The sequence below is a fragment of the Cetorhinus maximus genome, chromosome 9 (assembly GCF_964194155.1).
Source record: "Cetorhinus maximus chromosome 9, sCetMax3.hap1.1, whole genome shotgun sequence".
Taxonomy (NCBI): Eukaryota; Metazoa; Chordata; class Chondrichthyes; order Lamniformes; family Cetorhinidae; genus Cetorhinus; species Cetorhinus maximus.
Window position 1 is genome coordinate 126,980,198 of NC_135887.1, and position 1,153,433 is coordinate 128,133,630.

The 1,153,433-nt window shown below is 44.3% G+C and overlaps 2 protein-coding genes and 2 pseudogenes across 7 annotated transcripts; 2 read left to right on the forward strand and 2 right to left on the reverse strand.

Annotated features, from left to right (window-relative positions):
- The first annotated feature begins 8,642 nt into the window (after window positions 1–8,642).
- Window positions 8,643–58,305, forward strand: slc6a5 (solute carrier family 6 member 5). 4 transcript variants are annotated; one of them, XM_078549523.1, is made up of 16 exons: window positions 8,643–8,658; window positions 10,655–11,155; window positions 11,639–11,774; window positions 21,185–21,316; window positions 21,415–21,588; window positions 31,530–31,671; window positions 32,487–32,619; window positions 32,735–32,869; window positions 38,000–38,103; window positions 38,224–38,348; window positions 43,290–43,402; window positions 46,489–46,620; window positions 48,258–48,357; window positions 53,713–53,813; window positions 55,875–56,042; window positions 56,162–58,305. In XM_078549523.1, exons 1-16 carry the CDS (start codon window positions 8,656–8,658, stop codon window positions 56,315–56,317), a joined length of 2,355 nt encoding a protein of 784 aa, XP_078405649.1. In that variant the 5' UTR covers window positions 8,643–8,655; the 3' UTR covers window positions 56,318–58,305. The 4 variants fall into 4 exon arrangements, with proteins under 4 accessions (XP_078405649.1, XP_078405648.1, XP_078405651.1 ...); XM_078549522.1 differs by lacking the exon at window positions 8,643–8,658 and adding an exon at window positions 9,650–9,676; XM_078549525.1 differs by lacking the exon at window positions 8,643–8,658 and adding an exon at window positions 10,205–10,535.
- Window positions 58,306–58,822: 517 nt separating this feature from the next.
- On the forward strand, window positions 58,823–873,161 carry LOC144685008 (protein kinase C-binding protein NELL1-like). 3 transcript variants are annotated; one of them, XM_078549518.1, is made up of 20 exons: window positions 58,823–59,059; window positions 60,437–60,565; window positions 62,703–62,853; window positions 80,039–80,209; window positions 97,640–97,736; window positions 141,323–141,395; window positions 198,911–198,993; window positions 207,703–207,831; window positions 211,327–211,429; window positions 251,214–251,287; window positions 265,218–265,317; window positions 288,536–288,664; window positions 490,108–490,233; window positions 535,546–535,668; window positions 667,253–667,348; window positions 768,222–768,362; window positions 841,761–841,954; window positions 847,033–847,209; window positions 851,782–852,006; window positions 872,257–873,161. In XM_078549518.1, the coding sequence occupies exons 1-20, from the start codon at window positions 58,996–58,998 to the stop codon at window positions 872,305–872,307; spliced, it is 2,436 nt and encodes an 811-aa protein (XP_078405644.1). In that variant the 5' UTR covers window positions 58,823–58,995; the 3' UTR covers window positions 872,308–873,161. The 3 variants fall into 3 exon arrangements, with proteins under 3 accessions (XP_078405644.1, XP_078405646.1, XP_078405647.1); XM_078549520.1 differs by lacking the exon at window positions 490,108–490,233; XM_078549521.1 differs by lacking the exons at window positions 141,323–141,395; window positions 198,911–198,993.
- On the reverse strand, window positions 166,948–167,208 carry LOC144684259 (ATP synthase F(0) complex subunit f, mitochondrial pseudogene; annotated as a pseudogene).
- On the reverse strand, window positions 477,415–477,527 carry LOC144685089 (U6 spliceosomal RNA; annotated as a pseudogene).
- Window positions 873,162–1,153,433: the final 280,272 nt, after the last annotated feature.

Consider the following 1,153,433-nt stretch of genomic DNA (forward strand, 5'->3'; position numbering starts at 1 on the left):
ATTGGACAGAATGAAGAAATTTCACATCATCAAGAAAATGGAAGAACAGGTAAAGTGGGTTAACTCAATTGTAATTGTAGAAAAATCAGATGGGAATCCGTGAGTCTGTCAGGATCCCAGAGACCTAAACCAAGAAGTACAAACTCAGCATTACCAGCTGCCCACAGTAGAAGAGATCACATGTAAGCTAGCCAATGTAAGCTAAATACTATTCAGCCTTGGGTGCGAGTTCAGGCTTCTGGCAGGTCAAGCTGGGTGAAAGCAGCTGCTATCTCTGTGCCATCAGCACACCATACGGGCGATACAGGTTTTTACACTTACCTTTTGGTATTAATTCAGCTCTGGAGGTGTTCCACAGAACAGTGAAGCAGCTGTTTGAAGGGTTAGTTGGTGTGGAAACCTATATCGATGATGTGCTGGTCTGGGGAGCCTCAAGAGAAGAGCACATCCACAGACTGAGGCAGGTGCTGGCCAGAGCTAGAGAAAAGAACCTCAAGTTGGAGAAGGAAAAGTGCAAAATAGGTCTTCATGAAATCAAGTACCTGGGACATGTGCTAACAAGTGAGGGACTGAAGCTGGACCCGAGTAAAATCGAAGCAGTCGTGAACATGCCACCCCCAGAATGTAAGAAAGACTTGGAAAGGTTTTTGGAAATGGTGACCTATCTTGGGAAATTCTTTCTGGACATGTTAGACCTGGCAGCATCTCTGAGAACTTCTACAAAATGATGTGGAATGGCACTGGGAACAAAGTCACCAGGAAGCTTTGACCAGTCTGAAGAGAACACTGACCCAGGCACCAGTGTTAAAGTATTACGATGTCAGTCAGCCAGTCAACATCTCAGTGGATGCTTCAAAGACTGGCCTGGGAGCTGTCCTCTTGCAAAATGAGGCACCAGTGGCATATGCTTCAAAGGCAATTACTGAAACACAGCAGCTGTATGCCCAAGTAGAGAAAGAAATGCTGGCAATTATGTTTGGCCTAGAACGTTTCCATCAGTTTGTCTATGGCAAAGAAAAAGAGGTAGAGTCTGATCATAGGCCTTTGGAAGCTCTACTTAAAAAGCCCCTGAACTGTGCACTACCAAGAATCCAATAATTACTAGCACATCTGCAGAAGTACCAGGTCAGGCAAGGAAATGTACATCACAGACACTCTGTCACGTGCATACCTACCCGTCAGGGAGAAAGAGGATAAAGAAATGGAGCACATGTTCACATGCTGACAAAGAACTTACCTGTGGCTGTAACCAAACTGGATGAGATTAGGGAAGTGACCAAGGACGACACCACCCTGAGAACACTGCAGCAGATTGTGCAAACCGGCTGACCCACACATCAGAGCGGAGCCCCTTCTGCTGTACAAGAGTGCTGGAACTTTCATGAGGAACTACATGCGGCAGAAGGAATACTTTTCAAGGGGGAACAGCTCATAATTCCTGCAACACTGAGGAAAGAAATGTAGCAGCGCTTACATGAAAGTCACCTCGGCACAGAAACATGCAGGAGAAGAGCTCAAGATGTAATGTATTGGCCTGGTATGGGAGCACAAATTGGGGCAATGGCAAATGGGTGTGCAGTGCACAAAAAGTACAGTAAATCACAATAAAAAAGAACCATTTCAGCCACACAGTGTTCCAGAGGGGCCCTGGCAGAAATTTGAAGTAGACTTGTTCATATTTGACAACAGTGAATACCTACGAGCAGTAGATTATTACTCAAAGTTTTTGAGTCTGTGCAGCTGAGAAATGATAGTAAGAGCATTACTGTAATAACGCATTTAAAATCCATTTTTGCTCACCATGGCATACCTGAAATGTTCATCTCAGATAATGGTCCACAATTCTCAGGTACTGAGTTTGCAAATTTACACAGGACTGGGAGTTTTGCCACACTATGTCAAGTCCCAAATATCCACAATCCAACATAATGGTGGAACCTACCATGCAGACCTTAAAACACCTGTAGGAGAAGATAAAGGCAGACGGAAGAGAGCCCTACCTGGCTCTGCTGAGTTTCTTGAATACTCCATAAGAGGGCATTGGATCATTTCCAGCACAGCTCCTAATGGGGAGAAGACTAAGAACTAGGCTTCCAATTGCATCCCAACTGTTATTTCTATAGCCAGTGACCTACAGTGTGCAGGACCTGCTCAACCTGAGACAGCAGAAACAGAAACATTACCTTGAGACACTCAATCTCTGCCTGACCTGAACAAGGGGAAGAACCTGTGATTTCTGTGACAACAGAAGTCTTACATAGTGCAGACTCCAAACGGACAACAGTACAGGAGAAACCGGAAATTATTGTGGAAAACAAATGAAACACAACCCTGCTCTGAATCAGAAAGTGTAGCTGAAGATCAAAAACCAGATTGCACCAGTGAAGCAACAGATAGCCAGACAAAGCCTGAGAGTCCTGAAAACTATCCAAGGAGTGATAGTGACACAGCTGGAGAAGGCCCCTTGTCCTTCAAAATGATCTCTGTCACTATTCAGAGCATCCAGCGGAAGAATTGTGAAAAAACCACAGAGATACAGAGATGAGTAAGAGACAAAACACACTGGTCAAAACAGTAATAAAGAATAGATAAGAGACTTTGTGCACTTGAGTCGTATAAAAGTTTGTTTTTTTAAAAAAGGAAATGTCATGATAATAGTTGATTGTGGTAGTGGACTCCAGTATTAGATACTATACCATACACTCTACTAGAGATGGGGTCACCTGACCTGGGATTGACGGTCAGATAGCAAATGTTGCAGCCTGTCTAGATAGAATTCAGTTACTGCAGAGATATGTGTTTATGTCAGTAAAATGTATTATTAATAGTTAGCCCAGCTACAATGTGACAGCCTGTGTGCATCGTTGAAACAGTAAACAAGACAGACAGGACTGAGCATCTCCACAGCAAGACTGTGTCCGTCACATCCCTACTCCATTTAACGCCAGTGCAATATCAACCCTGGTTTACTTTGTGAGCTCAGCTCGCCTCAATTTAAGTAAAAAAATTACGAGATCAACTCCTAATTTCCCGGATACTTCCGTTTTCAGCCGTTAAGATGGAGAGCTCTGTTGAGGCTTGGATCCATTCGGCAGTGCGAAACTGTTAACGTTTCCAGCCAGTCAGGAGGCAAGCAATAAATATTCTGTAACAAAATCAGAAATCAGTGGAAGCACTCAGCAGGTCACTGTGCGTCTGCGGGGAAAAGCGGGGCCGACAATTCAGCTGGAGACGTTTTCTCAGGACAGTTACCAAACTGGAAACACCCGCTAGTCTCCACAGATGCTGACTGATCTGCTGAGTGTTTCCAGCATTTTACATTACCTTTTAGATTTTCAGCATCTGCATTTTTCTTCTTTTTTTTTTTGCTTTGTGTTTATAGTGAACAGAAAGCAGTTATTACTTCACTTGGTTTTACGGGTTGTATTAGCTGCCCTCTCATACCGTCTTCCTCAGCTGCCTAAGGATAAACGCTTCATCACATCAAGACTTAAGCAATAAACTGTCCATCAGTATTAAACTGATAAGTTAGCGTTGCAGGTCATCCTTACAAGGATTCTTTATCAGAGCTCAATGAGATCGTGGTCCTTTCCTGACTCAAATCAGCATGAATGCACATGAATAATCATAGAATGGCTATAGTACAGAAGGAGGCCATTCGGCCCGTTGTGTCTGCGCCTGCTCTCTGTAAGAGCAAAGCACCCAGTGCTACGCTCCCACCTTTTCCTGGTAGCCCTGCACTTTTTCCCCCTTTCAGATAATGATCCAATTCTCTTTCGAAGGCCACAGGTAAAATCCTGGAGTCCGTTAAGTGTGAAACAGACGCTAATTTACCTCTTGAAGGAGCCATAAGGACTCGAAACGTTAACTCCGTTTCTCCTTCCACAGATGCTGCCAGATGTGCTGAGTTTTTACCAGCATTTTCTGCTTTTATTCCGGTGGTGACCTAAGTTGTTTTTTCTGCCTCAAGAAGGCGAGGTAAGTACACAACTATAGGAAGTTTCAGAAAGCAAGCAAGCGACTGAGAAAGGTTCCCTTCAGCAGCATCTGCCCCTCTGCCCTGAGTGCACTCTCAGACACAGGTGCGCCTAACCGGGCTGATGTCTCCAGAGTTTCCACTTCTCAACGGAGCAAGGACAGAATTCCAGGTCACAGATGCGGCTCAGGGCACAGCCTGCTGTGAAGCGCTGTTCTTCTCCCCTGCAGGCCAGTTCCAGCTGGCGAAATGGAGCAAATCCAGTGCAGGCTTGAAGGGCCTGAGGCTGTGGGGCTCATGAACTGTAATAGCTCATTACCCACCCATGTAAACATATGCCGCAAACAACCATGTTTCTGTCAATAATGTGCAGATAGCAAATGTTACCCGAATCCAAAACGCTTTAGCTCTGACATTCCAATCCAATCATCCCCCTCCCCCCCCAATTCTAAACTACGGGAAAAGTTATTTTCCATACTTTAGGAACTTGAAGACTATTTCGCACGACTGGGCTGTTCATAGCCGGAAGATCACTTGTTATTTACCAAGTTGAATCTGTAATTCCATTTAGCATCATCTGCTCTTGGCGCAGAATGGAGTGTCAGTTTGTGCAGACAGTAAGTGACACTGAAACGAGCCTAGAGTGGCAGCGATGCCGGTCAGCTCAGTAAGTCAAGTCTGTCCATTTGCTATCTGTCCACACTTACAGGCGGCTAGCCCTCAATCAGGACAACATTTCCCCATGGAAGTTCAATCAAGCAGCAAAGTTAACCAGAGCCTAAAAAGTAAATTGAGAAATGTATTCGGAGAACTTAAAACTGCTGGACCGTATGAACGGATTTATACCGCAGAGCTAAGGAGGGAGGGTGGGTGGGGGAGCAGTTTGAAATTCAACCCAATGAACATTCCTTGGTGATTCAAAGAACAGACTCGTCATACCACCCACCCAGGACGCACGCCCAGGCACTTAACACACACCCAGGGATACCAATGGCCAGAAGTACACCATGCACTGCACTTCTGAATGCTAATCCAAGGGATACGGTGTATTTTAAAGAAAAGATGCAACCACTGATCATAGGGGAGGAAAGAATCAAATGAATGTTATCCTTTAGCAACGAGCGACCAAGATTCATTACCAATGTGTGTTGTGTAAACCAATGCCCATTTCTTGCTGATTTACGTGCAGTGTTGGATCAGGCTATTCCCGAAAGGATTTAAGGAGGTCACATGGTACCCACATCCACATTGTGAAGCGTGGTTTCTGTTATTTGTGAACCTGGATAATAATAATTAGAATATATTGTCTCATTACAGTCTACTTGGAGGTATGATTCAAAGTTGTGAGCCTACGCTTGATCTCGTGAAAGTCACGCATGGTAAAGGAAATGCCCATGGGTGGTCTATAATCCCAGGTCTTTAACGTACTAATCTATTGCAAATATTATTGATTGTAAACATTTCATCAGAACTGAGTCAAAGTTCTGTTAAATTCTCTGGAGGCGAAATTTGCGAACGATATCATTCGTTCTTAAGCGCTCGGGGCATTTTGTGAAGAAATGTCACATCTTTTCCCACCGGTACCGAATAAATGATAGGCGTTACTTCTGTGGAACTGTAATCATTCCAGTTCCTTTCCTGGTTACATTTTGGTGGTCGAAAAACAATGGAATGTGGAACATTTATTTCGCTGTAATCCAATTTTAGGGATTTTAATGCAAATAGGATTTATGACTTATTACTCGCTTTTAACGAAATGTGAACCACTTGTTATCTGCAGAAGCAATGTTCCATAACATTCCCCAGTGCTTGTAAACGAAACCAAGCAGCGGTATTGAAGAAAATCATTCGGGTCCACGTTTATTTTGTGAGGTCAATTTAACTGTAGGCCTGGTAACCCCTAAAAAATAAATTCCTTCAAACAACCTTAATGCGAGGCTGAGAATTTTTCTATCTATGACACAGAAAAGTAAAACAATGGATTATTTTAACAGATTTACTGGTTTTGTTAATGTGGTCTTTTAATAGTTACCATGAATTCAACATCTATCCAATTGATACATTGGTGGAAAAGCGAATTATTTATATGATGTAAGCAATTAGGTGGTTCATCCACTTTGTGTTGGGCTCAGCTTGACAATGGGCAGAGGAATGGCGCTATGCCGTGTAATTAACACAGAACCTATTAGGAAAGCTATTTGTTACGAATCACTGTGAGGTCAAAACTTCCCATTAGGTTAACAGATATGGTTAAAGGTCTGAGAGATGGCAGCCCTACTTTTCGCCCACATGCTAATAACGTGTGTATAGTTCTGTGATGACGTTACCAGGCCCGTTTCTTCCCCCCCAAAAAAGGCAGCTAAGAACTGCAAACTTTATGAAGCGAACAGGCCAGTGTCCATCTCATTCAATTAAACATTTGGGTGAATTCACGGAGGAACAAACTACAAACGGACGGCGATGACAAGTCCTGCTCCACGAGTGAGCTTCATGGGTAAACACATGGGTAGTGTTTACAGGACAGCTAAACACACAGCCTTGAAAAGTAATCCCAGTTGAATTACTTTAGCAGTTATGACACAGCAAATATACTCTGATGCAGAATACTGACGAAGCAACTGTGAAGATTGCAGAACTATAAATATTTACTTAGTTAAAGAAGGCCATCCAGTTTATACAGTGCATATTCTAGACCTATGCAGCAAGGCATTTTGGTTTGAAAAGCCCATCGATAAAAACCATATTTTTTTCACTTACAGTAGCATTGCAATGATTTTAAACTAAAGTGATCTGCTCACAATGGCGATTCAGGAAGCGTCTACTACACTTCCAATGGCAGGAGTATCAATTTGATCCTGGAATAAGATTGAAGGGCATCGTTTAAAAAGAATGATGCTGCTTTCAAACTAAATTTGATAACAGTTCCTTGTTTTACTGTATTTGGTACATTTTGGACATTGCAGAGACTGTTCAAAATTGCCCTGCATACTATCCCAACCATCAGTTCACAAACAGATCAGCTTGTAATCCACTAACGGAACAAGATCATATTGCACCTTGCCTCTCCCGCCCAACAGACACATACAAAGAAATAGCACTATTATTATTATTTTGACTGTAACTGGAAGTGCATAAAAATGTAGGAAAAGTTGGGATGTTTTTGAGTCATGCAAGCATGAAAGTGATACTGTTTTTGTTCATTTTCATTCCGAGTTCCGAAGAAGAGTCATCTTGGACTCGAAAGGTTAACCCTGTTTCTCTCTCCACAGACGCTGCTAAACCTGCTGAGTAGTTTTTTAAAAATGTTTTTGTTCCTGGTTTTGTTAATCCGTCTATTTTCTGAAACTTCGAAAACATAATGAGCTTATAGGATTTTTTTTAAGTGAAAACTTCTGCTCAGTAAAGCTTTATATTAATGTTATCATGGCAGATAGCTTGCTTTAAATGCTTTTGCTTGTAATTATGATCGGGCTGTGTCACGCTATATAAAAGTGATTCAAACGCACGGTTATGAAAGATGAAATATTTCCGCCTAAGGAATGATGCCTTCAAATGATACGGAATTTGATGAATTGCTCATCCTACGTCTGTTGGATATTGCCAGGGATGATACTGAGGATTCCTGTGCAGATAACCTCTGCTGCTTTCGCCCCTTTAAGGTCAGCCGGGGTTGGCTGGTAAAAGAATACAGTGAACAAAGCGATTCCGACCAAATCAATTACTATTATTCATCTTTCACCAAGTAATTAAGCCCAGAGAGGCTGCTTAATGGACTCTCCAGCGATCAAGTTAGTAACGGGTTCAACACTGGAGTCTGTTTTGCTTGGCTGTTGCAAGGTGGTTGTAACAGTCTTTTTTTTAAAAAAAAATCTTATTTGATAACGGAGGAATAACATCTGATGAGATGGCAATTGGAAGGGGCGTTTTTTGCCTTCCAGGCACGGGGTTAGGACAGGGTTCCCCAGACCCCGTACTATTTCTTCGTTTCAAACAAAATCTAAGAGGTGCACGAATTCACCCCATGACTGCATTTGTTTGAAAATGAATGAGTTTCCTAAAATGACCCCCCTCCCCCACCCCCAAACAAAAAAAAATCCAAGGGAACGTAATGCACCTACTCAAATGTACCTCCATTTAGCATGTGTTACCAACTCGGGGCGAGAAATTGGGATATTTGTAATACCTTTGCTGGCAGGCAGCGTGAGATTTCTACTCCAGCCCTCCAGAGTTCAGAAGCGCACGGAGCACTTTGCAGAGGGTCGCAGTTATGGAGTGTCTGCGTCCCCTATGTATGTCAGAAAGCACTTTGTTTCATATTAGCAGGACGCAATGCAGCAATACCGCAGTTTTTACTGGCGGGGGGGGGGCGGGGGAGGGGCGTTGGAGAAACTTGCTCGGTAGAATCAAAGTTTAGACTCGAGCATTAGCTCCAGATCTTAAAGATAAAGTGTATGCTGCAATGTTTTAATAAACAATTGACTCTCTTCAAACTTCTGCCCGTGAAATGTGCTGACCCACAGAGTCAGATGAAATGCTGCCCAAACACCTAGTACATTGCAACGGTCCACTATATAGCCCCACTGCGATGCACCAAGAGGAGCGTGAACAGCATTATTGTATCCAGGGTGTTAAACTTGTGAATAATATAGATTTAAAAAGTGGACGATGTCGCCTGCCAAATGGTAGAGTTAACCAGCTAGCTAGCCTGAGCTCGCTTTAATAAAACTGAACGCGTTATGCATTGCAGTGGACGGGAGTGCATTGCGCCGGCGTTTAGAGTGCGCTTTGAGTGTCAGAGATCTACCTGGAGATAATCGTTGCCACAACGATTGAAATCTCGACTCCTAACCTGACTTTTAAAAAATTACACACAGGATGAAAATGAACCCTGTGCCCGAGTGTGGGCGGAGCGCAGTCATCTATTTACAGCTATTTTTATTCTTTAAAGTTGCAGGTAAAAAACCGACCTATTTTTACTCTTGGCATTTGATCAACTGACCGGTAAACCTGACGTAAATCTCACGTACCCAAGATTCAAATTCCACCCCCTTCCCCTCCCCAACAATTTAACAAACCCTCCTCTACTGTAATAAATGAGAATATCTCCTTTAAACATTTCATCTCGCCCTGCCAATATGCCTTTAATAATAACACTAAAACTTCCTTCCCTTTCCTTTAAGAGGGTAGAATTTGGCATCAAAGTGACATGTCTTAAATTTGAGGTCAGAATCTTCGACGCGAAATTGTAGAATTTAACAGATTAAGTGGTTATGATCCACTGCTGACTGCCAAGGTTGCTTAGCAGGGTATAAACAACCGCGTTCTAACATGTAGGAGTAAAGTGCTTAATTGCGAGTAATGAATTTATGCTCAGCACTCCTTCGGTTTATTAATTCACTATCGTGAGTCATTCCAAACACGCAAGCTTCGGGGCATATGCGCACTTGAGTGACAGCGAGTCAACGTTTGCGCCCTTTTGTTGTATGTTTAAAATCAGAATCCAGGGGTAATGATTTATCAAACTCTTATTATCAAGCAAATGTCAGGCGAAGGGCACCTTGGTATTCACTGACGCACTCCCAATCTGCACAGGAACGTATAGAAAGCGCTTGCTCGGAGCTGAACTAAAGTCATTCTAAGTGGCGTTTTCCACCGTTTTTTTTTCCCCCCCTCTTCAAATCTGTTGCATTGCGAAACATGGTGAGTGACATTCTCTCTTTTTTAAAAAAACAAAATCTTCTCTCCTTTTCTCGGCTTAGTTTACATTCGTGGGAACTAGAGAAGGAAAAAGAGTTCTGCTTGCCGCCTAAAAATATGATTCAAATGAGTTTTCTGAAAGTCAGGGTTAACTTTAAGGGTATTTTTTTTTGTAAACCGCGGGTTGATGGTGGAGCTGTCCGTGGTGCTGAATCCGGTAGCAAGCAGAAAGCGACAAGAGCGAGTAGATTGTGGTGATTGCAAATTGCCAAGGACCTAGCAACATTCCAAGATAACCCTTCCCCCAGCCCCACCGAGAAAAAGTTTGGATTGTTGTTGAATGATTTATTTTGAACTGGCTTGATTTTCTGTAATATAAAGTCAAATTTCGGCTCGAAACTTATCCATAATATTGGGCATGCTATTTGTAAAGCGGTTACATCAACTACCACCACCCTCTACAGCCCAACTCCGCACCCCCCCCCCCCCCCCCCCACCACCACCACCCACCAACCTCCCTCCCCAGTCTCGAAATAAAGCACTATTTCCAAGTTGCCATCTGTGCACAGGGGACCATGGTGGTCTAGCACCGGGTATGCCTGCCCGGTGCATTCCCAGGAACATAACCCAACGCGCGGGCTGAGTGACAGGAAGCAAATGGGGCGTTAAATTAAAGATTCGTATCGTAATTGTGGGAGAGAGGGACGAGAACCCTGCAATCCGTGAGCAGAAAGTCAACGCGTTGTACTAGAGCCGCAGATGAGGGCAAGCGTGTGACATGGTGCAGTTCGCAACTGCGTTGAATGGGACATCAAATATTGAGCAAAATACCTGCACGCTACTCCATATTCCGAAACGTATTGCATTCCTTCCCCGCCTGCCCTGCCGCCAAAATCGATGGAATAAGCAAGACTGTTAAAATATTTTGAAAGCGTTGCTTAGCATCAACCGTGGGTTTCATTGCTATTTCGTATTTCACAGGATTGCACTGACCAGAAAAGCATGACCAAGCAAATGGTCAGCGGGGCTGAGACTTTGTCCCCAGCACAGGCCAGTAGAACAGAAGGTGTTGGGGTAACGAGAAATAGCCCGGAAAGTGAACCGCACCTACCAGGACACCAGGCCGCTCGGCTCGACTCTCAAATCCCCGAGGGCAAAGGTTTCGCTCTCAAAGAAGCCAAATCGAACGAGCCCGAGGGGGCCAAGGTTGGGATCTGTAAGAACGCCTCCTCCGTTCAACCCAATTCCGCCGTCCGTCAGGATCCTATCGAAATTTTGCCCCACAAGGATACTTCAGCTGACAGCAGCGATCGCACGAACACGGTTTACTGTAAGATCGCCGAGGTGGAGGTTAACTACGGCTCTGGGATAACCACAATAGAGCAAAACAACGCCAAAAGCAGCTGGGTCACGAAGAGCCAGAGTACGGTGGTACTGGGATCAGATGGTAACACTGCTGTACTTCCTGGAAATGTCAGCGGGGTAAGTGTTCCTCACGATAACCCTGTAATGAAATTAGCCAAAGTGAAAAGGGGAAACGATAAAACTCCAGCCCCAAAGTGTGCAGGACCACTTATCATTGTGTTAACAATTATTTTGGGGGCAAACTTTTTGTTTTTTTTTCTTATTTTAGACTCGAGGATATAATACTCAGGAAGAAAAAAACTGCTTAATGGGTTGGATATTCGATTGCACTTTATTCAGCCAGGCATGACATTTGACAGGCCGATTGTAAATGAAGTAGCATGTACCAATGCAGTTCATTTCAATAACGTGATGTTGAAAATATTCAACCCGCCTTTATAGCTAAAGCTCTGTGATTTCTTCAACGATTGTCCCATCATTCTGACTTTACAAAGGTGGAGTTTATCAGGGTGATAAATAATGATCCATCATTATTATAATCAGTCGCCATTATTACAGGTAGTGCTTCCAGACTTGAGTTACATTTTATGTTTCCTTTAGGGAGATGAAGGCGATGAGAATAAAGCCAGAGGGAACTGGTCGAGAAAGCTGGACTTTATTTTGTCCATGGTGGGCTATGCGGTAGGACTGGGGAATGTCTGGCGCTTTCCCTACCTCGCATTTCAAAACGGCGGAGGTAAGCATCTGAACGCAGATTCAAACTGCACAGCTCCGAGAAAGGACGAGGAGCAGAAACAAAACATCGAGAGAGGCTAGGACATCCGGAGACAGACAAGAATGGGTGCAAACATTTGCATGTATATGGGGTCACAATGGACAATAGAGAAGCGAAAGCATAATGGTGTGTGTCTACGAAAGGCAGTGCCCAAGTAAGAGAAATTCTTAGAATTAAAATTCAGAAGGCCCTGACCTATCAGCCGGGAGTAAAATATACAAGTCAAACAAAACACACAAAAAAAAGACACCCATTTCTTTCTGGCTTTTCATTCAGCATCAGTCTATAGCGACAATTAAAGATTACATTGAGTCGAGAGTATATGAAAGAAACGCGGTGAATTTGTGTAGGAAAAAAAAACGGGGATTCGGTACATAAAACGATGGTGGGGAGAGAGCAGGTCGAGTTTTCATGGTTCATTAATCCGTGAACCTAGAGAATGTTGCAATCTGCATTCTGCGGCAGTGCTGAGTGAGCACTGTGAGAGAGGCCCGTGCATATTGAGTGATTTTAATGGTGTTTCCCATTGACCCTCTAACGCATTTCAAACAAAATGTGTTAACTGTATTACATAAGAGCCAAAAGGATAATATTACTGCACGTTAGATTTCTTCCCATTATAAAATACCTGTTTTAAGTAAGCTAGCGAACGATAGCAATGTCTCTTTTGTTAAACTTTACAATGGTGTGTTTTACATGGTCATTCAAAAATATGCTATTTAAGTAGGGCAATTTGTGACTTGCGTATACAATTTGCTCATGGGCATCAGCGAATATAATGTCGGTGAAGTAATTTCTTTGTAAAAATTTGATTTGTTCAATTATATGCACCCAAATCCTTGAGCAATGTCACAGAACACTCACTCACTCAATGCACGTTAACGAAGGGTTTACGTATAGAGGTTGGTCTGAAATAATCGAGAGGGGGATAAGTTTTCATTTAAACTAACATGGTCGTAACCATGAACTTTACTAGTACTTCAGTACGGGATGCAATGGACATATTTGCAGCTGCAGTTTAGCCAGGATTTTACATGCATCAGCATATAAAATGCCACTATCGTTGAGTGTGTAACCCTATATGGGCTTTCATACACTCAGGCACATTCAAGCGTAGGCACCTGACAAATTAATAAATTCGTTTACATGGATTTCACAAGGAACAAATCATGTTTTAAATACTGCACATACTAGCGAAGTTCTGAATTTCTATATATGCATGGGATCGGCGTATTCATTTATGAAATGGTTTAAATGTAGCTTCTCAAAATTTAAGCCATATTAGTTGGAATTTAGCATTTTGAAAGTGTTACTCTAAGAATAAAGATGTCAAATAAATTAGCTTGAGGCACATCAGTGAGAGTGTTACTTAACTGTGCTGACAAATATTATGATAGCTTGGACGTTCATTTATTTAACATCTATAGTTTAAATAGAATGGTTTTATATGGAATCAATGCATCGTGAATTCAATTCCTCTTTTTCTCTTGCACTCAATCTGAGAAGCATTCAATAACGTGGAGTGTCACTTTCCTCTGCATTGTCACTGGTCAGGCTAACACTGTAATATGTTGCGAATCATATTACAGATATCAATCAAATAAAACATTAACAGAAAGCATGACAGTGAATTACCCAACTGGTAATGGAATTTGCTCCTTTATTCATTGCCAGTCTCAAGAAGCCTTTGTAGTTATTTGATTAATAAATTCGGAATCCATGAGACGGAATAAATCACAGTTCCTGTGCAGGTGAAATAAGATTGAATTGAGCCTGATCATTTGGCTTTGCTGAGACTACATTGTGCAATTTATTTTAGCGCCTGTTTTCTTTTTTTGCTGATGCCACGTGGAAAGTTTTGCACCTTCAGTGAATTAGGCTCTATGTGCCGGCAGTTATCAAATTCCCCGCAATGCCTCTCAGTGTGTGACGATTCAACCCAGCAGTCCCCTATCGGAACCGCCTGAATCGAGTCACAAGCACATTTTGGCTTTGAGTTTCTGGAATTTGCAAAGCCTCTTCTCACAGGTTAGATCACCAGCCTTGGATCGCAGTGGATGCAGTAACATTTTTTTCCCCCTAACCAGCTGCACAAACATTCCACATAAATAACAACCAGTCAAGTTCCAAGCAGTGGGTTGATGAATTGGCGGCACCATCAGGAAATGGATGACTTTTGTCGGAAGCGTCCAAGAATTGGGCCATTTTGATCCAGTTAATGTTCAACGGCTGGCCCACAAAACTCGAAAGTGGGGAAATTGATTTTGACGGATAGTTGGGCGTCAATAATCTATCAACATCTCCATTGCTTTGAGTTGAGGTGATGACATGGTACAATTGGGGAGGCCATGGGATATTTTATGTTTAAGTTGCTTCAACGTGCACACATTCAGTTGTGCTAAATCACATGAAATTACCATAGCCTAGAGGAACCCCATGAATAAATGGCAACTTTACAGATTCCGCACTGTGGGCGATCGCTTTTCATTTCCATTATGCCTCTGTGAATTTTTTTTTGTGTGTGTGTTAATGGCGCTATATACATATCATTAATTGGTTCATCACGAAAGCATCACGGATTAACAAACCCATAGTTAATATTTAATATTGTTAAACTACATCTGTGGGATTTTGCCATCATTAAACGAATTTATTCCCTAAATTCTTAATGAAATCTTTGAGCATGTTTTGAATGAAAACCCTATTTTTCTTTAACACTTATTATTGGTATATATTTCAGTGGTGCCTGTTGCTTATTTACTGGGAACGTAGTGTCCTAAAGAAAGTTGTGTGCTATTACCAAAGGTAACATCAAAAGGAATAACTTTACCGAAGCCATCGCAGTTGGATCCGCATGTAATAGTTCCTGTTGTTGAGTTACATTCTAGGCGAGTTTTAAAAGATTACACAGGACGAATAACTAGATTTTCGATAATTCAATCGAGACTCACTTGACAATTTGTGGCAAGTGATGCAAAAGAGTCTTTATTTTTTCTGGTAACATTAATATCCAATATTCTCATCCTTTTAACAATGGAAATTATATTTCACTAGATAGCCATTTCATTTCATCGGCAAATTGGAGTTAGAATCGTTCCAAGCTTGGCACCTGACCTTTCTTGCCAATATATTCATTGAAAAGCACAATTATAAGAAGCCTTATAGTGATTTCGACGCTAATCATATCCCTTTGCAATCCTTTTCGAAATGGGATATGTGGGAAAGAGATTATTCCTGGCCTCGTCAATCTGTTGGCAAATACATTTTAAAAACATTGAAAAGAATAGACCCATGGATATCTTTTTTAAAAGTCCATCATCCATCGTGTTCTTAAAACAAGAATACAATGCACATTCGGGGGGAAAAACAATCATTCAGTTATAATTACATTATAATTAACTGCTGTTACGTGGACATTAGTTTCTCCAAATAATGGAGAGCTGCGCGATCTACATCGTTTATTTGAAACGAGTTTCTGCAGCCTTACCCAGCTACTGGTCACATCCATCAACTCCTAACCGCTTGTCGGTGAGGTACATTGGTCTGGCTTGATCGTGGCAAAACCCAGGAACAAAATCAGCTCCTTTCAGTATCAGTAATTTAAGAAAGGTAAACTTTCCAAAATGCAGCGCTCGATCTATCCTTTTAAAACACATTTAATCGTTTTGTGACGGAGCAAGGAAGGCGGCAACCCGCCTTGGGTTGTGATTATATTTTTGGTGCACTTGTCTCCAAGCCGCTTTTGCAAACTTCAAGCGAAATGCAGACACATCGTGGCTGGCCTTCCAGTTAACCTGGCACAGCTTATCCACATTGGCGATGAACACATTTTTAATTGGCTCATGCTTAAATTCTGATGCGAAAGGTGACAAGTTGTCGCCCCACAGAGATTTCCGTCCCAGTAAAGATGGCAGGAGATGGCAGGTGTCGCTTTGGTGACTGCCCTCATGAAGCAGGTTTAGAGGCCTTTGAACAGGTTGCGCACAGATCGATTGGGTTTCAGTTTCTATCAGCGAGTTTGGAAAATGTTCACATTTAGCAGTTAATATTGACACAGGCTAGAAAGGTTGGGATAAAATCCACTAAGTGCAGATCTAAAAAAAACATGATAGGTGGCAGTTCTTAATATCAATTCAATGGTGTTTACACTGTAATGTAAACCAGTTGCCTTAAGACATCGAATACTTATCTTCAGTAAAAATGCTCTATAATTATCCCTCTCTCTATTAAAAAGTGGCTTTGATTAAAACGATCAAACCCATAAGTCACAATTTCGTAGAACATTTAAGATGGTCATTCTTTAATAAACTGGTTAATTTCCTCGATAAGGTGAAGGCCAGCTGAACTCCTCAAAGTGTGAATGGTGGCATGACTAAAGAAGTGTGCATTTTAACATCATTACTCGTAAATGGACCTATAACCAAAGCCAAAGATTCTCAAATTGCGACAAATTTGGACCTATCTTTCAAAAAATGACGAACTGAGGGTGTTTAAATGATATTTCAGGTACTGTAAACCTATAAGTCTAATTATAGGTCGATTGCAACTGGGAACGAAATCCCCCAAAGCTGTGCAAATGTAATTTTTTTTAAAAAAAAGCATATTTACAGGATTCATAATCAGAAACAAAAATAAAAATACTTGGAAAAACTCAGCAGGTCCGGCAGCATCTGTGGAGAAGAACACAGTTAACGTTTCGAGTCCGTATGACTCTTCAACAGAACTAAGGAAAAATAGACTCTCCGCAGAGTCTATTTCAAACCTCCACCTGCACAGGTGTTTGAATTACCCCGACAGATAATGCAACACAATTCTATTCAGGAACTCAGATCAGCTATTTTAAAGATCGTTATTATGATATTCCCTGGATAACATTTAATTGGGTCACGCTATAACGGAATTGGGGAGAGTATATGCGGTGTTTTCCTTTGGCAAAACACTGTTTTCACAATGCGTCAATTCAAGTTGGCGAAGTGTTCTGTACATTAGTCTCTGGAAGTTCTAAGACACTTGAATTAATCGCGTGATATTCGTTGAATTTAAGTGTGGAATCATCAGACTTGCGACTGCGTGTGTATTCATACGATGGTTTCATCTCTAACCCCCCCAGCAATATTTACATGTGTCAGGGATTACAGTACTTTCAAAACCTTAAATGTAGAAGGCTGTTTTAATCTGTATTCACGCCGATATTTGAGAGCTGCAATAATTATCTTCACCCAGAGCTATTAGCAACCTGTTAGACCTGTTACTCATGAGGTGCTACCATCTTATCTCCAAAGAATCCCGAATTAATTACAGTTTAAATTGCCCAGGGGCCATTCTCGTTACAAAATGCTGGGATGAGAATATTACCATTGGCCTGGAATTTCATTGGGGATGGGGGGGGGTGTGACCCGGAAATTACATATAAAATGACCCCCATTTGTGCCCCAATCCGCCTGTGTCAAATTACACTCAAATTTCCTGCCAATTTCATTAGCACATCAGAAACGTAGAAGTGGACGTAAATGACTTGCGTCGAACTTAACTGGAATTTAACCGAAGGGGTTTCTAGATGATAGGACCAGAATGAGGCTGGGGCGTGCATTAAGGTGAGTAAGGCAAGCAGTTCTCTGCCAGGAAGATTTGCCCATCAGTCGGTTTAAATTGCCCCGGTGGAAAGTCTTCATTTTCTCAGATCCTGCTGTTCTCACAGTGTGTTTGCGTGTTGTGCCATGTATTCCGTCCGCTAACTGCTCACCAATCCTGTGCCGACCCCCCTGTGGATGGCTAGAGTGATGCTCGGAGTACCACAGAAGTTGAGGGCTGTTGTGACCCTCATTGCTACAGTTAAAGCTCTTCTGCACAGGAACTGGCAAGTTCAGTTGGGCGCATGATACACACGCAACTTACTTTACTCATGTCCAGTTGTCTGCAATCTTTATAAAGCCGTGCATTTATTCTGAGCCCCGATAACCCCTATTTCTGGGCGGGTGCAGCTACACCGGAAATTCCAGTACCGGGGGCGGGGGTGGGGGGTTGTTTTATGAGCCTGGCCTCAGTGTACTCATGCCCAAAAGCTGCATTTGCTTCCCAACCCCTCTAAACCCTGCCCCGCCCCCAACCCTTCACTCAACAGAGACTTAAGTTTTAAGGAAAAACTTCCAATGTGTGTCAAAATTCAACTCCACACAAGCCACTCGGGCGCTAGTTCTCTACCAACTTAGTTCCACTCCCTTGTTCTTTCCCGATATCTGCACTTTCCTCTATTTAAATATTTATCCAATTCCCTTTTGAAAGTTACTATTGAATCTGCTCCCACCACCCAGTGCATCCCAGATCATAAAACACTGAGGAAAAATCACTCCTGGTCATTTACCCTGACTTTTTGGCCAATTGTCTTAATCCGTGTCCCGTGGTGACTTCCCTCCTGTCAGTGGAAACTGTTTCTCCCTCTCTACACTATCAAAACGTCCAATAATTTGTTTACAGTTCATGGACGATGTTGGGAAAGTGGGATCTATTTCAGGCTCTGAGTTGCCCTGTAAAGGTGGCGAAAGATCTGCTTCCTGAACAGTAATAGTTAGATCCACAGACCTGGAGCTCACACCAGGTGATGGAAAGCTACCTGCCACAACGTTATTTTGAATATACTTGTCACTAATTTTAGAAAAAAAAATGTATTGGGAAAGCCGATCATCCAGCCCACTGTGTCCTATCATTAAAAACGAGCGGATTGGGAAGTGGAGTTTGCACATGAAATATCGGTGCTTACTAAATGCATTGCCGACTTGGCAGGATCACTCAGGTTTGCTAGGCAAGTGTTGTCTGGGGACAGGTATCTGCAATGTTATTTCACTTTCAGTGTCCTTCCTGCTTTGTATGTTGGTGTATTTGCCTGCTTTTCTATAGTGGTGATTTTACTGCAGAAATATAATTTGCTTTGGCTTTATAAATAGCCTGATTGATGCTCTATCCTTTGAATTGCAGCAACAGCTATCAATATCATCGCATCTATCCTTCCTCAAATTTAATGTTATTTTGAAGTCAAACTCTCAGAATTAATGCACTTTACAGTTACAGCCCTTTAAGATTACATTCGTGCCACACAAGTGCCAGACAATGAACATCTCCAAGAAGAGATAATCTAATCATCTTCCCATGTTCAATGGTATTACCATCACTAGATCCCTCACTATCAACATCCTGGGGGGTTACTATTGACCAGAAACTGAACTAGACCAGCTATATAAATACTATGGCTACAAGAGCAGGTCAGGGACCAGGAATTCTGTAGCAAGTAACTTACCTCTTGACTCCCCCCAAAGCCTGTCCACCATCTACAAGGCATAAGTCAGGAGTGTGATGGAATACTCTCCATGTGTCTGGATAAGTGAAGCTCCAACAACATTCAAGCTTGACACCATCTAGGACAAAGCAGCCCGCTTGATTGGCATCCCATCCACAAACATTCACTCCGTCCACCATCGATGCACAGTGGCAGCAGTGTGTACCATCTACAAGATGCACTGCAGCAACTCACCAAGACTCCTTCGACAGCACTTTCCACACGTGAGACCTCTACCACCTAGAAGGACAAGGGCAGCAGATGCATGGGAACACCACCACCTCAGATTTCCCCTCTGAGCCACACACCATCCTGACTTGGAAATATATCGCCATTCCTTCACTGTTGCTGGCTGAAAGTCCTGGAACTCCCTTCCTAACAGCACTGTGGGTGTATCTATACCACATGGTCTGCAGCGGTTCAAGAAGGCAGCTCACCACCATCTTCTCATGGGCAATTAAGGATGGTCAATAAATTCTGGCCTAGCCAGTGAATCCCAGGAACATGTAAATAAAAATAAGACAAGTCCTCCTGCACATTGAAAATTCAGAATGCTTGGGGAGGGGAATTCTTATCCGGGGAGGAGGGAGTCCCAGAAAGGGGAGGCCCAAAGCGTTGCTGAGGGTCCCGGAGCAGCATTTCTGCTGCCCTTGGCCCATGAAGAAACCTCTAAAAATATTCCACCTGCCTGGGCCTCTTCTGGACTTGAATCCAGATCCCAATGTCTTTGGCCAGGCAGGGAAACCACCATTGTTGCCTCACTCAAGCCCAGGTATTAATAACAGCTGCTCCCCAATGAATCAATCAGAGCCCATTCTGCATGTTTAAAGGAAAGGCCCAGCGTTTGAGGACTGGTATCTTTGCTGTTTGTAATTTAAAATTGCAGATGATCAGATTGGTCTGGAAATGGTGTGGGTAAGTTGCCCATTCTATTGTAATTGGTGTGCTCTGCTGGTCAGAAAGTCAGATGCATAGCAAATTCTGAAAACATCATCCTTTACACTTTACACTGTTAGCCAAAGTCCCAAAATTAACGACCCCCCAACCACCACCACCCCCTCCCCCAAACTGCCACCCACTCCCATTTAGTGAAAGCACTTTCGGCTGTGTAAATCAACAAACTTAAAAAAAAAAGTTATCTGATATCTGATTTGGAAAACAATTGAGAGTTGCAAGGCTATAGAGATGGACAAATTTGCTGGGAGGTTGGGAGTGTCACATAAAGGAAGGCATTCAGTCATATATGTATATTATAGCATGTATGGTTAAATAGGCACTTTAGGGTTTTAGTTTCATCAATATTCATCAGGAAGGTAGACGATTCAAACAGAATCTATGATATAGCTGACAGCACCTGGTGGGCAGAAGGGAGTAAATGATCATAAATAAATTTTCTGGATTCATGTTTTATCATCTTGCTGCATTGTAGACCTGATGTGTATTGTGTAACTTTTATTGACCAGTTTATTCTAAGTGAAGTCATTTGTTGAAGGAGATACAAATGCCATAAACTGTGTAAATCACTTTAAGTGGACTGAGCACAAAATCCAGATTCACCCACTGTATTGAATGAGTGTAGAGATCACCAATTATATTCAGCGTCAGGGTATTCTGCAACTGACAGGAGGTTGTAATCGATAGTTTTACCTTATTGACTGAGTTGAAACGATGCAACTGCTGCTTGATTTGGATCTTTTGATTCTCGGTAACAGAAAGCATTTTTTTCATATTCTCCACTTCTCAGTACAGGGACAGGCACTGGAGTGGCGGTTTTGATTGCCGAGGCTGTAGTGCCCCCCAGTGTCTACCCTTGGCATTACATTGGGCATCAATTTTTGCTTCTGCCGAAACTGTTTCTCTAAACACACTACGCTTACTGTTAAATCAATCGAATTTAATTTTGAACCAGCATTACAATTAAAATATAGCTTATGTTGGATGCATAAATTTCACTGCATAATTTTTTTTGAAATCATCTTAAATTATGTAAATAGATCAATATATCCTAAACTGTGTGTTTATTCATTGTTTCTGCCTTTAGGTGCATTTTTGATCCCCTACCTAATGATGTTGGCTTTCGCTGGAGTCCCCATTTTCTTACTTGAAACAGCACTTGGCCAGTTTGCCAGTCAGGGCCCTATTTCAGTGTGGAAAGCTATTCCAGCCTTACAAGGTAAAGCATTCAAACTCATAGGCTCCTTCTGATATTTCATTTTTTTAAAAAATGCCATATTATATATTTAATTACCTTGTTTCTCACTATGTTTGTAGGATGCGGAATCGCTATGTTAATCATCTCGGTTCTGATCGCTGTGTACTACAACATCATCATATGTTACACTCTCTTCTACCTTTTTGCATCGTGCATACCAGTCCTTCCCTGGGCATCCTGTGAAAACAGATGGAACACTGAAAACTGTAGAGACAAGAACAAGCTGTTATTGGGTAACCTCTGCAGAACCTATTCTTTGGACTGACCCAATCTTCTTACCTACTGGAAGAGTTTATTTTTTCTTATAAAGACATGCGCTTGCTTTACAGGGATCACCATGGATACCTGTGCAACATAAAATATCTTAAAACTACAAGCAGTCCTCTAAAATTTCACCAGGGATCACGGCATCTTCCAGTATAACGAGCCTTAGTTGCTTTTATTTACTTTTAACCTTCATCCATCTTCGCTGACTAGTGGGAATCGGGACGGAGGTTACTGCTAGTCATTTTACTGCTGCTGTTATGATAATTTGGATTGCAGTGTGATTTTAAATACATCGTTGCCTTCACTTATGCAGGGCCATGTTACCTTATTGGAGGGTCAATAGATTCAAGTAACTACAGTGACCCTTAAGAGATGTAGCTTGTGAATGGGTCTTCTGGCTTATCACTAATGATTTATGAGTTATCTAAAAAGTAAGATGGATTCATAGAATTTTACGTTCTTCTTTATTAGTCGTTCATGGAATGTGGGTGTCACTGGCTAGGCCAGCATTTATTGCCCATCCCTAATTACCCTTGTTCAGAGGGCATGTAAGAGTCAAGTGCATTGCTGTGGGTCTGGAGTCACAGATTTCCTTCCCTAAAGGGCAAAAGTGAACCAGATGGGATTTTACAACAATTGTTTCATAGTCATCATCAGACTTTTTCAAATTCCAGATTTTCATTAAATTCAAATTTCATCATCTGCCATGGTGAGATTCAAACCCAGATCCCCAAAGCATTATCCTGAGTCTCTAGAATACTAGTCCAGTCACAATATCATTATGCCACCACCGCCCATATGCCAGCAGAGGACCATTTGGCCCATCATGCCTGTGCTGGCTATCCCTTATCCAACCCCTGCCCTTTCCCTCAAATGTTCTAAAATATTTCTTTTGAAATATTAATTCAAACTCCTTTCAAAGCTATTATGGATGTTGGTTCTACCATTGCTAGGACATTCTTTGCCCTAACTGCCCTATGTGTGAAAAATATCCTTCTAATCACCCCCACTGCCCTTTGATGCTCGTTAATTTGTGTCTAAAGATGATGCTAGTGGAAGAAGGTAATTGTATGGATAATTACTGCCAGCAATAAATTTTCATCGTCATGGGTTAATTATAAAATCTTTTACTTGTCAAGGTATTTATTATACAGAGCTCTTTTGAGCCAATCATCCCGAGAGCGTTAGAATGGATGTAATTAGTGATGCCAGCCAGGAGGGCCCACATTGATTCTGTTTCACTGGGCTAGAGCAGTGATGCCTTATTCTTTTTTTAGTAGGTATCAAAAATTGACTACTCCAGTTTAGGATGTCGACTATAAATGGACATAAATTTATCCCAGATATGTTGAACACTGTGGAACAAGCTCCTAAGCCATGTTGAGAAATTTCCTTCAAATGTTCATTTCTCTATAATGCTCAGCAATTGTTATTGTCTCCGATACGCTTATTATGCAAGTGAGAATTATATCGTTTTTCAGTGTTTGCACAAGACTGTGAGGCCATAGGCCTATTTTATTAATCATCTGAATGTCAACGTTTTGTCTGTGTAAAATTGAATTTTATGCCATTTTTCACTTAAAGCTATATTGCCCTCCAATAAGGTTAAGCACCTTCTTTTTCCCTCATTTTTTTGTTACAGATGTCCTAAGCTAACCTCCCGTGGCTCTGAGGGTGGGTATTTACTTCCCAAACCAATGCTAGACTCTCTCTCAGTCAACTGCTGATAGGGATACAAGGATGGCTCAGGAGAAAAGCTCATTGGACAGTCCATTGCCATATGGAGCCATCTCACTTCTTAGTAACCTCTTCCTATGCTCGACACAGAGATTGGGAACAGGACATAACTGAATCTTTATCATTATTGTTTCACGATGCCGTGTGTATGGCTTCCATAAGCAATAGATCTTTCAAATGTTACACTTACTCCCATCCACTCAGTACCAACACATTTAGATACATAGAGATGTTTGGTACAACGGCTGAACTGAACATTCAGCACCACTGTGAGCATCTAAATTGGTTAAAACACCCCAGCTCATTTATAATATTATTGAGATGTGCCATTATGATTTCAATAGAACTGGGCCAATACACAACTAAATTTGATGGTTTTGAAGGATCAGTGATGGAATGTAATAAACAAAATGAAATAATAATCATATTAAATTAGTTCAAATCTTCACCCTGGATAAAAACCAAGCAACACTTAGGATGGTAACAATTTTAATTCAGTGAAAGTTTTGAGATAAGCGTGAATGGAAGTATTAACGGTGTAAAGAATTTGCTTGCAGTCTGCTGTAAATTAATTCATTAACTCACAATAATAATGTCATTGAGGAGTATAAACTCTTTGAACTAATATCATCCAGCACTCCAAAAATAGCAAAAAGCCTGACAACAGTGATGAACAGTGCACATCATACCAAAATATATCAAGATGTGGAATCTTAACTCCTTGTTCACATGGGCAAAGCTTTTGCAGCAGTAATGACGGTGAAACTGTCAGTGTTCACTGCCATTAGTCCCCTGAAACCAACGACAACTCCTGGACTCTGCAGATGCACAGTTACACATAGAAATCCAGAAGTTGCTGTCAATAATTCTATGCATCTCCATAGGGTGGACTACTAAAAACCCTATAGACTGCAATCAAATAGGAACTGCTGAACTAACAAGAACTTACTCTCTTACACTATTATTCTTGCTGTAAAAACCCTTGAAAAAGTCACACCTTGGGCAGAATTTAGCCCTCGATGGGCGGACGGGCAGCCGAACTCCCCTGCCGAAACGGGCCCTGCTATGCACTTCCTGTGCGGGGGGGAGGACGGATTCCCCAACTGTCAGAGTGTGCTCTTTCGTGCATGCGCGTGAAAGAGTGCACTGCACCTTGAGACTAAGTGCTGTCTCAGGGAGAGCGCTGAAAGTTTAATAAACCTAAATGATAGCAAAATTAAAAAATTATTAACACGTCCCCCTCATGTGACAATGTCACACGAGATGGGACATGTTAATAAATACTACATAAAGTTTATTAAAGTTTTTAAAAACAAACACGAAACCTCATCCCGCCAGTGGATGAGGTTTCATGTTTTTTCAGAAGCCCGCTGGGGCTCCTGGCCTGCCCGTCAGCCTTAAGGTTGGATGGGCAGGGCCTTTAATTGGCTTAATTATCCTGTCAATGGCCTCAATTAGCCATTGACAGGTCGGCGGGCTGACAGCTGATTGCGCTGTCTGCCCGCCTTCCTGAAGATTTAAATGGGGCGGGATGACGTCGGGGGTTCCTCCCGACATCAATTCGCGTAACTGTCTCGTCGCTGAGCAGGCCCTGCCCCCAACTCACCGAGGGGAAAATTCTGGTGCTTGTTGAATGAGGTGTAACTGGGTTGTATTTGACACACTAAGCTCTTGGTTACTGCTGAACAGCCTTACTACCCCTGAAAAATTAATGTCATATTTGTGGAATGCCAAATTTCTCCATCATAACATAATCACTTATTTTTGAAAAAAAGCCCAAATTTCTTAATGATATTCCAGCTTAATACTACATGTATGCCCCCCTTTATTTCATTCTTTGTAAAATATAATTAAAAGACTGTGCATTTTAATTTCTGGTTTACTTTCTAGTGAGAATACTTCAATGTGATTGGTTGTTTACCCTATATGATGCCATCACTGTTGCTGAATACCTGGAGATCCCCCTGACTCGCTATCAGATTCAAACTGTTGCTGGGAAAGGGAAATCCATGCCACAGAGATCACTAGATTTCATCTATGTCAGCTGTGAGCACAGTCGCTTCACCACTGACTACGAAACCCCATGTTTATGGCATAATTTAAACCATTGAATTAGATTGCCTCTATCACTGTTCTATAATCATTCTGTGCCTTCGGTATTTTTAGATTCATAGTTTGAACTGGGTTTACAGTGTACAATTACCAGTGCACCAGCAAGCTACATCAGTAATATTGCAGTAGAAAAGTTGTTACGTCAATCACCAGAGTAGTGATCTCAAAAAAAGCTCTCACACAAAAGTTGTCATTGAAGATGGGAGTAAATTCACACACTCCTAGAGGGAAACCATGCTTGGAGGAAGTGTGGTTCAGAAAATTGGCACTGACATCTTAAAGTATAATTGATATGATGGATAAGCAACCCCTTACCACCTCTAAATGCCTTTGCAGGGACAGTGAATAAGGATAATATTACTTCAGCTCAGGAGTGTGAGTTTGAATGTTGTCAAGGCTGATGAGTTGAAAGTCTTTTTCTGCTGGATGGTATGGTTCTAAGTGGAATTAATTTCAGTAACCTTAACTTAGCTCCCAATGAGTTTGGACCTATAACAAAAAGTCTGACTCTATGATGTTATAAATGAACAGTGTTGCTGAAAGGCTGCCGTAAAAATGCCTGAAGTGGGAAATGATCTATTTACATTGGCCCAGTAGGACGTGCTTTTATGAAGTTGAATTAAGGCACATGGGTGGAAGGGAGTAGTGGAAGTTTTATCCTGCAATTGAACTGTGCCATCCCTGATTTGTAAATGCTTGCTCTTCAAATAGGGTGACACTGCACTAATCACAAAGACTGAGCAAAATCAAAACTTTGTTTAATGTTCCTGCAGTTTGTCCTAACCCTACTGAAATCTTAATGATGCATCTCATTAATTTATTCACAGAAACAAAATTTTAAACCATAGGAAAATGAAGGATGCTAACTTTGGAAAATCACAGTGTAATATAAAAGTAATATGGGTTAAACCTAACAGCTGGCAGATAACAGCAGACAGTAATGCATTCCACGTTTTTCACTCATCTGCAAAAAAAAATGCTTTAAGATCAAAGGTAATGCAGAATGTTTTTGGTATTGATTTTAATGCATATTTGCATATGTAGAAATCTAATGCTTGTGTACATATATTTAATGCATGCATCATGCTATGCCTGTGCCTTATTACATACTAACATAATAGAACCACACATGTCAGCTTTACAAAATCCGCTGTATTAATCTGCAACTTGCCCTGTCTCATGAATGCACCTCTGCTATGAGAAAGGCAGCACTGTGGGACCATGTGATTCTATTAATTCGAAATGAGTTAGCCATGTCTCAGTAGTAGCACTACCAGTGCAAGGCTCACTTCAGACACTTGAGCACAAAATCTAGCTTGGCACTCCCGTGCAGTAATGAGGGACTGCCGCACTGTTGCAGGTGCCAACTTTTGGATGAGACTTTAAACGGAGGCCCTGACTGCCTTCTCAGGTGACACTTTTTGAAGGACAGGAGAGTCCTTCTCGGTGTCCAATCTCTATCCCTCAACCAACAACATTCAATCAGATTTTCTGGTCATTACCACATTGCTGCCTGTAGGATCTTGTGTGCAAGTTGGCTATCACACAGCAGTAACAATACTTCAAAAAGTACTTGTTGGTTGTAAAGTGCTTTGGGATGTTCTGAGGTTGTGAATGGCGCCATATAAATGCAAGTCTTTCTTTCTTTGATTGAACAGCTTCTATTTTTACACATCTTGTAAAATATTTCCAAAATCTAATGAACTGACTTGGCTTGAAATGGCTTGGCTAGGCTATTTTTAAGAGTCAACCACATGGCTGGGGGGGCCTGGGGTCACATATAGGCCAGACCAGCTAAAGGATCTTAGTGAACCAGATGGGTTTTACAACAATCAACTGTGGTTTCATGATCATCATTAAACTTTTAATTTCAGATTTTTCTTTTTATTGAATTCAAATTCACCATCTGCTGTGGTGGGATTCAAACCCAGGTCCCCAGAACATTATGCTGGGTTCCTGGAATAATAGCCTGGTGACAATACTACTACACCACCACCACCATCTCCCCCCTACCTAGGTTGCTGAAACTGTTCTTGGATTATTGAAGAGAAAGAAAGATAACTGAGAGGCTGTATTAAATCAGGAATGTACTGATGTTTCACTTTTACAGGGATTTTAATTTTGGTGACTCCATTGGACAAAAAAAACCCTGCAATGAATATTATTTCCAGATGTTAATGTATAAACCTGCTAATTAATGTTAGCAATATTATTGTACAAACTCTTAACAGGCCAGTATCAAAATCGTTTTTCCAGATATTGGTTTCAATGGGTTGATGCATCTGTTAAAATGGCAGAGAAGGAAATTCAGTACAAATGTGTTAAGCCTTCATGTCATGCAGTGCTACTAGTAATTTCCAGGCTGTAGATTTTATTGAGTATACAATGTGATTTCAATCCAGGAAAATATGTGTTGAGAAAAAGATAATAACAGAACACAATGTTACTTAATATATCCCATAATCCTTGACACAATACATAACAGTGTATTACATGTTATTTACCACACTAAGTTACAAGAGTAAATACTACAATATGACATAATAGTATTATCTGTTACACTGTTTTAACAGTACAGACTGAACTGTGTTACGCAGTATATATCAAACTGTTACACAGTGCATGTCATGCTTTTATATGGTATCAACCACACTGTGCTACACAGCATATGCCACACTGTGTGACATAGAATTCACCAATCTGTGTTACACAGTGCACACAAGGTATATACAACACTGCTTAACACCATACATCCCACTTTGTGATAGAACAATTTATAAACTGTGTTACACAATATTTAACACAATGAATTACACAGTTTTTAACATACTGTGTGTACATATCATATACATACCATGGCACATGCTACACTGTTACATGATACATTATCACACTGTGTTTCATGATACAAAGTACACTGCGCTTCAGAGTACATCTGAAACTGTACCACATTATATACAACATTGTGCTACACAGAACATACTACAATGTGTTGTAAATACATACCAGGCTGCATTATATGATGCAAAGCACATGATGCACAATATCTACTATAGATCTACATTTCACAGTGCACACAACATTGTGCTTTTCCAGTCAACTGGGTGCTGATATGCATGGAAACTGATCACCATGCTTGAAAGTTTGCAAGTCAAATGACTGAGGAGTGCATTAATTAGGGTTCATGTTTACTTCATGTAGTGTGCACATTTTATCCCCTTTAGGACACACCCACTTGCTTCAGCCTGGAGAATTTAAAATTTAACTTTAAAACATAGGAGCAAGAGTAGGGCATTTAGCTCATCAAGCCCATTCCACCATTCAGTGAGATCATCACTGATCTATGACCTACTTCTGGACCTGTCTTTGCCCCATATTCCTTAATATCTTTAGTTAACAAAAATCTATCAATCTCAGATTTAAAATTAGCTGTTGATGGAGCATCAGTTGCTGTTTGCAGAAGCAGGTTCACCCATTGTGTGTAGCAGTGTTTCCTAATTTTATTCATAAAAGGTGTGGTTCTAATTTGTAAACAATGCCCCTTCATCCTAAACTCCCCAACCAGGGGAAAAATTTATTTCTGTCTACCCTATCTGTTCCCCTTAATATCTTGAAAATGTTGATCAAATCTTCCCTCAACTTTCTAAATTCTGAGGGATACAAGGCTAGTTTGTGTGCCTTCTCCTTATAACTTAATCCCCCAAGTTCAAATATCACCTGGGAAAAGTGAAGTTTATTGAGCTCCATGATGCGTAATGGTATTATTGGAGTTCAATTAGCTAAAACATCCCAAATTTTACCAGCACAGACCACTTGCAAGTTTCCCACTGCTTCTCCAGCTAAGACTACCCTACTTGTTAGGGTGTTGGCTTATAAAGTCATCTGCAGTTATGTAGGAGAGTTCTAGCCCCTTGTTAAGGTTGCAAGCCTCCAGCCCTCATCAATGAGCTGGTGTATTGGCCAGGTCATCATCCTGAAGTGCATCAGATCTGCTTTACTCAAGTATCCAATCACCACGTCTGCCATAGACAATCAAGTAGGTTCCAATTTCCCATCTCTGCTGACACTACCTTGGAACAAACTCAACTCAAAAGAAACCCTACCTATCTTCCTCCTACCCCAAAAGGAGCATAACTGATAACTCAGGGTTGAGCTTATGCTTGATGAGAAGCAGGTACCAGGAAGCTGCTCCTGAATGGCATAGTCAGCAGCGAAGCTCACAATGAAATGTGTGAGTGCATCCCCACTAGTTTCTTCCTCACAGCACATTACCCTATCCCACTAGGTGGAGATGTGGTAGAGTTTCAACAGTAACTGCTTACCTCTCAGCAACCTGATCAAGGTAGACATTGAAGCCCGGCTACGTATGCGTTGCATATTTGACCTCTGGGTAATCCTTCCAGCAGCTGTCATCCTTAATACTCAGTGTTTTCTTATCAGATTTTTAAAAAATTATTCATGGAATAGTCCTCTAGGCTTTGACCTGTTGGAAGGACCTAAGTAAGATAACTTCCAACATTGCAGTCTTCATGTTACAGGTACTGAAGTATAATGCCCTGGATTATGTTCACTCATCATCAATTGTTAAATGCATGTCCTCATTTAAATGACTTTGGCAAAAAGACAAGTATGCCATGAGTCTTGCCAGGTAGCAGGATTTTTAGGCTTTTACTCTTTGTTCTCAAAGATCCACCTCAGATGTTCAAAGATCTAGCATATAGACCGAAGGAAACCTTTCTGTTGCATGCCTTGGAAGTCTGATACACAAAGGAAACTCTTTGGACATGTGTCATATATGCTACCAGATTGATTGGTATCAAGACTTTGGTGACAAAAGATGAGAAAGACCAGAGAAATCTATCTTTCTAAGTGTGGTCTTGAAGAACTGCACTAAAATTAACATCCAAAAAATACCTCCAGACATTGATGGAATTGGGGCAAAAATCTGTGCTATCTTCCAATCAATAACTTCAAGAACTTTCTTGAGCTGTACAGAGCTGTAACATTGCAGTTGGGGGCATTTAGGGCATCTATTCGCCAATTAGGCCACTGTTCAGGATGGTGAACTCCAGGTATGTCCATCAACAGGATAACACAATCTGTGAAAAGTGACACAATTGTTTTAGAAATGATTGCCATTCCAAGGTGTTCCTTAATGACACCATCCAACACATCGTTGATGAAGGCATCAAATAGAACAATGGACAACCTTATCTCGCTCTTCTATTTGTGAGACAGGCTCAGGGAATTTCTATCGATCTTCATATGGACCTTGGAGTTGGAGCACACAGCCTGAATAAAATTCGGTATTAGACCATAGGCTCATACCTCACAGCTTTTCCACAAGGGCAGTGGGTGAAGTACTTTACTAAATTCATGAAAAGACCGTAGTGGGCATTCCATTGAAAGTTCTGTAGTTTAGTATAAAACCACAACCTGACCCATACATTCCACATAAAAAAGGGAAACAGTTTGTTATTTTTGCTGATATGTCAGCTCCAATTAATCCATTGAAGATCCATGTATCAGGTACTTTGTAACTTGGAGAGGTAGGTCTTGTATAACTACACTGTGCTACACAATGAATATCTTACAATGTCATTCAGTACATATGACACTAGCCTATGCATGTGCAATTGTGCCTCAGGGACATATGATTCTGGTACGTTTTAATTCAATATTTCTCATGAAATTAATTGTATTTAGTACAAGAGTGATTTTGCATTCTGATATTGATGGGAGTATATTCCTGCAGGACTCTTAAACATTGCAAACGTAATTAAAATCATTTAGTTTCTTTAATAACTTGAACAAGCCTTATATTAATGCATGCAATCTCATTCAGCTAAAAAGTTATTTCTCAGTGCGTTGATGTAAAGGGAATCCTTTAAACTGTAAGCACTCTGTAAGCATTTCTTATCTTCAGTGTCAGAGAATTTCTGAGAAATATTGGAGGCTCAAGATGATAAATAAAATTTTCGCAAATTATTTAGAAATTCAACAGAATTAGTGGCAAAAACCATTGAAAATATTAATGTTACTTTTCTTGTCCCAACAGATTCTTGTATAATTGGAGATACTAACAGTGTGCAGATTAAAAACTCAACATTTTGCATTTCTGCCTTTCCCAACGTTACCATGGTGAATTACACCAAGCCAATCAACAAAACCTTTGTCAGCGGAAGTGAAGAATATTTCAAGTAAGAGGGCAGCTTAATGTGAAAGCTATTGTTTATTTTTAAATTAAAAAATATAGAATCAAAAATTGAGGCAGGTCAGTGAGGGAGGAAAGCTGAAGCAGTAGCCATCTGGGTCACCGTCACAAGTACCTGAGTGGTTACCTTAACAACCACGTGGGCAGAAACCTGGGAAACAGCAGGCTGACGATGCTAATGTTGGCTGAGGAATGCTGTGTGGCACAAAGGCAAAAGAAATAGGGGAAGGAGCAAGAATTGAACAAGGCGTGCAGATTATTAAGTATGCAAAGTCCCTCCACAAAATAATGACCATTTTAATCCTGACAATGCAATCTCTGACCTACATATACAGTATTGGAAACTTTAAGAAAGAGATTAAAAAGATTTGAGATTTCATTCTATTCCAGTAATCGGTGTGCCCCCTATCTTCAGATTGATTCTTAATTGGTGAAATTTACATGAAATTGTCAATTAAATCAAAGGAGAGAAGGAGAGCTGTAAGAAACTAGTGACAAAACTGTAAAGATAAATAATACAACCAAACCTATATATATCTACAATGTAAAATCATAGGGATAGATCCTGGCTTTGTGCAATTGTGCAACACAGGTAATAGCAAATCAGCAGCTCATTGTACATCTGTCCCGGTTTTAACCCCCATTCGATGTAAATAAAAATGGGGACAGATGTGAAACAGGCTGCCCACTCGCTGTCACCCATTTTAGACTATCACATAATGTCAAGATTTACCCCATATGCATTCATGTTTATTTTTTAAACCACGCAGTGCTTTCAATATTAATATTGTTTCTTCACAGGTACTTTGTGTTAAAAATTTCTGCTGGGATTGAGCATCCTGGGGAAATAAGGTGGGAGTTAGCAATGACGCTGTTATTGGCCTGGATAATTGTTTATTTATCCCTGGCAAAAGGAATAAAATCATCTGGAAAGGTGGGTCTTGTTATACTTTAATTTAGTGCTTTACTGATTTGTAATTTTACAGCAGTGCTTGGCACCACTTTCTGACTGGAAGTAAATGAATGCAATTTTCCCCTTTTATGCGCAGGTTGTCTATTTCACAGCCACTTTCCCCTATGTTGTCCTTGTCATCCTCCTGATCCGAGGAATTACTCTGCCAGGCGCTGGAGATGGAATCTGGTACTTCATTACACCCAACTGGGATAAGCTTAAGGATGCTAAGGTGGGCAAGTTAATCAAGACTATAAAATAACAATGGTCCATTGTAAAGATTGTGGGAGGCAGGATTACAATGGTTTCACTAGTGTTTAACTCTTAACACATGAATTCCGATAAGCAAACCCTCTTCGTTCCTTTGTTCTTGAGGCCCTTCACAGGATTTTTCATTTAGAATGCTGTAGATCTTGCTGTAGGAATAATCATCCGTTGCATTAACTAAGCAAAAAAGAGACAGCTGCAAAGTAGCCTTTAAGCGGAGTTCAAATAATTCTGTTGCAAACAGTAAAGATAATAAGAAAGAAAAAATGCAAAAGAATCAATAGTTAAAAGAAAGTGACTTGAATAATATAACATTAGAATGAGTCTGTTATGTTTTTAGTACAATCTACGATACTATTATAATAATCACATTACATGTCTAAATACAGAGTGGGTAACAGCTGAGTAACTCATGACAAATTGTGGTGCCTCTGTGGAATGAATAGAATTTCTCTCTTTATTCCATTGTTTTAACTCCTCACCCTGTCAATTTTCTCATACCTCACTTCTTACTCCCTCTTGCCTCCAATACCACTCTTGCAGTATTTCACCATTGCGCCTCTGATGCCCCCTTAGGACTATTGCATGTATCTGAGAGTGCCTTCCCATCTCGCTGACTTCCCAACCCTGCCATCTTATACAAAACCACCTTTCTCAAGGTGTCGGTAATAAATGCTGGCCTGGCTAACTTCGCTCATATCCCAAGAATGCCATGGATGTTATCTCTCCCTAAGAACGAAAAATTGAGGGAATATTTCTCACAGTCAATATATGTCTGTGTCTCCTATGCTGTGGAATTGGATTTGTTGTCACTATTGCTAACAGACTGATCCCCAACAAGAAGAATGCTAGGGTCACATTGCCTCCCAGTGCAATCCCCTGACTCTGACTCATTAAAATGAGGATAAGAGGGACCATCAATATTTAATATAAAGCTGAAGGTGTAACTGAAAGGAGAACTTGGTGAGAGGCCATTGAATTAGATTACTTCTGTTTCTATTCTATAAGAACAGCTTTTCATCATTGACACTGTAAACCCTGCCCCTCTTTGTCTTGTCTAATATATGATGATTAGGTATGTGTGGACCTGTGTTGCTATATGTATGTGTGTGCCCCATGTGACTCCATTTATGTGCCATTATACGCATGCATATATATGAAGGCATTATTGTCTTTGTGCCTGAGTGCCTATGTGTCACTATATATGAACATGGTTTTGTGTGTATCACTATGCACATACAGACCTGTGCATATGCAGCTGACTGCCACTGTATGTGTGCCTGTTTGCATATTACTATAGAACTAACTATCTGAATATATGTTCCCAGTGTGGGGTATCACTCAAGAGAAATGGCATGCCTGAAGAATTATGTCCATGCTCCCTGTGTGTTTCCATCCATTAAAATGAAAATTGTACCAAATGCAATACACAATTTCCTGATATGTATTACAAGTTGAGTGTCCCTGCCGGCAGTGCACATTCAGGCTTTATAAGCTTGTGTGCATGTGTGCCAGAAAGAGGTTCTAATGTAGTAGCAGTTGCCTGAAGCCCCTTAATCCCATTACCATATAATTTCTTTTTATTCATTATGGGATGTGGGCATCACTGACATGGCATTTATTACCCATATTGAATTGCCCTCGAGAAGGTAGTGGTGAGCCATTTTCTTGAACTGCTATATCCGTGTGATGAAGGTGCTCCCACAGTGATGCTAGGAAGGGGGTTCCAGAATTTTGACCTGCAATGCTGAGGAGCAACAATATGTTTCTAAGTCAGGGTCATGCGTGACTTGAAAGGGAACTTGCAGGTGGTGGTGTTGCCACGCATCTGCTGCCCTTGTTCGTCTAGATGGGAGAGGTCACAGGTCTGAGAGGTGCTGTTGACGCAGTCTTGGCAAATTGCAGTAGTGCATCCTGGAGATTATACATACTGCTGCCACTGTGCACTGGTGGTGGAGGGAGTGAATGTTTATGATGGTGGATGGGGGTCAATCAAGCAGGCTGCTTTGTCCTGGATGGTGTTGAGCTTCTGAGTGTTGTTGGAGCTGCAATCATCCAGGCAAGTGGAGAGTATTCCATCACACTCCTGACTTGTGCCTTGAAGATTGGTGGGTAGATTTTGAAGAGTCAGAAGATGAGTCGCTCACTGCAGAATACCTAGCTTCTGACTTGTTGTTGTAGCCCTAATATTTATGTGGCTGGTCCAGTTAAGTTTTGGTCAATTTTGACACCCAGGATGTTGATGGTGAGTGATTCAGTGATGGTAATGCTATTGAGTGTGAATGGCAAGTGGATAGACTCTATCTAGTTGGAGATAGTCATCGCCTGGCACTTCTGCGGCATGAATGTTATTTGCTATTCATCAGTCAAAGCCGGTTCTTGCTGCATGTTGACATGGACTGCTGCATTATCTGTGGAATTGTGAATGGAACTCAAGGCACCCAGCTACCAACATCCCCACTTCTGACTTCATGTTGGTGGGAAGGCCTTGTAGTGTCAGGTATGGAAGTCTGAGGCCTCCTCCATGTGCTCAGCACATGCCCAGAATATCTGGCCAGCCTGCTGGGAACCCACACACCACATATGTGAAAGATTCATTCATGTATTTACTCAAACTAGGTGGGGTGGAGCTCTGCCTCCCCATGATTTGATGAGCAACACTCAGACAGTAAGAACTGTTTGGAACAGGAGCCTCAAGGAAGGTTTGTGATTGTGGAGGCAAGATTTTGCTGTTATGGGCACCCGGCTTTGTCATATCCTTCTTTAATGATCAACTGCATTTCTTTAACTATGCTTCCCCATGTGTGCTGTAACCGCTGTGGTGCACTGGTTTTGTCCTATATTTCTCACATTGCTTTGCGCTTCCAATCCATGCTTTTCCTTTTAGATTTATTCCGAACTCTGCTGAACTTGGTGTTGTAACTGAAAGATTCTTAGTCACACTGAAAAGAGAGAGTACATCACACCAGGGCCGAGACAAGCATCAGGGGCCGGATTTTGATGCTGAGTGGGAAAAGAGGCAGACAGGCGTGGAATTTCCCATCACCAGCGGGTGGGCTGGCTCCCTGTCGGGGCCACAACTCCTGGCCATTTTGCCGGAAGCCGGGTTGGTTGCGAAATGGCTACCTGCCTGCAATTAAGAGGCCGGTTAAGGTAGATGACCAGCTTGATTGGAATTTTCTGGTCGACCTGTCGGCAGCCTGTGGCCTTGAGACCACTGCAGCTGCCTGTAGGTGGCCTCCTGGTGACAGGCATGGGAGGGGGTAGGGGTGGCAATCTAAGACCCCCCCCCTGCCCCCAACCTCCTCCCTGCAGTCCCCATACCTACATGATCATGGTTGCAGCCCACAGGCTGCCATATAGAGAGGCTTACCTTCCACAATGATGGCCCATCAACTGTAGCCAATGCTTTTATAAAAGTTTGTTAAAAGTGATAGTGAGGAGATCGAGGTGCCCTCTCTCACCCTTATCTGCAACTGCAGGCTGCAGCTCCTTCAGTCCTGTAGGGCCTCCTATAGGCTCTCCAGCTTCAAGAGCCCACCCACCATCCTTAATTGGATGGCGAGCACACCTTCTGGCTGTTGCTTGGCCAATTCTTCCAAATTAGTGCTCAGCTGACTGTTGCCAAGATGGTGTGGGATCAGATTTAGTCTCAAAATTGGTTCTCAACCCCAAATGGAAAATCCAGCCCCAGCGGTTTTGGTTAATGTGATGTTGTTTCCTTTTAAAATAAGGCAGGCTCCCTTCAGCAATGTTGGCACTGGTGCTCACCTCTCCGTCTCCCAGTTCAATGCAAAACAGCCTGTAAGAGGTTCAATGTTGAACCTGACTTTACAAAATAAAATACAGCACTCGGAGTAAATTACCACATGGGGGCAGCCTCAAATAAGCCTGTGCTTTCACTAACTGCCAAACCTGATAACTTCTGAACATGCCCACACATTTAAATGAAATATAGTTTTCTTGTTTCATTTCAAACCTAGAATATGATTTCTGTTCCATAAATCAAATATTTTCTTTTCAGAGTGAACTAAAACCTTGATGAAAAATGTGAAGTATGTATTTAGTAGAAAAAAAACTGAACATTACATTAGCAAAAGATATTAGAAGCTTATCGCATCTGTTTTAATTTAGAAGGGATTTCAATTAATCAATCCTCCTCCTCACTGACAGCCAAGCAGCAATAAGTTTTTAAATTGGTTAGAATAAAATTTGCACAAATTGCTGTTCACTGGACAATCAAACAGCGTTCAGCAGCCTTTTAATATTTAATTTTCCAATCGCAGAGTTATGTGATGCCGTGAGGCAAAAGCAAAATAAGAGTGGCTTGACTGAAGAGATCAGTTGAAAGAAAGAGGTGATCTATGCAAGAGGCAGAATTGATGTCTAAACTTGGCTAAAGAGCCTGTGTCAATGCCTTGTGTTAGCTTCTCTCATACAGTTTATGTCCTTTTATTTGCAGTTCGCAGGACAATTATTAGTCAATGACTTGGAATGGTTCTTTCTTTCAATGGACTATCTCTTTACTTCACATTTTCAGAATGTGTTCAGTGCCAATAACAGTAACAAAAGTATGGAGGGCTCTGGATAATCACATACCTGTATTATACATTGTGTTCCAATAACACCAAACCATTCCCACTTCACTTCCATAAGTGGGATTTTTGCTCCAAATTTGTAAACTTCAAAAATACTTTCATTTCCAAGGATTAGTGGGTTCTCGGTGACTCACTTCTATTTATTTTCCACCTGAAGAGTTGTAATTATTCCCCTCCCGGTTGAATGTTCCGGCCCATCTCCCCATCCCCAAAGTTCACACTCAGAGGCTGCAGTTCCTGTAGCTCCTTCCTTTGACATTTCACTTTTCCTAATGGCCTTGTGGAATTCCTCAAAATCAAATCCGTTTGTTGCTGATTGCAAAATTTGGCCCAATGTTTCTTTATGGGGCTCAGCATTAAATTATGTCTGATAATGCTCCTGTGAAGCATCTTGGGATATTTTACTACATTAAAGGTACTATATAAATTCAAGTTGCTGTTACAATAGAAGCTTAATTTTTTAAAAACCCCTGTTCTGTCTCTATGTGCTACAATAGGTGTGGAAGGATGCTGCGACTCAGATTTTCTTTTCACTCTCTGCTGCCTGGGGAGGACTGATAACACTCTCCTCATACAACAAATTCCACAATAACATTTACAAGTAAGCAGGAGTTCATTTCCTCTCTCCACGCTTTACGGGTTACAGTTTGCAGTAGCAGTGCCACTCTGCACATGGGTGGTGACCCTCTTGTGACTGTTGCTTTCTTCTTCCTTCCTCCAGGGACACGCTGTTAGTGACATGTGCCAACAGTGCCACAAGTGTCTTTGCCGGCTTTGTCATCTTCTCTGTCATCGGATTCATGGCCAAGGAACTTAAAGTACCGATCACCGAGGTTGCAGATGAAGGTAATTTAAAAGCTAACTATTGCAAGTATTTTTAAAAAAAACATTCGCTTGTGTGCCAATCTTTGCCACTTCCTAAAGACTGTCATTTACGCCCCTGCCAGGGTATAGGTATAACATACACCAGTCACCCCTGCCGACCAATACAGAAGTGATCATTCATTCGTGGTCGTTGTGACTGAAAGCATCAGCAGCTGTGGCATCGTGAGGGACATTGTGGTTTAGCCCAATCCCATCTTCATCCTACATCCAACATTCACTCACACACACCCAACAGCTACATATCCACACAAACACACATTCAACATCCGGACACATACACACACCCCCACATCACAAGCAGTAGGTAAGGTGACATGACAGTTATGGGCAAGTAATTCAGTGGTGTGAATGAATGACCATGAAATAAGAGCTCAAATCCCACCAAGGTAGCCAGGGAATTTGAATGCTGGGGTGGCGGTGGCATAGTTACTGAGCTAGTATACCAGAGACCTAGTGTAATGCTCAGAAAACATGGGTTCAAATCCCACCATAACAGATGGTGACATTTGAATCTAATAAAAATCTGGAATTAAAAGCCTAATGATCACCATGAACTGATTGTTGTAAAAACCCATCTGGTTCACTAAATGTCCTTTAGGGAAGGAAATCTGCTGCCCTTACCTAGTCTGGCCTACATGTGACTCCAGACCCACAGCAATGTGGTTGACTCTTAAATGCCCTCTGAACAAGGGCAATTAGGGATGGGCAATAAATGCTGGCCTAGCCAGTGATGCCCACATTCCATGAACGAATAAAAAATAAGTAATTTAAAAAACAGCTAGTATCAGCAAGGTGACCAGGTTGTTGACCCATCTGCTTTACTTATGACCTTTAAGGAAGGACATCCACCATCCTTACCCAGTCAGTTTGATTCTTAACTCCTCTGAAATGGCCTAGAAAACCATTCATTTGCCTCAAACCACTCCAGAAAAGTCGAATAAGAATAAAACTAGATGGACCGCCCAGCATTGACCCAGGCACCAGACATGACAAAGCCACACTACACCCAACTGACCCTGCAAATTTGTCCTCGCTAATGTATAGGCACAAGTGCCAAAATTGATAGGGCTAACCACAGACTAGTCAAGCAACAGCTTGGCATGGTCATACTCATACCTTACAGCCGATATCCTAGACTTGTTCATCAGCTTCACTGGTTATGCCCTGACCCACTGGCAAGACAGACCCACCAGATGTTCCAGCACAGTGGTATACAGCAGGAGGGAATTGCCCTGGGAGTTTTCAACATTAATTCCACACCCCATGAAGTTTCATGGCATAATGCAAACACAACAAAGGCAATTTCCTGCTGATTACCCCTTATCATTCTCCCTCAGCTGATGAATCAGCACTCTTCCATATTGAACACCATTTGGAAGAAGCATTGATAGTAACAAGGGTACAAAAAGGACTCTGGCAGGGGGACTTCAATCCCCATCACCAAGGGTGGCTCAGTAGCACTACTACTGATTCAGCTGGACAAGTCCTGAAAGACATAGCTACCAGACTGGGCCTGCTCAAAACCTACTTTACTCCATCCTCACGAATATTCCTGTGGCAGATGTGCTGTCCGTCACAGTATTGGTAGGAGTGGCCACCATGTGGTGACAAATCCCCATCTTCACACTGAGAACACCCCCGATTGTGTTATCTGGCACTGGTACCAAGTCAAATAGGATAGATTCGGAACAGATCTAGCAGCTCAAAACTAAACATCTATGAGACACTATGGGCCATCAGCAGCAGCAGAATTGTATTCAACCACAATCTGAACCTCATGGCCCAGTAAATCCCTCACTCTACCATTACCACCAAGCCAGGACACCAATCATGGTTCAATGAGGAGTATGGGAGAGCATGCCAAGAACAGCACCAGCAATACTTATAAGATGCTAATCTGATAAAGCTACAACACAGGACTTCTTCTTAGGCAGTCGCTCAGGATTGAGGATGACTTGCTTCCACTCCACTTCGAGGAGTTCTGAGATGGCTGGTAAATCCAAAGCGCGATCTGCAGACTCTGCCACATGTGAGGCAGGTGGTGCTTAAAAGGTTGTGCACTCCCTCTTTGCCTTTTTTTTAGTTATTCATTGGATGTGGGCATCACTGGCCAGGCCAGCATTTATTACCCATCCCTAGTTGCCCTTGTTCAGCAGGCATTTAAGAGTCAACCACATTGCTGTGGGTCTGGAGTCACATGCAGGCCAGACCAGGTAAGGACAGCAGATTTCCTTCCTAAAGGGACATTAGTGAACCAGATGGGTTTTTACAACAATCGACAATGGTTTCATGGTCATCATTAGACTTTTAATTCCAGATTTTTATTGAATTCAAATTCCATCGTCTGCCATGGTGGGATTCAAACCCGGGTCCCCAGAGCATTACCCTGGGTCTCTGGATTACTAGTCCAGCGACAGCACCACTACACCATCGTCATCGCCGCTGCACATTCCTGATGAAGTCTCTTGATGGGTTCAGTTCCTTCCTGAATGAGTTTTCTTCATTTTTGTCAATCACAAGGCAGGGTCTCCTAAGTCGGTGGGGATGTTTGACCTCTTCAAGGATGCTTTGCAGACCTCCCTAAAGTATTCCTACTGTCCACCTGGGAATCTCCTGCCATGATTGAGTTCCCAGTAGAGTGGAGTCTGGTGTCAGGCATATGAATGACATGTCCTACCAGGTGAAGCTGGTTGTTGAGTGATTGACGCCTGATGCTGAGCAAGTTGGCTGCTGTTGGACCACCTTTCTTGGCACCGGATTTGGAGGATCTTACGAAGGCACAGCTGGAGGTACTTCTCCAGCGCTTTGAGGTGCCTGCTGTAGGTTGTCCAAGTCACTGAAGCATATAGGAATGCAGGGATCACTGCTGCTCAGTAAACCATGACCTTAGTCTCAGGTTTTAGATCCTGGTCCTCAAATACTCTTTTCCTCAGTCAGTCAAAGGCTGAGCCGACACATTAGAGATGAAATGAATTTTGTTGTCTATGTCTGCTTTCGTCGAGATGAAGCTCCCACGATATGGAAAATGGTTCACATTTTCCAGGATCTCGCTTTTGATCTTAATTGAAGGAGGGGAGGTATTTTGCTGTGGGTGCTGGTTGGAAGAGAGCCTTAGTTTCCTGGGTGTTTAGTGAAAGGCCCATTTTCTCATATGCTTCGGAGAAAGAATCGACAATGACCCAAAGATCAGTTTCTGAGCGAGCAGACATAAGCATCATCCGATGCTCAATGACAGAGGTTAGGGTGATTTTGGTTTTGGATTGAAGGCAGCATAGGTTGACCAACCTCGACCCATGGTGAGCAATGACTTCTACCCTACCTCTCCCAGAATCATTCCAAAATGAAGAGGATCCAGATAGGCTGAGCAATGGTAACTGGAGAAGGGATTTCACCAGGCACCACAACACTTCAGGTCTTGCGAGTAAGAGTAACAAAGACCAAGTTAGCACTTCGTTATATGCTGTCAGTGACATCGCAGATGACATGCTGGTCAGACAGGGGATGAATGAAAAGTCAGCCTTTGACTCATACATTAGTCTCCATCAAAGCATTGTAATAAAGAAGGCAAAATTTAATCGGTGCAGTCAAAAACAGAGTGAAGGAATCGATTCATTCATCAAAGATCTCTACCGTTTGGCTGGTAATTGTGACCACCTTCAACAAGAGGGAGTCTAACTTCCTCCCCTTGACACTCAACAGCATTACCATTGCTGAACCCCACCACCATCACAATTGACTAGAAACTTTACTGGACCAGTCACATAAATAATGAAACGATAAGATCAGGTTAGAGGCTGGGTACTCTGCAGTGAGTAACTCACCTGTTAACCTCCCAAAATATGTTCACTATCTCCAAGGCACAAGTCAGGAGCATGATGGAACACTCTTCACTTGCTTGGATGAGTGAAGCTCCAACAATGTTCAAGAAGCTCAACATCATCCAATACAAAGTAAATTGCTTGATTGGCACCCTATTTGGCACCTTAAACATTCACTCCTTCCACCACTGGTGGATACTGGCAGCAGTCTGCACCACCTATAAGATGTACTGCAGCAACTCGCTAAATCTTCTTCAATAGCACCCTCCCAAACTTCGACTTCTACTGTTTAGAAGAACAAGGGCTGTAAATAACACTACCTGAAAGTTCCGCTTGCAGTCACACACTATCCTGACTTGGAAATATATTGTTGTTCCTTCATCATTGCTGGGTCAAAATCCTAGAACTTCCTATTTAGCAGCACTGTAGGTGTACTTACACACATGGACTGCATCGGTTCAAAAGCACACACACACACACACACACACACAGCCACACACCCCTTCAAACATCACTGGAGGGAACTACCAGGCCAGAGAAGAGTTAGTGGTGTATAGTGGGCAATTGGAGTGGGCAGCTATGCACAAATGACATGGAAAGCCCATGGGTTTTTAGTTGAGAAAAATTACAACTTTTAAGAGGTTCAGCTTCACTTTGTTGAATAAAGCAGAGCAATCTGGGTAGAATAGCAAATAGGGGCAGCCTGAAACAGTCTGCTTTCACTGACTGCTGATCTTGATCATTTTCTAAACATTCAGTCACATATAAACAAAATTCTGATTCGTGTTTCATTTCAAATAGCTAGACTAGATCATGGATTTTCTTCCACAAATCAAATCATTTCTTTTAAGTGTGAAGGTTGAAAAATTTAGATCTGCATCAAGATAGGTGTAACTCCGACCTCTTACACGTTAATGACCCACGGATCAGAAATAGCTGAGGTTAGAGCGGCTCCGAGAGGACAGACAGGAGCTCCGTCCTGTGGTGTTGTGCCCCAGTAGGTGGAGTATAGTGGGTGAGAAGTTCAATTCATCATGTGTTGCCAAGGTTATGTTTAACAAGTGCAATTCTTTGTGTGTTCTAGGTCCAGGTATTGCATTCGTAGTGTATCCAGAGGCTTTAACCAGGCTTCCTTTATCTCCATTCTGGGCTATAATTTTCTTTTTGATGCTTCTAACACTTGGATTGGACACAATGGTAAGTCTCAGCTCACACAGGACTGACCTGTGGTCATTTCGTTTATCTAAACTCTGTATGAATTGTTCTGTTCTCTCTGGGTCTAGGGTCATGTGTTAAGGGAAGACGACATCAAACACATATAAAATTCACTAACAACCTCCTCTCAGAGCATCATTTAGATGAAAGCAAAAAACTGCGGATGCTGGAAATCCAAAACAAAAATAAAAATACTTGGAAAGACTCAGCAGATGCTGCCAGACCTGCTGAGTTTTTCCAGGTATTTTTATTTTCATTTAGATGAGTTCTTTTTGTTTTCTCCCTGTACTAATACATTTGAGTTTTGTGGTGATTTCTTTTGTGTTGATGCACACCAAGATGAAGGATGCCAATTCCCTCTAATGTACCCCCTACCACATTTCCATTTCGCTCACCAGCCATTCTTGTGGCTTTACTAAATGAAATTTCCAATCAATGGGAAGTTCTGGGCGAGTTGTGGTTCAGTTTAGAAACCGTTGGAAACTCACACCAGTCAAACTCATTTAATTTGGGGATACTTACAGATAAGAGACTTTGGAATAAATTCAGCAATGCATCAATCGCAGCAAGGTGCAATGTTTGAATCAAGTATGAGTCTCTGGCTTGAGCTTCCTTCAAACGTAGTCTCCTGCAGGGAGCGCAGAATTAATACATTTACCATTTTGATCTCAGAAGCTTGGGCTACATTTATATTCAACTTGTAAAGATGAAGGGGCACTGCTTTGTGTCTCGCACCATCCGTCTTATTAATATGGCACTATATTATATAACATAATTAATACAATATAATTAAATAATATATATGCACAATATAGTTCTCATCTAATCAAATTACAAATTGACTGAAAGGCACATTTAAATTACTTGTTAATTTCCAGTCAATGCTAAATTCTGGCCTATTTATGGTATGGCATTTTTTGTTTTATTCATTCATAGGATGTGAGCATCACTGGCTAGGCCAGCAATTTCTGTTCATCCCTAGTTGCCCTTGAGAAGGTGGTGGTGAGCTGCCTTCTTGAACTGCTGCCGTCCATATGTTGTAGGTACACCCACAGTGCTGTTAGGAAGGAAGTTCCAAAATTTTGAACCAGCGATGGTGAAGGAACAGCAACTCAGTTCTGAGTCAGGATGGTGTGTGTGGCTTGGAGAGGATCTTGCAGGTGGTGGTGGTCCCATGTGTCTACTGCCCTTGTCCTTCAAGGTGGTGGAGGGGCTGCAGAGTTATAATCATGAGAAACCTATGGTATTGCTAATGGGACATATGGTTTACTGGAATGTGGTTTACTGCATAACTGAAAATGGATCATCAACAGCAAATTTACTGAAGGAATATATCATATGGTTGAGTTGAGGTAAAAATATTATTTAACTTACTGACACTGAAAGGTATAGGCCTCACGGTGACAACATTGCTTATCTGCCACTTTACGACATTTGTTTAAGCTCTCCCTGTAACCATTTTTTCCGGTTATATATTGTACATGTTTTTTGTTCTAACTCAACAACAGCTTGCATTTATGTTGCATCTTTAACATAGTAAAACATCTCAAGCCACTGCACAGAATGGTAATCAGGCAACAATTCACACAGAGTCAGGTGTTTCACAGAGGATTGTAGGAGATAAAATGGGAGGGAATTTTAACCTAACCCACCTGCTGGGAAAGGGGTGAGTTTGGGTTGGAAACTCCTTTAATGTTCCACTCGGTTTTAAGCTCCAATGAAGCTAATGAAGCACAAAATCAGATAGGATTTAAACCAGGCGTCTAACCCGAACCCTTCCCAACTGAAGGTTAAAATTGTCTTGAGTATCTTTTATAATCATAAATAACTAAGAAGAATAAGGAAATTTCTAGGGAGGGAAGAAAAGTGACAATTGAAAGACGATGATGGATCTATAGCTCTTGCTGAAGTTGGTGTTGGTGTAGTGCCGTCCAAGGAGGGTTCCAGGATTGGAACAGATGTGTATTGCTATGGTCCAGGGCTAGCTGACTGACTCCACTTACACCATCCACATGGGCAGCCATTTCTGGCAGAAAATAGCATGAACTAAATCATTTCAATAACAGGCAGCGTCATCAGATTTTACAGCATTCACTTTGAATGCCTTATGGTCACCACTGTGCTACATAAATGCAAGTTGTTGTTGAGCTAGGACAAAATATATATAATATATAACCGGAAATAAGTGGTTACAGGTTCAAGTCTTACCCACACTGATGAGGTGACAGTCTCCACCCTCTAAGGTCTTTCGAAGGTCTAAAGGGCAGTTAGCACATTTATAATCATTGTTCAATGTTAACAAAGAACACAATGTTAGGAATCAGAAATAAAAGAAACAGGCAACAAAACCAGTCAGCTGCTCATGGTACCATTCGTCAGTAATATCTGCCTCTTTAAACAAAGGGTCCACACTGGCAACATCGAAGCATCTCTTGCCTTAGAGGCTGTCTGATGTGTTCAAATGTTTCTAGCGTTTCATGCCTTTTTTCCTCCAGCTCCCAATGTTATCCTCACCACAAGAACACAGTGTAACTGCATATAAAAAGGGGGAAAAAGTAAGAACTTGCATTTACAAAGTGCCTTTCACAGCCTCAGGATTTCCCAAAGTGCTTTACAGCTGGTGAAGTATTTTTGAAGTGCAATCTCTGTTGTATTGTAAGAAAACACTGATAAAAAGACACCTTCAATGTGCTGCAGGGATGTAAACTTGGCGGTGGGGATTGCTCTCGCTTTGCAGTAAAAGCCCAGCTTTCATTTCCACTGATTTCAATAGTTCCTGTAACATTGGCTGATCTGCAATGCAGGTTTAGATTGGGATGGCAAGTTGAAAATCTAACTTACACTTTCACCTCATTTTATTTAAAACGTTAAAAGTGTCATGTTCTGTGATAATCATATCATAGACCATAATGGCCTAAATGAGAGTAGTCTGTACACGTTTAGTTTTATGAGTACAGGTGCATCGTCAAATTTGAATAGCTGTAACCAGAAAGAAAATGTGATTAACAGTAAAGGTCATTTTACAATTATACGCATAACATACCTTATTTTCTCCAATTAAATCCAAGTTTGCGACCCTCGAGACAATCGTGACTTCAGTAGTGGATGAATTCCCTGGATACCTGCGGCCTAAAAAGCCACTCTTCACATTAGTCTGCTGCGTGATTTTCTTCATCATGGGCATTCCCATGGTAACCCAGGTAAGATATCATTTCAAATTTCAGTGAATACAGTAAACTTCGGCAGCCAGAGATCCCTCCATTTGTTGCTTTTGAGTACAGAAAGAAGTGCAAAGATTTTGCAAGGTCACAGAAGAGTTACATACCACTGCGTACCACCACACTCTTCATCCTTTTAAAGCAGGCCTCACATTGCTAAGCCTTCACATTGTACTCTTGGTAAGAATGCCTACAGTTCTCCAATTGCCTCATAAAGCCCAAGCCACCTTCCCCCACTCTAAGATCCTCACATCTCTCATTTTGCCTCTCGCATCATAATTGCCACACACTCCTTAAAAGCCTTACTGTCACACACAACCTTTCAACCCCAAGATTGCAATCAAAGCAACGGTTTGAAATACGCTGGGCATTTTTCCTCATGGTTTGTTAGTTATGAGCATTGCAGTCAGTTAAGAAACAGGCCAATCGGTATGCACCAACATCTTCACACTTCCTGGAAAGGGCCTGCTGGGCCAAAGGGATGGACTTTTGTGTCAACTTGTACAGTGTGTGGAAGAAGCCAAGGTAGAGGTGCTGACACTGCAGTCAATCAGCTGAGGGTGACGGCCTGCAGGGTTTACCTTCTGATGCCCATTGCTTAGACAAGTGAGGACATGACCTAGTTTACATCACAAATGAGCTGGACACCATTTTTATTGACATACATCAACCAATGCTGAGTTGGTGCCTTTAGTGCATACCATTATGGTATCCCGCATCCTCTGTCCTGGTTACAGTGTTAGCATATATTAACAACCAGAGCACTGCTTTCTCTTACATTGTTCAGGATTCAGACATACCTATACAAGCAGTCATATTTTGATTGATTACTGACCAATCTTAAGCTGACTGAAGACACGCTAAGGGGGAATATAAACATACTTGGGTGCAGATGCTTAAACTTTCAACCCATCTGCCGATAGTTAAAAGGCTTTAGCGCTTGGTGATAACATGCTCATATCTAAGGGACCTAAAGATTAAGTAAGTCAAGAATTTTGCGATTATGTGAAACATATAACCCTTACCTCCAATTCTAATATTCACTAAAATTTAGGAAAGAACTGTAAGCGTTGCAATGGATGAAAATCCCAAATGTTTCCTAGCAGTAGGCTCTGGGATCAGCTGTCATAATGATCAAATGCTGCTTTTATAGAGCACTCTCTGAAATTAAATGAAAGAAACAAGGAAAGGCTGAGTTAAGATCAAAAAGGGAGCTGTGTAACTTGTGTTCATGCTGTCACGGGCAGTTGAAGCTAGACTGCCTTATTCTGAATTGAATTCTTAATTCCCTTTGATTGACAAGGGAGTCAAGGGTTATGGGGGAAGGCAGGAAAGTGGAGTTAAGGCCATATCAGATCAGCCATGATCTTATCGACTGGCAGAGCAGGTTCGAGGGGCTGAATGGCCTATTCCTGCTCCTATTTCTTATTTTCTTATCTACAAAATGTGCTTTGATTCAACCTTGTTCCTTCCCTTCGTTTTATCCCAGCTGTTTTGAAGTAATTTTTTTGAGATGGAAATGGTGGATGATTTCCAAAAAATTGTACAGACCAATTTTAATATTGTAGTTAAACATTTGCACAATGCAAAATATTTACAGATTTATTTTGTGATATTAGAGTGGGATCTACATGCTGCAGCTGGTAGACACATACGCAGCCTCCTATTCCCTGGTCATCATTGCAATATTTGAACTAGTCGGAGTTTCATATATATACGGTAAGAACAATTTAGTCAATTGAATTGGTGCCCTTTCTGCAAAACCATTGAACTTACGTGATCAATATTTTGTAAAATCCATTTCAATGTTTGTATAAATCTGTTTGAACAAGGATAATTGAATTGAGCAAAATTCTATAATATAATGCAAAGTAAGTCAATTCAGTGTTTCGCTGAGAGTTTTTCCCTTTGCCTGGCATACCCCATGGTGGCTAATTAGTTACTTTGATAACTTTTTCAGTCATATCATGGGAGAAATCTGCATTAAAAAGCCAGCTAATGACACATTGCTTCAGACAATGCCTGCTTTACTGTTCAACATTGCAATTAGAATAAACCAGCCCACACACTTTCACTTTATTGTCTACTCGAAGACAAACCAGTTTTGACTTTCGACAACTGATCACTAGAATCATGTTGTGCATAATGTGATGATTGCGGTGAATTATTGCACTGATTTTCTTCAGTTCAGAGAATAGTTGAAAAGCTGTTCCTGTGTATGCCAGCTTAGCTCAATTGCAGTACTCTTGCCTCTGAGCATGAAGAATATAGGTTCAAGTCCTATTTCAGGGACCAGATCTATCAAGGCTAAATCATAGAGTTGTCATAGTGCAAACTGAGGCCATTTGGGCCAGTGTGTCTGCACTGGCTTTCCAAATAAGCAATTCACTTAGTTCCATTCTCCCTGTAACCCTGCACATTCTTCCTTTTCAGATAACAGTCTAACTCCCGTTTGAATACTCCAATTGAACCTGCTTCCACCACACTGTCAGGCAGTGCATTCCAGGTCTTAACCACCCACTGTGTGAAAAAGCTTTTTCTCATGTCGCTTTTGCCAATTACTTTAAATCTGCGCCCTCTCGTTCTCAATCCTTTCACAAGTGGGAACAGTTTCTCTATATCTACTCTGTCCAGACCCCTCATGATTTTGAATACCTCTACCAAATCTCCTCTCAGCAGCCTTTTCTCCAAGGAAAACAGTCCTAACTTCTCCAATCTATCTTCATAACTGAAGTTCTTCATCCCTGGAACCATTCCCATGAAACCCTTCTGCATATCTTTTCGGATACTTCAGCACAGTATGGAAGAAAAGAGGTTGCATTATTAGATGAGACATTAAGCGGAAGAGCTATTTAAGTGGGCTTAAAAGATCTCATGATAGTGTGTGAAGGAAAGCACATGTGTTGCTGTCATCAAATAATATCAGCGAAATAGATTAACTGACCATTTATCCCATACGTTGTGTGTGGGAACTTGCTGTATGCAAATGGGTGCTGTGTTTGCCTATATCATAACACTTCCAGAGTATTTCAGTGACTGTAAGGCACTTTGAAATATCTGAAGGGCACTAGCTAAATGAAATTTTTTTCCTATATATTTAACATTATGTTGATCTTAAAAACATATGCAGTGTTAACATGTTGTTCTAATTTAAATAAAGTAAGGCACAAGTGTGTGAAAAGAGAGCACCTTGCATATTGCCGAAAAAAGAGACATGTCCAAGCAAACTGTTTCACGCTGCTACTATGCAGTAGCATCACGGGTGGTATTCACCACTAACAGGATGCTGCTGTCAAGCCAAAAAGATGTTCTGCCTATCACACATTTGAGTATTGTGCGTTCCCACACACATTTTTTCGAGGAAGTGACAGAAATGATCGACGATGGAAGGGCAGTGGATGTTATATACATGGATTTCAGTAAGGCCTTTGACAAGGTCCCTCATGGCAGACTGGTACAGAAGGTAAAGTCGCACGGGATCAGAGGTGAGCTGGCAAGATGGATACAGAATTGGCTTGGTCATAGAAGACAGAGGGTAGCAGTGAAAGGGTGCTTTTCTGAATGGAGAGCTGTGACTAGTGGAGTTCCACAGGGATCAGTGCTGGGACCTTTGCTGTTTGTAGTATACATAAATGATTTGGAGGAAAATGTAACTGGGCTAATTAAGTTTGCAGACGACACTAAGGTTGGAGGAGTTGCAGATAGTGAAGAGGATTGTCAAAGGATACAACAGGATATAGATCGGTTGGAGACTTGGGCGGAGAAATGGCAGATGGAGTTTAATCCGGACAAATGTGAGGTAATGTATTTTGGAAGGTCTAATACAGGCAGGAATTATACAGTAAATGGCAGAACCCTTAAGTGCATCGACAGGCAGAGGGATCTGGGTGTACAGGTCCACAGGTCACTGAAAGTGGCAACGCAGGTGGATAAGGTAGTCAGGAAGGCATATGGCATGCTTGCCTTCATTGGCAGGGGTATTGAGTATAAAAGCTGGGAAGTCATGCTGCAGCTGTATAGAACCTTGGTTAGGCCACACTTGGAATATTGCGTGCAATTCTGGTTGCCACATTACCAGAAGGATATGGAGGCGTTGGAGAGGGTGCAGAGGAGGTTTACCAGGATGCTGCCTGGTCTGGAGGTTATTAGCTATGAGGAGAGGTTGGAGAAACTCGGATTGTTCTCATTAGAGCGACGGAGATTGAGGGGCGACTTGATAGAAGTTTACAAAATTATGAGTGGCATGGACAGAGTAGATAGTCAGAAGCTTTTTCCCAGGGTGGAAGAGTCAATTACTAGGGGACATAGATTTAAGGTGAGAGGAGAAAACTATAGAGGAGATGTGCGGGGCAAGTTTTTTACGCAGAGGGTAGTGAGTGTCTGGAAGTCGTGCCAGAGGAGGTGGTGGAAGCAGGTATGATAGTGGTGTTTAAGAGGCAGCTTGACAAATACATGAATAGGATGGGAATAGAGGGATATGGACCCCGGAAGTGCAAAATGTTTTAGTTGACGGGCAATATGATCGGCGCAGGCTTGGAGGGCCGAAGGGCCTGTTCCTGTGCTGTACTTTTCTTTGTTCTTTGAGTAATATGGGGGTATATGAATTTCAGTGCCAGTGTGATGCTAGGTATATAGGCCGTACGTCCCAAAGACTGGCGGATCGTATCGAACAGCAGGTCCCAGCTGCTGTTCACAATGGGCAGGGTACAGACTGTACCCAACTGGCCTATGCTTGCAAAACTCAAAACACAGTGTTCAACATTAGATGTGATTCCGCAATTGGACACCAGTGGTTAAATAATCCTCGGTGTGTTTAGAATTATGCTGACAACTTAGTTAAGATTGTCAGTCAGGCTCGCAATGTGGTGCATTTGCAGGTACTGGAAACTACATATATTAATACACAGGACCCTGTTCTTTGCAGACAGAAAGAACATGTACATACATTGTCTCTGTTTCAGCTAAACAAAATAAGTGACAGCCATTTGTTGACTCATTCCTCAGGGCAATGCCTTGACCAATCAGGGGCAAGCTGCCTGGTTAAATTTCAAACAATGCTTAGCAGTTAACTCACCATCACTGGTGCATTCTCCATGGCACCGCCACTTGCCAACCAATCAGCACTCTCTTCACATACAGTATAAATTGTTGTTTTCCCCTTACATTGGTGTTCTTGTGAGTGTACTGATGAGTGTAAGATGAAAAGCTTAGACATGTCTCTTTTTTCAGCAATACTCAAGTTCTGTGTTACCAAATGACTAAATGTAGAACACATTGCCTTGATTTAAACTTGGGCTGGGAATCGAGGGTGACTGGTTATATGCGGATGATAAATGGGCCTCGTTAGTGTATATTACCACACTGAGCCCCACTCAAAGCGGCTAAGCAGGTGGGGTGCATGCAGTAGTTTTGGAAAAAAGGTGGGAATGTTGGTCCACACCATTCACAAATGTGTGGGGGCGGTGGATGGATTGAGGAGATTAAAATATCCCCTATAACTTCTAGCTGAATTAGCAGGCAACAGGCTAGAAACTCATCTTGAGCAGTGGTGCAAAATGGGTGATGTCGGATTGGCTGCCCGTTAAATGCAGTGCCTGATATTGAGTTCCATATACTGCAATTGGGATGCACTTGGTAATTCAAAATTGGCATTCACCACAGGGTGGCACTCTTTCTGCAAACATCCAGCCCGCAACTGCAAGAGGAGCGAAGACCAAGGAAAATATAATGAAACTATACCAAACTGGCATTTGAAACCAAGGCTTAGTTATTTAAATAAGATTTTACAAGCAATAATAAATTCACCCTGTATTATGTGCATAAAACAGACCAATGACATTTCACTGTAGCAAAAATAAAAATGAATTTAGCAGTATGTGTAAATCCCTCAGTGTTGCTGTGCTCTCTCAGCAAGGACCACTATCACTGTGAAAGCATCTGCCAAGATATTTATATCACAGGGCATAAAAGCATTTGAGCTCAGTGCAACCCTTCAGAAGGCAACGAAAAATTACAGAATTGGATTGGAGCTCAATCCACATCCGGCTTTTGAAAGATGAAGAGGAAAGTAATCATATTTGCAGCCATGAATCAGGAATGTTAAATTAATCATAGTACCCACTATACAAACTGGCCAATAGCCATGTCATGAAAGCACACGAAACTTTGCTTTTCGCACGTTTAAGCAGGTGTTTAATCGATAGATATTGGTCCGCAGATGGATTCATTTCTCCCTTGAGAAGGAGCTCACAACTGAAACACCCACGGATTATGAGTTTTTCTACCCTTATGAAATAAACCCAATTAGACATCGTCCATGGAACAACAGCCTCCATTCTCTATATTAGAAATGTAATGTGTACGGCCGCATACGTATAGATAGAACAGGTCTGTGTTCCACTGCATTTACTATCAGCTGCCTATAGGAGCATTGAAAAGGGACAGCTTTGAATTACACTGCCCCATGCAAAATATGATTCTGTTGAAGGGACGTGAAGCTTGGCTGATCCATGCTTAAATGCACAAAATGCTTTAACAATATAAATGGCCACCAGTCTTCTCAGCTCTTCAATGACATTTAAAAGCATTCTGATGTAGACTGCTTGTTTTTTTTTGTTTTAGACCACAGTTTTAATGCTACAAATTTTGCCTTTACGCTGGTTGGAATTAGACAGCTGCACGACAATGATGAAATAGTGCGAAACTGCTCGGAGATGGTCTTGCACCTGACACCTAATCCTAGACTGATTCCGGTTTGACTGCAGCTACATTGAATTTTTGCACTTCTTTGAAGCTGCTGCTACTTGGCAGCAACCCAAAGTTGGGCAGCTGCCCTTTTTCAGCGCATGTGAGTTGGTTGCGTTTCATACAGGTGGGCCATTTTTCTTTCACTAAAGCAGTCCGATTGTTAGATTATTCCCCTGGCCAAGCAAAGAGCATTTCAGAGGGGCGGGAATTCACAAAAAGGGAATGATTGGTCATTGCCTTCACCAGCATCCTGCCCATCGCACCACCCCCCACCCTCAAACTCCCAACCAAAGGATGTCATTTAATATTGTATTTCTGTGCTAACAGGCTTGAAAAGATTCTGTGAAGATATCGAGATGATGATTGGATTTCAACCTAGCTATTTCTGGAGAATTTGCTGGGCCTTTGTCACTCCTACAATTCTTACAGTATGTATCATATCTCCTAATACTGTCATGTGTTTCATTAGCCAACATCAGTACCAGACACTGAAATAACTACTCTTATGTTGTACCCTTTGTATGCCGTGCAGAAGTCTGCATTATGTAGGAAAATAGGAATTGCTAGGTAAAAGGACCAAGGTCAATCTAATTTACCTTCTATCATCTTGGTATCTGCACGATACAAGGCTTATGGAATTGTTAACAAATCATAGCAATCAATCCTTAACAATTTCCTATAGCAGGTCCAGGTATTAACTGAGGAAACCTCCAGTGGTGAAAAGCTTTGGCAAACATATGATCAAAGTGACCTGTTCCTTGCAATTATGCTACACTTAGGGTTAGGATTATTGGCTCATACTTTAGTGATGGTATATGCAACATTCTGATGCAGGGAAATGTATCTGTAGTTTTCAGTATTTAATATGTACCTGTAGTTTTCACTAGTTACTATGTACCTGTAGTGTTCACTATTTACTTCCCCTTTTAGTTATTTCATGTTATCATTCAATTTACAAGGATATACCATTTTTACAACAATGACTTGCATTGATACAATGGTGTTAACATAGTAAGACATCCCAAAGTGCTTCACAGAAGAATAGTCAGCCAAAAACTAACAATGAGCCAAAGAAGGAGACATTAGTACAGTCAACCAAACATCTGGTCAAAGAAATTTGTTCCAAGGAGTGCCTGAAAGAAAGAGAGAGAGGGAGGCAGAGAGACAAAGTCAATTTTTGGCTGATTATGCCTTAGTGAAGCATTTTGGGATGTTTTACTATGTTAAAACCATTATATCAATGTAAGTTATTGTTGTAAAAATGGCATATCCTTGTAGGGAGGGAATTCCCAAGTTTAGGGCCTACATTGACAGAACAATGTGATGCATCACCTTGTGTGTATTGAACCATTAAGCCTTATTATCATCAACAAACATTCAATTATGTCATGAACCACTAGAGCACAACTGAATTGCTTTGGGACTTAACAAATCCTGAAATTGTCTTGCAACCTTTGGACAGACCTGAGACAACTGCTATTTTATAAAATTCACATCCTGAGAAATTAGTTTTACCAATGGAACATATCACACAGATCATTCAGTATGTATAATTAATCTGAGCCTGTCTTCAAGATGTCTTAATGATAGTCTAATATCATTGTAGCTTCTCATATAGGGCAATATCCATCTTCAGGATTTAAAATACATATTAAAACTTTAAAAGGAATGCCTTATGGAAATCACTAATTCACCCTGAAGCCCGACTCCTTGAACATATAATCTAAGCTGATGGCCCAGTGCAGTACTGAGGAAGTGTCAGAGGTATCATCTTTCAGAGGCCCTACCTGCTCTCCCAGGTGGACGTAACACTGTGCTACTAAAAGAAGAAAAGGTGTACTCCTGGTGTTTATCTCTCAACCAACATCACTAAAATAATTTATCAGGTCATTTATCTCATTGCTGATGGTGGGGCTTTGCTGTGTGCAATTTGTTTACTTTACATATGACCATAATTCATACTTGGTTGTAAAGTGCTTTGAGATGACCTAAAGCCACTAAAGGTGCTAAATAAATGCAAATTATTTTGTTATTTGTGCAAATTGAATAGGTGATGAGTAAGTGTATCACATACATTGAGTGAAATACAGCAGTGAACTGTAAATAGGCATTTCATACTTGTTCATGCTCCTCTGTATTCATAGCATAAGACATTGCTATATATCTTTCAAAATCGATTTTCTGCTGAATTGTTCTCTGATGTACCTGATGTCACTTGTGAACTGTGATGGAGTAGAATAAGTATATTCTTTCTGTGATAGTGGGATGTTGAGCTAAGAAGTTCCATATCTCTCATGAAGGGCAATAGGATGAGCATGGAGGGACCTAATGGTCTTTCCCCACTTTTGTTTACATGTTTATAGCCTGGAGTTTCTATTACTTATATGTTTGTTGGATTATGAATACAATAAATAGAACAACCTGTATAGTTGATATAGAGCACACTTTCTAAATCATAAGCATACTTATATATGCCTTTCATTTTCCAGTTCATCCTTTGCTTCAGCTTTTACCAGTGGGAACCCATGACATATGAAAATTACAAATACCCAGCCTGGTCGATGGTGATGGGATGGTTAATGTTGGCCTGCTCTGTCATATGGATCCCTATCATGTTTGTGATTAAGATGCATTTGGCCCCTGGTCGTTTTATAGAGGTATAATGATCGGATCTGCATACTAAATATTGAGCTTCATACACATACTTGAATGATTCTGCTGCAATGAGCATTATGTGATTTTTTTTTTGTTCTGAAATTGTGTTTTATATTTTCAGAGGCTTAAGCTGGTGTGCAGCCCTCAACCTGACTGGGGTCCTTTCTTAACTCAGCACCGTGGAGAGCGCTACAAGAATATGATAGACCCTCTTGGGACTTCTTCCCTTGGACTCAAACTGCCCCCCAAAGACATGGAATTAGGATCTCAGTTCTAGTATTACCTATTGCTCTGCATAAATGTATGGGCTTAACATATGTTCTTAGTTGGATATTTCATGTTTTTAGCACACCTGTCTTCTTACATTATGATCTCATCTTTTTGAAAATCATTTTATTTATTTTCCTATTCATATTTCCCTGTTATTCTGTTATTCCTTTTTCTTCAGTTTTGACCATTCACCCATATCTCCCTCTTATCTCTCCACATTCTCCTTTTTCAGTTTCTTCCCTTTATTCTTTTGCTCACTCTCCCTTGCTACCATCTCCTCCTCCCTCACCCCTTAGCATTTGATTCTAATCTAGAGTTCTTTGACTATGATTATTCTTGTCATCTCTCCCTCTACTTTTTTTGCTTTCAATTGTCACTTACTTCAGTCTCCTTCCCTTCTCTCACCTTTTAGCTACCTTCCAATTTCAAGCTTCACCCACCCCTTTTACTCCCTCCCCTTTCCTCCCACTCACTAACAAGCATTTCTCCTACAAAATCTGTCCTGTGATTTGTGCCTACAAGTCATCTCAGTCTGAACGTCCTAGTTTCCTCATTTACTTTATCTGCAGCTGAAAAAAAAATTAATTGTTCAATTCTACTTATTATATTGCCAAATGCTGGAAGAACTTGTAAAACTAATGCATTGTACAGTCTTGCTGTTCAACTTCTTTTCATTGGAGGTTGAGGTTAATAAGGTCACCCCAGCCTCTGCAACACCAAGACAATGTTGGTTGTTCCTGCTCCCAATAATTGGCCAGACTGTATTTCCTTCATTCTATGATGTAAACTCTAGGTGTTCATGCTTTTAAAAGTGAACAGTGTTCATATAGTGCGTAGTAGTGGTGTCACGTCCCTCTAAGTATCTTATGAAAAATGTAGAGATGGTGAGCATAGCATAGTTTTAACCAAAAAAAAACTTTCTTAAACCAGTTTAGTCTGAAATTTACAGTAGTTGTCTTCCGGGGATTTTTCGTCAATATTTCTGTCTGTCTGTCTTTGTGTTAAGAGGGTCTCAGGTAAATTTTATGTTCATTTTTTGTTTCCTTTAAGGAATGACTAATCCTTGTCATATAAATGATTTCATTAATTTCCATATAGAGTATAGATGTGCCTCAGTGTTGAAACCCATCAAAACCCATTTATATATTTGGTTCCCCCAGCATTTGCTGTGGGAACATCAATTATATTTTAACCAGAAACTACATTCTGATATTTACCTTTATATATAGTTATATATATATACATATATATATATAAAACATATATAGTCATTTTGCACCTTAACGTTAATTACAATACTTTTTCCCAGTCTTGCTATCCTCCTATAAGCCATCTTCAGTCAGTGGGTACCAAAGACAGATTGTGTCTGTGATAGCTAAGCGAAGGTTGCTGGAAGCTGCTGAAGTACATTTTTCTTATTAAGTTTACACATTGTCTTTCAACACATCAGGTTGACCATTGGCCTTATTGATGTGTCCCAGCGTCAGAAATAAAAGGTGTATTTAATGAAACGTATATAGAGTAACCTGTACTTTGCCATATGTAGTAAGTCACTTGTATGTAACATATGTGGGTGTCTTCAGGCACTTTAAGTGGACCTATCTTTGTATAGGTTAATTCCTAATTACTTACGTAATGTCATGTATATTTATGTGCATTCTATATGGGGTACTGCTGCCTATGGATATAGATATGTGCCTCAAATCAGGCCATCCGAATCATTGACTGATCACACACACACGCGCGCACACACAAGCACACACCTAAGTTAATGTGTGTCGCATCACCTATGCTCGATGGTTATCTTGCATACATAATGTACACGATTCATTTAATAGATCTTCATTCTTGAGGCCCTACCTCAGATTTTGTATCTATGTGTATAAATACGATTTAATGCATTATATATATTTGCCTATATGATGTTCAAACTAGAGATGACCCTATAATGTAACTTTAAGAAACACGAAATAAATGTGAATGTTTTAAATGTCACATGTGGGCTATCAGTACGGAAACGGGTGTGTTTATTTCAAGAAGGTGCAAAATGCAATAAATGCACTGGGACTGGGAACTACACTCAAATTGTGCTGTTCTTCAAAACACCCCCTCCCCTCCCCTCCCCTCCACGCTGTTCATCACATCGTTGCTCAGTGTTTGGAACGAAGCTTAGCAGGAACATACAGGAGAAACGACAGTGTATGTGTGGGGGAGTGGGACAGGTTTATCCACACGAATGATTGGAAGCTGCTCCATTCTTTCCTGCGATGTATCCTCTTGCCCGTTTAGTACCGAGCCTCTCAATGCTCGACTGCTCGATGGATCCATAGCGGTGGCGGGCACAGCGTTAGAACGTGGAGTGACAACAAAAAAAAATCCCTGCTCGGCACAGGTTCCCCCCGACGACAGACGCACGTTAAGTCGGCGCGTCGAACAAGCCTTGCTGGGCTTCCATTCTTGAAAATTGATGTGCGTGCATCAAAACTTCGACACCACCACCACCCACCCCCCCTCCCCTTTTCTCCCATCGCGGATGGACTGCTCCTGGGAGAAACGTCCAGCGCTGGCGGAGCTGAGAAGTCACAGAAGCCTTGAGCTGGATTTGCCAAGTTATTAAACAAAGTGAATCAGGTCGCGCTGTCACAGAAATTTATTAAGGGCAAAAAAAAAATAATAATAATAATAATGCCGCAGAAGCAAATGGATTTAATTCCGGTGATTTTAGCTTTCATGATCTCTGCAAAACCAGGTAAGGCGATAATTATTCTACTGCACTAGACAAGGGGAGGAATGCAATGACTTGCTGCATTCGGTAAAGAGATCGCTGCCTTTTGTTTTTAAGTGAAGTTGCTGTGCCTTTGTGGATTTGGGATGGTGTCAGGGACATCTACTCATGCACAATCTCCCCCCTTTTGAGATTTTATGGTTTTTGAAAGGGTGCGCTGTGTTACCCATGATTTTAAATCAAAGGCGAGTTTATTTCCCCCCCTACCCTTCTCGAGCAGAATTAAATTATTTTTTTGCACGGGTCAGTGGCTTGCTAGCTTAATGGAGCTTGACTTGATTCTTTGAGGATGTTTGCAAACAGGCTCTGTTAACAATGCAACTGGAGACTTGTTATGCAGCCTAAGCTCGCGATTTCCTCTTCTCCTGGGATCCTTATTATTTCAGCTATTAATTTTAGTCGTGCGGATTGAGGGATTGAAAGTGCGCATGTTCTTCCTTAACACAGTGCATCCATTGCACTCGACCCCAGTCACCGCTCAGATACGGCTCCCCTTTAACGATTTTCGTGGTTAAGTAAAATTAAAGTTCAGAAACTACCCTGTCGAGATTCAACATTGATCGGAGTTGATTTCATGTTAAGATTTAAAGTCAGCCGGTAATGTATAGGTCGATCTTAATAACTTTTTTTTTGGAATCAACTTCATGGGAATTTGTAGTATATTCTGGTTAGCGAGTCTGCTGCGGGAAGGCTGGTTTTTAAGAGGTTGGAGCCGTACGATTCATTGATTAACAAGCAACACATGATGTAGCCCCTTCTCCCCCTCCGAAATACACGTTGACAAGTGTTAATTTCATAAGCGGGGAAAACATAATGTGGAACGTGAAACACTCGCTGAGGTGACAACAGAGGGTGTGGAGGGCAGAGCTGGGTTATATACAGTATAGCGCCGCTCTCTGTGTGTGTGAGACAGACACCGTTAACCATTTGTGTTCAAACTCATGCTCCAGGTTTAAACAGAACAAGGTTGCGTTTTCTCACGTTTAATTGGGAAAGGTTTAAGGATTGCAAAACTTACGCGACGGTTCGGTGCATTCAAACCGAGTTCACGTTAAACTTCACACTGACTTATCCTTTAAGTGTTTTGAAAGCAGCACCAACAACTCATGATTTTTTAAAAAAAAACAGGGAGGGAATGAGTTGAAGTGATTGGAGGGGTTGATGAACTGGAATCAGGGTGCAGTCTGTTTTAAATGAGTGCATTCTCAGCGAGTGCACACACGAACTGCTAGAATACTGATCATTAATAGGAGCTAAAAAGAAAACATTTTTGCTTTCTTCAAACTTTGTAATGCGGAGATTGCTGACGTCTTTTTTGTTAATACTGTTCTATCTCTGTAGTCTTAGGGTTTGGAATGGACCCTGACTTGCAAATTGATGTCACCACAGAACTGGACCTTGATAATACAGGGACGGGAGTTGCTCAGGTACCGGGATTATATAATAACAGCAAAGCGTATTTGTTTCAAGGTAAATAGGACAACAAAATCAATCATTTTCCTTCACCTCCTTAGCCTTACACCACCATCCATACAGCCGGGCTCTCTCTCTCTGTCTCTCAGTCAGTACCAATAAACCTCTTCCAGCTAGTTTGCTCTTCTGGCGAACGGTTAAGCAGCATTAATACATGTTTCATGAAAAGTCAGATAAAATATAAACACACACACACGCCTATTTCAAAAACAGAGGGAATGGAGACATTAGCTTTCGAAGCACGTCCGTGGTCACGGATGAAACCTCTGTAATGAATGCTATCAAATTCATCATATTTTATTCATGACTTTTGTGATGTTTCGCTGAAGCGAGCAAAAGGCAGAGTTAAAAAAACTCACCATTGTGCGAAAAAGTAAAGGATTGAAACGTACGTGAGTGTGTGTGTGTGATTTAAAGAGTCATTGCGAACTATTAACTAAGGGATAAGCGAGTTGTTGGACTTGCTGTCTTGTGGTTTGGTTTAGTAAGAAATTGATGGTTTAACAGGGAATGTTCTAACCTGCCAATTGCAGGTGGAAGTGAGACCAATTTATTGTTTCCTCGCCCTGTTTTCTTGCTCTTTTCGAATTCACAGAGGATCTAGTAAGTTTGAGATTTTGGTAGTGCATTTGGATCGCCTTGTACCAGGGCTTTTGATGTTGCACCATGTGTAAAATAGGCCAGCCCATGTCAAAATCTCTGTAGAGAAACTGTGCTGATTTTACATTCCCTGCCTGGCAGTATAAATCTAATTTTCCAAAAAAATATGCTGCAGTGTGCACAGAGGTACAACAGCTGGTTTAACTCTCTTTGGCTGTTTAACTCCAGTTTGCTAATGTTGTCTTCCCTTCACCGTAAATACCCAAAGCTGTAGCTTTTAGGTTTAGTTACCTTCTGACATTTGTAGAATGTTACGTGAGTACATTACACTGATGTTTACAAAATCTGAAATATAAATGTGTCCAGTATTTAAGTTCATGAATACCGGGAGTGTTTTAAATGTCCTAACAGGGCAAGGGCTTCACTCAATTGGGAGGACCTTGATTTGTATAGTACAGGGACAACATGATTGGCCTTTGAGCCTGATGCCCCCATTCTTTTGGATTGATTGAAGTTCCTAGGGACTAAAGACAAGACACTCGGAATTTAGCACTTTTCAACTAATTCTAATATTCATCCAGCAGGCTTATATTAATACAATAAGTTTGAAGACTGGAATACAAATCCCTTCTTTAATTTATCTGAACAGATCATCAATAATCTAGATTGGATTTATTATTAGCAGTGGATGTTAAGTGTGATTGAGCAGACATTAAGGCCATCTTTCATTTGAAAGGTTGGTCTTTGCTGTCTCCTGTGTTGATTTCACGTCAAAGTAAGCCATGCAAGCATGAAAGAACCATAGAGAAAATTTACTTTTGACATCCCTGATGCCAGGTGCTGAATATCTAAAATGTAATTGGCAATGTGCTGCAAAAGACACCTACTCTTCAAGGGATTTAGTTCAGCCCTTTTCTCATTCATCAACTTGCATTGACGACCTAGTGAAAAGTCAATGAGTCTAAGTTTCCCAGTCATCTCTCCATGCTGACACAGAAGAGAATTTGTTGTGTCATCTTTAAACAATCTGACGACAAAGTTTGTCAATGGAATTCTTGATTCCAAAATTGAAATGACACCCTCTTAAAAAAAAAATTTGACTTGGAACTATTAGTGAACAAATTTACAGGCTCTGACATGACAGCAACACTTGAAGACTGAATTTCCTGAAACAAAAAGATATAAATATTCCTCCATTGTGTATTGTGACCTGAAATGTCACTGCGAGAATTGATTCATCGATTCATCTCATTCTGTGCACCTGTTTTATGGATTTATGCAAAGGTCTTTGAGCTTTATTATTCAAAGTCAAGGTCATTGAGCTGTACACAGTATATTCATAAATGCATATGGAGGTGGTGTTGTTCTCTAACAAATACACACGTTAATGCTTTCCAAGCATTGAAAAGCAAACAAGGAGTGAACTTTGCTCAGAGAATTCTGAGGAGGTCAGCAATGGGAATAACAAGGGAATATTATTGGAAGATTGTGTCCTATGGCCTCTGTTGTGACTGATTATGCTTGTTTTCCTCAGATGTGGAGAGACAAATACAGGCGGCTCCACACATTGCCGAGAAAGTGATTCAACTGCTTAGAAATAAAAGCGAGTTCACAATTGTAGCCACGGTCCAACAAAACAGTTTAACCTCTGGGGTCATCTTGTCCATCCATGAGTCTGATCTCAGGTAGAGTAACGTGCAGCACTCCCTGTGAATGTATGAATAATAGTATTTTACAAGCAAACCTGCAATCTGTTGGTTGACACCATACGAGCTTCATAAGTCAAATGGTATTCTTCAAATTGGGTTTGAATTTGGACAGGAATTGGCTGTTGGAAAATTTTCCACGGTTTAAGAGCCAAAGTAATTTGTATGTCCTGGTTTTAATGGAGCAAGCCTTTTGATACTTCATTATAACTCACTGGATTGGTTTCACATCTTATTTCACCATATGTACGGGTTTACCAAACACAAAATAATGGGTTGCCTCTGGGAGGGTTGCAAGGTAGTAATCCAGTGAAGGTTGCAGGTTTTGCCATAAAGTGCATGAGGAGAGCTCCAGCCATTTATCATTCCCATCTAAATCCTGAGTACTGATTGCCACTGAATTTCTTCCTGAATATTTTTGTTCAATAATTATTTATGGTATAGTATAGTATTGCGCGGTGCTTTTATATTCAGCATTTCTATAGTTTGGTTGCAGGATAGTAACATCCCTGAGCAGTCTCCCCACAGTTACACTGCTGAAATATGGGCCCCTTATCCAGATGGCAGAAGTGTCCAAAATAAGAAAGAGGAAAGACTTGTATTTATAAGGAGCCTTTCACAACCTTAGGATATCCCAAAGCACCACACAGCCGCTGAGGCATTTTAAACGGTGATTGTTGTAATATAGAAAATGTGTCACAGCAAACTCCCACGTACAAACAGCAGTGTAATGAATGATCAAATAATCTGTGTTAGTGTCATCGGTTGAGAGATAAATATTAGCTATGAAACACTATCTTTGCCCACACAAGAGGAAAAACAGGGCCTAAGTTTAATGCCTGATTCAAAGAATAGCACCACTACAAGTGTTAACACTCCCTCAGTAGTGCACTGTATTATTAGCCTGGATTATTTGCTCAAGTTTCTGCAGGGGTGAGATTCCTACCACTGAACAATGGCTGTTCAAAATGGAACTATATTTTAATACCGCTATCTGAATAAGGCAGCTGATCTTAGCAATGCAAATGCAGGGGTTTGGCATACGGACATCATGATTTGTGACAGATTGCAAGCGTAAGTGTAATCATGCTTGTATAAGGCATCTTTACATTTCTGCTAAGACACTAGGTGAATAACAAGACTCCAAGTGGTGCTTTCCCACTTGTGGTTTGCATCAATGTGCTACCAGTGATTGGAGGGCAGACAGAGTGAGGGGAGGCACTTGTTTTCTGCAATTCTGATCGTTACTCAGAGAACGCAGTAAAATGTGAATCCCAGTTCCATAAAGGTCACTGATGTTGGGCAATTTCTATTGGAGCAGGTACATCTGTCATTGATTGTGTCCTATCAGTGTAGAAGTGCTTAAGTTTGATGTATGGCTGTGTCCAGACTTGAAGGACTTTGGATTGGTTTATAATCATTGTACGATGCCAAGTGATGAATAATATATAATTCATTTTCATTATTTGTTATAGAAAAGTAGGTGTAAATGTCTCAGATTGACTGTATTCTACACAAAAAGACAGCTTAACAATTTATGTATGAAAATCAGAACTTCTTAAGGAAAGCTGGGAGAATTTGATGTGCATTTCTAAATCCTGTTTGGTAGTTATAGATAATAATATATTGAGGCCAGTTAATCAAAACTCTGCTCTGATGATATTGTTGTATTGTTGGATATTTGATGGGTTAACAAAAATATCTCTAATGTATAAGTGACCCTTAGTTTCATGCAGCGTTTACTGGATTTGAGATACAAATCCTAGGAGTTTGACTGCGAAGACACTTTTGTGTCCATGACACACGGGTCTGAATCATGGCTACCAGTAGATCAGGGTGCAGTCAGAGATTTGTCAATGATCTGGCCATTCCAGAACTTTTGATAATGTCTCCAATTTCAGGATATAAACAAGCTCGATTCTTTTTCAATTTAGTTTAAAATTTGACCTGATGTTTTACAGAACAAGCTTGGTTCCCCATAGTGGCATCCTTCCATTACCTGGTATGTGTCACTCTTCTAGTTGTAGGTGACAGCAGCTTTGCATTTCCAAGGAACCAAGTCTGGATGCACAAAAGCAACAAATCCCTTCTGACAGTTGTAATCTCTCAGTCCAATTTCCATGCATTTACATAGAGTTTATCATTAAAAACTTTTGATTCGAGTCTACCCTGGCCTTTAATAGAGCTTCAGATGCAAGGGTGGTACAATAACCCTTGAGATGCTGTACAATGAGAATGCAGTAACTGAGAAATGTGATAGATATTATTTATTATATTGAATCAATATGAAACTGGATAGTTACTCTTGTGTTCTCAAACACAAATGAATTTTCATTGCGTTACTTGGTAGTTAATTATTTTTGAGATAGAAATTTTGGGCGTCTTTTCAACCTCACTCACCTGATGGGAAACGTATGAGATCTGATCAGCCATCCATTTTACATCTTGCTCTGAAATAAAATCGAGCGGTGTTTAAAAGGGTGACCAATATAATCCTGATAGTTTTCCACTGGGTGGGTTAGGTTAAAATGTCAGCCCCCCCCCACCCTTCCACCAAGCCTGCATCTTCCAACTGAGAAAACTGCTATGATGTTTGGTCTTTTGGGAGGCATTGGTAATAAAGAGTTCTTTGTCTCTCCTGTTCCCCGCCACCTTTCCACAGTAGCTATTTTAGTCACACATGAAGCTGAAATCAGTTCCAACCGTATTTGACACATAGCTGTATCTAATACAAAATCTCACACAATCAGTGAGACGAAAGTCTGCGTAAAAGCTCTGACAATAAGCCTCGATCGTTATTCATGTGGAAAGAAGCAGAGGCTCTGTATATAGTACTCAGTCAGAAAAGAGTCCAATTAGAGTTTGACTGACAAATAGCTGCAGAACAGGAGGGAAGAAATAATTAAATAAACTATCTGCCAGATTACACAAGAGTGTGTAGAAGCTGCTGTAAAGTGATCTGCACATCCGGAAAACTAAAATTAACGAAGACAGATATTTATGTGAGTGGTCACATAAGTGTCAGTAGTAAAAGGTTGTGATATAAAGAGGAGGTAAACGAACATGTACAAAAGCAAAATACTAGAGATGTTGGAAATCTGAAATAAAAACAGAAATACTCAGCAGGGCAGGCAGCATCTGTGAAGAGAGAAACAGAGTTAACGTTTTGGGCCAAAGAATTCTGATAAAAGGCCATTGACCCGAAATGTAACATGTGTCTGACCATTATTTCCTGATTTGCTAATAATTGTGTAGGAGAGATGAAATGAAACAATGAGCTATTTCAATGCCCTTTCATATATGGAGTTTTTATTTAAAATAAATAATGACAACACTTGCATTTATATAGCACCTTTACAGTGACACAGCTTATATTTGCATTGCATTTTTAATGCAATCAAACATCCCAAGGTGTTTCATAGGAGCATTATAAAATGGTTCTGTGGTTCTGTAAGAAGATATTATGTCAGATGACCAAAAGCTTGGTCAAAGAGGTAGGTTTTAAGGAGTGTCTTAAAGGAGGAGAGAGAGGTAGAGAGGCGGAGAGGTGTAGGGAGGGAATTCCTGATCATGCCTAGATAACTGAAGGTGCAGTCACCAATGGTGGAATAATGAAATCTTAGACATGCAGGAGGCCAGGATTGGAGGAGTGTCGAGATCTTGGAGGCTTGTAGGGCTGGAGGAGGTCACAGGGAGGGATGAGGCCATGTAAGGATTTGAAAACAAGGATGAAAATTTTAATATCAAAATGTTGCCAGACTGTGAGCCAGTTTGGATCAACCAGGGGTGGTGAGAAACGGGAATCTAGCACAAAATGTTGCTACTCTCTCTCCTAGTTTGTAAGGGTTTAATGTGAAATGAGTTTAGATGGTCTTAATTCAGTTCCTAGTGAACATGATCTTGTAAGATGACATTTTTGGGGCTGGATTTGAATTGTGACAAGTGGGACACATCTCCTTGGTGAATTGTCTGAAAAGAGCAGCCAGTGGCCAGGCAGTCCTGGTTGTTTCTCCGCATAATGCAAAGCAGCAGAGAAAACCTAAGTTCTGAAGCTGTTGTGTAGTATGGGAAAATGGGATCTACAATCATATTAGTTAAGTTACTCAGTACATATACAGATGTAGCATGTCTGTAGCTACCATTGTGGTGGCTTTTTATTTCTACTTACTAAAACAATTCTTGAGGTCGATTTCATTAGTGAAGCAAGACTGACCTGTCATGTGACCGCTTTGCAAAACCACTTTTTTTTCCTTTGAAACTTCTTTCCATATATAGGTAAAGTCTGCTACAGAGACTGGCTACACTCAGCACTTGTTTAGAGTTAGTGCTTTTTATTTGTAGTGGTAGTAGTTTCATATACCTTTCAGAGAACCAGCAGTGGCATGATGGACCATATGGCCTCCTTCTGTGCTGCACAGTTCTATGCTTCTCAGAATGTAAATTGGTTTTATTATTTTGGCGAACTCTGCAATTGGGATCTTGGTATTTAAATTGAATAGCCAACTTTGGAAAATAAATTTGGAGGCGACCAAAATCACAGTTTGCCCGAATTCTTAGTTAGTTCGGAGTTAGTTAGATGTACGCCCACTGCATTTCTCTTGAATAAATGTCCAAGTTAAAGAAGTGGTCATACTTATCTCATTTTTTTTCAAAGAGCAGGTGTCTTAAGACTCAACTTCAGGGTTCAACCTTACTGGCCAAGCAAGAGGAGGAGGAGAGGAAGAAGGGAGGATTCACCCTCCTGAGGCGATATTGTGGCTCCATTACTTGGAATTGGAGAAACCTTGCACTGATTATTATAGGATGGATTATCTGTCCCGCTGACCATAACGTCTGTCGGTACCACGCTGACCAGAAGTCCAGCTGCCCTGCAGTGATCTTATGCTGGAGGCAGCCTTAATTGGGTCAGAGTGGAAGGAAGCCTTAGAGAGCTGCCAGCCAATCTGATTGGCTGGCAACTTTGTATTCCCAGCAGCACCTGAATTGAGTGGTGACCACTGCTGGGACTACAAGGCAGCAGGCATGAATCCAGCATGGACTCTCAGCAATTCAGATGAACTCAAATGGTTGGGTCATATTGGTTGGGCGGTTCGGTCCGGGCTGGGCCGGGCATGTAGAATGTTGAGGGTATGTTTTTCAGGTAAGGATTGCCGAAGGCAGTTCCGAAAGAAATCGAGACAATGCTGCAAGGCAAGCCAAGGAAAGTCATTGGAGCCGCTGTAGATCTGTCAATGTTACTTTGCCAGAGTGTGGCAGAAGCTCTGTTTAAGCATGTAAATGGGGTTCCCGCTGCACTTCAGTTTGAAGTGTTGGCGGTAGAGAGGGAGCAGCTGCAGGGAATTTCTCAGCTATTCAGTTAGAACAAAGATGTTGGTGAGGAGGAAAGGTCAGGTGGCAGCTTAAAAAAAAAGTGTCCGGTTTTTGGACATCGCCGGTTTTTGGTAACCAGATTTGAGACACTGTACCTTTAATTCCTTCCCTCATGTCCTAAGGCCTCAACCATCCTAATTCAGACACGGCTTGAGACAGTCAATGAAGATATCCGATGTTGATAAAAGAAATTCTCTGTGGTGGAATAGGAGGGGTTTTTGAGACATGCCAGTGGGACAGAGCAAGGATTTTTTTTTTATGATCTAGCTTTCCTTTACCCGACATAAGGGTAGTTGATGCTAGTTTGTTCTAAATTTCTAGTTTCTTTTGATTTTCTCAGGTTCATTGGTGCTAGTCAGTCCTATAGGTATTCCCTGAGTCTTATGTTCAGGATTGAGCCCCTACTTTCCAATATCTAGTTATGTAACAGTGTGTGACCTGGGACCAGAAGAATGGGACCTCTTGTGACCTGATATCCCTCAGGCGCCCTTCTCCAATCTCTCAGTAGGTGAACTGAAAACATTTTAGTGAAGGCTTGAAGCAAATTGTTGAAGTTGCTTTTTCTCTCAGAGAGCAAGTGAATGTACAGAGTGACAGTGATAATCAAATTTCACTTTAATCCAAATAACTACAGATTCCTTCTCATAAACCAAAGAAAGAAAGTAAATATACCACACTATCCTTGTCAGTGAGTTTAATTCTTCCTTGTAAATGTTCTGGTTCTGCGCTTATGAGTATTGATTTTCCCCTTGTGAGACCATGCTCTTTCCTAGATCTAACTGTCTTCTCCTCCTTCAGTTACCATACCCTAACAGGGCATTGGCAGTCATGGACTTCCATTAGGTTGGTCCATGATTATGCTTGGTAAAGTGCTGCAGTGGTTTGCCATTGCCTGCTGCAGTGTGGCTGGCCAGGAAACTCTCCTGCTCTTACCATCAGGCAGCATGAACACACCTTCCATGGCCTTCAAGTCCTGAAGTGGGACTTGAACCCAGAGCTTCTGACCCAGCGGTAGGGATACTACCACTGTGCCACAAGACCACCTGACCTAACTGTTTGATTGACTTTATATGGGTCTTCTTTCTGACAGTGTTCGTTAGAAGTGGCTGCACATCTTTTTCCTCATTCAGAGATTTTCCAGCAGGCCTGACAATAAAACTGGCTACTGCTCACTCCAGCATGGACTCTCAGCAATTCAGATGAACTCAAACAGCTGGGTCATTCCAATGATAAAGGGGGTGAAAACTCACTGAATTCTCGAAACTAGCTTCTATTGTCTATAGAGCTGTGGTTCAGGTGCTTCATCTGAATCCTCATCTCAATTTCCCAGCTCTGCTGTTTTGTAAATTGAACCTTTGAAAGGTGCGATTAACTTCACAGCCTCTTTAGCATTTACGAAGTGAAGATCCTTCCATGGAGGCAGAGTCAGAAATAGTGAAAGTTGCGCAGACATAGGAAAAAGGAAGTTTTACTTTTATAAAGCACCTTATAATGCCGTCAGAAATGTCTCAAAGTGCATCACATTCAGTGACTTACATTTTCTGGAATTAGCAGTGACCCTATTGATTACAGAAAAGTTCACTAAAAATATAATGGTATTGTCCATAGTTAATTCAGGGCCCGGGTAAGAAAGTAGAGCAACCAGGCAAAGAAAAGAGATGGAGCCATAAAGTACTGAATTCAGAGAGGGACCAAAGTACAAATCTGAGGAATGCAGCAGCTAGGAGCCGAAATGAGGTGCAATAGCTGAGTGCAAGAAGGATGTAGCAGCTTTGCTTTCCTGTTACCTAACAACTAGGAGGGGCTGGACCTGGGAACATATGAAGCTGGGCTCAGGTATGAGTTAGGCTGACCCTATTTACCAGGGCTCATAGAGCCAATCCTTATATTTTAAGCAGGGTCAAGATGCCAAGCTCTGCTAGACTCAAGCAAATCCGTTCATCACTTGAAATTGTGGAGGACTTTGTCATGCCCAGGATATAATGAACTTCCAGTCAAATATTTTTAAAACTGAACACAAACAAGCTTTTAAAATAGCTGGTATAAATCATGCAACCTTTGGCATTTGAGCTTCAGACAATAGTAAGTCATAGTCAAATACCTAATGAAACATGGGCACCCATAGCCCTCCGGGGAATTCACACATCTCTTTGTTTAAGAATGAGCCAACACAAAAGACTATGGAGTTACCAGGCTGCCCCTCTACCTGTCTCATGATGGACAAAAAGAAAGATCAAAACTTAATTGATGGCAGGTGGAAGTGAATGCCCCCTATCACCGTCCCATTATATCATGATGACTGTCTTAAACCTTTGGTGGTGTTAACCCACAACACAGGATGTGAAATCAACATAAACACCATCCCTTATTTGGAAAGGACCTGATCTTGTGAGAAGCCACACAGCCATGTTTTTGTCTGCTTTTAAAAATCAGCTAAGAGAAGTTTCCAGTTAGTCACTAGTCGGCAGTTGGTCAGAAAGCCAAACCATGAACTAGGTGAAAGTCATCAAACAGCCAGGTAATTAACAGCAATACCTTGAAGGCAGGTGATCCTAACAGAAACAGGAGTTCCCCTCCCAACCTGTTCCAGTTTAAAGTTTGCCTGAGAACCTACCTCCTAGCTATGTGACTGCAAGAAGCTTCACAACCTGCTGTGAACCCTTCATTTTACAAAACCCTCCATTTAAGCATCAAAGCCATCCAAGAAACTATAGACCTACCACATGGGAGACCAGAGGTCATAAATCAGAGATGAAATACTTGTGATCTAAAAAAGTGCATGACTTTATCTGTATCTAATCTTTGTGTGTGTGAGTGCATATGTGAGAACGAGTGCGTGACATTGCGTTTAATTCGGGATAAGTGTGTGAGAATAAAGAACCTTCTTTATTTTTAAACTTACAAAAGCTTGCCGCTGATTTATTTAATTGGAATACAAACTCCAAAGGTAAGAAAACCCCACACCTCTTTCCGTATTCTGTCTGTGACAACTTACCCATTAAAAAAAAAAGTGACTTTTGTTTCAGGCATTGCAAAAATATAATTTTAAGAGAACATCACAAAGGAAAATCTCAGATGCTGTTGAAACATTTCCAAGCCTTTTTGAACACTGACTGGTAATTTGCTTCCACAAAAGTTGTACCAGGAGATCTGACCAGAGCAGACGACCCATATCCATGAAAATAGAAATGATGAAATATCTACGTGAACAATTTCAGAATACCTAAATCATACCTATTCTAAAATTCCCCTTCACATTGCATGTCTGGGTCTATCAAATTAATCACTCATAACAGTGCTTTTTGTAAATTGCCAATTACGAGCTTATAAACTTGTTTCTTAATCATTTGAAAGTATTTATAACATGGAATAGGTAATTTGTTTCGCAGAATTCTTAATTTTTGCTACCCATTTGGGATAAATGTCAAGTTTAGGGCATCACATGGAGTGGAAAGAACCAATATTACTACTGAAATAACGTAGGGGGAAATGAAGGAATTTGATCAGTTGATTGTGTAATAGTTGCTGGTTGTTTTTTAGAATGAAACTGTTTTACAAAACGATTTAGTGATTTTCTTCAGCAAAATTTTAATTTTCATTCAATTTGATGCTTAAACTCATCAGCATGCTTGAACTTTCTGCTCTTTGGATAGGTGCCAATTGCAAAATATGTAATTATATCAATAAATTGTCTTCTAATTATGATTAATTTATGTACAGGTTCAGATAGTGGAAGGATTATGCCTTCTTACCAACCTTGACATTGCCTTCTGTGAATCTTGTCAGCACTTCCAGCTGAGGAGGCAGGAATAAATGAGAAGCGCAGCAACCTTTATTCTTAATCAGATGTAGAAATGTCAGATAACAATTTGTCAAGAGCTGGAAAGAAGTAATTGATCTAATGAAAGGAACAAGCTGCAAATCAAGGATCTAGACATCCTTAGTTAAGTCTGCTTGTGACCAGGAGACAGAATAAACTCCATGGCTATTCTTTTGAGCAATCCGGCACAGCTCCTAGATCACAGAGATCTGATGGGCTAGTGTCCGCTGAATATAAGGCTATTGCCCAATGATTATCTTTTAGCATGATGTAATGAGGAGAGCTTCTGAATTGAAAGATTTTAGGAATTCTAATTGTTGTAGATATTAGAAAAAAAAACGTGGGTAGACAAGGTTTTGAACTGTTTTTACAGCCCAAATTCCTATGGATTATAAATGCCTATTCCTTGGATCTAATTCAGTACCTGGTGAGGGAAAACTTCCATTGATTCAAATGGAATGAAAACTGGTTGGGTTCAATAGCAAGTGGGTGTTTCAAGCCATCAGGTTGCCACGCATGTAGTGAAGGCAAAATTGTATCTTTATATTCCTGTCAGATAGGACCAACCCTTCTTAGCAAATATTTGCTCTTCACAATAACTTATGGGTGTGAGCGTGCACTTCTATGTCCTAGACCAGTTTGCACTGGGTGCGTATTCTGGTGCATCTCGAGGGTACAATCACATGGCAAGCTCATCTAGCGCTCTCACCAAAGGTGATGCACATAACTACAAACACCGATTTCAGATATAGTGGAATTAGTATGAAGTCAAATTCCAGATTTGGAGCATCAGATCTGTCCCTATTGAAGGAAACATACCAACTTGGATTGTAATTTAGACATGGTTAGTGAGCTCACTCCTAAGTTGTTGTAATTCCTTGGGACAAAGAGAAGAGGCCTCAGAGTCATAGAGTCATTTATGACACAGAATGAGGCCACTCAGCCCATAAAGACCATGTCGGCTCTCCATGAAGCATGTCATTTTCTTATTTTTTCTTCTCCAGTTTTCCTCTTATGCCCAAGAAATTGGAACAGGCTCCTAAAAAGATACAGTTTAAGCTCTCAAGTTATCTGACCTCATTCTCTGTGATGTAGGTGTTGGTAAGGGTAGAATTAATTTCCCACGCCAAGTTGCCTTTAAGAAGTGGTGGACTTTCTTCTTGAAGCACTGTAGTCCATGTGATGAAGGAACTATGTAAGGACTTCCAAGATTTCGATCTAACGACAGTGAAGGAACATGATATGTACCCAGGCCGGCATGCAGTTATGACTTAAGGGGAACTTGGAGGTGATGGTGTTCCCATGGACCCACTGTCCTTGTATTTCTATTTCTAGGTGGTGGAGGTTGCAGGTATGGGAGGTGCTGCTGAAGAAGACTTGACAATTTAGTGCAGTGCATCCTGTAGGTAGTAGATACTGTAGTCACCGTGATGGAAGGATTGTACGTTTAAGCGAGCGGGCTTGTGTAAGATACGTGGTGGAAAGACTTTGGGGTGTCAGGAGATGAGCCGTTCTCTGCAGAATACCCAGTCTCTGAGTTTCTGGTTAATGGTGACCTGCAGGATATTGAAGCTGGGGGAACACTATGATGTATTTTTTTTATTCATTCATCACTGCTAAGGCCAGCATTTATAGATTATATGCTTATCTGTAATTAAACTTGAGAAAGTGGTGGTGAGCTACCTGTTTGAATACAATGGAGTAACTTGCTAGGCCCCTACAGAGGGCAGTTAAGAGTCAACCTCATTGATGTGGGTTTGGAGTCACATATACACTGGACAGGGTGGATTTTATGGCAAGCCACTAGTTTTGTGGTTACCATTAAAGATACTAGTTTTTTATTCCACATTTAATTAATTGAATTTAAGTTTCCCAGTTGTCATGGTGGGATTTGGATTCATGACTCCTGATCATTTATCTGGGTGTCTGGATTACTAGTCCTGTCATATACCCACTATGCTGCCATACCCCTGAATGCATGTCAAAGGAAGACAATTAGCCTCTTTCTTCTTGGAGATGTTCATTGCCTAGCGCTGGAGTGCTGCGAATGTTGCTTGCCACTTGGCATCACAAACTAGAATGTTGTTTGGGTCTTGCTACGTGCTGACATGGGCTGCTTCATTATCTGACAAATTGCCAGTGCCTAATCTGCCTAATCATCGGAGAACAGCCCCACTCTGACCTCATGGAGAAAGGGACAATAATTGGGCTGAGGGCACTTCAATGAGGTACTCCTGCAGCGATGTCATGAGGCTGGGATGATTGGCGTCCAAAAACCACAAAATCTTCCCTTGTGACAGGTGTGTCTCGAACCCCTGGAGAGTTTTGTCCCCGATCCCCATTGTCTTTAGATTTACTTGAGCTCTGTGATGTCACATTCGCTTACAGCCACTTTCGCTTCATCTCTGGAATTCTGGTCTTGTGCCCTTGTTTGAACCAAGGCTGTAATGAAGTCAGAAGTTGAGTGACCCTGATGGAGCCCAAACTGAGTGCCAGTGAGCAGTGATTTGGATTCTCCCAAGATCAAACATTGGTGAGCAGGTTGCTGTTGAGTAGCTGTCACTTGATAGGACTTGTGGTGGCTCCTTCCATTGCATCGCTGATGACTGAAAAAAGGCAGATGGAGGTATAGGTGGCCAGGTTACATTTGTTCTGCTATTGCAGACAGGATATATTTGAAAAATTTTTCACATTGTCAGAAAGGTGTCAAAAGTGTAGCTGTGATGCAGCGGCTTAATGTTGGGCATGTGGCCTTTGCTGTCTCCAGTGCACGTGGCAATCTCTTGATATCACATGGGGTGAATTGAATAGGATGAAGACTGGCACCTGTGATTGTGGGAACTCAGGAGGAGGTCAGGAATGATCGTGCATTCAGCGCTTCTGGTTGAAAATGGTTGCAAGTGCTTCAGCCTCGTCTTTTGCACTGGCATGCTGGGCTCTGCCATTGCTGAGGACAGGGATGTTCATGAACTCTCTTCCTCCTACTAGTTACTTACTTATCTGCTACCCTTTTGTGCCTGGATGTGGTGAGGTTACAGAGCTTTGACTTGTTCCATTGGTTGTGGGATTCCCTAGCTCCGTCTATCATGTTCTGCTTCCGCTGTTTAGCGTGCATGTAGTCCATGTGCTATAACTTCATCAGGTTGACGTTTCATTTTCGTGTCTGCCTGGTTCTGTTTCTGGCATGCTCTTCTACACTCTCATTGAACCAGGGTTGGTTACCTGGTTTGTTGACGATGGAGGAGTTTACTCAATTGAAACCCCAGAGTGAGGTGACAAATTCCTTAGGCCAAGCCATTTTGGAGCAAGCAAGATACCTGGGTAAACCTTGAGCAATTCTTGCCGTGGACTTGATCAGAAAAGGCTGAATTGACTACATATGTCTAATTTGGAAATCCAGATGTGACCATTTGCAGTTCTGATTAGTAAATAACTGAGTAATAGACACCATCATTGGGCATGAGATCACAATAAATGTATTCGTACGTGTGTATTTAACCTTTTTGTGCTTTTGTTGGCAAAACGATAAGATGAAAAGTAGAGTGATTGTTGTGAGGGCTTTCCTTGATTACTGAATGGATGTTTGCTCAGGGGATATACACATGTGAAGGTGCTTAGGCTTATCCTGGCAGCAGCACACCTGTGGCATTGCTCATGATGAATTTGAAGTTATGCTGTGGTGGGGAGGGGCGCAAACTGCTGTTAAAAGAAGGTAGGAAGTTATTTGAAAGAGACAAAAGCAACATAAGTGTTTATGGATTGGTTCCTGGAAAATAAATAAACCACGTTCCTCTTAGTGACTACAGGTAGATAATGCATTCCCTTCAAGTCAAATGTCGCTATGTTCCGTAGACTCAGAGGGAAGGTAGTTTTAGTGGATACAGGAGGCTTTCTCCGCATGCTAGTGTTACATGTTAGTGTATGCTATAGTTTGGTAGTGGCCAAGTCTTCTTTGAGATTACCTGAGCCCTATTACCACAAATTTCCGGCTGCTTAGACAGTGTCAGATTTTGAACAATTCGAGAGACAATCCTAACTCATAAGCAGCAGCATTTAGGGAAGTGCAATTATTTTCTTGTAAAGTTTTTATTTTTTTTGTATGCCTCATATAGCGCTGAAAACTTTACTTCCGGTTCCTCAGCAAGAAATGGTGGCTGAATGGCTTTTCAGGAATTATTTTGATTGCTTTCATTGGTTTGCCTGTTTTATTCATCAGTTTTACTGACCATTCTGAACTAATTGTTCTTGCACATTTGAGTTTTGCAATGGTTTACTTACCTACGTTTTCCATGTTCAAGTGTTGGTGGGATTTCCCAATGTTCGGTAAATTGAATCAATGGGCTAAAAATGTGTCACAAGATTTGAGTAGAATGAAAGTGTTTATGCTGTTGTGTGACAGATAAAATTCATGCCGGATGCAAGACTATATATCTTTTTACAGTTGACCTCCTATAGAATTGTTCATGAGAGACTGAGACCTAGAAAATGTAATAATGCTTGATCTGCCTCTTGAATGCCACTGCTCAGGTAGTTTTTGTGAAAATGAAGTCTAAATAGACACATGTAATTAATTATATGTGTGTGCAAATTAGTGCTCATTTAGGAGGCTATTGTTAGTTGCACTACAAGCTTTAGCACTCATTTTCTTTTTCTGGAATATGTCAGTGAGTGCTGCATGCAAAATCTATATAAATTATGCAAGGTTTTGCATCTATGTATAACATCATAAGTATGACTGTAGATTATACAGTGCTGCTGATCTGCAGTGAGTACTTGAACAGTGCAGACCAATAATCAAATTCCCAATGCTCAATTCCTTGGGAACATATGACCCAGCAAATATATATTTTATTCTCAGCTCACAATTTTAATCTGTTTTGCCCTACTTTTCTCTTTTTAATTATTGAGCTTGCTTTTTAGTTGTCACTTTAAAATTATTTTCGGTATTCTCCATGTAAAAGTTTAATGGTTTCCTTTTTTCCTCCAAAATGACAAGGTGTTTAGTTTCTGCACTGCCTGACCTGAATTTTTTTTCACCGCATGAGCTTTGTTATGTAGCAAGGTCCTGGCCTGCTCAGAATCTCTTCTCTAGCAAAACTTAGCCGTATCTCCCCCCCTCCTTCCTCTCAGGCCACAGCATCAGAGTTGGGCCTGAGGATTCAAATACAGAACAGCAAATTTGCTCAACTGTTCAGGAAAAATAAGCTTACAACAAAATGGAGTGAGTCAGGAAATCAAAGAAAAGTACAAAATAAGTACTAAAAATGGAGGAGGTGTGTCACCGGCCTTCAAATTGGAAGATGAGAAAGAATGAACGAGAGGAGAAAGAGGCTTATACGCGAAGAGGCACAAGCTATGACATAGTTGAAAAGAGAGTTGAATACCTGGAGAAAGGAGAGAATATAGAGGTAAAAACAGGCCTAGAGAAAGAGGGCAATAAAACAATTGAGGGAAACGTGTACAGACCAGAAAATGCTCTCAGTACTATATAGAATGAAGGAAAGAGAGTGGAAGTCAAAGACAGGAAAATGCAATGAATTAGAATGAGGGATGATCAGAGTGCCGTTTGCATGAAGAAACAACACATTTAATTTTTAGTTTTGTACTTGAGACATGCCCACACTGAGAAGCTTTTTTGAATTTCCTTATTGCTTCTTTCTGTACCATTTGGATAAACAGATTGGTCCAGAAATTCATTTAGGCCTGTTTCTGAGTGCAAAATGAGTGTAGGAGGTGATTCCTGTGCCTGAAGCTGGAGGCCCAAGTATCACGAGAAAATGGCCTTCGGACCAAAACTGCTGGAATCTGCAGCACCTCCACAGGCTCCATATAAATTTTAAAAATGAATTAAACGCTTGCTGCGCTGTCTAGGATGTATCTACGTCTAAAAAACCCTAAGTGGATAAGGCTCAATGCCTGCTCTGCTTGGGGGAGCCAGTTTCTCAGAGGTTCTAAAACAGGGATAAGGCCCCTTATTTGCATATGCAAGAGACCTAACACCTGTTTTAGACACCCACCCCAGGCACTTGAACTACCTGACTCAATTTTGGCTTGAACTATCCTTGAAGTACAAGACATTGGTCCCTGAAATTGGATCTTGTGATTAATTTACAGCCATAAACGGGTGTAATAAGGTCTAATCTCTACCCAATTTGTTGTTATTCACATTGTTAACACTGCTTGTCTAATTTTTGGAGCTGTCCTGACTCTCACTGCTGCTGTCTTATCTTAAGCTAGTCTTGAGTCTCCTGACTTTAAACCTTTCGGTATCTTGTTCTGGAGGTCTTATGGTGTAGTAGGTAGCATCCTTACCTCTGGAGTCAGAAGCTCCAGGTTCAAGTCTCACTCTAGCACTTGATGGCCAAGGAAGGTGTCTTCATAATGTGGGAAAACAGACTGAGTATCAATTTGTAAATCCTTTACATGCCAATAGCAGGCAGCAAGAGCAGGAGAGATTCCTGGTCAGCCATGTGATTGGAAGAAAGTTAGAGCCTCGATCATCACTATCCATAGCTCTGGGTTACAACATATGTGTAAAATTGCATGTTGCCACCACAACTTGGACTCCCTGAGTGACCTTTAACACAGCAGCACCACCACTCTGCTTTGCTAAGACTCTTCCATGATCATTTACTTGGAGCTCTTTGACATTTAAGTGCTGTTTGTATCACTGATCTGTTTTACCGTGGCATCACCAAAGGCAGTATTCCTTCATGACTGTCACTCAGTCTGACTTTGTTAAGGATAATTTAACATTGTTAAATGACTATTGTAAAATATACAGTTAACTTTTAAAATGCACTGCATGAAGTGTTTTATGGTTGAGGACTTTACTGTTGCAAGTAGTTAGTGCAGACATATAAAATTTATTATCTATTGCTTATCAATACTCCACTATTTTAATCCATGAATCCGTCTATAATTTCCTTCATACCTAATTCAAGTTCGAGCTACAAAGCAGGACATGATAGTTTTCCTAACCCATGCTCTGTTGTGTAGGTGAAGTCATTTTCTAAGACATAGAAAAAGTACCATGTACAAGAAGGAAAGAAAATTAGATTGTATTAAATATTCAAGAGAACATAAGGGGGACAAGAAAGTGCCATGTGAGCTAGGTTTTATTCAGCACGGCAGGACAAGAATGGTCATGGTTCAGTAGAGAAAAGTACTGAAGTCCAATCTGCTCCTGAATAGCTGAGATTTTACAACAGCAATTCTGAAATGTATCAGGATACTATCTGTTGTTGAACATAATCAGCAAGAAGCAGGAAGGTCCATGGTACGACTTGGTATGGGTCATCCATACCGCAGCCCAGGTAGAAGACATGAAAGAAATTTTCTTTACTACATGCCACCATAACATTCCTTTACTTTTAGATTAAAAGTATACTCTCTGCCATACTTCATGCTCTGAGACAGTTTGGACAGTCTTTAGTTGTGACCTGGCTAGGATAGATTAAATCTGCTTCGGGTATTATTAGAGGTCCTTTCATTCATGAAAATCCTAGTTGTCTCCCTTTCAAAAAGATAAGAAACTAATGATTTCTGGGGTGGACACAGTCAGCACTTGTACTTTTGTATAAAAGGCGTGTTCAGGAGGAAATGTTTTACTCGCTCTATTAAGGACAATGTCTTGTCACTCAACTATAAGCCAGATGCTTGGTCCAATGGATAGGAACTGAGGATTAGCACTTGGTGAAGTGGTTTTATTTGAGAAAGGAAAGGAAGATCACATGGGCCTGGTCTGAAATTTCTTAAAGGAAACAGACATGTCAATATTTCCTTGTTGGTTGTAAGACTTGAATATTAAACTTGCAAAGAAAACCAAACTGTTCTCAAATCAGTTAATAGAATAAATCCAGCATATGTGTTGTAATAAATACATTATTACTGTAATGTGTTGATCTTGATACAGTGTGCACTGAATCTTAATCTTAAATAGTTTGATCTTACTCTCTGTTGTACTGAACACAGGTATTTTGAACTGGAGAGCAGCGGCCAAAGGGATGAGATACGATATCACTACCGTTTCAATGGTAAACCCCGAACTGAGGTGTTTCCATATCGACTCGCTGATGGACTGTGGCACCAGATTGCACTCTCGGTCAGCGCTTCCCATCTCTTATTACATGTGGACTGCAACAAGTAAGCTTTGGAATACTGTATTGATGGTTAGAGGTATATGGTTTGCATGATGCACGGAACTCTTGATATCGGATGCTGTCAAGTCCACATCCTCTGACTCAGTTGAATCATGTTTCTTGGCTATAATTTTTAATAACCTTGAGTTTTGATTCATCCTATTTTGAGAAAATTATTCACCATTGGTACCAGAAAACTGGCTCATTGAAGAATGGGATGGGAATGCGAGATGAGCCAGGAAAACAAATCCCCCTGAGACTGGAGGACAGACTGCGTTTTTTACTTTCGATATGATTTAGGACAATATAAATGCTCACCAAAAGCAGTTGCTTAAGCATAATACATTTCTGTACTGTTGGCTGGAATGCCAGGATGAACTTTCCAGTTTGTCCAATGATATAATGGAGCAATCAGTATTAATACCTGTTTCAATATTGACTTAAAACGGGAATCCATATTAAAACCAGTTTGACCAATGTTTAAATGCAGTAATCAGATTAAAACCAGTTTGGCTAATATTTTAAGGAAGGAATCAATATTGAAACTAGCTTAAACAATGATTTAATGAAGGAATCCATATTAAAACCAGTTTTGACAACTTAAATACAGCAATCATTATTAAAATTAGTGTGATTAATGCTTACAAGATGGTCTGCAGGAACTCACCAAGGCCCCTTAGACAGCACCTTCCAAACCCACAATCACTACCATGTAGAAGGACAACGGCAGTAGATAGATGGGAACACCATCTGGAAGTTCTCCTCCAAACCACACACCATCCTGACTTGGAAATATATCGCCGTTCCTTCACTGTCGTTGGGTCAAAATCCTGGAACTCCCTTCCTAACGGCACTGTGGGTGTACCTACACCACATAGACTGCAGCGGTTCAAGAAAGCAGCTCACCAGCACCTTCTCAAGGGCAACTAGGGATGGGTAATAAATGCTGGCCCAGCCAACGAAGCCCACATCCCGTAAATGTATTTAAAAAAATAACTGAAGGAATCCCTGTTGAAACGCAATTTGAACAGTGATTTTTAAGCATATCAGGTTTGACATTTTACCTGAGCTGAACTTAAGAAGAAACTTGAATGATTTCTTAATCTAACCTGTCAATCTAACATTTAGCCCACTGCTCTCTCAGTATGCTTCTGCAGTTTATAAATTTGCTCTGTTTAATAAAGCTTTGTATGTGCCAGTTAAAGGACCTAGCAAACTCTTGACTAGTTTTAATTTTTTTGTTAAGCCTGTGAAGAACCGGTGAAATTTGTTTTTGTCTGAACATGCAAATATCATTACATTCGACCACAAAAACTCAGCCCAATCGATGCAAGTTATCTTCTAAGTGCTTGGCAAGATCTCCTGCTTGATTGAATGTCTTTCAATGTCAGCAGTAACACAAGTTTTTGTTTCCAAGAGTGAATAGACTTCTGACCCAAGGAATTTGGGAAAGCTAATAAATATTCTTGGTAATCAAATGGAAAACCCTGAGTTAAATAGTGAGCAAATCCTGACCCAGCATGTTTTCCTACCATTTCATGTCTGATAATGTAGCACATTTATTCAGTTAAAACCTTTGCTTTGTCAGTCATTGCTGTGATGCTTGGGTTTTAACATCTCATTCGAATGACAGCATCTTCAATATTGCATTGAGATGCCTCCTTAGGTTATGAACTCAGATCCTTGAGTTCACAGTCAGAGGTGAAAGTGTTAGCAGCTCAGCCAAGCCGCTATTAATGGGGTATGGTACAGTTTTTAATAACGTGGCTGACCTTCCACTGTTAGCAGAACATTTTTCTGACAACATTTTTTAAAAGAATGTTGTTTTATACTATGTGTGTTTACAAGAGGTGTGACTTAACCCTGCAAAATCAAATAGCACTTTTTTTTGATTTCGGCTATGTGCAATGCTTCGCAGGGCCACATGCATTGCCTATCGCTAGTTGTCCTGAAAAGGTGTTAGTGGATTTACCTTATTGGTTTGTAGCAATGTACAACTGAGCAACTTTTAGAGCCAATCACATAATGTGAGCTGGAGTCACATCTTGGCCAGACCAGGCGGGGGTTACGGACTCCCTTCCCTGAAGAAACTTAGCCGGATTTTCATGCCAATTTTTTTTTTCTGAGGCCAGGCAAAAAAATGCCAGATTTATTCCATTTAAATTCACGATTGTCATGCAAGATCCAAACTCTCAGGTTGTTAGCCTCATGCTGTAGCTCCCGCACCACACCTTTTGTATTGCTATTAGATCTTTGCTATTGTGAAGCTTGTGTTTCAAGACCAAATTGGAGCTGTTCAAAGAAACCTTTCTCACAAAGGACTGCTGAAGACTTTAACGATGGTGGGGTCACTGCAACCAATCATTGGGCCAAAGATTAGGGGCCAGTTGACTGCTCAGCTAGACTAAGAGGACAACTGTTAAGAATCTGAGCTCCAAATATATACATGATTGCCATTGATAAAGTTGATGTGGCTTTTGAAACTGGTTGAATTGATCTGAAATTGTATTGGAGATTCATTTGGCTGGAGCCTTGGCAATGGACAGCTGCCTGGAAAGTAGAAGGCATGGTCTCATGATGTGTTGCCTGTCTTACACAATACCTTTACAATGAGTATGCAGAAACCAAGAGTTTGGTACTATAAAAATAATTAATCTATAGGAGGGCATGAATGGGTGGTAGGGTGGTGGGGGGCACTTTTCGTGGTGAGGTTAATATAAACACTTGGCCTAAAATGATCCTAAAATTAGGATTCAGTTCAAATCATTGTCAGGTTCAAGGTGGGGAGAATATAGTCTGATAGCATTTTATTTGAAATGGAGACCTCTGCAGATTCAAGATCTGATATTGTAGCAGATTACCTTGTCCAAGGGGACAGCTGTCAGTGTGGTTCACAGTAGAGTTTTTGCTTCTTTGTAACATTTGCGTCTACTGGTGATAAATCTATCTTCTAATCTTGTTATGAAAAGTACATTTTAGTGAATTATTTAGGAGCCTGTGGCTGAAAATAGTCTACCTGTTGTGTGATCGAGAAATCTTTTAGTATTTGTGTCATGCAAGAATGGAAATTTATTCTAATTTATGTTATAATTTAATGCTGGTAGTGCCTAGTGAATGTGATGGAAAGTAGTCAATCAGTATCAACACAGCTGAAAGGATAACAATATTTTTTAAAATAGTTTCTCTAAATATATAGTATACAGTTTCAGTGAAGATAAAGGTTGTAATCTGGTAGACGGATTTATAAATTACTCAATCTTCCCTTTGTTTAAAGAAAATAAACCGTTGATTTTTACGATCCCAGACAGCTAATGAAAAGATTTAAATTATTAACTCTTTATAGACAGAATATAATGCTTTTTTTTATGGTATCTAGTACTCCAGCTGAGCTCTGATTTCTGTAGAGGGTCACACTTTTCTGTATATCTCTTTGCAGGTACAAAGTTTAACATCAAAGCTTTAGCATTGGCTAAGTTGGTCACTCTCCCCTTTCTGAGTCAAGAGGATGTGGGTTCAAGCCCCACTCCAAAGACTTTGGGCCCATGATTCAAGGTGACACTCCAGTGGAGTACTGGGGGTGTTCTGCATTGATGGGAGTGTTGTCTGTGAAATGAGATGTTAAAATTAGGCTTTTTCTGCTTGCTCAGGTGAAAATTAAAGATCCCATGATATTATTTAAAGAAAAAGAGTGTTGTGGTCGCCTTGCCTGTATTTATCCCTCAACCAATATCACTACATGGATTATCTGCTCATTAACAGTTTGCTATTTGTGGGGCCTTGCTCAGTACAAACTGGCTGCCTTGTTTCCGCACATTACAACACTGGCTACACTTAAAGTAATTTTATTGGTCGTGAAGCACTTTAGGATGTCCCATGGTCATGAAAGGGGATATGTAAATGCAAGTTCTTTCTTTCCATATTATTTTTAGTTTAACCTGCATTAAGAATTTCAACTTTGATTTTTGACAAACCTGATTGCTTCCATGCAACCTGTATAAAATTAAACTGTTGAATATAGTCACTTTTCTGGCATGTTACATTATGCCATATTTTTCAAAGGCATCACACCTGAAAGAGGCACTGACTATCGTACATCAGAAGGCCTTCAACCTTCATTGTCATATCCGAGAGTAACAATCAGTGATTGCTGATTAGGAGGCCCCTGTTAAACTACCAGTTGAATATTGGACTTTTAAAAATTTGTTCCTGGGCTGTGAGCGTTGCTGGCAAGGGCAGCATTTGTCGCCCATCCCTAATTGCCCTTGAGAGGGTGGTAGTCTTCTTGAACTGCTGCAGTCTCTGTGGTGTAAGTACAGTGCTACTAGAAAGGGAGTTCCAGGATTTTGACCCAGCTACAGTGAAGGAATGGCGATATTTTTCCAAGTCAGGATGGTGCGAGGCTTGGAAGGAAGCTTGCAGGTGGTGGTGTTCCCATGCATCTGCTGCCCTTGTCCATCTAGGTGGTGGAGTTCGTGAGTTTGGAGGGTGTTGTCGAAGGAGCCTTGGTGAGTCCCTGCAGTGCATCTTGTAGATAATACACACTGCTGCCTTTGTGTGTCGGTGATGGAGGGTGTGAATGTTTAAGGTGATGGATGGGGCGCTGATCAAGCGGGCTGCTTTATCCTCAATGTTGTCAAGCTTCCTGAGTGTTGTTGGAGCTGCACTCATCCAGGCAAGTGGAGAGTATTCCATCACACCCCTGACTTGTGCCATGCAGATGGTAGACAGACTTCGGGGAATCAGGAAGTGAGTTACTTGTTGCAGAATTCCCAGGTTCTGAACTGCTCTTGTAGCCACAGTATTTAAGTGGCTGGTCCAGTTAAGTTTGTAATCAAGCCCAGATTGTTGATGGCAGGGGATTAAGCAATGGTAATGCCATTAAATGTCAAGGGGCATGGTAAGATTCTCTCTTGTTTGAGGTGGTCATTGCCTGGCACTTGTTTGGTGCAAATGTTACCTGCCACTTATCAGCCCAAGCCTGAATGTTGTCCAGGTCTTGTTGCAGGCAGGTATGGATGACTTCAGTAACTGAGGAGCCAGGAATGATGCTGAACACTCTGCGGTCATCAAGGAACATCCCCACTTTTGACATGATGGGAGGGAGTGCCATTGATGAAGCAGCTGAAAATGGTTGGGCCTTTGGAACTCCCACAGTGATGCCCTGGGGTTGAAATGGTCGGACTCCAAGAACCACAGCTACTTCCTTTGTGCTAGGTATGACTCCAACCATTAGGAGTTGGAGTCCTAATGGATTAGGACTCCATTAGGAGCCCTAATGGTGGTAGGAGTAGGCCATTCAGCCCATCGAGCCTGCTCTACCATTAAACTAGCTCATGGCTGATCGACTACCTCAACACCACTTTCCTGCACTATCTCTATATCCCTTGATGTCATTAGTCTCCAGAAATCTATCGATTTCTGACTTGAACGTGCTCAATGATTGAGCTTCCACAGCCTTTGGGAGTAGAGAATTCCAAAGATTCATCACCCTCCGAGTGAAGAAATTCCTCCTCATCTCAGTCTAAATGACCTACCCCTTATCTTGAGATTGTGTCCACTGGTTTTAGACTCACCAGCCAGGGGAAATATCTACATCTGCTGCGTCGCGCCCTGTAAGCATTTTGTACATTTCAGTGAGGTCACCCCTCATTCTTCAAAACTCTAGGGAATACAGACCCAGTCTCCCCAATCTCTGCTCACAAAACAATCCCACCATCCCAGGGATTAGTCTGGTGAACCTCCGTTGTGCTCCCTCTATGGCAAATATATTCCCCCTTAGATAAGGAGACCAAAACTGTACACAATACTCCAGGTGCGGTCTCACCAAGGCTCCATACAACTGCAGCAAGACATTTTTACTCCTATCCTCAATTCCCCTTGCAATGAAGGCCAACATACCATTTGCCTTCCTAATTGCTTGCTGCACCCGCATGCTAGCTTTTAGTAACTCATGAACAAAGATACCCAGGTCCCTTTGGACACCCGCACTTCCCAACCTCTCACCATTTAAGAAATATTCTGCCTTTCTGTTTTTTCCTACCAAAGTGAATAACTTCACACTTATTCACATTATATGCCATCTGCCATGTTCTCGCCCATTCATTTAACCTGTAGAGGCTTTTCTCCTGATTTCCGTTGACTTCAATTTTGCTAGTGCTCTTTGGTGCCACATTTGGTCAAATGTTGCCTTACTCTCACCTCGCCTCTGGAGTATATACCAAGGCTGTAATAAAGTCTGGAGCTGAGTGACCATGGCAGAATCCAAACTGAGCATCGGTGGGCAGGTTATTGCTGAGCAAGTACCACTTGATAGCAGTGTTAACATCACTTTGCTGATGATTGAAAGTAGACTGATGGGGGATTTTGTGGATAGAACATCACTGGGCAATTTTCCAAATTGTTAGCTCGATGCCAGTGTTCTAGCTGTACTGGAACAGGTGACTTGGAGCACAAGTTGTCAGTCCCACTGCCGGGATGTTGTCAGGGCCTGTAGCCTTTGCTGTAACCAGTGCCTTCAGCCATTTCTTGATTTGCTGAAAACTGGCATCTGTGATGTTGGGGACCTCAGGAGGAGGCAGAGATGGATCATCCATTTGGCACTTCTGGCTGAAGATGGTTGCAAATGCTTCAGTCTTGTGTTTTGTACTGAGGTGCTGGGCTCCACCATCATTGAGTTTGGGATCGCTGTGGAGGCTGCTGCTCCTGTTAGTTGCTTACTAGCCACCATCATTCACGGCTGCATGTGGCTGGGCTGCAGAGCTTTGATCTGATCCATTGGTTGTGGGGTCACTTAGCTCTAATGCATGCTACTTCTGCTGTTTCGCATGGTAGATGTCCTGTGTTGCAATTTTAAACAAATTGCACTGCCTTTGTAGGTATGCTTGGTGTTGCTCCTGGCATACTCTCCTACACTGCTCATTGAACCACAGTTGATCTCCTGGCACGATAGTAATGTTAGAGTGTGGGGTTTGCCAGACCGTAAGATTACAGATTTTGGTTGAATGAAATTCTGCTGCTTCTGATGGCCCACAGCACCTCATGGATGCTCAGTTTTGAGCTGCTAGATCTGTTCTGAATCTATCCCATTTAGTATGGCGGTAGTGCCACACCAAACAATGGATGGTCTCCTCAGTGTGAAGACAGGGCTTTGTTTTCATAAGGACTGTATAGTGGCCACTCCTACCAATGCTGTCACATACAGAGGCATCTGTGACAGGTAGATTGGTGAGGACAAGGTCAAGTAGGTTCCCTCACCAACTGTCCAGCTCCAATGTCCTTCAGGACTCAGCCAGCTTGGTCAAAAGTGGTGCTATGGAGCAACTCTTGGGATGATGGTCATTGAAGCCCCCACTCAGAGTGCATTCCGTGCCCTTGTCACCCTCAGTGCTTCTTCCAAATGGTGTTCAACATGGAGGAGTATGGATTTATTAGCTGTGGGAGGGCCGTAGGTGATGATCAGGAGATTGCTTTGCCTGTGTTTTACCTGATGTCATGAGTTCATGGGGTCTGGAGTCAGTGTTGAAGTCTCCCACGGCCATGGCTGCTACGCCTCTGATGGGTCTGTCCTGTGGTGGGATGGTGATGCAGGAATTGGTAAGGTTGGCTGTAAGCTATGATTTGGTGAGTATGACTGTGTCAGCCTGTTGCTTGACTAGTCTGTGGGATAGCTCTTCCAGTTTTGGCACAAGTCCCCAGATGTTAGCGAAGTGCACATTCCAGGGTCAACTGGGCAGCTCAATGCTGTGTGGCTCATCCAGTTTTATTCTTTCTTGACTTTTCTGTAGCAGTTTTGATACAACTGAGTGGCTTGCTAGGCCATTTCAGAGGGAAGTTGGGAGTCAACCACATTGTTATGGATCTGGATTCGCATGTGGACCACACTGGGCAGGGATTGCCAGATTTCCTTCCCTAAAGAGCACCAGTGAACCGGATGGGTTTTTATGACAATCCAGTAGTTTCATAGTCACCATTACTGAGTCTAGGTGTGGTATTGGGATTTGAACTCAAGCCTCTTTTAGTCTGGGCCTTTGGATTACTAGCCCAAGTAACATTACCACTACATCACCATTCACACAATATTGAAACAAATCAAAAACAGTTTCTTTCAGTTGGGAACTACCAACAGAGAAGGAATCTAGGCAGGAATCTGTACATATTTTTTCCAGACCCTCTTTTTTTTCCCCCTTTATTCATTCATGGGATGTGGGCGTCACTGGCTAGGCCAGCATTTATTGTCCATCCCTAATTGACCTTGATCTTGTTCAGAGGGCATTTAAGAGTCAACCACATTTCTGAGAGTCTGGAGTCACATGTAGGCCAGACCAGGTAAGTACAGCAGATTTCCTTTCCTAAATGATATTAGTGAACCAGATGGGTTTTTATGACAATCATTTCATGGTCATTATCAGACATTTAATTATTGAATTCAAATTCCGCTATCTGTGGTGGTGGGATTTGGACCTGGGTCCCCAGAACATTAACCTGGGTCCCTGCATTATTAACCCAGTGACAATACTGCTACTCCGCTGCCTCCCCTAAATCCTGTGTAAGCAAGAAACAGAAATCAGCCAATCAAATTGCTCAAATAATTGTGCTTTTGACTTCTCAACTGCCTGAATATATCTCATGTAAGTGATCCTTATGCAAAAGTCATAAACATTGTTTAGAATTAAATACTTTCAAGCCCCTCCATGGTTTCACCCCACCCCCCACCTTTGACACTTTGGGTAGAATTGTCCCAAAATTGCACTAAGTGCGGTAGAGGGTGGGAAAAGGAATCTTTTACCTGCCTGTCGCAAAGGCTGCTTTTCGTGCCACATCATCCCAATCCTGTCTCATTAATCGTGCATTCCTGGGAAACACACTGTTTCGATGGTGGGTGGGCTCTCATTTGCCCGCCACACCGTCACCTCGCCACTTCATCACGCTGGGTGCCATATGTAAAGTGTATCCGTGCACACACCTCTCAGTGCTTCCAGCCCAGAACTGCTGCACAGAAGACATGGCCTCAAAAGGCAAGAAGACTGCAGCCCCCAGGTTCAGTGGCGCATCCCTGGGATGCCTTCTGGACACCATTGGAGCACGCCGCGATGTTCTGTACCCCTGCCTTGGCTGCAGGAGGCCCATCAGCCTCACCACTCCGGCTTGGGAGGTGGTGGCAGAGGTGGTCAGTGCCAATGCTGCACACAAGAGGTCGGCCATGCAGTGCAGAAAATGGATGAATGATCTCATCTGTACTGCCAGGGTAAGGCAACCATCTCATCACTCTAACCTCACACACTCTCAAGCCCATCACACACGCATCTCACTCTCTGCCAGCTGAAAAGACATCACCTTCTCACTTTCTCACATACCCTTACATCTCCTTCTGGCCTTATCTCCTCTGGAGACTGAACCCTCACCCCCTTGAGGCCACTTGCACAGATCAACATGTGTGTCCACACACATCCTGAGATACCCCCCATTCCCAAGTAATACCATAGCCCCGAAGTCTCTTCCCGTGCCCGAGGCTAATTCTCCCCCTTCCCCAAGCAAGCCCCAGCCCTGCAGCCATTGATAAGCTACTCCCGCTTTACGGCTGGTCTGGTAGGTAGAGATCTGCCCGTGAACCCTCCTAAAAGTGATGTGGTGCTGCCTGCGAAGCCTGGCGCTGATGACTGTGAGTGCTGCCCGAAGCAAGGTGGGCAAACAAACCTCGAAGTCTCGAGCGAAGTGCAGCTCGCCAAGTGCAGGTCGTTTATGTACAGTTATGAAGCATGTCGGCGTGATTGCATGCCATTGTGCTTGGATGATCCAGCGTGGAGGAATGATTCCGGTGAGCTGGGCTTATAATGATATGCAGATGTATCCCAATAAAGCTCCCGACATGCAGCAGTGGGAAACGTTGCCCACCACTGATGGGCGGAGTGGATGGTTGCATGCATGTTTCACGAAGGCACGAAACCGATTTTTGACCTTCTCGACATATTATCCACTCACACTGCCAAGCATACACCCTGCCAGTGGGCATGGAAAATTCCACCCTCTGTTACCCTTTGTGCCCTGTTGCTCTTCCACCATTAGTTGTCACCCATTCAGTTGCTATGCTCCCGTTACCTGGAAGTCCCTCACACTGTTTGAGGGTAATGTAGTGGCTATGGTAACAGCTGACTGGCCACGTGTTCAATTCCCTTTGGTTATCACCTTGGGCTCTTGCATCTAAGCCTGAAGGGTGTGGGTTCAAGTCGCACAACAGAGACTAGAACCAATAATCCAGACTGGTGCCTCAGTGCAGTACTGAAGGAGTGTTGCACTGTTGGCAATACTGCCTTTTGGGTGAGGGGTTAAAACAATGTTCTGCCTGCCCTCTTGCATTGATGTGAAAAATTATGTGGCTTTATAAGAACAGGTGTAGGCCATTCAGCCCCTCAAGTCTTTCTGTCATTCAGTGAGATCATGCCTAATCTTTGACCAAACTCTATATATCTGCCTTCGCCCCATGTCTCTTCATGCCTTTGGATAATAAAAATCTATCAATCTCAGTTTTAAAATTTACAATTGACCTCGCATCAAGCGTTATTTGCAGAAGAAAATTTCAAACTTCTTTCACTCTTTGTATGTAGTTTCCTAATTCCACTTCTGAAAGATCTGCTCTTAGACTGTGGCCCCGAATTTGAGATTCCCTAACCAGCAGAAATAGTTTATCTCTATCTATCCTATCTGCTCCCTGCAATATCTTGAAAACTTTGTTCAAATCACCCTTAATCTGAATTACAGGATATAAAACCCTAGCTTGTGCAATCACTCCTTGTAATTTAACTCTTGGAGTCCATATACCATTTTGGTAAACCTAATTACACTCCCTCCAAGACCAATATATCCTTCCTAAGGTGTTGTGCCCTGAATTTCTCACAATTCTCCAGGGGTGATCTAACTAGGTTTTTGAATAGCTGAAGCGTAACTTCTACCCCATTATATTCTAGTCCTCTAGCTATAAGGGCCAACATCTCATTAGCCTTTTTGATTATTTCCTGTACCTATTCATGATATTATAATGGTCTAATTACCTGGACCTCCAAGTCCCTTTGGTCATCCACTGTATCTAGCTTTTATGCTTTTTAGGCCTAAAATTTGCCTCCATTGAAATCCATTTGATACGGTTTTGCACTTCACTTAATTTATCAATTTTTTTGTTGGAATTTTACACTCCCATCTACACTAAATTACAATGCAGCCTACCTTTGTGTTATGGGGGATTTGGACATGTGGCTTTTAATCCCTGTTTGAACAAAAGAAGGGGGTTGCTTCAGTTTCCTGGCCAATAGTTATGCTTCAATCAAAATCACTAAAAACAGGTTCTTTGGTCAAGATTTCTTTGTTCCTGGAACTTTGCAGGGCATTATTTGTCTGTAGTGTGCCTCTTACATTACAACAATGATTACAACAATGATTACACCTCTTACATTACAACAATGATTACACTCCAACTTCATTGCCCATTAAGCGCTTAGGAATATCCTGAAGTCACAAGCCTGCTTGTATTTAAAAGTCTTCAATATTGATGAAGTTGTAGAACAAGCTAATATTTCAGCATCTCGTGCCCTAAGATGTTTCCTTACCCTACCTGTTGGGTTTCTGATTGCAGCTGTCATGCTGAGCCATGACTAGATAATTCTTAATAAGGTCGGAAGATTGGAGCGATGAATCCTTGGCTCATCCACTCATGCATTAAAGTGACATGCATTCTGAGCCAAGATGTGACAGTAGCGGCAGCCTTAAAGGAACACTGGCAGAGATCCAGGAATAGTGAGCTGATTTTCTTTTCTCCTGGTGTGCAGCATAGGAACTCAGTTTATGGGTGGGGACAGGGGGATGGCAGGGATGGTGAGGGTTAATTCTACTTTCGTGAGTCGGGCCATCACAAGCACCAAAACCCTCTGAGCACGTAGCATTCCTTCGACTCTGATCCCTTTGGCACCACAGTCCCTTCAATCCACCATTGGTTGCTATTCCTCCAGCTATCAGGACCCCGTGGGCTAAATTTTAGTTTACAAAAACAGGCGGGCTGGGTTTGGGTCAGATATTACCTGATTGAACCCTGACCCCAACCCACTCACTGCTGGGTTTTACAGATCTGGGACTGGTTGTGGGTAGCCAGCTCATTCCCAGGAAGTGGGTTGGCAATTTAAGCATCTTAATGAGGCTGGAAGCCTCTGATTTAACCTGCTTTGCAGGGTTTGCAGTGGGCAGCCAGGCCTCCTGACCTCTGGAAACCTGATAGCTGAAGTGAGACAAGGACGGCTTTAAGTACAATAGAAGTGCCTTCATGGCACTGCTTATGGGCTAGGAGGAGCAGGAGTGCTTACCGCTGGCCTGTTGCCCTTCTCTAGCACCTCCCTCAAGCTCCACCACTCTATAAACCCCCTCTCCTCTTGCATCCCTCTGTTTACAAAGGCCCTCAGGATCAAGGGTTGGCCTCCCCACGCCTTGAGGTCAGAGAATGGATCCCTGCCAGGATTGGACACTGTGCCCTGGTTGATGAGATGACCTGTCTGATTCTCCAGCTTGCTCCGGAATGCTGTCCATCCACCTGGAAGTGAAGGCTGTAAATCAGGCTGACTTCTGGGCAAGAAACCACTCAGGGCCAAAAGTCCCAAGTTAACGAGTTGAAACTCTGCAGCATGCAGGGAAACTTGCCCTTCCAGGGTTCCTGCCAGAAACACCCTCCTGCCTATATAACCCTGTAAATATCCAAGCCTATGTTCTTGAATTCTGTCCCTAAAACTTTTTAGCTACCCCATATCTTTTAAAACCCTTCTTCAAACCCACCTCTTTGACCAAGCCTTCCTTAGGTTAGCCTTCCTAATATTTCCTCCTTCAGATTTTGTTCGGTTTTGCTTCTGTGAAGTTCCTTGGGTCGTTTTCCTACATGCTACATTGTTGCTGTAAGCAGTAGGGGAAGTAAAAGCGTAGCGGTATTGTCACTGGATTAGTAATCCAGACACCTCTGGGGACCTGAGTTTGAATGCCAGGTGGAATTTGAATTCAATAAAAGTCTAGAATTTAAAAGTCTAATGGTGACCATGAAATGATTGTTGTGAGAACCTATCTGGTTCACTAATGTCCTTTTAGGGAAGGAAATCTGCAGTCCTTACCTGGCCTGGCCTGGCCTACATGTGACTCCAGACCCACAGCAACGTGGTTGACTCTTAAATGTCCTCTGAACTAGGGCAATTAGCTTTGGGAAATAAATGCTGGCCTGGCCAGCGATGCCCACATCACATGAACAAACTTTTAAAAAGTATTAGAATTCTAGAAATCAAAGTTGTCATGTAATTTTGAAACCATTATATGTATATTTTTAGGATTGTGCTGTGGAATGTTTGGGCTCATTTGTTGTTGCAACTTTTCAGCATTCAGATGATAGCCTACATTTTAAAAAAAAATCTATCCTCCAGTTTCAAAGGGCAATGTGGAATGGGAACAATGATAGATCTTTCAGAGTGCGGGCAGAGGCATGATGGGCTGAATAGTCACCTTGTGTACAGCATGATTTAGTGATAATTGGGGAGGTGAGTTGCACGAGGGAGGTCTTTCACATACTCTCGGTGGAAGAAGAACTCTTCCTTGCTGCAACACTGTATTGTGCCATAAGGGTAAACAACATGTACACTTTGGTAGACAAAAGCGGAGGCTGGAAATCTGAAACAGAAACAGAAAATGCTGGAAAAGCTCAGCAGGTCTAACAGCATCTGTGGAGAGAAAAAAAAAGAGAGAAGGAGTCATACGGACTTGAAACATTAGCTCTGTTTTTTTTCTCTCCACAGATGCTGTTAGACCTGCTGAGTTTTTTCCAGCATTTTCTGTTTTTGTTACGCTTTGGTAGAGATAGTTTACAAAGTGCAAGTGAATTTCATGTCTTCTCTAACCCTTGTGGAGTTGCATAGTGAACCACTAAGTTACCTGGCAGCCTGAATTATTTGCTTTGAGCAAGATTGTGCTAGTAGGGCCCAAAATAAAGATCCGAAACCAATGTTGAGCTGGGGTACGTGTCATTTAAAGGAAAAGAAAAAAGATTAAATCAAAATGGGGGAAAAAATTGTATGACTTGCTGTTGAGTTCATTTAATTACAAGTGTCTTTCCCTCTGCTGTTTCTTATTCTTTGTGTCAGAGCATACTGCGCCCAATTAGTTAAGCCTTGTGGGTTACTGTGGCATATGTTCATGCAAAGAACTGCAGGTAAATATTGTTGAGGACTCTGTTCCCATGCAGAGTTTATACTAACTACCTCTCCTTGCAGTTAAGGTGACTTCACAAATGTTGGGCTTCAGCAATATTTTACCAGAATATTGCGAATAGCAGAGATTTCTTACAGAAGTAATGGTAGTATAGTATAGTGACTATGGCCAGGATATTGAGGTCGGCGAGCGGGGGGTGTAAAATGATGCGGGATGACGTCGGGCGGAACTCCTGACTTCACCCCGCATCATTTCAATTTCAGGTCAGCGGAGGCACAGCCAAATCAGCTGTGCACCCGCCGACCTGTCAACGGCTAGTTGAGGCCATCTAAAAACTAATTCAAGTAGTTAATGGACCTGCCCGTCCAACCTTAAGGTTGGCGGGCAGGCCAGGAGCCCTGGCGGGCTTCAGAAAAAGCATGAAACCTCATCCACAGGCGGGATGGGGTTTTATGAAGGTTTTTAAAAATTTACTAAAAGTTTGAATGAAAGTGACGGACATGTCCCAACTCATATGACAGTGTCACATGAGGAGACATATCAGGGAAATTTTATTTTTGTGCATTGACCATTTTTGAATTTGGCACTGATCTCCCTGAGGCAGCACTTAGCCTCGGGGTGATGAGTGCGATCTTTCGTGCACATGCATGAAAGAGCACAGTCCCGGCTTAGGGAATCCCCCCCCCCATCCCCGCCTGCACAGGGAGCGCATAGTGCTTCCTGGCGGACGTCATGCTGGGCAGGCCTTAATTGGCCCTCCCATGTAAAATGGCGCGCGCCCCCAATTGGGGGTGCAGATTGGAGATGCGCCTGCACGCGCCCGCTCCTGCACTTCCCCCCCGCAACGGGGGGGAAAAATTCTTCTCTATGTAACTGGATTAGTTCCAGGCTAATAAACTAGGCAGCAGGAGTTCATATCCCACTTTGAGAATTTGAGTTTAGTTTTTTGGTACCAGTTAAGTGACTGAGATTTTAAGATTGATATAAAAAACTCACCAATATCCTTTCATAAAGGAAGCCTCCTTTACTCAGTCTGCCCTGCGTGTGACTCCAGTTTCACACCAGTGTCGTTGATGCTTAATCGCCCTCTAAAGCCACTCGGCTGCTTCACACACTATCAGCTGTAGCTCAGTTGGTAACACTTCTTGCTTTTGAGTCAGGGGATTGTGAGTTCAAAGTGCCACTCCAGAGACTTGAGCACAAAAATCTAGGCTGACACTCCAGTGCAGTAACATAGAAAGATTTTTGCCATTTGGCCCAACATATCTCTGCTAATTGAAAGAGAACTACCTAGCTGAATCCCACTTCCCAACCCATAGCCTTGTAGGTTACAGCATATCCAAGGGCAGGATTTTTACGGTCCGCTGAAGTTAGTGGACTTTTGAATGACTCGCAACATTTGCGCCCCCACTGCAACGGGCCTGTAAAATTCTGCTCCAGGTGTTTTTTTTCAACATGCAGTGAAGGTTTCTGTCTCCACCACTCTTTCAGGCAGTGAGTTCCAGACCCCCATCGTCTTCTAGGTGGAAAAAAAATCTTCTCAGTTCCCCTCTAATCCTACCAATTACTTTCAATCTATACCCTCAGGTTATTGACTTCTATGTTAAGGGAAATAAGGACTTTGATTCCACACTATCCAGGTCCCTCATAATTTAATATCTCAATTGAATCTTCCTTCAACCTCCTCTGTTTCAAGGAAAACAACCTCAACCTAAATGACCTTTCCTCATGGCTAAAGTCCCCTACACCTGGCAACATCCTTGTAAGTTTCCTCTGTACCCTCTCTAATGCAATTACATCCTGCCACGTGGTGACCAGAACTGTAGACAGTACCGTAGCTGCGATCTAACTAGTGTTTTATATAGTTATGACATAAACTCCAAGCTCTTATGCTATAGGCCTCGACCAATAAAGGAAAATATCCCGTATGGCCTTTTGACCACCTTACCTCTCTGTGCTAACTTCAGGGATCTGTGGACGAGTGCTCCCAGGTCTCTCTGTTCCTGAAGGAGTGCTGCACTGTCAGAGGTGATGTTTTTTTGGATGAGACTTTAAGCTGAGGCACCACCCATCTGCTCTCTTCAGGTGGATGTAAAAGATCCCAAGGCATTATTTTGAGGAAGAACAGGGGAGTTAACCCCACCGTCCTGGCTGATACTTGCCCTTAAATAAGGATCACAAAAAAAGGTGGTCTGATCATTATCACACTCCTGCTTGTGGAAGCTTGCTGCCCGCAAATTAGCTGCAGTGTTTCCTACATGACACAGTGACTGCAGTTCAAAAGCACTTTGGGGCCATCCTGAAATTGTGAAAGGTGTTATGTTAAATGCAAGTCTTTTTCAAAGAATAACAGTCCAAGTAGAATGTTCACCACCACCATCTCATGGAAGCTATACCAAAATCCTGCAAATCAATGTATATATATCAAAAAAACAATTTTGGAGACTTTTATCAGAATGTCATGAAGTATCATTTTTGTTCTTCGTCTCTTTTCATTTTCTTTTCAAATCCGAAAGCGAAAATGACTGCAATGGAAAGCTGCACTGGATTATCATTCAAAGTCAATCATAATGAGAGACTATAGACTTGAAATGTTACCCTTGTTTCTCTCTCTATCGATGCTACCAGACCTGCTGAGTATATCCAGCATTTTCTGTTTTTTATTTCAGATTTCCAGCATCTGCAGTATTTTGCTTTTGTTGCACTGATCGATTTGATCCTAGTTGTGCTCTGCTGCTTTGTAATGTCTGATTAAAAGAATTACGATGACAATTGAAGATGAATGTGGACCATTTTTTAAAAATGAGTAGATATACTTCAGCCTGGAAACAGCTTCAACTAGCTTTCCAATTTTGAAAAAGATAGGCAGTACCTTAAACCTGTGGAAGTAATTTACTCAAAAATTTAACTTGATGAAAACCTTGAAATCCTGAAAGATTCCCATCATCTGCTCACCTACCCACTGCCTGAAGAATGATTATACTTGAGCAGCTGTGAAAAATGGATAAAGTTTTTTTTTAAAAAAAAGATTGATTGGTTGAGAAGATGACACCTCCATATTGAACTGCACTGTTGAAATGTGTGCGAAAGATTTGACTTGTCATTCACTTGTTCATGTGGAATATTAATGACTCAACAATTTATTGTTGTAAGATGATTTGTTAAAACCTTTGACGTCAACTTTTGAATTGAACAAAATTTGTGCTCTTTTCCACAGGATTTATGAGCGTGTCATAGATCCTCCGCAGACCAGTTTCAGCCCAGGAATCAGTTTATGGCTCGGCCAACGGAACAGTAGACATGGGCTATTTAAGGTAAGCACTCAGAATGGAACTAATTTAATTGAGCTTAGTAACTGCCTTGCACTAGAATTCTGAAGTATGTTTACACACTGCAATTGCAGTACTGCAGCATAAATATTAAAATACCAGTATTAATTTGTTGAATGCTGATAGTTGGTTGTTTAAAGCTATGTTTATTCCACGTGTCAAATACTTCATGGCAATTATTGCAAATATTCATGTGGCTGATCTCTCAGTTTAAAACTATGTTTACCATTTAGATAATTAACAGAAATATTATCATCCAAAATAATGTAATTGGAAATTGAGAAATGTGCCCTGGAACAGAAAACAACTTATCTGGTGTCATGACTTTTTTCTTGTTTTATTAGTTGTTTTCGGTATTATGCAATTGCTTTCCCATGTCGCTTATAGTACTTTCAAAAATAGAAAATGCTGATTGGTTGGGGGGAGGGTGAGGGAGGTGTATGTATTCCTGCCAAGTTTTTCTGCTGGCGAGAATACATGCTGTAGTCGTGCATCTCAGTGCTGTGTTTTGTCAGTTAATGGATGCGAATGGTATAAGCGAAACATCACAAAATTCACAATAGGAGTGTGTTAGAAATGTGCAACAGGAAATCTGCTTCTGCCTCTAAGTAGTTTAGAAATTGCTGTTTGATTAAACTTAAAAAATGGTTGAAAGTAAGAATTTTGATGTGCATATGGTTGTAGGGCATTGGATATCATTCGGTAGGTCTTAATGAACTCGTCATAGTCTTAAGTAGATTAACTCTATGTATTTATTAACTACAAGAATTATGTACATAAAAACAGTAAAGGGTTCAAGTAGGAGCTGTCTCCATTCTTGCTTGTGCGCACAACTTTGTGTAACACTAAACTGACCTCTAGATGTGGGTCCATGTACTCCATAGAGATTTTGAATGGTGAAAGGAGGTTCTGAAGTCGTGCAAGAAAAGTGGAAGGTTTCTACCTTTTTGAAGCCCAAAGAAAGTTGTAGAAATTGTGGCAAAATCCATTGAAACCTGTTGGAAATCTGTCAACTGTTTTGTGAGAGGATTGAGTGATATTCTCTGGATGTTAGCAATACTGGATTTATTGTCCATCCCAAAGCTGACCTTAGGGGCTGATGATGGGCCACTGGGGCCCTTGATGTGATAGTGCATTTGATATTGGCTTGTTAAGGCCAAATCTAATAACTAAAACAACTTGAATCTAAATTGTGCCTTTAACACAATAAAACATTCCGGGGTGCTTCACAGGAATGTATACAGCATCATTTTGATACTGAGCCGAGTAAGGAGAAATTGGGGCAGATGTCTAAAACCTTGGTCAAAGAGGTGGGTTTTAAGCAGCATTGTAAAAGCGGAGAGAAATGTAGAGACGTTTAGGGAGGGAATTCCATAGCTTAGAGCCTGGGCAGCTGAAGCCATGGCCAGTAATGGCGGAGTGATTAAAATCAGGGATGCACAAGAGCCCAGAATTACAGCGGTGCAGGTATATTGGGGAGTGTGGGGTGGGGTGGGGGGGTGGTTGGAGCAGGTATTGTGGTGGGGCATTTTTTTATTCTTTCATGGGATGTGGGCGTTGCTGCCAAGGCCAGCATTTGTTGCCCATCCCTAATTGCCCTTGAACTGAGTGGCTTGCTAGGCCATTTCAGAAGGTAGTTGAGAGTCAACCACATTGCTGTGGATCCGGAGTCACGTGTGGACCAGACCAGGTAAGAATGGCGGAGTCCCCTAGGTGACCTTAGTGAAGCAGGTGGGCTTTTACAACAGTGATAATTTCATGGTCACCATTACTGAGACTAGCTTTACGTTCCAGATTTAGTAATTGTATTTAAATTCCACCAGCTGCCTTACTATCTGGATTATTAGTCCAGTGACATTGTCACTGCACCCCTGTCTGGAGGAAATGATCGAGATAGGGAGGGGCATGGTCATGGAGGGATTTGAAATCAAGGATGAGAATTTTAAAATCAAGATGTTGCCTAACCAGAAACCAATGTACTTTGGTGAGCATAGTGGGGAATAAGTGAATGCGACATGATGTGATGTGTTCTGGATAACCTCAAGTTTATGAAGGGTTCATTGTGGGAGGCTGGCCAGCAGTGCATTGAAATAGTCAAATCTGGAGGTAACAAAGGAATGAATGAGGGTTTCGGCAGCAAATTAACTGATGCAGGGGCAGAGTTGGTCGATGTTAGAGGTGGACATGTGCAGCCTCAGTGATGATGAGGATATGTGGTAAGAAGCTTACCTCAGAGTCAAATGTCAAATATGACAACCAAGCTTGCAACCAGTCAAGTCAGTGACCAAGGAACGGAATTTGTAGCAGGGACTGAAGACAAAGGCTTTGGTCCTCCCAGTATTCAAATGGAAAAAAATTTCGGCCCATCCAGTCGGATAAGCAATGATAATTTAGCAACAGTGGAGGAGTTGAGAAGGGTGGGGTGAGGTAGAGCTGGATGTCATCAATGTACACATGTTAACTGCTGCTGTGTTTGGATGATGTCACCAAGGGGGGTAACATGTAGATCAGGAATAGGAGGGAACTAAGGATAGATTCTTGGAGGACACCAGAGATAAGGGTGTGGGAGCAGGAAGCCGTTGCATGTGATTCTCTGGTTGCTGTTGGATAGATAAGAATGGAACCAGGTGAGCACAGTCCCATTCAGCTGGAGAGATGTTGGAGGAGGATGATGTGTTCAGCTGTGTCAAAGACTACAGCAAGGTCGAGAAGGACAAGGAGGGAAAATTGACCTTTATCATTGTGACTAATTTGTTGTAGGTTAGACCACCTAGAGGAGGTGTGGCTTTTTTTCCTTTCCTGAGGGACATTAGCTGAGTTAGTGGATAGTTACAGCAAACCACAGCCACTCACAAGCTGACAGATGTAATGGATGGAATTTTCCCACTTGCCTTGGTGTGCTTTAAACTTTCAACCTCGAGGTTGCTAGCTCAATACCATTACTACTGTTCTAACATACGTTGATGCTGTTAACTTGTGATAGCATGTAACTACTGCTTGAGCAGGTAGCTTGACCTATTTTCAGAATCGTGTATTTATAACATTTTAGAACTCATCATATTTCTGCCCTCCTTTCCATTTTGGATTCCTGTTTTATTTCTTGCAGTGTACTGCTTTGAGGCTGTGTGTCCATGACAACCAACCTTCCCATGGAAGATTTGCTTGAGGTTGCAAACCTTGCAGGTTTCTTCTTGTATCACTGAATGATTGGCTAACATGCAAAACAATTCTGGAGTGAGATGAACAATTTAATCTGTCAGCTTGTAAGAGCCAAATTTTCCCTTACATAAGCTGATCTGACTGACACTCTGGCCAGGAGCTGATCAGAGGTCCTGGGAATCTGTGTTTCAATTTATCATATAGAATTACATAGAATTTTACAGCATATAAACAGACTCTACAGCCCAGCAGGTCCACTCCAGTGTTTATGCCCACAAGAGCTTCCCACCACCATACTTCTTCTTGCCCTATCAATATTTCCTTCTATCCCTTTCTCTCTCACGTACTTAGATATCTTCTTAAGTGCCTCTAAGCTAATTGCCTCAACCCACCCCATGTGGTAGCAACTTTCCACATCACCGCCTGGAAATTAGTCTCCTGCACTTGACTTGAGTCAATCGTGATAGCGTAACAATATTTATCTTTGTAATGGGTGTGTAATAATGATAATGAACAAAGTTACCCAGTGCTGCTTACCATTTAAGCTTTGTGGTCTGTGCCAACTTAAAAAAAATGTACTAGCTTCAAATCCAGTTCTTTTCACTGGCACTGTGCTAGCTCTGTTAATGTTTCAAAGAACCTCTGGCTGGCTGATGTAGAGAATTGCCTGAAAACTGCAAACTGTTCAATGAAGGACTGCTTAAATAAAAGACTGAAGAGCTCAAGTGAAGAATGGGCAACCATATTCATTTGCGCAACCAAATGGTGACCATGCTGTACAGGCCTGGCAATTGCTGGTTCCTCAGTCAACCAGAAAGTTATGTCTATTGTCATCCCATTGTTGGCTGTTTTTCAGTATGTTTTCTAGATTTTTAATTAAGAATTTGCACGTGCTGTATGTGGAATTGTAACCAATCATACCTCGAGAGACTTGAGAGAACAGAGGGACAGGAGGAAGCCATTCAGCATCTTGAACCTGTTCTGCCATTCAGTTAGTTGACAGCTGATCTGTATCTTGCATCTACTTACCTGCCTCGATTTCATAATCCTTAATGCCCTTGACTCACAAAAATCTATTAACCTGAGTTCCTAAGTTTTCAATTGACCCCAGGTCTCAGTTTTTTGGGGGAGAGTGTTTCAGATTTCAAATACGCTTTGTATGAAGAAGTGTTTCCTGCCATCAGCCCTGAAACATCCCACACTAATATTAAGGTTATGCCCCTTGTGCTGGACTCTCCCACTAGACCAAGCTGTTTCTCTCTATCCACCCCATCAAATCATTTAATCATGTTAAAGTCCCCAATTAGATCACCACTTGGTCTACTCTCCTCAAGGGAATACAAGCCTATGGAATCTATTCCCATACTGCAAACCTTTTAGTCCTGGTTTCATTCTGGTGAACCTGCTTAAGGCCAGTAATCCTTCCTGAGATGTTCTGCCTCAACTGAATGCAATACTCTAGATGGGATCTTAGCAGGTTGTTATATAACTGTAGGGGAATGGAATAAAAGAGGCGGGAATTGGGGTGTGGGAGCAACTGCCTGTTGTTAAAGACATTGCATTAATGTTCTGTACTTGTGTGAAGCAAATCCATTTTTAGTGTGTGATATACACACATGGGCCTGAATTTAAAGACGATGGTGGTGGCCCTAATGGTGGGCCGGAAAGTGGGGGAGCAACCTCACTGCAACTGTCACCGTGAGCCCCGATACAATTCTGTGGCCATCAGGTAATTATCTGCCTTGCGTCAGGGCTTCTGTCCCCCTCAAGGCAAAGATCCCACCTCCATGAGCTGCTGGTGACAGCGCTTCAGTCCCAACAGTGCCACCGGGAACAGTGGACACTTCTGGTACTGCAGCCAGCTAGGTTCAGCAATGAAGGAGTTGGCCCTGGAATCAGGTAAGTGGGTTCTGCTCACTGGGGCCAATCATGCAGGCCCTGGCGAAAGTGGGGTGGGGGGGCGGGGTGTGGGGGCGGATGGTCATTGCTGAGGGCATATTGTGGCGTTTCAGCGGGGGCGGCCCTTGCTGCTGGGGTTGGAGGGGAGCCTTCAAGGGTCACAGAGTGCCTTATCAGAAGGGCCCCCACAACCCTTAAGGAGGCTGCCAACTTTTACTGGGTGGCTTATCCAAGTGGCCTACACCACCCCCCACCCCCGCACCCTCTCCCCCTCTGCTGGTAGAATGCTAATGGAGATGGGATGGGGCCTTATGTTGCCCGTAACTGGCCACCGGCCACCGGATCAGAGGGCCAGCCATGTCTTTGACTGAATCAGAAAGAATCGGAAAAGTGGTGGGTGCCCCACCCCTCTGCCTTCCCTCCTGATTCTACAGCCTCCCATCCCACCCCCCAGCATGCTCCTGTTGGTCAGATTAAATTCTGCTCATTGTGTGCTATGGTAGGTCTGATTAAGAGAAATATTGCTGACGGCATCAGTAAGACAGATTGACCTCTGATGAATTGATTTGAGGTCCGATACTCAGTGAGCTGTTCATTTGGCTGAACAGCTTCAACAGATTATTTTGAGATGGCAGTCTGAAATGCTATGAATGGAAGGTCTCCTCAGATAGCATTTTTTAACTTCTCTTACTTGGCACCCGTGTGAAGCAGGGTGTGACCTGGTTTCTGTACCAAGCTGTATACCCAGATACAATGACACTTGTGCACTAAGCTCTAAACCATGTGGTATAAACACTTCAATGAATGGAGAGAGTCAAGGATGTAAATGTTAATCATAAATATGACTTTAAGGTTTTGGATTTGGCTCATTTGTAGCATGCTTGCCTTTAATTTGGAAGGGCATGGATGCAGATCCCACTACAGAAACTTGAATACATAATCTAAACCAACAAATCTGTACTGAGGGAATGCTGTGCAGTCAGAGGTGGATCCCTTTGGATTTGAAGTTAAACTGAGACTCCCTTTGGCATTTCTTGTGAACATAAAGACCCCAAGGCATTATTACTTAAAAAAGAGCTGGGGAGGTGTCCTGGTTAACACACCAACAGAATTATCTGGGTCACGTTGTGAATGTAGCCAGTTGTGTTTCCCCATATTTTACAGGTATTTCATTGGCTGTGCAGTTCTTTCCTTTTCTCCTTCCCCTGTCAGAACAGCCTTTATTAACAGTATTATGGAAACAGTTTGTGCACCAGCTCTTGTGGAGAAATCAGTAGAGTTCAAAATGGGAGCATAAGAAATAGGAGCAGGAGCAAACAATGCTCCACTCTTCAATAAGATCTTGCTTGATCTTCGACTTCAGTTCGGTTCTCACGCCTGATCCCCTATATCCTTTTGAGTTGAAAAATCTATCGATCTCAACCTTGGATATGCTTATCTCAACCTTGAATATGCTTAATGACTGAGCAACCACAGCGCTCTGGGGTAGGGAGTTCCAAAGATTCACAATCCTCTGAGTGAAGAAATCTCTTCTCACTCCAACATGGCCAACTGAGACAGAGCCCCTTAGATCTCGCCAATGCCTATAATTCACAATTCAGTGTGTGTCAAACCAATGTATCTCTACCTGAAATCTGTTACTAATTGTGGTAGCTAAGCTGTCAGTTAGAAGGAAAATTGATGATGATATTGTTCTTCAAAACAGCTGTTATTTACACTGAGCCTTGCTCTGGTACTCCCACTGATAATAAAAGTATTATGGAAACAGTTGCTGCACCGTCTCTTGCAGAGGAATCAGTACAGTGCAAAATAGCCAATTATTATAATCTACAACTTAAAAATGTGTCAGGACAAAAGATCTCTACCTGGAATCTGTTACTAATTGTGCCAGCTCAGCTGTCAGTTAGAAGGAAAATTGATGATGATATTGTTCTTCAAAACAGCTGTTACTTATAGTGAGACTGGCTCTGGCACTCCCACAGATGGTTACCATATGTTTAAGGTCATAGATAAAAAGCAATATTAAATATGCAAAGCTGTTATAATTTATGCACAGTATCAAATTAGAAATGCGATGTGATATTTTAAGAGAAAGTTCTGAAGCATTTTTACTTTGGCACTAAGAACACATGGTTCGTTGCATACCTGACTTGAATTGGATGGCACTTATTAATGTTGGCGTTTGACAAATGTTTACATTTATTTCACAAAAATGTTCCCCAACTTATTGTCTATCAAAGCCTCGCGCAATGAAGGGAATTAGTTTCTGATTGAGTCTGCATTCTGCATTTACCTGCTGTCTCTCAAGTCCTACCTCTGTGAGTCTCATGACTGTTTGTGTGTTTGTTTCAAACACATTCAAACAAAAGCAGCTCACTGTTTGTTTTTCTGCATGTACTCAATAAGAGGCTGCAACTTTGAGCTGATAGTATGCACTGCTACTTCCAATTAAAATAAACAAAACCAAATAAGACTGAGTTGGAGAGTGAGCATCGGATATGGATTCCTTCTTAGGGCAAATGATCTTTTCATGGTGTTTCAAATCTCTCTAAGCCATAATGCCTGAACTTACAACCTTTTCCCAGGGGTAGCTATACCTCAATTGGCTGTGTATGTGATCTGAATTGTAAGAAAGTTTACTTAGTTTAACCATGAAGCAGCCTGAACGAAATTAGTTTGTTGGTTGAGGGAATGGGTCTTCAGCATATCAGTGAAGCCTAAAAGACATCCAGCACAATTTAACAGTCCCAACTACTTTCAAAGCAAATGCATTAGGCTTTTAAAAGGCAATTCTTATAGTTTTTAAAAAAATATTTGTTGTCAGATAGTTTTGATGAGCCTTAGCACTGTGTGCAGACAATAATAACCCTGAGTTCCATGTTATTGGCACTAGGGGGTTTGCCACTAGGAAACCTTTGAGGTGACATGTTTGAAGGAAGAGGCGACCAGCAGGAGGATGTCTGGCAGATGACTGGGTCCAAGGGATGCTCTGCGTCCACCTACCCCCACCATCTGCAGAGCGGTAGCCCTTTGGCAGAAATTGTTAGTGGGTGCTCCTCTTGTCAATGACAAATGTGCCAACAGATCCCCGGTGGCATCACCATGAACTGTGAATGGCCGTCTCACTGTTTTGCTGGCCGGGGCTCCTGAAACTTCTCTGCCACAGCATGTCGTGCATGACCTGTGTGCAATACAGATGATGGCATGCCAGGAAGTCTTTATAGCCACATCTGGAGGGATTGCACAGTGATTACTGCCAGCCTGGCAAACTCAGCTGCAGTAACCATCCTCTCAGCAGAGAGAATTTTGCCAGCTTGAACTCCAGCAGCTGTCAGCGCTATGGAGCTTACACATGTGTAAGTACAGCAATGGCTACTTATAGCCTGAAACGATGTGGCACTTCTGGCAGGTTCATGCTGCTGTGCTGACCTATGGATGGTGCTGCAGAGGGCAACAAAGTGACTGATGGAGTATAATGTGGAGAAATGTGAGGTTATTCACTTTGGCCATAAGAATAGAAAAGCAGAACATTTTTAAAAAGGTGTGAAACTTCTAAATGCTGCGGTTCAGAAGGACTTGTGTGTACTCAAAGTTAGCATGCAGGTACAGTAAGCAATTAGGAAGGCAAATGGCATGCTTTTACTGCAAGGGGACAGGAGTACAAGTATAAGGGAATCTTTGTATAATTGTACAGGGCTTTGGTCAGGCCACACTTGGAGTGCTGTGTGCAGTTTTGGTCTCCATATTTAAGCTAGGATATTCTTACCATTGGAGGCAGTACAGCGAAGGTTCACCAGATTGGTCCCTGGGATGAGTGGGTTGTGTATAATGAGTAAATTGGGTCTGTATTCTCTGGAGTTTAGAAGAATGAGAGGTGATCTCATTGAAACATACAAGGTAGCGAAGGGGCTTGACAGGGTAGATACTGAGAGGTTGTTTCCAGTGGCTGGGAATCTAGAACGCAGGGGCAAAGTCCCAGGGGAAGGGGCTGACCATTTAGGACTAGGATGAGGAAAGATTTTCTCACACAAAGGGTTGTGGATTTTTGGAATTCTCTACCCCCGAGGATTATGGATGCTGTATCATTGAATATGTTTAAGGCTCAGATAGAGAGGCAGATTTTTGGTCTTTCAGGGAATCAAGGTGGAGTAGGCTTGATGGACCATATGGCCTACTCTGGCTCCTATTTCTTATGTTCTTAGAGGCACAGAGGACAACCCATCTGATGTGGCACCAACCCAGCTTCAGAAGCTTAGTACCGTGCTGATCCCTTTGCTTCACTCGACTTACCACTTAAAACTGCTCTATTCCTTCAGCCTTGACAAAAAATAGACAATAGGTTTACCTTTCAGGGTTGTACAGAAGCTTTCTAAGTTTTGCCCCCTTGTAGACACTGCCTGTATAAATTTTGGCTCTATTCCTTTAAATTTGATTTGAATGTGTTTTCATCTCTGACCAGCACAGAATTAGCAAGGGTTTTTAACCGAAATTATAAATGATTATGTAAATAAAGTTAAGCAAGAAAATTTGCATGTTATTAGCACATGGGATGCTATTGGGTCTTGGGAAATGCAGGATGGAATAGAATTGTTCTCAAGCTAAAGACGAAAACTATTCCAGTAGAGTCAAATGGAAAAAGATGCCACACATCCTATATGTGAATCCAGTTTATTATTTGTAACATTAGTCAATAAAATCCAAATTTATTTAATGCTCCATCGTCTGAGGGAGCATAGGGATAAATGATAAAGGGAGCTTATTTATCTTACGGGGCTCGACAGGGTAGATGCAGGGAGGGTGTTTCTCCTGGCTGGGAGTCTAGAACCAGGGGACGCAGTCTCAGAATAACGGGTAGGCTATTTAGGACTGAGATGAGGAGGAATTTCTTCACTCAGAGGGTGGTGAATCTTTGGAATCCTCTGTCGCAGAGGCCTGTGGAGGCTCAGTCGCTGAATATGTTCAAGACTGAGATCGATAGATTTATACATTTTTAAAACATCAAAGGATACTGAGATAGTGCGGGAAAATAGTATCGAAGTAGAAGATCAGCAATGGTCTAGCTGAATGACAGAGCAGGCTCGAAGGGCTGAATGGTTTCTCCTGCTGCTATTTCTTAGGTTCTTGTTGAGTAAGGCACAGCCCAGCAGTGTCAGAATGAACAAGAAGACTCCTTGTGTACAGATCCTCAAAGTCTATGGTCGGGATTTAACAGGGCCCCAGGAAGGGAAGGCAGGGGCGTGTAAAATAAAGTGGGAAGTCAGGGAGTGGTGTCCCCATCCTGCTGCTGCCGGCACAGAAAAGGGGGTTGAATTTCCTCCTTACCTGAGGCCAATTGAGGCCCTTAAGTTGTCAATTAAGGACATTTAAAGGCCTCTTGCTGCCTCCCCTGATTGGGCACCCATTGACCCCTGAAGGGATCTGAGGCAGCTCCCCTGCTAGCAACCCATGGCCTCAGAAACGCCTCCCATCCCCCCTCGCAGGGAGCCTGCCTGACTGGCCACGGAGACACTCACCTCAATTCTGGGACGATATCCATGATGCTGCTCCTGGCTGATTGCAGTACCATCTGTGGCCACTGCTCCTGAAGCTGCTGCTGGGACTGAAAAGCTGCTGGCCCCTTAATTGACCAGCAGCTCTTGGAGATTTAACCTTGTCCCTTAAAGCGATGGGAGCCTCAACTGCCTACAGTTAATTGCCTGCTGCACATAAAGTCAGTTTGGGGCTACCATAACTGGCTGAGGCAGTGTTGCCCCGAATTTCCAGCTGGTTGACGGAGCTGTTAAATTGATCTCAAGCCTGATAATGAAGAATGAAACTAGATGCTAATCCTTTTCTTGTTAATAGGTTTATTTCCAGAATACAGCATTATATATGCTTGCCTTCTACCTACCGCCTCAGTGTCCCAGCAGTCTCCCTTTATAAGTGCTCTAGGTACTTAATTAAACAATGCCCTTCACCAGCGTAACTTAACAAGACATTTAACATGCTATTAACAGGGGCCACTGCTGGCCCGTAAAATCCTGGCCATTGATTTTAATAGACCTCTACCAGCTGCTGTATAATCTGGAATTGATGAACAGAGCTTGCTAAAATCTGCCCTCCAAGTAAATTGAAAAATACACCTTTGCATCTCAGGTGGATTTCATGTTTGAACCAATTTGTTGGCAGTACAATACAAATATCACTCAGTTTCACTGCTGTATTTAGGCCATTCTGTTTTCCTCATTCATTCCGTCTAGTTATTATATTAACAATTGCACTTTTTTGGTCTGTAAATATACAACATTTGCCACAAATCAGAGCCACTCAGGGTTAAGGTTGCTTCCTTCTGTAATAAGACTGTAAACACAGTCCACCGATGCAGATTCATATACTGAGGTCCATAAAAGATAACATTGTCATGAATCAACAGTCCTTAAAAAAAATTGGTGTCAACTTTTGTGTGCCAAACTCTTGTGATCACATTTGAGATTTCATCCCAAATTAGAGAATAATAGTCCAATCTAACTCTGACTGTTCATCCCATGGAAAATCTGATAGTCTTAAAAATACAAATTGCATTGGAAAATGTTTGGAGCTAACAACGCAATGTAACACTTTGCTGAAATGGACGTAATTTTGCCAAGAGACGTTACAGAATTGGAAAATGGAAATCTCTCTCTGGTATAATTTTCTAAAAGAGAAATAGAAAAATCTGGAAAATCTCAGTAGGTCCGGCAGCACCTGTGAAGAGAGGAACAGAGTTAACATTTTGAGTCCGTATGACTTCTTCAGAGAGAGTCAGAATCTGCTATCTTGCTTTCAGACAGGGTTGACCTTTTATGCTGCTATTAACACCTACTTTAATACTATCATTACAAGTCCCTTTGTCTTGTGTCCATGACATCTTTGTCATTTAGCCTGTCCTGACCTCCAACCTATCCCTGACCTTCTATTTTGTTCCACCTGCTCCACCCGCCTTGTCAACAGCATAAAACCCATCACATTTCTACCTCCCTTCACTCCTGAAGAAGAGTCATATGGACTCAAGACGTTAACTCTGTTTCTCTCTCCACAGACGAGCCAAACCTGCTGAGTTTTTCGAGCATTTTCTGTTTTCATTTCTGATCTCCAGCATCTACAGTATTTTGCATTTTTAATTTTCTGAAGTTGGGTTTTAGGCAAAGTATGTGACCTGTACTGTGCATCCAAACTCCACTGTTGAATGTCTTATAAAATCAGTTTTTGTTGCCAGCATAAGATGCTGTTTTATTTTTGGCATGAAAAAAAACCAGAAAATTGTGGAGGGGGAATGGGCCTCAAAAACCGTACGTAAATTAGGAGAAAATCTGTAAAAGACAACTTTTTTACTTTGAATATCATTACAATTCTAGAAATCAAGGAAGGGATTTTAAAACGCGTGCCTCACAATTGTTTACGCTTTGCGGGATTAGTTTTTTGGGCTCACCAGCAGATAAATTTCTAGATTCAATATTTAGGTCGGTTCTTCAATTTTATTTTTCATTTTAAAAGAATCTATGTTTATTACTCTGCCACTAGTCATTTATCTGCCACTATGATGTAATATTAGACATTGGTGGAGATTATTTACAGGGGAACAGCCTTTGTGGTATAGTTTAGATAGGAGACTTGTGCTACCCTTCAATGATCTGAGTCTTGAATCAGTGTGGTAAGTATGCCAGTGAACTGCTGCATTTCTTCCCATGCCTTGCTCAGCATGAAAGACTGACTGTATAGTCTTTTTTTATTCATTCACGAGACGTGGGTGTCGCTGGCAAGGCTTGGATTTATTCTCCCAAATTACTCTTGAGAGAGGTGGTGGTGGGGCACCTTTCTTGAACACAACTGTTGAATGGTTGGCTGGGCCATTTTTGAGGACAGTTAATGTAGAGTGAAGAGTTGACATCAGGAGCACTTGATACTGATGTAACTGCTGATGTAACTGCTGATGTAACGATGATGTAATGTGACATGACTAAGAGGCTGAGATCTGATGGGAAGCAGAAGTACAACCTCATGTAGAGTACTGAGATGTACATAGATCTGTAAATAAACAAGACTTTTTTTTTAAACCAATAACGGTCCATAGCATTTTTAAGATAACAGGTAAACCCTAAAGAAACCCCATTTTGACCCTGAACCCAAGGCATAACAGTTAACACTCAACCATATTACTGTGACTTTGGAGTCACATATAGGCTAGACTGGGTAAGCAGATTTCCTTCTCTAAAGGACTTTAGTAAACCAGGTGGGTTTTTATGTTAGTCTGGTAGTTTCATAGATTTTTAACTGAGTATTGTTGAAAAAAGAGGTGAAGCATGGGGGAACAACAGTCCCCTGGTGCATTCTCCATGGAAACGCCTCAACCAAGCTGAGTCGACTTGCCAACCAATCAGCACCATTTTTTCATGCAGTATAAATTGTTGCTCTCTTTGAAATTTCGTATTCTTTATGTTTGTCCTGATGAGTATAAGACGAAAAGCTTCAAAAGCATGTCTTTTATTTCAGTAGTACTCAAGCTGTGTACTACCAAGCAACTAGATTTTTAATGAGAGACTTATTTATTTGAATTTAAAATCTCCAGTTGCCGTGGTGGGATTAGAACCCCTGCCTCCAGGTTATTGGTCCAAGCCTCTGGATGACTAGCCGATTAACATAACCGCTGTGCACCCAGCAGGAGTTAATGGTGATTCTGGTCCCGTTAACAAAAAAAATTAAATTGCATAACACTCGTCTATTTCTCTGTCACAGATGCACGTGCATCTTGTCAGCGACTTTTGGGTGACACAAGCAGCATGTGTGCCGATGTCACCAATGTAATTCACAGGCATTTCCCTACCTGATGGTCTGTTATGAAAAATAATGGGAAATTTCTGAGGGGTGGTGGGGGAGGCCAAGTGTGGGGGTGGGAAGAGATGCTTGCCTTTAGGAGGAATTTGTTCCTTAACCGCTTTCCTGCCTAATGTGAATCCATGAATATTTTGGTTGGAAATCAGTTTTAAAACCTGATTCTTAAAGGTTATCTCTGTGATTAAGGAGATCTTAATCCTAGCACACAGCACAAGATTGGCATTAATTTAAAAAAATTGAATGAGTTAATATCACTTAAATGTAGGCTTGGGTCTCCAGAAGGGAAATTAAGAATTAATCGAAATTAAACCACGGAAACATAATGGCTGTTGATATATACGTTAAGAGTGATTCATGTCAATAATTGTTTATTATCTAGAAGTAATCACTATCTTAGTGTGTATTTTGTTTATAGTCTCACAATTGTGCACCTAAACTATACTTAAGTATTTTGAGAGTTTTTAATGCCAATATAAAACGGTACAATTTTGCTCTCCCTATTTGAGAGAGGATATAATGGCATTAGAAGCAGTTCAGAGAAGATTCATTTGACTGATTCCTGGATGAAGGGGTTGTCTTATGAGGAAAGGTCGGACAGGTTGGGCCTGTATCCGTTGGAATTTAGAAGAATGAGAGATGATCTTATTGAAACAGGTAAGATCCTGAGGCAAATTGACAGGGCGGATGCTGAGGGGATGTTTCCCCTTGTAGGAGAGACGAGAACTAGGGGACACAGTTCAAAAATAAAGGGCCTCCCATTTAAGATAGAGATAAGGAGAATTTTTTTCCCTCAGAGGGGCATTCATCTGTGGTATTATTTTCCCCAGAGAGCATTGGAGGCAGGGTCATTGAATATTTTTAAGGCTGAGTTAAACAGATTAGTGATTGACAAGGGAGTCAAAGGGCACAGGGGGTAGACAGGAAAGTAGATTTGAGGCCGCAATCTGGATAGCCATTAGGAGATAATCTTATCAAATAGCAGAGCAGGCTTGAGGGCCTGAAAAGCCTACTCCTCCTAATTCGTAAGTTTGTATATTTGTAAAACCCTGCTTTTTTTTTCCCCTCAGGGCTCATTTTCAGCGTGCAAAAAAAGCAGGAGAAAATAATGGGGAGAAATATACCAAAAACATGTGTAACGCTTTTTTTTAAAAGTGGCTTTTTCAATTCAAAAGTAACTGCAACACTAGATTTTGCAGGGGTAAGATTAACAGTTGCTTCTGTTCAATGGAGGTAGTAATTTATGGAAACTCTGATTATTGATCCCATGACTTACACTGGGGACTCTGCAAAATGAAACCAGAGTAGCCACAAGCAATAAGGCAGTGAACCCAAAAGAGTAATGAGAATGGGGTGAGATTCAGATCTCAGGCAAGACCACTGTATGCTAGAAAGAATTGAGCAGGAGGGAAATTGTACCAAGATTGATAAGTAACTGTAGCTAGTTGGCAAGCAAGCAGGAGGGATTAACAGCCTAGCGCTCAGAAGTGACGATTGTACATACCAACTGTCAACTTTTTAACCCATCTGTCAGAATATCGGTGTTTTACAAGAGAAATTAGCCATTGCCACTGAATTTCAGTTGAAGCTGCTTGGGATGAATACATTAACCAGCTTTATTTGAGCATTTCTGTCACTGCCCTTGCATAATCGAGGACTTGGGAAATAAAATGGATTTGAAGACTTACAAATTGTATTCATTTGAAGAATTATACTAAGATCTCCATATATTGGATCTTCTTACTGTGTGCCACCGTGATGTGTGATGCAGACACTTGGCTTATTTTGTTGGTGGCTTTGCGGTGTCTGTCTGCAAGTTATTTTCAAAGTTACAGAACACAGTCTGTTTCCACGTTTATAGTGGTGGTCCCTTTTGTTCTGATTCAGTAACCAAAGGAGAGAGCCTTCAGTGTTCATAATGGAGCAGCCAACATTCATAGGAAAATGTGCGGCATGACATTAATTCACAAGAAGAGTTTAATACGTTGTAAACCCCAGGCAATTAGTGAAGCCCATCTGGACATCACAAAATTCAGCTTCCCTTTCCCCACTTTCTTGCAAGCCGTATTTCTGTGCAACATGCTTATTTTTCAGTGGTTGCATTGTGCAATGGCTCTACTTCCATTAGGAGAAAAGCAAGCTTTTTGACGGTCAGAAAAGCAGTGTTGGCCAGGCCCATTTCGATCAACTTTCCTCCATCACTTCAGCTGATGGCACAACCCATTTACTTTGAATGGTTAACCCCTTTGTTGAATGGGTAGACAGAGAACCTACCAAATAAGCATGTTAGGCATTGAGCAACATTAATTTGTAGAAATGCACGAAGAGATTATTTGGCATCTGAAAGATGAAAAAGCAGATCCGCATTTTGGAGGGCAATCTTCAACAGGATTGTCTTCACCAATCTTGTTACCATGATTATTTAATATGATTGGGTCAGCATACCCTCAACTCATGTAATTTCACCCTTGCCTCGAGGCTGCCATGGGACCTGGAGCAGGGATAGATGTGATAGTGAACTCCTTTTGTTTTTTTCATTTATTCGTTCACAAGATGCAGGCATCGCAGATGCAGCCTGTGTTGGGACTGCTTTCCTGTTCGATTGCATTTTTGTACTTTAAACAGCAAAGTACACAGACATCACATGCAACAACCACAGAATGAGGTTTTTAATGAGCTCATCATGTTACACAGTCCAACCTGAGTACTCAGACAAATCATAGCCCGCAATTCCAGTATGATCACACGACTTTTTATTGAGTTCACAATTCACTACAAGAGCTCGGGTCATGGCAGACTCCTTGTTGTTCGAGCATGTCCCCAAGCAGCAAATGATTTCATCGTCTTCTGTGGGTCCTTTCATGACTGGAGAGTCTGAGGTGGGATTGGCATGGACATCCACAGAACTAACAGTTCATACTGTCATTGTTGTGCTCAGGGGAATTCAGGGACATAACACTTCGCAAACCATTGTGACCACAGCATAAATTTGTTTACTCAGTAGTCTTACACCAATTCTACCTTTGATCACTACATTTCATGCATGTTGCTGCTAAATCACAATACTTCAAAAGACACACAAATGTGGCATTTGATTAACAACATGGAGCCAGGAAGATATACTCAGCCCATGTTAATCTCTTCTAATCATCCTGTTACCATAGTTATATGGTCCACTTAAGCCCTTTAACCAATTTTACTACAAACACAGTAATTGGCTGGGTTCAATTTGTCTTGCTTTTTGTGTACAGGACAAACCTGGGCAATTTTCCATATAGCCGGGTGGATGCCAGTGTTACAGCTTGGCTAGGGGTGGGGCAAGTTCTGCAGCACAAGTCTTCAGCATTGTTGCCTGAATGTTATCAGGGCCCATAGCCTTTGCAGTATCCAGTGCCTTCAGCCATTTCTTGATATCATGTGGAGTGAATCGAATTGGCTGAATACTGGCATTTGTGATGCTGTGGACTTCAGGAGGCCAGGATGGATCATCCACTCGGCCCTTCTGGTGAAAATTTTTTGCAAACGCTTCAGCCTTGTCTTTTGCATGAATGTGCTGGGCTCCCCCATCATTGAGGATGGGGATATTTGTGGAGCCTCCTCCTCCAGTGAGTTGTTTAATTGTCCACCTCCATTCATGACTAGATGTGGCAGGACTGCAAAGCTTAGATCTTAGATGTCGAATCAGTTTTTGTGGAGCTAAGAAACAGCAAGGGACAGCAAACATCGGTGGGAGTTGTTTATAGGCCACCAACCTGTATTGGTCATGTTTGGTACAGTAGAAGACAGGAAATTAGAGCTGCATGTAACATGGGAAATATAATAAAAATGGGCAACTTCAATTTACAAATAGACTAGGTAAACCTAATTAGCACTAACACTGTGGAGGATGAATTTCTGGAGTATGTATGAGATGGGTTTCTGGAGCAGTAAGTTGAAGAACCAACTCGGGTTTGGGCTATCTTAGATGTAGTATTATGTAATGAGAAAGAGCTAATTAATAACCTTTCTATAAAGGAGCTTTTCAGAAATAGTGACCATATTAGGATAAAATTTTACATTAAGTTTAAAAGTGATGTAGTTCATTCTGAGACTAGCATCTTAAAACTGAACAAAAGGAACTATGAAGGTACGAGGGGCAAGTTGGCTATGGTGGATTGGGAAACTACATAAAAAAATTTGATGGTAGACATGCAATGTCTGTTATTTAAGGTGTTATTACATGGTCTACAACAAATGCACGTTCCTCTAAGACACAGAAAACCAACAGGAAAGGTGACTCAACTGTGGCTAACAAAATAAGTAAAAGATTGTACTAGATCAAAGGAAGTGGCTTTATACGGATTCTGGAAAAAGTGGTAAGCCCGAGGATTGGGAGCAATTTAGAATCCTGCAAAAAAGGACCAAGAATCTCATTAAAAAAAGGGAAAAGAGAGCATGAATGCAAGCTAGTGAGAAACATAAAGGTGGACTGTAGAAGCTTCTTTAAGTACATGAAAAGGAAAAGATTAATAAGGATAAATGTGGATCCATTACAGGCAGAGGCAGGAGAATGTATAATGGAGAATAAGGAAATGGTGGAGAAACTACATAATTACTTTGCCTGGGATTTTCTGGCCCTGATACCGATGGGTGTCATCACGGGTAGTTTGGGGAAATTTGGGGAGGCCACTGACTTTTAACGGCTCTCCAAATTTTCCTGTCCCACCTGCGATGATGCCCATCGGTGCCGGGGTTGGCAAATCTCACCCGTTGTGTCTGTGTTTATGGAGGAAGATACAGAAAATCTCCCAGGAATACACAGGAACCCAGGGGCTTGTTAAAGCAAGGGAATTGAAAGAAATTAAGTTTTCCTGATGAGTGCAAGAGGAAAAGCTTTGATAGCATGTCACTTTTTTCAGCAATACTCAAGTTCTGTACTACCAAATGACTATTTGAAAGAAATTAGTATTAATATTGAGGCAGTACTTGAAAAAAAATATTGGATTGAAGGTTGGAGTATGTATGAGATGGGTTTCTGGAATAGTTAGTTGTACCCCCGACCTGGATGAGCTATATCCCAGAGCAGTAAGTTGTACCCCCGACCTGGATGAGCTATATCTCAGAGTGTTTAAGGAAGTGGCTGTAGGGATAGTGGTTGCATTGTTGGTTATTTTTCAAAATTCCATAGATTGTGGAATGGTTCCTGCAGACTGGAAAGTAGCAAATGTAACCCCTCTATTTAAGGAGGGAGGGAGAGAGAAAATAGTGAACTATAGACCTGTTAATTTGACGTCAGTAGTAGGGAAAATGTTAGAATCTATTATAAAGGGTGTGATAACTGGACATTTGGAAAACAAAGGTATGATTGGGCAGAGTCAACATGGATTTATGGAAGGGAAATCACCCTTGACAAACCTGCTGAAGTTTTTTGTAGCTTAGATAAAGGAGAATCAGTGGATGTGGTGTATTTTCAGAAGGTTTTTGATAAGGTCCCACATAGGAGGTTAGTAAACAAAAATAGAGCACATGGGATTGGGGGTAATGTACTAGTATGGATTGAAAATTGGTTAACAGAGGGAAAACAGAGATTAGGAATAAACAAATCGTTCTCAGGATGGCAGGCTGTTAGTAGTGAGGTTGTGCAAGGATCAGTGCTGTGGCCACAGCTGTTCACAATCTATACAAATGATTTGGATGTGGGGACCAAATGTACTATTTCCAAATTTGCTGATGACACAAAACCATGTGGGAATGTAAGTTGTGAGGAGGATGCATAGAGTCTTCAAGGGGACTTGGACAGCTTAAGTGAATGGGCAAGGACATGGCAGTTGGAATATAATGTGAATAAGTGTGAAGTTATCCATTTTGGTAGAAAAAAACAGGAAGGTAGAGTATTTCTTAAATGGTGAGATGTTGGGAAGTGTGGGTGTCCAAAGGTACCTGGGTGTCCTTGTTCATGAGCCACTAAAAGTTAGCATGCAGGTACAGCAAGCAATTAGGAAGACAAAAAGGTATGTTGGCCTTCATTGCGAGGGGATTTGAGTACAGGAGTAAAGATGTCTTGCGGCAATTGTATATAGACTTGGTGAGACCACACCTGAAGTACTATGGACGGTTTTGGTTTCCTTACCTAAGGAAGGATATACTTGCCATGGAGGGAGCGCAATGGAGGTTCATCAGAGTAATTCGTGGGATGGAAGGATTGTCTTATGAGGAGAGCTTGAGGAAACTGGGTCTGTATTCTTTAGAGTTTTGAAGAATGAGAGGTGATCTGATTGAAACTTACAACATTCTTACAGGGCGTTACAGGATAGGTGTAGATAGGATGTTTCCCCTGGCTGGTGAGTCTAGAACCAGAGGGCACAGTCTCAGAATAATGGGCAGGCCATTTACAACTGAGATGAGGAGGAATTTCTTCACTCAGAGGGTGGTGAATCTTTGGAATTCTCTACAGAGGGCTGTGGAGGCTCAATCATTGAGCATGTTCAAGACAGAAGTTGATAGATTTCTGGATACTAATGACATCAAGGGATATGGGGATAGTGCATGAAAGTGGCATTGAGGCAGATGCTAGACCATGATCTTATTGAATTCTTGATGGGCCAAATGGCCTACACCTGCTCCCATGTTCCGATGATCCATTGATTGTGGGATCGCTTGGCTCTGTCTATCACTTTATGCGTATGCTCTTTGGCCTGCAAGTAGTCCTGTATTGTAGCCTCACCGGGTTGACATCTCATTTTTAGTTATGCCTGGTGCTGTTCCTGGCATGCCCTCCTGCACTCCTAGGGTTGATCCCTGGCTTGATGATAATGGCAGAGGGGGGATATTCTGGGCCTTGAGGTTACAGATTGTGGTTGAGTACAGTTCTGCTGCTGCTGATGGCCCACAGCGCCTCATGGATGCTCAGTTTTGTGTTGCTAGATCTGTTAGAAATCTATCCTAATTAGCATAGTGGTAGTGCCACACAACACAATGGAGGGTATCCTCAGTGTGAAGACAGTACTTTGCCTCTACAAGGACTGTGCAGTTGTTACACCTACCAGTACTGTCATGGACAGATGCATCTGTGACAGGTAGATTGGTGGTCAAGCAGGGTTTCCCCTCCTGTTGGTTCCTGCCACAGACCCAGTCCAGCAGCTGTGTCTTTTAGAACTTGGCCAGCTTGGTCAGTAGTGGTGCTACCGAGCCACTCTTGGTGATGGGCATTGAAGTCCCCCACCCAGAGTAGATTCTGTGTCCTTTTCACCCTCAGCGCTTCCTCCAAGTAGTGTTCAACATGGTAGAGTACTGATTCATTGGCTGAAGGGGAGGGGGGCAGGGGGCTGGTGGTGGTTGGTGGTAACCAGCAGGTGGTTTCCTTGCCCATGTTTGACCTGATACTATGAGACATCATGGGGTCCAGAGTCAATGTTGAGGCCTCCCAGGGCAACTCCTTCCCGACTGTGTACCACTGTGCCACTGCCACCTCTGGTGGGTCTGTACTACCCGTGGGACGGGACATGCCCTGGGATGGTGATGGTGGTGTCTGGGACATTATCTGTAAGGTGTGATTCCGTGAGGATGACTGTGTCAGGCTGTTGCTTGACTAGTGTGTGAGACAGCTCTCCTAATTTTAGCATAAGTCCCCAGATGTTAGTAGGGAGAACTTTCCAGGGTTGACAGGACTGGATGTACCATTGCTGTTTCCAGTGCCTAGGTCGATGCCAGGTGGCCTGACTGGTTTCATTCCTTTTAGATCTCATAGCGGTTTGATAAAATTGAGTGGCTTGTGGGGCCATTTCAGAGGGAATTTAAGAGTCAACCACATTGCTGTGGATCTGGAGTCACATGTGGGCCAGACCAGGTAAGAAATGCGGGTTTCCTTCCTAAAAGACATTAGTGAATCAGGTGGGTTTTTACAACAGTCTTGCTCACCATTAGACTGGCTTTTAATTCCATATTTATTAATTGAATTTAAATTCCACCAGCTGTTGTGGTGGGATTTTAACCCATGTCCCCAGAGCATTAATATGGGCCTCTGGATTACTAGTCCAGTGACTATGCCACCACCTCCCCTTTGTGTGCCATTTGGGAAAAAAAAATCGGCTTACATGATCTGTCTGGGCTACCTATCTGTACTGTGCTTGTAAAGTTGTTTGGAAAGTTGTTTTCAGTAGGTGAATTGCTCATTCAGAGAGCTGGCACATGCATAACAGGCTGAATGGCCGACTTCTGTATTGTTACAATTCTTTGACTCTGTGATTCACTGTGAAATCATAGCAGCTTCTCCCGTATAAATAAAAGCAAGATACTGTGGATGCTGGAAATCTGAAATAAAAATAGAAAATGCTGGAAACGCTCAGCAGGTCTGACGGCATCTGTGGAGAGAGAAACAGAGTTAAGGTTTCGAGTCCACATGACTCTTCTTCAGAGCTGCCCTTATCTTTGTTTTCATCACAGTTCGCAAATCAGTAACCACTGCAGAAGAAATTATTTTTGTTCAGGGTCTGTGTCCGGACCCCCCTGGAAAAGAAGTCTCACCTCCCTTCAGTAAATCCACCATGTTACAAGTCACACTTTGTGTATTTGGAGGTTCAAGATGGATGTATCCACAGCTGAAGTTATGGCTATCCACTATGTTTTAGTGATTTAACGCCTCATCTTCTCATGTCGTGAGGCCTATAGCTATGGCTGTTTTCGGTCTGTAAGCTTTTATGGGGCTAGGTGGGCTTTTCTGAAGCCACCAATCTGTTTTTCTCTTGCTGCTTTTTATTGGTTGCCTCATATGGAAGAGTAGGTACAGCAAGACACGTGAGGGGAATGTTACTGCTACACACCAAAGAAATATGCCACCAGCGGGATGTATCTGATGTGCCAAGGAGTTGACTGACTTAGTTCCATTATGAAAACTGAGAGACACAAGTGAAAAGGCTTTACCCACTCCTTTCAGGAAAATTTACTTTAATCAGCCAGTTTAGCTGGATTCTGGTCATAGCAGGTCAGAATAAAAGGAACAGAGCAAGTTATTACAAGGTCAATACTTGGTTTGAATTAAATTTGATGAATGTTATAAATTTAATAAGAACAGTCCTTCTTGGAGCAAGATCTCTTCCTCACACAGTTGAACAAAGTAATTTGGATGAAATGCTTGTGTTGAGCTTGCAACTCTACCTAATTAACATTTGAATGAACAGGCTGTCTTGTTACTTATTTCAGACGTTTCTGCATATCATTGAACTTGCTATCAATGAGCACCTCCTGGCCCACAGCTAGGCGTGTGGCCTCGAGCAAAATTCCCTCAATGTCCTGTAACAGCCAGAGATTGTTTGAGAGAAAAGAATGGAGTGTTGAATCTTGAATTAGAAGATGTTTCTGAAACTCCTGTCAGAATTCCTGCTTGGGTGTTTTCCTTCCTTACACCTGTGACTCCAAATGCCAACTGCTGTAAGAGAATCGGACGACCTCCAGAATAAACAGACATTGGATATCTTGGCACGTACATCAAAAGAGCTCTAATTGGCATATGGATATAGGGCTTTCCTCCTGCAACTTGGATTATTTGATACTTTTTCTGGTACTTCCTCTCATCTGCTTTTGAAAGATGTGGGAGGGATACATTTCTGCAGGGATGGTCTAGAACAAAGAACAAAGAACAAAGAAAAGTACAGCACAGGAACAGGCCCTTCGGCCCTCCAAGCCTGCGCCGATCATATTGCCCGTCAACTAAAACATTTTGCACTTCAGGGGTCCGTCTCCCTCTATTCCCATCCTATTCATGTATTTGTCAAGCTGCCTCTTAAACACCACTATCATACCTGCTTCCACCACCTCCTCTGGCAGCGAATTCCAGACACTCACTACCCTCTGCGTAAAAAAACTTGCCCCGCACATCTCCTCTATAGTTTTCTCCTCTCACCTTAAATCTATGTCCCCTAGTAATTGACTCTTCCACCCTGGGAAAAAGCTTCTGACTATCTACTCTGTCCATGCCACTCATAATTTTGTAAACTTCTATCAAGTCACCCCTCAATCTCCATCGCTCTAGTGAGAACAATCCGAGTTTCTCCAACCTTTCCTCATAGCTAATAACCTCCAAACCTGGTAAACCTCCTCTGCACCCTCTCCAACGTCTCCATATCCTTCTGGTAATGTGGTGACCAGAATTGCACGCAATATTCCAAGTGTGGCCTAACCAAGGTTCTATACAGCTGCAGCATGACTTCCCAGCTTTTATACTCAATACCCCTGCCAATGAAGGCAAGCATGCCATATGCCTTCCTGACTACCTTATCCACCTGCGTTGCCACTTTCAGCGACCCGTGGACCTGTACACCCAGATCCCTTTGCCTGTCGATGCACCTAAGGGTTCTGCCATTTACTGTATAATTCCTGCCTGTCTAGCTTATATGTTGTAATTTCGTTGGAAGAGCAGTGGAAACCCTAGGATAATAGCTCGTAATTCTTCTGGAGTTTTGGCTCTCGTGCCAAAGTTCTGGTGGAGGGTGGGAGCGGTGAAGAAGAGGAGTTAAGGGGAGAGGAACTGGAGTTTTATGGTGGGGGGGGTGGGGGTGGGTGGGTATCAGAAGGCTGGAGCTGAATGGAGGGGTGAACAAGGGTGTGAGAGGGGAGAGTGAGAGGGAGGAGAACCTCTCTGTAAATTCAACCCCCTTTGAAGCCTTTGCAGCAAAGGGATTTAGTTTCCTTTTCCAGAGGGCAGTTCTATACTAACTTGTATTTTATATTTAATAAACACCTGGGGCTCTTTTCTCTTAAAAAATAAGAGAGAAGGCTGAGGGGTGACCTGAAAGAGATCTTCAAAATGATGAAGGGGTTTGATAAGATAGACGTAGAGGAAATAGATCAACCGGCAGAAGAATCCTAGACTCGTCATCATAAATATAAGATAGTCACTAGTAAATCTCATAAGGAATTCAGGAGAAACTTTTTTACCAAGTGAATGATTAAAATCTAGAACTCCAACTACATGGGGTAGTTGAGGTGAATCACATAGGTGCATTTAAGAGGAAGCTAGGTAAGTACATGAGGGAAAAATGCTGAGAGGGTTAGATGAAGTAGGGCAGGACAAGACCTGTGCGGAGCATAAACACCGACATGGACTAATTCAGCGAGTGGCTCATTTCTGAGGTGCATGTTCTATGCAAATGCAACATTTTAGATTTGATTTTGAACGTGTCATACCATGTTGATGAAAAGATGGCACAGATACATTTTCGAGCTGCTTTTCCACATCTCAATCTCCTGTGCAGCTTACCTTGATAAAAAAACAGCTGCAAGAAATAAAAGCAGCTAAATTGCCTTCAATAGTTGGAGTAAGTACCTTTCCTGTGACGTGATGCCTTTGGCCAGTCCTGCACTGCAGATTGCGCATTGGTCAAGTATTGAGTACGGCAAGTGGCAGAAGTTTTCAATCAGAGCGCTTGATACAGTTTGCAACACATAAACATTTATGCTTGGAACAAATTGATAACTGCTAGTGCAAAGTCTATAAACTGCTTTATGAGGGAGTTACATCGTTGCTTAAGAAATAGAAATAATAAAGACTGATGTGCTTGAACTGGTTTCAAGTCCTGCTTTAGGATTGGGCACAGCTTAAATGTCATTCTTTAGGATTTTTAGTCTGCCTGAGGTAGTGGCTTTGGAAAAATGACTTTGCCCTGAACATGAGTATTGACACAGCAATGCATTCAAATAGCCTTAAATTGCAAATGCACCGATCTGATATGTTTCCTCTTATCCTCATCTTTGTATTCTCCAGAACTTTGCCCCTAGGGACACAAAATTGCTGCAAGTAAGCAAGCTCATGAGCAGCTTTGTCAGAGCAAACAATTACAGATAATAAATGTAGTACAGTTTTAAACAGCTGTCAAGGAGGCTCCAAGTTCCCCGAACATATTTTGTCCAACAAATTCAAAGTAGTGCGGAAACAGTGAGCTAATAGCTGAGAGATACTTAAAGAGCAGCATTGCACTTTTAACAGCAAGGACCCATTAACACTGACTTAGCTGAAGGAATTTTCCAATTTAGAGGGTGATGTGGAAAATTTTGAGATTTGAGAAGGCCTCCTTTTGCAACATTCATGTGAATACTCAGACTTCCAGTGCTGTTTAGTCTTTTGGATCTCATTATTTGAATCTCCCCTCAGCTGCATTGAATTCAGCCTTTTAGAGTCTTGCATGTAGTTTGGATGGTGCCTCTGAGCATTCTAAGTGCTTTCACTGGACATTTTCTTTTTGCATTGTGCATTGGGTGCAGAGTAGGCCTCAGGCTTCCATTTTAATAACACAATCTCTTGTCCAAAGCATCGCAGCCTGTCAGGTACAGTTTCTGACTGTTTTATTGGCATTGGCGAGTTAATTTTCTGCCATCATTAAAATGTCGCACAGCACAAACTAAATTGGAAAACTCCTTCAGTCACTTAAGGGCAGAATGTGACTGGTTGCTTCAAACTTCCCTTCACAATTGCCTTTAGGAGCCTCTATGTTGGCACTGTAGCACTGCAGGTAGGACTGCATATGCATATTAACTAGAGAAAGTGAACATTTTGCAACAAGTAAGCTCTATATATTGCAACATTTCTTTGTCTCAATTGATACATTACACAGTATCCATTGCTGCATCTAGCCTCTGGCATTATGGGCCTAAGGTCTTGCCCTACGTATTCTGTGATTGGCGAATAAATAAAGTGATTGCTTTTGTGCACTCTAGCCATTGGATGGATTATAGCCATGTTGCCTGTAGAACTTGCCTCCAGAGAAGAGTGATTCTCATATACAACAGAATGGTATGCTGAATAAATTACACCCACCTCACATGAGATTACCTGTACATTTCTCATTCATGTTTTCCTCAGTTGCAACATATTGTCAGTCTTAGCAGACTCCTCCTACACAATGCTGTTGTGACTGTAAGAAAAAAAAAATAGTCAAATCATCTGTGAAAATGGAAAGTTCAAGCTTTTATTTTTATACATGTTGATACTTCGCAAAAGAATCTGGAAGACTGCTTCTTATAAGACTGAACTTATAAAAAAAACATTTGGCTATAGACCGTAAACAGTTTGTAAATTCTGCTGAAGAAAGAGACATGCTGTTGAAGCTTTTCATCTTGCACTCATCAGGACACACACAAGAATAACAAATTTCAAAGGGAGTGACAATTTATACTGCACCAGGAAAGGGTATTGATTGGTTGGCAAGTCAACTGTGATTGGTCGAGGCATTGCCATGGAGAATGCACCAGGAAACTATTATTCCCCCCCCATGCTTTTGTTTAATTCAAAAAAGATGCAATGCCTGAATGTGCTCCTTTTCCTTTCAGAGGACATGTCCCTGTGTACGAATATATACAGCTTCTGGTAAGCATAAGTGAGCCAGATTGTGAGCCTGATTGAGTTAAGTAAGAAATGTGTAGAAAACCAGGCTCTGTGTATTCATTTATGTAGCTTCTAGCACATGTAACTATGCCACACTGCGAGCCTGGCTGGTAATCTTAAATTGTTGTCAAAGTGCCCTGTTCTTCGTACACAGAAAGAACATGCACGCACATTGCACCTGTTTCAACTGAACAAAATAGGTGGCAACCATTCTCTGGTTCATTTCCCAGGGCAATGCCTTGACCAAGCAGAGTCAACCTGCCTGGTTTGAATTTAAATAAAGCTTGGCAGTTAACTGTCAGTCATCAGCTAACTGGTACATTCTCCATGGCAACGCTTCTACCAATCAGAGTGCACTTGCCAACCAATCAGCATTCTCTTCTCATGAAGTATAAATTGTTGTTCCTTTTACATTTAGTATTCTTGTCCAAGGCACAAAGCTTTGACATGTGTTTTTTTCAGTGATACTCAAATTCTGTACTACCAAATGGCTACTTCATCATTTGTGACTTGCGCTGACCCAGTGGGTCCTTTCCATTCTCCTCCAAACGCACATTTCAAAGCTATTATCAAGTTGTCGTCCTCCTCCCATAAGGTCCAAGTCTCACATCCATAAAAAGACATTCCAAATCCAGCTCTTTACAAATTGCTTTTTGAGTTGTTTATTCAGCTTTCTGGTTAGCAACCATCTCTTACTAAATAGAGCCTTTCCCATTGCTATACTTGTTCTTATTTCTTTGTTGCATCCTCCATCTGTAGATATTATGCTTCCTTAAGTGCTTGAATTCTTGCACCTGTCCTAGTTCTCTTCCTTCTTTGAGTATTTGTTGGCGATGTTGAGATGGCCAATATTTATTTTCATTCCAAAGTTCATGCCTGCTGTTGTTAGTCTATCTACTAGTTCTTGTAATCCTTCTGTGCTTGCTACCAGTGCTTTGTCATCTGCAAATCTAACTGATGTTATCATTTGCCCCCCTACCCCTGTCAAATCTTAATACCAAATTCTTTGTCTCCAAATGCTTCTTTGATCATTGTTTCTGCATAGACATTGAAGAGGACTGGTGATAAGCAGCACCCTTGTTGAACTCTTCTTCCAATTACACATGGTTCTGACTCCGTGTTGCTGTTTGTCCCATTTCTTATGAGTCATCTATCTCTCCTGTCTACTCCAATGATTTTCAGCACTGTCAAGAGCTTAATCCAGTTAATCTGATCAAATGGTATTTCGAGTTGTACAAAGCAAACATATATAAGGCCTGAACTTCCATGGAGTGGCTCGGATTCGGATCCGACTTGATTGTCACTCCCCTCCTAGTTTCTTACCCGAAAATTCAGCTGCTCCTTTCTTGCACAATCTTCCGACTCAAGCTGGACAACATCCGTGTAGTGCAGCATGTTCCTGAGGCCTCCAGCTGCAGGCTGGAAAGTTCTTTTTTTACGGCACTAGAGGTTGTGGGGGGGCGGCTTTGTCGCTGCGGGGGAGGGGGGGTTTGATTGGCCAGTTGGGGGAGGGTCAATCTGGAGGGGTTAGTGGGGGGGATAATGGTCAGCAGGGGCCGTTCAGGGGGGGCCAGGTGGTTAGTGAGGGGTTGGTGTGGGGGAGCAGTTGGGGGGGGTTGCATTTGGTTGGGGGGGGGCAGTTGGGATTCGGGGATCAGTTGATCAGGGGGGTCATTAATGGGAGGTCGGCTGGAAGAGGGGGTTGATTGGGAGATTTCTCGGTCAGTGGGTGGGGTGGGTCGAATGGTCAGTGGGGGTTTCAGTTGGGGATGGTGTTAGGTGTTTTGGCAGTATTGAGTAGTCAGTCAGGGGGTCAGGTGGTCGGTGCGGGAGTAGTAGTCAGAGGGGTCCCATGGGGGGTAGGGGGGTGCAGGGAGTCCCGTTGGGTATCCGAGTGGTGGGGTTGCTGTCAGTATTATAGTTACCCAGGAGTTGGAAGTGTTTTTAATTCTTCTAGCTTTTCCCGGGCAACTATTACTGTAAGACAGTCGGAACCATCCGAAGTTTGCAATTTAAATCGTACTTTCGGATGGTTCCAAGTGCAGGGCAATTGCCAAATGGAAGTTTGAATTTCCTGGGCAATTGCTGTGCAATCCCTAGCTGGGGACTCCCAGGGGGAGGTCCCTCCCAGTTATGACGCCCGGAGGTTTGAAGGTTTACAGGCCAGAATTTCTGACCAAACTCCAGACTGCATTCACTCATTATTCTTATATTGCTAATTGCTTCTTTCATCCCTCTTCATCACTGGAATCCAAACTGGTCATCTCCAATGTTGCTCTGTGCCTTTGCACCCATTCTCTTTGTTATAACTCAACATAACCTTCGACGCGTGGGTAGTCAGACTAGCTGTACAAAAGTCATAGCTTCAGCATGCCTTTGGCTTCTTTCTTAGGCTCATTATAGTCTTCATGAAGTCCTCTGACTGTTCTCCTAATAAGTATCTTTGCACAGCTTAGTAAACATTGATGTTAAGTTAATTCCCATGTTTTTATTCAACTCTGTCGGTATTTCATCTGCTTTTCCAGTTTTTATCTCATTTGTTGCTGCTCTTATATCACTCTTTATCTCTGGTCCAATGAAATCAATGTCAACATTACTCCTGTTCTAGCTCAATCCTCTCAGGTTTTTCATTTTTTGCATTTAGTTCTTCAATATGCACCTTCCGTCTTTTTCTTATTTCATTATCCTCTATTGCTGTTGTTTTGAGTCCTTTATGCTGAGTGCCATTAATCTCCTTTGCTTTTGTATTTATGAGGTTTACCCTTCCTGGTTGATCCAATTCTTCGAGTGTAGCATACAGCCCCTTCAACCGTTGTTCTCATGCATTTTCTGTTTCTCTTCTTAAATCATTGTTCAAGTGTCTGTGCTTCAGCTTGCCTTCTTCAGTATCGATATTCTTCCATTTTCTCCTTTCTTCCATCTTTTGCAACATTGCAGTCTTAACCCATGGTTTCTTGATCCTTGTTCCTCTTACAAACTGTATGCTATCTGTCCCTCCGTCTTTGACAGGTGCTTTAATCTGTTTCCATTGCTCATCTGTCTTGGTGGTATCCTTATCTTTTCCTGCTTTGTTTTCTTCATTTGAAAATTTTTCATTGACTTCTTTCATCCTCTCTAGGCTCCCCTGTTTTCTTCATTTTCCACCTTGGATCCTCTTCAGCTGGTGTACTGTTGCTGTTTTCACAAGATTATGATCTGAGTCTGCGTCGGCTCCCATCTGAACCTCTTGAGTTCTTAACACTATTATTGTATCTTTGTCTCACCATCATATAGTCCACTTGAAATATTCCTGTATCACCAAACATTTTCCATATATATATCATCTCCTTTCATGATGCCTGCACCGTGTATTTGATATCATGAGTCCTGTTCTTCTGCAGATTAGGTTAGATGTGTGAGATTTGCCACTGGTATCATTGTAACCCAGTACTGCCAGTCACAATGCTCGTGTTGTTGGTGATTAAATTGATAGCACAGTGGAAGGCAATGGCAAAACACCACTGAAAATAGCCAAGAAAAATGGCTTATGTTGGCATCAGCACAAATAAGCACCAATGGGAGCCACTGTCAAAGGATAGGTGAGGTCACGCTTAGCAGGGGAGGAAGTGAGGCTTCCCAGATTACCATCCAGCGATATCCTCATATATACAAGCTTGGTGATATTGAAAGAATAGGAACGTGGAATGTACAACAAAATGCAGGAAAGCTAGACACCCTAAAACAAGAAATGGAAAGGGAGAAATTAAACACTCTAGGATTATGTGAAGGTGACTTAATGAGTGACAAAGTGATTTTTTTTAATTGCTCATGGTATGGAGGTGTCACTGGCTAGGTTTTACTGTCCACCCCCAAATGTCCTTGGGAACTAAGTGGCTTACTGGACTATTTCAGAGTCAACCACATTGCCTTCCCTCAAGCACATAAGTGAACTAGATGGGTTTTTATGGCAGTTAATTCATGGTCACTATTAATTCAAATTTCACTATCTGCTTTGAGTGGGATTTGAACCTGGGTCCCCAGCGGATTACCCTAGATTACTAGGCTGGTGACAATACCACTATACCAACACCTCCTCTTAGGAGGTGAAGCAGAAGAGGAACGGGGAGTAGCAGTAATGCTGGGCAAAGGAGCTGCCAAATATGAGCGAAGTGAGATGCGAGTCAAATAGACTGATGCTTGTGAAACTGAAGGCACAGCCAGTGGATATTATCATCATTCAGGTAGATATGCCCACAAGCGAACATCCAGATGAGGAGGTTGATGAAATGTATGATAGAATTGAGAAAAAGTAATCGAACAGGCGAGTGGAAAGAGCTATGTGATTATCACAGGAGATTGGAACAGTATTGTTGGAGAAGGAAGAGACAGCAAAGAAGTAGAGCCAATATCGTCTTGGAAATAGAAAAGAGCGAGGCCAAAAACTGGTAGCTTTTTTTGCAGAAGTACAGGGCTCATGATAACAAATACATGACAGCAAGCCAAGTTTATGCAACTGTAATTAAAAACTTTGGTTTCCTCCATGTGTCTGTACTCAGAGTTTGGCCCAAACAATGTCATTTTCATTGGCTAAGAGGGTCATATTGCAGGGAAGGTACTTAGTTCAATTATTAAAGGCAAAGTCATTTTGTGCATTTTTGTTTGCCTGTTTATTTTTAATCAGGTCTGTAGCTGTGTTGAATTTCTCTGCTGCATGTTCCAACCAGACAAAAGATCTTTGTCACACTGCCCAACTTCCATCAGATCATTGCTTGCTAAGGCCAATGTTTTCATCAGTTGTCTGCAGGAAAGCACTCAGCAACAAGGTGATGGTTTCCTTCAACAGTGTTGACAAAATTTCCAGGGCTTAACACTTGTGGCCATACAGATGGCTCCATTCATGAATAGAAAGGGTTACCATTCTATGAATAAAATTATCCATGTGAACGCTCGTTGCTTGGCAGCTCCCACGACTCCTTCATCTTTGTTGCAGTTGATGGTGCCAGCATTATTTGAAGGGCCAAGAGATTGCCGAAATGGCTGCTGGAGGGCCAAGAATTTGTCCTGGAGTTCAGGCAGAGAACAAGGCCCGAGGAGAAGTAAAATGCAGCCCAACGCTTCCAAAAGGATTATAATAGGACACATCTTTGGCAAGTTTGAGCATCAAGCCTGTTGTTTGAACATGCCAGAGAATTTTAGCGCAGCCCAGCAGGATCTCTGAAATTATCATCTGTTGTGTTGGCACCTCAATTATTCACTAGTCATAACAACTTAGATGATGTGATGGAGAGCCACATATCCAAGTTTGCCGACAGGTGTCAGTGTAAAGAGAGCATGTGGAAGCATAAGACGACAATGATACCAATAGATTAAGGTGGAATTTAATGCCCTCCCCCACGGTGACTTTGCAAATAAACCTGCGGGACTGTGGGGTTCAAGCTGGGAAAAGGGACTGACTGGATTGTTCTGCAAAGAGGTGGCATGAACTCAATAGACCGAATGGCGCGTCTTCTGCTCTTTGAACGATTCTATGATTTTATGGCTGCCCGAATCAATATATCAACATGAAGGACATTTTTAACAATTGAAGTGGGGCGAAAAGGGAACTCTATTGTGCTGTTATGCTGGCTGTTGTTCTTAGCAGCTTATTTCATTTCCAATCTCTTGGACCCTCTTTCTCAAGCTGCTTATAGATATCAATGTCAAACAATAACAGCCTGCAGTAATGAGATTGTTAAATCCTTTCATAATGGTTGACACTCTGAAATGAATTTTAGTCCCCCTGCCCCACCCAAAACAGGTGGGATGGGGTAAGGTGAGATGTTAAAACTTTAAAAACCACAAACCTTTTGGGTTGAATGGAGGCAGGACAATGGGTGGGCTCCCAGGAGGTGGATTGCCCATTTCAATATTACAATCAGGCTGGCAGCTTCAGATTTAGCCTGCTTTGCAGATTAATCCTGGACGACTGGATTTTCTAGGCCTTGGGAACCCTGATAGCTGAGGTGCGAACAGCTATTGGGAGACAGTAGGTACCTTTACAGCATTGCTTGTGGGCCAGGAGGTGCAGGACTTACACCACCCCCAAGCTTATCCCCTTGCCTTGGTTTGAACTTGTCCCTCACGCAAAGGGCAGGATTTTATGCGTCTGCGAGCGAGGGCGTGGCCTGCTCGCCGACGTGTAAAATGATGCGTGGTGACGTCGGGGAGAACTCCCGACGTCACCACGCCCCATTTAAATTTTCAGGAAGGCGGGGGCGCAGCGAAATCAGGTGCCCGCCCGCCGACCTGTCAGTGGCCAATTGAGGCCATTGACAGAGTCAATTATGTAATTAAAGGACCTGCCTGTCCAACCTTAAGGTTGGTGGGCAGGCCAGGAGCCCCGGCACGAACTAGAAAAAGCGTGAAGCCTCATCCACGGGCGAGATGAGGTTTCATGTAGCTTGTAAAAAATTTTAATAAAGTTTTTTTGAAAATTATGGGCATGTCCCAACTCATGTGACAGGAGGGGACATGTTAGGGAAATTTTATTTTTCTATTTTAAGGTTTTTGACATTTTACAGCCGATCTCCCTGAGGCTGCACTAGCCTCAGGGAAATGAGTGTGCTCTTGCCTGTGCGTGCATGAAAGAGTGCACTCTCAATTTTGGGATTCCCCCCACCCTCACAGGGAGCGCATAGCGCTTTCCTGCGGACGTCATGCTGGGTGGGCCTTAATTGGCCCGCCCACACAAAATGGCGCCGCACCTCCGATCGGGGGCGCCGATCGGAAACGTGCCTGCGTCGCCCGCCCGCCCGCCCTTCAACTTCCCCTCCCCCACCTACGGGAGGAAATTTCAGCCCAAAGACTCCCTGCTCTTGAGAATCGGACCCCATGCTCTCAATTGTAGCTGCAGGCTCTGTGTCTGGGGCTGAGATCTGATGTTCCAGCTTCCCCTGTGCTGATCAGTTTAGCAGTAGGATGGCCTGCTACTAAATCCCTTGGCCTCACTTTGCAGATGTCCTGGATGGCTGCCTAAAGCAGGTGCCAACCTGAGCATCTTTAATTCGGAATTGTTACGATCTCTGCAGAGACCGATAACTTTGAAAAAGATATTTGACTTCCAGTGAGTGACTGAAAGGATCATGCGTCAAAGTTTCAAGACTTTTACTGTAACAAGCAACTAAAAGCAACATCGTGTAAACATGATTCAGTAGGCAACTTATAGTCTAAACTACAGACAAGAAATTCCTCATTTAGCTTTTAACATGATCAACAAACCCATGCCATGGTTATACTTTGCTCTGTCCCTTAAGTGGACTCTTTATTCTCTTGCAACCAGTCCATAGCTATTCTCCGCTCCCGATGGCCTGCTTCCTTTCTTCCTTTCCCAGCTGGGTAACTTCTAATCTCGGAACTAACTTTCACTGTTAGGGGTACACTGGAGATTCCTTCTCTCTAGCCCAGGTTAAGTGAATCTTCCAGCTTCCTTTAAATCCTCATGAACTCCATCCCTTTAGTCTGAGCATGAGCTCCACCTACTTTCTGTGTGGTGATCAGTAGGGTCAGCATTTTCTCTGCAAAACTAGCTGCCTCTATTTCCAGTTCTCTCTCTCTTTCTTTCACATTCCCACTCTCTCACACTCGCTCAACTTGGCTCTGTTGGGTCTTGGGCTTCTTCTCCTCTCAAAGCCCATCTCACTCACAACGTGAACCACATGAGCCTTGTGTCTAGGCAGAAATGCTAATGAGCTATCCTCTAGACCCACAACTCTATTCTGTCTTGGAATTAAATAGACAGTTTCAAGTATAACTATTTATAAAACTTGACATTCCAAACATCTCCTTGCAAGACTTGGAGACTAAGGCCCAGATTTTTGCCACGACAGAGGCTCTCCATCATGGCAAAAATAGTGAAATAGCCAAAAATCCTAAATCCTGCCCCGAAACACCGCATTTCCTATATTTGCAGGGGTGGGACTGGAGTCGGGCCAGGGGTCGTACTTGCGTGTTTTATGGAGACAGCTGCCCATTTACATCAGCAGCTGCCTCCACTGAAGTGGGATTTTGGTAGGCCAAGAGTGTGAAATCAACAAGTGCAGATTAGACTAGGGAAGAGTTGGTCTGAACTTGGTGGACTCATTGAGATAGCTAGGTTACTCCCTTTGGATAGGTAAGGTACCCCTTTGAATAGGATCCCAGGACATCTTTGGGAGAGGTAAGCCACCCTTTGGGATTGTTAAATGTAGACATGATTATGTGTAAATAGTGCATAAACCCTTTGGAACTGTCAAAGTTGTCAAAGAACTGTCAAGTTGTCGAAGAACTATTAAAACTCATTGGAGCTATCAAAAGATTTAACTCTGCAGGGGTTTTAAATTTCAGAAAAGACATGGAGTTAAAAAAAATCAGTGCTTGATATTTCATTCTGTCTGATAACATAATCCTGAGGGTTATCATTTTAGGATTTATGCTGATTATACAATCTGATATTATCACAGCAGGGTGCCTGTTCAGTGAGAAGTTTAATTGACGTTTCCAAGTGGCTATAGAAAAGAAATATTTATTTTCACAAGAGATTAGTTGAAGGTATTTCCATGTATTGAATGTTTTCTTTATCAATGAGAATCTTTTTTTTGTTTAAAATAGCGACGTCATCAATAGGTCCATAACTTTATTTGATGTCACCATGGCTCCTGAGGTTTGCCCATGGTGGATACTAGATGGATTGGCATGGAGGGGGTAAGGGCAAAGAATGGTGGATGGGGGGGAATGTGTTGGCATGAGTTTGCACAAATTTAGCAGAGGTGCTATAAAGAGCCACGAGGATGAGTTGGGGACATGGGTTGGCATAGGGGGTTTGAGGGGCCATGAGAATGGGTAGGGGAGCATGGGTTGGTATAGTGGGTATAAGGGACCATGGGCATGAGTAGAGGGACATGGGTTGGCATAGACCGTATGAGGGGCCATGGGGCATGGGTTGGCATGGGAGTATGAGGATCCGTGGGGGGATGGGTGGGGGGTATGATGTGGCATAGGTTGGCATGGATGGGGCATGGGGAGTGTGTTGGGGGGGGGATGAAGGGTGAGGGGCTGGAGGACTTTTTTGTTTTACTTTTTAAAATTAAATTCCACAAAGCGCAGGGGCACAGAGGCAGGTCTTCCGCCCATTCTGCCTCCGCACTTGTTGTGGGGAGCAGTGGGGCCTGACTTCTAATCCAGCCCGCCTCCCCGGAACAAAAATCAGAACTGCGGACAGCCATTTTTAAAGATTGGGTTCACAGATCGAGGAATTCTCTTGTCTCTGTGCACCTGACCCAGGAGCAAAACCCTGGGCTTAACAGCTTATCCCAGTCAGCACAGATGCTCAAGCCATTGTCTACCAGTGTGAACATCTGGAACCTTCTTCCCAGTTGAACAGTTTGTTCCCTACCACGACCCAGAGCCTCCAAGCAGGTTCCAAAGAAACCTCTGAAGAGGAATCTGAAGGCACCCTCCCTGAAGTCCCGTTACATCGCTCACTCAGACCCTCCAACGGCGCAGAGAGACACACTTCAGTGGGATGCTTCCCCTTGTGGGGCATTCTAGAATGAGAGGCCATAGTTTTAAGCTAAGGGGTGGTAGATTTAAATCAGAGTTGAGGAGGAATTGCTTCTGTCAAAGGTTCGTGAATCTGTGGAATTCACTACCTCAGAGTGCGGTAAATGCCGGGACGCTGAATAAATTTAAGGAGGAGATAGACAGATTTTTAATTAGTAACGGGTTAAAAGGTTATGGGGAGAGGGCGGGAAATTGGAGTTGAGGCTGAAATGAGGTCAGCCATGATCGTAATGAATGGTGGAGCAGGCTCGAGGGGCTGAATTGCCTACTCCTGCTCCTAGTTCTTATGTTTTAAAGAAGGTTTTATAATCCGTGCTGAGGAGGGAGACCAGGCGCCAGTTTTTAAGAAGGCGGAGATCCCCCTTCTTAGGCAGCAGGGCAATCACCCCCCACCCCCCCCGCAGGACTCCTGCCTAGTTGCTCTCCAGGATGTCCCAGAATGCCCTGAAGAACTCCACGGTCAGCCCGTCCAGCGCCGGGGATTTGCCCCTTGAGAGAATGTCGAGGGCGCCGGTCAGCTCCCTCAGACTTATAGGGGAGTCAAGCTTTCCGGCGCCCTCCGGGCCGACCTGCAGCAGGTCCTCCCACAAAACTCTGCGAGCATCCTCGCTGGACGGATCCGGAGAGAACAGGGCAGTGTAATAGTCTCGGGTAATGGCCCTGATGCCCTCCGGATCCGAGACAAGGGATCCATCGTCGGCCAGCAGTGTAAAGAGCTGCTGACGGACCCTGTGCTTTTTTTCCAGTGAGTAGAAGAAGGGGGAGCAACGGTCCAGGTCCTGAAGGAACCGGATCCATGACCTCACGAACGCGCCCCGGGACCTGACGAGTTGCAGGTCCCGCAGCGCGCCCTTCTACTCATCGTACACCGACCGCAGGGCCGGGTCCACGTCGTACACCGACCGCAGGGCCGGGTCCACATCGTACACCGACCGCAGGGCCGGGTCCACATCGTACACCGACTGCAGGGCCGGGTCCACATCGTACACCGACCGCAGGGCCGGGTCCACATCGTACACCGACCGCAGGGCCGGGTCCGCGTCGGGCTGACGGAGACCTGCTTCCAGGTCAAGCACCTCCTTCTCCAACTTCTCGACCCTGGATTTCCGCCTCTCTGTCGACCCCCTCGCGTACTCCTGACGGAAAACTCGGACGTGAGTCTTGCCCACGTCCCACCATAGCCTCAAGGAGGGGAAGCCTCCCCGCTTCCTTCTCCAGCCGGTCCAGAAACGACGGAACGAGTCCAGGAACCGCTCGTCCTCCAGCAACAGGTTGTTAAAGTGCGAGTTCGGGGACCCCGTTCGAGCGCAGAACGGAGTGAGCTCCGCCCACACCAGACGGTGGTCCGTACACGGTACCTGCTGCACAGAAGCCGACGGAACGCAGGTGGAGCCTGGACGCTCCGACTCCAGGTGACACGAAAGTGAAAACGCTAGAGTCGGGATGGAGATGTCGCCAGACGTCCACCAAGTCAAAGGGCCAGACCAGGTCCTGTAACTTACACTGAGCGTGCGGTGCTGGGCACCGAGATGGTCCTGGGCCTTGAGGGTACAGTTGAAATCCCCTCCGAGGACGATGCGCTCGCCTGCGTCGATGGAGCCCAGATGAGTGGACACTTCCTCAAAGAATCTCACTTGCTAAAACGCACCCAAGGGAGCGTACACATTCACACAGTGAAGCGCCGCACCCCTCAGGCGCACAGTCAGGTGCAGAAACCGGCCTGGCACCGGCTCCTTGACCCCCAAGATCTCTGGCTGAAAATGTGGGGCCAACAAGATAGCTACCCCGCCAGAATTGGAGGCTGGGTGACTCATGTAGACCCCCCCTCGCCACTCCAGGAGCCACGTAGCTTCGTCTCCCGGAACAGTCTGGGTTTCCTGCAGGAAGCACAACGCATACTTCCCGTCCCGGAGGACGGAGAGGTTCTGGAACCTGCGCTGTGCGTCCCTGCTGCCCTGGATGTTGAGACTGGCTATGGTCGTCTTCATTGTCAGAAGTATGTGCTACCTTCACCTGAAATAAAAGAAGTAGATGTCTTTTTTTAAGTCTTCCTCTCCTCCAGGAGCCCAGCGAGAAACGTATGGACCCTCCGCCGGGCGTTCCTGTCCAACTCGGGGGGCCTTTAGGGCCTCGCAGGTGGACCAGAACATCAGCGGAAACGAATGCCACTGGACCCTGTCTCAGTGACTGCGATTACTCACTTAAAAAGTCCTGGAGTTCCCCAACAGGGATGAGGGGAGAATCGGTGGGGGGCACCAGGGTATTCACCAGCTCACCCGACAACGACTCTAAGTCGTCCCTGGTGCTCACCACCAAAACTCCGTCCTCCTCCAGGTCGTCACCTCCAGCTTCCAACCCCTCCCCCGCGTTGAGTACGGGGGCTGGTCCGGAGCTGCCAGTCGGCTCCGCCTCCACCTCGATCCCACCCCCAGGATCAAGGGCAGAGGGGTCCTCTCTGGTCTCCTCTTGGGGATTGGGGTCAGAGGGCGGCAGAGGCTCAGAGCCCTGCTCCCCCTCAGGTGCCGGGTCACCTGGTGAGTTTGGAAAAAGCACCGGACCTCAGACAGTGGTGCCCAGCGCTGCAGGTTGGGAGGGAGGCTTTCTTCACCACTGCCACCCAATGACCTAGTGCGATGGGCCAAGAACGGAGTGCCGCAGTCCCCTGGCGGGAAAGATGACATCTTGGGGGCATAACGCGGGTTAGGGTGGGGCACCACCTCCAGGGTAGTATCTTCACAGACCCATGAGGGGCTCTGCTCAGGGGACTGTAACGCTGGAACAGGGGTAACAGGGGTAATGGGGGATCTGGGTTTGGGCTCCCACCTCAGAGGGCAGAGCGAGGACTTGTGTGGTGGAGATGCCACCATCTCTTCAATCGGGGGAGGGGACACATCCAACCTCATCAGGTAGAACATCCTCCCCCTCCGAGGGGTGATGTCTCTTCCGGGGTAGGCTGGGGGGCGGGGGAGACCTCCATCTGCGAGGCCCACTCCGGACGCTGCGCCCCCTGGGGTTCAGGCAAGACCACCTTTTTTTTTAAAGAGACAACCGGCTTGGGGATGCCGCCGGGCCCAGCACATGGCACTGAGGCACACACGGGCCCGGGAGTACGCGCGGAAGCAGCACCGGGACCAGATGTTATCGTCGTTCCCCCCCCTACCGCGAGCCGGTGTCTCTAGGGGCTTGGATGTCTGGGTGGTTTTGAGGGGTCTTGGGGGCCGCCCCCCGGTTGGTGGGCCTTCCTCTGCGCCTTCTTATGGTGATGGCGATGGCTGCCGGCAGAACCTCCCCTTGCGGGGAGGGAGACGGAGTGGTGGCGGGGGGGGGTAGGAAGGAGCGGCGGTGCCAGCTGCGGCCGCCTGGGTGGTGCTGGCGGCCTTGGAGGCGGGGGCAGTTCTCCCTCACATGCCCCACCCCCTTACAGGCCTGGCACTGCACGCCATCCGCTGACCAAAAGATGCGTTAGGCGGCCCCCCCCCACCCTCCCCCCCCCCCGCCTCAGGGGTAACACCAAAGCCCCCCCCCACCACCACCTCTGTGCACTCCTCCCGGGCCGGGCACACAAAAACCTGGCGCCGGAAGGAGTACACGTGGCGAGGGGTCATTTAGGCCGAGCGGGATCAGGACTACTTCCGTCTTCACCCCCCCCCCCAGGTGATGAAGATGAGGGAGGAGGAGCTCATCGGGGACCAAGGGCGTTAGACCATAGGAGCCTCTGGGCGATGGCCTCCAGCGGGTCCACCGCCAGGAACGTCCCGCCCACCGTGAGCCCTTTTTCCCGAGGGCGAGGTGCACCACCCGCTCGGCCTTTAGGAAGAGCACGGCCCTCCCGTACATTTTCGAGGCCGCGACGATGGCCGAGGGGTCAACGACCCCACCCCACCCCACCGCCTGAACGCAGGCCCCGATGGTCATTGTGGGGCCGGGTGTAACACTTCACCCCAAGCTGACGGGTCAGCAATTTAAATGGTGACGGGGCCGTGGGAGATGCAGGGGCTGCAGGGGCCACCGGCCCCGGCATAGGGTGGTCTGAGCGGGCACCACCACCGGCCAAGATGGTGCCGCCATCGGGGAGTGCCACACCCACCCCGATACAGGTAAAATAGGACAGCCCGGAGCAAAGGGGAGGGAAAGAGAGGGAGAGAGAAGGAGGGAGAGAGAAGGAGGGAGAGAGAAGGAGGGAGAGAGAAGGAGGGAGAGAGAAGGAGGGAGAGAGAAGGAGGGAGAGAGAAGGAGGGAGAGAGAAGGAGGGAGAGAGAAGGAGGGAGAGAGAAGGAGGGAGAGAGAAGGAGGGAGAGAGAAGGAGGGAGAGAGAAGGAGGGAGAGAAGACAGATTGACAAACGCCTCGATGTTTCCAGAGGTGCGGGGTGGGGTGGTGGTGGTTTATTTGTTGGTGGTTTATTTGGTGGTGGTTTATTTCGATCTTTGGCTGTGGGGGAGGATCCTTCCCCTGAGCAGCTAGCACTGCCCAGGCACAGTTCAGGAACGGTTGACGAAAGTCCTTGGGCACAACTGGCTCTGGGCAGCACTAGCCAACCCAGGCCAGGAAAGGGAGGGCAGAGTGGAGTTTCACAGCCCTCCCTCCTTCACTCTTCCTTCCTCCCCCTTCAGGCAACCAAGCAGTTAAATTCGAGTCTATATTTTTTCCCCCAGGTACCCACCTCCAGCACGCCCTTCCCCCTCTGGCTGTAGTAGAGTCCTCGGCTCTCCTCGAACTCCCGCTCCCAGGCCCAGGCTCTTCAGGCCTTAGTAGGCCTCACAAGGCCCCACCCTGCCCTGCAATAGCAGGATGGAATAGCAGCAGCAGGTTATCCCAAGACAGCTTCAGGAACAGCTCCAGGAATACCGCAGTGTGGAAATCGACAGGAGGAGCAGCAGCCAGAAGACAGCAGCAAAACAGGAGCCACAGTCGGAATCCCACAGTATCCACAGGAATACGGCAGTCTGGAAATCCAACAGCAGGAGCAGCCGGCAACAGCACACAGCAACAGCCAACACCCAACTCTCCCTACTCCCAACTGCAGCAGCAGCAACGATTGCTGAGAGCAATCTAGGAGAATGAGTTGCACAGCCTGGACACGGGTGTTAATCACTTGTACATAATGTTCACTATTGTCCATAAACTCCCAAGAATGTCTCCCTGCCTATGGCTCCTTGTTCTGATGAGTAGTGTCCTTGTCACTCAGATATGAAACCTTTCTGCACAAGATAAAGGCAGGTGTCCCAGTCCAGGGCCTCTTCCCTGTGCTCTGCGCGGCTTCAGACCACAGTCATGCTCCAGCCTCACACTCCCTGGAAACATTACTGATGTCTGCACCTTGGCAGTGCTGGTCATTGCTGCCATAATGTAGTGGGCAGGTGCCACAGAGTTCTCTCATACTCTCAGTGTGCTCTCAGCACCTTTAAGGTGGGGCTGGCCCTCATCACACCAGCATCTGTGACCAGTGATGCTGCGCACCAGCTCCTGAAGGGCTGAGGTGCTGAAGGCGGACACAGCATCAGATGTGTCTAAAGTTTCATGGCTGCATTTCTGAGATGGCCCTGATCATGGAGCACAAGCGATCTGCCCTCGGCTACTCGGGTCAGGCATTCTCAGAGGCTATGTGAAGATCTGTGGAGTGGTCCTCACTATATGTTGTCATAATCCTCCTGCGATCGAGTGACTATTAGGGCCTTTTCTGCATCTCCATGACAGGAGCATTCTCTCAGAGGGTATTGGTGCTGAGATAAGCCAGACTGGAGTCAAATTCTCACAACTGTGATGTGAGGATCTACGGGGACACCTCGCTACATGTTGTCATCATCCTCCACCAATCTGGCAGCTATGAGGGCCTCCCGAGTGCGCCTGCCTCGGCTGGCCAGCACGAGGGCCTCATCCCCGTCATCGTCACCACCTAGGACCCCCTCACCCTCATCCCTGTCAGCATCCTCCTCATCGGAGGAGACGTGCAGCTCCTCCATCTCCTCCTCAGCCAGCTTCTGATGACTATACAACCATTGCTGATTGTCGTAAACACCCAACTAGTTTCCTTTAGGGAAGGAAACCTGCTGTCCTTACCTGGTCTGGCCTACGTGTGACTCTTGGAAAAAAACAAAGCCCTCTGAACAAGGGCAACGAGGGATGGACAATAAATGCTGGCCTAGTCAGCGATGCCCACATCCCATGAATGAATAAAAAAAAAATTACCTGGAATAATCTCCACAAACTTGATTGATAACTGCTGATGTTAATTTTACCCATCGTAAAAGTATTTGACTTGCCCACTTTTGTTTTGTGAATGAATGAATAGGTCTGTAAAAGATTCTCAATTAGTGAATGAATCATTAACATTATCGAATTTTCATTGTGCATTTGACACAATGATTGCACTTTGGCTTTGTTATGAAATGTGAGTGTCCCAAACCTGATTGAAATTTGACAGAGAGACCCTGCCATTAATAAAGGAAGTTATAATATGGAATCTTACAATGAGTACTAAGACAATAGTTTTTTTTATTTTAAAACTGGACGAAGGCTTTCCATGAGGTTGGAGCATCTAATCACTGTTGTTTGACTTAACCAAGCACACCATGGCTGGCATAGATGTCATGCTGTGAAGTAAAATGTATTCCTGAAGAGTCTGACTGTTTTCTCTGTCAGAAATTGTTCCAGCCATTTGTAAGTGATTCCAGCCACATGAATACTAATGTTTTAAATTTGTGTCACGCTGTGACTTATGCTCATTTCCCCCTATTCTGTGTGTGTTTTTTTTTTAGGGCATTTTGCAAGATGTCAAAATCATCTTGATCCCTAATGGATATATAATACAGTGCCCAAATCTTAATCGCAGTAAGTACCTAGTATGTTTCTACCATAATACCTGTCAGTCACGATGCATTACAGTGAACATTGAAAATCAATTTCAAGTCACAAGTCTGAAATTTATATAAGTTTGTATATCTAAAGAGTAAATATTAAAATGGAAATTATGTCTTTTTAAAGCATTTTAATTGCAGTTTTTTTCCTACTGAGATTTTTTGCTGTGTTAGATAGGAATACCAACTGATCGGTTTAGTCTTCAGTGTTTTATTTCTGACCATATTGCATGTTAAACGCTGAACAAGACTAAGATCATTACATTCTGAATTCCTATAAAATATTTTTGTTCTTGACATTTGTATGGTTCAGTTGGTAACACTATTGCCATCCCATTCAGAACGTTGTGGGTTCAACTGCAAACGATGGACTTGAGCTGACACTTTGCTGCAGTACTGAAGGAGTGCACAAGTGTTGAAAGTACCTTCTTTTAGATGTGATGTTAAACCGAGAATCCATCTGCTGGCTCAGATGGACATGAAAGATTCCAGGGTTTAACTTGTGAAAGGGCAGGAAGCTCTGACCAATAGTCTTCCCTCACCCAGCGCTGCTAAAAATGGATTAATTGGTAACTTTATTTATGTGCTGTTTGTAGGAATTTGCTGCGCATGAATTGGCTGCGGCATTTTCTTGCAAAACAATAGCGATCGTACTTCAAAAATTAGTTGTGATTTGTTGTGGAACATAGTGGGGAGGAGAGGTTGCTATTTAAAGGCATGCTTAGTCTTCCTTTTCTTCCCTTCTACATGGAATGTATTTAATTATCATTCTTAAGATGGTACGTTTTCAAAAAAAAATTGCCATTCTAGTCACCCTTGTGAAAAAATTAAATGCTAGTTCTTTGTAATGCCAAACATTACGTGAATAACCTAGGGTTTTTTTATATAGATCACCAGATTCTCATGACATCAGTGATAGTAATTGCAGGACCAAACACAAGCTGATGCCACAAAGCTAATGAAAGGAAAAAGATTTGCATTTATATATCACCTTTCATAATGATAGGAAACTTCAAAGTGCTTTATGGATACTTAATTACTTTTGAAGTCTCATGTTACGACCAGGTTAGGAGGGGTGAGCTGTCCTGCTCCTGAGTTGCTTGATGTTGCTAATTCAATTTGTACTTAACTGTGTATAGCTCAGTGTAAGAATTAAGTCAGCCAGATTCCTTGAGTTAACAAGTAAGGAGTTAGTTTTATCACTAAAACTCACTCAGGTAAAGATACAGAAATTTTTAACAAAAGGTTTTAGAATGTATGATTATATCCAACTTCCCACTAATGCAAAAACACATTCCCCAGGATTGCTCAAAATGAAATAAAACTTTACAAAGTATCCGATGTTAAAACTTGGCCAAAGGAAAATACAGGTAAAGTCAGAAAAGTTATTCACCAGTTGTCCAAATGCTTGTTCACAGTTAGAGAATCACTTCCCATGGTGGCTGCTGGTACTCAGGTTTCTCGCTGAAGGAGTCATTCTGCAGTTATGGCTGTTTGATTCTCTTTTCTCTGGAAGGCAATGACGTTGAGTTGGAATCCTCCGTTAAGAACTCTCGGTTTGCGGCGGTGAGGCCTTGTGGTGGATTTTCAAAACCGCAAACAGGACTGTATTGAGAGAGATTTCTGGGGTGGCGGGGGTGCGGGGGCATAAGCTGTTGCCCCTACTGGCCCTGTGATCGTCTCTGTCTGTTAGTTGAAATCCAAAATATTTTATACCCAAGAAGTGGGTCACGCGACCCCTATCTAGTTTCAACCTGGGGCTCATGTCGGCCACTGTCTCTGGGAGCTCCGTGTGTCTCCATAAAATGACTTGTGGCCTTCACAAATGCAACTTAGTAACTGCTGTAGGCTAGTGCGTTTGTTTAACACAAAATGTTCTTTTCAAATATATATAAGGTGACATTACAAATTAATATTCTATATAGCACATCTTTGTAACATTAGTCACTGTTGTAATGAAGTAGATCATTCATTTTACAGTGGATATTTTCACTGCAAATTACAAAAATAATTTGAAAGGATTCAGAAATTAAAGGTAAAGATAATTAAGAGAATTGGTAAGGTGGATGTGGATTTGAGAAGTAAGGGATTTTGCGGCTGCAAAAACAAGCTAACTTATAAAGAATTGTTTTTTTTTCCATCTCTGGAAACACGTTGCCACCCAATTGAACAATGACTGTAAAGGGAATTTGACAGATCGTACAGTTTGTAGAAAAATATGAAGTTGTTAGATTGGGTCCCAGAAGAGAAATGGGACTAGATGTTCTTTTCTTATCCCTGAGTCCTTTCAGCCAATTGAACTAGAGACTGTGGAGCATATTTTTTCCATTACTCATCAAAGTGCCTGCAGATGGAAAGCAGACTGGAGTTTCTGCACATATGAATTTTTACTCCAGTGAATTTCTGTTCCCTGAATCAACATCATTGTCACAATCTGAGCTCGGATTTGGAGAGCTGATTGGTGGACACAGGCATGATGGAAAAAGAGCAACCTCACATGAGGAAGTGGGCACTTTAACCTGCACCCACAGCTCTGTACCTAGAGCGTGCGCAGAGTGCTTCTTCAATCGTTGATGTTGGTATACCAATGTTTATCTCAATTTCTCTCTCCCTGCACTTTTATTTTACCAGAGCGGCTGGCGTATTTATTAGTGGAGAAGGATTTCAGATAATTTCACTGCCCATTCAGAAACAGCCATCAGTTTTTAGGGTGAAATTTATACTGTTTAAGGGGGGGTGGAGCAGGTGAAGCCAGATAGAAGGCCAGCGATAGGTAGGGGCGAGGGAGAGATTGACAAAGATGTCAAGGACAAAGGGAGCGTTAATGTAAGGGCTACTGAGATGTCTTCCTTCTTCCTTAACTGAGGTTTCCCACCCAGTGTGGTTGACAGGGCCCTCAACCGTGTCAGACCCATCTCTCTGCGTTCCATATGGACTCTTCCCTCCGGGACACCCTGGTCCACTCCTCCATCACCCCCAACACCTCATCCCCTTTCCACGGCACCTTCCCATGCAATCACAGAAGGTGCAACACTTGCCCCGTTACCTCCTCCCTCTTCACCGTCCAAGGGCCCAAACACTCCTTTCAGGTGAAACAGCGTTTCACTTACATCTCCTTCAATTTGGGCTGTTGCGTTCGCTGCTCCCAATGCGGTCTCCTCTACATTACAGACTGGGTGACTGCTTTGCTGAACACCTTCGGTCTGTCTGCAAGCCAGACCTCCCTGTTGCTCGCCATTTCAACACACCACCCTGCTCTCATGCCCACATGTCCATCCTTGGCCTGCTGCAATGTTCCAGTGAAGCTCAACGCAAACTGGAGGAACAGCAGCTCATCTTCCGACTAGGCACTTTACAGCCTTCCGGACTTAACATGGAGTTCAGCAACTTCAGACCATGAACTCTCTCCTTCATCCTCACCCCCTTTTTAAATCCCTTTTTTCAAAGTTCATTTTTATTTTTTATCCACTTATTTTCATTTTTAATTATTTTCATTTTTATTCATTTATTCATTGCTTTATCCCCCTTTTTATCCCATTTCTGATCCTTTTCCTCACCCCGCCCCCCACAAGAGCCATCTGTTACTTGCTCATGTTGTTCTTTCCAGAGTGCTTACCCTTGTCCTGCTATTAACACATTCTGCTTTCTGACCTTTATGCCACCATCAGCACCTCCTTTAGCCCTTACCTAACACTCCCTTTGTCCTTTTGTTCATGACATCTTTGTCAACCTTTCCTTTGTCCCCACTTATCGCTGGCCTTCGATCCAGCTTCACCTGCTCCACCCCAGTTAAGCAGTGTAAATTTCATCACAATTCTACTTCCCTGCAGCTCTGAAGAAGAGTCATATGGACTCATAACGTTAACTCTGTTTCTCTCTCCGCAGGTGCTGTTAGACCTGCTGACTTTTTCCAGCATTTTGTGTTTTTGTTTCAGATTTCCAGTATCCGCAATATTTTGCTTTTATCAGTTTTTAGGGATTAGCTCTCAGAGATTGTGGTATAGTCGACCTGTTTCACTTGGTTGTGCTCTCAACTGGGTCTTTCTACCAATGGAAGTGTTTCTGGCTCCTGCACATTTCAGATGCAAAATCTTGCAAGCGTAAGACCTTCCACCTACAGAGACCTGTTTTCAAGATTGTTCCCATTAACCCATTGGGGAGAATGATGCTCAGAGGAAACCTACTGGAAAAATAAAAGGCAATGAAGGAGAGAAAAGAAGGAGACAATGAAGTGGAGTTGGAAACGGAATGATTGACAATGAATGGGAGAGGGTAGGAAGCAGAAGTTAGCCGTTATTTTTTGGGGGAGATGGGGGGCAGAAGTTCAGCCCGACACTTTGGCGTGGGGAGGAAAAAGAGTGCCAACATTAACTGAGAAATGGGTTGCGAGGGTGCCAGGATGTACTGAGGAGTGGGTGGAGGCAGAGCGGGGAAGAAAACCTGTGCTAACTCAGGGTGGAATAAGCACCAGCTTAAACTGAGGAGTTGGAGGGGAAAGGGGTACAAGCCTGAATATGGGGGTTGGGAGACAGGGATAAGAGTGACAGTACAAATTGAAGGAGGAAATGGTAGGGTAGTGGTAATGTCACTGGACTAGTAATTTAAAGGCTTAGGCTAATGTCCTGGGGGCATGGGTTCAAATCCCGCCATGGCAGCTGGTAGAATTTAAATACAGTTATTTAATTAAAAACATCTGGAATTGAAAGCTAGCTTCAGTAATGGCGACCATGAAACCACCATTGATGATTGTAAAAACCCATCTGGTTCACTAATGCCCTTTAGGGGAAGAAATCTGCTATCTTTACACAGGCTGGCTTGCATGTGACTCCACAGCAATGTGGTTGGCTATTAACTGCCCTCTAAAATGGCCCAACAAGCCACTCAGTTGTCAAGGGCAATTAGGGATGGGCAACAAATGCTGGCCTTATCTGCGATGTTCAAGTCTCATGAAAGAATAAAACAGGATTGTCACTGTGAAAGAGTAGGGAGAATGGCGGGGTGGGGTATGGTGCCTCTTTGACTTGGGGGTGAGATTGGGAGAGTGACTGTTTAGCCAACTCTCGGTGAAGTAATGGTCTGAGGTTTAACAATTAAATGTTTAGTGTTTAATTAAAAATGAAAAACAAGCAATTATTACACATTAAATTATGCTCGTTAACCATATTGCAGTTTTAATTGTGAAATTGCAACATGGCTTAGGGGAGAATTTGCTTGAACTCTTTCAGGAATACACTGCCAGTGTTCTGCCTGCAGCATTTGCACTGCCTCCTTCAGGCTTTTATGTACTTAGGTTCTCTCTTAACCCACCCCAGCGCAAGGAAATGAGTGTGTACACTGCCCGCAGCTTTAAGTTCCAAGTAAACTGCTTGTCTGCACATCATAGACAGGGCCATCCTTAAGTTGTCCGGTTTCTTCTTTGCGGAGACGGAATGGGTTGAACTGTGCAGGTGTATTTGAACCTGTTGGTCAGCTCTTTCTGGTTGGCATGTATGCGCAACTTATTTTCAGGTCCAGTGGTTCCCAAGCTTCCTAAATTGAACTGAGTGAATTAAGCCGCAAAGCAATTTTGGTTTTTCCAGAAATCTCCATCAGCCTCGGCAGTCCTTAGGGAGATGGTTGAATTGGTCTCGAATCGGTAGAACGTCATCTTGGGAACCAAGCACCCCCTTCATCTTGTATTCCATTACCCAGGAGGCATAGAGATGCCCCATGACATCTGAGCTGCTCATGAACAGAGTGAGAAAGGGTGGGAGTTTTGTGGCTGATAAGGTTGCGTAACTGTGTGTAGTGTCAATATCTGCCATGTCTCGAGTTCTGGCAGCGGTAAAGCAGGTCAGTCAGTGCAAGATATTGATCCAGGTCTTTTGGTTAGCGGGGGATTGGGAGTGTCCACTGCTGACTGCAATTTAAACTGCCCACCTACCTCTTTACACTCGAGCCTTTGCACCTTCCGATCCCGGTTCCAGTTAGTATCCAGTAACAGGTGGAGCTGGGAGGCCAAGTGGCAAAGTGTAATTCCAGAGCAGTCACACGCACTTTTACATTGAGAACTAAAGACAGGCCCCTTGAGGTCTGTCTTCAGCTCATTGACTTGCAGTGATTTAAAATGGACCTGTTAAACTCTGAAACGGCACAGTCAGCAACCACCCCCCCCCATTGCCCCCGATAATGTTCCGCCCCCCACTAACAATGCTCACCATCACCTTTTTAAGGGCAATTAAGGATGGGCAATAAATGCTGCCCCAGCTGGAGATGCCCACACCCCATGGATGAATAAAAAAAAATGCTCACCCCCCATCCCTCTCGTCAGTGCTCACCACCCCCACCTCCCCACAATCGTCACCCCCCCATCCCTCTGGTCAGTGCTCACCGCCCCCACCTCCCCACGATCCTCACCCCCATCCCTCTCGTCAGTGCTCAACACCCCCACCTCCCCACGATCCTCACCCCCCCATCCCTCTCATCAGTGCTCACCGCCCCCACCTCCCCACAATCCTCACCCCCCCATCCCTCTCGTCAGTGCTCACCCCCCCCCACCTCCCCACAATCGTCACCCCCCCATCCCTCTGGTCAGTGCTCACCGCCCCCAGCTCCCCACAATCCTCACACCCCCATCCCTCTCGTCAGTGCTCACCGCACCCACCTCCCCACAATCCTCACTCCGCCCCCATCCCTCTTGTCAGTGCTCACCGCCCCCACCTCCCCACATTCCTCACTCCGCCCCCATCCCTCTCGTCAGTGCTCACCGCCCCCACCTCCCCACATTCCTCACTCCGCCCCCATCCCTCTCGTCAATTCTCACCCCCCCCCACCTACCCACAATCCTCACCCCCCCCATCCCTCTCGTCAGTGCTCACTACCCCCACCTCCCCACGATCCTCACCCCCCCCATCCCTCTCGTCAGTGCTCAACGCCCCCACCTCCTCACAATCCTCACCCCCCCATCCCTCTGGTCAGTGCTCACCGCCCCCACCTCCCCACAATCCTCACCCCCCCATCCCTCTCGTCAGTGCTCACCACCCCCACCTCCCCACAATCCTCACTCCGCCCCCATCCCTCTCGTCAGTGCTCAACGCCCCCACCTCCCCACAATCCTCACCCCCCCATCCCTCTCGTCAGTGCTCACCGCCCCCACCTCCCCACAATCCTCACCCCCCATCCCTCTCGTCAGTGCTCACTGCCCCCACCTCCCCACAATCCTCATCCCCCCCCATCCCTCTCGTCAGTGCTCACCACCCCCATCTCCCCACAATCCTCACCCCCCATCCCTCTGGTCAGTGCTCACCGCCCCCACCTCCCCACAATCCTCATCCCCCCCATCCCTCTCGTCAGTGCTCACCACCCCCACCTCCCCACAATCCTCACCCCCCCATCCCTCTGGTCAGTGCTCACCGCCCCCACCTCCCCACAATCCTCACCCCCCCATCCCTCTGGTCAGTGCTCACTGCCCCCACCTCCCCACAATCCTCACCCCTCCCATCCCTCTCAGTGCTCACCGCCCCCACCTCCCCACAATCCTCACCCCCCCATCCCTCTCGTCAGTGCTCACCGCCCCCACCTCCCCACAATCCTCACCCCCCATCCGTCTCGTCAGTGCTCACCGCCCCCACCTCCCCACAATCCTCACCCCCCCCATCCCTCTCAGTGCTCACCACCCCCACCTCCCCACGATCCTCACCCCCATCCCTCTCGTCAGTGCTCACCGCCCCCACCTCCCTACAATCCTCACCCCCCCCATCCCTCTCGTCAGTGCTCACCGCCCCCACCTCCCTACAATCCTCACCCCCCCCATCCCTCTCGTCAGTGCTCACCGCCCCCACCTCCCTACAATCCTCACCACCCCATCCCTCTCGTCAGTGCTCACCGCCCCCACCTTCCCACAATCCTCACCCCCCCATCCCTCTCGTCAGTGCTCACCGCCCCCACCTCCCCACAATCCTCAACCCCCCCATCCCTCTCGTCAGTGCTCACCGCCCCCACCTCCCCACAATCCTCACCACCCCCATCCCTCTTGTCAGTGCTCACCGCCCCCACCTCCCCACAATCCTCACCCCCCCATCCCTCTCGTCAGTGCTCACCGCCCCCACCTCCCCACAATCCTCACCCCCCCATCCCTCTCGTCAGTGCTCACCACCCCCACCTCCCCACAATCCTCACCCCCCCATTCCTCTCGTCAGTGCTCACCGCCCCCACCTTCCCACAGTCCTCACCCCCCCATCCCTCTCGTCAGTGCTCACTGCCCCCACCTCCCTACAATCCTCACTCCGCCCTCATCCCTCCTGACAGTGCTCATCCCTCCACCTCCTGACAGTGTTCACCCTCCCCACCTTCCTGACATTGCTCACCCTCCACCTCCCCACAATCCTCACCCCCCACCTCCTGACAATGCTCATCCCTCTACCTCCTGACAGTGTTCACCCTCCCACCTCCCTGACTGCCAAACCCCCCTAGCTCCTGACAGTGGTCACCTCCCCACCCTCCTGACCTTGCTCCCCACCCATCCTCCTGACAATGCTCACCACCCACCCCCCCACCACCTGTTGACAATGCTCACCTCCCCCCACCCCCACCTCCTGACAATGCCCACCCCCCCCCAGCTGCTGACATGCTCACCCACCCTACCCTCACGGCAATGCTCACTCCCCCCCCACCTCTCAACAATGCTCAACCCCCCCACAATGTTCATCCCCCTCTCCTGACAGTGCTGGTCCCTCCCTCACCCCTCAGCAATGCTCACCCCCACACCTTGCTCAGCCTCTCCACCCCCGCCACCCGAACAATGTGCATTTTCCCTGGGCCCCGCACTTCCTGACAATTCTGACCCTTCAGATGTCAACCGGATAGGAGCCAGGGATTCAAGAGGCTGAGTCGGAAAGGTGGGGGGGTGGTGGGAACATTGCCAAGGAGGGGAGGGGAGCATTGCCGGGAGGGGTAGCGCGATGAACATTATCAGGAGGGGTGATCAGCATTGCTGGGACAGAGGGGGTGAGCATTGTTGGGTGCTTGGGGGAGGGTTCCTGCACTGTGTCAGGGTTTTTGTGTGTGCTGCAGTGCTTTGACACTCCCGAGAAGGCTTTACACCTGCTAGGAAAAGCTCGAAGGAAATCGGTGCAAAAATCAGAGTAAGTATAGGGCAGACAGCCCAAGTTGGCATGGTTACCGCCATCTCATTCCAGGGAATTGTCCAGCTGCCTGAGCAGGGTTAAAACAGCAATCGGAAGTTTAGACTTCCCGTGTAAGTACCGCACATGTGCCCACACTGGGACTTCCTCAGGATCCTGAGGTGCATCAGGATGAATCATTTGCCACTCCCCTTCTTGGAAGATTCAGGCCATAGTTTGGAATCAAGCACTAAGACAGCTCGACAATTCACATTGGGCTGAATATTCCATCTGGCGGGGGGGGGGCAGACCGAGAGTGGGCGCGGGCGGGCGCTGACCCGATCGCCGCCCGCCATTTTACGTGGCCAATTAAGGCCCACCCAGTGTATTTCCCGACTCCCGAGGATAGCGGGAGTGTGCAGGCGGCGGGTGTGCACAGACCACCGGGTTCGATGGTGACCCGGTCTGTTTAACAGAAGGCCCGGCAGCCTTTTGTAGGCTGCTCACAATGGCCAGTGCTAGGCCGCAGCAGAGGGGTTCGGGTCAGCAGGCCAGGCTGGAGGGTAGGCCAGCAGGGGGCGAAAGCGCCCCTCGTTTTTCCGGTGACTGTCTTGCTGTCCTCCTCGAGGAGGTGGCAGCACGGTGGGAGGTGTTGGTCCCCCAGAGAGGAGGAGGCCCCCCCACATGATGAAACGTGCCTGGGAGGAGGTGGCGGAGGTGGTGAGCTCCCGTGACGTGGTGTGGCGCACCTGGACCCAGCGCCGCAAGCACTTCAATGATATGCTGCGCTCTGGCAGGGTGAGCACCATGTTGGCATTGGGCATTTAACCCAGCAGGTCGGCTTACCCCCTGTGGCTCCCCCCCACCCCCCCAAGTCTCAGTGTCGTGACTACATTGAATCATTGACGGCACTTTTCCTTTGCTGGGTAGGCAAGCAGATAGCGCCCATGCTGAGGTCAGCCTGAGTGGGTCATGAGGAGATGAGTTTTCCCCCGCAGCATGTGTTGATCTTAGTCCCACATGACTGGTTTGGGGGCAACCTGGAGGAGCTGCACCTGGGCGCAGACTCAGAACTCCAGGACATGTCCTAGTCAGGGTGATGAGATGGTGGAAGGGGAGCTTCAAGGTGGCGTGGCAACGAGCCATCTGCTGCCCTCTATGCTGCACGTGCTTGCGCCTCCTTGGTATGGGAGGAAATACCGTGTGGTTCCTAATGTGATGTAGGCAACATGTGTCCAAGGGGGCGGTGGGGGGAGTGGGGAGCAGGCCTAGCATCTTTGTCTGAGTGATCGGCAGCAGCGGGGTGAGGAGGCACTGGGGGCCTGATAAGTCCCAGTCTGGTTGGGGTGTGCCGTGTGTGAACAGAGTCCATGTGCAATTTGCCCTAATCAATGCTCTTCTCTCTTTTCCAAGCGAAGAATGCGCAGAACACAGCGTGTGAGGACTGGAGGCGGCCAGGAACAGCTCTCCATACTAAGCCGCTTCGAGCAGGAGGCCCTTGAGCTGGAGAGGCGACAGGCACCCAGGTCTACTGGTGTCGGTGAGGCTGGGGTGCCACGGCCAGGTATTTATGCCCAACAGTGAGGTCATTGTCCTCCCAACAGCCATAGCAATGATGATTGTTAAATTAGTTATTGTTGCAACATTGCTGGACCATTGGTTATGGGAGGTTAAGCACATAATGAGCCGGGTGGACAGGGGTGAACTTTGTCAGTGTGTGCACGCTAACTGATCCACTGTCCTTGTTCTTCCTTTCAGCATCATCAGAGCACGGCCGGGAGGAGGAGCAGCAGATTCCCCCTCTCACACCTGAGGGCCCTGAAGTCTCACCAGAGTCACACCATTTCTGTGAGGCAGGCACCAGCGCAGATACTAGCACCTCGGTGGGAATTGGAACATCGGCTAGTGTCCCGGGGCACAGCGGTGAGGGCACTTCACAGTCGCTGGAGGAGCTGGCAGAGACAGAGAGTGCCCATGGCGCCAGCAGTCGGAGGACTGCAGGGGACCAGGCACATGCTCAGTCGGTGCCTGATGATTTGCCTCTGGAGTCGTCTGCGACGCAGCAGGTGCAGGAAATGCGGCCGGGTATGCAGGAGCATCTGGGGGAGATACATGAGGCTATGGTTGGCTTGGACTCCATGCTGAGGAGTCTACATGGAGTATCGCAGAAGCAATGAGCCACATGTCTGAGCACCAAGTGTCCTCCATGGAGAGAGTGGCGACTCTCGTGGAGAGCCTACTCTAGGAGACCCGCCAGGGCTTCCTGGGGATGCACTCTGACCAGCAAGCCCTCACATCAACAATGAGCTCAGCTGGTCACTGCCAGTGTGGGAGACGGCGCGGGTATCAAGCTTCCCAGCACATTGTCCATCCACCCATGGTGAACAGGGAGGTCTAAAGCGTCAGCGCAGCAGCTGCCTGTCATCTCTGCGGGCTTCTCTCAGGGCGCTCCGGATGAGGGCGGCAGCTCCTCCGCCCCTCTCCCGGTGACCGTTGCATCCGGTGAGGCTGCGGTGACTGGGGAGATGCCAGCTGTGGAACTGGCAGCTCCCTCCCAGGCAGGGCCAGCACAGGCTCCATGGGCCAGAGGGTGCCCGCCAAGGTCATCGAGGCCAACAGGACAGCACAGTGAGCAGGCTGGCTCAGGTGCCACTCTGAGCGATGGGGCAGCACCAAGATGTAGCACCCGGAAACAAAAGCATAAGGCACCTTAGGCACACCACGGGTTTCTCACTGGTGCTTTTGTGTTGGCCCGAGATGAGGTCCTTACGATTTCTTTTTGATTGTTAACACTATTGTTTTCTCTTTGTGATAAGTTCTTTTGCTTCACACGTTAAATACAGATGTGTGACCATGGCTGAGGGTGCCTCGTTTCTTCTGCATATGTATGGTTTCCAAAAATGTAATGAGTGAATTGTTGGACATTCAGCTTTATTTACAAGGTCCTTAGTTAGTGCTGCTGACCTGGCAGATTTTGCACTTTGGCTTTGAGTATTGAACATACAGCCCAGGCTTGTCCTGGTGGTCCATCTGTGTTGTGTTAGCTGAAGGTTCGTTGGATTAAAGCATCCCGGGTGTCCCTGCCTCCCTGGAGTGGTCCCGGGTCAGCATCTACCCCCTCAGCATTTCCCTGTGCCTGCTCATCCTCAGACTCACTGCTGGACTCATCGTGTGCAGCTGCAGACACTGTGTCGATGTCTTCATCGTCCACTGCGTCTGCCCTTTCCAGCGCAAGATTGTGGAGAGCACAGCGTGCAACCACTATCACCGAGACACGATCTGGGGGGTACTGGAGTGCACCCCCTGAACGGTCCAGGCATCTGAAGCGCATCTTGAGAAGACCGATGGTTCTCTCCACCATAGCCCTTGTGGATGCGTGGCTCCTATTGTAGCGCTGCTCAGCTTCTGTTCTTGGATGGCGGAGAGGCGTCAGGAGCCACCTTCTGAGGGGATAGCCCTTGTCACCCAGCAGCCATCCATCCAGTCGGGCTGGAGCACTGAAGAGCCCCGGCACCTGGGAGTGTCTGAGGATGTAGGCATCGTGAGAGCTGCCTGGGTACCTTGCATAGACTTGTAGAATCAGCATCCTGTGATCACACACTATCTGCACGTTCATGGAATGGGAGCCCTTCCTGTTGACGAAGGCACCGGGCTCACCTGCTGGCGCCTTGATGGCCACATGTGTACAGTCTATTGCACCCTGGACGTGGGGGAAGCTAGCAATGGCCGCGAAGCCTCTGGCTCGCTGTGTCTGACTTGCCTGGTCCCAACGGTAGTGGATGAAGGTCAATGCACGCCTGAACAGAGTGTCTGTAACGTGCTTGACACAAGTGTGGACAGCTGATTGGGAGACACCGCAAAGGTCACCCACCGAGCCCTGGAAGGAGCCAGCTGACTCAAAAGATATTTCAAGTCGAAATATTGGAGGAAGGACAGTGAGGTTGACAGGTGTAACGGCCGTGTAATGTCACAATCATTTGAAACGTAAAGTCAAGCGCCACTTAGTTACTGGAGGGGTTAAAACAGACAGGAGTAAAAATGTAGAAACCTGCAAAACACGTTTGATTTTGCAGGTACTGCATGACCAAGCTGAGGACAGCTCCCTAAAACAGACAGACCACTTTCAACCTAGTCATTCGGTGATCTTGTTCTGAAAGTTACAACACAAGGATCTCCGCCGTTTTTTAATTTCTACGCTCTTGTACAAAATATGTGAACAGAGGCAAATCTTCTGAATAAATCCTTTTAGGAGAGTCGACGATGTTGAGGGCAGCTGTGACCTTCAGAGCCACTGGCATGGGGTGTCCGCCCACACAGTTAGGGGAGATCTCAGGGCCAATCATCTGACAGATATAGTTGACTGTCTCCCTTGCGAGACGGAGCCTCCTTCGACACTGCACCTCAGACATATTGAGGTGACTGCTTCGCCGCCTATATACCCTGGCAGCAGGATAGTGGCGTCTTCTGCGGGCTTTTCCGCCTTGGACTACCTCTTGGCCCTGCATCCCTTGTGCCTGCACCTGTCCTCCCAAAGGTGGCTCCCCTGGAGGCTGAATGTGCACTCCTGGCCTCCTCCCACTTCTAGCCCTCCCTTCCTCCTCAGAGGAGCTGCCTCCTGTGGACAGATCAGCTCCCATTCCCAGGCTAAGGGAAGGCTTCCTGAAACCTGCAGGCCCAGGAAAGATTCCTCACTGCAGAGTGCTGACCTGAAGGTTAAGAGTCCAGAAAAAGCAGTTGTGATGCATTCTCAAGTATTGCAGATCACACAGGCAAGTTTGAAAAACTTTCAATAATAAATACTTCACAGAGCAGAATCACAACCCCACTGAGCCCTCTTATCCCGCCCGTGGATGAGGTTAATACAAATGTCTCCTACCCGTTGCGCCCGTGTGCCGACCCGAAGATCACACGGGTGCCAAAAAATTGGCTTTGATTGAAGACTAAAGGGCCTTAAGTGACCCATTAATTAATGGCGGGCGCTCGTCGGACTTCATCGTGTGCCCGCCCAGCGAAATATCGTGATGGCGCACGGCAACATCGGGAAGCTCACCCGACATTATCACACGTCATTTTACACATGAACGTGCAGGGCCTCCCCCCCCCACCCCCCCCCCCCACCACACATCAAATGGAAAATTCTGCCCATTGAATCCAAATAAGCTTCACTGCAGACAGTGTGGGTAAGGGAGCATTACATACTACCAGCTTACATGTCTAAAAAGATAGTACTCCTAACTGTCGACTCTCCTAAAAGGATTTATTCAGAAGATTTGCCTCTGTTCCCATATTTTGTACTAGAGCGTAGAAATTAAAAAACGGCGGAGATCCTTGTGTTGTAACTTTCAAAACAAGATCACCGAATGACTAGGTTGAAAGCAGTCTGTCTGTTTTAGGGAGCTGTCCTCAGCTTGGTCATGCAGTACCTGCAAAATGGAACGTGTTTTGCAGGTTTCTACATTTTTACTCCTGTCTGTTTTAACCCCTCCAGTAACTAAGTGGCGCTTGACTTTACGTTTCAAATGATTGTGACATTACACGGCTGTTACGCCTGTCAATCTCACTGTCCTTCCTCCAATATTTCGACTTGAAATATCTTTTGAGTCAGCTAGCTTCCGGTAGTCGAGCTGAGTGTGATGGATGTTTTCTGAATGCTGAAATGCAACTGACAGTGTGCCAGTCATGGGGAACTTGCCTCCTAACATAATGCCTCTTACAGCACTTTAAGCTGCCAACATTAGGGTGTCCGCAGTAGGATTTGACGGCGGCTTGTTTGGCTAGGCGGGGGGATTGGAAAAAAATGTACTGTATGGTTTCAAGAGAAAAAAATAGAATCATTCAGCACGGAAGGAGGCAATTCAGCCCACCATGCCTATTCTGGCTCTCTATAAAGAGCTATCCAATTATTCCCACTCCCTGCTCTTTCCCCATAGCACCACAGATTTTTCCTTTTAATGTCTGCATTCAATTTCATTTTTCAAGTTAGTATTGAATCTGCTTTCAGCTGGTGCATTCGATATCATCATAACTCAAACAGCAAAGGAAAAAAAATCTCTTCATCTTCCACCTGGCATTTTTGACAATTATTTGCTATCTGTGACCCAGGTTTCTGACCCTCCTGCCAATGGAGGCAGTTTCTACTCATTTATTCCATCAAAATTCCACACAATTTTTGGCAGCTCCCTTAAATTTCCTCTTTGCATTCTTTGCCCTAAGGGGCATGATCCCAGCTTTGTTTGTTTGGATTTGGGGGTCTTCATGCATGAATCCCAAAAAGCTAGCTTACAAGTTCAGCAGGTAATAGGTAAGGCAAATGGAATGTTGGCCTTTATTTCAAAGGGAATGGAGTATAAAAATAGGGAAGTCTTGCTAAAACTATACAAGGCACTAGTTAGACCACACCTAGAATACTGTGAACAATTTTGGTCCCCTTATCTAAGTAAAGATATACTGGCATTGGAGGCAGCCCAGAGAAGGTTCACTAGGTTGATGGGTATGGAGGGATTTTCTTATGAGGAGAGGCAGAGTAGGTTGGAGCTGTACTCATTGGAGTTTAGAAAAATGAGAGGCGACCTTATTGAAACATATAAGATTGTTAGGAGTCTTGACAGGGTAGATGCTGAAAGATTGTTGTCCCTTGTGGCAGCGTCTAGGACCAGAGGGCATAATCTCAGGGTAAGGGGTCACCCATTTAAGACAGAGATGAGGAGGAATTTCTTCTCTCAGAGGGTACTGGATCTGTGGAATTCTTTACCATGGAGGGCTATAGATGCTGGGTCATTAGATATATTCAAGGCTGAGATATCATTGACCAGCCACATACGTGACTATGGTGAAACCTTTGTGGCCACGTGCCCTAGTAGAAGATACCTTACCTTACGCACGATACAGATGAATGCATTCAGTGGGTGTTTAAATATGAACAAACAGCTACCCCTGGTCATTAAGAAAGGAAGTAAAGCACTCGCAATGGACAGAAACAATTGCACATTTTGTTTTCTCCTGTCATTTTACCAACCGACCAAAACAAATGTTAAATTAGGTCCGAGAATGAGCATTGAGATCACATGCCCAATGATAATGTCTCTTATTCTTATATTTACCAATCAGAATTGCAGTTTGCCACATTTGGATTTCAAATTTGCCACCTGAAGCCAGTGGCTACCATTTTGGACAACACTGAATTCGGCTCTTAATTACTCATCTTCAATCTGATAGCAAATAACGAAGGTACATTTGCTGTGCTGAATGTCAATGGGAACTGGTGCAAGGTAGTTAAATATTTAACCTTGCATAATGGTTATAGTTTGCTGTTTACATTCCATGGGCTGTCATTATCTCTCTAAATTCAGAGGGTAAACAAGATGGGCTGACACATCCCTTCACGATCTGATTGGTGCGAAAAAAATTTAAAGTAAGCCTCTCTCAAACTCAAGAGAGCTGCCGATAAATCATGTATTCAAGCAATGCCCACAGGATGCTTGTGTTTGAGTTGAGTGTCTTGGTCGATCCCTGGATACCTGGCATAGATATAACATCTGTTGTGTATCAAAACAAATTAGTCCATTTTACATGAGTGACCCTGTTTTTCAGTCTCTACAGTGACAGAGGTAAAGTTGCCATCGACCTGACCCATGGAATAGTACAGCAAAGGAGGAGGCCATTCAGCCCACTGAGTCTGAGCCAACTCTTACAAAGAGCAATCCAGTCACTTCCACTCCCCATTTCCCTACAAGGCTTTCTCCTTCAAAGTTCATATATGATTTTAAACAGCAATAACATGCATTTATATGGTGCCTTTAATGTAGCAGAACAACCCAAGGCGACTCACAGGAGTATTATCAGACAAAATTTGATATCGAGTCACATAAGGAGATATTCAGGAAGTGGCCAAAATCTTGGCCAAAGAGGCAGATTTTAAGGGGAGTCTTAAAAGAGGGGGTGACATAAAGGGAGGGAATTCCAGAGCTTAGGGCCTAGGCAGCAGAATGCGTGGGATTTTAGTGCCTGAATTGAACCACCTGAAAGATGTTTTCCCTTTTCAGCAATAAAGGAAACATGCTCATACCAAACTTGAAAAGTTACTATAGTTCCATGCCATGCTCTTTGTTGGCCTATGCAGGATATACAATTGTTTTTGGGTTTTGCGGCACTAGCTCAGATCTGTGCTTCACGTGCCTCACTTGTATTACTGGAATGAATCAATTTTTTTTCCACAAATGACATTCTCTTCCCTGTCTGAGTACTTACTTTGACCAGCCTTCTCCTTGTACCTGTGCCTGCTTACCTGACCATAACAGCAATAACTGGATTTAACTCACACTGTCACATTGTTCTGGAAAGAAATAAGAGAAGCTTGTTGAGTCTGATCCTTAAAACACAACTCACAGATCAAGCCACAACCATATATTGTATTTGTATAGTACCTTTAATGTAATAAAACATCTCCGGTTTTAAATAAGAGGAGCCCTCTGACTATAATCCTTAAGGTGCAACTGACAGTATAGATCAAATCACAACCACAGCTTGTGTTTATATAGTACCTTTAATATAATAAAACAGCCCAAAATGTTTGATAGAGGCATCATAAAGCAAAATATGACACCGAGCCACGAAAGGAGATATTGGGTCATGTGACAAAAAGCTTGGACAAAGAAATAGGTTTTAAGGCGTACCTTAAAGGAGGGAAAGTGAGGTAGAGAGGTGGAGAAGTTTAGGGAGGGAATTCCAGAGCTTGGGGCCTAGGCAAAGAAGGCCACCAATGGTGGTGATTAAAATCGGGGATGCTCAAGAGGACTAAATTAGATGAGCGCAGATACCTTGGTGGGTGGGGGGGGTTACAGGTCTGAGGAGACCGTGGAGATGGGGAGGGGTGAGGCCATGGAAGGATTTGAAAATAAGGATGAGAATTTTAAAAATCAAGGCATTGTTTAATCAGGAGCCAGTGTAGGTCAGCAAGCACATTATTTATTCAGCATTTGGTTGTGCCTGTTGCGCAGTGTATGGGTTAATCCTGTCACATTTCACACATTTTATTTCCATTCAAGAGGAAGATGACTAGGTGAGGCACAGTGGGATTGGATATTTTCCATTTTTAGCTTTTAAATTGGCTGGTTGCTGTTGGGTGCCTTTCAATAGCAGGTAAAAGGGCAGCATATCTTGTATCAAGCTCTCCGGAGGCAACTGCCAGACAACTCCGGGTCCAGGGATCTAATTAGTCCCAGCTTCAGTCTAAAGAAGTGAACAGTGTGCTGGTTTAATTTTTATTTATTTTAATTCAAGTTACTGTTTGCCTTTGAATTAAGATTTCTCTTAGGTTTTTGTTTTCATGCTATGGGAAACCTAAATAGGCTCCCAAGCTGTGTCTTGCTTTACGCTGTCTGCTCCTGTTAATCTCCAGCAACTCCCTTAAAACCACTGAAGGAAAATCTGGCTTTGCGGACCTTGCATAGTTTTGGCAAAAGTGAGACGTGTGCCTTGAGTTTCCATGGAGATAGAATGACACTCCCATTATGAAAATGGCTTTATCTGTGTAGCATTTTGCTATTTTTATTTTAGTATTAATATTAGTGATTATATAAAATAAAATGGATAGGCAGGAAATTTTGAGGCCTCCTCCTGCTGGAAACAGGATGGTAGTGCCCCAAAAATCACGGGGCAGAATGTTTCCCTCGTCGGGCGGGCTCAGTGGGGGGTGGGGGGTGGGTGGGAGCGGCCGGGAAGCTGACCACTGTCCGCGATTGGGGCTGGACTGTGATTTGACACTGGCTGGCCAGTTAAAGCCCGCCCAGCGTGGAATGCATGCTTCAGCACTGCCTTTGGGGGGGCTGGGTGAGGAGGAGGGCCATAAGACCTTAAGAACATAAGATGTAGGAGCTGAAGTAGGCCATTCAGCCCATCGAGTCTACTCTGCCGTTCAGTGAGATCATGGCTGATCTGATGATCTTCAACTCCACTTTCCTGCCTTCGCCCCATAACCATTGATTCCCTTACTGATTAAAAATATGTCTATCTCAGCCTTGAATATACTTAACAACCCAGCCTCTATAGCCCTCTGTGGTAAAGAATTCCATAGATTGACTACCCGCTGAGAGAATAAATTCCTCCTCATCTCGATCTTAAATGGGTGACCCGTTACTCTGAGATTATGCCCTCTGGTCCTAGACTCTCCCACAAGGGAAAACAATCTCTCAGCATCTACCCTGTCAATTTCCCCTAAGAATCTTATATGTTTCAATAAGGTTGCCTCTCATTCTTCTAAACTCCAATGAGTACAGGCCCAACCTACTCAACCTCTCCTCATAAGAAAGTCCCTCCATTCCCAGAATCAACCTAGACTTCTCTAGACTGCCTGCAACGCTAGTATATCTTTCCTTAGATAAAGGGCCAAAATTATTCACAGTATTCTAGGTGTGAACTAACTAGTGCCTTGTACAGTTTTAGCAAGACTTCCCTATTTTTATACTCCATTCCCTTTGAAATAAAGGCCAACATTCCATTTGCCTTCCCTATTACCTGCTGAACTTGTATGTTAGCTTTTTGGGATTCATGCACAAGGACTCCCAAATCCTTCTGTGCAGCAGCTTTCTGCAGTCTTTCTCCATTTAAATAATATTCAGCTCCTCTATTCTTCCTGCCAAAGTGCATAACCTCACATTTTCCCACATTATATTCCATCTGCCAAGTTTTTGCCCACTCACTTAACCTGTCTATATTCCTCTGTAGACTCTTTGGCCAGAATTTTCCTGTCGGCGATTTGGGGGCGGGGCCCGCTCGCCAACGGGAAAATTACGCAGGATGACGTTGGGAGGAACCCCCGACATCATCCCGGTCACTTTAAATTTTCAGGAAGGCGGGCGGACAGCGAAATCAGCTGTCCGCCCGCCAACCTGTCAATGGCCAATTGAGGCCATTGACAGGGTACTTAAAGTCATTAAAGACCTGCCCGTCCAACCTTAAGGCTGGCGGGCAGGCCAGGAGCCCCAGCGGGCTTCTGATAATACATGAAACCTCATCCACTGGCGGAATGAGGTTTCATGTTCCTTTTTAAAAACTTTAATAAATGTAATGTCATATTTATTAACATGTCCCATCTCGTGTGACATTGTCACATGAGGGGGACATGTTAATAATATTTTTATTTTTCTATTTTTTAAGTTTTTTAGACTGTCACTAATCTCTCTGAGACAGCTGGGGATTCCCTCCACTCCACGCACAGGAAGCGCATAGTGCTTCCTGTCGGGCAGGCCGCTGGGCGGGTCTTAATTGGCCTGCCCACTCAAAATGGCGCAGGCCCCGTTTTGGCGGCAGGGGTCGGCTGTCCGCCTGCCGCCGAGCCGGTGGGGCCCACACACCCACCAAGGGCAAAATTCTGCCCTTTGTGTCATCCTCAACACTTGCCTTCACAGTTATTTTTGTGCATTCCGCAAACTTGGCGACAGTACATTCACTTCCCTTGTCTAAATCATTAATATATATTGTAAATAATTGAGGCCTCAGCACTGATCCCTGTGGCACTCCACTAGTTATAGGTTACCACCCTGAAAATGCCCCCCTTATCCTAATTCTCTGACTTCTATTAGTTAGCTAATCCTCTATTCATGTTATTATACTACCCCCAACGCCATGGGCTCTTATCCTATTAAGTAGCCTCATGTGCGGTACCTTATCGAAAGCCTTTTGGAAATCCAAATATATTACATCTACTGATTCCCTTCTATCTATCCTGCTTGTTACCTCCTCAAAGAATTCTAATAAATTTGTTAGACATAATTTCTCCTTCATAAAGCCATGCTGACTCTGATTAGATTATGTATTTCTAAATGCTCTGCTATTACATCCTTTATAATAGACTCCAATGTTTTCCCAATGACAGATGTTAAGCTAACTGGCCTATAGTGATGTGTTTTTTGTCCCCCTCCCTTTTTGAGTAAGGGTGTTACATTGGCCATTCTCCTATCCTCTGGGACTTTTCCTGAATCAAAGGATTCTTGGAAGATTACTCCACTATCTCTGTAGCTACTTCCTTTAATATCCTAGGATGCAACCCATCAGGTCCAGGGGACTTATCGGCCTTTAGCCCAATTAGTTTCCCGAGTACCTTTTCTCTGGTGATAGTTATTGTATTTATTTGCTCCCCCACTTTTGCCCCTTGATTATTTAGTAGTTTGGAAAGCTTTGCATCTTCTACCGTGAAGACTGAAGCAAAATATTTATTCAACTCCTCTGCTATTTCTTGGTTCCCCATAATTATTTCCCCAGCCTCATTCTCTAAGGGGCCTATGTTCACTTTGGCCTCTCTCTTCCTTTTTATATATTTAAAGAAGCTCTTACTGTCTTTTTTATATTACTTGCTAGTTTACCCTCAAAATTTATTTTCTCCCTCTTTATTATTTTGTCAGTCATCTTTTGTTGGTTTTTAAAACTTTCCCAATCCTCTGGCTCACCACTAATCTTTGCCACATTGTATGTTTTTTCTTTCAATTTGATACTGCCCTTAATTTCCTTGGTTAACCAGGGTTGATTTATCCCTTTCCTTGAATCCTTCTTCCTCACTGGGATATATCTTTGTTGAGAGTCGTGAACTATTTTCTTGAACATCTGCCATTGTTCGTCAACCGTCTTTTCTGCTAAACTGCGCGCGGGTGTGTGCTGGAAAAGCTCCCTGAGGTACAGAGCTGCCCCAGGGAGATGAAGATATGAAAAATTAAAAATAAAGAATTTTACGAATTTTAAAAAACATGTCCCCTTGTGTGACTGTCACATGAGCAGGGACATGTTAGAAATTAGTATGAAATTTTTTTTTTTTAAATGACGGGTTGAAACCTTACCCTGCACATGGATGAGGTTTCGCAAAAAAACGTAAAGGCCGCTTGGGTCTTTTCGCCTGGCTGCCAACCGTGAGGTTGGACGGGCAGCGAAAAATTAAAATCAGTTGGATTGTTAATGGCCTTAATAGGTCTTTTGATTGTTGGCGGGCGGGCTGCCAACTCTCACGCTGACTGAAACATTGTGCGAGCGCATGATGACATCGGGACGCTCTCCAGACGTCATTGCGTGTCACTTTATGCTCGTTTGGGTCGGGCATGCGCCCACCCGATGAGCGAAAAATTGTGCCCCATAGTGACTGACTAACCACCCCACTCTCGGGGAAGAATTTTCCATGCTTGCTGGCGTTGGGTGTCATGGCGAGCATGAGTGGACAATACAGCGGGAAGGCCAAAAATCAGTTTCACGGGCCAGGATTTTCCCGTCGGCGAGCGGGGAGGGTGGGTGCCCGCTCCCCGACGCATAAACTGACGCGTGGTGATGTCAGGCGGAACTCCCCACGTCACCGCGTCCCATTTAAATTTTCAGGTAGGCGGGGGCTCAGCAAAATCAATTGTGCGCCCGCCGACCTGTCAATGGCCAATTGAGGTCATTGACAGAGCCATTTAAGTAATTAATGGACCTGACCATCCAACCTTAAGGTTGGCGGGCAGGCCAGGAGCCCTGGCGGGAACTAGAAAAACATGAAACCTCATCCACGGGTTTCATGTAGGTTTTAAAAAATTTAATTAAAGTGTTTTTAAAAGTTATGGGCCTGTCCCAACTCGTGACAGTGTCACATGAGGGAACATATCAGGGGATTTTTTTTTCTCTATTTTTAATTTTTTTTTACATGCAGCCGACCTCCCTGAGGCAGCACTTAGCCTCAGGGAGATGAGTGCGCTCTTTCGTGCACATATGCGAAAGAGCGCACTGTCGGCTGAAGGATTCCCCCCGCTGCCTGCACAGGGAGTGCATAGTGCTTCCATGCGGACGTCATGCTGGGCGGTAATATGGTGGCGCGTCCCCAATAGGCTGCGCTGATCAGAGATGCACCTCCGCGCGCCCACTCTTCAACTTCCCCTCTCAACAGGGCGGGGGGTAAATTCTGCCCGCGATGTTGTGAAACCAGTTCACGATCGTCCGCTCCACCTGTCAATGGCAGGCTGTGTTTCCACCACCAGATGTTGGGAACATCGTTTTCATACATCTGCATATAATTATAATCCCTGCCCGCCGGAATCATCCCCCCACACTGGATCCTCCAGGCACGTTGGCGTGATTGCACGCCAATGTGTTTCACAACTGCACATAAGCAACGTGCACCTGGGGAGCTACACTTCACTTGGGACTTTGAGGTTTGTTTGCCCACCTTGCCTTGGGCAGCACTTGTGGTCATCAGCGCCAGGCTTCACAGGCAGCACAACATCACTTTAGGGGGTGCTCGTGAGTAGGTCTCTACCTACCAGACCAGCCGTAAGGCGGGGGTGGCTTTTCAATGGCTGCAGGGCTAGGGCTGGTTGGGAAAGGGGGAGAAGTGGCCTCAGGCAAGAGGAGAGGCTGCAGGGCAAGGGTTGTACTGGGGAAGAGGGGTATCCCAAGGTGTGTGTGGGGGAACATGTTGACCTGTGCAAGTGGGGGCGGGGCAGGGGGGATGTTGGGGGCAATGGCATAGTGTTATTGTCGCTTGACTAGTAGTCCAGAAACCCAGGGTAATGCTCTGGGGACCTGGGTTCGAATCCTGCCACGGCAGATGGTGGAATTTGAATTCAATAAAAATCTGGAATTAAAAGTCTAATGATAACCATGAAACCATTGTCAATTGTTGTAAAAACCCATCTGGTTCACTAATCTGTCATCCTTACCTGGTCTGGCCTACATGTGACTCCAGGCCCACAGCAATGTGGTTGACTCTTAACTGCCTGTCAGTTCAAGGGCAATTAGGGATTGGCAATACCCTAGCCAGCGATGCCCACATCCCATGAATGAATAAAAAAAGAAGTGGCCTCAAGATGGTGCGGGCTGAGGAGGCCTGCCAGTGAGATGGCACGTTTCCTGTGGCTCCATCATTAATGAGGTGGGAAGCGAATGATATGGTGTGAAAGGCTGCCATTGCGGCTGGTGGGTAAAATGTCCTTTTTCCCACCCCTACTGCACATAGTGCAAATCTGGGATGATTCTGCCTTTGCTGTTGCATGGCTGTTATGATCTAAAGCCAGCAGTCGGAGTGAAGAAGGCGAATGGAATGCTATCCTTTATTATGAGAGGAATTCAACATAAAAGTAAGGTGTGTCATGCTTTAGTTAGACAGGACATTGGTGAGATGGCATCTCGAATACTGTGTGCACTTTTAGTCTCCTTATTTAAGGAAGGATGTAAATGCGTTGGAGGCAGTTCAGAGGAGGTTTACGAGATTGATACCTGGAATGAGTGGGTTGCCTTAAGAGGAAAGGTTGGACAGATTGGGCTTGTTTCCATTGGAGTTTAGAAGAGTGAGGGGTAACTCGATTGAAGTATATTAAATCCTGAATGGTCTTGACAAGGTGGACATGGAAAGGATGTTTCCTCTTGTGGTGTTTCCCAAACTAGGGGGCACTGTTTTAAAATTAGGAGTTGCCCTTATAGGACAGAGATGAGGAGGAATCTTTTCTCTGAGGGTTGTGCGGCTTTGGAACTCTCTGCCTCAGAAGGCAGTGGAAGTGGGGTCACTGAGTATTTTTCAGGCAGAGGTAGATAGATTCTTGTTAGGCAAGGAAATCAAAGTCCATCAAAGGTAGATTTGAAAGTAGAATTCAAAACACAAACAAATCAGCTGTGATCTTATTGAATAGCAGAGCAGGCTCGAGGGGCCGAATGGCCTACTTCTGCTTCTATTTCATATGTTTGTATGAGTGTCCACATTAACTGGGCCTCAGGCCTTTTAATATGCAAACCGGTGCCTACCTTGCTAAGCAATTTGTTAAGGTCAACCTGTTCATCAGAAAGGGTCTCCACCATCCTGAATATCTGGATTATGGTGGATTTAGAGGTCAGGTCAACTGCAATTGTGAACCTTTTTCCTATCCCTCCTTGCATTTCCCTTTGACCCTCCTTCGGTTGTCTTTGCCAGGCCCTCCAATGGAAGACCTTCTTAAAAAGTAGGACAAAAATCTCACATGAGTGATTCGGTGCAGCTACCTGACACTGAACTCAGTGATAGAACCGTTTGCCAGCTGGTTGCTCTCCTGGCCTGCTTGCTGCTATTGCCAACTCAACATGACCTTTTAAACGCTACAGTCAAATCTCTAATCACCTCCGGCCGTGTGACTCCCATTTTACATGGGACTAGCAGTCAAGATCCTCCAATGTAAATGAGCTGATCCAGGACATCCGGCAGGTTTCAGCTCTGGCGTCTGCGAGTCTGGGGCATCCCACTACGTGGAATCTTGGTCCAATCTCTGCAGTTTAATCGTGAATTTGTTATCCTGGCTGTGGCCTGAAGCTAAGGTGGGATTGAAACACACTTTTTATTTATTTATTACACTGGTCCTAATTTTATTTTCCATCATCCTAACTCAAACACTCGTTTCTTTAAAATACCATAAATACAGCGAGCGGGATGATCTGGAATTCAGCAGTGGTTCAGTGATACTTCCTCCAATGCTTGTGCTTTAGGTCATTGTACTCCCAGGTGTAACTGTTAAGAATGTAACTAGCCAGCGACGTGGCGACACCACAGGTCCCACCTCGCTTCACGTTAATGTACTTGTTGTGATACTGGTTATGGCCTTGGCGCGATGCCACTAGAATGCTGTTGGACATAAAATCTCGTGCAGCAATCCATCGTGACAGCTTCACATCCATCAGACACTTCTCCATAACTAGGACCGGCCTGTCCGCCATCTTCAACTGCACTCTGCAGAATGGAAATAAATTGGAGGGTGGTTCACTCTGTGGCATGTGTACCTGGTGACTGGTTATAAATCCTAGGAGGCTGATATCAGCCTCACATAGAGAAAGATAAGGTGGAAGAAAATAAAGAGGGAGAGAAGTAAATAAAAATAGTACATTATAATGCAGCAAATGATCATTAAAATTTTAGATGGCTTCCATTTTAATACAGAGGACTCATAATACACTGCTGAGTGTTTACAAAACTCGGGCTCATTAAACCAACATGCTGGAGGGAATGTGTGATGATGATCATGATGGATTGTGTGAGTGTGGGGCCATGAGCTTCCTTAAAGGGATAAGAGGGGTTATTATTTGTGCAGTTCAGCCCAAGGGATATGTCAAAGTTAAGTTATCTTTTTAGCAACCCGTTGCTCTCCTTTCCTGCAGCATGGGCTTCTGTTGCAGATGGTGGCAACCCTCCCCCAGCAGCTCTGATCAGCCGAGGGGGACTAGGGTAGTTGGTGGAACTCTGGCACGTTCCCAAGGGCGGAAGTCCAACTTGTCCTGATAGGCCTCGATCTGTCAGAGGGATCAATTACTTTAATTTCAGTTATAATTTCCAGTTGGCAATGTGGGCAAGAGGCCACGGCCGGGAAACTATGGCCAGCCCACGGGTCAAGAAAGAGGTGGGACCTGTGATTAATCAAGTGAGGAACCTCTCTGCCCACGCCAGTCAGTGTGGCTGGGCCACAGCTTTAGCTGCTGGCTGTTCCATGGACGGGTTGCCCTTCCATGATCACGGTAGCTGTGGCGTTACTAAGTATGAAAAATGCTGACCTATACTTGTGAAGGTGCCTCCATGTTGAAGCGGTCTCTCTCCACCACAAATTGGCACTCCCACCTTAGCTGGTGGGGCTGTTGAGGGCCTCCCATTGGCTCTCCAGTTTCATGAACTTGCCTGTCATCCTTAATTGGATGGCGAGCCTGCTCCCTGCCATTCGTCGGCTTGGCCCTTTAAAATTCTGGGTGGACTTTTGTGGCACATGCCATGCAGGGTCAAGACACGGAACAGGTACTGACTTCGGGCTCCTGACCCTGCACTGCAAGTCCAACCCCATAAATCCAAACTTATTCACAATTGTCTGTTATTACCCAGAATATTTGAGATGAACAAGAAATAACACTCTCCTCTTCATTCAGTTACCTTATGAGCTTGATGATTGGATTTGTGAGCATGAATATTTATCTATTACCTATTGCCTGGACCTTGGCACCTACAGGTCTCAAGCACACTTCTGTCAATGCTGTGGCTGATTCCTGTTTCCAATTTAAATAAGTCTCGGTGGGCTTATGTCTTCTTTGTGTCTCACATAATCAATCTTTCTCATTTTACCTTTCTCCCTCTCTCTCTCTCTCTCTTTCTCTGCCTCTCTGTCAATCTCTCCCTCTTTCTCTGCCTTTCTCTGTCTCTCTCCCCCTCTCTCAGCCTCTCTTTCTCTCTTTCATGTCCACTCTCCTCTCTCACTTCCCCTTCCTTCTGCTTCCTCTTGTTTAATCCCTCATCCTTCGCTCTCACACCCCTTTCTCTCCCTTTATTCTCTCTCTTTTCTCTTGTGCTTTCTTCCTCTCTCACTCGCTCACTCATGCATGCTTTCCTCTCTCTCTCCCTCTTGCATTTCTCCCTCTCTCTCTCTTGGTGTCAGCCTGAGCACTCAGACCTAGGTTGATATTCCAGTGCAGTAATGAGGGAGTGCTGCACTGTCAGAGGTGCCATTTTTCAGATGAGGCTTTAAACCGAGACCCTGTCTTCCCTCTCAAGTGAACATAAAGGAACCTATGGTGCTATTGCAAAGAAGAGCAAGTGAATCACCCCGGTGTCCTGGCCAATGTTTATCCCTCATCAAAACAGCTTCCTCATCAAAACACTCTTCAAACCCCTTGGTTATTATCATATTGCTGTTTTAAGAACTTGTTTGGCTGCCACGTTTCCTACATTACAACAGTGTCTACACTTTGAAAGTATGTTATCGGTTGCAAATTGCTTTGGGATGTCATAAAAGGCGCTATATAAATGCATGTTTGCCCTAGAAGGAAAACCAGTTTAAAATTGTAAAATCCCAGTAAAAGTCAGTAATACTGGCACCAGGAATGCCGGAGGTACATTTTAAAATATACATGCCAGTTCAGGCAAGTTTTATTGGTTTTTCCTTTTGGGGATCTTTCTTCTCCCCTTGTGTGCTTTCTCAGGGAATTATATTGCTGTTTCTTCACTGTCATTGGATCAAAATCCTGGGGATCCCTTTCTAACAGCTCTGCGGGTGCACCTACACCACATGGACTGCAGTGTTTCAAGAAGGCGGCTCACCACTGCCTTCTGCATGGCAATTAAGGATGGGCAATGAATTCTGGCCATGCCAGCAACACTCATGTTCCAAGACCAAATTAAAAAAAAAACCTTCTCCAGTAGTAGCAATGGCCCATAGTTTGCTTTCAAAATAATGGTGAGGCTATTGGCACTAATCGTTATTTAAGCACAAATGGTCCAGAGACACCAGGCGAGGGCAGATGCATGGTTAAATGGGGATATCAAAATATCTCTGTCTGAAATGCATTGCTTCACTGTCTTGCTGTGCTTACTCACCATTAAATGCATTGAATAGTGTGAGATTGCTGTACTTGCACGGTAGATGTGAACTTAACTAGCCACACAAAGTTAAGTCATGTCCATGTTAGTTTCTGGCACTGAAATTAACTATGACAAAGGTGGAGTTTTATTCCTTCAGGTTTAATTGTTGCGATTTAAAAAATTTATAATTTCAATTATTTAACATTTTACTTTCCTTACCCTCTCTTTACGCTTTCTCTTAATCCAGTCTTTCTTTTCCACTTAATTTCTCTTTCTCTGCTTGATTTGACATTGAATTCACCCACTCTAATTTACCCTCTCTCCTCAGTTCTTGTGCTGTCACTTTCACAATCCTTCAATCTGATTGGTTAAGGAGTTACAGTTAGTTACCCTGTTCACTCAGATCAAAGATGCTTTGTTTCCCTTGCTGCAACTTTATCAGCCCTCGCTTTCGGCAACCTGGCATTCAAAAATTTGCAACGCCTAAATGTGCAAGCCCAACAAAAGCTGTGCACTGTCCGATGCCCTGCCACAGCAAATTATGGTCTAATATTGCCCTTCAGTTAGAAGCTTGTGGGTTCAAGCTCCACTCCAACATTTGAGACATAGGCCAGGATTTCTCCTATGGCTGGTGGGCTGGGCGGGAACGGGCGGGGGGTGGGCGCGAAGCCAATCGCTGCCTGCAAACGGCTCCATGCCGCCATTTTATGCGGGTGGGCCATTTAAGGGCTGCCCCGTGTAATACGCAGTCGGTAACGCTCAGCGCTGCCTGTGCAGGCGCGGGGAGGAGGGAGAGTCAGGGCCAGCGCTCTTTCACGTGATCTCTCTGAGGCACGGAGCTACCTCAGGGAGGTTGAATGTGTATTAAAATAAATAAAGAATTGATTTAAAAATCTATTTGAACATGTCCCCTCATGTCCCCACTCACGTGACACAGGCACATGTGTTGTGGTCACTTTGACAAACGGACCACAGGAGTCTCAGGTACAGGTCACGATCGTTTATTCGAGCAATTGCAAGGAGAGAATCATCTCAATGCAGCTTGAGACAGTACTCTGCTAAACTACAAGTGTTCAACATATTTATACATTATTGGTCATGTACTAGAATAGTTTCCAGATTTTGATCTCGTCAATATATAGGTTTACATTAAACAGACATCTCTGGTAACAGGTACATGCATTGTACATCCCTATTTTTCACCCAGGCAGAGACCTTCCCTCCTATCTAAGCTGGGACCATCTGTTCTTCCCTTATCTGTTGAAGAGCATACTTAATCCTAGTTGTTATTGCCAATGCTCTGACTGCAGTCCGGCTCCCAAGGCCTTTCTGTTGTTTTCAGGCCCTAAGGCTGTGCAAGGTTCATCTGGTAACCTTTAACTGCCAATGTGCTTGGAGATTTTAAGTAATTCATTCCCTTTCAATAAGTTATTACTGTACCCCTATATTCCCTCTAATAATTACTGTATCCCTTTATTTCCCCCAACAACATGTTTTTATATTTATGAAAATTAATTAATTAATTTAATAATAGCTTCAGGAGACCTCATCCCGCTCGTGGATGAGGTTTCTTGAAAAAATGTGAAGGCTGCTTGGGCTTTCCACCCGCCTGCCAACCTTAAGGTTGGATGGACAGTGTTCTCAAGTGGCTCAATTGATTTCTTAATGGCCTTAATAGGGAGTCGGCTGCAGGCTTGCCGAACGAAATATCGCAATGACGTGGGGATGCACGCCCGACGTCATCGCGCATCATTTTACGTGTTGGCATGTCGGGACCGCCCCTGCATGCCGACCGGAAAATTCTGCCCATAGTCTAGGCTGAGACTTCAGTGCAGCACTGAAAAGAACTTTCCCAGTGCATGGCCAATATTTATCTCAATTAACACCACTACAAGCAGATTGATGTGACATTCATCTTATTGCTGTTTGTGTGACCTTGTATGCAAATGGCTGATGTTCTTGCCAACAAAATACCAGTGATTACACTTCAAGGGTAATTCATCGGTAATAAAGCACTGTGGATGTGAAAGGCAATATATAAATGTCACTTTGTTTGCTTGCATCCTCTCTGTTTGTCTCTTTGTCTTGTAGTTCTCTCTCTGGTCCCATGTTGTGTTCCTTTTTCCTAGCTCCTATTTTTACCAAAGTTCAAACTGTGTTTTTTAATTCCTATTGAGTTCAATTGCCACCTAAGCACACAAATTGGTAAAAGTGGGAACATGCTGTCCTATAACGTTGGAGCATAAGAATCCAATTGCACTGCTATCTGTTTGATGTATTACTGTAATGACAGTGATGTGTAATAGTGTTCTGAATGAATAGTGCTGTGCAATCTGTTTTTCCCTGAAACAAGTCCTTAGCTGACCTTGATAAAACCAGTTAAAGCTGTAGCTGGACCCACTCTCCTTCATGTGCCCACCTCGGATTTCCAACATGATCCTGATTGTGTGCTGCTACCTATGTATCACTTTTCTTCTTGTGTTCATTTCTCCGATTTGCCCGTTTTGGAAAGGTCTGTGTTTTCTGTGGTAAGCATACATTGAACTTCAGATTGCATTTGTATTAATTTATAATAAACCCTTAAAACAAAAACACAGAATTTTGTAGGCCTGGAAGTTTGGAAAGGCCTTTTCTTGCTTGTCGAGTAGATGAGCATCTAAATCAACCAAAACGAGAGAGCACACTTAAGAACAAGCCTTTCCAATCCACTAGACCCCTATGGTTGAAACGGACATGTTATGACGTGGCAGGTGATGTGTGCCAAGCGGATCAAATCCACAAGGGAAACTTGGCCACGCTATCATAACAGTTTTGCAATTTGTATTTATTATGAGAAGATTTGGGCACTGAATTCAGAAGTCATGTGTCCGCTAACACCTTTAGAGATTTTAACAATTAAATTAACACATTTATTAACAAAATAAAAGATTTAAAGCACATACATAAGATTACAGTTACTTAATACCATAACAAATCCCAAAATCCCTAATTAACCTGGCTCCCAACTATACACCCCCTTCAAGGCACCAGTCCAAAATAGATTTTAAATTTAAATAGCAAGCCAGCAAATTTACCACATCAGCCACTCAACAGTGGAATTCCAAAGGCTATCCTCCAACTTTAGCGACTGGACACAGCAGACTTTTGCAGACATGACTGGAGGCTTCCCTGAGGCTGTTTCATGCTCTCTTGATAGTTCTTATATGGCCCCCCAACGTCACCTTCCTTCCTTCTTTATATATGTTTCTCTCTCTTTAATCTATAAATTCCATTGCTCCATATGCCGTTGGAAAAGTACTTTTCCCATAATATAAAAATTTTTCATGTTGCCAATATGGTCAGTATCTTTTGGGAAGAATACACATAATAACCTTGCCGTATTTATCTTGTTAGTTGTAAACATTCTACCATCCCTTTGAAACCCAAGTAACTCCTTCACTTACCTAAAAATGCAAATTTTCTTCACACCAGACATGCTAAGACCTCATCCATGTTTACTCATTAGCATTTCAAATGCCTTTTACCCGTAACTTCTTCCGATAATTGCAAGCTTGCAGACTATCTGACTCCAATTTAATTAAATTACACAGAGCCACACATACCCACACCCATAAACCTACTTTACAATAAGCCACATTATTATTATGAAAATTATTGTAGTTTTGTGACAATAAGAAATATAGTAGAACACATAAGCATGAATACAAACTTTCATTGGGACTTCTGGGCTACATGTGGTTTCCTAGGTGTGGTTTGGACATTGCAGACTTCTAACATCAGTTTGGCATTTAACTAATCCCAAGGAAGTGTTCAGTCGCAAGATGGCGTCAGGGCTCAGCTGGTAGCACTCTCACCTCTGACTCAGAAAGTTGGAGGTTCAAGCCCCACTCATGGACTTGAGCACAAAACTCTAGGCTGACACTCCAGTGTAGTACTGAGGGAGTGCTGCCCTGTTGGCGGTGCTGTTTTCCAGGTGAGTGGCCCCAGCTGTTCTGTCAGGTAGGTGTAAGAAATCCAGTGACACTATTTGAATAACAGAAGGGGTTATTCTCCTTGCTGTCTTGGCCAATAGTTATCTCAAGCATCGTCACCAAAACAGATTATTTGGTCATTATCATACTGATGTTGTGAGAGCTTGCTGTGCAGACGTTGGCTGCCACATTTTCTACATTAGGACAGTGACTACACTTAAAAAACCCTTCATTGATTGTTAAAGCACTTTGGGAAATCCTATGGTTGTGAGAGGCCCTATATAAATAGAACTATTTCACTTTTCCTTTTTTGTACGTTCAGAATTTCAAGCTGTTTAATTATTAACTCTGAAATTCACTGCAACTAACCTAATAAGCCACAACATTAACCTAATATGAAAAGCACAGTGTTTGGCCCAACAAGAACGTGTTTTAAGTTCATTGATCTCTTGGTGTGTTGCTGATTGATTGCATTGCAGCTACAACCTTCACCTTCTTCCATCTCCCAGCCAGATAAAGGTGGAGGTGGAAAAGCAGGATTGCTCCCACTGCCTTCACTATCTTGGTACCTTTGCTCCCATCTGGCTGGCTAACATAACACTAAAGCAGTAAGATGCCAGCTGGCTGCAACTGACCTGTGGAAGATCCAGGATTGGGTTGTTGTTAGCACAGAAAGCCCCTGAACCTTGCAGAAAATTGTCCTTTTCCCCTACTGCCAGGTGTCCTCTATTATGACACAGCTGATGGTAAAGGCTGAGTTGCTCAAATTCCAGAGGGAAACTTGAAACAACTGCCATAACCCACCTTTGCAATTAGTCAGTTTTGAGATGCAGACTTTGAATTCAGTAGCAATAAGACCACCGAGTTTCGAGGTTTTTTTTATAAAACTAAATTAAAAACTTATTAATGTAAGAAAGATTGTAAGCACATACGTATATCTACAAAATTACTACTATAATAACAACAAAAACCTCCCAATTAAACTGGCTCTCAGTTAGACCTGCGGTAAGGCAACACATAGATTTAAACAGACCTCTGGCAAAGCACACCCTGGATAGTCGCATTCAAAATGAGTTTCTTTCAGCTCTGGGTCCTTGCAGACAGACTTGAGGCTTACAGATCGGAGGCTTCAGATCTTAGAATCCCTCCTACTTTGTACATATTTTCCTCTTGGAATGCAAATTCTCATTGTCACGAGGTTTTTTTTTAAACTTTAAATCCTCTAACAATAAAACCCACTTTACTAGTAAGCTTTAAAAAAAAAAACCACATTGTTTCTGAGCTTCATCTGGTTAGGTGTAATATTTCACCCGCACTTTTGAATGGTCAATTTAAAAATGCAAATTACCCTCTTTACACTTCACCTTCTTTTCCCCCATGTTTACCTAATTACCATTTCAAACCTACTTCTCTTCTATACACCAAAGCCTTTAGACCAGCTGGCTTTAATCCAGTTAAGACACATATACATACACACACATAGACAGACACCACTAAACTCTATTTTAAAATAATTTCCAATAACATTATAGATATTATTATATCTTGACATCCCCCTCCTTATCGACAAATGAACCATCAAATGATGGTTTGATGGCTTCATTTTTAATAACCCATCTTACACTATCTCCTATACATTTACACTATTACATTATCAGATGAATGCATTAACATAACAATATGTATATATACAACTCCTTGGTATCAGCAGAAATCATTCCAGTTCAGTGTCCAGGTTTTAAAGTGTCCAATTTTCCCTTTAATCTTCAAACTCTTGATAACGCACCTGCAGTCAGATTCTCAGTGACACGTATTATCTGTAGATTAAATGGTTGCATTAATAAACTTCACCTGAATAGCCTTGCACCTTTGTCTCGAAATTTGACCAGAAACTTTAAAGGATTGTGGTCTCTATAAACAGTTGTTTCTGACAACTTGTTTGCCACATAGATTTCAAAATGCTGCAATACTAACACCAAACCCAGTGCGTCCTTTTCAATCGTTGAATATCTTCTCTGTTGTGCATTCAACTTTTGTGAAAAATACCCTATTGGGTTTTCAATTCCAGTGTCATCTTGGAACAGTACAGTCTCAATGCCTATATCACTTGCGTCAACGGCCATAAATTGCTTTGCACAATTGGGTACTGCCAAAACTGGTGTCGTAGTTAATACAGTTTTCAAACTATCAAATGACTTCTGACGTCCCAATGTCCATTGAAACTTCTTGTTCTTTTTTAATAGTTCATTTAGTGGAGCAGCCACTTGGCTAAAATTTGGTACAAATTTCCAGTAAAAGCTACTCATACCCAGAAATCTCAAAACTTCTCATTTTGTTGTAGGCACTGGGAAATCCACGATAACTTTGACTTTCACACCTCTTGGAGCACCTTACCATGTCCAATGGCATGGCCTAGATATGTAACTTGTGCTTTTGCAAATTCACTTTTATCCAAGTTCATCACTAAATTAGCTTCTTGTAATCGAATAAATAATTCTTCCAGATATTGTAAATGCTCCTCCCACGTCTGACTGAAAACTATTAAGTCATCAATATAAACTGCACAATTGCTTAGGCTTCCAAATGGCATGACTTTAAACTGATATAGTCCATTTGGCATCATAAAAGCCGATATCTCCTTCGTTCTCTCCGATAACGGTACTTGCCAATATCCTTTTAGCAAATCAATCTTTGTGATAAATTTTGATTGTTCCACTTTTTCAACACAATCCTCCAACCGTGGTATAGGATATAAATCTGCTTTTGTCCCACATTCATCTTTTGACAGTCCACACACAGTCTTTGTGTTCCACCTGGTTTCGGTACCAGTACAATAGGTGAACTCCAGTTACGGCACCTAGACTCAATGGTAACATTTTGAAGCATGAAATCAATTTCTTTCTGTACTTGTGATAACTTTGCCGGATTTAATCTATAAGGATGTTGCCTTATCGAAGATGAAACTTCTACAGAGACATCATGTCCTCCCCAACTTATTTCCACAAATAGCTTTGTGTGACTGCAATAGCTTTTCCAAATCACTTTGACACTTGCTTGGAAGGTAACTCAATGTTACATTTAAGTTTTCAAGTACCCCCTCATTATCTAATTTGATTAGAGGAAAATCAATTTCAGGTTCCTGCACTTCTACCCCTTTCTCATTATCTTCCACGAGTAATACCTCTTTTTGTTCATCTTCCCTGTCAACGCACTTTTTAAGCCTATTCACATGACACACCTTCTGCTTCTTTCTTCTACCTGGAGTATTTATTAAATAATTTACTTCACTCAATTTCTTTTCAATCTTCTAAGGCCCACTAAACCTTGCCTTTAATGAATCACTCAGTACTGGTAAAAGAACTAGCACTTTCTCTTCAGCAATAAAATTCTGAGCTGTAGCCTCCCTGTCTGCTTTCACTTTCATCACTTGCTGTGATATCTTTAAATGTTCCCTAGCCAACTCACAGCTCTTGTCTAATGTCTCTCTGAAATTTGATACGTAATGCAGGAGAGTAGTTTCTGGATTTTGACCCACCAATTTCTCATGAATCAATTTCAGTGGTCCTCTTACCTCATGACCATAAACTAGCTCACAAGGACTAAAACCAGTCAATGCATTTGGAGCATCCCTAATAGCAGATAACAAGAATGGAATTCCCTTATCCCAATCCTGTGAATAATCCTGAGAGTACGCTCTCAGCATAGTTTTTACAGCTGGATGCCATCTTTGCAAAGCTCCTTGTGACTCTGGATGATAAGCTGTTGATTTAAACTGTTTTATCCTCAAACTGTTCATTACTTCCTTAAACAGCTGTGACATAAAATTTGAACCCTGATCTGATTGTACTTCCTTAGGTAAAACATATCTTGTAAAAATAATTGTTTAACTCTTCCACAGTCTTCTTAGTTGTAATATTTATTTTAGGTATCGCTTCAGGAAACCTGTTAGACACATCCATTATTGTCAGTAAGTACTGATTTCCACTTTTAGTTTTAGGGAGGGGTCCTATACAATCAATCATGAACCTAGCAAAAGGTTCTGCAAATGCTGGTACTGGGGTTAAAGGTGCCGGCTTAATCACTGCTTGTGGTTTCCCTATCACCTGACATGTGTAACGTTCTACAGAAATTGACTACATCCCTATGTAATTCTGGCCAATGAAAGTGTTTCTGTACTTTTGCCTGTATCTTTCTAATTCCTAAGTGTCCTCCCCATTGGAATTTCATGAGCAGTCCTTGGAATCTCATTTCTATACCTGAATGGGATAACAATCTGATGTACCTCCCTCCATCTTTCATTTGCTGAGATATGATTTGACCTCCATTTTCTCATTAAAATATCAGTCTTAAGGTAATAATATCCTGGAATACATTTTGTTTCTGAGTAAGTTGTCTGATATAACTGTTTTAATTGCAAATCCTTTTGCTGCAACTCAATTAACTGCCTTGAGTTAAATACTTCAGCTGAATGGTACTCTCTTGTGACTTTCTGAACAATGTTATCAAACACAGTGCCTGTTAATTGGATTTCAATACCTTCTACCTTTCTTTGAATTGCCTGTCCTTCTTGTTTTTCTTGTTTCAACCTGTGTGCTCTGCTCTCGTTATCACACAATTTGGAAACAACCCAGGATGCTCCTCTTGTAACACCTCTGTCGAAAACACTTCTACAGACTGCTCATCTAACATCACGCACGTTTGTGATCCAGCTATATCATTACCCAGAATAAATTGAACCCCTGCAATGGGCATTTTTCCCACCACCCCAACAGTCACCTCGCCAGTTTTCCACTTACTTTTTAAATTTACCTTCCACAAGGGAATAGCTTTAACGTCTCCATGAACCCCACTTATTATCACCTGTTCCTGCAATACTCCCTCGAACAACAAACGTCACTGTCCTACAACATTAAGGATTTACTAGCCTCTGTGTCTCTTAAAATTTTAACATCTTTACCTACACCACCCTGCACACATGGAAAGATTTTCCCCTCACGCACAAAACCTTCAAACATTCTTGCAACCTGCTCCTCAGAATTTTCTTGGGTAAACTGTGAACACATTCCCACTTCCATCAGAGTCAGCACGGTTTTATGGAGAGTAAATCGTGTTTGACTAATTTGCTAGAGTTCTTTGAAGATGTGACAAGCAAAGTGGATAATGGGAATCCTGTAGATGTAGTATATCTGGACTTCCAGAAGGCCTTTGATAAGGTGCCGCATAAAAGATTAATACACAAGATAAGATCACACGGAGTTAGGGGTAATATATTAGCTTGGATAGAGGATTGGCTAACCAACAGAAAGCAGAGAGTTGGGATAAATGGGTCTTTTTCTGGATGGCAAGCTATAACTAGTGGGGTGCCACAGAGTTCGGTTCTTGGGCCCCAACTATTTACAATCTATATTAATGACTTGGATTCAGGGATAGAAGGTACTATAGCTAAATTTGCAGATGACACCAAAATAGGTGGGAAAGTAAGTTGCTATGAAGAAATAAGAAATTTATAAATGGATATGGACAGGTTAGGTGAATGGGCCAAAATTTGGCAGGTGGAGTTAAACGTGGATAATTGTGAGATTATCCATTTTGGTCGGAAGAATAAAAAGGTGACTTATTATTTAAATGGAGAGAAACTTCAGAATGCTTCAGTGCAGAGGGATCTGGATGTCCTAGTGCATGAATTGCTGAAAGCTAGTGTGCAGGTACAGCAGGTAATAAGGAAGGCAAATATAGTTTTGGCATTTATTGTTAAAGGAATAGAGTATAAAATATGGAAGTGTTGTTGCAACTATACAAGGCATTGGTGAGACTGCACCTGGAGTACTGTGCACAGTTTTGGTTCCCTTACTTGAGGAAGGATGTAGTTGCACTGGAGACGGTTCAGTGGAGGTTCACTAGATTGATTCCAGAGATGCGGGGCTTGTCTTATGAGGAGAGATTGAACAGTTTAGGCCTATACTCGCTAGAGTTTAGAAGGATGAGAGAAGATCTAATTGAACAATATAAGATGCTAAAGGGGATAGACAAAGTAGACATGGAGCAGCTGTTTCCCCTTTTGGGACATTCTAGAATGAGAGGCCATAGTTTTAGGCTAAGGGGTGGTAGATTTAAATCAGAGATGAGGAGGAATTACTTTTCTCAAAGGGTCATGGATCTGTGGAATTCACTACCTCAGAGTGCAGTGGATGCCGGGACGCTGAATAAATTTAAGGAGGAGATAGACAGATTTTTAATTAGTAATGAGTTGAAAGGTTATGGGGAGAGGGCGGGAAATTGGAGTTGAGACTGAAATGAGATCAGCCATGATCGCAATGAATGGCGGAGCAGGCTCGAGGGGCTGAATTGCCTACTCCTACTCCTCGTTCTTATGTTCTTTACCTATAACTGATTCTCCCTGTTTTACTTGTACACAAACCACTGGTTTCTCTTGTGCCGGAGCCTCAGAACCCACAATACTTTTACTTCCAGAGCTTTTCTGCACCCCAATAATTCCAACAAATTTTCTTTGCAATTTCCAATGCACTGACTTTGTGTACCCCACTTTATTACAATGAAAACACCTGAACTTTTGAATGTCACTTCTACCCTCAGCATCTTCCTTTTTATTCTGAGAAAAACCTTTCTGGGAATTTCCAGCTACTCCTCTTCCTTGACTACCTACCTTCTTTTCACCTTCCTACTTTCTATCCTTTTCAGATTTAAAAGGGTGACGGAAGAAAGGTTTAGCTTTATGCACTAACTTATAATCATCAGCTATCTCTGCTGCTTGCCTTACAGAATCAACTTTCTGTTACTCCTCACTATTGAAGGAATTAAATCTTTAAATTCTTCCAAAAGAAGCACTTCTCTAAGAACTGCGAAAGCTGTCTCTATTTTTAAAGCCCATATCCATCGGTCTAAATTACTTTGTTTTACTCTCTCAAATTCAATATAAGTTTGCTCAGCTGTTTTCTCATATTCCTAAAATTTCTGCCTGCATACTTCAGGAACCAACTCCTATGCATTCAAAATAGCCTTTTTCACCATATCATAATTCACACACTTATTCAGACAGCAAAGTATATACCTCATGCAGTCTACCCACCAACCTGGATTGAAACAATAATGTCCAGTTTTCCTATGGCTATTTCATCTGTTTAGCTATCTTCTCAAATGAAATAAAGAATGCATCAATATCTTTTTCCTCAAACTTTGGAAGAGCTTGTACAAATTTAAATATCTTCATTGTGTTCTACTCTGACACCTTCTGGTGTCTCTTTATTAACTGCCAACATTTTCAGTTGGAACTTGCTTTTTCTCTTTCCTCCTCTATCTTCACAATTTCTAACTCCCTTTCCTGTTTCCTTTCTCTCTCCTGTTCCCTTTGGAATGCCCTTTCTCTTTCTTTTTCTTCCAATTCAATCATTTTCATTTGCAACTGAATTTGAGCCCATTCCAATGAACCACCCTTGGAGAACTCTGTCTCTCAGGTGTTCCTCCCAATTTCAAATGCTGTGCTCTCATTTCAATTATGTCTTATTTCCCAGGTAACCCCAATTGTAATTTATCCGCCCACTTTGTTATCTTACTCTTGGATACTTTTTGTAACCCAATCAGAGTTATATCTTCTACTTCCAAAAAAGATTTAGCCATGGATACAGCCATTTTTGCAGTCTCACCACTTAAAAAATACGTCACACCCACTTCTGAATTTAAACTGCTGTTCATACTCATAACCTTAAGATTCACCAATCCAAAAAAACAAGGAATTACGAATATATCCTGGATGAGCCCCCAGTTATTACGACACAGCTGATGGTAGAGGCTGAGCTATTCAAATTCCAAAGGGAAACTTGAAACAACCGCCATTACCCATTTTTGCTATTGGTATGTTTCGGGATACAGGCTTTGAATTCAGTAGTAATAAGACTACTGAGTCTCAAGAGGTTTTTTATAAAACTAAATTAAACATTTATTAATACAAGAAAGATTGTAAGCACATATATATGTCTACAAAATTACTACTATAATAACTGCAAAAATAACCTAATTAACATGACTCTCAGATCCCTGGAAAGGCAATAGTAAAACACATAGATTGAAACAGACCTCTGGCAAAGCAAACCCTGGACAGTCGCATTTAAAATGGGTTTCTTTCAGCTCTGGGTCCTTGCAGACAGACTTGAGGCTTACAGGCTGGAGGCTTTAGATCTTAGAATCCCTCCTCTTTTATAAATATTTTCCTCCTTGAATGCAAATTCTCATTGTCACGAGGTTTTTTTTTAACTTTAAATCTCCTAACAATAAAACCCTTTCATAATACCCAATTTACTAGTAAGCTTTAAAAAAAACACATTGGGTAGAATTTTCCCTTAGGTATGCGGGGGTGGGCCCTGCACGGCCGCGCATAAAAAGACACGCGATGACGTCGGATGAATGTCCTGATGTCACTGCGCCATCGTGATATTTAGTTGGGCGGGCGCGAGATGGTGTCCGATGCGTGCCCGCCATTAACTAACGGGCCACTTAAGGCTCTTGACTCCCCAGTTGATGCCGATTTTTTTTTGCCTCCCGTGTAGTCTTCGGGTTGGCGCATGGGCACAACGGACAGGCGGGTAGGAGACATTTGTATAAACCTCATCCATGGGCAGGATAAGAGGGCTCACTGGAGTCGTGAGTGTGCACTGTCAAATATTTATTTTTCAAAGTTATTGAAACTTGCCTGTGTGATCTGCAGTACTTCAAAACGCATTCCAGCTGCTTTGTCTGGACTCTAAACCTTCAGGTCAGCACTCTGCAGTGAGGAATCTTTTCTGGGCCTACAGGTTTCAGGAAGCCTTTCCGTAGCCTGGGAATGGAAGCTGAACTGTCCACTGGAGGCAGCTCCTCTGAGGAGGAAGGGAGGGCTAGAAGGAGGAGGAGGCCAGAAGTGCACATTCAGCCTCCAGGGGAGCCACCTTTGGGAGGACAGGCACAGACACAAGGGCTGCAGGGCCAAGAGATAGATCAAGGTGGAAGGGGCCGCAGAAGACGCCACTATCCTGCTGCCAGGGGATACAGGCAGCGAAGCAATTACCTCAATATGTCTGAGGTGCAGTGCTGAAGGAGGCTCAAGATGCCCGCCCACTCCCACTGTGCACGGGAGTCGTGAAGTACACTGGGCGAGCCTTAGTTGGCCCACCTGCATAAAGTGACGGCACGGACCCGATCGCTAGTGACGATTGGGTCCGCCCCCACTCCTGCTCCACCCCCATTCCAGCTCCGCCCCCTCCGCCAACCAGGAAATTCAGCCCATTGTTTCTGAGCTTCATCTGGTTAGGTGTAATATTTCACCCGCTCTTTTGAATAGTCAATTTAAAAATGCAAATTTCCCCCTTTACACCTCACCTTTTTCCCCATGTTTATCTAATTACCATTTCAAACCTACTTCTCTTCCACATCAAAGCCTCGAGACCTAGACACCTTCCAGGATCTGATCTGATGTCAGAGCCAGCAGGCTGGAAGGGCCAAAGATTGGACTATTCCATCCTGACCCGAGCCTCCAAGGTTACAGTAGAGGAGAGGCTGTGCTGCATGTTTCTCAGGGTTGAGGCCAGGGAACATGGCAGGTGAGCAAGATATGCTCATTCAGTTCACCCCAGCTCCGTGATTGTACAGAAGCCACACAATCCCATTAAATACAAAATTCAAAGTACTGTAGAGGCAGGTATTCTGAAATTAAAAAAACCCTAGAAAATGCGGGGAATACTCTTAAGGAGACAGAAATACAGATTTGAATGAGAAAACGATTAAAAATGCTTCACTGTAATTAGGACTTGGAACTTTCAGATATTTTTTTTTAAATTAGTTGTCAATCAACTGCAAGGATCTGTTATTTTCCCACTATTCCTCCTCTTGTCCAGTCCCAGTGACCCAACTGGGATCAGCTAATGGCCACAAAAACAACGAGTGGAATTTGACAGTCCCCCGCCAGTGGGCTACTGAGGGGGGAGGTGGGGGTGAGCATAAAATTTCTCTTTTCGGCTTCCCGCTGGGTTTCCTTTATTCATTCATGGGATGTGGGTGTCGCTGGCTAGGCCAGCATTTATTGCCCATCCCTAATTGCCCTTGAGAAGGTAGAGGTGAGTTGCCTCCTTGAACCGCTGCAGTCCATGTGATGTAGGTTGCCGCCTGCCCTGACCTCACTGCAATTTTAGGTTGGGATGGGCGAGGCCTCGGCCAGCCAGCCGGCCCTGGCCCCAGTTGAGGCCCTTAAGTGGCCAACTATTGACCATTTAAGGACCGTTTCCTGCCCAGCCCCGATTTTCAGTCCTGGGGTATGGGGGAAACCCGAAACTAATCGGGTTGAGGCCTCGGGTGGGAAGGGGTGGGTTGGGTGCCTCCATCAGCGGTCCTTTTTAACATCGGGCCCCCCTTAAGGTCTGTAACTGCAGGACTGCTTCCCGCAAGCCTTACCCCCCCCCCACCAGCCTCTCTTTCGACACCCCAGTCCCCCACTGTCCACTCCCCCTAGGCCTCCCGTACCCTTCCCGCCCTGAGTGCCCCAAAGCTTACCTCTTGCTGGAATCTCGGGAGTTAGGCTGCAGTGCAGTCCCCGGCCCTGTCCACTGCAGCTCCTGGCGCTGCAGGGACTAGAGAGCTGCTGGCCAATCAGATTGACCGGGAGCTCCCTAAGGCGGGACTTCCATCCCAAGTGAGGGGCAGGAGTCCAATTCACGCTTGTTGGAGCATGAAATCGCAGCAGGGCAGGCAAAGTTGGCAGGGATGTGTTCCCCACCATCCGAAACCCTGCCAAATCCTGGCCAATGGGTGGAATCTTGTTGATTGTTGAATCTCTTACTGGAGAGCCAGTGAGAGACCCGTACTGCCGCCTTTTCGGGAAGGCCTGCGGATCCACATGCTACTCGGGCAGTAGCTGGCCCACCCCTGGAACAAAGACCCCGGGGTGGAAAACTCGCCTACCGAGAGCTGCCAGCCAGCCGGAGGCTGCTATCACTTGTGCTCAGCAGCACCACTTGGGAAGCCGTGCCTGCTGCTAGAAGGACAGGCACTGGAGGCCTAGGATCATGGAGTGACCCAGGCCGCAGGTAAGTAATTTGTTGGGGGGGGGTGGTTTTCATGAGCTTGAGGTCATGGGATGAGGTTTCTAGGGGGATCGGCGGCAAAGGCAGGGAGGTGGCTCTTAGCAGGCCCTCCTGTCCCGACGTCCAGTGCCTTTGATCAAGGGCCACCACCCCCACCCAAGGCACCAGCCCTGGAAGTGACAAGCCGGTTTTACCTGTCATGCAGGCCGCATGGCGATTGGTCTGCCTGCAGCTGGCGGCGGTGGGATGAATCCCTTAAGTGGCCATTAATTGGCTATTTTAAGGGTCTGAGTTGGTGGCAGGGCGAGAAGGTTGACCATGGGCCTCCCTGCCAAGAACCTAATTCCGGCGGAGGCAGGAGGGCACCAGGGTTCCAGTACGCCGCTGCCACCCCACCTTAGCAAATGCCCTTCCCGCCTCCAAGCTTTCCCCGAGCGAGAGCACAGGATTCCGGCCGGTGACCCTAATGTTTCCGGGGAAGTGTGTTCTGAGCTGGGGGAGCAGTCACGGTTGGGAAATTCGTGGATGGCCAGGCGCTATTTACTGCAGGATGTCTTTTTAAAATGAAAATAAAAGTTTTTCAGGTTTCCCGCTGGATAGCTGGGCTGACTAAAATTGTAAAATTTTATCTTCCCACCTGACCCGAATCCACCCATTTTTGGCGTTAAAATCCCTCCCTGAAAAAAACACTTTCATTTTTACTGTTATTCTGGCAAATTGTTGAATTGAACTGATATGTGAGAATGGGCAGCCACATGCTGCTGTTGATCTAATAATAGAGGTTTGAACAGAATAATTTATACCCAGTGTTACTTGGAGACCATCAGACCTACATTTTCCTATTGTAACTTTAGAACTAAGTGTTAAGCTCCTTCTTGCACACTGAGCTTCAGGAGATTTCGGCCTGGGAACGATCAAAACGTTGAAACTTTACGGTGCAGAAGGAGGTCGTTTGGCCCTTCTGCCTGTGCCAGCAGAAAGCGCCCGGTTGATCACAGCAAATAATTCAGTGCGCCTTCAAGTGATTTTTAAATGCGGTGAGGGTTTCTGCCTCTGCCAACCTTTCAGCCAGTGAGTTCCAGGCCCCCAGCAACCTCTGGGTGATAAAATACTCAACCCCCTTCTAATTCTTCCGCCAATTACTTTTAAGATATGCCATTTACTTACTGAGCTCTCTGTCGAGAGAATTATTGAGAGCCATGTTACTCTGTAGACCTTCATTGTGATCATGTGACATTCCCCTTTTCGCTATTTCAATGGCAGCGTTAATCCACTCAAAATAAAAGGGATAATATCTCAGTTAAAGTCAAGAACATTTGATATCCATGCACTAAATGTACACATGATAACATTACTATTAATAACATTACATAATGTTATTATGACAGTAATTTCTAGGCTTTATAGTTGCACATAGGTACTTCAAAAGAAAATGAAATGACATGTTCCAAAAAAGGCCCTGAAGATATAAGTATGCAAAATTCTTCCACACTTATGCACTTAATACATACTTGGAGACAGACATCTTTATCAATAGTTCCATAGGAAATCACAGCAGTTATTTTTCACTGATAACTTTATTCCCCACTTCCCCCCACCACCTTCTGTCCCTTCTAACATTCCTTCCTGAGGAATTTGATATCCTTCAGTTCCTCACCGAAGTGGCTATAATTCACGCTATGAGCCTCGATATTGGAAGTCTGCTCAACTGCCGAGGAATATCACAGCCAAGGCCAGTCTGATGGCTCACATACCATATTTTCACTAGGCAGCAATTGGAAGCAGGAACCTTTGACAGTTTTGTCATCACTAGCTAGGGTGCTACTGCCAGTTGTAGCAACTCAACTGCTGTCTAACCGAGACCCATCCCAGCATCCTGCACAGACCATGGACTGGGCCCTTCTTGACCTATATGGTCCAGTTAATCACTGGGTTAACCTGCTGAATCATTAGCCATGTTCTGCAGCATTTAATTTGTAGTTGGAGAAATCCAAGGTTTTGAAGAAAGCGTGTGAATAAAAATCCCGAATTGTGCTACAGGTTTCTGAAATGCCAAGTCATTTCTTTAATTTGAAAAGACATTTAATCCCAGTAATGATGACACAGTTACTAAGTCTAGCCTTTCTGTGATCTTACGAATAAGTTTTGTAATTTCAATAGTTCCTCCTTGCTTGTAGATTCCATACTTAAATATTAATGCATCAACGCAACTCTGTATTCATAATTCAGAGAATTGCAAGATGTGAAAGATCACCCATGATTGTATTGAATGGCAAGAGAGGGCTGTAAGAGCTGAAATAAAAGCAAAAAACTGCGGATGCTGGAAATCTAGAACAAAAACAAAAATACTTGGAAAAACTCAGCAGGTCTGACAGCATCTGCGGAGAGGAACACAGTTGACGTTTCGAGTCCGAATGACTCTTCATCAGAACTAAGGAAAAATAGAAAAGAGGTGAAATATAAGCTGGTTTAAGGGGGGGTGGGACAGGTAGAGCTGGATAGAGGGCCAGTGATAGGTGGAGATTGCCAAAAGATGTCTTAGACAAAAGGACAAAGAGGTGTTGACGGTGGTGATATATAAGGAATGTGCCAATGTGGACATTAAGGGTGGAAAGCAGGACAAGCAAGGGCTGAGTGGTCAAGTCCTCCTATTTCTGTGTGTTTGTGCAATCATTGCAGATCAGATTAATGGACCCAAAGGGTGGAGGGACTGCAGTGCCAAAGTTGGGGTGCAGGCGACTGCATCTAGCTCATTTTCCTTTCCAAATTCCACAAGTCATTGGATTTTAGGTAGTTTCCAGAACATGGGATGGTGCACAGCATTGGCAGTATGGCAGAACATTGGACTCCCCTCTGCACCTTATCCAAGACCAGCATAGAAAACAGATGAAATCTTCTGTGTCTTAGCAGAAAGTTGGATTACCCTTGATATCTTTCTGATAGTCTTGTCTGGCAGAATATTCATTCCTGGGTCCAGTTGAGAGTTAACGATGAGGATATTCCACTGCTTTGCAATAGTTTAGATCAAACTTAGCCATTTTATGCCACTATCGATGCATCATCTAATTGTTTTTTGGAGTGCGTGGGTGATTTGTTTAGGTGTGTGGTGCCTTTAATTATTTTTGCAAGGCTGTATATGTACAGTAACCTAAAGGGGCCAGTTATGCACGATCTGCGTGGGAACTTTCAGGTTGTTGTCTCGCTATGTGGCTTAAGGGGAGCATCAGCTTGTACTATATTGTCATGTTGCATTAAAACCGAGCTTCCAAGGAGTCCAAGTAGTTTTTCTTTCAATATTTTTGACTGTACACGGGATGTGTTTATCCCAGGTCAGCCTACAGAAAAAAATTGCACTGTGATATATTTGAGCAACTGAGCTAGGATCAGAACAAAAACAGAAACAGAAATACCTGGAAAAACTCAGCAGGTCTGGCAGCATCGGTGGAGAAGAGCACAGTTGACGTTTCAAGTCCTCATGACCCTTCAACAGAGCTAAGTAAAAATAGGAAAGGGGACTCGAAACATCAACTGTGCTCTTCTCCGCCGATGCTGCCAGACCTGCTGAGTTTTTCCAGGTATTTCTGTTTCTGTTTTTGTTTGGATTTCCAGCATCCACAGTTTTTTGCTTTGATCTAGGATCAGAGTATGCAACTTGTCTAATATACAGCTGAACATCTTTGTCTGGCTTACAGACTTGTAACAAGTAATGCTGATGCCATCTTCTATATAAAAAGATTAATCTCTGAAGTGATGCATCACATGAGGTCATTCAAGAAGATTAAAGAAAATATCAGGCCAAATACCATGCCTTAGGGAATTCAGTGTTAATGTATATCATAATTGTTCACAGATTACTGTCTAATGCTGTCAGCTGAATTTGAAAGCTAATAGACATTCAAGCAATCATTCTCAATTGTGTGATATTTTGGCTTTGCTATTAAGGCTGCTTATCATGTATAATTTGAGAGTTATCCATTATTGGGAACCGGTATTCTAAATCCCTTGGCCATCTTTCATCTGATCGATACCGTCTCCTTGTCCAGGCAAGGTTTAAAGAATGAGAGACATGAGTAATTCAGGTAGTGCAATTTGAGCAAGATTTACATTGCCTCTCTTCAGCTTTATGAATTTCATAATGTTAAAGATGGTGTTGGATAATTCTTTCTTTATTCTTCTAAATAGCTAGAGACAATGGGCACCAAATTTGGATCTGCAATGCTGCTGGAACTGCTGCTCTAGAAGCCAGAGGTCATTCAGCACTTGTGGTCACTTCCAACACAGCCTATCCAGCATCCCATGTTGGGAAGGGTGCTTGCATGGGTGCGCCAGAAGTCTCCCAACAAGCCAGATTGTGATGTGAAATAACCATATAGGCTGATTTGGCACTTTATTTACAAAGTTAGACTATGCGAGCTCACTTATCACTCACGAAAGAGCATTTGTACAGCTGCCAGAGTGACTCACCACTTCCTTCTCACGTGAGGCAAACAAAGCACATGCTTGCATCTGTTTCCATGGCTAAGCTTCCTAACCAGCCTGTGGCCATAGCTCGACAGGCACCACTCCCCATCAGCATGGCAGACTAGGAGACTCACCTGCTCTTACTGCCTGCCATAGCTGGGTTGGTAGAGATTATGGATTGATACACAACCTATTTTGCTCTGTTATGAATGAACTTTCCAAGGCCATCAAGACCTGGAGTGGGACTTGAACCTGGAGCTTCTGGCTTACAGGCAGGAACGCTACGCACAGTGCCACAAATCCTCCCAGTAGTGTTATTTAAAGGACCAGGCACCCAACTTGCAAGATGACACTAACCTCTACTATGGCAAAGCCTCTGGAAGTTCTTCTGGAGTGTTTTTGGAGATCTTGTGGTGAGGTTCTGGATTTGCTGCAGTGTGCCACTGCATCCTCACATGGAGGGCAGAGGGTTTGGCGACCTGCCCACACACTTTAGGTGTATAAAATTATGAGGGGCATAGATAGGGTAGACAGGAAGGAACTTTTCCCCTTGGTGGAGGGATCAATAACCAGGGGGCATAGATTTAAGGTAAGGGGCAGGAGGTTTAGAGGGGATGGGAGGAAGAATTTTTTCACCCAGAGGGTGGTGGGCATCTGGAATGCAGTGGTAGAGGCAGTCAAGGTAAAGTTATCAGTCTCTAAGGGGATTATAACAGCCTTTAAGAAGAGCAGGCTGGCTGCATGATGCATTATCAGTGCATGCTATTCGGCCCCCTGCTGAGCACTCAGGGAGCCAGCAGCATGGATCCCACTAGGACTAATGCTGCATTTGGGTAAATGAGAAGGTAGGACGAAGTTTGTATGCTGCCTTCCTCAAAGCCAAAAGGCACAGGCAGGTCACAAAGCATGACCCATGCGCTTGGGAAAAGAAGGCTATAACCTATTTTTTGCCCAATATGTTTGATAATTCACTTCATTTATCAGGGACAAAATATTAATCTTAATTACCTTAACCAAGATAGAATGTGTTACATTAGCCCTGTGTCTGAGACTTCTGCACTTAGATATTGATCAGAAAGCATGAAAATGCCTTCTCCAAGGCCACGGTCTTGAATAATAGCTTTTCTTTCTTACTAAGTCAAACATTTTTTTTTATTCGTTCATTCATGGGATGTGGGTGTCAATGGCTAGGCTCGCATTTATTGCCCATCTCTAATTGCCCTTGAGAAGGTGGTGGTGAGCTGCCTTCTTGAACCGCTGCAGCCCCTATGGTGTAGGTACACCCACAGTGCTGTTAGGGAGGGAGTTCCAGGATTTTGATCCAGTGACAAGAGAAGGAACAGCAATATATTTCCAAGTCAGCATGGTGAGCGTCTTGGAGGGGAACATCCAAGTGGTGGTGTTCCCATGTGTCTGCTGCATTTGTACTTCTAGGTGATGGTGGTCGTGGGTTTGGAAGGTGTTGACTAAGGAGCCTTGGCGAGTTCCTGCAGTGCATCTTGTAGATGATACGCATTGTGCGTCAGTGGTGGAAGGAGTGAATGTTTGTGGATGGGGTGCCAATCAAGCGAGCTGCTTTGTCCTGGATGATGTCAAGCTTCTTCAATGTTGTGGGAGCTGCATTCATCCAGGTAGGTGGAGAGTATTCCATCACATTCCTGACTTGTGCCTTGTGGATGGTGGACAGGCTCTGGGGAGTCAGGAGATGAGTTAGTTGCCACAGAATTCCTAGCCTCTGAACTGCTCTTGTAGCCACAGTATTTACACCTTTATTTACACCTTTCAGTTTATGGTTCTCTTCCTGCTGCACACAACTGTAACTTGTGTTGTTCCAACTACTGATTTATTTCAAATAGTTTGTCAAGCAGATGAGTGGCCTCCTAGCCTTTTCACACTTGAATGCTGCTTTCTATTGTTGCTCATCTAAACCATGGCTGTGTTGTAAAACAACCTTTGATGCATGTTCTCACACTACCCCCGCTGTGACAAAAGTTTTAAAAGCTTTTCTTCTGTAGTATCGAGAGATGCTTTTGAGAACACAATTTCAACAAATCATTCTCACATTCTTTGCATCTATAAAAAAGAAAATAAAAACTTGCATTTTTGTAGCATCTTTCATGACCATTAGATGTCTCAAAGTGCCATACAGCCAATGAAGTACTTTTTGAAGTGTAGCCATGGTTGTAATGTATGATATGCACACCATAAACTCTCAGAAACAGCAGCGTGATAATGATCAGATAATCTTTTTTTCTCGTGATGTTGATTGAGGGATAAATGTTGGCCAGAACACAGAGAATAACTCTTCGAAATAGTTCCATGGGAACTTTTACATCCACTCAAACAGGCTGATTGGGCTTCGGGTTAATGGCTCCTTTGAAAGATGGCTCCTTTGAAAGGTGGCACCTCTGACAGCGTAGCAGGCCCAAAGTGCTGCACTGGAGTATCAGCCCTGATTGTTGCTCTCAAGTCCTGGACTGGGATTGAATCTGGAACCTTGCGACTCAGAGGTGAGAGCGCTACCAGCTGAGCCACAGCTGACAAATTTAAAACTTACTGAAAGCCTATTTTAAACCAAAAGCAATGGAAGGTCATGAGGTCATGTTGTCATCCCTACAGGTGGCACTTGGGCAGATGTCTTTTTGTCTTATCAGAAATCATCTAATAAGATTGCAAAACAAAGGCCATTCAGCCCTTGTGGCAGTGCAAGCTCTTTGCTACAGATCTGAAGCTAATTCCAATGTTCTGCTGTCTTCCCAATGCAGGATGGATGCCTGCATATAATATATATTTAATGCTCTTGTACGTGACAGCGATCAATACTTATTTACTAGTTTAGACATTTATATTTCTCTAATAGTTTGCAGTATGGTTTGCAGTATAGCCTTCATGTTACGTGCTGAACTGACAGGTCCTCATTTGGAGTGACTTGTGGAGTCAACAGACCTTAGCTCTGCATCGCCCCCTGGTCACTCTAAGTGGAGCTCTCTGAAAGCCAGATCATGGCTAATATGATTTTTAGGCTTCAAAATTCTGCATACCTTTTGAAGGGGATGGAAATACAACGTACCAGAACTTCAACCCTTTGCTTTAATCCTCTGCTATCCCAAGCGTTGGAGATGCAATCATATTAATATGCAGGACAAGTGCCTTATGCCTCTGCGGCATTGGAGGTGACAGAAACGATCATTTATCAGGCCGATTGAAAGAATTAAAAGGAGGCTCCATTCTCCTCGGGAACTGGTAGGGCAGCATTCTGAAGTTATTTAAATCCCTCTGAGATGGATTATCTTTGTTCCTGTACTTTCCTGAGGCCTTCACAGCAGAACCCAGGCATGTTGTCGGGCCCGATGGATCTCATGCCTACTGTCAGGAATGGAATGGGTGGATTTCCAGGTTAGCTCAGGAAAGCCCCACGGATGTGCCTCTAAAATTAGTGCATGGTATGAAAAGTAATGGATTTAAAAAACATCCACAATTGCACAATTTGCAGACTATCTTCATTTGGGCAGAAACCAGGGACACCTAAATTGTCTGTCGCTCCTTCCACCCCCAATGACAGAGATTTACACCCACACAAACCTCAGCATTTCAGGGCCTTAACGTTGATGAAAGTAGAATGGCGTCACTAAAGAAAAATATAACTGCTCGGATGCCCAAACAACCACCTGCAAACTTTTAATTGTTTGTTTTTCTTTGATGGGATGTGGGGGTTGCTGGCAGGACCAACATTTATTGCCCATCCTTAATTGCCCTTGAACTGAGTGGCCTCCTATTGGCAGTTTTAGAGGGCAGTTAAGACTCCACCATATTGCTGTGGGTCTGGAGTTACGTCTAGGCCAGACCAGGTAAGGATGGCAGATTTCCTTCCCTAAAGGGCATAAGTGAACCAGATGGGTTTTTACAACAATGAATGCTAGTTGTCATGGTCACCATGACTGAGACTGGATTTCAATTCCAGGTATATTGATTGAATTTAAATTCCACCAGCTGCCATGGTGCAATTTGAAGCCCTGTCATCTGGATTACTAGTACAGTGACATTACCACTATGCCACCATCACCCCAATTGGTTTGTACCAATTGCAGCTATACTGAAGTTGGTGCAAAGCTGATTTGGTCTCACAATGCTTGTCAGAAGTCAACCCTGTAGGTTTTGCAACAGGGGTACCCTCTATTGTATTCACATAAGCTGCATAGTATAACTGGCCTTCTAGTAACTGTTTTTAATCAACGCTTAGAGTTTGTCAGTGACCTGAGATGTTAAAATGTGCTGCCATTGAACTAGTCTCAAGTGCTTGGTGGAGAAACTCTTATCTTGCCCATTGATGCGAACAGCTGGATGATGCTGCTGCTTTTCCTAACCTGAAAATGATTTGCTATTCTCTTCAATACAAGCATGGTCAACATTTTCAATATAAATGTTAATGTTCTTTCAATTTCAGCGCCATTCTTTTAAGATTGCAGCTCTTTATTCATATGCAAGTTATCAATGCAGATGTCATTTTCTCAGCCAGAATGAAACTTCTGCTTTTAGAAACAAAGCAAGAAAATTAGCTGAGAAATAGTTTGTATAAATTTCATCGAAAGTAACCAGTTTTAAAAGGGGAAATTTTTATTTTTTGTCATTGCTCCCTGCCCCCATATTATTTCTTGTGCTGAACACTGACTGTGTTTGGAAAAATGAATTCTTAGTGCGTGTGCATCACCGGCAAAGTCCGCTGCAACCTGCGTAGTGAAGGAGCTCCTTTAGTCCTGTTAGGTGGGGAGTTCCAGAATTTTGGCCCAGGGACAATAAAGGAAAAACAGCATGTGGGTAATTTGGAGGTGGTGATGCTCCTAGGAACCAGCTCTTGTTCTTCTAGGTGGTATAGGTCATGAGTTTGGGAAGAGGCTGAGAAAGATCTTCAAGTGGCACTTGCGGTTTCCTCAGCCTGGGCTGTTGCACTCAAACACTAGACTCCACTATTTTTGAGGATAGGAAAGCCCCTCTTCATGTTAGGTTACTCCTCATTAAATCACGGTTAGTCATCTGGCTTGATGGTGATGGAGTAAGGGATATTCCAGTCATTGGCATTACAGATTGTGGTGGTGTACGTTTCTGCTGCTGATGGTCGCTCGATCTTGTTCTTAATCTATTCCATTTAACTTGGAGCTACTGCCAAATAATACAATGGAGGGTGAACTCAGCGCTTTTACTTGTACCAGCATCTTTGAAGCTGAATTTAAATACTCAAATTGCTGTGGTGGGATTCGAATTTGCATTCTTTGGAAAACTAGCCCAGTAACATAATCGCTTCGCTACCCAACACAATGTCACTTTTGAACAGGCCTCCTACTCGAAACGTCCACGAGCCTGGTTAAAATATTTTTGTCTGAGTTCCTCTATCCGTTAGGGGTCTCAGCACAATTTTGGTCCAACATTGGAGCTGGGTTTTGAGTGGCTAGACCAGCGGCCCTTAAATAGATCATTGCAAGCAGCTGCAACAATAGCTTGCAGAAAGCTTCTTCGGTGATTGTGTGTCGGAAAGAGATTTTGTGTCTGCCTCTTGACCTCACAGAAACCTTAGGCTTGCTGCCAGTCTTTCTGTCCCCACCCTCTTTCATGACACGCTTCTGACTCAACTCTTTGGGGAGGCACTAGGTTTGCCACCCATGCCTGATTGGTAGCCTAGATACCAAGGCTATCGGGAAGGCATAATGGACACCCCTCCCATTCTGAATGGATGACTAAGTTGAAGCACAAAGTATGGTGAAATGATTGTTTTGTATTGCTTTTTATTCCCTTACCTTCATACCTCACTGTGACTCGAGGCAGTTGGTCAACGAGCATTTAAAACCAAAGGAATGAGCAATACTTAATGTTTGGTTAGTTGGATGGCTGGATTGGGAATTCGGCAAAGTGAGAGAGGAAAATGCCCTATACAATTGCATTTGGTTGGGCAATGCATTCTTTGGAGGCTGCTGTATTTGCTTGTATTTTTAGCAGTTTTCAGCCACTTCTCAAGCAATACTGGAGTCCTGCATTTATCCATTTGTGGGTGGTCTGGAACAGTTAGCAGGTCTGTAGATGCAGTGTGTCTTTTTTGTCGATGAACCATTTCTTTATACCTCCATTCCTACTAACAGGTTTCTGCCCAAATTTGAGCAGTGCGTAAGGATACAAAATGAGATGACAAATTGCAGTGCGAAAGCATCTCATTGACACAGATGCAAAAGCCCAATCAGTTGCAAAAATACATCATCACCCGCAATAGTCTTATGTCAGACTACAAATGCAAACATGCATTTTTAAACAGGTTATCGAAATTAAGATATTATAATTCACGACTTTGAATATTTAATAGTCCCAAAGATGCACAGTGAGGAGAATTTTCTCTCCACATTTCCCTTCTCTTGCATTTGGAATGCTTTCTCTGCCTTTAGGCATTGCTCCACACTGCCTTAAGTGATGCATTTGGTTTGAAATGGCAGCAAGTATGTCAATTGTCATTTTTCTTCAATTATGTTGTTCTCATTTTGGGCCAGTAGCAAATTCAGGGCAAATGCATTGACAGTAGAGAGATATTTGCTTTGTGCAAAAGTCATGTGCTGTCATTGCAGCACTATAAATGTTTCTTTCTTCCTTAATATGATGTGCCCTTGTGAATTAATCTGCCAGCTGGCGTTTGTAGCATACTTAACATTCCTGTTCCCTGTGCCTCCGATTTTTCTTGCTTTTTTTGTCCCCTGGGCTAAATGTGCTTGGCCCTCCTTGAACATTTCTACCACACCCTAGCTGGAGTGCATTATGAAGGCTTGGAAATGGACTGGGAGGCAGCTATCCTGGGCCACTATCCTCACTTGTTTGGCCTTTTAAGGGCTGCAGCCCCTGTCAGTGCCCTTTACAAGGCTGGTGAAGGCTGGATGGAGTTGGGGCTGGTGGACTCTGGGCGATCCCCAACTTAGTGGGGCTGGTGTAAGGCCGGAGGACCGTATGTCCAGGGAGATGGCCTCCAGAGGAGTGCATTGATCTCTCGGGCTTTGGGTATGGAACAAAGAATAGCCTGGGACCCTGAAGAAGAGGTTTGTGTGTTTATACTTTGTGGAATGTTTTAGTATTGACCCCATCACAAAGAGGTGATTGTGATGTTCCTGTGAAGGTGTTCTTGTCCTTATTTGCGGTTCCTACACCTGGATCCATTCTGGAGCCTAAGGTTGGTGGTGGGCATGGAAGTGGGAGTGATTTCAGCTGGGACACAGGCGGGGGCACAGGATGGTTGATCACACGTGATCTTGCGCTGGTCAGCTCGTTACATATATATCCACAAGGAGCTCACCGATCCACATGGCAGGGGTAGGTAGGAAGTCACCATTCCCACTGTAACCTCATGGGGTCGAAGGTCCAGGCTGCATATTTCAAGGGCACCTGGGCAGCCTGCACTGCTCCTTCCACCTTTGCTCGCTCACTGCTCCACCCTCCCATGCCAACCCTTCCCTGGTCATCCACCGTACAACTGGCACTGCCACCCACCCCCTCCCCGCCCGCCTCCACTGTCTGAAGCATAAGTTGGTATTTATAGATGCTTCCCAAAGAGGACACTGCAGTGGCTGCTCACTGTTGATCATGGAATCCCTTCTGCGCAGTTGTGAATGTTAACGTTTTAATTTCTCCCGGGCGGGGAACCGAATTTGGAGGGGGGGGGATCTTAATTATGGCGAGGGTGGCCTTTTAATGAGCATGCGTGACTTGCTAAAGCACGCTTCCTGACATTCTTCATCAGGAGGCTTGACCCGCCTTTGAAGTCCTGAGAACAAAATTCTTAGGCCGGAATCTTCAGGTAGGGTGTGCGGGGGCAGGGGCCCCGCTCGCCAACACATAAAACGACGCGTGGTGACGTCGGGCGTGCATCCCAACGTCAACTGCGCGTCATTCAGATCTTCAGCTCGGCGGGCGTGCACCGGAGTCGGCTGTGTGTCCGCCGAACTGTCAAAGGCCTGTTAAGGCCATTTAAATATCAATTAAAATAATTAACAGAGCTTAAGGTTGGCGGGGGGGCAGGCCAAGAGCCCAGGCGGCCTATGCATTTATCATGAAACCTCATCCACGGGCGGGATGAGGTTTCACGGAAGTTTCTAAACTTTAATTAAAATTTTTAATAAAATTCATAGACATGTCCCAGCTCGATTTGACACTGTCACATGAGGGGACATATCTTAAATTTTTTTTTATCTTTTAAAAAACAAACTAATCTCCCTAAACAGCTCTGTGCCTCGGGGAGATTTCTGTGCTCTTTCGCACGCATGCGCGAAAGAACGCAGGATCCAACTCCACCTACCCCCCCCGCCCGCACAGGGAGCGCTCAGCCGCTTCTGGGTGCGCGTCACGCTGGGTGGGCCTTAGTTGGCCCGCCCACGCAAAATGGCGGTGCCCAGATGATCGCGGGCGGCGTTCGGCTGCGCGCCCACCCTCGCCTGCTCCTGCCTAGCGCCCCCCACCCCCGACGGGAAGAAAATTCTCCCCCCATAGTTCGCCCTGACGTCGGGAAACTGATCTTTGGCCTCACGCCAAATTAAATTCCCCCGTCCGCCAAGCTTCCCGCTGCTGGTGGGCCCAGAAGATTCTGTCCAGCATATGTGTTACCGAGAAAATTAATAACTAACAAAACAGCTTTGTGCTATTATTGTATTCTACTCGCCAGAACAACATATCCCAAAGTTAAATTAATTTTAGCCGGGTTATGAAGCAGTTGAAAGCAATCGTAGCCAATTATATACAGGATTATCGCTTGATTCCACTGTTGGTGATGGAAGATTTCAAGTCATTGATGAATAATTGTCATCATTAATTTTTGACTCTATTTGAGTGACCAATGCAAATAAAGTAACAGTTTGCTGAAGAATATTAAAAATGAGGGGCAATGTTCACTTTTCAGTTCCAGTGGTCTTTCAGCTTAATTAAAAAAAATTGACATTGCTTTAACAAAATTACAAGCGGGTTTAATTTACGCGGATAAGTAACTTTTTGAAATGTCTTTGTTGAAAAGTGCATCTGAATGTTACCGCAAATATGATCACCAAACCAGTGCAAATATAACTGCTTCTGAAAATCCCAAAATCGTTTGAAAAATGTGGTGGACACAGCTATATGCTTTTCAGAGAATTACTTTTTGTGGGCATGAGAACACAATGCGGCTTGCGAATGAATCACTGACTGTATTTGAATAACATTCTATTGAATCGCACCAGGGAATGAATGGAGATAATATGGCAATGCAGATTGTGCTTTCATACAAGTTTGCTACAAATTCCATGGTGAAAACTGAATGCTTGTTTAGTCATTGCTATGGAAATCAAGGCCATCTAAATTGAAAGAGTGTAAAGTTATATTACGTGTGTCAACATTACTTTTGTGCTGTTTTCGAAGGTGATGCAAAGCAAGTTAAGACCTTTTGCCGTTACCGTGGAAACTGTAACAGAAATGAACACATGCTTTTAGTAAATCTACATAATCGCCCATAGTGTCATAAGCATTGTATTCCATTTATTCTCTCATTCGAGAGACTCTTACACTTCTGTCCTTTTTTTTTCACTTTTGTCTTTTTGGAGCATGCCCAACATGCAGTGACTTCCTTAATCTGGTGCAAGGCATTATGGATCTACAGGAGCTTCTCGCTAAAATGACGACAAAAGTGAGTTTACCAGAGAATGCAGTCTGACTCTTCCATAGGATTTTTAACTTTTGAACATTTTGGCTCCAGTTGATATCTTGGTGTTTCATTATGGCCATTGATAACTGGGCAAGTGGATGGACCCTTCCATTGTCAAGTCTAAAGAAAGGACTTGCAATTTGTTTTTATGGATAGAATGGATTTATGGTTTTGTTGGGTGACTTCATGATGTTGAAAGTGAACTTAGTAACAGAGGGCCTTGAACTGAGATGTTTCGTTTCCAAAATTAAATGGATTTTGTTTTCCTGATTTTTTTTTTTCTCATGACCCAGAACGAAATAACAGTAAAAACTGGGAAATAAGTATACTGGCCTGAACTGGTCTTGTACACCTTAAAATGGAATGCCAGTAAAAACTGGGAAATAAGAGTACTGGTCCGAGCTGTTTTGTCCTTCCTCCCCTTGAAGTAATCTGGTTTATCTAGCCCCCTCGAAAGGAAAGGAAAGAATGTTATGGAGTAACACAACATTCAAGTGTGAAAATAAGGGACTAGGTTGTATTATGGTATATGAACATCTGAAAGGTTTCACTAGTGGTCATTCAGCTCTTTGAGCCTGTTCCACCATTCAAATAGATCATGGGCTATTTGTATCTTAACTCCATCTACCACCTTGGTTCCATAACCAAGGATACACTTGGCTAACAAAAATACACCAATTTCCATTTTGAAATTCTAAATTGACCTAGCTTCAACAGCATTTTAGGGGAGAGAGTTTCAGGTTTCTACTCACCCTTGTATGAAGAAATTCTTCCTGAAGACACCCTGAATTGATCAACTCTTGTTTTAAAATATGCCCCTTGTTATGGCACCAGAAGAAACAGCTTTCCTCTATTTATCCCATCAGCTCCTTTAACATCTCAAGTTGATCATCCTTTTAATCTTCTATATGAATACATATCAATCGTTAAGCTCAGAGGATGTTGAATAGTTCATCAGCACTCCAGAATATTGAATGATTTGTTCCAGGAAGAGATGATTGAATTGAATTGAATTGAATTGAACTTGACAAGAGTGACGGAGAGAAAGCTTGACAGCTTTAATTGTCCTCCATTTTACCTTGGAGATGTGATAGAATTATTTTTTTTTTTTAAATCAGCAAAACTAGCTTAAGATCAGATTTAGTGTTGCCAACTGACACATGGCAGATAACCACAACTCATTTTTCAGTGCGGAGAACGATTTCAGCAGAATGAAACTTGTGTTTTAATGGTGACTTTTTGATCCTTTCCCGAATCGAAATCAGGATGCAGGTGAATCTTAATCAAATCTCTTAAAGCAAATGGAATTTTCTGGCAAAGAAAATTCAATATTAAACTGAAATGGTGACCTTTTTTCGCGATTTTCTTCTAAGAGGTGAAATTCCATCTATTGTACATTCACAACGAGGAGAGGTTCCTGGTAAAGAGTAACCACATTGTTGCGTACAGCATACGTCACTATCAAGTGGGCAGTGGTCAGATAAGGGGAAATTGAGCTAAAAAAATGTTGTGGCCGATTTTAAACCACAAAGGTGAGTGTTGGGTTTGCGCCACCCAGAGATCTGTCCTAACATCCTCAAGGCCAGACCCGAATCATATTGAGGCCCAGCCTTGTTACCATTTGATCAGCCAGCTGCAAAGTGAATGAGCTTTCACAGGCACCTTGTCAATAGGCGTCAGCAGCCACCCGCCATATTTAAATAAATAATCAAGGGTCAATTAGGTTTGTTATCAAGCCTAATTGACTCTGATAATACACTGCTCATCCATAAAATGCTTTGCATTGGCACCTGGGTGGGAGCAGACAGCCCGTTTTCCTCACTTACAGGTTTAAAGGGCGGGAAGGAAGGTGGAGGGGGGTTGCTCTTCGGGGGCTGCCCTTTGCCGATCATGGGGTGCCCCCCTCCGCCCTCGAAGATTGAACCTCCCTCCCTTTCTACCTGCCTCCTCCCTTAAACTCCGCCCCTCCACCCCAGCCCCTCTTCCCTAACCTCCCTAAACCCTCCCGGCCCAAGGCCCCGGATTTAGCTGCTCTGGGATTCCTTGAGCCTTGGTCTCCTTCTGCAGTCCTGGCAGCAGCCGTTGATGCCCAGTGAGGGGCGGGGAAGCCCCACTCGGTCCACGTTATTCCACCCCGCAGCCCTTTATGGCTGTGGGATGAGCCGCTGTGGAGGATATCGGCTCCACGCTGACTTTGTTTCTGGGGGTGCTTGCCATCCACCTCCCCCCTGCACCCTAATATTGTTAATCCCATGGAGCCTGCCCAAAATGTACATGAGTTATACTGAGGATAGTTTGTGTGATTGAGAAAAAAAAACATGAAAGAGCTAAATTCCAATGTTACCATGTTCTTATTTCGATTCACAACTCATTCCGAGCACACTCTCCAGAGAAACACACCTTGAACAGAACCTGCAGGTGGATACAGGTGAGGGAGGTAACTGGGGGGGGGCAAGTAAAATTGTGTGAGATATGGGAGCATAATCTAACTCTCTAGGGGCAGAATTTTTCCCTCGTTGGGCGGGCGCGCACCTGACTCCCAACGGGAGTAAAATAGCGCGCGTTGACGTCGGGCGAGTGTCCCGACGTCATGGTGCGCTCGCGCGATATTTCGGTCGGCGGGCGCGCCGACAATTAAGAGGGCTGTTACGCTCATTAATGAATGAATTAAATCGAATGTTTCCTTGCCCGTCCAACCTTACGGCTGGCGGGCAGGCGAATAGGCCAAGCAGCCTTTGAAATTTTGGAAAGCCCCATCCATGGGCGGGATGAGGTTTCGACCAGTGATTTTTTAAAAAAAAAGTTTTAAAACTCAGTTTTAACTTTCCTTATTTTTCAGTCCTTTATTTTTAATGTTAATTTTCTTCAGCTCCCTGAGGCAGCTCAGTGCCCTTCAGGGAGCTTTCACTGAGCGCGCCCGCGTGCATGTGCTGACTTCTGCGCTCGCCCTCCTCTCCCCCACCCCCTCCCCAACCCAAGCAGCGCTGAGCGCTTCAGCGCGCGTCACATGCTGACTGGCCGTTAATTGGCCCGCCAGGGTGAAACTGCGGGCGGGACTCGATCGCGGGCGGCGACCGGTTTTGCAGCTGTTCCTGGCCCTGCCCGCCAAACCTGCCTGACGAGGTAAAAATCCTGCCCTAGGGAATGACTTTAAGGCTCCAGTCTAATTGTGGGGTTGAGATGATTAGAAACTGTTCACGCAGAGCCTTTTCCATTAATGATTTCTTCAGCGCTGCATAGTAATCAGGTGAATTAAAATGCAGTACAAGATGTGTCACAATTTTGGTTATAAACCTGATCCTTGAATTGAAAAATGCACATTTACATATTGGAGCAAATCCACAGAAGTGGAGCTGATATTTTTAGCATTACACACTGTTCCTTTTAATACCTTTCTGAGTACCGGGAAAGAAAAATTCTAAATGTTGTTTTCAACACCGACTTACATAGTGCCCTCAAGTAAAAAAATGTTCCAAGTTTCTTGGTATTGTTGTAAGAGATAAATGGATGTGAGCCAAAGGGGGAGATGTTAGGAGGATCGATCAAAAACTTGGTTGAAGGTTTTCCCAGGGAATCATAAAGGAGATGAGAGGAGATGGAAGGGTTTATGGAAGAATGTTTGGCGTGTGGTTGAAAGCAGGCCTGCCAATAGCAGAGCAATGGGAGGGGTGCAGCACAAGAGGCCAGAAACTGAGAAACAGAGAGATTATGTAAGGCGGTTAACAATGGAGATAGTTACAGAGAAATGAAGGAATGAATACTTGGAAGGATTTTGCCTTTTATGCAGTGTTATAGTTTGGAGGACCTGGGAGCGAATGTTGGTCAGGGGCTGGTTGGGAAGCAAGATTTGGTGCAGGATGGGATATGGACAGCAGAACCTTGGGGATGATCTGAAGTTTCTGGAGAATGGAGAATGGAACATTGGCCAGGAGAGCATTGGGCATTGCCATTTAAATTTGGCTCCCACTCCTCTGGGAGGCTAGCCTTCTTGTGCCTGAAAGAAGGCAAGACAGACAATTCACTATGGCTGGGGAGGGGGCTTTTCAGAACAGGATAACGATTCAGAGACTTGGGGAGAAGGAGGGGAAAGAAAGCATTTTTATTTTTGTTTTTATGTTTTCAAAAAAAAAAGACAGTGGATGATAAATTGGTTTCAACTTTGGTAATAATTACATTCTTGCTTAAAAATAATATCAAACTCTGAAATGAAGAATATTAATAATGATACAGTCATGGTGTTGCCAATGTTGTAAAGCAGAATGCAACAGATATGAAGGGTTAAACTTTCCTGTCAACTCTGCTTGTCCCTGAACATATCAGATACAGGCCTTCTAAGCAGGAATTTCCATTGGTTTTCATCTTTTTAATGAACAAATTGCACACAGGGAGGACCAATTTATTTTGTGATTAATCTTAAGAGGTGTTTCAAACTGCATGCAACACTCATCCTATTTCACATTCCACTCGGAAAGCGCCACATGGTGATTGGGTTGATGTTTTGAGCTCTAATATGTGGATCAGGTTTTCTGAAAATGTAAAAACTTGGGAGAAATATTTTTTCTGGTATTTTTCTGCGATTGCCCAAAGCAGAATTAGAAAATTACTAAGTCCTCCTGACCACTTCTCTTTTTTTATTAACATTGGAGGGACCCTGTATAGGAAACTAAGAGGTATAATTCCATTTTGGAGTTATTCCCATCCAGAATGCTCCAGCTTTATCCAGAGTTTTCTTTTTGTATTTTATGTGCAGTCTGGTTCTCATTCTCATCGCCTTCAATTGAGAGGCGTGTGAAGTGGGCTACCAGTTTCCACCCTCCATTGTGTTTTCCTGCCTCATCACAGAGAGGTTTAAATAACTTGGTTGCCCTCACGTGAATCTTACAGTGCAAAAGGAAGCCATTCGGCCCGTTGTGTCTGTGCCAGCTCTTTGAAGGAGCTGCCCATTATGTCTCACTCTCCTGCTCTTTCCCCGTACAGGGTTACCATAGATACATTACGAAATGTCTGCAGATAAAATGTGGGGAGTAGGTTTCCACCATTAATTGTCCATTGGTTCAGGGTATGGGCTTTTATAGCAATGTCGACAAATGCACAAGCTTAACACTAAACTGTCTTGCATCTTTCCTCCTTTACCAGATACCTTTGCGCGTATTTAGCATTCCAGAAACATTCAATTTTAATAAACACATTCACATTAAAGACTTTTATTCAGAACCTTAAATCAAACCTTAACAAGGATCCCTCCACAATTTCAGATATTGATATTTGCTGGTTGTGATGGTCCTTCTCTCTGATAAACGATGTAAAAATAAATTCAGCTGCTAGCTGTTTAAAATGGATAACAAAATAATAAGACGACAGGAAACCAAATTTCAAAGTACAGAGTATCTTTTGCACATACGTTACCTGCTGCATATGCCAAGTAACTTCTGAACATAATAGTCTCGTAAATTGAACCACTCTGCACCTGCGATTGATTCTCCTATGATGAGAGCTGCGTAAATTGGAGTTTAGAAGAATGAGAGGCCATCTCATTGAAACATTCAAGATTTTGAGGGGGCTTGATCGGGTAGACGCTGGGAGATTGTTTTCACTGGTCGGGGAATCTAAAACACGGGGGCACAGTCTCAGGATAAGGGACCGATCATTTAGGACTGAGATGAGGAGAAATTACTTCACACAAAGGTTTGCGGAATTCTCTACCCCAGAGGGTTGTGCATGCTCCATCATCAAATATATTTTAAGGCTGGGATTCGCTCGGGATCAAGGGATATGGGGAGCAGGCAGAAAAGTGGAGTTGAAGCCCAAGATCAGCCTTGACCATATTGAACAGCAGAGCAGGCTTGACAGGCCAAATGGTCTACTCCTGCTCCTATTTCTTGTGTTCTTTGCCGCACCATAAAACCTTCTAATTGGCCTGAAATGTTGGACTGAAATTTGCCACCGGCTGGTGTGGGGATCAATTCCGGGTCAGGAACCTGAAGGAGCAAGTAGCAGGACATTAGCCAGTTAAGAAACCACCTCTGGGACTGCTGTCACACCCACAGTTCATGGGAGGGTCAGCCAGCGTGGTCAAAGGGAGGGGCGACTGGCAGCCCACTAAGGCTGGTGAGTGCGGCGGTGAACGGAGAGGGAGAGGACGCGCAGGATGGAGGCGTGCGATGAATGCTGGAACCAGCAGACAAATCCTAATCAAAAACAGAATTACCTGGAAAAACTCAGCAAGTCTGGCAGCATCGGCGGAGAAGAAATCAGTTAACGTTTCGAGCCTTCATGGCCCTTCGGCAGAACTGGAGCATAGTTAGAAGAAGGGAGAAATATAAATTGGTTTAAGGTGGGTGGGGGGGTGGAGAGACACATTGAGGGTGTGGTGTGGTGATTGTGGAGATGAGCAGATAATCAAAAGATGTCACAGACAAAAGGGTCAAAGAGGTGTTGAAGGTGGTGGTGTTTGTCTGAGAAAAGTGCTAATTAAGAATGGAAGACAGGATATTCAAAGTACAGCTCTAGTGGGGGTGGGGTGGAAAGACTAAAGGTGTTAGTTTTAGATTTAAAAATAATGGAAATAGGTGGGGAAAGAAGAATCTATATAAATTATTGAAGAGCTGTACTTTGAATATCCTGTCTTCCATTCTTAATTAGCACTTTTCTCAGACAAATACCACCACCTTCAACACCTCTTTGACCCTTTTGTCTGTGACATCTTTTGATTATCTGCTCATCTCCACAATCACCACACCACACCCTCAATGTGTCTCTCCCCCCCCCCCACCCACCTTAAACCAATTTATATTTCTCCCTTCTTCTAACTATGCTCCAGTTCTGCCGAAGGGCCATGAAGGCTCGAAACGTTAACTGATTTCTTCTCCGCCGATGCTGCCAGACTTGCTGAGTTTTTCCAGGTAATTCTGTTTTTGTTTTGGATTTCCAGCATCTGCAGTAGCTTTTAGCTTTTTGTTTTTGACAAATCCTAATGCCTAGAGCTACCTGTCTGCAGGGGAAACACCCCCACTTGAAAGCATTTGCCTGCCGAATGAATGAAACCTGTATGCTTATTTAGGGTAACAGTGCATACTCCTTTCATAGCGCACCAACCTCCCGCTGCACTCTCGCCTCCTGTTAAACGGTGAGCTGCAGACAGAGCGGAGTCCCATGCGTATCCAGCTATTGCCTGAGGAAAATGCCAATTAATTGGTGCTAAAATGGCCTTAGTCGGCTTAATGACAGACTTGCTGGAGAAGACAGTTTATCGCCTGACTTGCTCTATCAAATCTCTCATAATTTTTAGTCCCTCAATTAGGTTTCCCCTTAACCATCACTGCTGTATTACCATTCTACACAACAAGCCATGTTGCAACACACATCCCCATTTTAAGCAGAACTATCCTAAAAACAAAACAGATGATAGAAAATCTGCACTTGTTCCTGCAGCACTGATGAGCTTTACCATTCAACATCCTTTGAATTTATGTTTCTGCATTTGATAATTCTAGCTTACCCACAAGTTTTGTAAGAGACCTCGCGAGGTAAAGTGTGAGTCCTATTCATAACTTAAGTTCTATGGTGAACAACAAACTTGTTGAGGATTTACTGGAAGCACTGACCCAATTTGGATGCCTGTAGAAATGTTCTAAATGTGAGTCCTGCCAAACTACTTCAATGCCATTTTGCGCACAAATAATGGAAAGAGGACAAGTATTGGAGGCTACCATCTGTTGACTTTGCAGGACCAATTTTAACATGAGTTATCCTGCTAAATTAACAGTGTCCAATCCAAATATAGCCTCCTGTTGTGTGACTGGTCTTATTTGTGTCTGTTTGAGGCTGTACAGCTTTCCAAAAAATCACCCAGCAAAACCTGTCAGGTTTGTCGGTGCCCTCATGGGTGGGGGGGGGGGGGGGGGGCGTCTAGAAGAGTCCCTCATTATCCTGCCCTCACTCACCTTAGGCCTGGGGTCTCACGATGATCCTGGGCTGCTGGTAGGTGCATTGCTGTCAGCAGCCACTGCTCCTACTGGCATGACGGCAGTGAAGGCCTGCCAGTCTCTAATTGGCTGCCAGCCTCTGATTGGATGGGACTTCTCCCTTTGGGGACCTCAATCATGGGGCAGGCCCGTTGGTGGCTACTTAAGTGCCTGAATGGCATTTGATTCCATCGGACTTCCCCAGAGAACTGATGGGGATATTCCCCGCCGGCTCTCCAACCGGTGAGCGAGACCCCAGTTGGCCCAACAAAATCTTGACCGAGGGAAGACTTCTACACTCAAAGAGCGGTAGAAGTTTGGAATTCTCTTTTGCAAATGACAATTGATGGTAGATCACTTATAAATTTTAAAATGTGAAATTGACAGATTTTTGTTATCCAATGTTAATAGATATGGGCCATGGAATTTGGTTGCAGACCAGCCATAACATCATTGATCACAGGCCCGAGGAGTTAAATGGCTTACTCCTGCGCCTACGTTCCTAATGTGGAACTCACTAGCACGAGCAATGGTTGAGGCCAGTAGCATTAATACGTTCTTACACAAAGAAAGAAAAGAATAGAAGTTTGTTCCTATCTGGTGAGATGAAGTAGGGTGTGTGCATTTTGAACGCTGCCTCAGACATGTTGGGCTCAATGACTCTTTCTTTTGTGCTGTTGATTCCATGAAATGCTACCTAATTTCACTGTGAACCTTTCTGTTGTAGTTAAACTATGCAGAGGCCAGGCTGAATGAACTGGAGAGCTGTTACTGTGAGAAGACTTGTCAAGTGAACAGAAAAGTGTATCGCAGCATGGAATCGTGGGTTGAAAAGTGCAAAAACTGCACCTGCAAGGTTCGTGGTTCATGGAGAGATTGCTGTCAAAATGTCTGGAGCTTGGTAGGGCTTTAAAGTGTGTGAGGTCTTAATTGCCTTTTTCTTTCTCTTTGCGAAGGATGAACAGAATTAACCATGTGAAATGCAGTATTGGGGACGGGAGGGAGCAGGAAGGGATTTTAACTAAGAGCAGGTTTCTGGTGGGAACCCACACCAGTGTGCTAATTTCCTGTCCATAAGTTTTTTTCATTTGTTCACAGGACGTGGATAAACCAGCATTTATTGCCCATTCCTAATTGTCCTTGAGAAGCTGGTGGTGAGCTAGCTTCTTGAACCACTGCAGTCCTTGTATTGTAGGTGCACCCACAGTGCTGTTAGGAAGGGAGTTCCAGGATTTTGACCCAGCCACAGTGAACAAAGGGCGGTAGGAGCCTTTGGCCATTTTAATCGGGGCTTCATTACTCCCCTAGAACTGGATAAGGGTGTGGAGCAGCTGCAGACTGCTACAGTTATGGGCGAAGACAGGCCTGGCTGTGGCTTCCAGGTGTTGGTGGTGGTTTCAGGAGGGTCTCGTAAGAGGGTCAGTGAGAGGAAGGAGTTCAAGGCCGGGCGAGTGCAGCTTCCCTTGCTCTGGCCACATGAGCACCACTGTTCCTCTTAGGCTCACAATGCAAAGTTTCTGACTGACATATTGCACCTCTTAGTCCTTCCTGATGACTTCCAGCCTACTTTCACTCAGATAGGTTGCTGCGTCTTCCCCACTCAGATTAAATCTTAAATGGACCCCCGCTTTCAAATGCTTTATTTTCCTGTATGTGAGGAAAAATAATTTTGTTAGGAAATGTTGACCATGATATTAAGGACCCACCAATTTGAAGTGAAGGCAGCTGCTCCATAACAAAAACAGAATTACCTGGAAAAACTCAGCAGGTCTGGCAGCGTCGGTGGAGAAGAAAAGAGTCGACGTTTCGAGTCCTCACGACCCTTCAACAGAACAGTTCTGTTGAAGGGTCGTGAGGACTCGAAACGTCGACTCTTTTCTTCTCCACCGATGCTGCCAGACCTGCTGAGTTTTTCCAGGTAATTCTGTTTTTGTTTTGGATTTCCAGCATCCGCAGTAGTTTTTTGTTTTTATAGCAGCTGCTCCATCGTTGTTCAGTCCTGGGTCGGGTAATAGGTGTCAGTCTCAGAAAATGGCAACTTACTGGACCATCAAAGTCTGATGATACAGAATGGTGCGACACATATGGCACCAGTCCACTAGCGTTAGTGAAGGTTAATACTGATGTGCAAAGACACTGGTGGAGGATAATAACCTGTGTAGATTTAAATTAAGTAAACAGAGGAGGATAAATATTTATCAGTGATAACTTTACCCAGTCCTTTAATGATATAAGTAGCTGCAGTTACCGTTTCCTCCAATATCATTGAAAAGAAAATAGCTGTTGTTTATATTTCCCACATGCCGTTAATAAAAGGTTGGTTCAGTCCTGCCACCTGGACATGAGCCAGAACTAATCATATGAGTAGCCATTTTGACTTTATGGATCCAAAAAATGACAGGCAAGTCACTTCAACAGAATAGTGATTCTCCTCTGATCGAGAACCACTGAAACTCGATAAATGTGTAGTTGCATTTAGGTTGCTGTTCTCTGCTTGGTCAGTGTAGCTTGAGGATCATGCTTCATCCTAGTTGCATTTCCATTTATATGCCAGTCCCATCTGCTTTCTTTTCCTTGGACACTTTGCTTCCTGGCTCCATTTTCATTAGCTATGGCATTGCACTGCTGTGCTCTGGTAATGCTTCAGCTTCACTGTCCCCTCCACCCGTACGTATCTCTGAAGTTATTGTGACACTCAGCGCTGTTTGATTGTGCATGTCCCTTGTTCTAGATGTGAAATGTAGTTGTCGTTTGAGTGGTACAGATGTTTGCACTGAATGCCCACTTTCCCCCTTTGTTCCTACTTTTCCGTTGGCCAGATACAGCACATCTCTCTGATCTGGTTTCATATCAACATGATGCACAGAATGAAATCTGATGCCTGATCTCATGCCAGAGGGAACTTTTGATCTTTCCACTTGCCTCCTGGCACCAAAAGAGACCAGTTTGATAATTTGAAATCAGACTGCACTGGCATCTAATATTAAGGTTGATTGCAGTCAAATTATGTAAATTGTGCAGTACTGCCAAAACTACAGAACCTGAACCAGGCACAGTACTAGAGAAAAAACAAATCCAAGATTCTAACTGTATATAATGTTTTAACCTCTACATTACATAAACCAGGGTCACGAAATGCAAGAATTGCAGTAAGTACAAGCATTGAACACCAGGAAACATGCACCCAAAACCCAACTGTCTATAAAACCTGTCTAATCTGTAAATTTTTGGATTATGTTTACATTTTAATAGATTTCGTAAAACTACTTAAATGAGCCACATGGTTGTGATAATTTGCCTAAAATGTTTAGAACATAATTATGGGATTAGTTCTTGAACAACAGTAGTAGATATGTAGATATGGGATTGGATCTTACGGGGTGGGTTGGGGAGGGCAGATGCACTGACCGATTGGGAAAAAAAGCCTGTCCTGCAGCAATTACACGCTGCAGGCTGCAACAACAAGGAAAGTGTGGGACTTCAGTCCCTCACTGGGAAGAAGCCCCGCCCTTTTGGGCTGCTGGCCAATCAGAGTAGCCGGCAGCTCTTGCAGCCCCAGCAGTGCCAGAGCTCAGTAGTGGGCATTGCTGGGACTGCAAGCAAGCCCAGGATGTAGACCCCATTGGATCCTGGACTCAGGTAAGACAAGGGTATAGGGCAGGGAGGGATCGGGCACGTTAGGGAGGGGGTGAATGGGCGTGTGGGTTTTGCAGTGCAGGTGGGGAGGAAGGAAGGGGGTTACTCTCTTCAAGGTGTGCCCCCCAGGGATGCAAAGGGCACCCCCCCCCCCCAAAAGATAGTACCCTCCCCATTCCTTCCCACCCTTTTAAAAACTTTTTTGAAAAATAGGTTGCCAACTGCCTGCCCGTGCCAGCCCTGTTATGTTGTGGGCAGCATAATATTGGGGTCAATTGCTTTGTAAACATGCTCAATTAACCCTTAATTATTCACTTCAATGGGCACCCTGCTCAAGTTCCAATTGTTCATTAACATGGAGAGTCAGCAAACCACCCGACTATTTTGGCGGTATGGTGGGTGGGAATAGAAAGAGAAGCTAATATCACAACTGAAGTCAATCCTTTCCTTATTCATTGCCCCTCCACGCATTTACAGTCCGAGTTGTTGGATAGATTGGGGACAGGAACCCAGACTTAATTTTCCAGATGTTTTGAGGTTAATTGTAGAGGTTCCTATCACTTCCCTAGCATAGATCAACTAAGTCAGCACACAAGGTTGAGAGAACTTGAGTCCTTTGGGTCTGTAATGCTCAGTTGCTTGTTGGATAAACTCATATTGAGCCATTAAGAAGTAAAAGTTGATTCCTGATCGTTGTCTTTTCTCTTTAATTCAGAATGGAGCCATTGAGTGCAGGCGCGTTACATGTCCTCCTCTAAACTGCCCACCAGATTTTCGGCCAGTGTACAGAGTGGGCAAATGCTGCAAAGAATGTCGACGTAAGTAAGGAAGCTGATAGCACCTTGGTCATTTTGCGGTGTTTCACACTTGCTTTACCAATTAGGCACAATTCTTTCGTTTTTACACTAACTATGTTGCAGGTTGTAAAAGAGACACAAATAATAAAGCTACCATATAAAAAAAGGGTCATACGTTCGAGGACTAGTTATCACTTGAAGCCTCCATTTTGTAAATGTGAAGATTGTGGGCAAGATGCTAAGAAGTGCAAATGCTTTCTGACTATTTCTTTTGATTCTGCTTTGTGTTTTGCTTTCTCTACTATTCCTTACCTTCAATGGATTGCAAGCTTGTCATCGTGCCACACAACGACAAGATTGTTGTTAAGACCTTGTATTTTTGGAAGTAAATTTTAGCCACTAAATATGCTTCCTGCATAACTACCAACTTATGACTATTTTGATTGCACCTGCTGTTGTATTTTGGATATTACATTGCTTTACAGATGATATTGGGCATATATATCACTTAAGTAACAAATATAGAGAGGCTGAGGGGGCACAGCCTACATGATTGTCAGAAATATTTGAAATTAAACAGCTTTTGGTAACTATTGGTAACTGGGAATGTTGATGCTGTGGAATTGAACAGATGGTTAACTCAGGACGAATTTGTGAAGGATTCCAAGAACAAATGGGGGAAGGTTATTTTATTTGGGTGACATTTGGGAAATTAAAGTAGTTGAGCTCGCATCCTGGGGAGCTTTGTATTTCAGTGGGTAGATGTGTTCGAGAAAGGGCCCAAGGCAACATAACTGCAGACTCGCAGGTTAAAATGAGCAGGATAGCTCTTCATTTCTTGCTGTAAGTAAAAAAAAAAATACCGCAAACATAAATCTGGTGCTGATAGTGTCGTCAACCAGCCCAACAGAAAATGCACACATTTGTGAAGCACTCTGACCTCGTGTGTGCCAGCTCCCTGACTTGGTGCATCAAGAGAGCTTTTAAGAGGCAGATGGATTCTTGTAGACTTGGGGTGGAGCTTTACGCTCTGTCGTGGCAGGGGCGGGACTGTAAAATGTGAGCAATCCGTTCGAAAGCCCATTGACTTCGGCGGGACTGGGAAATCCTGCCAGCGGGAGGGGCTGTTAGATTTCACCCTAGTCCCTGCATCTGACCTGATTCGGGAGTAGAAGTAGCTGAACTGCTGGATGATAGTGACCATGGTACCGTGATTTGGCCAATAAAAATGCTCCAAATTGGATCAACGGTCAATTTAGAGGGAGATTAGAGAAACCAAAGTAAATGAAGCTTGTGGCTAAAAGGGAGAGGACAGTTGGGTTGAGCATCAAGCTGTATGGAATCAGATCAAAAATAAGATACTGAAACAGAATTAGGAAAGGGCACAGCAGCAGATGCAAAAGAGAATGCCAAAAAAAAAAAATATTCCAGTACTACACATCAAAAGATAGTCAGGAAAGAAGTTCAAAACCTTTAGGGAAATATCTTGTTGAACAGGATGTTAAATAACAACTGCTTGGATGATTTCTTTCTAATCTGGGAGAAAGCTAACAATATGCTATCCAGTATCAAAAGCATGTTATTTGTTTTCCAGGCTTTTGATGTTAGTGAAGCAGAGATGGGCTGAAGGGAGCGAAAATCAATGAATTCCTCTGGATAGTTGAGGTGTAGATGCAATTAAGAAGAAGCTATATAAGTACATGAGGAAGAAATGGATAGAAGGATTCACTGATAGGGTGAGATGAAGTAGAGTAGGAGAAGGCTGGTGTGGAACATACACATCACTGTGGACCTGTTGGGCTGAACAACCAGTTTCTTTGCTGTTAATTTCTTGTATATTAACTATAGTTCGGGGTATTTCACGAAACAAGGGATGCAATTTGTGAAACGGTAGCTGTTATTTTCAAGGAGTTGGTGAAGGCCAGGCAAGGATCCAACAGACTGGAAATGAACAAATTTGTTCCCATATCGAAAAAAGGTGACAAAGCCTCAACCTATTAACTGCAGACAGCCTGACTTAAGTAGTCAGGAAGGTTAGAGAGGGTGGGGGTCCGTGTCGGGGGGAAGCAGCGAGAAGAGTCACATGACATATTGGACCTGGAGTGCCAAAAGCTCTTTGATAAAATACCTCATGGGAGATTACAGTGGTAAAACAGGAGCAGAGGCCATTCGGCGCTTTGAGCTTATATTGCAGCTCCATCAGATAATGGCTGATCTGTACCTCAATCCCATTTACCAACCTTTGCTCCATATCCCTTGACAGCAAAGGCATATTTTTAAAAATTCATTCACGGGATGTGGGCTTCGCTGGCTGGGCCAGCATTTATTGCCCATCCCTAGTTGCCCTTGAGAAGGTGGTGGTGAGCTACCTTCTTGAACTGCTGCAGTCCATGTGATGTGGGTATACCCACAGTGCTGTTAGGAAGGGAGTTCCAGGATTTTAACCTAGTGACAGTGAAGGAACGGCGATATATTTCCAAGTCAGGATGGTGAGTAACTTGGAGGGGAACTTGTAGGTGGTGGTGTTCCCATCTATCTGCTGCCCTTGTCCTTCTAGATGGTGGTGGTCGTGTGTTTGGAAGGTGCTGTCAAAGGAGCCTTGGTGAATCCCTGCAGTGCATCATATAGATGATACACACTGCTACTACTGTGCATCGGTGGTGGAGGGAGTGAATGTTTGTCAATCAAGCGGGCTGCTTTGTCCTGGATGGTGTCAAGCTTCTTGAGTGTTGTGGGAGCTGCACTCATCCAGGCAAGTGGGGAATACTCCATTACATTCCTGACTTGTGCCTTGTAGATGATGGACAGGCTTTGGGGAGTCAGGAGGTGAGCTACTCATCGCACTATTCCTAGCCTCTGACCTGCTCTTGTAGCCACAGTATTTATATGGGTAGTCCACTTCAGTTTTTGGTCAATGGTAACCCGAGGATGTTGGTAGAGGGAGATTCAGTGATGGTAATGCCATTGAACATCAAGGGGCGATGGTTGGATTCTCTCTTGTTGGAGATGGCCATTGCCTGACATTTGTGTGGCATGAATATTACTTGCCACTTGTCAGCCCAAGCATGGATATTGTCCAGGTCTTGCTGCATTTGGACATAGTCTTCTTCAGTATCCAAGTAGTTGTGAATGGTGCTGAACATTGTGCAATCATCAGTGCACTTCTGACCTTAAGATGGAAGGAAGGGCATTGATGAAGCAGCTGAAGATGGTTGGGCTGAGGACACTACCCTGAGGAACTCCTTCAGTGATATCCTGGAGCTGAGATGACTGACCTCCAAAAACCATAACCATCTTCCTTTGTGCCAGATATGACTCCAACCAGCGAAGAGGTTCCCCCCAGATTCCCATTGACTGCAGTTTTGCTAGGGCTCCTTGATGCCACACTCTGTCAAATGCTGCCTTGATGTCAAGGGCAGTCACTCTCACCTCACCTCGGGAGTTCAGTTCTTTTATCTATGTTTGAACCAAGGCTGTAAAGAGGTCAGGAGCTGAGTGGCCCTGACGGAACCCAAACTGGGCATAAGTGAGCAGGTTATTGCTAAGCAAGTGCCGCTTGATAGCACTGTTGATGACACCTTCCATTACTTTACTGAAGATCAAGTGTAGACTGATAGGACGGTAATTGGCTGGGTTGGATTTGTCCTGCTTTTTGTGTACAGGACATACCTGGGCAATTTTCCACATTGCCGAGTATATGGCTTACTTGTTACCTAGAGGGAAGGAAGCAGAGGAGAATTGGAAGGGAAACTAAGTCATGGGGGAAAATATAATGGAGGTTTCCCAGCATTGGAGCAGTGGGTTCAGTAAGTTCCTAGCCCACAAAAGCCCTCAATTTTGATAGTCGTGCATGCTGGTTAAATTGCTGCATGTAACCAAGCTATAGACTGAGAAGATAGACAGTATCTTACAAAAGGTAGTTCATTAGAATTTGCGGTTTGCAAATCAACTTCAGACCAATACAAAGTGCTGCATGTATAATTGTATAAAACACTGGTGAGGCCACAACTGGAGTATTGTGTGCAGTTCTGGTCACCACATTACAGGAAGGACGTAATAGCTCTGGAGAGAGTGCAGAGGAGGTTTACAAGAATGTTGCCAGGGTTAGAAATGTGTAGCTACGAGGAGAGATTGGATAGGTTGGGGTTATTTTCCTTAGAACAAAAGAAGGCTGAGAGGTGACTTGATTGAGGTGCACAAAATTATGAGGGGAATAGATAGAGTGGACAGGATAAAATTGTTTCCCTTGGTGGAGAATTCTAGAACCAGAGGACATAGGTTCAAGATAAGTGCCAGAAGGTGTAGGGGGGACATGAAGAAGAACTTTTTTACACAGAGGGCAGTGGGTGTCTAGAATTCGCTGCCCAAGTTGGTGGTAGAGGCAGAAACTCTAAACGCTTTTTAAAAAGTACCTGGATCTGCACCTAAAGTGCTGTAAACTGCAGGGCTATGGGCCGGGTGCAGGAAGGTGGGATTAGAAAGGGCACCTGGGTGTCCTCGGGCTGGCATGGACAAGATGGGCTGAATGGCCTCCTTCTGTGCTGTAACTTTTCTATTGAACTATGTCAGAAGTAATATGAAGCAAGAGTACCCTGTGAATCGAATGGGAGGCTGAAAGAGTCTTACAGTGTTAGGACTTGCTGCTTAGAATGCCTGAATGCCATGAAGCAGCAATAAAGAGTTCAAATAGGATGCTGGGTTCTCTTAACCAAATTAGGTGAATTCAAATCTCTAGGGTCTATGCAGAAGTCCATGGTGTTGCTCAATCAGGCTTCAAGTGGAATGTCTGGGGCTGAATTTTCTCAGCCCATTGGACACAGGCTAGGAGGCGGGAGGGCTGGTGATACAGCAGGGGAAGCTATCAGGAGGGGAGCCAGTCCCCTTTTGGGCAGTTCAGGGGCCCCCTGGCAGCAATGGCCATGTCCATGGCAGTGGTACCCCCCCCCCCACCCCGTGATCAGGGCCTTTCTGCCTGGCCCTGGCTATATCCCAAAATGAACCAAATCTACAAAGGCACCTCGCTATTGATGCGGCCTCATCCTGGAGCTGCAGCCTCAGTAATGGTTACTGCTAGCGATGGTGCTGCCAAGGCTACTGAGCTGCAGGCCTTCTGATTGGGCCGGAGGCTCTAGGAGGTGGGTCACCACCCTCAATTGGACGGCAGCCCCGGTGTCGGCCTCTTAATTGGCTGCTACTGGCAACATGCCAGCCCAGGGTCCTGCCACGTGCCGAAATGAGGTTGTCTCCTATTTTTGTCTCTGGCGGCAGTATTTCCAGGTGAGTTGACACAGGGGAGCCACTATATCCCAGATCAATGCTTTTGCTCCCTGTAAACAAGGAAAGAACTCAGAGAACTGACATGTAAAGTAAAGGAGTTAATCTCTGAAGTGTTTTGTCACTTCTTAACAATTGAGAATGTACACACAGCTATCTGCTTCTGAACCCCAATTTCCTGTTTGAAAGATGGAAGATTCCTTTATTCCTTATTCTCCACCAGGGGGCAATACATCTGGGACTTAGCACACCCTACTGGCAGGTTTTATATCACAATTCTTTTTAACTAAAATGTCCTAAAACGTCCATTTACCAAAAAGCATAAGCATTAAACACAAACATCACAATCTCTCTTGAAAGGTCATGTCTTAGAGGGGACAGTGGCAGTAGGTAAAATTAGAGGTAAAATAAGAACTTTAATGGAATAGAGATAATATAACTGAAGTAATACTGTTAACTACGTCTTGACAGAAGGAGAAAAATATATTGATTCAAGTTGTGAACTGCAAATTTAAGACAGATGCCAAGAAGTACTTTATTCTGATGACATTGGGCAACTGGATCGGACTTTTAGACAGGGTGGTTCAAGCCAGACTTATTTAACAAATAGCTGGAATAGGAAGAGAGGAGGATTGGTATTCTGGTCGTGAGAGAGCAGATTTATCAAAATCTTCCCCTATTTAGTGCAAGTTGCTGTAAATATAGAAATCCTCGTAGAGGTGGAAGCACTGAAATTTCACCATGTTGTGTTCTTGTTTGGCTCTTACTGACAACAGCATTAAGCTTGAAGAGTAAGCTTGAAAAGTCCTAATTCTTGGGAAATTGGCCGCCTCCTGTTTACTGTCAGAAAAACATTATTGCTGATGCTAATCTGTGTAAACCCCAATAGAAAAATATAGCTCAAAGTAATTTATTCACCTCTAAAAGCACTTTTGCATTAAGTGCTACCAAGGGTTGTATCACTGACCTGTTTCCCCTCTCTGAGGTACTTATGGTTAGATCCATTATACTGATAGTAGGGGCAATGAAAAATAAACTGAAAACATTCTGTTGCATTTCCAATATATGTTTTAAAGGTAAATATAGCTAATAAGGGGTCGCCATGCTTGGACAAAGCACAAATTGTTAGTGACTATTGTGTAAGCATTATTACAGAATAGATAGGGAAAAACTGTTCCCACTGGTGGAAGAATAGAGAATGGGGGGCACGGGGTTGTGGGCGTGGTGGTGGGCGGGTGCACAGATTTAAGTTAATTGGCAAAAGAAGCAATGGAGACATGAGAAGAAACCTTATCATGCACAAGTGGTTAAGATCTGGAATGTGCTGCCTGAGAGTGTGATGGAGGCAGGTATTCAAGAGGGAATTGGATTTTTATCTGAAAGTGAAGAATGTGCAGGGTTATGGGGAGAAGGTAGGGAAGTGGCATTAGGTGCACAACTCATTCGGCGGGCCAGTGCAGATATGACTGGCCGAATGGCCGCCTTCTATGCTGTAGCAATTCTGTGATTCTGCGATTACTAAGCTGTGTACCTATCTGTATCGTGCATGTATATATCGTGATTTCTTTAGGTTCAAATACTACCTATAACAATAATTTCAAGTTTATGCATTGAGAATAATTAGCTTGTAGGGTTTTCCTCTGAGGGAAAAGGACAATACTGTTTTCTCATAGCTTTATCAGCTCAATCATTTCTGTCCTCTTGCGAAAGAGAATGTGATGTTAAAGTCATACTGTATTCTGGTGGGATCAACCCTGGTTGCTGTTGTGGTGTCACATAAATGGCAGCAACGTGTCAGTTAATGTGTAGGTGTAAGAGAATCAAAAGGCATATATGCACCAGTTTGATTGTATTTGAACTTGACTTCAAGTAGCCCTCTCATTTAAATTCCTATTAAGTGTAACCTTGACTCAGTGGTAACACTTTTGTCATTGAGTCAGTAGGTTGCAGGTTCAAGTCACATTCCACGATTTGAGAATATAGTCTAAGCTGACACTTCAGTAAGGTAAAAAGCAAAATACTGCGGATGCTGGAAATCTGAAACAAAAACAAAAATTTCTGGAAAAACTCAGCAAGTCTGACAGCATCTGTGGAGAGAAGGACAGAGTTAACGTTTCGAGTCCACACGACTCTTCTTCAGAACTAAAGAGAAGTAGAAATGTGGTGAAATATATACTGTTTAAGCTGTCTTGTCTATTTTGTAGCTCAGAGCTATGCAGAAATGACATACACATTTCTATGGGTGTAGGAACTTTATTTACAAGAGATTTTAAAATGTCTACTCCATGCTTCTAGCTCTTGGATTACAGCAACTTCTACAGTTAGTTTAAATTTCTCTGAATCATCCAGGCTTAACTAATCAAGCACAGTGGGCATCAATAATAAACAGACCCACATAATCAAACATAAAATAATTGAACATGTTGAGGACATGTTGTATTGTCACAGATGCTGCCTTTTTGATGAGAAATTCACTTGAGATGCTTTCTACCTATCAACGTGGAAATGAAAAATTTTATGGCACTACTTGAAGATAAACCGTCCCCCTGTTTTGCCCACATTTTATGCTTCAATTAATATCACCAAAAGCAGATTAATTCATTGTTTGTTGTATAACTGTTGGTGGAACCTTGCTGTGTTCAAATTAGCTGCCAGATTTGTTTGTTTAACAATAATAATTCATTGACTGTGAACCTCTTTGGGATGTCCTGAGGAGATGAACAACACTATTTAAATGTAAGCTTTTCCTTTTACGTTCTCTGTCGCTTTCATCCTTTCTTTCTTTCTCTCTCTCTCTTCCTTCATTTCTCCTTTTTTTATATTTGTTCATCCTTCTAATAATCCACAAGCCTCTTTGGCAAGCTGCACCGATAGTACAAATTGCTTGGATCTGAAAAACATTTTCACTGCACTCCAGTTCAACAGTCACATCAAAACGATTTCAATGTTTTGTGCAATTTGCCTTTCTTCCTACATTCACGGAGGGTGTACATGCCCTGCTGAGACTGCAAACTGTCTCACGGTATTCATCTCCAGTCTCATTCTAGCTCAATTCTGAATGTATAATTGTTGATATTTTTGTTAAATTCTGAGATTGGCAGCAGATCTTGGTAAATTTCTATTTCCCTGAGTCAGTCCAGTATTGTTGGTTTGTATTATTCATCCTGCAATACTGGAACACATGCGAATATTACAGTAATAAAACCTTGGGCACAGCTTTATTTTTGTAACACAACTCTGTATTCTTAAAATGTACAATTAAGTTACAATTCACTCTCTGTTTTCTACCAGCTTTCCCCATTGTCTTTCTCTTGAAGGTAATGCCTGCTTATTGGCTTACAGTTCGATGGGTGAATTAATGGATTTTTGATGGGCTGAATTAGGAAAACTATTTCCTGTATTTGGGGCCATTAAGGAGGGGTCTTTGATTTCAAATTATTATTGAGAGTGAGGAGGTAGGTTAGGAGAATATTTTTACAGAATTGTTAAGAGCCTGGAACATTTTGCCACAGAAAGTAGTTGAGGCAGAGATCATTTTATTTTTTAAGGGGAGAATGGGTAACCACTCGAAGCAGAAGATGTTAGAGGGTCTCAGAGAAGAGAACAAGGCTGGAATTCATGAGGGGTCTGGACAGAGTAGATAGGGTAAAAATGCTCCCATTGGTAGAAGAATCGAGAGCCAGAGGACACTGGTTTTGCGACTGGCAAAAGAAGCAACGGCAACATGAGACATAACTTTTATACGCAGTGAGTAGTTAGGATCTGGAATGCTCTGCCTGAGAGTGAGATGGTGATAGATTGTTTTTTTTGGTTCTCTAATCGGATGTGGGCATTGCTGGTAATGCCAGAATTTGTTGCCCATCCTTGATTGCCCTTGAACTGAATGGCTTGCTAAGCCATTTCACAGCGCAGTTAAGAGTCAACTACAGTACTGTGGGTCTGGAGTCACATGTAGGCCAGACCAGGTGAGGATGGCAGATTTCCTTCCCTAAAGGGCACTGGTGAACCAGATAAGTTTTTATGACAATTGACAAGGGTTTCATGGTTGCTCTTACTGAGACTACGGTCTGGATTTTCAACTTTGAGGTGGGTAGGGGGAATCGGGAAAATTCCTGGCTTGGCTCACCTGTCTCTGGAGAAAGCGCCAGCCAAGACTGGATCTTTGATGCTGGGCGTGTGGGGGAGGTTGCAGGCTAGGGTTGGGCCAGCTGAACGGGGAAGATTTGCAGAGGCAGCCGCAGAGGTTGCCAAGTACGGAGGCAGGCTATTTAAACAGGCCACCTTGGCCCTTTGTCCCAGTTAAAATAACAACACAAAGGCCCTCCGTCCCTTGCCCTTCACATTCCCTTCATCTTCCAAACAGTCCCCATGCCCCATCCATGCCACCTCATGCCGCCCACCAACTTCTTGTGGCCACACAGGCCCCCGTGCCATGCTCTGCCCATCCACCCAACATCTATGCCCCTCATGTCCCCATGCCAAGCTCTCCCCTTCGACCCGCCCCGATAGCCCCTCATGTTCCCTGTGCCAAGCTCTGCCCTTCCATCCATCCCCTATGCAGCCTCATGCCCCCTATGTCAAGCTATGACACTTGCATGTCCATTGACCCACTGCACACTTTCTTGCACTGACGAACCCTATAGTGTATAGTGGAATGTACAAAAGAAAAGCTTTGAAATAAAGTAACTTGTGTTTTGCTAATCTAATTGATGTCTGGGCTCACAGCCAACTATACATAATGGGTATCATTATGGCTCAGAGCCCAGACAACCTTTACGTTTGTTGAAATGGCTGCTCCCCAGAGAAAACATTGGCTAGAATTTTCCATCCCCTTTGGTGTGGGCATCATGGCGGGCATGAGTGGACAATATGGCGAGAAGGTCAAAAATCGGTTCCACGGTGTCATGGAAACAGTTTGTGATCGTCCGCTCCACCCATCATTGGCAGGCCGTCTTTCCTGCCTCTCCACGTTGGGAACTTCATTTTAATACATTTGCATCTAATTATGAGCCCTGCTTGCCAGAATCAGCCCCACAACGTCAAATTTATCACCTATGCCAGCGGGAAAACACGCCGGTCCAGAACAAGTCTTGGCGAGTGTGACGTGCAGAAGTTGGGACTTAGCGTTAGGACCTTGCTCACTTGTGGACATCCAAGGAGCAGACGATGCTGGAGCCCTACAGCCACCAGAGCCTGGAGGAACACATGCATCACATGCTGGGTGGATTCTCATGGACATGGCTCTGCTGCGAAGCAGTTCACAGAAGGTGGGAGGTCTCCATTCATGTCAGGGGTCTGCTTCTGGACATCATGGTCTTGGCCATGGGCTGCTTCGTCCGGTGAGGGGGGGTTGGTGGGGCAAGCGGAAGTTGTATCAGATGGGGGGGTGGGAGAGGAAGGTCTAGGTTTGACTGGGACAGCGAGGTGTACATGGGAGCGGGGTGAGGTTGGAAGGATGGAGGAACAAAGGTGTTGGGGGGAGGGTGTAACGAGGGAAGAGGGTGTAACGGGAGAATGCGGCAACTGGGGGAGGTAGGCGTAACAAGGGGAAGAAGCTATTAGGGAAGGAGTTCGGAGAGGGAAAGGTGTTTGGAGGGGGGAAGGACTTTGTGGGGAAGAAGTTCGGAGTGGGGGGATGGAGTCCGGGGGCAAGAAGGAGTTCGGGGGGGAAGGAGTTTGCGGGAGGAAGGAGTCCAGGCGGAGGAGGGAGTAAGGGTGGAGGAAGAAGTAAGGGTGAAGGAGGGAGTAATAGCGCAGGAGGGATTAAAGGGGTGGGGTGATGGCCAGATAAATGTGCAAGGGAGGAGTCTGTGGAGTGAATGGCTGCCTCCTGGGGAGCGAACCGAGGGTGGACATGATAGGAGGGAATGGTGAGCATGAGAGAAGGCAGAAGGAGCTGGAAGGTTGTGCGGGTGAGGTGGCGTCGGTAGTGAGAGAAGGAAAGGCGAGGGTCGTTGTTGGGGTCTTGGAGGCAGACACAGATCCTGGGAGAAGGAAGGAGGAGGTCAGGTAGGTCAATGTGAACAGAGGTGGGAATCTCGGGAAGATAGGGAATGTGCAGGTTCACCTGGACATCCTGGAATGACAAGGGTTCGTTCTGGTTGGTAGGTGATGGTGGGAAGGTGGAGGGTGATGCCAGGGATCAACAGTGATGGGGGAATGGACATGTGTAACTGGGTGAGGGGAAAGGAAGCGGAAGAAGAGAAAAAAAAACTTACCACAGCCATGTTCTTGAAATCGAACGTGAGCAGAGCCTCAGGTTGGATGGGTATAGGTGCTGCATGAGAGTGTGATCAGTGTTTGGGCGGAGATGCGGGTCAGCTCAGATGGGCAGCTGAAAGAGAACCCCAGCAGGCAGCACTGAAAATGCTCAGGACAGTGAGATGAGTGTGATGGATGAAGATGCGTGGGATAGTGCTTGCACGAGGCTCCTAAAGGCCCTGCCACACACACACTTCTCCCTTCAGAATCACTCGTGGTCCGGCTGTGTGCAGCTGAACTGTCAGTTGGGGAGGTGGGGTGGTGCGGAGGAATGTAGGGGAAGGACTTGCAAAGCCTGTAAATGAAGCTGAACGATACCATTACACATTGCTCAGTGAAAGTGAATATATTTTCATGTTATAAAGTGACAAAATGCGTTCACTTGTGCAACCACTTGTGATCAGAAATACTTAGCTTTTTTAGGCCTATCACTTCTTCTAGGTGCTGCCCTGACATCCTCGGCAGGGGTGGAGACAGCCTGTGCAATGGTTTGTCCTGTTGCCTCTGATGACTTCGGGTTGGGTCCTCTGGAGAGCCGAGGCCTGGCTTGCTTTGGCTGCCCTCCTGTGGGCCAGCTGCTCCCTCCGTGGTAACAGAGGACCACATTGTGGGGGTCACATGCAAAGGGGAATTGGAGGGGAAAGGACTGCCTCTGAGATTCCTGAGAGGTTGACCAGGGGTGTCTAGCTGCCACGTCCCCTTCCTGCGGGTGCCCGAGGGCACCGACCTGACTCCTTGGGGGTGGAAGGAGCTCCTGGACGGAGATCGAGGTGCCCCATTTCCCTCTCGCATTGCCACTGCAGAAACTCACCTATGGCTACCACAGTGCAGTGCAGGTCTGTGCACAGCTCCGTGTTCTGCTGGACCAGGGTCTCCATGGTGTTTCCCCTCCTTCCCATGGAGATCTCAATGTGTGCACATGTGGGCACCACTTCATCAGAGAGTGGGCCGCCACACTCCTCTGGCTCGTGTGCCACTCTGTGGAGGGCTTCCAACAGCTCAGCATGACGGTCCCCTGCCTTCTGCTGACTCTCCAGGATGAGTTGGAAGACCGAATCCAGGGGCTTGTCATCTGACTCTGACCTCGCAGATGACTATTCCCTAACAGTCCTCTGAGTGTTGGAGAGCTCGGTTGAACCTGCCTGCTCCTGCTGCGAACATGCAATGACCAGGTTGTGAATCCAAGCCTGCTCTAGATCCAGGTCGTGATCAAGGTTGTGTGTCTGCGCTGGTGGATGGTGTGGGTAAGCGCTGTGACGGGTCTTCCAGGCTGCTTATTTCTAGCTCTTTTATGGAGGAAGTGCCCTCTTTGCTGGAGATGAGGAACTGGATGAAGGTGAGGGACTGGCTGGCTGAGGGCGTAGGTCGCTTGGCAGAGCTCCCTATGAACCAAAGTTGAGATGATTAGTGCATGGCAGCAGGCTGAAAATCAGGAGAGAGAGAGAGAGAGCACTCCCAGCTGCATTGAGGGAGAGATGATGTGGTGCAGGATCCTTATGTGGGTGTTCTCCACTGACCTCGCTGTCGCTGCAGCTACAGTCTATGTCCTCACCAGTTAGCGCAATGGTATGTTCCTCAAAGTGATTGAGGGGCCTTATGTTGGCCACTCCACCCCCAGTCTGGGACCTCTCCCTGCTGTCGTGAGCCAGCTTCTCCTGCATGAAAACAGATGATGAGAGTGTGAGCAGGACACATGGCACTGTGTGGAATGTTTGTGTGATGAGTGGAGCCATGGACGGGATGAGGATGCGAACACCAGAGGATATGAGCCTGATGGATATGTGAGTGTGTGTGTGAGAGCTAGTGGTGTTATCCCTTGAGGTGGGAGATCCCCGTGGATGTGTGATGGGTTTGTGGGTGCGTGAGTTGAGAGTGACGAGAAGAGTGACTCACCCTGCGGAACCAATGAGAGCATTCATACTCTTCCTGCACTAGATGGCTGTCCTCTTTTGCAGGGCTCTGGCACTGACCACTGCTGCCACTACCTCCCATGTTGGATTTGTGACCTTGCTTGCTGTTCTTCACCCAGGGTGGGGGTACAGGACACTGCGGCAGGCTTCCACTGCTTCCAGTAGGTGCTTGAGGCAGCCATTGCTAAATTTGGGGACAGCGTGTTTCCTCCCTTTGGTAGCCATTAGTTCCCAGCAGCTTCTTGTCCCTTGAAGAGGGATAAGAGGCACCCAATTTACTGAAGACTTGAGGTGACAGTGAGCCGATCAAATTAGAGGCCGTCCTTTCAGTGATGTGGTGTGTTTCCCGGGAATTAATTATTAATGAGGCAGGATGCGCTGGGAATGGGACGATGAGGCTTGAAAAGCCACCATTGCGGCCGACGGATAAAACGTCCTTTTTCTCACCTGCTACCGCACTTAGTGCAAATCTGGGACTATTCTACCCATTGTTTGATTGACAGCTCAAGCTCCCCATCTCTGCTGTCAATTTCACATTGTTTGTTTACAGAAGTTAAGTGGTTTCAAGGGTTTGTGGCTTTTGGCACTTTATAGGGCCTTGATGATTGACCCTTTTATTAGCTTGACTTTTTTTCAACATAGGAGAAGGTTATCAATGTTTTTTTTCCCAAAGCTTTCTGTTTTACACTTCCCACTATACACTATAGGGTTAATTGGTTCTAGAAAGCGTACAGTGGGTCAACAGGCATGAAAGTGCAATAACTTGGCATAGGGGCATGAAGGGACATGGGGTTGGATGGAAGGGCAGGGCTTGGTATGGGGGCACAGGGACCATGTGGGTGATTGGGGGGGGGGGCATACTTTGGCATAGAGGGCACGAGGAGGACCTTTTAAACTTACTTTTTGAAAAGGTCCCGTCATGCAGACCAGGGTTCACGATTGCTCTAAAGGGCCGTGAGCAATGACTCTTTAAAAACCTGGCCCGACTCCTTGAAAATTGCAGAGGAGCAGAAGATGCCTGTCCCTGCAATGGAGCCAGCCAGGTCGGGAGTGCTGGGTGCAGGCAGGACCCTGCCCACACCCTTTAAAGGCACTCCCGAAAATCAGCAGCCTGGGAATGGGGTCAGGCAACCCGGAATTGGGGCCCACCCACCATTTTTACAGGACTCCTGAGTCACCCCGACTCGGAGAAACCCTGGCCCAGCTTTCATTGTAGTTTTGTTTTGATTCATTTATTGAGCTTTTTGACTGAATTTAAATTCCGCCAACTGTTGTGGTGGGATTTGAACCCATGTGTCCTAATTATTAGCCTGTGTCTCTGGATTACTGCAATGAATTTGCCCTGATGCCATCATCTCCCCTCAATTGTAACTTTCAAAAGAGAATTGGACCTTTACCTACGAGGAAAACAATGTGGTGCTTTGTGGAAAAGTGGGGTGAGTGGAACTGTGTGAGTTGCTGTTGCAGAGAGCCCCAAATGGCCTCTTGTACTGTCACCATTGTATGATTGTATAGGGCTGTGGCATTAGTTTTTATTACTGTAGCAAAGAATCAGCACAGACATCACGGGCTGAATGTCCTCATTCTTTGCTGTGAATACCTACGGTGTCCTTTGGTATCCTGGCAAGTGGTTACTTGCTCCCATGAGCCTTGATGGTATCAGCAGCCTGTTTGATGTCACCACCATCCATCAGTCACAGTCAAGTCCAATTGTTTCCCCTCCTGACATCCTCACGCATATACTTCCACCAGCAGCAGCTCAAATACGAGAGGAATTGAACATAAAAGTAAGGATGTTATGCTTCAGTTATACAGGGCATTGGTGAGACCACATCTCAAATACCGTGTGCAGTGTTGGTCTCCTTATTTAAGGAAGGGTGTAAATGCATGGATGCAGTTCAGAGAAGGTTTACTAGATTGATACCTGGAATGAGTGGGTTGTCTTATGAGGATAGGTTAGACAGACCAGATTTGTTTCCACTGGAGTTTAGAAGATTGAGGGATGACTTGATTGACGTCTATAAGATTCTAAACAGTCTTGACAAGGTGGATGTGGAAAGGATGTTTCCTCTTGTGAGTAAGCCCAGAACTAGGGGGCACTGTTTTAAAATTAGGGGTCGTCCTTTTAGGACAGAGATGAAAATATTTTTCACCAGAGGGTTGGGCAACTTTGGAACTCCTTGTCCCAGAAGGCATGGAGGCGGGGTCATTGAGTATTTTTAAGGCCAAGGTAGATAGATTCTTGTTAGGCAAGGGAATCAAAGGTTAATGGGGGTAGATGGGAATGTGGAATTCAAAACACGAACAGATCAGCCATGATCTTATTGAATGATGGAGCAGGCTCGAGGGGCTGAATGGCCTCCTCTTGCTCCTACTTTGTACGTTTATGTGTATGAATATGGATCAAGAACTAGAATTAACTTTAAGATCCACTTACTCCCTAGGTGGTGAAGCTAAATTTATAATTCCAACCATCATCCTGGTTGACATTAGCTGACCCAGCACAGATCAGGAAGTGAACCTAGGTCCTGCCTGGTCTGTCGAACTCAACTATTCATTCTTATAGTGTGCAGTATTTTCTTTTTAAAGTTCTTACCTTCATTCTCAGAGGGAGTGACTTCCACCCTGGGATATAGTTCCTCATTTGTGTGACTTATATATATAACCATAATTCACATGCATGCTTCGATCTAGCTGTTGGATAGTGTCAACAGCCTATCCACAGATTGGAAGGCGAGAGGATTGTAGCTGAACTCAGTCATATCCTTACCTGACATGGATTGTTAGAAGAGAGTGGTCAGTGATCAGGAATAACCAGGATCAGTACTTGGCCTCAGTTACTTACAATCTATATTAATTGATTGATGAGGGGACTGAGGTAAAGTGTCTAAATTTGCTGTCTATACAAAGTTAGGTAGGAAAGTAAGCAGTGAGGAGGAAACAAGGAGTTTGCAGAGGGTGGGGTGAGTGGGCAAGAACATGGCAGATGGAATACAATGTGGAAAATTTTGAAGTTATTCACTTTGGTAATAAAAAAAGCAGAGTATTTTTTTGAATGGTAAGACACAGGGAAATGGCGGCATTCAGAGGGATCTGTGTGTCTTTGTACATGAATCACAGGAGATCAACATGCAGGTACAACAAGGAATAATGTTAATTTTTTGTGGCAAAGGGATTGGAGTATAACTTCAGAGAAGCCTTACTAAAGTAATACAGGGCACTGGTGAGGCCACACCTGGAGTACTGTGTACAGTTTTAGTCCCCTTTACATAAGAAAGGGTGTACTTTCCCTCTTTGGAATGCAACAAAGGCTCACTAGGCTGGTTCCTGGGATGAGGGGACTGCCCATGAGGAGAGATTGGATAGTGTGGTCAATATTCCTTGGAGTTTAGAAGATTGAGAGGTGATCTAATTGAAACATATCAAATTCTTTAGGAACTTGACAGGGTGGCTGCTGAGAAAATGTTTCCCCGGCTGAGAAATCTAGAACATGGGGTCATGGTCTCAGGACAAGTGAAGAGAACAATTAGTAGAGCGCATACCTCAGTCATGCTTGTTAACTCAATATTATTACCACTACACAGCTCTTCCTTGAGGCTTTTCCTGCCTGCTTGATGTTCTGAAACTAAAAAGCTAAAAAAGGATACTTTTTTATTAAGAGCTTCCATCTCATCAAAGAGGCTTCAGGCCAATCCACATCCAATAACCTGCTCTGAAAACTCTACTCACGTTTTGACAGCTGTGACAAATTCCACCCAAGCAGATGAGGCAATCCACAACATTCTGAAACAATCGACAATATTCTAAATCAAACCATCCACAACATTCTTAAAAAAAATAGCCAATTCCCCTGTCTCCCAATGTTAATGGATCCTTTCAAAAAGCTCCAGGATCCAGGTCCGCATCCTTGCCAAAACTATTCAGTTCTTCCTCAGATGCTATCTGTGAACCAAATTTCATTGAAATCTGTCAATTAGCTTTTGAGACTTACTGTTTACAGACGAGCAGACTAACAAACAGACAAAAACATTAAGATAGAAGCAAAATACTGCAGATGCAGAAAATCCGAACTAAAAACAGAAAAGGTTGGAAAAACTCAGCAGGTCTGACAGCGTCTGTGGAGAGAGAAACAGAGTTAACATTTCAAGCCTGTATGACATGACAGAAGGTCAGCGATAGGTGGGGATTAAGGAGAAATTGACGAAGATGTCAAGGACACAAGATAAAGGGAGTGTTAATGGTAGTGGTGAAGATCATGGCATAAAAGTAAGACAACAATGTGTTAATAGCAGAACAAGGGTCAGCACTCTGTAAAAGAACAACATAGAACAAGTGACAGATTGCCCTTTCTAGGGATGGGGGAGGGGGTAGTGGTTGGGAAAAAAGGGTAAAAAAGGGATTTTAAAAAAGGATAAAAAAGGGATAAAACAATGAATAAAAATGAAAATAAGTAAATAAACATAAATTTTTAAAAAAGGATTAAAAAAGGGGTGCAGATGGGGGAGAGAGTTATTGCTGACCTTCTATTCTGCTTTACCTGCTCCACCCCCCCTTAAACAGTATAACTTCCATCACATTTCTACTTCTCTTTAGCTCCTAAGAAGAGTCATACAGACTCCAAATGTTAACTCTGTTTCTCTCTCCACCGATGCTGCCAGACCTGCTGAGTTTTTCCAGCATTTTCTGTTTTTATTCAATATTAGGGCAAAAATATTACCTCTGTCTACCTTCAGTGGCCATTTAAAACTGAGATGAGGAGGAATTTTTTCATTCAAAAAGGTTGTGAATCTTTGGAATTCTCTACCTCAGAGGGCTTTGGTTGCTCAGTTGTTGAGACAGAGATGAATAGATTTTTGGGCACTAAGCAAATTGAGGGATATGGGGATAGTGTGGGAGTTGTAGCAGAAGATTAGCTACGATCTTGTTGAATGGTGGAGAAGGCTCGAATGGCTAAACAGCCAACATCAGCTCCTATTCCTGAAGTTTGCATGTTCAATCCTGGCTCTTCTCAAACCCTGGCATACAGTGGCATTTTGTAACACCCTCTACTGCCGATGCAACTGAGATCAGCTAAGCCAGCACAGACTGGGTTACAAACTTGGCACCTTCCTGATCTGCATCATTCAGAGCTGGAAACCTGAATCCTCAAACCCCTTGGAAGAGGCATTAAATTACAAAATTAAATGAGGAGTTATTAAAATACCTTTCTTTTGCTTCTCTTGTCTTCCCTTTTTTTCAAACATTGCTTCTACCACATTCCATCTCTTTCCTGTTTTTGTTAATGACTGATCTGACAAAACTTATTAACATTACTTCAGTAACAGGAAATATTACTTTGGCTTTCTGCCTAAATATCTATGGTTCACTTTGAAGGTAGGAACTAAATTTTAAAATGTGTGACGTTTGAAGGCCTCAAAATTGACTCCCAAGATACTTTTCAGCAAGTCAGCAAGATTGACCAGACCATCTCATGAAGTCTTTGATTTGAATTTCTGCTGTTAAATAGAGACCTTTGGTCACCTAGTGAGTTGGCTCATCAGGAACTGCAGCAGTACGATTATCTCCAGCTGACACATTCAGATTTTATTGAATTCAAATTTCACCCTCTGCCATGGTGAGATTCGAAGCCGGGTCCCCAGAGCATTACGCTGGGTCTCTGGAATACCAGTCCAAGGTCGTGATTGCAGCAAGGGTTAAGTATCTAATGACGCAAGTACTCTCTAATTAACTGAGAGAAGCCTGGAGAATAAAAACTACACAATGCATCTTCTGGGCTTTGTCTTCCAACATAGATCTCAGTTGTCACAACAAGTTTTTTGATGGGGAGAGAAGGGAGAAACAGGATGAATTGGTTCTAATTCCCTTTCTTGGCACTGTCCGCTGTGCAGTTTTATTGGATTTAAAAATTGCATAATTATTATATTCCAAGTGCGATCATTCTGAGAGAAAAATAAATGCGATATAATGTGTTATGTGTGAATTTAATCTATTGTAATTTACCCACTGGTGTGAAACAACTGCATTCTTCTGTAATGAAGCCAATATTTTCTGGTTATCAGTTTAAAGGAGCTGTAATTTTCAGTGTGGTCTCTCTGTTGGATAGACTGGCAACTGTAGATAAAACTGAGCATTGAAATGGGCGTGTAGAACTTGAAGGAATGTTCCAAGTGTGTTTGTTGCGGAATTGGCTACTTCGGCAAGCAAAATATCCAATGCACAAGATTTGCATTATCAGATATATAGCTTATAATGAAAGTTCATTCTTTTTTTGTGCCTTCATAGCTTAATTATAATATAACACCAGCTTTTGCCAAGGGATTGGGCATATTTAATGTAATTTGTTGTTTGGGTCATGTGTAGGTATGTTGTGGGTAATTGGTCACGCAGTGAGAATGTGGCTACATTATTGTGCAGAAGCTAATAACAGATGGGTCAGGGCACTGACTAGGAATTGTACAGAAAGATCATCAACTCCTGCCCTTGCATTCAACTCATTAGTCTTCTCAATCTACAGGTTTTCATTACGCTGCGTGGGTGAATGAAAAAGCCTCTGAACAAATGGTATTTTAACATGAATGTGTCCAATAATACATATTTACCTTCTGAGTTATTAGCCGGACTTTTCAAAAAGGAGAAGTTAGAGCCATGCTGTTTCCTATTGTCATGTCCTATACAAATGGGGATTGTTTTTTGTTCCCTTCAAAAAATCAGCAGCTCATGTCCTATTAGTTGCTAATGAGCACTTCAATCTGTTACATTTACACTTTGGGTATAATCCAAGCTTTCTGTAGCTCCAACTGTTGCAACTGAGTCCGTGTGTGTCTGTGTGTGTTATAATTACGTATATGCTTTACTGCTTTGTTCTTTGCAGCAAAACTTCGTTGTGTTGCAATGGCAAAATTTCAATTCCCATTTATAATTAAAAATGTTATTAAAGTGGAGCACTTGGAATAAAATTGGACCAATCTTTTGCCCGATTTGGCTTTATCAAATTTCTCTCAATGCAAATGTTCCCACTGGTATCCATGCCAAGGGATCTGCAGTCCAACCAATGGTGTCCGCCACGTTATCTTCTGCCTGTACTGGAGTGGTTTTCATAGCTACACGTTGCCACTGTCAACCAAAGCTTGGAAAAAAGATCTGTGCACTCACATAATTTATTTTTACTTATTTGTAATTGTGCAATTTTATGAACTTGGACTAAAGATTGGAGAATGACTTGAAAGACCATTTGTGTAGTGTTGCCATTGAGTGGTGTACTAGTGCCATTGACTGGGATTTATGTATGAACATTATGCTCATCATCTCCCATTGTCCTAAGCTCTTTGTTTCAGCACCATTACTATGGTGAGATAACACATAAAGTGCCAGGCAGTTCCCTTCAGGAAAAGAGGGAGAATTTAAAGAACAATCTTACTCCTACAGACTAGAAGATCCAGTGTTCAATTCCTTGTCTATATTGAGTTAGTTGACCTCCGCCGGATGGCAACTGGAGCTATGTTATTTGGAGCACTCTTGTTCATCATCTGGCAGCTGAATTTAGGACAGCATTGACATCAGAAAAGTAGAAAATAAATGCGCCACGATTGAAATATTACAATTTTTCAAAAAATACCTTCTGGTCCAACAAGATGGTTTTTTTTTCATAAATCAGCTTCACCTACCATCTTCCTTCTATTATTTGTCAATCTTCTGCTTCTTCAGAAATGTATAAGTAAACCCAATTTATACTGTCAGTTTCAATGATTCTGTCCTGGTAACTTATGCCACAGGATTCCAATATTGGTTGCGACTCGGTGACAGTAGCATGAGTTACCTTTCCAGCAGAGGAGAGTTTACAAAATGGGGCCTACTCAATTTATATCTTTTGGACCATGGTCTTTAAAGTAATTGGAACAGTTGAATTATTCCTGCACAGTTAAACTCTGGGATAATGGATGGAAGCAAAGCAGCGGTGTCTTAAAACAGCTTAGAATTTAACCAAAAGATAGGAGCTACAATACCTGTTGAAATGAATTACAACTGAGAGTGTCATAATGTGAAGACAAGGCAGGATGACCTGATTTCTTTTGCAGCTAGAGTTGTGTCTTGATAAATACCCGGTTCAATCAGGTATCTTGTTTGCTCCTTGTCATGTTATAAGTATAACCCTGCTTTACTTCAGCATGTGTTTCTCCAAAAATTAATGTGTTGTAAGATTGGGCAGGTGTTTATCTTTTCTCAAGCATTAACCAACATAAACAATATATATTTTTCTTCTACTTAGTGTTTTTTCTCCCCTCCCTTCTGTCCCCCAAGACTTCCATCTTTGATAGTTTCCCCCTGCTACTTGTCCAAGAAGCTATTATTTGTGTGTAAGTCTTTAGAGTTGAGTTGTCACCACTTATCCTGTCCTCATCTGATGACTATGTGCAATTCCAGCAGGGTCATCCAGTTATGCCCCTCCTAAACCAGCAGTACTGAGTCCAATTGTGGCTGCCTTACTACAGGAAACAGTCCTGGCTGTGCTGTTTCCCATTGCCAAAGTGAAAATTCAGTCCATGGACTCCAAATAATTTGTTCACCACCCCCTCAAGACATTAAATAATCATACACAAATTTCTCTTTGTACCCTACAATAATTGAATATATCTGAAGGATATAATGATGCCATCTGCAGTACCCATATGTGGCCAGTTGGAATTGACAGATGTATTTGCACAATCCCAGTAGCACAGGAGGCATGACTTTCCTTAGGGCACTCGATCAGTTTTGTGTTGGCTTGTTTTCACAATTAATTTGTTAATTCAGATTGTTTTTAAGGTCCAGTGGCCATAGCATTAATTCTTTGTTCTCAAGAACTCTTTACCCACACATGTAGGGCTTAAAATTGGATTGGGCATGTTAGCAGTTGTAGGGACCGTGATACCCCATTACCCCATGCCTAGTCAAGTTGCACCAGACAGCAAGCAAACTTCACGCTGCCTGCTTATTTCAGTGTTGTGGTGTGCAGACATCTGAGGAAGAAACACCATCACTTGATCTGACATTAGCAGCCACCAGCTCATAATTGAACTGCACGCATCTTAGAGTAGTATAGAATCAGGGTCAGCAAATGGTGACTCACTGAGCACAAGTCGAATGCAGCAGGTCAAGGGGAAAGGATAGATTATGTGACAACCTCCGGAGGGTGAGGTCACAGCCAAGTTTTGCTGCAGAGGACTCCGGTGAGGACCTGCATGGGGTGACGTTCAGGAGAACACTGATGGAAGTGCACAGGGAGATGCTCGGTACATTGGTAGGCATGCTACAGAACCCATTGGCACTGCCACAGATCATGCAGGAATCTGGTTCCAACTTGGCACAGAACTTCTTGTAGAGTTTGGAGCCCATCCTTTCCAACATGGAAGTGGTGACCAACTCCATGAGAGCATTTGTGGACCCAGTCATGATGCCATGTGGTTCCGGTGTCTCCACTTCCATTGTTGGACAATCAGAAGCCACCCAACATCTCAGTGCTGCAGTGGAAGCTCAGACTGAGGCCATGAGATCCAAGCTTGGTACCATGCAAGTTCAGACTGTTCCCATCAATGCTACAAATACCAGTGCTCAAAAGGGGCATGCAGGCTCTCATAGTAATCCAGTAATCTGTGATCCAGAAGGTTACTAGGATTGTTGAGGCACTGCCCCAGTGGGATGGCATTGGCTCCATGGTGCATGAACCAGGATGACCGCTTACATGTGCCCACTGCTGCCACTCCTGCAGTGACCTTGCTGTTGTGTGTCACCAGCCAGCCTAGACTGCTGCCAGCCCTGATGGGTGGTGCAGTCCAAAGCCGAGCCCTTAAGGCCTAGAGCTGATTGAGGGTGCCCTGCAAGCCCGTCTGTAGCCTCTCTCTTTGCAAGGCTGCAGCTTTCCACCAGCACCGGAGTAGCACTGCATAGAAGCAGTAGACAAGGCAAACACATCTGCAAGACAGGGTATAACAGAATGCGCAAGGGCGAACATTTCAGTTATGTATGTATTATTAGATGTGTTGTTGGATAAAGTTGTTATGGAATTTTTTTTCTCTGGTGTCATGTATTTCATAATTTTTGTCCAGAGCAGAGGGATGGACAGTTGTGGAATTGTGGATCAATGGTTGATCTGGCAATGAGGTTTTACTGGAACCCCAGTCTAAGTAGCTAGTAGTCATGAAGAGAGCAAAGCAGCTCCATTTACTTTCTCCTCCCCTCCCTCCTTCTCTCTCTCCCCCTCTCCTTTTCTCCCTCCCTGTGAGGCAGGTTTAAGGCCTGGTGGCAGGGAATCCACCCTCATGAGAGCAGGCTTGTGCAGGATGCAGGAGACAGCTACAAATTCGAGACCCTCTCCAGCTAGTACAGGGAAGCTCCCCCAAAACGGTTCAGGCAGCTGAAATGTTGTTTCGGAAAGGTGATGGTTTGCTCCGCAACTTTCCTGATGACAGCATGACTCTGACTGTAGGTACGCCGTCCACACGTGATCAGGTGGCGGAGGCAAGCTGGTAGCCCTTGTCACCAAGCAGCCAGCCTCTAGTTCCAAATATGGTGGGAACAGTTGACTGCTGCAATATGAAACCATTATGGCTACTGCCAGAGTAGTGGGCATTTACCGCCAGGATATTCTCTGCATGATCGCTTACCAGCTGCACGTGTATGGAGTGGTAGCTGTTAGAGTAGTGGTACATCACCCCGTTAATATGTGGGGCCCGCAGAACCAGGCATGTGTGGTCTATGGCTCTCAGCAACGTTGGAAATCCTGCTAGAAGGTGAAGCCATGTGCCCCCTCCTCTTGCTTCACTCTGGTTAAGTGCCCAAAATGGAGCTGAAGCCCAAAATCAACCATGACCGTATTGAATGGTGGAGCAGGCCTGATGGACCATGTGGTCTACTCCTCCTATTTCTTATGTTCTTACCTAAGAGACTATGGGGTCTACACTCCAGGGATACAGGGCTTCTGTCACTTGTGTTGTGATGCATGGTAAACTGTGTCATATGGCAATGTCACCTGCTCCTGTCTGGATGGATCTGCTGGCGTAGAAATTGAGGACCAGGTGAACTTGGCAGCCACTGGCACTGCCACCTTAGATAAAAGCAAACTGCGGATGCTGGAAATCTAAAACAAAAACAGAAAATGCTGGACAAACTCAGCAGCCCTGACAGCATCCGTGGAGAGAAAAAAAACTCCGGACTCGAAACATTAACTCTGCTTTTTTTCTCTCTGCAGATGCTGTCAGGGCTGCTGAGTTTTTCCAGCATTTTCTGTTTTTGTGGCACTGCCACCTTGCCCTGCTGTGTGGCTGCAGCTCCTATTGTAGACCACCTGTGACCACATCCTTCATGAAGTGTAGCTCGCTGCCTCAGACACTGCTCCTGCCTGAGGTGGAGGTTGGAGATGAGTTTCCTGAAGGCCGTTGGGCATAGACTTCCATTGAGAGCCCTCCTTCTCTTCCCTCTGCACACAGTTTCCCCTCACTGTTGCTGTGCTCTATATCTCTCTCATGCTGCAGCCTGAGAGAGAGTGCAACGATAGACCCACTATAGTGAAAGCAGGCTTTCTGCTGACAGGCCTTCCAACACCCCTGACATCATTGTTAAAATCCAGCACCACCCCCAGTGAATCCAAAAGATTCTCCAAGCACACTGAACACAGTGTGAATACTTCTCCAACACACTGAACTCTCAGTCTGCACTAGCGACGAAGGGCAAAAGCATCCCGCTTGGTGTCCTTTTAAATAACACTATTTGGAATGGGGGCTGTGAGGGCTGGGGGTGGTGGGGGTGGGGGTTCCTCATGCAGTTCAACATCTATTCAGCTGAAAGTGTTTAAGAGGGGGCGTTAACAGAACCTGCGAGGCCCAAATTGGCAGGCTGAGTGCCGAATCAGCTCTCAATGCTATTTGATATTGCAATCAGCCCACTCTGCATGGTTCAAGAGGTGACATGGCACGCCCACACTAGTGTCCATACAGTTATGGCACACTGCGCCATAAGTGGCTGGAGGCGGTATACTGCCAGCTTATGAGCTCTAGGTTTGTCTTGCATTGGCAGAAGAGGCTTTACAGAGCTGAATTTTGTGGCCTGGCCATTTTGCTGATTGTCTAATTCAAGACATTTTTGAGGCTTGTTATTTTAGCTGTAGTTTTATAGCTACAGTCTAAGCTAGATAATTTGTTTCTAGCATCATTATGTATTTTAAAGTTTTAATGTTTTAAAGTTCTGGATCTTAGCCTGTCCACATTTTGAAGATAACACATTAACCACAGTTTAGGTTTCGATAACACTCCTCAGGAGTCTGTGGAAAATTCTTTCCCAGGACTTTTACAAAATGGAGGACAAAAATGTACATCAAATGGGGATGGAATGAAAAGGCCTGATTGAGGGGTTGTCAAAATGGAAGATATTTGGAGGCAGGGGAAGGGAAGAATTGACCAGGGTATGTTAGGAGAGTTCCAAAGTAGTATGTATCTGATCAAGACAGGAATATTCCCATTCCATAGCTTTCAAAGCAAGTGTATTCCATTCTTTAAAACAGCATTGATAATTTGGAGTTTAAAAATCTCAGAATCAATCTGCTCTAAACCTATGTTCATGCACCAATGTCCATTTGAGACCTAGGATTGTACACAATGTTCCAAATGCGACTATTTCATTAAATTGGGCCAATTTAAAATTAATTTGTTTTAGGCAAATAACCTCTGGATGCATTCCAGTATTTGACCTTGATAACTGTTTCACAATTTCTTTTTAAGTGAATGATTCAGAATACCCTCCTCTTGCTAAAATCACTTCAAACTTTCCTAGTTGACTCTGTAATCGCATCCATGAATTTATATTTAAAATTAGTCTGATTATCTGAATCCATTTGCTTAATTGATCCATGTCCCTTTGAATGTTTTAATCTCCCATACATTATTTGCTAAATACCTTGGTATCACCTGTATACTTAATGCATACTTTCACCAATATCACGTAAGCAGTGCTGTGATAAAAATTGCATTTTGTCCTATTGGGCATGTATATCTTGTAAATAGTTTATTTTGAAAATGGTGGTAACACAGACGTAAGATGGATTCACTTTGTTAAAAAGATAAAATGGCTGCTCAGAAATACTTCCTCTGAGATTAAGAACCTCATGCTCCACTGGCTGAGCTACTTCAGCTGCCTCACTTTTTTGTTCTGTACGCAATTTGGATTATGCACATTTAATTATCGTGTTGTCAACAGGTGCTGTGGATTCCAGTTAATGTATGATTACCTTCTCATTAGCATGCTACAGAGCATTCTTCAGAAATAATTTACGTGTATCTTTCCTGGTTTAATAGCAGACATAAGAGTAACTTCCAATTATTGCTGGCTTTTGGGTACGAAAATATGGTGGAGGGATGTGGTTGTCTCAAGGCTTCTTGCTGGTCTCCATTAAGTTGTTAAGACTATTAAAATTATACTTTGCTTTACTTCTTCAAAGGACATCAAAGGAAATTATATATACAAAATAACTAAGATTCTGCCGTAAGGAGAGATCCTTTGAAAGTCTTCACTGAAGCACAACCTTCTGGTGGAAGGAAGATCATTATCAGTGTTGTGCTGGAGATGATGGAAGAAGTATTTTTTTCTGGACTCTTTGATCTGAAGAAAGTCTAAAGCTTGAAGGAAAAGGAAGTGAATCTCTTGTGAACTCCTTCTAGGTCTTTTATATACATTTATTGTACTTTGTGAGATCTTTTGCTTCTGTAATTTGTTTGTGTGAATAAATTCAACCAGTAGTTTAGCCTGTACCAATTGGGTCCTGAGTGCAATATTTTCCATGTTTTGAGAGGCGTGAGATATAGTGGGAAACCTACTGTGTTTCTGTTCTCTTTTTCCCGAAAACTCTAGCTTATTTTGGCTCTTGCATCTTAGGTCACTTAAATGGTGATGGTGGTGGTGATGTGTTACAGTTCACTGAGGGCGTCCGAATTGCTGTGGCAATGTACGCATTTACATGCATGTTGGAGCCTGGAGCTATGGATAGTGATGGTAGGGACTCCAACGTTCTTTCCATCCAATGACTGACCAGGAATTTCTTCCGCTCTTACTGCCTGCCACTGGTGTGTATTGGAAAGATTTGCACATTGACACTCGGCCTGTTTGGCCGTGTTATTAATACGCCTTCCTTGGCCATCAAGTCCTGCAGCGGGACTAGAACCCAGAGCTTCTGGCTCAGAAGCAAGGATGCTTCCCACTGTACCACAAGACCTCCTCTCCCTTAAATGAGTAAGTCCCAATTTCCCACCCTTTAAGAATGTCTTGTGTTGAGATGCAGATATTTTTTAGCAACATGTGAACAGGAATGGGCTATTTCTCTCTATTCAATGAGATCTGTATCCTAACAAACCATCACCTTGGTTCCATATCCCTTAATACCCTCGACTAACAAGAATGTATCAGTCTCAGATTTAAATTATCAATTGTTTAGCACGTGCTATGTTTTTGTGATATGCCTCTGCTACCCTTTGCATGAAGAAGTATTTCCTGATTCCTCATGAATGCAGCCCTGGTAACATTCTGGTGAATCTGCATGGTACTGCACTCCTTCCAAGGCCAATATATCCTTTCTTTTGGAGAGATGCCTGGAAAATGAACAGCGGAACCTGTATGCTGATCGCTCTTAGCTCCTTGACTTATATTGTACTTGTGTTAAATTTCACCCCATGCAACCAAAACTATTAGATCAGATCTCATTTTGATCAAAAAGTGACTGGAATTTTCTGGGCGATTGGCGATGAGCTGGGAAGCGGGAAGGGTGGTAAAATGGCATGTGAAGACAGCGGGGAAGAGGATGCCCGATGTCCTCCAGCCGCCATGCCATTTTTCCAGTGGCAGGAAAGGTGGCAGATTGCTCTGAGGAAGGGTCATACGGACTTGAAACGTTAACTCTGTCATTCTCTCCACAGATGCTGTCAGACCTGCTGAGTTTTTCCAGCATTTTTTGTTTTTGTGGCAGATTGCTGCCTGCCCAAAGCCCAACTGGTCCATGAGGTGCCTCCGAGGGCATTTTGTCCACATTGGGAAGGCCTGCCAACACCTGGCGAGACCACTAGGTAAACTCTAGCGACTCCCAGCAGGCACTTGGTTGAGGGCCCTTTTCTGGCCCTCCATGGCCTGCAGTTGGGGCAACGGCTGCCTCCATGGCAACGGTGCCACCTGCCCTCAGTTACCCTGACACCCCCCCCCCCCCACCTCACTGGGCCACTTTCCTGACCCTGGCACCTCTCGAACCCACCTACATGTCTTTGAGAGTGCATGGCTATCAACATGCCCTCACCCTACAGATGCCATCCTAGCAATGACCACCACTACCAATGGCGCTGCTGAGCTGCCAGCACTCTGATTGGGCTGACAGCTCTTTGGGTTGGGGAGGGCGTGCAGTGGGGGTGGGCGTTGCCGTTCCTAATAGGGCGGGGAGACGGTTGCATGGTGGTAATGTCACTGGACTAGTAACCCAGAGGCCCAGGCTAATGCTCTGGGGACAAGGGTTCAAATCCCAGCTGGTGGAATTTGAATTCAATTAATAAATCTGGAACATAAAACTGGACTCAGTAATGGTGACCATGACAACTATCATCAATTGTTGTAAAAACCCATCTGGTTCATGAACGTCCTTTAAGGAAGGAAATTTGCCGCCCTTCCTGGTCTGGCCTACACGTGACTCCAGACCCATAGCGATGTGATTGACTCTTAACTGCCCTCTGAAGTGGCCTAGCAAGCCACTCAGTTCAAGGGCATTTAGGGATGGGTAACAAATGCTGGCCTTGCCAGCGATGCCCACATCCCATGAAAGGATAGGAAAAAAAAGCTACTAAATTGGCTGCTGGTGTCAAAATCCCGATTTCTGCCACTCATCGGAGCAGGTTCATCCCTCGCACCCACCAGCTTCCAGCTCCAGCAGTGAGAGTTCTGCCTGCACAAATTCCAGCCAGTAAAACAAACTTATTAAACAAAAGATGAATAAGTACTTATGTAATGAATGTACTTACAGTTGCACTTCCCATGTAGCTTAGAAAGGATTAAAATAGTAAGAAGAACTCTAAAACCTAAGCCAATTCAAACTTTGTGAATAAGCTGTAAATGATAGTACCACTCTTGTTTGAATTTCTCACCACTTGAGCAACCTAATTAATGTGCATTTGTCTTTCCAATCCTCTTTTATGTGTTTCTGTTTGGGTCCTTTTCAAATGAACTCCGATTTGAAAAAAAAAAACTGGTTTCCTTTGTATTTCCCGGAATAGTGTTTCCTTGCTCAGGTTTTAAAATATATTGGTCACATACAAGCTGAGACAACCCCACAGCACTGTTTAAAATTTAATTATTTCTCACCGCAAATAGAAACCAAGAAAATCGGCTTGAGGGGCTGAATGGCCTATTTGTACTCCTAAAATCTCGGCTAGATCTCAATACGCCAATTGACAATCTTTAAGGGCGGGGACACCAATGATAGTTCAACTCCCTCGATGAAGTCTATAACAGTTCAACATTGCAAGTTGGTTATGCATTTCTTTGTAGCTGTTTCCACTCTGTTGACTTGTCTGGTACAGTAGAGCTGCAGACTATTGTTGGAAATATTCCCCAGATGTTTCATCACTTGATTTCTTAATTCCAACTGCTCAATCAAACAGCCTTTCTTCCCCCATCCCCAATATTTTTAGAAATAATAAACAAAAAGTGCATAGAAAATTCACAAAGCCGCTCAGATGTTCTTTTAATGCCCTCTCCTCCCCCCCCCCACCACCACCCCACGCCATAGATTTTTCTCCCCAATTGCTTGTGGTAGCATCCAGGAGATAAGTCTATTGATTCCTGGAGACTCCAGGACAATACAGGAGGATTGGCAGCTGATGGTACACATGCCAATGGGGCTTCTTCTGCAGTTCATGTGACACAGCGGGAGTAGCCCTGAGGACATTCCCAACCTTTTTTTTTGCAGTTAGAGGGACAGACACGAGTCAGAAGCACACAACAATTTGAGATTCCTATATGAAGTTAAATATTAGTGCTGAAGACTTTAGCTCGGGACTATGACACAGACTATCAGATCATGAAGGGTATGTGTTTATCGTCGGCAGTCTGATGCAACCATCGAAATAGAAATTTTGGGGGTGGGTTCAACCCAATTCACCTGGTGGGAACAAGACAGTCACTCGAGTTAAAACCACCTTCGAGAGCTTACTACCTCATTCCCTCCTTGTTCCTGCCTGTTGCCATTTCAACTGAGCACTTTTTAAAAAGTGGCTGAATCATGCGCCTGACTGAAGCAGATAATTAATACATGGATAGTGGAGTCCTATGATGTCTTTAGGACCCCAATGGCATTTTAACTGCCGACTTGAGTGGGACAACAGCCCTGCCCCCCTGGCTTGCTGGCAGTCAGCTAATTGTCTCTTGCCAATGCCCATTTCGTACTGGCAGCTGGTTAATGCCACGGAAATGAACCTTGGCAGTTTAAGTAGCTCATAATTCAAACTGAAGAATGGGGCGGTGCTTGACCTTTGCCCCACTCCCTGCCAGACCGAAACCCGCTCCCAGTTAAAATTCCTCTCGTCTTCAAAACAGCAGGGACACAAAACAGACCCCCTGTGGAAAGCCCCACAGTCCCAGCCTGTCCCTTAGCAGGGATTTGACCATCTACTTTAATTTGCTGTTTGCTATTGCCAGATATGATTTCAGTCCAACCAGCTAATCTGTCGTAACTCTTAATCTCACCAAATTTCAAGCGTAAAGTTCATTGTCGAGTAGTTTTGCTAGCTGCCAGGTTTCACCCACTAATCTGCATTCCTCCTCAGTAAAGTCCAGAAAAGCTCTGACATGTCAGGCAAAGAAACTGAAACATTTCCATATTTTGGACATCCCTGCTATTCAGTTTTTGCAAATCAGGTTGTATATCCAAAATGGTATAACTTCCCTTTGTCACAGAGATGGAGGGGGTGGACGAGGCTGTGCTGGTGGTGGAACTGAGCAGTGGGGGGGCCTGTTACAATGTAAAATTGATGACAAGCTCTCTGCTACCAGTGCAAGTTCCAAAATACATGTGTATTTTGGGTTTGGTATCTAAGCCTAGAATCATTAAAGCACAGAAAGAGGCCAATCAGCCTGTCATGGCTATGCTAGCTCTCTGGAACAGTGACTCAGCTCGTTCCACTTCCCCAATTATACTATGGATATTTTTATGTTCATCTGTGAGAGGAGACGGGACCCTCAGTTTAATGTCTCATTTGAGAGACACCGCTTCACCCTTCAGTGCAGCACTCCCTCGGTGCTGTGCTGGAGTGTTAGCCTTGGATTTTTTTGTCCTCAAGTCCAAAAGTGGATCTTGAAGCCAGAACCTTGCGATTCAGTGAAGCGCGTGCTACCCAACCAAGCCACGGCTGAAATTGTTGAGCTATTGCTGCTGCATAGGCTTTCAGATCACTTCAATTTTAAATGCCCTCTGTACTGCCCACATCAAAGTGGACTGTCAAGAGTGACCAGGTGGAGCCTGTTGCCATGGATTTACTGACAGAAAATACTTTGTGTGGCATATGTACATCAGTTACATATTGTCAAAATACACCTGTCCATAAATAAATGATTCTATTGTGCATTCCCATCAATTCCTGCGGGAAATCCTAGAATTGGTGAGGAAGATTGGAAATTTGGCAGATTAGCTCCTTATGCATTCCCCCTTTTCCCAGTTCCCCAAGTCCCCTTGTGTTACACTCAGGAGTTGCTGTAGCTTGAGCTGAAAATCATAACTCCCCTGACGATGTGAGTGTAGCGCATAGCAGAACAAAGCAATATTTCTTGGCGATTACTTCTGAATAATGTTCCCTATTGCTCCACCATGTATTTTTAGTTTTGCACATCAACTGTCTTTGTGCCTGAGTGAGATTGCCATTTAGTACTCAATTAGCACGATATAGTATATCAAGACTGCCAAAACTCATTTTAACCAGGACAGTTAGGAGACAGAGAAAGAGACACACGCACATTATTGTTGGCTTACATTAATTGGAATTCAAGAAAATCACACTTATTACCAGATTTGACCCAGATATTATAGATTTAAATAAATATTGCTTCCATGCAGGCTTATATTGTGATTCCCAATGTTGCCGTCGTGAATCAAACCTCGCATTCGTGTGGGCATATCATGATTAGCAAACAGATGAGATAGTTCTATTTCAATAAGGACTTGTAAAGCAATAATTAAAAAAAAAAACTCGTTCAAATGCTGCAGAAGTTAGTGCTATCTTGATAATTAACAACCTTAAGCTGTTACCATAGAGATGTTGGCTTAGCACTGTCCAAGATGGAGCTAGTATACAAGCTGCCAGAATGTGTGATTTTGGAAGAGTTTCAAAAATGATTTATGATGATCTGGCATATAGAAATAAGGGGGGTAGAAATTTGTCTCAGGCAAAACTGGTGGTAACGGATTGTCCACCCATTATACACAGCAAAAGGTACTCGGTTCCATTGCAGTCAGTGGAATTAAATATGAGGGATTGTAGTTTTGTTCCACTGCCTGAGACAAATTTGTACCCTAGAATGTTTGAAACGAGGCTTCCTGGCTTACAGGCCTGAGATATCAGTAATGATATATTTTTTAATAAGTGAGCAAAATTGCAGTTACACTTCACATGTCTCTGAATATATTAGCATATTTTTTCACCATAGACATTCAAGCCAAAAATGAAAGCTAAAAAAACTTATTACAGCCTGATAACCTATGTTCCATATAATTTCTTTAAGATTAAACAGACTGTCACATCAAAATGATCCTTACAGTCGAGTGATGGTCAAAGTCGATCGTTGAGTGCTGTTGATCAACCTCTAACTGTTGAGAGTTTACCACAGAGGGACAGTGGATGCTAAGATAGTTAGAACCTTGTTAGGTAAGGGAATCAAGGGATCTGGAGCAAAGGTTGAATAATGGTTGAAGTGCTGATCAGTTATGGTCTAATTGAATCGTGAATGGCCTACTCCTGTTCCTAGCATTCACATCCAACTTACCCAAGAAGCCACTGCTGACTGAGTCATGGTAATTCTTCGGCTATTAACCTTCTCTTGGAATACGGTTGGCTAGAGCTGGGATGAAAGAAGGGTATACAATTGCCCCAAACTATTTTCCATATTCATGGCTGGGATTTTCCGATCCCACAAGCAGCGGGGATCATTGCAGGGGAAACAGGTCAATGTGGAGAGTGGCCAAAAGTCAATTGACAGGATCAGAAAATCCTGCCCAATGTCTTAGAAGTGTACACAGCAAGCTGTGTATTAAGTAATATTAAGTAATGCAGTAACTAGTGCCTCTGAAGGATTATTGAATGACCTCGTGCTTCTTCACGGTGTAGGTATAGAAGCTACATCAAATGCCTTTCTAATTTCGGTGTCAAGAATTGAAATTTTATATGTTTTTTTTCCTCCAAGCCCCTTGGCTCGAAGAACAATTGTGGTGCTCTTATTTTTGCTTCCATTGAGAAGTCATCCTACTCACTATTAACTAGTAGCAAATTTGGGACCATTCTCATCTGAATGACTCGACTCCTCTTGAGCAACTCTCTGAGCTATTGAAGGAACCTCTTATCTAACTCTTGGCCAATGAATGTGCAGTGATGTACTGCAACAGAAGCAGATGAGTCATGACGAGAACTCTTAGTTAATAAGTCCTGGTAACCTTCAAAAAAGCTCATTGAGGTAATAGATCATTTGTGTCACGGGCCTTGTCCTATTTTCTTCCTTCCCACTGAGAGTAATGGTTCCTTTTAATATTGGACTTTGTGTTTCAGTACAAAACAATTTGATTTATTTTGATATGTGCACAGAAGTGTCAGTCAATAGCTTGTTAGGCCATGGACAGCGATGCACTGATCAAATAGCAATCATACGCAAAACATATTCCATGTCACAATTTGCATGATTGCATTTGTATAATGAAGCAAACTGTCAGTACAATGAGCAGGAATGGAGTTTCATGTTATAAGTAATAAAAATAAATCAAGTAACTTTATTAAATTGTTTATTGATCGAACCAATTCATTTTTATATTACTTTCCATTTTATCTAACTTATAATTTTTATCTAAAATAAAATCTATAGCTATAAAAATATTCGGAAAATAAAATGGTTGAAACATTTTGAACATTTGAGCACAAAACCACATCGATCTTTCTGACAAGATATTCCCAAGAAAATACAAAACAGATGGTTTTACAGGTTCTTGTAAATTTAAACAGGCCTGTCTGGAGGTCCTATAGTAAAGCCTGCTGATAAAACACAGTTGCCACTGTGTGTTTGTATGACTGCTGAACCAGTCACGTTGCAGTGGCCAGGATATCTGTACTTTGATAATGCAAAGCAACCTATGTATGAGCATTGCCAATCTCAAACCTGGTTGAATCTCTAATGATCTGCTTCTACACTAAATTCAATCCTAATGGATGAAATATTATGGTAGTAATATCATTGTCAGGACATTGTAGTCCTGAATTTTTACAGCCCTCATTTAAAAGAAGGCACAACGTTTATCAATTCTCCTTTCAGTTTTCATTGCTTGGTGTGATTTATCATAACGATTAAGATGTTCCCTGATGCAGACGTAGACAGCATACACCGACTATTGTCAACAGCCTTATTCTTGTGTTACACTTTCCTTTTCGCTGCACTCTGCTGTTCTTTCATAATGCCTTGTTGGGGTGACCTTTGTACCATGGGGATTCATTGATTTTTAAAAAACTACAATGGTCCTTTGCCCATAATACTTGGATTTACATCACACATTGAGGTAGTGGGTGAGTTTTCACGAGTGACTAGGGCCATTGATGACCCTAAAAATTGATTCCAGAAGACGATATTGATGCTTACATCTGCGCGCAGCCAGTCATTTTGGTTGTGCCATTAATGCCTTTCCAGTCACTCCTTTTGAGTGAGGCAGAACATGTTATCATCTATTACTTATTGGGGTCTTACTGAGAAGGGGCATTTTACGTCCCTATATCATGGAAAGCTAGAGTACGGTCTTAACAATAGCTACCTTTTATCAGTAATTGATAAACCATGTCATGACTGACATACCACTGATAATAGCTACATAAAATGTTCACAACATATTTTAATCATATTTTTATCTATCTACAGTTTCAATTTTCTCTCATGACAACAAAAACTACAATAGCATGCATTTATTTTGTACTTTTAACATATTAAAATACCCCAGTGCATTTTATAGGAGCATTATCAAACAAAATCTGGCAGTGAGCCAAATAAGGTAATATTAAGACCTAGCTGATTAGAGAAGTAGGTTTCAAGGGGCATCTTAAAGAAGGAGAGGGCGGTAGAAAGGCAGAGAGATTTAAGGATGGAAATTATTATTGTAATATTGTGTTTGATGTGGTGGGAGAGTTTTCACAACCCACCAGCCATTATCTCCATTGAGTCATGTTTGAGACAGGCAGTGGTGACATCCTGATACCATTCACTCTTCAATATTTATATAAATAAACAATTGAATCTAGCACTGGCATTGCTGTCAAGGTAATTAAAGTTATCATTGACACTGTTTGCCTTCTGGGAGTAACAGAAACTCTAAACTTTGGGTCGAAGAGTGACAATATGCTTTCTATAATAAAAGGAAAATGCGGCAGATGCTGGAGATTTGAAATAAAAAAACAGAATGTGCTGGAAAACTCAGCAGGTCTGTCAGTTTCTGTGGAGTGAGAAACAGAGTAAATGTTTTGAGTACATTATGACTCATCTTTGGAACTTAATTTAATATGCTTTCTATGTTTAATCTTATTTGCACTACTCCATTAATTTACCGCATTAGAATTTGTCAGGCTGACTTGGAAAGGTTCTACTCCTGACGTGGAACCTCATTTGATATTGAGGTAGGACCGTACCATGATAAGGCCCGCTTTGTGACCCATGCTCCATGGCGGAAGTGCAACTTTTCAAAATATCTCCTTTCTAAGAATCAACTGTCTTTTCATTACTGAATCATTAGAATTATCTGGAATCATATCTGTACAGAATTAAGTGAATTGGCTTTAACTTTAGTTGCACCTTCACTGTCTTTTTTAACTTCAGTTATTATTCCGAAATTACAGTCACTTCTAGTGTCTCTTCAGCGACTGACTGCAGCTGACCAGTGGAATCTGTGGAGATCATTAGGTGGATCATTTCTTTCCTTCACCATTACTATGCAGAAACATTGATGGCTTTCACATAATAATCATCCAATTTATAGATTAGTTCCCAGGTTTGTTTAGAGATATTTTGATGTAACCAAAATGCCTGTGCAGCGACTTGACCTCATCAGTGTAATTTAAAGTCCTGTGTTTCATATTTTAACCTTTTGCAAAGTAAGTTGTCAACTGGAATTGCCGAGGTAGCAGAACTTAGTGTGAGGTGCATACTTTTGATAGCTTTTGTTGGAAAGCTTCAAAGAGAATGAAAGTAGCACAGACCACTACCATAACAGTGAAAGCAGCAATCCATGTCCATATTTACATCTCTAGTCCCCCACCATTAATGATTATTCTTCCCCATTTCTGTATAACCCTTGAGTGATTAGATTTCTTGATTAATTTGCACTCTCAGAACAATCACATGAGTGTACTTTTCTAACATTATTGATTCTGGTATGTTCAACGGTTATTTTATGAGTGGTGGTTTTCTGCAGTATGTTGTTTTAAATGATGAAACATTCAAGTTTTCCAGTGTGGATGTTCATGATTCGGAATTCAGACCAATTGTCTTGCATGTAAAAGTGACAACCTGTTCCAGCTCACTTTCTCAGAAACAAACTGATCCAGGTAGTGAACTATTCGAATTTTATTTATCTTGTTCTAAAGGCAGACGTCAGACCTCCTCTCTGTACCCAAGTTGAATTTTTTTCTCACTTTGCAATTTGATTTGTGATTTATGCTTTAATCCTTTTGATCTCAGCGAGTGTGCCATTTGTGAATATTTGGCCAGTCTCTTATCATTGACTTTTACTTATTTAATTTAAAACCTAGTGGAAATGTGCCACTATTGGAACCTTACATCAGTGTTTGTCTGTGTGTGGGAATGATATTGTAACTGTGACATTTCTTGCAAGGTTTATTGATATTCTTCGAATGTTCCAGTGACTGACATGTTAAATGTTGCCAGTTAAAGAAATAAATTACATTATTTAGTCTCATTTACTGTCTGTAGAATGTCCCAAAGTGTTTCACAATCAATGAATTACTGTTGAAGTAGAGTTAGCTATGTCTACAAATACAGCAGCCCAATTTACACACACAGCCCCACAAACAGTTAACGGCTATTTGGTCAATTTTGGTGCTTATTGGTTGAAGGATGCACTTTTTTCTAGGACATCTGGAAAACTCTCGTCATTTTGAATAGTGCCCTTTGATCTTTTACATCACCTGAACAGGCTGACAGATGGGATGGTGATTTAATGCCTCATCCTAAAGAGGGTACCTCTGATTTTGCAGCATTCCCTCAATACTGCACTGAAGTGTCAGTGTTAAATCTGTCAAGTTTTGCTGACGCCTTCAGGAGCCAGCACTGCCCCCAGCAGCAACATAGACTGAAGGCAGAGTTTTGCAGTTTCTTCATGAGATCACAAGATAGGTTTGGATGAAGAAAGCTCTTTGGCACATTTAATTTCATCCTTCTGGTATACCTACACTGTGATTTTCTCATTACAGATTCTGGCTTTCTCTGAGAGGAGTTTAGTATCTGTACCTCAGCCAGATTTCCTTACAAACTGGTCAAAGCTATTTAACAACTTATGTGTAAAGAATTAGTGTCTAATGCTGTTTTAACTGTTTCATTCACAACCCTGAACATGTGCTCAATTATCCTGCTCTGTTTAAAGGTATCATTTCAGGTTTGAGTTCTGGGATTCTTTCCCTAAACTGCTCTCTCTTCCTTTAGGATCTCCTTAAAACCTACTGTAGAGTAATGGGTTAATGGTTATGTTAATAAGACCATGATGATGTTAATGAACTGGGACATCAGGGGTCAGATGACCGAGAGGCTCCAAGGGAGCTAGACGCAGAACAGTCTGTGTTCTGAATGTACTCATTATGATTCCTTGTAAATTGTGCAGATAAATAGTTTCAGCAAACTGATACTGCCTGTCTCAAGTCACTTGTAGCCTAGGTAAAACCTCACCGAAAAACCAACCTCTTTCATCAGTCCTAATATTGCCTTATGTGGCACATGGTCAAATTTTGTTTCATAAGGCTCTGGTGGGACATTTTACTGCATTAAAGGCGCTATATAAATGCAAGTAGTTGTTGTTTACATTATTCCATTATGTAGCTTATGCACATCTATAGGGCTCCAGTAAGATACTCTGAAGAACTTTGAGGAACTCATCAAGTTACTCCTCGTCTTCTTTCCTATGACTTTCTCCCCTCTGTCCTGTCTCCTTGGCCAACACGCCCCTTTGTCTCGGTGAGCTGAACTGTATGAGTAGCCCTGATGCTAACCTTGAGCGTGATCATCTAGTAGAGATCAGGAAAGTGATTTGATTTTTGATTTTCACTTACTGGCTGTTATGGACTTTGCCAAGTCACTGAGACTGGTAGGGCAGCCAGAAAATTAAATCATAAACACAGCTTGTTTTTATTTTGTGGTTCTGGTGCTCTGGAAGTGCTGTGAAATTTGACCCAAAGCTAGTCCCAAAATCCCTGGGTGGAATAGGCCGTATTTCAGGGCTGTTTTAGGGAGAAGTGCTATCAAATCAAGTTTCTGTTATTTCTGTCTATTGTCCTGAACTCTGGCTGGTTAAGCAACTGCAGACTTGACTGTGGTCTCCATCAAAGATGCTCCTCAGGTAATCGCTAGGTTGGGAGTGCTGAAACGTGGCCTTACTTGTTAATGGATCGTGTTTTGTAATTATATTTCCCTCCTTCCTGTCAGCTGGAAGTTTCTCCTCTATTCACTGCTGTACATCCCAGCAGGGTGGATCTTTGGAAGCTGCTTTCAGAGGAAGCCTGATGTGAATGTCCAATAAGACTGGGATTTGAACTCAGGTCACTCAGTCGTGGCACAGTTGAATAATTTGACCTCTATTCACACATAGCACAGAAAATCTGATGGGCTGTGTTCAAACAGAATGTTGAACTGTTCCTTTCATAAATTATTTCCTGTGGGAATATATTCTTATAATTATTGTTCATATTATTCAATTTTTGGACACTGCTGCTAATACACTGCAGTAGTTAACTGCTCATTCAGTACTTGTAACAACCATTCTGACGGTGCACTGGAGTGATCATGTGCGGTTCTTTCTTCCAAACTGACAGATTACATATAACAGCAATCTATTCTGTTTGATTCTGCAGCCATATGTCTCTATGGGGGTCAGAAGCTTGCTGAAGGGCAGCGAGCATTGAAAGCCAACTGTCGGGAGTGCAGAGTGAGTATGAACTTGTTATATTTTTTGTAACCATATTTTGCAGTACACCATCGTCCAATTATTTCAAATTGAATCAGATCTATTAAAAGTGGGGACCGTTTGAAAATGTAACACTCACAACCCAGGACAGGGTGAGACTGCAAGGAGATGCACATGGAGTTTCCAGATCCAGCCAAACAAACACAACTTGGCCATTTTAAATTGCTTGCATCTGATAAGCATTATCTTCAAATCCACCAGTGATATTCTACACCGGCCAGCAAAAAAACAAATGATCATATGTGAAACAAGGTAGCCCATTTAGCCTGCTGTTTTCTGGAACAATGTCAAACTGCAGTCTGACATGCCTAATAAATAAGCAGAATCATTGCTTGACACTTGTGAAAGGACAACAGGACGTACCACCAGCAGCATTTGCTTTAATATTCACGAAATTTTACACCTGGTCACCCTAGTAGCACTGGAGCAGTAATTCTGTGTTGGCTTTGAAAGTTGGACTAATGTTTGTTTAGTGCGTTACGAACAGAATTCACCTTCATGAACAGAACTCCATTGTAAAAACCAAATAGTCCGTCATCTCTAAGGAGGAGGTCAGCCAGGAATACTGTCTATAGATGCGTACCTGGTTTTGTCTCTGGTTCAGTTAGATGGTCTCTCACCTGCAGAAGTCCCCGGGTACCTTCCCTATTTTCCTTAGGATGATTTTTTTTTTTTGTTTCTTAGCCTTGCCTTCCTTGCACTATTGCAAATCTGGATTAAATTCGGCACAACTCCCCTAACCTCCCCTTGCCACTTACAATCTCTGCTATAACATGTCTCAGCAGTATATGTTGCATTATTCAGGATATATCCTCATTCTTTTTCTTTTGATGCTGACAACATAGCACTGGGTCAGCACGTTAAGGATTTCCATTGTGTTTAGTTATGCAATTTTTTTGTCCGTTTTCTATTGAATTTTGACGTTATTTGATACGCTGGATGCCTTTCACACCTCCTTGCCTACAGGGTTTTGTTTTTTTTTTAAGTTTGATTTGCCCTCCTAGTCAGTGATGACGTCTCAATTTATAATTTGTGTTGAATATCTTGGATCTGGCCCAGCACCAGTTTGCCTGGTCTTGTGCATCCCACAAGTGTAAAGCTTGTTCCAAGAATAGCAAGAGGGTACAACGTGACAACATCATTTGCTGGATGTCCGAGCTTAACGACCACAGCTACACAGGAGGCTTTAGGAGCTGCACCAAAGAAATGCAGCCTTTCCACTGAAGGTCGAATGGAGAAGTGATTGGAGGCAGGAGTTATTCTCCCACCATATAGCTGAGCAATGCGCCTTGATGACTTGAGGCAAGAGTTTTTACTGACTCAAGTCACCCGCTTTAGCTTCGCTTACAAGACTGCTCAGTCTCAGAGTGATAGGAGTGATTATTCGAGTTTGGAACTTGAACCCCATTAAAATTAAAATTTTAAATTTTGGACCCAAGCATGCACTAAATGTTTTGTCGATTAACTGGAAAATCCCAGCATTACATACCCACAGACAATTTAAGAGATATATTAGAAGTTACTGTTGTATGTCCAGGTAATATGTGATGCCTTATTTAACTCAATTGAGTTGTCCTATGTTAGTCAACATGAATAATACTAATTATTGTTATATTCTTCCAACAACCCAAATAAAGTGTAGCATCAACTGAAAACCATCTAACTCTTGGGTAACCAAAAATCAGGAAATTAATGGCAACAGAGCTGCCTCTTTAATATTACTTTCTGTCCTTAACTCTTTGAGTGCAAGGATACCCTGCTTATTGAATACTTACATATGAACATACATATCTAAGAAATAGGAGCAGGAGTAGACAGTTCAGCTCCTCAAGTCTACTCTGCCATTTGATAACATCATAGCTGATCTGATTGTGGCCTCAACTCTACTTTCCTGTCTGCGTCCCTTTGTTAATCAAGAATCTATTTCACACAGCATTAAAAATATTCAATGACCATGCCTCCACTGCACTCTGGGGAAGAGAATTCCACAGACTAACGACCCTTTAAGAGAAAACAACTCTGTTCATCACCACCTTATTTTTAACCTGTGTCCGCTAGTTCTAGTCTCTCCCACAAGGGGGAACATCCTTTCAGTGTCTGCCCTGTCAAATACCGTCAGGATCTTATATGTTTCAATAAGATCAACTCTCATTCTTCTAAACAACAGTGGACACAGGCCCAATTTGTCCAATCTTTCCTCATAGGAAAATCCCTTCATCCCAGAAATCAGTTGAGTGAACCTACTCTGCACTGCTTCTAATACAATTATATCCTTCCTTAAATAAGGGGACCAAAACTGTACACAGTACTCCAGATGTGGTCTCACCAACACCCTGTGCAACTATAGCAAAGCTTCCCAACTTTTATATTCCATTCCCCTTACAATAAATGACAACATTCCATTTGCCTTCCCAATCAATTGTTGTACCTGCATACTAACTTATTGTGATTCACGTACCAGAACACCCAGTTCCCTCTGTACCTCAAAGTTCTACAATCTCTCTAATATGCTGCTTTTGTATTCTTCCTGCCAAAGTGGACAAATTCACATTGTCCCAACTATACCCAGTCACTTAACCTATCTGTATCCCTTTGCAGAGTCCTTATGTCCTTTTCACAACTTACTCTCCGACCTATCTTTGTGTCGTCATCAAATTTAGTAACTAGACATTTGGTCCCTTCATCCAAGTCATTGATATAAATTGCAAATAGTTGAGGCCCCAGCACTGATCCCTTTGGCACTCCACTCGTTACATCTTGCCAACCTGAAAATGACCCGCTTATGCCCACCCTGTGTTTCCTGTTAGCTAACCAATCCTCTATCCATGCTAATAGGTTACCCCTACACCATAAGCTCTTATTTTATGTAGTGACCTTTGATGTAGCACCTTGTCAAATGCCTTTTGGAAATCCAAGTATACCACATCTACAGCTTCCCTTTATCCATATTGCTTGTTACTTCCTCAAAGAATGCTAATAAATTAATCAAACGTGATTTCCCTTTCACAAAACCATGTTGACTCTGCCTGGTTGCATTGAGATTTTCTAAGTTCCTTGCTCTAATCTCCTTAATAATAGATTCCATCATTTTCCCTGTGACAGATGTTAGGCTAATTGATCCGTAGTTTCCTGCTTTTTGTTTCCATCCTTTCTTTAATACAGGTCTTACATTCGCTATTTTTGATTCTGATGGGACCTTTCCAGGATACAGGGAATTTTGGAAAATTAAAACCCATGCATCTACTATCTCAGCAGTCACTTTTAAGACCCTTGGATGAAGTTCATCAACAATAGCATAAATAGTACAAAAAAGGAATATAAGATAAAGGAGTGCACCTTCAACCCCCGCGCCTGTTCAGATCAGGGCTCGGTCGGTGGTGGTGCTACCGAGCCACTCTTGGTGATGGACATTGAAGTCCCAGAGCACATTGAATTTTGGATACTGGTGAGGGCGTTGGTTCCTCAGAGTGCAGTCACAGCCATGTTTGTGGCATCACAGGTAGCTCTGCTCTATGGGAGGGGAGGAAGAAGGGGAGAAGAGCAGTAGTGATAGGGGATTCATTATTTAGGGGGAAAGACAGGCATGTCTGTGGCCGTAGACATGACTCCAAGATGGTATGCTGCCTCCTTGGTGCAAGAGTCAAGGGTGTCACGGAGCGGCTGCAGGACATTCTTCTGGGGGAGGGTGTTCAGCCAGAGGTTGTGGTCCAATTGGTACCAATGACTTAGGTAGGGAAGGAGATGAGGCCCTGAAAGCAGATTTCAGGGAGCTAGGAAGAAGATTGAAAAGCAGGACCTTTAAAGCAGTAATCTCAGGATTACTCCCAGTCCCATGTGCAAATGAGTATAGAAACAGGAGAACTGAGCGATTGAACACGTGGTTGGAAAGCTGGTGTAGGAGGGAGAGCATCAGATACCTAAGGCATTGAGACGGGTTCTGGGGAGGTTGGGACCTGTACAAGCCGGACAGTCTACACCTGAACAGGACTGGGACGAGTATCCTCACTGGCAGATTTGCTGGTTCTGTTGTGGGGGTGGTTTAAACGAGATTGGCAGGGGCATGGGAACCTGAGGGAAAATTCAAAGCAGGGAATTGGAGATAGAGAATTAGTGAGTGACTCTGAAAGAAAGAAAAAACACAGGTTAAAAAGTGTACAATGCAGTCATTTGGCAGTGTTAAAAGGTGTGTATATAAATGCAAGGAGTACGGCAAATAAAGCCAATGAGCTGAGGGCACAGATAGATGCATGGCAGCAAGATATCATCGCTATAATGGAAAATTGGCTTAAAGAGGGGCAAAAATGGCAGCTTAACATCCTTGGATATAAAGTTTTCAGGCAGGATAGCAAGGGAGATAAAAAAGATGGGGGTGTAGCATTATTGGTAAAAGAAACAATTACAGCTATGAGGAGGGATGATATCCTAAATGAAGCATCAAATGAGGCTATATGGGTTGAGCTCAGAAATAAAGGGGCAGTCACAATACTAGGGGTATACTACAAGGGGTAGTATAGTAGGGGTAGGAGGGGTAGACCTCCAAATAGTGGAAGGGAGTTAGAAGAACAAATATATAGGCACATTTCTGAGTGCAAAAACAATAGGGCAGTAATAGCTGGGGACTTTAACTACCCTAATATCAACTGGTATATGAGCAGGGCACAGAAGGCATACAATTCTTGAACTGCATTCAAGAGAACTTTTTCAGCCAGCTTGTTACAAGCCCAACAAGAGGGGTTGCAATTCTAGATTTAGCCCTGGGAAATGATGGGCAAGTGGATGAAGTAGTGGTAGGTGACCACTTTGGAGATAGTGACTATAATACAGTTAGATGTAGCATCATTATGGAAGACGACAAAGGTAGAACAGAAGTAAAAGTTTTAAAAGGAGGAAAGAGAAATTTTACAAAGCTGAGAGGTGAACTGGCGAAAGTGGACTGGATACAGCTATTAGAAGGGAAAACTGTGTCAAATCAGTAGCAAGGTATTCAAAAATGAGAATCTACGGGCACAGTTGAGACATGTCCCCGCAAAGAGAAAGGGCAGCACTGCCAAATCAAGAGCCCTCTGGTTATCCAGAAGCATACAAGGCCAAATAAAGCAGAAAAAGAGAGCATATGACAGTCACATAAAGCTTAATACTGTAGAAAGCCTAGAGGATTATAGAAAGTACATGGGTCAAATAAAAAAAGAAATTAGGAAAGCAAAGAGAGGATACGAAAAAATATTGGCAGGTAAAATCAAAGAAAACCTAAAGATGTTGATGCTGAAGATGTGGGCAGGGTTCTCAATGAGTACTTTGTCTGTCTTCACTAAGGAGTGGGATGATGTCGACATTCTAGTTGAAGACAGGGGGTGTGAAATATTAGATACAATAAGCATAATGAGAGAGGAAGTACTAGAGGGACTGGCATCCTTGAAGGTGGATAAATCGCCAAGGCCAGATGGATTGTATTCCAGGTTGTTAAAGGAAGCTAGGGAGGAAGTAGCAAATGCTCTGAGAATCATTTTCCAATCCTCACTAGATACAGGTGAGGTACCAGAGGATTGGAGGTCTGTGAACATTGTACCAATATTTAAAAAGGGTGTGAGGGATAGGCCAGAAAATTATAGGCTGGTCAGTCTGACTTTGGTGGTGGGAGAATTATTGGAATCAATTCTGAGAGAGCAGGCTATATTAGACCTGGTATTGAGCAATGAGATTGGAGTAATTAATGATCTCACAGGGAAAGTGCCCCTAGGTAGCAGCGACCATAATATGATTGAATTTTACATTCAGTTTGAGGGAGAGAGGAGTGGGTCTGAGACTAAGTTTTTAAACTTAAATAAGGGCAATTATGAGGGCATGAAAGCTGAGCTGGCGAAAGTGAATTGGAAAATTAGGTTAAGTGATATGTCAATAGAGATGCGGTGGCTAATATTTAAGGGGATATTTCAGAATGCACAGAGTAGATACATACCAATGAGTAAGAAAAAGTCTAAGGAACGAACACACCATCTGTGGTTAACTAGAAAGATTAAAGATAGTATCAAACTTAAATAAAAAGTATGTAATTGTGCAAAGCCAGCTGGAAGGCCAGAAGACTAGACAGAACATAAGGGACCAGGAAAGAATGACTAAAAGATTAATCAGGAGGGAAAATTTAGAGTATGAGAGAAAGATAGCCAAAAATATAAAAACAGATAGTAAGAATTTTTATACATATTTAAAAAAGAAAAGAGTTAATAAGGTGAGTGTTGGTCCTATAGAAAGTGAGCCTGGAGAATTGATAATGGAAAACAAGAAGATAGCAGATGAATTGAACGGGTATTTTGCATCCGTTTTCACTATAGAGGATACAAGTAACATCCCAGAAGCAGCTATAAACTGGGAAATGGAAGTGGGGAAGGAATTCAGGAAAATTACAGTCACCAGAGAAGTAACACTGGGTAAATTGTTGGAGCTGCAGGCTGACAAGAGCCCAAGACCTGATGGACTTCATCCTAGGGTCTGAAAGGAAGTGTCTAGTGAGATAGTTGATGCATTGGTTTTAATTTTCCAAAACTCCCTAGATTTGGGGAAGGTCAGGTTAGATTGGAAGATAGCAAATGTAACTCCATTATTCAAAAAGGGAGGGAGACAGAAACTGCGAAACTACAAGCCAGTTAACTTAACATCTGGCATAGGGAAAATGTTAGAAGTTATTATTAAAGAAGGTATAGCAGGGCACTTGGATAAGCTCAAGGTAATTAGGCAGAGTCAACATGGTCTTGTGAAAGGTAAATCGTGTTTAACCAACTTATTGGAGTTCTTTGAGGAAGTAACATGTGCAGTGGATAAAGGGGAACCTTTGGACGTAGTGTACTTAGATTTCCAGAAGGCATTTGATAAAGTGCCACATCAAAGGTTATTGCAGAAAATAAAAACTCATGGTATAGGGGGTAATATATTGACATGGATAGAAGATTGGCTGGCTAACAGGAAGCAAAGAGTAGGTATAAATGGCTCTTTTTCAGGTTGGCAAGATGTAACGAGTGGCATGCTGCAGGGATCAGTGCTGGGACCTCAACTGTTTACAATTTATACAAATGACTTGGATGAAGGGATTGTAGGGATGGTTGCCAAATTTGCTGATGACACAAAGATAGGTAGGAAAGTAATTTGTGAAGAAGATGTAAGGAGGCTACAAACAGATATAGATAGGTTAAGTGAGTGGGCAAAGATCTGGCAGATGGAGTTTAATGTGGGAAAATGTGAAATTGTCCATTTTGCCAGGAAGAATAAAAGAGAAGCATATTATCTAAATGGTGAGAGATTGCAGAGCTCTGAGGCACCGAGGGATCTGGGTGTCCTAGTGTATGAATTACAAAAGGCTAGTATGCAAGTACAGCAAGTAATTAGGAAATCCAATAGAATATTATCATTTATTGTGAGGGGAATTGAATACAAAAGTAGGGAGGTTAGGCTTCAGTTGTACAGGGCATTGGTGAGACCCCATTTGGAGTACTGTGCACAGTATTGGTCATCTTATTTAAGGAAGGATGTAAGTGCATTGGAAGCAGTTCAGAGAAGGTTTACCAGACTAATACCTGGAATGGGTGGGTTGTCTTATGAGGAAAGGTTGGACGGACTAGGCTTGTATCTGTTGGAGTTTGGAAGAGTAAGAGGCAAATTGATTGAAACATATAAGATCATGAGGGCTCTTGACAGGGTGAATGTGGAGAGGATGTTTCCTCCTGTGGGATGGTCCAGAACTAGGGGCCAATGTTCAAAAATAAGGGGTCGCCCATTTAAATTTTTTTCACTCAGAGGGTCGTGTGCCTGAGGAACTCTCTTCCTGAAAAGGTGGTGGAAGCAGAGGCTTTGAATATTTTTAAGGCAGAGATGGATAGATTCTTGGTAAGCAAATGGGTGATAGGTTATCAGCAGTAGGTGGAATGCAGACTTCAGGTTACTGTCAGATCAGCAATGATCTTATTAAATGGTGGAGCAAGCTCGAGGGGCTGAATGGCCTACTCCTGCTCCTTGTTCATATGTTCAATAAATTGTCATTTAGAAAGGCACAGATTGATCCCCCCTCATAGTAACAGGTAGTGCAGAGGATATAGAGAAGGAGGAACTTAGAACAATCACCACCACTAGAGAAAAAGTACTGAGCAAACTATTGGGATTAAAGGGTGACAAGTCCCCAGGACCTGATGGCCTACATCCCAGGATCTTAAAGGAAGTGGCAGGGGAGATAGTGGATGCATTGGCAATAATATTCCAAAATTCCCTGGATTCTGGAAAGGTTCCAGTGGATTGGAAAAATGCTAATGTAACGCCCTTATTCAAAAAGCGGGGAGGCAGAAAGTAGGAAACTATAAACCAGTTAATTTAACGTCTGTCATTGGGAAATTGTTGGAATCCATTAATAAGGAAGTAGTAATGGGGCATTTGGAAAGTCAAAATGCAATCCATCAGAGTCAGCATGGTTTTATGAAGAGTAAATCGTGTTTGACTAATTTGCTAGAGTTCTTTGAAGAGTGGATAACGGGGATCTTGTAGATGTAGTATACCTGGATTTCCAGAAGGCCTTTGATAAGGTGCCGCACAAAAGATTAATACACAAGATAAAATCACACGGAGTTAGGGGTAATATATTAGCTTGGATAGAGGATTGGCTAACCAACAGAAAGCAGAGAGTTGGGATAAATGGATCTTTTTCTGGATGGCAAGCTGTAACTAGTGGGGTGCCAGAGGATCCTTGGTCCTTGGGCCCTAACTATTTACAATCTATATTAATGACTTGGATTCAGGGATAGAAGGTACTATAGCTAAATTTGCAGATGACACCAAAATAGGTGGGAAAGTAAGTTGCAATGAAGAAATAAGAAATGTACAAATGGATATGGACAGATTAGGTGAATGGGCCAAAATTTGGCAGATGGAGCTTAACGTGGATAATTGTGAGGTTATCCATTTTGGTCAGAAGAATAAAAAGGCGACTTATTATTTAAATGGAGAGAAACTTCAGAATGCTTCAGTGCAGAGGGATCTGGGTGTCCTCGTGCATGAATCGCTGAAAGCTAGTATGCAGGTAATAAGGAAGGCAAATGTAATTTTGGCATTTATTGCTAAAGGAATAGAGTATAAAAATAGGGAAGTGTTGTTGCAACTGTACAAGGCATTGGTGAGACCGCACCTGGAGTACTGTGCACAGTTTTGGTCCCCTTACTTGAGGAAGGATGTAGTTGCACTGGAGACGGTTCAGAGGAGGTTCACTAGATTGATTCCAGAGATGTGCGACTTGTCTTATGAGGAGAGATTGAGCAGTTTAGGCCTATACTCGCTAGAGTTTAGAAGGATGAGAGGAGATCTAATTGAGCTATATAAGATGCTAAAGGGGATAGACAAAGTAGATGTGGAGCAGATGTTTCCCCTTCTGGGGCATTCTAGAATGAGAGGCCATAGTTTTAGGCTAAGGGGTGGTAGATTTAAATCAGAGATGAGGAGGAAATACTTTTCTCAAAGGGTCGTGAATCTGTGAAATTCACTACCTCAGAGTGCAGTGGATGCCGGGACGCTGAATAAATTTAAGGAGGAGATAGACAGATTTTTAATTAGTAATGAGTTAAAACGTTATGGGGAGAGGGCGGGAAATTGGAGTTGAGGCTGAAATGAGATCAGCCATGATCATAATGAATGGCAGGGCAGGTTTGAGTGGCTGAATTGCCTACTCCTGCTCTTAGTTCTATGTTCTTATGATCAGGGATAGTCAGCATGGTTTTGTTAGTGGAAGATCGTGTCTGACTAACTTAATTGAATTTTTTGAGGAAGTAACAAGGAGGATTGATTCGGGTAGCGTAGTAGATGTTGTCTACATGGAAGTTAGAAAGGTATTTGACAAGGTCCCACATGGCAGACTGGTCAGAAAAGCAAGATCCCATGGGATCAGGGGAAGGTGGCAAGTTGGACCCAAATTGGCTCAGCGACAGGAAACAAGGAGTAATGATGGATGTTTTTGCAAGTGGAACGTGGTTTCTAGTGGTGTTCCACAGGGCTCAGTGTTGGAGCCCTAGCTGTTTGTTGTATATATTAATAACTTGGACTTAAATGTGGGAGGCATGATTGGGAAATTTGCAGATGACACAAAAATTGGCCATGTTGTTGATAGTGAAGAGGATAGGTGTTGTCTTCAGGATGATATCAATGGTTTGGTTCAGTGGGTGGAAAAGTGGCAGATGGAATTCAATCTCGAAAAGTGTGAAGTAATGCATGTGGGGAGGACAAACAAAGCAAGAGATGACTCAATATTGAGTATTGTGTATTGAGAGGGGTTGAGGAAGTGGGAGCCTTGGAGTGCATGTGCACAGGTCCCATAAGGTGGCAGGACAAATGGATAAGGTGGTAAAGAATGGAATGCTTTCCTTTATCGGATGAGGTATTGAATACAAAAGCTGGGATGTAATGCTGGAACTGTATAAAACGCTGGTTAAGCCACAGCTGGAATTTTGTGTACAGTTCTGGTCACCACATTACAGGAAGGACATAATTGCTCTGGAGAGAGTACAGAAGAGATTTACAAGAATGTTGCCAGGGCTTGAAAATTGCAGCTATGAGGAGAGATTCAATAGACTAGGGTTGTTTTCCTTTGAACAGAGGAGGCTGAGGGGCGACCTAATTTAGGTGTGCAAAATTATGATGGGTCTAGGTAGGGCAGGAAAGATCTGTTACGCCTAGCTGAGGGGTCAATTACCAGGGAGTATAGATTTAAGGTGATTGGCAGAAGGACTAGTGAGGACATGAAGAAAAGCGTTTTCACCCAGAGGGTGGTGGACATCTGGAATTTACTGCCTAAACTGGTGGTCAAGGCTGAAATGCTCAACTCATTTAAAAGGTGCCTGGATCTGCATTGAAGTGCTGTAACCTGCAAGGCTATGGACCTGGTGCAGGAAAGCGGGATCAAAAATGAGTGGCTAGTTTCTTTTTTCTCTTTTTATGGCTGGCGCAGATATGATGGGCTGAAAGGCCTCATTCTGCACTGTAACTTTTCAATGGTTCCATGGTTCTAACATTTTACCCGCTCACTTAATCTATCAATGTCCCTTTGCAACTTTTGCGAATTTTTGTGTCATCCACAAATTTGGATATATGGCTCTCTCTTCCTTCATCTAAGTCATTTATAAATGTAGTGAAATGCTAAGGTTCCTGGGGGATACCACATTCTGCCAATTTGAGTGCATTCCCATTATAATGACTCTGTCTCCTTCTTCCAATAAATTCCTTAAGCATGTCAATAGATTTCTTCCATGCACTCAATTTTTGTTAACAGTCCTTAATAATCGAGTTTCAGAAACAGAGCAGCAATGTGTTAACTCGGTTTAACTTAAGACACAATGCAGCATCACAGATGCACAGCCTTAGCTGGGTTCAGTTTAACATGGTTAAGTTCAGAATATGGTGTTAAGGATTTCACAACACACCTTTTTTTTACACTTATATAGCAGCATAACTAATAGTAAATGAATGGTCATAATTTAAGCTTCGACAGTTTTAAAAACAGAGATTTCCCCGCTCTGAAAATACCGCATTAATTAAGTTTACCTTGACGTGCTAGATGTCTTGATCAAAACTTGATTACGAGGCTGACTCATCAATTGCTTAATTCAGCTCTTCATTCAAGGGGCTTTAGTAAAATGATCTTTCTGCCAAAAGGCTAACCCCTTCTGCCTTGTTGTTTAATACTTGATCTCTGTGCATTGGAGTCCTCCCTCTGTGAAACTTCTTCCATTTCCATCCTATGTCTACTTCATGACTTGGTTATGAGTAAAGAAAGCCCTTTTGTTGCATGCCTAGTCATTCTGGAAAATGAAGCAGTTGTGTGCCTGGCACACCATAAGTAGGTCGAGCATACTCTTTGAAGGCTCAGGTGAACTCCAAGTTTGGCTTGCAGCATACTTACATTACTAATTCTTCATTTGAGGAATATACTGTTCAGTTGAGCATTCAGATATTGGTTGTCAATACAAATCCTATTCTGCCTTTCCATACCTTTTATATGAACTGCCGCAAGAGTATTTTAAAAATGTCACAGATTGCTACATTGGCTACAACAATAAGAGATTGCAAGTTGTATAATGTTTCTAAAGCAACAGTGAAAACCTTGTTTCTAAAGTGATTTGCTGCTTCTCTAGTAGCATTCTGGGTGTAAAAAGATATCGGCAATGTCCAAATTGACATGACATATAGGCAGAAGGAAATCCAAACGTTGACATTTATGGCATAACTGACTACATGCTTAAGGGACTGAAGGCACTGGATAAAGCTCATAATGGCTTTCTCCTTTTGGTTTGGTTCAAGTTTCTCTTGTCACGATGGATGACTCATTCCGGTATGAGGAACATTGAGCAGGCAGTGACATTATCGCAACAGTCAGTTGTAGAACAGCTAATGTAGGTGACAGAACAAAAGCTCAAGAGGTCATCCTGTGGAGGTTTTTCTGGCTGAAAAATGCATGTTTCTTCACAAATGGCATCAGTTATTGTATTTCTGTTTGCACAAGAAGGTTCTTTCCACCTTATTCAGCCAGCAACAGCCACCAATAGACTTTCAGCCTGATGCATTTTGAACCTAGCCCAACACCCTTGACTTTTTTCTCAGAGAGCTTGGAAAAATGAGATGATAATTCTTATGCGCTAAGTGGTAATTATCCCAGGCAACAAGGGGGCTCTGAACAGGGAAATTGAGTAGGGAAAATGGACATGAAGGAGCCTTTTGCATCCTCTGCAACTGCCTTTTATCAGTATTTCATCAAAGTAGCCTCCTATCAATCATTCAGATTGCATCTGATTGTTCTTAAACAGCAATTTGCCTCGCCAGGTGAAAGAGTAAAAGGGAAAAAAAAAATCTTATAGGCAGCTTTTTACTGTACAATTTTTATAATATCCTCAGATTTGGGGAGAGTGTAGAAAGTTAATGCATTAAGCTGCAAGTTCAGTTGTGAGAAGCTTCAGATGAGGTTTGACCAAGACTGTGTACTTCCCAGAAGCATTAGTAACCCAAACTTATCCTTTGAATAGAGCACTGTGCCGTCTTCCGGCACTAAGTTTACTCCTATGTGCATATGGAGGTTTAGAAAATAAGGGAGATGATGGTTTACCAACCTTGAATGTAATCTTCTTTATTCTTCAAATGGAATTCAATCTTCCTGCTCCATTCAATCTGTCTTTATTATCTGAATTCGTCTCTATGGAATTAACATTCACATAATTATATGTGTTTGACTGGAAACACAATTTACTTTATAGTCTTGGTACTGGGAAGGTGTCCTTTGTGTTCCTTGTGTAACAACATTGTAAATCTATTTAACAAGAAGATGTTTACAATTGTTTGCAAACTGCACAAACAAAATCTCTCCCTGCTGTTTTCCTTTGACATGTTCAGGTAATTATGTATAAATGACCAGTTATAGAGTTTGTGTGTATGGATTGGGCTACATTAAGATTGGACTGATGAGGGGAAGAATTAACCCAGTTATATTCAGCAAGATGGCCTTCAAAAGGAACATGTTTACAGTATTGTTATACATAGCAACAAGAAGAAGCTTTCCCCTATAGTAGGAAACCTACCATTTTCTGCCCGTCTATACTTCATTTCAGCTTAATATTCTAATAAAAATCTGTTTATACAGAATACTAGAGACAACGTGACTTAGAATGTCAGTTATTAACTGAAAATTGATTCAAGTTCTGAAAGTTCAGTAGGTCTAAATCAGCTTTAAGATACACAAGTGTGTATTCATCAAAGGATTTCCACATAAAACTGAGACTGTACAAGAATTTCTGCACATTCCATTAAAGTTTCATAAGTAATATTATTTCTCGCTGCATGAGAGTATATTGGTCTAATAATAGCTCTTGTTAATGCTTGACAGAACCGAACAATGGCCATTGTTCATGAGACATGTCCAACTCTGGATTGCCCACTGATTGAACGCATTCAGCCTGAAAACAGGTGCTGTAATGTATGTCGTGGTAAGTATAAATGCTTCAACTTATCACTTCAGTCACCTGCTTGTAGCAGTTTAAAATTCAGATGTTTATTAGGATCCAATTATTTTGACAGCATTTAAAACGCTTTGGACTGCAGCAACATGCAGACAGCATAACAAAGCTTTCTGCAATAACCCCTAACAAGTATTGAGATTTCCTTTGCATGCTAACTATAGTCATGTAACACAGCACTCCGACTGTGCCACTCAAGAACATATTCTCCTTGAGAGCACATTTACCATTATCCTAAACTGTGTGGTAGAAAAAAATTGGGCAGATGCCAGCTCTTTTTAAGTTTTGTTTCCACTGCATTGAGCCCCAGCTATCTCCAAATGAACATGCAGAGTTTAACCTTCAGTCTACACTTCAGACGGCTTTTAAAGAAAGAAATTGCACTCACATTGCACCTTTCACGTCCTCAGGACATCTCAAGGTACTTCACAGCATAGGGAGTGAAATTTAATGTTGGTGGGGCATAGTTTGTCTGCCCTGTTACACACTCTGTCTTATTTTCCAAAATTGTGCTGTGTGTATAGCAGGCCTCTGAACCACAAGCACCCATTTTGCTCATCTGCAGAAGCTGAATTTCACCTCCATAAACACGGTTGTAATGCAGGCAAATGTGATAGTCACTTTGCACAGCACAAAGCCCCACAGGCAGTAATGAGAAAAATGGGGCTGACCATTTTAGTAGTGTTAATTGGCTGGCAAATGGTGAAATGGCGGTCTGAGAGAAATCTGTCATGGATGCATCTGATTGTGATAGCAAATTGAAGTTGGAGACTGGTTGTGGGTTTCTGACAAGAGCAACATTGCTTGTGAAGACTGTGGTGGACACAGAGGTAGACAGTGGAGATTTCTGCAGCCCTAACCAACCTACCTTCATGGCTGAAAAAGAAAGCATGGCAAAGCGTGGGAAACAACAACAGAAGCAATTTGTAAAGCAAATAAATAGACTCTTCCTCCATATCATTTTCTTCATTTTTATGGTTTAATCCTGTGCTTTTTCTCTGTTATGCAGCATCTATAAAAAAATATTTTATTGTCTAAATTTCTAATTATGATGAAAGCTCAGGGTTCTTTTCTCTTAAGTAAAGAAAGCAGCCTCAACTGCGTGTTTTCTAGTTGATTTATCACATCATTGTAAATAAAGCGAGTCTTACCCGGGTCAGCTCAGTACTGCAAGATGTGTCACTATTGGAGCAGCCTATTCTATGCCACACTCTGCTCCGTGTTCAGATAGCAGACATTCTGTGCCATTGTTACAGCTGCATTGTGTTAATGTTTTGTCCACTTAACTGAGCAATTTTGCCACCATTTAATCATTGGCAACGAGTTTTAAAGCACCTTCTTGTTGTACCATTCTGTTACAGAGTAAATGATGAGACAGAGTACAGAGTACCTGGCAAATCTTCTTTTTATAATGGATTTGGAAGGAGCTAATGACTATTTCTGGTGCCAGCTTGCTGGAACTGAGGAAATAAAGGCACCCCATAGGATTTACAGATGATTAGTTTTATTGATTGATCCGACAAGTGCTTTATTTTTGGAGAATTAGTTTTAATAAGAAAAACCTGCATGATGAGTTAAGAGGATTTGGAGAGTCTCGCACCAATTATTTCTCTTTGGTGTCAGTATACCTTGCTCACCTTTTATCCTCCATGACCTTCAGGCATCTGCAATGGTGGGTAATGGGTTAGCTACTGATGTCTTAAGTTATTCCTTGAAGCTTGTACCTGTTTGCCACATCAGGAGGATGTTGTGTCCCCAGGGCAAACCAAAAGGATTACATCTTGACTTCCCCAATGTCTTGAGTTGCATCGACATCTGTCACATTATCACCCCTGTATCTACTGAGAATGTTGGCGTTTGTGTTTACAGGAAGGAGCTTTATGAACGTACAAACAGAGATACTGCCTGCATTTTGCTGTATGTGTCGGTTACAAGACTAAATGCTCATAACTCATTAATTCTTGCCAAATATAGTCTAGGTGGCAGCTTTCCCTTTGTGGTCAATTTTGCTTGTGGATGACTGTGTATTAACCTCTGAGTATCAGTGTTTGTACTTTAACAAAATGTCTCATTCTCAGATATTTCGGAAAGCTATGTTCCTGCAACTCTGACCTTTTATGCTATTGCATTTCCCCTTCACCTCATCATTGGTGGCCATACCTTCAATCATCTAGGCACTTAGCTCTGAAATTCACTTCCTCAACCTCTGTCTCTTCGCCTCAATCTTCTCATTAAGACCCTTCATGAAGCATATATCTATCACCAAACATTTAGCCCAGCTTTAGCTCTGTGTCAATTTTTGCCTGATTACGCATCTGTGAAGCACTGTTTCCAATGCTCAGCACTATCTATATGGAAGCTGTTTTCTTTGTAAGAACTACTGCCAATAATGATTAAGAGATGATTAGAATGTGGCCAAGGTAATGCTTACTGCACATAAACTCATAATTTCTTTGGTTGCTAACTTGTTAAAAAAAAAACTTCACAATGTTACTATTTTCTCTGCCCTTTCTTTCTGCTGAATAAGCCTCTTCATGGGTTTCTGTACCGTTTTATGCCTCAAAATGATAATAGAAGTGGTTATAAAACCTCTAGTACAACTGTGTGGTTTACTTATTTCCTTATTTGTGGTCTTTTCAAAGTAGCCTTTTTCTTACCACCCATATATCCTATGAAGCAACCCCTGCTCCTCCAAATGGCCTGTCAGACAGTAGAAATGCAATGTGTCGAATTGTGAATATGATGCAGTCTCATCAATGGAGCAGTACTAAGAGTTCAGGGCTTCTTGGAGATATTCTTGGCATCTTCCAAGGAATTTCTGTTACCATAAAATCAGTGCTTGGGAAAGAGATAATAGCAAGTTACTCATGAACAAATAGTGTTTCCATTAGATTCTGTTGCTTGTCACTTTACACTGATTCTCATTTCTTATTAATTTTATTGTTTTGTTACACTTTGATTTTACAATGTTAAGGCTGAAGGTATTTGCTTCCTGATTTATTGTTTGCTTAATATTTGCTACTTGTAGGGTGGGAGGAGGATTGTTTGGAGCATGAGTACCAGTGTGGGGCAGCTGGGCTGAATAGTCTGTATTCTGTTTGCATTTCCATGTAATCTCTGTAATTATAAAACTTAGATTCCAAAAGTGCAACTCATGACTCCAGAGTCAGCTGTGTGTATGGGAAGTATAAAAGAGTGCACACATGCTCCTGGAGCACACACTCAAAACATGATAATTGCATTTCCTCAGGAAGATTACAGTGAAGACTGGAAACAGGCCGCTTACTGGTTTTTTACAACCAATGCAGTGTACCACACTTCACCTTTTGACCTATCTGAATAAAAATGTAAGACCCATAGAGTTAGGAACAAGATCATTTCTCTGTCAAGTATGTTCATAATATCACTCCCACTTTTAGGGCAAGGGGCCAGATCCTTATGGTACAATTACTGAGCTGGCTACAATTGTCTAACAGACCATTTGCCCTGCAGCATTAGCGTGGGTGTAGTTTGCACTTAGTGCTGATGCTAAAATAATCCTTTGTGACTCTCCCTCCTAATCTTTATTTTCTGCCTATCCTCATTAAATCATTTTTTTTCTCTGCATTTACTCACAAACATATGAATTAGGAGCAGGAATAGGCCATTTGGCCCCTCGAGCCTGTTCCACCATTCAATAAGATTACGGCTGATCTGATTTTGGCCTCAACTCTACATTCCACTTGCCTTGACTCCCTTGTTAGTCAAGAATCTATTTACCCGTGCCTTAAAAATATTAATTGACCCTGCCTCTACCTCTCTCTGGGGAAGAGAGTTCCAAAGATTCCTGACCTTCTGAGAGAAAAAAAAAATCTTCTCATCTCTGTCTTAAGTGCTTATTTTTAAACTGTGCCCCCTAGTTCTAGTCTCTTCCACAAGGGGAAATGTCCTTTTAACATCCACCCTGTCAAGTCCCCTTAGGATTTTACATGTTTAAGTAAGTAGATTTGGATGTGTTTATCTCTCCATAGGTATTTCTATTTGCTTCCACTTTGCCTTTAATACAATCTCTTCCTCTTATTTTTATCTTATGCTTATATCTTTCCCTTTCTCTGCTGTCTCTGGATCTGTGGTTAGGGAGAGGCAGTAGGAGCTGGACTTAAGTTACTAGCCTAGTTAGAGCAGCAGCAGGACTGGTGACAGGCACGAACAGCAGCATTAGGACTTGGGTAAGGAAGCAAGAGAGAGACAGCAGCATCAATGACCACTGCAGTGGAGACATAATGGGAATGATGTCGCTGCCTACAGGAAATGGGATTCAAGATCTCCCCATCACTGTAACCTTCTATAGCCGTAAAGCCTTAACCAAGAACTATGCGCTTCTTCATTTCTGGCCTTTTGTGCACCCCCACCTCCTTTGTCCCACCATAGGTGGTCATGTCTTCTACTAACTCGTCCCTCAGTTCTGGTAATCCATCCTAAACTTCTCTGACTCTCCACCTTGCTCTGCTCCCTTGAGATGCTCCTTAAAATCAAGCTTTTCCTGTCCCAATGTCTCTTTATTTGACTTGGTGCCATGTGTTGTTTGTTTATGCTCCTGTGAAAGACCTTTGGATGTTTTACTATGTTAAAGGTGCCATATAAACACAAGATGCTGCTGTTTATTAATATGTAGCTGTGGAGTGTGCAGTACGTTCGGCAGGGGGCAGGGAATGATGCTGGCATCTTTAAGATCTGCCTTTGTGATCCTTAACTGGTCAGTTGTTCTAATATGGAACATTGTCCTTTTCTCTCCCACACCAAATAGCCAATGACAACGTGAGGTCAAGTTGCGCATTTAACATAATAAAACAAAGGGGTAGGATTTAAGGAGTGACTTGAAGGAGGAAAGAGGTGGAAAGAGGCTTAGGGAGGGGATTTCAGAAGCTTCGGGCCTTGGCAACTGAAGGGATGGCTGCTAATAGTGGAGCATTTCAAATCAGGAGTTTGCATAAGAGGCCAGAATTGGAGTACAGAGACATTGGAGGGTTGTAAGGCCAGGAGATGTTTCATAAGATCATAAGAAATAGGAGCAGAAGTCCATTTAGCCCAGTGAACCTCCTCCGCCACTCAGAAAGATCATGGCTGATCTGATTGTGGCCTTAACTCCACTTTCTTGTCTTCCCCCCCATAACACTTGACTCCTTTGTTGATCAAAAATCTGTCCAACTCAACCTTGAATATATTCAATGACCCAGCTTCCACTGCTGTCTGTGGAAGAGAATTCCAAAGCCCAGTGACTCTCTAAGAGAAGACATTCCTCCTCATCTCCATTTTAAATGGGATGCCCCTTATTTTAAACCTATGCTCCCTACTTCCAGATTTCCCCATGAGAAGAGACATCCTCTCAGCATCTACCATGTCAAGTCCCTTCAGAATCCTACATGTTTCAATAAGATCACCTCTCATTCTTCTGAACTCCAATGAGTATCGGTCCAACCTGCTCAACTTTTCCTCATAAGACATCCCTGTGAATCTTCTCTGAACAGCTTCCAATGAAAGTGAATCCTTCCTTATGTAAGGAGACCAAAACTGTACACACTACTCCAGATGTATTCACACCAGTGCCTTCTACAGTTGTAGCAAGACTACCCTACTTTTATACTTCATCCCCTTTGTAATAAAGGCCAATATTCCATTTTCCTTCTTGATTACTTGCTCTTCCTGCATTCTAACCTTTTGTGATTCATGTACCAGGATACCTAGATCCCTCCATTCTGCAGTATTCTGTAGTCTCTCTCCGTTTAAATAATATCTTGCTTTTCCATTCTTCCTGTCAAAGTGGACAACCTCGTATTTTTCCACATTATACTCCATCTGCCAAATCTTTGTCTTAACCTATCTAAACCCCTTTGCAGAGGCAGCCTCCTCACAACGTGCTTTCCTATCTATTTTTGTATCATCAGGGAATTTGGCTACAATGATGGTTCCTTCATCCAGGTCATTAATATAGATTTTAAATAGTTGAGGCGCCATTCTGTGGCACTCCACTAGTTACAGTTTACCGACCTGAAAGTGACCCATTTACCCTGACTCTCTGTTTCCTGTTAGTTAGCCAATCCTCTGCTGCTGCTGCCTGTAGCTACTCCTACCAAGAGATCTGCTGCCATGGTATGTCAGGCCAATCCTCTGTCCATGCTGATATATTTCCCCCAACACCATGAGCTCCTAGCTTCTGCAGTAACCTTTTATGTGGCACCTTATCAAATGTCTTCTGAAAATCCAAATACATTACATCGGCTGGTTTACCTTTATCCACCCTGTTTGTTACATCCTCAAAGAACTCTAATAAATTTGGCAAATAGAATTTGTCTTTCATAAAACTGTGTTGACTCTGCCTGATTGTATTATGATTTTCCAAATGTCCTGTTAATGTCCCGTTAATGAGTTCTGGCATTTTCCCAATGACAGATGTTAAACTATCTGACCTGCAGTTTCCCACTTTCTGTTTAACCTCCTTTCTTGAATAGTGGTGTTACATTTGTGGCTTTCCAATCCTCTGGGACCTTTCCAGAATCTAGGGAATTTTGGAAGATTACAACCAATGAATCCACTTTCTCTGCAGCCACGTTCTTTAAGGTCCTAGGATGCAGGCCATCAGGTCCAGGGGCTTGTCAGCCTTTAGTCCCATTAGTTTTCCTAATAATTTTCTCTCGTGATCTTGATTGTTCCAAATTCCTCCCTCCTTTTTGCCCCCAGCTTTCCTACTATTCTTGCAATGCTTTTTGTGCCTTCCACTGTGAAGACAGATACAAAATACTTGTTCAAAGCCTCTGCCATTTCCTTCTTTCCCATTATTAATTTCCCAGTCATACCCTTTAAAGGAGAAATGCTCATTTTATCAATTCTTTTCCTTTAAATATACTTGTAGAAGCTTTTTCTGTGCTTTTATATTTCAAAAAAACACACAAGTGAGGTGAGGTGCTGACAAAACCTCACACAGCTTATCAACCAGTGGAAATGTAGCAATTTAAAGCAGTCATGGCCAGCATTGCCAATTCATCAGTCTACTTTCAGTCATCAGCAAAGTAATGGAAGGTGTTGTTTACAATGCTATCAAGCAGCACTAACTCAGCAACAACCTGCTCACCGATGCTCAGTTTGGGTTCAGTCAGGACCACTTGGCCCCAGATCTCATTATACCCTTGGTCCAAACTTGGACAAAAGAGCTGAATTCAGAGGTGAGCTGAGAATGACTGCCCTTGACATCAAGGCAGCATTTGACTGAGTATGGCATCAAGGAGCCCCATCAAAATTGAAGTCGTTGGGAATCAGGGGGAAAATTCTCCACTAGTTGGATTCATACCTAGCACAAAGGAAGATGATTGTCATTGTTGGAAGTCTATCATCTCAGCTCCAGGATATGGCTACAGGAACTCCTCAGGGTACTATCCTAGGTCCGACCACCTTTAGCTGCTTTATCAATGGCCTTCCCTTCAACATAAGGTCAGAAGTAGGGATGTTTGCTGATGAATGCACAGTGTTCAGTATCATTTCGCAATGCCTCACACTGAAGTAGTCCATGCCTTCATGCAGCAAGGACAACATGCAAGCTAGGGCTGATAAGTGACAAGCAACCTTTGCACTACAAAAGTGCAAGGCAATGACCATTCTCACTAAGAGAAAATCTAACCATCACCCCTTGATATTCAACAGCATTACCATTGCTGACTACCCACCATCAACATCCTGAGAGTTACCGTTGAAGAGAAATTGAACAGGACCAGCCTTATAAATACTGTTACTACAAGAGCAGGTCAGAGGCTGGGAATTCTGTGGTGAGTAACTCACCTCCTCACTCCCCAAAGTCTGTCACCATCTACCAGGCACAAATCAAGAGTGTTATGGAATATCCTCCACTAACCTGGATGAGTGAAGCTCAAATAACATTTAAGAAGCTCGACTCCATCCAAGATAGAGCATCCCATTTGATTGGCGCCCCTTCTACCATCTTAAACATTCACTCCCTCCACCACCTGCACTCAGTGGCAGCAATGTGTACCATCTACAAGGTGTGCTGCAGCAACTCACCAAGGCTCCTTTGACATCACCTTCCAAACCAGCGACCTCTAGCATATAGAAGGACAAGGGCAGGAGTCACGTGGGAAGAGCACCACTTGCAAGTTGCCCTCCAAGTCACACACCATCTTGACATGGAACTGTATGCTGGTCCGTCGCTGTTGCCGGGTCAAAAGCCTGTAACTCTTTCGCTAACAGCACTGTGGGTATACCTAAACCACGTGGACTGCTCATCACTACCTTCTCAAGGACAATTAGGAATGGGCAACAAATGTTGACCTTGCCAGTGGCACTCTCATCTCAAGATCAAATTTGAAAAAAATTCTGAAGGCTGTCACTGTGCGTGTACTTGTTTCTTTATCTGTTAAATAGATGAGACCTTGGCTCTCCAAACTGTATTTTTTGGAACTCCCATTCTAAATCCTACTGCCCTGTTACCTTTCTCCCTACCTCTAATCATGCTTCATTCTTCTTCTCTTTGACTATGTAGAATATGTTTCCCCTATATGGAGCACTGTGGGATGTTTTATATATTGAAGGTGCAATATGAATGCAAGCTGGCCTCCATCTGGCATTTTTATCAATGTGAAAAATATAGGGAGGCCACAAGGGGAAAATCTAAATGAATAGGTCTTACTATAAATAAATTAAGCATGAATCCCAAAATTAAGACATAATAGAAAAAACAGAATTGGGGGTTGAAGAAAAATTTCAACCTGAAGAATAATTTGGTTATTTCTTGCAGTTTGTTGGTTGACTTCATGTAAGCCAACACCCTAAGAATAGCCAGGAGAATGTTTCCATAAACATTAGGAATTTGGCTAATATATTAGCAAGGATTTGTGTTTAGGAGACTGTCACATTAAATTGCAAGGTCCTACTGCTTTAGAGCTAATGAAGGCCTGTGTAGAAGAAGCCCAAAGTACAATTCAGCATTGGAGGATAGATTTTGTGAATTGCTACTGCTGAGGTGGAGCTATGGAGCACATATTGAGAATTGGGGTGTGGAGTTTAGCACACCCTATGCAATTTTCTTTCCATTTAAGCTGACCTTAAAGCCTGGTTTGCCCTTCTGTTGCTCTAAGTCACAAGATGTAGCTCTGGATGGCTTATGGGAGTCTAACTGTCTGTTATGAATAATACAGATAAATTAAGTTTGAGTGGTACTGCAGAGACTTAACTTTGAGGCTATTTATTCATTTACGTCTGCGTCTATTTTCTAACTGCCTACTTTGTTTGATTGGGGGTGTTATTGAATCCTGAAGAGGGAAGGAGAGCTAAGCAGCAAATCTGAGGCTTTACAATGAAAAGATTCTGAATTTTATTACCGCATTTCCAAATTTCTTTTCACTTCAGTTGTGTAATCAGCATATTGATCTTGTTAGTAAGTGCAGATGGTTACCACAGAATTTTTTGGTGTAAGATATAATACTGACAAGAAAACTATTTTGTGTATTTACATTTACATAAAGTATACAGCACAGAAACAGGCCTTTCAGCCCAACGAATACGTGCTGGCATTTATACTTCAGATGGACTCATTTGCACCCGACCCCATATTGCTCTATTCCCGTCTCTCTGCCTTTAAATACACCAATAATATTTGTTTCAACCATTCCACATGACCTTGAGTTCCTCATTGTCACCGTTGTCTAATTCTTCCTAAGTTCTTCATTTGATCTGTTAGCGGCCCTCTCATATTTATGATCCTTAACTTTGGATTCATCAGCAAGTGTTTCTAAACATCCATTGTATTGAACTCGTTCATAATTTTTAAACCTCTATCAATTCTCTTAGTCTTCTCATTTCCAGAGAAAGGACCATTTGCATCCTCTCAATTTTGATAATCTTGTAAATTGAATGGTGGAGACGGCTCAAGGGGCTGAATGGCCTAGTCCTGCTCCTAAGCCCTACATTCTTAAATTGTTTTTGCATGTTGTCCTGGGCTTCAATATCCTTTTTATAATAATAGGGAGACCAGAATTGCGCGTGGTAATCAAAGCATGGTCTAACTATGCCTCTATTTAAATTTAACATTAATTCCCTCTTTTTCATTGTGTTCCTTCTGAAATGAGACTCTCCTTTTTTTTTTGTTTACAGTTTCATTAGCTTCTGTTGCTACTTTTTATAATAAAAAGGAAGACTTGTATTTCTCTAGCATCTATCACCTCCCCAGGATGTCCCAAAGCACTTTGCAACCAATGAAGTACGTCCATAGTCACTGTTCTAATGTAGGAAACACAGCAGCCAATTTGCACCTAGCAAGCTCTTACAAATAGCAATGTGATATTGACCAGATAACCTGTTTTTGTGGTGTTTGAGGGAAAGATATTGGCAGAACACTGGGGATAACAGTCCTGCACCTCTTTAAAATAGCATCATGAGTTCTTTGATGTCTACCTGAGAGGGCAGGCAGGGCCTTGCCTTAACATCTCATCGGTAAGACAGTACTTCCAACAGTGCAGCACTGTTGTAGAGTGTCAGCCTAGAATTTTGTGTTCAAGTTCTGCAGTTGTACTTGAACCCATATCCTTTTGCCTCAGGCAAGAGTGCTGCCAACTGACACCAGCATTTTGCTTCACCCCTTGATTTAGATTGTTATGCCATTTCAGTCAATGTCTAGAATTACAATTTCTTTATATTTAATTTTAATGCAGAAGTACTATAAATATCCAAAGCATAATGTTTAAAAGTGTTGCATCTGTTCTCATTGTATCGGCCCATTTCTAGCATATCTGTTGTATTGCTACCCCCATGGGGATCCATAAACCCAAATAACCAAATTTAGTGAATGACCCCCAAATGAAGAATTTACCAACAAGATTTCACGTCTTGTCACTTTTGCTTTAACACGAATCAGAATCACCCTAAATTAAATATATAGAATAACAGACAAATCATGGTACAAACAATAAATTACACATGGAATAACAGACACAACAGAGACTATCTCACTGATTTTTTAGGCAGCCCACTCTCCTGGGGAGGTTTGCTAGTGCTGTTGGGGAGGGTTTAAACTAGCTTAGCAGGGGGATGGCATCCTGAGAGGAGCTTTGGCAAGGGGAGATACACAGCCAAAATTAGAAGCAAGTGAGTCTGGAAGGCTTGGAAATTATAGGCCAATTAAGGCCAAGGGCGTTTGGCAAGGTTGGATGGTATTTATTTTAACGCAAGGAGTCTGATGAATAAGGCAGATGAGTTGAGGGCACAAATTAACACATGGAAGTATGATGTAATTGCTGTCACAGAGACATGGTTGAGAGAGGGGCAGGATTGGCAGCTCAATATTCTAGGATATAGGGTCTTCAGGCATGACAGGGAAGGAGGTAAAAGAGGAGGGGATATCGCAATATTGATCAAGGAATCAATTACAGCAGTAAGGAGGGATGACATCTTAGAAGGCTCCTCAAATGAAGCCATATGGGTAGAATGTAAAAACAAAAAAGGAGCAATCACATTGCTGAGAGTGTACTATAGGCCCCCAAACATTCCGAGACAAATAAAAGAGCAGATATATAGGCAAATTTCAGAGAAGTGTAAAAATAATAGGGTAGTAATAGTGAGGGATTTCAACTTCCCCAAACATTAACTGAGTCAGTCATAGTGTGATAGGTTTAGGGGGAGCGGAATTCTTAAAATGCATCGAGGAGAACTTTTTAAGCCAGCATGTAGAAGGTCCTACAAGAGAGGGGGCGGTCCTGGACTTGATTTTAGGGAATGAAGTTGGTTAAGTGGTAGAGGTATCGGTGGGAGGAACAGTTTGCAGGTAGTGATCATAACTCTGTTAGATTTAAGATTGTTATGGAAAAGGACAAGGATGGGCCAGAAATCAGAGTCCTAAATTTGGGGAAGGCCAATTTTAATAATTCAGATATGATTTGGCCAGAGTGGACTGAGAGCAGCTACTTTTAGGTAAATCTGTGTCAGAGCAGTGGGACTCATTCAGGAAGGAAATAGGGAGAGTACAGGGCCAACATATTCCAGTAAAGACAAAGGGTGGGACCAACAAACCCAGGGAACCCCGGATGTTGAGGGATATACAGGACTGGATAAAGAGAAAAAGGGAGGCCTATGGTAGATACCGAGGGCTCAAAGCAGCAGAAGCCCTAGAGGAGTATAGAATGCGTAGGGGGGATCTTAAAAAGGAAATTAGGAGAGCAAAAAGGGGGCATGAGAAAACATTGGCAGGCAAAATAAAGGAAAATCCAGTGTTATTTTACACGTACATTAAGAGTAAGAGGATAACCAGGGAAAGACCATAAGTGGTAATTTGTGCGTGGAGCCGGAAGTAGGTAGGGTTCTAAATGAATACTTTGTGTCGGTGTTCACAAGTGAGAGCGACGACGTGAGTATGGAAATCAAGCAGAAGGACTGTGATATAATTAAAGAAATTAGCATAGAAAGCAAGGCGGTTCAAAGTGGTCTGGCAGGCTTAAAAGTAGATAAATCTCCAGGCCTGGATGAAGTGCATTCCAGGTTGTTGAGTGAGGCAAGGGAGGAGATAGCAGGGGCACTGGCAATAATTTTCAATACCTCTCTGGCCACAGGAGAGGTGTCAGAGGACTGGAAAATAGCCAATGTGGTACTGTTATTCAAGAAGGGAAGAAGGTATAAACCAGGGAACTACAGGCCAGTCAGTCTAACCTCAGTGGTGGGGAAACTATTGGAAGCAATTCTGAGGGACAGAATTACTCTACACTTGGAGAGGCAGGGATTAATCAAGGAAAGTTAGTATGGTTTTGTTAAGGGGAGGTCATGTCTGACCAATTTGATTGAATTTTTCAAGGAGGTGACCAAGTGTGTAGATGAGGGCAATGCATTTGACATAGTCGACTTGGACTTCAGCAAGGCTTTTGATAAGGTCCCGCATGGGAGACTGATAACAAAGGTAAGAGCCCATGGGATCCAAGGCAATTTTGCAAATTGGATCCAGAATTGGCTGAGTGGCAGGAAGCAGAGGGTGATGGTTGAGGGGTGTTTTTGTGACTGGATGCCAGCGTCCAGTGGGGTTCTACAGGGGTTGGTGTTGAGTCCCTTGATGTTTGTGGTATACATAAACGATTTAGACTTGAATGTAGGAGGGTTGATCAGTAAGTTCACAGATGACACGAAAATTGGTGGGGTGGTAAGTAGTGAGGAGGATAGCCGTAGATTACGGAAGGATATAGACGGGCTGGTCAGATGGGCTGATCAATGACAAATGGAATTTAATTAGGATAAGTGTGAGGTGATGCACTTGGGAAGGACAAACAGGGCACGATGAATGGTAGGACCTTGGGAAGCACTGAGGATCAGAGGAACCTTGGTGTGCATATCCATCGGTCCCTTGAGGTCGCGAGACAGGTGGATAAGGTGGTTAAGAAGGCATATGGGATACTGACCTTTATTAGCTGAGGCATAGAATATAAGAGCAGGGAGGTTATGCTGGAACCGTATAAAACGCTGGTTAGGCCACAGCTCGAGTATTACATGCAGTCCTGGAATCTGCATTATAGGAAGGATGTGATTGCACTAGAGAGAGTGCAGAGGAGATTTACCAATATGTTGCCTGGGCTGGAGAATTTTAGTTATGAGGAGAGATTGGATAGGCTGGGGTTATTTTCCCTGAGCAGAGGAGATTGAGGGGGGACATGATTGAGGTGTATAAAATTATGAGAGGCATAGATAAGGTAGACAGGAAGGAACTTTTCCCCTTGGTGGAGGGATCAATGACCAGGGGGCATAGATTTAAGGTAAGGGGCAAGAGGTTTAGAGAGGATGTGAGGAAAAATTTTTTCACCCAGAGGGCGGTGAGAATCTGGAACTGACTGCCTGAAAGGGTGGTAGAGGCAGAAACCCTCATAGCATTTAAGAAGTATTTGGATGTGCACTTGTGACACCATGGCATACTAGGCTATGGGCCTAGTGTTGGAAAATGGGATTAGAATAGTTAGGTACTTGTTTGACTGGCGCAGACTTGATGGGCCGAAGGGCCTTTTTCTGTGCTGTAGACCTCTATGACTCTATGACACTCCTGTATGGTCTCAGTTTCAGCCACATAGTTCTTTGAAGCAGAATTCCTTCAAGGGCTTAGCCGATTCTCTGTAGGCAACAGCTTCTGTGGAAATAGCGTTTTACCCATGAAATCTTCCCTGTATGGCACGCTTCATTCTGGATCCTTCTCAACCCTCAGCTTGCATTGGTTGTGGTACTGTGAATCTCTCCGGAACCGCCTTTACCTTTGCATGGTATGGCTGATTCTGGGTAACGAACCACTTGGAAGTGAAAGAAACAGTGGCAGCAATCCTAAACACGCTTTCTGACCATTCAAGAATCCCACTCTCCGTCTCTGCTTCGCCTCCTCATTCCTCCAGCTCTCCTGTTTTCTCTCTCTGTCTCTGTGCCACGCGGCTTCTGCAATTTAACTTCCTGTTGGCTCCCAGGTCAGAGGCGGCCAGGTCACATGGATCAATATTTCTTATTATCCAAACATGATAATTGATCCCTTTACAGGTGACACAAACTCTTAACAGCCCTTTTCAAACATTTTTTAAAAAAGTGATTACAGATTCCTCAAACGTGTTAAAGTAATTACAAATTTTCCATACTGTTACTGCTTCTGGGTCAAAAGCTGCCACACTTTCCTCCCCCTCCCCATGCCTTTGGAAAAAAGCAAGCCTTACCCTAGTACAGTTTCCTTTGCAATGGCGTTTGAAATGCAGCAAGTTCATAACATCATAACCTTTAACAAATAACATATTACATATTACACAGGTAATGACAATAATACATTGTATTTGAAAAACAAGCTTCATTAGAAACATACAGTTTTATTTTACATTCTTATAAAACCCAACACGTTCGCCCGACTTTAAGACGTTGGGTGGGATTTTCTACCCGCGCCCGGGATAGTCCGGTCCCGCCGAAAGGCAAAGGACTTCTGGCAGGGCTTCCGAATGACACCGCGACGGGTCCCACCACGACGGAGCTGGAAAATCCCGGCCATTGTTACTGCCCCATGCTCTTTAAACTCTCGATGGGGCATCCACAATCGCATTGTTCCGACCGGCAACATGCGCAATTTTTAGTGTAAGTGGCTGTAGTATCAAAGTCCAATGAAACGCCTTTGGCTCTTGACCTTTCCTAGGACACCAATGGGTGGTGGTCTGAATAGACTAGTACCTCTCCCCATTATTTGTCATAATAGGTAGACTTGACGGAGATCTTGTGGTGCAGGAGTAGCATCCCGACCTCTGAGCCAAATGTTCTGGGTTCAAGTCCCACTTCAGGACTCGATGGCCATAGAGGTTGACTTTCCATCTGTAAATCCTTCCAATGTGGTCGGTGTAAGAGTGGGAGAGTTTCCTGGTCAGCCATACTGCAGAAGGCAATGGCAAACCACTGCAGTACTTTGCCAAGCATAATCATGGATCAATCCCAGGGAAGTCCATGGTCTTCCCCTCTTTGGGCATGGTACCGGGGGGGGGGGGGGGGGGGGGGGGTAGACTTGAATTAAATATTTCACTTTAGTTTATATCAGTGTGATGGGGATCTCTGTATGCTCCAGTACAGATGTCCATTTTATATTTGAGCTTTTCCAAAACCTCGTCACTTTCAGCTGAAGTTCAATATAGTAAGGATAAAATTGTAACTTTATACTGGCATTTTTATAGAAAGTTGGATTATTTACCAGTGACCAACATCATTGAATTGACATCCATTTAACTGTTTTGCTCGCTTTAGCAATAGTCTAATCATGTCATGTCCCCAACTTTTCACCCAGATTGAGTGGATTTAGCCTTATTCAATAAATAATTTTAAACATCCAATTTGTGTATAATTACAGTTTAAAAACAGTTGACGCATTTCTCAAGTGAAAGAACCAAATTGTGGCCCTCAGGGAGCTGGCAGAAGCTTGTAGTCGAAGTAAGAAAGCAAGTTTTAGAAACTCATGGAAACGTGGGCCTGGATCTTATGCTCCCCCACCAACGAGTTTGAAGGTGGGGTGGGGGACATGTCAATTCCACTGAGTGGCCTTCCCACCCATCCGCAACCCCCATCTTCCCCCCACCCCTCCCCGCATCTGAAATTTGAGAACAAGGATGAGAATTTTAAAATCAAGACATTGCATGACTGGAAGCCAATGGTGATGGGCACAGGAGTGATAGGGGAACTGGAGTTGCAAGTTAAGGCACAGGCAGCAAAGTTTTGAGTGACCTCAAGTTCATGGAGGGCAGAATGTGGGAGACAAGCCAGTAGTGTGTTGGAATAGTCGAATCCAGAGGCAACAATCTCAAAATTTTAACGGCACAGAAAGGGGGCCATTTGGCCCATTGGGTCTGCACTGGCTCTCCAAACGAGCATTATGACCTCGTGCCATTGCCCTGCCTTTTTCCCGTACCCCTGCACATTGTTCCTATTCAGATAATCATCTAATGCCCTCTTGAATGCCTCAATTGAACCTGCCTTCACCACACTTCCAGGCAGTGCATTCCAGACCCGAACCGCTCATTGTGTGAAGAAGATTTTTCTCAAGTCACATTGGCTTCTTTTGCAAATCACTTTAAATCTGTGCTCTCTCGTTCTTGATCCTTTTACGAGTGGGAACAGTTTCTTCCTTTCTACTCTGTCCACCCCCTCATGATTTTGAACATCTCTATCAAAACTCTTCTTAGCCGCCTTCTCTCCAAGGAGAACAGTTCCAACCTCTCCTCCAATCTATCTTCGTAACTGAAATTTCTCATCCCTAGAACCATTCTTGTAAACCTCTTCTGCACTCTCTCCAGTGTGTTCACATCCTTCCTATAATGTGGCACCCAGAACTGTACACAATACTCCAGCTGAGGTCTAACGAGTGTCTTATATAAATTCAACATAACCTTCTTGCTCTTGTACTCTATGTCCCTATTAATGAAGCCCAGGATACTATATGCTTTATTAACTGCTCTCTCCACCTGTCCTGCCACCTTCAATGATCTATGCACATATACACCCAGGTCTTTCTGCTCCTGCACCCCCTTCAAAATTTCACCCCTTATTTTGTATTGTCTGTCCATGTTCTTCCTACCAAAATGTATCACCTCACACTTCTCTGCATTGAACTTCATCTGCCATCTATCTGCCCTCCACCAACTTGTCTGTGTCCTTTTGAAGTTCCACACTGTCTTCCTCGCAGTTTACAACACTCCCAAGCTTCGTATCATCTGCAAACTTTGAAATTCTCCCCTGCACACCAAGATCTAGATCATTAATATATATCAGGAAAAGCAAGGATCCCAATACTGACCCCTGGGGAACACCACTACAAACGTTCCTCCAGTCCGAAAAATATCCATTGACCATTACCCTCTGCCTCCTATTTTTCAGCCAATTTTGTATCCATGTTGCTACAGTCCCTTTTATTCCATGAGCAATACCTTTTACAAGTCTGTTGTGTGGCACTGTATCAAATGCCTTTTGAAAGCCCATGTACACCACATCAACAGCATTACTCTCATTGACCTTTTCTGTTACCTCTTCAAAAAACTCCAGCAAGTTAGTTAAACACAATTTTCCCTTTAGAAATCCATGTTGGCTTTTCCTTATCAACCCATATTTTCCATGTGACTACTAATTCTATCCTGAATAATTGTTTCTAGAATCTTGCCCACCACTGAAGTTAAACTGACTGGTCTGTAATTGCTAGGCTTATCCCTACAACGTTTTTTGAACAAAGGCATAATGTTTGCAATTTCCCAGTCCTCTGGCACCTCCCCTGAGTCTAGGGAAGACTGAAAAATTATGGCCAGTATCCCTGCAATTTCTGCTCTCACTTCCTTCAATATCCTTGGATGCATCTTGTCCGGTCTTGGTGCCTTGTCAGCTTTAAGTACCGACAGTCTATTCAACACTTCCTCCTTATCAATTTGAATCCTTCTAGTGACAGAGTTTCCTCCTCTGTAACCATGGCCTGGGTAGCATTTACCTCCTTGATAAAGACGGATGTAAAGTATTCATTTAATACCTCAGCCATGGTCCCTTGGTCCATGTGTAAATTCCCTTTTAGGTCCCTAATCGGCCCTACTCCCCCTTTTAACCATCCTTTTACTATTTATATTCCTACAGAAGACTTTGGGATTTCCCTTTATGTCGGCTGCCAGTCTTTTCTCATAATCCCTCCTCACTTCTTAATGTGCTTTTACACCTCCACTCTGAACATCCTGTATTCCTCATGGTTCTCAATTGTATTTTCTACCTGACACCTGTCATAAGCACACTTTTTCTTCTTTATCTTAATTTCTATTTCCTTTTTCATCCAGGCAGCTCTGGATTTGTCTGCCCTACTTTTCCCTTTCGATGGAATATACCTTGATTGTGCCCGAACCAATTCTTTTTTGAAGGTAGCCCATTGTTCAGCTACAGTTTCTCCTGCCAATCTTTCGCTCCAGTCTATCTGGCCCAGCTCCAAGTCGGCTCTTGTCCAGTTAATTATTCTTACTCTCGATTGCCTATCGTCCTTTTCTATCATCATCCTAAAACATACAATACAATGATCATTGTCTCTTAAATGTTCCCCCACTGACACTTGATCTACTTGGCCCACCTCATTTCCAAGAAACAGGTCCAACAGTGCATCTTTTCTTGTTGGATTGGACACATACTGCTGTAGAAAATTCTCCTGAACACAAACTAGGACTTTTACCCCTCTCTGTCCTTTACTCTACCACTATCCCAGTCTACATTTGGGTAATTAAAGTTCCCCTTTATAACTACTCTATAATGTTTGCATCTCTCTGCAACTTCCCTGCAGATTTGCTCTTCCACGTCCTTCTCACCAGTTGGCGGTCTATAGACTACACCGAGCAATGTAATTGCACCCTTTTAGTTCCTTAACTCTAGCCAAATTGATTCTGTCCTTGAACACTCTGGGACATCCTCTTTCTCCATCACTGCAACACTCTCCTTTACCAATATCATCACCCCTCCTCCTTTCCTTCCTTTCCTATCTTTTCTGAACATCTTGTACCTGGGAATATTTAACACCCATTTCTGCCCTTCCTTGAGCCAGCTCTCTGTTATTGCCACAACATCATATTTCCACATGGCAATCTGGGCCTGTAATTCCCCAATCTTATTTACTATACTCCTTGCATTCACATACATGCATAGTAACCCTGATTTCGATTTTGTTACTTTCTCCCTCACCCTGACGAAGACATGAATGAGGGTTTCAGCAGCAGATAAGTTGAGACAAAGGCAAAGTCCGTAGATGTTACCAAGGTGAAAATAGGGAGTCTTAGTGATGGCATTAATATGAGTTGGAGGCTCATCTCGGGATTAAAAACGCTTCAAGGCTGTGAACAGACTGGCTTAATTTCAGACTGTTGCAGGAGAGAGGGGTGGAGCCAGTAGCTGAGAAATAGAATCTGGAGCGGGGACCAGAAACAATGGCTTCAATCAGCTTTCCCAATATTTAATAAGCAAAAATTTCTGCTCGTACAGAACTGGATGTGGGATAAGCAGTCCGACAATTTAGTGGAGGAGTTGAGAGAAGTGATGGTGGTGGGATAGAACTTGGCGTCATCAGCATTCATGTGAAAATGAATGCTTCAGATTGTAACTTGCTGTGTAAAAAATGAAATCTCATTTCCACCACACCGCCCCCTGCCGCCATGGATTTTATGCCCATTAAGTAAATAGGTATGCGATCATTCTACTAGTGGAAATAACTTTTCCATATTCCATCAAAACCCCTCCTAATTTTGAAAATCTCTATTAAATCTTCCCTCAACCTTTTCTGCTCTAGGGAGATCCACCCAGTGTCTGCAGTCTCTCCACATAGTTCAAGTCCCCCATCCTTGGTAGCATTCTGTTAAATCCCCTCTGCATCCTCCCCAAGATTTGACTTCCTTCCTAATGTGTGGTTCCCAGAATTGGACACAATGCTCTATTCAAATATTTTAAAGTAACCAATGATTTATACATTTTTGGCAGAATGTCCTTGCTTTTGTAACCTATGCCTTTGTTTATAAAGCCAAAGATTCTGGGTGGTTTCATCCCAGATTTGCATTAAGTGCGGTAGCGGGTAGGAAAAAGGGCGGTTAACCCATCAGCCGCAATGGCGGCTTTTCACGCCGTATTGGCCGCTACCCGCCTCATTAATTATGCAGTCACAGGGAACATGCCATCTCGCTGGCGGGCAGCCTCTGAATTGACCGCCACGCCCTTACCTCACTGTTTCCTTACTCCGGGTGCCATGTCTAAACTGCAGCCATGCACACAGTTCTCAGTGTTTGCAGTCCAGGACTGCTCCACTGAAGACATGACCCTGAAAGTCAAGAAGAGTTCTGTGACCCATCACTGGAATGCCTTTTGCAGGCCCGTCGTCATGTCGTCCACCGCCGTTTTGGCCGCAGGACGTCCAGCAATCTCCCCACTCTGGCCTGGGAGGCGGTGGTAGCGGTGGTCAGTGCCAACGCTGCACAGAAGAGAAATAAAACAGAAAATGCTTGAAAAACTCATCAGGTCTGATAGCATCTGTGGGGAGAGAAACAGAGTTAACATATCGAGTCCGTATGATCTTCCTTTCAGAGCTAAAGAGAAGTAGAAATGTGATGAAATTTATACCGTTTAAACGGGGTGGAGCAGGTGAAGCTGGATAGAAGGCCAGCGATAGGTGGGGTCTAAGGAGAGATTGGCAAAGATGTCATGGACAAAAGGAGTGTTAGTGGTAAGGGCTAAAGAAGGTGCTGATAGCGGCCTAAAAGGTAAGAAAGCAGAATGTGTTAATAGCAGATGTATTAAAATGACGTTCCCGACGTCTGGTGATGGGAAACGCAGCCCGCCATTGACGGGTGGAGTGGACAATCGCAAACTGGGTTTCACAATACTGTGAAACTGATTTTTGGCCTTCCCGCCATATCGTCCGCTCACGCCCGCCATGATGCTCGATGTCAGTGGAGATGGAAGATTCCTGCCTCTGTATATTTTTTTAACAGCCTTATAAACTTGTCCTTCTATCATCAAAGATTAGTATTTGTGAGCCCCAGATCTCTCTGTTCCTGCTCACTGAATGTCTTCTCAATGAAGTTTAGAGAAGTTATTCCTTTGCTTTTACACTGCAGCAGCAGCAAAACACTTGGCCCAACAGTAATTGGAGCCCTATTGCTTCTCCATTAGCAATCAGTAGCTTCTACCCTCGATGTTCGCACTGTCCACCATCAGGGGCCTTTGGGAATAATTAGTTTCTTTGGCAATAGCCAAGAATGACTATTGTGCAAAATGTAGTGTTTAATATCTCCAGAGATTCCATTTCCCAGAGCCTTAACAAATTAAATATCTCACTGAATGCATAAAAGTAATTAACAGGAAGAGGATTAATTCCAACATGACAAAATTTTTGAAATGTAACATTTTATTTCGCCTACCTAAGTGCCTGTGAAGCAAATATATGCACTTTAGTAGACATTAATTTTTATCCTTGCGCTGGCTGCAAATTTCCAAGTTATTTTTCAAATTTCCGTAGGTGCTCAGCCACAGTAGTTTGATATCCTTTTCTTTTCAAATACTCTAAAAACGTATGCAATAACTGGAATACCAAAGGCTTCCCCAGTGAAATATGCTGCTTATTTTCGCTGATGAAGTTGTGGCCCGGATCTTTTGAGGAGTGGCAGCCATTGTTGGATTGCTGCTCTGCTCGAAATTTCTCCTGCCATGACACTGCGACGCATTTCCTGCTGGGTCTTCTGAGCCCATTTTTGCCAGAAATGCGGAGCACTGCATCCCTCCGAGAGTTGCGCGCAACACTGTGGATTTGGGGGAAAGTCAGGACGTGTCCATGGTTTAACCACACGAGCTGCCATATGGTAAGTTTAAAGGTCCAGTGTGAATGTTAGTAAATGGGTGAATGGGCAGGGCGGGTAGATGGGCGAGGCAAGCGGGTAGGATGGGTGAGGTGGCTGGTGAGTGAGGTGACAGGTGGATGATGTGACAGCTAGGTAGGCTGGTAGGTAAGTGAGGTGATAGGTGGCAGGTGGGTAGGGTGGTAGGTGGGTAAGTGGGTGAATGGGTAGGAGGGTTGGCGGGTAGTGAGTTTGATTCAGGAGGGCTAATCAGGCCAGGGGCTAGTCAGGTCGGCTCAGGGGGTAGTTGGGTGGCATTAGCATGGTCGAGAGGGGCAGTTGGGTTGGGTTTCTGGGGTAGTTGGGGTCTGGAGGAGTGGTCAGGGGGTTGGGGGTAGTTGGAGGGGGCCATCGGGAGTTGGGGGGTAGTCAGAGGGTCAGGGCTGAGTTGGGGTTCGAAGGGGGAGTCAGGGGTCAGTGTGAATCATTGTGGGGGGTTAATTGTTTCGTTACCCAGGAGTCGGATTAGGTTTTTTCTGTCAAACATTTCCTGGTAGCTATCCAGAGAAGTACACCGGAATTGTCCCAAATCTTTGACTCTAGCTCAGAGTCGGAGACATTCGCCGAGGGTGGTTCCTGAGAGCAGGGGAATTGCCCGTCGGAAGTTGAAACTTCCCAGGCAATTTCCACGGAGGTCAGCACGTCAGAACTTCCACGCAGTCCCAAGATGCTTTTGGGTCATATGGAAGATTTGGCCTGTGACTCACGAGCAGTTTTCTATGGTGAATTATCTAGGCAGCCTCAGCGATGGAAATACAAATAATTCTTTATTTGATAGACACTGATATTTTAATACATTAAGTAGCAGAAGGAAAGTTCTAATATGAAATCACCCAAGTAGTTACAATTTATTAGGATACTAAGACCTTTTGTGTAATGCAGTTGCAGAGCCCAGCAGTTAGCTGCAATTTGAACTTGTAACACTGAATGCTAAATGTTTGGATATTCCACTCCAAGCCTGAAATCTTGATTACCTAAATTAATGACTGCAAAATTTGGGAGTGTCACAAATTGGATATGTTGATCTTTGTATCTGATTCTTTAATCCCCATTTTCTTCATGGAAGTTGCATTGAACCTTGGATTAATAAATTGTACAAGTTTATAGCCCAGATAAAAATCCACAGATACCAGTTCTTTGATAAACTATCCGTTCTTCACATGCGCTTTACGTCGGGGATAGCTGCAACTTGGTTTGGAATGAGAATCAGTGTGTTCATGAACTTAAATGATTTAGATGTCTTTCTTGCTGTTGCAGCCCACTTGTACTATAACCATGCCCTCACCTTGCAGGCCATGATTTCTGTGCTGAGGGGCATCAGTGCAGTGAAAATTCTGAATGCTGGAATCTGAACACAAAAGCTATATGCATGTGCAAGAATGGCTTTGTTCCCATACAGGGCGACATGGCACATTGTGAAGGTAGGAGGTGGTTTTTTTCATGAGCCTTTTTGATTGTTGTGTCTTGGAAAAGACAATGATTCGATGATGCCTTCAAACAGGCTGGAGTGTTGGATCGAGTTGTGTTGTGGAACCCAATTGTAAGACTGGCAGTGTTTTTATTGGGCAATTGTTTGATGGAGAAATTAAAGAGTGGGTGTCCCTCCAATTTTACGAAATGGTGTTAAATTAATGGTTTTAAGATGTGCCAGACCATCAAGTGCACAATGACTTGTTTCTATTTTAAGGAGTTTTTAAAAAATTAATTCTCAGGATATAGGCATCACTACCATTTATAGCCCATCCCTAGCTAACCTTGCATGTGGTGGCATTCTTTCGTCTTGAATGCAGCTTAATTTTGTGACATAATATGAAGGACCAGATCATATCATTGCGGTTGTCCACTGATATAGTAGTACTATTCAGGATGAATACTCAATGCGTTGTGAAATATGCAATGTACGTTTTATTCATTATGTAGTAGGTAACATATTTAAGGTAGGTTAACACAAAAGGTAGAAACACTTTTGAAGTCTTGTACAGCTGATAATATTTTGCGTGCATGTTTGGGTGTTAAACAGCTCAGGGACAGTTTGGGAGAATTTTTTAGCGCGTTGTGAGCTGGCAACTGATGTGAATTGTCAGGGGCTTGAGTACACACGTTTGGGATGAATGTTGAATTGTGCCTCGAGGTGAATTGCCCACGTATTTCCAAGTTTTGCCATTTTGCATCAGTGATTTTCTGTTTAAGATCTGAAGAACTATACATTGGTACATTTGCCCCCAGAAACTGATGCATTTAACAAAAAAATATGTACAAGCCTTAGCTGCGTCTGATCCCAAGTGCTACCTTGTGTTTAAGAAGTGTACACACTATCAGATGCTCAAAATTGAAACATGAGCATTAATACCCCATTTAACAAACAATAAGTAATGGTGAGAATGAAAATTACAAATTGTTTGTGGTGATAGTAATTGTGACCTCAGACACTGTGGCACTAATTGATAGGTGCCATACAGGAAATTGGGATGTTCCCAGACAGCTGACAGTGTTTTGAAAGCATTTTTAACGCTAGCAAAAAAAAAATCAGTGCAAGATGAGTGCTTCTCAACAGAGGTCATTTTTTAAAAAAAAGCAATAAAAATCTTAAGGAATTGGAAGTTAAAAATACATAAGTGAGAGGTAGCATTTGAGATCCATTAATGATCAGCAGCTGGGGAAATGTAACTGAAATGTTTACACTGGCATGGCAACAAGAAATCAGTGAAGGATTTTATTCCCACAACATTGATCTTTTTAAACAATCTATTCTACGTTGATCACACTCTTATTTTTGTGATGTATATAAATTTGAGTTGGCAAGACAAAGTCTTTAGTCTCCAGTGATGAAATGTTATGAGCACCTCATTGGGGCATTAATGCTGGTGGTAGTGGGGGGAGAGAATTCCATGGTTGGCAGATTTCTGTATGACAATTTTGTTATGAAATTGCCGCCACTCTGTCACTAGGGTTTTAAGGAGCACCTTAAAGGAGGAGAGGTTTAGGGAGGGAACTACAGGGCTTAGGCCGAGGCATCTGAAGGAACGGCTACCGATGGTGGAGCAATTAAAATTAGGGATGTGCAAAAGGCCAGAATTAAAGGAGCACAGATGTCTCAAGTGCTTTTATCAGTCATCTTACATTGAACTATTGTATTTTAATTGTCAGTTAATTCACCTTGTTCTTCAACTGGGATTCCTAAGGGTGACTGTGATGGTTGTGGGGTGGGGGCCTAGGAGAGGAGGATGGTGTTGGAATTGGAACCATTGTCGTTAGTATGTATTCCTTCAAGACCAAACATTTCCTGTGAACCAAGTAAAAGAGCAGTCATTATAATTTTGAAAAATTGTCACTGTCATACAGGAAATGAGTACTTCATGCCACAGAGCTGTAAATGCTCGTAGGAGCCAGAATGGAATCTTCACTTATCTTTAATAAGAGTGAGCATAGAATGCATGATGGAAAACCAATCCTTAATTCTTATTGAGTCTGATAAGCAGAGTTGGTTTTAAGAATGGATGTGACATTTTCTTGACAGTAATAGCTTCTTTCGATTACCTTCCAATTATTTCTCCTCCGGCCCTGAAGGCACTGGCTTATATTGGCTAAGGTTCCATAGGCCCTCAAGCCTCCTCTGATATCTCATTCAGGTTGCCATCCATCATGTGTTAACTAAGGCAGTGAGTGTTGGCAGGGTAAGTGACCATAGGAGTACTATGATTAAGTTGAAATGAAAGCATAATACTGTGAATGCTGTAACAAAAATAGAAGGTGCTGGAAATAGTCAGCAGGTCTGGCAAGGTTAATGTTTTGAGCCAGATATGACCCTTCTTCAGAATTCAACGCACCACGATTAAGCCGGATCCTTTCCTCATCTGTTTCTAGTAGGAGAAACTGGCTAGGAACTAGGAGGGTTAATTTCTTCCCTTTCTTCCTGTTGCATCTTTATGTTCATCCTGCTGAATTCAACCAACCCAATGACTGAAATCTGTGCTCAGATTTCCGCTGTATGTCAAGGAGAGTCTTACGCTAGTTCCTTTGTAACAAAGGTTAAAAGTATTTCTGCAGCTCTTGAAGTGACAAGTTATATTAGCTGCAAAGCGTTTGCTTTAGCACTGACCATGAGATCATCTGAGGGGCTAATTTATACCCTTAATCTTGTAACCCTCTGGTAAATGGTAAAATAATTCAATTGACTCAAGGAGCTAATTGTTAACAAACAATTATATGGAAACTGCCATCTGTTAGAGACCCAGCAGCTGGCTATGAAGCATTTGTGGATCATATTTCTACATGATCTGGTTTATATCATAAACCATCAGCAATAATGGTAGGAAGATAGAAAACGAATGGATAATAAGGACGCTCTCTGAAAATTCACTTCCCCAGCAACAACAGATAAATGAAAGCAATTGGCTTTGAAATCAATATTTTAGGTATTGATTAATTGCCTGAGGAGGAAAGATTGGATTTCTGAAGATAATCCTTGGTGGAATGCAATTCATAACTAATGATTGATTTCAATATTCTGGCTGAATTTTTGGACCCGGGGAGCTCAAGGTAATTTTTGTATCGACTAAATAAAGGACAAGAGAAAACAATCCTTGCTAACCATGGTGACAACTGACCCATTGGCAATTTTTAGAAAGGGTCTTCAAATATAGGATTAAATTGTGTAACTGGGAAAAATGTGAACTAACCCTGGACAAATTAAGCTGTTAGTGAGGGTCCTGGATGCCTGGCCCTTGGCCCCTCATGGTCAATTTTATCGGGAAAGATCCAGATATGTTCTTAAGGGTGAAAAAACCTCAGCAAATCTAATCAGAACTGTTTCATATTAATACCGATCTCTTACCAACATTGAGAGCCATTTTGATTAATCTGTTAAAATACTGTAAACATTGGGCAGAAGCTTCTGTTGTCATTGGTGGCGAGCTTGGATGCAGGAAGACGTGTAATTAGGAGATGTACTAGAACCTCGCTGCCTTTCCGCCTCTGCCTCAACTAAGTCCTGGGCGGGAAGGCCCATGGTTGACCTCTCTGCCCTGCCGCATATTGAGATCTTAAGTGGTCATTGAGGCCCTTAAGTGACTAATTAATGACCACTTAAAGGCCTCATCCCACCACATCTGGTATTAATCCAGCTGCAGGGGGTCCTGCCTCCATGCGACATGCACGGCAGCTGAAACTGTGTGGCCAGCTGGTCACTTCTGGGGGAGTCCCTTCCTCGAAGGCACTCAGTGCCTGATCAAGGAGCTGGACATCAGGAAGGGGAAGGGCCCAGCGAGAGCTACACCCCTGACCTTGCTGCCGACTTCTCCTACACCCTTCTCCCTGCAACAGCCCCTCCCCCACAAATTATTTATCTGTGGTGTGGGTCACTTCAAGATTCTGGGACTCCAGCAGGTGTTTTTCATGCAGCAGCCTGTGGTGTTGCTGAGCACAAGAGCTGGTCGTCTCTGATTGACCAGCAGCCCTCGGTAGGCGAGACTTCTACCCCCAGGATCTTGATTCCAAGGGAAGGCCATCCACTGGCTTTGCCAGTGCCTGATTTTCAGTGCTTGTAGTTCAGGGGGCCTTCCGAAAAGAGGCAGCACGGGTCTCTCACCAGCTCTCCAGCCAGCAGGCAAGACCACTGATGCCTCAACAAGATTCTGCCCAAGGTATCATACAAATACTTGATACAATTATCTTCGGATGAGCTTTGTTTTATTAACAGTCCTCATGTGCAGAAAGTTCAGTGCAAGGAAACAGCAGGGAAAATGGAACAATAACGCTCAAAAACATGTGGCGGGTGGGTGCTGGGGGAATACAGTGTTGTAATATGCCTTTAAGGGATAGCAGCATGCCAATATTAGAAGGGAAATGTGTCATGTGAGCCAGTCTCAGTTTCACTTTGGCCTGTGAGGAGAGCATAGCACACGCAGTTCTGCTGCTGATGTCTTCAAACTTTCTATCCATGTATATATGTTCTCATGTGCACAGTCTAAATAAATGAACCCATGTGTTTGCACAATCCCTTATGAGTGCTTGGTGCCTTTATATCGTACAGCAGAACAGGTTCCTCAGGGAATCATTTTAATATTATAAATGAATTAGTACTAGGGAGTAAGCTCATTTGTAACTGGTCACTAGATGTGCTATTCGCTTTGATCCCAGCTACTACAGCCCCACTATCCTATTTTGTTTGCTTCTTTGCCACCTTCCATTTGTAGAATTGTATAGAACTTACAGCACGGAAACAGGCCATTCAGCCCAACTGGTCTATGCTGGTGTTTAGGCTCCATAAAAGCTTCCAATACAGCCGACTTCATTTAACTGTTTCAGCGTGTCCTAGAAGGTAACCTGATGGGGTTAGGTGACACGTTCCTTTGTCATTGGTCCAGTTACAATTATGTAAAGGTTACTGTGTCAACTTGAACCTGTCAAGAAAGCCATTTATACTGATGAATAGGACATTAACACTAGATGAATGCAACTCCTGGTTTCTCAGGGTGGATCAGAACAAAATAGCCTTAAAGCCACTCTTTTCCTGTTACCAATAAATGCTGATATTCTAGGAAGACTAGAGTGTGGCCATATGAGGGGAAAGAAGATAAAAGAATGTAATCCATCTCACTACATTTCAACATTTTATTTTTATTCATTCATGGGATGTGGGTGTCGCTGGCTAGGTCAGCATTTATTGCCCACCCCTAATTGCTCTTGAGAAGGCGGTGGTGAGCTGCCTTCCTGAACTGCTGCAGCCCATGTGGTGTAGGAACACCCACAATGCTGTTAGGGAGAGAGTTTTAGGATTTTGACCCAGCGACAGTGAAGCGATATATTTCAAGTCAGGACGGTAAGTGGCTTGGAGTGGAACTTGCAGCTGGTGGTGTTCCCATGTGTCTGCTGCCCTTGTCCTTCTAGATGGTAGTGGTTGTGGGTTTAGAAGGTGTTGTCTAAGGAGGCTTGGTGAGTTCCTGCCATGCATCTCTTGTAGATGGTATGCACTGCTGCTACTGTGCGTCGTGGTGCAGGGAGTGAAAGTTTGTCGATGAGGTGCCAATCAAGCGGGCAACTTTGTCCTAGAATGTTCAAGCTTCTTGAATGTTGTTGGAGCTGCACTCATCCAGGCAAGGGGAGAAATAACACATTGTTATTTCTTAGAATGCAACATCTTTATAAATGTAACTAAAATCTAATGTGACGTCTAATATTGTGTGTGCGAGCAATAATCTTCAAGAATATTTCCTGTTTGCCACATTTGTTAATGTACAGATTATAACGATGAAGCAAGATTGGGAGAAGCAAACAGCTTTCTCTGGGAGGATACATTAAAAAAAACTTACTTTGAATGTATCTATGTTTGCCTCAATCGTTAAGCTCTGTGACTGATTGTTTACATTTCTAATAGATCTTTTTCTGCTTCTGGGTAACATTGATCTTCTTCACGTCTCCTCTTATTCCCCATGCTTTACTGTGCCTCTAGTAGTTTTGGTAGATGGTCTATAATCCATCTAATTTTCTTCCTGGTGCATATTTTCTTTGTTCCTATAGGGCATAGTAGTGTATTGGTTATGTTATTGATTTATTATAATTCCCAGGCTTGGACCAGTAATCCCACCATGACAGCTTGAGGAGTTGAATTCAGTTTAAAAAAAATAAATGAAAACACAAAAAAGTAGAGCTGGTAGAAGCTGTCAGATTATCACAAAAGCCCTAGTGGGTTCAAAATGAGCTTTAGGGAAGGAAATCTGCCATTCTTATCTGGTTTGATCTTTATATGACTCAGACCCATATCAACTTGTTTGACTCTTAACTGCCCTGTGGAGTGACCTAAGAAGCCAATCAGTTAGCCCATGACTGCCTTCTCAACTAGGGCAACCAAGAATGCATAAATGCTGATCTTGCCAGCCCTGCCCACAAATTGAGAATGAGTATATAATATAAAAATGGTGAATCAGATGTCATGAGAAAATGTACGAGATTGCAGTTCATCTTGGAGAAGCTCTGCAGCCTTTTTGATCATTTATTGATGGCATAAAAATCCTGTTGGAATAGCAAACATTTCCAATCTCCAATTTTGGGCCAGGGCTCGGATAAAATATGGGTTTGCCTCTGGAGATGAGCGACTTTGCAAGATTATGAACTGTGTGAAGATAAAAATGATATAAGTGCAGCTGGCTAACACACTGTGGTGCCCATCATGTGCTGGTTCCAAATTCTCAAAGTATTATTGTATAATAAATAATTCTGTGGTTCATTCAGTCGTGTAATTATCATCTAAGTCACTTGTTTTTGCATTCATATTCAATTATTCTAACTATGTCTGTGGTTAAAATCTGCGAATTGGATCATGAGCTCACTAATTTAATTAGACTCAAATTGAGCACACGGTTTCTGTCACCTGAACCTTGACTCCATTTCACTAACCGTGTTTATTACAAGTGCAAAGCTCATAGCGTTATCCCACAGGTCTCCATTCAATCAAGTGTTGCCAGGCCAGTTCTGTGTATCACTGTGTTTATAAAAAAAAAATTTTCAAGTATGAGTTTTACAATAAGAAAATACAGAAATTTACATTTTAAGTGAACCTTCTAATCACTTGAGATGCAGAAACCTGACTACGCGATTGGTGTTTAAACTCTTTGGTCAGTTGGTCAGTTCATTTTTTTAGCATCAAAATGTCTTCCCTCATTATGGAAACTGTGAAGTCTTCAATATATTTCTGTGCTGGATATTTTTGATAGCGTTATAATCTCGGAGTGGTATTAACAGTGCAGCCGGCTTCACTTCTACAGTTTTTTTTTTCTTGCTATCTTTCCTTAGATTTATGTCCCAAATGGTTAAGACAAAAGCACTAATGACAGCCTGATGGATTTTCAGTAAAGTTGGGAGGCCAGGCTTCTTTCTGGTGAAGTGTGGCTTGGGTCTGAAAGAATACAAGGTAGTTCTTAGATTGTAACCTGCTCTTTCATTGTAAACATGGGCACATGAGGAAATTGGTTGCTGTTTTTGCTACATTTCCTATGTTACAACAGTGACAACACTTCAAAATTACTTTGTTAGCTGGAAAGCACTTTGAGGCATACTGAGGTTGTGAAAGGTGTTTTCCAGCAGCTTATTTCGGGTTGGGTTATGTGCTGGATGGAGCTTTGTAGCTGAAGATAGAACTTTTGGTGCTGTTAGTCTGGCTCTAGACTAAATAAAAATCAAACCTAACCTTCACAGTTGTTGGATGTCATTCTGATTACTTGATTTGTAGCATTATTATATTGCAGTTGACCTTCTCATGAACTATCACCACAACTGATGAACATGCAGCTTATTTATTTCAAATTGATGTTGAATTATTCCTTAATTCCGTATCATAACAGTTCATTTATGATGCCACATATAGTTCACAGCATTTCCCATTTATTTGTATTCGACCGAATACAGATATACACAATGGTCGGGATTTTCCAGCTCTGTTGTGGTGGGTCACGCCATGGGAGATTCGGCGGCCCAGCCAAAAGTCCATTGACTTTTAGCAGGAACGGACAATCCCAGCAGTGGAAAATCCTGCCCAGTATCTTCAAGCAGTAGAGATCACAGAAATGTTATGGTGGAGAGAAGAAGGCCATTCAGCCCATCGTGTCTGCACCGGCTCTCTCTGCATTTTAACTTAGTGCCAATCTCATGCCTTTCCCCCGTCACCCTGCACGTTGTTTCTATTTAAATAATCATCCAAAGCCCTCTTGAATGCCTCAATTGAACCTGCTTCCACCACATTTCCAGGCAGTGCATTCCAAACCCTAACTACTCGCTGTGTGAAAAAGTTTCCCCTCACCCCACATTTGCCTCTTTTGCAAAACACTTTAAAACTGGTGCCCTCTGGTTCCTGATCTGTTTACGAGCGGGAACAGTTTTCCCCATCTACTCTGCCCAGACCCCTCATGATTTTGAAAACTTCTAACAAGTCTCGGCCTTCTCCTCTCCAAGGAAAACAGTCCTAACTTCTCCAGTCTTTCCTCATAACTGAAGTGTCTCATCCCTAGAACCATTTTCGTAAACCTCTTCTGCAATCTCTCCAGTGTGTTCACATCTTCCTATAGTGTGGTGCCCAGATCTGTACACAATACTCCAGCTGAGGCTTAACCAGTGTCTTATATAAGTTCATCAAAACTTCCCTGTTCTTATACTCTATGCCCCTATTAATGAAGCCTAGAATACAGGGATATAAACAGTATCATTCTATCTGTATTCCACAGGCAGAAACCTAACCACTGTTGTTCCTTTGATCAATAAAATGCCACAAAAAAGTAACAGTAGAGCTGAACATTTATCGGGTTTAGCATAGGTTAAAGAGAGATCATGAGCCTAAACAAGAACATATAGGCACTGTCTCACTAAGTCAAATAGGCTCCCCAAGCTGTAATTACTATGGCCAGGATGTTCCACTCGTTGGGCCGGCTTGGCAGGAGCGGGTGGTGGTGGTCGCAGAGCCGACTGCTGCCCACGATCAGCTCCACATTGCGATTTGACATGGGTGGGCCAATTAAGGCCTGCCCTGCATGGATCGCAAGCGGTAGAGCTGAGCACTGCCTGTGCGGGTGGGGGGGAGGAGGGAGAGCCGGGCCTACCGTGCAGTTTGCGCTTGTGCGCGAAAGAGTGCTTCAATCTCCACGGAGCTGCCTTAGGGAGATTGAAGCGCTTTTTGAAAAAATTAATAAAGAGCAGAAAAATTCATTGTGACTGTGTCACACGAGATGGGACATGTTTTTAAGTTCAAATGAAAATTTTTATTTAATTTGTAATAGCTTCAGGAAACCTCATCCTGCTCGCGGCTTGGCCTTTTTGCCTGACGGCATTGTAAAATTCAGGTTAATGACCTGGTAAATGGCCTGAATAGGCCTTTCAATTATCGGTGGGCGCGCAGCCGACTCCGGCATGTGCCTGCTGAATGAAACATCGCGCGACTTCGCGATGACGTTGGGACACACACCCGATGTCACCGCGCGTCATTTTACGTTCTGGCGTGTCAGGCGCACGCCCGCAGGCCGAATGTAAAATTCTGCCCTATGACTCCGTGGGCTGAACTTTCCCCCCCGTTGGGGGGGGAAGTTGAATGGCGGGTGCGCACAGGAGTGCTTCCGATTGGCACCCCTGATCGGGGGCGCGCACCATTTTACGTGGGCAGGCCAATTAAGGCCCACCCAGCATAACGTCCGCACAGAAGCGCTATGCGCTCCCTGTGTGGGCGGGAATCCCAAAATCGAGAGTGTGTTCTTTCGTGCATATGCACGAAAGAGCGCACTCATGTCCATCTCCCTGAGGCTAAGTGCAGCCTCAGGGAATTCGGCTGTAAATGTCAAAAACCTAAAATTAGAAAAATAACATTTCTCTAACATGTCCCCTCATGTGACAATGTCACATGAGTTGGGACATGTCCATAATTTTCACAAAAACTTTATTAAAATTTTTAAAAAGCTACATGAAACCTCATCCCGCCCGTGGATGACGTTTCATGCTTTCTCTAATGCCCGCCAGGGCTCCTGGCCTGCCCACCAACCTTAAGGTTGGACGGGCAGGTCCTTTAATTATTTAATTGACTGTCAATGGCCTCAATTGGCCATTGACAGGTCGGCAGGCGCACAGCTGATTTCCAGAAAATTTAAATGGGGTGCGGTGATATCGGGAGTTCCCCCTGACGTCACTGCGCGTCATTTTACGCGTCGGCGAGTGGGGCCCACCCCCACTCACTGATGTGTAAAATCCTGCCCCCATGAATAATTTTTATGACTATAATCTCAGTTCAGTTGCTACATCTACCGGTCAGAATAACATTTGCAAATCTTCCGATTTGCCATTGTCCTCTGATTCTTTGATAGACAGATGCAGGTAATGTTTTACTGAAAATTCCAAGTTCTTGGCATTTCTGGTGTGTTTCCCGATAGGACACCTGGGACGAAAGGTGTCTCATTACATTCCTAGTATTAAGCAGTCTTCACTGATAATGTTGATCTTTATTTAGTGTAGGTTTCTTTTGGTAATGCAAGAGTTACTGCACCACTGGTTTATGCCAAAGGGTAATTGAGTAAAAAATATATATAAGGCAGTGCGGCTTTTCAAAAGAAGACACTGCACAAGCAATCAATAAGCTGCAAAAGACAGCAGGATACAGGAGAAAGTGAACTGCCCAGGGCTGCAGGACAGAATGCAGAGAAGTTAATTTTCATAAGTCAAGTGAGATGATTTAGTGAACTGGGGCAGTCTGGTGTTTTCATTATTTAATATCTGTTTTAGTTACCTATTTACAAGATGTGAGCTTTTCTAGCAAAGCCACCATTTATAACCCATCCTTACTGTTTTGTGGAGATAGGTTGTATTGACTGAACTAAGTGAACCTAATTTTTACTTGTTCTGTTTGTTTACCTTATTGTGAAAAAGTTGTTCAAACCCAACTGCCCCTCATCTAATGTTAGCTCTATCTGCCTTCAGAGGGATTGAAGAAATACAAGTATAGTTGGTCACAGATATCCATTTTCGATCACAAGGAAGTTCCATTGTTATTCCTGACCCTGCTCTCTGAATTGCACCTGTGCATTGAGAACTCCACATGTTAATTCCTATGAAACTAAGATGCTAAAAGCATTTGTGAGTGACTGACATCACAGAACTCAAAAACCAAATTTGAAACAATGAGAAATTATGATTAAGCTTATATGAATAAACATTGAAGTTGAGAACAGAAGACAGCCTGCAGAAGTCTTAGATGAGCAATTTGAATTTTAAAGGACCTAAAAGTAGTTGAAGAAGAGTCATACAGACAAGAAACCTTAACTCTGTTTCCCTTTTCACAGATGCTGCCAGACCTGCTGAGTTTTTCCAGCACTTCCTGTTTTTATTGCAGAGGCCTTTGCTTTGGTGGAATCCCTGAGCACTTTGGTTGGTGCATTGGACTTCTGCCAGGAGGTCTTCCTTGTATCAATCCTGATGCTGAATTCAGAGTTCTGTCATTTGCATGAATTGCGCCTACAGGGCAGAATTTTTGCTCTGAGCTCAGGGCACCAACGTCAGGTGAATTTCTGAGTTCCAGTTCCCTGTCACGTTGGTGTGATCGTCTGTTGTCATTTCTGTAAGGATGTCTAATTAGTGACCAGGAAGTGCCCTCGTCATCCGGTTAAGGATGGTGGGTGGACTCCCAAAGCTGGAGAGCTAACATGAGGCCCTCCCACTGTCTGAGGTGGGAACTATTGTTGCATGTAATAGAGAGAGAGAGAATGGGTGGCAGGGGGTCTAACGATGAAGGGTCCCACTGAGGATAAGATAAAACATTTCCAATTAAAAAAAGCCCCTGCTGCCAGGCTGCCATGATGGAAGAACAAGCGACCCACTGGACAGCCAGTGGCAACAGCTGTGTGTCATTGTGCGTGCAGGTGTGGGTCCTTAGCAGAATTAAGTGCTTCTCTTCCCCCACCCCTGCTTGCCTCTGGGAGGTACCGCCATTCCCTGGTCATCTTTTGTACTCGGTAGGGTCCCAACCAGCTTCTGCTGAGTGGCCTGAATTGTCCTAATTGGCTACCAGCCACTTGCCGGTAGCCATCAGCCAAGCTCATCCTGGAACGAGAATGGCCCAGAGGGTTGCACATGCCAACAACCCATCATGTCACTCTTCATTGTCCATTTTGGGCCTTCTCACCTCCAGTCCCACCTCCGACATGATCGAAAATTGTGCCATGGCGAGGTCCCTAGAGTGGTATGATGGTTGTCTGGTTGTTGGGCAGCTGGAGAGTTTGATCAGTTTGCTTCTTAAATGATTTAACTAAGATGGTGTTAAATTGATCACTGAGCAATCGAGTTAGCTACTTGTGAGGGCCCTTTAAAATTCAAATAACTCATCTAATTCCCAAAACATTGGAATGCTGAGATGTTCCCGGTGCCCAATCTTTCTGTAGCACAAATGACAGAAAGCAGATTGGAAGACCTACATATATCAATTACTTCGCATCATAATAAATCCCCTCCACTTGCCATATTTAGCCAGACCTATCATATGGCCCTTGATCACCTTTGGGAGGAAGAGTGACTCTCAAACAATATTTCACCATATTCCACTGTAGTTACATGGGGAAGTCACCTTAGCTTCAGCTGAAAGTGCACAGCCCTTTAGATCATGCTTATTTTTGTTGATATTTTGAATGATTTGTGTAGACCACAAGTGTTATAACTTTTCCTGTGGGCAATGGCTGGGTGGACTTACTCAGTTTGGCAATATGAGAACTGAATGAGCTTCGATAGATACAATCGTTAAAAGCTCAGGTGCTTTGGCGACTGTTTTGTTTTAATTGTGGGTGTTCATTTATCTCAGCTGCACTGCTGGGCTCAGAAACTTTCCCCAGCCAATACTAATTGATGGTGGTGCTTAGAAATATAGGAGAAAAGAAATAGAAAAGGATTTGAAAAATAATCATGTCAAAATGCTTAGATTTTTTAAAAAGGCTTATTGATGGTCAGCCCATGTGTTCAGGGAAAAAAACTTGCACTGAGAGCATTTTGGGAAAGTGATGTGCTTTGAATAGGAATTAAGCAGAAGGGCAATTTACATGTCTGCCATAATAATAACCTTGGGGAACAGTGGTAATCCAGGTCCTGTTTAATCGTGCACATCCTAAGGTTGTACCTGCATCCCCATTATCCTACACCCAAATTCAGTATCATTTCATGCAGTGGTATTGTTAATACTAATGTGAATAATATCAAACATTGGGCAAGGATTCATTTATAGTGAAGGTACGTCCAGCAATTTGAATCCAAATGAATTGCTTTTGCTTAGTAGGGACCTTGATTCAATAACCATCATTGCAATTAACAAACGCCAGTAGTGGTGTTGTAATACATTTAAATGGAAGATAATCAGAATCGAAAGGAGAAAAGGATTTTGAAAGCATCAAATTTGCTTTATCTACTACTGTACAGTTTGCATAATTATGGCCTCTGTCCCACTTCATTAATTATCACAGGCAAAGGTTATGGGAAGAATCGAAACCTGAGAGAGTTTCTTTCTCATCCCGTCCCAAAGATATGGGCCAGGATTTTCCGGCCCTGTTGCGGGCGAGGCGGCACCCCAGCCAGAGGCCCATTGGCTTGCGGCAGGACCGGAAGATCGCGGCAGCGGGTGGGCGCAGAAAATCCCACCGTATGAGTTGAATTTTTTTGTGTGCCAGAGCCTCCACCCCAACCCCCGGCAAAAAACTCAGAGGTGAACTGTCCCCAGCTCCCGCGTGTTGCCCTCCAGAGAGTCAACCGCCATCACTCCGTTAATTGGTTTAAGGCAGGACTTCCATCCCCAACTTTGGAGGGAGGCCCCACCACCGAGTTATGCTCACTGGTCTGAGCAGTGCCACTGGGAGCAGTGACCACTACTGGGACTACATCCAGTACCCAACAGTGAGCAGCCATCCAGCCAAAGTTAAAGGTGGGGTGGGATTAGGTAGTGGTCAGGTGAGGGGGTGGAGTGTCTGACTGGAAAGAGTGTGGGGGGAGGGGGAATGAGGAGGGATAAAGACCTTGGAGGGCCTCCATTTGGGCTCATTAACAGCCAGCCAGCAGAAACACGTGCTGAGAAAGGCTCAGCACTGCTGGTAGGGCCGGGAAGAGGGTGGGTGCCGAATTCACCACAGGTGCTGGTGAGCGCTCCCAGTGAGCTCCCTGAAGGCAGACAGCTGCCCCAGGGAGCTGCAGACCTCCACAGAATAAACAAAACAACAAAAAATAATGCAAAACATGTCCATGCAGCACAATCAAGCCTGAAAGCATACCTCTTAAAAAAAACAGTCCCCAGGTATCTCTTTTTATTTTATTCCCCCACGGAGCCCGCCCTGGATCGAGGTTTGAGCAAAGCTGTAAAGGCCGTCTGGCCTATTGGCCCACCCGCCAAACGTAAAAGTGGACGAGCCATGAAAAATTGCTTTCAAGTGCCTCCTTAATGGGTTTAATTGCCTGCTTATTTGTTGGCAGGCACGCTTCTGAGTGCTGCGCACAAGTGCCCGCCGAGCAAGATATCGCGCGAGTGCACGATGACATTGGGACGCTCACCCGACATCATCTCATGCTATTTCACAGCCAGATGGGTCGGGCGCACATCTGCCCGCAGGATGTAAAATCCTGGCCATGGTGTTGCATGCTATTGAAGTTGGGGGGAAGTGAAAAGGAATGTGGTAGTGATACGGGACAGTAGAGTCAGTGGGGATGGATACTGTCCACTGCAGCTGTAACCAGGACCTCTGATGGCTGTGTTGCCAGCCTGGTACCAGGGTGAAGGACATCCCCTCATGGCTGGAGACAAATTTGGAATGGGAGGGGGAAGATCCAGCTGTTGTGGCCCATGTAGGAACCACCGATGAAGATAGAACTAGGAATGATGTTCTGCTGAGTCTGCAGAGTTAAGCTCCAAATTAAAATGTAGAACCTCAAAGGTAATCATCTCTGGGTTGTTACCTGAGCCATGTGCCAGTTGGGATAGGGCTAAGCAGATTTGAGAATTAAACATGTGGCTCAGAGAGTGTGTGGGAATGGGTTTTGATTCAAGGGACACCGGCAATAGTACTCAGGAAAGAGGGAGCTGTTCTGTTAGAATGGGCTCCACTCAAACCAGTGTGTGATTAGTCTCCTGGCCAATTGTATAAATAAGGCTGCAGGTATGGCTTTAAAGTAACAGTGAAGTTGGGGGATAGGTGGGGGAGAGAGGAGAGTTCAGGTGAAGGAAGATTCAGAGATCCAAAGAGAAAAGTCAAGACAATAGAGTAGTTTAGTGATCTGGATAAAGACAAGCAGTTTGGGACAGGAAGGGACAGAGAGTTTAATAGTAATAGTGTGTCAATGAATAAGGTCCATGCAAAGAATAGCAGTAAAAAGTAAAATTAAAGGCTCTTCATCTGAATACATGAAGCATTTGCAATAAGATAGGTGAACTAGTGGTATAAATAGAGATAAAGGGTTGGATTTTCATGCAGTCAGGTTGACTCTGGATGCCTTTAAAAATGGTGGGCGGTATCTGGTTCTGGGATTCCCACTCCTCCATTCCTGATGGCAGCAATTTTCATCGGCTTGGGATAAGGATATAGATAGCAGCCTGCACTCCTGACCTGGCCAGTTCCATTGTGGGGGCTTGGCATCTCACACCCTCCCACACTTTTTTTGGAGTTGGGTCAGATTCTCGAGGACACTTGGTTCACAGCCCCTGAGAGGATTTGTGAACCATAGTCTGGATTCAGGAACCTTTAGAAAGATTCAAAAGATCTTACCCATTTCCTCCATGCCCCCTCTATGATCCCATGCCTGTTCCAAGCCCTCCATGCCTCCTCCATACTCTCCATGCCCATTGCTCCTCTGCATCCTCCATATCCAATTTGCACTATAGAACCAATAAGCCATATAATAATGGCAAGCCTTGAAATTCACTTAAAAAACCCTCATTCAGAAATCTGCTTTGAGAAAGAAATGCTGCTCTTACAACCATATATAAGTGTCAATCAGATAGACCCTCTGTGAAACTAATCCATTAGTATGTCTTGGCTCAGCCAAGTATTCATAATAAGGCCACCTGGAGAAATTGATGTCTAGCCATCTGTTTCTACTGATACAGTTCAAAGATGGCTTCACTATTAATACTTGGCTGAGTTCCAAGACTCACTGATGGATTACATTAGTCTGTGTCCATAGGTGGAAGCAGAATGTTTGTTTTGATTGATTGACATTTTTATGAGGCTATAATTTATATTTTCTTTGAACTCTTTCTTTCAATGTCAGTGCATTTATTTGGACAAGGTTAAGAGGTGTGAAGTGAGGTAAAGCTTCGGTTTTTAATACTACAATGGCTATCTGATTGAGTCCTACTCTAGCTCTTATTTCTTATTTATTGGGCCAACCTATAATGGGCTGTTTTGGTGAGCAGTGTACCTTGTAGCATTTGCTGATTAAGAAACACAGGTCACGGGCATATCTGCTGAGGAAATCGCAAGCCCCAAGACCCACATTTTCCATCTATCAGTTTATATGGTTGGAAAATTGAGGCCTGTGGACCTCTGACTTCCCAGTCAGCTCTCCCTGAGTCCGACACCTCAGTGCAGCCATCTGACTAGGGAATCAAATCTTACATCCATTCTTAAAAAAAATCGCATCTCTGTTCTGGAAACTGCATGTTTACATATAGATTGCTCAACTTTATTTCTAAGACACACACTGCCAGCAAAGAAAATAAATTTTCTTTCTATGCTGGATTCACCCAGAAGTGATTAGTCCAGAAGCGAACATAATGTATTTCAATATAAGTAGGAAGCTATTTGAAAAATGAACTGGGTGAATTAATGCAATTCCCTATGTTAGCTAGCTTTATTTGACTTTAATGATGCTATTATTTCTTCTTAAGGAACAGGAGCATTTGCAATCCCATAAAATGAGGGAGAGTAACTTTAATATCATCTGTGATCAGTAAAGATTGTTTCTGATTTCATTGCTTTCAGATCACAGAGAATATTATATCTGTATTTCAAGGGAATGTTGTGGAATTTATTGAAGAATTGTGGTAATGTAACCTGAATAACACTAGAACGTTACCTCTTTCAAAGGCTAATTCTTCCAAACTCTACCTGGAAAAAATGACAAAGAAGTTGTTAATGCAAATCAAAAAGCTGATGTACCAATTCCTTTGACAAACAGACTCTAATAAGTCTCTTAAGGTGCAGTGTAGGTTTCGTGTCTCTTCTCATGGCTAGCATTTCCATTGACGTGGGTTCAGTTTGTGTGACCCCCATGTCATTTTTGTGATGGTGCTGAGCCATTTTAATACTTGGAGATCTTGGATCGTTCACCAATGTGAGAGTGCAAGTAAGCATGGCAAGTGCAAGTGCAAGTTGGGAAAATAGCATGCGAGTGTCTGAGGGTGGGAGAGTGAATAAGAGATGTTAATTGGGATTAAATGTCTAATCTATATTTAATGTTTGCTGTTAGCTGCTGTTTGAGCTCTCGTTTGTCTTCACTTTAATGCAAATTGGTAAACAGGTTGCTGTATTTATTAGCTCTCTCTTGTTTGAACCAAAATGACAGGGTAAGAGGCAGCTGTTTGACTCCTTTTTATACCACCTCCTTTGGTTAGTATTTTACTTCTAAAAAGAATTGCGGAAAATGCTATGTAATAAAGATTAATGTCCATTATCAAAAAGAACATTGTTTACTGTAATAGTACAGGAATATGACCCATTTTAATGACAGTGCTCACGAAGCTCTACACAAGTGAGAAAAACTGCAGTCCGTTGAGCTCATATTATAGTCATCTTAACCACAGGAACTAATTGCATCTAGAATAATTTCAGAGATACTGCCCCCGTTACCTTACTCATCTTGGTTTTGGTTATGTTTTGTGGGAAGATGCACTCCTTCATATCAGCCCCAAGCCTAATGTGAACAGTTTATACCATTGCATTTTTGTTCCATAGTCATGGTCTAACTTAAATAGTGCTCTGGGTTTGCTTTAGATATTTCATAAGGTACCATTGGAACCTGCCTCATTCAGTAGCTGCCTAATAATAGTTTGTAGGTTTTGATAACTTTGGTCTCTCTGTATATACTGTTCGTGCCTGTGAGGTCTGTTTTACTAACATGACCATTTCCTGCCATTGTTTGGTATCCCTCACCATCCACATTCCCCAACCCAGTTTTAACTCCACTTCCTTCTCTGTCCATCCCTGGATAAAAATTCTTCCCCTAAGTCACTTATATCAGCACTTTTAACCTTCCAAATGCTTAGCCTTTGGGTCTTCACTTAGCACAATACTTCTGTAGCCATCGATTTGCTGCACCACTCTTTCACCCCTTCCTTTGCCCCTAATCAGTTTTGGATGAGTTGTAATTTGCTCTAATTAAATATTGGGAAGACCATGGGGCAAACTCAGTATCTTTTCCACACCGATTGTGGCTTCTGGCATACTGTTCACCAGCTTAGTGTCCTATTTGCATTCAGGCTGAGTTTCTGACCCCCTTATTTCTTCTATCACAAAGACTGCTCACTTCCCCCTCCATAAGACCATCTACTTCCACCTCCATCTTAGCTCATTGGTGGCCAAAACCCACATCTATAGCTTAGTCAGCCTTAGACTCAAACTATTCCCATGCCTTCCCGGCTGGACTCCGAGTCTCTGCCTTGTGTAAACTGCAACTCATTTAAAATTCTGCTGTCTGTGTTTCATCCCAAACCAAGTCTGCTCAATTATCAACCCTGCTCTTGTTACCCGGCTCCCCAAAATAAAACTTTCATCCTCATGTTTATTCCCTTCATGTCCTCACCCCTTCTTATTTCTGGTACTCACCCCCTCTTCAGCTCCCCACTTCCAGCCCCACTAAACTGAACCATCTTCTGACTATGGTCCCTTGTGCATCCACTTTTCCTTCAGTGATCAGTGGCCCTGTCGTTAGTCATTCCAGCACCATGCTCTGCGGTCCCCTCCCTAAACCCCTCTGCCTCTCCATATTACTGATCGCTGGTCTTCCCTCACCATTCTGCCCTCAGGCCAGGAAAGGGCTTCACGATATAATGGCATATCACCTTCTGTGCTCTGAGGAGAAAAAGCAAACTCATTGCAGTTTATTCATTTTTCAAAACTGTTTCTCACCCTAGAGCACAAAGTCTACTTTTTAACAAACTAATGGCATGTTATCATGTAGAGTGCATCATTTCCAAGGAGAATTCAGAATGTAGCTTGCAGCTCCACTCTTCCTGCAGGAACACAGAAAACTTCAGATGACCAAGTATTTCTACAAGCAGGGAACTCTCATGTCACCCAAGCTATCAACTTGGCCTTATCAGGCAACAGCTATCCCAATCAGATGTTAGTGGGTAAGACTTGAGTTTTCAATCTAGCTGGGCATTTCAGTGTTGCTCTGTGACTGTGCTGCATTATTTTCGGGACCCATCTTTCAAGTGAGATATTAAACCAATGCCTCATTTGACTTATTTTTAATATATATTTTTCTTTTCCCACCTATTTCCATTATTTTGAAATGTATTTCCATTCATTGTTTTATCTCTACCTTTTAGCCTATTTCGACCCCTTCCCCCCACCCCACCCCACTAGGGCTGTCTGTCACTTGCTCATCCTGCTTTCTACCCTTAATGTCATCATTAGCACATTCCTCAGCTAATATCACCACTGTCAACATCCCTTTGTCCTTTTGTCTGTGACATCTTTGGCAATCTCTTCTTTGCCTCCACCTATCACTTGCCCTCTATCCAGCTTCACCTGTCCCACCCCCCTCAACCAGTTTATATTCCACCTCATTTCTATATTTCTTAGTTCTGATGAAGAGTCATACAGACTCGAAACGTTAACTGTGTTCCTCTCCGCAGATGCTGTCAGACCTGCTGGGTTTTTCAAGCTATTTTTGTTTTTGTTCCTCATTTGACTTCCTGGTTCAATGCAGCTGATCCCTTGAACCCTATTTGAAAAGAGTAGGACATCCTACCTAAGCCTTGGTTGATTATGCACAAATTGATTGCTGCATTCAACTACAAATTACAGTGACTGCACTTCAAGGCGTCATCAGTTAGCTGTGTAGCACTTGGACGCATTTTGAGTAGTAAGGAGCGATATAAATGCAAATTCCTCCTGGGCTAGTTACTTCCTTCATGTAAATGCTTCATTGCCTGTTGACTGGATCCTTTACTTTATATTTCTTTTTATTCTTTCATGGGATGTGGGCATATCTGGTAATTCATTGCCTATTCTTAATTGTTCTTGGCTTGCTAGGCCATTTCAGAGGGCCGTTAAGAGTCAGCCACATTGTAGGCCAGGTGGACAGTAGATTTCATTCTCTAACGGGACATTAGTGAACCAAAGGTATTTTTTTAAAGCAGCAATCAATGATAGTTATCATTTATATTCTAAATTTATTAATTGAATCCAAATTCCACCAGCTGCCTTGGCGGGATTTAAACCCATGCCCTAGAGCATTAGCCTGGGCCTCTGAATTACTAGTCCAGTGAGACTACCACTACGTCACCATCTCCCCTTTTAGTTCAACTCATGAATCTTATATTAGTCTTAGAAGTTGCACTGGATCCAGGCCGAAATAAGGCAATAAAGGCAATGACAGAAGTTCTTTTGTTTGCCAAATACATCCTGAAAAGAGGTACTAAGCTTCCTTCCATTGCGTTCCCTTCCTGTCTTTATGGCACTGGCTCTTAATTGCTGAGCTCATGGCCCAAAGAAATTGGCAGCCCCAGTAACTGTTAGCCTTGTGAAAATCTAGATGAACCAAGGAAGCTATCACAGGATTCCCATGAACCTGATCGTGTCTATGAATCTATACTTTCCAGTGGAAGTAACCAGAAAGTTGCCAGTGTGAATCCTGGATGATTTCTTTTAAGTTACTAAAGGATACCGAGACCAATCACAACATCCCCAGCACTGCCCAGCCCAAATCATTGGCCAGTTTGGACTTCAATTTTACACTGTCTTGTCATGCAAGATTGAAAGTAGCCTTAAGAGGCTGTAAAGTCGAAGGAGCAGATGCCTGAGGTCGTTAATGCATCCTGGAGCTAACATTTTTTAGGTATGCTTTGATTCTTGAACCCTATGGAAGATGTGCATGTGCAAATGTGGTTATGCCCTGATGTTGAATATGTGCCCAGATGGGATATAGGCAGCTGACAGACTTGTACATTTGTATGATAGTTTGCCATGGGTGAGCAGTAAATGTGGTTTAGGACCTTTGCTCATCAGTCTATCTCTGGAGGGGGTGCCTTGAGTCACAAATAGAGTAAACACAATCTGGACCCATTTTACGCAGCATCACTTCCACTTTGCCAGATATCAAATGAATACAGGTCGAGCACTGCCTTGCCACATGCCAGCATCATAACCGGACTTTTGTTGGAAAGCCCAAGATCCTGCCCCATGACCAAAAATCGGTCCCAAGCCGGCATGGCAGATGGCGGGACCGCGAGGAGGATTTCACTGGTGGCGACCAACGAAGAGACACCTCGGCAGCCTTGGCAGCTCCATCCATTGAGGAGGCCGGAGTTTGTTTCCAGGTTGATGGGCCCTTGAAGAACCAGTAGGCAGTTTTTTTTTTAAGAGCCAGGCAGGCAGCTCAGCGATCAGAGGGGTCATCCCTCCAATGGCTGGGTCAAAGCCGGCATCGCTGCCAGGGGGCCCGTCCATGGGCCATGGAGCACCCAGAAAGGAAGGGCAGCCCTTCACTTCCCCGCTGCCGCCCCCCAACCCCGTGCCCCCCGCCCCCTCACCTCCACCCCGGGAGAAGTCACTGGGAGGCCACCTTGATGTGACTGGTGGTCTCCCCACATGCAGGGGCTCGTCGCAACGCCTGTAAAATGCTGGCAGGGACGGAAAGTGGTCGCTCATTAGCCAATTAATTGACCACCCGTCTCCGTGAGGTAGGCAGCCTAACTGCTGTTCCCGCTTTTGGGAACATGCTGTGCCAGCAGATATCGGGCATCTCTCCTGATAAATTCTGCTGCCATTTTACCAGCCCTCCTATCTCCCAGCCTGTCTCCAGAGGGCTGTTAAAATCCTGCCCCACGCCTCTACCTCAGAATTTCCATTCTTTCAGCCTCACCATTCATTTTCTGTCTCCCATCCCCAATTCTGTACAGCTTTTGCAAACATTTTGTAATCATTTTTTAGCCTGTTAAAAAAAACCCACTGTATTTTGAGCCCCGAATCACTCTTATTTAAATGACTGCCAAGCTGTTTTGAATTATAACTACAGTGTTTGAAGTTTTTCAAACCCCCTGTGATTTCCTGCCACTGCTCCCACTTAATCACACTCCCTGTGCAAGGCGTCAGAAGCACATGGAGCTTAGTTGATTTAAATACAAGAGCAGGTTTCGCAGCATCCAATGGATCCAGGTGCCCACTTTGTCAGTACACATGGTGGTCGAGGTGGTGCTTACCCAAGATGACAGGACCAACACACCCAATAGCACAATATTAAATGACATTAGATGCGATTCCTCGTAGATTGAGATTAAAATATATCCAGCTGGAAATAACCCTATTTCCACCTAAATGATGTTGATTGTTGTGGTTAGTGCATTAAAGAATTATAAATGTGTGTAAGTTGCATCAAACTAGCCGGCTAGTGGTTAACCACTTGTACACAGCACAGCACAGGATAGTTATAATTTGAACCTGAAAAACCCCATTCAATTGCTGTAAGCAGAAACAACGGCAAACAAGGGATTAATTTGTAAAAACAAAAAGCTAAAAGCTACTGCGGATGCTGGAAATCCAAAACAAAAACAGAATTACCTTTGATCTGATAATTGGTGTGCCTGAAAGTGCCTATTCTAATCTGTTTCTATCCAGATAAGAATGCAGAAAATTAATTCTTCCCTGTAGTAGCCTCCCATTTCTATAACCCCCACCACTGTAACCATCTGGAGCACCTACCTTAGCTGGATCTCCTACTCCTGCGAAAAAATGAAGATTGGAATCTGAAGTCTTCAGTCTGTACCTATGCAGAATATACATTTGTGTTCAAACATTGCCTTCAGTTCCATAATATACTTAGCCTGTATTCTCATGTGTGCTAAATCTGTATTTGGGGGCTGTTGTTTTACTATAATTAAATTTACTAGACTGAAATTAAATGACAATTTTGGCAGAAAGGACAGCCAAATACAACTGTGTGACCGGGCTATACCATTGACAGAGCTCTGAGGGATACTGTGTCTACAGTGTTCTTGGAGCACCTACTGTTTTGTGAGGTACGTTGCAACCTGAGCTCCTGTTGGGACATGCGACTTGCCAAAATGCTTAAAATGGCCTGAGCTATTTAAGAAACAATTCCTGATGTGGTTCATGCAGTGAAAGTGGCTTCAAAATAGGCCATGAACAAAAAAGCCTTTCTGATTCTGGTAAGCGTTTAAACTAATTTCCTCAGATCCCTTTGGAGTAGGATTAGTCACAGTGAACATTCAGTGTGATGGAGGACAGTACGCTGCTGCATCTAATTGTGTGGTTGCGCTGGTTTTTGCTGAATGAATGTATCAATTTTGAGAGAAATGAGAAATAAATTGCAGCTAATACATTGAAACAGGAATATGCCATTCAGTCCTCAAACTTGTTCCGCCATTCTATTAGATTGTGGCTGATCTATACGCAAACCCATTTACCCACCTCTGCACCATGTCCCTTGATGCCTTACCTACCAAAAATCTTTCAATCTCAGTTTTCAAAATTTTTAATGCACCCAGCAGCCACAGCCTTTCGTGATAGAAAGTTCCGGATTTTCACTGTCCTTTGTGTGGAAAGAGTGCTTCTTGGTTTCACTCGTAAATAGCCTAGCTCTCATTTTAAGATTTAATGTCCTTTGCTGGATTCCTCCACCAGAGGAAATCATTTCTCTCTATCTACCCTATCAAATCTCTCTTATCATTTTAAATACAGGCACCGGACCCCACATCTGAGAAGCTCAGGACTGGACGTGTGCTGGATATGGGGATTTTCCGAATTTTGAGTCGTGGGGGCTAGAGGGCTGGGTGTGTGGGGGTAGGAAATAGGATAATAATTCATTAAAACTTAAAGCTGGGCTGTTTTCTCTGCTGAGCCAGTCCCAGTCTGGATGGGGAAGGTAAGGTACAAGAGGTGTACTAGGCCGGCTTCCGAGCCATTAATCCAGACATGAAATGAAGAAGGCCGGACCCAAAGAGCAGGGGATCAGCATGCCCCCATCCGGATACACAGCATACCGGAGACACCCCTCCACTGCCGACGCTTCGCACAAAATAAATCTTTTAAATTTAAAAATAAACAGTAAAAGAACTAACTAATAGGGGGAAAATAATCACATTTGGGGGCCACCAATGGAACCCTGTAAATGGACCCATTGTTAAAAGATGTAACAGACAACAATGCCTGATGGGGATTGTACAGTAGTTTCCAGGGTGGGAGTGTTGCCAGCTTCGAATGAAGCCAGTTTTGGGTCCAACTGAATTTTGGAATGCCGGATAAGGGGTCCGGGACCTTTAGCCCGAACCGTTCACCTTTCAACCTTTTAAGCTCCAAGGAACAGAATCCAAATTTATGCAACTTGTGCTTGTAATTTAACCATTTCAGCACTGATACCTCTAGGCCTGCCTGAAATGTATTCCAGACTGTCAAGGGAAGCAAGGGCGGAAATAGCGTCGATTTTATCATTTTCCAGTGCTGTCTGGTTACATGTATGGTACTGGAGGACTGCTAATGTTGTACTGTTGTTTAAAAAGGAAGAAAGAGATACAACCACTAACTAAACAGACCGATCAGTCTAATCTCGACAGTGGCAAATTATTGGAAAAGTACAGATCATCAATTTAGAAAGGTATGGCTTAATCAAGGGCAGTCAGCATGGATTTGTTAAGGGAAGGTCATGTCTGACTAATGATTTAGACTTAAATGTAGGGGGCATGATTAAGAAGTTTGCAGGCAATACAAAAATTAGTTGTGTGTTTTATAGTAAAGAAGAAAGCTGTTGACTGCAGGGAGATATCAGTGGACTGTTCAGATGGGCAGTCGAGTGGCAAAAGAAGTTCAATCCGGACAAGTGTGAGGCAATGCATTTGGTGAGGACAAACAAGGCAAGGGAATAATGATAAGTGGTAGGATACTGAGAGATATAGAGGAACAGAGGGACCTTGGAGTACGTTTCCAGATACCTTAAGGTAGCAGAATAGATAAATAAGGTGGTTAGGAAGACACCCTGGATACTTTCCTTTACTAGCTGAGGCATGGAATATAAGATGTGGAGACTGTGCTAGAACTGTATAAAATACTAGTTAAGCCACAGCTAAGTACTGCGCACAGTTATGGTCATTGCATTACAAGAAGGATGTGATCTCATGAGAGAGGGTACAGAGGAGATTTATGAGGATGTTGCCAGTACTGTAGAACTTTAGCTATGAGGAAAGATTGGATAGGCTGTTTATTTTGGAACAGTAGCGGTTGATAGATTTAATTACAGTGTATAAAATCTTGAGAGATATAGAGAGAATAGGAAGGACTTATTTTCCCAGGGAAAATAACCAGGGAGTGTAGATTTAAAAGAATTGGTAGAAGATTAGAGGCGAGTTGAGGAGAAATTTTGTCACTCAAAGGCTGCGTGAAAGAGAGGTAGAGAGGGACAGACTCATTACATTTAAAAAGTACTTGGATATGAACTTGTAGTGCTGTGACATACAAGGCTACAGGTCAAGAACTAGAAGGTGGGACTAGGTAGGATAGCTGTTTTACAGCTGGCTTAGACACGATGGGCTGGATAGCCACCTTATTGCTGTAAATGTCTATGATTTAGTGATCATTCTGCTGAATCCGTGCTGTGCCCATTCTATAGGCCAATATACTATTCCTGACAGTGATGCCCGACACTGAACATAATACTCTAGATGAGCGCTGTCAAGGCTATACAACTGAAGCTTTTCCCTCCTCTATATTCCAACCTCATTGTGATAAGAAAGGCTAACATTCCATTAGCCCTTTTTGGTGCTTTTTTGTAACTATGTATTTGCATTTTCTGTTTTGTGTACAGAGACACCAACATTCCCTTTCTCCTCCACAGCTTCGAGTCTCTCACCATTAAGAAAATATTGACTTGTCTTTCTCAGACTCAGACGAGATACCCTGACACTTCTCCCGATTGAGCTCTAACTGCTAAGATTATGTTCACTTTCCTTCCTGTAATGAGGTACCCGAATGGATTCAATAGTGGCCTAACCAATTAATTTCCTTGGTTTTATATTCTGTGTTGCTATGTATAAAACCCACAATTCCATTTGCCATTTTTAAAATTGTCCTTGCTATCCCAATTCTTGGCTACATAGTGTACAGCGCAGAAACAGTCAATTTGGCCAGTTGGTTTATGCTGGCATTTATGCACCGGTTGATACTCCTCCCACCTCTCTTCATCTCATCCTATCAGCCTGAGATGTTCTTACATTTACAGAATCATACCATTAAGGCTATACTTTCACAGTTTCTTTTCTCTCAAAGTTCTATATCTTCCTCTGCCCTGAACTGTATCTATGCACACAAGTCTCATGGCATCAGGACGTAAAAGCAAGGAAACCTCCTGCTGATTACCACCGACCACCCTCTCTCAGCTGATGAATCAGTGCTCCTCCATGTTGAATGCCACTTGGAAGAAGCACTAAAGGTGGTAAAGGCACTGAATGTACTCTGGGTGGGTTGGGGGGGGGGGGGGGGGGCGGTATATCTGCCAGAGTAGGCCTACGGCTGATGGTGAAAGAAGGATAATCTATTTGACCTCATCCTCACCAATCTACCTGTTGCAGATGCGCCTGTATGTGAAAGTAAGAGTGATCATCACACTGTCCTTGTGAAGACAAAGTCCCATCTCTATGCTGACGATACCCTCTATTGTGTTGTGTGACACAACTGCCGTGCTAAATGGATAGATGTAGCAACTCTAAACTGGGCATCCATGAGGTAATGTGGGCCATCAGCAGCAGCAGAATTGTATACACCCACAACCTGTGTCCTCATGGCCCAGCATATCCCCCAGTCTACCATTACCATCAAGTAAGGAGATCAATCCTGGTTCAATGAGCAGTTTAGGAAGGCATGCCAGGAGTAGTACTTAAGGCATACTTAAAAATGAGGTGCAAACTTAGTGCAGATACAACACAGGGCTAATTGCATGCTAAAAACCAGAAGCAGCGTACTATAGATAGAGCTAAACAATCCCACAATCAACAGGTCAGATCAAAGCTTTGCAGTCTTGCCATATCCAGTTGTGAATGGTAGTGGACAGCTAAACAACTATCTGGAGGAGGCTCCAAAAACATCCGCTTCTTCGGTGATGGCATAACATAGCAGGTCAGTACAAAATCATCTTCAGCCAAAACTGCTGAGTGGATGATCCATTTTGACCTCATCCTGAGGTCCCCACCATCGCAGATACCAGTCTTCAGCCAATTTGATTCAATCCATGTGCTATCAATAAAACAGCTGAAGGTGCTGGATACAGCAAAGGCTTTGGGCCCTGAAAACATCCCAAATGCAGTACTAAAGATTTGTGTTCCAAAACTAACTGTGCCCTTAGTCAATCTCTTTCAGTACAGCTACAACGCTGGCATCAATCAGACAATGTGCAAAGTTACTCAGGTATGTCCTATTCACTAAAAGCTGGAAAAATCCAATCAGACCAATTACTACTATATCAGTCTATTCTCAATCATCTGTAAAGTGATGGAAAGTGTTGTCGACAGTGCTATCAAGTAGCACTTAGTCATCAACAACCTGCTCAGTAATACTCAGTTTGGATTCTGTCAGGGCCACTCACCTCCAGACCGTAACAGAGGCTTGGTCCAAACATTGAGAAAAGAGCTGAATTACACTGGTGAGTGAGAGTGACTGCCCTTGACAGCAAAACAGAATTTGATTAAGTCTGGCACCAAGGAGCCCCAGTAAAATTGAAGTCAATGGGAATTGGGGGAAAACTTTCCACTGGTTAGAGTCACACCTAGCACAAAGGCAGATGGTTGTGGTTGTTGGATGCCAATTATCTCAGTCCCAGGACATCACTGTAGGCGTTCCTCAGGGTAGTGCCCTAGGCCCATCCATCTTCAGCTGCTTCATCAATGAACTTCCCTTCATCATAAGCTCAGAAGTAAGGATATTCACTGATGATTGCATGCTGCTCAGTACCATTTGCAATTCCTCGGATACTGAAGCAGTCTATGCCTGCATGCAGCAAGACTTGGACAACATTCAGGCTTGGGCTGATAAGTGGCAAGTAACATTTACACAACACTAGTGACAAGAAACAAGAGAGAATCTACTATCTCCCCATGACATTCAACGACATTGAATCCACCAACATCAACATGCTGCGGCTAATCATTGATCAGAAACTTAACTGGAACAGCCATACAACTACTGCAGCTACAAGAGCAGGTCAGACACTGGAAATTCTGTAACAAGTGACTCACCTCCTGACTCCTCAAAGCTTGTTAATCATCCAAAGCACAAGTCAGAAGTGTGAGGGAATACTTGCCACTTGCCTGGATCAGTGCAGCTTCAGCTACCCTAAAGAAGCTTGACACTATCCAAGGCAAAGTAATCTGCTTGTATGGCACTCCATCGCCACCTTAAACGTTCGCTCCCTCTACAACCATGCACAGTGATAGCAGTGTCTGTCACTTACAAATGCATTGCAGCAACTTGCCAAGGCTCTTTCAACAACATCTTCCAAACCCACAACCTCTACCACCTAGAAGGACAAGGGCAGCAGATGCATGGAAACATCACCATCTGCAAGTTCCTTCCAAGTCACCATCCTGACTTGGAAATACATCGCTGTTCCTTCATTGTCACTGGGTCAAAATCCTGAAATGCCTTTCGTAACAACATTGTGAGTGTATCTACATCACATGGACTGAAGCAGTTAAAGAAGATGGTTCACCATCATCTTCTCAAGGACAATCAGGGATGGGCAATAAATACTGGTCTTGCCAGAGATGCTTATATCCCAAGAATGAATAAGAAAAAACTAAATATTCTACAGTCTTGATCCTCCTCCCAATTTTCCATGTTCACTAACTTGTTATAGGCGACAGACTTCAATATTATTTCTCATCTAGCTAAACCTAAATCATTTACATAAATAGAAAACAAGAACCGTTACCAGCACAAGTACTCATATCTTGCTAACCAGTTCCTTTAATTTTCATAACCAGGATCTTACAAAGCTCTTGAGCCTTCCGAAAATCCATGGTTATATTTGTCATATTCCTTGTATCTATGACGTCTTAAAAATGTCTATTAAAGTCAATCAAAAGCAACTTGACTTTAACAAATTGATGCTGATTGTCTTTGATTAGCCCATGTCTTTCAGGGGTTCATTGATTTTATGCTGTATTCTAGACATCAACCGACAACTGAGGCAAAACTAACTGGCTTACAAAATTCTGGCTTATCCCTTTTATCTTCCATTATTGAACAAGGGTGTGATAGTTGCTACATTTCAGATCTTTGATAAAGTTCCCATTATGGTTCGTGCAATTTGCTATCTCTTCAACTTCCCTCAGTAATGTTAAGTGCATTCTCTCTGGATCTGGTGACTTTTAATACGAACATATATACAAACATACATAAAAACATACGAACTAGGAGGAGTAGGACACTTGGCCCCTCGAGTCTGTTCTACCTTTCAGTAAGATCATGGCTGATCTGATTGTAACCTCTACACCACATACCTGCCTAACACTGATAACCTTTTACCCCCTTGCTTATCAAGAATCTATCTAGCTCTGCTGTAAAAATATTCAAAGACTCTGCTTCCACTGCCTTTTGTGGAAGACAGTTCCAAAGACTCTCGACCCTCTGAGAGAAACACTTTCTCCTCATCTCTGTCTTAAATGAGCGACCCCTTATATTTTAACCGTGACCCTTAGTTCTAGATTCTCCCACAAGAGGAAGTATCCTCCCAAATCCACTCTGTTAAGACCCCTCAGGATCTTAAAGGTTTCAATCAATCTCCTCTTACTCTTCTAAACTCCAATGGACACAAGCCTAACCTGTCCAACCTTTCCTCATAAAACAATGTGCCTATTCCTAGTATTAGTCTAGTAAACCTTCTCTGAACTGCTTCTAATGTATTTACATCCTTCCTTAGATTAAGAGACCAATACTGTACGCACTACTCCAGATGTGGGCCAGGATTTTCCGTGCCCGCTGGCATTGGGCATGTTTGGTGGCATGAGCGGACAATATGGCGAGAAGGCCAAAAATTGGTTTCACGCCATCGTGAAACCAGTTTGCAATTGTCTGCTCAGCCCATCAATGGTGGGCCGTATTCCCTGCCATTGGGAACCTCATTGTAATACATCAGCGTATCATTATAAGGCCAGCCTGCCAGACTCATCCCCCGCTGCTGGATTGTCTGCCCACGTCAGCGGGAAAACACGTCTTGACAAGTGTAACAAGCAGAAGCCAGGATGACCACCAGGGTCTTGCTCACGTCGTGGACATCCGAGGAGCAGAAGATGCTGGAGCCCGACAGCACCAGGATCCTGAAGGAATGTCCATGGCATGCTGGTGATTCTCACGGACATGGCTCTGCAGCTCACGGGAGTTGGAAAGTCATCTTTGATTTCCACAACGGATGATGGTCGGGGGGTCGGAGAGGAAGTGTAGGATCAACTGGGAGAGGAAGAGGTGTTGGGGGGGATGTGGTTGGGAGCAGGTGAATGCAGGTGTCAGGCGGGAGGCTGGGAGGGGTGAAATGAAGGTGTTGGAGGTGAAGTTGGGAGCGGGGGACTGAAGGTGTCAGAGGGGTTGAGATTGGGAGAGAGAGAATTAAGGTGTCAGAGGGGTGAGGTTGCGGGAGGAATGAAGATGGGAGGAGAGAATGAGGGTGTCGGGTGCTGAGGTTGGGAGGGGGGAACGAGGATGTCGGGGGGGTGAGGCAGGGAAGGGGGAATTGAAGGTGTCGGGGGAGCGAGGTTGGGAGGTGGGAGGGAATATGGGGGAGAGGGAGTGACGGGGGAGAAGTGAGCAACTGGGGAGGTAGGTGTAAGGGAAGGAGTTCGGAGGGGGGGAGTGCGGAGAGGGGAGGGAGTCCAGGTGGAGGAAGGAGTGCAGAGAGGGGAGGGATTCTGGGGGCAGGAAGGAGTACAGAGAGGGGAGGGAGTCCATGGGGGAGGAAGGAGTGCAGAAAGGGGAGGGATTCTGGGGGCAGGAAGGAGTACAGAGAGGGGGGGGATTCTGGGGCAGGAAGGAGTACGGAGAGGGGAGGGAGTCCGGAGGGAAGAAACAGTGCGGAGAGGGGAGGGTGTCCGTGGTGGAGGAGAGGAAGGTGTGTGGAGAGGGGAGGGAGTCAAGAATGGGGAAGGAGTAAAGCTGGAGGAAGAAGTGAGGGTGTCTAAGGGAGTCACGAAGGGGGAAGGACTAAGCAGGGGGGTCAGGAATCCGGAGGTTGGAAGAACTAAGGAGGGGGGGTGGGAAAGGGATTCTTGGGGGAAGGGGTCCAGAGGGGAAAGGGGGTTCCAGAGGAGGAAAGGGTCCAGAGGGGGAAAGGAACCTGGAGTGGGTAAGAGGTTCTAGAGGGGGAAAGGGATCTGGAGGGGGTAAGGGGTTCCAGGAGGAAGGGGTCCAGAGGGAGGGATGTCCAGGTGGACTTGCAAGAGAGGGGGTCTGATGGGTCCATGACTGTGGGGTCCTGGGGAGTGAACTGAGGGTGGGAGTGGTATTAGGGAATGGCGAGAAGGACCAAGGGCAGAGTGAGGCAGTAGGATGGGAGGGTGAGGGTTCAACAGTAGCGGTAGAAGGTAACAGAGAGGATGGTTGGTAGGGACTTGGAAGCAGATAAGGACCCTGGGGGTGGGAAGGAGGAGGCTGCAGAGGTGAATGTGGATGGGGGTGGTATTTTCAGGAAGGAAGGGAACATACACATTCACCTGCACATCCCTGAAGGAAAAGGGTAGTTGCTGGTAGGTCACAGAGGGGAGGTGGAAGGTGATGCCAGGGGGGTCAACTGTGATGGGGGAAAGGAAATGGGTGACTGGGGGAGGGGAAAAGATGGGCAAGCGTGTGAAAAACCGAATCCAGGCCATGCTGTACAAATCAAAAGTGAAATGAGAGTCGTGGTGGGCGAGATCAGGTGCTGCATGGGGGTGTGATCATTGGGTGGGCGGAGATGCAGGCCAACCCGCATGGAGAACTGAAAGCAAACTCCAGCAGGCAGCATTCAAAATGCTCAGGACATTGAGGTGAGTATGATACGTGAAGGAGCCACGTGTATGGACGAGTGCTTGCACGAGGTACCGTAAGGCCCCGTCACACACACTTCTCCCTCCATAATCACCCAATGGCCAGCTGCTCCCTCTGCGGTGACAAAGGACAAGGTTGAGGGGCTCACAGGGAAAGGGGACTTGGAGGGAGAGGACAGCCGCTGAAATTCCTGAAGGGATGACCCAGGGGTGTCCAGCTGCCACTCCCCCTCCCTTCGGGTGCCTGGGGGCCCTGGCCTGACTCGTTGAGGGGAAGGAACACCTGGAGAGATGTCGAGGTGCCCTGTTTCCCTCTCGCGTTGCCACTGCAGGAACTCACCCTTGGCTCCCGCGATGGAGTGCAGGTCCGCACACATCTTCACGTCCTGCTGGACTAGGTTCTCCATGGCTTCCGCCATCCTCCCCATGGAGACCTCCATACACACACTTGTGGGCACCACTTCATCAGAGAGCAGCTGGACGCACTCCTCTGACTCACACTGCCAATCTGCTGAGGGCATCCAACAGTTCTGCTGACTCTCCAGGGTTAGTTGGAAGGCCAAATATAGAGGCTTGTCATCTGACTTGGACTCACAGATGCCTGACCCCCAGCAGTCCTCCGAGTGCCAGGGAGCTCGCAGGAACCTGCCTCCTGTTGCTGCGGACATGTGTCCGTGCGGTGACCACCAGATTGTGAACTGGATCCTGCTCTAGGTTCCACCGAGGTGTGTCTCTGCACTGGTGCAGGGTGTCTGTAAGCACAGTGACATGCCTTCCAGGCTGCTTATTTCCAGCTCTTCAATGGAGGAGGTGTCCTCTTGGCTGGAGGTGAGGACGTGGATGGAGCTGAGGGACTGGCTGGCTGAGGGTGTCGGTCACTTGGCAGAGCTCCCTGTGAACTGAAGTAGAGATTAATTGGCAGCAGAGTCAAAAGCAGGAGAGAGAGCACTCAGATTTGCGTTGGGAGAGGGATGATGTGGTGCAGGGTCCTTCCGAGGGTATTCACCGCTGATCTCACCATCAACGCAGGCACGGTCCATGTCCTCACCGGTCAGTGAGATGGCAAACTCCTCAAAGTGAGTGAGGGGCCTGTTGTGAGCCACCCCACCCCTGGTCTGGGGCCTCTTCCTGCTGATGTGGAAACTGATGGAGAATGTGTGAACAGGACACATGGCACCGCATGGAATGTTTGTGTGGTGAGCGGAGCCAGGGACAGGATGAGGATGCGAGCTTGAGCAGGTATGAGCCTAATGGAGATGTGAGGGTTTGTGAGAGAGTTAGTGGTGTTGTCCCTTGAGGTGTGAGATCCCTGTGGATGTGTGATGGGTTTGTGAGTGTGAGTTGAGAATGATGAGAAGAGTGAGTTACCCTGGCGGAACAGATGAGATCATTCATCCTGTAGAGGCACTGGGTGGCTTTCCTCTTTTGCAGGGCATTGGCACTGACCACCACTGCCACCGCCTCCCAAGCTGGATTAGTGTGGTTGCTGCCCATCCTGCAGCCAGAGCGGGAGTAGAGGACATCACGGCGAGCCTCCACTGCGTCCAAAAGTTGCTTGAGGGACGCGTCATTGAACCTGGGGGCTGCAGTCTTTTTGCCTTTCAGAGCCATGTCTTCTGACCTGATCGAGGTGTACAAGATTATGAGGGGTATGGACAGGTTGGATATGGAGCAGCTGTCCCCCTTAGTTGAAGGGTCAGTCACAAGGGGCCATAAGTTCAAGGTGAGGGGCAGGAGGTTTAGGGGGAATGTGAGGAAAAACTTTTTTACCCAGAGGGTGGTGACGGTCTGGAATGCGCTGCCTGGGAGGGTGGTGGAGGCGGGTTGCCTCACATCCTTTAAAAAGTACCTGGATGAGCACTTGGCACGTCATAACATTCAAGGCTATGGGCCAAGTGCTGGTAAATGGGATTAGGTAGGTAGGTCAAGTGTTTCTCACGTGTTGGTGCAGACTCGATGGGCCGAAGGGCCTCTTCTGCACTGTGATTCTGTAATTCTTTGCAGCAAGCGTGGGCTGGAAGCACAGAGGTGCGCGCATGGCTGGACTTGAAATATGGCGCCCGGAGTGATGAAGCGGCGAAGTGATGGCATGGCGGGCAAATGAGAGTCCGCCCACCATGGAAACGTCGTGTTTCCCGGGAATGCATAATTAATGTGGGGGGTTTGGGATGATACGGCATGAAAAGCCGCCATTGTGGCCAATGGTGCACTTAGTGCAAATCTGGGATGATTCCATCTGTGGAATCACCAGTGCCCTATAGAACTGAAGCATCATCTTCCTACTTTTGTAATCACTTCCCCTCACAATAAATGACATTCTATTAACTTTCCTAATCACTTGCTGTACCTGCATACTAGCCTTTTGTGATTCATGCACTAGGATACCCAGCTCCCTTTGAATCTCAGAGCTCAGCAACCTCTCACCATTTAGATAATATGCTTCTTTTGTACTCTTCTTTCCAAAATTGACAATTTCACATTGGCCCACATTATACTCTATTTGCCAGGTCTTTACCCACTCACTTAACCTATGCTCACTTTGTAGCCTCCCTACGTTCTCTTCACAATTTACTTTCCTACCTATCTTTGTGCCATCAGCAAATTTAGCAACCATTCCTTCAGTCCCTTCATCCAAGTCATTTATATAAATTGTATAAAGTTGAGGCCCCAGCAGTGATCCCTGTGGCACACCACTCATTACGTCCCAGCAACCAGCAAAAAACTCATTTATGGATAACCTCTGTTTCATGTTAGCAAGCCAATCTTCTATCCATGCCAATATATTGCCTCCTACACCCTGAGCTTTTATTTTCTGCAATAACCTTTGATCTGGCACTTTATCAAATGCCTTCTGGAAATCTAAGTACAGTACATCACTTATTCCCCTTTATCCACAGCACATGACTACTTCAAAGAATTCCAATAAATTGGCTAAACATAACTTCCCTTTCATAAAACCTTGTTGATTCTGCCTGATTACCTTGAATTTTTCGAAGTGCCCTACTGTAACATTCAATAACAGCTTCTAACATTTTCCCAATGACAGATTTTAAGCTAAGCGGCCTATAGTTTCTGTTTTCTGTCTCCGCACTTTTTGAATAAAGGTGCTACATTTGTTATTTTCCAATCTATTGGAACCCTTCCTGAATCCAGGGAGTTTTGCAAAATTAAAACCAATGCATCAACTATCTCACCAGCCACTTCTTTCAAAACCCTAGGATGAAGTCCATCAGGACCCAGGATTTGTCTGCCCGCAGCTCCAACAATTTGCTCAATACAACTTTTCTGATGATTGTAATTTTCCTGTGTTCCTCTCTCTCTTCTACTTCCTGATTTACAGCTATTTCTGGGATGTTACTTGTATCCTCTATAGTGAAGACCAGTACAAAATACCTGTTCAATTCATCTGCCATCTCCTTAATTTCCATTATTAATTCCCCAGACTCACTTTCTATAGGACCAACACATTTTTAAAACTCCTTATTTGAATATCTATGGAAACTCTTACTATCTGTCGTTATATTTCTAGCAAGCTTCCTCTCGTACTCCAATTTTTCCCTCCTTATTAATCTTTTTGTCATTCTTTGCTGTTCTTTATATTCTGTCCAATCTTCTGACCTGCCAGCCGTTTTTGTGCAATTATATAATTTTTTTTTAAGTTTGATGCTGTCTTTAACTTTTTTAGTTAACCACGGTGCTGAGTCCTGCCTTTGAAAGTTTTCTTTCTCATTGGAATGTATCTATTCTGTGTATTCTGAAATATCCCTTTAGAAGTCTGCCATTGCATCTCTATTGACCAATCTCTTAATGTCATTTGCCAGTTCACTTTAGCTAGCTCTGCTTTCATGCCCTCATAATTGCCCTTATTTAAGTTTAAAATACTACTCTTGGACCCACTCTTCTCTCCCTCAAACTGAATGTAAAATTCAATTATGTTATGATCGGTGCCACCTAGGGGTGCATTCACTGTGAGGTTATCAATTATCCCATTAACTTTTTTTCTGAATGTTTTTCTTGAGCAATGGCTCTTCCACAACCTTCTTAGATATTTCTCCAGCTTTGTTTTCACTTTCAGCAGTGAAACCTGATGTGAAATATTAAGCATCCTCACCAAACGTACTCTGTTCACTGTAGTTCCCATTGTTTCCGAGTAGTCCTACTTTTCCTTTGCCACTCATATACTTATAAAAGTCCTTTTTATTCCCCTTTATGTTGATACACCTTATTGGCAATCCTAATCTCGCCGTTTTATACATTTTTCTGATGCCTATAGATTTCTGTCATACTGTCTGCATATCTTTATTCTGTGTTTACTATTTTTTATCCAAATCTCATCTACCTTCTCTTTTTAACCTTGGAAAGCCTCCCTTTTATTGTGTCTTCTTTCTTCCTAGTTGCAGTATATTTACTCTGTCCCTTATCCTTCTTTTATTTATATATTTAATGCTGCCAATCTGCTGTTTGATTTGTCATTGTTGAATGGGCCAGTTCCCCTTTCATTCCACAGTCCAACACCCTTATCTAAGATAAAAACAAAAAACTAAAAACTACTGTGGATGCTGGAAATCCAAAACAAAAACAGAATTACCTGGAAAAACTCAGCAGGTCTGGCAGCATCGGCGGAGAAGAAAAGAGTCGACGTTTCGAGTCCTCATGGCCCTTCAACAGAACTGAGTATAGTTAGGGGAGGGGTGAAATATAAGCTGGTTTAAGGTGGGGGGTGGTGGGGGGGATGGTGGTAGAGAAGTTGAGGGTGGGGTGGTTGTAGGGACAAGCAAGCAGTGATAGGAGCAGATAATCAAAAGATGTCACAGGCAAAAGGATCAAAGAGCTGTTGAAGGTGGTGATATTATCTAAGAAAATGCGCTAATTAAGAATGGATGGCAGGACACTCAAGGTACAGCTCTAGTGGGGGTGGGGTGGAAAGACTGACAAGGTATTAGTTGTAGATTTAAAAATAATGGAAATAGGTGGGAAAAGAAAAATCTATATAAATTATTGAAAAAAACAAAAGGGAGGGGGAAGAAATGGGGTGGGGATGGGGGGGGGGGAGTTTAAGATCTAAAGTTGTTGAATTCAATATTCAGCCTGGAAGGCTGTAAAGTGCCTAGTCGGAAGATGAGGTGCTGTTCCTCCAGTTTGCGTTGGGCTTCACTGGAACAATGCAGCAAGCCAAGGACAGACATGTGGGCAAGAGAGCAGGGTGGAGTGTTAAAATGGCAAGCGACAGGGAGGTTTGGGTCTTTCTTGCGGACAGACCGCAGGTGTTCTGCAAAGCGGTCGCCCAGTTTGCGTTTGGTCTCTCCAATGTAGAGGAGACCACATTTGGAGCAACGAATGCAGTAGACTAAGTTAGGCGAAATGCAAGTGAAATGCTACTTCACTTGAAAGGAGTGTTTGGGCCCTTGGATGGTGAGGAGAGAGGAAGTGAAGGGGCAGGTGTTGCATCTTCTGCGTGGGCATGGGGAGGTGCCATAGGTGGGGGTTGAGGAGTAGGGGGTGATGGAGGAGTGGACCAGGGTGTCCTGGAGGGAACGATCTCTACGGAATGCCGCCGGGGGGGTGAAGGGAAGATGTGTTTGGTGGTGGCATCATGCTGGAGTTGGCGGAAATGGCGGAGGATGATCCTTTAAATGCGGAGGCTGGTGGGGTGATAAGTGAGGACAAGGGGAACCCTATCATGTTTCTGGGAGGGAGGAGAAGGCGTGAGGGCGGATGCGCGGGAGATGGGCCGGACACGGTTGAGGGCCCTGTCTACGACCGTTGGTGGAAAACCTCGGTTAAGGAAGAAGGAGGACATGTCAGAGGAACTGTTTTTGAAGGTAGCGTCATCAGAACAGATGCGACGGAGGCAAAGGAACTGAGAGAATGGGATGGAGTCCTTACAGGAGGCGGGGTGTGAGGAGCTGTAGTCGAGGTAGCTGTGGGAGTCGGTAGGCTTGTAATGGATATTGGTGGACAGTCTATCATCAGAAATTGAGACAGAGAGGTCAAGGAAGGGAAGGGAAGTGTCAGAGATGGACCATGTGAAAATGATGGAGGGGTGGAGATTGGAAGCAAAATTAATAAATTTTTCCAGGTCCCGACGAGAGCATGAAGCCGCACTGAAGTAATCATCGATGTACCGGAGAAAGAGTTGTGGGAGGGGGCCGGAGTAGGACTGGAACAAGGAATGTTCCACATACCCCATAAAGAGACAGGCATAGCTGGGGCCCTTATCTTATCATTGTTTTATCTCTACCTTTTAGCCTATTTTGATCCCTTCCCCCCCCACCCCACCCCCACTAGGGTTATCTGTACCTTGCTCGTCCTGCTTTCTACCCTTAATGTCACCTATTAGCACATTCCTTAGATAATATCACCACTGTCAACACCTCTTTCCCTTTTGTCTATGACATCTTTTGGCTACCTCCACCTATCACTGGCCCTCTATCCAGCTTTACCTGTCCCACCCCACCTTAAACCAGCTTATATTTCACCTCTCTTCTATTTTTCCTTAGTTCTGTTGAAGAGTCATACGGACTCGAAACGTTAACTGTGTTCCTCTCTGCAGATGCTGTCAGACCTGCTGAGTTTTTCCAGGGATTTTTATTTTGTTTTGGATTTCCAGCATCTGCAGTTTTTTGATTTTACCCTTATCTGGAACTCCTTTCTCTATTTTCCAAATAAATTTGTTTAGATTATGGTCACTATTTCTCAAGCATTCTCCTACGTTCTGGTGGTTTACTTGCCCTTATTCTATACCGGATGAGCACTGCAGCATCCCTCATTGCATGTGTAAGAGAGCAAACAAAAGTATAGTCCACAAACTTTTTTTCTCATCCCAGTCTACTTTAGGGTTGTTACCGTTCATAATAATTACAGCTATGCTGCTGCTGCAAATCCTTCTAAACTATTTGCAGATTTTATTCTCAATTTCTTTCTCACTGCTCATTAGATTACAATGTACAGCCAATATGGTACTAGAATCCTTGCTATGTAGACAAATTCTGAACATTACCATCAGTAAGAGTTTGCTTTTCTTTAGCTGAAATCAAGCCCCCGTTTCCATAGAATCATAAAGCAGAGAAAAAGACCAATCATCTCATCATGCAGTCGTTGGCACTTTGAAAGGATTAACCTGCTCTTACCCCTATAGCCCTGTAATTCTTTTCTTTTCAATTAGATGCCCAATTTCTTTATCACTCCTGAAAAGTTTATACTTACTTCCCGATCTCGTGCTGGCTGAAGGCACGTTTCCACCTGAATCATAAAATAAGGATTTTTTTTAGCCGAGATTTTTTGCCTATTTCCAAGGGCAGGATTTTGCAGGCCCATCTGCCGCCAGAATTGTCCGCTCCCGCTGACAGTCAATGGACTTTTGGAGCGTCGAACCTCCTGTCGCAGGTCCCGCTGCGACAGGGCCAGAAAACCCCAGCCTATGGCTTTAAATGTTTATTTGTACATAAGTAACTAACTGCAACCCTGATTTATTTCTTTTTTTCTTTCCCTGTCCTTCATGATCTCCTGTTTCTCTAAAGCAGTTCTCTCTTGCCTCTCTGTAAGTTAAGCCTGATTTTTACGATATTTATTCTTGACTCCTGTCCCATCTGTTCCAAGAAAATAATTTAAGGATAATGGAGAAGGTTAGGAATGAGCTGAGTCAGCATTTTCACCCTAGCTTTTTTACACATACATAGGTGTGCTGCTAAAATTGCTTTTATAAAGGTTGAAGCACTTAAAGCTAATAATACAGCTGAACCCAATTCCATTTACCACAGGGTGTTAAAGAGTACTGGCTCACTTGTTCAATAATTTATTGAGGCCTGAGCTGCTTTTCATGGATTCAAGGGAGGTTCATGTGGTCCCAGTATTTATGGGGAAGAAATAAGCTTCTGTGAGTTATAGGCTCATGAGTTTGACAATGGTTGTATGAAAGCTGCTGAAATGTAGTAAATGGGGTGTGATTTATGATCAGTCAGAGAGTTCAGCAGTTATTGGGAATTCCCAGCATGGCTTCAGGAAAAGTGTATCAATGACTAGATTGAATTCCAAGTATGTTTGATAATGGTACTCCACTTGATGTTAACTACCTTGATTATAAAAAAAATTACTAAATTACTGTAGAGAAAGATATTGAATAAAGTGACATTATTGGACAGATGTTGCGCTGAATAGTTAACGCTCTGCCAAAATGACATCAATAAGGTTTTATGAACGGGAATTGAATGGGGTCTGGCCATAAATTACGCTCTTCCAGGCTCTATGATGGGTCCATTGCAATTCCTAAATTTCATTAATAATTTAAATGAGAGGATAAAGTGAACATTCCTTAAATTTGCAAACAACTTGAAAATGTGCATTGTGTGAGTAATTTAGACTAAATTTAGAGATTGCAGATTAACTTAGATAAGTTATGACAATAGGCCAAGTGTCATGAGAAACACCTCGTCTGCTTATAGCCTGTGGCAGGTATTTATTAAATGTAACAATTCAAGATAGAGAGTTGGAGGCAGCAGTTGATTTTTTTTTACAGGCAGTGCAAAGTACAGGGAAATGTAAATAAGGCTATTGCTAGGGCCATATGGTATAAAAGGACAACAGTATATTTGGGCTGTATAAATCTTTAGTACAACCATACTACTGTATGTCTCCAGTTTTGGTCCCCATGTACAGTGAAATATATCATGGCTTTGGAGCAGTTGCAGAAAGGGGTGGTCAAAACGATTCCCGGTTTTAGAGCTGTGAATTATGAGGAAAGGGTTGAAAAGTTGTTGCTGTTTGCTTTAGAGAAATGTAGGTTTGGATTGAAGATCAGTCCAATTTTACTGTTTTGTTTAAATGATTAAGGATAGCAGAACTCAATTGCACGTTTATAAAATCTGCGGGAAAAGAGAACACGGGTTGCAAGAATTGGTTGCTCCCAAGCTAGAATAATGATCCGGGGGGAGCACTCAGGTGGAGTTAGTGCAGGAAAATTCCTGGGATCTCAAGTCGTCCATTACTGCTTAAGATAATGCAGGCAAGAAAGAAACACAAATTGAAAGATAAGACATAACAATGTCACAAAGATTAATGGTAGGCCAGAAGATTGGGAAAATTTTACAAGCCAGCAAAAGATCACTAAGAAAGAATAAAGGGAAAAAATTAGAATATGAGAGTAAACTAGCAAGAAATATAAAAAGACAATAAGAGCTTCTACAAGTATATAAAACGGGCGAGAGTAGCCAAAGTAAAATGTTGGATCCTTAGAAGGTTGGACTGTGGAATTAATAATGACAAGAAAGGAAATGCCAGAGACCGAGGACAAGTATTTCATATGTCTTCACAGCAGAAGGCACAGAAAGCATCCCAAGAATAGTAGAAGATCAAGGGGCAAAAAGGAGGGAGGAACTTAAAACAATCACGATTACTAGAGAACAAGTATGTGGGAAACTAATGAGACTAAAATCTGACAAGTCCCCTGCACCTGATGGGCTATATTTGAGTTCTCAAAATAAGTTGATGCGGTGATAGTAGATACATTGGTTGTGATTTTCCAAAATTCCATGTACTCTGGAAAGGTCCCAACAGATTGGAAAACTACATATGTAACACCTTTATTCAAGAAAGGGGCTAGACACAAAGCAGGAAAGTATAGGCCAGCTGGTACAACATCTGTCATTGGGAAAATGCTGGAATCTATTATTAAAGAAGTAGTAGCAGGACATTTAGAAAATCAAAACACAATCAGGCATAGTCAACATGAAAGGGAAAGCATGTTTGACAAATTTATTAGAGTTCTTTAAGGATGTAACAAGCAGGATGGGTAAAGGGGAACCAGTAGCTGTCATATATTTGGATTTTCAAAAGGCGTTTGATAAGGTGCCACAGAAATGATTACTACATAAGATAAAATGGTGTTGGGAGTAATGTATTTGCATGGATAGAGATTTGGCTAACTGACAGGAAACAGTAGAGATAAATGGGTCATTTTCAGGTGGGAAACTGTAATTTGTGGAGTGCCACAGGGATTAGTGCTGGGGCCTCAATTATTTGTAATCTATATTAATGATTTGGATGAAGGAACAGAGCGTATTGTAGCCAAATTTGCTGATGATACAAAGATAGTTAGGGAAAGCAAGTTGTGAGGATACAGAGGGCAGAATTTTCCATGCCTGCTGGCATCAGGCGTCATGGCAGGCATGAGTGTACAATATAGTGGGAAGGCCAAAAATTGGTTTCACGACGTTGTGAAACCTGTTTTCAATCATTTGCTCCGCCAGTCAGTGGTGGGCCGCGTTTCCTGTCGCTGCACATCGGGAACTTGACTGTATTACATCGGCATATCATTATAAGCCCAGCTCGCCAGAATCATTCCCCCACTCCGGGTCATCCGGGCACGTCGGTGTGATTGCACGCTGATGTGTTTCACAACTGAATATAAGCGATGTGCATCTGATGAGCTGCACTTCGCTCGGGACTTTGAGGCTTGTTTGCCTACCTTGCTTCAGGCAGCACTCGTGGTCATCAGCACCAGGCTTTGCAGGCAGCGTCACATCACTTTTAGGGGGGCTCATGGGCAGGTTTCACATGAGACCAGCTGTAAGGCGGTGTGGCTTTTCAATGGCTGCAGGGCTAAGGCTTACTTGGGGAAAGGTGAGAAGTGGCCTCAGGCAAGGGAAGAGGCTGCAGGGCTAGGGATTACTGGGGAAGGGGGTTATCCCAGAGTGTGTGTGGGGACACATGTTGATCTATGCAAGTGACCTCAAGAGGGTGAGTACTGAGAAGGCAGTCTCCAGAGGCGATGACTCCAGATGGAGATGTGAGAATGTGTGTGAAAGAGTATGTGGTGTAGTCCCTTGTGCTGGCAGTGAGTGAAATGCCAGTGAATGTGTGATGGGCTTGTGAGTGTGAGATTAGAGTGATGAGATGGTTGCCTTACCCTGGCATGCGATCATTCATCTTCTTTCTGCACTGGATGGCCAACCTCTTCTATGCAGCATTGACACTGACCACCACTGTCATCGCCTCCCAGGCCAGAATGGTGAGATTACTGCACCTCTTGCAGCCAGAGTGGGGTTGGAGGACATCGCCATGGGTTCCAGTGGTGTCCAGAAGGCATCCCAGGGATGCATCACTGAATTGGGGGGAGCTGCAGTCTTCTTGCCTTTTGGGGCCATGTCTTCTTTGCAGCAGTCGTGGGCTGGAAGCACTGAGATGTGTGCGCACGGCTGCACTTAAAATATGGCGCCCGGCGTGAAGAAGCAGTGAGGTGACAGCGTGGCGCGTGAATTGGAGTCCAGTGAAATGGCATGTTTCCTGAGAATGTATGATTAACGAGGCGGGATTGGGACGATACTGCGCGAAACCCCACCATTACTGCCAGCGGTAAGACGTCGTTTTTCCCGCCCGCCACTGCACTTAGTGCAAATCTGGGACGATCCTGCCCAAAGAGCCTGCAAAGGGATATAGATAGGTTAAATGAGCACACAAAAATTTTGCAGATGGCATATAATGAGGTTGTCCATTTTGGCGGGAAGAATAGAAATGCAAAATATTATTTTAATGGAGAGGGGCTGCAGAATGCTGCAACACAGAGGGATCTGGGTGTCCTCATGCACGAATCACAAGAAGGTAACATGCAGGTAATGTACTTAATTAGGAAGGCAAATGGAATGTTAGTCTTTATTGCAAGGGGTTTGGAATATAAAAGCAGGGAAGTCTTGCCACAGCTGTACAGGGCATTGGCAAGACTACATCTTGAGTATTGCATTCAATCTTGATCTCCTTATTTAAGGAGGGATATACTTGCATTGAATACAGTTCAGAGAAGGTTCACTAGGCTTATTCCTGAAAGAAAGAAAGACTTGCATTTAGAAAGCACTAGAATGAAGTAGTTGCCTAATGAGGAAAGGCTAAGCAGCTTGGACCTATACTCATTGGAGTTTAGAAGAAAGAGAGTTGACCTCATTGAAACATATTAAATTCTGTGGGGCTTGACATGGTAGATGCTTAGAGGATGTTTCCCTCATGAGACAATCTAGAACGAAGGCTGCATTTTTCAAAGTAAGACAGAGATTAGGAGGATTTTGTTCTTTCAGAGGGCTGTTAATTTTTGGAACTCTGTACCCCAGAGGGCGGTGGAGGCTGAGTCATTGAACACATTCAAGGCTGAGTTAGACATATTTTTGATTGACAATGAAGTCAAGGGAGGAGGGGCAGCAGGAAAGTGGACTTAAGGCCATATAGTCAGATGAAGCGTGATCCTATTGAATGGCGGAGCAGGCTCGTGGGGCCACATGGCTTACTGCTACTCTTATCTTTCATGTTCTTATGTTCAAAGGAGTGAAATCACCAGCAACATTAGAATACTATGAAGTAAGTTGTTAGCAAGTATCCTGTCACACTAGATCAACTTAGAAAACCAGCTGCGCCTCAGTGTCAAACTCCAGTTACCAAGCTGCCTTCTCTTTGTATCCGCCTGTTAGAACTCATCCTGTGCCACAGTAAAATAGAGACAACGTGGATTTCTGAGAGCGATTTCTCATATTTTAGCCACACTGTAAGGTACTAATCGTACTAAACGAAGTTCAGTCCACTTTGGTCTCTAATGAGTGAGTGGAATTCATTTCTGAAAGTGGCAACTATATTAATCTGACAGATAATATCAAATGTTGACTATTTATTTAATGAAGCTCTCTTTTGATTGATTAGTAGCCCATAAAATGTGTAATTCTTTTCCCCAAGCCACATAGGCAAATACATTTAAAAGTTTGATGCTTCAGGTATGTGAAGAATTTTTCAACCCATAAACACTAAACATTACTTAATGCTCTGCTACCACTGTTGGTTTTGTTGGTAGATTTTACACATTTGCACAGCTTATTCGTGCAAGGGAACTTGGATTCGCAACTTCCACTTTTCCAATTTCACTCAATTGCCAAAGCAGCCTCTACTAACGATTTGACAATGCAGGTTTTAATAATTATCCTCTATATTAATCTAAACTTAACACATTGCAGTTCGCTTAATTTTAACTTGAGTGCAATTTGTTGTCGATGATTTGCAATGAGATCACTTGCTGATAGCAATAAAATTAAAGCCTGCTTCAAGTTTGAACGCTTAAAATTCATAGAATTAAATTAGGCTAGGCCTATGAGAATTTATTATTAACGACCTTCAATAAGGGCATACCTTGCTTAATCGGAAACTCGCAAATCCTTAACTCAGTGCTAAAAGTAGATAAATCATTCGGTAACTCTTCCACCCAACACTTCACTAACTTTTACTCATATCTGCTTTTTTGCTTGAGTTTATAAGACAGGGAATGTGATTTTGCCCAAAAGACTGGTGGTGGGTTTTAGGCACTCACATGGAACTGCTCCATAGCATCTAATTTTGCAAGGAGAGCTAATTTTCGCAGCTCAGGTGCAGGGAGCACGCTCGTGGTGAGATGAAAAATTATAGTAAGCGGCATTTAAAGAGGACAGAGGGACAACATTTCTTAAAGCCTTTGGAAAGGCTCAGAAGCCATTGTCACCCAAGAGCATGCTTTGCGAAGGCTTCGGGGAAGGGATTAACCAGCGACCGCTAGAAAAGAAGGGAATAGAAACTGAAAATGTAGACAAGAGACTTCAGGCAAGTGATAGAGGAGCTTAGCACCTGACCCCCTTGTTTAATGACTGAAGTGAAGTTGGTGACATGTGAGCCATGAGCCATTTGACAGGTCTCTAAAGGACAGCATTGCCACCTACCTTCAAGTATCTGGAGCAAGGTTTCAGGTTCCAACTAACTGTTAGGGTAGAATTTTCGGGTTAGCGGGCGGCTGCGATCAGCAAGCCCGGGAGCGGGCCGGCGCCTGCTATCGCAATTTCACGCTGGTTGGCCAATTAACGGCCAGCCAGCGTGAAAGGCGTGCTGAAAGGCTCGACATTGCTGGGTTGGGGACGAGAAGAGGGCGAGCGCTGAAGTCAGCGCTGGTGTGGGGGAGCACGGAAGGTAAGCTCTCTGAAGGCCGGGAGCTGCCTCAGGGTGCAGACGAATTGAAAATCAATAAAGAAAGAATTTAAAATCCGGCAAAAATGCCGACTCTTGTGCATGCGCCCGCCGACTGAAATATCACACGCTACTTCACGCTCGAGCGTGTCAGGTGTGTGCCTGCATGCCGAGTGGAAAATTCTGCCCTTAATTGCACTACATATGCTATCTCTGTTGCAGGGTAATTGCTAGCGTTCTTGTAGAAAATGATACGCTCGCCACCCACACAATGGAGACAGTTTCCCACAGTCAGAATTAGCTGGGTGTGACAACCCCTGCATCTATGATGGCGTAGTCAGTCAGGCTCAATTCTTTCAAGAATGCAAACAGAAGAATATAGCAATGTGAGAAATGATAGTGAAAATGCTGGTTCTTGCCCCGTTCCATTTCAAAAGCATAATTTTTTGAACCACCAGATCGATGTTGTTCTGTTTGTAAAAGTTAAGGCAATGAGTGGACTAACTGCTCATTATACACCCCACCCAACTTTCTTCTGCATTGATTTTATTCCGTTTGCCAATCCACTACTGCATGGCTTCTGGAACTGCCAAACGTCACAGGGGATTGACCAGTAGTGCCTGTTTATATGCTTTGAAACTATCTACTCTACGAAATAGGGGTTGGTTAGCTTAAGTGGCTAGACTGTGATGCAGAATGACGTCAATAGCATGGGTTCAATCTCTGTACTGGCTATGGTATTTCATGGAGTCCCTGCCTTCACACCTTACCCCACGATTGTGGAGTGGTACCCCTCAAGCTATGAGTAGCCAAAAATGTCTCTCTGGTGGAGAGAGATGCCTATGGTCCTTTAGGATTATGGCTATATGCATGCATGCAAGCTCCGAAAGTGATACATAATGGGCAGAATTTTCCCTCTGCCGGGGTGGGGGGGAAGTTCAAGAGCGGGTGCTTGGGGGGCGCGTTGCCATTTTATGTGGGCGGGCCAATTAAGGCCTGCCCAGCGTGACATCTGCAAAGAAGCGCTATGCATGCGCTCCCTGTGTGGGTGAGAGGGGGGTGGGTGGTTCCCTGAGCCGAGAATGCACTCTTTCGCGCGCACTCATCTCCCTGAGGCTAAGTGCAGCCTCAGGGAGATCGGCTCCACATGAAAAAATATTGAAAACAGAAAAAAAAAATTTTTCCTGACGTCCCCTCATGTGACATTGTCACATGAGTTGGGACCTGTCCATCACTTTGTTACACTTTTATTAAATTTTTAAAAACCTACATGAAACCTCATCCCGCCCGTGGATGAGGTTTCATGCTTTTTCCAATGCCCGCCAGGGCTCCCGGCCTGCCCGCCAACCTTAAGGTTGGACGGGCAGGTCCATTAATTACTTTGTCAATGGCCTCAATTGGCCGTTGACAGGTCGGCGGGCACACAGCTCATTTGGCTGAGCCCCCGCTGACTTGAAAATTGAAGTGGGGCGGGGATGACGTCGGGAGTTCCGCCCGGCTTCATCCCACGTCATTTTACGCGTTGGTGAGCGGGCCCCATCCCCCGCTCGCCGACCAGGAAATCCTGGCCAATGTGTAGAGAACACTCACAGTCCTCTTTCAACAATCGCGCATGTAAAGGAGAGAAATTTCAATGAAATTAACATAGAGTGGAGTTGAACAGTGAAGGTAAAAATCTGCTTTGTGCCATTCCTAGCTGTTATCCCTCAATTTAAAAATTGAAAGAGAATTTCATTAAAAGCAAACAAGGCTTTTGTAAATAAAGATAATTTTTCCATCTACCAGGAGTCAGAGCACGGATACCAGTCTCATGCTTAATTAAGTCGTGTCCCTGAGGTGGCATGATTTTTTTCTGATAAAAGTCATACATCTAGGTACAAACAGAAATGTGTTACCACACTGTATTCATAATATTTTCCTCTGGCAAGCTAAAATAACTTCTTTACCCCAACAGGGGAAAATAATAATTTTCAAATCATTGCTGAGGCAATAATGCAGCATCTATTTGAATATGTATAATATCTAATATATACAATATATATAAACTACCTGCTTAAAAGTGATCAGTCTGCAGACTGAATATAGACTGGATATTCGTGGAGTCAGGCCGACTCCAGAGAGCTTTAAAAATGGCAGGCAGGACTCTAATGCGTTGGTCCTGCACCCATTTCCAACAGATTCAATTTTTGCCAGCAGGGGGAAGGGGGTGGGGTGTGATTCATTCAGGAGGGAAACCCGAAATCAACAAGGCCATTTTGGTGTTGAGTTCAAACAGACCCCATTTTGGTTGCTTTAACCCAGTGTGGGAGTCACAAATTGATGGAGTAGATGCAAACAATCTTGAAGGGTCGATAACGTATATTTAAAGTCATGATGTGAAGTTTTTAAAAATCCCTTGCTCTTTAAACATGAAAAAAACCAGGCTAAAACTGTCAGTGAGAGTTATAAAAAAAAAATCCTCTACTGAACTGCTTTGATGGATAGGTGTAGGCTAGAAAAAAAACATTATCATCTGGTCAAGCAGTTTCAAATGAGGTCTTTGTTGACATTTCCCAAGGGCTGTTGTTATGTCATTACGTATGCTTGGCTGAGTTTCAAAAGCTTCAATTGTCTCAGATTGACAGTTTAAAGAGATTATCAAAAGATTGGTTGTCTTTGATGTGGGGTCTGAATAGGAATTTATTTGTTTTTATAGGAGATTAACCATCAGAGGAGATTAAAAAGCTGTGAATGGGTTTCATGAATGGGAGTTTTTTCACTATCAAGTGTGTATGAGTGAGATAAAAGCAAAAAACTGCAGATGCTGGAAATCCAAAACAAAAATAAAAATACCTGGAAAAACTCAGCAGGTCTGGCAGCGTCTACGGAGAGGAACACAGTTAATGTTTCGAGTCCGTATGACTCTTCGACAGAACTAAGTAAAAATAGAAAAAGAGGTGAAATATAAGTATGAGTGGAGAGCTGTGTTAGATTGTTGGAAGTTTTTTTTCATTTCCACATGGCTCCTGAGGTCTTCCTGTGGTGGATACTGGATGATGGAGGTAGCATGGATGTGTGAGGGGATATGGGGTTGGTTGGGAGATTGAGCGGTTGTGAGGGATGAGGGTTAAAGGGCCTAACAGGTTCTAAAACAACAGAAACAAAGTCTCAGAGAATCAAGATGGGCCTTCTAACCAGCCTGCATCGTCACCTACGCTCTCCTTCCGGGGTTGGTGAGCCTGACTATGGGGCCTTTTAAACCAAGGCGAGTCTACCGAGTCGGGCAATTTCATGGCTCAAGCTACCCGCCTTAGTAGCAAATATTCAGCCCATGGTACCCAGTTCCTATTGTACTCAGGTTGCTATCTCTGATGAATACATTCCTTGAGGTTTCATCACGTGACCTCCCATCTCCAATTGCCAAGCCTACACAGTCATTTTGTTCCATGTGCAATATTAATATAGCTAATAAATGGAAGTGGTCAAACAAAATGAAAAAAAAAAGTGCAATTTCTCTCATAGCAGCAGTGCCCAGAAAGCTGATCTTTACCAGTAATTCCTTTTGACTTCAGGACACTGCTGGAAGGTTGGCAGCACTGTACTCTGTTCAGAGAAACTGTACCATTCAGGTAGCACACCTAAACGAGATTACAATACCCCACTTGCTGAGTCAAAACACATTAAACAGGTCTTCCTTTCCACCCCCCCCCACCCCCCCCACTCATCAATATTCAAACATCAAAAATTACATTGTTCTTTATCATTTGTTTTTAGGCTTTTACCTCATTTGACCTGATGCTTAAATTAACTTCCTACAGTTCCACATAGTCTGGACCAAATAATGTCTATCATTAATGAAGTCACATCGGCACACAGCAGGATTGCTGTACAACACTGAATGAAGTATAACAACTCCTACCTGCTAGAGGGATCAAAGATTGATCTGGTCACAGATAGATTAAGCCACACTATATAACTGTGTCTGCAGTGATATAATGAAGATTATCACAAGTTACAGTTTTGGCAATTAAAATAAAGGCAAGCCATTGCTTAATGTCAATGAACAGAGTGTAAATCATTTAATTTTTGGTCCTCTCTTCCTAGCTTTGGCTAATCTCACATGTACTATAATTTTCTGTTGTGTCACCAAACATAGCTCTTTGCTTTGAAGTGTTGACTATTTAATTAACTGTTGTGACATGCTTTACAATCTGCATCTAATTAAATCCAAATAATTTAACCTTTCTTTGATCTTCCAATTTTTATTTCTTAAGGGCCTGTCCTGACTTCCGAAAGCCTTCCTGAACCACTTGACCTAATTTTGGTGAATTGAATCTGACCTTGCATAGTTTAAAAGTCTCACAAAGCAAAGTACTCTTCAGGAGACCTGACCAGTTAATGACTATTTCAGCTACATGGATAAATGTCAAAGTTAGGTTTCAACTAAACAGCTATGACAAAATATATTCTCAAATTTTCAGTAGTATTGACAAAGTGAAATAGACTTTCAATGATTTATTTATTTATTTCCAATGTCCAAGTCATAATTACGAAAAATACATAGTTCTTTTCGAAATCTTAATTCCAAATTGATGGTTGCAGGGCCCCTGGGACTTGAATAGAAGTCCAGAACTTTATTCTTTTGCCATTTAAAAAAAAAAAGACCTGCTGAACCAAAAAGATGGCTGCTACAAGTCACATGACTACATGGTTGGCCCTTTGTCTGGGAGCTACCATCAGGAGTTACAAGAACAGAATTTTTATTTTTGCAGCTTCTGGAATCTCACATCTCATTCTACAGGTCCCCTGTAATCACAAAAGACCAGGAGACTCACGCACCAGAACATGTCATGCCTACAGAGCTGCTAGCACCCTTGGGACTGCCTAGGCTCATTTCAAAGGGGAACCAAAGGAAAGTTATTTGCATCTGATAAGCTCACCTGTTAGTGAATTCAGTGGGTCTGCCTAGACAGTGGCTTCCCAAAACCAGACCCTTAATATGGATGGTAACTCAACAACGAATGACTGGGACATTATCAGCCCTGAAATCAAAGCCAGTTTCAGACACTGGATAAACATCCCTTTTGAAGTCATTGTGGAGAAAGAGGGTCACAAGACTTGAGTGACCATTTTGAAATCTCTGTATGCCTTTGAGAACTGAGAAATCCTCACACTGCTGTTTTTAACATCAACTGGACAGAACACCAGCAGCCTGGCTGAATAAGCAGTCGGTTACCACCTCTCAACTCCTTGAAGCCTGCTTGATTTTAAAAGTCTCGGATCAACACCTGCCAAGCGGTCTAAGCACAGAAAGCCCACCGTGTTGCAGCATCATTTATTTCAAGGATTTGCATATCTCCAACCAGAAACTCAACGGAACTGAACCCCGCATATAGAAAACACCCCTTGGACTTTGACTTCTCAGATTCTGGAAATCATGTGAACTAATATTCAGTCCTGTGGTTCTTGTACTGTAAGACGTACTTCTGTCCCTCTTTTACTGTGCATGTGTGACAGGTGGTAAGAGGAAATAGGTGCAGTTAGTCTGTCTCCCTCCTATATGTAATATGGCTGATATGTTCATGGTTTACATATGGTGTGGACAAGAATAATAAAATGCCTACTCTAAATCTGAGAGTATTGGCACATTCATTTTTCTTATTGCAGTGCTGTATATTTTAATCATATTCTCAAAAGATATAGAGATTTATTTTGACCATTTTAACAAAAAAGTACACACAAGTAAAAAGTAGAGAAAGGTAGAGAGAAATTATCTCCAGATTATTCATCCATGGTTATCATATAGATCTGAACATTCAGTTCCTTTCAGGAAAGGATCAAGAATGCTTGAGGAATCCGAGGGAAACAGTTTGATTTTTGATGCTAAGATTGTATTAAAAGCTGCTGAACTTGTGCAACTTTTCACAAATCGGGAAAGTACATATTTTAGCTGATGTGAGGCCTGGGGCCGATTTTCCCCTCAGGGGCAGGAATTGGGAGGCGGGTTCAATTCCAGGTCGTGAACCCGCCTCTCTCGCCAGACTGCTTGGAAACAAAATTTTCTGTGGGTGAGGGCCTCAACTGGCCTGGAGATGTGTCGACTTTCCAACTCAGCAGACCCGAAATGGGAAAGGAGGCAGGCTGACTCTGGGGCAGGCGGGTAAAAAGGCTTGCTTCTGTTCCATGGGAGAATCCGGCGCTACTGTTGCATCCAACAAAATGACAGGTTAGGCAACTTTAAAAGATGCAAACTTCATCCATATCATCCTCAGAAATGTGCTGCATTTCAAATAATCAGTGGTTGTTATCAGCAAATTTGTTTTCAGGAATATGGGTACCGAAAACTGTTTAGATATCTTTAAATACATCTAATTTTAACAGAGCTAGCATACAGAAGAATAAACAATCACATAAAATTTGATCACTTTAAACATTCCAGTTAAAAATGCTCGTTATTCCCAGAAGATATGTTTGAAACATGAATTTAAAACTGCTCAGTTATCAAAGGCTAAGTGCAATACAGCGAGAATTAGAATTTGAGCCTGTTAAATTCGGAGAGGCAATTCCAGTTTACCTACCTTTTAAAACTCTTCTTGCCATCATTTCATGCTTCTCACCCCCATGCAGCTGCTCTGATGCCAGACAGCTGCTGAACTCCGGCCGCCTCGCTGAAAATTAAAAAAGTTTGGATGAAGGGACTGATGGCATGGTTGCTAAATTTACTCATGCCACAAAGATAGGTATGAAAGTTGTCATGACAGTGGATCACAGCCCCGAATTATTAATGGGCATATTGAATTTTTTTAAGCAAGACGTGTTATTTAAAAAAAAATACATGCAAAAGCTGGCTGAAATGCAAACTAACCACTTTCTGGAAAATTCCTATGTGGATTATAGTTGGTCAAATATGGTCCAGAGAGACCATGGAATGTCACACCTAAAACAGAGTCAAGGCCTACTTCAGACAGAGCAACTTGAAAGGAAGAGATGAAGTGCAAAAAACTGAACTTTAATCTCCTGTGGTTGCAGAGACAATGGAGACTGATTACCACATCTCAGCAGAAATCATTTCCTGCTGACTTATATCTCAGAATGTGGAAATGATCTGAGTTGAAAAAAAACACACTCTGGGTGAAAGACATGTTTGTTTTTTCCCTCCCAGGAATACACAATGAAATGGGTTAAAAAGCTAGCTGCAGACCTGATCTGTGTGTCCTGCTGTTCTAATTCTGGTGTGCTAGTGAGAGTCACAGCTGAAGAAGATTAACTAGGCACACCTTTGCAGCTTGCAGGCAAAGGTTCTTTTTATCTCTCTGTTGCTTGGAGGCAAGTCAGCAAAGTCATAGTCAAAAAGTAAATAGGACAGCTTCTTCTGCTAACCTGCAGAACCAAGTGTCTCCAAACCAACTGCTCAACTGCCAAAATCAGCTCTACTGGAATCACCCAACTTAACGGCTGCAAAATTGCAACATCTGCGCCTCACGGACAAACCAAAGACTGATTCGTATATCTTTTTTAATTTTTATTTTTGGACTCAACTTCTCATTTCTGATCTGTGTGTATGTGTGTTGCATTTTTATTATTTTTTTCTCAGGTTTTAGTAACAAGTGAACTTACTCTTTCTTTGACTCAAGAAAGCATGGTTTAATTGGCTCCTTTTAAAACATAAATACATTTGGACTGGTAAAAGGTATCCATGTGGGAAGGGATCCCTTTTAGTTTAACCCTATTGTGACCAACCGAGGGGCTTGAATAAAGAAGGGGTGTCAGCTCATCCCTCCTCACTCGGGAGCATAACAAATTGGGAGATCTCGCCCAGGACCGGTTGTAACAAAGTAAGTTGTGAAGAGGACATAAGGAAGCTACAAATGGATATAGATAGGTTAGGTGAGTGGGCAAAGCTCTGGCAAATGGAGTATAATGTGGGAAAATGTGAGATTGTCCATTTTGGCAGGAAGAATAAAAAAGCATATTATCTAAATGGTGAGAGATTGCAGAGCTCTGAGATGTAGAGGGATCTGGGTTGCAATGAGTTGCAAAAGACTTGTACACAGGTACAGCAAGTAATTTACAAAGCTGCTAGATTATTTTTTCCAAGGGGAATTGAATACAAGAGGAGGAAGGTTATGATTTACTTAGACGGGGTTTTGGTGAGACCACATCTGGAGTACCGTGTATAGTATTGGTCTCCTTATTTAAGGAAAGATGCAAAAGCATTGGAATCAGTTCAGAGAAGGTTTACTAGATTAATACCTGGAATGGGCGGGTTACCTTATGAGGAAAGGATGGGCAGGCTAGGCTTGTATCGTCTGGAGTTTAGAAGAGTGAGAGGCGACTTGCTTGAAATATATAAGATCCTGAGGGGTGTTGACAGGGTGGATGTGGAAAGGATCTTTCCTCTTGTGGGAGAATCTAGAACTAGGGGTCACTGTTTAATGTTAAAAATAAAAGGTGTCGCCCATTTAAATCAGAGATGAAGATTTTTTTTTCCTCTCAGAGGGTTGTGAACCTTTGGAATTCTCATCCTCAAAAGGTGGTTGAGGCAGAGTCTTTGAATATCTTTAAGGCAGTGGTAGATAGATTCTTGATAAGCAAGGGGGTGAAAGGTTATGGGGGTAGGCAAGAATGTGAAGTTGAGGTTAAAGTTAGATCAGCCATGATCTTATTGAATAGTAGAACAGGCTCGAGGGGCCGAGTGGTCTACTCCTGCTCTTAATTCATATGTTCCTATAAATTAGTCCTTCATAGGATTGGACCTGCACAGGGCTGGAAGAAATTACTGTACAATAACTTGATAAAATCTTAAGAAATTTATTGAATGTTATAGGAATAGCTCTGTCTTTTATAAAGAAAGCTCCCATAGCAGCTTCCTGTGCTGACAAACATAAGACAATGTCACGAAAGTTTGGTTCTGATATTATAGATCTTGTAAAAAAAAGCTAATCTTCCGTTTTAAATAGACACAAGAAGTCTTAAAGATGGCTACCAAAAGTCAGCTGACCTTTTCCACTGCAATGTGGTCACGCTTCCAGAAAGCTCCAAGTGGATTGCAGGTAGACATATCCAGACATGTGAAGTCATTTGAAATTATTTCCACCAAGGTAAACAGAAACTCATTGTGGCTTCCCTGGGGGTGTGAATAGTTCTTTATCTCTTCAAACCTCGGAGAATGGGAACTACCGAAGTTAATGGCTGAGGCCTTTAAATGATTGATTACCTCAGCTAAAAAGACAATGGGATTGGACCACGCCTCCCAGAATAACCCAATACCAAATATGGAAGCATGATTCGACAAATTGGGATAGCAGCCATTTTAAGTTTTGGAACTGTATAATGTTCGGCTGTGAACATCAAGAGGGAGCCACCTTGAAATAGAAACTGCTTCTCAACAGGGAGAGACCGAGGAAGGTTTCCAGAAGCAGCCAACGGACCACTGTACTAAATCAGGCTGCCAAAAGCCACCACTTGCTGTACTGTAAAAGTGAAAACAGGAGCCTTCACTCATTCCCTGGACGTGTTCTGCTTGTTCAGTCCACTTGCAAAGGCAAACTCATACTCTTCAACTACAGAAGCGATCATAGCTGCTAAACCGAACCTCAAGTTTCAACCCCTTCATTCAGAAAGAATGAATTCAAGTGATTATGTCTCACAGAGAGTGACTTGAAATCTCATCTTTAAAACTTTACCTTTACCTGCTTTTTATTCTTTGTATCTCTGTTTTAGTTAATAACTTTATCACTTTTACCTAAGTAGTTTTCAGCAGTAGCTTTTGTAATAAACTAACCTTTATCTTGTTTAAAGTTAAAGCTTGTCTGCTAGCTTATTTTTAAGATGAACCACTTACAAATTTAAAGGGGGCTACATATACCCACACAAATTCTTAGCTCATGGACCACTGTAAGGAAATGCCTTTCATGTGATTGTGATAATTCTGTCTGGGATATTAGCCATTACAAAATGAACCAAAGCCAAATTTGTACTAAAAGCCAGGATTTAATCCATTGTGAAAAGAGCCAAGTTTTAAATTGCAAAGAAATTGGAAGTAGGAAAGTTAACATAGTTCAAATTGTTTGAAACCAAACCAGAATCTACTTTGATTAAAAAAAGGCACTAGCAATATATTAAGATGGCAACTTTTAATGAACAAGAGTTTATCGATCAGGAGAATTTAGCATCCTTAGACATGGAGCAACTTAAAGCCATTGCTAGGCAAGTAGGACTTAAGATCCCCCGTATGATAAACAGGGAGGAATTCCTGAAAATGTTGACTGAGCATTTTGAATTCACTATAGAGTCAGGACAGGCAGCAGGAACTGATTCAGAACCAGGCCGGGTTACTCTAGCCAAAATAGAAGTGGAAAACTGAACATTGAGCTGGAGTTTAAAGCCCAGGAAGAAAGGGAAAAGAGACTTGCCCGAGAAAAGGAGCTAGAAATTTAAGTTGAACCAATTATAACTTTAAAGGGGGCTATTTACACACACACAAATTCTTAGCCCACGGACTACTTTAATGAAATGCCTTTTATGTGGTCGTGCAACAGTGAAGGGCGTTACCTCTGCCAAGGACATGTCTCTAGTACAAGCACTGAAACAAAACATTGCTAATCTTGATAGGGGGCAGGGAAGTATTGTAATGACAGGATGTCCTAGGAAGCAAAGAGTCACAAGATGACTTCATGGGCTTCTGACAGGAATGGGAAGGATTACTTTGAAGATCTGACCCTTGCCAATGAACAATTGAATAAATGATTGCCATAAGCCTCCCAGAAACAAAGTATATAAACAGACTCTTGAGATGAAAAAATCATTTTGGAAGATGACTTCTCAAGGTGGACCAATGCTGGCTGTAGCCTAACACCTTGGCTGGCTCAAGAAGACTGGGTAAAACAGAAAAAAACAGCCAATTCCAGCCGTGGACATCAGTGTCATCCTTCGATTTATCTGATCCAGGACCATTAACCATTCTCATCTGTTCCAGGTTGTATGTCCTTTTTGCCTATTTAGATTAGTAATCTTATCTAAACTGCTGCTTCTTAATAAACTTAATAAAACACCTTAAAAATCACGCACGAGTTGTCGACCGCCTATCTTGGGTAATCTGTGACTCCCGAACCCTAAATCTTACAGGGGTCCACTTCCTTCCCCGCCCTTGGAAATTGGCAGAGGGTGGAAACGGAGGCGGGACTTCTCGCTGTGTGGCTCAGCGACCATATTTTTTCTTGGTCCCGTCTCTGTTTTTTTTTTGCAAAAATATACTTTATTCACAAAATATCTTCAACAACATTTCAAAATCACCATCACAAAAATACAATCAGGTTCAACTTTTACAACGTGTATCACGAAATGCATCAATACAATAGATGAATATTACAATCATTGGCAGACATTCATTTTGAGCTGTACAGCCCGAGGGGATTTAAACAGTTCCCAGTCCCTCGGTGCACTGTGGCAGAAAGGTCTTGGGCAGCGACCCTTCCCCGTTGCGCCTTTGCGGCGGCTGCCCCAAGCTTTAGTGCGTCCCTCAGCACGTAGTCCTGGACTTTGGAATGTGCCAGTCTGCAACGCTCGGTCGGGGACAACTCTTTGCGCTGGAAGACCAACAAGTTTCGGGCAGACCAGAGAGCGTCTTTCACCGAGTTGATGATCCTCCAGCTCCTCTTGGTCCCGTCTCTGTTGCCATCTGATCGGGGCTGAGTAAATCAGGCGCCCTAGCATTCACTTTCGATATGGAAAAAGATGTGGAAGTATTACCACATTAAAGCTGGAGTGAATAACTAAATGCAAGTTGTTGTTGTTCTAGCACACATCCTTAACTTGCCTTCATTATCCGTATTTGCCCTGTTCTCTAACTTTGTGGCAATCTTTTATACGTTAACTTTTTGTTGGGAGTTATCCAAGCCTTTTCTGCGCCTTCCGATAGGGTCATCTGATTCTTAGTGTGATGAAATTTAAAAAAAAAAGGGGGAAGAAAAACTTACCTCGAGTTTAGATCAGGAGCTCGGAGCCTGGGAAACTCTAGTTTTCCCAGTCGGCCTCGGGCCTTCTGCGCATGTGCTGACCAGGAACGCGCCGTTTGAATCTTTTTTTCCGTTATCAGCCGGGAGAGAGATGGCCGCACACGTGCCGTTCGTTGATTTCACGCATGCGCCGGCCGGGAAAGGGTACCGAACAAGCGCAGTTAGTGGTATGTCTCGCCTTCGGGAAAGCGGCCTTGCGCACGTGCGCCAAAGAAAAGGAAGAAAAAAAAAGTGAAATGGTGCGAAAGGCAGGTCAGATGACCATGAGAGAGACGCTGTCTCAAGGAGCCAGGACACGACAGGGGTTGGGAAGTGGTCCCAAACCAAGAAGAAGGGCCCCAAACAAGGGGTGTGGGACAGAAACAGGTTCCAGAAGACGGTCCCAGGTAAGGGATAAGGGCAGAGGTCAGAAATGGAACCTGTTAAGTAAAGTTGAAAATGTTCCAGGTTAAAGAAAGAGCTGCGGGGAATACTTGAAGCAAATTGAGCTGGAGAGAAGCCCAGAAGATCTTAGGAGGCAGCAGATAGTTGATGAGTTGATGACTCCTTACTACAGGCCTTGGGGGGGGGGGGGGGGGGGTCGCAGTTGTGTTCTGCTTGAGGTGTCCGAAGATCTGAAAGTGTGTTGGAAGGTGAAGCTTGAATGTATGTGAAGATCCTGGAGAAAAGAATCAAATAAGGTGAGATTGAAACCCTGGGGGTGAATCCTGGTCGAAGCTGTCTGAGTGAGAGCGGCATGTGGGAGAGAATTCCCAGGTGAGTTTCAAATGTGGAGATTGGAAATCTTTGTGGGAAAGACAGTGTTTCAGTGAGACCGGTTGGCTCATGGTGTGACAAGCTTCTGGGTGGGTTGTTGAGAAAGCCATTGAGTCTGCTTTGGTCGCTTCTGTCATTTACTTTGGAGCGTGGTGTGTCTTTCTACAATTCACCAGTTGATTCGCTTATATTGCACACTAACCCTGAATATTGGAGCATAACATAAATATGGGCCTGAATCTTGCGCTCATCATTGGGCCGGAACCGGACACGGCATGCGCTTCTGGCCGTGGTCAGCCCCCAGGTGCAATTTCACGCTGGCTGGCCAGTTAATGGGCAGCCAGCATGAAACTTGCGCTAAGAAAGGCTCGGTGCTGCCAGGGGGTGGTGGGAAGAGGTGGGTGCCGAGAAAAGTGAGGGTACGGGTGGGCTCTTCTAACGAGCTCCCTGAAGGCTGCTGTGGAGCTGCTCCAGGGAGTTGCAGACCTGGACAGAGTAAATGAGAAGGAAAAATGCAGCAAACCGTGTCTATGCAGCACATTCAAGCGCCTGACAGCAGAACTCAAAAAACCTCACTCACCAGGCATCTTTTTTGACTATATTTCACCCTGGACATTTCACCCTGCTCTGGATTGAGGTTGTAGCAAAAAACCTGAAGCCCGCCAAGCCGATTGGCCCATCCGCCAACTGTAACAGTGTACAGGCCACGTAAAATTGGTTCCAATTGACTCTTTAATGGTAAATTATTTTGTCCTTTTGAATTTGAATGTGCTTATAAAGCGATAGCTGTAGTGAAGGAATAATGAGTATTTGAATCATTTTCTGGTGATTGTATTGAGATCTTCCCAGCCTTTTTGTCTGATGTAATATAGTTCATTTTGCTTGTTGAATAAATATTTTATTCTTTGTGTTAAAAGTTCATCAGCAGACTCCTGTGAATTTGCTCAATAACTTACTTCCACAGTTTCTAAAGAAAAATGTAAATTAGGATCTATCAAGCCAGACTTCACTCTGGGATCTGATTTGCCCAGTATTAACATCAGCTGGGATCGTAACAATAGGGTGCATTTGTACTAATGTAATGGTGTGAACAGAATTTGCCCTGAACTGTAGTTACTGTGCAAATGCAGCCTGAATCATCCAGCACCGATTGACCTGACATCGCAGTCAACTTCCTGGAAGACTTCCTGGAAAGGACAGTCACAGTCTACTCTGTAATGGAGTCAGTTCATGTCTTTGCATCCAATTTATATTCCATGTGTAGCGTCAACGTAAAGCAATTTTGTCTTTGTACAGCTCTACAGTTGTGAAGTGTGATATTTGTATATTTAAGTTACCCTCCCCTATTGGAAATTTCCCCACATTGGTCCATTGCACATTACCAGTGCTTGCAAGGCTTCTTCGTTAAACTAGATATTTTCCATTTGGCACCGAACCATTTTCACAAGAAACGTGCTGCAGCACACTCCGCAGTTGGCTCACCAGTCCTATGGAGAGTTACACCAGCTAAATAAATGGTTTAACAGCGGCTTGTGTTAAAGGACTGTTACTGTGGCTCCGTCAGTATTGGCTGCTGATTTTTGATTGCGAGTCACAAAATCACAGTCTCAGGAGTCGCATGTTACAAAGTCAGATATTCCTGCAATTTTGTCAGCTCTTTATTAACGATGGAGGCAGGGCATTTCTCTTGAGATATTTTTGTCAAGAAAAATGTCGCGCTTTACAGATTCGAAAAACTTGAAGAGCAGTTTGGATTATCAAACTGTCAATCAAGAGAGTCTTTAATTAAACTTAGATTTGGATGTGATTTGATTAAGAAGGTCTTTGAAAGTCAGGCAAATGTTGAATCTGTTCCTGACATCTCATACAAAATGAAACAGGAATCAAGGATGTGAATAACTCACTACAGACTATTGAAGACAAATGCCACATACTAACCTTCAAGATGCTTTCTACATTTTCCTTCTAATCATTTTTTGTTTACAGCGCCATATCTTAAATTTGAAGAGACATTGAGGATGTTTGCTTTAAATATGAAAATCGACCTTCACAGCAGAAAGCAACAGAACCATTTTGTTTAGCTTGGCAAAGCTGATTAATTCCGTAACAATGTTCTCTGTTCAAGTTCATCGCTGTATTTGTCAGAAACAAAGCCTCCCTTTGCACATGCTAAAAGACTTGGGCCCTGCAATTACTTGCTGAGATAATAATTATGCATTTATCTTAAGTTGCTCTCCCCTCTACTTTAGCAGAGAGATTAATCCATTTGTTTCATATGGGTTAAGGTATACACCAAGGCAGTAGAGAGAGGAAATACTTGCATTTATATAGCGTCTTTCACAACCACCAGGTGCTCCAAAGCTCTTTACAGCCAATAAAGTGCTTTTTGAATTGTCGTCACTGTCGTCATGTGGGAAATACGGCAGCCAATTTGCATACAGCAAGCTCCCACAAACAGCAGTATGATAATGATCAGATCGTTTGTTTTTGCGGTGTTGATTGAAGAGGAAATATTGGCCCAGACACCAGGCATAACTCCCTGGCTCTTCTTTAGAATCGTGCAGTGGGACCATTTATGTCCACCTTAGAAGGCAGATGGATCCTTGGTTTAACAGGTCATCTGAAAGATAGCACATTTAGCTATCGCTAAGAGAGCCAGTGATCTCTGTGGAAAGAACTTTACCTTCTCTTGATATGTAGTGGGTTGCAGCGTTCTTTAGTGGGTGTTTCAATGTGGTTGTTGGAGGTCAATCATGACAGTTCTGGGACATCGCTGCAGGAGTTCCTCAGGGTAGTGTCCTAGGTCCAATCATCTTCAGCAGCTTCAGACCCTCCCTCCATCATATGGATGTTTGCTGACGATTACACAATGTTCAGCACCATTCGTGACTCCTCAGATACTAAGACAATCTATGTACTCTTGGAGCAAGACCTGGACAATATTCAGGCTTGGGCTGATAACTGGAAAATAACATACATGCCATATAAGTGCCAGGCAAAGACTATCTCCAACAAGAGAGAATCTAACCATCTCTCTGTGGCATTCAATACCATTGCCATTGCTCAATCCCCCACTATCAACATAATGAGGGATTGTAGCATTGGACCAGCCATTTAAATACTGTGGCTACAAGAGCAAGTCAAAGGCTTCGAATTCGGTGGCGAGTCATTTAGTTCTTGACTCCCTAAAGTTTGTCCACCATCTACAAGGCGGTGTGAGGGAATACTCTCCACTTGCCTGGATGAATGCAGCTCCAACACACTCAAGAAGCTCGAAATCATCCAGGACAATGCAGCCTTTATACATTCACTTCCTTCACCGCTGATACACAGTGGCAAAGGTGTCGAACTAACTACAAGATGTGCTGAAGCTTCTTCAAAAGCACCAGCCAAACTTTCGACCACTACCATCTAGAAGGTCAGGGGCAGCAAACACATGGGAACACCACCGCCTGCAAGTTCCTCTCCAAGCCACTCACCATCCTGACTTGGCAATATATCGTCATTCCTTCACTTTTGCTGCATCAAATTCCTGGAACTCACTCCATAACAGCACTGTGGGTGTACTTACAGCACATGGACCGTAGTGGTTCAAGAAGGCAGCTCACCACCACCTTCTCAAGGGCAATTAGAGATGGGCAACAAATGCTGGCCTAGCCAGGGATGCCCACATCCAGTGAAAAACCTCTTTGAAAATGTTAAGTAGATGAATGCTGTTTGAGAAATCTAGTGTTTTGTGTTACAGATTACTCAAGGGGTAGAATTGTACACCTTGTGGACGGGCGTGTGCCCGACCTGAACAGGTGAAACAGCGTGAGATGATGCCGGGCTAGCATCCCGACGTCATCCTGCACGCGAGCAATCTTCATGCCGGTGGGCGAGCGTGGCAGTTGGAAGCGTGACCGCCGACAATTAAGCGGGCAATTAAGCCCATTAAGAGGCAATTGAAAGTGATTTTTCGTGGACCATCCGCTTTCACAGTTGGCAGACTGGCCATTCTCCCAGACGGCCTTTATATTTTTGCTCAAACCTTGATCCAGGGCGGGATGAAATCTCCGTGGGGAAATAAAATAAAAAGAGATATCTGGGGACTTTTTTTGAATGAGATTTGCTTTCAGATGCTTGATTGTGCTGCATGGACATGTTTTGCAACGTTTCAGTTGTTTCGTTTATTCTTTGGTGGTCTGCAGCTCCCTGAGGCATCTCCTGCCTCCGGGGAGCTCAGTGGAAGCACTCACCAGCACCCGCAGTGAATTCGGCGCTTGCCCTCTTCCCACCTCCACTGGCAGTGCTGAGCCTTTCTCAGCGCGCGTTTCATGCTGGGTGGCCATTAATTGGCCAGCCAGTGTGAAATCGTGGTCAGGGACCTGTTTCCCGTCCACTCCCGGGTCTGCCGATCATTCGTGCCCGATGAGTGAAAAATTCAGGCCAGGGAGTCTGAGTTGCTGTGGCAACATACACTTTTACATGCATGCTGTAATCTGGAGCTATGGATAGTGATCTCTGATGTTCTTTCCAGCATACGACTGACCAGGAATCTCTCCCACACTTATCATCTGCCATTGGTGTATGTTGGAAGGATTTGCAAGTTGATAATCAACCTGTTTGGCTACATTATGAACGCACTTCCCTTGGCCATCAAACCCTGTGGTAGGACTTGAACGTGGGGCTTCTGACTCTGAAGCAGGTATACTAATCCCCAGCGTCACAAGACATCACTGTAAAGATGTTATGGAAATGTTATTGTCAGTGGCTTTTATTGCAGGATCTTGACAAAGGATATGCTGTGATGGAATGTTCCATACAAATTGTAATGTGGAGAATGGTGGTGAAGTGATGGTCCCCTAAGGGAAGTGGAACCTGACTCAGTGCACTCAGACAGCCTGTCTGGCTGTCTACCTACTGTGCCACAAGCCCTCCATTAAAAATCTAGCAGTTAATCATAATGGAGCCATTTGACAACTCCGCGCAAATATAAATGTATCTTTTCAGGGCCAGATTTGTTGTTCAGTTTTTGCTATCTCACACATCGCTGTTAAAAATCGAACTCTTCCTGTTTGACCAAGGTGTAACTTTTTATGTGGTTTCTAACAGCAATATGTGAGTAGGAAAGGGAAAGTTCTTGCCCCATCAATAATTGCTGGCTCCTGGTTGGGGGAGGGAGAGTGCCTGGTGTAGGTCCGCAGTGCAGCCTGTGGCAGAGGACTGAGAGACAGACAGCAACTTCAGGATTTCCATCTGCCCATGTGCTAAATTCTGAAACTGCGGTCAGTTTCAGAGGGGTAATCATAACCAACGCTAATGGTTCACCATCGTGCCCTCCACCCCTCCTGCCACCATTTCTTGCAAAATCCAGGACAGTAAGCATTCAGACCTATTATCCCACAGTCTAATTTTGGGACACTACACTAACTGCATTGAAGCCGGACCAGCAAACGATGTCTGATTTCACTGTCTGACACCTCCAGCTTGCCAAAACTGCTCTGGAGTGCTTTTTCTATGCAGATGGCTTCGACTCCTGAAGAAAGTCCAGTGCAATCCGGCTGTCAATTATCATAGTGTTAACAGTGACAAACATCTATTTTGGCAGAGGCTTTTTTTAATGAGAATATGCAATCAGTGATAGCTAGACAACATTTCATCGGGCAAGCAATCTGTAATTACTCTTTTAATAAAAGAGACTTTAGTGATTTAGAAAAGACAAACAGCATAATTTAATTTTAGTGGACTCAATCTATGAGCAGTATTCTGCAGGTCAGTTTATTAAGCTGAGTACCACATTACAGGATAGTGAATTAGTCAGTTATGTTTTAAGTGCATTCATTCTTGTAGAGCCTTGTAAACCTGTGCAAGTAACTAACAACTCATTAGTCAGTGTTCATTGTTTAAGGATGGATGTTGGAGAATCTTTTCTTGTTGAACCTATATTGTTCGATAAGGTGGACTCAGACCAGTTGAAACCAAAAATAATCATTTGGATTTGCACTTCTAAAAAAAATACTTTCCTGACTTAAAAGAGGCACACACCTTGCTGTTTGCCAGCTGCAATTTTGTTCCATCCTCAAAGAAACTGCAACTTCTTTTCTGCTGATAGATTATTCGATCACCTTAAGAAACAAGGTACATATGTGCCTATAACGTTTCTTGTCGTAGTCCCATTTCTCGGAATAATAGCAGAGAAGGAGTTGTCCGTTTGTCCTCTTCCACCACGAGTGAACACAGCAAATCTTTCCTTCGGCAGCGGATCATGTTAACGGATCATGCGAAGTTAGCATTACAACAAATTGACACAAGCTGAATGCGAATCATTTAAGTACACTAATAGGTAAAACAGAGGCACTCTCTTCTAGCAGATTACATTAAAGTCTTGTATGAAAAGGTCACTGACTCCATTATCTTGATTAGGAAACTGCTGTCTCATTCTCTCCCTGGCATTGTGCGATTAAAGAACAGAGATGTTTTCGGGAAAATTGGTTCAAAGATGTGAGATAATGGACTGTTGGTTGCTCTATTTTCTGCCTGACAGATGAATGTTGCTTTCATCTATTTTGGCAAATTGTGTTCTTTTGAAGACAACAAATTTGCCGATCCAAGGTAAATGAGTTGAAGAGGACAATGGATCTGCATTGTAAACAGAGCCACTGTAACCAAGCGAGGTGCTGCAAGAATATTACTCTCACTATTCTCACTAAAAAGGTGTTGCTATGACAGTGCAGATATCATCCCCCCCCCCTGCTGCATGATATGAATCACAACATAAAAAGCCTTTCTCCTACTTGGCTGCCTTGTGCCAATGATATTATTAATGTGATCTATCATTTTTATTATCTCTCTTGTCAGTCTACTGCAGGTCACTGCACAGTAAGTTGAACACTAACCAAATAAAGATGGGCTTCATTGAACCTATGATGCTCCAAGTGATATGAAGAACTTGATGCATGAAGAGTAGCAAGAATAAGCCCATGACCAAGTAATGTATTTTAAAATGAGGGTAGGAATAAGTAAATAAGCAAAGCAGTTAGACAGGATTAGATAGAAATTACAGTAGTGCAACAAGTCATTTGGTCCAACCAGTCCAAACTGGTGTTGATCCTCCACATCAACAGTAACCCTAAACTCATGCATTTAATCTGTTACCATATTCCTTTATTATCCTTTCTTTCAAAAATCTATCTAATGCTTTCTTAAAAATTGACATGTTCTCTACTCCATCTTAGAAGGTTGTGAGCCAATGGCATCAATGTAAACAGGTTTCTCCTAACCTCTCCTCGAAATTTAGGGCCAGATTTTCATGCCTCTGTTCATGTTGAAATGGAGACAGCTTTAAAATAGTGGATGAGGCCTGATTCCAGGATTTCCGCCCCCACCCGCCACCCCCCCCCCCCCGCCTCCAATTTCCATCTCTGGAAACATTTTTCTGGTATGGGGCAAGGGAGTGTGCAGTGAGCTCACAAGCAGCATTCCCAACCTTGCCAGTTCCATTGAGGGGGTTGAGGGGTGAGGGCTCGAAGGCCTAATAACCATGCTGAGAATTGGGTCGACGTCCCACTGGACAGAAGTGGGCCTTCTAAACTGCCTGCCTCAGCATTTACCCATCTCCATCTTAGCCTCGGGCCTGCTCTGGGAGGTGGCGGGCCTGTCTCTAGTCCTTGCCTACCTCCCCATGATTAAAATAGGGTGGGCAGGCACTAGCAGGATGGAGGTGGGATTGCGGAGTCAGGAAAATTCCGTCTCTCGATTCCCACCTCGAAGATGAAGATCCAGCCCTTAAATCTTATGTCTATATCCCTTGTTTTAGACATCACTGGAAATGGTCAGCTTCTCTATCACTCATTAATATTCTATGTTCAGAAGCAAACAGCCCCAGTGTTTCAAGAAATAAAAATAGAAAATGCTGTAAATATTCAGCAGCTCTGGTAAAACCTTGAGAGAAACAAAGTTAACCTTTCAGGTCAGTGACCTTTCATCAGAACTCAGTCCCAGTTTTCCAAGTTTTTCTTCATGTATTCATATCCTTGTACCGCAACTGAATGAAGCTGTGTTGTACCCTCAACATCTTACCTCTATTATTAGAGCCCAGGAACTGCACAGACTACTCAACTGTGGTTGGGCCAAGATTTTACATGGATTCAACATTACTTCACCTTTTATATTCTATATTGTTTGCTATGAAACTCATTGGGTAGAATTTTCAGTTTGGCGGGCGGCGGCGATGGGTGGGCCTAGGGAATGGGCCACCGCCCGCGATCGGCCCCTGAGCGCGATCAACCCCCGACCGCGATTTCACGCTGGCCGGCCAATTAACGGCCAGCCAGCGTGAAAGGCACTCTGAAAGGCTCACCGCTGCCAGGGTGGGGGCAGGAAGAGGGCGAGCGCTGAAGTCAGGGGAGCGGAAAGGGAAAGCTCCCTGAAGGCAGAGAGCTGCCTCAGGAAGCTGACGAATTTAAAATCAATAAAAACAGAATTTGAAATCCGGTAAAAAAATGTCCATGCATCAGAATGAGTCACCCGTGCGTGGATATTATAAACCTTCTGTGCATTTATTTTTTTAAATTATGGAAATCTCATCCCGCCCTTGAATGAGGTTTCCTGAAAAATGCAAAGGCCATCTGACCGACTTGCCCGCTTGCCAACCGTACGGTTAGATGGTCAGTGAAAAATCCCTGTTAATTGATGCTTTAATGGCCTTAATTGTCGGCAGGCACTACCAACTGACCGAAATATCGCGCAAGTGCACGATGACGACAGAAGCTTGCGCGTTGTCATTGTGCGCTCTTTCATGCTCAAGCGTGTCAGGTGCGCGCCCGCACTCCGAGCAGAAAATTATGTCCATTATTCTTTTTTGATGCCTGATCAGCTTGAAGTTCTGATTTTAATGTCTTGTGCAGAGATAACCCAACCCCATCCCCCAAAATCTCTCTGGTCTCCCACGTGACCCAGCTTTTATTTTTATTACCAAAATGTACTTCACGTTTACTGATTGTGAATTCCCTTTGCCCCTTTGTGGCCACTCTGCAATCTTTTTTAGTATCGGGTGGAATTTTCCATCCTGGAGACTTGTGGTGGCAGACGACAAAGTCGGCATGATTCCCGCTGGGTGGTGAGTCAGATTTATCCGCCTGATTTTCTGCTGTCCAGCTCATTGGTTATGCATCAGCGAGGAGCTCGTCAAATCTCATGGCGGGGCAGGCAGGGATTCGCTCACCCTGCTGTTACCTCATGGGGTCGAAGGTCATGGAGACATATTCAAATGGCACCTGCACAGGTATTCACTCACTATAGGTCAGGTGTGGGCTGAATGTCTGCTTCTTCAAGGTGCCCGAACGTACAAAACCCTCAGCTCCTCAATTCACCGAGGTCTCCCTTGGAACTCTTCTCCAAGTCGTCCAGAAAAGGAGGGAGGTCCTCTTTCTGAGGGATGGGAGCAGGAGGTTCACTCACTTGACCGCACCGGCCTGGGAGGTCAGCACCTGTGGCCAGCAGAAAAGGGCTGCTCTGCTGTATAGGAAACGGCTGAACGATTTGATGCACTCCGCCAGGGTAAGTGAAACTTCTACTCACTCCGAACTCACACTCTCATAATGGCATCAGGCAGTCTAAGGGTTAGAGTCCACAGGGAGGTCTCACATTAACAGCATATGAGGCACCCGCACTGAATGTCTGTCAGCTACTTTAAGCTCACCACTTATGTAAGATCCTGCACAAATGGTGTCTTTAATCCCTTGCTGGGGAAGGCTCAGCAGACACAACAGACATGCATGCTTCTGAAGTGCTCTTTCATCTGTAGTGCTCACAGTCAAGCCATCTGTTCTTATGCAGGACAAGATTGCCCACAACTGAAGGGAGAGAGCGAAGACTGGAGTGGGGTTGGGGGGGGAGGAATCCCAGAGCTCAGGACAGTTTCCTCCTATGAAAAGCAAGCAGCAGAGCTCGCTGGAGAAGATAGAGATCGTTCCTGCATGGAAGGTGAGGTTGACTTCCCCCAACAAGCCAGTGAGGGTCCATCCAGTATGCATGGGCTACATGTGGACAATGACTGTGAGTGACCTATAGTGTAGGAGCTTGTCTAGTCAATCACTACTTATCTCTTCTCTCTATCCCAGCAAGAAAAGGAAAAGGAAGATGACAAGCAAGCAACTCAGCCCCAGCCCCAGAGCACCTCAGATGAGGAAGCAGTGTCACCTGTGTCCACAACAAGTGGAGGCAGTGACAGCTGAGCTCCCTGATACTCAGAGGACTGCTGGAGACCAGGCCAATGCTGAGTCCGAGTCTGATGATGAGCCTCTGCAGCCAGCCCCGAGAGAAATATTGGAGCTGCAAAGACCAGCAGGGGACCATCAGGCAGAGTTGTCAGAGGCTGTCACCAGACTGGAACGAAGAATGGAGGAGACCGTCCACATTCTGTCAGATGTCGTGGCTCTGGCATTCAAGCTCATTGATGTCTCTATGGGAAGGGTGATGGCCACCTTGGAGACCCAGGTCCAGCAGTTTCTGCCGGATTTGCGCTTGGAGCTGCACACTATCGCTCTAACCATGGGTGGATTTCAGTGGTGGCTAGGCGAGAGGGGATGGGGCACCTTGACCTCCCTCCAGGTGCCCCTTCTCCTCATGGAGTCAGTGGGGGGGCCCTTGGGCACCTAAAGGGAAGAGCAGCGCCAACCAGACACCCTGGGGGCATCCACAAGGACACTTCAAGGGTGTCCTGCCACTCCAAAGCCTCTCTGCCTGTGACGCCAGCAACTCCAGCAGGTCAGGCGGAGGAAGAAGCACCTGCCTCAGAGCAGGAGACCCTTAGCAAGACAGGGCCATCCAGGCCTCGGGCCTCCAGAAGACGCCCGCAAAAGTCACCTCAGATAACAGGGCAAAAGACTCAGCTGGCTGCCTCCACCTCCGCTGCAGACGTTGGGGTTGCAATTAGACGCAGTGGTGGAGTTAGGAAAATTAAGAAGTTTTGAATGCGCAATGGTGGCATGGGTCTTCGTTCTCTGTATATAATCTGCACTATTGTAAATATATTTTGCATTTATCCCTCTCCAAGTCTCAGGTATTGACAGGCTAATCGATGTGATGCAAGGTTCTGCGTTCATTCAAGGGTAAAAAATGATCCCCTCCCCCTCCCAATTATCTCCCATCTTGTTCTCCATTTCATGAAGTCTCGCTCAATCTCATCCCAGTGAATCAACGGCATGAACAATGGCACTTGCTATATGAAAATGATGACTGGACAATACACATCTAATTCTTGCATCTCAGGCAGACATTTGACCTCATGAGAATTGTTCATTAAGATTAGTGATTATCCTGATGCTGTTGCACTGAAGTCTGTAGTTTGTCGATGTTATTTGTTGCGACCAATGGTAGAATCTTTTTAACCAAGTGCACTTTGCAATGGCATTTATTTTATGGCTGAAGTTTCGGAAAAAGTAGTATTCGTCGTCGAGCACCATAGCCATTCATGCCGCCCTGCAGCGTTTAAGACTGAGCCTTATTCCTTTATTAGTTCCCACTCTCCCCATGCATGACGCTGAGCGATGGAAGTTGCTTCCACTCGGTGATATTTGAAAAGTGCTGGACAGGAATGAGTGTGTGCTGTCAGAGGTGTGTGCTCATCCTGATGAAGCTGTCCAGTTACCTGTAAGGATCTTACTTTGCTCCTGAATGGTGCTTCACAGAATGCAAATCAATATGGAATTCATGGCATGACTGTGCACTCGTTGACTTAGGGTTCAGAGAAATGATTGGCCTGTGTGAGATGGACAATATCGAGGATTGTAATGCTCTGAAAGTGATGCTCCGGCACCCCTCCTGAGTGCTCAGCAGGATCTATGAAGGGAATAAGTTATCATTGACTGCTGTGTCAAAACTGACTGGGCCACATCTCTGCCAAATGCCAAGGCAATGTGGGATGTAAACTTGGCAGGCTTCCTACGAATGTAGTGTTATCAGTGTTTGTCAATAATCAAACAATGGTCTTGTGGAACCACTCTCTGTGACAATGCAGACATGCTGCCGAGTAACAGATTATTGCATCCTGATGCCCGATGGCACCTTGGTATCAAAATGCAGTCCCTGCATTAATCTCTTCATGAGAACAGCATTTGGAGATATGCTGCTGTCTGGATGTAGCTCACTCTTGAGATGGTCAAGCGCTAATCATTGATGAATGTTTCTCATGTCAAGCCGCCTTGCTAAGCTGCTGTCACACTGGCTTGAGTGCATCCATGAGTGCAACACCGTTTCAGCCTCTTGAAGGATGCCATGGCCACTGACTTGTTGGTGTCATGGTTGAAAGGACTGCACTATGTGTCGTTGCTTAATGATGTGCGCAGGTGGAGTGCCTATCACATTCCACAGTGGCTACTCTACCTTCCAGGGATGACCTCATGAAGGTGACTTATGCTTCCTCCATGGTCATTGTGAGATTGATGACCTTTCATATGTTGAAGATGACAATGAAATTAGCTGGACATTCAGAGAGTGAAACCCTTTTCTATTAATGAATCTGACAAGCTGCAGCCAGGGAGTTCTCATGGCCAAAACAAAAACAAAAATACCTGGATAAACTCAGCAGGTCTGGCAGCATCTGTGGAGAGGAGCACAGTTAACATTTCGAGTCCGCATGACTCTTCAACAGAACTAAGCAAAAATAGAAAAGGGGTGAAATATAAGCTGGTTTAAGGGGGGTGGGGGGCGGTGGGACAAGAATAGCTGGATAGAGGGCCAGTGATAGGTGGAGATAACCAAAAGATGTCACAGACAAAAGGGCAAAGAGGCGTTGAAGGTGGTGATATTATCTAAAGGAATGTGCTAATTAAGAGTAGAAAGCAGGACAAGCAAGGTACAGATAGCCCTAGTGGGGGTGGGGTGGGGTGAAGGAATCGAAAAAGGCCAAAAGGTAGAGATAAAACAATGGATGGAAATACATTTAAAAATAATGGAAATAGGTGGGAAAAGAAAAATCTATATAAATTATTGGAAAAAACAAAAAGGAGGGGGAAAATCGGAAAGGGGGTGGGGAGAGCAGTGTTGGGTTGGGGATCTTAGAGTGCACATCATCTTATAGCTTCCATGCCATTTTTCCAGTGGTGGTGGGCCCTCTGCCACATGAAGACAGGCTGGTAAACCCCAATGGCCTCCCTACAGGCTTGAGGGGCGGGGTTGGGAGCTTCTCCTATTTGGACACTGTGGCCCACGGAAGGGCCCACTGGAGTCAGGGAGGGTCCCAGAGGACTGGAAAATCGCAAATGTAACCCCCTGTTTAAGAAGGGAGTGAGGCAAAAGATGGAAAATTACAGGCCGATTAGCCTGACCTCGGTCGTTAGTAAGATTTTAGAGTCCATTATTAAGGATGAGATTTCAGAATACTTGGAAGTGCATGGTAAAATCAGGCGAAGTCAGCATGGTTTCATCAAGGGGAGGTCATGCCTGACAAATCTGTTAGAATTCTTTGAGGAGATAACGAGTAGGTTAGACAAAGGAGAGCCAATGGATGTTATCTACTTGGACTTCCAGAAGGCCTTTGACAAGGTGCCGCAAAGGAGGCTGCTCAGTAAGATAAGAGCCCATGGTGTTAGAGGCAAGGTACTAGCATGGATAGAAGACTGGCTGTCTGGCAGGAGGCAGAGAGTGGGGATAAGGGGGTCCTTCTCAGGATGGCGGCCGGTGACTAGTGGAGTTCCGCAGGGGTCAGTGTAGGGACCACAACTTTTCACTTTATACATTAATGATCTAGATGAAGAAACTGAGGGCAACCTGGCTAAGTTTGCAGATGATACAAAGATAGGTGGAGGGACAGGTAGTATTGAGGAGGCGGGGAGGCTGCTGAAGGATTTGGACAGGCTAGGAGAATGGGCAAAGAAGTGGCAGATGGAATACAACGTGGGGAAGTGTGAGGTCATGCACTTTGGTAGGAAGAATAGAGGCATGGACTATTTTCTAAATGGGGAGAGAATTTAGACATTTGGAGTGCAAAGGGACTTGGGAGTCCTAGTCCAGGATTCTCTTAAGGTTAACTTGCAGGTTGAGTCGGTAGTTAGGACGGCAAATGCAATGTTGGCATTTATTTCGAGAGGACTAGAATATAAAAGCAGGGATGTGCTGCTGAGGCTTTATAAGGCTCTGGTCAGACCACATTAGCAATTTTGGGCCCCGTATCTCAGGAAGGATGTGCTGGCCCTGGAGAGGGTCCAGAGGAGGTTCACGAGAACGATCTCAGGAATGAAAGGCTTAACATATGAGGAACGTTTGAGGACTCTGGGTCTCTACTCGATGGAGTTTAGAAGGATGAGGGGGGATCTGATTGAAACTTACAGAATACTGAGAGGCCTGGATAGAGTGGATGTGGGGAAGATGTTTCCATTAGTAGGAGAGACTAGGACCCGAGGGCACAGCCTCAGAGTAAAGAGAAGACCTTTTAGAACAGAGATGAGGAGAAACTTCTTTAGCCAGAGAGTGGTGAATCTATGGAATTCATTGCCACAGAAGGCTATGGAGGCCAGGTCATTGAGTGTATTTAAGACCGAGATAGATAGGTTCTTGATTGGTAAGGGAATCAAAGTTTACAGGGAGAAGGCGGGAGAATGGGGTTGAGAAACTTATCAGCCATGATTGAATGGCAGAGCAGACTCGATGGGCCGAATGGCCTAATTTCTGCTCCTATGTCTTATGGTCTTATGGCACCTGATAGCAATGGCCGTTGCCACAGCAACCGACCCCAAGTCCTCACCAACCCCACACACCCCTTCCTGCCAGTTTATTGAGGTCTATCCTTCTCTTATCTTGTTACTTTTGTTTCTATCTCCTCTGTGGAGCTGTAAGTACACTCCCCAAACAGTATCAGTGTGGTCCTGTCATTTATTGCATGAATCTTTTTTCATTGGTTACCTATTTTCCATTTTGAGGCACAAAACCTACCTAAATCTTAAGAGCAGTTGCAGGTGGACTGAGGTATGACCCATTAAGGCCTGTTTCTGTTTGGAACCAGCTGAATATTGGTGCACATTGCTATAAAGCACATACTGGTCTGTGATGTTTGGGAAGCTGGGCTCCAGTCCATTATAGCTAGAGACACATTCACTCCTCATTTACTAGACTGAAACATGAAAGTATTTTCTCTCACTGTTTGAAGTTCTGCTTCATATTCCCTTCAAACTTCAAGGTTTGGCAAGATAATGCAGGTCCAAGTGCAAATGGAATTGGATAATTTTAATGAACAGAAGTGGCTCAAATTCATTTTTCTATGCAGTGCTTTGATAGCTTGTGTGTGATGCCACTGTTGAAACCATGTTGAAATTCATTTCTACTGTTTCTATAGAGACAGGTTACTCCAGATGTGCTGTTCATCACAATGAGCATTTTATTTGATACTGAGTAACCTTGGGATGTTGCTATTCAGGCATCTCTCTCTATTAGCTTCATTTATCCTCGTTTATACAAATGGCTCATCTTCATAGCATTTGACAGATTGAATTTACCATAATTAAAAAAAAAATTCCAAAAAGTCACCATCAAAGTGCTTTTCCTATTAAGGCACTTGTGTACGTGTCCAGATGTGTGCGAAGTAGCACTGGTTACGACTCATATACTTCAAATAATATTGCACTATCTTTTCTAAAAATGTAATCGTTTTTACCTCATTGTATAATGTCCCTCGGCTGGGTATTGCTTTCTTGTCCACTGTTCTCACTCACAATTTGTTCCAAAGTGTTGAAGGCATTGAAATTAGAATAATGATGTTTTTGCAAATAAATCTTAGGGGATACAAGCCAGTCAATCAGTTTCTCTGTGATGGGAGAATGTGCTGAGCATGCAGTTTTCAGTAATGAGGACAATCAAATTACAGAGGTCCATAGTTGGATTTTTTTTCGGCAGTTCTGTGGATTGCACACAATCAAATATAAAGGGGTTACATTCTAATCATCTGAAATGCTGCATATCAATCAGAATCACAACATTGTTACAGTGTAGAAGGAGGCCATTTGGCCCATCATGTCTGCACCGCTCTCTGAGGTTAACTTGGTGCCAATCTCCTGCCTTTTCCCTGTAACCCGCACATTGATTCTATTTAAACAAACATCCAATGCCCCCTCGAATGCCTCAATTGAACCTGCCTAACTATATATACCACATAACTCCTGACAATATATAGAGTCGTGTTTGTGATGGCCATTAATAATTTGCATAGGTGGGCATTTTGCAACCCAATCCACAGCTTAAAGATGCTGAGAAGATGTTTCCCCTCGTGGGGGAATCTAGAACAAGCGCGTACAGTTTAAAAATATTAATTATTAATTTAAGATGGAGATGCAGCGGAATTTCTTCTGTCCGAGGGTCATTGGTCTTTGGAATTCTCTTCCACAGCGAGTAGTGGAGGCTGGGTGATTGAATATTTTTAAGGCTGAACTAGACAGATTTTTAATCAACGTTTTTTTTCTAATGATGGGCCTGGCCTATCGGACAGATCATTGAGGCCTGATTGCTGCTGCAAAAAGTATCCTGTGAAAAGGTGGGTGTGTTTTTTAAAGCCCTGTAAAGTAAACACTTCCCACTGTTGTATGTTGTATGTTCAGTAAGTCTCAGGAAGAGGTTCTTAGTCTTGTTTGGTTGAACATTCAGACTTTATTGATAACACATAACTATGTATATACCATGCTTGCTTCTACACAGGTCTCTGTCCAGTCCGCAACTGACTCTATTCTTAGGTCATGTGTCTCTTTACATCACACTGTGGACGATACTGTTTTTCCGTCCTACATTAACCCTTGCTATACCAGAAAGGTTATGGGGGCAGGCAGGAAAATGGAGTTGAGGTCACAATCGGATCAGCCATGATCTTATTGAATGGCGAAGTAGGCTTGAAGGGTCCAATAGCCTACTCCTGCTCCTATTTCTTATGTTCTTATGTTTTGCAAGTTTTCTGTGGCTATTTGTCAGTTGATGCTGGGTTGACTGGCGCGGAGGCACGGTGGTATACAGGCTGCAGAACATCTCTACAGTCTTGACGTGATAGTGCAGGATCTATTAGCAAGTTCCATTTAGCAAACTTGCAATTGGAGATGAAAAAAACGAGAGGCAGCAATATCCGGGCTATTGAACTGCTTCGAGAAATGGATCTTGTGATCGAACAATGTACTTACCTTTGTGTTTGGACTCAGATGTTGATGTGAAAGCTAATGTATCTGTTTAACAGTTTGTTGCCAGTAATGGGGTTTGCAAGCTCTCGAAATGCATATGGAATACATGTCCCGTATAAGCACTTAATATTTCATCAATAGGCTCTGTTTTCTAAGAAAAAGCTGATTGGGAACAGCACGTCAAATTTTTTGTTCTGTTAATTTTCCCCTCTTCTCCATCTTCAGATGTTTTGACATCCTGTGGAGTAAACAGCGTATCAGGCATTATTGTCAGCCGTGAATCAGTGGTAGCACTCTTGCACTTGATTCAGAAAGTCAGCGGTTCAAGACCCACTCCAGTGACTTCAGCACATAATCTAGGCTGACTCTTTAGTGCAGCTCTGAGGGAGTGCATTGTCTTTTGGGTGAAACATTAAAAGATCTGCCTTTCAGCTAGATGTAAATATCCTCTGACACTCTTGACCTGTCCAATATTTATCCCTTAAACGAGGGCTTCCCAAATTGTGGGTTTGAGGTCAAGAGCTCTGAGGCAGCAACGGCTGCCATGGAGCTTGGATTGATTTCTGATAGCAATGTACCCCCTTTAAATTCTCTAATCCTTTTAGCAATGGTGGGCCTGGCCTACCGGACAGATCATTGAGGTCTGATTGCTGCTGCAAAAAAGCTCATATAAAGGTGGGTGTGTTTTTTTTTAAAAGCCCTGTAAAGTAAACACTTCCTACTGTTGTATGTTGAGTGTTCGGTAAGCCTCAGGAAGAGGTTCTGAGCCTGAGTTTGGTTGAAAATTCAGTGTTTATTGATAACACCTTAACCATGTAGATGTATGGAGGGTATAGCCCAAGCTATGAGCTAACTCCATGCCTGCTTCTACACAAGTCCCTGTCCAGTCCACAATTGACTCGAGTCTTAGGTGTGTCTCTTTACAACTCACTATGGGGTGGTACTGTTTTCCAGTCCCACATTAACTCTTACTATACCTGATATCTTTATACTACACCTCCCCACAAGTATTTACCCAACATATTTACATCATAATCGTGTAACCCCTTTTCCCTGCCTCACGTCTCTGACTTTATAAATTCAGACAGTCTACAGACAATTCTTCCAGATCTCGTTCTGGTCATATTTGGAGGAGTTGTAGGCTCTGTTGAATTGGGCAACCTTTGTTGATTGGAGTTTGAGTTGCAGTCTGTGTTTCTGGCACTTGTTGTCTCCTTCTGATACACTTTTTTCCACTCCTCGGAGTTGAACTTCTCCTTGTCAACTCCCCACCTGCTCACCTTAGGGACCACTGGCTTGTACAATGGTAATTATCTGAAGAGTTGGATGGCCTGACGAAAGAGGAGCTTCTGCTGCCAGCAAAGAAATTGGACAAACTGATTCTGCGAGGTGTGAAGACAATTCAGAGCTGAAGTCTCAGTCAAGAGTCTCTTTATGGGTGGGCCTCTCGGGAACTTACACTTCCATGTAGATGGTAACAGAAGTTGTCTTGATGTCTTCTGCCATTTTAAGAAGGTTAAAGGGCAACACAGGCATCTCTGCTCAAGAGATGGTTTCGGATGATGTACATAACTTTGAATATCTGCTTGTCACCATACCTTAGTGGTTCTAGGATCATGCCTGTAACCAAAAGTTGGATTCTTCCAGCCCCTTAGCATAGTGTGTCTGTTGCTCATAGCCAGAGGTATCTCAGCCACGGTTCTTTACCAGAGAGGCCTGTAACACTGGTTTTCATGTCCAATTTGAAGTTAGTGAGGTGACCGTTTACTGAGATGTCTGCATTCCAAAAAGGGAATCCAGTTACTTGACCTCACTTAAGAGCATGGTTGAGTCTCTTCCTGATCTGGTACCTCAATCTCATGGACTGTATTGGGATCCTCCACCCACCTGACTGTCTTAGCTTTGCATCACTTTCTGAAGTGTCCCAGGCGGTTGCAGTTGAAACACTCCGTTGAGATTGCTGGACATTGCTCTCACCTGTGAAGTCATTTGGCTCCACAGCGCTGATATGGTCACCCACGCTCTTGTGGTCTGTTTGGGTATTGCCTTCCTTGGCCTGGAGTCTCTGTGCCCCTTTGTTGTTTCACGAGCTGAACATTGAGGTTGCTCTTTACCATGGCTTACCCTGTAAAATAGATCAGTGCTGTTGGCAGATTTCAGACTGCTGGACTATTTGGGTGGCCTTTTCTAGAGTTAGATCTCCCTTGGCCTGTAGCATGTCTGAAAAGGCATTTCCAGCCACTCCGACAACAATTCTGTCCCTTATGAGTTCTGACTTAAGGTCACTGCAGTCACACCCCTCAGCCAACATGTATAATTTGTCTATAAAAGAGTCAACCGGTTCTCCAGGATGTTGGACACATTTGTTGAATTTCACTCTCTCAAACCTTGTTGCTTCTCAGATTAAAATATGTATCAAATGATTTTAGAACTTCGTCAAATTTGTCTGAGGATTTGTTTATTCCTTGCCTTGCAATAATATCATTGGCTATCAGAATAAAGTAGTGTATTCACTTGTTCAGCTTCTGTCTTTTTAACTAATCCTGAAGCGAGCACGTATCTTAAGAATCTTTTTTGCCTAATTTTTTGTTTGGTCTGGCCCTTGGATCAGTCCAAATTGGTCTGGTAATGTTGATTTGTTGTCCACGGTTGCTTTAAAGTTCAGGACAGTATAGCTTTAAATGCTGTGCAGGTTTTAAAGATGGTGCTGCAGGTTAGATGGGCAGCGAAAAGTTTCATTCAATTAGATTGTTAATGGCCTTAATAAGCCTTTTAATTGTCAGCGGGCGAGCTGGCAACTCCCATCCCATGCCTGCCGAGCGAAATATCACGCAAGTGCGCGATGATGTCGGGACACTTGCCTGATGTCACTGCACGTCATTTTATGTTCGCTCGGTTCAGATCGGGTACGCGCCTGCCCGATGAGTGGAAAATTCTGCCCCAGCTGTATTATTTTCATTTGTTAATGATGAGAATTTATATTTTTGTCCTAAAAATTGTTAACATTTTGAAACTGGAGGTGCAAGGTGAATGATTAAGTTGTGTGCTCTTCTGTTTGGTTATGATTTATATTGTTTAGGGCAATTCCTACCTATTTTTGACATTCATTTATGGGATGTGGGCATCGCTGGCTAGGCCAGCATTTATTGCCCACCCTTAATTGCCCTCAAGAAGGTGGTGGTGAGCTGCCTTCTTGAACCACTGCAGTCCCTGTGGTGTAGGTACACCCACAGTGCTGTTAGGAAGGGAGTTCCAGGATTTTGACCCAGCGACAGTGAAGGAATGGCGATATATTTCCAAGTCAGGATGGTGAGTGGCTTGGAGTGGAACTTCCAGGTGGTGGTTTTCTCATGTACCTGTTGCCCCTGTCCTAGATGGTAGTGGTCGTGGGTTTGGAAGGTGCTACCTAAGGATCCTTGGTGAGTTTCTGCAACATTCAAATATGAATAATGTTTTGAACCCTCTGTAATGAATTCAAAATTTCCAGTGTTTTCCGTAACCAAGGTGATTGGTGATTTTCCAGTGCCTCAAACCAAATTGTCCTCTGTATTCAGGTGTTGGGCCTTGCTGTTCTGTGCCTCTAGGCTTGAGGCCTTAATTGCTCAATCAGAGTAGCATCCTGAACTGGCTTGGCTGTGTACCTTTCCCACTTGCCACTTGCTATCTTGTGTTTATGTTTTAAATACCATTTATAAAGAATATAAACAGGATCTGTCCTTATCTCTGTTAAATGTTTGAAACAAATTTACTTTATATGGAGAGGATCCTTGGAGGTTTAAGCACGGCTAGCATCAAAAACATTTGCTCTGAATTAGATGAGGTTGCCTGGAAAAGGACACATAAAATACGTTTATCATTGTTACCTGCATCAGACATGTGCCTGGGGTATATTTTTTAATTAAATATACTTACTTTTAGATCACTTGAATGCTTAATATGGTTCTAATTCTATATAAAATTGTAATTAAATGTTCTCATTTTGGTATTCCATCCCCAGAGTGTTTTAATTAGGTCCTTTTAATGTGGCAGTAATGAAATGTTAAGTCATTGACCTCACATCCATGACACCCAGTCCCATGTGTTTTCCCCTCCATGTTTCACCCAATGTCTGCTTCTCATTCACATCCAATTATCCAGTCATGAATTTCTAGACTGTCAGCGAATTTTCCCTATTATCTGAATGTAGAGGAGGAGAAGGGAGCACGAAGACTGTCAGTGAGTGTTTATGTGGAGAGGGAGATACTGCTGTCTACCTCCATTAGGGTTAGCTCTCCTGGCTGTCCTCAGCTTGATAGTTGCTTCTCCATAGTTAATTTTGCATTCTGTGTTGATTAGCAACGGGTTTACGTCACTTGACTTGGGTTATTTTGACTGAAATCAGCATCAAGTGTTTCCAAAAGTGACAAAAAGCTGTTATTTAAAAAAGAGCACACCATCAGAAACATTTTATTTTCTCTGAAGCATAGGAGTCCTGGAGCCATTTATTCCTCCTTGCAGACATTACAGAACAAAAATCACAAAGGGTGGTCTTGATTAAGTTCTTAAAAGACCCAGCGTCGCTTCTGCATCCCTGATGGGTAGTGTGATTATTTTCCTGATCGAAAGGCCTTAATGTGAGCAGGAGAGAGAAAAAAACAAGTAACAATTCTAAAATAAAACTTTGCATTTTAATATCTGAGGAATTAAATGCATTTCCATTCAGCTTGTGGGCTGGAGCTGTTTACCTTTTAAAGTATTTTTTGATTCAATCAAAGCCATTTGGGGACTCGTGCACCTTTTGAAAGACAGGAGTGTTCTGTTATGTCCCTGAAGATTCTGGGAACCAGAGTTTAGCTTGTTCTTCATGTTTATTCATGAAATTACACAAAACAGACAAAGGAGAAGAGAGATGTACCTTTTGTGTCCAAATCTCAGTTCTTCCACCCCACCCCCTGCACACCCTCCTATGTTGCAATATTTGTACTGGTGAGAATGATTTGTTCTAGTTATGTAGACTACAAATAAAGATACAGGACCCAACGACTATTTAATTGACTATTACAGCCCGAAGGAGGCCATTTGGCTTAATGCATTGATGTCAGCTCTTTAAAAGGCCCATTCATTCCATGGCAACATTTTAGAGCTAAACTTATTCGGCATATGTTGCAAAAGTAGATACCAATGAGACAAATCAAAATCGAAAGCCACATTTAATTGATTCCTAATGGTTGTGCACCAAGGGTATAATCTTTAGTCATCCAGCTTCCTGCAACTCATGATTGTTTCATGCTGAAGATAAGTGTCCATTGGAACTCAGATTGATAATACAAGTCCTTCATCAGAAAATGGTATTAAACTCAATCATTAGCTCTGAGCAAAAGGGCTCGTGTTTTTTTTAACGTTGAGCCAGTTGATTCAAATAGCCTTTGACAGAAACCAAATTTCCTTTCCAAATTGAAGAGTCCTTAAGCATCTTGATCTTTAAGGTTCCATTGTAATGTAGAGTTACTACATAACCTTTTGATAAATCCTTTTTTCTCTTTATAGGCTTTTTAATGTCATGCGCCATCCCCCACCTGCAAGGGTGAGGGCATGGGCATGACCTGTTCCCAGGTTTTATGTACAATTACTCCCCAGCTATTTATGCAGTGGTCCACTAAATTTACTCACCTTCCCTGCGGGTCAGTATTTCCCTCAGAGCATCATGCCAATGTGATTGGGATTTACTGAGCCCTACATTTTGTGCCTGGAATTGTGCAGCCCACCTGTTTGGCACAGCCTATGGCACTCTTTGCTCTGACGAAGACAGTTGAAGGTTTGATCCTATTCCATGACAATGCTTGGCTGATTATGATCAAATTTGCTATTATTCAGATGCAATTTTAAATTGAGTTTGAAAGAAGGACTTGGGAGTTTTCCTGGTCAACTTTCTTCCCCCAACCAACACCATCACCCCCAAAAAATTAAACTAACAGATACACCTCATTTGCTGTCTGTGCAGATTATCTATGTTTTTGCCCACTCTAATTGCACTTTAAATTAATTAATGAAATCTAGGAACATTCCACTGTTGACGGGGAGACCGATGTAGGGACAAGAAGATGGTCACTAATAAATCCGATAGGGAATCTGGGAGAAACATCTTTACCCAGAGAGTGGGATTTGCGCAGGAAAGGCGTAGGTGAGGCAAATGACACGGGTGTCTTTAAGGCAAAGCCAGATAAGCACATGAGAAAGAATGGAATCGAAGGTTATGCTGATAGGATGAAATTAAAAGGGATAGGAGGAGACCTGTGTGGAGCATAAACATGGGCATGGATCAGTTAGGCTGAATGGCCTGTGTCTTGTGCTGTGTAATTCTTCAGCATGAGATGCAGGGTTAGATAAATGCAAACTCTTTCCAGTGTTAGCCCCTTACAGAAATTTGATCTTTTTTGTTTAACTCTGCAACCTACAGTAACGAGTCTACGATTAAATGCAGCTCATGTTTGTTATGAACTGAAATGCGCTGACTATTCTATTTGAAATCTTCAGTCAGGTAACAATTTTGGACAATGGATCTAATTGTAATTTATGTAAACATAAGCTCTTATACTACAGACCATAGGTATTCAAAATTATATAATAGGATCTTATACAACTGCTGCATAAATTTTAACATAGATTTTAACAATTTAACTTGACAGACATTACTGACCAAAAGCAACAAAGTTAAAGAATTATTTAATTTTACAAATCCAATCTTAACAGTGGTGTGTGTTGCACCACATTATCAAATTCTGCAGGATACTACTTCATCTCCACGGAGCTGAGTGCTCAGTGTAAACGGACTCTCCCCAAAAGTGCACACTTACTGACAGCCCCAAATAACTTGCATTGTGAAATATACAAGAGACTCCCTGAAAACATGGATACTTACAAGTGATGAACTACAAATGGCCTCCATGCTCCAAGCCCTTTTCCAAGTTATAATGCAGGGTGCAGTTTGATGTTACACTTTATAATATTCAAAGCGGGTAATGATGGTTGATGAATTGTTAATGAATTTCTTTCTGTCCATGCAGTGGTGGGCTTTGAATCACCCCTTGCAGCTGTGATCCTTGCTTCCAAACATTGCTAACAATGAACTGTTGGAAGATGTGTGTGCACCCGACACCAAGTAGACCCAGGTGACATGCGTGCACCTGATTCTATCTGTGCGGACCCATAGATGTGCACAGACCTGACTCCAAGTTGACCGAAAAGATGTGCCGTCACCCGACAGTACAAAGGTCCAGAAGAGGTGCATAGACCCGACTCAAAGCAGTGGGGTTGTCCATTGCCTAAAAGTGTCATTATGAACGTGTTCTCCTGTCTAGGTGCTGTACTTAGGTACATCGAGATCGTTGCCACATCTGCTTCCCCAAATCTAAGTTTTTAATATTGTTGCAGCTGATTAGGTGCTGATTATAATTTCAGCTAGTTCTTCAAGATTGTTGGGAAAATACTTGCAGTACGTACAAGCAGATGAATTAGGAGCAGGGATAGGCCACTCGGCCCCTTGAGCCTGCTCCGCCATTCAGTGATATCTTGGCTGATCTGATTGTAACCTCCACATTCCCGCCTGCCCCGATAACCTTCCACCATTCAATCATACACATACAATGACACTTTTGAAGGACACCTGTACCAGAAGGACCTGTTCCTCAGGTGTCCATATGAATAGAACTGCACTTGCAACCTTTAATGATACCACACTCATTTTGCCACACTTTTATGTCAACTTTTTCCCCTTAGCAAAATGTTCTCCTCAACATTTATAACAGCAACTGCCTATACAAACTTGTCATGCTGTAATTCGATTCTCCCACTAATTGTGGCTCTGTAGCACCTTGATGATAGCTGTCATGGTCACCATTACTGAGATGAGCTTTATATTAATTGAATTCAAATTCCACAAGTTATCATAGTGGGATTTGAATCCATATTCCCAGAACATTAGCCTGGGCCTCTGGATTACCAGCCCAGTGATATTACCACTACGCCACCGTATTCCCAGATTATTTTTGCATGTTATGACCCAATTATCCTCTGTGTTCTAACCCCATTTCACTTGAATACTATACTTGGCAACACTGTAGGAGATCACCTAGCCTCTCTGTACAAATGGAAGAATACGCAGCATCCAGAATGGCACCATATTGATGCAACTCTATATAAAACATTGCTGATTTTGTCGCAAATCATGTGGTGTTGGGATATACTTGTATCCATGTAGATTTACATAAAGGTCAATGAGTTATTCCTCTGATTTTTGCTTACTGTTGAATAGTGTGGGTGGAGGAACAATGTTCATGGTGGACGATGCCACCGAGTTTGTAAAGAATGAAAGAGGTGAGGCAAATCAGTGATTGAAAGGCACTTTGGTTTTAAAAGCCAGAAAATTCCAGATGGAAGAACAGCAGAGGGAGGTAAATAAAATAGACATATAGTTCATATCTAGTTCTGAATAAAAGCCTTTGAGATAAATCCATTTCTATAAAGCACCGTGTGTAGTTATCACAGCAGAGAGAGTGGGGACATTTTCAGAAATTTCTGCAGGTTGTCAGAATAGCACTTGGGGAAATGGAGTTACTTCTGTGCTATCTAATTTAATGGCATTTGACAGAATGTTATGTGGCATAATTTTAACATAGTGAATAACTCCTGGAACCTCTGCTGTGATGCTGAAAATATTTATCAAGGAACTGTTCCAAAAATCCAAATGCTGTACCCAAGATGTGGACCTCACTGAAGGTACTTTTTTTATGTCTTTACGTATACCCTGTCACTGGTGCTATATTTAAATACTATTTGCTTTCACCAATACTTAATGTCCCCATGGCGTTCCTGTTAATATTGGAATAATAATTACACTTATGACTGCAGAATTTGCCAATTTCAAATTAAATAAAACTCTGAAGCAATGAGAAGTATTAATTATATAATGTTTCAGCCTTTGCTGTAACCTTTAATAAGCCAAAGCCTCCAGACATATTCTGAAGTGACCTGAAAAGACACCATTTACTTGTGAAATATCAAACTAGATGTAATTGACTTAAGTCTTATTAATCCTTTGTTAGCAGACAACATGAATTTTTACAGCTATAAATTTACTAATACATGTCAAAGTCCTAGTGACACAACATCAATTCCTTCAAATAAAACAATTTCACGCATTTTACAATAACACCACACAGACAGGAATTTGCTTTGAAACCTTTTTTGTTCAACTGACATTGTAACTGCAATTAGCTTCAGTATTTACCTGCTATTTAACTTCTAAAATGGAGCAATGAGGTGTCTTGCCAGCCAACAGAATTTCTTTGTCTTATGTTTCGCCCATGGTGTGTGCTTAGTGTTGAATGGAGCTCTGCATCAAGCATTCAGAGGCAGGCACATTAGGGGTTACATGCTGTGGGTTGTCCAACCTCAAACACCAACAGCATCAGTCCAACATTGAATGAGGTCTTCGAATTAGTTCTGAATTATGGGCAACTTTGAACTGTGGTCTAGCATTCACTGGCACTTGAGGCCGTGAGATTGGATTTCTTACATCTGGGCTTATTACATTTGGCAGAAGGAACCTAGACTGGATTCCCACTCTTCAACTAAGCATGAAGTACAACTTACTGCACCACTAGATACATGCTAAGTTCTTTCCTGGTGTTAGCCCATTTTAAAAATTCATTTACAGGATGTAGGTGTTGCTGGCTAAGCCGCATTTCTTCCCCATCCCTAATTGCCCTTGACAAGGTGATGGTGAGCTGCCTTCTTGAACCGCTGCTGTCCCTGTGGTATAGGTACACCCGCAGTGCTGTCAGGGAGCGAGTTCCAGGATTTTGACTCAACGACAGTGAAAGAACGGTGATTCAGGATGATGAGTGACTTGGAGGGGAACTTCCAGGAGGTGATGTTCCCATGTACCTGCTGCCTTTGTGCTTCTAGATGATCGTGATCCTGGGTTTGGAAGGTGCTTCCTAAGGAGTCTTGGTGTGTTCCTGCAGTGCATCTCGTAGATAGTACACACTGCTGCCACTGTGTGTCGGTGGTGGAGGGAGTGAATGTTTGTGGATGGGGTGCCAATCAAGCAGGCTGCTTTGTCCTGGATGATGTCAAGCTTCCTCAGTGTTGTTGGAGCTGCACTCATCCTGGCAGATGGAGAGTATTCCATCACACCCCTCACTCGTGCCTTGTAGATGATGGACAGGCTTTGGGGAGTCTGGAGGTGAGTTACTCACCGCAGGATTCCTAGCCTCTAACCTGCTCTTGTAGCCACAGTATTTATATGACTAATCCAGTTCAATTTCTGGTCAGTGGTAACCTCCAGGATGTTGATAGTGGGGGATTCAGCGATGGTAATGCAATTGAATGTCAAGGGACAATGGTTAGATTCTCTCTTGTTGGAGATGGGCATTTCCTGGCACTTGTGTGGTGTGAAGTTACCGCATTTGGATATGTACTGCTTCAGTGACTTACTGGGCTGAGTTCCCGGAGTAGCCAATGGATGATCCAAAGTCTGTCAGACAGAGGAGGAGCAGGCTGGGGACTCTCCTGCCCTCAAATGGAGTTTGGGAAGTAGAAGCAGGGCAGAACCCCAGTGGATTTGAGATCTCTTCCAAATTCCTCTATGTTAAGTGTTAGCTCGAGGGTAAATACTGAATGTAATTACACCTGCAATGACAAATGGACAAAAAAGATCTCAAAGCAAGTTCCTACTTTGGTACTATAATTTAGTTGTATTTCTAGAACTGGAGTATTTACAATGCAGATACTACAGGATGGAAACCTTTGGATTTTCACAATTGTGGCTGAATCCAAGCCTGTGGGTGGAAAATTGATGGCAAAATCCTTTTAACTAAATTTGGTGCATTGTGGAAAGCTGACTAAAATACTGATATGATTGCTTAGCAATGTTCTGAGCCATGTTGGCAAATTTACCCAAGTCATAGAATTGTACAATGGTTCCAGCACAGGAGGCCATGCAGCTCGTCCTGCCTGTGCTGGCTTTCCAAAGGAGTAATTCACCTAGTACCACTCTCCTGCTATCTGCTCGAGCCCTGCACATTCTCCCTTTTCAGAGAATAATCTAATTCCCTCTTGAATGTCTCGATTGAACCTTCCTCTACCAAACAGATCCTAACCTAGAATGTACAGCCAATGGCCAGGCCCCTCTCTAACCTGCTGATGAGCATCCCACCACTCACACCCCAACCCCCCCCCACAACCGCCTGACCATGTGAGGACAACAGGAGTACAATGAAAGCCATGTAGCCACCAGAAACGTTATGGAGCAGACCATAGGCGTGCTAAAGCTACGTTTCCACTGCCTGGACCACCTGGGATGGGGGAATGGGGTTGCGTTGGGGGGATGTGGGGGACGGGTGACCTACTGTATTCTGGAGTGTGTCTCCATGTTCGTGGCGGTCAGCTCTGTTCTTTACAGCCTCACCATCACCAGGGCACAGCCATTGTCACCAAGTATCTGGAGGCCACTATGGGAGGAGGAAGTGGAGGTGGAAGAAAGAGAGGCAGGGTTGATGTGGCCAGGAACCTTTCTTTCCTGACAGGCTGAGACTCCGCTTTGCTTAGGGATCACCCATCCACCACTATGGCACCACCATTCCCCACATTATCTTCCATATGGAACACTTCATCACTGCATCCCCTTTTGTTAAGTTCCTGCAACAAAAGCCATCAATTATAGCCTTTCCATAACATCTTTCTGGGGAGGTCTTGTGGCTCAGTGAGTAGTGTTCCTGCTTCTGAGCCAGAAGCTCCAGGTTCAAGTTCCACTCCAGGATTTAATGGCCAGGGTACATTCATAACACAGTCAAGCAGGTGAAGTGTCAAGGTACAAATCCATCTAACATATGTCAGTGGCAGGCACTGAGAGTGGGAGAGACTCCTCATCAGCCATATGGTGGGAAGAAAATTGGAATCTCTACCATCGCTTTGGACTGCAACATGCATGTAAAAGTGTACGTTGCCATAGTAACTCAGACACCTTGGGGGCCCAGTTGGTTGTAGATCAGATTAACGCCAGCAGCTTGAGATTCAACCCTGTACCAGCTGGGCTTTATTCGGGACCTGCCTCCTTGCCCTACCTATGGTGGAGCTTGTGGCGCTGTGGGTCGGACCTGCCTTTAGGCAGAGAACTCAAGAAGAGGAAGAAAATCTTTATTTAAAAACACATCCAGTTATGCAAACAAAAATGAGCTATTCTCCCTTGTGCATTCCCTTACTACTTGCCTAACGGGTGCTCCTACACCAGTGCTACTCTAGTGGCTGCAGTGTGGCTACTGACTTTCAGTGATGGAGACTGGAATTGGTTTTTGAGGATGCTCTTGGACAGCTGTGGGTTAGAACGGCAAGCTTTGGGGTGCGGCATGGTGAACAGCAGTCTGAGCTGGCTGACTGAGAGACAACAGCAAGGGCACTAGCAGGATGGTAGTGGTGGGAACACAGAATCTGTCATCCTGAGAGAGGGCAGCAGGTTTGTGCTCGATGGTGCCACTGACATTCCTGTGTGGCGGCACCTCAAAAATCCTAGTAATTAGTTGCTGTACAGATTTCTAGGTTGCTGTGAGAGCCTGCATGAGCATGACAGCAGAATGGGTCTCATGGCCTCTGTCTGAGCTTCCACTGCAGTATTGAATGTTCGGTGGCTTCTGCCTGCGTTGCAGTGGAAACTGAGACAGCCAGCATCATGGCTGGCTCCATAAATACTGTTATGGAGTTGGCCACCACTTCCTTGCTGGAAAGGATGAGCTCCAAGCTTTGCATGATGCCCTGAGTCTCTTTGGTGCCCGGCTCCTCTGTACTTCTCGACAGTGACAACAGGCTCTTGTGTAGGGCTGCCAATGCACCAAACATCTCAGTGGTATTGTCATCAGTGTTCTTCTGCAGCCTGCCCCATCAAAGTCTTCATCCGAGTCCCCTGTAAGCAGAACTCGTCTGCAACTTCACCCTCCATTGAGCTGGCCACAAAAGCTACCCTCTCCCCTTGGCCTGGCTGCAGCCCACTCATGCCCAGTGACTCACCATGTGCCGACCTGACTATGTACCCATCTCTAAAATTCACGCAGTGCCAGTATCTGAGCTGAGTATCAGTTCAAGTGATGGTGCAGCTTCATCAGTGATGTGTTGTTGCTCTCTTTATTCCTCCTGAGGCTGCTGTAGCTGGACAGGCGTGAACTCTTGAGTATCTGAAAGCAGAATGTCAGAAGGCGAGGGTTGGTGGAGTGAAGGAACTGGGGTGGGTGTAAGGCAAGAGATTTATGGTCACATCATCACATACGCACTTCATGCATATGATCATATATGCACTACATGCCAGATAGTGGGATGAAGGTGAAGGTGGGAGTTGAGATAAGCATCAGGCAGTAACGTACTGCCATCCCCAGTGTTTTGACTGGATGCAGCGGGCTCTGTTGCAGTCAGACTGATGATGCAGAGCACCATCTTCTCCAATGGGCGCAGGGTGTGTAGATGTTCCTGTCCCCCCGCAGGCTTTGTTTTGCTCCCTGCAATCTTACACAACCTTGTCCTGCAACAAAGAGGGGAGATTGCCAGTGATTGTTTTGTGCTGTTTTTGAGTGATGTGCCTGCCATAGCTGAATAGCTAAAATTATGTGGTGGCAGCAAGAGATGGGTCTGAAGCTGGCATCATTGGAAAGCGTGTGAGGGTAAGATGGAGTATCTGCATATTAGATCCTGAGTCCTGAGTGTCAGGAACTGCTGCAGGATGAGTAATGGGGTGTGGTGCATTGAACAATGTGAGAGGCTGGTGACATGATGAGTAGGAAATATTATGTGAAAATGCATTCATTGACCTTGACGACCCAGGTGATGTCATTGAGCGTCTTCCAGCATGGTTGCCAGATCCACACCACCAGACTCCTCTTATTGACCTCCATGGTTATCTGCTCATGTTTCTTTCAGAGGGAATTTCTTGATGGCCTTCTGGTCTCCCCATGGAACTATGGCCCCTCTCCTTCTGTTGACCTCTTATGAACCCCTTTGCTTTGGTGCTCCATTTGCCCCGTTTCCGATTGCAGACAGTTGCAGACAGCACGGGCAGTCAGCAGCAGCTTTTATGCAGTCAGTGCAGCACCCCTTTTGGAGGGTCAGACTGTCTTTAAGAGCTGGAGTCTAATTTGGATACATGCCAGGCCTTGCATGCTCCTAGGCCCTTTGTTGAACATACAGCCAGCCAGCAGCACGGATCGTGATTGGCTGAAAACTACAATCATGGAAGTGAGACAGCATGAAGTTTGCTTCAATGGGATGGGGTGTGGGCAGATTACAAGTCATGATCCTGGCACCCGAGAGCAAGAGTAGATGAATTTGTAGCCCAATGTTTATTATCTCTTTTTCCTACCCCAATCTTCTCATTGAATGTCAAACCAATAATGCACTATTAACAGCACCAAGAACATTATTTGTCCAGTGTTGTCCATTAGTCCCTGAAAACTAGCATAAAGCAAAGTGACACAATGATCACTAAAATGCGATTCCAGCCATCTCAAGTTTGTACATTGCCTGCAGGGCTTTTATCATGCCAGTGGTAAGTAGGGAGACCAGTAACACTCACCCAATGAAAAGCGAGCCATCTGCCTGTGTTGGCTTGTGTTTATTTGCAGTTGAGAATCTTTCATTCCTTGGCAGTTTAACACTGGTGTAAGATAGCAGCTATTGAAACAGTACTGATATAACACTGTAATTTTAAACATATGGAACTAGATTTCCTTCAATTATAGTGAATTGGGGAAATCTAGGCCATAACAGTAGTCTCTTGTGTATGAATTCATCTCTTTTGATTAGGGCTTTACACAAAGTGAATATCTAAAAGAGTATAAAAATAACCTGCATTTGAAATGGTCTCACTATTGCTTTCTCAGCACCACACACTTATTTTCATAATCTAGTCATTGTGCCCAGGGATACATTTCCTGTGTTTGCTTTATAATCTGCATATTTATTGAAAAGCAATTGTTAATTTTGAAAGAAGGGCGTATGAGGAGGGCTGTTGTTACTGAACACCCTGCTGTACAGTTAGTATAACAGAGCCATGGGATAAGCAGTTTATACCTGGATACTTGGTGCATTTTGTCAGAATGTAAATGGGACATAGTATGGCTTTGGCAATGTGCTTATGCCAGTGATTCAATTTAGCTGGTCTATTTTATGAAGAAATCTAGGTATTCCATATGTCTCAGAATGCTGCAATTTATCTTATTTTAGCTGTTGTCAGCTGAGCGCACTTCAGTTCTTCCGTTACTTCAAATATTCCTTTTGAATTTCTGGTTCTTTTCATCTTTATAGCATTCCTCCCTTTGTTTTGGTGTCCTTTTGCTTGATAACGACGTAGGTCAAAGTGTTTTGTTAGTCATCTCAGTAAAGATAATGCAACATACCTGGGTGTTCCCAGTGTTTTTATAGAAGCATTTTGATGATTCTCTTCACCTGGCACACAAGTATAGATGGTGGTTTAAAATGGCTCTCAGAAGTGTATGACTTCTATTTTCTATTTTCTGAAACGTATGACCCCTAAAGCGATGATTTTTCATATTATTTTTGAAAACATTCTACCTTTCAGGTGGACTCTACACTAGCTGGCCTCATCTTGCTGCCTTACAGAGATTCCAGTTTTGGATTTGTTGTGAGGACAATATCTGTGACCTTACAGTTATCAACAGATAAAAGAAAAAAAGAAAGACGTGCATTTATGTAGCTCCTTTTACAACCACCAGATGTCCCAAAGCACTTTATAGCCAGTGAAGTACTTTTGAAGTGTTGTCACTGCTGTAAAGGTGGCAGCCAATCTGCGCACAGCAAGATCCCACAAATCGCAATGTGATAATGACCAGATAATTTTTGTTCGTGATGCCAGTTGGGGGATTGACCAGGACTTTGGGGATAACTCCCCTGTTCTTCTTTGAAATAGTGCCCTGGGTATCCTTTACATCCACCTGAGAGGACAGACAGGATTTTGGTTTAGGTTTCATCCGAAAGCCTGAAATTTATGGGCAAAATCTTCTGTTCGGCGTGCAGGGGTGGACCCCGCATGCTGATGCGTAAAATGATGCGCGGTGATGTTGGGCGTGCGTCCCGACGTCACTGCGCGTCATTCCGATGTTCAGTTCGGCGGGCGCACACCGGAGTTGGCTGCGTGCCCGCCGAACTGTCAAAGGCCTGTTGAGGCCATTAATGAACTAATTGAAATAATTGTCAGTGCTGCACGTCCAACCTTAAGTTCGGCGGGCAGGTGAAGAGCCCAGGCGGCCTTCGCATTTTTCATGAAACCTCAGCCACTGGTGGGGTGAGGGTTCATGAAGGATTTATTAATGAAATAAAATTTTTTATCAAAATTCATAAACATGTCCCAGCTCATGTGACATGGTCACATGAGGGGACATGTCTGAATAATTTTCTAAATTCTTTTTTTCAATTTTTCATAATGAAATTAATCTCCCTGAGGCACGGAGCTGTCTCAGAGAGATTTCCGTGCTCTTATGAGTGCATGTGCGATAGAGTGCAGGCCCCCACTCTCCCTGCTCCCCCCCCGCCCGCACAGGTAGCGCTGAGCGCTTCCGGGTGCGCGTCACACTAGGCAGGCCTCAATTGGCCTGCCCACGTAAAGTGGCAACATGCAGCCGATTGCGGGCAGCGATCGGCTCCGCGCCCGCCTGCGCCCTCTTCCAACCGGCCTGCCCAACGGGGAGAAAATTCTCCCCTATGATTCAGAAAAATCTAAATATTTTTGTCACCTGAAATTGGAATGAGGAATTTGTGGGACTAACACTGAATAAAAGCAACTGAGTTGTATTGATTACTTGCTTCAGAAACGAACTGTTCAAGGATGTTTTTAGATGTTCTAGGATTAGACGTAAGCTGTGAAACCCGTGGGGGTTGATGAGTGCTGCAATGCTTGGTTTAAAAGCGTGGGGATACTGTGTAAGGTGTAAGGAAGCAATCCACAGTCAACAATGGAGGTACGGGAAGTGCAAATAATATGGAATATCGTCAGTTTAGTATGTGGTTAACAAAATACTGTAGATGCTGGAAATCTGAAACAAAAACAGAAAATGCTGGAAAAACTCAGCAGGTCTGACAGCATCTATGGAGAGAGAAGAAGGGTCATATGGATTTGAGCTATTAACTCTGTTTCTCTCTCCACAGATGCTGAGTTTTTCCAGCATTTTCTGTTTTTGTTTAAATGAACAGGTTGTCCACGATGGCTAGAGGCTGCATGAATTGTTGAAGGAGCAGTCTTTTTGGTCAGGATGGCCATTTTTCATTCCATGTTTTCGAACATCTATTATTAGCCCATTGTAGACAGCTCAAGAAGTCCGGTGATTAGTAATTTTGGCGCACATTTCAAACTCTAATCTTGCCAATTCACACATTCACAGAGCAAACCCACATGCTGATCAACCAGGCTGCAATATCACTGTGTTCGCATCAATCATCTTATATTCTGTCCAAAATGGTACAGAAGAATGAAGAGTGCTTTGCAGGGCTGAGTTAAAATGGTGCTGTTACGTTTTAGCTGTTAAGCACAAGATAGAGAAGCCAAACACCCCATTGAGTTTGTAGTTGTGTTGCAGTATGGAAAAAGGTTGACAAAATTGTAAGGCAAAGAAAAGGTAGATCGTATACTGAAAAGAATAAATAAGGAAAAGGAAAGAAAGGAGGAAAAAAGTGAACAGAAGGAGTTAAAAAAAAACAGGAAAAGCATTGGATCCGAATTCCCTGCTCTTCATTGTGCAGATGTGAGCAACTTATGTTCCATGTATGAAACTTTGAAATAAAAGCCATTTTGAACATGTAAACAATTATGGCATTGGTTTTTGTTGAGCTTATGAGCTTCACTGTGGTACCTGCTCCTGCTAAGGACATTCTATGCAAGTTGAAAATCTGGCCATACTCTACATTTAGGTCAAGGTCTTCCGTGTTCTGCACTGCAGTTGCAGCCTGCTGCCAATGTAAATCATTACTGCTAGCATCACGAGAGTGCTCTGGAGGTTTGAAGTTCTGGTATGCAGATCTTTGTTAATGGTTGATAGTGAACATCCTCCCAGTGGTATTTAAAGCAAACACTACTTGCAGAAGAAACAAAAGCAGTTCCTTAGCATTCAGCTCCTATAGATTCCTAAGAGAGTGTGAGGATTATATTGTCCAATGCACATCATCTGGGCTTTAGTAAGGGTTTTAAAATTAACAGAAATCATTAATAACAAAAGAAAAATCAATTTACCACTCCAGCTATTAAGATACAGCTGCTCCATGACTGCAGTTCTGAAGTGGAGTGAATTGTGTTTCTTTGTGTGTACTTCTCCCTGTGTACCTGGAAGTACTCATCGTACGTGGTGCATAGAAGACTTTCTCACAGCATGGTAAAACCCCCAGCAAATTGCTGCCCTGCTTACACCCACATTATCTTTAATATAAAGGCAAAATATTGCGGATGCTGGAAATCTGAAACAAAAACAAAAAATGCTGGAAAAACTCAGCAGGTCTGACAGCATCTGTGAAGAGAAAGGGAGTTAACGCTTCGAGTCCGTATGACTCTTCTTCAGAGCTTCTCCATTATCTTTAAACTTTGCTGCCTCCTCTTTTCCCTCCAGCTCCCCATCATCCACATTTAACAATAGCTCTAGCCACTGCCCTGATGCTCAGCTCTGCTCTGTAGCAGAGCTAGTTGTAGAGTAAAGGGTTAACATCAGAAGTATACATGATGCTGATGTAATAATAATGTTAGATCACATAACTAAGTGGTGAGAGCCATTTGGAAGGAGGAAAAGCTCCAACTTCATGTAGAGATCAAATGTGTAAATACTTGCTGCAAATAAAGAGTACTGGTTTTGAGAAACTATAGACTTGAGCAGCATACTTTGGGAGAATAGACAATCCCTAAAACTCTTGTTTAGACACTGCTTACACAACAAAATACTAGCCATTCTTTCTTTCAGGAGCTGTTTTCAGCACCAGCCTTTCCCAGTTCTGTGTCATCACAGCTCCTCATTACTGTGCAACCCTTCTTTGTGACTGCTTAAAAAAGAACGTCACTTCAAAAGGTTGATCTAAAATAATTTCTTTGTGTGCAGGAACTGAAAAAAGAGTTACAGATTAATTAACAGTATTCACATTGTATGTTATTTGTGCTATGAGATGCGTCTTGCAGTAATCCTAATTACAAGCCAGTTATCAGGAGTTTCTAATTAGAAGTCAGCTCTCTTCTCCACCCAGACCAGATGCACCTGCCACCCAGAATTTATTTATGCTGCGCAATCATTTCATGAACATCTATTTTAGCAGCAGTACCACTGTTATCTATTCTGAACCTATCAGTTCATTCCCATCAGAGAACCTTGCCATATTTGCCTGCAGGGTTGTCTGCCCTATCATTCATTGATCAGAATAGTTGGTACCCTCTCCAACTCAGCCTGCTCTTAAGTAGTACATCAAAGGAAAATTCCATTAAATATTATCTTTTTTCGTTAATATTATCAGGATTATGCAAATCGCCTAATGAAGGAAGCAAAGTGCATATTGAAATCCTTGGAGGGCCCAGGACACTACAAACTTGCCAAATATATTTGCTGAGTTTTATCACTCTCAGCCTAGCTATGAGGACTGTGCTGACAGCACTGGAGAAAGCTTGCAGTTAATTACAGTTAAAAGATAACCTATATTTACCTCAGAAGGTGAGAGGTAGATGTGTAAAACTTGAACAATGAATGACCCATCTCTGGGCTTGTAATGGAGCCAGAAGGCCTGCCTTTACTTCATTTTAAATTATGTATATAGTTTCCAGATTGAAGGTAACTAAAAGCAGCTTTGTAAACCCAGGGTTTCTTTGTGGACCCTTGAGAAAGGATTATAAAACACAATTAGGAATAGAAATTTTTCATATAGGTTACAGAATCAAAGAGTAGCATGGAAGGTAATGTAATTCATTTACATTTCTGTTTGAGAACATCCCAGAGCATGGTGGATCATCATGGAGATGTGCTGTGGGGGTAGAAGGTTCTTTGTTTAATTTATCTGTGTGTGTTGCTGACAGAAGCAAACAGTTCAGTTTGGGAACGGACAGGGGCAGTTGTAGCTTTGCTTTGGTACAGACTGCATTTCACCGGACTGAGAAAAAACAGGAGATGGCAGTCAGTTAGGCCTGCATTTCAAGCATAGAAAATACTAACTTCATCATTCGCCAAATGGAATGCAGGTGAAGCTCTATCTCAGTTTGGATTTCATGAGGGAAAAGCAACTGGAAGATTTGTTCTAGCTTGCAGCTAGTGAAAGGAATCCACAGTGGTCCTCACAGAGCCTTGTGGCAGAAAGTATTTAGCAGAGCTAACTTGGAAAACTGTAGGAAGGCAGTTGGGTATCTGTCAGCAACCCGAGCAAGGAGCTGAGACATCCATAATTGTGAGGTCTTAAAAAAAAGATCGAGGGTTGCGTAGCCCCTTAGAGTCTTAGTTCAGAGGATAACTGAAACATTGACGGGAATTAAAGTGAATTCCAGAGGGCTATTGTATACCTTTGGCTTTGTCCCTAAAGAAGTGAATGAACCTTCAAGATTGTTGTAATGCACAAAGGAATTTTTGGGGGAAGTAAAAAGTAGAACTATGTTCATAGCAGTAATAAACCATAGTGTTAGGTTAATAGTGCTGGCTTTGCTTAATTCTTCTTATATAAAATAAAGCTTGTTTTGGTTTAAAAACATGAAATCTGTGGGGAAGTTCTCTCGGTTGATTGCTGGGTGTTTGGATTTCTTCTTTAAATGTCAACTGTGCCTAACAGGGTCATAACACTGAACTGATTGGGACCTTAACTCCACTCTCCTTCCTGCACACCGTCCCCTGCCCGCCTCCCCACCCATAAAACTTGACTCCATTTTTGACGAATAACCTGTCTAACTCAGCCTTGAATATATTCAACGATCCATCCTCCACTACTTTCTGAAGTAGAGAATTTTAAGGAGCGTCTTAAAGGACAAAAGCAAGGTAGAGAGGTGGAAAGGTTTAGGGAGGGAATTCCAGAGCTTGCAGTCCAGGCAGCTAAAGAAACTTTCACCAATGGTGAAATGACTAAAATTGGGGATGCTCAAGAGGTCAGAATTAGAGGAGCGCAGATATCTTGGAGGGTGTGAGACTGGAGGAGATTACAGAGATAGGAAGGGGTGAGACCATGGAGAGGTTTGAAAACAACAATGAGATCTTTAAAATTGAGCCATTGCTTAACTGGGAGCTGGTGTAGATCAGGGGTGGTGGGTGAATGAGATTAAATTTAAAGCCAGTCACGTTTATGTATAAACCAGTGGAATATTTTAAGACCACAACTGCTGCAAGGGAGCGGCAGCATAGATGTTAACATGCTATAATATGCATGTGCACGTTTAGTGTGAGGACTTCAAATAAATAAATTCAACAGATTTGTCAGTGAGATTTTCAAGCTCTTTGGCAAATAGTAAAGAGTAAATAGTTTTAGATTGAAATTTGAGGATGCCCCTTGACTTTTGAACAAGCCTTTGGGCCACTCAGTAGTACAACTCTGCAAATTCCATTTAAGAGCATAGGAACAAAGGAATGTGAGATTTGAGTGTTTTTTCAGGATTCAATCTTGGCACTCGCCCTTCGGTCTCTTAACTCTGAAAATGACTTGTTTCTTCAAAAGATAAGTAAGTTGATACCTGCTGACATAGGAGTGAATAGACGGCAGGGTATACACTGAACTAGAAAAACCTCTGTTTACAATATTTGAAAGAGCTGCTGTAATCTGGCACATTTTCAGAACTTATTTAACATGTAAAAACATTGTAATATTTGCTGATCTTTTGGAGCTTTTTTTTCTCTAAAAGTGAAAGTGGAAAATCAGCTGGAGACTTGAAATGGTCAATTCTGCTGGAGGCTCATGACAGACAACACAGGAAGCCGAGATATAAAAGTGAAATACTGCAGATACTGAAAATCTGAAATGAACAAATGTGAAAGGGGGAACAGGTTAACAACAGGGACCAAGAAATAATTGGAAAAGAGCAAGGGTTGCAAGGAAAGAACAAAAATAAAAATAGAAAACAGTTGGGATAAAAAAGGAAAGAAGTTACATGGAGATGGGAGGGTGAGAGTGGGGCATAAGTAGTCTGGAAACAGGTTAATGTAATTAAAAAAAAATCAAAACAGACATAGACAACTGAGGATCCTTGGGAATAAAAACAGAAAATGCTGGAAATACCCATCAGGTCAGACAGCATTTAGGCAGAGAGAAACAGAGTTAATGGCCCAGATCTTCAGGTCTCCGGATCGTCGTATGATGGGATGTGCGACCCAAGGTGCGCTTCAGGACTTACTAACCTCCGTGGGAATTCTCTGCAAAGTTTGATCTTCTGAGGCAATTCCCCTGCTCCTCTGGGATCCTCGGGATCCTCTGCAAAAGTCTCCGACTCTGAGCTAGAGTGGGAGTCTTCGGACAGTTCCAATTTACTTACCTGAATAGGTACCCAGAAAATGTTAGACCGATAAATCCTAGTTTAACTCCTGGGTAACTACAGAACTGACATTCACACTGATTGCCCCCCATGGTTCCCCCCTTGACCACCCCCCTCCACCCTTGACCCTCCCCACCAAGCCCCCAACTACATCCCTGACCAAACCAGACTACACCTGACTAACCCCCATCCTGACCTTACTAGATATGACTTGACTACCCCTTCCTACTCAGCCTGACTACCTCCCAGATCCACCTACCCCACTCACCCACCTACCCACCTCACCCACCTAACCTATCTACCCACTTGCCACCCTACCCACCTACCCCCCCCTCCCCATCTACCACCCTACCTGTATGCCATCCTAAACACCCACCACCTCACCCACCTACCACTCAGACAACCTACCATCTCACTCACCTGCCACCCTACCCACTTAACGCCTCACTCACCTGACACGCTACCCACCTGGCACCCTATCCACTTATCTCTCCCACCTACCCTACCCAATCATTCATCCATCCACCCGTCTGTTCACCCATTCACTAATATTCACAACCGGCGTTTAAACTTGCCATACAGCAACTAGTGCCGCAGAAAGCGGGTGTGTCCTCTGTATTGATTCTATTTGCGGGTCTCTGTGTGGATTTCTGCGCCGAGCACTTCAGAATGCTGCATCAGAAATCAGACGCTTTTAAACGTAACAAGGTAAGTACTCAGTTTTCTGACTGATCAGTGCCGGTGGAACAGTTCCAATGCTGATCGGAAGATTTGTGCCAGTGGGCAGAATTTTCTGGCTGACGTGCGGGTGGCGTAGCCCGCGTAGTCAACGTGTAAAACGACGCGCGAACGTGCCGACGTCAGCGCGTGGCATCGCCATATTTCGGTGGACGGGCACGCTCAGTTCGCCCGCCATTAATTGAAGGGCTCGTTAAGCCCCTTAACTTGCCAATTGTCCAGGATTTTGAGGGGCCCGTGCGAACTTCGGGTCGGAGCACGGGCCCAATAGGAAGGCAGGTAGGAGATTATTTAAGAAAACTTTTGCAATGTCAGGATATGTAGACTCAGAGGGGTTGTTCGTGCTTTACATGAAGTTATAATTGATGAAAATGTTTAAAACTTGCCTGTATGATTGTGAGTAGTTCTCATCGATGTCCAAGAGGTTTTTGTGTAAAGTGAAAGCATTCTGCAGACAGCATTTTTTTTCGGCCTTGCAGCTTTCTGGAGGCCTCCATTTAGCCTGGGGCTATGGGTTCTGACCTCTCCAGTGGGGGCAGCTCCCCTGACGAGGAAGGAAAGGATAGAATAAGGAGGAGGCCAGGACTGAACAATCAGCCTCCAGGGGAGCCACCTTTGGGTGTCCCGGCACAGGCACAAGGGGCGCAGGGTCAAGAGGTAGTCCAAGGTGCAAGGGGCCACAGACGACGCCACTATCCTGCTGCCAGGGTATACAGGCAGCGAAGCAGCTACCTCAATATGACTGAGGTGCAGTGCCGAAGGAGGCTCTGACTCTCAAGGGAGACAGTCAACTATATCTGTCAGATGATTGGCCCTGAGATATCTCCTAACTGTGTGGGTGGACACCCCATGCCAGTGACTCTGAAGCTCACAGCTGCCCTCCACTTCTATGCCTCTGGCTCCTTTCAGGGCTCGGTGGGTGATCTTTGCGGTGTCTCCCAATCAGCTGTACATACTTGTGTCAAGCAGGTTACAGACGCTCTGTTCAAACACCTTTATCCACTTCCACTGTGACCAGGCAAGTCAGGCACAGTGAGCCAGAGGCTTTGCAGCCATTGCTGGATTCCCCCACGTCCAGGGTGCCATAGACTGTACACATGTGGCCATCAAGGCGCCAGCAGGTGATCCCGGTGCCTTTGTCAATAGGAAGGGCTTCCACTCCATGAACGTGCAGATAGTGTGTGATCACAAGATGCTGATTTTACAAGTCTGTGCAAGGTTCCCAGGCAGCTCCTACGATGCCTACATCCTCAGACACTCTCAGGTGCCGGGGCTCCTCAGTGCTGCGGCTCGGCTGGATGGATGGCTGCTGGGTAACAAGGGCTATCCCCTCAGAGGGTGGCTCATGACGCCTCTCCATCATCCAAGAACAGAAGCTGAGCAGCGGTACAATAGGAGCCACGTCTCCACAAGGGCTGTGGTGGAGAGAACCATCGGTCTTCTCAAGATGCGCTTCCGTTGCCTGGGCCGCTCAGGGGGCACACACCAGTACCCCCCCCAGATTGCGTCTCTCTGATCGTGGTAGTCTGCTGCGCCCTGCACAATCTTGCGCTGCAAAAGGGGGATGCACTTGACGATGAAGACTTTGACGCCCTGGATGAGGCTGCATATGATGAATCCAGCTGTGCCTCAGAGGATGAGGAAGCACAGGGCGATGATGAGGGGCACAACAACGACCCGCTACTACACCAAGGAGGCAGGGACACCCGGGACAACTTAATCCAAAGAACCTTCAGCCAGCTCCACACACATGGATCAGCAGGAGCAGCATTGCCTGGAACTTCCACACGTGGCACTTAGGTGCCACATCTTCCACCTGATCAGCTGCAAAGGCCTTAGTACAGAAACATCAATGTCCACTCTAACACTCATGATAATTATGTGAAAAAGAAAAAAGCACCACAATGAAAAGACCATCAGCCATGGTAACAAAGGTGGACTTTATTCTGTCCACAATTAAAGCACACATGATTATTTCACAATGACAGAAAAATGGGTCCTTATTCTAAGGTCAACACAAAATCACCAGTGACATACCTGGGGAGTGCCTAAGGTGCCTTATGCTTACGTTTTCGGGTGCTACGTCTAGGTGCCGCCCCATCGCTCGGAGTGGCTTGTGAGACAGCCTGCTGACTCTGCTGTCCTATTGGCCTAGATGACCTTGGCGGGCGTCCTCTGGCCCGTGGAGCCTGTGATGGCCCTGCCTGGGAGGGATTGGCCAGTTCCTGAACTGGCACCTCCCCAGTTGTCGCAGCCTCAACGGAAGCAACGTTGACTGGCAGAGGGGCTGAGGAGCTGTTGCCCTCATCCGGAGCACCATGAGATTAGCTCGCAGCGACGGCAGGCAGCTGCTGCACCGACGTGAGGTCCATTTCGACCTCCCTGCTCACCGCAGATGCATGGGCACCAAATGTCAGCGCTTGGTGTCCACAACATCTCCCACAACAGGAAAGACCACCTGTGGCCAGTACCGCTGTGAGGGCTTGCAGGTCAGAGCGTAACCCAATCATATTTTGATCCACTTGGCTAAAGCCTCTCTCTATGAAGTCGCCAATCTCTCATTGAAGGAATCCTGATGCTCTGCCCTCAGGGCGGATTCTTCTCATGCACTCTGCCTAGACTCCTCTGTCTCAGAGAGCAACTGAACCATTCCCTCATGCAACCATGCCGATGCAAAAGCACTTCCTGCCGCTTGTCCTGCAGCTGCTGCAATGGGGACAACTCCAGAGGCACATCATCAGTGCCGGACTCAGCATGTGCCTCGTCCCCTGCAGCCGGAGGGCTGCTGGAGCCATCGGCACTCTCTGTCCCTACCATCTCCCATAGCGATCATGATGTGCCCTCTCCACTGTGACCCGGGACACTAGCCGACGGTAAAGTCCCCACCGAGGTGTGTGTATTTGCACTGGTGCCTGGCTGGCTGAAATGATGTGCCGCAAGTTGCACATGTTGCCCCTCAGGTGTGGAGGGGGGGCCGCGGGGTCGAGGTGCGGGTCGGTCTGGTGGTGAAGCTGAAATTAACAACAAGGACAGTGCATCAGTTAGCGTTCATTCACTTCAACCTTTCATCCCTTTCCCTCCCAGCCTCATAAGTCTCTCGCCCTTAAAGACCCTAAGGAGAAGAACATTGGTGAGGTGGAAATGAGTCAAGACGGGCCCCAACCATTAAATGCACATGCAGACAGGCTGGTCAGATGGCCTCATGAATGCCACATGGCTTGTTATGAACCATAGGAGTGGGGAGAGTGCAGGGGTACCTGATGTGGATGCATTGTTGCCTGGATAGTTGTGGGGCCACAGAGCTTAGAGGGAACATTGTTGATAGCCAAATTGAATACTGCTGCCATCTGTAGAAATGGCGTTAAAAGAGACAGAAAGATGGGTGAAACGCTATCTCAGTCTATGCTACTCTAATCATCTCAAAATGTTGTCCATTTGTATTCGCATTCTGCTTGTTCAGTCTGCACCCACTTTTATTAAGAACATTTAAGTACTATTGCCTGACCTGCCAATTGCTGCCCTAGCCTATTCCAGATCCTCGAAAGGTTTAAGAACCTTACGTAACGCTCATCACTTTGCCTAGCCGGTGCCTGTTAAGATAGGTGAGAAGCACGAAACTGGTATTCCCATTCCCGTCCCAGGTTTGGAGAGATTTCTGGTACTAATGGAAATAATAAAATTAATCAGCGCAGTGGAAAATGAGATGAAACTAATTGTAAAATGCTATATAAAAAGGATTATTTCCACCCATTTGTGCAAGTGGAAAATGTGACTACTGGTTGTTGTAAATCACTTTCAGAACATTTTGAGCTGTTCGTGAAGAACAGGCATTCACAATTTGTACAGTACTTACAGTGTGCTTAACAAATGTAGGGCTTTTCATTTCATGTTACTGGTGACAATGATGTCCCCCAGCATTTAGTCTTGAAGGGTCAAGATGAAAATAGGGATAAGTGCACCATCACAGAAATACGAGCTTTTGTCATGCCTGATTTGCATATGCACTGTGGAGCTAATTTGTTCCTTCGGCCGCTGCCTCATTATGGATATTGATAAGTTTTTCTTTCAGTCCCTGGAAGTCTTGGACAGAGAACAAAAGCTAACGCCATGCATTTCTTTTTTCTCTGAAATAGCCCATCAGTTTTGCTTTAACAAGAAAAACACCCTTGTCAAAGAAATGGATGCTTGTGAGTTTTACTTTTCTAACTGGGCTAACAGTCAAGGATGCAAAATGAGGTAAAATGCTTAAAATCAATAGCAGTTTCTGTGTGAAAGATACTTTAAGTAAAACTAGTTGTGGATGGGGTATACTTGGTGCAGAACCTTCAGCTCGGCGAGCGGGGGCAGGGCTCGCTTGCCGAGGCGTGAAATGATGCGCGGTGAAGCCGGGCGTGCGTCCCAACGTCACTGCGTGTCATTTAGATTTCCAGCTCGGCGGGCGCACAGCCGACTCGGCTGCACGTCCACCAAACTCTCAAAAGCCTACTAAATCCATTTAAATGTCAATTAAACTAATAAACTGAGCTTCCCATCCAATCTCAAGGTTGGGGGGCAGGCGAAGAGCCCAGGCGGCCTTCGCATTTTTCATGGAACCTCATTCACAGGCAGGATGAGGTTTCATGAACGTTTTTAAAGTTTTAAGAGTTTTTAATAAAAATTAATGGACGTGTCCCAGCTCATGTGACAGTTTCACATGAGGGGACATGTCCTTAAAATTTTTGTTTACCTTTAATCAATGTTTCATAAGTGAAAGTAATCTCCTTGAGGCACAAAGGTGCCTCAGGGGGGTTTCTGTGCTCTTTCGCGCTCATGCGCTGCACCCCCAACTCAGGGAACCCCCCTCCTTTGCCCATACAGGGAGTGCACAGCGCTTCTGGGTGTATGTCATGCTGGGCGGGCCTTAATTGGCCCGCCCATGTAAAATGCCGGCGCAGACCCGATCGGGTCCACGCCCACCCGCACCCGCCCCCCGCACAGCCCCCCTGATGGGGGGAAAATTCTGCCCTTGGTACCTCTAGGGCAAAATTGGGAAATTGAGCTCAAAAGACATTTGAAATTGCACTGGTTATATTAGGCTTCAGATTCCTGCTAAAATAATTTGCATAATCACAAACATAAAATCTTTCATGAACCAGCACAATTGGGCAACATGATGGAAGGTAATCATTTCTTTTTAATTTTCTTTCCATTAAAATGTATTCCTTGATGTATTTAAGAGTGATAGTCTAGCACAGTTTTATGAATGCAGCTGAAAATGGTTTTATCACCAAACTGTGCATTTTTAATAAGAGCATCCAGTCCTCCAACTGTGAATGACCTGATCTAAAATCATGAAAAATCGTTCAAAAAAATACTGAACTATTTAAAAGTTTTATGGTACACACCGGGACAGTTTCTTAGTTAAAGACTTTTTGATGTGAGAAACCTCCCTGTGTACATTAAGAAAATGAGCATGGTTTGAAGAGCAATTGGCAAAGTTGCGCATTTTTGACCTGGGGGTATGGCCAGTGGATGTGCATGGGACCTGATTGGGTGGTTTGAACCTTGAACTGGTGTAAAAGATTGTGGAAAGTATGAATGCAAGCCATTCTGGATGTAACACGTTTGCATTCATAATTTTGTGATCTTTTGTGATGTTTGGCTGTTTCTGCCTGGATTGCACTGTTCTGACTAGCTGAACAAGTTGACGTTTCGGCTTTGTGGTTGAGTGGCTGGATTCCCTGGAGTGCTAGGTGCCATTGACAGCAGCCAGCTGGCAATAAAGGCTCTGTCTGAAAGTGCTATTCATTTTATGAATGAGGAGAGCATTTCATTCACTGAATGTGCAAATATTGACTGATGCAAACCTCATTTGTTTGTCAAAGCAGACTGCCTCGAAAGCTGTGCATCACGCTCGCTCAATCCGGGATACTGCCAGTGCTCAGTTGAAGAAACTGTGTCAGAATTCCTGATGGGAGAAGAGGGTACCCATTTCAGCCATAGCTGAATTACTTTTCTGTCAACCAAGGAATGAGACCTAAGAACAGGCACAAAGCCCTATATAAATAACAGTTGAGCAGGGCATTGGGAATCTCGGGCTGGATTTTATGCAGCCCATCGTGGTGGGAACCGTTGCAGTCGGGCCACTTAATTGTGGGAGAAAGACCCGCGTCACTCTTCCGGTGGTGGGAAACCCTCTCCCAAATCAGTCAGAGGGTGGAAGGGGCTGACGTGGGATTCCCAGCTGCTGACGACAGGATGTCAATTGGTTTCATTAATGAGCCAATTGATACCATCATCTCCAAGTTCAGTGCAATTTAGTGGTGACTCAGGGATTAAATGTGGGCTGCACAGGTCAGGCCTCCTGTGCCCTGGGAAAGCTGCTCTGCAAAATGTATGGGGTTTGCCAACGGCCTTCTGAGGTTGGGGGTTGGGGGGAGACCCTTGCTATCAGGCTTGTCCCCAGTTGAGGGACCAAGCATCAGGCTGGGGGCGGTGGGGGGGGGGGAGGTGGGGGAATGGTGGTGCCTTTGAATCTGACCTCGTTCCCCTCTTCCCTCTCTCCCATGACCCCTACCCCATGACTCCCATTCTACCTTCACTCACCAATAGCCTGGAGTCCTTCCACAACCCTGGGCCTTGGCTGGGAGCAGTGCTGCCAGCAGCCATCACTCCCACTGGAACGAGGGGCAAAGATGAGCTGCCAGCCTCGACTCTCGACAGGCAGAATACCCACCCGGGCACCTCAAGTGCGATAAAGGCCCATCTATGGCCACTTAAGTGCCTCGGTTAACTGATCAAGGTTATTGAACAAGGAATCAGTTATAGCAATGAGGAGGGATGATATCTTGGAAGGATCATCAAATGAGGCCATATGGGTAGAAGTAAAAAACACAAAAGGGGCAAACACGCTGTTGGGTGTGTACTATAGGCCCTCGAACAGTCAGGGAGAGTTAGAAGATCAAATATGTAATCAAATTTCAGAGAAGCGTAAGAATAATAAGGCAGTAATAGTAGGGGATTTTAACAACCTAAGTATTAACTGGGATAGTTTTAGTATGCAAGATAGGGAAGGAGCAAAATTCTTAAGTTGCATCCAGGAGAAATTTTTTAGCCATTGGGTAAAAAGCCCAACAAGGGAGGGGGCAGTTCCGGACCTAATATTTGGAAATGAGCCTGGGCAGGTGGAAGGCATATTAGTAGGGGAGCATTTTGGAGATAGTGACCATAACTCAGTTAGATTTAGGATAGTTATGGAAAAGGATAAGGTTGGGCTAGGAATAAAAATTTTTAACTGGGGAAAGGCTAATTTCACTAAGGTGAGATACGATTCGGCCCAAATGGACTGAGAGCAGCTACTTGCAGATAAAACTGTTTCAGAGCATTCAAGGAGGAAATAGCGGGAATACAGGCCAAATTAGTTCTCGTAAAGATGAAGGGAGGGACCAAGTCTGGAGAACCCTGGATGTCAAGGGACATAAAGGTTAAGATTAAGGAAAAAAGAGAAGCTTATGGCAGATGCCAAGGGCTCAATACAGCAGAACCTCTAGAGGAGTATAAAAATTGCTGGGGAGAGCTTAAAAAGGAAATTAGGAAAGCTAAGAGAGTGCATGAAAAAGGATTGGTGGGATAGAATAAAGGAAAACCCAAAGGGGTTTTTTAAATATATAAAGAGGATAACTAGGGAAAGAGTAGGGCCAATTAGGGACCATAGAGGTAATCTGCGTGTAGACCTGGAAGACATAGGTACAGTCCTCAATGAATTCTTTGCGTCAGTCTTCACAATGGAAAAAGACGACACAGGTATAGACATTAGGGTGGAGGACTGTGAAATATTAGAGGAAATTAACATGGAGAGAGAGAGAGAGGAGGCACTAGTAGATTTTGCAGCCTTAAAAGTGGATAAATCCACGGGTCCGAATGAGATGCATCCCAGGTTGTTGAGGGAGGCAAGGGAAGAGACATCAGGGGCCCTGGCAGTAATTTTCAAACCCTCTTTGGCCATAGTTGAGGTGCCAGTGAACTGGAGGACTGCTAACATTGTCCCATTATTAAAAAAAGGAGGAAGGGATAGGCCAGGAAATTACAGGCCAGTCAACCTAACCTCAGTGGTGGGAAAGTTACTAGAAAGAATTCTGAGGGACAGAAGATATCTGCACTTGGAGAGACACGGGTTAATCACGGATCGTTAGCATGGATTTGTTATGGGAAGGTTGTGTTTGACAAATTTGATCGAAATTTTTGAGATAACCAGGAGTGTTGATGAGGGTAATGCATTTGATGTGGTCTACATGGACTTTAGCAAGGCTTTTGACAAGGTCCCCCATGGCAGACTGATCAAGAAAGTAAGAGCCCATGAGATCCAAGGCAAAGTGGCATGTTAGATCCAAAATTGCCTGAGAGGCAGGAAGCAGAGGGTGATGGTAGAGGGATGTTTCTGTGACTGGAAGTCTGTTTGCAGTGGGGTTCCACAGGGCTTGATGCTGGGGCCCTTGCTGTTTATGGTTTACATAAGTGATTTGGAGTTAAATATTAGGAGTATGATCAAGAAGTTTGTGGATGACACAAAAATTCATAGGGTGGTAAATAGTAAGAGGGATAGCCACAAATTGCAGGAGGATATCAATGGACTGGTCAGTGGGCAGAGCAGTGGCAAATGGAATTCAGCCCGGAAAAGTGTGAGGTAATACACTCGGGGAGGGCAAACAAGGCAAGGAATTACACTGTGAATGGTAGGACTCTGGAAAGTACTGAAGATCAGAGGGACCTTGGTGTGCATATCCACAGATCCCTGAAGGTAGCAGGGCAAGTAGATAAGGTGGTTAAGAAGGCTTATGGGATACTTGCCTTCATTAGCCAAGGTGTAGAATACAAGAGCAGGGAGGTTATGCTGGAACTGTATAAAATGCTGGTTAGGCCAAATTGGAGTACTGCATGCAGTTCTGGTCGCCACATTATAGGAAGGATGTGATTGCACTGGAGAGGGTGCAGAGGAGATTTACCAGGATGCTCCTGGGCTGGAGGATCTGAGCTATGAGGAAAAATTGGATAGGCTGGTGTTGTACTATTTATAATCTATATTAATGACTTGGATTCAGGGATAGAAGGTACTATAGCTAAATTTACAGATGACACCAAAATAGGTGGGAAAGTAAGTTGCAATGAAGGAATAAGAAATTTACAAATGGATATGGACAGGTTAGGTGAAAGGGCCAAAATTTGGCAGATGGAGTTTAACGTGATTAAGTGTGAGGTTATCCATTTTGGTCAGAAGAATAAAAAGGCAACTTATTATTTAAATGGAGAGAAACTCCATCTGCCAAATTTTGGCCCTTTCACCTAACCTGTCCATATCCATTTGTAAATTTTCTCTCACGCCAGTTACTACTTCTGATTTCAGTAGCTCTTTTGCTTTTGGAAGAGTTGTTCGGGTGTGGCATAACATTAGTCTTTGGATTGGGCCACTTCCCATGCCTTCAGTCGGTGTGTTTCTCCACTCTAGATTTGCCTTGTATACATCTATGCTAGATTTGCTCGATTTATTGATGATTCCTTTGGTGGTCAGCAAGATGAGATTTCACATTCTGTTGTAGCATGCTCAACTTTCTTCATGGGGAGCGCTGCTTTCAACAGCATGTCAGCGATGTACATCTGTTTCCCTTGCTTGTATGTCATGTCCAGATGATATCTCTGTAAATAATGTGACATTCTTTGCAGATGCTTTGGAGCAGATAGTAGCGGTTTGAGAAAAATGCTTTGAAGTGCCTTGTGGTCAGACTCCACTGTTAATTTGTCTCTCCCAAGCAAGTATTGACGAAAATGCTCACAAGCAAAAACAATAGCCAGGCACTCTTTTTCAACTTGAGCGTCGTGTTGTTCAGTTTGCGTTCGTGCCCTGGATATAAATGCGACTGGTTGTTCTTGCTACATTGGGGTTGCTCCAAAACCTGCCTCACTAGCATCACACTGCAAGGTGACTTCATCATTGACATTGTAGCACTTCAGCACTGGCATTGTCCTCACTAGTTGTTTGATTTTAGTGAACGCTGTTTCTTGTTCTGTGCCCCAACACCACTGACCCCCTTGGCAGTGAGCTTGCATAATGGTTCACACTCCAAATACAAATTGGACAAGACTTTGTTAAATAGTTGCACTGCTTTCACATCTGTTGGTCGCTGCTTCGCTGCTATAGCTCTGACCTTATCAGGATCCAGGTGAAGACCTTTTGCTGTCATTACATGATCTATACACTTGACCAGGCATCTTAAATTTCAATTTTTTCTTGCTCAGTTTCAGGTTCATCTGGCGAGCTCTCCCCAGCAGTCGTAATAAATTCTAATCATGGTCAACTCTGGCTTCTTCCATTTTGTCTCCATACCCATGGACTAGTAGATAGCCATTGTGGCTGCCACTCTGGGAAGGTCACTGACTATCTCAAGCTACCTGCGTTGATAATCTTCTGGAACCGTAGGAATGCCAACGGCATGTGCAACCATCTGTTTCTCCCAAACGGCACCCAGAATGCAGTTAGAAAGCTGCTGCTTTCACCCAGCTTCACTTGCCAGTAACCATCCTTTGCATCTAGGCTAGTAAAGATCTTTGCCTTGCCAAGTTGCCGCAAAATTCCTTCAATGGTAAGCATGGGGTAGCTTTTTTTAATTCATTCACGAGATGTGGGCTTCGCTGGCTGGGCCAGCATTTATTGCCCATCCTTAGTTGCCCTTGAGAAGGTGGTGGTGGTGGTAGTGAGACCTCATCAGTGCTTTATTTCAATCTGTTGGGTCTAAGCTTTTCAGGTTGTTTCCCTGCTACCATGCTGCTAATCCAGTCTGTAGGAGTTGTCACTTTCTTGATCACTCCCTTCTTTTCCAGCTCTTCTACCTTGTCTTTTAGGCTTGATTTGAGGGCAACTGGAGCTTTTCTTGGCAGATGTTGAATTGATCTTACGGTCTCAGCTACTTCTAGATGATATTCTCCAGGTAAACATCCTAACCCTGTAAACGTCTTTATACTCCTCTGGGATCTGCTTGGAAGTCAATGGTTTTGTGTGCTGAGATCTCCTTTGTGAATCTCCTTTGGCACGTTTAGGATTACTAGCCCAAGCTTCAGACTTGCTCCAGATGAGACAAGTAACTTTTGCATCCCATCTATGATATGGAACTCTAGACCTTCCTGTTTGCAATTGCATTGAGCTGTCAGAGTAATTGCCCTCTTGGTATGAGAGCCATCGTATGCTCTTGTGCCATCACATAGCCTCAACCTTACTTTCAGGGCTTCATTTTTGGATCACCATGTTGAGCCACTTCGCACATGTCTGTGAAGGTCATGATATTGCATGATGCGTCAGTGTCTATCTGACACTTTGTGTTCACATAATACTCTCCTTCTGCGGTCATCATTGTAACAGTCACAGACCATTTATCACCTATTGATGGAGCCAACCTGTTGTATTGTGCATAGTTCTTGATCAGGCTCTTCTGCTGCTATCTCTCAAGTGGCCATATATAGGCATGTTTTACTTCTTTCTAGCCAAACGCATGTGTGCAAAATGATTCAGCTTCTTGCAGTTAAAACACTGCTTTCCCATGCTGGGCAGTCCTTTTTTTCCTTTGTATGATGTCCTCCATAGTATTTGCATCCTGCCCTTTGACCGCGATTTTTCTGCTCCTTTAGCCTTGAATTTCTCTTAACATAATATATCCCCTGATCTCTGCCATATGTGTGCTGTAACTGACGTTTTACAACCTCCATATTTGTACACATGTCTATCGCCTTCTTGAACGTAAGTTTCTCCTCTTTCAGTAGACTTGCTCTCACTGAGGGGTCTCGTATGCCTAAGACTATTCTAACATTAATCAGATCATCTTTTCATTGTCCAAGTTCATATGATTCTGCAAGCTGTGTCATTGCAGTCACATACTGATCAATGGGCTAGTTTTCACTTTGAGCTCTAGTGTTGACTGCATAGCGTTCATAAGTAATGTTCACTCGGGGCTCAAAGCTTGTGTTCAAGGCTTTCAAAATCTCTGTCATCTGTTTCCTTTGTTCGTTGGATAGATTTATGGTGGGATAAAATTTGTAGCAGTCCCTCCCCAACAGTGTTAGAAGTGTGGATACTCGTATTGGCTCTAGCTTGCTAAGTAAAGCTGTTGCAAGCTCGTAGTTTTGCGATTACAAGTGGAAAAATTGCCAGTGCTTCCACATATTGCCTTTCATTTCCACTGGAGCATGGAGGGGAAAATTTACAGCCATGTTGCAGCCTTCAGTTTGTGTTTGTTTTTCCTTGCCCTTTTTCAACAGCTTTTAGTGGATTTGAACATTTCTGTGTGTCTTTCTGAGCTCTGGCCTCTCTGCAGAATTTCCAGAGTTTCAAAACTCTATTTTAGCTCCACTTCTGATACCATGTTTTATGTTCAAAGACTGCAGTGCTTTCTCAGTGTAAAGTCTTTATTGAAATGAATGTAAAATGTTTGCTTACAGAGAATCCCTTGTGGCAGAGGTCGCATGACTACAGTAAGCCAAATAGAACATGTAGTCATGTTGCATTTCAAAACCCAAACTGTTGCAGCCGTGGCACTATTACAGGGAAAGTCGAAGCACAAAGACACAAAAGTGAAGAATTTGTTACACATGAACTTACGGACAAAAGACACATAGAGAAAAAAAAACACTGGCTCAGCAAGCTTATGGCAGCCCATTTTAAACTCATTGTATCCCTCACTCTTGGCAGCCATAAAATCTCCAGGAAAAGGTTTTAAAAAAACCCAAAAATCTTAGGTCAATTTAGTCAAAAGAAAAACCTCTGGGAAATTTGCTTTTTGACTTATAGATAACCAGTCAAGGAGACTGCAGTGGCAAGTAATGCTATTTCCTCTATTCTCACTTCCATGATATAACTCAGTGTTAACAGGAACTCAATCAGTTTCTTTTGGAATGCTTGTATCAAATCCATACTTGGCTTACAGATTGATGATTCTACAAAAAGATGAACTTCAAGCACCTGATGCCCCTCGATACTTTTGTAACTTGGACTGCTATTCTTCATTTGCTTCTGGTGCTCTAAGTTGCACTGTGCAGTATTTATACTTTCCCTGGCTGAGAGAGAGCTTGAGCAAACTGTTCAGTGGTTTCTGTCAAAGTCTGTGTAATTGTCTAGCTGGTGATGCCTAGGGACAGCAGATATGGATTTTTTATCTTTATTTGTTCATGGGATATGGGCATACCTAATTGCCCTTGGGTCCTTTCCAAAGTTGCTTGGTACAACTGAGTGGCTGACTTAAGTTATTTCAAATGGGTAGTTAAGAGTCACCCATATTACTGTGGATCTGGGATCTCATGTAGGCCAGACTTGGTATAGACAGCAGAGTTTCTTCCCTTGGACATGAGCCAGTCAGATGGTTTTTTTATGACAATCCGATTGTCTTCGCCTGTCCCTCAGTTCAAGGATGATGTTTACTCAGGGTAATGAGTTGCTGCCATGGGTCTTCATGTGACTGAACAGGCCGATTCTGGACGTGCAGACCTTTGGGCACATGGGCAGGACGTCCCACGAGGTAGCACTGTCAGAAGTGCAGGATTTGCTTCCTTTTCTTTCCTGCTCTGCTGATGCTCTGCTACATCATTAAGACATTTGGACTCAAAGGCTGGCATTTTCCAGCTCCCCCGTGGCGGGGCCAGTGAGCCAATGAAATACCTATTCACATCGGCGGGACCAGAAGATTCCCCCAGCATGAGAGGCTAGAAAATTCCAGCCAAAGCATGATACAGCTCAATGGACAGGTTGTTGCCATTATGAATGATTGGCAGCAAGCTCCTCCCAGTCATTAAGGTCAATGCCACTGGGCTTCAAGGGGAGCTGCAGAGCATCTGGCTTTTTATTCTAGAATTATTTAATAAATTGAATTTGAATTCCCACAGCTGTCATGGTGGGATTTGAACTCATGTCTCTGGTGTATTAATCCAGACCTCTGGAATACTAGTCTTGTAACAGCACAACAGTGCTACTGTTTTCAGGAATGAACACTCATTCTTAAAATTCATTTCTTCATGCTATGTTTTACCCATCTTCTGAGCCATGCCATCTCTCTTTGGCACCTTCCCCAGACATCACCACATGACCTTCCTGTAGAACATTATCAGTGCACTCAGGCTCTAGTTAACCAGAGCCAAAAACAATACCTTATAAATGTGATTTGATTTTATTGATTTTAAAGGAAATCATTGTCAAGAAACTTAACACTGTCGAGGAGAAATTGGTCAGCTTGATCAGCACCCCATTCATTGGCTTAAACATCAACTCCCTCCACAGCCAGTATAACGTTGCTGCAGTGTGGCCATCAACAAGTTATATTGCAGCAACTCACTAAGGTTTCTTCAGCAGCACCTCCTAGACCCGCAGCCTCTACCACCTGGAAGGACAAGGGTAGCAGGCACATGACAACACCATCACCTTCAAGTTCCCCTTCAAGTCACACATGATTCTGACTTGGAAATGTATCACCCATCCTTCATTGTCATTGGATCAAAAGCCTGGAACTTGCTACCTAATATTATTTTGGGATGACCTTCAACACATGGACTGCAGTCGCTCAAGAAGAAAGTTTGCCACCACCTTCTCAAGGGCAACCAGCGATGGGCAATAAATGCTGGCCTAGCCAGTAACACCAACATCTTGTGAATGACTAAAAGAAAAGCATTTGTGGAGCTGTGGGCTAGCAGCTTAGAGCATGACCCCTTCAATAACATCAAGTGACAAAGAATTATACTGAACTTTGATATGTATCAGGTTGTTAATGCTTTGAAGAATAAATGCTGACGACAGATGCTTGGAAGGACATACTGAGGCCAACAGTGTAAAGTGAATTCATTATTTAACCCAGACTGCTTCATCGCTCCTGCCATTTTTAACTGTATCTGTTAATTCAACCTCAACAACTCTCTCCAATTACTCGCTCTGATGAGATTAGCCCTTTCAACACTATTAAAAGTTACCAAACAGAAATAGGAAGACAGAGATGTTGATTGCAATTCTTTACAGGTTCATTTTGAAAGACAGCCATACGATGACTAATGCCATTTAAAATATCGATCTAATTGATGCTCAGGAACAGACTTGTGGGTATGTTTATTGATTGGTCTGAGTCTTTTTGACTAATTCTCTGGTTGAAAGTGGATGGGAACAGGGTAGATCAATATGATTAGAACTACTTGCACACATGAAGGGTAAACATGCACAAAAAAAAGGCCTATTTTCACATAACTTCTTTGTATTTTTATCTAGTGATGCAAGCAGGTTTTTTTTTAATCATTCATGGGATGTGGGCATCGCTGGCTAGGCTAGCATTTATTGCCTATCACTATCCCTTGTTCAGAGGGCATATTAAGAGAGAACAACATTGCTGTGGGTCTGGAGTTACATGTAGGCCAGACCAGGTAAGGACAGCAGATTTCCTTGCCTAAAGGATATTAGTGAACCAGATGGGTTTTTACAACAATCAACAATGGTTTCATGGTCATCATCAGACTTTTACTGAATTCAAATTCCACCATCTGCTGTGGTGGGGATTGAACCCAGGTCCCCAGTGCATTACCCTGGGTCTCTGAATACTGGTTCAGTGACAATACCATACCACTGTGCCATCACCTCCCCTAAGTGTTATTTAGTGATAAATCTGAAGAGATGCTCCTTTCATGAATTGTCAATAGCCACCTCTACTCATCAGACACAAAGGAGCTATCAGTTTGGGTAGGGTATCGCGGCAGGGGGACTGTTGCTCTCTGCGTTCAGGTGGATAGGAAAAGATTAGCTGGCTCATCAAGCTTGACCTAAACAGTCATGACACAAGAGATCACCCTAACTCCCAGTGTTCACTCCAACTGCTAGTTATGTAGGAACCCTCTGCCAATCTAGGTGAATGTGAGAAATTCCTCTCCTACCACCCTCCTCCCATCCCCAACTATGTTATCTTACATCAGCATAAATTATTTCCGTTAGGAAAAAGCGCAGCAGTTTAGCAGTTATAGTACTCAACTCATGAGATTTACTCACATCATAGTAAATTTTGACACTGAATTGAGCAATAAATGCTTTTACTATGTGCTACTTAAGAAGATGGCCCACCATCACCTTCCTGGGGCAGTGGGATGGGCAATAAATGCGATCGTGCAAGTATAGCTCACCCCATCCCCCCAGGAAAAGATTAAGAAGAAAGAGAGAGCTCTCCTGCTGTTCTTCTACTATGGGATCTTTTACATCCACCTGAGAGAGCAAGGGACTAAGGAGCCTCAGCTTAACATCCCATCAAAATAACAGTACCTCTGACATTGCAGCACTGCCTCAAAACCAGCCTAGATTTTGTGCACAAGTCACTGGAGTGGGGCTTGAACCCACAACTCCTGACTCTGGGAAGAGTGCTACCATTGAGCAACAGTTGACACTTCAAAAAAATGTGAAGGGAAATTTGGAGGAAGAGTAACACAAAATTATTCAGTAAAATTTGTTGACAGGAGAATGTCTGCTTGTTTTAATTCTGTGTTGATAAATTGTGAGGGAATTTTCCAAAAGTTGATTTTGTACACTGCTTTGTTTACTGATGTATCTTCGCTAAACCAGAAGATTTACCATTATACATCCATTGCTTTACCTATTGGTTAATCAATACTTTTGTCGAAAGTATCAATGGACTTTTTCTCAAAGAACTGTGGCTTTTTTTAAAACTAGTAAAATATTATTGAAGTGCTGCCCAATTGGAACAAACTCAAGTACAGTACTCCACTCGAATACATGAGTTATTCTCACTTTTATTGGCACAAATTGAGAATTGGATTGGGGGCTTCAGGGCATTCTGGATCATTTGAATTTTGTGTCAAAATCTCTTTGCAATCTGTGTGTAAGATCATTTCTGTCTAAAAAGTCATTTGCAGAAAAGAAAACCTTTTTACAGCAGACTCATAGAAGCCAGCAGCCTGAATTTCTGTCTGAATTTGATACAGTGGTCTAATAAAGGGGAGGTGGAGTGCAGTGCTGTACTCCTCATCAGGAGTAAAAAGCTATGGGCTAACCCTTTGAAATCCTGCATCACAGGTAGGGCCCTGCGTGCAACAAGCATCTTACCAAAAAAATCACGGGTGCCCTGTCCCGATTTCCATCCCCAGTGAATGGAAAATGGCAGTCAGGTGCATATGCAGAAAATTGACAAATATGGCCCAAATAAATATAAATACGGGCAACCCTACTTTGCATTTCCTCTACAAATTAAACACTCCCTGAAGCTAACATGACAAATGTTGTGAATAGCACTTGTGTCAACTAGGTTGTTAATACTTTCCTTCCTCTGTACACTAATAGAAAAGAGTGTTGTTCCTTCAGCCACTGTGATGCTGCAGTTAAATATTGTACTAGCTAAATTGCCAGAGAAAATTGAACATCATTTGAAAATATTTATTATGTAGGGGTGGAAGGCTATTAAAGCTGAGAAATAAGTGGTAAAATATTGGGACATCTAAGTAAGATAAATAAAAAGTGCTTTGAAAAGAGTCAGAAAGGTAAGTAGTTTGGTAAATGTACACGCAATCATGCTAATATTAAACAGAAAATGCTGGAAAAACTCAGCAGGTCTGGCAGCGTCTATGGAGAAAGAAACAGAGTTATGACTGAATATGACTCTTTCTTCGGAACTGGAGAGAGGTAGAAATTTGATGGGTTTTATGCTGTGGAAAAGGGGGTGAGGGACAGATGGAGCAAAATAGAAGGTCAGGGATAGGTTGGAGGCAGGAAAGATTAAATGACAAAGATGTCATTGAACGCAAGACAAAGGGAGTGGCAATGATAGTATAAAGATGAAGGCTTTGGTCCAGAGTAAGTGTTAATAGCAGGAGAAAGGTCAACACTGTCTGAAAGCAAAAAATGAGAACGAGATTCAGGCTGGCACTGGGGAGAAGAAAATTCAAAATGGAAGATGGAATTCATGCTCTTAAATTGTTGAACTCAAGGCTGTAAAGTGCATAATCAGAAGATGAGGTGCCGTTCCTTCATCTTGCATTGGGTTTAATTGGAACATTGTAGCAAGCCAAGGATGTGAGCATGAGAGTAAGATGGTGAATTGAAATAGCAAGCGACAGGAAGTTCAGGGTCATGCTTGCAGACCTAGCAAAGGTGTTCCACAAAGTAGTCACCCGGTCTAATCATGAGCACTGTTTGTATTTGTATAAATATTACAGTTCAATAATAAAGTGCTGAACGGATACTCTTTTGCACCCCATTGTGATAGTACATCACCCTGTTTCTAAAAGTATCTTGACTCTGCTAACACATCATCCTGACTTGGAACTATCTCGCTATTCCTTCACTAACGCTGGGTCAAAATCCTGGAACTCTCTTCCTGACAGTGCTGTGGGTGTATCTACACCACAGGGACTGCAGCAGTTCAAGATGGCAGCTCACCACCACCTTCTCAAGGGCAATCAGGTATGGGGAATAAATGTTGACCTAGCCAGTGATGTTCACATCCCATGAATGAATAAATTAAAAAATATATAGTTATCCAGCAGAATCAGCTTGGATTATCTGATGCATTTGCTGAGACCCTGCATGGAAGATGTCTTCAATGCTGGTCTTGAGAATGAAGAGGTATCTAGGTACATGCACTATGGGAGGAGAAGGAGCAGCAGCTGGAGATTGGAGGTGATGACAAGAAGGAGGAGATGGCAAAGGAACTGATGGGTCAAGGGTCTGCCAACAGGAGGAGTGGCCTTACCCCACTTTCCTGCCTGCCCCCTTAACCCTAACTCATCCTTTAATATATTCAATGATCCAGCCTCCAGTGCTCGCTGGGGAACAGAACTGGAAAGACTAACGAGTCCCTGAGAGAAGAAATTCCTCCTCATGTTCATCTTAAATGGGAAACCCCTTATTTTGAAACTGTGTCCCCTAGTTCACAGGAATAAGCATCCTCTCAGCATCTACCCTGTCGAGCCCCCTCAGAATTTTATGGCCAGGATTTCACGGTCCTGCCGTGGCGTGTCTCCCAACTCTCCTCCCCACAGCGGATGCGGTGAGCCATTTAAATCTCCATTCAGTTTGGTGAGACTGTAATATCCTGTCGGGCAGGAGAGGCCATAAAATCCTGGCCTATATATTTCAATAAGGTTGAACAAGAATCTTATATGTTTCAGTTCAGCCCATTGAACCTGTTCTGGCATTCAGTTAGATCATGGTTGATCTGTATCTTAACGCCATTTCCTTTAGTGTCCTTGCTTAACAAAAACCTATCAGCTTTTAAATTTTCAATTGGCCTAACCTCAGCAGTGTTTTGGGAGAAGAGATTTCCACGACCCTTATGTAAAGAAGTGTTTCCTGACTTTCTGGGATTTGGGATTCTGTCAAAGTTTCACCAACACTCTTATCAGGATTGATTCCAAAAATTCACTGAGAACTTCACCTAAAAAAAAAGTGACACTCCGCCTTATGGTATGCCTTATAGGAGTTAAAAGCGAAAATGCTGCAAATGCTCACGGAATTAACGTTTCAGTTTGTGACCTTTCATCAGAAATGAAATGTTGGTCGGGGTTTCTGTTTTATAGTCGTGACCCTGACACCGGCTGAATTTCGGGTCCCATCCCCGATCGCCACATTGTCGGGTGCCTGACATGATTTTTGTACGGATGGTCAATTAGTGGTCACGTGCTCCCAAGGTTGGAGGGCCAATGGGAAGCCCTCCAGCGATGCCACATTGGCAGCCCTGTTAACCAAGGTAAGAGCTGCCACAATGGAGGGGCTCTCGGAAGTGAAGTTAAAAAATTTACACTTAAAAAAGGCGATACCAGCTCAGGGCGGGTCCAAGGGGGTGAGTGTGGGAGAGGGGGAGGGGGCGGGGTTCCTTAGTGGGATGGAACACTGCCCCGACCCCTGCTAATCTGCTGCCGAGAGGTCGCCTCCATTCCCTGGCTGTGTTTTGGCTTCCGTAGGGAGTACGGGAGAGGCCCATGAACCATCTGGAAAACTACAGTTGGCTTCTGTTGATTGGCCTTGATAGGGCATTTAATTGTCTTGCACCAGGAGCCCCCACCCCCCCATCGCCCGCCACCCCCTTTTCACAATGAAAATGGCCCCAAGGCTTGATTGTGCTGGCAAACCTGCAACATTGCTCTCAGACACCAATTTTCAGGCCTTCCCATCTCCAGTCCTACTTTCGACAGGAATCGAGAATTCCACCCATTAACCCTGTTAGTTCCCAGACCCTAACCCTAACACTAACTAGAGGCTGTTTGACCTGCTGAGTTTTTCCAGCATTTACTGTTTTTATTTCAGATTTCCAGGATCCACATTATTTTGCTTTTGACCTCATAGGAATTATCAAAGGGGAGATGGCGGTGTAGTGGTAATGTCACTAGACTAGTAATCCTGAGACTCAGGCTAATAGGTTCTGGGATTGTGGGTCCAAATCCCACCATGGCAGCTGGTGGAATTTAAATTCAATTAATAAAATGTGGAATTGAAAGTTAGTCTCAGTAATAGTGACCACAAAGTTATCATTGATTGTTGTAAAAACCCATCTGGTTCACTAATGCCCTTTAAGGAAGGAAATATGCCATAATTTCCCAACCTGGCCCACATGTGCCTTCAGACACACAGCAGTGTGGCTGACTATTATTTGTCCTCTGAAATGGTGTGGCAAGCCATTCAGTTCAAGGATGGGAAACAAATGTTAGCCTTGCCAACGATGAAAAAAAAAGGAGTGCTTGCTTGTGACGTCTTCTTATGGCTCCCCCTTGGTCTGGATTGGAAATGGGAGGAGAACATGAGACCAGGCAGAGTAATAGGAGCTGATGCGGGAAAGAGGGTCAGGAGGGCAAGGTGGACTCCTTTCCTACTGCGGGTACAGGGCACCCCTCCTCCTCTGGACCTCCTCCACCAGGATCTTCAGGAGGGAGGCGATGGCATAGTGGTATTGTCACTAGACTAGTATTCCAGAGACCCAGGGTAATGCTCTGGGGACCCGGGTTTGAATCCCACCATGGTATATGGTGAAATTTGAATTCAATAAATGATGACCATGAAACCATTGCTGATTATTAAAAAAACTTATCTGGTTCACTAATGTCCTTTAAGGAAGAAAATCTGCCATCTCCAGACCCACAGCAATGTGGTTGACTCTTGAAAAAAAATGCCCTCTTAACGAGGGCAATAAGTGCTGGCCTAGCCAGTGACACCCACATCCCATGAACAAATAAAAAAATTCTCTTCAGTGCTGCATCTGAGGACCTGGGCACCCTCTCCCAGAGCTATCCTGAAACTATTTCTGCCAGAACACTTCATATCTTCAAGGGAATTAGGTACAAGGAACTCACAAATACTGCTCCAAGAAAATTGCTTCCAATCAGCTCTTGAGAACTAAACCTGCAGGTGTCTGTCTAAGTGCCTCCAAACAAGTTGAAATTGTGTTACGCATCAATTAGTCCTAAAATTGCAAGCTAAAGCCAGACTTTCAAACAGGCATGTCCTATTAGCACAGCACCTACTTAGCACCTGATTTCATCCTTTCACCAAAATAACTCCCAAGGAATAATTATGAACGTTACTATATCAGTAATGTGTATAAAGAAACAAATAGTATCAGAGAAATCGGGATGAAATTTGTAGGTGACTTTGAGAAGTTCTCAGTAAGAAAGAGCTTAAGAGTCCTAAACTTAGGACTCCCACATCAAGTTACTTTTCCTGGATACAGTCAGTACTATTATTTAAACAAAATGGCCACCGATTTTCCGTGTTACCTCCAGACTCCAACCCCCTTGTCAAGTTAATTTAAACCCTTCCCAAAAACACTAGCAACCGTCTCAAAAGGACATTGGCCTCAACTCTGTTCAGGTGCAACCAGTCCGGCCTGTACCGGTCCCATCCCTCGCAGAACTGCTTCTAGTGTCACAGGAATCTAAAGCCCTCCCTCTTGCACCATCTCTTCAGTCATACATTCATCTGTTGTATCCTGCTATTTCTGAACTCATTGGCACGAGGCACCAGGAATAACATGGAGATAACTACCCCCGAGATGCTGCTTGGTAGTTCCTGTCCTAGTTCCATAAAATCTGCCTGCAGGACCTCTTCCCTCCTTCTGCCTATGTTATGGGTACCGATGTGAACCATGACACTGGCTGTTCACCCTCCGCCTCAGAGTGCTCTGCAGCTGCTGCACTCTACACCTGGCCTCATCAATGCTGTTCCACTCCGCACCTAGCTTCCTTCATGCTGCTTTCACCTGTTGGAAAAGCAACCCCACTCAGGCCAAAGTTAAGATCACTATAGTCACCCAATGGGTTCATCATACCCTAATGAATATAATTGTATTAGAACCCCACATGCTATGAGTGGATGTCTTAGTGTCTCTCCAGAAGTGCCTGTTAAAATCAGAAACTGTGGCTTTCTGCCAGAGGATTAATTACATTCTATGCAGCTGAAATTTTTAGAATACAGCAGGGATTCCGTCATTGAAACTCTTCTGAACCGAATATGATTTAATGATCTTGGTGGTAATATCGGTAATAACACTTAAGAGAAACTACTTTAAGTTAACAATGAATCAAACCTGACTGTTAGCCTTTTTATAATTAGAAAAAAATGAAAGACCTAATGAGATTTTTCAATCGGATTCTGTTGCTTTAAGTAGGAAGGTGTGGATCTCTAGAACTCAACTTCATTTCCTCAGCTTTGGGGACTGGCTTCATGGCAGTATTATCAGGCCCCTGCCAGAACAACAGGAGGTGACGTATTTAGACAAGAGTTTAAATATGAAGCAAGGTGGGGGAAAATGTAAAGGGAGGGTATTTATATTGTATTTGACGATTGAACTGCAGTCTCTGAAGATTGACCTGTATAGATCTGATATACTGTATATATAAAATGTAAGGGAGACTTTTAATCAAAATGATGGGAGGCTAAGAGCTGCAATTCCCATGTCACGTGGGAATTCCAGGATGCCTCATGTGTCCCGGATAACCACGTGTGCAGCAAATGCCTCCAGTTGCTCACACTCGAGCTCAGGAATTTCCTGGAGTGCACAGTCCAGGAATTGACCACCCCACAGTTACCAAAAGGTCAGGAGGATAGTAAATGGGTAGCCACCTGGCAGGGTAGAAAGAACCAGGCAGCGCTAGAATCCTCCATGTGTATGGCACTTTCAAACCAGGACAAATGGCTGCATTGGCAGGGGCGGGGCACAACAAAGTGCCCTGGTCATAGTGAATCGGTAGGAGAATTGGACAGATGTTTCTGTAACTGACGATGCAAATGCTAGGTGGTATTTTGCCTCCTTGTTGCCAGGATAAAGAACATCACTGAGAGGGGGTTGCAGAACATTTTGAGGGATGAGTGGGTACAGCTAGAAGTCATGGACAATGTGGGAACCAATAACATAGGAAGGAAAAGGGCTGAGGTCCCACGGTTAGGTCCAAGTCGCACTCCAGGGCTTGAGCACAAAAATCAAGGCTGACACGACAGTAAAGTACTGAGGGACTGCTGCGCTGTCAGAGGTGCTATCGCTAAACTGAGGCCCTATCCGCCTGCTCGGGTGTTTGTATATGATCCGATGGCACTATTTCGAAGAAGAGCAAAGGGGGTTATCCCCAATGTCCTGGCCAATATTTATCCCTCAATCAACATCATAAAAGAACAGATGATCTGGCTACTGTCACTTTGTTGTTTTGTTTGCTGTGTGCAAATTGGCTGCCACTTTTCCTACATTACAACAGTGACTACACTTCAGAAGTGCTTCATTGGCTGTAAAGCACTTTGAGATGTCCGGTGGTTGTGAAAAGTGTTTTATAAATGCAAGACTCTTTTTCTTTCTTTCTCTACTTTAAACTTCTGCTGCAGCACTGAGCCAAGTTCTGTTTTAACTAAATCGACTAAATTAAACATTTGGTAAAATGAGAGTGCAAAAGTGTAAGTCTGTATCTCATAGATTTTCATTTACTCTGTGTCTCCTGCTTTCTGTAGAAAACAGTTCAAATGATAACATAGGGATCTGATTTTTTTTTGTACGGGATTTACAAAGAGAATTTGCACAAGTACATTGGAGGGGGTGAGGTGAGTGGATTGACAGAATTAGTTAATCCATCCATTTGCCCTTAATCTTTCAGTTTGCAGTGAAAGTATTGATAATAACATAAACTCTTTAATCTGAGATAGCACAAGATGGATGGTATCAGTTTTTGTTCAGCCTAATGATTTTAAAACGGAACATAGGAGTGACATGGTGATGAATTTACTGCTATGTTTGGAGTTGTGTAGCATATAATTTAGTGGCACAGGGTAATATTGTAGCTGAAGTACTCTGGAAAAGTAGACCAGTGTCAAATCGTGACTGATGGGCCAATTTACAGTCAAGGATTCCAGTGAACAAATGGGGCTTTGTTTTGCAGCTTTGAATTTTTTTCCACTTTTCTTCATTTCCTAACTTTTGACAAGAGTTCACAGCCATATAAGTCAAAATATCGTGGTGTCCGTGCATCCTGCTGCTTTGCAAAGATACATGCCACGGGTCAGTTTTTGAATGGCTAATTTGAACATGAGTAGAGCAAAACATGGATGTTCATTGAGTCATTTCTTGACCCATGTTGCTTTTGTTTAGCTCTGCACGCTTACAAGCAAAAGGCAAACCTCTTTTAATCTTCATCTGCGTTTAATCCCAAGGCTTCACAAGAACCTTTCATCGCTGTAGTTTTTAAATAAGTGTTTCCCAGAATTTAGTCAAGGAATATTAAGCTGTGGAAAAAAGTATCAAATTGCTTTAAACTCCTCACACTCAGTGCTATCAATAAGTTACTGTGATATGATAAATGTTTATACCATTTGGCTAGATATGTAAAATGTGACACTCATGTTCCAGTTGCTTTCTCCAGTGGTAGAGTAACAAGAAAAGTATCCTACACCAAAGCTGTTTTCCAACACAGACTTAAGGAAATGAAAAGAGAAAACGCTGGAAATTCTCAGTAGCTCTGGCAACATCTGTAGAGAGAGAAATAAAATTAGCAGATGGTGTTTAATCGAGGCTGGAGAACCAGCGAGAGCCTTGCATCACCTCCTTTAGGCATTTAAATGGCCAGTGGCAGACCTTCCACAGTATCAAAGCCCCCAGGGGAGGAATCCCACCCCCGACAGCTGACTGTCAACAAGCCAGAGCGGTGGCAGCTGCCGGGAATCACAGAATCACAGTGCAGAAGAGGCCCTTCGGCCCATCGAGTCTGCACCGACATGTGAGAAACACCTGACCTACCTACCGAATCCCATTTACCAGCACTTGGCCCTTAGCCTTGAATGTTATGACGTGCCAAGTGCTCATCCAGGTACTTTTTAAAGTAAAACCCGCCTCCACCACCCTCCCAGGCAGTGCATTCCAGACCGTCACCACCCTCTGGGTAAAAAAGATTTTCCTCACATCCCCGCTAAACCTCCTGCCCCTCACCTTGAACTTATACCCCCTTGTGACTGACCCTTCAACTAAGGTGAACAGCTGCTCTCTATCCACCCTGTCCATGCCCCTCATAATCTTGTACACCTCGATCAGGTGACCTCTCAGTCTTCTCTGCGCCAACGAAAACAACCCAAGTCTATCCAACCTCTCTTCATAACTTAAATGTTTCATCTCAGGCAACATCCTGGTGAATCTCCTCTGCACCCCCTCCAGTGCAATCACATCCTTCCTATAATGTGTCGAGCAGAACTGCACACAGTATTCCAGCTGTGGCCTCACCAAGGTTCTATACAACTCCAACATGACCTCCCTACTTTTGTAATCTATGCCTCAATTGATAAAGGCAAGTGTCCCATATGCCTTTTTCACCACCCCACTAACATGCCCCTCTGCCTTCAGAGATCTATGGACACACATGCCAATGTCTCTTTGTTCCTCAGAACTTCCTAGTGTCATGCCGTTCATTGAATACTTCCTTGTCAAATTACTCCTCCAAAGTGTATCACCTCACACTTTTCAGGGTTAAATTCCATCTGCCACTTATCTGCCCATTTGACCATCCCGTCTATATCTTCCTGTAGCCCAAGACACTCAACCTCACTGTTAACCACCCGGCCAATCTTTGTGTCATCCGCAAACTTATTAATCCTACCCTCCACATAGTCATCTATGTCATTTATATAAATGACAAATAATAGGGGACCGAGCACAGATCCCTGTGGTACGCCACTGGACACTGGCTTCCAGTCACTAAAGCATCCTTCTGTCATCACCCTCTGCCTCCTACAACTAAGCCAATTTTGAATCCACCTTATCAAATTACCCTGTATCCCATGTGCCTTTGCCTTCTTTATAAGTCTCCCATGTGGGACCTTGTCAAAGGGTTTGCTGAAATCCATACAAACTACATCAACTGCATGACCCTCATCTATACACCTAGTCACCTCCTCAAAAAATTCAATCAAATTTGCTAGGCATGACCTCCCTCTGACGAAACCATGCTGATTATCCCTGATCAAACCTTGCCTCTCCAAGTGGAGCTAGATACTCTCCTTCAGAACTTTCCCCAATAGTTTCCCTACCACTGATGTGAGACTCACTAGCCTGTAGTTCCCTGGCTTATCTCTTCAACCCTTCTTAAATAGCGGAACCACATTAGCTGTTCTCCAGTCCTCTGGCACCTCCCCCGTGGCCAGAGAGGAATTAAAAATTTGAGTCAGAACCCCTGCGATCTCCTCCCTTGCCTCCCTCAGCAGTTTGGGACACAAATCATCCGGACCTGGAGATTTGTCCACTTTTAAGCCTGCCAACACCTCCAATACCTTGTCACTCCCTACATCAATTTGCTTATGAACCTCACAGTCTTTCTCCCCAAGTTCGATACCTTCATCCTCATTCTCTTGGGTGAAGACGGCCTTGAAGTATTCATTCAACACCCTAGCGATGTCCTCTGGCTCCACCCACAGATTGCCCCCTTGGTCCCTTATGGGCCCTACTCTTTCCCTGGTTATCCTCTTCTCATTGATATACTTATACAACATCTTGGGATTTTCCCTAATTATACCAGGCAGAGCTTTCTCACGTCCCCTCTTTGCTCTTCTAATTGCTTTCTTAAGCTCTACCCTGCACTGTCTGTACTCCACTAATGCATCTGCTGATTTGCTTCCCTTGTACCTGCTAAAAGCCTCTCTTTTCCTTCTCATCGTAACCTGAATATCTCTGGTCATCCATGGTTCTCTGGGCTTGTTACTCCTTTCTATCACCCTAGAGGGAACATGTTGAGTCTGTACCCTCCCCATTTCCTTTTTGAACGCCCCCCCCACTGTTCCTCTGTAGATTTCCCCACTGGAGGCACAGCATTAACGAGGGACTCCAGGCCACAGGTGAATGAAGGCAGGATGGTGCTTGAGGGGTGGTGGTGGGGGGAGGCGGGGGATGGGGGGGATGGTGGGGGTCACAGGACCTGCAAGTAAGGACGATGGAGTTTGCTTTTCGGGCTTCCTAGAAGCATAGAAAAGTTACAACACAGAAAGAGGCCATTCAGCCCATCATGTCTGCGCCGGCCAAAAAATGAGAAAAAAAGAAACTAGCTGCTCAATTTTAATCCCACTTTCCAGCACCTGGGACCGTAGCCTTGCAGGTTAAAGCACTTCAAATGCAGATCCAGGTACCTTTTAAATGAGTTGAATGTTTCAACCTTGGTCACCAATTTAAGCAGTGCATGCAAGATGCCCATTACACTCTGGGTGAAAAAGCTTTGCTACTGCTGTTGCCGTGGGTTTAAATTAGCTTGTCAGAGGATTGGGAACCTGAGGGGTGGCCCAAATAGGAAGAAAGTAAGGTTGGTAACAGGAAGTAGTAGTGCGACTAGAAAGCAAGAGAAACAAAGCAGATCATTGAGTATACTTCAAATGCAGAATGATGTCAAAAAGACGAAATTACGGGCACTCTACCTGAATACGCACAGCAGTTGCAATAAGGTAGATGATCTAAAGGCACAAGTACAGGTAAATGGGTATGATACAATTGCCCTTACGGAAACAAGGCTGCATGATGACCAAGACAGGGAACTGAATATTCAAGGATATTCGACGTTTAGGAAGGACAGACAAGAAGGGAAAGAAGGTGAAGTTCTGCTGATAATAAGGGATGGGATCAGTGCAGTAAGGGAGGATCTCAGATCGGAAGAACAACATGTGGAATCTGAAACAAAAACAAAAATAGCTGGAAAACCTCTGCAGGTCTGACAGCATCTGCGGAGGGGAGTACAGTTAACATTTCAAGTCCGTATGACTCTTCAGCAGAACTAAGGAAAAACAGAAATGAGATGAAATATAAGCTGGTTTAAGGGGGGAGTGGGACACGTAGAGCTGGATAGAGGGCCAGTGATAGGTGGAGGCAAGGAAGAGATTGCCAAAGATGTCATAGACAAAAAGACAAAAGGGTGTTGACGGTGGTGATATTAGCAATGGAATGTGCTAATGGTGACATTAAGGATGGAAAGCAGGATGAGCAAGTGACAGATAGCCCTAGTGGGGGTGGGGTAGGGGGAAGGGATCGAAATGGAATAGAAATAGGTGGGAAAAGAAAAATATATGTATACATTAAAAAAATATCAATTATTGGAAAAAGGGGGATCGGAAAGGGATGGAGGAGAGAGTTCATGATCTGAAGTTGTTGAACTCAATGTTAAGTCCAGAAGGCTGCAAAGTGCCTAATCGGAAGATGAGGTGCTGTTCTTCCAGTTTGCATTGAGTGTCACTGGAACATTGCAGCAGGCCAAGGATGGACATGTGGGCATGAGAGCAGGGTGGTGTGTTGAAATGGCAAGCGACAGGGAAGTCCGGGTCATGCTTGCGGACAGACCGAAGGTGTTTTCAAAGCAGTCACCCAGTCTGCGTTTGGTCTCTCCGATGTAGAGGAGACAGCATTGGGAGCAATGAATGCAGTAGACTAAATTGAGGGAAGTGCAAGTGATGTGCTGCTTCACTTGAAATGAGTGCTTGGGCTCTTGGACGGTGAGTAGGGGGGAAGTAAAGGGGCAGCTGTTGCACCTTTTACAGTTGCATGGGAAGGTGCCGTGGGAGGGGGTTGAGGTGTAGGGGGTGATGGGGGAGTTCCCCTGGGTGTCCCGGAGGGAACGGTCCCTACGGAATGCCGACGGGGGGTGGGGGGGGCGGTGAAGGGAAGATGTGTTTGGTGATGGCAGAAATGGCGGAGGAGTCTGTTAGGGTGGAGCTATGAAACAGCAAAAGGCAGCAAACATTGGTTGGAGTTGTTTATAGGCCACCAAATAATAATGGTAATGTGGGGCACGGTATTAATCAGGAGATGAGAGGAGCATGTAGCATGGGCAATACAGTAATCAGGGTGACTTCAATCTGCAAATAGACTGGGTAAACCGATTGAGCACTAATGCTGTGGAAGACGAGTTTCTGGAGTGTGTTAGGGATGGTTTTCTAGAGCAGTGTGTTGAGGAGCCGACTAGAGGACAGGCTATTTTAGATCTAGTGTTATGTAATGAAAAAGGGCTAATTAATAATCTTGTTGTAAAAGACCCTTTAGGGATGAGTGACCACAATATTATAGAATTTTACAGTATGTTTGAAAGTGAGGTAGTTCACTCTGAAGCAAGGGTGTTAAAGTTGAATAAAGGAAATTATGAAGGCATGAGGGACAATTGGCTGAGGTGGATTGGGAAAATACATTAAAAGGTATGACTGTAGATAGGCAATGGATAGTCTTAAAATAAATATTACATAGCTTACAGCCCCTATACATTCCTTCAAGGAACAAAAACCCCAAAAATGTCAGTCAACCATGGCTGACAAAGGAAGTTAAGGATTGCATAAGATTAAAAGAAAAGGCTTATAAAGTTGTCAGAAGTAATAGTAAACCTGAGGATTGGGAGGTTTTTAGTTAAAAGAAAAACACTGCGGTTGCTGGAAATCTGAAACAAGAACAAAAATTACTCGAAAAACTCAGCAGGTCTGACAGCATCTGAGGAGAGAAAGACAGAGTTAATGTTTCAAGTCTGCTTGACTCTTCTTCAGAACTAAAGAGAAGTAAAAATGTGGTGAAATATATACTGTTTAAGGGGGGGGTGGGACAGGTGAAGCTGGATAGAAGGCCAGTAATAGGTGGAGGCAAAGGAGGGATTGCAAAAGATGTCATAAACAAAAGGTCGAAGGGATGTTGATGGTGGTGATACTGGCTAAAGGAGGTGATAATGGTGCCATTAAGAGTAGAAAGCAGGATGAGCAAGTGACAGATGGCCCTAGTGGGGATGGGGTGGGGGGGAGGGGAGAGTGTGGGAGAAAAGATCGAAATAGGATGAAAGGTGGGGATAAAACAATGAATGGGAATAAATTTTAAAAATAGTAATAGAAATAGGTGGGAAAAAATATGTACATAAAAATTAGAAAATAAATATTTGATAAAAGGGGATCAAAAAGGGGTGAGGATGGAGGAGAGAGTTCATGGTCGGAAGCTGTTGAATTCAATGTTAAGTCCAGAAGGTTGTAAAGTGCCTAATCGAAGATGAGGCACGGTTCCTCCAGTTTGCGTTGAGCTTCATTGGACCATTGCAGTAGGCCAAGAATGGATACGTAGGCATGAGAGCAGGGTTATTTCTATTATTATTATTTTTAAAATTTATTTCCATTCATTGTTTTATCCCCATCTTTTAGCCTATTTTGATCTTTTCTTCCACAACACCCCCTCCCCCCACACCAGCCCCGCTAGGGCCACCTGTCACTTGCTCATCCTGCTTTCTACTCTCAGTGGCACCATTAGCACCTCCTTTAGCCAGTATCACCACCATCAACATCCCTTCGACCTTTTGTTTATGACATCTTTTGCAATCCCTCCTTTGCCTCCACCTATCACTGGCCTTCTATCCAGCTCCACCTGTCCCACCCCCCTTAAACAGTATGTATTTCACCACATTCTTACTTCTCTTTAGCTCTGAAGAAGAGTCATACGGACTCGAAACGTTAACTCTGTCTTTCTCTCCACAGATGCTGTCGGACCTGCTGAGTTTTTCCAGCAATTTTTGTTTCTGTGGGAGGTTTTTAGTGGTTATGGAGTATTTTAAACCAACACTCAACACACGGTCTTTCGTTCAAACATCAAGCAGCCTTTATTTTTTATACCGGTGGGGAGACAATCTCTACTGGTAAACCAGGAGATTTCTTCAATAATTCAGAGTTTCAAGTAGTTTATAAACTATTCTAATTGCATTACAATCACAGTGCTGCCTAAAACAGAACTGATACCATTAAGAAGGACTGGAACTTAGGACATCGAAACAATGCCACAGGATGACCACCATCATGCAATCTAATTAAGAAATGGAGGAGGTAATTGTCACAACCAAATGGTCCCATGCACCGCTGTCGCAGAAGGAGAGAAACCCACCACACAAAGATCAGCTTTGGAGCCAGGGACAGCTCACCTTGGTAGGCTCCATTGTTTTCCGTTGTAGAAATAACATCAGTACTAGTGTCTGCCCAGGACAGACTTGCAGGATCAAAGTGGGTGCTAAGCACCAATCGTCCAGCAGGATGTCCCCAGGGGATGTGTTTGTGATATTGTTTATTGAAACAAACAGTGTGACGCACACGTCTGCAATAAAGTTGCTTTGTCGCTTTTGCACCTAATAAGCTTAGTGTTTGAGAATAACTTTAACCCCACTATTGCTGTATGGCTCGAAAGCCCCACTTCATTAGAATACAGCAAAGGAAGACCAAGAAACTGGTGAAGAAAGGGAGAATAGAATATGAATGCAATCTAGAAAAAAACATAGAAACGGACTATAAAAGCTGCTATAGGCATGTAAAAATGAAGCGTTTGGCTAAAATGGGTCCGTTACAGGCAGAGTTAGGAGAATTCATAATGGGGAATAGAGAAGCTAACTTATTACTTTATGTCTGTTTTCACTGAGGAGGATACAGGAAATCTCTTAGATTTAGAGATCCAACAAACTAAGGAGAATGAGGAGTTGAGGGAAATTAATATAAGTAAGAAGGTTGTATTGGAGAAAATAATGGGACTGCAAGTTGATATTCTGCATCCCAGAGTGTTGAAAGAGGTTGCTATGGAGATAGTGGATGCATTGGTGATCATTTTCCAAAATTCTATAGCCCCTGGAATGGATCCTGAAGTTTGGAAGGTAGCAAATGTCACCACACTGTTTAAGAAGGAAGGGAAAGAGAAAACAGGGAACTACAGACCTGTTAGCCTTGTATCAGTAGTAGGGAAAATGCTAGAATCTATTATAAAGTATGTGATAAATGGATACTTGGATAATCATGATCTGATGGGGCAGAGTCAGCATGGATTCGTGATTGGGAAATCATGTTTGACAAATTTGTTGGAGTTTTTTGAGGATGTTACTAACAAAATTGACAAAGGGGAGCTGATGGACGTAGTATACTTGGATTTTCAGAAGGCTTTCGATAAAGTCTGCCACAGGAGGTTGATTAGCAAAATAAAAGCACATGGGATAGGAGGCAATATACAGGCATGGATTAAGGATTGGCTAACAGGCAGAAAACAGACAGTAGGGATAAACGGTCATTCTTGTGTTGGCAGGCTGTCACCAGTGGGGTACCACAAGGATCAGTACTTGGGCCAAATGTAATATTCCCAAGTTTGCAGATGATACAAAGCTAGCAGAATGTGTGTTGTGAGGAAGATGTAAAGCGGCTACAGGAGGATTTGACAGACTTAGTGAGTGGGCAAGAACATAGCCGATGGAATATAATGTGGAAAAATGTGAGGTTATCCACTTTGGTAGAAGGAACAGAAGTGTAGAGTATTTCCTAAATGATAAGAGATTAGAAAGTGTAGATGTACAAAGGGACCTGGGTGTCCTTGTCCATAAGTCACTGAAAGCTAATATGCAGGTGCAGCAGGCAATTAGGAAGGCTAATGGAACATTAGCCTTTATCGCAAGAGGATTTGAGTACAGGAGCAGTGAAGTCTTGCTTCAATTGTATAGAAGCTTGGTTAGACAGCACCTGGAGTACTATATGCGTTTTGGTGCCCCTACCTCAGGATATTATTGCTATAGAGGGAGTGCAACAAAGGTTCACCAGACTTGTTCCGGGGATGGTGGGACTGTCTTATGAAGAGAGATTGGGCAAACTGGGCCTGTATTCTCTAGAGTTTCGAAGAATGAGAAGTGATCTCATTGAAACCTACAAAATACTGAAAGGAATAGACAGGGTAGAAGCAAGTAAGATGTTTCCCCTGGTTGGGGAGTCTAGAACCAGGGGATACAATTTCAAAATAAGAGGGAAGCCACTTATGACCAAAATGAGGTGAAATTTCTTTACTCAGGGGGTTGTGAATCTTTGGACTTCTCTACCTCAGAGGGCTGTGGTAGCTCAGTCATTGAGTATGTTTGAGGTAGAAATTGATAGATTTTTGATTAACAGTAATGTAAAGGGTTATTGGGATAGTGTGGGTGAAAGGCATTGAAGTGTTTGATCAGCCATGATCGTACGGAATGGTGGAGCAGGTTCAACAGGCTGAATCGCCTTCTCCTGTTCCTATGTTCAAGTCCCCTCTAATCCTTCTATCAATCACCTTAAATCTATGCTCCCTGGTAATTCACCCGTCAGCTAGGGGAAACAAGTCTTTTCTGTCTACCCTATCTAGGCCCCTCATAATTTTGTGCACCTCAATTAGGCCACCTCTCAGCCTCCTCTGATCATAGGAAAACAACCCTAACCTATCCAATCTTTCCTCATAGCTGCAATTTTAAAGCCCTGGCAACATTCTTGTAAATCGCCTCTGTACCCTCTCCAGAGCAATTATGTCCTCCTAGTAATGTGGTGACCAGAACATTACACAAAATTCCACCCTTTGGCCTAACCAGCATTTTATACAGTTCCATCACTACATCCCTGCTTTTGTGTTCAATACTTCGACCAATGAAGGAACATTCTATTTGCTTTCTTTGCCATCTTATCCACTTGCACATGCACTCCAAGGTCTCTCACTTCCTCAACCCCTCTCAATATTCTCCCATTTATTGAGTAAATCCTTGCTTTGTTTGCCCTCCCAAATGCATTACCTCACACTTTTCCAGATTGAATTCCATTTGCCACTTGTCCACCCCATCAACCAAACCATTGATATAATTCTGGAGACAACATTTATCCTCTTCACTATCAACCACATAGCCAATATTTGTGTCATCTGCAAATTTTCCAACTATGCCTCGCACATTTAAGTCCAAATCATTAATATATACAACAGACAGTAAGGGCCACAACACTGAGTCCTGTGGAACATCACTGAAAACCGCTTTCCATTCACAGAAACACCCATCCACCATTATCCTTTGTTTCCTGTCGCTGAGCCAATTTTGGATCCAACATGCCATCTTCCCCTGTATCCAATGATATCTCACTTTTTGACCTGTCTGCCATGTGAGACTTTGTCAGATGCCTGACTAAAATCCATGTAGACAACACCCACTGCACGATCCTCATCAATCCTCCTTGTTACTTCCTCAAAAAATTCTATTTCGTTAGTAAGACATGATCTCCCCTAAAAAAACCATGCTGACTATTCCTGATCAATTTGTGCCTTTCTAAATGACAGTTTATACTGCCTCTCAGAATTGATTCCAATAATTTGCCCACCATCGAAGTCACACTGACCGGCCTATAATTTTTTGGCCTATCCTTTGTACCCTTTTTAAATATTGGTACAGCATTTGCAGACCTCCAGTCCTCTGGTACCTTGCCAGTATCCATTGAGGATTGGAAAATGATCCTCAGAGTATCTACTATTTCCTCCCTGGCTTCCTTTAACAGCAGGGGCAGCCCATCTGGCCCTGTTGACTTATCCACCTTTAAGTATGTCAGCCCCTCCAGTACTTCCCCTCTCACTATGCTTATTGTATCTAATATTTCACTCTCCTCTTTAACTAGAATGTCTGCATCATCCGTCTCCTTAGTGTAGACAGAGATAAAAAACTCATTGAGAACCCTGCCTGTATCTTCAGCATCAACACATGTGCATCCCTTGTCGGCCCTATCCTTTCCTTAGTTATTCTCTTGCTCTTAATGTTCTGGTGAAACATCTTTGGATTGTCTTTGATTTTACCTTCCAATATTTTTTCTCTTTGCTTTCCTACTTTCATTTTTAACTTCAACCTTGTACTTTCTATACCCCTCTGGGCTTTCTACAGTATTAAGACTTTCTGACTGTCATAAGCTTTCATTTTCTGCTTTATCTTACCCTGTACGCTTCTGGATAACCAGGGAGCTCTAGATGTGGCAGTACCACGCTTTTTCTTTGTGGGGACATGTCCACATTGTGCCCGTAGACTCTTGCTTTTGAGTGCCTCCCACTGATTTAACACTGCTTTCCCTTCTAGTAATTGTATCCAGTCCACTTTTGCCAGTTCAACTCTCAGCTTTGTAAAATTTGCCTTCCCTCAATTTAGAACTTTTACTCCTGTTCTATCTTTATCCTTTTCCAAAATGATGCTAAATCTAACTGTTTTATGGCCACTATCTCCAAAATGGTCACCCACTGCTACTTCATCCACTTGCCCACCTTCATTTCCTAAGATTAAATCTAGAATTGCACCCCCCTCTTGTTGGGCTAGTTCGTGCTGGCTGCAAAAGTTCTCTTGAACGCAGTTCAAGAATTTTGTGCCCTCTGTGCTCTTCACACTGTGTGGTGACTGCCCCACCTGCTGCTTTCTGTGCTGTCAGCCAGACTTCCATTAGTCAGTTGAAACAGGTGCACACAAAGGAAAACATTGCTTTTTTCCCTAGATCTATTTTGTCAATTGTTCAAAGTTTATTTACATAAGATAAAGAAATGTCAAATGCTTGTAGTTTCTCCTATTGATACTTTAAAGGTTTGGTTGATTGACACTTTTATAGGGTTGTAGAAGTAGCAGGTTTTTTATTAAAGTTATGAATGGCTATTTTTAAGCTTTTCACCACATGCCATTGTTACTATAGGGTTCATTGGTTCTGTACAGAGTGTATACTGGTTGAATAGGCATGGGAGTGCTATGGGTTGGCATGGAGGGTTTGAGGGGCCATTGGAGGTTGGTGGAAGGACATGGGTTGGCATGGAGGGTATGAGGGGCCATTGGGGGGCCAGTGAGGAGACATGACATAGATCCATAGAAGTTATCTTTCAAAAGGTTCCCTCATCCAAACTGTGGCTCATGACCCCTCTGAGGGGTTGTGAACCACGAGGCCTTAGGAACCTGGGTCAACTCCATGAAAATTATTGGGGGGCTAGGTGATGCCTAGCCCCGCAATGGAGCCAGCCAGGTTGGTAGTGCAGGGTGTGGGCTCACTACCCGCACACTTCTCCCCCACTAGTGGAAATTGAGGTTGCCTGGAATGGGAGCAGGAATCCCAGAATCAATCCAATCTGCCATTTTCGAAGGTCTTCAGGGCTTCCCTGACTCCATGAAAATCTAGCCTGCTTACTCTGTTTCTCTCCCACAGCTGCTGCCAGACCTGCTGTGCATTTCCAGCATTTTCCGTTTTAATTTCAGATCTCCAGCAATCCACAGTATATTGCTTTTGCTTCTAGATTTGAGGCAGTTCACCTTCGAAGCCCACTCCCCACCCCTGCCTACCCACACTGTTCCTTCCTTGCTTTTATGAATTTCTCTTTTTGTTCTCTCTATTGCTAGTTATCTTCTCTTTTCCTTTTCTGCAGGTATTGATTCCGCACTTGGGTATGGTCCCAGGGTGTGGGACACCCTCTGGCATTATGCCCATGTGGCCATTATTCATGCTTGAACCTTGGTGAGAGTATCATCAGGCTATCTGACCTTGAGAGTGCATAGCATGAGAATGTTAATGCACTAGCAATCCAGAGGTCTGGACAAATGACCCAGACATGAATTCAAATCCCACCATAGCAGCTAGGGGAATTTAAATTCAGTTAATTAAATAAATATGAAATAAAAAGCTAGCATAGTAATGGTGACCATGAACCAGACTTTAAAATCCATCTGCCTCATGAAGACCCTTAAGGGAAGGAAATTTGTTATCCTTAACCCGGTTGTCCTACATGTGACTCCACACTCACAGCAATGCGGTTGACTCTCAACTAACCTCTGAAATGGCCTAGTGCATCGCTCAGTTGTGCCCAAGGAGATGGCTCACCACCACCTTCTTGAGGGCTATTAGGGATGGGCAATAAATGTTGGCCTTGCTAGTGATGCCCATATCCTGTGAATGAATAAAATGGCATATCGCTGTTCTTTTCTCTCTCACCTCTAACTTCCACTGAGAGTTGTTGGATAATGATCAGTAATGAAAACAAATGTTCCCTGAGCCGGTTATGTTGTCCCAGCACCAGTCAAGCTAAGGCTCAATACAAACCTGGGACACATACAAACATAATAAATGATCGGGAAAGACTATTGGATACAAGAAGCCCACCTTATCCGAGCATGGTGCAACCCACATACACCAAAGACCCCTTCCCTAAACACTCCATTTCCCTGAAGATTCACAGCTAAATTCCCGGAAAAGTATGGACAATTTTTCTGTGACTCTCTAATGCGTTCAAACAAACCTCCTAGGGGGACACCATCGCCCATAACTCTTCACAATAATTGGCCTATCACCCTGTATAACTGATTCCCCAGCACAGAATCAGTTTAACCTTGGATCTTTCTGGCCCATGTGGCTCAGTTGCTGACTAAATTCAGCAAGTTGTTTAGTAAACCTTTATTATCTTTTCATTTTCAGTGCCATTTAATCAGGGGCAAGTCCCAAACTACATCCTGAACAAAAGGATAGGTTCAAACAAAATAGTTACCTTTGCCAGGTTTCTGTCACAGCTGCCAATTTCCTTCACTCCATGACTGTGCCTTTCGGCTATCAGGTCCTAAGCTCTAGCATTCCCTCCCTAAATCTCTTTGCCTCTCCATCTCTCAATTCTCCTTTATGACACTCTTACCACTTTGACTAATTTTTTGCTCACCTGCCTTCTTATGTGGTTCAGTATCCAATACTGTTGGATAATGTCGTTGTGAAGTGCTTTGGGATGTTTTGCTACATTAAAGGCGCCATAGAAATGCAAGTTCTTGTTGATACAGTGAAAACTAAAGTGCTAATAAAGTCTACTGGACTATTGCAAGTCCAGCACTGCTTTGATCACTAATTTAGTTGCGATGTGAAGTAGAGACTCAGACATAGGGACGTTAAAAAATAGACGTGACTAACAGAGCTTATATCTCTTGTAAAACCTATGTAGGCAAAATGTGTGATTGTATCAGTATGAGGCTTCTAAGAGGTGGGAGTGTTACCATTGAGCCAAGACTGACAGCTTGAAGATGAATGCATGTGTGTTGCATAAGGGGGTGGTGTTTCAGAGGGACTAAACTGAAACTGAAAGCATTCGCTATTTTACAAAGTGATAGCCTACTGTGCAAAATGAAGCAGATAATAGTCCAATTTTCTCAGTGTAAAGTATTTGACAGGATATTAAACTGACTACTATTTATTTTAAATGTCGAATCATAGAATAGAATCAAAACATTGTTACGTAGCAAGGAAGGAGGTCATTCAGCCCGTCGAGCCTGTGCTGACATTCTGCAAGAACAATTTAGCTAGTTCCAAGTAGTTCCCCTCCACGTAGCTCCACGTTTTTTTTCTTTTTAGGTGCTTATCCAATTTCCTTTTGAAAGCCATGATTGAATCTGATTCAGTCACGCTCTCAGGCAGTGCATTTCAGATCGTAACCAATCACTGTGTCAGAAAAAAGCTTTTCCTTATGTCACCTTTGATTCTTTCGCCAGTCACTTTAAATCTGCGTCCTCTGGTTCTCAATCCTTTCGTCAATGGGAGCAGTTTCTCCCCATCCACCCTTCATGATTTTGAACATCTCTATCAAATCTCCTCTCAACCTTCTCCTCTAAGGAGAACAATCCCTCTTGTAAGATGTTGTGTGTAGTTCGATAGGCTTCATGAAGAGGTTCTGAGTCTTGTATAGTTTAACAATAAGTGTTTATTAACTAATTGTAACTATATACATATATAGAGTATAAGTCTAAGCTGGAAGCTGCCTCCATGCTTGCCTCAACACATGTCTTTTTCCAATACAAACTGTGCTCCAGACTCGGGTCATGTGTTCCTTTACATCACATTTTGGGCAGTACTGTATACAATCCCACATTAACCCCTTTTTATGCCAGACCCTTATACTACATCCCATCTTCTCCAATCTAGCCACATACCTGAAGACCCGGGAACCATTCTTGTAAATCTTTCCTGCACCCTGCCTAGAGCCTTCACATCCTTCCTAAAGTGCAATGTCCAGAAATGGACACAATACTACAGGTTAGGTTGAACCAATGTTTGATAAAGGTTCATCATAACTTGCTTGCTTTTGTGCTCTTTGCCTGCCTCTGTTTATAAAGCTCAGGATCCCATATGCCTCATTAGCTATTTTCTCAGCTGCAATCTTCTGCCCTCCCCTGAATTTAGTGGCGGTGGGGATGCCACTTAAAGGCCTCGCACCGCCTCCACTGGTATGAACACAGTGGCAAGACGGTGGGAGTGGGAGGGCTCACCATGTGGGGAGCACAACTAGCAAACCTTTGTGACATTGCTTGTAGTCTCCCAGGGTGGGGGTCCCTCATTTGAAGGCATTCAGTGCCTGATCGAGGGACCCGGCATCAGGAAGGGGGGGGCCACTGAGAGCTAACCCCTGCCCTTGCTGGTGACACCTACTCATCCACCTCGGCCCCCATGCCCACCCCCCCGAACCCACCCCTTCCCCACTATCACTCTGGCCCATGTTTTCTTTTGTTGTGATGACCCTACTGTGTGGGGGAGGGCTTTTTGTTGTTGTAATTTATTCCTGGGATGTGGATGACGCCAGTAAGTTCATCATTTATTACTCATCGCTCGTTACCCTTGAGAAGATGCTGGCGAGTTGTCTTCTTGAACCACTGCAGCCCGTGTGTTTACTTTTCCTTTAATCTTTCATGGGACGTGCCAGCATTTGTTAAGATAAAAGTAAAATATTGCGGATGCTGGAAATCTGAAACAAAAACAGAAAATGCTGGAAAAACTCAGAGGCTCTAACACTATCTGTGAAGAGGGGAAAAAAAACAGAGTTAATGTTTCGAGTCCGCATGACTCTTCAGAGCTAAAGAGAAGTACAAATGTAATTACATTTATATTGTTTAAGGAGGGTGGAGCAGGTGAAGCTGGATTTTAGCCAGTACCATTACCATTAACACCCCCTTTGTCCTTTTATCCATGACATCTCTGGCAATCTCTCCTTTGCCTCCAGCTATCACTGGCCTTCTATCCAGCTTCATCTGCTCCAATCCCTTAAACAGTATAAATTTCATTACATTTTTATTTCTCTTTAGCTCTGATGAAGTGTCATGCGGACTCGAAACGTTAACTCTTGTATTTTTTTCCTCTCCACAGATGGTGTTAGAGCCGCTGAGTTTTTCCAGCATTTTCTGTTTTTGTTGCAGTATTTGTTGCCCACCCCTAACTGTCCTTGAACTGAGGGCAGTTAAGAGTCAACCACATTGCTGTGGGTCTGGGCCTAGGGCCTTTCCTAAAGGTTATTAGTGAACTAGAAGGTTTTTTTTATGACAATCCATGATAGTTGTCATGGTCACCGTTTCTGAGGCTAGCTTTAGCTTTGTATTCCAGATTTGTTAACTGAATTCTAATTCCACCAGCTGCTGTGGCGGGAATTGCCTTTTCCCCATAACCCTTGATTTTCTTACTGATTAAAAATCTTTCTATCTAAGCCTTGAATATACTTAATGACCCAGCCTCTACAGCCCTCTGTGGTAAATAATTCCACAGATTAAAAATCCTCTGAGAGAAGAAATTCCTCCTCACCTCTGCCTTAAGTGGGTGACCCCTCACTGAGATTATGCCCTCTGGTCCTAGACTCTTCCACAGGGGGAAACAACCTCTCAGCATCTACCCTGTCAAGCTCCCTAAGAATGTCCAAAGAGCATTAGCCTGGACCTCTGGATTACTAGTGAGGTGATATTACCACTATGCGACCATCTCCCCTGGTGATGGTACTCTTACAGTGTTGCTGGATCTAAATTCTGGAACAGCCTGCCTGTCGGCCCCAACACTGGCTCAGGTGAACTTTCCTGAGTTGGCCAATCTAAATGTTGCTGTGTAGTCTTTCCTGGAAAGAAACCTTCTTGGGAGGCAGCTCACTGCTGCAGGGTGGAACATAAAAATATTGCAAAAAAAAAGATTATAATGCAGCTCATTCATAGATATCATTGAATAATGGGCAGGGCCATATAATTTGATACAGGTTAAAATGCCACAGTTCATAGAATTATAGAATGATACAGCACAGGAGACCATTCGGCCCATTGTGTCTGTGCCAGCTCCTTGAAAGGGCTATCCAATTAATCCCATTCACCTGCCCTTTCCCCACAGACTTGTAAATGTTTCTCCTTGTAATAAATACAGGGTTTGACATTCAGTCAGTGTCAATCAGTGACTCAGATAATAGATTGTGTTACATGGCATAACATTTTCTCTCTCACCATGCACAACAGTGCAGGACATCTGGTAGTATTTTTCCAAGAAAAAGAAATGTCTGGAAGATGAACAGAGCTGCTATATATTAGGACTCACACTTAATTATTTATACAGAATAGACATGCTGAGCCTGAGCTCTGCTTTATATTCTCAACCTAACAGTAACCATTTAAAATGTTTTTGAATGCATTGTGCATGATTTGATGGTTGAGATCTCTCATTGCCAACTGATAACAGTGCTGACCACCTTTAAGCGAAGGAAAGTTTCTGAAGCATCCCCAGGATGTTGACAGTTTGTGATCCTTCCCTTTGCTTTGTGTGGAAAACCCATGTTCATAGGGGGAAGAGTCATTTCCTTCAGAATTCAGCTTCATGTTAAAGGTATTTTTGAAGTAATAAAAAAGCATTGTTGATAATCTTACTGCCTCACACCAAATGAGGAAGTGACTGGAACAGACAATTCTATTGAAAAACGATTGCAGTTGTAATTGAATGCAGAGTATCTTTTTTTATTTATTCACAGGATGTGGCTATCAATGGCAAAGCCAGTATATATATTGCCCATCCCTCAATGCCTTTTGGAAGCTGGTGGTGAGCCAATTCCTCGATTGTGGTATTTGATGCAACTGAGTGACTTGCTAGGAAGTTTTAGAGTTGAAATTAAGAGTCAACCATATTATTGTGGGTCTGGAGTCACATGAAGTCCAGACCAGGTAAGGACAGCAGATTTTCTCCCCTAAAGGATGCTAGTGAGCCAGATGGGTTTTGACAATAACCAGAAAGATTCATGGACACTATCATTGAATCTAGCTTTTCATTCTGGATTTATTTAATTAACTGCATTTAAATTCCTCAGTTGCGAAAGTGGGACTTGAAGCCTGTCTCTGGGTTATTAGTCCACTAACATAATGACTAAGCTACCATATGCAAAATGATGTTATTTGGCTTAATGTGGTGGTATTTCCGTTTGACAAAGGCCCAGGAAGACTGGAGTTCTCTTATCCCAAAACTCTGCAAAGGTTATATTGGGGCCAAACTTTCTTAAGGATGATACAGCACGTGCAAATACAAGGGAAGTGGCAGCTGTAAAAGGCCGACTGCTTTTGACTCATCTTAAATTCAAAAGGAGAACACTTTCCGCACGGGACTAGAACTAGGATAATCAGGGAAAATGAAGTGTCCATCTTGCTACATGAAATCCTTTAGTACACGTTTCAACAGTCTTAAAGGATTACTTACAGAATGGTGTTTCTGAGGTGACGGATTCAGCACATCCTTGTTTGAAGCAGGCAAAGTCTCCAGTGCCTTGTCATCTCTAGAGTGGAACAATTTGAAACTTTAACTCAAGTGCAAGAAAGTCAAAAGGCTAGATGCAATATAAATGCACATGATTGTAAATTTGCAGCAGAACCCCGTGTAAAGCCCCTTAACTTATGGTCAGTTGGTTGTGACATAAATTAATGCTTATTCTACACTCCTACATCAATTCTGTCTTAAATTACAGATGTCTCAAGCGCATGAAACTGTAGAACGAGAAACATTAAATATTACAGAGTCATTGTTGATCCTCCCTATTTATGTTTGACCCTATAGCCTTCAGCTCCCTCTGTATCTAGGTGCTGTGGGCAAAAATGCCAACTTTGGAGAGCACGCACAATGGGAAGTAGTGGATTGGCTGCCTCTTATGTGACTCGATTCACTACCCTTTATTTTGCATCCCCTTTTGAAGTTAGAACATTTCTCCCCCGCAACCCCCACCCCTCGACCCCAATGTATTCATCCAACTTTAAGTCAGGTATCAGCACAACATCAGTGCTGGAGATTGCTTCTATTGCTCCTGCCAGTTAGCCTAACTTTGGAGGCTTTGGCAGACACTCTATGTACCGTGGGATTTAAGCACATGGATTGCACAAAGGTTATGAAACAGTGTTCCTTTATTTCACTGGCATCAACACTGTATAAACTCTCAAGGGAAGGCTTAACTTCAAGGGACAAGCTATTTACAGAGAATATTCACTGATGCTCTAGATCTCTTTCCCTTTCATGTCCTCGGCTCCTCATTGCAGTGACTCTCCAGTCTTGAACTGCTGCACCAGCTTCTTGCTGCTGCCCTGCTCTCCTCTTACTGGTTTCCCAGCCAGCCTCAAGTTGCCATGGCCTTGGCTCCTGCTACACTGCCACTCACAAGTCCTCGACTTGTCTTTTCTGCTTTCTCCCTCGCCTCATGACATTTGGCTCCACCACCCCCAGCTTGCCAAAGACACTGCTCCCTGTAGCGAGGGACCCACAGGGGCCGACCAGTTTCCCTGCTTGGTGCTGTCCCCCACCATCACCACCTGCTGCCGGAGGTACTGCTACGCACTTCCCTGCTTGTGAGATGCCGTCTCGGCAACTAGGCATATCACAGAGTGAGCAATCGTGTGATTAAGTAGCATATTCGAGTCCTTGGCCACCAGTTCACTGGACTTCTCCAGTCTTTCCCAAATTTGTCCAGCTTCCTGCCGGTTAACATTCAATGGCATTACCATCACCGAATCCCCCACTATCAACATCCTGGGGGTTACCATTGACCAGAAATTGAACTGGACTAGTCACATAAATACTGTGGCTACAAGAGCAGGTCAGAGGCTAGGAATCCTGTGGTGAGTAACTCAACTCCTGAATTCCCAAAGCCTGTCCACCATCTACAAGGCACAAGTCAGGAGTGTGGTGGAATACTCTCTACTTGCCTGGATGTGTGCAGCTCCCACAACACTCAAGAAGCTCAACACCATCCATGACAAAGCAACCCGCTTGATTGGCACCCCTTCCACAAACATTCACTCCCTCCGCCACCGATGCACAGTGGCAGCACTGTGTACCATCTATAAGATGCACTGCAGAAATTCACCAAGGCACCTTAGACAACACCTTACAAACCCATGACCACTACCAACTAGAAGGACAAGTGCAGCAGACACACGGGAACACCACCACTTGGAAGTTAGCCTCCAAGCCACTTGCTATCCTGACTTGGAAATATATCGCCGTTCCTTCTCTACCGTTGAGTCAAAATCCTGGAACTTCCACCCTAACAGCACTGTGGGTGTACCTGCACCACATGGACTGCGGCGGTTCAAGAAGGCAGCTCACCTCCATCTTCTCATGGGCAATTAGGGATGGGCAATAACTGCTGGCCTAGCCTGCGATGCCTACATCCCATGAATGAATAAAAAAAAGATAGAATATCCATGACAGGATATTCCATCCTTCCCTTGCTACGTTAAAGGAGGAAATGCTGGAAGCTACTTTCTGGTCACTACTTCAATTCTCAGCTTCATCCTGTGAAACCTGCGCTTCTGCTAGTGCTGCAGTCACTTCTTTCACTGTCCACTCGATCTTGAGCAGTGGCCCTTCCATTTCATCCACCATGATTCGATACCTCAGTTATGGAATCCCACTCCTGGCACCAAGATGTAACATGGGGTTTAAGCGCACGGACTGCACAAAGGTTATAAAACAGTGTTCCTTTATTCCACTGACATCAAAGCTGTATAAACTCTCAAGGAAAAGCTTAACTTCAAGGAACAAACTATTTACAGTGAATATTTATGGCTGATGCTCTAGATCGCTGCCCTATTTGCGGCCTTGGCTCCTCAACACAGTGACTCACCAGCCTTGAACTGCTACACCAGCTCCTTGATGCTGCCTTGCTCTCCTCTTCCGGGCTCTCTAGCCACCCTCAGGGGCTTCAAGCTGGCCCAGGATCCTTACACATTGCCACTCACAAGCTCTAGACTTGTCCTTGCTGCTTTCTCCCTCACCTCATGGCATCTGGCTCTGCCCCTCAGCTTGCCAGAGACGCTGCTCCCTGTAGGGAGGGGCCCACAGGGGCCGACCAATTCCCCTGCTTGGCTCTGTGCCCCACCAGCAGCACCTGCTGTCGGAGGCCTCACTACGCACTCTACTATGAAACTCTACTACAGAAACTCTAGCAATGTGTAAGGGTTTCTGCTGAAGTTACGGCAGCAAAAGCTCTGAGGAACTTTGCTCTGTTCCCTACTATTTCTGACCTTCTGCTCTGTGGTTAGAACTATCTCTCTAATTATCTTGCCTGAAGCTTGTATTTTTGTATTCATGTCTTTTAGCTTGGCACACACAGCCCCAATTAATTGATTGCGCTAAGAACAGAAAATGCTGGAAATACTCAGCAACATCTATGGAGATAGAAACAGAGTTAATGTTTTAGATTGATAGCTGAATCTGCTGAGTATTTCCAACTTTTTCTATACAAATTTTAATATTCCTGATGTGGTGTGGACAAGGATACAAAGCTCATTTTGACTTTTCCTCAAACATCTCGAGTTGCATTGAGTACTTAATTGGTCTTATTGAAAGGCATTGGATTCTGTTCTGTAAACTCGATAAGCCCTACATTCTGGTTTGTGCATCTTTGTGTAAGAGTGTGTGCTTTCCCCAGGTATTTTAATTTGATACAAATTGAATTTTCTTTAGTTTTGCATTTTACTTTAGGGAATGTAGAAGAAAAATGCAAAAAGAATACTTCGATGTGTGAAAGCTGGGGATTCTGTTACCTGTAATACTTCTGCACTGTGTGATATTCTGTCTCGCATTTGATATTCCTTTTATTGACCTAAAACTGTCCACACATTCATGATGAAACAGTGATACTATTACATAACGGGTCTTTTCTCTAACAAGAGCCTTTAGTGGGCACACTGAACCAGATTAGGTTAGTTCAGATGAACTAATTAGACATCTGAAGTTGTCCTATTTAGATTTTGGTTCACATACAAGCATTTTGGAGAGAAAGGGGGGCTAAATGTGATAGCCTCAAAACCAGGCATGGGGATCATGATGCACAATTAACCTCTTACTGTTGACTTCAATGCAGGCAGCGTGCTAGCCTAATCCTGCCTGTTGTTTCAAATGATTGCATACCCAGCCAGCTACACTGTTAATTGGGCTGGGCTCCTGAGAAGAGGAGCAATATTGTGAATAGTTGATACCTATAAAACCAGCCTGTACCTTTTTAAAGGGGAGGCACTGAGGTGTCAGCTGTGGTTCAGTCCATAGCACCCTCGCCTTTGAATCAGAAGGTTGTGGGTTCATGTCCCACTCCCAGAAACCAAGAACTGTGATTGTACTCAAAAAAAAGAGTTGCAATCTGTGACTGTTGATAACTCGAAAGAATTTTTGTGAGGTGTTAGCTGTGGCTCAGTCCATAGCACCCTCGCCTTTGAATCAGAAGGTTGTGGGTTCATGTCCCACTCCTGGAAAACCAAGAACTGTGATTGTATTCGAACGAGTTGCGTTCTGTGACTGTTGATAACGCGAAAGAATTAAAGGGGAGGCACATTGTAGCCAGGTCAGATGCTGGAAGCTCTTTGTGACTTGAATCTGACCTTGGGTTCATTGGTTGATGGCTCAACGCTGGTGCGAGCGGGCTCCAGGAAGTTGGTGGAGGAGGTGAAAAAACGGTAAGGTGACCAACATCTGTGGGGCCGGGAAGCGCTCCAGACAAACACTCAGAAAGCAGTGGGAAGAGATAACCATGGAGATCAATATCAGAAATCAAGCTGCAAGATCTGGATGCAGTGCTGCAAAAAGGCTCGATGACCTCACACATCTCACAATGTCAGTCTTCAAATACGCCATATTCTACAACTGCACCACAAGCTTCAGCAACTGCTCCTGCCACTCATTTACCAACTATCTCCAAGCGTCAGGACTCCTACCTAACATTCATACGCTCTGCTGCACCCTCACACACTTAGTGACGCTACACACCTTACACCCGCATCTCTCAGCTTGTACACATTATCAGCTATTCAACCATGACAGCCAGATCAGCTAACAGATTTTGTGACCCTTACTGACACACTGCCTTTTCTCTTGCAGGACTAGCTGGCGCACAACCTGAGGATAACTGGAGGGGACAGGTGCACTTATATATCCTGAGCCCCATGAGAGAGATGATGCTGGTCGTTATTGGGGAGGCCATGGCTGGTGGAAACCATTGAAGATGATGGCATGGCTTATCCTCCTTGTCACATCCCACCACCCCCTCACCCCACACTTGCTTTTGATTTACAAGCTATAGATCTGAAAACATGCATCTCTTACTTTCCCCCCTTCCATACACTGCACACTTGCCCTGTCTCTTTCTTCTTTCGGACACTGTAGAATTCCAATCTGGCCCGACAGTGGGAGGAACAGCAGGAAAACGATGATGATGAAGACATAGCACCATCATTTGATTTCACATTTGCAGCAGAGAACTCAGATGCGCACTACGATGGGGCACCTACCGGGAGAATACACACAGAAAAACTTGGTGCGTTTGGAAACCTGACAGGAAGTCTGTGGTCAATGTCAAGGGGCATGGGGGAATTGAGTGCCAACTTGGCACAGGGCTTTGCGCAGGGCTTGGAGTCCATGCTTTCCAGCATGGAAGTGGTAGCCAACTCCATCAGCACGCTGGGGCCAAACCGTGATGCAGTAACTGATGGCTGAGATCTCAGCTTCCATTCCTGCAAAAGCAGCTTCCACCAGAAAGTCTGATTGCTGCATTGCAAGCTCAGACCGAAGTCATGCAAGGCTAGGTTGCTACCATGGAAGCTCAGGCTGCTGTGATGCAAGGTTAGCTTGCCGTCACCCTGGCTGTAGATTACAGTGCTCACATGGGCTTGTGGGGTGTCACAGCAGACAAGAAATCTGTCCTCAAAAAGATAAGTACCATTGATGAGGCCCTGCCCCTGGGTAGGTGGCAATGGCTGAATGCTGAGATGGCGTAGTTTACAGTGAGGCCTTCCAGACCCAAAGCTGCTTTAGGCTATCCTCCAAAGTCCATCTGAAGTCTCACCCATTAGAAGTTAGCAGCCTTTCACCAGCCGTGCTGCAGCCACTGGGGTATCTACGCGTAGGTGCACTAGGACGGGCTAAGGCACAAGGAGGACGGGCACTAAGGGAATGCACAAGTTGCCTTTCATGTGTAATATGGAATGATTTCATTTCTAATTTTTTTTTGGAATGTTTACTTTGTGGTGGCTTTTATTTTTGCCCATCGTGGCCAAACAGATTCTGTGATAATGAAAAAAACAGAAAATGCTGGAAAAACTCAGCAGGTCTGACAGCTTCTGTGGAGAGCGAAGCAGAGTTAACATTTTGAGTCTGTATGACCCTTCTTCAGAGCTAAAGAGAAGTAGAAATGCGATGAAGTTTAGATTCTGTGATGGTCAGTGACAGAGGCAATGTAAGGTATGGGACTACTGATGAATGGGGAATAAGGGTTCTAGTCACTAGTATTGCAGTTGGATGAGTTTTTTATGAACAGTTGTTCAGGTTGCCTCTCCTCTTCCTCCTCCTCTTCACACTCATACACCTCAGCTGCTTGCTGTCCGGCTGGTGGCAGGTGCTGACCCCTCATGATGTTTAAGGCGGTGCGACCTGCAGCAGACCCCTTCGAATCTTGACACCAACTCTGCCTTCAGGACATTTGTTTAGTCATGGAACGTGCACATTGCTGGCAAGGCCAAGATTTATTGCATGTCCCTATTTTTCAGCATTGAACATTATATGTTTCAGCAGGCCAGTGCTTTGCTCTATCACATTTCATGCGACATCATGGTTTTTATTGCACGCTTTGAATGAATGAATGCATGGGTTGCACACCGGAGTCATCAGCCATGTTGTCAGCACAGGGCCCTTGCTGCCCATTAGCTACCCTTGGGTTTGCCATTGTGGGTCAAATGCAACTGGCACAGCAGACTGCTGAATGAAGCTGTCAGGATACCGGGCATTGATGTGCATGGTTCTTTGTCTGTTCTCACACAGCAGCTGGATGGTGATGGAATGGTATAGGGCAGGGTTGCCAAGTGGTGTGCGCAAAGCGTTACTGGTAAAGCCACTGGAATCTTGCAGAATGGGATGCCTGCAATCCTAGCAAAGCCATGTGCTTGTTCTACCTATCTCTCTGTTAAGTGAATGATAGAGTGTGGGATGTAGTTAACGCTGATTGGACAGGAAGTATCAGTGACCTCCTTTATGTAACAATGGATGAAAAACTGTGAGAGGTTGAAAATGTCTCTAGCTGCTCCCTGGAAGGAGGAAGGACATAGAAGTTCATCACCATGGTCACCTTCACAACCACTAGGATTGAGTCTGCCCTGAGATTGCAGTTGTGGATGCAGCAGCTGACAGATTTCAGTGAGGATGATTTTACTGCTGTGTAGATGTCTCACACATTGTTCCTCACTGAGAAGCAGGAGGGACAATTGCTCCCTGAACACCCGGGCCAGATATATTGTCCTTCTGAGAGTCCTCCTCTCCTTCCCTCCTACTCTCTCTTCCAGCAGCTTGTGCTGCTGGTTGTCTTCCCTGCTCATTCTCCCTATCAGGATGTATTCCATGGGAAGTGCTTCCTGGTCCATTCATATCTGAGAGTATGTGGCTTGCGCAGAAGCCTTGAAGTAAAAAGAAGTCCTTCAGCACCTGCTACATCACTCCCTGTAGACTTTGACATCTTGAAACAACTATGGAAAACACCAAACACTGTAGAATCAAAGCAACAGCCAGAAGAAATCAGCCAGCAAGTTACCTGCAAGTAGTTGATAATCCTCTTAAATATCGCTGGTGCTGGGTCCATGTTGATGCCAAATCCATGTTTAGCAGAGTGAGGTTAAAGGAGGTTGTTGGCTGGTGTCAAATCAGCATTGCACACCGATTAGCATCATGATCTGCCTGCTCTGCATACTGTCGACATTGTTCACTATATACATGCTAATAGCCTCACAACACTGTACAGTGCAGCTCGCATCAAAAGTATGCAAGTGCTGCCATAGACACCATTTTGGACACCATATGCCACCTTATAGTGCCCAAGCAGCAGGCCTGATCCAGTTTTTGCAATGACCAGCTCTAACTTGTGCACGATTGTCATCTCTAAAGAATACCATGAGATTTGGTGATTCACTGAATTTGACAGCAAATGCAAATTAAGTCGTTTCTACTTTGTTCAAAATTATTGTATATTCCCAATTCACAGTTTTAAAGACACAGCCTTCTAAAAAGTGTCCAGTGTTTTTTTTTAAACCTGGGCAGAAACAAGAGGAGTAAAAGAGTAGTAAGTAAATTTTAGTCGTGGTGTCACTTACAAATGACAGGTTATGTTGCCACAAAGTTTTCATCATTGCATTTCAGGTTTTCAAAGATTTGTCAGACTTCATGCGGACAGTACCCCTTTAATCTCTTCTCTGGTATAAAAACCGTGCCGGTCTGATATTTGGCGTGTATGTTTTTTGTTCTTTTTGCTCGTGTAGCTGATCCAGAGAAGGGTCAGGTAAATGTGTGTCAGATCTCTTGCAGTCTGGTGAGATGGTGGAATCTGATCAGTTCTTTTTAACAGGTTAAGATGATGCCCCAGTTTCTCAAATATCCAGATATTAGCTCTGATAATAAGCCAGAACAAATGAATGCTTATATTAAGGGTCATGAAATCGCAAGCAGTAACTGGAATAGGTTCAAATTGTTCAGTTGTATGTTGGTTATTATCTGATCAGATATATATATATAATACATAATATATATAGATAAAAGGACAGGAAACGCCATTTAGTCTATCTTAGATTATAGATCCAGAAAGAAAATAAATGGGTGGAATCGTCCCAGATTTGCACTAAGCACGGTAGCAGGAAAAAGAGCATTTTACCCGTCGGCCGCAAAGGCAGCTTTTCACGCCCTTTTGTCCCAATCCTGCTTCATTAATCGTGCATTCCTGGGAAATATGCTCTTTCGATGGTGGGTGGACTCTTATTTGCCCACTACACTGCCATCTCGTCACTTCCTCATGCCGAGTGCCATATTTAAAGTGCAGCTATGTATACACCCTTCAGTGCTTCCAGCCCAGGGCTGCTGCACAGAAGACATGGCCCCAAACGGCAAGAAAACTGCAGTCCCCACCCCCCTGCTTTAATGATGCATCCCTGGAATGCCTTTTGTATGCCATGGAGGCCCGCCATTATGTCCTCAACCCCTGCTCTTGCTGCAGGAGGTCCAGCAATTTCACCACTGCAGTTCGGCAGGCATTGGCAGTGGTGATCAGTGCAAATGCTACACAGAAGAGATTGACCATCCAATGCACAAAGAGGATGAATGATCTCATCCGTGCCGCCGGGGAAAGGCGACCATCTCATTCCTCGAACTCACACACTCAAGCCCATCACATGTTCACTGGCATCTCACTCACTGACAGCTCAAGGTACATCACCGCTCACTCTCACACACACACCCTCGCATCTCCATCTGGCCTCATCTTCTCTGGAGACTGCCTCCTCAGCCCTCACCATCTTAAGGCCACTTGCACAGATCAACTAGTGCCCCCCCACATACCCTGGGATACCCCCCCTTCCCCAGTACAGCTCTCACCCTACAGCCTCTTCCTTTGCCTGAGGCCACTCCTCCCCCTTCCCTGCAGCCGTTGAAAAGCCACCCCCACCTTACGGCTGGTCTGGTAGGCAGAGACCTGCCCATCAGCCCCCTCTAAAAGTGATGTGGTGCTGTCTCCAAAGCCTGGTGCTGATGACCACGAGTGCTGCCCAAAGCAAAGTAGGCAAACAAACCTCGAAGTCCCGAGCGAAGTGCAGCTCACCAGGTGCCCGTCGCTTATGTGCGATTGTGAAACACGTCGGCGTGCAATCATGTGCTTGGAAGATCCAGCGTAGTGGGATGATTCCAGTGAGCTGGGCTTATAATTATATGCAGACGTATTACAATGAAGTTCCCCACATCTGACAGCAAGAAACGCCGTTGATAGGCAGAGTGGATGATTGCAAACCGGTTTCACGACATTGTTAAACCGATTTTTGGCCTTCTCGCCATATAGTCTGCTCACACCACCAAACACACCTGATGCCAGCTGGCACAGAAAATCCCACTCAATGTCCTCATGAATTATTTCTTAAACATCAAATTTTTTATTTGCCTCTGCTAAGTTACCCTGAAATCTATTCTACATATGCTCCCTGATTGGGTGATGACTATCAGTTCCAAATTTACCTTTCGCCTATTTAAGCCTGTGCCCTCCTGCCCTCTCATTTAGTGAAAGGGCCTGAATTTACTTTTTCTTTATAATGTCATCCTCTCTTGGTCACTTACTTTCAGTGTTCATGTTTAAGTTTCAGCAGTATCTATTTTGTCCTTTGTTAGTATAGATGAGGGTGGTTATCATCTGTATCACTTCCAGGGATTCAATGTGCCCCTTTATTCTTTTAAGATACAGTTTGACTATATTCTTAGCAATTTAATGTTTTTTTAAATCCCAAATCGACTACTGGAGGTGAGGGTGAATTTTAATTGTTTGATATGGATAGAGGCCCCTTGAATCGCATTGGGATGCAATTCTACGTTAAAGGCACTATATAAATGCACATTTTTTTTCTTGTACTTGTGGGTGCGTGCGTGCTATACTGCTGCTTATAACTTTCTACATAAACTTAGAAACTCAGATTCAAAGGAGTGATATGTGAATCTTCCAAATCTTGGGGCTCTGGCATTCATCCTTAGTAATAATAAGATAAAATCTTAAAATGCTAGCACTTTATAAACTCTGAGCAGGTCCATCAGAATGCCAGTGTGGAAAAGCATCCTGGAGCAGAGACACTGCAGATCAATTGAATGGCCAGCCTGCAATAATTTATCATTTGGAGATAGCATCTGTGTGGAATTGAAAGGCAGAATTAGTCAATATCATTTGGAGAACGGTGGAAGGACAGAGCTTGGCTGGGCATTGACACTTTCAGATAAAAATAGGCCAGTTAGAGTGAAAGCATGGGGGATGGAAAAAGGTGCATGCTGTAGGATCGGGTATTTTAGAATAATCTTGCTGGGTTCTTTAGTGATTAATGGGTTGTTAAGAGACATCTATTTCTGTTAAAACAATCTGGGTCTCAAAAGAATATCCTTGTATAATATTTTCTAAAGTGGCAACTTTGACATTAATGACAGTAGCTCTTCCAATTGGCTGCCCCATTTCCAGAGAGTATCCAGGCTACTTGTTCTCATGGAGAAATGGATGGAATCATGGAATATGATCCTTAAAATACTGGTAAATCCCAGCAATGTCACATAATAAAAATAGAACTTGACTTATCCAGTCACCATAAACCAATGGATTTAATTATAATGCAATCCTTAAAACATTGGTAAAACTCCAGGGTCAGATACAACAAGTTGTGTTTCTATATGGGCCTCACATGCAGGCAGGCATACGAACATATGAAGATACAAACTAGGAGCAGGCGTAAGCCACTCAGCCCTTCAAGCCTGCTCCGCCATTCAATAAGATCATGGCTGATCTGATTGTAACCTCCCACCTACCCCCGATAACCTTTCACCCCCATGTTAATCAAGAATCTATCTAGCTCTGCTTTAAAAATATTCAAAGACTCTGCTTCCACCGCCTTTTGAGGAAGAGAGTTCCAAGGACTCACTACCCTCTGAGAGAAAAAAAATTCTCCTTTTCTCTGTCTAAAATGAGTGCCCCTTATTTTTAAAACCGTGACCCCTAGTTCTAGATTCTCCCACAAGAGGAAACATCCTCTCCACATCCACTCTGTCAAGACCCCTCAGGATCTTAAAGGTTTTGATCAAGTCACCTCTTACTCTTCTAAACTCCAGTAGATACAAACTCAACCTGTCCAACGTTTCTTCCTAAGACATCCCACCCATTCCTAGCATTAGTCCAGTAAACCTTCTCTGAACTGCTTCTACTGCATTTATATTAAATAAGGAGACCAATACTGTGCACAGTCCTCCAGGCGTGGTCTCACCAGAGACCTGTAGAACTGAAGCATAACCTCCTTACTATTGTTGTAGTCAATTCCTCTCATAATAAATGTTAACATTCTATTAGCTTTCCTGATTGCTTGCTGTACCTGCATACTTGCCTTTTGTGATTCATGCACTAGGACACAGATCCCTCTGAATCTCAGAGCTCTGCAATCTCTCACCATTTAGATAATATACTTCTTTTTTATTCTTCCTAACAAAATGGACAATTTCACATTTGCCTACATTATACTCCATTTGCCAGATCTTCGCCTATTCACTTAATGTATCTATGACACTTTGTAGCCTCCTTACATTCTCTTCACGATTTATTTTCCTACCTATCTTAGTGTCATTAGCAAATTTAACAACCATACCATCCGTCCCTTCATCTAATTCATTTATATAAATCATAAAAAGCTGAGGTCCCAGCACTGATCCCTGTGCCACACCACTCAATACATCTTGCCAGCCAGAAAAAGACCCATTTATGGCTACTCTCCGTTTCCTGTTAGCTCGTCAATCTTCTATCCATGACAAAATGTTACCCCCTATAGCATGAACTTTTATTTTCCGCAATAATCTTTGGTGTGGCACTTTATCAAATGCCATCTGGAAACCTAAGTACAGTACATCCACTGGCTCCCCTTTATCCACAGCACATATGACTCCTTCAAAGAACTCTAATAACTAGGTTAAACATGATTTCCCTTTCACAAAACACATTGACTTTGCCTGATTGCCTTAAACTTTTATAAATGCCTAAGTGCCCTGCTAAAACATCTTTAATAATAGTTTCTAACATTTTATCTATGACAGATGTTAAGCTAACTCACCTGTAGTTTCCTGCTTTCTGTCTCCTGCCCTTTTTGAATAAAGGAGCTACATTTGCTATTTTCCAATCTAATAGAACCTTCCCTGAATCTACGGAATTTTGGAAAATTAAAACTAATGCCGACCAACTAGCCACTTCTTTCAAGACTCTAGGATGATGCCCATCAGGACCCAGAAATTTGTCAGCCTGCAGCTCCAACAATTTGCTTCGTACCACTTCTCTGGTGATTGTAATTATCCTGAGCTCCTCCCTCCCTTCTATTTCCTGATTTATAGCTTTTTCTGGGATGTTTCTTGTATCCTCTTCAGTGAAGACTGAAGCAAATTACCAGTTCAATTCATCTGCCATCTCCATAATTTCATTTATTAATTCCCCAAACTTTCTATAGGACCAATGCGCACTTTGTTAACTCCTTATTTAAATATCTATAGAAACTCTTACTATCCGTCTTAACTTTTCATCTAGCTTTCTCTCAAGCGCTAATGTTTCCCTTTTTGTTAATCTTTTTGTCATTCTTTGCTGTTCTTTATATTTTGTCCAATCTTCTGACCTGCCACCCATCTTTACGCAATTATATGCTTTTTTTTGAAGTTTGGTGCTGTCTTTAACTTTTTTAGTTAACCACAAATGGTGGGTCCTCCCCTTGGAAGTTTTGTTTCTCATTGGAATGTATCTATTCTGTGTATTCTGAAATATCCCTTTAAAAGTCTGCCACTGCATCTCTATGTACTTATCCCTTTACCTCATTTTCCAGTTCACTGTAGCTAGCTCTGCTTTCATGTCCTCATAATTGCCCTTATTTAAGTTTAAAATACTACTCTTGGACCCACTCTTCTCTCCCTCAAACTGAATATAAAATTCAATCATATGATCGCTGCTTCCTAGGGGTGCATTCACTACAAGCTTATCAATTAATCCCATCTTGTTGTACAGTACCAGGTCTAGTATAGCCTGCTCACTGGTTGTTCCACAACATGCTGTTCCTGTGATGAAAGTATAAGAATGTTCATAATATTATTCTGGTTTATTGTGAAGTAGTTTTATGGGGTAAGTATAGTTGGGTCTGTCAGTGCGATTTAATTACATTTGGAGACAAGTAGACTGCAAGCTTAAAATCATCAAAAGAAGCTAGGTCCTTCACATGCTAATGAGTAAACATAGATGCTGGCTTAGCATGTAAGGTGTGAAGGGAATTTGCATTTTTAGAAAAATGAGGAGATTTGGATTTTAAAGGGATCTTAATCCGTTTACAAATAGCCAGGCAGGTAAGGTTAAGAGTGTGTTTATTTTTTCCAAAGGTTACTGACATTATTGGCAATATGAAAGTTTTTATATTATGAGGAAGATACAGTTTCAAAGACAGTTGGAACAATAGAAATTAGATATTAATATATATATATATAAAAATAACATATATAAAAGAGAATGAAAGGCTATGTGTCAGAAGGCAATGTAAGATCTAACAAGAGTGTGTGAAAAGCGTTATTGAAGCCTCCAGCCATGTATGCATAAGTCTGTCATATAACAAAACTGAAATTAGGGAAAAGCCATTTGAAATTCCACTGTCAAGTGGGTATGGTGTTAACTTGCTGGTTCTGTTTTAAATCTAAAATCTATTTTGGACTCTTGCCTTAAAGGGGGTGTGACCGGGAGTCAGGTTAATAAGGAATTTTAGGAGTTATTATCATAGCAAGCAATTGCAGTCTTGAAATGTTTTATTTTCTTAATAAATATTTTAATTCAATTTTTAAAATCTCTAAAGGTCTTGGTGGACTTACTACTTCTGAATTCAGTGCACATATCTTCTCATAGTAAATACAAATTGCAAAACTGTTTTTATAGCACGACCAAGTTTCCCTTATGGATTTGGTCCGTCTGGCACACATCTGCCATGTCATAACAGTTCCAAAATGATCCCGAAAACATTCTATGAAGTCCTCATCTAGGCTACCTTTGCCCATCTGATTTTTCCAGTCTATCTGTAGATTAAAATCCCCCGTGATTATCGCTGTACCTTTCTGACAAGCTCCCATTATTTCTTCCTTTTATATCCCGTCCTACAGTACAGTTGTTGTTAGGGGGATTGTACACTGCTCCCACAAGTGACCTCTTGCCTTTATCTTTTCTCACCTCTATCCAAACCATTTCTACATCCTGGTTTCCTGAACTTAGGTCATCCCTTTCTATTGTGCTAATCACCATTAATTAACAGAGCCACCCCTCCACCTTTTCCTAGCTTCCTGTCCTTCCTAAATGCCACGTATCCTTCGATATTCAGGTCCCAATCTATGTTATCCTGCAGCCATGCCTCTGTAATGGCTATCAGATTGTACTTATTTATTTCTATTTGCACTATCAGTTCATCGTTAGAAATGCTTTACATTGAGGAGGATAAACAGGGGGCATCAAGCAGCAGACTAGATGGCTGGAACACCAAGTCAGGCAGCTATATGAATTGCTGCAACATCTTTGCAGGGGTTGGCCTACAATCTTCCTTCTAATGGACCAAAAGTGGCCTTTTTATCTTTTGCCATTTTGTAACTTGGGACTCCCAGAGCTTGCATTAGGAAGTGCATTTTGAACTTTTGCCTTTCACTGGAACACCATTGGCACATACCACAATGACTGGCATTTTCTAAACTTTAGACTGAAGAAGCTTTTGCTAATAATCTTGCCCCACTGTTTGCTCAAAATGTTGGATGTAGACTTATTTCAAACATGCATACCTTGCTTGCACAGAGCTCCTCATGGATTCAAATTAAATGGAGCCAGTATAGTCAAAGGCCAGTACTGTTGCCCAAAGGCATTCACTGAGAGTCCAACATCCTGATGTCTGGGATGGTTTCCGCAATTCTTAATTCCCCTAAACACATCTCTGCTGACAACCACTCATGATAGTGCTGTTAATTTGTCCAAGCAACTGTCTATCTTATGAATAAGGTCATTCCATGCCATTTCAGATAAGCAGAAGGCCCTGCTGTTAATGTCAGAGGTGGCTTTCCATGGAGACTACGGTGTGGGAGGGTGATCAGCTTCCTGCTCAGGAGTTAAAATCCAGCCTTGTATTTTTCTCCCTTGTATTTGGCTAGATTCCTCTAAATGCATCTATGTGTGAAGCTTAATGACATTTCTACATAAGCTATTCTGAACATAAAATGGAGTTTTATTCACAAAGATAAAATCTTAAGCATAGTTATCAATTTTGACAAAACATTCATTCATATTTAGAGGCATAGTGGCTTTCCTGTGTGTGAAAAACTTACATTCAATATCTGTGACTCAGTACATGGGTTATGCCATGCATATAACCTCATTATATGGTGTATGCACAGACCATTATATGAAATTCAGATGCATTTTCTTACAAATCATGTATCGTGCCCTGAAAGCCGAATACATTTCATTGTATAATGTGTATTCCCTGTGTGATTTATGATGAATATAACTTCTGACTTCAAGTATTAAAGTCCTAAGTGTCCCACAGCACCCTCACAATTGTCAGTTAACTTACCTGCTCTGCTTTAAACAGAGATCAAGGCTGTGAAATTCAGCAACATAAAACTTGGATTTTTGGTGCGATGAGTGACATTGCCTTCAAAATAGCCTCTGCGGCACGAGCACACATTTCAGTTGCTAGTCCTTTTGGATGCTATTTTATATAGGATTACATATAGGATATACAGCACAGAGACAGACCATTCACCTCAACCAGTCCATACTGTTGCTTATGCTCCACTTAATTGAGCCTCAACTATTCTCCAAAGTATTGAGGTCCACATTCTCACCCATGCTTTGGGTGAAGAAGTTTTTTTTCTGAATTCCCTATTGGATTTCTTGGTGACTCCTTATATTGATGGCTTTCTAGTTTATGCTGTTCCCCATGAGAGGAAACATTGGCTGGAACTTTCTGGCCCCATTGGTGTCGAGTGGGGGGCCAATATGGCGAGGAGGCCAAAAACTGGTTTCACACTGTCGTGAAACCAGTTTGCGATTGTCTGCTCCATCGGTCAATGGCCGGCCTTGTTTCCCGCCACCACATGTCGGAAACCTTATTTCAATATTTAGCATCTCATTAGAAGCCCTGCTTACCAGAATCATTCCCCATGCTGGATCGTCTGGGCACGGCGACGTGTTTCACAACTGTACATAAGCGACGTGCACCTGGTGAGCTACACTTCGCTCGGGACTATGAGGTTTGTTTGCCTAACTTGTTTCAGGCAGCATTCGTGATCATCAACGCCAGGCTTCGCAGGCAGCACCACACCACTTTTAGTGGGGGCTCATGGGCAGATCTCTACCCACCAGGCCAGTTGTAAGGAGGAGGTGGCTTTTCAAAGGCTACAAGGCTAGGGCTTGCTCGGGAAAGGGGAAGGAGCGGCCTCAGGCAAGGAAAGAGGCTGTAGGGCGGGGGCTGTACTGGGGAAGGGGGTTATCCCAGGGTGTGTTTAGGGGCATATGTTGATTTGTGCAAGTGGCCTCAAAATGGTGAGGGCTCAGGACGCAGTTGTCAGAGGAGATGAGACCAGATAGAGATGTGAGGGTATGTGTGAGAGTGGTGATGTCCCTTAAGCTGGCAGTGAATGAGATGCTAGTGAATGTGTGATGGGCTTGTGAGTGTGTGAGTTTAGGGTGCTGAGTTGGTTACCTTAACTGATGACATGGATGAGATCATTCATCCGGTTTCTGCAATGGATGGCCGACCTCTTCTGTGCAGCGGTGAGCCTCTTCTTGGCTTTAGTGGCCCTGTCTTCACCTGAGCAGTCCTGGGCTGCAAGCATTGGGAAGTGTGCATGTGACTGCAGTTTAAATATGATGCCCTGCGTGAGGAAACGGCGAGGTAACAGTGCAGCAGACAAATCAGAGGCCGTCCACCAGCGAGATGGCGTGTTTCCAGTGGCTGCATAATTAATGAGGCTGGAATGAGATGATACACCATTGCGGCCGGCAGGTAAAACAAGTATTTTCCCGCCTGCTACTGCACTTTGTGCAAAGCTGGGATGCTTCCTCCCATTCTCTCTGTATCCACTACATCAAAACCTTTCAGAAATTTAAAGACCTCTATTAGGTCACCACTCAGCCTTTTTTCAAGAGAAAAGAGACCCAAGATCCTTTCCTGGTATGTATACCCATGCATTTCTGGTATTATCCTCATAAATCTTCTCTGCACCCTCTCCTGTGCCCCTATATACTTTTTATAATACAATGACCAGAACTGGATGCAGTATTCTAAAGTGTGCTCTAACCAAGATTTGATACAGGTTCAGCATAACTTCCCTACTTTTAAATTCTATTTTTGGTGAAGGCATTAGTGCACAAAGCATGTGTCTGCAAGGTAGGCAGATTGTGATGTCAATTAGTGTGTAATGCTGATTTAACATCAGTGCTGATAATTTGGAGCTCAATGCTCCAGATACCACTCTCTGTTAAATACCAAGAGCTGAGCTTGTGTTCAATAGCATGAAGGGAGCCCCCACTACCACCAGCCGTGCCCCACCCCCAACCACTTCCCCTGCTCCCCTCACCTGCCCACCAGTCTTATTTAAAGGGAGCATCAACTCATTTCAGGTTATTAAATCTTATAATCGTGGAAGGCACATAAAGAGGTCACTTGGCCCATCGTGTCTGCACTGGTCAAAAAATGAGCCACCCAGCCTAATTCCACTTTCCAGCATTTGGTCCGTAGCCCTGCAGGTTACGACACTTCAGGTGCATATCCAGACACCTTTAAAATGAGTTGAGGGTTTCTGCTTCGATTACCCTTTCAGGCAGTGAGTTCCAGACCCCACACAACCCTCTGGGTGAAAAAAGTTTTCCCTCATCCCCCCTCTAATCTTTCTGCCAATCACTTTAAATCTATGCACCCTAGTCACTGATGTCTCTGCTAAAGTCAGTAGACCTTCCCAATCCACTTTGTCTGGGCCCCTCGCAACATTCGTTGCTAATTGATTTCCACTGGCTCATGCTGCTATTGTCTAATTGTTTGATGGTTTCCAGAATTGTTTAAAGTTGCTGAGGTCTCCAGGGAAAGGTGTGGCACAGGTTGCTGGACTCGGTCCTGATTTCTAAGGATAATGTACAAAACAATTGCTCCCAGACATATTGCAGCCTTATCCATTCCCTTGGCCGACAGCATGATAGGGGGAGTTCGCAGAGGTGACACAGAGCAGAACAAGCTGTTGGTTAATGGAGGGGGAAGAGGAAGGGGAGAAGGGCTCTCGGTAGGAGACCATAACTGACCAGGGTGTTTGGGGAGCAATTCTCCGACTTGAACCTCAGCAAGGAACATTGGGTGGAATCTTATAGAGGCAAAGGGGAGTATCAGCCGCCAGCTGGTGACCTAGTGAGAACTCTGCATTGCCTCATTCTGGGAAGGGCCCTGGGGGCAGATGTCCTGCCTGTCGAGAGCTGCTGGCCAATCAGAGGTTGGCAGCTCTATTGAACGACAGTGCCACTGGGCATGTGGTGGCTGCAGCTGGTACAGCACCCATCCGAGGTCTAGGATAGCCGCTGGATCCCAGGCCACAGGTGAGTGATGGTGGGAGGGGCTCCCGGGCAAAGTGGGGAGGGCGGTCAGCTGTAAGGGCAGGTGGGGTGGCCCTTAGCGGGTCCCCCCCCTTTCCTGATGTCCGGTCCCTGAAACAGACACTGAGTACCTTTGAATGAGGCTCCCCAGCTGGGAGCCCGCAGGCAACCCCTTAGGGTTTTGCTTGTTGTGCTGCCCACATGGCAAGCCCCATTGCCCGCCGCAAGGTTAATACCTGCAGCGGTGCGATGAGGCCCCTAAGCGGTCATTAACTGGCAACTTAGTGGCCTCAATTTGCAGAGGGGCAGGAAGGCCGTTCATAGGTCTTCTCGCTATGTACTTAATCGGTGTGGGGATGGGAGGCTGGCGGCGTCGCCTACCCCACTCCTTCGATGCCCAGCTGATGTAGTATATCATGAAGGTCAGTGCTTGGCACCCTGGCAGCAGTTACGATGCTTTCATTCTGCGGCAGTGTGCTGTGCCATCTGCACCTGAGCCATTCGGAAAGCTTAACCAATGCTTCTGCTGTCTGGATTGCTCCGGAGGTGCCCTGCAGTACATGGCAGACCGCGTGCCAAGGTTCGAGGTGGTTGGCAGTGTGTTGAATAGCCATGCCATCATGAGGGCACAGCCCTTGCCATCAGCTATAGAATGATCAGCTGAGGAAGAGGAAAAGGAGAGGAGGAAGGGAAGAGGGAACCAACACAGTCCCATTCTGGATGAGCTGTCTATGATCAACTCATCTGACTACGATAACAGTAAATGCAACTCTAATTTCCCTTTCACCAACAGACCCACTCCTTAGCTGACACTGACCATCACACTGTCCACTTGGCCACAATGGAAAAATAAAAGCCACCACAAAATAAATATTCCAAACCAAACTAATGAATAAAACAATGCTATATTGTATACAAACCACTCTTAGTGTGATCCTGCCTGCCCTATGTACCTACCCAGTGTTACCCCGGTGGCTGCAACATGGTTGGCAGACAGCTGCTGACTTTCACTGAGGAAGACTGTGGATGACCTCGAGCAGCTTTAGGCCTTGAGGTTTCTGACTGCAGCACCTTGGCCTGGGTGGCAACAGTCTGGAATGGCTGGCTGACAGGCAACAGGAAGGGAACTGGTGGAGTGGTAGTGGTGGGAGGGCAAATTATGTCTTCCTGACAGCAGGCTTCTTCTGCACAGTGCCGCTGCCACTTCCCCGGGGCAGTGCCTCAGCAATCCTAGTAATGTGCTGGAGGAGAGATGGCTGCACAGCTGTGATACTCTGCAATCCCCTTTGAGCCTCGGCATCGCCAGCCATGTTGACCACAGTCTGAGTTTGCATGGTTTCAGTTTGAGCTTCCATCGCAGAAGCCAGATGTTGGTTGGCCCCTGCTTGTGCTACAGTGGAAGCTGAGATATTGACCATCAGATGCTGCACCTTGGTTGGGACTGCAGATGCGCTAATGGAGCTGGCCACTTCTGAAAAGGGTGGGCTTCAAGGTCTGTTGAAATCCCGGTGCCAAGTTGGTGCCAAGCTCCTCCATGCTCCTTGCCATTGACTGCAGGCTTTCTGGCAGGTCTGACAATGTACCCAGCATTTCATCATGCATACCCATCAGCTTGCTTCAGTAGCGTGCCCCATTGAAGCCTTCGCCTGAATCAGCTGCATCCTCTGCAGCAGAACTCATGCACAGTCTCTGAACTTATGGTACCTGTGCTACACTTATCCCCTGCCCTGGCTGCTGGCCACTCGTGCCCAGTGTCTCACCACATACAGATCTTGCCTCAGAGCTATACTCTAAAATACACGCTGTGCCAATATCTGAATTAGTAGCTGTGAGTATAAGAGAGAGTGATGCTGTTTCTTCTTCATCGTTGTCTTCCTGCTCCTCCACCTCCTTCTCCTCCCAGCACTTCCTGGCCAGCTTGTAGTTTGTGAGTATCTGAAAGAAGAAAGCCACAAAGGGAGGGTTATGGTGAAGGGAGGGAGGGAAAGCAACATCTGCAACTGGCAAATCAGAAGAAATTGTAGGATGAGGAAGAAGTGAGATGTAAGAGGAGGATTAGTTATGGGGCATTCTGTCATCTTCGAGGGTTTTACTTAGCGCAGGCTGGCTTGAACTCATGCTAGCCATTCACGGTTTTGTGCACCCCGCTCAGGTGTGCAGCCACTCAAGCAGCACGCTTGACAATGGCTGTGCAATAAAATAACTTCAACCAGTGGGCAGCATGAAGTTGGTGTTCTGCCTGCACTGAAAGCATGTGGTGGGATTATTGAAATTCACAGCCCAAAACTTTTCATCCATTTTCATGCAAGCCAGGGATTGACCGCAAATTGAAATACCTTAAATAGTGTTCAGAGAAATGTGTCAGAGCTGCGAGGCAATCTTCAGAATTGGTGCAGAATAAGCACTGTGCCCCAGTGCAAATTCCTGCAACAACAGGTGCATTGAGGCGGTGGCTGTCTGAGTTTTACCCAGTCAGATATGTCTTCAGCTATTTGAGTCCATTGTCTCAATGCTGCTGATGTGGGCCTCCCCGGAGGCAGGTTTTGTGGCGGAGGGCATTTAATCAGATGGGAGGTTGGCAGGTGGGGATCCCGCTACCTTCCTGCCTCCACCCTGATTGAATCCATGGTGAGAAGGCCCAGGGATGGCCTTCCCACCTCGCCGCCATTTGAGGCCCTTTAAGTGAGCAATTAATGCTGGTATTCAGCCAGCGGCACCTTGTGGGAGCAAACTCGTGCAGGCTCCCAGGAGGTGTCCCTCGTTCAAAGGCACTCAGTGTCTGGCAGAAGGACCTGGTACTGGGAAGGTTGGGGGGAGGGGTGCTCCCTGAGAACCATCCTAAACTTGCTGCCAAACACCTCCCTCCTTTCCCTGCGACAACCCCCTCACGCCATCACTTACCTGTGCCTGGGCCCATGGCGATCCTAGGCCTCAAATGGGTATTGTACCAACAGCAACCACTGCCTCCCTAGTGGGTGCTGCGTTCAACAGAGCCTCTGATTGGTCATCAGCTTTCGGCAGGTGGAACTTCCGATCTGGGGGTCCTTGATCATGGGGGGACGGCCTGATCCTGGCCTGTTAAATGCCTGAGTGGCACAAAATGTGGCAGGTCTTCCCTGAAAGAGGCAACGCAAGGCTCTCACTGGCTCTGTGCTGGCAGCTGAGACCCCCAGCACCTCCTCAAGATCCCGGCCATGGTGTCACCCCAACAGATCTCTGTCATCCAGGCTGACACCTGGGATTTCCTTGCTAGTGGACACACGGGGTATATGTGGGAGCAGAACATTGAGTAGCAGGAATGTTGTTGAAGTGCTTGATTTCCATTTCAAATCTGCATCCAGACAAGATGGGCTTGTAATTGGAATTAAACAGAAAGTGCTGTTGAGCCACATTGTAAGGTAACATTTGCAAAATGAATTACGACATGAGCAGCAGTGCTGTTAGCATCCTGTTAGCAAAGTAAGTCGTTACCTGCTCTCAGGTTCAATGGATGTGACAGTGTTGAGTCTTTTTGTTATGCCTGTGAAAACTGCTCCGATATTTCAGTCCCCAAAAGGATGAGCCTTCTTTCATGAAACTCCCGAATCAGCAGCTTCTAAGCAGCATCAGTGAAAGGAGCAGTTCATGTTTTGGAACTTGTTCCAGCAAATGTCTTACAGGCAAAAGTGAGAAGCAACACTTTAGGAAATGCTGCACCCCTTACCGGGAACCTTGGCCCCTGCGTGCTCCCAGTGTGTTGTAGGCTTTGTGCTGGGAGCATTACAAAAGAAAGAAAAGCTTTCATTTATATAGCATCTTTCATGACCACTGGACAGGTCAAAGAGCTTTACAATCAGTTATGTACTTTTGAAATGCCATCGTTGTTGTCATGTGGGAAATATGGCAGCCAATTTGATAATGACCAGTTAATTTTTTTTATGATTGGGGGGTAAATTTTGGTAGCACACCTTGACTAACCGCCCCGCACTTCTTTGAAATAGTGCCATGGGATCTTCCACCCAAGCAGGCAGATGGGGCCTCAGTTTAATGGTACATCCAAAAGGTGGCACCTCCGGCAGTGCAGCACTCCCTCAGTACTGTGCTAGAGTGTCAGCCTGTGTTTTTGTGCTCACGTCCTGCTGGGGGACTTGAATCCACGACCTTCAGACTCAAAGGTGAGAGCGCTACCAAGTGGGCTATTGCTGTCACAATATTATGTAAATGAGCTGAGCTTGCATTATTGCACAAGGTCAGTTCTTTGTAGCAGAAGATAGATGCAGTGTCTGGAGAACAGTGATCTTGAACTGCATTTTGATCCTCAATATCTCTCTGCACTGAGTTTTAACCCTTCACCTTATGCTTGCGAAAGAGCGCAGAAATCTCCCTGAGGTAGCTCCGCGCCTCAGGGAGTTTAGTTTCATTATGCAAAATTTAAATAAAGATAAAAAACATTTTCAGGCATGTCGCCTCATGTGACAGTGTCACATGAGCTGGGACATGTTCATGAATTTTAATTAAAAAATTTATTTGATTTATAAATCCTTCATGAAACCTCATCCCACCCGCCTGGGCTCTTCGCCTGTCCGTCAGCCTTATGGTTGGACAGGCAGCTCCATTAATTCTCTTAATTAGTTTTTAAATGACCTCAATAGGCCCTTGACAGTTCGGCGGGTGCGCAGCCGACTCTGGTGCGCGCCCGCCGAATTGAAAATCGGAATGACGTGCAGAAATGTTGGGATGCACGCCCGACATCACTGCGCGCCATTTTACCCGTCGGCAAGCAGGGCCCACCCCCACACGCCGACCCGAAGATTCTGGCCATAAAATTCTCTTTTTTCCTACAGCAACTGCTTGCACCTATCTAGTACCTTGACCATAGTGAAAAGGTTCCAAAGTGCTTCACAGGATCATTATCAGACATAAGTTGACATCAAAGCACTGATTGTGGTATCAGGAAAGATGACCAAACGTTTTATCAAAGAGGTTGAGTTTAAGAAAAGACTTAAAGGATCAAAAGGTTTTGGGAGGGAATTCCAGAACTTAAAAAACCCAGGCAGCTGAAGACATGGCCGCCCGTGAGGGAGTGGTGAAAAATGGCAATGTGCAAGAGGCCAGATTTGGAGATGTGCAAAGATCTCGTAGGGTTGTAGGGCTGGAGGACATTATAGAGATAGGAAAGGGAGAGACCAATGAATGGATCTCAGCACAAGAAGGAAACTTTCAAAATTGAGTGTTTGCCAGGCTGGGAGCCAGTGGAGGTCAGCGAGCACATGATGATGAGTGAATGGGACTTGGTGCAAATTCCAATACAGCAACAGAGTTTTGGAATGACAACTTTATGGAGGGTGGAAGATGGGAGACTGGCTAGGTATGCAATGGAATAGTTGAACCTGGATGTAGCAAAGATAAGGAAGAGGGTTTCAGCAGCAGATGAATTAAGGCAGGGGTGGAGTCGAGCAATAATATGGAGGTGTAAGTAGATAATTCTGCAGTAAAAGGTATTCTCATCAATAGAAAACCTACAATATGCAATGTACACTTCATGCATCAATACATTCACTGAATCAGTCACTAATTTAAATTGCATGAGTACATTGAACATAAGGAATAGGAGCAGGAGTAGGCCACTCTGCCCTTCATGCTGTGCCGCCATTCAATAAGATCGTGGCTGATCTGATTGTAACCCCCCGCCTACCCCCAATAACCTTTCACCCCCTTGTTAATCAAGAATCTATCTAGTTCTGCCTTAAAAATATTTAAATACCCTGCTTCAACTGCCTTTTGAGGAAGAGAGTTCCAAAGACTCACTACCCTCTGAGAGAAAACAATTCTCCTCATTTCTGTCTTAAATGAGTGACTCCTTATTTTGAAACAGTGACCCCTAGTTCTAGATTCTCGCACAAGAGGAAACATCCTCTCCACATCCAACCTGTAAAGACCCCTCAGGTTTCGATCAAGTCACCTCTTACTCTTCTAAACTCCAGTGGATTCAAGCCTAACCTGCCCAACCTTTCCTCATAAGACAACCAGTCTATTCCTGGTATTAGTCCTCTGAACTGACTTACTGAATTATTTATTGAATATTTGTTGACTATTATTGAAAAAGCACAGATTGGTCAGGCCCAACATTGTCTGGACAGGCTTAACAGTATCATGCCTTTTCCTTTTTGGTGGTGTTTTTCTGGTCACCAAGTTTGTCAATGCCAAAGAGTGACCCAGTTTCTACTTTTGATAAGTATTGCTTATTATTACTTCAGTGGAAGAGGCCTGTCATTTGGGTTGAATGATACCTGGCAAAGTATCCAAAAGAATACTGTTGAAGTTTTACTCATATTTTCAGGACAGACTTTGCTAGCATCATAGTGATTTTTATTTACCATCAATAGCTGATGGTGTAGTGGTATTATTACTGGATTGGTAATCCAGAAACCCAGGGTAAAGTTCTGCAGGACCTGGGTTCGAATCCCACCAGGGCAGATGGTGGAATTTGAATTCAATAAAAATCTGGAATTAAAAGTCTAATGATGACCATGAAACCATTGTCAATTGTTGTAAAAACCCATCTGGTTCACAAAGGAAATCTATTGTCCTTGCCTGGAGAAAGTTCTGAAGGAGAGTATCTATCTCTACTTGGAGAGGCAAGGTTTGATCAGGGATAGTCAGCATGGCTTTGTCAGAGGGGGGTCATGCCTAACAAATTTGATTGAATTTTTTGAGGAGGTGACCAGGTGTGTAGATGAGGGTAGTGTAGTTGATGTAGTTTATATGGATTTCAGCAAAGCCTTTGACAAGGTCCCACATGAGAGACTTATAAAGAAGGCAAAGGCACATGGGATACAGGGTAATTTGATAAGGTGGATTCAAAATTGGCTTCGTTGTAGGAGACAGAGGGTGATGACAGAAAGATGCTTTAGTGACGGGAAGCCAGTGTCCAATGGCGTACCAGATTGGCCGGGTGGTTAACAGTGAGGTTGAGTGTCTTGGGCTACAGGAAGATATAGATGGGATGGTCAAATGGGCAGATAAGTGGCAGATGGAATTTAACCCTGAAAAGTGTGAGGTGATACACTTTGGAGGAGTAATTTGACAAGGAAGTATTCAATGAACGGCATGGCACTAGGAAGTTCTGAGGAACAAAGGGACCTTGTCATGTGTGTCCATAGATCTCTGAACGCAGAGGGGCACGTTAGTGGGGTGGTGAAAAAGGCATATGGAACACTTGCCTTTATCAATTGAGGCATAGATTACAAAAGTAGGGAGGTCATGTTGGAGTTGTATGGAACCATGGTGAGGCCGCAGCTGGAGTACTGTGTGCAGTTCTGGTCGCCACATTATAGGAAGGATGTGATTGCACTGGAGGGGGTGCAGAGGAGGTTCACCAGGATGTTGCCTGGGTAAATTGTGAAAAGAGGCTGGATAAACTTGGGTTGTTTTCGTTGGAGCAGAGAAGACTGAGGAGCAACCGGATCAAGGTGTACAAGATTATGAGGGGCATGGACAGGGTGGATAGGGAGCAGCTGTTCCCCTTTGTTGAAGGGTCAGTCACAAGGTGAGGGGCAGGAGGTTTAGGGGGGATGTGAGGAAAAACATTTTTACCCAGAGGGTGGTGTTGGTCTGGAATGCACTGCCTGGGAGGGTGGTGGAGGCGGGTTGCCTCACATCCTTTAAAAAGTACCTGGATGAGCACTTGGCACGTCATAACATTCAAGGCTATGGGCCAAGTGCTGATAAATGGGATTAGGTAGGTCAGGTGTTTCTCACGTATCGGTGCAGACTCAATGGGCCAAAGGGCCTCTTCTGCACTGTGATTTTGTGATTCTGTGAACTCACTGGTGGAGGAGGCTCCTCAAGTATGCCCATCTTCAGTAATGAAGGAGCCCAGCACAGCAGTGCAAAAAGTAAGGCTGAAGCATTCGCAACAATCTTCAGCCAGAAGTGCTGAGTGGATGATCCATCTCGGCCTCCTCTGCAGGTCCCCAGCATCACAGATGCCAGTCTTCAGCCAATTCGATTCACTTCACGTGATATCAAGAAATGGCTGAAGGCACTGGATACTTCAAAGGCTATGGGCCCTGACAATTTTCCAGGAATAGTACTGAAGACTTGTTTTCCAGAATTTGCCGTGCGTCTAGCCAAGCTGTTCCAGTACAGCTACAACACTGGCAACTACCTGGCTATGTGGAAAATTGAACAGGCATGTCCTGTACACAAAAAGCAGGACAAATCCAACCCGGCCAATTACCGCCCCATCAGTCTACTCTTGATCATCAGTAAAGTAATGGAAGGGGTCATCAACAGTGCTATCAAGCGGCACTTGCTTAACAATAACCTGCTCTCTGATGCCCAGTTTGGATTCCGCCAAGGCCCCTCAGCTCCTGTCCTCATTACAGCCTTCGTTCAAACATGGATAAAACAGCTGAACTCCCTAGGTGAGGTGAGAGTGACTGCCCTTGACATCAAGGTAGCATTTGACCATGTGGCATCAAGGAGCCTTAGCAAAGCTGAAGTCAATGGGAATCAGGAGGAAAACTCTCTGCTGGTTGGAGTTGTACGTAGCACAAAGCAAGATGGTTGTGGTTGTTGGAGGTCAATTATCTCAGCTCCAGGGCATCACTGCAGGAGTTCCTCAGGGTAGTGTTCTAGGCCCAACCATCTTCAGCTGCTTCATCAATGACCTTCCTTCGGTCATAAGGTCAGACGTGGGGATGTTCGCTGATGATTGCACAATGTTCAGCACCATTGCCAACTCCTCAGATACTGAAGCAGTCCATGTCCAAATGCAGCAAGACCTGGACAATATCCAGACTTGGGCTGACAAGTGGCAAGTAACATTTACACCACACAAAAGTGTCAGGCAATGACTATCTCCAACAAGAGAGAATCTGGCCAACGCCCCTTGATGTTCAATGGCATTACCATCACTGAATCCCCACTATCAACTTCCTGGGGGTACCATTGACCAGAAACTGAAGTGGACTACCCACATAAATACTGTGGTACAAGAGCAGGTGAGAGGCTAGGAATCGTGCGACGAGTAACTCACCTCCTGACTCCCCAAAGCCTGTCCACAATTTACAAGGCATAAGCCAGGAGTGTGATGGAATACTCCCCGCTTGCCTGGATGAGTGCAGCTCCAACAACACTCAAGAAATTTGACACCGTCCAGGACAAAGAAGTCCGCTTGATTGGCGCCACATCCACAAACATTCACTCCCTCCACCACCGACACACAGTAGCAGCACTGTGTATTATCTACAATATGCACTGCAGGAATTCACCAAGGCTGCTCAGACAGCACCTTCCAAACCCACGACCACTACCATCTAGAAGGACGAGGGCAGCAGATAGATGGGAACACCACCACCTGGAGGTTCCCCTCCAAGTCACTCACCATCCTGACCTGGAAATATATTGCCGTTCCTTCACTGTCATTGGGTCAAAATCCTGGAACTCCCTTCCTAACAGCACTGTGGGTGTATCTACACCCACATGGACTGCAGCGGTTCCAGAAGGTGGCTCATGAGCACCTTCTCAAGGGCAACTAGGGATGGGCAATAAATGCTGGCCCTGCCAGCGAAGCCTACACCCTGTAAAAGAATATTAAAAAGCCTTGTTTGAGGCTTCATGGTGAATGACAGTCAGAGAATCATAATCTGGCTGTACACACCTTCATATTAACTGGAAACTTGGAAGAAGATGGTGAATTTTGAAGTTGTTCGGAAAGCGTTGATGTTTAGTTTTTTCTTGGAAGCAGCTTGGTGGCGTGGGAGGAACCTGTGCTGTTTGTCCCAGAGGACTTTAGTAATATAAGTATTATACAAAACTGAATTGCTTTAATGTGCATTTGCAAAGACTGTTGAGTGTGTATAAGTAAATAAGTAGTCTATAAGGATTTGAGATCCTGATTTTTTTTTGGCCAAAAGAAATGTAAACAGACTTAACTATAATCTTCCCTTATAATTGTACCTGTGTATATTCACAAGAGTGTTCTGGTATTTCTTAAAAGAAAATCCTTTTCCATTGACCCACAATGTTCATTTGTTAAAATAAAGAACCTATTGGAAATGATTTATGTCCCTGATACACGACTTTAAAACGATTTTCTGATTACCTTCTCTTTCAAATGAACTCCTGATTGTTGCTGTTGCAGTGAAAACTCAAGCTGTTTTCATTTGTTAAAGATAAATGGTGCAGGAGGAACAACAGTGATGAGATGGATTAACATGCTGTGCCTGTGAAGTGACACATTGTTTGTTCTTGACATTGGAGGCTATTGAATTAGGAGTATTTTCTTTTAACTGACCACTGCCGTTGCTTTCCTGTGGTGCGATTATGTTTTCATGAGTTTGCACTTTTACACTTTTGGATTAATATCTAATGCTTGCATCTGTAGTATAATCATGTGCTGGAAGCAATATCATCACAGCTATCTCAGGCTGAGGCTCATTGCAACTTAACCTTCTCCATTCTACCCATTCACGTGGACTATTCAAATGTAACACCCAAATCAATGAACGATCATTTGTCTGCTGGACCCATGTGGCATTGTTAGATCTGAGAATTACCCTTGAATGTTTACTGTTTAATGTGTTTACTAAATGTTTGAATTCACTTTACCCAATTAAGTCTGTATAGATATGGGTGTTTGACATGCTCTGATCCAAATAGCATTCTGCACATGTGAAAAACAAAGAATCTGTGAAAGATAAAATACTTGATAAAATTCCTGAATGTTTGCTGTATTTCTGTAATTCAGAATTATTTTAGAACACGTCTGTTCGAAAATGCTTAATGAAAGGCTTGCATCATAATTAACAAAGGGTGAGCACAAAAAGACTACCAGTAACACATGTGGCCCCATGGCTCCCATTGATGCAAATTCACTTCTTATTAATATCTTTGGTATATGACTTGGCGGAATGTAAAGTCTTCTTTACATTGATCAGTGTCAGGTGCCAGAAATTGATTTAGTGTGTGGAAAAAAAAAGCACCAGTTTGCCTGGGCTAAGGTTGAACTGAGGCAGACACAAGAAATCCTGCAATAACATTTTACCCAAGAACATGTCTTACTCACGCACCTTTGCATTGATTTTCGCTGTTCTTCACACTTGCAATATTTTAACAGCATCATTCCTTTTCTTGATTCTGCTGGGAATGTATCACTTCCATGGATTACAAAGCACTCAGTAAACTGTTTAAGATTTTTGAAGGAAATGTGATTTCTTTTCCTTAATGGAGTTAAACATAGATGCCTTGAAAATACCATAAGCCATTTCAAAATCACAATTGCCTGGAGCTAGCTGATGTTTAACATGAGTGAGCTGCCTCATTTATTTATAACAATTGAATCAACAAATAACTGGAAGGAAAAATGTAAATTTGTTAAGTAAAAAATAATAGGTGCTGGCAAGTGATTAAATTCTACATCATTTAACGAAGATGTGTGAAATAAAATCTCTGTATGCGTTTTAATTTTTACAGCCCTGGAAGATCCATTACTTCCCTTTAAGAAGAACATTCCTATTTTCATCTTATTTAAAGGCGGCTCTCACAGCCAAATGTGAAACCTATCAACTGTTTCATATGTTTTATATAAATATATAGTGTGCACAAAAGTGTGAGAGAAGGTGAGTTGCCAACAGGAAGGATTATTATTAGCCTAGCATACGTTGCTGATCTTGCTGTTTGAACTGTATGGGTGCAAAATTCAATTAGGGAAAACACCTACCTGGATTTCCCAGGAACAGGCTGAATCATCAACTGTAATATGTGCTGCCCCCCATGTGGCGTTATCTGAGGATATGGGCACATGCAAGCAGGCCCCTGAGCACACTGAATTGTCCCAACCGGCTGACCTGATGCCAGGATTCCAAATTTGGACAAGACCTTTGGAGCACTTTCAGCTGGAATGTGTGTGAAAATTTGCTGGAGTTTTTTTTTGGAGGTGTTCTGCTGAGTTCCTGCATTTACCAAAGTGTGTTGCCCCATTCTCTGATGGCAGAGGGGTAGGCGACCTGTGCGTACAAAGGCTGCAACAAGTATGGGTGGGGTAGCAGCTCTATTGCCACTGGGCTTGCATCACGAGAGGGAGATGGAGGATGCGGCAAGTTCTGCATCATGCCCTCTGCCAAGTTGGAGCTGGATTCCTCCATGCTATTCACAGTGACAGGAGGCTGTTTGGCAGGCCAGCCAATGCACCCAGCTTTTTAGTATTCATGCCAATTCATCACTACCTTATATGCCCCCCCATTGAGGTTTTCATCTGAGTCCTCTGCAACAATACCTGTCTGTGACCTCTCTCTAGTGAGCTGGCAAATGAACCATCCTTTCACCCTGGCCTGGTTGCAGCCCCCTTATCCCTGTTGACTTACCATGTTGCCAATTCCAACTCTATACTAGCCTCCAAGGTACGTGCGGTACCAGTACCTAGACTGGTGGCTGCAAGTGTCAGATCAAGTGATGGGCCTCTTCATCATTGCTGTGGCTGTTGTTGGCTTTCCTCCTCCTGGGGCCTCTGTGGCTGAGCAGACGGCAATTCTTTGGTGTCTGAAAGCAGTAACTCAGAAGGGAAAGGGTTGTTGTTAGAGAATGGGGTTAGGAAAGATGTCCATGCTCACATCATCCACAGCTTGCTCATCATGCTAGATAAAAGATGAGGGTGAGCTGGGAGTTGAAAAGGGACATAAGGCAGAAACATATCGTCATCTTCAGTGTTCTCAGTCACCTTAGATGCCGTGGCCCAGTCAAATTGAGGCCAGCATCATGATGTGGAGAACCATCTTCTCTGTAGGGCTCAGGAGATGCAGGCATCATTGTTCTCTCCCAGTTCTGCTTTGCTCCCTTATATTGTGTGGCATCTTGTCCTGCAAGAGACAAGCTAGAATGTCAGTGATTATGTTGCACTGTGTTTGGGTGATATGCCAAACAGTTGTGGGCATGGGGAGGCAGCAGGAAGTGGGTGTGAGGCTGGCAGCATTGCGAGGTATATAAGGGTGAAGTGGAGAATTTGGATGTTAAGGTTGGGTCCTGAGTGCCAGGGAGTGCTGCTGTGTGAGTGATGGGGAATGCTGCATTGATCATAGTGAGAGGCTGGTGGCGCAGTGGGTAGGATATGTCATGTAAAGCTATAACCAGTGACCTTGAGCACCACACCACCACATAGACCTCTTGTGACACTGTTGCCAGATCCTCAGGTCCAGGCACATGCACCACTAATGCCTCTGGCACTGCATCTGCCTGCCTGGATCCCACGTCCTGGTGTTTAAGACTTTCCGTTGTAGCAATCGTGTTGTACAGCTTCCCTTTAAGAGGCAGCCTGCCTTTAAGAAAGAGCATGGTTTGCAACAGTACTATTGGGGCCTCCTGCTCTCGACAACATTGAGAAGGCGAGAGCAACCCTATGTATGTTGGCTCACTTTCAGGTCCTGTCCACTTTTGGGAGGGTGGGTAGGGGTGGAGGCAAATTTAACAAAGAAAGGCAGGTTTGGGTTGGATGGTGAGGTGGATGAAGGTGACTGGTTAAAGTTTTAAAAATCAGATTTCTGATCCAAATGCGCCTCCAACCCGCCCACTTCCAGCTTTAACTGAGGTGAGCAAGTGGCCAACCTGTTCAATGCACTTTAAATATGATAATAAGGCTGTGGGCCTCATATATATTCTGCTTTTCCACTTTAACCGTGGTTGGCCATGCTTTGTGAGCCTTGGGAGAACTGGTAGCTATGTCCTGGATTCCTGGGATGAAGGGGTCACCTTATGAGGAATGGTTGAGCAGGTTGGGCCTATACTCCTCGGAGTTCAGAAGAATGAGAGGTGATCTTATCGAAACATAAAAGATTCTGAGGGGGCTTGACAGGGTAGATGCTGAGAGGATGTTCCTTCTCACGGAAGAATCTAGAACTAGGGGGCACAATTTAAAGATAAGGGGTCTCCCATTTAAGATGGAGATGAGGAGGAATTTCTTTCCTCGAAGGCTCATTAATATTTGGAATTCTCTCCCACAGAGAGCAATAGAAGTTGGGTGATTGAATATATTCAAGGCTGAGTTACAGACTTTTGATTGACAAGGGAGTTAAAGGTTTTGGGGAACAGGCAAGAAAGTGACCACAATCAGATCAGCCATGAGCTTATTGAGTGGTGGAGCAGGCTCGAGGGGCCAAATGGCCTACTCCTGCTCCTATTTCTTATGATCTTATCCAGGTGAGTGCTTGCCAGTTTCCGGAGCGGAGTGCCTTTACACCTACCTTCTGGACCTAGTGTGCTTGCCTGAGCAAATCTCATGATAAAGCAGCATTCCCCTCCCCCTCCCCCCAGTCCCCCTCACAATATTGCCCACGAGCCTTCAGTTCCCATCCCCACCTCCCAAGTTCCCAGGACTGCTACCTCAATGCCTCTTACCTTCGATCACCACCCCTCGACCCCGCACTCCCGCAAAGCTGCCGATACTACAACTCCCCTCAGGACCTTTGGATTGGTAGCTGCCCTGGGATCGCCATGGCCGCCGCCTCATCCTGATCGATCCTTCTCGCGCCCTTTATCAGCCCCCTTTTCCCCTTGGCATCCAACTCATCCCTGCTGAGATCGTGCCCCTGGCTTTCGTCAATCAACTACCCAACAGACTAGGAGGCCAGCCTGTCAATCTGGTCTTGGTCTTTATTTGTCCAGAAAGTTTCAGGTTGCTAAGTAAATTCTAATTCTAAATGTTTTTACAATGCAGTCACCAGAACTGGGGTGTTCCAAAGGTGTCATAGAACCAAGTGAATTTTGAGAAATATGTGAAAAATAGCCCATGAATGCTGAGATTAGATTTCACTCTTGAAGTTACTCCCTAGTTTATGTTAATATTTAAGCAATGTCTGCTTTAAATTGTATTTGAAAGCTTTAGTCTGATTTGATAATTACCAGTGCTTCTTGCTTGATAAACCCCATGAGCTGGCACCAGATGGCATTCAATGAGAGGATTTACAATGTTGCGATGTTCACCTTTCAGTAATTTGAGGAGAGAATTCTTTCACAACCTCAAAGGTGAAGTTTGGAAGTTTAGGTTTTGTTTCCAATAGAATGGCGCATTAACACAGAAGGAAAGATTTTTATATTCAATTAGGATCATTCATCTTCAAAATTTGAATCAAACTCTCCTAAGAGCTCATTGTTTTAATTAGCATTCTCAATACAGAAAGCCAAGCTATAACTAGAATTAGGACGTTGTATATAATAAAAAGAGTCTCTTGGCTTCCAATAGAAAAGGAATCTCTTCGCATTAAGGTTTCGATAGAGTGGAATGTTTCCACTTGTGGGGAAGAGCAGAACGAGAGGCAATCAATATAATATAGTCACCAAGAAACCCAAGAGGAAATTCAGGAGAAACTTCTTCACCCAATGAGTGGTGAGAACTGGAGTTTTACATGGAATGACATTAAATCTGCAGCATGGAAACAGCCCATTCGGCCCAACTGGCCTTTTCCAGTGTGAATGCTCCACATGAACCTCTACCAACTCGAAATTTGACTTCCAGCAGCAAAATTTGCCTGGTATGCTCACACAGACTCTTTTATTTTTAGAAAATTTATTCATTTGTGGGATGTGGACGTTGCTGGCTAGGCCAGCATTTATTGCCTAATTACCCTTGAGAAGGTGGCGGTGAGCTGCCTTCTTGAACCGCTGCAGTCCATGCGGTGTAGGTATACCCACAGTGCTGTTAGGAAGGGAGTTCCAGGATTTTGACCCAGCGAAAGTGAAGGAATGGTGATATATTTCCAAGCCAGGGTGGTATGGCCTGGAGGGAAACTTTCAGACGGTGATATTCTGATTTGTTTGCTGCTGTTGTCCTTCTAGGTGGCTTGGAAGGTGCTGTCGAAGGAGCCTTGGTGAGTTGCTGCTGTACATCTTGTAGATGGTACACACTGCTGCCTCTGTGTGTCAGTGGTGGAGGGAGTGGATGGCGATAGTGGTGGATGGGGTGGCAATCAAGCGGGCTGCAATGTCCTGGACAATGTCAAGCTTGTTGAGTGTTTTTGAAGCTGCACTCATCCAGTCAAGTGGAGAGTATCCCTTCACATTCACACTTGTGCGTTGTAGATGGTGGACAGCCTCTGACCTGCCCTTGTAGCCACAACATTTATATGGCTGATCCAGTTCAGTTTCTGGTTAATGGTAACCCCCAGGATGTTGATAATGGGGGATTCAGTGATAGTAATGCAGTTGAATGTCAGGAGGAGATGGTTAGATTTCCTCTTGTTGGTGATGGTCATTGCCTGGCACTTGTGTGGCGCGAATGTTATTTGTCACTTATCAGCCCAAACCTGAATAATGTCCAGGGCTTGCTGCATATGGACATGAACTGCTTCAGTACCTCAGGAGTCGTAAATCATTCTGAACATTGTGCAATCATCAATGAACATCCCCACTTCTAATCTTATGATGAGGGAAGTTCTTTGCTGAAGCAGCTGAAGGCGGCTGGGACTAGGACACTATCCTGAGGAACTCCTGCAGTGATGCCCTGGGGCTGAGATGATTGACCCCCAACCACCACAACCATCTACCTTTGTGCTAGGTATGACTCCAACCATTAGACAGATTTCTCTCTGATTCCTGTTGACTTCAGTGTTTTTAGCGTTCCTTGATGCCAAACTTGTTCAAATGCAGCCTTGATGTCAAGGACACCTCACCTATTAAGCTCATTGCTCTTGTCCATGTTTGGACTAAGGTTTTAATGAGGTCATGAGCTGAGTGGCCTTGGTGGAACCCAAACTGCGCATCAGTGAACAGTTTGTTGCTGGGTAAGTGCCGCTTGATAGTACTGTCAATGACACCTCCCATCACTTTGCTGATGATCGTGAGTAGACTGATGGGGTGGTAATTGGCTGGGTTGGATTTGTCCTGCTTTTTGTGGACAGATCATAACTGGGAAATTTTCCACATTGCTAGGTAGATGCCAGTGTTGTAAGCTGTACTGCACCAGTTTGGCTAGGGGCACAGCTTGTTCTGGATCACAAGTCATACGAATATATGAATTAGGAGCAGGAGTAGGCCATTCTGGCCTTTGAGCCTACTCCGCCATTCAATAAGATCCTGGCAGATCTGATTGTAACCTCAACTCCACATTCCCATCTACTCCCGATAACCTTTCACCCCTATGCCTTTCAAGAATCTATCTAGCTCTGCCTTAAAAATATTTAAAGACTCTGCTTCCACTGCCTTTTGAGGAAGAGAGTTCCAAAGACTTATGACCCTCTGAGAGAAAAAAGTTTCTCCTCGTCTCTGTCTTAAATGGGCCACTCTTATTTTTAAACAGTGGCCCCAAGTACTCGATTCTCCCACTTGACAAAACATTGACGTCACATCCACCATGTCAAGACCCCTCAGGATCTTATATGTTTCAATCAAGTCGCCTCTTACTCTTTTAAATTCGAGCGGATACCAGCCTAGCATGTCCAACCTTTCCTCATAAGACAACCACCCGATCCAGGTATTAGTTTAGTAAACCTTCTTTGAACTGCTTCCAATGCATTTACATCCTCCCTTAAATAGGGAGACCAATACTTTACACACTACCCCAGATATGGTCTCACCAATGCCCTGTGTAACTGAAGCATAAACTCCCTACTTTTGTATTCATTTCCCCTTACAATAAATGATAACATTCTATTAGCTAACCAGTCTATGACGTTTTATAATGGCGGACCGGATGCACACACACATTTGTGGCCAGAATTGCACCATCCACCATATTAGTGACGGAATAATATAGGCATCCAGGGCCCACACCTAAACTGATGTTGGGTCCTGCGCAAATAAGGGACATAATTCTTGTTTGAGGTCCACACTGCAAGATTGGTTTACCCTGAGGCAGTTGGTGTCAGCACTGGTTGCACTCAGTAAAACCAGACCTGAGGACTGCTTGTGGTCAAAAAGGTAGCTTTCTGAAAGTTACTTAACTGCTCCTCCTGACCCTGTAATTAAAGAATTCAGGCTATGACCACAGTTCCTGCCCTCCCCACCCCCCTCCCCAACCACATTTGTCAATTGCTGCTGCTCTCTCCAACTGGACCACCAATTCCCCCCTTCTGGCCACTGAACTGAACTCTGACCTCTGACCCTCCTCCTTGCCCCCCATCTTCACCACATAACCCCCCCAGCCCCAACGTCAGATCTCCCGGTTGGCCCTCGCTTACAAAAATGGCTTTACCTGAATTTCTATTTGTTAGCTGTTTACCATTCTTTAAGAAAATGCTTTGGGATTCAAAAAATGCACCAGTGTTTGATGATAACGAGATCACAGAGTCACAGAATTTTAACAGTACAGAAGGAGGCCATTCGGCTCATTGTGTCTGCACCGGCTCTCCAAACGAGCATTATGATCTAGTGCCATTGCCCTGCCTTTTCCCTGTACAGCTGCACATTGTTTCTGTTCAAATAATCATCTAATGCCCTCTTGAGTGTTTCGATTGAACCTGCCTCCAACACAATTCCAGGCAGTGCATTCCAGACCAGAACCACGTGTGTGAAAAAGTTTTTTCTCACAAGAAATTGTCAATAATCTCTTGTTATGGACTGAAAGAAAACACTTCCTTATTTTAGAATATGACCACATGAACAACGTTTGAAGCTGTGGACCATTTCTTTGAAATGCTTCTCTTTGAGTGCTGTCTGAAGGCTTGATATAAAGTTCAATTTCGGTACTTGTTGCATCTTTTAATGCATAGCGCAGCCAATAAAGTTCACTCTGCTGTCGGCTTTCATCTAAAAATCTATAAGTATGCCCACATAGGAAGAAAACAAACCCCTCCAGTAAAGCATAAATCACCTGTGGAACCTCCTCTGTTTCATCCCAGAAGGCCAAGATGGGTCGAAATCTAATTTTTTCAAACTAAACATTTAAACCATGTATATAAATCACTATTTTTGAGCAAATAATGTAATTTTTCAAAGAACAAAGGCTGCTAATAGTATAATGCGAGGGAAGAAATATTCATTTGGCATACATTTTTAAAAATTATTTTGCGTGTCAGTTGAGAGCCAGTGTCAGAGACATATGTAAAGCCTTGTAACTGGAGGAAATTGAAGCAAATTCATGTTTCACTATCACATTTCTGGGTCGTTTATGGACCTATAAATTGCTTCTTAAATAAAAGTCCAATTTCATTTCTTTCATCTGTTGTAATGTTTTGCTTCTAGTCATGTGGGTGACTGACAGGTTTATGTGAGACTCCACTGATCTGAGTTGCTGCTGCAACTGTGGTGACATAAAGCTATGTTCTTAACCCTTTTGACCTCAGTAATTTGTGGTTTCTTATTTGGGTCAAATCCCCTACATCAGAACAAAAATCATGGAATTATTGTGAGATCACTGATAATTTTTTTGGTACTCTTTGCATTACTTGAGAATGTGCAATATTGAGTGTGTTTAATTAAATTCAACTAATTTTGTAAGAGTTGGGACTCATGCATCTCTGCAAGAGATGTTGAACACTCAGATTTTTGCGGTAGATAAGGTGGTTAAGAAGGCATATGGGATACTTGCCTTCATTAGCTGAGGCATAGAATATAAGAGCAGGGAGGTTATGCTGGAACTGTATAAAATGCTGGTTAGGCCACAGCTAGAGTATTGCATGCAGTTCTGGAATCTGAATTATAGGTAGGATGTGATTGCACTAGAGAGAGTGCAGAGGAGATTTACCAGGATGTTGCCTGGGTTGGAGAGTTTTAGTTATGAGGAGAGATTGGGTAGACTGGGGTTATTTTCCCTGGAGCAGAGGTGATTGAGGGGGGACATGATTAAGGTGTATAAAATTATGAGGGGCATAGATAGGGTAGACAGGAAAGGAACTTTTCCCCTTGGTGGAGGGATCAATAACCAGGGGGCATAGATTTAAGGTAAGGGGCAGGAGGTTTAGAGGGGATGTGAGGAAGAATTTTTTCACCCAGAGGGTGGTGGGAATCTGGAACTCACTGCCTGAAAGGGTGTTAGAGGCAGAAACCCTCATAACATTTAAGAAGTATTTGGATGTGCACTTGCGATGCCATGGCATATAAGGCTAGTGCTGGAAAATGGGATTAGAATAGTTAGGTACTTGTTTGGCCAGTGCAGACTCGATGGACCGAAGGGCCTTTTTCTGTGCTGTAGGCCTCTATTTGACCTCAGGACACCTTGGCCCTGCAGCTATATGTGTTTTTTTAGAACCTGGGTCTAAATGCTCACTGGCTGAGAAACTCCTTTTACTGGTACTGTAATATTCACTTCATGGAATGTAATTTTTTTGCTCACTTGCATAAAATAGTGCATATTTCATTACATTCTAGATGGTAGTTAATGGTTTGAGAAATGCTTAAAACAGCATAAGATAGTTTGACTGCTGGCATCTTTTGTTGAGCCGATTGAGTCAATCATTGAGCCAATGCTGAGGTAAGTAGCCCACAGTCTAAAACAATGCGGTGATGGCCATGGTGAGTATCCTAAACCCATAGGAAGTTCACCCTGATATCAGGTTTTTTTTGAGAGACAAGGAGGGAGACAAGTTTGGAGCTAAAATACATGTGTTCTGAAGTAAAATGTGCTTGAAATCCTCAATGCTTCTATTTATATAGATGCCTGGATATCCATGACTGCTGGCGACCTTTCTGACAGTTCAGGATCAGTCTCAGGAAGATGCTGTGTAACCATGGAAATGGTCCCTTCCTGTAGAAAACCACTGGCAATCATACTTTTGTTTTTCTTTGCTGTGTCCAAATAACTGAATTACTCAAACGGTGAATGTAAGAACCATTATGCTTTAATTTTGCCTTATTTCTCCTGAATGTTGTAGTAGTTATGGTTTTATTTAGTGTGTAATATACCTTTAAGCATAATACTTGTTAGGCAAGATCACATGATCTGCAGTAACCAATAGGACAGTAGCGTGGGCTACCTCAGCAGTCATAAAGGTGAAACAATTGTTGCACTCACCCAATCTACGTGTGCATTATGACTAGATGAAAGAGTTGGTGCTGACATGTGATGAATCTCCCTATGGAGTGGGAGCTGTGCTCTCTCATCGGATGGACGATGGCACGGAGTGGCCAAAATGTTATGTATCAAGAATGCTCGACGCAGCGGAGAAGGGATACTCACAGATAGAAAAAGAAGGCCTGCCCTTCATCATTGGTGTCAAGAAATTTCATCAGTATGTACACGGCTGCCATTTTACAATCGTTTCAGACCACATGATCTGTAGTAACCAATAGGACAGCAGTGCGGGCTACCTCAGCAGTCAGTGTAGGGATAGAGTTGGAGTTGAAAGCACACATGTAGTTGCTGCAGAGTACATTGTAAATAAACTTAGCGTTTCCACTCAAGAAGTGTCTGCAGATCAACTCTATCACTAATAGCACAACTCAGCCACCCTACAACAAATGCTCTTAATGTTATTTAAAGATATTGTTTTGTGCAGGAAGGTAGAAGTTAATAAGAGGGGTCAGAGCAGCAGTACTAGATTCTGGCAACAAAATCCCATCCAAGATTATAGTTCATATTTTTGCCATTACAAATAATCATGCGGTGTAAGAGGCAGTTCTGTACATCCGAGTGCTGACAACAATAATGGGCTGCATTTTTGTGCTTGGGGCAGGTCCTGGGAGATGAGAAATTTTCTGGCTCGGCATGCGCGACTCAGGAAAAAGGTGCCTCAAAAGGCGCAATTTTCATACCAAGGTGGATACGTGCTGGAGACGGGCCCACCACTCCCAGAAACAGATCGGAGGCAACCACACAGGCTGCCAAGCGCTGAGGTAGGCAGGTTAAAAGGCCCACCTCGGTTCTTTGGGACTTCATCCCAGTTCTTTTATTCAATATTAGGCCCTCTGGCTCTAAACCCTCACAAGACCACACTCACCTCACCCACCCAATGGCCCCTCATACCCTCCATGCCAACAAATGGCTTTCCGCCCACCACCAATACTCCCTCATACTCTTGTTGCCAACTCATAGCACTTCTATGCCCATTCACCCAGCATACACTCTGTATAGAACCAATTAACCCTACAGTTACAATGGCATTAGTGGGAAAGCTTAAAAAAAGCCATTCATAACTTTAATAACAAAAACTTGCTATTACTACAACCCTATAAAAGTGCCAATCAACCAGACCTCTAAAATATTAATAACAGAAACTACAAGCACTTGACACTTCTTTATCTTGTATAAATAAATATTGAAAAATTGACAAAAGAGATCCAAGAAATAAAGCTGTCAGTCAAGCAATACTTTCTCTTGTGTGCACCTGTTTCAACAGACTAATGGAGTTTGGGCTCTCAGCCAAAAATGCACGATACATGAAGTATTTCAGTCCCTTTTGGGGCCTTACTTCACACTGTCCCATTTTCATCCAGAATTAAAAGAAACAACTTTCTAATCATCTCAAATCTGTTCATAAACCTACTTGAGGTAAAGATCTTGTGAGACTTTCATCACACTGCTGCTTCCTTGGATTGTGGAGTTCTGAAAATATTGCTGTGGTAGCAACTTGTGCTGCTGTAAGCTGGAATCTTACAGTCATTTTGCCATTCCCTAAAGGATCACATCATCATTCTTGACCTGAAGTTGATGGATTGGTTGGAAATTGTGGTTGTCTGAATTAAAGAGGTAGATTAATGAGGTGTATCATTTACCAACGAACTCAGTAGTGATTCTTTCTGAAGTGTGTAGAAACTTAAATTGTACAATTAGTTTATTAATAAAGACAGTGACAGCCAGATGTTCAAGTGGAGTTCCTTCCTTGGCCCATAGTTAAAGTTTATAGTTGAAAATATTGGCACCTACTGATTATTCCAGGCTCTTTCAGCTCTTTAACTATCTCAGGACTGCAGTAGAAATGTTGTATCCTAAAGGGACGCAAAATGGTCTAAATGATTCAGAATACTCAAAACAATAGTATTAAATTATATTTTTCAGCTTTTGTATTGTATTGGTTACATTTTACCGTGTTGGTGCTATTGTTACCAAGGCCTGGGAGATGGGGTTGCACAAGGTGCAAAATACTTGGGCCTATGCCCTCTGGGGGCCCGGGGCTCTGGGCTCAACTCGCAGTTTTTACTCCAGCGGCAGCACCATCCCTCTGTGCAGGTCATATCCACAGACCGCACAGAATGCCTGCCTGCCGGCCATTGTCCCTAACTCGACAGAGCTCCTGGACATGGCATGGTAATTGTCTACCTCCAGGGAGGTCTCCCCGACAGGTTCATCAGTGCTAGTGCATACCCCCCGCCCCCCCCACCACCCAAGAAAACCACAAAACCCCATTTTTAGCCCAATTTGTTGGAGGAACAAAATTGAATAAAAATATGATCAGTTTGAAACTGCTGAAAGGGAGAAAAACCAGCTTTACTTTCCAAAAAAGTATAGATTGATTAGACTCCCATGATGGGAAGAAATTTAAAGGAAACAATTGCTTCATGATTTAAAAGTGATCTACAAAGATTTAGTTTAGTTTTTAAGGTGGAAGTTTTTTATTAAAATGTACTGTAACATCTTTTGTACGGCTGTAAAATGCTGACGGTTGACATTTGTGTAGGTCGTGTTACCAAAGTCCTGGAGAAAGTGGGAAAGGAGATGTCTTGAGAATGGGAAGCAAAAGCAAACTTAAGCATTCCCTGCACAAACCACAGGAAAGAGTAGGAAGATCAGCCACATTCTTCTCAAAGCTTCTTCAATGTTGCAGTTCAGGTAGAATGGTTTCCCAGTCACCAGTGAGTTGAGTGGAGTCAGGGACCGGAAATGGTTCTGGCTCGCAATTAATTTTGAAACCCAGGAGAGGAGGAAACCCCAGGCTGAAAGGCAACCCGCTTCCGATCCCCGCTTTTGTTTGAATTCTGCCAAGGCCAGCTCGGAGTTTGTGCCACCAGAGGTGAGCACATGGGGTTGGTGTTAGTTAAAACCAACTCCTTAGCTCAGTCCAGGTCTCCTCCCCTTCTCCTGGTGACCAGGACTTGGAGTCCAGCCTGTCTCTCTCTAGCTCTGCTTCTTAAACGAACAGGCAAAAATGGTTTTATTAGTTAACTCTGCTGCTTGGCACTTTTCAGTGATCATTTAGTGTAAATTACACACTTAGAAAAATTATTAATTTATTGTTTTGACGTTAATCTTTTTTGCACAGCAAGTCGTTTATGGTTTCTTCATACCTTAATGTTTTTTTTTTGAAATTCACGTTTAATGTTGTGCCAAACCAGATTCAGGCAGTTGCTGCTGGATTTCTTGCTGAAGGGGAATGAGAGGCACACAAGTGTCTGATTGCTTTTTGGAGGACTGGCATAAGGGGTTAATTTTGTTCCAATAGAAATGGGAAATGTTGGAAATGCACAGCATGTCTACTGGCATCTGTGCAGAGAGAAACAGAGGTCAGTGACCCTTCATCAGAACTAGTGCGCATTGTGGATCTGAAGCATTGACCCTGATTCTCTCTCCACAGGTCCTGCTTGACCTGTAGAGTATTTCCAGCATTTTCTGTTTTTGTTTTAGATTTCCAGCATCTGCAGTACTTTGCTCTCCTATTTCATGCTCCAAGCTGGACATTTGCAAGTTTGATTAGTTTCAATTTAAAATGAGAAAATATTTATCACTCAATGTAAATTGTAATTTTTCTGTTAACATAGCCTACTTGTGCGGATAGAAATAGCATATTATTGTAGCTGAATTGGTTGGTGCTCATTTACTGGAAGGTTTTGCCATTTATAAACTTGTAAGTGAAAACAGGAATTATGTGCCAATTGAATATGTCTCTGTTTGTTCAAGATATTCTTATTTGTACATGGGATTGTTGTTCACGGTGCTTGTGAGATTCAAGACTTTTGGTTGTTGCATAGGGCCAGGTTCAAAGAAGCAGAGCTGGTTGCATAATATGAATGACTTAGTTGTGTATAATTGCCTGACAAAGCCGTGTTGTAAAGTATATCATACTGAAGCCTGCTCTTTCGGCGGGCATTATAAATATAGGCTTAGAGTACAAAAGCCAAGATGTTTTGATGAACCTATATAACAGAGTTTAACCACGCTTTGATTATGGTTCCCAATTCTGGGCACCCGAAGGATGTGATTTCTTTGTAGAGGGTTCAGAAGAGATTTACTAGCATGGCTACAGGGATGAGGGTTGCAGGAAAGCTGGGGTTGTTCTCCTTAGAACAAAGAAGCCTGAGGGGATGTGATGGAGGTGTATAAAATCATGAAAGGTTTAGATAGAATAAATAGAAGCTGTTTGGAGTGATAATCAGATGGCCCAGATTTAACTTCATTTTTGATTGGCAGAAGAGCGAGAGGTGACACAAGGAAAAACTTTTACACAAAGAGTGGTTAGGATTGGGAGTGCACCCCATCCCTGATATTATGATGGATTTAGATTCAAATTAGTGTTCAAAAATAAATTGGATAAATACTTGAAGAAAAGAAAATTATAGGGAAATGGTGGCTGGGGGGTTGTGGTAGGACTGACTGGATTCCTCTTCAAAGGAACTGGAGCAGACTCAATGGCTTGAATGGCCTCCTTCGGTGCTGCACTATTCTATTCTATTGGACCCAAAGCACATTGTGAAGGTGCTCGACAGGAGCTGCTGAGGGTTAGAAAACAGGGGGCGGGGGGAGATAAAGGGCCTAGAAACAGGAGAAACACCAGGGCCCATGACTTATCTCTCTGGCCCTGATTTTTACTAACAGACATTTATTTCTGGCCAAGTCCACAAAAAGAAGGAAAGGCTTGCAGTTATATAGTGTCTTTCATGACCACCGGACATCTCAAAACACTTTATAGCCAATGAAAGACTTTGAAGTGCAGTCACTGTTTAAATGTAGGAAACACAGCAGCCAATTTACACACAGCAAATTTGCACTAACTGCCATGTGATTAAAGTCAGATAACCTGTTTTTGTGATCTTGATTGAGAGATAAATATTGTCCAGGGCACCAGGGATAACTATCCTGCTCTTCTTTGACATTGTGTCATGGGATCTGAGAGGGCAGATTGGGCCTCAGTTTGATGTCTCACCTGAAAGCCAACACTCCCAACAGTGTGGCACTCCCTCAGTACTGGAGTAACAGCCTTCATTTTTATGCTGAAGACCATGGCCGGGATTTTCCGGCCCCATCACGGGCGGGACCAGCCGAGGATGAGGCGGTGCCCCAGCCAGAAGCCCATTGACTTGCGGTGGGAACGATCCCAGCGGCGGGGGAGGGGCGGGGATGCAGAAAATCCCACCATATGAGTGGGTCTTGAGTCCAGAAACTTGTGATATGGATGTGAGAGTGCTACCACCTGAGCCACAGGTGACATGTTTTTTTAATACCCAATCACACCTAAAAAAGAAAGACATGCATTTATATAGTGCTTTTCGCAACCTCAGGATATTGTAAAGTGCTTTGCAACCAATAAAATGCCTGGCCTCCTGTAATGTTCAGTTCATATGATGATAAACTTGTAGTTATTTTTAACAAACTCAGAAATATTTATGCTGTAGAGGAAAATTCAAAGCAGTTGAGAATTTGCTTTATTTTCTGTGTATCTTTGTGGAAGAATGTCATAATCGTGCTGATTCAAACTTAACTGTGGGAGTTAACATTGGGTCCATGCAGTGTGCGTACTATGTGGATTAATTACTAATTTCTCAATTTGCTTTTGCAATATAAATCTCTACGCAGTTAATTCTAGTTATACCATGGCCAAGAACTTTTGTTCAGGGCCATTGTTCTTTGCCAGCAACAACAGCTTGCATTTATATAGCATTTAGAGCACAATAAACACCCAAAGGGACTTCACGGAATGTTTGGAAAATGGCCACTGAATCAAAGAGGGATCAGCAGCATTGATTCAATGCTTGATCAAAGAGGTAGATGTTAAGGCCTGTCCTGAAGGAGGATGGGGAGTTAGGGAGGCAGAGAGTTTTAGCGACGGTCGCCTCTTGCGCATAACCTTTGTCCTTTAGCCCGACAATTGTTTGCTGAAAATATGGCCACCAATTGTGCAAAGGAAGAGGGTGAAGCAGAAGAGGATGGAGGAAAAGGAATGGAACGTTTGGAGGGAATACTGCAAGGCTGGAGGAAGTTATGAGGAATGGAAGGAATGAGTCAAATAAGTCAAAGTCATGAACTAGCAATTGTTTATTAACCTTTGAATCACAGTTAGAAGGAAAGGTTTGCATTTATATAGCACCTTTCACATCCCTAAGAATTCCCCAAATGCTTTACAGCCAATAAAGTACTTTTGAAGTGTAGTCACTGCTATAATGTAGGAACAAGGCAGCCAAATTGCACACAACAAGCCCCCAAAAACAGTGATAAAATAAAGACCCCATAAGCTGTTTTTGTGATATTGATTGAGGGATAAATATTAGCCAGGAAACCAGAGTAACTTCCTTGCTTTTTTTTAAAAATAGTGCTGTGTGGTCCTTTACTTACACCTGAAAATGCAGATGGGACCTCGGACCATGCAGCACTCCCATAATATTGCACTGGAGTGTTAGCTTTATTTTTATGCTCAAGCCCTGGAGTGGGACTTGAACTGACATCCTTCTGAATCAGGGGTAAGTGTGCTACCAACTGAATCATGGCTGATTGTAACTCTTTCGAGTTATCAACAGTCACAGATTGTAACTCTTTCAAGTACATTCACAGTTCTTGGTTTCTGGGAGTGGGACATGAATCCACAACCTTCTGATTCAAAGGCGAGGGTGCTATGAACTGAGCCACAGCTGACACCTCAAATATGGAACGCTTCACGAATTTGCGTGTCATCCTTGCGCAGGGGCCATGCTAATCTTCTCTGTATCGTTCCAATTTTAGTATATGTGCTGCCGCTGATTGTAGCAGCACTTAACCATGAATGCAAATAATTAGATAGGATCAATTGAGAAAATAAATAAGAGGTTACAAAGGCACGTCAATTAAGCCACAGTAATTCAAAATTAACTACTTGCTGGATTGGTGCCTGAGATTGAAATATATTGATGAAATTAATTTAGGATTAGACTCCTGAGGTACCTGAAAAGTTAACAGCATTCAATAGCCAGTTTATGGTACATTTTTATATCACCTCTCAGAACCCCAGGATGACGCAAGTGCCTCACAGCCAATAAATTGAAGTCTACATGCTTGTCATTAGCAATGTTTTCAGAACGTGTGTGACCTTGTCCTTATTAGTTTGTAAAAATGAACTGGTTGCCTCAGGTTTCTTTGGAGGATGGCGTCAATCTTCTGAGACATCAGCATAATGAACTTTCATCTGTAAAGTTTCTCCTGGATCCTTTGCTCTTAGTAAATTCACTTCCTGCATGTGGACAAGCTGGCTAAAATCTCATCTCCATTAACCTTGGGGAAACTTTTACATCCATATGACATAATTACATTTACCTCTATTGGTTGATATAGGTGTACAATCTTAGCTTCTGATTTTGCAGAGACAAGCTTCTACATATATTAGACAGAACTTTAAAGAATTATGTCTGGGCCTATGATCTTAATGGCTTGATTTCTATCCTTATGTAAGCCTTTATGGTTGAATTTGCTGTTGACCTTTCCTTGCATTCAGTCTGACTACAGGTTCTATTTTGAGAACACATTTAAGACAAATTTTAAGTTATTTTTCCTGGGGTGCAGCTTCTGTAATGGAGAAGGGTATGGGGTCTGAAATCCAACTCGAGGTAGAATAGGATGCTGAGGATGTCAGTAGGATGCTTGAAAGGTTGTGAATAGGTTTGTTTAATTTGAGACAGTGGCCATGGCGAGAGATGGAATCAGTGATGCAGAAGAAGACTTGGTGACGGGCTGAAAGCAATGGTTTCAGTCTTCACAATGCTTAGCTGGAGGAGGTTAAGAATCATCCATGATGAGATATTGGGCAAGCTATCTGACAACAGAAAAGTAGTGGAAGGGGTGAGACTTCATGGCAGACTGGAGTTGAGAGATTACGAATAGAACTGTCTGACAAACATTAAAATGGAGATTGAGAAATTACACAGAAGGAGCTTGTCTTGAGGAACTGTGTGCAGACTTACAGCTTACCTGCGTGTAGATTTGTCACTACACCATTTCTTAACATTATTCAGTTTGCTTGGCACAACAGCAGGACACATCTGCAGCAAAATGACAATGTTTGAATAATACTCAACATTCATTTGACCGAGTGTGGCATCAAGGAGACCTAGCAAAGCTGGAGTTAATGGGAATTGGGGGAAAACTCTCAGTTGGGTGGAGTCACACCTAGCACAAAGGAAGATGGTTGTAGTTGTTGGAGGTCAATCATCTCAATCCCAGGACATCACTGCTGGAGTTCCTCAGGGTCGTGTCCTAGGTCCAACCATCTTCAATTGCTTCATCAATGACCTTCCTTCCATCATAAGGTCAGAAGTGGAGGTGTTCACTGATGATTGCACAATGTTCAGCACCATTTGTGACACCTCAGATGCTGAAGCAGTCCATGTCCAAATGCAGCAAGACCTGGACAATATCCAGACTTGGGCTGACAAGTGGCAAGTAACATTTGCGTCACACAAGTGCCAGACAATGACCATCTCCGACAAGAGAGAATCTAACCATCTCCCGTTGACATTCAATGGCATTACCATCTCTGAATCCCGCACTATCAACATTCTGGGGGTTACCATTGACCAGAAAGTGTACTGGATTAGCCATATAAATATTGTAGCTACAAGACCAGGTCAGAGGCTGGGGATCCTGCGACACGTAACTCACCTCCTGACTCCCCAAATCCTGTCCACCATCTACAAGGCACAAATCAGGAGTGTGATGGAATACTATCCACTTGCTTGGATGAATACAGCTCTAACAGCACTCAAGAAGCTTGACACCATCCAGGACAAAGCAGTCTGCTTGATTGGCACCCCATCCTCAAACATTCACTCCCTCCACCACCGACAAACAGTGTCAGCAGTGTGTAACATCTACATGATGCACTGCAGGAATTCACCAAGGCTCCTTACATAGCAGCCTCCAAACCCACGACCACTACCATCGAGAAGTACAAAGGCAGCAGATACATGGGACCACCACCACGGCCACCTCCCATGAACGAATAAAAAAAATGTTAAATGTATATAAATGGAAATGGTAGCATAGCTGCCCACATAGGTGCCTGATTTAATAATGAGGCTTGTACTAGATAAAGATTAACGTTTGTGGTTATTATGGAACATTTTTCACGTCAAACCTATATACATACACAATGGCCGGGATTTTCTGTGCCAGCGGCATTGGACATGTTCGGTGGCGTGAGTGGACAATATGGAGCAATCGGTTTCACGACGGCATGAAACCAGTTTGTGATCGTCCGCTCAGCCCGCTGATGGCGGGCCACATTTCCAGCCATCGGATGTCGGGAACCTCATTGTAACACATCAGCATATCATTATAAGGCCAGCCCGCCAGACTCATCCCCGCCCCCCCTCCCCTCTGCTGGATCATCTGCCCACATTGTTGGGAAACTATGTGGACGTGTTTCACAACAGCACATAAACAACGTGCACCTGGCAGGCTGCACTTCACTCAGGACTTCAAGGTCTTCCTTGTTTCAGTCAGCACTCGCAGTCATCAGCGCCAGGCTTCACAGACAGCACCACATCACTTTTAGGGGGCTCACGGTAGGGGTCTCTACCTACCAGATCAGCCGTATGTGGGTGGCTTTTCAATGGCTGCAGGGCAAGGTCTTGCTTGGGGAAGGGGAGATGTGGCCTCAGGCAAGGGAAGGGGTGCAGGGTGAGAGCTGTACTGAGGAAGGAGGGTAACCCAGGGTATGTGTGGTGGTACATGTTGATTTGTGCAAGTGGCCTCAAAATGGTGAGGGCTGAGGAGGCAGTCTCCAGAAGAGATGAGGCCAGATGGACATATGAGGGCATGTGTGTGAGAATGGGTGGTGATGTCTTTTGAGTTGGCAGTGAGTGAGATGCCAGTGAATGTGTGATGGTTTTGAGTGTGTGAGTTTAGAGTGATGAGATGGTTGCCTTACCCTGGCTGCACAGATGAGATCATTCATCTATCTGCATTGGATAGTCAACCTCTTCTGTGTAGCATTGGCACTGACCACCACTGCCATTGCCTTTCAAGGCAGAGTGGTAATGTTGCTGCCCCTCCTGCGGCCAGAGATGGAGGAAGAGGACATCACAGCGGGCCTCCATGGCGTCCAAAACGCACTTGAAGGCTGCAGTCTTTTTGCCTTTCGGGGCTATGTTTTGTTTGCTGCAGTCCTGGGCTGGAAGCACTGAGCGCGGCTGTGCTTTAAATATGGTGCCTGGCATGATGAAGCAGCGAGGTGATGGCATGGCGGGCAAATGAGAGCCCACCTAACATGGAAACGGCGTGTTTCCCAGGAATGCATAATTAATGCGGTGGGTTTGGGACGATATGGCGTGAAAACCCACCATCGCTACCGCACTTAGTGCAAATCTGGGACTATTCCTCCAAATGGACCTCATTTGCTAAGATTGCACATAGAAAATGAATCATTCTTTACCTGATGGCAAAAGATATTTCTTGGGCAGTACGGAGAGAATGAAATATTTTGGAATGATTTGCAAGTAGTATCTGATTGAAGAGTTCATCACACATTTCATGATTATTATCTGAAATCGAGGATTGCGTACTGAAATCACTCCCATTTATCACATTTATTTTGTAATAATAACCTGGAGCTACATGCAGACAATCTGCTTTCAATTTTGACCCATTTCTTTTTCTGCCGCTTGCTGGCGTTATAGCAAACATTGATGCTGCAGGTGCTACACACTTTATGACTGACGCTATCCAGATTGACAAAGTGATTATTGTGATGTAAGCACTGTAAATTTATTTAGTGGTAAACTACAATCCGACTGTACCTTGTTCCCCTACTGCAGCCTCCCCACAACTCTCTCGCCAAGTCATAAGGTTATGGTTTGAATCACAGTCCAGAAAATTCTGGCAAGGAGAGACTAGATTACTGAGTTGATGTCCAGCGGGATAAGTCAAATTCAACTAGAGCTCTGGTCTCTGGCTACTGGAGTGACAGTGAGTTGGGATCCTTTCCTCTGATGGGAGTGAAATGGTGACCTCGCCCATTTTATCAAGCCAGCACTTGTTGTGATTTAGTCAAATGATTGACTACATGGTGTTAACATGAAAAGGGGCTTTATCATGGAAACAACCCAGGGCACAATCTGCTGAATGTAAGATGGTCTGTCTCATGTAAGAAAGGGAAGAATGACAAGAGCCTGTTGTTGATTACCGGACAATAACCATAAATATATAACTGTAACCATGTTAAGGGGATGAGGTGATGAACTACAGGGAAAAAAAGCTAAATATTCTGTGTGTATTGTCTGAAACGCAAGATGAGGTTATGGCTATATATTAAATATAGATATCACTAGTCTAACATATGTGCCATAAGATTTTATTTAATATAGAAAAACATTGTCGTCACGTCCTTAGGGCATCCCAAGGTTTTTTTATCAAAGTGTAGTCACTGTGGTAATGATGGAAAAGTGGCATTCAATTTGCACACACAAAGATCTCACATACTTCAAAGAGATAAATGACTGGATCATTTAATTTTTATTAGTGATTTTGTTGAGGGATGAATAAAGATCAAAACACTTAGAGACCTCTCTTGCTCTTCTTTGAATGGCGCCAAGAGATCTTCTGTGACTATTTGAGAGGGCATACAGAGTCTCATTTGAAAGACAGTGCAGTCCCAGTGCAGCAGTGCCAACCTAGGTTTGTGCTGAAGTCTCTGGAGTGGGAGTTAAAACCACAATCTTTACATGTAGAGGCACATGAGCTACCGCTGCGCCAAAGTTGACACGTGTGTTCATTCATTTTAGTTGTAAATCTCCAGCTGGAATCTTCTGGGCCCACCTAGTAGGTGAAGGGCTTAGAGGGAGGTGAAAAATCAGTTTCCTGACCGTGTGATGAACTTTTACAATTAAGTTCTCAGGATTTTAAAAGCGGGTCAAGCTTCCCGACAACTAGTGTCAGGAAGCCCTTCTGCAGGCATTTGCATGTCATGCATGCTCATTAAATGATCAGTTCACCAGAATTAAGTGCCCCCCACCCCCAAATTAATATCTCCGCCAGTAAGAAATTTAAACGTCCACATTTAAGACTGCATATAAGTGGTGTACACCTGGCGAGGTAGACTTCTTCCTGAACTTTGAAGTTGGTATCCGCTGCTATGTTCTTCTTGGGGACCGCTTAGAACTATCAGTTTCTTGATTGAGATCGAGAGCCGGTAGTCCAAGCTGCGCGGAGGCTGGACGAGGGAGGCAGGGTCAGCGGGGAAGGGTAGGAGGGTGTCTGGGGAAAGAAGCCAGACTCTCCAGGGCTTGTTTATGTCTTGGTCCCGTTGTATGGTGGTGGATGGCCTCTCTGGGCAGTGAGTGTCGTAGAGGGGTGGGTCTAAAGGGCGGAGTTGATGAGCTCAAGACTTAAGTTTTAAGGGTTCAAAGAGGGTGCTGGGAGACAGAGGGTACAGTGACAGCGATGGTGACGGGGAGTTGGATCAGGTAGGGTGGAAGTTCTAGGCTTATGAGCAGGTAGTGGTTGGTCTCATGGAGAGCGGTTGTGGAAAGTCAGGACACAGCTGGCTTCAAGAATGGGGGGGGTCAGGGTTAGGATCAGGAGGGGCATGAGCCCATTGACAGTTATGGGAACCTGGGGTGGTGGTGGTGGGAGAGAGCAGGAATGTCCACAAAAATGATAATAGGGTCCAGGGTATTGGTTGCATGGGTGGGTTGTGGGGGGTGGGGGGGTGGATGATGTAGTTGTTGAAGGGTTATAGGAGGGAGAGGAATGACAAGGGGGTGATGGTATAGTGTTCAGTCCCTACAAGATGTGAAGAATTCCAACACTGCATGTTCAAAACTTTATCCTTATTGCAATTTTTAAAAATTGACTTTTTGGTGAACCAAAAAGATGGCTGCTGCAAGTCACCTGACCACAGGGTTGGGCCTTTGTCTGATAACCACCATCAGGAATTTCAAGAACAAAAGGATTCTTTGCTCAGCTTCTGGGATCTCACATCTCATAGTACAGACCCCTTGCAATCACAAAAGGCCAGGCAACTTGCATATCAGAACTCATCATGCTTACAGAGCTGCTAACAGACTCATACCACACCTGGGACTGACCAGGTCCAGTTGAAAGGGGATGTCATTTGCATCTGATAAGATCGTCTTGCTAGTGGAGTCAGTGGGTCTGCCTAGACAATGGCTTCCCAAACACCAGACCCTTAAAATAGATAGTAGATCTTTTAACCACTAATAACTGGGGCATTATTAGCCCTGAAATTAAAGCCAGTTGTGGACGCTGGATAAACATTGTCATTATGAAGAAGGAAGGTCACATGACTCAAGTGATCATTTTGAAATCCCTATGTGCCTTTGAGAACTGAGAAATAATCAGTCTGCTATTTTAACATCCAACTGGTGAGCAGCCAAGAAGCAGGCCCCTCCAGGCAGAACAATAGTCTGTACCTCAAAACCTGTCTCTGCTGGAAAGGATCGTACCATTGTCTACAGAAATGATCCAGTCGCTACGTACCTACTTCATCTTGCGGCCAACGCCAACTGAAAAGCGAACCCTACAACTCTAGTCTTCAGCCAGTTGAACTCGAACACCGACGTGAAAGAATTCCTCATTGGATTCTGACTTTGGACTCTAGAGCTCATGTGAACTAATATTCATTTCAAGGGTCCTTGCACTGTAAAACCCCTTTACTCTATCTCCCCCTTTACTGTGTGTGAGTGTGTGTGTTTGGAGTGAGACATTACGGACACTCCTTCCCTGGGTTTTTGAACATGGAAAATAAACTAACCTTCTGAGTTAATCCTAACTCAAGTTTGCTGTGAATTATTAGTAAATTGGAATTCAAAAACTAAGGGTTTGAAAAAACACGTCAGCGCCTATTTCTAAAAATGAATTCAAGACACCTTCTGCTTATGGACAGGTGGCAAGAGGAAATCAGTGCAGTTTGTCTGTCCCTCTCCTGTCTGTAACAGTAGGAGGATGGGGGGCAGTTGGTGGGTAACAGGGGAAGGTAGAAGTTGGTTGACGCATTGGTAAGAAACACAAGCACCATGCTGAAGCTGTCAAGGTTGTTGTGCAGTTCATTCAATGTGGGAGGAGTTAATGCTTCATTTTTTGAGACGAGTAATGGAGCACCCTATTAATTATTAGTCTACTCCATGAAGAACCAGGCTCAGCTGAGTTCTCGACTTTCCAATACCCAATAAACCAGTGTTGCTTCTGACAACAGGCCCAGGTTGAAGGGGGTGTTAAAGATTAAAGGAAGTCCCAGATTGTTTTGCTGGGAAGAAGATGAAAGGTGTTCACACTTGGAGACAATGGCAGCCACATCTGTGTCTACAGTGGTTTAGACTGGTAGTCTCCAAAGTCCCAAGTAGATGTTGAGAAGGTCAAGTTGTAAAAAGTTACGCTTTAAACTGTCCACGTAATTCCAAGATGGAAATGAATTGTGGTCGAAAGAATAGAATTTGGGTGTAAAGAATAGCTAATCAGCATTTCTACTTGGATACGAGGCCCATGTGATTCATGTTACCATGAAGGTTGGATATGAGAGAGGGGAGGGTTTCTAAGGTATCCCTGAAACTCACAGACACAATTAGTCTGCCAAGAAGTGGGAGAAAGCAACTAGAGGCTGAAAGTCTCGATGACTCTCTGCACAGAATGCAGCGGGAGCTCACATTCAGATTGGAAAGACCAAATTTGTGAGGAGTTATAAGAAGGCTGGAAGATGTGCCTAGCTTGCAATAGAGGAAGAATCTCCAGAGCAGAAAACCTCACTGTTCTGAGATTAAAAGTTGCCAGGCTGAGAACGGAGGAGAATAAAAGTAAACCCTTGGGAGCTAAGAATCACTTTGGACTGGTTCTGGAAGAATTGAAAGTCTACTTAAAGGACAGTGTAAAACATATCTGTGAAGTGTGTTTTCTTGGTTGTGCTGGAAGTAAAAAGGGGAGTTCTGTTCTGTGGTTTAAAGCAAATATAGTATTTGGTCAATAGTGCTTTTAGCTTTTGTTACAGTAAAAGTCTTAAAATGTGAAACTTTATTGTGTTATTCTTTCATCTATTAACTGGAAGTTTTGAATTTATTTTTAAAAGTTATCGGTCTCTATGGAGATCATAACATGGTGCACATCTTTTTGATTTCAGAAAGCATGACTTATCAAATTATCTGTGTGTTAAATCAGTACGAGTGTCTTTAGAGATCCGCAAATGCAAGACAAGATAACTGCATTTGAGAGAGGCATGTATTAAGTTGATCTAGATTCTGTGCTACAAAGTGGAAATATTTTTTAAAATTACAGTAGTAATATTCAAAGCCAATCTGGAAAATATCATGGCATTTGTGATAATTCTGTGAGCCTCACAATTACTATGTTAAAATTGTTCATTATTGTGTTGCTTTAGTTTATAAGTACATAGATCATTTCAGTTATTGTTGATTAAGTTTATATCCCCCTGACATTTCCTTGTAAACATCTAGCTTTTGATGTGCTATGAAAGATTTGAGACACAATATATTTCAGTCAATTCATACAATGATTCTAAGCCATTTCAATTCTTAATTGGTTTGAGTGTTAGTGTATAAAAGATGTACTGTGTGATCCAGTGTTTTACCCAAAAGTTAAATTGCTGAGTGGCATTTTGTGCTGGACTTAATGCTGCAATATTGTACTAAACATCATCAAGCCGTACTCTGGCTCATGTTTGTTCCAACTTGCATATGGAAGCAAGGGATATTCTGACCAGTAAGGTGTGTCATTATTTTTCTGATTGTACTTCTGTTAAAAAAAAAGGACGTCTTAGGTGGGATTAGATGCATGCACGTAAAAGAAAAGCCTTGGACTAAGCAAGAGTAGGTTTCCTGAGTGAAGGTGGGTAAAGGTGAACAACGGTGAAAGGCAACAGAGAATGAATACCAAAAAAAAAGTGTCAAGAGGAAGAAAAAGAGACTTAATTTGTAGGTGTACTAAGGAAGTGCTGTATTGTCGCAGGTGCTGTCTTCCTGATGAACTATCAAATCGAGGCCCTGTGTTTCCTCTTGAGTGGGCACAGAAGCTCCCCTGGCAATATTTTGAAGTACAGCAGGGGAGTTCTCCCTTGTGTGCTGGCCGATAATTATCCCTTAACCAACAGATAATCTGGCCATCTCATTGCTGTTTGAGGAAGCTTGGTGTGTGCCAATTAGCTGATGTTTTTTCTGTGTTACAGTGGTGACTACATTTTGACTAGAAAGCGTTTTGAGAGTCCTGAAGTTGTGAAAGAGGCTCTACAAATGCTAGGCATCTTTTTCATAATAGCCTTGTTTATATAATCTAAAATACAATTGGTCTTTTTTATGGTGTTATCACACATTTGGAGAATTATGTAACTGAACTCCCAAGAATACTAAACTCTAAATGGTACAACAAACCTGCATAAAATAACAAAACAGACCTATGACTAATGCTTAAGGATGTTTAGTAGGTTGCAATTAGAAATTATTGTGATTGTCAAAAACCCAGTAAAATTTAATCCATTCACAGACATTGATCAGTGTTGAGCAGGGCAGGACTGTAAAACTATTCTTCAAATCTAGACCAAAGGAATCAAGAAACAATACTTCATTCAATGAATCTTGTCTGGTATTGAATGATAAAACTACTGACTTCTTGTATGCTGCAGAAACATCCAAAGCGACTTACTGATGGTCTTTAGTTCAAAGACCCCACTTTGTCCAATGGACAGGACATCTATTACTATGGTAATTTATAAACAGAGGCAGCTTGTACTGCAGAAAATGAACCCTTCCCTTCCTGATCCAGATTGAATGGGGTAGAGATGGGTTTTGGTGGTGCTGCAAAAACACATGATATTGGGTCAGCTGATCTGATACCACTCACTTGCCACCACCACTTGAGACCAATTTCTATTCATCTCTCTTTTTGCACTTATTAATAAACATAACATTGATACAATCTTGACAGATTTATTCCCAGTATGACTTTTGAAATATCATTTCAGAACCTGTCTTGTGAAGTAATGATGTCATAGCTGATGAATATATTACATCTGAAATATTAGATGCTCTTTTAACAGCAGACAGAATATTAATCATTTTAGATTAGTAACTTGATTATGTTTAACATTATGTCCTAAAAAAAGTATTAATCCTATTAGATTAATCTTAACCATTGTGATTTGATGACAATTTACCTGGCATCTTAAAAGCAAAATCCACATGGAGTAAGGTTGGTACTTTTTGAGTATGCAGTGATGCATTTACCATGTGATAGTTAACTATAATTGTAACTGTAGTCCACCAGGAAGGGAGTTGCAGTACAAGCTGGCTGTTTATAAATTGTCATATTAAATAATAATAATGAAGAGATTTCCTGTCCATTGGGTTAAGTGGGGTCTTTGAACTAAAGATCATCAGCTTTGGACATTTTTGCTTGTGGCATACAGAAAGTCAGCAGTTTTATGACTCATCACCAGGAAAGATTCATTGAATGAAGTATTGCTTCTTGATTCCTTATTTTGGTCTGGATTTGAAGAATATTTTTATAGTCCTGCCCTGCTTAACACTGACCAATGCCTGTGAAGGGACCTAAAGCAGCTGTTACACCAATTATTTTCATACGTAAGGTTTGAAAAATGGCTTGAGCCAATTTTGGGTTGAAGGTATTTCAGGGGTCCTTGGGGATCCCTGAAATTTGACTCTGTTTCCCTGTCTCACATGCAAAAAAAAAGTGGCACAGTGATATACAAATTCTGCTCCTGTCAAGATTGCTTTCTTTTATTTAATTGGAGAACCGGAGGGAGGAAATTTGGAGTGAGGTGGGTTGGCTCGTCTCTTTGATGTCTTTGGTGCAGCATTCCCACTGCTCTCGCAATCAGACTGCTGGAGTGGGCTCTGATGTCCCAGCAGCATTCCCACTGCTCTCGCAAACAGGCTACTGGAGTGGGCTGTGATGTCCCAGCAGCATTCCCACTGCTCTCGCAAACAGGCTACTGGAGTGGGCTGTGATACCCCCAGCAGTATTCTCGCTGCTCTCACAATGAGGGCTGCTGGATGGGCTGCGTTGTCCCAGCAACATTCCCACTGCTCTCACATTGAGAGCTGCTGGAGTGGGCTGGGTTGCCACAGCAGCATTTCCACTGCTCTCACAATGAGGGCTGTTAGATGGGCTATGGTATCCCAGCAGTATTCCCACTGCTGTTACAATAGGGCTGCTGGAGTGGGCTGTGATGTCCCAGCAGCATTCCCACTGCTCTCGCAATGACGTCTGCTGGAGTGGATTGTGATGTCCTGTGCTTCAGAACCCACCTGCTGTCACTAATTGAACAGGCGAGAGGGAGGCTGGCAGATAAGGATCCGAAATGCAGAGTTGAGACTGGGAAATGGTCTCGACGACAGGTTCCCAACTCCTGTAGGAAATTCACCCCAGAAGATATTTTGTAGGTCATCATCGTAGGTTTACATTGCAAGGAACACATTAGGCATAACACAGTCAGAGGGAAAATTCTTGAGCGTGTTTTTATGTAACAAACCCGTCTGTTTGCAAACTTCCCCACCCATCCTACACTCCGTCTGTGAATGTAGATTGTGCCAAGTTATCTGAATTAAAAGTGAAAATATCAGCTTTGCAGCAAATGACCAACTGAGAACTTAGCAAAGGATTAGACTTCCTTTGACAGGGACCTTATCTAGTCCACCACAGAACCTGGCAGAGTAAGCAAGTATCTTGTACGAACACCTTAAACACGTGGCTCCTAAATGATAGGAGAATTCTGATGAATCTGACAGATATGTTAACACAAAATGCAAAAGAATACTGTTCTCAAAATACTCCAGAGCCCTTTTCTGTCAGTTTACTCTCAGCTGCCAACAGCAAAAGCACATGAATTAGAAGCCTGGAAATTTCTCTTGAGCAATCTTCTTATAAAGCCACTTAATGTGCTGTTATCAAATTCCTCCTCCACAGTTTTTGAGGAGGCATTAATACATTTGGAATAAACTGGAGCTTCCTCTGTTAAAATAATAGAGGAATGTGATGCAAGCACATTTTATGTTGTACAATAATATTGATGACAGTAATTTACAGGCCATAAAGTCAATCAGAGCAAAGCCAGCAAGATGTCACACTGTGTATGCTTTGACATCATCAAAGGCAATGACTGGGGATTTAATTTGCCTTGCCTTCCCTTATCAAACTTTAAAAGAAAATCTGATGCCATTACACTCAGTTATTTACAGTGGCACGGAATTTGCAGCTCTGCCGACTGATCTTCAATAATTTAACTGCTGATAGCCACATGTACTAATACATTGTACCCAACTCAGCCTTCAACTTGTAATCTTTAACCTTTAACCTTTGTCTGCTCTCCATTTTGTTACAGATAAAGATGAGTGTGCGAATGGCACACACTACTGCCATGCAAACACTGTGTGTGTGAATTTGCCTGGATCGTATCACTGTGACTGTCTCCCAGGATACACCAGAGTTGATGACTACTCCTGTACAAGTAAGAGCAGTCTAGGAAAACTAAAGGTTTACGGAGCAGATAAGTTTCAAAAATGACAAGGCATTGATTAATATGCTCTGGAAACTAGCCCAGCTGGGGAGAATTAAGCATTCTCTCCAGCAGCAGCATAAGTTAACCCAAGATAGATGGCCCCTATTCCTGCTGCATTGTAAATCAGAGCAGCGTGCGACCCAGTGGAGGGTGAGTTGGACTCCTACTAGTGCTGAGAGCGTTTCGCCTGTGGTTGGCCTTCAGTTATAATACTGAACACATATCTGTGCTCTAGAATTTGTATTCAACATTCTGAAGTAAATGTTGGTAGAGTTTAAATAAGAAATAAGCAGTTTCAAATAAAATACCTTACTGTTGGTTGGCCATGTGAGGTGGGGTGGATTTATTTAACCTTAGTGTTTTTTCCAGGGATATGTGTGACCCAAATGTAGAGGGGGAGTCATCTTTTAGCTGTCCAAATCTAACTTTCTTACTTCCATTATCAGAAAGCAGCAGGGAGCCCCAGAGAATCATCAGCTTCTTCACTCCATTTATGTGTTGCCATGGAAGAAGCAGCATTTCCTGCTACATGTCGCTGACTGAGCAGGCACAGTGAGTCGGGAAGTTTACATGGGTAGTCCCCAGTCATTCCCAGCGGCTGAAATGAATGGAACATTAAATCCATTAACTTATGAACATTAAGCCTTACTCATTTTTCATAATGTGAGATGAATTTCACAAGTTTAATGGAGTAAGATCTTAGTATCAGTAACATACCACATCTATATAGACAATGGACTCCTCTATGGCACATTCAATTTGAGAGCCATATAAAACTAGGAAACTAAACACAGAAACCTTCCTGTTTATACAGAGCTTAAAATATTTTCTTTCAAAGCTTTAGCCTGCACCCTTCTCATGAGTTTCCCCTATCAAACCCTTAATTAAGGGTTAATTAAGCGAAGAGGGTGTAATGGAGGGTAATCGTTATGACAATTGAGACCCCATTCTTTGCAACTCAGTTTTCAAATTCACACACGCACACTATTCTGCTCCCTTCATTCACCCTCATTGAAAACAAAAAGACTAATTAAAGAAACATTTTGGAGGGAGGTAGTTTAATAAGAACAAACTTTTAAACAACCTTAGTCACAAAATGTCATCAATATCAGAAGCAAGTGAGATATATTGCCTATGTTACCGGCTTTTGTTTTCGCTGTAAGACAATCATTCCTGCTATGTACAATGCTCAGTGATTAATATTTAGATAAATCATGAAGGATGTTTGAAGATAGCTTAAGATAAACATTTGGCATATTTAACAGCAGATTGTTCCAGTAACAATATTGTAAAGCACAGCTCTTAATACCAACCGGAGCTTGAGGAGTGAGGCTGTACTACGGAGTCTGCACTCATTAAAAGAGGATTGTAGCGTAACTGGTTGTTACATATCACAAGTGATATCACATTTGTATCATTACTGATTACCTGATTGTGACTTATTTGATATTTGTCAGACCGTGTTCTGCATAATTGGTTGTCCTGTATTCTGCAGGACAACAGTGGTTAGACTTCAAAAACAATACTCCCTCCCTTTCTTTCCTTCTGCCTTTCCTTCCCTCCATCCACCCACACCTTCCCTCCATTTGTGGCCATATATGTAAATTAGTATAGAAGGTAAAAACAACAATGTGTGTACCCTGTTTTGTGCAAACTGTTAGGTTTCCCATGCTTTCTTCTGTTTGCTAATATTTATCCAAATGGTCAGCATCAATAGAAAGAAGGAAAACATTTCCTGCTCTAATGCTCCAGTCGACTCATGATGCATTTTCCTGATGAACGTTCAAGGAGATGGGGAATATCTGATGATGGGTTTCTGTTGCAACCTGCTTAAGGTATAGAAAAGAATTCAGTAGCTCACTGTCACCTTACAAATTGCAGGCTGACTGATATTTATGGTCAGGAGCCAATCGGTTATTTAATTAAATTATTAATGGCTAAGTACTCATCTCTCAATACTCATACTCAGTTCACAGACTATTGCAAACCTGGTGTGGGAGTTACCAGCCCCGCCTGCTGCTGGGATCATGTGGTCCCGCCACATGTCAATGGACTTTTGGCTGGCCCATGAATGGATCTTGCTGCCCTGGCAATTTGCTGTTTATGAACTTCACCATTCGTGGCAATGGATTCTTTCTTTATACCTGCACTCTAACTTTCATCACTAGAACCATCAAAACTTGTCAATGTGTTCGCCTTTGCTCCATCCTGGGATAGGCGAGGAGCTCACTTGATTTCAGTGGGCATACCTGACTCTTGTTCTTATTGTTCATTTGCCTGATTGGCAACTAATAAGACAGTTCCGCTCCTATTGGATAGAGAAGATGTGCGTCCTTGATCTACATCCCTCAGCTGAGGGGATTGGTTCATGACTGGTTTCTGTGGTACTGGACAGAGTTGCTATGGAGACAGCCGTTGGCCATTTCTCTCAGACGTTGAAATTATCCATTAAAGGGCAACTATACAATTCTTCATGCCCCCTGCCTTCCAGCTCAGTTGGGAGAAGATGATAATCTGGAACTATGGACTTGCCCGCAGCCCCAATGAAATGAGCCACTTGGACACTGGATGATTATTTTTATGACATCCCATCCATCAGTGGCTGAAACTCAAATCATTTGAGGTAACTGAAGTCAAATTTTATTTGAGGTTGCAATTTTAAACCCCTTTCACAATGTGAGAGCTGAGTGTTCCAGAGTGGCTGTTAGTGGGCTGTCACCATTAGGTAATTTCTTATACACCTGGGATAAATTGGCTGCCAACTGAGAAATGAGAAGGAAAGTGATGGAATAGCATGTTTCCTCCAATTATACGCCATTTTTCTGGTTTCAGGTTTGGCCAGAAGTTGCTAAGATCCACTAAATTAGAAAACCTAGAGGCTCTTCAAAATGTAATAACCTGGGCATTACACAATGGGGAAAAACATGGCTTCATCAACTGCAATCGGTGTGCAATTTGTTGCCCTTCTCCAGTCCATAAAAATACAGTGGAATTTTTAAGCAGCAATTCTTCATGAAGTTTATTCTCTTGGATTTTATTGTTAACTGCCAGCTGTCTTTGGTGATTGACTACTTTTCGATTTATTCTGTTGTTGTCATGAATTTCCTGGATCAGCAATTTTATTTTGGATAAAACCTCCCAAATCCACGAACTCCACCATGTAGAAGTTCAAGGGCAGCAGCTTCATGGGAACAGCACCGCCTCACAATTCTCTGCAACCCCCCTCACCCAAGAGTGAAATCCTGTGCCTCCACTGTGGTGAGATTTGTAGATTCGTGGCGGGGGTTGGGGGTGTTTAAGTGGACAGGGTGGTGGCGGGTGGAGACCCTGCCTGCATAAATGCCCCTCTGTCACTAACCTCGCCAGAATTCCTGCCTTCACCCCGATTATGTCTGGGGCAGGAAGGCCCATGGACAGCCTTCCCCACCCTGCTGTCAATCGAGGCCCCCTAAGTTGGCAAAGGCCATTTGTTCAAAAGTGCTCAATGTCTGATGATGGGACCTGGCATTGGGAAGGGAGTGAGGGGTTGGGGAGGTCGGGCCCACTGCAAGCCACCCCCTGCCCTTGCTTCCGACCCCCTCAACCCCTCTTCCCCCATGACCCACACCCAACCACCTGCCTCCTGGCATCACTCACCTGCACCTGGGTCACCCCTTGATTCGAGACCTCGGGTGGGCATAGCGCCAGCAGCAGTCACCACCGCCGCGCTGCTGAGCACAAAAAAGCTGCCAGCCTCTGATTGGCCAGAAGTTTCCAGCGGCCAGGATTTCTGCCCCTGGGGTCCTTGATCCTGGGAAAAGGCCCACCGCTGGCCTGTTAAGTGCCTGAATGCCACAGGAGGCGGTGGGCCTTCTCAAAAAGAGGAAATGCGGTGGTGTTCCCGCCGGCTCTCCAGCAGGCAGCTGACACCCGCTGTCCGTCACCTTCACAAGATTCCTCCCCAGGTTTCACCATCCCCCCCATTCCCCCCCACAACTTGTGTTTGTATCGCCATTCCTTCGTCATTGCTGAGTCAAAGCCCTAGAACTCCCTAACAGCACTGCGGTGTACTTTCACAACATAGGCTGCAAAAGCTCAAGAGGAAGGCCCACCACAACCTCCTTGAGGGTCATTTGGGATGGGCAGTAAATGCTGACTTTGTTGGCAGACCCACATCCCGAGAATGAGTAATAACAAACCACGGTGAAGACCATTCATTTTGTCATTTTGCTACAAATCTACAATTGGGCAATCTTTTTTTTTAAAAAAGGCAAAGCTTAGCACAACAACCCTTAATGAACTCAATACTGAAGGCCAAAAACTTTAAGGAATTTGTGAAGTTTTTCAATGCTGGAGTGCCTTCTCATTGAAAGCTGCCTTGTTTCCATCCAATCGATTTGAAGTGGTCAGAAATTCCGAGCAGGTTTCCTGTCTTCTGTGTACGTGCCTGCAGTAGATACAGAAGGAAAAAAACTCATTTGTCGTTTGGTAGTATAGAACGTAAGTATTGCTGAAAAAAAAGTATTTTTTTCAGCAAAATCTAATTTGTTAGAGTAAAAGGCTTCCTCCCCTCTAATTTTGAGTTGATCAATACAAGCTGTTGCTTCTGATATGGCTGTCAGGCCCTTTTTATTAGTTTGTTTCCAATGGAAAAGTTGATTTAATTAAACTTGTAATTGTTGTGATTCTGGTGCCTGTCAATGCTTGTCGAATTCTCACCTTTCAGCACATTGTATAATGGTTTTTGAAATATCACTAACTCTATTAACTGTCAAATCTTTGTCAGTGTGATTTAAACTCACTGCAGCATATCAAGCTTTAATACTGCACGTGGTGGCCGACTGTGATTGTCTACTTGTTCCATGACTGGCCTAGTTTGTCGGCAGGTGAAGTAAGAGTTTTACACAAAGGGTTCCAAGATCAGCGTATTGAATGGCAGAGCAGGCTCGATGGTCCTTGTTTGCTTCTATTTCTTGTGTTCTTGTGAGTAACGTGAACTGCAAATCACACCATTGGGGGGAAAAGCCTCAATGAGCTGTTGTGTCTTCTAACACTGGTGACTGATTGGCAGAAAGCAGTTAAGTAGCACTCCAGGCATTGGCTGGCAAACAAAATTTGCTGACTCGATTGCAACAACAACAACTCGTATTTATATAGCATGTTTGATGCACATTCCAAGGCACTTCAGAACAAAATTTAACAATGAGGCATGAGGTGAAATTATGGTAGATGGCTAAAAGCTGGCCAAAGAGGTAGGTTTTAAGGAGCATTTTAAAATAGAAAAGTGAGGTCAAAAGGCAGAGAAGTTTGGGAAGGGAATTCCAGTGCCTGGGACTTAAGCAGCTGAAGGCACAGCCAGCAATGGTGGAGCGATTGAAATCGGAGGTTGAGCATTGGAGAAAAACAGATATCTCTGAGGGTTGGGGAGCTGGAGGAGATTACAGAGATAGGGAGTATTGAGGCCATTGGAGAAGATGAAAATGAAAGTGAGAATTTTAAAATTGAGAAGTTTCTTATCTGGGAGCCAGTGTGGGTCAGCAAGGACAGGGGTAATGGATAAACAGGACTTGGTGTGAGGAGAATCACGAGCAGCAGACCTCAGATTTACGGAGGGTACGCTGCAGCTTCAATTTAGATTCCTACAACCTAGATCCAAACTCCTTCTCAGGGTTTTCATGCACTAATCACAAATGGACTCTTTCATCACCCAATTTAGGTGACAAGGGGTTGGATTTTTACTTGAGGCGCACACAGCTCAAGTCAGAAAATTTCCTAGCGCACCTACCTCGGAAGGAAAAAAGTTCCATGAGAAAGTGCAGTTGTCACTCCGGGGTGGGGGGAGTTGTGTGGGTGTGGGATAGAGCCTGAAACGCTGCCCCTTGCTGCAGATTGGAGGTGACCGCATGGGCTGTTGAGTGCAGAGGCGGACTGTTTAAAAGGCCCGTCTCTGTTCTCTGGGACTTTGTCCCAGTTGTTTTGTTAAATATTAGACCCTCTAGCACTCAACCCTAACACCCCCTCATCCACCTGTACCCTGTGCCACATCCATGCCCCCATGCCAATTTAATGCCATCCCATGACCCCTCAACTGGCCCCTTTGCCTTTGCACTCTCCATGCCAACTCATGCCCCCTGCCCGCCCCCATGGCTGCTCATACCCAAACTCCATTCCCTCTCCCTGGCAAAGGTCTGAAATTAAACCTGTCTGTTCATAACCTTGGTGTGGAATTCAACCCGGACATAAGCTTCTGACCTCATTCGTGCCATGACTAAGATTGCCTACTTCCACCTCTGTAACATTGCCCCCGCCACAGCTCATCTGTTGCTGAAAACCTCAATCATGCCTTCATTACCTCTAGACTTGATTGGCTTCACACACTCTTCCTGGCTGGTCTCCCACGCTCTAGCCTCCGTAAACTTGAGGTCACCCAAAACTCTGCTGCCCATGTCTTAATTCATACCAAGTCCTGTTTCTCTATCACCCCTGTACTTGCTGACCCACATTGGCTCCCAGATTTGACAATCAGCGACTTGATTGTAAAATTCTCATCCTCGTTTTTCAAATCCATTCCTATTTCTAGAGTCTCCTTCAACCCCACAACACTCTGAGATATCTGCACTCCTCTAATTCTGGCCTCTTGTGCATCCCTGATTTTAATCACTCCACCATTGGTGGCCATGCCTTCAGTTGCCTGGACCCCCATACTCTGGTATATCCTCCCTGTATGTCTCCACCTCTCTACCTTGCTTTCATTCTTTAAGACATACCTCCTACCTCATCTGACCTAATATTTCTTGATGTGGCTCGGAAGTCATGCTTTGTTTTATAATGCTCCTGTGAAGCACCTTGGGGATGCACAAGAGGCCAGAATTAGAGGCATGCAGATCTCTTGGAATGTTGTGAGGCTGAAGGAGATTACAGAAATAGGGATGGATTTGAAAGCACCTTGGCCATTTTATTATATGAAACCTGCTGTATATAAATTGAGGTTGTTGGGACAGTACATAACTTAATATCCAATTATTATGATATTGCACCAATTCTCCATTGTTAAGGGTAACACATTGATTTTATAATTTCATCACAATATTTAGTTTATTATGCCAACACTCAGTTGAGAATTGCATTGCCAGGACCTTACCTATTCCCATTTCATAAAGCAAAGCAGTCGCTTTCAGCATTACAGCCAAGCTTGGCAAAGTTAACTCTTTTTCAGTGAATAAAATGCATTATGAGATGACTGTCATATTTTTCCTGTTTCTTTATATCTCCACTATTTATGAATATAAAACTTCATTGTAGGAATTTAACTATTATATCAAAATGGGTCTGTGTTCCTCTGCAATACGCTGATTCTAAATTCTGGTACATATCTTTAGAGAGCGGTCTCCTATTCTGGTTTATTATTATTTTCTAACTTCAGCTTACATCTCAAATATGTGTTTGATATTATTCTATAATTTTCAGAACTCTATTTGGAGACTGCTCCCAAGGGTTACTGTGATAGATTAGGCTCCTGTCCTTTTCACAAATGTTTTTTTTGCTTTAGACATCTGCTTAAATTTTCAGCTAGCTAAGATTAATAAAAACTCTTTATTTAGCTATTCATGGGTAAGATATTACTCTGGGTAATTTGATCCATCGGTCACTCTTCACTGGTTGGAATTTATATTAGAATTATAGAAGTACATTTATCCAAACAATTAGCACCGTGTCAGTGGTTTATTATGATTGATTACATTATGTTCTGTTTTTATTACATGGAGTTCTAGTATTTTTATTGGCATTTTTGGAGATCAAATCTTGGACTGTGTTCCTTTTGCATTTAGGACATTGATTTATAGCAGAAGTGTCCAAGCCTTTTATATGTTTGCGGTTACTCACAGTGCACATCATGGAGTCTCAAAAACCATACTTCACTATTCAACATGCCCATTCATTTGCATAAAACTCGAATATCAAAAGTTTGGTGGTACAATTTACAAATTACCTACCAATGAAACGGCATTAACACAGTGCCCCCCAAACCTCCAGAAATTCAAAAGGGCAAACAAGCAAGTAAAAAACTAATTATAGAACTGAATTGTCTGAATTTCCTGGGTTAGACTCTCACATCTAGCCCATAGTTTGGACACCCCCTGGTGATTAAGCTCATTTCTATTTTTATTTCATGGAAGTTCAGGATGTTGACTATTGATTTGCATTCTGCGTGCAACCACAAATCATGGTTTTAGTTATGCTTTTAGTATTAAAAGTGAGGGCATTTTGTGTTATCAGTAACGGAGTTTTGATTAAATCTCTGCTAATTGCCATCTTTTCGGAGTCAGCGGTTCAGTCACTGGTGAGAGCTCGAAAATGTGAAGTTGCTCATGAAGTGGTGGGTCACTGGAATTTTCCCAGGGATAGGGGCCTCCAGTTTTGTGAGTAGGTTAGAGTAGCTGGCATTGTTCCCCTCAGATGTAAGGGGAGGTTTAATAAAGGGGTTCACAATTATGAAGGATTTTGATAGAGTAAGTACGGAGAACCTGTTCCCACTGACAGGAGAGTCAGTCACCAGAGGGCACAGATTTAAGATAATTGGTTAATAAAAATAAAGAAGAGATGAGAATTTTCTTTTTATGCAGCAGGTTGTTATCTGGAATGCTGCCCCATAAGCGTTGGAACTTTGATAGTAACTTTAAAAAGGGAATTAGATAAATACTTAAAAACAACAAAAAAATGCAGCGCTGGGGGAGAAGAGCAAAGTAATGGGGCAAATTGAATAGCTCTTTCAAAGAACCAGCACAGATATGATGGGTCGAATGGCCTCTTTCTGTTTTGTGTGATTCTATGATTTATTGTGGTCACATGCCAATGAAGAAATGCTCTTGCCAGTGACACCCGCCTCCCAAGAATGAATAAATTAAAAAAAGAAATAAATGGGTAGAGTTTTCCAAAGTACTCGTAGCACATATCTTGAGATCCAAAGGCTAATGGAGAATTTCCATGATATAATGTGCACTTTAACAAGTGTTTTGGATTTTAGGTTTAGCTGCCCAGTTTGAATTGCTATTTATGTGCAAGAGTTCTCTATTGAATCCAGTCCATTTCCAAGTATCCTGGATAACAAGAACACTGACTACTTAAACGGCACAATGCCCCAACAGGAAGTGACTGCACTGAAGATCAATGCCTCGTTTGAAATACCTTGGTTCAATTCTAATTTGGGAGTAGAACCAAATCTTAATTTAATATCCCTTTCCTCGTCGACTTTTAAATAATCGAAATAATCTTTTAAAAATAATGTTTCCCACCCTCAGCATTCATTTGGACAACTTTTAAAAAAAATTTATTCATTTATGGGATGTGGGCCTCGTTGGCAAGGTCAGCATTTATTGCCGATCCCTAGTTGCCCTTGAGAAGGCGGTGGTGAGCTGCCTTATTGAACCGCTGCAGTCCACGTGGTGTAGGTACACACAGAGGGCAGAATTTTCCGGTCGGCATGCGGGGGCAGGCCCGACACACCGACGCGAAAATGACGCGCGATGACGTTAGGCATGCGTCCCGACGCCTTTACGCGCCATCGTGATATTTCGTTCGGCGGGAATGCGCCAAAGTCAGCTGCGCGCCCGCCAAAATGTAAACGATCTATTAAGGCCATTAAGAAATTAATTAAAGCACTTAAGAACGCTGCCCGTCCAAATTTAAGGTTGGCGGGCAGGCGAAAAGGCCAAGCAGCCTTCGCGTTTTTCAGGGAACTTCATCCACGCCCGGGATGAGGTTTTCTGAACCTTTTATTAAATAAATAAATACATTTTCTTAAATTTAAAAACATGTCCCAACTCATGTGGCACAGTGAAAGAGCTCTGGCCCCGACTATCCCTTCTCCCCCCACCCGCACAGGTAGCGCTGAGCGCTACCGGCTGCGTATTACGCTGGGCGGGCCTTGATTGGCCCGCCTGTGCAAAATGGTGGCACAAAGCCAATCGTGGGCGGTGATCGGCTCTGCGCCCGCCCCCGTCTGCTCCCGCCCAGCTCGCCCGCCATAGGAAAAATCCTGACCACAGTGTTGTTAGGAAGGGAGTTCCAGGATTTTGTCCTAGTGACAGCGGAGGAACGGCGATATATTTCCAAGTCAGGATGATGTATGGCTTGGAGGGGAATTTGCAGATGGTGGTGTTCCCACGCATCTGCTGCCCTTGTCCTTCTACGTGGTAGAGGTCTCAGGTTTGGAAGGTGCTGCCGAAGGAGTCTTGGTGAGTTGCTGCAGTGAACCTTGTAGGTTGTACACCTTGCTGCCATTGTGTGTTGATGGTGGAGGGAGTGAATGTTTAAGGTGTTGGACGGGGTGCCAATCAAGCTGGCTACTTTGTACTGATGGTGTCGAGCTCCTTGAATGTTGTTGGAGCTGCACTCATTCAGGCAAATATTCAGTCACACTCCTGACCTATTTTTTTGATGGTGGACAGGCTTTGGGGATTCAGCAGGTGAGCTGACCTGCTACTATAGTCACAATATTTACATGTCTGGTTCAGTTAAGTTTCTGGACAATGGTAACTTCCAGGATGTTGATAGCAGGGGATTCAGTGATGGTAATGCCATTGAATGTCAAGGCTAGATTCTCTCTTGTTGGGGGTGGTCATAGCCTGGCATGTTACTTGTTAATGTTACTTGCCACTTGTTAGCCCAAACCTGAATGTTGTCCAGGTCTTGCTGCATATGGACATGAACTGCTTCAGTGCCTGAGGAGTTACAGATGGTGCTGAACATTGTGCAATCTGGCTCTTGGGGAACTATAGAAGGAGAAACCAGTACATTGAATAATTTCTACCCTCCTTGCAATAGGTTTGCTCCATAGCTTCTGTATGCACATTGTCAAAATGAACATTTAAAAAAAAAGTATGTGTTTTTTAAAAAAATATACTGCTGGCAAAATGTCAGCCTCCAGGGCCCAGTGGGAATTTAAGATTAGCACTGTGATTCAGATAAACACCCATCCTTGCAATTGAGAAGCCGTAAATCTGAGATGCGATGGTGATGATGTGAACAGTTGCAGGCGTCCTATAAAAGGGAATAGATATCAGGAGTGAGGAAGAGGAGGATGCCCTGCAGATTGTTGAAGCAGAACTTGGTGAACATTGTCAGCATATTAGCAAACCTGCTCTGTGAAGGTGTGATTCCAGTAATGGAGATGTGGGCCTACCACAACAGATTAAGGAAGTGAGAAGGAGGTGCTAAGTGCTGGAAAACAGACACAAAATCTGTTGAGCATTATGGAGGAAAACTGGGATGCAGTTGAAGACTAGAGAGTATGCAGATGATAATATGGAAGTATAAGACTTAGCAAGGGACATGAAGCAATTAGCCGTGAATTGAGGATGGTCAGAAAGTTTTAGGAACTAGGGACAAAGAAAAAACAACTGCGACCAGTGCATTAGCACAAAAACAAATCCCATTATGGGTAGATAGAGAAAAGGAAGTATATCATGCAGAGTGTGTGCACTGAGATAGAAGTAGGGAAAAATGATAGCATGCGAACACTCTGCACAATGTGTTCATCAGTGTTGTGACTTGCCCCTGGTACGTGATGGCGAATTTCTTCCACCACTTCCCTTCCTCCATTTTCTGCCTCTCGCCTCATGTTGTGTTTGACCTTCTCCTGCAAGAAAGAAGGGAGTGTGTTAAAAATTGCCTTCTAAGGTGTTTTTGAGCATGTGCCCTGTCATGCGCGAGGAGTTCTTATGTTGATGGTAAGTGGCGAGGTGTGAGGGAGTGAGGATTACTGGAGGGAAGTAAAAAAGAAAGACTTGCATTTCTGTAGTGCAGTTCATGATTTGGGACATCCCATGACATTTTACAGTCAATGAAATACTTTAGAAACGTAGTCACAGTTGTGAAAGCGCGACAGCCACTTTTTGCAAGGCAGGTTTCCACAAACAGCAATGTGATAATGACCAGATAATCTGTTTTGTAATGATGTTGGTTAAGAGATAAATAATAGCCGGGAAACTGGGTGTGACTTTCCTTCTGTTCTTCAAGATAGTGCCATGGGGTCCTATTTGTCCATCTGAGAGGGAAGATGTCCTGATTTAATATCTCACCTGAAAGACGACGCCCCTAATAGTGCAGCACTGGAGTGTCAGCCTAGATTTTGTGCTCATGCTAGGTGTGGGACTTGAGCATACAAGCCACTCAGAGGGGGTGAAACTTCTACTAAAGGAACCATGGTTGCCACAAAGATAAAGTGCAGAAAATGTGAGAAGGAGTGAAGTGTGGTGCAGTATTTCAGGAAAATGGGACATGAAGTATTGTAAGCAGTGGGGTTGCAGGATGTGCAGGTGCAAAGAGTGAAGCCATTGATGTGAGAGGTAATATTCCTACCCTGACAAACTTGATGGCTTCTTCCATAACTCCAAGGCTCTGACCTTTTGCCACTCTTTAAGTGATCACTGCCATTACCTCTCTGCTCCGTCCACATTTTTGCTGATAATTCACATATTAATCATGCTATTGATAACACTCCATCAATGCTCTCATTATCCAGTCCTGTTAAGTTCACTCAGTTGAATCGCTAAATTTGAATTCAGTTGCTGATAAAAGAGACATGTCTAAGCTTTTTGTCTTGCACTCATCAGGACACTCGCAAGAATACCAAAAAAGGGTGTATAAATTTCAGTGCCAATGTGATGCTAGGCATACATCCCAAAGACTGGCGGATCTTATCAAACAGCATGTCCCAGCCACTGTTCACAATGGGATCGTACCCAACCAGCTCATGCTTGCAAAACTCAAAACACAGTGCCCAACATTAGATGTGATTCCGCGATTGGACAGCGTTTGCTAAATAATCCTCAATGTGCTAAGAATTTGCTGACAACCAATTTAAGGTTGCCAGTCTGGCCTGCAATGTGGTGCATTTGCACGTACAGGAAGCTACATATATTAATACACAGGGCCCTGTTCTTTGCAGACAGGACATGTACATACATCCTGCCTGTTTCAGCTAAACGGAACAAGTCTTAGCCATTCACTGACTCATTCCTCAGGACAATGCCTTGACCAATCAGGGTCAAGCTGCCTAGTTTAAATTTCAAACAGTGCTTGGCAGTTAACTGTCAGTCATCATCAGTGGTGCATTCCCCATGGCAATGCCACTTGCCAACCAATCAGCACACTCCTCACATACAGTATAAATTGTTGTCTTCCTCCTATATAGATATTCCTGCGAGTGTCCTGATGAGTGAAGACATAAAGCTATCTCTTTTTTTCAGCAAAACTCAAGTTTTGTACTACCAAATGACTAAATCTGAATTCCCTTCATTTGCTGTAGCACATGCGCCATTCTTCAAACCTCACTGACGCTAGAATGAGTTTCAAACAAGCTGACCACTCAAACATACTTACAACTGAAAGATAGGGATGAATTTTCAGCCCCATAGGGGACAAGTATGGAGGTGTGCAGCTGTGAAAATGTGGGCACCGGCTGGTGTGCCAGTCTGCTGATACCATCCCACTTTGGACAGTTTTCCCGGAGGTGAAATGGAGGCCTGCAAGTAGCGTGTAGCCAATCAAAATGAGTAAATTAGCCTCAATTGGCCATTTATAGAGGCCAACTGGAATTTTTCAGTCAGTCCGTGGGCCTTCCTGGTCTGACAGGGACTGGGCCATCTGTCTAGAGACGGCCTCCCAATGACAGACCAGGTGGCCAGCTCCTGACATGCCTTGAGACGCTCCCCATCTGCCTGGCCTCAGCTGTGACTGAAGGCAGTCCCTGTGGAAGGGTTTTTGCCTTCACAGTGTCAGTGCTGTTGCAGTCATTTTGAATTTAGAAGTTTGAAAATATGCACCTCAAAATGGAGGCACCCTCTCTCTCTTTTACCTGAACTACAGGCTCCATTTCATTCCAAGCTGGAGGGCTTCCTATTGGCCCTCCAGCTGCGAGAGTCCGTCATCTTTAATTGGTTGTTATCTTTAACTGTATGCTGAGTCAGCCCCCTGGCCAATAATTGACCGAGTTGAGTAAAAGCACTATTGGTGGTAGTGAGGGGTTGTGACCACCATTGGACCCTGACAATGGGGGTCTTGACCCAAAAGGCAAAATTCTGCCCATAGTCTCAAATAGAGGGTGCCAACCAAGGTAACTGAACAAGTTATAGAATCATAGAATGGTTGCAACAAAGAAGGAGGTCATTTGGCCATCGAGTCCATGCTGGCTCCCTTCAAGCTAGTTTCAGTCCCCCACCCTTTTCCTGTAGCCCAGCAATATTTTTTCCTTCTTTCCCTCCTTTTTTCCCTCTAGAAATATCAAATTTCTTTTTATCACTTTGAATTTCAAGATTTTTAATTATTATTTTGGGATCACATCTCTACAATTTCAATTGGCTTTTCTGTGAAAACTTAAGCTCAACAATCTCATCTATGACACCTGAAAAGAAGCAGAGCTGTGAATTGGGACATGAGCTTAGCAGGAGTTAAGCTATACTCTGTGTTATCTCTGTTCTTTACAGAAAAAAAGATGAAAATACAGCAAGGCACTTTTTTTTGCAGTAATAGATCTTATGATTTTTATTTTTGAGTGGGGAAGCAGTGCACATTGATGCAATATTTAATGCTCATGTATGGGACCTCGGAGCATGTTGTAGCATTTTGGAATTGGCTATAAAACTCCTTTTGGAATCAAAATTAGAATGTCTCTAATTACCTCGTGAGTCTAGCAGCAATACAATATCATGAGTAAAACTGGAACCAGTGGCCGAGGTATTCAGAATACACGCAAAAAGGCCCTCGCTCACAGTACCGTCTCATTCATCACTGATGAAGAGCTCAAATAGAATGAGTGACAGCGTACAATCTTGCTTTGCTTCTTGTTCAAGAGAGATAAGTTCAGCATGTCTTTTATCTACCTTAGCATGGATCATGCAGCTAGAGTATTTGGTTGAAAGCAGTGTAAGTAGATTCCTCTGAGCCGTATAAGCTTCATAGAAAGCCACAGTCTGTCTTACACAGACCTCACAAAAGAGAAGTGTTCATTTCCTTTGCTTATGTATGCCTGTAATACCTCTGATATGCTGCACTTGACACCTGTTATGCACTGACAGACTGAGGAACCACCCGAAGAGCGACTGTTAAAAGCAAGATTCCAGCTAGCTTTCAAGCTCATTTGGATCTCCCCTGAGAAGGTAGAAGAGACAAGTTGTGCTCTGGAATACCAAGGGCTTGCTTGTGTCCAACAGATACCCTTCAGTGTCTTCGGAAGAGGCAGACAGCTGTGATGTGAGTCGGTAATTCCTGCCACTATTCCCCAAGACCACCAACCCTTTCCTCCTCACATAGAGCAACAGTCACACACCGAGAGTTGGCATTTATACGACAGCCAAAACTATACCTCTGCATGTAATGGTGGGGACCTGCAAGTGTTGTAGTACAGATCTATATCTTATGATGGCGTAGCTAAGTTTTAAAATTACTGGAATGCTTGCTTTTAGCTTTTCCAATAGCTAGATACAAAACTTTAACCATGTTCAGGTGACATGCAATCTTTTCCCCACAGAAATGAATCCCCTACTTGTTTGATCTTAAATGCCACAGAGCCAGTGAGGGGCACTCATGTTCCTCAACCTCCCCTAGACTTGAAAGCTACCTGGAATTGCATTAATAAGGCAGCTGTGTAGGAACTGTGTGTTAATATGTGCATACACAGAATAACATTTTAGGGTTACCTTGGGCGACTTATAAAGTGCTTCCGAAATCCTAATTTAAGAGGGCTACTCATGACTGAGACTGAAGAAGTACTGACTGTTGGCGCGAAGTGTTCATGATTCGAATTGAAATATTTCATTAAAAAGAAATTTATAATTAAAAAATAAAGCCGGCAGCAGAGTTAACTCTTCCACTGATGCCCACCCCTAATTAATTCGGGACATTAATTACTGTTTTCACAGCTAGTTTTCTTAGTTTAAAATTAAGTACTTGCAATATGTTCTATAAATGGGTTAACTTTCATTTAAGCACTAATTTCAAACTAAAGGGATAAATCTCTCACACGTCTATCACAGATCCAGTTAGGGTTGCCAACAGTCCAGGATTATCTTGCCCTGGATTCTCTGGGAGTTAAAGATCAATTTCCTCACTTTTACAGGCAATCTGGAAGGAACATTACAGGGGCATTAAAAAAGCTCTTTTTTTTCAACTCCTTTGACCGCTTTTTATTAGTCATAAAAATATTGGAAGGGGAGAACAAAAGCTGTTTGATTTGGGTGGTTAGAGGTTTATGTGATGAGACCTCGTGGAATATATCCAATCAGAATTAGCAACCCTAGATCCTAGTACTGGCACCCACTTGTATTGAGTTCTGGTCATTTAACTTCTCCCGTTAGGTGCTCTAGGCATTTTTGTATAGATGACACATCCAAATTCTCAAATGCATTGTGAAGGCTGATGATTTGACTACATGTCTGGCAAGTACACATCTCTTGAGAAATCAAACGAACCTTCAGGGCTATCCGAGGCAATTTGGAGCAACAATTGCTCACCAATAAAATTTGATTTAGGAACCCCTGTCACTTTGTGACCCTCAAAAACAACAACTTGGTGAAATGCTGACACTTGGCAATCCTGCTTCAGTTCTTGTTTGTCGTAGTTCTTTCAAGGCATGGTCTATTCACGCCTCTCCACAATCAGACTAGTAGCTATTAGCTCTACCTTGCACACGTCTCCATTTTTAGGCCTTCATTCATCAATTATCTGATCTAACAATGAGAACATAAGAAATAGGAGCAGGAGCAGGCCAGTCGTCCGATGCTCCACCACCCAGTAAGATCATAGCTGATCTGATTTGTGGCCTTAATGTCACTTTCTTGCCTGTCCCGCACCCTTGACACCCTTGTCAATCAGAAATCTGCCTAACTCAGTCTTCAATAAATTCGAGGATCCAGCCTCCACTGCTCTTGGTGGAAAAAAATTCCAAAGACTAACCACCCTTTGAGAGACAAAATTCCTGCTCATCACCATCTTAAATAGAAGATGCCTTATTTTTGAACTGTGTCCCCTTGTTCTAGATGCTTCACGAGAGGAAACAAACTTTCAGCATCTACCCTGCCAAGCCCCCTCAGAATCTTATCTGTTCCAACAAGATCACCTCTCAGTCTTCTAAACTTCATTAAGTTTAGGATCAACCTGCTCAACCGTTCCCCATATCCCCTACATCCCAGGAATCAACTAGTGAACCTACTCGGAACTGTTTCCAATGCAAGTATATCCTTCCTTAAAGGAGACCAAAACTGTTCACAGTATTCCAGGTGTCATCTCACTAATATCCTGTACAGTTATAGCAAGGCTTCCATACTTTTATACTCCATCCTTCTTGCAATAAAGGGCAATCTCTGCCTTTGAATGAAATTCTAGTGCCTTTTCCATTGAAGCTGCCACTGAGAAATCCAGTTTTCTCTGTTTTTAAGCACTTATTTTATCATGAACATCTCTTAACTCTCCTTAAGTTCCTAGTCCTTCCAAGGCTTAAATACTGCTCCTATCCCTGGAGAAACTTACTTGAACTCTTGCACTGATTAAAAAGTTGACATTTGATAAGTACCCTTCTTCTTATCTCTAACCTCCGCTGTCTCTCCTCCCCATAACTTTCTTTTCATACCTCCCATAATCTTCAGGCATTTTAAGACCTGCACTTAATGTTCCCTAAACACCTCGTTATGATTTACTCTATTGCTTTGGCTCTTTTTAACCTTGGTGGAACCCTACACCCTGATATACAATACATGAAAGGAAAATATTGCAGTTCTTAAAAATGGACTTAATGTGAACACACACGCACAAGCATTTATTAGGGCTTCCAGCATAAGCAGCATTGCAGTGAGGGACACTGATAAATAGCTAAGTATACAAGACCTTTTTGATCACTCATTAATTTAATTGGGCCTGAGTTCCCTTTAATGTAAATTAATTGATTGTGCAAGATGCCTCAGTTTCATCTGCAGTTTCAGGTGGCTCATCATCCTTCAGGTGTCCATCAAACTGAGTGCAATCTTCAAACAGAATCCATCTTTTAAGATTTTTAGATTGAACTTGGGACTCAGATAGATTAGCACAGCTCCTGAACCTTGTGTACTGTTGATAGCATCACCCAGATAAAAATTTGAGGAAAAACATTTTTTGAAGTTAATTCAGCTCAAGGCACCGCCTGTTATAGTCAAGCCGTTTACGACCAGATAAAGAGCTGTTTCATAGATTCAAAATAAAAATTACCCACTTTTTAATAATTTATTTTTCACTGAGTAACTGTATCTAAAGCTCAACTGCCCGTGTCCTAACTCGTACCAAGAACCTTTCACCCATCACCCTGTACTTGCTACCCTGGATCTGTCAACACCTTGATTTAAAAAAAAATGTCACCCTTGTTTTCAAATCCCTTCATGGCCTCACCTCTCCCTCTATTTCCCTGTAACCTGATCCAACCTGACAACCTTCCAAAACTCTGAACTCTTCTAAATTCTAGCCTTTTGAGCTTGAGTTTAATGGCTCCACCATTGATGGCCTTCAGCTGCATAGGCAGAGAAATCTCTGGAATTCACTCCGTAGATCTGTCCTAAGTCTCTTGACCTCTCTTTCCTCCTTTAAGATACTCCTTAGAATCTACCACTTTGACCAGCTTTTGGCTACCTGTCCTAATAGCTAATTATGTGGCTTGGTGTGAAATTCTGTTTGATAGCACTCCTGTGAGGCTCTTGGTCCATTTTGCTCGGTTGAAGGAATAATTTAATTGCAATTTGTTATTCTTGCATTCAAATAATTTACGGTTTATATTTTGAAGACAGATATTTCTGATATATCTCAGTTTAGAGAGAGAAAAAAATAACAGCACAAAGTGAGATGGAAGAGCAGTATTCTGTCAGTTCATTTGCAATGTTTTTCATTTGCTGGTCTATTTTCAGACTGCTTGATAACAATAAAGTAAGTCAGTATCTCCAAGGCAAGTGAAAGCTGATTTAATCTCATCAGATGCTATTGTCTTGGAGTAATGCCCAATTAATAGAGATAAGCACAAAAGTCACAATTTAATTATCCCTTGTTACTTTGCACAATTATTATCTACCAAAGCAGGAAGCCAACACTCAAATTAAGTCTACAAGAACCAGATGACTATAAAATTTGAATGCAAATAAAACAATGAACAAACTTAAACGAGGTTAGAAAATGTTATTTTATCCCACAAAATAGTGGATATGCTTTGTGGATCCTTGTGAGAGCCCAGTGACAGCATTGTATACTGTCTACAAGATGCTCTGCAGCAACTCACCAAGGCTCCTTTGTCAGCATCTTCCAAACCCATGACCTCTACTACCTTGAAGAACAAGGGCAGCCGACACGTGGGGAGACCACCACCTGCAAGTTCCCCACCAAGTCACACGCCATCCTGACTTGGGACTATATTGTTGCTCCTTCGCTAATGCTGGAACAAAATCCTAGAAACCCTTTCATAACAGCACTGTGGCATACCTACACCAGATGGAGTGCAATGGTTCATGAAAGTGGCTCACCACTACTTTCTCAAGAGCAAATAGCAATGGGTAATAAAGGCTGGCTTCGCCAGTGACTTTGACATCCCAGGAGCAAATAAAAAAAAGTGTTGATTAACTGCTTAAAATAAAGAAAGCGTTGATTAACTGCTTCGAATGAAAGTGATAAGCATTTGATTATGAATAGGATTAACGTTCATGAGAATATGCACAGAGAGTGTTTTTAAATATACATCATAATCTCCTTGTGTGATTATGGAATTTTCATCTCTTGAAAGCAATTGACAAAGAACGGACAATGAAATAAAAACGTGCGTTAATATAACGCATTAAACTATTAAATTTAAACAACACCACAAAATGCTTCACTGAGGCACAACCAAAAAAGTGGATGCCAACCAAAGGAAGAGTGACCAAAAACGTGGTCAAATAGGTGGGTTTTAAGGAGGGTCTTATAGGGAGGAGAGGGAGGTGCAAAGGGGGATAGATTTAATGCAAGATTTCTAATATATAGGCCCTAATTGACTGACGGTGCTTCAGCAACAGTGGGGAGAGGAGGGGGATTGTAAGAGAGAAAGAACGACCTTACTTTCATCTAGTGCCTTATCATACCTGAAGAATGTCTTGCAGTATGTCACAAGTGTCAGCTTGGTTCAATTAGTAACAGTGTCAGCTCTATGTTAGAAAGTTTTGCGTTCAAGCCACACTCATGGACTCTGGGTCTGGCACTCAGCATAATCTAGGCTGACGCTGCAGAGCAATACTGTCAAAGGTGCTCTGTATTGGATAAGACATTGAACCAATGCTCTGTCTATCCTCCCAGGTAGGTGTAAAAGATTCTGTGCCATTCCCCAAAGAAGTATAAGGAGCTCATCTTGGTGTCCTGTCTAAAATGTATCCCGCATTCAGCATTCCAACATCACCAAAATTGATTAACTGTCATATAGTTCATTAATGTTTGTGGGAACTTGATGGGCAGGATTTTCTGCTCGGCGTGCGGGCACTTGCCCAACACGCCTGAGCGTGAAACAGCATGCGATGACGTTGGGCGAGCGTCCCGACGTCATACTGCACTCACACGATATTTCGGTTGACGGGCACGCACGTAAGTTGGCAGCGCGCCCGCCGACAGTTAAGAAGCCTATTAAGGCCATGAAGTTGGTAATTATGTTGAATTTCTGCTGCCCGTCCAACCTTACAGTTGGCGGGCGAGCGAATAGGCCAGGCGGCCTTTGCATTTTTTTGCGAAACCTCATCCATGTGCGGGATGAGGTTTCCAACAGTGAATAAAAAAAAGCAATAAAAATTTTTGTAAACTCATTTTCAACATGTCCCTGTTCGTGTGTCAGAATCACATGTTTCCCTTATTTTTCAAATCTTTATATTTCATTTTTAAATCCTTCAGCTCCCTGAGGCAGCTCTGTGCCTTCAGGGAGCTTTCTGTGAGCGCACCCCCCTGCGCATGCGCAAACATCAGCGCTCGCGCTCCTCCCACCTCCCCGCCCTGGCAGTGCTGAGTATTTCAGCGTGTGTTGCACGCTGGCTTGCTGTTAATTGGCCAGTCAGTGTGAAATCGCGGTTGGGGCCCAATCACGGGCGGCGGACCATTTCGTGGTGGTGGGGGGGGGAGCAATGGCGGGGTGGGTAAGAGATGGTGGAAGGTGAAGAGATAGGATGCGGAGCAGAGACACGGTGAAGCTGGGAGGAGCAGAGATATGGTGACCGGTGTCAGCGATTTCGGGGTCGGGTGAGTCGGTAATTGAGGGAGTGTCATGGGGAGATTGTGAAAGTAGAAAATTGGGCAGATCATGGGGTGGGTAAGGGGGGAGGGCCGTCATGGTTAGCTTCCTGGTCAAAAAGGAAACCCCTGTGTTCCTGGGCATCTTGGGGGAGAGGAAGGCTAAGAGAGTATACCCTGACACAAAATCCAGAGTTGAGCCCCATAGATGACAATCTGTTGTCGTTCTGGCAGCTTTCAAGCAACTCCTCCAGCAGAGCTGGTAACAAACCATACTGGTTTCATCTTTCCTTTGAACAATACTAACAATGTCGAGAGGGGGGTCCTGATGCATGGACAACTCAGGGTCTCCATACTATTTGCCCAGGCCTGCACACTGGCGCAAGCACTCCAGCTTTGTAGTTTACATTGGCGCAACATGGGAAGAAACAGTTACTAGTTATAAGCTTCACTTGATTAGCGTAGAACACAAGTGGCAGGGGTTACTTCCGATGTTGGGAGAGATCATTGCATCTCATTGGATAACTACCTCAAGGTGGGCAGCCCCTAGTCATGCCCCCTGGCATGTCCTGCTTTCTTCAATGAGTGCTAGGAGCTTGGAAAATCCTCTCTCAGCAGGCGGCTTGGTAATCAACGCACCAAGCAAGATAAACTCAACAAAGAAGTCACCGGTCTTTCATATTGCGAGCTGGATGTAAGGGCCATGCCTCCTGGCCTTACCAATAACCTTCTGCAGGTTGTTGCAAGACAGTTGTGATCAACAAGGAACTTACAAGGCTCAATGTGGACATTGCTGAGTTGCAAGAAACTAGGCTCATTCAAAGTGGATCCCTTAAAGAGAAACACTGCACGTTCTTCAGGCAGGGGAAACCTTAAGAGGCAACACATGAGTGTAGAGTTGGTTTTGCAGTAAAAAACACTCTACCCGTAATGATTGAACCCCACGCAGAAGGCTCGGACAGACTTCTTACTCTTCACTTGTCAAGAAGCCCGAAGCCAGTTAACCTCATGTGCATCTATGCCCTGACACTCACTTCCACCCAAGATGTCAAGAATCAATTCTATGAGGCACTTAATGCTGCTATCAACAGATTTCCAGCACTGAGGGACCGTACCTTCTCGGGGGCTTTAACACAAGGGTGGGTACCGACTACAGATTGGCCAACATGCATAGGATGCCAGGGAATGGGCAAGATGAATGAAAATGGACAGAGGCTGCTGGAGCTCTGCTGCCACCATGGATTTTGCATGATGAACAGCTACTTCCAAACTAAGTCATGCCACAAGGTGTCCTGGAGACATCTGAGATCATGTCATTGGCACCAGCTAGATTCCATCATCACCAGACATACCACCCTCAACAGCATCCTCATCACTCGTGGCTGTCACAGCGCTGACTGTGACAGTGGCCTTTCCCTGGTGTGTAGCAAGATCAGGCTTCATCCAAGGAAACTATATCACTTCAAGAAGAAAGGTCATATTTGAATCAACACTTGCTGTACCACTGACCCAGAAAGGACCCAGGAGTTCCACAACATCCATGATCAGACTCTTTCGCACAACCGCCAAGGCCAGATTGCGGTGTCAAAGTGGGATCATCTGCACAGCACCATCTATAACTCTGCACTCACTGCATACGGGAAAAGAGATCAGAGGGATGCTGACTGGTTTGTGGTTTACTAGACTGAAATAGAGCCAGTTATTGCAACCAAGAGGAGAGCCCTCATGAACTATAAGCAAGTCCCCAGCAAACAAAATCTAGCTGTTCTCAGACCTGCCAGAATCAAATCTCAGCAGACTGCTTGGCACTGCGCCGATCAATACTGGTTGAAACTCTGCAACAGCAAACAATCTGCTGCTAACTCCGGGGATGCTAGAGGGATGCATGAAGGAATCGAGAAAGCTACAGGCCCAGCAACAACCAAATCAGCCCCCTTACCATCCCAGACAGGGATGATCATCATTGAACCCAGCAAGCAGTTGGAAAGGTGGATGAAGCACTATTCTCGAACTCCACGCAACAGAGAACATTATCACTGAAGGAGCTCTCAGTGCCATTCCAGACTTCTCCATCATGGGGGAGCTGGACAGCAAGCCCACCATAGCAAAGCTCAACAAAGCCAGTGACTGTCTTGCCAGTGGTAAAGCCAGGAAATGATGACATTCCACTGAAATCATCAAAAGTGGAAAACCAGCACAGCTGCAGCATCTCCGTGAACTATTGTGTCTCTGCTGGAAGGAAAGGTCTGTGCCTCAAAACATGCGTGATGCAAAAATAGCCACCTTGTACGAAAACAACAGGGATCCCAGTGACTGTAACGATTACCAAGGCATCTTCTTGTTAAGTATTATGGGGAAGGTCTTTGCTCACATTGCTCTGACCAGATTGCAGACCCTGGCATCGTGCATTTGCCCTGAGTCTCAGTGCAGCTTCAGAGCTGGCAGATCACCATTGACATGATTTTCTCACTTCAGGAGTTACAAAAGAAGTGCTGAGAACAGCGTAGGTCACTCTACATTGCCTTCATAGACCTCACCAAGGCCTTCAACCTTGTCAGTAGAGATGGACTCTTTAAACTCCTGCGGAAAATAGGCTGTTTGCCTGGACTCCTGAGCGTCTTTTCTTTCCACAAGAACATGCACACTTTCATCAGTTACAGTGGAGCATCGTCGGAGGCAACATCAGCAGTGGAGTAAAGCAGAGCGAGTGCCAACTCTCTCACATGCTGCTTTTGGTGACTTAAATTGGGGGAGACGGGGGTGTAGTGACAACGTCATTGAGTTGGTAAACTAGAGGCCCAGGCTTATCGCAGGGAACACAGGTCCAAATCCTGCCATGGCAGCTGATGAAATTTGAATTCAATTAATAATCTGGAATTGTAAAGCTAGTCTCAGTAGTGGTGACCATGAAACCATTGCCAATTGTTGTAAAAAGCCATCTGGTTCACCAATGCCCTTTAGGGAAGGAAATCTGCCATCCTAACCTTGTCTGGCCTACATGTGGCTCCAGACCCAAAATAATGTGGTTAACTCTTAACTGCCTCTGAAATTGTGTGGCAAGCCACTTGGCTCAAGAGCAGTTAGGGATGGGCAACAAATGTTGACCTTGCCAATGTCCAGATCCCATGAAATAATAAATATTTTAAAAAAATGATGGTATCTACCTGCATGTCAGAGCTGACGCCAAGTTGTTGAACTTGACAAGATTACGCACTTTGGTCTGGGCGCAAAATGTCCTAGTTTGTGAGTTACTCTTTGTTGATGATGCCGCGCAGGTGTCCCATACAGAAATTTACTTGCAACAGCTTGTAGCTCAGTTCTCCTGGACCTCAAGGAGTTTGGACTGACAATGAGCGTCAGGAAGACCAAAGTTATGGGCCAGGGCATAGAGACTCCACCTTCCATCAACGTAGACAACCTCACTCTGGAGGTCGTCCACAGTTTCACATACCTTGGATCAACAATTAGCAGCAGCCTGCCCCTTGATGCCGAAATCTGCCAAGGCCTCAGCTGTCATGTCAAAGTTGTGAAGTTGAGTGTAGACCAACAGCAAACTAACTGAAAATACACAGCTCCATGTGTACCAGCCTTCTGTTTTCAGTGCCCCCCCTTTACAGTAGCGAGGCATGGACAACTTAGGCAAACCAAGAAAAAACAGCTGAACAGCTTCCACCTCCACAGCCTCAGATGAATATTTGGCATCTCCGAGCAAGACAGAATATGGAAGTATAGGGATCCCCAGCATGTTTGCCTTCTTGAGTCAGCAGAGACTCTGTTGGCTGGGTCATGTGAGCTGAATGAAACCAGCACTGCTGACAGCCACATCCCCAAAGACATGGGGCAGAATATTCCATGCCCGCTGTCATCAGGCGTGTTTGGTGGCATGAGTGGACCAAATGGCGAGAAGGCCAAAAGTCGGTTTCATGACGTCGTGAAACCAGTTTGCAATCGAATGCTCTGCCCGTCAATGGCGGGCCACATTTCCTGCCATTGGGTGTCGGGTGTTACTCATTGTAATACATCTACATATAATTATAAGCCCTGCTCACAGGAATCATCAACTTACGCTGGATCCTCCAAGCCCAATCACACTGACGTGTTTCACAACTGTACATAAGCGACATGCACCTGGTGAGCTACACTTCACTCGGGAATTCAAGGATTGTTTGTCTATCTTGCTTCGGGCAGCACTCACAGTCATTAGCGCCAGACTTTGCAGGCATCACATCACTTTTCCGGGGGCTCACGGGCAGATCTCCACCTACCAGACCAGCCATAAGGCTGGGGTGGGTTTCACTGGCTGCAGGGCTCGGGCTTGCTTGAGGAAGGGGGGGAAGTGGCCTCAGGAAAGGGAAGAGGCTGCAGGGCGAGGGCTGTACTGGGGAAGGAGGGTATCCCAGGGTGTGTGTGGGGGCACATGGTAGCCTGTGCAAGTGGCCTCAAGATGCTGAGGGCTGAGGAGGCAGTCTCCAGAGGAGATGAGTCCAGATGGAGATATGAGGGTGTGTGTGAGAGTGAGTGGTGATGTCCCTTGAGCTGGCAGTGAGTGAGATGCCAGTGAATTTGTGATGGGTTTGAGTGTGTGAGTTTAGAGAGATGAGACGGTTGCCTCACCCTGGTGGCACGGATTGAATCATTCACCCTCTATCTGCATTGGATGGTCAACTTCTGTACAGCATTGGCACTGACCACCACAAGCAGAGGGTTAATGTTGCTGCCCCTCCTGCGGCCAGAGCGGAGGTAGTGGACATCACGGCGGGCCTCCACGGTGTCCAAAAGGTGCTTGAGGGATGAGTCACTAAACCAGGGGCTGAAGGTCTTCTTGCTTTTCGGGGCCATGTCTTCTTTGCAGCAGCTGGATAAACATCAGTCAACCTCGGGCTAACGCCATTCATCTGTGCCAGCTGCGAAAGGGACTACCATTCATCTGTGCCAGCCGCGAAAGGGACTACCATTCATCTGTGCCAGCCGCGAAAGGGACTACCATTCATCTGTGCCAGCCGCAGAAGGGACTACCATTCATCTGTGCCAGCCGCAGAAGGGACTACCATTCATCTGTGCCAGCCGCGGAAGGGACTACCATTCATCTGTGCCAGCCGCAGAAGGGACTACCATTCATCTGTGCCAGCCGGCGAAGGGACTACCATTCATGAATTGGTCTCTATAGCCACAACAGACAATTTTCAATATGGAAGTGACACACGCCCTGGGCGTAGCCCATCATCTCCCGAGATAGACAGATGTTATCACCAAGGAATAAGGTAAAATATAAGTTAAATTAGGAGGTACGGGTAAAAAAATATAATGTCGAATAAATGTTAAATAAATATTGAAGAAAGCAGGAAGAGGAAAATGATTGTTCAAAAAAAGTTTTTTTAAAAATGCTTTATAATCATTTTTGAGATTCAGATTTTTATTCATATTACAATAGGACAGTGATACAACAGTGCCTGGTATCTCAATAGTGTTATTCCAGCATCATGCTGCATGGGCTGAAATCTTTAAGATGTGGCCAGTCATAGGAGAGCAGAATTCCTTGTGCTTGCAAGCACTGTAAAAGGATTAAATTATTGAATCAGATTCCATGACAAGGGCTTTTTACAAATGAAATATTCATTCTTAGGATATGGGGGTTGCTAGCAAGTTCAGCACTTGTTGACCATTTCTAGTTGCTCTTGAGAAGATTATACTGAGCCACCTTCTTGAACCGCTGCAGTTCTGTTCAGTCCTCGGTTGAAAGTACACCTGCAGTGCTGTTTGGTACGGAGTTCCAGAATTTTGACCCCATAATGATTAATCAATCGTCCACTGATATCACAAGGTGTAATTTCAAAATCTGGATGTAATTGGCAAGGAATTACACAATTGAAGTATTTTAAAAGAAAACTCAATGAATATTTAAAAATTAGATCACAAATGTGAAAACGTTTCCACCTCTATATTCAAGCCTTTGATCAGCCCTCCTAATGTCCCAACTGGCTCACCAATCGTTTCTACGTATCTTTGTGAAATGCATTGGAATGTTTCTTTATATTAAAGTGTAAATGCAAAGTTTTGTTGGTCAAACTGGTCATTTAAAAAAAATACAGTTCTCGGGATATGGGTGTTGCTAGCTAGGCCAGCATTTATTGCCATCCCTAATTACCCTTGAGAAGGTGACGGTGAGTCGTCTTCTTGAACACTGCAGAGTGTGTGTGGTGAAAGTACAATTGCAATGTTGATAGGGGTGGGTTTCCAGGAGATTGACCCAGGAACAATGAAGGAACAGTGAACCATGATCAAGCCAGGATGGTGTGCAATTTGTAGGAAGTGTTCCCATGCACCTGCTGCTCTTGCTCTGCTAGGGAGTAGAGGTTGCAAGTCCGTAGAGGGATTGAGCTTGATGGCTAGTTGCCTTTTCTCACTGCAAGCTTTCTTAAAGATAACGTGGTCAAAAAATGCTGGCTCTTGGATCTACCAACAATTTGGCAGGGAGTGATATCACAGAAGTAATAGTTCAGATATTTGAGGATTAAAGTAACGTATATATTGACAAAATTAAGAAAAGGGTTCTTTTCTGGTCAACAATTACAATGGGCCTGAACTTCTGATGGAGTGGCTATTGAGTAAGATACTTATCTGGAAATCCAGGCGACTCTATCTCTCCTGACCTTCTGACTCAGGCTGGGCGAGACCTGTGCAATCCAATTTGTACCCGGAGCCTACCATCGAAGGCAGCCCAGTTGCAGGTAACTAAGCCACATCCCCCCTTTTACAACACCAGCTGCCGTAAACCAGGTGTGTTTAAAGGTCCAGCCAAACTTAAAGGCCTTTGATAAGCCAGGAGAAGTAAAGTGTATAAGGTGAATGGGTAGGATTTGTGGGGAGCAAGGGGGCGTCAGGTCAGGCCTGGAGGGGGTCTGTGGGGGAGGGGTGGTTGAGTGTCAGGTCTAGAAGGTGAGGGGGTGGAGATCCATGGTCGCTATGGGGTTGGGGGGCTGGGGAAAGTTTGGCGTCGGGCCTGGGTTTGGGTGGGAGGTCGGAAGTTGGGCGGTGGAGGGGAGGATGATGGGGGGGGTCCTTCGGGAGTAAGGAGGAATGAGGGAGTTCCTTGAGGGTTCTCTTGGGAGGAGGGGTAGTCCCTTGGGGGGTCAGGGGAGTGATGGGGTATCCCTTGAAGCATCGGGTTGGGGGGGTAATGAGGCGGAGCCCTATTGGGGATCGGTGAAGTAGTTGTAGGGGAGGGGTTGGGCGGGGGGTAGTCTCACTGGGGCCCAGGGGACTAGTCGGTGAGTGGTAGTAGAGGGGTGGGTGGAGTCCCACAGGGGGTCAGGGAAGTGGTCGGGGTTGGTAATGGAGGGGTGAGTGGAGACCCACAGGGGGTCAGGAAGTAGTCGGGGGTGGTAGTGGAGGGTTGGGTGGAGTCCCACAGGGGGTCAGGGAAGTAGTTGGGGGTGGTAGTGGAGGGGTGGGTGGAGTCCCAGGATGGGTCAGTACAAAGTTGCCCAGAAGTTAGAAGTAGTTTTAATTCTTCTAACTCTTTCTAGGTGTTTATTGCTGCATGCCAATCAGAACCATCCGAAGTTTGCGATTTAAATCGCATTTTTGGATGGTTCCTAATGCAAAGCAGTTATCCAAAGGGAATTTGAACTTCCTGGGCAATTGCCGTGCAATCCTTGGGAAATTCCGGGGTGGGGGAGCACATCTTTGGGGTACATCTTATGGCTCAATATTTGTGTAATCGGGGATTTGTGAGGTTTTACATTCACTGTGAAATGAGGAATGACTGGATTCGTGCTATGAGGAGGTGGCAAGCTCTGACTGAGAGGTGACATATTTGACATAGAGTTGTGGTGTAGAGAGGACTCTGCATGCAAAAGATAAAATCAATGTGTATTAAGGTTTCACCTTTGCAGCCTAGGTACAAATCTAGTGCAGTACATCATCCACCTGTCGGAGAATTACCTGATTTGTATCCTACTGAAATCAGTGGAATGAAAATCAAGTGGATTTTACAAGAGGTGGGCAAGCTGCTTCACCAGATTATTACCCAGGCGATGAAGGTGAAAGTTCACCCCCAGTATTTTCTGCATTTCCAGATGATGTTATTTTCCTTCATAATTTTGTCTTATGCACTTTTATCTTGATAAATCCAAAAACTGCAGGTTACTTAAATACTTAAAAGATAATTCCAATATTTCCAGTGCTTTATGAAGACCAGTTGTTATTGACTGCAGTAATAAACGTGAAATCTTTTTCAGTTGTTCTAAGCATTCAGAATAACTGATTGTGGGAAAGCACTTCAAGATGTTTGGATATGAAATACACTGTGGGGCTGATCATCCAACGCATTGCGCCACTGGCATTGCCAGATGTTACGTGCACCTACCCAGTTACCAATGGACTTCCCCTTTAAAGTATGGTCAGCTCATTTGCTAAGAGGAGAGATGGTGGTGTAATGGTAATGTCACTGGACTAATCCAAAGGCCCAGGCTGAAGTCCTGGGGACTTGGGTTCAAATCCCACCACAGCAGCTTTCTGGAATTGAAAGCTTGTCTCAGTAATGGTTGTTTAAAAACCCATCTCGCCTACATGTGACTCCAGACCCACAGCAATGTGGTCAACTCTTAACTGTCCCCTGAAATAGCCTGGCAAGCAACTTCAGTTCAAATCCAATTAGGGATGGGCAACAAACGCTGGTCTTGCCAGTGACTCCCAAGCAAGAATAAAGAGATAATGTTGGGTGTCAGTACTCTCTGGAGGGCTGGGATGGGGAAATATAACAGGGGTCGAAGTCTATTTCTGTCATTGATTTCCATTCACATCCTGCTCCACTTGGGGCACTGTGTTACCTGGAAATTGCTCAGGTGTTGCAAACCCTTTAAGGATTTGAAAGCTGCTGATTTGAATGAAAGTTGTCAGGAAACAGCATGCCTACGGCCTGTGTTGTGGCTCCCAGATCTTTGCTACTATGTTATGTTAACCCAGGCGACTTGGGTCCATTGCAGTCTCAAGTGTCCATGCCTGATAATGTGGGCAGCAACATCCAATTGCACTATAAATAGATCAAGCCCTTGCTAGTACACATATCCGTCATAACAAAGATTATTTATAGTTTGTTTATAAAAAAAATCTAAAGCAACTTCAGGAAGGGGAAAACTACCGCTTATTTACACTGCCAACCTTCTAACCCACTTATGGCAGGGGATCAGTCTTGTAAATGACTTGATTTTGTTTTCCTGCGCTGAAGGGCTACTTAAGATAATTGCATTTCTGCCCACCTGCATCTGCGTGCTACAGATACAAAGAACTTGTCCAGTGGGGTTGAGTTTGTCCCCAGACATTATGTCCCTAACCTGATTTTTAAGTGTTGACATCTGTTTGTGTCTGCAAGCAGCAACTGGATCTATTATTCCTGAGCAATAAACTGCCAGCAGCTTCAGACTTTAATATGATTTAAGGTGTCCAATTGACAGCAAGTGATTCTTATGGAAACAAAAAGCTATACTATTGTGTTGGAGTTGCAGTTTGTGGAACACAGCCAGACAGCAAACTTTACTGATCAAAGCTGTTTTGTTTGAAGCAACGCCCTGGAAAACCTGTGGTCTAATTTACTAAATACCTACAATATTAATGTTTACCGCTAATTACTTATATTTCCACTGGTGAAATGGATGTTGCCATTACACTGATGCTGCCACTGTTGAAAGACTCCTCTATGAGGCCCATTGTGTTCAAATGAAAATGTTGAGTGGATTATGTCAATGTGCAAGGACTCATTTTACTAACTGAAGGAATACCCATGTGACTATTTATATGTGCTTTGAGGTGATGAATATAAATTCACAGCCTTTTTGATGAGTAGTAATCTACATGTGAAATGAAGCACTTCAGAAGGTCTTTTTCATCATTGGAAACTCATTTATTTTTTGCACTTCTTTCCATTTTGTATTGAAATGATGATAGAGTGTGCTGGTGTGGCTTTCCTTCGTTTTCAATAGGGCATGCTGCTGGTGTGTTCTTCCTTGATTTTAGAATGTGTGCTTAATGTACGCTGTATTTAACATTAACTCCAAAAATAATGCAGTACTAACCTGTTCCTCCGAGTCTCAAGAGAATCATAGACACCAATCTTCAAAGCGCAGATAAGCTGACAGCCAGCTGCTGAAGAGCTGGCAATTCAAAGCCACATATAAAGATTGGCACGCCCCGTTTGGCCTGTGCGCTTTTGCCAGCTCTTTGAAAGAGCTGCCCAATTTAACCCCAGTTTTCTCCCCATAACCCTGCAAAATACATATCAAGTTGCCTTGTTGTTATGGAATCAAGTTCCGCCACCATTTTATGTCGTGAGTTCCAGGCTTTAGCAACCATCTGTATGCAATAATTTCTCCCAATTTCCCCTCAATTCTTTTGCCAGTTATTTTAAATTTGTGACCCCTGGTTTTTGACTCACTTGCCAGAAGGAACAGTTTCCCGCTATCTGCTCTCTCAAAAGACCTCGTAAATTTTAATACTCCTATTAGGTCGCTGTTAAGCTCTCTGCTGTAAAGAAAACAATCCCAGCTTCTCCAATTTCTTCACACAAGTGAAGCTCCTCATCTCTGGTATCATCCAGTCAACCTCGTTCACACCTTCTCCACAGCATTGATATTCTTCAGATGTGGTGACCAGAATTGTACACAATTCTCCAACTGAGTCTTATCTAGTGATTTGTAAAGGTTTAACATGACTTCCTTGTTTTCAGTCTCCCCAAATGGCCAACTCCAGCTCCTATTTCATATGGTCGTGGGATCTTGCAAAGCCAGATATCCTATAAGCCTTCTGGACAGCTTTCTCAACTTGCCCTGCCAAATTGAACAATTTGTGAATATTCATCTCCAGTGCTCTTGCACCTCCCTCAAAGTTCAGCCACCTTTCCTTCTTCTTTCTTCCAAAGTGTATCACTCTACTCTTTTCCGCATCAAATTGCACTTGCCGTGCCTCTCTCCATTTTACCAGTCTGCCTCTGTCCTCCCGAAATCTGGTACAATGCTGCTCACTCGTTGCTAAGTTTTGTACCATTCACAGACTTCAAAATTGTGATCTGTATGCTCAAATCCAGGTCATTTATATTAACAAGAAAGCAATGCTCTTGGAAACCCCACTGCATACTTCTCTCCAATTAGGAAAACATCACTACACTCTCTGAAGAAGAGTCACACAGACTCGAAACATTAACTCTATTCCTCTCTCCACAGGTGCTGCCAGACCTGCTGAGTTTTTCCAGCTTTTTCTGTTTTTTACCACGCTCTCTCTGCCCCCTATTCCTTAGCCAATTATGTACCCCCGTTACCATCCACTGTTTATTACCATGTTCTTCTATTTCCCAGATAAGTCAGCTATGTGGCACATAATCAAATGCTTTTGAAAGTCTTTGTAGAAAGTAATTACTAAACTACCGTCATCAATACTCTGCTATTTCATCAAAGGACTCAATCAGTTTAGTTACACGCGATTTGTCTAACAAATCCATGCTGACTGTGCTTTATTAACCCGTGCTTCCTCAATGAGAGAATATTTTGTCTTTTACAACGGTCTCTAATAGTTTTTCCACCGCTGATGTTGAACTTATTAGCCTGAGTTACCAAATGTAACCCTCTCCTCTATATCCGATAAACAGACCTGAGTTAAGGCTGATCACCAAGGTCACTACTTTAAAGTGACTGAATCAGCTAAATACCTTATTACATTGGATTTCAGGGTTTTTACTGATGTTTTAGGATTGAACTTCAGTCTTTCTGTGAAAGCTGAAACACAATGGCCTCGTTTATGACATATGAAAGGAAGCATTCGCAATGGGAGTGCAGCATGCCATGACTTCAGCAGTTATATCCAATATTCTATCAGTTGTGTTTTTAGGGGATAATATCCAATATTTTTCGTGATGGATTTTAAAAGTTTGGAAGGGGGAAATTAGCTCCTGCGGTGGAAAATTTATTTTCAAGGGGGAGGCAAGAAAAAATAGATTTCTGACCTTTTGTGCCTGACCTGGTCCTAAGCCTTCTTCCATACCTGTTCAAAGCCACCTGCAAAGAAGTGTACAAATGCAACTTGGTGAAAACTGCCCATCCCAGCCTCCACCCAATGAATGAGGCAGTTTCTGGACTCCATTCAACAACCATCCATTCCTCAATAGGCAATTCAACAAATAGGAGTACGTATAGGTGCCTATTTCCCACAACCGTACAGCCCAAATATACAGTCTCATCCCCTTCATTTTCTCCACTCATTGCGAATTATAACTGACATTTCTGACTGAAGGTTATTTAATCATGAGATGAAACAGGGGATATTTTAAATGCTTCTCCATCTGCTGGTTTAAAGCTTTAATGAAATGTTAGGACAATCAGATTAAGGCATCGTGGTTTGATATGGATATGTTCCCTTTCGTTTATATTAGAAAGCTTTCAAGTGCGTTTCACTGGTTTCTTGAGGAGACTTAACAACACTTTAACATATCAAAGAAATCATGACTTAGAACAGTGCTGTTGTTAGTAGTTACTGCATAAAGGAACAGGTTATTAATGGTATTCAATAGCAATAGAAAACATAGGATGTGTATCTCCTCAAATCTGAAGTAAAGCTTTATGATTCTTTAATATTATTTGATCACTATGTTTCATCTAAATAATGGAGGTACAAGTGATTATCAGAATCACGGTCTTGTAGATTAGTGCATCATTTGTCTTAGTGGCATTGTTCCATTCGCATTCAGGAAAGAGTACATCAGAAATAGATTGCATTTTGAAGATGCATTGTTAGAAATGACAGCACATAGCTTTTGTGAAAACAAGCTTTGTCTCCACAGTGAGAACATCCTCAACATGTAATGTGACACTACTTCCATGCTACATGGAACACATTTAGAGCAATTTTAGCAGCCTACAATTTAGCATTAGTAAAAGTCTGAAAGAAGTCAACAGTAGTAGGATTATGTGTTATCACAATACATCATCTCATGGCCCATCACATCCCCCTCTCCTCTGCCATCATCATACTGGGCAATCTTTGGCTGAGTGGGAAGATGGAAGATTGTGTCAGGAGCAACACTAAGCATACCCTAGAATAAGGTACCAACCTAGTAAAACTACAGCGTATGCCAACCTACATACTAAACACCAAAAGCAGCAGATTATAGACAGAGCCAAGTGGCCCTGCAGCCAAAGATTAGAGGAAAATTTTGCAATCTAACCTCATCCAGTGGAGAATAGTGATGGACAGAGACACATGGGCTGAATTTTCCTGGCCCCAATTGGACGGGAATGGAGGTGGGACCAAGGAAAAAAATGGTTGCCGAGCCACACAGCCGGAAGTCCCGCCTTCATTCCCACCCTCTTGCATTTCCCTGAAGTCAGGGGAGGAAGTGGGCCTCGGAATAGGCCTGGTCCTATTAAGGACCTGAGTTACATTGTTGAGCCTATCTCTGTTAATTATTTTATTGTTCGGGGAGTTCAGCAGCTCTCTGGTCAGACCAGCTGTATGGAGGCAAGGACATGTCAAGGAGATGGAAAGAGTTTTAAAAGGCAATTAAAAATTAAAGTTTAAAGGGCTTATTCCTTTGTAGTTAAAATTCTATTAAAGGTCAAGGGAGGAGCCAGAAATAAGAACTTTGTCGTTTGGGGGGGGGTTTTCACCTTCCTGGCATTGCCTGGCATCATATTGGCATTGGAACAGTGGGAAAAGCTGTTTGGCTCCACCTGAGCACCAGGAAGGGTGCAGCTGGAAATGGGTGCTGCAGCCTCAGAAACTGAGGCCATTGGAGGTGAGGAGCAGCAGCCTGCAAAGGAAGTGCAGAGTGCCAGGCATCAGGAGGCTAGACGAGGAGAAGGAGATAACGCCATGAGCGCAGGATCTATGGATAGAGGCAAAAAGACCGATAGATGACTAAGAACCGTGCCAAAGGAGACTGTGGCTCTCTAGACAGATGGCCACAGACATCTATGCCCTCGTCAGCTGTGGATCTCCGCAGCATCCCACGGGTGGCTGCACGACAGTACATCATCCAGGTGACAGAATTACAAGACTTCATCTCCGGGTGTGATGTCTGGCAGAGCCAAAGGTGGTAAAGGTCTCGGTAAAGGTGGTGCTAAACGGCACTGGAAAGTCCTCCGAGATAATATCCAGGGAATCACTAAACCCGCCATTCGCCGTCTCGCTCATCGTGGAGGCGTTAAACGCATCTCCGGCCTCGTTTACAAGGAAACTCGCGGTGTTCTCAATCTCTCCTTGGAAAATATCATCCAGGTGACAGACGACCTCTTTATTAATGCTAGACAACACATCAGCATCACAACTGATTGGGCAACACAGGCTCAGAGGGTACTGGATCCAGTGCTTGGAGCGGTCAGGTGGTGTCCTGCAGAGGGAGATAATGCTAAAGAGAATTGCCCCTGCTGCACGGAGGGGGGTGACTTCCTACCACCCTCTAGGAAGAGGACTGCCCCCCTCTCCCTCATGGTGCCCTCCACCATCTCAGGTCCCTGTGGTGCAAGCACAGGCTCTGGTACAAACTCTCTTCCTGAGGACAAGCAGCAGCCTCAGTGATGACTGTTGTGGGTGTCTGGAGCCTGTTTCCATTCCTGCGCCCGTTGGCTTTAATTGGACAGGAAACCCGTCTGCATATCAATGAAGGGCTCACCCCGGGGAAAATCTAAAATTCAGTCAGCTCCCACTGGAGGCAGGTTTCTGACACAAAGCCAGATACTGCTCCTGTTTCCTGTCTCCAGTGGGGAGATCCAGCCTTATGACTCTTCAATTGTGGCAGAGCTTTGCACGTGAGCTTGAGACAACTTGAAGTGCTTGCAAGCTTCTTCCATCAAGTGGATAATCTCACTGGGCCTCACACCAATGTCCCCGCCATCATAGAAAGTCATTTTAATGGCTCTGGATTTAGCTCCATTTTTTAAGCATTTCTTCATTTCAGTCCGTTCGGTATTGATGCTATCAGACTTAGTGGCTTTCATTTCCTTTCTTTGCCACAGCAGATTTCTAGGCGTATAATGTTCCACAAAAGCCAGAAGGTTTTGAGCATTCTGGCTGTACTCTGGTTCCTCTTTAATGACAGTAGTAGATCACACATGATATGAGAGCAGCTGATTGATGCTTCTTTTAGCACAATTTTATTTTTTGCAGTTGTGAGCTATCCTTGCAAAGCTACTGTAGAAATACCTTTTGGTGGGATTTTCTCCCTCCCATAAGTAGCTAAGCCATTCAGAGAAGGTTTGGCTCCTGATGTGAATTATCTGTTCGACGACTAGGGGTTGAATTTTTTCAGATTATTGCTATCTTTCACTCGCAGGTTTACTGTGAAGATCTTTGTCAATTCCCATGGAAAGGTGACTTTGCAGTTCCGCCATGAAAATCCTTTGTTTCCTTGGTCTGAAGTAAAAGCCCGCAATGTATCATTTTGTTTATAACAATATTAGGTCATTTGTCAGTGTACTGGGTAAAAAGCCGTTTAGAGCAGCATTGATCCACATCCAGGAATTGAGCTTCAGTGCTGCTCGGATAGGTGTGTGAAAGTTTTGTTTGTGGTGTAATAGCTTGTATGAATCTCAAGAAAAGAGTTTGAGCAGTGTTAATCTAACTCTGAGTGGGACTGCCCATAATTCATTAATTGGCACTAAATTTAGTAATCTTGTTCAGACAGCCCCTTAGGAAAGGGTGACCTGTGGAAAATGGAAATGCCAGACTTGTGCAGCAGGGAGTGTTTTTCTGAACTTCTAGATTAAGGTTCATTGCTGTGTTTTCTTTAGAGATTTATTTTTTTGCTCTGACCAGCGTCATACCTAGCCTGGAGTTGCTTATTGATAGCATTGGTCCATTTCCTCAGCACTGATTCCCTTCAACTCAATAAGTCCAATGTTTTACCTTTAAGATATGGATGAAACCAGTGCTGTGTTTAATGCCATTTGTTACAAGATCATTTGTGCAAACTGATAAATTACTACAATCGATTGTGTTTGCATTTCCTGACTTGGATTGTTAAAGCTTTGTGGCAAGGAAGGTTTTTTTTAAAGAGCTTGGTTCAAAGAATTTCAGCATTGCAGAGTAAAAGAAGTACTGGACTTAACATAAGAGTACACACAGTTGCCCAGTTGACTTTGCGTAGAGTGGACGTGGAGAGGATGTTTTCTCTTGTGGGAGAATCTAGAACTAAGGGGTCACTCTTTAAAAAATAAGGGGCTGCTCATTTAAGACAGAGATGAGGAGAATTTTTTTCTTTCAGAGGGTAGTGAGTCTTTGGAACTCCTTTCCTCAAAAGGCAGTTGAAGCAGAGTCTTTGAATATTTTTAAGGTAGAGGTAGATAGATTATTGATAAACAAGGGGGTGAAAGGTCATCAGGGGTAGGTGGGAGGTGACAGTCAGATCAGACCTCATTGAACGGTGGAGCAAGGTCGAGATGTCGAGTGGCCTGCTCCTGCTCCTGCTCCTGATTCATATGGACGTATGTTCGTGTGACTTTACATTCCACTTTTTAGAGATGAGATTGTGTTATACTCTTGTCAGTGTTCTGCCAGTTATCAAAAATTGAAGTAAGACTGGCTGGCCTATCATTTCCTTGAAGTGGCTGGTCACATTTGCCACACTCCAGTCTTCCAGCAGAAATTAGCTTTCTATAGAATTGTCGAAAATTACAGGCAGAGCCTCTATCATTTTCTCCCCTATGCTTTGTCATGATCTTTAGCTGTAAATCATCAAATGCCAATCTATAAGAGTGGACTACTATTTTCCTAATGGCAGAGCTGGCTGGCTGTGCAGATACCTTCAGAGAGAAGAAAACTCTCAGTGGGCTGTGGTCATTTTAAGAGTTTAATTTAACTTCCTAAATTGTTTTGATGCTCTTCAATTTTTTTTCTGACTGCCTCCTTCATGTTTGAAGTATTGGGTTAATTACAAGAATATCCAGTGATGGATGATGACAGTGAGTTTAAACCCAGATAATTAACATACTTATTGATCTTAACTGGTGAAGGCCTGTTTAGTGCTACCTGTGTTTCGAATTTCTCAGACAGTAAAGCGTGCTTTCCAATTTACTGGGGTCCTTGGAGAAAGGGCCGCTAAATTGGCAGTAAGTGAGGCAGCTTGGTAAACTACACAGATTCGCATTGCAACAAGTTAATTTTTTAAAGCTAAATCAATGGTTTTGATCTCAAAATCATTCTTGGAGATTGTTCAAAGATGAAGTGAAAAATAAATTAATCTTGGCTCATCCTGGCATGTTGGCTGGGGAATAATTTGAGCAGTGACATGGGCAAGTATCCATCCATCGGAATGCACTTCTGACCATCTTATTCATAAAATCAAAGGATATGGGGAGTGGACAGGAAAGTGGAGTTGAGGGAGAAGGTCATACATGATTGTATTGAGGGATTGAATGATCTGCTCATACTCCTATCTCTTGTGCCCTTAGCCACCTTGTACCCTTACAATTTTTTGAATCCTATACCTTGCTTGTAATCATTGTATATAATACAGGCATTTAACTTACACTTTACTTAGAATTTACAGCATCAAAATTGGCCAAACTGGTCCTCCCACCATATTACATCTAACCTTCATCTGTCAGCTGTTATGATATGGTAGGTGGTAATTGCCAGGCTGACCAAATCCCAAAGGGAGACTTGGCCAAGCTTTCACAACAATTTTGCAATTTGTATTTATTATGAGAATGTACATACACTGAAGTCAGAAGTAAAGAGTCCACTACCATCTTTGGAGATTTTAAGGATTAAATTAAAATATTTATTAACAAAAGAAAAGGAAAAAAATAAACACACAAAAGATTACAGTTACACAGTTAAACTTAATCTTAAAACAGTTCCCAAAGGATTTCTACTTACCTAGACACCCAACCACACACCCCTTTTCACACAACAGCCTGAATAGATTCTTAATCTATAAAACATCCAGCAATATTACCACAAGCACCCACTGTTACTCTAAGGGAGGTATTTTACAGCTTCTCTCTCCCTCTCACTGGACAATTGAACTCCAAGGTTTAACAAAACCTTGCACTCTGGACCAAACCAGCACTTATCTGGGATGGCTAGAGACTGCTTTTCCACAGGTCTATTTCACACAGTCCAACTCTCAAGATCTCACATGAACATACACCATACAGCTTTCCATCTTTCTCTAAATATATTTTCTCCCTGTTGACTTGTAAACCCCATTGTTTCACCCTTGCTTTGGAAGTTACTTTTCCCAGAATATAAAAATCTTTGGGAAAAATAAACTTAATAACGTTGTCTTATTTATCTCATCAGTTGTAAAACATCTTATCATGTCCCTTTGAAACTCAAATAACCTCTTAACTTATCTACAAATGCAAATTCCATTCACACTGTATCTACTGAGACTTTGGACGGGATTTTCCGCACCCACCCGCTGCCATGACCTTCTGGTACTGCCGCAAGTCAATGGATTCTAGCTGGGGCGCCGCCTCGCATGCGGCGGGTCCCACCCGCGACAGGGCCGGAAAACCCCGGCCTTTATCTTTGCTCAATCATCTCCATTTCAAAACGCCCGTTTTACACTTAACCCCTTTGATGATTCAAACCTTGCAGTTTGACTGTCTCTAGTTTAGTTAGGTTAGTCACACGCACGCACACACACACACACACACAATCATACACACACAAGCCTACTTCAGTATCCCACAGTAATATTCGGACAAAAAATGATATTTCCTTTACACAGTTTATCCTTTTATTATTTTCTCCCTCATGTGTTCATCCCTTAAATGCATCTGTGCTATTTGCCTTAATCCCATGTCTATGTCGAATCACTTATTCCACTGAGGTAAAAACAAAAAACTACTGCGGATGCTGGAAATCCAAAACAAAAACAGAATTACCTGGAAAAACTCAGCAGGTCTGGCAGCATCGGTGGAGAAGAAAAGAGTTGACGTTTCGAGTCCTCATGACCCTTCAACAGAACTGTTGAAGAACAGTTCTGTTGAAGGGTCATGAGGACTCGAAACGCCAACTCTTTTCTTCACCGCCGATGCTGCCAGACCTGCTGAGTTTTTCCAGGTAATTCTGTTTTTGTGTCACTTATTCCACTGTCTGTGTAATATAAATTAAAAATGAATGGATTCGGCGATGTATACTTCATGGTTTGTTGTTTGTGAGAACACTCCAATGTATTTGGCTTGATGACATTGCTGTTGCTGGACGCCTGCAGAACCCCTTGACTGACGCCAGATTCCAAATGACATCAGGGGAAAGGGAAATCCACACCATAAAGATGGCTAAATCTTTGTGGGAAACTCTCTTCAAGATCAGTGGCGAGTGCATTGCTTCGTTACTGACTGCAAAATCCGAGTCAAAGATACAAAACAGTTAGTGGCTCCTAATGGCTTCACTGGCATGTAATAGCATTCCCTGAAAGCATGAACTGATTCAAAATAAATATTTTGACTGCAAAACCATGATACCTTTAATGAGTTGGCAGAAGATGTGGAACAGCGATTTTTGGTGTCCAAGGGCAGAAATTTTAGCTCGGCGTGTGGGTGCGCGCCCGACCCACTCGATCGTGAAGTAGCGCTTGATGACATCGGGCGAGTGGCGTCATCGCGCACTTGCGCAATATTTCAGTCAGTGGGCGCATGCAAGAGCCAGCAGCGCGTCCACCGACAATTAAGAGGCCCATTAAGGCCATTAACGTTGTAATTGACAGAGAATTTTCGTTGCCCAACCAACATGACAGTTGGCGGGTGGGCGAATCGGCCTGGCGGCCTTTGCCTTTTTGAGGAAACCTTATCCAAGGGCGGGATGAAGTTTCCAATGTTAATTTTAAAAAATTGAAATGTTTGGACAGAATTTTCATCATCCGTATGTGCAGGTGACTGATCCTGATGCGTGGGCATTTTTTCCGGCATTTTAAGCTCTTTACTTATGGCTTTTGGATTCTTCAGCTCCCTGGGGCAGCTCTCTGCCTTGAGGGAGCTTTCATTGTGCGCTCTCCCCTCGCGCTGGCCTCCTCCCGCCCCCCACCCCGGCAGCGCTGAGCCTTTCAGCGCGCCTTTCACGCTGGCTGGCTGTTAATTGGCCAGCCAGCGTGAAAACGCGGTCGGGGGCCGATTGCAGTCGACGGCCTGTTCCCCGGCCCCTCCCGGACCCACTGATCGCGGGTTCCCGCCAAACTGAAAATCCTGCCTCAGGTGTAAAACTGTTTTGGAAAACCTCTAAATGTAACTAGTTCCAAATAACAGCAGGCCAAAACTGAAACCAGAAATTAATAGCCTTGAAATAAATGAAGTCAGGTGACCTTATAAACAAGGCACTTGAGTTCTTGGCATCAAAATGGTAAAAAAAAACTGTCCAGATATGGATAGTTTCTGTTTGCTTGACAATCTTTGATGAAGATGGAAAGCCACAAACAGGTTAAGGCAGAAGACCCACAGGCACTTTCCCAGCATTTATTTCAATAATAGGAGTGTGTACTGAATGCTGAGCTGGTGAACGTCTCCCTAATTGGCCTAACTTTGGAGTCTCAGATGCAATGAAAGATTGCAGCTCTAACAAATTTGCAGTTGACTCTGCTTCCTGTGAGAGCAGGTATTATTTTTGATGTAGAATAGTGATCAGGTCACCATGTAGATTTTGTGCCCTTCCAATTAACTTTTCTCAACATCTTGCATTCAGCGATTGGATAGAAAAAGGCATCGAAAGCAATGATCTAGGGACAAAGACAACCTTTGAAATATCTTATCCTAGTATTCAAGTCAGTCGTACAGCTAAAGCACTGTGGCCAGGGTTTTACACAGGGCTGCCATCCTCACCCCTGGCATAAATGTTCGGGGCATGCCTGCTCTCGCCTGGTCATCTTACCCGACAACTCTTGGCCTGTTAATTGGCTTAGGGCCAGACTTAAACCCTCATCTGGGAAGGAAGTCCCCACTCCAAGAGCTGTCAGCCAATCGAGCAGCCAGCAGGTCTCTGGTCCCAGTAGTGCCACAGGTAGGGATGGCCACGGCTGGGACTGCATCCAGCTCCCAGTGGCGATCGTTGCTAGAGCTGGATGCAAAGGTAAGGTGGGTAATGCAGTGTAACAGGCCCTGGTGACGGGGGTTGGTGGAGGGGTTAATAGGCAGGGCATGAGGGGAGGGGAAACATGAGAAAGACCTTGAGGTGGGGGCGTCTGAAGGGCCCAAGGACCCTTAAGGGAGGTACTGCCCCCTTGCCCACCATTAGCCTGCTCAGTGAAAGCTGCTGGACTTTACACCTGGCGCCAGCCTCTGTCCGCTACAGATTAAATACCAGCAGCTATTAATTGGCCTCAATAGGCCCATGGGCGTGCGGGCCTCTCGATGCATCACCCATCGCAGGTTAAATTGCAGCGGACGGGTAGGTGCCGGGAATGGTGCCTATGGTACTGTGCCCAATTTTACTCCCTCCCACCCCCCGCGCCTGCCAACCAGCCCCCAGGGGGCCATAAAATGTAGCTCTACGGCCAGAATCTTAGGCGAGTAGAGGCGGGGCCTGAACGCCGAGGTGTAAAATGATGCGGGGTGATGTCGGACGTGCGTCCCGACATCACTGCGTGTCATTTAAATTTTCAGTTCAGCAGGCATGCAGCCAACTTGGCTGCGCGCCCACCGAACTGTCAAAGGCCTATTAAGGCCATTTAAAAACTAATAAAACTAATAAACTGAGCTGCCTGTCCAACCTTAAGGTTGGCGGGCAGGCGAAGAGCCCAGGCGGCCTTCACATTTTTAATGGAACCTCATCCACGGACAGGATGAGCTTTCATGAAGGGTTTATAAATTGAATAAAATTTTTTATAAAAATTCATTGACATGTCCCAGCTCATGTGACACTGTCACATGAGGGATCATATCTTAAATTTTTTTCTTTTCTTGATTTAGATTTTTAAAACTTAAGCTAATTTCCCTGAGGCACAGAGGTGCATGCGCGTGAAAAAGCGCAGGCCCCGACTCAGGGAACCCCCCCCAGCCCGCACAGGGAGCGCTCAGCGCTTCCAGGCGCACGTCATGCTGGGTGGCCTTAATTGGCCCGCCCACGTAAAATGCCAGCGCGGACCCGATCGGCGCCCCCGCTCCCACCCATCCCCGCACAACGCCCCCTGATGGGGGGAAAATTCTCCCCCATGTTACCGTCTCGATGGGATCCTCAAAATGTCAGAGCTACTGTTAGGGGGAATAAGAAAAGTAGCATCTCACGCCTATTCTCGATAGTTATTTATTAATTATTTAATGTTCCAAGCATTGGAATGGAAATCACTTCTTGGAAAAGCAAAGCTTATCATTAAAATATTGAGGCCAGGATTTTACAGCCCCACCACGGCGTGTCTCCCCCCGGCGGATGCAGCGAGCCATTTAAACCTCCATTCAGCTCGGCGGGACCGTAATATCCTGCCAGGCGAGAGGGACTGTAAAATCCTGGCCCAAGTCTTAGCCATTTCTGGTATTCATTCAATGTGCACATCCTGCAGAATATGCATTTTCCCCGTCTATACTGAAACAGATTTGGCTGTTGTTTGTGACCATGCCAAAAATAGCGAAGAAATTCTCTGATACTACTCTCGCAAAATAATGTTGCGCTCTTCACTTTTCAGATTTTAATGGGCCATTGTGTTTCTCTGAGGTGTTGACATAAAAGAACTGTCCAATTAGCAAGTTGAAATTTATTAACAGCAACTGTCACATTATTAGTGTGTATGGAGGGGGTTAATCTGTTTGCTGTCATACAAAGATATGAAGCAGAATTTTACCGTTGGGAAATCCCTCTCAGTATTATGCATAATTTCAAGCCACAGCTATTATGTATTATTAATAAATAATCCTGTGTCTGTTTTTTCGCGATACTCTCTTTTCAGCAATCATATGGTGTTCATAGTGAGTTTCCAGCATCCTGCTGGTTGAAGGATTTGGTATTGATGGACTACCTAAGAAGAAATGTGTTTGCTTCTAATTGGAATAGGAGGGGTGATGATTGGAAGAGGGCAGGAGGGCAGTCGTTAGGATGGTCAGCAGTGGTTGGTATCGGACAGGGTGACTAGCAGTCTTTAATGATCAAGCACAATAGTGCCTGGGATCAAGAAGGTAGTGATCTGGAGAGGTAGTGTGTATGTTTTAAACACTTAGCTTCCTGGTTGCAGCCAGCATTTGTCCCTTTAAGAACTGATGTTGTGGCACAATAGACCCTAGTTTTCTTGAACACAGTTGGCACCTGCTGCTTCAAGGTAACTCAGTATTGCAATGGGCATCACAAACAGGTATTAGGACCCTTGTTTGAATATGGAAAAGGCCTAATGCCTGTTTCGGATATATATCATGGGCACCTACATTTTTTTTTGCCTCACTTCTGGCTCATAATGAGCAGGGCCAATTGGAGACTTAGTGCTCAAAAAACTGGACCATTCAATTTCTAGGCCATCATTTTACAACGCAAATGTGAATAAAGCGTTTTTATATTTCCAATTTTTCTTAACAGCTCTATCTCAGATACACTTTTTAATAAGGTTATGCATTGCCTGTGATTCACAAACTTGTTGTACAGCACCATCTACATTGATGCAAGATGGTTTTGGATTCATATTAACGTAAGCTAGGTAGTTTGATTGCAAAGTTCCAACTTACTGAAGTGTTACGAGACCGTCTGCAGAAGATAATCTTACATCACTTCAGCCACACGTGAGCTACTTTTCTAATAGCAGCCTTGCATTTAGTTCCATGCTGGCTGGTTGCAGTAAAAGGAGGCACATTTATACCCAAAGAGCTAATTGAGAGGATGTGCTTTTCTTTGACCGCAAAGATTGCTTCAACCGCAGTTTAAGTAAAAGATCTATATAATGAACATGGTAGAAACGAGCATCTTTGATACGAACACTTAAAGACTATCTGTTCAGGGACTAGGTTTCAGTAAACTCAGCGTCCTCAGTACAATTTATTACTTTCCAATCAATTCTTTTTCCTTTGTGGCTCCTGCTAATGTAACCTGCACCACTGTCGATCACCACACTTCAGCAAAATCCTTTCTCTCCTGCAGAACGTGATGAATGTGGAAATGGACAGCACAGCTGTCATGAGATGGCAATTTGCACAAACACAGTCCGAGGCCACCGATGTACCTGCAAGCCTGGCTACGTGGGCAATGGAACCGTCTGTCGAGGTAGGAACTGCATGCTCATTTAAAAAGTGTAGACATGTCTGTCCACATCCAGGAGAACACAGTACTGGAAGGTGCCACAGCCCCCATGCCGAAGTAAGTACCTTTTTTAAAAAAAGCGTACATGAACTTTCAAACAATTTCCTTTCCAGTTGACTGGTTTCCCCTTTCAAACTGGTAGATGCACAACTATTGCAACATTAAAAATCCTGGAAGTTGTCAAATTCTGAACGGATCAGTGAATCAGTTATATTCCTGAAGAGCAGAATGTTTGACCTCAATGAAAATGACTAGCTGGTCCATCAATTCTGCCCACTCCGATCCTGCCTGGAGCAGCATGAGTAGACACTCTTTTCCCCATCCCTGCTCAAGTCATGTAATCCTGAAAGAGGCAAATAAAAACTCAGGGTCAATAGGAGGAAAAAAAAACTCTGTAAACTTCCTCCTCACCCCCTCCTCAGGCGAGCAAAACGATTCCAGGATGTTGACAATGCGTCCGTTAACTGTTAATTCACTTACCTCCTGTATGATCTGATCTCTGCCCCAGACGAGATGCAGCCCAGCTCCCCCTCGAAGACAGAAAGTGCTGGAAAATCTCAGCAGGCCTGGCTGCATCTATGGAGAGAGAGAGAAACAGAGTTAATGTTCTGAAGATTAAAACGGAGAAAAGTCATACTGGATTCGAAACTTTAACCCTGTTTCTCTCTCCACAGATGCTGCCAGACCTGCTGAGCTTTTCCAGCACTTCCTGTTTTTATTTCAGATCTCCAGCATCTGCAGTATTTTGCTTTGCTTCCCTCTTGAAGACATTGCAAGGAATTCAGCACATACCACACCAGCTGGCAACACCTTCCAGCAGGACACAACTCCATGGGTAAAGAAGAAACACTTACCACCTAGCCTATTCCTATTTGTGCCTGGTTCACTCCGGTTTTCTTGAGGAGCTTCAGTGATCTCATTCATTTCCCTTCACCTGTACATCAGCAACAACTTACACTTGTAGAGCACCTTTAACATAGCAAAACGTGCCAAGGCGATTTAAAAAAAAAGTTACCATGAAACTTAAAAAAAAATTCACACTGAACCGCCGAAGGAGTTATCAGGTCAGATGACCAAAAGCTTGGTCAAAGAGTAGCTTTTAAAGATTTAAGAGTTGGGCCATGCTCTGACTCCCCCCTGAAGCAGTTTTGGGCTCCACACCTCAGGAAGGATATATTGGCCTTTGAAGTGGCTGCAAGCAGAGGTTTAGCAGGACTTAAAGAACTAATTTATGAGGGCAGGCTGCATAAGCGTGCTTTATATTGAAGTCTAGAATGTCGAGTGGTAACCCAGTCAAGGTTTTTAAAATGATAGAGGCACTTGATAGGGAAGATGGAGAGAAATGATTCCCTTTGCTGAAGGGACCCAGAAAAAGGGAGGGCTTTATTTTAAAATTAGAGCTCAGCCATTCAATAGAAGAGAGACATTTTCTTTCAAAAAAATGGGTAGTTCAAATCTGGGGGAAGAAAAAGCTCTCCTCCTAAAGGCTATGAATGCTCGGTTAATTGATATTTTCAAGCCTGGGAGTCAATAGGTTTTTGTTAGGTAAGGGCATGAAGGGATAATGAGAAAAAGGTGGATAAATGGAGTTGAGGCCCAGATCAGCCTTGGTTTAACAGAATGGTAGAAAAGGCTGAAGGTGCAGAATGGCTTGCTGTTTGTTGTTCCAATGTTCCAGTGCTGTAATGTACTTCCTCCTGTTTATAGGCTGAGGTATTTTTCTTCATGTATATATATATATATAGAAATTAATAAGGTGAGCACCTGTTTCCTGCTTTGATTTCTTCTAGGAACAACACGGTAAAAATGCCTAGATAAAAGCAAAATACAGTGGATGCTGGAAATCTGAAACAAAAACAGAAAATGCTGGAAAGACTCAGCAGGTCCCGGCAGGTTTTCCAGCATTTTCTGTTTTTGTTGTAGAAAAAATGCCTGTCAGGCAGCTCCAAACAGAAATAACATGGTGCACGCATGTGCTTTAACCTCCTACACATCCTACATTGGTGGCCGGAAAGCAATTTCGTTACAGTCAATCTTTTGAGCACTTTCCGTTGTTTTATACCTTCAACTGATTATTGAGAAAAAAGCTTGGTTGTTGAACATTCCACAGTGCCTTAAATGCATTAGCTCGCATCAGTACAAATGCAATCAGAACAATCTTTCCCAAAGGAGCATATATATATATATCAAACAAATTCTTCAAGGTACAGCTACGAAAGGAGGCCAGAAAAAAAAAAATCAACAGCAGAATGAAACACAAAGCTCCTTCCTCAGACTGCTCTGTGTTAAGTGTATATTCTGTGTGATGTTGGTAATGAAAACAACATTGGGAGTGTGAGAAAGCTAAATTTTCTACTTGTTAAGAGAATTGCAAGCCTCAAATGTAAATGGAACAGATGGAAAAAGAGAAGCTATCATTCAGACACTTCTTTTCTCATGTTGCATAGGTGATCAGATGGATGTCAGTAGGACTTCTCATGATTCTGGCAGATAGCTACACGCAGGGTGTTTATTTGGATCTGGTGTCAGTTTTGTAAACAGCATTTGCATAGTGCGGGGATTGCAGTGGACAGAAGTTTGGAATGTTCGGGTTCTGTGCAGCTATTGGAGTTCAAGGGAGCACCGTTTATATTGGTGAATGGATTGATCTTTTCAAACGTAGGCCTTGAATTTCCCAAATCGCTGTTGCTCCTTTCAAAAAACACAATTGCACCCACAACTACCCTGCTCGTTGACATTCACGTTGGTGCAGTTGATGGTGTAAAATGGGCGAAGCAGCTGAGCTACCTGAAAAAACTCTGTGCAGTCTTTCAAATGACGCTCCCCAGCCACACTCTTCAGCAGCAGACATGGGACACAAACAGATATGAGAGGGAGCAGCTCCATGGAAGCAGCTGATTGGAAGGATCAGCCACGGGAGTAGGTAATGTGCTTTGTTAGCCAGAATCTGATTCTCTTCCCGAGAAGAGATCAGGAAGGGCCTAATATTCTGTCAGCTGTTGACATCTTCTTAACTTGCAAAGTCCTGTTCATTCATCACCCCTATGCACGTTGACCCATGTTGGTTTCCAGTCCCTTGATATATTGAGTTTAAAAATGTAATCCTTGTTTTAAAACCTCTCTATGGCATCACCCCTCTCTACCTCTGTAATCTCCTCCAGCCCTACACATGCCGAGGCCTCTGTTCTCCTCAAATCTTGACCTCTTGTGCATCTTGATTTGAATCACTCCACTGTTGGTGGCCATGCCTTCAACTTCCTAGACCCGAAGCCCTGGAATTCCACCCCTAATCATCTCCGCCCCTCTCTCTCTCCCTCTCTCTCTCTCTCTCTCTTTCCTTCTCTCCTCCTTTAAGACACTCTTTAAAACCTCTTTAGACCTCTTTAACCAAGCTTTTGGTCACCTGGCCGAATATCTCCTTATGTGGCTCGGTGCCAGATCTTGTTCAAAAAGACTCCTGAGATGCCCCTGGGACATTTCACTGCCTTTAAGGCGCTATATAAGTGCAAGTGGTTGTTGTCATGCAGTATCTGGACACTGAAAGGATGATATATCTCCCTGTTGAAGTGGCTAACAGATATTCAGTAGGTCCCTCACAACGCCGGGTGAGTGCAGCCAGTTACTTTGTAACTCTGGAACAAAAACAAAAACGAAAGGTGGTTTTAAACTAATTTGGTTGGGGGATGAACACCAGGATAAAACATTTAAGAAGGAGAAACAAGGGTCAGGATTTTTAACCGCCAGGGTGTGGAGGGTGGGGTGGGTTGGGGGTGTCAGATTCGGGTACTATTGGTGGTTAAAGCCCCGCACAATGTCAGCATGTTGGAAACTCCACATGATCCTGCTTACTTCTCAGTTTTACCGGGATTCTTTTGAAGGAGAGCAAGAAACCTTGTGGTGCTGTTTGGTCAGTCATTTAATTATTTAAATAATCAATTTATTGAGCCCTTAACCCTGATTTCTCTCTTTAACAGCCAGTGACTGGGTTTCTTGAGCTGTGTTGAACTTCTCAGGATCAACACGTAGAGAACACAGTGAGAAATCAGTGATCAATGAAACAGACAAGCTTGATAGCCTTTAAATAGTGAAACTGCACAACTGCTGGCCTGCCTATGGAAAGGTTTGTTCGTGCAGTACTCATTCTGAGAATGTGCTTGCACTCCTTCACAGGTGATTTTCAGCTTTCTAGACGTCACTTCACCTCCTTTGGGCTTCACTCACCTTGCTCTGATCTGCCTTGTTGTCAGCCTTCACTGCAACATGGGAGCAGCTGATGCAGCCCTACCTTGTACCTCTGAAGAGGGACAGCACCGACAGCAGCAGCACCAACACCAGCAGAAGCTGCCTTCTCCTCAGCCACGTGCCGCTCCACAGGGCAGAGGAGATGGGCACCAGGATTCAACTCCGAGGAGGTGATGCCGCTAACGCATGGTACACAGGCAGAGGCTGAACTTTCTCAAACATGTCTGAACATCCATGCCTCATGAGGCTCAGACTCTCACTGCAGACATGTGGTTGCTGGCATCTCTTGAAATGGTGGGCCAGATGGGCATACATAATCAGTGGCAGTCAAGGTTCCTGTCACTGAAGGTGCCCACATCCGTTGCCAGTTCTCCGTCTTTCACTGGAGTTGCGCAATCTCTTCTGCAAGGAGAGAAAGCAGATAGTAAATATTATGAGAAATGGGTTGTGCAGAGAGGAGGGAAGGACAACATTTTTGGAGGCTGACTGTGAGGTGTGAGTACAAGATGTCAATAGATGAGAGTTAGTGGAATTTCAGCTGCTTAAAAGGGGATTTGAGGAGGCAACTGGAGAGAGAGGAATGAGTGGAGCTGCAAGGTGTGTTGGTCTGAAGAGAGTAGTGCAGGGAAATGTTGGAGAATTCAGAGTGTAATGTTTGGCACCTGAAAATGTTATGCCATTCACTTTCCTGACCTCTTGAGGCCCTTGAACCTCTTTGGGCATTGTCTCCAGGTTCATACTTTTGACAGCCATCTATGCTTGCTTGGTTTGAGAGACTGGCTTCTTCCTCCCTTCTGCAGGAGACAACACCTCACTTCAGTCCCTCAGACCCCACAGCAGGACTTCCAGGGAAAATTCTGAGAGCTGGCACGGCAGCCTTTCCATGTCTCCTTTACATCCCTATGGCTGCTGAAGCCTTAGGAAGCAATGTAGGATTCAGCCAGTCCGACTACTGCTGGGGCCCTTTGAAGTAGAAATCCTCTCTTTGTCAATGTACTGGTCATCGTTGTGCCTGCATTCTGTGGTTGGTTGCAAAGCCCTGAAATGGGATTCTAATGATGTTAACCCGTTGGCAGAGAAAACAGGCTCTGACTTGCTGCTGTCACCCCCAGCTGTGAGGTGGCGGGACAGGTTGAGAAGAGTCTTGAAAAGAATATGTGCTCTTTTGCTTTATGAATAGAGGACTGGAGCCATAAAGCAAGGAGATTATTGCTAAATCTTTCATAAAACAGTGGTTAGGCCTCAGCCGGAGCATTGTGTCCAAGTCTGGGCACCACACAGTTGAGGAAAAGATGTCATGGCCTCGATGAGGTTGCCGGAGAGATTGACTAGAATGGTACCAGGGCTGAGGAACTTCAGTTATGGGGAAAAGTTCATGAGTTATGAGGAGATTTGACAGGGATGTTCAAAATCATGAAAGGTTTTAGTAGAGCAAATAATGAGAAATTATTTCCAGTGACTGTAGGCTTGTTATTCAGAAGACGCAGATTTAAGGTGATTGGCAAAAAGAACCTGAGGTGACATGAGGAAACACTTTTTCACCCAATCAGTTGTTGTGATCTTGAATGCACTGTGCTATAAGGGTGGTGGTAGCAACAATGTAGCTTATGTTTATACAGCACCTTTAACATAATAAAACTTTCCAAGATGCTTCACAGGAACATTATAAAGCAAATTTAGGCACCGAGCCACACAAAGGCACAATTAAGCCAGTTGACCAAAACATTGGTCAAAGAGGTACATTTTAAAGGCGCGTCAGAAAAGTAGAAAGTGAGTTAGAGAGTTGGAAAGGGAATTCCAGAGTTTAGGGCCAAGGCAGCTGAAGGTATGGCCACTGACAGTGCAGCAATCAAAATCAGATGTTCAGGAGGCCAGAATGAGATGATTGTAGAAATCTTGGAGATTGTGGGGCTGGGGGAAATTATAGAGAACAAGGATGAGAATTTAAAAATTGAGGCTTTGCTTGACCTGAAGCGAATATAGGTCGGCGAGCACAGGGAAACAGAACTTTGTATGAGTTAAGACACGGGCAGCAGAGTTTTAGGTGACTCAAGTTTACGAAGGATAGAACGTGTGAGACCAGTGAGGAGTATGTTGAAATAATCAAGTCCAGAAGTAAGCAAGGCATGAATGAGGTGTTCATCAACAGATGATCTGAGGCAGGGGTGACTTCGGGCGATGTCATGGAGGTGGACAGAAAAGTGGCCTTCATGATGGTGTCCATATGAGGCTGAAAACTCATCTTCGTGTGAAATATGACACCAGGGTTATGAACAGACTAGTTTAGCCTCAGACAGTTGCCATGGAGAGGGTTGGTTTTAGTAGCTAGGCAACAGAGTTTCGGGTGGAAATGGCTTTAGTAATATAAAGGCAAAGTACTGCAGACACTGGAGATCTGAAATAAAAACTGAAAGTGCTGAAAAAGCTCAGCAGGCCTAGCAGCTGTGGAGAGAGAAACAGGAGTTATCATTTCGAGTCCAATGTGACTCCTCTTCAGAGCTGAAGAGAGGCAGAAGTGTGATGGGTTTTATGCTGTTGAAAAAAGGGGGGGGAGGGGCAGGTGGAGAAAAAGGAAAGTCAGGAAAAGGTTAGAGGTCAGGGGTGCTTAAATGACAAAGATGGCATGGAACAAAAGGCAAAGAGAGTGTAAATGGCAGTAGTAAAGGAACAAAGTATTGGTCCAGAGTGGGTGTTAATTGCAGAATAAAGGTCAGCACTGTCTGAAAGTAAAACATGAAAGCAATATACTGACTGGCACTGGGGGAAAAATTACAAAATGAAGGACGGAGTTCATGGTCTGAAGTTGTTTAACTCTGGACTCAACACTGAGTTCAACAGTGGCTTCAGCCTTCCCAATATTTAATCGGAGGAAATGTCTGCTCATTCAGTCCTGGATGTCGGATAAACAGCCTGATAGTTTAGCAGTTAAGCAGATTCAATTCTAAAATTCAAAATAGATTGGGATAAATATGGAAAAAAAAAATGCTAGGCTATGGGGAAGAGCAGGAGAGTGGGATTAATTGGAAGCTCTACCAAAGAGTCAGTCGAGGCATGATGGACTGAGCAAACTGCTTGTGTGCTGTATCATCTCTGACGTGAAAATACTCCAGATGTTGAAAATCTGAAATAAGAACAGAAAATGCTGAAACACGAGGCAGGTCAGCCAGCTTGTGTGGTTTGAGAAACTAGAGTTGACATTTCAGGTTGACGATCGTTCTTCAGAATTCAAACTGAAATTCATCAGGGAGAGGGGCAGATCCTCTTCAGGGTGAGCAATGAAATGAAGTGACAGTGAATTAAACAGGAAAGCAAAAGTAAAATACTGTGATCCTCTGGTTCTGCATGACCTGCTGAGGGTTTGCAGTAAATTATATTTTTGTCCCATAGAACAGCATGACTCTTTCTCTCCGCTGCCTTTGCGATGCCAACATGAAAAATGAGCTGTCCTTCTGTAAAGAGCGTATCACCGCCTAGCTGATGTTTCAGGCACCTAGGGCTGAGTTATACGCTGGGGGCAGTGGTTCTGCCCCCTGCTCCATTTCATAATTGTCAGGGGCAATGGCCAGGATGCCCTGCAGCCATTAAATGGCCAGCAGGCCTTTGGTTGGCTTGAGGCCTGACGTCCAGCCCTCATCACGAAGAAGTCCAGCCCCTGAGCGCTGGCAGCCAGTCAGAGGCCCGGCAGCTCACCAGGCCACCAGGAATGGTGGCCACAGCAGTGAGACTGAGAGGAAAGTGTTCAGCGTTGGAGCTGGGATATAAGGTGAGTCTGGTCTCGCTGTGGGCAGGCTGGCAGGACCCTGGTGAGGCGTGTGGTGGCACAGTTTGAAAAGGCGATGGGGTAGGGGGGGAAATCTCACACCTTGGGAGGGTCTCCGATGGGTAAGGGGTGCTCAATAAGGAGGCACACCCCCCGCCCCCCACCGAGCCCCGAACCAAGGCTTGCTAGGTTTTACCTGGCAGCCTGGTGACTAGGTGTGGGCCACTCCTGCCACAGGCAAAATGCCTGCGGTGGTGGGAGGAGGCCCTTAAGTGGCCATTAACTGGTTACATAAGGGCCTCAATTGGCCCATGGTTGAGCAGGCCACCCAACGCCCCCGCCAAACACTGGTAAAATTGCAACGGGGGCGGCTGAAGAAGGAAACGGTGCTGGAATGACGCCCAATTTTACGCACAGCCAGCGCACGCCCCCCTGGGCCGGCCATCCTGCCCCTAGCAGAACTGTCAAATTCCAGCCCAAGAGAACAGCAGGCTGACTTAGTAGAGGTCTTTATAGTTATGAAGGGGATTAGTAAAGTAGGGATGGAGAAAATGTTTTCCATTTGTCGGGGGAGGGTGGGGTTATCCAAAATTAAGCGCCATAAATTTTTGATAGACGCTAACAAATCCAGTAAAGAATTCAGGAAAAGCTCCTTTATGCAAAGAGTGGTTATAATGTGAAATTTGCTGCCACATCGAATAGTTACAGGTGAAAGCAAAGATGCCTTAAAAGGGAATCAAGAGAAGCACATGAGGGAGAAATGAATAGAGGGATTTGCAGATAGGGTTAGGTGAAATAGAATGGGAGGTGGCAGGGAAAGCAGGTGTGGACTGTGTTGAAAGTGAAGAAACTGACTTTTCTCATTGAAAAGATTTCCTTCATCTTTGCCACAAAGTGCAACAAAAGCAGCGAAGAAATTCACCCCAAAGGGTTAAGGTTGTGCTTCTCATACAACAGGCAAAGAAAAGCTCACCACTGTGGGATGGTCCTGTGAGAGAGTGGCATGCTTCTGTGCGAAAGGTACATGGCGATGTGAAGAGAGTGACATGGCGCTGTGAAGAGAGTGACATGGCGCTGTGAAGAGAGTGACAAGGCGCTGTGAAGAGAGTGTCATGGTCCTGTGAGAGAGTGACATGGTGCTGTGAGAGAGTGAAATGGCGATGTGAAGAGAGTGACATGGCACTGTGAAGAGAGTGAAATGGCGCTGTGAAGAGAGTGACATGACACTGTGCGAGAGTGACATGGCGCTGTGAAGAGAGTGACATGGCGTTGTGAAGAGAGTGACATGGCGCTGTGAAGAGAGTGACATGGCACTGTGCGAGAGTGACATGGCGCTGTGAAGAGAGTGACATGGCACTGTGCGAGAGTGACATGGCGCTGTGAAGAGAGTGACATGGCGCTGTGAAGAGAGTGACATGGCACTGTGAAGAGAGTGACATGGCTCTGTGAAGAGAGTGAGTGACATGGCACTGTGAAGAGAGTGACACACCCCTGTGCGAGAGTGACATGGTCCCGTGCGAGAGTGACATGGTCCTGTGCGAGAGTGACATGGCCCTGTGCGAGAGTGAAGTGGTGCTGTGCAGAGAGTGACATGGCGCTGTGAAGAGAGTAACATGGCGCTGTGCGAGAGTGACATGGCCCCTGTGCGAGAGTGACATGGGGCTGTGAAGAGAGTGAAATGGTCCTGTGCGAGAGTGATGTGGCGCTGTGAAGAGAGTGACATAGCGATGTGAAGAGAGTGACATGGCGATGTGAAGAGAGTGACGTGGTCCTGTGCGAGAGTGACGTGGCCCCGTGCGAGAGAGTGACATGTCGCTGTGCAAGAGTGACATGGCGCTGTGAAGAGAGTGACATGCCCCTGTGTAAGAGTGACATGGCGCTGTGAAGAGAGTGACATGCCCCTGTGCAACAGTGACATGGTGCTGTGAAAAGAGTGACATGGCCCTGTGAAGAGAGTGACATGCCCCTGTGCAAGAGTGAAATGGCGCTGTGAAGAGAGTGACATGCCCCTGTGCGAGAGTGACATGGTCCTGTGAAGAGAGTGACATGCCCCTGTGCAACAGTGACATGGTCCTGTGAAGAGAGTGACATGGGCGATGTCAAGAGAGTGACATGCCCCTGTGCGAGAGTGACATGGCGCTTTGAAGAGAGTGACATGCCCCTGTGCGAGAGTGACATGGTCCTGTGAAGAGAGTGACATGCCCCTGTGCGAGAGTGACATGGTCCTGTGCGAGAGTGACATGGCGCTGTGAAGAGAGTGACATGCCCCTGTGCGAGAGTGACATGGTCCTGTGCGAGAGTGACATGGCGCTGTGAAGAGAGTGACATGCCCCTGTGCGAGAGTGACATGGTCCTGTGCGAGAGTGACATGGCACTGTGAAGAGAGTGACATGCCCCTGTGCGAGAGTGACATGGTCCTGTGCGAGAGTGACATGGCGCTGTGAAGAGAGTGACATGGCACTGTGAAGAGAGTGACATGGCGCTGTGAAGAGAGTGACACGGCGCTGTGAAGAGAGTGACATGCCCCTGTGAAGAGAGTGACATGGCGCTGTGAAGAGAGTGACATGCCCCTGTGAAGAGAGTGACATGGCGCTATGAAGAGAGTGACATGGCCCTGTGAAGAGTGTTACATGGCGCTATGAAGAGAGTGACATGGCGATGTGAAGAGAGTGACATGCCCCTGTGAAGAGAGTGACATGGTGCTGTGAAGAGAGTGACATGGCTCTGTGAAGAGAGTGACATGCCCCTGTGCAAGAGTGACATGGCGCTGTGAAGAGAGTTACATGGCGTGTGAGAGAGTGGTATGGCGCTGTGAAGAGAGTGACATGGCGCTGTGAAGAGAGTTACATGGCGCTGTGAAGAGAGTGGCATGGCGCTCTGAAGAGAGTGACATGGCGCTGTGAGAGAGTGACATACCCTTATGCGAGAGTGGCATGGTCCTGTGAGAGAGTGACATGGCGCTGTGAAGAGAGTGACATGCCACTGTGTGAGAGTGACATGGCGCTGTGCGAGTGTGGCATGGCGCTGTGTGAGAGTGACATTGTCCTGTGAGAGAGTGGCATGGTCCCATGCGAGAGTGACATGGTCCCGTGCGAGAGAGTGACACGGTGCTTTGTGAGAGTGACATGGTCCTGTGCGAGAGTGACCTGGTCCTGTGCGAGAGTGCCATGGTCCTGTGTGATAGAGACATCATCCTGTATGAGAGAGACATGGTCCTGTACGGGAATGACATGGTCCCATGTGAGAGTGACATGTTGCTGTGTGAGAGAGACATGATCCTGTGCAAGAGTGACATGGTCCCATGTGAGAGTGACATATTGCCGTGTGAGAGAGGCATGGTCCTGTACGGGAATGACATGGTCCTGTGTGAGAGTGACATGGTCCTGTGTGAGAGTGACATGGTCCTGTGCGAGAGTGACATGGTCCTGTGCGAGAGTGATTTGGTCCCATGTGAGAGTAACATATTGCTGTGTGATAGAGACATGGTGCTGTGCGAGAGTGACATGGTCCTGTGCGAGAGTGACATGGTCCCATGTGAGAGTGACATGGTCCCGTGTGGGAGAGTGACACGGATCTTTGTGAGAGTGACATGGTCCTATGCCAGAGTGACATGGTCCCATGCGAGAGTGACATGGTCCCGTGCGAGAGAGTGACACGGTCCTTTGTGAGAGTGACATGGTCCCGTGCGAGAGTGACATGGTCCCGCGTGAGAGAGCGACATGGTCCTGTGCGAGAGTGACATGGTCTTTTGTGAGAGTGACATGGTCCTGTGCGAGAGTGACATGGCCCTGTGAGAGAGTGACATGGTGCTGTGCGAGAGTGACATGGTGCTATGCGAGAGTGACATGGTCCTGTGTGAGAGTGACATGGCCCTGTGCGAGAGTGACCTGGTTCTTTGCGAGAGTGACATGGTCCTGTGTGAGAGTGACATGGTCATTTGTCAGAGTGACATGGCGCTGTGAGAGAGTGGTATGGCGCTGTGAAGCGAGTGACATGGCGCTGTGAAGAGAGTTACATGACGCTCTGAAGAGAGTGGCATAGTCCTGTGAGAGAGTGACATACCCTTATGCGAGAGTGGCATGGTTCTGTGAAGAGAGTGGCATGGTCCTGTGAGAGAGTGACATGGCGCTGTGAAGAGAGTGACATGCCACTGTGTGAGAGTGACATGGCGCTGTGCGAGTGTGGCATGGTGCTGTGAGAGAGTGACATTGTCCTGTGAGAGAGTGGCATGGTCCCATGCGAGAGTGACATGGTCCTGTGCGAGAGTGACATGGTCCTGTGCGAGAGTGATTTGGTCCCATGTGAGAGTAACATAGGGCTGTGTGATAGAGACATGGTGCTGTGCGAGAGTGACATGGTCCTGTGCGAGAGTGACATGGTCCCATGCGAGAGTGACATGGTCCCGTGCGGGAGAGTGACACGGTCCTTTGTGAGAGTGACATAGTCCTATGCCAGAGTGACATGGTCCCATGCGAGAGTGACATGGTCCTGTGCGAGAGAGTGACACGGTCCTTTGTGAGAGTGACATGGTCCCGTGCGAGAGTGACATGGTCCCGCGTGAGAGAGCGACATGGTCCTGTGCGAGAGTGACATGGTCTTTTGTGAGAGTGACATGGTCCTGTGCGAGAGTGACATGGCCCTGTGAGAGAGTGACATGGTGCTGTGCGAGAGTGACATGGTGCTGTGCGAGAGTGACATGGTCCTGTGTGAGAGTGACATGGTCCCGTGCGAGAGTGACATGGTCCCGCGTGAGAGAGCGACATGGTCCTGTGCGAGAGTGACATGGTCTTTTGTGAGAGTGACATGGTCCTGTGCGAGAGTGACGTGGCCCTGTGAGAGAGTGACATGGTGCTGTGCGAGAGTGACATGGTGCTGTGCGAGAGTGACATGGTCCTGTGTGAGAGTGACATGGCCCTGTGCGAGAGTGACATGGTTCTTTGCGAGAGTGACATGGTCCTGTGTGAGAGTGACATGGTCCTGTGCGAGAGTGACATGGCCCTGTGAGAGAGTGACATGGTGCTGTGCGAGAGTGACATGGTGCTGTGCGAGAGTGACATGGTCCTGTGTGAGAGTGACATGGTCCCGTGCGAGAGTGACATGGTCCCGCGTGAGAGAGCGACATGGTCCTGTGCGAGAGTGACATGGTCTTTTGTGAGAGTGACATGGTCCTGTGCGAGAGTGACATGGCCCTGTGAGAGAGTGACATGGTGCTGTGCGAGAGTGACATGGTGCTGTGCGAGAGTGACATGGTCCTGTGTGAGAGTGACATGGCCCTGTGCGAGAGTGACATGGTTCTTTGCGAGAGTGACATGGTCCTGTGTGAGAGTGACATGGTCATTTGTCAGAGTGACATGGCGCTGTGAGAGAGTGACATGGTGCTGTGTGAGAGTGACATGGTCCTGTGTGAGAGTGACATGGCCCTGTGCGAGAGTGACCTGGTCCTGCATGAGTGTGACATGGTTCTGTGCGAGAGTGACATGGTTCTTTGCGAGAGTGACATGGTTCTTTGCGAGAGTGACATGGTCATTTGTCAGAGTGACATGGTCCTGTGTGAGAGTGACATGGTCCCGTGCGAGAGTGACATGATCCCGCGTGAGAGAGCGACATGGTCCTGTGCGAGTGTGACATGGTCTTTTGTGAGAGTGGCATGGTACTGTGCGAGAGTGACATGGTCCTGTGCGAGAGTGACATGGTGCTGTGTGAGAGTGACATGGTCCTGTGCGAGAGTGACATGGCGCTGTGAGAGAGTGACATGGTGCTGTGTGAGAGTGACATGGTCCTGTGCGAGAATGACATGGCGCTGTGAGAGTGACATGGTGCTGTGTGAGAGTGACATGGTACTATGCGAGAGTGACATGGTCCTGTGCGAGAATGACATGGTGCTGTGCAAGAGTGACATGGTCCTGTGTGAGAGTGACATGGCCCCATGTGAGAGTGACATGATCCTGTGCTAGAGTGACATGGTCCTGTGCTAGAGTGACATGGTCCTGTGTGAGAGTGACATGGCCCCTGTGCGAGAGTGACGTAGTCCTGTGTGAGAGTGACATGGTCCTTTGTGAGAGTGAAATGGTCCTGTGTGAGAGTGACACGTTCCTTTGTGAGAGTGACATGGTGCTGTGGGAGAGTGACATGGCCCCGTGAGAGAGTGACATGGTCCTTTACGTCACTCTCGCACAGGACCATGTCACTTTCATAAAGGACCACGTCACTTTCGCACAGGACCATGTCATTCTCACACGGGACCATGTCACTTTCGCACAGGACCATGTCATTCTCTCACGGGGCCATGTCACTCTCACACGGGACCATGTCACTCTCGCACAGGACCATGTCACTCTCATGCAGGACCATGTCACTCTCTCACGGGGCCATGTCACTCTCGCACAGGACCATGTCACTCTCATGCAGGACCATGTCACTCTCTCACGGGGCCATGTCACTCTCACACGGGACCATGTCACTCTCTCACGGGACCATGTCACTCTCTCACGGGGCCATGTCACTCTCACACGGGACCATGTCACTCTCTCACGGGACCATGTCACTCTCGCACAGGACCATGTCACTCTCATGCAGGGCCATGTCACTCTCTCACGGGGCCATGTCACACTCTCACGGGACCATGTCACTCTCACACGGGACCATGTCACTCTCTCACGGGACCATGTCACTCTCTCACGGGGCCATGTCACTCACACACAGAACCATGTCACTCTTTGGGTAAATGTCCCTGAAACTTGAACACAATAGCTGTAGTTTGCCCTGTGAAAGTGGACTGAAAAATTATTTCAGATGAAAGTCTTTACAGAGAGTCGATTTGAACCAGACGAACATACAAACTTACGAATTAGGAGCAGGAGTAGGCCATTCGGCCCCTTTAGCTTGCTGCGCTAATAGTAAGATCATGGCTGATCTGATTGTGGCTTTAACTCCACATTCCTGCCGAACCTCCCCTTTGACCTTTGACTCCCTTGTTAGTCAAGAATCTATCTGCCTCTGCCATAAAAATAACTAATGACCCTGCCTCTACTACTCCCTGGGGAAGAGAGTTCCAAAGACTCATGACCCTCTGAGAGAGAAAAAGAAATCTCCTCATCTCTGTCTTAAATGGGAAACCCCTTATTTTTAAACGGTGTCCCCTAGTTCTAGTCTCTCCGGCAAGGGGAAACATCTTTTTAGCATTCACCCTGTCAAGTCCCCTCAGGATCTTATATGTTTCAATAAGATCACCGCTTGTTCTTCTGAACTCCAATGGATACAGGCTCAACTGTTCCTCATAAGACAACGTACCCATCCCAGGCACCCATCCATCCCATCAGTTGGGAAACCGTGAAAAAGTTGATCTTAAGGGCGCGATGCCCCTCTGATATCATATTTGGAAGGTAGCACAGCAGTGGATTCAACTCCATTCCAAACACCCTGCCATGTTCTTTCATAGTTGTATTTAAAATTATGTCACCCTATAATCTTCCTGCTCCCCGCCCTAACCCTGAAGGGCTGGCCTACCCATCCTACCTCAGTAGCGGAAGTTTAAGACAAAGAATTGACTTCTGCCTGATAGATAGGGATCCTGATAAAGAGTTGAACCTCAGGATGTGATCCTGTCTGACATAACACTTGGGACGATTTTACTGAACTCCTGGGCATGGATATCACATTAAATGGCCCATGAAGTTTAAAGACTCAGCAGTGCTCTCATATATTACTAGCATTTAGTGCTAAATGAGCTTTAAATGAAGTGATGTAACTTGCAATCGAGTAGATCTGCGTGTATTTGGGTAGGTCGATGTAAATTTCCTGTTGGCAAGTGAGAATAAGTGATCAGGTGGAGAATAGGGGGCACCAGAAATGATGTTAGCTTAAGATAATGAACCAGGCTGAGAAATTAGATATGAAAGACATTTATAAGACTCAAAGAACGTGTGAATGATTAAAGCAATGGAGGGGGAAATGTGAAAAGTAAGTTCTAGTGCCCCCATAGCCTGCCAGGCCAACACCATATACACCCAGATAAAAGCAAAATACTGCGGATGCTGGAAATCTGAAACAAAAACAAAAATAGCTGGAAAAACTCAGCAGGTCTGACAGCATCTGCGGAGAGGAATACAGTTGACGTTTCGAGTCCGTATGACTCTTCATCAGAACTAAGGAAATAGAGAAATGAGGTGAAATATAAGCTGGTAGAGGGGGGTGGGACAGGTAGAGTTGGATAGAGGGCCAGTGATAGGTGGAGGCAAAGAAGAGATTGCCAAAGATGTCATAGACAAAAGGACAAAGGCGTGTTGACGGTGGTGATATTATCTAAGGAATGTGCTAATGGGGACATTAAGGGTAGCAAGCAGGACAAGCAAGTGGCAGATGGCCCTTGGGGGTGGGGTGGGGGGGAAATGAGCTAAAAGGTGGAGATAAAACAATAGATCGAAATAAATTTAATAATAGGTGGGAAAAGAAAAATATATATTTTTAAAATTATAAATTATTAGAAAAAGGGGGATCGGAAAGAGGGTGGGGATGGAGGAGAGAGTTCATGATCTGAAGTTGTTGAACTTAATATTAAGTCCGGAAGGCTGTAAAGTGCCTAGTCGGAAGATGAGGTGCTGTTCCACCAGTTTGCGTTGAGCTTCACTGGAACATTGCAGCAGGCCAAGGAAAAGACATGTGGGCATGAGAGCAGGGTGGTGTGTTGAAATGGCAAGCGATTCAGAGCTCGAGCGGCAGCTGGAGTCACTGTGGCACATCCATGGAGCTGAGCTACATGGATAGTACATATAGAGAGGTGGTCACACCGCAGCTTAAGGGCCTGGAGACAGAGAGGGAATGGGTGACCACCAGGCAGTCCAAGAGAAGTAGGCAGACAGTGCAGGAGTCCCCTGGGGTCCGGCTCACAAATCCGTTTTCCGATTTGGAAACTGGTGAGGGCGTTAATTCCTCAGGGAAGTGCAGTCAGAGCCAGGTTTGTGGCACCACGAACGGCTCGGCTGTAGAGGAGGGGAGGAAGAAGAAAGGAAGAGCTATAGTGATCGGGAATTCATTGGTTAGGGGAACAGACAGGCGTTTCTGTGGACATGACCCCAGGATGGTATGTTGCCTCCCTGGTGCCAGGGTCAAGGGTATCATAGAACGGCTGCAGGACATTCTTCTGGGGGAGGGAGATCAGCCAGAGGTCGTGGACCACATTGATACCAATGACTTAGGTAGGAAGAAGGATGTGGACCTGCAATCCTAATTTAGGGAGCAAATTAGTAAGCAGGACCTCAAATTTGGTAACCTCTGGATTACTGCCAGTGCCACGTGCCAGCGAGTACAGAAATAGGAAGATAAGACAGATGAATGCATGGCTGGAAAGATGGTGCAGGAGGGAGGGCTTAGATTCCTGGGGCACTGGAACTGGCTCTGGGGGAGATGGCACCTGTACAAACTGGACGGGTTGCACCTGGACAGAGCTGGGACTGAGTTCCTTACGGGGTGTTTTGCCTGTGCTGTTGGGGAGGGCTTTAAACTAACCTGGCAGAGGTGTGGGGACCAAGAAAGAATATTAGAGAGGAATACCAGGATGCACAAAATACTGGGAGGGCCAGATAGCACCAGTATAAAAAATAGTAAGTTAATAGGTAAAGTCGGAGCAAGGGGAAAAGTAACAAAATCTAAATCAGGATTACTATACATCTATGTGAATGCACGGAATATGGTAAATAAGATTGGGGAGTTACAGGTGCAGATTACCATGTGGAAATATGATGTTGTGGCGATAACAGAGACCTGGCTCAAGGAAGGGTAGAACTGGGTGTTAAATATTCCCAGGTACAAGGTGTCCAATAGAGATAGGAAAGGAAGGAAAGGAGGAGGGGTGATGATATTGGTAAAGGAGAGTGTTGCAGTGATGGAGAAAGAGGATGTCCCAGAGGGTCCAAGGACAGAATCAACTTGGCTCGAGCTAAGGAACAAAAAGGGTGCAATTACATTGCTCGGTGTAGTCTATAGACGCCAACTAGTGAGAAGGACGTAGAAGAACAAATATGCAGGGAAATTACAGAGAGATGCAGGCATTATAGAGTAGTTATACTGGGGGACTCTAATTACCCGAATGTAGACTGGGACAGTGGTAGTGTAAAGGGCGGAGAGGACAAAAGTTCCTAGATTGTGTTCAGGAGAATTTTCTACAGCAGTCTGTGCTCAATCCAACAAGAAAAGACGCACTGTTGGACCTGGTTCTTGGAAATGAGGTGGGCCAAGTAGATCAAGTGTCAGTGGGGGAACATTTACGAGACAACGTTCATTGTATTGTACATTTTCGGATGATGATAGAAAAGGACGATGGGCAATCCAGAGTAAAAGTAATTAACTGGACGAGAGCCGACTTCAATGGGGCAAGAATGGAACTGGACAAATAGACTGGAACGAAAGATTGGCAGGAAAAACTGTAGCTGAACAATGGACTACCTTCACAAAACAATTGGTTCAGGCACAGTCAAGGTATATTCCATCGAAAGAGAAAGGTAGGGCAAACAAATCCAGAGCTCCCTGGATGAAAAAGGGGATTGACATTAAGATAAAAACGATAAAGTGTGCTTATGACAGGTGTCAGGTAGAAAATACATTTGAGAACCAAGAGGAATACAGAAGGTTCAGAGGGGAGGTGAAGCAACAATATTAGAGAAGCAAAGAGGAATTATGAGAAAAGGCTGGCAGCCAACATAAAGGGGAATCTCAAAGTCTTCTCTAGGCGTATAAATAGTAAAAGGGTGGTAAAAGGAGGAGTAGGGCCGATTAGGGACCAAAAGGGAATTTACACATGGAGGCAGGGGGCATGGCTGAGGTATTAAATGAATACTTTGCATCCGTCTTCACCAAGGAGGTAGATGCTCTACTCAGGCCATGGTAACAGGTGAGGAAACTCTGTCACTAGAAGGGTTCAAAATTGATAAGGAGGAACTGTTGAACAGGCTGTTGGTAGGAAGAACATGGACAGACAATATAAAACAAGGGTTGAAACTTTGAAGGGGGTGCAGGAACAGAAAGAAAGACTTGGGTGTATATGCGCATAGATCATCGAAGGTGGCAGGACAGATGGAGGGAGCAGTTAATAAAGCATATAGTATCCTGGGTTTTATTAATAGGGGCATAGAGTACAAGAGCAAGGAGATTATGCTGAATTTATATAAGACACCAGTTAGACCTAGCTGGAATATTGTGTAGAGTTCTGGGCACCATATTATAGGAAAGATGTGAACACATTGGAGAGAGTGCAGAAGAGGTTTACAAGAATGGTTCCAGGGATGAGAAACTTGAGCTATGAGAATAGATTGGAGAGGTTGGGACTGTTCTTCTTGGAGAAAAGAAGGCTGAGAGGAGATTTGACAGAGATGTTCAAAATCATGAGGGGGCTGGACAGAGTAGATAGGGAGAAACTGTTCCCACTCGTAAAAGGATCAAGAACGAGAGGGCACAGATTTAAAGTGATTTGCAAAAGAAGCAAGTGTGATGTGAGAAAAAACTTTTTCACACAATGAATGCTTTGGGTCTGGAATGCACTGCCTGGAAGTGCGTTGGAGGCAGGTTGAATCAAGGCATTCAAGAGGACACTTGCTGATTATTTGAATAGAAACAATGTGCATGGGGACAGCGAAAGGACAGGACAATGGCACTAGGTCATAATGTTCATTTGGAGAGCCGGTGTAGACATGATGGGCCGAATGGCCTCCTTCTGTACCATTAAGATTCTGTGGTCTGTGGTTTCTGTGGTGAACCAGGTGGATTTGTACAACAATTGATGATAGTGTCATGGTCATTGCTGGCTAATTCTTAATTCCAGATTTTTATGTATTAATTAAATTGAAATTCCACTAGCTGTGGGATTTGAACCCATGTCCCCTTTAGCCTGGGTGTCTGGATTACTAACATTACCACTATACCACCATTTCCCCCTTTCTGAGTGGCACTAAGTTGAAAAACAGAAGAATTTGCTTCTGCTGGAATAATTGTTTTGAACAGATCACATCATAGTGGAAGAGATTGAACCAAATTCCTCTGAAGCAAATACTCATCACCAAATCATGGCTGTAACACTTGCAGAATTTGGAATTGAGTTTCCAGCTCCCGGGGATAACAGCAACCACATCTCCCTAAATAATGAAAACTCCAGTAATTCTCCAGAGAAACTCCACTTTGCAACTGTTATTTTGCGTATTTGATATTTTCTCATTAAATTGCTGGAGGATATTGCACAGGAAATAATGGTAACAGGCGTAGTTGGGTGCAGAATTTTGCCATGATCAAAAGAATTGCAAAAAATTCCGCAAGCAAAGCAAGAAAATAATGCTTGAATCAGCTAAATAAATATTCTTGTGGAGGCAAATAAAAGTTCAACACTGTGTTAGTAGCTAGAAGTAGCAAAACAGAAACCTGCGACCCCAGCAGTTTCTGTGGCATTTACGAGCTGTCCTGTTAACCCATCCTGTTCCCACATCCCTTCAACCTTTCTTCTTTTAACAACTTCTCCAATATGAACGGGAATGTTGATGTCACATCTGCCTCAACCACTAAACCTGGAATTCAATTCCATAACTCTCTGTGCTCTCAGTTCTATATCGCTTACTTAATAATCTTGTGCCTATGGCCCCTCAATCTTGACTCCTCAACTGCTGGAAACAATCAGCTTTTATCTACCCTATCATGTTCTTTCATAGTTTTAAATCCTACTATGTTGTCCTATAATCTTCATTGTTTAATGACAAGAACGTAATTTTTTGAAGTGTTTCTTTCTTTGTATGACCTCTCTTGCTAGGCAGCGTCCTACGGTATTTGTATTGAATGCTTCATTATCTTTCCTAAGGAGTCTAATATTGCACATGCTGTATGGTTTCACCATTACCACTTGACTTTTAAATTCCGTACATCTGGGATAAAACTAGAATTCTATTAGCTTTCTTCACGGCCTTATAACCCTGAGGTGCTGCCTTTAATGTTCTGTGAATTTGTGCTCACAAATCTTTCTGCTAATACACACTGCTGAGAGTGTGTATGTTTAGCAAAGATAATTCCTATCATTTTTAACCACGTCCATTTACAAGAATCTTGCACAGTTCACATATCAATATAGATTGAACATCAAGTTTGATTGTATTAACTTTGGACTTTATATACAGCAGTACTATATTTCTTATAAATCGGCCTATGCAGTGTTTATATGCATTAAATAATATATGACAGCTCAGTGAAATCCTTTCTTCCTGCCAGTTGACTGGTGTTATACGTGCAGTGTAATGGCATAATGTTGGGAACGATACTGCCTTCCTGCCATACAGTGCAAAGGCTGCCAGAAAAACTAACAGATATGCAGTAACTGAAGATGAACACATTGGCAGTAAAGTAAACACAACTAAACAAAGCAGAGTACAGCTAGGAATGATTTATTGCATCTCTGGTTTCTGATACTATCCAAACCCTTTAAACATACTGTAATGGACATTTATTTTCTTTCTCTTTTAGGTACAATCATTTCCATATTCTGGTGCTCGATATGTTGCTGTATTTCAGGTGTTGAGCACAACACCTTAAAGCATTCAGACTCGCAGCTGTTCTGAAATGGTTGCCATAGTAACAGGGATTGATGCATTGCATCATATAATTAGCTTTAAAACTTCACAAATCTTGTAGATAAACACATATAACTGTCACCAGGTTGGCTTATTAAATGAAGCTGTTGCATAAATTCAGTTCCTTGGGCAAATACAAACATGGCTTGAAGCCTGTAAATAATTCAAGTTGGTAGAAAAGCATGTCAGTGCTCTGCAAAGCATATCGAAAAATGAGGTGCCAACCCGGTGAAGCAACAACAAAGGAGCACACGCATGCTAAACACGGAAGCAGCATGTTGTGGACAAAGCTAAGTGATCCCACAACCAACAGATTAGATCACAGCCCTGCAGTCCTGTCACATCCAGTCATGAATGGTGGTGTACAATTAAACAACTAACTGGAGGAGGAAGAGGCACCGTGTTCTCGTCACCTTCACTGAAGGGGGAGCTCAGCACATGTGTACAAAAGACAAGCTGAGGCATTTTCAACCATCTTCAGCCAGATGTGTCAAGTGGCTAATTCATCTTGGCCTCCACCTGAGATCCCCAGCATCACAGTTGCCAGTCTTCAGCCAATTTAATTCACTCCAAGTGATGTCAAGAAATAGCTGAAGGCACTGGATACAGCAAATTCTATGGATCCTGACAACATCCCAGCTGTGGTACTGAAGTCTTGTGCTCCAGAACTAGCTCTGCCTCTAGCAGTTCCAGTACAGCTACAACACTGGCATCTAGCCAACAATGTGGAAAATTGCCCAGATGACAAAAAATAGGACAAATCCAATCCGCCCAATTACCTCCCCATCAGTCTACTCTTGATGATCAGCAAAGTGATGGAAGGTGTTATTGACAATACTTTCAAGTGGCACTTACTGACCAAAAACCTGATCACTCAGTTTGAGTTCCATCAGGACCGCTCAGCTCCAGACCTCATTACAGCCGTGGTCCATTCCAGAGATGAAGCATGAGTGCCTGCCCTTGACATCAAGGCAGCATTTAGCTGAGTGTGGTATCAAGGAATCTTAGCAGAATTGAAGTTAGTGAAAATCGGGAGAAGACTGTGCATGCTTGGAGTCCTACCTAGCACAAAGAAAGATGGCTGTGGTTGTTGGAGGCCAATCATCTCAGCCTCAGGTCATCGTTGCAGGAGTTCCCCAGGGTAGTATCCTAGGCCCAAATATCTTCAACTGATTCATCAATGATACTTTTTCAATCAAAAAGTGAGAAGTTGGATGTTCACTGATGATCGCACAGTTTCCAGTTCCCTTAGATAATGAAGCAGTCCATGTCTACAAGCAGCAAGATCTTGGCAGCGTTCAAGCTTGGTCTGATATGTTGCAAGTATAATTTGCACTACCCAAGTTTCAAACAATGACCATCTCCAACAAGAGAGAGCCTGATCACCTCCCCTTTGATATTCAACCACGTTACCATTATTGCATTCCCACCATCTATGTCCTGGGGATTCACCATTGACAATAAACTTAATTGGACCAGCCACATAAGTACTATAGCTACAAGACCAGGTCAGAGTCTGAATATTCTGTAAGAAGGGACTCATCTGCTGACTCCATCTTCCGCCACCTACAAGATACTTAGTAATCTGATGGAATACTTTGCACTTGTCTAGTTGAGCTCAGCTCTAACAATGTTCAAGAAGCTCAATACCATCCAGGACAAAGCAGCCTGCTTGATTTGCACCCCATACACTACCTATAAAGGGGAAAAAAAAGTTATTTCATCCCTATATAGAATTTATCTGTAATTTCCAACTTTTGCTACTGACATGAATGTAGTGTCTGGTTAAGATAACATAAAATGGCTTAAAAGTGTAATAAGGCAAGGGAATCAAAGGTTATCGGGAGTAGTTGGGAATGTAGAACTCGAAACACAAACAGATCAGCCATAATCATATTGAATGACGGAGCAGGCTTGAGGGGCCAAATGGCCTACTTCTGGTCCTATTTCTTATCTCCGTATGTAAGGATGATCACAGTGTCTGTTCAGAAGACCTATAACATCATCAATTGATGCTACGATATTGAATAATTGGGGTCAGTGAATTAGATTAAACTAAATAACACTGGATGTTTAAAGTTGGAAATGAAATCCTGTCCTCGGCACTGTTTACAGAGACAAATTCTTACCTGTGACATTTACACATCATTAGAGCAATTGTGCCAGCCAGAGTCTCTCAGTGAGAAACAAGCCCTCCATCTATAACATGACAAGGCCATTTCATCGAGTATGATATTGTTTTATTGCCAGCAGGACAGTTGGAATGGTTTGTTTCCTTGTGCTAATTAAATTAGTATTCACAGACACATGAACAGGCAGATGGTTCCCAGCATGGCCATTTGTAAAAATTAACTCATACACTGATAAAGGGAAAAGCAGAATACAGTGGACGCTGGAAATCGGAAATAAAAACATAAATGCTGGGGAAAAAAATCAGCAGGTTAGGAGGCAGCATCTATGCAGAGAGGGAAACAGAGTTAATGTTTCAGGTCTGTGACCTTTCTTCAGACCTGGGAAAAGTTAGAGATGTGGTAGCTTTTAAGCAAAGGGTGGGTGGAGCAAGAACAAAAGGTCTGTGATAGGGTGGAAAACAGGAGATATTGAATGGCAGAAATGTTAGTCTTACAGGGCCAAAGGGAATGGAGATGGGCAAGAATTTACATTAGGGCAACCAAATTTAGCCATATAAACACTCTGTATAAGAACAGGTCAGAGGCTGGGAATTCTGCAGCCAGTATCTCACTTCCTGACTCCCCAAAGTCTGTCCACAATCTGCTAGGCACAAGTCAGGAGTGTGCTGGAATACTCTCCATTTGCCTGGTGAGTGCAGCTCCAACAACACTCAAGAATCTTGACCCCATCCAGGACAATGCACCCTGTTTGTTTGGCACCCCATCCACAACCTTAAACATTCTCTCGCTCCATCACCAATGCGTAATGGCAGCAGTGTTTACCACATACAAGATGCACTGCAGCAATTCACAAAGGCTCTTTCAACAGCACTTTCTAAACCCATAAGATCTGCCACCTGGAATGACAAGGGCAGCAGATGCATGGGAACAGCACCACCTGTAAGTTCCCCTCCAAGCCACTCACCATCCTGACTTGGAACTATGTCACCATTCCATCACTATCACTGGATCAAAATCCTAGCACTTCCTTCCTAACAGGACTGTGGATGTGCCTACACCTCATTCTAGTGGTTCAAGAAGGTGGCTCACCACTACCTTCTCAAGGGCAATTAGTGATGGGCAATAAATGCTGGCCCAGCCAATGACACTGGCTAAATTAAAAAATGAAAAGAAACAAAAGATATGCCAAGAGCAGGTATTCTATTGGCTGAAAGAAAAAAATTGAAACAAGCAAAGGAAACAAAATGGGAGACAGTGTTTACAGTCTGAAATTGTTGAACTCAATGTTGGATCCAGAAGGCTGTAAAGTGGCTAATTGAAAGATGAGGTGCTATTCCTCGAGCTTACATTGAGCCTCACTTGGAACAGTGCAGCAGGCCAAGGACAGAGATGTCAGCGTGAGAGCAAGATGGAGAATTAAAATGTCAGGCTACTGGAAGCTTGGGGTCATGTTTGCAGACAGAATGGAGGTGTAGCGCAAAACAAACACCCAATCTGCGTTTGGTCCCCCCATTGTATGTTTTGTTTCTTTGTTTCTTTTCTTGCCCCATCTCCATTCCCTTTGACCCTGGAAGACCAACTTTTCTATCATTCAGTCTCTCCTGTCTTCCAGCCTATCACAGACCTCTTTTTGTCCTTGTCCCACCCACCCACTTTGCTCAAAACTTATTATATCCCCAACTTTTCCCAGATCGGGTGAAAAGTCACAGGCCGAAAATGTTAACCCTGTTTCTCTGTCTACACAGACACTACCTAACCTGCTGAGTTTCTTCTAGCATTCTCTGTTTTTATCTCTGGTAAAGGGAAGTTAGTTGTCGACTATGGTGAACATCCAATCGAAAATATGTTTTTGACAAGACACATGCATTGATGATCATTTCATTCCAATTGAAATATAAGTAAGTGTTTCATTCAACCCCCGGAGAACTTGAAACTAAAAACACAATTAGGAATTCTATTTCCAAGTCCAAAACTCAGCATGGCAAAAAAGTATACAAAGGCATTGTGGGCAGGAGGAGGACCAATCTAAACATGAATGTTTTGATGGGGAGTTGGATAGAAAGGTAGAAGGAAAAGCTCTGAAAAGAACGCCTGTTCTAGTTCAGCACTAAAATAAAACCATTGTGATACACTCACAGTATTTTTTTAAAGCTGCTGATTTATTAATCATTGTTTCCACTCACCAACAGTGATAGTTAATCTTGACATTTGGTACATGACAAAATTGATGGCGTGTGTGAAAGCACTGGGATTTTGATTTTTGCCTGATTATTTTAGAGGGGAAAAAATTGCCAGTTCAGAGCTAATTTCTGAATGGAGTTGAATATTTATTTTAGATGGAGGTGACATCAGCATCTACACACACACAGAAAAATATGACTTGTCTCAAAGTACCTAGCATCTAAAAGCGCACCGAGGCTTAATTTGTTGTGCTTGATGCTGTTAGTGCAGGTGGGCATCAGGTGTTAGTGTCTGGATTAACCGGCTGCATTACACTTAACATGTCACCAAGTGGCCATGATTTGCACTGGTACTGAGGATCATTACACCTGGCATACACAAAGCCTGTTCAGGCCAATGACTTTACATAAGTGGCATCAAACAAACTGAATTGCGTTTCAATGTTAAATAACCTTCTAAAGGTGATGCTGATTGTTAGATCCAGTTAGTTGTGATGATTTTCAATGGAAAAATATTAAAATCTGAGCAATCAATATTTTTTTTATTATTCATTTATGGGATGTGGGTGTCGCTGGCTAGGCCAACATTTATTGCCCATCCCTAATTGCCTTTGAGAAGGTGGTGGTGAGCTTCCCTCTTGAACCGCTGCAGTCCATGTGGTGTAGGTACACCCACAGTGCTGTTAGGGAGGGAATTCCAGGATTTTGACCCAGTGACAGAGAAGGGACGGCGATATATTTCCAAGTCAGGATGGTGTGGGGCTTGGAGGCGTCCTTCCAGGCGGTGGTGTTCCCATGTATCTGCTGCCCTTGTCCTTCTTGATGGTAGTGGTTGTGGGTTTGGAAAGTGCTGCCTAAGGAGGCAATGAGTTCCTGCAGTGCATCTTGTAGATGGTACACACTGCTGCCACCTTGTGTCTTTGGTGGAGGGAGTGAATGTTTGTGGAAGAGGTGCCAATCAAGCAGGCTGCTTTGTCCTGGATGGTATCAAACTTCTTGATTGTTTTTGGAACTGCACTAATCCAGGCAAGTGGAGAGTATTCCATTGCATTCCTGGTTTGTGCCCTATAGATGGTGGACAGGCTTTGGGGAGTCAGGAGGTGAGTTAATCGCCACAGGATTCCTATCCTCTGACCTACTCTTGCAGCCACAGTATTTATATGGCTAGTCCAGTTCAGCTTCTGGTCAATGGTAACCCCCAAGATGTTGATTGTGAGGGAATTCAGCAATGGTAATGCTATTGAATGTCAAGGAGTGATGGTTAGATTCTCTCTTGCAATGTGAACTACCTTTCTGTAGAACTTTATAGAACTACTGGTTGAGGAGAGTTAACAAATGGTAGTTGGCAACACGAGAGAGTCCATCATTTTTGACCATTTAAGATGTTTTTCTTCATCAGTTGTTGTTCTCCCTCTCATCAATTGGTTCTCTGATTCTGACTTCTTGTGCAATTCAATCCCTCTCTCTTTGCCTTACCTTTAGTGGCAGGATTTTCAGCAGCCTAGGCCCTGCTATATGGAACTGACTGCTCTACACCCTTGTCTCTGCTCCCACTTCTGCTTTCGAAGTAGCCTTAAATTCCACCAGGCTTTCTGAATCCCTCCCTCCAAGACTTGTATCTATTTCAATTTGTAAACAGAAATATTTGTGTTCAGTAGAAGACACAAAAAGCATAAGGAGACTAGTAGAAAAGCAGGGGGAAAATGAAAGAGAGGAACTTAAAATAATCATGATCGTTAGAGAAGAAGTACTAGGAAAACTAATGGGGCTAAAGGCTGACATGATCCCTGGACCTGATGGCTTGCATCCTAGTCTCTTAAAAGAATTGGCTGCAGAGATAGTGGATGCATTGGTTGGAAACTTTCTAAATTCCCTAGATTCTCGAAAGGCCCCAGCAGATTGGAAAACCGCAAATGTAACACCACTATTCAAGAAAGGAGGAAGACAGAAAGCAGGAAACTATAGGCTAGTTAGTCTAACATGTGTCATTGGGAAAATGCTGGGATCTATTATTAAGGAGGTAGTAGCAGGATGTTTAGAAAATCATCATCCCATCAGAAAGAGCCAACAAGGTTTTGTGAAAGATAAATTGTAATTGACAAATTTATTAAAGCTCTTTGAGGATAGAGCACGCAGGGTGGATAAAGGGGAACTTGTAGATGTCGTGTATTTGAATTTCCAAAAGGCATTCGATCAGGTGCCACATAAAAGGTTACTATAGAAGATAACAGCTTATGGTGTTGGATGTGGTATATTGGGCCGTAGCTTCCGAGCTCCCAAGCGCTGGATTGGAGGTACCCCAATGATGTGCTGGGGAATCCCCTTTGGATGTTCACAGGCAAGGTTTACATGGCAATTGCCCAGAAGTGCAAACTTCCCCTGTGCAATTCCCCTGTACTGGGAACCGGAACTGTGAATTAAATCACAAGTTTCAGATGTTTCCGATTGGGTTATCCCAATGGGTACCCATAAAAGGTTGGAAGAATTGAAACACTTCTAACTTCTGGGTAACTATTGTACAGAGCCAGACTGACTCCCATGGGATGCTCCCTACTCCTCCGACCCCCGACTACCCCCCCCCCCCCCCCCCACCCCCGCCCATGGGTCTTCCCCATCCTCCAACCTCTCAGGAGTCTCCCCCAACCCCCGACTACCCCACCCATTGGACTCCCTGCCCACTGGTGTTCCAACACCCTCCTCCTACCCCTGTAGGCCTAGTCCGACTCAACCCAGCCCCTCCCCACCCCCGAGGCCAGGCCCCCCCCGCAGAGGACCGACAACCCATCCCCCTCCCCGACGACCGACCCCCTCCCTAATCCTGACATGCTCACCCCAACCCCCCAAGGCTTGACCACACCCCCCCCCAAAGGCCCAATCCCTCTGCTGAAACTTCCTCCGACCCACCCCCTTTGAGGCTTGAAACCCCGAATGTTCAACAACCTGAATGTCCGACAACCCACCCCCGCCTCAGACCTCCGACCACCCACCACCCACCCCACCCCTGGACCTCCGATTGCCCCTCCCCCCCCTCACCATGGACCTCCGATTTCTTACCCCTATCCCCAGACCTCTGATGCCCCACCTCCCAACCTTCGATCCCCCTCCATCCCCAAAATCCTATCTACTTACCTTAGACTCCTTCTCCCTGGCCTGTCAAGGCCCTTTAAATTTCAATAAACCTTTAAACTTACCTGGTTTAAGGCAGCTACTGGCGGACGGGGGGGGGGGGGGGGGGGGTGCGAATGTGTGGGTTGGGTGGGGAGGCTGGCTCCTTAACTTCAATTCTCCTGCATTTCAATGCTGAGCCCTGGGGATGCACTGCACTGCCTGGATCTTGCCCAGCTTGAGTCAGAAGGTCGGGCAAGACAGGCTTAGAAAAAAATTAACGTAAGTAATTGGGCACAGATTGGCACTTCAACGCTGATTGCCACTCTGAGGAAGTTCAGGCCATTGGCACAGATAGAGAATTGGCTAACTACCAGGAAGCAGAGCATTGGGATAAATGGGTCATTTTCATGATGGGAAACTGTAACTAGTGGAGTGCCGCAGGGATCAGTGCTGTAACCTCAACCATTTACAATCTGTATTAATGACTGGATGAAGGGACCGATTGTATTGTAGCCAAATTTGCAGAAGATACAAAGATAGGTAGGAGAGAAAGCTGTGAGGAGGATACAAAGAGCTGCAAAGGGATATAGATAGATAAAGCGAGTGGGCAAAACATTTGGCAGGTGGAGTATAATGTGGGAAAATGTAAGCTTGTCCACTTTGGCAGGAGGAATAGAAAAATAGAATATTATTTAAATGGAGAGAGACTACAGAACACTGCAGTACAGAAGAATCTTGGGTGTCCTTGTACATGAATCACAAGAAGTTAGCATGCAGGTACAGTAAGTAATTAGGAAGGCAAATGGAATATTGGCCTTTATTGCAAGGGGGATGGAGCATAAAATGCAATCTCCTGAGGGAGGCAAAAAAACACAGGGTCAATAAGGGAAAAGGAAAGTTTGAAACATTTCTCTCTGACCCTGTCAAGTGCTTAAAACCATGGAGAGTGAAGGAAAATAAAACGGAAAAGGAGAGGAGGGACCTTTGACAGAAACTGTAATGGCCTTGAGAGCGACTCGAACACTTCCAGGACAAATTCAGAAAATCATTGTCCGATTAAATCAATTTTTTTCCCTCCGGTTTAATGGCATTCTTGCCGATCTTCAGGGAGATCCCAGTCTAGCCAGGTTGCAAAATGCATTTCCAGTGCAAAGTAGGCCCTGCACTTCCTCTTTTCAGCTGGTTACATGAATAGACAACTTTAGCGGCTGCAGACACTGCAGTACTGTGTATTGAGTAGCCACACATATGCGACATGAATTATTATATATCAACATTTAGGCTGTATATTTTACAAATCTATTAACAAGACAGATTGGGCTGGATTTTCACAGAGTCGGGAAGACGCCGCCCACCTTTAGAAAGGTGGGTGGGATGCGGAAATCCCACCCCCATTTTCAACACATCCAATTTTTGCCAGCACAGGGAGGGGGAGGGGTGTGACTCACACAGGAGGGAAACTTGAACTCAGAAGGGTCATTTGAATTCAGTGCTGAGTTTAAACAGGCCACATTTTGGCTGTTGCAAGGGCCTGAATCCCCAGTGTTGGAGTCAAGAATTGATGGAGTCACAAATTGATGGAGTAGATGTAAACACCCTTGAAGGGCAGATAAGGTCTGTTTAACTGTCATGATCTGAAGTTGTTTTAAATCCCCTGTTCTTTAAGCTTAAAAAAGAAAACAGGCTACATCTGTTGCTAACAGTTAAAGAAAACTTTGGACTGTTTTGATTAACATGCCATCAGCTGTAGGTTAGAAAAAAAAGTAGCATCTGGTCATGCAGTTTCAATAGAGTTCTTTGTTGACATTTCCCCAATGGCTACTGGTATACCATTATGAATGCTTGACTGAGCTTCAGAAGCTACAGTTATCTCAGTGGGGCTTCTGAATTCACAGTTTGATTGCCAGTTTAAAGAGGCTATTAAAAGATTAGCTGACTGATGTGGGGTCTGAATGGAAGGTTGTTTGTTTTTATAAGAGATTAACAACTTGATATTTAAAACTTTGACTGGGTTTATGAATGGGAGTTTTCCCGTTATCAAGTGTGTATTGGTGAGCGCTGTATTAAATTGTTAGGAGTTTAATTTTATTCATCTCCACATGGCTCCTGAGGTCTGGTCATGGTGGATACCGGATGAGTGTGTAGGGAGCTGGCATAGAATGTATGAGGGGCCAAGTGGAGGTGAATGGGAGTGTGAGGGGTGAGTGTTAGAGGGCCTAACAGGTTCTGAAACAACTGGGACAAACTCCCAGAGAACTGAGGCGGACCATCTAACCAGGCCGCTCCTGCACCCGCCCACCCCAATGGCCTCTTATGCTCTGCTCCCATTGTCGGGTGAGCAGAACACCATCCCGCACCCTCCTCCACATCCCTGACAATGTTAGTAATATAGGTCCCTTTAAGAATGAAGTAGAACAGGCTTCAGAGAGAATTAAGATGCTTAGTGAAGCCTGTATTTAAGAGCTGGGTTTTTCCCCAGTAGTGGGTTGGCTTCTGGACACGGAGAGAATCCAGAAGCAAGGAGTATATATTGGTTGGAATAAAAATGGTTGTGATCCTCAGAATATCTTCTGTAGTCTAATATGGTATATGGCTAATCACCTGTTGTACAATACCCCTCCCACGTCCCCCGACCACCGGCTCGGAGTAACAATCAGGTCCAGCAAGTCGAGAAATTTTCCAACTTGAGCTATCCATATCAGTAGTGAAAATCCAATCTGTTGTCTTTTTAACTTGTATAGGGCTTGTTTTGGTATCATTCAATGCACTGAGTGTGGGTTTAGGTATGCTTCTTAAAGAGTGACCATTAATCTCCTTTGCAATGACAGAGAACAGATCAAATTATGCACTGCAATCTGTAGGCAGCAATATTTTTAAGATGCTGCTAACATGGTGATGAGTTACATTTACTGCTGTTCAAAATCAAAACCTTCACATATATTTAATTTCTTCATTATCGTGGTATTGAGAACTGTGGGAATTGGGGCTGTTTTCTTGGGGCTATAAGTCTGTCAGTCCTGACAGGTGCTATAAATATCATAATCTTAATCACCAGCCGAATGGGCATATATTGTCGTTTCAAATCTAAATTTATTGTACTGTGGCTTTTTTTTTTGGGAATTTTACACGTTGTATTTAAAACCTACTTTTCATTCTCCCATCTAATATAAATTTCCCGCTGTCTGACGTAATTGTCCTACACTTATTTGTCAAAAGGTGATTAAGGGCTAGTGATATGACAAGAGCTTCCCCGGGATCTATCCCGTCTGTATAATCTCGTCAAAGGGGATGTTTGAAACTACCCAATCGACGTGGCATTTGGCGGTGATTTCGGCATTTTGTGTTCCTTTGCCATCAAAATCCTACATTCAACTCCAGTAGATCACAAAACTCCTCTTGGCAAGCTCTGCAGCATTTTATGTTGCATTGCATTAGGAGAGGAAGGTTTGTTCAGATGAGCAACATTTTGAGTTGGGTATGTTGAAGCTCTGAGGAGAACAGCACAATACAGATGGAGAATTAAACATTGATTCTCAGCTGTAGTGTGCTCCTTGTTACATCAAGGGTCTAGCTGAAGCGCAAATAGTGTTACACGCAGTGACATTGGGTCACTGTACATCAAAGCATTCTTGAGCTGGAAAATTGGGACTGCCACTATGAGCCTGAGTGTGTATTTCTTCTGAGCCGGTAGCGTTGCTGTTTTATACCAAGATTGCAAACACCACACAACTGTCCTCCATTTTTATTAAGGTGACCATTGTGATAATGTCTGGAGCTGGCACAGAAATCCGTTCTCAGGCTGGGACTGCAAACATTACCAATGAAACCATGGCCTGGATTTTTCCTATGGCGGGTGGGCTGGGAGGGTGGGGGTGGGGGTGGGTGCGGAGCCGATCGCCACACGCGATCGGCTGTGTGCCACCATTATGCATGGGTGGGCCAATTAAGGCCCACTCAGCGTAAAGTGTGGCCGGTAGCAGAGCTACCTGTGCAGGCAGGGGGAGGAGGGAGAGTCAGGGCCTGCGCTCTTGTGCATGCGCGCGAAAGAGCGCAGAAATCTCCCTGAGGCACAAAGCTGCCTCGGGGAGATTGAATAGATTATAAAACATTTTAATAAATTAAGTAAAAATTTATTTAAACATGTCCCCTCATGCGACAGTGTCACATGAGTTGGGGCATGTTTGTGAAGTTGGAAAAATTTATTTATTTATTTTATAAAAGCGTCAGGAAACCTCATCCCACCCATGGATGAGGTCTCCTGAAAAACATGAAGGCTGCTTGGGTTTTTCAGCTGCCCGCCAACCTTAAGGTTGGACGGGCAGCATTCTTAACTAGTTTAATTGCATTCTTAATGGCCTTAATAGGCCGTTGACATTTTGGTGCGCGCCCGCCGAACGAAATATCGAGATGACGCGTGATAACGTCGGGATGCACGCCTAATGTCATCACGCGTCGGCGTGTCGGGTCCGCCCCAGCACACCGACCGGAATATTTAGCCCTACAATTTTATGTGACTAATATTGTTATTACATGATATTTTATTCTTGTTGGTACAATTTTAGTGACATTTATTTTGAGCAGCATTTTGTCGGGCGAGGGATTTATGCATCTTTTTAGGATGAAAAATGAGGAAGGTCTTTTTAAGAATGAGTACTATTGGTCATGTTGTCTGGATTCAATGTTAAGACAGCAGCAGGAGCCTGGACGAGATTTGAAAGGGAGAGTTGATGTTTAAATATCAAAGCAATGGAGGAGCTGAAACAAAATGGGCTTCACTCCTTTGATTTAGTGTTATCTATATGGTGACCTTTCCCCCATCAACCAGTGCTCCCAAACTGTTGCCTTCACTGCTGGTTTCAAACAGCCTACAGAGCTAGAGACAGAGTATTAAAAAGCAAAATAAGATTGATGAGTCTTCAGCCAATTTGAAATCACCCTATGTGTCCATTCAGAAACAGCTGAGTGCATTGGACATAGCAAAGGCTGTAGGCCTCCAAAAGCATCCTGGATCCAGAACTAGCTGTGTTCATAGCTACGCTGTTCCAGCACAGATACCACACTGATATTGATGCTCTGTGGCTGCAGTTCTCACTATCTACAGGATACACTGTGCCAACACGCCAGGTCTTCTTTGGAAGCAAGACCCAGTCGTGTAACCTTCACCACTAGAAGGGCAAGGGCAGCGGTGTGTGGGAACACCATCACTTCCAAATTCCCCCACAACTCACACACCATTCTGTCTAGGACATATATTGCTGTTCATCGCTGGATCAAGATCCTGAAACTCCCTATCTCACTCCCTATCGTTGTGGGAATACCTTGACCACGCGGACTGCAGTGGCTCAAGAAGGTGGGCCACTATCATCTTCTCAAGGGCAACTAGGGATGACCAATAATAGTTGATCTTTGTAGCATCACCAGCATGGGTTTAAAGAAAAGAGAGATAGGCTTCAAAACCAGAGACAGCACAGTCTAGATAGAAAAGATTTTTAAAGCAGAGAAAACCCAGCAGGATACGCGCAGAGATAGAAGATTTAGAACCATCCTGAAACATAGTCAGGAGAGACAGTTGTCACTTAACTATCAGAACACAGGGGTAGCAGAATGTTAAGAGCTGTTACTCGTCTTTTTCAAAGCCTTTTCAACTACAGAATAGTGGATTCAAATTCAAGGTCAGTGATTTGAGATAATTTGTTTTTTTTTCTCTCGAGTTCTTTGCTGGATCAGACAGGCTGTGGTTGAAGAAAAAGAAAACTAGAGGAGCAGAATGGAGGGCACTTCTGTTCATTCTAGCTCCATTCTTCTGTACTGTGATATTTAAATGCCTGACTTCAGCCCAGACCTTTTCTGAAGCTGATTTCAAATTGAGGACGGCTCAGCAGGATGGATATACTAAAAGGTTATTTCAAATCAGCAGCCATATATTGAAGTTCGGAGAGAAATTACTATTTAAATATCATATAACTGGAGGGGTAGATTGGAGAAAAAGCAGGAGATAACAGTAACTGTTAGGAATGCACTGATTGAAATTTAGAAAATAGAGCGAGAAAATGTATTTATGGATGCCAGCCAAAAAGTGAATGAAAATTTTGTTTGAAGCTTCATCTTTATCTGAGGCTTGTGCATATTTTGCAGATGGAGTTTTTTTTTCCCTACCAAATTGTATAATGTATGTTGGTGCATTTTTACAAAAGCGACAGTCACATACAATCAGTGCACATCATTTCTGCAGCCTTTGCATTCACAGAAGCCTAACATAATCCGTTTGAGAATCAGCCCTTGTAATTGCTAATCATTTCCAACATATTGTGGGATCTTGCAACACAACCACTTTCTTTTGGAAAATTCTGGAGCTAAATGTGATTCTAATCATTCTTTCAACCTCAACACAAATTAATCTACGCAGAATAGTGAAGGTAGCACTTGAATTTAAGATTGTAAAACCCAAACCTGCCTAATTATTTTAATTTGTCTGATCTCGTCATTATGAAAATGATTGAATAAAACCCCTGAATTTATGTGCTCTGAAAGCTCTCATTATATTTGATGTTGAGAGAATTTCCATGTGATACCTTCTTATTCAAACACACATGTAAAAGGAAAGAAAATATAATAGAGTCCTTAACTTGAGTAGTATTGTGATGCCTCCTCCTACTTGGCATTAAGTAAAAACCATTTTCTGCTTTGCCATGAATTGTAAGCATGCATTAAAAGTCCAAACAAATTCAAATATCCTTGGCTCCTTTATTATTGAATAGGAATTACTGACTCACGTTAAAAAAAATGAATTGTGAAGACATTTGTAGATGGTGGAGTTGGATTAGGAAGCAACATGTAATGTTCACAATTTATTCTATGCTCTGTATATTTTATGTTGAATTTTGGGGCCAGTTCAGTAATTCTGGCCAAAGAGCCAACAGACCCAACCAAGCGAGGCCAATGTGAGTTGCTGGTGGTGTGACGAAGTTGATGCTATTAAGGACAGCGCATGAACAAAACTTAAATGCCCTCCTTGTATTAATAGAGATTTGCAGATGAAGAAATTGTATCTCAGAGTGATACCCTATCTGGGGAACCTTGGGCAGAATTTTTGTCCCAAATTGAGGGTCAGGAGGTGGGAGGGTGCAGAAGGGCTATCCACCCACAAATGGTGGGTAGCCAATTGAAGTGACTTAAAGGCAATGTAAGGCCAATTATCAGAGGCTGATTGGAATGTTCCTGTAGGTCAGCTTGCGGGTCCCCTATGGCATTAGGAACAGGCCAACAGGAGGTGGCGGCCTCCTGGTACAGACAGGGGTGGGGAGAGAGGATGATGAGGGGAGGAGGTGCAGTGCTGTAGGTAGATTCTGAGGGTCCCTCCTCCACCTACCTGGCCACAGCTATAGCGAAAGCCTTCCCTCTGGAGGGATTTCCTCTCCATAATAGTGGCCCACCAGCTGTGGCCTATTCTTATTTCAATTTATTCAAAGTTGCAGAGATAGTGCCTCAAGATGAAGGCACCCTCTCCCTCCCTTACCTGCAAAGGCAGGCTGCAGATCTTTCCTTCCTGAAGGGCCTCCTATTGCTCCTCCAGCTTTGACAGCCTACCCGCTGTCCCTAATTGGACCGCGAACTCTGGCCACTAATTGGCCAATTCAGGGAAAACCACTGTTGTGTAACTGCTGCTGACACAATGCAGGGTTGGACCCCTATTTGATCCTTACGGATAGGTCCCACCACAAAATGCAAAATATCGCCCCTTGTCTCAAAAGACTGAAGAAGTGTCAATTAGTGAAAAGGAGCAGGAAGCCCAAGAAGTATGAGAAGTGTTACTAACCATTTCAGAGCCATCTAGTCTCAGGGTTATAGGGCTGTCCCTTGAGGCCCTTCAATGCATCTAGAATCACTGATATTCCTCACTTATTTTTACTTGTTCATGGGATGCAGGTGCCGCTGACAAGGGCAGCATTTATTACCTACCTCATTTGGCATTAAGAAGGTGGGGTGAGTGACTAAGATAAAAGCAAAACACTGCGGATGCTGGAAATCAGAAACAAAACAGAAAATGCTGGAAAAAGCAGGTCTAACAGAATCTGTGGGGAAAAAAAAACCAACAGGTAACGTTTCGAGCCCTAATGGCTCATAAGGACTCGAAACGTTAACTCTTTTTTTTTCTCCACAGATGCTGTTCAACCTGCTGAGTTTTTCCAGCATTTTCTGTTTTTGTTGGGATGAGTCACTTTCTAGAACTGCTGCAGTCTATGTAGTGTAGGAACACGCATTATGGCTCTGTGTAGAAGGGGCGGTGAATTAGGTCATAAAGATACACCATGTATTATCACAATGAGTCAGGTTTGAAACATAGTGCCCCAGATAATTTACCTTCAGGGAAAATGAGTAATAGTATTTTGTTTCAGTAGAGTCCTGAGCATTTAATTGAGAAAAAGCATCTTAAGGTAGCAGCATATGGATTGATTGCTATGTGTGGTAGCTGAACTGTACTACGGCCAGGATTTTACTGGCAGGGTATTATGGCCCTGCCGAACTGAATGGAGATGTAAATGACTCGCTGCATCCACTGGGGGGAGACACGCTGTGGTAGGGCTCTAAAATCCTGGCCTATATTATGATAATTAAGGGTATTTGTTAAAACAGGCATTGTTAAAAGTAGGACATGACCACTTGTAGATGATCCGGATTCGCCACTTAGGTGAATGCCGTGCCAACCAGTGACCAGCTGCATATCACTTCCATCCAATTCTTCCTTCTCTTCGTCATTATCCTCTGTGAAAAGTTGGACCCCCAAGTCCTCCTGTTGCACTCTGATTTCTTTCTCAGTGGATCATTGTGAAAATTGTAGCAGACAGTTAAGCTTTTGGACCTTGGAGGGGTTAGACTGCAGCAGTGGCTCCAATCTGTCCAGATAGCTGAATCTCTGTTGGAGCCCTCCAATGGCAGGAGAAACATGAGGCTCAATATTGTCGTGTATGTTATGATATAAAAGCACCAATCATTCATAAGGGACTGGGTAAACATGGTGTGGCTTCATTTATTAATTCTAGGCACATGCGAACAGATATACGTGGATATAAAGTATGAAGCCACCAGCAAGAAAGCTGTGTGCACTGCGCTGTTCGAAAGTAAAAGTGAAACTAAACTGGATCGCATGACACTTATAGTGATATCATGCTGCAGTCCCTTAAAGGCATATTACAACAAATATACCGTCAGTATCATGAGTTTCATAGAAGGAAACGACTCCCAAACACCAGGCCATCAAGTTCTTGCACCTCCATTTTGTATGGAATAGCAACATGAATAGAATCGGCAGTTGAAAAAAAAGATCAGCTGTTGTCATGGGATCATTTTGCTGGAGATTGACATAAACCAGTTGCTATAAGGAAGCTGTTCATAATGTTAGTGAAACCTCAAAAAATAGGAATTTTTCATCATGGTGAATCTGATGGCTCAAAAGTGGACCTTTAAATAAAAACCTGAACAGTGAGTGTCTGCTGTCTGCTTAATAGTGTCCTTAACCCAGTCCTCATCTGATCATCTTTTTCAGTAAGGGTGTTTGGACAGTTGTCAAGAGCAGAAACAATGCTGATTTAGTTTCTACCCTATGGATCCTGAAGCCACCTTGAGTGTGCCAAACCACCCCACTGTCCCCACAGAGATCAGGGTGTTACGTCAGCACTGGTTGGACCAAGTCTCGGGAAATGGAAAGGTTGATGTTACATTACAGGCTAGGTATGATTATAAGTTAGTTACAAACATGGAAGAACAGTTCTCTCTGTGCAGTCAGCAGGAATTGAGAGTATAAATGCCCTGTTGCCTCCAGTATGTGTGGAGAACTCGTTCCATCATAATGGATAACAGGGAGAGATTATTGCACTCTTAAAACCCAGTGAGCATGACAGAATCCCTGCCTTAAATAAAACTAGTTTAGGAAAAAACGGATGGATCTTACAGTGGCAAAGTTTTTCACCTCACGAGGAGAGGCTGGAGGCTGAACACCGATGCTGTAGTTGAAATCTGAAGACTAATCTCAAAATTTCCTTTCCATAGTGGGCCTTTTTCAGGAAAGTAAGGAAGGAGTCTCTGTTACAATACCTCTGGTGCTGCTCCTATTTTCCATGTCTGTTTATACACTGTACATTAAAAATTTATCTGGCTTCTACCACTCACTGAAGCAGCATCATTTTATGTCAGTGCAGAACAGTTTAATACACAGCCCATTGTGGCAGGCTTCTCAGTCCTGATTTCTTTAGTGTGCATTTATGCCCTGTGCTCCTACATTACAGTAACACTCATGTTTTTTATGTTCTGCTTTATAAGTAATTCAGCTTCAAATAATTCAGCTTCATTTGGACTTACTGCAGACCCTGTAAGTGACTGAAATAGCATTGATATAGTTTTCTTGTGACATAATGCCATGTTTTCCACATGCTGTGAGACTGTCCTCCTCACACAAAAAAAAAATTGCAGTAGTACTAGATGTTAATGCTTGGGCTTTCTTGCTTTCTTTGGTCTTTTGCTTTGTTTCCATTTGGATAGTTTCTTTAACAATTGCACACTTTGTTACCAATTGCATTATTGGATTCTCACATGTTTAGCATGGTTAAAAGGCTCATTAACTCCAATAAAATAATTATTTTTTCACTTATGCAGCCTCGGCACCTAACTCTAGCATCTTACTGCATTGTCATTGCCAACATGAGCATCCCAGAGGCCATCAGACACTTTGGTAAATGGGTATAATTTAACAACATGGGACATGGTTTGTATTTGTCCACAAGGACATTTGACATTGTCATGAAGGCCCATAGGTGAAGAATTGAGATGCACTGTCACTGGTTACGTAGGAAGCATCTAGCCACAAATGGCCAGTTGAATCGTGGTTGATAGTCTAGGGTGGAAGGTGATATAATCATTTATAGGGGCACCTGCTGTCAAGGGATAGAAACAATTATTATTCAACAGACTCTGTAAGCAAGTCCAGTTGATTTTCCTGAAGTTACATTGAGGTTTTTAATGGTACTCCTGATAAGTGGTAATCGAAGACCAACAAGTCTACTTGCTGGCCGATGTTGACTGTGTGGAGAGTCATTGAGAACAGTGCATGATGCTGGTTATGGTTGATTGTTCATTGATATAACCCAGCAACTGTCAGGGCAATAGACTTGCACCCCAACTTCCTGTGCAGAAGGTGCTACACTGTTTAGGGCCATGGATCAGGGCAAGGTCATTTTTGCATGCATAGCTTTATAACTGATCACCGTCTTCATTGGACTGTGAGTAACCCTAGTCTGTGGAATGTCTATTAAAGTCACCGATGTAGAGAGCTGGGTCAGAAAGAGATGGGAGTAGATTGTGCCCCCAGGTTTCACTTGGTGGCTAATGAATGTTTGCAGCCTTGGAACCATTAACCTGTAGGACATAACTATGATTGCTAGATAAGAACTGAGTTGCATTTGTAAGATGCTGCATACATAGATTGCTTGGCCATGGTCAAGCATGGACCATGGTCAATCTTGTGCAGATAGCTCTCCACTGAGAGCCCCTCAGCATTAACTTGTGGGATTTACAGCACTGCGCTTTTGGCTCAAAATCTACCGACTTGGCTGGGAGTGTCTCCATTGCCATTAAAAGATCTGAAGATTCTCTGATCGGGTCTTCTGGCGAAATCAATAGTTTCCCTGGCAAATCGAATACTCACAGGGGGTGCAAAGAGAATGCTGATGCATTGTATTTTCAGCTGTGTTATGCTAGTTTATCATTGCATCATTCTCTCAAATTACACTGTTGAAGCTGTGTGTTGCTGCGATTTTGTTATCAATTGTTAACACTGGAGAAAAATAATCACTTCTTTGTGAAATGAGGTATGTCAAGCTCGAAGCTAATAGAATAACCAACTTGTACTGCACAGTACAAGTCAGGTGATAGAGTAACCATCAGCCTTCATTAAAATGTTACATTTATCCTGTGGGAAACGTGAGTAAATGCTGAACGTTTGCTATATGGGAAAATGATAATTATAGAAACTAATTCCCCTAAGAGAAATAATTAAAATAAAATTGCTGCATTCTGATAAATTTAAGATGCCTCCACAATAGGATATAGTTAAACAGACAGGCACAGCAGGCAATCATTTATGCAATTTTAATTATTTTACATTGATCGTACAATGAAAACTGAGATTCCACTTTGATAAGTCATCAGACTATTATTTATGTGAGTTGCTTGTCCCTTTGAATTCAGTAATTGGCATAAAAAAAATTCATTGAAAATTAGGTGCTAAAGCACAGTTGCATTAATTAGAAGACAACATTGGTAGAAACAACCATTGATCTGTAATACATTTTGAGTGCACCTCAGGTAATTCAGGCTGTAGATTTTGAGTTACTGTGAGTAGTTTGGGTGTTGGTTACTGAATGTCAGCCCCAATTCAGTACAGCCCTGCAATCTGCATGTATGCTAAATGCCAACACAATCCTTGTATTATCTCAAAGGATGAATGTAATTATACAAACTGTTTAGGATGGGAGTTTCTACGTCTGGAGCTTTTGGGGGAACATAGATATTTAAATCAATTGTGTTTGCAATGTGGATGTTGTAGATCTTGCTATTCTAATTTAGGTTTGCTGATCAATGGCACAACAGTACTAAGAACATCTGGAACTCGATCCCTCAAAAGCTGGCTGAGGCAAGGTCAATTTTTAAAAAGTACAAAACTGAGATGGACAAATTTCCCTCAGGTACAGGCATCCGGGAGTATGGGGTAAATAAGAGATAATAAGAGATACATTGAATGACACAGCACACTCAAAGGGATGAATGGCCTATTCCTGTTCCTGTGTTGGAACAGCCCTTTCCAAACCTTAAAATTAAACAGGATGAAATAGGGAGTAGGCAAGTTGCCTGGGCTGATTTGGTTCAGGTATGGGCGTCTCAAGAATGTTGGTCTAATTCATAGTCCCCCTTGCAGGTAAATCCCCACCCTGGATTGCAGTGTACTGTAAGCAACCAACTGGCTATGTTCCTGCTCTGATGCAGTTAAGATATCTTTTGAGCTGCCTTAGGGCTATAAGTGACATTGATTAGCTGCTTTCACTGGGCATTGAAATTTAGGATTGAGTCACATTTTATCTGTGTGCCTCTCAATTTTTTTTATTAAGATGTAATAGGTAGCATATGAACAGAGTGCAACGGAAGCTTACTGTAACACATATCATTAGAAAATGATCCTTTTGATTGCTGAGAGCATAAAAAAAACCCATGGCAATTTGTGCTGTGTTGCCAAAGAGCAAGTACATAGCCTTTCTTTGGCTTTATATATGACCCAGAAATCCTGCATTGCCAAGGGACACATTTAAGCAGAAATTTATGATGATGATGCAGTAAGATGTTTCCTAGTGGTTTTCTAATTCCTCCCAACCCCCTCCACTCCACCCTATTTAGTGAAGCTCAACCTACTCTTCCACCATGGCATTTACCAGTCAGAGCTTTATTGTTACTTGATTACCCGGGAGCACAAGATGGGATTTTTCTTTGGCAAATCAGACGACAATGTTCCATCAACGGGCAGAGATGAGGGTTTGTACTGTACCTGAATTTGCAGAGTGGGACCAAAGGAAGCAACTTCCCCTAAAAGGTGCCACCAAGATAACTTTGCCAACAACTTTGACCATCTTTTTGCCCCAGCTTAGTCGAGGTGTAAAAATGGGACTGAAATTCCTGTTTCCCAACAATGGGAGAAATGTTAATGGTTGTACTGGTCATTTGATTATTACATCACTTGAAAATAACCTGATTAAGGAGGAGTTGCTGGATTTTGGGTCAAACACTTCTTGGCACTCAATTGGATGCTAACTGAATATAAAAATTTCAGTTCACTAGTAGACAACCAGCCCAGCAAGCAGTACTCTTACACTTATCAGTAATAGAGGCTCACATTTATTGGTCGGGATTTTACAGGTGGTGATTACTTTGTTCACTGGCCAGAAAGCCAGGGCCAAACCCGTGTCGGCAAGTCAAGGTAGCCTCAACTGGATTTCATGGTCCTCAGGCAATTAGTTGCCTGTAGTCGGGGCTTCTGTACCTTTATGGGACATCGTCCTGCTCCCAAGAACTGTTGGAAAATTGGATGGCTAGCAGCTCTTCAGTGCCAATGATGCCAACAGGAGCGGTGGCCACTGCTGGGACTGTAGACATCCCAGTCAAGCTACTATTGTAGAGGCACCGGAATCAAGATGAGTTTGTGGGCCTATCTGACTTTCAGTGGGGATGGTTCTTGTTGTGGCATTTCCCTCTGTGGGGCCACGGTGTGCCTGAGTCGTGAGGGCCCCCCCACCACATGTAGAGAAGTGCCAGTCCACTGCTGGTGAAATAGCAGTGGTGGCAGAAAGAGGCCTATAATTGGCCACTTAAGGGCCTCAATTGGCCTATGAGCCATCTACCACCTTCCCCACCACATCCCATTCAATTCCATGACTGCTCCCCCCGACCATCCAACACACCCCCACTCCCACCCCCACTGCCAAACTGCCTCCCAACATGCCGAGACCCCATAAAACCCTGGCCATCATTTCTGTGTGATCATCATTTCTGTGTCAAAGTTTAAGGAGAGGCTGAGAGTGCAGGTTAGTGACGGGGCTGATTGTTACCAAAAAGTGAAAGGAAGGGACAGAGTGTGTGAATGCCATATTGCACCGAAGAATCATATAAGAGTAGGGAAAATTGACAATAGGGCAAACTTAAAGGCTTTTTATCTGAATGCGCGGAGCATTCGGAATAAAACTAATGAGTTAACAACGCACTAGAGATAAATAGGTCTGATTTGGTGCCGATTACTGAGACGTGGTTACAGGTTTGGGAGTTGAATATCTAAGGGTACTCAGTGTTTCGGACGGATAGGCAGGAAGGAAAAGGGGGTGGTGTAGCTTTGTTAGTAAGGGAAGAGATCAGTGCTATAGTGAGGAATGATATAGGCACTGGAGAGCAAGACGTAAAGTCAGTCTGGGTAGAAATAAGAGATAGCAAGGGAAAGAAGTCCCTGGTGGGAGTAATCTATAGGTCCCCAAACAGTAGGTCAGCAGTAGGGCACAGTATAAACCAGGAAATACTGGGAGCATGTAAGAAAGGCATGTCAATAATCATGGGTGATTTTAATATGCATATAGACTGGACTAATCAAATTGGCAAGGGTAGCCTCGAGGGAGATTTCATAGAGTATATCAGAGATTGTTTCTTGGAGCAATATGTTGTGGAACCAACCAGGGAGCAGGCTATTCTGGATTTGGTTTTGTGTAATGAGATGGGATTAATTAATGATTGCATAGTAAAGGATCCTCTAGGGAAGAGTGATCATAGCATGCTAGAATTTCAAGTTCAGTTTGAGAGCGAGAAGCTTGAGTCCCACACTAGTGTCCTGGAGTTAAACAAAGGTAACTACATAGGCATGAGGGCAGATTTGGCCCTAGTGGACTGGGCAGGAAGACTACAAGGTAGGGCAGTTGATGAACAGTGGCAGATATTTAAGGAGGTATTCAATTCCTCCCAAGTAAAATATATTCCAAAGAGGAAGAAAGATGGTAAGAGGAGGAAAATGCACCCATGGTTGAGCAAGGAAGTTAAAGATAACATAAAGGTAAAAACTAAGGCATACCAAATTGCAAAGGTCAGTGGCAGGTTGGAAGATTGGGAAACTTTTAAAGATCAACAAAGGGTTCCAAAAAAATAATAAAAAGAGCAAAGGTAAATTATGAAAGAAAACTAGCACAAAATGTAAAAACTGATAGCAAAAGTTTCGACAAATATATAAAAGGAAATAGTGTAGCTAAAGTGAATGTTGGCCCCTTGGAGGATGAGAATGGGGAGTTAATAGTGGGGAACACAGAAATGGCAGAGATGTTTAATCAATATTTTGCCTAGTTTTCACGGTGGAGGACACTAATACCACCCCAATAATAACAGGCAGTGCACAGGGTATAGGGAAGGAGGAGCTTAGAACAATCACCATCACTAGAGAAAAAGTACTGAGCAAACTATTGGAATTAAAGGGTGACAAGCCCCCAGGACCTGATGGCCTACATCCCAGGGTCTTAAAGGAAGTGGCAGTGGAGATGGTGGATGCATTGGCTATAATATTCCAAAATTCCCTGGATTCTGGAAAAGTTCCAGTGGATTGGAAAAATGCTAATATAACGCCCTTATTCAAAAAGGGGGGAGGCAGAAAGTAGGAAACTATAGACCAGTTAGTTTAACGCCTGTCATTGGGAAATTGTTGGAATCCATTATTAAGGACGTTGTAATGGGGCATTTGGAAAGTCAAAATGCAATCCATCAGAGTCAGCAAGGTTTTATGAAGAGTAAATTGTGTTTGACTAATTTGCTGGAGTCCTTTGAAGATGTGACAAGCAAAGTGGATAATGGGGATCCTGTAGATGTAGTATATCTGGACTTCCAGGAGGCCTTTGATAAGGTGCTGCACAAAAGATTAATACACAAGATAAGATCACATGGAGTTAGAGGTAATATATTAGCTTGGATAGAGGATTGGCTAACCAACAGAAAGCAGTGAGTCGGGATAAATGGGTCTTTTTCTGGATGGCAAGCTGTAACTAGTGGGGTGCCACAGGGTTCGGTCCTTGGGCCCCAAATATTTACGATCTAAATTAATGACTTGGATTCAGGGATAGAAGGTACTATAGCTAAATTTGCAGGTAACACCAAAATAGGTGGGAAAGTAAGTCGCAATGAAGAAATGAGAAATTTATAAATGGATATGGACAGGTTAGGTGAATTGGCTAAAATTTGGCAGATGGAGTTTAACGTGGATAAGTGTGAGGTTATCCATTTTGGTTGGGAGAATTAAAAGGCGACTTATTATTTAAATGGAGAGAAACTTCAGAATGCTTAGTGCAGAGGGATCTGGGTGTCCTCGTGCATGAATCGCTGAAAGCTAGTATGCAGGTACAGCAGGTAATAAGGAAGGCAAATGGAATTTTGGCATTTATTGCTAAAGGAATAGAGTATAAAAGTAGGGAAGTGTTGTTGCAACTGTACAAGGCATTGGTGAGACCGCACCTGGAGTACTGTGCACAGTTTTGGTCCCCTTACTTGAGGAAGGATGTAGTTGCACTGGAGACAGTTTAAAGGAGGTTCATTAGATTGATTCCAGAGATACGGGGCTTGTCTTATGAGGAGAGATTGAGCAGTTTAGGCCTATACTCGCTAGAGTTTAGAAGGATGAGAGGAGATCTAATTGAGGTATATAAGATGCTAAAGGGGATAGACAAAGTAGACGTGGAGTGGATGTTTCCCCTTGTGGAGCATTCTAGAACGAGAGGCCATAGTTTTAGGCTAAGGGGTGGTAGATTTAAATCAGAGATGAGGAGGAATTGCTTCTGTCAAAGGTTTGTGAATCTGTGGAATTCACTACCTCAGAGTGCAGTGGATGCCGGGACGCTGAATAAATTTAAGGAGGAGATAGGCAGATTTTTAATTAGTAATGGGTTGAAAGGTTATGGGGAGAGGGCAGGAAATTGGAGTTGAGGCTGAAATGAGATCAGCCATGATCGTATTGAATGGCGGGGCAGGCTTGAGGGACTGAATTGCCTACTACTGCTCCTAGTTCTTATGTTCTTATGTTACGTTCTTATTTCCTTGGAGCAATCTTTAAAATACAAGTCTTTGCCAAGTAACAAAGACTTATGTGTGCATCTTTCCCAGAATATAAGAGATCAGTTCAGTTTGAACTGCCCTCCATATTTTCCCTATTCCACTGGAGGGAAGTGCATGCCTTACATCGGTCATTGGAAATTGTGGTTGTGAAGCTAGCTTCTGTTAGTCGGTAGTACAATGCATTAGTTCACCAAGCTGTCATTCCATGATATTGTTTGTGGTATTTATAATGTATAGTAATGCACAGATGGAGTCTATCTCCCTCTGCATCCCTGTTACTTGTGGCACGCAACCTATTTTTGTAACCAAGGCGTTTAAGGCCCTGAAGTGCATTTCATCGTGTTTCTAATTAGTGTCATTATGCATTTTGTAGGGTTGCAATGTACAGTGCCTACACTGTGAATTTGAATCAATGTCTGATGATGTTTTAGGTTACTACGGGGTTGATCTTTTACATCTGATGTACATCGGGTGGGCAAAAGTCAAGTTGACTATGGTGGAAGTCCTGGCCCATTTCCTTGGTCAAGCCTCAGTTAAGTTCTGCTACCAATATGAATTGTGCTGCTTATAGATCTCTTCCCGTTTTGGGAGAGTGGGATATATGGTGGCACGTTGACCAATGTGCAGCTACAGCAGCATCTTAAAGGAAAGGGCTTTGTAGTCAATAGAGCAGCAGATTTAATTGTCAGGGAGAAATGAAAAGAAAGACATACATTTATATAATTCTTTTCAAGGCCATCAGATGTCTCAAAGTGCTTTGCAGCCCATGAAGTACTTTCTGAAGTGTAGTCACTGTTGTAATGTAGGAAATGTGGCAGCCAATTTGTGTTCAGCAAACCCCCACAAACAGCAGTGTGATAAGGACCAGGTCATTTTTTTTTGTGATGTTGTTTGAGGGATAAATATTGGCCAAGAAACTAGGGGCCGAATTTTCCGTTAGACGTGCAGGAGGGCGGGTCCCTTATGTCCACACATAAAATGACACGCAGTGACATCGGGCGAGCTTCCCGATGTCACCATGCGCCATCATGATATTTCGCTGGGCGGGCGCGCGATGAAGTCTGACGCGTGCCCGCCATTAATTAACAGGCCACTTAAGGCCCTTTAGTCTTCAGTTGACACCGATTTTTCGACGTCCGTGTGATCTTCGGGTCAGGTCGGCATATGGACGCAATGGGCAGGTGGGTAGGAGACATTTGTATTAACCTCATCCACGGGCAGGATAAGAGGGCTCAGTGGGGTCGTCAATCTGCTCTGTGAAATATTTATTGGTGAAAGTTTTTCAAACTTGCCTGTGTGATCTGCAGTACTTCAGAACGCATTCCAGCAGCTTTTCCTGGACTCTTAACCTTTAGGTCAGCACTCTGCAGTGAGGAATCTTTTCCAGGCCTGCAGGATTCAGGAAGCCTTCCCTTAGCCTGGGTATGGGAGCTGATCTGCCCACTGGAGGCAGCTCCTCTGAGGAAGAAGGGAGGGCTAGAAGAAGGAGGAGGCCAGGGGAGCCACCTTTGGGAGGACAGGCACAGGCACAAGGGGCGCAGGGCCAAGAGGTAGTCCATGGTGGAAGGGGCCGCAGAAGACGTCACTATCCTGCTGCCAAGGTGTACAGGCGGCAAAGCAGTTACCTCAAAATGTCTGAGGTGCAGTGCCAAAGGAGGCTCTGATTCTCAAGGGAGACAGTCAACTATATCTGTCAGGTGATTGGGCCTGAGATCTCCCCTAACTGTGTGGGCGGACACCCCATGCCAGTGCCTCTTAAGGTCACAGCTGCCCTCAACTTCTATGTCTCTGGATCCTTCCAGGGCTCGGTGGGTGATCTTTGCAGTGTCTCCCAATCAGCTGTCCACACTTATGTCAAGCAGGTCACAGACACTCTGTTTGGGTGTGCATTGATCTTCATCCACTTCCATTGGGACCAGGCAAACCAGACACAGCGAGCCAGAGGTTTCGCGGCCATTGCTGGATTCCCCCACGTCCAGGGTGAAATAGACCGTACACACGTGGCCATCAAGGCACCAAAGGTGAGTCCACTGCCTTTGACAACAGAAAGGGCTTCTACTCCATGAACGTGCAGATAGTGTGTGATCACAGGATGCTGATTCTACAAGTCTGTGCAAAGTAACCAGGCAGCTCCCATGACGCCTACGTCCTCAGGCACTCCCAGGTGCAGGGGCTCTTCAGTGCTCCAGCCCGGCTGGATGGATGGCTGCTGGGTGACAAGGGCTATTCCCTCAGAAGATGGCTCATGAGGCCTCTCTGCCATCCAAGAACAGAAGTTGAGCAGTGCTACAATAGGAGCCACAAGGGCTGTGGTGGAGAGAGCCATCAGTCTTCTCAAGATGTGCTTCCGATGCCTGGACTGTTCAGGGGGTGCACTCCAGTACCCCCCAGATCGTGTCTCGGTGATAGTGGTTGCATGCTGCGCTCTCCACAATCTTGCACTGGAAAGGGGGGATGCTGTGGACGATGAAGACGTTGACGCAGTGTCTGTGGCTGCACACGATGAGTCCAGCAGTGAGTCCGAGGATGACCAGGCACAGGGAAATGCTGAGGGGGTAGACGCTGATCTGGGACCACTCCAGGGAAGCAGAGACACCCAGGATGCTTTAATCCAACGAATCCTCAGCTAGCACAACACAGATGGATCACCAGGACAAGCCTGTGCTGCCGCCTCGATACTCAACACCTAAGTGCAAAATCTGCCAGGTCAGCAGCACTAACTAAGGACCTTGTAAGTAAAGTGAATGCTCAACAAATCACTCATTACACTTTTGTCAACCATACACAAGCAGAAGAAACAAGGCATCCTCAGCCATGGTCACACATCTGTATTTAACGTGTGAAGCAACAGAACTTATCACAAAGAGAAAACAATAGTGTTAACACTCAAAAATAAATCATAAGGACCTGATCTCGGGCCAACACAAAAGCACCAGTGAGAAACCTGTGGTGTGCCGAAGGTGCCTTATGCTTTCGTTTATGGGTGCTACGTCTTGGTGCTGCCCCATCATTCAGAGTGGCACCTGAGCCAGCCTGCTGACTCTGCTACCTTATTGGCCTTGATGACTTTGGCGGTCGTCCTCTGGCCTGTGGAGCCTGTGCTGGCCCTGCCTGGGAGGGAGCTGCCTGTGCCACAGCTGGCATCTCCCCAGTCGTCTCAGCCTCATCGGATGATACGGTCACTGGGAGAGGGGCGGAGGAGCTGCCGCCCTCATCCGGAGCGCCCTGAGAGGAGCCCGCAGAGATGACAGGCAGCTGCTGCGCTGACGCTTTGGACCTCACTGTTCACCATGGGTGGATGGACAATGTGCTGGGAAGCTTGATGCCCACACTGTCTCCCACACTGGCAGTGACCAGCTGAGCTCATTGCTGATGTGAGGGCTTGCTGGTCAGAGTGCATCCCCAGGAAGCCCTGGCGGGTGTCCTAGAGTAGGCTCTCCACGAGAGTTGCCACTCTCTCCATGGAGGATGCTTGGTGCTCAGACATATGGCTCATTGCTTCGGCGAGCATCTGCATGGACTCCTCCACCACAGAGACCATGCCAAGAATAACCTTGTGTATCCGGATGCTCCCGCATACCTGGCCGCATTTCCTGCATCTGCTACCTCGCAAACAACTCTAGAGGCACATCATCAGGAACCAACTGAGCATGTGCCTGGTCCCCTGCAGTCCTCCGACTGCTGGCAACATGGGCACTCTCTGTTTCTGCCAGCTCCTCCAGCAAGTGTGAAGTGCTGTCACAACTGTGCCCCGGGACACTAGCCATTGTTGTAATTCCCACCGAGCTGCTAGTATCTGCGCTGATGTGATCCTCGCAGAAATGGTGTGACTCTGGTGAGACTTCAGGCCCCTCAGGTGTGTGATGGGGCATCTGCTGCTCCTCCTCCCGGCCGTGCTCTGATGATGCTGAAAGGAAGAACAAGGACAGTGGATCAGTTAGCGTGCACACGCTGACAAAGTTCATCCCTGTCCCCCCAGCTCATTATGCGCTTAACCTCCCATAACCAATGGTCCAGCAATGTTGCAACAATAACTAATTTAACAATCATCATTGCTATGGCTGTTGGGAGGACAATGACCTCACTGTTGGGCATATATACCTGGCCATGGCACCCCAGCCTCACCGACACCAGTAGACCTGGGTGCCTGTCGCCTCTCCAGCTCAAGGGCCTCCTGCTCGAAGCGGCTTAGTATGGAGAGCTGTTCCTGGCCGCCTCCAGTCCTCACACGCTGTGTTCTGCGCATTCTTCTCTTGGAAAAGAGAGAAGAGCATTGATTGGGGCAAATTGCACACGGACTCTGTTCGTGCACGGCCAGAGTGAGACATATCAGGCCCCCAGTGCCTCCTCACCCCGCTGCTGCCGATCACTCAGACAAAGATGCTAGGCCTGCTCCCCACTCCCCCCACCGCCCCCTTGGACACATGCTGCCTACATCACTTTAGGAACCACACGGTATTTCCTCCCATAGCAAGGAGGCACAAGCACGTGCAGCATAGAGGGCAGCAGATGGTTCGTTGCCACGCCACCTTGAAGCTCCCCTTCCACCATCTCATCACCCTGACTAGGACATGTCCTGGAGTTCTGAGTCTGCGCCCAGGTGCAGCTCCTCCAGGTTGCCCCCAAACCAGTCATGTGGGACTAAGATCAACACATGCTGCAGGGGAAAACTCATCTCCTCATGACCTGCTCAGGCTGACCTCAGCATGGGCACTATCTGCTTGCCCACCCAGCAAAGGAAAAATACCGTCAATGATTCAATGCAGTCATGACACTGAGACTTGGGGGGGGTGGGGGCGCAGAGGAGAATGCCTACCTGCTGGGTTACATGACCAATGCCAACATGGTACTCACCCTGCCAGAGCGCAACAAATCATTGAAGCGCTTGCGACATTGGATCCAGGTGCGCTGCACCACGTCACGGGAGCTCACCACCTCCGCCACCTCCTCCCAGGCATATTTGGTCATGTGGGGGGGCTTCCTCCTCCCGTCCTGGGGGACCAACACCTCCCGCCGTGCTGCCACCTCTTCGACGAGGGCAGCAAGGCAGTCATTTGAAAAGACGCCATATGATTGTAAGTGGTCCTTGTAGAGAAATGCATGCTTTAGATACTTGGTCAAAGATTTTAGTCATAACCAAAGGACTAAAACTAATATTATTTTCGAGGTGTATTTCCTTAAGAATTTATCACCATAGGATCAGCAGGTTCAAAAATTGAGACATATGGGTCCAGATTTCACGGTCAGTGTCGAAGTGATAGCACTCATGTCTAACCTCTGTTATGACCAGGTGAGAAGGGGTGAACAGGCTCCCCTCTATTCAGCCTCCTCGGCTGGTCACAGCAAAGGTTTAAGTTTCTTCTTCAGGGGGATATGCCTTATCCAAATCAGAATGTGTTTAAGCTGTGAGCAATGAGAAGCCAATCAAACAAGTTTTCTTGAATCAAAGAAAGAGCAAATTTATTAATCCCCAAACCCGAGAAAAATAATAAAAATGCAATGCCAATCATTCAGCCCTCATGCAGTCGTTAGGGCTCACACACGTATACACATACACACACACACACACACACACACACAGATATAAGGGGAGTTTAAAAAAATTGTAAAAGAATATATGGTTAAGTGTCCTTTGATGATCCTTGAGGATAGATTTTAAATGCTGCAGCCGGTTTAAGTTCGCTGGTTTCTTGGATACGGTCAAAGGTAGAAGATGTTGCAATTATTATGAAATCTTGGTTCATTGGTAGGTTTCTGGTTGAATTATTGGCTTCGTGAACCGAGCGACACTGTTATTCCAAAGGAGAGACAGAGGGAGAGAGAACAGCTTTCAGCCGATTTCCTCTGCTGAAGACTTTCTTAACACCACCTGTGCCGCTTGCATCTCTATCGGCTGGGCAGCCTTGCCTCGAAATACTTCACCCATTGTGTATTTGTAAGAGGTTTTGGGTGTATCTGTCTGTGTCAGCCATTATTTCAATATCCAGTATGTTGCATTTTTAATGGCTCTTCCTCAGACGGCTGAGTTTTGATGGGTGACTGGATAATAGGAAATGTCTCTCTTTTCACACTGCCTTCAGGGTGATTTTTTTGTCTCACCTTCACCTTGAATGTGGCCTTGCATTTTTAAGCAGTTTGCTCTGTCTCAATTCAAATTGCAAATTTTCCAGTCAGTTGAAAGTTCATATTTTCAAAAATAAAGGGGTGTAGCCTCATGACACCTCAAAGAAAGCTGCCTACAAAGCGCTGTTGATTCCTGTGTTGCGAATTTCACCTTTCCTGAGATCAGTTTGATTCTAGTGTCAAGTTCAAGGGGATCTCCAGGCATCCAGCAGCAATGATGTGATTGTGCAGGGTAAGTTGCTGCTCACGTTAAAATATTGTCATAGACTACAAACCAGGAAGTAAAATGCACTGACTGTCCTTCATTTTTATACATTTTACAACGAGCAAAGTAAATCAGACTTTCCATGGGGTAAAAGTGGAAACCAAAATGTTGGATCCTGTGGATTTCCATCTCAAGTTTGTTGTGAGTGGTGGCCAAGTTGCCACTATTGATAGAGTTGATCAGCAGACTCTTCTTAGGTGAAAACTTCTAGTTTATTTACAAAGGTACTCAACAGCAACTAAATGTGCTTTTACTTCAAACTCTATCTCTACTCTACCTGACTACTAACTACTGAAGTCATCCACACTACTGCCCTATTGGATACTAAGATCATGTGATCTTCCTTAATAGCATTCTTCTTAAAGTTATATAACACATTAGATAAAACCATAATCACCACATCCCTCCCCTTACATTTACAAGTACAATTTTCTCAAGATAGCAAAATATTTACACTGATAAGTAATTTACAGATTCAGTCTTTCTGTGGGTTTCCTTATGTGTGTAGAGTGTCTCAGCTCTACAACTTCAGATGCCTCGTCAGGAACCTCCTTTTCCGGAGTTGCCTAAACCTCAGGTGCTTTGGTGGGCACCTGCAGTTCCGTATCCTTACCTCTTGCAGGAACATCACATATGTCTGTACTGGATTGAGCTCTCTCAACAGGAAACGCTGACCCGGGTCGTGAACACTGGTGGAATCAATTCTTGGTGATTTGTTTCGCTCTTCCTTAGATGATCCACATGTCTTCGTAAGACTTGGCCTTCCACCTCCACATGGTAAATTAGAGGTCCAGTCACTGCACTTATTTCACTTTGATCCTTCACCAAAGTTCTTCATGTATACCGTTTCTCCCACAGTAAATTTCCTCTCACGACTATGCCAGTTGTATCTACTTTTCTGACTTCCCTGACTCCTTTCTGCCTTCCCCCCTGAATTCAGCATTATTAAGTTCAATCTGGTCCTGAGACGGTGCTTCATCAATAACTCCGCAGGTGTGACACCTGTTGTTGTGTGAGAGAGGCCCTATAATGCAAAATAAAGTGTGCTAGCTTGATTGCTAAGGAATCTCCAGTTAACTTCGTCATGCCTGTTTTGAATGTTTGAACCGCCCTTTTGGCCAATCCTTTTGAGGAAGTGTGGTATGGTGAACCATAGAACCATAGAACACTACGGCACAGAAAACAGTCCATTCGGCCCTTCTAGTCTGTGCTGAAATATTATTCCGCTAGTCCCATTGACCTGCACCTCGTCCATAACCCTCCAGACCTCTCCCATCCATGTATCTATCTAATTTATTCTTAAAACTTAAGAGTGAGCCCGCATTTACCACGTCAGATGGTAGCTCGTTCCACATTCTCACCACTCTCTGAGTGAAGAAGTTCCCCCTAAACCTTTCCCCTTTCACCCTAAAGCCATGTCCTCGTGTTTATTTCTCCTAATCTAAGTGGAAAGAGCCTACTCGCATTTACTCTGTCTATACCCCTCACAATTTTGTAAACTTCTATCAAATCTCCCCTCATTCTTCTACGCTCCAAGGAATAAAGTCCTAACCTGTTTAATCTTTCACTGTAACTCAACTCCTTAAGACCCGGCAACATCCTAGTAAATCTTCTCTGCAGTCTCTCAATCTTACTGATATCCTCCCTGTAGTTAGGCGACCAGAACTGCACACAATACTCCAAAGTTGGCCTCACCAATGTTTTATACAACCTCACCATAACATCCCAACTCCTATACTCAATACTTTGATTTCTGAAGGCCAGTATGCCAAAAGCTTTCTTTACAACCTTGTCTACCTGTGACGCCACTTTCAGGGAATTATGTATCTGAACTCCCAGATCCCTTTGTTCCTCCACACTCCTCAGTGCCCTACCATTTACTGTGTATGTCCTACCTTGGTTTGACCTTCCAAAATGTAACACCTCACACTTTTCCGCATTAAATTCCATCTGCCATTTTCTGGCCCATTTTTCCAGTTGGTCCAGATCTCTCTGCAAGCTTTGAAAGCCTTCCTCGCTGTCCACAACACTTCCAATCTTAGTGTCATCAGCAAACTTGCTGATCCAATTCACTGCATTATCATCCAAATCATTGATATAGACAACAAACAACAATGGTCCCAGTACAGATCCCTGAGGCACACCACTAGTCACAGACCTCCAGTCTGAGAAGCAATCATCCACTACCACTCTCCGTCTTCTCCCACATAGCCAATTTCGAATCCAGTTTACAACCTCTCCATGGATACCAAGTGTCTGAACCTTCTGAACTAACCTCCCATGTGGGACCTTGTCAAAGGCCTTACTAAAGTCCATGTAGACAACATCCACAGCCTTTCCTTCATCTACTTTCTTGGTAACCTCCTCGAAAAACTCTACAAGGTTCGTTAAACACGACCTACCACGCACAAAGCCATGCTGACTATCCTTAATCAGCCCTTGGCTGTCCAAATAATTATATATCCGATCTCTCAGAACACCTTCCAATAATTTACCTACTACTGACGTCAGGCTCACTGGCCTGTAATTACCTGGTTTACTTTTGGAGCCTTTTTTAAACAACGGAACAACATGAGCTACCCTCCAATCCTCCGGCACCTCACCCGTGGCTAAGGACATTTTAAATATTTCTGCCAGGGCCCCTGCAATTTCTACACTAGTCTCCCTCAAGGTCCGAGGGAATATCATGTCAGGCCCGGGGGATTTATCTACCTTTATTCGCTGTAAGGCAGCAAGCACCTCCTCCTCTTTAATCTCTATATGTTCCATGAAACTACTGCTTGTTTCCCTTCCTTCCTTATACACAATGCCAGTTTCCTGAGTAAATACTGATGCAAAAAAACTGTTTAAGATCTCCCCCATCTCGTGAAGCTCCACACATAGACAACCACTCTGATCTTCAAGGGGACCAATTGTGTCCCTTACTATCCTTTTACTCTTAATATACTTTTGAAACCCTTCGGGTTTACCTTCACATTATCTGCCAAAGCAACCTCATGTCTTCATTTTGCCTTCCTGATTTTCTTTTTTAGTATTTTCTTACATTTTCTATACTCTACAAGTACCTTATTTGCTTCTTGTTGCCTATACCTGCTATGCACTTCTCTCTTCTTCTTAACCAGATCGCCACTATCCCTTGAAAACCAAGGTTCCCTATGCCTGTTAACTTTGGCTTTAATCCTGACAGGAACATGCAAACTCTGCACTCTCAAAATTTCGCCTTTGAATGCCTTCCACCTACTGAACACATCCTTGCCAGAAAACAACTTATGCCAATCCACTCTTCCTAGATCCTTTCTCACTTCCACAAAATTGGCCTTTCTCCAATTTAGAATCGCAACTCGAGGACCAGATCTATCCTTATCCATAATTAGCTTAAAACTAATGACATTGTGGTCACTGGACCCAAAATGTTCGCCTACACATACTTCTGTCACCTGACCTGTCTGGTTCCCTAATAGGAGATCAAGTATTGCATCCTTTCTCGTTGGTACCTCTATATATTGATTTAGAAAACTTTCCTGAACACATTTGACAAACTCCAAGCCATCCAGCCCTTTTACAGTATGGGAGTCCCAGTCAATATGTGGAAAGTTAAAATCTCCTACTATCACAACTTTCTGTTTCTTACATCGGTCTGCTATCTCTCTACAGATTTGCTCCTCCAATTCTCTCTGACTATTGGGCGGTCTATAATACAACCCTATTAGTGTGGTCACACCTTTCCCATTCCTCAGCTCCATCCATATGGCCTCTGTAGACGAGCCCTCCGGTCTGTCCTGCTTATGCACAGCTGTGATATTTTCCCTGACTAGTATTGCCACTCCTCCCCCTTTCATCCCTCCCCCTCTATCCCATCTGAAACAACGGAACCCCGGAACATTGAGCTGCCAGTCCTGCCCCTCCTGCAACCAAGTCTCACTAATAGCAATAATGTTGTAATCCCACGTGCCAATCCACGCCCTAAGCTCATCTGCCTTTCTGACAATACTCCTTGCATTGAAATAGATGCACCTGAGAACATTTCTATCATGTACGGACCCTTGATTTCTGTCTATACATGCATTCCTTGCTTGACCTTTATCCTCCTCTACCTCACTATCTGCTCTAACACTCTGGTTCCCCTCCCCCTGCAAATCTAGTTTAAACGCCCTGGAGCAGCACTAGCAAACCTACCTGCAAAGATGTTAGTCCCCCTCCAGTTCAGGTGCAAACCGTCCCGTCGGAACAGGTCCCACCTTCCCTGGAACAGAGCCCAATTGTCAAGAAACATGAAGCCCTCCCTCCTGCACCATCTCCTTAGCCACGTATTTAGCTGCATTATCCTCCTATTTCTAGCCTCACTAACACGTGGCATGGGTAGCACTCCTGAGATCGTAACCCTGGAGGTCCTGTCCTTCACATGTTTTTACATGTGTGATACTGTTGAGGTTGATAAACCATTGAAACTCAGCACTTGTAAATGCCATGCTGTTATCAGAAACGACTACTCCTAGTAGGCTGTTAATGGCAAAACTTTGATGGAACTTCTCAATTGTAGCAGAAGATGTTGGTGACTTCACCTCATATATGTCCATCCATTTTGAGTGGGCATCAACAATGAGCAGAAACATTGTTCCTATAAAAGGTCCTACATAGTCAATGTGTAACCGCACCCATGGTCTTCCTGGCCACTCCCAAGGGCGCAGTGGAGCTGTTGAAGGTAACTTTTGCAAGTGCTGACATTGCACACAGTGCTTCACTAAACTCTGTTTCACCATCCATCCCAGGCTACCATAGGTAGCTGCGTGCTATGGTCTTCATTCGGGAAATTCCTGGATGTGTGCTGTGTAGTTCCATTAGCGATGACTCTCTTCCCTTTGGAGGAACTACCACTCATACTCCCACAATAAGATGCCATCCTGGCTGGTTATTTCATGTCTTCTGTTGAAGTACGGTTTCATTTTGTCAGATACAGGTTCTTATGACCAACCATGAAGTACTTGTTCTTGTACTTAAGAAAGGACTGGGTCCCTACATGTCCAGTCTCTGATCTGTCAAGTGCATACCAGCGAGGAATCTAAGAAATTTAACAATAACATCTTGTGGAACTGGGACTTCCTCATCATTTTCTTGTAAAGGCAAACGATTAAGTGCAATGGTGTTTGCGATTTGATTGCCAGGCCTACTCGTACGCTGCCAGGATTAAAGCCCATCGTTAAATTCTTGCCGAGGCTATGGGTGGTATAGCCTTGTCCTCGCTGAACAATCCTAGCAATAGCTTGTGGTTTGAGATTATAGTAAAATGGTGGCCATGTACGGACTGGTGAAATTTCTTGACACCAAAGGTAATTGACAGGCCTTTTTCTATCTGCACGTATCCCTTTTCTGCTGTGGGGAGTGTTCTTTGCACATATCCTATAGGCTGTTCCATACCATCGTCCATCCGATGGGGGAGCACTACTCCCACTCCGTAGGGATATGTTGTCACATATCAACAACAATTCTTTTCCCTGGTCGTAATGTACTAGCAGGTTGGATGAGTGCAACAATTATTTGACCTTCTTTCTGGGTTGCCTCCCAAGACCACCGTTGGTTCTTTTTGACTATCTAAAGTAGTGGTGCCTGTTCTGTAGACAAATTGGATACGAACCGCCCATAATAGTTGATCATTCCTGGGAATGATTTGAGCTCTGAGGTGTTCTTTGGCGCAGGTGCCCCTCTTATGGCTCTCACTTTCTCCTCAACTGGGTGGAGGCCCTGTGAATCTACCCGGTGACCCAAATAGATTACCTCCCTCGCTTGGAATGTGCACTTTTCTTTTTTTAAATGCACTCAAGCCTGCAAGAAACATTTTAAGACTTCTTCTAAGTTTGCAAAATGCTCTTTTTCAGTGAATCCTGTCACCAAAGCATTGTCTAAATAGTCTACAACCTAGGGCAACCCCTGCAGTAAACTTTCCATTGTTCTCTGGAAGATGGTGCAAGCTGAGGAGACACTGAAAGGCAATCGAGTATATTGGTACAACCCTTTGTGGATATTAATTGTGACAAATTCCCAGGAGGCATTATCTAACTCTAGTTGTTGATAAGCATGACTTATATCAAGCTTCGTGTCAGTGGCTTCACCTGCCAGCTTGGCATACAGGTCTTTGATTTTTGGTATGGGGTGCCTGTCTAGCTTAGCTACTTTATTAACCATGAACTTGTAGTCTCCAAAAATTCAGACGCTTTGGTCGGGTTTAAGGACGGGGACTATGGGTGCTGCCCATTCTGAGAACTGTATAGGTTGTATAACGCCCAGTTTTTCTAGTCTGTCCAGTTCATTGTCGACCTTTTCTCGCAATGTGTAAGGTACTGGTCTCGCCTTCATGAATCAGGGTGTTGCATCTGCATTCACATGAGTTTTTGCCTGCAGCCTCTGGATCTTCCCAAGTTCGCCCTTGAAGAATGTGACGTATTTTTGAAGTAGCTCTGGTAACCCACTTGCTCTCTCAACTGGAAAATTTCAGCCCATTCTAACTTAATCTCTTTTAGTCAGTTCTGACCCAGGAGGCTTGGCCCTTGCCTGCTATCACTATCAAAGGTAGCTTTGCCGATTGGCTTCCATAATGAACAGTAACTCTACTTATGCTTCTGACATGAATGTCTTCACTCGTGTATGTTTTTAATTCAGCAGTTGTTTCTTCAAAATTTAATTGATGATCCCATTGTTCAGATATCTGAAGGTATGTTCCCCAATTACTGCAGTGGAAGATCCTGTGTCCACTTCCATTCTAACAAGTCTGCTATTCACTTTCACTGTTACCAACATTGGTTCTGTCTCTCCAACCTTCAAATTAAAAAACAAGTAAATATATGAATTTGTTGTTCAGGCTCTTCTACTTTGTAGATCTCACTGGGTTTTTTCTTTCTTTTAAAAGTCTGATTCACTCTTTCTTTGCACTGTCTTATTATGTGTCCATTTCAATGACAATAAAAACATTCAATTTTTTAAACTGCCAATCGTTAAAGGATTGCTTGTTTCCCCTCGATTGAAATTATTCCTTGTTTTCGCTGTTCAGTCATTTTTTCTCATTTTCTGGCTAGCTGGGGCTGTTTCCCGCTTCTCGTCAGAGTCTTGCATTTTTGCACCCCTTTTGGCTGGGTCTTCCTGCCCGATTTGGAGGACGACACCATTTTGCATGCCCTGCATGGCTTTTGAATCTCTTACTGTGCTTTCCATGGCCAGCGCTATCTTTAGCGCCTTCTTGAAATCCAAGTTCGTTTTGGACAATAATCTCTGCGGACTCATGTCCTCGTTCACAACGCACACTAAATGATCGCTGAGCATGTCATTTAGGGATGTACCAAATTCACAACGTGTCATTAACTGCTTCAAACTTTCCACATAGCATGCAGCTGCCTCCTCCCGGGTCTCTATTTCTTGAGTTAAACTTGAACCTTTATACTCTTTCCAGTTATCAACAGTCACAGATTGCAACTCTTTTGAGTACAATCACAGTTCTTGGTTTCCAGGAGTGGGACATGAACCCACAACCCTCTGATTCAAAGGCGAGGGTGCTATGAACTGAGCCACAGCTGACCCCTTTATGTTGTTACCGAGGGCTTTGGTTGATAATGACCCTTCACGAGGTCCACCAGTTCACCAAAATATTTTGAACCTGGGGCACTGGGTGCCATCAAACTTCGAATCAAGCCATAGCTTTTATTCCCACATTTACTTAAGAGGATCACCCACCTCTTCTCTTCCCACGTAATCCTTTTCACTTGGAAAAAGAACGTGAGACATTCAATGTAATGTGACTAATCGTCCGTTGCTGGATCAAAAGGATCAATTCTTCCGAATTGTGGCATTCTGTGAGGGAATTACTTGAAGGGAACTTCTACTTACAATTACTGTGAGAGATACAGAGCCGATTTCGTTTCTCTATTTCTTCTGTTAAACTTGTTTTATCCTTGTCGCCAGTTTGTTGGATCCTGTGGATCCTCGTCACCAGTTTGTTGTGAGTGATGGCTGAGTTGGTACTATTGATAGAGTTGATCAGCAACCACTTCTTATGTTGTTGGAAAACTTATAGTTTATTTACAAGTTACTCAACAGTAACTAAACATGTGCTTTCACTTCAAACTCTACCTCTACACTACCTGACTACGAGCTACTGAGGTAGCCCATGCTACTCTCCTATTGGATACTAAGATCATGTGATTTTCCTTAATAGCATTCTTCTTAAGTTATATTACACATTATATAAAACCATAATTACCATACAAAATAACAGTTAAAATTCTTCAAAAAAATGATATTAAAAATGAATGGATTTTTTTTATAATGGAGAAACTTGTCATTCTAGAAAAATAAAATTAGTTCTCCAGGGCCAGAGAGATTTTCTTGGAATACGTATGAACGTGGTATACTGTAACGACTCAGTTACATCTCAATTAATAAAATGTAATTTTTTCAAGGTTTTACGGCGTGACCAATAGTGTAAAAAGGCGAGTCCTCGTCAGTTCAGTGATATCTAGTTGGTTGCAATCAGCGTGGATGTCAACAGTGCACTCTATGGAGTAGTGTAGGATCACTAACAGCTGCATCTGGATGTCTGCATTTAACTCTACGTATGCGCACGCCAGATATCGCTGTTGGTTTCAATGGAGTGATGATGGCGAATGCTGAGAATTTCCAATCTGGGCCAAAGTGATTTAGTTTTGAAAATAAAAGATTTCAACCCTGGCCAGTGACTATATTTAAGTGATGGGTTAAGCACTCAAGCTGTATGTCAGAGAGCATGGGAGTGACATTGGGCTATGGAATGGTTGCAGAGCGAAAGGTAATTATAGTGAATCAGCAAACTGTTCTACACTATACAAGTTTTTATTTTCCATAGGCTTGGAAAATATTACCAAGCTTTTTCATTTCAAACCAAATTTACATTGAGGCAATGGTGAAAAATCTGCTGCTGATTTGCTGTGAGCCTATTTTGTGCTGCTGGCTTAGACCAGTCCCACCCTTCATAACTTTGATGCTGGAGCTCTTGCAGCATGAACTAACTCAAAAGGAACAAAGCCAATATTTGGTAAAGGGTGACCACTGAACAAAATTTTCCCTCAAACAACCCTCTCATTAATGTGTCTGACTCTGTACTCAGATGTACTCAGGAGCTCTGTTCAATCTGTTCAACAAAAGTAATTGTGATTCATGAGTAGAAATTTCGGAAACTATTTCAAAGTTTTTTAGAGCTTGCTGCTCTATTGAGCAGCCCTGAAAAAAATTGCAGCTTTTAACTGTTAGGGCTTTTTTTTCAACTAGCTATATAACATCAGATCAATGCATTGCTTGATCAAAGCATTGAATGCGAATGTATTAATTTACTTTGTGTGCACTCTCATTGGATAGAGTCTCAAGTCAAGTGAAACCCAGACATTCTAAAAGCTGACCCAAGCAGAATTGCTTCCCAGTACTTTCTAACATACTCAAAGTTAAAATAGTCAATTCAATGACAGATCTCACTTGGAAACGGACACAAGGTTTTAGAAATATTTGGGCTGAATTTTCAGAGTTTGCCAAAGGTCAGGAATGGAAGCGGGTGGGAACCAAAAATTCTGAGGCCAGCGGTGTGTCAGTTTTGCAACCCTGTTCCCGACTTTGGCCAATTTGGCATGAGGCGGGCAGGCGAATAGGCTCCTAACGAGCCTTGTTAACCAGGGAGGCTAACTGGAATTTTCTAGTTGGCCTCCAGTATCTCAACAGGACGTGGGGGACAGTTTAATTGCTTAGAGGCAGGCACCCAGTAGCCAGCCAAGTTGTCAGTACTCCGGCCTGCCTGTGTGGAGCTACAACCAAAGGTTGTCCTGCACAGGGGTACCTTCCTACATTGGTGGCCTGGCTCCTTTTTGTATTTTTTTAGTTTAAGTCTTAAACAAGTGGCTGGCAGGACACGTTCCTATTGAAACACCCTCTCTGCTATTTACTTTTACCACAGCTAGGTGCTCTTCTGAAGCTGTAAGGCCTCTGATTGGCCCTCCAGCTTTGAGAGCCTGTCCACCACCCTTAGTTGGAATTGGGAACCCGAATCCATGCCAGTTAGGGGTGCACACTGGTCAAAATTCCAACAAGAACTGGTTCTGAGAGTTTAGGACTTAGAAACACTGCTCCTTTTTCCCACCCCAAAGCAAAAATTCAGCCCTTCAAATAATTTTAACTACCTTCTGTTGACTTTGTTCCAGTTATTCTACTTACAAGTGTATTGATTTGAAGTGTCTAGGATTGCAAGCTGGCTATATTAAACTGCAGTGTTAGATAACTATCATATATAATTATTCTCATTGTTCTGCTTAGAAGTCTATTGATTTGAAGTGCTCGGATTTGCAAATTGGCTACCTTTAACTGCACTTTGTAGATAATTTTATCTCTAAGCACAAGCTTTTGTGGCTGCCTTGTTCTGCTGTTCCTACTGTTTGCCTGTACACTGGAAAACTAAACTTTCCTAGGTTCTTCAAATCCAACTTCAGGTCCTAGACTTCATAGGTGTAGAAGACTTGACACCAACCCACCACCGCTGCCCCACAGTTGTGTGACTTTAATGCTGAGTTGTATAAGACTGTACATTCAATCCATTGCCCTAATAATAGGTCTGCTATTTTTCAGTAAGCAGGCAATACTAATATTAAAGTCTATTCAAAATTGGATGCAATTGTTCCTTATCTCTGATAGTGATTCATGTTGTCTCTCCATTTTCTGTTTCTTTTGTTTCCCCTGTAAAAGGCATTGCCTTCCGCTATTGAGAGAAGAACTTAATAGGCTTGAATTTACTGAAAAAGCAATGGCATCTGAACTACCTAGTGCAAAGGAAAATGGTTATAGTTGTTGGAGGCCAATCATCTTAGCCCCAGGACATCACTGCAGAGGTTCCTGCAGTGTCCTAGGTCTAGCCATCTTCAACTTGCTTCAGCAATGATTTTCCCTCCATCTTAAGGTCAGAAGTAGGGATGTTCGCTCATGGTTGTGCAGTGTTCAGTACCATTTGCAACTCCTCAGATACTGAAACAGTCCAGCCTGCATGCAGCAACACCAGAGCAATATTCAGGCTTGGGTTGATAAGTGGCAAGTGACATTACCATTACACAAGTGCCAGGCAATAACCATCTCCAATAAGAGAGAATCTAACTAGCTCTAATTGACATTCAATGGCATTCCTTTGCTGAATGCCCTACTATCAACGTTCGTGGGGTTACCATTGACCAAAGATTGAACTGGACCAGCATATAACTGCTGTGGCTACAAGCACAGGTCAGAGACTGGGAATTTTGCAGTGAGTAACTCATCTCCTGACTTCCAAAGCCTGTCCAACATCTACAAGGCACAAGTCAGGAGTGCGATGGAATACTCTCCACTTGCCTGGGTGAGTGCATCTCCAACAACACTTTAAGCTCAACATCATTGAAGACTAAGCAGCCCATTTGATTCACACCCACCAACCTTAAACATTCATCTCTTCAATCACCAACGCATGGTGGCAGCAGTGTGTACCATCTACAAGACGTGCTGCAGCCTCTCACCAAGGCTCCCTTGACAGCACCTTCAAAACCTGTGATCTCTACCACCTAGAAGGACAAGGGCAGTACATGCATGGGAACACCATAACCTAGAAGTTCCCCTCCAAGCCACACGCCATCTTGCCTTGAAACAAAGGCTGGGATTTTCCGGTCCCGCCAACGGGGGTACCTGTCATGGGCGGGATGGAAAATTCAGAGGCAACCAAAACCCATTTATTTTGGATGGGAATTTCTGGTCCCACCCAACCTAAATTGCTGTTTTTTTCACTGTTGGGTCCAAATCCTGGAACTTCCTCTCTAACAGTACTGTGGGTGTGCCTCTTCGACATGAACTGCAGCATTTTAAGAAGGCTGCTCACCACCAACTTCTTGGGGACATTTAGGGATCAGATTGCAAAAATCTTGACTTGAACCTCCCCATAATTTTCATTAAGTTGCTATGTTTGCACATAAATTGCCTATTAAACTCACCCACAGAAAGTTAAAGATGGTAATTAATAGTGCATGTATCCTTTCAATTATGTAATAAGTATCAATAATTGGCAATCAACCTCTTTGGCTCAGAAAATGAACAATTAAAAGTGTGATATTTGATTCATTCAGGTTGTGAATTGTTGTCGGAGATATTAAAAATGTCAAATTAAACAATTTTGCCATTTATTTTCTTATCTTTTTTTTCTGTCACTTTCTTTTCTGTCTTCAGACTTGAAAAGCAGTAGCTATTGTTGTTGGCGATTTTTTTGTGTGTGAATACTTATCAAGTGCTTTGCTTTGACACTCGGTTATGCTTCCATTAAAATAGTAAAGAGAAGTTTGATGCAATGCTTTCAGAATTTGTCTTATAATGGTGTAGACAGCCACTTGTACCTCACATCACCTATTAACTGTTCACATGTATTTTTCCTCATGCTTTGTATTTCTCTAGATACTGAATGTCCGTGCTGAGGAATTAAACACTTTTTATTTCTTGGGATCTAATGTCAGAATTCAACATTGCCAAGTCAGTGTAGTATATTTAGATGCAGAGTTAAGATGTTATGCATTTCCCTCAGCAATGTGCCTTACTCTAAACCTCAGAAGAACATGCCATATAAACCAATATGACAGTTTTCCATTTTGTACATAAGTCATCATGTGGGCTAAGTGATGCTATCAGATTAGTACAACTTGTTGCTGAATTACAGGCACTGTTATGTTGTGGACTGTTTTGTGTGGTGAAATCCCTTTATGAAACTAGTTTGAGCTATGACACTTGATTGGGTATTGGATGGAAGTTCAAACTCTTTGCCTTGCAATTCCAATAACAGTGCATTGACACCAGCAGAGAAATCAGCTATTACTGCCCTGTGTATGGAAACGATCTTTGTAATCTCCTTTGCTTTGCTCTCTCTCTTCCCACCTGTGAAAAACCTCCTAAAAATCTTCTTCCATATCGTCTTTGGTTATTTACCTTAACTTTACTGCTACTAGGTGCCTGTTTTGACCCTCCCTGATTTGGTGAGCCACTTTAGGACATTGTACTCTGGTCAAGATACTATATAAGCACAAGTTGTATTTAAATCAGCAGAGTTCCAACATTGTTGAATCACAAGATCACACGATAGATTGGCAAAAAGAAGTACACAGTCCTCATATTCAAAGCACCCAATTATTTCTTCAATGATTCCAGAAAGTTTGCTTCCATTACCTTACTCAGAAATCGATTCCACATGTTCATCATTCTTTATGTGAAGAAGGATATCCTGATAGTACTGCTAAACTATATTTGTCTTACTTTCATAGTTTTATTTGAAACATTGTTCTGGATATGCCTTTGTTTTTTTTAACCATTTACTACCTTATACATCTCTGTGAAGTCACCCCCTTTCAAGATTGAAAAACCCAAGCTTCTTCATTACTCAGTCCTTTTGTCATTAGGGATATGTTTCATGGCTCTTCCCTGAATTGCTTCCAGAATTTTTTTCCTTAGAATATGAGCAAGAGTGGGAAGATCACAATTATTGCCCATCCAGGGTTGATGTGAGAAGGACCTTCCTGCACCATTGCAGTCCTTATGTTGATGGTAGGAGGTAGACAGTACTAGAATATTGACCCAGTGATGATGAAGGAATAGTGATATCTGTCCAAGGCAGATGATAGTAACCCCATGATCCTGCTGCTCTTATCATTGTTAAATATCTCCTCACCAGAGCTCTATGCAGTATTAAAGATGTGGTATAACCCAAGCATTTCCCACTACCTCCAACTTGCACTGTTTTGGCTGTCTAGTTCCATAGTTCTAGTTCTGTTCACTTTTGATTGCTATTCCACATGTTAAATTGAGTAGCAAATCTACCAATACCTCTTAATTTCTTTCAACTTTAGCCTCAGTTATTTCAACATCAAACCATCCATCATTCATGAGAGTTCCAAACTGAGTACCACAGTGGACCCTGTTTAGCAGGACTCTGTGTTGTCAAAGTGTTTTTACTGATTAAGTCAAAGCAAACAGGCCAGATCAAATAAATGAACAAACTTGCATTTCATCTGCAGTAGGTCTTTTGGGATGACTGAAAAAAATAAGTCTGGAATCAGTATAACACCAATCTTGCACACAAAGCTCAAAATCTACTGTAGAACCTGAGTTTTCTTTGTTGGTTGTGAAACCAGCCTGTCATCAGAATCCTTGGCAGGTTAAACCTATCTTAGATCCATCATGCATATCAATAACAGAAACACATTACTAACTGTAATGTCCTGAAATGTGGAAAACCCAAGTATTGCGATAGTGCTACTAAAAGCACAGTCCGCACATTCAAGTATTCATAGGGTAATGAGACCCTAAAATTCTTATCCTTGATTTCAAATCCCTCTGTGGCCTCATCCCTCCCTATCTCTGCAACCTCCTGTACCCCACAACCCTCTGAGATATCTGCGCTCCTCTAATTCTGGCCTCTTGAACATCCCCGATTTTAATTGCTCCACCATTGGTGGCCGTGCTTCAGCTGCTTAGCCCTAAGCTCGAGAATTCGCGTCATAAGCCTCTCTACCTCACTTTCCTCCTTTAAGCCAATCCTTAAAACCTACCTGACTCAGTGCCAATTTTTTTTCCAATCACTCTCCTGTGAAGCACCTTGGAGCGTTTTACTACATTAAAGGTACTATGTAAATATAAGTTGTTGTTGAAGCATGTTAAGGTTGTGCTGGAGCTGTTTGGCTTTTGACAGGAAGAATTGCAGTGTGGCAGATTGACCAGGATTGACATTAGCTATCATCACACTGAGAACCCGTTTTGAAATGTAACAGTGTCACTGACAAGAAGAAGAGCAGATGATATGGAATTAGTGAACACAGAACAGATAGCAACCTCTAGGTGTTGTGATCGACCATGGGTATTTGTAGTCATATGTTGCTTGAGTACGCCCTGTCTTCCAAAAGTATCGTTCGTATTAATTGTTTGTTTTGTAAAGTAGATTCTAAAGGACGTTTCAGGACAGATAATGAATAATGCCACCGAGGCTCTTTTAGCTTGGACCTATTGCTCTGTATCCATTCATCACACAACATTGAGTAGAAAATGAATCTTTCAAAGTCATAATGCCACCATTCTTGCCAATATTAATAAGCATGATGGAATCAGCTTCACCATTCCCTTTTCACCACCTTGCATTTTAATAGTATTAGGTTTTAAAATGTCTGGACAAATTTCCACATTATGTTTGTAGCATTCCTGAGGGAGTGACTTTTTGGTGGTAAAGTAAGGCAAATAGCAAAATAAATCATGTTGTTGTATTTATTCCACAACCGTTAGCAACAATCCCACTGTCTCCATAGATAATTTATAGCAGTGAATTATCACTTAATGGGTTTGGGCATGTATCACATTCTGTGATCTCACTCAACTAAATAGGATCATTCTTAAAGTAACAATGCCTTAGCACAAATAACTTAAATGAGCTCTATTCTGTATTGAGGATATAGAATTGATTGTTGTACAATGTAGTAAATAATGTTTTAATCGACTCTCTATTCCAGCAGAGTGCCATTGTGATTTTATTTGACTATTCTTCAGACCTTTCTTTACTTTCTTTCCTGGCTGATAATTGTCCAGCACATTGTTTGAAGCAGGTTTTTTAAATGTTTTGTTCCATTTAAATATATGATCTTGCAAAATGTCTGTCAGGAGACAATTAGCCTGGAAGCTCCTCAGACTTGCCCCCACTCTACTGTTGGCCTAAGTGCGTTGGAACCGCCATTTACGCACAATGTATCACGGCAAATAATTCATTTCTGATGGGGCAGGCGTGAAATGTCAATTGCTGTATGAGTTATGCTCTCCATGGCACTCCCTGGGCTGAATTTTTGACGGGATGTGGAGACGGAACCTGAGGCAGGCGAGCTTGCAATTTCCTATGACCTGTCACTCTGTTGGCTGGCTGCCGTGGTACCACCTCAAATCAGCTCTCATTGAGACTGGATCAGGAGGGCGGGGCATGACATGATTACCAGAAGGTTACAGTTGCAGCCACAGCCATCCTGTGGAGGGCTGAACAATGACAGTTTGACAGCTGTGGCCACATTTCACTTTAATTTTTTGAAAATGTTTTAAGCGGGTGCCTCTATTTTGCGGCACCCTCTCGCTCCCCTGCAGCACCCACCTCTGACGGCAGGGCTACCAAGATTCAGAGATCATCAGCTTTACTTTATCACTGGCGTGACTTGCTTCATTTGCTTGCTCTCACCTGAGATTGCAGGCTGCAAGTGTGCACAATGGGCACCATGCTTCAGAGGGAATTCCAGAGTTTAGGGCCTGGCAGCTGAAGGTATGGCCACTAACGGAGGAGCAATTAAAAACAGGGATATGCAAGAGGCCAGAAAGGAGTGCAGAAATTACAAAGGCTTGCAGGGCCAGAGAATGTTACAGAGACAGAGAGGGGAAAAGCCCTGGCAGTATTTGAATACTGGAAAACAGGGATGAGAATTTTAAATCTGAGGTGTTGCCAGAATGGGAGCCAGTGTAGGCCTGTGAACACAGGAGTGATGGGTAAATGGGACTTGGTGTGGATTAGGACATGGGCAGTGGATTTTTGGATGTGCTCCAGCTTTCCTAGGGCGGAAGATAGGAGGCTGAGTAGGAAGCATTTGAATAGTCAAGTTTAGAGGTAATAAAAGTATGGGTGAGAGTTTCAGCAGTTGATGAGCTGAGGCAGGGCCAGGCAATGTTAACAGAGGTGGAAGCATGCGATCTTGGTGATGAAGTGGCAATGTGGCCAGAAGCTCACCTTGGTGTCAAATACAATACTCAGGTTGCAAACTGAGTGGTTCAGCTACACACAGTTACAAGAGAGGTGATGGATTTGGTGCCTCGGGAAGTACAGTTTTGGGCTTTCCATTATAGAAAAGTTATTGGAGCCTGATATGAGAAATAAATGAATAGAGTTATATTGAGAGACTTAGAGAAATTTTAAGTGTCGTTTATCAGAGCCTGAATGGTCTGGGGATCTAAAAAAAAGTGTTTGACATCATGAGAGAGTTTGAGAGGATAAATAGCAAAAGGTTACACACAGTATTTGGTGAGCTGGTAACAAAGGGGCATAAATGTATGATATACTCAGAGCATAAAGGAGGAAGTTAGACTTTTTCACATGAAACATTATTAGGAATGGGATGCATTATTAAATCTAAGAACAATGACTTCTAAGAGGGAATTGAATAAAAACTTGAAGAAAAATATTACTACCCTAGATGTTTACAGCATTAAAGGAGGCCTTCAGGCTATTATCACTGTGGTAGCTCTTTACTAGAGCAGGCTAAGCTTAATCCACACTCTCTCTCCACATAGCCTTTCATCTACCGCTGTGTCAAATATTCAAGGGGAAAGAGCAGAAAAATTGGATTTAGAGCAGACAGCTCTGATCTAGAGCTAGCACAGTCACAATTAAATAGCCTCTTTCCATACCGAAATCTTTATGCTTCTGTTTAATTGCCAATTAACACGTTAGTTGCTTTGGTGCTAAAAGTTATGATCTATATCTCAATAGCCACGATTTGGAAGTAGTTTTGCTGTTTAGCATTTCCTCCAATAAAAATGATAGCATCAAAATATAAATCACATTTATTCATTTGGAAGATCAAGGTTTTTCCAGAACAAGAACGGCTTATTTTATATAGTGCCTTAATAAAACGTCTCAAAGCGCTTCGCAGGGGCAGTATAAAACAAACAATGACCAGAATTTTCCAGCCCCCCCTACGGCAGGCTCCCCCATGGTGGGCAGGCAAGCCATTGAAGTCTCCGTTCACATTGGCAGGACCTTCTGGTCCTGCCGGCATGAGGGGCTAGAAAATTCTGGCCTATGACACTGAGTCATATGTGGAGATAGTGGGTGGAATTCTCCCAGCCCGCTCACGCAGGCTTCATGGTGGGCAGGAGCGGAGAATCCAGCGGGAGGCAAAAAATTGGAAACCCGACGTTGTAGCAACAGGTTGCAATTCACCCTGACGGTGTTTTCATGGCGGGTCGGTTGTCCCGCCGACTAGTGGCGCGAATTCCATTTGCATTCATTAGCATGTCATGAATGGTCATTAAAACAGCTGTTTGCCGGAATCTTGTTATGCCTTCCAAATCTTCCGTCACGCCAGTGGGAAATTACGTCGGCGTCAAACCCGCCTGGAAAGCGGTGGCGTGCACAAGTCGGACCTCAGTTCGCCGGTAACTTCAAGGTAAGTGGAACATACCTGCCACAGCGCTGCGCCGGTCTTGTAGCGATGAACACTGCTCTGCTGGGGTTGTAGGGCTGGACTGCTCCTTCTCTTTGCTTCCATTGTCCCAAGGAACACCAATGTGCTGTGGTACTCATGCAGGCCTCCACTTTCAGAGACTAGCACTTCAACCGGAGGTGGGCTGTGAGGTGAGGGGTTTGGCTGACAAACACGAGGCAACGGGGAGGGAAGGCTGTGGAATAGCAGTCATGGGGAAGGGCAAACACGAGGGGAGCCTTTCTGCTCTCTAACCTCATGTTGCCGCGGGAGTGAGCAGGACCCTGCTTAGAAAGAAAGGAAGAAGACTTCCTTGTGATGAAAGCCACTGAAAGCCAGTGGCTTCATTAGCGCTGTTAAAGGACTGCTCAGAACTCAGTGGCTTCACTTCATAGTCACTGCATCTCAAGTGTAACACATCGGAATGTAGAATTTGGGAATGCAGGCAATAGCGCGGGAGACACAGCTGTACCATATATGGCATTCCATCAATGAAGGCCTGTCACGTGTTCACCAGATGTGACATTCCTAATGGGCCTTCATGAGGGCATCCACTCATTGACCATGAACAACTGATTAGTGATTAATATGCCACATCAGAGATTGGTGAACAGAGCTAGGTTGGGTCACTCATCTCAATTAAAACTTAGCATCCAACGCAGGGCTCAAGATGTTACATATCTGCAATGCCATTTTGGTCACCTCGCTTTGTGTGCTAGTGTCTCAGGGACAAGGCAGCATCAGCCACCATACAAGTGGGGCAGGAAAAAGTATGGACCCTTACAGTCTCCAAATGTGTCAACCTCTGAGCTTCGCTTTCTTGCCCCTTGAACCATTAAAGTCTCAATGTTTGCGTCCAGAGTGAAGGCAAAGCAGATATGGATCCAGGGCGGATCCAGAGCTCAATGCTGCCTTTGTCAGGGTCCTAATGCAATGGACGAGGTGGAGGAGGGAGAGGTGGCTCCGCGTGCAGCTCCAGCAGGAGGAACATGGCTAAACGAAGCTACAGTATGAACAGGAGGGTCAGGAGGAGAGACCCAGACAATGGGGGTGACTCACCAGACCTAGGGTTTATCATCCAAGAGTCTCCTATTTATAAATGAGCGAGAGGCAATGCCATACACGTCTGTGCTTGTCCCGAGGTCTGGTACATCACATTTGCCACATTCTCCATGAAGACCTGAGGCCACGTGGAGTTGGAGGGTATCCCCTGCCAATGGGTTTGAAGGTGACAGCTGCATTCAGTTTCTTTGCCTCTGGTTCTTTCCAAGGCTCAACAGGAGACCTGTTTGGCATCTCTCAGTCTGCAACACATTGATGTATAAATGAGGTCACAGATGCCCTTTACAGGAAGGCCCATCATTATGTCAGGTTTGCTGTGGATGAAGATAGCCAGGCTGTGAGATTCACCGGCTTCACCGCCATCTCAGGCTCCCCAAGAGCGCAGGGTGCAATAGACTGCACATGTGGCTATACGGGCTGCACGGCAGCAGCCCCTAATATTTATAAACCGCAAAGCCGACCATTCCATCTATGTACAGCTGGTGTGTGATCACCGGAAGTGCATACTGCATGTTTGTGCACGGTACCCTGCGAGTTGCCATGACTGCTACATCCTGACTCACTCCCAGGTGCCTGAGATTTTCGAGGGGCCATTACATCTGCAGAGATGGTGCTTGGGGATAAGGGGTACCCACTGAAACGCTGGCTGATGACACCAGTGCATCGCCCTCAGAGTCTTTCCACGGAGAGGTATGACGCTGCTCACAGCTCCACATGCTCCCTTATAGAGCAGACCATGGGGCTTCTGAAGATGCATTTCAGATGCTTGGGCCACTGAGGTGGCTCATTCCAATACACTCATGACAGCGTTTTCGGCATCATCGCAGTGTGTTGTGCCCTTCACAATCTGGCTATGCAAAGAGGTGACCCCTGCCTGAGGATGACCTGGAGGAGGATGAGAGCTCATCAGAGGATGATGATCCGGAGGTCCAGGAACCTCAGGAGGCTGCTGAAGGTCAGTATGAGCACGATCATGCCATGGAGGAAGGAAGATGTGGGAGACGTGCCCCTGATACGTTAATCGCTGACAAGTTCCAGGAAGAGTAAGATCAAGTGAGGGAATATGGCCACATTCCTCCTAGCCCTCAATGCCATCTTGTTTCAACTCAGGGGATGACCACCCACTTGCAGCAAGAGCGAGTCCCGCATTCACACTTGCCTCATGAATTGTCAGGCCATGATCTTTGCTTTTGTCTGTGGGGCCCTTTGAGTGAACTCACTCTGGGAACTGAGAGCCCACTTTAGGAACAAGATCGATGCGAGAGAAGACTTGAAGCCTTCACTGCCACCTAATGATGCCAACACTGCTACGAGTGTCAGCCACATAGACCTGCCCCGCTACATTGTCCCAGGCCCAAGAGGAATTTGAAAACAAGGATGAGAATTTTAATATCAAGACGTTGCATGACTGAGTGCTAATGTAGGTCAGTGGACACAGGGATGATAGTGGAATGAGACTTGGTGTAAGTTAAGACACCGGAACAACATTTTTGATACCTCAAGTTTACAAAGGCTAGACTGTGGGAGGCCAGTCACAAGTGTGCTGAAATAGTCAAGTCTATAGGTAACAAAGGCATGAATGAGGGTTTCAGCAGCAGGTGAGCTGAGGCAGGGTTGAAGTCGGGGCAATGTGACAGAGGTGAAAAAAGGTGTTCCTAGTGATGACGTGAATATGCAGTCGGAAGTTCATCTCAGGGTCAAGTATAAGCTTGTTAACAGACTGGCTTAATCTCAGACTTTTGCCGGGGAGAGAGATAGAGATGGCAGCTTGTAAATGAAGTTTGAGCGGGGACTGAAAACAATGGCTTCAGTCTTCCCACTATTTAATTGGAGGAAATTTCTGCTCATCCGGTACTGGATGTCTGATAAGCAGTCTGATAATTTAGCAATAGCAGAGGAGTTGAGAGAGGTGGTGATGAGGTAGAGCTGGGTGTTGTCAGCGTACGTGTGTAAACTAGCGCTGTGCTATCAGATGATGTTGCTGAGGGACAGCATATAGATGGGAGATAGGAGAGGGCCAAGGATAGATCCTTAGGGGAACACCAGAGGTAATAGTGAGTGAAGTGAAGCCATTGCAAGTGATATTCTGGCTATGATTAGAAAGATAAAAATGGAAACAGTTGAGAGCAGTCCCACCCACCTGGGTGTCAGTGGAGAGGCACTGGAGGAGGATGGTGTGGTCAACAGTGCCAAATACTTTGACAGGCAGGAATAAAATAGGGAATAAAAGTATGGTTTCACTTGCACAGCCCTCCCGGATCTGGTTCTCCCAGTGTCTTGGCATTCTGAGATATTGACCTGGAGCTTCCATTCGGTTGTGCTGCTTTGCTTGGTCCAATTCGCCCAAAGTCGGGGTAAGCAGCAGAAAAGATCACATCTGCCCTTATAGGTGGATATAAAAGATCTCATGGTGCTATTTTGGACAGTCAGGCAATCTTACTGATCAACATTTACCCCTTAATCAATGCCAGTTTACAATAAAACTAATTATCTCATTATTTATTTCATGTGTGAAATCTTTCTGTTTGTAAATTGGCTACTGTGTTTTCCTACAATACAACAATGACTTCAAATGTATTTCATTAGTTGTGAAGCACTTTGGGATGTCCAGAGATTGTGAAAGATGCTATATAGATGATAGTTCTTTTTTGAAGTCAGTCCTATTTGTGCTTACAGGTCTAAATAATCAAAGAGACTGATGGAATGCTGGCCTTTGTACCTCGAGGACTAGAATGTAAGGTATAGGAGTCATACTTCAGCCATTCAAAGCACTGTTTAGACCACACGAAAAGTACTATGAGCAGTGCTGGGCACTTATCCCTGAGGAAGGATATGTTGGCCTTGGAAGGAGTGCTGTGTAGATTCTCCAGAATGATACCTGGATTCCAAGGGTTAAATTATGAGAGGAGCTTACACAAACTAAGATTGTATTTAACCTTGGAGGTGGGGAAGCTTCTACAAATGATAATTTGGGACAAATTAATTGTTACTTGGGCAAATGTGGGTTAAGTAAAGAAAGCCAGCATGGATTTGTTAAGAGACAATCGTGTTTAACTAACTTGCTGGAGTTTTTTGATGAGGTAAGAGAAGGTTGATGAGGGTAATGTTGTTGATGTGGTGGACATGGACATGGACATGGACAAAGGCATTTGATAAAGTGACATGCAACAGATTGGTGGGCACAGTCATAGTTCATAGAACAAAAGGAACAGTAGCAACATGGCTATGAAATTGGCTGAGTGACAGAAAATGGAGAGAAGTGGTTAATGGATGTTTTTCAGACTGGAGGAATGTTTATAAGGACTTCCCAGCTGTTGGTATTGGGACCCTTGCTCTTCCTGATATATATTAATGACCTAGACCCTGGTGTACAGGGCACAATTTCAAAATTTGCAGGTGATACAAAACTTGGAAGCATTGTGAACTGTGAGGAGGATTGTGTAGAACTTCAAAAGGACATGTTGGTGGAATTGAAGGACAAGTGGCAGGTGAAATTTAATAAAGTGTGAAATGATTCATTTTGGTGTGAAGAACATAGAGAGACAATATAAAATAAAGGGTACAATTCTAAAGGGGGTGCATGAGCAGAGGGACCTGGGTGTGTATGCGCATAAATCTTTGAAGGTGGCAGGGCAGGTTGAGAGTGCTGTTAATACAGCATACAGTATCCTAGGCTTTATTAATTGGGCATAGAATATAAAAGCAAGCAAGTTATGTTAAACCTGTAGAGAACAATGGTTCAGCCACAACTGGACTGTTGCATCCAGTTCTGCGTGCCACACTTTCGGAAGGATGTGAAGGCGTCAGAGAGAGCACAGAAAAGATTCACAAGAATGGTTCCAGGGATGAGGAACTTCAGTTACGTGATAGATTGGAGGAGTTGGGACTGTTTTCCTTGGAGAAGAGACGGTTGAGAGGAGATTTGAAAGAGCTGTTCAAAATCATGAAGGGTCTAGATAAAGTAGATAGGGAAAAACTGTTCTCATTGGTAGAAGGATCAAGAACAAATGGCACAGATTTACAGTAATTGGCAAAAGAAGCAATGGAAGCATGAGGAAAACCTTTTTCACGCAGCGAATGGTTAGGATCTGGGATGCACTGCCTGAGACTGTGGTGGAGGCACTTTCAAGAGGGATTTAGCTCTTTATCTGGAAAGGAAGAATGTACAGGTTACAGGGAGAAGACGTGGGACTAACACTAGGTAAATTGCTCCAATGGAGAGCGAGCGCAGACACGATAAGCTGAATGGCCTCCTTCTGTGCTGTAACACTTATGTGATTCTGTATTCCCTGCATATTAAATGGTTATGGAGTGATTTGATCAAAGTTTTCAATATTTTCAAGGAAACAGATAGGATAGAAAGAGAAACTATTTCCATTTGTCAGACAGTGTAGGACTGTGACCATAGTGTAAAAATTAGAGCCAGAAAATATAGGAGTGCAATGAAATGCCTGTACACACAAAGGTTGGTAGAGGTTTGGAAATCTCTTCTGAAAATGGCAATTGATACTAGATCAATAGTAAATTTGAAATCTGAGATTGATAGATTTGTGATCCAAAAATACTATAGGGAGTTAGGTCATGGATTATGCATGATTTCAATGAATGGCAGAACAGGATTGAGGTACTGAATGGTCTACTCCTGTTCATTTTGGTACGATCCGGTTAGGGATCATTAACATTTAAATAGGAATCTGAATACCTTGTTTTAACCAATAGAACTACACCACACGATTTCACTTTTTTTAAACAAAACAAAACCTCTGTAGAGACCACCCATAAGTACGCCACAGTCCTCTGGAGAATCCTCTTCAGCTCCATCTGAGATGAAAACATTAATTTACCAAGTCTTGACCGTGGAGGTCTTAGTGTCTTATTCTGGTTACTTATCAATACTTCCAGGCTAATGCAGCTGGTTACTTTCTTTTGCAATAAGACACAGGAAGGACCACTATAGATTCTCCCACTAGCTTCAAACTAGGCACTCTTTCAGCTTCTGTTCCCTCACAAGATTCAAACTGAGATTAAGCCTCATCCACATTCCACACAGTCAGTGACGAAGTTAGGTTTTTACTCTGCTTACAGTGCCGGTCTATCTAACAATCATTTACTTTGGCTGTCTTCTCTCAGTGAGCTGCAAACTGTGCACACCAGTTCCAAGCTGCAAGTAAAAACTCTCAGCAAACACCCAGATAAATTGAAACCAGAGAACCTTCCTAAACTCCACCCATCCCCATGATGATGTAGCCAGTTCTGGGCTGTGCTCAAACCAACCTTTAAGTAATTCTCTGAAGAAGGGTCACACGGACTCGAAACGTTAACTCTGTTTCTCTCTCCGTAGATGCTGCCAGACTTGCTGAATCTTTCCAGCATTTTCTGTTTTTGTTTCAGATTTCCAGCATCTGCAGTATTTTGCTTTTATTTAAGTAATTATCCCTCAATTATAATTTAGTTTTTGATCTGATGAACTAAGTGTAATTTACAACTTTTGAGGGTTTACCATACGCTTTACAACTAATTTAGCTCTAAGTCCCAAAAATAAAAACATCCATCTGGACTGGCATTACTGCAAGCTTTGCAGACATCATGTCTCCAGCTCTTTAGCTAAGTAAGCCGATCTGAGCTTTTATAGCTCTGTGCCTTCTGAATTAATGAAACAAACATGGGTCACCATTTCTTGAGGTTTTCTGACAATCTCTAAAGCCCAACATTTTAATTACTTTATCTTCCTGTTAACCTCTTAGGACCACATGGCCCCAATCTTTTAAGTGTAATGGGCTCCAAGCTTGCTTTAATTACATTTATCCCATCTTCTACAGTTAAACTTTAATTACTGAAGCTAAAAATTATATTCGAATATACATGAACTAGATATTTGCAACAAAATGTTCTTATTGGATGATTTCTGAACATGGGGCAGTTTGGAAATTTCCTCACTTTTAGTGCTCTGTGGACACATCAGTGGATTATTCTTAAATTTGAATACTAACACCTGTTAGTAAATCAACAATTTTGCAAATTAATAAGAACATGGACTTGATTATCGACGTAAGGGTCAAGCTACTTTGAGGCCTGGACCTCATTTAAATTCTATAGGAGTCGAACAGGTCCCCTGCTCCACCTTGATGTTTCGGAGAGGGTGGGAAACTGGCCAGCTCCAGTGCTGGAGCTTTGATGAGAGGTGATCCTGAGGGAAAAAAAAGTTGATGCCACTGCAGCGGGCCAGCAGCGGTTTTTGTTTTCTCTAGGCCCAGGATGAGGAATCTTCCTGGCACATGGAAAAAGAAATTTTAACATTTTCTTGGCTGCTTGGAGCAGCCCACTGCAGTCATTCATTGCCTTGCACAAATGGCTTAAACTGCACCTATTTCTACTATCGGAGTCCTGTACGCAAGCAGCCTGCTGCCAGAATTAATTGAATGCTCCATTTTGGAACCTTTTAACAATGCCTGGGTAAACAGGGCAATAAGTTACCTGACACCGTTTTTAGATTGCTTCAGGGCCATTTACACTGGATGGAGGGAGTTAAAATCCACCATTATATATGGTCCTCGAAGCTCCATGCTACCATAATATGAAACTGCCTTTTTAAAGTTGTCATCCTTGTTTTGAAACGCCTCCATGGCCTCACTCCTTCCTATCACTATAATGTCCTCCAACACCACAACCCTCCCAAGATCTCTGCTTTCCCGTAATTCTGGCCTCTTGACCATCCCCGATTTATATTATTTCACCATTAATGGCTATGCCTTCAGCTGCCTAGTCCCTAAGATACGAAATTCTATCCCTTACCATCTTTGGCTCTTTGCCTCTTTGTCTCCTCCTTTAAACCTGCCTCTGTTACTAGGCTTTTGACCATCTGGCCTAAAATCGCCTATATGGCTCAGTATCAAATTTTGCTTTATAACAAAGCTGTGAAGCGCCTTGGGATTTCTCATTATGCCAAAGGTATCAAATAAATACAAGTTGTTGTTGTCGAAACCCACCGTGACAAAAATTAATTGCTTGAGTGTTTGCACAGGCAAAATTCCTCTGGGTAAGACTTTATCGCTCTACATCTCAGTCTCAGTGCTATTTTCCGCCTGCCTGGATTGCATTCGGGCCTTCTCAGCCCAAATTTCAAGTGCAGTGGAATTTTGTTTGAAGTTTACGTAAGGAAAAGTTTGCATGAGTTAAATGCCGTAGCGTGGGTCTAATTGGATAGCTCTTTCAAAGAGCTGACACAGAGGTGATAGGCTGAACGGCCAACTGATTCTATAAGTATGATTTGATAGAACCTGTAAAGGAGAGCAGAGCACCAGTTGGTCCATTGAGCCTGTCCCTGTCAGTTTGCGGTGGAAATAAGCTTCACTATGCACAATTCTTCTCACTTCTCAGCATCATGCAATCAACTAGGAGGAGTATAGGGTGGGATCTTGTGCCATCTCCTGTGATGGGCTGGCATTTACTCAGCCGGGAGGGTGGTGGGTGAGGAGCCTGCCATCTTCCTGATTAAGTCCATGGCAGAAAGGCCCCTGGACGGCCTTCCAGCCCTGTGCCAGTTGAGCCCCATTGAGTGGGAAATTAATGCCCATTTAGGGGCCTCATCCTGCACCACTGGTGTTAACCCAGCAGTTGGGTTCCTTGTGGGCTCGTGGGGTGGGGGTGTACTCAATCAAAGGCATTCAGCGCCTGATCAAGGGGACCTGGCATTGGGAAGTGGGAGGAGCCTGCTGAGAGCCACACCCCTACCCTTGCTGCCAACCACCCCTACCCCACAAACCCCCTCCTTCCGTCGCTTAACTGTGGCTTAGAATCCAGCGATAGTACTAGACCCTGGGTAAATGTTGTACTGGCTGTAGTCACCGCCTCCCCAGTGGTGCTGCCATTCAATAGAGCTGCTGGCCTCTGATTGGCCATCATCTCTCAATCGGTGGGACTTCCATCGCAGGGGTCCTTGATCCTGGGGAAAGGCCCGCCACTGGCCTGTCAAGCGCTGGGCAATCCCAAAAAGGGGCGAGGCATGGCTCTCACCAGCTCTCCAGCCGGCAGCCATGACCGCCGTGTCCTCCACAGGGTTTGGACCATAAAAACTGATAAAAATAATGCGGGCCAATTTATGGACAAAACAACTCTGGGAAGTCCCTCTCAGATTCCTAAAAGTAAACGATAATGAGTTCCAGGAGATAACCATCACCTCAGAATCCCAACCATCTTTTGCAGTGAAGTCAGCCTTTATGAAGCATCCTTTTGAACATTTACAATGACTGTGCACCCGCTGAATAAGCTGGCAACTTATTTCAAGGGTTTATGTGGAAAGAAAAGCCTCTTGACACCTAACCTAGTTCTATGCTTACATAACTTATATGCAGACTGCCAAGCTCTCCCTAATCTATCTAATTTAGGTAATCTATCCACACAGACAGTCTAGTTCCTTCATCATGTTAAATGTTTCATCAAATATCCCTGATGTCTATGCTTTCCTTTGTAACATTAAAATTTGCCTCTTTATCTGTAATGGCAGCAGCTTGCATGGCTGATTGAAATGCCTTTGAATATCGGGGTATTTTTAGACCTATCTGTAATGAAAAATTTAAGTCCACAAAAAAAAAGGCAGAAATGAAGCCTACCTGGCATGCTACATCTTGCTGCAAAGCCAGTGCTCTTTGGCGATACATTTTAGTGAAATCAGGTCACTCCTTACCATATAGAAGTGATGATGTGAAAACAGGCCATTTGGCCCAATCAGTCCATGCCAGCGATTTCCCTCCATGCGAGCAAATGGCCTTAATCGTATTTACCTACCCTGTTCCTAGATATACCCACCTACCCAATCTAATCTCAAGCATTGACATAGTGCCTGCCTCGAGTACTAACCCCAGAAGTCAATTCCACAGCCTCATGACTCTTGTAAAGACATTTCTCCTGCTGCTAGGAATATTTTACATGAAACCTTGTATCTATGGCTCCTGATTCACTGCAAACAAGCAGCTTCTCTCTACTATATACCATCCTGTCATAATTTTATACACTTCTATCATAATCACCCTGAACAGTTGTCGTCCTCTATAATCTTTCAGATCTTACTGATTAAACTAGCAATGGTTAATAATAAAATTCTGCCAACTGCCTCCTATTCTCAGTTGCTGGTATTTAACTGATTGACATTATCTCCAAGAGCAGACAAATACAGGAGGGACATTTAACATGACATGAAAAATGTGTACGTTGCAAACCTACATTTTTAATGATTAGGTACGGTTGTTATCTATGTTAAAGTGTAAATTTACATGAGGAACAATCTTGCCAAAATGCCTTGCATTTTGGGATAAATGTCAACAGTTCAGCAACTAAATACTATGGACTGAATTTTCACTTTGTTGGATTGAGGCGGGAGTCATTTTAAAAATGGCTCCGACGCCAATCCTGGGAATGTCTGATTTTCAGGAGTGCCTTTGAAGGGTGCGGTCTGGTTCCTGTCAAAAGCCCTCACCCGGTGTTCATGACTTGGCTGGCTCCATTGCAGAGATAGGCATGTCCTCCTCCTCCACAATCTTCATGAAGTCAGGCCAGGTTTTTTTTAATTCGGTGCTGGGATGTGGGCGTCACCAGCTAGGCCAACATTTATTGCCCATCCCTAATTGCCCTTGAGTCCATGTATTGTAGGAATACCCACAGTGCTGCTGGGAAGGGCATTCCAGGATTTTCACCCAGCTACAGTGAAGGAACGGCAATATAATTCCAAGTCAGGATATGTGTGACTTGGTGGGGATCTTACAGTTGGTGGTGCTCCCATGCATCTGCTGGTCTTGTGCTTCTAGGTGGTAGAGGTCACGGGTTTGGAAGGTGCTGTCAAAGGAGCCTTGGTGAGTTGCTGCAGCATATCTTCTAAATGGTATACATTGCTAATTCTGTGCGCCGGTGGTGAAAAGAATAAATGTTAAAGGCGGTGGATAGGAATCCAGTCAAGCGGGCTGCTTTGTCCTGGATGGTGTCGATCTTGTTGAGTGTTGTCGGGGCTGCATTCATCCAGGCAAGTGGAGAGTATTTCATCACACTCCTAACTTGTGTCTTGTAGATGGTAGACAGGCTTTAGTGGGTCAAGAGGTGGGTCACTCGCCGCTGAGCTCCCAGACTCAGGCCTGCTCTTATAGCCACAGTATTTACATGGCTGGTCCAGTTTAATTTCTGGTCAATTGAAATCCTGTGTAAATAATCTCTTAATCTTCTCTGCTACAAAGTGAATAGTATCAGCTTGTCTAATGTCTCCATGTCTTCCATCCCTAGCACCATTTTAGTAAATCTGATCTGCACAATCTTCAAAGCCTCGACATCCTTCTTAAAGTGTGGTTCCCAGAACTGAACACAATATCTGAGACCCTACCAGCGATTTATAGATGTTTAGCATAATTTCCTTATTTTTATAGTCTATGCTCTATTTACAAAGTCCAAGCTTTTTTAATAGCCTTATCAACGTCTGCTACCTTCAAAGATTTATGCATGTAATCACCCCAGGTCTTTCTATTTCTGCACCTCTTTTAAAATTGTGCCATTTAATTTATATTACACATTCTCCATATTCATCTTTCCTAACTGCATCACGTCACACATCTTCTGTCACTTCTTTGGATTATTATTAAACCTTTCTGTGAACCATAGAAACTAGGAGCAGGAGTAGGCCATTCGGCCCTTCGAGCCTGCTCCACCATTCAATGTGATCATGGCTGATCCTCTATCTCAACGTCATATTCTCGCTTTCTTTCCATACCCCTTGATGCCCCTAATAGCCAAAAATGTATCAGTTTCTTTCCTGAATATACTCAGTGACCTCGCCTCCACAGCCTTATGTGGGAGAGAATTCCATGGTTGACCACCCTCTGAGTGGATACATTTTTCTTTATCTCAGTCTTAAATGACCTGCCCCATATCCTGAGACTGTGGCCCCTGGTTCTAGACTCCCTGACCAGGGGAAACATCCACCCTGCATCCAGTCTGTCTAGCCCTGTTAAATTTTTATATGTTTCAATCAGGCACCCTCTCATTCTTCTAAACTCTGGTGAATACAGGCTTAATTGAACCAATGTCTCCTCATACGACAGTCCTGCCAACCCCGGTATCAGCCTAGTGAACCTTTGCTGCACTCCCTCACTGGCAAGTATATCCTTTCTTAGGGAAGGAGACCAAAACTACACGCAGTACCCCAGGTGTGGTCTCAACAAGGCCTTGTATAACTGCAGTAAGACATCCTTCAGAACTCAAATCCTCTTGCAATGAAGGCCAACATACCATTTGTCTTCCTAATTGCTTGCTGTACCTGCCTACTGGTGTACACGGATACCCAGGTCACTTTGTACATTCACACTTCCCAATATATTACCATTTAAATAATACTCTGCCTTTCTGTTCTTCACACCAAAGCATATAACTTCACATTTATCCATGTAATACATCATCTGCCATGTGTTTGCCCACACACACAAGTTGTCGAAATCACCCTGAAGCCTCCTTGCATCCTCCTCACAACTCACAACCCCCCCCCATGTTTTGTGCCGTCAGCAAACCTGGAAATATTGCATTTGGTTCCCTCATCCAAGTCATTTATATGTATCGTGAATAGCTGGGGCCCAATCACTGATCCCTGCGGTACACCACTAGACTCCTAGACTCCGCTTGCCACCCGGACAAAGACCTATTTATTCCCACTCTCTGTTTCCTTCTTGTCCATTTTTGCTGAACTCTAAACTGCTCCCAATCCTCGGGCTTGCTGCTTTTTCTGGCAATTTTATATGTCTCCTCTTTGGATCTAATACTAGCCCTAATTTTTTTAGTAAGCCATAGTTAAGCCACCTTTCCTGTTTTAGTTTTGCATTAGACAGGAATGAATAATTGTTGTAATTCATGCATACGTTCCTTAAATAGTAGACATTGCCTATCCACTGTCAACCATTTTAGTAAGGTTCTCCTATCCATCATTGCCAACTCAAACCTCATACCCTCGTAGTTCCCTTTATTTAGATTCAGGACCATAGTTTTGGATTCAACTTCTTCACTCTCCATCCTAATAAACAATTCTATCATTTTATGGTTGCTCTTCCCCAAGGGAACAAGACTGTTAATTAATCCTTTCTCATTGCACAATACCCAGTCTAGGATAGCTTGCTCTCTGATTAGTTCCTCAATGTGTTGGTCTGAAAAACTATCACGTACACATTCCAGGAAATGACTCACTAGATGAGAATTTCTCTATATCAGTGCTTTGTGTTGTGGGCAATACCCAATATAATCTGATTGTTTACAGGATATAGACCATATCCTGATCATTAGAAGTGTAGAAAGCATGAATGCCTTTTGCTGTTATATCGACAACTCTGTGCAACTTTGTGCGAGGTTGATGCATTTGTTCCTTAGGGCCAGATTTTCTCTCCCGAGTTGGGAGTGCAGAGCCGGGAAAATTCCCAACTTCACAAACCTGACCCAGAAGAAAGTGCCCTGGGTCTTCAGATTTTCGTTCTGTGGGCAGGGGGAGTGGGTGCTAATGGAAGTTGCACCCACCACCCCTGAAAACAATGTGGAGGCCGGGTGCCAAACCAGGCTGGTTAAAATGTCTGCCTCAGTTCTCTGGGACTTAGCCCCAGCCACTATAAAGTCAATAAAACAAAAAAAAGGCCTCTAGCCCTCACCCCTCACACTTTCTCACCGGTCTCCTCACCCCCCACACACACACATTCCCATGCTCCATTCGCGCCAACTCATGCCACCATATGTCCTGCACAGACTTCCCATGGCCCCCAAAATCCTCCATGCCAACCAATGCCCCTACACCCACTCCCAGGGCTCCTCATTTCCTGCATGCCAACCTGTGCCCCTCTACCTACCCCCATGGACCTTTTGTAGTTCTATGTCCTTTGTAGGTCCTATGCCAACTTAGTGCCAACTCATGCAACCCATGACAGCCCACTCATTTTCATGCCCCTTTATAGCCCCCTATGCCAACTTAGTGGCAATTCATGTCAACCCATGACCCTTAACCTCCATCTACTTCCCTTACACACACTCCATGCCAACTCAGCCAGTATCCACCATGGGCAGACTTCAGAAGCCATGATGAGATGAAAGAAAATGAAGTTCTAAGTGTCTATTGCAGACTTCACTTTAGATAAAAACACTCATAAAAAAACTCATTCAATTTTTAAAATTCATTCAAGTACATAATCCTATTTTAAAAACAAACCTTTTCTTAACGTACTTAATCCTTTATGAAAACAAACATTTGTATTTATAGCCCCACATAAAAGACATTGTAATCACTTGGAGCTGTCAATCAAACTGTGAACTTACAAGGTCCCCTGCTGTGATATGGATAGGTTCTTGAATCAGTCAGATAGCACTAATCCTATAATGATAATGCTCAGGCTTACATCAACAAGCAACTAGTGATATTGCAAATAGCCACAACAGGCAGGGAGGCGGCAAGCAGTGGCATTGTCACTGGACAATTAATCCAGAGACCCAGGATAATGCTCTGGGGACCCAGGTTCAAATCCCACCATGGCAGATGGCGAAATTTGAATTCAATAATAATCTGGAATTAAAAGTCTAGTGATGACCAAGAAACCATTGTTGATTGTCTTAAAAACCCAGCTGGTTCACTCATGTCCTTTAGGAAAGGAAACCTGCCTTCATTACCTGGTTGAGTCTACATGTGAGTTCAGACGCACAGCAATGTGGTTGACTCTTAACTGCCCTCTGAAATAGCCTAGCAAGTCACTCAGTTGTATCAATCCATTAAAAAATCAAAAAGGAGTGGAACCAGACAGACCACCCAGCATTGAGATAGGCACCGGAAACAACAACAGCAAACTCAGCCCTGTCGACCCTGCAAAGTTTTCCTTACTAACATCTGGTGCTTGTGCCAAAATTAGGAGAGCTGTCTCACAGACTGGTCAAACAACATCCTGACATCGTCATACTCACAGAAACATACCTTACGGACAATGTCCCAGACATCACCATCCCTGGTTACGTCCTGTGCCACTGGCAGGGCAGATCCAGCAGAGGTGCTGGACAGTGAAATACAGTCAGGAGGGAGTGGCCCTTGGAATCCTCAGCATCAACTCCGGACCCATGAAGTCTTATGGCATCAGGCCAAAAAGGGCAAGGAGACCTCCTACTGATTACCACATACTGCCCGCAACCCCCACCCCCCTCCGCCCCCGCCTCCACATCCCCCTTAGCTGATGAATCAGTGCTGCTCCATGTTGAACACCATTGAGGGTGGCAAGGGCACAGAACGTACTCTGGTGGGGGACTTCAGTGACCATCACCAAGAGTGTCTCAGCAGCACCACCACTGGCCGAGCTGGCCTAGTCCGAAAGGACAGAGCTGCTAGACTGTGTCTGTAGCAGGTGGTGAGGGAACCAACAAGAGGGAAAAACATACTTGACCTCATCCTCACCAACCTGCCTGCTGCAGATACATCTGTCCATGACAGTATCGGCAGGAGTGACCACCGCACAGTCCTTGTGGAGACATAATTCTGTCTTCATATTAAGGGTACTATCCATCGTGTTGTGTGGCACTACCACTGTGCTAAATAGGATAGATTTCAAACAGATCTAGCAACTCAAAACTGGGCATCCATGAAGTGCTGTGGGCCATCAGCACCAGCAGAATTGTACTCAACCACATTCTGCAACCTCATGGCCTGGCATATCCCCCACCCTACCATTACTACCAAGCCAGGGGATCACCTCTGGTTCAATGAAGAGTGCAGGAGGGCATTCCCGGAACAGCACCCAGCATTCCCAAAAACGAGTTGCCAACCTGGTGAAGCTATAACACAGGACTACTTGCATGCCAAACAGCATAAGCAGCAAGTGATAAACAGAGCTAAGCAATCCCACAACCAACGGATCAGATCTAAGCTCTGCAGTCCTGCCACATCCAGTCGTGAATGGTGGTGGACAATTAATCAACTCACTGGAGAAGGAGGCTCCACAAATACCCCCATCGTCAATGATGGGGGAGCCCAGCACATCAGTGCAAAAGATAAGGCTGAAGCATTCGCAACAATCTTCAGCCAGAAGTGGCAAGTGGATGATCCATGTTGGCCTCCTCTGGAAGTCTGTAGCATCACAGATGCCAGTCTTCGGCCAATTCGATTCACTCCACATGACATCAAGTAACTGCTGAAGGCACTGGATACTGCAAAGGCTATGGGCCCAGACAGAATTCCGGCAATAGTATTGAAGACTTGTGCTCCAGAACTTGCCATGCCACTAGCTAAGCTGTTCCAGTACACCTACAACACTGGCATCTACCTGGCAATGTGGAAGCAGGACAAATCGAACCCAGCTAATTACTGCCCCATCAGTCCACTCTTGATCATTAGTAAAGTGTTGGAAGGGGTCATCAACAGTGCTATCAAGCGGCACTTGCTTAGCAATAACCTGCTCACTGACGCTTAGTTTGTGGTGCGCCAGGGCCACTCAGCTCCTGACCTCTTTGCAGCCTTGGTTCAAACATGGACAAAAGAGCTGAACTCCAGAGGTGAGGTGAGAATGACTGCCCTTGACATCAAGGCAGCATTTGACCGAGTGTGGCATCAGGGAGCCCTAGCAAAACTGCAGTCAATGGAATCGGGGAAAAATTTCTGCTGGTTGGAGTCATACTTAGCACAAAAGAAGATGGTTGTGGCTGTTGGAGGTCAATCATCTCAGTTTCAGGACATCCCTGCAGGAGTTCTTCAGGGTAGTGTCCTCAGTCCAACCACCTTCAGCTGCTTCATCAATGACCTTCCTTCCATCATAAGGTCAGAAGTGGGAGTGTTTGCTAATGATTGCACAATGTTCAGCACCATTTGTGATTCCTCAGATACTGCAGCAAGACCTGGACAATATCCAGGCTTGGGCTGACAAGTGGCAAGTAACATTTGTGCTCACAAGTGCCAGGCAATGACCATCTCTAATAAGAGAGAATCTCACCATGACCCTTTGACATTCAATGGCATTACACTGCTGAATCCCCCACTATCAAGATCCTGGCAGTTACCATTGACCAGAAACTAAACTGGACTAGCCATAGAAATACTGTGGCTACAAGACCAGGTCAGCGGCCGGAATCCTGCGACGAGTAACTCATCTCCTGACTCTCCAAAGCCTGTCCACCATCTACAAGGCACAAGTCAGGAATATGATGGAATACTCTCCATTTGCCTGGATGAGTGTAGCTCCAGCAACACTCAAGAAGCTTGACAAAGCAGCCTGTTTGATTGGCACACCATCCACAAACATTCACTCTCTCCATGACTGATGCACAGTGGCAGCAGTGTGTATCATCTACAAGATGCACTGCAGCAACTCGCCAAGCCTCCTTAGGCAGCGCCATCAAACCCACGACCACTACCATCTAAAAGGACAAGGGCAACAGACACATGGGAACATCACCATCTGGAATTTCCCCTCCAAGCCACTCGCCAGCCTAACTTGGAAATATATCGCAGTTCCTTCACCGAACCTTGCTCAAAACTCCCTCCCTAACAGCATTGTGGGTGCACCTACATGGATTGCAGCAGTTCAAGAAGGCAACTCACCACCACGTTCTCAAGGGCAATTAGGGATGGGTAATGAATGCTGGCCTAGCCACATCCCATGAATGAATTTTAAAAATGCTGTTTTTTACTGAACATTTGAAGGTGTTAGGATTGTAAATTATTTGGCAGTTTGATAGTTCCACTGAGCTTATCCACTTTCTATGCACATTCATGTCTATTTTTAACATTCCCAAAGGGCATGAAACCTTCCCCAAACAGCACTTCACCTCTCCCAAAGGTCACCTGACTTCTACCAAAGGACACCTTACCTTCCCTCTGCAAAAGCGTACCTGTACCTGGACCTTTCCAAAAAGGATACCCTACCTCTCCAAATAACTTCGGCAGCTGTAGACATTTTCCTCGAAGGTCTAAAGCTCACAAGTTATATTTTGGACATCCCAGTTACGAAAATTGCATCTGTTTGCAGCTGCCCTTGTGAACCACGGATATGCAAACTACAACTCGCCTCAGCGAAAATGATGGGTGCCAGGTTTGGGGGTGGGACCTCTGGAATTGGGGCTCCATGCCATTTTGGCTTAGGCAAGGAGCCCTTCTGGCCTTGCGACAATTAGGCCTTAATGTTACTTTATATGTTTTATATAATTCTGCATATGTGCAGAATCTGACTGAATGCTATAACCTGTGAGCTTTGCCAAGAGTTACCATGCAACTGATTAAAAAAATAGCTGTAACCACACAAAAATGATCTATTTTAATGCTAGATAATAGCTACTTTAATAATGAAAATAACAAATCAAATTCATGATCAAATAATGTTTTCTACATTCAGCATGCCCTGTTTAATTGAGCAGTCAGGCAGCAAAGATGCATTAAATATCCTTTGCATTATTCTTTGCATAGTACCCCTTTCACCGTATTGATGGTTGCTAATTCTTTCTAATGTTATTGCTTTTGATTGGAAATCATTATGTGCCACTTTCACTGAAAGGAGAATATTTATTGGAAGGAAACCTGAGAAGATTCCAACCAAAGTTGTGCAGACTTATTTCTTTTCATATTTATCAAGTACTACAAATTTAGATTGCAAATGGCTTATAATATTTTTATGCAAATGTTAATTAAATTTGCCCGTGGGATTATGTGCTCTTATTTAAGCAGTGGATTTTAATTGGATGAGCATTTCATGTCAGTAGAACTGTTACCTGTTATGAAAGATGATGCCCACAATTTTCTTGTGTGGGCAGAAAACATTGAAAACCAATCCATTAAGTCAAAGAATGGAATTAAGCCCTGCAGATCCACAAATAACCTTTGCCCTCTAAGCTTCTTTGTGAATGAACATCAGATGCAATGGTGAAGACTGACTTGAAGTGAGAACACATGACCCCCTGCTAACCGCTGATATTATTGGGACACCTATGACAAATTAGCTTGCATTAGTTAAATGAGCATTTTAGCTTAAAGATTCAGCAAGTAAGCAAGTACTTTCATTACGCTGGTATATTAGAAATTTGATTGCGCTTTATACTGAGTTGCAATTTAAGCTTGCAGGCTGAAAGCCCTGGTTTTAAAAAAAAAACCCTGCCAACAAGCAATTGAAGAGCAGTTCATTGCTGAAGAAAAGGCTATAGATTAGCTCAAACCAATGCCTTTTATGTTAATAGTTTGACAAATTGACGTTCTGTACCAAATATAGCATGATTCTTTCTGAGGTTAAGCATCGCAAAACACCCTGGAGAGGCTTTTAGCCAGCTTGAGTAGTATCCTATGCAGACAAAAGACAAAAAAAAAGATGCCGCAGCATAAAGGATACTCAGCAACAGGAAAAAAGGAACTAGGAATAATAATGGCATGTTCAGAGAGGCAGGTTTGAGCAGTTTCCGAAGCTGAGGAATGTCGTAGCAAGACAGAGTGGTTTACGGGAGAGTGTCAGAGCGTGGAATTTATTTTTATTATTATTTATTCTTTCCCGGGATGTGGGCATCGCTGGCAAGACTAACATTTATAGTCCAGCCCTAATCATTGCCCTTAAGGCCAGGCCTTCAAAGTTAGATGTATGGAGGAGTGGACATGGCAGAGTCCAAGCTGATAAGCAGGGATGAGTGTTAGGATATCAGGCTGAAGGTTTTGCAGCGGTAACGTGGAGCAAGGCCGAGGAGGGATTTGCCTGCCGTCCAGTCAATGGAGATAAGATGCAAATCAGCCATGATCTAATTGAGAGTTGGAACAGCCCTGAAGAGCTGAATATCCTTCTCCAGTTCCCATATTTCAGTCCTGGAAGAGCTGTGGATAACACTGGGGAAACCAAAATCATTATTTTCAGCCCCGGTCACAAACAAAATGTACCCTCGCCATCAACTCCATTCACTGCCGCCACCACCCCCTACCTCCCTCTGCCCAAATTACTGTGTCAGATTGAAATAGACTGTTCACAATCTAACTGTCCTTTTTGACCCAAGTTGAGCTTCTCACCCTATGTCTTCTCTGTTACAAAGAGTGCATGCTTCCATCTCTCTCAATGTTGCCCACCTCCTATCTTAGACTATTCGCTGCTTAACGCTGCATCCATGCCTTTGGCACCTTCCAACTCAACTATTCCATTGGATTCTCAGCAGCTTCCTGCCCTGATATCTCTAAGATGGTGGCTCATCTAAAGTCCTACTGCCTTTGTCTGGTCCCAGACTCCCATAAGTCCTGCTTACGCAATACCCATGTGCTCACTATTCTACATTGGCTCCTGGTCCCCCAGTGCCTCAAATTTAAAATCCTCTTCCTCAATTTTAAAGCTCTTTATGCCTTCCCTTATTGCTTTAACTTCCTCCAGTGCTACAATCCCTACAATCTCTTATGTTCCTCCAAATCTGTTCCCTTTTACATTCCTCACTCCCTTCAGCCCACTGATGGAACCATAGCCCCCAAACTCTGCAGTTCCTTCCCTAAACCTCATTGCTTCTCCACTTTCCTCTTCTCCTTTAAGACCCACCTTAAAACCTACCTCTTCGACAAAGCTTTTGGTCACTGTCCTATTAACCCCTTCTTTGGCCTGGTATCCATTTTTGTTTCTTTATGTTTTCTACATCAAAGGTGCGAAACTGTTGTTGTTGGTGTTGTTATTCCAACGAGCTTAAGTGAAACGCAAAGAAAGCAATGGGACACTTGAGCCGGAAGTGACAGAAGATCATTTAAGTAGTGATGGACTGAGTGGGAGTAGAGGATGATGATGTCTACGGGCTTAAGTAGGCTGTCTTGACGAAGGATAAGACATGGGATTTGAAGCTCAGGTTTGGTTTCACACTGACAGGCTCAACCTGTGTGATTAGTAAAGAGTGAGAAGCAGAAAGGAAGGGACCAAACCATTGACATATGTTGAATGATGCATGTCAAGGTGTCTGTTTTAACTCTTCATGCTTTACAGATGAATTTCACTGTCCATCTTGTATTCTTCTGGATACATGGTTGAATAGAGTCAACAGTTGTTGCCATTTGTACGTGAAAAAATATATCTGTTCATATCTCTGACATGGTCACACCAGTCTTGTGATTTTTTTATCATTTAATAGGTTGAAAGGATCGCTACAGAGGCTGGAGTGGTTTCTACTTTTAGCCAAAAGTTTAGCCAGTTAAATAGCCATATTTCAAAAGAAGTCGCACTTATCTTCAAAATGAAAGATTAGAATACCAGGAAAAAATTACAATTAAGCTCTAATGGTAGATTAAAGGATTGATCTTCAGACCAGCACTCTCTGTCCACACTGTGAATTCCCCATCAGGAAATCAGCCCTTACACTTAAAACAGAAAATCTAAAATTAAAGTAAAAAGGATATGGCGAAAACACGGATGTGAATGTCGGCATCTCAAAAAAATATTGCCTTCTCTTTGAAAGCCACAGGAGCATTTTCTGATGAAGAGTCTGAAAGAAACAGAAACAAAAGTGGCTGATCCTGGAACATTAAAAATACCTGATTGATGTCTTGTGCTGGATTTCATTAGTCATATCCAAATAAAATGGATGCTTTGTCGGGACAGTTGCAAAGATTGAAATTATGTTGAGATGCTAACCTATAACCCCTTAATGCATTTGCCTCAATTTTTATCTCTGCTTATTCAGGGCAGGTTTTAGACAGTTTATTTTAAAAGTGCTAATGCCTTCACTAAAGTAGTAAAGGAATGAATTTGAGTCAAATTATGAAGCATTAGCAAGATAATATTCCACAATGTAATTTCAAGGCCTGAATCTACTTGAAAGTATTCAACATGGTGTCAGCTTTAGAGTTTTATCATTCCTGCCTCAATATATTTTTGAGCAGTTAAAAGATGCAGTACACTTTGCAAATGTTAGAACGACTAAACACTAAGGACTAAATACTGTTTCAAGGCATATTAGATTGTACTCCAGGGAAACTGGCAAGGAACGGAGATCTCTTTGTAGCTGGGGTCATGTCTGGCAATCTGAGGTTTTAAAATATAAGCAGAAAATGCTGGAAAACGCTTAGCAGGTCAGGCAGCAACTCTGAAGAGAGAAACAGAGTTAACAGGCTGGATTTTCCCTCCTGGGCCAGGAGACACTCAGGACTGTTTCTGGGGAGAGAATTTTCCCCCCGTCGGGGTGGGGTTGTGTAAGGGTACCCCCGATCGGGTCCATGCCGCCATTTTACATGGGCGGGCCAGTTAAGGCCCGCCCAGCGTGACGCGCACCCGGAAGCGCTGTGTGCTCCCTGTGCGAGCGTTTGGGGGCGGGGGGGGGGTTCCCTGAGTCAGGAGTGCGAGCGCAGAAATCTCCCTGAGGCACAGAGGTGCTTCAGGGAGATAAGTTTTAAGTTTGAAAAATTTTAATAAAGAAAAAAAATGTTAAAACACGTCCCCCCATGTGACACTGTCACATGAACTGGCACATGTCAATAAACTTAAATCAAAAACTTTATTTAATTTATAAACCCTTCATGAAACCTTATCCCACCCGTGGATGAAGTTCCATGAAAAATGCGAAGGCCGCCTGGGCTCTTCGCCTGCCCGCCAACCTTAAGGTTGGACGGGCAGCTTTCTCAATAGGTTTAATTAGTTAATTAATGGCCTTAACAGGCCTTTGACAGTTCGGCAAGCTGACTCAGCTGCACGCCTGCCGAACTGAAAATCTAAATGACGCGCGGTGACGTTGGGACGCACGCCCCTTGCCAGCCCCAAGCCCTCCTCAGTAAACTTGGCCAGCACCGGGAATGGAGTTGTGAAAGCAGCACGCTGGCTGGCACTGGTTTTTTTGGGCCCTGGTGGGACACAAAAATCCTGCCTCACAGTTCCAGGTTGATGATTTCACTAATGTACTCGTCTGGCCTTGTGACTCCTGGTTGTGTGTATATCAGACCCCTGACATCTGAAACAAAAACAGAATTACCTGGAAAAACTCAGCAGGTCTGGCAGCATCGGTGGAGAAGAAAAGAGTTGACGTTTCGAGTCCTCACGACCCTTCAGCAGAACTGAGTATAGTTAGGAGAGGGGTAAAATATAAGCTGTCTTAAGGTGGGGGATGGGGTGGGGGGAGAGAAGTTGGGGGGGGTGGTGGTAGTAGGGACAAGCAAGCAGTGATAGGAGCAGATAATCAAAAGATGTCACAGACAAAGGAACAAAGATGTGTTAAAGGTGGTGAAATTATCTAAGAGAATGTGCTAATTAAGCATGGATGGCAGGACACTCAAGGTACAGCTCTAGTGGGGGTGGGGTGGAAAGACTGACAGGGCATTACAGTTATAGATTTAAAAATAATGGAAATAGGTGGGAAAAGAAAAATCTATGTAAATTATTGGAAAAAACAAAAGGGAGGGGGAAGAAACGGAAAGGGGGTGGGGATGGGGGAGGGAGTTCAAGATCTAAAGTTGTTGAACTCAGTATTCAGTCCGGAAGGCTGTAAAGCGCCTAGTCGGAAGATGAGGTGCTGTTCCTCCAGTTTGTATTGGGCTTCACTGGAACAATGCAGCAAGCCAAGGGCAGACATGTGGGCAAGAGAGCAGGGTGGAGTGTTGAAATGGCAAGCGACAGGGAGGTTTGGGTCTTTCTTGCGGACAGAACGCAGGTGTTCTGCAAAGCGGTCGCCCAGATTACATTTGGTCTCTCCAATGTAGAGGAGACCGCATTGGGAGCAACGAATGCAGTAGACTAAGTTAGGGGAAATGCAAGTGAAATGCTACTTCACTTGAAAGGAGTGTTTGGGCCCTTGGACGGTGAGGGAGAGAGGAAGTGAAGGGGCAGGTGTTGCATCTTCTGCGTGGGCATAGGTGGGGGTTGAGGAGTAGGGGGTGATGGAGAAGTGGACCAGGGTGTCCATCTGAAGCCTGGTCACCTGGTAGGTAGGCAATTGGTGCCTGCTGCATGGAGCTTCAAGTTGAAGAACGGTGGACTTGGATTTGACGTTGCAAGCAATCCACGTTTTTGAGTCATCCAATGCTAAATTTGAACACAAGTTCTGAAGAAAATTGAACTGTCACGAGTGATTTCTGTTGCAGTCCATTTTCAGAACGTTATTAGCAATGTAACAGAACAATACAATTGAGCTTTCTTCCTGCTTTGTTTCTCCCTCATATCAGCTGCAAAGTCTACAATGCTTCAGTCACTAGCTGTAAATTCACCATGAAGCAGGTTAGAAAACAAAATAATTCATGAGCCAACATGAACATTAATTATATAACATGGAATTTTTTAAACAGCAAATGTGCGAGATGTTTGCCATTTGATCTTAAATAACCTATCTTCTCCTCCATATTGTTGAATTATTTCCCAATGGTTTTGCACTGCAGCTATTAAGCTATTATATCAATACACTGTCTTATTACAAGGCCTCTGAACTGGGTATCCCATTAAGATCTTGGTAGTTTTAAAGTGGGATCAAATTATGCAAAATTCAGTTTATTACAATGCACCTAAAATTTTGTAATTGTTTAATAGAGTAATGGTAGAGAAGATGCTTCTACTTGTAGGGGGGTGGCGGGGGCAGGGTTGGGGGGTGGGAGACCAGAACTGGCTCCATAAATAAAAGATGGTGGTGTGTTACAGTTCACTCAGGGAGTCTGAGTTGCTGTGGCAACATGCACTTTTACGTGTATGTTGTAGTCTGGAGCAATGGATAGTGATGATAGAGGCTCCATCGTTCTTTACATCACATGGCTGACCAGGAATCTCTCCTGCTCTTACTGCCTGACATTAGCGTGTGTTGGAAGGATTTGCAAGTTGATACTCAACTTGCTCGATGGATTTTTAAAAAATTTATTTTGTCATGGGATGTAGGTAGCACTGGCAACACCAGTGCTACCCATTTGTTGTCCATCCGTAATTGCCATTGAACTGAAACAAAAACAGAAAATGCTGGAAAAACTCAGCAGGTCTAACAGCATCTGTGGAGAGAGAAAAAAAAAGTTAATGTTTCGAGTCCTTAAAGGTTTCAGATTTCCAGCATCCGCAGTATTTTGCTTTTATCTTGCCATTGAACTGAGTGGCTTGCTAGGGCAACTTCAGAGGGCAGTTAAGGGTAAGCCACATTACCATGAGTCTGGAGTCACATGTAGGCCAGACCAGGTAAGGACAGCAGATTTCCTTTCCTAAAAGACATTAGTGAACCAGGTGGGTTTTGACGACTTTTAATCCATCTTTGGGTGCTGAGGCCACAATTCTGGGCCAGGTCCTAATATCTGCCACTGAGTCAACCTGGCATGCCTGGCTACAGACCCTTTGAAGATCTTGGTTGTGATAAAGTGAGTATCTGGCCTTTCTTATGATGATAAGCGGTTAGGTACACTTACCTGACTGATTTATTTATCTGCCAATGAGATTGCCTTGCTGAGTAATTTAAATCACAAACCAGTAGTCTCCAAAATCCCCAACCCAATCATAAACAAACCCATTAAATTGTTTCAGTGTTTGAGGCAACAATTTTTGGCCACCAGGTTGGAGGTCAAACATGCAAAAGAAATCACAAAAGCATAAAAATGGTCTTTTTTTTTAAATCCAAGGGTTAAATTATGAGGAGAGATTAAGCAGGCTAGCCTTGTATTTCTGGAATTTGGAAAGTTAGGGGTGATTTGATCAAAGCTTTCATGATATTAAGAGCAACTGATAAGGTAAATAGAGAGAAGTTTTTTCCATGGGTTTGGGGAATCGAGGAAAAAGGGACATGGCCTTAAAATTATGTTGGTTCTTTCAGGAGTGAAGTTAGGAAACGCTTTTACATGCAAAGAGTGGTAGTTTGGAACTCTCTTCTGCAAATGGCATGTGACACTAAGTATATATTTTTAAAATTTATTCTTTCATGGGATATGGGCATTGCTGGCAATGCCAACATTTATGGCCCATCCCTAATTGCCCTTTGAAGGCAGCTAAGAGTCAGCCACATCTCTGTGGTTCTGGAGTCACATGTCAGCCAGACCAGGTAAGGATGGCAGGTTTCTTTCCCAGTTGGACATTAGTGAACCAGATGGGTTTTTATGACAATTGATGATAGTTTCATGGCCACCATTACTGAGACTAGATTTCAATTACAGATCTTAGTAATTGAATTTAAATTTCACCAGCTGCCATGGTGGAATCTGAACCCGTGTTCCCAGAGCATAAACCTGTGGGCCTCTGGATTACTAGTCTAGTAACATTACTAATATGCCACCATCTGCCCCTTGTTATTTAAGTCTAAGATTAATAACTTTAAAAAAAATTTTATTAACCAAAGGTATTGAGGGATATGGAGGTCTTGTGGCACAATAATAGAACCATAGAAAAGTTACAGCACAGAAAAAGGCCATTCAGCCTATTCAATCTATGCCAGCCGAGAAAGAAAACATTAAAAAAAGCTAGCTACCCATTTTAATCCCACCTTCCAGCACCTGGTCCGTAGCCTTGCAGGTTACAGCACTTTAGGTGCTGATCCAGGTGCCTTTTAAATGAGTTGAGGGTTTCTGCCTCCACCACCAAACCAGGCAGTGAATCCTAAACACCCACCACCCTCTGGGTGAAGACATTTCTCCTCGTGTACCCATGAGGAGGAGTAAGGGATATGGGACAAAGGTGGCTATATGGAGTTAGGTCACAGATCAACCATGATCTTATCGAGTGGTGGGACAGGTACAAGGGGCTGAATAGCCTACTCCAGTTCCTATGTTATCCCGAAAGGAAAAAAGTCATTAAACTTGTCTACGTCATGCGTCACTTTAATGTGCGAAATAGTCCCTGGAAAGGCTTGCGCGGAACTGCGCGTGCTGTTTCTGTTCCAGAATTGGAACATTTCACCTGAATTGGGCCTTTGAGCTTCTGTTGACGGACTTTGTGAGAGAAAGAGAAAGTGAGAGTGAGAGAGAAATGCATCATTGGTGCTGATTTGCTCCACTTAAACTACAATACCCAGACATGTGCAGCAGTCACATTAGAACCAGGCAGAAAATTTGCAAGGAAAGGAAAATAACAGACAAGAAAAGATTAGTTGGTCCATCAAGCCTGTCCTGTAACTTTGTACTATAACCATCATCACCTCCCATCTGGGAGAGGCAAAAATAAACAAGGTCAATTCAGGGAAAAAAATCTTGGAAACTCAACTCCGACCAACATCGAAAGTGAAGAAACAAGGTCCAGTAATTTGTAGTGAGTGGAGTGGGAGACATGTTACCCAGTACCCCATCTACCTTTTCCATGAGGTGATGTCAGTTGGCCACTCACCGGGTTGAATTTAACGGCTGCGGGGGAGTTGGTCGCATCCACCGGCCCGAAAGACAGTGGCAATTCCACTGTGGCCATCCTGGGGAGACTCCACAGGATTAAAATCCTAATTGAGCTCTTACCTGCCTGTCATCAGGCTTCCTGGGCCATTGGACGTGAGGTTCCCTGTCAAAGAGCCCCAATCAGGTGGCCAGTAGCTCTACAGTGCCAGCAGCGACACTGGGGTCAGTGGTCACTGCTGGGAGTGCAGGACGCCTGGGATCAGGAGCAATGCTGGAGACCTGGGGGAAAGGTTAGTGGTGCGAGAGCTCTGGGGTCAGTCAGGCAGATCCTGGCAAGGGGGGAGGGGATGGTCAATGCGGAGGGGTTGGGGGAAATTTCGGCTGGGACAGCTTTTAACTCTGTTGGCTCACCATGATGCACAGGGTGTCTAATCAGGAGGCCTCCCTGAAGCCCCGGCGCCTGCCCAAGTGGCATGGCCCCTCCCCCACCCTGGGCACTGGTAGATTACCAGCAGAAATGGGATGTAGCCCTTAAATGGTCTTTAATTGTCCACTATATTGTCTCAATTGGGCTAGGGGCTCTACACCCCCTGCCTTTCTGCCCAGTTAAATGGCCTCCTTACCTCCCAGCCTGCTCCTGGGGGAAAGGGCCATTAAATTCCACTCACCAGCTCTATTTTGAAACATTCAGTGAAAAAGTGATAGCCTTCTGTGCAAAGAAAAACCTCCTGACATTCAATCTGGTTCTATGCTTACACAACCTTTACACATGCCCCCTGGTCCTTCTCGTCAACTCAATCTATCCACATAGTAAATATCGGCTGGGGTGAAATTCTCAGGTCTTTGGATAGGGGGGCTCAGAGCCTCATTAGTGGATCAGCCCCTGTTCTTAACCATGACGGATCAGTTCAACTTTGGTGGATGTACAACATATATGTCAGTTGTCCGTTACATACTCGAATGGCCAGCAGATGATCCACTGACATCTGCTCTGCGCCGGCCACTGGGGGTAATTTTGCCTTAACTCACCTTGGTGCACATCTTCATGTGTTTGGACAGCTCTCCTGTAACATTCTCAAATGGCCCTCCTTTTGAGACTGAGCCCAAATGCTGCGCCCCTTGATTGTGGGCACATCGCAGGGCAGTTCCAACCTAATAAAAACAAAAAACTACTGCGGATGCTGGAAATCCAAAACAAAAACAAAAACAGAATTACCTGGAAAAACTCAGCAGGTCTGGCAGCATCGGTGGAGAAGAGAAGAGTTGACGTTTCGAGTCCAATGACCCTTCAACAGAACTGAGTGTAGTTGGGAGAGGGGTGAAATATAAGCTGGTTTAAGGTGGGGTGGGGGGAGAGAAGTTGAGGGTGGGGTGGTTGTAGGGACCAGCAAGCAGTGGACAAGGCAGAAGAGACAGGTGGAAATCCTGTCGGAGAACAGAGCAATACTTCTTCAAGGAAGGCATTTCTTGAAGAGAAGTGGCACAACCTATCTTTGCCAGTGTCCACAGGTTTGCTTTGTGCAAAGGGATTCTAAAGTGACTGAATTTTTACTACTTTGTGATGAAGTGGTGTTCCTGCCTTTGTTGCAAATTTTCTGGCAACTTCATCCTGAGATCAGCCTGTTCTAAAAAAAAACTGTGTACTGCTGAAGCCCAAGATTCGGCTATCTGACAGCCGCTACATCTGTCACAGCATAAAATAAATAGAATAACACTGTTGCTGTGCCAAGCTTCAGTCATGGGGTTTGTATAAATGCAGTAATGTTTCTTTTTAAGGCAGTTTTACTGCTTGAGCACTACACCATCAACAATGACCCATCTTGCCTCAATATATGTAGCATCAAATGTGCTATTGACTACTTTATTGACCAGTTTTCATGTTTGAGAGATTAATTAATTAAATGGCAAGTTTCGGTGACAGACGATCATTTAATTGTTGTTTGGTTAACAACATCAGGAAGCCTCTGAAAATAAGTCAATACTTTGATTGCAGAAAATGTTGACAAAAATTGGCAGCTCCATATTTACATGGTGTTAAAAGTCATCGAAACACATTTGGTTTACAGCGCTGTGATTAGCATGCAGCCTTCAGGTAGAAACTAGCTGTTAGGAAATCTTTAAGTAAGTTGATATTTTCTGATTGATTGGCAAGATAAATTTCAATAAAACTAACAGAGCCTTGTCTACACGTGCGCAAAGTTGAGAATGACTCTTAGAAATACGTTGGGCTAGATTGTACACTGATGGCAGGCGCCCTGCACCCCAGAGTAAATGGTTGGCAGGCCCCAGCGAGGCGGGTGGGGCATTTTGGATGGGGGAGGAGGGGGAAGCATGGATGGATGCAGGGAGGCAAAACTGTGGGTGGGGGGGGGGGGTGGTGGGGGCCTCCGATCGGCACAGGAGCCTGTGAAGGAGGCACACCCCCATCCCTACGCCCCCACATCCCCTTTTCCCTGACCAGCAGCCAGCAGAGCCAAACCTGCTGGCTTACACGTTGGCCGCAGGCCTCTCCTACTGCCTGTTAAATCAGAGCAGTGGCAGGATGAGTCCCTTAATTGGGCATCAATTGTCCACTGGAGGGCCTCAATTGAGCCATGACAGGTGCCCCAACCGACACCTCACCTGCCGCCTGTAAAATCGTGGAGGGACCGGGGGGCAGGCGGGCTGGCAGCGGGACGCCACAGATGGCACGGTGCCCTAATTTATGGGTCCAGTTGCCTGTTTTCCTGCCCACCGGTGGCCCATAAAATTCAGCCCATTGACTGGACTTCATCATTTTGGGCAGAATCGTCCCAGGTTTGCACTAAGTGCGATAGTGGGAGGGTAAAACACCCGCCAGCCGCAGTGGCAGCTTTTCACGCTGTATCGTCCCAAACCCGCCGCATTAATTATGCATTCCCGGGAAGCACACCATTTCCATGGCGGCCAGGCTCTCATTTCCCCGCCATGCCATCACTTCACTGCTTCATAATGCTGGGCGCCATATTTAAAGTGCAGCCGCGCGCACACCTCTCAGTACTTCCAGACCACAACTACTGCAAAGAAGACATGGCCCTGAAAGGCAAAAAAGACTGAAGCCCCCATGTTCAATGATGCGTCCCTCGAGCACCTTTTGGATGCAGTGGTGCTCGTCAAGATGTCCTCTATCCCCGCTCTGGCCGCAGAATGGTCAGCAACAGCACTAACCCAGTTTAGGAGGCGGTGGTAGCGGTGGTCAGCACCAACAACCTGCAAAAGAGGACAGCCACCCAGTGCTGCAAGAGGATGAATGGTCTCCTCCATTCCGCCAGGGTAAGTCACTCTCAACTCACACACTCACAAACCCATCACACATCCACAGGGCCCTCACTCACTGCAAGTCCAAGGGACATCACCATTCACTCCCTCACGCACACCTTCATTGTCCTCATCCCATCCATGGGACCACTCACCACCCACACATGCCAGGCATACTTATCATCTGGCCTGGCAAGTGTCCTGCTTACACTCTCTCCATCTTTATTCATGCAAAACAAGCTGGCACACAACAAGAGGGAAAGTTCGCAGACCAGTGGAGGATTGCCTGAAACCAAGGTCCTCACGGACTTTGAAAATAGAGCCATCCAGCTGGCCAGCAAGGATCTGGACTGTTCCTGTGCTGACAGTGAGGTCGGCGATGCTCAACCAAGTGAGGAACTAGCAATGCAACATCCACCAGACAACCACGCTGTGAGTGATGTGTCCTCTTTCATAGGCCACTGCCTATAGAGATAATGCACTAATTATCTCTCCTTGCTTCCGCAGGCACATCTGCCAAACAGCTGACAGAGCCCACGACCAAGGGCCTCCAATCAAGCCCTGAAGAAACCTCTGAAGAGGAATCTGAAGGCACCCTCCTCGAAGTCCCTGGGCATATCACTGATGCTTGAACCTCAGTGGTGCTTGTCATTGCTGCCAGAATGTCGTGGGTAGGCGTCACAGAGTTCCATCATTCTCTGTGTGCTCTCAGCACCTTTAAGGTGGGGCTGGCCCCCATCTCTTCAGCATCTGTGACCAGTGATGCTGTGCTCCTGAAGCGGTCAGGTGCTGAAGGTGGACAAAGGATCAGATGCTTTTAAAGTTTTGTGGCTGCGTCTCTATGATATGACCCTGACCATGGAGCGCAAGTGAGCTGCCCTCAGACAGACAGGAGTCAGACATTCTCTCAGAGACTATGTAAAAATCTATGAAGTATCCTCACTGCATGTCGTCATCATCCTCCTCCAATCAAGCGACTATTAGGGCATTCACTGCATCTCCATGACAGGAGCATTATCTCAGAGGGTATACGCACTGCCATAAGCCAGACTGGAGTCAAAGGTTCACAAATACACAATGAGGATCTGTGGTATCTCCTCACTGCATGTCGTCATCATCCTCCACAAATCTAACAGCTATGAGGGCTTCCAAGCGCCCCTGCCTCGTCTGGCCAGTGCAAGGGCCTCATCGCCACCATCGTTACTTTTGAAGACCTCCCTACCTTCATCACCATCGACGTCCTCCTCATCAGAGGAGACCTCCAGCTCCTCCATCTCCTCAGACAGTTCCTCTCTCCGTTGCAGTGCCAGGTTGTAAAGGGCACAGCAGACGACGATGATGCGTGACACCCTCTGCGGACTGTATTGCAGGGCTCCACCAGATCGGTCCAGGCACTGGAACCTCATTTTTAACATCCCGATGTTGCAAGTTGCAACATGAGTCTTAATATACCTTCACTCTGCTGCAGTCTGAGGCTGCTGCGCAGGCGTCATCAGCCATGTCCTCTGCGGGTAGTCCTTGTCCCCGAGGAGCCATCCCTGCAGCCTTTGTGGGTCCTGGAAGATGTCAGGGATCTGTGACCGACTGAGAATGTAGGAGTTGTGCACTGGAAACCGTGCGCACACCTGCAGGATGTGTTTCTGGTGGTCGCATACCAGCTGAACATTCAGCAAGTGGAACCCCTTGCGTTTGATGTAGTTGACCATGTGTTGCGATGGAGGTCTGAGCACCACATGAGTGCAGTCGATCGCACCCTGTACCTGTGGGAAACCTGACATCTGGGCAAATCCAATCGTTCTTGAAACCTGGCTCCCCTGGTCCCAGGCAAAATGCACAAAGTTGTGTACCCTCGCGAAGATGGCATCCGTGACCTCATGGATGCATTTGTGGATAGAGGCTTGTGAGATCCCACAGAGGTAGCCTTCGGAGCCCTGAAAGGAGCCACTGGCATAGAAATTGAGCCCCGGGTCACTTTTAAGGCCACTGTCAGTGGATATCCTCCATGCCCACGTAGCACCAAATCCTGCAGCAGCTGGAGGATGTAACCAACCAGTTCCCGAGACATGTGCAGTCTTCAGCGACACTGGTCCTCAGTCATCTGCAGGGATGAAAGGTGGCGTCTATAGACTCTGGGTCTAGCTAGGTGCAGACCAGCCACGGCTCTTCGGCAGAGTGTGCGGGAGCCCCAGCCGCCCTTTCTTCCAGAGGTTGCTGCTCTTCCCTCTGCGCAGCCTGACACCTCAATCACGCTCTTCTCCATTGTCTTTGCTGTCTGTAGGCCATCAGGCTTACAGCTATGTCATAAGACTCCATGATCCTGATGTACTCCTCTTGCTGGATGAAAGAGAGAGATGCATGGGTTAGCACGGGTGTGCTAAAAACCTCCCTTGATTAAGTCTGAAGGCCCCTTAATGCATTCCGGAGAGTGCCGGCCACCACTTAGATGGCCAGAGTTTAGTGTGCTGTATGGCTGCCTGAAACTCCACCCTCCTCTGCCCCACTCCACCTGACCAATTGGCGGCAGCCTTGCCTATTGGACTGCATGCTGTGTTCTCAGCTCAGGTGCAGGCATTCTCCTAACCCGCACTGCAAGGCTGCACTGTTAGCTTGAACCATTGGGGAGACTGGTCCAAACTGGGATGCTGACATTGCAAGGGACTGTGAGCACCTCCAGCAGTGACTGCTCCATGGCCAGCTTAGCAAGGAGATTGTACATCTTGTGCAGTCGTCCAACTGTTTTGCAGATCACTAAAACACTCATTAGTTTGCAGTCTGTGCCCGAGGGGTGAAAAGCTCTGGAGCACTTGATAGCACTTTGATGCCCCTGCGTTGCTTGAGTGGGCAGATAGAGGCCAGACTCCAATCATATCAATGTGGCTGCGCCTGAACTGTCTCAGCTACAGAGCAGTGGTCACTTTATATCAGGTGACCCTAATGCGTGACTGCTTCCCTCGCCCACCAACCCCCCCCGCAACCCCGCACGTGCTTGTGCGCTACCTTCAACCGCAGGGCAGCCTTTGCACCTCACTCCCCCCCAAACACACCTAAACCTTGAAGTCTAACAGGTGTCCCTCGCAAGTGCTCCGCAACGTTACTGTGCTCTCACCTCTGAGTTCCCCTCTAAGTGCAGCCCGCCAAGTGCACGCCTTTTATATGCTGTTGTGAAACACACGCCGATGTGGGTGGATGATCCAGCGAGGGAGGCATGAATCCAGCGGGCTAGCCTTATGATGATAAGCTGATGTACTACAATGAGGTTCCTGATGTTCGATACAAAACAGAATTACCTGGAAAAACTCAGCAGGTCTGGCAGCATCAGCGGAGAAGAAAAGAGTCGACGTTTCGAGTCCTCATGACCCTTCAACAGAACTGAGTATAGTTAGGAGAGGGGTGAAATATAAGCTGGTTTAAGGTGGGGGGCGGGGGGGGGTGGGAGAGAAGTTGAGGGTGGGGTGATTGTAGGGACAAGCAAGCAGTGATAGGAGCAGATAATCAAAAGATGTCACAGACAAAAGGATCAAAGAGGTGTTGAAGGTGGTGATATTATCTAAGAAAATGTGCTAATTAAGAATGGATGGCAGGACACTCAAGGTACAGCTCTAGTGGGGGTGGGGTGGAAAGACTGACAAGGTATTAGTTGTAGATTTAAAAATAATGGAAATAGGTGGGAAAAGAAAAATCTATATAAATTATTGAAAAAAACAAAAGGGAGGGGGAAGAAACGGGGTGGGGATGGGGGGAGGGAGTTTAAGATCTAAAGTTGTTGAATTCAAGAATTCTGTTGAAGGGTCATGAGGACTCGAAACGTTGACTCTTTTCTTCTCCGCCGATGCTGCCAGACCTGCTGAGTTTTTCCGGGTAATTCTGTTTTTGTTTTGGATTTCCAGCATCCGCAGTAGTTTTTTGTTTTTATCCTGACGTTCGATAGCGGGAAACACGGCCCACCACCAACGGGCTGAGCGGACGATCAAAAAATGGCTTCAAGACGTTGTGAAACTGATTTTTGGCCTTCTCGCCATGTTGTCCGCTAAGCCACCGAACACGCCCGATGCCAGTGGGCATGGAAAATTCTGCCGATAGTTTATAAAAAACGAGTTATCAATAAAATGCAAGAAATTGTCAGGTTGGAGAAAAAAATTCACTGTACATCATTTAAAACACCTTGCACTGAATTTTGGTATGATCTATTTTATGGTATGATATTTTTCGGGCTGGAGTAAGGTTTGTAGTGGGGTTCCCCAATGGTCGCTATTTTGACCTTTGCTATTCCTGACATATATTAATGATCTAGATCTTGGCTGCAGGGGACAATTTCAAAGTTTGCGAATGACACGAAGCTGGGGAGTGTTGTGAACTGCGAGGAGGATGGTGTGGAACTTCAAGAGGACATAGACAAGTTAGTGGAGTGGGCAGATAGGTGGCAAATGAAGTTCAATGCGGAGAAGTGTGAAGTGATGCATATTGGTAGGGAGAACATGGACAGACAATATGAAATATGAGGTGTGATTTTGAAGGGGGTGCAGGAGCAGAAAGACTTGGGTGTTTATGTGCATAGCTCATTGAAGATGGCAGGACAGGCGGAGAGTGCAGTTAATAAAGCATATAGTATCCTGGGCTTTATTAATAGGGCATGGATTACAAGAGCAAGGAGATTATGCTGCTTTTATATAAGACACTCGTTAGACCTCAGCTGGAATATTGTGTAGAGTTCTGGGCACCATATTAAAGGAAGGATATGAACACATTGGAGAGAGTGCAGAAGAGGTTTACAAGAATGGTTCCAGAGATGAGAAACTTCAGCTATGAGGATAGATTGGAGAGGTTGGGACTGTTCTCCTTGGAGAGAAGAAGGCTGAGAGGAGACTTGATCAAGATGTTCAAAATCATGAGGGGGCTGGACAGAGTTGATAGGGAGAAACTGTTCCCACTCGTAAAAGGATCAAAGCGAGAGGGCACAGATTTAAAGTGATTTGCAAAAGAAGCAAGTGTGACATGAGAAAAAACTTTTTTGCACAACAGATGGTTCGGGTCTGGAATGCACTGCCTGGAAGTGTGGTGGAGGCAGGTTCAATCAAGGCATTCTAGAGGGCATTAGATGATTATTTGAATAGAAACAATGTGCAAGAGGACGGGGAAAAGGCAGGGCAATAGCACTAGGTCATAATGCTCATTTGGTGAGCTGGTACAGACATAATGGACCAAATGGCCTCCTGTGCCGTTAAGATTCTGTGATCTAGATGAAGAATGCCAGTGTTCCGAGGGCTGAATTTGATGTCCCGTGGGCGGGCAAGCGCCAACCTGATCGGGCGTAAAATCGCACAAGAAGACGTCGGGCGAGCGCCCCAAAGTCATTGCGCACTCGCGCAATATTTCGCTTGGCAGGTGCGCGCATAGGTCAGAAGCGCGCCCGCCGACAATTAAGAGGGAAATTAGGCCCATTAATGGTGCAATTCTCTCCAATTTTCCATAGCCCGTCCAACCTTACGGGTGGCGGACGGGCGAATCGGCCAGGTGGCCTTTACATTCTTCATTAAACCTCATCCAAAGGCAGGATGAAATTTCCGTTCTGAAATAAAATAAAAAAATAAATACCTGTGGACAGCAATTTTATCAGCTATATTTTCAGGTGCCTGATTGTGAAGCATGGACATATTTTTGCAGCTTTTTAAAGCTTTTCTTCGATGATTTTCAGGTCTGCAGCTCCCTGAAGCAGCTGCTTGCCTTCAGGGAGCTTTCTCGCAGCGCTCACCCGCGCCCGGGGAAGTGCCATCGCCCGCCCTCTTCCTGCCCCCACCCCTGGCAGCGCTGAGCTTTTCAGCGCGCGTTTCCTGCTGGCTGGCCATTAATTAGCCTGCCAGCGTGAAATCGCGGTTGGGGGTGCCGATTGCAGTCAGGGGCCCGTTTGCCAACTGTTCCCAGGCCCGCTGATTGCGCACGCCCGCAATGGGTAAAATTCAGGCCCAAGTTTCTTTTTATTCATTCCTGGGACGTGGGAATATTTAGCAAGGATGGAATTTATCACCCATCCTTGAGAAGGTGGTGGCGAGTTGCCTGCCTGCTGGTCATTCCATCAAAATTATTGATGCAATGTGTAAATACTTCATGGTCCGAAAAATGTAAATAATCTTGAAGTGATGGTAAATGAAACTGGAGATATCTTATATCCTTGTGGATATGAGCCAAGAGAACATAAGTCATTTGCATTTTAACAGCAGTTATAAAGGAATACTCAAGCAAATACTGTACAAAGTGGAAATATATTCATGTAGTAGTGGAGCATGCACGTTTCTATGTGGTAATAATATAAAGGAGGTTGAGGTTTTGGCCCATTTTATATATTTTTTTAATTCATTCAGGGGATGTGGGCTTCGCTGGCTAGGCCAGCATTTATTGCCCATCCCTGGCTTTGAGAAGGTGGTGGTGAGCTGCCTTCTTGAACCGCTGCAGCCCATGTGGTGTAGGTATACCCACAGTGCTTTTAGGAAGGGAGTTCCAGGATTTTGACCCAGTGACAGTGAAGGAAGGCGATATATTTCCAAGTCAGAATACCGAGTGGCTTGGAGAGGAACTTCTAGGCGGTGGTTATCCCATGTGTCTGCTGCCCTTGTTCTTCTAGGTGGTAGTGGTCGTGGGTTTAGATGGTGCTGTCTACGGTGCCTTGATGAGTTTCTGCAGTGCATCTTGTAGACGGTACACACTGCTGCCACTGTGCGTCAGTGGTGGTGGGAGTAAATGTTTGTGGATGCGGTGCCAATCAAGCAGGCTGCTTTGTCCTGGGTGGTGTCAAGCTTCTTGAGTATTATTGCAGCTGCACTCATCCAGGGGAAGAATATTCCATCACACTCCTTGTAAATGGTGGACCGGCTTTGGGGAGTCAGGAGGTGAGTCACTCGCCTCTGACCTGTTCTTGTAGCTACTGTATTTATATGGCTAGCCCAGTTCAGCTTCTTGTCAATGGTAACCCCCAGGATGGTAATAGTAATTTAAAAAAAAATTCCTTCATGGGATGTGGGCGTTGGTGGCTAGGCCAGCATTTATTGCCCACCCCTAGTTGCCCTGTTCAGAGGGTGTTTAAGAGTCAACCACATTGCTGGAGGTCTGGACATGTAGGCCAGATCAGGTAGGGGCAGCAATCCCTCCCTATAGGACTTTAGTGAACCAGATGGGTTTTTATGACAATCGGCAATGGTTTCGTGGTCAGATTCTAGATTTTTATTGAATTCAAATTTCACCATCTGCCGTGGTGGGATTCGAAATTGGGTCCCCAGAGAATTACCCTGGGTCTTCTGAAATACTAGACCAGTGACAATACCAATTGTCACTGGACAATTGGTATTGTCACTGAACTAGTATTCCAGAATGTAAAGCGGCGACGGTTAGATTCTCTCTTAATGGAGATGGTCATTGCCTGACACTTGTGTGACACAAATGTTACTGGTCATTTGTCAGCCCAACCCTAGATGTTGTCCAGATCTTGCTGCATTTTGACATAGACTGCTCCAGTACGTGAGGAGTCGCGAAAGGTGCTGAACATTGTGCAATCGTCAGCGAACATACCCACTTTTCACCTTATGGTGGACGGAAGGTCTTTGATGAAGCAGCTGAAGATGGTTGGGCCTAGGACACTACCCTGAGGAGCTCCTGCAGTGATGTCCTGGAGCTGAGGTGATTGACTTCCACCACAACCGTCTTCCTTGTGCTCGGTATGATTCCAGTCAGTGGAGAGTTTTCCCTCTGGTTCCCATTGACTCCAGTTTTGCTAACGCTGCTTCATGGCACACTCGGTCAAATGCAGCCTTGACGTCAAGGGCAGTCACTCTCACCTCACCTCGGGAGTTCATCTCTTTTATCCATGTTTGAACCAAGGCTGTAATGAGGTCAGAAGCTGAGTAGCCCTGGCGGAACCCATACTGGGCGTCAGTGAACAGGGTATTGCTGAGCAAGTGCCATTTGATCAAACTGGGGCTTAGCTGCGGGAGTGAAGTTCTATCTTATATTACTGTGACCATCAAAGCTTGAGCGGACAAACACAAATGCATTGAAATCCTGGAACTGGACTTTCCTGACTGCACTTCTGCTCAATAAGGCCGTCTGCCTATTCACGAGCCAGTGGAAATATTTTGGCATGATATGACATCTTTATTTTTCTAATCACAGGAGAATGGATTGATAATTTTTCCTGGTATGATATTTTTTGGCACCAGTCTCAGATCTTGTCGGATGATCAAAAATTAACACATTGGCACCAACTTGCTATTTCCCAGATTCAGATTAATCATGTCAGGCATCTGGACTAGGCAGCTAAATCTGAGGTCCCTTGCCACCACTTTAAGATGAACAGCCAATGATTATAGCTGGGGCAGGCTGGGATAACACTGATCCGTTAATTCACTGGAATGAGAAAAGAGCAGGCTGTTAATGGAAGTGACAACCCTTACCTAAATAATATTCATATATAATATTTCTAATTTACGCCATCTGCATAAAAAGTATGGCTATGTGCTGGTGAAGAATAGAAGCAAATAAACTGACAAAGGCTATAAAAGAAGTTATTAATCCAAAGTGTGGAATTCTCAATGCAGAACCAATCAAGCTTTTAATTACCCAGCAATAAACTTTGAATGAAGGTATCAATTAAATTAGTGTCCAGTAATTAGCCAGTTACAGTATTTAGTTCCTGATCTGGCCACTGTGATGGTTCAGCATTATACTTCAGTGATCAAAAGATTTAGACATGTGGCTATGCAATCATCCAGGACGTCTAGCCTTAGTTGGCTGTTTAAGAGAGAACATTCATTGCTCGGTCAACTGTGAGAGATAATGCCATATATATCTATCGTGTCTCAGTACTAATTGTCCTATGAATAGTCAAGAAAAAGGGCTTTCTATATTTGTACATTGTTTGATTCCTCAGGTCAAGTCACATCCCCTTTCATCATATATAATCCTAAAGTGAATATTCCAAACATCTATCATTTGGATGAGTAGCACCCTCCCTCTCCAGAGCAGCAAGTTCTCGCCAATCCATTACTAATTGGAATAACTGACAGCTCATTTATCTGAACTGTGACATCCTATATTGATCATCGCTAATGTCGTTGCCCTTTATGAAATGAGTGCTGAAAGATACTAAGCTTTAGATTTTCTTGACTTCATACTATTCTTTGCATACTACTATGCATAACAAGCTTGTACTGACACCGAGGGTTCAAATCATAGGAACATTGGAAATAGGAACAGGAGCAGGCCATTTGGCCCTTCAAGCCTGCCCTGCCGTTCAATTACATCATTGCTGATCTTCTACCCCAACACCATTTTCCACACTATCCCCAAATCCTCTGATGCCTTTACTATGTAGAAATCCATTGATTTCTGTCTTGAGTATACTCAATGACTGAGCTTCTACAGCCCTCTGAGGTAGAGAATTCCAAGGACTTACCATCCTCTGAGGGAAGAAATCTTCTTCCTACCTCCTACTAGGCCTACCTCCCATTCTGAGACCGTGTCCCCTGGTTCTAGACCCTCCACCCCCGCAGCCAACGGAAATATCCTTCCTGCATCTACCCTACTGAGCCTTGTTAGAATTATGTACGTTTCAATGGGACCGGCTCTCATTCTTCTAAACGCTAGAGAATACGTGCCCAGTCTCCAGTGAATGATCTGTGAAAAGTCATGAACAACAATGACCTCCAGTATACAATTACCCAGATTTTGCAGTAGTAATTATGGTGAGACTGTCAACATTAACCCCCATTACTCCTCTGAAACTGGCGTCAAGTTGTGGAGTCCGTACATGCACAATAGTATGCTGATATTGTGTCTGTGCTTTCCAACAGGGTGTGTTGTTGAAATCCCCCCAGACTGTATCAAGTAGAAATTATTGAATTGATGAAAAATTCCACTTTAACCTCACTGTTTAATGAGATGTAACGATGCACTAAGTTCATAATTATTCATACACAACCTCATTGGCCCTGAAAGCTAACCTTATATTTATGGACTGACCAATTTCTCCATTATGATTGAAATAATAGTCCGCGTATTCTAAATTATCTTTTTGCTTTTGGTATTTTAGTTTCTACTTTTATCCATTGTATATATTCCAATCATTTATCCTACTTTCTGTAAAATTTAGGTGAATAATAACCAGTGCATTTTACTGCTTGGTTTGCTGTCTGTGAGAAAAATATGATAGGTTGTTTACCCTGCTTGATGACATTGTTGTTGTTAGATGCCTGGAGACCCTCTTGACTTGGTGCCATAAAAGGAGAAATCCACAGCACAGAAATTGCTAGATCTTTGCAGGCAGTTTTATTCAAGGTCAGCCAATGTTCTGTTTGTAAATGGCAATAACAACGACTACAACTTATATTTGTACAATGCCTTTAATTTAATAAAACAACCCACAGAATCACAGGATTGTTATGGTGTAGAAGGAGACCATTTGGCTCATTGTGTCTGCACCGGCTCTCCAAATGAGCATTTTGAGTCAGTGCCATCCTCCTGCCTTTTACACATAACCCTGCACATTGTTTCTGTTTAAATAATGATCTAATGCTCTCTTGAATGCCTCGATCGAATCTGCCTCCACCACAGGTCCAGGCAGCTCATTCGAGACCTGAAACACTCGCTGTGTGAAAAAGCTTTTTCTCACATTGCATTTGCTTCTTTTGCAAATCACTTTAAATCTGTGCCCCCTCGTTCTCGATCCTTTTACGAGTGGGAACATGTTTTCCCTATCTACCCTGTCCAGCCCCCTCATGATTTTGAACACCTCTATCAAATCGCCTCTTAGCCTTCTCCTCTCCAAGGAGAACAGTCGCAGCCTCTCCAATCTATCTTCATAACTGAAATTTTTCATCCCAGGAACCACTTATGTAAAACTCTTCTGCACTCTGTCCAGTACGTTCACATCCTTCCGAAAGTGTGGCAGCCAAGGATGCTCAAGGGGCCAGAATTAGAGGAGCACAGATATTTTGGAGGGTTTTGGGCCAGAGGAGATTAAGAGACAGAGAAGGGAGAGACTATGGAGGGATTTGAAAACAAGGATGTGAATTTTAAAATCAAGACATTGATTGATCGAGAGCCACTGTTGGCCAATGAGCACAGGAGTGACAGGGGAATGGGACTTGCTGCGAATTAGAACATGGACAACAAAGCATAACCTCATGTTTATGGAGTGTAGAATGTATGAGACCAGCTAGGAAATGCATTGGAATGGTCAAGTTTAGAGATAAGGGGCAGAATTTTGCCCTCGGATGGCAGGCGGGCCCCACCGGCTCGGCGGTGGGTGGACAGCTGACCCCGGCCACCGAAACGGGGCCCGCCGCCATTTTGAGTGGGTGGGCCAATTAAGGCCCGCCCAGTGGCCTTCCCAACAGGAAGCGCTATGCCTCAATTGGCCATTGACAGGTCGGCGGGCGGACAGCTGATTTCACTGTTCGCCCACCTTCCTAAAAATTTAAAGGGACCGGGATGACGTTGGGGATTCCTCCCGACGTCATCCCGCGTCATTTTCCCGTCGGCAAGTGGGCCCTGCCCCCAAATCGGCGAGGGGAAAATTCTGGCCAAGAAATGCATGAATAGGGATTTCAGCAAAGATTCGCTGAGACAGGGGCAAGGCTGAGTGATGTTATGGAGGTGGAAATAGGCAATCTTAGTAATGGCACAAATATGTCGTAGGAAGCTCATCTCATTGTCAAATGTGACACCAAGGCTGCAAACAGACTGGTTTAGTCCTAGACAATTGCCAGGGAGCAGGATGGAGGGAGCCATTAGCTTAGGATCAGAGTTTGGAGTGGGAACCAAAATTAACAGCTTCTGTCTTCCCATTATTTAACTGGAGGAAATTTCTGCTGATCCAGTACTGGATGTTAGATAAGGTGAGCAGTCTGATAGTTTGGTAACAATGGAGGAGTTGAGATAGGTGGTGGTGTCGTCAGCATGCTAACTAACACTGTGTTTTTTGTTGAAGACACCAAGGGGCAGTAGGTACAGGGGATGGTGATAGGGTGTAATGTTATTGGACTAGTCATCCAGAGGCACAGGCTGATGCCCTGGAAGCATGAGTTCAAATCCCACCATGGCAGCTGTTTTTTTTAATTCATTTTACATGATGTGGGCATCACTGACTAGGCCAACATATATTGCCCATCCCTAATTGACCTTGAGAAGGTGGTGGTGAGCTGTCTCCTTGAACTGCTGCAGAGCCTGTGGCGTGGGTAATACCTACAGGCGTCCGAGCATACCCCTGTTCAGACAGAATTCCATATTGGCTCCAAGCCAGGAACCCCCCCCCCCCCTCGGGAGCGGGAGCCCCGCAACCTGAGTCGCCTAGCGGAAATGCCCTCTGTGTCATTTAGCACAGCATGGAGAGGTTTCTTCTATGGGCTGCTGCAGCACACCCTTCACTTCCTTGCCCTCACCTGCCGCCTGGACATGCCCTGGTGTGCCTTGTTGCTGTCCAGTGGCGGAGGTCCCCAGTGGGGGGCCCTCAATGGGAGTGTCCTCCCACTTTCCATCAGGGACCTGGGGTGGTGCATGCAGCAGTCCCATAAAACTGTAGGATGTGTCGGTTCACGGACTCCCAAGATCCCTGCATCTTTTGCAGCCTTGTGGAGTCCATGGACCACGCTTATATAAGTTGTTGTAAGCTGCACACCCTTTCTGGCTACTTGAAAAACCTTTTGCTTCTGTTTTGTTTGCACTTCAGTCCCACGCTCCTCATCTATAGGCACCCAGTGGGGAGGGAGCGGGGATGGAGGAGGACCTCCTTCTGAGCCCTGCTCCTGGGCCTGGCCAAGTTAGCCATTAACAGGTCCACGCAGCAGGCGATTGAGGGGGTCGTCCAGCCCCACTGTCTGCCCCTCTTCCGCAGCTACGTTCGTGGCTGGGTGTCCCTGGAGAGGAAATACGCAGTGTCTGCTGGCACTGTCGAGGCCTTCCGTGATCGGTGGGGACTGGGATGTTTTATTGATCCCTTTAACCACATTTTAGTTTAATGTTTGTAAGTTTCTTTTAAATGTTATTTTTTGTTTTTGCAGTTTCCCTTTAAGGGGCTGCCTGTTAATTTAATTTGTTAATTTAGTTTATTTGGTTGAGGCTCAAAAGAGTTACAGTGCTGTTAGGGAGGAGTTCCAGAATTTTGACCCAGCGACAGTGAAGGAAAGGTGATAAAGTGAGCAGGTTATTGGCAATATTGAGCAGGTTAGAGCAGGTTATTGCTGAGTAAATACCACTTGATAGTCCTGTTGATGACCCCTTCCATCAGTTTACTGATGATCGAGAGTATACTGATGGAGCGGTAATTGGCCGGGTTGGCTTTGTCCTGCTTTTTGTGTACAGGACACACCTGGACAATTTTCCACATTCCTGGGTAGAAGCCAGTGTTTTAGCTTTACTGGAACAGCTTGGCTAGGGGCACAGCAAGTTCTGGAGCACAAGTCTGCAATACTATTGCCAGAATGTTGTCAGGGCCCATTGCCTTTGCAGTATCCAGTGCCTTCAGCCGTTTCTTGATATCACGTGGAGTGAATCGAATTGGCTGAAGACTCGCATCTGTGCTGCTGGGGACCTCTGGAGGAAGCTGAGATGGATCATTCATTCAGCACTTCTGGCTGAAGATTGTTACAAATGCTTCAGCCTTATCTTTTGGGCTCCCTCATCATTGAGGGTGGGGATATTTGTGGAGCCTCCTCCTCCAGTGAGTTGTTTAATTGTCCACCACCATTCACGGCAGGATGTGGCAGGACTGCAGAGCTTAGATCTGACCCGTTGGTTGCGGATTCGCTTAGCCTTGCCTATCACCTGCTGCTTAAACTGTTTGGCACACAAGTAGTCCTGTGTTACAGCTTCACCGGATTGAAATGTCATTTTTAGGTATGCCTTGTGGTGCTCCTGGCATGCCCTCCTGCACTCTTCATTGAACCAGGGTTGAAATCCTGGCTTGGTAGTCATGGTAGTGTGGGGTATATGCCGGGCCATGAGATAACAGATTGTGGTTGAGTACAGTTCTGCTGCTGCTGATAGCTCACGGCACCTCATGGTTGTCCAGTTTTGAGTTGCTAGATCTGTTCAAAATCTATCCCATTTAGCACAGTGGTAGTGCCACACAACACAGTAGAGGTTATCCTCAATGTGAAGATGGTACTTAGTCTCCACAATGACCGTGCGGTGATCACTCCTACTGATACTGTCATGGACAGATGCACTCTGTGGCAGGCAGGTTGGTGAGGATGAGGTCAAGTATGTTTTTCCTTCTTGCTCATTCCCAAATCATCCTCCTCCAGTGCCTCACCACTGTCAACCAACTGGATGAGACTGATCTCACCCAGGTGCATTGTTATCTTTCTGACCATGGCCAGAGAATCACTTCCTGCTTCTCCACCATTACCTCTGGTGTCCCTCAAGGATCTACCCTTCGCCAACCCCCCTCCCCTATTTCTCTTCTACATTTAAAAAAAATTCTTTGATGGATCCAGTCTGGCAGCTATGTCCTTTAGGACTCAGCCAGCTCCGTCTGTGGTGGTGCTACCGAGCCACTCTTTGTGATTTAAAAAAATAATTAATTCAGGGGATGTGGGCTTCGCTGGCTAGGCCAACATTTATTGCCCATCCCTAGTTGCCCTTGAGAAGGTGGTGATGAGCTGCCTTCTTGAACCCCTCTAGTACATGTGGAGTAGCTACACCCACAGTGCTGTTCGTAAGGGAATTCCAGGAATTTGACCCAGTGACAGTGAAGGAACAGCGATATATTTCCAAGTCAGGATGGTGAGTGACTTGGAGGGGAACTTCCAGGTGGTGGTGTTCCCATGTACCTGCTGCCCTTGTCCTTCTAGATGCTAGTGGGTTTGGAAGGTGCTGTCTGAGGAGCATTGGTGAGTTTCTGCAGTGCATCTTGTAGATAGTACACACTGCTGCTACTGTGCGTCGGTGGTGAAGGTAGTGAATGTTTGTGGGTGTGGTGCCAATCAAGCAGGCTGCTTTGTCCTGGACAGTGTCAAGCTTCTTGAGTGTTGTTGGAGCTGTACACATCCAGGCAAGTGGGGAGTATTCCATCACACTCTTGACTTGAGCCTTGTAGATGCTGTACAGGCGTTGGGGAGTCAGGAGGTGAGTTACTCATCGCAGGATTCCTAGCCTCTGACCTGCTCTTATAGCTACAGTATTTATATATGGTTAGTCCAGCTCAGTTTTTGGTCAATGGTAACCCCCAGGAAGCTGATAGTGGGGGATTCAGTGATGGTAATGGCATTGAACGTCAAGGGGTGATGGTAAGTTTCTCTCTTGTTGGAGATGCTCATTACCTGGCACTTGTGTGGCATGAATGTTACTTGCTATTTGTCAGCCCAAACCTAGATATTGTCTGGGTCTTGCTGCATTTGGACATGGACTGCTTCAGTATCTGAGGAATCGCAAATGGTGCTGAACATTGTGCTATCATCAGCGAACATCCCCACTTCTGAGCTTATGATAGAAGGAAGATCATTGATGAAGTAGCTGAAGATGGTTGGGCTGAGGACATTATCCTGAGGAACTTCTGCAGTGATATCTTGGGGCTGAGATGACTGACCTTCAACAACTACAACCACTTTCCTTTGAGCTGGGTATGACTCCAACCAGTAGAGAGTTTTCTCCCTGACTCTCATTGACTCCAGTTTTACCAAGGCTGCTTCATGCCACACTCAGTCAAATGTGGCCTTAACGTCAATGGCAGTCATTTTCACCTCACCTTGGAGTTCATCTCTTTTGTCCATGTTTGAACCAAGGCTGTAATGAGGTCAGGAGCTGAGTGGTTCTGATGGAACCCAACTGGGCATCAGTGTGCAGGTTATTGCTCATCAAGTGCCACTTAATAGCACTGGTGATGATCCCTTCCATTACTTTACTGATGATCGAGAGTGGACTGATGAAGCGGTAATTGGCCGGGTTGGATTTGTCCTGCTTTTTATGTACAGGACATAACTGGGCAATTTTCCATATAGCCGGGTGGATGCCAGTGTTGCAGCCATACTGGAACAGTTTGGCTAGGGGCATGGCAAGTTCTGGAGCACAAGTTTTCAGTACCATTCGCAGAATATTGTCAAACCCCATAGCCTTTGCGGTATTGAGTGCCTTCAGCCGTTTATTGATATTACGTGGAATGAATCGAATTGGCTGAAGATTGGATCTGTGATGCTGGGGACCTCTGGAGGAGGCTGTGATGAAGCTATTAATGTATATAATATTATTGGAAAATATTTTTCTTTTAAAATAGATGTTTTGTCTGTTGATGTGTCTTAATTGGATTAAAGCCAGTTAGTCTGGGTGCTTTAATGTGTGCTAGTTGTGAGAAATATGAGAGGTAGAGTGCATTTGCATTTTTTGAATAGAGCATTTAAGAAATGGGGTGAAATCTGGCACCTAGCTAGCAGAGACCAAGCAATATATTTATATTGCTAATAAAATTCGTTTTATGAAAGGGGTGTTTTTGTTAGAAGAGGTGTTTTCAAAGAGGCTGGTGGTACAATGAGAATTTACATTCAATGAGCTGTGCTAGGTATAACTTCAGCAGTTTTCGTGTGTGCAGAGCAGAGGCAATGTAAAATCAAAGTAGATGCAAGCCTACAACTGTCTCTACAGGAACTAAAGTGAAAGGAATCTCATTTTGAATTAGTAAGGTGAAAATGCTTTGCCTGGCAAAAATCTATGGGTTGCTGTTAGCTTAGTGGAGATTAGTTTAGGAATTTGTTAAAACTTATGATTGTAGTAATGTGTAGCCATGTGTATGTATTTAACTTGTGTAAATTAATAAAATGTTTCATTTAATTTAATATAAAACCTCTTGAGAACTGAAGGTCTGATTCCTGCATTTAGAGTTGCACCTCAAACATGCCACTTAAAAATATAGGTAATGACAGTTGTTTAAAGTTTCCCTCTGGGTTTTTTAAATAACTCAGCTCCACCAAAAGTCTGTCTCATAACAAGGCTGAGATGGATCATCCACTCGACACTTCTGGCTGAAGATGGACGTTGAAGTCCCCCACCCAGAGTACGTTCCGTGCCCTTGCCACCCTCCGTCCTTCTTCCAAGTGGTGTTCAACATGGAAGAGTACTGATTCAACAGCTGAGGGGGGTGATACTTGGTAATCAGCAGGAGGTTTCCTTGCCCATGTTTGACCTGATGCCATGAAACGTCATGAGGTCTCCCTCCTCACTGTACACCACTGTGCCACGACCTCTGCTGGGTCTGTCCTGCCGGTGGGACAGGACATACTCAGGGATGATGATGTTAGTGTCTGGGACATTATCTGTAAGATATGATACAGTGAGAATGAATATTTCAGACTGTTGCTTGACTAGTCTGTGAGACAGCTCTCCCAATTTTGGCACAAGCCCCCAGATGTTAGTAAAGAGGACTTTGCAGGGTTGACAGGACTGGGTTTGCCATTGTCGTTTCCGGTGCCTAGGTTGATTCTGGGTCGTCCACCCGGTTTCATTTCTTTCTATTGACTTTTTGGCGGCTGATACAGCTAAGTGGTTTGCTAGGCTACTTCAGGGGGCACTTAAGAGTCAACCACATTGATGTGGGTCTGGAATCACATGTAGGCCAGACCATGTAAGGATGGCAGATTTCCTTCCCTTAAGGACATTATTGAACCAGATGGGTTTTAATGACAATCAACAATGTTTTCATGGTCATCATTGGACTTTCAATTCCAGATTTTTTATTGAATTCAAATTCCAACTGCCGTGGTAGGATTTAAGTTGGGATCCCCAGAGCATTATCCTTGGTCCAGTGACAACACTACTACGACACCGCTAAACAATGATGACCATGAAACTATTATCAATTGTCGTAAAAAGCCATCTGCTTCACTGTAATGCCTGTTAGGGAAGGAAACCTGCTGTCCTTACCTGGCCTGGCCTCCATGTGATTCCAGACCCAGAGCCATGTGATTGACCTTTAACTGACCTCTGAAATGGCCTAGCAAGCCACTCAGTTCATGTGCAATTAGGGATGGGCAACACCTTGCCAGCAACACCCATATCCCACCAAAGAATAAAAGAAAATGTAGAAGAGAAATAGAGGAGGGGGTGAAGGATAGATCCTTGAGCGGTATGGAAGTAATGGTGCAGAAGCAGGAAGTAATTTTCTGGCTATGATCAGAGAGATAACAAAGGAACCGGGTGAGATCACTCCCATCCTGCTGGTTGACAGTGGCGATGCACTGGAGGAGGATGGTGCAGTCAACCATGTCAACGGCTGCAGAAAGGGTGAGAAGGACAAAGACGGAAAGTTTTACCTTGTTATAGGAAGCGTTGTTTTGGTACAGTGGCAGGAACACATCTGATTGGAGACATTCAAACACTGAATTCCGGGTAAGATGAGCATGGTTTTGGGAGGCAACTGCATGTTCAAGGATTTTAGCAAGGAAAGGGGAATGGAAAATGGGGCAGTGGATTGCAAAGATGGTGGGGTCATGGGTTTGTTTTTAGAGAGGGGTGATTATGGCAGATTTAAAAGAGAGAGGGACAACACCTGAACATGCACCTTTTCCTTTTGGACTCTTGTTAATATTGTTCAAATAAACATGTGCCAGCACAAGAGTTTGGAAAAGCAGAGATGCAGTCATTTTTTAAGTGCTACAAGTTCCCCTCAGATACAGGAATGCACTTCATTACTTTCTTATTGCTTATGGTGCAAAATATTGCACACCATTAAAGTTTTTATAACATCCTCAATCTATGACATCCAAGTTGCATGAATTGCACATGCTTGCTACTTTTTCAAAAACGTCCACTGCAAATTCTTGGTGTCTTTTGAGAGCAGTGCTGTAGTTTGTTTCTACAATTAAAAAAAAGTAGATTAAAGGGATTAAATTCAGGAGTACTCGCTTTTGGGCACACTTGCCGCCTGGCCCAGGGTTATTTCCCTGTGGACAAATTGTGAGGTCCAAGGAGTTCTGGACATTGGGCCTCAGATCTTATCAAAAGGAAGATAAAATTCCTGTTTGACAATTTATTAGTCTTTTGAGGGCAGATAAAGGGGAGCCAGTAGATGGAGTTCCAAAAGGCATTCTAGGTGCCACACAGAAGGTTAATAGGCAAGATAAGGGTTCATGGAGCTGGGGGTAATATATTGGCATGGATTGAGGATTAGTTAATGGGCAGGAAGCAGAGAGTGGACATAAACAAAGCATTTTCAAGCTGGCGGACAGTGGGTGATGGAGTGCCGCAAGGATCAATGCTGGGGCCTTAGCTATTCACAATCTATATTCATGACATAGATGAAGAGACAGAGAGTAATGTATCTAAGTTTGCTGATGATACAAAGTTAGGTGGGAAGGTAAGCTGTGGGGAGGACACAGAGGCAGCAAAGAGATATAGACAGGTTAAGTGAGTGGGCAACAAGATGGCAGATGGCGTATAATCAGGGAAGTGTGAAGTTCCCAGGTAAGGCTTGCATAACAATTGCTTAGAAAGTACAAACTTCCGATGGGCAGTAGCCCTTGACTGGGAAACATCTGAAAATGTGGTTTAAATTGCAAACTGCAGATGGCTCCAACTGTGTTACATCAGTAGTTACCCAGAAAAAGTTAGGATTAAAATCACTTCTAGCTTCTGGGTAGCTATTGTACAGACCCACAACGACCCCCCTATGGGACTCCCCCCCCCTTACACCCAAACCTCCACGGAACTCCCTGCACCCTGGACTAAACCCGTCCATGGGACTCTTCACCCCCCCCCACCCCATGGGACCCCCATCCCCTGAATCCCCACGGGATGCCCCCCCACCCCCTGACTATCTCCCCCTGCAAGGGACTCCCCCCAACCCTCACCCCTCAGATCTGATTGTCCAATCTCCCTCCCACCAACATCCCCATTTGTCTGACCCCTCCCACCAACTGCCCAACTCTCCCCCCCCCCCCCAAACTTTCTGATCCTCTTCCCTGGCTGTCCAACACCCCCGGCTGTTTTATCTCCCCCCTGACTGTCCGACCCTCCTACCTCCCCCCACCGATTTCTGACCCTGCTGGCTCCCCCACCGACTGTCAAACCCCCTCCCCAACTGCCAGACCCCTTCCCCGATGGCCAGACCCCTCCCCCAACTGTCTGACCCAGCCTCGACTGTCTGACCTCCCCTTCTGACAGTCCGACCCCAACCACGCCCTCACTAATGGCCAACCTTCCCCCATCGCCAACCGACGGATTTACCCCCCCCCCCCCCGCCCCCACCGGCACACCACCCCGCCATCAAGTGGCCAACCCCCTCACCCCGACTGTCTGACCACACCCCCCCAGATTGGCTGACCACCCCCCCCCCCTCCTGCCCCCCTCCACTTTGGGGTGAGGAGAAGTGGTCAGGCAGTTGGGATTGACATTGGAGACTGGGGTGAGGGCAGGAGAGGGTGTGGAGGAATTGTGGCAAGAGCATGCAGGACAGGGGTGTTGGAACAGCGGCAGTGATCAGGATGGCGATGTTAAGGACAACTTTTTTACATATGTGATATTTAGGATTGATTCCTGCTGTAACCAGTGTTGCAGCGGGGACCTGAAACAGCAGTTAGGCCCCTTATATGGATGTGTCTTGTCCATCTGTACCTGACCTGGCAGGTGATGCAATTCCAGTGGGAAATGGGACCACTCTTCTTACCTACCATCCTAGGGCTTAGGAGGCTATGTAGCAAGGAATGTTCCCATGAGCAAGAATTACAACCTCAGCCCCACTGTTGCATTTACAAAGAGCAGAAGGATTAAGGTAGGAACTCATACTGGTGCCATGTGGCTTTATTGGACTTTGCACACTTTCAGGTTAGCTAATAAGAATGAAAATCATTCAGAGCTTGCACAACGTGGCAGCATATTGGCCGAAACTTGGCAGATTTATACTTATTAAGCTGGTAGCAGTTAAACAAGTGCCGCAGCAATATTACATAAGATTACAGAGGAAATATGGCACAGAAACTGGCCTTTCGGCCCAACCTGCTCATTAGGCGTTTATGCTCCACTCGAGCTCCTCCCGTCTTTCCCCACTTAAATCTATCATCATAACCCTCTATTCCCTTCTCCCTCAAATGCTTGTCTAGCTCCCCCATAATGCACCTATACTCTTTGCTTCAACCACTCCCTCTGGTAGTGAGTTCCACATTCTTATCACTCTTTGGGTGAAGAAGTTTCTTCTGGATTTCCAACTGGATTTTTTTTGGCGATTATCTTATATTGATGGCTTCTGCTTAAGTTCTTCTCCACAAGTGCAAACATTCTCTCTGTATCAAAATCTTTCACCATTTTAAAGACTTCTATTATGTCACCCGTGAACCTTCAATTTTACATAAGAAAAGTGAGCCAGCCTGTCAATCCTTTCCTGACATTTCTGGTATTATCTTTGTAAGTTTTCTCTGCACCCACTCCAGTGCCTCTATATCCTTTTTATAAAATGATGACCAGAATTGCACACAGTACTCTAAGGGCTGGATTTTACAGTTCTCCGTGAGGTGGGGGAAGTGGAACAGAAACTGAGTGCTCCGCATGCTGCTGCCCCCACCCCCGCCGTCTCTATTTGTTCAATCAGGCGTCAGACGGCCAATTAGTGGACGTCCGTCAGTGGAATGAGGTCAGTTATAGGTGCAAAGGTGGGGGGTGGCTCCGTGTCCAATCAGCACCGTCGCTGGGACGTCATGTGACAGAGGGGTACTGATGCGAACAAAGCATTGGTCATGGCTAGAATTGTAAAGGCCCCCTGCTCTAGGAATCAGTCTTTCCTTTGTATTGGAGGTTCAAAAAGACTTTTAAGAAATCATGAAAAAAACATAGGGGAGAATCTTCCCCCGTGCCGGGCGGGCCAGCCGGGAGCAGGCGCAGGGCCAATCACTGCCCGCGATCGGATCTGTGCCACCATTTTAGGTGGGTGGGCTAATTAAGGGCCGCCCAGCGTGACACATGGCCGGTAACGCTCAGTGCTACCTGTGCGGGCGAGGGGAGGAGGGAGAGTCAGGGCAAGCGCGCTAAAGAGCGCAGAGATCTCCCTGAGGCACGGAGCTGACTCAAGGAGATTAAGTTCATATTGAAATCTTCAAATAAAGAAAAATAAAAATAGTTTAGATATGTCCCCTCGTGTGACAGTGTCACATGAGCTGGGACACGTTTATGAATTGTTCAAAAAATATTTATAGATTTTATTAAACCTTCAGGAAACCTCATCCCGCCCGTGGATGAGGTTTCCTGAAAAATACGAGGGCCGCTTGAGCTCTTCGCCTGCCCCCCCGCCAACCTTAAGGTTGGTTGGGCAGCCCTGTTAATTATCTAAATTGGTACCCTAGTGGCCTTAACAGGCCTTTGACAGTTCGGCGGGTGCGCAGCCACCTCTGGCGTGCACCTGCCGAACGGAAGATTGGAATGACGTGCGGTGACATGGGGATGCACATCCAACACCACCACGCGACATTTTACGTGTCAACGTGCGGGGCCCGCCCCAGCAGGTCGACGGGAAAATTCTCCCCATACAAGTGATGCCACCTTCCCCAGCAGAATCTGTTGGCACATTCAACCATGGCAGGCCTTTCCTGCCACCCTTCTACTGACTCATCATAGCTGGCATTAAAAAATCCCCAAACCTTTTCTTGTCCGACGCCCAGAAAATGCAGTGGGCGACGAAACATTGCAGACGATTGGGTTGTTAATTCGAGATTTCTAAATGGCGGGCGGGTGAGCTGCTGATTTCGGTGCCCACTCGCCTTCAGTAATTTGGGAGCCTGGAGTGATGACATTGTATTGCCGACACGACAACATCACGCCGAATTTTTTTATCAGTGCCTAGGGGTGGGGGACGCGGTGGGGTGGGGGTGGTGGTAAGGCTGCACACCCGATTTGGGAATGTTAAATCCAGCTGTAAGTGTGGTCTAACCAATGTTTGACACAGGCTTGACATAAGTTCCCTATGTTTCAATTCTATCACTCTAGAAATAAAGCCTAGTGCTTTGTTTGCTTTTATTATGGTCTTGCAAAGCTGTGGAACAATCTTTAGTGGTAGCTGTATTTGTACACCGAGATCCCTTTGTTCCTCTCCCCCGCCTAGACTTGTACCTTCCAGATTATAAGTGACCTCCTTATTCTTCTGAATAAATTGTATGACTTCACATTTATCTGTGTAGAAAGTCTTTCGCCAATTATTTGTCCATTCTGCAAGTTTATTAACATCCTCTTGATATTGCAGACATCCTTTGACTGACTTTTTAAAAAATGTTATTCTTGGAATGGAAGCGTGGGTGGCAAGGCCAGCATTTATTGTGCATCCCTAATTGCCCTCTAGCAGGTGGTGGTGAGCCACCTACAACTGAATAGTTTATTTTATTCATTCACGGGATGTGGGCATCGCTGACGAGGCCAGCATTTATTGCCCATTCCTAATTGCCCTTGAGAAGGTGGTGGTGAGCTGCCACCTTAAGCCGCTGCAGTCCATGTGATGTAGGTACACCTATGGTGCTGTCAGGATGGGAGTTCTAGGTTTTGACCCAGTGACAGTGAAGCAACGGCGATATATTTCCAAGTCAGGATCGTGAGTGGCTCGGAGGGGAACTTGCATTGGTGGTGTTCCCATGTGTCTGCTGCCCTTGTCCTTCTAGATGTAACGGTTGTGGGTTTGGAAGGTGCTGTCTAAGGCGGCTCAGTGAGTTCCTGCAGTGCGTCTTGTGGATGGTACACGGATCTTGTAGTTGGTTTGCTAGACCATTTTAGAGGACTATTAAGAATTGATGTGGGTCTAGTGTCACATGCAGTCCGGACCAGGTAATGATGACATATTTCCTCCCCAGAACACATTAGTGAATCAGATGTGTTTTCATTATTAACAAAACTAGAATTTTATTCCAGACTTAATAATTGATTGAACTTAAACTCCTTCAGCTGCTGTGGTGGGGTTTGAACTCATGCTCGCGGAGCATTGATCCAGTAACATTACCACTATGCTACCATCCCCCTTAAGCTAGCATATCTGCATAAGCCTTGTAATATCCCTTCAAGAAAACATTAGCCAGGATTTTGCCCTCGTCGGGCGGGCTCGACAGGGGTGGGCGGGAGTGGTCGGGAAGCCGAGCGCCATCTGCGATCAGGGCCGGATCGCGATTTCACGCTGGCGGGCCAAGTAAGGCCGGCCCAGCGTGAAACTTGCGCTGCAGCGCTGCCTGTGTGTTGGGGGCGGGGGGGGGGCAAGGAGGGCGAGCGGGGAACTTTGTGCATGTGCGCAGGTGCGTGCAGGAAAAGCTCCCTGGGACACAGAGCTGCCTCGGGGAGATGAAGATTTTAAGAAGCAAAATTTAAGAATTTTAAATTGTTAAAAAAAATGTCCCCTCATGTGACCCTGTCACACGAGCAGGGACATGTTATTAATGAAATGTTTACATTTTTATTTATTTTTTAATAGCTGTTGGAAACCTCATCCCGCCTGTGGATGAGCTTTCCTAAAAAATCCAAAGGCCGCTTGGCCTTTTCACCTGCCCATCCAACATTACGGTTGGACAGGCAGTGAAAAATTCAATTCAGTTATCACTTTAATGGCCTTAATAGGCCCTTTAATTGTTGGCGGCCGCACTGCTGCCTCTCACGTGCGCCCACCAACCGAAATATCACGTGAGTGCGCGACGATGTCGGGATGCTCACCCGGCGTCATCACACGTCATTTTACGCTCATTTGGGTCAGGCACGTGCCTGTCCAACGAGCTACAAATTCTGGCCATTGAGTGCCAGCCTGAGTTAAAACTCTCAAAGGTTATAACTATCAGTCCACACATGATTGATGCTTTGGTAAAAATGTCTAGCCCCTAATTTCCAAGTCCTCTGATTTATACTGACATAATAAGTCAAAATCAATTTTTATTACAAAGGGTACGAGAATGTTACCAGCATTTTGAAGATTGCATTTTGCAATTTTGTTCTTTAAAAACCCAGTGCTTACTAAGTTAAGTTTTATTTTTCTTGCATGTAGTTCCAGGTTCTTTAATGGAAGTTTAAAGATTTGTGATATTGTCGATCCTTCTGTTTATAAAAACACAAATACATTGAAACACTTGCTTCTTTTGCAATAAAAGTCTAGTTTACCATTTAGCATGGCTTTCTTCCTGCCCATACGGACCCTGGTAGTTGGTGGCTGGGAAGAGATTCCTCCTCATTTTATACTCGTTCACCAGACTGGTTCGCTGCTCCTCCTCTTCCATCTAAATCACTAGCCAACACCTGTTCTTTCAACCCCTCCATCGGAGCATGGCTCATCAACACAGCCCACTTTAGATTGCTTGTTCTGCTGTCTGGCTGATCCCCCTTCCACCTGCTGCCTTCTCGCGCACAGTCTGCTGTAACTGCTCCCCGGTGATCAACGGCAAACAGGGTAATTAGGCAGGTGGGCTTGTTAGAATTTTCAGGGGAGCATTCCTCATGCCGGCGGCAGCTCATTCTGTGCACGCTACGCCAGCAAGTTTCAGTCCCCTTCTCCCAAGCCCACCCTGGCTCTTGTGATTTCCCTCAATACCAAACTAAGCAGGAGCCAGCTTCAGATTGGCATATTCTAATTAAACCAAACATCGGGCACATATTCTATTAGTAACTTAAGAATTTGGTGGTTGTTGAGGATTATAGAATAAAGCACCATATCTTCTTTAAAAAAATGTCACTTCCTGTGCTAAAATCAGTGGAGGAATAAAATGTCTTTTAATTGCAGTGGTTATAAATCATACTTAGGATGTCCACAGCCCTGGTATTTACCCAACAAATTGTGTTTTTATTAACCAGGCAGCTTCTCAGCACAGGCTACTGCAGGCTGCATCTTGTATTCTGGCTGTCTGTTCCCATTATGCTTCCGTGGTTATTTGAGATTCACGGGTATCACAGCAAAGCTTGGCATTGCCTGCCAGAAATAAATGAAAGGACTTGGACTGAGACAGCAGGTACTTATCATAGAGCTAGATGTACTTCCTCTGCCAGCAGGGGAGCACTGTACATGTAGTCATCTGACCTACAGCGCAATACAAAATGCACTGTCTCCATCTTGTGTGTCTATCACTGGTTCATGGTTATTTAAGAGCACCACTAAAGTGCCTGCATTCAGCCCAGGGACCTCTTTCGAAGCACTGTGTGCCCGATTAATGTAATGATGTTAGCAAAGCTGAAATATGAAAAATGCCTGACCAGATTGTGCGCTGTGTTAGAATTGCAGTAATAACATATTTTTGGATCAGGCCACTACAATGATAGGCAGGAGGTTCTGCTCTAAGCAATTGCATTTTTCTTACAAGGATAACTTTGCAATGCCTGAAGTTTTCTTCTTACATTTACTGCTATATGGTAAGAACATAAAGGGAACATGTCAGGGACTGGCAGTCTGCAGAGGAACATGCAGCTGCATAACTTGGGAGTGCTATCAATAAAATCTATGCCCACAATTTATAAGACAGAGGTCAGATTTACATGGTGCAATTGAACTTTTTCTAGCGTTAGCTAAATTCATCAGACTGGAGAACGACACCTTGCTTACAGGACCCTGCATACAGCCTCCTCACCCAAAGAAAAACTCTCACTGTCTTAGTTGGAAAAGAGGACATCTGCACTCTAAAGCCTGCCAAAAATTTGCAGTCATCTTTTTTGAGGTGTATGGCTGTTAGAGTTCTGTTATCTTTATACCCCCAGCAATGGTAAATCTTCCTTTTGAACTTACTGTTCAATTAAAACATCAACTAAAAGAAATTCTAAATTATCACAAGAGCTTAATCCGCTATGCTAACTCGCGAGTTTAAAAAATTTATTCATGGGATGTGAGCTTTGGTGGCTGCGCCAGCATTGAGCCAATCCTCAGTTGCCCTTGAGAAGGCGGTGATGAGCTGCCTTCTTGAACTGCTTCAGTCCATGTAGTGTAGATACACCCACAGTGCTGTTAGGAAGGGAGTTCCAGGATATTGACCCAGCGACAGTGAAGGAATCGTGACATATTTCCATGTCAGGATGGTGAGTGACTTGGAGGGGAACTTCCAGGTGGTGGTGTTCCCATGTGTCTGCTGCCCTTGTCCTTCTGGATGGTAGTGGTTGTGTGTTTGAAAGGTGCTGTCTCAGGAGCCTTCATGAATTCCTGCAGTGCATCTTGTAGATGGTACACACTACTGCTACTGTCCGTCGATGGTGGAGGGAGTGAATGTTTGTGGATGTGGTTCCAATCAAGCGGGCTGCTTTGTCCTGAATGGTGTCAAGCTTCTTGAGTGTTGTGGGAGCTGCACTCATCCAGGCAAATGAAGAGTATTCCATCATACTCGTGACTTGTGCCTTGTAGATGGTGGACAGGATTTGGGGAGTCAGGAGGTGAGTTAATCATCGCACGATTCCTAGCCTCTCACCTGCTCTTGTAGCCACAGTATTTATATGGCTAGACCAGTTCAGTTTCTGGTCAATGGTAACCCCACGGATGTTGATAGTGAGAGATTCAGCGATGTTAATGCCATTGAACATCAAGGGGTGATGATTGGATTCTCTGTTGTTGGAGATGTTCATCACCTGATGCTTCTGTCCTAAGACACTTTGGTCCTAAGATAAAATGCCCTTTCTTCCAGGAGTTTTTAGGCTCGACAAAATTATTTCAGGAAGAAACATATACCGCATATTTTAACAGATATGTTATGCCTAAGGAAACACTTAGAAAATTTATTGAATCTTTAATGTTTACTACAATACTTTATTATAAGTTTAAGTCTTGAATTACACTATAATATTGTCTTGAATACTAGAAAGTATAAATACAAGATAAGCTAATTCATTTAGAAATACTAATTTCAAATCTCATATCCACTTAAGAACGAAAATAGTTAAGATTTCCAAACAAATAACAAACTAGTTTTACACTTACAATGAAAAGCATAAAGCATAGCTTTTGCTGTCTTTACCTCAGTTAACCGGGAGGCCTAATAAGACCTCAACCCTCTAACTGCGGGAATCTGACTTCCTCGTGGATGTCACAGTGTCACAGACCTGACTACCTGTTTACCCACAGTTCTAATATAAAGAAAATCTGTTGCTTTTAGAGTAACATACCATTGTTCCTTATACATCTGAGGCTTGTTGTCTCAGTATGCTTGAGAATCAAAACAACACAATAGCAGGTGCAACAAAAACAAAAATACCTGGAAAAACTCAGCAGGTCTGACAGCATCTGTGGAGAGGAATACAGTTAACGTTTCGAGTCCGTATGACTCTTCATCAGAACTAAGGAAAAATAGAAATGAGATGAAATATAAGCTGGTTGAGGGGGGGTGGGATAGGTAGAGCTGGATAGAGGGCCAATGATAGGTGGAGGCAAAGAAGAGATTGCTAAAGATGTCATAGACAAAAGGACAAAGGGACGTTGACGGTGGTGATATTAGCTGAGGAATGTGCTAATGATGACATTAAGGGTAGAAAGTAGGACGAGCAAGTGACAGATAGCCCTCGTAGGGGTGGGGTGGGTGGAAGGGATCGAAATAGGCTAAAAGGTAGAACCGACTAGGCACTTTACAGCCTTCCGGACTTAATATTGAGTTCAGCAACTTTAGATCATGAACTCTCTCCTCCATCCCCACCCCCTTTCCGACCCCCCTTTTTTCCAATAATTTATATATATTTTTTCCACCTATTTCCATTATTTTTAAATGTATTTCCATCCATTGTTTTATCTCTGCCTTTTAGCCTAGTTCTGATGAAGAGTCATATGGACTCGAAACGTTAACTGTGTTCCTCTCTGCAGATGCTGTCAGACCTGCTGAGTTTTTCCAGGTATTTTTGTTTTTGTTTCAGATTTCCAGCATCTGCAGTATTTTGCTTTTTATAATAGCAGGTGCAACTGTTATCAATAAGTCATAAGCTGAATTCTCCTTTTGTCCTCCAATGTCCAGATCTGCTACCCTTTCAATTAATGCATACTTTATGTTTAGATAATTTCTATTCATTAACATATGGAGGTAGTTCAACATCTTTCTGTGTTTTTTTAAAAAAAATTCATTCATGGGATGTGAGCTTTGCTGGCTGGGCCAGCATTTATTGCCCACCACTAGGTGCCCTTGAGAAGGTGCTGGTGAGCTGCCTTCTTGAACCGCTGCAGTCCATGTGGTGTAGGTACAACTACAGTGCTGTTAGGAATGGAGTTCCAGGATTTTGACCCAACGACAGTGAAGGTTCCGGTGCCTAGGTCGATGCCAGGTGGTCCGTTCGGTTTCATTCCTGCTTTCAAGGCTTTTCATCTGTCTCTCTGTGTCTGTGAAAATAACATATATTTCTCACATAACTTTTAGTTTTACTTTAGTTAAGTTAAATTTTTAACCCTTTCATAGACTGAGTCAATTCCTTAACATGACAAGCATTGTTCCTTTGCACTGCCCACAAAATCCAGGCCAATGACAAATGCGCACCATGTAAAGTAATGTGGAAACGCTGATGTTATCTGGGAAAAGAAGCATTGATTATTTATAAAGTGCTGATTGTTTAGGTTTTCAATCTTAATGCGAACTCAGAATCAGGACATTGCTTTAATTGCACAGGCCATGCAAGTTAGATAGAGCCACTGGGATATTTACCGCAAGCGACCGTTTTGTGATTGTCATTGGTTATTCAGTTGTTCTGATCATGTTTGAGTCATACAGGTGATTAAAAAGCTATTTTTTTCTTTCAAGCATTCTGTGAGGAAGGCTGCAGGAATGGCGGAAGCTGTGTTGCCCCACAGACGTGTGCTTGTCCTCCTGGATTCACAGGAGATGGCTGCCAGACAGGTAAGATTAACACTCATTCACATAATTAGTTTACACTGGCAAATTGGAGATGGATTTTGAAGTTAAATGTCATCTCGGTTAGATACCGTTCATCTCCTGCAAAGGGGGAAAAAAAGCTTAAAATGACCCGTATTATAGGGACACACCCTATTTTGCCATGAATTAGTTGAACTTCACCTGCTTCTAATTACTTTCATTATTGGTGCACTTGAAATAGCTTGGTCTGTCTGAATGTTGCAAAGGCAGAGCGATGAACAATTTCGACCAGGAGTTATAAAATGGCAGGGTTTCCCTTCCTGCCATCCGAAGAATCGGTGGTGAACGCATCAAGCATTCATTGACTGGAGATGGGACATCTGATTGGCTGGCAGCTATGTAGTCCCAGCAGCAAAAGAGATTGTTGATGGAGGCACCCATCCCACCTAGGCCTTGCCCAGCCTACCATATAATTGTGGAGAGGTCAAGGTAGGTGGGAAGCCAGTGGGAAGGCCATCCTTGGAATTTTTTGGGCCTCGACTGCTTGCAAACCCGCCAATGGGGAAATATAAAATTCTGCCCCTCTTTTTAATATTGCATCTTACCTGCTACCATTTATCAGGTGTTCCCCAACCCTTCACCAAACAAGGTCTTGCTGGGATATTTTCTCTCCCAGATCTCTTGGGAAATTTTTGACCTTTTTTGACATCATTACAGCTTGCAGCTTTCTTGAAATATAGCTCACTCAATTCTTTCTTTCTCTGGAATATTATCTCATTTTCACTGTTCATTTCAATGGCTTTCTTGTTAAACTTATGTTATCCTTTGTGTAAGTTGCAAGGAAGTTTTACTGCAGGTGTACAGGGCATTGATGAGATCATATCTGGGATACTGTTTACAGCTTTGGCCTCCTTATTTGAAAAAGAATATAATTGCATTAGAAGCAGTACAGAGAAGATTCACTCGACTCATTCCTGGGATGAAGGGCTTATTTTATGAAGAAAGGTTGAACAGGTTGTGCCTAGGCCCATTGGAGTTTAGAAGAATGAGAGGTGATCTTATTGAAACATGTAAGATTATGAGGGGACTTGACAGCATAGCTACCAGGAGGAAGTTTCCACTTGTGGGGAGACTAGAACTAGGGGTCTCAGTTTAAGAATAAGACATCTCCCTTTTAAGACTGAGATGAGGTGATTTTTTTTTCTCTCAGAGGGTCATTAGTATGTGAGATTCTTGTTCCAGAAAGCAATGGGAGCCAGGTCATTGAATTTTAGAGTTAGACAGATTTTTGATAGACAAGGGAGACAAGGGTGCTGGGGGCTGGGAGGCAAAGGACAAGGTGGAGTTGAGATCACAACCAAATTAGCCAAGATCTTATTGATTGGAAGAGCAGGATCGAAAGGCTGAATGGCCTACCCCTGTTCCTGAGTCCTATGTTTCTATGTTCCTATGTAATATATTACTATCTGATTTCCCTCCATACTCATAGTTTTTGTTTTTGTTTTGGATTTCTGAAGCAGTTTTTTGCTTTTAGTGGTTAATTGACTGCCACTTCTCTTCAAGGAATACCTACTTTGAAGAAGTATTGCTCATCTCTCCGACAGGATTTCTGCCTCTCTCTTTTGCCCTGTTCACCTTCATTGCTTTCCATTTCTCTCCTGGTGTTTGACAAGGTGTTTACTAAAACTCGCTTTCATAGCCATATTTCTTAGCTAACATCACCACCGTCAACACCTCTTTGTCCTTTTGTCGATGACATCTTTTGGCAATCTCTGCCTATCACTGGCCCACTATCCAGCTGTACCTGTCCCACCCCCCCCCCCCCCCCCCTAAACCAGCTTATATTTCACCTCTTTTCTATTTTTCCTTGGTTCTGATGAAGAGTCATTTGGACTCGAAACATTAACTGTATTCCTCTCCGCAGATGCTGTCAGACCTGCTGAGTTTTTCCAGGTATTTTTGTTTTTGTTTTAGTTTTTGGTTATGTTCTCTTGATTTTGAAATCTTTGTCACTCTGCTTATTTTACATGACGACCAATATTAGTCCTCCATTATTTTGCAAATTTCTATTTTCTATTTTCCACTCTCCACCTGTCCAACAAGAGTAAACCTTGTTTCTTCAGTTTTCATGGAAAGTTCAGACTCCTGTGATTTGGTATCTCCCTAGGCCAGCATTTATTGCCCATCCCTAGTTACCCTTGAGAAGGTGGTGGTGAGCTGCCACCTTGAACCTCTGCAGTCCATGTGGTGTAGTTACACCCACAGTGCTGTTAGGAAGGGAGTTCCAGGATTTTGACCCAGTGACAGTGAAGGAATGGCGATATATTTCCAAGACAGGATGGTTAGTGACTTGGAGGGGAACTTTCAGGTGTTGGTGTCCCCATCTATCTGCTGCCCTTGTCCTTCTAGATGGTAGTGGTCATGGGTTTGGAAGGTGCTGTCGAAGGAGCCTTGGTGAATTCCTGCAGTGTCTTTATCATCTGCTTTGATTAGACCAACCCTCCAGCCCAAATTAAATTAATAAAAGCAATGACCTAAGACATCCTCAGCTCTGCCACTGTAAACTCACCAGAAATGAGGTGGCAACCCCATGGCACATGGAGGTGGGCTTTCTGCCATACATCTGGTGAAGTTACAGCGGTGGAGCCACAGGAACTGCGATGGAATTCCTGGCCAATGACACAGGTACATAGGAAGAGGTAATGAAATGCTGATCACCGGAGATCTTTTAATCATTAAGCCGATGATAAATGACGCCAACTACCATACATAACTAAAGTTTGAAATAAGAACCCACAATGATGAAGAAATGATAATGTATAGTGACGCGCCTTCAAAAAAGAACCAAAAAATTCCATTACAGCTATTTATTGCAGTAAATAGAATAATTTTGTAACAATGGTTAGAATGTTTAAGAATGCTCACTGAAAGCTTCCAGCAATTGATTACAAAGGTCGCAATATAGCAAACTATTTTGACATAAAATCCCACAGCTATCAACTATGTTTTTTCATTGTTCCCTTTTAAGATACTAAATGTATTTCATGTAAAAATTACTATTGGAGGTTTTTCATTTTTGTTGGTGCCTACGGGCTTCATGTCACAGTCAGTGTCAATTATGTGAGTTGAACATAGACAAAACGTTTGATAGGTTTATGACTGAAAACACAAGAAGGAATAATAGAAAGAGAAAAGTTCATTGACCCTCTACTATTTCTAAGATTTATCAACCATTTTGGAGAGAATGTTACAGAAAAAGAACTCCTGAGTGAACATCAATGGCAATAGGGTCAGTTAAAGAACAGAAAGTCGTACTTCTAAGATAAATAGTTTTGCAACATTAGCATTTTAATTTATTAATGAATTTCACATATATCAGAAATGACAATCTAATAAACTGACTTAATCATTCTATGGTGAGACAACTCATTCTTTTCTAGTTAAGGGAACAAGATTTTTTTTTACACCACATGGAAAATGCATCAGCGCTTAGAGATTTTAAAAATATATTTTTGTTGGAAATTGTTTCTTGTTTCCTTTTACCTTGATTCCTGAATCATTTGCATTCACGCCAACCTCCTTCACCCAGGAGATGCTGACTCATGTTGGCACAGGACTCTGCAGCATTGGCAATCACTTCACTTACCCAACTGATACTTGTGAGCCTAAACGTGGAATGTTGGCAGATAATTCGGCACTGGAGCATAACAGCTGAGCCTGGACCCGACCTCCAGTTAGACAAACTTTCCTGCAAGGATCACTCGATAGTGTTCAGAACCACATGCTCAAACTGATTTCTGTTTTGTACCCCAATCTGGATTGCTGTGTGTCTGGTTCACTTTTCTGCTTCAATCCTGGCTTCTTGAACACCCCTGATTTTAACTAACCCACCATTGGCAGCTGTGCTTTCAGTTAGCTGGGCCCAAAACTCTCAAATTTCTTCCCTAAACCTTTCCAACTCAACGTCTCTCTTCTCCTATAAGACATTCCTTGAAACCTAGCACTTTGACCATGTCTTCTTATGTGACTTGGTGTCAGATTTTATCTGTTGATGTTTCTGTGAAACACCTTGGAACATTTTACCATGCTAAATGTGCTATATAAATGTGGGTGGTTGTTGTTGTATAGCCTTGGCCTCACTGGTGTCATTTTCCAAATCCAACTGCAGAGCTAGGGTAAGTTGAACCCTGATTTATTTCTTATTCAATATTATCCCAACGAAGGAGGCCTCAAGTTTCATCAATGACAAAAATGGAAATACAGTGTAACATTTATTCAGTGGAGGGCAGAGCTGATGAAAAATGCTTTATCACACCACTGACATCCATCTTGATTACTAGGAAATTCATAAGTTGAAATGTGTTCATTTTAATTCTTGTATTTGCATATTCAGGAACAAAATTGCTGTTATGATTCTGTAGGTCTCAGTTTGAGACATCAATTAGGTATAAGCCATTAACAGTGAGGGTATGGTGTCAGCCTTTAATGGCTTTCTAATTAGGAACGGTTCTACTCACTGGTAGCAAGCTACATTTTTAATGTTATCGACAAGTAAACAGGATAGCTCAGTGCTGGGGACTCAACTATTTACAATCTACGTTAATGACTTGGATGAAGGCACTGACTATTGTAGCCAATTTTGCTGATGGTTACAAAGATAGGCAAGAAAGCAAGTTGTGAGGGGGACACAAAGGCCTGAATTTTCACTGTGGCGGAGAGTGACAATGGCAGACGCGCCTGGAAATTGGAAGTCCCGCCCCAGAATACGGCACCTACCATTTTCACAGGGCCGGGTATGGGTCCGGGTTGGGGTTTGCACATGCGGGTTTCACGGAGGCAGGTGGTACGTGCCCATGTCAATCAGCAACTGCGTTCATTCAAGTTGGATTTTGGTCTCACAGGCGTCTGAAACACGGTGTGCGCAGAGTAGACCTGGTAAGAGCAGGTCTGAACTTTGTGTATTTCTTTGGCTAGCCAGGGTATCCCTTTGGAGAGGTGCAGATACCCCTGCTTTAGCTTTAAATTTGCCTTAACTGCCCCAGAATTGGCAAAAACTCAATTCGAATGTCTTGCTTTCACCTAAGATTATAGGAGGATGAGTCTGCTGGACTCGCAGGGTAGTTATTTTTTGTCGTGTCCAGCTCCCCGGCTGCTCTGCCATTGGCAGCTGCCCCATCATCCTCCCTTGAAATGAATGTAAGCAGGCTGCCTTCATTATTACCAGTAAGAATGCCCTTCATAATATTACCATTCTTTTGGAGTTCTGTACAAACACACACCGGCTCATCTACATGCCTATGTAACTATATTGAAAAGGTGCTCTAATGTGATATATACAATGCGAAAAGTGTAACCATGGTGAACCCATCAGTGCTCTAGGCAAGACAGCATCCAGTGCTCACGCACACTCTAAAGTGGGCAGGCACCCATTGGGGACCTCCTTCAGACTGCGGCCTCTGCATCTCTGCAGTGGTCAACTGTGGTCACTGGCACATGTGGAGCAGACGAGGGCTCTGGCAGTGATGGAGCAAGATGGGGCTGCTGAGAAGCTCTCTGTACCTTCACTCTCCTCAGTGACCTGCACAGCCCTGGGTTGGCCTTCAGGTGGGGTTGATGGGGCAGGCTGCTGGTGTGCAGCAGTCGCTGCTAACTGGCCAGCCAGCATGAAATCGCGGCCGGGGGCCGGTTTCCAGACCGCTCCCCGGCCCATCGATCGCGTGCACCCGCCCAAAGTAAAATTCAGGCCTTGGAGTACTTTGTACAGTTTTGGTCTCCTTACTTAAGAAGAGATACACTTTGTTAAGACCAGGTGAGAAAGGGTGAACTGGCTCCCCTCCATTCGACCTCCTCAGTTGGTCATAACAAAGGTTTAAGTTTATTTTTCACAAAGATATGCCTCTTCCTTATTTTAGAACCATATCTCTCAAGACTGAATTTTTCTTTTACAAAATGGAAGCACATGGCATGATCTGGACATTTGAATGTTTAACTTCGGATTTTTTTAAAAAGGTGATAAGTTCACCTTGGAATTGTCAACAAGCAGGCCTCTTCCAAGAAATCACCTGACCTTTATGATACTTGAAGATCTGGTTGTTTGTGAAATCATTTTAATTGATGGAGAAAAAAAAACAAAGGAAGGTTGCTGACTTGCTGGCAATCACATGGGAGGGAGGGAAGAAAACTTAGGTTGTGAACCCGCTTGTTTTGGAGGCAGTCTTGTTGGAGAACAAGCTGAGGAAAGAAGGCACCCTCTCTCTACCTTACCTGAAATTGTGTGTGGACCATCAAACTGCAGCCAGAGAACCCTCATCTGAGTATAACTGGTCTGCATTTGGACCTGCAAAGCTGAGACCAGTGGTGAGAACGTCCAGGTATCCACCAGGACCAGTGGCCTGCCTTCACACTAGAGAATTCCAGGTCAACAGCATCGAGACCCTGCGGACTTTATCCTTTATTTTATAACGCCCATCCTCCAAAGCCCACCTCTGCAGAGAGACTCTACCTGTCTGTCCTTTGTTTGTCTGTGTGTGTGTGTGTGCTGGGGGAATTCTTTAGGAAGAGATAGACACTCCCTGATTACAGCTGTGTGCTAACCAGTACTTGCAGCTTGTTATAAGACATTTTGTTTTAAAATAAATTAATCATGCTGAGTTTTTGAAAGAAGACTGATCAGTCTCTTTTCTTTTGGGTACTAGAGGTATAGGTAAACAATTGATCATTTGGGTGGAAAAATTAAGCATTTAAATTAATGGTACGGCCTGCAGAGTAGTGGTGCATGATAATTTGCATACTCCTCCAACCTGCATGTCACACAAATCAGAATGTATTTACGTATTTAAACTGTGAGTAATAAGGAACCGATTAAACAAGGTTTTCTTGAGTCAAAGAAAGAACAAAGTTATTAACCACTAAACCCAAGAAAAATAATGAAAATGTGATGTCAAGCATTCGGCCCTCATGCAGTGATTCGGGGACATGCACACATACACGCAGGTATCCGAAATAAGGGGAGTTAGATTCCAAAATAAAAAAGGATAAAAGAACACACAATTAAGTGTCCTTTGATTGTCCCTGAGGGGGAGATTTTAAACATTGTGGCTGATTTGGGTTAGCTGGCTTCTTGGATGTGGTCAGATGTAGAAGATGTTGCAATTCTTACAAGATCTCAGTTCACTCGTAGATTCCTGGTAGAGTTGGCTTCTCAAACTGGACAAGACTCCTATTACAAAAGATAGCAGCCTTCATCTTGTTTCCTCTGCTGAAGACTTTCTTGACACCCCTTGTGTCACTTGAAATCTCGCTCTATCGGCTGGGCAGCCTTGCCTTGAAATACTTCACTCATTGTGTATTTCCAAGTGGTTTTGGGTGTGTCTGTCTATGCCAGCCATTGTTTCAATATCCAGTACTTTGCACTTCTAATATCTCTCCCTCAGACAGTTGTTTCGATGGGTGTCTGGATTATGGAAAATATCCCTTTCTTCACACTCCCCTGAGGGTGATTTGTTCATTTCTCACCTTCACCTTGGAATGTGACCTTGCATTTTTAAGCAGTTTGCTCTGTCTCAGTTCAAATTGCAAAATTTCCAATCGGTTGAAAGTTCATATTTTCAAAAAATAAAGGGGCATAGCCTCATGAAAACTTTTATTGGAAGCAGTTCTGAGAAAGTTTACTTGGCTGATTAGTGGGATGATGGGGTTGTTTTATTGAGGAAATGTTGAGCAGGTTGGGCCTGTACTTACTGGAGTTTAGAAGAATGAGAGGTGATCTTATTTGTTTCTCCTCATGGAGGAATCTGGAACCAATGGGCACAGTTGCAGAATAAGGGGTCTCCTATATAAGATGGAGATGAGAAGGAATTTATTCTCTCAGAAAATTCTTTGAAATGCTCTACCCCGGAGAGGAAAGGAGGCTAGGTCATTGACTGTACTCAAAGCTGAGTTAGACAGATTTTTGATTGACAAGGGAGTCAAAGGTTATGAGGGCAGGCAAAAAAGTAGAGTTAAGGCCACAATCATATCAGCCATGAATGGTGGAGCAGGCTCAAGGAGTCAAATGATCTGCTCCTTCTCCTATATTTTATGTACTTGTGTATAGTTGCCTTTTTGTGGAAACAAAAGCATTTAGCTATTATCTTGTAACCGTTTCCAGACTTTAGGTTACAGTTGTAGTGCAGCTGGCCTGAAAGAGAAGTGCTCAAAACTACTCATCTGTAGCTCTCTTCTCACTTGCCAGAATTCAACACATGATAAGATTGATGGCTGTGCTCTCAAGCTGTGCTCTAGTTTTTTTGCATCAGTGCAAAAGGGAAACTACAGAATAAATGGGCCATTAAATGCCAAATTAGATTTACCTTAGACCATGCTTATAATGGCAACTCAAATGGAAATTTCTGACCTGTTTGAAGTGAAGAAGAGCTCACATTAATGTGGTACTTAATCACATTTATTCCGGAACATCCCGAAATACTTCACGTCCAATGAATTAATTTTGAAGTGCAGTGACTTTTGGTACATAGGAAAAATGTTTTTTGTCATTTGAAATGCTGCAAGACGAGTTAGCGACTAGCAATTTATTACTTAGGCTTTTTGGCATATTTATAGTACAATATATTACTAGAATAATTGAGCTGGCAGAGTATGATCTCCCTGTATGAATCCAAGAAATTTGTACACTTACAATGTGTGGTGTGATTTTTCTGTCTTTAGGACAGCAGTTTTGTGGGAAAGTCCCACAGGTAGTAAAGTTGTTGATCGCTGAGCAGAAACAAATGGTTTGCCCATCATAACATCAAAACACAAGAATGTGTTGTCACAAGGGACTTATGGATTCTTTCAAAAAGAAAGCAACAAAATCCAATAGTGTTTTGAAAAGCATTCCAGTGTCATAACCCTATTCTTTCCAGCAAATCCCTGAAGAAGACCATATTTTTGTCAGGAGCAGAGATACAAGACATTCTGGAATTTTTGAGAAGAAAGTGCCACTGTCTGTTTTATTCCCTGATAGCATAACAGTCACTGCCAGGTGCTGTGATCCCAGCTGATGTTACTACCAGATGAGTTAGATCCCAGTGTGAAACCTTGCTTGATAGATTGTAACTTTTTTTTTTAAGAAACCGTGGAGGTAAGTTATTGAACAAATTAACAGGAGTCAGCTGATGAACTTTGGGAAAAAAAACATTTATTAAACAAGAAAAATGAACTACATTACACCAGACAGAAAGGTTGGAAATATCTCAATACAAACACAAAATGATTCAAATACTCACAATTCCTTCACCCCAACCATATCTTTACAGACACATACAAATTCGGAAAGATAAAACAATTTACCATAACTATGTTATACCCAAATATTCAGGGTCGGTATGAGGTACATGTGAACCAACTTACGAACTGTGGACAGACGTACCACACTCCAAAGTAAATGACAGATGCAACCAAAACTGATTCTATGGATTTCTTAATGACCCACTCAGACGCTTGTCACACTGTGAGCCAACGGGTCTCAATCAAACTCGGTCTTTCTCATGAGGGTTTCCAATCACAACGTTTAAAGATCTCACCTTGAAATTCTTTCCAAACATTGCTCCTACTTGGATGGTTTCAACAAGGATTCACCCCCCAGAGTTTCAATCTCACCTTCTAAGATTCCTTTCCATCTCTGCATACACTCAAGCTTCACCTTCCAAGCACACTTTCAGAGCTTTGACCATGCCAAGTAGAACACCACTGCGTCAAAGGGTACTTTTTCCCTTATGGTCTGCAGCATGGAGTCACCAACCTTCAGCTGCCCTCTTGGATCTTCTGGGCTTCTCTCAGGGCTGCTTGCTTCAAGTTTGTTCCCCGCAGCTCTTTCATTAACTTGGAGCCTTTTTCTCTGCTCCTGTTGTTTATCATGACTCAATGGGATCTATCTCTGATCCTTGCCTTTGAACCTACCTGGTTTGGGACCTCCTTCTTGGTTTCAGGCCTTCTCTCTTTCCCCCTCCCTTTGTCCTGCTCCCTGGGAAACCCCTCGAATGGCATGTTGCTTCAGGTCGCCTGACTTCCAGTTTTGTGCCGTTTCACTTCTTTTCTTCTTTTCCTTCTGCACATGTGCACAGGGCCGGTACCCGGCCTGAAGAGATGAAAGACACCAACTACACACGTGTGGCCCTTTCCTGGCCAGCACATGCGCAGAAGTCCCTAGGTTCACTGGGAACTGCAGTTCCCAATCTCCAAACTCCCGATTTTAGGTAAGAATTTTTGGGTTCCTTAACACAGGCTATAGTTTGAAACTGACAAGTTTTCTTCATCTTCCTTTTACCTTGGCCATTCCTTGTATTAAATTCTGTCCCTTGTCTCTGTAACTTCCTCCATGCTGCAACTCCTACTCCAAAACTCTTTGTTCCCCAAACTTTGGCCTCCTGTGCATCCACCACTAGTGGCTGTGCCTTCAGCTACCTAAGACCCACGGCCTGGAGTTCCTTTCCACTTCTACCCCCCAGAGTATAGGTATGCACACCTCCGCCAACCCTATACTGAGACCTCATGAGCTTCAGGAAAGTGGAAGCTCCCAATATAAGAATTCATACCCACCACCCCCCCTGCCCCAACCCCCTCTTATTTGCTGCCTTTCCGATGGATTACACTCAAAGTTATGACAGGAATGTGCCAGCGGAGCTCTAGATTTTTGGGGTCAAGGCCTTAAACAATTACATGTTTGAGGAGATTCTTCTCTTTCAAATTATCTAAATGTTTACTTTAATTGTCCAGGTCATAAACAAAAATGAATTTTCAGTCAAACTTCCTGTCACTGCGGTGAGCGTTTTCCAACAACCCCCGTTTCCTCAGAAAAAGTGGAGTTTCCACTTAGAAATGCAAACAGCAATCTTGGGGGGAAAACCGCACCCAAAATGGTGTCGGTTTCTGAAGCGAAATTATGGTTCAGATTTCCACTCCAAACCATTTTCATAATCACAAATGTCAAATCTTCCATGAACCAGTATAGTCAGGCAGTAGCTCAGAATTTATTTGTTTCCTTTCTGTCCACTTAGCACTGAAAAAAAATTCTTGGTGTATTTAAGGGCAATAACCAGTTTTATTAATACAGGTGAACAGGGGTTTATGACAAAAATAAACATTTTTAGTAATAGTGCCTTTTCCACCAGCTGAGTAACCTGATTTCAAATAACTGAAAACAACTTTAAAAAATTGAACAGAACTTTTTATAAATTGCATCGCTGTATCCCAGTCAGTTTCTTGGTAAATCAGGTATTTTTTAAAAGGTTGTTAAATTGGTTGTTGTATATAATTGAGTGTTTAATTGGTTTGATGAAGTTGTCATTGAAAGAAAGAGAAAAGAAAAACTTGAATTTATATCACACTTTTCACACCCACTGGACATCGCAAAGCTCTGGACATCCAATGAAGTAGTTTTTGAAGTGTAGTTACTGTTGCAATGTAGGAAACACAACAGCCAATATGCACTCACCAAGCTGGAGTGGGACTATGAACTCAGAACCATGTGACTCAGAGGCAAGAGGTCTACACACTGAGCCACAGCTGACTTAACTCAATTGGGGATTCACTTGCACTCTATATATGAGGGAACCATGGTTGTTGGGCTTGAAAATGTATGTTTTTATTCATGTCTCTGCAAATAAAAGCTATAACGGTGTAAAGATTAATCTTCAGTTCTGTTCTTCACTGCCTGGCTATCTGTATTAAAACATTCGTCCCCTGTGCCTACAACAAAGCTTAATTTTAAGAGTCTCCTTGAAGAATAGCAAACAGGCACAGTTAGCAGAAACTACTCACCACCCCTTCCTGGCTGCCATTTTAGTTAATATTGTTGGCAGCTCCCTCTCCTCAGTACTGCCCTCCCCCTCCTTCAAATTTGCTTTCATCAACCCCTCCTGAAAAAACCCACCTTTGACCTCCCTGTCCTTGCAAACAACCATCTCCAAACTTCCTTTGCTCTCCAAAGTTCTGAATGGATTGGCCCCTCTCAAGTCTTTGCCCATCTTTCCAAGAACTCCAAGCTTTGAACCCATCAAATAAGGTTTCTGCCTCATCACAGCGTTGAAATGGCCCTTATCAAAGTCAAGCATGATACTTTTTGCGACTCTTGTTTGGATATTTTGTTTGTTATGGAAAGGGAGAAGTTTGGGTTTTGAAATGCAACAGTACTGCATGTCCTATCTGGCTTGTCATAGTCATATGACCTCTGTCATGAGGCAATCTCTCTGTAGGCTGCCATTTTACATTAGTTAAATAAAGACCTACAATGAGAAAGCACTGCAGTCTTTGAACATGAAACAACTCTGATCATAGTAAACTATCCCTCCTCATTCCATTTGAACTTTGACACTGTTGATCAAACAACCCTCCTCTCTATCTCTTTTCTGCCACCCAGCTAGTTGGAACTGCCCACTCCAGGTTCCATTTCTACCTTCCTGTCGTAGCCAAAGATTCGGCTTCACTGGCTTCTGTTCCTACTCACACACCCTTAAACCTGGTGTTTCCCAAGGATCTATCCTTGGTCCAGTCCTAGCTCTCATTTACATGGTGCCCCTCAGTGATATTATCTGAAAATACAATATTGGATGAGCAGTAGAAGTTCCCCCCAACAAAATGCTGTGAAGACTGAGTCAATTACCTTTGGTCCAGGATGTAAACACCATAGCCTAGGCACCAGCACATCCCTCTCCCTGGCAACTATCTGAAGCTGAACAACATTGTTTACTATCTGGCGTCTTCTTTGATCCTGGGATAATCCCATATTCGCTCCATCATCAAGGTCACTTAATTCTACCTTCCTGAGATCACTTGTCTTCACCCCTGCCTCAGCTCATCTGATGATAATGCCCTCATCCATGCCTTTGTTACCTCTAGACTTTACCACTCCAATGCTCTCCTGGCAGGCCTCCCTAATTTCATTATCCATAAACTTCAGCTGATCAGAAACTCCACTGTCAGTATTCTAACTCATACCAGGTTATGTCACCCATCACCCCTGTGTTCACCGACCCATACTTTCAGCACTGTATCAAATTCTGGTCATCAAGACATTCAAGCCCTGGAGATGATGCAGACAAGAACCACAGAACTGGTCCCTAGCATCAGAGGATTGAGTTATGAGGGAAGAACTGCAGGAATTTGGGATTTTCAGCCTTGATAGGTGACCTATCTAAAGCAATGAATGGTATCAGGAAGGCAAATTTTGAAACCTCTTCAAATGCACCATTGACAGCAGGGCATTGGGTGCAGTTTTGGATTAGGGAAAGCAGACTTAGGACTGCTCACAGATCTTCATAATGCAACAAACGATCAACATATAGGATGGACTTTGTGTGAAGTAGGGGAGGCAAAAACACTGAATCATGTGAGAAATAATTGAATACCGTGGGTGGAATTTTCTGTGCCCATTGGCGGTGGGCATGTATGGCAGCGTGAGCAGGCAATATGGCGAAAAGGCCAAAAATTGGTTTCATGACGTGAAATCAGTTTGTGATTGTCCGTTCTGCCCATCAGTGGCAGGCCGCATTTCTCACCGTTGGACATTGGGAACTTCGTTGTACTACATCTGCATATCATTTTAAGCCCAGCTCGCCGGAAACATCTCCCCACACTGGATCATCCGAACACATCACACCAACGTGTTTCACAACTGTACATAAGCGACGTGCCCCTGGAGAGCTGCAGTTTGCTCAGGACTTTGAGGTTTGTTTGCCTACCTTATTTCGGGCAGCACTCACAGTCAGCAGCACCAGGCTTCACAGACAGCACCACATCACTTTTAGGGAGCTCACAGGCAGGTCTCTGCCTACCAGACCAGTCATAAGATGGGGGTGGGTTTTCAATGGCTGCAGGGCTAGAGCTTGCTTGGGGAAGGTGGAGAAGGGGCCTCAGGCAAGGGAAGAGGCTGCAGGATGAGGACTGTACTGGAGAAGAGGGGTATCTCTGAGTGTGTGGAGGGGGGTGCATAAGTTGATCTGTGCAAGTGGCCTCAAGGTGGTGAGGGCTGAGGAGGCCATCTCCAGAGGAGATGAGTCCATATGGAGATGTGAGGCTGTGTGTGTGAGAGTGAGTGGTGATGTCCCTTGAGTTGGCAGTGAGTTGCCAGTGAATGTGTGATGGGCTTGAGAGTGTGAGTTTAGAGTGATGAGATGGTTGCCTTACCCTGGCGGCATGGTTGAGATCATTCATCCTTTTTCTTCATTAGACGGTCAACCTCTCCCATGCAGCATTGGCACTGATCACCACTGCCGTCGCCTACCAAGCTCGAACAGTGAGATTGCTGCCCCTCTGCGGCCAGAGTGGGGGTAAAGGACATCACAGTGGGCCAGGCGTTCCAGGGACACATCACTGAATCAAGGGGCTGCAGTCTTCTTGCCTTTTGGGGCCATGTCTTCTGTGCAGCAGCCCCGGGCTGGAAGCACTGAGAGGTGTGCGCACAGCTGCACTTTAAATATGGCACTTGGCATGAGGAAGCGGCGAGGTGATGACGTGGTGGGCAAATTGAGAGCCCACCCGCCATCGAAACGGCTTGTTTCCCGGGAATGCATGATTAATGTGGCAGGGTTGGGATGATACGGTGTGAGAAGCCGCCATTGCGGCCGGCGGGTAAAACGTTCTTCTTCCCACCCTTTACCGCACTTAGTGCAAATCTGGAACGATTCCGCCCTGTGATGAAAAAATGAGCAATTGGCTAAAATGTCTTTCTTAGTCATATACATCTTGTGATTTTCCCCTCTCAATTTCTAGCAAAGAGACCAAATCTAGTGCTCCCATCACTGCCCAGTGGGATGGAACAGATGTTACCCAGAGCTTTTCTGTTCAAGATAACGATGGGTTTCTCCACTAGGCCACTGGGGAACTCCAGATTCACATAAATCGCTAAATTGGCTGGAATTTTCAGCTTCAATACTCTTGGCACACGCTGGGGGCACATACTGGAAATTCAGCAACCCAGCCTGTAATTTTCCAACCATTACTTTTAATAATTGGAGCACGGCACGCTGCAGAATGTGCACAATTTCTCAAGGTAACTTGTGCCGAAAGCCCTAAAGCAGCAAACCCCAGCAATTATTTGGGCAGCCTCTGCACGTTAAATATATTTCAATAAATTATTTTCTTTGAGACCTCCAATCGCACTTGTGACACACATGTTTTTATATAGACAACTGGTGTCATCTCCTGGTGAAACAATCCATTTACAATCGCTGTTTTCTTGTGGCTGAACAAATTAACTATTTCTATACTTTTTTAATTGACTCTTTCTGGGATGTGGGCATCACTGGCAAGGCCAGCAGTTGGTGCCCATCCTTAATTGCCCTTGAACTGAACGCCTGCTGAGTCATTTCAGAGGGCAGTTAGGAGTCAACCCCATTGCTGTGGGTCTGGAGTTACAAGTAGGCCAGACCAGGTAAGGACGTCAGATTTCCTTCTCTAAAGGACATTAGTAAGTCCTTCTGCAGGACAGAAGCAGAAGATTCATTCCTTCAAAATGGAAGCCAGTGTCCAGTGGTGTACCACAGGGATCTCTGCTTGGTCCCCTGTTATTTGTCATTTATATAAACGACATAGATGACGATGTAGGGGGAAGGATTAGTAAGTTTGCGGATGACACAAAGATTGGCCAGGTTGTTAACAGTGAGGTTGAGTGTCTTGGGCTACAGGAAGATATAGACGGGATGGTCAAATGGGCAGATAAGTGGCAGATGGAATTTAACCCTGAAAAGTGTGAGGTGATACACTTTGGAAGGAGTAATTTGACAAGGAAGTATTCAATGAACGGCATGACACTAGGAAGTTCTGAGGAACAAAGGGACCTTGGCGTGTGTGTCCATAGATCTCTGAAGGCGGTGGGGCATGTTAGTGGGGTGGTGAAAAAGGCATACGGGACACTTGCCTTTATCAATCGAGGCATAGATTACAAAAGTAGGGAGGTCATGTTGGAGTTGTATAGAACCTTGGTGAGGCCACAGCTGGAGTACTGTGTGCAGTTCTGGTCGCCACATTATAGGAAGGATGCGATTGCACTGGAGGGGGTGCAGAGGAGATTCACCAGGATGTTGTCTAGGATGAAACATTTAAGTTATGAAGAGAGGTTGGATAGACTTGGGTTGTTTTCGTTGGAGCAGAGAAGACTGAGGGGCGACCTGATTGAGGTGTACAAGATTATGAGGGGCATGGACAGGGTGGATAGAGAGCAGCTGTTCCCCTTAGTTGAAGGGTCAGTCACGAGGGGACATAAGTTTAAGGTGAGGGGCAGGAGGTTTAGGGGGGATGTGAGGAAAAACTTTTTTACCCAGAAGGTGGTGACGGTCTGGAATGCGTTGCTTGGGAGGGTGGTGGAGGCGGTTTGTCTCACATCCTTTAAAAAGTACCTGGATGAGCCCTTGGCACGTCATAACGTTCAAGGCTATGGGCCAAGTGCTAGTAAATGGGATTAGGTAGGTAGGTCAGGTGTTTCTCACGTGTTGGTGCAGACTCAATGGGCCGAAGGGCCTCTTCTGCAGTGTGTGAATTCTATGAATATAATATGCCAGTGGAAGAGTTGAACTAAAGTGAAAAATTCTCCTAATTTGCTTAACTGTAGATTTCTGTGATCAAAAATCTTTCCAGCTCGTTAGTTACAGCCATTGCAATAATGCAAATCCTAATGCACAAGGTGTAAAACATTTTTGCTTGCTGTCCAATTTGTTGATGAGGTCGGTAATGTTGTCTATTCTCTCCGTCATGCTTAATGGAACACAAGAAACCCGTGGGCAAAATGATGTCCTCCCCCTACTCAGTTCATTTGCGATATTTATTATTCCTTGGCATGAACTGTAGCAGTACACTATAAACAGCCTGTCCCATTACTACTTGCAGTGTAAAGAAACTGCTCATTGCTTTGTTGTGATAATTACACATTGTTACAAATGTTCAGTAATCAAAGAAATGTATATTGACCTGGAGACCATGGAGATAATGTTAGTTTACTGTGACTTCTCTGTGCTGCTGATGGTACAATATACCACTTTTATGTATTGTACTATTTAATGACGTATTGGGTTAGAAATTCATCAATGCTGCCCCCTAATGAAAAATAAACTCATTTATTTCCACTTGTGAAACACAAAGTGGCCTAATTTCCTCTGTTAGGAAGAAACACAGCTCTTTTTATGATTTCTAATAACACTTTATTAGTTTAGTATAAGGGTCTTTCTTTAATTTTACAAAGGATAAAAAACACCATCTCCCCCCCCCAATCTAGTCCCTCGGAGCTCTTGGGACAATTTGACCCCAACTTGTCTGTTGGGAAGCTGATGGGCTCAGGTGCATTGTTGGTTTCGCACCCACCCTAATTTTACTCTGCATAGAGTTTTGCGGAAATAATTTTGGAAGGGGTATGAAACTGGCATTTCAAGTGATCCTATAGGTTAATAAAAGCAAAATACTGCTGATGCTGGTGATCTGAACATACAAATATATGAATTAGGAGCAGGAGTAGGCCACTCAGCCCCTTGAGCCTGCTCCGCCATTCAATAAGGTCATGGCTGATCTGATTGTAACCTCAACTCCACATTCCCGTCTATCCCCAATAACCTTTCACCCCCTTGCTTATCAAGAATCTATTTACCTCCGCCTTAAAAATATTCAAAGACTCTGCTTCCACCACCTTTTCATGAAAAGATTTCCAAAGACTCACGACCCTCTAAGAGACAACATTTCTCTTCCCCTCCGTCTTAAATGGGCGATCCCTTATTTTTAAACAGTGGTCCCTAGTAGTAGATTCCCCCACAAGAGGAAACATCCTTTCCACATCCACCCTGTCAAGACCCCTCAGGGTCTTATATGTTACGTATATATGACCTTATATGAATTAAAAACAAGGAGCGCTGGAAAAACTCAGCAGGCCTGGCAGCGACTGTGGAGAGAGAAACCGAGTTACTGTTTCGAGTCCAATATGACTCTTTTTGGGAACTGATCCTGTGGGTTCCCTGGCCAGAATGTTGGGTAAAATTGCCCCTCTTGCCAGTGTCTGTACCAGTTCTGAACATTGGAGTCAACTCGCAAAAGATTTGCAATTCAACAATTATCACATCTTTTGTCTCTGAGGCACCATTTTACTTATTGTAATTACTCACTAAAGATCTTCTATACCAACAGGTCTCAACAGTAGAAGTTATTCCTTTGTGTAAAATGGGGCTTATTGCTTATGGACCACGTTGAGGATTCGCTGCTTTCATGCAGGAATAATAGTTCCTAAACTTGAATATTTATTTTCTGTTTGTGTTGTTCCTGTCAGAAAAGATTAGCTTTATGGGCATACTATAAAATCTCACATTCAGCAGTTAATCAGACAAATTGACAGTGCTAGAATGCACCGTATATTTTCAGCATTGTCTAGACACAATGCACTTTGAATCTCATGCCTGGGATAATTATACTTTGAGAAACGATGAGTTTGTAGTAGGAATATTAATAGCATGATGCCTTGGTAGAAGTCTAGGAGGGTACAACAGTTTGTCTGTGATTCTTCAGCTGAATTCACAAATTTGTTTCTAAGTAAAATACCAGTCTATGAATCAGACATAACAGTTACTTATTTTGTAATCTGTTGCTACACCTTAGCCTTGGGAATAAATATTAAAACAGGTCAAAAAGACTGAGCAAATATATTTGTACTGAGGAGGATAAAGGCTTGTTGGTCAACGCTGCCAAAGAGTTAATGTTGCTCCCATACGTTGTCATGGACAGCAGTTTGATGGAGTTAAATATTCTGTGTGGAATATTCTACCAGAAAGAAAGAACAGTCCTGAAAAGTAAAAGATGATTGTCCAGCTCAATTGTGGAATGCAGGTGAAGGATAAGTAGTAACAAGCTCATCTCTTTAAAACCCTGTGTGCCTGTACCCACACCAGTGAATCCTTTTTTGCAGCAAGGGCACAACTGCAGATCTGGGGTAACGCTGAGGGGTGAAGAGTTTAAAAATAATTGCCAATGCAGTGAGAGAGGTTGCCTCCCAGATACCTCTCTATCAGAGAAACAATCTATTCCTCTCATGTTGGCATGGAACAGAGCTACTTGCGTGATAGCCGTTCTAAAATATTTCTTCTGCACAGCAACACTACTAGAAATATGGCCATTCAAACCCCTTGAGCTTGTTTCACTGCTCAATTAGACCATGGCTGATCTTAACTCCACCCACCCACCCTGGTTCCGTAACTTTTAATGCCCTTGCCTAACAAAAATTCATCAATCTCGGTTTGAATATTTTCAATTGATCTACCCTACAATTTTCTTTCGGAATAGAGTTTCGAAATTTCCACTACAATATGTGGAAGAAGTACTTCTAACCTCGTGGGGAGGTGGTGGCATAGTGGTATTGTTACTGACTAGTATTTTAGAGACCCAGGGTAATGCTCTGGGGACCTGGGTTTGAATCCCACCATGGTAGATGATGAAATTTGATTTCAATAAAAGTCTGATGATGACCATGAAGCTATTGCTGATTGTTGTAAACCCATCTGGTTCACTAACATCCTTTAGGGAAGGAAATCTGCTGCACGTGGCCCCAGCCCAGGGTTGACTCTTAAATGCCCTCTGAACAAGGATAATCAGGGATAGGTAATAAATGCTGGCTTGGCCAGCAATGCCCACATCCCATGAATGAATAAAAATCACCCGGAATGGCCTAGTTTCAATTTTAAGATTATGCCTCTCCCAACTGGGTAGGTATCTGCCTTGTCAACTTCTTTATTCATCTGAAACACCTCAGTTGGATCACCATTTATTCTTCTTTACTCAAGTGAATACAACCCTAGTCTATGCAACCTGTCTATATAATTTAACCCATTTAGCTCCACTATCATTCTGATGGATCTGCACTACATCTCCCCAGGGTCCAAGGTCCAGATCTTCCAGTTTCCAGATGGTCAGAAACCAGGCGTACCACAGAAGATGCGCTACAGGACCCAACGGAAGATCCATTCTAAGTTTTTTTGGGGGTGTTTAACCTCCAATCCATGAATCCGCACTCACTCAATATTAATTTGTACTTTTGAGACTTGAGCCATTCAGACAATAGGAGACAATCTAGTGACGTAACTCAGGAAACGCTTATTAAGCAACAAAAGTAATACTTAACAAAGCTAGGCTGCAACTTTACTGGCTCAACACGGTGATTTAGCCTAGGGCGCAAGGTGACACATGGCCTTCATGCTCTTGCTCTTGCTCTCTCTCTCTCTCTCTCTCTTTCAATCAGTTCTGTGGTCTTCTGCTCCTAGCTGGAAAGCAGCCTCTTACCTTCGGTTTCAAAATCATTGCACGCTGGTAGCTGAAAGCTGGTGTTTTATAACTCTAACCAAATCACAACCCATGTTCATGATCAGTCATGTTCCTGAATTCTGATTGGCTCGGGCAACCGATGATCAGCCCCTGGTTGGTTATAGGTAGTGCATGATCAGTTTCTGATTGGCTTCTTGAGGGTGATGGTCATCTATTGGTGTCATGCCCCGTTGTCACCTGACTGCCACTCTAATGTGACCACACCCCCTCTCATTATCGCTTTTTCTGTTATTTCATTAAATTTTATGACTTTCTACTGAGGTAACAGGGGCCCTAAGGTAGTTTAGGCATCCACTTGTTTGAGATTATTTCTAGGTATGATGTCAGTAATACTCAATAATTGGGCTCATTTTCCCCAAGTGCCTAATTGATGTATAGGTATCAATGTTTTGTGTCCTGTAGAACTCTCACTAGGGCAGGCGCCTATCAATATGTTTGCTTATAGGAACAGCTTCATTATTATATGTTTTTGTAGTATCTGTCTGTGCTTGGTACAAGACAATGCATAAACATGCCCCAGCTGATGTGACATTTTCACTTTATACATTAATGATCTAGATGAAGGAACTGAGGGCATCCTGGCTAAGTTTGCAGATGATACAAAGATAGGTGGAGGGACAGGTGGTATTGAGGAGGCGGGGAGGCTGCAGAAGGATTTGGACAGGTTAGGAGAATGGGCAAAGAAGTGGCAGATGGAATATAATGTGGGGAAGCGTGAGGTCATGCACTTTGGTAGGAAGAATAGAGGCATAGACTATTTTCTAAATGGGGAGAGAATTCAGAAATCTGGAGTGCAAAGGGACTTGGGAGTCCTAGTCCAGGATTCTCTTAAGGTTAACTTGCAGGTTGACGCGGTAGTTAGGAAGACAAATGCAATGTTGGCATTTATTTCGAGAGGACTAGAATATAAAAGCAGGGATGTGCTGCTGAGGCTTTATAAGGCTCTGGTCAGACCACATTTAGAATATTGTGAGCAATTTTGGGCCCCGTATCTCAGGAAGGATGTTCTGGCCTTGGAGAGGGTCCAGAGGAGGTTCACGAGAACGATCCCAGGAATTAAAGGCTTAACATATGAGGAACGTTTGAGGACTCAGGGTCTATAGTCGATGGAGTTTAGAAGGATGAGAAGGGATCTGATTGAAAGTTACAGAATACTGAAAGACCTGGATAGAGTGGACTTGGGGAAGATGTTTCCATTAGTAGGAGAGACTAGGACCCGAGGGCACAGCCTCAGAGTAAAGGGAAGACCTTTTAGAACAGAGATGAGGAGAAACTTCTTTAGCCAGAGAGTGGTGAATCAATGGAATTCATTGCCACAGAAGGCTGTGGAGGCCAGGTCATTGAGTGTATTTAAGACCGAGATAGATAGGTTCTTGATTGGTAAGGGGATCAAAGGTTACGGGGAGAAGGCGGGAGAATGGGGTTGAAAAACTTATCAGCCATGATTGCATGGCGGAGCAGACTCGATGGGCCGAATGGCCTAATTTCTGCTCCTATGTCTTATGGTCTTACATGAGAGGACATGTCTGAATAATTTTTATCTTTCCTTTTTTCAGTCTTTAAAGCTGAACTTAATCTCCCTGAGGCAGCTCGGCGCATGCGCGAAAGAGTGCAGGCCCCGACCCTCCCTCCTCCCCCTGCCCGCACAGGTAGTGCTGAGCGCTACCGGGCACACGTCACGCTGGGCGAGCTTTAATTGGCCTGCTCACAGAAAATGGCGGCGCACAGCCGATTGCGGGCTGCGATCGGCTCTGCGACCGCCGGCGCCCGCTCCCGACTGGCCCGCCCGACAGGCAGAAGACTCTGCCCCAAGTCTAACACCTGGGTAACTATAAAAATGCCCCCCACTGAATCCCCGCTGACACCCTCTCGACTTACCTCCTTGACCCTCTGATCTCCCTGACCCTCCGACCTCTCCTCATGATCCTCCAATCCGCTCCCCCTGACCCTCCAACTTCCCCAATCCTCTGTACCCCCTCAATCCTCCAACTCCCTTTCTGACCCTCCTCCTTGACCCTCCGATTCCCTTTCAGTCCCCTTTGAACCCCTCCAACCCACCTGACTCCGCCCAGACCTTCCGACTTCTGGCCACTCTCCAAATTTTCCCATCCCACCTGTGACGATGACCACCGCTGGTGGTCCCAGAAAATCCTGGCCTATGTCCGAGTCTTGGCCTCATGGTTATATCTCTGTCGAACTAAATCAGTTTGAAAGGTTAATTTGGAATCTAGTAATTAGGCTGCGTGCAGCTAACTTAAATCAAATCTAAATTTACCACAGCACCCTTTTTTTAAATATAAGCTCTCACCCTGGCACCTACCACCCTGCTACTCTACCACCCCACCACCCTCCCCACCCTCACACCCACCACCCTATCCCACCCTGCCACTCTACCACCCCACAACCCTGCCCATCCTCACACCTACCACCCTACCCCACCCTGCCACTCTACCACCTCACCACCCTCCTCATCCTCACACCTACCACCCTACCCCACCCTGCCACTCTACCACCTCACCACCCTCCCCATCATCGCACCTACCACCCTTCCCCATCCTGCTACTCTACCACCCCACTGCCCTCCCCACCCTCGCACCTACCACCCTACCCCACCCTGCTACTCTACCACCCCACCACCCTCCCCACCCTCGCACCTACCATCCTACCCCACCCTGCTACTCTACCACCCCACCATCCTCCCCACCCTCACACCTACCACCCTACTCCACCCTACTACTCTACCACCCCACCGCCCTCCCCATCCTCGCACCTACCCACGCTAGCCCACCCTGCTACTCTACTACCCCACCGCCCTCCCCATCCTCGCACCTACCACCCTAGCCTACCCTGCTACTCTACCATCCCACCACCCTCCCCATCTTTGCACCTACCACCCTAGCTATGCTGCCATGTACCACCCTGCCACCCTACCCAGACTGCCCCACCTACCACCATGTCACCTACCGCCCTGCCACCCAGCCACTCTATCCACCCTAACCGCTTACCTCAATCTCACTCATTCACTAACACGGTGAAAAGCTATTTAAATGTCCCAAAGCTTTATACTGTGTTAGTGAAAGAAGATTTAGAAACTACGGCAGCTAAGTGCCGTAAAAAGGTGCCGGGGCTCGGCTTCCCCCGATGACCCTGCACTATGAGGAAAGCCTCTGGGAACATGTACGCACCACATTTCTGAAGAAGCCCGGTTCAGAAGCCCTGGCGAGGAGTTGTGGTGTTATGTACGAAAATAGGAGCGGAGTGGTAATCCGACAGTGATTGACACTCCTCAGAAGATTCAGCCCAAAATATTCCAAGAGGTGGTGCTCAGAATTGAACACAGAATACTAAATGGGATTTAATCAGAGCTTTAGATGGTAACATAACTCTTCCCCCCTTTCTATTCTACACCTGCTCCATTGTACTCCAAAAGTGAAAGTACTGCTGATTGAAAAAGTGAGACCTGTGGAGCTGAGGTTCTTCATTTAATCAACCTTTGTTGTGTATATTAACTGTTCAGCTGATCACAGTCATCTATCTGCCAGGAAGTAGTATATAGACTCCTTGTAATAACCCTGTCATCAATTCTGCATACAATTTAAGAAACATCTTTATGTGAGAGATAGGTTTACGCGTAAAGAAGTTATGAAACTGAGCTCAAAAGTTGGATCTGTATGCGTTAAAATATCAGACAATAATTAGGCCTAACTAATGGATGCATCTTTACAAGACATAGTCATTTAGAGTGGCTTTGCAGTTTTCCTTAAATAACTTTTCCTCTGTATTGGGTTAAACAGTTGGTTAGTGGTTGATTAAGTATCCTCAATTTGTCTATTAGAGCTGGATGATTCATTTGCAAGAGCTACATCTGCAGTCAAGTGCAGTGCAGTTGGGTGAATATAGATTGAATATCTCCTTTGCCTCAAACCTTGGCCAACAATAACAGAGGTCAGCCTTTCACATGATAAGCACCCATATCACTGATGGTGAGAACAGAAACAAAATGGCACACTGGGCCATATTATCCTGTTAGCTTTCTGTTATTGAAACTGACACCTATGCATTCTCAAATTAAGCTAACAATCTCAGCTGTTAATGGTGTGTTTTATATTCTGATTTTAACCTGCACAACTCCCAAAATGAGCTGCAATGTCATCTGTGGCTCAGTTGCTAGCGCTCTTACCTCTGAGTCACAAACATGAGTTTGAGTCCCACCCCAGGATTTAAGCACAAACATCAAAGCTGACACTCCAGTGCAGTACTGGACTTTTGGAGGCACTGTCTTTTGGATGAGATGTTAAACTGAGGCCACATCTGCTTTCTTGGCTGGCAGATCCCATGGCACTATTTTGAAGAAGAGCTGGGTAATTCTCCCCAATATTTATCCTTCAATCAACATCACAAAAACAGATTATCTGGTCATTATCACATGGCTGTTTGTGGGAGCTTGCTGTGTGCAAATGGCAGCCAAGCTCCCTGTATTACAAAAGTGGCTACACTTCATAAAGTACTTAATTGGCTGTAAACCACTTTGAGACAGTTGGTGGTCATGAAAAGTACTATATAAATGCAAGTCTTTCTTCAGTAGATAGGGAAATGCTTTTGTGTTGTTATGCAATAAAATAAGAATAAAACAGACTTTTCAAAACCAATTTTATTCTTAATAATCTAAATCCCTGAAGTGAAATCATTCCAGTTTCAAACATCACTTACATCTTCTGTGTTATGATTAAGTTATTTTAAATTACTTTTGGAGGTTATAATAAAAACTATTGCATCTTTTAGTCCAAGTTTATTCACTCACTTTTTCTGACTGAATTCTAATAGCGATATATCAAGGCAGTGGCTTTGTCTAGAGTCTTTTCTGATTCAGTAGCTCCTTAGGTGGATTATACAATGATGCAAGTACTTTATATGAGCTGCAGGTGGGCTTGGGAAACAGATGGAAAAAACCGCAACCTTCCAGGGTTATTTCTGCAAGTCTGAAAAACATCCGAGGGCTAATTTTACAATGGATTCCAATGTCCAAACATAGCAGAAAAGAATTTCCTCTTATAATTTTTTTAATCTCCTTATTAGCATAGGTGTGAGGAAATTTTGGAGGAAATGCTGTTTGAAATAGCACAATATATTCAAGGCTTTTGCAGACTGTATTCCCTATCTAGCTACAACGCGGCTGCATTCTCAAAAATACAGCAAAATCAACTTGCATTTATATAGAGCCTTCCAAGGTAGTTCACAGGAATGTTATCACATAAGATTTGACACACAGAGCCACGTTAAAACATTGTGAAATAGGTGAGTAAATTATTTTGGTCAAAGAGATAGGTTTTAAGGGACTTGTTAAGGGAGGAGAGAGACCTAGAGAGACCTGAGGTGGAATTCCAGTGCTAAGGGCCGAGACAGCGGAAGTCACAGCCGCCAGTATTGAAGTGTTGAAAATCAGGGTCGTGCGAGGGACCAGAACTGGAAGACTGCTTAAAGCTCGGAAGGGTAGGGCTGGTGGAGATCACAGAGATGGTGAGGATGAGGTCATGGAAGGATTTAAATACAAGGGTGAGAAAATTAAAATTGAGTCATTGCTGGATCAGGAACCAGTGTAGGTCAACAGAGTGATGGGTGAGTGAAGCTTGATGCAAATTAGGTTACGAACAGAGTTTTGGATGACTTCAAGTTTACGGCATGTGGTCGAGGCCGGTCAGGAGAGCATTGCAATGTCAATGTTGTCTGTTAGAATCAGAAGCATTGATAGTTCTACACTTTGGCCATCCATAACATGCAATTCTGTACACATTGGGTTCTAGTTCCTATCAGAGCAAGGCTCTGAAAAGTTCCAAACTTTTTTCCAATGATTTGACAGTGCAATCCCTTAACTTTCTTTTGAGGTTCTAAACAACAGTGAACCAGACTTCACAGGGTGCCATCATCCCCTCGCCTCTGGCTAAAACGTTTGGAGGGAGCCCGGCCATAATCCTGGTAGCTGCTTCACAGCAATTTATTAATTGTATTAAGACAAGACTTCCACCCCTTTCTCTGGAGGAAGTCCCACCTTAGAGAGCTACCATCCAATCATATGGCTAGCAGCTCTGTAGACCCACAGCTCTAGTAGGAGCCATGGCTGTTGTTGGGACTACAGGAAATCCCATCACACCAAGGAGCCCAGGTAAATCCGGGATCAGGCGTCTTGGTGAGGGGGTTGGTGGGGCAACTGGGTTCAAGAGACCAGGGGAAATGGTGAAAGGGGGTGGGGAGGGGGGGGTGGTGGGGCTGCCTCAGATGGGACTGGGGGCCTACAGAAGAGGTCCTCCTCCCGCACCCCCCCTTCTGCCTGACACCAGCCTGTACATCTAAAGATGTCAGTCCTCCTAGATGACGTGGGCCCCCTGGCCCGTTAATTGGCCACTTAAGGACCTCAATAAGCCCAAGGGTGGACAGGCCGTCTGACATCTCCCCGCTTCCATAAAATTTCAGATAGGTGAGGAGTGGGCGGGTAGGTGCGGGAAGGCCACCCGCTGGATTTTACATGCCCCCCCCCACCTCCCACCTTCAAACTCACGGGCAGGGGAGTGTAAAATCCAGCCCAGCGAGTGAGAAGCACTGTCCAGTCTATAGGTATCATTGCAGTCTCAAAAGAAACAATGGTTGCAGTGTTCCATTCACCGGTTAATGTCTTGACTGCTCCTTCTCTAATTTTGCAGTGTTCAGTCTTTTAAACTGGTTTATTTTACGCTGCTTTTTAAGAAGCTGTTTGTGATGTGATTGAATTTTTCATTGCATTTGACAGCATTGCTCCTAATACTGAGCTGCTTGATTCCAACAGTTCATGCAACTTCTTTTGTGTTCCAGTTTTCACAGTTAGGTGATCAAGCTCGGCAGGACTCCAGTTTGGGTCTTGCTAGAGCAGCTGCTGTTTCTCCCTGGTCTATGGTGCAAACTGAGTCACTAGGGATAGCTATTTTCACTGCTCTTCACTGCTCTCCCACAATCCCTAAACTCTGGAACAAAGTCAGCCTCACATTAACCAATCAGGCAAAATACTGTGGTTGTTGGAAGTATGAAATATAAACAGAGAATGCTGACGCCACTCAGCTGGTCAGGCCGTGTGTGCGGAGAAGTGCAGGGAGAACAGGGCGAGACAGGAAGAACAAAAGATAAAGTCTGTAATAGGTTGGAAGGCAGGCGTGATTCAGCTGACGAAAAGGATGATGGTGCCATGTAAAAAGGGGTGGTAATGGGACAAGTAAAGAAACAAAAGATGGGCCTAGAGGAGATGTAAATGGCGACGGCAGAATTATTGCTAGCAAACGAGAAAGGGAAGCAATGGTTATGATCTGAAATTGTTGAACTCAAAAGCAGTTCTTGAAATGCCCTAACTCCCCTCTAATACATTTGGCCAAGCTCCAACCCTGGCTTGTTGTAATGAATGAGATTATCTTGACAATGTCTTCCATGTCATTGTTTTAGTTCCATTCCTGCTTCTGACTCTGAGGCTGACAGTTGTATCTATGCTGTAACTGTACTGTCAGGTCAGTCAGCCGCTCATATTGCTGAGCTTTCAATCCCACATCCTCAGCACCATCACCTGCTTCTGCACCTACCTCGAGCTATTCAGCACTAAATGTTTTTGATTGCGCCTTTGTTTCATTGTCATTTTCAAATTCCTCCATGGTCTCACTCCTTCCTTTCCCTGTAACTTATTTCAGCTCTACAACCTTCTAAATATCTCTGCGCTCATCCAATTCTGACAACTTGCTTCCTTGATTTTCACTGATCCATCATTGATGACTGATCGATGAACTACCTAAGCCCAAATCTCTGAAAGTCCTTCCCTAAACCTCTCTGCCTCTCAACTTCTCCTTATTTCTTTAAGGCTCTCCTTAAAACTTACTTCTTTGACCGAGCTTCTAGCCATTTTCCCTATGTGGCTCAGGGTCAAATTTTGCTTAATGACACCCCTATGAAACATCTTGGGTCATTGTACTACGTTAATGGTGCTATATAAATGCAAGTTGTTGTTGTCACCTCCAGATTCAACTATTTGGATGCACTCCAGGCTGGTCTCCTACTCTGCACACTTTCTAAATTTCAGATAATCCCAAAACTCGGCTCTGTCTATTCTATTCTGCATCAAATCCTGTGTTCCCATTAGCTCTGTGTTTGTTGACCTACATCGGATCCTAGACCTCTAAGCTATTAGATTTAAAACTCCTATTCTCAATTTTAAATCTGATCATGCCATCACTCCTTCATGTCTCTGAACCCTCCTCTAATGCCACAACCCTCCTGAACCTTCTGTTCCTTTAACTCTAATCTTTTGTGAATCCCCATATTCCTTTGCCCTAGGATTGGCAACTGTGTGTATAGTTGCATTGGTCCTTAACTTGGAGTTCCCTCCCTAAAAGGGCCCTCACCCTCTAACCCTCCTTTCAACCTCCTTCCCCTTTTAAGACCCTCTTTAAAGTCAAACAAAACTGGGATTTACTTTAACATTAAAGATGCCCAATGAATGCAAGCTCTTCTATTTGTACAGTTCCAAGACTTAAGTTGTCCACTAAAATATCACCCATCCTTCATGTAGGTGTTACCATCTGTCCATGGGGCATTACAGCCAATCCCAACTCTGCCCTCACCCGCATCAGTGAATGCACTTTCCAATAGGAAATTACTACATTAAATCAGTAACATGATGTTAATTATATATCAATTGTGTTTAATTATATGTATGTGGAGGGTATTAATTGGGGTTTTACCTGAGCATATAAAAAGCCGAATTTTCTGCCTGTCGGGCAGGTGGGCGGGCCTGACCCAATCTCCGGCGGGCGGGGAGCCGATCCCCGCCGGAGAAGCGGGCCCCGTTGCCATTTTATGTGGGCGGGCCAATTAAGTCCGGCGGGAAGCGCTATGCGCTCCCTGTGCGGGTGGGGGGGATTCCCCAAAAGCGAGGGTGCGCTCTTTCGCGCATGCACACGACAGAGCGCACACCTCCCTGAGGCTAAGTGCTGCCTCAGGGAGATTGCTTACACTTTGAAAAATATGAAAACTAGAAAAAAAAAATCCCTAACATGTTCCCCCTCATGTGACAATGTCACATGAGATGGGACATGTTCATAAATTACCTAATAACTTTATTAAACTTTTTAAAACCCTACATGAAACCTCTTCCCGCCGGTGGATGAGGTTTCATGTTTTCTCTATTTGCCGCCGGGGCTCCTGGCTGACCCACCAACCTTAAGGTTGGACGGGCAGGTCCTTTAATTGTATAATCGATCCTGTCAATGGCCTCAAGTGGCCATTGACAGTTCGGCAGGCCCGCAACTGATTTTGCTGTGCCCCCGCCTTCCTGAAAATTTAAATGGGGCGGGGTGACGTCGGGGGTTCTCTCTGATGTCATCCCGCGCCATTTTACGCGTCGATGAGTGGGCCCCGCCCCCTGCTCGCCGACGGCAAAATTCTGCCCAAAGAGACACTTATTGAAAATGTGGGTGGCTACGTTAGGAGGTGTGTGCTTGTAATGTTTCACTCTGTAAATAAATATAAGGCTGAGTAAAGATTGGATCCAGGATCATCCTTCACCAGCTGGCTTTCTGGACCATAAGATAGGAAACTTGACTACGTTTCTTTTACCTAATCTTAAAATGCTGAGTATAATTGTAGCACTTCGACTACCACTCCAGCTTGTCACCAGCCAGAGATCAAATTCAGGAATTTCCTGAATTGTAAAGCACAGCTGCTCACTGCCCAACTGACGGGAAAATCACTGATGTCTCAGAATGAACATTTAGTATTTGGTCTCAGTGAATCTTAAAACAGTGTAAGTTCCCGGCAATTTCTGTGAAATTCGTCCTTCTGCTATATTTCCCTTTTATTCCATCCACTTATTGCCATTGTGTTCCTTCTGATCAGCTTATTTCCGACGCCCTATTGCTGAGTCACACTGTATGTTTTCAGTATCCCGACACATACTGGCCAAGTAGGTTGAAGATTCAATCCCTGACCTGTGTTAAATCAGTGGGTCCCAACTCGAGCAAGAGTGCTGCAGTTGGGTGCTGTGCTGCTGGGTTAGGGAAAGGAAGAAACAGCCATAGCTATGTAAGGGTTAGGGAGGAGAGTGGGGGTTGGTAGATCTAAGGCTGCAGGAAGGTAGGAAGAAAGAGGGTTTCTATTTTGGGGAGTGGGAGGCACCCCCTCTTCACCCACCACCCCCTTCCCCCCACCACCCCCACCACGATCGGAAAAGAGAAGCATCCAAAGATAGAACTCTTTCCCGCCCTTTGAAGAGATCATTTAAAAAATCTTGCCCTCCATTCCCGCACGACTGCCCACGCCAAACGTTTTATAGTATAGGCAGCATATTATCAGTACCAATAGGTTTGGTATCAAGCCTAATGGACCCTTGATTATCTATTTAAATAAGGGGGTGAGCCTGGGGGTAGGTGGGAAAGTGGTGGGGTGGGCACTTGCCTTATTTTACATGGCCCTCCTGCCAAAAACACAGGGGCATGTAAAATGAAACCCAAGGTATTTTGTCCCTCTAACCAGGAAATAGAAAGAACCGCAATACTGAACATTAATGGTTATATTAGAGCTGAAATGCAAGTTTATTTTGAACAGGTAGGCACAATCTGGTTTTGACGCCTTGGCTTGTTTTATGCAGCTCAGGTCAATGGAAAATAGCTGTGATTTTGAGATCACACCAAGTGCCCCTGTGCTTTAAAAAAGAAGGGTAATAAAACAACTGCAGAACCAAATGCAGAGTGTGTGCATGGAAACCTTTGAACTTTGTCTTGTGAAGTGTTTTGTTTCTCCCTGTGATGGAAAGTGAGAACAGCTGGTGTTTAGCATGGAGTGGGAGGGCAATGGGGTGAGATAGTCGTTTACATTGGAGAGAAAGGAGTGTGCCCTGTTATCCCCCAAACAAGTTGCACTGATTTTAAAGCTGATGTATTTTGTAACAGAAATGCAGGATACGTGAACGCCCCTGGGCATCATCAAAATCAACAATTTTCATACGCCTGTTGTGAAAACCATGCTTCTGTTATGTTACGAGCTACAAGTCAGGTTAGGCCTCACATTTGCACTTCCTGACTAATTTGCCAAATAGCAAATATTTTATTCAATTCATGTTTTTCACTGTGTGTTTTGCTCCAATGGGTGCACATAGACTCCTGTAAGAAAACTAATGAGGAATTATGAAGAAAATGTGCATTCTTCATCATAGCAGAGGAATTGTCTGAGGCTGCGCTCAGAAAGGAACGGGCTTCACAGGCCTGTCACACCCACTATCTACGCTCACAGTTTATAATACTAACTAACCCCACAGAAGACAAATGGGGGGGGTCTTTCATTTTGTGCACCCATCAGGTCATGTAAGTAAAATTGTTACCAAACTGTGAATCGTAATTACTTAAATATTTGGATACCTTCACTAAGAGTGCACAATAATTTAGGTACAAATTTAAGATATGTATTTGTGCTCATTTAAAAATAAATGTACATCTGCAGAAACAGATGGAAGTATCTGGTCCATAGTAATTAACCAAATGCAGGATGATCAACAACACAACTAGCATTGCAGAGTAGCCTTTTATAGAATCCACTCAAATTTCTGTTCCTTTTACTTTTATTCTTCTGTGTTGTTGCACATGGGAGTGGAATTTAATGCCCTCCCATTTGCTGTGTCTGGTGGCAGTTGAAGCCTTTAATCAGGTGGGAGGGTTGTTGGTGTGGACCCCACTGACTTCTCACTTCTGCCCTGATTAAGTCCTTGGCAGGAAGGCTCATGACTGGCCTTCATGCCCTGCCACCAATTGAGGTATTCACCCAGCAGCATGCAGGGGACTCACTATGTGGGAAGCCCACATGTTTGCATGTTTCTGGGAGTGGGGGTGGGGATCCCTCATTCAAAGGCACTCCATGCCTGACGGAGGGATCCGCCATTGGCAGGGGGGTGGGGGGAGGCGCTAAGAGTCATACCCCTGTCCTTGCTGCCAACCCTCCTCCCTCATGAAACCCCTTCATCCACAATCCCGCTCCCACCATTACTCAGGTGTGGCCTTGCTCCTGGGCCTTGGGTGGGTGAATTACAGGCAGCAGCCACCACCTCCTGAGCAATGCACAGCTGCCTGCAGCTGATTGGTCTGTATCTCTCAGGGGTGGGATTTCCACCCCCACCCCCACCGCCCAGGATCCTTGATCCAGGGGAAGGCCTGCCGCTGACCAGTTGAGTACCCGATTGGCGCTCAATGCAATGAGTCTTCTTGAAAGGAGGCAACGTGGGGCCTCGTCAGCTCTCCAGCCTGTGGGCGAGGCCCCCATTGTCCCCATTACATTCATCTCGGTGTCTCAAGACAAAGGCCGGAATTTTCCGGCCCCGTTGGTGTCAGGTGTCATGGCGAGCGGGTGGGGGGGGGTACAATATGGCGAGAAGGCCAACAATCGGTTTCACATTGGTGTGAATGCACAGCAGGATCATCCAATCCACCATAAGAGAATACAAATCCCACTAAAGACTGGCGTGAACCCGATTTCCTGGTAACGGGACACAAAGGTCTGACTGGAATCATCCTCCCCTATGCCAGATTTACCGTTACGTCAGTGGGAAAACACGGCAGCTCTGGACAAGTGTGACAGGCAGAAGTAGTGACTTACCATTAAGGCCTTGCTCAGCTCCCAGACATCCAAGGAGAAGAAGATGCTGGAGCCCTACAGTTACCGGACCCTGGAGGAACATATGGGAGTGGATTCTCATGGACATGGCTATGCCACAAAGCAGCTCACAGAAGGTGGGAGGTCTCCGTTGATGTCGTGGTCTCCTTCGGAATGTCACAGTCTTGGCCACGGGCTGCAATGGATGATCGGCGAGGTTGGGAGGAGAGGAAGGCCTAGCTGTGAGTGGGAGAGGGAGATGTCCGGGGGTGGGGTAAGGTTGGTGGAGGGGAGGAGAATGTAACAGGGAACAATGCGGCAAGTGGGGAGGTAGGTGTAAGGGGGGAGCAAGGTGTGAGGGGGGAAGTAGTTCAGTAGTGGGGGAAGGAAGGTGGAACGGAGGGGGCAAGGTGTCCAGGGGGAGGAAGGTGATCGGGGGAGGGGGGAGAGGCAGTAAGAGTTGGAGGAAGGAGTAAGAGGTGGGGGATGTCCAGATGTACATGCAAGGGAGGGGTCTATGGAGTTAATGACTGCCTCCTGGGGAGCAAACTGAGGGTTGGCTTGGTAGGAGGGAATGGTGAGTATGAGAGGGGCAATGTGAGCCGGAAGGGTGGGAGGGTTAGGGTGCGATGGTAGTGGTAGAAGGGACACAGAGTGGTTGGTGGGGACTCGGAAGCAGATACAGACCCTGGGGTTAAGAAGGAGGTCAGGGAGGTCAATGTGGATGGGGGTGGGATTCTCAGGAAGGTCGGGAATGTGCACGTTCACCAGGACATCGTGAAAGACAAAGGTTCGGATTGGTAGGTGACAGTGGGGAGTTGGAAGGTGATGCTGAGGTTCAACAGTGATGGGGGAAAGGACATGGGTGACTGGGGGAGGGGAAAGGATGGGGGGAGCTGATCAGAAACTTAACGTTTACCATGGTTGTCACAATCCAAAGTGGGCGGAGCTTCGTGTTGGACGAGCATAGGCACTGCATGGGAGTGTGATCAGTGGGTGGGCGGAGATGCAGGTCAGCTCAGATGGACAACTGAAAGAGAACTCCAGCAGGCAGCATTGAAAATGCTCGGGACAGTAACATGTCACTCGGAGACTGCTGGGGAGCTTGGCTGAACATGTCTCCTCCTGCTGTGGATACGTGTCCATGCGGTGACCACCAGATTGTGAACCTGAGCCTGCTCTAGATCTAGGTCCCACCGAGGTGTGTCTCTCTGCGCTGGTGCAGTGCGTGGATTATCACTGTGACAGGTCTTCCAGGCTGCTTATTTCCAGCTCTTCAATGGAGGATGTGTCCTCTTGGTTGGAAGTGAGGATGTGATGGAGCTGAGGGACTGGCTGGCTGAGGGTGGCGGTTGCTTGGCAGAGCTCCCTTTGAAGCAAAGTGGAGATAATTAGTGCCTGGCAGCAGAGTCAAAAGCAGGAGAGAGAGTGCTCACAGTTGCGTTAAGAGAGGGATAATGTGGTGCCATGGGCAGCCCTCACCAGTCAACGCGATGGCACACTTCTCAAAGTGACTGAGATTTGCATTGTGGGCCACTCCACCCCCAGTCTGGGACCTCTTCCTGCTGCTGCGAGCCAGCTTCTCCTGCATGAAAATAGATGGAAAGAGTCTGAGCAGAACGCTTGGCACTGTGTGGAATGTTTGTGTGGTGAGCGGAGCCATGGGTAGGATGAGGATGTGAACTCGAGAGGATATGAGCCTGATGGAGATGTGAGGGTGTGTGTGAGAGTTAGTGGTGTTGTCCGTTGACGTGTGAGATCCCTGTGGATGTGTGATGAGTTTGTGAGTTGAGATTGATGAGATGGTTGACTTACCCTGGCGTAATGGATCAGAACATTCATTCCCTTCCTGCACTGGATGGCTGCCTTCCTCTGTGCTCTGCTGGCGCTGACTGCTGCTGCCACCGCCTCTCAGGCCGGATTGGTGACTCTGGTGGACCTTCAGCGGCGATAGCGGGGGTAGAGGACATCGGTAGAGGACTTCCACTGTGTCCAACAGGCGCCCCAGAGAGGCACCAATAAATTTGGGGGCTGCCATCTTCTTTGCCTTGGGGACCACCAGTTGCCTGGAGCAGTCCTGGTCTGAAGACATGAAGTAGGCATGCGCTCTGGTGCACTTTATATATGGCGCCCGGAGTGAGGTCACAGTTTGGGGGCAAATCCGAGTCCACCCACTCGGATTTGCGGAGTGTTTCCTGTGAATGCATTATTAATGAGGTGGGATGCATCAGGAATGGGATGCTACGGCATGAATACCCGCCGTTGTGGCTGACGGGTAAAACCACTTTTTTCACGCCCGCTACCGCACTTAGCACAAATCTAGGGCAATTCCACCCAAACTCTAGTCTTTAGGTGAAGTACGTATATTTAAAATCATATGTGATATAAGTTTGATCTGCTGTTGTTATTTATACTTAAATAGGCAAGTATATTTGGTTGGAACTATAGTTAGCTGCAGAATAGCTCGAAAATGCAAAACTGAGACACCTCAGTAATCCCGCATTGAGAGGGTTTAATGACAGTGTGACAAGTTTACGTAGGCGGATTTCATTGTAAATAATGACATTACAGTTTATAATGAGGTGAGTTTATAGGAAATGTACAAAGATGTAAGATTTGTTTTAATAAATCTCTGTGTCCTTGCTTGCTGTTGTACTGTAGAGAGTATATCGTATTTATTCTACACAGGCAATAGTAAAGAGGAAAAAAAACATTTGCATCTATATAGCCACTTTTACAACCTCAGAATGTCCCAAAGCACTTCACAGCCAATGAAGTAATTTTGGGGTGTTTTCACTGTTGTAACACAGGAAGTGTATCTAAATTTGTTTCAACATGCCTTTTATCTGCGTTTGTCATAAGGGGATAAAGTGTTGCCTAGATCTGAGTGACCCGGCCATGGTATGAGGTCTGAATAGCTGACATTACAGCATTAGCAAGTAAAAACAATTGACGCAGACATTCGGTGCATGGCCACTCAGGTCCAACTGCTAATCGAGCAAAGGTGTTACGAAATTGTAAGACTGGAAATATAGATGCCAACGGTGTGTGTGTGTGTCCATTTGTGTGTGTGCATATTATATCTATTAGTGTGGGTGACCCTAACTGCCATGCTGATAACTAGTTCCTCCAAGGAAAACATTAAACAGAAAGACAGAATATGCAGTATTTCCGATGTGTATAATTGCTTGCACTTTTGTTGCTGTCCATGATGGCTGACTCTTTTAAGGCTCAGTACTTTCACTTATTCCACAGAAAGTCTGTTTGCTTCATTTTCACAATGCTCCTCTGCAAGGCGTTGGCAGAAGCCTGGTAAATTCCTCTTCTAATTTTCTTTCAACACATTTTGAATATTGAGGGGAAAGTAAGAGCAGAGTTCAAGCATTGCGATGCATTTCAGTCCAGCAGTGAATTACAATTTCAAATAGGCAGGCGAGTGAAAATGTAATGGGATCATCTGCCAAAAGGGCTGTACATAAACCTCTGGGGACAACACTAAAAGATGCTTTTAATTCAGACGCAGGAATTGGCAGGGTGACCTCCCCATTAAATGGGTTCTGAACAGAGCAAACATGCTTCCATGACTTATTGCCAATAGCTTAGAAATAATTCTAGCAATTTAAGGCTTTTCCCTTTAGCAGGAGGGCAACAGTTGGATATCGCTGTAGCATCCAAGTTCTAATCAATGCCCACCCATCAATATTAGTCTACCTTCAGTTCTTTTCAGCGTTGGGTGCCCCACTGCATATTTTATTTTTCTGCCCTTTCAGAGTTTTCTTGCTGGGTGGATCAGTAGATGATGAAATTTTTGTTTTTAAAAAGAGATTTGAGATCATATAAATATGGATAAACATGGAGTTATAAAGTGCCCCTCATTTTCGCTCTTCCCCATTGTAAGATTGACAGGCCGCTGACATCCTTAGATTCGGTACTTGCTGCCAAAGTGAACCTACTTGAATAAACATTTTCCACACTCCATGTGAATCTATGGGCAGAGTTTTAATGCCAAAGAGAGCTGGGCACAGGTGCAGGCTGGTGGTTCGAGACCTGAAAAGCGGTGTCAGGTTGCCAAATTCTGGGCTTAACCCGGGCGGATTTGTAGGCAAGCAGGGAATCCCTATGCCTCTGTTGGCAAATAATTCATTAAAAAATTCATTGACGAATTTCCAGAGTCTACAAGGTGAGACCACAAGAGAGGGTGCTACTTCAGTGAAACTGACAGGCTGGGAAGGCTTCAAACAGTGAAGCTGAAGAGCTTCAACCTTGTCTAGATGAGAGACTGTTGCTCGCAGCACTTCATTTGAGAGTCTGTTCTCACTGCTTGACGGATGGGCCCAGATTTTTCAGTCAGCGGTGAAGCTGAGGCACTCGCCGTTGACCGTGGTTAAAACTGAGGCCTTATCTTCTTGCGCTGGAGCTTAGGGACTTCCTTTGATAGTTTTGGTATGTCACTCCGCCCATCTTCTCTGAAAGCAGGATGCTAACTCCGTGGCTGTGTTGAAGAGACATGGCACTGCCCACTTCAATTAAAAATGGCTCCTGACCCACTACCAGCCCCCCACTGCCACCATCCTCCACACTCCCCCCCCACAACTGCGCGTGGGTCTGATTGGATAAAATTCGGTCCAGTGGGTGAGATTCTTCTCTTTGGGTCGGCATAGAGTGTTAATTGTCTATTCCTTGTGTTTCATTGTATGCAGTTAGTGGGCATTAATTAGGGTTTCATTTGAGCGCAAATAAAGACACACTTATTGCAACTGTGGTGTGGTCAAGATAGAAGGTTTACAATCGTAATGTTTAAATCTGTAAATAAATGTAAGACTGTGTAAAGATTGTCTGAAGTACTGTCCTTCACCAGCTGGCTTTCCAGATTATAACATGGAGGTGAGATGGGATTTCTGCCTTGCTCTCTAACTCCAATTAACTTTTCTTGGATCAGGATTCAGTTGGCATGCAAACTGGCCTCCTGCCACTCGCTCACCACCACTTTCTCAAGGGTAATTAGGAATGGACAAGAAATGCTGGCCTTGCCAGCAATGCCCACATCCCGTGAAATAATAAATAAAAGAGAGGGAGCATACCATTACCAAACAGGAGAATATAGCAGTTGTACAGTGCGACATCCATTGCAGCATCCAGAGAGGCAATGATGGACAATAAATGAGCTCAGGAACCCTGAAAATGAAGGAACCTCTGACCTTGATAGGCATCAACAGAGATTTCTGGGGCGGTAGGGGCTGTGAATAGAAAGGAGAGGGGATTTTAACACACAATTTGGACATTTAACAGTCTTGTCCCAAGAACATGTGGTGAGAGTGACCGCCCTTGACATCATTTGACTGAGTGTGACATCAGGGAGTCTTGGCAAAACTGGAATCAATGGGAATCAGGTGGAAACCTCGCCGCTGGTTGGAGTCATACCTAGCACAAAGGAAAATGGTTGCAGTTGTTGGAAGTCAATCATCTCAGTTCCAGGACATCACTGCAGGAATTCCTCAGGGTAGTGTCCCAGGCCCAATCATCTTCAGCTGCTTCATCAATGACCCTTCGCCCATCAGAAGGTCAGAAGTGATGATGTTCACTGATGATTGCACAGTTTTCAGCACCATTTGTGACTCCTCAGATGTTGAAGTGGTCCATGACCAAATGCAGCAAGACCTGGACAATATCCAGGCTTGGGCTGACAAGTGGCAAGGAACATTTGTGCCACATAAGTGTCAAGCAATGCCCTTCTCAAGAACAATTAGGGATGGGCAATTAATGCTGGCTTAGTCAACAATGCCCTCATCCCATGAATGAATAAATTAAAACACCGCCAGCTCTCACCCGGTGGTCCTTGGGAGTAAGGGAACTATGGGCCATTGACTGGAAACTGAACTGGACCAACCCATATAAATACTGTGGCTACAAGGGCAGGTCAGAGGCTGGGAATTCTGTAGCGAGTAGGAGTAAGTCCTGATTCCCCAAAGCCTGCTCACCATCTACAAGGCACAAGTCAGATATGTGATGGAACATTCTCCACTTGGCTGGATGAATACAGCACCAACAACACTCAACAAGCTCAACGCCATCCAGGACAAAGCAGCCTGCTCAATTGAACCCCCATCCACCACCTTAAGCATTCACTTCTTCCACTACCTACACACAGTGCTAGCAGTGTGTACCCTCTACAAGATGCACTGCAGCAACTTGTCAAGCCTTCTTTGACAGCACCTTCCAAACCCCTGACCTCTACCACCTAGAAGGATAAGGGGATCAGGTGCAGATGCGAACCCCACCACCTGGAAGTTCCCCTCCAAGCCACGTAGAACATAAGAACATAAGAAATAGGAGCTGGAGTAGGCCATTCGGCCCCTCAAGCCTGCCCCGCCATTCAGTGAGATCATAGCTGATTGTCCGAGGCCTCAAGTCCTTTTTCATGCCAGCTCCTCATAACCCTCAACTCCCCGATATTTCAAAAATCTATTTACCTCCTCTTTAAATACTTTCAGCGATTTAGCCTCCACAACTCTCTGGGGTAGACAATTCCAGACATTCACTAGCCTCTGAGAGAAGAAATTCCTTTGCATCTCAGTTTTAAATGAGTGTCCCCATATTCTGTAACTATGTCCCCTTGTTCGAGATTCCCCTACTAGTGGAAACATCTTCTCAACATCTGCCCTTTCAAGCCCCCACAGAATCGTGTACGTTCCAATAAGATCATCCCTTATTCTTCTAAACCCTAATTAATAAAGGCCTAATCTGTTTGGCCGTTCTTGATAAGCCAACCTCTTCATCCCAGGGAACAGCCTAGTGAATCTCTTTTGAACGGCCTCCAATGCCATTATCCTTTCTTAAATACGGGGACCAAAACTGTACACAGTATTCCAGGTGCGGCCTCACCAACACCCTGTACAGTTGTAACAAGACTTCCCTATTTTTAAACTCTAACCCCCTAGCAATACAGGCCAAAATTCCATTTGCCTTCTTAATTATTTGCTGCACCTGCATACTAACTTTTTGCATTTCATGCAAAAGAACACCCAGATTCCTCTGTGCTGCACTTTTTTGGAGTCTCTTTCCATTTAAATAATAGTGTGCCCTTTGATTTTTCCTACCAAAGCGCTTGACCTCACACTTTTCTGCATTAAACTCCATCTACCAAGTTTCTGCCAACTCACTCAACCTGTCTATATCCCCTTGCAGATTCCTTATGTCGCTGGGTCAAAATCCTGGAATTCCCTCCCTAACAGCACTGTGGGTGTACCTACACCACATGGACTGCAGCGGTTTAAGAATGCAGCTCACCACCACCTTAAGGGCAATTAGCGATGGACAACAAATGCTGGCTTAGCCAGCAATGCTCACATCCCTTGAAAGGATAAATTAAAATAAGTAGCTTGGAGTCCTCCTCTCACCTTTCTCTTCCAAAAATTACCTGCAGTGGAGAAAGAAAGGGTGACTAGCAAGATCTCTCGAGCTTGCTCTCTCGCTCCCTCTCGCTATCTCTCTCATTCTCGTGCTCTCTCTCTCTCTCCACCCAACTTGCAAGCTTTTGTGCCCTGTCTGCTATTGTTTGACTTACTCTCTATGCACAGCAGATTATAAATAAAGAACTCAACTCCACAGCTGTGTACCCAGAAGAACAGATAGATTATCCATCTGCAGTTTTAACCCACCTGGATGCAGCAATACTGAATGGAAGCAGCAAGACTACTGGATTCAACTTGAAACCAGCGGAGTCACCAAACTACAGACTGCATATTCCTTTTAACTTCTATGGACTCTAACTTGACCAACCAATCCTTCCCCACTCTGAAATTTGTGCCTGTGAACTTCAGCCATGATCTTATTGAGTGGTGAAGCAGCTCAAGGGGCCGAATATCCTACTCCTGTTCCTAATTTGTATGTCACTTTGAGAGAGAGTGTGTGTGTGTGTGTGTGTGTGTGTGTGTGTGTGTGCGCACGTGTGTGCCCGCGCATGTGCCCATGCTTGAAAGTTGGTGCATATTTTATTGTTTTACTTAGATTGGCATAAATATTATAAAGCTTATCTCTTTCTTTGTTAAACTCAAGAAAACTTATCCTGTTGGTTCTTTTCTGACCACAGTGTGTAAACTGTTAAATACTCACTGAATTGGCAAGTATGTCCTTTTGAAGCAAAAAACCTGTTGCAGTTAAATGAGGAAAGGGCAAAGAGGAGGGCCATTCAACCCCTCCTCACCTGGGCATAACAATTTACTCCAAAGGCTGGTGCTGGATTAAGCTCATATCTCATCATTTCAGCCCCTCACACCGTAGCTTATCTCCTTTCTAGTATGGGGAGTCTATGCTGACAGTCTCTCTTTTCATCTACCTGCCTGCCACTCCCATGTAATTCCACTGGCCGATATGAAAATGTCAAAATCATCAGCCAGTTCACCAGAGATGCTGATGACTTCTGACACAGACACATCCTTACACAGTGGTGAACCTCCTTTGCTGTTTCAAACATCACTGCCAATATCACCGTACAAAATCTTTTCTTTCCCCCACTGCTGCTGAATTTCAATTGGAGATAACTCAAACAAAATAGATAAAAAGGTGAACTGATTCAAAAATCAACAGTGAGCTGAACTGCGGTGGGAGGGAGAGTTGCCACAAAAATATATCAATGTTGGAAGTGTGGAATGGAGTAACAGCTGGCGGAGTGCCTCTAATGTGCTCTATTGGTCCTCCAAATTTATGGAAATTTGCCAGCAGGATAGAAACCAGTCAGAAGGGGAACCTAATAGTGGATGTGACCTGCATTTCAGGTAGATTTTGCTGATAAGAGGGACATGTTGCCGAGGCTTTTTATCTTGCATTCACCTGGACAAATGCAAGAATTCCAAATTTCAAGCGATCACAACAAATTATACTACAGGAGAAAAGGGTGCTGATTGGTTAGCTAGTCAGCTCTGATTGACCAAGGCGTTGCCATGGAGAAAGCAACAAGTAGCTGTAGACTTCACAAGCTTCTGGGTATTTCAAAAAACAAGCAAGGCCTGAACACATTCCTTTTACTTACAGAGAACAGGTCCCTGTGTATGAATATACGTCACTAATAGCTACATGAACAATCAATTTAAGATAATCTGTCGTGCTCAATTGTGCTTGCTAGAAGCAACATTCATTCATATGCAGGGACCTGTTCTCTGGAAACTAAAAGAATATGTTCAAGCCTTGCACTCTTTTTGAATTACCTGAATCCTGTATGCACTACTTGCTGTGCGTGGTGGTGGTAGAATTGGTTGAAACAGGGCCGCGACGTGAACGCTTCTACCTTGGCCTCTCTCATACGCAAACTTGGAGGCGATCCCAAGAAAGCTGCCCAACATCCAAATGTGTCTGCTAACCAAGTTGCACACCAGTTGCTCCTAAAAGGAAATTTCAACAAGAAACAACCAAGAGCACAACTAGATAGGAAGAAGTACAGCGATGACCCTGGCTTCACTGGACCATGCACCATGGAAGAGTTGGAAACTGGTATATCTAGTCTAAAACACAGGAAAGCAATTGGTCTTGACAACGTAGCAACGGAGCAGATAAAGCATTTTGGACAGCAAGCAAAGAAATGGCTCCTACAATTGTTCAACCACTGTCTGGCAACACACAAGCTACCTAATATTTGACAGAAGGCACATGTAATAGCACTATTAAAGCCTGGAAAAGATCCCTCAGATCCTAAGAGTTTTCGGCCAAGTTCACTGCTTTGCCACACCAATAAGCTGTTTGAACACCTGATACTCAATAGGATAGCACCAACTGTAGATGAGAAGATCATTCCAGAGCAAGCAGGTTTTCGCCCCGGCAAATCAACAACAAGCCAACTGCTCAACCTCACACAACATATCGAAGATGGTTTTGATCAAGGGATGATAACAGGTGCTGTTTTTGTAGACCTGTCAGCAACATACGATACAGTGAACCATAGACATCTCCTCTGCAAGATCCTAGAGATGACAAAAGATATTCACTTAACAGAGCTGTTAGAAAGCATGCTTCAGAATCGCCGGTTCTATGTTGAACTAGGTGGGAAGCGCAGCAGGTGGCGTATTCAGAAGAATGGTCTTCCTCAGGGAGGCGTGCTTGCACCTCTGCTGTACAACATCTACATGAATGACCAACCTATAAACGGTGTCACACGCCGTTTTATATATGCTGATGACTTATGTGTCACTTATGTGCCCAAAGCACTGTTTTTAACACCGTGGAGAAAACGCTTTCTGAGGCCTTGGAGGGACTAACATCCTACTATGAAGAAAACCACCTTCGCGCAAACCCATTAAAGAAGCAAGTTTGTGCATTCCACCTCAGAAACCGTGAAGCCAAACGCCAGCTTAAAGTAACCTGGTGTGGAGCAACACTGACGCTTTGCGAGCACCCTATCTACTTAGGAGTCATCCTTGACAGATGCCTCACCTTCAAGAACCACATCGAAAAGAGAAAGGCAAAAGTGAGCGCACGAAACAACATCCTGAATAAGCTCACTAACACAAAATGGGGAGCTAGCTCAAAACATTGCGAACCAGTGCACTTTTTCTTTGCTATTCCACTGCCGAATACACCTGCCCTGCATGGGAAAGATCTACTCATGCTAAGAAGATGGATGTCGTTCTGAATGCAAGCTGCCGACTTATCACAGGTTGTTTAAAACCAACAAACACCAACAGCCTATATATCCTGGCGGGTATTGCTCCCCCTGATATAAGAAGAACGGTAGCCAGCAAGAAAGAGCGACTCCGTCAAACATCAGATTAGAGGCACCCTCTACATGGTCATACTCCTACACCCAGCCGCCTAAAGTCAAGGAAGAGCTTCATGAATGGTGTTGTTCCATTACAATCAACCCCATCTGAAGCCCGCATCGCCTTGTGGAAAGACCGGCTCGCCAGTCTCGAACAAACCCCAGCGATGGAAATTCTACCGGATGAAAGCCTTCCTCCAGGAGCTAATTGCATCTGGGCAACTTGGAAGTGCCTTAACAGACTTAGGACTGGTGTAGGTCGTTTAAAGGTGTCACTAAGCAAATGGGGATATACAACTTGCCCGACAACTTGTGAATGTGGAACTGAGCCACAGACTATGCAACATCTCCTGCAATGCCTATCGCTAGAGGAACCCTGCACTGTTGCAGATCTTGCCGAATTCAACAACAAGGCACAAAAATGTGTCCAGTTCTGGCTGGGCCATGTATAGACTGCCCGTGGCCACGATAAGAAGACCTGAATGCTTTGGGAACCGACCCTGTCGCTTTCTCCATGGCAATGCCTCGGCCAATTAGAGTTGACTTACCAATCAGCACCCTCATTTTTCTCCTGTGGTATAAATTATTGTGATTGTTTGAAATTTGGCATTCTTGCATTTGTCCTGATGAGTGCAAGACGAAAAGTTACAGTATCATGTCTCTCTTTTCAGCAATATTCATGTTCTGTACTACCAAGCGACTGTTAGGATGAATTGCTCACTTCCTTGCCCCAAACAGGAAGATACTTTTCTTGTTTGTGAATACGTATGCCCATTCAGAGCCTTGACCTACTTTTCAGATGCTGACTAACCTTCTGTACATTCGCACCATTTTTGTTTTCATTTCAAATTTCCGGCATTCAGAATTCTTCTTTTATCTTTGTTTAGTCAGGCAACAGAGACAACGAACTCCCCAGCCCACCACCCCCCCACCCAATCACCATATGTATGTTTCTCTGAACAAGAGATTCTAGAACTTGGCTATTTTGGGATGATGTCAGAAAACACTTTTCCCACAAAAAGAGGAATGGAAATCTGGAGCTCTTAACCCTCCCACACAAAGGGTGTTGAGGATCGGGATCAACTGAATATTTCAAAACCGAGATTACTGGATGTTGGCAAAAGAAGATAGAGAACAACTTCTGTTTATTTAGGTGCCTTTCACAACCCCAGGCTGCCCCAAAGCACTTCACAACCAATGAAGTGGTTTTGAAGTGTAGTCATTGTTGTGATGTAGGCAATGTGCCAGCCATTTTGCACTCAGCAAATTCCCCACAATCAGCAAGTGATGATGAACAGATAATCTGTTTTTGTGATGATTGAGGGATAAGTAGTTGCCAGGGCACCATGGATCACTCTCCTGCTGTTCTTAAAAAGAACTAACATGGGATCTGATCTTTTACGCTTGCTTGAGAGAGCAGACGGATCCTAGGACCCCTAAGACTTTGCCTCTGACAGTGCAGCACTCCCTTAGTATTGCACTGGGGCATTAGCCTTAATTTTTGTACTCAAGTTCTGGAGTGAGATAAGCTTGTAGCTCAGAGGTGAGAGTGCTCCCAACTAAGCCACTGTTGGCACCTAAGGTACTGAGGATGGACACAAGGGTATTAAGAGTTATGAAATCAATAGAGTAGATAGAGTTAAAATACAGATCAGCTGCGATTGAATTCAATGGTTGAACAAGCTTGAGAGCTGAAAGATTTACTCATGTTCCTATGAATCTACACTTGTAGAATTTTTTATTCCCCACCACGCTTCTTATAGAGTGTGCACACCCAGGAATGCATCCTGCTTACTTAAGTCTTGAGAACTTGGACACAGATTGGCTGAACAATACTTAGGCATGTCCAAAGCCATTGTGATCTTCTGAACTCATTTTGATTGCCAAAGTGTTTGTCAAAGCGTTTTCCAGGTTTTTTTTGTCCCTAATTGACATGGGTCTTTTATTTGGCTTCTTGCCTCTCTCAAGAGAATGCATGACTCCTTGTGGGGGGGGGGGGGGGGGGGGGGGGGGTGTATAAGTTATGATACATAAAACACCACAGTTATGTAGCCCATGCCAGATGAATCACTGCATCTTTTACAATTTGTCATTTTTGTATGTTCATTCCAGGCCCAACCCTGGCAATAAGATTGGTGGTGCTTGTTACATTCTGAGAAATAATGAACACTATTAAACAAAATAATGAGTTACATAAAGCATGCAACAGGGAAATTCTATACAACACTATACAACCATTATTCCAACAGACCATGCGTAATTGGCAGTTTAAGGAGCAGTCTGTTAGGTTTAACGTTAAGTAGCTTAGTAGCATCAGTTGGTGGATTGTGCATTGAAGTCCCACCCCAAGACTGAGCATATAATTTAGGCTGTACTTCAGTGCAGTGCTGGTGTTGTCTTCTTCTTAGGCAATCCCTCAGGATCAAGGTAGACTTGCTTCCTCTCTGGGTTGACATGTTCTGAGATGGCTGATAAGTCCAATGTGTGATCTGCAGACTCTGCCACAGGTGGGCACGTGGTGCTTGAAGTGCTGGGCAGATGAAATTTTTAGAGCTTTGAACACTTTCTCTCTGACGCCTCAACTTCACCTCTGTACCTTCCTGATGAAGTCGCTCAATGTTTTTGGTGCCTTCCCAAATGAACCTTTTCCATTTTGTTCAGCCACAGGTCAGGAGCTTGCATGGAGTCAGCAGGGGTGTTTGAGCTCTTCAGGGATGTTTTGAGGACATCCCTAAAGTGATTCCCCTGTCCTCCTGGGAGTCTCTTGTGCACCTGAGTTCTGAATAGTCTGATGTCAGGCATAGGAACAAAATGTATCACCCAACAGAGCCGAATCTGTGATTCGCACCTCGATGCTGGGCATGTTGCCTTGGGAGAGGATGCTGCTGTTGGACCACCTTTCTTGCCACCAGATTTGTAGGATTTTGTGAAGGCACCACTGATTGTACTTTTCCAGTGCTTTGAGGTACCTGCTGTAGGTTTTCCAAGTCTCTGAAATATAATGGAGTGCGAGGATCACTGCTGGCCAGAAAGTCACAAACTTATCCTCTGATTTGAGATCCTGGTCCTCAAAGAGTCTCCTTGCTGTCTGTCTGTAACTGGTGCTGTTTTATCAGAGGTGCCATCCAGCAGTTGAGAAGTTAAACTGTGGCCAACCGCAGTGTATCAGGTTGACATTAAAGACCTGTGATACTTTTTGAAGAACAGGGAGTTCTCTTCGTGTCTTGTGGAGAGGGCAGGGTGTCCAGGGGCGGGAGGAAGGGGTACGGAGAGGGGAGAGGGTCCGGGGTAGGGAGGAAGGGGTGCAGAGAGGGGAGGGAGTAAGGCTGGAAGAAGAATTGAGGCTGGAGGAAGATGTAAGGCTGGTGGACGGAGGTGGGGAAAGGGACTAAGGGTGGCGGAAGAGGTAAGGGTGGAGGAAGGAGTCAGGAGGGGGAAGGGGCTAAGCGGGTGGCAGTCATGGGGATGGGAGGGCTAGTGGAGGGTGGGGAAGGGGTCCTGGGGGAGGTGGGGAAGGGGTCGTGAGGGAGGATGGAGTGCAGAGGGGGAAATGGGTGCGGAAGCGGTGGGGGGAGGATGTGCGGGTGAACATGCATGGGAGGGGTCAGATCGATCCATGTCTGCCTCCTGGGGAGCGAGGGCGGGAGTGCTGTGGAGGAAGGTTGAAATGAGGGCAGAGTGAGGCAGTAGGGTGGGAGAGTGAGAGTTCGACAGTAGCGATAGAAGGGACGGCGAGGGTGGTTGGTGGGGACCCGGAGGTAGTCATGGATCCTGGGAGTGGGAAGGAGGAGGTTGGGGAGGTAAATGTGGGTGGGGGTGGGATTTTAAGGAAGAAGGGAACATGCACGTTCTCCGGGACATCCCAAAGGAAAAGGGTTGTGGCTGGTAGGTCAAGGAGGAGAGGTGGAAGGTGATGTCAGGGGGTCAACTGTGATGGGGAAAAGGAGATGGATAACTGGGGGAGGGGAAAAGATGGGGGGAGCACATGAATAGCCGAATCCAGACCATGCTGTCCAAATCGAAAGTGAAATGACAGTTGTGGTGGGCGAGATCAGGTTTTGCAAGGGAGTGTGATCATTGGGTGGGTGAAGGTGCAGGTCAGCTCAGATGGACAACTGAAAACGAACCCCAGCAGTCAGCATTCAAAATGCTCAGGACATTAAGCTGAGTGTGAAACATGTAGGCTCCGTGTGAGAGTGCTTGCACGAGGCTCTGAAAGGCCAGGCCCACACACACTTTTCCCTCCAGAAACATTCATGGCCCACCTGCTCCCTCTGCAGTGACGGGTCTTCCGTCCTGCTTATTTCCACCTCTTCACTGGAGGAGGAGGCCTCTTGGCTGCAGATGAGGACGTGGATGGAGCTGAGGGACTGGTTGCCTGAGGGTGTTGGTCCCTTGGCAGAGATAAGTAGTGCATGGCAGCAGAGTCAAAAGGAGGAGAGAGAGCACTCACAGTTGCGTTGAGAGAGGGATGATGTGGTGCGGAATCCTCAGGTGGGTGTTCGCCGCCAACCTCACCATCGCTGCAGGCAGGGTCCATGTCCTCACCAATCAGCACAATGGCACACTCTCAAAATGAGTGAGGGGCCTAATGTGGGCCACTCCACCCCCAGTCTGGGACCTCTCCCTACTGATGTGAGCAGGCTTCTCCTGCATGAAAACAGATGGAGATAGTGTAAGCAGGACGCATGGCATTGTGTGGGATGTTTCTGTGGTGAGCGGAGCCATGGATGGGATGAGGATGTGAGCTCCAGAGGATATGAGCCTGATGGAGATGTGAAAGTGTCTGTGAGAGTTAGTGGTGTTGTTCCGTGAGGTGTGAGATCCCTGTGGATGTGTGATGGGTTTGTGAGTGTGTGAGGTTGAGAGCGATGAGAAGAGTGAGTTACCCTGGCGGAACAGATGAGACCATTCATCCTGTAGTGGCACTGGGTGGCTGTCTTCTTTTGCAGGGCATTGGCACTGACCACTGCTGCCGCTGCCCAACCTGCAGCCAGAGAGGGGATAGAGGACATAGCGGTGGGCCTCCACGGCATCCAAAAGGCGTTTCAGTGACGCGTAGCTAAACCTGGGGGCTGCAGTCTTTTTGCCTTTCGTGGATATCTTCCCTACAGTAGTCATGGGCTGGAAGTACTGAGATGTGTGCATGCGGCTGGACTTTAAATATGGCGCCCAGTGTGAAGAAGCGGAGAGGTGATGGCGTGGCGGGTGAATGAGAGCCCACCCGCCATCGAAACGGTGTGTTTCCCGGGAATGCATAAATAATGTGGCGGGATTGGGACGCTACAGTGTGAAAACGCCGCTTTACCCGCCCACTACCGCACTTAGTGCAAATCTGGTATGATTCTGCCATAAGTCACATTTGTAATGTATTTCTGTCCAATATGTAGCCTGTGTTCTAAAGCACTTTGCTTTAATTCTTAGAATCAGCTTGTCATCCTTTTATCTATGCTGTTTTGCCCTGTGGTCCCAGTCAAGATTTAAGTGATCTGGTTAAATCTATATCATCCATACAAATGCTGCGTCTGCAAGAGCAGGTCAGAGGCTGGAAATTGTGCATCGTGTACTTCAGCTCCTGACTCTACAAAACCTGCCCACCATTGACGAGGCACAATTAACAAATGGGATGGAATATCCCCCACTTGCCTGGATGAATGCAGCTCCAAGAACACTGAGGAAGCTTGGCACCAACCTGGACAAAGCAGCTTGACTGGCACTCCACCTGGCTCACCACCACCTTAAGCATTCACTCCCTCTACTACTGACGCACCCATGCAGCAACTCACCAAGGCCCTTTGGAATGCACTTCACAAATCAGCAACCCCCTCCTGCCTAGAAGAAAAAGGGCAGCAGGCATATGAGCACGCCACCACCTCCAAAATCATGGAATTCTCACCCCCACAGTTCTGTGGGTGTACCTACACTGCACGAACAGCAGTGGCCCAAGATGGTGGCTCACCGCCACCTTCTTAGGGATGAGCAATAATTTTTTTTTATTCGTTCATGGGATGTGGGCGGCGTCACTGGCTAGGCCAGCATTTATTGCCCATCTCTAATTGCCCGCATTCAGAGGGCATTTTTAAAGAGTCACATGTAGGCCAGACCAAGTAAGGACAGCAGATTTCCTTCCCTAAAGGGCATCAGCAAACCAGATGGGTTTTTATGACAGTCGACAATGGTTTCACGGTCATCGCTATACTTTTAAACCCAGATTTTTATTGAATTCAAACGCCACCATCTGCCGTGGTGGGATTCAAATCCGGGTGCCCAGAGCATTACCCTGGGACTCTGGAATACTAGGTCAGTGACAATACCGCTATGCCACTGCCTTCACCAAATTCTGGTGACCCACACACCCAATGAACAACTAAAAGTATCTATACTTTTCAACATTTTGAAAACCCCAGCTTTTTCCTTGTTTCAGTGCTTTCTCAATGCAAACTAAGTTCAGTGCCATCCGCCTATCTACATAACTTTGAATTTTAAAACTAGAATTAGGGGTACGCTGAAGGCCAGGAGTCTCTGAGAGCTCTAAGTTTGGAACGTAGGAACGGGAGGAGTAGGTAATTCAGCCCTTTTAGCCTGACCTGCCATTCAATTAGATCATGGCTGATCTATGCCTTAATTCCACCAGCCAACCCTGGTTCTGTCACCCTTACTACCCGTGCCTTGGGTGTGCCTGTTTGATTTTGTGGCTCCGGAAACTGCGTAAACTGTCTGATGTTGGGATTGACAGAAAGATGGGAGAGGAAGAATAGAACTTGACAGGATGAAAGCAGAATAAGAGATGTGCAGTTTACAATGCTCAATTATAAAAAAAGGGAAATTATAAAATGTCTATTTAACAAATTTTAAACTTAATTGAAGCCTTGTTAGAAACTGCGTTGAGAAATTTTTATTGCTGTAATTAAAATGTCTGTGGTAATACAAAATTAACAAATCTCAGAAACAAAATGGCAAATTTCCTACTGTTAGGAATATTCTTGGTTTTTCAAGAAGCTTAGCCTGTCAGAACATGCAGCCAGGATTGCAAAAGCAATGCTGTTACTTCTGCCACAAGAATCTGATGAGGTGTTATCCTTGAATATGAATGGCTATATCCTTTCTTTTACTAAAGTAATGAAGATCTCCATCGACTGGTCTCTCTTCAATTACTTTCTCATGCATGACAGTATACCATAACGAATTAGGGCATCTTTTGGAGCTAATTTTGGTGCCTGAAGCTGAACAGTTTGTGTGCTTAAGCCGTATATGGATCTAGACTAGACTGAACAGTGTTGCTTCATGGCCTAGTTACTAGAGATGGAAATGATTCTGGTCTGACAGAAATAAACTATACCTTTTGTTCCTTGGATGTCAGCAAGACTGCGCATCCCTAATTATGATGGTCTAGGGACGCATGGGCAGGAGAAGGCCGCCCAGTCCCTCAAGCCCATTCTATCATTCAGTTAGATTATGGCTCATCCACACTCAACTCCATTTCTCAAACTTCGATCAATGATTCCCTTACCTAATGAAAATCTGTCCATCTCAGGCTTGGAAATTTTAATTGACCCAGCAACCATAGACTTTACACAGAAACATAAAAACTAGGAGAAGGACTAGGCCATTAGGCCCTTCAAGCCTGCTCCGCCATTCATTATGATCATGAATGATCATCCAACTCAATAGCCTGCTCCCACTTTCTCCCCATACCCTTTGATCCCTTTCACCCCAAGAGCTACATCTAACTTCTTCTTGAAAACATACAATGTTTTGGCCTCAACTACTTTCTGTTGTAGCGAATTCCACAGGTTCACCACTGTCTGGGTGAAGAAATTTCTCTTCATCTCAGTCCTAAATGGTCTACCCCATATCCTCAGACTGTGACCCCTGGTTCTGGACTCCCCCACCATCGGGAACATCCTTCCTGCATCTACCCTGTCAAGTCCTGTTAGAATTTTATAGGTTTTTATGAGATCCCCCCTCATTCTTCTGAATTCCAGCGAATATAATCCTAACCGACTCAATTTTTGAGATGTAATTACACATTCCCACTATCCTTTGTGTGAAAGTTGCTTCCTGATTTTACTCCTGAATAACCTGGTTCTGACTTTAGGCGTGTGCCCCTTATGCTTAAATTCCCACTTGATGAAATTAATTCTCTGTTTCTAATCTGTTGGATCCTCTCCTGATTTTAAACACTGTAACCATTTAAGCCCAAGGCAGTAAATCTAAGATAATGCAACCTGTCCTCATAATTTAATCTTTTATGCCCTGAGATTACTCTGGTGAATCTGTGCTGTGCCTTCTCCTAGGCCAATATATCCTTCCTGAGATGTAGGGCCCAGTATTGAATGCAATTCTTCAAATGGGGGCCTGACTAAGGATTTGCACAAACAAAACACAACCTCCTCCCATTTTAATTCCAGTCCTCTTGAGATAAAAGCTAACATTATATGAACCTTTTTGATTACATGTTGCATGTGTGCAGTGGCCCTTAGTAGGTTGTGCATATAGACTTCCAAATCCCTTTGCTTCTTCACGGTTTCTTCTCTCACTGTTAGAAAACATTCCGATTTGTCCTTCTTGGATCCAGCGTGGATTACCTTTTCCAGTTAACTCCTTGCTCCTATCAGGAGGCAAGAGACTTTGGACCTCATCTGGCTAAACCATTGTTTATCTCCTCCATGCCCAGTATTGGGCACCTCCAATCCTCCGCATCACAACTCAAATCTCTACTAACACCTACAGTTATTTCTTAACCTATCTCTTCTCATGCCACTATTTCAGACTTGAATCTCCCTCAACAAATCCAAGGATGCTCTATGTTCCTCCGTCTGCATTTTTACTGACAGGTACCCATAGCTGCCTTTCTAAAAGGAATAACCCCACCTGTCCCAACCTCTGCCAACCTCCTCAGGACTCAGTTGCTGCGTTCCTGTTCCCATTCCTCCCAACCCTCATCTGACCACCTCACTCATACTCTGTTGTTGTGCAAACAGGTACTGGTTCCCTCACCATTTCGGTCCTTAAACATGTCATGGCTCCCCCGCCCCCACCTCCTGACATCATGCTTATTGTTACCATAATACTCTTATTGGAATCCACCTGGTACACTTTTTGTTCTCACTTTACAAAAATCAACCAGCCAAAGTCAGCTCAACCAACTAGCAATGCTCGACTAATCAGAGCTGAGTTACAAACCAATCAGCATCTTTTCCTCAAGCAGTATGAATTGTTGCTCCCTTTGAAATTTGGTATTCTTGCATCTGTCCTGATGAGTGAAAGATGAAAAGCTTCGACAGCTTTTCTCTTATCTCTTATCAGCATACCTCTTTTTTCAACAATAGCCTTCAGTGTCTTCGGCTATGCTTCAGAATCCATGGGCAGGATTTTACCACCAATGAGGATTTTACCATCAATGCAGAAGTCTTAATGTCAGGGGGAAAATGAACGTCGCCAGCATGCAAGGACAGGCAAAGCAGAATTCCGCCTGAATTTTTCGGATGGAAACCAGCCTATTAAGGTCAGCCATCCACCCCAAGAGCTTCTGCCCCAGAGGGCCATCAGCTCCGCTGCCTAAGCAGGACCACCAGGAGTGCTGCTGAGGCAGGTGGGAGGCCTGAGGCCTAGAGAAGGTGGGACAAAAAAAATTTAAAATGATCAAAGGGCCTCTGGGGATATTGGTGGGGTCGCGGGGCTGCCTTCCCTGCCTGTGGTCCTCTTTTGCTCCATGAAACCACAACCCCACTCACCCACCACTCCCCACTCCCAGGCTGCTGCTGTGAGGCCATCTCCATTTAGCTGGAGGCCTGGTCACACAACTAGAAGTCACCACACCTTTGGCAAGATGTTAATAGAAACGTAAAATGGCCCTTAGTTGGGCCTTTAAGTATGTAAATTGGCTGACCCCCTTTTGTTCTTCCTGCCCCCTACCCTACTTCCGCTGACTTAAAACCTGTTACATTTCAGTTCTTCTTCAGTTCTGAAGAAAGGTCATCGAGACCTGAAAGGTTAGCTCTGTTTCTCTCTCCACAGACGCTGCCTGATCTGCTGAGTATTTCCACCATTTTCTATTCCTGTTTTAAAACGGCGGCACACTTCCTTGGATTGGGCAGCCTGTTCGCTTCTGGTCCCACCGTTGGTGAAGTGCTCTGATAGCGGTACTGAATCGGGGAGCAATCAGGCCCGGCCGCCCACAATTTTATAGTAACCCATCTCCCCGCCTTCCTGGGGCCAGTAAAAATCCAGCCTCATATCACTATTCCAAAAACCTTTTCTTCTACAACATTATCTATTTCTGTTTCTATCTTTGGGCCTGTTAAAATCTTTCATATGCCTTTTATTACCTCTAGGCTTTACTCTAATGGTATCATTGGTGCAACACGCTCTTTCTGGAGTTAATGCTCATGAAAGTTCCATCAACCTAGTGAATGCAATGATTTAAAGACATCCCAGGGTGGGTTGTAAGTATAGCTGAGCCATCCCATCCCCCATCCTCGGAGAACAAATTGAGGATAACTTTGCTGCAGCTAGCCTGTCTCGCTTGCCCGATTTCCTCATTCTTGCTGACATTCAGTGGCTCCCAATCCCTCACTGCAGCAAAGTCCTCGTCTCCAAAGCCTTCCATAACCTAAACCCATTCAATTGCAACAAGTCCTGCCAGCCCTGGATTTCGTCTCCCCAACTCCCTGTTCCTCTGGACTCTTGTACATTGGCCTCTCTCTCTCTCCCTTCACCCCAGCGTAAGTGACAATTCAGCTGCCCAAGTCCTGTAGTCTGAAATTTCTTCCCTAAACCCGTCTTCTATTTCATTTCTTTAAATAAACTTAGGAAACTCCATCTCTTTGACCAGATTATACACCCCCTCCCCCACACCTCCCCATGTCTCCTCTCCTGACACTGCATCCATCTTCCGTGTATCGATGTGTGAAACCCCTTGGTATATGTCTTAAAGAGCTATATAAATGTAAGATGTTGTTGATTATGGCCATTTCACGTCTGGGAGTTTAATCATTCCTTGCCACCTCACTGGAGGTGGTCACATTGGTGAGAATTCAAGAGAAAGAAATTGAGAACAGCGTAATAAATCAAAAAAAGATGCAAGTGAAAATATGGTAAAATGACACTAATCAACATGAAAATGAAATCATTAAAACTAAATAGTCAGAAGTACTTAGAACTGTCGCATAAGGAAAACAATCTTATTAAAAAGTAATTTAAAGAAATGCACCCACTGAACATGGCAACAAATAGCAATGTTATCTTATTTCTTTTCCTTATCACTAGCTTTCTGCAATTTTTTTAAAGATGCTTCTAACCTTGACATTTCTTGTCCTGATGCTGTTCAAACAATGGTTAATTTAATTCATAAATTTTAATATTTTGCTTCCCTTATTGCATGGTCTTTAGTCATCTATTATTAAAGTTGTTAATATTTAATAACATTTTCATTACATTGCAAATGTTTTCATATTAATCTTTCTTTTCATAAATGATCTTTAAGACCACTTTTCCCTCTATTTTCATTTAAACTGCAATCTGGAGATGGGGGGGGGATGAAGTCTTGCACCTGGGATACAGGCAGGCAGCAGTTGAAAGTAAGGAGCACCCTTTGACTTCAAAGGCCTCCCTGAAGTAATAATCAGTAATCAGTACTACATAGTAATTAATCAGAACTAATAATGGGCCTGTAAATGTGCATGGAGCCCACCCACTTAAAGCAGGCGCAAGGCCGCTTAAATATGCAAACCAAGAACTTAAGTCGCTTGTACGAAAGCTCCTTCTGGACCCACTAAAGTACCCCCAGCCGTTTTCAGCCCTGTTCGAGTCATTCCCCCCACCTACCCCACTCTTCCTCTCTGACCACACATGCCAGCCGACTAATTTCATCCTTGTTTTTCAGACGGCTGTTTTCCAACCAAGAATGGAATGTTTAGGCTGGTGTAAATGAGATTGATATTATGCTGATGGTTCTTAGTCTTTTAATGAATGTACCTACTGTTCCTTAGCCCGGTGCATAAAAACAAGAGTTTATGATTCTAACCGAGTGTGTATACGTGCAACTCTTTTACAGAACTGTTCAACAATTAACCTTCAATGTTTAAGATCCAAGAATATTTTACCTCAAAAAATTGTTTTCTATTCCCCTTGACTTCCTTTTATTAAAATGCCACTGTTTCAAGCAGCTTTTACTTGCTAACTAATGGAGGAACTTGTCAGGTTTTTTTTATTTGTTCCTGACATCCTGTTAAAGCAATCATGATTTTCAGTTTAGTCTGTTCATTTTTATTGTATTAATATGAATGATTATTTTAACTTATAAATTTGCGTGCTATTGCTGTACTGAACATGTGTCCTCACCAGCTCTTCTCTTGACCCCCTCCACTGTCTCTAAGTCGCTAGGCTGCTTGTCCGACATCCTGTTCAGTATGAGTGGAAATTTCCTCTAACTAAATATCTGGAAGGCTGAAGACATTGTTTATGGTTCCCACCACAAATTCTGTTCCCTAATGGCTTACCCCTAAGGTCCCCAGTATCACAGGTGCCAGCCTTCAGCCAATTCGATTCATGCCATGTGATTTCAACAAACAGCTGAAGACACTGGATACTGCAAAGGCGATGGGCCCTGACAGCATTCCGGCAATAGCACTGAAGACTTGTGCTGCAGAATTAGCTGTGCCCCTAACCAAATTGTTCCAGTACAGCTACAACGCAGGCATCTACCTGGCTATGTAAAAAATTGCCCGGGTGTGCCCTGTACACAAAAAGCAGAACAAATCCAACCCGACCAATTACCGCCTTAGCAATCTACTCTCGATATTCAGTAAAGTTTTGGAAGGAGTCGACAACAGTGCTATCAAGCAGCACTTAATCAGCAAACACCCACTCACTGATGATCAGTTTGGCTTCCACTGGGGCCATTTAGCTCCCGACCTCATTACAGTCTTGGTTCAAACATCGATAAAAGCGCTGAACACCAGAGGTGAGCTGAGAGTGACTGCCCTTGACATCAAGGCAGCATTTGACTGACATCCACAATGGAGCCCTAGCAAAACTGGCGTCATTGGGAATCAGGTGAAAACTCTCCACTGGTTGGAGTCATACCTAGCACAAAGGGAGATGGTTGTGGTTGTTGAAGGTCAATAATCTCAGGACATCACTGCAGCAGTTCCTCATGATGGTGTCCTAGGACGAGCCACCTTCAGCTGTTACATCTATGACATTCCCTCCACCATAAGGTCAGAAGTGGGGATGTCCGCTGATGATTGCACAATGTTCAGCACCATTTGTGACTCCTTAGATACAAAAGTAGTCCATCTCCATATGCAACAAGACCTGGATAATATTCACACCTGGGCTGATAAGTAATGTTCTCATCATATAAGTGCCAGACAATGACCATCTCCAACAAGAGAGAATCTAACCATTGCCCCTTGACATTCAATGGTGTTACCATCGTTGAAACCCCCACTATCAACATCTTGGGGGACTACCATTGACCAGAAACAGAACTGGATCTGCTACAAGAGCAGGTCAGAGGCTAGGAATTCTATGGTGAGTAACTCACCTCCTGACTCTCCAAAGCCTGTCCACCATCTACAAGGCACATGTCAAGGGTGAGATGGAATACTCTCCACTTCTCTGGATGAGTGCAGCTCCAACAACACACAAGAAGCCTGACATCGTCCAGGGCAAAGCAATCTGCTTGATTGGCACCCCATCCACTACCTGTAACATTCACTCCATCCACCACCCACATTAAGTGGCAGCAGTGTGTACCATCTTCAAGATGCACTGCAGAAACTCACTAAGCCTCCTTAAACAGCACCTTCCAAACCCACAACCTCTAACACCTAGAAGGACAAGGGCAGCAGACACACGGGAACACCATCACCTGGAAGTACCCCTCCAAGGCACACACCGTCCTGACTTGGAAATATATCACCGTTCCTTCACTGTTGCAGGGTCAAAGCCCTGGAACACCCTCCCTAACAGCACTGTGGGTGTACCTACACCACAGTGGCTGCAGCAGTTCAAGAGGGCAGCTCACCACCACCTTCTCGAGGGCAACTAGGGATGGGCAATAAATGCTGGCCCAGCCAGTGATGCTGGTATCCTATGAACAAATAAAAAAAACTCTACCTCCTCCCTGGCAACTATCTGAGGCCGACCCAGCCTTTGCAAATTTGGTCTCATATTTGATGCGCAGTTGAGTTTCCAATCACCTATCTGCGCCATCACTAAGACCGCCAGTTTCCACCTGACCTCGCCCCTGCCTCAGCTCATCTGCTGCTGAAATTCTCATCCATCCTTTCGCTACCTCTAGACTTGATTATTCCAATCCCCTTCTGCCTAGCCTTCCATCTTTGATCCACAAGGTCATCCAAAACTTTTCTGCCTGTATCCTAACTCATACCAAGTCCGATACACCCATTATCCCTGAATGAACAACCTCTTGATTTTAATTTCCTTAACCTTGTTTTCAGTCCCTCCATGGCCTCAGCCCTCTCTGTCTCTATAACCTTCTCCAGCCTCACACCTTCTGGGATACTGACACTCTTCCAATTCTGGCCTCCTGTGCAATTTTAATTGTTCTGGAATGTCTCATTAAATCTCTCTGCCTCTGTGTCTTCTTTTCTCCTTTGAGATGCTCCTTAAAACCTAACTCTTTGACCAAACTTATGTCATCTTTTCAGATATCCGCTTAAGTGGCTTGGGGTCATAAGGTTGTTTGACCCCAGTCCACTGAACAGCCTTGGGACAGTTGTTTAAAGGTGCTACACAAATGCAAGCTGTTTTTGTTGTAATGGTCTTTTGAGGGGTGACCATAGCTTTTTTTTAAAAAAAAATCTTACGTTTAGTTGTTAGGCCATATTACCAGAAGGTTTGAACATCAGCATTTACCGGAGTAATATATGGTTTGCCTTTCAACTGTGTAAAATTTTGCCTGCTTCTTCAAACACATGGGTGATCATTTGGAGATGTTTTTCTATGAAGGCCTGCTCCTCATTTCGAGAAAGGATCTTAGAACAGGCATTAGGTCCCTCATTAGCATATGCAAGCAGCCTAATACCTGTTTTCGGCAGGTGCACAGGATGCTTGTAATTGGGTTCGACCCAATTTGAGACCAAACATTTCTCAGGCTTTCTTGAGGCGCATGACAATGAGCCCAATGAGGGCCAATTTCTGCCCCTGTGTGCATACAACAGCTGCTTTGGAGGTCTTGGGGACAGGAGAGGTGGAAGACTGTAAAAATCAAAAGGATACTTTGTGAGTGGTGGAAGAATACCTTTAAACTTGACATCCCTCATGCTGCTGTTTCTCTGGGGAACATTCAGAGTGCTGAAGACCCATTCTGAGTGAATTGCTTGAAATCTGGCAGGCCTCGTCCTGTGTAGTACCTCTCCGGCTGGTTGTCGGCAGCCTTGTATAGCAAATAAAAGATAGTGATGCATGTTGCAGCTACTCATTCAGCCCCTCAAACAAACCCCATGAGAGTACAATATTTCCCTTCTAGGCGTGGTCTTTGCATTGGTTGCAGTGACTCAGAGCAGAATTTGAAAGTAGGCGATATGAGGAAGTTGCACTGTAAAGGTGCCCAACAGGCGTAAGTGGTATGAAGAGAGAGAGAGAGAGAGAAAGAGAGAGCTCTTGGGCTGATGTTGCATCCTTGAGAAATAAATCTGTGTGCCTTACCTTTCATGGGGAAAAAGGCAGAACATGTTCAAAGGAGAGCTCCCTCACCTGAGTGCTTCTGTGTATGCCAGAAAACATGTTCAACATTTTCTCCCAGGTTTGCCAATCCTGGAGGATGGCGTTGACTTGCATGAGTATCACAAATTGGTGGCTTTGAATATGACACAGGCTAACTGCACCTGACTTTGTCGAGAGCTGCAGAAAGCAGCAAAACACCACATGAAAGAGGGTGCTCACTCAGCTGATTAATAATCAACACATGGAGATTCTTTTAAAAAATGATTCTCTACCTTCAGTCAGGATAAACATCATTGCACACTGATAATTTGGATTGCTTGAGATTGTCACCAACTTCAAAAAACAACCAGGAATTTGTGAAGGGTATGGACAGTTCAAAACAAAATGTTGTGGAACCATTTTACAACGCAATATGTTATAGCAACAGAGTGTGATGTTTCTCTGTTCTTTTCCAAATAATGTCATATCTTTATTTCATGAAATGAATATAAAGGCATTTATTGAAAGAATGAAATGATGCAAAGTTAGCATTGTTGTTCTGAAAGAGCATAAATGTATTATTGTGAACAAATAAGTGACTTATTCCCTTGTGAAAATACCTTTGTTCGACTTAAATTGCAGAATATTAAACAACAAAAATATATTTCCATATGGGATTCAAATCTTTTTAAAGCTGAAATAACACTCAAAGGCCAAATGTATCTGCCATCTAAGGTTTTTAATTCCCTTGCTTTCTGCATTGAAGATCTGCAAAACTCTGTCTCTCCTCATGTATCAGTTCAGATTTAATAGTGCAGAATATGGAATGTAATCGCCTCATAATTAAGTTCAGTGTAGTCCACAACCTTCATAAGCAACAAAAACATCACAATTTCACTTATTTCAAAATCAGAGTGAGCCTCTAGCTTAGTGGTAGCTTCTGGATCGAAAGCTGCCAGGCTTGACCCCAGCGACAGACCCAGTGAGTGTAGACCAGAGCTTTGGTCCTGAGTTATGAGATGATAAGCAGGATGTTTTCATTGGGTGTAGTTGAACCCACCTTATCATATGGATTGGAGATGCCCATCAATTGCTCCCACTATTTAGGGGGAGCCACCTTATCTGCTGCTAAGAAGAGGGTTCTGGACATGGAAGGAGCAGTGACAATACCAATTGTCAGACTGTTAGTCAAACTGCATCCTTTCACTACTTCACTCCATTCTCCAAGGGAAGTGAGTGTGAAGGTACGAAAACAACAACATATTGACATCTCCTAATACTAGTCACACATTGGATTTAATTCAACAGATATGGCAGATATTGAACTTATGTTCTTAATGAATGTATGTTTGTTTTCACAGTGTAGCTATATAAGTCTGTTGAATTCTGTAAACATTCCTAAGGGAGTTGGATCCTGCTTATTGATTTGAACTTTTTGTTTAAAAAAACCCATACAATTGTTCTTACAAACTTCTGGATCCAGAACAGAACTCAGTGTTCTTGACTTAGAGAAGATGATAGTGAGGAAGACTAAATGGGAGGTTGTTTATATTTATTGATCCTGTAAGCTGAACTGAACGCAAAGATTGAGTGATGGGAAGCAAGTTATTAGAAGCTCCCATCGATCCTCCAAGGTCAGTGCATTTTTTGACCTCCAGTAATAAATAGAAGCTGGCAGGAAAAACAAATGAGGAAAGAGGAAATCCATCTACAATGACCTCCAAGGGAGGTCATAGATGAGTCAACACGGCTTGAAGTTGTGCTGTCAGGCTTTGTGTCTCATTTGCCTTTGTGAACACTGGATGTTAGATAATCCCCATTCTCTCTCTGAAGAATTGATGACATTTGTAAACAAGAAGAAAGTCGGATATTGGTCGAGAAATTATACTGCTTGGAATTGAGGACTGCTGTGAAGAAAATGAACTCTGTGCAAGTTTCTGTAGAGGGGAAACTAATATTGTAATGCCCCAGAATCTTTAAGGTGATTTTGTATCATATTAACTGGATGCATTTACAACTCCATAGAATACAATGGACTATACTACATCATTGTGTTCTTTCACTCATAGGCACACTCCTTTGCTTCCTTTTACTGTGTTTGACAAATGGAGAGATAAAGAAAATATACCTGGTTGAATGAGGCTTGAAAGATGTAACAGGTCTTTGGAATTCAAAGAATCTGTTTGAGCTCCACTACTACAGTTTGAACATTAAGAAAATCAAGTTGGTGCTATAAAAGGCATGTGAGCCACTCTGCTAGATTCCTGTCCATGCAGTGAAGACAAAAAATTACCCCACTGTCCAAACTATATGCGTAAGCAGCTAATACAAAAGCAAAATACTACAGATGCTGGAAATCTGAAATATAAACAGAAAATGCTGGAAATACTCAGCAGGTCAGGCAGCATCTGCAGTGAGAGAAACAGATTAACCGGGCTGGATTTTCATGGAGTATGGGAGACTCCGTGGAGGGGTGTAAATGGCTGCTGAGACCCAATTCTGGGATTCCTGATCCAGTTTCCAGGGTTTCCGATTTTCAGGCGTGTCTTTTAAGAGTGCTGGCTGGTTTGGGTTGTGAGCCCACTCCCTGCATTCCCGACCTGACTGGCTCCTTGCAAGGATAGGCATGCCCTAGTCCTTCGCAATTTTCATTGAGTCAAGCCAGCATTTCAAAAAGTCATGGTTCACAGCACCTCAGAGATGTCATGAATCATCGTCTGCATGAGGGAACCTTTTGAAAGGTAAGTTCCAAAGGTCCTCCTCATGATAAGGTATGCCCTCAACTACTCCCTTTGGCCCCTCACCAAGCTATGACACTTCCATGTCCATTCACCCACTATAGAAGCAATGAATCCTACAGTGACAGTAGGATGTGTTGAAAGAGCTTAAAGAACATAGCCAAGAATACATAATAAGGCTTTGCTGAGAGCCCAGCAATCTACTAGAATACAATAACACCTGAACCCCAGGGAAAACATTGATTGATTGATCGCTCTGGCTCTCTCATCTCTTCTATCAATTACACATTTGTTTTTTTTACACGGGATAGGAGGTTTCAAATGCCTGCACTTTCTGCTATTGATACTATAAAAGGTCTGGATGATTGACACTTTTATTGGGCTGTAGTAAAAATGAGGTTTTTAAGAAAGTGGAAAGTTATCAATTAATTACTGTCTTTTTTAAAGCCTTTTGTTTTTACACATTCTACCATCACTTTTGGGTTAATTTATTCTGTAGTGGGTGAATGGGCTTGCAAGTGCCATAGCTTGGCGGGGGGGGGGAGGGGGTGGGGGGCACACCTAGCCTGAAGCTGTATCTAGCTTGAGGGGTGCCACTGTGCATGAAGCATGGCTGCCTGTCATAGGCACGTCAGAAGGATTTACCGGTTGATAGTCAACCGGCTTGTCCAGATTATAAATGCACCTTCCTCAGCCCTCAAGTCCTGGAGTGGGACTCGAACCCAGAGCTTCTGGCTCAGAGACAGGGAAGCTACCCCCTGCATGACAAGACCTCCGATATTCAGATCAGTGCTTATTTTTAAACCAAAGATAAAATTTTCAGCTGTTTCTCCTTGGAGGGCCATAATATGTTTTTTTTTAAGCTCAAACCTGTTTCCATCCAAACCTGGCAAAAAATGTTGCTCCTTCACAGTTTAAACTGAACTTTCTGTCTCTAATGTAATGAATATCCCACACTTGTCCTTTTCTTTAATATTTAACAGATGCCTCTACACGCAATGTTCTTCTGTACATTACTAATTCATAATAATGCTGGCGATGTTCATAGCAACCTTTCTTTGAGAATGGAATCCTTTGTTGCTTGTAAATACCCATCAAATAAAACAAGATGTTCTGTCAAAACAGCATGATGCATATAATAGAATTTATTCAGAAGAACAGTTTTCAGAATGCAAAGATCATTTCCATGGTATTTGTAGTCTTTGGATAAGCACATCAGTGAAATTGTGTTACACCTATAAGGGTTTTCTCAGGAGTATTTTGTACACATAAATATTTTCCAGGGTTGACATTTCACTTGCTTAACTTTTAGTTTGTGGCAGCCCTCTCTGATTAAATATTACATAAGCAAACTTTCAATAAAACAAAGGCCTTTTTGTACTGAAGTCCTGAACATAATATGCAGTGGCGAATAGTAATTTTACCAATGATCAGCAGTCCTTGTGGTTTTGATGTATTTGTAGTTTGTATTAATTAAAGATAAACCAGCATTCTAACATTGTTTTGTGCTTGGTGGTGCAATGCACAGTAGTTGTTGAAGAAGCATTGTTCTCCTGTGTTGTCAGTAATCCGCGCAATGATTTCCTGCATTTAATTCAGTGGTTTGTGTTACACTCTTCCGAATGTGCCCGGATCATCCGAGGATTGACCATCATCATCGGATTGCCACTAGGCTCCTATTTTGCTGCCCCACGCCGGAGCTCTGCATTTCTGGCCAGGACCTCTGATCCCAGCTTCTCCAGAAATGTGGAGCGTACCTGAAATGGAGCTGCTTCTTTGTAGCATTGAATTGTTGGAGGCAGACTAGCCATTCCCCCGTTTTACAGCCCTAGCTGCCGTATTCCGGTAAGTAAAGAGTTTAAATGCCTCAGAGCTTCTTTGAAAAGTTAGGGAGAGAAGGTAAGGAGGTAGGGTGGGTAAGGTAAGTGGGTAAAGTGTTAGGGTGGGTGAATCAAGTGGGTAGGGTGGGTAAAGGGTAGGGAGGGTAAGGTAAGTGGGTAAAGCAGTAGGGTGGGTGAGGCAAGTGGGTAAAGTGGTAGGGTGGATGAGGCAAGTGGGTAAGGGGAAGGGTGGCAAGGTGGCAGCTGGGTATGGTGGTAGGTGGGTGAGGTGATAGGGTGGCAGATGGGAGGGTGACAGGTGGGTGAGGTGGTTAGGGTGGCAGGTGAGTGAGTAGGTAGATGGCTTGGGGGGTAGTTGGATTTGGAATGATTGTCAGGTCAGGGGCTAGTCAGGTCGGGTCAGGAGATCAGGGGGTAAGTTGTATCATTACCCAGGAGTTAGACGAGGTTTTTTTCAGTCTAACATTGCCTGGGTAACAATCCAGGTAAGTAAATGGGAACTGTCTGAAGTCTCTGAATCTAGCTCAGAGTGGGAGACCTTTTTGAAGAATCCTGGAGAGCAGGGGAATTGCCCATCGGAAATTCAAATTCCCCCCGACAATTCCTATGGAGTCAGTGCATTGGGACTTCTGAGTGGTCCCATAGCACATCTCCTAGGGTACTCCTGGTCTCTGACGCCGAGCTTTTCTGCTTTCTATTCAGTTTCATTTTCAGTTTAGCTTCTGTTTTCAGGTAGGGTCTGCCTTAAAAGCATAAAAATTAAATTATAAAATATAGGTAACCTCATGTGAATACCCAAACAAATTAATGCACAGCTCATGCTTGATGCCAATTAACTTTTTTGCACATCATTTCCAGATACTCTTGAAGCTGCCATTGCACTTTAATCATGTAGCAATCCATCATGCCCCCTCATGACTCCTAATTGCATATCTAAATAGTTGGTTGATTGCCTCAGAACAATGGCTTATGACTGCATAACTTTTTGATAATTTATACTTGAAAATGAGGTCTGGTGTGATACTCTATGGCTTTCAAAGACCAGACCGAAAGCTTATGGGAGCATAGGATAAGTCCACAAGTTGAAGGTGATTCTTAGACAAGGGTTGGTATTATTTTCCAAGACATGTTACCAAAAAGCTATTTCAATCTCGAGGCACAGATTAGCAAATGTATGGAGAGTAGCTAAGATATGAGGCAAAATAACCTGGAGGAAGAAATTTAAGATGGCCCAAAAAATGTGAAACTCCGATATCAGACCAATACTTTGGTCCTCTGACTAGTACACATTAACTGGGATCAAAATTCCTTTAGGCCCATTTTCAGTCCTGAAATGGGCAGCATGCAAGAGCATGCATCCCAACTGGAAGACCCGGAGGCAGGCCTGAAATTGGGTGTTGCACCTCATTACCATTAGTTGGGCTACCTGCTGGCATAGGTTGCCTCTTTACAGACAACTCAAGGGGTACCATGGTGTCATGGAAACTCCTCCATTAAGGTTATTTTAAATTAAATCTTTATTTAAGTTAATAAATACAAATAACTTACCAATCACCAAAGAATCCTGAATGAAGCTTTGCTGGCTCCTGCTCTGTGATGTCCAAATTCTCAGAAGGGGCCTAAAATGAGCTTTAGGCCTGACGTCTACCAGTTTTAATTGGATGTTTTTAGACATGGGAAATTGGTCCCCGAAATTGGTCGCTGTTGCAGCCTTGCACCCATTTTACAGCTGTCAGTGTCTAATTTCCAGATAATTGTTCTCAATTGCCATCACCTTTTCAATTATGCAGTTGAGGTAGACACAATTTTGTTTAGTTGTTCATTTTTGGATTTTGGCAGCTTTATTCATGTGTACACAACCATTAACTTGGGGACTGATAGGTCGCATACTTTATTTTATTTTTAACTACCTGCTATTGTGAGGGAATCTGTGTTTTCAAATTTAATTTAAAATTTAAATTTTTGAGGCAGACCCTAACTAAAATAGAAGCTGTACTGAAAAGGGAAACAGAACAAATAACATTAAAAAAAGCTGATCCTCCCAGTTTCTAAGGAAAGGCAAAAAAACAAATGAGGTTTGGAAACCAAAACATTTGGGCAAACTGAATTGTTCAACTGAACTTGTTGAAAGATATAAAAGGACACAGATCAGCCCAAGCTGGGCAGTGTAGATTGATAAGTCCACTGGTACAGTTCAGGCAAGCTGAAGAGACTGATGAAGGCAGTGACCAAGTCAAGAAGCTGAGAATAAGTTGCTGCACCTGTTTCTGTTCCTTGAAGATAATGTTGGTGGGTCTGTGGCATCCAGACCAAGTTGGGCAGCTTCTGTAGATGTGTGCCATTTATGGTGAGGACTGTGCCTGTGGAGCCTGGGTTGGCTGTATGCTGCTGTCAGCTGGGGAATAAGACTAGCTCCTAGAAGGAGATGAAGACAGAGTTTGAAGGACTTTGTGACTAAGTGTGATCGCCAAAGTCTGAGTGGTCTGCTAAACCAGTTTGTAAGATCTGTCTTAGTTGTATCTGCCATTTGTATCATTTGTATTTGACAACAATTTGCCTGTTAATACATGTTTAACTCATATTAATTCTATATGTCAGAGTATAGGAAGATAGTATTTAGTGTTTGCTTCGTTGACTCTTGCATAAGAAAAATGCTTCTGTTCAAACCGTAAAATCTTGTGGCTTCATCACTTTACTAAATAAGTAAATTTTGTCAAAATAAGTTGAATTTTGTCAACTCTTTAAAAAAAATGTTACTGGTCTCTAATGATTTTGTAACACGGGCCTATCACAGTTGCATCAGATGGATTTTATCACATAGCATAGAATAAGCAGGAGCTTATAAAGATTTTCTGAATGTGGAACTTCTACATTCAAAGGTGTTGTACTGATATCACCCACAAAATTACAAAGGGCCCTGAGTGTCAGAAGTGCTACATCCTTCAAAGCATACAATACCAGGTTCTACTTACATGCTCCTAACTCTCAGATGAGAAACCAAGATGAGCACCAGCAGAAGGAGCAACGCCAGCAGGAACAGCACCCGCAGGAGTAGCACCAGCCTTCTCCTCATCTGCCTGTTGCTCCACAGAGGTGCAGTCCACAAGAGGCAATAGCCCAACACAGGGTTGAAAGGCAGAGAATCAGCTTTCTGGACACACTCAATCCCCAGCGCCTCAGGAGATTGGCGTAACATCTCAAGTGTTCCTGATATTTACTGCCTCTGGGAGAAGCACCCTGCCAAGTGGACCAGGTGGGCAGGTGTTGCCAGTGGCTGTCAAAGTCACCACTGTAGTACCAAAGGTTAATGGAATGGATATGCTAATCGATGGGGCACATGATGATGTGGCACTGACATCAGGGAGATACAGCGTGAGGTGCTGTAGGGAGCAGATGGACAGCCCTGAGGAGAAACGTGCCTTCCCAATAACTCACAATGTACGTACTCAATATAGCGTAAATAAACTAATTTTTAAGTAGATATTACGAATGCCTGCAGTTCTTCCTTGCTAGAAACCTGGCCTAGCACCTTCCTCAACAACCACCACCCTTAATTTCTTTGTCTCTGGCTCCTTCCAGGGATCTACCAGAGATATTTACAGAACCTCACAAGCTGTTGCCCACAAATACATCTTATGAGTGACGGATGCCACATTTGTCAGGGCTGGAATTTTTTTTTATTCCTTCACGGGATGTGGACATCGCTGGCTGGACCAGCCCTAATTGCCTTCAAAGGTGGTGCCTCCTTGAAACACTGTAGTCCATGTGGTGTAGGTACACCCACAGTGCTGTTAGGGAGGGAGTTCCAGGATTTTGACCCAGCAACAGTGAAGGAACGGTGATATATTTCCAAGTCAGGATGGTGAGTGGTTTGGAGGGGAACTTCCATGTGGTGGTGTTGCCATGCATCTGCCGCTCTTAACCTTCTAGGTGGTAGAGGTTGCAGGTTTGGAAGGTGCTGTCAAAGGAACTTTGGTGAGTTGCTGCAGTGCATCTTGTAGGGGGTACATAGCACTTGCTCAGAATGTCAGTGGTGGCGAGAGTGGATGTTGAAGGTGGTGGATGGGGTACCAATCAAGTGGACTGCTTTGTTCTGGATGGTGGCGAGCTTCTAGTATTGTTGGAGCCTCATTCATCCGGACAAGTGGAGAATATTCCATCATACTCCTGACTTGTGCCTTATAGATGGTGGGCAGGCTGTGGGGAGTCAGAAGTTGAGTTACTCCCTGCAGAATTCCCAGCCCCTGACCTGCTTCAGTATCTGAGGAGTTGCAAATGGCGCTGAACATTTGTTCAATCATCAGCGAACATCCCCCATTTCTGACCTTATGATGGAAGGAAGCTGAAGATGGTTGGGCCTAGAATCCTACCCTGAGGAACTCCTACAGCGATGACCCAGGGCTGAGATGATTGACCTCCAACAATCACAACCATCTTCCTTTGTGCTAGGTATGACTCCAACCATTACAGAGCTTTTCCCCTGATTCCTATTGACTCCAGTTTGGCTAGGGCTTCTTGATGCCGCACTTGGTCAAATGCTACCTTGATGTCAACTCTCACCTCATCTGTTGAGTTCAGTTCTTGTATCCATGTTTGGACAAAAGCTGTAATGAGGTCAGGAGCTGAGTAGCCTTGGCGGAACCTAAACTGAGTGTTAGTGGACAATGTACTGTAGACTGATGGGGTGGTAATTGGTTAGGTTGGATTTGTCCTGCTTTTCGTGTACAGGACAGACCTCGGCAATTTTCCACATTGCCAACTCGATGCCAGTGTTGTAACTGTACTGGAACAGCTTGGCTAGGGGCGTAGCTAATTCTGGAGCACAAGACTTCAGTACTATTGCCGGAATGTTGTCGGGGCCCATAGCCTTTACAGTTTCCAGTGCCTTCAGCCGTTTCTTGATATCACATGGAGTGAAGTGAGTTGGCTGAAGGCTCACATCTGTGATGCCAGGACCTCAGGAGGAGGCCAAGATGGATCATCCACTCATGTGTACTTTGCCACCGATGAGGCCAGTCAGAATGAGCAGGCATTCAGCTTTGCGTTTCCAGCTGCCATTCTACAGGTCCAGAGGATCATCACCTGCACACTTTTGGCAATCAAGGCACCCCTAGATCACCCTGGAGTCTTCATCAACCGTAAGGGTTTCCACTCCATCAGTGTCCAGCTCATGTGCAACCATAAATAAGATCACCAGGCATGTTTACGCATGATTCCCAGGGAGCTGCCATGATGCTTTCATCCTGCACATGTTAAACCTTCCTAAGATCTTTACACCTCAAAGCAGATTTAGCAGAATGTTCTTTGGAGACAAGGGATATCCACTGAAGACTGGCTGATGACACCCAGGCAATGCTGCCTACGAGAGGTACAAGTGAAGTCACTTGACCTCTGCGCTGTCATTAAGCAAGCAATCAGGTTGCTGAAGGTGCACTTTACGTGCCTGGACAGATCTTGGGGCGCCCTTCAGAATACACCAGTATAAGAATCGAGAATGATAGTGAGGTGCTTCATTTAGCACAACAGAGAGAAGCAGTAAGAACTGGGGCTGGAAGGAGGAGGAAGGTGTCCAACACTCCGCCTCTTCAGAGGAGGAGGAACAAGAAGAGCATGAGGAGGCAGAGAATCTTGATGTGGCGAGGGCACAGCAGCAGTGCCAAGTTGCCTTTGAAGCCTAATTCTGGTCTAGTCACCTACCTGGCAGCTAAATTCTGAACTCACTTGGTGCTCCCTCCCCCATCCCCGAACACAAAACAGCCCTGCAATCAATAAAGCATCCATGTGTAAGATTATTTTCATGCAAGGAATTCGGACCTGACAACCAAATGTTGTAGCAATTCTCTCTTATTGTCACACATCAGAGAGCAAGTCATTACAGTGTTTAGGCAGCAATTTACAGTAGCAAACAAATCATATATTACCTATAAGGACACTGGGTGGAGCAGCGCACATTGTTCTCTCTCATTCACTTCACTTCCATCCTGTATTCTGTTTCAATAGCAAAGAGCAACAGAAGGCTTTAGTCAGTATGTTCTCAGGCTATAAAACTCGTTCCATGATTTTGTTAGAAGTTCACCTTTTTTTATGCTGCTGTTTCTTTAGAAACTGACCTGATAATTCCATTCATTTTCCTCCTGTTCTGCTGTGCCTCTCTGCGCATACACTTTAGACTTCCCTAGCCCCTAGGAGACATGTTGCCTGGGCATCCTATTTTACTGCCTTCTTTGGATCTGTGCTTTCAACTGTTTAGTCTATCAATCACTCATAGTGATGAGATCATCAGCTCAACCTAGCAGTTCACCTTGAACAATGGCAGGAGGTGTCAGCTGTGGCTCAGTTCATAGCACCCTCGCCTTTGAACCAGAGGGTTGTGGGTTCATGTCCCACTCCCGGAAACCAAGAACTGTGATTGTACTCAAAAGAGTTGCAATCTGTGACTGTTGATAACTCGAAAGAATTTTTGAACAATGGCAGCTGTTTATGCAGTTCAAAAGTTCACATCAATCATGGATCATCAGCATGCTCTTCAAAAAAAATGTGTCTGGACAATGAGTTTTGGTGCAGAACTTTGGTTTATAATTCTAAAAAAAGGTCCCTCCAGCAGCTGCATATGATATTGTTTATTTATCCTTTCACAGGATCTGAGCTTTGCTGACTGGGCCAGCATTTATTGCCCATCCCTAATTGCCCTTGAGAAGGTTGTGGTGAGCTTCCTTCTTGAACTGCTGCAATCCCTGTGGTGTAGGTACAAGCACAGTGCTGTTAGGGGAGAGATCCAGGATTTTGATCCAGTGATAGTGAAGGAGCGACAATATATTTCCAAGTCAGGATGGTGAGTGGCTTGGAGGGAAAGTTGCAGATGGTGGTGTTCCCATGCATCTGCTGCACTTGTCCTAGTGGTGAAGGCCGCAGGTTCGGAAGGTGATATTGAAGGAGGCTTGATGAGTTGTTGCATGCATCCTGTATATGGTACTCACTGCCACCGTGTATCAGTGGTGGAGGAAGTGAATGTTTAAGGTGATGCATGGGGTGCCAATCAAGCGGATGGTGTTGAGCTTCTTGAGTGTTGTTGGAGCTGCACTCATCCAGGCAAGTGAAACATATTCCATCACACTCCTGACCTGTGCCTTGTAGATTGTGGACAGGCTTTGAAGAGTCAAGAGGTGAGTTACTCACCTGAGAATTCCTAGCCTCTGACCTGCTTTTCTAGCTATAGTATTTAAATGGCTGGTCCAGTTAAGTTTCTGGTCAATGGTAACCCCAGGATGTTGGGGGATTTAGCGATGATAATGCTATTGAATATCATGGAGAGGTGATTAGATTTTCTCTTGTTGGGCATGGTCATTGCCTGGCACTTGTGTGGCATGCATGTTACTTGCCACTTGTCAGCCCAAGCCTGGATATTGTCCAGGTCTTGCTGCATGTGGACACAGACTGCTTCACTATCTGAGGAGTTGAGAATGGTACTGAACATTTGCAATCATTAGCGAACATTCCTACTTCTGACCTTATGATGGAGGGAAGGTCATTGATGAGCAACTTAAGATGGTTGGGCCCAGGACACTACCCTGAGGAACTCTAACAGCGATGTCCTGGAATGATTGACCTCCAACAACCACAACCATCATCCTTTGTGCTAGGTATGACTCCAACCAGCGGAGAGTTTTTCCCCTTGATTCCCATTGACTACAGCTTTGTGGGGCTCCTTCATGCCATACTCGGTCAAATGCGGCCTTGATGTCAAGGGCAGTCCCTTTCAGTCACTGTAGGTCATCAAATTACTATAAGCAATAAGACAAATACTGATTAAATAAGTAAAAGGATTATTTGTAAGCAAATCAATCCATGATGATCCTACCCGGCACAGACACCCATTGCTCATCTCTACTCTTGTCTTACCATCTGTTACAAGATAGAAGGCAGCAGGAAAAACTGGGCAATGTGGGAAAGTTGTGCAAACAAACCATTTTAATCTTGCAGAAAAACTAAACAGAAACTTAATAATCTGACATTGTGTTAAACACCCTTCTGCATACACTTGTGGAATGTGCACAGCTATACTGTTCCTTTTACTGTTCATTTTCTCACTATTCCTGCATAGTGCAGCCCTGTGGCTTCAGGAGAGATACAGGCACTTAGCTCATCTCCCTCTCCCTGCAACAGTCTGAGATTAAACCAGATATTCGCAGTATCACAAGGACTGTTTATTTCCAGCTCCATAACATTGTTCAACTTCACCGCCCCCCCGCCCCCCCCCACCCCTTCCTCAGCTCATCTGCTGCTGAGCACATCCCTGTATCTGTTACCTCTAGACTAGACCATTTCAACATACCCCTTGCTTGTCTCCCACATTCTACACTGCCTAAACTTGAGTTCATCCAAAACTCTGTCGCCGGTGTCATAGCTCCTAACAAGTCCCATTCACCTATCTCAACGTTTCCCACCACCCTGCCCCTCTTCCCCGCCAAGTACTTGCTCACCTACATTGGCTCCCAGTTAAGCAACATGTCAATTTTAAAATTCTCATCTGTGTTTTCAAATCCCCCCATGGTCTTGCCCTCCCTAACTGTGCAACCTCCTTCAATACCACAATCCTCTGAGATACCTGTGCTCAAATAATTCTGGTTTCTTGCATATTCTTGATTTTAATTGCTCCACCTTGGTGGCTGTGCCTTCAGTTGCCTAGGCCCAAATTCGTGAATACCCTCCCTCCACTTCTCTACCTCTTTACCTTGCTTTGCTCTGTTAAGACACTCCTAAAACCTACCTCTTTAACCAAGCCTCGTATCATCTGACCTAATAACTTCCTAAGTGGCTCGCTGTCATATTTAGTTTTATAATGCTCCTATGAAGTGCCTTTGGACGTTTTCAGTATGCCAAAGGCACTAGATGAACATAAGTAGTTATTGCTGTTGTCCACTTGATCCAGATAAACCCAGTTGACCTTGTTTTTTTTGCAATTGGGAAGTGAATACTTCAGTCAGTAACTTTGTTTGGGAGACAGATGACTCTTTCACCAAAACTATCCATTTTCCAGATCAAGCTATAAGGTAACAAATTTCAGTTGATTCTCCACATATATGGCTTGACAAAAGGCATTGAAAACAAAGGCATAAGATGGATAAGAAACCATTTGTGCTGAAGCAATCAATGTGTTTTATATTGCATTGCCCATTCTTCACTTTCAGTAGGTCTATACGGTTATTCCTTTTTCTCAGCACTAATCTAGAAAAGTACCACTTTAAAGGTCTCATTAAATTTCATTTCAGTTTGTATAAGCCAACATAAATGTCTCTTTGAAATCTAATTATCTTTATCCTTTGCCTCTTAGTAAGTACTAACATTCTTTCTGGGGTGGAGGAGTGACTGCCTGGAACATTATTTTGTAAATTAAATGTGCCAACATCTTCTGCACCTTTCTGCTGCAATAATCATTATTCCGTCATTGCCCTTTTCAAAATGAATTCCAGCCTCTCAATGAGAAAAGCATTAAATTTAATTTCATTCTTGTCATATTTTGATGAACACAGATGTTGCTTGTTTTTTTCCACAGTCCATATTCTTTGGCTTTTTAAATTAAACATTGTTTTCAAAGTGAATACACTAATATTTAATGTATCGAGATAGGATATGGTATCTTGCACAGAAACACTGCTACGTTGAAATGAGGTCCATTAACCTCACCTTCACATTACAATCTATTTCTTGATTCATAATGTACTTTCAGATCATTACTTGGTTGTGAATTTTCATGTTGGGAGCTGAGCTTCATAAATCTATCCCTATTAGTCATCATGGAACAGCAGGTTCTTCGTATAATAGTCAAGGCCATATGTGATCCCTAAAATAACCAATATTCCGAAATCTCATGGAATAATAAGGAATTATAACATCAATAGAAAAATACATGTTTGAAGTTCTTTTAACATTGATGAAGCTCAAAGTTGATATTTTTTCAAATATCAAAGACAGATTATCTTGCACTTTATTCTGTGAAAAGATTCTAACACTCTTACAAATTTTAAAATGTAGATCGCTGATTCTACATCTTCAAACTCTTTAAAAGTCTTCACGGAAAAGCTTTAGATGCTATGTGAGATATATCTGTCTGTTTATCTCTGATAAATTCCTTATATTTGTCATTGTAGCAAAACATACAGTTGAAAAGAAAAGCTTGCAATTTTATCGATGTCCTTTGACAACCTCAGGGTATCTCAAAAATGGCTTCATAGCCAATTGTACCTTTAACTTTGGAAGTATAAATTCTGTTGTAATGCAGGGAATACAACAGCAGTCCATTTACATTCTGCAAGGTCCCATAACAGGAATAACATAATGACCAAATAATCTGTTTTAGTGATGTTGGTTGAGGGATGAATATTGGTGAGGACACTGAGGAGTGCTCCTCTGCTCTTCTTCACCATAGTGCCATGGGATCATTTACATCAACCTGAGAGGGCAGACGGGACCTTGTTCTCATCCAAAAAATTGCACCTCTGACAATGCAGCACTCCCTCAGTACTGTGCTGAAGCACCAACTTTGGTTTTGTGCTCAAGATTTTGGCTTGGGACATGTGCCCTCAAATTTCTGTGTTAGAGGTGAGAGTTCTATCATTGAGCCAAGATTAACAGCTTGATTAAATTAGTTAAATAAGTGCAATCAGTGGTTGGGTAAGTAATCTGCACTGTTTTTGCAGTGCAGCATTGTCAGAGATGTCATTCTTCATTTGAAATATTACGTTGAGCCCTCATCTGCATGTTAAAGCTTCCATTGCACCATTTCCAGGGCTTTACATAGTGCTTTGGTTAATAATCCTGACTCAGTAACATAGTCCTCTCCTCTTCATTTGTATTTGCTTAATTAAGTGATCTTATAATTTTGTTATTGTTAACGCTAAATTCCACCATTCCAACTGTGTCAATTACAGAACTTTTGGATAATTCAAATATTAAATGACTGATGTTTCTGTCCTATCGTTGTTTTTGGACTCATGCTGTGTTTGGACAGAACACAGCAGTGACTGCACGTTACTGTAATTCATTGATATTGAGATAGGGCCTGAATTTCCACGGAGTGGCAATCAGAATCAAATTGCTCCTAGTTTCTTATCCCAAAATCCTTTCACTTCTTTCTCGCCCGACCTTCCGACTCAGGCTGGGCAAGAACTGTCTAGTGCAGCACACTCCTGAGGCCTGCTGTCGAGGGCTTCAGAGCTGGATGCAAGGAGGCCATGCCTCCTTTTTTATGGCACTAGCTGCCGTAAATCAGTTAAATTTAAAGGTCGAGCCACTTTCAAGCCAGGGAGAAGGTAGGTTTGTAAGGTAAGTGGGTAGGATTTTTGGGGGGGCTCGGATGGTACGGGGAGGGGGGTGGGGGTGGATCCGAACAATCCGGGGTTGTGCAGTTGGCGGGGAGGAGGGGTGTGCAGCCAGGAGGGATGGTGGGGCTGGGGGGGGGGGGTGGGTTCCATGTGGGGTCGAGGTGTGTTGGGGGGGGTCCTGTGGAGGGCGGGGGTGTGTAGTGGAGGTGTTCGGGCTAGTCAGGTGTCCCGGGGAATGTGCATGTGCCTGTGGGGGTTGGGTGATCCCGTTGGGAGGTTTGGTGGGGAAATATATTGCCGTTCCTTCACTGTCAGTACAATAGTTACCCAGAAGTTATAAGTGGCTTTAATTCTTCTAACTTTTCTGGGTAATTATTGCTGTATGACAGTTGGAACTAGCTGCAGTTTCCGATTTAAATCGCATTTTTGGATGGTTCCCAGCCCAGGCCATGGTGTGTGCTTCCTGCCCCCCCGTGTGCCCATTATCTGCTACAATCAAATTTCTAGGCCTCTATTTTGAAAGCAGGCTTTATCCAATTAAACTTGGGTTTTATTTAAAAATAATTAAAACTTGTGATGTCAATCTAATGACTCTTGTGTTTGTTCTCTGTAGGTGCTAATTGAGTAAGCTTTTATGCCATTAATGTATTGAAATTTACAATTACCAGTACTTTCTCTCAGCTGCTTTTCAAACAAAGTTACCAGTACGACCTTATGTTAGCTGGTGGATTCTTAATTGGTGGGCTGACATAAGCTTTATTGAGCTTTCTGGTTAGCTGTTTTGATATTAATAGTCAAAGGATTTTTCTTCATCCATGGAAAGACTTCAGTTTGGCCTTCCTTTTCAATTCAGGCTAAGCCCATTGTGACCCTCTAGGCAGTCAGCGTGCAAGTCAAAACTGAGCTAATATTTGAACTGGATCAGCTCCAGTGCTGGGATAATGGCCTTGATTTCAGTGTTTTTTTCTAGCAGATGTGGCTTGGCAAAAAGAGAGAGCTGTCTATTTACACACGGCGAGACGGCTACAACAGAACAAACAGAAGGTAGAAGTGCCAGGCCCTTTCTCAGAGTGGCACCAATGGGAATTGGTGTTCTGCAGGGATCCATGCTGGAATCACTGTGGTTCAGCTTAAACATAAATGATCTGGATTCCCAAGCTGGAGATATTTAGAGGAGTGAGCACTCAGGGGTACCTTTGCAGCCATCGGGAAACCTGACTGGAGGTCCTGCCAAATTTAGGATCCCAGGGTGGAAGGCTCTCGTCTGAGTTTTCCGTCTCCATTTCCCAGCGGGCAGCCAGCCAGGTCGAGAGGAGCAAAAGGAGAGAGGAAGGGATGGCTGGCAGGCCTCAGATAGCGAATTGGCGGATTTGGATTGGGGATCAGGAAGGCTACCAATCACGGATTGGGAGACTTCATGTCACAGATCGGGGGCTTCAAAATCACGAAGTAGGGGCTTGAGATCATGGATTGCGAGCTTCCGATCATGGATCTGGAGGGTGATGGATCATAGGGAGAAGCAGGTCAATTACGGCAGGTCCCCTCTTGGTGATGGGGGAAGGAAGCAATTCTTCTCCTCCTGGTCCCAAGCAGTGCTAGATAGGCTCTTCCTGGCTGGAGCCAGCCGATTCTGCTTCCCTTCAGTTGTTGGGTTGACCGAACCTTGGAAATCTTGGCCTATAGCCGTTAAATTTAATATTCTGCCAAAATTTGCAGAATGCAGCCTCATAAACATATTCCAATAAATGACCCGCTTATTGAAAGCAGGTTAGTCACCTGGCACACCTACCCCCACCCCCACCCCCGACCCCCTCTGTTAAAAGCACTATTGAACAAGAGAAGACTGATAAAGAGGGCAACATTTTCCTGACCCCAGTGTGGGGGGAGTGGAGGTGAAGTGGGGAGCTGGGATGCTGGAAAAATAGTGGGTAGCCACATGATGACGGCTCCCCTGTGCCATTCCCACTGTCTTGGAAGTTTCCCGGAGACGGGCTGACATGCAGCCTGGCAACTGCTAACCAAGATGCATATTTAAGTCTCCAATGAAGAGCCAGTTAGAGCGCTTGCTGGATATTTTCCAACAGCAGAGTGGCTGCCGTCATCACATGTGGAGGCCGCCAGCTTGATGGAGGTGACCTCACTGGAGGGCATCAGAGCCAGAGACTCCATCCCCGAAAGGTGGGGGGTGCTGTTGGCATAAAAAGCTGCTCTTGCAGTCCAAACACTGCTGTCTGAGGGATTTCTCCTGTGACCAGAGGGGTCTGCCTACTTGGCCCCTCCAAAAAAAAAATCATTAATTTTCACCTCCTGAGGGGTCTCCATCTTGAAGACCCCTGACTTTATCCTACGTGCCTTAGTGGTACCCACCTCTCTTGGTGTGTGGCTGCTAAGATCCTGGAGTTACTGACCCTGTGACTCTTTCTTCATTCATGGGATGTGGGTGTCGCTGGCTGGGCCAGCATTTATTGCCAACTCCTAATTGCCCTTGAGAAGGTGGTAATGAGCTGCCTTCTTGAACTGCTGCAATCCATGTCGCGTGGGTACACCCACACTGCTGTGAGGGAGGGAGTTCCAGGATTTTGACCCAGGCGACAGTGAAGGAACGGCGATATATTTCCAAGTCAAGTTGATGAGTGCCTTGGAGGGGAACTTCTAGATGGTGGTGTTCCCATGCACCTGCTGTCTTTGTCCTTCTAGATGGTAGTGGTCATGGGTTTGGAAGGTGCTGTCTAAGGACGCTTGGTGAATTCCTGCAGTGCATCTTGTAGATGGTACACACTGCTGCTACTGTGTGTCGGTGGTAGAGGGAGTGAATGTTTGTGGAAGGGATGCCAATCAAGCGGGCTGCTTTGTCCTGGATGGTGTTGAGCTTCTTGAATGTTGTTGGAGCTGCACTCATCCAGGCAACTTAAGAGTAATCCATCACACTCCTGCCTTGTGCCTTATAGATGGTGGACAGGCTTTGGGGAGTCAGGAGATGAGTTAGTCACTGAAGGATTTCTAGCCTCTGACCTGTACTTGTAGCCACAGTTTTACATGGCTAGTTCAGTTCAGTTTCTGGTCAATGTTAACCCCAGGATGTTGATAGTGGGAGATTCAGCAATGGTAATGCCATTGAATGTCAAGAGGCAATGGTGAGATTCTCTCTTGTTGAAGATTGTCATTGCCTGACACTTGTGTGGCACAAATGTTTCTTGTCACTTGTCAGCCTAAGCCTGGATATTGTCCAGCTCTTGCTATATTTGGACATGGACTGCTTCAGTTTCTGAGGAATTGAGAATGGTGCTGAACATTGTGCAATCATCAGCGAACATCCCCACTTCTGACCTTCTAATGGAAGGAAAGTGATTGATGTAGCAGCTGAAGATGGTTGGGCTGAGGACACTACCCTGAGGAACTCCTGCAGTGATGTCCTGGAGCTGAGATGACTGACCTCCAACAACCACAACCATCTTCCTTTGTGCTAGGTATGACTCCAACCAGCAGAGAATCTTCCCCCGATTCCCATTGACTCCAGTTTTGCTAAGGCCCCTTGATGCCACACTCACTCAAATGCTGCCTTGATGTCAAGGGCAGTCACTCTCACCTCACCTCTGGAGTTCAGCCCATTCATCCATATTTGAACCAAGGCTGTAACAAGGTCGGGAGCTGAGTGACCTGGCAGAACCCAAACTGAGCATCAGGGAGCAGGTTATTTCTAAGCAAGTGCCGCTTGATAGCACTGTTGATGACCCCTTCCATCACTTTACTGATGATCGAGAGTAGACTAATTGGTCAGGTTGGATTTGTCCTGCTTTTTGTGCACATGACATACCTGGGCAATTTTCCATGTGGCTGGGTAGATGTGGAACATTCCACAGATTTGGTCACCAGCAGAGAGAGCTCAGGAAGGCGAATTTGGAGGCTGTCTCCAGAAAAATAACTCTCCCGGTCTGACTCCTGGCAATAGCCAGCTCAGGAGTCCCATTTGGTCCTGACTTCGGGTCCCTAAGCCCACAGGGAAATCCTGCTCAGTGTTTCAGTGAGGTGGAGAAACTGTTTGTACTTGTGGGTCAGTCTAAAAGGAGCTAAAGCATGAGATAGCAAATAACATCAAGTGAAGATTTTAGGGGAAATTTCTTTCTAGAGGGAGTGGTTTGAATTTGGAACTCTCTGCCACATGGAGTGTTTGAAACAGACAGCATTGCTGCATTTAAGAGGGTGTTCATGCATACCTCATGGAGAAGGGAATAGAGGGATAAGTACTGGGAGGGGCAAGATGGGAAGGGGTACGTAGTGTGGGATGAGGCTGGTGTGGAGTATAAACACCAGCAAAAGAGCGGTTGGGTAATTGGCCTGTTTCAATGGACTTCATTTTATGTAATTTTACATAATATACACTGAGCAGTGTAAATTCATTCTGCATCCCAGCCTGGTTTAATTGCTCAGACTTTTAAGTGATTGATATTGGTGTTAGTTTTCAGAGTGGAATTTTTTTGACTTCATAAACCGAAATAAATGTGATGCAGGGAGCCACCAAGGTCAAAAAGGGTAAAAGAAATGTTACAAAAATCAGGAGGTAGTGATTAGGTGATGTCAAACTTGGTTTTCAGAAGCCTGAAATGAAGCAGAGACCGAAGGAGACCCACGGCTTTCAGATGCTGTGAAATAAATTGTTAGTTTAAGATGCTTTATAATAATTTCAGTAAGTGGAATACAATTTTCCAGGCACATGCTGACGTTGATGTCAGTGGGAGTTGAGTTGAAGTCAGTGAGAGTTCATACCAGTGGAAAATGTTAGAATCATATCTCTCAAGACTGAAGTTTTCTTTTACAAAATGGAAGGACTGGCATGATCTGGTCATCTGGATGCTAACCTGGGATTTTTAAAAAAAGGTCAAAAGTTCATCTTGGAACTGTAAACAAGTAGGCCTCTTCCACCTGACCTATATGGTACTTGAGAAGGAGTTGTTTGTTTGTGTTGAACTGCAAAACACTTTACTTAATGAAAAGCTGGGAGACAAAAAGGCAATCACATGGGAGAGGGGAAAAAAAACTTAAGTTGTGAACCTGCTTGTTTGGAAGGCAGCTTTGTTGGCGACCAAGCTGAGGAAAGAAGGCTACCTTGACTGGCTCCCTCTCTCTCTACCCTTGCCTAAAGTAGTGTGTGGCTATCAACCTGTAGCCAGAGAACCCTCGTCTTAGTGTAACTAGTCTGCATTTGGACCTTCAAAGCTGAGACCAGTGGTGAGAACGTCCAGGTATCCACCAGGACCAGTGGCCTGCCTTCACACTAGAGAATTCCAGGTCAACAGCATCAAGACCCTGCGGACTTTATCCTTTATTTTATGATGCCCATCCTCCAAAGCCCATCTCTGCAGAGAAACTCTATCTGTTTGTCCTTTGTTTGTCTGTGTGTGTCTGTGGGCACGCTGGGGGAAATCTCTAGGAAGAGGTAGATAGTCATGCTTCCGATTACAGTTGTATCTGGTGATTTCTTGGAAGAGGCCTGCTTGTTTACAGTTCCAACATGAACTTATGACCTTTTTTAAAAATCCCAGGTTAGTATCCAGATGACCAGATCATTCCAGGTCTTTCCATTTTGTAAAAGAAAACTTCAGTCTTGAGAGATCTGATTCCATCTGAATAGTATTGAACCAGTAAGTATTGCAACTTATTAAAAGAAGTTTTGTTTAAAAAAAAAATTTCTCATTCTGAGTTTTTGAAAGAAGCCTGGTCAGAGCCTCTTTTCTTCTGGGTATACGAACACAGTTGGCCATTTTGGTGAGAAAATTAAACATTTAAATGAATGGTATGGCCTGTGGAATAGTGGGGCTTGATAATTCACGCACTCCTCCCCTCCTGGTCATAACAAAAAGAACACAAGAAATAGGAGCAGGAGTAGACCATATGGCCCATCAAGCCTGCTCTGTCATTCAATACGATCATGGCTGATCTTGGGCTTTAACTCCACTTTCCTGCTCTCCATTTCCCTCGATTCCCTGAGAGACCAAAAATCTGTCTATCCCAGCCTTAAAAGTTTTCAACCATGGAGCATCCACAACCCTCTGGGGTCAAGAATTCCAAAGATCCACAACCTTTGAGTGAAGTAATTTCTCCCCATCTCAGTTCATGATCCGTCCCTCATCCTGAGACTGAATTTTAGGTTCCCCAACCAGTGGAAACAATCTCTCAGCACCTACCCTGTCAATCCCCTTCAGAATCTTATGTTTCAATGCAATCACCACTCATTCTTCGAAACTGTAGTGAATATAGGCTCGATTTGCTCAATCTCTTATCATAAGACAACCTCATCACCCCAGAGACCAATCTAGTGAACCTTCGCTGTACCATCTTTAATACAAATATACCCTTCCTTAAATATAGAGGCCAAAACTACACACAGTATTCCAGGTGTGGCCTCACCAAAGCCCGGTATAATTGTAACAAGACTTCTTTATTCCTGTACTCCAATTCCCTTGCAATAAAGGTTACCAAGCTAGTTGCCTTCCTAATTGCTTGCTATACCTGCATGCTAACTTTCTGTGATACTTGTACGAGCGCAGTCAAGTCTTTTTGAAAATCAGCATTTACAAGTTTCGCACATTATAAAAAATATTCTGCATTTCTATTATGACCAAACTGAATAACTACACATTGCTCCACTATACTCTAGCTGCCACCTTTTTGCCCATTTACCTAGCCTGCCGGTGTCTTCCCCACAGCTTACCTTTCCATCTCACTTTGTATCATCGGCAAACTTAGATAAATTAGTCTCTGTCTCTTCATCCAAGTCAATTATATCAATTGTAAATAGCTGAGGCCCCAGCACTGATTGCTGCAACACTCCACTTGTCACAGCCTGCCAACTTGAAAATGCCCCATTTATGCCCACTCCTTGCCTCATCCATACTAACATATTACAACCAGCTCCATGAGCCCTTATCTTGTCTGTTAACATTTTGTGTGCCACCTTATCGAATGCTCTTTGGAAACCCAGATATACCACAATTACTGTTCCCCCTTTATCTACCCCACTAGTTAACTTTTGTAAAACCATGTCAACTTGTTCTAATCATACTATGCTTTTCTAAAGTGCATTGTTAAGACTTCTTTAATAATAGATTTCAGCATTTTTCCAATGACTGATGCGAGGCTAGCTGGCCTGTAGTTTTCAATAACATAGTCAGCACATCCACTATCTCTGCAACTATCTCTTTTGGAACCTTAGGATGTAGGCCACCAGGTCCCGAGGATTTGTCAGATGTTATCCCGTTAAGCTTTTTCAATATTTTTTCCCTGCTGATATTAATTACCCTAATTTACTCACTCTTTTTAGCCCCTAGGTTACCTTCTATTTCTGGTATGCAACTTGTGTCTTCGACTGTGAAGACAGACGCAAAGGGCGGAATCGTCTGTGCCCACTGGCGTCAGGCGTGCCCAGATGCGTGAGCGGACAATATGGCGAGAAGGCCAAAAATCAGTTTCATGACGTCATGAAACCAGTTTGCGATCGTCCTGTCAGCACGTCGATGGCGGGCCGAGTTTCCCGTCATCGGACATCAGGAACCTCATTGTAATACCTCTTCATATCATTATAAGGCTAGCCCACCGGAGTTATTCCCCCGCCCCCTGCTGAATCGTCTACCCACAATTACGCTGACATGTTACACAACTGTACACAAGCGACATGCACCTGGCGAGCTGCACTTCGTTCAGGACTTAGAGGTTTGTTTGCCTACCTTGCTTCGGTCAGCTCTTGCAGTCATCAGCACCAGGCTTCGCAGACAGCACCACATCACTTTTAGGGGTGTTCACGGGCAGGTCTCTACCTACCAGACCAGGCATAAAGCGGGTGTGGCTTTGTATGGCAGCAGGGCTAGGGCTTGCTTGGGGAAGGGGGAGAAGTGGCTTTAGGCAAGGGAAGAGGCTGCAGGGTAAGTGTATTACCAGGGAAGTGGGGTATCCCAGGGTTTGTGTGGGGGCACAAGTTGATCTGTGCAAGTGGACTCAAGGTGGCGAGGGCTGAGGAGGTAGTCTCCAGAGGAGATGAGGCCAGATGGAGATTTGAGGGTGTATGGGAAAGAGTGAATGGTGATGTCCCTTGAGCTGGCAGTAAGTGAGATGCCAGTGCATGTGTGATGGGCTTGAGAGTGTGAGTTTAGAGTAATGAGATGGCTGCCTTACCCTGGCAGCACAGGTGAGATCATTCATCCTCTTTCTGCACTGGATGTCCAACCTTTTCTGTGCAGCACTGGCACCGGTCACCACTGCCATCACCTATCAAGCTGGAGTGATAATGTTCTGCCTCTCCTGCAGCCAGAGTTGGGGTAGAGGGCATCACAGCAAGCCTCCATGGTGTCCAAGAGGCATTCCAGGGACACATCACCAAATCTGGGGGCTGTAGTTTTCTTGTGTCTTCTGTCTTCTGTGTAGAGTCCTGGGCTGGAAGCGCTGAGAGGTGTGCACGGGGCTGTACTTTAAATATTGCACTCGGAGTGATGAAGCAATGAGGTGACGGCTGGGCGGGTGAATCGGTGCCCGCCCGCCATGGAAACGGTGTGGTTCCGGGGAATGCATAATTAATGTGGCGGGTTTGGGACGATACGGCATGAGAAGGCCAGTGGGTAGAAGTCGTTGTACCCACCCGCTACCACACTTTATTCTATCTGCTTCTAAGGGACGCATGTTTACTTTAGCTACTCTCTTTTTATGTACTTATTCAATCTCTTATAATTTGTTTTTATATTTCTGGCTATTTTATTCTCATATTTTACTTTTTCCCTTTTTATCAACTTTTTGGTGGCCCTTTGCTAGCGTCTAAAATATTCCAAATCCCCAGACTTGCTACTGATTTTGCAACATTATGAATGTAAATTGGACAGGGTGTATATGCCCTGTCTGTTCTGCCAGCAAAGTTGAATTTTATCCCATTAATGCCAGCACTGGTAGGATTTTTTTGTTGTGTTGCTACACCTTCCCTCGCCATGTTCCATGCAAGCTCTAGATCGAGAGTTGAAGGCCTTCAGATCTTCGGGCTGCATGACTCTGTTAGTAGAGGGTATCTTAGGAGATGTTTCATCGTTTGGGATGTCTCTCCGCAGTCAGAGTCAGGAGAGTTCATTTTGCTGCATTCCCCCCACACCAGTCCTGGTGGTTGAGACATATCCACGTTTCACTGGGCTTCTGATGGGAGGAGTTCCTCTGGGTCATTAGGTACCTCATCTGCAGGTGATTTGACCAGTCAGTAAGGCAGCAGAGGCGATGGTTACAGTCTAGGGTCTGGACAGTATGTAAGAAGCTGCCCCTTGACTTAGACCTCTGTATAGCTGGCCCTTTCTGGAAGAGAGGATGACAAGGATTACAGGTCTGCCTTGACTGTTCTTGATATAACTTGTCTCCTTATGATAGGTGGAATAACACCTGAAACAGATCCAGATTGCCTACTTTAGTAGATTTCAGGCAACCAGTAATAGTTCTGCAATGTTGCTGAGGACAGGATCCAAATTCTTGGCATGGGGAAAGCATTCCCAGATTGGGTATGTATATTCAGCTGCTAAATAGCACAGGGCAAGGGCAGTTGATCGTATGGAACATGCATGTTGTAGTCCCTGTCAAGCTTTGCATAGCCTGTGAATCCTTCTACAAGGCTACACTGGAATTGCTACCACCCAGATTTCTCAATCTGCTACTGGAGAAAGAAGAATGAATCCACGGGGAGGATTTTAGGCCAATAAAATCATGTCATAACTCTGTTGAAGAACTATAAGAAAGAAGGGCATGGAGGTCTACAGTGGGTAGCATCCCTGCCTCGGAGTCAGAAGCTCCAAGTTCGAGTCCCACTCCAGGACTTGATGGCCAAGGAATGTGCGTTCACAACATGGCCAAACAGGCTGAGTATCAACTTGCAAATCCTTCCAACACACGCCAATAGCAGGCAGTAAGAGTGGGAAAGATTCCTGGTCAGCCATGTCATGGGACAAAAGCTGGAGCCTCTACCATCTCTATCCCAACTACAACATGCAGGTAAAATTGCATGTTGCCACAGCAGCTTGGACTCCTTACGTTAACTGTAATACGCACAAGGAGAAAAGGTGTGTTGCCTCATTGGAGGACATCGAGGTGGAGAGATGCACATATTGCACCGAGAGGACCGGAAGTTTTGATTTTAAGAAAATTGATTGACGTAGACTCGGATCACTGGCAAAAAAAATGATGGAAAATGGATGGGGAGTGGAGGAGAAGATTGATGTAAAGAACCTGAGCTTTCAATTTATGACCTTGAAATGTGTAGTTATTTATTTAAGCAATAAGAGAGTACTGCAGATGTTGAAAGGAAAGCAGAAAGCGGTGGAAGCACTCAGCAGCAACTGTGGAGAGAGAAACAGAGTTAACGTTTCAGGCTGATTGAGTCCCATCTTAAATAAAAAAGGGGATAATTTTAACCTAACCTGCCCAATGGAAAATTGACTATATCAGGTCTTCAATGGAAAGTAAAAATAGACAGTGTGTAGATTGGGTGGTCAATTTGATTCATCCAGGAATGTTAGGTTAAAATTTCCCGGAAAGTGTTAGAGTAGAATGTGCTTTTGGTTGTAGAAAGACTCTCAGGCTCTGCAAAGCCTGACAGTGACCATGACATGCACGTTCTATACTTTAAACTGCCTTTGCCCTGTGCTATGCAGCAGCCGAATATGCTTGCCCAGCTTGGGAACACATTCCCAATGTCAAGAATATGGACCCCATCACCAACGCACCTTGCAGGACCGTTACTGGTTACCTGAAACCTACTAATGTGGACAATCTGTGTCTGTTTACGGGTATTGTTCCACTCATCAAAAGGAGGCAAGTTTGTAGTGATCATGCAAAAAAGTAATTCTCAAATGGCAATCTTCAGAACCTGATGTAGTATAAGGGTTTGGCACGTAAAGGTTATTAATGTGGGACTGAGTACAATACCGCCCACACAGTGATGTAAGAGAGCACATGACTCGCGCCTAAGGGTCATTGTAGTGTTGGAGCCGTGTGCAGAAGCAAGCACGGAGTCAGCTCCTAGCTTGGATCTTTCCTGTACCTTTTTTTCATTCAATCATGGTATTTGGGCATTGCTGATGAGGCCAGGATTTATTGCCCATCCCTAATTGCCCTTGAGACGGTGGTGGTGAGCTGCCTTCTTGAACCACCATGTAGTTGTATGTATATAGTTTCTAGTAGTTAGTAAATAATTATCATTGAACTACCTAATACTACGAATATCTTAATAAGACCTACCGAACTACACCCAACACCTTACAACACCTGATAGCTTTCAAGACTTTAATTTTTATATTGTTTATGCTAAGCCATTTCCACTGGGCTCTCCACTGTGTTAGTACAATTCACAGATGGTTGATTATCTGCTGGTTGCACCATTACACACACTTGCAAACTTCAAAACAACACCATAAAGATGTGCACATGAGGCCAACATAGTGCCTAAGATGAGTCTAAAAGATTTAATATCATAGGTGTTTACAGTCAGCTCTTTACTAGAGCAATTCAAAATGAATCACCCTGTTCCTCACTCTCCCCATAGCCCAGTATCTTGCCCTGTTCCAAATATACAATCACTTTTCCCTCTAAAGAGGCAGTGGTTTCTGTCCCAACCATTCCCAACTGCAAAGCATCCCATGCTCCAACAACCTGCTGTATAATGAAATCTCTCTTCTCACCTTCTTAATGACAATTTTAAACTGATGACTCCTTGAAATGAATTCCCAAACCGGAGGAAATAATCTTTCCCTATTCATGATCAAAACCCTTCATAATTAGAACCCTGTTTAAACTCCTTGTGGTCCTTTTTCTTGAGGCAATGAGAGTAGTCCTGGTATGTGAAGTCACAGCACCCCGCCACCTGCCTCTCCCCTACCCCACAACGATGTTTTCCCATCGCTGAAATCATCCGCATAAATCTACACTTTGTACTTATTCTGCCTGCGATGCTCTGGGGGATTGCAAGAATGCACAAATGAATTTAACTGTTGCTCAGCTAATGTTTTGTACGGATTTAATGTGCTCTTATATTTACTCTTATATGCTCCTATTTATGATAACCTGAAATACTGTTGGTCTTTTTTTATGGTACTATTTGCCTACACTCTCATTTTCTGGGAATTTTATATTTGAGTCCCATAGTCTAATTGTTGATCCATACCTTTTCCATTGAGTTCCTTGTTTCTCCTCCTCCACAAATGTATTATCGTAAGCTTATGCACATTAAACTCTATCTTCCACCCGTCAACCCATCCCGCCAGCCTGATTATGATTTCCCAAACTCTTTTGCAGTCCATCTCAGTCTTTGCCAAATACCCTGCCTTTACATCATCAGGTGAGTTTATAATTGTGCTCTCTATGTCCAAGCCCGTATCAAGAATATATACTCAAGATCTAAACTAGTCCCAACAATGATCCTTGGAGTACACTATCTCTGACTCTTGTCTGTGCAATAGCCATTTATCTAAAGTCATTATTTTTTAACTGCCAACAAATTTTCTATCTATGATGTTATATTTCCACTCAATATTTTGAACAGGCTTCTTATGAGATACATTATTGAACACCGTCTTTAAAATCCAAATATACTAATGAATTTCTTCCATCTTGAACAGGCTTCTTATGAGACACATTATTGAACACCGTCTTTAAAATCCAAATATACTAATGAATTTCTTCCATCTATCCAATCTGTCACTTCTTCAGAAAATAAATTCTATTAAATTTATTAGACATGAGATGCCTTCAACACATTCATGCTGAGTACCCCATGGATTTCTAAATGCTCACTGATTTTCTTTTCCCAAATTATGGATCCAAAGAGCGTAGCCACAGCTTTCATTAGACTAACTGATCTAGTTACCTAGTTTGTTCTTCTGTCCCTTTCTTTGAACAATGGTGTTATATCAGTTACTTTCCAGTCCCACAGAACAAGCTCTGTCATCTCCTCTTTGACTTATTTTGCTTTTCGAGAAATGTTAGGGCTGGTGATTCATCCACCATGAGTTCTGCTAATTTTTTTTACAACAATTCCTTTTCTGTATTCATCTTCTTCTCTAGCACATCCACATGCTCACTACCATTATCATTTGTAAAACTAATGTAAAAATCAGTTGATATATTTCTGCCATGCCCTTCATCTGTCATACTGCACTCGCTCCTTCCTCCCTCTCTCACATTACTATTTAACTTTTTACATGCTAATAGGAGACCTTGCTGTCTTTTATGTTCAATACTTTGTTCTTATTAATTTTTAGCCCTTCCAATATTCTGTTCCATTTTCCTACTACACTTCCTATATTCCTTAGGATTTTCTCTAATATTACCTACTGGTAATTTTGTTATTAGTAATATTATCTACTAGTAATTAATACAACTCTGTTTTATGTTTAAGATTAGTTTTGAACTCTATCTATCTATGAACTCAATTTTTTTGTTGTACCACCTTATTTTGGTGAGAATACATTTATTTAGTACCCTTTCCTTTCATATGTTTGGTGTGCCCTTCTCAAGGGTAATTAGGGATGGGTAACAAATGCCAGTGACATCCACATTCCATGACTGAATAAAAAACAGTGATCATTTTCCATTGCTGATCCATAGACCTGTTACTTTATCTGCACCAGATCTCTTCTCAAATCGACAAAGTTTGCTTTTAGCTTTTAAATCTTCATTCTCGTTTTATGTTCTCACCTTGACCTTAATGACATGGTGATAGCTGTTTCCTAATTTTTGTCCCACTCCAACCTCCATTATTTGCTCCACTTCACTTTCCATAAGGAAATCAGGAAATGCTTCTTTCCTTGGTGGATTAAAAACACTGACCTGGGAAGCAGTCACAAACGCATTCTAAAAATCACTGACCAAATGTGTCCGCTTTATTCCAGTCCATCTTGGAATATTTTAAATCACCTGGGTACTTCACCTCCATTGTTCACTGACCTTCATTGCACATCAAACATTGTAGCATTACTCTTTCTACAAATCGTACTCCATTTGTATTCTGTCTTACATTCCAGTGTAAGGATAAGAATCCTTCACTAACACTGACACTCTGTCACATTTTTAAGGTCCATATAATTTCCTGAAAATGTTGTAATCATGAATTTTAAATCCTAGTCTTGGCCTGACCTAAGCAGTGTTATATCATACCCCCTTCATAGTTAATAATTCCAATGCTCCAATTTTGTTTTCAATAATTTCAGTGTTCACCTAGGCGATGGTGGCTTAGTGGTAATGTCACTGGACTAGTAACCCAGAGGCCTAGGCTAATGCTGTGGGGACATGGTTTCATATCCCACCATAGCAGCTGGTCAAATTTTAAATCAATTAATAAACCTGGAATTAAAAGCCAGTCTCAGTAATGGCAACCATGAAACTATCATTGATTGTTGTAAAAACCCATCTGGCTCACTAACATACTTTAAGGAAGGAAATCTGCCATCCTTACCCAGTCTGACCTAAATGTGACTCCAGACCCACAGCAATGTGGTTGACTCTTAACTGCCCTCTGAAATGGCCAAGCAAGCCACTCAGTTCAAGGGCAATTAGGGATGGGCAACAAATGCTGGCCTTGCCAGCGATACCCACACCCCATGAAAGAATAAAGAAAAAAAATGTATACTGCATAATTGTCACTCTAATTTGCCTTAATTCTGACTACTTTAAGTTTTTGGCACTATTTTTTTATAAATGTAAGTTTTTTTAAATTTAATTAAGCCATAGTACTCTCACCTTTGGGTCCGAAGCTTGTGGATTCAAGTTTCCCTCTAGAGACTTGGGGCTAGAATGTTCCAGAAGCCAGATAGTCATACCGTCGGGATTGAAAGTAGATCTGGAGCCTGTGCAGATGGATGGTGGGACCCCAGGCAGGATTTTGCTGGCTGCAGCCAATTAAAAGGTGGACCAACTGAGGACGGTAGCCACCGATCAGGGCAGCAGCCACCTGTATCGGTGGAAGCTTAGCAGCCTCGGCAAAGCCATAGATAGGGGTGGCCACTACTGAGGCTGCGGGTGATGCGCCATGTTGAGGCATCTTCGAAGGCCTGGTAAGTTTTCTTGTACTGCGCCAGGGTAAAGCGGGCAAGCCCTGGTGCTCAAAGGTGTGAGCTCTCCAGTGGCAGAGTTGGAGCTGGGAGACTGGCCATGCTGCCGAGGGGGCCCTTTGTGGGCCATGGATTGGCCTAAAGAAAGGGCCGTCGGAACCTGCTGGAGGCCACTTGAAAAAACTGGTGGTCTTTCCACACGCCAGAGGCCCATTACAACGCCATTAAAATCCCAGAGGGGGTGGGAACTGACCATTAATCGACCAATAAATTGGTTCATTTGGCCACTTGCCTCTAGTTGGCTGCCAGCCATGCCGCTGACGTTCCCACGGCTGACAATATCCCCTGGTGGTGGGCAGACATTGAGCTCCCCTCCTGACGCCTCCTGTCTCCAGAGAGCTGGTGAAATTCAGCCCTTGAGCACAAAAATCTAGACTGACACTCCAGTATAGTACTGAGAGTGCGGCACAGTCAGAGGTGCTATCTTTCGGATGGGGCGTTAAACTGAGGCCCTGTATGCTCTCTCAGATGGATGCAAAAGATTCCATGGCACTATTTTGATAAAGAGAGGGGGTGATATCCCCAGTGTCATGGCCAATATTTACCTCTCACCTTCAATCAATGTCCCTAAAACCGATTATCAGATTACTATTACATTGCTGTTTGTGGATGCTTGCTGTGGGCACAAATTGACTGTTGTGTTTCCTACATTAGAGTCATAGAGTCATAGAGGTCGACAGCACAGAAAAAGGCCCTTCGGCCCATCGTGTCTGCGCCGGTCAAACAAGTACCTAACTATTCTAATCCCAAGAACAGTGATTACACTCTCTTCATTGGTTGTTAAACACTTTGTGATGTCCGGAAGTCTTGAAAGGTGCTATATAAATGTAATTCTCACTTCCTTTAATAAAAACATCCTGTAAATCTTTTGGGAAAGAAATTGGATTTTTAGCGCAACATAGCAGAGGTTGCAAGGGAATCTTGCTTCTTCTGTTGTGTGCAGTTACTCACAGAGATGCAGGCTGAAAAGGTAATATTTTTCACACCAGTGTCCTGGTAATGCCCTTTCCCTCTGAGCTGCTACCCTAATGCTCCCCATTAGTACATTATGACTTCAATACTTCTGCAGGGAGTTTATGCAGTAATAATGCATATTGGCTCAGAGTTTGCTGTAGCAGAGCGTTTAATGCTGTTAGCTAGACTTGTTCCTGCATGCATAGGTTTCAGCATTTTCTGCATGCCTAGTTACTAAAAGTACAAGCAGGTAACAGTGCAGCAAGGGAAAAAGGGCACCTGAGAGCTGAGTGAACAGGAAAAGCAACTTGGTATTTCCTTAACCAATCAGAATGAAGGATTGAGAACTACACATCAGAAGGATTGGGAAGGAAGTAAGTGTAAATTAGTTTGGGTGAATTCAGTGTCAAATCAGGTACAGAAAGCAAAATAGAGAGAGGAAAAGAAAGATTGAATCGAGAGAGAGAAGAAAGAAAAAGAAAATGTGAAATGAAAATTGTATTTGACATTCTTAATATCTTCAACAACAATTAATACCTGCAGGAATGAGACTCTAGACATATAATAAAATATTCACTTGGTAGTACAGAACTTGCGTATTCCTGAAGAAAGTGACATGCTGGCAAAGCTTTTCAACTTGCACTCATCAGGGCAGATGCACCGTGGCAATGCCTAGACCAATCAGAGTCAACTTGCCAACCAATCAGCACCCTTACTTCATGCAGTATAAATTGTTGATCCCTTTGAAATTTGGCATTCTTGAGCCTGTCCTAATGAGTACAAGAGGAACACTATTGGCAGAATTTTCCGGTCGGCATGCAGGAGTGGGCCCAACACGCTGACATGTAAAATGACACGCGATGACGTCCAGTGTGCGTCCCAACATCATCGCGCGCCATTGTGATATTTTGTTCGGCGGGTGCACGCCGGAGTCGGCTGTACGCCCACCGAAATGTAAACAGCCTATTAAGGCCATAAAGAAATTAATTGAACCACTTGTGAATGCTGCCCATCCAACCTTAAGGTTGGTGGGCAGATGGAAAGCCCACGCAACCTTCGTGTTTTTCAGGAAACCTCATCCACGAGCGGGATGAGGTTTTCTGAAGCTTTTATTAAATAAATAAATTTTCATAAATATAAAAACTTGTCCCCATTCATGTGACACAGTCACATGAGGGGACATGTTTAAATACATTTTTAAATCATTTCTTTAATTATTTTAATTCCCATTCAATCTCCCTAAAGCAGCTCCGTGCCTCAGGGAGATTGCTGCGCTTTTTGGCGTGTATGCGTGAAAGAGCCTCAACGTTCCCTCCTCCCCCCACCCACACAGGTAGCGCTGAGCGCTACCGGTCGCGTATTACGCTGGGCGGGCCTTAATTGGCCCGTCTGCATAAAATGGCGACACAGAGTCAATCGCGGGCGGCGATTGGCTCCACGCCCGCTCCCACCCTGCCCGCCCACCATAGGAAAAATCCTGCCCGAAATCTCTCTTTTTCAGCAATACTCAAGACTGGGGTCATGATTAATTTTCAATCCTAGAGAGTTTGATTGGGAGTTAATTAACGATTATCACATCATTTAAAGAACACTTGCACTTGTAATGACAAGATTTAACTTTCAGTGGCAAGTTTAGTTCAGATCAACTGTGCAAATACAACAACTTCATGGTACTCAATGCATGTCAATGGTGAAGCAGACAATGAGATGCTGTTCTCACAAAACTAATAGCGGGAGATACAACTTGGACAGAAAGTTTTGGATATTGGCTTTTAACCTTGCATCTGCTCCTCACCTGAAGCTACTGTATAATTTACACATAAATAACAAGGAGTGCCACTAGCTACATGCTTATTTCAGCAGCAAAATCTGGCTCATTAACTCTCAATTAAGTGATTGGAAGAGGTACCCTTCACTCAAAATAGCTGAATAGTTTTCCATTAAGTAGCGTTCCAATTTGATAATCAAGGTTCTTTATTTGTCTACATTGTTAGCCTGCAGCTCTTTGATTATCTTTAATTAAATGTAGATGGCAAAGTACAACGTACGGACAAAGGTCCCATTAGATTAGTCATCCTTCTGTACAAGTTTCCTTGCAGGCCCGATATTAGCACACTGCAGGAATTGGATAGGGCTGCGTCCAATTGGTGAACACCGAAGCTTCAGATCCTGTCAGTGTGAGGCCTGGGCGATTTTAGTTCTGTGGCGTTGCCTGCATGCCTGTGGTTAACTAGCTGGTCAAAACTGTCAGGCAGCTGGCCGACAGGCAGGAGCAAGATTTCACAGTGGGCTAGAGGCCACCAGTTGGGACCAACGGCAGTCATGTAAGTCATGGAGAGCTGTAGGTGGTGTTGGTAGGTTGTGGGTGCGGGGGTGGGGGGTTGTGGAGTTTTAAGAGGAGCTAGTGATCAGGATGGTTTGGGGACAAGGGGAGCGATGGTTGTGGGGTGGCGGAGAGGTTTTGCAAAATTGCAGGTCGGTGGGGGGGGTTATGGTGCGAAATCTTCCTTGAGAAATCTAGAAGAACTCCCCTGTTCCCCCAGGCCCTACAAGGAAATAATTTTTTTAAGAACTTAACTCTTTGGGCCTCTTCTGGCCCCTGCTACCTAATTTACCTTTCACATTGGTTTCCTCACTTAGGCCATCAATTAAAGTAACAGTCTGACCTTGATGACACAATCAGAGCTCAAACTATATATTTAAAAAGGGGGATCTGGCCTGTTTCTGGTTGTGTCGTAGAAAATTCTAGTCTGCGGGAGCAAAGTGGGTCATTGGCGGGACATTCATGTCTGAGCCAATTTTAAATGGGTTTTAACTGATTATTAACAGGGTTAAATTTGCCCCTTTCTGTTGAATTATTCATAATTTTGGGAGGAGAATTTTACCAAGGAGGAAAATGCAGCTGATATTCCATTGAATTCTTTAAAATTCATCCCAATCCTGTGAATTTACTGGATGTATGGTCAATCGTTTGTTGCCAACCAGTTGCCAGCAGCTTCCCGCCACCCCCCGCAACCATAAGATTGGCTAGAATCACTACATCCGTGTGTTACCAGAGGAGATGAGGCCAAAGTGTGGAATGTTTATGAGCTTGAAAAAAAAAGTGAACTTTATCTATAGCGGACTAGGTTAGGTTAGTGTAATCCATCATGTGATTCAAAGCTGAAAGAAGAAGGGAATTGAGATTTAAACTTGTACCATGCTTCAAGGCAATGGTGGAAATAAAATCAAGGAGCTTTAACCTTAGATGGAGTTTTGCTGACTTTAGTTAAAGTGATCTCCACAGATTACGTTCTTTATACCAGGAGAGTGGTGTTTCAGGCTGGTTGTCATAGAATCATAAAGATATAGCACAGAAGGCGGCTGTTTGACCCATTTTGCCTGTGCCGGCTCCTTGAAACAGCTATCTAATTAGTTCCTTTCCCTGTAGCCCTGAAAATTCTTCCCCTTCAAGTATTAATCTAATTCCCTTGTGAAATTTATTACTGAATCTGTTTCCACCAACTTTTCAAACAGTTTATTCCAGATCATAACAACTCGCTGTGTGAAAGTAAAAAATTCTCCTCATGTAATAAGTATGAGCTTAATGTAGTAGTTATCTACATGGTTATTAATAACAGTGACCATCATATACTTAGCAAATAAAGTGTCCTATACATTCATGTGAATACAACTTTAGATAGTAAGTGTTATGCACAGGAGAGAAAGAAACTGAACTTCTTATCCTCCCCCCATCTGTTCATAAGCAGAGATGTTTTTGAATTATTTTTAAAGTGGGCTGTGGAGTGTTTCCCCAAATCCTCAGTTTGTGTGATCCAATTTAATAAACACTCACAGCAAACTCACGTTACAATTAACTCAGAAGTTTAGTTTTTTCGCATTCAAACCTGGTGAGGGGTGGGGAATGTTTGCAGCCTCACACAGACACGCAATACACCACATGCATACACATGCGCATACAGACACACACATGTAGTAAAGGAGGGGTAGAAAAGAGGAAGATTTACAACTAAGGGGAACAACAAAGAACCACAGAAATGAATATTAATTCACATGATTTCCAAAGTCCGAGAAGTCAAAATCCAGAGGGTGTTTCCTTCATGGTGCCGTTCAATCCATATGAGTTTCTGGTTGGAGACAATAATACAAGAGTCCTTGAAACAAATGACAATGTGGCACAATGATGTTTCTGCGTTGATCAGAGACTTCAAAGCTTCGAGGAGTTAAGAGATGGTAACTGGCTGCTTGCTCAGTCAGGCTGCTGGAGTTCTTTCCAGTTGGTATTAAAACAGCATCTGAGGGTTTCTCAGTTCTCAAAGGAATATAGAGATTTTAAAATGGTCACTTGAGTCAGGTGACCTTCTTTCTCCACAACGATGCCAAAAGGATGTTTATCTATTATCTGGAACTGGATGTTGGTTTCAGGACTGATAATCTCCCAGCCATTAGCCTTTGAAAGAGTTACCATTTATACTGAGATTCTTGTGTCAGGAAGCCATTGTCTGGGCAGACACTCTGACTCCGCTAGAGGGGTAAGCTGATCAAGATGCAAATGATATCCATTGTCCCCTCAATGGTCTCCTTTTGAAATAGACCTGGACAATCCTAGGTGTGACATGGGTCTATTAACATCTTTGCAGGCATAACAAGTTTCAATCTGCGTGTCCCCTGGTTTTGTGATTATAATGTTCTTACAATTGGGTGTGAGATTCCATGGTGATGAGTGGAGGATTCCTTTGTTCTTGTAACTCTGGTTGGTAGCTTCCAGAACAAAAGGCCATTCCTGTGGTCATATGACTTGTAGCAGCCATCCTTTTGGTTCAGAAGAAAGTCTATTTTAAAAATAGCAAAAGACAAGAAAGTTTTGACATATACAGTTGTGGATTTCTTTTCTTGCCTTACTGACAGAAGATAAGGGATAGAAATTCTCAGGATTCAAAGATGCCAGCAGAAATGCCACAAGGCAGGGCTTCTATCTGCCTCTGATTCTGACTCTGCCATGAGCATGTCCCAAATCTCAAATCAGGGTCTTCACTCAACAAGCGATGGGTGTCACTGCAGTCTCCGCATCAAAACGGAGTTAAACCAGCAGAAACAGCAGGGTGTCAGGGAGCTGCTTTGTTACTTTGTCAAAAATGATCAAAGGTCAATCAGGCCGAAGAATGAAAATCTTCCAGTGCAGTTTCCACAACAGTGGAGCCCAAATAAGCACTCCTCTAGTTTGCCATTGTAATCTGCCTTTGTGGAGCTTGCATGCGGCCTGGCCCAGCCCAGCCCATGCTGGACAACAGGGCTTCAATATTAACCACCCCCATGATGCGGGGAAGGGCAGCGGTTAAAGACTTAAATATGGGAATGCATTCCCAACAGGGCACACACACAATGGCAACTTATGTCAAGACATCACATTGTTGCATGGTGAGGAAGCAGAACACTTCAGTAGCACTTTTAAATCAGTTTCCCATTGTGCATTTTGGAGCCTAATTTAAAATTCACAGCTGCAGTGCGGGTTTCCCAAGGCTGGGAAACCCAACAACGAAAATAAGTGACTTTCATAGCACACCTCGTGGGTCAGAAGGAGCAGGAGGGCTGCCCTCGACTCCTCAGGCAAGTCTTCAGCCTCCCATCTGCTTCAGTTGCCAGTTTCCCCTATGTCCCTCCAGCCCCAATGCTTCTCTCTCCGCCAAAGCCCCTGTTGCATGGGACTGTCCACAACCGACCCCAACTGTGGATTCCCATTGTTGGTTTTCCTACCACTGTCAAAATGGCCACCTGATGGACAGGAAATAGAAATGGAAAATTATAATGAGATCCTGCCATTAAGATCAGCCTTGCCAGGGTTTCCAGCTTTTTTTGGCTTTTATACTTTAACCCATTGCTTGTGGAGTGAAAACCCTGATTTGAGATTTGGGATGTGGTCATGGCAGAGTGGCAGATAGTGGCCCTGCCCTTTGGCATGTCGCCTGGTAACTTTGCATCCTAAGAATTTCTATTCCTCACTACCTAGTTATGTTCACATGAATGTATAGGACTCTTTATTTGCCGAGGATATGATGACCACTGTTATTAATAATTATCAAAGGTACACAATAAAGCTATTCTTTTGGCAGCAGCCCTTATAGATTCTTAACCATAAAATCCAGGAAATATTAACCAAGCTGAGAAATTGCTTTCACTTGAAACAGAAGCACCATCCACGGCTTCCCAGAATTTCTCCACGCCGATGTGCTTTTTCCAAAGGGAGAATTAGAATAAACTGTTTCTCAGGATAAATATTCCCCGGCCCAAAATGGAGTTGCTTTCTTCAATTAAAAAAATTTCAGCACACTCTGGAGTTGGCCTCAGTGGGACTTCCCCCATAATAACTACTACAGCTGAAAACCCATTTTCATAAATACCTTTTCATCTCTTTATCTTAGTTCTCCATTGTCTTTAAATATCCTTTTGAAAACTTAGGTTCCCAAATATCAAAACCTTTCAAGTTCCTATTTTACATCTATTTCTGGTCAATAAAATTTACAACACCTGCCCCTGTTAACTCACAACTCTCCTGTAAAATGCAAATGTTCTTTGGTTACCTTTGTGACTTCTTTGAAATGCAAGTTACAAACCAATTTCAAAACTTATCTCCAAATGTTAACTTCAGACCTACCCTGTTACCTTGTAAATTAACACCCACCATAAGGCCGTATTACAAAATGCAAGAAGATAACACCTTTAGTCTTTCATCCCTCAGACTCTGCAGACAATCTGACTCCAACACCCTCTCCTTTGATTAACCCTGGACACGCACAGACACAGCTTACCCTTATCTACACAAAATATATACATAAACACAGAAATATAAAAATGTACACATATCACAATAGCTATTACATTAAACTCATACTACATGAGGAAAATGTTTTACTTTCACACTGAGCTGTCATGATCTGCTTGAAAGGTTGGTGGAAACAGATTCAATAATAAATTTCACAAGGGTATTAGATTGTTAATTGAAGGGGAAGAATTTTCAGGGCTAAGGGGAGAGGAATTAATTGAATAACTGATTCAGTTGATGAAGGAGCCAGCACAGGCAAATGGGCCAAATGGCCCCCTTCTTTGCTGTACCTTTATGATCCTAAGATAACCAGTCAGGAACACCACTCTCTTGGCATAAACAATGTTATCTGTAGTGATCACTTGAACTAAAGTCAGCAAGATCCAGCTCCTTGATTTTTCCCCTGCCACATTGGAGCCCTACTTTCTGCTGGCATCATTGCCACTGGCCACTAAAGAGACAAATCTGGCAAGATTTATTTATTTTTCATGGGATGTGGGAGTCATTGGCTAGGCCAGCATGTTTTGCCCATTCCTAATTGCCCTTGAGAAGGTGATGGTGAGCCACCTTCTTGAACTGCTGCAGTCCATGTGGTGTAGTTACATCCACAGGTGCTGTTAGGAAGGGAGTTCCAGAATTTTGATCCAGCAACAGGAAGGAACAGTGATATAGTTCCAAGTCAGGATGATATGTGGCTTGGAGGGGAACTTGCACGTGTTCCCATGCATCTGCTGCCCTTGTCCTTCTAGGTGGTAAAGGTCATGGGCTTGCGAGGTGCTGTTGAAGGAGCTTTGGTGAGTTGCTGCTGTGCATCTTGTAGATGGTGTGCGCGGCTGGGAGAGCCCAAGGGTTTACCCTTGCCCTGACACATCTCTAGAGGGAGAAGAGGAAATGCTCTCATTTCCCCCTCTCTTGGAAGGTAGTGTTGCACCAATTAAGGGACAGTGTTCAGCTGAAGATTGATTCCAAGCTAAATTCCAAACCTTTGATTGTCACAATCCTTAAATTCTGTCCCACGAGAATGCAGAATTTCTTGGCTTTGCCATTTTGTATTTGATTAGTGGGAGATTCCTTTCAAATTGCTTGGGCAAATGACAATTTGGTGAGCTATATTAGTGATTAGTAATAAATGGATCCCAAGCCACGTGGTGAAGTATGAAACTAAATGCAATTCCTTTTCTTGGTAGTTGGTTTATTTACAGAATGCAACATTACATGTGTATGCCTCCTGCTCACCAACTCAGTGTCCTGACAGTCTCTCTTTACAAGTGTTCTAAGTACTTAATTAAGCAATGCCCTTCACCTTTGTATCATAACAATAGTATTAACATACCATTAACAATCAGATCATCACTTAATGCACCAAATATTAAAGCTTGTGATGCACCTGATTGCTGTTTTTTACATTATTAACTTTAAAGTTAACTTGTAAAAAGAAACGTTTTGAAGTTCACATTGGCCTAAATTTTAGCATGGGATCGGCCGGGAAACGGACCACTGACTGCGATCGGCCCCCAACAACGATTTCATGCCAGCCAGCGTGAAGCCCGCGCTGAAAACCTCAGTGCTGTTGGGCTGGGGGCGGCAGGAGGGAGGGCAATGACATCAATGCGGGCGGGGGCGAGCGCTGAGAGAAAACTCACCGAAGGCAGAGAGCTGCCTCAGGGAGCTGCAGACCCGAAAATGTCCTAATAAAGTTTTAAAAAGCTGAAAAAAACTGTCCGAGCATCACAACCAGGTACCTGAAAATATAGATAATAAAAATGCTGCCCGCAGATTTTTATTTTTATTTTATTTCATTACGGAAACCTCACCCCGCCCTTGAATGAGGTTTCATGAAAAATGCAGAGGCCGCCTGGTTCGCCAACCGTAAGGTTGGACGGGCGATGAGAAAAGCAGACAATTGCGCCATTAATGAGCTTAATTGCCCCCTTAATTGTCAGCAGGCGTGCTTCCGACTTTTGCACGTGCCCGCCGAATGCAATATCACGCGAGTGCGCGATGACGTCAGGATACTCGCCCGATGTCATCTCGTGCAATTTCATGCCTGATCGGGTCAGGCGCATGCCCGCCTGATCAACGTAAAATTAAGCCCATTCGCTTTTCTTCGATCGCCGCCTTTGTGAGTGCCAAGTCCATCCAATTTTTGTGGCAGGAACATAGAACAAAGTGACAATTTAGCTATTGCATTTGAAAGATTGGAGATTTTCAAAACACAGCTTTAGGTATTCAGGTCACATAAAATTTGACGTTTTCCTGAAGAGTATTTGTAATTTAATGCATTCACACAGAAGGACATGAGGAAGGTGAGTTGAATGACAGAAAACAAAAGCTTTACCGTTGTGGCTCAGTTGATCACGCATAGATAGGGAAATGAGAAATGAAAGGTGAGTTCTACTGTCACTGGGAGTCTTTTTATGGACCATTAATACTTTAAGATATTTTTTGACAAATAGCTATTTAAGGAGGTATTGTCATTGTAACATCAATCATAGCTTAATGGGCCCATTTTGTCTTTTGTATCCTAACATATGCCCTTTTACTCCAAGAAAATGTAGTGAAGATATTTGTGAAGCCATGTAATTCTGTTTCCACAGTAAGCGTACTGGTTACTAAGTTTCACACTGAGCAGGACATAGAAATCATAAGGTGCATCAGTTATGTGTGATGTGAAATTAAAGAGCTGTCCCTCACGTGTCCTATTTTTATGTGAGACAGATATCGATGAGTGTGCCGAAGGCATCATACAATGCCACAAACACGCCCGATGTGTCAACCTACCGGGATGGTATCACTGTGAGTGCAGGGCTGGTTACCATGACAACGGCAACTATTCATTCACCGGAGAGACCTGCATTGGTAAGCAATTAAACAAAATTGATATCATTCCAATAGATATTTGTTTATTTGTATTGATACAAGTATAAACTTACAACTCACTAAAATTTGTGTTTTCTCTAAATTACTGTTGCACCTGAGAAAAAAATACCTTCAAGATTTATTTTGTCTATTAGAGAGAATAATGCAGTGCAGAGGGAGTTCACTTGTAACTCATTTTAATTGAGCTTGAAAGCCATTCTGCACACAGTCTGATTGCCAAGGGATTTTCATTCTTCCATATTCCATAAGGGTTTGATAGCATGGAACTAGTTTTGTTTTGTCAGGCTATGTAGAGGGTACGTGGACAGAGAGGTGTGGGGAACTAAGCCCAGCTCTCATCCATCTCCAGTAGCACTGATAATCGCCATATTAATATTAATCTAAAGGGTTTGCATGCTCAGTTAGAGCATGCCTGGTCAATTGTGGCACAGATCTCAATGTTGCAAAACCTTCTGCAGGAAATCAGCATTCAGCCCATAATAATTGTCAATAAAATTTGCCTACTTGTCAAGAAATTTCATGTTTCATTTGATTAACACTCTGACAGGGATGTTGAGCTGCTGGGATTGTTAAATTGAAAACTTTGCTTTGGCTCTTATTTGCACAGAATTGAGTCATTCAGCTACTTTTGAGACTGAAGATTCGTTCCCCATAACACAGACCTCTAAGACCCAGAACTCATCAGCCAGAACTGGACATGTTGCGCGAGTTATGTTTTCAGTAAAGCACAGTACAGGTTGATCATGACTTCCTTTCATTCTCGCTGGGTTGTCAGGGTCCTTCATCAAAGGAGTTTAGACAGCCTTGGCCTCCTTCCGCGTGAATGAAGATGCACAGCACAAAACAACTCACAATTCAGTGTAAATTGCCAAAAGGATGACAGTCTCACTTGTAGAGAATATGTTCTGTGTTAGAGATGGAAAAATCTACATGGGTGAAAAACAAATAATGCTGAGGCTGGAGTCAAGGCAACTTATTTGGACAGATTAGTAATAACTGTACTCTTGAACTGGGCTATGTTATAACTCATATGGAAGTTGATATTGACCCAGTGGGGGTATTTAATTTCACTAGCTGATAATTGCTCTTATGCGCTTGTTATTATTACTAAGGAGGGCCTCTCTACCTGTTTACCATGACATGCACCATGGAAAATGACCATCTGGTGTCCATTGATTGAGAGCTTTCCATAACCCACACGCACTGCAGAACATTGACTCTTAAGTCAGTGCAATCTACAGTGCTTATTATTTACATTTTATTGATTCCTATTTCCAGTTTATGACTCCCACCCTCCTCCGAAGACATTTGTAGTTGTTTTGGTGGGCTTGGGTCTGTCCAATTCACTCACTTGTCCCTGGAACAAAACAGGAGAAAGATAAAGAGACTTGCATTTATATAGAGCTTTTCACAAACACTGGAGATGGCAAAAGGGCATTGCAGCAAAGAACCTTTTGAAGTGTAGTCATTGTTGTCATATAGGAAATGTGGCAACTAATTTATGCTCAACAAGCTCACACAAACAGCAATGTGATAATAACCAGGTAATCTGCTTTTTTTGTGATGTTGATTGAGGGATCAATATTGACCAGGAAACTGGGAATACCTCCTCTGTTCTTCTTCAAAATAGTGCCGTTGGATCTTATACATGCACCCAAGCAGGCGGGCAAGGCGTCGGTTAAAGTCTCATCTGAAAGATAGCACTTCAAACAGTGCAGTGTTCCCTCAGTACTGCACCGGAGCATCAGCTTTGATTTTTGTTCTCAAGTCTCGGGCCAGGATTTTACGGCCCCACCTCTCCCCCCCACCCCACCCGGGCGGATGCGCCATTTAAACCTCCCTTCAGTTCGGCGGGACCGTGATATCCCACCGGGCGGGAAGGGCCGTAAAATCCTGGCCTTGGAGTGGAGCTTGAAACGGGAACCCTGTGATTCAGGGGCAAGCGCGCTACCAACTGAGCCACAGCTGATAACTGGCTGCCTAGAGTAGAGGACATGTTCATTTAAAGCACTGACATTTCTGACTTTGGACATGAAAGTCCAGCAATTTAAAAAGATGAGTGAAATATTCTCATTACTTGAAAATGCCAAGAAAATAGTACTTACCAAGGACTAACCTCACAAAGCCTTGAAATCCACCATCGAGTAAAATAGCCTTGGGGGGAGAAACAGTTTTAACGAGAAATTTTCAAGAACTGTAAGAGTTGACACACTCTTTTGATGCATCCACAAGCATCGATCTGCAACAAATTGTCTACAATATAATACAAGGAAAACCTTAAGTCACCTTTTCCCTCTAAAACATGTTGCACTTGTCACAGGTCATATCTGCAGTATACATACACTACCCTAAAATGTTATTTTTTGAAAGAAATCTATCTAATTTGTCTAACAGGGACTTCATGTTGTTGAAAGGTGAAGGAGTCCAACCTTGCTTGTTGGAGCCATTGTTAGAAAGTTAATGGTTATTATTTCTTCAACAGCTTTTTCACACCAGAGAAAGTTAACCCATGTGTAGCATATCAGGCTGTTAATACTTGGGACCTGTGCAAAGATTTGATCGTAGGCTTTCATTTTATTTCCGCCAATTTTGTCTCCTCCTCAAGGTGTTGAATCTTTTGTTCACAGGTGCTGGACACGCTCTGCTACCTCATCATAAAGTGGCTATCATGTAAGGGTATGTGTGGAAGGTTATTTGGCTGTGGGAAGCATCACACCTTGGCAGATCTTCTCATTACCTGACATCTATATGCATCCTTCCAGCAGAATCAGTCAATATGGATCAAGAATAAGGCCCTTGGCTGACGTTCCCCTTGCTAAAGCCAAATTCATTGTTAGTGTCACTTTTGCTGATCTAACTATGATCAGCTGACTTAGCACAGACTGGGGTTCAATTCTATAAAAACGGTTCAGCTACTTACATGATTATTCTGTGAATACTGAGGAAACTCATTTTTTTTTAAATGATTTGGTTTTAAACCTTTTGCAGTTTCTTTCAGTTTTGAGACTGAGTGATATGAGCAGCTACCTGCTGGAGAGTGACATCTTGATTCCAGTGTCAGGCTGGAGTTTCTATAACAGAATTCTAATCTTAATAGAGCTGTCACAACATTGCAATCTCTCACCTACATCGATGGAGTCTGGCAACTGAAATAAAAAAAAACGTGGGGTTATTTTTAATTTTTCACCTACTCTGGCATCTCAAAGTGTTTTTATTAAATAATTGCAAAAACTTACTTCAATACAATGAATCGGGTGGAGACTCAATCCAGAGGATGTACTTGTGAGCCACAAGTACATCCTCTGGATTTAGTGTCCACCCGAGATGAGCCGTGTGCTCCAGGTCTTAAGTGTAATATTGATCAGAATTTTCTGTGCCCGCTGGCGTTGGGCGTCATGGTGGGCGTGAGCGGACAATATGGCGGGAAGGCCAAAAAACACGTTTGCAATCGTCCGCTCCGCCTGTCAATGGCGGGCAGCATTTCCCAACGCTGGACATCAGGAACTTTATTGTAATATATCTGCATACCATTATAAGCACAGCTCACCAGAATCATCCTCCACGCTGGATCGTCTGAGCACGTCGGCGTGCATTTCGCAACAGCGTTTATAAGGTGTGTACCTGGCGGCTGCACTTTGAGGGGCACTCGGAGGTGAGTGCACAATAACATAGTGCAGCGCCCGCGATTAGACCTCAAGTTTGAGGCGCCGCGTGTTTAGGCGAGGGCACAGGCAAGTTTCTTGTTCCCGGCGGCTGACAGTGCGGTAAGGGGGCAAGGGCTGCACTCCAGTGGAGATGAGATGGGGAGGGAGGGGGTGCAAGGACTACACTGCGGTTGAGGCGAGTTTGAGGGGGGCAAGAGCTGCACTCCATTTGAGGGGAGATGGGGGGTTGCAAGGACTGCGCTGCAGTTCATGGTAATGCACAAGAACATCTGGGTGGGGGGAAGAGGGGAGGGAAGCGGTCTCGCAATGTTTTTGTTTATTATTCATTTATGGAATGTGGGCGTCGCTGGCTGGGCCAGCATTTATTGCCCAACCCTAATTGCCCTTGAGAAGGCAGTGGTAAGCTGCAGTCCCTGTGATGTAGGTACACCCACAGTGCTGTTAGGGAGGGAGTTCCAGGATTTTGACCCAGCGACAGTGAAGGAACGGCGATATATTTCCAAGTCAGGATGGTGAGTGGCTTGGAGGGGAACTTCCAGGTGGTGGTGTTCCCATGTATTTGCTGCCCTTGTCCTTCTTGATGATAGAGATCGTGGGTTTGGAAGGTGCTGCCCAAGGAGCCTTATATAAAGTGACCATTCCTCCGCAGCTGAGACAGTTCAGGCGCAGCCACATTGATATGATTGGAGTTGGTTGGGCCTCTAGCTTATCTGCCCACTCAAGCAACATAGAGGCATGAAAGTGGCGCCAACTGCCCCAGAGCTTTTCACTGCTCAGGAACAGACTGCAAACTAATGAGCGTTTTAGTGGACTGAAGAACAGTTGGATGACTGGGCACGCTGTACAATCTCCTTGCTAACGCTGGCCATGGAGCAGTCACTGGTGGAGATGCTCATAGCCCCTTGCAATATATTCATCCCGGTTTGGACCAGTCTCCGCCATGGTTCAAGCTAACAGCACAGCCTTACAGTGTGGGTTAGGAGAATACCTGTGCCTGAGCTGAGAGCACAGCCTGCAGCCCAATGGGCAAAGCTGCCGCCAATCGGCCAGGTGGAGTGGGGAGGAGGTGGGGGGGGTGGGGGGTGGTTTCGGGCAGCCATGCAGTGCAGTAAACTCTGGCCATCCAAGTGGTGGCCAGCACTCCCTGGGATGTGTTAATGGGCCTCCAGAATTAACCAAGAGAGGTTCCTAGAACTCCCAAGCTAACCCACGTGTTTCTCTCTTTCATCTTGGAGGAGTATATCAGTAGCATGGAGCCTGGTGAACTAGCTGTATGCCTCATGGCTTACAGAGAGTGGAGACAAAGGGGAAGAGAGTGATGGAAGTGCCTGGCTGGGCAGAGGGAGGAGCAGCACCCTCAGGAACAAGGGGCGGCTGGGGCTCCCGCACAGGCCATTGAAGAGCCACAGCGAGCCATTGCTGGTCGGTGCCTAGCTAGACCCAGGGTCTACAGACGGTGCTTATCATTCCAGCAGATGACTGACAACCAGTGTTGCCGAAGACTGCACATGTCTAGGCAACTGATCAGTGACATCTGCCACCTGCTGCAGGATTTGGTGTCATGGGGACATGGAGAGCATCCATTGTCAGTGGCCGTGAGAGTGACCACGGTGCTCGATTTTTACACCAGTGGCTCCTTTCAGGGCTTCACAAGTGACTTCTTTGGGATACTGCAAGCCTCCATGCACAAATGCATCCATGAGATCACGGACGCCATCTTCACAAAGGCACACAACTTTGTGCATTTCACCTGGGGTCACGATGCAAGAGCGCAGGGATTTACCCAGATCTCAGGTTTCCCACAGGTGCAGGGCGCCATCGACTGCACTCACGTGGCACTCAGATCTCCGTCGCAACAAGGGGTCAACTAAGTCAACTGCAAGGGCTTCCACTCGCTGAATGTGCAGCTGGTGTGGGACCACCACAAACGCATCCTGCAGGTCTGTGCACGATTCCCAGAGACTGTGCATGACTCCTACATTCTCAGTCGGTCTCAGATCCCAGATGTCTTCCACGGTCCACAGAGGCTGCAGGGTTAACTCCTCAGGAACAAGGGCTACCTGCAGAAGATGTGGCTGATGACGCCTGTGCGGCGACCTCAGACTGCAGCAGAGAGAAGGTACAATGAAGTTCATGCTGCAACTCGTATCTTGATGGATTAAACCATTGGAATGTTGAAAATGAGTTTGAAAATGACCGGTCTGGTGGAGCCCTGCAATATAGTCCACAGTAGGTGTCACACATCATCGTCGCCTGCTGCGTTCTTTACAACCTGGCGCTGCAACGGGGAGAGGAGCTGGCTGAGGAGCAGATGGAGGATCTGGAGGTCTCCTCCAGTGAGGACGACGTCAACAGGGATGAGGGCGAGGAGCTCCTCAAAGGCAATGATGCCGGCAACGAGGCCCTCAACACTGCCCACACGAGGCAGGCACGCTCGGGAGGCCCTCATATCTGCTAGATTTGTGGAGGATGATGATGACATGCAGTGAGGAGACCCCATAGATCCTCACATTGCATCTGTGAATGTTTGACTCCAATCTAGCTTATGGTAGCGCATGTACCCTCTGTGATAATGCTCCTGTGATGGAGATGCAGCAGATGCCCAAATGGTCGCTAGATTCCAGGAGGATGATAACGACATGCAGTGGAGTGATGACACTCCATCGATCTACACATAACCTCTGTGAATTCTGATTCCTGTCTGGCCGAGTGCAGATCGCTTACGCTCTGTGATCAGGGTCACATCATGGAGACGTAGCCGTGACACTTTAACTGCACCTGATCCTTTGCCAGCCTTCAGCATCTGACCTCTTCAGGAGCACTGTGCCACCAGTCACAGATGCTGAAGAGATGAGGGTCATCCCCACCTCAAGGGTGCTGAGAGCACATAGAGAGAATGACGACACTCTGTGATGCCTGCCCACGACATTCTGGCAGTAATGACAAGCACCATCGAGGTGTAAGAATCAGTAATGTGTCCAGTAAGTGTGAGGCCGGACCATCACTTTGATCTGAAGGCTGCACAAAGCACAGGGAAGAAGCTCTGGACTGAGACACATTCCTTTATCTTGTTCAGGAACCAAGGTTTCACGTCTGAGTGACACAAAACACTACTCATCAGAACAAGGACCTATAAGGCAAAGAGACATTCTTAGGAGTTTATTTACAATAGTGAACATTGTGTACAAGTGATTAACACCCATGCCCAGTCTATGCAACTACATCTTCCTAACCTTCCTAACCTTGTCGCTACGTCTTGGTGGTCCCTGGACATCCACAGCGGAGATGGAGGCAGCCTACTGACTGCTATGGCCTGTCTATGATGACCTTGGTGGATGTCCTCTGAAGGACCAGGACCTGGAGGGCCTTGGCCTGCTTTCGGGGTCCTGCTGTGTGGCAGTGGCACCCTCCTTGGCCTGAGGAGCTGGAGCTGATGGGGCCACAAGAAGAGGGGATTCGGATGGGCCAGACACTCCCAGAGTCACCTGCATGGATGGCTCTGGGCTGTGCACCTGCTGATCCTCCTTCCTATGGGCTATTGAGGGTCCCTGGCTGACTCTTTAAGGAGAAGGGGAAGCTGAAGTGAGATCGAGCTGCCCTGCACCTCTCTTGCATTGACATTGTTGGAGGCCAACTATGGGTGTCAGCGATGGAGTTCAGCCCGCACAGCAGTGCAGGACAAATGCCTTTGACCAAGGTCGCCATGGCAGCCGCCATCCTACCAGTTTGACCCAGAAGGAAAGAACAGTTTGGACCAGTATTCTTACTTTCCAGTTTTTACTGTCATTTTTTTCCTTTTGGGGACTTCAGTGATTTGGCATGCCGACGCTGTCACCTCAGCCTGAAGGCGGACAGACTCCTCCATTGTGCCTTGCAATCTGAGGAGTGCAGCAGACATTCCTTCCTGAGCCTGTCTTTGCACCTCCAGCAACTGAGGTAAGGCTGAGTCCAGAGACTCGGTCAGCAGATTTCTGGCCTCCAGCAGTCCTCCAAGTGCTGAAACCTGGGAATTCCCTGCAGCCGCCTGCTGTGGATCAGACAGTGCTATGTGCTTACGAGCTTGGTCCCTTCAAGGTGTGTGTCTCTGCGCTGGTGGGGAGTGTGGGTGAGCGCTGTGGTGGGTCTTCAGTTGGGATTTCAGCAGATTTCTCTTCCGAGTTTTCTTTGGGGCTTGAGTCAAGGACCTGGGCCGTGGACTCTCTCAGCTGTTTCCCAGATGTGCCTGCGAAAGCAAGGAGAGATAATTAATGCATGGCAGTGGCCTATGAAACAGCATGGTTGTCTGATGGATGTTGCACTGCTGGATCCTCACTTAGTTGACACCGTCAACATCATCGTCAGCACAGGACTGGTTCAGGTCATCGCTGGCCAGCTGGATGACTCTTATTTCCAAAGTCTGTTAGCACTTTGATGTCGGGCATTCCTCCACCAGTCTATGACCTCTCACCTCTTGTGTGCTAGCTTGTCCTGCATAAATATAAATGGAGAGAGTGTAAGCAGGATGCCTGCCAGGCCAAATGATAAGTATGCCTGGCATGCGTAGGTGGTGAGTGGTCCCATGGAAGGGATGAGGACAATGAAGATGTGTGAGAGAGCGAATGGTGATGTCTCTTGCACTGGCAGTGAGTGAGATCACTGTGGATGTGTGATGGGTTTGTGTGTGTGAGTTGAGAGTGATGAGAAGAGTGACTTACCCTGGCGGAATGGAGGAGATCACTCATCCTCTTGTGGCACTGTGTGGCTGTCCTCTTTTGATCACCGCTGCCGCTGCCTCCAATGCCAGATTGGTGATATTGCTGCTACTCCTGTGGTCAGAGCGGGGGTAGGGGACATCACGGTGGGCCTCCATGGCATCCAAACAGCATTCCAGGGACCGGTCACTGAATCACGGAGCTGAATTCTTCTAGCCTTTCGGGCCATGTCTTCTATGCAGCAGTCCTGGGCGGGAAGCACTAAGAGGTGTGCATGCGGCCGCACTTTAAGTATACCGCTCGGTGTGAGCAAATGGCAAGGTGACGACATGGCGAGCAAATCAGAGGCCGCCCGCCATCGAAACGACGTGTTTCCCAGGAACGCATGATTAATGAGGCGGGATTGGGACAATACAGCTGAAAAGTCACCATTGCAGCCGGTGGATAAATTGTTCTTTTACCCGCCCGCTACTGCACTTAGTGCACACCTGGGATGATTCTGCCCACTGTGACTCAAGTCGAGTTGGCCTAACTCATGTATATCTGTCTTTAGGGGAATTTAAATAGTTTCTTATTGAATGGAAGATCCTAGTGAACAATAGCAGGATTGTTCATTCTGCACACTTACATGTTATCAATTCTTTCGTAAATTATGCGTAATAAAGGTCCATTCATTTCCACAAACAATGTTGGACAGGAAAAGACCCTCTCAGCCATCCAGCTTGCCCCACACCATTGTGATGCATTGTGCAACGCCCCCCACAACACCCAAAAGATACATTATGTTCTGTCGAACCCCTTCTCTGCCCCTGATTATTTTATACAATTAGCCAGGATCCAGGCCAGTCTTTTTTGATAAGAACAGAGAATGATGAAAACACTCAACAGCTCATACAGCGTGTGTTGCGTGGACACAAGTCGATGTTTGAGGTGTGGAACTCTTCCTCGGAACTGAAAGATTTTACAGATGAATCACATTTAAATGGTGGCAATGAAACTCTTGTCGATTGCTGTAAAAAAAACCATCTGGCTCATTAATGTCCTTTAGGGAAGGAAATCTTCCATCCTTACCTAGTCTGGCCTACATGTGACTCCAGACCCACAGCAACGTGGTTGGCTCTTAAAATGCCCTCTGAAATGGCTTAGCAAGCCACTCAGTTCAACAGCAGTTAGATCTGAGCAACAAATACTGGCCTTACCACCAATGCCCACATCCCATGAAGAAATAAGTTAAATAAAAGGAACAGAGCAAGAGAAAGTCTTTGGTGGGGTGGAGGTGGGAGGCTGAGGGGTGAAAAAATGAGTAACATACAAATGGAAAGAAACAGAATGACTAAAAATGGTAGCCATTATTAAGATTTGAAGTTTTTAAAGTCAATTCATCTTTGTTGGGAATAGATTATAGAGAGAAGTACTGCAAATAAAATCAAGTGGAAGAAAAAGTGAATGTCCAATAATTAAAGGTGTCTGGCTTTTGTTTCTTTATTACTGTCTTTTTGTTTAATTTAAATGATTCATTCTATGTGAGAAGGAATGAATGTTTCTGTGCTCCATGTACCCGATAAGAATGAGCACATTGAGAGGAATTAACTTGTGCCTTTAAGGTATGAGACAGTGAATGTGATTTTACCTTTATCTTTTTAATCCATCATTAAATCACATGTGGCACTACTTGCACATAAAGCATTAACTTTTCGGAATTTGTGGCTTATTTTTGACATTCACCTGAAAGGCCCGGGTGAAATCGAACTGTTTTTAATGAGTTTTACTGATCCCTGCTGTGTGAAGCTTAAAATAAGTAAGACTGATTAAATCAAACTTGAAATATTTAAAAAGAATTTTGCCTTTTTTTGTGGATTGGAGATAAAAGAAAGACTTGCATTTCTCTAATGCCTTTCAAAACCTCGGGGCATTATCCAAAGTGCTTTACAGCCAATTAAGTACTTCTGAGTTGTAGTTACCGCTGTGATGTAGGAAACTTGGCAGCCAATTTGTACACAGCAAGCTCCCACAAACAGCAGTGTGATAATGATCTGATTAGCTGTTTTAGTGATGTTGATTGAGGGATAAATATTGGCTAGATCACCAGGGAGTAGTCATCTGCTTGTCTTGGCAATAATGCCATGGATCTTCTACATAGACCTGAAAGGGCAGACGGGGTATCAATTTAACATCTCAGCTGAAAGATGGCATCTCTTGCACTGAAGTGTCACCTTGGATTTTGTGCTCCCCAGTGAAACGTGAGCCTACAATCTTCTAACTCAGAGGCAAGGGGTTTTTGTTTTAGTTATTGGATGTATTGAACATTAAACACGTGCAGCATTGTGATGATCATACTTTTGTACCTGATCATTCCTTTACCATGTTTTACCTACACAAATTGAAAACATCATTAAAGGCATTAGCACATTGTTATTATTCTTTTACACTGTGCAGGCTTTCCTCTTTCAATTACACAAACTTTGTGTTCTCCGGCACTCAAAGCAACCAGGATTCATGACCAACCAGAATTTCTGATGTTCCTCTCGTATGAATCATCACTTTACCAACCGGAAGCAATTATGAAGTTATCCAGAATCTGTAGCTGTATACAGTATTATTTTATACTTTAATTTATATTTCAATATACCATTGGAGTAAAAAAAAATACTGTTCTTTATTTCCTGACTACTTGCATATCGGCTCGTGCTACAAGTATTGCACTGTATTCTACTGGTAAATGGAACTCTCCGGTAACTGGCACTTTTGATTAACTGGCATTATCCATTCCCCATGCATGCCAGATAATAAAGATTTTACTGTGTTGGCTTCAGAAACTAAAGTCATTAATGATATTAATTACCATAATATGATAGAATTCTTCATCAAGATGGTGAGTGAAGTAGTTGATTCTGAGACTAGGGTCCTGAATCTTAATAAAGGAAACTACGATGGTATGAGACACGAGTTGGCTATGATGGATTGGGAAACATTACTTTAAGGGATGACGGTGGATAGGCAATGGCAAACATTCAAAGAGCACATAGGTGAACTGCAACAATTGTTTATTCCTGTCTGGTACAAAAGTAAAATAGGAAAGGTGGCCAAACCACAGCTTACAAGGGAAATTAGAGAGAGTATTAAATCCAAGGAAGAGGCTTACAAATTGGCCAGAAAAAACAACAGACCTGAGGATTGGGAGCAGTTTAGAATTCAGCAAAGGAGGATCAAGGGATTGATTAAGAAGGGGAAAATAGAGTACGAGAGTAAGCTTGTGGGGAGCATAAAAACTGACTGTAAAAGTTTCTATAGGTATGTGAAGAGAAAAAGATTGGTGAAGACAAATGTAGGTCCCTCACAGTCAGAAACAGGGGAATTTATAATGGGGAACAAAGAAATGGCTGACCAACTAAATACATACTTTGGTTCTGTCTTCACAAAGGAGGACACAAATAACATCCCAGAAATGTTGGGGAACACAGGGTTTAGTGAGAGGGAGGAAATGAAAGAAATCAATGTTAGTCGGGAAATGGTGTTGGAGAAATTGATGGGATTGAAGGCTGATAAATGCCCAGGGCCTGATAATCTACATTCCAAGGTACTTAAGGAAGTGGCCCTAGAAATAGTGGATGCACTGGTGGTCATCTTCTGTGATTCTATAGACTCTGGAACAGCTCCTACAGATTGGAGGGTAGCTAATGTAACCCCACTATTTAAAAAGGGAGGTAGAGAGAAAACAGGGAATCATAGACCAGTCAGCCTGACGTCGGTAGTGGGGGAAATTCTAGAGTCCACTATAAAAGATTTAATAGCTGAGCACTTGGAAAACAGTGGCAGAATCGGACAGAGTGAGCATGGATTTACGAAAGGGAAATCATGGTTGATAAATCTACTGGAATTTTTCGAGGATGTAACTAGTAGAGTTGATGAGGGGGAGCCAGTGGATGTGGTTTATTTGGGCTTTCAGAAGGCTTTTGACAAAGTCGAATATAAGAGATTAGCGTATAAAATTAAAGCGCATGGGATTGGGGGTAGTGCATTGAGATGGATAGAAAACTGGTTGGCAGACAGGAAACAGAGTAGGAATAAACGGGTTTTTTCCGAATGACAAGCAATGACTAGCGGGGTACCGCAGGGATCAGTGCTGGGATCCCGGTTATTCACAATATATATTAATGAGTTAAATGAGCGAACTAAATGTAATATCTCCAAATTTGCAGATGACACAAAGCTGGGTGGGAGAGTGAGCTGTGAGGAGGATGCAGAGATGCTTCAGTGTGATTTGGACAAGCTGAGTGAGTGGACAAATGCATGGCAGATGCAGTATAATGTGGATAAATGTGAGGTTATCCACTTTGGTAGCATAAACAAGAAGGTAGATTATTATCTGAATGGCTATAAATTGAAAGAGAGGAATGTGCAACGAGACCCGGGTGTCCTCGTACACCAGTCGCTGAAGGTAAGCATGCAGGTGCAGCAGGCGGTAAAGAAGGTAAATGGTATGTTGGCCTTCATAGCGAGAGGATTCGAGTACAGGAGCAGGGATGTCTTGCTGCAATTATACAGGGCTTGGTGAGACCACACCTGGAATATTGTGTGCAGTTTTAGTCTCCATATCTGAGGAAGGATGTTCTTGCTAAAGAGGGAGTGCAGCGAAGGTTTACCAGACTGATTCCTGGGATGGCGGGACTGACATATGAGGAGAGATTGAGTCAGTTAGGATTATATTTGCTGGAATTCAGAAGAATGAAGGGGGATCTCATAGAAACCTATAAAATTCTAACAGGACTGGACAGGGTAGATGCAGGAAGGATGTTCCCAATGGTGGGGGAGTCCAGAACCAGGGGTCACAGTCTGAGGATACAGGGTAGACCATTTAGGACTGAAATGAGGAGAAATTTCTTCACCCAGAGAGTGGTGAGCCTGCAGAATTCGTTACCACAGAAAGTAGTTGAGGCCAAAACATTGTATGTTTTCAAGAAGGAGTTAGATATAGCTCTTGGGGGCAAAAGGGATCAAAGGATATGAGGAGAAAGCAGGAGCAGGCTATTGAGCTGGATGATCAGCCATGATCATAATGAATGGCAGAGCAAGCTCAAAGGGCCGAATGGCCTACTCCTGCTCCTATTTTTTATATTTCTTTGTAAGGACTCAACAACCTGAAGAAATGCAGGCTGTCTTAAGCCAAAACCTGGAAGAACAGCAGACGAAAATCAAAGAGACCCTGCTAGATGACAAAGTTTGAGACGAGGTGAGCAACCTTCACAGGGAATAAGAAAACCTGTTGAAAGACCTTCACATGCTACAAGATTCACTCAGGTCAAAGTTTGTACCTCTGAAAAAGTATGAAGAGAGACAGAAAGAATTCAGCACTTCTCTGAATAAACTGAAGAATGAGTTGGCAGAGAAGATACAACAATGTTCAATTTTCCAGGAGGCAGCAAACAAATACAAAAAAGAGATGGAAGAGCTGAAGAATCAGCTAAATGAAGTCAAAGAGGCTTTGGAAGCAAAAGTCGCAGAATTTTCTAAGAAGCAGATAGATAATGAAATTTTGGGAGACTTATCCACTCAGCTCAGACATGTTGAGCTGGCATCTGAGAGAAGTCTGGCCAATAGTGAAGTCAAAAAGAAGGCCGGGATTAAAGTCTGCGCTAGAAAGAAGGCGGCACATATAAAGAAGATACAGAAATATTAATAGGGCCTTAATCCTGGCAGCATACGAATACACTTTCGTATTTGGGCCTGGCAATCAAATCGCAAACGCCAATGCCCTTAGTCGTTTGCCTTTACAAGAAAATGATGAGCAACTCCCAGTTCCACAGGAATTTGTTTTACTGTTAAACTTTTTAGATTCCTCCCCGGTATGTGCTCAACTAGTCACAGATTGGAGACTGGACAAGTCGGGACCCAGACCTATCTCAAGTACAAGAACAAGTGCTGCATGGTTGGTCCCAGGAGCCCGTATCTGATTAAATGAAACTGTACTTCAACAAAAGACATAAAATAACCAGTCAGGATGGCATCTTATTGCGGGGAGCATGAGTGATATTTCCTCCAAAGGGAAAGGAGCCACTTTTAATTGAACTATACAGTACCCAACCAGGAATTTCCCAAATGAAGACCGTAGCACGCAGCTATCTAGGGCGGCCTGGGATGGATGGCGAAATAGAGAGTTCAGTAAAGTACTGTGTGCAGTGTCAGCAATTGCAAAAGTTGCCAGTGACAGCTCCATTACACCCATGACAGTGGCAAGGTAGACCCTGGGTGCGGTTACACATTGACTATGTTGGACCTTTCCTGGGAACAATGTTTCTGCTCATTGTCGATACCCATTCAAAATGGTTGGACGTATATGAGGGGAAGTCACCAACGTCGGCTGCTACAATTGAGAAACTTGACCAGAGTTTTGCCATTCATGGACCACCAGAAGTAGTTGTTTTCAATAACAGCGCAGCATTTACGGGTGCTGAGTTTCAATGGTTTATCAGCCTCAACGGTATCAGTCATGTGAAAACTGCACCGTACCACCTTTCCTCAAATGGACTGGCCGAAAGGGTGGTTCAAATGTTCAAAACAGGCATGAAAAAGCTAACTGGTGATTCCTTGGCAACCAAGCTAGCACGCTTTCTTTTTCATGACAGGACTGCCCCTCACACAACAACAGGTGTCACACCTGCGGAGTTATTGTTGAAACTCCATCTCAGGACGAGATTGAGCTTGATAATGCCAAATTTAAAAGGGAAGGTGGAAAGGAGTCAGGGAAGCTAGAAAACTAGACTCGACTGGCATAGTCGCAAGCGGTGGGAGAGCCAGTATACGTGAAAAACTTCGGGTAAAGACCAAAGTGGTTGATGGGTGAAAGAAGTATGGTGACTGGACCTCTGTCTCACCACATGGAGGTGGAAGGATAGATCATCCATAAACATGTGGACCATTTAAGGAAGATAAAGACAAATCATCAAGATATGGTTCCACCAGTGACCATGACTGGGTCTGCATTTCCTGTCGAGGATACTCAACCCTGTTCCTTCATTTCTGATGTTCCTGTAAGAGTTGAGGATACAGAACTGCAAGTGCTCACCGAAGCACCTGATATTCAGGCAACTCTGGAGAAGGAGGTTCCTGATAAAGAATCTGAAGTTGTGGCGCTGCAACGTTCCACATGTACAAGGAAACCACATAAAGACTGAACTTGTAAATTCCTTACCTAGTGTAAATATTATGTTGTCTTGAAAAATATGTACTTGTAAATATAATATGTATAGGTGAGTTAAAGGGGGAGGAATGTAGTAATTATGGTTTATTTAGTGTGTAATGTACCTTTAAGAATAATACTTGTTAGGAAAGATCACATGATCTGTAGTAACCAATAGGAGAGCGGAGTGGGTTAACTCCGCAGTCAGTGTAGAGTTAAAGTTGGAGTTGAAAGCACACGTGTAGTTGCTGCTGAGTATATTGTAAATAAACTTAATGTTTCCACCCAAGAAGTGTCTGCAGTTCAACTCTATCACTATTAGTACAACTCGGCCACCCTACAACAAACAGACAACTACATTGACCAATCTTTATATTACAATCATATGTTACGATGAGGGAAGCATCTTAGAGGGATTTACTTTCACATTTTCTTTTAGCTTTTTAACCTGCCTCTGTCATTAAGTGTCTTAACTGTCAACAGACCTTTTGGAGCTAACTTCAGAGATCAGTGAATTGTGCATTTCCTTTAGTGTTTCGGGCAATCTATTCTGTGATCGCATCCTGGCACTGTGTGTTCCAAGCATATTTTAAAAGTGTCACTTTTCTTCAATGTACATTTGCAAACTGATCATCCGTTCTTTAAATGGATTTTCTTATCTCTGCTTTGTATTTTCTTCTGCTGACTTATTGATTCTGTCACTGTTTTGCAGTAAGCTATAGGGTATATACAATGCTACTCATGTGCTTGAAGCTATTCTTTTGGTGTAGTGCCAGAAGATCTGATTTCCACAAGGTGTTGATGAAGCTTCCTATGTTGGGAGCTGATAGTTCTCTCATCGTCATTGTCAACAGCTGTCCCTCGATACGAGGATGACGTCTACTCAGGGTTGCGAGTTTCTGCCATGAGTCTTTATGTGACTGAACAGACCGATTCTCAACTCGCAGACCTTTGGGCACATGGGACAGGACATCCCACAAGGTACTGGGATCTGGAGTGCAGGGTTTGGTTTCCTCTCTTTCCCCCTCTTCCGCCGCTCTGCCTCATCAATACATTGTGACTCAAAGTGCAGTGTAGTTTGGTGGACAGGTTGTTGCCATTCTGAATGATTGGTAGCAAGTTCCACCCAGTCATTAATGTCAATGCTGCCGTGTTTCAAGGAGAGCTTCTCTCTGGTAATTGTAAGGCTCCAATGTTCTCAAATATCAGAATGATTGGGGTCTTATCCTCAGCAAGGCAGACCCTAGTTAGGTATTCAAATTGTGCAAGGGAGATGATTGATATTTTTGACCTCAGGCAGAATTTTCCATGCCCGTTGGCGGTGGGCGTGTTTGGCGGCGTAAGCATGCAATATGTCAAGGAAGCCAAAAATCGGCTTCACCGACATCGCGAAACTGGTTTGCAATCGTCTGCTCTGCCTGTCAATGGCAGGCCGCGTTTCCTGATATCTGAAACTTCAGTGTAAAACATCTGCGTATCATGTAAGCCCAGCTTGCCGGAATCATCCCCCCACACTGGATCATCCGAGAATCACACTGAAGTGTTTCACAATTGAACATAAGCGACGTGCACCTGGAAAGGCTGCACTTCGCTCGGGACTTCGAGATCTGTTTGCCTACCTTGCTTCGAGCAGCACCAGGTTGGCAAGGACCACCACTGCTACCGCCTCCCAAGCCGGAGTGGTGACACTGATGGGCCTCTTGCGGCCAGAGCAGGGATAGAGGGCGTCGCGGCGGGCTCCACTGGTGTCCAGAAGGCATCCCAGGGATGCGTCACTGAATCAGGAGGCTGCAATCTTCTTGCCTTTTGGGACCATGTCTTCTGTGCAGCAATCCTAGGCTGGAAGCACTGAGAGGTGTGCGCACGGCTGCACTTTAAACATGGTGCCCGGTGTGAGGAAGCGACGAGGTGACGGTGTGGTGGATGAATTAGAGGCCACCCGCCAACAAAGTAGTGTGTTTCCCGGGAATGCATGATTAATGAGGCGGGATTGGGATGATGCAGCGTGGCTGGTAGATAAAACCTCCTTTTCCTGTCCACTATCACACTTAGTGCAAATCTGGAACAATTCCACCCCTAGTTCCTATTGACACCACTGCCTCAGTCAATGAATTGGAGACGGGGCAGGACTAACGATAGGATTCACAGCAGAATGTTTATTTTATAGCAAACAAGTTATATTCATCCATCAAACAAAGTCTACTTAAAAAGCACATTTCAGCAGTCTACAGAGTCTACTTGAATTACAGCTGACAAAAGTTATGACCAAATTTGGAGCAACATTTCCCGATAGAAATGATTTCTCCAGAAAAATGTAGTGAGTCAAGAATAGTTACATGCAAATTATGTGCATAAAATCGATCTAGTCACTTACAGCAGTGTGATCTCAAGGCATGTTTGAAAGGTGTTGATATATGCAGCTTATTTTTGTTGTATCATAGACTGGGCTCACACCTGCTGAAGTGTATCATACAGCTTTCCTGACATAAATATTATTGGAGGTCATTGGAATATCTTCATCTGGCATCAGTCACCATTTTTGCAAAACATACTTAGAAGTCAGCTAGTCATTTAACCACTGGCAGAACCTATCAGGAATTTCTAGGCTGCTTCGATATCCCATATTAAAAGTGTTTACTCACAAGTAAACAGCAGTGTTTAAAAAGAAAATAGATTCAGAACAGAAACACTTTGGCACCAAAAATAAACATGCATGGAGCATATAAATGGGGCACTTTTCTGCTCTCAATGGGCTTTTCGAGGCATTGATTTGGAAACAAGAAGTGATGTGTCAGCAGACACTTGTCCCTGGGAGAACAACAGTGTGACCTTTGATAAAATGTGTAATTTGTGCTACTTGACAATGTCAGTACATGATTGAGGGCCTTGTTGAGCTGCATATTCTGAATGGGGTCGTTGAGATTCATAGAAATGGACTGGCAATATGGCTTGTCCAGTTAATGAGGGAAAGAAAATAATAATCACTTGATGTGTGAGTAGTGGTACAATACTTCTGTATTATTAAAATATTTTGTGGTGCGTCAGTCATTCCTGCATGTGTGAAATATTAATCTCTTTGTGATAAACAACAAGTAGTAGGATCGAACGTACATTTTAACTGTGTCTAACTGTGATGTCCCTAAGCACCGATATACAATGTTATGAAGTGACTTGTCAAAGTTGATCATTCATGCAACAGTTTTTCTCTGGTAATGTTACCTCGCTGTTTTATATTGCTAATGGTCTCTTAAGTTCCACTATATTTTCATTTTTGAGATTTCTGGCGTGTGTTCTGCAAAGTCGTGACATTCTATGTCATAAAGTTTGATAAATATTGCCCCTGCCACTGGTGCCAATATTCAGACTCCATTTTATTTTTATTTGTGTTTGGGACACAAGACAGGTGACAGACTTTTACTGAAAATCTAACCCAGAGTAATGCCTGGCAAGGCTGGCAATCTCACAACCTTGGACTTCCCTTAATAAAACAATCCATCTGAGGGGAACTCGGCAAGTAAAATGGGAGCAGAGAGGCCTCTGCTGAAACTCTGCATTAAAAATGGCTGCCATGATTTCCCTTCTTGACCCTGAATTGTCATCTGGAAGTTTTTAAATAACTCAGGTGTTGTGGGCAAGTAACTTGTGGGATTTCCCTGCGCCATGCAAATCACAGCTGCTGTAAAGACAGGGGTATTTTGTGAGACTTGCTGGGAGGGTTAAATGGATTTCTGCTTTGTAAAATAACATATTTCCTCTGGAAATGTTCATCATTTCTGTGATGTGTAGATGAGACGATGACCCAGAACAAAAAGAACAGTAAAACCTGGAAAATAAGAATACTGACCTGAACTGGTCTTGTATACCTTAAAATGGAACACCAGTAAAAACTGGGAAATAAGAGTACTGCTCCAAAATGTCTTTTTCCTACTGGGGAGGACATAGAGGAGGAAGAGTTAGAAACTGTAAGAGTGCAGCTTCATGCATGCAGATACCATACAATACAGAGGAGTCTCTTCTAGAGCTCACTTAGGAGGGGCTGAATTTATGCTGATGCATGCATCAAGCATGTGTACCAAGCATGCACTCAATGGGCCTAATTGAGCGCAGACCAAAAATGTCCGAATTAAGTCCTGAGTTTGGGTGCTGTTCAGGTAATCTTTGAAGATAGTCATTGCTGCCGCTCCAGAAGCATAAACTACCCTTAGAACCTCTTCCTGATGTTTTGAGGTTGCAGTGATCTCCTGGACTGTCAAAGTTCCTAGGATGTTCCTTATGTCATGGCATCCCTCCTACATTGTACTACAAATGAGGGTTAAGAAATCCTTTGACTTTTTCGCTATCTGGAGCGCACAAAAAGAAACCGTCTCCACTGCCTGCACATCATGAGATCCAAGTTTCCAGATCAGACATCCTCTTAAGATGCACTCCTGAGATCTTTCTCCTGGAGTTCCTGAGACAGAGACAGTTGTTTCTATCTAAGGATGTTCCAGCCAAGCTCTCCTGTGGCTACAGCTTGAAAAGTTAAAAGCTGGTGAGTTTGGCATTATTTTTATGGGTCCACAGGAGCAAAAATAATGGCCTGGATTTTGGAGTAGTAATGGCAGTGAAGCTGTTAACATTTGCCATCATCACTCGTCCAAGATGGTCAGCAACTTCTGGAGCCTGCAGGTGCACAGTGAAACGTGGAAATCCAGGAGTTGCTATCAGGGATTCTAGGCTTCTCCAGAGGTTGCGCTATTGAGGTTGATTAGATATCATTGAATTGATGAGAACCTCTACTCTTAAGCTGTTAGTCTCACAGTAAAAACCCTTATAAAAATTGCACCCAATTGCATGAGATGTAACTGGGTTTTTAATGGCATACCAATTTTATAATTATTGCTAAACATCCTCATTGAACCTGAAAGAGTAATTTTATATTTGTTGAATATAAAATTTCTCCATTATGATAAAAAGCACATATTTTAAATTTTTTTATCAAGTTTGTTTTGGATACTCCAGCTTCTGCCTTAAATCCATGTGAATGTCTCAATTGTTTATTTCATTATCTGTAAACTTTAAAATTAAAAGTCAATGGATTCAGTGGTTTTTACTTTCTGGTTTGGTGAGAATATTTCAATCTGACTGGCTGCTTATCCTGTTTGATGACATCACTGTTGCTGGATGCCTGGAGATCCTCTTGACTTAGCAGCAGATTCAAACTGACACCAGGCAAGGGGAAATCCATGCCTCATCTTCATAGACAACTTTCTTCAAGGTCAGCAGTGACCTACCTCACATGATACCTCAAATTCGATTTGTGCTGCCAATTCTTGTACTTTGGGCTCTCTATTATGATGTGTTGCTTTGGTTATGTGACCTCGGTGGTGGTTGCACAATCGCCAGACACTAATTTGGATGAACTGACTGCAAAATCCAGCCCAATCTGGGCCACAGCTGCTACCCCACCGCTTCATAATTGTGACCCCCCCCCCCCCCCCCCCCCCCCCCACCACAACCCGCATCCTTTCCCAAAACTTAGCTGCACGGTCAGCCCAATATTAGAAGGCCTCAATCTGGTAAACTGCATCTAGTTGCCTGCTCAGCATCCTGCACCTCAAGTCAAAGTCAACATCTATATACCTACATGGGGGCTTGACAGGGTAGATGCTGGGAGGATGTTTCCTCTCATGGGGGAAATTAAGAACCAGATGGCACAATTTAAAAATAAGGGGTCTTCCATTTAAGATGGTGCTGAGGTGAAATTTCTTCTCTCAGAGAGCAGTGGGGGCTCGGTCATTGAATATATTCAAGGCTGAGTTAGACAGTGTTTTGATTGTCAAGGGAGTTAAGGATTATGAGGGAAAGGCAGGAAAGTGGAGTTAAGGCCATAATCAGATCAGCCAAGACCTTATCGAATGGTGGAACAGGCTCGATGGCTGAACGACTACTCTTGCTCCTTATGATCTTGTTCAGGCTAGGGTAAAGTGCTCTTCAGCTGATTTTGCAAGTAAGGATTATATAATCCCTTGCCTCCTAACACAAATGCTTCATTGTAATGTCAGGTGAAGCACTTGCAGAATAAAGAGGCAGCATTCTCGCTCAGGACTTCTGAAGTCCGGTGTCAGGCTTAAATGGGGGTCAAAAGTTATACTGCGTCGGAAGCAGTCACACAGCTGTGACCTTTCCTGACTTGATCAATTAGTGGCCATATAGGAGGCACTTGCCACCCAATTATGGATGGCAGGCAGACTTTCAAAGCTGGATGACATGGCAGATAATTGAAGGAGAGAACTCCCCAAAATGGAGGCACGGTCTCTCCGACTTCTTCAAATTTAAATTGAAAAATGTATTTTTAAGTCAGACCATCACAGTGTGTGCATGTGCATGTTGGCAAGGGGAAGAAATTTGGCAGCATGAAATTTTGCAGCTTAAATTGCAACCCAATATGTTAGTTTATGAATGACTACTAAACAAGAGGTCAAAGGGGAGAGAATGTGTGGTAAATGGAGCTGAGATGTGTGAGGTAAGAAATTAAGATAGTGAATAAGAGCTGAGGCTGCGAACACTTGATCAGATTAAAATCAGAGCCTTAATTTCTGGTTGTCAAAAATTTTACATTTTTAGTGTCCTCAAAGATTGTGAGGTTCTCTGTTGATTCTTGTGACTGGCTATCACCAGACAGGTGGAAGAAGTGATGACTCACTTTTAAGTGATGTTTCATTCAATTACCAATCAGTGAACTGTCTTAACTTTGTTAGATGGTGTCAGTGGGCTATGAATGATGGTCCTTAGATGCAATGCACTCTGCTTGAATGAAAGAGATGGACCATCTTTTCTGAATGTCTGAACATCTCCATCTCGTCAATTTAGCAACACTCAGTGAACAAACCCCAGTATCATGGCTGCCTTTATAAACAGACCTCAACAGTTATATAGCGCGATCACTGGACTATCTCATGTGTCTGAACATCTCCATCTCATCAACTTAGCGACATTCAGTTAACAAACCCCAGCGTCTCGACTGCCTTTGCAGATAGACCTGAACAGTTAACATGATTACTGGACAATCTCATGTAGTTTTTGTGGCAATGTTGTGCTTCTGTTGTTTCTTGGAATAAATCGTGAATGCAAATTGGATGCAGTAAAACAGAGGAGGATAGAAAATTCATAAATCTTGAATTATGTGTAAAAGATATTGCCTATGTAAGGCAACCTGCTCTGTTCATAACATTAAAAATCAGTCTCCAACGGTCAGAAGAAATGTTATCTTCAGTAATTATAAGCATCTGGCTTTCAAGCAAACTGCATGGATAGAATTACATATAAACAGAAATTGCTTTCAGTGCAACCAGTAAATCAATTACCTGGAACATTTCAGAATTCAGGCAGTAGGAGTTTATCCTTCAAATGCAGCATGAAATCCTATTACCTCAGAACAGTCAACATGCAAAAAATTGCTTTTGGCTTCTGATCCTATATTAGATCAAAAACAAATTGCGGGATCTCACTGATTTCCAATACCTTTCATCCAAGTTGGTTTGTGGTGATTGTGCAACCACCACAGAGTTCACATAACCAAATAGGCCTATCATAAGAGTGATATCAGAGTGCAAGATTTGGCACCATAAGTTGATTTTGAGGTACCCTGCGAGGTGGGCATACCCTAAAGTTAAACGTGCAGTCAGCCTTAGAGACAGCATGAGCCTCAAATCATTTTGAGGCCTAGGCCTCGTTAGCTGGCAAACTGGAGCCAGCAATGGGTTATCAGTAGTTCTGAGTGGTCAAGAGATTAACCACCTCCCATGATTGGTTGACTGGCAAGTAGGACCTGGTGGGAGAAACGATTCATGGTAGAGATATGGAATGGCCTTTTATGGAGGGGTGCAGGAGGAGTATACCTGGGCTCAAATTACATTGAAGGTTTTCACAGAGTTTGTGAGCAGTCACTAGTGTTTTCATTAAAGATGATTGGTTAGGCCACTCAGTGTTCAGTACAAGAGGCTGGAGCATGTATCAGAGCAGTTTCACCCCACCCCCCACCTCCCCCCACATTTGTGCCTGAAAGTTGCAGTTGGTGCATAGTACCTCCTATTTTCATATTTAAGGTGGGGCTTGACAATATTCCGGCAATAGTACTGAAGATTTTTGCTCCAGGACTTGCCGTGCCCCTAGCCAAGCTGTTCCAGTACAGCTACAACACGGGCATTTACCTGGCAATGTGGAAAATTGCCCAGGTATGTCCTGTACACGAAAAGCAGGACAAATACAACCCTTTGACTTAACTTATTCTTGGGACATTCCTCCTTTTCCTTTAGGACCTGCTCCCTGCAGTTCCCTTTCCCAGTAGATTGCTGACAACTTGGTACCTCTTTTGAGATCCCGAACTTGCTCGACATTCACTGTTACTTTAACTTTAGAGCAACTCATCTAAGGCTCTTAGGCTTATTTTCCTCAGCAATCTGCTAGTATGTCCAGCTAGAGAGAGACTTAAACTTCTTCCTGCACCTTACAGCATAATCACCAACTGCACTTGAACTGAACTCAAGCCACTCACCATCCTGACTTGGAAATATATTGCCGTTCCTTCACTGTCGCTGGGTCAAAATCCTGGAACTCTCTCCCTAATAGCACTATGTACCTACACCACGTGGACTGCAGTGGTTCAAGAAGTCAGCTCACCACCATCTTCTCAAGGGCAATTAGGGATGGGCAATACATGCTGGCCAAGCCAATGATGCCCACATCCCATGAATGAAATTTTAAAAAGATGCCTTACATATGCTTCAGGAATGCTGGGTGCTCATCCACACACAGACCTACCTGAAAATTGCATCAGGCAAGCTCTGGACATAATGGAGGGGCCCCATAATTTTCAATCACTGGCCACCTATTTTTAAGGAGAAACAGGAGGTTGAATGTTACAAATGGCCCCATCGAATTTCTGTAGTAGTCAATGCACTCTTGTCTGACCTACAATGTTAGCTTCAGGTGACTGTGAAGTATCTAGAAGCATTTTTCTGGCAGTACAGTTATGTATGTTCCTACCATTGTCCATGTGGTAACCATAATGTATCAAAAGCATTACATGAATTACAGACCATTCTGTGTGTTTGATATTCTACATTAATCTGGTCCTTTCTGACAGCAGTGTAATGCTCCTTTTTTATAGGTAACATATTGGCATTGACAGATTCACCTCGGGATTTTGTTTTTTCCTCTGCTCACGATTAACCTTGGCTTCAAAAGGCAGAATGAAACTACAAGATGCTGGAAGGCGTGCCAAAAATGTATTTTTTAAAAAATACATATGTCCTGGAGATGTCCTCCCAGAATTGTTGTCAAATAGATTACATGCCTTCAACGCTCAGGGCTTCCTTCTGAATTTTCTAACTTCATCACTTCAAAAACTACGCTGTGGTGTTTCGGAGTTTCTTTTTTGCTAAAGAGCAAAATATGTAATATTGGGTATGCTTGACAGTTAAGTTATAACAAGCTGGCATCCCACTGCACTCTTTCTGTAACTACTTGCTTCACCATTTGCAAGGTGAATGGATTTGGCCAGTTTTCTGAGTTGACAAACACATGTTCAGCTGGTGAAAACCAACAGGGTGGCTGAAAGCAGTCATAAAGAATAGATGTGGGAAGCAATTCAGCTCATTGAGCTTATCTGTCCACCCACCTACCCTTGCGCAAATGGTGAACGCTTTTTGAGTGACTGGTTTGATTGGTTTAATGTATTGTTGCTTCCTGGTTATAGCTTTCTGTTTCCTGCCCATTTTGTAGCATTGATTGATTAACCCAATAGATAAATAGCTAGTGATTCATTGATTTGAAATGAAGAGGTCAATTCGGATAATGGTTTTGGCCCTAAGTCTCATTTGATCAAACTGTGATACCCCACAGATGTGAGCTGTCTGGAGAGAAAGATCTTTTACAGTGGCCTTTAATATTACAAGATGTTCTAAAGCAGGATTCTCAACGCTTTTGCTCCTGAGGACCTCTTCCCTCTTTTGTGGTATAAAACTTCCATGGAATCCCTGTAACATAGGCCAGAATTTTCTCGTCGGCATGCAGGGGGCAGGCCCCGCATGCCAGTGCGGTAAATGACACACGGTGACTTTGGGCAAGCGTCCCAATGTCACTGCCCGCTATCATGATCTTTCGGTGGGCGGGCACGCAATGATCTCCGACGCGCGCCTGCCATTAATTAATGGGCCACTTAAGGCACCAATTGACGGCGATTTCTCGGGGCCCGTGCAATCTTCAGGTCGTCGCACGGGCGCAACAGGGAGGCGGGTAGGACACATTTATATAAACCTCATCCACGGGCGGGATAAGAGGAGTGAGTGGGGTCGCGAGTGTTATTCCTCAGACATTTAATGCTTAAAGTTACTGACACTTGCCTGTGTGAGCAGGAATACTTCAAAACTCTTCACAGCTGCTTGGACAGAAATAACAGCCTTCAGGTCAGGACTCAGAGTAAAAATCATTTCTGGGGCCTTGCTGGTTTCAGGAAGCCTTCCCTTAGCCTGGGAATGGGAGTTGTGCTCTCCACTGGAGGCTGAGGAGGAACGGAGGGCCAGAAGGGGAAGTAGGCTGGAAGTCCACATTCAGCCTCTATGGGAGCCACCTTTGGGAGGAGAGGCGCAGGCACAAGGAGCGCAGGGCCAACACGAAGTCCAAGGCGGAAGAGGCCGCAGAAGACACCACTATCCTGCTGCCAGGGTATACAGGCGGCGAAGCAGCTACCTCAATATGTCCGAGGTGCAATGCCAAAGGAGGCTCCGTCTCTCAAGGGAGACAGTGACCTCCATCTGTCAGACGATAGGCCCTGAGATCTGCGCCAACTGTGTGGGTGGGCACCACATGCCAGTGGCGTTGAAGGTCACGGCTGCCCTCAATTTCTATGCCTCCGGCTCTTTCCAGGGGTTGGTGGGTGATCATTGTGGTGTCTCCCAATCAGCTGTCCACACTTTTGTCAAGCAGGTGACAGACGCTCTGTTCAGGCGTGCATTGACTTTGATCCACTACCTACCGCTGGGACGAGCCCAGCCAGACAGAGCGAGCCAGAGGCTTCGCGACCATTGCTGACTTCCCCTGCATCCAGGGTGCAATCGACTGCACACATGTGGCCATCAAAGCGCCCGCGGGTGAGCCGGGTGCTTTTGTCAACAGGAAGGGCTTCCACTCCATGAACGTGCAGTTAGTGTGTGACCATAGGATACAGATTCTGCAAGTCTGTGCAAGGTACCCTGGCAGCTCCCATGACACCTACATCCTCAAACACTCCTAGGCCGAGGTTCTTCAGTGCTCCAGCCCGGCTGGATGGATGGCTGCTGGGTGACAAGGGCTATCACCTCAAAAGATGGCTCATGACGCCTCCCCGCCATCCAAGAACAGAAGCTGAGCAGCGGTAAAATAGGAGCCACGCCTCCATAAGCTGCCGCACACTCACACCAAAAAGCCAGGGCTGACCCCCCTTGCTCACATGCTGCCTTCATCACATTTTGCACCACATGGTCTAACCCCCAGCATGTCAGCACCCTGACTTTGACATGTTTTGCATTTCCAGCACTGTGCCTAGTTGCAGATCCTTGAGGTTGCCCCCAAAACAGCACTCTGGGTGTCAGTGTCACACATGCTGCAGGTGCAGAACCCATCTCAGCACTACCCTCTCAGGGTGAACTAGGCATGGGCAATATCTGCTGGCCCACCCACCAAGGGAAACATGCCGTGAAAGATTCAGTGCTGTAACTGCACTCAGAGTTGGGGGAGTAGGGGGGCTTGGGGGGAAAGCCTACCTGTTGTGTTAAGTGATCTCTGCCAACATGATACTCACCCCTCCCGAGTGCAAGAGGTATTGAATTGCTTGTGGCACTGGACCCACGTGCGTCGTACCACGTCATGGGAGCTGACTATGTCTGCCACCTCCTCCCAGGCACATTTGGTCAGGTGGAGAGGCCTCTGCCTCCGCCTCCTGTCCCTCGGAATGAGGACCTCCCGCCGTGCTGCCACCTCCTCCAGGAGGGCAGCTAGGCACTCATCAGAAAACCAAGGGGCACACTGCCCCGCTGCCCTGTCCTCCGGCTTGGCCTGCTCCGCTGCCCTACCCTCGGCCAGAGGCCATGGCCTGGTCTCCAGCAGCGCTCTGGGGGGAGCCATTCTGTTGGCCATGGTGAACAGCCTTTGCAAAGGCTGCCAGTGCTCCAGTTGAACAGGCTGCCAGGTCGCTTTTGGACCCAGGGATCAGTGCACTCCCGCCACTGCCTGCCCACTCCCGCTATCTTCGGGAGCTGTGCTTCACACTGGGTGGGCCTTAATTGACCTACTCACATAAAATGGCGGCTCGGAGCCAATCACGGGTGGCAATCGGCTCCGCGCCCACTCCGGAACAGCCCACCCGATGGGGAGAATATTCTCCCCATAGAGTATTTAGGTATTTTCATGAAGCTATTAATGTATAAAATATTATTGGAAAATAGCGGCACAGTGGTATACAGTCAGGAAGGAGTTGCCCTGGGAGTCCTCAGCATCGACTCCGGACTCCATGAAGTCCCATGGCATCAGGTCAACCATGGCCAAGGAAACCTCCTGTTGATTACCACATACCGCCCTCCCTAAGCTGATGAATCAGTTCTCCTCCATGTTGAACATCACTTAGAGGAAGCACTGAGAGTAGCAAGGGCTACTCTGGGTGGGGGACTTCAATGTCCATCACCAAGAGTGGCTCAGTGGTACCACTACTGACAGATCTTGCCGAGTCCTAAGTGACATAGCTGCTAGACTGGTCTGCGGCAGGTGGTGAGGAAACCAACAAGATGGAAAAGCATACTTGACCTCATCCTCACAAACCTGCCTGCCACAGGTACATCTGTCCATGACAGTATTGGGGGGAATGACTACTGCATAGTCATCATGGAGATGAAATCCCACCTTCACACTGAAGGTACCCTCCATTGTGTTGAGCGGCACTACCACCGTGCTAAATGGGATAGATTTCGAACAGATGTAGCAATTCAAGACTGGGCATCCATGAAGCACTGTGGGCCATCAGCAACAGCAGAATTGTACTCAAACACAATCTGTAACCTCATGGCCCGGCATATCACCCACTCTACCATTACCATCAAGCAAGGGGATCAATTCTGGTTCAATGAAGAGTGCAGGAGGGCATGCCAGGAGTAGCACCAGGCATACCTAGAAATGAGGTGCCAACCTGGTGAAGCTATAACAAAGGACTACTTGCATGCCAAACAGCAGAAGCAGCAAGTGATAGAGCTAAGCGATCCCACAACCAACGGATCAGATCTAAGTTCTGCATCCTGCCATATCCAGTCGTGAATGGTGGTGGACAGTTAAACAGCTCACTGGAGGAGGACAAATATCCCCATCCTCAATGATGGAGGAGCCCAGCACAGCAGTGCAAAAGGTAAGGCTGAAGCATTTGCAACAATCTTCAGCCAGAAGTGCTGAGTGGATGATCCATCTCAGCCTCCTCCAGAGGTCCCCAGCATCACAAATACTGTCTTCAGCCAATTCAATTCACTCCACGTGATATCAAGAAACAGCTGAAGGCACTGGATACTGCAAAGACTATGGGCCCTGACAATATTCCGGCAATTGTACTGAAGACTTATGCTCCAGAACTTGCCACGCCCCTAGCCAAGCTGTTCCAGTACAGCTACAACACTGGCATCTATCCGTCTACATGGAAAATTGCCCAGGTATGTCCTGCGCATAAAAAGCAAGACAAATCTAACCCAGCCAACTACCGCCCCGTCAGTCTACTCTCGATTATCAGCAAAGTGATGGAAGGGGTCATCAAGAATGCTCTCAAGCGGCACTTGCTTAGCAATAACTTGCTCTCTGATGCCCAGTTTGGGTTCTGCCAGGGCGACTCAGCTCCTGACCTCATTACAGCCTTGGTTCAAAGATGGACAAAAGAGCTGAACTCCAGGGGTGAGGTGAGAGGGATGGCCCTTAACATCAAGGCAGCATTTGACCAAGTGTGGCATCAAGAAGCCTGAGCAAAACTGGAGTCAATGGAAACCAGGGGGAAAACTCTCCGCTGGTTGGAGTCATACCTTGCACAAAGGAAGATGGTTGTGGTTGTTGGAGGTCAGTCATCTCAGCTCCAAGACATCACTGCAGGAGCTGCTCAGTGTAGTGTCCTGGGCCCAACCATCTTCAGCTGCTTCATCAATGACCTTCCTTCCATCATAAGGTCAGAAGTGGGAATGTTCGCTGATGATTGAACAATGTTCAGCACCATTGGCAACTCCTCAGATACTGAAGCAGTCCATGTCCAAATGCAACAAGACCTGGACAATATCCAGACTTGGGCTGACAAGTGGCAAGTAACGTTCGCGCCACACAAGTGTCAGGCAATGACCATCTCCAACAAGAGAGAACCCAACCATCGCCCCTTGATGTTCAATGGCATTATCATCACTGAATCCCCCACTATCAACATCCTGGGGCTTACCATTGACCAGAAACTGAACTGGACTAGCCATATAAATACTGTGGCTACAAGAGCAGGCGAGAGGCTAGGAATCGTGCGACGAGTAACTCACCTCCTGACTCCCCAAAGCCTGTTCACCATCTACGAGACACAAGTCAGCAGTGTGATGGAATACTCCCCACTTGCCTGGATGAGTGCAGCTTTTACAACACTCAAGAAGCTGGACACCATCCAGGACAAAGCAGTCCGCTTGATTGGTACCACACCCACAAACATTCACTCCCTCCACCACCGACGCACAGTAGCAGCAATGTGTACCATCTTCCAGATGCACTGCAGGAATTCACCAAGGTTCCTTAGACAGCACCTTCCAAGCCCATGACCACTACCACCTAGAAGGACAAGGGCAGCAGATAGATGGGAACACCACCACCTAGAAGTTCCCCTCCAAGTCACTCACCATCCTGACTTGGAAATATATCACCGTTCCTTCACTGTCACTGGGTCAAAATCCTGGAACTCCCTTCCTAACAGCACTGTGGGTGAACCTACACTATACATGGACTACAGCAGTTGAAGAAGGCAGCTCACTAGCACCTTCTCAAGGGTAACTGGATATAAGCAATAAATGCTAGCCCAGCCAGCAAAGCCCATATTCTGTGAATGAATTAAAAATATATATTTTTCTTTTAAAATAGAGGTTTATTTTGTGGGTGTGTCTTAATTGGATTAAAGCCAGCTAGTCTGAGTGCTACTAGTTTTGAGATGTAAGAGAGGTCATGTGCATTTGCATTTTGTTGAATAGAGCATTGAAGAAGGGGAGTGAACTCTGGCACCTAGCTAGCAGAGACCAAGCAATATGTTTATGTTGCTAATAAAATTGGTACTATGAAAGGGCTTTTATTGTTAGAAGAGGTGGAGTTCAAAGGGGCTGGTAATACACTGAGAATTTAGATTCAGTGAGGTGTGCTGGGCATAACAATTAGCAGTTTTATGTGTGCAGGGCAGAGACAATGTAAGATCAAAGCGGCTGTTAGCTTACAACTGTCTCCACAGGAGCCAAAGTGAAAGGAACCTCATTTTGAATTTGTAAGGTGAAAATGCTTTGCCTGGTCTGCTGAAAGTCTATGGTTTGCTGTTGCCTTAATGGAGATTAATTTGGGAGTTTGTTAAAAGTTATGATAGTACTAATTTGTAGCCATGTATATGTTTTTGATGTGTTGTAATTTAATAAAATGTTTGATTTGGTTTAATATAAAAACCTCTCACGAACTGATGGTCTGATTCCTGAATTTAGAGCGGCATCTCAAACATAGAAACATAAAATATAGGTTATGACAGTTCTTTAAAGTTTCCCTCTGGGACTTTTTAAAATACTCAGCTTTACCAACTGCTCGGTCATAACAGGTATATCATTTTTTTTTACTCGTTCATGGGATGTGGGCGTCACTGGCTAGGCCAGCATTTATTGCCCATCCCTAATTGCCCTTGTTCAGAGGGCATTTAAGAATCACTCACATTGCTGTGGGTCTGGAGTCACATGTAGGCCAGACCAGGTAAGAGCGGCAGATTTCCTTCCCTAATGGACATCAGTGAACCAGATGGGTTTTTATGACAATCGGCAAAGGTTTCACAGTCGTTATGAAACTTTTAATTCCAGAATTTTATTGGATTCAAACTCCACCACCTGCCGTGGTGGGATTCGACCCCAGATCTCCAGAGTATAACCCGAGGGTTTTTGGATTACTGGTCTAGCGACAATGCCACCCCCCACCCCAATATTTCAACGTTATATTTATTGTTATTTTTTGTCTTATTTATTTAATTTGAAAGTTGCTGCTGGTGCTGAGCAACAACTCTCAGTTCCAATACTGGAAATACTCAGCAGGTCAGGCAGCATCAGTGTGGAAAGAAAGAACAGACTTCACGGGCCAGATTTTGCCAAAGTAGGGGGGAATCAGGAGGTGAGTTCATTTCCGGATCATGCACTCGCCCTTGACAGGAGAGTGGGTGGAGGTGCTGAAGTTTTTTGTAATGGTTGTTTGGTAGTACAGAACTTGAGTATTGCTGAAAGAAGAGGCAATTCTGTCGAAGCTTTTTGTCTTGCACTTATCAGGACAATTCGCAAGAAAATACCAATGTCAGGGGAAACACCATATTTAGACTGTTAGAGAAGAGAGTGCTGATTGATTGTCTCTGATTGAGTGGACTTTGATTGGTAGAGCCATTGCCATGAAGATTACACCAGTTGATTATGACCAACAGTTAACTGCCAAGCATTGTTTGAAATTTAAACCAGGCAGCTTGACTCTGATTGGTCAGACATTGCCCTTGGGAATGAACAGTGAGTGGCTGTCACTTATTTTGTTTATTTGCAGCACACACAATGTGTGTACATGTTCTTTCTGCCTGCAAAGAACAGGGCCCTGTGTATTAATATATGTAGTTTCCAGTACCTGCAAATGCACCACACTGCGAGCCTGACTGACAATCTTAAATTGGTTGTCAGCATCATTCTTAGCACACTGAGGATTATTTAGCAAATGTTGTCCAATTGTAGAATCACATCTAATGTTGGACACTGTGTTTTGAGTTTTGTAAGCATGGGCTGGTTGGGTACAGTCTGTACCTTGCCCATTGCGTACAGTGGAAATGACATGCTGTTTGATATGATCTGCTAGTCTTTGGGACTTACAGCCTATATACCTAACACTGGCATTGAAATTCATACACCACATTACTCATTTGTGTGATAGGCAGAATATCTTTTTGGTTTGATGGCAGCATCCTGTTAGTGGTGAATACCACTCGTGTTGTTACTGCATAGTAGTAGTGTGAAACAGCTAGCTTCACCTGTTCCTCAAACTTTTGAGATGCTTTTCCTTTCCAGGGTAATCTGAGGTAGACTAGGCACCTTTCAGCGCCGAAAGTGATGGTTTTGGGCACAATCATGATTTTGTGTATGAAATATACAGCGTGAAATGATCTGACCAGAGTAGCAATTATCCCGCAGGTTGTCTTGATGCACCCTATTTCTGCTGCTTGGAGATTAACTGTCAGTCACGATAAACTGGTGTGTTCATCGTGGCAACGCCTCTACCAATCAGAGTCCACTAGCCAACCAATCAGCACTCTCTTCTCATACAGTATATATTTGTTGTTTCCCCTGACATTAGTATTTTCTTGTGAATTGTCCTGATGAGTGCCAGATGAAAAACCTCAACAAAAAAAAATGTGTTTTTTCAGCAATACTTTTTGTAATTTTTGTGGAGGCAACCTGTCAATTGGGCTGGGGGCAGGCTTACTGGCAATTTGTGAGAAGGGCAGGGGGTGGCAGGGAGTGAATGTGGAGGCGGGTCAGTGGAAATGCGGACCATGGTGTGACTTGCTTCAGCAGCCATTTGGACATTAATATTTTAATACAAAAGTTGGCACAGTTAAAATTTTCCACTTCTCGGAGGGCAGCTGGAGGCCTGGAACCCGGGACAGAGTAGTCAGGTGATGTGTTCTTTAAATTTTTATACACTGGGATCGGACCCCTTTGCCGTGCACAGCCTCCTCAGTGCCACTTTGAACTGCATCCTCTCACATTAGCTTACTAGACCCTATGGCCTCTGCATTATAAAGGCTGAGGATGCAGCATTAAGGTCTCACTTATGGAAATACAATCAGAAGCTTTAGTTCCTACAGGAGTAGCAAGTCCACAGGTTTTCTCCAGTTGTAAGAATTTCACAATGTAATTTTCTGTCGCTTCTGACTTGAGCCATCCAGTAAATGACATTATGTAAATTCATGCCCTTAATAACTGCTAATGAGCTACTTAACCTTTGTTAATGGATATGGCTTATAGCACATAGATGGTATTGCGCAGAACATAGTTTTTAAGCCCAAGGTTACAGGAATTGATGCAATATTTCATGGTAAGAATTTCATACATCAGAATAACTATTTCTAAAATTGAATTAATCTTGGATCCCTTATTACCAGTGAAGCTGTTGAGCTCCAGAGTGACCTTGAAAGAGTGATGTATGTAATAAAAGTGGGTAATAACAAAGACACAAAGCAGAAGGCCAACCCCAGTGATATATCACCCCAGGGAATAACGGGATTGTCATCGATGAAGAGCGCCATTAATTTTGACAGTAATTGCACGAAGGAGCTGTAGACCACATGAATTGACTCCTCCAATTCAGCTACATTATATGTTGTCAAGATTCAATGTATCAAACATCCAGGGAAGTTCTCCTAATTTAGTCAGCTGGGCATGCCACAAGTACTATAAGGAAAACTTGTAACAGATATAGAATATTATAGCCCATATGTTATAGTTTGCTGCCTATGCATTCAAGTGAATAGAGAACAACGTTTTAAAGGCAACGATTCCTAAGAAGGTGCAAATCCAAAATCTCTCTACAGCTCAACCTGTGACTGAATCTTGAGATTAATAATTCATCATCATTGTGAGCAGGGCAATTTGGAGGACAGAAGACGGAAGATATGCAACCTGTCAAAATCTCCATAGCTCCAGCTCAGAGAAGACTGATATTGTAAAAGGATGTGTCTTAAAACTGGGAAGCCATAATTCAGTAACAGGAGTCAGGAAATGTTTCGTCTGTGCACAAGTCAGCCCCTTTAAATTACTGTTCACACACTGGCTATGCAAAGAAATTTAAAAGGGCTATGCAATGAGGAAAAACACCCACGCACTCAAAAAAAAATATAGGGAACATTGTTCTGGAATTCTTCCAAACTGCATCCATCCTGGATCGCATTTTTCTTTCTTTATTCTTTCATGGGATGCGGGGCCTGCTGACAAGGCCAGAATTTTGTTGTCCATCTCTAATTGCCTTGAACTGAGTGGCTTGGTAGGCATTTCAGAGGGCAGTTAAGAGTCAATCACATTGTTGTAGGTCTGGAGTCACATGTAGGCCAGACCAGGGGAGGACACCAGTGAACCAGATGGATTTTTACAACAATTGATGATAGTTTCATGGTCACCATCACTGAGACCAGCTTTATATTGAAGATTCTAATTAACCGAATTTAACTTCCACCAGCGGGCCAGATTTTGCTGATAAAATAACAGTTTGTGCTTATGACAGGTGTCAAGTAGAAAATACAATTGAAAAGCAAGCTGAATACAGAAGGTTCAGGGGAGAGGTGAAGAAGCAAATAAGAGAAACGAAGAGTGATTATGAGAAAAGACTGGCAGCCAATATAGAAGGGAATCCCAAATAGTAAAAGGGTGGTAAAACGAGGAGTAGGGCCGATTAGGGACCATAAAGGGAATTTATACATGGAGTCAGGGGACATGGGTGAGGTGTTAAATGAATACTTTGCATTTGTCTTTACCAAGGAAGCAGATGTTACTCAGGCCATGGTGACAGAGGAGGAAACTCTGTCACTAGAAGGGTTCAAAATTAATAAGGAGGAGGTATTCGATAAACTGTCGGTTCTTGACAAGGCATCGGGATTGGATGAGGTGTGTCCAAGGATATTGAAGGAAGTGAGAGTTGCAGGAGCACTGACCATAATTTTACAGTCTTCCCCAGACTCAGTGAAGGTACCAGAGGACTGGAGAATTGCAAATATTACACCCTTGTTCAAAAAAGCTTGTAAGGATAAACCCAGCAATTACAGACCAGTCAGTTTAACTTCAGTGGTGGAGAAGCTTCTAGGAACAATTATTTGGGATAGAATTAATAATCACATGGAAAAATGTGGATTGATTAGGAAGAGCCAGCATGGAGTTCTTAAGGGCAATCATGTTTAACTAACTTGCTGGAGTTTTTTGGAGCGGTAACAGAGAGGGTTGATGAGGGTAATGCTGTTGATGTTCTGTATATGGACTTCCAAAAGGCACGCAATACAGTGCCACACAACAGACTTGTGAGAAATGCTATGGTTCATGGAATAAAAGGGACAGTAGCAACGTGGATACAAAATTGGCTGAGTAATAGGAAACAGCGAATAATGGTTAATGGATATTTTTGGAGCTGAAGGAAGATTTGTAGCAGTCGGTATTGGGACCCTTGCTTTTCCTGATACATATTAATGATCTAGATCTTGGTGTGCAGGGGACAATTTCAAAGTTTGTGGATGACACAAAATTTGGAAGCATTGTAAACTGTGAGGAGGACAGTGTAGAATTTCAAAAGGACATAAACAAGTTGGTGGAGTAGGCAGATAGGTGGCAGATGAAGTTCAATGCAGAGAATTGTGAGATGATGCATTTTGATAGGAAGAATATGGAGGGACGATATAAAATAAAGGGTACAGGAGCAGAGGGACCTGGCTGTATGCGTGCATAAGTCATTAAAGGTGGCAGGACAGGTGGAGAGAACAGTCAATAAAGTACATAGTATCCTAGGCTTTATTAATAGGGGTACAGAGTACAAGAGCAAGGAGGTTATGCTGAACTTGTATAGGACACTAGTTAGACCTCAGATGAAGTATTGTGTACAGTTCTGGGCATAACACTATAGGAAGGATGTGAATGCATTGGAGAGTACAGAAGAAGTTTACTAAAATGGTTCCAGGGATGAGAAACTTCAGCTATGAAGATAGACTGGAGAAGTTGGGACTGTTCTCCTTGGAAAGGAGAAGGCTAAAAGGAGATTTGATAGAGGTGTTCAAAATCACGAGGGGGCTGGACAGAGTAGATAGGGAGAAACTGTTCCTGCTCATAAAAGGATCGAGAACGAGAGGACAGAGATTTAAAGTGATTTGTAAAATAAGCAAATACGATGTGAGAAAAAACATTTTCACACAGCAAGTAGTTCGGGTCTGAAATGCACTGCCTGGAAGTGTGATGGAGGCAGGTTCAATCGAGGCATTTCAAGAGGGCATTAGATGATTATTTAAATAGAAACAATGTGCAAGGTTATGGGGAAAAAGCAGGAGAATGGCACTGAGTCATAATGCTCATTCGGAGAGCTGGTCTCCTTCTGCACATAACAAACCTGTGATTCTGTCTGAATGATGCATGCTGTTATTGATGTGCGAATTGACCATGAGAAGGTATCCAGTGAATTGCAAATTGCTGCAAACTGTTGACCAAATATACACCAAGAAAATGACACTTCAAACTTACCTTCCCCATGATACTCATGGAAATGCTGTATTTGCACAATAATTGCCCATTAAACTCACCACAGGATGTTAAGTCTAGCAATTATTAATGTAAGTACACTTTTAATGATGTGATAATTGTTTATGAATGCCAATTAACCTCGCTTGCCCAGAAAGTGAACAATTACAAGTGTGGGGTCTCATTCCTTTAGGACGCGAATTATTTAAGGAGATTTTGCAAGTCTCAAAGTTTGCATTTTTTCTTGCTTTTCCTTTCTGCCTCACTTTTCCTCACTAATCTGATTGTTCTCTCCCTCTCTATTTCACTTTCAGTACACGATTTTTAGGCTTGAATGTAGGAGGGTTGATCAGTAAGTTCGCAGATGACATGGAAGTTGGTAGCATGGTAAATAGTCAAGAGGATATAGACAGGCTGGTCAGATGGGCTGATCAGTGGCAAATGGAATTTAATCTGGATAAGTGTGAGGTGATGCACTTGGGCAGGACAAACAAGGCAAGGGAATACACGCTGAATGATAGGACCCTGGGAAGTACTGAGGATCAGTGGGACCTTGGTGTGCATGTCCACTGGTCCCTTAAGGTAGTGGGACAGGTAGATAAGGTGGTTAAGAAGGCATATGGGATACTTGCCTTTATTAGCCGAGGCATAGAATATAAGAGCAGGGAGGTTATGCTGGAACTGTATAAAACGCTGGTTAGGCCACAGCTAGAGTATTGCGTGCAGTTCTGGAATCCGCATTATATGAAGGATGTGATTGCACGAGAGAGAGTGCAGAGGAGATTTACCAGGATGTTCCCTGGGCTAGAGAGTTTTAGTAATGAGGAGAGTTTGGAGAGACTGGGGTTATTTTCCCTGGAGCAGAGGAGATTGAGGGGCGACATGATTGAGGTGTATAAAATTATGAGGAGCATAGATAGGGTAGATAAGAAGGAACTTTTCTCCTTGGTGGAGGGATCAATAACCAGGGGGCATGGATTTAAGGTAAGGGGCAGGAGGTTTAGAGGAAGATTTTTTTCATCCAGAAGGTGGAGGGAATCTGGAACTTACTGCATGAAAGGGTGGTAGAGGCAGAAACCCTCATAACATTTTAAGAAGTATTTGGCTGCGCACTTGCGATGCCATGGCATACAAGGCTATGGGCCTAGTGCTGGAAAATGGGATTAGAATAGTAAGGTACTTGTTTGACTGGCGCAGACTTGATGGGCCGAAGGGCCTTTTTCTGTGCTGTAGACGATTCGACATTGAGTTCATCCACTCTAATTCAACCTCCTTCTTCTGTTTATTTCTCAACTCTTTCTAAGGCACTATAGGCCTGCCATTAAAGAGATTGAGACAGCCATAAATTATAATTGTATTGTTTTACCTTAATCTGTATCTAATCTTTGTGTGAGTGATGGTGTCTGTGACTCAGCCAGTAAAGCATTGCATTTTAAATTCTGGGGCATGTGCGATAATAAAAAATCTCCTTTGTTTTTATACACACAAAAACCAGCAGCTGGAAATTATTTAACTGGGACAACCACTCTGTGGGTAAGCAAACACATACCTTTTACAGACAGAACTATTGATCATGGGCAATGAAAAGGAACACAAATTCTGTCTGTGTGAGAGAGGGAGTGTGTGTCCGTGTCTGTGTGTGGTGTGTATGTCTGTGTGTGTGTCTATGACTGTGTGTGTATGTGTGTGCGTGTGTGTCTATCTCTTTGTGGTGTGTGTGTGTGTGTATGTGCGATCGAGCTTGAATCAGATACATTCTCTGCTGTACATGGATCAAAGCAGATCAGTTTTCCCACAAATGGCCCAGAGACACTACCTTGGGCCTGTTTAATTCGGCAAGCTTCACTTAAAGAAAAGCTGTGTAAGCTGTATCTTCACTGTATTGCCAATGAATTGACTTTTAATTCAGTGAATCCTTAGCATTTCATGTATTGACTATCAATCTACATAGACAAGGAACGAAATACTCAGATCAATACAAGCGAATATTGTGATAAATAGTGCACAAAAGAACAGAACAAGGTTGACATGCTATTTACATGAATGAATCTTTGGAGCTCATGAATGATGCTGTGACTAATGGATTTGTAAAAGCCTATTTCAGAAACTTAAATTAACATTGTAATGGTTTTGTATCAGATACGCCATGTATACAAGTGAAACAGCTTTCAAAAGGGTTCAACAGGTTATGCACAATGAACTTACATATTTTTAACTGCTGAAGCAATGCCTTTGATGCTGGTGGTTGCTGATCAGTTACGTGAAGTGACACTGTTGTGAAGTTAGAGACCCAGGAGTCAGATCAACCAATAATTTTATCAGACAGCAAACATGAGTAATATAAGAAAGTTCTATGTCTATATACTTAACTGGAGGAGACTTATCTGGGACTAGGAGCATCACCAATCTAGGCAGTTGCTAATGCTGAGTTTGTCTAACAGAGGATTTCATTGTTTATGTATATCTTTCTTGGAAACAACCTACTTATACTGTTTCTTTGCCTGCAACCGTCACTCATGCTGACTCAACAAATGTCAAAAACTATTTTCAATATGGGCTAGGGCCTCCAGTTCTTAACTATGCCAGTTCACAAGGCTGAAGAATCTTACATTCCTTACCTTGTTTTACTGAACTTATCTCAATATTATTTTACAATACGTTATATTTATTTATCTAGTTCTGGCACTCACCCTTCACGTTGTCCATCCAAGATTGTGTAGTATTCATTCTAATACTTGTTCAACAAATAACGTTGGAAATACTTAGCAGATCAGGGAGCATCTGTGGAGAAGGAATTCTGATGAAAGGTCTTCGACCCGTTGGGCCCGATTTTATCTCTCGTGCAAGTGGATGGGTTTTGAATGGGTTAAGATCAGGTGCAGCCTGGTCTGCTGAATATTTACAGCATTTTTTGTGCTTTTTTTCAGATTTTGAGCATCTGTACTATTTTGCTTTTGTAATTCATATTCAAGTTAGTTATATTTCAGCAGCTGGTAAAATTTTCCATCACAAACAGAAAATGCTGGAAAAACTTAGCAGGTCTGGCAGCACCTGTGGAGAAAGAAACAGAGTTAATATTTCGAGTCCATATGACCCTTCTTTAGAAGAATACGGACTTGAAACGTTAACTCTGTTTCCCACTCCACAGATGCTGCCCGACCTGCTGAGTTTTTCCAACATTTTCTGTTTTTGTTTCTGATTTCCAGCATCCGCAGTATCTTGCTTTTAACATTTTCCATCAGCTGTCCTTGTTGTGTTTTATCTTGGTCTCCCTATCAGTCAACTTTACTGATCCTTCTGCGTGTGTGCTTCCCTGCACATATACACATTATATGCTAAATATTCTATCATGCTTTATGCTTAACCCAAGCTATCCTACACCCTGATTCAGTCATTCAGCAGCACAACCCATAGATGCATATGTGCAGTGTAAGAAAGCAGTGATCAGTGTACTGATAAGAGGGTAGGGCATTGACATATTCTTAACCCCTTTAGCTTACCTTCTAGTGAAGGAATCGTCTGGGGTTTACCACTCCGTCTATGCCTAGGAGGTAGCAATGTCTAAAATTAGCTTCCATCCATATCTGCACAAGCCAGTGAGGGAGTGAATTAAGTTTCTTTTTTAACCAGTTATCAAAGAAGTCAGGAAACAAAGCCATGAACTAACAAATGTTTATGAGAAATATAGTTAGCAGCATGTAACTATTGAGTTTGCAAAGAATTAGTGGATAGGGTTAATTGACAAAATAGGTCACAACCAGTACAGAAACAGTTATCACGTCACAATAATTCAGCATTGACTGTGATTATGAATTTATGGGATCAGTAACTGGGATTGACATTGATTCATGAGATTAATTTAGAATTGACTCCATAGGAAGCCAACATGTTAACAGCATTAGATAGCTAGAAGCTCCCGGTTAGCATTGTTTTACAGAAGTATATGATCTTGTCTTTGTGAACCAGCATGGATAAATTGCTCTGCTTTCCTCTGGGTGCATGAGATGACAAGGCTGTGAACCTCTGTCTGTCAAGGTACTACTCTACCTCCTGGATCTCTGCTGCTGTGTAAATTCACCTTCCTTGCTAGTGGCTGTATTTGATCTCAGGGAAACATGTATATCTAAGTGACATATTTATATTTGTATCTGGCTGATATATCCGTATAATCTTAACTCCTGCACTATTTTCCTTTCTCTGTCGGAGATGCACTTAACAATTTTACTGACACCCTTCTATAGATGTTAGACAAAAGCCCCAGCACTTCTGCTACACAAACTACAGTGAAAGAACAAAAACTAAACTAAGCATGGAAGGCTGAGGATTCAAGACTTCAATGCCAAAAAACACCATTTTATATATCTTTAATTTCAAAAGAAATATTCTCAATTTGACAGACAAATCTTAATGTCACGCAATAGGAGAGTTCAGTCCTTTTAGTGTCAATCACCTCACACAGCCATGTTGGTACCCAAAGTGAGCTTTAAATCAATGTAGCACTGACAGCAAGACATGCTATGTCTCAGTTACCCTCTAACTTCTCAGGTCGCACAAAGGTCCCAATCAAGCAGGACATATTTATGCATCCTTTAACAAACCACCAGTCTTAAAAGCTGATTTTCTGTCCCAGGAAGCAAATGCTTTGATCATATGAGCCTTCATGGGTTAATTAGTATTAACTTTTCCTTTTCCAACATCTAGTTTGGTTGTTATCTCCATTTTATACTCATATTTAAGGAAATTCTTCAGGCATTTTGACTTCAGACAAACAGGTCGCTTCACCATGATGGCTTAGAAGCTATTGGAACTGGAGGACTGCGTGCTATTTGAAACCTTGTATATTCAAACTCTGGTTCTTGCTCTAGGGAAACAACATTTGACTATTTTGCCTGGGGTAGGAGACCTCCTTCAAAATAGTATTCAATAAATAGATTCAGAAAGCAAAATAATTTCTATTTGCTAGCCATGCTTGTACCCTTCAGAGAGAGATTGATGGAGGCGAATTAAGCTTTAAGGAATAATAGCTATCATTGCCAATGAGGCTACAGCAACGGACTGTAATAGATATTTAAACGCAGATGAATTGAAATGAAAAACTAAAGTCCCATCATGATGTTGTAATTTGGAACAAGTTTTCCAGAGTGGCCCACATTTTCTGGGATTACCAACATTTTCTCTTGGAATGACTATCTCATTATGCATTGCTGTTGAAATGCTGTCAAATGCAGACACATAATCAAAAGAAGAACACAAGAGAGCAGGAGCTTGCATTTCAAGCAGCTCCTCAGCGCAGAAGTACATTGTTTACTCATGACACATTTAAAGCTATAGCATTGCTTTTTGTTAGTTTACACTGGCTAAGTCTCAAAATTCCATTAAAATCTAATCTAAACAACCTTAAAGGTGACAGCTCTGAAATAACCAAGACCTGTTCACGCCTTGAACAGAAGAGGTTTTACTGAAGTGTAATAATAGCACCCCATGTGCAGCACAAACTCTTATCTTCAGCGGAATGACGGCAAGGTCGTATTGACATTATTTTCACCACAGCGTGGGAGATTTTCACCATACAATTGCCCATACGGAAGTTTGCCTTTTCACTCTGAGGCCACTCCACCTTGAATTCCGTGCAGGGTACTCACACACTACAAATCACAATAATGGCCAGAATCTTCTGTTCTGGAGTCTAGGTTTGGTGCCGGGCGCGGAAGTGAGTGTAACTGCGCTGTACAGCTGCTCACCAGCGCACCTGTGAGGAGTTCACTGAATCTCATGGCGAGGGTGGGCAGGAAGCCACCATCCGCCAATACCTCATGGGGTCGAAGGCCCGGATGCCATATTTAAAGGGCACCTGGACAGTCATTCATTCGCTGTAGGCTAGGAGCTTCAGTCTGGCTGTCCTTGAAGACTTTATCAACAAGCATGTCCTAGAGCAGACAACGTGCTGCCCCCAAGGCTCAGCCAAGCAACCCTGGAGATGCAGTCTAGAAAAGGCGGAAGGTGCTGTTTCCCAGGAATGGCAGCAGGAGGCCTTCCCGCCTAACCAAGACGGCCTGGATGGAGGTTTCATCGAGGGTTAATGCCTGTAGGGCCCACGAAAGAACCAGCCAGCAGTGCAGGAAAAGGATGAATGATCTGCTATGCTCCGCCAGGGTAAGTGGCACCGTCTATTCACTGCAAACTGACACTCATAAGGACATCAGGCAGTGTAAGTGTGTGAGTGCACAGGGATGTCAGACAGGAGTTTGGGTTGCAGCACTCACCAGCAGATGGGACATGTGCACTGAATGTGTGCCAACCACTTTATGCTCTCAATCTTCTATCTGTTGCAGGACGTCCTGCTTGTTAATCACTTACTGGGGAGGGTGCAGCAGCTGCCATAGGCATGCATGCTCCTGAACTGCTCATGCAACCATTGGGTTGACACTCAATCCTTCTGTCTTTCTGCAGGAGAAGAACACCCACAACAAGCAGAAACGGCCCAAGACCAGAGACGGAATTCTGGACATTCGAGTCCTCACCCCTTTCGGGTCTAGCGGAGAGGAGCAGGACCATGCAGAAGATTGTGAGGTGAGATAGGACCACCTCAAGAAGCCAGTGAGGATGCCTTCAGTCTGCAGTTGTCAGCTACGCCCACAAAGTAACACATTGATGTAATTAAGGAGCTTGCTTAGGCATAAATCTCTTTTCTCTATTCCAGGTACCAGCAAGAAAAGCGGGAGGAGACCAGCCACAGAACCAGCCCCAACCCGGACCCCACCTCTGAGGATGATCCCTCAGAAGCCTCAGAGGATGCACCATCACGGCGTTCACCTGCAACCTTCACCAGCACAAATGGCCCCACCTTCCAGAGTAGACTCAAGGTGACAATCTGGTGAGCACATCACTGACACGGGTCCACAGCTGGCGGAGAAGGTGACAGCTGAGGTCTCTGATACTTGGAGGGTTGCTGGAGATCAAGCCCCTGCTCAGCCCCGTGCAGATGACGAGCCTCTGGACTCGGCCATAAGAGACCTGTGGAGATGCAGAGACAGGCAGGGGAACATCAGACAGAGATGGCAGAGGCCATATGCAGACTGGGCAGCAGGCTGGAGGAATCTGTTCATGTTCTATCTGATGTCATGGCTCCAGCGTCCGAGGACTCGGATGCCTCTATGAAAAGGGTGGCAGCCAACGGGGAGACCCAGGTCCAGCAGAAGGCCCAGTGGCTGCCAGATATGTGCTCGGACCTGCACTCCATCGCTCTAGCCGTGGGTGCAGTGAAGCAGTGGCTAGGTGAGAGGGGGATGGGGCACCTCAACCTCCCTCTAGGTGTCCCTTCTCCTCAAGGAGTCAGGGAGGTTGCATCAGGCACCCACAGGGAGTTGGAGTGCTAGTCAGGCACTCCAAGAGTGCCCTGCCTCTCCACCTCCCCTCCGCCAGTGACCACATCTCCTCCAGCAGGTCAGGCACCTGAGCAGGACACCCTTAGCAGCCTGGGGTGCTCTAGGCCTCGGGCCACCAGAGGACACCTGACAAAATTACCACAGTCAACAGGGCATAGCAGTCAGCAGGCTGCCTCCACATCAGCCGCTGATGTCGGGGCTGCACATAGCGGTAGATTACGAAGGTTTGAAGGCATGCAGTTGGCAATGGGTGTACAACCATTGTATATAGTTTTGGCACTTGTAAATATTTGTTCACTTGCACTGTTTGGGGATTTTCTGGATCCCACCTTGCTGCTAGTTGCTTCAGTGGTCATGGGCATTTAAGGGTGTGGAATTTGGGCCCCCATCAGAGCCTGATAATGAACTCCTATAGATTCACGTTATCAACATAGTGATTACCCAATAATCCCACATGTGCATGATTAAACAGCGGCCATCATTTGGAAGTGTGCGGCCTGGCCATACATTATACAAGCCATCACTTGCAGTTCACCACATTCTGACCTCTGAAAATGTGTTCAGCGAAGTCATTGCAGCTCCTGCTGCTGTTGCTCTGACGTGAGATGTGGGTGGATGTCACAATTACTCAAGGGGAGTTAAACCTGCTATGTAAGAGGCAAGAACACTGTAGATGCAGTTTCAGGGCTGAGAGAGTGAAGCTCGACACTGTCTTCTGAACAGTAAAAAACCAGACACTGTCCTACATGTCTGGAGGAAGCTGTGGTGGGCACGTCCAATTGTGAACGGCCTTCATTGGTGACTTATCATTTTGAGCTAACATGCAGGTGAAGGTTGCAAGTAAGGAGGCAATGGGCAGGTTAGCCTTGACTGCAAGAAGGATTTGAGTGTAGGATTTAAGAGGTGTGTGTGCAGTTGACTAAAGCCTTTGTCAGACCTCACATGGAGATTTGTTTGGGCTGCTCATCTCCTTCTCATGGGGGGCAGTAGACATTGCATAAAGGGTTTGCAACCAAAGTGCATCGGACCTCATTGAGGGGCCATGAGGTGAGAGGGAGTACAACGGGCCTGTGTGCTGGAACGTGCCGAGGGCTGAGGCTATCAATGTGAAGCAAATTTAAGGGGCTCTGCAGAGTCCAAGCAGGAAAGATATTTACCTTGCCTGGGGTGTCCACAATGACGGATCAGTGTCTCGCATTAATGTAAAGGCCATCTAGGACTGAGACTTGGAGGAGTCTCTGCGATTAGAGGGTCCAGAGTGGTCGCTACTCATCAACCCATAGTGCAGGTGAAGCACTGTCAGTGAGTGGACTCCCAAGCAGTCTCGAAAATTTTCGGCATGATGGACAAGTGGCAGTTTGGAGCAGGAACCCGATGTTGGTATTTTCATGCTGCCCCTCCCCCTTAATGCATCTAATGATCCTGCCTGAAAGTGCTGTCTGCCAGCTCTGCCCCCCCATTGACAGCAGGCATGAGGGTGACGTGAGTGTATCCCCATTGAGGTTAGATTTGAAATTACTTCCCCGTTTTCACACACACGGACTTTGTGAGGGCATGAGAAAAGTTTCAGTTCTATGTGTTGGTTGCCAAGATCATGGGAGAACAGACTGCTGTGCAGGTTCCAATGCATGCATTTAGCACCAGGGCTCTGTATATTAGCACAGTTTGGCACAGGCAAAGGATCAAACCATCTGCAAGACAGACATTAAGTAGTGCAATTTAATTCAGCTAACATAAATCAAGGTACATTAGAACAAGTAAAATGTCTATGATCAGAAAGGAACTGGAGTCTTCCAGCCAGCAGAGGATAGAAAAGCAACAGCTAAAGGAAATGTCTCAGCAGCTTACTGTGCCTGGAATATGTTAACTATCAGATTGTCACGGGCCTCTCTGCCACATTGTACCCCTCCTATGGCCCCTGCATGTGGCTCGGCGACATCCTGGCCCTCTCAGCTCCATCCCCTTCACCATCCTTATCATCAGAGGAAAGATCTTGGTTCCCCCTCCAGCGAAGACATTGCCCGTTTGTAGCACGAGGTTTTGCAGGGCACAGCAGATGATGATCTGGGACACTCTCTGTAATGAGTGTTGGAGAGCCCCGCCTGAGCGGCACAGACATCTGAACCTCATCTTCAGGAGGCCTATCATCTGCTCAATCGTGGACCTGTTGGAGGCATGTGCGGCATTGTAGCTTTCCTCTGCAGCACTGGCATCATCAGCCAGGTCTTCTGGTGGTGTCCCTTGTCCCCAAAGAGTCAGCCCTGCAATCGCCAAGGTCCTTCAAAAACCTGTGGCATGTGAGAGTCGGTCAGAATGTAGGCATCATGTAGACATGTGCCAAACTGTGCTAATATACAGAGCCCTGGTGCTAAATGTGTGCATTAGAATCTGCACAGCAGTCTGTTCTCCCATGATCTTGGCAACCTACACGTAGAATTGAGATTTTTCTCATGCCCTCACAAAGTCCATGTGTGTGGAAACGGGGAAGCAATTTGAAATCTAACCTCAATGGGGATGCACTCATGTCACCCTCACACCTCCCAATTGCGGGGGGCGGAGGCGGGAGGCAGACCTTTCAGAGAGCTCTTTTAAGGCAGGATCAGATAGGTAGATCCACAGGAAGGAACAGCGTTTTGCCCCTCGAGATTTCTCCTTCATGCAGATTGATCAAGGAAGATTGTGTTCCTGCACAAACCGGCAGGATTTTCCTTCCGTGATCACATATCAGCTGTACATTCAAAGAAACCTTTCCTATTGATGAATGTGACTGTGTTACAATCCCAGCTGAAGTTCATACTGGACAAGTCAAATCCCAGAATGAAACCTGTCTTGATAAATCCTAACTTTGTTTTTTTTTAAGAAAAGCGGAGGAAACTTACTGAACAAACTCACAGGAGTTTACTGATGAATTTTTAACATAAAGAATAAAACATTTATTAAACAAGAAAAATGAACGATATTACACCAGACAAAAAAGTTGGAAAGATCTGAATACAAACGCAAGAAAGTGATTCAAATATTCACGATTCCTTCATCCCAGCTACATCTTTACAGACACATACAAATTCGGAAAGATGAAACAATACCTCATACTCTAATATTCAGGGTAAGTATGCAGTACATGTGAACCAACTAGTGAACTGTGGTCAGACATACCACACTCCAAAGTAAATGACAGATGCGACCAAAGCAGATTCTGTGGATTTCTCAACAACCCACCCAGACGCTTGTCACACTGTGAGCCAACCGGTCTCACTGAAACCCTATCTTTCTCACAAGGGTTTCCAATCTCCACATTTGAAGATCTCACCTTGGAATTCTCTCCAATCATTACACCCACTACGATGGCTTCAACAAAGATCCACCTCCAGGGTTTCAATCTCACCTTCTGAGATTCCTTTCCTCAGGATCTCCGTGTACAATCAAGCTTCTCCTTCCAGGCACAATTTCAGATCTTCAGCTGTGTAAAGCAGAACAGCACTGCTCCAAAGGGTACCTTTGCTCTTGTAGCCCGCAGCACGGAGTCACCAACCTTCAGCTGCCCTCTCAGGTCTTCAGTGCTTCTCTCGAGCCCACTTTGCTTCAAGTCTGCTCCCCGCAGCTCTCTCTCTTTAACTTGGAGCCTATTGCTCCGCTCTTTTCTCTCAACTTTACTTAACAGGATCTGTTTCTGATCTTTGTCCTTGTCCCCCACCTGGTCTGGGACCTTCTGGGACCTGTTTCTGTCCCCACTCCCTGGTTTGGGATTTTTTTTTTGTTTGGGACCTTCTCCCTGTCCCCCTCCCCATGTCCTCTCTCTGGGACACCTTCTCTGCAATGGCGCTCCACTTCAGGCACGTGACCTGCAGTTTCGTGCTGTTTCACTTTTTCTTTTTTTTCTCCTTTTCTCCATGCATGTGCTCCTGGTCTAAAGAGCTAAAGAAACGAACTGTGCATGTATGCAGGGCTGGTTCCGGCCTGAAGACAAGAAAAACCACTAACTGCGCATATGCAGCCATTCTCCGACCACACATGCGCAGAAGGCCCTAAGCTTCTACTGCAGATTTAAAAGTAAGTATCCTGTTTTGTCACAACTGGCTGCTGCCAGAGAGCTCTCAAGGCCACATGTGTGCAGTCAATTGCACCTTGCACTTGTGGGAAACTCGAGATTCCTGCAAATCCCAATGCTTTTGTAGTCTGGCATTCAGGATCCAGTTAGAATTGGACAAGTAGGTGCATCTGTCATCTCCCAGATGCACTTGTCTGTTGCTAACTGGGAGATGGAGCACAGGTCCCTAGTGCAGTCCTGGAAGGAACCACTGGCAATGAGGTTTAAGGTAGTGGCGACCTTTAATGTCACCAGCATGAGATTGCCTCCAAGTCTGTGCGGGCACAGGTCGTGAAGGAGAAGCTGGAAGATGTGTGCAGCCACATTCTAGACATTCAAAGGCACCTCCGGCATTGCCTTTCGCTCATCTGTAGGTATGTGTATCGACTGGTATATACCTATGGTCGGACCAATGCTCGCCATTGCACTGGACATTGGTCATCAGCATCCTAACCTTCTGGAGGCTCTGATGTCTCCTGTTGCTCAGGCCATTGCTCCTCCTGGTTCTGTGCCAACCTGTGATGGACCCACCTTCTCCTCATCTGGATGAGAGCCAGTAGAAAGACAGGGTGCCTAGAGCCTGCATCATCTAGGCCTCAGTGGATCTGAGAATGAATTGAAGTAATAAATGTAATGAGCTTGCTCTTTACAGGTTTGCCTCCATCTCAGAGCCACTAAGCCAGTGCTAAGCCCTGTGTCTGGCTTCCGTCTAGACATGGCATCCCCCCACCCCACCCCTTCCAGGTAAAGAACATCCTGGAGGACCAGAGATGGATGTTCCTCCTGTTCATACATGACTGCGCATGGAGATGTTGCTCTTTGATCGGGGTGATGAGAGCCCTGTGCAACAACCCTCCCCCTGACACTATTCAGCTTGCCTCCATTACCTTCAAGATCTAGAGAGAGGCCATTACCTTGACAGCATAGAAAGACTAACGACATCAGTCATTGTTAGCCATGACCAATCACCTGGGAGAATGGAGGTTTAGAGTTGGGAATTTGTTGCTGTCCACCACTTGGAGGAATCCAGCCCCCTTCATCCCTGATGCCGACAGCAGTAAATGCCAAACTGCACAAAATGAATGGCAGTTCCAGACCTTGCTGGGATCTCAATGTTATGAGACCCATGAGTCAGGAACAAACTTGCAGTTAAGTGGACCTCCATAGAGAGGAGAACACAACTGGGCATGGTTCTCATCCATTTTCATCCTGGTTATTAGAGTGGAGATGAGAAATAGTAAAGGTAAGAAGTCACTTGTGGGAGTGGTTTATAGGCCCCCTGACAGTAACCACGCTATAGGACGGGGTATGCAGGAAGAAATAATGGGGGCTTGTGAGAAAGGTTCAGTGATAATCATGGGTGATTTTAATCTACATATAAATTAGAAGAATCTGATTAACCAAGACAGCCTGGGTGTTGAGTTCATAGAGTATTTTTGAGACGGTTTCTGAGAGAAGCACGTTCTAGCAACAACCAGAGTGCAAACTATACTAGATCTGGTAAAGTGCAATGAGGCAGGTTTAATTAATGACCTCATAATAAAGGTGCCCTTGGTAGCAGTGATCATAATGATTGAATTTCACATTCAGTTTGAGGGAGAGAGGAGTGGATCTAAGACTAGTGTTTTAAACTTAAATAAGGGCAATTATGAGGGCATGGAGACAGAGCTGGCTAAAATGAGCTAGGAATTTAGGTTAAGTGTTAAGTCAGTAGAGATGCAGTGGTGGACATTCAAGAAGATATTTCAGAATACTCAGAAAAGATACATTCCAATGTGAAATATAGACTCTTAAGGGAAGGATGCACCATTCGCGGCTAACTAAGGAAGTTAGCTAACTAAAGATAATATCAAATTGTAAGAAAAAGAAAAAGAAAAATTCCACGAAGATGAGTGGCAGGTTAAATGATAGGACAGAATATAAAGAACAGCAAAGAATGACGAAAAGATTAATAAGGAGGGAGAAATCCAAGTATGAAAGAAAGCTAGCTAGAAATATAAAAACAGATAGCAAGAGTTTCTACAGGTGTTTAAAAAGGATAAGAGTAAGGAAAGTGAGTATTGGTCCTCGAGAGAGTGAGAAGAGGGAATTAATCATGGAAAATAAGGAAATGGCAGATGAATTGAGCAGATAATTTGCAGCTGTCTTCAGTGTAGATGCAAATAACATCCCAGAAATGATAGTGAACCAGGAGGTGAAAAGGAGGGAGGAACTTAATACAATTGCAATCACCATAGAAAATTATTAGAACTAAAAGCTGACAACTCCCCGGGTCCTGATGGACTTCACCCTAGGATCTTAAAGGAAGTGACTGCTGAGATAGTAGGTGCATTGGTTTTAATTTTCCAAAATCCCCATGATTCTAGAAAGCTCCCATCAGATTGGAAAATAGTGAATGCGACTCCTCTATTCAAGAAAGGAGGGAGATGGAAAAACAAAACTACAGGTCAGTTAGCTTAACATCTGTCATAGGGAAATTTATGACATCTATTATTAAGGAAGTTATAGCAGGCCACTAAGAAAATTTCAATGCAATCACGAAGAGTCAACATTGTTTAGTGAAAGGGGAATCATGTTTGATTATTCATTGGAATTCTTTGAGGAAGTAATAAGCAACATGGATAAATGGGAACCTGTGGATGTGATGTACTTAAATTTCCAGAAGGCATTTGACAAGGTGCCACATCAAAGGTTGCTTTGCAAAATAAGAGCTCATGGTGCAGGGGATAATATATTAGCTTGGATAGAGAATTGGTTAGCTAACAGGAAACAGATTAGGCATAAATGGATAATTTTCAGATTGGCAAGATGTGACAAGTCGAGTGCCACAGGGATCAGTACTGGGGCCTCAACAATTTACAATTTATATTAATGATTTGGATGAAGGCACTGACTGTATGGTTGCTAAATTTGCTAATGATGCAAAGGTAGGTTAGAAAGTAAATTGTGAAGAGGACATTAGAAGTCTGCAAAGGTACATAAATAAGTTAAACGAGTGGGCAAAAATTTAGCAGATGGAGTATAATGTGAGATTTGAGTGTCCTGATATATGAATCACAAAATGTTAGTATGCAAGTACAGCAAGAGGTTATGCAAGTACAGCAAGAGGTTATGAAAGCTATTTTTAAAATTAATTTTAAACTATATCCCCTAGTTTTTGTCTCTCCCATGAGGGAAAACATCCTCTCAGCATCCACCCTGCCAAATCCCTTCAGGATCTTATATGTTTCAATAAGATCAGCTCTCATTCTTCTAAACTCCAATGGATACAGACCAACTTGTCCAACCTTCCTCATAAGATAACACCAGGGGGAGGTAGTGACTGTGGCATAGTGATATTGTCACTGGACTGGTACCCCAGAGACCCAGGGTAACGCCCTGGGGGACCTGGGTTCAGCAGATGGTGGAATTTGAATTCAATAAAAAAAAGTCTAAAATTGACCATGGATTGTTGTAAAAACCCATCTGGTTCACTAATGTCCTTTAGGGAAGGAAATATGCCATCCCCTAACCTGGTCTGGCCTACATGTGACTCCAGATCCACAGTAATGTGGTTGACTCATAATTCCCTCTGAAATGTCTTAAAAAGCCACTTAGTTGTATCAAACCACTAAAAAGTCAATAAAAAGGAAAGAAACTGAATGGATCAGCCGGCATCAACCTAGGCACTGGAAACAACAACGGCAAACCCAGCCCTGTCGACCCTCCAAGGTCCCCCTTACTAACATCTGGGTGCTTGTGCCAAAATTGGGAGAACTGTCTCACAGACTAGTCAAGCATCAGCCTGACGTAGTTATACTCATAATCAGACTTGATAGATCATGCCCCACCATCACCATCCCTGGGTATGTCCTGTCCCACTGGCAGAGCAGACCCAGCAAAGGTGGTGGTGGCACAGTGGTATACAGTCAAGGGGGAGATGTCCTGGGGTTCTCAACATTTACTTCAGCCCCCATGAAGTCTCATGGCATCAGGTCAAACATGGGCAATGTCTCCTGTTGATTACCACGTGCTGCCCCCACTCAGCTGATGAATCAGTGAACCTCCCATGTTGAACATCACTTGGAGGAAGCACTGAGGGTGGCAAGGGCACAGAATGTACTCTGGGTGGAGGATTTCAATGTTCATCACCAAGAGTGGCTCGGTAGCACCACAACCGACAGAGCTGGCCAAGTCCTAAAGGGCATAACAAAAACAGAATTACCTGGAAAAACTCAGCAGGTCTGGCAGCATCGGCGGAAAAGAAAAGAGTCGACGTTTCGAGTCCTCATGACCCTTCAACAGAACTGAGTATAGTTAGGAGAGGGGCCTCTTTACCATGGACATCCAATCCCTCTACACCTCCATCCCCCACCAGGATGGTCTGAGGGCCCTTAGCTTCTTCCTTGAACAGAGGCCCGAAATAATCCCCATCCACCACTACTCTCCTCCGTCTGGCTGAACTTGTTCTCACAGTGAACAATTTCTCCTTTAACTCCTCTCACTTCCTCCAAATAAAAGGTGTGGCTATGGGTACCCGCATGGGCCCCAGCTATGCTTGTCTCTTTATGGGGTATGTGGAACATTCCTTGTTCCAGTCCTACTCTGGCCCCCTCCCACAACTCTTTCTCCGGTACATCGATGATTACTTCGGTGCGGCTTCATGCTCTCCTCTGGACTTGGAAAAATTTATTAATTTTGCTTCCAATCTCCACCCCTCCATCATTTTCACATGGTCCATCTCTGACACTTCCCTTCCCTTCCTTGACCTCTCTGTCTCAATTTCTGATGATAGAGTGTCCACCAATATCCATTACAAGCCTACCGACTCACACAGCTACCTCGACTACAGCTCCTCACACCCCGCCTCCTGTAAGGACTCCATTCCATTCTCTCAGTTCCTTCGCCTCCGTCGCATCTGTTCTGATGACGCTACCTTCAAAAACAGTTCCTCTGACATGTCCTCCTTCTTCCTTAACCAAGGTTTTCCACCCACGGTCGTTGACAGGGCCCTCAACCGTGTCTGGCCCAACTCCCGCGCATCCGCCCTCACGCCTTCTCCTCCCAGAAACATGATAGGATCCCCCTTGTCCTCACTTATCACCCCACCAGCCTCCGCATTCAAAGGATCATCCTCCGCCATTTCCGCCAACTCCAGCATGATGCCACCACCAAACACATCTTCCCTTCACCCCCCCTGGCGGCATTCCATAGGGATCATTCCCTCCAGGACACCCTGGTCCACTCCTCCATCACCCCCCTCTCCTCAACCCCCACCTATGGCACCTCCCAATGCCCACGCAGAAGATGCAACACCTGCCCCTTCACTTCCTCTCTCCTCACCGTCCAAGGGCCCAAACACTCCTTTCAAGTGAAGCAGCATTTCACTTGCATTTCCCCTAACTTAGTCTACTGCATTCGTTGCTCCCAATGCGGTCTCCTCTACATTGGAGAGACCAAACGCAAAATGGGCGACCGCTTTGCAGAACACCTGCGGTCTGTCCGCAAGAAAGACCCAAACCTCCCTGTCGCTTGCCATTTTAACACTCCACCCTGTTCTCTTGCCCACATGTCTGTCCTTGGCTTGCTGCATTGTTCCAGTGAAGCCCAATGCAAACTGGAGGAACAGCACCTCATCTTCCGACTAGGCACTTTACAGCCTTCCGGGCTGAATATTGAATTCAACAACTTTAGATCTTAAACTCCCTCCCCCCATCCCCACCCCGTTTCTTCCCCCTCCCTTTTGTTTTTTTCAATAATTTATATAGATTTTTCTTTTCCCACCTATTTCCATTATTTTTAAATCTACAACTAATACCTTGTCAGTCTTTCCACCCCACCCCCACTAGAGCTGTACCTTGAGTGTCCTGCCATCCATTCTTAATTAGCACATTTTCTTAGATAATATCACCACCTTCAACACCTCTTTGATCCTTTTGTCTGTGACATCTTTTGATTATCTGCTCCTATCACTGCTTGCTTATCCCTACAACCACCCCACCCTCAACTTCTCCCCTCCCCCCCGCCCCCCACCTTAAACCAGCTTATATTTCACCCCTCTCCTAACTATACTCAGTTCTGTTGAAGGGTCATGAGGACTCGAAACGTCAACTCTTTTCTTCTCTGCCGATGCTGCCAGACCTGCTGAGTTTTTCCAGGTAATTCTGTTTTTGTTTTGGATTTCCAGCATCCGCAGTAGTTTTTTGTTTTTATCTCCTAAAGGGCATAACTGCTGGACTGGGTCTGCGGTGGTGAGGGAAACGAACATGAGGGAAAAACATACTTGACCTCATCCTCACCAACCGGCCTGCCACAGATGCATCTGTCCATGACAGTATTGGTAGGAGTAACCACCACACAGTCCTAGTGGAGATTAAGTCCTATCTTCACATTGAGGATACACTCCATCGTGTTGTGTGACACTACCACCATGCTAAATGGGATAGGTTTCAAACAGATCTAGCAACTCAAGACTGGGCATCCACAAGGTGCTTTGGGCCAAACTCAAACTGTACTCAAACACAATCTGTAATCATGCTAAGCAGCAGAAGCAGTGTATGATAGACAAGGCTAACCAATCCCACAACCAATGGATGAGATCAAAGCTCTGAGTTCATACCACATCCTATCCTGAATGGTGGTGGACAATTAAACAACTAATAGGAGAAGGAACCTCCACCAATATCCCCATCCTCAGTGATGAGGTAGCCCAACACTTCAGTGTAAAAGAGAAGGCTGAAACATGTGCATCCATCTTTAGCTGGGAAGTGCTGAGTGGATGATCCATCTTGGCCTCCTACCGAGGTCCCCAGCATCATAGATATCATGCTTCAGCCAATTCAGATAACTCCACATAATATCAAGAAATGGCTAAAGTCACTGAATACTGCAAAGGCTATGGACCCTGACAATATACTGGCAATAGTACTGCAGATTTGCGCTCCAGAAATAGCTGCGCTCCCTAGGCAAGCTGGTCCAGTACAGCCAGAACACTGGCATCTACTCAGCAATTTGCTCAGGTATATCCTGTCCACAGAGAGCAGGACAAATCCAATCCGACCGGTTACTGCTCCATAAGCCTCCTCTTGAGTATCAGCCAAGTGATGGAAGTGGTAATCAACAGTGCTATCAAGCAGCACTCAAATAGCAATAACCTGCTCCCTGATGCTCAATTTGGGTTCCGCCAGGGCCACTCAGCTCCTGACCTCATTACAGCCTTTGTCCAAACATGGACAAAACAGCTGAATTCCAAAGCTGAGGTGAGAATGACTACACTTGATATCAAGGCCACATTTGACAGAGTGTGGCATCAAGGAGCCCTAGCAAAACTGGAGTCAATGGGAATCAGGGGGAAAACTTTCCACTGGTTGGAGTCATACCTCACACAAAGAAAGATGATTGTGGAGGCCGATCATCTCAGCTCCAGGCATTGCTGCAGGAGTTCCTCAGAGTAGTGTCTGAGGCCCAACCATCTTCAGCTACTTCATCAATGACCTCCCTTCCATCATAAGGGCAGAAGTAAGGACACTTGCTGATGATTGCACAATGTTTAGCATCATTCACAACTCCTCAGATACTGAAGCAGTCCATGTCGATAGGCAGCAAGACCTGGACAATATCCAGGCTTGGGCTGATAAGTGGCAAGTAGCATTCGTGCCACACAAATGCCAGGCAATGATCATCTCCAACAAGAAAGAATCTATCATCCCATAACATTCAATCACACTGCCATTGTTGAATCCCCCACCATCAACATCCTGGGGGTTACCATTGACCAGAAACTGAACTGGACCAACCATATAAAAACTGTAGCTACAACAGCAGATCAGACACTGGGAATTCTGAGCTGATTAACTCACCTCTTGATTCCCCAAAGCTAGTCCACCACCTATAAGGCATAAGTCAGAAGTGTGATGGAATACTATCCACTTGCCTGGATGAGTCCGGCTCCAACAATACTATAGAAACTCAACTGCTCTTAAATAAGGAAAGCAAAACTGTACACAGCACTCCAGATGTGGTCTCACCAATGTCCTGTACAGCTGTAGTAAAACATCTCTACTTTTATATTCCGTTCTCCTTGCAATAAGCAATATCATTCAGTCCTCTGACTCCATATGCTAACTGGACAAAGCAGTTCGCTTGATCAGCACTCCACCCAGCATCTTAAACATTCATCCCTCCACCACTAATGCACAGCGGCAGCAGTGAGTACTATATTCAGGATGCACTGCAACAACTCACCAAGGTTCTTTCGATAACACCTTCCCAACCTGCAAACTTAACTACCAAGGGAGGCAGACACATCGGAACGCCACCACCAATATGTTTCCCTCCAAGTGACACACAAGCATGAGTTGGAACAAGATTGTCATTTCTTCACTGTCGCTGGATCAAAATCCTGGAACTCACTTCCTAACGGCATTGTGGGCGTACGCACCTCATGGACTGCAGTGGTTTAAGAAGGCAACTCACCTCTACCTTCTTAAGGGCGATTAAGAATGGGCAACAGATGCTGGCCTAGCCAGCGATGCCTCCATTCCATGAAAGAATATATTTAAAATATGTTCAAAAGGCCTTCAGTAAGGTACCAGACTGTAGGCTCATGACAAAGGTTAAGGCATATGGAGTCAGAGGACAAATTACTGAACGATGTTGCTTATTGCAAGGAGAATGGAATATAAAAGTAGAGATGTTTTACTATAGCTGTATAGGACATTGGTGAGACCACATCTGGAGTGCTGTGTACAGTTTTGTTTTCCTTATTTAAGAAAGGCTATAAATGTGTTAAAAGCAGTTCTGAGAAGGTTCACTTGATTGATACCTGGGATGAGGGTTTTTTTAAAATCCATTTATGGGATGTGGGCATCGCTGGCTGGGCCAGCATTTATTGTTCATCTCTAATTGCCCTTGAGAAGGTGGTGGTGAGCTGCCTTCTTGGACTGCTGCAGACCATTTGGTGTAGATACACCCACAGTGCTCTTAGAAAGGGAGTTCCAGGATTTTGATCTGGCGACAGTGAAGGAATAGTGATATATTTCCAAGTCATGATGGTGAGTGGCTTGGAGGAGAACTTCAAGATGGTGGTGTTCCCATTTATCTGCTGCCCTTGTCCTTCTAGATGGTAGCGGTTGTGGGTTTGGAAGGTGCTGCCTAAGGAGCCTTGGTGAGTTTCTGCAGTGAATCTTGTAGATGGTACACACTGCTGCCACTGTTTGTCGGTGGTGGAGGGAGTGAATGTTTATGGATGTGGTGCCAGTCAAGCAGGCTCTTTGTCCTGGATGGTGTCTAGTTTCTTGAGTGTTGTTGGAGCTGCACTCATCCAGGTACGTGGAGCATATTCCATCACACTCATGACCTGTGTCTTGTAGATGGCAGACAGGCTTTGGGGAGTCAGGAGGTGAGTTACTCGGTGCAGGTTTCCAAGGCTCTGACCTGCTCTTGTAGCCACAGTATTTATATGGCTAGTCTAGTTCAGTTTCTGGTCAATGGTAACCCCCAAGATTTTGATAGTGGGGGATTCAGCAATCGTAATGCCATTGAATGTCAAGGGCCGGATGGTTAGATTCTATCTTGTTGGAGATGGTCATTGCCTGGCACTTGTATGGCATGCATGTTACTTACCATTTGTCAGCCTAAGCCTGGATATTGCCCAACTCCTGCTGCATTTGGACATGGACTGCTTCAATACCTGAGGAGTCACAAATGGTGCTGAACATTATGCAATCATCAGTGGACATCCCTACTTCTGACCTTATGATCAAATGAAGGTCATTGATAAAGCAGCTGAAGATGGTTGGGTCTAGGACACTACCCTGAAGAATTCCTGCAGTGACATCCTGGAACTGAGATGATTGACTTCCAACAACCACAACCATCTTCCTTTGTGCTAGGAATGACTCCAAACAGTGGAGAGCTTTTCCCTTGATTCCCATTGACTCCAGTTTTGCTAGGGCTCCTTGATGCCACACTCGGTCAAATGTGGCTTTAATGTCAAGGGCAGTCACTCTCACCTCACCTCGGGAGTTCAGCTCTTTTGTCCATTAATGAACCAAGGCTGACATGTGGTCAGAAGCTGAGTGACCCAGACAGAACCCAAACTGAGCATCAGTGAGCAGATTTTTGGTAAGCAAGTGCCACTTGATAGCACTGTTGATGACCCCTTCCATCACTTTACTGATGATCGAGAGTAGACTGATGGGGCAGTAATTGGCTGGGTTGGATTTGCCCTGCTTTTTGTATACAGGACATACCTGGGGAATTTTCCACATTGCTGGGTAGATGCCAGTGTTATAGCTGTACTGGAACAGCCTGGCTAGGGGCGCAGCAAGTTTTGGAGCACAAGTCTTCAGTACTATTGCCGGAATATTGTCAAGGCCCATAGCCTTTGCAATATCGAGTGCCTTCAGCAGTTTCTTGATGTCACATGGAATGAATCAAATTGGCTGAAGACTGTGATGCTGGGGACCTCTGGAGGACGCCTAGATGAATCATCCACTTGACACTTCTGGCTTAAGATTGTTGCGAATGCACTTGTGTACTGGGCTCCTCCATCATTGAGGATGGGGATATTTGTGGAGCTTCCTCCTTCAGTGAGTCGTTTGATTGTCTTGCACCATTCACGGCTGGATGTGGCAGGACTGCAGAGCTTAGATCTGATCTGTTGGTTATGGAATCTCTTAGCTCTTTCACTTGCTGATTATGCTGTTTAGCACACAAGTAGTCCTGTGTTTTAGCTTCACCAGGTTAACACCTCATTTTATAGGTATGCCTGGTGCTGCATGCCCTCTTGCACTCTTCGTTGAACCAGGGTTGATCCCCTGGTTTGATGATAATGGTAGAGTGGGGGATATGCTGGGCCATGAGGTTACAGATTGTGGCTGAATATAATTCTGCTGCCGCTGATAGCCACAGCACCTCATGGATGTCAATTTTTGAGCTGCTACATCTGTTCTGAACCTATGCCAATTACCATGATGATAGTGCCACACAATACAATGGATGACATGCTCAGGGTATAGACTGGACTTTGTCTTCACAAGGACTATGCGGTGGTCATTCCTACCTATACCCTTATGGACAGAAGCATCTATAACAGGCAGAGGGGTGAGAATCAGGTCTAATAGGCTTTACCCCCTTGTTGGTTCCCGCATCACCTGCCATGCGCCCAGCCTGGCAAATATGCCCTTCAGGAGTTGCCGGCTTGGTCAGTCGTGGTGTTATCGAGCTACTCTAGGTGATGGACATTATTGCCCCCAAACCAATTAAATTCTAAACTAACGAATGCAATCATTTGTGAATACATTATAGAATCAACTTAGATATACTTGATAAATGAAAAAATAGTGAAGCCTTTTTCAACTGAACTTGAGTATTGCTGAAAAATACGGTTTAAGCTTTTCGTCTTGTACTCATCAGGACAGGGTGCAAGATTACCAACAGTAAAGGAAGCAACAATTTATACTGCATGGAAAGAGAGTGCTGATTGGTTGGCTAGTGGACTCTGATTAGTAGAGGTGTTGCCATGGCGAATGCAGCAGGGAGCAGTTAGCGACAAAGCTTTTGTTCAAATTCAAACCAGGCAGGTAGACTCTGATTGGTCAAGGCATTGCCATGGGAAATGAACCAAGGAATGGCTGTCCACAAAGCTTGGCAGTTACTGATTGCCAACCAGTCAGCACTCTCTCCTCATTCAGTATAAATTGTTGTTCCCTTTACTGTTGGTAATCTTGTGGTCTGTCCTGAGAAGTGCTAGATGAAAAGTATAGACAGCAAGCCTCTTTTTTTCAGCAATACTTTTACATTAAGCTTCCAGCACAACTGTCTTTTTTGCTTGGCCATTGTATGATGTATTGTTCTTTCTGGTTGAACTTTGGTGTATATTTCAACACTTTCTGAGTTAGCTGTTGTGTTCTGATCTCAGCTGATGTTAATACTGGGCAAGTCAGATCCCAGAGTGAAACCAGGCTTGGTAAGTCTTAACTTTGTTTTTTTTTAAGAAACCGTGGAGGTCAGTTACTGAGCACATTCATAGGAGTCTGCCAGTATGCTGTTAACACAAAGAATAAAGTGTTTATTAAACAAGAAAAAGATGAACTATATTACACTAGACAAAAAGGTTGGAAAGATTTCAGTACAAGTACCAGAAAATGATTCAAACTCACATTATTCCTTTTATCCCAGTAACCCTTACAGACATAAAACCACAGTGAAAATGTATCACTGTCTCAACATCAAGGTTTCTTGCTTGGGTTAGCTCAGTTTCGAACAGTTTTCTTCCAGCGGACTTCTGAGCATTCACTAGATGCTTTTCTTCAGCTGGTATCTCTTCCCCGAGACACTCAAAAACCATAATCTAAACTCACTATTACTTCAGCTTCAAAGCAAACACATGAGTTCCCCAAACTCAGTTCCCCAACAGGCTTGCAGGATTTCATATTAGAGAGATTAGACCATCTGCCTGCAGTGTCTGGTATACACACCACAAATTGACCGCCTTTCTGTGTTTCCCTGTCTCTCTGCATGTCCCTGGATCCCTGTTGCTAGGCAACAGCACAGTTTTTCTGCTTTATGTTTTTTTTTAACTTCATTAAACCACTAACCCCTTGGTAACACATCTCTTCACTTCAAGAGTTGTAAAACCTCATTAAAAATGCATGTATAAAAACAGAGCCTCAGACTTCCTGGCAGCCGGTTCACCAAACATCCAAGTGAAACGAAAACCAGCTTTCACCTTTCTTACCACACAAATGGGAAATATAAATTAAACTTAAGGCTATACATTGTTCCTAACAATTGTTTAAGCTCTGCCTCAGTTTTAGCAAAGATAGTTTCTCTGACTGTTCCCACTCATAAAAGGATCGAGAACAAGAGGGCACAGGTTTAAAAGTGATTTGCAAAAGAAGCAAATGTGACACGAGAAAAAACTTTTTCACGCAATGAGTGGTTCAAGCCTGGAATGCACTGACTGGAAGTGTGGTGGAGGCAGGTTCAATTGAGGTATTCAAGAGGGCATTAGATGATTATTTGAATAGAAACAACATGCAACAGGCAGGGCAATGGCACTAGATCATAATGCTCATTTGGAGAGCCGGTGCAGACATGATGGGCTGAATGGCTTCCTTCTGGACCATTAAACTTCTGTGATTCTGTGATTTTTCTTGTATCCAGTTCTCTAACAGGACTGTATATCCCCACATTAAGTGGGGCCGTATAATGACTGGGGAAACAGTTTCTCCCACCATCGCTCAAGGCTGATGATGGATTTGAGTTTCTTTCTTGGCAGACTTGTTATGTGATCTGTTTTCAGGTGTACATTTTGCCACTCTTCTTTCACCCAAACTGGACCACGTCATCTTTCCCTGTTTTGAACTAAAATTCACACTAATTTGTCCGCTTTTCTAATTTTTAAAATTTTTGGATATTGACTTTGACACTATGCCTCATGCTATATCCTCGGTTAACCAAAAAGGAAGGGGAAAAAAAATGGCAGCTGACAGGAGCTTTAAAATAATATTAGAGCGTGCACTTGTGAGCGGAACTTTGGAGCATTTTGATATCTTTTTTAAAAATTAACTCATGCGATGCGGGCACCTCTGACAAGTGAATGACTCGCCGGACCACTCCAGAGGGCATTTAAGAACGGAACTCTTTGGTGTGGGATTTGAATCAAGTCTAAATTAAACCGCGTAAGGATGGCAGGTGCCCTTCCCTGAAGGTAAGGAACCATTTAGGCTTGGATGACACTCTGACAGCTTCGTGGGCACTTTTTTTACTACTAAAAACCACCTTTTTATTTCTAGTTTTAAGAAAAACTGTTCTCAGATTCTCAAACTGTCAAAGTGGGACCTGAACTCTTGCACCTGGATTACTTGAGAATGTGGCTGTGGTTTCGCTGTCTGATTTTACTATCTTTTCCAATCTAACTTGGAGTGAGGTAGCGACGGGCAAATCCAGCTCTGGTTATTTTGATCAGCAAGTTTTATTTGTGTTAATATAGACTGAAGTATATTGTTAGGAAATAGAGATAGTTTAAGTAAGTTACATTTGTATTTGTGGATGTTGGGAATAAGGTCCATCTTTAAGTTTAAGTTCAATTTATATTTCTTTCTATCTGTGAGTTTAAAGATGAAACCTGGGATCTAGTTTCATTTTTGAGTGGAAACAGCAGGTCAAAAGCTCTGTTTGTATACCTGCATCCCTAATGAGTTTTATGACCCGTAAAATGGAGAACCGTGTTATCAAGGTGGGGGCGCGGGGTGATGGGTGAGTAGTTTCGGAAAGTTAAAACAAGGTTTAAAAAACTGTGCTGTTGCAGAGAGGGAGAAACACACACGCACATGCACACGTACACAGACAGAGAGCTAGAAAAGCAGGTTCAGTTCAGTTGAAGCCAGGATTCCAGAGACCCTGGACAGCAGAGGGACAGATAGCAAGTCCAAAGCTAAAGTTGAAGCCCGCTGCCAGGCGAAGCTGGACACAGGAGAAGGAACTGGAGAAGCAGGTTCCAGAAACTAGAGAAGAAAGTCCCCAAATCCAGGGGAATTGAACAGGGAAGATCCAAGAGGACAGTCGAGTCAAAGGACAAAGACATGAATCTGGAAAAGGTCCTGTTCTGTGGAAGTGAAAGTGAGGAGCAGAGAGGAAGGCTCCAAACTACAACCTTAAAGAGAAGAACACTGCAGGAAGCATACTTAAAGCAAAAACAGCTTGCGAGGAGCCAGAAGATCCAAAGAGACAGCTGAAGGTCTGCAGCTCTTCACTATGAGCATGTGAAGCAGTGGTGTTCTGTTGACACGGCTGAGTCAGTGAGAGAGAGTGCGTGGAAGAAAGCTTGAATCCACGTGGTGATCCAGGGGAGAGGAACATTGGAAGGAGAGTTCGAAACCCTGGAGGTGGACCGTTGTGGAAGGTGTCTGCTGGAAAGCGTTGTTTGGGAGAAGATTGCAGAGTGAGTTCTTCGAGAGTGGAGATTGGAAACCCTCATGTAAAAGGCAGAGTTCAGTGACACTGGTTGCTCACGGCGTGACAAGCTTCTGGGGAGAGTTGATGAGAGATCTCAAAGTGGTGGCACCTGTCAATTGGTTTCAGACTGTGGTGTGTCTGACCACAGGTCACCTATTGATTTGCATGGACTGTGTACTCACTGTGAACATTAGAGTATAAAGTTAGCTTTTGTAACTTGTGTTACCCTTACAGATCTGTATATATCTGTGGGTGAAGGAGTATTGTAATAGAGTTCATCTTTTCTTGTGTTATGACTGATGTAGTTGGTAAAGCTGAGTTATCAAAACAACTGTCATAACCTATAATTTTAAGTTATGTTTGAGGCGCGACTCTAAACACAGGAACCAGACCACCAGTTCTCGAGGTTTTACATTAAACTAAATTAAACATTTTATTAATTTACATAGGTTAAAATACATATACACATGGCTTCAAATGACTAATATCATAACTTTTAACAAATTCCCAAACTAATTTCCATGAAGGCAACAGCAACCCATAGCCTGAACCAGACACCAGGCAAAGCCTTTTCACCTTATGAATTCAAAATGAGGTTCCTTTCACTTTGGTTCCTTACAGACACAGTGGTAGGTTTACAGGCTTTGATGTTACATTGCCTCTGCTCTGCACACACAAAACTGCTGAAGTTATACCTACCACCACCCACTGAATATAAATTCTCAATGGGCTGAATTTTCCCCTCCTTCAGGGGGGTTATGCGGGGGCGGGCGAAGGTGGGCGCAAACCCGATCGGCACCCCGATCGGGAATTTGCTGCCATTTTATGTGGGCGGGCCAGTTAAGGCCTGCCCAGCATGATGCTCGCCTGGACGCACTGTGTGTTCTCTATGCAGGTGGGGGGGGGGATTCCCTGTGTTGTTCCCTGCGCTCTTTTGCGCATGCACGCGAAAGAGCGCAGAGATCTCCCTGAGGCACAAAGGTGCCTCAGCGAGATCGGTTTGACATGTGTAAATTTAAATAAAGGGAAATAAAAACTTTTAAAACATGTCCCCTCATGTGACACTGTCACATGAGCTGGGACATGTGAATGAATTATTTTTAAAATTTTTAGTGACTTTTAAAGCACTTCATGAAACCTCATTCCCGTGGATGAGGCTTCGTGAAAAATGTGATGGCCGCCTGGGCTCTTCACCTGCCCGCCAACCTTAAGGTTGGATGGGTAGCTCAGCTAATTGAATTAATTACTATTTAATTGGCCTTAATAGGCCTTTGACAGTTTGGCAGGCGTGCAACCAACTTGGCTGCGCGCCCGCCGAACTGAAAATCTAAATGACGCGCAATGACGTCGGGACGCCCACCCAATGTCATTTTACACGTTGACAAGTGGGCACCGCCCCCGCTCACCAACTGTAAAAGTCTGTCCATTGTATCACCAGCCTCTTCTAACAGTAAAACCCCTTTCATAGTACTAATTTTATTAGTAATATTAATATATTGCTTGGTATCTGCTAGATAGGTGTCAGTTTTCACCCCACTCCTTGAATGCTCTATTCAAAAAAATGCAAATACACCCTACCTCTCTTACAGAATCAAAACTAGTACACATCAAAGGACCCAAACTTTGATCCAGTTAAGACACACCCACAGACTAAACCTCTATTTTAAAAGAAAAATACTTTCCAATAATATTATATACATTAAATAGCTTCATGACACTTGTTTAATAAATGTTCTATTCTTTTGTTAAGCACTCATCAGCTGACTGCTGTGACCCTGTTCAGTGGCCACTCTCCACGCATCCAAACCAAAAATAAAAGTTAGGATCTATCAAGCTGGGTTCCACCCTGGGATTTGGCTTGTTCAGTAGTAACATCAGCTGGGATCATAACAGTATTTAATACAATCTAATGTGCTTAAGAAAGGAATCTTTATGGTATTAACTGAATAATTATTATATGTTGCATATTCTACTGTTTTTAGCAAGGCCTACAAAAGGACCAGGCAACACTGACAGCTCGCGGAACTATTTTTTATATTAGCTTTTTTAAATTATCTAGATATTCAGTTTGTGAAAGGACAGAATGTGCAAACATACCTCTAAGTTCTGGACACTGGTCAAGGTTTCTATCAAGGCAAAGATCTAGATCTAAATTATCTAGATATTCAGTCTGTGAAAGGACAGAATGTGCAAACATACCTCTATGTTCTGGACACTGGTCAAGGTTTCTATCAAGGCAAAGATCTTGGTGACTTCCAGTGCAGCAAGTTTTTATATGTAATTTAAACAATTCCATGTCCCCTCAAAGGTCCAACCTGCACACCCAGTACTTCAAACATTTTCAATGAAATTTTGAGCTTGTGCTGGCCATTCCAGTGATGACGTTGCTGCTGGTCCAGCATTTATACCAGGCATTGCCCTGGCACATAAAAGGTTGCATACAGTATCTAGCAGTGAGAGATGGAATAAAAGTAGAAAATGCTGGAAGCATTCAGCAGGGCAGACAGCATTTGTGGAGAGAGAAACAAAGGGTTCTTTTGGGGAAAGGATGAAATCAGCCACTAAGTGAGTACTGTTCTAATATGATGCACATGTTTAAAAGTGTGCTCCTAGCTAACATTTGGGGGTTAATTGGTGATTACCGTGATTTAAACTTGCCTGCAGATGCTAAAATGGACACCTGCAGGTTTAGTACAAAAGTGTTGATTAAGAGCAATTTTTGCGGAGTGATGTATGTAACTTCCACACACCCACTTTCCCTGAAGGTGTGGAGTGCGCTGACTAACACACAGTGCACTGCTTCAGGATGGCTCAGGATCTGAGGGAGAGAGTGCCCGGGTTCTCAGACATGACACTGGAGGTCCAGGTGGAGGAAGTCCAGGGGAGGAGGGATGACCTGTACCTGCAGCGGAGAAGGAGCCCACCCTGCCCGCCTGACTCTCGCTCCTAATCAGCTGCTCTGCTGACTTCACCCCACCCTTCCATTCATCCTCCAAATCAAGGGAGACCCCTAGCAAGATTCACATACCCAAGTACTGGTAGGTAAGGTCATTAGCCTTGTCTACAAGGGACCATAAGCATCTTTGTCCATTAGAGAGAGACAACTTATATAGCTTGAGGGGCACCACTCCACATCAAGCAATAGGACAAGGCAAGGAGGTAGGCCTCCATGAACTACCACAGCTGATACAGGAATTGAACCTGTATCATTCCACATCACATTCTCACTATCTAGCCAGCTGAGCTAAGCAATCCTATACGATCTCCAAAAAGTTAGAATAGCACAGAACTCACTTTCTTCAGCTGAAGTCTTCAAAGAATTTCCAGGAAGGATGGTGTTCAAATGTTGTTGAAGCCCTGACAAAATGTCCCAGAATGTCTCCTGATGTGTTTCAAAGTTGTCTTAAAACACAGTGTGGTCCTTCTATTTTCAATAACAAATGAACACTGAGCACGAAGCATGGTTTTAAATCGTTCAAAAAATGCTCAGCAATAACTTGTTTACTACTGTTCAGCTGGTCACTTCTTGGAGCGGTTGGTAATTTTCAGTTAAATGGCGTGCAGCCTCTTTAATAATCGTTAGGAACCAATTTAATTGTCAATTAGAGCTTTACCGATTGTCAAGGTGGCCATTCTAGCCCACGCTTAAAGCCTTTTGTAAAAGGAGGTCTCTTATGGTACAACAGGCCAAACTGGCATTGTAGCTTATGATCCCATCATGGCCACCTCAGAGGCTCCTTAGTGCCGAAAGTACCCGTCAAAAGCCTCCTGCAGGAGCTCACGGCTTCAGCATTAACCCCACCAAAATGAGCAAGGGAGAGTCGGGGTGGGCATTAAAAATAAAAATAAGGAACAAAATTCCAACCTGCCACTTATTGCCTGTTGCAGTTTAACAGAGGCAAGTTTAGAAGCATCCCGATGTGGAGAGACAGGATACTTCATTAGCATGTTAAAATTGAGTTCCCACTGCGCAATTGGGGGCACGATTTAAATTTAGCACTTGCTGCACGTGTTTCTTAGAAGTCAGGAAACCAGCAGTGAAAGAAAGGTGGGGGCTGCTAGTTCAAGAAGGTAGATGCCTTTTACAGCACTCCTTGTGGGCGTGGAGGAACAGGAGTGCTCCCTCTGCCCCCTCATGGAAGCCTTTGGCTTCCCCTCTACTAATCATGGTCGCTGTCTTTGTTCTGCCATGATTGCCAACCCTCCTCCTGCCATGACCATTTCTCTTTCTCCAAGCATTAAGTGTGATTTATCCCTCATGCAAGATCATGGCTGACTTCACCTCCCCCCCCACCTTCCCCCTCAACCCCAAACTCTGAAACCTTACCTTCCCCACTCCCAGTTGCCGGAGGCTATCCCGATGGTCTCCACTTGTGGCCTCCTGCTGCTGGTATTCCCAGCTGGCAGCCAGCCAGATTGTCAATTTGGGAATTTATGCAGGGAATGGAGAAAGTGACTGATAATGAGGTCCTGCCGTTAAGTTTGGCAGATTCATTTGGCCGCAACCTCTCCCCACTCCCCCACACCCTCCCTGTCTCCCCGTAAGTATAGGGGCCAATGACCTGTCTTCAGAACCTGAAATGTTAACTCTATTTCTCTCTCCACAGTTGCTGCCTGGCCTGCTGAGGGTCTCCAGCATTTTCTGTTTATATTTCAGATTTCCAGCTTCTGCAGAATTCTGCTTTTGATTCAGTGGCCAGGATTTTCCGTGCCCACCGGCATCGGGCGTGGTCAGTGGCGTGAGTGGACAATATGGCAAGAAGGCCAAAAATTGGTTTCACGGCACCGTGAAACCAGTTTGCGATCGTCTGCTCAGCCTGTCGATGGCGGGCCACGTTCCCTGCCATCGGATGTCAGGAATACATCAGCATATCGTTATAGGCCAGCCCGCTGGACTCATCCCCCCCACCTGCTGGATCGTCCTCCCATGTCGGCGGAAAACACAGCAAGACCTGGACAATATGCAGACTTGGGCTGACAAGTGGCAAGTAACATTCATGTCACAATGACCATCTCCAACAAGAGAGAATTTACCCATCGCCTCTTGTCGTTCAATGACATTACCATCACTGAACCCCCCACTATCAACATCTTGGAGTTATCATTGACCAGAAACTGAACTGCACTAGCCATATAAATACTGTGGCTACAAGAGCAGGTTAGAGGCTAGGAATCCTGCGAGGAGTAACTCACCTCCTGACTCCCCAAAGCCTGTACCATCTGCAAGGCACAAGTCAGGAGTGTGGTGGAATACTCCCCACTTTCCTGGATGAGTGCAGCTCCTACAACACTCAAGAAACTTGACACCATCCAGGACAAAGCAGCCCGCTTGATTGGCACCACATACACAAACATTCATTCCCACCACCGCCGACACACAATAGCAGCAGGGTGTACCATCTACAAGATGCACTGCAGGAATTCAGCAAGGCTCCTTAGACAGCACCTTCCAAACCCACGACCACCACCAGCTAGAACACCACCTGGAAGTTCCCATCCAAGCCACTCACCATCCTGACTTGGAAATATATCGCCGTTCCTTCAATGTCGCTGGGTCAAAATCCTGGAACTCCCTTCCTAACAGCAATGTGGGTGTATCTACACCACATGGACTACAGCGGCTCAAGAAGGTAGCTCACCACCACCTTCTCAAGGGCAATTAGGGATGGGCAATAAATGCTGGCCATGCCAGCAACGCCCACATCCTGTGAGTGAATTTTTAAAAAACACAGCGGCGAAGAACACGTCTTGACAAGTGTGACGTGCAGAAGTTGGGACTTGCCACCAGGGTCTTGCTCACATCGCGGACATCCGAGGAGCAGAAGATGCTGGAGCCCGACAGCACCAGGATCCTGAAGGAATGTCTATAGCTTGGCTGGGTGGATTCTCATGGGCATGGCTCTATTGTGATGCAGCTCATGGAAGTTGGAAAGTCACCATTGATGCTCACAATGGAAGATGGTCGAGTGGGCGTGAGAGGGAGGTCTAGGATTGACTGGGAGAGAAAGAGGTGTTGGGATGAGGTTGGGAGGTGGGGGAACGAAAGTGGCGAGGGGGTGAGGTTGGGAGGAGGGGAATGAAGGTGTTGGAGGGTTAAAGTTGGGAGGGCAGTGAAGATGTCGGGGAGGTGTGGTTGGGAGGGGGGAATGAAAGTTTAAGGGGGAATGAAAGTTTAAGGGGGAGTGAGGTTGGGGGGGAGGGCGTATGGGGGAGGGGGGGAGATGATGGCAACTGGGGAGGTAGGTGTAAGGGGGTGGAAGGTGTAAGGGAGTGCGGAGAGGGGAAGGAGTCCAGGGGGAGGATGGAGAGGGGAGGGAGTCCGGCGGGGAAGAAGGAGTACGGAGAGGGGAGGGTGTCTGTGGGGGCGGAGGAAGGAATGCTGAGAGAGTAGGGAGTAAGGGTGGAGGAAGAAGTAAGTGTGGAGGAATGAGCCAGGAAGAAGGAAGGAGTAAAGCTGGAGGAAGAAGTGAGGGTGCCTGAGGGAGCCAGGAAGAGGGAAGGAGTAAGGCTGGAGGAAGAAGCGAGGCTGGAGGAAGGAGTCGGGAGGGAGGAAGGACTAAGGGTGGCAGAAGAAGTAAGGGTGCCTGAGGGAGTCAAGAAGGGGAAGGGACCAAGCAGAGGGAAGGCTGGGAGGCGGGGTAGGGGGATTAAGGGATTGGGGAGGGGTTCTGGGGAGGGGGAAGGAGCCCAGAAGGGGGAAGAGGTTCCGGGATGAAGGGGTCCGGAAGGGGGAAGGGGTTCTGGAGGGGGAGGGGCCTGGTGGGGGAAGGAGTTCCAGAGGGCGGAAGGGGTTCTGGAGGGGGGAAGGGGTTCCAGGGGGTCTGCAACAAATGATCACATTCCAAGAGTTCAAATATTATTGGCCCTTGCAAGCAGCAGTGTACTCAGTTCACTATCCAAGATGATGTAATTCCGCGTCATGGGCTGTTGTTTATCCAATCAGGCATTCAGATCTAATTTTCAACAGCTTCTCTTCAAAACTCTCACATTCTGATGCATCAGCTGTTCAAGGTCCAGAGCAACCTTGTTGAATAAAACAGTTAAGATCCCGATCTAGCCCTGCTGACTTATTTTTATTCATCCATGGGATGTGAGCGTCACGGGCTAGACCAATGTTTATTGCCCATCCCTAATTGCCCTTGAGGGTGGTGGTGAGCTGCCTTCTGGAACTGCTGCAGTCCCTGTGGTGTAGGTACACCCACAGTGCTGTTAGGGAGTGAGTTCCAGGATTTTGACCCAGCGACAGTGAAGGAACGGTGATATATTTCCAAATCAGAATGGTGAGTGGCTTGGAGGGCAACTTGCAAGTGGTGGTGTTCCCATACGTCTGCTGCTCTTGTCCTTCTAGATGGTGGTTGTCATGGGCTTGGAAGGTGCTGTCTAAGGAGTCTTGGTGAGTTTCTGCAGTGCATCTTGTAGATGGTACACACTGCTGTCACTGTTCATCAGTGGTAGAGGGAGGAAAAGTTTGTGGATGTGATGTCAATCAAGCAGGCTGCTTTGTCCTGGATGGTGTCAAGCTTCTTGAGTGTTGTTGGGGCTACACTCATCCAGGCAAGTGGAGAGTATTCCATCACACTTCTGACTTGTGCCCTTGTATGGTGGTCATGCTTTGGGGAATCAAGAGAATTCCTAGCCACAGAATTCCTAGCCTCTGATTTGCTCTTGTAGCCACAGTATTTATATGGCTAGTCCAGTTCAGTTTCTGGTCAATGGTATTCTCCAGGATGTTGATAGTGGAGGTTTCAGCGATGGTAATGCCCATGAATGTCAAGGGGTGATGGTTAAATTCTTTCTTGTTGGAGATGGTCATTGCCTGGCACTTGTGTGGCACGAATGTTACTTGCCATTTGTCAGCCCACGCCTGGATATTGTCCAGGCCTTGATGCACTTGGACACAGACTGCTTCTGTTGACTATTGCAACATGTCTGGAGAAAGTACAGGACCACAAGCAGAATTTGCAATCATTTGTAGAACAAACAAACTATTTTGCGCTTCAGAACAACTGGCTCAACCAGGAGTCACCAGAAGACAACATCAGAATTGGATAAAGGGAGCTGGCACAGATGTGATGGGCCAAAGGGCCACCTTCCGTGAGGTCAGATTCAAACATGGGATTAATATTTGAACACTGTTGGCTCAGAGAAGAAAGCAGGCATGGCATTTTAAATCAAGTTCGAGGCATCCTGAAATCGGTCAAATAGGTTACGAACCTTTGCAGATAGTACTTCATATTTTTTTTTAAACTGCCATATGATATATTTTTACTGTCTTGCTCATTATACAGTTGTACTCTTTCTGTTGGTAGGTCAGAGCTGTTTGGACTGTAGAATTTTCGCTGAATGCCGTCAGCCTAGTTTCATGCTGAAAGCAGAAGGTATTCTTAATGATGTAGAGAAAAGTCCCTCTAAGCTGCTTCCTCTTCCTGATGCAAAGTTCTACGTAACCGGTTTGGCAAGACTGTTTTATATCCGATTGTTGAGTGTAAAGAGCAGTCAGTATTTGGATTCAAATATGTACCGTCTGGATGGTTCTCTGTCTACTGCCAGAAGTTTTTCTTGTACTTTTGACTCTAATTCCATGAAGAGATGCTGCATAAAACTGACAATGAATGCTCCATTGATGAGTCTTTTACTGTAAGAGTGCCATATTCCCTTCAGAAGCTGCAAAAAGCTCATTCAATCTCATGCAGCGAGTGGAGGTAGTGTTCAGGAGGCTAGCTAAAAATGGAATGAAATGATGGGAATTTTCACTCATACATATGCTGCTATGCTTGTGGTCAATGAGAAAGAATAAGTCACAAATTTCACTCTAATGTGCTGTTTATTTCCGCACAGTGTATTGAATAAGTGCTCCTGAGTACCTGTCATATCAAAACATCTGAGTTTTGGAGCTGAACTTGGTAGCTAAAACAGCGATTTTGCTGCACAATTATCTGTTGCTCTGAGCAACCCTACTTATCTTCATTCTAATACCGACTCGTTTGCACCCAATTAAGAATGGCCAGTTTCTGAATTTATGAGCGTTATCTCCTGTGTTGTTTCAGTGTTGTCTTACTCATGGCTGTTCCAGTGCAGAGAGTGGTTTGCAGAGCCCAAAACAATCAAGATTGATGGTTGAATTGATAAACTGATTATTCAGATATACTAGATGGTCCTAAATGTGCTTCAGCTTACTGGTTTCATGTTTTTCAGTCCCTTACACAATGAAGCTGTCATACTGGGTGACTCTACATTTAGATTGTATTTTAAGAGCCGACCTATAGAAGGTGTTAATTATTTGAAGGCTGAAGAATTAAATCACGCCTGTGAAATGGTGTACCATACCTGTTCTGGCCAGTGCTTGACAAGACATAAATTAATTGATTTAGTTTGCAATTGATTACAATTTGTCTGTGACTTATTCTTGTAATGTGTTAATTAACACAGCCAGAGGACAAATTAATGGCATGGCCTTGTCCTTGCCACACAGTGCGACTTGTTTTCATTCACACAACCGAGAACACACACACGACGTGACCTGAGGAAAAGTGAATGCTGCCTAATGGAATTGCTGTCAAAGTCAGTTTTAAAATGTTAATAAAAACCAATAAGTGCTGGAAAAACTCAGCAGGCCTGTCAGCATCTTTGGAGAGAAAAACAGAATTAACGTTTTGAACCCAATGTGACTCTTCTTCGGACCGAAGATATTGAATCATATTGGATTCAAAATGTTAACTCTGTTTCTCGCTCCAAAGATGCTAACAGGCCTGCTGAGTTTTTCCAGCACTTTTTTTTTTGTTTTATTTCAGATCTCAAGCATCTGCCGCTTTTGGCTTTTATTTTAGCTTTAAAATGTTACCTTTTGCCAGACTTGCAAGCCAACTTGAACTTCCGTGTCTGACTCTTCACAGATATCGATGAATGTGCCACAGGAATGCATAGTTGCTGGAATGACTCGGTCTGTGTGAACCTCGAAGGGGGATTTGACTGCCGGTGTCCTTTTGGCGAGCACTGCACTGGAGACTGCCCCCATGATGAAGGGTTAAAGCGTAATAGACAGGTCTGGACCTTGAGAGATGATCGGTGTTCTGTCTGCTCCTGTCAGGTGAGTACGTACGACCTGATGCTAAGTTGCTCAAGAAAACCACAACCTCATTGTCACAATGGATAGTTCCATAATTTGAGGGAGTATTTTCTGAGATGACTAAGTAGCATTCCATGTCAGTTCTGCTTATTGTAAAAAAAATCTTCTGATATATCTTTCACTTGTTTTTTTTTAAATTGGAGGCCTTGTGAGGTAAAGCTTTCAGTTTACAAACATTCCTGTGGTAGAAAGAAAGACAGCGACCTCTAATTCCAGTCCAGACTGAGGTGAACACCTTCAGGTCAGGGAGGTGCAAATGGAACAGAATCAGATTCTGCTGGTATTCCAACTAATTTTTAATTTCCTGACATCTGAGATGGGAATATGGGTAGGCTTCCCTCTGTCTCAGGGAGTTCCCGGCTATTCCAGAAACTCTTCTTATTGTCTCCTTGTAATGCCTCACAGGAACTCTCACCAGCTGGGAAGTCTAATGAGTCTCATTGAGATGCTGGCAAGTAATAATTGATCTTCTCTGGGTTTGTTTACCTTAAAAAAAATACTCTGCTGCTCCATTGGGATCTACATATTGAGAAGACTCACTCTTTCATTCGGCCCTTCCACCACAATTCCACTCTTCATCATCAGAGGGGCCTTGTACTGCTCTGGCATTCAGGTCAACAATTCGGGCGGGTGTTGCTGAACCTAATGGTACAATGCACCCTCCCTATTTGCTCAAATGATCCATTCCCATAATTGAACTGGGGGTCTTGGCCTGTTTGCTCTGGAAGATTGAGGGTCCATTGCACAGTTCCACTGGTATTGAGGGCCAAAAGGGATTGCATCTTAGAGCCTCAACATCTAAGATGACAACACTGCAGAGTTATCTCTAGAAATTCTGTTGAATGCACGTCATCATTGGCGACTCTGTCTTTGGTTTTCTCTTCATGCATAGGGATTGCAGAGTCTCGAGCATTCTGACCACAAAAGAACAAGCAGCAAGAGCATGTATGTCAAGGTTAGCTTGAGACATTTCCAACCATGGAAATGCAATAAATACCATAAAGGTGTCTCGAGATTTCTAACAATTTTGACCTGGAGTCAGATGACTTTATTACTCTCCCCTGTTCCAGTGACCTGCATTTTCCAAGGAGGCAGAATTTCCCTCCACTCTTAATTCCCTGATGGCAATCAAAATTTGAGAAGTGATGAACATGTTCAGCATATCTGAGGTTCAAAAAGAAATATTTGATGAATGCAGAGATTATTTAGAAGGAAACACTGAGAAATTTACGAAGAATAGAAGGGACGAGAGAAGATTAGAAAGGCAATGAAGGATTATTAGCCATCAGCAAAAAAGGAAATGCCATAAATTGCAGCATATAAGTCGACCCAGTGCATAGGCCGACCCCTTTTTTTCCTGCCCCCAAAATCATGTTTTTGCATGTACTCGGCAGATAAGTCGACCTCCCTTTTCAGCCATGACATGCTATACTCGCAGTAGTAGCAGTCAGCCTCAATTTTTCACCCCAAAAATGCATGTTTTACTTACCAGTGCCTTATAACTGGGCACAAGACGATGCAGGCTGTATTGTGAAGATGTGCGGGAATTTAAGACATGTCCACTCCTTGCGTCAGAGGCTGAAGGTGTTCCAAAATGGTGACCATCCATGCCGGCAGTTCACTTTTATTCTCAGTCTATAAGTCCATCCCCTTTTTTGGAGGGATTTTTTGAGACTTCAAAGGTCAACTTATACGCCGGCATCTATGGTAGCAATGTCTTTTATTACTGCGTAAGAAAGCAGTATACTGCTAAAAGACATCAAAGTTCATCCAGATTTCATTTCATGTTTGCCCTGATTCAGAGCAACAAGCATGAGCCAGGAGGGGTGTCACCCTGGCTTACCGACCAGAGACCCCCCAACTTACTCCCAAGCCTTATACAATAGCCCCGACTGATCCCGCCACCACCACAACACCAGTGCAGTGACCCTCCCCTTCTTCGAATTGTGTAATGTGGTCTTGTGATGTGAGAGGGGCAGATGCTTAGTTTAACAAATTATCGGAAAGACAGCACCTCCAACAGTGCCAGTCCTCTTGAACTCTGATTTAGGATGAGTGCGTTACCACTGAGCAGAGGCAAGTACAGTGACACTCGGGCATCATCACATTAACAATCACACATGCTGCAACAATGTGAAAAGGAAGCCAAAAAGTGCGCCAGAAATGCACATGTTTTAGTGAGCAGCGGTGCCCAGGAAAGTGGGGTACAGACAGTGCCAAACACTTGGGGCTGGTGGGGCGGGGGGTGGTGGGGTAGGGGGGGAGGGGCTACTCAGTGTCGTAAATGGCAACCAGACTGAGCAGGAGACCTGAAAGACTGACTTTAAAAAAATGTCGGAAATGTCAGCCTGACACTTCTGATTTTTTTAAAGCCTGTCTATAAGGTTAGTTTCGCTGACTGTAGTTGTGAGTAGGAATTGCTGCTGCTGCTTCCAACCTTCAGGCAAGTTTCTGGGACTGATAGGGGGCAGTCGGCTGTGGTGGGGGTATGGGGGGTTGGGGTTGCGGTGGGGTGAGAGGGTCACTTTTAGTGTTTAGCACCACAAAATTAAATACTGCACGTGTCTTGAAACTCTGGTTTGAATTTAAACCAGCATATAAAAAGCAGTCTAAATTTTCACTATGCACTAAAGTAGACACAATTCTGATGACATACTGTGTTGATGTACCGGAGGCTTGAGAATCTTGGGCCTCATCAGAAAATAAAAACTGGGAGTGATGCAAAACTAGGGTGTTGACTCACTATCACCCATTTTATTATTCTTACAAAGTTTGGGAATTAAATCCATATTTGTCACTCGGAGATTACTTAAAGAACGATTTTACAGATCTCTACCCCATCACCCTAGAAACTCTATAAATTCACAATGTACAACATAATTTGTATGACAGTTTCTGGGGGAAGGGGAAACAATCCAGTTAATTTAAGGCCGTACTGAATTTATGTGCCATGTATCATCCTTCTCTGAAAAATTCAGAACAACAATGCAATCTACATTTTTCCTGAGCTGTCGGTAGATGTCTGATTGACAGATCCGAGGGATAGTGCCATTAACATACAAGCAGCAGATGCCATTTATGGTATATTGTGGATTGGCAACAGAGAAGTCAGAATAATAAGGTTGTATTAGCTACAGAATTTAATTGTTTTGTAAATATATTGATTTTTTTTTCCTAGCGTCAGTTGAACGCTCTGGGATTAATTATCTTTAGAGAATCAGCATTGGGCCTTCAATTTCACCATTTCTACAGTCACCCTGCCTACTGCATGCAGGTATAATGAAAGAAAAACAAAACCTACATTTATATAGCACCTTTCATAATGCCTCAAATTGCTTTACAGACAATTAAGTACTTTTGAGTTGTAGCCTCTGGTATAATGTAGGCAATATTATCAAATAGCGGAGCAGGCTCGAGGGGCCTAATGGCTTACTCCTGCTCCCAATACATATGTTCATATGTCATTTGGATGGATGAGATGAGGTGGACTAGATGGCCTTTGTCATCCATAATTGTCTTGCAAACAGAAGGTGGAATCATGGCAGGAGTTCTGTTTATTTTGTTCCTAATGCAAGTTTACTGCGTAGGCTTTGTGGGGTGAAATTGCCAGGACAGGAATGTATCGTAGGCTCATAGTGAATCAGTAGTCCGTTTTACACTGTACATGATTCTTAAGAGTCTTTTCTATTGACTTCAATCTTGTCTTTTTGCCCACTTACCTATTATACCACTCTATCTTGGTGCTTTTATGAGTTTATTGAGGTATAGAAATATCGTGATAAAATTGTGTTGCACAGTAGATATTGAAAATATATTGTGGTGAGAAGCAGCAATCAGCAGAGTCTTCAGACTTGCTGATCAAGAAAACACAGATACAGTTGTGAACCATCCAGTCTTTGGCCTCTGGCCTCTTAAAAGTTGTGTCACACAGAGACACCTGAGGGCTCCAAAGCTTCTCACTGACATTGAAGACCTATGTTGTTCTTAGGAGTCATTTGATCTTTCTACCTGTGAGATTACTGATAAAATGGAATCCAATTACACTCCTTGTATGAAATAATTATATTGAATAAAAGCATGTACCCAGGCAGGAGAAAATCTTCTACTTTGTCTACTGAATGGAAAAGATCTTATGCAGCTTATCTGGGTTGCAAGTATTGAATCTTTTCCCCCAGATGTGCATTTTCTGCCACCGTCTACTTATGGTACAATGTGTAGAACATGTTAATAAGGGATGAGGCAGTCACTGAAATCGGTGTTATCGTCTGCAGTGTTATAAATAACCAGTGGGAATAATTTCCCGCTAAATTAACAATGTTGCACAATGCTATTAAAGTAAAATTTGTACTCTTTGGTTTGTTTAATTGTCCCAGTTGGTTTGTGGCACACACAAACTAACACTGCATTATATCATTGCTGTTCTTAATATTAATGACCCATGCTGCATAGATAATCAGACAGTTTATAACCAGATGCCAATAATGGCATTATCATTTAACTAGGACATTTCTGTGATTTTTTTTGGTTACATTGTTGGGGAATCTTGAAAGGGAAAAAAAACATGCTTCATTGTGGGGGAGGGGGATAGTGTTAAAGGGGTGGAGCGTTGGGGGGGAGGTGGCGGTTAATAAGTGACCCAGAAACAGGAGAAGCACCAGGGCCCATGCTTTCTCTCCCTGGCCCTAGTAAGCAACATGCTAACATTAGAGCAAAGTTGTCAGTGTAGATTGTGGTTGGGTCTTGTACACTTTGGAATAACTTAAGTTTCAGGAGTCTGATTCTTATAGTGATCTCTCAAAGCCTATTGGAATACCAGTGTTTGATTAGAATCTTTCTGTATAGACTTAAGTGAATTATTCATTCAACGTTGTGATATACCTTAGCATAAGCATTTGGCTTTAATGCAGATTTACTATTAATATGTGTCTGTTACTAATTCATCAAAAAAAAAACATCAGTTGCAGTTTGTTTTTATAGTTGCCTGAAATTTAATGACACCTCTTCAGTGTGAAAGCTTTTTTCTCCCTCCCTGGTTATAGGATGGGAAGATTTTCTGCAGAAGGACTGTTTGTGATTGTCGTAATCCGAATGTAGACCTCTTCTGCTGTTCAGAATGTGACACCAGAGTGACCAGCCAATGTTTGCACCAGAATGGACATCTGGTCTATCGCAGTGGAGACATCTGGACTTATAACTGCCAGCAATGCCGATGTTTGGTATGTGTCTGAATTTTCATGGGGAATTCCCATTGTTATGTTCTTTATTCAACGAAAACATACAAATTATATAAAGGACTGAAGAAACAACAAGGTGGGTTCAGTTATGATCCCAGTGATGGTGTCGCTGGGCAAGCTTGATCTGAGGGTGGAACCCGGCTTGATAGATCCTAATTTTATTTTTAGGAACGTGTAGAGTAGCTACTGAACAGAGGGAGTCAGCTGATGAACTTTTAACAAAATAATAAAGCATTTATTAAACAAGAAAAGATTAACTATATTATATTACTCCTTCACCCACAACTATACCTTTACAGATATGTACAGATTTGTAAGGATAACACAAGCTACAATAGCTATCTTATAGCCTAATGTTCATAGTGAGTACACAGTCCACATAAACCAATTGGTGGCTTGTGGTCAGGCACACCTGAAACCAAGCGACAGATACCACTCCAAACAGATGCCTGTCACACTGTGAGCCAACAGGTCTCACTGAACTCTGTCTTTCACTTGAGGGTTTCCAATCTCCACTCTCCAAGAACTCACTTTGGAATTTTCTCCCAAACCGACACTTTCTCTCAGGTGTTTTCCGCAAAGATTCACGCCCAGAGTTTCAAACTCTCCTTCTGATGTTCTTCTCCCCTAGGTCACCACATGCATTCAATCTTCCACACACTCTCTCTCACTGACTCAGCCACCAACAATACACCACTGCTTCACATGCCCATACAAAGAGTTACAGACCTTCAGCTGTCTCTTTGGTTTGAAGCCTTCCTCTGCTCGTCAATCCTCACTCAACAGAACCTTTTCCAGGTTCCTGTCCTTCCTTTGACTAGAATGTCTTCTTGGGACTTTCTCCTGTTTTTGTTTGACTCTTTGGCCTTGGGACCTTTCTTCTTTAGCTTGGGACTTGCTATCTGCAACTTTTGATGTGCTGCCTATTATAGGAACCTTCTTCCATATGTGTGTGTGTGGTGTGTGTGTGTGTGTGCGCATGTAAAACTCATTAGAAATGCAGGCACCTTTTAAAGCAAAACTAAAACTCAATTCGATCTTTTCTTACACACAAATACAGAAATACAAATTACACTTAAACTTTAAAGCTAAAGCTAAAACTCATTCCTAACACCCACAAATACAATATAACTACAATATAACGTATTTAAACTGTCTCTATTCTAGTTCTTGATTTAATATAAGACTATATACAGATAATACTCATTGGGAGACTGTGAGGCACATGTCTGACCTCGACTACTGCTGCTTTCAGAGAGCCTACAAGACATGGGACTACTACATTATATCCCTTTGAGGTGGTAATGATTGACGATAGTTGAAGATCTGTAGCTTTAAAGGTCCATGCACATCATATCACAGCATTTCCCCTTTTTTCTAACTAAACATTTACCTTTGAAGAATCAAAATATTTACATGAAAGCTAAAGAAAATAACATTGCGCCTAATGTACTTTAATACAGGGTAATAAATTTACAAGTCTCTGAAACGTATTGGCAGTTTGCTTATCCTTCAAAGCTTAGTCATGGTGATCCTTGCTGGAAGTTGCTGTATGTTTTCAGCATGCCGGTTAGGGATGTGTTGTTTGTGTTGCATTATAAACCGTGTTCTGTTCGCAATAGGAATGCCCGCTGTTTCTGCTTGTGGTACTGTTCTGATTTGGCATCTGTTTTGTTGCAACATTATGCCGTTTTGTGTTTGTACTTGATACAAAATTGGTTGTGGGCATATGCTAACAATTTCTGATGGATTCCCGGTGCCAGCAGTTGGGTGCTGTACTTGAACTTTCATTCCGATGTTCAGGCTGGGTATTTCATTACCTGCACGCCGGTCTTGGGCATTTTTCATCTTCCCTTGTTTCTCAAGTAAATGAGTGATCACTTCAGAGGTTTGTCCATGTTGGTTCCGCAATATGAAGTTTGCAAGCTTGGAATTGCTATATGTATTTGGTTCAAACAATGTCATGTAGCCTGTTGGCTAACAATCTGCATTAGGTGACCTTCTCCCAGTGTAGGGTTTCCAGTGGTGCTCCTTGTGGTCTCTGGTCTTCATCATTGTCTTGATGTTGCCATGGATGGTGACCAAAGCCAAGCCTTGCACTCCAGTAAGACTATGATCACTTAACCTGTGGTGTCCACAATATAAAATATCTGGGGTGACCCGGGTGAGTTTTTGTAGCAATACTTGAGTGTAATGGATCCTAGGGATGGAATCTGCAAGTCATTATACATGGTGAGTTTGTCATTAGTTGGTTGAATCGTCACTTGCCACTTATGTGGGTACCTACATTTCAGTGTACAAAGTGGAAGGGTGTTTGCACCTGCAATTGTATCCATTTTTCCACATAGGTAATGCTGGCCCTGCACCTTTGGGCATATAATCTCGATGGTGGCAAAGGCTTCTGTTGGTACCACTATGCCAATGCATTCTTTGATGCTCCCTTTGTGTGTCAATGGTCTGGTCCGCCTTGCAATCTGACCATATAGCTTGGCTAGGCATTTTGTGGATCTTGCCTTGACGCTGTTTGGTGCGCACTCTTGATTGGTTAGAATGCTGTAACTGTCTGGCGTCTGTTGTGACTTCTTGTGACACCAAACCATTTGTTTTGGCGTTTGCTTTCTGCCCTGGCACTCCCAGTGTCGTCTGGTGCCACATGCCTTGATTACAGCATTAAAAGCTGAGCATTTTCTGGGTGCATGTCTGAGGTCACATTGCCCACATTGGCTATTAGGTTTGCCTGTATTGGCTATCATGCCAATGGTGGATGAATTTCACATGGACTCTGTCTACCCAGTAGTATAGTTTCGAACTTACATCCACTTTGTAATAGTGCTGCCATGGTGTAACCACGGGATTGGCCCAAGATGTCTTTTTGGAATGCTTCCATTTGACTAGATGCTATCACAAGCTTAATTACTCTGTCAGCTAGCTCTTCCACTGTACAGTCGCAATCATGCCCTTTGTCTATGTATTTACCTATGAATTGATCATTGACCTCTGTCAGTTGTTTTCTGAAAGGCATGAATTCCAGATGGTGTATTCATAATTGATCTTTGAGTGTTGACCATATTTTAACAGCAGGCATCAGGTCCCGATAAGATTGAATTAGGAGAACTTCAACAGCAAAAACCCATCTGCTGTGAAGTTTAAGCAGGAACAGAGGGTCTCACTGTGAGTAGAGCTCACAGACAGTAGTTTCATGATATTACCCTTAATTCCAGATGTGTTAAATTGAATGAATTTAAATTCCCAAGCTGTCATTGTAAGATTTGGACTCGATGAGTTCTCTGGAGCATTAATGTCAGGCCCCTGAATTAATAGTCCACTAACATAACCACCATGCTATCATACCCACCCTCAGGGTTAGGCTGCCTGGCCTCTAGTTTATTTATCCCTCTCCCCATTTTTTGAGCATGAGTGCATCATTTGCAATCCTGCAGTACTCTGGCACCAGCTCATATCTAAGGAGAATTGGAAGATTGAAGCCAGAGGCTCCACACCCTCAGCAACCTATGGTGCACATGTACAGGTAGGGTGACTTCTCTGTTTTGAATGCTGCCAATTTGTTAAGCATTTCTTCTTGATCTACCTCATCCAATCCAATCCAATTTTTCTACTACCACCTTTAGTAAGACATTGACAACATTGATTCTCTAGTGAAGATAGATACAAAGTATTCATTTAGTACCTAAGCCATGCCTCTGCCTCCACAAGAAGATCTTTTTGATTCCCAGTCAGTTCCATCCTTCCTTTTCGCAATTTCTTCTTTTCCTTGAGTTCTCTGCCCGAAGGCAGGTCTGACCCACAGTGGCACGACCTCCACCATGGGTAGGACATTGAGGTTGGTCCCGAATCCACCCCAGCCAGAATGGGGATTGAACCCCGTGCTGTTGGTGCCAATCTGATCCACACTGGCCTCCAGTCAGCTGAGCATACCAAGGGGTTTGAGTTGTTCTGGCAACAGACACTTTTACATACATGACGTATCCCAGAGTTATGAAAAGTGATGGTAAAAGCTTCAACTTTCTCTCGATAACATGGGTGACCAGGAACCTCTCCTGCTCTTATCGCCAGCCATTTGCATATGTTGCAAGGATTTACAAGTTGACATTCAACCTGTTTGGCCGCGTTATGATTTCACCTTCCTTGGCCATCAAGTCCTGGGGTGGAACTCGAACCCAAAGTTTCTGGCTCAGAGGCAGGGATGTTACCCATTAACCAAAGGACTTCTGTAATACTCTAATCTTTGTCAAAATGTTCCAGAGTGTACTTTTTTTGCTCTTAATCTGAACAATGGACATAATTTTAAGAAGGACTTTGTACAACGGAGTATTTTTGGGCTGCTGAACAACATGTAGATGGGAATACACAGAGGAAACATGTTTTAATTGTGAAGAACTGCTATTTTTTACACCTTGAATGCTAACCTGCCATCGGAATTTCTCAAGAGATGTGTGATTTTTCAGGTTCTCATACACTTTCTAACCTAGTATAATGATGGAAGTTCCCCTGAGATGTTTGAGCATTCCTAATCATGTATGTTTTGCATTGCAGCAGGGAGAAGTGGACTGCTGGCCTTTAAACTGTCCAACATTCAGCTGTGAGTATACGACCATTCCAGAGGGAGAGTGTTGCCCACACTGTGTGAGTGATCCATGCTTAGCTGACAACGTGGTCTATGACATCCGACAGACATGTATAGACAACCATGGGATAACACGGCTGAGCGGCTCCATATGGACCACGGCTGGATCCCCCTGCACGACTTGCAAGTGCAAGGTAACTGTACTGCGTTAGCATTTCATGCTATCTTTTCACATCTCACCAACAATACTGCTGTATTGCTGCTCTGCACAGTTTTCATCTCATCCCCGCTGTAGAAATATCGGTCTGGATTTTACAAGCCCCCGCCGGGCAGTAGGAGGTCTCATTAAGTAGGGCAGGTGCCTACCCCACCGCCTTCCCGCCCGCCCCTGAGCTCATCCCCATCGTACAGTTGGTGGGCGGGCGCCGAAAGCGGCTGCCCTTCTGCTATATTTAAATCAATAATCGAGGGCCAATTGAGCTTGTTAACAAGCCAGTTGACCCCGATAATACGCTGCCCACGCCATAACATGGTTGGTGTGGGCAGTTGGGTGGGAATGGGCAGGCCGTTTTCTCAGAAAGGGCAGGAAGGAAGGCATGGTGCTATCTTCAGGGGGTGCCCTTTGCGCAGCAAGATATTACACCCATCTCTTCCTACTCGCCAGCTCGCCGAAACCCACTGCCCCCACCCTAAACTGGCTAAACCCTCCCCACCCAATAGCCCGGACTTACTTTGCTCCGGGATCCATGGCGCCTTCTTCTTGGGCATGTTTGCCGTGCCGGCAGCATCCACTAATGCACTGTTAGCGCTGCCGGGACTGCTGGAGCTCCCGAGGGCGGGACTTCCTCCCCGCTGTATCTGCAGAGCAGGCTAGCATGGAGCGAGTCGGCTCCACGTCAACTTTGCTTCTGCGGGGGAGGGGGGGGTGTTGGCGGGGGGATGGGAGTGGGTGTTGAAGGGGGTTTGGCGGCGGTGGTGATCAAACGGCCCAAAATCATTAATACTGTTTGTAAACTCTTTATTAAATAATAAACTCAGACAACCAAGAACATTAAGGTTATCTAGAATCTATAGCTGCTTGTTCAAAGGATCCTAAACAACATAAGATTCATATTTTAGGATTCTTATTAAATTCTCATTTTGAATGGCAAAGAAGATACGAAAATTACCGAAATTTGTGTTTAAGCTTCACCTTGCACATATATCTTATTCAGAAAAACGAATCAAAAAGCCCTCCTTTTAAGCAAAGCTTACATTTAGCATAATCTTCTGAAACATTATTTTTCTGGTTAAAATGGTGTCTGCACAGATGGAGTTTATGTTGTAGCTGATTAGGGCTGTATTTTTCATAAATTGACGAGCTGATGATCTTTGTCATCAGATAATAAACTTGAAAGGTAATTAATGCAGTTCTCAATTAATATGAGCACAAAGTGAAACATTATTTTCAGGGTGATGCTACCATTCAGTCATTAAGTGTACTTTTCTGTTTATTCTGGTTTAATTGTGTTGCCTTTTCCCGCTGCATGTTCTGTTTTGTCAGTGAGAACTTTGGCTCACGCATTGGACCTTCCAGAGTCTCTAATTAGCTGAAGCCGAGCACAGCGGCAATCAGTCCCTATTTGGTTTTCATTATATATCAATCAGTATATCATTAAAATCAACAATCCTTATACTTAGACTGTAGCCATGAGCAGAGCTTCCGTAATGATTATAAAGTCCATGTGGGGCTTGCAATTACAGTTCTCTAAAGCACTGATGTTGGTCATCATAAATCCATTAGAAATCAGATAAATGAGGTGTGAGAACATATGATTTCTTCAAAAGCAAATCATTTACATCCCTGTTCCCCCAACAGCATTGCAATGAGTCAGATTTGCAAGTAAATTACTGTTGTTTTCTGTAACTGTGTGTCCTCATCAAGGCAGATAGTGTTAGCACTTAGAAATGGAAATCTATCCCATTTCAAGCACATCCGTTTTAAGCACTTCAGACTCAGTTATAGGGCAGGACTGTCAGAGAGTAAAGCTGTCTCCCGAATGTAGCCGAACAAATATGCCTGAGCTTTAGCCTTAGGAAAACGCTCCCCAGCTGAACCATCGCATAATCTCTATTTCTCACAAATCACACTTGCTCACCAGAAGCTGGGTTTAAAATGCTGTTAACTGGTAACAGAGGAGGCAGCCTGGGCTGGAGTCAAATCAAGTGTCTAGCAGTGCAAGGACCAGTACGTTAACCCTCTGCATTAGTGCCTGAAAATGCTTGGAGGGGGCTGTTGTGTTGATGTTGATCAAGATAGCAATCTTATCAAGTTCCCCACATTTTGCCCATTGCATACATGTAACAACATCCTTGACTTCCCACAGCTGGGTAGGCTTGGTAATTGTTTGAACTAGCAGTGTGGCTACATGCATGGACAATCTGATCAGTCACCATCATGTGGGCAGGCAATGGCCACTGGCCTGTAGAAATTCAGGTCCAGTGTGGGGATGGAGGTCCCTGCTTCCCCCATTGCCCCATGAAAACAAGCTTAAAATAAATAGAATCAGAAAATGCTGGAAATACTCAGCCAGCATCTGCGGAGAGAAACTGAGTTAAAGGCTGGAATTTTGCAGCCCCTCGCACGAGCAGGATCTTCTGGGCCCTCTGATGTGAATGGAGATTTGAATGTCTCACCTGCCCCACTGCAGGGGGAACCTGTCATGGCGGGGGGTGTGGGGGGAATGCTGGAAGTTTCTGGCCAATGTTTCAGTTTGATGACCTTACATCAGAAGCTTAGCATTAACTTAATTTGAATGATCCCCTCTGCTTCTGATCCTCATCTCCCTTCACTTTACCTGGCAGGAAAACTGCAGTGCCTTTACAGCTCAGGCTGCGGTTAGAGTCAGGGCCCAATTTTCTCATCAGACCCTGCATATTTACAGAAGGAACCCACCAGCCTCAAAGGAGTGTCTTTGCCGCCTGCTTATAGCGACTTAAAGTTGAAACTCTTTCGAGTTATCAACAGTCACAGATTGCAACTCTTTCGAGTACAATCACAGTTCTTGGTTTCCGGGAGTGGGACATGAACCCACAACCCTCTGATTCAAAGGCGAGGGTGCTATGAACTGAGCCACAGCTGACACCTCCCTAAAGTTGAAACTCTTTCGAGTTATCAACAGTCACAGATTGCAACTCTTTCAAGTACAATCACAGTTCTTGGTTTCCGGGAGTGGGACATGAACCCACAACCCTCTGATTCAAAGGCGAGGGTGCTATGGACTGAGCCACAGCTGACACCTCCCTAAAGTTGAAGGTGGTGGGATCCTGGTGGGGTATTAATGAGTGAAATGCCAGGATGATGTTATCTGCCTACTTGCATGGTGGATAGGGATAAATCCAAGCCCCTCACTTAGAATTACAGTATATGCCTCAATGTGCTTCCCCTTGTATATGTTGCAAAACTGCACGATTTGAGTAAACAGTATTACATCAGTTAAAATAAATAAAAAGCATTATTTTACAACATTTACATCTACAGGTACTGGAAGTGACATGGTAGACTTATTAAACTTACACTGCCAATTTATAATGAATGATAGAACTTTATGCCACAGCCACAGATACTAGGTTGAAAATGTTCAACTCAATCCATGCAGAATAATTTTAGCATTCAGATAGAGGGAACTTTCATCCTGTTAGTCTTCAGCTTGCTTCAAACCAAAGTTGCAGAAGTGAATGGTAATGAACCTCATTGCTAAGCTTGACAACATGTGGTGAGGACTGGACAGTACAATCGAGCACCGTGGGTCAGCAGCATGCTCAACAGAAGCAGCGAATAACTGCTGGCTTTCTGCAACAGCAATAGGCCCAGCATCGGGAATACCTTCTCCAAACACAAGGCCATCCACACAACGACTTGGAGGTCTCCAGATGGTAACACGCTGAATGAGATTGACTATGTATGTGTCAGCAGCAGATGGAGGACATCCCTACAAGAGTTGTCAAGGTGCTGATGTAGGATCGGGCTACCACCATGCGTTAGGCAAGGCCCACCTGAAACTGAAGAAGGCAACACCCACAAAGACACAACGGCCGTTTGCAATGGAGAAACTGAGGGATGAGGACATGTCGGACAGTTTCCAGTTGGCCCTTCCAACAGATTCGAAGTACTACAGAGGTCGGGCAACATCGAGGGACAGTGGAAAATCTTCAAAAGAGAAATTAAGGAGACTGCAGTAGTCACCACTGGCCAGATGAGAGGAATCAACAAAGAACGATGAATCACTGGCCCAACATGGAAGTTGATTGATGAAAGAAAGTTGGTGAAGATCAAGAGGGACCAGGAAAAGAACATAGAACAAGGACGAGAAGACAATGAGAAGTACAGAGGACTAGATTAAGCCATGAAGAAAAGTTGCAAGAGAAATAAACAAGGTTAGATAGAGTTAAAAGGCAGGGAGGCACAAGAAGCACCAAATCGGAACAACTTCAAGACGCTGTACAGGATCATATTGGAACTGACTAGTGCAAGAAGCAATGCCACTGTACCAATCATGGGCAAGAATGGTAGGACGCTATTGGTGGTGAGAGCAGGAGCAAGGTGGGTGGAACCCAACCCCAGCTCCATGTTTGAGATCGATGACAGCACCACACCTCGGCAGCTGAACATCAACCTGGGGGAAATTGCAAGATCAGAGGTTCAAAGATCCACCAAGATCCTGAAGAGCAACAAGGCTCCAGGGATTGACGAGATACCAGCTATTGAAACATGGCAAGAACACCAAGTAGGGAAGTGGGTGGCAAGAACACTGAATAGGGAAGTGAGGACATCCACAAAAATCACTTAATCCTCATTTCTGAACACAAATGCACACAATGAGCACAGAGTTAAAATGTTTTAGTGACTCGAAATCACATAGATTTGATCAAGACATTCTAATTTTTTTTTAACTCATGCATAGGTCATATGTATTGTTGGAAAGTTCAGTATTTATTGGCTATCCCTAATTACCCTTGAGAAGATGTTGCTGAACGACTGCAGTCCCTGTGGTATAGGTACACCCATAGTGTTGTAAGGAAGGGAGTTCCAGCATTTTGACCCAGCAACAGTGAAGGAACGACGATATAGTTCCAAGTCAGGATGGTGAGTAATTTGGAGGAGAACCTGCAGGGGGTGGTGTTCCCATGTGTCTGCTGCCCTTGTCCTTCTAGATGGCAGAGGTTGCAAGTTTGGAAGATGCTGTTGAGGGAGGCTTGGCAATTTGCTGCAGTGGACCTTGTGGATAGTGCACACTGCAACCATGGCATGGTGGTGGTGCAGGGATTGAATATTTCAGATGATAGATGGGGCACAAATTAAACAGGCTACTTTATTCTGGACGTTTTGAACTCCTTGAATTTTGGAGCTGGATTCATCCAGGAAAGTGGAGAACATTCCATCACACTCCTGACTCATGCTTAATAAATTGTGGACAAGCTTTGGGAGTCAGAAGGTGATTCTTCACTGCATAACTCCTAGCCTTTGACCTGCTCTTGTAGCCACAGGGTTTATATGGTTGGTACAGTTAAGATTCTGAGCAATTGTGAGCTCCAATGATGATGGTGAGGGATTTGGCAATTGTAATGCCATTGAATGTCAAAGTGAGGTGGTTAGGCTGTCTCTCATTGAAGGTAGTCATTGCCTGGCACTTGTGAGGTGCAAATGCTATTTGCCACTTACAAACCCAAGCTTGAATGTTGTCCAGATCTTGCTGCAAAAGGGCATGGACTGCTTCAGTGTCTGAGGGGTTGGGAATGGTTAAAAAAAACACTGTGCAATCATCAGTGACTATCCCACTTCTGACCCTATGATGGAGGGAAGGTCATTAATGAAGCAGCTGAAAATGGTTGGGCCGAGGACACTACCCTGAGGAACCATGGCAGTGACACCTTGGGTAAGAAATGACTAGCTTCCAACAACCTAAACCATCTTCCTTTGTGCTAGGTATGGCTCCAAACTTTGGAGAGTTTCCCCCTGATTCCCATTGATTTCAATTTTGAATGGGCTCCTTGATGCCACACTCAGTCAAAAGGTGCTTTGGTGTCAAGGGTGGTCATTTTCACCTCACGTCTGGACTCAGCTCTTCTGCCCGTGTTTGGATTAAGGTTGTAATGATGACTGGAGCCTGATGACGAGTGGCCCTGGCAGAACCCAAACCTATCATTGGTCAGCAGGTTGTTGCTGAGTAAGTGCCGCTTATGGCACTGTTGGTGATACCTTCCATCACTTTATTGATGATTGAGAGTAGACTAACGGGGTAATAATGGACAGGGCATATCTGGGCAATTTCCACACTGTCAGGTAGATGTCAATGCTGTAGCTCTACTGGAACAACTTGGTTAGAGGTGTAGTTGGTGATGGATCTCTATAGCTAAGGTGTTGTTGTGGCCTATGGCCCTTGCAGTATCCACTGCATTCAACCATCTTGATATCATGTGAATGAATCTTATTGGCTGAAGACTGGCTTCTCTTATGCTGGGACCTCAGGAGGCAGCAGAGATCGATTATCCACTCGGCACTTCTGACTGAAGCTGGTTGCAAATTCTTAAGCCTTGTCTTTTGGACTCTTGTGCTAGGTTCCTTCATTGAGGATGGGGATATTTGTGGAGCTTCTTCCTCCAGTAAGTTGTTTAATTGTCCACCTCCATTCACAACTGGATGCAGCAGGACTACAATGGCTTAATCGGCTTCATTGTTTGTGCGATCACTCAACTCTGAACATAGCTTGCTGCTTCTGCTGTTTAGCAAGCATGTGGCCCCTGTAGCTGCTTCACCAGATTGGCACCTCATTTTTAGGTGCGTCTGGCGCTGCCCCAGCATTCTCTCCATGGGGCCGTTCGTCTGGTTTGATGATAATAGAAAAGTGAGAAATATGCTGGGCCCTGAGGTTACAAATTGTGGTGGAATATAATTCTCCTGCTAACGGTGGTCCAAAGTGTCTCATCGATGCCCAGTTTTGAACTGCTACATTTGTTCTTTGTCTGTTCTTTCATTAGTATATCATTTCTCATGGGGCAGAATATTTCGCTCGTCGGGCGGGTGTGTGCCTGACCCGAACGAGCATAAAATGACGCGCGATGACATCGGGCAAGTGTCCTGACGTCATCACACACTGGTGCGATATTTCTGTTGGCACGCACGCTCGGGAGTCGGCAGCGCGCCCGCCGACAATTAAGTGGCCTATTAAGGCCATTAAAGTCATCCATTAAAAGAAATTTTTTGCTGCCCGGCCAACCTTATGGTTGGCGGGCAGGCGAATTGGCCAGGCGGCCTTTGCATTTTTTGCGAAACCTCATCCACAAGTGGGATGAGGTTTTGATCAGTGATTTTAAAAAAAAGTTTTTCAAACTAATTGCTAATATGTCCCTCCTCGTGACAGAGTCACATGAGCAGGGACATGACTTTAACACTTTTAAATTCTTTATTTTTAATTTTTAAAACCTTCAGCTCCTTGAGGCAGCTCTCTGCCTCAGGGAGCTTTTACTGCGCGCACCCACGCGCATGTGCAAACTTCCGTGCTCGCCCTCCTGCTTCTCCCACCCCGGCAGCGCTGAGTGCTCCAGCGCGCGATTCACTCTGGCTCACCATTAATTGGCCAGCCAGCGTAAAATCGCGATCAGGGCCCAATCGCGGGTGTCGCTCCGTTTATGTAGCTCCCTGCCTGACGACTGGAAAATTCTGGCCGTGAAATATTTAAAAATGTAGTATTTAGATATCCTAGGTCTAAACCATTATAATCTTTTCATTGTTATTACTGGTTTTACTCTTTCACTGAGTTTATTGTCACTAGATTTTATTGAATTTCGGGGAAAAATCATCGCTTATTCTGAAGAGTTGGCTGTCTGCCACATCCTTGTTCGCATATTGATGTTTGCATCTAGATTCTAACTTCAAACGTGACTAATTTTTAACTGAATGTCTTGACGACAACATTAATTTCAAGGTGTGACCTTCGTGATGTTCCACCTTACAAATGTATGTGTTAAGATCAGAATTACTGAATAAAAATGGATATTATCAGTTCCAATTCATTTTCTGGATTTGAAAGCTGTTTCTGTGATGATTATAACCAGCAGTGATTTACAGTTAATAGTGATGAAAACGCTGGCAAAGCTGTTCTCAAAAGGTTTGCAACACGTTGTATGCATTTGCGGTTTCTGTTTCTTTTGCAAACACTATTTGCATCTGTGCCACTGTTAGAACAGACTTCCCAGCCACAACTGGTTGCAGATCACAAACCTTGTTACAGATTCTGGAGCATCTGCAGACATATTTCTTTAGAGGAAGTGTATTTTGGTAGTCACATCCATAATCTGCATATGTATTATGATAGAATGCTTCCGTAACAATATGATGGACTTGCAACATATATTTGACCTACATTAGCAACTTCAACAAGAAACATAAGAACAGAAGAAATAGGAGCAGGAGTAGGCCATTGGGCCCCTCAAGCCTGTTCTGCCATTCAGTAATATCATGCTGACCTGATCTTGACTTCAACTCTACTTTCCTGTCTGTTCCCCATAACCCTCGTAGTTCAGAAATCTGTCTAACTCAGCCTTGAATATATTTAAAGATTTCGCCTCCATTGCTCATGGACAGAGAATACTAAAGATTCATGAACATCTGAGAGGAGAAATTCCTCCTCATCTCCATCTTAAATGAGAGAGCCCTTATTCTGAAACTATGCCCCCTAGTTCTAGATTCCCCAATGAGGGGAAACATCCTCTCGACATCTGTCATGTTGCGTCCCCTCAGAATCTTTCAACAAGACCACCTCTCATCCTTTTACCCTCTGAGTATCAGCCCAACCTGCTCAACCTTTCCTCATAAGACAACCCTTTCATCCCAGGAATCAGCCCTAGTGAACCTTCTCTGACTCCTTCTAATGCAAGTACATCCTTCCTTAAATAAGGAGACCAGACTTACACACAATACTCTAAATGTGGTCTCATCAAAATTGTGTAAAGAAGTAACAAGACTTCCTTACTTTTTTATTTCCACTTGCAGTAAAGGCCAGAAGTCCATTTGGCATGTTTTTATTATTCATTTATGGGATATGGGCTTCGCGGCTGGGCCAGCATTTATTGCCCATCCCTAATTGCCCACACCACTGCCAAAGACAATTAGGGATGGGCAATAAATGCTGGCTGAAGCATTTGAACCAAGGCTGTAATGAGGTCAGAAGCTGAATGACCCGGCGGAACCCAAACTGAGCGTCAGTAAGCAGGTTATTTCTGAGCAACTGCCGCTTGATAGTACTGTTGATGACATCTTCAATCACTTTACTGATTATTTGATGTACCTGCACGCTAACTATTTCTGTTTCATGTACAAGGGCAATGCTGTACTGCAGCATTCTTTAATCTCTCTCCATTTAATTGGTATGTGATATTTAGGAAGGACAGGAAGCTAGGAAAAGGTGGAGAGATGGCCCTGTTAATTAATTATGTTATTAGCACGTTAGAGAGGGATGACCTAAGTACAGGAAAGCAGGATGTAGAAGCAGTTTGGGTTGAGATGAGAAATAATAAAGGCAAGAAGTCACTTGTGGGAGTGGCGTATAACCCCCTAATTGCAACCACATGGTAGGATAGAGTATAAAGGAAGAGATAATGGGAGTTTGGCAGAAAGGTATGGTGATAATCATGGGGGATTTTAATCTACATACAGACTGGAGAAATCAAATGGGCAAAGGTACCCTAGATGACGAGTTCGTAGAATGTTTTTGTGATTGTTTCTCAGAACAACACATTCTGGAGCCAACCAGAAAGTAGGCTATACCAGACCTAGTATTGTACAATGGTATAGGATTAATTGATAACCTCGTAGTGAAGTCACCCCTAGGTAGCAGCGATCATAATATGATTTAATTTTACATTCAGTTTGAGGGAGAGAAGAGTGAGTCCAAGACCAGTATTTTAAACTTAAATAGGGGCAATTATGAAGGCATGAAAACTAGAGCCAGCTAAAGTAAATTGGCAAATGAGGTTAAGGGATAGGTCAATAGAGATTCAGTGGCAGATATTTAAAGAGATGTTTCAGAATACACAGAATGGGTACATTCCAATGAGAAAGAAAAATTCCAAGGGGAGGACCCACCATTTGTGGTAAACTAAAAAGTTTAAAGACACTATCAGACTTAAAGAAAAAGCATAGAATTGCACAAAGATGGGTGGCAAGTCAAAAGATTGGACACAATATTAAACAACTGCAAAGAATGACAATAAGATTAATAAAGAGGGAAAAATTAGAATAAAGGAGAAAGCAAGCTAGAAATATAAAGATGGATAGGAAGTGTGTCTATAGATATTTAAATAAGAAAAGTTAACAAAGTGAGTGTTGGTCCTATAGAAAGCCTGGGGAATTAATAATTGAAATTATGGAGATAGCAGATGAATTGAACAAGTATTTTGCATCGGTCTTCACTAAAGAGGATACAAGAAATAGCTGTAAATCAGGAATTGGAAGGGAGGGGGGAACTCCGTAAAATTACAAGTGAACTGGACCAGCCATATAAATACTGCAGGATGAAACATCCCAGATTTGCACTAAGTGCGGTAGTGGGCGGGTAAAAGGTACGTTTCACCCGCCGGCCGCAATGGTGACTTTTCACGCTGTTACATCCCAAACCCGCCACATTAATTATGCATTCCCAGGAAACACATCTCCTTTGATGACAGGCAGGCTCCGATTCACCCGCAACGCCATCACCTTGCCACCTCATCATGCCGTCGCCACATTGAAAGTACAGCTGTGTGCACACTTCTCAGTGCTTCCAGCCCAGGGCTGCTGCAAAGAAGACATGGCCCCGAAAGACAAGAAGACTGCAGCCCCCAGGTTTAGTGATGCGTCCCTCGCATGCCTTTTGGACGCTGTGGAGGCCCGCCGTGCTGCCCCCTACCCATGCTCTGGCTGCACAAGGGTCAGCATCATTACCACTCCAGCTTTGTAGGCGATGGCAGTGGTGATCAGCGCCAATGCTGCAGATAGAGGATGAATGACCTAATCCATGCCACCAGGGTATGGCAGCCATCTCATCACTCTAAACTGACACAGTCAAGCCGATCACACATTCACTGGCATCTCACCCACTGCCAATTCAAGGGACATCACCACTCACTCTTTCACACACACCCTCACATCTCCATCTGGCCTCATCTCCTCTGGAGACTGCCTCCTCAGCCCTCACCATCTTGATGCCACTTGCACAGAGCAACTTGTGCCCCCATACAAACCCTGGGATACCCCACTTCCCCAGTACAGCCCTCGCTCTGCAGCCTCTTCCCTTGCCTGAGGCCACTTCACCCCCTTCCTCAAGCAAGTCTTTGCAGCTGTACAAAGCCACCCCTGCCTTACGGCTAGTCTGGTAGGTAGAGACCTGCCCACGTGCCCCCCTAAAAGTGATGGTGGTGCTGTCTGTGAAGCCTGGTACTGATGACTGCGAGTGCTGCCCGAAGCAAGATAGGCAAACAAACCTCAAAGTCCCGAGTGAAGTTCAGCTCGCCAGGTACACGTCACTTATGTGCAGCTATGAAATATGTCGCCATACAATCATGCTGACGTGGACGGACAATTCAGCATGGGGAGATGAGTCTGGCGAGCTAGCCTTATAATGATATGCAGATTTATTACAATAAGGTTCCCAACAGCCAACAGTGGGAAACGCGGCCCGCCATTGATGGGCTGAACAGATGATTGCAAACTGGTTTCTTGACATCTCACCATATTGCCCACTCACACCACTGAACATGCGGTCACGGAAAATTCCACCCTTTGGCTACAAGAGCAGGTCAGAGGCTAGGAACCCTGCGGCAAGTAACTCACCTCCTGACTCCCCAAAACCTGTCCACCATCTACAAGACACAAGTCAGGAGTGTGATGAAATACTCTCCACTTGCCTGGATGAGTGTGGCTCCAACAACACCCAAGAAACTTGACACCATCCAGGAGATAGCAGCCCACTTGATTGGCACCACATCCACAAACGTTCACTCGCTCCACCACCGATGAACAGTGGCAGCAGTGAGTACCATCTACAAGACGCACTACAAGGCTCCTTAGGCAGCACCTTCCAAACCCACGACCACTACCATCTAGAAGGACAAGGGCAGTCGATACATGGGAACACCACCAACTGGAAGTTCCCCTCCAAATCACTCACCATCCTGACTTGGAAATATATCACCATTCTTTCACTGTCGCTGGGTCAGAATCACTTGTCTTTTAAATTTTGTAAACATAACAGCTTGCTGTGACACTCAGTTGAAAGAACTTGGTGCTTACAATTTAAATAGATATTTGTTGACATAAGCCTGAGGGTTATCATCATAGGATTCATGCTGCGAGACTGCTTCCACAAACTACCATCATATGAACATAGAAACTAGGAGCAGGAGTAGGCCTGATGGCCCTTCAAACCTCCTCAGCCAATCATAAGATCATGACTGATCTGATTGTAACCTCCCGCCTACCCCCCATAAACTTTCACCCCCTTATTTATTAAGAATCTATCTATGTCTGCCTTAAAAATATTCAAAGGCTCTGCCTCCACTGCCTTTTAAGGATGAGAGTTGCAAGAGTCACGACCCTCAGAAAAAATTTCTTCTCATCTCTGTCTTAAATGGGCGAACCATTATGTTTAAACAGTGACCCCTAGTTCTAGATTCTCCCACAAAAGGAAACGTCTTCTCTATATCCATGCTGTCAAGACTGCTCAGGATCTTAAAGTTTTCAATCAAGTCACCTCTTACTCTTCTAAACTCCAGTGGATACAAGCCCAGCCTGTCCAGCCTTTCCTAACAAGACAAGCCTCGCATTCCTGGTATTAGTCGAGTAAACCTTCTCTGAACTACTTCTAACACATATACATCCTTCCCTAAATAAGGAGACCAATGCCGAGCACAGTACTCTAGATGTGATCTCACCTGTACAACTCAAGCATAACCTCCCTACTTTTATATTCAATTCCCCTCGCAATAAACGATGACAGTCTATTAACTCTCCTAATTACTAGCTGTACCTCCAAGCAAGCCTTTTCCGATCCATGCACTAGGACACGTGGATCCGCTACAGCCCATGTGGTGTAGGTAGACCCACAGTGCTGTTAGGAAGGGAGTTCCAGGATCTTGACCCAATGACAGTGAAGGGAACGGCGATATATTTCCAAGTCAGGATGATGAGTGACTTGAAGGGGAACTTCCAGGCTGTGGTGTTCCCATCTATCTGCTGCCCTTGTCCTTCTAGGTAGTGTGGTCGTGGGTTTGGATGGTGCTGTCAAAGGAGCCTTGGTGAATTCCTGTATCAATTATTTCTGCAAACACTTCTTTTAAGACTCTAGGATGCAGGCCATCAGGTCCAGGAGCCTTGTCGGCTTACAGTGCCATTAGTTTGCCTGGTATTTCCTCTTCAGTGATAGTGATTGTTTTAAGTTCGGGGAGGTGGTGGTGTAGTGGTATTGTCATTGGACTAGTAATCTAGTGGCCCAGGCAGAGTTCTAAGGACCTGGGTTCTAATCCCTCAATGGAATTTGAATTCAATCAATGAGAACCTGGAATTGAAAGTCGAATGACCATGAAACCATTGTCGATTGTCATAAAAATGCATCTGATTCACTAATGTCCTTTAGGGAAGGAAATCAGCCATCCTTACTTGGTCTGGCCTACATGTGACTCCAGACCCGCAGCAATGTGGTTGACTCTTAAATGCCCTCTGAAATGGCCTTGGAAAGCCACCCAGTTGTATCAAACCACTAGAAAGCCTATAAGGAATGAAACTGGACAGACCACCCGGCATTGACTTAGGCACTGGAAACGACAGCAGCAAACTCAGCCCTGTCGACCCTGCAAAGTGCTCCTTACTAACATCTAAAATCTTGGGGCTTGTGCCAAAATTGGGAGAGCCGTCCCACAGATTAGTCAAGCAACAGTTGGACACAGTCACACTCACAGAATCAGAACTTACAGATAATGTCCCCCAGCACCATCTTCATCCCTGGGAATGTCCTGTCCCACCTGCAGGGCAGACCCAGTAGAGGCGGCGGCACAGTGGTATAAAGTTGGGAGAGAGTTTCCCTGGGAGTCCTCAACAGCAATGTTGGACCCCATGAATCTCATGGCATCAGGTCAACCATGGGCAAGGAAACCTCTGGCTGATTACCACATACTGCTCTCCCTCAGCTGATGGAGCAGTACTCCTCCATGTTGAACACCATTTGTAGGAAACACTGAGGGTGGCAAGGACGCAGAATATACTCTGGGTGGGGAATGGCTCAGTTGTACCACTACTGGCTGAGTCCTAAAGGACTTAGCTGCTAGACTGGGTCTGCGCTGTTGGTGAGGGAACCAACAAGAGGGAAAAACATACTTGACCTCATCCTCACCAACCTGCCTGCCCATGACAGTGGAGTGACCACCACACAGTTTTTGTGGAGACTAAGTCCCACCTTCACATTGGGGGAATCCTCCATCGTGTTGTGTGGCAGTACCACCATGCTAATTTGGATAGATTTTGAACAGATCTAGCAACTCAAGACTGGACATGAAGTGCTGTGGGCCGTCAGCAACAGCAGAATTGTACTCAACCACAATCGGCGGCCTCATGGCCCGGCATATCCCCACTCAACCATTACCACTACCAAGCCAGGGGATCAATTCTGGCTCAATGAAGAGTGCAGGAGGGCATGCCAGGAGCAGCACCAGGCATACCTATAAATGAGGTGTCAATCTAGTGAATTAAAACTCAGGACTACTTGCATGCCAAACAGCATAAGCAGCATGCGATAGGCAGAGCTAAGCATTCCACAACCAATGATCAGATCTAAGCTCTGCAGTCCTGCTACATCCAGTCGTGAATGGTGGTGGACAATTAAACAACTCATTAGAAGAGGAGGCTGCACAAATATCTCAATCCTCAATGATGGGGGAGCCCAGCACATCAGTACAAAAGATAAGACCGAAACATTTGCAGGCATCTTCAGCCACAAGTGCCGAGTAGATGATCCATCTCGGCCTTCTCCGGAGGCCTCCGGCAAGATAGATGCCAGTCTTCAGCCAATTCTATTCACTCCAACTGATTTCAAGAAATGACTGAAGGCACTAGATATTGCAAAGGCTGTGGGCCCCGACAATATTCTGGCAATAGTACTGAAGACTTGTGCCCCAGAACTTGCTGTGCCCCTAGCCAAGCTGTTCCAACACTGGCATTTACCCGGTGATGTGATAAATTGCCCAGGAATGCCCTGTACACAAAAATAAAGCAGGACAAATCCAACCTGGCCAATTACTGCCCCATCAGCCTACTCTCGATCATCAGTGAATTGATAAAAAGGGTCAACAACAGTGCTATCAAACAGCACTTGCCTGACCTGCTCACTGATGCTCAGTTTGGTTTCTGCCAGGGTCACTTAGCTCCTGATCTCATTACAGCTTTGATTCAAACATGGACAAAAGAGCTGATCTTCAGAGGTGAGATGAGAGTGACTGCCCTTGACGTCAAGGCAGCATTTGACCAAGTGTAGCATCAAGGAGCCCTTATAAAGTTGAAATCACTGGGAATCAGGGGGAAAACTCAATACTGGTTGGAGTTATATCCAAAACATAGGAAGATGGTTGTAGTTGCTGCTAGTTAATTGTCTCAGTTCCTCAGGGTAGTGTCCTAGACCCAACCATCTTCAACTGCTTCATCAATGACCTACCTTCCATCATAAGGTCAGAAGTGGGGATGTTCATTGATGATTGCACAATGTTCAGCACAATTCACGACTCTTCAGATACTGAAGCAGTCCATGTCCAAATGCAGCAAGACCTGGACAATGTCCAGGTTTGGGCTGACAGGTGGCAAGTAACATTTGCACCACACAAATGTCAGGCAATGACCATCTCCAACAAGAGAGAATCTAACCATCGCCCCTTGACATTCAATGGCATTACCTTTGCTGAATCCCCAACTATCAACATCCTGGGGGTTACCATTGACCAGAAACTGAACTGGACTAGCCATATAAATACTGTAGCTACAAAAGTAGGTCAGAGGCTAGGAATCCTGTGAAGAGTAACTCACCTCCTGATTCCCCAAAGCCTGTCACCATCTACAGGCACAAGTCAGGAGTGTGATGGAATACTCCCCACTTTCCTGGATGAGTGCAGCTCCAATAACACTATCCAAGACAAAGCAGCCCGCTTCATTGGCAGCCCATCCACAAACACTCACTCCCTCCACCACCGACACACAGTGGCAGCAGTGTGTACCATCTACAAGATGCACTGCAGGAACTCACCAAGGCTCCTTCGGCAGTACCTTCCAAAACCCATGACCACTACTATCTAGAAGGACAAGGGCAGCAGACACATGGGAACGCCACCACCTGGAAGTTCCCCTCTAAGCCACACACCATCCTGACTTGGAAATATATCGCCATTCCTTCACTGTCTCTGGGTCAAAATCCTTGAACCCCCTCCCTAACAGCATGGTGTGCGTACCAACAACACATAGACTGCTGCCATTCAAGAAGGTGACTCAAGGGCAATTAAGGATGAATGATAAATGCTGGCCTTGCCAGCAATGCTTAGGTCCAAAAATGAACAAAAAAATATAATGGTGACATCTGTGATTAAAAGATTAATGTTGTAACTTCTAGTACCGAATGATATTGGTTTCATACTATTGCTGCTGAATTAATTTTTAACTGAAAAATTCCAATTAGATTTAATGAATGTGTTAGCTATTTTCTAATATTTGATTTATATATTTAATTGAAAAGATCAGAAGTATCCAGAATAGAAATACTTTTGCCATACACTCCAAAACACTGATATTGATGTTATCTATAATAATATGCAGTTTTTGTCTGTCCAGACTCTTTTAATTGTTCATTTAAGGGGGGGCATAAAATAGCTGATTAACCAACTGTCACCTACTCAAGTACAGGACAACCTGACCAAACATAGAGAATGCTACAAGAGTAAAGTGGTCCTTTTGACAGAGGAGCAACAATAGGGGGAGGGAATGCATGGAAGTGGGGAAGACGTCATGGGACGTGTGTAATAGGATTCTGGGATAGGATGGCATGGGAGGAACGGAATGGTGGATAGCGATGGTATAGGAAGGAGGGTGGGGTGGGACGGGGTTGGTATGAGTGAGATGATAGGACTGGGATGGATAAGGCATGAGAGGGACGGCACAGGAAGAATGAAATGGCATGGGATGGAAATTTAAAGAAGCGCTTTTGCAATGTTTTGCAGGTCTCTGCTAATTTATCTTATTCTGTGGCAACATTCCCTCAACTAATAACTAAGGGCAGGATTCTCGAATTAGGGACTAAGTCCATGACAGGTGTTGGGGCGGGCAGTGTTTCCCATTGTGCAAGCTGCCTGGAAATGCCATTGTATCACCTGACCCCCGCCTGATTAATTATGCAGTTGGGGGTCTCCCAACATTTCCCATAGCAGGGCCGACTGCTGGCTCGCGCCCTGCCACCATATCTGGGCGCCATGTTTAAAAGACATCCGGGCACAACTATCCCAGAATCCTATTACACACGTCCCATGACGTCTTCCCCACTTCCATGCATTCCCTCCCCCTATTGTTGCTCCTCTGTCAAAAGGACCACTTTACTCTTGTAGCATTCTCTATGTTTGGTCAGGTTGTCCTGTACTTGAGTAGGTGACAGTTGGTTAATCAGCTATTTTATGCCCCCCCTTAAATGAACAATTAAAAGAGTCTGGACAGACAAAAACTGCATATTATTATAGATAACATCAATATCAGTGTTTTGGAGTGTATGGCAAAACTTCATTGTAGAATGAAGATGGAATTCCTGAAGAAAGAAGATGGACCTCCAGGAACAGTCTTAAGTTGGAAGATGGACCTCCTGGAAGACACTGTAACTGGGAGATCCACCTGATAGATGCTCTCCCCACATACCGCTGCATCTTCCAGGGTCCAGGGTCACTGGAGGCCTCCATCCAGAACCCCTGGGGCAGCTCCAGGCCTTCTTCATGTAAGCCCCAATATGTAGACACCTCATCAGTCCAGATATGTTCTGGACTGACGTGATTCCCCTCTTGCTCCGTGGGCGATCTGGCATTAATTGGTGTGAATCCGGTCGGGCCTTCACCTCCATCCCATTCGTCGGATGCAAATAGGTTTCACGCCGGCCTCAGGTGGGATTTGTGACCCGCTATGGCGGCCGGGAGCAGAAGATCCCTCTGTCATTTTACGCCAGTGTGAAATCAATTTTCAGGCTACCCGCCACATTCCCCCCACCCACCACCACCTCCCCCCGCCCACCATTAAATCTGCCATGGAGGCATGGGAGAATTCCTTCCTAAATTTAGTAATATATGTGTAATATAGTAACAGGTGCACAACATTGAATCACAGAAATAGGTCCTTGTTAAATAGAACTCACTATACTTCACAGTAAGTGTGTCAGAATTGCTATTGCATAAGTAAATTTGAGTGTTTATTATTCATTCACATATATAAATACTGAATTAAGATGGGGGAAAGATCCTACTGTGATGAGGTATTTAAAAGAGACTAATGTGTTAGCAATACTAAGCAGCCTTTAGCACAAACTGAATATTAGCAATAAATTAACAAAGTTTATTGCCTACCCTTTTAATTTATCTTGCCAGCCAGTTAATTTACGTTGATCTGAAGTGTGGATCTGAATTTTGAATGACAAAGCACAATCATGTCTATAATTAATATAATTGGTTGTTAGTCCGTGGGGGACAAAAATTGTTTTGATCTTTAAGACTCGGCTGTTGCTTATCAGAATTTAAGCTCCGCGGATTTATTTAAATGTAAAGCGCCCTCCAGTTTTGGGCACAAAGGGAACACTTGGACTGAAATTGGCCTTAGATGGGAGCGTAAAGCTGTGGAGGGTGAACCAGCAGCTCATTTAACACCCCGCGTGATTTTCTTCTCCACTGTGGTGGGTGGGATTTTCTGGCCCCGCCCACCACCGGGATCGCCCAGTTCCGCCAAAATGAAATTTTGTTTGGGCCGATGCTTCGCCCGCAGCGGGGCTGGAAAGGTTCAGCCAATGTGTAAAACAGGCTGCCACTTTCACCATCTCTAAAGACCAATTTCACCTTTAACGTTTGAATTTCCCATTGGGTTCAGAGATTATCAGCATCCTGGGGGGTTACCATTGACCAGAAACTGAACTGGGCCAGCCATATAACTACTGTGGCTTCAGACGCAGTTCAGAGGCTGGGAATCCTGCAGAGAGTAACTCACCTCCTAACTTCCCAAAGCCTGTCCACCATCTACAAGGCATAAGTAAGTAGTGTGATGGGACACTCTCCACTTGCCTAGATGAGGGCAGCTTCAACAACACTCAAGAAGCTCAACACCATCCATGACAAAGCAGCCCGCTCAATTGCCACCCCATCCATCACCTTAAACATTCACTCCCTCCACCACTGATGCACACTTGCAGCAGTGTGTACCATGTACAAGATGCACTGCAGGAACTCACCAAGACTCCTTCGACAGCAGCTTCCAAACATGGGACTTCTACCATCTAGAAGGACAAGGGCAGCAGGTGCCTGGGAACACCACCACCTGCAAGCTCCCTTCCAAGTCACTCACCACCCTGACGTGGAAATATATCGCTGTTCCTTCACTGTCGCTGGGTCAAAATCCTGGAACTCCCTCCCTAACAGCACTGTGGGTGTGCCTACACCACATGGACTGCAGTGGTTCAAGAAGGTAGCTTGCCAGCACCTTCTCAAGGGCAATTAGGGATGGGCAATAAATGCTGATCTAGCCAGAGATGCCCACATCTCATGAATGAATAAAATAAACTCGTAATCATTGTAATGGGCTTCCGTGCTTAACAAAAATAAGTGTTTTTTATTCATTCATGGGATGTTGGCATCACTGGCTAGGCCAGCATTTATTGCTCATTCCTAATTGCCCTTGTTCAGAGGGCATTTGAGAGTCAACCACATTGCTGTGGGTCTGGAGTCGCATGTAGGCCAGACCAGGTAAGGACGGCAGATTTCCTTCCCTAAAGGACATTACTTAACCAAATGGGTTTTTACAGTAATCAGCAATAGTTTCATGGTCATCATTAAACTTTTAATTCCAGATTTTTATTGAATTCAAATTCCACCATCTGCCATGGCAGGATTCGAACACAGGTCCCCGGAGCATTACCCTGGGTCTCTGGATGATTAGTTCAATGACAGCTCTCATTCCCTATTGTGTACACACAGCTTGTTTCATCATATAATTTCTGGCATAGTACATTATTGATGATTATAATCTGCACTTTTTATTCTATAAGAAGTTTTGAATACGTTTCTCTGCAACAAATGGAGGGTATTTTTTTGGGTGAATGAAGATTATTTGCTCAGCTCTAATCTGGAAAATTTTGAGTAACGTGAACTTCTCTTTTCTTGTCTAGAATGGGAATATTTGCTGCTCAGTTGATGTGGAGTGCCTCTACAACAATTGATGCTCTTTCAATGGACTAGTCTACTTCCTGTACAGACGGTGCAGGTATTCACTGAAACATACTGCAAAAAGGCCCTCACATTGTAGAACCAAAAGCTACCAAATGGAGCAAGATATCCAAGAGTTTGTGTGTCGTTGAGCTGTCCTGCACTTTTGTGGCTGTCAGTTCGAAATCTTTCACTTTCAACTCAAGGTTGGGAGCTTCCATTACCATATTGTTAGAAAACAACACTTCGATAGTTTTTACAGCATTTTGCGAGCTGTAAGTGGAAAACTGGATTGTTTTATCTGACCTTACAGTTAAATAGCTGTCCAAATTTGTTGTCCTGTTTTTAAGTAAAGCAATTATCTGTAATATTGTGTATTAACCCTTTGAGTACTGAATGTCCTTTGCCGCTTTTGAAATTCATGCATTTCCCTGTCAAGCAACTGAACAAATCACCTTCTAATCAAGTCCAATGCTGAACGTCACAGAGAAAACAGTTGTGCAAAGACAGGAAACTATGGAACGTGTACTTTAATTGTATTTATGTTTTTGCAGATGAAAAACCCAGAATGGTTGCAGTGTAGCAATTTTACAATTTTAATTTCGGTTACGAAAATATAATGGCAGATAGTTCCACAGTTCTTTAAAGGTAGAATAGCCTGCAGCTACAGTACCAAGCTCAGGATGCACGTTCTCTTTTAACACAACTGAAAGGTAGGACATGTCTAAAATGGCAGTCAGTCTCTTTTCTGGTGTTGTTGTGGTCAAGGCTAATTAAGGCATGTCTAAAAAGGCAGAAGTTTGATTTTGTTGTATTCTGCAAAAACACTCAGAATTAAACAATTGACTTAAAGCTTGTACAAAAGCTGTTCGATTTTTCAAAAGTAGCATTGTTTGTTCAAGTTGTACTTTCTGTGCATTCCTTTTGTGTCGTTGTATTTATTTCTAATTTTAGATAGTTGCAAGATCTAACAGAGGCATATTCTCAAGTTGTCACAGATTGAGTAACACTCCTCGAGTTACTCAAACATTCATTAATTGATTTATCAGCCGAGTTGCAGAATAGCAGAAAGATTGAAGAACAATGACTATCTAAAATATTGGAGGAGTTCCCACAGGGCATTCTCTAGTGGGACAAGGCAGAAACTGCCCCCAAACCCCTCCCATTGTTCTCATTGGTGTTGGCCCAACAAGTATCCCTTGTCCAATAGCATAAACAGATGATCTGGACATTGCTGGCTGAAAATTGTCTGCACCTTTTCCTACATGACAACCATGACTGTAACATAAGTCCTGAGGTTGTGAAAGACAGTGGCCTGTATTTCCGTGGTCCCACCATGGCAGGACCCATCACAGGAGCTGCGGCGGCCTAGCCATAAGTCCATTGACTTTCGGCGGCACCGGAAGATCCCGGTGGCAGGTGGGGCTGGAAAATCCCACCCGGCATATAAAGGCAAATTCTTTCCTTCTGTTTGGTTTTCCAATAAAATAAGGCAATAATGAAAGAACCTCATGTAGTATTGGGCTAAGCACATTTAAACTCGTCACTCCCGTAAAATGTGTCAATTGTTAGCTAATTGTTAGTTAGGCAATAATAAAAGAAACTCATTTAAACTCGTCACTCCCGTAAAATGTGTCAATTGTTAGCTAATTGTTAGTTAGTTAGGCAATAATAAAAGAAACTCATTTAAACTCGTCACTCCCGTAAAATGTGTCAATTGTTAGCTAATTGTTAGTTAGTTAGGCAATAATAAAAGAAACTCATTTAAACTTGTCACTCTCATAGAATGTGTTAATTGTTAGTCATACCTATACCCAGCTATTGCTGCGTGGGCACCAAGTGGTTTCAGATTGAAACCAGCTTTAAGGGTGTCAGAGTCTTAGGATGGCTGCAGATGAGCTTTACTAGAATGGTACCAGGGATGAAAGACTTCGGCCAGGTTTTTCCAGCCCTGTTGTGGCGGGATCGGCCGTGGGGGATACAGCGGCCCAGCCAAAAGTCCATTGACTTTCGGGGGGGACTGGTCGATCCCTGCAATGGGCGGGGCCCGGAAAACCCCGCCCTTCAGTTATGTCAAGCAACTTAGAGAAACTGGAGTTGACCTGGAGCTTTAACTGGAGTTAAAGCAAAGAAAGTTAAGGGGAGACTTGGTAAAGGTCTTCAAAGCCTTTAATAGAGTAAATAAAAATGAACGTTTTTCCAGTGGTAGAAAGGTCAGTAACCAGAGAACAAAGATTTAATGTGATTGGCAAAAGAACCGGAATTGGAACGTTTTATTATGCAATGCCTGAACGGATGGTGGAAACAGATGCAGCTTCCGAAAGAAAATGGGATAAACACCTGAAAAGGCATTGTCCTGCCTATCTGCCAAAGACTTTTGGCCTGAAGGCTGTGAAGACAGCTCCCCACAGAAAGTCCGGCAGAAGAGCTGTGCCAAAAGCAAAAGGAGCATCTGTTGTTAACATGCACCATACAGCTGGCACGCTGCAGCTCAGCTTTGTAGCCTCAAGTACGCCTCCACTCCAGCCAGGCATGCTGTAATAATGGCATATGTTCATTGGCTAAAAAGTGCTTTTGGGACATCCGGAGGCTTTGGAAGGCACTACATGATACAAAACATAGAAACACAGAAATTTTACAGCACAGAAGGAGGCCATTAATCCCATCGTGTCTATGCCAGAAGAAAAAGAGCTATTCAGCCTAATTGCATTTTCCAGCTTTTGGTGCGTAGCCCTGTAGGTCAACAGCACTGCAGGTGCACACCCCAAGTATTTTTTAAGGTTTCTGCCTCCACTACCTTTTAAGACAGTGATTTTCAGATCCCCAACACCCTTTGAGTGAAACATTTCTCCTCAACCTCCCTCTAATCCTTCTGCCAGTTATTTTAAATCTATGCCCCATGGCTATTGACCTCTCTGCTAAGAGAAAAAGGTACATTCTATCCACTCTATCGAGTCCACTCAATTTTATAAACATCAAGTAAGAAGTATAGTTCTAGCATAATCTATCTGTTCTTATATTCTATTCCTCTGCTAATAAAGGAAAGTATCCCACATACCTTCTTAACCCCCATAACTACCTATCCTGCTACCTTCAGGGATCTGTGGACATACATTCTGATGTTCCTCTGCACCTCTCCACATCCAACCATTTATTGTTACTCCCTTGTCTTGTTTGCCATCCCCAAATGCATCACCCTACACACCTTCGGACTGAATTCTATTTGCCATCCACTGCCATCTGATCAGCCCATTTATATCTCCCTGCAGTTTATAGCTTTCTTAGAACCATAGAATCATAGAACACTACAGCACAGAAAACAGGCCATTCGGCCCTTCTAGTCTGTGCCGAAATATTATCCCGCTAGTCCCATTGACCTGCACCTAGTCCATAAACCCCCAGACCTCTCCCGTCCATGTATCTATCTAATTTATTCTTAAAACTTTGAGCCCGCATTTACCACGTTAGATGGTAGCTCGTTCCACACTCTCACCACTCTCTGAGTGAAGAAGTTCCCCCTAAACCTTTCCCCTTTCACCCTAAAGCCATGTCCTCTCGTGTTTATTTCTCCTAATCTAAGTGGAAAGAGCCTACTCGCATTTACTCTGTCTATACCCCTCACAATTTTGTAAACTTCTATCAAATCTCCCCTCATTCTTCTACGCTCCAAGGAATAAAGTCCTAACCTGTTTAATCTTTCCCTGTAACTCAACTCCTTAAGACCCAGCAACATCCTAGTAAAATCTTCTCTGCACTCTCTTAATCTTACTGATATCCTTCCTGTAGTTAGGCGACCAGAACTGCACACAATACTCCAAAGTTGGCCTCACCAATGTCTTATACAACTTCACCATAACATCCCAACTCCTATACTCAATACTTTGATTTATGAAGGCCAGTATGCCAAAAGCTTTCTTTACAACCTTGTCTACCTGTGACGCCACTTTCAGAATTATGTATCTGAACTCCCAGATCCCTTTGTTCCTCCACACTCCTCAGTGCCCTATCATTTACTGTGTATGTCCTACCTTGGTTTGACCTTCCAAAATGTAACACCTCACACTTTTCCGCATTAAATTCCATCTGCCATTTTCTGGCCCATTTTTCCAGTTGGTCCAGATCTCTCTGCAAGCTTTGAAAGCCTTCCTCGCTGTCCACAACACCTCCAATCTTAGTGTCATCAGCAAACTTGCTGATCCAATTCACCACATTATCATCCAAATCATTGATATAGACAACAAACAACAATGGTCCCAGTACAGATCCCTGAGGCACACCACTAGTCACAGACCTCCAGTCTGAGAAGCAATCATCCACTACCACTCTCTGTCTTCTACCACACAGCCAATTTCGAATCCAGTTTACAACCTCTCCATGGATACCAAGTGTCTGAAACTTCTGAACTAACCTCCCATGTGGGACCTTGTCAAAGGCCTTACTAAAGTCCATGTAGACAACATCCACAGCCTTTCCTTCATCTACTTTCTTGGTAACCTCCTCGAAAAACTCTACAAGGTTCATTAAACACGACCTACCATGCACAAAGCCATGCTGACTATCCTTAATCAGCCCTTGGCTGTCCAAGTAATTATATATCCGATCTCTCAGAACACCTTCCAATAATTTACCTACTACTGACGTCAGGCTCACTGGCCTGTAATTACCTGGTTTACTTTTGGAGCCTTTTTTAAACAACAGAACAACATGAGCTACCCTCCAATCCTCCGGCACCTCACCCGTGGCTAAGGACATTTTAAATATTTCTGCCAGGGCCCCTGCAATTTCTACACTACTCTCCCTCAAGGTCGGAGGGAATATCATGTCAGGCCCGGGGGATTTATCTACCTTTATGCGCTGTAAGGCAGCAAGCACCTCCTCTTTAATCTCTATATGTTCCATGAAACTACTGCTTGTTTCCCTTCCTTCCTTATACACAATGCCAGTTTCCTGAGTAAATACTGATGCAAAAAAACTGTTTAAGATCTCCCCAATCTCATGAGGCTCCACACATAGACGACCACTCTGATCTTCAAGGGGACCAATTGTGTCCCTTACTATCCTTTTACTCTTAATATAATTTTGAAACCCTTCGGGTTTACCTTCACATTATCTGCCAAAGCAACCTCATGTCTTCTTTTTGCCTTCCTGATTTCCTTCTTTAGTATTTTCTTACTTTTTCTATACTCTACAAGTACCTCATTTGCCCCTTGTTGCCTATACCTGCTATACACCTCTCTCTTCTTCTTAACCAGATCGCCAATATCCCTTGAAAACCAAGGTTCCCTATGCCTGTTAACTTTGGCTTTAATCCTGACAGGAACATGCAAACTCTGCACTCTCAAAATTTCACCTTTGAATGCCTTCCACTTACTGAACACATCCTTGCCAGAAAACAACTTATGCCAATCCACTCTTCCTAGATCCTTTCTCATTTCCACAAAATTGGCCTTCTCCAATTTAGAATCTCAACTCGAGGACCAGACCTATCCTTATCCATAATTAGCTTAAAACTAATGACATTGTGGTCACTGGACCCAAAATGTTCGCCTACACATACTTCTGTCACCTGACCTGCTTGGTTCCCTAATAGGAGATCAAGTATTGCATCCTCTCTCGTTGGTACTTCTATATATTGATTTAGAAAACTTTCCTGAACACATTTGACAAACTCCAAGCCTTTCAGCCCTTTTACAATATGGGAGTCCCAGTCAATATGTGGAAAGTTAAAATCTCCTACTATCACAACTTTCTGTTTCTTACATCGGTCTGCTATCTCTCTACAGATTTGCTCCTCCAATTCTCTCTGACTATTGGGCAGTCTATAATACAACCCTATTAGTGTGGTCACACCTTTCCCATTCCTCAGCTCTACCCATATGGCCTCTGTAGATGAGCCCTCCGGTCTGTCCTGCTTATGCACAGCTGTGATATTTTCCCTGACTAGTAATATCACTCCTCCCCCTTTCATCCCTCCCCCTCTATCATGTCTGAAACAACGGAACCCCGGAACATTGAGCTGCCAGTCCTGCCCCTCCTGCAACCAAGTCTCACTAATAGCAATAATGTCGTAATCCCACGTGCCAATCCACTATAAGCACACAACTGATTTTTGAATCATCTGCAAATTTCTTAATCATGACCCCTACATTTAAGTTTAACTCATTACTATATACAAAGAAAAGCAAGGGACCTGAGACCTGGCGAACTCCACTGCAAACAGCTTCCAGTCCTAAAATACCTGACCTCCAATACACATTGCTTCCTTTGAGCCAATTTTGAATCCAACTTGCCCCTTTGCAGTCTGGGGTACATTTCATTCAGACTTGGTGATTTATACCTTTTCATGATGCTAAACTCCTTAATAATTCCTCTCTGGCTGTGTATATCACCTCCAATACTTCACGCTCTTCCTTAGCTACAATGCTTGCACCATCCTCCACTTTTGTGAAGACAGACACAAAGTATTAATTAAAATCATGCCCACATCTTCTCCACACATTATTATCTCTAATCAACTTACTCTTTCCTTAATTATCCTCTTGCTATTTATAAAACATCTTTGAGATTTCCTTAATTTTATTTGTCAATGTTTTTTCATGCACTCTCCTTTCTGAATTTCCTTTTTAATTTCATCTCTGCAGTCCCAATACACCTGTAGGCTTTCTGTAGTCTTGAGATCTCAGTATCAGGCATAACCTTCTTTACTTTTGCCTTATCCTCCTCTGTATAGTCTTTGCCCTCCAGGGGGGTTCTGATTGCCACTTTTTTACCTCAGTTCAAACCATATGACCTCATTTGAATCCTTCTCACATATCATAAGAACATAACATAATGAGCAGGAGTAGGCCATTTGGCCCCTCAAGCCTGTTCAAGATTCAGTAAGATCACGGCCGACCTGATATGAGCCCTGTATCTGAGCCCTAGCTCCATTTTGAGTCTAGAGGAGGTGTGGGTGTCAGGATAGTTGCTGTCTAAATGCAAACTAAAGGTATTAAGAAAGAAACAAGGTATAAGACCAAACTAGTGAAAAAAGACATGCAACAAACTGGGGGCAGAGATTATGACCTACAATTGTTTGAACCCAATGTGGAGTCTAGGCAGCTGTAAAGTGCTCAGTTGAAAGATGAAGTGCTGTTTCTTGAGCTTCATTGGAACTCTATAACAGGCTAAGGACTGAAAGATCAGAGTGGGAGCGAAGTGGAGACCTTGTACCCGAGTGCTGTACCATCCTTTGGACGAAACATTAAACTGAGGCCCCGTCTGCCATCTCAGGTGGCACTATTTCAAAGCTGCGTAAGGGAGTTATCCCTGGTGTCCTGGCCGATATTTATCCATCAGTCAACATCACAAGAAAAATCAGATTATCTGGGCTTGAATTTTAAGCTCGATGAGCAGGCGTGATCGGTGGGCCCGGGAGCAGCCGGGGAACGGACCCCGACTGCGATTGGTCCCTGACTGTGACTTCACGCTGGCTGGCCGATTGACAGCCAGCCAGTGTGAAACACGCGCTGAAAAGCTCAGCGCTGCCGGGGTGGGGTGGGAAGGGGGCAGGAGGATGGCGGGCGATGATGTCAGCGCGGGCACGGGCCAGCGCTGATAGAAAGCTTCCTGAAGGCAGAGAGCTGCCTCAGGGAGCTGCAGACCCGAAAACCATGATATAAAATTTCGAAAAACAAGAAAAAAAACGTCCAAGCATCACAATCAGGCACCTGAACATACAGATGATAAAAATGCTGTCCACAGATTTTTTTTAAAAATTTAATAGCAAAAACCTCATCCCGCCTTGGATGAGGTTTCATGAAAACTGCAATGGCCGATTCACCTGTCCGCCAAGCGAAAAGTCAGAGACCATTGTGCCGTTAATGGGCTTAATTGCCCTCTTAACTGTCGGTGGGCTCAATTCCGACTTTTGCGCGTGTCAGACCGTTGAGCGAAATATTGCGCGAGCACGGGATGATGTCAGGACGCTCGCCCGATCGTGATTTCCGTGTGATTTTACACCTGATCGGGTCGGGCGCGCACCCATCCACGGGACGTAAAATTCTGCCCCTGGTCGTTATCACGTTGCAGTTTGTGGAAACTTACTGTGCGCAAATTAGCTGCTGCATTTCCTGGGTTATAACAGGCTTTCTTTTCTGTTTGTAAATCCTCCTCAACAGCACTAGGAAACCTCCCTGTTAAAATAACGGTCCTGGTCCTGGGTAAGGGGGGCAACCAGTCCGGCTTCTGCGGATCCCATCTCCCCCTGCAACAACCCCAATTCCCCAGGGATATAAAGCCCTCCCTCCTGCACCATCTCTCCACACTTCCTTTATATGTGTCTTACTTCTTTCATCTTTTCAGGAATGGCAAGAGAAAGCAAACCACCATCTCCAATCCAGGCAATCGGGTTACTATATCCTTTTAAGATTTTATTCATTCCTGGGATGTAGGTGTCACTGGCTAGGCCAGTGTTTATTACCCAGCCCTAATTTAAAGGGTATTTACAACCACTTTGCTGTGGGTCTGAGGGGTCAGATTTTCTTCCCTAAAGGGCATTAGTTAAGCAGATGTGTTTTTGCATAAATCAGTGATGGTTTTGTGGTTATCATCAGACTTTTAATTCCAGCTTTTTTTTTTCAATTGAATTCAAATTTCACCATCTGCTATGATGGGATTTGAGCCTTAGTGCCCAGCACATTACCCTGGGTCTCTAGAATACTAGTCTAGTGACAATACCACTATGCCACTGCTTTCCCCCAACATGTGATTGCAGACTCATGCATCTTGGGTTTCCTTTAACCTCGTTTTTACCCGGACTTCATAATCTTAGGAATTTAGGAATTGCTGACAAGATAACACCGAGGTCCATCTAATTTCCCTTCTATTATCCTGGTAGTCATACGACACAATCATTTGCAATGCAATCTTTTGCCCTCTTAGCCTTGGCAAAGCTTGCTAACAGGTTCAGGTGCTATGCGAAAGCTGCAGGCTTTCAATATTTTGGCACCTCATTACAGCACTTTCCTTTAACTGTCCCCATCATGTTAAATTTCATTTACGCATCATTTTCCATTGCTACCATTCAGTGTGCTTCCTACACCAGCTGAAAATTGCACACGGACCTGTGAATAATCCTGAAAATAAGGTAAACATGAAATTTGAATGCCAATGCCACCTTAACATTCTGCACATGCTTAACACTGGTTCTTAACCGTTTTTTCACACGTACGCTGATGACACCCAGCTCTACCTCACCGCCACCTCTCTCAACATTCAGTACTGGATGAGCAGAAATTTCCTTCAATTACATATTGGGAAGAAGACTGAAGCCATTGTTTTCACTCCCCGCTCCGGACTCCGTCCCCTAGCTACCAGCTCCATCCCTCTCACCAACAACAGTCTGAGATTAAGCCAATCTGTTCACATTTTTGGGCCGGAATTTTCTGCTACCATTGGCACCGGGCGTCATGGCGGGTGTGAGCAGACAATATGGCGAGAAGGCCAAAAATCGTTTTTACACCATTGTGAAAGCAGTTTGCGATCGTCCGCTCCTCTCCGCCACCCCCCCCCCCCTGCCCCCAGTTCATTGGCAGGAAGCAGTGCCTGCTGCCAGATGTCAGGAACCTCATTTTAATACATTTGCATCTAATTATAAGCCCTGCTCGCCAGAATCATCCCCCCACGCTGGATCATCCGGGCATTGTCAGCGTGATTGGATGCCTGTGTGTTTCACAACTGTACATAAGCGATGTGCGTCGGGCGAGCTGCACTTCACTCGGGACTTTGAGGCTTGTTTGCCGACCTTCCTTTGGACAGGGCTTGTGGTCATTAGTGCCAGGCTTCACAGCGCCACATCACTTTTGGGGGGGGTCACGGGCAGGTCTCTACCCACCAGGCCAGCCATAAGGCGGGGGTGCAGGGCTAGGGCTTGCTTGGGGAAAGGGGAGAAGTGGCCTCAAGCAAGGGAAGAGGCTGCAGGCTGAAGGCTGTACTGGGGAAGGGGGATATCCCAGGGTGTGTGTGGAGGCACAAGTTCTGTGCAAGTGACCTCAAGATGGTGAGGGCTGAAGAGGCAGTTCCCAGAGGAGATGAGGCGAGATGGAGATGTGAGGGTGTCTGTGAGAGCGAGTAGTGATGTCAGTAAGTGAAATGCCAGTGAATGTGTGATGGCCTTATGAGTGTGTGAGCTTAGAGTGATGAGATGATTGCCTTACCCTGGCAGTACAGATGAGATCATTCATACATTTTCTGCACTAGATGGCCGGCCTTTTGTGTGCAGCATTGGCACTGACCACCTCTGCACCGCCTCCCGAGCCAGAGTGGTGAGACTGATGGGCCTCCTGCGGCCAGAGCGCGTCACAGCAGGCCTCCATGGTGTCCAGAAGGCATCCCAGGGATGCGCCACTGAATCGGGTTGGGATGGGGTGCTGCATTCTTTTCTTAGCCTTTGGGACCATGTCTTCACCAGTGCCCTCCTAGACTGCAAACATTGAGAAGTATACGCACCGCTGTAGTTTAAATTTGGCGCCCTGCATGAGGAAGCAGCGAGGCAAATTGAAGGCCGCTCGCCAGCGAGGCGGCGTGGTTCCTGCGGCTGCATAATTAATGAGGCAGAAATGGGACGATAGGACGTGAAAAGCCGCCATTGCGGCCGGCAGATAAAATGCCCTTTTCCTGCCCGCTACCGCGCTTAGAGCAAACCTGGGATGATTCTGTCCTTGGTGTTACATTTGACCCAGAAATGAGCTTCTGACCTCATGTGCATGCCATCACTAAGACCGCCTATTTCCACCTCAGTGACATCGTCTGACTTTGTCCCTGTCTCAGCTCACCTGCTGCTGAAACCCTCATTCGTGCCTTCGTTACCTCTAGATCTCGACTATTCCAATACGTTCTTGGCTGGTCTCCCATATTCTACCCTCTGTAAACATGAGGTCATGCAAAACTGTTGCCTGTGCCTTAAAACACACCAAGTCCCATTCCCCTATTAGCACTGTGTCCCCTGACCTACACTGGCTCCTGTTCAAGCAAAGACTTGATTTTAAAATTTGCATCCTTGTTTTCAATTCCCTCCATGACCTCACTCTGCCTAGCTCTGTGATCTCCTCCAGCTCTACTACCCTCTGAGATATTTTCATTTCTCTAGTTCTGGCTTCTTGTGCATCCCTGATATTAATCACTCCATCGTAGGTTGCCATGCCTTCAGTTAGCCTAGGCCTGAAGCTCTGGAATTTCTTCCCTGTGCCTCATTGCTTTACTACTTCACTTTCCTTCCTTAAGACATTCCTTAAAATCTACCTGTTTAGCCAAGTTTTTGGTCAACTGACCTCATATCTCCTTATATGGTCCATTGTCATGTTTCTTTTATATTGCTCTTTTGGCATGTTTTATTACATTTAATGTGCTGTATAAATATAAGTTGTTGTTGTTGTTGAGTACACCAACAAACAAGGATTTGTCTCTGTATGCTCTGATAAAATGTTGGCCTGGGATTTGTTTGGAGCTGCCCCGCTTCATTGGTGTAAATCACCGGGTGTGTGGCAGAAAACCGGTTTGGAGTTGTGGGCCAGAATTTTGCATTTGTCAGGCGGGCTCGGTGGGGGTAGGCAGGGTGCCGTCTGCCGCCTGCGATCAGCTCCGCACCGCGATTTCACGTGGGCGGGCCAGTTAAGGCCTGCCTTGCGTGGACCACGAGCGGCAGAGCTGAGCGCATGCCTGTGCGGGCGGGGGGGGGAGGAGGGAGAGCCGGGTGGAGCGTGCAGTTTGCGCATGCGCGCGAAAGAGCGCTTCAGCCTCCCTGAGGCACGGAGCTGCCTCAGGGAGATTGAAGGGATTTTTAAATAACTTAATAATGACATAAAAAATTTAGTGAAACGTGTCCCCTCCTGTGACGGTGTCACATGAGATAGGACATGTTTTTAATGGCAAAAGAAAGTTTTGATTTAATTTGTATTAGCTTTAGGAAACCTCATCCCGCTCGTGGGTGAGGTTTCCTAAAAAATGTAAAGGCCGCTTGGCCTTATTGCCTGCCCGCCAACCGTAAGGTTGGACGGGCAGCGTAAAATTCAACTTAATTACCTGGTTAATGGCCTTAATAGGCCTTTCAATTATCGGCGGGCGCGCAGCCAACTCCAATGCGAGCCCGCCGAACAAAATATCGCGTGAGTTCGCGATGACGTCGGGACGCATGCCCGACGACATCATCGCGCGTCATTTTACATTTCGGCAAATCGGACGCGTGCCTGCACACCGAATGTAAAATTCTGGCCCTGGTCATCAGCCAAACAGGAGCAGCACCACTGAGAAAATTCCAGGTCATTAGATCGCTTGGAAGCTAACATTCGTGCCACACAAGTGCCAGGCAATGACCATCTCCAACAAGAGCGAACCTAACCATCGCCCCTTGACGTTCAATGGCACAACCATTGCTGAATTCCCCCACTATCAACATCCTGGGGTTACCATCGACCAGAAAGTGAACTGGACCAGCCATATAAATACTGTGGATACAAGAACAGGTCAGAGGTTAGGAAAAACGTGGCATATGGAATATAATGTGGGAAAGTGTGAGGTTATGCACTTTGGCAGAAAGAATAGAGGAGCTGAATACTATTTAAATGGAGAAAGACTGAAGAGAGCTGCATCTCGGAGGGATTTGGGAGTCCTCGTGCATGATTCCCAAAAAGCTAGCATACAAATTCAGCAGGTAATAGGTAAGGCAAATGGAATGTTGGCCTTTATTTCAAAGGGAATGGAGTATAAAAATAGGGAAGTCTTGCTAAAACTATACAAGGCACTAGTTAGACCACACCTAGAATACTGTGAACAGTTTTGGTTCCCTTATCTAAGGAAAGATATACTGGCATTGGAGGCAGTCCAGAGAAGGTTCACTAGGTTGATTCTGGGTATGGAAGGATTTTCTTATGAGGAGAGGTTGAGTAGGTTGGGCCCGTACTCATTGGAGTTTAGAAGAATGAGAGGCTACCTTATTGAAACAAATAAGATTCTTAGGGGGCTTGACAGGGTAGATGCTGAGAAGTTGTTTTCACTTGTGGGAGAGACTAGAAGCAGATGGCGTAATCTCAGAGTAAGGAGGTGCCCACTTAAGACAAAGATGAGGAGGAATTTCTTCTCTCAAAGAGTAGTCAATCTACGGAATTCTTTAATGCAGAGGGCTGTAGAGGCTGGGTCATTAAGTCTATTCAAGGCTGAGATAGACAGATTTTTAATCAGTAGGGGAATCAAGGGTTATGGGGAAAAGGTAGGAAAGTGGAATTGAAGATTATCAGATCAGCCATGATCTCATTGAATGGCACAGCGTACTTGATGGGCCGAATGGCCTACTTCTGCTCCTGTGTCTTATGAATCCTGCAGTGAGTAACTCACCTCCTGACTCCCCAAAGCCTGTCTGCCATCTACAAGGCACAAGTCAGGAGTGTGATGGAATACTCTCTACTTGCCTGGATGAGTGCAGCTCCAACAACACTCAAGAAGCTTGACACCATCCAGGACAAAGCAGTCCACTTGATTGGCACCCTATCCACAAACAATCACTCCCTCCACCACCGAAGCACAGTGGGAGCAGTGTGTACCATCTACAAGATGCACTGCAGGAACTCACCAAGGCTCCTTAGACAGCACCTTCCAAACCCACGACCACTACTATCTAGAAGGACAAGGGCAGCAGAGACATGGGAACACCAGCACTGCATGTTCCCCTCCAGGCCACTCACTATCCTGACTTGAAGAACTTCATTGCCATTCCTTCACTGTCACTGAGTCAAACTCCTGGAACTCCCTCCCTAACAGCACTGTGGGTGTACCTACACCACATGGACTGCAGCAGTTCAAGTTGGCAGCTCATCACCACCTTCTCAACGACAGTTAGGGATGGGCAATAAATGCTGGCCTAGCCAGCAACACCCACATCCCATGAACAAAAATGTATATAAGGAAAGGATACAAATGGCTGGCCGATAGTGCAGAAAATGGAAGATATCCATTGCTCCATTGTGGGTCAGAAAAGTTAAAGCCTCTGGAATAAAAGGGACGGTGGCAGCTTGAATACAAAGTTGGCTTAGTTACAGGAAACAAAAAGTGATCAATAATAGTTTTTCGGACTGGAGGGAGGTATAAAATGGGATTTCCCTGGAGTTAGTACGAGACCAGACCACTGCTTTTGCTGGTATATGTTAATGACCAAGACTTATGTGTGTAGGACACAATTTCAAAATTTTCAGACAACATAAAAGTTGGAAATATTGCGTGAAGGATAGTCATAGACTTCAACTGAATACAGGCTGGTGAAATGGGTGGACATGCGGCAGATGAAATTTAATGCGCGGAAGTATGAAGTGATAGATTTTGGTTGGAAGCACAAGGAGAGGCAATATAAAATAAAGGATGCAATTCGAAAAGGGATGCAGGAGCAGGGGGACCTGGGGATGAACGTGCACATAAACCATTGAGTTTTGCAGGGCAGGTTGAGAAAGTGGCTGATAAGACATACGGGACCCTGGGTTTTATGAAGAGTGGCACAGAGTACAAAAACAAGAAATAATGGTGAACCTTCATAAAGCACTGGCTCAGCCTCTTCCAGATTACTGTGTCTAATTCTGAGCAACACATTTGCAGAAGGATGTGAAGGCATTGGAGAGGGTGCAGAAATTATGCCAAGAATGAATCCTGTGATGAGGAACTTCACTTACGTAGAGAGATTGGAGAAGCTGGTGTGGTTCTCCTTAGGGAAGGTTGAGAGGAGATTTGATAGAATTATTCAAAATCATGGGAGTGCATAGATAGAGTTGAAACTGCTCCCATTGGAAGAACGGTCACAAACTAGAAGAGACTGATTTAAGGTGAATGGCAAACGAAACAATGGCATTGCAGGCTATGCCAGCATTTATTTCCCTTGTTCAGAGGGCATTTTAGAGTCAACCACATTGCTTTGGGTCTGGAGTCATGTGTAGGCCAGGAGGGATATTAGTAAACCAGATGGATTTTCATGACAATCAGCAATAGTTTCACAGTCATCATCAGACTTTTAAATTCCAATTTTTTTTAAATTGAAACTGAATTTTCCCTGGTGGGACTTGAACCCAAGTCCCTAGAGAACTACCCTGAGTTGCTAGCCCAGTGACAATACCACTATGCCACCACCTCCCCTTTTCCTACAGTGAGTGGTTAGGATCTGGAATGTGCTGACTGAGAGTGTGGTGGAGGTAGATTCAATCATGACTTTCAAAAGGGAATTGGATAAGAAAACCCGAAGAGAAAATAATTGCAGTGCTCCAGGAAGCTGAGCAGAGCTGACACAGACACAATGGTGCGAATGGCCTCTGCCTGTGCTGTAACTATTCAATGATTCTGTGTGTTTTGCTAGCACTTGTATAATGTCTGGCAGTACATAAGCCCATTAACACCTTTCAACGCATGAGGTATTGGTACTGATGTACACATATTTAATTACACCTCGATAAACATGTTATATTGTTTATGCTGTGATCTATTCTTTCAGGTTCTGACCTATCTGGGAAAAGGTAATTAAAAACTCTCTCAACTCCAACATCTGTGTTAGCCAACAGCAAATTTGATTTGGTTTGCTTTACTTTTTCTTTTAACGGGACAGATTTTTTATTTTTTTGCCTAATGTTACGATTTAATAACGACACAGTTCATTAGGAGGCCAGCATACCAACAGTGAAGACTTTCCCCTGGCACTCTGCTAATGCTTTAGCCTGCAGCATTGGCATTTATCCAGGGTGTGCTTTGTTGTTTTCTACAGTCTTGCTAGGATAATTAATGCAAACTGAAAAACAAAGAGCTACAACTGAGAACTGTGCCACATTTCTTTGACATAACATGGACTTAAATTTTAAATTAATTGAAGCGATGCGGGAAATTACTTTGGAGTGATCGCTCTGAAAACAGGGGAAGCAATGATATCGTAGGATTGTCCACTTCTGTTTAATCCCTGGGGCCTACATCTTAAGTCAAACTCATGAGATGGTATTTCCTCACTCTGCCGGTTATAAGGGCCTTAACTAAAATTGAATCTTGGTACTTTTCTAACAGTTCCTCGAGCACTTGCGTCCACACCACAGGATTGCCTGCAATTCAACACAGATTGGTGATTTCACTCGAAGACAGAGCATTTTGAAAAGGGAAAGCATGTAGGCACTAACATCTGCTGCACCTTTCTAAAGTGCCATTTCAGTCAAGACCACTGATTGGGTGCAGCTATGCCTGCAACAATGAAAGGAAGATGTGATTTTGAAGCTGGAAATGAAAGCTTTGTGGTAACCCTTGAAATCCATAATGCAGCTTCAGAAAAAAATGTGTGACGGCTACATGAAAGCAGTAGCTCAGCAAGAAATGGACCATGCTCACTGTGAAGTGGAGGTTTCTGATTGATTGGCTCTATTGCTCAAAATATGTGAAGCATTTTTATTTTTAATTTACAGCCACATTGTTATTCCACTTTTATCAAGGACGATTTCATGGAACTCCTTGTAGAATGTTTTTGGTTCAATTTATCATCGGGATGGAAACAACACATTTATTACTAATCCCGAGATGTCCTGAGGATGTGACCTTTTCCTGAACTTGTTGCAGCCCTTGTACTCATGTGTTCCCACTGTTGGACTAGGGGATTCCAGAATTTTGGCCCGGCATTTATGAAGAAATGAAAGGAATAGTAATGTAAATTAGGTTTCTTTGCTTTGGCTTTTTAGATTTGTTTTCGTCCGAGAAAGAACAGGCTTTGGGCCTAAAAAGGAAAATTCGGAAGTCTTAATTGGGAAGCGATGAGATCATTTGATATTCTAACACCAAACAACTTGTGCTTGTGCCTCGTGGTAAATTTACAGTTTTTTTGCACCTTTTTTAGTCTCAACTTGTGTTCGACAAGTCTGGGTGTAGTGATCCTTGAGGTCTCACTCAGAATAACACAACAGCTTGAGATGCAGCAACACATTCGATAGCAAGACCGTGAAAATGAAACTCGAGGGAGTTTGTAAGTTTTACCTGAGCCCTCAGGTATGTTACATCCAGGCGATACACTGAAACGTGTGTCCTTTATAATAAATACCGTTGTGGTTCATGAGCTCATCTTTTAACTGATCTGACACTCTTTTTGGGAGCGGTGAGTGCTGAGTGGCAACCTCAGCTGATTTGGACTGAAGTCATATTGCACCTCATGACTTGGAAGACAGTGTCGGAATTTCCCTATATGTTCCCTATGTTCCCTGTATGTTGCATGTCTGTGCGTAATAAAGGCGGTGGTTAATTTCACCACATAGAATGAATATCTTTAGTCCAAAGAGTTTATTGACTTAAATTTTTTGAAGCAGTCTGTTATTTTCCCATCAATCAGCTATGTATTAATCCTGACGCTGGGCTGTAGGTTCTCATTCTGGTGGTTTCTTGCGTTTAAGATGCTACCTGAACTTGTACAAGATGTATAGGAAATGCACAATGGCAAACAGCCTCCACGTCCAAAGAGTGAGGAAGACATTATAACTGGTTGGAAGAATTCACAGAAGTGCTGAAATTTCTCACTTTGCCGATTTATAAAACAATGGCCCGATTCTTCTGAGGAGTAGCAATCACTGTCGGATTGCCACCCTGCTCCTACCTTCCTCTGTTACATTGGAATTCCGCAATTCTGGTCCTGGCTTCTCCAGAAATTTGGAACGTACCTGAAATGGAGCTGGTTCTTCATAGCGGTGAATCGTCGGGCAAGACAAGCCATGGCCCCTTTGTGTGGCACTAGCTGCCGTATTCCGGTAAGTTTAAATGTCCCAAAGCTCCTTTGCAAAGCTATAGAGAGAATGTAAGGGGGTAGGGTAGGTAAGGGAGTAGATTGGGTAAGGTAAGAGGGTAAGGGAGTAGAGTGGGTAAAGGAGTAAGGGGTAGGGTGTGTAAGGGAATGGGGTGGGTAAGGTAAGTGGGTAAGGGAATAATGTGTGTAAGGGAGTAGAGTGGGTAAGGTAAGTAGGTAAGGGGATAGGATGGGTAAGGGGCAGGGTGGGTAAGGTGAATGGTTAAAGGGATACAGTGGCAGGTGGGTAGGGTAGCAGGTGGGTTTGGTAAGGTGGCAGGTGGGTTAGCAGGGTGAGGTAGGTATATGGTGGCAGGTGGATGAGGTGAGTAGGGCAGTAGGTAGGTATAATAGGCTGGCAGGTGTGTAGGGTGATAGGCAGGTACGGTAAGGTGGCAGGTGGGTTATCTGGGTGAGGTAGTATGATGGCAGGTGGATGAGCTGGGTGTGGTTGCAGATGGGTGATTGGGTAGGTGGATCAGGGGTAGTTGGGTGAGATCAGGAGGGGAGTCAGGTGGTGGGGGCTAGTCAGGTCGGGTCAAGGGGTATTTGGGGATCGGGGGAAGATGGGGTTCAGGGGGCTAGTTGTGTGGTGGGGGCAAGGTAGGTTGGTCAGGGGGAAGTTGGGGCTTTGGTGGGGTTGGTCAGAGGCTGCCAAGGGGTCAGTGTGAGTGACTGGAGAAGTCAGCTGGATAGTTACCCGGGGGGCGCGCAGCTGATCGCCGCCCGTGATTGGCTGGGCGCCGCCATTTTACATGGGTGGGCCAATTAAGGCCCGCCCAGCATGACGCGCGCCCGGAAGCGCTGAGCACTCCCTGTGCGGGCGGGGTGAAGAGGCTGAGTCGGGCACAGAGCTGCCTCAGGGAGATTAGTCTGATTATCAAAAATTTAAATAAAGGAAAAAAAATTTTCTAAGACGTCCGCTCATGTCATGTCACATGAGCTGGTTCATGTCAATGAACTTTAATAAAAAAATTTATTCAACTTATAAACACTTCATGAAACCTCATCCCGAGGTTTCATGATAAATGTGAAGTCCGCCTGGGCTCTTTGCCTGCCCGCCAACCTTAAGGTTGGATGGGCATCTCCGTTAATTATTTTAATTAGTTTTAAAAATGGCCTTAGTAGGTCTTTGACAGTTCGGCAGGCGCACAGCCGACTCCGATGCACGCCCGCTGAACTGAAAATTGGAATGACGCACGGTAACGTCGGGACACACGCCCGACGTCAACGCCCCCGCACGCTAACCCAAAGATTCTAGCCCAGGAGTTAGACTAGGATTTTTCTGTCCAACATTTCCTGGGTAACTAGCCAGATAGGTAAGTCAGTACTGTCCGCAGTCTCTGATTCTAACTCAGAGATGGAAACCTTTCGGAGGGTCCTGGAGTTCACGCTCCCGGGCAATTCCTACGGAGTCTGTGGGACATCTGAGGGATTCCATAGCGCATATTCTGAGGGACGTCCGGTCTCTGACTATCTGGAGACCTGAAGATCTTGGGATTGAATAAAAGCAGTTAGCGATCGTAAATTTTATAACATCCTGCAGTTGCTCAAAATGGAAAGTGAGTTTTTTATTCTATTTTGTTTGGACGAGATGTTAGCCCACAAATTTTCAAGTGTCTCCACAAAAGTAAAGTAAATGGCACAAAGCAGTTCTTTGCCAGAGAGCCTGAAAGGACTGTGTGTAGTCTTGGGAGGGTGAATTATAATTGAAGAGTGAGCAACTCAGAGTAGCTAAGATGTAGGCGATGCATGATTCACTGTGGGTAATGGGTATCTATAATAAAGTCATTTCTTAGTTCATGTTCAAGGCTGTGACTCAAGAATGCCACCTAGCCCATGATGACCTGCAGGCACAGTTAACTATCCACAATGTACAATGTACAATCAGTGGAGTACATATTAAATTTCCCTTCGGTGTATTGTGAATTTCCCCCATGCTGGTTGTATTATTCGTTCTTTCCCTTATTTGAGGGTGGATGTCTGTATTTCCAACTCCAGGGGATATAAAGGATTTACTGACTCTGATTTCCTTTCCTAGAGTAGCTGTAGACTACTGCTAGAGCCAGCGCCTCTGTCACTTTTGCATGAATACCTGATGCCCCCAAGCTACGACTGTACTGGCATTGTTGCCAACCATCGACTGCAATGTTACTTTAGAGATGCCATGCTGGAAGGCATTTGCTCAGTATGCATACTGCTCTGACTGAATATAGAATGGTGAACATCAATGAGTTTATAAACCTCCCTGCCTGTATCTGTTTCTGAACTGAGTTGATGCTAACTTGAACTTTGGTCTCTAAAGCCCGGTACTAACAGTGAGAACATTCACAAGCGATGCTCCTACAGTGTTGATGACCTGCGCATTTGATGGCTTCATTCTATAAGTCACAGTTTTTTGCCATGTACTCAAAGTTGGACGGCAGGTGACCACTGCTCTGCAACATTATTGTTGAGAGGAAGATGAAAATGTGTGTGCAGGTGTTGGACCCCCCCCACCACCACCTTCCCCTGCAATCCCCAGATCATCTTTCACTATTATACTCATAGGCCAATACTTCGCTTCGCCCACATACAGTTTTGCTGTTGTCCCAGCCCTGGTTCAGAGTAGGGTCACTAGAATCAATATCCCCAAATAATGTGGTAGGAGCAAATCTGCACAGCAGATTTCAGAAGAAGGCTCCGAAGAAGGGTCATACAGACTCGAAGTGTTAACTCTGTTTCTCTCTCCACAGGTCCTGTCAGGCTTGCTGAGTTTTTCCAATGTTTTCTGTTTTTATTATAGTAGATGTCAGCCCTTCACTCAATTCACACTCATCGTTTTTTTTTTATTCTTTCATGGGATTTGGGCTTCGCTGGGTAGACCAGTATTTATTGCCCGTTCCTAACTGTCCTTGAGGAGGTGGTGGTGAGCTGCCTTCTTGAACTGTTGCAGTCCATGAGGTGTGTGCAGTCCATGCTTGCAAATCTCTTTAGTAATGCTGGTAGGAAAAAAACGACACAGATGGAAACTAGTGGAATCTGGCAACCCTGTGTGCGGGCAACGGTCAACAAAATGTCTCACGGGCTGCGTTCAGAACCCTGATGGGCCACACGTGGACCGCGGGCTGCAGGTTACCTCCCACTGGATTAGAAAGGCAAAGGTGAACTATGAAATTAAATTATCAAGGAGCATAAAAAAGTAAAATATTTTACAGGCACATCAATAAAACAAGGAAGGCTGGGATGGATAAGATTAAGGGTAGACAGGATAATACCACAGGTAGCAATAGAGAGATGGTAGAAATAATTATATTGCTTCGGTATTTACCAGAGAAATAGAACAGGTACACATGGCGTTGAGTTCAGCAATGAGCTAAGTGCATTTAAAATAAAAGGAAGGGGATGTATTGAATAAAGTAACCAAACTCAAAGAGGATAAAATCCTAAACCAGATAGATTACATCTGCGTTTTTTGGAGGAATCTAACAAAGAGATAGCAGACACATCACTACTTATATTTAATAATTTGGCAGAATAAGGTGTAGTGCCAGAGAACTGGTGGATAGTTAATATAATTCCTATATTTAAGAAGGGGGGGCAAAAATTATACAGGGAGTTAAGACCAGTCAGCTGAGCATCGGTGACAGGAAAAATAATGGAATCTCTATCAAAGGAGAGATTAGAAGAACACCAAGAAAAGAAAAAAAATATACAACAATGAATAGCCAGAATGGATTTCAAAAGGGAAAATCTTGCTATTGAATTTTTTGAGGAGGTAACAGAGAGAGCCAACAATGTAATTTAGCAATAGATGTAAATTATCCGGACTTTCAAAAGGAACCATAATAGACTAATGCATACAGTCAGACAGTATTTAATGGAGGTGACAGGGGTCTCGCCTACCAGCTGGAGAGCCCTGCATCACCTCTTTTTGGGAAGGCCCACCGAATTAAGTGCCTAACTGGGCAGCAGCGGGCCTTCCTTGCATGAAGGACCCTAAGCGCTGCCAACCAATCAGAGGTGAAAAGCTATGCATTGCTCGGCAGCGCCAGTGGGAGCGGTGGCTGCTACTGGTAATGTACTGTCACAAACCCCGTACTGATAACTTTTAAAATGGAATTCAATCTTCCAGTTAATAGCTGAAAGAATGACATGTCAAGCTATCACATTTTAAAACTTTCATTGTAACAAGTGACAAAAAAGCACTATTGACTAAACACTATTTTCTTTTTGTCGGCAACTTATACTTTAAACTAGAGGAAGGAACATTTCTTGTCTATACATATCACACATCACATTTTCCATAAAGTTACAGTCCTTATAGAAAACAGTACACGGTTGCTTCCACCTTCCAGAGGGTATCTCCAGGTGCTTTCCTCAGTTTTCAGAGAGTTTGTTAAACCCACCACCAGCAGTAAATCCTGTCCCAATGATTCTTCTTCTCCTTGGCCATGCTAGGACAAACCTCCCGGAATCAGTAGATGGTTGCAAGATCCACCTCTTCGACTAGAGACTGTTGCCTTCCCACATCCAGCTGTAGTAGCTCGCAAAGACTAAACAGCCTCTCCTCTCTGCTGGCCATATAGAACTGCTGACTGCCTGTGATATTCATTGATTTGTAAGGAAACCTATAATCTGGTCTCAAAACCGGATTCTTCAACACTACTCCCAATGGGTGTGTGACACATTAGCCTAGTATCCAAATAGAAATGCTGATCAGCTATTCTTGACCCTAACTTGCTTTCATATTAGAAGTAAATGGGCAGTTTGGAGTACAACTGTTTACAACTCAATACTTTCAACATCTTTCTTGGACTTTGGAAGACTCACTCTGCATATTGTGAACTCAGAGACCACTGCCATTGTATCCAACCATGAACACCTTGCACCATAGTTCCAGTAACACGATCTTGGCCTCCCTTTGAACTTTAGCCTCCCCAGACCTGTTGTCAAGCAGACTTCAGAACATGTCACATGACCCCCTCCGTTTTACCTTAATTTAAAGACACAGTTGCAAAATGTAACAATCATATAAACCTCATAATTAATTGTAATACCTCCTCACTAAGAAAATGAAAACCCATCACTATCATATGTTTTTATATCCAAAATGTGACAACTTATAATATTCCACACATTTTAACTATTAACTAACTACATACAGTACAAATGACATTCTCCCTTCCTTCCATCCCATGCTGTCACATTGTCATTAAATAGTCCATATAGGCAGCATCTTAATGTTTACCCTATACACTGGGGTTGGCATTAATGAGCTGGGGCTGGGACCTCTGCCCCTCAGGGAAAAAAGGTCCCACCCACAAGAGCTGCCATCAAATCTGATTGCCGGCAACTGAGTAGTTCCAGCAGTGCCAGAACTCAGTGGTGGCCGCTGCTGGCACTATAAGTAATCCTGAGGAAAAGATCCATGGATACCGGAATTACAGATGAGTCCGGGCTATTGATCGGGGAGTGATCAGGCACTCTAGGGGGTGGGCGCAGGGGGAGTGGGAGGCTGGAGGTTGGGATTGGAGGGGGTGCGGGAAGACACAAAGTGGAGGTACCATCTTGAAGGGGTGCCCCTGATGGGCACATGGCACCTCCCCCCACCAAAGGAGATACTACCCCTTTCCTTCCCGATTTTAAACATGAGACAATTATAGACTGACAAATAATGATTTAGCCAATAAACATTGCTTCCTGTAGAATACTTTGTCTCCCACCATACCATGTGTCATGCAATTTGCATAACCTGACTATTTCATGTTCGTTACCTTTCCTTCTACAACAACACCCTGCACTTACGTAGCACCCTTAATGTTGTAAAACATCCCAATGTACTTTCCAGGAGGGATTATCAAAGAATGTTTGAAACCGAGCCACGTAAGGAGATATTAGGATAAGAGCTTTGTCAATGAGGTAGGTTTTAAGGAGTGTCTTCAAGGAGATAGAGAGACAGCGAGGTTTAGAGAGGGAGTTCCAGAATTTAGAACCACGGCAGCTGAATACATGCAGACTACACTTTTACATTTTTTTTACAAGAACCACTTCGCATCATGTGCGTACAGATTCTGTGCTCTTTCTTTTTAGTTTTACACATGCCCAACTCAAACCTGACCAGGACCATCACAGAATTCACCATCACTGGCATGTCCTTCCACATTTGCTTCCTCCTTCCTATTTTGTGGCACTACCCTCCCACACCAGAAATATGCCAGTGATGACCCCTAATGGACATCGCCAAGGCTTACTTCATCTATTTTGGTAAGATGTGATGTTTCTCCTGCTGGCTTTCAGCTACTTTTCTAATATAATTGCTCACTTCACAGCTGAATAGATGATCTGTCTGACTTCAATCATAGCTCGTTAAATCTTGTGAAGTGATAAAGATTGTTATTGCAGGCATGTCACGATTTCCTTCCATTTTTTGCAAGTATTAATCAAATGTGTATTCAGGAAGTGCATGTTTCAGAAACCCCTGTGATTTCACTATCAGTTAATTTATCTCTTCAATTCACTCCATTTTCTTAAAGTAGGACATTCAGCTTCAAAATGTGTTGTTAAATATCTTCTCAATTTTACTTTTGGTATAAGATGACACAGCGGAAAATTTTGAATGGCTATTTTTTATTCCAGCTATGATTGAAGTCAGACAGATCATCTATTCAGCTATGAAGTGAGCATCACATCTTACCAAAATAGATGAAGCAAGCCTTGGCGAAGTCCATTATGAGTCATTACTGGCATATTTCTAGTGTGGGAGGGAAGTGCCACAAGATAGGAAGGAGGAAGCAAATGTGGAAGGACATGCCAGTGATGGTGAATTCTGTGATGGTCCTGGTCAGGTTTGAGTTGGGCATGTGTAAAACTAAAAAGAAAGAGCACAGAATCTGTTCGCACATGATGCGAAGTGGTTCTTGTAAAAAAAATGTATAAGTGTATTCTGCATGTATTCAGCTGCCGTGGTTCTAAATTCTGGAACTCCCTCTCTAAACCTCGCTGTCTCTCTGTCCCCTTGAAGGCATTCCTTAAAACCTACCTCATTGACAAAGCTCTTATCCTAATATCTCCTTACATGGCTCGATTTCAAACATTCTTTGATAATCCCTCCTGGAAAGTACATTGGGATGTTTTACAACATTAGGGGTGCTACATAAGTGCAGGCAGTTGCTGTAGAAAGAAAGGTAGCGAACATGAAATAGTCAGGTTATGCAAGTTGCATGACACATTGTGTGGTGGGAGACAAAGTATTCTACAGGAAGCAATGTTTATTGGCTAAATCATTATTTGTCGGTTTATAATTGTCTCATGTTTAAAATTGTGAAGGAAAGGGGTGGTACCTCCTTTGGTGGGGGGAGGTGCCGTGTGCCCATCAGGGGCACCTCCCCAAGATGGTACCCCCACTTTGTGTCTTCCCCCCACCAACCTCCAGCCTCCCACTCCTCCTGCCCCCCCACACCCCTCCTCCTACCGCCCTAGAGTGCCTGTTGAATTGTATTATTGCACAATGTGGCTCCAGTTACGATGAGATTTTAAAGAAACGTTATTTTTGCTGCAGTGCAAATTCATCTTCCTTGAGAGGGATCAAAAGTATCCAATTTCACCTGCTGCACAGTTTGCAGTCCCTGGACCATTAGTTTATGAACATTAATACAAAAATATGTATTTGTTGCATTAATTTGTGATTATGATCCAATTCAGTGACTGAGGATTGTTCTAAAATATAACTTCCTGAGATTTCCAGTTCATGACGTTTATTTTACTTATTTAACCCTCTGAATACTCTGGATTCTCTTTCTACTGCTCAATGACTAAAAAGCTGATAAAGTAAGGTTTTGTGTTGCATATTATAAGGCGGAATGATTAGCATTAAAGCATATTGAATCACTGACAATAATTGTTCTGTACGAGCTCAACTTACTTTGTGTTAATCTTTATTTTTGTGTGAACATTTCTACCGTAATTCTCCGACATTTAATTTGCTGTGAATAACATTCCTTTCTTTCAGGGACTAATGTTGCAACCAAATCGTACTCCAATATCTGCTTGCATTGCAAAATATTAGAAAAGATTTACGTTGTGTATAATCTTTCAAGGATACTATTGAACATAAGGTTGATATTTCCATGATGCTGCTTTTAAACTTTACGAAGAAAAACATCTGAGTTGTTGTCAATAGCAGGAGTGTCGTCTGCTCTCATGATGAGCCAGATTGCTGTTGGGCTTATGCGTTATTAGTGATCAAATGTTTGTTTTGTGTTTGAAGCTACTTTTCTTTCAGTATCAGTTTTAATGTAATGTGCAATATGTTTTCTTGATGGTTCTTAAGGCCGTGGTCGAAGCACTGTGTATGTTGGTTTCTTTTCCAGACGAGGTGATATTGTACACGTTTATATTGCAAGGCTGTCCATCATGTGATTCATGGAATGTTCCATTTGTCATGATGTAAATTGTATTTCATCACCTGAAGTCTTGCAATCTAACAAATAGAATAATGAGAAACAATTCGGAAATGTTTTAAACTGACTCTTGTTGTCATCAACTTATCCCCTCATGTGGGTAATTTGAAATGAGCTATGAATAGAAGGTTAATAGATTCCATCACAATAATACAAGTGACTTAATTTAGTTGTTCAGCACTGCCTGTGTTTTAATTTGTCATTTGTATAACTCATTCAAACATTAGCTGTGATCTTGCAATCTTATTTTAAGGTTTTTTTGTCTGAATCATTTGATGTACATAAAAGGTGTTGATAGAATTGTGCTGTGATGAAGAGCTGCTATCTGTACGTTGAGGGAATGTTTCCATTTTAAAAAAAGTGTTTGAAGGTTATTTACTTTGATATCTGCCTTTGACAGGATATTGAAGAATGGTGCATTTTAATCTGCTTTGTTGCATAATCTAACAATAAATGTGGATTTTTCTACCATGGTAACTGTTCTTTTGTAAATCTACCTATACTGGTCACTGTGCCAATGCCACACCATTCTGCCATTCTTGTTATAAGTAGCATCTCCAGCTGATAAACCTCTTCTCGCTGGCAGAGCAGGTTACCAAAATAAACCTCTAGGTTGTCCAGTTTTCTCATCTCAGGCAATTGGTAAAGTAAAATAATCAAAGAGAGAAATAAAACTGTTTTTCTAGATGCATTTCTGAACGCCTGTGCATGTTTCTACATAACCTAAAAATTCATCGATTTTAGCTTATTAATGATTAGAGATAAAGTATCAATCTAAAAAGGCGTCACAATTGCTAAAGAAGGCATTCCCCATCTATACTAACATTTGCAGTTTTCATATTCTAATCTAAAGAAATGTTTGACCAGAGTCTTTATTCAGCTAACTTCTGTGGAGGGTATTACTCCATTGCTTGATGTTGAGGGCCTGTCCATGTGAACCAACACAATCGGTGAATGCTGGAAATGCAGAGTTGGTCAATCAGGAAAGAAAGAAACTATGAATTTTGTGTGCTTACCCTTCATCAGACTGAAGATTTAAGACATTAAGGTTGGGAAAATAGAGCAAAAAAGAAGGAACAAACAAGAGGGCAGAGCAACCTATTCATAAACATGTCATGTTTCTATAATTATATAAAGACACCAATCACTCATAAGGGATTGTATAAACATATTATGGGTTCATTTACATAAACTGGGCACATGAGAACATATATAGCTCAAAACAGTGGAAGCCCTAGAGGGGTATAGAATGTGTAGTGAGGAACTTAAAAAGGAAATCAGGAGAGCATAAAGGGGGCATGAGAAAATAGTAGCAGGTAAAATAAAGGTAAATCCAAAGTTATTTTGTACAAGTACTTGTACAAGTACATTAAGAGTAAAAGTAAGAGTAAGGGAAAGAGTAGGGCCCATTTAGGACCATAGTGGTAATTTGTGTGTGGAGCTGGAAGACGTAGGTAGGGGTCTAAATGAATACTTTGTGTCGGTGTTCACAAGTGAGAGGGACAATTTGGGTATGGAAATCAAGCAGAAGGACTGTGATACATTTAAATAAATTAGAATAGAAAGGGAGGAGGTTCTAAGTGGTCTGGCAGGTTCAAAAGTAGATAAATCTCCAGGCCCGAATGAAATGTATCCCAGGCTGTTGAGTGAGTCAAGGGAGGAGTTAGCAGGGGCACTGGCAATAATTTTCAATACCTCTCTGGTCACAGGAGAGGTGCCAGAGGACTGGAGGACAGCCAATGTGGTACCATTATTCAAGAAGGAAGGAAGGGATAAACCAGGGAACTATAGGCCAGTCAGTCTAACCTCAGTGGTGGAGAAACTATTGGAAGTAATTCTGAGGGACTGAATTACTCTACACTTGGAGAGGCAGGGATTAATCAAGGACAGTCAGCATAGTTTAGTTAAGGGGAGGTCATGTCTGACCAATTTGATTGAATTTTTCGAAGAGGTGACCAGGTTTGTAGATGAGGGCAATGCATTTGACGTTGTCTACTTGGAATTCAGCAAGGCTTTTGATAAGGTCCCACATGGGAGACTGATAACGAGTCCATGGGATCCAAGGCAATTTGACAAATTGGATTCAGAATTGGCTGAGTGGCAGGAAGCAGAGGGCGAGGGGTACTTTTGTGACTGAATACCTGTGTCCAGTGGGATTCCACAGGGATCGGTGTTGGGTCCCTTGATGTTTGTGGTATATATAAACGATTTAGACTTGAATGTAGGAGGGTTGATCAGTAAGTTCACGGATGACTCGAAAATTGGTGGAGTGAGGAGGATAGCCTTAGATGACAGGAGGATATAGATGGGCTGGTCAGATGGGCTGATCAGTGGCAAATAGAATTTAACCCAGATAAGTGTGAGGTGATGCACTTGGACAAACAAGGCACGGGAATACACGTTGAAGGGTAGGACCCTGGGAAGTACCGAGGATCAGAGGGACCTGGGTGTGCATGTCCACCGGTCCCTTAAGTTAGCAGGACAGGTAGATAAGATGGCTAAGAAGGCATATGGGATACTTGCCTTTATTAGCTGAGGAATAGAATATAAGAGCAGGGAGGTTATGCTGGAACTATATAAAACGCTAGTTGGGCCACAGCTAGATTATTATGTGCAGTTCTAGAATCGGCTTTATAGGAAGGATGTGATTGTACAGACAGAGTGCAGAGAAGATTTACCAGGATGTTGCCTGGGCTGGAGAGTTTTAGTTATGAGGAGAGATTGGATAGACTGGGGTTATTTTCCCTGGAGCAGAGGAGATTGAGGGGGGACATGATTGAGGTGCATAAAATTATGAGAAGCATAGATAGGGTAGACAAGAAGGAACTTTTCCCCTTGGTGGAGGGATCAATAACCAGGGGGCATAGATTTAAGGTAAGGAGCAGGAGGTTTAGAGGGGATGTGAGGAAGAATTTTTTCACCCAGAGGATGGTGGGAATCTGGAACTCACTGCCTGAAAGGGTGGTAGAGGCAGAAACCCTCATAACATTTAAGAAGTATTTGGATGTGCACTTGCGATGCCATGGCATACAAGGCTATGGGCATAGTGCTGGAAAATGGGATTAGAATAGTTAGGTACTTGTTTGGCCAGCGCAGACTTGAAGGGCCAAAGGGCCTTTTTCTGTGTTGTAGACCTCTATGACTCTATGAGAAAACTTGAAGGCATCAGCAGCAGAGCTGTTTATGCTGTTTCCTGCTCACAGGTCAAAGTGACACTGAGGCTGGTTTACATGACACACTTCCCTTCTAGTGATGGTATGTTGCTATCCCTTAAAGGCATATTACAACAAAACCAATCACAGAAAAGGAATTAATGCTTTAGGTAGCTTGAAAACTGCTTAATAGAGGATGGGTAAGTGATATAAAAACTCTCACTACCACATATCTGCACATCACTAAGATTATCTATTTCCAACTCCATAACATTGTCCAACTCCACACTTACATAGACTTATCTGATGCTGAAATACTCATCTTTGTCTTCGTTACCCTTGACTATTCTAATGCACTCTTGGCTGACGTCACTTAGCTCTGTCCTCAACAAATTTGAGCTTATCCAAAACACTGCCCCCTCTGTCCTCGCGTGCACCAAGTCCCATTCACCCATGACCCTGTGCTTGCTGACCTACATTGATTCCCAGTTAAGTAACACCTCAAATTTAAAATTCTCATCCTTGATTTTAAATCCCTTGCTCCTCCCTATCTTTGTAATCTCCTCCACCTCACAGCCCCCTTAGATCCCTGTGCTCTGCCAATGCTAACCTCTGGAGCATTCCCAATTTTAATCACTGCACTATTGGCGGCCATTTCTTTTGTTGCCTATAGGTCAAAATCTGGAATTCCTTCCCTAAGCCTCTGCCTCTCACTTTCTTATATTAAGACAGGCCATAAAACTCTTTGACCAAGCTTCTGGTCATTTGCCCTTATATCTCCTTACATTTTATAACACTTGCCAAGCAACTGGGGATGTTTTGCTATATTAAAGGCACCATATAAATACAAGTTGTTGTTGTTATTCATGAGGTAGACATGTAGAAATAACTAAAGAATACCCAGATAATGGGGAGGGTTAAAACACAAGAGCAGTTGATGCACAACAAAAGCACGAGAAATCAAGAAACAACAAAGGGAAAGAAGGCTTGAACCGCAACAGGAATTAAAACTGAGCAGAAAATGTAACCAGAACACAGTGAGTATGCTCTTCATGAGACGAGAATAAGAACAGGCCCAATCCCTGGCTACAAACCTCCATTAGCACACTTTTGATGGAGAATGGCTGACCAAAGCTTCAAGATCCCCCTAACCTCCACTGATACTGACAGACGGACTCTCCGGACATTGGAACCACCCACAGCTGTGAGGGATATGGAGGCTGTGATGAAGGCTTGAAGCTACTAAAGTCGTTTTTGTAACCAGCAGGCTATAGGGTGACCAGCAAGAAGAGGAGATTCTGTTCTTCCAGCTTGCATTGTGCTTTTTCTTCTTCCATGGGATGTGGGTGTCACTGCCAAGGCTAATATATGTCACCCACCCCTAATTGCCCTTGAACAGAGTGGCTTACCATACCATTTCAGAGGGCTATTAAGAGTCAGCCATACTGCTGTGGGTTTGGAGTCACATGTAGGCCAGACCAGGATGGTAGATTTCCTTCCTTAAAGGGATTAGTGATCCAGATGAGTTTTTACAATAACCAACAATGATTTTAAGGTCACCATTATTGAGGCTAACTTTTTGATTCCAGATTATTAATTGAATTTAAATTCCACCAGCTACTATGGTGGGATTTGAACCCATAGCCCCAGAACATTAGCCTGAGCCTCCAGATTACTTATCTGTGACTTCACCACTACGCCACTGCCTTCCCCATGTAAAACTGACAGAGGGAGAGGAGCTTGAAGCCTGCAGCAACAGCAGGTGGCACCAGCTTCCTTGAGTGCCGGCAGCTCAGTGTTGTTGCTCCAGCTTTTTGTCAGCAAGTTGAACTGCACTGAATTCTTACCAAGGCAGCTTCATCATTGAATGTGGCAGCAGCTGAAAGCCTATTTTTTGATACTGAGAAGGTCGAAGCACAAAGTGCACAGTTTTTCGCAAGTAGACCTTGAGTGCTTTTTAGTGCAAATGAGAAAGTGGGACACAGAGTTCAACAGGTCTGTGCCAACTTCGGATGAGTAAGAGGCTTGAAATTCCTGCAGCTCATTAGTGAAGTTTGGTGCCACAAAAGTACAGAAACTTGTTATCACTACCTCGTCACTCTGTTTAGGTGGTGAATAACCATTATTAGTTCATTTCTTCTTCTTACATAGACTAATTTCAGCCAAAAGGCCTACAAGAGGAGAAGGATTTTCATGATGCTGAAGTGCCTGGTCCCTCTAACTCTGGCCAAGACCAATTTCTCTTGTTAATTGAGGCAATTGCCCTCTCCTTTTCATTTACTCAGAGATTTTTGCTCTGGCAGATCAAATTAGTAGGCATAAGGAATTCACATGGGAGAAAGCGTGGTATGTCCTACTGTCCTGCTATGCTGCGAGAGAGGAGCATTAAGTGCCACTGGCATGGGACACAGGGTCAGGGTGACCACTGATCAGGCATGAAGCAAAGCCAGGTGGTCATCCAAGAAATACAACCCTTGGGGTATTTCCCAGATTACTGCAGTCATGAGATGAAGGCTACTTCAACCTCAAGAGGCTCCTGTTCTAAGTGTGCAGCTGACTACTTCTCAGGACATTGACCTTCAGTTTACACCTAGAAGAAACATTAGATTGATCGTAGGAAAGCAGTAGCCGTTGACTTTCAACATAAATCATGCACCTATTCCTTGATACCTTTGATATTTTCTGAATTGAAAACCTGTGTTTTTCTGAATCAATCAGACAAGACAAGATGAAGCAGTGCCAGTGGCTGAAGGTTTAGACCATGGGAATATTAAAGAAATTATGAACATACAAGTTAGGAGCAGGAGTAGGCCATTTGGCCCTTCAAGCCTCCTCAGCCATTCAGTAAGATCAGGGCTGATCTGATTGAGGCCTCAATACCACATTCTGCCTGCCCCGATAACCTTTAACATTCTAATTGTAGAGTAAAAGAACATGAACCAGCTTCACTTGTTTTGTTACTTATGTTGAAAATGTATTCTCCTTTTTACAATATTGAGGGTTACAGAACCAAGATGGTTGGATGGCATGAAGATACAGATCAGCCACGATCTAATTGACACAACAGGCTCAAGGAGCTGAATAGCCTATTTCTGTTCTGATGTTCTTGATACAACCTACCTCTAGGAACAAGTCCAATAACATGAGCTCCAAAAACATATTCCATCAAGTCACTTTACTACCACGTATGGCATCCGTGGATTTAGAGATTTTATATCATTTCTAGTTTGGCATCACCTTGGGCCCTTGGAATATGCACACCACAGAGCTGATGTAGCAAAGCAGAAAGAGTCCATCATGTAAAATCCAGTTAGTACAACCACATAATAAAAGTTCCAGCTTCTATGAAAATCTTTTTTACCAGCCAGGGGAGATTTAACTGCAATGCTATTTGAGAGAAAATAATCTTTATGAACTTAATATTCTCAATAATGAGATGGCTCTGTGGAAGCCCTGTCAATTTTTTGTTTCATATTGCAGCTATTTAGCTTACAAAATTAAAGACAAAATAATGAATTCTTATAATTAAGGCAGGCGAGCATATTCCTTTGAAAGAAAAACAGTTTTAGAGCAGTAGCAATTACATTAATATATGCAACTTTCTTGAGGGAATCCCAAACTTGAAATTAAGCCAGTTCTAACGTTTCAAGGAATACAGCTCCATACAACTGTCTTCATCAAAACCCCCACTGGGTTACCTAGGTTTTCTGCTGAAGTTAAATTGTTAAAGATTTGTTAACCACAAATTTGTATTTCAAAATAATGGACATAGCTGACAATGTTAGAAATGCAGGTCCCTTTTAAGAGTAAACCAGGGCCAGGCTTCAGAGTGAATTGAGAGCAGGTGATACTCATTGAAACCTGTACTTAAGAGCTAGGTTCCCCCCACCACCCCCCCCTCAACCCCATAAGAGAGTTTTTGCTTCTGGACAGGAAAAGGATCAAGAAGGGGAGAGTGGGAACTGGTATTTGTTGTGAACTATAGTTTAACCATAAAACAGTTATGATTCACAGAATGCCTTCTGCTGCCTGATTCGGTAAACTGATATCCACCTATTAAACAATAGCCAGTTGTGCTTACTCCCACTGAATACTGAGGGTGACAGAATTTCTGAATAAATTCAATTCACTTTTGAATGTTACGCTCTGCTTTCACTGCCTTTTGAGGCAGTGCATTTCAGATCATAGCAATCGCTATGTAAAATAGATTCTCATCTCCCCTCTTGTTCCTTTGCTAATTATCTTAAAACGGGGTCCCCTGGTTACCAACCCTGCTGCCAGTGGGTACAGTTTCTCCCTATTTACTGTATCAAAACCCTTCAGAAGTTTGGAAACACCTCTATCAAATTCCCCCTTTAACCTCCCCTGCTTTAAGGAGAACAATCCTGGTTTCTCTAGACCCTCCGAACTGGGAACGGGACTTGTGCATGCCAGTCCCATCCGCCATTTTTAAAGGCCTCTGGAATAGGCCTGACTCTGCAAAAATCCAGCCCCAAGTTGTCACTCTTAAATGTATCAAGGAATACCTTTTAAAGCACAATTTAAAAAGTTGTCCAATTCCAATGGTTCATGGTTCGATTTTTTTTGTTTGGTGACATGCAATGAATTTGAGTGGGAGCTTGAAAAGAAAAGAAACACTTTTTCAAAATGGGCAAAACTTGAGACGGAATTGACAATTGTGCCCAAAGGGAAAACCCTGTCAATGTGAGTTTAACACAAGCTTGAACAACTGAGACAGAAGGCCAGATTGTAGGCTGCATTATGCCCCCAAAAATCCGGATTCTCATAGTTCTTTAAAAATTCATTCTCTGGGTGCTGATGGCACGGTCAGCATTTATTGCCCAATGAGAAGGCAATGATGTCATTGAGTGGCTTGCTAGGTCACTTCAGGGAAAGGTAAAAGCCAATCATATTGGTGTGGGGACTGGACTCACATATGGACCATGCAGGATGAGGATGGTACGTATCCATAAGCTTCACCCAGAGTTACGCTTGCCAAAGTTGAAGACGATGGTCCAGCAGTTGCTGGAGGTTGTGACGAGCGGGTTTTATTCCCTCACCCCTCAGACCCTATTACTTTTGCACCATAAATTGCTAAAAAAAATGAATTAATAATGAAGTGACAATGTCAATAGAGCACCTGGAAACTGGTGAAGTAGGATTCAATGGTCTATCTAACTAACTGACCGTATGGCACTGTAAATAAACAAAACAAATGCCATCACCTCAGAAAAAGTTCAACGATGAGAAGTGAGTGACCTATAACTTTTGAAACGACCCAGAATTAACTTAAAAAAATTACTAAAATTGAAACTAAACTTTGGAAACCAATTCCACGTATCGTGGAGCAACAGAAGGCTGAAGCGTTCTATCGGCAAACTGACACTTAAGAGCACAGTCAAGCTATGTTTACTCATGAATATCGATGATAGAGAAGGGAGCTGTCTTGTGTGCAACTGACATAGGTTTTTGTACCCTTGATGACATTGGTTGGATGGTGAGTGGGGTGGGGAATGTGGACTCATCTGCAAGACGTAATCCAACCTCACCTGAGTCACTCTTATTGCCATTACACCTCCTGTTGATGCCAATGTCACTAGATGTGATCGTAATCATTGGAATGCACACAAAAGGAGAAACCAGGGTGCATAATCAATGCACTAAGAAATGATTTGCTATTGCAGCTGTTAAAGGTCAACATCCTCTTCAGATTTGGAATTCTCCAAATGAGTTGATGCCAATGAAAATTAATCTGGTTTGAAAACCATGAAGAGCAAGCAAAGCTGATGATGTGACTGTTGCATGTTACATAATGAGCATGCCAAAAGTAGAGATCAAATATTCCCTTGGCTAATTCAAAGTCTGTATCGTTCACTCCCGCTTTGAGAGCTTGAGGATACATTTGTTTAGATGATGGCTGCAGAGATAAGCTGTGAATTCATGTTGTTATACCCTTGGCCATCTGTATTTATTTGGGGTGTTATTTTGCTTAGTCATTGCTGTATAAATACCTGAACTAACTGAGGTCGGAACACATTAAACAGCAGTTAACGATGAATAAGCAAGATGAGTCTATGGTCGGAATTTTACAGAGCCAGTGTTGGGAGAACTGTTCACCACATGGACAGATTAACAGGTCAACCCAAGTAAAGCCTGGCAGCCTCCCAGCAGTCTCCAGGAAGGGGCCCTGTTTTTTGGGCACTTTATGACCTATGAAGGGCATTAATGATGACGACAGCTACCCCTGCGGTATTGGTGCCATATCCCCTCAGTGGCGCCACTCCATGAGGTGTGTCTGACAGGCCCTGGAGCCCCAAGATCCCACTGACCTTACTTTGAGGGTCATGTCCATCGATGCATCCTCTTCCTTCAGGTGCAGCCCCAGCAGTGGCCACCACTAGCAACAATGCTTCTGAGGCTTCTGAGCTGCCAGCCCAGTCAGGGAGGCCTCTTGGGGGCGGGTTGCCATCCTTAATAGGACGGCAGCCCTGACGGCAACCTCTTAATTTGCTGCCACTGGTAAAATGTAGTGCTGCCTACAGATGCAGGGTTGCACCCCCTGCTTTCAGTCCTGCCACTTGCAAAAAATTCCAGCCTATGCTATTTGTTTACGCTTTTCCTTCCTTTCCTCCCTCTTCCTTCCTTTTCCTCCCTCTCCCTTCCTTTTCCTCCCTCTCCCTTCTTTCCCTCCCTCTCCCTTCTTTCCATCCACTCTCCCTCCCTTCCTTCCATCCTTCCTCTCTGCCTCCCTTCCCAGAAGGAAAGAACAGTTCAGACCAGTGCTCTTATTTTCCACTTTTTACTTTTTTTTCCTTCTGGGTTCCTCTCTCCCACCCTTCTTTCCTTCCTTCCTTCCTTCCTACTTCTCTCCCTCCCTTCCTTCCTCCCTTTCCCCCTCCCTTCCTTCCTTTCTCCCTCCCTTCCCCAGAACCCACTGGATTCCGGGAGGGTCCCAGCAGATTGGGAAACAGCTAATGTGATGCTCCTGTTCAAGAAGGGAGGAAGACAAAAAGCAGGAAACTATAGGCCAGTCAGCCTAGCATGTTGTTGGGAAAATGCTTCAGTTAAAGAAGAAATAGCAGGACATTTAGAAAAGCTTAACGCAATCAAACAGAGTCAACATGGTTTTGTGAAAGGGAAATCATGTTTGACAAATTTGCTGGAGTTCTTTGAGGGTTTAACAAGCAGAGTTGATAAAGGGGAACCAGTAGATGTAATGTTTTTGGATTTTCAGAAGGCCTTCAATAAGGTGCCACATAAAAGGTTATCGCACAAGATAGGAGCTCATGGTATTGGGGGTAATGTATTAGCATGGATTGAGGATTGGTTAACACACAGCAGACAGAGAGTTGGGATTAATGGGTCTTTTTCAGGTTGGAAAAACGTAACTAGTGGAGTGCCACAAAGATTAGTCCTAGGGCCTCAATTATTTACTATCTATATTAATGACTTGGAGGAGGGGGGCAGAGTGTAATGTATCCAAATTTGCTGACGATACAAAAATAGGTGGGAGGGCATGTTGTGATGTGGACATAAGGAATCCGCAAGGGGATATAGACAGGTTGAGTGAGTGGGCGAAAACTTGGCAGATGGAGTTTAATGAAAGTGTGAGGTCATGCACTTTGGTAGGAAAAATCAAGAGGCAGACTATTATTTAAATGGAGAGAGACACCAAAAAAGTGCAGCACAGAGGGATCTGGGTGTTCTTGTGCATGAAACACAAAAAGTTAGCATGCAGGTGCAGCAAGTAATTAAGAAGGCAAACGGAATTTTGGCCTGTGGGTTGGAGTTTAAAAATAGGGAAGTCTTGTTACAACTGTACAGGGTGTTGGTGAGGCCGCACCTGGAGTACTATGTACAGTTTTGGTCCCTGTATTTAAGAAAGGATATACTGGCATTGGAGGAAATTCAAAAGAGATTCACTAGGCTGATTCCTGGGATGAAGGGGTTGACTTATCAAGAACAGCTAAACAGGTTAGGCCTTTATTCATTAGAGTTTAGAAGAATGAATGGTGATCTTATTGAAATGTACAAGATTCTGAGGGTGCTTGACAGGGTAAATGGCGAGAAGATGTTTCCACTAGTGACGGAATCTCAAACTAGGGGACATAGTTACAGAATAAGGGAGCACTCATTTAAAACTGAGATGCAAAGGAATTTCTTCTATCAGAGGTTAGTGAATGTCTGGAATTTTCTACCCCAGAGAGTTGAGGAGGTAGCACTGAAAGTATTTAAAGAGGAGGTAGTTAGATTTTTGAAATATTATGTTATGAGGAGCTGGCATGAAAGAGGAGTTGAGGTCTGGGGAAGATCAGCCATGATCTTATTGAATGATGGGACAGGCTAGAGCTACTCCTGCTCCTATTTCTTATGTTCTTATGTTCTCCCTTCCTTCCTCACTTCCTCCCTTCCTTCCTCTCTCCCTCCCTTCTATCCTGCTTTTCTCCATCCCTTCCTTCCTTCCCATCTCCCTCCATCCCTTCCCTCCTTCCTCTCTCTCTCCCTCCATCCCTTCTTTCTTCCCTCCCTCCCTCCACCCCTTCCTTCCTCCCTTCTTTCCTTCCTCCTTCCTCCCTCCCTTCCTGTCGCCCTTCCTATCTCCCTTGCTCCCTCCCTTGCTCCTTCCATTTTATTTGGGGTCACTACAATGCAGGTTGATCACCCTCCTCCTGTCAGTCACGCATTCCTCCTCCAATACCACTGTGTTGAAGTCTCTCACCACCACATCTATCCATCAGGGCTTAGGCCTTCCTCTTCTCCTCCTTCCTGGCAATCCCATCTCCATTACTTGCCTCACCACATTTCTTCTCTCTCTTTGTAATGGATGACCATACCTTTTCAATCTCTTCTTGGCTACTTTCTTCGATGCTCCCACAATCTTCACCAAACCCCTGATGTGTTGCTGACTTTTTGATAAATGTCATGATTCCCACCTCTTCAGTTTTTGTCCTCCTTCCCCACCCAGCTTCACTCCTGGAAGCATAAGCCTTTGTGGTGTCTAACTCAAAGGAAACTGCCGCCCTCAGAACTCTGTCATTCAAGTGGTTATTCTTACACCTTAGATTGAGCAGTAATTGTGAGAAAAACAATATTTTTCCCACTGAATGCAACATAGCTGTATCTGTCCCCAACATGCTATCCATGTGCATTCATTTCTACCATGATTCTGGGTAGTAATCAGGGCTTCGGGGAGAGTTTTGCCAGCCAAGAAGAAGCAGATTCTGATGGGTGCAGTGAGCTAAATCCCCAGAAATTGAAAAGGAAAATACTGCGTGTGCTGGAAATCAGAAATAAAAACAAAAAAATGCCACAAATACACAGCAGATTTGGCAGCATCTGTGGAGAGAGAAACAGAGTTAACAACGTATTTCCCAGTGGTTGGAGTGGTGGGATTTTGTGCCTAATTTCACACTCGGAAGCCACGTATCTCTCAGAATCAAATAGCCCGCCCCGCTGTTACCTAATGGGGTCAAGGGCCCGGGTGCCATATTTAAATGCCACCCGAACACACCCATTCACTCTTTCCAGCCCAGCTGTCCTCAGGAAACGCCTCGAGATGGTTGCACACAAGAAGAAGGCTGCACCAATGTTTAGCCCCGACTCTCCTGAGGCTTTGCTGAGAGGAGTGTACCAATACTGGGATGTCCTCTACCCCAGGACTGGTTCCAGGAATCCCAACAACCTCACCTTGCCAACCTGGGAGGCAGTTGCAAGGGAGGTCAGCTCATCGGGCACCCTTCCCAGAAACGCTATCCAGTGCAGGAAGAGGATGAATGATCTCATCTGCTCTACCCGGGTAAGTCAACCTTCTGCTCACTGCAATCTCACATTTTCATCGGGGCATCATGCACTCAAAGGGTTACACTGCTCTGGGATCTCACACAATGTTAGCGGGGGACACATCAGCACTGATTGTCCCGTGGACACTTTGGCATCACCAGCATCTCATCTATCGTGCATCACTAACTCCATCCTCAGCCCTTACTGGGGAGGGCTCAGCACACACACAGCAGGTACGCATGCTTCCCAACCTCTCCTCCGTCCATTCTCATCACATTCTACCCATTTTGTCTTCATGCAGGCCAAGCTTGCCCACAACAAGAGGGAGAGATCCCAGACTGGAGGAGGGTGCTGGCAGGTGAGGACAAAGATCGCTCCTGTGGGGAAGGCGAGATTGGCCTCTCCCAGCAACCCAGTATGGATGAGCCCTCCATCAGTTGATCACATCCTGACATTCAAGGTGAGTGACATGCAATCTTGTATTCAATCTGTTCATCAACTAAATCTATCTTCTCTCTCTTGCAGGCTGCAGCAGGTCCAGGTGCACCAGTAGGGTCAGCATAAGCCCCAGTCCCCAGCCCACCTCAGAGAAGGATGCTGAGGTGCCATCGGAAGAAAGCCTGTCACTGTGTTCACCTGCACCCTCCACCAGTGCAGAGACAGTGGCTCATAGTTCTAGATTAGGCTCGGGGTCACTTTCTGGGAACACCTCACCGACGCGTCTCCACAGCTGTTGGAGGCAGTGACAGCCCAGGTCTCTGGCACTCGGAGAACTGCTGGAGATCAGGCACCTGCTGAGTACAAGTCAGATGGTGAGCTTCTGAAAATGGCCATGTCACACATATTGGAGAGGCAACAACAAGCAGGGGAACATCAGGCAGAGTTGCGAGAGGCAGTCAACAGACTGGAGTGAAAGATGGAGGAGTCTGTCCACTGATGTCGTGGCTCTGACATGCGAGTGCCTCGGGGTCTCCACGGGAAGGGTGGCAACCACTGTGGAGACCTTGGCTCCAGCAGGCCCTACCGGAGATGCACTCAGACCTGCACTCCATCGTTCTAGGCATTAGTGGGGACCCATCAAAGGCTGGGCAAGGGGAGGGCTGTGGCACATCAACCTGGCTCCAGGTGCCTTTTCTCCTCAAGGAGTCAGGGAGAAGCCCTTGGGCATCGACAGGGAGGATCAGCATCTGCTGGACAACCTGGAGGCCTCAACACAGGACACTGCTGCTGTGTAGCTGCGCCAAATCGCCTCTGCCTGTGACCCCATCAACTCCAGTTGGTCAGGTGGAGGGGGTGCAACTACCCCTGAGCAGGAGACCCTAAGTGGCCGGGGCTCTTGAGGCCTCGGGCCTCTAGAGGACATCCATCACGGTCATCAAAGACAACAGGCCATAGCAGTCAGCAGGCAGCCTCCACCTCTGCTGTGGGTGTCAGGGTTGCACTTAGGCGTAGCAGTAGGGTTAGAAAAACTACAACACTTTGACATCACTTATGGGTCATAGGTGTTCAGTCACTGTATATATCATGCACATATGTAAAGACTTTTGCTGTTCATGAGAATGGTCTCATCATTCGAAAGCGTCATCCACATGTATCCGTGTGCCCTCTTATTGTGAGATTGAGCCATGGTCCCACTCAGTGATTGCCTCCCTTTGTGAGCTTCACATTCATGTGATGTCTACCTGACTCATGATAGTCACTCTACCCTTGTGTGATGTCAGGGAGATGTCTCAAACTCTTGATTGGAAGTGTTTGCAAAATGCATTAGTGACCTCTACTCCTTACAAGACAACATGGAGGGAGGCGTGCTCAATAGCCTCAGAGGGTTAGCTTTAATTGCATCTCTTCATTGGCAGTGTCAAACCACAAGACCTGCAGCCATGATGGTCTCTTCAACCATGCGTCCGCTAAAAGTTTCTCATTAAAGTGGCAATGACCACATCATGTCCTTTAGCGCAATGTTTGAGCTGTTGTGCTGACTTTCTCTTCCCTGTGTTATGACGTGGCAGGTGATGTGTGCCAGGTGGACCAAATCCACAAGGGAAACTTGGCCATGCTGTCACAACGATTTTGCAATTTGTTACAAGATGTACAAGATTATTACAAGATGTGTGCACTGAATTCAGGAGCAAATGGATCTACTATGACCTTTAGAGATTTTTTTAAATTAAAATATTTATTAACAAAATAAAAGATTTCAAGCACATACATAAGACTACAATTACTTAATACTATAACAAACCCTAATATTCCTAATTAAACTGACACACCGTCTTTAAGGCGAGAGTCCAAAATAGATTTTAGATTAAAAAAAAACAAGCCAGCAAGTTACCGCGGCACCTACTTGACAGTGGCATTCCAAATGGCTTTCTCCAACTTTAGTTACTGGACACAGCAGACTTTTGCAGACATGGCTGGAGGCTTCCCAAAGGCTGTTTCACACATTCCTGATAGATCCTACATGGCCCCACATATAACTTTTCATTCTCCTTTATATATGTTTCTCTCTCTTTACTATGTAATTTCCATTGTTCTATATGTCTTTGGAACTTTACCTTTCCCATAATATAAAAATCTTTCATGTTGCCAATATTGTCAGTAACCTTTGGGAAAAATAAACTCACTGCTTAGCTTTGCTTACCTGGTTATTTTTAAACAGCCTAACATCCCTTTGAAATCCAAACAACCCCCTCACTTATCTAAAAATGCAAATTCCCTTCACACCTTCCATGCTAAGACCCCCCTCCATGTTTACTCATTAGCATGTCAAGTACATTTCTACACCTAACTTCTTTTGATAATTTCAAGCTTGTAGTCTACCTGACTTCAAATGTAATTAAGCCACACAATCTACACTCACACCCATAAACCTACATTACAACAAAGCAGAATAATATTATGAAAATTATTATAATTGTGTAACACCTGTGCGCATGGATACAGAGTTCGCCGCTGACCATTCCAAAGATTAGGGCCTGGTGAATCATGAGGATTGAAGGTGCAAGTCCAAATGCTTAACTTTCTCTCAATATTACTGGGTTGTAAAGGCCTTTCAGTGCACTGACATGGTACTAAGGGACAGGAGGAATGTGGCCATCACCTGTTGCCATCACCTTACTCCTCCTGGTATCTTGTGGCTATCAATTTGGCACGGGCAAGTCTTCCATGTTGTGCTTCTTTGATGGCATCCTCATGTGGAAGCTGACTCTCATCTCCCTCTTCAGTTTCTTGCCCTTCCTGCTCTTCATCATCCGAGGAGCTCTTAACCTCCCCAACATCTCCCTCTGGCAAGGGATCCCTCCTTAGAAGTGCCATGTGGTGAAGGGTGCAACAGACCATGACAAGGGGGGGCACCCTCTATGGAGGGCAGTGCAGAGCCCCACCTGAGCAGTCCAAACATTGGAAGCGCATCTTCAGGATGCCAATAGCCTGCTCAATGCTGGATCATGTCAAGCATTGTATTTCTCCCCCAAGACACTCTGAGAATGATGCATGGGCCATCATTTGAGCAGGAACCCCTTATCCCCAAGCAGCCAGCCCTGTAATTGCTGAGACCCTTCGAATATGTGAGGCACCTGGGAATGACTCAGGATGTATGAGTCATGGGAACTCCCAGGGTACCTGGCACAAATGTGCATGATGTACTTCTGATGATCGCACGCCAGTTGAACATTAATGGAGTGGAACCCTTTCCTGTTAATGAACATCAGGGGCTGCTGCTGTGGAGCTCTCAAAGCCACATGTGTACAATTGATTGCTCCCTGTACTCCAGGGAAGCCTGAGACAGCTGCAAACCCATTAAATCTAGCAGCCTGGCAAGCTTCATCAAGTGTGAACTTCACGTAATGATAAACCTTACTGTAGAGGGCATCTGTTACCTCCTTGATACATTTATGTGCTGAGGACTGTGAGTTGTTACATAGGTCCCCTAACCGATCCCTGGAATGGTCCACAGGAAAAAAAACTGAGCATAGCAGTGACTTTCAGGGCCACTGGCAAGGGATGTCCTCCCAGTCCACAGGGCATTAGATCCTGCTGCAGAATGTGTCCACCACGTCTCTGGACAAGCACAGTTTGCGGCATTGTCTCTTACTCATCTCCAGATAGGAAAGACCCATAGGATGGGTCTAACCTTCTCATCCTCTGGTTCTTGCTGGGGCTCCCCTGGAGCATGGGCCTCAGGCGGGGAATCCTCCAAAAGCTGTGCTGGGTGGCACGATTGGATCAGCACCATCAGGAAGGCAGCATCGAGCTGAAGTTCCATTATTCATCATTCTCCCTGTGGACTGATAGATGCAACAGATTAATGAATACTGGGCAAATATAGTAAAGTGCCCATTCGCTAACTGAAAGCCACTGTCATGCCCTAGAGCTGCGTCTGCACTACTAGCTTTTCACTAATATAACCTTGTAGCTGAGGTGCAAACTCCCAGATCGAGGTGACCAAGATGCCAAACGTGTTACTAGACACTTCACTATCACAGAGGTTGGACAAGGTTTGGTTGCAACTCATGAAATGTACCACCTTACCAAATTCACTCCTGCAACCTCTGATCAAGCATACTAATTAAGGTTAACTCTTTCGAGTTATCAACAGTCACAGATTGCAACTCTTTCGAGTACAATCACAGTTCTTGGTTTCCGGGAGTGGGACATGAACCCACAACCCTCTGATTCAAAGGCGAGGGTGCTATGAACTGAGCCACAGCTGACACCTCCTAATTAAGGTTAACTCTTTCGAGTTATCAACAGTCACAGATTGCAACTCTTTCGAGTACAATCACAGTTCTTGGTTTCCGGGAGTGGGACATGAACCCACAACCCTCTGATTCAAAGGCGAGGGTGCTATGAACTGAGCCACAGCTGACACCTCCTAATTAAGGTTAACTTGCACATGAGCATTGAGTGGATGCCCTTTGGCCTGTTATCTATTCCAATTGGAGAAAGCACATTAGAGGCTTTCATTGGTGATCCAGCAAATATGCAGTAGCTGTGCCTCCTTAATGGTTGCCTGCATTCTCCATTATCAAATTCCTCTCTGTTAATGCTGAAATGGAGCAAGTGTATGGTGAAGCCAATGACTTCTGCAGTCTCTCGTTAGTTCACAGCATAAAGGCATTGGATCCAATGGCACCTTCTCAAGGAAGTCTTCCTCTTTTCTTTTAGCTCTGCCTCTTTTTCAATGCTGTGTCTCTAAGAAGATGAAGATGCCCCCTGAAAGGGCCCCTTAGTCCAGCCGTGTGCTCCTTCCACACTGCCTCACACCCCCTCCCGTGCAGATTCCTTTCCAGTTTCAGTTTCAAACTATGCCATTAGTGTGTGGATTCAAGATGGTGGCTTTTATTTGAAGACCAGCTTTGACTCTCCCCCGTCAGTGTTCAGGTTCCTTTAATTTTCTTGGAATCTCACGATGTGCAGGTAAACCTCCCTCCGGTTATTCTTCAGCCTCCCCCGGTAACCCTGGATCCCATTGTTGTTGTGGTGGACATTCCTGCCCCCTCCTCTGAACCCATCTGCCCAACGTTACTGTTGGTGTAAGGATCGAGAACAAGAGGGCATAGATTTAAGGTAGTTGGCAAAAGAAACAACGGAGACATGAGGCAAAGCTTTTTCAAACAGTGAACGTTTGGGATCTGGGATGCACTGCCTGAGAGTGCAGTGGAGGCAGGTTCAATCGAGGCATTCAAGAGGGAATTGGAATATTATCTGAAAATAACATATTTCAGCATTAAGGAGTGCAGGCTATGGAGTGGCATTAGGGAAATTGCCCCTTTGGACAGCCAGCACAGACACAATGACCTCTTTATGTACATTAACCATTCTGTGAGGCCGTGACCTTTCATCAAAGCAACAGGTTGCGGGTGAGTGTGAATGCCGATCTTTTCAGGCCCATCTGCCTCTGTTCCTAACCTCGGTGAGGCCCCAGAACCTCGCCCCTTTCTTGATTCATTCTTAAGGTTTTGGGCAGCATCCCCAATTGCTCTCTGAGTGACCTAAGAATCAACCATATGGTGCAGGATTGGAGTTGCATGTAGGTCAAATCTCGGTAGCAGTGGCACATTCAATTACATTAGCGAACGAATCGGAGCTTTAATAATAAAACAGTGACTGTCATGATCATTTTTTTCTTGGTGCGATCCCACAAATTATTGAGGATTTTTGAATTCAGTTTCACAACTTGCCATGCTGGGAATTTGAACTCAAAACCTTTGGATTGTTAGTTCAGCAACATAGCCACCTAGACTGTCACACCCCTTGTGGCAATTAAATCATGCCTCTATTTTTAACCAACAAAATGACATGGTCATCCATCCAGCACTGGAGTTTTCCCTCAGTTACCAGCAGCATCACTGTCCCATACCAGAGATTGACTGAATTACACACAGTTGCAGTTCAAATTAAGAATCCCTTCGTGAATGAAAGGCACAATTCTGATTTTAGCCTTCGCATATCTTGCCAAGCAAAGTAAGAAAAAGCTTCTCGTTTATGAGATCATTTGAATTTACCAGCTGAAGTATCTCCGCAAAGTTGATTGCTGAGATGTAAATTTTAAACGTGGTTTTTTTTTAAAAAAAACAGGGCGGAAGGTCAGAATGGATAACAGAAAACTGATTTCAAGATAAAAATAAATTGGATCCTTTTTAGTGATGAACACAATCTGTAGAAATTAGTGACCCTGGGCAGGAAGTGCTTTGTTCTTGGCTGCAGTGAGCTCAATTATCTGCTGCCCGAGGTATTGATACATAGATGAAAGTTAAAAGATGCGTTTAGCTTCATTCTTATGCATGGCAAGTTCAGCTCAGTGTTTTATGTTGTTAAGCAATCACCTAACTAATTCTTAGGCTTAGGGCTGGATTTTTGCAGACTCAGGCCGACTTCTGAGGCCTTCAAAAGTAGGGGGCAGGGCCCGGAGGCAGAAATTTGGTGTTTCTGGCAGATCCCGTTTTTGCCGGTGGGGGGGGAAGAGAGCGGGGCGTGAATCACAGCGACAGGAAACCTGAACTCGGCAGGACCACTTAAAATCAGAGCTGAGCTCAAGCAGACCCCCCCCAATCTCACTGTTTCGAGAGCCTTAACCTGCAGCGTGGGAGTCACGAATTGAGGTAGTAGATTAAATGGTCTTGAAGGGCAGATAAGGTCTGTTCAAGCGTCAGGATCTGAAGTTCTTTTTCAATCTCCAGCTCTTCAAACTCGGAAAAATACATGCTTAAAATGTCAGTAAGAGTTATATAAAAAAAAAATCTGCTGGACTGTTGTGACTGAGAGGCCATCTAGTGTAGGCTAGAGGAAAAAAAATACCATCGGTTCCTGCAGTTTCAATAGAGTTCACTGTTTAGTTGACAGTTTGAATTGGCACGTAGGGGCCATGGTGGTGGGGGGGGGGATGAGGGGGGTGGGTAGAGGGGGAGGGAGTATGAGAGTTGGGGGCTAGAGGGCCTAACAGCTTCTAAAACAATTGCGGCACAGAGAACTGAGGTGGGCCTTCCAACCAGCCTGCCTTGGCACTCGCCTGTCCGTGTGGCCACCTATGATCTGCTTTCAAGGTTGGCGGGCCCGACTATATCCCTCCCCCACCTCCTTGGAGCGAACTTGAGCTACTCGCCTCGGTAATGAAAATCCAGCCCATACTTTTTGAATTGGTTATGCTTGAACAAGAGCGTCTGCTTGTTCCAGACTCAATTGTAATGGCAAAAGCAAAAAACTGCGGATGCTGGAAATCCAAAACAAAAACAAAAATACCTGGAAAAACTCAGCAGGTCTGACAGCATCTGTGGAGAGGAACACAGTTAACGTTTCGAGTCCGTATGACTCTTAGTTCTGTTGAAGAGTCATACGGACTCGAAACGTTAACTGTGTTCCTCTCCGCAGATGCTGTCAGACCTGCTGAGTTTTTCCAGGTATTTTTGTTTTTCAATTGTAATGGCAATGGGTAACTTTCTTTGTGGATTTTTGACACTGAATACCAAGTTACATACAACTGTACCGATGCGGTTGCACTGTGGAATGTAAAAAGGCGTTTTTATTTTGCAGTTAGAACACTTATTGAAGCACATACACTTCCTTCCCGAAAGAGTTGTAGAAGTAGATTCAAGCAGAAATTATATACACTTGAATGGGAACAAAGAGCAGGGGAATGAAAGCGATTGGATGGCTCTTTGAAATTTAATATAACAATGAATGCCTTGTTTTGGGATTTTTTTCTGCCTTTTCATAGTTATATTTTTCCTTTACAGGCAGTTCAATCTCTACATTTTTGCTATAGACTTGATGCTGCTAGATGGGACACATGACCTTCTTCTATTCTGTATGATTCTATATGAGTGCCGACTATTTGCTTGACTATTGTGGAGCTGGACTACAAGGCATGAGATATTCCAAGAACATTATAATTATGTAGGTACATAATGATGTTGCATCATTCAGCGCTGAGTGCGGCTATGCTGAGTGACCCAGTATTACCATTCAGAACGCGCACCTACAAAAGCTGTAGATGTGGAGTGATACTTTAAAATAGTTTTCATGATATGTCAGAGGCTGCATAAAAAAATACTTGCATATACGTTGTTTTTTTTTCTTGAGATGGGGGAAAAGTTACAGTGACACTTGGAAAATTCACTATCTTGATCAAGTTGCCAAATTGGAAGGAGCTGAGAGAGCACAAAGCTTTTGCGCTCCCCACCATGAGTGGGGCAAGGAGGCAGGTCCTGAACCCACCACAGCTGGATCAGGGATCAAACCCTGTGCAGTTGGCACCAATATGATCCACATTAGCCAACTGGACCCTAAGGAGTGCAAGTTGCTGTGGCAACACGCACTTTTACATGATTGTTGTAGTCCAGAGCGATGAATAATGATGGCAGAGACTCCGATTTTCCTTTCATCAAATGGCTGGCCAAGAATCCTTCCCACTCTTGCCACCTGCCATTGCCATATGTTGGAAGGATATGCAAGTTGACACACAACCTCCCTGACAGTGAACAGACCTTTCCTGGCCATCAAATCCTGTAGTGGGACTTGAACCCAGAGCTTCTAGCTCAGAGGCAGGGACACTGCGGCTGTGTCATAATACCTCTTCCAACCTGGGTTACTCAGTGTATTTCTCGTCAACTTGTTATAAAACAGCATAGGTAGAGAACAATTAGCTCGTCATAAGTAAGGAAATCATTCGAAGGAGACTAAGCAGCGATAGGTTAAATTCACAATTGGTGGGGATGGTTTAACCTCCAGAGCTTTGCTGATGATTTATTTCGATGGGGCACAATGGAGCGATCTGAGTTGGCAATGAGAGATATTATAGTTAGGAATTTCACCTTCAAAAAGATTGATGGGCTGAGCAATACAAACGTAATTTAAACCACATTAAATCCTCACGGAATAATAGAATAGGTTTTATCATTGAGAAATAAAAGTAAAATTCAGAAGAATGTAGGAATGAATGTAGACAAGGCAATCAGGAGTAAAGTGTTCAAAATTTATTAAAATTATTTTCTTTGCAATGCACAATTAATATTGTTTTAAAAAAGCCCTGGATAGCTTTATTACTGTAATATTATGAGAGGGCCAGCGTAACCACCCCCCCCACCCCCACATCACCTTTGTTTGGGAAGGCTTGCCGGACAATGTGCCACTCAAGCACTTAACAGGCCAGCAGCGGGCTTTCCCCAGGATCAAGGACCCTAGGGTTGGAAATCTCACCCACGAAGAGCCACTGGGCAATGAGTGCAGTGCCACCCAAGAGGTGGTGGCTGCTGCCAGTAATGGACCCACTTGAGGCCTTGGATCAAGGTGGGACCCAGGCACAAGTGAGTGATGGCGATGGTGGTGGGGGAGCGGGGGTGGTCACAAGACTACTGTTTCAAAAATTTGTATAAAGGTTGAGATTTCTTGGGCCTTCTGCTTACTTTCAGTAAAGTTGTCTCTTCACATCACCTCCAACCATCCCATGGTTTTAAGTTCCTAGTTCAATGCTAGCATCTTGAGCATAGCCACCTTGGGCCAGTACTCTCCTGGTTCTAATGTTCTTCAACTCCGGAGTCTAGCATCTAAAACCCTCTCTCTCCTCAGCTTGGTTATCCCAGAAGTCCAACTCACTGAGTTGAGTCCTTAAGTTATGAAGGATTTTAAACCTTTTTAGCCATTACTCAGAATTTCAACTGAACCCTGCTTGAAAGCAATGTCCCTGCTAGCCAGCTTGTTCTAAACCAAACAGCTCAAAAGAGAACCACATGGCAGGAATCTAATAACCGCCCCACCCCCCCGTCGACAGCAACCAGAGCAGGCAAGTTACGATGCTAATCAGTGTACAACATAGATTTGACACCAGCACAGCCATTCAAACACCATGCACCAGCCAACACCTTTCTAAGTTGAACACGACATCAAACTGTATAAAGATTCCCCCACTAGCACTATTTAAAGGGATTATGAAGTACTTACAGGTTAGTTTCTGCATTATTTCTTCTGGTTCCTGGTGCAATAATATGTTTTTGAGCTTTTCTATTGACTTCAATAATCTACAGGGAGTAGTGTGACTGGTGCTGAAGTGCATTTTGCTCATTTAAATGCTTGTGCTGAAATACATTTCGTCAAGACATGGGTGGCCTGGTAGACTTTTCTCTTAGAATTGAGCATGACTGCAAGAATGAAGAGGGGCCCACAGAATTGGACAAGTTGCATGAAGAGGGAAGAGGGGGGAAGTGCAACAGGAAATGGAGGAATAGGAAGAGAAATGGAGGCCACAATGTAGACCCTTTCTGTCTGGACTCTATGTAATGAAATTATGAGTGATACCAAGTAACCTCCGCTACTCCTCTCCATTCACCAATTCCTTTTGTTACCTTCCCTCTTATCAGCAACTATCGCATTATCTGCCTTCTGACAAAACAAAAAGAAAAACCATCAGAAAATGCACATTCCATTCCAAATTTACAATTTCAATCGTGGCATAATGCCTACAAAATAAACTAATCACCTTTGTGTATTCCCTTAGTGCCTATCTTTCATATATCTTTTGCATATATTGGTGCTCCCATGAGATGTTTCTCCACTTGCTGGAGCATGGGTGGTGGAAGGCTGCTGACTTCCAACTGAGGAAATGGAAAATAGCCTCGGAGGGTAGCTTGGAGCATCTCTAGGCCTAAAAGCTTCAAATTGCACCATTTTGTCCTGGGCTGCAGTAATCTGGGGTGGCTGGCTGATGGGCAATAGCAAGGTTAGGGCACTGGCAGCGGCAAGGGTTGGAGCAAGAATTGGTTGTGGTCATCCAGAGGGAGGAAAACCAGCCTGTGCTCCATGAAGCCACTGGCACTCTCTTGGGCTGGCACCTTTGGACTGCTGTGGGGCCCTGGAAGCCCCTTTGAATAAAGGTATGCAGACCCAGGACCGCAACAGTTTGAGCATGAAAGGCAGCAGTCTGAGTTTTTACTGTACCACTCAGATCTTTAAAGGAAATTGTTTATGTCGCAATGGAAGCTGTCAGCATATTGAGCTAGGAGGTGTGGGTGTGAGGTTTGCAACAGTGCTAAGTGTGGTGAGGGTGAGGTAAGGAAAATGAATTCAACAGTTGAGCCCTGAATGATGGAGATTGTTGATAGATGTGGTGATGAGTATTTAGTGAATTGAGCTGTGGATGAGACTAGTGGTGTAGGGCAGGATGTGCCATTTGAAGATGTATTCACTCATCTTGATAACTTGTGTCAGATCCTTAAACTTCTTCCTGCACTGCATCTTAATGTTCTTGGAGCAACACTCCTGACATAGGCCTCCACTTCTGGTTGTTCCCAATGCCGCTTGAACATCTGTTTGGAGTATCTCCTGCAATCCTATGGATGCAAGACATCTCTCCTTCACTCCACCTCTGCCAGGTGCTGGAAGCCTTTAAGTAGCGCTAATCACTGGTGGGATGAGGTCTTGTGGCACAATGGGTAGCATTCCTGCCCCTGAGCCAAAAGCTCTGGGTTTAAGTCCCACCCCAGGGCTTGATGGTCAAGGAAGGTGCGTTCATAACATTGTCAAGCAGGTTGAGTGTCAATTTGGAAATCCTTCCAATACCAGTGGCAGGTAGTAAGAGTGGGAGAGAGTCCTGATCAACCATGTGATGGAAAGGAATTGGAGCCTCTACCACCAGCCATGCGTACGAAATAGCACACATCTCCCTGAGGCTAAGTGCAGCCTCAGGGAGATTGCTTCAACTTTTAAAACTATTAAAAATAGAGAAAAGAAAAATCCCTTACATGTCCCCTCATGTGACAATATGTGTTCATAATTTACAGAACAACTTTATTACAATTTTTAAAACCCTGCATGAAACCTCTTCCCGCCGCTGGATGAGGTTTCATGTTTTCTCTAGTTGCCGCTGGGGCTCCTGGCCGACCCACCAACCTTAAGGTTGGACGGGCAGGTCCTTTTAATTGGTTAAATGACCCTGTCAATGGCCTCAAGTGGCCATTGACAGGTCGGCAGGCCCGCAGCTGATTTTGCTGGGCCCTCGCCTTCCTGAAAATTTAAATGGGGCGGGGTGACGTCGGGGGTTCCGCCCGAAGTCATCCCACGTCATTTTACGCATCGGCAAGCGGACCCCGCCCCCGCCCTGCTCACCAACGGCAAAATTCTGCCCTAGGTTTACAGGAAGTTTTTTTTTCTCGTATTTTAAGAATGATTGCCACAAGAGTAGATTTGAATCCCAGGGCAGGCTGAGATGGTTCTGTTACCACTGGTTGATAAATAAGAGCCAGTGTCAGAGAACTGAAGGGCACAGAGATGACTTAATTTTGTAATTAATAGATACCACATTGGCTGGCAAATGCCACATTTTTGAAAGCTAAAAGCTCAACACATCAAAAGTTAAAGATTCTAGCAACCAGGGAACTCTGGAGAAGCAAAGGCTAAGGGGCAGTTGGGAAATTGTCCGATGTTTAAATCGTCCAACCAGACAGATTCTTAAGGATACAGTGAGCAATACATAATGTATGATCGTTGAAACAGTGCATCAGTATTCTTGAATGAGCACTTAATTGGAACATATATAAATATTTCAAACCATTATCAGAAACAGGAAGGACAGAGCAGGAAGTTAATATGGAGCATTAAAAAAATTGGATGTTCATTGCCTCGCTTTTTCAATAATTTCATCTCTTGAAGCAGAGATTTGTTTTGGCTCGAGGACAAGAGGCTGTGATACTTAGATTAATTTTTCTTTTTCCAGGGAAATCAGGTTTTGACAAAGGAATGAATTCTATCAGTCTAGTTCTCTTCATTAGTAACTATGAATGTCACATTTACTGTAACAGCATCTGTTTACTCTGAGAGGAAATATGGCAAATAGACACATAATAGAATTGTAGCATTTATAATACAGGAAGAGGCCATTATTGGCAAGGCTATATCGGAATTACCTGCTCCAATCCCATTTTCCTTCATTTTACCTCATTCTTCCTTTCAGAAACTCATTCAATTCCATTTTAAATTATGTTATAGTCTGTCTAAATAACCATTTGTGGTAAAGCACTCCATATTTTAAAGAAATTGGGGCCTCTACCATCATTATCCATAGTTCCAGGCTTCCATGTGCATGTAAAAGTGCATGTTGCCACAGCAACTCAGTTGGCTGGATGGAAGTATGGATCAGGTTGGTGCCAAAAGCCCAGGGTTCAATTCCCATTCTGCCTGGTGGATTCAGGACCTACCTCCTTGCCCTATCTGTGGTGGAGATCATTGCACTGTAGGTCAGACCTGCCGTCAGGCGGAGTACTGAAGGATACTGAATGTGTGGTAGCTAAATTTGCCAATGACGCCAAGATAGGCAGGAAAGTAAGTTGTCAAAAAGAGATAGAGAGCCTGCAAAGGGATATAGACAGGTTATGTGAGTGGGCAAAAAAATTGGCAGATGGTGTATAATGTTGGAAAGTATGAACTTGTCCACTTTGGCAGGAAGAATAGAAAAACAGCATACTATTTAAATGGAGAGAGATTGCAGAACTCAGTGGTACAGAGGGATCTGGGTGTCCTGGTACATGAATCATAAAAAGTTAGTATGCAGGTACAGCAAGTGATTAGGAAGGCAAATGGAATCTTGGCCTTTATTGCAAGAGGAATGGAATATATAAGTGCAGGGCATTGGTGAGACCACATCTGGAAAACTGAGTACAGTTTTGGTCTCCTTATTTGAAAAAGGATATAATTGCATTAGAAGCAGTCCAGAGAAGGTTCACTTGACTCATTCCTGGGATGAAGGACTTACCTTATGAAGAAAAGTTGAACAGGCTGGGCCTTTACCCATTAGAGTTTAGAAGAATGAGAGATGATCTTATTGAAATATATAAGATCCTGAGGGCACTTGATAGGTTGGATACTGGGAAGATGTTTCCACTTGTGGGGGCGACTAGAACCAGGGGACACAGTCTAAGGATAAGAGGTCCCCCTTTTAAGACAGATATGAAGATAATTTTTTCCTCTCAGAGGATCGTTAGCATGTGGATTTCTCTTCCCCAGAAAGCAATGGAGACTGGGTCATTGAGTTGAATCAAAGCTGGGTTAGGCAAATTTTTGATAGACAAGGGAGTCAAGGGTTATGGAGGGGCAGACAGGAAAGTGGAGTTGAGACCACAACCAGATCAATCATGATCTTATTGAATGGCAGAACAGGTTCAAAAGGCCAAATGGCCTACTCCTGTTCCTAAGTCCTATGTTCCTACATTATCTGTTATGAGTTCTGCCCAACAGCAAGCCTGGATGCTGACTTGGTTACTATGGGGCAGGGGGACCCAGGCTGAGATTCTGGAAGAAAAATGGAACATGTTCACACCTAAGAACAAAGGCAAGAGCAGCCGTGCTAACTGTGGATAGATTTTCAGTCTCCAGGTTTTTGGACAAAAATAAAAGAGAGAGAGAGACAAAAGAGCGCAATCAGCAGAGAGGACCTCTATGACCAACCAAGCAGGATACGGCAAGGAAGAAGGTCTTTAGTCAAAAAGATGCATCCCATGGCAATCTAAGAATCTGGAAGATTGGTCTTGACATGGGGTTAAGAATCAATGGAGTGGGCCGTACTGCTGGTATACATTTTGGCACTTCTCTGAAAACTGAGAAAAGCACCTTTTGATGATCATTCAATGTTACAACTCAGTAAAGCGAGGGGAAGTGAATCTGTTGGAAGCTGGAAGTGATGTTGGGCTGGTTCTTGTGAAAACTGTTATTCTGCAGACAGCGGGACATAAAATATGACTGTGGCATACGGTTTTTGGTCATGTTAAAATTTAAAGTGGGGGGATATCTTTTCTGTAGTTTAGTGTATTAGTTGCCCACTTAAAAATTGCTTAGCTGATGGCGCTTTTACATTTTGTTACAGTAAAAGTCTTCAAACTTGAAATCTTGCCATGTGATTCCTGCAAGTTGGTCACTGGGAATTCAAATATATTCTTAAAAGTTATTGGCCTCTCTGGGGTTTGTAATGAGGAAGAGATTTAAAAAACCCCAGCAATACCTATATATGGGATGCCAACACTCTAACCCTTCCCAGGAAATCGTAAAGTGAATAAAGCTTTGCTCGATGATGATGATTTGAGGTTTTATTGCTTTTCCTCTCACCTGCAAATCTCTAACCAATAATGCAGATTCAAATGAACAGACTCATACCCAGTTAGAACAGAAAATTAAATTAGTTATGGTAGGTAAGCGGCAGATACCAATGGCTTTCTGCAGGCTTCTCATTATCTTATATGAGCTTCAGCACCAGTGTCGAAGAGCTAAAACATTTCGCACAATCCTTGAGGATTCCAGTTTAATAGAACTGAGCACAGCTTGTCATTGAAAAAATTCATAGTCGGATCAGTGAAGCAATGCATTTGTATTGATCAGAAATATCAATATATCTTGTCAAACAGTAGGTCAAATCGGAGATGTGCACCGCATAAGTTAAATGAAAAGCATACAACATTCCACGTGAAAAGGGTAAAATCTGCTGTCTAGGCTTTAAGTCAGTGGGAAACTATTACAGTCAGAAATTTTGTAGGAAAATATTTTTCTGCTTTGATGCTACATTCTATTATTTGAATATTCAAAAGTAAATTAAATCTCTCCAGCTAGAGATTTATTCTCGAAGTGAACTCTCTAAAGCTGCTGACAGTGGCATTTGTGTAATAACTTCAGAAACAGTCAGCAGCTTTTACTTTGAGTTCAGCATTGTTTTCTCATAAAATATAAGCCACTGTTCCTGTTGATCCTTTGTTGCTGTTACATTGGGTTCTGGTCACTTTCTCTTTAATAAGCCTTTGATAAGCCCTCTTCTTGGGCAGTCTCTTGGAATCAAGGATGACTTGCTTCCACCCCGGTTCGATGGGTTCCAAGGTGGCTGATAAGTCCAATGCGCAATCTGCGGACCCTGCCACATGTGGGACAGGTGGTGCTCAAAGGGTTGGGTAGATGAGGCATTTGGAGGTTTGTGCGCTCTCTCCAATGCCTCCAATTTGCCCCTGTGTGTTCCTGACAAAGCCTCCCGACGTGTTCTGTGCCTTCCCAAACGTCTCTCCGCTAATTTGGTCGGTCAGGGGTTAGGGCACTGCCTTGGGCTGGAATTTATGGGGCACCGCGGTCCCTGCCCTCAACCCCTCCCCCACCCCCCCAGCTAAAAAGTTGGTGGCAAGCTGCCCACGATTCTGCTGGCTGCCTCACAGCAATGTAACACTGGGAGAAGCAGTAATTGCTTTGAGGCAAGCCTTCCACCTCTGCCCGTTTCTTGGGAGAAAGTTCCACCTTAGTGAACTGCCGGCCAATCAGATGGCCGGCCGCTCTGTAGTCCATGAAGCGTCGGCCATTATTTTGCCACTCAAGGGCCTCAATAGGCCCGAGGGTGGGCAGGACTTCTGAAGCCTCCCCTGTGCCCCGTAAAATTTCAGACAGGCTGGGGGGTGGGTGGGTAAGCTACAGGAAGGCCACCCACTGGATTTTATGAGTGCCCACCTTTAAACCTGCTGGAGGGTGTCCATAAAATCCAACCCCATGAGTTAGCAGGAATGTTTGACCTCTTCCGGCAGGCCTTGAGAACAACCCTAAAACATTTCCGCTGCCCTTCTGGGAGTTTCCTTCCACGGCTGAGCCCAGAGCAGAGCAGTTGCCTCAGGAGTCTGGTGTCAGGCATACAAAAGACATGTCTCTCCCAGCAGAGCTGGTTTTGGATGATTAATGCCTGGATGCTGTGCATGTTGGCTTGGGAGAGGACACATCTTTGTTAAAGATGCTTTAACTGGTGGCACCTCAGAGAAAATTCCAACAGTTTGCAGGTACAAATGAAATCCTAATAGATACTAAGGAGGCAAAATTAAATGATAATGGGTGAATCGTCCCAGATTTGCATTAAGTGTGATAGTGAGCAGGTAACGCAATGACAGCTTTTCACGCCATATCTACCTAAACCCGCTGCATTAATTATACATTTCTGGGAAACACGCTGTTTCGATGGCGGGCAGGCTCTCATTCGCCCGCCACGCCATCCTTTCGCCGCTTCATCATGCCAAGTACCATAATTAAAATCCAGCCATGTGCACACTTCTGTGTTTCCAGCCCACAACTGCTGCATGGAAGACATGACCACCAAAAGGCAAGAAGACTGCAGCCCCCAGATTTAGTGACGTGTCCCTTGAGTGTCTTTTGAATGCCGTGGAGGCCCGCCATGATGCCCTATGTCCCTGCCCTGGCTGCAGGATGGGCAGCTGCATCTCAAAACCAGCATGGGACACGGTGGCAGCATCCGTGCCAATGCCCTGCAAAAGAGGTCAGCCTCCCAGTGCCACTACAGGATGAATGGCCTCATCCATTCCGACAGGGTAACTCACTCTTCTCATCACACTCAACTCACACACTCTCAAACCCATCGCACACCCACAGGGACCTCACTCATCAAGGGACAACACCACTAACTCTCACACACACCCTCACACCTCCCACAGGCTCATATCCTCTCGAGTTCGCATCCTCATCCCGTCCATGGCTCTGTTCACCACACAAACATTCCATGCAATGCCATTTGTCCTGCTCACACTCTCTCCATCTGTTTTCATGCAGGAGTAGCCTGCTCACATCAGCAGGAAGAGGTCCCAGATCGGGTGTGGAGTGGCCCACATTAGGCCCTTCACTCACTTTGAGGAGTGTGCCATCGTGCTGACTGGTGAGGATGTAGACCTGGTCTGCAGTACTGGTGAAGTCAGCTTCGAAAACCCACCTGAGGATCCTACACCACATGATCCCTCTCTCAGCGGAACTGTGAGCGCTTTCTTTCCTGCGTTTGACTCTGCTGCCATGCACTACTTATCTCTACATCGGTTCACAGGGAGCTCTGCCAAGCGACCGACACCCTCAGCCAGCCAGTCCCCCAGCTCCATCCACATCCTCACCTCCAGTCAAGAGGATACCTTCTCCATTGAAGAGCTGGAAATAAACAGCCTGGAAAACCTGTCACAGCGCTTACCCACACCCTCCACCAGCGCAGAGATACAAACCTCGGTGGGACCTGGATCTAGAGCAGGCTCGGGTTCACAATCTGGTGGTCACTGCGCGGACACGTGTTCGCAGCAGAAGGAGGCAGGTTTGGCCGAGCTCCCCAGCATTCAGAGGACTGCTGGCAAAGAGGCATCTGTGAGGTCTGAGTCAGATGACAAACCTTTGGATTAGGCCTTCCAACTCACTGCGGAGAGTCAGCAGAAGGTCAGGGGCCATCATGCAGAGCTGTTGGAAGCCCTCAACAGGGTGGCTCACAAGTCAGAGGAGTGCGTCTGCCTGCTCTTTGATGAAGTGGAGCCCACATGTGTGCGGATGGAGGTCTCATGAGGAGGATGGACAATGCCATGGAGACCCTGGTCCAGCAGGAAGCAGAGATGTACGCAGACCTGCATTCCATCGGAGCAGCCATGGGTGAATCCCTGCAGTAGCAACCCGAGAGGAAAACGGGGCACCTCGATGTCCCTCCAGGTGCTCCTTCCCCTCAACGAGTCAGGCCAGGGGCCTCAAGCACACGAAGGGAGGAAGAGCAGCAGCTGGAGACCCCTGGGTCATCCACTCAGGAATGTCAGAGCCTGTTGACTCCCTCCGAGTCTCCTTTGCCGGTAAGACCCTCAACCTTGTCCTCTGTCACTGTTAAGGGAGCAGCCAGCCCACGAGTGGTTCTGGAGGGAGAAGTATGTGTGTGGCAGGGCCCTTAAGAGCCTTGTGCAAGCATTTTCCCACACACACGGATCCTTCCTGTATCACACCCCCCTTGAACTCTCATCCCACTTAGTCCCTCCCCCTCCCTGACCCCATCAGACGCCCTTACTTCTTCCGCCACCCTTAGCCCCCCTCCCCTCCTGACTTCTCCCTCCAGTGTTACCACTTCCTCCAGCCATACTCCTTCCCCCCTTCCTGACTCCCTCAGACATCCTTACTACTTACTCCAGCTTTACTCCTTCTCCAGTCTCGACTCCTTCCTCCACCCTTACTTCTTCCTCCACCCTTACTCCCTTCCCTCTCTGGACACCTTTCTCCCCCTGGACTCCCTCCCCTCTCCACACTCCTTCCTCCCCGTGGACTCCCTCCCCTCTTCACACTCCTTTCCCCCCTCCAAACTCCTTCCTTTACACCTTCCACCCCTCTTACACCTACCTCCCCAGTTGCCATCTTCTCCCCGCTTCCTAATCTCCCACTTCATTTCCCCCCGAGCCTCAACTCACTTGACACCTTAATTTCCCCCCTCTCAACCTCACCCCCTGACACCTCTTCCTCTGAGAGTCGATCCTAGACCATCCTCGCCCGCCCCCTGAAACATCAATGCCTGCCATCGACAGGCTGAGCGGACGATCACAAACTAGTTTCATGACTTTGTGAAGCCGAATTTTGGCCTTCTCGCCATATTGTCCACTCACACCACCGAACACGCCCGACGCCAGCGGGCATGGAGAATTCCGCCCAATGTCTTTTTTTCTGGCTAAATGCAATAATATCTTTTGATCATCCACTGTCCCATAGTAAAAAGAGTTTAATCAGAAGTGAAGTTGTATTTTCTTGCTAGTTTGTAGATTGGAAAGTATTTTTTGCAGTGCAATTGAAGTATGTTATGTTGGTTACTTCCAGACTGCATATTTTTGGAATGGTCATTTGCTATGATTTGGAATTCACTGCCTGAAAAGGTGGCCCAACTCTAACAGTGTGCAGGGTAGACAGACCCGGGATTTATGTGCATAGATCTTTGAAGATGGCAGGACACACTAAAAGAGTAGTTAGCAAAGCATATGGGATCTTGGGCTCCTTAAATAGAGGTACTGAGAACAAAAGCGGGTAAGTTATGCGGAACTTCTATAAACCCCTGGTTAAGTCACAACTAGAATATTGCTTTTAGTCCTGGTCAACACCCTTCAGGAAGGACATAAGGGTTCTTGTGAGGGTGTAGAGGAGATTTAACAGAATGGTTCCAGGGATGAGGGATTTTAGCTACCGGGTTAGGTTGGAGAAGCTGGGGTTGTTCTCCTTGGAGCAAAGGGGATTGCGGGGGGAGATTTGATAGGGGTGGACAAGGTTATGACAGGTTTGGATAAGGTAGAAAAGAAAAGCTGTCTTCATTAGCTGATGATACACAAACCAGGGGATATAGATTTAAGGTTCTGGGCAAGAGATGCAGGTGGATGTGAGGATGAACTTTTTGTACAGAGAGAGTGGTAATGACCTAGAACTCGCAGTCTATGAGGGTGGTGGAAGCAGAAACAATCAATAACTTCAAAAGGGAATTGGATGGGCACTTGAGAGAAAAAAAAAACTTTACAGGGATACAGTAATACAGCGGGGGAATGTGTCTGAATGATTCCTCTACATAGAGCTAGCATGAACTTTATGGGTTGAATGGCCTCCTTCTGAGCTCTGACTCTATGAAAACAGATTCGATAATGACTTTCAAAAAAGAATTGGATAACTATACTTAAACGTGAAAGAGTTGTAGGGGCTGTGGACAAATGGCATTATAATGGAACTAGTTGGATAGCTCGTTCAAAGAGCAGGCAAAGGTACAGAGTGGGCGGAATGGCCTGCTGTGCTGTTTTATTCTGTGATTCACATGGCTCTGTGAAGTCAGTTGTATGGTTATCACCAACTCTCCCTACATAAAGCACATACCACTGGCCGCCTCTGTTGAAATAGGACACCTCCTTGTGCTTTTCACATAAATTCATGCTGCCAGGAAAATGGGCATTGGTTTAATTCATTTTAAACTATTACCACCCAGACCCACCACACTCTGTAATACACACACACACACACACACACACACATAAGCACACAGATACTACACCAGGTGTTATTGGAAATTACCCGGAGAGGAGACACAGATGATTCGTTTCCTCTTGTTTTTCCCTTTATTTTTTCATCAACTGTTAAATGGGACCTTTGCCAATAAAATCCTCCTTAATTATGAAAACAATTAAAAATGAACCATACTTATTCCCCATTCTAATCCTGTTGATTCTTTTTCTCTCTCTAAGCAATTAATCAACAGGAGACACAACCTTGGAGGGTTATTGAACCCAGGAGGGCTATGGAGCTGAAATAACATTAATAGCTACAGCCACTAACCCAGGGCACTGCAGCAGTATTTGCTATTTCCAATGTATGAGCTGAATTATGTTGTTTTTCTCCTTGCTGATGTACAACTATGCTGCATATTTATGAAGCTGACTGTTGTGCGTTTTCATAGTGGTTGTTTTGATTATGTGGTTTGAATGATTCAGCATTGAAGCAGGAGTGCGTTTATTACATACATATATAAGAAACAACTGCTAGAAACATATATATCACCTCGCTAAAAATATTTAGCAGGATGTGATCACAAACCATTATAAACCACAAGATAAAATTTGACCTTGAACAGATCTCTGAAACTCTGCAATGTTCAGAGTATTTCACTTAGGTGTATTTTTTTTGAAACTTAAAAAAGTGAAGACTACGGGCGGAATTTTCCCAAATTTGCAATAAGTGCAGTAGCAGGTGGGTAAAATGGCACGCTGCCCACCAACGGTGATGGCGGGTTTTCACGCTGTATCATTCCGAGCCCGCCTCCGCATACCGTTTCCACGGCGGGCAGAATCCTCATTTGCTAACCCGCCATAACCTCGCCATTGCATTGCGCTGGCCGCCATGTTTAAAGGCCGGCCTCCAGCACTGCGCTCATTGCTTCCAGCTCACCACTGCTGCCTGGGAGACATGACAAAGGCAAGAAGACTGCAGCCCCCCCCACCCAGGTTTAATGACCGGTCCTTCAAGCGACTGCTAGATGCTGTGGAAGCCCGCCGGGATGTCCTGTACCCCCTCTCTGGCCGCAGGATGGGCAGCAATGTGACCAATCTGGCTTGGGAGGTGGTGGCAGCGGTAGTCAGCGCCAACGCTCTTCAGAAGAGGACAGCCACCCAGTGCCACAAGAGGATGAACGATCTCCTCCGTTCTGCCAGGGTAAGTCACTCTTTTCATCACTCTCAACTCACACACTCACAAACCCATCACACATCCACAGGGCCCTCACTCACTGCCAGTTCAAAGAACATCACCATTCACTCTCTCACACTCTCATTGTCCTCATCTCATCCATGGGACCACTCACCACCTGCACAGGCCAGGCATACTTATCATCTGGCCTAGCAGGCGTCCTGCTTACACTTTCTCCATCTCTATCCATGCAGGACAAGCAGACCCACAACAAGAGAGAGAGGTCACAGACCCGTGGTGGAATGCTCGAGATCAAGGTCCTCACGGACTTTGAAAACAGAGCCATCCAGCTGGTCGGCGAGGATCTGGACCGGTCCAGTGCTGATGGTGAGGTTGGCGGTGGTCTACCAAGTGAGGATCCAACAGTGCAACATCCATCAGACAACCGTGCCGTGAGTGACGTGTCCTCTTTCACAGGCCACTGCCATGCACTAATTATCTCCCCTTGCTTACACAGGCGCATGTGCCAAACAGATGAGGGAGTCCATGACTCAGGGCCTCCAATCAAGCCCCAAAGAAACCTCTGAAGAGGAATTTGGAGGCACCCTCAATGAAGTCCTGTTGCAGCGCTCACCCACACCCTGCAACAGTTCAGAGACACACACACCTCAGTGGGACCTAGCTTTAGAGTAGCCCCGGGAATGCAATCTGGTGAGCACATCACACACTGTCTGATCCACAACAGGTGGCGGCAGGGACTTCCCAGGTGTCCGGCACTCGGAGGACTGCTGGAGGCCAGGAATTTGCTGAGCCCGAGTCAGATGACAAGCCTCTGGACTTGGTCATGTCACAGTTGCTGGAGCTGCAAAGGTAAGCTCGGGAACATCAGGAAGGGATGTCCGCTGCACTCCTCAGAGTGCAAGGCACGATTGAGGAGTCCGTCTGTCTTCAGGCTGAGGCGATAGCGCCGGCATTGCAATGCACTGAGGTCAACACTGGCAGGATGGCAGCCCCATGGAGACCTTGGCCCAGGACTTTGCTCCTGAACTGCTGCGTGGGCTCAACGCCATCGCTGACACCATAGTTGGCCTCCAACTGTGTGAACGCGAGAGGGGTGCCGGGCATCTCGATCTCACTCCAGCTGCCCCTTCACCTCAAGGAGTCAGCCTGGGGCCCTCGGGCACCCATAGGGAGGAGGATCAGCAGGTGCACACTCCGGGCCCATCCATCCGGGTGACTCTGAGAGTGTCCGGCCCATCCGACTCCCCTTTTCCTGTGACCTCTGTAGCTCCAGCTTCACAGGCTGAGGAGGGTGCCACTGCCACAAAGCAGGACCCCGAAAGCAGGCCGGGGCCCTCCAAGTCTCGGCCCTCCAGAGGGCGCCCGCCAAAGTCATCACAGACAGGGCGTCACAGTCAGCAGTCTGCCTCCACCTCAGCTGTGGATGTCCAGGGAGCACCAAGACATAGCAGCAGGGGTAGGGTAGTTAACGAGAATGAGTTGTGCAGCCTGTGCATGTGCGTTAATCACTTGTACATAATGTTCACTATTATCAATGAACTCCCAAGGATGTCTCCCTGCCTATGGCTCCTTGTTCTGATGAACAGTGTTCTTGTCACTCAGATGTGAAACCTTTCTACACAAGATAAAGGCAGGTGTCTCAGTCCAGGGCCTCTTCCCTGTGCTTTGTGCAGCCTTCAGGCCAAAGTGATGGTCCAGCCTCACATTCCCTGAGACATTGCTGATACCTGCACCTCGGCAGTGCTTGTCATTGCTGCCAGAATGTAGTGGGCAGATGCCACAGAGTTCTCTCGTTCTCTCAATGTGTTCTCAGCACATTTAAGGAGGGGCTACCCCCATCTCTTCAGCATCTGTGACCACTGATGCTGTGCTGCAGCTCCTGAAGGGCTCAGGTGCTGAAGGCAGACAACAGATCAGATGCTTTTAAAGTTTCACGGCTGCGTCTCTATGATATGACCCTGATCACAGAGTGCAAGTGAGCTGCCCTCAGCCAGACATGAGTCAGACATTCTCAGAGTCTGTGTGAAGATTTAAGGAGTGTCCTCACTGCATGTCGTCATCATCCTCCTGTCCTCCTGCAATCGAGCGACTAATAGGGCCTCCACTGCATCTCCATGACAGGAGCATTCTCACAGAGGGTATTCACTCTGCCATAAACCAGACTGGAGCCAAACATTCAAAATGCGATGTGAGGAACTATGATGTCTCCTCACTGCATGTCGTCATCATCCTCCACAAATCTAGCAGCTATGAGGACCTCTTGAGAGTGCCTGCCTCGTCTAGCCAGTGCAAGGGCCTCATTCCTATCATCCTGGCCACCGAGGACCCCCTCACCCTCATCCCATTGGTATCCTCCTCATCGGAGGAGCTGTGCAGCTCCTCCAGCTCCTCCTCAGCCAACTCCTCTCCCTGTTGCAGCGCCAGGTTGTAAAGGGCGCAGCAGATGCGATGATGGATGACACCCTTTTGTGGACTGTATTGCAGGGCTCCAGCAGATTGGCCACACGGGCGTCATCAGCCACGGCCTCTGCGGGTAGCCCTTTTCCCCGAGAAGCCAACACTGCAGCTCCTGTGGACTTTGGAAGACTGCAGGGATCTGTGACTGACTGAGGGTGTAGGCATTGTGCACACTCCCTGAAACTGTGTGCACACCTGCAGGATGTATTTCTGGTGGTCGCACACCAGCCGCATATTCAGCGAGTGGAAGCCCTTGCGGTTGGAGTAATCCACCGTGTGTCGTGACAGAGATCTGGGCGCCACGTGAGTGCAGTCAATCGCACCCTGCACCTGTGGGAAACCCGAAATCTGGGCGAGTACAATCGCTGTTGCATCCTGGCTGTCCTGGTCCTGGGCTAAATGCACAAAGTTGTGTTCCCTCACGAAGATGGCTTCCATGACCTCATGGATGCATTTGTGGGTGGAGGCTTGAGAGATCCCACAGGGGTCACCTGTGGAGCCCTGAAAGCAGCCACTGGCATAGAAATTGAGCGCCGCAGTCACTATCACAGCCACTGGCAGTGAATGCCCTCCCAGGTCCCCATGGCGCCAAATCCTGCAGTAGCTGGCAGATGTGAGCGACCAGTTCCCTAGAGAAGCGCAGTCGTCGACGATACTGGTTCTCAGTCATCTGCAGGAATGAAAGGTGGCGTCTATAGGCCCTGGGTGTTGCTAGGCACTGGCCTGCGATAGCTCGATGAGGCTCTTCGGTAGCGTGTGCCGGAGCCCCAGCCACCTCTTCTTCCAGAGGGTGCTGCTCCAGGCTCTGTGCAGCCAGGAGTCTCAGTCGCTCTCTCCTCCGTCTTCTTCACACTCTGTAGGCCACCGGGCATGCAGTTAGTTCACCAGGTTCCATGATCCTGACGTACTCCTCCTGCAGGATGAAAGAGCGAGACACGTGGTTAGCATGGGTGTACTAAGAACCTGTCCTGGTTAAGTGTGTTGGCCCCTTAACGCTTCCTGGAGAGTGCTGGCCACCAGTTTGACAGCCAGAGATTAGTGCGCTGCGTGGCTGCCCTGTTAGTTTGAGCCATGGGGGAGAATGGCCCATACGGGGATACTAACATTACAAGGGGCTGTGAGCATCTCCAGCAGTGACTGCTCCATGGTCAGCTTTAGCGAGGAGATTGTACAACATGTGCAGTTGTCTAACTGCTCTGCAGTCCACTAAAGTGCACATGAATTTGCAGTCTGTGCCGGGGCGGCGGGGTGGAGAACTTTGGTGGTACTTTGATGCCTCTGTGTTACTTGAGTGGGTAGATAAACTAGGAGCCCGGCCCCAATCATATCAATGTGGCTGCGCCTGAACTGTTGCAGAGGAATGGTCACTTTCTACAGGTTTCCCTAATGCCTGGACACTACCCTCGCCCACACTACCACCCCACCACGAATACCTGTGTGCTATATTCAAGGGCAGGGCTGCCCTTGCTCATGCAGCCCTCACCACCCCCCCCTTCCCCCCCCGCCGCCTGTCGCCTCAACGGCAAGGCTGCACTTGCCCGCACTCCCCCTCACCCTCAAAAGTCACCTCCGAGGCAGGGTGGCACTTGCCCCCCCGCTCCCCCTCACCTTCAAAAGTTGCCTCTGAGGCACTTAACCCCGACCCCCCTGATGCCCCTTGGCAGGCAACAGGCAACCTTGGCGAGCTCTGCAGAACGTTGCTGTGCACTCGCCCCCAGTTCACCCAAAGTGCAGGCCACCAAGCGCGCGTCGCCTCTTGTGCTGCTGTGAAACGCGTCGGCGTGCTTTCCTGCCAACATGGATGGACGATCCAGCAGGGGTGCAGGAGCCTGGCGGGATGGCCTGATAATGATATGCTGATGTGTTACAATGAAGTTCCCGATGGCCGATGGCAGGAAACACAGCCCACCTTCTGCGGGCTGAGCAGACAAGCGCGACCTGCCTTCCCGCTGTCGTGAAACCGATTGCGCCACATTGTCTGCTCGTGCCACCTGTCATGCCCGCCGTCAGCAGGCATGGAAAATTCCACCTTAGGAGTGAAAAGGAAGAGCACTAAATATTTGATATTTTTATAAATCAAAGGATCTGGAAAAGTACAATGTTGTCAGATACAGGAAGAAGATCATTGAGTATTTTTTGTAGATTTGAAATTGAGGGTCCATCGAAGGCAGAAGGAATTGAAGATACAGAGACAGAATCTTCCAGTGGTCAGGTATTTTGATATCGGTTGATCATCAGAAACTGGATCTTGGCTAATTATAAAAACAAAAAACTACTGCGGATGCTGGAAATCCAAAGCAAAAACAGAATTACCTGGAAAAACTCAGCAGGTCTGGCAGCAACGGCGGAGAAGAAAAGAGTCGGCGTTTCGAGTCCTCATGACCCTTCAGCAGTTCTGCTGAACGGTCATGAGGACTCGAAACGTCAACGCCTTGGCTAATTATGCTTTCTTCTTGCATCCTATCAATCACTTGCAATCCCAGAAGCAATTTCCAAGTGCTAGCTTTTCCAGAACTTAGAGGTTAGAAATTTTTGAATTGGCCAATTTGCAACCGAAAGTTAGCATTCGTGGAGCCGAAATGCAAATTTCCAGTCCCGTGTTTTTCCTACAATCAGAAAATGGGAACGTATGCATGGGAAAAGGTACAGGCCACTCAGCCCCTTAAACCTGTTCCGAAGTTCAATGAGACCATGGCTGGGCTGCCAAAGTAAATGCATGAAAACACTCACAGTAATGAATCATGATTATCCCCGTTGCTTCTCACTGATTCCCTCTTCAATATTTTCTTATTTCAAAATCCTCTTCACCATCCTCTTTGCCCCATTCCCAATTCATCTGCAGCCCCCAATCATCCAAATGCAGATTTCCTCAGTTCGCAGGCGGTGATCATCCTCACGCAAGCCATTTTTTTGTTTTGTTTTGGATGAGGTTGGAAGCAGAGCTAAGTGTGCAAAACAGGGAACAGGGAAAGATGTTGTATCTTGCAGAGACCCTTGAAGGAGGAAGTAAACTTTACGATAAAAGCTGGAGTGAGGAAATGTGCACACCTTCACACATGAAGCAATGTCAAAATCGCTAAAAGTAATTTTTTTTTCCCTGCGCAGACCAGGGTCTTTGAGCCAGATAAAGCCGCTTCCTATTAAAGAGTGCAAAGAGTACAGGCACTGTCGGATGTCAGCAAATCCTGATTTAAAATGGAATCGCTGTAAATGCCATTCCTCTGGATTTAGAGGATATAAAAGCATTAATTAGTGCTTTAGATTTACGCAATGAGCCTTTAAAGAGGGAAAGGAGTAACTGTCAGTACCAGACACACCAGTGCCGCGCGTCAGCAGAGGAGGACACTGCTGAGGCAAGTAGGAGAACTTAGTTAGAATTCAGGGGGCCGAGAGTCAGAGGGGAAAGCTCTCCGGGGGATGGGGGGGTTATCATTGGGACAGCCTTCCCAGCTCATGGATGGAGCCTATGGCTTTCATAGCTCCTAGAGCTGTTGCAGGAAGGTCACCTCCATTTAAGCTGACCACCTCCCCATGGGGCGGGGGTAATGTTGGCAAAATGCCAGTGGCTCTGTAAAATGACCCCTAAAAGGTTGTCCTTGGTGTGTGCAGCTGCTCCACCCAATGGCGGGACTGGTGCATCGGGAAGCCGCCCTAATGTGTCCCCTTGACGACCCTACCCTCACCCCTGCCACCCAGCCCATCACCGTGGTTGGGGCGGGGGGCAGTAATATTCTAATCCAGGCTGTCAACACTCAGACACCTAGGCGAGGAAAGCAGAGAGTGCCCAACGCCTGTGGAATTTTACTCCAGAAAGGAGTCTGCACTTAAAGGAGAACTCCAAAGGGAAGAAAGAACGCTGAAGAAATAACAGGTATGGAGTAATGGAACTTGTGAAACCTGGAGGGAATTGCAGTCAGAGAATAACGCAAAGCAACATATTCTCTCTGTTCAAAACTGCAGGGTGATTCTGGCATGGCTACCAAGGGTAATGTTCAGTTGTTCTGTTTTTTTATTATGTGAGTCTGTTTACTATCAATGCTCACTGTGCTTGATTGGTTAAGCCTGGTTGTGGACTCAGAGAAAAGTAAACAAGCTGTCAAAAGAACTGAAGCATGCAGTAGACATTTCAAAACACTGTTAATAAAGCTCCTGCACTCATATAAGCTGGTGTGTCACCTCTGCACAGATCCAAGATATAAAATATACAACAGCGAGGAGGAATGTTATTTTAAAAATTCCTGATTAATTTATACTTTTTGCTTATTTCCCTCACTCACCGCATCCCCCCACCCCCCGCCCTCAGAGTCCACCAGCATTGCTATCTAGCTCAGAGAAGGCAGGAAATCTGCTTCAGTAAAGATCCTTTGTAATTAGGTTGCTCATTAGGGGAACTTCAGGCAAGAGGGTCAGGGGTTGAATGAGTCCCTATTTCCGTCTCCGTGGGAAATCATTTCACCTTGATGAAACAACAAAAATTGGGAAACTCTCAGGTTAGTAATTGCAGTTGAGGCAAAGCTTTATCAGTGGGGGAGAATTTTTAGCTCATTGGGCGAGCGTTCCTGACCTAGTGTAAAATGACGCGCGATGACGTCTGGTGAGAGTCCCAACGTCATCACGCACTTGCACGATATTTCAGAAGGTGGGTGAGCACCGGAGTTACAAGGCCCATTAAGGTCATTAAAAAGGTTGGTGGGCAGGCAAAAAGGCCAAGCGGCTTTTGCATTTTTCAGGAAATCTCATCCACGGGCATCCTGCCCAATTTTCCAACAGCAAATAAAAATAAAATAAAAGTTTTAAAATTTCATTTATAACATGTCCCTGCTTGTGTGACAGAATCACATGAGGGGACATGTTTTATAACATTTCAGAAATCTTTATTTTATATTTTGAAAAATGCTCATCTCCCTGAGGCAGCTCTGAGCCTCAGGCAGCTTTTCCAGTGCACACCATGGGCGGCAGTAGGCTTCCCGAACACCCCTGCCAAGCCCGCCCAATGAGGGAAGAATTCTCCCCAATGTGTTACATATAATAGTACAAGAATTGCTTTAATTGCTCTGTCACCATTTACTCAGTGAATTGTTGTCTGAAAATGTGGCCTCTTGCAAGACAAGTTCAATGAATTTCAAATCATGTGCCACCTTCTGTTTTACTTCTGTAGACTCCCGATTACTGATGTCAACTGTTACTAAACCTCCTGCCCCTTACCTTAATTCTATGCCCCCTGGTTATTGATCCCTCCACCAAGGGGAAAAGTTCCTTCCTGTCTGCCCTATCTATGCCCCTCATAAGTTTATACACCTCAATCATGCCCCCCCTCAATCTCCTCTGCTCCAGGGGAAATAACCCCAGTCTATCCAATCTCTCCTCATAACTGAAACTCTCCAGCCCAGGCAACATCCTGGTAAATCTCCTTTGCACTCTCTCTAGTGCAATCACATCCCTCCTATTATGCGCATTTCAGAACTGCACACGGTACTGTAGCTGTGGACTAAGCAGCATTTTCTACAGTTCGAACATTACCTCCCTGCTCCTATACTCTATGCCTCGGCTAATAAAAGCAAGTATGCCATATGCCTTCTTAACCACCTTGGGCTGAATTTTTCCGTCGGCGAGAAGGGGGCGGGGCCCACTCACCAACACGAAAATGACGCGACGCCCCATTTAAATCTTCAGGAAGGCGGGGGCACAGCGCGATCAGCTGTCCGCCCGCCAACCTGTCAATCGCCAATTGAGGCCATTGACAGGATCATTAAAACAATTAAGGGACCTGCCCATCCAACCTTAAGGTTGGCGGACAGGCCAGGAGCCCCAGCGGGGAATAGAGAAAACATGAAACCTCTTCCACCGGCGAGATGAGCTTTCATGTCGGTTTTAAAAAAGTTTATTAAAGTTTTTGTGCAACTTATTAACATGTCCCATCTCGTGTGACATTGTCACATGAGGGGGACATGTTAATGATTTTTTTATTTTTCTATTTTTAAAGTTTGAAAACCTTTCAGCGTTCTCCCTGAGGCAGCACTTAGCCTCAGGGAGATGTGCGCATGCGCGAAAGAGCGCACTCTGACAGCTGGGGAATCCCCCCCCCCGCCCTCACAGGGAGCGCATTGGCCTGCCCACGTAAAATGGTGGCGCAGCCCAATTCGACAGCAGTGATTGGCTGCCTGCCTGCTGCCGAGTTGGTCTGGCCCGCCCGCCCGTCAAGGGCAAAATTCAGCCCCTTATGTACCTGTCCAGCTACCTTAAGGGACCAGTTGACATGCACAGCAAGGTCCCTCGAATCCACTTTACTTCCCAGGGTCCTACCATTCATCGTGTATTCCCATGCCATGTTTGTCCTGCCCAAGTGCATCACCTCACACTTATCTGGATTAAATTCCATTTGGCGCTCATCAGCCCATCTGATCAGCCTGACTATATCCGCCTGTACTCTAAGGCTATCCTTCTCATTATTTACCACCCCACCAATGTTCGTGTCCATTGGTTCTGGAAGGTTGAGCGCATAATGAGCCAGGGGGAAAGGGATGAAGTTTGTTAGTGTCTGCACGCTAACTGATCCACTGTCCTTGTTCTTCCTTTCAGCATCATAAGAGCACGGCCGGGAGGAGGAGCTGCAGATGCCCCATCTTACTCCTGAGGGTCCTGAAGTTTCACCAGCGTCACACCATTTCTGCGAGGCAGGCACCAGCGCAGATACTAGCACCTCAGTGGGAATTGGAACATCGGCTAGTGTCCCGGGGCACAGTGGAGAGGGCACTTCACAGACGCTGGAGGAGCTGGCAGAGACAGAGAGTGCCGATGGCGCCAGCAGTCGGAGGACTGCAGGGGACCAGGCACATGCTCAGTCAGTGCCTGATGATGTGGCTCTGGAGTCATCCGTGATGCAGCAAATGCAGGAAATGTGGCCAGGTGTGTGAGAGTATCTGGGGGAGATACATGAGGCTATGCTTCGCTTGGTGTCTGTGGTTGAGGAGTCTATGCAGATACTCGCCAAAGCAATGAGCCACATGTCCGAGTGCCACGCGTCCTCCATGGAGAGAGTGGTGACTCTCGTGGAAAGGCTACTCCAGGAGACCCATCAGGGCTTCCTGGCGCCTTGTTGGTCACATGTGTACAGTCTATTGCACCCTGGGGGAAGCCAGCAATGGCCATGAAGCCTCTGGCTCGCTGTGTCTGGCTTGCCTGGTCCCAACAGAAGTGGATGAAGGTCAATGCCCATCTGAACAGAGCGTCTGTGACCTGCTTGACACAAGTGTGGACAGCTGATTGGGAGACTCCACAAAGATCACCCACCGAGCCCTGGAAGGAGCCAGAGGCATAGATATTGAGGGCAGCTGTGACCTTCAGAGTCACTGGCATGGGGTGTCTTCCCACACAGTTAGGGGATATCTCAGGGCCAATCATCTGACAGATATAGTTGACTGTCTCCCTTGACTGTCGGAGCCTCCTATGGCACTGCACCTCAGACATATTGAGATAAATGCTTTGCCGTCTGTATACCCTGGCAGCAGGATAGTGGTATCTTCTGTGGCCCCTTCCACCTTGGACTATCTCTTGGCCCTGCGCCCCTTGTGCCTGCGCCAATCCTCCCAAAGGTGGCTCCCCTGGAGGCTGAAGGTGTGCTCCTGGCCTCCTCCTCCTTCTAGCCCTCCCTTCCTCCTCAGAGGAGCTGCCTCCAAAGGACATGTCAGCTCCCATACCCAGGCTAAGGGGAGGCTTCCTGAAAGTCACAGGCCCGCAAAAGATTGACTGCAGAGTGCTGACCTGGAGGTTAAAAGTACACAAAAAGCTGCTGGGATGCATTCTGAAGCACTGAAGATCACACAGGCAAGTTTAAAAAACTTTCTCCAATAAATACTCCACAAAGCAGATTGACGACCCCACTGAGCCCTCTTATCCTGCCCGTGGATGAGGTTTATAGAATTGTCTCCTACCCGCCTGCCCGTTGCGCCCATGTGCTGACCTGAAGATCGCACGGGCACCTAAAAATCAGCATTGATTGAAGACTAAAGGGCCTTAACTGGTCCGTTAATTAATGGGGGGCGTGCGTCGGACTTCATCGCGCGCCCGCCCAGCGAAATATCGCGATGGCGCGCGGTGAGGTCGGGACGCTCGCCCGACATCACCGCGCGTCGTTTTACACACTGACGTGTGGGGCCCAGCTGTGTGCCCGCCGACCTGTCAATGGCCAATTGAGGCCATCGACAAAGTAATTAAAGTAATTAACAAACAGCCACACAGCCTCAGGTAGTTAGTGAAGCGCTCTGCATTTGCAGTGTGCCGATTTCAAAACAGAGTATCTTATTGCTAAATATCAATCTAAATCTTAATGTAAGTGCTCCTGCCATAATCAGGGGACAAAAGATTAACAAAATACAATGAGTGCATTCTGGTGTAATATACACTGTGCCGTAATTTATGCAGTTGTTCTTGGCAATGATGCCTCAGCCCAGCAATGTAAGGACTAATTGCAGCAAAAAGAAAGATAATTAAGCCCAGCTACTTAGTTTATCCTTTCATACTGAATGTAGGATCCTGGCGTGCGTTTACATGTAAACCCTGTGAGAAGAAACACATAAAATAAAGTGAATGCTGTGCACTCAGAGATCACGATTCATTCATGCAAGTGGCACTTCTGAGTTGAGGGCACAATTCCATAATTGCAGCGGGGCTGTTGTGACATCTTCCATATAACAATGCCTTGCATTTATCGAGGGCCTTCTGCACAGTGCATTATCCCAAAGACACATCGTATGAGAGAGATATCATATGCACAGCGCTTCACTGACGACCTGAGGCTGTGTGGCTGTTTGTTGCAAACGCTTGAATGGCGCGAACAGTGTAACGAAAGAATACTTATTATGCTGTGCGTTCACTGCCTGATGAACAAATTAAAAGCTCTTCCTGGTATATTTACCAAAGATACAGGCGGGGTAGGGCAGTGTGGTGGGTATATTGCTGGCTCAGAAATCCAGGGACCTGGATTGATAATCCGATCATGGCACTTTGAGAATGTGAGTTTAGTTTAAAGGGCCTGAAAGAATATACACTCTGTAACCTCTCCAGTCCATGGCAACGACGTACGCATCTCGAGAATCAATATAAAAAAAAATCCAAACCATGAATTATAACTCCTCAAAAAAAAAACCAAATAATATGTTTGAAAATATGATAAAAATACACTGAGAAACTAATTGTATACCTAACATAACAAATAAAAATTAATAGAGGGAAACATTTCCTCGCGAAACTGAAAAAAGTGATTCTAAAACAATTTATTGAAGGAATCTAATACAGATATATACCCTGTAGAGAAGTATAAAGGCATATAGTCATACTGCTTTTGGAGTTGCTAGAACGTACTGCATTTTAGGCTGAAATAGTCCTCACCAAGAGGGAAATCCCTGATGAGGGCACAGGTCTCTTCTCAACTAGGATAGAAAAATAAATTGAGCACTGAATAATCTTTGTGGTTTTCTTAAAAAATACAGGGGGGCTGAATTGTCACCGAGACCTGCGGGCGGGCCTGACCCGCACGAGTATGAAGTAGAACATGGTGAGGTCGGGCGAGTGTCCTGACCTCATCGCGCGCTCGTGCGATACTTCGGTCGGCTGGCGCACGGGGGGGGTGTCGGCAGCGGGTCCGCCGACAATTCGGAGGGCTGTTAAGCCCGTTAATAAACTAGTTAAATTGAATTTTTCCCTGCCCACCCCAACCTTACGGTCGGCGAGCGGACAAATAGGCCAAGCCGCCTTTGCATTTTTTTTTTTGCGAGACCTCATCCACGGGTGGGACGAGGTTTCGAAAAGCGATTTAAAAAAATGTAAAAACTTTTCCAACTCATGTTTAACATGTCCCTGCTCAAGTGACAGAGTCACATGAGGGGATGTGTTTTCCTTAATATTAAAATCTTTATTTGTAAATTAAAAGTCCTCAGCTCCCTGAGGCAGATCTGTGCCTCCAGGGAGCTTTCACTGAGTGCACCCCCCCCGTGCATGTGCTGACTTCTGTGCTCGCCCTCCTCCCCACACCCACCCCACCCCCCTCCCCAACCAAGCAGAGCTGAGCATTTCAGCACACGATTCACGCTGACTGGCTGTTAAGACTCAACTGCGGAGGGGGAGGGGAAGATGAGAAAGAGGCAAGGGAAGGGGCTGGAGGGAGAAAGCTTAATTAGGGGATGGAGGCAAATCCAAGGCAGAGGCAAAGAAAGGGGCTGGAGGGCAAAGGACTTGACTGGGGGAAGAGGAAGACTGGGGAAATTGCGCTCAGGCACATGACTAGGTGGCGGGAGTGAGCGTCCTTCAGGCCAGAATTGGGATAGAGTCTCTTACAGAAGGACATAAGCAAGTCGGAGCCAGAGTGAGAGGATTGCAGAGTGAAGAAGCGCTTCAGCTTACAATGCTGAGCTTTTAAAGACAGTTCTTGTGCCAGTCAGGGGGATTTGGTGGAGGGAATGTCAGTCCACTGTCAATCGTGCCCAGCATCATAGTATTGCGCAGGCATGGTCATTGACCTCATGCACAGCAGTCAGGGGGTTTCTGGCATGGTAGTCAGCCGCAGATGGTACAGTCACAGCCAGGGAAAGCATCTGCAGCCCGTAGACCAGGAACAGGCAGTGTAGCAGGGGCACTCGATGGTCTCATGGTGCGATACAGTAGGCCTCAAGGTGGGGAGGGGTGAGGTCTATATGGGGCATAGGCGCATCCACCTCAATTAATTCATGGGATTTTATATACCATAATTACAATAGGATCAAGGATTACAGTTGGAGGACTGAGAGTACTAGGAAGGAGGGAAACCTGAGCATTATGCTTCTCCAGGATGACTGGGGGGGGGATTTCTATGGTTACACAGGGAGGGTCGAAGCTGGTTTGATAATAAAACAGGACCGCCATCTTGGAACTTCATGCAATGGTGGGGGTTGGGGGGTGAGGTGTGGGGGACCATATTGTGACATTGAGAGAGCTCATTGCAATGGTCAGGATTATTGGCTAATGGGTGCCTAGACCATAACCAACTCTGAATCCACATTCACTCACAAGTCAGCGACAAAAAGAGAAATTTTAGAGGCTGATGCTCAGTCATTTCTTCCTTTCAGTGTCCCTGCAGAGAGAAAACCTTCAGGAAAATGGAGGATGCATTTAATATGACTCACGTCTGCCCCATTCTCCGTGAATTGACACCACGGAGACTGGGAGGACATCCATTGCCAATGGCTCTGAAAGTCATCATCGATGTTAATTTCTACTCAAGCGACTCTTTCCAGGGCTGCACTGGGGATTTCTGCGAGATTTCTCAAGTTTCCAGCTATAAATGCATACAGGAGTGATGGATGCCCTCTTTGCCAAAGCCCAATAACATGCACTTCTCCTGAGATCAAGCTGGCCAGGCAGCCAGAGCACTGGGCCTTGCTGCTATTACCGGATTCCCACAAGTGCAGGGTGTCATTGGCTGCACTCACATGGCTATAAGACCTCCCTGGCAACAGACACTCCAATACATCAGCAGGAAAGGCTTCCACTTGCTCAATGTGCAGCTGGTCTGTGACCACCAGGGACACATCATGCAAGTTTGTGTGAGATACCAGGGAAGCTGCCACGACTCCTACATCTTGAGATGATTGCAGATCCTGGACACGTTTGAAGGACCACACAACATCCAGGGTTGGCTCCTCGGTGCCAATGGCTACCCACAAATGAAGTAGCTGATGACACCCATCCAATGGCCACAAACTCCAGCTGAGGGAAGGTACAATGATGCACATTCTGCCGCACAAACACACCATTGTTATATTGAAGATGCGATTCCGATGCCTGGACAGATCCGGGCGAGCACTCCACTACACTCCCCAGAGGATCTCGTGGATCACCGTGGCTCACTGCGCCCTGCACACACTGGTGCTGCAAAGTGGGAAGGACTTGCCAGATGCCGACATGGAGGAACTGCACATCTTCTCCGATGAGGAGGACATCAAGAGGGACAAGGGCAATGAGGTCAAGGAAGCCGAGGCTGCAGGGCAAGAAGCCAAAGCATAGGCCAGATGAGGCAGGCGTGCACATAAGGCATTCAAGCTGTCAGGTCCCAGGAGGATAATGATGAGTAGCAGTGCTTATCCTGTCAGACCAGTGTCCTCCATGATGGACCCACATCACCACCAGCGTGGCTAGTCTTCTCAACCATCCTCTTCATTCTGAGATTGAGTATTTACACATTCTGCTCACCATGTCCTCAGCCTTTGAAGGATGATGAAGCCTCGGGGGCATGTGTCCTTGCTGAGATGGGGTATCAACTGCAAGAGGTCATTCCGGCATCACACGACAGGAGGTGCTGCCTCTTCAAGCATCTCTCCAGCATCCCGGATGCTAAGGCAACCTACAAGAGGCCGGAGTTGCACTGCAGTCCTCAGTGGGCTCGTGGCAGTTTACCTTCATTCTGACAAAGCGCCTCAAGGTGATCCATCCCCATCAACGGAAAAGCGTCTCATGTGACACTTCTGTGGTGATACTGTGAGGCTAGACTTGAGCCAACGCAGGTGAGGACATTCAACAGGTGTTAATGCTGTTCAATGCGCTCAGTCCCCACTGTTACCCTAATCCCCATTACATTGAGACCCTCCATTCTCAGTGAGGAATGCAGGGCTCCAGCGAGCCTGATCTTTCAATGGACATTGGTCACCTCACAATGACCATCTTCACACATTTGCCTGACAGACATGAAAAAGCCTCCTTTCCAGCACCATCGGCTTCCCATAATGGTCAGCCCTGGCCCTTGTGACCTTGTGCAGATGCCCAAGGAGCCCTGATGGTTCTGCTTCACTAATAATAAAGAGCACATATCAGCTGCATTCCATCCTCGCTCCCAGCCCATTTCTGTCCGGAGCATTGTCTTCCCATCAAGCTCCCATATGAGCATTGAGACCATGCTCAACGGTTCCACTGACCACAACACATCTCCATTTGGATGTAGCATTGTTGAGCTCGGCGAGTGTTTGGGGAAGGGGAGGCTAAGTGGAATGATTCAGCCAGTGCTGCATCCCTTCTTGTTGATGATAGCCTTGGGGGCACTATGCAGACAATTCCAAGGTGCAAAATGGTTAAAGCTATAGCTTTGAGCACCAGGACAAAATTGTGCCCGTGAGGGTCAGAGCACCCACTTATTGGACAGCTTAACAGATCTACCCTCATAGAGTCGACAATGTGCAAAACTGGCAGAAGCGTACATGACCTCTGAGTATGGGCTTATAGATTGCAAACCCTCACAAATGACAGAGAGAGTGGAGTTCAAGGAAAGATTACCCTTCTCCATGCGCATCTACATCTCTCCTTCTACACTACACCTTCACCTTTCTGCAATGTGGGTGGGTTGGAGTCTCCATCTTGCACAGCCAAGAATGAATATCACTTGAACCAGCGATGCATGTCGACGAGATGCCTTGCACAAGCACACTTTACACTGAGGGTGAGGCATCACTGATGTTGGGAATGAACTGAGAAGGGACACACTGTGACGAGATGGCTGAACACAACATCAACCACAGGCACATGATGTGAAATCTGCAATATGTTGTGGGGAGAGAACATGGTGTGACATCAGACTGAGCATAAAACAAATCAGCATACAGAGGAGGCGTACACGAGAGGAAACGTGGAATGAGCGCAATTCTATTTATATAGTTGGAAAGGATATACACGTGATGAACGCCCATGACACTGTTGTGTTCCAAATATTTCTTGATCTTCCTAACCCTACCACTATGTCTTGGTGCACCCCCAACATCCACTCGGAGGTGGAGGCAGCCTGTTAACTGCTGCACCCTGTTGTCTGTGATTACTTTGGCAGGCATCCTCTGGAGGGTGAGGTTTGGAAGGCCCTGGCCCACTTTGCGCCCCCTGCTGTGGGGCAGGTGCACCATCTTTGGCCTGTGGAGCTGCAGCTGACGTGGTTACGACAGAGGGGATTGTGGGCACTCCCAGAGTCAGCTGGGTGGATGGCCCTGGGGTGCCCAGCTGCTGGTCCTCGTCCCTATGAGTGCCCGAGGGGCCCCTGGCCGACTTTCTTGAGGAGAAGAGGCACCTGGAATGAGATCTATGTGCCCTGGCCCTATTTTGCATTGCCAGTAGTGGATGCTACCAATGCCTACAGCGATGGAGTGCAACTTCCCCAGGAGCACAGGCGCGATGCCCTGGACCAAGGTCTCCTTGGCAGCTGCCATCCTATCAGCGTTGACCCCAGTTCCCTGGCATGCCGGCACTATTACCTCAGACTGAACATGGACAGACTTCTCCATCGTACGTTGCAATCTGTAGAAAGCAGCTGACAACCCTGTATGATGCTCTCGTGTCTGTTGCTGCTGGTCCAACATCTGTGTTAAGACCGAGTCCAGAGGCTCATCATCTGATTGGGACTCAGCAAAATCCTGACCTCCAGCAGTCCTCTGAGTGTCGGTGGCCATGGGTTTCTATGCCTCCACCTGCTGTGGACCCAAATCTGTTGTGTGCTCACCAGATTGTGACCCTGAGCCTGTTCTAGAACTAGGTCCTACTGTGCTGTGTGTAACCGTGCTGGTGGAGGGTGTGGGCGAGCACAGTGATGAGTCTTCCACAAGTGGGTCTTCAAAATCCACATCCGAGGTGTTTTGGGGGCTGGATATGAGCGGCTGGTTCCTGGTGTCCCTGGGGCATTTGGCTGTGGTGCCTATGAGAGAGTAGAGATAATTAATGCATGGCAACAGACTCCAAGACATTATATTGCACTCACAGTCTCACTGTCTGAAGGATCAGCTGCTGCAGGATCCTCACTTGAATGTGCGCCACTGACCTCACCGGTGCTACATGCATGGTCCCGTTCCTCTTCAGCCAGGTGTACTGCACGCTCCCCATACTGGGTAGGGACCTCTCCCTCTTATAGTGGGCGAGCGTGGCCTGCATGCAGACTGATGGAGAGAGCGTGAGCAAGAAGCAAGCCAAGGCAGATGATAAGGATGCCTGCCTTGAGCGGGTGTTGAGTGGGGCTGTCTACGGGGTGAGGACATGAAGTTGCACTGAATGACATCTCCCAGGTGGAGCTGTCAGGGTGTGTGTGGGAGAATGAGTGGTGATGTCCTTTGTGCGGTAGTGCATGAGGTCCCTGTGGACTGTCATCCTTTAAGGGGCTTGTAAGAATGCGAGGAAAAGGTTGACTTACCCTGGCTGTGTGGATGAGGTCATTCACCTGTTTGAGGCACTGTATCGCTGTTCTCCTGTTGACTGATCTGGCGTCTACCACCACGGACATCACCTCCCAAGCCGGGTTGGTGACCTTGTTGGACCTCCGCCGGCCATCCCGAGAGTAGAGGAGGTCACAGTGGGCCTCAACAGTGTCCAGAAGGTGACCCAGTGAGGCATCATTAAACTTGGGGGCTGCACTTGAACAGGCTAAGCGAATGAGCTAGGACATGACACATGGTGTATAATGTGAATAAGTGTGAAATTATTCACTTTGGCAGAAAAAACAGAAAGGCAGAATATTTCCTAAATGGTAAGAGGTTGGGAAGTGTGGGTGTCCAAAGGGACCTGGGTGTCTTTGTTCATGACTCACTAAAAGTTAACACGCAGGTACAGCAAGAAATTAGGAAGGCAAATGGTATGTTGGCCTTCATCACGAGAGGATTTGAATGCAGGAGTAAAAATGTCTTGCTGCAATTGTATATAGGCTTGGTGAGACCTCACCTGGAGTATTGAGTACAGCTTTGGTCTCCTTATCTAAGGGGGGATATATTTGCCATAGAGGGAGCACAACGGAGGTTCACCAGACTAATCCCTGGGATGGTGGGATTGTTTTATGTGGAGAAATTGGGGAGACTGGGTCTGTAATCACTTGAGTTTCGAAGAATGAGAGGTGACCTCACTGAAGCTTACAAAATTCTTACAGGGTGTGACAGGGTAGATAAAATGTCTCCCCTGGCTGGTGAATCTAAAACCAGTGGACATAATATCAGGATCACTGAGCATGTTCAAAACAGATATTGATCGATCTCTGGAGACTAATAACATCAAGGGATATGGAGATAGTGTGGGAAAGTGGTGTTGATGTAGATGATCAGCCATGATCTAACTGAAGGTGGAGTAAGCTCGATGGGTTGAATGGCCTACTCCTGTTGCTATGTTCCTATTCGCTCTTCCTGCTTTTGGGGGCCAACTCTTGCCTGGAGCAGTCCTGGGCTGCAGACATTGAATGATTTGTGTGCGGGTCCGGTTTAAATGTGGCGCCCGGAGTAAGGATCCACTGAGGTCATAGAGGGATGGGCGAATCACAGGCTGCCCACCGCTGAAACGGCATGTTTCCAGCTGATGCATATTTAATATGAGAGATGGACAATTGGGCGCAAAAACGCTCCATTGCGGCCGGTAGGTAAAAGCTGCTTTTCCCGCCTGGCACAGCACTTAGTCCATGGAGGGGAAGATCTTGTTTAATGCTTCTGCCATTTCTTTACCCTCCTTTATAATTTCTCCTGTCTCTGCCTTTCAGAGAACCATTTGAACTTATGCTAATCTCTTCCTTTTAGACACTGATGGAAGTTATTATAATGTGTCTCTATGTCTCTTACTGGTTTACTGTCATATCCTAGTTTCTCTTTGCCTTTTATCAATTTGTCCTTCCTTGTTAAATTTGAAAATCATTCCAATCCTCAGCTACTACTCTTTTCTGGCAACATTATAAGCTTTTTCTTTTAACCCAATATTTTCTTTAACTTGTCATGTTAGTCATGGTTGGACACGTTTTCTTTGGTGTTTTTAGGAAATGTGTAATGGCTGCAGGTTTCAAATTCGTTGTTCAAATGTTTTTCATTGCCTACCTACTGTCATATCTTTTAATCAAGTTTCCCAATCTACCTTAGCCCCTCATCCTGATGTAATTTGCTTTGTTTAGATTTTAGAACCCAGTTTTGGACTTAACTAGACCATTCTCAAACACAACATAAAATTCTAGTATGTTATGATCACTCTTCCTCAGAGGCTCCTTTACTACAAGGTTATTAATTAACTCTGTTTTACTACACAAAACTAGATATAAAATAGCTGGTTCCCTCATTGATTCCTTGACATACTGATCGAGAAAACTATCTTTATTTCATTCATGCATCCCTACACAGTTATTGCAAATTTGATTTGCCCAGGTTGCATGAAGATTTGAATGTGCTTATTGTATTACTCTTGCTAGATGCACCTCTAGTTTTCTGATTTATCCTCTGTCTGACACAACAGCAACTTTTAGAGCACCTTTAAACCACTCCCACCATTGCTTTCTGAATCTTGTTGCCTCTTTGCTCCACCCAAAACTGATTTTCCCAGTGGAATTTAATACCCCTCGGAGGTGGCTTCAGAGGCAGGGAGCTGTGTGATCGAATGGTAAGGTGCGGGGTGGAGCTCCTGCTGCCTTCCTGTCTCCTCCGATTAAGCCCAGGGTGAGAAGGCACGAAGATGACCATCCAGCCCAGAGGCCAATTAAGGCCTTAGGGCCTCATCCAGCTGGCACTGGTATTTAAGCAGTGGCTTGCAGGGTCCCCAGCATGCAGGTAAGCCTGCGGGCTAGTGGGGGTTTCCCTTCTACTTGGGTAGCCCTTGCTCATTGGAGAGATCCACCAGAGGCATGGACTACCCATGGGTGAAGGACCCCACCTGTCCTAAACACTGATTCCCCTCCCCCTCGCTTGTTGAGGTCTCCATGTCGGCCTGGCAAACCTGCCCCATTTACCTCATTCCTAGGGCTCCATCATCAATCATCTGGCTAGATCTCACTGCAGTACCAGCAGTGGCCACTGCTCCCAGCGGCACTATCAGTACCTGAGATCCCCCAGCCTCTGATTGGCCGGCAGCTCTCAGCAATGGGATATCCTGCACTAGGATTTCTGGGCAGAAGCTCCCTTCATGTGAGCCGGGAAGCCCATTGATGAAAGAGTAAATGCTCGATCAGAACTTAATCCCATCGGGCCTCCCATAATGGCTGGTGAGGAGTTACCACCATTAAGTTATGCCCTGCACCTTGATTTTCTAAGCTACGATACTTTTTCTCCACTGGTTTTATCTCATCCTTTATTACCAGAAAACTCCTCATTTGCTTATCTTGTCTAAAAGTCAGGTGTCCTGGAAATTTAATTCCCAATGTTGGACACTGCACTCATGTCTCCATAATTTATATCTGTGGTATTAATTCATCGATTTTGTTGTGAATGCTTTGCACAGTGCCTTTAGCTTTAATTTTGTTCTACTTTTCCTGATACCATCCTAGTTAATAATGCCCTGTTACCTTTATTTTGCTCTCTGTCCCTTCCTGGTCCACTCTGCTGATTTTTACCCAGATCACTACTCTGCTCTACATTCTCAATATTTCTTTTTAATCTTTTCTCCTGAACCCTCCCACAACCCCCTTCATTAATTTAATGCCCCTGGTCTTGACAGGGGAAGGTTTTATCACAGGGACCAAGAGTTCTGTTCAGGAGATTCGAAAATCCAGCTTGCAAACTGCAGAGATGTGGCTTTTTGTTTTCAAGCACATCTGTCAGGCCTGGTACCTTTTTGGATGGGGAATGCACCAGAGGAAACCTCAAGCCAGGAACAGGTAGGCAGGTAAGGAGCCTCAGGGTGGGTTAGTGGAAGTGTTTTTTTTTAGTTATTCTTTTGCAGGATGTGGGCATCGCTGGCTAGACCAGCATTTATTGCCCATCTCAAATTGCCCATGAGAAGGTGGGGGGAGGGGGGTCCGGCGATGCAGTGTTGGTGGTAGAAATGGGGGAGTGGGATCTGATCCCCGGTACCACAAGTGGGAAGACACAATGGGTTGAGTCTGATAATGGGAAGTCTGTGCCTGATGGGCACTTAGTGCAGCAGGCCTTTCTGATAAGAGGTCATGCAGAGCTCTTGTCGGCTCTCCAGCCAGCGGACCCCCGTTGCTTACATTAAGTTCCACTCTATGTGTCTTTTTGGATTGTTCGTTATTCATCGGTGTTGCATTTTTATATACATCTCAGTTTAAAAACAAAAGAAAATGATATATCCTCCACCCCCATTAACATCTGAAGGAACCAATCTTCATTGTAGGTCACAAACATCACAAGCTTGTTTTCAGGAAATTTTATACACGTAGACTTTTAATGTAAGCTACAATAATAAAAAAAAACATTTTAATTTACTGCCTTGCATTTACTAACCTTAAACCCTGACATGAATAGTTCCTATGGCCAGAATTTTACAACCCGTGGGCAGGCGTGCGCTGGACCTGAATGGATGTGAAATAGCGCGAGATGACGTCGGGCGAGCGTCCTGATGTCATCACACGCTCGCGCGATATTTTGCTCGGCAGGAGCGTGCGGCAGTCTGAAGTGCGTCCACTGGCAATTAAGTGGCCAATTAAGTCCATTAACGATGCAATCAACAGCGATTTTACGCGGCCCATCCGCATTTACGGTTGGCGGACAGGCCATTCTCCCCAGGCGGCATTCCCATTTTTGCTCAAACCTCGATCCAGGGCGGGATGAAATCTCCGTGGGGAAAATAAAATAAAAAGAGTTATCTGGGGACTGTTTTTTTTTATGAGGTTTGCTTTCAGGTGCTTTACTGAGCTGCACGGACATTTTGTCAGCATTTTTGCTGTGTCCTTTAGTCTGTGGAGATCTGGAGCTCCCCGGGGAAGCTGTCTGCCTTCAGTGTGCTCTCTCGAAGTGCTTACCCGCACCCTCGGGTTAGATTGGCACCTGCCCTCTTCCCGCCCCCACCCCGGCAGCGCTGAACATTTCAGCGCATATTTCGCGCTGGCTGGCCGGCCAGCGTGAAATCGCGGTCGGGGGCCGATTGCGGCTGGTGGCCCATTTCCCGTCCTTCCCAGTCCCGCCGATCGCGTGTGCCCAACGTCTGAAAAGTTCAGGCCTATGAGATGCTCCAGTAGTGGAACAGAGATCCTAATACCCAGAGTTTGGTAGCATATTGGGAGATCTTCACTTTTAATAATGGATCAGTTACAGAGTGTTGTAACTAAATATGCTGTTTAGGTTTGTTACTCCAACTTGCTAAAACGCTGAAGCAGGCAAAGTTACAGTTACATCATAACTGGAGTGGTAACAGATCCAAACTCTACATTCCTATAAAGCACCTAATTGTATAATGCACTATTAATCTATTAACAGTAAAATGAGTAATCACACTCCAGAGGTTTAGTGAAACTAAAGTAGAAACATAATTGAAGCAATAACTGAATGTGTAGTTGTATAAATAATAATGCTACTGTAATATCATCAAATTTGTTTACTGAATTTACATCAGCAACTTTGGGAATTTCAGGCATCTAAATACGAATATAAACAAGACCATTTGGTGGTGGAAAAGCACCATCACAACTCCAGTATTACACCGAGCAGAGCATCTCAGAAACTTAAATGCGTCATTGTGCTGATGTCCATGTACTTTAGTCTGAGTGTCCTTACTCACAACCCCCACTCATGTGTTGACATAATCCCATTGCTAGGTCTATTCGTGGCTCAGTTGGCAGCACTCTTGCTTCTAAGTCAGAAGGTTGTGGGCTCAAGTCCCTTACTTGTGCGGTGCTCCATGTAGCGCTGAGGGAGAGCTCCACTGTTGGAGGTGCTGCACAGCAAATGTTAACCTGAGGCACTGTCTGTTCACTCAGATGGATGGAGAAGATCCCATGGTGCTATTGTGAAGAAAAGCATGGGAGGTATCCCCGGTGTCCTGGCCAATATTTATCCTTCAATCAACATCAGAAAACAGGTTATCAATTGCCGTTTGTGGGAGCTTGCTGTGTGCAAATTGGCTCCTGTGTTTCCTACATTGCAACTGTGACCACACTTCAAAAAGCACTTCATTACATGTAAACTGCTTTGAGATGTCTGATGGTCATGGAAGGTGCCATATAAATGCAAGTTTTGCTTTCTTTTAAAGCAAACATACGAACTGAGTTTCAGAGCTGTCTAGAACTGCACTGACTACTAGTATAATGCTGTCACTGTGATTAAAGGGCAATTGCTTGTGCACCTTACTCAATCCAGCATCCTTGATGTAACTAGGGCATAATGCACAGTTATACTCAGAACCCATTCTGCCTAATTAATATGCTTGTAATAGATTTTCCAGTAAAATGAATAATTCAGACTGGTGTACTAAAACCTCTTTCTCAAATCCTAGGCCGAGTTGGCTAATTACTGTGCCATAGTGTAATTTATTGATGGGTGAAATTGTGCTATGCCATATTTGCATATGATACTTTGTGAATTAATTAGTTCCATTTGAGTCAGTGCCTCCATTAGAATAGCAGCCAGGAGAATTGCACATTAGTTCTGGACATCATTCAGGACAAAGCAGCCTACTTAATCAGCAGTCCATCCACTAACCTTAAACTTCCACTCCCTCCGCTCCTGGTGCCATGTGTGCTACCTACAAAATGCACTGTGGTAACATGCCAAGGCTTCTTCAACAGCACCTCCCAAACCTGTGACCTCCACCAGATGGAAGGACAGAGCAGCAGCTGAATGGGAGCACCATCACCTTCAAGTTCCTTTCCAAGTCATAGAGCCCCCTGACTTGGACATATCGTTGTTGAGTCAAAATTCTGGAATTCTTTCCCTAACAACACTGTGTGGATAGTTCCACCACATAGAGGAGGGAGACAGTGGTAATGTCACTGGACCAGTAGTCCAGAGACCCGGGCTAATGCGGTGGGGACATGGGGACATGGGTTCAAATCCCACCAAGGCAGCTGGTGCAATTTGAATTCAATTAATAAATCTGGGATATAAAGCTAGTTTCAGTAATGGTGACCATGACTGATTGTTGTAAAAACCCATCCAGTTCACTAATGCCCTTTAGGAAAGGAAATCTGCCATCCTTACCCAGTCTGGCTCACATGTGACTCCAGACCTACTGCAATGTGGTTGACTCTTAACTGTCCTCTGAAATGACAGGTCAGTTCAAGGGCAATTAGGGATGGGCAACAAAGGCTGGCCTGCTGTGATGTCCACATCCCATGAAAGAATAAAGAAAAAGAGTTCCAGAAGGCAACTCACCACCAGCACACTCTTGAAGGAAACTACAGATGGACAATAAATGCTGGCCTTGCTAGTAGGAATGAACAACAAATGCACGCATCAATCTCACAGAGCACAACTTCACCTCTCTAATTGCAGTCTTGTTCAATCTTCACGTCTTGAATATATGCAAAGCGTTCCACAGATCTGCCAATTAGAAATGCACAACTATGTAACGTCTCTTTTACTCACTCAACTACATGAGAAAACAGCAAAGACAAAGCCGAGAGTGGTTAAAACATCTGGCATTACAGGCTCATCCAACTATGATGTGCTCTTTTTATCTAGTTTTGTTGCTGCACAGCTTGGTGCTGAGTGACTGCTTGGCTTTTTTTTTACTATCTTTAAGGTACTTCATCAAAGGAGTACAAGCATGCTAGAATATGTCTGAAAACATTCTTTTATCTACGATAGTTAGCATTCTAGTGGAAGGTCTAATTAAATATACATTGATAAAGTAACTTGCACTCAATTAAAATTAACACTCGACCTGAAGGAATTGCTGTGTTTTGCTTTAATGTTACAAATGGCAATGTAAAAACGGTGCAACTAAATTGAAAATGCCAAGGTGAAAATGCAATCAGGATGCCTAGGTTGCGATAACAGGGTTTTCCATAGACATAATGCATCTCAGTTCACAGGAAAACTCTTCCTCAGGCCAGGTGGAGGAAAACACGTTCAAATTTCTTCCAGTTGTAAAGGATGATGTTCCATCAGCCTAGATGAATCTTAGACCTGTGATGTCAGTCCTCTTCATTTATAGTTACTTTCTGGTGCCTTTCATATATTCAAGTGTTTGCCACTTGAAGTGACATCCCAACGCTTTTGCATCATTTAGTTTGATCAATTGCATTTGGGAAAGACCAGCAATGCCTGCCTTAAGCACTGATGTGTACTGACTAGTTTTCTGTTCATTGATTTGAGTTCCTTTATTGTCAGTAATGGTGGTGTCCATGGCTCAGGTGAAGCAAGAAGCATGAAGATAAAAAGTTAGGAATGAATATAAGGAATTAGATACGTAGCTCTTGCAAAAGTGCTGCTAATCTCTCCCGTCCCCCTTGCTCCCTCGTTCTCTCTCTCTGTCTCCCCCCTCCCTCCCTGCCTCCCACCCTCTCTCTCTCACTCCCTCCCACCCTCTCTCTATTTCTCCCCCTCCCTCCCTCCTCTCTCTCTCTCCCCCTCCCTCCCTCACTCTTTCACTCTCCCCATCCCTCCCTCTCTCTTCCTCTCCCCTCCCTCCATCTCCCTCCATTTCTCCCCCTCCCTCCCTCACTCTTTCACTCTCCCCATCCCACCTTCTCTCTCCCTCTCCCCTCCCTCCCTCTCCCTCCATTTCTCCCCCTCCCTCCCTCTCTCTCTCCCACCCCATCTTTCTCTCTCTCTCCCTCTCCCTTACTCTCTCTCTCTCTCCCCCGCCTTCCCTCTCTCTCCCTCCCCCTCCCCATCTCTCTTTCTTGCTCTCTGTTATAGTGTGGCCTCGTCACCTATTTGTAACAGAGTTAATCTGCAGACAACTTGCTAAGTGAAAACGTTGGGCAGAATTTTATGTCCCACGGGCGGGCACACACCCGACCCGATCAGGCGTAAAATAGCGTACGATGACGTTGGGCGAGTGTCCCGACGTCACTGCGCACTCGCGCAATATTTCGCTCGGCGGGCACGAGCAGGTGCGGGAGCTGCACCCGCCATTAATTAACAGGCCACTTAAGGCCATTAACAGTCCAACTGACGGCAACTTTTCGTTGCCCGTGAAACTTTGCGCTCGTCGCACGGGCAAAACGGGCAGGTGGCCAGCCGACATTTTCAGAAACCTCACCCACAGGCAGGACAAAAAGGACCAGCAGCATTGCCAGTGTCAGTAGTGAGGAGTTTGGTAGATAGTTTGCTGCTGGTGACTTATTGGTACTTGGCAACTTCATCTCTGTCCGGGGCCTCATTGCTGGCATTTCCGGGCATGGGGGGCCAGTAGTGTAGTGGTATTGTCACTGGACTCATGTCCCAGAGACCCAGGGTAATGCTATGAGGACCCGGGTTTGAATCCCAGCATGGAAATAAAAATCTAATGATGACCATGAAACCATTGTTGATTGTTATAAAAACCCACCTGGTTCACTAATGTGAACCAATGGCTAATGCCCTTTAGGGAAGGAAATCTGCCGTCCTCACCTGGTTTGACCTATATGTGACTTCAGACCCACGGCAACGTGTTTGACTCTTAAATGCCCTCTGAGCAAGAGCAATTAGGGATGGGCAATAAATGCTGACCTAGCCAGCGATGCCCGTATCCAATGAATAAAAAAAAGGCTTCATTTCAGGCCTCCTTGGTAACTGCAAGGCCCCCGGGAGGATTCAGACCATGTGGACCCTTCCAGGTATCAGACAGCCTTCCGTTACCCTGGTAATGGGGATTGTGGTCTCCGCTGGCTTCCTCTGAGGAGGAAGAGAAGGGGAGAAGGGAGAGGAGGTCAGGTGTCCCAATGCAGCTTCCATGGGAGGGATCTGTGGGAGGAGAGGTGCAGGACCAAGATGGAAGGAGCCGCAGAAGACGCTGCTATCCTGCTGCCAGGGTTTACAGGCGGCAATGCAGCTATCTCAATATGTCTGAGGTGCAATTCCAGAGGAGGCTCCATCTCTCAAGGGAGACTGTGAACTCCATTTGTCACATAATTGGGCCTGAGATCACCACCAACTGTGTGGGTGGGCAACCCATGCCTGTGGCTGTGAAGGTCGCAGCGGCCCTCAGCTTCTATGCATCCGGCTCTTTCCAGGGCTTAGTGAGGAGTATGGAGTCTCCCAGTCAGCTGTCCACAGTTGCATCAAGCTAGTGACAGAAGCTCTGTTTAGGCAGGTAATCACGAGGCCAGCCAGGCTGAGCGAGCCAGAGGCTTTGCAGGGATTGCTGGGTTCCCCTACGTCCAGGGTGCTATAGACTGCACACATGTGATCATCAAGGCGCCAGTGGGTGAGACCGGTGCCTTCGTCAACAGGAAGGGCTTCCACTCCATGAACATGCAGATAGTGTGTGATCACAGGATGCTGATTCTTCAAGTCTGTGCAAGGTTCCCAGGCAGCTCCCATGACACTTACACCCTGAAACATTCCCAGCACCATTCACGACTCCTCAGATGCTGAAACACTCTGTGCCCATATACAGCAAGACCTACTTGGGCTGAAGTGGCAAGTAACATGTGTGCCACAAGTGCCAGGCAATGACCATCTCTAACAAGAGAGAATCTAACTATCTTCCCTTTACATTCAATGGCATTACCATCATTGAATCCCCCACTATCAATGTCCTGGGGGTTGCCATTGACCAGAAACTGAACTGGACTAACCATATAAATACTGTGGCTGCAAGAGCCAGTCAGAGGCTGGGAATCCTGCGGGGAGTAACTCACCTCCTGACTTCCCCAAAGCCGGTCCACTATCTACAAGGCTCAAGTCAGGAATGTGATGGAATACTATCCACTTGCCTGAATGATTACAACTCCAACAACACTCAAGAAGCTTGATACCATCCAGGACAAAGCAATCCGCTTGATTGGCACTATGGATCTCTGCCAGATCCTCCCATACACCCCGCTGGACATCCAGCATCTGCCACCTAATGGACAACTCCAGGGGTTCATCATCAGCCTTCAATTGAGCATGGTCCTGGTCCCCAGCAGTCCTCTGACTGCTGGTGCCCTGGGCACCCTCTGCCTCCACCTGTACCTCAAGTGAGTGTGAAGTGCCCTCACCAATGTGCACCGAGATACTAATGCCCACCGAGGTGCTGGTATCTGTGCTGGTGCCTGCTTCAGAGAGCGGGTGTGATGCAGGTGCAACAGAAGCTCGGTGGTCCTCCAGCATCAGGGTTGATCCTTCGGGGTCCGCAGAGCGATTATGAGCTGGCGAACCTAAAAGGGAGACCAAGGACAAGTCATTAGTTAAAGTCATCACGCTGTCACTGTGCACCCTGGTGAGACAATGGAGAACTGCATCATGGTGCCCTTGTCTTTCAATGATCAATGGGGATCCCAAATTTGAGGCTTACATCAATGAAGGGATGACATTAGAATAGTTGCACAATCTGAAACTCTCACCCCGGTGCACTTCACTCTAACCTTTGTCTGGCACCCCCCTGCCTGTCCACAACCGGTTGCGCGAGGAGTATTGAGGCTCACCAGCTCCAGGGTGTCTTGCTTGAACCAGGAGAGCAGCAGGAGGTTGGGCTGCCCTCCGCCTGTATGTGCCCTCTCTGCTTGGTTATGGCTTATCTTCTCCTGAAAGGAGAGAGGAGCATTGATTAGTCCACTGTCTACCTGCAGCGCCATTGCAACCTGGCCAACCCCAGCTGAGGAACGCCTCCCAGGGCACATCTGAGTCGTGGCCCTCGAGCTGCAAGGCACTCAGTCCAAGCAGCCAGGGCTCACCCCCTTGGTCAGCTCCAGTGTCATTGACAGTTGGCACTCAGACTCCAGCACCCCTGAGGTCCACAGGAGGGGGGAGGGGGCAATACTGATCACCGTACTGATCCGTGCCAACACGGTGCTCACCCTTCCTGAGCGCAGCAGGTCATTGAAGCACTTCTGGCACTGCACCCAAGTGCGCTGCACCACGTCATGGCTGCTCATCATTGCCACCACCTCCCCCATGCCCTCTTTGTGAGGCGCGGTGGCCTCCTCCTCCCATCTCTGGGGTCAAGGGTGCCCACCCTGGCAGCCACCTCCTCCAGGAGGACGGCAAGGCACCCATCAGAAAAGCAGGGTGCCGAGTGCCCACTCGACCTGCCCTCCCGCCTGCCGTGTCCAGCCACACTCGACTCCATTGGGAACACTGAACGCACATCCATCCATCCAGGGGCTGCCTGGGCTGTTTTTAAACCGACCACTGGGTCGCCATTGGACCCGACAGCCGAAAGGGCCCTCCCACCCCCTCCCACCCCCTCCCGGCCAGTGCGGGGCCGCATTTCACACTGGGCGGGTCTTAACTGGCTCATAGGCCTAACACATTGGTTTAAATAGATCGTGTGATCTTACATCACAGGACTATTCTTAAGGGTTCAGTCCAACATTTAGCAAAACCATAATTATTACACCTTCCCTCCGTCTCTCTCCCTCTCTCTCTCCCTCCCTCTCCCCCTCCCCTTCTCTCTCTCCCTCTCTCTCCCTCCATCTTTCCCCCTCCCTCCCTCGCAACCTATAGCTCCCTCCCATGCTCCCCCTCCCTCTATCACCCCCCATTCCCTGTTCCTTGCTCCCCCTCCCACCCTCTTTTGCTTGTTCCCCCCCTCTCTCGCTTGTTCCCCCCTCCCTCTCTCCCTCCCGCTCCCTCTCTCTCTTTCCCTCCCTCCCTTTGTCTCACCCTCTCATTCCCTCCCTCTCTCCTCCCATCCTCTCACTCTCTCACTCTCTCTCTCACCTTCCCTCCACCTCTCTCTCTCTCTCCCTCCCCCTCTCACTCGCTTTCTGCCCCTCCCACACCCTCTCTCTCTTCCCCTCCCTCCCTCTTCCCCTCCCTCCCTCCCTCCTTCTCTCTCTCTCCCCTTCCATCCTTCTCTCACTCCGCCAACCTCCCCGTCTCTCTCCCACTCCCTACCCCTCCCTCCCTCTCCCTCCCTCTCACTCTCTCTCTACCCCTGCCTATATTTCTCTCTCTCTCCCCTTCCCTACCATGATCCCTTCCCCTCCCTCCCTCTCTCTCTGTCCCCCTGCCTGTCTCTTTCTCCCCCTCCCTCCCTCTCTCTCTCTTCACTCCCTCCCTCCCCCTCTCTCTCCCTCTCTCTTTCTCCCTCTCTTTCCCCCTCCCTGTTTCTTTCCCTCCCTCCCCCTCCCTCCCTCTCTCTCTACCCCTTTCTCCCATGCTCTCTTCCCCTCCCTCCGCCTCTCTCTGTCCTCCTGCCTCTCTCTCTCCCCGTCCCCACCTCCCTCCCCATCTCTTCTTTTCCCTCCCTCTCTCCCACTCACTCCCTCCCTCTCCCTCCGTCTCTCTCTCCTCTTCCCCTTCCACCCTCTTTCTCACTCTCCCCTCCCTCCCTCTATCTGCCCCTCCTAACCTCTCACTTTCCCTCCTCCCCCATTCTCTCTCCTTCCCTCCCTCTCTCTCTCCCCAACCCTCCCTTCATCTCTCCCCTCCCCACTTCTCTCTCTCGACCCCTCCCTCTCTCTTTCTTTCTCTCACCCTCCCTCTGTCTGTCACTCTCCCCATTCCCTCCCTCACTCCCTTTCTCCCCCTCCCACCTCTTTCTCACCCTCCCCCTCCCTCCCCCTCCCTACTCCACTCTCCCTCCTCCCTCATTCTCTCTTCCACCCTCCCTCTCTCTCCCCCTCCCTCCCCCTCCCTGCCTGCCCCGATCTCCCCTTCCCCACCTCCCCCATCACCACCTTCTCCCCTCTTACCCCACCCCTCTCCAATACCCTTCCCCTCACCTCACCACCCCCCTCTACCCTCTCCACCCCCCACCTTTCCTCCCCCTCTCTCCAGGGGCTGGGGGTGTAGAGTCGGTGGGGGGACTGGATGGTGTAGTGAGGGTGGGGTATGTGAGGCTGTGGAGTGCATGGGGGTTGGGGAGTGTAGAGTGGTTGGGGGGCTGGAGGGTGCAGAAGGATTGGGGAATGGGGGTTTTAGAGAGGCTGGGGAATTGGGGTAGGTGTAGAGGGGGTGTGGGGCTGAGGATGTATAAAGGGGGTGAGGGGATATAGAGGGAGTGAGGTGTTCAGGGGGTGTGGGCTGTGAGGGTGTGAAGAGCTGGGGGTTTAGAGGGGGTGGGGGGCTGGGGAATGTAGAGGTGGTGGGTGTGCTGGGAGGAGTAAAGTGGGTGGTGGGGTAGAGGGGGTTGGGGGATGTAGAGGGGGTGAGGGTTGGGGGTTGAGGGGATGGGTGGCTGGGGCATGTAGAGAGGATGGGGGTGTATGGGGATGAGGGATGCAGAGAGGCTGGGGGCTATAGAGGAGCTGTACAGGTAGGGAGGGTGTAGAGGGGGTGGGGACTGGGGGCATGTAGAGGGGGTGGAATGAGGGGGTGGGTGCTGAAGAGCAGGTAGGAGGATTTGCAGAGGGGGCAGGGTGTATAGGGGGTGGGGAGCTGGGGGCGTGTAGAGGGGGTGAGGGCTGGTGAGGTAGAGAGGATGGGGACTATAGAGGGGACAGGAGGTGGAGAAGGGTTAAGGCATAGAGGGGCTGGGTGTTGGGGAGTGTAGAGAGGCTGGGGGGCTGGAGGGGTGTAGAGGGGGTGGGGGTGTATCGTGGGTTGGGAGGTGTAGAGGGAATGAGGAGGTGGGCAGTGTAGGGGGCTGGCACTGTAGAGGGTCTGGGGGTGCTGGGGGGCTTGGGCGTGTAGAGGGGGTGGGTTGTGTATGGGGGCTGAGGGGCTGGAGGGGGTGGGGGCTGTGGAGGATAGAGCAGGCTGGGGTGGTAAAGGTGGTGAGGGCTGGAGGGGTGTAGAGAGGGTGGGGGACTGGGACAGTGTAAAGGGGTGGTGGCTGGGGATGTGTGGGGAGGGGGGGTGGGGTTGCGGGGGAGGGGGATGTAGAGGTGGGTGTAGGAGGGGATAGGGAGTTTGACAGGGTTGGCCGTGGGAGATTTGGGGATTGGGTGTTGGTGGGGGAGGCGTCTAGTGCCCCATGAGTCTTGGTAATTGTCCTTATCTGGTTCCTCTGTCTGAAAAGCTTTTTAAAATTCTGTTTTAATTCTAAACACAGAAGTGATTCAGGTGCCTTTAAATTCAGGGCTGTCCCTGTGTGTGCAAATGGGTAAAAAGTTTTTAGCCCCGTTCTGCTTGTTAACAAATTGTAAATTAACAATTCTAAATTATAAGGTCTTAATTATATATGAGTTCTACCTAATATCTATATTCCGCCTAACTATACCTCTTTTCGGTGATACAGGAGGGTGGGCCACCACTGTGGCCAAGACTAATTGCTGGTGCATGCACTTAACAGGGACAAATTTCCAAAGTACAGGCTGCATGATGTTAATTTCCAACAACAATTTCTATCTGTGCTGCGGATAGCTATAGGGATTCCGTTCATTTTCAACAACATTCGATCTGTGGAGTGTTCATTTTTAACAGCATTCGATCGGTGAGCCCTTAAACAGGCCAGCACTAGCCCTTTGGAGCTAGCCTATTGCTGATCCATGAGGGTTTAGCACCAATGATGTCAGGTGAATATTTGCTGTTCACAATTGATGTGTTTTCTGTGGTTGCAAGCAAATAAACTTTGCAATTGACGTGGTTTCAGGTCAGTTCCTTCACTTGATTATTTTCAAATATCAAATATTGATTTAAAAATCACTTTGAACACGGGATTTGCAAACCCAGTGCAAGTTAACGCTGGTTGTGCGCAGAATTTTGTCAAAGTTTTCAGGTAAGCTAATTTCCTTCCAAACTTAAGAGAGCTTTTATTGTCTGCTTGACCATTTTGAGTCCTTATTTTCCAAAGTCTGAATATTAACGGTCACTTTTCACAAATTTAAGAGGAAAGTCTATTTTGATGGGATCACATGAAATATCAATCCATTTATGACTGACCTATTTCATACCTAATTTAAAATGTAATTGAAGTGTAGATAGTAGTGGGCAACTTGTAATGGATGATGGTTATGGCATCAGTTCAAGGACTGTATCCTTGAGGGATATTAAGAGCTACTCTTTAAAGCTACTCTTTCTGGGAACAATGAGTCACTGCTTAAACATTCCAGCTCAAGGCTGAAGGATTGTGTGGAATCAAAGAGTATAACGGCTGTTAATGATCTTTGAAAAGTCTGGCATTTCTCAATACATATTTTAGCACCCAACTGTAAGTAGCACCTAACTTATGTTAATAAAAAAAAATGAAAAGGACGTATTTTATCTGCATATGCATTTTTTGTTCACACTAATGGTAATGTGAAGCTATAACTGTGTCGCCTGGTGAATATTTCCCAATTATTGTGCATCTTGCTGAAATAACAGTGCATAGTTCTGGTTCACAGGACGCTTGCTGCTGCAGTCAGCTTCTTTTTTTTTATGTTTTACTTATCATAAGACGGCAGCAGGTCGTTGGGCTAATTTTCTATAATAATTTAACTGGTCCTTTCATTTCAGTTAATGTGCATTATAAATCAAGGTGTAATCTTCAGTCATTCATATTTCAGTCATAATGACTATGGTTCACCCTATACTCCATTCCAGGTTATGGGTTCTTTACTATCCCTGGATAGAAATAACAAATTGCACTGGAGGGGATTATACCAACACAACCTCTTTAAAATGTGTTCCAAGATGCCTTTCAGAATAAATACCTCAGTACTCTACGTGATTTGTAACCTGTTAAATGTTATTAGCCATTCCCCTGTCACTTTCCAATGAGTTTCTTTGGACCATCATCACATTGGTGTCCTATATTCTGCACCTCCCATTGCAAAAATAAAGTAAGATGGTAAACTGAGTACTTCATAGGCACATATACAACAAGGATCGCATAATACTAGCCAAGCTCATGTGGCATTGCACAGTAGGAGTCAAGATCAGCTGTAGGTGGAGCAGGGCTAGAGGGCAGGGATAATTGGACAAAGGGCTGCAAACATAATTGAGTCCCCATTCTGAAGTTTTACATTCTGTCCTTATGTTACCATCTGTCGTAATCCGATATGTAATATACTTTTAAGACAAATATTGTAATGTAAGATCACATGATATTAATACCCGATAGCAAAGTCGTGCAGGCTACCTCTGTGTGAGAGAGTCTTGAGTTAGACACTGAAGAGTGAAGACAGAATTTTATGTAATGAGCACACAAGTGTAGCTGCTGAGTGTAGTGTATAAATAAACAGTATGTGTTTATTCTAGCAATGATCTTTCTGATGTTCTCTGTCTCTGTAACATCTGTCAGCCTGAAACAACCCATATCCTTTAGCCCCAACAAACCAAAGGCGCCAAAAATGCAGAGTTTTATTCTGAAGTGGGAAACAGCCATCGCTAGCAGACAAATTAAAAGGGATAACTTAGCAGCAAAAACACGGCATAATAGTAACAGAGGTGGAAGCAGACAACCTTGTAATGAATCACAGTTTAAAAAAATCAAATGTTTTTTCTGCCATCAAAATGGACACCTCATGAGACTTTTTTTATTGTAAAGATAAAATCAGGCATATTTTAATTGCGGGCTGATATAAATACTAATCGTATCACTCCCAGTTTTTCTAATCTGTTCGGTTTGGCATCTACCTTATCCCGCATTGCGTAAGGTACTGGCCTTACCTTCATGAATCTTGGTGTTGCCTCTGGATCTACATGAACTTGTAGCCCCTCAATTTTTCCATGTTTTTCCTTGAAAACTGAGGCATATTTTTGTAGTAGTTATGATAACCTATTAGTTCTCAGCTGGAAGATTGCTGTCCATTCCAATTTAATTTCTTTCAGCCAGTTTCATCTGAGGAGACTAGGTCCCTTGCCTGCTACCACCATCAAAGGTAATTTCACTGTTTGACCTCTGTAGTGTACTGTGACTTTACATACGCCCATGACTTGTATGCCTTCTTCTGTGTAAGCTTTTAATTTGGCATCAGTTTCTTCCAAATTCAGGCATTTTAACATATGCTCACCAATCACTGTTGTGGCTGTGCCAGTTCCTATAGGCTTCTCATTCACTCTTATAGCTACATGGATAGACTCCGTTCTTCCAACCTTTAAATTATATAGCAAATAGATATCAGCATCTATTACTTTAGGCTTTTCAATACTGTTTACCTCTATGGGTTTTACAATCAGGCAATTTTCAGAGTGGGCAGCTCCAATTGTACATGTTCCCAAACCTGACCGAAGCATTAGAATATGTGGGGACTACAAATTAACAGTTAATAAAGTGGCAAAATTGGATAGACACCCCATACCAAAAATTGAAGACTTATATGCGAAACTGGCAGGTGGAAAGGCTTATGTGAAGTTAGATATGAGTCTTGCCTGCTTACAATTGGAGTTAGAGCAGACATCCTGGAAGTTTATCACCATAAATACACACAAGGGATTGTATCAACACACCCATTTACCTTTTGGCGTACCTCCTGCTTGCGCTATATCCCAAAGAACCATGGAAAATTTACTACAGGGATTGCCCCATGTTGTAGTTTATTTGGATGATGTTTCTTTTGACAGCACCCACTGAAAAGGAACATTTGTTGAACTTGGAAGAAGCTGTGAAACGTTTTTCGCTGGTTGGAGTGAGACTGAAAAAGGAAAAGTGCACATTCCGGGCAAAAGAGGTAACCTACCTAGGTCACAAGGTAGATTCACAAGGCCCACATCCAGTTGAAGAAAAAGTGAAAGCCATCGAAGAAACCCCAGCACCAAGGAATGCACTCGAACTGAAATCATTCTTGGGGATGATCAATTACTATGGATGCTTCTTACCTAATTCATCGACAGAGCTGCCACCACTGTATTACTTGCTTAAGGAAAAGCAGCGATGATCTTGGCAAACACCACAAGAAGAAGCTTTCACAAAAGTGAAACAGTTGTTACAAACTTCTACACTGCTAGTACATTTTAACCCGAAGAAAGAGCTGATACTAACGTGTGACGCATCACCCTATGGAGTGGGAGCCGTGCTTTCCTATCGAATGAGTGATGGATCAGGATGGTCTATAGGATATGTGTTGAGAACACTCAGTGCTGCAAAGAAAAAGTACTCTCAAAGAGAAAAATAAGGTCTCGCAATCATTTTTGGTGTTGAGAAGTTACGTCAATATGTACATTGTCGTAATTTTACAATCATATCAGACCACAACCCATTATTAGGACTATTCAGTGAAGACAAGGCTATACCCCTATAGCCTCAGCAAGAGTACAAAGATGGACATTGACCTTGGCAGCGTATGAGTATACTTTTATTCACAGACCCAGAAGTCAAATTGCAAACGCTGATGCACTCAGTCATTTACCCTTGCAAGTAAAAGACGAGGATGTTCGATTTCCTCAGGAATTTCTCTCGTTACTGAACTTCCTGGACTCATCACTGATAAGTGCTAAACAAATTAAAGATTGAGCAAATCGAGACCCAGTCTTACCTAAAGTGAGAAATCAAGTTTTTCATGGTTTGTCAAAAACACAAGAATCTGATGAAATGAAGTTGTATTTCCAGAGAAGATACGAGATAACTAGCCAAGAAGGTATTTTATTGTGGGGAGCTCGAGTGATTGTTCCTCCAAAATGACAAAAGCCATTGTTATCTGAACTTCACACTGCACATCCTGGAATTTCTTAAATGAATGCAATAGCACGCAACTATATGTGTCAACAAAGACAAAAATTCCCTGCAACAGCTCCGTTACACCCCTGGGGGTGGCCAGGAAGGCCATGGGTACGAGTACACATTGACTATGTGGGACCTTTTATGGGAACAATGTTTCTACTTATCATAGACGCTCATTCAAAATGGATGGACATACACGAAGTGAGGACACCCACATCTTCAGCGACAATAGACAAGCTACGAAAAAGTTTCGCTATAAATGGACTACCTGAAGTGCTGGTATCAGACAAAGGAACAGTATTCACAAGAGCTGAATTTAACTGATTTACAAGCCTCAATGGTATTGTTCATGTGAAAACATCTTCATACCACCCTTCTTCAAATGGTCTCGCCGAGAGAACAGTTCAGACGCTCAAATCTGGTATGAAGAAATTATCTGGAGATTCTACAGTGACTAAATTAGCACGTCTTCTTCATTATGGAACTACCCCTCATTCGACAACAGGTGTCACACCTGAGGAATTGTTGAAAAAGCGCCGTCTCCGATCAAGACTGAGCCTGATCATGCCAAACTTTTGGGGGGAAGGTAGAAAGAAGCCAGGAAAGTCAGAAAATTGGACATGACTGTCACAGTTGGGACAGAACATTTAATGTCGGAGAGAAAATATTTGTGAAAAATTTTAGAGAAGGACCAGCATGGTTGTTCGGCGAAATAAGTGCTTTAACAGGACCTCTTTCCTACCACGTGAAAATCGAAGATTGATTAATAAGGAGACATGTGGACCTTAAGGTTGGCGGGCCGGCCAGGAGCCCCGGCGGCAAATCGAAAAAACATGAAACCTCATCCATCGGCGGGATGAGGTTTCATGCAGGTTTCAAACTTTTACAGTTTTACTGTAATTTATGAACATGTCCCATCTCATGTGACATTGTCACACGAGGGGGACATGTAAAGGATTTAAAAAAATTTCTATTTTTAATCTTTTTGAAACTGTCAGCAATCTCCCTGAGGCTGCACTTAGCCTCAGGGAGATGAGCGCTCTTTTGTGCGCATGCTTGCAAGAGCGCACTCTCGCTTTTGGGGAATTCCCCACCCACCCCCCCCACCCGCACAGGAAGCGTATAGCGCTTCCCGCCAGACATCACGCTGGGCGGGCTTTAATTGGTGGTGGGGCCTGCTTTTCCGGCAGGAATTGGCTCCCCTCCCGCCAGAGATTGGGTTGGGCCCGCCTGCCCGACAGGCAGAAAATTCTGCCCAATGTGTTTGAAGGGCTGACTGTACCTGAAAAAGTTGAAGAAGCAGATTTACAGGCACCTACTGAAGAACTAGATGCTCAGATGACTTCAGTAAGGAAGTTCCCTAATCAAACTTCAGACGTTCTAGAGCTGAGACATTACACACACATAAGGTAACCCCCAGAGAGACTGACTTTATAAATAATTGGCCTGTGTAAATAACGTGATATATTGAAAAATTGTAAAATGTATTTTTCAGTAAAGGGGGAGGATGTAGTAATCTGATATGTAATATACGCTTAAGTTAATTATTGTAATGTAAGATCACATGATCTTAAAATTCAATAGCAGAGTAGCGTGGGCTACCTCTATGTGAGAGAGTCTTGAGTTAGACACTGAAGAGTGAAGACAGAGTTTTAAGTTGTAAGCACACAAGTGTAGCTGCTGAGTTTAGTTTGTAAATAAACAGTGTGTTTATTCTAACAACGATCTCTGGATGTGCTCTGTCTCCGTACCAACTTGGTCAGCCCGAAACATGTGTGCAACCCGGATCTTTTAGCCCCAACAAACCAAGGGCATTGGATCCAACACCATCATAAACTCCTATTCCCAACTTTAGGAAGAAAATTGCCTATGGGAGCTTGTCATGCTGTAATTATTTCCCCCTATCAGTGATTGACGAAGAAATTTATAATGGAAAAATTTGATGAGAATTGTGTGCAGATGTAAGATTTTGAATATAGATGTATTTCTCATCCAGCTCCAATTTCTTGTTGACAAGTAACATTTTGAGCACGTCAGGATTTTCAAATATAATTTTGGGAAGTACAGAATATGGCGCATGAACCAGGGTTAGGAACGTGGTTTTAGAAGCAGGTGCTGATCACCAACAAATAGCATCTGAAATAGAATCTTTGCAATGGGAAGTGGGATGGCCTGCGCTGTCAATGCTACTTTACAAAGAGCTGAAAGCGCAATTGTAGCAAATTAAATTGTCAGTTTATTCCCTTCCACTCTGAATTGTACGCTCCCATGATACTCCGTGTAACTAAAAGATCTGAACAGGAATAGACAGGGCTTGGAATCAGATCCTTGACCATATGGGCTAGAGTCACTTTTCCTCCTGAAACAATTATCTTTCTAATTAGGAAAAGGATTTATTTAGGCAAATGCAAGCTGGGTGACAATGTTGCAACCTCTCAAAACTCAGCCCTACGCCTAAAATGAATTGCCATTAATAAAGAACTGCTTTCTGTTGGAGGTGGCGAATGCTTTTTTCCAGCTGATGCCATATGACAACGGATATAACAGAAGGCTAAATAGAAGACGGAATACTAGAGTGTGAACGTCTACTTGCACAACTAATGGACTTATTTGAGTTGTCTCCCATAGTAAAATAAAAACACCCTACCAACGTTATAATTAAATGTTTATACGAGTTAGAAACGGAGGAGATCCAATAATTGTGTGATCCCCTTTTGTTTCCCAACTAGTAATCTGACTGAGCATAATTGACTGAAGTGCTTTTGAATTCCCATCACTATGTCTACATGGCCGTAGATGCCAGTGGCTGCCATCAGCATCTGCAACAAAAACATCAAAATCTCTTTCATCTCTGGTTTAAGCACAGCAAGTAACCTTATTGTTCTAATCCTCGATTCTACCTGAGAGATTTAAAAATGTGGCATTTTCTTTTATGATAATGGAGTGAGGATCAAAGAGGTTGCAGTCGTGTTTTCTCTGATTTTCAACTTGACTGGTTTTGGACTTCCAAACACTAATGTTTCAGGTCTTCCAACAATGAATTAATGGGCCAAGTAATCCGTTAAGAATAAAGATTACCAATGTGAATTAAGTGCACCTTTATATATTCTCCAAAAGAACTTTATGGTAATCAAAAAAAAAGAAAAATGTAAAAACTAATAGAATTACATAGAAACTACAACATGAAAACAGGTTATGCTGGTGTCCATCTTTCACACAGTCCTAATCACATGTATTTACCCTGTCCCCATGTCCCTTTATTCCCCTTTTCTTCAACCGTCTTTGTAATCTACTATTAAATAGATAGGCAGGGAGAAATTACTGAACACAGTGGGACTGGGGGTCTGAAATGCATTTGTTTCAATGCGAGGATTATAACAGGCAAGGCAGATGAGGTTAGAGCTTGGATTAGTATTTGGGACTATGATGTTATTGCTATTACAGAGACTTGGTTGAAGGATGGACAGGATTGGCAGATAAACGTTCCAGGATTTAGATGTTTCAGGCAGGATAGAGAGGGATGTAGAAGAGGTGGGGGAGTTGCACTGCTGGTTAAGGGGAATATCACAGCTGTACGACAGGAGGACACCTCATTGGGCTCATGCAGTGAGGCAATATGGGTAGTGTTCCGGAATAGGAAGGGTGCAGTTACAATGTTGGGGATTTACTATAGGCCTCCCAATTGCTAGCGGGAGATTGAGGAACAGTTATGTAGGCAGATTTTGGAAAGATGTAAGAGCAATAGGGTTGTTGTGGTGGGTGATTTTAACTTTCCCTATATTGACTGGGAATCACTTAGTACTAGGGGTTTGGATGGTGCAGAATTTGTAAGGTGCATCCAGGAGGGCTTCCTGAGACAATATGTAGATAGTCCAACTAGGGAAGGGGCAATACTGGACCTGGTATTAGGGAATGAACCCGACCTGGTGATCGAAGTTTCAGTAGGAGAGCATTTCGGGAAAAGTGACCATAATTCAGTAAGTTTCAAGTTACTGGTGGATAAGGAAAACAGGAGTCCTCGGGTTAAGGTGCTTAATTGGGAGAAGGCAAATTATAACAATATTAGGCAGGAACTGAGGAATCTAGACTGGAGGCGGATGTTTGAGGGCAAATCAACAGCTGACATGTGGGGGGCTTTCAAACGTCAGTTGATAAGAATTCAGGACCGGCATGTTCCTGCTAGGATGAAGGATAAGCATGGCAAGTTTCAGGAACCTTGGATAACGAAGGATATTGTGAAATTAGTCAAAAAGAAAAGGGAAGCATTCGTAAAGGCTAGAAGGCTGGGAACAGATGAAGCCCGTGGAGGATACAAAGAAAGTAGGAAGAAATTTAAGCAAGGAGTCAGGAGAGCTAAAAGGGGTCATGAAAAGTCACTGGCAACCAGGATTAAGGAAAATCCCAAGGCCTTTTATACATATGTAAAGGGAAAGAGGGTAGACAGGGAAAGGGTGGGCCCACTCAGGGACAGAGGTGGGAATCTGTGTGTGGAGCCAGAAGAAATGGGAGAGATACTGAATGAATACTTCTCATCAGTATTCACCAAAGAGAAGGACTTAGCGGTTGATTTGTCTAGGGAAGAGTGTGTAAATAACCTGGATCATGTTGAGATCAAAAAAGAGGAGGTGTTAGGCGTCTTGAAGAATATTAAGGTGGATAAGTCCCCAGGGCCAGATGGGATCTACCCCAGAGTACTGAGGGAGGCAAGGGAGGAGATTGCTGGGGCCTTGACAGAAATATTTGTATCCTCACTGGCTACGGGTGAGGTCCCAGAGGACTGGAGAATGGCCAATGTTGTTCCATTGTTTAAGAAGGGTAGCAGGGATAATCCAGGAAATTACAGACCGGTGAGCCTTACATCGGTGGTAGGGAAATTATTGGAGAAGATTCTTCATGACAGGATTTACTACCATTTGGAAGCAAATGGGCGTATTAGTGAGAGGCAGCATGGTTTTGTGAAGGGGAGGTCGTGTCTCACTAACTTGATCGAGTTTTTCGAGGAAGTGACAAAGATGATCGACGATGGAAGGGCAGTGGATGTTATATACATGGATTTCAGTAAGGCCTTTGACAAGGTCCCTCATGGCAGATTGGTACAGAAGGTAAAGTTGCATGGGATCAGAGGTGAGCTGGCAGGATGGATACAGAATTGGCTGGGTCATAGAAGACAGAGGGTAGCAGTGGAAGGGTGCTTTTCTGAATGGAGAGCTGTGACTAGTGGAGTTCCGCAGGGATCAGTGCTGGGACCTTTGCTGTTTGTGGTATACATAATTGATTTGGAGGAAAATGTAACTGGGCTAATTAGTAAGTTTGCAGACGACACCAAAGTTGGAGGAGTTGCAGATAGTGAAGAGGATTGTCAAAGGATACAACAGGATATAGATCGGTTGGAGACTTGGGCGGAGAAATGGCAGATGGAGTTTAATCTGGACAAATACGAGGTAATGCATTTTGGAAGGTCTAATACAGGCAGGAATTACACAGTAAATGGCAGAACCCCTAAGTGCATCGATGGGCAGAGGGATCTGGGTGTACAGGTCCACAGGTCACTGAAAGTGGCAACGCAGGTAGATAAGGTAGTCAGGAAGGCATATGGCATGCTTGCCTTCATTGGCAGGGGTATTGAGTATAAAAGCTGGGAAGTCATGCTGCAGCTGTATAGAACCTTGGTTAGGCCACACTTGGACTATTGCGTGCAATTCTGGTCACCACATTCCCAGAAGGATATGGAGGCATTGGAGAGGGTGCAGAGAAGGTTTACCAGGATGCTGCCTGGTCTGGAGGTTATTAACTATGAGGAGAGGTTGGAGAAACTCGGATTGTTCTCACTAGAGCGACGGAGATTGAGGGGCGACTTGATAGAAGTTTACAAAATTATGAGTGGCATGGACAGAGTAGATAGTCAGAAGCTTTTTCCCAGGGTGGAAGAATCAATTACCAGGGGACATAGATTTAAGGTGAGAGGAGAAAACTATAAAGGTGATGTGCGGGGCAAGTTTTTTACACAGAGGGTAGTGAGTGTCTGGAATTTGCTGTCAGAGGAGGTGGTGGAAGCAGGTACGATAGTGTTGTTTAAGAGGCAGCTTGACAAATATATGAATGGATGGGAATAGAGAGATACAGACCCCGGAAGTGCAAAATGTTTTAGTTGACGGGCAATATGCTCGGTGCAGGCTTGGAGAGCCGAAGGGCCTGTTCCTGTGCTGTACTTTTCTTTGTTCTTTGTTCTTTGTTCTTTAAATGTTTATATGATCTCTGCTTAAATCACTAACTCTGGTAGTGCATTCCATAACCTCAGACCCACCCATATAAAAGGTTCCTCTGACTCTTTGCCCTAAATTGCTGAATTTAATCCCATACATATGGCCTCTTGTTCTAACAATCTCATTCACCGGCAACAGTCTGTTCCCATTTATTCTGACCCACCTCCTCACAATTTTTAGCAATTTTATTAAATTGCCCTGGAATCTTTTCTGTTCCAATCAACACAGCCCCCTATTTTCCAATGTTTTCTTTGCATTTGTATTCTGGCCATTGAGCTGGTGGCCAGTGGGACGAAGGGTGTGGTGGGGTGCTCCACTGCTGGTAAAATGCTGCTGAGATCACAAAATCGTCCCTAATTATGTTCTTAAACATATGAATCGGCTGCCTGCCTCAGCGGATTGGACAGCCTATCCTATTCACAGCCACCCCTGGGAACGTTCTCTGGCTGTGGGAGTACGTTGAGGAGCCATTCCCGAATGGCTCTCCCCAATTTCCATGTCTCCCTGCACCCCACTGCACCCATCCCCCCACTGCCTCCAAGCTCGCTATCACAGATCCAGAACATTTAGTGCTATTATAATTCTAACAGTCTTGCTATTTCTTCTCCCATTGCTCTTGGGATCCTTGGATGTACCCCATTGAGTCTCAGCACTTTGTCCTCCTTCTATAAGAGTTTCCTTTTACTTATTATCTCATTTTTCTCTCAACCTATTCAGAACCTACCTCCTCCTTAATATTCTTCTCTTTTATATCAACTGGAGTGAAATGCTCATTAAACATCCCCACCTATTTTCGTTTATCCCCCGACTAACTCACTGACCTCAGCTCTCCGGATATATTCAACTATTTTTTTTACTGATAGAATTGTAGAATAGATGACTGGTTTTTTTCACATTTTTTGAGGTTCTCTCCTTGTATTACCTCAATGCTTTCTTAATCCGCCTCTTTATTTTCTTTTAGTTTCTCTTATTTTGGATCATTTTTGCCACATCTCTAGGCTACATATACCCTCCACTTCAATTTTGCTTTGATTCCAATCTGTATTTTTACACATGGCATTCTAAAACTTGAACTTGGTTCCTATATTTTAGTGGAATATATTTGTTCTGCAACTTTGCAATGTTTTTTTTCAAATGTCTCATTTCTCATTCCACCTCACTTCAGCTAGCTCACTCCATCTTTCTAAAATCTTCCCTATTCAAGCCTGATGCCTACGATTATGCACTAACTTCGCTCCTATCTATTTAAATATTAGGGTCACCATTCTCAAAGTTCTCGCCCACATTTAGCTCATCCACCTGATGTATTTTGTCACTCATCACCATGCTGGTTGAGAAATAATTCAGGGAGAATTTCATTGGGAATATCCAAAACCGTAGTCGGTTTGCGTTACAACATGTATTCCTTCCTTCACTCAGCGCACTACCCCTCCTCCTTCCTATTGTAGGTGCTCCGCCACCTCGCACCCTCACAAGAACATTATAACTTGCTCTGTTTATGTTCTGCTCCTGTGCAGTTGATAGTCATGGGCGGGATTTTCTGTTCGGTGGGCACCCGCGACTGGGGAACAGACCCCCCTCGACTGCGATCGACCCCTGACTGCGATTTCACACTGGTTGGCCAATTAACGGTCAGCCAGTGTGAAATGCGCGCTGAAAGGCCCGGCGCTGCTGGGGTGGAGGCGGGAGGAGGGTGAGCGCTGAAGTCAGCTCGGAAGCTGGGGGGAGCGTGGAAGGAAAGCTCCCTGAAGGCAGAGAGCTGCCTCAGAGGGAGCTGAAGAATTTAAATGCCAAAAAAAAAAAATTTTTAAAACTGGGAAAAAATGCCCACGCATCAGAATCAGTCACCGGAACATATACCTGATGAAAATTCTGCCCATACGTTTTTTAAAAATTTCGTAACGGAAACCTCATCCCACCCGCGGGTGAGGTTGCCTGAAAAATGCAAAGGCCACCTAGCCGATTCGGCCGTCTGCCAACCGCAACGAGAAATCTCAGTTAATAACTTTAATTAAGGCTTTAATGGCCTTAATAGGCCTCTTAATTGTCGGCGGGTTTGCTTCTGACTCTCGCCTGTGCCCACCGACCGAAATATCACGCGAGTGCGTGACGATATTGGGACGCTCGCCCGATGTCATCACGTGCTATTTCACGCTGAAGCGGGTCGGGCGTGTGCCCGCACGCCGAGAGATAATCGCTGCCCCATGTTTTTTCTTAATGCTTTTAAATCCATATTTACATCGAGGAATATGGTGAGTGGGTGGGAAAGAGGATCTGAAGCCCAGGATCAGCCAGGATGGTGTTGAATGGTGGAGCAGGCTCGATGACTCATATGGTCTACTCCTGCTCCTATTTCTTGTGTTCTACTCCCACGGATTTTTCCAACAATCCGAACATTGCCATGTGTGCTTTGCTTCTCCTTTAGTTTGTATTTAGTGTCATTGGAAAGCAGGAACAGGATTAGACCTTTAAACCTCTCAAGCCTGTTCCACCATGTAATTATATCATATCATAACTCCATCTACATGCCATGATTCTGTACCCCTTGCCTAACAAAAATCCAATAGTCTTTGTTTTGACATTTTAAATTCAGTGAGCTCCAATAGCTTTTTGAGGGAAGAGTTCCAGGTAGCCACTATCTTTTTGTGAAGGAACGCGTCCTGACATCACTCCTGGACCCGTCTAGCTTTAATGTGACCTTGATCGGGACTGGATTTCTCCATGAGGGGAAATAGTTTCTATCTACCCTATCAAATCCTTTGGATTGTTTGTTACCTTGATTGTTCTATCCAATGTAATACCTGATCCTTTATCTTGGTATTTCTATGCACATAACTGGGTTGGTTTGATTTTCCCCCTCTAGCCCCTTTAAGTGCACATAAATACCTACTGTAATAAGAACTTAATTTCAAGTTTTGCTAGTTGCCTTCATATTACCAAATGGTCCCTTACCACCTGCTTTGACAATCTGATTTGGATCACAGAGGTAACTAATGTCCTCTTTCATCACTTGTCAATAGACATCAAGTTAAACAGTGATGCAGAGCATCACCTGAAGAGACAGACCCAGTTATTCCAGTCACGTGACACTCCCTGAAGGCAAGGCACAACTGATTGCAGTCACATTAGTTGCTTGTGTAGTTTTAGGTAGTTTTATCTACAGAAAGGGATATTGCTGTCTGAATATTCATACAATTACATTACATCGAATTTATAACACACAAAGAGGCCTCTCAGCCCAACTAGTACACGCTAGTGTGTGTGCTCCGAATGAGCCTCTTCCTATTACTTCATCTAACTTTATCGCCTTCTATTCCCTTTTTCTCCTGTATTCACCTAACTTCCCCTTCAGAAGCTATGCAAGTTAACACATGTTTTCCGAGGAGTACCCAGGACACACAGATCTTCAGGGAACTGACATTTCCCTAGCTGCTCAGGAGGGAGGACGAAGACCAAATTGTCTTCCTTCGGAGATTACTCACTCCACATGTGATTGTTGAAAATAATGGCAATGACGCTCATTTTTTGTGAAGTAGAAATACAATTGGCCATGCCTTTGGGTAGGTAAATCAGTGTTTCTAATGAGTGGACTGCTTCGGTGGTGCCTTGCTGCATAAGCTCGAGCAAGTTGGCAGAAGGATTATTGCACATGGCTCAAGGTTGCTAATGAAAAAAGCATACATGTGTTTGAAGCTCAGGTGCCAGAGGGAGGATCCGAGGGAAGTGAATGGCTGCAAAGGTTACTGATCAACTTTTTTCTTGGCGCCCTAGACACACCAATATTTCTAAAAACAAAAACACATAGGCAGGACTTTGTAAGTATAAATAAAGTAAATTTTTTTATTCCGCGGGGATAAATGCTTAATTATCTTTTGCTCTATAACATATCCAACTTTGTTTTTATTCTAGTGGCAAAATAATAACTGGTATCTTTACAATGCTTTTAGCAACACAAAAGTCTGTGTGTATAATGGGTTCCTGGGGCATGTTGCTGTACTGTCTCCTTGAGTGGAATCTTCCCGGCCCCGAGGAGGTGTGTTTGGAGGTGGGACCAGGAACAAACCCTGACAGTCACTCATCAGGTCCAGTCCGCGATGTGTTCCGGCTCTGAGCAATCCTGCCGGAGGCCGGTGCACAGCAGCAATGTTCAGCTAGCCGGCAGTGGCGGGTAGCCAATTATGAATGTTAAGCAGCAAACGAGAGCTTTGCGATCTTGTCAGAGTCACACGGGCTCCACGCTCTGTCAGCGCCTTGGCAGCTCAGCTGAGATGGCTTCAGGCATGGAAACCGCTGGACAATGAAAGGTCGATGCATTGCAGAGTACAAAAAGGTGAAGCAGCAGGGTTGATGCTCTGCCTTGTCAGATTGTCAGGCACCCTATCGTGGGGGCATGGGCCTGCTGATGTTGCAAAAATAAAATGCCTCTGGGTGTTGGGCTTGGGCCAGTAGAGTCTGTAAGGACCATGCCAGTGACGTGTACAAACTGTCGGAGGGTCATCACTGGACCACAGGAGAGGAGTGTCACAGAGAGCAGCACACACAGCCACAGGCAGCAGAGTACAGTGGACAGATTGGATGAAGTGGAGTACGCAGAAGGGGGCACAATCCTCAATGGAGGGTTTACAGGCTGTGCTCTGGAAGGTTGCACCTCTTGTGGCAGGTGGCCATCTGCACACTTCTGGACCTCAGGTTCCAGGGAATGGGTCACTTCTGGACCTCAGGTTCCAGGGAATGGGTGGCTGTACCCTTGGCAGTGAAAAGATGACAGCTGCCCTGAATTTCAATGCCACTGGGCTCCTTTCAGGCATTGAATGGGGACGCTTGTAGAATCTTGCAATCGGGCACCCATACCTGCATAAAGCAGGTGACAGATGACCTGTATGTGAGAGCAACACAAGACATTTGACTACACTGAGTTTTCGATGATGTGGCCTGTCAGGCCCAGAGGGCTGTAAGATTTTCCTCAATGACTGGATTCCCTTACGTGCACGGGGTTATAGACTGCACCCGTGTGTTGGATCAGGTGGGGTCATTTGCGAATAGGAAGGGCTTCCACTCCCTCAATGTGCAGCTCGTCCCCGACCACTGTAAATGCTTCACGCCTGTGCCCACAAGGTCCCTTGGCAGCTGTCACGACTCGGTCATTCTTAGGCAGTCTTAGGTGCCTCAACAAGTCACTCCACCTCAGAGCCTCCAAGGCTGAACTCTGTGTATTAAGGGATAGGCACTGAAATCATGGATCATGATAACAGTGTGGAATGTTTTCCACTGAGGCAGAGGAATGGTACAACCACTGGCATGGCTGCACCAGGGCAATCATCGAGCAGGCCGTTGGTCTTCTGAAGATGTGCTTTAGGTTCTTGATCACTCTCCAAAATGGACCTACAAAATCTCACATATTGCTGGCCTTGTCCAACATGGTTATGCAGTGGGGAGAGGGACTGGAGCCACCTGTAGGACAGGACGTTGGCAACCCTCGGATAAGGGAGAGGAAGATGAAGATCCAGGAGAAGAAGCTGGAATAGACCGTCCATGTGAGGTTCGCCTGAGGCTTCAACAGATAGAGCTGCGTGGCAAGGTGCTTAGGATGGTCTCGTCCATACAAAGAGGCAGCATTCAATGGTTTCAGACTTGTTCCGCTTGAGAGTTACTGCCAGGACTCCCTCAAAGCAACTGCTTCCTGTGGCCCAGGACCACACTTTATCCCATGGCTCCATCTTAGCTGCTCAAAACTACTTTCTGGTGACCACAGTCAACACATCTGCAAAAGACCCATCATTCAAATCACACATACGCAACTTCCACATTCATTCAAAATGTCACCCATAGGTAGCTCTTGGTGGCACGATTTCAATTTCTATCATCACTTGTGTGAGCTTCTACATGGTGCTCCCTCTGTGGCTGAGGCTGATGTAGAGTCAGTCTGCTTATTTCCTGCTCAGCTAATGGACACACCCAAGGCTGCCATTCTCTGCTCAGCTACAGGCTGCATTCGTGCAGGGGCAGCCTCGGTCATGGGACAGGAAGTAGCACTTGTGTCTCTGCCAGAGGGAGGGTCCAGGAGCTGGTCGGTGACTGTCGGTTGCCTTGAGGAAGTGCTCCGTGGTGAGCTGGCCTGCTTGCCTTGGCCCTTTCAGGGCACAATGGCACTTGAGTGCTATGCGGGAACGGGAGAGCACCTGACAGGGCTTTGCATGCATCTGCATACCATCACTACAAGGGAACTATCAATGCTATCAAGTATTACAGCTACATTGTGAAAGACACTTTACTATTCCTGCACACATTTGTTGGCCTAATGAGTCCCCATGAGGGTGAGCATTCTTTCAATGGAGATACTCACTGAACTGAGAGACTGATGGAATCCGTCATCTTCTGCCCAAGTGTGCGCACTGCTTCAGGAAACTCTGCCAGGATGTCCACACATCTCCCTTCGCTGCTCTACAAACACCCTCTTTGTGAATGACTCCCTGAAGCTCAGCAGTTGAGCATGGCTGTTGCTAACCTCTGCCCTTCAAAGGTCGTTGCCAGCAGCTTCCACTGCCTCCAGCACCTGTTCACTCACTGTGCTACTCACCCTGTAACAAATGTTCCACATGCACTGCAGCTCTCACCGAAGTGCCTTGAGTCGTGTGACACTCTATCCTCCAAGTGCCAATTGCCCTCTGAGGCCTGTCTCACATTCACCATCCCTTCTTCTGACCCTGCCCCTGCGGTTTAATAAACCACAGCATTGTTACAGCACTGAAGGAGGCCATTCTGCCCATCATATTTGCACCAGTTCTCCGAATGAACAATGCACCTCGTGCCAGCCCCTGCATTCTCCCTGTAACCCTGCACATTCTTCCTTTTTAGATAATAATCCAATTCCCTCTTGAGTGCCTCGATTGAACCTGCCTCCGCCACAATTTCAGGAAGTGCAATCCAGATCTTAAGCGCTCGCTGCATAAAAAAAAGATTCTCCTCATGTCTCCGTTGCTTCTTTTGCCAATTATCTTGAATCTGTGCTCTCTTGTTCTCGATCCTTCCACCAATGGGAACAGTTTTTCCTTATCTACTCTGCCCCCTTATGATTTTGAATACCTCGATCTAATCTCCTCTCAACCTTCTTTTCTACAAGGAGAACAGTCCCAAGTTCTCCAATCTTTCTATGTAACTGAAAACAGACATTAATGAAGATTGTATCTCTGTGTGACTGCCTCTGCACTGTTGTATACTGGTCACAATTATCAACATTTGGACATAAGATCTTCTCCAAAACAGTGCCATGTTTCAGGCATTTAACCTCTTTCAGGGGCATCCTCATCTCGCCATCTACTATAGCAAGCCCTGTTGATGCACTTGCAATGATGAGAACCTCCTCGTCCATTGGTATCAGGACTGAGTTGAGAGCCACTCCACTCAGTATGCTTGTCTCCGGTGGTTGTATGTTATCACATCAAATAACATGCGCCTCAAGTACCAGCATCCACCAGCTGTCCTGTATGTGAGAATTGATAGTGTGAGCTACCATTAAAACACTATCATTCGGCGTCTTCCATTCCTTGTGTCTCACTGTGTGTGTCACCAGCACTGCATATATGGCCGTTGACATTAAAGATGGCCACCAAGATCGCTCTGCACATACGCAGTGGTTCCTGAATGTACAGAGTGATCACTGGCATCATTCCGAAGCACCAGCATCAGAGACTTGATCCATTTTTACTTGTAAAGGTCTATCCTCATCAAATCTGTTTCAAGGCTAAGATCAAAGATGGAAATACTTGCTTATATTTGGGCACAGCGGCAAGTGTTTAAAGAGTTTGGAGATGAACTGATCAAAATAGTTGTGTCCTCGGACACATTAGTTTCTTATTATAGCTTCACCGTGATGAAAATGTGTGAGTTAAATGGGTAATCCAAGAAAATCCAAAATCTAGCACAGCCTCCTGAGTTTTGCTGGATTTGAGGTATTGTACCTGTACATCCTTCCTAAGGCGAGAAGACCAAAACTGTGCATGGTGCTCCAGATGTGGTCTCACTTTGAATAGCTATAGCAAAACTTCATCCCTTCATACTGAAAGGTCCGAGGAATACTCTGGTACAAAATTTCAACACTCGGAGTCCAGGTGCAATATTCAAGTGGTTCCTTTATTATGCATGCAGGTAGCAAACGCTGGGTAGTCCAGGCGCTTCTCCACCGAGGTTCAAATGAGCACAGTTTATATTTATTTTACTATCAGTTACAACTTAATGGTATTAGTTAGACAAAGGCCACAGCACAATGACCCCCTGATGGGCTGATAATTGTGTTCTTGTACAGTAATTGCAGTGCAGAGACTGGTCATTGTCCTTTTGAAGATAGCAAAGAATGTATGTTTGTTCTATACAAAAGGTTTACGGGGGTTGACTGGATGTGGTTCAAGGCTATCAGATGGTGTTAAATGGCCTTCCCCATTTCTTGATCGCGTCATCCCGTGTCTCCGCCCGTGTGTGTCACCCATTTCCTAATTGCAAATTTACAGCTGAGCCCCTTGTACAAGTTTTTAGCTTTCATGTAAGGCTGTGATTGTCTGTGTATGCTTTGGCACCCTAGCTGCTGGTCCTGGCTGGCACTTTAAAATAAATCCAAATTTTCTGCACCTTCAATACTCTAGCCCTCTGGTTATAAAGGCTATCTAGTCTATAGTCTATATAGTCCATTAGACTCTTTTTTGTACCTACTACATTTTGGTGATCTGTGCCAAGAGACATATACTAACAAGGGACTGGCAGCAACTTGAAAGACACCTGGCTATTCTGTCTTTCTGTATGTATGTCACTGTTTTCTTTTCTATCGTAACCTGAATATTTCAACATCATCAATGAAAGCAGTCCTGAGTAATGGTCTAACTGTATTCAAGCTGAGCGTCTCCCTGTAAATACATCTGATATTGTGTACTTCTAAATATGAGACTTCAGACTGGAGAACTTTTGTCCTTTGGCACTACCTGATTGAATGGTAGAATCTATAATTCTAGATGGCCCAGCTCCCAACATCTCATGAAGTGAGTCTAGTGACTTTTCCACTGGTTCATGTTTTTGAAAGTCATCTATTTTATCAGTGATCCTGAGGTCAGAATCACAAAGTGGGTCCCTCTACTGGCCTATGAAAAGCATTTTACCCATACTTCCATACATCCTTGATGATTGGAAAACTGTCCTCTACGAAGCAGGTAAAGTTGCCTTTCTCCTGACATGAGCAATTAAACTTGCTGGATTGCTGAAGTGTTGGTGCACCCATTACAGTGATTCAACAACATTATTGCAGGTTTTCCTGTCTGGCTGCTCAGTTATGCATTGCACCCAGTTTCCTTAAACCTGACCAAAAAGTGCACTATAGTACACTCATGTAGAACATTGTGCCAGTTTTGAGAGCAGTAGCAGGTGTTGAATGTATGAATGTCAGCAGATGGAGATATAATGTAGCATCTCGTTGTAATTGAAGGAGAGGTATGCATGACAGGGAAGGAAACGATTGGTAGCCTAAGTAGAAATGTGTGGTCTGGTGGGGTTGTATTCTGAATAAAAGAGATATGGGACAGAATTCCTACCTTGGCAGTCATGATGAGATCATTGAATTTTTTTTTTTCCCCTTGCACTATAGCCAGGTCCTGGAAATGCTCAAAGGGGCTGAATGTGTGTACTCCTTATCCAATGCTACAGGCTGCATGATCGAATATTTCTATTCGTGTTTGTTGACTTGATTTGGAACTGTCTGCCTTCAGGGAAAAAGTACCTATTCCTTTACCCTCACTTGGCCACTGGCACCTTCATGGCAGTGTCACAAAAAACAAGGTTCTTTTGGCTGTCGGTATTCCAACCCCACACACCCTTCCCCATCATCACCACCACCACCACCCTCCACCATGTACCTTATCATGATTCTAAAGCCCAGTGTCCGATTAGTTCATAAATTCACATGTGAAGGTATTTCAGTTGAATGTCACATTCAGTCAAATTAGCATTCAAATCAAACATCTGTTTCATCTGGATGTTAGATACATTCCATCTGAGCTTGATATCTTATGAGTATTCAAACCCTTTAGAATTTTTTATTGTCACTTCATTACAAGAATGTTTATGCAATGGTGCTTTTGCGATCACATCATTTAAGTCTTAATTGAGCTCTTGGTAATTTATTGCAGACAGGACAAACATTCAAAAGAAATTCCAAAAGTATACGCAGAGTATAATTATGTAATTATAAATATAAACAAACAGATTGGAGAGGTGGATAGTGCATTAGTAAAAACATTGTTCAGTTCTTTTTAGGATGTGGATTTAAACGTAACTCAGACTGGAAAAAGGAAGTTCCTGTCATGTCATTGATTCGGCTGAATGTTATTTATCAGATCAGGTTCTGTTTCATATACATATTATTTTTTGGGATGTAGGCGCCACTTCCAAGGTAGGCATTTAATGTCCATCCCAATTTGTCCTGAGAAGGTGGTGGTGGACCCTGACTGGTCAAGCTGCCTGGTTTAAATTTCAAGCAATGCTTGGCGGTGAACTGTCAGTCACCATCACTGGTGCATTCTCCATGGAAACGCCTCTACCAATCAGAGTTCACTTGCCAACCAATTAACACTCGCTTCACATATAGTATAAATTGTCGTTTCCCCCTTATATTGGTATTCAAGCAAAGTGTCCTGATGGGTGCAAGACGAAAAGTTTCGACATGTCTCTTTTTTCAGCAATATCAGGTGTGAATCAATCCTGGCAAAATAACACTTCCAATTCTGACCCCTATTTGAGACTTTTACCATGAGCAAAAGGGGTGTAGTCATAGGGACTTCTAGTTTTCCTCTTGAAATATTTTTCGACCAGCGACCCAATGCATTGAAAAATACAAGGAAAATAATTACGTAAATTAAATGTGAATGTATTCATTCTTTTTAATTCAGCCAAAAAAATGTACACCCTGCAGCGACGTGCGTCAAGCCCCCTATTGTCACCATTGTGTCCAGGCTCCTGCTGGGCGGCTGTCTTGCATTTGCACAGCAGCTGTCGTTTGTATAGCTGAGCTCTGCCTTGGTCATCACTGGCACTCCATCCTTTCCATGTTGCTGTCTCATGAACTCTTGGAAGACAAGACGCGTATTTACTTGGCAGAATCACAAGAGATTAGAGTCTATCTTTGAATGAAACTGTCAGTCCCAGAACTGAGAGTTTATTTCACCACCTAGCTATCACCTCTGAGAATGACATGCAATACATGTACTTGCTTTATATATGCCTGATGACTGGTTAATGAATGGACTCACCCTTGACAGCCTGAATAGCCTTTACGGGTAAAAGCTTCCTCTCGAGAGGAAGCTTTTACCCGTAAAGGCTATTCATTTAGTACGTAAATGATAAAGGAATTATAGTGCAGAGGCCTTTCATCACTGACACACTGGCTTCAAATTGTTGTTGAAGCCATGCCCCTGCAGCATGAGTTATTCAGAACATCCCTAGGGGAGAGTGTGTGCATTAAACATCTTACAGTCAGATTCGGCTTCTGTACATTCCTCAGGGCCTCCAATTGCTCCAATGTGACAATGATCTTTGATTATGGCAGCAGTTCCACCTTCTCTTGGCCACAGTTCTGAAAGTTAAGGAACTCATTTGAGTATCTGATAGTATAATGGAGGAAATGTGCGTAGCTGCCAATACAAGTTCACGCAATGGAAATAAGTTAACTCAACTGTGACCATATGTGTTTTCATCTGCTGAATGAATTGGACTTGTGTTAACTCTCCTTTCTCAATCCCGTTCTTGACTCTAGCCTCTAGAATGAATCCTGTCACCTCTTCTGGGCCTAGCTTGCACGCAATTTCTTCTCTCAGAGGGCAATGAATCTGTGGAGCTCACTACCACAGTGGGCTTTAGAGGCTGGGTCATTAAGTATACTCAAGGCTGAGATAGGCAGATTTTTAATCAGTAAGGGAATCAAGGGTTATGGGGAAAAGGCAGAAAAGTAGAGTTGAGGATTATCAGATCAGCCATGATCTCATTGAATGGAGGAGCAGACTTGATGGGCCAAATGGCCTACTCCTGCACCTACATCTTCTGGTCTTAATTTCAGCATGCCTGTGTGAGTGGTTGGCAGTTTCCTCCTGAGGTCTGCCATAATGCTGGAAACTGTTGGCCTGTATGAAATATAAAAATTGTTTCAATAATGAGTATTGAACATTTACCAAGAGCCATAAGCAGCGAGCGGAAGCATGATTGTTGAATTTTTCCCAAGCTGGTGGCAAGAATCACCATCTACTCACTGGCAGCCATTAACCTCGGAACTTCGAGGCTGAACTAGGCAGGCTACCGTACCTCACGAAGTGATAGAGCAAGTTTTATTTCTCTTTCTTCTCTCATGGGATGTGGGTATCACCGGCAAGGCCATGTTGCCCGTCCCTTGGGAACAGTTAAGAGTCAACCACAGTGCTGTAGCCCAGACCAAGTAAGGATGGCAGGTTTCCATCCCTAAAGGAAATTCGTGAACCAGATAGGCTTTTACAACAATCAGGGATTGTCTAATGGTCACCATTACTCAAACTAGCTTTATCTTCCAGGTTTATTAGCTGAATTTAAATTCCACCAGCTGCTGTGGTGGGATTTGAACCCATGTCCCTGAGCATTAGCCTGGGCCTCTGGATTACTCGTCCAGTGGCATTACCAGAGAGAAAGGTTGTCCTTGGCATTAGGACCCGTTCTTTCTGATCCAGTGCTTGTGAGCTTGTTGCTCGGGAATCGAGGGTGCTGGCATGCTGAGACCTCTCAGTGAGACCCGAGTTCACGTCACAGAGGGAGATGGCTCTACAAGTACTCACCCACATTTCATCCTCAGGCCTGCTCTCAGTGCCACCATTGCCCTCCAAGAGGGCAACAATGTCCCGCATGAACTGCACCTTTTCAGGTGTGACAACCACAATGGAAAGAGAAAAGACATAGATTACTTTCTCTGGCTGTCCAGAAGAATCCCAGGGTGACAAATTCAGAAGGCGTTGGGGGGATCCACATACATTTCATGATGTTCAACCTCACGCTCCTTCCTAGGGTTGGGAGTGGCCAATTCCAAGTTCACACAACATGGCTTTCAGGTAACCCAAACAATGCATCATAATTTGTGGGGACACAGCAATGATGCACAGCAATGGAAGCCACTAATTTGTGGAGTGCAGCATGGAACGGAGAATTGTTTACCTTGTTTGTCACTCAGAGGACGTGTTCCTGTCTGGGCCCAACAGTTCAACTGGGCCAGCGGTGTCTCAAGTTCTGCACGCAGGCAATCATTCTCTTGCCTCAGGGTTTCCAATTCACCCAGTGTTTCCGGTGCGGCCGAATTTGCTTCCCCATCTGCCATCAGTTGGGTGAAATACCCGCCTGCCACACCTTCGTAGTTGAGCTCTGGCATGTATGGAGATGGGTAAAGTGGCATCGGAGCTCGGATGCTGCCCCGACCTTGTCCTTAAGCCACCCATGTGGGTTCAGCTGGAACCTATGACTGCAAATTTGAGGATGGCACCGGGTAATGCAGCAGACGAAGGTCTCTGAATCTCATTGTCTTGGTCATGCTGCTTTGATTCTGAGGTTAAACTTTGAGACTCCTCATGCTGCCATGTCTCCTTCCCTCTGGCTGGCTCACTTGGCTCTTTTCCACTGACAGCCTATGGGGTGCCTATTTTTGCCAGTGCTGATGTTGCACTGTGCCACTCGTGGAGGTTGTGGTGATAGACGGTTTCTCCTGGTTCTCCTCCAGCTTGTCCATTATCCCACACATATTAGTCAGCTAGCCTCGAGCTAGGGCTGGGTGAATGATGCCAGTTTCTCTTTTTTTGCTGTGTTGGGCCATCCACATTGCCTTGGCACCCATTGGCAGGTGGCTGCACACTGCTCTCAGTCTTGGCTTTCTTAGCCATCTGTGTTTTTGCACCTGCAGCACATCCAGCACTGATGTCCAGTGCAAACCAACAGTGTGCTGGGTGATCTTCAGCTCCAATCTTTCACTCTGCAAAAGAGATATCGGAATGTCTCAGAAATAAGTCAACTTACATTGAATGGGATTCTTTATACCATGCCTATCATAGCTTCTACTGTCTGCCTTTATAGCCTAGCAGTACAACGATCATTGCTTGTGCTACACCAGTGTAGCCGAGAACAAAAATCATGTAAATGAATTAGTGTTAAAATGGCCTGTCTACTTTGGCCTCCGACATGCATGACCAGACAGAAGGATTGGGGAAACAATCGTGCAAATCAAATTTTAAAACCGGTTTTTTGACTAGTTTCAGACTCTATGACCAGAATTGTCCGGCCCCTCACCCCGGTGGGATCTCCCGGCTCTGCCGATGTGATTGGAGGTTTCAATAGCTCGCTGGCCCCAACCCAGGGTAACCTGCCACAGGGGTACTGGAAAATTCTGTCCTACATTGTTTCGCAGGCCACCATGCCTATTCAATAACCTAGTTTTACTCTGCCAAAGAGGCTCAGCTTCACTGCAGCCTTCTGCATGTTATAATGCGAGAAAATAAACAACAAAATTTACTGCTTATTTTCAAAATCTTTCCCAAGAACTTCCCACGTCACTTCCACTTAACCTGGCTCGTCACTCTTGTTGCTCACAGCAGTCGACGGCTCGGTGCTAGTCAGCTGTTCCACAATCCAGAACAACAGGCACAACTTTTGATTCATTGCGGCTGGCTCCGCTGGGGGCATTGAGTGCTTGGTACTGATGCCCAGGTGAGAAGGCACAATGGCCGAAATGAATGATAACAAGAGTGGGTGGGTGTGATCAGAACCTGCTGAGGGGTGAGGGTGGTCAGTGGCAAAAAGGCCTGAAAGTTAGTGGCTGAAAACAAAAAGGCCTAGGGACACTTTATGACAAGGGTTGGCATGACTATACCACTGTGTGAGATCTGTAGTGGAATGCAGATGCTTCTACGCCATTTTCAAGTGGGTAGAATTATTAGACTTCATGTGGGTAGGAAGGTAACTACCCCTTTGTCCACTCTAAACTAAATGAAAGAAACCTGTCTCTATAAGCCTGGAATTGTACTGAGGAAGGCCTATGTAAACTGAAATAATGATGGAATAAAACACTTGCAGCAGATGAAGCGACTGCTATGGTTGAGATAATAGCAAAGTGCATTTCATGAATAGTATTCAAGGCTTTTCAGGTTCCCTTGGAGTGAGGGCTGCTGTGCAACTCTGGTCATTTTTTTTCTGCTACCCATCCAGAAAGCAGGGGTACCATTTCTACCACAGGGTGCACCTGGCTGACAGCTCAGGACAGGGTTAGTGCTGCAATATCAGCAGTGTCATCATTTGGATGAAGTTTTAAACTCAGCAGCCATTTGCCCGTCTCCTTAAAGATACCATTCGGAAGAAAAAGCAGAGAAATCTCTCGATGCCGCAACTCTTAACATTCCTTGCACAATGAAAACCACCAAATATCAGATTAACTTCCAGCGGGCTGCTTTGTCCTGGATGGTGTTGAACTTGCTGCAGGTTGTTGGAACACATCAGGCATTTGGGGAGAATACCAACACATTCCTGGTTTGTGCTTTAAGTTTGGTGGAAAGACTTTGGGGAGTCAGGGGGTGTGTTACTTGCCACACAATTCCTGACCTCTGACCTGCTATTGTAGCCACAGTATTTACCAGGCCGGCCCTGTGATGTTTCTGGTCAATGGTGACTATCAAAACGTTAATGGTGGTAGTGCTGCTGAATGTTGTGGTGAGATGGGTAGGTTCTTCATCTCAACTGCATTGACATGCTTTAGTTCCCCGTCACTTTATATCCTCACCCAACAAAAATCTATCAATCTCAATTCTGAATGTTTTAATAGACCCAGGCCTGAATTTTCAGCTTGGCGGGCAGGTTGATCAGGGAGCAGTCAGGAAATGGATCGCCGATTGCGATCAGCTCCTGACCGCGATTTCACACTGGCTGGTCAATTAATGGCCAGGCAGCATGAAGTGCGATTTGATACGACCAGCGCTGCCTGGGTTGGGGGGTGGGAGGAGGGCGAGTGCTGAAGTCAGCGTGGGTGCAGGGGGGAGCGTGGAATGAAAGCTCCCTGAAGGCGGAGAGCTGCCTCAGGGAGCTGAAGAATTTAAATACAAAAAATAAAGATTTAAAAAAAAACGGGGAAAAATACCCACGCATCAGAAACAGTCACCTCAAAATATACAACGTGAAAATTCTGTCCAAACATTTTAAAAAATTTAACGACGGAAACCTCATCCCGCCTGTAGATGAGGTTTCCTGAAAAATGCAAAGGCCGCCTGGCTGATTCGCCCGCCCGCCAACCATATGGTTGGACGGGGCAGCGGAAAATCCCAGTTAATTGCGCCATTAATGGGCTTAATAGCCCTCTTTATTGTTGGCGGGCGCACTTCCGGCTTTAGCGTGCACCCGCTGACCGAAATATCGCACGAGTGCACGATGATGTCGGGATGCTGAGCAAAAAATTCTGCCCCCCAGTGTCTACAGACATTTGGGGAGTAGTAATTTACAGATTTCTACTTGCCTTTATGTAAATAAAAAGGTCTTTTTGATTTTACTCCTATATGGCCTAGCTCTAACTTTAAATTAAATTAAAATTATTAGCTCTTGTTCCAGATTCTCCCACCAGTGGAATTCGTTTCTCCGTGTCTTCATTATTGGGTTTGTATTGTTTTAAATGCATCAGTCAGTTTCCAACAACACTCAGGAAACTTGACACCATCCAAGTCAAAGCAACCTGCTTGATTGGCACCCATCCCACAAGCATTCACTCACTCCACCACCGGTGCTCAGTGGCAGCAGTGTGTACCATCTACAAGATGCACCGCAGAAATTCACCAAGGCTGCTTAGGCCTTCCAAACCCACAACTGCTAACATCTAGGACAGGGGCGGCAGATACATGGGAACACCAGCACCCCGAAGTCCCCCTCCAAGCTACTCACCATCCTGACTTGGAAATATATCGCCATTCCTTCTCTGTCACTGGGTCAAAATCCTGGAACTCCCTCCCTAACAGCACTGTGGGTGTACCTACACCATGTGTACTGCAGCAGTTCAAGAAAGCAGTTCACCCCCACCTTCTGAAGGGCAACTAGGGATGGGCAATAAATGCTGGCCTAGGCAGCGACGCCCACATCCTGTGAATGAATTCTTAAAAATCAGATTGCCTCTCAACTTTCTAAACTTAGGGTAATGCAAGTCAAGTTTGTACAACCTGCCCTCATCATTTAAATCTTTAACCGTTGTAAAATTCTGGTGAACTTGCACTGTATCCCCTCCAAAGACAATATAACACTCCTTGATGCTCTGTGCCTCAAACTGAATGTAATACTGCAGATGAGATCTGATCTGATCTGATCTGATTAATTGTTAGTAAATGAGGAAATCAATGTAATAGTGAGGAAGGATATTGGCTCAGAAAATCATGATGCAGAATCTGTTTGAATGGAGATAAGAAACACCAATGGGCAGAAAACATTGGTGGGGGTTGTCTATAGGCCCCCAGTAATGGGGATGTAAGAGAAGGCATTAAGTAGGAAATTAGAGACACTTGCAATGAGAGTACAAATGCAATTATGGGTGACTTTAATCTACATATAGATTGGACAAATCAAACTAACAATAATACTGTGGAGGAGGATTTCCTGGAGTGTGTATGTGATCATTTTTAGACTAATACATTGAGGAACCAAATAGAGAGCAGGCTATCCTAGACTGGGTATTGTGCAATGAGAAAGGATTAATTAACAATCTTGTTGTGCGGCGTCCCTTGGGGAAGAGCGACCATAAAATGATAGAATTGTTCATTAGAATGGAGAGTGAAGAAGTTGAATCCAAAACTAGGGCCCTGAATCTAAATAAAAGGAACTACAAGAGTATGAGGCACAAGCTGGCAATGAAGGACTGGGGAACCTTACTAAAAGGGTTGACAGTGGATAGGCAATGGCTAATATTTAAGGAACGTATGCATGAATTACAACAATTATTCATTCCTGTCTAGTGCAAAAATAAAATAGGAAAGGTGGCACAACCATGGCTTACGAAATAAACGAGGGATAGTGTTAGATCCAAAGAGAAGGCATATAAAATTGCCAGAAAAAGCAGCAAGCCTGAGGATTGGGAGCAGTTTAGAATTCGGCAAAAGCGGACAAAAAGATTGATCTAGAAGAGTAAACTTGCAAGAAACATAAAAACTGACAGTAAAAGTTGCTATAAATATGTGAAAAGAAAAAGATTAGTGAAGATAAACGTAGGTCCCTTACAGTCAGAAACAAGGGAAATTATAATGGGGAACAAAGAAATGGCAGAAAAATTGAGCACATATTTTGGTTCTGTCTTCACAAAAAAGGACACAAATAATTTCCCAGAAATGTTCGGGAACCAAGGGTCTAGTGAGAGGGAGGAATTGAAGAAAATCAGTATTAGTAAAAAAAATAGTTCTGAGAGAAATTAATGGAGTTTAAGGCTGAAAAATCCCCAGGGACTGATAATCTACACCCCAGAGTACTAAAGGAATTGGCCCTGGAAATATTGCATGCGTTGGTGGTCATCTTCCAAAATTCTGTAGACTCTGCAGCAGTTCCTACAGATTGGAGGGTGGCAAATTTAACCCCACTATTTAAAAAAGGAGGGAGAGAAAAACAGAGAATTACAGCCTAGTTAGCCTAACATCAGTAGTGGGAAAAATGTTGGAGTCTATTATAAAAGACATGGTAACAAAACACTTGGAACACATTAACGTGATTAGACAGTCAGCATGGGTTTATGCTTAACTAATCTACTGGAGTATTTCAAGGATGTAACTAGTAGAATAGATAAGGGAGAACCAGTTGATGTGGTGTATTTGGATTTCAAGAAGGCTTTTTATAAGGTCCCACACAAGAGGCTAGAGGGTAAAATTAAATGACATGGGATTGGGTGTAATATGCTGGCATGGGTTGAGAACTGGTTGACAGGCCAGAAATAGACAGTGGGAATAAATGGGTCTTTTTTTCCGGGTGGCAGGTAGTGACTAGTAGAGTGTACCGCAGGGATCAGTGCTTGGGCCCCAGCTATTCACGATATATATAAATGACTTGGATGAGGAAACCAAATGCAATATTTCCAAGTTTGCTGACAACACAAAACTGGGAGGGGTTGTGAGTTGTGTGGAGGAGGAAAGGAGGCTTCAGGGCGATTTAGACAAGTTGTGTGTGTGGGCAAACACATGGCAGATGCAGTATAACATGGATAAATGTGAAGTTATACACTTTGGTGTGAAAAATAGAAGGGCAGAGTATTACTTAAATGGTGATATATTGGGAAATGCGGATATACAAAGGGATTTGGGGATCTGGGTGTCCTTGTATACCAATCAATGAAAGTAAATAGGCAGGTGCAGCAAGCAATTCGGAAGGCAAATGGCATGTTGGCCTTCATTGCAAGACGAGTTGAGTTCAGAAGTAGGGACTAAGATGAGGAAAAATTTCTTCACTCAGAGGTTGGTCAACCTATGGGATTCTCTGCCACAGAAGGCTGTGGAGGCCGGGTCACTGCGTATATTCAAGAAATAAATTGATAAATTTTTGGATGTTACGGGCATCAAGGGGTATGGAGAGAAAGCGGGAATATGGTGTTGAGATAGAGGATCAGCCATGATCATATTGAATGGCGCAGCAGGCTCGAAAGGCCGAATGGCCTAATCCTGCTCCTAGTTTCTATGTTTCTATGTTTCTATCATGACTCTATACAAATTCCATTCCCCTTTCCCTTCCTCCAGTGTTTTACTGCAGTTAATTAATTTCTTATCCCCCTAAAGCTTGTCTTAAATTTAAAATCTTTGTTTCTTCATCTTCCTTCTCCGTCTCAAACCTAATATCAAAGTCAATGATATTATGATCGCTATCTGCGAGGTGTTCCCTTGCCATAATTTTCTACTTATCAGTAAATCCAATATGTTCCCTTGTCAATCCAAATACATATTGTTCTAGAAAGCTGTACCAAATGCATTCAAATCATTGCTTTCACTGTTTCAGCTGTTCTGCTTCTCCCAATCTACATGAAAATTAAGTCTCCCATTGTAGTTACATTAGTTTTGCTACATGCTCCCCTGATCTCTGTATTTATACATCCACCCACTACAGCACTGCCATCAGGTGGTCTGTAGGTAGGCTTCTCCTATCTAGCATATCCCTTGCTGTTCCTTAATTCTATCCACATTGTTTCCTCTACCTGGCCACCCTTACTGAGATCCCATCTTTCTATTGTGGCAAATGTATCTTACCATGCTTCTCCCCTAACGTTCCCAATTTCCCTGTTCTTTCTAAAGATTCTATAGCCTGGAATACTTAGCCACTGATCAAGCTCAGGTTGTGGCCAGGTTTCTGTAATGTCTATGATATCACAACCTTTAAGCTGAGCTACTTCTAACATACTTGCTTTATTTCTTATGCTACATGCATTTGCCAACAGAACCCTTATCTCGGTTACTGTGCCCACCCTGTCTGTATGTCGAACTGGCTTTGCTCTTAATGCTTTTGGTTCACAGTGTGATGTTTTTCTCCCACCCATTTACCCCCCACCCCCCCAACTAGCTTTCTGCATGGATCGAGGTACCTCTGAAGTTTAAAAGGTCATAGGGAGAGGGCGGGAAATTGGAGTTGAGGCCGAAATGAGATCAGCCATGATTGCATTGAATGGCAGGGCAGGCTTGAGGGGCTGAATTGCCTCGTCCTGCTCCTAATTCTTATGTTCTTAAGTGAATGCCATCCCATTAGTACACAGTGTCCCAAGAATTTGAAAATCTCCTTTCTATATTATCCTTCCAGCCACATGTTGTCAATTTCAATCTTTTCCTCCCTACCTGGTTCAACATTTGGCGTTGGGTGTAATCTAAAGATTACTGCCTCAGAGGTTCAGCTACTTAATTTATGTGGTAATCTGATGTGTAATATACCTTTAAGAAGAATGGAAGATCACATGATCTTAGTATCTAACAGCAGAGTAGCGTGGGCTAACTTAGTAGTCAGTCGTCAGTAGGAGTAGTCTAGAGTTAGAGTGTGTATTGTAGAGACAGGGTTTGAGTTGTAAACAGACAAATGTAGCTACTGAGTTCCATTGTAAATAAATAGGATGTGTTCTACATAAGACCTGTCAGCTGATCTGCTCTGTCTATGGTACCATCTCGGCCATCCTGAAACAAGCATGCAACCCAGATCCATTAGTCCAACTAAACTAGTGACCAGGATCCAACAATTTATCATTCCGATTCTTAAATTCTCTTTGTAGAACTTTGAATGTGACCATAGCTCAGTTGTTCATTCCCTCATGAAACATTACCTCTAGCTGCTTTTCACACATTCCAGAACCATTTGCATTTTCACTGTGCTGTCCTGAATTTTGTTGTCAGCATAGTAAAGTATCATTTTGGACTTTGGATCAAGCCTAGGAAATAAACTATCTAACTGGTTGCCCCACTCAGACAACCACTCCGCCAACTACAGGATCCCCCCCATCACCATTCACCTATTCTCACTACCTGTGTTGTTTTTCCCATAAGTAACCACTTACTCCCCAAGGCTCTGTGGTCGTTGATATGTGGGGTCAAACTGTGTAAGTGTGACAGATTTCTTTCTCTAAAGGACATTAGTAAAACTGTTGAGTTTATAATGACTATTAAAACAGTCACTTATACTTGGTACCAGCTTTTTCTTCATTTACAGATCGTTCAAACAGAATGCAAGCTCTCAAACAGCCATGGTAGGGTTTGAAGTCCCTTTCTGTGAACCTTTAGTTCAGAATGCTTTATACTAGTCCAGTAATATAACCATTGCACGGCTGCATTTTATACCATGTTGCTTTTCTGATACAGCCCCTGTTGCTCAGGAGGACTAAAGGGTTGAAGGGAGGTGACAGTAAAAGTCTCAGCAAGCGCTCGAATGACTGTTGCAATGAGCAAGCCAGTCATTCCAGTGAAATTAGTTTTCTACCAGCAAAAATAAGTAATTGACTCCAAAGGAAAGTGAACATCAGCACCATTGACAGGCCTGGCACAAAGCTCAGGCATCTGAGCTGGAATGGATCTAAATAACAGAGCTACTAACCAGTGTTATTTTGTCTCTAGCTTCATAAAAGTTACCAAACTGAGAAAGGAAAATAGAAAAAAAGAATCAAACTGAGTTGGAAACAAATAACACCGGATAGAAAAGAAATAGCTATGAGCCACAGTTCTGAATATTTTTCCCAGAACTCTATGACAAGGTCATTGCAGGCAACACTTGGGATCAGGTCAGGGAAAAGCCAGGAGAGGCCCACAAAGCTGGGAGCCACACTATATTTGTAATGGGATGGCTTCCCTCATCTTTAATCCACTCTTTCTGGAGTGAAAGCAGAGGTCACTTGTCTGGGTCTGATGCAGTGGGTATCATTGATGGAGGCATTGGACAGCTCTGTCGGGTTATTCAGTATGGATTACTCTGACTCATATACCAGGCATCTGTTTACTTTCCCAAACTTGCAACCTCCACCGCCAAAAAAGACAGGGACAGCAGGTACATGCCACACAGCATCCCAAGGATTCGGAGTCGGCATTATGGCTACTCTGCAACTTGCCTTTTCCTTTTAATACCTTTGGTGAACATAAATCTATCAATCCAGATAGAAAATTAACAATTGAACCAGCATCAATTACTGTTTGTGGACAAGAGTTCCAAACTTCTATTGCCCTTTGTGTGTAGAAGTGTTTCCTAATTTCACTCCTGAGAGATCTACTCTAATTTCTAGACAGCTCCACACCGCAGCCCCCCATCTGACCCCCAGGCCCAGAGTCCTTTTTTTTCATTCATTCATGGGATGTGGGTGTCACTGGCTAGACCAGCATTTATTGCCCAGCCCCTAATTTCCCTTGAGAAGGTGGTGGTGAGCCTCCTTCTTGAACCACTGCAGTCCATGTGGTGTGGGTACACCCACAGGGCTGTTAGGGATGGGAGTTCCAGGATTTTGACCCAGCGACAGTGAAGGAACGGCGATATATTTCCAAGTCAGGATGGTGAGTGACTTCCACTCAACCAGTGGAAATAGTTTATCTCTATCCACCCTGTCAATTCCCCTTCATATCTGGGACCCGTTGATCAAACCACCTCTTGATCTACTAATTCTCGGGAAGGTGACCCTAGTTTGTCTAATTTCTCTTTATCATTTAAGAACTTGCATGAATACAGCACTTTCAATCACCTCAGGACTTCCCACAGTGCTTTACAACCAAATAAGTTCATTTTTTAAAGTGTGGTTCTTATTGTGATGTAGGGAAGCATGGCAGCCAATTTGCACACAATAGTCGCCACAACAGTCATGTGTTACGGACAGGAGCGGCAGGGGGGTCAGTTCAAAGAGCACGGAATTTTCCTCTTACCACCCATCCGTAAACAGAAGGTGTTTTGAATTGCTTCTATTCATAACAAGCGGCGGCATATTTCCCAAATCCTCGGTTTTTGTGCGAACCGATTTCTACTACTAACCTCACAGTAAACTTGAGGAAGGATTAACTCAGAAGGTTAGTTTATTGCACACATTCAAAAACCATGAAAAGAAACTTCTGCCACTTTCCCATCCGCACTCATACAGTAAAGGGAGGGATAGAGAAAAGAAGGTTTTACAGTACAGAGACCACAGAAAATATAAATATTGGTTCGCGTGAGTTCCAGAGTCAAAGGCCAATGAGGAATTCTTTCACGGAGGTCAGTGGGGTGAAAAACGGTGGTGTAAAATTTGCTTTTCCAGTGGTGTTGACATCACAAGATGAAGCAGGCACGCCGAGATGAATCAGTTTGGTACAAAACTTCCAGAGGAGTCAGGTTAGATGGGACCAGTTGTCCAGACTGGCCAGGGCTTGCTTCGGTGTGGCCCACTGGCCAGATGTTAAACAACAGACTGGAGCTTGCAGCTCAGGAAGGCAACATTGACCTGCTTGACAAACCAGAGTCTTAGGTCACGTGATATTACCTCTCCACAGTGTCTTCAACAAAGGATGTTTATCCAATGTCTGGAAATTGGCTTTAAGTTCCAGGCTGATAACGTCTCTGCCATCATGGATTCAAAGAGGTGCTATTTATTGAGGGTCTGGTGTTTGGGAAGTTATTGTCTTCGTAGGCTGTCTGACTCCACTAGCAAACATGGTTTGTCAAATACAAATGGCCCTCCGGTAGCTCCGGTAGAAGTCTATCAGGCCAGGCGGTCTGGTAGAAGCTCCTTACACACAATGAGGTGTGAGATCCCTGAAACTGAGGAGTGAATTCTTTTGTCCTGGTGACTGACAGACAGAGGGTCAGTCATTTTAATTGTCTTCATTCAGCAGAAAAGTTCAGTTGAAAAATAAGAAACAGTAATAAGGAAAAAGTTTATAAAAACAAGCAGTGCTGGGTTCTGCTCCATAACAAATGTAAAAATGGCTAAATAACGTGGTTTTTATGAATAATATTGTTTGAGGGAAAAACTCCCCACTGGTTGGAGCCATACCTAGCACAAAGGAAGATGGTTGCTGAAGGCCAATCATCTCAATTCCAGACATTGCTGCAGGAGTTCCTCAGGGTAGAGTCTTAGGCCCAACTAACTTCAGCTGCTTGATCAATGACCTTCCCTCCATTATACGATCAGAAGCAGGGATGTTTTCTGATGAGCGCAGTATTCAGCTCCATTTGCAGCTCCTCAGTTATTGAAGCAGTCCGTGCCTGCATGCAGCAAGACCTGGACAACATTCAATCTTGGGCTTGTAAATGAAAAGTAACATTCTCACCACAAAAGTGTCATGAAATGACCATCTCCAACAAAGGAAATGTCTAGGTTTAACCACCTCCTCTTCACATTCAACAGCATTACCATCACTGAACCCCGTACCATCAACATTCTGGGGCTTGCCATTGACCAGAAACTTAACTGGGCTGGACCAGCCACATAAATAGTATTGTTACAAGAGCAGGTCCGAGATTCGGTATTTGCTGATGCATAACTCAACCCGTGTACCCCTCACCTCCACCCCCCAAAGCCTTTCAATCATCTACAAGGCACAAGCCAGGAGTGTGATGGAATATTTTTCATTGCCTAATGACTCCAGACACTCAAAAATCTCAACACCATCCAGGAAAAAGCAGCCCACTTGATGGGTACCCCATCCGCTATCTTAAGCATTCACTTCCTCCAGCACTAATGCACAGTGACAACAGTTGCACCATCTACAAAATATACTACAGCAACTTGCCACGGCTTCTTCAACAGCACCATTCAAACTCATGACTTCTACTGGCTAGAGGGATAAGGCAGCAGATGCATGGGAACATCACTACCTGCAAGTTACCCTCCAAGTCACGCACCACTTCGACGTGCAAATACATTTCCTCATTGCCACTGGGACAAAATCTGGTAACTTCCTACCAGATAGCACTGTGGGTATACCTACATCACGCAGATTTCAGCATTTCTTGGTGGCAGCTCATCACCATTTTCTCGAATGCAATTAGGGATGAGGAATAAATGCTGACCTTGCCAACGATGCCCACAATCCCATGAATAAATGAATTTAAAAAAAAACTCTTGTGACATAGCTACTGAATCACCCATACCTGACCATAGTTTGCGTTGTTAGCAAATATTTCATTCTCCAACATTTATGGGTTTGTCTTATTTACTGCAACTGAAATGATGATAATTAACAAAGTTTCGTGAAATGTTTATAATCGTCTGGGGTACTGACTTCATTGGCTGCAAAGACAACAATTGTGATTTCCTTCCAACTGAACATTGTTTGGGATTTTCTTTTGAGACAAAGCCATATGGCTCCATAATTCAAGCCGCCATCAATGTGTATTTCTTGTCAAAAATGGCAAATCGTCACAGCGTGTTACAATTAATGTGCATCTGAATAGTTTAAAAAACGGGACCCAGGGGCTCTGATGTAGAATGAACAGTTAGTCCACTGCACCATTCATCATTGTAAATGATCGGAGGGAGCAAATACAATTTCGTTCCAACATTGGAAAAATTGTACTCGTGTGTCTGCCGGCATTTTTACAGCTAGCACTTCCTGTTATGTAAATGATGCCTGAGTTAAATTAATATTGCCTGATTTTGTGCAGACCAGCGGAGAAAGGTCGCCTCAAGTTTTTGTGTGTGTGTGTGTGTGTGGACACTCACTTCCATTGTTTTCCTAATGGGAAAGAAGAGGATCAAAGTATTAAGTAAAATGCCTACTTGACACAACAGCATTTGTTCGGGACGTGGCTGCACCTGCCCTGGTGGCAAAAATGTAGGCCTCACTCAATTTTGCAAGGCAATCTCTTCCCCGCCTTTACTTTTTGTCTGCTCCCTTGGGCATGTTTCTCACATGCACAAAGGAAGACGATTCGCTGGGAGGGACAGAATTGTGCAAGGCAGCCGCTTGCTATTAGGGTGTGGTAGGTTTTACGAATGAACCTGTGGGTGTAAACCTTCCTAGTTTGCCAGGAAACAGGTGTGTAGCTGTGGGAGGACAGTGTCCCTTTTAATTTTGGGAGCCCTGCTCCAGGAATTGCAGCAAAACAGGATAACATGATTTGTAGCAGAAGTCCACATTCCTGTTGGATCAGCAGCCCGGGTTGGGTAGAAGTTGTAGGGTAAGTTAATTGTCACGTCCAAGCTGCAGGCAATTGTAGTCATCGTTTGCATCCACCTTCAGAAAGCTGAGGACTGGTCAGACGCCTGGTATCCTGATATGCCCATTGGTGAATTTTGCTAACTGAACCTCATTGTGAAGGAGCAGGAGAGGGGTGATGGATGGAATGGAAGTTATTTCCTACAGCACCAAGCTGGTGTAGTTCTGACTCAGGTCATAGCATAGATGCAAGGCCCAATTTAGCAGGGTAAAGAAAAAATGTCAAGTGAGAAATGCGTGCAAGAAGATTGAGTTAATTTAAGTGTATAGGTACAACAGAGATATCTTGGCTGGGAAGATCAAGCCTGAAGTTATCTTGCATAGGGGGGTTTCACATGGTTTGGCTTTCGTACTCCAAAGTTATATTGCCATTGTGAACTTAAATTACTTCAAACCAAAGAGGAAGTGACAGTATAACAATACTTCAAACATTATAAACTTGATCATGGCAAACTAATTAGTTTGTATTAGTCTCTTGTCTTCATATCAGTTGAACATGTACCATTGACCACATCCTGACCCAAGTACGCATATGTTGTATTGAAAGATTGACAATGCTTCGGCTCTGGAACAGCCTCCTTATCAGAATGTTCTTGAAAGTACCGCTGCACAAAACCACAAGGACTTCAGACTAATCTTCATCGAAATGCTGTTGTGATCTTAAATGGGAAGCTACCAGAATAAACTTGTTTTGGAAGCAAATGATATTTTTTGCTAAACACAGGAAAGTGTTTTTCTCTTCAACTTTTGCACACCACAGAAGCTACAAATGCTTCGCATAGTGATTTGGAAAATATTCCTTTCCATTTAATTAGCTTTATTCTGCCATTCATTAAACCCACCAACTGGTCAATGAACCTGGTGAATGTAAAATTGATAACATGACAGCCAAGAAAAATTACCTTTGTTTGAGTTTGTGTTTTTAATTTGTTCTAGGATGAAATTGTTTAGGTAATAGATTAGTTTTGATTTTTCAGCTTCCTCAACAATACATATTCCATCATGCTGCCTTTGTATTGCAAGCGCACTGGCTGACACTGCTTAATTTACGCCACAAAAACTGTAAACACGGAATTAAAGTGCTTTAGTCTTACAGAATTGTTTCTGTTTCAGGGGCGTCACCTCTGCTAAGTCAGCATTCACATTGTTTGCTGGGTCCCTCTACTGCTGCTACGCTGACTGAATGGCAATAATGTTCCTTTGGCTGGTTTCCCACCTTGTATACTTCATAAACTGGAGCTCATTTAGAACCCTGCAGGCTGTTTCCAAATCACATCAAGACCTGCTCACTCATTGCCACTATACTCACTGATTGGGACCCGGCCCAGCAATGCCGAGATTTAAAAATTTTCTTCCTTGTTTTCAAATCCTTCCATGATGTCACCTCTGTCTCTATTGTTGTACCCCCTTCCAGCCTTACAAACCTCTCTCTGCTTCTCCAATTCTAACCTTCTGCATATCCCTGATTTTCTTTGCTCCAACACTGGTGGCTGCACCATGTGCTGCCTAAACCTTGAGCCCTGAAATTTCCTCCTTAAATCTCTCTCCAGCTCTACCTCTCTCTCCACCTTTAAAATGCTCCTATAAGTCTACCTCTGACCAATTTTATACCGTTTGCCCCAGTGTCTCAATATGACTGAGTCCAATTTTGTTTGTTAATTAGTTCCTGTGGAGCACCTTAGAATGATTTATTATATTCTGTGGCAGCCTTCTATCTCTGTGGTGGTCAGCTCTGTGTTAAGCATTGCCTGGTGTGACTCAGGAACCCCACTCTGGCATAGCAGTCTCTGCCGCATTTGCTGCAGAGGGAAACAATTGGCTGAGAAGATGCAGGATTCACTGGCCTCTGTTTTCTCTGCGCCCTCTTCTGAGGGCCCTGAAGAGCCAGTTGAGCTTTGCATATCTGCTCACCTCTTCCAATGCCCTTCTAAACAGTCAGCCTCCAGAGGTCACGGTCATCAGGGACTGTCTCTCAGTTGTCAGTGTCAATGTCCGCCATCTTCATATTTCGCTTGTAAGTGTCCTTGTAGTGGAGGTATGGACGCCCAGGAGATCATGACCCATTGGCCAGTTCACCTTACAGAAGGCCTATGGGTATATGGCTGCCATCCCATCCGATGAATGTGGCTGAGGCAGCACAGATGTCATTGGCATAGCAATGAGTGTATGCTTATGGAATTAGCACACTCCAGAACCTCTGAGTTGGTGACCTTGTCCTGACAAGAGACACCAAGGATTCGTCTGAGACAATGAAGGTGGAAACTATTCAGCCTTTCCTCCTGCCTAGCATATGTTGCCCAGGTCTCACCATTGTAGAGGAGTGCACTGAGGACACAGGCTTTATTAGGGAGGTGGTGGCACAGTGGTATTATTACTGGAACAGAAATCCAGGGTAATCCTCTGGGGACATGGGTTCGAATCCCATGATGGCAGATGGTGGAATTTGAATCCAATAAAAATCTGGAGCTAAAACCATTGTTGATTGTTGTAAAAAAAAACTTCTGGTTCACTACTGCTCTTTAGGGATGTCACTGGGTTTGGCCTACATGTGACTCCAGACTCTTAAATGAAACAGATTAGTAAGCCACTCAGGTGTACCCAGCCACTAAAAAGGAATGAATGAAACCAGGTGGACCACTTGGCATTGACCAATGGCAAACCCAGCCCTGTCGACCCTGCAAAGTCCTTGTTACTAACATCTGGGGGCATGTGCCAAAATTGGAGAGCTGTCTCATAGACTAGTCAAGCAACAGCCTGACATATATATCACAGTCATTCACATGGAATCATACCTTAAAGATAATGTCCCAGACACCACCATCCCTAGGTATGTCACAACAGCAGGACAGACCCAGCAGAGATGGTGGCGCAGTGGTATACAGGCAAGACGGAGTTGCCTTGGGACTCCTCAACATCGACTCTGGACCCCAAGAAGCCTCATGGCATCAGGCCATACATGGGCAAGGAAACCTACTGATTACTATGTAAGGCACTCTCCCTGCTTCTCCCCCACCTCAGTTGATGACTCCTCCATGTTGAGCATCACTCAGAGGAATCACTAAAGCTGGCAAGGCTGGTTGGGGGACTTCAATGTCCATCACCAAGAGAGTCTCGGAAGCACAAATACTGACCGACATGACCAATTCCTAAAGTATAGCTACTATTCTAGGTCTGTGGCAGGTGGTGAGGGAGCCAACAAAAGGGAAAAACATGCCTGACCTGCCTGTCGCATCTGTCCATGACAGTATCGGTAGGAGAGACCGCTGCACAGTCGTTGCGGAGACCAAGTCCTGTCTTCATAATGAGGATGCTCTCTATCGGGTTGTGTGGCACTACCACTGTGCTAAATGGGATACGTTTTGCACAGATCTAGCAACTGGGCATCCATGAGGCGCTGTGGGCCATCAGCAGCAGCAGAATTGTACTCAACCACAATCTGTAACCTCAGAGCCCAGCATATCCCCCACTCTACCATTACCATCAAGCCAGGGAATCAACATTGGTTCAATAAACAGTGCAGGAGGGCATGCCAGGTGCAGCATCAGGCATACCTAAAAGTGAGGTGTCAACCTGGTGAAGCAACAACACCGGACTACTTGTGTGCAAAAGAGCATAAGCAGCAAGTGATAGACAGAGCCAAGCAATTCCACAACCAACAGATCAAGTTCTAAGCTCTGCATCCCTGCCACATCCAGTCATGAATAGTGATGAACAATTAAACAACTTACTGGAGGAGGAGTCTCCACAAATATACCCTTCCTCAATGATGGAGGAGCCCAGCACATCAGTGCAAAAGGTAAGGCTTAAGTATTCGCAACAAACTTCAGCCAGAAGTGCCATATGGATGATCCACCTCGGCCTCCTCCAGAGGCCCCCAGCATCACAGATGCCAGTCTTCAGCCAATTCGATTCACTCCATGTGATATCAGAAAATGGCTGAAGGCACTAGATACTGCAAAGGCTACGGGCCCTGACAATGTCCCGGCAATAGTACTGAAGACCTGTGCTCCAGAACTTGCGGCACCCCTAGCCAGGCCAGGCTGTTCCAGTACAGCTACAACATTGGCATCTACCCAGCAATTTTCTGTACACAAAAAGCAGGACAAATCCAACCTTGCCAATTACCACCCTATCAGCCTACTCTCGATCATCAGTAAAGCGATGGGAGGGTCATCAACAATGCTCGCAAGTAACACTTGCTTAGCAATAACCTGCTCACTGATACCCAGTTTGGCCACTCAGCTCCTGACCTCATTACAGCATTGGTACAAACATGGATAAAAGAGCTGAACTCCAGAGGTGAGGTGAGAGTGACTGCCCTTGACATGAAGGCAGCATTTGACCAAGTGTGGAATCAAGGAGCGTTAGCAAAATTGGAGTCATTGGGAATCAGAGGGAAAACTCTCCACCTGGCACAAAGAAAGATGGTAGTGGCTGTTGGAGGTCAATCATCTCAGTTCCAGGACATCACTGCAGGAGTTCCTCAGGGTAGTGTCCTAGGCCCAACCATCTTCAGCTTCTTCAACAATGTCCTTCCTTCCATCATAAGGTCAGAAGTGGGGATGTTCGCTGATGATTGCACAATGTTCAGCACCATTTATGACTCAGATACTGAAGCAGGCCATCTGCAAATGCAGCAAGTGCTGGACAAAATCCAAGCTTGGGCTGACAAGTGGCAAGAAACATTCATGTCACACAAGTGCCAGGCTATGAGAATCTCCAAAAAGAGAGAATCTAACCAATTCCCTTGACATTCAATGGCATTACATTGCTGAATCTCCCGCTATCAACATCCTGGGGTAACCATTGACCAGAAACTGAATTGGACTAGCCATATGAATACTATGGATACAAGAGCAGGTCAGAGGCTGGGAATCCTGTGATGAGTAACTCACCTCCTGCCTGTCCACAATTTACGAGGCACCAGTCAGGAGTGTGATGGAATACTCTCCACTTGCCTGGATGAGTGCAGCTCCCACAGTACTCGAGAATCTTGACACAATCCAGGACAAAGTAGCCCTCTTGATTGGCATCCCCTCCACAAACATTCACTCCCTCCACCACTGTTATGACCGATGCAGTTGGTAAAGCAGAGTTATTTTTTAAAATCTCCGAGGTAAACTTTAAACAACTGTCATAACCAATAATTTTAAGAGTTATGTTTGAGATGCAACTCTAAACTCAGGAATCAGACCACTAGTTCTTGAGGTTTTACATAAACTAAATGAAACATTTTATTAATTTACATAGGTTAAAATATATGTACACATGGCTACAAATTACTACTATCATAACTTGTAACAAGTTCCCAAACGAATCTCCATTAAGGCAACAGCAATGCATAGACTTAACCAAACACCAGGCAAAGCATTTTCATCTTATGAATTCAAAATGAGGTTCCTTTCACTATGAAGCCAGTTGGAGGCTTGCAGCTGCCTTTTGATCTTACATTGCCTCTGCCTGCACACCCGAAAACTGCTGAAACATAGAAACATAGAAACTAGGAGCAGGAGTAGGCCATTTGGCCCTTCGAGCCTGCTCCGCCATTCATTATGATCATGGCTGATCATCCAACTCAATAGCCTGCTCCCGCTTTCTCCCCATATCCTTTGATCCCTTTTGCCCCAAGAGCTATATCTAACTCCTTCTTGAAAACATACAGTGGTTTGGTCTCAACTACTTTCTGTGGCAACGAATTCCACAAGATCACCCCTCTCTGGGTGAAGAAATTTATCCTCATCTCAGTCCTAAATGGTCTACCCCGTATCCTCAGACTGTGACCCCTGGTTCTGGAATCCCCCACTATCGGGAACATCCTTCCTGCATCTACCCTGTCTAGTCCTGTTAGAATTTTATAGGTTTCTATGAGATCCCCCCTCATCCTTCTGAACTCCAGCGAATATAATCCTAATTGACTCAATCTCTCCTCATATGTCAGTCCCGCCATCCCAGGAATCAGTCGGGTAAACCTTCGCTGCACTCCCTCTATAGCAAGTACATCCTTCCTCAGATAAGGAGACCAAAACTGCACACAATATTCCAGGTGTGGTCTCACCAAGGCCCTGTACAATTGCAGCAAGACATCCCTGTTCCTGTACTCGAATCCTCTGGCTATGAAGGCCAACATACCATTTGCCTTCTTTACCGCCTGCTGCACTTGCATGCTTACCTTCAGCGACTGGTGTACAAGGACACCCAGGTCTCGTTGCACATTCCCCTCTCTCAATTTATAGCCATTCAGATAATAATCTGCCTTCCTGTTTTTGCTACCATAGTGGATAATCTAACATTTATCCACATTATACTGCATCTGCCATGCATTTGCCCACTTACTCAGCTTGTCCAAATCACACTGAAGCATCTCTGCATCCTCCTCACAGCTCACCCTCCCACCCAGCTTTGTGTCATCTGCAAATTTGGAGATATTACATTTAATTCCCTCATCTAAATCATTAATATATATTGTGAATAACTGGGATCCCAGCACTGATCCCTGCAGTACCCCACTAGTCACTACCTGCCATTTGGAAAAAGACCCGTTTATTGCTACTCTTTGTTTCCTGTCTGCCAACCAGTTTTCTATCCATCTCAATACATTACCCCAAATCCCATGCGCTTTAATTTTACACGCCAATCTCTTATGTGGAACTTTGTCAAAAGTCTTCTGAAAGTCCAAATAAACCACATCCATTGGCTCCCCCTCACCAACTCTACTAGTTACATCCTCGAAAAATTATTTCCCTTTCATAAATCCATGTTGACTCTGTCCGATTCTGCCGCTGTTTTCCATGTGCTCAGCTATTAAATCTTTTATACCTACCACCACTGATTGAATTCAAGTTCTCATTGTCTCACCAGTCTCTTTGAACTTTACCTTTTAACAATGAAACCCCTTTCATAGTACCAATTTTATTAGTGATATGAACATATTGCTTGGTATCTGTTAGAAAGGCACCAAGTTTTCACCCTACTTCTTGAATACTCTTATTCAAAAAAATGCAAATGCACGCTATCTCTCTTCCATATTAAACTATTACATATCAAAACACCCGGACTAGCTGACTTTAATCCAATTAATTCATACCCGCAGACTAAAGCACTGATTTAAAAGAAAAATATTTTCCAAAATATTATATACATTAATAGCATCATGACATCCCCTCCTGGTCAAAAAATGAACAGTCATAAGTCTAAAAGACGGCTTCATTTTAATAACCCATTTCACACTATCTCCTATACTTATTACACTGTTACATTACCAGATGCAAGTATTAGCATAATATATATACAAATCCTTGGTATCAACAGAAATCACTCAAGTTCAGTGACTAGGCTTTTTTTTAATTGTCCCATTTTCCTTTAAGCTTCAAACTCTTGATAATGCATCTGCGAACAGATTTTCTCTTCCAGCAATATGTACAATATGTAAACCAAATGGTTGTAACAATAGACTTCATCTGAAAAGCCTTGCACTTTTGTCTCGAAATTTGTCCAATAAAGGATTATGGTCTGTATAAACCATTGTTCCTGATCAATCGTTTGCAACATAAATTTCAAAATGCTGCAATGCTAACACCAAACCCAAAGTCTCTTTTCTGATCGTTCAATATCTTCTCTGTTGTACATTCAGTTACCGTGAAAAATATCCTATCGGTTTTTCAATTCCAGTGTCATCTTCTTGTAACAGTACAGCCCCAATGCCTATATCGCTTGCGTCAATGGCAAACTTGAATTGTTTGGCATAATTGGGGTACTGCCAACACTGATGTCGTAGTTAATACAGTTTTTAAACTACCGAATGACTTCTGACACGCCAATATCCATTGAAGCTCCTTGTTCTTTTTTAATAGTTCAGTCACTGGAGCAACCACTTGGCTAAAATTTGGTACAAATTTCTGGTAAAACCCACTCATGCCCAGAAATCTAGAAACCTCTTGTTTTGTTGTAGGCACTGAGAAATCCTCGATAGCCTTGATTTTCGCATCTCCCAGAGCCACCTTACCATGTCCAATGGTGTGGTCCAGATACGTAACTTGCACTTTTGCAAATTCGCTTTTAGCCAAGTTCATCACCAAATTAACCTCTTGTAGTCGAGTAAATAATTCTCCCAGATGCTGTAAATGCTCCTCCCACATCTGACTGAAACAATTAGATCATCAATATAAATCACACAATTGCTTAGACCCACAATTACTTTGTTTGTCAGGCTTTGAAATGTTGCAGGTGCATTCTTCATACCAAATGGTATGACTTTAAACTGATATAGTCCATTTGACGTTATGAAAGCTGATATCTTCTTTTCCCTCTCCGACAAAGGCACTTGTCAATATCCTTTTAGCTAGTCAATCTTCGTGATAAATTTCGATTGTCCCACTTTCTCAATGCAATCCTCCAACCGTGGTATGGGATATGAATCCGCTCTTGTTACCGCATTCACTTTTCCATAGTCCACACACAGTTTTTGCGTTCCATCTGGTTCCATCGCCAGTACAACAGGCGAACTCCAATTACTGCAACTAGACTCATGGATATCATTTTGAAGCATGAAATCAATTCTTTTTGTACTTGTGATAGTTTTGCCGGATTTAATCTGTAAGGTTGTTGCTTCACTGAAGATGATATTTCTACACATACATCATGTAAAGCTAAATGTGTCTTTCCCAACTTATTTCCACAAATAGGATTGTGAGACTGCAATAGCTTTTCCAAATCACTTTGATGCTTGCTTGTAAGGTAACTCAAGATTGCATTTAACTTTTCAAGCACCCCTGCGTTATCCAATTTGATTCGAGAAAAGTCAATTTCAGAGTCCTGCACTTTCTCATCATTCACCACCACTAATACCTCTTTTTGTTCCTCTTCCCTGTCAAAGTAATGTTTAAGCATATTTACAAGACACACCCTCTGCTTCTTTCTTCTGTCTGGAATATTTATTAAATAGTTTACCTCACTCAATTTCTTTTCAATCCTGTAAGGCCCACTAAATCTTACATTTAATGAATCCCCTAGTACTGGTAAAAAAAAAACTAATACTTTCTCTCCAGAAACAAAACTGCGAATTTTAGGTTTCTTACCTGCTTTCACTTTCATCCCTTGATGCAATATGAAATTTGACCCCTGATCTGATTGTATTTCTTTAGGTAAACCATACCTTGTAAAAAAAATTAATTAACTCCTCCACAATCTTCTTAGTTGTAATATTTCTTAAAGGTATTGCTTCAGGAAACCTAGTAGACACATCCATTATTATTAATAAATACTGATTTCCACTTTTAGTCTTAGGGAGGGGGCTTACACAATCAATCATGACCCTGGTGAAAGGTTCTTCAAATGCTGGTATTGGAATAAAAAGTGCAGGCTGAATCACCGCTTGTGCTTTTTCCTGTTATTTGGCATATATGACAGGTTCCACAGAATTTTACTACGTCCTTATGTAATTCTGGCCAAAAAATATACCTCTGTATCTTTTCTTGTGTTTTCCTAGTTCCTTAATGTCCCCCCATTGGAATTTCATGAGCGTCCTTAGAATCTCATTTCTATAACCTAATGGGATAACAATCTGATGCACCTCCCTCCAGCTTTCATTTGCTGAGATATGATCCAACCGCCGCTTTCTCATTCATATATTCCCTCGAAGATAATAACATGTTGGAATACATTTTGCTTCAGTTTCTGAATAAGCTTTCTGATATAACTGTTTTAATTGCAAATCATTTTTCTGGACTCCACTAACCTCATCGAGTTAAACACTTCAATTGAACTGTCTTGCATTCTTCCTCTTGAACAGTGTTATCAAATACAGTGCCAGCTAATTGGATTTCGACACCTTCTTCTTGACTTTGAACTGCCTGCTTATCTTGTTTATTTTGTTCTTCCCAATGGGCCTTTGGTTTTGTTTTAACACAGTCAGGAAACAATCCAGGATGTTTCTTCTGTCGCACTTCTGTTGAAAACACTTCCACAGGCTGCTCAACTACTATAGGCATCACCTACATTTGCGATCCCGCGATATCATTACCCAGAATAAATTGAACCCTTGAAATGGGCAATTTTTCCACCACTACAACTATAACTTCACCATACTTCCATTTTCTTTTTAAATTTACCTTCCACAACGGAGTAGATTTAGCATCTCCATGAACCCCACTTATTATTACCTTCTCCTGCAACACTCCCTCTGAACAACAAATATCACTATCCTACAACATTAAGGATTGACTAGCCCCTGTGTCTCTTAATATTTTAACATCTTTACTTACTCCACTCTGTACACATGGAAAGACTTTCCCTTCACATACAAAGTCTTTAAACATTTCTATGACCTGCTCCTCAGAATTCTCTTGAGTAAACTGTGAATACATTCCCACCTCTTTACCTTTCACTGATTCTCCCTGTTTCACCTGTGCACAAACCACTGGTTTCTCTTGTGCCTGAACCTCAGAACCCACTTCCAGAGCTTTTCTGTACCCCAATAATTCCTACAGATTTTTCCTGCAACCTCCAGCACACTGACTGTGTGTGCCCCGCTTTATTATAATGAAAACACCTCAATTTTCGAATGTCACTTTTACCTTCATCACCTTCCGTTTTGTTCTGAGAAAAAAAAAATTCCTGGGTACTTCCAGCTACTCCTTCTCTTCCCTGACTACCTGCCTTCCTTTCACCTTTCCACTTTTTATCCTTTTCCAATTTGAAATTGTGGTGGAAAAAAGGTTTAGCTCTGTGAACTAACTCATAATCATCACAATCTATCTCTGCTGCTTGTCTTACAGAATCAACCCTCTGTTCCTCCACTTGAGTTCTCACTAGTGAAGGGATTGAACCTTTAAAATCTTCCAAAAGAATGACTTCCCTAAGAGCTGCATATGTTGTCTCTATTTTTAATGCGCGTGTGCACCATTCAAAATTACTTTGTTTTAATCTTTCAAACTCAATGGGGAGAATTTTCTCTCCGTCCGGGAGGTTCTGCGGGAGCAGGCGCGGGCGTAAACGCAGCCGATCGCTGCCAGTGATTGGCTGGGTGCCGCCATTTTACGTGGGTGGGCCAATTAAGCCCCGCCCAGCGTGTCACACGCCCGGAAGCGCTGAGCACTCCCTGTGTGGGCGGGGGGAGGGGGTTCCCTGAGTCGGGGCACAGAGCTGCCTCAAGGAGATTAGTTTAAGTTTAAAAAATAGTAATGAAGGGGAAAAAAAATTTTTTAGGGTATGTCCCCTCATGTGAAACTGTCACATGAGCTGTAACATGTCTATGAACTTTATTAAAATTCTTTGCAATGCTTTAGAAACTTCACGAAACCTCATCCCGCCTGTGGGGGTTGAGGTGTTGGGGGTGATGGAGGAGTGGACCAGGGTGTCCTGGAGGGAATGGTCCCTACAGATTGCCGCCATGGGTGTTGGGGTGGGGCGGTGAAGGGAAGATGTGTTTGGTGGTGGCATCATGCTGGAGTTGGCAGAAATAGTGGAGGATGATCCTTTGAACACGGAAGCTGGTGGGGTGATAAGTAAGGACAAGGGGGACCCTATCATGGTTCTTGGAGGGAGAAGAAGGTGTGAGGGCAGAGGCGAGGGAGATGGGTTGGACATGGTTGAGGGTCCTGTCAACCACAGTGGGAAACCTCAGTTAAGGAAGAAGGAAGACATGTCAGAGGAACTGTTTTGGAAAGTGGCATCATCGGAGCGAATGTGACGGAGGAGAAGGAACTAACGGAATGGGATGGAGTCCTTACAGGAAGCAGGATATGAGGAGCTGTAGTCAAGGTAGCTGTGGGAGTCGGTGGGCTTGTAGTGAATATTGGTGGACAGTCTGTCACCAGAAATTGAGACAGAGAGGTCAAGGAAGGGAAGGGAAGTGTTGGAGATGGACCATGTGAAAGTGATGGAGGGGTGGAAATTGAAAGCCCCTCGAGCTTGCTCTGCCATTCAATAAGATCATGGCCTATCTTCCTTTGTGTCAATTTCCACATTCCCATCTACCCCCGATAACCTTTGATTCCCTTACCTAACAAGAATCTATCGCTTGCCATTTTAACACTCCACCCTGCTCTCTTGCCCACATGTCTGCCCTTGGCTTGCTGCATTGTTCCAGTGAAGCTCAATGCAAACTGGAGGAACAGCACCTCATCTTCCAACTAGGCACTTTACAGCCTTCCAGACTGAATATTGAGTTCAACAACTTTAGATCTTGAACTCCCTCCTCCATTCCCACCCCCCTTCCGTTTCTTCCCCCTCCCTTTTGTTTTTTCCAATAATTTATATAGATTTTTCTTTTCCCACCTAATTCCATTATTTTTAAATCTATACCTTGTATGCCCTTTTAGTCTTATTTCACTCCACCCCCACTAGAGCTATCTGTACCTTGTGTATCCTGCCATCCATTCTTAATTAGCACATTCTTTTAGATAATATCACCACCTTCAACACGTCTTTGTTCTTTTGTCTGTGACATCTTTTGATTATCTGCTCCTATCACTGCTTGCTTGTCCCTACAACCACAACCCCCCCACTTCTCTCCCCCCACCCCACCACCCCCCCCACCTTAAACCAGCTTATATTTCACCCCTCTCCTATTTTTACTTAGTTCTGTTGAAGGGTCACGAGGACTCGAAACGTCAACTTTGTTCTTCTCTGCCAATGCTGCCAGACCTGCTGAGTTTTTCCAGGTAATTCTGTTTTTGTTAAGAATCTATCTACCTCTGCCTTAAAAATATTCAATGATCATCTAGAAGGGGGAGAGCAGCAGATACATGGGGCAGAATCTTCTGCCTGTCAGGCGGGACGGCTGGGAGCGGGCGCAGGCGGGCACGGAGCCGATTGCCGCCCGGTAGCGCTCAGCGCTACCTGTGCAGGTAGGGGTAGGAGGGCGAGTCGGGTCCTGTGCGCGAAAGAGCGCAGAAATCACCCTGAGGCACGGAGCTGCCTCAGGGAGATTTAGTTCAGTTTTAATGATTGAAAAAAGGTTAAAATTATTCAGACATGTCCCCTCGTGTGACAGTGTCACATGAGCTTGGACTTGTTTATGAATTGTCAAAAAATGTTTTATTTATTTAATAAACCCTTCATGAAATCTCATCCTGCCCGTGGATGAGGTTTCATGAAAACCGTGAAGGCTGCTTGGGCTCTTCGTCTGCCCCCTAACCTTAAGTTTGGACGGGCAGCCCAGTCAATTAGTTTAATTGGTGTATTAATAGCCTTAACAGGCCTTTGACAGTGCGGCGGCCGCGCAGCCACCTCTGGTGCGTGCCCGCCGAATGGAAGATCGGAATGACGCGCAGTGATGTCGGGACGCATGCCCGGTGTCACCGGGTGTCATTTTACACGTCGGCTTGCGGGGCCCACCCCCGCGCCCTGACGAGAAGATTCTGCCCATGGAAACACCACCACCTGGAAGTTCCCCTCCAAGCCACTCACCATCCTGACTTGGAAATATATCGCCGTTCCCTCACTGTCGCTGGGTCAGAGTCCTGGAACACCCTCTCTAACAGCACTGTGCGTGTACCTACACCACAGGGAGTGCAGCGGTTTAAGAAGGCAGCTCACCACCTCCCTCTCAAGGGCAATTGGGGATGGGCAATAAATGCTGGCCTAGACAGCGACACCCACATCGCGTGAATCAACTTTAAAAAGACTCGGAGTTTGGTGTTCTCAGTCAGGTTGCTGTTGCTCCACACTCTCTTACTCAGCTTGGACATAACAGCTGCAGCTTTTGCAATGCTTTTTCTATAGTGAAGGCAATTTATGGATGCAAGATTCAAGTCTTTATTGTTGTAGTAGTGAGAATATGAGATCAGCTCCCTACATTTAGTTTGTTGAAACAGAAGGCCCTCATCCAATGAATGCGCTCCATTTGGAGATCTGGACAAACTTTGCCATTGGCTCAGGCCTGTCACCCAAGCGGCATATGAAGGGGCCATTCAGTTGTGAAGTGTTGCTCGTCTCTCCAAATTCCATCGGGCAACAGATAACACTCTCTTTGTGCTACGGGTGCTTATTCCAATTTCTCAGTGTTCAATTTGTCTATTATCAGCTGCAGCAAATTATTCTTGTCAGTGTAAATGCCAAATTTTCAAGGATTTGTAATTACACTCCATTTACACAAGTTAATGAACCCAGAATGACTCCTGGATGACATGGTGTACTTTCTCCATGGCTCATGACCTTACTTGGTCTAGTGAATTCCTATTCATCAGAACACCGGGCCCATTCATTAGCTAGAGTGGTAATTAATAAGCTGCTCGTGTTTCTGAATGCAAGCTTTTTTTACTTCATTGATTTGGAGGAACACTGCAGTTTACTCCCAGGTGGGTCTTTTCTTCTGTTTCACTCACAACTTAACTGTTTAGGAAGAATCACAAACAGATCTCCCTGCGGATGTCAGCCTAAATGTAGAAGAATCTCACAAACCTAAAACTCAGCTTCGTCTTGAAAGGCTCTTCCGTGCCAGGAAATCTCACAAGGACGTCGTTGGTTGTACATTCTCCTTGCATTTAGTGGTGCTCTTTGAAAATGTCCACCGCTCTATAACCACAGCCTCCCTCCCACATTTATCATCCCATATACAAACAGCTTTCTTTCTGGCCCTCCATGACAAATATGTCACGGTCAACGCTACAAGACTGCATGATACCCTCATATGCTCATTGAGCAGTGTTATGACCGATGCAGTTGGCAAAGCGGAGTTATTTAAAAATCCCAGGGGGAAACTTTAAACAACTGTCATAACCAATAATTTTAAGTGTTATGTTTGAGATGCGACTCTAAACTCAAGAATCAGACTGCTAGTTCTTGAGGTTTTACATTAAACTAAATGAAACATTTTATTAATTTACATAGGTTAAAATATATGTACACATGACTACAAATTACTACTATCATAACTTGTAACAAATTCCCAAACTAATCTCCATTAAGGCAACAGCAACCCATACACTTAACCAAACCCTAGGCAAGGTATTTTCACCTTATGAATTCAAAATGTGTTTCCTTTCACTTTGGAGCCAGTTGGAGGCTTGCAGCTGCCTTTTGACCTTACATTGCCTCTGCCTGAACACCCGAAAACTACTGAAGTTATACCTACCATCACTGATTGAATTCAAATTCTCATTGTCTTACCAGTCTCTTTGAACTTTATCTTTTAACAATGAAACCCCATTCATTGTACCAATTTTATTAGTAATATAAACATATTGCTTGGTAGCTGTTAGAAAGCTGTCAATTTTTCACCCCACTTCTTGAATGCTCTATTCAAAAAATGCAAATGCATGCTATCTCTCTTACATCTCAAAACTAGTGCATATCGAAACACCCAAACTAGCTGGCTTTAATCCAGTTAAGAGAGATCTGCATACTAACCTCTATTTTAAAAGAAAAATATTTTCCAAAATATTATATACATTAATAGCCCTTCATGACATCCCCCTCCTTATAAGAAAATGAACAGTCATAATTCTAAAAGACAGCTTCATTTTAATAACCCATCTCACATTATCTCCTATACTTATTACACTGTTACATTACCAGATGCATGTATTAACATAACTATATATATATATATATATATATACAAGTCCTGGGCATCAACAGAAATCACTTCAGTTCAGTGTCCAGGTTTTTTTAAATGTCCCAATTTCCTTTAAGCTTCAAACTCTTGATAATGCATCTGCGAACAGATTTTCTCTTCCAGCAATAAGTATAATACATAGATTAAATGGTTGTAACAATACACTCCATCTGAAAAGCCTTGCACTTTTGTCTTGAAATTTGTCCAAAAACTTCAAAGGATTATGGTCTGTATAAACGATTGTTTCTGATGAATTGTTTGCAACATAAATTTCAAAATGCTACAAAGCTAACACCAAACTCAAAGTTTCTTTTTTGATCATTGAATATCTTCTCTGGTGTACATTCAGTTTCCATGAAAAATACCCTATTGGTTTCCAATTCCAGTGTCATCTTCTTGTAACAGTACAGCCCCAATGTCTACATCGCTTGCGTCAACAGCAAATTTGAATTGTTTGGCACAATTGGGTACTGCCAACACTAGTGTTGTAGTTAACACAGTTTTCAAACTAGTGAATAACTTCTGATATTCCAGTGTCCATTGAAACTCCTTGTTCTTTTTTAATAGTTCAGGCAGTGGAGCAACCACTTGGCTAAAGTTTGGTACAAATTTCCGATAAAACCCACTCGTGCCCAGAAATCTCAAAACTTCTCGTTTTGTTGTAGGCACTGGGAAATCCTCGATAGCCTTGTCTTTGCATCTCTCGGAGCCACCTTACCATGTCCAATGGCGTGGCCTAGGTACGTAACTTGCACTTTTGTAAATTCACTTTTAGCCAAGTTCATCACCAAATTAGCTTCTTGTAGTCGAATAAATAATTCTTCCAGATGTTGTAAATGCTCCTCCCACATCTGACTGAAAACAATTAGATCATCAATATAAACCGCACAATTGCTTAGACCCACAATTACTTTGTTTGTCAGGCTTTGAAATGTTGCAGGTGCATTCTTCATACCAAATGGCATGACTTTAAAATGATATTGTCCACTTGGCGTTACGAAATACCTGCAGTATAACCTCTATTTTAAAAGAAAAATGTTTTCCAAAATATTATATATATTAATAGCGCTTTGTGACAGCAGCAGAGCCAGCTCAAAATGTAACTTCTCTAGATTTATTATATAGCAACAACGATCACATCTACATCTAGCCACCATGATTTCCCTCGGTGTCTAGATATACTTTTCTATGATACATTTTAGTCAAGTGCCAGTATCATGACAGCTGGTCAGCTGTTGCTTTCATACAGGAAGTTCTTGCTGAGGGCTCATCTCATCCCATCTCATCTCGGCTGAAAGTGTTTTTATCTCATGACAGAAGTCTCCTGGGAAGCACCCACTCTGCATTTCTTGCATGACTGCCTGGCCCTGTATCTAACACACTCTTTCTGCAGCCCGAGAAGCAGACCTGCACTGCCCACCTGAGAAACAGAAGCATCTGATCGGTCAACTTCAGCCATGCTACTGATCCTAAGCTGAGGTTCTGGGTAATAAGTGGGACAGTAGATCTAAGGGTTCTCACCAGATCTGGAAAGCCCCAAGAGAGGAGCTGCTGTAGCCTATATGCAAGTGTCTGAAGTTCAGAATGGAGGGCACTCTCCAGCTTGATTCGGGGCCTCCTGGGCTCCAGACAGGGAGCAACTAACTATACCTTGGGCACCTTTACAATGAAGAAAAGCGTCCATAGTGCCCGCATGATCCCTATCATCTGCACATTTTGGAAAAGAGGCGTTGGATCTTGCATATGGTTGAGATGTTCATCAAGCATACTCCTTTTTGTGGCAGGCCTCATGGAATCTGAATCCATAGCCTCTACTGCAAAGGCCATTGTCACTTTTAGATTTTCTACATCATCTTTCCTACATTGTTGCACACTCAGATCCAGGATAAGAATTTGCCAATCTCATTAAGACAGGCTAAGATCCAAAAATATGCATTAATCATTTTTATAAGGCCAAATAATATAAGGTTGGCTCAGAGCATTTTATTTTGATAAAATATATGTCTTATAAAGCATAAATTATCAGAAGTATTTAATATTCATATCACTCTGTGTTACAGAAAGGTAATACCATGCCTAAATGCTTTCTATGGAAGCTTTTTTGTCCTTGTTGTTTCTTCCAGCTAATCAGTTCAACATAGAATATGTCTCTCCTTTAAAATTCTATTTTAATCCAGTCTTACGCGTTTCAAATACAAAACAATGGATTTAGAATTATTTTTGGAACACATGCCTTGTCATTTAATTATACTTGCAGTCTTTATCGTGCATTTAATCCCTGTAATTGGAAAATGCTTAATTAATGCATGATTACATCTGCTTTGTATTGAAGTTTTGGACCACTGCATATTATTCAGCCTGGAACGGGGAGGAAAGCTACAGTCACACACGTTTCAATAAATGGCCAGGAGGTGAGGTTTAAAAAAATGCTTTCAGTACAACTCAGAGTTAAAGAAAGACGATTTTCCTGTGGATGGTGAGGTGAGCAAAGATTTTACCTTACAGGATTATCAGGCTTGCTAGATTCTGTAAACTCATCAGCAGTTAATATATTTTATCAGAGCTATGAACAAATGTGCAATTAAACGCTCTTGCCCTCTACTGATCAAATTTGGGCTCCACTGCATTTGCAGCCAGCTGTTCTATTCCCATTTTTTCATTAAACAACTGCAGCCTCTAAATTATTGATCACTCGTTGATCTCCTGTGGTGTTGCTTATAAAACAAAACACACACAAAATTGTTTCTCTTTTTGCAACTGTCTCTTTAATTCTACTCTTTAATTCTTTCTGAGTTTTTCTGCCTCTATCTCTGTTCCATTTTACCTCCCTCTTTGATTTTCATTCCTTCTTCACATTGTGATGGCTATTTGACTTTGATATTTTTTTTTTCTTCATTCTCTCTCTTGCCTTTATGTATCTTTCATTCTCTGTGGCCCCTCTCTTTTCAGTACATCTTACAATGTTGTTAGACCGCTGGGATATTTTCCCTGACCACGCTATCCAACAGAGGGTTTAACTCTGTAACATGAGCACTTGGGGAAGTAGATCCAAGCTAGAAGGGGCCCAAAAGGCTATGTTCTTTGCTTTAAGCCCCTCCTAACGGTGTGAAGGTCAATAATGTGACCTGTCAATCTCCTGTGATCCACGGCAAATGTTGCAACTGTTTGCGATGTTTCCTCAGCACCGCAACTATCCAGGCCAGCATGCATCCAGGTCAGGTACCTCTGCACTCTCTGCACTCCAGTGGCACACAACATGGCATTCCTGAGGCCATCTGACCAGCCTGTCTGTATGCGCATCTAATGTTTGGGCCTCCTCTTGACTCTTTTCCACCCCACCAATGTTTGTCTCCTTAGGGTCTTGAAGGGTAAGCGACTTTTGAGGCTGGGGGGAACGGGATGAAAGGTGTTACTGACTGAACGCTAACTGATGCGCTGTCCTTATTGTTAATTTCAGCATCACAACCGCATGGCCGCGCCCAAAGACACCGCAGCCCCCCCTCCACACCTGAGGCCCAAGACGTACAACTTGCAGCACATCATTTCAGCCAGCCAGGAACCAGCGCAGGCACAATCACTTCGGTGGGGAACTTAACGTCGGCTAGTGTCCCGGGTCACAGTGGAGAGGGCATTTCACAATCGCTGGAGGAGATGGCAGGGGCAGAGAGTGCAAATGACGCCAGCAGCCGGAGGGCTGCAGGGGATGAGGCACATGCTGAGTCCAACAGTGATGATGTGCCTCTGGAGTTGTCACCAATGCAGCAGCTGCAGGCCAAGCGGCAGGAATTGCGGTTGCATCTGGCAGGGTTGCATGACGGTATACTTCAGTTGGTCTCTGCGATGGAGGAGTCCAGGCAGAGTGCACGTGAAGACATGAACCTCAGGGCAGAGCTTCAGGCTTCCTCCGCTGAGAGATTGGCGACTCTCATGGAGAGAGGGTTTGATCGGATGGAGACACTTCTGATTGGGTTATGCTCTGACCTGCAAGCCCTCACAGTAGTAATGGCCATGGTCATTCCCAATGTGGGAGATGTTGTGGGCACCAAGTGTTGGCGCTCGGTGCCCATGCACCTGCGGTGAGCAGGGAGGTCCAATGTGACCTCGAGTCGGCGCAGCAGCTGCCTGTCATCGCTGCGACCCACTCTCATGGTGCACCGGATGAGGGCAGCAGCTCCTCCGCCCTCTGCCAGTGACCGTTGCATCTGTTGAGGCTGCGACAACTGGGGAGGTGCCAGTTCTGGAACTAGCCACTCCCTCCCAGGCGGGGCCATCAAGTCTCCACGGGCCAGAGGACACCCGCCAAGGTCATCGAGACCAACAGGACAGCAGAGTCAGCAGGCTGTCTCACAAGCCACTCCGAGCGATGGGGCGGCACCTAGACGTAGCACCCGCAAACAAAAGCATAAGGCACATTAGGCACTCCCCGGGTATGGCACTGGTGATTTTATGTTGGCCTTAGATTAGGGAAAAATATACTTATGTTTGCCATAGAGACGTTTCTGTTTTATGTTGGACAGAATAAAGTCCACTTTTCTGACCATGGCTGAGGGTGTTTTCTTTGTGCTGCATTTGTCTTTTTCACAGACATATCATGAGTGTTTGAGTGGACATTGAGGTTTCTGTATTAAGCCCTTAGTTGCAGCTGATAAGGTGGAAGATGTAGCACCTAAGTGCCACGTGTGGAAGTTAGAGGCAATGCTGGTCCTGCTGATCCATGTGTGTGGCGCTGGCTGAAGGTTCATTGGATTAAAGTGTCCTGGGTGTCCCTGCCTCCTTGGTGTAAATGCGGGTTGGCGTGCTGCCCCTCATCATCGCCCTGTGCTTCCTCATCCTCTGAGGCACTGCTGGATTCATCATGTGCAGCCTCATCCACTGCGTCAAGGTCTTCATCGTCAACTGCATCCCCCCTTTCCAGTGCAAGACTGTGCAGAGCGCAGCAGACTACCACGATCAGAGAGACGCGATCTGGGGGGTACTGGAGTGTGCCCCTTGAGCGGCCCAGGCAATGGAAGCGCATCTTGAGAAGACCGATGGTTCTCTCCACCACAGCCCTTGTGGAGACGTGGCTCCTATTGTAGAGCTGCTCAGCTTCTGTTCTTGGATGGCAGAGAGGCCACCTTCTGAGGGGATAGCCCTTGTCACCCAGCAGCCAACCATCTAGCCGAGCCGGAGCACTGAGGAGCCGCAGCACCTGGGAGTGTCTGAGGATGTAGGCATCGTGGGAGCTGCCTGGGTATCTTGCACAGACTTGTAGAATCAGCATCCTGTGATCACACACTATCTGCACGTTCATGGAGTGGAAGCCCTTCCTGTTGACGAAGGCACCGGGCTCACCTGCTGGCGCCTTGATGGCCACATGTGTACAGTCTATAGCACCCTGGATGCGGGGGAAGCCAGCAATGGCCGCGAAGCCTCTGGCTCGCTGTGTATGGCTTGCCTGGTCGCAGCGGAAGTGGATGAAGGTCAATGTACGTCTGAACAAAGCGTCTGTAACCTGCTTGACACAAGTGTGGACAGCTGATTGGGAGACACTGCAAAGATCACCCACCGAGCCCTGGACGGAGCCAGAGACATAGAAGTGGAGGGCAACTGTGACCTTCAGAGCCGCAGGCATGGGGTGTCCACCCACACAGTTAGGAGATATCTCAGGGCCAATCATCTGACAGATATAGTTGACTGTCTCCCTTGAGAGTCGGGAGCCTCCTTCAGTACTGCACCTCAGTCATATTGAGGTAGCTGCTTCGCCGCCTGTATACCCTGGCAGCAGGATAGTGGCATCATCTGTGGACCCTTCCACCTTGGACAACCTCTTAGCCCTGCGCCCCTTGTGCCTGCGCCTGTCCTCCCAAAGGTGGCTCCTCTGGAGACTGATAGTCCAGTCCTGGCCTCCTCCTTATTCTTTCCCTCCCTTCCTCCTCAGAGGAACTGCCTCCAGTGGAGATGTCAGAACCCATACCCAGGCTAAATGGAGGCCTCCGGAAAGCTGCAGGCCCGAGAAAGATTACTGTCTGCAGACTGGTTTCAAAGTACACAAAAAGCTCTTGGAAATCGATGTGAACTGCTAACAATCAAACAGGCAACTTTGAAACACTTTCTGCAATTAAAACTTCATGGAAAACATGAACAACCCCCTCTGAGTCCACATATCCCGCTAGTGCATGAGTTTTAATAAAAAAATCTCCTCCCCGCCTGCCCGTTGGGCCCGTGCGCCGAGCTGAAGTTCGCACAGGCCCTTCAAAATTGGCAAGTTAAGGGCCTTAACGAGGCCTTTAATTAATGGTGGGCGCGCATCCCATTGCTGTGCACGCCCGCCGACTGAAATATCGCGATGGTGCGCGCTGACATCGGGAGGCTCGCGCAACGTCAGCGTGTGACATTTTAAGGGCTGACGTGTGGGCGCCGCCACCCGCACATCATCCAGAAAATTCTGCCCTCTATGTGGAATTATCGAGATAACAGGAATGAAAGCCTGCTTAAATCAAACATCACCAATTATATTTTGATAATTGGATGGGTGTCTTTTAGTTTTCAGCTGCAGTAGATTTGAAAATGTATTTGGATTATTTTCTAAAGTGTACCTTTATTTGAAATAATATTTTGCACTTGTTTGGTGCTGCTGCTATGCTGACCAAATTATTATTTTGTTTCTCATAACAAAGTGTTTAAGAATATTTTATTTGTCTAGTTGTTTAATGTTTGGGTACTGCAAATTACTTTATTAAAAAGAATCAAACAATTTGCTTAATGAAAATGATGTTATCTATTCATTTCCCATTCTTCTTGTTATATTCATTTAGTATTGCAATGTTTCTAGGCAAAATATAACAAGAGCATTTGCTATTTGTCACGGCATTTTATTTGGTTGGATAAGCTGATAAAGTCTAATTTCTATCACTTTCCTTCTCCTAATTTATTTGTTTCCTCCTAAGTAACAACATAACTGCATCAAATTTATTTTTATTTTTAAATTTATTTTTTTATTCATTCATGGGATGTGGACTTGGCTGGTTGGGTCAGCATTTATTGCCCATCCCTAGTTGCCCTTGAGAAGGTGGTGGTGAGCTGTCTTCTCGAACCGCTGCAGTCCATGTGGTGTAGGTACACCCACAGTGCTGTTAGGGAGGGAGTTCCAGGATTTTGACCCAGTGACAGTGAAGAAACGGCGATATATTTCCAAGTCAGGATGGTGAGTGACTCGGAGGGGAACTTCCAGTTGGTGGTGTTCCCATCTATCAGCTAACCTTGTCCTTCTAGATGGTAGTGGTCGTGGGTTTGGTAGGTGCTTGCTGTCGAAAGAGCCTTGGTGAATTCTTGCAAGGAAAGATCTATTTAAAAGAATTTGTCTATTGAAGCTACACCAAGATATTGGTGTATAAGTGTTTAACACATTCATACATTCACATGAAATCTTTTGAATGGGTTAACATCTCAACTAAAATGGATAATAAATATACCAAAGAAGTTAGGAACAGAGGAAATGGAGAAGAATAAAGACTATGGTATATCTGGTTTGCCTGCTACCATCCGTGGTAGTCACATGGTACAATAATAATGGAATTGTTGACTAATCACAACAATCAATCTCTATCAATTATACTACGACAGGCCCACAAATTATATCAGGAAAACTCCCATTGGTTTAAAGTCATTGTTTTCCTCCCAAGTTACATTGAATAAATCCCGAAAGTGGAAAGGAGGGATTGTGATGTGTGACGAACTCATGTCTCTTGATTGAAATGCAGTTGGACTGATAGTTCATGCTATCTGCTCACTACTACGACTGTTGCATGGATCCACCACTCCCTGTGTTGTACATAGGCTGCAAGAGTCCCAATATTGATTGCAGAGCTCTGAGGTACAGAGAGATCTGTGTGTTCTTGTGCATGAATCACAGATGGGTAGTACGCTGGCACTGCATGTAATTAGGGAAGCTAATAGAATGTTATCTTTTGTTGTGAGGGGAATTAAATACAAATGTAAGGAGGTTATGCTTCAGTTGTACAGGGTACTAGTGAGACCACATCTGGAGTACTGTGTACAGTGTTGATCACCTTATTTAAGGAAGGATGTAAATGTGTTGGAAGCAGTTCAGAGACGGTTTACCAGGCAAATACCTGAAATGGGTGGGTTGTCTTATGAGGAAAGGTTGGACAGACTAGGCTTGTATCTGCTGGCATTTAGAAGAGTTAGAGGTGACTTGATTGAAACATATAAGATCCTGAGGGGTCTTGACAGGGTGGATGTGGAGAGGATGTTTCCTCTTGTGGAACGATCTAGAACTAGGGGTCACTGTTTAAAAATAAGGGGTTGCCCATTTAAAACAAAGATCTGTCAAATTTTTTTCACTCAGAAGGCCGTGAGTCTTTGGAACACTCTTCCTGAAAAGGTGGTGGAGGCAGAGTCTTTGAATATTTTTAAGGCAGAGGTGGATAGATTTGTTGGTAAGCAAAGGGGTGATAGATTATCGATGGTAGGTGGGATGCAGATTTCAGGTTACTGTCAGATCAGCCATGATCTTATTAAATGGTGGAGCAGGTTTGAGGGGCTGAATGGCCTACTCCTGCTCCTTGTTCATAATATTGTTAGTGCCTCACACTATTTAAAGCTAGCCTGTACATTTTAAAGGGTAAGTAGGTGCATTGTGCCCGTTGGTGGTGCTGAGATCATTCTGAATATTGTGCTACATCATGGCTCTGGACACAAATGTTCAAAGAGGGGGCTCCTAGGGTGTTACCTATTGATCTGCTCTCTAAAGACCCCCTGCAGATGCAGCCCTTCTCCCCCTCATCCCAATACCTCTTCTAACAGCTTGTCCTGCACTGTGTGGCCTGTGCTCATTCTCCCAATCATGCTTAAGTGCAAAAGGAAGCCCAACAAGCCCTCTCACATCTGGAAGCAAATGGTTTTATGCACCAGCCTTTAAGTCACCAAACAAAAGCACTTTGGCACCAACTAAACCGCTCCCTATAAACTATTAACATTTTTAATAGCTGTGGAAAATCACTTAAAAGTTAGAAGCAACAGCCAGAAGAAATAATACAGAAATTAATCTGTAAGTAGCTCACGATCCCTTTAAATAGCACTGGTCTGGGCATCATGATTTTTAACATTGTGTTGAGCTGTACATAGGGCGTAGACTACAGGGAGGAGCTCCAGAATGGCAGCACTGGCATCAAATCAGCATTACGTATTGAATGAAGTCATGATCCATCTGCTCTGTATGCTATCAGCGGTCATTATGTGTCAGTGTGCACCTAGCCCATTTGAAAATATAGCACCCAGCACACTTCCCAGCAAAAGAGAAGTGCACATTGTGGGTGCCATTGTGGGTGCCATTTTACACAGTCTCATAGCAGCCAAAAAACCTCTTCTTCTCTCCCAGGAAGTGTACTCCAGACCATAACAACTAACTGCATAAAAATAAATCCTGATCTCCTTCATGTACCTTTTTCCCCTTGTTTATTCCATCAGGACTCTTCATAAATTTGAATATGTGAGTTAAATTTGTCCTTAAACTTCTTTGCTCTAAGGAGACTGTTGTATATTTAATATCTCAGATCCATGTAGAGATGACACTAGTTTCTACGTGTGTAGCGGGTTTTATTTACAGTGCTTTAAAATGTCTACTCCATTCCAGCTCTTTCTACAGTTCATTTACTTTTCTCTGTGTCCACAGCCAGGCTGAACTAATCAAGCACGGTGAGCATCAGTTGTAAACAGACTCACATAATCAAACATAGAACACTTGAACACTGCAGTGACAAGCTCGACTTCTCCAGTTTCTCCAGATAATTAGAGCCCTCAACTCCGGTACCATTCTAGTAAATCTCCTCTGCATCCTCTCTGTGGCCTACGCATGTCATTTTTGATGTTAATCAATTTAAAGTTGCCACCAACGTGCATGCATGAATGTAAGTCTAAGTTAACTAAGCATTCCAAACTGAGCTGTGTCAATGAGATGCTCCACCCTGCAGGGCCTTTATTGATGACAGCTGAGAATTTCCAAAAGTACAAGCTGAAAAGAAAAACAATGTTTGATGCGGGGGGGGAGCTTTACAAACCTTTACCCAATTCCTGAATGAACAGCTGGGTAGCCCACGTGAATAAAAAGTGCTGTGCATTTGTTTAGGTTTGACTAAGCTATTATCATTTCACCATAGATGCAGCTTAAAAAATGTAATTCAGAAAGCATCATACTATGTTGTGATGTTACAGCTGTAATTATCTGTTCAAAGTCAAGCTTCCTTGTCCTTTGTAGAGTATGGGAACTGAATTTACAGGGCCAGTGCTTGATATTTATTAAATGTTTTCACATTTCAACATATTTTGGAACTTATCCAAGGACTTTTGATTGCTTTCGTTCCTTGAGAGTAGTTTCTTCCAGAAGTGTTAATTTTAAGTCAAACTTAAACCCACAAAAGGAAACTTCCGAACTTTCAGAATACACAATTTTATTTTCTTTAATTATATTTATAAAAGAAATGCAATATAAGTAGGCTAATTGTAATATTTTATTCTGTACTACCTTCAGGATGCAGCACATAGACAGAAACCTATTAGTCACAATTTCAGAATTACACTACTCTATGAATTCTATTCTCCAGAGGTACCAGCACTCGATCTGTGTTATCTGAAGTAGGCTGAGAAAGATGTGAAAAGACTGAAAGCTAAGCTGGGAGAAACAGAGAAATGATAACTGGGGAATTACAGAAGGACTGAGCAAAGATAGCGGATTTCCTGTTGGAGCATCATATACATTTTGTATTTCAGGTATTTAATATTTCAAAATTTTACGTTTGCCAACACTCTCTGCCTTTCTTCTTCGATACTATTAAAATGACAGACCTTCTGTTGTTAGAAAGCCAAACTTCCACTATTGAAAATACAGGGTGCCACTTGGAATTGAACACAGAGTCAATCCACAGCCAAGGCAAAGGTCAGTCTGAGCTCATGCCAGGGCCAGGCTGGCAGGCCCTGGCCAGGGGTGTGGGGGGGCGGGGTGGGGGGGGTCTAGAATCATCAGGGTGAAGAAGAGGGGGGAGGAGGGGAGGGGGAGAAAGTGAGGGAGAATTATCTTGGGGATGGCCTTCGATGGGTATGGGTGCCCAAAAGGAAGGCAACCACTCTCCCCACTGCCCCCACCCCCCCCGCCCCACCTTTGTCTGGCCACCAGTCTGCCAGGTTTTACCTGGCAAGCTAAACACGGCGCCAACCTCTCCCCACTGTGAGTAAAAGTTCCAGCACCAGCAGAAGGAGGCCCTGAAGTGTTGACTGGGCCACCCAATGCCTTCTTCGCCACAGGGAAAATTATAATGGGGAAGGGCGGGGCAGGTAGGCAGCAGGAAAGTGCCTGTGCCATGATGCCCAATTTTACAGCACTGCTTGCCCCCCCCAGCCCATCCCTGCGGGGAGGGGTGGGGGGCTGTAAAATTCCAACCTAAGTGTCAGCATATATAGTAACATATTTGAAAATTGTCAATTTTCAAATGCTCAAATGTTAGCAAGGAATGACAGTTGACAAAGAATGAATTGTTTTTTAAATGTGATTCATAATTGTTGCCAATAGAAGGTGTTGCGAATGTCTTAATGCCCAGTTGGCTCTTCAAACATCTCCTCAGTAACACCTGGAGGCTTGTGCCAAAATTGGAGAGCTGACACACAGACTAGTCAAGCAACAGCCTGATATAGTCATACTCACTGAATCATATCTTTCAACCAACATCCCAGACTCCTCCATTACCACCCCTGGATACGTTGTGTTCCACTGGCAGGACAGGCCCACCAGAGGTGGAAGCACAGTGTTATACAGTCGGGAGGGAGTGGCCTTGGGGGGTCCTCAACTTTGACACCAGGTCCCATGAAGTCTCATGGCATCAGGTCAAACAAGGACGAGGAAGCTTCCTGCTAATTACCACTGTCATGGACAGAGCTTATGGGCGGAATCATCCCTACCCCCTGGCATCAGGCGTGCTTGGCGGCGTGAGCGGACAATATGGCGATAAGGCCAAAAATCCGTTTCACGACATTTTGAAACCAGTTTGCGATCGTCCGCTCAGCCCTTCGATGGCAAGCCACCTTTCCTGTCTTCGGATGTCGGGAATCTCTTTGTAATACATCTGCATATCATTATAAGGCTAGCCCGCTGGACTTATTCACCACCGCCACTCCCCCATCCGGCTGGATCGTCTGCCAACATTGGTGCGATTGCACACTGACATGTTTCACAACAGTGTATGGAAGGCCTGCACTTGATGGGCTGCACTTTGAGGGGAACCTGGAGGTGAGTGCACAGTAAAATTGTGCAGCAAGGGTTGCCTGTTGGACGTCAAGGTCGAGGTGCATTAGAGGAGGGGGATGGGGAGGGGGAGGGGGCAAGTGCTGCCCTACGGTTGAAACGATTTGGGCGGGGTGCGTAAGGGTTCCCTGTGGTTGAAGCAACTTGGGAGTTGGGGGGTGGGGGTGGGGGTGGGGGTGGGGGCATTACAGCCAATGGGTAAAATGTCTTTTTACCCACCCGCTACCGCACTTTGTGCAAATTTGGGACAATTCTGCCGTTCTTATTGTTCATGGTCGGTTTTCTTTCCCAATGTGTGAGGTTAGTATGTTTTCTTACCCTCAGAGTGGTTTGTCCCAATTTAAATAACTCCAGCAGCAAGCTTGTAGTGAATTTAAAAATAAAGATTATTTATTAACACACACTTGTCTCAGAGGTTTAAATACAACATTTTACATACTATCCCACACACGCAAGGAGTAGATGCAGATGAAGAAAAAAACACGATTAAAATTTGGAATTGTTTCAGTCTCTTTCATAGCAGGCCTACAGTTTCTTGGGTGAATTGATGCTTTAGCTGGAGTGGAGTTCTTATAAAAACAGAGAATTTGTAGTCAGCTGTGAGGCTTCTTGGCTTCTTGTAGTTGAATTGCCAGGAGGTCAGCTCTCAGGTGAACTTGAAGTTGGAACAGTTTGGGAGGGAATCCTTCTCCTACTTTCAAGGTGTAGTTGTTTTATCTCGGCTGCATGGTAGACTTGCAGCTTCTTCGATAGCTTTTCAGATGGTGCTTCAGATGGATCTATCATGGTAGTTTTGATCAGGATAGCTTCTGCTGTTATTTTTAAACAGAACAGGTAACAAACATGGCTGCCATAACCATGTGACCTGTGATGAGTCCAAAGTCTCTCTTCCAAAAATGTTTGTGTGTTGGGCTGATACATATCCTGTCTTGTAGCCTTTCACACTTTGAGAATTTGAGACATCCAAGTTGTGTGTGTTTGGATGTGGAGCCATCACAATACAATGAAAGGTTAATGGGATCCATTTCATTTTAATTTAACACCCATGGAGTTTTGATGTATTTTTTGTCCCTGGTGAAACATGGAGATGAGTTGTCTGCACACCCCATTGTCTTTAGGTTTTGGTCCATCCTTAAACAAAGAGATGTGTGAATCTCACAAACAACTGTGAGATTCCTTCATTCAGGTCTATATTTAATCAGGTATTGGCCTTAGACTCTATTGTCTAACAGTTCAAATGCCAGAAGAGTCACATGGTATGCTGCAGCCATAAGTTTTTATGTCCATTTTTTAAAACAAAATACAGCTTTAAAATTTGGAATATCTTCGTGGCTGTTCTGGGCATGACACCATCTAGCACTGTCCCTTAAATGATGAATCAGTACTCCTCCATGTTGTACACCACTTGGAAGAAGAACTGAGGGTAGCAAGGGCACAGGATGTAATTTGGGTAGGGATGTCCATCACCAAGAGTGGCTCAATGGCTCCTCTACTGATCGAACTGGCTGAGTCCTGAAGGACATATCTCTCAGGCTGGACCTGCGGCAGGTGGTGAAAGAACCAACATGAGGGAAGACTCTACTTGACCTGTTACAGATACATCTCTCCACGACAGTATTGGTAGGAGTGACCACTGCACAGTCCTTGTGGAGACCAAGGTCTGTCTTCACACTGAGGATATCCTCTATCGTGTTGTGTGCCATTATCACTGAGAACAGGTCTAGGAGCACAATACTGGACATCCATAGGGTTCTTTGAGTCATCAGCAACAGCAGAATTGTACTCAACTGCAACCTGTACTCTCATGGCCTGGCATACCCCTCACTTCACCATTACAATCAAGCCATGGGACCAGCCCTGGTTCAATGAAGAGTGCAGGAGGGCATGCCAGGAGCAGAACCAGGCATACCTATAAATGAGGTGCCAATCTGGTGAAGCTGCAACATTGGAATTATATGCATGTCAAACAGCGGAAGCAGCATGCAATATACTGAGATAAGCGATCACATAACCAATGGATCAAATCAAAGCTCTGCAGTCCTGTCACATCCAGTCATGAATGATGGTGGACAACCAAACAAATGACCAAATGACCAAACATGCCCATTCTCAATGATGGTGGAGTCCAGCACATCAGTGCAAAAGACAAGGCTGAAGCATTTGCTACCAGCTTCAGCCAGTATTGCCTCGTGACAATATGATTCATTTCAGCCTCCTTCTGAAGTCCCAGCATCACAGATGTCAGCCTTCAGTCAATTCAACTCACTCCATGTGATATCAAGAAATGGGTGAACACACTGGATACAGCAAAGGCTATGGGCCCTGGCAACATCCCAGCTGTAGTACTGAAGACATGCTCCAGAACTAGCCACACCCTTAACCAAGCTGTTCCAGTATAAGTACAGCACTGACATCTTCCTAACAATGAGGAAAATTGTCCAGGTATGTTCTGTCCACAAAAAAAAAGGACAATTCCAAGCTGACCAATTACTGCCCCATCTGTCTACTCTCAATCATCAAACAAGTGTTGGAAGGTATCATCAACAGTGCTTTGGAGTGGCAATTACACAGCATTAAACTGATGCTCAGTTTGTGTTCTGTCAGCACAACTCAGCTCTGACATTATTACAGCTTTTGTCCAAACATCAACATAACAGCTAAACTCAAGAGGTGAAATATCCATTCCCTCCACCACCAATACACAGTGACAGCGGTGTGTAGCTTCTACAAGATGCATTACAGCAACTCACCAGTTTTAGATCTGATTAAAGGTCACAGGTCTGAAACATTGGCCTAGGTTTTCGCTACCAAAGCTCGGAGCTTGAGTCGGGAAATTCCCTGGGTGTGGGACAGAGTCAGGCCTGCTGACCCCGGAAATGGACTGTGTGCGTGAGTGGCTGAGTGCCGAGGCAGACTGGTTAGAAGACCTGCCACAGTGGTCTGAGACTTCATCCCAGCTGTATTGTGCCATTTTAGGCTCTGTAGCCCTCAATCCCCACAGCTCCACCCACGCTCCACACCATCTCTATACCAGCTTTTCTGCCCCCACCCACCCCAAATGACACTTCATATCTTCTATGCCAATTTATAGCTCTTCCATGCCCATTCACCCAGTATACACTGTGTATAGAACCAGTGAACCCTAGAGTAACAATAGCATTGGTGGAACTGTTAAAAAACACCCATCCACAAATCTTCACAAAAAACCTACTGTTTCCACTACCCTATAAAGGTATCAATCAAACAGACCATTAAAGAATCAATAACAAAGTTTTCAAGCACTTCATACCTCTTAATCTTGTGCAAATAAACATTGAGACATTGACAAAATAGACCACAGTAAAAACCTATTATAACCACATAAAGATGCCAATCAAGCATAGTCAACAGTTCTCTCCAGCTGTCAAAACAAACTCCTGCTCAGATAATCCTTTTCAGAGTTTTGGCTCTCAGCCAAGCTGAGGCTTTGAGCCAAAAACAAAAATACCTGGAAAAACTCAGCAGGTCTGACAGCATCTGCGGAGAGGAATACAGTTAATGTTTCGAGTCTGAATGACTCAGACTCGAAACGTTAACTGTATTCCTCTCCGCAGATGCTGTCAGACCTGCTGAGTTTTTCCAGGTATTTTTGTTTTTGTTCCAGATTTCCAGCATCCGCAGTATTTTGTTTTTATCTTATATGAGGCTTTGAGCTGACTGGCCTGGGAGTGCCAGCAAAAATTGGGGGTGCCGCAAAGGATATGGAAATCCCGGAATGATGTTCAAGCTGCCGTTTTTAAATGGCTCCAGAGTCATTCTGACTCTGTGAAAATCTGGGCCATTAACTCAGTTTCTCTCTCCACAAATGCTGTCAGACCTGCTGAATATTTCAAGCATTTCCTCTTTTTATTTCAGATTTCCAGCATCTGCTGTATTTTGCTTTTGTATTATTGAAATGGGTCCATCTGCTCATTTCAAAAAAAAATACACGCATTAAAACAGTTTTTGCAATTATAATGCTGTTTTAGCTCACATAAACAAAAAAAACATACTTTGAAACTATGTCTGGAAATTTGATGTGTCCATATTTGGATGTCTCATTCACAGAGTGCTAACAGCCTATGTCCAAATGGGAAGATCTGAGACGCCAGAGATTTTTGGCCTCGGACCTCAGTATTACACACGCAAAAGGTGCAGCAATGGCAGCTGGCACAAGTTCATGGGCAAATATTCAGGTCAATGCTTGGGTAAGATCATGGGGGGGTGCTGCAAGATATGTCAGCGTTTGCATGATTGGGGGGGTATGGGGTGGGAGGCAGTGATCTTGGAGATATGGCCAAAGTCAGGGTGAAATCACGGGAGCCTGGAGATCAGAGCTGGGTGTCCAAAGGCATCCAAAGGCGATTAGGGTAAGTACTAACAGATTTTTCAATCCATGTTGCTTAGCGTTGGCTTTCCCAGAAGCAATCAGCATAGGTACTGGCTGCCTCAGATACAAGCTAGAATGACACAAGGGAGCAGAAGCAGGTTTAGGATTATAGAAACAAGTGTCAATGGCCTAACACCTGTTTGTTACGTAGCTAAAAGATGCCTCTTGTTTGGCCTTTACCAAAATGACATCCAGCGCAGCTTGCCCCAGTATTGTGCACATGTGGCATGAATGCCATTTTGGATCCCATACCACCCATTGTGCCCAAAACCTGGGCACAAATGGAGCTAAATTTTTCACCCCTTGTGTCCTGTTAAACAAAATGGAACTGAAGGTTTGTGCTGCACTATTTGAACTTTTGTTCCTACTGTTCAATGAGCAATCAATTCCAAGAGATATTTTTTGGTAATAAGTGATAAGCTGATTTTGTCCTCCAATGGCCAGATCTGCTACCCTTTCAATTAATGCGTACTTTATGTTTTGATAATTTCTATTCATAAACATATGAAAGTAGTTCAACATGTTTCTGCGTTCTTTTTAAAAATTCATTCATGGGATGTGGGCTTCGCTGGCTGGGCCAGCATTTATTACCCATCCCCAATTGCCCTTGAGAAGGTGGTGGTGACCTGCCTTCTTGAACCACTGCAGTCCATGTGGTGTAAGTACACCCACAGTGCTGTTAAGAAGAGAGTTCCAGGATTTTGATCCAGCGACAGTGAAGGCCCAGGTCAATGCCAAGTGATGCATCTGGTTTCATTCCTTCTTTGTAACAACTGAGTGGCTCGCTAGGCCATTTCAGAGGGCAGTTAAGAGTCATGACATTGATGTGGGTTTGGATCACATGTAGGCCAGACCAGGTAAGGGTGACAGATTTCCTTTCCTAAAGGATATTAATGATGGGTTTTTACAATCATCAAACTTTTAAATTCAGATTTTTATTGAATTCAAATTCTACCAACTGCTGTGGCAGGATTTGAACCAAGGTCACCATATTACTGGTCTAGTGACAATACCACTATACCATCACCTCCACCTAAAATTTCAAGTGTTTTCAGTTTTACTTTTTTGTTTTTCTATTTTAATGTGATACACACTGGAAGGATTCCACTGCTAAAAATGCTAAGCATGGTTATTGCATTTCTTTGACAAGTGATATCTGGCATCAAAAGAATTACTTCTCTGTCATTAGAAAGACCAGATTAGGGACTGGGAGAAATGAAGAGAGTTTTTTTTAATGCAGAGAGTCGTTATGATCTGGAGTGCACTTCCTGGAAAGGCAGCAGAAGCAGATTCAATGGTAACACTCAAAGAGAATTCAGTTTATACCCGAAAAAAAAACTGCAGTGCAATGGGAAAGAGCAGGGGAGCGGGACTAATTGAATAGCTCTTTCAAAGGATGGTCTTCATCTGTGATTTAAGTTTCCATGATTCTATCATAACTACAAAACCTCTATTTATCTCAATCCTGGAGTTTTGACTGAAGAAACAGAGGCCTGCTCCGTTAACTGATAAGACTGAGCTGAACCACTATAACAACTCCACCTTCCTGCACTATCCCCATATCCCTTGACTCCTTTAGTGCCCAAAAATCTCTCACTCACAGTTTTGAATATACCCATGAACTGAGCCCCCAACAAAGTTTCATAACTTTCCAAAGTTTCATAACCCTCAGAGCAAAGAAATTTCTCCTTACCTCAGTCCTAAATGCCTGATATCTATCCTGAGACTATGACCTCTACTTCTAGACTCCCTGGCAGGGTGAAATGCATTTCTGCATATGCCCTGTAAAGCCCTATAGCAATTTTATAATCTTCAGTGAGATCCCCTCCCATTCCACTCCATCTCTCCTTATAGGACAGCCTTCCCTTCCCAGGATTCAATCTAGTGAACCTTTATTTCATGCTTTCTAAGGTAAGTATATCATTCCTTAGACAAGAAGATCAAAGCTGTACACAACACAATAGGTATGATAGAAACAAAAAACAAAAAACTACTGCGGATGCTGGAAATCCAAAACAAAAACAGAATTACCTGGAAAAACTCAGCAGGTCTGCAGCATCGGTGGAGAAGAAAAGAGTTGACGTTTCGAGTCTTCACGACCCTTCAACAGAACTGAGTATAGTTAGGAGAGGGGTGAAATATAAGCTGGTTTAAGGTGGGCCGGGGGAGAGAGAAGTTGAGGGGGGGGTGTGGTGGTTGTAGGGACAAGCAAGCAGTGATAGGAGCAGATAATCAAAAGATGGCACAGACAAAAGGATCAAAAGGTGTTGAAGGTGGTGATATTATCTAAGAAAATGTGCTAATTAAGAATGGATGGCAGGACACTCAAGGTACAGCTCTAGTGGGGGTGGGGTGGAAAGACTGACAAGGTATTAGTTGTGGATTTTAAAATAATGGAAATAGGTGGGAAAAGAAAAATCTATATCAATTATTGAAAAAATCAAAAGGGAGCGGGAAGAAATGGGGTGGGGATGGGGAGACGGAGTTTAAGATCTAAAGTTGTTGAATTCAATATTCAGCCCAGAAGGCTGTAAAGTGCCTAGTCGGAAGATGAGGTGCTGTTCCTCCAGTTTGCGTTGGGCTTCACTGGAACAATGCAGCAAGCCAAGGACAGACATGTGGGCAAGAGAGCAGGGTGGAGTGTTAAAATGGCAAGCGACAGGGAGGTTTGGGTCTTTCTTGCTGACAGACCGCAGGTGTTCTGCAAAGCGGTCGCCCAGTTTGCGTTTGGTCTCTCCAATGTAGAGGAGACCGCATTGGGAGCAACGAATGCAGTAGACTAAGTTAGGGGAAATGCAAGTGAAATGCTGCTTCATTTGAAAGGAGTGTTTGGGCCCCTGGACGGTGCGGAGAGAGGAAGTGAAGGGGCAGGTGTTGCATCTTCTGCGTGGGCATGCGGAGGTGCCATAGGTGGGGGTTGAGGAGTAGGGGGTGATGCTTGCTTGTCCCTACAACCACCCCCCCCTCAACTTCTCTCTCCCCCCGCCCACCTTAAACCAGCTTATATTTCACCCCTCTCCTAACTATACTCAGTTCTGTTGAAGGGTCGTGAGGACTCGAAACGTCAACTCTTTTCTTCTCCACCGATGCTGCCAGACCTGCTGAGTTTTTCCAGGTAATTCTGTTTTTGTTGACAATAGGTATGATCTCACCAAAAGGCCCATATAATTGCAGCAAGACTTCCTTGCCCTTGTACTCTAACACCCTTGCAAATAAGACTAACATACAATTTGCACTACTAATTGCTTGCTGTAGCTGCATGATTACTTCGTGATTTGTGTACAAGGACTCCCAAATGCTTCTGAATACCAACATTGACATTATTTTGATTTTCCATTCTTCCTATAAAATGGCATAATTTCACACTTCCCAACATTATACTCCACCTTCTTGTTCAATCACTTAACTGCTGTGTTTGTGTCGGATTCCTGTATATCTTATTTATCTCAGAGCAATGCAGAGATGATCATCGTTCTAAATCTTTGCTTGCAATTCTTTAAAACATCTTAGAATTCAGGATTGCCAACAACACGTGGGCCAGGATTTTCTGGCCCTGTTGGGGATGGGACCCGCCCTGGGTGAGGCGGTGCCTCAGACAGAAGCCCATTGACTTGCGAAGGGACCGAAAGATTGCGGCGGCGGGCTGGTGCAGAAAATCCCGCCCATGGTCTTTGCTAGATACCTGGTCTTCTATCTGGTAGCTTCTCTTTTCAATTAGCTCTCTTGCTCAACCCACAGGTTTAAGCAATCAAGTAGAGAGACAAGGATCAGTGAACTAGACTGACCAATCAAACATAGATCAATTTAACAATTGAATATTACATTAACCACTCTGTAGCCTCCTTATGCCTTCATCACAGCTTATTTTCTTACCTAGCGTTGTGTCCCTGGCAAACGTAAATGTATTAGAACTGTTCTCCTCACCTAATTCATTGATACAGATTGTAAATAGCTCAAGTCCAAATGTTGATCTTTGCGGCATTCCACTACGTACACTCTGCCATCTCAAAAATGTCCCATTTATACATACTAACTGTATTCTTTCCATTAACCAATCCTCAATCCATGCTAATATATTACTCCAATCCTATGAGCTCTTATCTTATGTGGCACTTATAGATGCTTTCTGAAAATCAGAAAATTCCGTAGCCACCCTTTATTTACCTTGCTGGCTTCACCCTCAAAAAACTCGAAAGGATTTATCAAGCTTGATTTCCGTTTCATAAAACCATGTCGATCCTATCTAATTATATTGTTATTTCTCAAGTTCTCTGTTACAATGTTCTTAAAAATAGATTCTCATTCTTCTGCTATGACTGGTCTATAGTTCCCTGCTTTTTCTCTCTTGCCTTTCTTGAACAGTGAGGTTACATTTACAACCTTCTAATGCATGGAGGCCTTTCTAGAATCCAAGGAATTCAAAACCAATATATCTGTTAAATCTACAGCCACCCATTTGAAAACCCCAGGATATAGATGGTCAGATCCAGGGAATTGTTAATTCTTAGTCCTTTTAATTTCTCCAGAATGTTTCTTTACTAATATTAATTACTTTAATTTCCTCCCTCTCACTAGACTTTTGGTTTTCTTTGTTTTTCATATGTCCTTTATATGTTTTACTGTGAAGGTAGATACAACACATTTGCTTAATGTAAACAGAAAGTGCTGGAAAAACTCAGCAGGTTTAAGGGCATCTGTGGAGACAGAAACAGAGTTAACGTTTCAAGTCCTTATGACTCTTTTTCAGAGCTCTGAGGAAGAGTCATATGAACTTGAAACGTTAACTCTGTTTCTCTCTCCACAGGTGCTGTCAGATCTGCTGAATTTTTCCAACATTTCCTGTTTTTATTTTAGATTTTCAGCATCCACAGCATTTTGCTTTTATATTTATTTAATGTATCTGCCATTCCCTTATTCACTATTATAATTTCTCCCAACTCAACCTGCAAAGGACCCAAGTTCACCTTTGATAATCGCTTCCTTTTTACATACTTGTGGAAGCCCCATCTACCCTCCTTGTATTTGATTCGCCATGGCACTGATCCCAGCCCAGTTTACATGGACTCCATCCCAACAGAACAGCTCCTTCTTACCTCAGTACTGGTGTCAGTGCCCTACGAATTGAAACCTTGCCTTCCTTTCAGTCACATATTTAAACTTCTAAATGGTTTGTCCTGGTGCCACATAGCATGTGGCTCAGACAGTTATCCAGAGATTATTGTCTTGGAGGCTCTGCCTGCAAATTTGTACCCTAGCTCCTCAAGCTCCCTCAGAAGAGCCTCGCTCCTCCTTCTATGTCATTGGTTCCTACATGAACCACAGCAATTGGATGCTCTCCTTCCTGCTCCAAGTTCTTCTCCACCCGTAAGATATTGTCCTTATTCCTAGCGCCAGGGAGGAAACACTAGCATATTCCTGTTCGCTCCCTTCACTTGAATGGCCTCCAATTTGCCTCTTCTCACCACAGTCTTTGTTCTCATACACATCAGAAACAAATATGTCCAACCCGTTGGATTACAACAAAGGCTAAGGCTCCTGCACCGCTGCTACCTGCGATGCCCTTACCTGCATGAGTTGCAATCGTATCCCACATGAACTGTCCTTTGCCCCTTGCCTGACTGCAGCCCACTCATACCCGATGACTCACCATGCACAGATTCCAACTCTATGCTCCTCTTTAAAGTTTGCGCAATCCCGGTATCTGAATGGTGGTGCCGAGTGTCAGATCAAGTGATGGTGCCTTTTCATTAGTGGTGTAGTGTTGCTCTTGACCTTTCTCCTAAAGCTGCTGTGGCTGGGAAGGTGGCTGTTCTTGTGTTTCTGAAAGGAGGAAGTCAGAAGGGGAGGGCCGTGGTGAGGGAAAGTGGTGTGGGAGGTCCATGGTCAAACCATCAGGAGCTTGTTCATCATGCCGCATAGCAGGATGAGGGTGAGATGGGAGTTCAGAAGGGGCATAAGACAAGAACATACTATTATCCTGAATGTTCTTAGGAATGGGAGGTGCAATGGTCTCTGTTGCAGCTGGCCCCATGATGTGGTGAACTGACCCCTCCATAAGGCTCAGGAGATGTAGGCATGCCTTCCCCTCAGCTGAATGCTGAAAACATGCAAATGAGGAGAGAGCCTCAATGGAACCAAGTACGGGCAGGTCACAAATCATGAGCCCCTTGCCTGAAAATGGGAAGGAGCAAATTTTCAGCCCCATATCTTTGCTGTGGTGCTATACTGTAGAGGGGGGGAAAAAATAACCATTTTTTCCCCTGTCAGCAAAATAATGTTTAATTTGCTGTCACATTTGTTTAATGTTAAAGTCTCCCAACAACTGTGCATTTTTTATTCTTTCCAAATCATTTTTTACTCTTGAAAGAACATCTAATGCATTAAGATTAATGGTCCCTGGTGAACACATAGCAGAATGTGAACTGCACTGTATACATTATTCAAGCCTTGTTCTATTCTGTGGAGCCATAGTGAGTTATGTGTTGTCCTTCTGAATAGAACATTGCTCAGCGCCCAGAGTTTTCCCAACCTCTGTCTGAAAAGAGTGGTTCTGATGACCACCACATTAATCTTCTCATTTATAGTGACTGAAGTTATTTTATTGATTATGACATTGTTGTGGGAATGGTGCTCACATTTTCGTAGCTTACCTTCAATCCTTCAGGCCAGTCTGTTAAAATTTCCCTTACCGAAGACTGAACTCACACTTATCCTGTGTAGTCTGACTGACCATATGATGAAATATTCTCATACATGTACAGATGATTTGAAATGTGTTTTAATGCAAAGCATATAGGAACATGGGAACAGGAATAGGCCATTCAGCCTCTGGAGACCGCTCCATCATTCAACCAGATCATGGCTGATCATCTACCTCAACTTCGTCTTCCCGCGCTGTCCCGATATACCTTGATGCCATTGGCATCTAGAGACCTATCAATCTCTGCCTTGCGTATACTCAATGACTGAGCTTCCACAGACCCCTGGGATAGAGAATTCCAAAGATTCACAACACTCGGAGTGAAGAACCCTCCTCATCTCAGACCTAAGTGGCTTGCCCTTTATTCTGAGACTATCAGCTTATCGAAGAATTTGGCCTGAATTTTTGTAAAGATGGACAGCTTTTCCATTGTTACAAAAATCACTGCGGAGGCCCAGATCCAGAGGTACAGCACTTCCCCCAAAAACAACAGCTGGCAATGCTGTCGGCGGGTAGGGGGGGTGTGGGGGAGTGAGAGTTAATGGGTCAAGTTTCAAATTGTACATCAGTGGTTCACTGAGTCAGCTGCCCATATAAAACAGATGATGCCTTCAGCCATGTTAGATTTTTGTCAGCTAGGATTAGGAAACACAGTGTCTGCAGGTTAGACCTGGTAGGATTAGTTCTAAACTTTACAGAGTTGCTTGGATAGGTGGGGTGCCCTTTTGGATATGGTCCTGGGACACCTTTGGGGGAGGTTAGGTGCCCTTTGGGAGAGGTAAGCTGTATTTTTGGAGATGTAAGGTGCCCTTTAGGATTGTTAAAAGTAGACTTGAATGCAAATAATAATTGCATAAACTCATTGGAACTGTCAAGCACATTAGAACTGTCCAAAACAACTGTCTAAAGGAACTGACAAAGGAGATGCCAAGCAGTAAAGTCATTCCAAAGTCCTGCTCTTCAAATATTTGAAAAAAATCTGTCAGCACTGCTTCAAAAAAATTCAGTGCTCCCCATTTCACTCTGATTTTTGCACAAGCCTGAGGGATATCATTACTGGATTAGTGCTGCATGACTGATGTCACAACCTTCTATTGTCACAGTAGGGAACCAATTAGTTTGCAGTTTGCTTGTCAGCTCCAAGTGGTTGTAGACTTTTTGAAGTGGGACTATTAATTCTCATGTTTGTTTTTTAAGGGGTTAAAGGAAGTTAAATATGGTGAATGGGATTTTATCAATGAGGGGCATTTTTAAAATAGTGAATTCTTCAAAAGACATGTTAATAACTTTTTAATCTTTTTTTATTATTCTTTCATGGGATGTGGGCATTGTTTGCGAGGCCAGAATTTATTGCCCATTCCCAATTGCCCTTGAGAAGGTGCGATGAGCTGCCTTCATGAAATGTTACAGTCCAGGTAGTGTAGGCACACCCACAGTGCTGTTAGGAGGGGAGTTCCAGCTTTTTGGCCCAGTGACAATGAAGAAACGGCAATGTAGTTTGAAGTCAGGATGCTGTGTGGCTTGGAGAGGACCTTGCAGGTGGTGGTGTTTCCAAGCATCTGCTGACCTTGTCTGTATAGGAGGTAGAGGTTGTGAGATTTTAAGGTGCTGTAGAAGGAGCCTTGGTGAGTCACTGCAATGCGTCTTGTAGATGGTACACACTGCTGCCAATGTGCGTTGCATATGAAGGGAGTACATGTTGAAGGTGGTGGATGGGACTGCTTTGACCTGGATGAGCTTCTTGAGTGTTGTTGGAACTGCACTCATCCAGGCAAGTGGAGAGCATTCCACTACACCCCTGACTTGTGCCTTAGATGGTGGGCAGGCTTTGAGGAATCAGGAGATGAGTTACTTTCTGCAGAATTCCCAGCCTCTGACCTGCTCTTGTCACCCCAGTAATTATATGTTCGGTTTCTGGCCAATGGTAACCACCAATCACACCACCCCCCTGCCCCACCGGATTGACAATGAGGGATTCAGCAATGCTAACACCATTGAATGTCAAGGGGAGATGGTTGGATTGTCTTTTGTTGGAAATGGTCATTGCCTGGCACTTGTGAGGTATGAATGTTGTGTGCTGCTTATCAGCCCAAGCTCGAATGTTGTCCAGGTCTTGCTGCATATGGACAAGGACTGCTCTATTTCATATCAGCAGGGGTCCTGAGGTCTGCCCATGGTGGATACAGGGTCAGTTGGTATGGCAGGTGTAAGGGCAAAAGGTGGTGGTTGGAATCATGGGTTGAAATGAGTTGGCACTAAGTTGGCATAGGGGCTATAAAGGGTCGTTGGGAATGGGTAGAGTGGCATAGATTGCTGTGGAGGGTACGAGGGGCCATGGGATGGGTAGAGGGACATTGGTTGGCATTGGAGGTATGAGGGACTATATATGAGTTTGATGGGGGGAATGAAGTGGCATGGATTGGCATGGGTGGGCATGGGGAGTGTGTTAGGGGTGAGGGTGTGTGAGGGGTGAGGGCTGGAGGGCTGTTTTATCTGCTTTTTAAAACTTTGACACAGTACTGGTGTAGGCCTTCAGCCCTAATCGCCCCCACACCCGACAGCCTTTGCACTGTTTCCCAAGTCAACCGGCACAGCTCCCATTTTCACCCTTAACCCCCCCTCAGCCCCCTCCCCAGATGTAAATCTGACCTTCCAGGGCATTTTCTCCCAGGTTTGGTTTGCAGAGGAGGCAATTGAAAGCGATTTTTCATGGCCCGTCCAATTTTAACGATTGGCAGATGGGCCAGGCAGCCTTTACTGTTTTCCTCAAACCTCGATCCAAGGCGGGATGAAATCTCCGTGGGGAAAATAAAATAAAAAGAGATATCTGAGGACTGTTTTTTTTTTAACAAGGTTTGCTTTCAGGTGCTTGATTGTGCTGCATGGACATGTTTTGCAGCATTTTTGTTGTTTTGCTTATTCTGTGGAGGTCTGCAGCTCCCTGGGGCAGCTGTCTGCGCTCACCAGCACCCACGGTGACATTGGCACCTGCCCTCTTCCCCCGACCCATGCTGAGCCTTTCTCAGCACGTTTTTCACGCTGGGAAATCGAGGTGGGGCGCCCACTTCCTGTCCGCTCGGGCCCACTGATAGTGCACGCCCGACAAGCGAAAAATTCAGGCCAAAGTGGGTGCATAAAGATCAGCCAATATGGAACAGGCTCAAGGGGATGAATGGCCTACTCTTGTTCCTATGAACTCTGAGGCTCTTTCCTTTAGAAAAGAGAAGACTGAGGGGTGACCTGACAGAGGTCTTTAAAATTCTGGAAGTATTTGATATGGTAGGACAAAACAAAAACAGAATTACCTGGAAAAACTAAGCAGGTCTGGCAGCATCGGCGGAGAAGAACAAAGTTGACGTTTCGAGTCCTCATGACCCTTCAACAGAACTAAGTAAAGATAGGAGAGGGGTGAAATATAAGCTGGTTTAAGGTGGGGGGTGGGGGGGTGGGGGGAGAGAAGTGGGGGGTGTGTGTGGTTGTAGGGACAAGCAAGCAGTGATAGGAGCAGATAATCAAAGGATGTCACAGACAAAAGAACAAAGAGGTGTTGAAGGTGGTGATATTATCTAAAAGAATGTGCTAATTAAGAATGGATGGCAGGACACTCAAGGTACAGCTCTAGTGGGGATGGGGTGAAATAAGACTAAAAGGGCATAAAAGGTATAGATTTAAAAATAAATTAAGGGTCATGAGGACTCGAAACGTCAACTTTGTTCTGAAGGGTCATGAGGACTCGAAACGTCAACTCTTTTCTTCTCCACCGATGCTGCCAGACCTGCTGAGTTTTTCCAGGTAATTCTGTTTTTGTTTTGGATTTCCAGCATCCGCAGTTTTTTGTTTTTATCTTTGATATGGTAGAAGTTGAAATGAGGGCTCCACTTGCGGGTGAGGCCAGAACCATAGAGGGGGCATAAATATTAGATTGTCAAATAATAAATTTGCAAAGGAATTCTGGAGTAGCTTCTTTCCTGAGAGAATGATTAACACGTGGAACTGGATACCACAGGGTGTAGTTGAGGCAAGTAGAATAGATTCATTCAAGGGAAGCTAGACAAGCACATGTGCAGAAAGGAATAGAAGGACATGCTGATGAGGGTAGATGAAAACAAATGGGAGGAGGCTCGAATGGAGCATAAACACTGCATGCATGAATCTGTCGGGCTGAAAGGCCTATTTCTGTGCTGCAAATAGTTTGTAACATTGATTGTAGATTGGTAATGCTAAAACATAAAATACTGTCAGGATTGTTTTTATTTTAGTACTTAGTCAAATCTTCAACGTTACTTGTAGGTGCAAGGTTTGGTACAACAAGTGGCTTAGAGTCCTAATTGTCTTTTGCTGCTTTCCCCTTCATTTTCATAATATTTTAGCATTTGTTATGGATCAGAAAAAAGGATTTCATTGCAAAATTCGTGTAAAAGCCAAGGTTCAAGTGATTCCCCATGTGAGGTTTCTAATGACAGTTCGCTGTGTTATATAAATGGAAGTATTTTTATCATTTCATTAAAATTAATAAAATTATCATTGCTTTGTGATACTAATTAGGTACAATTATTTACAGATTTATAGGCCGGGATTTTCTGGCCCCATCGTGGGTGGGACCCGTCGTGGGCGAGGCGGTGCCCCAGCCAGGAGTCCATTGACTTGTGGTGGAACTGGAAGATCCAGGCGGCGGGCGGGTGCAGAAAATCCCGCCCATAATGAAATGTCTATAGATGCAGCTATGATTATAATCTTCACAACGTTGCCATGAATTTTGAGACTTGCTGCGCACACATTGGCTGCCGTCTTCCTTACATTACAACAGTGATCACGCTTCAAATGTACTTAATTCACCGTACAGCACTTTGGGACGTCCTGAGGTTGTGAAAGGTGCCATATAAGTGCAATTTTTTCTTTCTGTTTCTTGATGTCCTAACTACAGTAGCTTATGGTGTATCGTTCATTTTGAATGACCCACAAGATGACCAAGGATCATGCTTCATACCAGCCTGTGTGGGGTAGATGGACCAGATGGCCATTTCCTGTTTGTCACCTATGCATATTTGTAGGTTTTGCTGACAGAGAGAGAGAGGGAACATTGGAGAGAATTCCCACCAGCAATTTTTTAAGCTGCCTAAATGAAAGCAATGACAGGAATCCTCTTTATATTATGATCTGCGCAGTAGTCCCTAGCAAGAACTATTTATCATTTCAGTTACTCATCCCTCTGTCAGTAGGCTCCTGGAGTTTTCCCATCAACCTAATCATATAGATTATATAGCAACGGCAGGGAGCACTCACAACTATTAGGTTAGCACCGAATTGAAAGTGCTTCTTATCCGCACCACATACCATACCTTCCTTGCTGAAAAATTACACACCCCACTGAGCACCTGGTTGGTTACCTAGGTAAACTCATTTTACGTACCAATTGACTTCTAATCTGATTTCTTACTGAACTCAGTTTTGTTTTTCAAAGGTGCTAAATTTAGATGGAATGAGAAAGTTGACATATTTCACGAATGTTTGTTCAATACACTAATCACAAAATATGTAAATCATGTTGGTTCTCTGAAACAAACCTTTTGGGGACTGACGCCCGATCAACTCTTTGTAATTAATTATATTGTGATGACATGTGTATATTTTTATATTTCCGTATTTATGTATATATTCTGTGTAAGTAAGGGTAAGCTGTTTCTGTGTGTGTCCAGGGTTAATCAAAAGGGGGAGGGAGGGTAGGGTGGGGTGGGGTGGTGGGGTTGTTGGAGTCAGATTCTCTGTGAAATCTAAGGGATGGTAGACTAAAGGTGTTATCTCCTTGAATTTTGTAATGAGGCCTTAAGGTGGGTCTTAATTCGCAAGTAAACAGAGTAGATCTGAAATTTGCATTTGGGGATAAATGTTGAAATTGACGTGTAGCTTTTGCATTTTAAAGGAGTCTCAAAGGGACTAAAGAACAGTTGCATTTTGCAGGAGATTCATGAGCAATCGGGGCAGGTGTTTTGAATTTTATTGACCCAGAATAGAGGTAAAATAGGAACATGGAAGGTTTTAATATTTGGGAACCTGAGTTTTCAAGGGGATATTTGAAGACACTGGAGAACTAAGATGAAAGGGGTGAAAAGGATATTTATGAAAATGGGTTTTGAGCTGCAGTGAGTTGGTGTGCGGGGAAGTCCTGCTGAAAACCTACTCCTGTGCTGAAAAAGCTATGAAAATCTTCTAATTGGAAAAAGCAACTCAGTTTTGGGCCAGGAGGCTATTCATGCTGTGAAACAGTTTTCTTCAGAATCTCCCTTTGGAAAAACCACATCAGCGTGAAGTTGTTCTGGGAAGTCATGTTTTGCACTTCTGTTTAAAAATGAAAACAATTTCTCAGCTTGGGTAATATTTACTGAAGTTTACAGTTGCCAAAAAAAAAGTTTAATTTTGTACCTTTTATAAAGCATTTTGGAAGTTATTTTTGTAAGATTTTTCTAACCTTGTATCTTATATCTTGTGTGTTTAAGTTTTATTTTTTCTTTTCTTTCTTTTATTAAATGTTTTAATTCTTCAAATCTTAAAAGTTATCACTGGAGTCCTGTGCTTATGTGTCCAATAGTTTTCCCTCCTCTTTTCTACAATACACACACATAAAAAGTTACGATCAGATGAGGCGGGTTTCAATCTGAGATGTGGTTTGTTCAGCATTACCATCAGCTGCGGTTGTAACATTATACTTAAATGTTCATAATTATTCAATTCTTATTTTATACTTTACTTTTATTGTAATTATTGTCTATAATATGTTAATGGGAGCCAGTCCTGCCAACACTGGAAAGAGTGCAGAGGTAGCCATAGAGGCTGCCAGGTGTGGAGACAGGCTGTATGAAAGGCTAGCCTCTGTGCTCTTTGTCCCAAGAAAGCAAAAAGCAAACAGCCCTCTACCCCTTACCCCTCATACCTGCTCACACCCACTCACCCTCTACACACTCCCCATGCCCCATCCATGCCAACCCATCCCACCTCGTGCCCCCACTCAGCCCCATTGACCCTCATATCCTCCATGCCAACCTATGCTCCTCTACCCACCCCCATTGCCCTTGCAAACTCCATGCCAAATTACCCAGCATCTACCATAGGCAGACTTCAGGACCCATGCTGAGATGAAATAAAATAAGTGTCTATTTATGACTTTATGGTTTAAAAAAATCTCATTAATATAAACCCATGCACTACATTGAAATTCGTTCAACTGCTTAACCCCTTATAAAAACATGCATTTGCATTCATAGCCCCACATCAAAGACTTTAGAACCACTTGGAGTTGTAAATCAAATTGTGAACTAATGGATTGTGAAATAAGTTATACAGCACAAATCCTGTAATGATAACCTTCATGCTTATGTCAACAGACAGAGTGAAATAACAAGCATTGATTTTTTTCTAAACGGCAGATTTTTTTTAAATATAAAGGCCATGAGATTTAAATGCTTGATGCTTTACAGTTCCAATGAGTTCATCCACTTTTCATGTCTGATTTTAACAATCCCAAAGGTCACTTGACCTCTCCCAAAGAAGTCTCTGGACCTATCCAGAGGAGTACCCTACCTTTCCAAAAGGGTACTCCACTTCTCCAAAAGGGTACCCTGCCTTGCTAAAAAAAACTCTGGTAGCCTTAGACCTTCTTTTGAAAAATGTAAAACCCACAATTCCCGCTAAAGAAAATTTGATCTGTTGCAAGGCAGCTGAACTTTTGTGTGTGTCCGTGAACCATGGATGTGCAAACTTCAACCCCACCCCCATCCCCCCATGGCAAAAATGGTGATAGCTGGGGTCGGGGGCTGGACTTCTAGAATCAGGGCTTCGGCATCAATTTGCCTAAACCAGAGACCCTCGCCATCGTTGTGAAAATTCAGGCCATAATGACAAAAGGTTTCATGGTACAAAAGCCAAAGGAAGCGCTAATGAGTAAAGAAAAGAAACAAGGGCTATGTCTAAGTGAGATGTGAAGGGCTGGTTAGCAGATGCCCAAATGCAAAGTAAAGGAATAAGGAAAGAAATGAGACAAACAATACGAACATTTGTGGAAGCCGCAATTACACTTGTAAAGATCACAGTGACATGTATTTTCGGCTTGAACAGTCTTTCTGGTAATTATTTGTATCATCCTCCTTATTGGAGCTCCAGGGAAGAGAAACAGAGCATTTTATATTGTTTTGCATTGCCCGATATCAGTCCTATTAGCATGAATTAAAGAGGACACTTACTGAAGTCGGTAGGAGCAGAAAGCAGACAAAAGACATTAAGATGTGAAACAAAATAGACAACTTGTATTTAAATATAAACTTGCGAAGTCCCTCTCTATCTCTTTACCTCTCTTTCATCCTATAGGATGCTCCTTAAAGCTTTGATCATGTTTTTGGTCATTTGCCCGAATATTTGTTTTACATAATGATACTCCTGTGAATTGTGCTGAGATGTTTTGTTGTGTTAAAGATGCTGCGTAAATACAAGTTATTGTTTTGATAAAAGCATGCCTCACAATCTCAATAAATTCCAAGGCACTTCATAACCAGTGAGGTACCCCTGAAGTGTAGGATTGCTGGAAGACATAGGAACATAGGAACTCAGGAGCAGGAGTGGGTCATTCAGCCCTTTCAGCCTGCTCCGCCATTTGATAAGAACATAGATGATCTGATTAGGGTCTCAATTCCACTTTCCTGCCTGCCGACCATAACTCTTGACTCTCTTGTCTATTAGAAATCTTGAATAAATTCAATAGCCCAGCCTCATTGCTTTCTGGGGAAGAGAATTCCACAGACTAACCATCCTCTGAGAGAAAAGAATTCTCCTCAACTCAGCCTTAAACTGTGCCCCCTGGTTCTAGTCTCCTCCACAAGAGGAAACATCCTCCTGGTATCCACCCTAGCCAGTCCCCTCAGGATCTTCAGCTCTGAAGAAGAGTCACATGGACTTGAAGCATTAACTCTTTTTCTCTCTCCACAGATGCTGCCAGACCTGCTGAGTTTTTCCAGTATTTTCTGTTTTTATTCCCTCAGGATCTTGTATGTTTCAATAAGGGCACCTCTCATTTTCCTAAACTCCAGTGGGCCTAGACTGCTGTACGATAGCAGCCAATTTGTTCAGAGTAAGGTCCCACAAGTAATGATGAGATAAATGACCAGGTATTTTGTTTCAGTGATGTTGATTGAGGGATAAATGTTGGTGAGCAGTTTGGGAACATTCTTTTCCATTCTTTGAGTAATGCCATGGGGTTATGTATCTCTACTTGAACAGGAAGATAATGCCATGGTTCTAATCTCAAGTGAAAGATACCGCTCGCGACAGTACTGTTCTTCCTCAGTACTACACTGAAGTGTCAACCTATATGACATGCCCAAGTCTCTGGAGTGGGTCATGAAACCACAATGGCGATGGTAGTGCCACTGAGATAAGACTAGCAGTGAGAAGCAAGTGGAGTGTGAAGGACTAGTAGATTGTAGAGTTTACACATTATTAACACAAAACTCCTGCAAAACCAACTACAACGTCCAGATGGCTGAAAAGGATTGCCCCTACCTGATCCTGTTTTCTCAGCTCTCAACTAGACAACGGTCCAAGGGAGGACAAAGAAAACGCTTCAAAAACACTCAAGCTTTCCTTGAAGCGTGGCTGAATTGACACTAATAACTGGAAGGACCTTGCTACCAATCCTTCAAAACAGCAACAATTTGTCAATAAAGCTGCATCATGCTTTGAGTCCAAATAGCTTAATGATGAGGCAGAGCATCAGCAGAGAAGGAAAGAAGAGGAAGAAAGTCCTGCACTCCAGACCCCAACTCCTGGTGGGACATTCTGCCCCATGTGCCCAAAGATCTCTGGGTCGAGATCTGGCCTGGTCAGTCCATGAAGACCCATGGCTGAAATCGCAACCCTGAGTAGACAGTATCCTTGTATTGAGGGGATGACAATGATGAGAGTTTAACATTATTATGATTGGGACAAGTACCAAATTTTTAATTTAATTTTAGTTTGCTTCCTTCTAGCTACTCAATGCTAGGAATCACTTTGATTTGTTTATTTGGTGCCTTAGCTGTTTATCTAAGTCTCATTAAGATGCCTGACCAACAGATTGGATTGAGCTATGCACAGAATTGTTCTGAACATTTTCTTATGGGGAGAGAGGTTCCGTCAAAGATCAGCTAATGCATGTTATGCGCTGATTGCTTTTCCTAAATTAGTTGTCAGTGCCGAAGCTGAGTAGATGATGCATTCATGATCTTTGAATCAGCAGCCACGTGTAATAATTTCCTTACAAAGGTTAACACGCTTCTTTTTCTCGACGTGCTAGTTAAGAAATCCACAAATGGGTTCTTCACTACTGCATACCACAAGCCTACCTTCACCGGTCAATATTCACATTGAGATTCATATAGCTCCACATGCTATAAGATTGACCTATCACAATCTTGTAAATAGGGCCTTGCCATTTGCTCACCTTGCAAGCTTGATGCAGAAATAGAGTGCATTAAAGCTGCCCTGAAGGACAATTACTATCCTGATCAGATCATTGTTTGACGTGTATAGCACAACCTCACAAATGGGCCAAAGGCCGTCATTTTCAGACCTGAAAAGTGCCCGATCTACTTCAAGTTACCCTGGAAAAACAAAGTATCACAACAATTTGAACAACAGGTTAAGGAAACCATTTCACACTGCTACTATTCTGTGGCTAGGCGAGTGGTATTTTCTACTAACTGGATGCTGGCATCAGTCCAAAAAGAAATTCTGCCTACCACACAATTGAGCAATGTCATGCATGAATTTCAGCACCGGTATGATGCCAGGTACATAAGCTGTACATCCCAACAGTTGGCTGATCGAATCAAATAACATGTTCCTTTGGTTGTTCATAATAGGCAGAGTATAGACCAGCCCGAGCTTGCAAAACCCAAACAAAACATGTGCTGTTAGATGTGATTCCATGATTGGGCAGCACTTGCTGAACAATCCTGAATGTGCTAATAGCTACACTAACAACCAATTTAAGATAATCAGTCAAGTTCATAATGTGGCCCAGTTATGCTTGCTAGGACATACATATGCAGGGACATGTTCTCTGCGTAAAAAAAACAAATATGTTCAAGTCATGTGGCTTTTTTGAATAACCTGGAAGCTTGGGGAGCCTATAGGTCCCTGTTGCTTTCTCCATGGTGAGACCTGGCCAATCAGAGTCAACTTGCCAACCAATCAGCAGCCTTTCCTCCAATCGTCTAAATTGTTGTGATCATTTGAAATTTAGCATTCTGGCATTTGTCATGGTAAGTATTAAACAAAAAGCTTGGAAACATTTCTCTCTTTACAGCAATATTCAATGGAGTCATTCTTCTGGAACTAAAGGAAATCACGGGATCTGGTGGGGGCTGTGAGTCTCACCATGCTGGGAAAGCAACCATTTGGAACTCTTCCTTTTCAGATCCTTTGAAGATGCTGATACATTGAGGATTCTCTGAAATGGTAACCCCTCATTTAAAAAAAAAATAATCGTTCAAGGGATGTGGGCATTGCTGGCTAGACCAGCATTTATTGCCCATCTCTAATTGCCCTTCAGGAGCTGGTGGTGAGCTGCCTTTATGAAACACTGCAGCCCATGGACAGAATTCTCCCAGAATTGCACTAAGCGCCGGTAGCGGGCTGGTAAAATGGAGTCCTATCCGCTGACGAAAATGGCGGGTTTTCACGTTGTATTGTCCTGAGCCCGACTCATTATTTATGCACTCCGGGAGACATGGCCAGCAAAGGAAAAAAGACGGCAGCCGCACCGCTTCAACGATGGGTCCCTCAAGCGACTTCTGGATGCCGTGGAGGCCCTCCAGGATGCGGCCCACTCCCGCTCTGGCCGCAGGGTGGGCAGCAAAGTCACCAACCCGGCTTGGGAGGCGATGGCAGCGGTGGTCAGCACAAACACCCTGCAAAGGAGGACAGCCAACCAGTGCCGCAAGAGGATGAATGATCTTCTCCATTCCACCAGGGTAAGTCACTCTTTTCATCACTCCCACCTCACACACTCACAAACCCATCACACACCCACAGGGCCCTCACTCACTGCCATTGCAAGGGACATCACCATTCACTCTCTCACACACACCGTCATTGTCCTCATTCCGTCCATGGAACCACTCACCACCCACACAGGCCAGGCATACTTATCATCTGGCCCGGCAGACGTCCTGATACACTCTCCCCGTCTCTATCCATGCAGGACAAACTGGCTCACAACAGGAGGGAAAGGTCCCAGACAGGTGGAGGGATGCCGGAGATCAAAGTTCTGACAGACTTTGAAAACAGAGCCATCCAGCTGGCCAGCGCTGATCGGAACCGGTCCTGTGCTGACGGTGAGATCGGCGCTGCTCTACCAAGTGAAGATCCAGCAGTGCAACATCCATCAGACAACCATGCTGTGAGTGATGTGTCCTGTTTCACAGGCCACTGCCATGTACTAATTATCTCCTTTTGCTTTCGCAGGCACATCTGCCAAACAGCTGACAGAGTCCATGACTCAGGGCCTCCAATCAAGCCCCGAAGAAACCTCTGAAGAGGAATCTGAAGGCACCCGCCCTGAAGTCCTTTCATGGCGCTCACTCACACCCTCCACCAGCATAGAGACACACACCTCAGTGGGACTTAGCTTTAGAGTAGCCTAGGGAACATAATTTGGAGAGCGCATCTCACTTTCTGATCCACAGCAGGCGGAAGCGGGACTTCCCAGGTCCCCGGCACTCGGAGGACTGCTGGAGGCCAGAACGTTGCTGAGTCCAAGTCAGATGATGAGTCTCTGGACTCGGTCATGTCACAGTTGCTGGAGCTGCAAAGGAAAGCTCGGGAACATCAGGAAGGGATGTCCGCTGCACTCCTCAGATTGCAAGGCACGATGGAGGACTCTGTCTGTCTTCAGGCTGAGGTGATAGCGCCGGCATTGCAATGCACTGAGGTCAACACTGGCAGGATGGCGGCCGCCATGGAGACCTAGGTACAGAACGCCACTCCTGCACTGCTGCGCGGGCTTAACTCCATCACTGATGCCATAGTTGGCCTCCAACAATGTGTATGCAAGAGGGTTGCTGGCCAGCTTGATCTCACTCCAGCTACCCCTTCCACTCACATAGTCAGCCAGGGGCCCTCGGGCACCCATAGGGAGGAGGGTCAGCAGGTGCACGCTCTGTGGCCATCCAACCAGGTGTCTCTGGGAGTGACCGGCCCATCCAAATCCCATCTTCCTGTGACCTCCGCAGCTCCAGATTCACAGGCCGAGGGGGGTGTCACTGCCACACAGCAGGACCCTGAAAGCAGGCCGGGGCCTCCAAGTCTCAGCCCTCCAGAGAGGGCCCGCCAAAGTCATCACAGACAGGGCGTCACAGTCAGCAGGCTGCCTCCACCTCCGCTGTGGATGTCCGCGGAGCACCAAGACATAGCGACAGTTAGTTAAAATAGTTGCACGGCCTGGCCACGGGTGTTGATCGCTTGTACATACTGTTCACTATTGTCAATAAGTGAGTGGCAGATGTGAGCCACCAGGTCCCTAAACATGCACAGTTATCAGTGACACTGGTTCTCAGTCATCTGCAGAAATGGCACGTAGCGTCTATAGACCCTGGGTGTCACTAGGTGCTGACCAGCCACGGCTCGCAGTGGCTCCTGGGCAGTGTGTGTGGGAGCCCCTGCTGCCCCTTCTTCATGAGGTTGCTGCTCCTGCCTTTGTGCAGCCAGGAGCCTCAGTCGCTCTCTCCTCCACCTTCTCCGCTCTCTGTAGGTCATCAGACATACAGCCAGGTCACCAGGATCCATGATCCTGATGTGGTCCTCCTGCAGCATGAAAGAGAGAGAGATATGTTTATCATGGCTGTACTTAGCCCTTTCCTGGCCCTGTGTGACCACCCCCTAACTCTTCCTGGACAGCGCTGGCCACCCTTCAGATGGCCAGACATGACTGCACTGCATGGCTGCCCTGTCAACCTGCGACATGGGAGACACTGGTCCAAAGCAGGATGCTGAGATTGCAAGGGGCTGTCAGTGCCTCCAGCAGTGACTGCTACATGGCCAGCATTGGCGAGGAGATTGTACAACGTGTGCAGCCCAAATGCTCCGAGGTCCAATAAGTGGTGGCGGACTCAAAGTCTGTGCTAAGGGGATGGGGGGGTGGGGGGCACGGTAAGGCAAGGAACCTCCGCTTCGCTTTCAGGCTAGGAGCCTGACCCCAATCATATCACTGTGGCTGCGCCTGATCCGTCTTAGTTGCAGAGGCATGGTCAGTTTATACAGGTGTCCATAATGCGTGGCCACTTCCCTCGCTTGCCCTGTCCCCCACCTCGATTGCTTGTGTGCGGGATGCAGCCCCAGGGCAGCACTTGACCCCCAAGCCACACCCCCCCCCCACCCCCCCACTGACATCGGTTGCCTCGGAGGCTGGCCAGCACTTGCCCCCTGACCCCCGCCCACCCACTCAGCTGTCGCCTACGGAGCCAGGCATCAGGTGGCCTGCCCCCGATGCCCCTGAGGCCTGTAAACAATGGATGAGCTGTGGAGAACGTTGCTGCCCACTCACCTCAGTTCCCCCAAAGTGAAGGCCGCCAAGTGCACATTGCCTGCGTGCTGTTGTGAAACACGTCGGCGTGCTTTCCCGCCAACGTGGATGGACGATACGGCGGGGTTCCAAGAGCCTGGCGGGATGGCCTTTTAATGATATTCTGATGTATTAGAATTCGCTCTCCGCTGACCGATGATGGGAAACGTGGCCCGCCGTTGGTGGGCTGAGCGGACGATCGCAACCTGCCTTCACGTTGTCATGAAGCAGGTCGCGCCATATTTGCTGCGCATGCCACCTATCATGCCCGCTGCCAACGGGCTCGGCAAATTCTGCACCACGTGACGTAGGAACACCCACGGTGCTGTTAGGAAACGAGTTCCAGGAACGGCAATAAAACTCCACGTCAGGGTAAACTGTGGCTTGGAGGGGAACTTCCAGGTGGTGGTGTTCCCAGGCATCTGCTGCCCTTGTCCTTCTACGTGGTAAGAAGTCGCAGGTTTGGAAGTTGCTGTCGAAGGAGTCTTGGTGAGTTGCTGCAGTGCATCTTGTAGATGGTACACACTGCTGCTGCTGTGCAACTGTGGTGGAGGGAGTGAATGTTTATTATGGGCGATGAGGTGCCAATCAAGTGGACTGCTTTATCCTGATGTTTTTATTCTACTGTCACTGGTGAATTTCTCTGATAGACTGAAAGTCTGGTTTGCTTTCAGTTCAAGATCTCATCAAACAGGCAGTGATACTCACTGAGCCACACTTCTCAAACTTTCACTTGCTTTATAACTAAATGTGTGAGAGACAGATGAACTAAGCATTACTGAGTGGAAGGGGTGCTGGATGGTGACAAGAGAGCTGATGTGACCAGGCATGTTAGCCATGAGGTTATCTGGTCATTACATTTGCCCTACACTGAATCCCACCCACAAATTAAAATCCCTATTTAGCCTTATCTGTTTGTTGTATCAAGATGGCTCAAAGGACTACAGAACTACTCTCTGACCTCATCACATTCAGCCGAAACTGCTCATTAGCAGGAGTTCTTGAACCTTCCCTCGAGCACGTCAGTTTGTAACTTCAACCGTCTCTCAGAAATTCAGTGCTGTGTCATTCCATTCTCAAGGGATGTCAGCTATTTATTACTGCTGCACACTTTCAAGTTCATTACCTTGGCAAGGATTCCTCAGGAAAAGATTTTATCAATTGAGATGGATGAGCATCCTTGGTGGAAAGCTTTGCCTTTGGGAATCCAAATTTGTATTTTGGCAATTGGGTTACCATTGACCAGAAACTGAACTGGACTAGCCGTATAAAAACTATGGCTACAAGAACAGGTCAGAGGCTAGGAATCCTGCGGCGAGTAACTCACCTCTTGACTCCCCAAATCTCGTCCACCATCTACAAGGCACAAGTCAGGAGTGTGATGGAATACTCCCCACTTGCCTGGATGAGTGCAGCTCCCACAACATTCAAGAAGCTTGACACCATCCAGGACAAAGCAGCCCACTTGATTGGCACCACATCCACAAACATTCACTCCCTCCACCACCGATGCACAGTAGCAGCAGTGTGTGTACCATCTACAAGATGCACTGCAAGAATTCACCAAGGCTCCTTAGACAGCACCTTCCAAACCCGAGACCACTACCATCTAGAAGTACAAGGGCAGAGATAGATGGGAACACCACCACCTGGAAGTTCCCCTCCAAAGTCACTCATCATCCTGATTTGGAAATATATCGGTCCAGACAAAAGAACTTGCCATATAGTGTGTGCCTGGCGTGGTCATAGAATATAACCACATAGCCTTGAAGATTTTCAGAGCCAGTGGATACTGGAGAATGTTGATAGTTTCATCAATGTTGTCCAGTAGCTACAGACAAAGCCCTGTTTATGCTGCTTGGGTGACTTGAAATATCCCAATGATTCAGGTAGTGGCATTCAACGTCTCTAAAGTTTTAAATTGACAGAAGGTCAAATTAATATGCAAATTAAAATATGCATAGATGTAAAATATGTTTCAAGAGGTTCAAGGTAACTTCTGGATGGATTTTTCTTCTGGTTTGGCACCAAAGTGGATTCAGACTCGATGCAGTGCCAAACAGAAATGGAGTCAGAGTTGCTCTTCCAGGTTGTCTCATTCCACTTGTTTCCAGAGCCGGACTGGATTTACACCAGAACCTTCGCATGGTGTGAAGCAGCTTCATACCAAGTTGAAGTTGCAGTGTGAATGGACTGCCGAGGTCCAAGAAGGCAGCTCACCACCACCTTCTCAAGGGCAATTAGGGATGGGCAATAAAATACTGACCTAGCCAGCGACACCCACATCCCGTGAACGAATAATAATATTTTAAAAATATATACCCTAGCACAGCATTGTGACATTGCCATATTCCTCCTAGCATGTTATTGGTCTTTGGACAGCTCCGAATACTTGCGAACACATTGCATGATTTTTTTTTCCCTGGTTCAGCAAACCAATTGATGCTTAAAACGTCAGATTTTCTGCGCCTCCTTAAGTGAAAATAAAATTGCCAAAATTTCAGTGATAACCTTTCTCAGAGTGTGGACCTCAAAACCAGTTTCACAGTTACAACAAAATTAGTTTCCTACTTACAATTGATGGAACAGCAAGGGTCTTTGATGTCTCCAAATAGGGCATTAATTATTTAATACACGTTAATTAGGACTCTTTAATATTTAGCTGGTTGGGTACATGAGTAAACAAGCTGGATGAGTTCCCCATGGAGACTATGGAAAGATAATCATCTTCTTTTGATTACAGTAAGGGAAAATTTAGTACAATCATGGAGTAATTAAGGAAGAAAATGAGGCAGTATTGAATTCATGCGCAGGTGTCAGCTAGACATGTGATGCGAGTTTCTTTGAGCAAGTAATCTAATGAAGCGAGGCATGTCTAGAATTAATGAGCGTGACATCCTGTGTGGAAAATAACAGAGCGAGAGCAGCAAATCAAACAACAGGATGCACTGCAGCAACTCTTCAAGGTTTCTTTGGCAGTGCCTCCCAAATTCATGCTATCTTAGTGTCCAGACAGCAGCCTAGATGACTGAAACATTTTATTAACCGCTCGCTTTGGACCAGTAATCTTGGAAAACGTCAAAAATGAAAGAGAGAGTCAAGCACCAGCTTGTGTGGATGGAAACTCAATATAATTATTTTTGAAGCCTCATTTTTTTTTTCTGACGCCTGTTAATAACAGTCAGTCGGAGAATCGGGATACTAATTATGTAGCAGAGCTTACGTTTATGTAGCGCCTTCCATAAACTCAGGATATCCCAAAGCGATGAAGGACTTTCGAAGTATAGTCACTGTTGTAATGTACATCATATCTACTAAGGGGAACAATATAGATACATTTTTTTAAATTACTGGGCATTGTGTGGAGGTGTTTAAGGTAAATTTCAAGGGTCTGAAAGTGCATGTTATCATTTATGCTGCTGTAGCACCCATTGTATTTGATCCTGTCCTTGAAAGAATCACATAAACCATTTTTTAAAATGTCCTTTTAATTTTATACCAGTTTTTTTTAATACCAAGTAGGACTTCAGACTTGCTGGAACTCACAGGGTCTGCACGCTGAAATAGTGAATGGTGGATCAGGAGCAACTCCTAATGTAATATGGGAGTAGATTACAGAGTGGGTAGGAGAGGATTAGGGACCTGTAACTGCAGGATTTAAAAGTTTACGGCAACTTAAGGTGGCAGTGGATTCTTGAGACGTGGCGGTGTGTGATTTTTCTTCTCCAGCTCTTGAAAAAGCGTTTAACTGCGGAGATTTACCAGAGTTCTGCGTTTACCACATTTGCTTTTCTTCCATGAGTGTTGCACCATAGGAGGAGTGGAAGAGGAATAGAGGATGATATCGGTGAGGGTGATAATTAAGAGGTGAGAGAAGTTCTTTATTTGTGCGAGGCAACTATAATGATGCCATGCTGCCGCCTGTACCTCTGTCACCCGTGCTTTCTCTTGTTCCATTTACGCTACATCTGCCATCTGCCTTCTCTGTCCTAGAGACCAGCTCAGGGACTTTCACCTCAGGGAATCCAGTCTGGATAGGACACAGATTTAAAATACTTGGCAAAAGAACCAGTGATGAGGTGAGGAGATTTTTTTTTCCAGCACAGGCTGGAATTTTCCCGCCCCGTTGTGGTGGGATCCGCCAGGGAGTTTTGGCGGCCCAGCCAAAAGTCCATTGAATTTTGGTAGGACCAGACGATCCTGGTAGTGGGCGAGGTGGAAAATCCTGCCCATAGTTTCTGTATAACCTGGAATGCAGTGCCTGAGAGGATGGTGGAATCAGATTCGCTAGTGACTTTCAAAAGGGAATTGGCTATGTACTTGTAAAAGGGAAAACAATGTAGGGCCATGAGGGAAGAGCTCGGGGGAGTGGTCCTAATTGGAGAGCTCCTTTCAATAGTCAGAACAGTCAGGATGGGCTGAATAGCCTCCTTCAGTGCTGCGAATAATAAACTCTACCGTGCAGCTGCAGTTTTTGAAAAAGCTATTTAATAATCCTCTTCAGATGTATCCGACTGTCTTTTCACGATGCGTTCTCTATGGTCTATGGAGCTGTGTTGAACTGTAAATGTTATTCATACATTTAGGGTTCTGGAAATGGGAACTTTCTGCTTACGTTTTTTATGGCCTTTCAGCTTATACCTAAATCCAAACGTGGATTTATTTAGGTCATTACTAAGGATCAAGTAATCTAGATAAGCGTGACCTGAGAGCACAAACCATGATTATGGTTTGATTAAGACTAATGCTGAGGTGCAACTGGAATTGAATGTCAGGCAGTGACCCGGAATATCAGAAGCAATGCAAGATCAATAGGACTTTGTTAATGAGGACCTGTAGTGGATGGTAATGAGGACCAATTTAAAGATTATGCAAAATGAGCATTTCAAGATAGTTGAAGGTCAGAACTTATAATTTTATTTCTCAAATCTGGAACTTAATAAGCCATTGAATAGGTAGCCCAGTTAAAAAAAAAAGAATCACATAAAGAAATAAGATGGGGTTAGGATCCAAAGAAACAGTTGTTTTGAGCACTAAAATATGGGAGAAACGAATGGGCTTTCCTAGTTCTTCTCTTTCCTCAAATTCTTTCAGCTGAATTTTTCTCCATTAACACGGCAGTGGAAATGACAAGAAAATGGAACAATGAGGCAAGTGGATTTGCAGCAGATGCAACCCGGGATCGGCACAATGTTGGAAAAAAAATCCTCATGAGTGTGAAATGGGAGAAAATCAGTTACCTGGGCATTTCTCTTGGAAAAAAAAAACACAGTTCCACTCTTGTGCATAATCACATACTTGCAGGCAATTTTGAGCTATAATCTACATCTAATTAATCCCACATCCTGAACTCATACTCTCTAATGTTAAAATTTTCTTTATGAACACTTTTAGATGCATACAAATCTTGGTCAAATATGACCAAATATTAATTTTATTAATGTGGAGCTGCTGACTTGCACCAGCGCTTTCCATTTTTAATTTTATTAGGTATTGGCTGTGATTCGATCACTTGGTAGCACTCTCACCTCTTAAGGCATCAAGTTTCTAAGTTCAAGTCCCACTTCATGGCTTGATTTAAGCTGATGATCCAGTGCAGTGCTGAGGCCTCACTGCATTGTTGGAGGTGTCATCTTTTGGGTGAGACTTCTGCTGTCTCAGGTGGTTGTAAAAGATCCCGTGGCAGTATGTTGAAGAAGAACAGGACAGTTCTCGCTGGTGTTTCGGCCAATATTTATCCCTCAATCAGCATCACTATAAACAGGTTACCTAGTTATTATCGCATTTTTTGTTTTTGGAAACTTGCTGTGTGCAAATTGGTTGCTGCATTCGCTATAGTACAGCAGAGACTAGACTTCAAAAGTAATTCATTGACTGCAATGCGCTTTGAGGTGTCAGGTGGTCATAAAAAGCACAATATAAATGTAAAGTCTATTTTTTTGTAGCAATTCCCTTCTTTGTGCCTCATTTACCCTGGGCACCCACAGTGGCAGACGGGAATATTCTACTTGTAATTTGTTCCTATGCACTATTCAAAAAGTAAAACTGGAGATCTTACCCATGCTACTGAAACTAGTCACAACCACGGTGCTGATAAATTAACTGAGCAATTTTTAGTGTAGGTAAGCACTTTCTCCAAAGCATAGATGACTCATTTGACAAAATAAGAGTATAAAGAAGGGAGAGGAAAGCAGGGACAGAGATAAGCGAATAGAAGGCAATAGTGAAAGGAGAGGCGGTGGCATAGTAGCAGTGTCACTAGACCAGTAATCTAGAGGCCCAGCCTAATTCTCTACGGACACAGGTTCCAATCGCACCATGGCAGCTGGTGAAATTTAATTAATAAAACTAGAATTTAAGAGAAAAAGCTAATCCCAGTAATGATGACCATGGAAACATAATTGATTGTTGTAAAAGCCCATCTAGTTCACTAATGTCCTTTAGGGAAGGAAATCTGCCACCCTTACCTGGTCTGGCCTACATGTGACTCCAGGCCCACAGAAATGTGGTTGACTCTCAATGGCAAGCTGCTCAGTTGTAACAAACCACTACAAAGTCAGAAAGGAATGAAACTAGATGGACCACCTGGCATTGACCTAGCCTTCATTGTCACTGGGTCAAAATCCTGTATCTCCCTTCCTAACAGCGCTGTGGATGTACCTTCACCACAGAGGGCTGCAGTGGTTCAAGGCAGCAGCTCACCACCACCTTCTCAAGGGCAATCAGAGATGGGCAACAAACGCTGGCCTAGCCAGTGATGCCCACATCCTGTGAAAGAAAATATTAGAATTGTGCCAGATGGAGCTACAATGTGGGGAAAGGTGAGGTCATGCAATTTGCATAAATTATGAAACAGTTTGCATGGACTAGGCTTGAATTCCTGTAAATATACTAGATTAGGGTGTTTAAAATGGTTAAAATATTTGATAAAGAGAAACCATTTCCTCTGGAGGCAGAGCCCAGAACAAGAGGGAAAATCTTTAAAATTACAACCAGGCCGCTCAGGGGTGATGCCAAAAAAGCTCTTTTTCACACAGAAGATATGGAAATTTGGAACTTTGTTGCCCAACAAGGCTAGGCCAATTGAAAATGTCAAAACTGAGATTGGTAGATTTTTGTCAGGCAAGCGTTAACAGAACCGAGGTGGAGTTAGGATTCAGATCAGTCATGACCTAACTGACTAACGGAATAGGGTCAAGGGGCTGAATGGCCTAATCCTATTCCTATGTTCCTTCCTAAATATAAGATCACACAAATTGAATTTAAAAATGTAAATGCGTTTGAGGTGGCTCAGAGGAGGTTTACTAGATTGATATCTGGAAAGGTTAGACAGACTGGGCTTGTTTCCACTGGAGTTTTGAAGAGTGAGGGTTGACTTGATTGAAGTACCTGAACGGGATTGACAAGGTGAATGTGGAAAGGATGTTTCCTCTTGTGGGTGAGTCCAGAACTAGGGGGTGCTATTTTAAAATTAAGGGTTGCCATTATAGGACAGAGATGAGGAGAATTTTTTTTATCTCAGAGGGTTGTACGACTTTGGAACTCTCTGCCTCAGAAGGTGGTGGAGGCGGGGTCATTGAATATTTTTAAGGCAGAGTTAGATAGATTCTTGTTAGTTAAGGGAATCAATGGTTATCTGGGATAGATGGGAATGTGGAATTTGAAACACAAACAGATCAGCCATGATCTTATGGAATGGCAGGACAGGCTCGAGGGGCCGAAAGGCCTACTTCTGTTCCTATTTCGTATGTCTGCATGCAAAGAAAAAAAGCTGTAAGCCCCGTGAAGAACCTAACATTGATAGTTTCTTTCTGCTCTTTTAAGCCTGGCAAGAGGGAATTAATCCTCCAAATATATGCCGATGGCTGGGAATTCTATGATTCTGTATCTTTCTGCAATGGCAATTTCTCCATTTCTTATCCATTGTTTCTTTCCTTTCTTTGTTTCCATAACTCTGCATGGGCTCTGTCTGTAATGCTCATTGTACGACCACGTAGCTATCATGTTGGTTTGAAGTAACATTACATGAACTTGTAGCTGTATCTCTAACCTTGCTATCAGTAATACGTAAAAGCTAATACTTAAGCCTTAGTGATACAGGTTTCTCATTCAGTCAAGCTGCACTAAGATTCACTTTTTTAAATAAACTGTAATGTGGAAATGATATAATAGCACAAGAGATAAACAGAGTTAACATTTCAAGCCCGTATGACTCTTCTTCAGAGATAAAGAGAAGTAGAAAATAGATGCACTTTACAGCCTTCCGGGCTGAATATTGAATTCAACAACTTTAGATCTTAAACTCCCCCTCCCCCCATCCCCACCCCGTTTCTTCCCGCTCCCTTTTGTATTTTTCAATAATTTATATAGATTTTTCTTTTCCCACCTATTTCCATTATTTTTAAATCTACAACTAATACCTTGTCAGTCTTTCCACCCCACCCCCACTAGAGCTGTACCTTGTGTGTCCTGCCATCCATTCTTAATTAGCACTTTTCTTAGATAATATCACCACCTTCAACACCTCTTTGATCCTTTTGTCTGTGACATCTTTTGATTATCTGCTCCTATCACTGCTTGCTTGTCCCTACAACCACCCCATCCTCAACTTCTCTCCCCCCGCCCCCCACCTTAAACCAGCTTATATTTCACCCCTCTCCTAACTACACTCAGTTCTGTTGAAGGGTCATGTGGACTCGAAACGTCAACTCTTTTCTTCTCCACCGATGCTGCCAGACCTGCTGAGTTTTTCCAGGTAATTCTGTTTTTGTTTTGGATTTCCAGCATCCGCAGTAGTTTTTTGTTTTTAGATGGAGTTTATACTGTTGGAGGGGGGTGGAGCAGGTGAAGCAGAATAGAAGATCAGCAATAGGTGGGGGCTATGAGTTCCTCTCTCCACAGATGCTGTCAGGCCTGCTGAGGCTTTCCAGCATTTTCTGTTTTTATTTCAGATGTCCAGCATCTGCAGTATTTTGCTTTTTTTTTTGATAGCACAATAGCACATTGGCAAACTAATGGAACACAGAGAGTTGGGATAAGTGGGTCATTTTCGGGATGGCAACCTGTAACTAGCGGAGTGCCACAGGGATCAGTGCTGGGGCCTCAATTACTTACAATATATATTAATGACGTAGATGAGGCAAGTGAATGTACTATTGCCAAGTTTGCGGGTGACACAAAAATAGGTGAGAAGGCAAGTGGTGAGGATGACACATGGAGTCTACAGAGGAATATAGACAGGTTAAGTGAGTGGGCGAAAACTTGGCAGATGGAATATAATGTGGGAAAATGTAAGGTTATGCACTTTGGCAGGAAGAATAGAGGAGCTGAATATTATTTAAATGGAGAAAGACTGCAGAAGGCTGCAATGCAGCCTTTGCAGGAGAATGTCATACATCATCTCCTTTGGCATGGAGTCAGAGAATAAAGCATCTAACAAAGGTTTTCTGATTCACTATTTATTTTACTCATAAATCAATGGGATTAATTGATTTGTTTTCTGAATAATGTTAATAGCTTTGCACTGTGCATTTATTCAGTACTCTAGTCAGTTTCAGTACAGAAACTCACAAACTTGACAAAAATTAAGCCATCTGGACCTGCGACATTTCAGTGACTCTAACTTCATTGTGCCCTGGAATAGCAGAAATAATGAGCTCAGTGATACATATTCAGGATTTGGGAGTCCTTATGCATGAATCCCAAAAAGATAACATACAAGTTCAACTGGCAATAGGGAATGTTGGCATTTATTTCAAAGGAAATGGAGTATAAAAATAGGGAAGTCTTACTTAAACTATACAAGGCACTAGTTAGACCACACCTAGAATGCTGTGAACAATTTTGGTCCCCTTATACTGGCATTGGAGGCAGTCCAGAGAAGGTTCACTAGGATGATCCTGGGTATGGAGGGATTTTATTATGAGGAGGGGTTGAGTAGGTTGGGCCTGTACTCATTGGAATTTAGAAGAATGAGAGGCGACCTTATTGAAACATATAAGATTCTTAAGGGACTTGACAGGGTAGATGCTGAGAGGTTGTTTCCCCTTGTGGGAGAGTCTAGGACCAGAAGACATAATCTCAGAGTAAGGGCGGCGCCCATTTAAAACAGAGATGAGGAAGAATTTCTTCTCTCAGAGGGTAGTCAATCTGTGGAATTCTTTACCGCAGAGGGCTGTAGAGAATAGGTTGGTAAGTGTATTCAAGGCTGAGATAGACATATTTTTAATCAGTAAGGGAATCAAGGGTTTATGGGGCCAAGGCAGGAAAGTGGAGTTGAGGGTTATCAGATTGGCCATGATCTCATTGAATGGCGGAGCAGACTCGATGGGCCAAATGGCCTATTTCTGCTCCTACGTCTTTTGGTCTTAAGAGGCTGGTTAAACTTGTTTTAAAACTGCAGACTGAACATATTGACAATCTGGCATGGTTATCCATGGTGGCAGGTGGGTAATATACTACATGCAACTTATTCTTGGATTGTTTGCTTGTTAAATTGCCCAATAGTAGCCTCATAGTTTTTCAGTGATTAACAACGGCAGAATGTAATGGGCTGAATATGCATCACTGAGCTCATTATCTCTGCTATTCCAGGGCACAGTGAAGTTAGAGTCATTGAAATGTCGCCGATCCAGATGGCTTAACTTTTGTCAAGTTTGTGAGTTTCTGTATTGAAGCTGACCAAAGTACTGAGTAATTGTAGTGCACAAAGATATTAACATTATTCAGAAAATTAATCAATTAATCCCATTGATGCATGAATAAAATAAATAGTGAATCAGAAAACCTTTGTTAGATGCTTTATTCTCTGACTCCATGCTAAAAGAGCTGGTGTATGACATTCTCCTGCAAAGGCTATTTTAAAGAAGAACTTTGTCAAACTGGGCCCACGTGTATCAAAGTGTGGGGCTATGAGAAATGTAAGAGGATCATAGGTACTTATAAGTGAGCAACAAGGCAGTAATCTAATCCAAGGGTTTATGCTGTAATCCCCGAGAGCAAAACGCAAGGGTTTTGTTATCGATGCTCTGAGAGTGGATTACTGTCTTATATTCACTTACAGGTAGTTGCTATTATTTATAACGTGACAGACTACGAATTTATATTGAACTGTATTACTGACCATTCTGATGGTGTGTTTCTTTGATGTGCAAGCTATCTAATGCACTTTGAATTAGAATGCAATGCTGAACGGTGAAAATTAAAGAATATTTTGGTAATATTTTGATAAACAAGGTCTGTTCCAAATGATGTAATTATTAACCAAATGTTAAATTTTGTTCCGCAATAAATTTCCTGTTAAATGACTACTCGGCGTATGACAGAACATAGTGTTTGTTACATATTTGCTGATGAATTTTAGTTGGTTGGAAGTTCCAGAGATTCCCAAGATCACCATGCTGAGGTCAGTATTCCATTTTAGCATTTGAATCTAAAAGTGAAGCACGTGGGGCTTGCAGCATGGACTCGATGGGCTGAATGGTCTCCCTCTGTGCTGTAATGACGCTATGGGTGAAAATTTGCGTCCCCCCGCTGTCAGGCTTGCAGGTGAGGACAGGGCCCGTAAAATTCCTTGGATGGCGTTATCTCCTGTTTCCTGCCCACACTGACCCATCCACAATTTTACAGTGGAATGGGCGAAGCCTAGGCAGACCCACCATTGCCTCAGTTGAAGCCCTTAAGTAGCTAATTAATGCCCACTTCAGTGTCGTTTCCTGTCTGACCTCAATTTTCAGGCTGGCAGGAAGAGTTCAGGGTCGGGAGTAGCCTGGAACGTGACTCTGTTCAGGCCTCGGGCTAGAATCGGGGGGCTGGCTCCATCAATGATCAATGGCCTCCTTTCAACATCAAGCACCACCTCCCCTCAACAACCCCACAAGGACTGCCCTTCATTGGGTGTTCCCACCCCCATTGGCCTCTCCACTAACACCCCCTTCCCCCCTGCAGTCCAACCTCTGGGTGTCACCTCCCCTCCCCGCCCTGAGACCCTCACGCTTACCGGGCCCTGGACTTTCAAGACTTAGAACCTGGGGATTGTTTGCGGTCCAAATCCTGTCCACTGCAGCTTTTGGTGCTGCTGGGACTAGAGGACCACTGGCCAATCAGGTTGGCCGGCAGCTGCCTGAGGCAGAAGTCCCGCCTCCAGCCATGTGCTCCTTGTAGTGTTAAGTGGCTGCGTGGCAGCCAGTATTGGCAGTGATGTGTTCTCCACCAACTCCTCAGGTGGCAGGGTGGGAAACCCCTCCATCCTAAAAGCCCTGGCCTGTGCCTCTAAGGTCTAAAAATTGGTTTTCACTTTTTTTGGAGGCACCGATGATGAGTCCCCATCACTTGATCTGATGCTTGCAGCCACCAGCTCAGCTACTGGCAGTCCACATAATCCTGGAGGCCGTTTAGAGTTGGGAGCAGCACATGACAAGTCAATTGGGCACAAGTGGGCCACAGCCAGAACAGGGGTAAAGGATGGTTCATTTGCCAGCTTCCCAGAGGGTGAGGTCACAGATGAGTACTGCTGCAGAAGACTCAGAGGAGGACATCAGGATAGCAGGGTGTAATAAACTTGGAGTGCAGCACGGGTTTCTTGTAAGAAAGAGTAAACTTTATTTACAGACTCCTGGTCAGGCTACATGCTTGTTCCCCGACCAAGGCCTGGAAGCTCTGCCCTGAAGATTCCCCGCCCTTAGGGCTGATTCGTCTGTATAGTCACATGATCCCCGTAACAGTAAGAAGTAGTTTAACTTACAATTACTACATTCCTCCCCCTTTAACTTTGTTTTACCCTCTTATTTACAAAAAAACATCTTAACCCATATTACATACAATTATATACAGTTCATGCAGTTATAAATTTAGTCTTTGAAGATGTTTTCACATTCGGGTAGAGTGACATAACTCTACAACTCTACAACATTGTATCAACTTGAACAGAAGCTTCAGCTTCAGGTCATCTCTAGACGATGGCAGTTCATAATTACTTACTTCAGCAGAGGCATTGGGTGTGTTTACTCTCTGTTGATCTGGCACCTCAGAGGTCGAAGTTTTGATTTCGATTAACTGGTTGTTGGAGAGTTTCTCGACTTCTGAGATGATCCACATGTTTCCTAACATCCTGTTTTCCACTTCTATTTGCTAAGATAAAGGTCCTGTTTCAGAGGCGATTGTGCCAGGGATCCATTTCGGTCCAGTTGCAAAATTTCGTAAAAAACTGTCTCTCCCACAGTAAACTCTCGACCTTTACTGTGAACATCATGATTCACTTTCTGACTACCCCTGTTTCGGGAATACTAACTCAACCTTGTACGAAGTTGGCACTTCATTAACAATTCTGAAGGTGTTAAACCAATGGTCGCATGAGGAGCTGTGCGATAACGGAACAAGAATCTTGAAACTTGTGTTTCTAACATTCTCTCTGTTAGTTTCTTCATGCTTGTCTTAAAGGCTTGTGCTGCTCCTTCTGCTAACCCATTGAACAAGGAATGATACGATGCTGTTCTGACGTGTTTAATCCCATTTAGGTTCACGAATCTTTGGAATTCAGTACCAGTGAAAGCAGTACCATTGTCTGACACTATAACTCCAGGTAAACCATGAACACTGAAACTCTGGTGCAGTTTTTCAATGGTTGCAGGCAAAGTAGGTGATCTCACTTTGAACACATCCATCCATTTGGAATGTACATCAATAATCACAAAAAACATGGCACCTAGAAATGGACCTACATAGTCCATATGTAGCCTAACCTGGGGTTGACAAGGCCACTCCCACAGATGCAGTGGAGCTGAAACAGGCAACTTCTGCAATTGCTGGCACTGGAGACAGTGGTTAATCATTTCTTCTATATCACTGTCTATACCTGACCACCAGATATAACTTGGTGCGAGCATCTTTATTTTTGAAATACCAGGATGTAAACTATGGAGTTCTTCCAATAATAGTTCTCATCCTCGCACAAGGATAACTACTCTTGCTCCCCATAACATGATACCATCTTGATCACTTAGTTCAGATCTACATACAAGGAGTGGTTTTAATTCTTCAGGGACTTGTATTAGACCAATTTTGCAATACCTGTTCACAGACTCTTGCTAACATTGGAGCCTGACTTGTCCAATTCTTTATCTGTCTCATGCAGACTGGCGAAGAGTCCAGGAAATTCAATGCAAGTACTACCTTTTGAGGTACTGGTATGTGTGTGATACTATCTGGCAAAGGGAGACGACTGAGACCGTCTGCATTTGTTACATGCGCACCTGGACTGTGCATAAAAGTGTAAACAACTAATGCCCTTTAGGGAAAGAAACCTGCCATCCTTGCCTGGTCTGGCCTACATGTGACTCCAGACCCACAGCAATGTGGTTGACTCTTAACTGCCCTCTGAAGTGGCCTAGCAAGACACTCGGTTTAAGGCCAATTAGGGATGGGCAACAAATGCTGGCCTTGCCAGCGACGCCCACATCCCATGAAAGAATAAAAATAAGTACCCGTATGCTGACAAAATTAAAGCCCATCTTTGAATTCTAGCATAGGCTAGTGATGGGATTGCCTCATCTTCACTAAACAACCCCAACAGTGGTTTATGATCTGACACTGTGGTGAATTAGCGACTGTGCAAGTATTGATGGAACACCTTTACTCCAAATACGATAGAGAAGTCCTCTTTTTCAATTTGAGAGTAACCTTTCTTGGGTGCAGGGTACATATCCTATCAGTCTTTCAGATCCATCCTGCATCTTGTGTGACAATGCTGCTCCCACTCCATAGGGGATGCATCACAAGTGATTATCAGTTCTTAGGTGGGTCATAGTGCACTAGCAAACAAGATGAGTGCAAAAGCTTTTTGAATCTTGTGAAAGCTCCCTCTTGCTGTGCCTTCCAGGACCATCTGTAGTTCTTATTCAATAGTAAGTATAAAGGGGCTAATACCATAGATGGATTAGGCAAAAATGGTAATAGTTTTCCATGCCCAAAAAAAGACTTCAGCTGTGTGATGTTGGTAGGAGAGAGCGCTTCCTTGATTGCCCTGGCTTTCCCCTCTAATGGATGAAACCCTTAAGCATCCACTCAATAACCCAGATATGCAACTTCCTTTGCTTGGAAGGTGCACTTTTCTTTTTTTAACTGAAAACCAGCCTCTAAAAATCTCTTCAGGACCTCTTCCAGGTTTGTCACATGTTCTGCTTCTGTGGATCCTGTGATTAGGACGCTGTCCAAGTACATTGTAACTCAGGGAAGTCCTTGTAGTGAGCTTTCCATGGTTCTTTGGAAAATCGCAGGCAGATGACACACCGATGGGTAGGTGTGTATATTAGTACAGGTCCTTGTGCGTGTTTACAGTGATATGATTTCTTGATGAGTTGTCCAGATCGAGCTGTTGATACCCATGACTCACGTCCAGTTTAGTGTAGGATCTTCCTCCTGCAAGTTTAGCATGCAGATCTTCAATCTTTGGGATTGGGTATTTGTCGCATTTTTCAGCCTTGTTTACCGTTAATTTATAATCTCCACAGATGAGAATGGTTTGGTCTGGCTTCAGGGACTATGGCTGCTGCCCATTCTGAAAATCGGACCGCCTGTATTATTCCTAACTTCTCCAAATGGCATAATTCTGCATCTGCCTTTTCTTTTAGAGAGCAAGTCACAGCCCTTGCCTTAAAAAACTGGGGTGTTGCTTCAGGGTCCACGTATATTTTAGCTTGTAGACCTTTGATTTTCCCCCAGCTCATCTCAGAATACTCTGTCATACTGTTTCAGCAACTCGGGAATTCCTCCTGTCCTGACCTGAAAAATTTCCGACCAGTTTAATTCGATTCCCTTCAACCAATCATGGCCCAGAAGGCTAGGTCTTTCCCCTGCTACAACAATTATTGGCAGCTAAGCTGTCTGTTGCCTGTATGATACAGGTACAGAGGTTATGCCTTTCATCTGTATTGCTACTCCTGTATATGTTTTTAACTGAGCAGCGGTTTTCTCCAAACTCAGTGGCTGGGTACCTTCTCTGAGATATTTAAAGGTGTCTTCTCCCACCACTATGGTCAACCTCCAGGAGCAGAGGCTTTCCATTTACTTGAAGTGTAACAGTGATTGGTTCAGCTTTCCTGGCTTCCACATTGTGTAGAGAATAAACGTCAGCCTCAGTAACTTCTGGCTCATCTATATTGTGCACTTCATTTAACTTGACCTGCTGTCTGAATGGCTGTCTTGATCTAACCCTGCACTGTTTAACAACGTGCCCTTTTTTGTGGCAGTAGTGGCATTCTGACTCTTTAAATCTACGGGCTTCAGGTGTATGATTTCCCCCACAATGCTAACACTTTAACTTCTGGGTTACTGGTGAGCTGCTTCCAGCATTTCTTTTTATTTTTCTGGCGGTGAGGACTGTGTCCCACTTTGCAGCTCCTGTGATCTTCATGCCAAGCCCGGTGGCAGGTTCCCGCCCTAGCTGCGAAACAGCACCATGTGGCACACTGCAGAGCCTGCGAGTCTCTCTCAGCGCTCTCCATTGCTAGCGCTACCTCCATGGCGCGCTTCAGGTCTATCTCAACTTCTGCAAGCAAACGGCGCTGAATGGCGTCATCGTTTATGCTGCAAACCAAACGATCTCACAACATGTCGTTTAAAGTATCACCAAAGTCACGGTGTTCTGGTAGCTGTTTTAACTTCGCGACGTACATTGCGATTGACTTTCTGGGGGCCCTTATTCGAGAGTTGAACTTGAATTTTTGCATGATCAGTGGGGGTTTAGGTGGAAAATGTCTGTTCATGAGGCAAACTAGCACAGTGAAGGATCTGGAATGTGGCGCGTTCGGAGCCATGAAACCACGGATTAGGTTATACATTTTGCTCCCACAGACAGTTAAGAGAATTGCATTCTGTTTCTCCTCTGCTTTCATTAGCTGCAAAGTAGAAACCTAATCACTCAATGTATTGACTCCAGTCCTCGGCAGATGAATCATACGGGTCAATTCTGCCAAAGACAAGCATTGCTGGTGAGTATACCTCTTTTCTTTTCTTCCCTTACAAGTTGAAATACTCACAGTCACTAGGCGAGGTGTTGCGTTGGCGCTATTTATCTTTGTTGCCAGTTATAATAAACTTGGAGTGCAGGACGGGTTTCTTGTAAGAAACAGTAAACTGTATTTACAGGCTCCTGGTGAGGCTACATGCTTGTTCCCAGACCGACGCTATAAAGCTCCACCCCTAAGATTCCCCGCGCTTAGGGCTGATTCGTCTGTACAGTCACAGGATCCCCATAAACAATAAGAAATGGTTTAGCTTACAATTACTGCACAGGGGTTCAACACCTTCTGGCACGTGGAAGGGAAGCTGTCGCATGCACTTTTCTCCTATTGCCAAGCCACGTGTGGCATGCAGGAAGTGGCTGGCAGTGCACAGGAAAAAAAATGGTGTTAAGAGACGGCGCTACATGAGGTAATTTCCAGCCCCAAGTCTCCATATCCCACTGATTATTTTGTCACTGCATGTTCAGCAGTTTTCAAGTATGGAATAAGCACTCCAAAATCGGTAGATATAGCGGAAGAGACAATGGGACCATGGACCCTTCACATTAGGGTCGAGAGTCTGAATGTGTGCAAGCACTGTGAGCCTTCACTGTGCATTTTGGGAGACAGCTGCCTTGCTCTATCCATTTGTGTGAGTGGTTCTGCAATTGCCTGACTCAATCTTGACAGACGGGGGATTGTAGGAAATGGCTGCATTTAGGAAATCAGTCACCACGTATAAACTCTATAAAAACACCACTCATTTTCAAATCTGGGGTTTTAAGGGAGCTCGTCAGCTCCGACTAAAAGCAGCTTTTCTGATCCCTATGTAAGAGCTAACTCAAAAAGAGGCCCTCCTGCACTCTCATTTGCAAATATATAAATCAATTATATATAATATCTCTTGAAAATCTGCCACATGCAATGAATATGTTTTATTCTTCAAATTAAATGGACAGCACTATACGAAACTGCATTTGACAAATGATTTAAGCAGTAATGTTATGAAACTGACACATGTGGTGCAAATGATCTTAATTGTTGTAATGCTGGACTTTGATAGATTTCTTCTGACAAAACTAATAGCCAAGATTTTTATACCGACCTTTCGCTTTCATTCAGTGTCACTTGTATTGACGTATCGAGACTATTTTCAGCCTGGTTTAACTTTGGAAGAATTAATTTCAATGTCCTTTTTGTAAGTTGACGCCTCCAACAAGGCAGCAAACGCTATGGACAGAGTTTTGCCCTCGTCGGGTGGGCTCGGCTGGGGTGGGCAGGGGGCGGTCTGGCCCAAACCGCTGCCCGCGACCGGGGCCAGACCGCGATTTCACGCTGGCTGGCCAAATCAAGGCCTGCCCAGCGTGAAACACGTGCCTCAGCACCCAGCGCTGCCTGTGTGGGCGCGGAGGAGGGCGAGCGTGAACTCCGCGCGTGTGCACTGGTGTGTGCCGGGAAAGCTCCCTGAGCCACAGAGCTGCCTCAGGGAGATGAACCGTTTTGAAAATAAAAAAAATAAAGCTTTTTAAAATGTTAACAAACATGTCCTCTCGTGTGACTCTGTCACGTGACAGACGGAGCAATTAGGATAAATTTTGTTTTATTTTTAATGACAGATCGAAACCTCATCCCGCCCGTGGATGAGGTTTGGCAAAAAAAATGCCAAAGGCCGCCTGGCCTTTTCGCCTGCCTGCTGACCGAAATATTGCGCCAGTGCGCGAAGATGTCGGGACGTTCGCCCAATGTCATCGTGTGTTCATCTACGCTCGAGCGGGTCGGGTGTATGCCGGTCCGCTCAGTGAAAAATCCTGCCCTATACTTAATATACTCAAGTATCAGTGCAGCATGGATGGTCCGCTCCATTGCTGGAGATTCTGATCTGGATTTTACATTCCCCCACCAGCAGGTTTGTAGATGGAGGCACTACCTGGTGCCAACCCACCGGCCCCTGCTGCAATTTTACCAGTGGCGGGGTGGGAGGGTGGTTGGGGGGGTGGTGGTGATGTTGGCGGCCTACCCACCAGTTGGCTAATTGAGGCCCTTAAGTGGGCAATTGGAGCCAACTTTAGGGCCTAATTCTTCCTTCGCTGGGATGTAACTGGTGGCAGGTGGGACCCACGCCAAGTACCCAAGACAGCAGGTTTCCCTGCGCAAGTTGGTCATGGGCAGATGGGGGTGGGGGCAGAGTGGTCCTTTATTAACTGGCTCCCGGGTCCATTGGAGAGCAACCTCCAAGGTGGTTCCCCCCTCCAGGTTCCCGCTGCCCCCCAACTTGGCCTCTCAAACATCAGCACCCTACCCCCTCGCTGGGGCCCGCCTCCATGGCCCCGGAGAGACCCATAAACAATTACAAAGTCCCAACCCATGCTGGATGCCTCCCCCTGTCTCAGGTGCAGTACCGGCAGTGGACACCACTTCCAGTGGCACTGCTGGTACCAGAGATCAGCCAGCCTAAGGCAGGGCTAAAGTAAGACTTCCTGTCCCTGAAGGACAGAAACCCCATCCTCGGTCTATTAATAGTCTGTTGGTCATTAAATGGCTGTGGATCAGCTGCTCTTCTGTTGGGCTTGCTACTCTTTGACTTTTTAGCTGGGGCGGGGTGGTGGGGGCAAGGACCATGTCATTCCTTAAAATCCAGCCCACTGTCTTTCAGGGGATGGGCTAAAATGAGCCTACGTCAATCTGCTTTGGTAGTTCAGATGGGTGTAAGAGATCCTGTGGCACTTTTCAAAAAAGCAGGCAAGTATCCTGGACACCAATCATCTCTCATACAACACCACCAAAAGCAAATCAACTGTTCATTGGTTTCATTTCCCATTGGTAAAGTCTTGCTGTGTGTAAATTGGCTTTTGTGACCATATTTAAAAGTTCCAAAAAGCAAAATACTGCAGATGCTAGAATTCTGAAATAAAAGCCGAAGATGCTGGAAATGCTCAGTAGGTCAGGCAGCATCTGTGGAGATAAAATCAGAGCAAATATTTAGATCGTGCCCTAACAAAATTGAACAGTTGTAATAAATGGTGGTTGAACTGAAATATTATCTCTGTGTCTTGTTGCACAACTGCTGCTTGACATGCCCAAAGTTTTCAGCATTTCTTATTCTTATTTCAAAAATTCACCATTGTTTGAGGTGCACTTTGAGACTGCTTATTGGGTAGAACTATGACTGAATTCTCTAAGAGTAGTTTCATGGCCTTGGAAAGTGTGCTACACAGGATACCAGCAGTTATGCCAGGGTATGTCCACATGTGGACTTTTGGAACCCAGTATGTTTAACAACTATTTGGAGACATCTGATGGTGCTTGTCATGATGATATGACATGTGCATGTGGAATTTTAATCTTTAATTTCATCGGCTGGTCAAAAATAGATTGAACTTGTTTAAAAGGACATTTGTAAAGCAAACAAGCCACTGACTTAAGATGGCTGCCACAGGTCATCTGACACATCTGGTGTTACAAGATTGTCGGTTTCTGGAAGTTCCCAATGTGGATTGCAATTAGGACAAGCCAAGGCAAGCCGCCTGTGGAATTTCAGAGCTGCTAATGTCAAGAATTATCTGAAAGATGAACTGGCTGTCACCATTTGCATTTCTATAAAGCTACCTTTAAGGCAGAGGCAGAAAGTCTACTGGGACAATGGCTATATAGAATATGTTGATATGTCCTTCCTAGCTCATCACAGGGGAGAATGGTCCATTCAGACATGATGGCAGGCACATTAACGAAACTAATCACCTGGACCATAATACGATAGCCAAGGTCTGTCCAGACATGAGCTAATCAGTTACCTTTGGTGTAATACTCATCATTGAGAGACAGAGATGTCATGTGGCCAGAACCACCATTTTTTAAAATGTCTTTTATTACAACACCCTGGTTGCTTTTGGCAATCTAGAAAAAGTAGTCTGAAAATGGGCAAGAAACACCATCTCTCTCCCTTCTCCTTTAAGTTTGGAGCCTTATCTCCATTACATTGTGGAATCTATCATAGAGAAAGAGAATTTCAATCGAAAGGAACCTCAGGTACAATAGAGTTGACTTTAGGAAAAGAGATTTATGGTTCAAAAGAGACTGTCTCTAGAAATTGCAGTTTACATCAGCCTCAACCCCACTGGAATTTCAAGACCACCATTAAAAAAATTGCCTCAACCACGAACATCATCAAAAACAGGGAGCTCTCTAATTTTTTTTTACCTTTTATCATTAAATCTTAATTTGGCCAAATGTTAACCCCCTGTAATGTATAACTTGTAATTTTGCATGTTTGTGAGAGTGTGTGTGTTGTGAGGGTCGGGATGTGTGTTTACCTTTTTAAACATCTTTATATATTTACCTGGGCCAAATTTTAGCACAATAAAAACTAACCCCTTTTGTGTTTAAACTCAGAAAGCCCGTCGGTCTGAGTTATTTGCAATCAGCATATAAACGGTTCAGTACAGACATTGAATCAATACCCTCATCCTTTTAATTAGAGAAAAAAAAACCCTGTTACGATCAATTGAGGCATGGGAAAGAAGGTCAGGTCCTGCTATGTGTCCTCACTGGTCGTAACATGGTGTATTACAGATCACTCAAGAAGTCCAAGTTGTTGTGGCAACATGCTCACATGCATGTTGTAGTCTGGAGTTATGGATCGTGATGGTCGAAGGTCCATCTGACCAGGAATTGCTTCTGCTCTTACTACCTGCTAGGGATATGTGTTGGGAGGATTTGCAGGTTGATAGTCAATCTGTTTGGCTGCATTATGGATGCCATGTGTTTGAGTGAAACATCACTGCCAGCGACAGTTCAGGCAGCTGCCAGTAAGAAAGATGGCACGGCTCAATGACAGTTCAGGCAGCTGCCAGTAAGAAAGACGGCACGGCTCAATTGTTCACAGTCAAGAACAGTAAATAACACTGTCTTAACACAAGATCCTATAACCTTGTGACTAAGGCAAGAGTGCAACCAACTGTGGCACGGCTGACTCCCTAATCATTAATAATTCATCGGAATGAATTAGATTTTGTTGATTTGTCAGAAAGTAAACAAAACAAAATACAAATATGAGCGAGAAATAGATGCACGAAACAGCAAGAAGATCCCTGCAATGTTTGGCTGGAAAATCAGCTCATGAGTGGGAATGTGCTTCAGCTTCATGAAGTTATGCCACACATGGCCACACAACCACTTTATGGATAAGGCATCTGACATTACACTTTGCTGATGATGCTTAATGACGTCATCCCCGCAAGTCGACACTAGCAGATTTCCACCCTGGGCACTTTGGAATGATGTCAGCAATTGCTCTGTGCATCCGTGAAGCAGTACGCATGCATGGAGCGATCTTAGTGGCCATCTTTTTAATGTCAGTAGCCATTTCAACAGCAGTGTATGAATGCATCTTCCTTGGCCAACAAGTCCTGGCTCAGAGCCAGGGATGCTACCCACTGCGCCACAAGAGATCTATCTGCGAACAATTGGAAAAGCCTAAGTTATTCAGCAAGGAAAAGGAAGTCATATTTAAGTAGCCAGCTCAAGTCTTGCTAAAAAAAGACCCTATTGACTTGGTCGCAAGGGAAATAGATTTGATACCTATTTAGGATTTTTGAACATTTTTGTTGAGATTCCACCTCAGTTATGGGATTAGATGGTAACAAAAGGCACATGGGTGGAAAATTAGATAAAACAGTAAATGCAGGGAAGTGATAATCAGCTTTTCATGCTGCGAAGTTATTCCCAAGGATTTTTAAAACATGTTATTTTGGGATGCAGCTGATACTGGCGAGGCCGCAATTATTGCCCAGCCTGAATTACCCTGAGAAGGTGAAGGTGGTACTTCTCCTTGATCTTCTGTAATCCTTGTGGTGATGGTGCCCCCACAATTGTGTGATGTTGGGAATCCCGAGCCAAACCCAGCAACAGTGAAGGACTGGCAATGTATGCCCAAATCAAACTGACGCATGACTTGGAATAGAGTTTGAAGGTGATGCCGTACCCCCGGCATTGCTGCTGCTGCTGTCCTTTGTGGCGGCAAAGGTCTTAGGGAACAAGTAGCCTTGGTGAGTTGCTGCAGTATATCCTAAGGGTCATACGTAATGCAGCCATGATGCATGGGGGTGGAGGCTGTGGATTCTGAGCACAGTGTAGTGGCAACCATCAAATGTACTCCTCTGCCTTCAATGAAATTGAGCTACATGTGTGGCGGCGCTGTCCCTGGCTTTTTTTAAAATACTAACAGATCTGTTATGGTACCAGTTATCATGTGCCTTTTAAAAAAATCATTCATGGGATGTGGGCATCACTGGCTCAGCCCATCCCTAATTGCCCTTGTTTAGAGAGCATTTAAGAGTCAACCACATTGCTGTGAGTCTGTAATCATATAGTAAGCCAGCAAATTTCCTTTCCTAAAGGATATTAGTGAACCAGATGGGTTTTTAACAACAATCTGGTAATGGTTGTAGATTTTTTATTGAATTCAAATTTTGCTTTTTGCTATGGTGGGGCTTGAACCCAGGTCCTGAGAGCATTATCCTGGCTCTTTTGGGATACTAGTCAGTGACAATACCACTATGCCACCACCTCACCTAATGGTACACTGCAATCTATGCCTATCTTCAATGTGTGCTCCCGTTTTGCTAGGCTGTCAGCCAGAAGCGGAGGCCCTCATAAGATTACCCGTGTCTTCTACAAAACTACAGTTTACTATTAACAAATTTTAGTCAACCTGTAATTAATCTTTCTGAGTCTGGCCTTGAAATGTGTCTGCCAGTGATTCAATTACTAGAATTAAAATTAAGCATCTTCCAAAATGTTTTAATTATTATAAGATGCTGCCAAATAGAAATTATTTCCTTGAGGGCAACTTGTCTCTGAAAGAACTCCTTTTGCAAATTTGACAAAAGCATACTTAGTTTCATTCTTCATGTTAACTCATTTAAAAAGTAGGAAAATTGATGTCCCATGTAACTAGTTCAGTACCAGCTCTGCAGTTAAATGTTGCATTCCATAAAAACTAAATGTGGGAGATGCACTGTGAAATATTATCGTATAAATTCCTAAGACATAAAATTCCTCTGCCTACAATTTTAATAGAAAAAAATTACTGGGGTCACATATAGGTCAGATTTCCTTCCCCAAAGAACATTAATTAACCAAGGGAGGAAGGGTGTTTATGACAATCTGACAGCCTCAAGTCATGATTACTGATGCCAGCTTTTTATTTATGTTTTTGAAAAAAAAATGCTGAATTTAAAGTGTCACACTCTCACAAGTGGAACTTGAGCTAAATAAACTAGTAACAACCGTTAGCTGCCAGTTTTTCCACCAGGCCCTTGAGCTACTCACCCTGCTCTACTTTGTCAATTTTTCATTTATCCCATTCCACTTGCCTGTTCTCCACCCTCTCTACCTATCCACATACTCTCCATGTCTTGTATGTCCATTATTCCTTTACTTTCTCTCATGTTTCTTGTTATCTCATACTACAACCACTTTTACCATTCAATCTTCTGTGATTCCCTATTTGAGCACTTTACCAGCCACTCCATTTCTCTATGTGTGTGGATGTCTTGGGCTTTTCTGATCTCTCCCTCCTGTCCTGTTCCTTTGTAAAGGCTGCTCGTCCACAAAATCTTACAGATGCGATGAAGGATTCACACAGAAAGGCTTGAGTCTGTTCTTTCTGTAGATGTTCCTGATTTGCTAAGGGTTCCATCATTTTCTGTTTTGAGGGGAAAATTATCGGCAGCCCTGTTTTTCGAATCTGGAAGAAGTGGATGTTTGAGCTTGCTTCACCTTTGACCAAGATGAGGAGATCCCAGAAATTGCAGGGCAGTTACAAGGGAAATCAAATGAAATCAGACAGATGCAAGGAATTTCCCAAGGAAAAATAAGTGCAAAAGTTTAGGACACTAAATTGACAACCATAAGGTTCTTTTGATTCAATTTACTAGAAAGTGTCCAATTAAGTACATTTCTATGGACCTTATTTCATTTAACAGGCTAATATATCACTGACCAGGCAACCTTCCCTCCATCATAAGGTAGGTAGTGGGATGTTTGCTGATGATTACACAATGTTCAGCTCCATTCGCGGCTCCTCCGATACTGAAGCAGTCCATGTCCAAATGCAGCAAGACTGGGACAATATCCAGGCTTAGTCTGATAAGTGGCAAGTTAACATTTATGCTGCACACATGCCACGCAATGACCATCTCCAACAATAGAGAATCTAACCATCTTCCCTTGACATTCAATGGCATTACCATCACTGAATCCCCCACTATCAGCATCCTGGGGGTTACCATTGACCAGAAACTGAACTGGACTATCCATATAAATACTGTAGCTACAAGTGCAGGTCAGAGGCTGGGAATTCTGCAGCAAGTAACTCACCTCCTGTCACGTAAGTGTAATAATTCTCATAATATTATTGTGATTTATTGTAAAAGTAGGTTAATAGTGGGGTAGTGGATGTGTGTGATTTCATTACATCTTGTCGCCGAGCAGATTGCAGGTTGAAGTTATCAAAAGAAGTAAGGTGTAGAAGTATCTTTAGTATGTTAATGAGTAAACATGGCTGGGGTCTGAGCATGTACGGTGTAAAGGGAATTTGCATTTGTGGATGGAAAGGGGGATTTGGTTTTCAAAGGGATCTCAGTCTGTTTACAACTAGCCAGACGAGCGTGATAAGGAATGTGCTTATTTTTTTCAAGGGTTATTGACAATATGGTGACAACATGAAAAGATTTATATTATGAGAAAGGTAAAGCTCCAGAGGCAGATAGACCATGGAATTTACACATTAAAAGGGAGAAAATGCATAAAGCAGAATGAGGTTATGTGTTCGCGAAGGTTTTGTTAGATCTACCAGAAGTTTGAGAAGCCTCCAGTATTTGTGCATTAAGCCTGCTGTCTACAGAAACTGAAACTGGGAAAAGCCCCCTGAAATCTGTTGTCCAGGTTATGGTGTTAACTTTCTTGGATCTGTTTAAAATCTATTTTTTTTACCGTTGCCTTAACAGGGGTGTAACTGGAAGCCAGGTTAGTTAGAGGTTATAGGAGTTATTATAGTAGTAATTTGTAGACCTATATATGCGCCTGAAATCTTTTCTTTTGTTAATAAACATTTAATTTAGTTTTTAAAAAAATCTCTGAAGTCTTGGTGGATTTACTGTTCCTGAATTCAGGGCATGCATTTTGAAATAAATACAAATTGCAAAACTGTTGTGATAGTGTGATCAAGTTGCCCTTGTGGATTTGATCCACCTGGCACACATCATCTGCCGTATCATCACACCTCCTTACTCTCCAAAGCCTGTCATGGCATAAGTCAGGAGTGTGATGGAATACTCCCCACTTGCCTGGATGAGTGCAGTTCCAACAACATTCAAGAAGCTCAACACCATCCAGGACAAAGCAGCCCACTTGTTTGGCACCTCATCCGCAGCCTTAAATATTTATTCACTCCACCCCTGATGCACAGTGGCAGCAGTATGTTCTATCTGCAAGGTGCATTACAGAAACTAACCAAGGCTCCTTCAATAACAATTTCCAAACCAGTGACCTCCTACTACCTAGAGGAACAAGGGCAGCAGATGCATGGAAACACCACCTGCAAGTTCCTCTCCAAGCCACACATAATCCTGACTTGGAAATATAATGTAATTCCTTCATTGTCGCTGTGTTTAAATCCTGAAACTCCCTTCCTAACTGCACTCTGGGTATACCTAAACCACATGGACTGCAGCAGTTCAAGAAGGTGGAACATCACACCTTCTCAAGGGAGACTAGGAATAGGCAATAACTGCTAGCCTAACTAGCGACATCCACATCCCATGAATGAATTAATGAAAAATAACCTGAACAGGAATCGCCCAGGAATTTAGAAATGGGAGTAGGCAATTCAGCCTCTAATGTCTTGTCCACTATGCAATTATACCATGACTGATCTGGATCTTTCCTATGTTACAACAGTGGGTGGAATCATCCCAGGTTTGCACTAAGTATGGTAGTGGGTGGGTAAAACGACAGTTTACATGCCGGCCGCGATGGCGGGTTTCCACGTTGTATCATCCCAATCCCGCCATATTATTCATACAATCCTGGGAAACACGCCATTTTTATGGCGGGCGGGCACTCATTCGCCCTTCATCACGCCGGGCACCATATTTAAAGTCCAGTCATGTGCACACATCTCAGTGCTTCCAGACCATGACCACTGCAGGGATGGTGTCCACGAAAGGCAAAAAAGACTGCAGCCCCCAGATTTAATGATGCTTCACTGGAATGCCTCTTAGATGCCATGAAGGCCCACCACGATGTCCTCTGCCCCCTCTCCGGCCGCAGGATGGGCAGCGGCATTACCAATCAGGCTCGGGAGGCGGTGGTCAGCGCCAATGCCCTGCAAAAGAGGACAGCCACCCAGTGCCACTACAGGATGAATGGCCTCATCCGTTCTGCCAGGGTAACTCACTTTTCTCCTCACTCTCATCTCATACACTCACAAAACCATCACACACCCACAGGGATCTCACGCCTCAAGGGACAACACCACTAACTCTCACATGCACCCTCACACCTCCATCAGGCTCATATCCTCTCAAGCTTACATCCTCATCCCATCCATGGTGTCGCTCACCACACAAACATCCCACGCAGTGCTGTATGTCCTGTTCACACCCTCTCCATCTGTTTCCATGCAGGATAAGCTGGTTTACAACAGCAGGGAGAGTTCCCAGACCGGGGGTGCGTGGCCCACATTAGGCCCCTCACTCACTTTGAGGAGTGTGCTATCCCACTGACTGGTGAGGATGTGGACCCTGCCTGTGAGGGTGCGTGTGAGAGTTAGTGGCGTTGTCCCTTGAGGCTTGAGATCCCTGTGGATGTGTGATGAGTTTGTGAGTGTGTGAGCTGAGAGTGAGGAGAAGAGTGAGTTACCCTGGCAGAATGGATGAGGCCATTCATCCCGTAGTGGCACTGGGTGAGGTCGGTGTCGAACACCTACCTGAGGATCCTGCACCACATCATCCTTCTCTCAACGCAACTGAGTGGTCTCTCTCCTGCTTTTGACTCTGTTGCCATGCACTACTTATCTCTACTTTGGCTCACAGGGACCAACACTCTCAGCCGGCCAGTCCCTCAGCTCCATCCACACCCTCATCTGCTGCCAAGGTGACTCATCATCCAGCAAAGAGGTGGATTTAAGCAGCCCGGAAGACTTGTCACCACAGAGGGAGCAGCCATTCTGGAGGGAAAAGTGTGTGTGTGGCAGGGCCTTTCAGAGCCTTGTGCAAACACGCTCACACGCACGCAGATCATTCACGTTTCATACGCACCATAATGTCCTGAGCATTTTGAATGCTGCCTACTGGAGTTCACTTTCAGTTGTCTATCTGAGCTGACCTGCATCTCCGCCCATCCAATGTTCACAACCCCATGCAGCACCTGATCTCGCCCACCACGACTCTCATTTCACTTTCGATTTGGACAGCATGATGCTAATTTGGTTTTACTTTCGCTCCCCCATCCTTTACCCTCCCCCTGCACCCCCTCAGTCACCCATTTCCTCTCCCCACTCACAATTGACACCCTTCCCTCAATCCCTGGGCATCACCTTTCACCTCCCCTCCATTAACTACCAGTCACAACTCTTTTCCTTTGGGGATGTCCAGGTGAATGTGCATGTTCCCTTCCTTCCTGAAAATCTCACCCCCACCCACAGTCACCTCCCCGACCTCCTCCTTCCCACCCCCAGGGTCCATGTCTGCCTCGGGGTCCCTACCAACCACCCTCACCTTCCCTTCTATCGCTACTCTCGAAACCACCCTACTCTGCCCTTGGTCATTCTCACCCTTCCTCCATACCACACCCACCCTCACTTTACTCCCCAGGAGGCAGACATGGACCCATCAAACCCCTCCCGTGCACAATCACCTGCACATCGTCCCCTCCGCACCCCCTTACCCCCCCTCTGCACCCCTTCCCACCGGAACCCCTCCATCCCCCGGAACGCCTTCAGCCTCCCCAGTTGTCCCGCCCCTTCGGAATTCCCCCACCCCCACTTTGTCCCTCCTCCTTCCTGACTCCTTTGTCCAGCCTTACCTCTCCCTCCAGCTGCATTCTTCCTCCAGCTTTACTCCTACCCACTTCCTGACTCCTTCCCCCACTCTTATTTCTTCCTCCCCCCCCCAGACACCCTCCCCCCCGGACACCCTCCTCCCCCCAGACACTCTGCACTCCTTCCCTTGCACTTTCCACCCCCTACACCTAGCTCCCCAGCTGCAGTCTTCTCCTCCGTTACCCCCTCCTCCATCAATTCTCCCTCCCCCCCTCCAAACCTCCCCAACACCTTTATTTCCCCCCCGCCCAACCTACCCCCATCCTGACACCTTCATTTCCCCCCCCAACCTTCCCCCATCTTGACATCTTCATTCCCCCCCACTCCAACCTCAGCACCCCCCCGACACCTCTTCCTCTCCCAGCCAACCCTAGCCCTCCCTCTCCCACAGCCTCAACCGTCACCCATTGTGAGCATCAATGGTGACTTTCCAACTTCCATGCACTGCTTCGCAGCAGAGCCATGACCATGAGAATCAACCCAGCATGCTATGGATGTACCTCCAGTGTGCCATTGGTGTCAGGCTCCTGCTCCTTGGATTTCCATAATGTGAGCAAAGCCCTGGTGGGTAAGTCCCAACTTTTGCGTGCCACAGTTGCCAAGACGTGTTCTGCACCGGCGTGCTTTCCCGCTGACGTGGGCGGATGGTCCAGCGGGGGTGGGGGCAACGATTCTGGCGGCCAGGCCTAATAATGGAATACTGATATATTACAGTGAGGTTCCTGATGTCTGTTGGCGGAGAATGTGGCCTGCCATCGGTGGGCTGAGTGGATGATTGTGAACTAATTTCAGGCCATCATGAAACCGATCGCACCTTATTGCCCACTCGCACCACTAAACACGCCCGACGCCAGCAATTGGTGAGAGGGTCATGTGACAAGCCAGCTGACCCCTTGTGTGTTTAATCGCCTGCTTTCCTTGCAGGCCAGAACAAGCGAATGAGATGCAGAAGAAGCAAGACCCTGAGTGGGCTTCCTCCCTCTCCATCAAAATTGCAAATTTTAACCCTGTCTGCTGATTTTGACTATCCATGTGCTGCAGGCAGAGACCTCTCTAAATATCTCAACTCAGCAGCTGCTGTCTCCAGAAAGACAGTTAATCATCCAACTGCATCTTTAAACTATCTCGAAGTGAAATGCAGAGACACCACCGTGTTCAGCCTGAAGATAGCCAAGACACCAAGCTTGAAGAGTCATATAACCTTTCACTATATTGTACTTTAAATTGCTTATTCTAACCTCCAACTCTGTAATCTATTTGTGTACGTGTGAACTTCAAATTTGTGTGTGTGTGTGTGTGTGAACTTTAATTGTGTGTGTGTGTGTGTGTCTGTGTGCATGTGCACTAAGTGTGTGTGTATGTGTGTGTGTGAACTTCCAGTGTGTGTGCGTGTGCTTGTGAACTTTGTGTGTACATGTCAACTTCAAGTGTGTGTGTGTGTGTGTGTGCGCGTGTGTCCACACACGTGTGCATATGTGTGAAAGATTCCTCGATCCATTTCCTGCACTTCTGCTCTCACACCTTCCTCTCCTTCCCAGAATCATGATAGGTTTCCCCTTGCCCTCACCTTCCACCCCACCAGCTGCCACATTCAGTGGGCTATCCCCTGCCACCTGTACCGCCCCCAGCAGGAGGTCACCTACCAGACACAATCGCCCCAATCTCCTGGAGCGTTTTTATTATTTTTCTTACACTGGCTTAAGTACAATAAATAGTATTCTCTTTTCTTTGTAAAAAAATAACTCAGTGAAACCTGTCTGTTGTGTCTTTTCTGGTCACAACATATAAACAGCTGAACACCCACTGAATTGCTAATCATGACCTTTTAAAAAGAAACCTGTTATGGCCAAACAAGGATTAGAGAGAAAGGGGAAGCAATCCACCTCTCCTCACCTGGTCATGACACTAACAAAACTATATGAAAACAGTTTTCAAACTCTCGGTTGACCGAGCCTCAACAGCGTTCTTGGGGGGAGAGAATTCTAGATGTCCATTACCCTTTCTGACATCATTCCTGACTGGCCCAGTTCTTCTTATTCCCCAGGTAGCATCATTGATGACTCAAGGGTCACTGAACCCTGGCGTTTGCTGTGGTTTTATTCAGGGCAGGATGAGAAGGCAGACCCAATGCCTACCTCAGCTGGAACAACGATCGAACCCAATGCAGTTGGTGTTAGTCTGAACTACACACTAGAAGGTGAAAGGGCAGATGTTGCATCTTCTCTGCTTGCTTGGGAGGATGCCGTGAGAGGAAAGGAGGTATGGGAGGTGTTTGAGACAGGGCGTCACAGAACAGGAACACTGAAAGCAGAGGTGAAGATGTGTCTGGTAGGTGACCTCGTGCTGGGGGTGGTACAGGTGGCAGAGGATAGTCCACTGAATGTGGAAGCTGGTGGGGTGGAAGCTGGGGGGCAAGGGGAAACCTATCATGATTCTGGGAAGGAGAGGAAGGTGTTTGAGCAGAAGTGCAGGAAATAGGTCGAGGGATCTCTCAACCACAATGCTGGGGAACTTCCTTGTTGGAGGAAAAAGGAAGAGATGTTGGAAGCATTGGCATGGAATGTGGCATTGTCAAAACAGATGTGATGGAGACATTTATGCATGTTGGCATAAAGATTATCTCTAGGCTGCACAGATATAATGAACCAATCTTAGAAATGAAGACACAAAATAAGAGCCAGAAACTGATACTTCCATTGGTTTACGATTTGTTTTTAAATTGTACTATTGGGGAAGGGGTTTTGGAGAATCACATTGCACACCATAACCAATCACTTGCTTGACCCATGTACCTTCATGGATGGGAATTGCATCCCAACAGGGCTAGTTAAAATCAATAAATGTAAAATGGCTACATCACTTTCCTTTTCTTATTCACAATGACTGTCATCAGTGAAAGTTTCATGAATGTTGCTATTGCCTTGCTCTGCCCATCTGACCAATCTTCTCCATCCATACACCCTCTGCTTCTTTGACTCAGAGCTACTTTGTTTTCTTTATTCTTTTAGGAAGGCCAGCATTTGTTGTCCATCCCTAATTGCTCTTGAACTAAGAGGCTTGCAAGCCATTTCCAAGGGCAGTTAATCTTATTGCTTTGGGTCTGGAATCACATGTAGACCAGATCATGTAAGGACAGCAAATTTCTTTCCCTACAGGGCATTAGTGAGCCTGACGGGTTTTGAACAATAATCATTATCATATTCACCATTACTCCACAGTTGCTTTATATTCCAGATGTTTTTTTAAATTAATTAAATTTAAATTTCACCAACTCTCATGGTGGGATTTGAATCCACATCCCCAGAGCATTAGCCTGGGCTGCTGGGCTACTAGTCAAGTGATATTAGCACTACATCTTCCCACAATTGGTTGCTCCCTATTTCTTCTGCTCCACTGTACAAAGGTTGATTCTTCACCCACCACACCTCTGCCCTCTGAAGTTCTCTGCCAAATAATTCAGAACCTTAGGACAAGAGTGGTGAATTTCTAAAACTACTTCTGGTCTATTGAAGTGTCGGAGGGATTGATTGGAGCATTGGCGGTTTGACAGGTGGCCAATTCAGCTGTTTAAGCAACAACGACATTTCAGGGGAAAACAAATGGAAGAGCTATTGCATTTAATACCTACAGGTAGGGGCCTAATAACCAGAATGCATGGAAAAGTTATGAACCTCTCTCCCATCTGAGCTCAAGCAATCTAAAGGTTAATTAATAGTGTAACACGAGTTGCTGCTTTCAGCAACCTTCAGCTATGTGAGACCCAGCCCGCTGACAATTTCAAAGGCTGAGCAGTGCTCTGTTCAATCTGTCAATTATTAGATCGACAACCTATGTATCCCCAAATGCTCGATTGCACCTTCTGTTCACCAAAATTAACAGCTTCTGATCCAGTTTTCCAACACCAATCAGTCAGTGAAGCCAACAATATATAGATGGGTTTTGAAGTCTGGGCCTGATTGCTGTGCCTGTATGATCATTTCAAATGGATTCCTCAAGGATTTAATGATTGCAGAATAAAGTTGGCAAAGTGCAACTACTCGACAGCAAATTGAAAGCAATATTTTTGAAAAGTGATGCCACTGAGGTTAGGGTACAAAAATCTTCAATGCCATTATGATGGTTTTCTTTCAGACACAAGTAGGAGAAAGAAATATGAGGTTCAGGTTTTTCCTAAAGTACTAAAGGATTAAAAATCACTGATAGGAATGAAATGGTCTCATCCTTGTAAATACTAAAGAACCGAATCTGCGACCCGGCATTCCTGGTGGGAAATACTGCTCACGGAGAGAGTGTTTGAGGATACATAAGGCACTCCTGCAATTTCCAGAACATTGCTCATTGGGAGCATTAATCCCCGCTTAGAGTTTGGCATTGTGCAATCGCCTTTTATATGTGTGGAAACATCGAATGCTTTCGAGATAGTTTTTTTAGAGCAGCATGTTCTGGAACCAACCAGAGAGCAGGTTATATTAGACTTGGTATTGTGTAATGTGACAAGATTTTTTTTTATTCGTTCATGGGGTGTGGGCTTCACTGGGTAGACCAGCATTTATTGCCCATCCCTAATTGCCCTTGAAAAGGTGGTGGTGAGCTGCCTTCTTGAACCACTGCAGTCCCTGTGGTGTAGGTACACCCACAGGGCTGTTAAGGAGGGAGTTCCAGGATTTTGACCCAGTGACAGTGAAGGAATGGCAATATATTTCCAAGTCAGGATGGTGAGTGACTTGGAGGGGAACTTCCAGGTGGTGACATTCCCATGTGTCTGTTGCCCTTGTTCTTCTAGATGGTAGTGATTGTGGGTTTGGAAGGTGCTGTCTAAGGAGCCGTCGTGAGTTTCTGCAGTGTATCTTGTAGATGGTACACACTGCTGCTACTGCGCATTGGTGGTAGAGGGAGTCAATGTTTGTGGATGGGTTGCCAATCATGCGTGCTGCTTTGTCCTGGATGGTGTCAAGCTTCTTGAATGTTGATGAGGCTGCATTAATCCAGGCAAGTGGAGAGTATTCCATCACACTCCTGACTTGTGCTTTTAAATTGTGGACAGGCTTTGGGGAGTCAGGAGGTGAGTTACTTGCTGCAGGATTCCTAGCCTTTGACCTGCTCTTGTAGCCACAGTATTTATATGGCTAGTCCAGTTCAGTTTCTGGTCAATGGTAACTCCCAGGATATTGATAGTGGGGGATTCAGTGATGTAAATGCCATTGAACATCAAGGGATGATGGTTAGATTCTCTCTTGCTGGAGATGGTCATTGCCTGGCACTTGTGCGGTGCAAATGTTCCTTGCCACTTGTCAACCCACGCCTGGATATTGTGCAGCCTTGCTGCATTTGGACAGGGACTGCTTCAGTATCTGGTATCAGTGAATGGTGCTGAACATTGTGCAATCATCAGCAAACACCCCTACTTCTGACCTTCTAATGGAGGAAAGGTCATTGGTGAAGCAGCTGAAGATGGTTGGACCCAGGACACTGCTCTGAGGAACTCCTGCAGTGATGATCTCAGAGTGAAGGCACCCCTGGTGACCACAATATGCTTAAGTTTTACATCCAGTTTGAAAGGTTCTAAGACTAGTATTTTAAATTTAAATAAGAGCAACTATGTGGACATGAAAGCTGAGCTAACTGATGTGGACTGGGATGCTAGGCTAGGGGATAGGTCAACAGAGAAGCAGTGACAGACGTTTAAGGGGATATTTCAGAATACTCAGGAGGTGGATGGGAAAGGAGAACTTGGTGAAATTACAGTTGCTAGGGAAGCAGCACTGAGCAAGCTGATGGAGCTTTGAGCTGACAAACCTCCGGGTCCTGATGAACTTCATCCTACAGTCTTAAGAGAGGAGACTAATGAGGTAGTAGATGCATTGGTGTTAGTTTTCCAAAAACTGCTAGATTGTGGAAAGGTTCCATCAGACTGGAAAGTGGCAAATATAACCCCTATATTTAGGAAGGGAGGGAGGCAGAAAACAGGAAACTATAGGCCAGTTAGCTTAATGTCTGTCGTGGGGAAGGTGTTAGAATCTATCAATAAGGAGGTTATAGCTGGGCACTTAGAGAAACTCAAGGTAATAGGGAAGAGTCAGCATGGTTTTGTGAAAGGGAAATCATGTTTAACCAATTTATTGGAGTCCCTTGAAGGAGGAGTAAATGGCAGAACCCTTAAGTGCATAGACGGGCAGAGGGATCTGGGTGTACAGGTCCACAGGTCACTGAAAGTGGCAACGCAGGTGGATAAGGTAGTTAGGAAGGCATATGGCATGCTTGCCTTCATTGGCAGGGGTATTGAGTATAAAAGCTGGGAAGTCATGCTGCAGCTGTATAGAACCTTGGTTAGGCCACACTTGGAATATTGCGTGAAATTCTGGTCGCCACATTACCAGAACGATATGGAGGCATTGGAGAGGGTGCAGAGGAGGTTTGCCAGGATGCTGCCTGGTCTGGAGGTTATTAACTATGAGGAGAGGTTGGAGAAACTTGGATTGTTCTCACCAGAGCGACGGAGATTGAGGGGCGACTTGATAGAAGTTTACAAAATTATGAGTGGCATGGACAGAGTAGATAGTCAGAAGCTTTTTCCCAGGGTGGAAGAGTCAATTACTAGGGGACATAGATTTAAGGTGAGAGGAGAAAACTATAGAGGACATGTGTGGGGCAAGTTTTTTACGTAGAGGGTAGTGAGTGTCTGGAATTCACTGCCAGAGGAGGTGGTGGAAGCAGGTATGATAGTGGTGTTTAAGAGGCAGCTTGACAAATACATGCATAGGATGGGAATAGAGGGATACGGACCCCGGAAGTGCAAAATATTTTAGTTTGACAGGCAATATGATCGGTGCAGGCTTGGAGGGCTGAAGGGCCTGTTCCTGTGCTGTACTTTTCTTAGTTCTTTGTTCTTTGTTGTTCCTGAGTCACATATGCTGTGGATAAGGGACAGCCTGTTGATGTGCTGTACTTGGATTTCCAGAAAGCATTTGATAAGTTGCCACATTAAAGGTTATTGTGGAAAATAAAAACTCATGGTGTAATGGGTAACATATTAGCATGGGTAGAAGATTGGCTGGCTGGCTGGCAGAAAACAGAGAGTATGCATAAATGCGTCTTTTTTTGATCTGCAGGATGTGATGAATAGAGTCCCGCAGGCGTCTGTGCTTCGGCCTCAACTTTTTACAATTTATATCAATAATTTACATGAGGGGAGTAGCTAAGTTTGAAGATGACACAAAGATGGGTAGGAAAGTATGTTGTGAAGAGGACATAAGGAGGTTGCAGATGGATATAGACAGGTTGAGAGTGAGTGAGCAAAAATCTGGCAGATGGAGTATAATGTAGGAAAATGTGAAGTTGTTCACTTTGGCAGGAAGAATAAAAAAGCAGGGTATTACTTAAACGGAGAATTCCGAGGTGCAGAGGGATCTAGGTGTTCTAGTGCATGAGTCACAAAAAGTTAGTATGCAGGTACGGCCAGTAATTAAGAATGTTGATGGAATGCTATCCTTTATTACGAGAGCAATTAAACCAGTAAGGATGTCATGCTTCAGTTATACAGGGCATTAGTGAGACCACATCTCAGATATTGTGTGCAGCTTTAGTCTCCTTATTTAAGAAAGGATGTAAATGTGTTGGAGGTGGTTCAGAGGGGGTTTACTCAGTTGATACCTGGAATGAGCAGGTTGTCTTATGAGGAAAGGTTAGACAGACTGGGCTTGTTTCCACTGGAGTTTAGAAGAGTGAGGGGTGAGTTGATTGAAGTATATAAGTACCTGAACGGTATTGACAAGGTGGAAGTGGAAAGGGTGTTTCCACTTATGGGTGAGTACAGAACTAGGGAGTCACTGTTTTAAAATTAGGGGTTGCCCTTTTAGGACAGGGATGAGGAGAATTCTTTTCTCTCAGAGGACTGAGAGACTTTGGAACTCTCTGCTTCCAAAGGCAGTAAAGGAGGGATCATTGAATATTTTTAAGACAGAGTTACATAGATGCTTGTTAGGCAAGGGAATCAAAGGTTATCGGGTGTATATGGGAATGTGGAACTCGAAACACAAACAGATCAGCCATGATCTGATTGAATGGTGGAGCAGGCTCGAGGGGCTGAATGGCCTATTTCTGCTCCCATTTCGTATGTTCGTATGTAAGTATAGGTTTAAATTTTATGAAGGGTCATCAGGACCATGGCGTTGGAGTAAAAAGCAGGTCCTGAATCCACAGATGATGCAACAGCTCCGACTTGGCAATTTTACCACAAGCGGCTTTCTAATTGGCTGTCTGGGGGCCCGCCGTCCAATTAAGGATAGCGGGCTAGCTCCTGATGCTGCTAGCCCAATCCAATGACCACAATCCTGAAGCTTCAGTCGTGCCATTGGGAGAGGTGGGTTGCTGCTGAGGAATGCAAGAGAAGCTAGTCTACAGCAGGTGAACAAGACTTTTTAAAAAAATTCATGAGGTTGAGGGTAGAAGGGAAACCACTCCGGGGAGGTTGTCGGGGCTGAGGGTGCTGCTTTCGCTGCTTGTGGCCACTTCATTGGACGGCGAGGCCATTTACCTCCCCCACAGGCTGCATCTGGGAGACTGCTCCCCATTGGGCGGGATGGTGGTTCGCACTGACAGCGAAATCCTGAAGGCAATGTAAAATGGCTGCTGTCTTTACATGTTTAACTTATAGATCATTTATAAACCAAGGGAGTGGGCAGATTCTCTGCATCAGGCCCTGCCGCCGGTAAAATGTTCAATGGCGGGAACATGTCGGGGGTCCAATCCCACCTGGCTCCCTGTGGCCTTAGTGGCCCTCGTGCCTCCCTTCCTACTTCCCGGGAGCCGGTAAAATCCTGACCATACTGTTTCTATTATTGCTTTTTTCCTCGTTTTTGGGATGTAGATGTCAGTGGCAAGGCCGGCATTTATTACCCATTCCTAACTACCCTGAAGGCAATGGTGTGTTTCCTTCTTAAACCACTGGCAATGATTTGATCCAACTGGGTGGCTTGTTGCTGGGCCACTTCAGAAAGCAATTAAGAGTCAGCCATGTTGGTGTGGGGTCTGGAATGTAGATCCGGTTGGATATGGACGGCAGGCTTCCTTCCTTAAAGCACACGTGTGGTTTTTATGATAATCCAACAACTTCAAGATCACTTTTATTCATTTAGGCTTTTTATTTCCAGCTTTTTAAAAACTGAATTCTAACTCCTACACTGCCATATGGTGTGATTTCAATTTGTATTCTCTGGATTATTAATCCATTAACTTAACAACTATACCCTGTAAAGCATGAACTATGTTTTAGCCTGCCCGTTAATTTGAACAGAAGTACAGAGAAAACTAACTATTCAATATGGTCCTGTGTTATTAAAAATTTGAGGATCTCACACTCAAGAAAAATGCTTTTTATGCATTATTACCCTGAAGCTAAATTTAGCACTATCAATTAATTCCAGGCATCGTGCATTATTGCCAAGCCACCAATTAAGAAAGAAAGACTTGTATTTATTTATACAGTGCCTTCACAATGTTGGCACATTCCAGAGCGTTTTACAGCCAATGAAGTGCTTTGCAGTGTAGTCACTGTTATAATGTGGGAAACATGGCTGCCAATTTGTGCAAGGTCCTATAAACAGTAAGGTGGCAATAGCCAGATAACCTGTATATTTTTTTAATGATATTGATTGAGGGATAAATATTAGCCGGGGGTGGGGGGAACACCCCTGTTCTTCTTTGAACTGTGCATTGAGATCTTTTACATCCACCTGAGACAGCAGACAGTGTTTCAGTTTATTGTCTCATCTGAAAGAAGATTAAGCCAATAATTAAGGGATGGAATAGACTAATTAAGTCATTGAACCATTTCACATATTTTTTTTGAGTGTTAATTACGTGTAATTAAGACACATGTGAAGTAAAGTTTATTTTACCTTCTGTGACAGAGAATTATTTTGTGATAAACCAGGTTTATAGCCCTGTGTAGATGAAAATTCTGTGAACTTTTTCAACGGTTATTGCTCTTCAACATGAGCAGTAATCCCATCACAGTGTATTTATCAGCTTTCTCCAGAGGTGCTTATGGAAGTGACTATTCAGAAGCAAGGTGCTTTGGCCAGAGATTCATATTATGAATTTCCTCTGCAAAATTGTTGTCTCTAGCCTGGGCTGCCAATGGCAGAAATCCCTGCCTTTGTCCATTAGTTTGTATTTGAATTTGAGCTGAGAGTTTAATACACCAAGACACAAATGTCCCTTTAGCTGTCCTTACCTGGTCTACATGTGAGACCAGATCCCATCTGAAATGGCCGAGCAAGCCACTCAGTTCTCAAGGGCAATTAGGGATGGGCAACAAATGCTGACCTAGCTAGCGACACCCAAATCCCATGAACAAATAATAAAACAAAACTACGTATAAATGAGGAAAATACATCATGCAATATACTTTGAGAGCTTTGCACCATGTTGGCATTAGAAACATGCTCTAGCATAAGTGGGCTGGCTGGGTGGACCAAAGAATTTAAAATAAAATGAAAAGTGTGCCCTGTTTCCAATTGGGCTGTTGCCTGTATTGTTAAATTGATTGCTAGACCTGAAATTAAAATATTCTACGCTGTTGAGTGGCCGGAGGACACCTAGAGGATACCTGCAGCTCTCCGGTTTCACGTAAATGAGGCCTGAGGCCTAGTGTCAGGTAGGCCTCTTTGGAGGAAAAACCAGTTCAAAATTGTCACCAAAAAAAAGTTCTATTGTCACCAATACTACTGGAGTCCCATCTTCATAAATACAAGACTGCCCGGGCCAACATCTGTCATTTGCAAGTTTTACTGTTTTTTCCTTCTGGATTGCAAGCCAGAACACAACTTTCTAAATGTAGGATGGATCCCTTTTCCCTCAAGAGACCCTCCCCACACTCAAGTTCATGATGTCATGATAATAGTTGATTGTGGTAGTGGACTCCAGTATTAAATACTATGCAGTACTCTGTACCAGATATGGGGGTCACCTGACTTGGAGGGTTAAAAGTCAGATAGCACATGTTGGAAGCTGTCTTGATAGAATTCAGTTACTGCAGATATGTGTTCATGTTAGGAAAATGTGTTATCAATAAAGTTAGCTCAGCTACAATGTTGACGGCCTGTGTGCATCATTGAAACAAAAAAAAAAGACATGGTGTCTTGGGAGGGGAGGCAATGGTGTAGTGATATTGTTACTAGACTAGTAATAGTCCATGGTAATGCTCTGGGGACCCAGGTTCGCCACAGCAGATGGTGGAATTTGAATTCAATAAAAATCTGGAATTGAATGTCTAATGATGACCATGAAACCATTGTAGATTGTTGCAAAAACCCATCTGGTTCACTAATGTCCTTTAGGGAAGGAAATCTGCCGTCCTTACCTGGTCTCCAGACCCACAGCAATGTGGTTGACTCTTAAATTCCCTCTGAACAAGGGCAGTTAGGGATGGGAAATAATTGCTGGCTAAGTCAGAGGATGCCCACATCTCATGAATAAAAACAATAAACCAAACGCAACATTGGAGGGCAATCTCGCCAAAAGCTGGAGGAGATTCAAGCTGTACCTCACAGCAGTGGGCAGTGATATAAAAGGTACAGTCTTCCATCTTTCTTCACGTAGCAAGGGAAGGAGCCCTCGAAGTCTATAATATATTCATGTTTGAAAGTGATGAGGAATGAAATGACTTGAAAGAAATAATGGGAACTTACGAAGTCTACTACAACCCTAAGAAAAACTGTACGTATGCCAAGGGTGCCTCATTTTGTAAGAGGACAGCTCCCAGGCCAGTCTTTGAAGCATCCACTGAAAGATATTGATTTTTTTACAGTATGTAGCTGAGCTGAGAAAATGAGCTAAATTGTGTGAATTTGGAGGGCTTGAAGAATCACTCATCCGAGATAGAATGATTTGCGGGTTCGCAAACGACGCTCTGAGAGAACGGCTTTGGAGAGAAGTTGATTTCACACTGGAGAAAGTAATAAATATCTGCAGAGTGGCAGAGACAATGAAATGCCGGATTAAGCAGATGATGGAAGATATTAAGCGACACACAGTCAAGCAGTTAGATGCAGTTAAACAGAAACATCCCTAGGAAAGAACAAATAGACAGTCTGAACGTAAAAAGAACAAAACTGCTATTAAAACATTTAAATGCAGAACAGAGCGTTTACCACGTATTTGTCCAGTCTATGGAAAGCAGTGTAAGAATTGTGATAAACTAAATCATTTCGAAGAAAGTAAAATCAAAGAAAGCGTACACGATTGCAGATGATGACACAGATACTGAAACAGAACTTTTCGTTGTTGCAGTAACAATAAATTCCAAAGGAAACGAATGGAAGGTTGATTTAAAAATTGCCAACTTGATGGTGAGTTTCAAGCTTGACACAGGTGTACAAGCAAATGTCATTCCCATAAGCCTGTCTTGTAAGATAAGCAAAGAAAAACAGCTAACTAAAACAAAAGTGAAGCTGCCTACTTATACAGGTGAAAAGATTGCTGGAGAAGGCAAGTGTACACTTTAAGTGAACTTCAAGAAACAATCTCAAGCACTTCCATTCATAGTGGTGAAAACTGATGCAAAACCCATTCTTGGAATCAAAGTTTATGAAAATCTGAAGCTAATCAAGAGAATAATGACTGTCACCACTGATGACATCCTGAGCGAGAAAAAGATGTGTTCCAGGGAATTTGCTGCGTAAAAGGAGAACACACCACCAAGTTTGATGAAACTGTGACACCCAAATATACCCGCCCAGAAAAATTCCAGTAATGCTGAGAGGTGGACAGAACAGAGAAACTTCACATCATCCAGAAAATTGAAGAACCGACAAAGTGGGTTAATTCAATTGTAATAGTAGAAAAATCAAATGGGAATCTGTGAGTCTGCCTTGCATCCCAGAGATCCAAACTAGGAAGAGCATTACCAGCTGCGGCACAGTAGAAGAGATCATGTGTAAGCTAGCTGATGCTAAATACTATTCACTCCTGGATGCGAGTTCAGGCCTCTGGCAGGTCAAGCTGGATGAATGAAGCTGCTATCTCTGTACCTTCAACACACCATACGGGTGATACTGGTTTTTACGCTTACCTTTTTGGTATTAATTCAGCTCTGGAGGTGTTCCACAGAACAGTGGAGCAGCTGTTTGAAGGGTTAGAGGGCGTGGAAACCTATATAGATGATGTGCTGGTCTGGGGAGCCTCTTGAGATGAAACTGGCCGAGGCAGGTGCTGGCTAGGGCTAGAGAAAGGAACCTTAAGTTAGAGAAGGAAAAATGCAAAGTAGGTCTTCATGAAATCAAGCACTCGGGACATGTGCTAACAAGTGAGGGACTGAAGCTGGACCCGAGTAAAATCAAAGCAGTCGTGAACATGCCACCCCCAGAATGTAAGAAAGACTTGGAGAGGTTTTTGGAAATGGTGACCTATCTTGGGAAATTCTTTCTGAACATGTCAGACCTGACAGCACCTCTCAGGAAACTTTTACAAAATGATGTGGAATGGCACTGGGAACAAAGTCACCAGGAAGCTTTGACCAGTCTGAAGAGAACACTGACCCAGGCACCAGTGTTAAAGTATTACGATGTCAGTCAGCCTGTCAAGATCTCAGTGGATGCTTCAAAGACTGGCCTGGGAGCTGTCCTCTTGCAAAATGAGGCACCCTTGGCATACGTGTCAAAGGCAATGACTGAAACACAGCAGCGGCATGCACAAATGTAGAAAGAAATGTTAGCAATTGTGTTTGGCCTAGAACGCTTCCACCAGTTTGACTATGGCAAACACGTGGAGGTAGAGTCTGATCATAAGCCTTTGGAAGCTAAACTTAAAAAGCCCCTGGACTGTGCACCACCGAGAATCCAAAGATTACTAATGCGTCTACAGAAGTACCAAGTCAGAATTAAATACAAACCGGACAAGGAAATGTACATCACAGGCACTCTGTCAGTGCATACCTACCCATCATGGAGGAAGAGGATAAAGAAACAGAAGCACAGGTTCACAGGCTGACAAAGAACTTACCTGTGGCTGTAACCAAACTGGATGAGAGCAGGGAAATGCCCAAGAACGACACCACCCTGAGAAAACTGCAGCAGATTGTGCAAACTGGCAGGCCCTTCTGCTGTACAAGAGTGCTGGAACTTTCGTGAGGAACTTCATGTAGCAGAAGGAATACTTTTCAAGGGAGAAACTATCATAATTCCTGCAACACTGAGGAAAAAACTGTTGCAGCGCATACATGAAAGTCACTTTGGCACAGAAACAGGGAGGAGGAGAGCTCGAGATGTAATGTATTGGCCTGGAAAGGGAGCACAAATTGGTGAAATGGTGCATGTGCAGTGTGCAAAAAGTACAGTAAATCACAACAAAAAGAACCACTTCAACCACACAGTGTTCCAGAGAGACCCTGGCAGAAAATTGGAGTGGACTTGTTCACATTTGATAACAGTAATTATCTACCAGCAGTAGATTATTACTCAACGTTTTTTTGAGTCTGTGCTGCTGAGAAACAATAGGAAGAGCATCACTGTAAAAAATCATTTTAAATCAATTTTTGCTCGCTATGGCATATCTGAAGTGCTCATCTCAGATAATGGTCCACAATTCTCAGTCACTGAGTTTGCAAATTTACACAGGACTGGGAATTTTGCCACACTACATCAAGTCCCAAATACCCACAATCCAACAGAATGGTGGAACGTACCATGCAGACCTTAAAACACCTGCTGAAGAAGGCAAAGGTGGACGGAAGGGACCCGTACCTGGCTTTGCTGGATTTCAGGAATATTCCATTAGAGGGCATTGGATCATCTCCAGCACAGCCCCTGATGGGGAGAAGGCTAAGAACTAAGCTTCCAACTGTGTCCCAATTTTTATTTCCACAGCCAGTGAGCTACAGCGTACAGGACCTGTTCAAACTGACATCAGGAACAGAAACAGTACCTTGAGTGAGACGTTCAACCTCTGCCTGACCTGAACATGTTAGAGACAGTGGGGACTCAGCATGAAGGGATCTGGAATCCTGCTGTTGTCACAGGAATCACAGGAGAACCAAGACCTTACATAGCGCAGACTCCAAATGGACAATAGTACAGGAGAAACCGGAAATTCTTACAGAAAACAAATGAAACGCAACCCTGCTCTGAACCAGAAAGTGTAGCTGAAGATCAAAATCCAGGATGCACCAGTGAAGTACCAGATAACCAGACAAAGCCTGAGAGTCCTGACGACTATCCAAGGGATGATAGCGACTCAGAGATGGAGAAGGCCCATTGTCCTTCAAAATTACCTCTGTCACCATTCAGAACACCCAGTGGAAGAATTGTGAAAAAAACCACAGGGATACAGAGATGAGTGAAAGACAAAACAGGCTGGTCAAACAGAGTGAGAAAGAATAGGTAAAAGACTTTGTGTACTTCAGTTGCATAAAAGTTTTTTTTTAAAAAAGGGAAATGTCAATGATGATGGTTGATTGTGGTAGTGGACTCCTGGATTAGATACTGTATGGTACTCTGTGGTCACCTATCCTGGGGCTTGAAGGTCAGATAGCACATGTTGGAACCTGTCTTGATAGAGTTCAGATATGTGTTCATATTAGGAAAATGTATTGAAAAGTTAGCTCAACTACAATGTCGATGGCCTGTGTTCATCATTGAAACAAAAAACAAGACATGTGACACAAGATTCACAAGTGTATGGCTTGAACAGAATGACCAGCGAGATAAGCTTCTTCTAATTGCTTTATTGAATCACCCACAATCCCACGGGACAAAGTCCCAAAATTTAAAACAACCTGTTGCCAGTACCTGACACAATTCCTTGAGTGTATTGCATTGATGATATGCCTTTTGTGCCATTGTATTGGGTAATCAGACTTCTTGATTGCGTTAGTCAATATCCAAGTCCTTTTGATGAGTCACCGTGTTTTTACTAAATGCTCAAATTAACCCCTTGCTCTCCTGCCCTGTACAGCTGACTGCAACTTTTCTTTTTTGTAATTTATAGCTCCAATCATGAGGTCAAAACATGTCCATGGGTTTGAAATTATATTCCATAAATTTCCCAGTTGGAGGGGATTTCGACCCTACATAAACCCATGACTCACAGAATCACAGAATCACAGAGCAGAAGAGGCCCTTCGGCCCATCGAGTCTGCGCTGACACATGAGAAACACCTGACTTACCTACCTAACCCCATTTACCAGTACTTGGCCCATAGCCTTGAATGTTATGACATGCCAAGTGCTCATCCAGGTACTTTTTAAAGGATGTGAGGCAACCCGCCTCCACCACCTTCCCAAGCAACGCATTCCAGACCGTCACCATCCTCTGGGTAAAAGAGTTTTTCCTCACATCCCCCCTAAACCTCCTGCCCCTCACTTTGAACTTATGTCCCCTTGTGACTGACCCTTCAACTAAGGGGAACAGCTGCTCCCTATCCACCCTGTCCCTGCCTCTCATAATCTTGTACACCTTGATCAGGTCACCCCTCAGTTTTCTCTGCTCCAACGAAAACAACCCAAGTCTATCCAACCTTTCTTCATAACTTAAATGTTTCATCCCAGGCAACATCCTGGTGAATCTCCTCTGCACCCCCTCCAGTGCAAGCACATCCTCCCTATAATATGGTGACCAGAACTGCACACAGTACTCCAGCTGTGGCCTCACTAAGGTTCTATACAACTCCAACATGACCTCCCTACTTTTGTAATCTATGCCTCGATTGATAAAGGCAAGTGTCCCATTCGCCTTTTTCACCACCCCACTAACATGCCCCTCTGCCTTCAGAGATCTATGGACACACATGCCAAGGTCTCTTTGTTCCTCAGAACTTCCTAGTGTCATGCCGTTCATTGAATACTTCCTTGTCAAATTACTCCTTCCAAAGTGTATCACCTCACACTTTTCAGGGTTAAATTCCATCTGCCATTTATCTGCTCATTTGACTATCCCGTCTATATCTTCCTGTAGTCCAAGACACTCAACCTCACTCTTAACCACCCAGCCAATCTTTGTGCCATCCGCAAACTTACTAATCCTACCCCCCACATAGCCATCTATGTCGTTTATATAAATGACAAATAATAGGGGACCGAGCACAGATCCCTGTGGTATGCCACTGGACACCGGCTTTCAGTCACTAAAGCATCCTTCTGTCATCACCCTCTGTCTCCTACAATTAAGCCAATTTTGAATCCACCTTATCAAATTACCCTGTATCCCATGTGCATATGCCTTCTTTGTAAGTCTCCCATGTGGGACCTTGTCAAAGGCTTTGCTGAAATCCATATAAACTACATCAACTGCACTACCCTCATCTATACACCTGGTCACCTCCTCAAAAAATTCAATCAAATTTGTTAGACATGACCTCCCTCTGACAAAACCATGCTGACTATCCCTGATCAAACTTTGCCTTTCCAAGTGGAGATAGATTCTCTCCTTCAGAATTTTCTCCAATAGTTGTCCTACATGAGACTCACTGGCCTGTAGTTCCCTAGCTTATCTCTACAACCCTTCTTAAAAGCAGAACCACATTAGCTGTTCTCCAGTCCTCTGGCACCTCCCCCGTGGCCAGAGAGGAATTAAAAATTTGGGTCAGAGCCCCTGCAATCCCCTAACAAAAACAAAAATACCTGGAAAAACTCAGCAGGTCTGACAACATCTGCGGAGAGGAACACAGTTAACGTTTCGAGTCCGTATGACTCTTCAACAGAACAGTTCTGTTGAAGAGTCATATGGACTCGAAATATTAACTGTGTTCCTCTCCGCAGATACTGTCAGACCTGCTGAATTTTTCCAGGTATTTTTGATATTGTTTTGGATTTCCAGCATCCACAGTTTTTTTGCTTTTATCCCTGCGATCTCCTCCCTTGCCTCCCTCAGCAGCCTGGGACACAAATCATCTGGACCTGGAGATTTGTCCACTTTTAAGCCTGCCAACACCTCTGACACCTTGTCACTCCCTATATCAATTTGCTTAAGAACCTCGCGGTCTCTCTCCCCAAGTTCGATACTTTCATCCTCATTCTCTCCACATGGCAGAGACATTATCGAGCTCCCCTGATTAATCCACATGCAGCACATTAACAATTCCTCAGGCAGAATATTCTTGCTTGCATCAGGGCCCTGCAATCGTAAACAAATTAAGGTACTGAGGCACATGTAGGCAACGAGATCAACAGTGCAATCTTCCTGGAGGTGGCCTCCTAATTGTCAGCACCCATGTTCACCGCCCTCTTAAGGACATTGGATTGGCTGTCAATGCTGCAGGCCCAGAGGGCTGGAAACTCTGGATCCTCAGCAGCCCCAGTGGGTGAGATGGGCAGTGCTGAGGCAGGTCGGACACTTCAAACGCCCCTCAAAATGGAGGCACCTCAGCCATGTAAAATTAAATAAATAATTCTGAGCACTAAAGCTGGTCGGCACCTTGGAGTGGAGGGGAATCACGTGGATGGATCATTTTGGCAGTGCGTCTGGCCTTTCCCGCCCAATTCTGGGCTAGGCTGGGGACATGGGAGTCTCTTGCTGGGAGGCCATTGAGATGGCGATTGCTGTGCGCAGTTGGGAGGGTGGTGGGGGGTGGGGGGTGGTGGGTGGTGGGGGGTGGGGGGTGGTGGGGGGTGGGGGGGGGTGTGGGTGGGGGGGGGCGCTGCTCCCCTGCCAGCAAAATGCTGGTGAGGAAGTAAAATCGCCACAAATTGGGGCATTGATGATGTTAATTATCCTCTTCCCCCACACCCCCTCCCCCATACCCCCTCCCCCATTTTCAATCCCGCTACCATAGATCTGGGAAAATTCAGCCCCTCCCACCTTTCCTCATCTCACTTGCTTCCCTTTGCGTAATGCAGAATTTTTTTGGAGATAAGTGCAGACCTTGTTACTCGCAAATTACTTTGTCCTCCATATGTATCTTAGAATTACCTGACTCCGTGCAGTATAATTCTGAAATGAAATAAACTGTAATTAGCAAAAGAAAACTTGCATGAAAATGCAAGGAGTACGTGTAGCTAAGTGTCAGCGTACCAGCCTACATATTATAGTATGTGGTTGTAAAAGGTCTAACTGGTGAAAAGTGTGAATTATATGTAATTATTTTTCTTTCCAAAATACCTCTCAAAAGCATCATTAAATTCTAAAGAATATTACATAAACTGCTTGAGCACCTAGAATTAGATTGAGCAGAATTTAAGATGAGTGATGTTATTAATGATGAAGCTGCTGCCTCAAAAAACAAGCAATTTTTAAAAATACCTTTCAGAGGAGTATGATACGTGCACACTGAGTGTCAATATTGTATTTAATCTGTGCAGCCAAGCAAGCTGAATTCTGTTAATAGGCAGGGACGAGGCATAATGACGGAGAGGATGAATGGAGGGATCAGCAGTGGTGTTATGGACATGCGTGGGGTTTATTTAAACAGCATTAATTCTGCCTCTGACCACCCGTCCATAAACAGGCAGGCACTTTTGATTTCCTAAGCGGTGGCATATTTCCCAATCCCTCAGTTTTGGTGTAATCCAATTCCCTACTAATAACCCCACCGCAAACTCGAGATACGGTGAAATCAAAGGTTTAGCTTATTTGCACATGTTCAAACCGCAGGAGGAGGTTAGCAATGTTGCCTCCTTTAAATTCATACAGCAGAAGAGGGATACAGGAAAGACAGGTTTACAGTACAGAGACCACTGAGAAAAGAAATAGAGTTTCACGTGGGCCCAGAGCCAAGAATCAAAGCCCAATTCACGGAGGTCAGAGGGCTGAAAACTGATTCAGTTTTTTGGTGCAGTTCACTTCACATGATGAGGTAGGCATACAAAGATGAATCAGTTTTGCAGACGATGGTATAGAAGTTCCAGTAGAAGCAGTGTAGATGGTGCCAGGTATTCAATCTGGGCAGAGCCTCGTTTTTGTGAGGCTGCTTGTTGGATGGTAAACAGCAGACTGAGATTTTGCAGCACAGCAAGGCAATATTACTGGTTACACAAGCTAGCGGTCCATGTCACATGATTCCTACCTTTCCATATTGTCTCTGACAAGGGATGTGCATCACTTGTCTGTGTCCCCGAGATGGTTAAACGTCTTGACCATGAAGACTTGAAAGGAAGATTGTGGGGACCTTTGTCCCAGCAGATGACTAGAGTCTGGTTGGCCAGCCTGGGTTATGAAATGCAGATGACCTTTGTACAGTTCTCTTTGAATTTGGTTTGTGCAGCCCATGAGGGAGTTGCTAGTGTCTCTTCAGAGGTATTGAGGTGCGAGATTCCCTGATACTGCCCTGTAGATCCTTTTGTTCAGTGTCACAGAGAGACATAGCTTCAGCCATTTTAAAAGGTTGTTGTTCAGTTTTAAAAATTTTAGAACTAGCCATGAGGATGCATATATCTATTTTACAAAAATATACAGTATGAGGTCTTAGGGCAGAATTGTCCCAGATTTGCACTAAGTGCAGTAGCAGGCATGAGAAAGACATTTTACCCGTTGGCTGCAATGGTGGGTTTTTGCGCCGTATTGTCTGATTCCTGCCTCATTAACTATGCAGCCACAGGAAACACACTGACTCGCTGGCAGGCAGCCTCTCAATCACCCGCCATGCCATTACCTCACCATTTCCTGACTCCGGGTGCCATAGCTAAACTGCAACCGCGCACACAGTTCTCAATGCTTGCAGACCAGGACTGCTCCAGTGAAGACATGGCCCCAAAAGCCAAGAAGAGTCCAGTGACCCTCACTGGAATGCCTTTTGGAGGCCTGCCGTGATATCCTCCACCCCGGCTCTGGCCGCAGGAGGTCCAGCAATCTCACCACTCTGGTTAGGGAGGCGGTGGCAGTGGTGGTCAGTGCCGATGCTGCTTAGAAGAGGTTGGCCATCCAGTGCAGAAAGAGAATGAATGATCTCATCTGTGCCACCAGGGTAAGGCAACCATCTCATCACTCTAAGTTCACTCAAACCAATCACACATTCACTGGCATCTCACTCACTGCCAGCTCAAGGGACATCACCACTCACTCTAACACACATGCTCACATCTCCATCTGGCCTCACCTCCTGTGCAGGCTGCCTCCTCAGCCCTCATGATCTTGAGGCCACTTGCACATGTGCCCCCACACACACCCTGGGATACCCCCATCCCCCAGTATAGCCCTTGCCCTGTAGCTTCTTTCATTGCCTGAGGTCACTTCTACCCCTCCCCCAAGCAAGGCCTAGCCCTTCAGCCATTGAAAAGCCACCCCTGCCTTATGACTGGTCTGGGAGGTAGAGACCTGCCTGTGAGCCCCCCCTAAAAATGGTGCTCCCTGCAAAGCCTGGTGCTGATGACCATGAGTGCTGCCTGAGGCAAGGTGGGCAAATAAACCTCGAAGTCCTGAGCGAAGTGCAGCTCGCCAGATGCACGTTGCTATGTGCAGTTGTGAAACATGTCTGCTTGGCCTGAATGATCCAGCGTGGGGGGGATGATTTCAGCGAGCAGGGCTTATAATGAGATGCCAGAGTGTTGAAATTAGGTTCCCGACATGCAGCAGAAGGAAATAAGGCCCACCATTGACAGGTGGAGCGGATGATCGCAAACTGGTTTCACAACGGCGTAAAACCGATTGTCGGCCTTCTCGCCATATTGTCCGTTCACGCCTGCCATGATGCCAGCCGCCAATGGGACCGGACGATTCCACCCTTAGTTCCCTCACAGCGGGCAGATGATGTCTGTGAAGCCATTGGAATCATTGAGTTTTCGGAGCAGACAGGGGTCGGCTGGTTAACTGCTCTATATATATTTCCTCTGGGTGGGAATTGTCCTCTGCAGATTCGCATGGATTAATAAGATGGCTGCCTGTTGTTGTTGGAGGCTTGAGGAGCTCATACGAAGGACCCCATTGAAATGATGGTGACCCAGATGTTTGGGGGAGTGTAGCAGTTAGGGCAGCCCCATGGTTTTCAGTGAACTACTGCCTGAGAATTGGGCTGAACATCAGCCCCACTAGTTTAGGAATTATCATGCATTCCAGGTAATGCTATGCACCACTGTTGTTTTTCTTATTTTACAGGATGTGGGCGTCACTGGCAACATCAATATTTATTGCCCATCCCTAATTACCCTTGAGAAGGTAGTGATGAGCTGCCTTTTGGAACCATTGCAGTCCATGTTGGTGCTGTTAGTGGGGAGTTCAAGAATTTAGGCCCAGTGACGAGAAAGGAATGCCGATGTATTTCCAAGTCAGGATGGTGTGTGACATGGAGGAGAACTTGTAGGTGACCAGGTTCCTATGCAACTGCTGCCATTCTCCATAGATAGAGGATTTGGTGCTGTTGAAGGAACCTTGGCAAGTTGCTGCAGTGCATGCATCCTGTGGAATGGTACACATTGCAGCCACCTTGTGCCTGTGGTGGAGTGAGTGAATGTCTAAGGTGGTGGATGGGGTGCAAGTCAAGCGAGCTGCTCTGTCCTGGATGAATAGTCCTAGGGCACAGGAAAATGAAGAGTATTTTATCACACAAGTACTTGTGTGCAGATGTGGCCCACACTGTAAGAGACATGCAGACCAACCACAACCTCTTCAACCTGGAATACAAAAGGATTGGTCTCTCACTCAACATCAGCAAGATCAAAATCCACCACCAGCCCTCCCCCGGAGAAGAACCTACACCTCCAGCTATTGTTATCGATGGGGAGACTTTAGAAGTTGTTGCACACTTCCCATATCTCGGCAGCTACTTTTCTCAAAAGGTCACCACTGAAGAGGAGATCCAGCGCAGAATCGTAGGCTTCCAAAAATTGTGTAACTGGGTTTTCAACAATGACGATCTGCACAAGAGGAAAAAGGCTTTTGTCAGAAACACTGTTGTTGTGACCAACCTTCCATATGGCAGTGAGACTTGGGTCACTGACAAAAGACACCTCCAGGTGCTGGAGAATTTCCACCAGAGGTGTCTCTGCAGGATGCTCAAGTGAGAAGATAGGCGAACAAGTTCCAGCATCCTCACCGAGTCAATGCCTCCAGCATTGCAAATGATGATGTGAAACCAACTCTGCTGCACTGGACACTCATCCTCACGCCAAACAGCTGGCTTCCGAGGCAGATCCTCTCTTCATATCTTAAGGATGGCACCTGATCTCAATGGGAACAGAGAAAAAAGTTTTAAGGATACTCTGACAGCCTCAGTGAAAAGGGAACAAATTGGCATTGGTGCATGGGAGGAACTTATCACAAACTGTGTCATGTGGCAGTGCCTCGTCCAACAAGTTGCAGACAGTCAGAAACTGAGCACATAAACTCTACTGCAGAGAAGCGATGAAAGCAAATGGAGAGAGAGCCCCCTCTTTCTTCATAACAACTTGTCCTCTCTGAGTGAAGAAGTTTCTCCTCATCTCAGTCCTAAATGGTCTACCCCGTATCCTGAGACTGTGACCCCTTGTTCTACACCCCTCCAAGCCAGGGGAAATATCATCCCTGCATCCAGTCTGTCCATCCCTGTCAGGATTTTATATGTTTCAATGAGATCTCCTCTCATTCTTCTAAATTTCGGTGAACACAGGCCTAGTCAGCCCAATCTCTCTTCATAGGACAATCCTACCATCCTAGGATTCAGTCTGATGAACCCTCGCTGTACTTTCTCTGTGGAAAGTATATCTTTTCTTAGATAAGGAGACCAAAACGGCACACAATACTATAGGTGTGGTCTCACCAAAGCCCTGTACAGCTACATAAAACATCCTTGCTCCTGTTCTCAAGTCCTCTCACAATGAAGGCCAACATACCATTTGCCTTCTTAACTGCTTGCTGCACCTGCATGCTTACTTTCAGTGATTGGTGCACAAGGACAGCCAGGTCCTTTTGTACATCAACATTTCCCAGTCTATTACCTTTTAAATAATACTCTGCCATTCTATTTTTCCTGCTGAAGTGGATAACTTCACTCTAATCCACATTACACTGCATCTGCCATGTATTTGCCCACTCACTCAACCTGTCTAAATCAGCTTGAAGCCTCTTAAGACCCTTCTCAAAGCTCACATTCCCACCAAGTTTCATGTCATCGGCAAACTTGTAAATATTACATTTGGTTCCCTCATCCAAATCATTGATGTATATTGTGAATAGCTGGGGCCCAAGCACTGATCCCTGCAGTACCGCACTAGTCACTGCCTGCGACTCTGAAAAAGACCCATTTATTCCTACTCTGTGTTTCCTGTCTGCTAACCAATTCTCAAAACATGCCAATACATTACCCCCAATCCCAATTGCTTTAATTTTACAACACTAACCTCTTATGTCAGACTTTATCAAAAGCATTCTAAAAATCCAAAACACCGCATCTACTGGTTCTCCCTTATCTATTCTGCCAGTTACGTCCTCAAAAGAATCCAGTAGGTCTGTCAAACATGATTTCCCTTTCATAAATCCATGTTGACTTTGTCTAATTCCATTGATATTTTCTAAGTGTCCTGTTATCACATCCTATATAATAAACTCTAGCATTTTTCCAACCACTGATGTTAGGCTAACTGGTCTGTAATTTGCTCCCTCCTTTTTTAATAGTGAGGTTACATTTGCCACCTTTCAATCTGCTGGGACTGTTCCAGAATCTACAGAATTTTGGAAGATGACAACCAACACATCCACCATTTCCATAGCCACCTCCTTTAGTACCATGGGATGTAGATTATCAGGCCCTGGGGATTTATTGGCTTTCAGTTCCATTAATTTCCCCAGTACTATTGTTTTAGTAATACTAATTTCATTCAATTCTTCCTTCTTAGTAGATCCTTGGTTCCCTAGCATTTCTGGGAAATTACTTGTGTCTTCCTCCATGAAGACAGAACTAAAGTAGTTGTTTAATTGCTCTGCCAGTTCCTTGTTCTCTATTACAAATTCTTCTGTTTCGGACTGTAAGGGACCTACATTTGTCTTCACTTCTTTTTACATATTTATAGAAGCTTTAACAGTCCACTTTTATGTTCCTTGCAAGTTTACTCTCATACTCTACTTTTCCCCTCTTAATCAATCTCTTGTCCTCTGCTGAATTCTAAACTGTTCCTAATACTCAGGCTTGCTACTTTTCCTAGCAACTTTATATGACTCCTCTTTGGATCTAATACTATCCTCAATTTCTTTTGTTAGCCATGGTTGGACCACTTTTCCTGTTGTGTTTTTGTGCCAGAAAGGAATGTATAACTGCCCAGAAGGGGGAAAAAACAGCAAAAACTGGGAAATAAGAATACTGGTCCGAACTGGTCTTGTATACCTTAAAATGAGACACCAGTAAAAGTGGGAAATAAGAATACTAGCCTGAACCATTCTTTTCCTTCTGGGTGTTGCATGCATACATTCATTCCTTAAATATTAGCCATTGCCTATCCACCATCATGCCTTTTAATGAAGGTCCCGAATCTCTCTTAGCCAACTTGCCCCTGATACCTTCATGGTTTCCTTTGTTTAGACTTACGACCCTGGTTTCAGATCGGACGACCTCGCTTTCCATCCTAATGAAGAATTCAACAATTCAACATGTTATGGTCACTGTTCCCTAAAGGACCCAGCACCACCAGATTATTAATTAATCCCTTCTCATTGCACAATACCAAATCTAAGATAGCCTGTTCCCTAGTTGGTTCCTTGATGTATTGGTCTAAAAAACCATCTCATACCCACTCCAGGAATTTATTCACCACAGTATTATTGCTAATTTGGCTTGCCCAGTCTATGTGTAGATGAAAGTCACCAATGATTACTGCAGTACCCTTGTTACATGCATCTCTAATTTCCTGTTTATTGCCATCCCCTACCTTATCACTTCTGTTTGGAGGACAACTCCCACTAATGTTTTCGCTCATTGTCGCTTCTTAACTCCACCCAGACTGTCTAGATTTTCTGAACCAATATCCTCTCTCACTATTGCATTGATTTCATCCTTAACTAACAACACCACGCCACCTCCTTTACCTTCTTGCCTGTCCTTCCTAAATATCGAGTACCCTTTGATATTCAGTTCCCAGCCTTGGCCACCCTGCAGCCATGTCTCCGTAATTGCAATCGTATTGTACCAATTTACACCTATTTGCACTGTTAATCTATCTACCTTATGGCGAATGCTCCATGCATTCAGATACAAAGACTTTAGACTTGTCTTTTTAACATTTTTACACATGTTTTTGTACTATGGCTCTATTTGTTGCTAGCCCTTGTTTCTTCTGCCTTCCACTTTTGCTTTCTGTTTTTCTATCTTTCATTCCTATCTTTGTTTCCCTCTCTTGTGTTTCTCCGCTCAGGTTCCCACTCCTTTGCTAGTCTAGTTTAAACCCTCCCCCACAGTACTCGCAAATACCCCTGAGAGGATTTTGGACCCTGTCCTGTTGGGGTGCAACCTATCCAGCTTCCCCAGAATTGGTCCCAATGCCTCAGGAATCTAAATCCCTCCCTCCTACATCATATCTCCAGCCATGTATTTATCTGATCTATTCTCCTATTCCTGATCTCACTAGTACGTGGCACTGGGAGTAATCCTGAGATTACTACCTTTGAGGTCCTGCTTTTTAATTTATTTCCTAGCTCCCTATATTCTGCTTTCAGGACCTCATCCCTCTTTTTACCTATGTCATTGGTAGCAATATGGGCCACGACCTCTGGCAGTTCACTTTCCCCTTTCAGAATGTCCTGCAGCTGCGCAGTGACATCCTTGACCCTGGCACCAGGGAGGCAACATATCATCCTGGTGTCATGTCTGTAGCAGCAGAAATGTCAATATGTTCCCCTTCCGATAGAAACCCCTATCGCTATTGCTCCCCCACTCTTTTTTCTTCCCCCTCCCCGTCCAGCTGAGCCTCTCATAGTGCCACGGACTTGGCTCTTGCTACATCCCACTAAGAAGCCATCTTCCTCAGAAGATGGAAAATGTGTCAGAGAGGGAAATGAATCCAGGGGACTCCTGCCCTATCTGCCTAGTACTTTTACTCTGTTTGGTGGTCACCCATTCCCTTTCTGCCTGTGCACTCTTTACCTGCGGTGTGACCACCTCACTGTACATGCTACCTGGAAAGATCCCAACAATGACTCCAGCCGCAGCTCCAGCTCCAGCTCTGAAATGCGGATTTCGAGTAGCTGTAGCTGGAGACACTTCCTGCAAACATGGTCGCCCTGGACATTGGAAATGTTCCCTGAATTCCCACATCGCACAGGAGGAGCATTCCACTTGGTCGCGCTGCCCTGCCATGACTCTTCCTTAAATTATTCTCTTTACTTTTACTTCCTCTAGTTTATAGAATATTAAGGACAGAAGAATTACTCACCAGGTCCTACCCACCAGGTAGAAAATGAAAGGATCACCTCCTTCCCTCTTCATCAAGATCCCTCTCTCACCAAACTCCAACTGAAGCACTCTAATGTAGCCCAAAGCAGCACCCCAGTGCAGACAAAAGCAGCACTGTAGATGGCTTGCTTTTATGCTGTCTGAATCTCGCTTCGGAAAACATGTTCAAGCCGGTTAACTAACTAGCTGCAGCTGCAAGAGAGCCTGTATAACCCTTGTTTTAAAGCTGGACTATAACTCACCCTCTCCCAATCCAGAGACCAACTTTTAGTTGGTGGGTCACCTCACTGCACCCCACTTTCAACCCTGATGCAAGAGCCCTGCCATCTCTGCAGAAATCTGCTCAAGGTCTTATTCACAGATTCATACTTTTCAGCCAACATTTCAGACTCCTCCATCCTAAGAACATATGCCAAAATGAAGATGGCTGCCCCACAGATTGGTCAAGCAGCAACCTGATACAAGGCAGATTTTACTAAATTAAAGAAAGGTTAGACTTTAGAGAGCATTTAACCCTTAAAAGTCCATCTCTCACCAAACTACAACTCAAGCACACTATTGCAGCACAAAACAGCGCTCCAGTGCAGACTGAGATAAGGAGGAATTTCTTCACTCAGAGGGTGGTGAATCTTTGGAATTCTCTACCCCAGAGGGCTGTGGAAGCTCAATCATTAAGCATGTTCAATTCGGAAATCGATAGATCTCTGGAGACCAATGGCATCAAGGTATATGGGGACAGTGCAGGAAAGTGACTTTGAGATGGATGATCAGCCATGATCTAACTGAACAGTGGAGCAGGCTCAATGGGCCAAAAGGCCCACTCCTGCTCCTATGTTCCCATCTCCCAGCCCATTCCCAAAGGTCTGGTAAAATCTGCCTTGTATCAGGTTGCTGCTTGACCAATTTGTGGGGCAGCCATCTTCATTTTGGCATATATTCTTAGGATGGAGGATTCTGAAGTGTTGGCTGAAAAGTATGAATCTGTGAATAAGACCTTGAGCAGAATTCTGCAGAGATGGCAGGGCTCTTGCATCAGGGTTGAAAGTGGGGTGCAGTGAGGTGACCCTGTTACAACAGGTGGCAGAACTCTGCTATTAAGTGGCGGTCACCTTGGCTGCCATACTATTAAGGATAGCAGTCCACCCCCCAAGGCCCAATCAGATTGTCGGCTACTCAGCAATCTCAGCCCTTCCACCAGGAGTGGTTGCCATCGTTGTGGTTGCACCTGCAGGATGAGGGTGCATTAATGGCTGGGTGCCCTTCAAGCCAGGTGAGTGGAGTCTGGTGGGTGCTAGGCGAGGCAGGCTGGCCCCAGCAAAGGTGGGTGAGGAATTTGGGTGCAGGTGGCGCTGTTGCACTAGGGGCAGACATTGCCACCGGGGGGGGGGCCTCTCCATGGGCTCCCCTCCCTCTGGTTGCTGGCTGAGGGGCATCTTCACATGTGTTGGCATGTCCCGCTGTTAATGTTGCTAAGGCTGTGACAACTGGGTGCATGTTCTAGTTGTGATTAAGAGCGGCTGATACTAATTGGGGAAAGGTTAAGACACAGATACAGACCCGTTTCCACTTGTGTGGGGGAGGAACTGTGCGGAGGGGAAAACTAGTCAGTACTTACGTTACACTGGGTTTTATGAACAACACATGTTGAAGACAGACTGACTCCAGCTTCTTCCTTCAGTAGATCCCTGCTCTGCGCATTAACACGGCCGCAGACAAAATGCCGGAAGGGGACCTTAATTGGCCACTTGAGTGGCTCAATGGGTCTTGGATGGGGAGGGCCATCTGCCCCCTTTCCCACCACTGGCAAATGCATTGGTGGTAGGATGGCGTCAGGCAGTTCCACCCACCCAATACCGATGTCTTCCCATGCCATTGCCAGCCTTCCCACCCCCCGCCCCAGCCTGTTTCTAAAGGTCTGGGAAAACCTGCTCTCTGTCAGCTTGTTGCTTCACAGATTTATGGGACAGCTCTCTTCATTTTGGCACAAGTTCTTAGAATGTTAGATGAGAGAAGGGCTTGTGCAGGATCAATTGGGCTGGTTGTGTCTTTGTCAAACCCAAATGCGATAACTAGTTTGATGTCAGGTGTTCCGTCCAATTTTTATTCTTTTAGTTTCTCATCATGGCCAGAATCTTCGGGTCGGCGTGTGGGAGCAGGCCCTGCTTGCTGACATGTAAAAAGATGCGCGGTGACATCGGGCGTGCGTCCCGACGCCACCGCGCATCATTCGGACCTTCAGTTCGGCGGGCGGGCACCGGAGTTGGCTGCGCACCCTCCAAACAGTCAAAGGCCTGTTAAGGCCATTTTAAAACTTAATAGAATAATTAACGGAGCTCCCAATCCAACCTTAAGGTAGGCGGGGGTGGGAGTGGGTTGGGGGGGGGGGCAGGCAAAGAGCCCAGGCAGCCTTCGCATTTATCATGAAACCTCATCTACAGGCGGGATGAGATTTCGTGAAGGATTTGTAATTCAAATAATTTTTTTTGATTAAAATTCATTGACATGTCCCAGCTCATGTGACACTGTCACATGGGGGGACATGTCTGAATTTTTTTTTCTCTCTTTATTCAAATTTTTCAGAATGCAGTTAAACTCCCTGAGGCAGCTCCGTGCCTCAGGGAGATTTCTGCGCTCTTTCGCGCATGCGCAGGCCCTGACTCAGCCTACACCCACCCCCGCCGCCTGCACAGGGAGCGCTCAGCCTTAATTGGCCCGCACTTTTACATCACCTTTACATTATTTTGATGAAGGTTTTTTGGTCACATTTTTCTCAAAAGCATTTTTTTCATCATGATCCTTTTTACCTTTTCCATTACAGCTACCGGATAAATTATCCAAAGCTGGGTGGTAGTTTAGCAGGCTGGTGGACCATCTGATCTGACTAATTATAATGGGGAATCAGGGTAATCCAAGTTATGTAGAGTCTTCATCCACCAGTGTGAATATTGGCCACATAAAATGGCGGCACGCAGCTGCGTCTGCTCTGCCCCTCCCCCAACATGGAGAAAATTCTCCCCTATGGTTTCAATACAACTGAGTAGCTTGCTGGGCTATTACGGGGGGTCTGGAGTCACATGCAGGCCAATCTGGGTAAGAAAGGCAGATTTCCTCCTCTCAAGGATGTTTGTGAACCAGATAAGTGTGCTCTGAAGAAGCCATTACAGACTTGAAACATTAACCCTGCTTCCCTCTCTACAGATGCTGTCAGGCCTACTGAGTTTTTCCAGTTTTTATTTCAGATTTCCAGTATCTACTGTATTCAGATAAGTTTGCCTGACAATCCAGTAGTTTTACGGTCACCATTACTGACACTAGCATTTTAGTTCCAGACTTAATTAATTCACTGAATTTAAATCCACAGTTGCTGTGGTGGGCATTTGATCATTAGTCTGGGCTGTTGGATTGATAGTCAGTAACATAACCATTATGTTACCGAGACCTTTTTAACATCATTGGCTACCAAATTGCATTGTCTACCTCGAGCTGCCATTGGGAAGATACAGTCAACAAGTAAAAAGATAAGAAAGCTCATAAATTCCTATAGAATATGCATTGGTTCATGTTTTAGTGAGAAGTTTTTTGTTCTCATTATTTGAGGAAGTGAACAGAAATACCACTCAGGTACCCAAAATGTTCATCTCTATCAATTACATGTAACCTAAAGGAGTTTGTGGTGATGAAAGTTGTCAACTGTGATGAAGAAAGCCTTGAACTTAAAAAGGACAAAGACATGTTGGTGGATTGGGCAGACAAGTAGCAGATGAAGTTCAATGCAGAGAAGTGTGAGGTGATTCATTTTGGCAGGAAGATTATGGGGTGACAGTTTAAAATGTAGGAAGAAACTCTATAGGAGGTGCAGGAACAGAGGAACCTCGGTGTATATGCACATAGGTCATTGAAGATGGCAGGGCATGTTGAGAGAGCAGTTAATCTTAGGCTTTATTAATAGGGGCATTGAGTATAAGAGGAAGGAGGTCATGTTGAACTTGTATAGGACACTAGTTAGGCCTCATCTGGAGTACTGCATCCAGTGCTGGGCGCCATATTTTAGGAAGGATATGAAGGCATTGGAGAGAATACAGAGGAGATTCATAACAATGATTCCAGGGATGAAGAACTGTAGCTATGAGGATAGATTGGAGAGGTTGGGACTGTTTTCCTTGGAGAAAAGAAGACTGAGAGGAGACTTGATAGAGGTGTTCAAGATCCTGAGGGGTATGAACAGGGTAAATAGTGAGAAGTTGTTCCCACTCAAGAGAACATCAAGAACTAGATTCAAGGGCACAGATTCAAAATAATTGGCGAAAGGAGTAAGAATGATGTGAGGATAAATTTTTTCACCCAGAGGGTGGTTGGAGTCTGGAATGAACTTCCTGAGAGGGTGGGGGATGCAGGTTCGATCAAAGTATTCAAAAGGGAATTGGATTGCTAGCTGAAAAGAATAATGCATGGTTAAGGGGATAAAGCAGGGGAGTGGGAATAGGTGGAATGCTCTTTCAGAGAGCCATGCAGACTTGATGGGCCGAATGGGCTCCTTCTGCACTCTAAAGACTCTGTGAAGTAGAAGCACTTTTACATCATCTTTACATTATTTTGATAAAGGTTTTGTGGTCACATTTTCCTCAAAAGTATTTTTTTCATCATGATCCTTTTTACCTTTTCCATTACAGCTACCGGAGAAATTATCCAACGCTGGGTGATAATTTAGCAGGCTGGTGGACCATGTGACCTGACTAATTATAATGGGGAATCGGGATAATCCAAGTTATATAGAGTTTTCATCCACCAGTGTGAATATTGCTTCATAATAACAGACATACTTGCAGCTGGATTACACTTTTTTTCTTCGTAGACAGAAGTTTAATGCACAGATTTTCACCCTGAAGTGATTAGACACAACAGGTTCCATGAGGATGCTCATAAGACCTTTAGGTTTATGAACATCTATCATCAGATTTCTGTTTCTACTTTTTTGTCTCTATTTCTAAATATATCAGTTCTTTTTTCTATATCTGTGTAGCAACAAAAAAGGGTTTTGTCAATGATAGCACATCTTTCCTTTTGTGTCGGTGACACTGACTTTTGGAAATTATTTCAAATGATTCCTAGAAGCATCTTACTGTCCACAGTGAGGGTCTCTCGAATTGTGTTGATGTTCGTGGAGTCTCCCACTCCATGAGGGAGAAATTTGAAAACCATTGTCCCAACACTATCATAGATTCTGCCTAGCAACATAACTTGAAACAAACATAACTCAGTCCATCTAAAAGCAGGCAAATTGGGTCAGAAACTGGGCTTTCTATAAGTAAATATTGTGAGAATAATCCAGACTGTCCACTTTTGTTTTGTGTAAATCTGATTTGATCATCCAGCATTAATTAATTCATTATGTTTGATTTTTAGACCACCATTTTGTGAAAAAAAAGTTTAAACTTATGTCAAAACTCTGACAAGAAAAGAAGTTGGAAACTGGCAGCTGAAAATGATGCAAGATTCCAGAATCTGCATCGCTCATGAATTTTAATAGCATTCGAGTAAGTGACTTTTTTTTAAAAGGTTGTGGGAATAAAATTCAATTCATTTTTATGGAATTGTGATGACAGTGGATGATATCATGACATCTAATGTGTCCTTGCCTTTCAATGTGCTACCTATGTAGGTCAAATTGGACAGGTATACTTGGAAAAATGTCCTCATGGATGACAAATTGTCTTCATTAATTCAACCATTCTGAATCTCACTTCTATTCTGCTACTGACTCTCTGCAGGAGATTCTTACTTACAAACTGAACAGACCAAGGAGACCAAAACAGAGACTATCTAAATGTTGGTAATAATGACAAATAGCACTTTGCCGTAAAATTATACAGCGCCTCTGTTAGAATTTCAGGCTGTTAAACTTATTTTACAAGTCATCCCTGTAGGCATATTGTGCATAAACTCAAAGCAGCTCATGCTGTTAAAGACAAAATTAATCAACTACTAATGATATGACAGTTATGTACATAGAGTAATCCATTAATCATTGATCGCAGCAGCATTAATTATTTAGATATTATGCAAATGTATAATCATCGCCTATTTATTGTTGGGTTCATTATTGCCTTTGGTTTAATTTTCGCATTTTCCCAGCCTTTTGCTATGTTAATTAAATCAAATTAGATTTGGTACTGTGTGGGTCCTGTGTGTCAGAATATTGTCTATTTACATGTGGTTCAGGGTTTGGATTTAGGCCATTTGAATGTGAGGCCGATTCCTACATTCTGATGGATGCTGATGGTCCTTGTCAAGAGGATATAATAATGTTATTGAAATTTATTGTAAAATAGTGGTATCTGTGTATATGTGTGTGTGTGTGTGACTTAATTGGATTAAAGGCAGCTGGTTTGAAGGTTTTGATGTAAACATGGTAAACATGGAGGAAGTTTAGAAACATAGGTATCAAAGGAATATTTACATTTTAAAATAAACCAGGCTAGATTGTTTTCAAAAGAGGGAGTGAAATGTGTCACCTAGCCAGGTGAAGTTTAAAAACAGTGTGTTTATTTTTTCCCAAAGGTTACTGGTAAAACTTAGTATGATGAGAGTTTGTTATTATCGGAAAGGTAAAGACCAAAGACATAGTGAAACAATGGGAATTTACTTTCAAAGGTGAAAATATGTATAAAGGAGCGAAGGTTGTGTGTAAGGGTAGGCAGTTTAAGGTCTAACAAGGGTGAAAAGCCTTCAACATCAATGCCTCCAGCTGCTGTCTTCAAAGAACTGAAGCTAAGAAAACTCACTTTGAATTCAACTGGTTCAGGGTATTGTGTGTCACCTTGCCTGGGTCTTTTAAAGTCTATGTATCTTACTGTTGCCTTAACAAAAGTGTAACTGGGTGTTAGATTGATTAGGGGATTTAGCAGTTATCATAGTAGTAATTTGTAGATCTATGTATGTACTAAAAAATATTTTTTCTTGTTAATAAATGTTTACCTATCTTTGTAAAAACTTATCATACTTGGTGGTCTTATTACTACTGAATTCAAGGCATGCATCTCGAAATTGCAAAACAAGTTGTGGCAGTTGCTTCAAGTTACCATTGGCTGTGCCATAACAGCCCTACAAACAATAATTTTGGCATTCTCAATCTTATATCTTGTGAACTGTAAAAGTCTAGAGACCAAACTACTTCTCCATGCCACAATAAATTAAATACAATAAATTAAATAATAAAGCATGGATAGGTCATTTTCCAGTCCAACGTTTCATTCTACCTCATTAAGCTCATTGCATTAGGGCTGATGCAATGATGGCTGACATTTAAATGTGATCATTTGAGAATTCTCACTTCTATAATGTTCATTATTCAACAATTTACTCCAATTTCCTACATTTTAACAGTAGTGACATTTCAAAAGTAGTTTAATGGCTTTAAAAAGCTTTAAGACATCTTGAGATCATGAAAGACACCATATAAATACAAGCTCTTTATTTTATATCCATCTGCTTGTCCGTCTGCCTTTCATACACAAGCAGCACCAAGTTGACTTTTGGAGCTTTTGGTTCTATTATTTTTCACCATTTATAGATATTCAGTTTGTGAGATTAAGAATTGTTCCTTCAGTCAATCACAGAAGTGAATGCTCTAAAACATCAACCTTATGGTCATATTCTACTGTTCTGTGATTGTACTTCATACTAAATTACTTGCTTGCAACATCGTTATCCATATCTTTCATAACTTTACCTGTCGGAGCAGCAGCAGGAGCAGAGCGCAGCGAACCTGGAGGTGAATGGCGCCAGCTCAATAAAAGCCTGAGGGTCAAGGCCCAGATCGAGCCAGTCGGAGCAGCAGCTAACCCCAACAGGAACCCCGCCAGAATTCGAAAAGGCTAACGAAAGTGACGTCAGCGCATAGCAGAGAGCTGATTGGTAGGTAGTGGGTAAGTTGTTTATCTCCACTTTAAAGCTACATTAAGGAAAGTTAAGAGTTTTAGCTTTTTTTAAAAAAAGAAAGAGACTTAAATAATTTTCTACTTGGCTTAAATTTAGGGTAAGAGTATTTTAACTAAAGGTATGGCAGGGGCGCTCAGTCCCATGTGTTGCATGGCCTGCAGAATGTGGGAAGCCTTAGACGCTCCTGGCAGTCTGGATAACCACATCTGCAGGAAGTGCCACGGGTTTGACCAGCTTGAGCGCCGGGTTTCGGAGCTTAAGCGTCGGCTGGAGGCACAGCAGTGCATCCGCGAGGCTAAGAGTTACATGGATAGCACATTTTTAGATGTGGTCACCCTGCAGCTTAAGGAAGTGCGGCCAGAGAAGGAATGGGTGACCACTAGTCAGAAGAAGGGAGGCAGGCGGGTAGTTAGGAAAGCCCTAGAGCGCATCTCACTCAAGAACTGTTTCTCGGTGTTGGAAAATGGTGACAGTGACGGTTCCTCTGGGGAGTGCAGCCAGAGCCCAGCTGCACGAGGTGGAGGGGAAAAAGAGGAAGAGCAACAGTGGTAGGAGACTCAATAGTGAGGGGTACAGACAGGTAGTTCTGCAGCCATAGATGTGGCTCCAGGATGGTGTGTTGCCTTCCTGGGGCCAGGGTCAAGGATGTTACTGAACGGCTGCAGAGCATTCTAAAGGGGGAGGGTGATTGTGGTTCACATTGGTACCAACGACACAGGTAGAAAGTGGGATGAGGTCCTGCAACAAGAATTTAGGGAGCTAGTTAGCAGATTGAAAAGCAGGACCTCAAAGGCTGTAATCTCTGGATTCCACATGGTGCCACGTGCTAGTGACTATAGGAATACGTCGATAGAGCAGATGAATGCGTGGCTGAAGAGTTGATGCAGGAGGGAGGGCTTTAGATTCCTGGGTCATTGGGTCCGTTTCTGGGGAAGGTGGGACCTGTACAAGTCCGACGGGTTGCACCTGAACCGAACTGGGATCAACACCCTCGTTGGGGGTTGGGGGGAGTGGGGGGGGTGGGGTGCGCTTGCTAGTGCTGTTGTTGGGGCAGGGAGAATGTGATACAGAGTGGAGGTATAGTAGGAGGTGATGTACAGACAAGTATAGAAGAAAAACCAAGTCAGTCTGGAAGGCAGAGCGTATTTAGTCAAATTAAGGCACAGGGGAGCATGGCAAGGCTGGATGGCATTTATTTTAATGTGAGGAGTCTTTCGAGTAAGACAAATGAGGGGGAGGGTGTTGATTAACACATGGGGATATTATATCATTGCTATCACGGAGATATGGTTGAGGGAGGGGCAGGAGTGTCAGCTCAATATTCCGGGGTATGGAATTTTCAGGGGAGATGGCGGGTGGAGGGGGGGGGGGGGGGGGGGGGTGGGGTTGGGGGAGGGGTGGTGGTGGTGTGAAAGAGGAGATGGTGTTGTAATATTGATCAAGGAGTCAATTATTGCAATAAGGAGGGATGATATCTTAGAAGTTTCCTCAAATGAGGCCATATGGGTAGAAATTAAAAATAAAAAGGGGGCAATCACATTGCTGGGAGTGAAATATAGACCCCAAAAAAGTCAGGGAGAGATAGAAGGGCAGACATGTAGGCAAATCTCAGAGAAGTGTAAAAATAATAGGGTAATAATAGTAGGGGATTTCAACTTCCCCAATATTAACTGGTATAGACAAAGTGTGAAAGGCTTAGAGAGGATGGAATTCTTAAAATGTATCCTGGAGAGCTTTTTAAGCCAGCAAGTAAAAAGTCCTACAAGAGAGGGAGCAGTGCTGGACCTAGTTTTAGGGAACGAAGCCGGGCAAGTGATAGAAGTGGCAGTGGGGGAGCATTTTGGTGATAGTGAACATAACTCAGTAACATTTAAGGTAGTTATGGAAAAGGACAAAGATGGACTGGAAATAAAGGTTCTGAATTGGGAGAAGGCTGATTTTAAAATGATGAGACAGGATCTGGCCAAAGTGGACTGGGAGCAGCTACTAGTAGGAAAATCTACATCAGAGCAATGAGAGTCATTCAAAAAGGAAATAGAGAGAGTGCAGGGCCAACATGTTCCCGTGAAGGTGAAGTATGGGACCAACAATTCCAGAGAACCCTGGATGTGGAGGAATGCACAGGCTTGGATAAGGTAAAAAAAGAGAAGCTAATGGTAGATATCAAGGGCTCTAAACAGTGGAAGCCCTAGAGGAGTATAGAAAATGCAGGGGGTTACTTAAAAAATTAATTAGGAGAGCAAAGAAGGGGCATGAAGAAACACTGGTGGGTAAAATAAAGGAAAATCCAAAGGTGTTTTATAATTATATTAGGGGCAAGAGGATTACCAAGAAAAGAGTAGGACCCATTAGGGACCAAAGTAGTAATCTGTGTGAGGAGCTGGAAGACATAGGTGAGGTTTTAAATGAGTACTTTGAACCTGTATTCAATATAGAGAAGAACGATGTAGGTATAGAAATCAGGGAGGGGGATTGTGATATACTTGAACAAATTAGCATTGAGTGGGAGGAGGTATTAGTGGTTTTAGCGGGCTTATAAGTACATAAATCTCCAGGCCCAGATGAGATGTATCCCAGGCTGCTGTAGGAGGCAAGAGAGGAGATTGCAGGGGCCCTGAGATTAATTTTCAAATCCTCTCTAGCCACAGGAGAGGTACTAGGGGACTGGAGGACAGTTAATGTGGTACCATTATTCAAGAAGGGTGGTAGGGATGAACCAGAAAACTATAGGCCGGTGAGTCTAACATCAGTGGCAGGGAAACTTTTGGGAAAAATTATGAGGGACAGAATTAACCTCCACTTGGAGAGGCAAGAATTAATCAAGGATAGTCAGTATGGCTTTGTCAGGTGGAGACCATGTCTAACAAATTTGATTGAATTTTTCGAGGAGGTGACTAGGTGTGTAGATGAAGGTACTGTAGTTGATATGGTCTACATGGACTTCAATAAGGCTTTTGACAAGGTTTCTCATGGGAGACTGGACAAGAAGATAAGAGCCCATGGGATCCAGGGCAATTTGGCAAATTGGATCCAAAAGTGGCTTAGTGGCAGGAGGCAGAGGGTGATGGTCGAAGGTTGTTTTTGTGACTGGAAGCCTATGTCCAGTGATGTACCACAGGGTTTGGTGCTGGGTCCCTTGCTGTTTGCAGTGTACTTTAATGATCTAGACGTGAATGTATGAGGTATGGTCAGGAAGTTCGCACATAACATGAAAATTGGTGGTGTGGTAAATCCTGTGGTCACTGGGTTAAAAATCCTGGAAATCCCCTCGTAAAAGCACTGTGGGTGTACCTACACCACATGGACTGCAGCGGTTCAAGAAGGCGGCTCACCACCACCTTCTCAAGGGTAACTAAGGATGGGAAATAAATTCTGGCCCAGCCAGCGAAGCCCACATCCCGTGAATGAACAGAAAATAATGAGGAGGAAAGCCTTAGACCACAGAGCAATACAAATGGGCTGGTCGGATGAGCAGAACAGCGGCAAATGGAATTTAACACTGAAAAGCGTGAGGTGATGCATTTTGGGAGGACTAACAAGACAAGGGAGTACACGATAAATGGTAGGACCCTAGGAAGTACAGATGATCAGAGGGACCTTGGTGTTCATGTCCATAGACCCCAGAAGGCAGCAGGACAGGTAGATAAGGTAGTTAAGAAGGCATATGGGATACTTGCCTTTATTAGTTGAGACATTGGATACAAGAGCAGGGAGGTTATGATGCAGCTGTATAAAATGCTAGTTAGGCCGCAGCTGGAGTACTGTGTGCAGTTCTGGTCGCCACACTATAGGAAGGATGTGATTGTACTGGAGAGGGTGCAGAGGAGATTCACCAGGGAGTTGCCTAGGCTGGAGCATTTCAGCTATAGAGGCTAGATAGGCTGGAGTTGTTTTCCTTAGAGCAAAGAAGGCTGAGGGGGGACCTGACTGAGGTGTACAAAATTATGAGGGGCATAGATTGGGTAGATAGGGGGCATAGATTTAAGGTAAGGGACGAGAGGTTTAGGCAGGATTTGAGGAAAACATATTTCACCCAGAGGGTGGAACTCACTGCCTGAAAGAGTGGTAGAGTGGGAACCCTCACAACATTAAAGAAGCATTTAGATGAACACTTGAAATGCCATAGCATACAAGGTTATGGGCCAAGTGCTGGAAAATTGAATTAGAGTACATGGGGGCTTGATGACTGGCATGGACACGGTGGGCTGAAGAGCCTCTTTCTGTGCTGTAAAACTCTATGACTCTAGTTACATTTCCCCCTTAATCATTTTGCCAGTAGGAAGACAATTCAAATGTTTAAGCCATTCTTCTTAACTTTGAGTTCTGGGTGAGTAATTAGTTGGAAGGTGGAAATAGGAATAAAGGATTGGCGGGATGTGAAAATTGTTCATAGGGTTTTTTATTGGGGCACCCACTCTTCACCATGTATATTAATGATTTGGGTGAATGAATAAAAAGTTACATAGCCAAGCTGAAGATGACACTGTTAGGAGGAACAGTAAGTTGTCTGGATGGGAGCATAAGGTTGCAATTGAATGGCAGAGCAGGCTTGAGGGGCCAAACGGCCCACTCCTGCCCCTAATTCGTATTTTCATATGTCTATTTGTTAACCTCAGGAAGGGTACATGCATTTGCCTTGGAGAGAGTAAGGAGCAGATTCACCAGAATTATGCCAGGATTTAAAGGCTAAATTGGGAGGTCTGGTCAGATAAACTTGGCTTGTATTCCTTTTAATTTAGAAAGCTCGGGGCTGATTTAAATGATAAAGGGATCAGAAGGCATACGTACAGCAGAACTATATGCTCTGGTGTGGCAATTCAGATTAAGTGGGATAGCTCTCTGCCCAAAACACTGTGGATGTTTTAGCTAGAGCTAAGGAATAAGGAGGGCGCAATTACATTGCTCGGTGTAGTGTATAGACCACCAGCTGGTGGGAAGGATATAGAGGGACAAATCTGCAAGGAAATCACAGAGAGGTGTAAACATCATTGAGTAGTTATGTTGGCGGACTTTAATTATCTGTATATAGACTGGGATAGTGGTAGTGTAAGGGGCAGTGAGGGGCAAGCATTCATAGATTCTGTTCAGGAGGATTTCCTGCATCAGTATGTGTCCAGTCCAACAAGAAAGGAGACACTGCTAGACCTGGTTCTTGGGAATGAGTTGGGCCAAGTAGATCAAGTGACAGTGGGGGAACATTTAGGGGACAGTGATCATTGTATCACAAGGTTTAGGATGCTGGTGGAAAATGACATTGGTGAATCCAGAGTGAGAATAATCAACTGGAAGAGAGCGGACTTCAATGGGGCAAGAACAAAGCTGGGCCCGATAGACTGAAACCAAAGGTTGGCAGGAAAAGCACCAGCTGAACAATGGACTACCTTCAAAGAGGAGATGGTTTGGGCAGAGTCAAGGTATGTTCCCTCAAAAGCAAAGGTAAGGACAAACAAATCCAAAGCTTCCTGGATGACAAAGGAGATAGAAATTAAGTTAAAGAAGAACAAGTGTGTCAGGTAGCAAATACAATTGAGGACCAAGCTGAATACAGAAGGTTCAGAAGGGATGGGAAAAAGCAAATACGAGAAGCAAAGAGAGATTATGAAAAAAGACTGGCAGCTAACATAACAGGAAATCCCAAAGTAGTCTACAAGCACGTCAATAGTAAAAGGGTGGTAAAAGGAGCAGTAGGGCCGATTAGGGACCAAAAAGGGGATGACACAACGGGCAGAATTTTCTGCCTGTCAGTTGGGCAGAGCGGGAGCGGGAGCGTGCGCAGGAGATCGCTGCCCGCGATCAGGTCCGCGCCACCATTTTACGCGGGTGGGCCAATTAAGACCTGCCCAGCGTGAATCGCGGCTCCCGAGGACAGCGGGAGTGGGCGGGCGGTGGCGGGACTGCAATGACCACTGGGTCCAATGGCGACCCGGGCGGCCTGTTTTAAAAAGCTGCTGCAGCCTTTCAAAGGCTGTGAGTCACGGTCAGTGGAAGGGCTCCCCAAAGCGCTGCTGGTGAGCAGGCCAGGCAGGAGGGTAGGTCAGGGAGGCACTGTGCCCCTCATTTTTCTGATGATTGACTTGCTGCCCTCCTCCAGGAGGTGGCAACATGGCAGCTGCGTCGCGGACGACTCCAGAGGTTCATCATCAGGCACCAACTGAGCCTGGGTGAGGACTGGAGGCGGGCCGGCATGGTTGGCAATTTTCAGCCACTTTGAGCAGGGGGCCCTAGATTTGGAGAGACACCATGTGCCCAGGTCCACCGGTGTCGGTGAGGTTGGGGTGCCGCGGGCAGGTATATTTGCCCAGCAGTGAGGTCACCGTTGTTCTCCCAGCAGCCATGGTAGTGCTGAATATTCAGTGACTGAAGTTTGCAACATGGCTTGACCATTGCTTATGGAAGGATGAGCACATAATGATCCGGGGGATAGGGATGCACATTGACATTGTCTCCACGTTAACTGATCCAATGTCCGTGTTCTTCCTTTCAGCATCAGTGGATCAGGGCCAGGAGGAGGAGCAGCAGAGGCCCCCTCTCACACCTGAGGGCCCTGAGGTCTCACCAGCATCACACCATCCCTGCCAGGCAGGCACCAGCGCAGATACTAGCACCTCGGTGCGAATTAGAACATTGGCTAGTGTCCCGGGGCACCGCGGTGAGAACACTTCACAGTTGCTGGAGGAACTGGCAGAGACAGAGAGTGCCCATGGCGCCAGCAGTTGGAGGACTGCAGGGGACCAGGCACATGCTTAGTTGGTGCCTGATGATTTGCCTCTGGAGTTGTCTGCAACACAGCAGCTGCAGGAAATGCGGCCGGGTGTGTGGGAGCATCTGATGGTGATACATGAGGCTATGCTTGGCTTGGTCTCCATGGTGGAGGAGTCTACACGTACTATCACCGAAGCAATGAGCCTCATGGCCGAGCGCCATGCATCCTCCATGGAGAGAGTGGTGACTCTCGTGGAGAGGCTCCTCCCAGTGACCAACCAGGGCTTGCTGGGGATGCGCTCGGACCAGCAAACCCTCACATCGGCATTGACCTCAGCTGGCCATTGCCAATGCGGGAGATGGTCTGGGCACCAATTTTCCCAGCTCGGTACTCATCCATCCACGGTGAGCAGGGAGGTCCGAAGCGACCTCACGTCAGCGCAGCAGCTGCCTGTCGTCTCTGTGGGCTCCTCTCAGGGCGCTCCAGATGAGGGCGGCAGCTCTTCCACCCCTCTCCCAGTGACCATAGCATCCGGTGAGGCTGCGGAACTGGCAGCTCCCTCCCAGGCGGGGCCAGCACAGGCTCCATGGGCCAGAGGACGACCGCCAAGGTCATCAAGGCCAACAGGACAGCAGAGTGAGCAGGCTGGCTCAGATGCCACTCCCAGCGAGGGGTCAGCACCAAGATGTAGCTCCCAAAAACGTAAACATAAGGCACCTTAGGCACACCACGGGTTTATCACTAGTGCTTTTGTGTTGGCCCGCAATGAGGTCTTTATGAATTGGTGTGATTTTTAACACCTTTGTCGTTTTGTTTTCTTAAGTTCCTTTGGTTGTAATATTAAATTCAGGCATGTCACCATGGCTGAAGGTGCCTCTTTTCTTCTGCAGGTGAATTGTTTCCAAAAATGTTATAAGTGTTTTGTGGGAAATTCAGCTTTATTGACAAGGCCCTTAGTTAATGTTCCTAACCAGGCAGATTTTGCACTTAGTTGGAGCCTGCAGCCCAGGCTTGTCCTGGAAGCCCATATGTGGTGTGCTAGCTGAAGGTTCATTGGATTAAAGCCTCCGGGTGTCCCTGCCTCCCTGGAGTAGTCCCGGGTCAGCGTCTACCCCCTCAGCATTTCCCTGTGCATGCTCATCCTCGGACTTACTGCTGGACTCATCGTGTGCAGCTGCAGCCACTACGTTGAAGTCTTCATCGTCCACTGCATCCCCCCTTTCCAGCGCAAGATTATGGAGAGCGCAGCATGCAACCACTATCAGCGACGCACGATTAAGTACTGGATTACGCCCCCTGAGCAGTCCAGGCATCGGAAGTGCAATTTGAGAAGACTGATGGTTCTCTCCACCACAGCCCTTGTGGATGCGTGGCTCCTATTGTAGAGCTGCTCAGCTTCTGTTCTTGGATGGCGGAGAGGTGTCATGAGCCACCTTCTGAGGGGTTAGCCCTTGTCACCCAGCAGCCATCCATCAAGCCGGGCTGGAGCACTGAAGAGCCCCGGCACCTGGGAGTGTCTGAGGATGTAGGCATCGTGGGAGCTGCCTGGGTACCTTGCACAGACTTGCTGAACCTACATCCTGTGATCACACACTATCTGCACTTTCATGGAGTGGGAGCCCTTCCTGTTGACAAAGGCACCGGGCTCACCTGCTGGCACCGTGTTGGCCACATGTATACAGTCTAATGCACCCTGGATGTGAGGGAAGCCAGCAATCACCGTGAAGCCTCTGGCTCGATTTGTCTGACTTGCCTGGTCCCAGCGGAAATAGATGAATGTCAGTGCCCGCCTGAGCAGAGCATCTGTAACCTGCTTGACACAAGTGCGGACAGCTGATTGGGAGACACCGCAAAGATCATCCACCGAGCCCTGGAAGGAGCCAGAGGCATTGAAGTTGAGGGCAGCTGTGACTTTCAGAGCCACTGGCATGGGGTGTCCACCCACACAGTTAGCGGAGATCTCAGGCCCAATCATCTGACAGATATAGTTGATTGTCTCCCTTGAGAGACGGAGCCTCCTTTGGCACTGCACCTCAGACATATTGAGGTAGCTGCTTCGCTGCCTGTATCCCTTGGCAACAGGATAGTGGCGTCTTCTGCAGCCCCTTTCGCCTTGGACTACCTCTTGGCCCTGCATCCCTTGTGCCTGCGCCTGTCCTCCCAAAGGTGGCTCCCCTGGAGGCTGAATGTGCACTCCTGGCCTCCTCCCCCTCCTTCTAGCCCTCCCTTCCTCCTCAGAGGAGGTGCCTCCAGTGGAGAGTTCAGCTCCCATTCCCAGGCTAAGGGAAGGCTTCCTGAAACATGCAGGCCCAAAAAAGATTCCTCACTGCAGAGTGCTGACCTGAAGGTTGTGAATCCAGAGCAAGCAGCTGGTGTGCGTTTTGAAGTATTGCAGATCACAAGGGCAAGTTTCAGTAACTTTGGAAAAACAATATTTGACAGGGCACACTCGCAACCCCACTGAGCCCTCTTATCCCGCCCGTGGATGAGGTTTATACAAATGTGTCCTACCCCCCTGCCCGTTGTGCCCGTGAGCTGACTCAAAGATTGCGCTGGCGCCGAAAAATCACCGTCGATTAGCCCCTCAAGGGCCTTAAGTGGCTCGTTAATTAATGGCAGGTGCGCATCAGAGATCAACGTGCGCCCGCTCAACGAAATACCGCAGTGATGTCGGGACACTCACCCGACGTCACCACGCATCATTTTACCGGCTCCTGTACATCAACTGGAAAATTCTGGCCATAGAGTCAAGGTGCATGGCTGAGGTGTTAAATGAATACTTGGCATCTGTCTTAACTTACGAGGCAGATGGTACCCAGGCCATGGTGACAGAAGAGGAAACTCAGTCACTAGAAGGGCTTACAATTAATAAGGAGGAGGTATTGGATAGGCTGCCGGTACTTACCGTTGACGAGGGCCGGGACCGGATGAGATGCATCCAAGAATATTGAAGGAAGTGAGAGCGGAAATTGCCGAGGCTCTGGCAATAATCTTTCAATGTTCCCTGGATTCGGGGGAGGTGCTGGAGGACTGGAGGATTGCAAACATCACGCCCTTATTCAAAATAGTTTGTAAAGACCTGCCCTGCAATTAAAGACCACTCAGTTTAACTTCGGTGGTGGGGAAGCTTCTGGAAACAATTATTTGGGATAGAATTAATAGTCACATTGAAACATGTTGATTGATTCAGAAGAGTCAGCATGGATTTGTTAAAGGAAAATCGTGTCTAACTAAGGTGCTGGAGTTTTTTGAAGAGGTAACAGAGATGGTTGTTCAAGGCCGTTGATGTGGTGTACCTGGACTTCCAAAAGGCGTTCCATTCAGTGCCACACAACTGACTTGTGAGGAAGGTTATAGGTCAAGGAATAAAAGGGACAGTAGCAATGTGCATACAAAATTGGCTGAGGGATTGGAAAGGGAAAGTCGTGGTTAATGGGTATTTCTCGGGCTGGAAGAAGGCTTGTAGTGAAGTTCCCCAGGGGTCAGTATTGCGATCCTTGCTTTTCCTGATATATATAAATGATCTAGATCTTGGTGTGCAGGAGACAATTTCAAAGTTTGTGGATGACACAAAACTTGGGGGAATTGTAAACTGTGAGGAGGACAATGTAGAACTTCAAAAGGACACATTGGTGGAGTGGGCAGATAGGTGACAGATGAAGTTCAATGTGGAGGAGTGTGAGTTGATACACTTTGGTACAAAGAGCATGGAGAGACAGTATAAAATAAAGGATACTATTCTAAAGGGTGTGCAGGAGCAGAGAGGTGTATACGTACATAAGTCATTAGAGGTGCAGGACAGGTGTAGAGAGCTGTTACTAAAGGATACAGTATTGTAGGCTTCATTAATAGGGTCATAGAGTACAAGAGCAGGTAGGTCATGATGAGCTTATATAGGACACTGGTTAGACCTCAGCAGGAGCATTATGCACAGTTCTGGGCGCTACACTATAGGAAGGGTGTGAACGCATTGGAGAGAGTGCAGAAGAGGTTTACAAGAATGGCTCCAGGGATGAGACTTCAGCTATGAGGGAAGATTGGAGCAGTTGGGACTGTTTTCCTTGGAGAGGAGAAAGCTAAGAGGAGACTTGATAGAAGTTTTCAAAATCACGAGGAGCCTGGACAGAGTAGATAGGGAGAAACTGTTCCCCCTCGTAAATGGATCGAAAACCAGAGGGCACAATTTTAAAGTGTTTCACAAAAGAAGCAAATGTGAGGTGAGAAAAAAACTTTTTCACACAGCAAGTGGTTAGGGTTTGGAATGCACTGCCTGGAAGTGTGGTGGAGGCAAGTTCAATTGAAGCATTCAAGAGGGCTTTGGATGATTATTTAAATAGAAACAATGTGCAGGTGTACGGGTAAAAGGCAGGCGATTGGCACTAAGTTAAATTGCTCAGAAAGCCACAATGGGTCGAATGGCCTCCTTTTGCACTGTAACAATTCTGTGAGACTGTGAGACTGATAAGATTTTTGTTAGGTAAGCTTATCAAGGATATGAAAGTCTGATAAGTAGATTTGCGGTACAGATCAGCCATGATCCAATTGAATGGTGCAAATAGGCTCTAGGGAGCCTCCTGAAAAACTCCAGTTCCCATGCTCTCTGAACTTTTTTAATGTCCATATGAAAGCAATATGCCCAAGTAACAGTTCACTAATGCCCTGAGGCAGAGAGGTAGAAATTCTAATCTTTCAATTTGTAGCTACCTATCCATACATTTTCTCATACTCTGAGGAAATACCACTTGTCAGTTATTAATTCACTTTTTACTGAAATTACACGTTTTGCTTCTAGGGAAATTTTCCAGCCATTTCTGTGGGTACTCAGGCAGACCTAGCAAACTTTACTAAAGTGGCAATAGAAGGAGATGTTGCCTGTTAAATCTCACTCGGAGAAGACTAGTGACATCAGTTAGAAAACAGTGATGAAAATTGTTTTATAACAGGTGACTCAGAGTTTCCATTGGCACTCAACCTTTGACATTGACTCACCTCACCCTTAATTCTTTTTGACAGCAAATTGTAGGAGTTTGATCAAAAATGAACATCGGAGCCATCTATTGTAGTTTTCTTGTCCAAATAACGCTTTAGCTACCATATCTAACAGCTGAACCATGTAAGATTCTTCTAAAGCAAAGTGCCACCACCAGATTATACCTTGCATTCGACAGCTTCTATTTCCCTCTGGGGAGATTAAATCAATGTTTGACATGAAAATCTAAAGCTCAATTTGTTTCCGAGGAGGGAAGGACAGGACTAACAAGGGAAAGATTTTAAAGAATAGCTCCAGTCAAACTCCTTTATTTATACTGTTGTCTCTTTAGATTTGAAGCACAGCATGCCTGAAAAAGCAGCCAAAGGCCACACTTGAGTTCAGCAACTTGACAACAAATATTTAGGAAAATGTTCAAATCTGCCTCTGTAATGATTACAATAATATTGAAGTGATGTTCCTTCACAGCTGGGGGAAATTCCAGTAATACCGGTGCCAGCGAGACCCAGTTCTGAATTGGGGAAACGTAAAACAGTTCTGAACTGGTCGTTCCTGTAGAAAGTGCCAGTAATACTGGTGATAGGGCTGGTAGGAACTGCCAGTTATATATTGGTGATGTTCCAAACTGGCTATTTTTCCAGTTCGTCTGGTGCACTTCGAATGAGCAACAACTGGAATACGCAGTCCGCCTCCAATATGTATATGTGTGGATGGAGGCACACTCGCGATAAATAAGTCTGATTCTGCTGGTTTGGAGGAACGTCTAGACAAAACCCTCAGAATAAAATTCTGCGTAAAAACTGCAAATTTTATTGGGAGAAAATGGCGACCATACAGAATTAAAATACAGAATTAACCCCAAAGACATTCCCACTGGAAGTCATCGGACCTTTGGCTGGTCCGTCAAATTTTCCATCCAGTCTGCAACAATTCCCACCACAGATGGGTCTGGAAAATCAGCGGTCAGAGTAAAGGTTTCAGTAAAAGCTGCCCCAATTTTATTGCTGGAAACACAGATAGCTGCACATTATCACTACACTACGCTACTGATTGATTTTGGGCTGATTTTGATTTTCTGTTAAGGTCCATGATCTTTTCCATGATGTAATTGTTCAGCCTGCCTAGCTCCTTCGAGACCTCCTCCTCACTCAGCCCCTTTGTCTTAAGTGATGGGTGAAACACGCTGCAGATGGGGAGGGAAGAAGGAAAACATAAACATTGATTCACTGAAACCGTTAAAGTCGTAACTGAAGTTACAATTAAGGGAGCAGCGACATCTGTTGCAGGGAGACAGGAGTCGTTAAAACAGAAATAGATGGACGTCTACGGTGAATGCAATCTAAGAAAAAATAGTGCTTGTGGAAGGCAATCTTTGACAGTGCTCATCTCCCTGGGTGGGAGCGGGGCTTTTGCTGTGTCATGTGTGCCAGTCTTTATGAAGTGTGGACACATGTAAACATATATGGAGCTGCCTCTGAGCATGTCGGACCCTCATACAGCAGTAGCCAGGGGCAAATAATGTGCCCTCTGCCTTGTGACGTTTGCCCACTGCTGCTCAGTGATCTCCAGATTGTCCTGCAATTGAACCTGTAGAGAAGCAGAGGAACATATCAGTAGCCCCTATGCAAGATCTGTAGACACAGACTAAATTACCGTACATATACAGACTCTGCATGAATGCAGGTGATATATATCACCCGCCTGTGATATCCGTCACTTTTGAATCAGTACTGCTCTGGAGCACTGGGTGAAGCATTACATTCCCATCCATTGGAGTGTAAAGCACCTCTGGATGTGCGCTTGCCTCCCCGACTGTGAAAACCGATGCGGGTGGAGCTTCAGCCTGCAGGGCCTGGGCAGGGTTGTCACTCCAAAAAGCCTGGTCCTGGGCTGCAATGTCTCCACAGCCGACTGCTGTGGCTCTCATGCTGCAGCAGAAAGCAAGAAAAATAGCTAATCTTATGTGGTTTGTCAGCACTCAGATACCTGTGGCATGTAACATAAAGGTTGCAGTTGTATGAACAAAGATATTACTCTGCATGAAGGTGGTGAGATACCGATCCTGGAGTCTGCAATCGAGCCTCGATAGTTCCTCCAACCTTTCCTGGAGGCCGTGGTTAATCTCCTCCCACCGTCTGCTGGAGGGGCTGTCTTCCGTGCCTCCAGCCTCTGACTGGTCAGCAGCTCCTGCAGCTGGGCGGGTTCTGCGACACCCTCCAGCTGTGTTGGGGCCTGCAGAGGGCTAGCTTTCGCCTTCACCGCAAGCCACTGGTGCATCAAGCCCCCTCAGACGCTTGCGTTGGGGGCATAGGTTCAGGCAATCTCATCCCCCTGTCAGGGAAAAGAAATTAGGTGTTAACAAGGTTGTTGGCATTTTTAATGTGAGCAGTATTTGTCTTTAGGCACGTAACTGTTCATGCCGGTCTATGAGAATACAACGTTAACCAACACGATAGAAAATAATGGGTAGATAGCTGCTGGGATACATGTACCCTGGCCGCAGTAGCATCTTCCAATGCCCCCTTTGCTTGAATGCTTGCAAGGGGATCATTGTCAGCGCATCACTCTCAACAGCATTGTCCCAAACCTTTGGGGGATTCAGAGATCCAATAATGCCATCTGCTCCCTGATGCCATTGCGAGATTCTTCAGACAGAGAAACAAAACCTCAACATGTCTCAAAGAGACATTTAATTTGCAATAAAAACTGAAAATTCTGGAAAAACTCAGCCGGTCTGGCAGCATCTGTGGAGAGAGAAACAGAATTAACATTCCGAGTCTAACATGACTCTTCATCAGAATACTTAATTTGCAATGGCTGAGAACACAAATCTTCAGCTCTTTCTTTACGATTTCCTGCAAAGCGATGGGATCCGTGCATTATAAAATATATTGTCCTTTTTCAGGTTCTCCTTCCCCGAATTGCTGTTGCAACCTCCATTTCCGCTATTTCCATACCTGTCATTGCTACCTCCGCCGCTGTTTCTGCCTCCTCCTCTACTGCCACAGCCGTTGCCTCCATCTCCTCCGCTGCAGCCCTGCCACCTTCTCCCTCTCCGCTGCTGTTGCTGCCATTTCCACCTCCTTTGCTGTTGTTCTGCCAGGGTAAACAACCCTGGGGAACGCTTCCTCAGAGGAGCAGGGGTGACAGTGCTGGCAAGACTGCTGGAGAGGTCTGCAGCTCATCCACCCACACCTCCAATTCTCCCCTGATCCCCTTTACCCGGCGGTCAGGAGTCAGGACCACCTAATCCTCACGCTGGCTTTGACCCAGCCCCTCCCCCTGTGTGCCTGACCTGACCGCCCCACTCCCCCTCCACCCACCACCCCAGTCTCTGGGCTGCACGGCTTGACCCGACACCCACTCCCCACTCCAGCCTCAGGCTTACACAGCCGCTGCTGAACTTTGGAACCCCTTGCCCCCCCCAAATGGGCCTGAGAGATGCCACAGGCCCAGACCACTCCAGCAGAGAGAGTTGGACTTCCCCCACCACCCCCACCACCCCTGCCCCCAAACCCTCCAACCCCAATGCTCTGCTGCCATTGCTGGTCCCACACGCTCTCCTGCTATTTGATAGTGGAGAGCTTTCTGCTGTCCCATTCTCTCCCTATCTTACTCTGCCCCTCCCTCATTCCCACTCTCTCTCTCTTCTCCCCTTTAACTCCTCATAATTAACACAGCACTGCAAAGGTGCGGAAAAATAAATCTGTGTGGCAGCCTCCAAAAATTTCCATCACCAGCACCAATCGGCGTTGGGGGGGTGGTGGTGAGTGGAGGGTTCGGGGTGAACTTGCTGCAATCGGGGGTCATTGGGGGGAGCTGACTGCAATCGGGGAAGGGGGATCAGGGTAACTCGCTGCAACTGGTGGGGGATCAGGGTAAACTCGCTGCAATCAGGGGCAAGGTTTGGGGGGAACTTGCTGCAATTGGTGGGAGGAATCGGGGAGAAGATGCTGCAATCGGTAGGAGGATCGGGGTGAATTTTCTACAATCGGGAGGAATTGCTGCAGTGAACTTGCTACGATCGGGTGGGATTAGGGTGGGCATGCTGCAGTTGGGGGGAAATTAGGGGGGGGAGCTTGCTGTAACCGGGTGGGATTGGGAGGGAACTTGCTACAATTGTGGTCGGGTGGGGTGGCGGTGGTGAGAAGGAGGCCTGGGGTCAGTTGCTACAACTGTGAGGGGCATCAGACCATGAACTCCAAAACACCAAGCCCACACAAAGACACACCAAGGCATGAACTCCCATATAAACCTCAGTCACCCTGTATACTGTCAGTAATAGTGAGAATCGCACCCAGTCACAGGCTGAGGGAGGGAGACCTATGGTAACGCACCCACTGACACATTGAGGGAGGGGTGTCTGCGGTAACCCAACCACGGAAAGGCTGAGGGTGGGTTTCTGGAGTAACCCACACACTTACAGACTGAGGGAGACGAGTCTTAACACATCTGCTGACACAGGGAGAGAGAAGTCTAGTTCACTCCTGAACCCCCTCAGACTCCATTACTCAATGACCATGGGTTTATGCCCCAGTACTCGCATTGAGTGCCTCTCTGACCTTTAGTAAAATTGACAACAGGTGCCAGCTGAAGTCGCCTGAAAAGTATTGGTGCCCACTAAGCAACTGATAGCCCCTACTGGATTTCTGATGATTCCTGTAGGATTACCAGTTAATTGGGTGCCTCCAGTAAAATCCAGCTGAGACCAGATCAAAACCAGTTCCTACCGGTTCAGGCCAGTTCAATCTTGAACTGGTGTGAACTGTGTTTTTTTTTCCTTCTGGGTAAGCTGTCCTTTGGCTATTTTTAAGTTCTTGAATCCATTTTTATCAAACTGGTTGTGAAACAAAAGGGATAGAAGCTTAATGTATTAAAATGGTTTCAAAAAGATAACTCCACCTCCCCCCCTCCCCCACAAAGAATATCAGACCTATCTGATCCTATTTCATTTTTATTGTGGTAGTATCTATCAACAGGAACAAATTCACCTCTTGCCTTGCCTGTGTTATAGATGTTATGTGTGCCTGCATACCATTGTAACCTAAAGGCAGAGCAAGGGTTAATGTGGAACTGGGGAATAGCATCACCCATGGTATGATGTATAGAGTCACCTGGTAATAGACTGAGAAAACAATCTAGAGAGAACACTCTAGAAGCAGCCTACCTGCATGGTGAGCAGCACCATGCATGACAGTAACCTGCGACCTGTAAATGGTTAAAGACCTCCAATAAAGGGTTCATGTTTAAACACATAGGACCTCCTCATCAAATGAGCCACAACAGCGGACACCATACTACAACCATCTATATCACAGCCTTACAAACACCATTGCTCATTTTTTTGTTCTCTGCTATATTGTTTTAAATAATCAATAAAAGTAATAGTTGGGAATTTCCTCAGAGTTTGTCCTACCAAGATCAATAAGGTTTATGATTTTTATCCCTAATTTGCTGCTGCCCTGATCATTGAATCTATTTATGTGAGATCACAAGACTATCATATAGCTGCACAAAAGTTCAGTCCATTGATCCTCAGCTGGAGCATTCTACTTGAATCCCATTTCCATGTCCTTTCCCTATATTCTTTTATATCTTTATATTTCTTTTCAAATACTTATCCAATCCCTTTTAAATGTTGTTGCTGAGAGCAGGTGGTGTCATTGCTGTGGGGGTAGCCGTTGCCTCTGGAGGTGGGGCCCTCTGTGGGCCAAAGAGTGCCCAAAAAGGAACCCCACCCCCTCCCCCATCCTGTCACTAGAGCCACTGGAAGGCTGCCTAGGTTTACCTGGTGGTTTCCCCATTGCAGTGGAGGGCCCCTCAGCCACTGATGCCAATGGATACAGCAAGAGGCTCCTAATTGGCAATTCGAGTGGCTCAATTGGGCTCTGGGCAGGCAGTATGCCTACCACCTTTCCTGCTGCTGGTAAAATGGCACTCAACATCTTCCTACGCCATTTTGCCAGGCTTCCTGCCTCACAGCCAACCAGCTGGTAAAATTCAGCCCATTTTTTCTAACTTTTGCCTTACATTCCTCCTGTTATAATCTTAAATCTATACCACAGAATTCCCAAGTTGTAAACTAGTAAAAATAGTATTTCACTAATTACCCTCCCAAACCCTTTCACAATCTCTCAAGATATTTCATAAACCCCCACTGGATATCCCTTAACTTATCAGTTTCATTGCAAACAGCTCCATCTGTGAATTAGCTTTTAATGACTTGGATGGATACTTTAAATCCCTTTTTTAAATTCTTTCACAGGATGTGAGCATCCCTGGCTAGGTCAGCAGTTACTGCCTATCCCCAATTGCCCTTGAGAAGGTGGTGGTGAGCTGCCTTCTTCAACTGTTGCAGTCCATGTGCCATAGGTACACTCGTACTGCTGTTGGGGAGGGAGTTCCAGGATTTTGTTCATCCATCCCACCTCCTTCCCAACCACCACCCACTGCCCCCACCCCCACCCCGACTCAAGTGTTCTATGACTGACTGGATGTAAAATTAGTGATGGGAATGAAAAAAAAAAACTACTTTTTCACATGCATCTAGCTTTCAAGAGAAAAATGTACGAACATGGATAGAAAGCAATTTAGTATTGTGAAGCAGGTAGCTTACACCTCATTGCATTGACATGTGTAGAGATTTTTATAACTTATACCTGTTGTACGTTCAGTCAGTCTCATAAAGAGGTCCTGCGCTTTGTATGGTTGAACATTAAGAGTTTGTTGATAACACATAACTACATACATATATATGGGGTACAGCCCAAGCTATGAGCTAACTCCATGCTTGTTTCTACACAGGTCTCTGTCCAGTTCACAACTGATGCTAGTCTCAGGTCATGCATCTCTTTACATCACACTGTGGGTGGTACTGTTTCCTAGGCTGACATGAACCCTTTCTATGCCAGATACCATTCTACTACAATATCTTAAAATAAGGCTGAGTTTGCATACTCACTGACATCTGTTATACTTATCTTTGTAGGTCACTTGTTTATTTGTAAAGGTACCTGCCAAATTTTCAGAACAGAAAGGCCCAAAGATTACTTCACCCTACTTCACTTCCTGATTCATCAGAATCCCAACTCCTCGTCACTTTTTCTTCAAAACCATTTCCTTCAGCAGCCTTATCCTGGTAACCTATTCTATCGGGTTGATTTTAACTTGGGCTAGTTGTTAAAATTCGTTCTTGGGATGTGGGTGCTGCTGGATAGCCTGGTATTTATTGCCTAACCCATTTTTGTCCTAGAGGGGGTGACTGTGACCTACCCGAATAGCTGCAGTCTGTGTGGTGAAAATAGTCTCACAGTGCTGTTGGGTAGAGAATGGGATTTTGACCCAGCAACAATGATGGAACAGAATGTGTCCAAATCAGAATGGCTGTGTGACATGGAGGAGAATGTGGGACTGATGGTGTTCCTATGAGCCTGCTGCTCTTGTCCTTTTAGCTGCTGGAAGGCTTTTGGTAGGTGAGCAATGGTGTAAATTAGAAACTTATCTACTGCCCCAGAAATAATGCTCAGGGAATTTTACCACCCAAGCCTCACTTAAATCTCACTGGTGGACTTCCAACCTGTTTCAAGAGGGTAAGCACCTGTGGAAGAATAAAATACATCTGCAGGACATCTAAGGGTTAAACGGTTAAAACCATGGTGGAATATTACAGCACAGTTCCCTCTTTTCAGCTAGCAGGCACATACCTGCAACTGCCTGCTAATTGAGCAGGAAAGGAGGAAAGGAAGGAGTATAATAAACAGGCATCCTGGAGTCCTTGAGACGGGGCTGGGATGTCTGCCCCCAGGATCTAGCATGGTTATCTATTCTCTGGTGTGTACAACTCCTAGCACTAAAGATAAGGTCAAGCATGGTTATCTATTCTCTGTCTCACTTTTATTACTATGTGAGCTTCCTCCAATGTCCTGTATAGTCATAAATTTAGAGTAGACTAATTGTGTGTTGCATGCCAAAGCTCAATGCTCAATGTAATTAAGCATTGAAAGTTAGACAGTCTTATCACCTTCAAGCTCTTTTGATATGTACAACTTCTACTATAAGTACTTGTGTAAGTCTGATGCTTTTTCAGAGTGTCAGCTAGTTCCATTGTACGCTCCTGGGCTCTCCGTGATATCACGATTTAATAAAGGCGTCCGAGACAAACCTCCTGGGTCTGAGTGCTCACTCCGTTTTCCGCGACAAATTGGCCACGAGGATGGGATCTGACTGAAGCCCAGTAGCCTCTTAACTTGGAAGAGGTGATTGAAATCCTGGGCCGTCGGATCTCTAAAAAAAGAACCCTCGCGGAGAAAGGGAGGAACTACTCTCCTAAGTTAGGGAGAGTACGAACTGCATCCTAGCTGAAAGGGGGAGTGTGGTGAATTAGCGTCCCAGCTGAAAGGGGGACGGTGAGTAAAAGGGTAGCTACCGACCAAAGAGACTTAAGTGACCCAAAGAATCGGAGGACTTGTTAAGGAACTCTTAAACACCGGTGAGCGCATAGGTAGGGAAAACGCACTGCGCTGTTTAAATTGTGTTTCCTTTATAGATAAAATGGGAAATCGGAGCAGCAGAGAGGCATCTGACGCCTCCCCAGTTCCATGGGAATTCAAAAACAAACCAAAGCCAGAGCCCAAATCAGGAACTTTGAAGATGGGCAAGAACACGGAACAACATACGAAAATGGTAACCAGGGCTCGACAAAAGGTAGGAGACCCGCTGGTCCCTCCGGGGTCGCCAGCCGACATTGTTGTAAAAGAGCCGGGTGATGACAGGTATGCGGTGCCTTTTAGCAGTGACTTATATGGCTGGACACAAGGGGAATGGCTGTATCGGCAGTTTTAAAATACCCCTCATCCAGGCCTGGTGGGATGGAGTGGCGAATGGGGCCGGAGATCCTACTTGGGATTTTGATTATATGCTGGGTTGTTTTGAAAAATGGATGGAGGTGGCCAAGCGACATCAACCCCCCAAACAAAAGAATAAACTGGAGGGTTTGGCTCCTGATAATGAAAACCCCTTTGCCCCTCCGCCTTATCCCATTAACCCCGGTCTACTGGGGCCTTATTCCCAGACTCATGTCGCCCGCTTCTGGCAGCCCTTGTCGGCCTCCCCTCCCTGATACCCTGACAGATGAACTAATAGAGATGGTAGCGGCTTGGAGACAGTCTAATAGAGTGGCGAGACCGGGTGCGGGAGCTGGAGCAGAGGCAGAAGCGGGTCCGGGACCATCAAATCCCGTCCCGACTGACGGACAGCGCGATCACCCTTCCCGATCCAGGGAGTCGGAATCTGATGGTGGAAGTAAGGAAGCGACGCGGCAAAGTGGAGCCACCACGCGAAGTTGCTCTAAAAAGGTAACAGCTGACTCTGCCTCTCGTGCACTTCAGGCCCCTGAAACAATGATTGGAGAAACGGCCGTACTTAAACCATGGACCCCAGCTGAGGCTCGCGCCATGGTAGCCGAGGCGCCCAACCCCATTGAGCGTCCCGCAGCCTTCCTCAATTGGTTGGAGCAAATGTGTGCAATTTATCAACCCCTTCCAGGCGACTTACAAGCCTTATTAAAATTTGTTTATGGGAGCTCCTGGGCCACGCTGAGGGATACCATTCCGGTGCCGCCTGGGGAAAATGGGGATTGGCGAAAAGATGATGAACAAGCGGAAACTGGCAATGAAAGTTTAGGACATTGGTTACGAGGGAGGGGACGTATTGCCATTATGGGGGCAGCACAGAGACATGCGGACCTGGGGGAAGTAACTCGGTGTTTGCAAAGGAAAGATGAGGGCGCCCCTGATTTTATCGCCAGATTCCGTAATACCTGGGAAGAGCATGCAGGTGTTCCCTTGGAGGGCAACGGGCCCTTGGTTATTCAGACGCTGATGAACTGTATGCTGCCCCAACAAGCCCAGGTCTTTAAGATGCGAAATCTGAATTGGCAAACTATGCGCTGGTCCGAAATTACCACTACTTTGGTCAATATGGACCGTGAGGGACTGTTCGTCAGCCCCCGGGAGGGCCCCAGACAACAAAAGACCCAAACCTATCGTCAGGAACAGGGCAGGCGTAAGGGGCAGGCTAAGGGTCCGAGATGGGACAAATCCCAAGACATCTGCCGTAAATGCGGGAAGAAAGGGCACTGGGCAAGGGAATGCCGATCTACTCCCCCCAGGGAGCCTGCTATGTCACACGGGCAGCAGATGAACTGTATGGGGCCCCAACAAGTCCAGGCCTTTAAGATGCGAAACCTAAATTGGCAAGCTTTGAAATGGTCTGAAATAACCACTGCTCTGGTTAATATGGACCGAGAAGGACTAATCGTTAATGCCCGAGAGGGCCCCAAACAACAAAAAACCCAATTTTATGGCCAAAGTCAGGATAAACGTAAGGGATAAGTAAGAGGCCAGAGAAGAGATAAATCCCTTGACACCTGTCACAAATGCGGAAAAAGGGGGCACTAGGCTAGAGAATGTCGATCGGGTCCCCCTAGGGATCCTGCTGTGTCCTTTGGCCAGCAGACTGAGGCGATTCCCCCCTTTACTTACAATAACCCTTTTCCCCAAGATTAGCGGGGCCCAGGGGAGGCTATGGTACAGGGAGCAGTTCTATCACTTTCCTAAGACTCTGAAGCGCAACCTATGGTAACCCTTAGAATAGGAGACACACATTGACGAGCCTTGGTAGACACTGGCGCTACCCTTTCCTCTGTACCTCCCTCCCTGGGATTACCCCTTAGTCAGAAAAGGGTAGTATCTGTAGGAGTGGCAGGCGTTCCCCTGTCAGAGCCTCTATCTAAGCGAGTTGCCTTGTCACTGGAAGACAACCGTGTGGAAGAGACTCTGATAGTTTCGAAAACCACTCCTTTACCTTTACTGGGACGCCAAACTCTGTGTAAATTAGGGGCCACTATTTACTGCACGCCACAAGGCATGTACATGGAAGTGCCCACACCCCAAACTCACCAGTTAACATCCCTGCTCCTTGCCCCTGAGACTAAGTCTGAACCAATTTTATACTGCTGGCAACTTGAAGATAATCCTTACATGGCAGGGATGGGCCGATTGTGAAAGGAACTGGATAGATTACCTAGCGCGCCGCCTGTTGAAACCCTAAAAAGCTTGTTACAGGTAGTGCTGAATTACTCTCGCCTCCATTGTACCGCACGGTATACAGTGAAAGATAACCCCGAATATCATCAAAGGGTCAGCACTCTCATAGGGACCGTGACTTCCATCTGCCCTGATCCCTACCTTTACTTTGGTGAGGCGGGCTTGGGCGTACCAGTACATTTGACCACGGACCAGCAGCCTCTGTTTCGAATGGACTCTGATTCTGTGCCCCATCTGACCCTAGCTATTCGGCCCCCCTTTCGGTCACACCATATAGGTCCCCTGATCCAAAGACTTCAACAGACCCCTACCCCTGAGTGCATGGGATCACTTGAACGGTTCGGACCTGTTGAGGGTAGGATCTATCTCCCGGGGATTTCTGGGGTCTCCTGTAAAATAATCGACCCCCCCCCGACCCCTCCAGCCAAATTCCAGTGACAACAGCACCCCCTGAGCAACCTGGCTTTGTCGGTCCCTGTGCGTTAGACGGAGTCGAGGGTGGCTTGTGGGCTTGGCATAAAAATCATGTCGGCCGAGTGCTTTCCCCCCCCCAGATCACGGTGTCGTGCTGTGACAGAATGCTGTCCTGCCCTGTGTTCAGCAATACCGATTAACCCCTGACGCTGAGGCGGGCATAGCCCCAGTCATCAACGCCCTGCTCCAACAAGGGGTCCTTAAGCCCACCGTTAGCCCCTGTAACACACCCATATTACCAATACCTAAAATCGGACGGCCAAACGAATGTACAGGACTTGCGAGCCGTAAATAGCATTGTGGTCCCCATAGCGCCGGTAGTACCCGATGTAAATGTGATCCTGTCCTCTATCCCGTCTGCCGCTGTAGCCTATACCGTGATAGACTTATCCTTCACTTTCTTTTCTATCCCCCTCCATCCCAACAGTCAGTATTTGTTCGCTTTTATCTATAAAGGACAACAATATACCTGGACGAGGCTTCCCCAGGGATACACTGAAAGTCCTGCTGTACACGCTGCTGCAGTAAAACGGGACTTAGACGAGTGCTATTTAAATGGGAACTCCACACTCATACAGTATGCTGATGACCTTTCAGTGGCCTCCCCTACACTAACAGACTGCATGGAAGACTCAGTAACATTACTTCGATTCTTAGCAACGAGAGGCCGTAGAGTATCTAGAACTAAACTGCAGTTCTGCCAGCCGCTAGTACAGTACCTGGGGTTCACTTTAAAAACAGGAACTCGGCAAAGAGGACCTGATCGAGTCCAGGCCATCCTACGAATACCCCCTCCGAAGACAAAGAAGGAGGTCCTTTCTTTTCTAGGCATGGTTGGCTATTGTCGACAATGGATACCCGCTTATCGCCTGCATGATGCCGTCCTCCGTGCTGCCACTCTGAAACAAGCACCCGCACTTGTTCAATGGACTCCGGAACAGAGGGCATTTCCGAGCCCTCAAGACAGCTGTAACCACGGCCCCGGCTCTGGGGTTACCCAACTGCGAGCGTCCCTTTCAGCTACACGTTTGCGAAAAGAAAGGGTTCGCCACCGGGATACTTACTCAAGACCATGATGGAGGTAGGCGACCGACTGCTTATTATCCTACGGCTCTTCCCGCTGTGGTGATGGGGATGCCTGCTTGTCTCCGTGCTGTTGCCGCTGGGGCTACAATGGCTGAAAAATCATTGCCGTTAGTCCTCGATCACCCTTGTGAGGTACGATGCCCCACTCCGTCACGCTGCTACTAAATCCTGCTGCCACACAACATTTTACCGCCTCACGACACCTACGGGATATGAAGTAATTTTGCGATCGCACCCCAATTACACTTGCCGCCGATCGCCTGCGATTAATCCTGCCACCTTTGTGCCGGAGCCCTCAACGGATGCGGAGCATGGCTGCCTCACAGTGGTCGAACAAATCACTTCCCCCAGGGAGGATCTGCGGATAGACCCCCTGCTCGATCCGGATGTTACCTTTTTCTACCGACGGCTCCTCTCATCGACCTAGAGGCTATTTGCTCCTCGCCGGTTATGCTGTTGTAAGCCAACACCACATCATGGAAGCTTACGCACTGCCCCCTGGCACTTCAGCACAGGCAGCAGAACTGTTTGCCCTAACCAGAGCTTGTATCCTGGCTACAGATCAAACGGCCAATATTTATACCGATTCCCGATATGCCTTTGGCGTCGTCCATGATTTCGGCCAAATATGGAAAAATCGGGGTTTTATTACAGCAGCAGGCCGGTCTATTCAACATTCCCAGCTCATGCTGAACCTCCTAGAAGCGATTCAATTGCCTAAACGTTTGGCAATCATTAAATGTGAAGCACACACTAAACTGACCGATGATGTCTCTGTAGGGAATGCTCGCGCTGACCAAGCAGCTAAAGAAGTCGCAGTTGCGCAGACCCCTCTTTTGCAAGCGCTCCGTCTTCCAAATCGCGACCCCCTTCCTGCTCTGGAGTCTGCCGAGTTACAGGCAGCCCAACAAAACTGTACTAAGCAGGAAACACGGGCATGGGAAAAGGCACAATGCTATTATAAAAACGGTTTTTGGTTCCATTCAGATGGTCGACCGGTTTGTCCTCGAAGTCTGTTTTTGCCCTTGTGTCGCCTAGTGCATGCACAGGCACACATGGGGAAAGAGGGGATACAACATGCAATAAACCAACAATGGTTTGCACCTGGTATCACTCCAATGATACAAAAAATCACACGTTCTTGTCTGATTTGCCAGCAGAATAATAAAGGGACAGCAGCAGCTAAGTACGATCACCTACCAATGCCTAAAATGCCTTTTGAAAACTTGCAAATTGATTTTGTACACATGCCCCCGGCCTCAGGGTATAAGTACTTATTAGTAATAGTAGATATGTTCACCCGATGGGTTGAAGCCTACCCTACCCGAAGGGATGATGCGCGAACAGTAGTGAGAATATTATGGAAAGAACTGATACCTAGGTATGGAATACCTATGGGAATAAACAGTGATCGAGGAACTCACTTCACTGGGAAAATAGTAAAGGATTTGGTGCAGATACTGGGTTTTCAGTGGAAGCTGCATATTCCTTACCAGCCACAGTCCTCAGGAATATTTGAAAGGGTAAATGGGGAATTAAAGGACGCCTTGTCTAAGGTTTGTCAGGATACTAATCTTTCGTGGCCTGAAGCGCTCCCAGTAGTGCTCTTCGCTATGCGAAACCGAAAGAATAGAGTTACTGGAATAACACCCCATGAAGCCCTCATGGGACGCCCCATGACGACCGGAGCCCAACCTCCTGTATGTGCAGAGAAATTAGCCTTAATTTGGAATGATGAACAGTCCCTGGCTTACGCCCAGGCAATTTGTAAAACAGCAGCTGAACTACATGAGAGGGTCAGGCAGGCTCAGGCAACCGTGGGAGATACATCTATACATACACTTGATCACCCGGCTGAAAGGTATGTAAAAAATTTAAATAAAGATTTTCTTTCTCCTAGGTGGAAAGGACCCTTTCTGGTACTGCTGACAACTCGAACGGCCCTGAAGGTTAAAGGGAAGGAAGATTGGATCCACGCCACTCGTTGCAAGAAACATTGTCCAGCAGTCTTATAACCGTTACTAATAGTGTATTAATTTGCATTATGTATCAAATACTGCTTTTTGCTATATGTCATCCTTTTGCCTTTTGTTATGGAGTGTACCTAAGGGATTCCCACCCCAACACTTTTTTGTCTTTATGCCGCACCTATGCTGGACAAGTAGGACAGGGCGCCTGTTGGATATGTGCTCAGATTCCCCATCATGGAGCTGAATCAAGCACCTATCAGGCAAAACCCCTAACTGAGGAAGAAATGAGGGATCTCACAGACTTCCATACCCAATCAGATGATGTAGAACCCAACATGTTTAGAGGGTGGTTCCGTCGCTCTCCCCCTGCTAAGGGGTGGAACTACACGAATCATGGGATAAAAATCAGGCCCCCTCCGGAACCGATAAACACCACCTGTTGGTGCTCGACCCTTGCAACCGGTACCTATAGCCTGGGAAACAGCAGCTGTCAAAATACCATATTTATTAGCCCTGGTAGTTATGATCCTCCAAATCCTCTAAACGGTACTTACTGGGTTTGTGGAGAAAGAGCATATCCCTGGCTGCCTGGGATGCCACAACTATCTTCCTTTTTTAATCAAGATGCCGATATTTTAGGGAAAGGCGCTACCGCTCCCACCTGGAGTGGCTGTTGCTACATGGCATATTTGAATCCGTACCTCCGTTATATAAGTAGAGTAGATATTAACCCGCATCTGCGTCTGCATCGCCGTGGCATCTCGGAAACCGAGCAATTCTGGATGATTGCCTTCCCCTCATACGGCACTGCTCGTAATTCCCGAGAGGTTATTAACCTGGCAGCTGCACTTGAAAAGTTTGCTAATTCAACAGCTGATGCTTTGTTTGGGACACAGGAACAGATTTCAGCCATCACTACTGAAATGATAGCCCTACGCCTGACAGCTCTGCAGAATAGAATGGCCCTTGATTTCCTCCTAGCCGAGAAGGGTGGCACTTGTGCCGTGATAGGTTCAGAATGCTGCATTTATGTGCCTGAAGTTTCTGAAAACATTACTAACCTGGGACAGCATGTTATGGATAAAGTGCAAAAGATAAAGAAAATTGGGAAAAAATTGAGCCATTTTTATAACAAGGACTCCTGGTGGGCTACAGCAATGGGGTGGGTCTCCGGTTGGGCAAGTTGGCTGCTGTATGTTTTAATTGGGTTAGTTTTAATAGGTGTTATAGGGTGTTGTGCTTGTCTTACTTTGAGGATTTGCTGTGTCCAGTGTGTTAATGGAGCTATGATTGGAGTCACCACTGGATTAGGAGGAGCTCAAATCGTTCCTCAGTTGGTACGCACTGGCCCCAGCGAAACCCACTGGTGGGGAGAAAAGGTTTACCCTGCCAGGGATCGGCCTTTCCCTTATGGTTATGAGCCCCCTTATGATGATGAAGATACTATTCCTCATTGGTGTTAATCTGAAAGATTAACAAGGAGGGATTGTGGAAGAATAAAATACATCTGCAGGACATCTAAGGGTTAAACGGTTAAAACCATGGTAGAATATTACAGCACAGTTCCCTCTTTTCAGCTAGCAGGCACATACCTGCAACTGCCTGCTAATTGAGCAGGAAAGGAGGAAAGGAGTATAATAAACAGGCTTCCTGGAGTCCTTGAGACGGGGCTGGGATGTCTGCCCCCAGGATCTAGCATGGTTATCTATTCTCTGGTGTGTACAACCCCTAGCACTAAAGATAAGGTCAAGCATGGTTATCTATTCTCTGTCTCACTTTTATTACTACGTGAGCTTCCTCCAATGTCCTGTATAGTCATAAATTTAGAGTAGACTAATTGTGTGTTGCATGCCAAAGCTCAATGCTCAATGTAATTGATCATTGAAAGTTAGACAGTCTTATCACCTTCAAGCTCTTTTGATATGTACAACTTCTACTATAAGTATTTGTGTAAGTCTGATGCTTTTTCAGAGTGTCAGCTAGCTCCATTGTACGCTCCTGGGCTCTCCGTGATATCACGATTTAATAAAGGCGTCCGAGACAAACCTCCTGGGTCTGAGTGCTCACTCCGTTTTCCGCGACAGCACCCTACAGGTGATTTTAAATGCCAAGATTTCACCAAAGGTAGGGTTAAATTTGATCCTCCAATAAGTGTGTTATCTTTTATATTTCTGTTACCATTCTTTACTTAGCCTAATACCTAACTGATGCCATATTCATGCCAAGTTACAAACAAACATTCATTTTTATAATTGATGTACAAAATCTCAGGAGGTGTTGCAACATTCTCTGACCTGTTCTTTATGAGCATCTTGTGAAAACAGATGGAAAGAGGGCTTTAACAATCACTGTATGTAATTTTATGGGGCTTCAATAGACTTTCCGGACAGCATAGATCAGTAAAAACAGGGAACAATCCATCAAATAACTGGCAAGCATCAAGATATTTCCAGAAGGCTAAATATTTTGCACAGAAAAGCTTTGCATGTAAACAGGAGAAGATGGAATGTCAGGAAGTATTGAACTTGAAAATACATCAAATGTTCAAATCAATGTCTACCAATGTCATTTAAATGGCCTGAGAGTTTTCATTGAGCTTCAGAGACTATAGAAACTGTCTGATAAAGGTGGCTTGTTGGCACAGCAAGGACAGAACAGTGAGATTCTTAATTGGCTTTGAAATAGAGGTGTTGTTAGCATTTGAGAGAACAGAGACAGAGAAGCGTTTTGTAACTTGCAGCTAACTTGACAGTTTTAAGTGAAGGAAGGTTCTATCTGCCATGATGGAAACAGCATTATGTATGTCACATTGAGGGAGATTAAATAGGCTATTGCTGTCACAAGTAAATGGTGTCCCGCTCTTGGGGCTGTATTTTACGTGCCTCCGCCTGGTGTATTGTGGGCAGTGGGAGCAGGTAAAATAGGGCAGGTGTGCACGTCACCACCTTCCCGCCCATCACCAATATGTGGGGCTGGGTGGGGGCCAAAATCGGCAGCCCACCTATAGTAACTTTCGGTGTAGCCTCACCTGCTGTCTATCAGGGGTCACGTGGTGTTCCGGGAAGCTCCAACCAATGAGCGCTAAGTATGGTCAATCCTGGGGCGTGGGGCTTCCTAATGAGAGCCCTGATCGAGCATGTGGCACCTGAAAAGCTCTCTGTAAGAAAGTTATGTGTTTCTTGTTGAAACCTGTCCGCTCCATCAAGGCATTACATTTGGCGACGAGGGTAAAACAGCTCCAACGCTGCACCCTGCCTGGTTACCGTGAGTACATCGAATCTTAAGAAAAGGGAAAGATGTGCCACTCTTCGGCAGAATCGATCTTTATGATGCGACTATCGAGGACTGGAGCCATTTTGTAGAGTGCCTCAGGTTTGATTTCGTAGCCATTGAAATTACTGCAGAGGAAGAGCAGAAAGCCATCCTTTTGAGTGTATGTGGCATTAGGACATACAATCTAATTCACAACCTGATGGCCCCGAGCGTGCCCAATTCTAAGTCCTATAATGAATTGGTGGACCTCATGAAAACGCACTTCCAGCCGAAGCCATCGGTAATAATGCAGCGTTTTAAATTTAATTATAGAGTTAGGGCCCCTTTGCAACCTATGTAGTAAACCTGAAGCAGTTGACAGAACACTGCCATTTCGGGGACATGTTAAATGATATGCTGCAGGACTGATTAGTTTGTGGTGTTCAGGATGATGCTGTATAGTGCTATTTAATCGCTGAGATTGACATCAAATTTAAGTGTGCCCTAGAAATCTCCCTCGCCATGGAAAGCATTGCGACAGGCTCACAATTCCCTTTGAGGCAGGGAGCACCTAAACTTCTCACTTGAATGATTGTAGCATTCATCCTGGCTGGCTGAACACTCAGCAGGGGTCCCAACAGCATGTGTGGCTCAGCATCAGGGGCTGGCTGTGAGAGGGGTCATTGAATCTGACTCCGGGAACATTCTAGATGACGGCATGTTCCTGCCTTATGGTCCCTTTCAACTTCCACCTCACCCTCAACCTGCTGTCTAGCACCAAGTGCAAGCTGCAGATGATGTCACCGTGGTCCTCCTGCTTTCTACACCATTCTTCTTTCCCTCATCCAAACCTTTCGCTTTGGATATTCTGCTTTCAGGTGCCCAAGAACTGCCTCCTGGCCAATCAGTGCGGCCTCGCGAAGAAGGGAAAGAGCTGTGACAGACCTTTGAAGAAAAAGCACTGTCACTTGATCTGGCACTCACAGCCACCCGCTCAGATAATGACTCTGCATGCATCTTGGAGGTAGTGTAGAGTTGAGATCTGTACATGGTGAGTGACCAGGCATGAGTAAACTGCAGCCAGGCCAAGGGAAATGTTAGTTTGTATACCAGCTCTCCAGAGGGGGACGTTGCAGGTGAGTTCTGCTGTAGGGGACTCAGATGAGGACTCCGATGGGGCAGCTGCTCAGCAGCTGGGCAGGCTCCTCCCCCAACTTTTCACCAGGACCACAGGGACCATGGCAACAAGTAAAATCCAGCCCACATTTGCCAGGTTACTTTCTGCCACCTGGAATGACCTGATCACGCAAGCATTTAGAGTGAAGGCAATCTTGACGACCACTGGCAGCATCGTCCTTGCCCTGGTGTGAGGCTAGAGGTTCACAACAGTAAGCTGCAAGCTGCTCATCTGCAAGTTGGCTTGCTGGACCTTTAATTAGGAACTTAGGAACATAGGACTTAGGAGCAGGAGTAGACCAGTCAGCCCTTCTAGCCTGCACCATTATTCGATAAGATCATGGCTGATCTGGTTGTGGTCTCAACTCCACTTTCCTGTATGTCCCCCATAGACTCCCTTGTCTATCAAAAATCTTTCTGACTCAGCCTTGAATAAATTCAATGACCCAGCCTCCACTGCTTTCTGAGGAAGAGAATTTCACAGACGAATGATCCTCTGAGAGAGAAAAGAATCTCCTCATCTCATCTCCAAAGGGAGTCGTCTTATTCTTAAATGGGACAAGCTGAGTGAGTGGGCAAATGCATGGCAGATGCAGTATAATGTGGATAAATGTGAGGTTATCCACTTTGGTAGCAAAAACAGGAAGATAGATTACTATCTGAATGGCTATAAATTGAGAGAGGGGAATGTGCAACGAGACCTGGGTGTCCTCGTACCCCAGTCACTGAAGGTGCAGCAGGTGGCAAAGAAGGCAAATGGTATGTTGGCCTTCATAGTGAGAAGATTCGAGTACAGGAGCAGGGATGTCTTGCTGCAATTATACAGGGCCTTGGTGAGACCACACCTGGAATATTGTGTGCAGTTTTGGTCTCCTTATCTGAGGAAGGATGTTCTTGCTACAGAGGGAGTGCGGCGAAGGTTTACCAGACTGATTCCTGATATAAAAGAGAGATTGAGTCGGTTAGGATTATATTCGCTGGAGTTCAGAAAAATGAGGGGGGATCTCATGGAAACCTATAAAATTCTAACAGGACTGGACAGGGTAGATGCAGGAAGGATGTTCCCAATGGTAGGGGAGTCCAGAACCAGGGGTCACAGTCTGAGGATACGGGGTAGACCATTTAGAGAGTGGTGAGCCTATGGAATTTGCAACCACAGAAAGTTGAGACCAAAACAATGTATGTTTTCAAGAAGGAGTTAGATGTTGCTCTTGAGGCGAAA

Coding starts and splice junctions, on each gene's coding strand:
- LOC144685008 (XM_078549518.1), top strand. CDS start 58,996: ATGCCGCAGAAGCAAATGGATTTAATTCCGGTGATTTTAGCTTTCATG. Junction 207,832..211,326: donor GCAAAAACTGCACCTGCAAG/GTTCGTGGTTCA, acceptor TCTTTAATTCAG/AATGGAGCCATTGAGTGCAG. Junction 211,430..251,213: donor ATGCTGCAAAGAATGTCGAC/GTAAGTAAGGAA, acceptor TTGATTCTGCAG/CCATATGTCTCTATGGGGGT.
- slc6a5 (XM_078549525.1), top strand. CDS start 10,452: ATGGTGCAGTTCGCAACTGCGTTGAATGGGACATCAAATATTGAGCAA. Junction 21,589..31,529: donor CAAGAACAAGCTGTTATTGG/GTAACCTCTGCA, acceptor TTGTCCCAACAG/ATTCTTGTATAATTGGAGAT. Junction 31,672..32,486: donor GGAAGTGAAGAATATTTCAA/GTAAGAGGGCAG, acceptor GTTTCTTCACAG/GTACTTTGTGTTAAAAATTT.